Source organism: Nomascus leucogenys, chromosome 3 (genome assembly GCF_006542625.1).
Source record: "Nomascus leucogenys isolate Asia chromosome 3, Asia_NLE_v1, whole genome shotgun sequence".
NCBI lineage: Eukaryota > Metazoa > Chordata > Mammalia > Primates > Hylobatidae > Nomascus > Nomascus leucogenys.
In genome coordinates this window covers 60,468,515-61,615,065 of record NC_044383.1, presented here as the reverse complement: position 1 = coordinate 61,615,065, position 1,146,551 = coordinate 60,468,515, and the positions used below count along the sequence as shown (strand labels likewise).

At 35.7% G+C, this 1,146,551-nt stretch overlaps 1 protein-coding gene, 1 long non-coding RNA gene and 1 pseudogene across 5 annotated transcripts; 1 reads left to right on the top strand and 2 right to left on the bottom strand.

Annotated features, from left to right (window-relative positions):
* Window positions 1-265,196: 265,196 nt before the first annotated feature.
* Window positions 265,197-273,284, bottom strand: LOC115834430. Of its 2 annotated transcripts, none has more exons than XR_004029310.1 (3): window positions 272,185-273,284; window positions 268,716-268,794; window positions 265,197-268,609 (listed from the first exon to the last, which is right to left on the bottom strand). It is a non-coding gene; the product is annotated as an uncharacterized LOC115834430 (long non-coding RNA). The 2 variants fall into 2 exon arrangements; XR_004029311.1 differs by having other exon boundaries at window positions 272,647-273,284.
* Window positions 273,285-273,419: 135 nt separating this feature from the next.
* On the top strand, window positions 273,420-1,026,716 carry ADGRB3 (adhesion G protein-coupled receptor B3). 3 transcript variants are annotated; one of them, XM_003271086.3, is made up of 32 exons: window positions 273,420-274,148; window positions 275,529-275,709; window positions 276,797-277,568; window positions 560,644-560,754; window positions 566,648-566,809; window positions 573,874-574,038; window positions 586,795-586,959; window positions 587,402-587,566; window positions 605,629-605,730; window positions 606,100-606,206; window positions 631,136-631,330; window positions 651,378-651,446; window positions 655,739-655,847; window positions 677,040-677,189; window positions 678,126-678,201; window positions 691,803-691,905; window positions 705,349-705,392; window positions 866,373-866,499; window positions 868,095-868,198; window positions 872,483-872,585; window positions 963,530-963,680; window positions 966,459-966,528; window positions 969,112-969,178; window positions 971,525-971,610; window positions 977,390-977,488; window positions 977,809-977,980; window positions 992,409-992,504; window positions 993,994-994,033; window positions 999,026-999,669; window positions 1,009,671-1,009,706; window positions 1,020,051-1,020,155; window positions 1,025,906-1,026,716. In XM_003271086.3, the coding sequence occupies exons 3-32, from the start codon at window positions 276,812-276,814 to the stop codon at window positions 1,026,092-1,026,094; spliced, it is 4,569 nt and encodes a 1,522-aa protein (XP_003271134.1). In that variant the 5' UTR covers window positions 273,420-274,148; window positions 275,529-275,709; window positions 276,797-276,811; the 3' UTR covers window positions 1,026,095-1,026,716. The 3 variants fall into 3 exon arrangements, with proteins under 3 accessions (XP_003271134.1, XP_003271133.1, XP_030665268.1); XM_003271085.3 differs by lacking the exon at window positions 275,529-275,709 and having other exon boundaries at window positions 1,025,906-1,026,710; XM_030809408.1 differs by lacking the exons at window positions 273,420-274,148; window positions 275,529-275,709; window positions 276,797-277,568 and having other exon boundaries at window positions 560,671-560,754; window positions 566,648-566,715; window positions 1,025,906-1,026,710.
* LOC115834624 lies at window positions 299,572-299,689 on the bottom strand (annotated as a pseudogene).
* Window positions 1,026,717-1,146,551: the final 119,835 nt, after the last annotated feature.

Here is a 1,146,551-nt window from a genome sequence, read left to right as displayed (position 1 = left end):
GTACATGTGCACAACGTGCAGGTTTGTTACATATGTATCCATGTGCCATGTTGGTGTGCTGCACCCATTAACTTGTCATTTACATTAGGTATATCTCCTAATGCTATCCCTCCCCCCTCCCGCCACCCTGCAACAGTCCCCTTCCTGTGTCCATGTGTTCTCATTGTTCAGTTCCCACCTATGAGTGAGAACATGCAGTGTTTGGCTTTTTGTCCTTGCGATAGTTTGCTGAGAATGATGGTTTCCAGCTTTATCTATGTCACTACAAAGGACATGAACTCATCCTTTTTTATGGCTACATAGTATTCCATGCTGTATATGTGCCACATTTTCTTACTCCAGTCTATCATTGTTGGACGTTTGGGTTGGTTCCAAGTCTTTGCTATTGTGAATAGTGCCGCAATAAACATATGTGTGCATGTGTCTTTATAGCAGCATGATTTATATTCCTTTGGGTATATATCTAGTAATGGGATGGCTGGGTCAAATGGTATTTCTAGTTCTAGATCCCTGAAGAATCGCCACACTGTCTTCCACAATGGTTGAACTAGTTTACAGTCCCACCAACAGTGTAAAAGTGTTCCTATTTCTCCACATCCTCTCCAGCATGTGTTGTTTAGCAAGGGAAGATCACAGAAATGCTAGAATAATGTATCCGGGCATGTGGGAGTGGGGAAATGTCACAGGACAGGAATGAGATAAGTAATACATCAATTAGTAAGATTTTTAAAATATATATATATATACACTTGTAAATTCAGGGGGTACATGTGCAAGTTTGTTACTGGATATTGATCTAGACAGAGAATTTATCACTAATTAGTAGGATTTTTAAAGAGGAGTTTCCACTAGTAAGAATTGAAAGCCTTTTGAAAGTGCATATTTTACATAGGAAAACAATCTGGAAGCACAGCATCTTACTGATACTATGAAAGTCCCTGGACTTTCATTTCGTCTCATCATTGTTTTCATTAAAGCGAGAGGTAACTAGTAGCCTTTGAAATACAAAATTCAATAAGTTCAAGCTATGTGATTTTGTGAGATTTTACCTGCCTGAACCATGGTTTCCTCAACTGTAAAAGAAAATACCAATGACTTCTCTTAATTGTTTAATAATTATGAAAATGAACATAATAGGGCTTTTCTACTGTTCCATTCAGTTGTTTATTTCTATGAAAATAGAAAATTGATGAGATTGTTAAAATAAGCCTTTTAAACTAAATTTGTATTGACTTGCATTCCATAGTGTACTCTCACCTCAAGAAGGTTATAGTGTAATGTACTCTTCCGGTGTTAGGGAATCATATTTTAACATCCTCTAGTGTCCCTAAAAACTCTAAATAACTTACAAAATTGAAGATTGCCTTTTAAAAAAAATTCATTTTAATATAATAACATTTATTATAGAATAATAATTTTGCCATATTGTGTCATTTGTGGAATAATGTGAGACATTTCAATTTTAACCTTTACCATTATGAAATAAATTTCTCATAATCTGCAGTGTGTAAAGGAGCAAGAACTACCTAGTATCTTAATATTTGCAATGTATTTGTATGCTTCTAGCTGCAGTTTGATTTTAAATGTTGAAAACAAATGAAAACACGTCAAGGAGTGTTTAGCAGGGGAAGTATGAGCAGTTAGGATGGAATAAAATTTGCTTTTGCTTTACTCTATTTTTGTATCCTGAACCTTAAGAAACTAAATCCTAGTAATTCTTTCAAGCCCATGAGGATTTAAGAAAAAAACTCAAGAAAATAAATGTGCATTGAAGAGATTGGAGTGCAGGGAGATGGGATTTTTCAGGGTGACAGGTTCTCTGTTTCATATGTGTGCACAGACACCAGAAGGCACTATCTAAGACCATAAAAAAATAGTTTCTGTCATCTCCAGATGTAGGGAATGACTGCCCAGCAGGGCTTTTCAGACTGTTGAGAAGTCTGAGGCATCCAATCTGCCTCCTCCATAAAACAGCCTCATCATTTGAGTGTTCCCTGAAAACCATGATCTTTACTAATCAAAACACCCCCTTCTAGTAACAGAACTTCAGTATTTTCAATTCTAGTAGAAATGACAACTAGACACATACTAGAAGTATCAAATAGAGGACCCTGTCTCTCATGAATTGGTAAGATATACTTCACTCTCCAGGCTTTGTATAATTTAATGATATTAATTAAGAAAAAATCATATTGCAAGCATTTACAATTTCATTTATCCTTTATAAAGTGTTTAATAGGTATGCAGCCTCATGGGAGTAGTTAAGCCTAAATATCAGGAGATGATAAATATTTCAAAAATGCTGCCTTTTTATAATAACAACAATCTGCCATTGCTATGAGATATTGATATTTATCAAATTATCCATTCAGAAACAATAATTTACTGAAAATTAATATGTGAATTATAAAAATGATTGTTTAAATAAAATCTTTTTTAATTTTTAGAAATTACTTATCATAGTCAAAATATGATAATCTATATTATCATAGCCATATGGACTGATTTCCCTTTATAGTTATGTAGATACTTCTCTATTTTATTACCAAGGCACATTATATTGAAAGAAGATAGGGAAACCATAAAAAATGCTCTTGAGACATATTTAAATTGAAAAATTATTTGTGTTTGTAATATATGTAATTTGTAATGTATGTTATTTGTAATTTGGAACATGTTATATTCCTTCCAATTTTAGAAAGACTGTACATTAAGATTAGATCTTATGTTCAAGAGTGTGAATTCAAACTCATAAACTAAAACTTGTGAATACATTTAGTTTCACAGAATGTTTAAGTGGCAATATCCTTAAAATCTTATGAAATATAAAATTTCATCATTGTCTCACTGATAAAATAAAGGAGAGCAGAAATTAGAGACAGATTTCAGGATCACCATATAAGGGTCACTATTTGTTGCCAACCACCTACCTTGCCAGAACTTCTTTCAAGGGATGAAACATTCTTAGGAAGAGTAGTTATCCTGCTTGACCTCAGAATAGATGATTACTACTTTGCTAGTTCCTGCATATTGGTCTCTACAATATTTTAATCAAACAAACATGAGATTGACCATGTGCTACTGTAGCTACAATAATTTTTCAAATGTGAAGCTTCAGAGAGCAGTCAAGGACTGGAAACAACATCAGTGGTGAATAATAGCCTCAAAATGAAGCATACAGATTAGGAAATTTCCAACACCATTTTCTGTAACACTATTCTGGTGCTTGCTAAGAAGAATGAAGTAACAAGTTTATGCCAATCTGCTGATTGGCAAGGAAACTTCACACATCGATTTATGTCATGGGATTTACTCCATTAGACAAGAACTGTTTTCTTGCCTTTTCCAGCTTGTTTAGGGCCACCTTCTTTCCTTAGCTCACTCATGGCCCCCTTCCTCTATCTTCAAAGTTAGTAACATCAGGCCAAGAAGTTTTAATGATACTGCATGGTTCTCTCTTTCAATTCTGTCTTCCACTTTTAAGGATCCTAGTAATTACATTGGGTCCACTGAGATAATCTGGAATTGCTTTGCTATGTTAAGGTAAAATGACTAGCAACTTTCATTTCCACTGCAATCTTAATACCATTTTACCCTGTAATTAATGTATTACCAGGTTCCATAGGTTAGAAGGTAGACATCTATGGGTTTTTGTTGCTGTTGTCATTGTTGTTTTCGGTAGGAGGGAGTATTATTCTACCTACCACATCTGTTGTCATTAGGTAAAGAATATTCAGACCACAAAGTATACAGAATACATCTGTGCTCTTCCAAGGACACTACAGATTGTATCCAGCCTAGGGCTCTATGGGAAACCAGTGGCAGCTAGAACCATGGGGACCATGGCCAGATCCTTTGTAATCCCTAATAGCATCTTTATGAGACTTTAATGAGCTTGAGCTTGTGCAGCTTGCTTGGAGGTCAGCCAAACTTTTCTCTGGCTGCTTGGTAAGTAGAGACTGTTCAACAAATTCCAGACAAGTTCTCACCACTGTAAAATACACCAAAGTAAGATGTCAAGCAGATAATTAAGTCATGGTTTATGATTTTATTTTATATACATGGTTTTTAGAATATAAATATATTCTATAAAACATATAATTTTATAAGAAATAATTATTGATGGCCTAATTGCCTGGTATTTGTTACTGTAAATAATATAGGCCCAACTTAATTGAGAGTCCAATTTGCTTTATCCACCATAGGACCAATCATGTAGACATTAATGACCCACATACTTGACAAAGACCTATATGGGAATAGAACAAGGTATTGTGAAAGTAACATTATAATCCATAATATCACTTATGAATTAATTCATTGTATTTAAATGTTCCCACTCACACATTTTTCCCTTCCCTGTTCTTCTGGGAATATCTGAAAAATAAGACAAATACACTTACTACCTAGTTACGCTAGGAAGTTTAATACCCAAGAAACACATTTCCTTCATATTCAGAGACAGAGCTCTAAGAATCTCTGAATGATTTTAGAATACAAAACCTCTCCACCCGCATTTTGGAAAATATGCAGGAATATTATACTTGTGATTTATATTTTAGTTTCTACCACTCACCTGCCACTCTACTGAACTAATTTATTTCTTCTTTAAAACCTACACAAAAGCATCTTCTGTGCTACATGTTTCTCTCACCATTCTCCAATACGCAGTGCGAGTCAAGTCATGGTGCTGAGCAGAATCCTTTTCCCTGAGAACTCTTGATAATACTGACCAGCACTCACAACTGCTTCCCTTGAAACATTTTCAGTCATCACAATCCCAGATGCCATGAGTCATTGGATGTGTTTTTTTGTTTTTTGCTTTACATATATAGCACTTGGTCCTTATTTCAGCTAATGGAGTAGGTAAGAAAATGGATTCTGTTGGTTATTTCATTTTTTTCTTTTTTTTAAATAAAATAAAAAATTTTATTTAGAGTTTTTTAGTTACTCTCTGAACTCTCTCCCACAGAATCCTCCAATCTCAATGGAAGTAATATACTTAAATCATATAAACAACGACAGTACATGACAGAAATCAAAATGCTATTTTGATTTCTTTAATGCCATTTATAACTGTTCATTATGACACAACTAAATAACTTAAGCATATTTATTATATTAATAATGACAATTTTAGTTTTTTTGACAGCTGAATCCCTCAACATAAAGATAATTAATTTAGCCCTCTTTTACCAGTAGACACCATTCTGCTAAATAATCAGTCAATGAAGGAAAAGTAAACAAATGAACAAAAACCAGCAAAAAATGTGTATACATAAATATTTTATTTTATGATTGGGATAGATGGAATCTATTTATAGAAGATAGTAATGTTTATTTGAAGATAAAATTAGGTTCACATCATTAAGAAACCTATGTAGATAGATACTATTAATGTGATATATATTAATAGTATATTGATACGTTAATCAGAGTATATTAATTTTTTCTTATCTGTTATTTTTTACTCTATTCATGAGAGTGGAGATCTATAAAGCCAATATTAACTTTCACTGGAAGAGAAATAAATTGATGATGAAATATCAGATACTTTCACAAAAATATGTAAGCTGAGATGAGAATTTTTAGCTGTCTTTTTCAGCACCAACTTTAAAAATTAAAGTTATTTTAGATCAATTTTACAATTCGTCTAAAAATTAGTTTAAAACTTCAAAAAACAAAGAAAGTCAAAATGAGAAGCAGATGGGCCTATAATTCTTTAGACATGAACTGTCTGTTTCTCCTTATGATCAAAAGAAAGGCAAGAAAGGAAAATGGAATAAAACACCCAAGATTTCACAGACATTGCTACACATTGCCATGTATTCATTAGATAGCCAAATATATTCATATTGAAACACTCATTCTTACTCAATATGTTCATACTATCATATTTGAGTGCTTGGTTTTAAAAATATTTGATTGAAATTAGGTATTTTGCACTCAAATTATTGAGGGTAGATATTAATGTAAATTTTGTTTATAGTCTAAGGTTTATATTTTTATAATATTTGAGGACAGTGAAAATGTTTACTTAACCTGACATTGTTTCAATTGTGACACGTAAATATTCCTATAGTCTATGCTGTAATAGATGTAGGACCCACTCAAAGGCATACTAGACACATATTAAATTGTTAGTTTTACCTTATTATGTCTACGACAAAAATTATGAAAAACTATTTTTATCAGCAATCACTAATCTCCAAAATTCTAAGCTCATTAGTGTGGTAGAAACACCTAATTGTCATCGAGACTGATGAACAACTTATGGTAATGGCACACAGACTGAGAGAATTTTATGCTAAAAAAAAAAAAAAGGCGGGTATCCAATAACAAAATTTTAGGATTTATGGATCCTCTGTCCTTCAAATACTGCAATATTGGACCAAATATATAATTTAGCACTAAGGTGCTAAAAATAGAACTTACTAATAAAGACTTGCTTCTCCATTCTCTATTACGCTCACACGTGCTGCAGAATTCTATCAAGCCATCATCTTCTGGTTTCTAGTCCATCACTGGCATATTAGTTCTCAGATCACATTTTTGCCATATATTCTTTGTTCAAACTGAGAGTTCATGTAATTTTCTCAATCTCATCCTGGTATTATCAGTACTACCTCACTGACAAAATACATATGTTCCAAAGACATTTGTAAATCATATTTATGTCAAAAATCATACATTTTTTACTGAATTACATTACAGTCAAATGTTCTTATGAGGGAAATAATATCATTTTAAGCTAAAACATTTGCTTTGCATTTTTCACTATTTTATAACAGGAAACTTTGATCACTACTAATAGCCATCTGTCTCTTTCCACTTCAAACTAAAGCATCTTTTGCAAGACTATGATTGTCTCATATGGATACATAAGTATTCCCATTTAAATATCCTCTATTCTCTTCTGCAGGAATCTGGACTTTATTGCCTGTTCCTGAATGACTCTTTCTTATTTCATTATCCATAAATCCTCTCATACCTCTTCTAAAAATCTCTCAAATCCTTTCTCTTCTTTTTCCCTCCACTTACATTTCTTTGCTTAAGAACTTTCAATCCTCTTTTTAGAATGACACAATAGCCTGTTAACTGGTTTCAAGTCTCCAGTATTACCAAGCTCCCAATTTAATGTGACAACTAAAATGAATTGCTGAGACGCACTAAGTACATTGATTTGATGCCCTATTCAAAGCTTTCTGTCTAACTCATAACATTATATTTTATATTGTGTCCCAAAGAATATCAATTGAAAAATCAAAATGGGATTAGGGGAAGAGAAACAAAGTTCCATAGATAAATAAGCTTAGGAAATTGCAGACATAATTCTTTTCATTGCTGTAGGCCCCTCAGGGTATTTTGAAGTTGTAGGCATGTTGAATATCCAGGAAGAGAGAATCGTATGCAGCATTTCCCAAACCTATTTGTTCATAAATTCTGTGGCATAGACAAAGAGGCTGCAGATACTTAATGAACACAATTTGGAAAATGTTGGGCTTAGGGACAGTTTCAAACTTTCATGTGTGGCAATAGGAGTGCCTTTAATTCTGTCCACATCTAAAACCGGGCTCAAATCAACTCTGCTCTTCCCTGTTATTCTTGCTACACTGAAACAGTCGCTTACAGTGCCTCCATTGGTGATCATACTTGCTTTTTTTTTTTTTCCCCCAGGACAGGCTCTTGCTCTGTCACCTACCCATGCTGAAGTGCGATAGCAGGATCACAGCTCACTGCAGTCTCAACCTCCTGAACTCAAGCAATCTTCCCACCTCAGCCTCCTGAGTAGCTGGGACTTCAGGTGAAACCACCATGACCACCTATTTCTTTATGTGTGTGTATGTGTGTGTGTGTGTGTGTGTGTGTGTGTGTGTGTGTGTGTGTAGAGACAAGGTTTCCCTATGTTGACCAGGCTGGTATTGAACTCCTGGGCTCATGTAATTCTTCCGCCTCAGCTTCCCACAGTGCTGAAATTACAGGTGTGAGCCACCATGCCCGGCCTAAATTTGCTTTTATATTTGCCTAATATGTCCTTTCCTGGGAAAACTCTTGCCCCACTCTCAAGAATCAGCACAAGTATTGCTTTCTTTAATCCAATATCTACCCTCCCCAACTGTTACTTAAAATCATTTGAGAAATCTCTAGATCTTTATGAGTGAGGCCCCAGTATTGGTTTTCATTCCTAACGTTGGTTCTGAGAAAGTGTAAGTGCTGAGAGCCATTGCTCTGATTCTCATAAAAAGAAATCATGCCAACATTGGGCCACTGTTCTAGCTGATGCTCCTATTGCAGCACTCGTCATGCTGTATTGTGTTAGTTTACATGTTTTGTCATTAAATCAGGACTATTACTGATGTTCGTATTTCTGTAAAGTATTACTATTTTGATACAGAAAAGGTATTCAGTAAGTATATATTATTAATTAGCAAAAACGTTTAGTCTAAAATTGAATCTTAACTCCCTGGTAGATATGGACATTTTACAAATATTTATTATTTTTTATTATAACAGAAAGGCAAAAAACTCGCATCCGCATATAAGTGCCATCATCATGAACCAACAACTATTGTAAACGGTAAATTAGAAAGATAACATTATTAAAAGTTTGAGAATTGTATGAGTAAAGATTTTATGTCCTTGAATTTGGAAAAAGACTGTATAGTAAACAAACCTGGAGGGCCAAGTTAATAATCATAGTTGTTGAAGTACTATAAATCATTTAAGCTTTGGAAAGATAGATTACACAAAAATTCAGCAAACTTGTTGTGGCAATAGTGTTTAACATAATGAGATAAAAATTACTGTATGGAAGACTATGTATGAAATAAATGATTTATTTTGCCAAAAGCACTGTATAAGTTTAGGGGGTAGCTATTAACAAAATAGGTCTGAAAAATATTTTTCAAAACAATAAAGACAAAATCGACTCGAAATGTGAACAGTGAGTTTGCAAATCACCTATCCTTGGAGCACCACTCTTAAAAATCTGGTGAAATATAGCAATATCAGAAACCAATCAGAAACATTTAAATAAAATTAAAACCTTAGATGTAACAAACTGAAATGAAATTAAGGCCTTAGTAAAGAGTTAGATCATCAGATTTCTAAGAAAATAATCCCCAAGACAGCCAATAACCCAGTTTAACCTTGGTGAAAGTTTATTGCCCACCCCAAATCCATTCTTTTCTTTTTCACTTGTAGCAAAATCCTGATTTTTGGGGAGCGGCATTGCGTCCAGCTAGAAAACTTTATACTTCCAATGATTTTAGCAAACCAAGTCATGGCCAGTAAGATGTAGGTGGAAGTTTTAGCTAATGCTTCCAGAAAACTTTTTATTATGAGCTGAAGTTACCTGACAGTATTTTATAGTCCTTCTGCCTCTCATGAAGACATGACAGCTTGAGCTACAGTGATTACCAATGGCAATGAGATGGTCTTGAGGATGAAAGTCACTTGCAAAGTATGTTGAGCAGAGAAGAGATAGCCTGAGTGTTGTGGCATTATGGAGTCATCACAGCTACCCTACATTATGTACTTTTTCACATTTTAGTTTATTTCACTGAGTTTTTGCTTTTCATGTCTGTTGCTAGTAACAAAATGCAATACCAAATTGATAGACAATGCTCCTTCTCAGAAGACTGTCATCTAACTGGTGCTATTTAGTACTTTTTTCCTCTGAATACATGCCTAAATATCTTTCCTTGACATGTAAAAAGGGAATCTAGAGAAATATTATTATTTTCTGGCTTTTCTGAAGGTCCTGTCTATCCTCTGGGTGACTGACATCCAACATGACCATAAAGGAGAACCTAATCACTATTCATAAGCATTACAGAAGCATGTACAACATTCTTCCTGTACTGAGTGAAAGATACCCTGTGATCAATTAATTAGGGAGCTTCAACATTTAGAATAAGTGTAATCGTTGGCACATTTATCTAAATCATTTGATTTAAGAGACATTCTTCATGCACCTGTAATTTGATCAAGGTGACTTAAGAATGCTTTTAGGGAGGCATGACTGGACTTGACTGTAACTAAGGAAACACATATTAAAATAATTACATTTAACTGTGTTCATAGAGCTTGAAGAATATACGAAGAGAAGGGAGATAGACTAAAAATAAATGAAAGAATGGGACTGAAAGTTAAAATATGATAATGTTCTGAGCATTAGTCACTGGAGAATGTGCCTAATTTAAATAATTAAATTTGTGTTCTCTGTGAGCTTCATTAGCACAAGTCCAATTCTGACTGTTAGGCTGTAATGAAATCCCCAAAATAGTGCCACCCTGTTGGGATATCTTTGACTGGACAGCTGGCAATCCTCAAGTGATTTCTCTCAGTCCCTGGCACTCAGTATCCTCAAACAGACCACCCCTACAGGAGCATGACTTTGCTCAATAGTCTTCATAAATCAGTTTTATTCAAATTGTAACCTATTTATTCCAAAACCCATATGAAAAATATAATATATGGAGAGAACAGGATTGTTTTGTCATTCTCATTCTTAACTTCTACACAATCTCTTCCAATTGTTCATTTTCTTATTACCTGGCTTTAGTTCTTCCATCACTTATAAAATGTAGCCATTTATCCAAGTTTCAGTGCTTGGATGATGCCCTTCATCATAAAACATCCTCCAGTTATTAAAAATAAAACCCTAAGAACTACAACTTCATCTCCCTACTCTCCTTTTCAGTTAAATTTCTCCAGAGCTGCTATACTTGTCTTCAATCATTTTTCCTTTCTCTACTTAATCCACCCTCATCCAACTTTAACCTCTCCATGAAACTGCTATGTAAGCATCAGGAGTTCCCTTCATGTCGCTAAATGCAAAGGTCAGTGTTCTTTCTTCATCTTCCCTGATCTAACATCAGATTTCCAAACAGTTTATCACCCCCTCCTTATCAAAATACACTCTAGCTCTTTATTTTCCAGGACCCTATATATTTTTGAGGTCACTTATAACTCAACGATTCCTCCTTATTAGGTCCTTCTGCTGATTTATTCTCTTCTCTCCAATCCTTCACATTGGTGTGTCTGGGGCTGAGTCTTGATCCTCTTTTGTTCGCTATCAATACTCATTCTGTTGGTAGTCTCAGGACTTGAAATACCATGTCCATTATCATCTCATTTCTGCTGCTCAATACCAGTGAAAACATGCGTAAGTTGCTTATCCTTTCCATTAATCACTTTCCTTATTTGTAATATAGAAGCAAAATACAAATTTACCTCTTGTTTTTGTTCTTCAAGGCTGTTCTCCCACTGTCTCTACCTTGTAAAATGGCTGTGTAAATTAAATATTAATGTATTTAAATTTATCTTGGCACACAGTAGGAGTGTAAACTAGAAAAAAGGGTGACAGACTAGGGAGAAAGGTTAGCAAGAGAATTTGCTCTTCAGATGTGACCCAAAGTGTTTACGTCCATTGATCTGAGACTGCCATTCTTGCTTCTTCTCTGAAGAGCCTCTGTGACTTTGAATGACACATGAAATGCTCGGGCCTTGGCTTTCTTTCCAATAACAGGAAGGGATTGATCTGGATGACTCCCCAGATCCCTAATATCACTAAAGATTCATGCTTCTCTTGAGTCTTCAGGATCAGGGCAAAGTTTCACACCAAAACCAGTCCTTGGCCTTTGAACATGACAGTTCCAGGATGATATTGATTTTTCACATTGATTCTAAAGGATATTCAGAGGGAGGGTGAGATTTGCAGTTCAGCATTGGTTAGGAAATGAGAAAGGAGCTGATGTTCATCCTCATTACCTGGTACGACTTCTGGATGGTGAGAATCCTTGAAAAGAAATAAAAGGACAATAATGAGTAAGACAAGAATAATAATATTAATAAAAGCAAGAGTGATATTCAATATATCACAGCATTAACACAATAGTAACAATAGGAATGGCATGGGCACTGACAATGAGAATATCTTTCAGGTATGTAGGTATATTCCTGCTAAATGCCACCTCTGAGTGTAGGGAATTTTTGCAGGATTAAGAAAGGTCAATTAAGATAAACTAGATGAAGGAAAAAATAAGGAGAAATTGCTATTAGCTCACTCTGAGAATAGTTAGAAGTTTAAATTTTAATAAGATCTGGAAAGAAAATATATTAAATTCTCTAGCTTATTAGTCCTTTAAAATATTTTGTGACTCACAAAATTGCCCATTACATATTCTGCACTTTGAGCCACCAAAATGGGCATCTAGCTTTTTAAAATACAACTGTGAATGTGCTATTGTTTCTACATTACAAACAAGGACAGTGATGCACTGAGAGGTTAGGCAACACATGCATGTTTTCATAGGTAGTGAGTGGCAGAAATAAGACGATACTTCAGGTATTCTAGTTTCTGGGTCCCTCCCTTAGATTTGTACCAGCCATTTCTCCTCACTGGACATTTCTGCTTACTACTCTTTTTGAAAAATGCTTTACATAGAGGACTGAGAATGCCCTCTAACAGCAAACAGTATAGATATTTCAGGGGAAGAGTTTATTTTTATCACTCAGTATTAGAAAACCTATTTTGATCTCAGTAGAAATGAATTTATTTGGCAACTTCATTAAATTCTGCACATTTATTTTTCTGGCAATGTAAGTCTAGTGAGGTAGAGGCCTCTTAGATTGGCATTCAGCTTCCTGTCTCTCATTTCTACTCCCTTGTACTATAAAGTAGTAGCAGCTTGAATACTTCTGAGCCTCTCAACAGCTGATGCTCTTGTACACTCTCTGCCACTTGGCTACTGGCTTCTGGCAGCTTGCATTGGCAAATATGGTCCCCACTGTTTCTAGGCTCGGAGGAGCAAATGCATATAGCATGGTGGTTAAGAGCACAAGTTCTATTGCCAGATTTCTGGGATTCAGATTCCTACTCTGACACTTACTATGTGGGTATGACTTTAGGCAAGATGCATATCTTCATGTCTCGGATTTTTTCTTAATCTGTAAAATTAGGATCATAATAGTCCATAACTCATATAATTGTTGTAAAGATTAAATAAGTTCATCAGTCTATGGTGCTTAGTAAGTGCTCAGCAAGTCTACACGATGATTTATTATTAAGCTTCAGTTAATTTACTAATGCTAACATTTTCACAGAAACTTCAGTTTGCTTTTGAATTCTTTTTTTATTATTCTAGAAACAAAACCTTTTTAAAATTGCTAATATACTATGAATAAAGACAACATACCAGTATAGTATTAAAAAACTGTACATTGTGTAAGTTCTTATTATTTAGTGTGCCTCTCTTTTAACTAGTAGCCCTTCCAACCCTGCATTTCAGTGAGTCTTACGATTTTGCATTATTTTGATTGCAAACACACACAATTGAAACTTCATTCCCAATATTTCACTTTTACAATTAGAATATAATGATTCTGTGCTTTCTATTTTTCTATATATATTTAAAAATAAATCTATTTCAATGGCTGGCATTAATAATATTAAAATGCAACTGTTGTGCTAATGCTTAGGAAATATTTTTAAATGGGTTTTAAGCATGCATCAGTTATCAAGGAGACATGCCAAGGTGGCTCAGTTGATTTTTGGTGATACTAAGGAAGGTCCTGACTCCTGGTCCTGCAACAGAATGAAAAAGAAGCCAGACTGCCTTTGACACTCACTGGGATATTCATCATCATTTCAGTAAGGGAGGATGGACAAGGTGATTACTTCAGAAGCTCATTATCTTTCTATAGTCCTTATGCCTAAAATTCCAGTACTTGCCAATCCAGAGCAAGATTTTCCAGTTTAAAAATATGGCCAATATTTTCATAAGTCCTGCGTTTTATAGGCTACTCTTAGGAGTTGGAATAAAGAAGGAAAGCACTGGGACATTTTCATCGTCAGAATATTGGTATGATTTTCTTTCCTTGAAAATAGAAGTGAAGTTCAGGATTAGACTGTGAATATATTTAGCCCTAAATATATTATGAATCGAAGCTTTCTTTATACTGGTCGGCAAAACTGAGAAGCCAGAGAAATGTTCTAATCTAATCTATCAGGTACAATACTCTAAGTAAGTTAAGGTAGACACAATTAAAATAATTCAATCAATATTAATTAACCCTCCCCCACTTCATGTACATTTCTTTGGCAGAGGCTTAAGAGGAAATAGACAAATGAGGTATAAGCTCTGCTTTTATGCCACTGTATTTAGGAAAAATAAACGGTGAAAGTTGATCCTAATCTAATTAGTAGAATCTGGAGAGGCTTTTTAAATGCCTGAGCCCTGTTCACAAATCAGGACCACTAGGATTAGACCATCTCTGTCATAGGCTGAACTAAAATCCAAACCTAAGCCTCCAGCTGTCCCTGGCTTTAGAGGTAGGGGCCTGCATAGGTAAAGCATCCTTCAAAAGGGGCCATTAACACCACTTCCACCAGAGGGTGCAGTCTTGCTGAGACAAAGGAAGCCAGAACAAACTCCTCCTCTAGAACCAGTGAGGAAGAGTGAAATGGAAAGAGCTGTACATTTCATGACACATAAATTCTTTTCTTTTGGCTCATGAACCCAATAAACTCAAATTTCTTTGAGTTTTAAAACCTTTGATTATAAGTATTTTCAGCAGGTTTTCATTCTTCATCATATAGTTATTGCAAACTGATGTATGAGGTATTGGGCTAGGTGTGAAGATCCAAGAGCCAGTCAAGGAAACATGATTAGACACATAAGGTAGTAGAATTTTCAGACAAAAAACAGCTTCTACCTTTTAGGTACTTGTTAAAATGTGCTTAATTTAGTTGACCATGGTTAGGTCAGGAAAAGTTGAAATTCACTATACAAGGTGAATTTCAAATCTTCCTAACCTATAAGAGTTTGTACTTGTAAACATAATATTAATATGTTCTATAATCTAGCCCCAAATTTTTACTCCAAAGGTATTTGGTATAATACCTGAAAAAGTGTGCATTCTAGTTAGACTAAATTCTCAATCCAATTAAAATGGATTGTCTGACAGCACACTTTACCATTGGATGACTTTGCACAATGTGGTTGCCTCAGCCTAGAATCCCTGTTCCTATTCCTTCAACTTTTCAAACCATAAAAACCAGCTCAAATTTTATGTAATCCATGGGTAATTCTCCAAGTGAAAGAAATTTATTTGAGTTTAAAAACCCTTTGGTTAAAGTATGTTTAGCAGGTTTTCATTCTTCATCAAATAGTTTTTGCAAACTCTAATGTATGAAGCATTGGGCTATGTGTGAAGATACAACAGTCAATGAAACATAATTAGACAGAAAGGCTAGCAGAGTTTTCAGACAAGCAAGCAAATCACTATGATACATATGTATTTGTAGTTATAATATAGGGTTCTAGGCAACTAAAAGACAGTCATACATCCCAGGTTCAGGGTGTCAGGAAAGACTACCTTGAAGACATGAAGCCAAGGTTGCCTGGGACTTAGCAAATCATTGGTTGAAATAAAAAATGAGCTCCAAGTTAGAATTCTGATTATGCCAATTTGCTGCTCAAAAACTTGTAATGACTCCTTATATTACACAAAATAGAATCTATCCTGCTAAGCACTTATAGCTGCACAGGAATTAGTCAAATGAATAGGGGCCCGGGAATGGGAAGGAAGAATATTTGTGGCATAAGAAAAGCCTGAAGGAGAAAGAGCATGGCACACAGGGTAGGTGGCATACTTTCTCACCCTCCTAACCCACTACATAATAAAACAGGCTTTATTTGCCTTTATGTAAAAATACTGTAGCATCTTTTAAAAAAAATCTTCACCACCAGATGGTAAGTTTTTTACTTGAAAGGAGTTGCTATATTCTTCAGAGCGTCATATACACACAGCCTAGGACACTGATCAATTAATTGTCTTGAATTCGATTAAATGTTATACAATATCACTGTTGAAAGGAGAAAGGATCACTATATAGGAAAATTAGGTATTTTCTCTTTATATACTTTATATGCTGTCAAATGCTATCAATTATTAATTAATATTGAATTTAGCTTCTGTGCTTTCCAGAAATTATTTTAACTTACTCTCCACTCTGATGTGTCCAGTTTTTGTACATAGCCAACTACCATGGTTTCTATCTGTCAGAGCTCTCCACTTACAATGTCAGAAGTTGATGTAATGTTTAATGCCTCAGGCGTCAAAAGTCTTTCATCTTTCCAGACTATACTGAGCTAGAACTTTATCCCTTCTTTCTGTAGGGTCAGAGAAAAATGTAATTCCATCTGTATTCACTTTTACTGTGGTTTAAAACATGAGCTATAACCTAGGAAAACATGTGGTGGTCACTTAGCAAATACCACTGATGTCACACTTCTTTTCCCTAGAATGACATTAATGCCTCTTCGATAATACCTCTCACAAGCTTCTGTTTCTTATTGGTCTTACCTTTCTTCTTTTACTTTTTTTGAATGAAGAGTACAAATAACTTTTTTTTTTTTCTGAATCAGTTGTGAGTAGTTTAAAAAGTTGATATTCCATCAATCCCAAATTCTTAAGTGTGCAATTCCTGAAAACAAGGACATTTTCTAACATAACCACAATATGACCATCAAAATCAGGATGTTAACACTGGAAAACAAATATCATCTGTTATAAGATGAACTGTATTCCTCTCCTCAAAATCCACACATTGAAGTACCAACCCTCAGTACCTCAGGATGCGATTCTATTTGGAGATAAGGCTTTTAAAGACGATATTAAGATGAGGCCTGTCTAATCCAATCTGATGAGTGTCCTTATGAGAAGAGAAAATTCAGACACAGAAAGAGACACTAAGGGTGCAGATGCACAGAGAAATGATTAAGTAAACAAGCAACAGGAAGAAGAAATCTGCAAGTCAAAAAGAAAAGCCTCAGAAGATACCAACATTGCCAGCACCTTGATCTTGGAAATCCAGCTTCTAGTGCTATGAAAAGAGTAGCTTTTTAATTATTTAAGCTATCCAGTCTGTTATTTTGTTATGGAAGTCCTAGCAAGCTAATATACCAATGAATATACAAACCCCATTCAAGTATTTTAAGTTATCCAATAATAAAATGTATAGTGAAATATCCAAACAATTGTCAACTGTATTTAGTCATGTTTCTTTATTCTCAATAAATCTGGAACAGTGGCTTGTTCTTCCATTGACTTTCATGATTGTAACACTTGAAGAATAGACTTGCAGAGCTATTTTATAGAAATACATCTAATCTCTCTTATAATTCCTCATGATTAGATTCCGGTAATACATACTAATTTAGTCTCTGAATCCTCTGTTGTACTTTGACCCAGTGCTTGTGATATGAAGTTGATCATTTGATTAGGCTTTTGTTTGCTGTGATTCTGTAATTTAAAGGTAGTCATTTTCCTTTTATAATTATTTAAGTTTGTTGTTGGTGTGTTATTTTTCATGGGGAAATAGTTCGAGACTATGTATGTATCCTGGTTGCTATACTTTGGATGTTGTACCCTCCAATCTTTATGTTGAAATTTAATTCCCAGTGCAGAGGTGTTGAAAGATGAGGCTTAGTGGAAGGTGTTTGGGTCATAGGAGTGGATTCCTTATGAATAGACCAATGTCCTCTCTCAGGGGTAAGAGAGGTCTTGCAAGAGACCTCGTTGTTGAAAAGTGCCTAGCATCTTGCTCCTCTGTTGCTTCATTACTCTCTTGCTACGTGGTATTTGCACATGCAAGGTCTCATTTACCTTCTGCCACAAACGGAAATAGCCTGAGGCCCTGACCAGGTGCCCAATCTTGAACTTTTCTAGCCATCAGAATTGTGGGCCAAATAAACCTTTTTTCCTTATAAATTACACACACTCAGGTATCCTTTATAGCAACACAAAACAGACTAATACACTGATTCTTATCAAAATTTTAAGCACCATTTTTAGCATCCATAGATGATTCTTGCCTGAATCAAGTTCTATGATGTTTACCAGATGGTGCATTTTTAATTCCTTCATTCCTTCTACGTACATAATTTTCTTCCATAAGGGAAGATTTATCTTATCTCCATTTACTTATTCATTCATTTATATAATTTACATATTTATTTATGTTAATGTTTAAATCATACCAGATTTTAAAAATGGGAGTCTCTTCAAGCTGGCATCCATGTTCTTTTGATATGTCTTCAACATTCTTTGATGTTTTCCTTTACATCATGATGTTCCAGGCTCATCTTTTACTGTCCTACTCCTAAAGTTAGTGATTTCCTCAAGAAACCTTGCTTCTTGTTAATGACCATTATATTAATATTTAGAAGCCAAGATCCAGGTACTAAATGAGCTCATTGCTATTGAGGTGTCACTTCTCCCAGACCCTTCCAATTTAGGGGACAGAAAATATGTATGCGTTTGTGTGTGCATGTGTATGTGCGTGTATGTAAAACCATGAGTTCACACTGATAACTCTAATTCCAATCAATATCATAGGTTTTTTCTTTTTATACTTATAGCTTTCCTTCCTAACAGTGAGAAATATGTCTGCTCAATATTTATCAATGTAAATAGAATCAGCTCTTATGTATGTAAAAATCTGTTGCTGACAATATCTAGTGTGAACACCCTCTGCCTCTTTCTTAGACTCTACCACTCCATGCTTGGCCACTACCACAACCCCCTGTTTGAACATCCTCTTCCTTGACTCAGGGTAGCAACTCTATTTCACCAACACAAGACTAACTTGCTCTTACCCCCAGGTGAATTATTCAGAAAGGAAGAAAGCAAAGAAACATACAAACTAGTTTTTAAATTAAACATTTTTTCTAACTATGGAATTAAAGATGTTCCAGGTATCTACCAAAATATGAGTTAAAGTGATTCCAAAATTGCAATAATCTTTCTTCCATAACTGTTTAATTAGGCAATCTTATTAAATTCTTCTAATGAGATGACAAACAGGTGCACATTCGGACAAGCTCTCCCTCTCTTTCGCTTTTTCATTCTGTTTTCTGAGTATTGAAAGCAGTGGTGTTCACCTGATTTAACAAAGACTGCCTGGGAGCATACACCTTAAATCTATAAAATTTTTATGTCACATGTATCTTAACAAAGAGAAAAAAAATATTGATGCATTAGTCCTACTCCACAACAATAAAATCATAATCTCTGGTGTAAAGGCCTAATCACGGGCATTTTCTAAAACAGTCTCTTTGTTTTTTGTTTGTTTGTTTGTTTGTTTTTTGAGACAGGGTCTTACTCTGTTGCCCAGGCTGCAGAGCAGTGACACGATCTCCATTTGTTTCTATCTTTAGTTAACAATCACTGTAAAATGTTCTCCACTCTTTAAAACTTACTTACCATAAAAATAACATATGGCCTAAACTTACTGTAATAGGCAAATACTAAACTTGCCATTATACTCTCTACCCTGTGGGGTTCTGCCCTTATATAATCTAATTTCCTGTAATGTGGGTAGGATTTGCTTCTAGCCAATAAAAAGTGTCAAATGTGAAGTAATTTCACAGATGTAACACAGGCTCCAAATCAGTTAATTTTGATTCAATCAAAATAAGATTATCTTGGGTGAGCATGTGTCTTAGTCTATTTTCTGATGCTATAACAGTGCTACCCACTAGGTAATTTATATAAAATAAAAGTTTATTTCTTACAGTTCTGAAGGCTAAGAAGTCCAAGAACATGGTGCTGGCATCTGTTGAAGGTCTTCTTACTGCATCACCACATAAGAGAAGGTTGAAGAGCAAGAGAGACCAAGGCACCAGAGGCCAGACTCTCTTTATAACAACCTACTGTCAAGATAACCTCTCCCTGGAGAACAATGTTCATTCATTCATTCATGAGGGTTCTGCTTCCATGAATCAATTACCTCTTGTTAGGCCCCACCTCCAAAAATTGCTGCAGTGGGGATTTAGTGTCCAACACATAAACTTTTGGGGGGGATACATTCAAACCATAGAAACATGACTTAATTAAAATCCCTTAAAAGTGGGACTGAGCACTCCCTAATGAGAAAGACTCTCTCTTCATCACCGGCTTAAAAAAAAGTAAGCTCCTCTGTTGTGAGAAGCCCTCTGGAGAGGGGAATGTGGCAAGGAGCTGCAAAGAGTGCAAGCAGCTACTAGAAGCTAAGGGTGTCCTCTTGTTGACAACCAACAAGAAATCTGTATCTCAGTCCTACAACTACAGAGAAATGAACTCTGCCAACAACCGGAGATCTTGGAAGATGATCTTTCTCTAGCAAATCTTTAAATGACGATGCAGCCTGACCAATACCTAAACTGAAGCCTCTTACACCCTAAGCAGAGGACCCCATTAGGTTGCATCCAGAGTCCTGACCCACAAAAACTGTGAAGTGTGTTGTTTAAAGTTGCTAAATAAATGAGATGATGTATTATGCAGCAATAGAAAACTAATACAATTGCCAACATCATTTTGGCTGCTGGGCAATATTCCCATTCTTTAAAGGGGATTTATCTTATTTGGTTATACACATGGAAAAAGTAGAGAATTGGACATAGGGTAGATGATCAGGAAATATTTTTTATTGACTGGAACTATCTGATAAAAATAATCTATGGTATAATGAACATGTCTGGTCTGTTATATTTCAGCTTTCCGAAGAATATTTACACTTCCAAGGAGCACATTTGATGTCACTGCCTTCTTCCTTTGTGCTGAAAGTCAGTAGTTTGACATATTTTTCTAATGAATCTCTTATAAAATGCACATTTCAGTCCCCCCCACAGAAATAATATGTTAAAACCTTACCCTAATAAAAGGGTATTAGAAAGTAGGGACTTTAGGAGGTAATGAGGCCATGAGGGTGAAGCCTTCATTATGGGATTAGTGTTTTTATATGAAGAGAGAACAGAGGAGAGATTCTCTCAATTAGATAGATTACTAGATAGATAGATAGATAGATAGATAGTTATAGATGCAGACATACATATAGATATCTCCCACCCACCCTTCCCTCCCACTGTCTGCCATGTGAGGATACAGCACAAAGTTGTCCATCTGTAAACTAGGAAGAGGACTGTCATGAGAAATCAGGCAGGCCAGCCTCTTGATCTTGGACCTTACAACGTCCAGAATTGCTAGCAAAAAATTTCTATTGTTTAAGCAAGACAGTCTACGGTATCTTGTTATAACAACCCAAGCTGACTAAAATAGGGTCAAGTTCTGCCTTGGGACACTGGTGAATAGCTTTTATAAAAATAAATCAGTGAGTGTAAAATATAAGCACTGAGAGCATTTTAAATTTTATAGTATTGTTATCTTCTTTAATGAAAACAATATCAATTGAATTAAGCCCAACTTCATCCCACTCATTCATACTTACTCAGGCCATCAATATATACATATTCTTCAATCAGAAAAACTATGAAAGTTTTTTTCTCTTTCCTCTATTGGAATATGGCTCTTACAATGTTTATAAAAACACTTTTATACAAATATTCCTAGGATGAAAAAAAAAGACTTTCTCTTAAGTAAAATTTGGCCTGGAGGGAAAAATAAAATATAGTAGGTTAGAGCTGGAGATAATAAAACTTGTCAGCAAATTTGAAGCTCCCTGAAAGTACTAGAGCAGCTTTTGATAAGTGCTATCACTGTGTGCAAGTATCTGATTTGGTCTTAAATTTTGTCACTCTGTTTATTCTGCATAACTTCACACTTCAGCCAAATTTGTTTCCATGTGTTTTATGTCCTCTGAGCCTAGTTTTCTAGTTCAAAATGGGCTACATGCCTTCACTGTAATTTCTAACTACTATCCTATTTAAAAATAAGTTCATGTTCTACCTTCTCTATGAGAAAGGCTAATGCTCCTTTGAATTTTCAATATATAACACAGCAAACTATCTTTCTGGTAAAGGGAAGGAGGAAAGGAGGAGACTATGGGCAATGAGTTACTCAAGGCAGCTTGCTATAAGATTTTTGTTTATTTTTTAATATTTTCTTTTTTAAAATAATTTCAACTTTTATATTAGATTCAGGCAGTACATGTGCAGCTTTGTTACATGGGTATATTGTGTGAAGGGTGAGAATGTAAATTAGTTCAGATACTGTAAATTATTTTTCATTATTGAATACTTTATCTTTTTACAGCAGTTTTGGGTTCATGGCAAAATTAAGAGGAAGTTAAAGAGATTTCACATATACACCTTACCCCTATACATGTGAATCCTCCTCCATCATCAACATTCTCCACCATAGCGGTACATTCATTATAATTGATGATCTTACATTGACACATCATAATCACCCAAAGTGTTTAATTTACATTAGGGTTTGCTCTTGGTGTTATACATTCTATATGTCTAGAAACATGTGTAATGACATGTATTTATATAGTACCATACAGAGAATTTTCACGCCCTAAAAATCTTCTGTGCTTCACCTATTCATCCCCTCTCTCTCTTAATACTTGGAAACCACTAATCTTTTGTAGTACGCTATAAGTGATATTTTGTGGCTATAAGGCTAATGATGGCCATAAGGCCCACTCAAACATCTCGCAGAACCTATGCTATGTTACACTTAGCAATATGATATAACATGGCCTGGAGACTTTTAATCCTGGCCCAGGGATTACTATGTATTTATAATGACAGCGCTTAAAAACACTAGTTGTCCTAGAGACACGGACACCTCAGCACAGATGCAACTTTCGTGAACCTTAAAACAAATCTTCCTCTTACAAGAATAGCTTAAACTCCCTTTATGAAGCAAACACCTGTTAACAGACCTGGACTGAATGCAAGTATAAGAAAGGGGGAAGAATTCCCTAAACTCTGAGAATGGTCTCCAGATGGAGACCCTCCCAGTCAGGCACTCTTCTAACCCCCGAGTGGATATGGCCCAGCCTATGAGCCAGCTCTCACTGTCCATCTTGTAAGAGTACTCCCAGAATAAATACCAGATTCACCTTTAGTGGGAATTGGACCAAAGGGAACATATCACCCCTGGGAGAGTTGGTTAACAGGGGCCACCCAAGACCCCTAAACATGACATGTTTTTGCTGTCACCATAGTTTTGCCTCTTTAAGAATGTAATGTTGTTGAAGTCATACAGCATGTAGCTTTTTTCAGTTTATCTTCTTTCACTTGGTAACACTTATTTAATGTTTCTCCATGTTTCATGGCTTAAAAGCTCATTTCCTTTTAGAACTGAATAACATTCCCTTGTCTAGATATGCTACAGTTTATTAACCCAATCACCTAGTGAAGGACATCTTGGTTGCTTTCAAGTTTGAGAAAATATAAATAAAGTTGCTATAAATATCCATGTACAGGATTTTGTGTGGACATAATTTGTATTGCTAGGTTTTATGGTACAGTATGTTTAGTATTATAATAAACCATGAAATTGTCTTCAAAATCTGCTCTACAATTTTGCATTCCTACCAGCAATTAATGAGAGTTCTTGCTATTCCACATTCTTGTCAGCACTTGGTGTTGTCAGTGTTTTGGATTTTGGCCATTCTAGTAGGTGTGTAGTGGTATCTCATGTTTGTTTTGATCTGCATTTCCCTGATGACATATGTATTAGTCAGGGTTCTCTAGAGAGATAGAACTAATGGAATAGGTATATATATAAAGGGGACTTTATTAAATATTAACTCACATGATCACAAGATCCCAAAATAGTCCATCTGCAGGCTGAGGAGCAAGGAGAGCCAGTCCGAGTTCCAAAACTAAAGAACCTGGAGTCTGATGCAGATGAATGGGTCTTTTTTTCAATCTATCTTGCCACTCTATGCCTTCTAAGTAGAGAAGTAGAGTGTGTTTTTGTGGTAGTAGGTATCATTCTTTCATTTTCATGTTTAGAACTCCCTTAAGAATCTTTTGTAAGGCTGGTTCAGTAGTAAGGAATTTCATTAGTGTCTGGAAAAGGTTTTATTTCTCTTTCACTTATAAAGCTTAGTTTGGCAGGATATAAAATTCTTGGTTGGAATCTCATTTTTTAAAGAATGCTGAAAATAGGCCCCAAATCTCTCCTGGCTTCTAAGGTCTCTGCTCAGAAATCTGCTGTTAGCCTGATGAAGTTCCCTTTGTATATGATCTTATATTTTTCTCTAGCTGCTTTTAAGATTTTTGCTTTAGCATTGACCTTGTGTAGTCTGGTGACTGTATGCCTTAGTGATGTGCATTTTGTATAGTATCTCACAGGTGTTCTCTGGATTACTTGTATCTTGATGTCTACCTCTTTAGCAAAATTGAGAAAATTTTCTTGAATTATTCCCTTAATTTTTTTCCAGGTCATTTCTTTTTCTCTGTCTCTTTCAGGAATGGCAATAATTTATAATTCCATATTTCTTGAAGACTTTGTTCATTTCATATACTCTTTTTTTTTTTTTCCTGAGACACAGTCTCACTCTGTCACCCAGGCTGGAGCGCAGTGGCACGATCTCGGCTCACTACAAGCTCCACCTCCAGGGTTCACGCCATTCTCCTGCCTCAGTCTCCAGAGTAGCTGGGAATATAGTCGCCCGCCACCACGCTCAGCTAATTTTTCGTATTTTTTAGTAGAGACGAGGTTTTACCGTGTTAGTCAGTCAGGATGGTCTTGATCTCCCGACCTCATGATCCACCAGCTTCGGCCTCCCAAAGTGCTGGGATTACAGGCATGACCCACCGCGCCCAGCCCTATATTCTCTTTTCTTTATTTTTGTCTCTCAGTTAGTTTGAAAAACTGATGTTCAAGCTTGAGATTCTTTCTTCTGCTTGGTCCTATCTATTGATAAAACTTTCAATCATATTTTGAAACTTCCTAAGTGATTTTTTTATTTTAATTTCCAGAAGCTGTGCTCTAATATCCTTTTAGAATATTTATCTCTTTCTTTATTTCCTGGATTGCTTTAGATGTCTCTTTGTTTTTATTTTCAACCTTGTCTTGGATCTCACTGAGCTGCTTTGCAATTCATGCTTTGAATTGTTTATCTGTCATGCCTGAGTCCATTTTGGATAGGGATCATTGCTATAGAAATAATGGGATCCTTTGCGGTGTCATGACATTCATATTTTTCATGGTGCCTGAATACTTATGTTGGTTCCTTCTCATCCAGACATGTTGGCATTTCTCATTCTCTAAAATTGTTTTTTGGCAGGTGGGATTTTTTCTTTTTCTTTCTTATCCTTATTTTTTTTTCTTCTTTCCCTTTTCCTTCTTCCCTCTAAGGGGTCTGACTGTAGAGAATGCTTGGTAAGGTCTTTTGGCTTTGCTTCTATAGCCTTATTCACCTTTGTCACCAGGTTTTATACTGGGCTGTGCAATTCAACCTACAAGCCAGTAGATGAGACTTACGGGTAAGAGGCAGTTGTAGCCAATGTGGCTGAATATATACTTAATTCTTATTTACTGGGAGAATCTCTCTGTTTCCTCAGGCAATAGTCTGATTCACGGAGTGCACAGTAAGTGGTCAGAGCTGAGTTCTTAGTCCTGGGGGTGAGGGGCAGGATGGGCAGGGCTGGACCAGGCAGGTTTACCTACAAGTTCTCTAACGGCAGGCACAAGTACCAGCACAAAGAGAAAATCCAGAGGATGGCTTCCAAGTACCCAGAGGTTTGCCTAGGAATGGAGTGGGGAAAGCTCCCCACTGCCAAGTTCTCTGCGCAGGGATGGAGGGCAGCCTTAGCTCCTAATCCAGGAGAGTGGGTGCTCCAGATGCCTGGATGTCTGCCTTGGCTTAGCATGGAGTTGAGGAGGGCTCCCCATGCCAGAGTCTCTCTACAGCAATGGTGGGAAGGTTCAGGCTGCTGTTCGAAGCAAGTGGGTGCCCCTAATGCCTGGAGATATGCCTGGGCATGGACTCTGGCTGCTGATCTAGGCAAGCAGGTGCTCTGAATGCCTGGACATCTGCCTGGGCATGAAGCAGGGAGGGCCCCCCTTCACCCAGATCTACACACAGGAATGGTAGCCGAGGTTGCAAATCTGGGCAAATAGGTGCTTTGAATGCCTGGAGATCTGCCTAGGCATGAAGCAAAGGGCCCTCCTGCACCATGCTCAATGTCCAGGAAGGGTGGGGCACCCCAGGCTGTTGGTCCAGGTAAGTGAGTACCCTAAATGCCTGGATCTATGCCTGTGGATGGAGTGGAGAGGGCCCCACTGCACCACAATCTCAGGGGAACAGGCTGGGGCATCCAGCAATGACACATACAGACCAGTTCCAGGTTGCCACGTTTGTCCTGGGCTGCAAGTCACATACTTCAGGAGAAACTGCAGCTGTAGCAGCTCTCCTCCTGCTCCAGGCCTGCGCTGAGAGAGAACACAATTCCACTTCCTACTGCTGGGGCACTTTCCAGAGTTCTGGCTGTGTGGGTCCATACCCAACTCTAGAGCAGGCACTTCCATTTCTGGCCTGAAACTAAAATGCCTGTGTAGGCACACTGCCAGCTCACCAAGGAATGGCTTACTTTATGTTCTTCCAGATTTAAAATCGTGTCCTACTCTCGGTTCTGGATCTGGGAAAATGACTGCAGCTTTTTCCGTTATCTTTCATCACAGCATCTCCAAGTCTTTCCTCAAGTTCGCTCTAGGGCTTGAGAGAAACAAAGTGCTCTCCCTCAGCCTGGGTTGTTCAGATGCCCAATGAAAAGATGAGTCACAGAGGGAACTTCTCTGCCTCTCTCGCTTACTGGGGTTTCACTCACTTTTATCAGCCAGACTACATCACGAGGGCTGTTTGCCCATGCTCTACTCCCTAAGATACTCCGAGGTGTCCTTCATGATTTCAGTGGATTCCCATTTTTCTTCTTCAAAAAAACTCAGAGTTTATGCACTATCTTGATATTTCCAAGTAGCTGAGCTATGCTAAAAGTCTCTGCCATCTTGAAAAAAAAAAGTTGTTTTTATAGCTGGACATAATATATCAGGTAAATAAAACTGCTGTAAATAGACCTTTAGTAATGTGTGGGGTGAGGGTTTCTATAGTCCTATAAGTGTTCTATAGTCCTACGATTTGATCTCAGTCTTTTAGTAAGCCCATGTCCTGGACTGTGAATTTCACAAGTGTTTCTCAGTTTTTTCCTGCCTTAGATGGAACAGGATAGCTATAATGAGCTGAACTTGGGTATTTCCCTTCTCGTACTTAGAAAGCTAGAGCTCACTAGAGATGGATATTATTTATTTATTAATCTATTTATTTATTTTTATTATTTTTTATTTTTGAGATGGAGTCTCTCTCTGTCTCCCAGGCTGGAGTGCAGTGGCATGATCTCGACTCACTGCAAGCTCTGTCTCCCGGGTTCACACCATTCTCCTGCCTCAGCTTTCTGATAGGACTATAGGCACCCGCCACCACACCTGGCTAATTTTGTTTTTGTATTTTTGGTAGAGATGGGGTTTCACCGTGTTAGCCAAGATGGTCTAGGATCTCCTGACCTCGTGATCCACCTGCCTCGGCTTCCCAAAGTGCTGGGATTACAGGCATGAGCCACCGGGCCCAGCTGAGTTGGATATTTCTATCTCCCAGGTCAGTTGGGCTCTGATAAGAAACACCACAGCAGGTTAAGATCTGGTTAATTAGTTTCTACTGGGGGCTTACCTTGTTAAAAAGAACAGACTACTGCAGCATATTTCAAAATATTTTCTTTTCTTGGTCTCCTGCTAGAAGGATGAGGAGACTTTTCTTCAGTTTTTAGTGTGAAAATATAGTTGACCCCCTGGAGCTAAATCTCAAAATATCGGGGGCCCCCTGCTATTCTTGGGACTCTTGAGTTTTTACCTCTCACAGTTGTCTACACTGAACCTTCAGGAATTTATCATTACAGTTCAAGTTTACCTATCTGTGGTAGTTTCAGACCACGAGTCTTTGCTCTGGTAAACAATAACTCCCAGTATTTGCCCATCCGTCTTTCCAATCTTGGGAGTAGCAGTTTGTTCATGTCCTCCATTCTCTTTCAGATCTAAGAAAAGTTGTTGATTTTTCAGTCTGTTTATCTTTTTACCTATTGTGAGGACAGAGTGGCAACTTCCAAGCTTCTTACATGTGGAACCAGAAACCAGCAGTCCCATGTTACAAGGTTTACATAAGAATCTTAAGAGAGAAATTTTCCTAACTCTATTTCTACAAATGTACAAGTATATGTTAATTAATTATTTATGATAAATAGGATTTTTGATCAAATGATTTGGAGAAATACTGAGCTAAAGAAAGATCAATTTTTTTAACTTTAGTACTTCTTAGAACCTTTGCTGTAAATCTCCAAGATTACAATTTACTCTGCAGGATTTCCCCAAACCTTTTCAAATATTGAACACTTTTTGAACCTAGGAAAACAATTGGGTGTGTTTACATACTCAATATCATTAATTCCTAAAGTTCAGCTCCCAGAGCAGCTACTTCAGCTTCAGCATCAGCATCTGGGGACTTGCCGGAAATGCAGATTCTTGGACCTCACCCCACGGTACTGAATCAGAAACTCCGAGGGTGGGCCCAGAGTCTGTGTTTGAACCTGTCCATCAGGTGAATCTAATGCATGCTGAAGTTTGAGAGGCATTGCTCTATTTCATGTGTGACTTGAGTAGTCCCTATTTAATATGGTTAGGCTTTGTGTCCCCACCTGAATCTCATCTTGAATTGTAATCCCCAGGCATTGAGGGAGGAACCTGCTGAGAGCTTATTGGATCATGGGGGCGGTTTCCCCCATGCCGTTCTCGTGATAGTGAGTTCTCACGAGATCTGATGGTTTTATAAGTGTCTGGCAAGTTCCTCCTTTGCTCACGCTTCTCTTTCCTGCCACCATGCAAAGAAAAGGCCTTGCTTCGCCCTTCACCTTCTCTCATGATTGTAAGTCCTGAGGCCTCCCAGCTATGCAGAACTGTGAGTCAATTAAACCTCTTTCTTTTATAAATTACCCAGTCTCGGGTAGTATCTTTATAGCAACGTGAGAACAGACTGATACACTACCTATGCTTTCTTTTAGAACAGATATTTACTGAAAGAAATATTTTTTAAAGAGTAAGTGAATTAACATTGGGAACTGTGTAACCACTGACACTGGAAACACGATTTCTCCCTGTGGAGTTGTAAATGCTTAGTTTAGAGTAATTAAAGAGACATGAACAATGTTTAACGGCTCTCAAACATTTTACTAAAGACATTGACTCTAAAATCAAAGATGTTTAATTGATAGGAAAAATATAGATATTTTTCCACTCTCCGGTCTGTCAGTCTTATAATTTACAGCATAAGATATTTCTTTTCAAATGAACATCAAGGAAGTAAATGTGCTAAACGTTAACATCTGTTCTGAAGTAATTCATCAGTTGCCATATGCAGACGAGGTGAAACTTTCTTAAATGCCCATTTAAGTCACTTAAGGTTGCACGTGTTAGTAATGTATGTTAAGTACTTGACAACTTGTGTTGTTTGCTGGGAAATTCTAAAATCCCACTGAATATGGTAGTGTATCACAGCTTTGTAATTATAAATAAAAATATTTATGCAATACCAAAAGGTTTACTGCATAAGCATATGCATAAATGTGTGTGTATGTGTGTCTGGGGATGGGAGCAGGTATTAGTTCTTATCTGTATTGCATGGAAAGAGGCAATAACAAAATTTGGGTTGACTGACTATAGCTTATCTAGATGGGCCAATGACCAGATAGGCTATTTGCTAGCACTGAAATAAATATATATGGGATGCATGTGCAGAGTGTGCAGGTTTGCTACGTAGGTATACGTGTGCCATGGTGGTTTGCTGCACCTGTTGACTCATCCTCTAAGTTCCCTCCCGTCACCCCCCAACACCCAGCAGGTCCTGTTGTGTATTGTTCCCCTCTGTGTCCATGCGTTCTCAGTGTTCTACTCCCCCTTATGAGTGAGAAGATGCAGTGGTTGGTTTTCTGCTCCTGTGTTAGTTTGCTGAGGATGATGGCTTCCAGCTTTATCAATGTCCCTGCAAAGGACATGATCTCATTCCTTTTTATGGCTGCTAGCACTTAAATATTTTTGTCAAGGAAATACCCATTATAGTAACCTATTGTGCCATTTAGTAAGAGATAATTCTGTTGCAGTCAGTGAGATCATATAGGTCTCACTGTTCATAATTAAGGTTCATAATTAAGGATTTAAGCCCAGGGCTAAATAAACCAAGACCAGTTCTCCATGAATAGATTACTTATTTAACCAGTGGTTTTGGTGTGCCTGCTGTTTTACCTATATTGAAAGCTTAATGCATTTTGGTGTGGAAGAGGGTCTGATATAAGATACAGTAGTCTTATATTTCTACTAGTCTTTTACCAAAATTATTTCCCCCATAATTCAGCCAGGTTATTTCAGCTCAAACAATGGGCCTATGGAGCCAAGTAGCACATAAGCAAAGGAACTTAAAAAAATTCCGTCAGTGTCAAAAGGCAGGAAATTCTCTTTTATATTAATTATTTATGTCTTAATATGGAACGCTTACACAAAGTGAGCTAGGCTATTAGTAGCCATTCACTCATGGGCTGCTTATTGCTATTAACTTTTCTCAATAAAAATTATTAGCGAAGGCCGGGTGCTGCAGCTCACGCCTGTCGTCACAGCACTTTGGGAGGCCGAGGCGGGTGGATCACGAGGCCAGGAGATCGAGACCATCCTGGCTAACACGGTGAAACCCCGTCTCTACTAAAAATACAAAAAAATTAGCCAGGCATGGTGGCGGGCACTTGTAGTCCCAGCTACTCTGGAGGCTGAGGCAGGAGAATGGCGTGAACCCGGCAGGCGGAGCTTGCAGTGAGCCGAGATTGTGCCACTGCACTCCAGCCTGGGCTACAGAGCAAGACTCCATCTCAACAACAACAACGAAAAAAATAAAATTATTAGCTAAGTTTCACTTTTCATTTTCAGACTAGCCATGTACAAAAATAATAATTTTTTTTATTTTACTAATTTGTTTATCCTCAAAATAACTGGGCTTATACACACTGTCAGTCGAAAAATGTGATAAAGCATTTTTAAGGCCTCATAAATGTCCAGCATTTAGTGGGACCGATGCTTAGTGCATCTTCTCAAACATCAGTATGTACCGCTCCAGGGAAACATGAGGATCTGAGACTACTAACTACTTTAGTAAAACTGGGAAAAAAATCAACTCATTATTTCATATGCATGATTAATTTATTTACCCATAAGATCTCTGGATAGCAAGACTGAAAGAGAAAATCAAAAGCTGTGTGCGTGTGTATGCATTTGATCTTCTGTCATCTCATGGGATTTGTCTTAGTTCTCCTGTCAGAGCTCTTTATCTAGGGAATTGGGTAGGGTAGAAATAGTAGGTAATAGTTAAAGACTTCTTGAGCTTAAAAAACAAAAAAAAAAAACTCTAATGGGCTGAAAGTAGAATTTCAAACAACTAGAAATTATCCTTACCTAGACTGTGGTGTTATGAAGAAATCTTTAGCTGAGAGAAGCAAAAGTGGACCAATCCAAGAAAGCTGAGATTCCTCAGGGTGCTGGTCTTGGGATGTTCTCTGTGCATAGTGGAGACAAAGCCCTCATCAGCAAATAATGCTGCATATTGAAGCGTGCTGTGGTACAGACTGTACACTACACTTTTCAAACTAAAAAGCAGATTAAAAGGTTACTGTGGGAAAGTTTGTGGGTAGTAGAGTATGATTGGCATCTTTGGTAAGCATTAGTGCTATATGCCAAATGCAGTTGGTTTTCTTCCTGAGTACAGGGTAGGATTTTATTTTGCTCCCTTTCTTGTGCCCACATGACTTGGTTTGGGCAATGTATAATATGAAAGGAAGTGCATGTCACTTTCTCATGGAAGCTTTTAGATTTGGTGAGAGACTCAATATGCTTTTTGTTTCCCTCTGCTGTGGTGCCTGGAAACATTCCAGCAGCCTAGGTCCTACAGTGTTCACCATGCAGATCAAAGCCTTCCAATTGGCCTGAAATGAACATGTAGAATGAGGAAAAAAACAAAAGAAATCGAGTTTCTGGGGTTTGTCGCTACCACAGCATAATCTGACTAATCAAAATGCTTGGGCAGTGCCCTCAACAGCATTTGAAGACAAGCTCTTTTTAAAAATTGATACATAATTTTATACATACTTATGGGGTATATATGATATTCTGTTATGTGCATAGAATATGTGATTGTCAGGTAAGGGTATTTGGGATATCCATCACCTCAAGTATTTATTATTTCTTTGTGTCAGAAACATTTTAATTCCTCACTTCTAGCTATTTTGAAATACACAATACGTTGTTGTTAACTATAGTCACCATACTCTGTTATCAAATATTAGAACTTATTCATTCTAACTGTATGTTTATACCCATTAACCAACCTCTCTTCATCCCCCCCACCCCCACCCACATACACTTCTCAGAATTTGGTATCTGTTATTTTACTTTCTGTCTTCATGGGATGAACTTCGTTATCTTTTGAGTGAGAACATCAGATATTTGTCTTTCTGTGTCTGGCTTATTTCACTTAACATAATGACTTCCACTTCCATCCATGTTGCTACAAATTACATGATTTTATCCTTGTTTATGGCCAAATAGTAGTCCTTTGTATAAATTAATAGACCACATTTTTAAATCCAATTGTCCATTAATGGACACTAGGTTGATTCCATGTCTTAGCTGTTGTGAATAATGTTGCAATAAACATGTGAGTGCAGGTATCTTTTTGATATACTAATTTATTTTCCTTTGGATTAATACCAGTAGTGGAGTTGCTGGATCATATGGTAGTACTGTTTTTATTTTTTTTGAGAAATCTCCATACTGTTTTCCATATTGGCTGTATTAATTTACAAACCCACTGATAGCTTATGAGTTCTCTAAATCTTTGCCAGTATTTGCTAAATTTTTTGATTTTCAAAAATAGCCATTCTAACTGGACTATAATTAAAATATTTCATTATGGTTTCAATTTGAATTTCTCTGATTAGTGATATTGAGCATTATTTTTCCCATACCTGTTGGTCATTTGTATGTCTTTTGAGATGTGCCTATACAGATCCTTTGTTCATTTTTAAATGGGATTATTTGTTTTTTTGCTGTTTGATTTCCTCATATATTGTGGATATTAGTCCCCTGTCAAGTGAATAGTTTGCAAATATTTTCTCTCATTGAACAAGTTGTCTCCTCATTCTGTTGATTCCTTTGCTGAGCAGCAGCTTTTCAGTTTAATATGTCCAATTTGTCTATTTTTGTTTTTCTTCCCTGTGCTTTTGAGGTCTAATCCGTGAAATCTTTGCCTGGCCCAATGTCCTGAAGTGTTTCCTCCATATATTATTCTAGTAGTTTTACAGTTTTACAGGTCTTACATTTAAGTCTTTAATTTATGCTGAGTTGATTTTGTATATGGTGAGAGATGGGGTTCAGTTTCATTCTTTTCCATGTGGGTATCCAATTTTCCCAGCACCATTTAAGAGAGTGTCCTTTCCCCAGTGTATGTTCTTGGAAACTTTATGAAGATCATCTCTTGCTGTGTATTTGGTAGCAGAAGCATTCAAGGAAATGATGGCTTACCTATAGATTAAGAGTATAGTTCTTCTTTTAGAATTTTTTGTAACATATGGAACCCTGCAGAGAGAGGGAGCCCCAGTGGTACCCGAAGTTGAGATTCTTACATTGGGAGAGGCTTTGATGTAATTTCAGTATAAAATATATTTTAGGTTTGTGCACTAAGATTACCACCTGTTACATATACTTTGTGTCTGGAAATCTCTGCAACCCAGTGTACTAGACTTGCTCCATCAACTGACTTGTTCACTTTAACTTATTTATTTTAATTTTTCTTTATTTTTTGAGACTTACTCTGTCACCCAAGCTGGAGTGCCGTGGCATGATCTTGGCTCACTGCAACCTCTGCCTCCCAGGTTCAAGCAATTCTCTCTCTCACCCTCCCAAGTAGCTGGGATTACAGGTGTGTACCACCACACCCGGCTAATTTTTGTATTTGTAGTAGAGACGGGGTTTCACCATCTTGGCCAGCTGGTCTTGAACTCCTGACCTCATGATCCACCCACCTCAGCCTCCCAAAGTGCTGGGATTACAGGTGTGAGCCAATACTTTGACTTCTAAGATGAAAATGTCAGCTAATACTCCATGCTGTGCTCCTCAAATGAGCTATTGTATTGATTGTATAAGTAAATATAACACTAGAAATAAGATCACTAAATTATTGAATGTGTAAAATGTGCCAAACAATATGTTAAGCAGTTTACATGGATTTTCACATATGTTCCTTTCAATAAATCTGTGAGGGAGATACTAACCTCATTTACCATTTCAGAAACTTGGAAATTATAAATGTTTAAAACTAGCCCCAAGCCACACAGCTTGCAGGTGGCAGAGCCAGAATGACAGCCCAGGTCTTCTTGATGCCAGTGCCATTGCTCTATATAGCCCCCATTAATCACCTCTCACCTGGGTTACTGGAACAATTTTCTAACTTCTGTTTCTGCTTCTCTGATTTTCTTCTTTATCCCTCCTATTCTAGATAGAATGATTAATAAATACTACAAATATGACCTTGTAAGTTCTTTTACTAAAATTGTACTGGCTTCCAACTGCTTTTTACGTAAAATATAAACTCCTCATTGTGCCACATAAGGCCCTCAAGGACAAGGGCCCCGTCTCCTTCTCCACATAAATTTTCACCACTTCTATCTTTCTATTTTATGTTCTTCTAATAGGAGAGCACCTTTGCTCTATTAATGCTACTGATTGTCACCTTGCTTTATACAGTGTCTTCCACATGCAATGCTGGGGAAGATCTTTCAGAGGAAGACCCATATACCTTTACACCTAAATCCAACAATCATTTAACAAGACAACATAGGTGTAACTGTTCCATGGAAACTTCTGCAATATTCCCATCTGGATTATACGTTTCTGTTCTCCCATGGAACTTTATGCAAGGCCCTATCATTGTATACATAATTTTATGATTTAAGTATATGAGCCCTGAAATCAGAGAAACTCATGAGTTTAAATATCGGCTGACACTCTTTAGTTAAATATACTTTCAACAGTTATTTAACCTCTCAAAACCTCAGTTTCATAGTTGGTAAAAATAATGTAAGCATAGAGCTTCCTGTACAAATTTTTATTTTGTTATGTTTGTATTAAATAATGAGTTTAATATAATGCCTTAGTGTAGTCAGAGTTCAATAAAATATTTGTTGATATTTGTATTTCACTCACCACATTATGATTACCTAAATATCTGTTTATGAATTCTTTAATGCCAGGAGGCATAATTTTTCTTCTTTACAGACCAGTGTCTATTGTAGTAGACCCTAAGTAAGCATTTGGTATTTGAATAAATATGCAGATAAAGAAATTAGAATGACATTTAAGATGCTTAAACTCAAAGGCATTAATATACATCCAGGTTTCCTTGGGATGCCAGAAAATCTTAAAAATACAGCTCTGGGTTTTGGACAAGAGGAGAATAGAGTCTACTCCTAAGACTGTATGAAAGAATAGAAGAAAAATATGAGGCCTGCTGAAATAACAAAAGGAGTCCTGGATTGTCCCAATATACACAATAAAATAAGTGATCTGCTCTAACTGAGATTAAGAAGGAAAAATTGGAACTTTATGGGCTGAAGAGATTTGGAACATTTTTGAGAGAAATAAGCCAAGGAGTCAATGAGGGAGAAATACTAGGCATGCTGAACAGTGGTCAGGGCCAGCTTACAGCTGGTTGGTGTAAATATGAAGGAGGCCAGGTCTACTTGGCTATTGCTTTTTATCCAGCATGGATGCAGGCATAAAGTGGCCTTCATAGTGGATCTCCTGAAGAAAATAATCAAGGGCAAGGGTAACACAAAGTAAGAACAAAGATTAAATAGGCAGGATATAGAATTATACTGTAATATTTTGCAATGGACCAATCAGGTCCAAAGCTATTAGCACATATTAAGATGTCTGCAAATATTTGTTGAAAACTTTTAATGAAATGAGTAACAGATATGCCATTTCTGGTCATATATTTCATGCATAAAGCCCAACATAATGAATAGAATATTCCTTTCAAGATACAATATTCCTCCCGAGGAGATAGTATTTTGTGTTTGAATTGCAATATTTCTCAATTCTAGTTTCCAAATATACTCAGAAAAAAAATAATGGAAATAAGTAAATGACTCTACAAATAATGTCAAGCTGCCTTTCTTTGCTTAACTCTGTTTAAAGAGTATTCAATTTAAAGAGAAGAGAATGGCTTAGGATGAAATGAATCATCACTTGAATTTTTTTAGGATCACAACCACAATAAACATAATGAATTCAAGTCAATTTAGAGAATTAACCTGTATAAACATCTATTGTAATATGAGTAACACTGACGGGCTCTACAATAAATTAATATAGACATATGTTGTTGTTGTTTTTCCCTGACTTCATTTTAACTTGTATGTGCCTTTAATGGCATAATGGGAAAGGGAGATGAGAAGGGAGAAGATAATAAAGAAGAAAGGAATAACTAAGGGAAGGAGGCAGTATAAGCAAAACCTGGTATTTGGGAATTTAAATTTAGAGAAAAAAATGAACTGTTTCTTTTGGACTATTTATTTTGAATCTTCCAAACTCATGTGTTCATCTAGAAATGACCTTTTGTAGTACCATAGGATAGTATGACAGAACAGATTATAGGAAGAAGTAACAGTAAGTGGATGGCTAGGATTAGGAGTGGGAAGGTGGGTTTTTTTTTTTATTATACTTTAGGTTTTAGGGTACATGTGCACAATGTGCAGGTTTGTTACATATGTATCCATGTGCCATGTTGTTTTGCTGCACCCATTAACTCGTCATTTAGCATTAGGTATAGAAGGTGGGGTTTAAACACTTAAACCCACTTAAGCCAGGCACAGAAAGACTAACATCACATGTTCTCACTTATTTGTGGGATCTAAAAATCAAAATAATTGAACTCATTGTCATAGAAAGTAGAAAGCCCTTCCCAGAGAATGGGTTGTATGAGAGGAGGGAATGGTTAATGGGTACGAAAGAAAATAAAAAGAATGAATAAGATTACTCTTTGATAGTGCAATGGGGTGACTATAGTCAATAATAACTATACATTTTAAAATAGCTTAAAGAATGTAATTGGATTGTTTGCAACTCAATGGATAAATGATTAAGGGGATGAATACACCATTCTTCAATATGTGCTTATTTCACATTGCATGCCTGTATCAAAAAAATCATTTACCCCATAAATATATACACCTATGTACCCACAGAAATTGAAAAAAAAAGAACAAAATTAAATATATATATTTCAATGTGTGTTTATTATATTAGCAACCACAAGTAATCAGTAAATTATAAAATAGTGAGAGATGTACCAATTCATTAAAAAGCCACAAGCCCTTGAAATATAAGTAAGTAAAGAAATCAGGCAGGAATGTAGAGAAGAAAACTTGTATGGGTCATGTGTACTTAGCTTATCACAAACATTTTCTGTCTCATTCATTCTTTCACAGGTCAAATTTCTCAAACTATTGGATCCAATTTTTCTACCCACACTGACTGACAATAATAGTGCCTCCATTAAAAATTAGTTATTTAAACTGTTTTTCAGTAATTTGTAGGAAAAAGAAAGGTATAATTAGCATCATATTGCCCATAATACCAGTTATTATGTCTTTTTAAAATGAAGATGGTGCTAGTGATAAAAATCAGTAGAATGGAGGGGTTCAACTTTTTTCTGATAAAGTAAAATTAATTCATTAATACCTCTAAAATACTCATGATGGCTATTATGTCAGTCAGTCTTCTAGATCATGGAGAAAAAATATTAATATGATATAGACCTGGTCTTGCAAACAATCTGGTAGAGGAGAAAAGTATGTTAATCATATGCAACTTTGTAGGTGCCTTATGAAGACAATGATAAAGTATCTAAGAAGAACAAAGACCAAAATAACTAAATCAGAAAGTTTGCCTAGTACCCTTCTACCAAAACATACAATTCTATTTGTACTTTGAATGATAATGGAAAAGAAGTAGGAAAAATGTCCTGAGGATAGGGCCTAACTATGGCAAGACCTGCACCCAGAGAGTAGGAAACTTATGGAAGCCATCTTTCAAGTAGGAATGAACAGGAATTGATCAATTACAATGGGAGGATCGAGGAGGAGAAATAAGCCAGTGTTGAGTATTCTCAGAAATTTCATAAGAAAGAATAAACTATTAATATATATTGAATAAATTTAAAAAATTCATTTAATAGTCTCTATTTGCTTTCCCCACTAATTGACCTTTGGCCAAATCATTATGGATATCCATAAGCATGGAATTTACCTGGATTTGATGCAGAGTGGGTGAAATGAATGACTGTTCAGGTTATGCATGTTGGACTTTCTTAACAGGAGATTTTTCAAATTTATTTCCAGTTGTATCTAATCTGATAATTCAAATAGTTCATTTAGGGCAACATAGAGTGCCTTTTTAAAAAATGTTTTGTTTACTGCTAAATTTCTACCATCAGGCTAGTACATGGCACAAGGTGGACATTTAATAATTACTTTTGAATAATTGAAGAGAGAATGTGCCATGAAAACAAAGCATAAGTCAAAGCCTGTAACGGAACAACGATCTTGGTAAGAAAGCCAGTGAGGAATGAGTTTAGGGAAAGTGGACATGCATGAGGTTAAGGAGGTAGCCAGTGACCTGATCTTGAGGTTTTGCAGGACATGGTAAAATATTTAAATTTTGTTCTAAGGGGAATAGAAAATTTTTGAAAAATTTTGCACAAGTGGTGCATGGGTGTATGGCATCATCTAACTCTATTTTTTTTAAAGATCATTCTGTCTGTTGGTTGAAGATTATACCATCTGCATGAGAGACTTGACATGAGGAGAATAATTAGAATGCTATTTCATTATCTTAGCTTGGTTGAAAGTGATTATGGTAAAGATCATAGCTACATTTTGAAGGTAAACCAATAGGAATTATTGACAGATAATTGTGCATGTCAAGGACAGGTAGGATCAAGAATGGCTTTTAGGTGATAAGTTACCATAAACTTAGTGTCCAACAACAACACATATTTATTATCTCATGGTTTCTGTGGATCAGGAATCTAGGCACAGCTTCACAGGGGCCTCTGCTTGGGGTCTCATGAGGGCTGAAATCTTTATCTGTAGGCTCTGGGGAAGAGTTTGCTTCCAACCTTACTCACTTTGTAGGTAGAATGCATTTCCTTCTGGTTGTAAGATTGAACACATGAGTTTCTAGCTGCCTATTGGCTTGTGTTGTTCCTCATTACCTGGAGACTGCCCTCAGCTTTTTGCCATAGGAGTTTCCAAAACATAGCTGCTTACTTTTTTAAAGATAGCAAGGACAGTCTCTAAAGAAAGTCTGTTAGCAAGATTATATAACAAAACCATGAGAGTGATATCTTGTCATCTTTTCCACATTCTACTGGTTAGAAGAAAGTCACATGTCTGCCCCACCCATCAGGAAAAGGGATTAGACAAAGTCATGAATACTAGAAGTTAGGGGTCATGAGGGGACGCTCTTGAATCTGTCACAGGTGGAAAAGTGTTTGGGCCTCTAATGACAATATTATACGACTGAACTGACTCTGGGATCACCTACTATAGAACTTTACCTTACATATGACTTTTAAAAATCCTTACTCATTAAATCCACTTTTGGTAAGGAGTTCTGCCACTTCCAGCCAAAAGTATCCTGTCTGACACAGGGACATGAAAGATTAAGAACTTCTCACTTGAGGGTCTCTATCTTCCATTTGTAGTAGAGGAGGATGATATATTTTGGCTTTACCATAAATGAAAGTTTAACATAGCTGCTACAGTGAGTGAGAAAGGGGGATAAGTTAGGATCACACAGAAGGAAGTTCAGGTAATGTTTAGAGACCAGGTGACATTAGAAAGTCAGTATTTAATTACAACAATCTGAAAACTTTGCATTTTTACCCTCTGTTCAACAGCCTTGATGTTTGACAGTTTCTTACTTCATTGATGTTCTATCTAAGTATATCCACATCCTGCATTGCATAGGATTTGGAAAATTAAGAAAATTCCTCTTAAGAAACTGAAAGTGAAGCCATCGTCTTAGGAAAGAACCAGGTGTTAAAGGTGTTAATAAAGAGCAATAGAGGAGGAAGCATTCTATAACATGCATGTTAAGGGGTTTTGTTTACATGAGATTGGAATTGTTGGGTGGTGTTCAAAGGTCTGGTTTGGGTTGGAAGATCTCTTTATTCAGGAGAAGAGAGAGACATATGGGGACAACATTACTGAGGAGAAGACATTATCAACCACTACTGGATTTATCAGATTTGTTGCTTTTAACAAAACTAGACTTCCAGCAGATATAGAGACATTTGAAATCCCACATTACCGCTATATCTTGCTTTTGTGACAGTTTCACGATCTGTCTTAGGGAAGCATCTGCCAGACTGAGTGAGCTGTCATCTACTTCCACAGCAGCATCAATTATGGTTTTCTTTCATTTTATCCTCAACGAAATGTTCTCTACTGTGATCCACCCTCAGACCCACGGATTTCCGTTCAGTGGCATATCTCCTTTGCATGCAGGAATTCTCCTTTATCACTTGTGTTTCTTCTGCCTTTTTAAGGAAGCGATTAAACTAATCCTGTCTTTGGCCACTTCCTTAAAAAGTTTCCATGACGGATATGAAATGATATTAACTGAATTGTGCTAAAATGTCTTTTTTTGGTGGTATATATTATCGGTTCTCAGTATTTTTATCTTCACAGCTAAGCCCCTTAGTATGTTTCCTGATTAGATTTCTGATGATTCCAAATGACATGCTGGAATTTGGCTCTTTTGCCATTGTTTGCTTTATTTTCCTTTCTATTTCTTGCCTTTTATTTTCTATAGTATTCTACCTTGAAAACCTTTCTTTTAAGAGAGTCAATCCTTTAAATTTTTAAAGTGACTTGTACAGATTGGTTTGAATCATGACAAATTTATTTTTCCTAGTTCTCAGGATATGTCCTCTTTTATACTTCCAATGGCACTTATTCTTGCTAAAGCTGTTTTTATTAAACTATCCTTTAACGTATCTTAGAGATGAGTTTATTTAGAGAGAACTAAAATGTCTTTGATCATAAGAATTCCAGTAGTCACCAAATGTGGTGAATTCTAGGCACCCAACAAATCTTCTTACTTTAGATACAGCCTCAGGGAACCTAATCCTGCCTTCTGCACAGAGTCAAACTGTCATAGGTTAGATTCCAGGTGGGTCAATCAGATTCAGCCCCTTCTCAGGAATACAGATAGGAATTTCATGAGACATGAGGCAACCTGATGAACAATGCGTTGGTTATAACTACCTAGGAACTCCTTATCCCTAGAGCTGTTTTGGTAACTGCGCTTACAGAGACTTTGTTACTTCATTCTTCCTTTGCCTTTTGAATACCATATAATGTTATAATAAATCTCCTTGGGGTGTAAGTAGGCTAAAGTCAATTGCTTCCTATTGCATGTACCCAAAATAACCTTAAAAGATACAACCAATTTGTTAGTGCTATATGGAAAACTGCTCAATGCCCAAGGATAGCACATTTACATTTAGGTACTTTTAAAAAAATCTCTGCCGTAAATAAAAGTTGAATCTGAACAAAAAAACTATAGGTGAATCAGTGAAAGTATATTATCACTTCTGGAAAACTAAAAGAATGTATACAAATCATTCTAAAACTGAATTATAACATAAAAGCATACTTCAGATATGTTTTGTCTATGAGCTGGATTATAAAGAGTTATGCTTCATTTTTTAATGTGTCATAGAAGTCATTTAATTCTAGTTATATCATACGTTTATTATTCAAGAACAAAATTTTTATGTGCTGCATTTCTGTGACAATTCCTTTTTTGTGTGTAATTTACTGAGAGAAAAATAAAAGCAGATAAGATTAATCCATCTCTTATATTTACTCCAGTTCAGTCTATAAAATAAAATGAAGGTGGTGGAAGAAGGCAATTATAAGATTTAGTTTTCTCTCCAAGAAGCTCAAAGTACTTATCTGTCATTATTCAATTGATTTTGTAGGATCCCCTTGACAGTTGAGGAAAACAGCTATTTTATAACCAGAGAAACTAATGCAGAAACGCCACATGCTCTGTTAACTGTAAGAGCAGGATTAGGAATCACAACTTCTGAGTTTGTAAAATATTGTTAACCCATTAAATTGTCCTGGGTTCCATTGTTTATACAGCTTCTTCCTATTAACTGTGCTTCCAATGCAGCAATGAACTAAATGGCTAAACGTTTTATGAACCTTCTGGTTTAAGGTGAAAGCAATCAGTTAGTGTCAATTAACTTCATTAATGGTTTAACCCGTGTCTCTACAACTCTTTACAAAAGCATGTGGATCACTGTTAAAATAAAACACGCATATCGATGGGACAAAAACATTTTAAAAGTTGCAGTCACTTTTTTTAGTATTCTAATAAATGTCTTATGTGTCTATTGTGTCTTTCAATGTCATCTGACTTTGATTTTCTACATTTACCACCCACTTCACCCAAACTGTTTCTTTCTCATGAGGGGAATATTACTTTTTTCTTTTACACTTATTTTCTTTACATTTATTATTATTTTTTAAGTTATGCTGTTTCACCTGACATAATACCATCTCTTTCATTTAACTCTATCCAAATTCTACTTATCCTACCTTTTCTGTAATATCTTTCCAGAAACTTAAATTGTCCTTCTCACTTTCATATTCAAGTCCCATTTTTGTCTCTGTTGTTAGGAATATTAGTATTATGCATTGCATTACTTTTCCTTTAAACATTTATTCAGCTTTCATTGTTAGTTCCTGTACTTACAGCTCTTCTTCCCAAAGAAATTAAAATCTTCTAAGAACAGAAACAATGATTTACCTTATTCTAGGTCAGATAACAATTAGGGCAGTATTTTGCACTTATCAGGTGCTTAATAAATGAACAGTTAAAAGGTGTTGATTAATAGCATGCTTAAGTGGATTTGAGCTTTGGAAAGCAGAGGAAACTTTTTAGAATTCTTGACATGTCCCTTTAATAATACAAATTGTGGGAATTCCGTATTGTTATATCTTAAATGAAGAATGTGTTGGAAAAAAAACAGGAAATATTTTGTAATTTTTCTAACACTAAGATGTCATTAGCAGTTTAGATGGTATATATAGGCTAAATAGCACAAACACTAGAAACACCTTTACATTAATATTAATATTGATTGTCATAGTTGAAAATAAGATGTCGTATTTGTTGACTGGGCATTTTAATCTATTGTCAATTTAGGCATTCATTGGTTTCTGTATGAACAGACAAAGGCTATCCCAAAACCTACCTTTAAAATCTTATTCTGTACCTATGGTTTTGACCACACTCATCTACACTTGTTATTACCTGTTGTCTTCCTTATTGCAATGTTGACAGTGATCAACTTCACGATTTTAACCCTTTGTATACAAGTGCTTACTCCAGCACCTAGACCACCTCATTTCTCTGAACTTTTTTCTATGTATTTCATCATCTTTCTTTACTCAAAAGCCTACACATTCAAATAAAAAAAAATCCCTTGAGTTATTAGCAGCAGAGTACTGGGATACCTTCTCCCAGTGACTGATTATGTCAAAATATTTCAGAAGGCATAACATGTGAATCATTTTATCAAGCTATTCTGCTCTAGGATTTTATCCTAAGGAAACTATCATAATTAGGCAATAATTTTAATATACAAAGATGTTCACTATAGCATTATTCAAAATGTCAAAAATACTGAAAACTGAAATGGGGAAATATTGTGTATTTACAAATAAGAATCAGCAGATTAACTTAAAGAATACTGTAAAAAGAAATCATTTTAAAGTTTTAAGTGATAAATTATATCTATTTATGGGGTACAATATGGTGTTTCAATATATGTATACATTATGAAATGGTCAAATCAAGTTAATTAGCATATCCATCACCTCAAATATTTATCATATCTTTGTGCTGAGAATATTTAAACTCCTCTCTTTTAGCTATTTTGAAGAATACAATACATAATTATTGACTTCAGTCACCATACTGTGCAATGAACCACCAGAACGTATTCCTTCTATCTAACCAAAACTTTATACCCCTTGACCAGTGACCCCTTCCCCCACATTCTCAGCTTCCAGTAACCACCATTTTATATTCTACTTTTAAGAATTTGACTTTTTTAGATTCTTAAGACTAAATAGTATTCCATTGTACATATATATCACAGTTTAAATCCATTTGTCCATTGGTGGTCACTTCAGTTGTTTCCATATCTTGGCTATTATGAATAATGCTGCTATGATCATGAGAGTGCAGATATCTCTCCAATGATACTGATTTCAATTCCTTTGACTTATTCCCAGAAGTGAGATTTCTGGATCATAATTTTATTTTCAGTTTATTAAGGAAAAAGCATAAAAGCTTTCCAAAATGGATGTACTAATTTAAAATACCAACAGTGTGCAAGGGCTCATCTTCCCACAATATTCATCAATACTTATCTTTCATCTTTTTTATAATAGCCAATTTAACAGGTATGAAGTGATATCTTATTGTGCTTTTAATTAACTTCTCTGATTAAAGATATTGAGCACTTTTTCCTATATCTTTGGGCCCTTTGTATGTCGTCTTTTGAGAAATATCTATATTCAAGTCCTTTGCCCATTTTTAATATGGTTATTTGTTTTCTTGTTATTGAGTAGTTTGAGTTTCTTAGATTTTTTTAATATTAGCCCTTTGTCCAATCTATAATTTGCAAATATACTCTCCCAATATATGGCTTGTCTCTTCACTCTGTGAAATGTTTCTTTTGCTGTGCTTAAGCTATTTAGTTTAATGCAATCCCATTTGTTAATATCTGCTTTTGTTGCCTGTGCATTTGGGCTCTTATCCAAGATAATCACTGTCTAACTAATGTCATGAAGCTTTTCCCTTAGGTTTTCTTCTAGTAGTTTTACATTTGCAGGTTTAAATTTTAAGTCTTTAATCTATTTTGGTTGGTTCTTTTATACTGGGTGGGATAAAAATCAAATTTTATTCTTCAGCATGTGTATATCCAATTTTTCCTAGCACCATTTATTGAAGAGACTGTTTCTTCTGCATTATCTTTTCCACATTTTGTGTTCTGGCACCTTTGTCAAATATCCATTGGCCATAAGTGCGTGAGTTTATTCCTGGGCACTTTATTCTAGTCCATAGGTTGATTATGTACATTTTTATACCAGTGCCATGTTGTTTTAATTACTAAAGGTTTGCTTGTTTTGCTTAAGATGGCTTTGGCTATTCAAGGTCCTTTGTGGTTCCATACAAATTTTAGAATTTTTTTTTCCTATTCCTGTGAAGAATGACATTGTAATTTTAATAGAGATTCAATTGAAACTGTAAATAACTTTGGGTAGTATAGACATAATAACAGTATTATTTCGATCCATGAATACAAGATATCTTTTCACTTGTGTCATCTTCAATTTTTTATCAAAGTTTCATAGTTTTTAGTACACAGATCTTTTCGTTAAATTTAATCTAAAGTAATTTGTTTCTGTTAATACTGTTATAAATAGGATTGTTACTCTAATCATTTAGATAGGTTTTTTTAGTGTATAGAAATGCTTCTCACTTTTAGGTGTTGGTTTTGTATCCTGTAACTATTATGAATTTCATTATCGATTCTAAACTTTTTAGTTGAGTCTCTAGGTTTTTCTATATATTGGTTTATGTCATAAGCAAACAGAAAATTTCACTTCTTCCTTTTCTATTTGAATGCCTCCTATTTCTCTTTCTTGTCTAACTACTCTGGGTAGTATTTCAAAGTACTATATTGAACAAAAGTGGTGAGAGTAAGCATCCTGGACTTGTATCTAACTTAAGAGAAAAAGCATCAACTTCTCGTTATTTAATATGATGGCTGTGGGCTTGTAATAGCCTTTCTTGTGTTGAAGAACATTCCTTCTGTACCTAACGTGTTGAAAGTTTTTATCATGAAAATATGTTAAATTTTCCCAAATGATTTTTGCATATCTATTAGAATGATTATATGGATTTTGTCATTTATTATGTGAATGTGGTGATTTTTCCATGTATGTTGAAATGATTATATGGATTTTGTCATTCTGTCAACTTGGTGAATCAAAATTATTTTTTAATTTTCAAAATTTTGCATGTACATCGCAGGTTTATATATTTGTGAGGTACAGGAGATGTTTTGATACAGGCATGCAATGTGAAATAATTGTATCATGGAAAATGGGGTATCTATCCCATCAAACATTTATTATTGTGTTACAAGCAATCCAGTTACACTCATTTATTTTTAAATGTACAGTTAAGTTATTATTGACCATAGTCACCATGTTGTACAATCAAATACAGTGCGTCTTACTCATTCTAATTTTTTATACCCATTAACAGTTGCCACCTCCCTCCCAGCACTGCTACTATGCTTCCCAGCCTCGGTTATTGATTTCTCTACTCTCTATGTCCATGAGTTCAAATGTTTTAATTTTTAGAACCCACAAACAAGTGAGAACAGGTGACGATTGTCTTTCTGTGCCTGGCTTATTTCACTCGACATGTTAATCTCCAGTTCCATCCATGTTGTTGGCAAGTGACAAGATCTCATTCTTTTATTAAGGCTACAGAATACTGCATTATGTATATGTCCTGTGTTTTCTTTATCCATTCATCTGCTGATGGGCACTTAGGTTGCTTCCAAAGCTTAACTATTGTGAAACAACAGTGCTACAACAAACATGGGGTGCATATATCACATCAATAATTGATTTCCTTTCTTTGGGGTATATATCCAATGGTAGGATTGCTGGAACTAGCATAGCTCTGTTTTTAGTTTTTTGAGAAACCTCTGAACTCTTCTCCATAGTGTTTGTACTAGTTTACATTCCCACCAATAGGGTAGAAGGGTTCCTTCTTTTCTCCACATCTTTGCCAGCATTTGTTATTGCTTGTCTTTTGGTCATAGGCCATTTTAACTGGAGTGAAATGATATTTCCTTGTAGTTTTGATATGCATTTCCCTGATGATCAATGATGCTGAGCACCTTTTCATATGCCTGTTTGCCCCTTGTTGTCTTCTTTTGAGAAATGTCTGTTCAAATTTTTTGCTAATTTTTTGATCAGATATTAACATTTTTTCCTATAGAATTGTTGAAGCTCCCATGCAGTGAGCCGAGATTGCGCCACTGACCTCCAGCCTGGGAGACAGTGAGACTCCATCTCAAAAAAAAAAAAAAAAAAAAAGAATTGTTTAAGCTTCGTATATATTCTGGTAATTAATCCCTTGTTAGAGGGGTAGTTTGCAAATATTATCTCCCATTCTGTGAATTGCATTTTGATTTGATTTTTGAAAATGGTGAGAGATAGGGGTCTAGTGTCATTCTTCTGCATATGGGTATCCAGTTTTCTCAGCACCATTTATTGAACAGACTTTCTTTTCACCAGTGTATGTTTTTGGTACCTTTGTCACAAAGCAGTTCACTGTAAGTATGTGGATTTGTTTCTGGGTTCTCTATTCTGTTCCCATTGGTCTGTGTGTCTGTGTTTATACCAGTACCACATTGTTTTGGTTACTGTAGCTCTGTACTATAATTTGAAGCCAGGTAATGCGATTCCTCCAGTTTTGTTATTTTTGCTTAGTATAGCTTTGGGTATTCTGGGTCTTTTGAAGGTCCATACAAATTTTAGGATTTTTTTTTTATTTCTGTGAAGAACCTCATTGGTATTTTGACAAGGATTGAATTAAATCTGCATATTACTTTGGGTAGTATGGACATTTTAACAATACTGATTCTTTCTATACATGTTCATAAACATGGGATATTTTTCCTTTTTTTGTGTCCTCTCAATTTCTTTCATCAGTTTTTTATAGTTTTTATTGTAGAAAGCATTCACTTATTTGGTTCATTCTTAAGAATTTTATTTGTGGCTATTTTAAGTAGAATAACTTTTTAATTTTTGTTTTTCACATTGCTTACTGTTGGCGTATAAAAATGTTACTGATTTGGGTATCTTAATTTGGAATCCTTCAATTTTCTGAATTGGTTTATCAATTGCAATAGTTTTCTTGTGGAGTCTTTAGGTTTCTCCAAATGTAAGACAATATTCTTTGTAAACAAGAATAATTTTCTTTCTTTCTTTTCAATTTGGATGCCTTTTGTTTGTCTTGTCATATTGCTCTAGCTAGGACTTCCAGGATGAAAGTAATCATCCTTGTCATGCCCTAGAACTTAGGGGAAAGGCTTTCTTTTTTCCCCATTCAGTATGATACAAGCTGTAGGTCTCTCATATATGGCTTTTATTACATTGAGGTATGTTCCTTCTAAACCCAGTTTTTTTAGGGATTTTATGATGAAGCAATGTTAAATTTTATCAAGTATTTTTCCAGCATCGGTTGAAATGATCATATGGTTTTGGTCCTTCATTCTGTTTATATGATGTATCACATTTATTTGCATATGTTGAATCATCCTTGCATCCCAAAGATAAATCCCACTTGGTCATGATGAATGATCTTTCTAATGTATTGCTGAATTTAGTTGGAAAGTATTTTGATCTGGATTTTTGCATCAATATTCATCAGGGATATTGACTTGTAGTTTTCATTTTTTCAATGTATCTTTTTTTGGTTTTTATGTGAGATTAATACTGGCTTTAAAGAATGATTTTGTAAGTATTCTCTTCTCTTCTATTTTTCAGAATAGTTTGGGTAGGATTGGTATTAGTTATTCTTCAAACGTTTGGTTGAATTCAGCAGTGAAGCCACACTGGGTCCTGAGCTTTTCTTTACTGGTAGACTTTTTATTATGGCTTTGGTCTTGTTACTTGTGATTGGTGTATTTAGTTTTTGGATTTCATCCTGGTTCAATCTTGGTATATTGAATGTGTCTAGGAATGTGTCCATTTCATCTATTTTCCAATTTTTGGAATATAGCTCTTCTTGTTTAGCCACTGATGATCCTTTGAATTTCTGCAGCATTAGTAGTAATGTCTCCTTTTTCATTTCTGATTTTATTTATTTGGATCTTCTCTCTTTTTCTTAGTCTGGCTAAAGGCTTTTCAATTTTATTTAACTTTTCAAAAAAACCAACTTTTTGTTTCATTGATCTTTTCCATGGTTTTCTTCATTCCAAATTTACTTTTTTCCCCTTTTATATTTATTACTTTTTTTCTTCTACTAATCTAGAGTTTCATTTGTTGTTGCTTTTCTAGTTCTTGAAGATACATCATTAGATTGTTTGAGGGTTTTTTTTTTTGATGTAGGTACTTATAGCTATCAACTGCCCTCTTAGTTCTGCTTTTGCTGTGTACTATAGGTTTAGGTATGTTGTGTTTCTATTATCATTTGTTTTAAGAAGTTTTTAAATTTTCATCTTAATTTCTTCATTGACTGACTGTACAATCAGGGGCATGTTGTTTAATTTCCATGTATTTTTATAGTTTCCAAAATTCCTCTTTTTATTAATTTCTGTTTTATTCCATTTTGTTAAGAGAAGATGGCTGATATTATTTCAAGTTTTTTGAATGTTTTAAGACTTGTTTTGTGACCTAACATATGGCCTATTCTTGAGAATATTCCATGTACTGAGGAGAATATGCATTCTGCAGCTGTTTCATGAAATGCTCTGTAAATACCTTTTAGATCAATTTTGGTCTACAGTGCAGATAAAGTCTGATGTTTCTTTGATGATTTTCCATCTGGAAGATGTGTGCAATGCTGAAAGTGAGGTGTTGAAGTCTTCAGCTATTATTGTATTGGGGTCTATCTTTTAAGCTCTAATATTTTCTTTATATATCTGGGCTTTCCACTGTTGGGAGCATATATATTTAAAATTGTTATATCCTCTTGCTGAATTGACCATTTTATTATATAATCAACTGACTTGTCTCTTCTTATAATTTTTATCTGGAAATCTGCTTTGTCTGATATAAGTGTAGCTATTCCTGATCTCTTTTTTTGTTTCCATTAGCATGGAATATCTTTTTAAATTATATTTTTTATCATTAGTCTATGTGCATCTTTATGGTGAAGTGTGTTTCTTGAGGGCAACAAATCAATGGATCTTGTGCTTTTATTTATCCAACCAGTCTATGTCTTTTGTTTGGAGAATTTGATCCATGTACATCAATATTATTGATAAGTAAGAACTTACTCTTACCATTTCATTATTTTTTCTTGTCGTTTTGTGGTGTTCACTTTTTCTTTTTCTCACTGTTTTCCTGTAGTGAAGATGCTTTCCTATGGTGATATGATTTGTTTTCTTTTTCTGTTTTGTGTATTCATTGTTATGTTTTTGGGTTGAGGGTACCATGAGGTTTGCAAATACTATCTTATATAAGCCACTAATCTGATAAAAACCTACCACTGTTTGCACAAACAAGCAAAAGCAAAAAGAAAACTAACTAAAATTCTATGCTTTCAATTTGTCACTCTGCTATTTAACAAATAATATTTTTATCTTATTGTACTACATATGTCTTGAAAAGTTGTATTATTTTTGATTCATTGTTTTTTTATTCTACTTGGGATAAGAGTAGTTTACATACCACAGTTACAGTGTTACAATATTCTGTGTCTTTCTTTTTACTATTTCCAATGAGCTTTGTACCTTTAGGTGATTACTTATCACTCACTAACATTCTGTTCTTTCTGATTGAAGCACTCTCTTTAGTGTTTCTTGTAGGATAGGTCTGGTGTTGATGAAATTTCACAGCTTTTCTTTTTCTGGGAAAATCTTTATTTTTCCTTCATGTTTAAAGGTTATTTTTGCCAGATATATTATTCTAGGGTAAAAGTTGTTTTGTTTTTATTTCCTTAAACACTTTAAATATGTCATGCCACTGTCTCCTAGCCTGTAAGATCGCCACTAAAAAGTCTGTCATCAGATGTATTGCAGCTCCATTGTGTATTATGTGTTTCTTTTTTTTTTTTCTTCTTCTTTTAGTATCCTTTTGAAATACTTGATCTTTGGGAGTTTGATTATTAAATGCCATAAAGTCTCTTATGCTGTCTCACTGTTTTTTTTTAATTCATTTTTTCTTTTTGCTTCAATATTGAATGATTTCTAGTGGCTTAGCTTTGAGTGTACTGATTTCTTCTTCTGTTTAGTTTGTTGTTAAAACTCTCTATTCAATATCTCAGTTTATTTATAGAATTCTTCAAGTCTATGATTTCTGTTTGGTACATTTTTATAATTCCTATCTCTTTATTTAAATTGTAGGTTTGCTGTTACATTGCTCTCCTCACCTCTATAAGCCCCTTTATTACCATTATTTTGAATTCTCTTGGATAGATCACATATCTCCACTTCATTCAGGTCAGTTTCTGGAGAATTAGTCTTTTTTTGTAGGTAAATTTTTATTTGATATATTAATCCTTTTTCTTCATTTTCTTTTATTTGCCTTCTCTTTATTTTCCAACTCTTCATGTTGGTTTCTGTGCATTATATAACACAATGCCTCTCCCAGGCTTGTCAGACTGCCCTCATATAGAAGAAAGATTTCATGAATCTTTTCTGGTCATTGTTTTAAGGTGCCTCTCAAATGTTTGTGTTTATACAAACCGCTATCTCTGTTTTTGGTGATTCCCTAGAGATTACAATGTGCCATGTCCTGAGAGTATCTCTAAGATCAATAAGGCAGAAGCCAGACCCTTTAGATGTAACTGGAAAGGTTGGGGTGTTGAACATTCCATTTCCTTCTATCCTCCTCATAAAACTAAAATGGGTGTTTATGTCCCAATCTCTCTATGCTAATCTACTAAACTAATTTAAAGAGATGATCTGTGACAAATGTCTGTGCTTGACTTAAGGCTTCACCCTCTGATTCTGGGGAGATAGCTGCTGGAAGTAGGCCCACTGTATGCCCATCTTTTTGGTTTTCTGGGGTTTAGGGCTACTCAGGAATGGAAAGCACCATCAACTCCCAGATTTACACTATTGAGGAGACAGACTTTGGGATGAGATCTTTAAAAGTTGTGGCAGTGGGTGCATAAACAAACTTTTTCCAGGAAGAATGGGTAGACCTGGATTTATCACTGGGGCAAGCTGGAAGAAAAGTTTGGGAAGTGCTGAGCTCTGGCTCAAGCTGCCATGTGGCTACTGTTTGTATGCCCCACTTAGCTCCCCAATGAAAGTTTGTTAGAAGCCAGGCCATCAGGCAGGTACTGTATTCCATTCTCTTTTCTGCATTGCTCCCAGAGGGTGTGGCCTCTGAAAGCACTTGCACACCCATTTAAAACCACCTTTATGTTTTGTGACATAAGGAGACTTATATTTGCCTAGTCTTTCCTGTTTTCAGATTCCCTCAGGTGTTGTGGGAAGTCAGGGACCCCGAATGGGTCTCTTAATCCTGTTATCTTCGTAAGCCGAGGATGTACGTCACCTCAGGACCCTGTGATGATTGCATTAACTGTACAAATTGATTGTAAAATGTGTGTTTCAACAATATGAAATCAGTGCACCTTGAAAAAACAGAATAACAGTGATTTTCAGGGAACAAGGGAAGACAACCATAAGGTCTGACTGCCTGCGGGGTCGGGCAGAATAGAGCCATATTTTTCTTCTTGCAGAGAGCCTATAAATGGACGTACAAATAGGAGAGATATCGCGAAATTCTTTTCCTAGCAAGGAATATAACATTAAGACCCTAGGAAAAGAATTGCGTTCTGGGGGTAGGTCTATAAACAGCCGCTCTGGGAGTGCCTGTCCTATGTGATTGAGATAAGGACTGAGATACGCCCTGGTCTCCTGCAGTACCCTCAGGCTTACTAGGATTGGGACGCCCCAGCCCTGGTAAATTTGAGGTCAGACTGGTTCTCTGCTCTCAAACCCTGTTTTCTGTTAAGATGTTTATCAAGACAATACGTGCACCACTGAACATAGACCCTTATCAGGAGTTTCTGATTTTGCCCTGGTCCTGTTTCCTCAGAAGCATGTGATCTTTGCTCTGCCTTTTGCCCTTTGAAGCATGTGATCTTTGCAACCTACTCCCTGTTCATATACCCCCCTCCCCTTTTGAAGTTCTTAATAAAAACCTGCTGGGTTTGCGGCTCAGGTGGGCATCACGGACCTACTGATACATGATGTCACCCCCGGCGGCCCAGCTATAAAATTCCTCTCTTTATACTCTTTCTCTTTATTTCTCAGACCGGCCAACACTTAGGGAAAATAGAAAGAACATACATTGAAATATTAGGGGTGGGTTCCCCTGACACTCAGGTAGTAATTGTAAAAGCTAGACTGTTCAATATATGGATAAACCCCTTCTGGAGAGAAGTAAGAAACTTCATTTTTAGAATTCCCTCTCTGCATTGTTCCTTGAGGATGAAGCCTCTGAAAGTGCTTATACATCTATATAAACAGCTGCTCTTTGCTGTGGTCTAGGTAAATCTGTGCATACCCAGTTCCCTCTGCTCCCAGAGGTAGGAGGTTTAAGATGCAGTTTATGAGGTGGAAGATATAAAAGTTGAAGTGCTCAATATATGGACAAACTCCTTCCAGAAAAGATTAATAAACCTGGAGCTATTGTTGGGGCAAGCCAAGGAGAAGGCTCAGGATGGGGCAATCTGCTTCTCAGTGGGCTACTATTTGCCCCTTCAACTCTCCTATGTAAGTCAGTTAGAAGCCAGGCTGCCAGGTAGAGACTGGAAGAGTGCACTTCTCTCAGGGAATGAGGCCTCTGGAAGTACTTCCACTCACATAGAAAACGGCTGTTTTTTCCTGTGGGCTAGAGAGACTTACATATGCCTAATCGTCTCCATTCCCAGAGTTGCTGATTTAAGGGCCAAACTGTGGGGAACCTTAGAGTTAGGGCACTGTATGTAAGGTTCAAATCTTTCTCTCCACATGGAGAATCTGTGATGTGGGCTCCTCTTTCCCGGTTGTATAGCTCTTTGTCTGGAGCAAGGTCTGTGTCTGAGGGTGACAGATTTTTCTACCCATCTGGTGTGGATTTTTTTAGTTGTCCTGTGAGTAGGAGTCTCCCAACTGATTTTTTACTTTTTCTCAGAAAGAGATGATTTATGAATAGAAGTCTATTTGGTGAATTCATGGATAGAGAGACAGGGGCCTCCTATTCTATCATGTCACTGAGTTCAACCCCTTTAAAAGGATAACTTATGACAATCATAAATGAGAAGCACATATTGCTATATGGCATAAAGTATTCAGAAATAAATATAACTAGTCTTGCACTCTTTTGGTTTCCATTTGCATGGGTACTTCTTTTATTTCTTCACTTTATGAGTGTCTTTTCAGGCGAAGTAAGTCTCTAATAGGCAGCATAATTCTTTTTTTAAAAATATATTATTTTGCTCTATGTAGTTACTGATACGCAAAAACTTACTAGTACCATTTTGTTGTTTTCTGATTGTTTTGTAGATTATTACTTGCTTCCTTTCTCTTTGGGTTAGTATTCATCATCAAGCATATTTATAGTCACCTGCAATGTGTCATACAAAATTCAAGGCACTGTGTTTATATAGCCATAAATAAATAAAAGCTCCCTGCTTTTGTGAAGCTTATATTCTCATTGTCAATATAGACAATAAAAGATAAGTGTATAAAGTATTAGGTAGTAATGAACAAAATGAAGGGGAGCCTGACTCAAATAGGTGCTATTTTTAAGGATGACCAAAGAAGAAAGAATTAGTCAAGTGAGTATGTGGAAAAGAGCACTTCAGAGGAAGCAAATATTCAAGCCTTGATATTGGAATGTGCTTGGCATTGAATGTAATTGGCATACAAAATGAACAAATGAATGAAAGAATGAACTATTCAGTTATTTTAGCTGTGATTCTAGGGTTGCATAAATTTTATTGATCAGCACCATAGAGGCATGGCCTGTTAGCTAGCTCTAGGCTTATAATAATTGAGTACCTATCATTTGCTAGGCACTTTTTCCAACTTATTTGAAATTCTCATCACAAATCTAAGATTTTGTTATTATGCTTTTTCCTTTTCCTGATCAGGGAACTGAAACTGAGATGCTAATATATTTCTCCATAACTGCATAATCCAGGTTTCAAACGCAGCCATATATTGTTCTATATCCAAAACTCTTTCTACCATGTCTTACTGCCTTTTAGGACCAGTGAAGATAAAAGAATGTACATTTCCATTAGACAAAAAAGTAAGAGGTGTCCCAGTTATGTACTCCTAAAATTTTATATGTGAACTTTCTTTACATATTAAAAAATATAAATTAAATTTTAACATAATTAACTAATCCTTGCTAAGCTTAACAAAGGAATATACTGTCAAATATTATTTTAATGCAGATACCTATGATTTATCTACTAGGAATTTTCAACAGTAACTTACTATTTACATTTACTTTTAATGTTCTTATTAAGACTATTAAGCATTCTCTATTTTTAGCGATGTATCACTCTTCAGTATTATAGTTTAAGATAATATTTCAGAAGTTTACATTTAATACTAAAATCTACCTAATACCTATTTCCAATCAATAGATGACAATTACCTTTAAATTCCAATCACTCTATCTGGAACCTACTTAGTTCTCTCCTGATGATCTTGAGGGAACTGAATGAAGTACTTTTCGTTGCTGGTAAAAATTTATCTTTTTTTCCTGAGCATTACTACATTTCTCTTGTAGTTATTCATTTTTGCTGTTCATGTTAAGAAATATCAGATACCCTAAGACTCATCTAACTCTTACCTAATGGACTCACTTTGTCAGTCAAATCATACTCTGAAAAACAGTCATTTATATTATTCCTCATGTCCTCCTCAACTTCCCCCTCCTTCTTCATTAATTAAAATATTTGCATTGAAATAAAGTTTGACAACATTGCAACTTTGCAATTAAGAACCAGGACTTTGATATCAGACCTGGGTTGATATACCAGCTTCTGCTCTCATAAGTTGAAGTCTTATATACAAGTCTTAACTGTTTAAGCCTTTGATTCTCAACTGCAAAGTAGAAATTATATTTCATGCCACATAAAATTGTGTAGGGATGAATTTTTTTAAGGAAATTGTTTAAGAAATTTCTATTCTGTTCTATATGTGAGCAAATATGCATAAATTTTTTTCTTTTAAATACAGTATTTTGACATATAAAATATAATGCAAAATATTGATTAAATTGTGTTGACACTGTGATTTTAATCAGAAAGCTCCTGGTGTAGTGAGGACAGTTTAGATTTAAAATCAAACAGTTTTAGGTTTTATCCTATCTAGCTGTGTGCCCTCCAGGAAAGTGGTAAATCTCTGTGAACCTCTGTCTTTTCCTCATTTCTAAAATGCCCTGATTATTTATGGTGTGAATTTATATAGTATATTTAAGTCAAGAAACATTCAGAGGTCTCTCTCTCTCTCTCTCACTCACACACACACACACACACACACACCCCACATACACACAAATTTACAAAATGGAAGAAGTTAAGAAAATATAAGAAATTGCCAAATTATGAAATTAGAGAAAGGAAGAAAGGAAGGACAAAAGGTTGATTTTTCCATGCAAAATAGAAAAAAGCACAACATCCAAACCAAGATGTACTGCTACAGATACCATCAGAATAAATTTAAGTCATAAAAGACCACTTTGCTCAATTATAATTTATGAGACCTATATGAAATGGATAGACAAACTGAATATATGCAGTATTTTCCAGGCTGAGGGGAAACATATATTTATTCATTACTGATGGGAGTATAAGGTAATATAACCTTTATGGAGAGCAATTTGGCAGTCTACTAAATTTTATAATTCACATACCGTTTGACTCAACAAATCCACGTCTTGAGATTTATACTACAAAACTCTTACATGTGTGACATGATGTACATATATGTAGAGAAAGCAATTTAGGGATTTTCTATATAACGTTGGGGTCCTACAAAGAAATGCTAGGCTGGTGCTAAAAGAAGAATGAAGTAACTCCATATATGTTGATATAGAGTACAATATATGTGGTTTAGTGAAAAGATCAAATTACAGGGCAAGAACATAGTATGCCTCCAAAAAAATAGTAAAATTTCATATGTCTGTGTACACAAACACACTGAGACTTTTTCTGGAAAGTTATTTAATACATTGACAACAGTGTTTGCCTTTAAATAAAGTTACTAAGTACCTCGACAACAGGTTAGGTTGGGATAATTTCTTTCCACTGCATTTATTGTTAATTTTGTATATTTTTTGTATTACGGATTTCAAAACTATAATACATTTTTAAAATTATACAGTAGTTATTTTGGTTCAGAGACTTAAACACTGCATTTTCTTTCTCAGATTTTCACTCAGTACATTAGCATATCAGGAGGTCTAGGATTCAACTAAAGATAATAACTTATGGTGTACCTCATACAGAACATTATACTAGACCCTGGATTTATAAGCAGGAGCAACAGCGACTCAGCTACCACTCTCAGAAAGCTTGTTCTTCAGCTGGGAAAGCAAATAATAATCATATAAATAGTTTTTTTTTGAAACAGGGTCTTACTTTGTTGCCTAAATAAATATTTTAAACTTAGTTTTATATAGCATTTTTAAAAATTATTTGATTAACTATTTTTAATGTGTATCACGTTTAACAACACTTGAAACACACTTTAAGAAGTCCTGTGCTATGGTACTCTCTTCTTCCCTACCAGTGAGATCTTTCACAAACAAAAGATTGACCAAAATAGAAAGAGAAACAAAAGAAGGAAGAGAAGGAGGAATATAGGTTTAATATATCCTTAACCAAAAAAAAAAAAAGAAAGATAGAAACTTATTAAACTTTTGGTAACATGTTCAACCTAAGACACAATTCATCATTGACACCCTGTAGAATTAAGATTAAATAATGTTATGCAAAACATTTCTCTAGCACTGAGTAAATGGCTAATAAATATGAGCTATTATTGAAATAACTGTTAAAGTATCCTCATAAAATATATAGATAAATCTGAATAAATAATATGAATAATGGCATTTGAGTTCAAGACCATATGTATCCAAGAAAGTGTTACAGAGACATAGAGATCAAAGATAAAAGGCAAAAGGCATGTAATAAATGCAGTGGTTATATTAACCAAACCCTTTTCATAATTCCTTTTCTTAGGCCAGTCTCTAGTAAAATTTGTCTAGAAGTGGCCACATGGCCCATTTCCAGCCAGTACAGTGGGAATCTCTGGGTAGAGCTTCCAGGAAGGATATCTTTGTGTTGTTGTTGTTTGTTGTTTTTGTTTGTTCATTTGTTTGTTTGTTTTTTGAGATGGAGTCTTTCCTTGTTGCCCAGGCTGGAGTGCGGTGGCACAATCTTGGCTCACTGGAACCTCTGCCTCCCAGGTTCAAGCGATTCTCCTGCCTCAGCCTCCTGAATAGCTGGAATTACAGGAATGTGCCACCATGCCTGGCTAATATTTTTTTTTTTTTTTTTTTTTTGAGACGGAGTTGCACTCTTGTTGCCCAGGCTGGAGTGCAATGGTGCAATCTCAGTTCACTGCAACCTGCACCTCCTGGGTTCCAGTGATTCTCCTGCCTCAGCCTCCCAAGTGGCTGGGATTACAGGCACCCATCACCACACCTGGCTAATTTTTGTATTGTTTAGTAGAGATGGGGTTTTGCCATGTTGGCCAGGCTGGTCTCGAATTCCTGATCCCAAGATGCCTACCTCAGACTCCCAAAGTGCTGGGACTACAGGCGTGAGCCACCATGCCTGGCCTGTATTTTTAGTAGAGATAGGATTTTGCCATGTTGGCCAGGCTGGTCTCAAACTCCTAACCTGAAATTATTTGCCCACCTTGGCCTCCCAAAGTGCTGGGATTACAGGGTGTGAACCACCACCACGCCTGGCCGGGAAGCCTTCTTAGAAGAAAGAGGCTTATTAGGCCTTCCTCTTTTGCCCCCTTTGCCTTTTTTTTTTTTTTTTTTCTTGCTAGGAGCATATAAATAAGTACAGCAATCATCTTGCAACTTGGGCTCGGAGTGGAAAGACATATGCTAGAAATGGCACTCCAAAATATTAAAAAGCCTCTGGTTTCTGATAGTCTCATGAAGCTTGTACACTAGCTCTGGTCTGTTACTGACAGATTTCTTATTAAGTGAGAAAAATAAATCTATACATGTTAGTTGGCTTTCTGTTATTAGAAATGAAATGCATTCCTGACAAAAAGAGAAATGGAACTCTGAGAAACATTTTTACAAAACTGCATGTTACAGGAAAAGCAAGGCTAATATAAGTAAGCATAGTCATGAGATATCATAGTTCAAAATCTATACTAAAAATAGTCCAGAGATAATGCTCTTTGCATGTAATATGCATTCCTTTGTTAATGGGTAAAAAGGGTTTTATTTAATTTTCCATAACAGAATAGTGGTCAGGGAACATTGAAGTGGTCCTTGAATAGTGAGGGACAATAGATCATAAACTCCTACTTTTTAATAGATGAATTATCCACATTTAACCCAAAGAGATAACCTAGGTATTTGAAAATTAAATCAAAAGCATTGTGACTTTCAACTATTTTGTTTTGTCTTTTAATCAAGCCTGTAGACAGGCTTCTTAGGCATATGGTTATACCCTACGTGCTGAAAGAATGCAAAGTCATTACACAAAGAGTGCCATTTTGTTCCCTGAGACTATAGGTTCCTGCAGCATAGGGCCATTGGGATGTACTGATTTAGAAAACAAACATTATTGAATATTACATAGAGTACTTTGTTGAGTGCTGGGAAAGAGAATGCAGGGATGACTAATTTATGATAACTGTATACAAAGAAAGTTTCAGGGCTGGGCACAGTGGCTCATGCCTGTAATCCCAGCACTTTGGGAGGCCGAGGAGGGTGGATCACTTCAGCCCAAGAATTTGAGACTAGTCTGAGCAACATGATAAAACCTTGGCTCTACAAAAATAACCCAGAAAACTAGCCAGGTATGGTGACATGTGCCTATAGTCCCAGCTACCTGGGAGGCCGCAGTGGGAGAATCACCTGCGCCAAGGAAGTTGAGGCTGCAGTGAACACTGACTGAACTCCAGCCTAGGCAAAAAAGACCCCAACTCAATAAATACGTAAGTTTCAGTCCAGTAGGAGAGCCAGACACTCACAGAACTTATACAAAATTGTGATCTAAAGAAGGTAAGAGTACCAAAATCAAGACACAATAGTCCAAGCACCATTTATGAATTGTTCACTTGCTTTGGGAGTGATGGTAGAGGGCTGTCAAATATCTGACCAGGATCAATTGCGCTGCTCCTCAATGCCAGAATCACTGACGTCAAGGAAGGATGTGTCTTCCTTCTCATACCCCACCACCTCTACATGCTCTAAGGAGACTATTTTGTGAGTGGGAGGCAGGGGTTGGACTTCAAGGCCTTAAAAGTGTCTTCTACTTCTGTCTTCTTGTTTGAGAGTTCTGTAAAGTAAACAGGGCCAGCTGTTGATTCCACATACAGGTGAATGTCTTAAAGGAATAATTTTCTCTCTCCTTTCTCCACCTAGAAAAGAGTTTGTCAAACACATGAGTACTTCCATGTTGTCTCTGAGTTATCTCCCTTCCGGTCTTTTCTTCTGTATTAATTAATATTTACCTTATTCTTAGTTTATTTTTTGTTATTCAAATCTAGTGGTTGAAATAAAAACTATCCCTCCTTCAGCTGTCTGTATGCTTCCATGGCTGCCCTTTCATTCTCCACATATTTGAATTTTTTGACATAAAATATACTATTTTTGTAGCCCTTTTAGACCTTTAGTTTCCCATCTGCAAGGGCTGATATTCCCACCACCGTCTTTGAAGTTTATGCCTTGCCACTTTACCTCCTTTTACCATTTTGTAACATTGTATTCCTCAGTGGGGCATAGCAGTGGGCTCCCATTTCTCCCCTCTACTGGCACAGCAGTCTGGGGAGCTTTGATGGAAAAGGAGAGGGTGCTTCAGGGTTTCAGTGCATGATCACCCAACACCTTACAAATAAATTATTTGATCTCTTTTCCTGCCACACTCTGACATTTACTTAGTGACTCACTCTCCAGACAGTGTCAAATCCCAGATCCACCATACATCAAAGGATTTAACCTCCAACATGCCACTTTCTGATTATGATTGTTAATCCCTAGGTATTTTATGCTGGACTGCAACTAAATGTGTTCTTCAGTCTCATTAATCTCTACATTTTCTTGAATACCTTTTCTCAGAGCTTATTAATCCTTTCCACTTCATTGGTGTCCCAATACAGCAGTGTTACACACCCAATTAAAAATACATTATTAAAAGCACTTTCTAACTCTCTAGTCAGCATTCTCAACATCTTTGGCAACTTATCTTCCTTCTAATCTTAAATTGCTATAAATTTCTGAATTCACTAATTTCTACACATGCTCAGAGCTGCTGGAAAAAAATTATATGAAGTCTAGTACCAAAGTGTCTTACATGCCAACCACCCTCTTTCCACCCCACTACACGAACACTTAGCAGCAGACTGAATGTCTGCCCAGCTATTTCTCTTATTCTCCACAGCTATTTCTAAGAAAATAATATTTCTCAATATTCTTAGCCTGTTTGTCTTATTCTGGTTGGGCTGCTATAAAGCAATGTCATAGACTGGGTAGCTTATAAACAACAGATTTTTTTTTTTTTATATTACTGGAGGCTTGGAAATTCAAGATCAAGGTGCAAGCAGATTTGGTGTCCGGTGAGGGCCCTTTCATAGATGTTATCTTCTCACCGTATCCTTACATGGTGGAAGCAGCAAGAAAGTTTTCTGGGGCCTGTTTTACAAGGGTACTAATCCCATTCATGAAGGATCTGCCCTCATGACCTAATCACTTCCCAAAGCCACACCTCTTAATACCATCACATTGGTGATTAGGTTTCAACATATGAATTTTGAGGGCAAACATCAGACTGTAACACCATACTGGCCCCAATGTCTTTCTTCTCTATTAATAGAAAAGCTTGCCTTTTACTCTCAGAAAAAAAGTTTAAGTAATCAGTATCTGCCTCTTTTATTTAAGCAACCACAATTTATTATCTCTATGCACCCTATTTTATCACCATCTTTCTCAGGGAAAAGTCCCTCTGCTTATCTAACACTAATTAAGTAGTATCTGAGTCACAGCTTCTCAAACTTTAATGTGTTTATAAAGTGCCTGGGGATCTTGTTCAATGCAGATTCTGATTCAGTAGGTATGGAGTAAAACCTGAGATTCTAAAAAACTCCTAGCAGTGTACATGCTCCTGGGCCACCAATGATCCCAACACAGTAATAATTACTTTTCCTAGAGGAAGTGGCTCATGAAGGCAAAAGTGCCTGGGACCTAGGAAAGTGATTGTGTAGCCCTAATCCTAGTCTCCCAACCTATAACAACTGGGAAATTCTCTCATGATTCTTTGTTGCCTAATGACTGCTCTAAAATAAAATGCTGATGCTATTTTTTTCTGTTTAAAATCCTCCAGGACTTTGACTATCATACAGACGAAAAGGTTAAACACTACCACTTTCATGACCAATGCTTTACAGATCTTGCTAGTATCCCTTCCCTTTATATATCTAGTGATCTTTCTAGGCTAAATTACTGTCAATTTTTTTGTGCTTGATATTCCATGTTGTATCTACAGGTACTTTTCTGATTGGGAAAACCACTTCTCCCCAGTTAGCATAATTTTTTATTCACCCACCTTAAAAACTATCCCCATATCCTTCATGCAAATATAGTAAGTATATATAACTACTTACATAGTAATCTTCTCATAGTAACTACACAATTCAGACATGTAACTCACCATATGATTTTGTGTCTACTTATATTTTTGTGTATCTCAGTTTAGACTGTGGGCTCCTAGAGAGTGGGAACTTTGTCTTCATTTCATATGTCTCCAGTGCCTGGCAAAAATAGGTATTTAACAAATGTATGTTGGATCTTTCAACACATGAATTAATGACTTGAATATATACTTTAGATACACATTTTATTAAAATGCAAATAATAGCAACCATACTTAAAAGTGACATAATACTTTTAGCCCACATTCCCTGTTCATTTCTGATTGTGGTTATAATCCATCACTCTACTTCTGAATGATCAAAAGAGCACATAAGGAATAATAATTTGACATAAAAAGATATGTTAATTATGAAATATATTTTGGTCAATGCCAATGTATACAATACATGATGTTAAATATGCAATATTAACCCCAAATATAAATTAATGGAAAATATTTGCTTATTTAAGAAATTACCTTGTTAAAATATCTGAAGTATTTTTTTAGCTCTGCCCTACATTGGAAACCTAAATAATTTTTGAAAGTGCCCACAGACTCAGAGATTCAATAAAGTTGAAAATTCTCCATATAAATAATCTTTTTTGCCTAATTATTTATTTATTTATTTTTTATTATTATTATACTTTAAGTTTTAGGGTACATGTGTACAATGTGCAGGTTTGTTACATATGTATCCATGTGCCATGTTGGTGTGCTGCACCCATTAACTCGTCATTTAGCATTAGGTATATCTCCTAATGCTGTCCCTCCCCCCTCCCCCCACCCCACAACAGTCCCTGGAGTGTGATGTTCCCCTTCCTGTGTCCATGTGTTCTCATTGCTCAATTCCCACCTATGAGTGAGAACATGTGGTGTTTGGTTTTTTGTCCTTGTGATAGTTTCCTGAGAATGATGTTTTCCAGTTTCATCCATGTCCCTACAAAGGACATGAAACTCATCATTTTTTATGGCTGCATAGTATTCCATGGTGTATATGTGCCACATTTTCTTAATCCAGTCTATTGTTGTTGGACATTTGGGTTGGTTCCAAGTCTTTGCTATTGTGAATAATGCCGCAATAAACATATGTGTGCATGTGTCTTTATAGCAGCATGATTTATAGTCCTTTGGGTATATACCCAGTAATGGGATGGCTGGGTCAAATGATATTTCTAGTTCTAGATCCCTGAGGAATCGCCACACTGACTTCCACAATGGTTGAACTAGTTTACAGTCCCACCAACAGTGTAAAAGTGTTCCTATTTGTCCACATCCTCTCCAGCACCTGTTGTTTCCTGACTTTTTAATGATGGCCATTCTAACTGGTGTGAGATGGTATCTCATTGTGGTTTTGATTTGCATTTCTCTGATGGCCAGTGATGATGAGCATTTTCTCATGTGTTTTTTGGCTGCATAAAAGTCTTCTTTTGAGAAGTGTCTGTTCATGTCCTTCACCCACTTTTTGATGGGGTTGTTTTTTTCTTGTAAATTTGCTTGAGTTCTTTGTAGATTCTGGATATTAGCCCTTTGTCAGATGAGTAGGTTGGGAAAATTTTCTCCTATTTTGTAGGTTGCCTGTTCACTCTGATGGTAGTTTCTTTTGCTGTGCAGAAGCTCTTTAGTTTAATTAGATCCCATTTGTCAATTTTGGCTTTTGTTACCATTGCTTTTGGTGTTTTAGACATGAAGTCCTTGCCCATGCCTATGTACTGAATGGTATTGCCTAGGTTTTCTTCTACAGTTTTTATGGTTTTAGGTCTAACACGTAAGTCCTTAATCCATCTTGAATTAATTTTTGTATAAGGTGTAAGGAAGGGATCCAGTTTCAGCTTTCTACATATGGCTAGCCAGTTTTCCCAGCCCCATTTGTTAAATAGGGAATCCTTTTCCCATTGCTTGTTTTTGTCAGGTTTGTCAAAGATCAGATAGTTGTAGATATGCGGCATCATTTCTGAGGGCTCTGTTCTGTTCCATTGATCTATGTCTCTGTTGTGGTACCAGTACCATGCTGTTTTGGTTACTGTAGCCTTGTAGTATAGTTTGAAGTCAGGTAGCGTGATGCCTCCAGCTTTGTTCTTTTGGCTTAGGATTGACTTGGCGATGCGGGCTCTTTTTTGGTTCCATGTGAATTTTAAAGTAGTGTTTCCTTAAAACTAAAATAGTGTTTTTAATGAAGCCAAATGAATGATAGAGAAAGCATCGTAACATTTTCTTTACCGCTTTTCTTCTGTGACCACTGATAAGTCATAAAATTAGTTAGGTAAGGTATTGGCATGAAAAATGAAATTATCAAAACATACCACAAATATGTTTCAATTAAATAGATTTAGTTCATCACTTTTTTCTACTATAATTTTGGATTACAGTCATTCATTCATTATTTCAAGAAATATTTACTCAGTGCCTACTATATGCCTGGCACTGTATTGCGTGTGGGAACACTGCAGAGTGAAACAAGAAATTTGCAATTTAGCAGAACATGTAGACAAAAATAAGTGAGTGTTATGAACTGAATGTGTTCCCTCAAAATTCATATGCATAAGTTCCAATGTTCAATGTGACTATATTTTGAGACAAGGCTGTTAATAGAGGTACTTAAAGTTCAATAATTTAGAAGGGTGGGGCCCTGATACAATAGTATTAGTGTCCTTATAAGCTGAGACACCATAGACCTCCTGTGCTCTCTCTCCATCATGAGAGGACACATCAAGAAAGCAGCTGTCTGCAAGTCAGTAAGAGAACCCTAACCAGAAATCAACCCTGCCAGACCTTGATCTAAGAATTCTAGCCTCCAGAAATGTGAGAAAAAGATATTTCTGTTGTTTAAGCAATGCTGTCCATAATATTATGTTAGCTCAAGAACATTAATGCAGTGACTGTGAAGGATATGAAAGAGGTATGCATGACACCATTTTCAGCAAGAATGCTGAGACAATTTAATGGGAAAAAAATCATTTTCAACAAATGGTGCTAGGACAACTGGATATATTCATGCAACAGAATAAAGGTACCATATGCATTCCTTCATACCATATGCAAAAATTAACTCAAAATGGGTCAAATACCTAAGCATGGGTCATAAACTATAAAACTCTTAGGAGAAAACATAGCTATATAATGTTTATAATCTTGAATCAGGCAATGGTTTCTTAGATGGGGCACCAAAAGCAACACCAACAAAAGAATAAATAGATAAATTGAGCATCATCAAAATCGGAAATGTTGTGCTTCAAAGAAAATTATCAGGAAAATGAACAGACAACCTACAGAATTGGAGAAAGTATTTGTAAATCATCTAATATGGGCCTATTATCCAGAATATGTTAAAAACTCTTACCACTGACCAATATAAAGACAAGCAATTCAATTAAAAATGTATAAAGTATTTGAATACACGTTTCTTCAAAGAAAATGTACAAATGCAAATAAGCACATTAAAATATATCAATATAATTCATAATTTGGGAAATGCAAATTAAAACTAAAATGAGATACCACTTCATACCCACTAGGACGGCTATTATCAAAAACAGGAATGATCACAAGTATTGGTAAGGATGCAGGGAAATTAAAACCCTAATATGTTGCTGGTAGATGGTAAAAGGATTCAGTAGTTTTGAAAAACAATGAAAGTTTCTCAAGAAGTTAAATATAGAGTCAGTACACACTCCACCAATTATAGTTCTAGGTATATACATAAGAAAGTTGAAAACGTGTCTGCACAAAACCTTGTACATGAATGTTAATTGTAGAATTATTACTGATAGCCAAAAAGTGAAAACAATCCAATGTCTTTCAACTGAATGAATGAATGAACAAAATGGACTATGTAATATATAGAATATATAAGAATAGAGTAGCATATTATTTGCCCATAAAAAGGAATGAAGTGCTATTACATGTTACAACATGGATGACTCTTAAAACATTATAGTAAGTGAAAGAAGACAGACACAAAAGATCACATATTGCATGGCTTCATTTATATAACATGTACAAAATAGGCAAGAGGGACAAAATGTAGATATGTGGTTGCCGAGGGCTAAGGGAAGGGGAGAATTAGGCATGAGTACTAATTATTTTTTTTAGGTTATAAAAATGTACTAGAATTAAATAACAGTAGTGATTATGCAACACTGGGCAATATATAAAACTGAATATACTAAAGTGAATATACTGAATATCACTGAATTGTACTTTTTAAAATATCTAATTTTATGGTATGTGCATAATTGTTCAACTTACTCAATCTAAAAATAAAAATGATAAAGGTTCTATGAGGTCACAACTGAGAGTTACTGACCAGATGTCAGAGGTCTAGGAAAGTTTTCATGGATGTATAAGCTAAGATAAAAAAAAACACCAGAACTATCAATGCAGGAGTGTGTGTGTGTGTGTGTGTGTGTGTGTGTGTGAGACGATGGGGCACAGCATGTGTTATTATTTGGTGTACTACACTGTGGCGGGGAGAAACTGCTAAAAGACAATTTAAAAAGGTAAGTAGGCACACAATCATGCAGAGACCTTATAAAGCAAGTATTTCTAGACTCTTATAAAACATGAAAAGGTATTTAGCAGATGGGTGACTTCATTATATTTGGAAATAGGTAACTCTCATGATAAGAATACTAAATCTTTTAGAATAACACTGCCAAAATTCAGGCAGGAGAGCTTATACTTGGTAAATGGCACTGGAACTTGAGAAAAAATACTTTTATAAGTATTAAGATGAATACTTATTACTAAAGAAAATTTCAATGTTTATGTCAAGTAGAAAAACTATGCATTCCATTTCCAGACTTCAGAATTAATCATTATTCCATAAAGATGCTTGTAATGGTCTCTATATTTAACATGATTATGAAAAAAATAAATTATACACATTTCTTTTTTCCCACCTCCTACAATCCAAGTCTCCAAAACTCCTGAACTTGAATTTTAAATGCTTAAATGTCACCACCAAAAGGAAAAATAAGTTCTTTTTTATTTTTTTATTATACTTTAAGTTTTAGGGTACATGTGCACAATGTGCAGGTTAGTGCAAAATAAAAGGAATATACATATGTGTATAATAACGTGCTGATAAATGTTTCAATAATTTTATTCAAATAATATAAATGAACCCAATATAAAAATTAATAATTTAATTCAAATGACAAAATAAATGCTGTTTATAGTATAGATTTTTTTAATTATATAAGAAATTGATTATGGAAAAAAATTTTTGAGGTTGAGGCTAGATCTAGCTGAGATGTGCCTCTTCCACAGAGAGGAACCAAAATATCACGTAAACCTTTACAATTTGAACAATCATTTGAAAGAAAACACAAAAATTTGATAGGCAAGAAAAGACACCTTGGTTGCAGATAAACATGCAGAGCAGTCTACTCAGGGATGATAGGCTCCAGATCTGGGCCCTGAACCCAGAAAAGACCCAAAGAAGGGATGAGTGGAGGAACCTTGGGGCACCACATTCTTGCCACAGGCCTCTGAGATCCTAGCTACAGAAGCTCTCACAAACCCTCCCACATACCCCCCAAAAGACTTTGGACTGGCAGGGAAGCTGCCTAGAGAATACACAGTTGCATTGCTTGAACCCACATGGAGCCCAGAAGGCTTGCTGTGCTGGGCAGCTGCAGAAAAATGGAACCCTTTTTAGGTCCCCAACCCACAAGACCCTCCATCCTGCAATGAACAGCTGCAGTTTCTGCTTCTGCCTGGCAGGAGAGAGAAAGGCTCAGGCATGTTCATATGACAAAGACAAGTCAGGTCCCACCACCATTGCTGTGGGACCAAGGTGCTTCCAAACAATGCACCCCCTTGGCTGTTGGTCCCTCTCAAGACTGCCTTTATGGCTGTTCCCACAGGGTGGGGCCAACAGGATAGCCTCCATTGCCCCATATGAGTGTTTCCTTGGTAACCTGGGAGCAGTTCACCCCCATCACATCACCACTTGTCACTGAAGGGCCAGAGGATAAATCCCCTGGCCTGGACCTAGTTCCCTGGGACTCAAGCACACTGCTCAGTATGAAGATCAAATGTGTGGCCTGATCTCAAGTGGGAGAGTAGCCCTCACTTTCAGAACAGAGAGAAGAGTGTGGCACTGGTTAGTATGGTGGTACAGGAGCTGGCTGTGCCTCCCTTCATGTGATTAGACCAGGAACGATATGATCTGGTAGTCAGTTTTCCCCTCAGTGACTCCTGTTGTCTGGAATGCCTGAAGTGGCACAATCTGGCAGATGGCATGGGATAAGCCTAACTGATTGGGCCTGTTGCCAGGGCTGGACTCTGGAGGGAGACCCTCTGGGTTGGGTGTCTGTGAGCTGTGTAGGCCCCACAACTGCCCAATGGGCTGAAAACCCCAGGCTTTGGTCTTCCCCTAAGTGAGCTCTGTGGCACAGGAGTGGTGCCTCCACCCCTCTCTTGAGGGTTGTCCCAGCTAGACAGCGGCCCTTAGAACCTCTGCCAAGGTCAGTTCTTGTGCCCACTTTGAAGAGTCTGGTTGCTAGCTCACCAGACCCAGCCCTGCCCAGCTTTGCCCCCTCTAGTCTCCATGGTAGCAGAGCGCAGGATGGTACCACACCAGAAGCCTCATCTCCCAGTCATCACCAATACTTTGCCTGAAAAACAAAGGCTAGGTAAAAATCCCATTGACATTAACACCACTGCGTTCACCTGCAAGTGCCACCTACTGGTCAGGAGGTCCACCTGCATGGCCCACAACTTTTGCTGACATCAGTGTGTGGCACTCAGCTGGCCTTTACCTGCAAACACTACCTACTGGACTGCACGTTGAACTACATAACCCAATATTGTCTCCTAACAGAAGTGCACAGTGCTAGGGAATAAGAGAAGCCTATCAAGACCTTCACCTTCCCAGCCCTGTAGGAGACAGTGAGCCTGACCACAAGCACAGTACACCACTACTACAAGTCACAAACAACTATCATTTGAAAAAAACACTGCACTAAAGCTATATATAACCAAGGAAGCCATACAAATCCTTGGCCCCCTAAAAGCACAAAGAAGCAAATCTAAAGAATCCTACCCAATATATGCAACAGTATTATGCTCAAGGGAGATAAAAACCTAACCCAAATGAAAGTAAATTAAAAAGTAACAAGAGCTTCTACAGATGAGAAGGAACCAGAACAATAATTCTAGCACTGTGAAGAAACAGAATGTTGTGATACCCCCAAAGGATCACACTAGTTCTCAAGCAATGCATAAAATTTTGAAAGTATAAAGTATTCAAAATATGAATTGTAAGGAAGCTCAATGAAATCCAAGAGAAAGTTGAAAGCCAACACACACATACACACACACACAAAATATATATGTATATAAATATATATATATCTTTAGAAAATAAAAAATTCACTGAAAGAATTGAAATCTCATGTAAAAGTCTTAACAGTAGTCTAGACCAAGCAGAGTAAACAGTTTCAGAGCTCCAAGGCTAGTCTTTTTAATTAACCTAGTCACAAAAAAATAAAGATTTTAAAGATGAAGAAAGACTGAAAAATATAGGATTATATAAAGCAATCAAACCTAAAACTTACAGGCATTTCTGAGAGAGAAAAACAAAAAGTAAGCAACTTGGAAAATATATTTGATGGAATAATTCAGGAATTTTTTTCTAATTTTGCTAGATAAATAGACATCCGGAGAAGAAATTCAGAAAACACCTGCAAGATAACAGAAAATGACCATCATCAAGGCATACAGTCATTAGAATACCCAAGATCAATGCTAACAACAAAAAATAATCTTAAAGGCAGGTAGAGAAAAACGCCAAATCACAAATAAAGATAATCTCATCAGGCTAACAGCAGACCTCTCAGCAGAAACCTCACAAGCCAGAAGATACCAGGGGCCTATTTTTAGCTTTCTTAAAGGAAAAAAAAAATGCCAGCCAATAATATTATATCCTGCCAAACTAAGCATCATAAACAAAAGAGAAATAAAGTTTTTCCCAGACAAGCAAACGTTAAGGCAATTTGTCACCACCAGATCAGTCTTACAAAAAACAAATGCTCAAAGGAAGTCTAAACTGAAAACAAAAGGACAATACTTGCTATCATAAAACCACACAAAAGTACAAAGTTCACAGATCCTATAAAACAAATCCACAGTTGAGACTACAAAGCCACTAGCTAATGACACTATGACAGATACAAAATCTCACATATCAATATTAACCCTGAATGCAGATGCCCTAAAAGCTCCATTTAAAAGATATCAATTGGCAAATTGAATACAAAAACAGGACTCAAACATCTGCCTTCAAGAGACCCATGTAACATGCAATGGTACCTATAGGTGTCAGTAACTGAATGGAAAAAGATACATCATGCAAATGGAAAACAAAGAGCAAGGCTTGCTATTTTTCTATCAGATAAATCAGACTTTAAACCAACAGCAGTAAAAAAAAAAAAAAAAAAGGCAAAGAAGTGCATTATATAATGATAAAGGGATTGATTCAACAAGAAGATTTGAATATATTTAAATATATATATTTAATATGTATAAATATATATCTTAATATGTATAAATATATCTTTAAATATATATACTTAATATGTATAAATATATATATTTATTTTTATATTCAAGGTGGCTTGAATTATTCCCCAGAAAATAGGTTTTTCTCTTCTACCAAATGATCAGGTTGCAAATTTTCCAAACTTTTGTGCACTGCTTCCTTTTTAAATGTAAGTTCCAGTTTCAGATTATTTCGTTGTTCATGTGTATGAGTGTACACTTTTAGAAACAGCCAGGTGACTTCTTGAATTATTTGCTGCTTAGAAACTTATATATATATATTAAATATACATATAATAGACATCTATTTAATATATAGAGACATATATAATAGACACATATATACAAATATATATGTGTATATATGTGTGTGTATGTGTGTGTGTGTGTGTGTGTGTATATATATATATATATATATATATATAAATACAGAGAGAGAGAGAGAGAGAGAGAGAGAGAGAGAGAGAGATGCCTATTAGGTCTATTTAGCCGAGACCAATTTAACTGCAGAGTTTCTTTGTTGGTTTTTTACCTCAGTGATCTGCCTAGTTATGTCAATGGGTTGTTGAAGTTCCCCACTATTATTGTATCACTGTCTATTTTTTTCCTTAGGTCTAGTAGCATTCGTTTTATAAATCTGGGTGCTCTAGTATTGAGTGTATATTTTCTTCTCACATTGCAAAATACAATGATCCCTTTTCAACAGTCCTTCAGTCTTAACTCATTTCAGCATTAACTCAAAAATCCACAGTCCAATGTCTCATCTAAGACAAAGTAAGTCCCTTCTACCTATGAGTCTATAAAATAAAAAACAAGTCATCTATTTTCAAGATACAGTGGGGGTAGAGACATTTGGTAAATGCTACCATTCTAAATGGGAGAAATTAGCCAAAATGAAGGGGCCATAGGACTGATGCAAGACCTAGGCAGGTAGTCATTAAATCTTAAAGCTCCAAATTAATCTCCTTTGACTCCATGTCTCATATCCAGCATACTCTGATACAAGGGGTGGGCCCCCATGGCCTTGGGTTGCTCTGATCCTGTGGCTCTGCAAGTTACAGCTCCTGTGGCTACTTTTATGGGCTGGCATTGAGTGCCTGCAGCTCAAAGCCAGCCAGGTGCATGGTGCAAGCTGTAGGTGGATCTACCATTCTGGGGTCTGGAGGACGGTGGCCCTCTATTCAAAGCTCCACTAGGCAGCGCCCCAGTGGGGACTTTATTTAGGGGCTCTAATTCCACATTTTCCCTCTTCACTTCCCTAGTAGAGATTCTCCATGAGGCTCTGCCCCTGCAGCAGACTTCTGCCTGGACATGTTGGCATGTCCATATATCCGCTGAAATCTAGGTGGAGGCTCCCAAACCTCAACTCTTGCCTTCTGTGCACCTGCAGGCCCAACACCATGTGGAAGCCACCAAGGCTTGGGGCTTGCACCTTCTGAAGTAACAGCCCAAACTATACCTTGGCCCCTCGTTGCCATAACTGCAGCTAGAGTGGCTGGGACTCATGGCTTCATATCCTAAGTCTGGACAGAGCAGCTTGCCCTGGGCCTGGCCCACTAAACCATTTTTCCTCCTAGGCCTCAGGGAGTATAATTGGAGGGGCTGTTGTGAAGATCTCTGAAATGCCCTGGCAGCATTTTTCCCATTGTTTTGGCTATAAACATTTAGCTCTTCTTTACTTATGCAAATTTCTATAGCTGGCTTGAATTCTTTCCCAGAAAATGGGTTTTTCTCTTCTACCAAATGATCAGGTTACAAATTTTTCAAACATTTTTGCTCTGCTTCGTTTTTAAATATAAGTTCAGTTTCAGATTATTTCTTTGTTCATGTGTATGAGTGTACACATTTAGAAACAGCCAGGTGACCTCTTGAATTCTTTGCTGCTTAGAAATTTCTTCCTCCAGATATCCTGAATCATCTCTCTCAAGATCAAAGTTCCAAAGATCTCTAGGGCAGGGGAAAAATGTTGTCAGTCTCTTTGCTAAAGGATAGTAAGAGTGACCTTTACTGCAGTTCCCAATAATTTTCTCATTCCCATCTGAGACTACCTCACCTAGACTTCATATCACTATCAGTATTTTGATCAAAACCATTTAACAGGAAGTTCCCAACTTTCCCACATCTTCCTGTCTTCTTCTGAGCCCTCTAAACTGTTCCAACCTCTGCCCATTACCCAGTTCCAAAGTCACTTCCATTTTCAGGTAAATTTATAGCAGTGTCCCACTCTTCTGGTACCAATTTTCTATATTAGTCTGTATTCGCAGTGCTATAAAGAACTACCTGAGACCACATAATTTATAAAGAAAAGAGATTTAATTTGATTCACGGTTCTGTGGCTTAACAGGAAGCATGACTGGGAGGCATCAAGAAACTTACAGTCATGTCAGAAAGCAGAAAGGAAGCAAGGACCTTTATATGGCGGATGGGGAGAGAGAGAGAGAGAGGGAGATAAGGAGGGGGGAGTGCCACACACTTTTATACCATTGGATCTCATGAGAACTCACTATAATGAGAACAGCAAGGAGGAAATCCACCCCCATGATCCAATCACTTCCCACCAGGCCCCTCCTCCAATTCAACATGAGATTTTTGTCAGGGACACAAATCCAAACAATATTAGAAATGATTGTTATTGCTATTGCTAGCTAGATTAACCAATAAAACAAAAGAGTAGATTCAAAAAAGCACAATCATAAAAGATAAAGGTGCTACAACTGATACCAGTGAAATATAAGTGATCCCAAGACTAATATAAACATTGCAATGCACACAAACCAGAAAAATATAAAGAAAATGGATAAATTCCTGGAAACCTACAAACTCCCATGACTGAACCAGAAAGAAATTGAAATCCCTACTAGATCAATAACAAGTTATAAAATTGAATCAAATACATAATTCATCATGATCAAGTGGGTTTTATTCTACTGATACAAAGATGGCTCAGTATATGGAACTCTATAAATGTGACTTACCACATAAACAGAATTAAAAATAAAATCCATATGATTATTTTAATAAATACAGAAAATCATTGATAAAATCCAACATGGCTTTATCATAAAAACTCTCAACAAACTAGGCATCAAAGGAACATGCCTCAAAATAATAGAAAATCAACATATCTTCTCACTTATAAGTGGAAGCTAAACAATGGGTCGACATAGACATAAAGATAGAAATAATGTATACTGGGAAACTCAAATAGGGAAGATGTAGGGGCAGAAAGGGTTGAAAAGCTACCTATTGGGTACTATTTTACTATTTGGGTGATGGATTCATTAGAAGCCCAAACCTCAGCATTATGCATTATACCCATGTAACAGACCTGCACAAGTACCACCTGACCCTAAAACTTTTTAAAAAACATTTTCATATCAATTGGCCATGAAATATTGTTAATTAATTTGAAGGCTTATATACGTTATGATCTGAATTGTTTGTACTCAAAATTCATATTTTGAAGATGTAATATCCAGTACCTAGGAATGTGACTATTTGAAGATAGGTTCCTTAAAGAAGTAATTAAATTAAAATGAGGTAATTAGGATGAGACCTAATTCAACTAGGTTGAATTAGGTTCTTACAGGAAGAAGAGATCACAACACCAATTCCCATAGGACCATATGAAGACATGGAGAAAAATGACCATTTATGCCAAAGGAAAGAGGCTTCAAAATAACTAAATACTGCCAACACCTTGATATTGATCTTTCAGCCTTTACAATTGTGATAAAATATATTACCATTGCATAAGCCAAACACTCTGTGGTATTCTGTTATGGCATCCCTAGAAAAGTAATACAATGACTTTTACTACTTTTGTTTTATTTTTCTCAAATAATTTTAGAAAAGTTCAAAATCATAACAAAGAATTCCCATCTGACATTCAGATTCTCCAATTGTAAATATTTCAGTACATTTGCGTTATCATTAATCTCTACATATTTACACATATTTTTATTATTTCCCTAAACCATTTGAGGGTCAGTTGAATACATGCCATTTTACTTCTAAATAATTTACTATTTATTTACTAAGAAAATGTACATATTTTTACTTAAAATTTATTATGGATAAAAACTTTTATAGGTTTTACTCATATTTTCCCAAATAATGCCCTTTGCAACAAAAATGTTAAAAATTATGTAAAACTTATACATATATATTATACATAATTATGTGTATGTGTGTATATAAATATAGTTTATATATTTCTCATAGGTGATGTTAACTTTGATCACTTTGTAAAAGTGATATCTTCTAGATTTTTCCATTGAAGTTACTTTTTATTTTTAATTTACAAGTTATTTGGGGGGAGATACTGTAGCACTATGTAGATGTACCATATGTTATCAAACATTGATCACTAGTATTTTTACCCATTGATGTTTCTCACCTAACCAATTATTAGTATGTTAGTTAAATGGTTATTTTCCTAACAGCATCATTCTTCCCCATTCAGTGTTTTGCATATTACTATAAGAATAAGCTACAGTTCTTCTTTATTTATGTCTATCAGTATAAGTTGGTGAATTTCTACTTTATTGAATTGGTTATAATCCATTACTATTATTACATATTTTGATGCTCAACCTATCCTGGTTCAGCTAACAGGGAGCACTTGAATATTTCTGTGACCCCTGTTTTTTTCACGTACCCATTAGTTTTTGAGCACTTCCATAATTTCAGGTCCAATGAGATGTCAGGCTTATCTTGCACATTCCCTGCCATAGACCTGGAAACAGAGAATTCTCCAGAAACTTAGTTCCATATGGTAGAGAAATGACATGGAATACACCTGATAATCTTCCTCCCCAGGGAGTGAGGACCAAAGACACAGTTGGAAGGGGATAAATCCTATTCAAAGTGTGCAGCAATGTGACGCAAATTCAGACTGAAGAAATGCTCTAGTTTCTTGTCAAAAACACACTAGAGTTGCTAGGTTTGAGAAAAACACACCAGTGATGCTAGCTTTGAGTCACAAGCTCAGTCACTTTTCAAGCACCTAGTTGATGTTGTCAGGGGATAGGAGAAGGTATTTTCCAGACAGAGAGGAAAATGTTAAACTAGAGTGAAAAGACCTGGTGTGAAGAGTTACACCCTCTTTGAAAGGGTAAGGAATTAGTCGGCGAATCAACTCCCAAACTAGAATAGTAAATTAAGAATTCTCTTGGAGATAAAATTAGGAATTTTAACATTAGGGATTATTTTGAATCTTCTTCTCATTTAGCACTCAAGGAGAGACTTGATGGAAGATTTTGCAAAGATCATGATTTTTTTTTTCTTACAAGGCCCTTATAAAATGAAAGAATATTATATAATTTTTAACATATGACCCCTTGATTGCAACTCTGTAAGTGTGGGAAGATAAAGCACAGTCAGATTTCTAAAAGATCTTGTAAGCCACGGCAAAATGTTGAACAAGGATGGTTATGAGTTGAAAAACTTGAAAAGTTGAGAGATTTAAAGATAAACTCATAAACAGCTAGGTAGGTAGATAGACATAGAGATAACAATATCCTGAAAGCATCAGGGTAATATACTTAGAATAATAACCTCAATGTGATATTTTAAAAATAAGAACTAGCTTTACATAATGCCAATGCTCCTTGTTTCCTTCCCATCTGCATGCAGATTATGGTAAGAGTCTACATGATAGAAAAGAGATGAGTTCAGTTTTGAGCAGCGTGGCTTTGATCACAGGCAGCCCATCAAAAGTGAAGTGATGACTCTATCATTAAGGGATTCCTGTCTGAGATCGTGGACAGTAAATAGCAACACTTTACACAATCATCTGCTTCATTATAGGATGCTCTTTGATGACAGACAAGTCTGAGTGATATAAATCGGATTGCCAAGTTTAAAACTTCAAACAGTAAGATGTGCCAGTGAAATCACTGTGTCAGAAAGAAACAAGCAAATGCAGCCAGTGTAACAGCAGCAGTGGATTAAGGGATAAGGCCCAGGCACCAAGACAGGGCAAAGCTGCTAAGCCATCTATGTTAATAAAAGTTCCAAAAAAGAAATGGATGGCACATTCATATCAGGATAGTTTGATGGAGAAAACACATATTAAATTGTGGACAGAATGCTGGCAATTCATAAAGAATGGTACAGCAGAGAACACAGAGAAGTTACCACTCCTCGATGTGAAAAAGTAGTTATTAGAACGTCCAAGGAGAAAATCTGGTGGAGAGGCTCACATTTAAAGAAGCTACAACTAACTTCAAGGAGTGCAGCCCAATTAAAATATCCATGCAAGGAGAGAATCAGGAGATCTGTACCTGACTTTAAACTCCTTTATACCTTTAATCTCCTGGGGCTCACAGGTATAAAGCAGGGTGGGGAAAGGTGGAGAGCAACTCTGATTGGGAAAATGGAAAAATACCAGCAAAGTAGATTTCACCACTCATTAGACACATTAAAGAGCCAGGGAAGCATCTGCCAGTGGGTTAACGGTGTCCCCAAGTGTCTAGGCTACAGAACATTGCTTTCATGAATAAGAATTTCAATATGATAATGGTGCTTTTCTAGAAACTGAAACTAAAGAACCTGTTGCTCTTGGTTATTTTTTTCTTTCATAACCAAAATGTATTCCAAAAATGATGTAATCCCCTAGCCTCCTTCATAATTGGTTATAAATATCTATATGGATTTATCTGTCATTTCAGCAAGTTCTCATAAAAGGGAAAGATGTGTTTCCATATCGTCATATATATTTATATCAAAAAGTGTTGCTCTTATTATATGCATGTAGCTATCTTTGTATTTGGAAAATAAGACAATAAGGATTGATAAATATGTAAAGTGCCTTGAGATCTTCATTAATATTTATAAAAATATATTTTATATAGTAACCCAATGCCTATGTGAAACAATTATTTTTTTCTTTTTTATATACCTGAAATTGCTTTTAATGATACATTCCTGTGGATGGAAGCAAAACTATGTCTCCATGTCTTTAATAACTACAGCTAGAGGTCCTGCTGAGAATATTAGCAAGCTACTGAGATTAATTTTACCTTATTTATTAAGAATGTGTATGCTATATATTTCAAACTGAATCAAAAAAGCTTACAGCAAGTTTGAAGTTATTGTAAAAATATGGCTTAGAGATATAAAAGATATATTAGAGATATAAAAGAAAATAAAAATCATGTAAATTGTGCAGAGAAAGTAGCATCCATTAGGTACATGAGCTGTGCTTATTGTACTCACAGTTAAATTCCAAACCTGTGAGAATCTGTATTTAAATTGTTAAGATATGGGTTATACAACATTTCTATTCTGAAATACATACTTGCATGCACTCGCGCGCACACACACACACGCCTAAGAAAAAATGTTTTTTATAGAATTGTACTAAGGCATAAAATTTACCCCATATGTTTTGTCTGTGCTTTAATCGTCAACACTGCAGACAATATCTTCAGCTTTAATTTTCTAAAAGACACAAAAATGCTATTCAATTTTGCTTGTGAATAGCAAAACTGCTATTCAAATTATATACGCATAATTTTTGTGATGATTAAATAAATGCATTTAAAAAGATCTTTGGCCTGTTTCAGGCACTTACTAAATATTCTATAAATGTGAAAATATAATTATTAGTACAAAGAGGAAAATAGTATTTTTAAATAATAGCTTAATAAGGATATTTATGATGAGACAATAGATCTATTTAATTTATAGTGCTATATCTTAGTACTGGGATGGAATTTGCAGACATAAGAAAAGCAGATAGTTAATACATCTGTTGAATTCCTGTCTCTTTCAAATTTTGCAAGTCTTGAGCCAACGCTTGGCAGTTTTTAGATTTCAGTCAATTAGTACTGAAATTCTTAAAGATGAATTATAATGCATAAATTCTCTGTTGTTAGTTGAAGTGAGACCCATATGCTTGAAATGCTAAATGTGAGAAGGGAAAAGTTATATCCCTGCTTGGAAATCATAAGAATTGTCCCTGACTCTCATTCACATGGAATCTAATATATTTCACTGCAGTCATGGGTAATAGAACTGCCTGAAGTTATAGTTCATATTATTCTGAAAAATGTTTGATTTTAATTTAATGAGATTATTTTGATATCATTGTATATGGACCAATTGACTCTCAACTGAGTATACCAGAATCTCCAAATTAAGACTATCTTGGTAATAATATATCACTGAAGAAAAAATGACTTGTGAATCACTTGGGTTTGAACATTTGTGACCTTCTTACAGAATATGCAAAACATTTTCTTTTTGACACTCCAGAGCTACTTTCTACTTTCCTCAGAAGGTTGACCTGTTGGGAATGTATATCAAGAGACTCCCTTCCTCTCTTGTTTTCAGTTGGGTTTAGCCAATGAAGAGCACCAGGAAAAAACAAAAACAGAGGGAAAAAGATTAGTGAGTTCAGGGTATTCCTTCCCCCATTCCCTCTTTCCTGGTGTGTATTGGCTGTTTGTCTCCTCAGCTGAAAGTAAACTCTACTGTCAAGCTGACCTCTGCGCATAGATCTTTCTCATGCCAAGCTACAGTACAGCTCTTTTATGTAGGTTCATCAAATTTGCTCAAATGACCATTAGACCATGGCATGGGTTGGAATGCAAATAGAGCAGGGCATTAGGAACTTTGGTATATTTGACAGTTAGTTAGGCATTATGGAGACAAGAGTTAACTCAAGGTTATAGAAATTGCTCACTTCCACCCATGATCCTAGATATGTGAGGTAAGGAAAGAGAGATACTGAAATCTGTATATAGCCAAATGTGAGAATGAACCATGAGACAGCCTTGATGGCAGTTCTGAGTCTCTATCTCCTGTAATTGAAATGCAGAGTTCCACCTCTAGCTGAGAAAAAAGCTGCATAGTTGCAGTGACAAATATTCAGAGTACTTTGTCTTTTGCTAAATCAAGGGCACTGAGGGAAAGTATTAAGACTCAGAAGTATGGATTGAACATTTGCAAGGGAAGGACAAAGCTGACAACTAAAGTCCCTTTGGATTCCCCTTGTCAAAAGAAGTAGACCTCCTTCTTTTCTTCATTTTTCCAACCATTAAGAGCTTTGGTACTCTTTATAAAATAATAATAAAATATTTCATCTGGAACAGTTGTCTCACAAGCAATTTCACTCACTCCCATTATACCTTCTTAATGTCCCTGGTTTCTTAATGAGAAATAGGTGTCAATCTGCAATTTAAGAATTATTTCTTCAGGCAGAAATGACTATACAATCCGAAGTAACCTATGTGAATCTATGAGTAGTCTAGAGACCGTGGATGAAGTAGATTCTAAGGGTGTTAGACCATAAAGAATGAAATAAAATTGATCATGTCAAATGTATATATATGGATATATTCATTTAAAATTAAAAATGAATGTTTTTGGTTGAACAAATGCAAGTGGCATTAAAAGTTTGTTAAGTTAGCAAATTCAAGCCTGGATTCAAAGCTGGTTTATACGTATGTGGTTAAAATGCTTTAATTTCCCTGATATGCCATAGGAGAAGGAGTCTTAAAAATTCAGGGAGATGGAAATGTTGAAGAGGATATGTTTTGTGTACTCTTCTTAGCCAAGCACCAGTCATATCCACAAGAAGCTTCTGAAGGTATTCTTTTAATTAGGGCATTAAGAAAAGCACTTGTGGATAAGCGTGGTGGTTCACGCCTGTAATCCCAGCACTTTGGGAGGCTGGAGATCACTTGAATTCGAGACCAGCCTGGCCAACATGGTGAAACCGAGTCTCTACTAAAAATAAAAAAAAAAATAAAAAAGCGAGCATGGTGGTGGGCTCCTATAATCCCAGCTACTCAGGAGGCTGAGGCAGGAGAATGGCTTGAATTCTGGAGGCAGATGTTGCAGTGGGCCGAGATCACTGCACTCCAGTCTGGGTGACAGAGCAAGACTCCGTCTCCATTAAATAAAAAAAAAAAAATAGAGAAAAGCATTAGTAAAGAAGATACCAGCATCCTTGAAACGCACAGTGGTGGTCAGCCTTGATAGGACAGTGATGGTGGTGAGAGGTGCTGAACTGGGATTGAGTTATCTGGTATCAATGGAGTGATGAGGTCTAGGAGAGTTAGATGCTAGAGGAATATGTTATCAGTAGCAATTAGCATACTAAGCCAAAGAAATGGAGTAAGAGTCTAGAAAGTTCTAACCTTTTGTCCTCACAATGTAATTTGTGATTTTTTTCTCCTTGATTATATTTAAAATTTTTCTTAGTCATTTCAGACTTTTTAAAATTGCAGATACTGATAGTAGCCCATATGATATCATATTTTAAGAACCAGAAAACTACTTTTTGGATTGCTAATTGTTCAACTTTTATAAATGCTTCTTGTTTTTGGAAAGAATATGTATTGTCTGTCTGTTTTCACCTCTATTTACGTGTATGTAAGTAATTAAGATAGCATTTTTATTCAAATTTCTCATATCTCCCTTTATATTTTATTTACTAAATCTGACTTCCAACAGAGATTATCTTAAACTCTTACCTCTTGATTATCAATTCATTAGTTTCCTTTGTTCTTTTATCACTTTTACTGCATATGACATGAAATCATATTATTAAGCATTATTGATTTTGTGTCATATCTTTTTGGTGTGTTTGTTTTGTTGTTTTCTGAAAAATAGTATTCTCCCTCTTGTCCACTTGGGTGCTTTTCACATGATTAAGTTTCTTTTCATACCAGTTAAGATGATTTTAGGGTATTTAACAAGTTTAGTAATTGCTTTATTTTGATATTTGGTAGATTACAGGAATAAATTTTTAATATAAAACCATCCCTGCACTCCTAGAATAAGCTCAACTTAGCCTTATTAAAACTTTTTTAAAGACTACCAAATATGCCTGCTAATATTTAATTTATAAAATTTGTAACCATGTTCTAGAATAAGAATGGCCTGTATTCCCCCGTTCTCATAATAGCCTTTTTCAATTATAATTCTCAGTTTCATAAAATGAATATAATTTACAGTTTTGTAAAATGAATAAAACATCTTTGTCCATTTTTAAAAAGTTTCATTTCAAAATACTTTATCTTCAATCATTTTTAGAACTTTATTCTAAAGCTATCTGTGTCTAGTGGCTCCTTGGCTGACTTTTGAGGAGTAATTATATTATTAAAAGGTATAAACCTGTCCAGTGTTTTTTTTTTTTTGAGTGATTAGTCAAGTTGTAATTTCTGAAGAAATTGTTCATAATGTCTATGTTTTCATATTTAGCGGCACAAACATTATATTTTTATCATTCTCCAAACATTATATTTTTATCATTCTCTTTTGTGTTTATACTTTTGTTCACATATTTTAAGTTTTGCTCTCTCTTATTTTGATTAATTTTACCTAAGGTTTGTTTATTTTGTTATAATTTTTAATAAACCATTTTTGGCTTTAATTCACTCTACTATAACTTTGTTTTCTATTCCTTAATTTTTTTCTCTGTCATTTCCTTTTTTCTACTTTCTGTTTACTCTGTAGCTCTTTTTCTAGCTCTTGACCTTATCTCTGAAAAAATACCATTAATAAAATAAGCATTTATGGGTATAATATATCTAAAAATGGTTTGACTATAGTATATATATCTCTATTATATGCTATATATGTATGACTTTAAGTGAATTTCTATGTTTATTGCATTGTGTTGAAAGATTGAGATCTTCATTATATAAATTCTTAAAAGTGGTCTATGTTTTCTGCACAGACTACCTAATCCATGTCAAATACACCTTGTCCGTGTATGTTTATAAAGGTTATATATCATTCATATTGTCCATTGGCTCAAAAATATTGATTTTATAGCAAATGTTCTCTGCCCTTATAAATTTTTCTTTTTGATCTATTAATTTCTGAGTATTAAAATTTACTCTTATGGTTAAGATTTATCTAATAATCCATTCAATTCAGTCTATGACACTGTTGAGTATTTTAATTTAGAATTCTTATATTATGTATTAAAACATTTAAAATTACAAGCTACACTATAAGTATAAAAGGAGACATTACTACAGGGATAATAATCCCATCCATTTTCCACTGTTCTTACTTAATCTCATAAAAACTTGCATGTTTTTGTTTCTTTTATTTCGTAGTTATATAGTGATCATTTTTTCCTCAATATTGCTTTTTGCCTTAAGTACCATTTCGTCTTATATCTGTATTGTCCACATTGCTTTTGATGATAAACCACTTGTAAATTACATACATTGATTTTGCTTCCAGATCCAGCTTGACAATTTTATTCTTAACTATTTAGTGCACTTGTATATATAACATACTACAATATGTCCACTTGTTTCCATAATTTTTGAAGGTTCGACTTCTCAACTTTTTATTATGCTTTTGTGTTTTCTATTTTACTTGTCTTCTTTGGAGATGATTAAGATTTTTAAAAATTCAGTTATTTCCCAACTATTTATCTGAAATCTCTGCATTCTATTTCTACTCTTATAGTTGTAATTCTTACATTTTAATATACATCATTTTTACAATGGAGATAAAATTTAATAACATATCTTGTTTTCACTTACATAATACAAGGATCTTAGGATGAGTTAATTCTATTTACTACTCTTTCATATAGTGAATGTCACATGTTGTGGTCCTTGTGTTAAAATCTCAAATACTTTTGTTATTATTCTTTTATTGTTTCTATTTATCTAAAAAAGAAGTTTATTTACTCATCATTCCTTTGTACAACTATTTGTCTCATCTGAGTTCATTTTCTTTCTTCTCGAAAGACATGATTTGGTGTTTTAGTAGTAATAAATCAGGGGTTTATCAGTGGTAAGCTCTTAAAGTCTATGCCAAAAAATCTTTATTTTTCTCTTATTTTTGGATGATAGTTTAATTGAGTATTAGGTGCTAACGATTATTTTTTCTTAGCATCTTGCAGAGTATTCCTTGAGTTCTGGCTCATATGGTTGCTTGTAAAATCAATATATTAAAGTATTATTTATTTGATGTTGATAAGTCTTCCTGTTTATAAGATCACTTTGACTTTGGAATTTGATGCTATCGGTACATATTGATTTTCTTTCTTCCTTCATTCCTTCTTTATTTTTATCTTGCTTGATACTTGTTATTTCTAGATATAAGGATTAATGTATTTTTAGAATCTTAGAAATATTCAAATATCGCTTCTTTTCTCTTTACTCTCTCTAGAATGGCTATTAAATATATGCTGACATTTTTATTCTCTTTTCTATTTTACTTAACACTTTCTTCATGAATTTCATTCCCTCATCCTTCTTTGTTGCTTTCTGACTCTCTTCATGCAGTATTTGTGGCTTTACTTGCCTGTTCAAATTTTAATTTGTAGAATTTCTATTTGGTACTATTGAATTTTAAGACAATTTTTTCACTTGGTTTTGATTATATTTTTTATGATTCATTTTTGATATATGTATTACACAATATCAGTCTAGGAATTTTGTTATATAATATTCTTGACTTCAAATAATGCTGTGTGTCATGTCTGTATCTCATTCATCGTAACTTGTGTCCTAGTGTATTTGTAATTTTAGGATATAAAATTATTTCAGGAATACTTTGTGGAAATCTTCTGCAGCCTTGATTGAATTACTTTTTGTCCAGAAAGGTTTTAAATTTGTTTCTTCCAGATATCTCAGTGGTATAACTTACTTGAGACAAAGTTTGTTATTATTTTGCTATTTTTTAAGTTGGAACTTCTTGGACCATGAAGGAGTTGCTAAATGTGTACCACAAACTCAGATGTGACAGATTAACATTTAAAAACCTTTATTTAAACAAACAAAAAAAATCTCAGAACTAAGGCCAAGAGAAAAAACTTTGATTTCTCACTGTGCTGGTGAGTTTTTCATCCTAGTTTATACATTTGACTAATAGTATAGCTTTTTGAGAGTTCTTGGTGTAGGCAATACAATCACTTTCAACTCTCCACTCTGCAGGACTCCAAGCCTTTTCTCCCAGGTAAAGACCTACCCAGGAATTCTGCAGTATCAGCTCCAGCGCTTACCACTCCGGTTTTCAATTCCATCTTTGTTGTAGTTCTCTGGGTAATCTCACACACTTTCTTGTGAGTTCAGCCAGGTGGTATTTAAAAGGATATTGGTTTTATTTTTAATCATTCCTAGATGTCTTGAAACAGGAAGTCATTTAGGTTCTCTAATCCACTACACTCTTAAAAAAGAAAACCATCCCCTTTGATTTTACTGGAGTTAGCCTTAGAAGATAATCTGTGATGCTATGCCTGGAATTAGCTCCCAGCTCACTTCCTCCTCAGGCCTTATACTTGTCTGGTCTGGTGGAGGTAAGGTTTGTTATTTTTTTGTATTAAACAATACCCTTCCCATTTCAAAATGTGTACTTATTCACATATAGATACCTGGTAGCTTAATTGAGAGAGATGTTGTAACTATGTTTTCTTGTGAAAACATTTTAATTGAAAAGTATACTTTATTGTCAGAAAGTTTGGCTTCAGATAGAGGGATTTCAACTTCATTCAGTCAAAACTTGCGGTCATGAAGAAGTCTTCCTGGGTTTAGAAAAACAGTATATTGAGGAGACAGGTGGTTCTAAATAGCAGAAATAGTCACCTAGTCTTCCAGATTGTGCTGCAGGCTGCCTTCTCTGACATAGGGCTTCCTATTTTTTTCACACTATCTTACAGTTAATACATAAAGAAGAAAAATGGTAAAAATTCTGGTGCCTGAAAGAATTATGGAAGTTTATGTAAGGAACAATAATAATCATCAATAATGTTTAACACTGCCTCATTATTAAAAATGATTCTAAAACTAAAAATATAATACTTGGATACTAAGGTTGTGTATATAATCAACAGTAGTTTTTCTTATAATTTCAACTTTTATTTTAGATTTAGGGGGTACATATGCAGGTTTATTATATGGGCTTATTGCCCAATGCTGAGGTTTGGGTTATGAATGATCGCATCACCCAGGTAGTGAGCATAGTGCCCAATAGATAATTTTTCAGCCCTGTCCCACTCTGCATTCTCCTCTAGTAATCCCCAGTGTCAGTTGTTCCCATAATAGTAAGAATTCTTAGATTTTATATGTTCTTAATTGATAAACCATAGAAATTCTAGGTGTATTAAAATCTTCTTTTAGTAACTCTTCTATTATACATTATATTTTAGATGTTAAGTCAGGGAAACTTAAAAAGTATACATATTTTCAAGACAATATAATGTGTTCATATATTTTTGATAAATTGCAAATGAGCTGACCCTTTCCAAGGTAAAGAAGGGGAAAATATGTATGTAAGAGTTATTTAAAATCCTCTATTATTTTAACCCGTTATCTGTAATTTGAGAACTAAAAAGCTAGTATACTAAAAAATAATAATTTAGTAGAGTTAAGTAGGTCAGATTGTACCTACTGTACAACATATTCTATGGTAGACATTTTAACAACATCATAATATCTATCTATGTCAAGGGATTTAACTGTACTACCCAGGCTTCAAGATAGAAGAAAATTAATTTCCACTGGTATTGTACTTGATCCAGAAAAATTCATGTGGGAGAGAACAGGGAGTAGTTCAATAAAATTTAGAAATTGGAGGCATTAGAGACTTCTTTGGCTATTGTTATCATAGCTCTGTTAAGAATTTTATTATTTCTTCACTGTGCAGTTATCAATATCTTATAAATTAAGAGAAAGAAAGGAAAAAATTTTATTAAAAAAATAGGAAACCAAAGAACAGTAAAAACACTTCATGAAGTGTTCTATAGGCCAGAATTATTATATCATAAATGCTCCATAATTTTTAAAATATTTGTAATTTGAATGAGAGCTTCAATTCCTAATTTGTCAAATTTCTACATACAGTCATATAGGTTTCCTTGTTTTGTTTAGATGAAAATGCATTTATGCAAAATTTCATTACTATAAAGAAGCATTTATATATGTGGGTACTATTTTATTATTTGACATTTATCTTAATCAGCCCTCTATGTTTGCCAGTGCCCAGATTGTATATAACCATTTGTCAATTAGGTAAACATATATCAAGAAACAATAATATGCCATGCACTGTAATAGGCAATAGAGTCACAGGCACAAATATGATCATCTCTTGTCATCAAGAGTTTTGCAAACTAATAAAGACAAATCTTTCAGAGTGGTCATATCTACCTGACAACATTATCTGATCTTTTAGGCCCCCTCAAGTGTTGTTTCCTTGGGAGTAACAATGCTATTAATATTTAGAGAACTTGTAAACAGTAATAGTTTTTTTACACTGTTGTATCATAACTTAGGTCTTGTTTAATTAAAGATAACTAGCTTATGCTGCAATTCTATATAGCATAAACACAAAAGCAATGAGCCTGGACTGTGAATCCCCAAAAATTTAGTAACACATAGTAAATCAGATACACATACAAGTCACATACAAGCTAATAGCACATACAAGTCAACTTATAGTTTGATACTGCCTGATATGCTTTGGCTCTGTGTCTCTACCCAAATCTCATGTTGAATTGTAATTCCCAATGTTGGGGGAAGAACCTGGTGGGAAGTGATTTAGATTATGGGGGCGTAATTCCCCCTTGCTGTTCTCATAATAGTGAGCATGTTCTCATGAAATCTCGTTTAAAATTGTGTGGCACTTCTTCTCTTTCTTCTCTTTCTTCCCCCTGTTCCACCATGGTAAGATGTGCTTGCTTCCCCTTCACCTTATGCTATGATGTAAGTTTCCTCAGGCCTCCCAGCCATGCTTCTTGTAGAGCCTGCAGAACTCTGAGTCAATTAAACCTCCTTTCTTCATAAAGTACCCAATCTTAGGTAGTTGTTTATAGCACTGTGAGAACAGACTAATACAAAAAAAAAATGGTGCCAAGATTGGGGTATTGCTGTAAAGACACCTGAAAATGTAGAAGCAGCTTTGAAACTGGGTAATAGGCAGAGGCTGGAACAATTTGGAGGGATTGGAAGAGACAGGAAGATGAGAGAATGTTAGGAACTTCCTAGAGACGTGTAGAATGGTTGTGATTAAACTGCTAATAGTGATATGAACAGTGAGGTCCAGCCTGAGGGGTCTCAGATGGAAAAAGGGAACTTATTGGGAACTGGAGTAAAGGTCACTCTTGCTATGCTTTAGGAAAGAGACTGGCAGCATTGTTCCCTTGCCCTAGATACCTGTGGAACTTTGAACTTGAGAGAGATGATTTAGAATATCTGGTGGATGAAATTTCTAAGCAGCAAAGCATTCAAAATATGGCCTGGCTGATTCCAATAGTGTATACTCATTTGCATAAACAGATTATCTGAAGCTAGAACTTATATTTAAAATGGAAGCAGAACATAAAAGTATGGAAAATTTACCACCCAACAATTCAGTAGAAAAAAAAAACCCATTTCTCAGGAAGAATTCAAGGCTGCAGAAATTTGCATAATTAAGGAACTGAATGTTAATCACCAAGACAATGGGGAAAATGCCGCCAGGGCATTTCAGAGAACTTTGCAGCGGCCCCTCCCATCACAGGCCTGGAGGCTTTGAAGGGAAAAATGGTTTCAAGGGCCAGGCCCAGGGCACAGGACATGGTGCCCTACATTCCAGTCATGCCAGCTCCAGTCATGGCTAAAAGGGGCCAAGGTACAGCTTGGGTCATTGCTTCAGAAGGTGCAAGACCCAAGCCTTTGTGTGGCTTCCTTGTGGTGTTGGCTTGCAGGTGCACAGAAGGCAAGAGTTGAGGTTTGGGAGCCTCTGCCTAGATTTCAGAGGATGTATGGAAATGCCTGGATGTCCAGGGAGAAATCTGCTGCTGGGTTGGAGCCATCATGGAGAACCTCTACTAAGGTAGTGAAGAGGGGAAATTTGGGGTTGGAGCCCCACACAGAGTCCCAACTAAGGCACGGCCTAGTGGAGCTGTGAGAAGAGGGCCACCATCCTCCAGACCCCAGAGTGGTAGATAGACAATAGCTTGCACCATGCACCTGGAAAAGCTGCAGCCACTCAACACCAGCCAGCAAATGCAGCCTCATAGGCTATACCCTGCAAAGCCACATGGGCAGAGCTTCCAAAGGCCATGAGAGCCCAGCACTTACATCAGTGTGCTCTGGATGTGAGATGTGGAGTCCAAAGGGATCTTGGAGCTTTAAAATTTAATAATGGGCCTGGCCAGGTATTGGACTTATATGGGGCCTGTGGCCCCTTTGTTTTGGCCAATTTCCCCCATTTGGAATGGGGGCATTTACTCAGTGCATGTAACCTCATTGTATCTTGGAAGTAACTAATTTTGTTTGATTTTACAGGCTCATAGAAATGACTTGCCTTATCTCAGAGACTTTAGACTTGAATTTTTGAGTTAATGCTAGATTAAATGAAGACTGGGGGACTTTTGGGAAGGCATGGCTGTGTTTTGAAGTGTGAGAAGGATATGAGATTTGGGGGAGGACGAGGGAGGAATTACATGATTTGGCTATGTGTTCCCCCACAAATCTCATGTCAAATTGTAATTCTCAATATTGAGGGAGAAACCTGGTGAGAGGTGACTGGATCATGGGGACAGATTCCTGCTCTTCTCATGATAATGAGTGTGTTCTCATGAGATGTGGTTGTTTAAAATGTATCATCCCCCGTTCACACTCTCTCACTCCACCATGGTAAGACATGCTTGCTTCCCCTTCTTCCATGATTGTAAGTTTCCTGAGGCCTCCCCAACCATGCTTCTTGTATAGCCTGTGGAACTGTGAGTCAGTTGAACCCCTTTTCTTCATAAATTACCCAGTTTCATGTAGTTCTTTAACACAGGGTGTGCTATTGGTGATTGGACTTGAATGTTCTAGTCAGTAAACATTGATGGCATCTGAAGGGATTGTTAGCACCTTAGTAAAGCAGCCACAAAGTCACATGCCTGCTTTTTAAAGTGGTATTGAGACAACTTTCTTTGCTTTTTTATTTATGGAAGAATTTCAAATGTTTTCATACCCAGATGCTTGAAAAATTTACTATTGATTTAGATATTGACCTATTTAGTAAAATTATTTTATTTCATGTATAACAATGAGTTTGTAGAAATATACTTACATTTTCCAACCTTGGAGGATCTATCTTTGGATAGTTTTATAAACACACGTGGTTTTGAAAATAAAATGTTAAGCTACAAGTTTAATTATATCTTTGTTAATGAGCAGTGAAATGAGCTCTGATATCAAGGAGAATTCTGATTAACTTATTGATATTCCAAATGGCTTTTAAGATTGCTAATGGTTTGTGTTGTGTATTTACAAACCAAGTATATGCATTGGATAAAGGTTAAATCATCTGAAATTGCCTTCTATAAAAAAAATCAGCATTTAAAGGTATAGCTATTATATTTTATTTATTTATTTTGGAGGAATAGACCCTTAAAGAAATATGTATATGCATATGTGTATAACAGAAAAGAAAACTGAAGTATAAACATATCTGTATATTTAGTATGAATAGTCACTTGATTTATAAATTAGAATTAATATGAAGAAAACCAAGATAGTTTACCTCATAGAAGCTATTTGATTAAATATTTCACTTGTGAGTGAGAATAACATTGAATTCTCACCACTTAAGTAAAAGGATATAGGTTGTTTCTCAGTTATTTAGAAAATTGTTAATGGCACAAGGTTATAGGTCTAACTGTATGAAACAATATAGTTCTGCATGAAAAAACCTTAACATCAACAACAACAAAACTGTTCTACCAACACAAATCACACCATTAAGTGTTGTCAGCCATCCCAGGAAAGCAAGTCAATGATCCCAATGGGATGGGTGGAACATATTTTCTCTCCTGGAAGAACAATTAAACACACATTTCCAGCTGTTGACATTTCAGCAGTGGCATCTTAATTTGGGAAGATATCTTTGAAACAGAGGTAGCTAAGGAGAAATAGTCTCTAATGAAACAGCAGGCACAGAAACTAAATTGAACATAACTGAGAGGCATAAAGAGTCATAACTGCCCACCATTTAAGAACCTCAGTTCTTAAGGCTGTGTGATAGTTTCGGACTTCTGACCATTCCCAGGGCTTTGTTGACTCTCAGCCTCCTTTTAGAATTCAGTTGGTTGAGTTCAGCCTTGCTGTTGTATCAAGCATACTAAATAAGGATACTAAGAAATGCCAGTGTGTTTATTTGTAATAAGTAGGTATACTAAGAAATTTCATAACAAGGTATTTCACTAGGTATCAACTTCTTTTCTAAGGCTATTTTTTATTTGTCCATCCAGAACTATTCTCTGACCTTGATTTATACCTGAAAGACTGGCTCCTATAAAATGTATCATTCAGGCTTCCTTTCCAACTAGCTTCCTTTGGATATGGCAAATGGGTGACACAGGAGATTAAAGGACAAAGGAGGGTCAGGTTTTAGAATTTTTTCCCTTCTGTCTGTGCTCTGAGACACAAAATACAAATCACACCATGCAGACACTGTCTTTCCTATCCAAGTAGAGCTCAAAGATCAGATCCAGAAGGTAAGTTGCCAAATTTCCATTCTTCCCTAACTGGTTGATCTAACTCTAGGCTCATTCTCCTCTTGGTCTTTTCTCAAAGTTTCAAGATATATCCATTTATATTATTTTTTCCCTTGCTATACTTACATAATCATTATTTTTAAATTATTTCAGTAAATTTTGCATTGAATAATTCACATATAAAAAATTGCACAAATCACAAGTGTTCATAGAGATGAATTTTCACAATTCATAGAGAACACATCTACGAATCTAGCATCCAGAGCAAGAAACAGAAAGATGTCATCTAGCATCCTGTGTCCGGAATTGGTGGGTTCTTGGTCTCACTGACTTCAAGAATGAAGATGACGACCCTCGCGGTGAGTGTTACAGCTCTTAAGGTGGCACGTCTGGAGTTGTTCGTTCCTCCCGGTGGGCTCGTGGTCTCGCCGGCTTCAGGAGTGAAGCTGCAGACCTTCATGGTGAGTGTTACAGCTCATAAAAGCAGTGTGGACCCAAAGAGTGAGCAGTAGCACGATTTATTGCAAGAGGAAAAGAACAAAGCTTCCACAGTGTGGAAGGGGACCCGAATGGGTTGCCACTGCTGGCTCGGGCAGCCTGCTTTTATTCTCTTATCTGGCCCCACCCACATCCTGCTGATTGGTAGAGCCGAGTGGTCTGTTTTGACAGGGCGCTGATTGGTGCATTTACAATCACTGAGCTAGACATAAAGGTTCTCCACGTCCCCATTAGATCAGTTAGATACAGAGTATGGACACAAAGGTTCTCCAAGGCCCCACCAGAGAAGCTAGATACAGTGTCCATTGGTGCATTCACAGGCCCTGAGCTAGACACAGGGTGCTGATTGGTGTGTTTACAAACCTTGAGCTAGATACAGGGTGCCAATTGGTGTATCCACAATCCTTGAGCTAGACATAGAGGTTTTCCAAGGCCCCAACAGAGTAGCTAGATACAGAGTGTTGATTGGTGCATTCACAGACCCTGAGCTAGTCACAGGGTGCTGATTGGTGTATTTACAATCCCTGAGCTAGACATAAAGGTTCTCCACATCTCCACCAGACTCAGGAGGAGGCTAGCTGGCTTCACCCAGTGGATCCTACACCGGGGCTGCAGGCGGAGCTGCCTGCCAGTCCCGCGCCGTGCGCTCGCATTCCTCAGCCCTCGAGTGGTCGATGGGACAGGGCACCATGGAGCAGGGGGTGGCACTCGTCAGGGAGGCTCCGGCGGCACAGGAGCCCATGGAGGGGGTGGGAGGCTCAGGCATGGCGGGCTGCAGGTCCTGAGGCCTGCCCCATGGGAAGGCAGCTAAGGCTCAGTGAGAAGTCGAGCGCAGCGCCAGTGGGCAGGCACTGCTGGGGGACCCAGTACACCCTCCGCAGCCGCTGGCCTGGCTGCTAAGTCCCTCATTGCCCGGGCTGGCAGGGCCCACCAAGCCCACGCCCACCCGGAACTCCAGCTGGCCCACAAGCACCGTGCACAGCCCCGGTTCCCAAGCACGCCTCTCCCTCCACACCTCCCTGCAAGCGGAGGGAGCCGGCTCCCGCCTTGGCCAGCCCAGAAAGGGGCTCCCACAGTGCAGCGGTGGGCTGAAGGGCTCCTCAAGTGCCGCCAAAGTGGGAGCCCAGGCAGAGGAGGTGCCGAGAGCAAGCGAGGGCTGTGAGGACTGCCAGCACGCTGTCACCTCTCAATCCTAGAGGACTTGGTGTGCTCCCACCATGTCACTACCCGTTAGGGTACAAAGTGAGAGGTGACAGTGTGCTGGCAGTCCTCACAGCCCTCGCTTGCTCTCGGCACCTCCTCTGCCTGGGCTCCCACTTTGGCGGCACTTGAGGAGCCCTTCAGCCCACCGCTGCACTGTGGGAGCCCCTTTCTGGGCTGGCCAAGGCGGGAGCCGGCTCCCTCCGCTTGCAGGGAGGTGTGGAGGGAGAGGCGTGCTTGGGAACCGGGGCTGCGCACGGTGCTTGCGGGCCAGCTGGAGTTCCAGGTGGGCGTGGGCTTGGCGGGCCCCTCACTCGGAGCAGCCGGCAGGCCCTGCCGGCCCCAGGTAATGAGGGGCTTAGCACCCAGGCCAGTGGCTGCGGAGGGTGTACTGGGTCCCCCAGCAGTGCCAGCCCACCGGCGCTGCGCTCGATTTCTCACCAGGCCTTAGCTGCCTTCCCACGGGGCAGGGCTTGGGACCTGCAGCCCGCCATGCCTGAGCCTCCCACCCCCTCCATGGGCTCCTGTGCTGCCTAAGCCTCCCCGATGAGCGCCACCCCCTGCTCCACGGCGCCCAGTCCCATTTACCATCCAAGGGCTGAGGAGTGCGAGCGCACGGCGCGGGACTGGCAGGCAGCTCCACCTGCAGCTCTGGTGCAGGATCCACTGGGTGAAGCCAGCTGGGCTCCTGAGTCTGGTGGAGATGTGGAGAACCTTTATGTCTAGCTCAGGGATTGTAAATACACCAATCAGCACCCTGTGTCTAGCTCAGGGTCTGTGAATGCACCAATCAACACTGTATCTACCTGCTCTGGTGGGACCTTGGAGAACCTTTATGTCTAGCTCAAGGATTGTAAATACACCAATCGGCACTCTGTAGCTAGCTTAAGGTTTGCAAACACACCAATCAGCACCCTGTGTCTAGCTTGAGGTTTGTGAATGCACCAATCGACATTCTGTATCTAGCTGCTCTGGTGGGGCCTTGGAGAACCTTTGTGTCCATACTCTGTATCTAACTGATCTGATGGGGAGGTGGAGAACCTTTATGTCTAGCTCAGGGGTTGTAAACGCACCAATCAGCACCCTCTCAAAACAGACCACTCAGCTCTACCAATCAGCAGGACGTGGGTGGGGCCAGATAAGAGAATAAAAGCAGGCTGCCCAAGCCAGCAGTGGCAACCCGTTCGGGTCCCCTTCCACACCGTGGAAGCTTTGTTCTTTTGCTCTTTGCAATAAATCGTGCTACTGCTCACTCTTTGGGTCCACACTGCTTTTATGAGCTGTAACACTCACCATGAAGGTCTGCAGCTTCACTCCTGAAGCCAGCGAGCCCACGAGCCCATCGGGAGGAACGAACAACTCCAGACGTGCTGCCTTAAGAGCTGTAACACTCACTGAGAAGGTCTGCAGCTTCACTCCTGAGCCAGCGAGACCACGAACCCCCCAGAAGGAAGAAACTCCAAACACATCCGAACATCAGAAGGAAAAAACTCCGGACACGCTACCTTTAGAACTGTAACACTCACCGCGAGGGTCCGCGGCTTCATTCTTGAAGTCAGTGAGACCAAGAACCCACCAATTCTGGACACAAAAGCATCCTGACTTTTCTCATCAGAGATTGGTTTGGTTATTTTTGACTGTATCTAACAGAATTGCACAGTATATATTCTTCATATTGTTTTTTCCACTTACTCTTTTTTTTTTTAGACGGAGTCTCGCTCTGTCGCCTGGGCTTGAGTGCAGTGGTGGTATCTCGGCTCACTGCAAGCTCCACCTTGTGGGTTCATGCCATTCTCCTGCCTCAGCCTCCCGAGTAGCTGGGACTACAGGCGCCCGCACCATGCCTGGCTAATTTTTTGTATTTTTAGTAGAGATAGGGTTTCACCATGTTAGCCAGGCTAGTCTCGAACTCCTGACCTCGTGATCCGCCCGCCTCGGCCTCCCAAAGTGCTGGGATTACAGGTGTGAGCCACCACGCCTGGCTCCACTTATTCTTATATCTCCAGGAGTCATCCATTTCTTCATGTTCTCCTACTATTCTTGTTAAAAAAAAAAAAAAAAAAAAAAAAGCAGATTGTTAAACAATTTGAGTTTTCTTGTCTCCGCTGGATAGTCACAGGCCTATCATACTTTTACTGGTTAAAGACTTCTCTAAAACTTCCAGTGAGTCACTTGCAGACACAGATATCCATTCTGCTTTCTTTCAAAGCATTATATCCAAACTATGAATCTTAGCTGATCAATGTCGTTATTATGCCATTTACAGGATGTATTAAAAACTCCATGACACAAGTTTTGTATCTCTACTCCTCACCAACTCCACCCCAAAATATGACATTTTCCTATGTTTTACCAAACACAAAAAGTGCATTTTAATGCCTGGTCAAATCCCGAAGAAGTTGTCCTACCTTATCTATTATTTTCCACTGTGTTTCAATCTGGAATCCTAATGTGGTAGTGTGCCTGGAGCTTCTTACCGTTTCTGTCCTACTGCACATCTTTACTCCCTTTCAAAAAACGACATTTTACACAAATCTTCAGTATGTAAACCACTCTCCCTCGTTCCCTTCCATGATAAGCTCTGGATTTCTTATTGAACTATTCACTGCTTAACTTTCCACTAACCTGGAGGCTTGGGGATGTTACAGTGTTAACTTTTACCTCATCTCTCTCCACCATTACTGCTCATGTGACCTTTAGGCCCACTTCTTTCTGCCAGTTTCAACATCACGGTAGTGCTTTTCTAGTTCAAGCCAGAGATTTATACTGCTGTAGGCAGACACAGGACTCAGTTAAAATTTTCCACACCCAGGTTTTCACTCTTCTTGTCATTTCTTCATTTTGCTTTTAAAGCCTGGAGTGGTATGTGGCTACAGTTTATTATAAGAAAGCAAGCTTTCCCATTAGTAGATCATAAATACATATAGAGCATTGTCATGATCCAAAATATTAGTTACAAAGTCATTTATGAGGCATTTCAAAGTTCACCTCAAACCAGCATTTAGATTTTCCCTTATTTTTTCAGCATCCTCCACTTTTCCCCATTACTCCCATATAATCTCTATATCTCTTTCTGCCCTCGGTAAACCTCCAATAGTTATAGAAATAACTTGATGTTGTAATCAGCTATTGCAGGTTCCATTTTCCTTCCAAGGTCCATCCTTGAAAAGAATTATCAACTTCCTGATTTGAATGCTGAATAAGACACTTTCAGATATTCAGAGAGAATGAGATAAAGCCAGATATCTCCTTTGCTACTTTAAACTGCCTCATGTCCTAACACTCTTGAATTTGTTATGCTAACAAAGTTTCTGCTGCTTTACTCAGTATAACAGAGAATAGAAGGGAGAAATGAAGTGCCATCCTACCGTTTCTGCAGGCATGAAGTAAGATGAGATGCTTCAAAAACATGTGATTTATTTAATTGCAATAACCTACAAATCAAATTTTCAGAATAAAAAATTTAAGACCATTTTTTCTTAATGTTTTACATGTGGCAATTTGGAGGTCAGTTATGAAATAAGAGGTGGTAAAACTAGGTGAATTATTTAAGCATTAATATGAGGAGGATATAAACTATTAAAAATCAGCAACAGCCAAGAGGAGTTAAAACAATACACACTTATTCAGTAATATTGTCAATGACATATCTGCTCTGCTGTCCATACAGACAAAGTAACAGATAACAGGAACATACAGGATAAACTAAAATGTTATAAATAAGGTTTTGTAATATATGAATTATGTAATTCATAAAGGAATTGTCAAAATGTGAGGAATTATGAAGAGCAGTTTATAGTCAAGTTGTAGAAGGAATAAGGACTAGCACACACAGTAAATGGAAAGAAGAAATTGTAGAGTCAGTTGCAATAAAAATACCAGTGAAGTACGTGAGTGTATTTGAAAAGGTGTTTGTGTTAATTTCAATGTTTCATGCTTCAACATATGTAAAGGTAATGAGCAATAATTTATAATAACATGAATACATATGATATATTTTATAAGATATTTGCTCAGAACAAACACAGGAATTATGAAATGCTCATTAAGATAAAATAACCTTGCGTATTATGGAGATATTTTATATATAATTTGCAAATCCACCTAATAAAAGTCAGGAAATACCTGGATGTGTTTAATTCTCTTTCAAGTATTCTTTTATTCTTTTAAAATCTATTTTCTAAAATGTGTATTTTAGAATTCCAAAAGGTTATGCAAATATAGTTTGAAAATTACTTGTGAATAAAAACGCAAGGAAAAACTGTTGGCTATTTGAATTTAAAATTTAAAAGAAAAGTGGCAAAGTAAATTCCGAGAACACTCTTTTCCTACTTCGATAAGGTGGTTGGAAGGCCTTCAGCCAGCAAGATAAAGGAGCATATGCAGGATAGTTTTCCAATTTGCATACACAAAAATTAAGCTACGATAATAGAGAACACAGAGAATTATAAATTGTGTTAAATTTTGTTAATCAATTTAATACTTAGTTGGCCAGAACCTTCATTTGGACCCCATTATTACCTTCAAGAATATGTAACAGTTTTCTAAAGATCTGCATTTTTCAAATAGTACTGAGTAAAACAGAAATAAATCCCCACCACTTTTAAGATAAAAGACACTGAACACTGAAAGCAGCTCTTACTTTTTCAAATCTGATAAAACAGAGATAAAAATGAGGTCAAATTAGGGGACCGACACAACCACAAAATCAGACTGTATGCATACATAAGCAATCTAAGAGGCAACATCTTAGGCAAGTAGATGGAAGTAAGTTATATTATCATCATTTACAAAAAGAGCGAGAAGAGCCAATCCACGGGGCACCAAAATTCAAATATCTACGACTGTGGCCAAAATTAAAATGGATATTCAGATATCAATAACAGCCATAGGTTTTGCTTCTGTCTTATAACTAATGAATTTTAGCGTGCATTTGTGACTGGCCTTACCTGAAGGCATCTTAAGACATTGCTTGGCTTCCGATAGTGATCAACAAAGATGGTAACCACAGGTACAACTCAGTTTTCAAGCTAGTACATTTAACTTTATCCGAAGAGAAAAAAAAAAAAATGGCCTCAAAATCATGTTTTTTATTATATCCCAGGCAATCCTGGCTCTGTTAAATCTTAGAATTTTCATAACTAAATTACATTTTCCTCAATTTCTTTAGTTTGAATCCCATCTACAAAGAAAATTACTCCACACTTAATAAACAGCAATTCAGAAAAAAAAATTGTATTTTGCTAATCTAATGAAAATCCATATTGAGCTCAGTAGTATTACAATTGGAAAATATAAAAAATTAGCCGGGCGTGGTGGCAGGCACCTGTAGTCCCAGCTACTCGGAGAGGCTGAGGCAGGAGAATGGCGTGAACCCGGGAGGCGGAGCTTGCAGTGAGCCGAGATTGCGCCACTGCACTCCAGCCTGGGCGACAGAGCGAGACTCCGTCTCAAAAAAAAAAAAAGTATGGAGATGGCTTTTTGTATAAATTGACACTCTGATCCTAAAATTCATATGGAAATACGAGGCACCCAGAATTGACAAAACCATCTTGAACAAGAACAAAGTTGAAAGACTCAATTCACAATTTTGAAATTTACTATTAAGCTATAGTAATCAAGACAGTGTAATAAACATAGATCTGGCCGGGCGCGGTGGCTCACGCTTGTAATCCCAGCACTTTGGGAGGCCGAGGCGGGCGGATCACGAGGTCAGGAGATCGAGACCACGGTGAAACCTCGTCTCTACTAAAAAAAAAATACAAAAAAATTAGCTGGGCGTGGTGGCGGGCGCCTGTAGTCCCAGCTACTCGGAGAGGCTGAGGCAGGAGAATGGCGTGAACCTGGGAGGCGGAGCTTGCAGTGAGCCGAGATTGCACCACTGTACTCTAGCCTGGGCGACAGAGCCAGACTCCATCTCAAAAAAAAAATAAAATAAAATAAAAATAAACATAGATCCACATAATTGAATATTTATGGTCAATGAATTATTAACAAAGGTTCCAAGAAAATTCAAAAGGAAAGCAATAGTCATTTTTACAACAATGGTAGCAGGAAAACTATATAATCACATGCAAAAGAATGAAATTGAATACCTTCCTCACATCACACACACAAAAATTAACTCGATATGTATTATAGATCTAAATGGAAGTGCTAAAACTATAAGATCTGTGGAAGAAAACGTAGAAGTATTTTAATTGTCTATTGGGTTAGCAAAATCATTATAGGGATAAAACCAAAACCACAAATGAAAACAGAAAAAAAATAGAAAAATTGGACTTCATAAAAATAAAAACTGTGTTCCTTAAAGCAAATGTTCAAGATACGTTCAGGTAAAAAGTCAACTCATAAATTGAAGAAAAATATTTGAAAATAATCTATCTGATAAGAGAATGGTACTTATATAAAAATTTCTTACAACTCCATAATACAAATAACTTAGTTTCATTAAGGGTACTAGAATAAGTGGGAAAGCAGAAAAGAGAATAAAATGCTTAAAATTGGATTTTGAAATCGTTGCAATTAATGATGATAACGAAGTGCAGGATGGATCCAGTAAGTGAGTGAGGAATGTAGAATGGAGTGAAAGGTTGTTAATGCTCAGGGGTAAATAAGCAAGATTCCAAGAGATTCATCCATGTGTGTGGTCAACACATAAGGATGTGGGTGGTGAGTAATGCAGTGAACCAGGAGTCAAATTGTTCAGTAAATAAGTGGGAATGGCCGTGAGGTTACTTGATGTAAGCAATAATAATTTCAAAAGAATGCAGGAAATGATAAGGCAGTACCAATATGTAGCAATATCATATAAAAGTTAAGAACCTGAGTTTAAATCACTGCTTTGTCATTACTTGATTGAGTAGTCTATGACAAGTGTAGTCTATAACAAGTTACTCAATGTCACTAAACCTCCATTTATTCATCCATAAAACTGAGAAGACTAACACTTACTTCATAAAGTCATTATGAAAATTAAATAAAATAATGAATATGAAGTACCTGGCATATATTTAGTTCTTAGGACATGTGAGCTACTTATTGATTAACATATGACTAATGTATGGGTCTAAATCATTTTTACAATAGAAATTCCTGAAACTAGCTCAGGCAGAAAAGAAAACTAATTGAAAGACTCTGAGTATTGGATATTTTTGGGGAGTCAGACCAGCCCCTGAATTGACTTTATATTTGGCAATCTGCCACAGTGTGATTCTTGGTGGGAGGTGAGATTCACCTACATATCAGAAACCTAAGAGCAAACATTTGCTTATGTCAAGTCTTAGGAACCAGAGTGAATATACATATCCCATGTCAGACAATCAGACACTCTCATCTGGGACTTTAATCTGGAATACTCGAGGCAAAGAAATAGATGGTTGAAAATTCCTTCTAGTGGCAACAGCAGTGACATCAGGTGATGGAGGTGTTAGAGATGACATCCAATGTCCAGATCCATCATCAGACTATTTCTGTGGTTTGATTAGGCTTTTCTTGATATTTTGCTATTTGCAAGCCTGGTTTCCCAGAGTAAGGAATCTGAATGCCACCAATCTCCCTCTTTAGAAGATACGCTTCACTATCTTGGCTTCATTCTTTCATACTGTCTACACATGGCAGAAAATATAACCAGCATCAATGTTCAGCCTTCATATCTCCAAGTTTGTCACTGGGAAGGCATTAAGATTTCCTTTCTTTTCTTTGTATTAGCATAGAAGAAATTCTTGATAAATCAATTAAAAGTATTTTTTCATTTGCCTCCCCAACTCCCTTTTATTCTTGTATTCTTTGGTTGTAAATACAAAACTGGGGAAATATTATAATTGTCTCAGTGTGTGGCTGTGTTTATTCTTTGAGATTAAATTAACTGTGGCCATCAAATGAATAATACAATTGACCTATATCATAACAAGTGCTGAATCTCCGACCAATCAAAGCTAAGCCAAGGATGCAGAATCCCTCTAAAAGAAAGGGTTCTACTGGGATGAACATGTTTAGGATGGGGAAAGAGGCATCTCTTAGAAGATGACAAACACATTTTTCAAATATAGGAAAAACAGTTTAATGGGCAATTTAGGAACACACACTACAATTTATAAACATACATGAGAGCAAGACAGTAATGTCTGAGATATTACTGTGTAAATAGAGAATAATTTAAGAATTTTTATCAAAAACATACTGTACAATGTGTGGGAATCTCATTTGATAAGGCATCAAATAAATGATAGAAAAGACAGGAATGAGGAAAGGATATTGGGAAGGAAGTTATTTTGATGGTTCAGGTATGAGGGCCTGAACTAATGCAAAGTCAATAAGAATGTAAAGAAAGTGATAAATTAAAGAGTTATTTTTAAGGAAGAATCAATAAAACTTGATGGCTGATTGATTCACGTTGGTGAAGGTGATTTCAAAGCTGATATCAACTATAGCTGTAATACTGGCAAAAATCTCTAAAAGAAATAGTGAATTTCTGTGTATGTGTGTTTGAGAGGTCCATCTGATGGAAGTTAAGGAGGCAAATGAAAAAATACTTTTAATAGATTTCTCAAGAATTTCTTCTGTGCTAATACAAACATTTTTCATTTTGTTTTGTATTTATACTTCAAGAATGCATACATAAAATATCAATGAGTAAATGAATATATAAATATGTGGCAACATTTCTATTTTACTGAGAGACTTTTCTATGACACATAAAGTGAATGTAGCCCATAATTTGAGAAATGTTGCCTAATGCAAAATATATTTGAAATAGTGCTCATTCTTCTACTGAGAAAGCTGCTACCTGAAAGCAAATTAGGCACTTTTCCATATTATATCAGACAATAATTTAAGGCCACGGGAGTAGTCATGCTTCTGATACTAAATGTATTCTCACCTTCTGTATGAATTGATTCAGCTTTCAAAAGCAGCTGACACATTGAAAATGTTGTATTTACTGCAAAAATTAGTTTCTGGTTATATCTCCATTCTTTTGACCTATGCAAGATTAACTTCTTGATATGCTTATTAGCACATTTTAGAAATTGGAGATATCTGGGGAAAACTTTACCTTTTCTAGTTGTGACACATAGATATAGAAACTACTTTATTTGTTCCCCTCTAGGGAAATATATCTAAAATGGCTGCAAACCTTCTCAGATAGATTTTGGCTTAACAAACAATGGGTTTGTAATTGTTTTTAGAATCATTTAACCAAAATAAATTTGTGGGCAATGTCTCCAGTGAACCAGACTCAACGACTTGCTTCCAGGTAATAGAGTACAGAAAGAGAAACATGGAAACTATACGGTGGAGATACCTGGCAAATACTACCATAACCGAGTTCAACACTACCAGTAACAAGTTATGTTAATATTTTTGTGCAGTCTAAATTGATGAGAAGACACTTCACCTCAGTGTCATTCTACTCCAAAATTCATAAACCCATAGTTTGGGAATTATGAATTGAAAAATATGTATCCCAAATTGAGGTATATGCTACCAAGTACTTGATCAGTAACCTTCAAAAGTGCCAAGATCATGGGAAACAAGGACAAACTGAAAAAGTCACAGCCTGGAAACACTAAAGAGACAGGATGACCAAACACAACATGGCATTTTGCATTGAAGCCTGGAACAAAAAAGGACATTAGTGGAAAAACTTGTGAAATCTGAGCACAGTTTATACATTAATTAATAATATTTTAGTGATTTTCATTTCTTAGTTTTGGTAAGTATATAATGATTACATAAGATAGTAGCGTTAAAGGAAGCTGGGTGAAAGATATGCAGGAATTCTCTGCACTCTTTGCATGTTATGTAAACCTAGAGTTTAAAAATAAGTTTTTAAAAAATATTAAAATTATTTAAAATTATTTTTATATTCTGTTAATACTGAAATGTGAATGAATACATGATTATATTTGTGTATATAGCCTCTTCCACTTCAATTTTCATTTTCCAAAAAATGTGGTAACTTCCTTCAGGGCAGAATTTCATAGAATCAATCCACATATGACTGGTTTAACTACATGGAGTTCTTTATGGCAGGAATGCTTTAAAGATGAAGAAGCTATGGAGAAGAGTTTGAGACTTTCTCAAAGTGACAGTTATCAGCAGAGACAGAACCAGAATCCAATTTTCTAGTTTACTGAATGGCATTATTTCCTTTTATGGACTCAAATAATTAAGTAGCTTTACCTCATGTGTTTCTGTTAGTCTATACTTGATCTAGTTTTGCAAAATCTCCAAATTTGGACTTTTAACTTTTTATATAATGTTTCTTAAGCTGTAATTCATGTACCCCTGGAGATTGCAAACATGTCATTGGAGTCTATAAGTATTTGTGTTTGAAAAAAAATGATGGTTAAAAACTAGATGTTATAATAGAATGTACTGAGCTAGGATTATTATTAATTGAATTCAGCTGCTAATGGATAAAGCTTAAATGCAACTAGGATTCTGACAGATCTTTTGCAGATCATTTCTAAAAATACTTTCTGGAAATAAAAATGAGGAAAAGAACCAGTATTGTTGATGTTTGATGGCAACTGTAGAAATGTATGCATGACATAAGATATCATACATTGCTTAATCAGTAAGAGTAACCAAATATAATTTTAATATATTAATGCAGACACAGTATAGCAGACCATTAAGAGCCTGCTTGATATTCGTTTCTCTTTCAACCTTACTATCAGAGACTAGTTTTGTTCAGGTGTCTACCTCTCCCTCATGTAACTTAAGAAAAGGTGACGCCCACTACCCAGTTCTTTGGCTAAGTGCTTAATAATTCAAATATGTTATGGTGGTTCTGTTGCCCAACTAAGTTTATGTACAGTCTAATGGGAAAACCTGAAAGTTTTTACACTGAGAATAATGAATGAAAGCAGAAGTTTATGAATACTTATGAGGTTAACACTTTGCTGACTTTTGAGACAAGAGAGGAAATCTGCTAGAATACTCATTGGAAAGTTGTCCTCTTTTCTATGAAGATACCTGAAAGGATGATTCCTGTATGTAGTTCTGGCCAGTAGCTCTATAGATGTGCTGCCTAGAACTGCCATAACAAACTTGCTATCTGTCTGAGGTAGAAAAGGCAGAAAGTAGCACTACATTGTGAACTAAAAGTCAACTTTCCATCAGTCTTTACTGTTACAAAGATATTATGATGGAACAACTTAGCTCAGTCAGGCAAAAATGAACTACTGAACACACTGATTGGCCTGCATTGCTTACTTAAAGTGGACCTATTTTTTTTGTTGCATAGAAATTAACAACTAAGTCAAGAATTAGGGCATTGTTTAGCCCTATATTCTTCACAAACTAAAGTGAGAACAGAAATAATGACTTGGATGCATTGTTATGAAATTATCTAATTAATTGCTTCAAAGGGTGACTTTGTTCTAAAACGGGAGTCTGCCAAAGACTTTCTGCTTTTGTTTAGGGTTGTTTGGAGGATTAAATATTGTACAAAATACCCAGAACACAGCTTGGTGTATTAGTCCAGTTTCAGGCTGCTGATAAAGACATACCTGAGACTGGGAAGGAAAAGAGGTTAATGGACTTACAGTTGACATGGCTGGGGAGGCCTCACAATAATGGGAGAAGTCAAGGAGGAGGAAGTCATATCTTACATAGATGGTGGCAGGAAAGAGAGAGCTTGTGCAGGGAAACTCCCCTTTTTAAAACCATCAGATCTCATGAGACTTATTAGCTATCAGGAGAACAGCACGGGAAAGACCAACCCCCAAGTCAATTATTTCCCACTGGGTCCTTCCCACAACATGTGGGAATTATGGGAGCTACAAGATCAGATTTGGGTGGGGACACAGAGCCAAACCATATCACTTGGCATATATTATTTGCAGAATATACAGTTCAGCTTATTTCTAACTGTTCTTTGAATATGATGAACTCATCAATCCCATTCACGTCATTTCCTTCAGAAGGAATATTCAGAAGAGATATCTTTTAAACTGTTGATAGAAAACAGTTAATTACATGGTTCCTGTTGATGCTGTTGTAATCAACAAATACATTTTGCATTTTATGTATTATAGCAAGAATTGCATAATAAAGAATTAAGGAGTTACAAATATTCCTACAAACCAAAGTAAATACTTAGAAAATGGTAAGGTTTTCAATTCCTGAGCAAGAATAATTATCTGCCTAACCATTGTTATTGTTAACAGAAGTTGTATACTGAATTCTTGATTCAGTGATCTGAAAATAAGTTCTACACTCTGAATCTGATAAATTGATAGTACCAATTATAGTATGTATTGAAAAGTACTCTTTGGGTGGTAAGAAGATGTAAATTGGGTGAGGAACATGTGAAAAGCAATTACTTTTCTCAATTTTATCAGTATGTATCTGCATACATACAGGCCACAGTATATTTAAATCATTAGTTTTCTAAATCCCATTTTCTTTAAAATTGCACATGATTTTTTTTCTCTTGGAAAGAAAATATTGCTGTGATGGTCGGTCTAGTTCTTCAAGGAAGAACCCATAGATCGCAAAATATCTCATGTATATATATACATATTGAGGCCATCTACTGGGTCATTTTTTTTTAATAAACAAATTGTCACTACCTTAGGCAAAATAAAAATTTGTTGGAAGCCTATGATACTTTCTTAGAATCAATGGGAAAGTTAGAGAAAAGCCTTATATGTATGCAAGAGCAAAGATGATTCCAAACACCTGTGAAACAGAAACTACAGAATGGTTCTATCTGCAAGAATATTTTTGCCAGGGAACCAAATCATTCAAATAAACTCCAACTTTTTCTTTCATTCACTCTCCTTTCTGAGAAAGCCAAATGTCAAGCACCAAGTATTTGCAATTTAGTCTGGTAAAGGCTGTACAATATACAGAGAATTATTATAAGACATAGCCCTTGCTTTAGAAAAGCTTACAGTCTAATGAAGGAGAGCATTCTGACAGAGAAAATAGAGTAGTTTTATATCCACATTGGTTAAATAGCAGCTGAAACTATTAAACCACAATCTGGCACCGATTTGCCTTTTTAAATATATCTCTTTCCACTACTCCCCAAAGAAAACCTGCATACAAACTCTACTCTTCCCTCAATATACATTTTCCTTTGGTATCTCTACTTTTAATTCTCCAGCTAAAATTCTCTCCCTTCCATCTTTACATATTGAAGTTCTAACTATTTATACCATCCTCAAATCTAGCTACTTCCATTAAGGAATCTGGTCCAAAGTCTTCAGTAGTTGCTTCCTTTAATAAATGAGGGCTAATCTATGTTGTATATGCTATGCTTTTGGCATTGATGTTGTACTAATCTACACTGCGATTATCTTTCTTTGCTTGTCGACTTAATGCATTTCCCTTCAACTGAATTTGCACTCTGTGGGAAGGCAGAGTCATATTTGACTTCTTTTTTACCCCCTTTCTCTCTGCTCTATCGCCCCGCTGTCATCACCTTGCCACATACACCCCAGTCCCAGCTATCCATTGCATGATACCATAATGCTTTGTCATTAACTACTATGTCTTTTATGCATATATATAATTTGATTAATAGGCATTGGTATTGATAAGGATGGTGACCATTCAGCCAAATAACTCCAACTGCCATAAAATATATTTATTTAAGGTGTCATTTTTCCTGGTATTTTTTGACCTCTCAGTAATGATATCAAATGGATAAATGGTGCAAGCCTAATTTTTCCTTCCTTTCTTACCTGATCCAGAGCACTGGTAATTGAAATATCCTTAAACATCCTGTAACGTTGCCTTAAGTCTTATTTTCTCTACTTCATAAATGTCCAAGTAACTTTCTGGCTTACATCTCCCAACATGCTACTGTTCCAGTATCTTTACACATTAAATGAGAAATATGTTAATGTGAGTAATGGAATTATTCCTTATTTTACTGGTGTAGTATTCTGCTTGCCTCATGAAGGCAGGCATAACAAGGTAGAATATTTTAGCCTAGCCAACCAATATGTTCAGGCAATTGCCTAATGGCTTCTTTGCCCGCTTCAGGTAACATTTAATTGCTGAGAAACTACAGGGGCAGTTTATGACTAGTGCTTTGCATATCTATAAAAGATTGTTTTCAGTGCTGAAAATTCCCTTAATTTATAATTATTTTTTCACTTGAAATGTTTTATTAAAATAATCATTTCTTCTCTTCTTTGCTCTTTGGATACCTTTCACTGGTTAGAGTTTGTGCATTTAGAATTATTTCTAACAGATTAATTATAGGATATTTAGATAATTATTAAACTACTAACCTATTGAATTTGTCTAAATCTTGTATAAGGAGTTTCTATTACAGCATCTCAAATAGACTCCATGAAGAAGCATAGTTTTATCTCTAGTTCACTTGCTTATTTTCTTAAGGGACAAAAAGTTTATATTTTTTATTCTTACATTAGCCTACTAACTCCATTTATTGACCATGTACATTTTTATTAAATAATTTATTTTTATATTTTATATTTCATCTTTTTTGGCGGGGATAGAGACTTGCTCTGTTGCACAGGCTGGACTAGACTGCAGTGGCATGATCTTGGCTCACTGCAATCTCTGCCTTCCGGGTTCAAGCGATTCTCCTGACTCAGCCTCCCAAGTATCTGGGATTACAGGCGTGCCCCACCATGCCCAGCTAATTTTTGTATTTTTTAGTAGAGATGGGGTATCTCTATGTTGGCCAGGCTGGTCTCCAACTCCTGACCTCCCTCCTGGGCCTCCTAAAGTGCAAAAATTACAGGTGTGAGCCACCGCGCCCAGACTATGTTTCTTTTTTCTGTCTTTTGTCTTTCTGTTAGTGTGCACTTACAGAGAGAAGGCTTACATATGCACTGGAATACATTCAAAAAGATTTTACATACTTTTTTTCAAATTAGATAAATATGAAGTCTAAGGAGAACATGAACATATTCATGGAAAACACAGATTAGTCTTATTTTTTTCATCTTTAGATAATATTTTTGTGATGGTTAATATTGAATGTCAACTTGATTGGATTGGAGGATGCAAAGTATTATTCCCGGGTGCTTCTGTGAGGATGAGGCCAAAGGGGGTTAACATTTGAGTCAGTGGACTGGGAGAGGCAGACCTACCCTCAATCTGGGTGGGCACAATCCAATCAGTTGCCAGCCCAGCTAGAATAAATGCAGACAGAAGAACATGGAAAGACTAGACTGGCTGAGTCTTCTGGAATTCATCTTTCTTCTCTGCTGGATGCTTCTTGCCCTCGAATATCAGACTCCAAGTTCTTCAGCTTTTAGATTCTTGGATTTACACCAGTGGTTTTCCAGGGGCTCTCTGGCCTTCAGCCGCAGACTGAAGGCTGCACTGTTGGCTTCCCTACTTTTGAGGTTTTGAGACTCAGATTGGCTTCCTTGCTCCTCAGCTTGCAGATGGCCTATTGTGAGACTTCACGTTGTGATCCTGTGAATCAATATTCTTTAATAAACTCACTTTTATATATATATACACACACACACATCATATATGTATGTGTGTGTATATACATATCTCATGAATATGTGTGTGTGTGTGTGTATATATATATATATATATATATATATATATATATTTACATATGTATATCTCCTATTAGTTCTGTGCCTTTAGGGAAACCTGACTAGTACACTTTTGATACATAAGTCATATGAAGGTTGGAAAGAATGCTTTTTTATGTGCATATTTCTTAGTAAATGGATGCAAACTTTCTCATGACCTTTCTCAGTAGGAAATGCTCGTATATTTAGATTTTCTCGATTCTATACTTGTTGTGGAAGTAAGGAAATTTGTGTAGAGGATGTTAAGCAAAAGTTGACATTAAAAAAAATCTTTTGGGTGTGATCTATTGAGCTAATTCATAAACTCTTGAAAAACAGCACAACAAAGATATTTGAGTCTTTGGAATGGAGAACTAGAAAATGTCTCCTGACATACTTAGGTTCTCTGATATAAAAACTTTCATTTCTTTTCATACCATTGATTTTTACGTTGCTTTCATAGATTCTGCAGTAACCTGATAAACGTATAAGTATTGAAATTGTTTGATTTTTAATATCACAAAAATTGTAATTCTTTCAACAAATACGTTATAAATAGAAAAAAACTTGTCCAATCATAAAAGTGTCTATTTAAAAGAAAGAATGAAACAATAACAATAACAAAAAAAAGATACTACAGGCTTCCAGACAATCAGATTTGAAATTATAATTGAATATGTACATTTATTTTGCAGATATACTGCAGATCACTCTGCATTCAATAATAACTGCAAACAGTAAAATCATATTATAATTGAATTAAAGAGGTTGATTTCAGACTCATTCCAGTGGGATTCTAGTTTAATAATGATGACCTGCATTGTAAAACAATTTACCAACACACATAATAAATAAGATATTTGTGATCATAACAGACAAGATTAAATTAACTTGACTTTAAAAAGATTTTTAAGTGACCCTATTCAATACTATAGGAATTATAAATTAAATCTATTTTATTGTACTTATTATAAGTATTTTATTTCAATTATTTTAGATAAATTATAAGTACATTTTATTTATGTTATATAATTGTGAATATACTTTAGTTGCATACTTTTACTAAATATAAGAAATATTGATATCCAAAAGGTAAACAAAAAGTTGGATAGGACTTTTTTAATAAAAGGGGTAACTAAGCACCTATACTCACTGATTCTTCTTCCTGTAATCTCATTAAAATTAAAAAGATACTAGAAAAATCACAGCTTTTCTAGAATGCTCCAACACAAAAGATTTTTTAAAATGTGACCTAAAATTGTGACAATTTTAGAAGATATAAAGTGGAAGTGATCATAGGGTGAAATGAAATAGAACTAGGGAATTCATAACCTCATCATCAAAGAAGAGAGTTTCAAAATGTGAGTGTAGTCCTTAAAAACCTGTTTAATAAAACTATAGTTGTCAGTATTAGTGATGGCAGAAGGAGTTGGTCTCAAGCAGGCGGCCAGGGAATTAGAATATTTTTTGAAAGTTTACAGAACAGAGATGCTGTATCCGGCATTTGCCTATAGCACAAAACAATAAATGAAACATTTAAGCCATACATGCATAAATTTTACACAACATAGAGCTGAGTGGTATATGAACAGATAAACCTAGGTATTTATGTGTTTAGTTCTCTTTTTCCCTCTCTATCAAACTCTTTGGTCCAAGGAGTCTGAAAGACATTATCCCTACTAGGAGACACTTCAACAATGGGTGCAAGAAGGTAAAGTTAACACCCAAAGGCCAGACAAAATAAAGAACAAATCAACATCTACTATCACTATATAGACATATTATCTTGGGAGGGGAAACCCAGAAACATAAGCTTTGAAAAAAAAAAAAGTTTACACTGGGATTTAAAAACAAACCACTACCACCACCACCAACAAAAACTAGCCAAAACCAAAGAGACCGAGTTACTTTGTTCTCCATGTCTCTGCCTAGGAGAAAATGAAGTGGTGTTCTACAAATAAACATTGCCTACTAAAAATAAAGATGCTATATTTTTGCATCTGGACTGGACATTGCTGATGTCCTATCTAGCTCCCTTTACCCAGCTAGTACACATATCTTCCATATTTGCTGAGTGTTGGCTATTCATAGCTCATGGCTCATCCTCAGCCTTACGCTGCTTCCAACATGCTCCTTCTCCTGAGAGCATTCCCTCAATAAATCACATGAGCATGTATCACTCACTTGAATTCTGCTTTTAGGGAATTTCTACCTAATTTTAGGGGAAAAATGGACACATATAGAACGAGATGCTGTCTATATGTGTCCGTTTCATTCCTACAGTTATATATGCTCAAAGTCTTTAAAAATCAGGGATAATGCAACCTCTATGAACTTGGTATAAAGTTGTGTATTTGAAGGCAAAATACTGTAATTTTATGACTGGTAATTCCAATATTCAATCACAGCTCCTAAGTGTTATAACCTAAATAAAGTGCAAAGTCCAATGAGGATTTAGATAAAGTATTCTCTTAATTCTACCGAGATGCCCAAGTCTCTCTCACTAATCTCTTATTTCAAACATCAGCAATGATTCATGATTCCACAAGGCAATATTTTTAAAAATAAAATAACTAAAATCTGTATGACCCTGGATGGAGTTCAAAATAAGTCAGGCCTAACATGATACCATTACTTCCATTTGCTCTTATACTAACCCTAATAACATGCCCCATAGGAAAACATTTTTTATTAAAATTTATAATTGCACAAGCTGATGTAGGAATAGGATTTTTACTATGGAAAGGTGAGGGGAGACAAGATATTTCTCATCTGTATTAATTAAAAAGTAATATGGTGTTTCCTACACTGTAGTTAATGAGGGAATATTTTGAGACATTCAAGATAGAATAAAACAAAATTTGTGCTTGAATATACCTTTAAATACATGTCTACCTTTGAAGACATGTTTCTCTACTTTAAGTGTTCAAAAAATTCATTAGAAAGTCTTCATAAGTCAATTTAAAAATGGAAAGTCTCAGGTCCTTTAAATATGAAATTAAATGGTTAAAATGCGGTTAAGTCACAAGTATCACGTTCTTTATTTCTTAGACTAAATCTTACAATGGATGCGTCATAGGTGAATGTTACTAAACAGCTTTAAATGCAGAAAACTAGTAGAAACAATAAAAGGAAGAATCTACGTTCTGTATACAAAGGTATCATTGTGGGAAGGCTGAGCAAAGGAAACTCATTTAAGGCTGAGCAAAGGAAACTGTGAAAGCAAATATTCATATATTAAAGATAAATGGAAAACAAAGAGATGCCTAAGCATCCAGAAGTAGAAAATAAATCAGATATAAAAAAAGGGAAAGAGCTAATAGAGAAAGGATAGTGTCTTTGAAAAATCAAAACAACAGCATTTTAAATAATTGCAGTATTAGACTGGAAGAAAACTGAAGTTCCCATTTTTAACTATACCATGTCTTTGTTGTCATTTCTTACTTTAAAATATTATTTGTAGTATCCTAGCACACTTTTTTAAAAAAAATAAGAATCAGTTGTGCCTTACAAAACACTGATTTGGAGATATATTATTTGAGTAATTATTTTAGGTCAAGCATTTTTAAGTAGAGATAATAGCATTAATCCTGGTACTCTAAATCTGTATAATCTCCAAATTAAATCTATATATCTATGAAATATTAACCCTTATTAATGAACTAAATAACACTTCATAATGTGCTTCTTCCTCTCTTGAGCAGGAACATTAATTTTGTTAAAGAATAGCAGTGCTTATGTGTGCACTCGTTAGTTTAATAACATTAGTGAACAGGTTAACAAGGTCATGACTAGTTATATTGCCTTTGAAATCAATGGTTCTTTATTGAATAAGGCAATGTTTTGTTACATAAATTACCAAAGAATGTAATTCCAAAAAATAAACAACTATAAAAAAAAGAAAACTTATGACTGAAGAAGGCATTTGAAATGAGAATTTAAATACATCAGATTATACAGATAGGGTGTTTATTATTAAAAATAGGAAATGGAAAGACAGAATTAGGAAGATAGAAGAAGTAACCATGAATTGAAGGACAAACTATTATGTGTTTCCCGTTAAAGTAAAACAATTTTAAATCAATTGCTTGCAATGTCTAAACACAAGATAGAGTAGGTGTCAATACAAATGTCCATTGCACCCTACCTTTTTAGTGATGGGCTCTGTAAAGTGACACCTGCAGCCAAAGTAAAAAGCCATTGTACTGGTGTGACTTAAATAAACAAAAAGAACTTTAAGACCATCATTTTGAGAGAGAATCAATAAATTAAACTGTAGTGGGGAAGCATAGTAAATAGAACTTTAGTGGAATGTAAGTGAGGTCACAAAATTAGAGTGCCTTTTAAGAGCAGTGTTAGAAATAAAAATGGTGGAAAATATCTATACATTATCCTGACAACCAAGGTCGACTAGAATGTTTCTGCTAACAGTTCTCTTAGATTAGAGCACTGGAAAGAAGAAAAAAAAAGTGTATTTTTCAGACTTTCTGGAAAAATATTTGCACCAGGAAAGGTAACCACTGGACCAGCTCAAACCGGTTCAAGTCTTGTGTAACCCTTGCTGAAGTTCTGTGGATGTACCTAAGCCAAAATTGCAAGTGATGTAGCCAGGGCATACACATGGAAAAGCTTTGACTTTCAAGAACTCCCAGAACCAATGTTTCTTCCCCACAGAACCAAAATGGCTGGGACATGACCGAAACCTGAGCCCTTTCAGAAGTAAGGAGTCCCTGATGCAGGAAGTTCTGGTGCTGAAATCCACCATTTCATACCTTACCATAAATGGTCAGGTTTAAAGCCTTGCAGTCAAAACCAGCACCACCAGTGCTTATGCATACCAGCCTTTCCTCTCTAGCACATAGGAGTTTGTCCTGACCCCCAGATCAGGAAGACAAATTGCAATAAAGCTCTTTTCTCAAAAACTGATATCATAATATTGGCTTCCAGCCAGCACATTTTCAGTAACAGAAATGTAATGTTTTCTAGGCCCAGCTGCAATTTTTCTGTGTGGCATAAAATGGACCTCATTTGCGATGACTCTTCTGAAAACTCCACATTTACATTAATATAAAAAATACCGTTACTGAATTGGATATTTATCTGTTTTGTATTCTAGAATAATTTTAATCTAGTGTCTTAGGTAAAAGGAAATTAATAATTCTAATATATAATGATATTAAATGATAGAAATTTGCAAGCACTCCTTTTGTGACTTTTCTCAAAGTGTATTTCCTTTAAGTGAACCAAAGTATTCATGTAATTACCCATTGCCTCATGTTATGATTATATACTGAGTCTCTCCATTGAAATGTATATGAATGAGAGAGTAAATATATAGGCATATGCAGTATGTATGTATATGAATGAGAGAGTAAATATATAGGCATATAGGCCCTCCTTCTTGGTGAGGGCCCTCTTTGTGGTTTATAGATCACAGATTTCTTGTTTAATCATTGCATTTGAAGAGAAATCTCTCTTGTGTCTCATTTCTCTTAAGGTCACTAATGCCATTCATGAGGGCTCCACGCTTTTGACTAAATTACCACCCAAAGGCTTCACCTCCAAATACCATCACAATGAGGATTAGGGCTTCAATATATAAATTTTGTGGGGACACAAACATTTAATCCATAGTACAGGGTGCAGAGGAAATAGCAGTGCTAAAATTGCACAGCAGATGAAGGAAAAAATTATCAAGGTAAACAGAATGTTTACAACCTTTACCATTTTTGAAAATAGGTCTCAAGGCTGTGTGAGTCTGTCTGATTTAGAATATGTTGAATATGCATTTTCAATGCAAATAACCATAACCATGCTAAAATTTAATTAATGTATGCATATAGTTTTCACTGGTGGTATAGCACGGATAACATTTCTATCTACTGAGGGGATATAAATCCATAAAATTGAGTCCAAATGTATGTATTTATCTGTGAATTGCACAAGTTTATATATGCCTTTAAATTTTATTTAATAGTTCAAAGAGTTGAGATTATTGTAAATGCTATATTTAATGCTTTTATTTTAATTTTATGTTGATGTAAATAAAAATTAACAACTATCATAATAGGATAATTGATGTATACTAAGTGCTGCATTTTAAAATAGATGTGTAGTCCTTGATATTGTGGAATTTCCAACAGATTCTTGCTAAACTGTTTGGCTAAGAAAAAAATTAAGAAAAATGAGCAAATTAAATTGCAATATACATATGATATGGCAAATCCCGGTGGCTTGTAGGGGAACTTCACTGTTTTGCATTTTTCAGGAAGAAGAAAACAAGAAGCAGTTTAAAATCTTTCAAAATCCTGCCTATTGTCTTAGCATCCTGGGAATTCACTGAAATTACTTTATTGAGCTGCAGAAACTCTAAAAAGCAATTTAAAAAAGCAGGTCTATTAGTTCATCACAAAGTAGTTAAATATGTCCTATTAAAACACACGGCTTATAGAATCAAATGTGCTTAGGTAGGCTACTCTGACAAGACAGCATCTGTAGCTGTGTGAGCAACTTTAATTTTGAATTTCTTTTTTAACTTTTCATACAAATGATAAAATTTATAAGTTGACATTTAATATTAATAGACCTATTTATCAAGAATAGAATGATTTATCAGGAAATAACATTATGTAAGCAGGTTAAAGTAAATGCTGGTCATCAGGTGATTTCCAATTTATAATACACAGACTTTTTCATTTTAATGCTGGAGAGACCATTAAAAGTGCCCATTTGGGAGGATTAGTGTGAGATGCAAAAATGGATCAGGAAAAGAAAACATATCCGAAATATATTTTAGAACACGCATTAATGTCATGCCTAATTTAATTTAAAACACCTAGTGGGAACTTGCACTCATTGGAAAGTAAGTAATTGGTTGCACAAACATGTTAAAGCAAAGGCTTCGTGTATATATATATATATATATATATATATATGGTGATATATTTTCCAGAAAATATATAAATTGTATCTTCCATAATAACTTTCACAGCAGCCCTGGCTTGTTTACTTATGTAAACAATTTTTTTTTCAAAAGAGTAGAAACTACTATCCTTTCAAAATGAACAAGAAAGCAAATTTTGTTTGTGTGATGAGATTGAGTTCTACTTTAGAAAAAAAATGGCTTGCTTGCATTTTTCTTTATAGATATATAATTTCATAAAGCCATTTCACCTTTGAATGTAACTTATAACCTGTCAACGTGCGTATCAAATTGCCAAGGGTATTTTGATCACAGCATCATTAAACTATAAAAAATGGGTGTCATAGTGGAAGAAGTAATCTAATTTTTTATTATAGTTCTGGTGGTATAATACTATTATGCTAAGATAAAAAATTTTTAGATCTTACGCCCTTATGCAAAGGGTTTAAGAATCAGGTAATGTAATAAAATATAGCCTTTCAGCAGTCCTTTTGCCAGTAAGTTCAAGTCCCAGCTGCTGAAGGCTTTTGAGTTAAGTTCATTATAATAAAAACCCACCAATAAGTAGTATTCTCACACACCTTAGATAAGAATTAACAAAACAAGGAGCTTTATCCAGATTTGGAAATCATTCTTTTTGAATCAAAATAATAATTTTTGCTTAACACACATATTTCTAACAAATTTATTTCTCTGTGGATAACTAGTATGAAAAAGGCAGGTATTTTTACCTTTTAAAAAGTTTCAGTGAATGGTTGGACCATGACTTTGAGGACTTTTTATATTTCTAGAGGCCCTTTTGGAATATTTTCTCCTTCTCATGTATTACTATAATTAATAATACTTCAAGTCTTTCTACAGTACTTCAGGGGAATTCAAAACATATTAGGATTTTTCATATCTACTTCAAGAAGCAGAAATATTTAATGACTTAAAAAATTAATCATATACAACTTATTCTTTATTCAAGGTCACGAAGATGAATCAGTGTCAAAAATCAGGATGATAGCCAACATTTAGCATGAAGTGTCCATTCATAACGCACAAAACGATATCACAACCCACCACTCCCATTAATCCTGTAAAGGAATGTAGAGAAAATCTCTTGGAAATAAGAACCAACATTATAATTTTGTAACCTTGAAGCACTATTTTATCCTGCTGAAAAGTGAAATGGAACTCTTGTCATACAAAATAGAATCATCACAAAATATAAAAAAAAATTTCAAACCCTAAGCATATTTATTGAAAAAACTTTTAACTCAGTTTTTCTGTATCTATTACCAATGACTCATCAGGCTCTGAGTTGGAATGAGAGTCTAGCACAAGAGACTTAAGGCAGATACTAGTCTCTCCATATATTTCCTTTCCTGTTAAATTAGGCAATTCTAGTAACACCAAAGGAGTAAGAATAATCAATGCAACAATAATACATCTTGTTACCTTTACTACTGGAAAGAGTAATGAAGCCAAATTTGTGAGAAGGCAAAGGAAAAGTTGTCTCAATCTTAATCATTCCCAGATAAAAAACAGCTAGAGGACAGCCTCTAACCTGTAGGTTGCTAAATCCAGGCTGATAAGTGGAACAACTGTTTGTGGACCACCAAATGTGATCATCAGCATAATTCACAAAGAGCATATTCAAATAATTTTATATCTTCTGTCTTCAGCAATTTGTGAATGGTCTCATAAAATTTTTCATTGAAATTTCTCAAAATACAGTATTGAATTATACAACCTAGATTATTTAAAAAGTTAGATTCCTTCACAGAAGTACAGTAAATTTATTTGTTACATGTAATTTATTATAACAGCATCAAATAATTTAATATGCTAGAAAAAGAAAGTTGAAATAGTTTTAATTAGCATGGCTTTATATTACCTTACATGGAAACAATATGTAAGTAATAACATTGAAAAAGACATACCGAATCAAAGGAGCTGTTCTTATCACAGGTGTTGGCAAAGGTAGAGTTCTGGGAAATAAATTTTATACTTAAAACTCAAGGGTATAATTATATTTTTATATTCACACTTATCTGCAGGAGTTTAGACTAATAAGTTTAGTAACAGCACCGTGTGTGAAAAATGAAGTGCAATAGAATAGTAAAATAGATCACTCAAAACAATTCAGAAAATAAAAAAGTAAATTTAAATGCTCCTCTGGTGATCACAAAGTTTTCAAAGCTGCATATTTTCAAAGTATTTTTGTAGGCTGAATAATATGCTTGCCTTATCATTGTTGAATGAATAATCCACATTTCTCCTTTCTCTTTTATCATTTTTATGTTTTCAGAAATCAGAATCAAGTGGATTTTACATTGTAATATCAGAATAGAATAGGCTTTTGCCTTTCTGAATTTGCCCTCCCAGAGTTCAAGCATCTGATCACCATTTAAAAAAGCATTTATCATTTCTGATTATTTCATTAAGAATCGAATTCAAAGCAGAGACACGAAAGTTTGTTTCGTCACCTAACCAAACATTTTTTTTTTTTATAGCCAAGATGTACATACATTTTTATAGCAGATAGCCCATGTACACAATTTGGCATATACGAAGTCTTGCCCTAATAGTGGCATTCACAGGTTTTTTTCTATGTACTTAAATCAGCAGAAGGGGTAATGTTACAGTAGGTAGTCAGACAGCAGCAGGGCAGGAGAGGGCCCCCTTCCCCCACCACCAGCAATGTCAGGTGACCATCAGGTGATGCTCAGGAGGTTGTTAAACTGGCTCGCTAAATTAATAATTGGTTGCAGCTGGCACCAGGGAAAGTCAGTCTTCCAATAGATGGGAAAATCCTGAAACTTGTTATCAGCGGCTTCCCAATAAGATCTCAGGAGTTGAGCATGTGGCCTCAAACATACGCACTAAGAGGCAAAATGGTGGTGTTTAACTGGTATATGACCTTCCTCCAGGAACTCTCAAATGGTAGGGGGGAAAACAGCTCAAGTGAGTATGTGCACACGATTTGACTTTATAGAATTTAGATGCCTAAAAAAGTCATTATATTTTCGAGACTCAGTTTACTATTTTATCAATTTTACTGAATTTATCAATTTATGTAATATTTTTAAATGTTACCAAATATTTTGACCAATAACCATAAATATGTAGTATGTGAAACTTTCTTTCTATAGATCTAAAAATAATTGTCTGAGACTCGGTCATTAATAAAAGCAAAAGCTTTATTTAAACTCTTATAGTACTTCGGAGCTTTCTACAAATAATCCCACTTGTGAACATTACTTTCAGGAGAGTTGTAAAAGGAAGATACGTATACTGACTTCATCATTTATACAGAAAATGACAAGATTATATTTATTTTTAACTCTTGAGTTTTTCTATTTTCTATTTCTACCTCTAGTTTTCAGTAAAACCCCTTATATTAGCCATTTATTTTAAATGTAAGTAGTTAACATTTACAAATTAAAACATACAAATACCTTCAGCATAGACGAAGTACGAGGTTAAAAGAAAGAAGAACGTGTACACATTTTTATATTAAAAATTACCAGGTTATTTTTCTATGTAAATGATACCGAATATTAAATATCTATTTCAGAAGATTAAAGGCAATTATATTGTGTTATGGTACATGATGTTATAGAAAAGTTAGATAGCCTTGTCACTGAAATGAAGTTAGACACAAATTACACTTAGTTTTTGTAGACCCCTAATGAAATTTAAAATAATTATTTCTAAAGCATTACTTCAACTGTTTGATTAGAATGTTTAAACGATATAAAGACCTAAGTATAATACATACTTTATAATTTAACTCTAATAGCATAAATGGCAATAAACCAAACAGATTAATGAGTTTATAGCAATGCAATTGGCAGATGAAATAAATAACCCCAGGTTAAATCCTTCTTATCATGTTATGCTATGCCAAACACTGGCTGATACAAAAGTAATTTGTACTTCTATTGTATGTTATACCTTCTATATACATAAATCATAAAATTATATAAAATTAAATACATAGTTCTCATAATTCTAAGAAACTTGAAGAATTCCATATTATTTGCTGATTGTTACCTTCAGTATTTCTGACAAGAGCTTTGTTCACATACGTCTCTTCTGCAAATCAGTAATTTGGGTAGCGTTGACTTTCAAGCTTCTTCTGTAACAAGCTTCTTCAATAACTATAATAAGTGGAGAGTCGTAAAGACTCCGTGCTAATAGTTCTGTACAACACGTTTTTGAAGTTTCACATGAGAAATAATTCTGCACTCTATGCCCACCAAGAAATTCAACATTAATTAGGATTTTCTATTGCATAGGTTGATTATTTATATCCCTCACATTTTTTAATATGTTTTAATTTAGACATTCAGCTTTGCTTGGCACTTTATAAATTATTTATTCTTGCATCTTCTACTTTTTTTGCGTTTATTTTATTGCATTTCTTTTCTATTTGTCTTTTTTGCTTGGTTTAGGTTATTTTTAATTAACTTCAGGCAGAAATGGAGGAAAACCAGAATGTGCTCACATTCATAATGCATGTAAGGCAGTCCCCTCATCCCCCGTCCTCCCCCCATTTAACTCTTCAAAGCCCTTCGAAGAAGACTGAAAGCCCTACAACAAAACACAAAGCTTTTGGTTTTCTGCTTAAATTCAGTTTAAAATTATTTCCTGTAAATAAAATATTCCCACTTCTAAAGAAACTCAAGAGTGCATGAGATCTGCTGCTCTCTTCAGAGCTGGCAGGTAGGGACATTTAAGTCTGCTGAAGCTTCACCCACAGCCGCCCCCTCTACCCCGGTGCTCTGTCCCAGGGAGATGGGGGCTTTATCTATAGGCCCCTGACTGGGGCTTCTGCCTGTTTTTCAGAGATGTCCTGCCCAGAAAGGAGGAATCTAGAAAGGCAGTCTGGTTACAGTGCTTAGCGGAGCTGTGGAGGGCTCTGCCCAGTTGGAACTTTCCCGAGGCTTTGTTTACACTGTGAGGGGAAAACTGGCTACTCAAACCTCAGTAATGGTGAACGCCCCTCCCCACACCAAGGTCAAGCATCCCAGGGCGACTTCAGACTGCTGTGCTGGTAGGGAGAATTTCAAGCTGGTGTATCTTAGCTTGCTGGACTCCATGGGGGTGGGATCCACTGAGTTAGACCACTTAGCTCCCTGGCTTCAGCCCCCTTTCCAGGGAAGTGAACGGTTCTCTCTCACTGGCATTCCAGGCACCCCTGGGGTATGAAAAAAACTCCCGAAGCTAGCTTGGTGTCTGCCCAAATGGCAGCCCAGTTTTGTGCTTGAAACCCAGGCCCTGGTGGCATAGGCACCTGGAGTGCACGGTTCCTCACAGCACAGTTCCCTAAGACTTACCTTGGCTAGGAGAGGGAGTTCCCCAACCCCTTGTGCTTCCCAGGTGAGGCAACACCCCACCCCGCTTTGGCTCACCCTCTGTGGACTGCACCCACTGTCTAACTGGTCCCAATGAGATGAGCCAGGTACCTCAGTTGGAAATGTGGAAATCACCTACCTTCTGCATTGATTCTTTTCAAGATCTTCCTCCCTGACTCTGTTGTATGAACTTAACACTTATTTGGCCAGCTCTCATAAATCATGTAAACCAATTCCTTGTAATAAAGGTAACTATTTATCTAACATCTGTTATCATCTCTCTAAGAAATTAAAAATAAAATTCTAAGCCCCTCAACTGACTGAATGAATCCCCTCTTGGCCAAGAGGACCCCAGAGAAACCTTGAAACTGAGTTCCCAACTGTGAAAGAATGGAAGGTTTAACATGCCTCATTATATCCCCTCTCTCACTAACTGCCATTAGGCTTTCTTCCCCAAGGGCTCAACAGAAATCACGTCTTTGGAGAGATTCCCTCCACCTCTGATATCAAGTAACCACCTGCCGCTGACCCTCCCTTTCTGGTTTTGACAAAACAGCTGACTAGCATTCTTTCCTGATAAACAAAAAGACCAAGGAGTGGTATTGGCCAGCCAATGGAGAATTAACAGGGTTTTTATGTCCTCTGCTTCACCTTTTGATGTCAGAGGGCTGGAAACTCCATCCTTCCATCATGCTAATGCTGCTTTTTCTTTTTCTTTTTTAAACATGGATCTCACAGAGAATCATGAAGCTTAACTGCAAATGAGCATGACTCTCCTTAAATATTCATGACTCCTACAGTTTATTAAACAGGTACATACAGTAACCCCAGACAGCACAAATTTCCGTTCCCTTTGGCCCTCTCTTGAAGTGTGTTTCTGGCTTCTGACTGGACTCTATGATTCCCAGCCTTTCAGAATGGCCACCCTGTAAGCTGCAAACTCTTATGACAAATTGAGGTCTCCTTTCTAAATTTATGAACCTCACCATTCTTTACTGACATATCTTATTTCCTACTGGTACTTCTTTTGTTAAACTCTGAATGGTACAAATATATAATTTATATATTGCTGAATTGAATATGCTAATATGTTTTGAAGGATTTTTGCATCTAAGTTCATGACAGATTGATCTTCAAGTTTTTTTATTGGATTAACTTTGTCAAAGTTTAGAATAAAACTTATGCTGCCCTCTTATAGTTTTTGGAAGAGTTTTTATGTAACTGGCCTTATATCTCCCTTAAACATTTTATGATATTCACCAGTGAATTTGTTTGGTTCTGGAGTTATCTTTGTAGGAAGTAACTTATGACAAATTTAAAAGCTTTATAGGCAGAAATTCTCAGATTCTCTATTTTCCCTTTAACTTTGGAATAAGTTGCAATACATTTCTACCTTTTATTAAAACTGTCACATATATTGGCATAAATTTTTTCACAGTATCTTGTTATACTATAATGTCTGAAGTATCTATAATAATGTTGTCTTTTACTTTTTGAATTAAACTGAATCGGTGTTTGTCAAATTTTATTTATATTTTTAGATAATTAAGTTTGGGCTTTAAAACTTTTCTCTATTGTTTGTGTTCTCTGTAATTTCTGCTATTATCTATATTATATCCTACTTTTAGTTTAACTTACTAGCCTTTTCTGAGGTTTTTAATTTTTTTTTGTGGAAACCTGCATCACTAAAAGTAAAATGGTTCTTTTCTGGTATAAATATTTAAAGCTACACATTTTCCTCTAAGCACTGCATTAGCTGCTTCCTATAAATTTTGATTTTTTAAAATGAAACTCCATATAAAATATTTTATAATTTCCATTGTGATTTATTTCTCAATCTGTAGATTATGGAAAAGTCTATTTGATAAAATGTAATCTGCAATTGTTGGATGGAGCATTCTATAAATATTAAAGTTTCTTAAGAGTGTTGTCCAAATTTATCCTCTTCTAACATCCTTGTCTCATTAATTTTATAATTGCTAAGAGAGTGTTTTAAAAATGTTCTTCAATTTTAGATTTCTGAACTGCTTCCTTTTCTTCTGTCAGTTTTTATTAGTTAAAAAGATCTATTAACTGTATACAACTTTATAATTTTTATGTCTTCATGATGAATGGCCTCTTTATCATTATAAATGTCCCTTTTTATGTCTGTTAGAACTCCTTGTCTTGAAGACTACTTCATTTGATATTAAGATAGCCATGAGCTTTCTCTTGCTTATGATTTGTATGATATATCTTTTACATTCTCTTACCTTCAACCTATCTCTGCCCTTATATTTAATGTAGCGTTGTTGTAAATCTTATGTAGTTTGGTGTTGGTTTTCTATCTCATCTAACAGTGAACCTTCTAATTGGAGTTTTTAGTTCATTTAATTTAATTAATTTGGGAACATAACTGGTATTAATATATTGTAACAATACATTTAATTTATTCACTTTTTAATGATATCTTTTTGTATTCTTAACTGTTTGCTCAAAGTATTGTAATACATACTCATAAATTACTGCATTCATCTTAGCATTATTATTATACCTCTTTACATAAGATGTAAAAATATTACATTTTTTGAAATAGGGTCTCAATCTGTAGCTCAGGCTGGAATGCAGTGGCATGAACACAGCTCACTGCAGCTTTGACTTCTTGGGCTCAAGCTATTCTCCTGCCTTAGCTTCCTGAGTAGCTGGGATACACCACTTCCTGAGTAGTGGCATACAGCACTACACCTGGCTAGTTTTTTGATTTTTTTTTATTGAGACAGAGTCTTGCTATGTTTCCCAGGCTGGTTTGGAACACCTGGGCCAAGCAATCTCCCACCTCAGCGTCCCAAATTGCTGGGATTAGAGGCATGAGCCACTGTGGCAAGCAAGACATTACATTTTATGTGAAAATTCATAACAGTTTAAGACAATTTGATTTATACTCCCATTTTCATGGATTTGTTTTCATATACGTGTGTGTTATTAACATTAAAATTTATTTTTGTCTTTTTTCTTTTAAATGTCTTTTAAAGAATTAAGAAAATAAAAATACAATTATTTATATTTATCCACTTATTTTTAATTTCCAGGGCATTTTATTCCTTTCTGTAAATCCGAATTTCTTCTGATTTCATTTTTCTTTAATATGAAGAACTTCCTTAAGTGTTTTATGTAGTATAGGTCTGCTGGTAATGAGTTGTCTCAGCTTTCATTCTTTTAAAAGATGATTTAATTTTATCTTCACTTTTGACAAATATTTTTCTTTGATATGGAAGTTGAGATTGCTCGATTTTGTTTTTTTAATTTCATTTTATGTTTTTATCTTTCAACATGTTAAAACTAGTTTTCAATGGAACAGAATCTTCTGGGCTTTTTTTTTTGACATGAAAATAGAAAATGTAATTTTATTTTTTGTTTTTTTTATTTTTTATAAGGCTTATTATCATTATTATACTTTAAGTTTTAGGGTACATGTGCACAACATGCAGGTTTGTTACATATGTATACTTCTGCCATATTGGTGTGCTGCACCCATTAACTTGTCATTTAGCATTAGTTATATCACCTAATGCTATCCCTCCCTTCTCCTCCCACCCCACAACAGTCCCCGGAGTGTGATGTTCCCCTTCCTGTGTCCATGTGTTCTCATTGTTCAATTCCCACCTATGAGTGAGAACATGCAGTGTATGTTTTTTTGTCTTTGCGATAGTTTGCTGAGAATGATGATTTCTAGCTTCATCTATGTCCCTACAAAGGACATGAACTCATCATTTTTTATGGCTGCATAGTATTCCATGGTGTATATGTGCCACATTTTCTTAATCCAATCTATCGTTGTTGGACATTTGGGTTGGTTCCAAGTCTTTGCTATTGTGAATAGTGTCACAATAAACATATGTGTGCATGTGTCTTTATAGCAGCATGATTTATAATCCTGTGGGTATATACTCAGTAATGGGATGGCTGGGTCAAATGGTATTTCTAGTTCTAGATTCCTGAGGAATCGCCACACCGACTTCCACAATGGTTGAACTAGTTTACAGTCCCACCAACAGTGTAAAAGTGTTCCTATTTCTCCACATCCTCTCCAGCACCTGTTGTTTCCTGACTTTTAATAAATGCCATTCTAACTGGTGTGAGATGGTACCTCATTGTAGTTTTGATTTGCATTTCTCTGATGGCCAGTGATGATGAGCATTTCTTCATGTGTTTTTTTGGCTGCATAAATGTCTTCTTTTGAGAAGTGTCTGTTCATATCCTTTGCCCACTTTTTGATGGGGTTTTTTGCTTTTTTTTCTTGTAAATTTGTTTGAGTTCATTGTAGATTCTGGATATTAGCCCTTTGTCAGATGAGTAGTTTGCAAAACTTTTCTACTATTCTATAGGTTGCCTGTTCACTCTGATGGTGGTTTCTTTTGCTGTGCAGAAGCTCTTTAGTTTAATTAGATCCCATTTGTCAATTTTGGCTTTTGTTACCATTGCTTTTGGTGTTTTAGACATGAAGTCATCGCCCATGCCTATGTCCTGAATGGTATTGCCTAGGTTTTCTTCTAGGGTTTTTATGGTTTTAGGTCTAACATGTAAGTCTTTAATCCATCTTGAATTAATTTTTGTATAAGGTGTAAGGAAGGGATCCAGTTTCAGCTTTCTACATATGGCTAGCCAGTTTTCCCAGCACCATTTATTAAATAGGGAATCCTTTCCCCATTGCTTGTTTTTATCAGGTTTGTCAAAGATCAGATAGTTGTAGATATGCGGCATTATTTCTGAGGGCTCTGTCCTGTTCCATTGGTCTATATCTCTGTTTTGGTACCAGTACCATGCTGTTTGGTTACTGTAGCCTTCTAGTGTAGTTTGAAGTCAGGTAGTGTGATGCCTCCAGCTTTGTTCTTTTGGCTTAGGATTGACCTGGCGATGTGGGCTCTTTTTTGGTTCCATATGAACTTTAAAGTAGTTTTTTCCAATTCTGTGAAGAAAGTCATTGGTAGCTTGATGGGGATGGCATTGAATCTGTAAATTACCTTGGGCAGTATGGCCATTTTCATGATATTGATTCTTCCTACCCATGAACATGGAATGTTCTTCCATTTGTTTGTATCCTCTTTTATTTCATTGAGCAGTGGTTTGTAGTTCTCCTTGAAGAGGTCCTTCACATCCCTTGTAAGTTGGATTCCTAGATATTTTACTCTCTTTGAAGCAATTGTGAATGGGAGTTCAGTCATGATTTTGCTCTCTGTTTGTCTGTTATTGGTGTATAAGAATGCTTGTGATTTTTGCACATTGACTTTGTATCCTGAGACTTTGCTGAAGTTGCTTATCAGCTTAAGGAGATTTTGGGCTGAGACAATGGGGTTTTCTAGATATACAAACATGTCATCTGCAAACAGGGACAATTTGATTTCCTCTTTTCCTAACTGAGTGCCCTTTATTTCCTTCTCTTGCCTGATTGCCCTGGCCAGAACTTCCAACACTATGTTGAATAGGAGTGATGAGAGAGGGCATCCCTGTCCTGTGCTAGTTTTCAAAGGGAATGCTTCCAGTTTTTGTCCATTCAGTATGATATTGGCTGTAGGTTTGTCATAGATAGCTCTTATTATTTTGAAATACATCCCATCAATACCTAATTTATTGAGAGTTTTTAGCATGAAGGGTTGTTGAATTTTGTCAAAGGCCTTTTCTGCATCTCTTAGGATAATCATGTGGTTTTTGTCTTTGGTTCTGTTTATATGCTGGATTACGTTTATTGATTTTTGTATATTGAACCAGCCTTGCATCCCAGGGATGAAACCAAGGAGAACAAAGACACAACATACCAGAATCTCTGGCACACATTCAAAGCAGTGTGTAGAGGGAAATTTACAGCACTAAATTCCCACAAGAGAAAGCAAGAAAGATCTAAAATTGACACCCTAACATCACAATTAAAACAACTAGAGAAGCAAGAGCACACATTCTAAATCTAGCAGAAGGCAAGAAATAACTAAGATCAGAGCAGAACTGAAGGAAATAGAGACACAAAAAACCCTTCAAAAAATCAATGAATCCAGGAGCTGGTTTTTTGAAAAGATCAACAAAATTGATAGATCACTAGCAAGACTAAAGAAGAAAAGAGAGAAGAATGAAATAGACGCAATAAAAGAATGACAAAGGGGATATCACCACTGATCCCACAGAAATACAAACTACCATCAGAGAATACTATAAACACCTCTATGCAAATAAACTAGAAAATCTAGAAGAAATGGATAAATTCCTCGACACATACACTCTCCCAAGACTAAACCAGGAAGAAGTAGGATCTCTGAATAGACCAATAACAGGCTCTGAAATTGAGGCAATAATTAATAGCTTACCAACCAAAAAAAGTCCAGGACCAGATGGATTCACAGCCGAATTCTACCAGAGGTACAAGGAGTTGGTACCATTCCTTCTGAAACTATTCCAATCAATAGAAAAAGAGGGAATCCTCCCTAACTCATTTTATAAGTCCAGCATCATCCTGATACCAAAGCCTGGCAGAGACACAACAAAAAAAGAGAATTTTAGACCAATATCCTTGATGAACATTGATGCAAAAATCCTTGTTAAAATACTGGCAAACCAAATCCAGCAACATGTCAAAAAGCTTATTCACCATGATCAAGTGATATTTTATTATGAGAAGTCCACTGTCATTTATATCATTTTTCCTGCACAGGCAATACATCATTTTTTTCTCGCTACTTTCAAGATTTTTCCCTTCATGTTTATCTCAGTTATTTGACTTTTTACTTATCCTACTTTTAGTTTATTCGGATTTGAGGATTTAGAAATTGGTGTTTTTCACCAAATTTGGAAAAATTTTAACTAATTTTTAAAAGTAGTAAAAATTTTTTAAATTTTTAAAAATTTATTTCTCTTCTACTTTTTGCATTCAAATTATATTTATAGTGTTGTTTTGTATATAACATATACATACATGCATATATACATATTTATATATATTACACTGTTATTAGCCGGCTTGTTAAAAAGGCTTTTTATTTTTGTCCATTTTCTTGCCTTCTCTTTTTTATTTTGGATCACTTCTGCTGTTCTGCTTCAAGTGAATTAACCCTTTCTTCTGTTTTCAGCAATCTGAGATAAAGCCTATGCCATAAATTTATCACTTTCTATATTGCAATATGTTAAAAATGCCCATTTACTTCTACTTTACAGTTTATATTTCTCAATTGATTTATTCATCTGCTTAAAAATATGATCATGTTCTTTAAATCCTTAAGCAATGCATCTTGTCTGCTCAGAAATGCTGTTTATTTGCTCATTCTAACATTTGTGGTATCTTGTGTTCTGATTATCTTCACTGTTTTTTTTTTTCTTGACAATGGGTTACATTTTTCTGCTTCAAATGTGTCTAATAATTCTTTTTCAATTGGACATTGGACATCAGGGATGTCCATCGTAGAGAACCTTGACTCTGATGTGTATTGACTTATCTTCTATCAGACATTTACAAACTGCTCTATGTTCAGTTTTAGGGTTTTCATATTCTGTTGTTATAAGATGGTTCTGTAGAAAGCCCAGTGGTTATTACTCCCTCTCATGCGGCATGATTCAAATACCAAACTCTGAGTTCATTGTGATGGAAAACAGCAAAAATTTCTTTTTGCTTTTGGGCCTTTTAGCTACTAGTTTTGCAGGGTAATTATGAATCTCTTTTTCTCATGTGAAGTTCAGTGTTCCACAAAGTGTTTGGGCGTAGCTTACGTATAGCTACTGGGACTCCTCAAACTGCGTATCTCTCTTTTGAATTCACCTTTTCTCCTTAATATGTGGCTACTTTGGCATTTCTGAACTCGATCCTTTGAAACTTTGATCTAACAAGAGTGTTGATCTCTTTATGTTCTATTATAACCCGACCCTTCCAGTAGATGGGAAAATGCCCTCTAGGAAAGACTAATTAAAGTTACATATCACCTAGTGTTGCATCCCTTCTTTCAAGAGTTGCATCTACTCTGGTTTCTGCTTGATTTTGTTTACTCAGCAGTGTCTTCATACAGTTGTAAGGTTTTTCTTTTTTTGTACTTTGCCCAGTGTTTATAGCTATTGCCTTCAGCATAATTAGCCCAATACGAGTACCTCTGTCATTACTATAACTGCACACTTCATCAGATTTTTTTTTAATTTTACTTTCCTGTTTGGATTGGATCACTTTACATGACGTTCATGTAGTGATGGGGGAAATGAAGGGAATGGGTAGAGTAGTAAAAAAGATCTTTAAGAACAATAATAATAAATTCTTAACTGTGGGATAAAGACTATGAAATATCTTCAACCTCAAGTTGTTTAATATAGTCTATTATATAAATAATAATTTTGTTTGCTTTGAAATTTGGTGAACTATGTGCTTGAATTAAGTGGTAGAAAATTAAGCCCAGGGAAATATTAGACACCAGCCCCATGGGTTTTTGCATTAATAATTGAAAATAATTTGGGCTTGCACAAACTTTAGAAATGGAGGATTCCATGAAATTTTACCTAACCTTATAGTTTAGGGAATGCAAGATGATGTTCTCATTATATGTATTGCATAGGACCTTAGCATTATATAGACAAACAAGATGACAAGTTATCAAAGGTACAATTTTGAGCTGTACTCATGACATTAATGTATGTATAACATTTTAGTTTCTTAAACAGAAGCAAGACAAGCTCTGTTTTCTAGAACTGCAATACGATATTATATTAGTTACGAAAAACTACAACTCGTGTAAGTGCGAGGTATGCACCAATATGTTTACTGATAGTCACAAACCACCCATCCAAAATATTAACTTATTAGACATTTGGCAGTATTATTTGCAGCTATGTTATCCTAAAGAGATCTATGGGTGTAACTCAGGTCTTCATAAAGAAGACAACACAGTAATCATGTAATTGTATTATGGACAAAACAATAAGTAACTCTTGCCCTAAAAATGCAAATGTCACCCTGGTCAATCTTTCTTTGCTATTTGCTAAAGAATTATCGAATGTTATACGAGTACTTTTGAATTACCTGGTAAGATTCAAAGCTCATATTTGATAGAGAATACTAACTTCACTTGAAGGCATTCATGCTAAAGTGGATTGGGCTTCTTCCTAGGTAAAATTACAAGTCAGGCTTCTGAGAATTTAAGACAACCTCTTAGTGTTTCATTTCTAATAGTCCAAATATATAGATTTACAGTAATATCACAGGCACAAGTAATATTATTGATATTTATAGTAATGTCATAGGCATCCAATAGTCCAAATATATGGATCTACAGTAATATATGCAGCACAGTGGACTGACAAGTATACATTCTGGAGTTAAACTCCATGGGGTTGAAGCTTGGCTCCACTACTTCCTAGTAGTCTGAGATTGGACAAATAACCTCTCAGTGCCTCAATTTCCTATCTTTACAATGGTGTGTACAATAGAATTTATTTCATTAGGCTGATCTGAGGATTAAATGCGTTAATAGATATAAAGCATTTAGAATAATCACTGCTAGATGTTTTAAGTTTTTAAGTATTATATAACTATTAAAATTATAACTTTTGTGAAAGATTTCAAGTACAGTTGACCCTTGAACAACGTAGATTTCAACTATGCAGATCCACTTATAGATGGATATTTTGCAGTATATTGGAAAAATTTGTGTGGGGGGGAGTGTTAGACAATGCGAACAAACTTACAGAAAAAATATGTAGCATACAACTCTCAAAAAAATTAAGAAATAGTTAAGTGTGTTATGAATGCATAAAATATATGTAGCTACTCATCTATTTCATCATTTACTACCATAAAATATCCACAGATTTTTTAATAGAAAGTTAAAATTTATCAAAACTTATGCACACACAAACACAGACTACTTGGAATCATTTGCAGTTGGTGGAAATGTAAACAAAGGTAAAGATATATGATTAAGTCACAACTTTATAAAATTAACTGTAGTACATACTATATTACTATAATAATTTTGTAACCACCTCCTGTTGCTATTGCAGTGAGCTCAAGGGTTTTGTGTATCCACTTAAAATGCTCTGTGACACTAATCAACTCTAAGCGAGCAGTTGTCTTTCCAGTAAATTGTGTATCACAGTAAAGAGTGATCTCTGGATGTTCTTACATATTTTTCACTTAGTGCAATGTAGTAAATCTTGAAATAACAACTTGAGACCCATACAAAGTGCAACTAGTGATGCTGGAAGTTCTCCCAAGAAGCAGAGAAAATCATGACATTACAAGAAAATGTTAACGTTTGATATGTACCATAAATTGAAGTCTTCAGCTGCAATTGCTCATTACTGACAGATGACTCATCTAGTAAACAGACTACATATACTTATGGTAATGACAAATATAGTACCATACTGTCAATGTATTCTCTCTTCCTAATTTTTTAATCAACATTTTCTTTCTCTAGCTTGCTTTAAGAATACAATACAAAATACATATAACATACACAATATATGTGAATCAACTGTTTATCAGTAAGGCCTCCAGTCAACTACTGATAGTAGGCTATCAGTAGTTAAACATGTGGAGAGGCAAAAGTTATATGCGATTTTTGACAGCATGGGGGATCAGCGCCCCCTAGCCCCTGAATTGCTCAAGGTTTCACTGTAGTAACATTTTACTTCACTATCTTCTAATGGTTTCGTTAATTTTTGAGACAACTGAAAGGGACATGTTATTGCCGATTTAATTATTCACCCATGTAGTGTCGTCAAGCTCTACTGAGCAATAAATTAATAGTAAATATTTTCATAGCATTTAAAAAAAGTCTATCTTTGCTGAGGAAATGGAGGGCTCATACATTCATTTGTTCTTTCAGGTATTATTTATTGCTTGCCTATACGTGGGCACTGAAAAAAAAATGGACCCAAAATGCCTACCTTGCAGATTTTACAAACTAATATAAATTCAGAAAATAAGAGAAATAAATAAGTTAAACAGTATTATATGCCAAGAGGAAAAAATGGAGGAAAACGAAATAGAAAGTATTGGAGGTAAGGTTACTGCAATTTTAGTTAAACATCCAGGTTGATAAGGAAATGGTCCTTTTACTAGTTATTTTATGCCATTTACCCTACATTCTACTTTATTATACATGGAATCATAAAGTAAGTTAATTTTTGAGTAACAGCATAGTCTTTATATCAGCTGTAAGTGATAACTAGTTTCCAGCTTTGCAATTTATTAAGTATATAATTTGTATAAGTACTTAATTTCTCTAGGTCACTTTCTTTATCTTTGAAGGCAGAAAAAAATTTACTATATAGACTTATGGTAATACCCAAATCAAATAGAGATGACAGAATTGTCTGGAGGCCTGTAATTTAACATACAGAACTATCTCTTGTAGAACCAAAACAGTTTGCTCTTGAAAAAGGTCCTAGTTTTTCATTTATTTTATTTAACAAGCCCTTGTATTTTATTAACTTTTAGGGGAAGTTCTGAGTACTTTACAAATAATAACCCATTTGATCTCCTTAGTCACCTAATAAGGTATTATTATTCTCATTTTAGTGATGAGGAAACTGGGGCACACAAAGGTTAACTGTGTAGTTTAAGGCAATGAGACTAATAAGTAGTTAAGAGCTATGTTATTCACAGGTAGAACAATTAGAAAATGGCACCACATCCTTTCTGCTGACTGATCTGTGCTAGGGTACAGGATCTATCAAACAGAGCTTGAGTGGGATTTCAGAGCCTAGTCCAGTGGCTCTTGCTTTATGTAATCTGTTAATCCTTAGGAAAAGTTTACACAGTCCTAAGCCACCCTCCCCCATTGCTTGCTCATGTAATAATCTCTCCTCCTTGTGAGAGACATAAAGAGTATTACACTTGATCCTATACAAAGTATGCCAAATGTCAATGCATCCTGTGATTTTTGTCATTCCTTTTTTTGAAGAAGAGCTATATTTACACTTGAATGAATAACAGATGCAAATTTTGTACTTAAAGTTCCTTGGTTTAAGTATTTTTTTCACTTATCCTTTTGTCTCCCCTGTTTAGGAAGAGGATTACTCTTGCATTTAAGGTCAAACAGCATCAACAAGATGAGAAATAATGTGTCTTTTCTCAAATAATATCTACTGAGAATAAGCTTGGAGAGCTGTAGGAGAGAGTTGAATACCAGCAACTATCTCCCCTTTTAGCCAAGAAGAGAGTTAAAAAGAGGTCCCATTACCCCTCCATTTGTGGCAGTAGTTCTCACGTCTGCCTGTACATTAGAATATAGTGGGAAGTCTTCAAAAATATATTTTCATGGCAAACATCAGACTATTTAAATTAGAAATTCTGAGAAGGAGGTCTGAGACTATGTGTTTTTAAAAAGTTGCCTAGGTTATTTTGCAGGTCAGCCAAAACTGAGAAACACTGATCTAAAATGTAGAAAACCTTGTCATCAGTCCTGGACTAAACTCTCTTAAAATGCAGCCACTCACCTTTAGCCTGAGAGCCAAAGAAGTACAGAAAATATCAACTAATAAGTTAATATTTGCTTATTAGGGAGTAAAATATTTGGTGAAACCCTTTGGCTAGTCTTTGCTGGTGTCCTGAAATTTGCAGCCTCTGTCATCAATAAAAGGATCAAAATATCATCTGGTCTAGTAAGGAGAGCCACATCTAATTTCCTGTAACAACTTTCTTAGTGTAATATCTGGTACATAATATGCCTGCAATAAATGGTAGTAGTTATTAGTAGTTCCACAGAAAATTTATCTTAAGTTTATGAACCTTCTGCTATTAAATTATGATGTTTATAATGCATTCATAATTTTTAATGTCGTATTTCCCAGCTAAGTCAGAGGGAAAGTTTAATGAGCTAGTTAAATCTATATTCTTTGTTCATTGTATGATGTTTTCGTTTTGTACATATGTGCTTGCTTGCTTATATCATGGTTGATTTTGAAATCAAACTATACTGACTGAAAATGAATACATAAATAACTCTTTAAGACTATACCGTCAAATATTTATTAAAGGTAAAATATATGTAGGGCTAATGGTTAGTTAAAGAAGACATTTACAAAATGTTTTTCTATAGGTATTTTTTTAGAGGGGTAGTACATTACACAAAAAGGTCTTGCATACTTTCTACTTTTCAAGAAATTTTATAAACAAAATTTATAACCCAAGTCATAACAGCTAAGGACCATAATTGATAGTTTGTAGGACAGCATTAATATAGATCACCAAAGCCAAAGTAAAAATCAAAATATATCACATTTTACTTCATATTTTATACTATGACTTAATATCAGAATACACGTTTTTTGTTTTTTTTTTTGAGATGGAGTTTTGCTCTTTCGCCCAGGCTGCAGCGCAATGGTGCAATCTGGGCTCACTGCAACCTCCGCCTCCTGGGTTCAAGCAATTCTCCTGCCTCAGCCTCCCTAGTAGCTGGGATTACAGGTGCCCACCACCATGCCCAGCTAAATTTTGTAAATTTTACATCCTCAGCAGAGACGGGGTTCCACCATGTTAGCCAGGCTGGTGTCAAACTCTTGACCTCAGGTGATTTGCCCGCCTTGGCCTCCCAAAGTGCTGGGATTACAGGCATGAGCCACCATGCCCAGCCAGAATACACAAATTTTATGGAGTTGGAATTATTATAACGTCTTCTTAATGGAATTAATTTTTATTTAAAAATATAGACTATTCCTCCTAATCAGAATAATAATAAAAATGAAACTCTGCATACTAAAAGTAGAAAGAGGTAATAATATATATATTAGTAAAGGTTCTTCAGAGAAACAGAACCAATAGGATGTATGTATAATAAAAACATTTACTACAAGGAATTATTTCATGTAGTTATGGAAGCTGCCATGTTCCATGATCTGCATGCTGAGTCAAAGCTGGAGAACCAAGAGAGTCCATGGTAGTTCTAGCCTGAGTCCTAAGCCTAAAAACTTGACAGTGTATTTTTCTTCCTAAGGCCAGTAAGCTCAAAACGCATGAGCCGATGTTCCAGTGAGTACAAAGGCAGGCAAAAGCCAATGGCCAATTTCAGGGCAGTCAGGTGGAAGGAATCCTATCTTATTCAGGGGAGGATCAGCCTTTGTGTTCCATTCATGCTTTCAATTGATTGGATGAAACCCAACAACATGAGGGAAGATATTTGGCTTTACTCAGTCTATTAACTTAAATGTTAATCTCATACAAGAACACCCTCACAGAAACATCCCAAATAATGTTTGAACCAGTGGATCAGTCAACATGACACAAAAAAAATTAACCATCACAACATGCTTATGTGCTATAATACTCATAATCTGAGACTGATTTGTTGTTTTAGAGAAAAGTATGATGGCAAACTGGGTGCAACTGTGGATAACTTTCTTCCTCTTGGGTTGCTACCTCTACTAATAGTGCCTTCTCTGTTGACCATATCACCATCTCCAATTCCCCAGAATTTTGTTTGTCCAATTGTTCCGAAGCATTCACTAATTCTTCAGTACAATTCAGAGCTTTCTTTTCTAAATTTTCAACACTTTCACATGATAAATGAAAACACAAAACTAAAAGTTATGAAGCTGAAGTCATGTACAAAGTTGTATCAATTTCTATCAGATATAATCTGTATGCCTGTAGACATACTGCCTCAATTTTCTGGCTTTAATACTTTTATCTCTAGGGAGATGATGATGAAATTCCGTGAATTATCAGATCGTTTTGCTCTTTATGACATCAAAAGGAAGATGTAGATCACATTTTTTATTGGCATGGAATGTGTTATGGTATAGGATATCTACCTCAAAAGGATAATGAATTTATACTCTCTCCTTACTATTGTATTATTCATGAGAACGTTGCTTAGCCAAGTTATATAAGATCTATAATCCTCCATTTTCACTTGTACAAAATGTGGAAGAAAAACAGCTATTTCATAAAGTTAGCATATAGACTAAAATAATGCATGCAAAGTTTCTAGTATAATATCTGACACATAGTGAAAGTATTTGATTGTATCAATATATTTTGACCAGGAGTCTACAATAGGGCTGTCCCTTTTACTCTAGGTTCTTATCTCCAGAATTATCTAATTTTAACCTATTTTAAAATTTTGTACCCAAATAATACTAAATTACAATTTCAGCAACTCATCTTCTTGGAGTTAAAGAGTTTTATCCTAATACAACCAAATGCAAAAAAAATTCTTTTTTAGTATTTTTCCTCTCTTTTAGGTGCACTTGAATTTTCATATAACCTTCTTATTTGATATCACCAATTGTCAAATTCAGAAGATAATAGCTGACTTTTCAGGTTATAATAATATCGCAGATCTTGAGGAATAGGGCAGGCTTTTAATGTGTTTCAAATCTTTGGCTTCTTGAGAAATCAGATACTAAATCTGTCACTAGACTCAAAACCAAGTAGTCAGCCTTTGGCCCTGTTCCAGTTTGTAATGGAACAAATTCCAGACCTCTCCCTGAGTAATTCTCATTTGCAGTCCAGAGACATGAGGCTGCTGTAGTTAGACATTAATAAAAGATCTCAATGCAATGGAGCAAAATGCAGGAGAAGCAGGTCTTGGTGTGTAAGCCAAATGGACTAGCTATCTGTTGTCTGGCAGTTGTCAAGAAAAAATAGCAAAGAATAAAATTATAAGGCATGGCTAAGCAGATTGGAAAAAACTGTTATATTTTTCTGAGGATTTTAGAAAACCAAAGAGTTAAATATAGTTGTAGAGATAAAATAAAATCTATATAAGCTTGAAAAGAAAAAAAATGGAATTCAAAAACTTAGTGAAAACTCAGTTATCTCAATCCAATTAACCCAAAAATGTTTCTTTTGTAATGAAATTATAACTTCCATCATTTATTATTTCCATTAAAAGAGTCTGGCCTGATTCACTCAACATATAATTTATAATTTAAGTTTCTAAATTGAATCCTTATGTTATATGATTACTCAAGCCAGGTGTATGTTGGAGTGAGCAATAGCATGTAGAGAATAATAAGCATCATCACTTGAACTAATTTTATTGGTGACTATGTGGTTGAGGTAATGTTTACGGTTGGTTGTGGTCAATTGCATTAACTAAATGCAATTCTTTTCTAATTTGAACAATTTCATTCAGAACTAAAGGTAAAAAAAAAAACCTTTTTGTATATTAATCTGTTGTATCAGAAAAATACAGATAAATGTTAACTTTTATTAAATAAAAAAAGAAATGATAACCAGAAAGCCCCAAATTTATGTGTATTATCCTAAGGGATGTTTATGCATCCTATTCTCAGAATCAGTTGTGTAGAAATGCATGGTCCAATTTATACATGTACCAAAGCAAACTCTTGCTAAAATTTAAATAGTAAATACAGTACTTTCTCGGTATCCATGGGAGATTGGGACCCTCCACAGAGAGCAAATTCTCTAGATGTTCAAGTCCCTTTATAAAATTGTAGGCTGGGCACAGTGGCTGATGCCTGTAATCCCAGCAGTTTGTGAAGCCGAGGCGGGCAGATCACAAGGTCAGGAGATCGAGACCATCCTTGGCCAACATGGTGAAACTCCGTCTCTACCAAAAATACAAAAATTAGCTGGGCATGGTGGTGCAAGCCTGTAGTCCCAGCTACTTGGGAGGCTGAGGCAGGGGCATCGGTTCAACCCGGGAGGCGGAGGTTGCGGTAAGCCGAGATGGCGCCACTGTACTCCAGCATGGGTGACAGAACAAGACTCTGTCTCAAAAAATAAAAAAATTGTGTAGTATTTGCATATATAATCTACATACATCTGTATGCTTTAAATCATCTCTGAATTATAATGCATAATACAATGTAAATTCTACATAAATATTTGTCATACTATATTGTTTAAGGAACAATGACAAGAAAAAAAAATCTCTACTTGTTCAGTACAGATGCTACCATCTACTTTTTTCCAAATACTTTCAATCTACATTAGGTTGAATCCACAGATGCAAAACCCACAGATAAAGAGAGTCGGCTATGTTCTAAGATAATTTTTTTGAGTTAGATAAATGGTCACAATATTGTATCAATGCTTCCCTATGTAGTGCTTGAACGTTTATAGGTGACTAAAATTGGTACTTATCCATTTCCAACAGTGTAGATCATTGTGGAAGGGAATCTTACTTCAGGGTGCTACACCAATATATTAAACCCAAATTTCAATAGAAAGAAATAAAACAAGTAATTGATTATAGAAAGTCTGAAGAATGTGAAGGCATTTGATATCAAAAAGGCAAGTCTCATTCCATAAAAACACAGATACTTGTACAAAGAAGTAGAACTGAATTTCTATTTAAGACTCAGAATTCAATATGTTGGTAAAGATTAAACATCATGGACAATAAATAAATGTAGAAGACAATATTTTTATAGTAGTAATATCATGGCAATGGAAGAGTAAGGCACTCAAAGAAACTATCCCTCCATTGAAACCATTCAAACTGGCAATAACTGATAGAATACAGTTTTTCAGAATTCTAGAATCTAATCCAAAACTTACAGCAAATGGAAGACTACTTAATGAAGAGTAGGGCAGTTGCTTTTTAGTAAGAGAGCATTGTTGCATTTTTGCTCACTTGCATACTGTTTCTCATTCCCGAGCATGGTAGTGATGACAGTGGGATTGTGACCAGCATTCCTGGTGTAGCCATTGTTGACCTTAAAATGTTTAATTTTATGTTAAATGAGTGTTACCTTAGTTTCATGAAAAAAGAAGAGGAAGCAGAAGATGATTTCTACAGCTGCATTTTTCAAGGTACATGACCATGGAATTTCACTTTGGGAAAAACACAGACAACCCCAAATTGAGGAACTGACTACAAAATGATTGGACTATAATCTTCAGTTATGCCAAGATCCTGATAGACAAAGGAAATCAGAAGAATTCTTCCAAATTGAAAGAGGCACAATAAATGTAGTGTATCCTCCTGAATAGGAACCTTTTTCTATAAATGACATTAGAACAACTAGTGATTTCTGACTGGAATCTGTGAATTAGATTATTGTATTTTAACAGTGTTAATATCCTAATTTTGATGATAGTACTGTGTTTATGTAGCTGTGTCCTTTTAAATGCATACTAAAGTTTTTGGGGATGATGAGACATAATGTCTGCAGTTCACTCTCAGAGTGAAAGCAAGGAAGGAGAAAGGAGAGAATAAATAAACGTAAAATGCTCACAACAGTGAAATCTAAAGGAAAGATATAATCGGTCTTTACTATTCTTGCCCCACCACTTTAGGGTTTATGTTCACATATGTCATCCATCCAAGTCTGTCAATATATGCAAACATAATTGCTTTTGCAACTCTGTTCATTTTCTTGGTTTTAACTACTGCTTTGATTTTAATGACTCCCAAATTCATATATTCAATCCAGGATTTTTCTTTAGCATCCCATTTATCTAACTCCTCAGAGTCCCAATCACTTCAAATTAAATATAATCTACTCATTCATTGAGTGAAAAAAAAGTTACTGGATTTATATATGGCAGGCATTATATTCAGGAATACATTACTGAACTATATACTAGATAGCTGGTGAGCTGAATTTTCACGAAGCTGACAGTTTTGCCATACTGCTTTTAAGCTTTCTTTTGCTAAAATCTGTCCCCTACTGCTTCTTCATTCAGAAATCTAGGAATGATTCTAGCTTTTATGCTTTGTCATCCTGTACATGCATTTCATTACAAAGCTGTGCCAATTTTATTTCCTAAGAATTTCTTGCAACTGCCCTATCTTCCTTGCCACTTCTCCTTCCCCATCCCTATGATTTTTGCTGGAATTTGCCATGAATTCTGAACTTTCTCAGCAACCTCTGAATGGATTCTGTTGCCTAGAATCTTGCCCAGCTTAAATCTATTCTACATGCTGCAGCCAGGCTGTTCCATTTTAACTGAAAATTTGATTATATTATTTACTGAAATGATGTCTTCAGTCTGTGTTATTTTTTTAAAAAAAAGATTACTAGTTCAAAGAGCAGAATAGTTTATGCTAAAATTTTTAAATATTTGTACCCAAATATCAATTTCTTAATTATACATTTCTTGGCTATCTTTTCTAAATTTCCACCCCCCGCACATGTTATCTTCTCATTTAATTATTTACCTTAGTTCTAATTACCATGTAAGATATTTTACAATTTACTTATTTCTCTTGATTAGTGACTGCCTTTCTCTCCCTAGACGAGAAGCTCTACATGGACACAGATTTTTGTTTTGGTCATGGTTGAATATCTAGTGCTTAGAACTGTCCCTGACACATGACAAACACTCAATAAATATTTATCAATTAATGAATTAATTCCACAAAACTTCAAATTTAAGACATTTTAAAATGTTGTTTTGAATGAAAACTGAGGAAGATACAAGAGCACTGACTCTTCTCCCTCCTCTTTGTTTCCTTTAAGGAAACTTAAAGCTACTGTCAGAGCTTCTTAGCATGAGACCCAAGCCTCTGATCTAGGTCCCTAAAACTCTCTTTTATTTCCCCTTAGCTCATGCTCCAATGACTATTTATGTCCATCTTCTTACAGTTTCCTGCAGTAGCCAGGATGTTCCACATCCTATCCATTAGCCTATTCTCAGGCTAACTCCCTTTCAATTAACAGCATTTTTATTCATTCATTTTTCTAGGTTCCATCCAGGTTCTATCCCTGGCATTATCCCAAACTTCTCTCTACTTGCATACCAGCTACTTAATCCCTTTTTTATGATTATGGCCACTCATATTTTTATCTTACTATCACAGCACTTTAGAACATTATGCTAAAATATTTACTTTTGCTTAATTACAGACACAGTATTATATTAATAATAAAAGCCTAATTCATTGTTTGACATCTGATAGGTGTCAAATAAGTATTTTTTGAACAGATGTAAAACAATTGTCTTTTACAATTCTCAAAATATTTCTTTGGTTATAAGTGAAACATCAATATTGAAGTTTCTCAAAAGCTCAAAAATTTGGACTAAGTAGTATGAATCATCTTTTTAATAGAAGGGTCTTTTTTATTTAAAATCAGAGATATAATTCACTCTGTACCTAGGGAAGATCAAGGAAAAACTTACATTACTGAAAATATACAATGTGGCTAACACTATTATGCACTTTGTATATGTTATCTAAGTCAGTAGTCTTAAGAGCAATAATTTTCACATTTTTAAAATACAGATAAAGTTAAATTCTAAGAGATTACATATTTGCCCAAGGTCATATAACTAGGAAAGATCAGAGCTGAGTTTCTTATGCAGATTAATCGCTTTCCAAAGCTGATAAACTTTTCCACTCTTCAAAAGTGCTCCTCCAAGAACGATAATAACAGTGGCAGCTTAAGGTGATTGAAGTTTTACTTAACATGCATTGTATGATCAGAGAGACAAAAATAGATTCTGCTTTATCAAATAATCTGGACCCTAAGGTTAAGAAAACTAAAAAGTTACCTACAGGCTGAAGGCTCAGGACCCAGCTTCCATGACAATTTTCTAAATTCCTATGGCTATAATTAAAATCACATTCTTGGTAAACTAATATCCTAACTACAAGAGTTATTAGGCAAAATGTCAGCCCCTTCCTAAAGTAATTTACAACCCAGACTCCACCTCATTTTAATGACAAAACCCCACCCCAAGTTGAACATGGGATGCATGTTACATACATGTTTATACATTGTGCATACTCATAAATATGTATAGAATTTTCCAGAAACATGTTGAATATGTATGACTCTGTGAGTCATAAAACCCATCTGCCCTTTCTACTAAAAAATACAAAAAAAAAAAATTAGCTGAGCACAGTGGTGGGTGCCTGGAGCCCCAGCTACTTGGGAGGCTGAGGCAGGAGGATGGCGGGAACCCAGAAGGCGGAGTTTGCAGTGAGCCGAGATCGCACCACTGCACTCCAGCCTAGGAGACAGAGCGAGACTCCGTCTCAAAATTAAATAAATAAATACCCATCTGCCATTTCCCTCTTCAAAGATGGAGCACCTTCAGTTCTTACTAGAGACTGTTTCTTCCAAGTTGGCAAGCTGATATCACCAATAAAAATTTCCTTTCTACTATTCAGCCATTTTGGTGGTCTTTTGGATAACAAGTGTTTCATTTATTCCTCACCAAAATCTTGTGACTAACTGCTATGATTTGAATACTGATGTGTCCCTGAAATTCACATGTTAGAACTTAATCCCCAAATGTGACAGTATTTAGAGGTAGGGCCTTTGAAGAGGTGAATAAATATTGAATGTTCCTTTCTCATGAATTGAATTAGTGCCCCTATAAAAGAGGTTGGTGGGAGCTTCCTTTCACTGACACCAGGTAAGAAAGCAGCATGAAAGCATCACCTTTGAAGCAAAGAGTGAGGCCTCACCAGACAATGAATCTGCTAATTTGCTGGTGCCTCAATCTTGGATGCCCCATTCTCCAGAATTGTAAAAAATAAGTTTCTATTTTTTATAAACTACCCAATCTAAGGTATTTTGATGTAGTGGCAGGAATGGACTAACATACCAATCTTGGATCAATATCATCTCTATTTTATGGATGAGAAAGTTGATGTAAAGAGAAATTAAATAATTTTTCCTAGTTAGCTGGAATTTGATTTCAGGCAGTCTGAACTCAAAGCATGTGTTCTTAACAAATATGTAAACAATAAACTGCAGTCTTTTGAGAAAACAATGTTGAAACCCCTATATTTTGCCAGATACAAAAGTTAAAATCAATTAAAGACTTAAATCTAAGACTTCAAACTATAAAACTATTACAAGAAAACATTGGGGAAACTCCCAAAGACACTGAGCTGGTTCAAAACTTTTTGAGAAATACCCCACAGGCACAAGCAGTCAAAACAAACATGGACAAATGGGATTACATTAAGTTAAGAAGAATATGCACAGCAAAGAAAGCAATCAACAAAGTGAAGAGACAACTCACAGAATGGGGGAGAATATCTGCAAACTACCCATCTGACGAGATATTAAAAACCAGAATGTATAAGGAGCTCAAACAACTCTATAGGAAAAATGCTAATAATCTGATTTAAATGGGCAAAAGATATGAATTGACATTTCTAAAAAGAAGATATAAAAATAGCAAAGAGGCATATGAAAAGGTGCTCAGCACCACTGATCATCAGAAAAATAAAAATCAAAACTACAATAGGGTATTATCTCACCCTAGTTAAAATGGCTTTTACTCAAATGATAGGTGATGACAAATGCTAGTGAGGATGTGGAGAAAAGAAACCTGTACACTTGGTGGGTGGATTTGTCTGTTCTCACACTGCTAATAAAGATATACCTGAGACTGGGTAATTTAGAAGGGAAAGAGGTTTAATGGACTCACAGTTCTACATGGCTGGGGATGCCTCACAATCATGGCAGAAGTCAAAGGGCAGCAAAGTCCCGTCTTACATGGATGGTGGCAGGCAAGAGAAGAGAACTTGTATAAAGAAACTCTCCTTTATAAAACTATCAGATCTCATGAAACTTACTATCACAAAAAAATCTCAAGGGAAAAAAATCTCACCCATGATTCAATTACCTCTTACTGGGTCCCTCCCACAACATGTGGGAATTGTGAAAGCTATAATTCAAGATGAGATTTGGGTGGGGACACAGCCAAACCATATTGTGGGAATGTATATTGGTATTAATACAACCATTGTGGAGAACAGTTTTGGGGGTTCCTCAAAGAACTAAAAATAGAGCTACTATGTGATCCAGCAATCCCACTGCTAGGTACATACCCAAAAGAAAGGAAATCAGTATACTGAAGGGATATCTGTACTCCCATGCTGGTTGCACACCTGTTCACAATAGCTAAGATCTGGAAGCGCCCTAAATGTATGTCAAGAGATGAATAGACAAAGAAAAGTGGTACATATACACAATGGAGTACTTACTATTCAGCCATAAAAAGGGAATGAAATACTGTCATTTCCAACAATATGGATGGAACTAGAGATGATTATGTTGTGCCAGGCACAGAAAGACAAACTTTACATGTTCTAACTTTTTTGTGGGAACTAAAATTTTTAAACAACTGACCTCATGGAGATAGAGAGTAGAAGGATGGCTATCAGAGGCTGGAAAGAAGTAGGAGAGTGGAGGGAAGTGGGGATTGCTAATGGGTACAAAAAGTATTAGAAAAAATGAATAAGATCTAGTATTTGATAGCATAACAGGGTAACTGCAGTCAAAATAATTGTACATTTAAAAATAACTGAAAGACTATAATTGGATTGTTTGTAACACAAAAGATAAATGTTTGAGGAAATGGATACCCTATTTGCCATGATGTGATTATTATGCATTGAAGGCCTGTATCAAAGTATACCGTGTACACCATAAGTATATACACTACTATTTACCCCCCAAAATAAAAAATAAACATTCACCATCTACACAATGTAGTTCTTTCCAATTCATTAGGAGCAAAAATAACTGTGGCTATATATATATATATATACTATATATATATATATATATATATATAGTATATATTTATATATACATATATAAATATATATAGTATATATGTATATATATGTATATATATAAATAATTGTGGCTATATATATATATATATATATATATTCTGTACTTTCAAAACGATCTGTAAAACATAATTGAAAATCTATTCAGAATCCCAAAGGCTGAATTGGTGTGACAATTTGGATATAGTTGGAAATTTTAAATGAATTAGTTTGATGATAGGACTAAGTTCCATTGTTTCAATATTTACAAGGTATGTGAATTCAGAAAAGTTATTTAGTCTTTCTAAACAGACTGCTTTTTTCTCTTTTAAACAAGGGAAATCATAGCCCCTAACTCACAAGACAGAGGTAAAATTTAGTAAGATGATCCATGTATAACCAAACTAGTCATAATAACTCACATGCAACAAATGCCAACTCCTATGATTATTATCTTTTTGTTCTGTTTTTAGCAGAAGAGTTTTTCCAAATGTATCAATAAGATCTCAATTATGAAAATGATTGTTATGTGTCATAATGGCAAAACATACATGCTGTCAAAATAGTAACTCTTCAAAACATTATGGAAGATAAATTCTTCATGTGCCTATGACTGAGAAAACATGGAGATTTGAAGGAAGCTAAGAAAAACTAATTTTATTAGATTAACTGGATATCTGTATTATTTTCCTTTTACTTCAGAAATCTACTTAGCCAACTATATTTTATTATTTCAGCTCTGTTTGCCTACTTTTTCTTCTGGAAGAGAATTTTCTTGGTTTAAGCCTGACAGTGTCATTCTCTTTTTCTAATATGAATATGCTCCTTTATAATTCAAATTTAGAAGGTAGATCACATGTCCATGGATAGCTGAAAAAGTTTCATTTTTAATAATTAAAGCATGACTTTGTCAGCAGACAGTGATAAAAGCATAATCTGTAAAAAGGAAAATTTTACATTTTCTTCTTAAAACTGTAGTAATAAAACCTTTTTACTTGGTGACTTAAATCTCATAATTTTATGGGTATTTAATTATGTAATATTAATGCAGAAAGCTCTTACAGGTTAATAAGGAAAGAGTGACCAAGTGAGACTTCAGTTTTATTTATTTATTTACTTATTTTTTAATTTTTTTTTTAAATAAAGGTTGGAGACTTAAGGTTTTACTGTTTTTTTTTTTTTTTTTTTTTTGACACAGAGTCTCGTTCTGTCACCCAGGCTGGAGTGCAGTGACGCAATCTCGGCTCACTGCAAGCTCTGCCTTCCCGGTTCATGCCATTCTCCTGCCTCCGCCTCTCAGAGTAGCTGGGACTACAGGTGCCTGCCACCACGCCCGGCTAATTTTTTGTATTTTTAGTACATAACTATCTTTACTCTACTTGAGATGAAGATGTCACCCAAAAGAGTGGAGCAACACCTTTTTATTTTAAAACCTCTGCTTTTTTCTTTGCTTATGGCAAAAAATATTTGAAAGAAAACATACTGATTTTTATAATTCCAAATCATTTCACACTCAATAAATTATAATTTTAGTGAGTTTATAAAATGCTTTTCAATTTATGATCATCCCATATAAACATGTCTAACTTTTGTTTTTCCCTCTTTTAAATTTATTTTTCATTTCTAATTTTTTTTTTAATTTTTGTAGGTACATGGTAGATGTATATATTTTGAGGGTGCATTAGATATTTTGGTATAGCACTCAAAATCAAATATCACTAATATGAATTCAAATGATTCCAAAAGATGATTTTGATGAAAAATAAATTAAATATGCTAAAATAAGAGCAATCATTCAATTGATTTAGTTTGAGACAACTTTAAAGACTTTTTAAAAATAAGAACTTGAATCTCCCACCAACGCATATCATGCAATTTTAAAATATTTAAGACCTGTGAGCACTATTATTTTTAAATGTTATATATAAATCTCATAATCTTCCTACTCTAATATTATGCATGATTTTATCCTAGGAGATCTAACAAAGATCTACCATTGATGGAGATTATTTACTCCAAACTATTCCTTTTACAGACATTACAATGGAGGGTACAAAATCAATGTGACACGAAGAACCTAAACAATTGTCTCTATATCTATGGGATAAAAACATTTGCCATTTGTTTTTATTTTTATTTCACCCTCTTTTACATTCTGTTTTGATTTATTTTATATGGTGAAACTTCTAGCAATACGGTACATTGTTATAAGGCATAAATATATTTAGAGGGAACACACTGAAAAGAAATTAGCAGATAGAGATATATAATATAAAATGTTTGGAGATCCCCTAAACTCGACAATTATATTTTAATTTCCAGGAAAGCTTCGCTTTAAAGGAGAGTAGGTTATATTCTGATCTCTCTTTATCTCAGTTTTATTGCCATTTTCTTCTAGCTCCCAGCAAATGTCAATATTCTGCCCCATAAGGAGCTGAAAAGTCCCTTTAGTAGAGAAACCAAGCATTACTTTTTTGAGCTGTGATCTACAGTCCAAACTGACACATCAAACTCTTAACATCCCAAACTATATTTTTAGTACACTTTCTGTTTAGAGTTATTTCATTTTAGGTTAGTAACCAGTCTGCCTAGCTGCGTTTCGGCTCAATGGCATACTCTTTACTGAAAGCAAAGATGTTTTGAATAGAGGAGATTCTGGAAAATTAACATTGTTAATTTTTAGACATCAAATTATTGAACCACATCTTGAATGATTGTCTTCTGGTGTTCTATATTATGGACTTAAGTCTATAGTGGTCCATTCCTTTATAGATAAATTGTATGGATTTTTTGTCTGATGATTTGTAAAATGCTATCTTTACCATTATAAAACAAGTGACCATGATCTAACTAGTTCTTACCTGTCATTTCTGGATCTGTAAATTCAAGATTTCCTTCAGTTCACAAAACTTGTCATGTCTTTCATAAATTATAATATATAATTTACATTTTGTTTTGTGTGTCTACGCTCGATCTCAGTAAACCAAAGTTGTTGCTTTTGAACTTTCTTGATCTGAAGCAATGAATTTACTTAAAATGGAGAGCTTTCCATCTATCTTCATAACAGTTTCTGTCATATGCAGCACCTTAATGTTCCTCATAAAATGAATGATGGGATTCTAACAGAATCTTTTATATTTACCTAACATGACACCATACTTCTTGTCAGAACAAGAATTTCTGACACTTCTTTCTGTACTCTGCTATAATTTTGTCTTATTTTCCCTCAAATTCTCAGAAATATTTTGAAAAATGTGTTTTATAAATTATTTTCTTTCTTTGACCATGGATTTTAGGAACTTTATTATTTTAATAGCTTTTAATCTTTAAGATAGAATCTCAAAATAAAAGATTTAAACATTTGGGCTCCAGCCGAATTCTATGGGAGGTACACAGAGGAGCTGGTACCATTCCTTCCAAAACCATTCTATCAACTGAAAAGGAGAGACTCTTCTGTAACTCATTTTATGAGGTCAGCATCATCCTAATACCAAAACTTGGCAAAGACACAACAAAAAAGAAAACTTCAGGCCAGTATCCCTGATGAACATTGATGATGATGAGAATATCCTCAGTAAAATACTGGCAAACTGAATCCAGCAGCACATCAAAAAGCTTATTCACCACAATCAAGTCGGCTTCATCCCTGGGATGCAAGCCTCTTTTAACATACACAAATCAATAAACATAATCCATCACATAAAACCAATGACAAAAACCACATGATTATCTCAATAGATGCAGAAAAGGCAGAGAGGTCCTATGTACACTTTATCTCATTTCCCTCAATATACACAACTTATGTAACTATAATTCAATAGCAAACTAAGAAATTGGCATTGCTACAATTTGTATAGTTTTATACCATTTTATCACATATATTGATTTGTGTAACCACCACTGCAATCAAGGTACCAATCTATTCCATAAACAGAAAGATCTCCCTCATGTGGTTCCATTATAATTACACCAACCTAATAACCACCATCCTTACTTCTTGGAAACCACTAATCTTTCTTCCATCTCTATAATTTTGTCATTTCAAGAATATTTTATCAGTTGAATCATATAGCATGTGACCTTTTGAGATTAGCTTTTTTTTTTACCCTTAGCAAAATGCATTGAAATCCATTCATTATTGCATGTATCAGTAATTTGTTCATTTTGTTGAGTAGTATTTTATCAAATAGAATGAGATGAGCCTTGTGATTTCACCAAGTACATCCTTGAGTCAATTTTATTGCTGCATTGCAGATTGTAGGAACCTAGAACCTGGAGTCTCATTGAATAGAGGATACATATATTGGCATTTAGAGAGTCTAAGGTGGCTAGAATTTGCATCAGAATACAAAATCAGATAGGTCTTTAGATGAGTGATGAACTGCGCATGCCTGGTTTAAAACTCCCCACATTTGGAGTAATAAATAGACTAAAAAGCCTCCACAGCTCACATATCTCTAAGAGTAGTTTGATTCTCATTAGATAGAACAGAGAGACATCAAAATAAAAGACAAAGTATAACACTGCACAAAGAGTCACACCTTAGTAATGAGGCTAGAGTCTGAGCAATGGCTAATCTGGACTCATATTTCAAAAACCTTAAAATTAATTTATCAAGCTTCAAAAATATATTGATTCTGAAATAACTTAAAATCCTCCCAGAATCAAATCCACACTTCTTTAAAAGGATATAAAAAATCCAGTACTCAGCTACAAAAATTTGACAATATCTGACATTCAGTCAAAACATAACAAACATGCAAAGAGGAAAGGAAATATGATGTGTATGTTACTAAAGGACAACATCTATAAAAAAGCATAAATGACAAATTATGAAATTAGCAGATAACAACTTCAAGACTGCTAATATATATTTTATAAATATACTCAAATACATAATCAACATAAATAAACAAATGAGATACAAATAAAACATCTATGAATAAAAACAATGATCTCACCAACTACCTTGAGAACCTAGGAAAAGAAGAGCAATTTATACAATTTATACAAAAAGTAAACAGGTAGAAGGAAGTAATAAAAACAGAAGCAGAAATCAGTGAAATAGAGAAAATCAATAGAGAAAAATCAATTGAACCAAAAGTTGTTTGTTTGAAAAGATTAGTAAAATTGATAAGCTTCTAAACAGCCTTATCAAACATACAAAACAATCTTCCCAGTCCTATGATCTGAAGATAATTAGCTGACTGAAGGTCATCTATGTAATTTGATTTTACATAAATGACAAGGTAACTTAATAAGCTTCATTTTATTTTATAGTCAGTACAACATACTTGTGAAATAAATGAAATAACTGATTTGAGTAATATAGAATGATGTCATTGCCAAACAAATGGTTGCTGGAACTGGTGATTTTAAGTGTTAAAAAGAGTAGATGTTGGGTGGAAATGATAGCTGTTTTCAGATATATACAAGCTGGCTGAATTGCAGAAGCATTAGACTTGCTGTATAACTACTGAGAGCATAAATCTACAATACATGGAAACTAAAACAAATATGACAATCATTTTTTAACACTAAAAGAGAGTGTCTACTGAATTCCTGTGGCAAACTATGATATTCTCTTGTGGCATTATTGCACTTATATTACAAATTACTTATGTACATACCATCTCCCTAACAGGAGAACATATATTATATCATTATTTTGTATTTCCCACAGTATCCATATCTGGTACAAAATTTTACATCAACTTTCCTTCTTATATAGTTTAAATAAATGTTGTTTGAATAATGGATCATTATTAAAGGAAAAAAGGAAGAAAGAAAAAAAGAACAGGAGGGAGAGGGTGGAAGAAAAATTGAAAAATTGAGTTATCTTCTACAGAAAGTTTTAAGCAAAAGTTGTACAAAACTGCTTTCATTTAGTCATTGAGGCTATAGAAGGAGCAATGGAGTATTTTACCTCAAGGCCTGTTTCACAAAGTGTATTCTAGCAAGTATTACTACTTAAAATCTGACCCTTGCATTGTTGCCAATAAAGAGCTATGTGTTTTCAAAACCTGATGAGATGAAGTATAGAACATGAGAGTAAGTCTAAGGAATACTTACTAGCATCTAGACATATTGACTTTATGTGTTTTTAGATCTGATTATAAAATTAGATGGCCATGTTTTGTATGTATTTATTTTATTTTTATAATAATTTTTATTATATTTATAAAAGTATTAGCCTACATAAAGTAGATGTTTTTAATCCTTTACCCCAGATAGTTTGAAAGAACTGCAATAGAATGACATTCCCAAAAGATATCTTGTTCCGTAGCTTTCCACGACAAAATGAGTTTGGGAAATGGGTGGCTGTGTCATTCTTACTGAATGTAGTGCACATTGAAGTGTTAAAGTCTATGAAAATTAAATCAACCTCCTTAAATGTGTTATTTATTATTTTCAATTATTTTTTAGCACATATAATTATTTTTATATTAACTATTAAGATCCTGGGTAAAGAATGTTCAAATAAACACACTCAAATTATGTGATATGAAAGTGATGAGAAATTACCCAAATTTGGACATTTTAATGATCATGTCAACTCTCTTTCAAATTTCATTTTTAAAAATATATCTATTTTTTATAGTTGTCTAAACATTAATGTGAGATACACCCTCTTAACAAAGTTTTAAGTATTCAATACAATATTGTTAACTATAGGAACAAAGTTGTGACAGATCTGTAGAACTTACTTATCTTGTACAACTAAAACTGTATACCCATTAAATAGCAATTTCCATTTCTCCCTCCCTCTGCCCCTAGAAACCTCCATTCAATTTTGTTTCTATGAGTTTGACTTTTTTGGATAACTCATATAAGTGAATCATAAATTGTCCTTTGTGATTGGCTTATTCTACTTAGCATAATGTCTTCTAAGTTCATCTATGCTGTTGTATGTGGCAGAATTTCCTATTTAATTAATTAATTTATTTATTTATTTGAGATGGAGTCTAGCTCTATCACCCAGGCTGTAGTGCAGTGGCGCCATCTCACCTCACAGCAACCTCCGCCTCCCAGGATCAAGCGATCCTCCTGAGTAGCTGGGACTACAGGCATGCGCCAACACACCTGGCCAATTTTTGTATTTTTAGTAGAGACGGGGTTGGTCTCGAACTCCTGACCTCAGGCTGGTCTCGAACTCCTGACCTCAGGCGATCCGCCTGCCTCAGCCTCCCAAAGTGCTGGGATTACAGGCATGAGCCAACACAATCGGCCAGAATTTCTTTCTTTTTTAAGGCTGAATAATATATATGTCACATTTTGTTTATCCATTCATCTGTCGATAGATATTTGAGTTGTTTCTGTATATTGGCTATTGCGAATAAAACTTCCACAAACATGAGAGGGCAGATATCCCTTCAAGATCCAGACTTTAATTATTTTAGATACATTCCAATAAGTGACATTGTTGGATGATGTGCTAGTTCTATTTTTTAATTTTCTGAGGAACTTTTATACTATTTTTCATAGCAATTGCATCACTTTACATTCTCACAAATAATGTACAATGACATCGATTTCTCCACATCCTCGCCAACACTTGTTATCTTTATTTACAATCGCCACCATAATAGATATGAAGTGATATCTCCTTGTTTTATGTAAGATTTAAAACTGTAAAACTCTAGAAAAAAAATCACAGGGGAAAAGCATCCTGACATTGGTCTAGGAAATGATTTATTGGATATGACACCACAAATACAAGCAACAAAAACAAAAATATACAAGTGGGACTCCATCAAATTTAAGTTTCTACACAGCAAAGGAAAAAACAGAGGCATAAAACAATTCATGGAATGGGAGAAAATATTTACAAATCACATCTGATAAGAGGTTAATGGCAAAAATATATAAGGAACTTCTATAACTCAATAGCAGATGAAACCAAACAAAAAACCAGTTTAAAAATGAGCAATGGATATAAGTAGAAATTTCTCCAAAGAATATGTTAAAAAAAAAAGAAGAAGAAGAAGCACATGAAGAGGTGTTCAACATCATTAATTGTCAGGAAAATTCAACTTTTTTCAAATTTCTAATCATATTGGAAAACTTTTCAGCTACTTATGAGTCCTCAACTGTTGTATAATTATTTGACAATTCAATCATAATTTTCCATTACCAGAAATAGTTTGGTTCTTCTTTTAAATAATTAAGTGCCATGTCATATATTTTAAATTACATAAAATGTAATTTACATGGTAAGTGTAAAGAGAGATAATAGGTTTCAATAATGTCATGAAAAAATTCACAAATAGAAAATAGTTTATTGCTTTTTTAATGCATATTTATCTAAATAAACTTAATAGGTAAGCTGTGTAATATACTATCAATAACTTTTCATCATACATATTTAAGATAGTTTTAAGTTGTCATCATTCAACTTTTATATGAAATAATTTTCTTTTATAATTTCCCTTGAACAGACCATTTTAATATCTTTGCTAGCAAAATTTACAATACCTCTTCCAAAGAATAGGGTATGGTGATTTCTATTTAGCTGATGCCTTTCATTCCATATGTTCTTAGGAATATATCACTGAGAAAATATTTCAACATCCATTTTTTAGAACAGATTAGGTATATAGTTAGCAAAGAAGAAATTTAGTCATTGGTGTAACATAACCTTCCACAATGTCAAAAATACCCAAAGTGTAAAACTCTCAGAAATCTTGTCTGTCCTCGCAGCTTTTTCACTGGAAAGATAGTTAAACTTTAAAATAAGAGCTGTAAAGCAAGTTGGAAAATTGCCACATACAATTAATTAGCAATAATAGAAGTTAGATAATTAAAAAATCATACCTCACTTTGACCCAATAACCAGATAAAAATTAGTTTTTATTCTTCTAATTTTTGTTTTAAATGTGAAAATATTAACATGCGTACAGAGATTTGACTTCCTTTTCATATGTTCTTCAAGTAGAAAAGTCTATAGAAATGCCATTGAAACTCATTCTCAGAATAAAATGTGTTATCTTGTGATCATTTATAAATTTTAAGCTTCATTAAAATCAGTTTGCCAATCTTTATATAATATTCCGATTTAGAAATACTGCCCTGTGTATGAATGAATCAAAAAATCCTGCTCAAATTTTAGATTTGCTCAAGGAAGGGAAATATTTCAGAAATTCAGAATTCAAAAACAGTTTAACATTGATTAACTTGGTCTTTGTTTTTTAATAAGATAAAATAAAAAATATTTGTTTTCTTCTGTGAACCACTTTAATGAGTGATATTGACAAACAGGCAAATATCTAATGTAATACTCAAGAGTTCAAGAAAAAGAATGGGAAACATAATTGTTTTTAAAATTTAAAGTGTTAGACTTTTCTATATAGTTATAAATCTAGGGCTAATAAATTTATGCTACAGAAAAGTATATTTAAATGTAAAAGACTTTTTTATTATCTTCATTTCAATTAGTTTTTGGGAAACAGGTAGTGTTTGATTACATGAATAAATTTAGTGGTGATTTCTGAGATTTTGGTTCACCCATCATTCAAGCAGAGTACATTGTACCAATGTGTAGTCTTTTATCTCTCACCCCCCTCACATCCTTTCCCCCAAGTCCCCAAAGTCGATTGTATCATTTTTATGCCTTCGCATCCTCAAAGCTTAGCTCCCACTTATGAGTGAGAACACACAATGTTGGGTTCTCTATTCGTGAGTTATTTCACTTAGAATAACGATCTCCAATTCCATCCAGGTTGCTGAAAATGCCATTATTTCATTCCTTTCTATGGCTGAGCAGTATACCATGGTATGTATTTGTGTATATATATACATATATACACACACACATATACACATACATATATGTGTGTATACACATATGCACATACATATATACACACATATGTACATATATATGTGTGTATACATTCACACATATATATACATATATACACACATGTGTGCGTGTGTATGTGTGTGTGGTGTGTGTGTGTGTATATATATATACCACATTTTCTTTGTCCACTCGCTGATTGATGGGAATTTGGCTGGTTCCATAGTTTTACAATTGCAAATTCGCAATTTTTGCAATTCGCAAAAAAGTCCTTAGCCCACTTTTTGAAAGGATCGTTTTTTCCTTACTGATTTGCTTGTAGATTCTGGATATTAGTCCTTTGTCAAAGATATAGATTGTGAAGATTTTCTCCTACTCTGTGGATTGTCTGTTAACTCTGTTGATTATTTCTTTTGCTGTGTAAAAGCATTTTGCTTTAATTAAGTCCCAGCTATTTATCTTTGTTTTTGTTGCATTTGCTTTTGGGTTCTCAGTCATGAAGTCTTTGCCTAAGCCTTCTGTATAAAGTGAGAGATGAGGATCCAGTTTCGTTCTTCTACATGTAGTTTGTCAATTATCCCAGCACCATTTGTTGAATAGGGTGTCCTTTCCCAACTTTATGCTTTCGTTTGCTTTGTCGACAATCAGTTGGCTGTAAGTATTTGGCTTTATTTCTGGGCTCTTCATTTTGTTCCATTAATCTATGTGCCTATCTTCATATAAGTACCATGCTGTTTTGGTGACTATGGCCTTATAGTATAAAGTCAGGTAATGTGATGACTTCAGATTTGTTCTTTTTTCTTAGCCTTACTTTGGCTATGCAGGCTCATTTTGGTTCCATATGAATTTCAGGATTGTTTTTTCTAGTTCTATGAAGAATTATATTGGTATTTTGATGGGAATTGCATTGAATTTGTAGATTGCTTTTGGCAGTATGGTTATTATGGTCATTTTCACAATATTGATTCTACCCATCCATGAGCATGGGATGTGCTTTCATTTGTTTTTGTCATCTATGAGTTCTTCAGCAGTGTTTTGTTGTTTTCCCTGTACAGGTCTTTCACCTCCTTGGTTAGGATTGTTCCTAAGTATTTTACTTTTGTGCAGCTATTGTAAAAGGGATTTAGCTCTTAATTTGATTCTCAGCTTGGTCGCTGTTGGTATATAGCAGAGCTACTGACTTATGTACATTAATTTTGTATCCTGAAACTTTGCTGAATTCACTTGTCAATTTCAGAAGATTTTTGGAGGAATATTTTGGCTTTTCTAGGTTTACAATCATATAATCAGCAAACAGCGACCGTTTGACTTCCTTTTTACTGATTTGGATGCCCTTTATTTCTTTCTCTTGTCTGATTGCTCTGGCTAGGACTTCCAGTACTATGTTAAAGAGGAGTGGTGAGAGTGGGCGTCTTTGTCTTGTTCCAGTTTTGGGGGGGAATTCTTTCAACTTTTTCTCATTCAGTATAATGTTGGCTGTGGGTTTGTCATATATGGCTTTTATTACATTAAGGTATGACCCTTCTATGCCAATTTTGCTGAGGGTTTTAATCATAAAGTGATGCTGAATTTTGTCAAATGCCTTTTCTGTGTCTGTGGAGATGATCATGTGATTTTTGTTTTTACTTCTCTTTACATGGTGTATCACGTTTATTGACTTGCAGATGTTGCAACATCCTTGCATCCCTGGTATGAAACCCACTTGATCATGGTGGATTAAGTTTTTGATATGCTGTTGGATTTGGTTAGCTAGTATTTCATTAAGGGTTTTTGCATCTATATTCATCAGGGATATTGGTCTATAGTTTTCTTTTTTTGTTATGTTATTGCCAGGTTTGGATATTAGGGTGATCTGGCTTCACATAATTATTTAGGGAGGATTCCCTCTTTCTCTGTCTTGTAGAATAGTGTCAGTAGGATTGGTATCAATTCTTCTTTGAATATTGGATAAAATTCAGCTGTGAATCTGTCTGGTCCTGAACATTTTTTTTGTAGGCAATTTTTTTATTACTATTTCAATCTTGCTGCTTGTTATTGGTGTGTTCAGAGTTTCTATTTCTTCCTGGTTTAATCTTGGAGGGTTGTGTCTTTCCAGGAGTTTATCTATCTCCTCTAGGTTTTCTAATTTGTTTGTGTAAAAGTGTTCATAGTAGCCTTGAATTATGTTTTTGTATTTCTGTGGTATCTGTTGTAATATCTCCTATTTCATTTCTAATTCAGCTTATTTGGAATTTTTTTTTTTTTTGCTTAATCTCACTAATGGGCTATCAATTTTATTTTTCTTTTCAAAAAACCAGCCTTTTGTTTTATTTACCTTTTGTATTTCTTGTTTCAATTTCATTTAGTTCTGCTCTGATCTTGATTATTTATTTTCTTTTGATGGGTTTCAGTTTGATTTGTTGTTATTTCTCTAGCTCCATGATGCATGATTTTAGATTGTCTATTTGGGCTCTTTCTGACTTTATGATGTAGGCATTTAATGCTATGACCTTTCCTCTTAGCGCCACCTTTGCTGTATCTCAGAGGTTTTGATAGGTTGTATTACTATGATCGTTCAATTGAAAGAAATTTTAATTTTCATCTTGATTTCATTGTTGACCCAAGGATCATTCAGGGGCAACATATTTAATTTCCATGTATTTTCATTATTTTGAGGGTTCCTTTTAGAGTTGATCTCCAATTTTATTCCGCTGTGGTCTGAGAGAGTAGCTGATATAATTTCTATTTTCTTAAATTTGTTGAGACTTCTTTTGTGGCCTATCATATGGTCTACCTCGGAGAGTTTTCCATGTGCTGATGAATAGAATGTACATTCTACAATAATTGGATAGAATGTTGTGTAAATATTTGTTAAGTCCATTTGTCCTAGGGTACAGTTTAAATCTATTGTTTCTTTGTTGACTTTCTGTCTTGATGACCTGTCTAGCGCTGTGGGTGGGGTATTGAAGTCCCCCACTATTATTGTGTTGCTGTCTATCACATGTCTTAGGTGTAGTAGTAATTGTTTTATAAATTTGGAAGCTCCAGTGTTAGGTGCATATATATGTCACATGTTTCTGTTGGTCTAGTCCTTTTATCATTATATAATGTCCCTCTTTGTCCTTTTTAACTGCTATTGCTTTAAAGTTTGTTTTGCCTGATGTAAGAATAGGTACGCCTGCTCTCTCTTTGTGTTCATTTATATGGAATATCTTTTTCTACCCATTTACCTTAAGTTTATGTGAGTCCTTATGTGTCAGGCAAGTATCTTGAAGACAGTAGACACTTGGTTTGTGAATTCTTATCCATTCGGCCATTCTATATCTTGTAAATGCAGCATTTAGGCAATTTGCATACAACATTTATATTGAGATGTGAGGTATTATTCTATTCATTGTGCTCTTTGTTGTCTGAATACCAGTTTTGTTGTTGTTTTTTTTAATTTACTTACTGTTATTGTTCTATAGGTCCTGTGAGATTTATGCTCTAAGGGGGTTCTATTTTGGTGTATTTTGAAGGTTTGTTTCAAGATTTAGAGCTCCTTTTAGCAGTCCTTGTAGCGCTGGCTTGGTAGTGGCAAATTCTCTCAGTATTTGTTTGTTTCAAAAAGACTGTATCTTTCCTTCATTTATGAAGCTTAGCTTCATTGGATACAAAATTCTTAGCTGAAAATTGTTTTGTTTAAGAAGACTGAAGATAGGACCTCCAATCTCTTCTAGCTTGTAGGGTTTCTGCTGAGAAATCTGCTGTTATTCTGATAGGTTTTCCTTTATAATTTACCTGGTGCTTTTGCCTTACAGTTATTAAGACTTTTTCCCTTCATCTTGACTTTAGATAACTTCATCTTTTTGTGATGAATTTCCCATGTGTTCTTTGAGCTTCTTGTATTTGGATGTCTAGATCTCAAGCAAGGCTGGGAAAGCTTTCCTCAATTATTCCCTCAAATATGTTTTCCAAACTTCTAGATTTCTCTTCTTCCTCAGGAACATCAATTGTTCTTAGATTTAGCCATTTAACATAATCCCAAACTTCTTGGAGGTCATTCATTTACTTAATTTTTTTTTCTCTTTCTTTGTTAGATCAGCTTAATTCAAAAACCTTGTTCTCGAGCTCTGAAGTTCTTTATTCTGCTCATCAATTCTATTGCTGACACTTTCCAATGCATTTTACATTTCTCCAAATGTGTCTTTCATTTCCAGAAGTTGTGATTGTTTTTTATTTATACTACCTATTTTACTGAAGGTTTTTTCCTTCATATCATATATATATATATATATATATATATATATATATATACATATGTGTGTGTGTGTGTATAATTTTATTAAGTTGAATTTCACTTTTCTCTGGTTCCTCCTTGAATAGCTTAGTAATTGAACTGAATTCTTTCTCTGGCAATGCAGGGATTTCTTCTTGGTTTGGATCCATTGCTGGTGAGTTAGTGTGCTCTTTTGGTGGTGTTAAAGAACCTTCTTTTGTAATATTACCAGAATATTTTTTCTGCTTTCTTCTCATTTGGGTGGACTATGTCAGAGGGAAATCTGGGGCCCCAGGACTGCTCTTCAGATTGTTTTGTCCCATGCATGCTCCCTTGATGTAGTGCTCTCCCCCTTCCTCCATTCCTCTCCCCATTCCTCTCAGGAATGTTGCTTCCTGAGAGCCCAATGCAGTGATTGTTATTTCTCTTCTGGATCTAGCCACTCGGTGTAGCTACCAGGCCCTGGGCTGGTACTGGGGGGCACCTGCAGAGACTCATACAATGTGAGCCACCTTCAGGTCTCTCAGCTGTGGATAGCAGCACCTGGTCTGGTGGAAGTGGCAGGCGCATCAAGTGGACTCTGTGAGGGTACTTAGTTGTAGTTCTGTTTATTGCATTAGTTTTATGTTTTCTGGACACCACCCAGGAGGTGGCACTTTAAAGAAGGCATCAGCTGAGATGCTATAGGGAGGATCATGTGGTGTGTGTGGCCCTAGAGCTCCCAGGAGGTTATATCTTTTGTCTTTGTCTAGCAGGGTAGGTAGAAAAAGACCATGAGGTAGGGGTAGGGTTAGGCATGTCTGAGCCCAGAATCTTCTTTGGTGGTTCCTTCTGCAGCTGCTTTGGGGGATGTGGGTGTGGTTCTCAGGCCAATGGAGTTATGTTCCCAGGGGATTATGGCTGCCTCTGCTGTGTCATACAATTCATCAGGGAAGTGGGGGGAAAGCCAGAAGTTACAGGACTCACCCAGCTCTCACACAGCCCAATGGCTGGTCTCTCACCGTGTGCCCCCACAACAGCACTGAGTCTATTTCCAGGCAGCCAGGGAAATTTCCTTCTCCTTATGGTCTTTTCTCAATTCCTCTCACAGCCCTTTCCAAGGACCTCTGTGAGACAAAGTCAGAAATAGCTTCCCTGGGGACCAACAGAGCCACAGGGCTCTTCCAACTGCTACTTCTACCCCTGTATTTCACTTGACTCTCTAAATTTGTCTCAGCTTCAGGTAAGGTCAAATCCTTCTCTTGTGATCTGAACCTTCAAGTTCCCCAGTGAGGGTGTGTGTTCAGGGACAGATGATACCCCTTTCACATTTTCACACTTTGGGCACTCAGGGTTTTTCAGTTGTCTCCCAGGGCCTGCAGGAGAAATCCACTTCCTTCAAAGGGTCTGTGGATTATCTCGGCTTTCCTGGTATGTTCCTGCAGTAGTTCTTGGAGCAAAAGTTCTTGATGTGAGTCACTACATGCTGCTCTGTTCATTCGAGTGGGAACTGCAAGCTGGTCCTGCCTCCTATCCGACATTTTCCTCACTCTTCCCAACATTTAAACTATGGTATTTTGAACATTCAATATGGAACGGTAAGTGCCTTAATTAGCATGACATAACAAAGACTAGATATTGCTAAATCACGGGTATTTTGAGGGGAAATGGCCTATGGTAAGAAATTGACCTCTAAATTTCTTAAGATTTTTAACATTTCATTATTTGATTAAATATCATAAAAATGACAGTAAATTCTTCAATGTTTTAAACCATTTTTACTTCATAAGAGAAAACAGAAGATCTGGGTAAAGTGGTACTTACAGTTCCGCCTAGCAAAAAATGACTTAGATATAGTTTTATGTACATAATTTATTAAAACAACTATTTTCTTACCAGACTCAAATTGGAAAATAAAAAAGATTTTGTAAATACTACCAGTTCTTACACAGATATTTGAGTAGGGTTATATTATCTACCCAATTTGGTAAGAGAGATGCTACTCAGTTATTTGGGGTACTTATGGAGTATGATTTAATAATTCTGCTAATTCTTAAATTAAAAGTTTTTTTTATCTTTCCCTGGAATACAGACTACCAAAAGCAGAATTTTCCTCACCTTTTCAATTAAAGAATAATTTTCCCTGTGAGAAATGCAAGAAATGAGTACAAATCATTTCCTTTTTGAAGTTACAAAAATAAGTCAAATAAGTTATGTTCTCTATAATTACACTATTGGGCTAAAATTTATATTAGAATGATATGATTAGAAAAAGTAGGCCATTGTGGCTACATGTACAGAACTTGAACCCAGTGTTAATTAAATTCTGGTTCCATAAGCTATTATTTTTGTGTGGCGTAGGCAATAGAACCACTCCAGCTGCATGTAACTAATAGTTTAATTCTTAATGGATTATAGTTGGATTGAATAAGATATTTCATGTAAAAGTGCTTAGAATAGTTTAGATGGCATTATTTTTAAGGATGTGAAGTGTTGTATAATTCTTAACTTTGCAGAAATATGAAAATAAAGTTAGTTGGAAATTATCTTTAAAAACCCTTTATAAAAGACCATAAGTGGATGTGATTTTTAGGTAATATATTTTGACTGCAAGTCAAATATTTTTTCAATAGATTACCACCACTAATGTGTGAATATGTTGTCTAGGTTTAATAATATTATTATATTTAAAAATGTAATTTGATACCTGTATAAAGGACACAGTCTCATATCTATAACCTTATTTCAATGTCTTCTTTATTTTTTCTATTATTATACTTTAGGTTTTAGGGTACATGTGCACAACGTGCAGGTTTGTTACATACGTATCCATGTGTCGTGTTGGTTTGGTGCACCCATTTACTCATCATTTAGCATTAGGTATATCTCCTAATGCTGTCCCTCCCCTGTCCCCCAACCCACAACAGTCCCCGGAGTGTGATGTTCCCCTTCCTGTGTCCTTGGGTTCTCGTTGTTCAATTCCCACCTATGAGTGAGAACATGTGGTGTTTGGTTTTTTGTCCTTGCTATAGTTTCCTGAGAATGATGGCTGCATAGTATTCCATGGTGTATATGTGCCACATTTTCTTAATCCAGTCTATCGTTGTTGGACATTTGTGTTGGTTCCAACTCTTTGCTATTGTGAATAGTGCCCCAATAAACATATGTGTGCATGTGTCTTTATAGCATCATGATTTATAGTCCTTTGGGTATATAACCAGCAATGAGATGGCTGGGTCAAATGGTATTTCTAGTTCTACATCCCTGAGGAATTGCCACACTGACTTCCACAATGGTTGAACTAGTTTACAGTACCACCAACAGTGTAAAAGTGTTCCTATTTGTCCACATCCTCTCCAGCACCTGTTGTTTCCTGACTTTTTAATGATGGCCATTCTAACTGGTGTGAGATGGTATCTCATTGTGGTTTTGATTTCCATTTCTCTGATGGCCAGTGATGATGAGCATTTTTTCATGTGTTTTTTGGCTGCATAAATGTCTTCTTTTGAGAAGTGTCTGTTCATGTTATTCGCCCACTTCTTGATGGGACTTTTTGCTTTTTTCTTGTAAATTTGTTTGAGTTCATTGTAGATTCTGGATATTAGCCCTTTGTCAGATGAGTAGGTTGCAAAAATTTTCTCCCATTCTGTAGGTTGCCTGTTCAATCTGATGGTAAGTTTCTTTTGCTGTGCAGAAGCTCTTTAATTAGATCCCATTTGTCAATTTTGGCTTTTGTTGCCATTGCTTTTGGTGTTTTAGACATGAAGTCCTTGCCCATGCCTATGTCCTAAATGGTATTGCCTAGGTTTTCTTCTAGGGTTTTTATGGTTTTAGGTGTAACATGTAAGTCTTTAATCCATGTTGAATTAATTTTTGTATAAGGTGTAAGGAAGGGATACAGTTTCGGCTTTCTACATATGGCTAGCCAGTTTTCCCAGCACCATTTATTAAATAGGGAATCCTTTCCCCATTTCTTGTTTTTGTCAGGTTTGTCGAAGATCAGATAGTTGTAGATATGTGGCATTATTTCTGAGGGCTCTGTTCTGATCCATTGATCTATGTCTCTGTTGTGGTACCAGTACCATGCTGTTTTGGTTACTGTAGCCTTGTAGTATAGTTTAAAGTCAGGTAGCGTGATGCCTCCAGCTTTGTTCTTTTGGCTTAGGATTGACTTGGTGATGGGGGCTCTTTTTTGGTTCCATATGAACTTTAAAGTAGTTTTTTCCAATTCTGTGAAGAAAGTCATTGGTAGCTTGATGGGGATGGCATTGAATCTATAAATTACCTTGGGCAGTATGGCCATTTTCATGATATTGATTCTTCCAACCCATGAGCATGGAATGTTCTTCCATTTGTTTGTATCCTCTTTTATTTCATTGAGCAGTGGTTTGTAGTTCTCCTTGAAGAGGTCCTTCACATCCCTTGTAAGTTGGATTCCTAGGTATTTTATTCTCTTTGAAGCAATTGTGAATGGGAGTTCACTCATGATTTGGCTCTCTGTTTGTCTGTGATTGGTGTACAAGAATGCTTGTGATTTTTGTACATTGATTTTGTATCCTGAGACTTTGCTGAACTTGCTAATCAGCTTAAGGAGATTTTGGGCTGAGATGATGGGGTTTTCTAGATATACAATCATGTCATCTGCAAACAGGGACTATTTGACTTCCTCTTTTCCTAACTGAATGCCCTTTATTTCCTTCTCCTGCCTGATTGCCCTGGCCAGAACTTCCAGCACTGTGTTGAATAGGAGTGGTGAGAGAGGGCATCCCTGTCTTGTGCCAGTTTTCAAAGGGAATGCTTCCAGTTTTTGCCCATTCAGTATGATATTGGCTGTAGGTTTGTCATAGATAGCTCTTATTATTTGGAGATACATCCCGTAAATACCTAATTTATTGAGAGTTTTTAGCATGAAGTGTTGTTGAATTTTGTCAAAGGCCTTTTCTGCATCTCTTGAGATAATCATGTGGTTTTTGTCTTTGGTTCTGTTTATATGCTGGATTACATTTATTGATTTGCGTATGTTGAACCAGCCTTGCATCCCAGGGATGAAGCCCACTTGATCATGGTGTATAAGCTTTTTGATGTGCTGCTGGATTCGGTTTGCCAGTATTTTATTGAGGATTTTTGCATCAATGTTCATCAAGGATATTGGTCTAAAATTCTCTTTTTAGGTTGTGTCTCTGCCTGGCTTTGGTATCAGGATGATGCTGGCTTCATAAAATGTCTTAGGGAGGATTCCCTCTTTTTCTATCAATTGGAATAGTTTCAGAAGGAATGGTACCAGTTCCTCCTTGTACCTCTGGTAGAATTCAGCTGTGAATCCATCAGGTCCTGGACTCTTTTTGGTTGGTAAGCTATTGATTATTGCCATAATTTCAGAACCTGTTATTGGTCTATTCAGAGATTCGACTTCTTCCTGATTTAGTCTTGGGAGGGTGTATTTGTCGAGGAATTTATCCATCTCTTCTAGATTTTCTAGTTTATTTGCATAGAGGTGTTTGTAGTATTCTCTGATGGTAGATTGTATTTCTGTGGGATCGGTGGTGATATCCCCTTTCTCATTTTTTATTGCATCTATTTGATTCTTCTCTCTTTTCTTCTTTATTAGTCTTGCTAGCGGTCTATCAATTTTGTTGATCTTCTCAAAAAACCAGCTCCTGGATTCATTAATTTTTTGAAGGGTTTTTTGTGTCTCTATTTCCTTCAGTTCTGCTCTGATTTTAGTTATTTCTAGCCTTCTGCTAGCTTTTGAATGTGTTTGCTCTTGCTTCTCTAGTTCTTTTAATTGTGATGTTAGGGTGTCAATTTTTGATCTTTCCTGCTTTCTCTTGTGGGCATTTAATGCTATAAATTTCCCTCTACACACTGCTTTGAATGTGTCCCAGAGATTCTGGTATGTTGTGTCTTTGTTCTCGTTGGTTTCAAAGAACATCTTTATTTCTGCCTTCATTTCATTATGTACCCAATAGTCATTCAGGAGCAGGTTGTTCAGTTTCCATGTAGTTGAGCAGTTTTGAGTCAGTTTTTTAATCCTGAGTTCTAGTTTGATTGCACTGTGGTCTGAGAGACAGTTTGTTATAATTTCTGTTCCTTTACATTTGCTGAGGAGAACTTTACTTCCAACTATGTGGTCAATTTTGGAATAGGTGTGGTGTGGTGCTGAAAAGAATGTATATTCTGTTGATTTGGGGTGGAGAGTTCTGTAGATGTCTATTAGGTCCACTTTGTTTAGAGCTGAGTTCAATTCCTGGATATCCTTGTTAACTTTCTGTCTCGATGATCTGTCTAATGTTGACAGTGGGGTGTTAAAATCTCCCATTATTATTGTGTGGGAGTTTAAGTCCCTTTGTAGGTCACTCAGGACTTGCTTTATGAATCTGGGTGCTCCTGTGTTGGGTGCATATATATTTAGGATAGTTAGCTCTTCTTGTTGAATTGATCCCTTTACCATTATGTAATGGCCTTCTTGGTCTCTTTTGATCTTTGTTGGTTTAAAGTCTATTTTATCAGAGACTAGGATTGCAACCCCTGCCTTTTTTTGTTTTCCATTTGCTTGATAGATCTTCCTCCATCCCTTTATTTTGAGTCTATGTGTGTCTCTGCACGTGAGATGGGTTTCCTGAATACAGCACACTGATGGGTCCTGACTCCTTATCCAGTTTGCCAGTCTGCATCTTTTAATTGGAGCATTTAGCCCATTTACATTTAAAGTTAATATTGTTATGTGTGAATTTGATCCTGTCATTATGATGTTAGTTGGTTATTTTGCTCATTAGTTGATGCAGTTTCTTCCTAGGCTCGATGGTCTTTACAATTTGGCATGTTTTTGCAGTGGCTGGTACTGGTTGTTCCTTTCCATGTTTAGTGCTTCCTTCAGGAGCTCTTTTAGGGCAGGCCTAGTGGTGACAAAATCTCTCAGCATTTGCTTGTCTGTAAAGTATTTTATTTCTCCTTCACTTATGAAGCTTAGTTTGGCTGGATAGGAAATTCTGGGTTGAAAATTCTTTTCTTTAAGAATGTTGAATATCGGCCCCCACTCTCTTCTGGCTTGTAGAGTTTCTGCCGAGAGATCCGCTGTTAGTCTGATGGGCTTCCCTTTGTGGGGTAACCCGACCTTTCTCTCTCGCCGCCCTTAACATTATTTCCTTCATTTCAACTTTGGTGTATCTGACAATTATGTGTCTTGGAGTTGCTCTTCTCGAGGAGTATCTTTGTGGCATTCTCTGTATTTCCTGAATCTGAATGTTGGCCTGCCTTGCTAGGTTGTGGAAGTTCTCCTGGATAATATCTTGCAGAGTGTTTTCCAACTTGGTTCCATTCTCCCCGTCATTTTCAGATACACCAATCAGATGTAGATTTGGTCTTTTCACATAGTCCCAAATTTCTTGGAGGCTTTGTTCGTTTCTTTTTATTCTTTTTTCTCTAAACTTCCCTTCTCACTTCATTTCATTCATTTCATCTTCCATCAGTGGTACCCGTTTTTCCAGTTGATCGCATTGGGTCCCGAGGGTTCTGCAATCTTGGGTAGTTCTCGAAACTTGGCTTTCAGCTCCATCAGCTCCTTTAAGCCCTTCTCTCCATTGGTTATTCTAGTTATCCATTCATCTAATTATTTTCAAAGTTTTTAACTTCTTTCCTACTGTTTTGAATTTCCTCCCATAGCTTGGAGTAGTTTGATCTTGTGAAGCCTTCTTGTCTCAACTCGTCAAAGTCATTCTCCATCAAGCTTTGTTCCGTTGCTGCCGAGGAGCTGCGTTCCTTCGGAGGAGGAGAGGTGCTCTGCTTTTTAGAGTTTCCAGTTTTTCTGCTCTTCCAGTTTTTTCCCCATCTTTGTGGTTTTATCTACTTTTGTCTTTGATGATGGTGATGTACAGATGGGTTTTTGGTGTGGATGTCCTCTCTGTTTGTTAGTTTTCCTTCTACCAGACAGGAGGTCTCAGCTGCAGGTCTGTTGGAGTTTGCTAGAGGTCCACTCCAGACCCTGTTTGACTGAGTGTCAGCAGTGGTGGCTGCAGAACAGTGGATTTTCATGAGACCACAAATTCAGCTGTCTGATAGTTCCTCTGGAAGTTTTATCTCAGAGGAGTACCGGGCCGAGTGAGGTGTCAGTCTGTCCCTACTGGGGGGTGCCTCCCAGTTAGGCTGCTCAGGGGTGAGGGACCCACTTTAGGAGGCAGTCTGTCCATTCTCAGATCTCCAGCTGCGTGCTGGGAGAACCAATGCTCTCTTCAAAGCTTTCAGAGAGGGACATTTAAGTCTGCAGAGGTTCCTGCTGAATTTTTGTTTGTCTGTGCTCTGCCCCCAGAGGTGGAGCCTACAGAAGCAGGCAGGCCTCCTTGAGCTGTGGTGGGCTCCACCCAGTTCGAGCTTCCTGGCTGCTTTGTTTACCTAAGCAAGCCTGGGCAATGGCAGGTGCCCCTCCCCCAGCCTCGCTGCTGCCTTGCAGTTTGATCTCAGACTGCTGTGCTAGCAATCAGCGAGATTCCGTGGGCATAGGACCCTCTGAGCCAGGTGCGGGACAAAATCTCCTGGTGTACCGTTTTCCAAGCCAGTTGGACAAGCACAGTATTAGGGTGGGACTGACCCGATTTTCCAGGTGCAGTCTGTTACCCCTTTCTTTGACTAGGAAAGGGAACTCCCTGACCCCTTGCGCTTCCTGAGTGAGGCAATGCCTCACCCTGCTTTGGCTCACGCACAGTGCGCTGCACCAACTGTCCTGCACCCACTGTTTGGCACTCCCTAGTGAGATGAACTCAGTACCTCAAACAGAAATGCAGAAATCACCCGTCCTGTGCTGCTCACGCTGGGAGCTGTAGACCGCAGCTTTTCCTATTCGGCCGTCTTGGCTCCATCCCCCTCAATGTCTTCTTTAAAACATTGTATTGACATTTGAACAGAGCTGTCAAGTTTTTAAACATGTGTCATATGTCATTATTATGTTATATGTATATATATACACGTTATATATGTGTGTTTAAATGTCTATATTTATATGTGTGTGTTTTTAAATACCTTTCATAATTAAACTAAGATTTTCTGAACTCAAGTGAAGTCATTTAGTAAATAATTAACTCAAAATTTCCTGAGTGCTATCATAGTAGCATTATTCTAGGTTCTGGTTTTAAAGACAAAGCCCTCGACTTCATGAAGCATCTCCTAACCTATTTAAATAAATAAATAGCATTTTCTCATTTATTTTGGAGGCAAACATGTTCATAATTAAAGCAAAAGAGTATTTGATAGAAATCAAATCTGAAAAGCAGAAGTATCTGAAGAAATTAGTTTCCTTTTATGGCTACATATCCAAGAAAGAAGTTTCCCAGAGGAAGCAAGACAGAAATATTACAATTTTGGTTTTCACTTTTATGTAAATTTAAGATGAATAATATATTAGTGAGGTAGGCTAGCTGCTATAACAGCTCGAATTTAGGTTGCAGGAAGTGATGAGGATAGAGGCTCTGTTCCATGAAATAATTTAGGAACACAGGCTTCTGTCATGATTTGTACCATCTTCCTTTGGGTCTTTATAGTCTTCTCCATTCAGCCTGCCAGTAAATGACAACAAAGATTGCCAGGATTTCCCATTAAGTCAGCAGGTGGAATCTTCAAGTAATTTACAAAAGAAAAAAAAAATGTAAATGTGATATACTATATTTATCACTAGAATTCATGAAGAAGATCATACCAGTTATAGATATTTGACATTCCTTTTTGACAGTCTTGATATGGAGGTAAAATAATGTAAAACTTCATACAAATCATAGTGTATTTTATTTTTCTTATATGATTATTGCCATTAATATTTATCAATATGTGCTTACCATTTAAGCATCCCATATTATGTTATACAAAAATATTTTCATATTATGTGTGAGATAGATACAGATATAATTATGGATGATATAGAAATAGCTAACCTGTATATCATTTGTACAGAACAATGTGCCAGCTTGAGGGTCTGCTGCAGTTTAATATGAATCATTTTACTTCATTTATACTTTTCATACTGGTATACTGCTGTACTTTGAAATAGAGTTAACTGAATATTAGCTATTGTTTCAATAAAGAAGCATTGCTACAAACTCGTTTCTTCCGTATTCCAATTTACTACTATCTTAACTAAAGCATAATAAAAATAAACATGAGTTTCTGTAGGTATTTTGATCTTATCTCTCCAAATGTTAAAAAACTGGATCTATTAGTTGAAATACGTTAGCAGCTGCATATAATTCACTAAAACTGTGTTTCCTACAGCACACTTTTTCTGGACTGTAGTACATATGTCCCTTCAGGAAAGAAAACCCAGCACAAGGGGATCCTGTATCAGGATTCTGGAAGGTTTTTTCAATTTCACTTATCAACAGTAGATGTTTCTCTGAGAACTTTTGCTGTTGGAACTTAGAGTTATGACAAGTAAAAGATAACAGAATGGAGAAAAACGGCTTTAGTATTATGACCAAAAATAACAGGTTAAAAAGCCCTAAAGAATTGTACAGCAGGTTAAGGCATAACCCTGGGACTGAGTCTGGTTTGAATTTAGAATACGGAATAAACATAAATAGAGTAATTTGAAGTCATTTTGGATTTATTTTCTCTTTGTTTTCCTCAACTGAATAGCAGTATTTATCAAATATTTTCTAAGAATTCACCCACAAGCTTAAATTGGGCTTACAAAGATAAATGTTCAAAACAGAAAAAAAGTGTAACCCTAGCCAATACATGATAAGTTACAAAATGAACACCATTATAATCAATGAGGCTCTGAGTGAGTGAAGTTTTTATGGAGAAAGTGAGACTTTTCTATCTGAATGAAATATTTAGTTTTTAGAACAAAATTTCTATTATTTTTCATTTATTCTCTTGTTCTCTTTTGAGAATTAAAACTATCTGTCAGCAACAGATATAACTTTTAGCCATAAAACCAGGTTTTGTTGCAACAAAGAAAGTAAACATTTCAACTTTGTGGCTTTAGCAACCACATGTCACATCAAGAAACCTATGTTCCCTGGACGTGAACAGATTCGAGTAACCATATGCTCTCCTGAGCAGCCCTGCCAGGGAGGTCTGGTTCTGCTACCAAAATAGGATTGCCATTTTGCTACCAAAATAGGATTCTGCTATTGTTTTTAGCCTCCTTTTTTCCCTCTTCGACACCTTTAGGAATAAGGAATTAGGTGAGATCAACATACCTTCCTTAGTCAGGTGTCTTAATTTTTGTTTGAAGGTCCTTGACCAAGAAAGACAAAGCATCTCAAGATGTTGTCATTTCTTAGACAAAAGCTTCCTTAATCTGTCAATTTTTAAGAAATTGAAAACATCTATTAAAATAATCAGCCATTGCTTAAATAGATACTATAATAGAACTCTTCACAAACAGAGCACATCTTTTAAAGCTATATCTACTTTTAAAATACTTTCTCATTCTTCGCTGTGAGAAGTATAATGATGTAAATGACTAGGTAGATAAGTCACAGTTTTTTGTATGGTATTTGTCCGTGGCCCCTTTAACAATTATTGTGGATTCATCCAGCCACATGGCTACAGACAATCATACTAACTTCAAATGTTTTATGCTATATTGGTCCAACTCCAGATGAAACTGTAAAATAGTTTACTTTTCACCACTATGCATCCTGCCTTTAGGCCATTCCTCTCCCCTCCATCATTCCTGAAGCTATCTATTTTCCTTTCTTTTACTCATAATTTTGAGCAACTACTGCAAAGTAAAGCAAGAAACTAATTCCTGCCCAAGTGATAGTTGATAAGACTTACGATTCTGATCCCTTTATTTACTTTCTACTTTATAGAACGTAAGTAAAATATTCTTTAAGACATAAGTCTGTTTCTTTCAAATTAATCTAGAAAAGCAACATTTCCAATGTCAAGTTCTAGGTGTAAGAAAATAATCTAGGGCACAATAATATTTTCATTGTTTAGAAAATCAAGGGACATATTTCAGCTATTTTCAAGTCAAGCAGCCCTGACTTGCTCTCGGTGCCTCCTCGGCCTTGGCGCCCACTCTGGCTGTGCTTGAGGAGCCCTTCAGCCCACCACTGCACTGGGGGAGCAGCCAAGGCCGGAGCCACCTCCTTCAACTTACAGGGAAGTGTGGAGGAAGAGGCACGGGCAGGAACTGGGGCTGCCCACGGGGCTTGTGGGCCAGCGTGAATTCTGGGTGGGCATGGGCCCAGCGGGCCCCGCACTTGGAGCAGCCGGCCAGCCCACAAGCCCCGGGAAGTGAGGAGCTTAGCACCTGGGCCAGCAGCTGCTGTTCTTGATTTCTCATCGGGACTTAGCTGCCTCCCCGCAGGGCAGGGCTCGGGACCTGCAGCCCCCCATGCCTGAGCCTCCCCCACCCCACCATGGGCTCCTGCACAGCCTGAGCCTCCCCAACCAGCGCCACTCCCTGCTCCACAGCACCCAGTCCCATCCATCGGCCAAGGGCTGAGGAGTGTGGGCACATGGCGTGGGACTGGCAGGCAGCTCCACCTGCAGCCCCAGTGCAGGATCCACTGGGTAAAGCCAGCTGGGCTCCTGAGTCTGGTGGGGACTTGGAGAACCTTTAGGTCTAGCTAAGGGATTGTAAATACACCAATCAGCACTCTGTATCTAGCTCAAGATTTGTAAACACACCAATCAGCACTCCGTGTCTAGCTCAGGGTTTGTGAATGCACCAATCAGCACTCTGTATCTACTTACTCTGGTGGGGACTTGGAGAACCTTTATGTCTAGCTAAGGGATTGTAAATACGCCAAACAGCACCCTGTCAAAATGGACTAATCAGCTCTCTGTAAAACAGACCAATCGGCTCTCTGTAAAATGGACCAATCAGCAGGATGTGGGTGGGGCCAGATAAGATAATAAAAGCAGGCTGCCCGAGCCAGCAGTGGCAACCCACTCGGGTCCCCTTCCACACTGTGGAAGCTTTGTTCTTTCGCTCTTTGCAATAAATTTTGCTGCTGCTCATTCTTTGGGTCCACACTGCCTTTATGAGCTATAACACTCACCACGAAGGTCTGAAGCTTCACTCCTGAAGCCAGTGAGACCACGAACCCACCAGAAGGAAGAAACTGCAAACACATCTGAACATCAGAAGGAACAAACTCCGGACATGTCACCTTTAAGAACTGTGACACGAGGATCCGCAGCTTCATTCTTGAAGTCAGTGAGACCAAGAACCCACCAATTCCAGACACAAAGCCCTATGAAATTTCTCTTTATATCTCAAAATAAGGTATTTACAGTTTAAAATAAATGCTTAAAATTAGAGGATATAATATCTGTAAATAATAATCATCAAATAGGTATCTTTGCAGAGAAATTGCTTTCCTGGCATGCGCCAGGGATTTATATTCTGTAGGACAGATTTCATACACCTTGGGTTGATAAGACATTAGAGAGACTTCTAGACTGAGAAAAGATTATTAGGGGCATGAGCTAGTGCTAGAAGGGATTGATGCCAGGAAAGTGGAAACCATTAGTGAAGTCTAGGAAGTCACATTGTTTTCAGAGCATTCTGGAAGTGGTAGCAGAGATTCAAAGAATTTAAAAGAAACTTAAAAGAGAGTCATTAGTGAAATCAAAGGCTCTACCCCTTTCTCCGAATAGTTTGAATGCCAATCAGGAGCTTAGGTCTGAGGGAACATAAGTGTAACTAACTGAAGAAACAGGCTGAGGTTTATTCATGAGAAGTAAGAACTGAATATTAAGAATTTGGACAGCATCAATATGATCATGGTGTAGTAAGAGGCACCAGACTCACCCTTATGTTTCAAACAACAATATTGTATCCAGTATTGCATACAACAAATTGTATGCAACTGTGGTTTTCAAATACCTAACAATACACAGGAAAAAGATTCTTGAGGGAAAGAAAACAAGCAAAGAAAGCTCATGACTGCCCTGACCTAGAATACAAAGTTAAGGTTCAATATTTGCAAATGAACCAGTGTAATTTGAAATATTAAGAAAACAAAAAAGGAAAAACATGATTAATAGATACAGAAAAAGCATTTGGTGAAACTCTGCATTTATTCATTATAAGAACAATTTGAAAACAAGAAATAAAGGGAAATTTCTCAATGTGATAAAGGCCATCAATTAACAACCTATGAACAATATTGTATTTAATTTTAAAAGGCTGGATTTCTTACTCCTAAGATCAGAAACAAGAAATAAAATCCATATTCAAAATTACATTCAAAATTTTCGGCCGGACGTGGTGGCTCACGCCTATAATCCCAGCACTTTGGGAGGCTGAGGGCAGATGACGAGGTCAGGAGATTGAGACCATCCTGGCTAACACTGCGAAACCCCGTCTCTACTAAAAATACGAAAATAAAAAATTAGCAGGGTGTGGCGATGGGCACATGTAGTCCCAGCTACTCGGGAGGCTGAGGCAGGAGAATGGCGTGAACCCGGGAGACAGAGCTTGCAATGTGCTGAGATTGTGCCACTGCACTCCAGCCTGGGTGACAGAGTGAGATTCCATTTCAAAAAAAAAAAAAAAATTTATGGACGTCCTAACTTGTGAAACAAGGCATGAAGAAATAAAATGCATAATACATATAACACTCTGCCTTTACTTATGAAGAGCAAGTGTTCCTTGGGAAAAAAAAATAAATCTCAAAAATGTTACTGGAAGTATAATAACAAAGGAATTTAGTAAAATATGAGGTCAATGTACGAAAGTAAACTGTCTTTAATTTGGGGAAAAACATTGGAAGATTTATAGTAACTTATTTCAAGACTATATAAATGTACAATACTCAAGAGTGAGTTGAATTTGTATAAAAAGAGACATGTAAAATAATGGAAAGAAATCAAGTTTCCAGAAATAGATCCAGGATATCTGGTCAAATGATTTTCCACAAAGGTGACAATACAAAAGTATAAAGAAGTAGAAAAAAAATAAATATACAACTTAAATAAAAAGAACCTCAGTGTTTAACTCATAATTTTACACTAATTAACCTATTATCTATCATAGACTTAAATGTAAGCACTATAGCTGTTGAACCTGTAAAAGAAAATAGAGAAGTAATCTTAGTAACCTTAGGTGTCTGTGATATAAAAACACAATACATAAAAGGAAAATTGTATAAATTGCCCTTGATCAAAATTAAGAACGTTTGCTTTTAAAATCACAGGTTTAATAAAAGTTGACAGGGACACAACAAAAAAAGAAAGTTTCAGGCCAATATCCCTGACAGAAATAGAGAAAATATTATTTTTTATTATACTTTAAGTTCTGGGATACATATGTAGAATGTGCAGGTTTTTTACATAGGTATATATGTGCCATGGTGGTTTGCTGCACACATCAACCCATCATCTACATTAGGTATTTCTCCTAATGCTATGCCTCCCCTAGCCCCCCATCCCCAGACAGGCCCTGGTGTGTGATGTTCCCATGCCTGTGTCCATGTGTTCTTATTGTTCAACTCCCCTTATGAGTGAGAACATGCAGTGTTTTGTTTTCTGTTCCTGTGTGAGTTTGCCGACAATGATGATTTCCAGCTTCATCCATGTCCCTGAAAAGGACATAAACTCATCATTTTTTATGGCTGCATTGTATTCCATGGTGAATATATACATTTTCTTTATCCAGTATACCATTGATGAACATTTGGGTTGGTTCCAAGTCTTTGCTATTGTGAAGAGTGCCACAATTAATGTACGTGTGCATGTATCTTTATAGTAGAATGATTTATAATCCTTTGGGTATATACCCAGTAATGGGATTGCTGGGTCAAATGGTATTTCTGTTCTAGATCTTTGAGGAATCACCACACTATCTTCCACAATGGTTCAACTAATTTACACTCCCACCAACAGTATAAAAGCGTTCTGATTTTTCCACATCCTCTCCAGCATCTGTTGTTTCCTGACTTTTTTTTATTTTATTTTTTTATTTTATTTTTTTTTATTATTATTATACTTTAGGTTTTAGGGTACATGTGCACAATGTGCAGGTTTGTTACATATGTATCCATGTGCCATGTTGATTTCCTGCACCCATTAACTCGTCATTTAGCACTAGGTATATCTCCTAATGCTGTCCCTCTCCCCTCCCCACACCCCACAACAGGCCCCGGTGTGTGATGTTCCCCTTCCTGTGTCCATGAGTTCTCATTGTTCAATTCCCACCTATGAGTGAGAACATGCGGTGTTTGGTTTTCTGTCCTTGCGATAGTTTACTGAGAATGATGGTTTCCAGTTTCATCCATGTCCCTACAAAGGACATGAATTCATGATTTTTTATGGCTGCATAGTATTCCATGGTGTATATGTGCCACATTTTCTTAATCCAGTCTATCATTGTTGGACATTTGGGTTGGTTCCAACTCTTTGCTATTGTGAATAGTGCCGCAATAAACATAGGTGTGCATGTGTCTTTATAGCAGCATGATTTATAGTCCTTTGGGTATATACCCAGTAATGGGATGGCTGGGTCAAATGGTATTTCTAGTTCTAGATCCCTGAGGAATCGCCACACTGACTTCCACAATGGTTGAACTAGTTTACAGTCCCACCAACAGTGTAAAAGTGTTCCTATTTCTCCACATCCTCTCCAACACCTGTTTCCTGAGCATTCTAACTGGTGTGAGATGGTATCTCACTGTGGTTTTGATTTGCATTTCTCTGATGGCCAGTGATGATGAGCATTTCTTCATGTGTTTTTTGGCTGCATAAATGTCTTCTTTTGAGAAGTGTCTGTTCATGTCCTTTGCCCACTTTTTGATGGGGTTGTTTTTTTCTTGTAAATTTGTTTGAGTTCATTGTAGATTCTGGATATTAGCCCTTTGTCAGATGAGTAGGTTGCAAAAATTTTCTCCCATTCTGTAGGTTGCCTGTTTCCTGACTTTTTAATGATAATCATTCTAACTGGGGTGAGAGGGTATCTCATTGTGGTTTTGATTTGTATTTCTCTAATGACCAGTGCTGATGAGCTTTTTTTCATGTTTCTTTGCCACATAAATGTCCTCTTTGAGAAGTGTCTGTTCATATCCTTTGCCCACTATTTGATGGGGTTGGTTGTTTTTTTCTTGTAAATTTGTTTAAGTTCCTTGTAGATTCTGGATATTATCCCTTTGTCCGATGGATAGATTTCAAAAATTTTCTCCCATTCTATACATTACCTATTCATTCTGATGTTAGTTTATTTTGCTGTGCAGAAGCTCTTTAGTTTAATTAAATCTAATTTGTCAATTTTGGCTTTTGTTGCCATTACTTTTGGTGTTTTAGTCATGAAGTTGTTGCCCATGCCTATGTCCTGAATGGTATTGCCTAGATTTTCTTCTAGGGTTTTTATGGTTTCAGGTCTTACGTTGAAGTCTTTAATCCATCTCGAGTTAATTTTTGTATAAGGTGTAAGGAATGGGTCCAGTTTCAATTTTCTGCATGGAATCCCTGAATAGAGGAATAACAATTCTGAAATTGAGGCAGTAATTAATAACCTACCAACCAAAAAACCCGGGACCAGACGGATTCACAGCCAAATTCTACCAGATGTACAAAAAGGAGCTGCTACCATTCCTTCTGAAGCTATTCCAAATAATAGAAAAAGAGGGACTCCTCCCTAACTCATTTTGTGAGGCCAGTATCACCCTGATACCAAAACCTGGCAGAGACACAACAAAAAAAGAAAATTTCAGGCCAATATCCCTGATGAGCATTGATGCAAAAATCCTCAATAAAATACTGGCAAACTGAATCCAGAAGCACATCAAAAAGCTTATCCACCACAATCAAGTTGGCTTCATCTCTGTGATGCAAGGCTGGTTCAACATACACAAATCAATAAACATAATCCATCACAGAAACAGAACCAATGAAAAAACCTACATGGTTATCTCAGTAGATGCAGAAAAGGCCTTTGATAAAATTCAACATGCTTTCATGCTAAAAACTCTCAATAAACTAGGTATTGATGGAACATATCCCAAAATAATAAGAACTATTTATGACAAACCCACAGCCAATATCATAATGAATGTGCAAAACTGGAAGCATTCCCTTTGAAAACCGGCACAAGACAAGGATGCCCTCTCTCACCACTCCTATTCAACGTAGTATTGGAAGTTCTGGCCAGGGCAATCAGGCAAGAGAAAGAAATAAAGGGTATTCAAATAGGAAGAGAGGAAGTCAAATTGTCTCTGTTTGCAGATGACATGATTGTATATTTGAAAACTCCATTGTCTCAGCCTAAAATCTCCTTATGCTTGTAAGCAACTTCAGCAAAGCCTCAGGATACAAAATCAATGTGCAAAGAATCACAAGCATTCTTATACAAGAATAATAGACAAACAGAGAGCCAAATCATGAGTGAACTCCCATTCACAATTGCTACAAAGAGAATAAAATAGACAGGCATACAGCTTACAAGGGATGTGAAGGACCTGTTCAAGGAGAACTACAAACTGCTCAAAGAAATAAGAGAGGACACAAACAAATGGAAAAACATTCCATGCTCATGGATAGGAAGAATCAACATCGTGAAAAATGGCCATACTGTCCAAAGTAAGTTATAGATTTAATGCTATTTCCATCAAGCTACCATTGACTTTCTTCACAGAATTAGAAAAATACTACTTTAAAATTTCATATGGAAATAAAAAAGAGCCTGTATAGCCAAGACAATCCTAAGCAAATAAGAACAAAGCTGGAGGCATCATGTTACCTGACTTCAAACTATACTACAAGGCTACAGTAACCAAAACAGCACGGTATTGGTACCAAAACAGTCATATAGACCAATAGAACATCACAGTGGCCTCAGAAATTATGCCACATACCTATAACCATCTGATGTTCGACAAACCTGACAAAAACAAGCAATGGGGAAAGGATTCCCTAGTTAATAAATGGTGTTGAGAACATATCTGTAAACATATATCTGAGAGAGGACTTATATCCAGAATACACAAAGAAGGCTTGCAACTCAATTGTAGGACAAATAACCTTATTTTACAATTGACAAGAGATTTGAAAAAAAAAAGTTCAAAGAGGCTAAACATCATTTGTCATTAGGAAAGTACAAATGAAGACCACAATGAGAAACCACTACCTACCCACTAAAATGGTGTAAAGTTTTATCATACCAAGTGTCAACAGTTATATAGAGAAACTGGAACTCTCATGCAGGGAGTGTAACATGTTACAACCACTTTGAAAAACAGTTTAACAGTTTCTTTAAAAGGAAAAATTGTAACTTTACAGTGGGAAACTCGGATAGACACTACCCCAGCCATGTAATCAAGCTTAACATCATCAGTCGGTGATAAGTTACATTTATAGTATATAGCCTTGGTATGATGTGATAAGAATGAGAATTGCACTTTAGTTCTGCAATCTTCCTGAGAACATGGCTCCAACCTAATTGTGAATAAAACACCAGACAAACCCAAATTTAAGGACATTCTACAAAAAAAAAACCTAACCAGTACACCTCAAAACTATCCAGATTATCAAAAATAAGAAAAGTCTGAGAAATGGTCACAGTCTAGAGGAGCTTAAGGTGACAAGATGACTATATGTAAAGTAGTATCCTGGATGGGGTTCTGGAACAGAATAACACTAGGCAAAAGTTTAAAAATATGAAGAGAAATATTTACTTTAGTGCATAACAACATATCAACATTTGTTCCTTCTTTGTGGCATATGTGTCATAATAATATAAGAGGTGAACAATAGGGATTCTTGAGTGCAGAGTATTCAGGAACACTCCCTCCTATCTTTTTAACTTTAAGCCTAAAACCATTCTAAAATTAAAACTTTATTAAAAATAAAAGTTAGCAAATGAGCCATTTATTTAATTCCAAATATCTACAAAGAGAAAGCATATATCTACAGAAAACATTGTATGTAAATGTTCATAGCATCTTTATTTTGAATAGTCAAAACCTAAAAACAAACCAAATGTCCATCAAAAGGTGAATTATAAAAAGTATTGTGTTATACCTTTACAATGGACTACTGCACAGTAATGTAAAGGAATGAAACATCAATGTATGCCACAAGATAGCCAAAACTTGAAATAAGTACACTGTGTGAAAGAAACCAGACTCTTTACCCCTTGATTTAGTTCATTTTGTGCTATAATTACAAACTACCTGAGACTGTAATTTATAAAGAACAGAAATTTATTTCTCATAGTTCTGAAGGCTGGGTAGTCCAAAATCAAGGTGGTAGCATCTCATGAGAGCCCTCTTGCTGCTTCCTCACATAGCAGAAGTTAGAAAGGCAATCACACTGAATGCTACTATAAAGCCTTTTTTATAAGGAACACAATCTCTTTTGTGAGGGAGGAGCCCTGATGGCCAAATTACCTTTTAAAGGCTATACATCTTAATATTATCACATCGACAACAATTGAATTTCAGAGGGGACACATTCAAACCATAGCTACTCTCAAAAAAGAAATGCATATTCAGTAATTCCATTATTAACATTCTAGAAATTTGAGGTAATCTATAATGACCTAAAGCAAACTATTATTTAGGTTGGATGAGGAATGAGGGATACATTACTCAGGGGTGCAATGAAGTTTTCAGGGTGATGCAAATGCTTTTTACATTTATGGTAGTAATGATTTGATGGGTATCAAGGTCATATAATGCTTCTCCATTTCACTTAGAGTAAAAATAATTATCTTTACAATGACCTACCTGGTGGATTATATTTAAATCTCTCAGTACTTATCTGATCTCCTCTCCCACTATTCTCTCCTTCACTCATTATATCCCAGCTACACTGGCCTTCTAGCTCACCTCAAAAACCTTATATTTTTTGCTCTAATTATCTGCCCTATCTGGACTACTCTTCCTCCAGATAGATTTTCCAAGTCTTTGTTCAAATCTTATATTCTCAATGCAATCTGCCCAGATTATTTAATAAAACAAACACCCACATAGCTACCATACCCAATATCTCTTGCCCTACTCTAATTTTTCTTTTCTATAACATTTGTAATCATTTTATAAACTTTCTCATTTTATGTATTATACTTATTGTTCGTTGTCTTGCTGATGCTGGAATGTAAGCTCTTTAGGCATAGGAATTTTGTCTTTTTTTCCCCAAGTATACAGAACAGTGCCTGCCTCAGAATAGGTAATCAATAAATACTTAACTGAATGACTAAATAAATAAATAAATTAGCATTAAAATAACACCCAGTTTTGTTTTTTAAAAATACTATGTACTATACTCTCACTTTGGTTAAGTAACATGATAAATAGAGGATATCAGAATGTTTTCTTCACCATGAACTTATAAGAAATTAAGTTTGCTATTGGTATGGCCAATTTTAATGTAAACTACACTATTTCATTACCCAACACAATGCCATTCATACGGATGCCACCTCAAATTGTGTAAGAAAACGAAAAAAAAATTTACCACCGTGCTGTTCTATCATTTGTAGTCTAATTGTCTTCGAACTTTTCCAAAATTTGTCACATTGGCAAAATGGGTGATTCTTTTAAGTCAAGGACTGAAGTAAGAAATTGCTAAGTACTAGTTTGAACATCTGAAATAACCAATATAACTTCAAAAATGTTTTCATTAACTGAAAGAAGTAGCATAAAACAAGAAAATCCACTGACCTCTTAAACAATTATATGACCATTTTATCAATACAAATACACTACTAAAATCTAAATTCCCTCAGTGAGAACTATAGAAATTAAATAATAAGTGTGTTTTCATGACAGTGAGAGATTGTTCTCAGTGCTTTCACAAGTACATTTAGAAGAAAGAATGACAGCAGAACACAGTACAATTCACTCTAAAATTCTACAATAATTTAATATAAAATTATTAGAAATCTTTAAATATTATTCCCCTTTTGAACTAACAGACATAATTAAAAGTTATGAGACTGAATGTCATACTGTTCTCTACTGTCATGTCATATTTTATGTTTTTATATGCAATTCTTAAAACTGCTTTAAAAGTCATAGAACTATGAAGGCATTATAATCACTTATAATTTAGGTTGCTATCACTGGAGATTCTAGGGTGCAAATGTTTCTTACAAGGTTTTATGCCATAAATATAAATCGTATCTGTACTTCTTTCTGACCTGTATAGTACTTACATGAAGCTATACATACATTTGACACTCAATAAATATTTATTAAATAATGAATGAATAATGTTAGTTACCTTGACATGTACCTGAATTTCTTAACCTCAACGACACCTCACATCAATTTTTGAAGAAATGAGATTTTTCAAATAGCTGCCCCTAAGGGCTTATTGCTTTACAACTGTTCTACCTCAGCTCTTATTCCCATCAGCACACTGATTAACCCCATTAACACTTCATCCATCTTTTGCCCAAGTTGTATTTCTCTTTTATCAAACATATAAAGGCAATTACAGTAAATGGCTCCATCCATTTATATCAATGATTTTACACACTCTTCAGCCCATATTGAATAAAATACCATCTCAATATTTAAGCTTTCAATAAATTTTAGAAAAGTAGACTTACTGTAACTTAAAAGTAGGAGCAAAATCTCTTGCCATTTAATCATATGGTCTTCAAGGTATTTTTCCTAAGAATATGAGTTGTAAAAATGATAAGCATTGCTTAGTGTACTAAATTGAATATTATCTACCAAAAATTGTATGTCCTTCCTGGAATCTCAGAATGTTACCTTATTTGAAGATAGGGTCATTGCAGATATAATTAATTAACTTACCATGAAGTCATACTGAAATAAGGTAGGCCCTTAATCCATTACGACTGCTATCCTTGTAAAAAAAGGAGAAAGAGACACACAAGGAAGACAACCAAGTGAAGACAGAGTTTGGAATGATACAGCTACAAGCCAAGGAAAGGCCATGATTGCCTGCAACCACCAGAAGCTAGGAGAAAGGGGAAAAAGACTTCTCCCCTAAAGCCTTCAGAAAGAGCATGGCCCTGTCAGCATCTACATTTTGAACTTCTAGTCTCCAGAACCATAAGAGAATCAATTACTGTTGTTTTAAGCCAATTTGTGTGATACTGTGTTAGGATAGCCACAGGAAACAAATACACTTTGAATTTTTCAGGATTCTGGTGCTAATAATCATTCATTAATGAGTGAATTTACCTGTGATTGTTAAATCAATGAAACATTGATGTATTAAAATATTTATGGACTTTCCTGAACACTTGATCTAATATACTCCCTTTGTAAAGCTTGTATAAAGTCTCAAGCAATTCTGTCTACAGAAGCATTTTCATTTTGTTTATGATCTCAAACTACTATCCTTCTTGTGCAATAGAACTTAAGTCTTTAGGTATTAAGAAAAGCTTAGACTTGAAATTTATAATGTATTAGATATACTCTTTTGTATTTTCAGACAGTTTTTTTATTTGTCACTTACCTTTGCCTTAAGTGTGCTTTTCTTTTCCTCTGGCAGCATAAAATACATATCACAGATTGATGTTTCTATCTAATAAAAAAATCACATTTCCCGTATTACAATTATCTCTACATTGCTTATATGAATGTAAGTGTCAGAGTTTTAAAAACCAGTTACTTGATGTAAACAAATATATAAACAACAGGAATATGTTTAACTGTTTCCAGTTCCCTATAACTTTAAAATATAAATGTTTACTGTACTGTTGAAGAAATATCCAACCATGTTGTATTTGGGGGCCTCAAACATATTTTTTACTTACACACATATTGTTTCGTTAGGTGTAATAAATATGTCTTAGCAAGTTGTGGTCAGTATTTGAGTAGCCATAAGAAGTGTGAACATATCCTTGTAAGTATGTAATCACTAGTGGATGATTTAGGAGATAAAGTTCATGAGTTAAAAAAAACTTAGCAATTGAAGGAGAGGCGATCCTGGTCCTTAAAGGATAACATGTAAAGTGCTTTGTAAAATGTGCAATAAAATTTATCTCAATTAAATAGTTCCCCTTTTACTTTAAATAATCCTTGGATTAACTCTTCTAGAATAATCATCATGTTTATTTAGATAGGATACAACTTTACAGTTTATACTTTGTCAACAATAAAAATATACCAAGCCATTATTATAAACTGAAAAATTCCAGATAACATTTTTACAACTTTGAGAGAATTATGCTCATATAAGTTTGATTTCTAAAGAAGTTTTAATAGAACACTTACGTATATGTTTACTTCAATACCATAGAAATTAGGACTTCATTATTACATGGTTAGATTCACCTTGCATTGTAGTCTCACTGTTACAAACTTTTTATGTTTCACAAACTGAAAGATAATTGACTATTTTTTAAGAGGTTGATATTCCTCCAAGGGAAAAGTAGTGTCTAGAACAAGCCGATTTTTATACATTAGGCTCTAGTCATTAATCTCCTACAAAGCTGACTTTTAACAGTTCTCATTAAATTTCTTCTCCACCCCATGGACATGATGATTTGCAAAGGTCAAATTGAATCGCAAGCCCTAGCCCACAGAGTTTCATCAGATTCTGCTTCTTTACTGTCATAACAGTATATTTCCCAACCAATTAAGTCTCTGCTGTGCTTCCTATTTTTAATTCATGAGTGATACTCAGCTTTGCTTTGGAAAGTTATACCTCTTTTCCATGATCAATGCCTCTCCTTCTCTCTATAGGTACAGTTATATTACCTCTAGTGGCTGACCTGGGCCCCTCCCTGGTTCTCTGACCTCCTAATGTCAACTCTATGATGAGATATTGACATGCTCTCATCATATACTTTAAATATCAGTGTGTACCTGTCAGTCTAAACTTCCCTGCCATTGGACTAATGATGTTCCCACCCAAGGCATACTTACCAGAGCACGTCCAGTGCAACCTCATTGCAAGATCCTAAGTTTCTGATATAGTAATACTTGTAATGGCAAAAACTGCAATTACTTTTGCACCAACCTCATATATCTACTATGTCAAAAACTTAGGGAAACAACTTCTTGATAATATAGTGTTTCTAGAAATTCCTATTATAGGTATTAACAATATCCAAACCAACAATATGTCAAAAATTACCACTCTCTGTTAGCTACCTGAAATAGTTGTCTTGAGAGTGAGACTACTAAGTGGATTAAGGACTCTATCAAGTTGTTAAGCTTCTTAATTCTGCATGGAAAATAAGAAATTGAGAATTATATACAGTTTTTAAACAGATGAGTGATGTGCCAGAATTTATGATTAAGAAAGTTTCTATGGATGTAGTGAGAATGGTGAAATAGAATAGAAGTTATTGCATGGGAACCTAGACAGTCTAGATTCTGGGCAAAACTTAATTCCTAAGCCTGTGAACAAGATCAACAAAGACTGTTTAACAGAGAATCTTGGGTAAAAGAATGCCTATCACTCTGGATTCCAGATATAAGGGAAGAATTTGATTTTGAACTTCCTGAATGTGTTTGGGATGTTGATAGTTTCTGCAGGGGTCTGTCCTACATACCCTGACCCAATGACAGATGAATAACGTACACTGACACACCGATATTCTGCTTTGCCAGTCCGGCTGAGCGTCCGGGCCATTTACAGACTCCAAGCAGAGTGCTGTAAACAGTTGTGACTGTGGTCCCGACCAGCCAGTGAGACTGGAGACTGGCATTTATTCAGTAAAGATTAATTGACAAAGGCTTGAGTCAACACCATTAGAGGGTAATTGACACTGCGGACTTCCTGAGTAGAAAGCAATTAAGTGGCCAGGCGCAGTGGCTCACGCCTGTATTCCCAGTACTTTGGGAGGCCGAGGCAGGCGGATGACAAGGTCAGGAGTTCGAGACCATCTTGCCTAACATGGTGAAACCCCATCTCTACTAAAAATACAAAAAAATTAGCTGGGCATGGTGGCAGGCGCCTGTAGTCCCAGCTACTCGGAGGCTGAGGCAGGAGAATGACGTGAACCCAGGAGGCGGAGCTTGCAGTGAGCCGAGAGTGTGCCACTGCACTCCAGCGTAGGCGACAGAGTGAGATTCCACCTCAAAAAAAAAAAAAAAAAAAAGCACCCGCGGCAGAACAAAGGTTCTAGTTAGATAAACTCCCCACATTCCTTTGTTTTTACTCTAATTTATTTAACTAAGGGGGCAAGGTTGCCTTCAGCCAAGTACGGTATGTAAAAAAAATGCCAGGCCTTCCAAAAGAATTTGTGTATGTTCTCTATAGCTAAAATTTTTCCCACCAGCCTGACTGAACCCCCACAAGTTTCCTTGCCTGGATTAAAATGAGTTTACAAGGAGGAATGTGGCAGAATCTGAAATGGGATTAGTCAGTGGGTTCAGTTCTAAGAAGAGACAGCTGATAAGAGCAAAGGAAACCAAGCAGAGGTGGACAAACTTTATAATTAAATTTAGGAAAATATAAAAAGAGAAGAAGGTTTAAGGGTGAGGAGTAAGAATGGAAGCAGGTTACAAAACAATTGTTTTTGGATTATGTCGAGTTTTCAATATTGTGAACTGTCAGGTAAAGGGATAGTGGAAAATTGGTAAGGTGAATATAGAAACCTGGAGAAAATTGTGAGTTAGTTGCAATGGTATCACTAGATGCAACAGAGAAGAGAATTTCAACCTGAAGAAACAGGCCTTAGCTCATGAGTTGGAAACATTAAATAAAATGATAAATTGAAAGCTAAAATAAGCCATTGATTTGGCAATTAAGAAGTCATTGTCACGTGATCTTTATGAATGCTGTTTCAATAGTGTGATGGGGTAGATAGTAGACTGCATTGAATAATAGGAAACGAATGTAGTTTGCTCATTTAAGTAGTTGGGCAATGAATAAAAAAGAAAATAGTTTTACACCTTATTGCCAATAAAAGTTTACATGTTTTTAAAAACTTATATACTTGAGAAACTCAAGTAGGTTAACCACTATATTTTTAATAAGTGAAAAAGAGAAACCACAGGTAAGAACTGTGATGGGAAAGGTTTTAAATGTAGAAAGAGAGAAAATCAGGAATACACATGATACCTATGTATTATTGATGAGACTATAAATTGGTACAACTTTTCAAAAAATAATTTATCAATATTTTTAATTTTTTAAGAATCAGAAATAATTTCTTATCCTATACAGGAATAATTTAATGTATATGGTTCTACACTAAATAAATCATATTATATAATTTCTATGACTCTCTTTTAAATATATAATCAGATATGGTAAAATAACATATATACAAGAATATTTCTACAATTGTAAATGCTGGTAAACTGGCACAACTTAAAAATCTCTAAATAATTACATAATGAAATAAGTATATGTGCATATCCTGCAATGTTATGGGATCAGAAAACTCTTGCTTTTGGAAAATATGTAATAATATGGAATAAATTCTCAGTACATAATTATTTTTTTAAGTAGAACAATATACTAACTGAAGCAAGCCAGGCACAGAAAGACTGTATGATCTCACTTATGTGTAGAATCAGAAAAAGTTGAATTCATAAATGTAGACAGGAATGGCGGTGACCAGAGGTTAGGGTGGGGGTGGGAGTGGTAGGGAATAATGAGATATTGGTCAAAGGGTACAAAGTTAAACTTAGGAGGAATAATTGATCTATTATTGCACAGCATGGTGACTATAGCTGATAATGTATCACATACTTCAAAATTGCTGAGTACCTTTTAAATGTTTTTACCACAAAAATTATAAATATCTGAGGTAATGTATGTATTAATTAGCTCGAGTTAATAATTTTACATTGTATATAAGTATCAAAATATCATATTGTACCCCATAGATACATAAAATTATAACTTATCAAGTAAAAGTAAAACTAAATTTTTAAAAAGAGGTTACAGATTTTTTAAAAGGGTTGTTTCTGAAATTTTGTAAAATGGAAATACTTAGAATAATAATAACCATGTAGATAATTCACAAATGAAAAAATGATAAAAAAAAGCGATCAGAATTTTTACACAAGATCAACGTGGGTATGATAAGTGAATCAGATGTGCATTTTGATTTAAAAGAATTATTTTTGGTGCATCATGGATAGAACTTAGAGGAATATAAAAATACTTTTGGCCGGGCGCAGTGGCTCACGCCTGTAATCCCAGCACTTTGGGAGGCCAAGGCGGGTGGATCACGAGGCCAGGAGTTCAAGACTAGCCTGGTCAATATGGTGAAACCCCATCTCCACTAAAAGTACAAAAATTAGCTGGGCATGGTGTTGCACACCTGTAGTACCAGCTGCTCAGGAGGCTGAGGCAGGAGAATGACTTGAACCCGGGAAGCAGAGGTTGCAGTGAGCCGAGATCGTGCTACCGCACTCCAGCCTGGGCGACAGAGCGAGACTCCGTCTCAAAAAAAAAAAAAAAAAAATACTCTTGAGGAGAACAGTTAAGAGGCTATTAAATGAATACTGGAGGTTGCTGGGATTGTTGTACTGATGGTGACAGTGTCTCCCTTGGATAACAAAAAGGACACTGAAGCTAGTAGTGTTTGCTTATTACTATGCTCTACAAGTTATTTTTTGGTGTTTCTTACTTAAGCACTCAACAGGAGGCAGAAATGTTCACACATTCTGTATGATTATATTACCTTAAGACAGGACCTCCCTATCTCTGGCTATTTCTTCTTCATCTCCTTCACTGGCTCCTTTACTACTACATCTATAAATATTGCAGTTCTTATGGTCATAAATAAGTCTGCCTCTGGTTATTCCATACATTCTCTCTAGGTCAATAGAATAAAACATTTTTTACTGTGACCTACAGTAAAAAATCCATTCTATATTGTAACCTAGAAAAATACATACATGTATTTATGTATTATTCAGACAAAAGATTTGTGAAATACAATTTACCTTAATTGCATGCTTGTATTCTGTGTTATTTTGTCAAAAGGGAATTTTTTGTCTCTAAAAATTTATTCATGACCTTCAAAGAACTCTTTGCTCATTACAAGAAATCACAATTTTAGGTCTTTTTACCCACTTTAATGTCTTCAGTTTTACTTGTAAGCTGATTAAACACAAATTTGAATCCCTTGTAAAAAATCTCTCCTGAAAATGCAAGCTCATGAATTCTCATATTTCATAACTCCTCTAGAAGGAATTACATACCCTTCATACTCAAAGTGACTGAAATTGAGCCTATGATATTTTCCTCCAAATCTGTTTCAATACCAGAAATCCCTTTCTCAGCAAGTCACTGGTGTCTGCACACTGTGCAAGGCAAGACCTGGGGGTTCATTCTTGTGGCATCTTTCTCATGCTTCTTTATATTCAACCAATTGCCAGGTCATGTCCATTCCATTTCTTTAATATTCCTTGAAGGCACAGTCTTGACTTGATCTTCATTAATGATTATTTCGTCCCACATAAAAGTTTCTCTGGATTGCTGCTACAAATGATGTTCTTGCTTCTTAGCCTAGACCTCAGAAATATTTTTACCATAATACATTCAGATAGATTTTTTTAAGTCAAATATTTATAGTGTTGTATCTTTATTTAAAAGTTTTTAAATAGTTCCATGAGTCAGTAGCAGAAGTTCTTTTCCACAGGGCTAATACCCTTTATGATCATATGCAGATTTGCCTCTCTTAACCAAAATATTAGCACTTAACTCTTTGATCTTGGATACTTTTTCCATATATACAGATTTTGCAACCTTGAATAACTCAGACTTGAAATACTATTCCTTTTATATCCTCAAATACTCATCATTCAGGTTTAGGGTAAACATAACTCCCTCAAGAAAACTTAATCATGCCCTTTAAACTAGGTAAGATGGTTTCATAAGTCTCCATCTTGAACTTATTTCTAACACAGAACTGAGTATACCAAATTTTAGTTACTCATTTACTTAACTGTTTCTTCATTCAAATATATGTTTATTGATGAAAAGGACATTTTCTTCTTCATCAGTAAAACTTCAGTATATGACAATGAATGACTGCCATAAAGGAAAAAAAATTGTTAAAAGCTGGATGATAGTATGAGTTATCAAAAATATTTCAGGTGGTTAATAGACCACCAAGGAAATTTAACCCAAATAAAATTACCTTGCGACATTTAATAATTAAGATGCCAGTGGTCAAGGATAAAGAAAGGATCCTAAAAGCAGCAAGAGAAAAGAAACAAATATTACACAATGGAACTCCACTATGTCTGGCAGCAGACTTTTCAGTGGAGACCTTACAGGCCGGGAAAGAGTGACATAAAATACTTAGAGTGAAGGGGAAAAAAAGTCTTTTACCCTAGAATAGTATATCCAGTGAAAATATCTTTAAAACATGACAGGGAAATAAAGATTTTCTCAGACAAACAAAAGCTGATGGATTTCATTAACACCAGACCTGCCCTACAAGAAAGGCTAAAGGAAATATTTTAATCTGAAAGAAAATGATGTTAAAGAGCGGAAAAAAAAATATCTGCTAGTACAAAACTCACTGGTAATAGTAAATATGCAGAAAAAAACAGAATATTATAACACTCTAATTGTGGTGTGTAAACTACACATATCTTGTGTAGAAAAACTAAAAGATAACTGACCAAAGATAAATAACTACAACAACTTTTCAAGTTATGAAGAGTAGAGTAAGATATAAATAAGAATGACAAGAAGTTAAAAATTTAGGGACAAGAAGTTAAACCGTACAGTTTTAATTAGTTTTCTCTTTGCTTGTTTTCTTGTGCAATCAGTGTTAAGTTGTCATTAGTTTAAAATAAGGAATTATTTGCAAGCATCATGGTAACCTCATATTAAAAAATATACAAAAGATATACAAAAAAGAAAAAGCAATAAATTAAAACATGCCACCAGAGAAAATCATCTTCAATAAAAAGAAGACAGGAAGGAAGGAAAAAAGGAAGAGAAGATCACAAAATAACCAGGAACAAATAAAATGGCAGCAATAAGTCTACTTTTCAATAATAAAGTTGAATGTAAATGGATTAAATTCTTCAATCAAAAAGCATAGAGGGGCTGAATATATAGAAAAACAAGAGTCAATGTTTTCCTGCCTAGAGGAAACACACTTCATCCATAAAAGCACACATGGATGGAAAATACAGGGATGGAAAAAGATATTCCATGCAAATAGAAACCAAAAGAGAGTCAGAGTAGCTATATTTATATCAGAAAAAGTAGATTTCAAGACAAAAAAGTATAAGAAGAGACAAATAAGTTCGCTATATAATGATAAAGTAGTAAATTCAGCAACAGGGTACAACAATTATAAATATATATGCACCCAACCCTGGAGCAGCCAGATATATTAAGTAAATATTATTAGAACTTAAGAGTGAGACAGACCCCAACACAATGAAAGCTAGAGACTTCAACATTCCACTCTCAACATTGGACAGATCATTCAGACAAAAAGTCAACAAAGAAATATCAAACTTAATCTGCACTATAGACTAAATGGGCCTAATAGATATTAAGAGAACATTTCATACAATGGCTGTAGAAAACACTTTCTTTTCCTCAGCACTCGGAAAATTCTCAAGGATAGACCATGTGTTAGGCCACCAAAAAAGTCTTAAAAACTTCAAAACAGTTGAAATAATACCATGCATCATCTCGGATCAAAATGGACTAAAACTAGAAATCAATAACAAGAGGAACTTTGAAAACTATAACCAAAACAGCATGATACTGGCACCAAAACAGATATATAGACCAACGGAACAGAACAGAGGCCTCAGAAATAACACCACACATCTGAAACCATCTGATCTTTGACAAACCTGACAAAAACAAGCAATGGGGAAAGGATTTCCTATTTAATAAATGGTGTTGGGAAAACTGGCTAGCCATAAGCGGAAAACTGAAACTGGACCTCCTCCTTAACCTTATACAAAAATTAACTCAAAATGGATTAAAGACTTAAACGTAAGACCTAAAACCATAAAAATCCTGGAAGAAAACCTAGGCAATATCATTCAGGACATAGGCATGGGCAAAGGCTTCACGACTAAAACACCAAAAGCAATGACAACAAAAGCCCAAATTGACAAATGGGATCTAATTAAACTAAAGAGCTTCTGCACAGCAAAAGAAACTATCATCAGAGGGAACAGGTAGGCAACAGAATGGGAGAAAATTTTGCAATCTATCCACCTGACAAAGGGCTAATATCCAGAATCTACAAAGAACTTAAACACATTTACAAGAAAAAAACAACCTCATCACAAAGTGGGCAAAGATATGGACAGATGTTTCTCAGAAGAAGACATTTATGCAGCCAGCAAACATATGAAAAAATGCTCATTATCACTGGTCATTAGAGAAATGCAAATCAAAACCACAATGAGATACCATCTCACACTATTTAGAATGGCGATCATTAAAAAGTCAGGAAACAACAGATGCTGAAGAGGATGTGGAGAAATAGGAATGCTTTTACACTGTTGGAGGGAGTGTAAATTAGTTCAACCATTGTGGAAGACAGTGTGGCGATCCCTCAAGGATCCAGAAATAGAAATACCATTTGACCCAGCAATCCCATTACTGAGTATATATACCCAAAGGACTATAAATCATTCTGTTATAAAGACACATGCACACATAGGTTTATTGTGGCACTATTCACAAAAGCAAAGACTTGGAACCAACCCAAATGTCCATCAATGATAGACTGGATAAAGTAAATGTGGCACATACACACTATGGAATACTATGCAGCCATAAAAAATGATGAGTTCATGTCCTTTGCAGGGACATGGATGAAGCTGGAAACCATCATTCTCAGCAAACAATCACAGGAGCAGAAAAGCAAACACCACATGTTCTCACTCATGGGTGGAAGTTGAACAATGAGAGCACATGGACGCAGGGAGGGGACTATCACACACTGGGGCCTGTCAAGGGGTGGGGGTTAGGGGAAGGATAGCATTGGGAGAAATATGTAATATAGGTGGCAGGTTGATGGGTGCAGCAAACCACCATAGCACTTGTATACCTATGTAACAAAATGGCACGTTCTGCACATGTACCCCAGAACTTAAACTATAATTTTTTAAAAATTAAAAAAAGAAATAATAAATTTAAAAAATGAAAACTATATAAACACAAGGAAATTAAATAACTGGTCCTGAAAGACCAGTGTGTCAAAGAAGAAATTATAAAGCAAATTTAAAAGTTTCTTGAAACAAATAATAATGAAAATACAACATATCAAAACCTATGGGATACACTGAGAGCAGTACTAAGAGGAAAGTTTATAACTATAAGTACCTAGGTCTAAAAAGGAGAAAACCTCAAATAACTTAATGATGCATCTTAAAGAATTAGAAAATCAAGAGCAAAACAAACCCCAAGCTAGTAAAATAAAGATCAAAGCAGAAATAAATGAAATTAAAATGAAGACAACACCACAAATGAAACAAAAAGTTGCTTTACTTAAAAGATAAAAGCGATAAACTTTTAGCCAAAATAACTAAGAAAAATATAGAGAAGACCCAAACAAATAAAATCAGAGATGAAAGCGAAAACACTAAAACCAATGAACAAATAGATCCCACTAAACTGGAAAACCTGGAAGAAACAGATAAATCCTACTAAGATTGAACAATGATAAAAGCCAAAACCTGAATAGATCAATAACAAGTAATGAGACCGAAGCCATAATAAAAATCTCCCAGCAAAGGAAAGACCAGGACCTGATTATTTCACTGCTGAATTTTATCACACATTTAAAGAAGTAATGCCAATCCTACTCAAACTATTCTGAAAGATAGAGAAGGAGGGAATAATTTCAAACTCACTCTAAAAGGCCAGTGTTACACTGATAGCAAAACCAGACAAAGATGCCCTAAAAAAAATAAAACTACAGGCCAACATCTGTGATGAACATTGATGCCAAAATCTTCAATGAAATACTAGGAAACCGAATTCAACAACACATTAAAATGAAAATTCATCATAATACTGTGGCATTTATCCCAGGGAGGCAAGGTTTGTTCAAAATGCATAAATCAATCAATGTGATATATCATACAAACAGAGTGAAGGGCAAAACCATGTGATCATTTTAATTAATGCTGAAAAAGCATTTTATAAAATTCATCCCTTCATGATAAAAATCCTTAAAAAAGTAGGTATGGAAAGAACATGCATCAACATAATAAAAGCCATATACAATAGACCCACAGCTAGTTTCATACTGAAAGGGGAAAAACTGAAAGCCTTCTTCTAAGATTTGGAACATGACAAGGATGCCCACTTTTACTACTATTATTCAAAGTAGTACTGAAGTCTTAGAGCAATAAGACAAGAGAAAGAAATAAAGGACATCCAAACTGGATTTAAAAATAGTCGATTTATTCTTGTCTGCAGATAATATAATCTTATATTTGGAAAAATCTAAAGACTCCATAAAAAATTTCTAAAACTGATAAATTCAGTAGGGTTCCAGGATACAATGGCAATATGCAAAAATCAGTAGCATTTCTGTATGTCAACAGCAAACAATCTGAAAATCAGAAAAGTAATCCCATTTACAAGAGCCACAAAAAAATTAAATACTTCAGAATTACCATATCAAAGAAGTGAAAGATCGCTACTATGAAAACTATAAAACATTGATAAAACAAATTGAAGATGACACAAATAGAAGATATTCCATGTTGATTGATTGGATTAATCAATACTGATAAAATGTACATACTACCCCAAGCTATTTACAGATTCAGTGCAATCCCTCTCAAAATGCCAATGACATTCTTCACAGAAATAGAAATATAATACTAAAATTTATGTTGAGCCACAAAGGACCCAGAATAGCCAAAGCTGTCCTGAGCAAAAAACAAAACTAGAGGAATCACATTACCTGACTTTAAATTATACTACAGAGCTACGGTAGCCAAAACAGCATGATGCTGTCATAAAAACACACACATAGACAAACGGAGCAGAATAAAGAACCTAGAAACAAACGCATACATCTACTGTGAACTAATTTTCAAAAAAATTGTCAAGAACATACACTAGGGAAAGGACAATCTCTTCAATAAATAATGCTGGGAAAACTGGATATCCATACACAGATAAATTAAATTAGACCCTTAACTCTTACCAGATACAAAAATCAAATCAAAGTGGTTTAAAGACTTAAACCTAAGATATCGAACTATGAAACTACTACAAGAAATCATTTGGAAACCTCTCCAGTACATAGGACTAAGCAAAGATTTCTTGAGTAATACCCCACAAGCACAAGCAACAAAAGCAAAAATGGAAAAATGGGATCACATCAAGTTAAAAAACTTCTGCACAGCAATGAAAAGGATCAACAAAGGGAAGAGACAACCCACAGAATAGGAGAACACATTTGCAAACTACCCCTCTACATTGATGGAGGGATAGTTTCATCCATGATGCTTGAATGGCTGTGAAAAGTGGCAGGATTCGTGTGGGTTCAGGTACTAGAAATGTGGAGAGCTATCAGAGATAGCTTCCAGGGTTGTACTGAATAATCAAGTATGCGTAGGAGGCAAGCAGAGTGCTCTATTTCTTGTTATCTCAGAATAAAAAGTTGGTATTAAACGTAGTGTGAGAGTGTCTTGGATACACTTTACTTTGTCAACTGCGATGTTTTATATAGTTATTTTGATCAAAGAAGAAGTACAAATTACATTTTATTATATAGTAGAAAGAAATGGTTTTTTTGTTTGTTTGTTTGTTTTTCACGGAGATAATCAGGCAATGGGAGCAGGAAAATGTCTCTCCCTCCCTAGCCAGTAAAGCTGCTTTATACAAATGCTGCAAGGTGATGAGAATTTCTTCAGGGTGTATACACATATAGTTTATATATAGTTTAAAACAGAAAAATTCTGTCCATGCCAAGCCAAACATTAATGGGCATAAAAGAGCATTCACATGTTATCTGTTGGCAAACATCAATCCTACATAGAAATTTCTTACTTTCAGATGAATAATTAGCAACAGCAGAGAAAAGGAAAGAATATTTCACAATATAAGAGAACAGGGGAATTTTCTTAAAGATTAACCAACAAATTGTACACGGTTAATCATTTTTTTCTAGGAAACAGGTTAAGTATTTGGAAAGTGTCTACTTTACACAACTGTAAGACAAATACAAGATGTTGTGCCTACTGTAAAACATGAGACTGAAGATAAGACTAAATGACAATGGACTGAGTAGCTTAGGGTACAGAAATAAAAAGAGCTTCCAATACAGATAGAAAAATAATAAAAAATAACTAATATGAAAGATAAGACTTAAGTTCCCTAGTAAAAGTAGCCCATTAAAACCCAGGTAAATCAGTGACAAAATGAAAAAGCTTCATAAGAATCCAAGGAAAATGAAATATAAATGAAAGTAAAATAGATGAAGACTATGGGGGGCAGAGAATGGAGACCCAGTTCATGATTTATAGGCACTGCTGGGGAATAAATGAAAAAAAAATAATGATCATGAGTATAGTAATAATAATAAAGTGTTCCTGTGGAAGAAAATCTGTTTGCAAATCTTTCTGCTCATAAAAAATAAACAAAATTAAGCCATTCTTGGGTTTATATAGAAATATATTTGATTTTTCAAAGAACTTACACTTCTAGTAAATTTTTTAAAAGATGGTTATGGGTCTCCATTTTACAGAAAAATATTAAAAAACAGAATGTAGTTTATTAGTAAGGAAAATTAAAATGAAAGGAAAACATTACCTAATATGAATATTCACATATTATATGAATATGTAAGTGCTATTTCTAAGCACTTTCTGTACAATCTAACTTAATTGTCATATGAACCCTTGTACAGAAGTAGATCACCTAATTGCACATCTTCATACAGCCAGGAAATGGCAAAGCTAGAATTTGTATCTATGCTAGATGGTTTCTGGAAGTGTGCACTTAACCACTGTGGCATATCAGATAAATGTAATTTTAAATGTCTAGATATTTAAAATAAAAGACATGTAAAACAAATTATGATTTAAATAAGCAAATAAGATTAAAAGTAAAAATAAAACTGGTGTTTGTTTTTATTTTTTAATATGGACTTGACTAAGAATGAGCATATATTAATATATATTTATATTAAAATTATATGTTTTTATTCAGGACTCTTACCTCTAGTAACAGAAATATAACTCAATATATGAAATCGATTGGCACATATAATTGCCAGTTATAAGTTGTATGACTAGTTTCACACATAATACGATCCAGTGATTCAATAGATGCCCTGGGAATTTTTATGTTTCTCCAAATCTTGCCTTTGTTTTCTAGTGTTCACTTTATTTACTAGAAAGCTCTCTGTGAATAGTGACCAAGATATATACAAACCACAGCTATGGATTAAAAAGTCTTAGTCATAAGACATTCACAGAGATGAAAGAATTCTGAGGCAGGTGCAGTGGCTCATGCCTGTAATCCCAGCATTTTGGGATGCTTAAGTGTGAGGATAGTTTGAGGCCAGAAGTTTGAGACCAGCCTAAACAACACAGTAAGATGCCATCTCTACAGAAATTCAAGAAAATTAGTTGGATGTGATGGCACATGCCTGTTGTCCTAGCTGCTAAGAGGCTGAGGCAGGAGGATCTCTTGGGCCCATGAGATAGAGACTACAGTGAGATATTACAGGCCCTGTGCTCTAGCCTGGGCTACAGAGCAAGACTCTGTTTCAAAGCAAAAAAAAAAAAAAAACTCAGATTGGCCTAATTAGGGCTACTAATCTTTTGCTGAACCAGTCACTGCTGCCAGACAGGTGGGATAACAGGTGTACTCTTGTAGCAGCAAAGGTGGAGTTTGCAATTAATGGCTTCCACAAGAGAAGGAGGGAGTGTTTACAAAAGGAAGAGATGAAGGGCAAACAAAAACAGTAACAGGTGCCCACTACAACTGCTTACAAGATCATCACAATGATATAATTTTTTAAAAGAAAAAAGATGAGCAAAATACATAATTAAAGCATAAACAAACTATGACAGTCTTAACATCAGGAATATTTTTAAATTAGAAGCACTAGTTTAATAAACAAAACATTTATATTGATAAAAGTTAAATGTATAATGAAAGCAACATGTACAGGCCACTACAAGTTGAATAATATATTAAGGAAATATAGATAGAAAATAATATATCAAGGAAATATAGATAGAAAAATTTAGGAAAATATGAGAAATTGAGAGAAAGGCAATTAGAGTGTAAGAACGGATAACATAGCAATTATTTTATGGCAGATCAAGTAGATATATAAAAACAAGGAGGACCCTACAACATAATAAAGAAAAATGTTGATATATTATTTCAATTCATAACCTACTATAAAAATGTCTTTAGTTCAATTTTCCATAACACAATTTCAGAAATTGGGCTTAAACTAAAACACATAGATTTTTAAAAATCTCTAAATTTCCAAAACATAAATATATACTGGCTAGAATTAGACAATAATAAATATTTACATTAAAATTTCCAAATACTTTAAAAATTTTATATCCTCCTTAACTAATTGTTGGTCTAGAAAAGATAAACAACAACAATAATGACAACAAAACACCTTCTAAAACCTAGTTTCTAGGATTGTATGAGATGAAAAATAGTAAAATGAATATATTAAGTTAATGAATCCCATTATTTTAAAATTAAGTGAAAGCATTGTGTTTAAAATTAATGACCAATTCAATTGATAAAAAGTGTTAACTGATTGTTTTGAATTTAATAAAATCCATTTTTATGAACTTAATTGCATTTTAAAAGTCCCAACTCAAGTTTCAGTTCTTCTAATACATAAAATAACCTGCTTCTTCATATTTAGCTCTTCCAAAAAGACTAACGTTTTTAGAAAATACCACTTTTACACAATGATGAAGTCAATAAAGTGTAATTGAAAGGCTGCATTCAATATGACTATATTCTAATTGGGTTGTACAGTAGCGATTAATTAACATGAAATTGATGGAAAATTTTTTATCTAGTGTTATCTCCAAATTTAACATATTTAAATGCATCTTTACTCTTAAATACTTATGCTATTTTTCTCAGAGATATCTCTAAATTTCTAAATACAATTAATTTCCCAAATGAACTTGGCAAACCCTGTTACTACTAGAGGGCAGTAAAGTCTTGTTAGATGCTCAGGGACTGCCAGTACAATTAGTCCCTGCAAAACCACATGGGGTACTGTATGATGCAACTTTCAGCTTTATTTTCTGCCAAGTAACAAAGTCTGAGAAATCACTTTGTTTCTAACATTTGCACTTTAAACAAAACGCATCACTTGATCCAGCTCAATCAATAAACACTAATTAGCAAGTCAACCATTGTAATTAGGTTACAAATTGGTTAAAGTATTATATTCCTTTTTAAGTATCAGATATTAACACTTTTCCTATAAAACTGCCTACTCAAATTGTTTTAGGTTTCTCATTAAAATATACATTGGAAAGTTAAACAATTGCTTCTCTTAAATTGTCACAGACAAATATTTACCATAAAATCATGTTTCTGGCAAACTTTTCAACATTTAATTATTCATGGGAAAGAAATATCCAAAATAGAATTTTGGTACTCTGAGGAAAATATGTAAAAATGCTGCAGTTGCTGAGCAACTCCAGAAAAAAAAATAGAAGATGAAAAACTTTGTATATTGTCTGGCCATTTTTTAAAAGATGTTATTCCTGTCGTGCAGCGTATTAGATCAGCGTGCCTTGTGAACAGGATTTTAACAGGCAGGAGATGTGACTGTGTTTAAGATTCCTTTTTCTAGTCACTAGTTCATTGTCAGCAGCAGCTACAGAGCAGCTTTATGTGCATTCAGAGACCGCCAGGAAATTAGTTCTGCATGACTGAGTCAGCACTGTAGCCCAGAGAAGGAGGATCAGCCATTTCCTTAAGCAATTGTTTATTCCTTGTTGTGATAACAATATTAAATATTATAATCCTGGTATAAAATAATAGGCATGCCTTGACATTTTGTTTAAAAATTGAGTCATTCCTGAAAGAGTGATCCATACTACCATCTTTATGCCAAGTTTAAATGGAACTCGCAAGGCTTTTCTTTGCTTTTTGTTGCCTTTCAAAGTGCTTGATAGCTGTTGATAGCTTATTTAATGTCTTCAAACCTCCTTCTAAATTATATGAGACAGTGGAATAAAATGTCAGTGAAATGAATGCAAGGAAAATGAACATTTGAAACTAGCAACAGCTAAAATTAAACTGATGTTTAAAATTAAGGCAAATGTTTTTGTTTCTATGGTTTTCAAGGGGAAAAACAGCATGGCATTAAGATTTTCCTATCTGGACTAATTAGTCAGTAGGCTACATCCCAGAGTAAATTAACATTGGTTCTAAGTACTTCACTGCTACCCTGTTCCCATGCACATTCATTCCTCACACTACCACTCCCCAAATCACTCTTCATTTTTGTTTTTTCTGTAAAAAAGTGATATAAAATGTGTCTGTGCTCAGTATATTGATTCTTGTTTCCCACTTAAACTCTAAATTGTTTATATAAATCATGCCCTTGCATATTCTTTAAGATTGAAAAGGATAATTTTTCCCATTACCACACACCATAACATATATGTAGATATAAGGCAGCAAATGGCCTCTTAGATTTTTTGATATGCTTCCTAATTACTTATCAAAATATATGTATGTAATATTATATAGGTATGATATGTATATAATATACATATATGTACATAATATGTATATTATGTACATATATGATATTGTAGATATTAAATTTGATATCATTTATATATGGTATATATTAGATATCATATATAAATTTATATGATATATATCTATATATATGAAATCTCAAAATATCTTACACACATCCAGGCAAACATATACCTTGCCTGAACCTAAAGATGTCATTAAAGCCTAATAATTTTGGAGGGGAATTTGAAGGTGTTGTAAGCCCAGATTTCAATTTCACGATTTTCAGTCTATACCATATGCCTCTTTCTGGGGTTTCAACAAAATCGTTGTCACCTACCAGACCCAGGAGATTAGTAAGAAAGTATAATTGAGAAAATGACTAAGAAATTAAATTGAGCAGAAATTTATTAAGCACTTACTCTGCTGCTGGAATTTTGCAATTTGCAATGGTGAATACGGTAATATACAACACAGTTCTTGCCCTGCATCTTGTTACTTTAACAGCATGAAAGATACTAATTTACCCATTTGATATAACTTTTTGCTTGAAAAATATGACATGTTAAGCAAAATCAATTTGAAAAATTTTGTAACAGTATGCAGAATAGAACAGAACTTGTACATAACCCTGTTTTTCAAATTGATCAGATTCTATTTTTGATGGAATGATGAGCTTCCTCTCTAATTCAGGAAAATCAGGAGATATAATCTACTGAATCTGCCTAATCAAGAATACTAGCAAAAAAAAAAAAAAGGAATATAGCTTACTATGAACTGTTTGCTCTGGTATCAGAAATGAATTAGTTGCAGAAGTGAATGTTAATTAATATATTAGCCAAGGAAGCAGCAAATTATTCCTATTAAGGTCAATTGTTTAATTTGAGCTTGATAAATGACAAAGTAACATGAAGCTATTTTGCAGCAATTACAAACTAAGGAACTGGAAACGATTAGTACACAACAATCAAAATCAGACCAGAAAAGCAGGGTTCAGTGAAAGAATAAAGTCAAAGCCAAAAGCGTTTTGAAACTTGTTCTACTTTCTGAAATGCTGAGTCCTAATTTTTGGTTCATGTTTTGAGAGTATCTTAAGGCCACTCCCTTGAATCAATTAAAACCAAGTGAAGTTAAATTATGAAGAATGAAAGAGTGTCAGAGCTCGCTTGGTGAAAATTTTAAATTTGTTAGAATGTATTAGAACTATCAGATCACAAAAGAATATGATTAAGAAAGATACATGACAGATTGAATTACTCAAGCTTGTGATAATAGTATTAGACTGTGTGAATAAAACTTATTACCATGAATATTATTCCGTATTTTACCTAGAATATGTGCATGTGAGTATAAAGCTGGAAAGTGAAAGTGGGGAGGGAATATTTCTAATCTCTTTTTACTTCAAAGACACATTTAGGGGTGTTCTACAACTTTCACTAAGGATGTATTGGACAGGTATGCAGGTGCGTCCTGCACAAGGACAATTGTGTAAAGAGGTGGTTGTGGGCTGAAATCTGCCTGCATTCTGCTCGTGAAGGTATAGGTTCCATAATGGCGCTGTACTGGGCTGGAAGGAAGGGGAATCTTTTCTATGTATATAATTAATGAAACTCTCTGATAAGTCAGTGAAGACTCTGGCCTGTACTTTGCTATAAAAAATCTACTCAGTTTATTTATGTTTTCTTGACTTTTTGTGTCATTGTGTAATAGAGATATGAGCACTTTATACTAAGATACATGCTTACATGTGTTGCTCGTGTTTATTATTTTAAAAAGGAGGCATTAATACTTAATTTTTGTGCTTTCAAAATGTGTTCAAATATTTTATTCCTTCTTATTGAAATTATTCTTTAAAATTATTTTTTAAATACCTGTTTAGCTCTAACACAATAATTGATACTTTAAAAGGACATATATTTTTAGCAATAAAAAGCTGGCTCTGTTTTATACTTTTAATAGATACAAAAATAAATAATTTGATTTTGCTTTCTTTTACTGTTCTTAAAGAAAGAGCTAGAATGAAGATCTCAATATTAGCTACAATGTTTGATTTTTCTGGATAAGAGTTACATAATTTTCAGGAGAAGAGAAGAAAAATATTAATCCATGCAATATAATTGTATGTTATAACACACCACCAGCCAATTAGAGCATTGAATACAAGGAATTGTTCAAAACTTCAAAAAGTCTCTATTCCCATTAGAAGTTACAAATCTGTCATCAAAAAAAACTCTGTAAGACAACTGTGTGACAAGACTTGCAAATATGTATCTACTTTCCAAAAACATAGTCCCAATTAGAAGATTTTGGAGCTCTGCCTAAGAATGGAAAGAAACAAGGGGCATTACGCTGGAAATGTTATTGAAAGGAAGAAAAAGTAAATGGTGCAGGTTGTCCATGATAGATGTAGGTAGATGAAAGAGTTGGGATTCTTAAAGAGAGAAGGAAAAATAAAAGATGAAAAGAAAATATAAAGGAGAGAAAAGACATCTTTATCTACACAAGTAGACTAAACGAGGAAAAAGTCCACCTTATCAATTAACTGTCATTTTAAATATCATTGTGTTCTGTCTCTAGTCACTCCCCTCTACAAAAGACCTTACAGGAAGGCTCAGCAGATGATGATGGTTTATAATTCTACCCTGATCCCTTATGCAGAGCTGTTAACAGGGCACCTCCTTGCTACCTATGACATCCTGATTCTCACCATAGTCAAAAGGAAGTTCAGAAAAGATTGTTCATAAAAACCATGAAAATCCATAGTGACCAAACTCACATGTGGAAAGATCTCCAGAACACGTATTGTTTGTCAGACTCGTGTATTTATACAGAAACATTTTTTTTGGCCATTTTGGCCATTTGAGTTTGTTGCAAAATGGCACAATGTAACCTCCACTACATACTAACATCATAAATACTTTCCAGCTTAATTTACAACAAGAGAAATAGATGATCTATTGAAAGAGCATACACAAATACAGCAAGTAGAAAATAAGCACAATTTTTAAGAGTTCTGAGGGAATAAAAGGACTCTTTGATCACTGCAAACTTCAGAAACCAAAATAGTGTATTAATGTTAGTATTCTTATTCATAAAAGGGGATAATTGACCAAATGGACAGTTATTATCTGAAGTACTGTATATTGAAAGTGTGTAGAAGTATTATTTCATAAATTAGGAAATAGTGGGTTCAATTCTAGAATGTACATGTATATAGGATTACACTTTTGTTAGATCTGTCATGTAATGTAGTGTTTCATGGACAGATATTTACTTGCTTCATTTATATTGGTAAAGACATATTATTTAAAATAGGAAAATTGGTTTTATTGATCTCTAACAATAAAGACCAAAAAATAATATTCAAAAAATTATGCAAGACTTGCATTAGATCTTCAAGTCTGTAAAATTTTTAGGACTTCAGTAACCATCTTGACAGACGGTTTATTAATATTTTCTGGAACTAGAGGCCCTAGCAGTATCATAGATTACCCGAATATTTTTTTCTCAAGTTTCTAAGTGCCCAAAACTAAAACTTGTTTTCTTTCCCCGATGAAATCTTGACACTCCATCTGGAAGTTCCTGTGAGTTTTCATCCATTATCTGAATGAACTGTGGAAATAATTCCTTGTTTTGTCTTTGGTAAGTGCACAAAGAAGATATAATAAACTCATAACCCTTGAAAGTAATGGTATAAAGCTGCTTCAAAACTGGCTGAAAAAATGCATGTCCTGTTTCAGTTGTGATATCTTGTTGGTTGGTGGCAAATCATATACTTTTTCTATTAGAGAGTAAAACAGCCCTTCAAAGAATGTTCTTTAGTTTTCACTAAAAAGAAAATAAGAATTTGAGTTATAACAAATCAAAACAAACAAACAAAACTTTCTAACCAAACAAATAGTTTATATGCAAAGCTGTTCAAATTTAAACATTCGGTGGCGATTACCAAACCAAAGAGTAATTTTTATTCCTATCATAAAACTTTCAAATAATGATTGTAATAGCAACAGCTTCCCTAGCACAAGATATCTCACTAAGCCGTATGCAGTGTTTTCACATGTTTCAATGTCTCCCAAACAAACCAGAAAGGATGTGACCCCTTTTGTATCTCCATTTTAGTTAATTATAAAATCAGAAGACTAAGCATCTTGCTCTGGATTGAATCACAGAATCCCACATATACTGAATCCCAGTATATATTCTATATTGATGAAATCTTATTTTTTGAATAGTACAATGACTTCAAATAATGTTTTGCCTTCACTGTAAATGAGAGGGGATATTATAGTACATCTCTATTTTCATAAAGCCACTTGCAATTATACTCATAACATGAAACTTCACAGAGTTAAAACTGTACAGGAATTAAAAATAGTTGGAATAAATTATTTAAAAGATTATTGGTCTTAAACAAAAAATGGTGGTATCTTCTTATAATGGCAGCTACTATGGAGGCTGAGGCAGGAGAATTGCTAGAGTTCAGGAGTTCAAGACAAGCCTGGGCAACATAGCAAAACCTCATCTAAAAAAAAATAAGATGCTGTTTGATTAAAAAAATATATCTTGCACAGTGAGATAAGAATTGGAAAGAAGAAAGAATCAATTAAGAAACTGATGATAGTGGGGTTATAGGGAAAGCCAGTAAACAAGACTACAGAAGACAAAAGATCAAAGCTCTGGAAAGTGGATAAATTATTAGTAGGAGCATTCATACCACCTCTCCAACCCTTCATCAAAGTCCAAATTTTTTTTATTTTAAAGTGGAGACAAAAGAAGAAAAAAGTCATGGGAGCTTGTTGAGTTGCATAAGCAGCTTTTATATGAAGCCAATATTTATTAGCTATTAATTCCAGCTATGTCTAAAGTATAAGCAATTCAAATATTTGTGTCAGAAATATTTTGGGTGCCAATTATACAGTAACAATAAATTCTTAATATGGTTAAAAGGGCAGTTTTAGAGTGAGGTAAATATGGATTTGAATCTTAGCAACACTATTACTTAAGCTTTCTGAAACAAGTTTTCTCATCTTAAAATGGAGATAGTATTTACCTCATAAATAATATTAAATATTTAATAATTAAATAGAAAATGCTCAGAAAATTGTAGCATAAAGGAATAATGAAGCAAAACTGGCATGCGCTGCCATCTAACTTTCTGTGCTACAGCCAATTCATCCTTTTTTTCAATATTTTTCTCCCTTGTTAACTTTTCCTCGGGCAGGACATCAGCTCGGACCCACTCTGTCCTCTCATGGTGATTTCATGGGCAGTCACCATCCATGAACCGGCACAGAATAAATAAAAATGGAGTAGGACAAAGTGCTGGAGTGAATTAAAAAGTCTATCTGACAGACTTCAATCATTTGTGACTATAGGTTAAGCAACCCTACCCCAAAAATTCGATATCTGAAGTGCTCCAAATCCACAATGTTTTGAGCGCCAACATGTCACCAAAAGTGGAAAATTTCACACCTGATCTCATGTGATAGACTGCAGTCAAAATGCAGTCAAAAGTTTGTCTCACGGATAAAATGATCTAAAATATTGTATAAAATGAGCTTCAAGTTATGTGCGTAAGGTGTACATGAAACAAAAAAAATTGGTTAAGATTTGGGTCACATGTACAAGAGATCTCATTATTTACATGCAAAATCTAGAATGCGAAAATATCTGAAATCTGTAACACTTTTGGTCTCAAGCATTTAGAATAAGAGATACTCAGCTCATATTAAGAATCCAGGGAAATCTATAGCTAACTAAGTATGAGCAAGTGAGGATGACCAGGTAGATTCAAATAGCAATGCCAAGCAAAACAGTTCAGATGCAGCTGAGAGAACAATGTAGTGAAAAGTTAAGGAGCAGCAGTGGAAATGAAGTTAGAAAAGATAGCAAGAAATAGTCTAGAACTTTGAAGACAAAGTCAGAAATAAATTTTTACTTTGTATTTTTACTTTTAAAGACTTTTAGAGAAGTTTTAGTTTCACAACAAAATTGGGAAGAAAGTACAGAGATTTACCATATACTTCCTCCCCATATACATGCACAGCCTGCTCTATTACTGAAATCCCCCACCAGAGTGGTACATTACTTACAATTGAGAAAGCTACATTGACACATCATAATCACCCAAAGTCTATAGTTTATATATGAGGCCACTAAGAGTGTTGGACATTCTTTGGGTTTTGACAAATGTATGACATGTATCCATCATTATAGTATCATGCAGATAGCTTCCAGTGCCCTATTCTTTTTGCCTATTCATCCCTCCCTTCTGCCAAACCCTTGGCAACCATCGATCATTTTATTTTATTTTATTTTACTAGATCTAGGGGATACATGTGCAGGTTTGTTACATGGATATATAGTATAATGCTAAGGCTTGGACTTCTATTGAACCCATCACTCAAAAAGTGAGCATAGTACACAATAGGTGGTTTTTCAACCCTTGTCTCCCTCCCTCCTCCCTTTTGGAGTCCTCATTGTCTATTATTTCCATCTTTATGTCTATGTATACCCATTGTTTAACTTCCACTTATAAGTGAGAACAAGCAGTATGTGTTTTTCTGTTTCTGTGATAATTCACTTTGGATAACGGCCTCCAGCTCCATCCACGTTGCTGTAAATTTGAGGATTTCATTATTTTTGGCTACATAGTATTCTATGACGTACATTTACATTTTCTTTATCCAATCCAGTTAACAGGTGTCTAGGTTGATTCTATGAGTTCACTATTGTGAATAGTACTGCAATAAACATTTTAGTGCAGGTGTCTTTTTAGTAGAGCAATTTCTTTTCCTTCAGGTAGCTATCCAGTAGTGGGATTGTTGGGTTGAATGATAGTTCTACTTTTAGTAATCTGAGAAATCTCCACACTGCTTTTTGCAGGGGCTAACCTAATTTACATTTCCACCATCAGTGTATAGCCATTCCCTTTTCTCTGCGTCTTTGCCAACATCTGTCATATCTTTTTTACTTTTTGATAACAGCCATTCTGACTAGTGAGAGATTGCATCTCATAGTGGTTTTAATTTACATTTATCTGATTATTTGTGATGTTGAGCATTTTTTAATATGTTTGTTAGCCACTTGTATGTCTTCTTTTGAGAAGAGCCTATTCATCTTATTAGCCCATTTTAGTTTTTTTTTTCCTGTTGATTTAAGTTACTCATAGATTCTGAATATTTGGCCTTTGTCAGATGCATCAGTTGCAAAAATTTTCTCCCATTCTGTAGGTTGTCTATTTACTCTTGGTGTGTGTATGTGTGTGCAGAAGCTCTTTAGTTTAATTAAATCCCAATTGTCAGTTTTCATTTCTGTTGCATTTGCTTCTGCAGCACTAGTCATAAATTTTTCGCCAAGGCCAACGTCCAAAAGGGTTGTTCTCTAGGCTTTAAGTATTTTTGTAGTCTGAGGACTTACATTGAAGTCTTTAATCTATCTTGAGTTAATTTTTGTATATGGTGAGAGGTAGGGGTTCAGATTCATTCTTCTGCATATGGTTAGCCAGTTTTCTGAGTAACATTTATTGAATAAGGTGTTCTTTCTCCATTGTTTATTTTTATTGACTTTGCCAATTATCAGTTGGTTGTAGGTGTGTGGCTTTATTTCTGGGTTCTCTATTTCATTCCATTGGCCAATGTGTATGATTATGTACCAGTACCATGCTGTTTTGGTTACTACAGCCTTGTAGTATAGTTTAAAATTGGGTAATGTGGTGTCTCCAGCTTTCTTCTTTTTTGCTTAGGATTGCTTTAGCCATTCAGGCTCTTTTTTAATCAATATGAATTTTAGAATTAATTTTTCTAATTCTGTGAAAAAATAAAGTTGGAAAATTTGATAGGAACTGTATTTAATCTGTAGATTGCTTTGGGCAATATGACCATTTTAATTATATTGATTCTTCCTATCCATGAGTATGGAATATTTTTCCAGTTGTTTGTCTCATCTAATATTTCTCTGATCAGTGTTTAGCTCTTCTTCTCATAGAGGTCTCTCATCTCTTGGTTAGATATATTCCTAGGGTGTGTGTGTGTGTTTATTGAAAATGGGATTGCATTCTTGCTTTGGTTCTTAGTTTGAATGTTATTGGCTTATAGAAGAGTTACTGATTTTTTATGTTGATTTTGTCCTGAAACTTTATTCAAGTTGTCAAGTCTAGGAGTCTTTTGGAGGAATCTTCATTGTGTTCTAGGTATCGAATTATATCATTGGCCGGTGCAGTGGCTCACACCTGTAATCCTAGCACTTTGAGAGGGCAAGGTGGACGCATCACAAGATCAGGCAATCGAGACCATCCTGGTCAACATGGTGAAACCCCGTCTCTACTAAAATACAAAAAACTAGCCAGGCATGGTGGCAAGCACCTGTAGTCCCAGCTACTTGGAAGGCTGAGGCAGGGGAATCACTTGAACCAGGGAGGCAGAGGTTGCCGTGAGCCAAGATCATGCCACTGCACTCCAGCCTGACCACAGAGCAAGACTCCATCTCAAAAAAAAAATCGTATCATCAGCAAGTGGAGATAATGTGACTTCCTCTTTTCCTGTTTTAATGCCTTTTATTTCTTTATCTTGCCCGATTGTTCTGGTGAGGACGTCCAGTATTATGTTGAATAAGAGTGGTGACACTGGACATCCTTGCCTTGTTCCAGTTTTTGGGAAAAATTCTTCCAGCTTTTGCCCATAAGGTGTGATGTTGGCTGGGGGTTTCTTGTAGATGGCTCCTATTCATTTAAGGTATGTTCCTTTGATAGTTAGTTGAGAGTTTTATCATGAAGGAATGTTAGATTTTACTGAATGTTTTTTCTGCATCTATTGAGATGATTCTATGGTTTTTGTTTTTAATTCTGTTTACATGGTGAATCCCACATTGATTTGAATATGTAAAAACATCTTTTACATATGGAATCCCAGTAATAAAGCCTACTTGATCATGCTGCATTACCTTTTTGATATGCTGCTGGATTCAGTTTGATAGTATTTTGTTGAGGATTTATGTGTCATCAGGGATATTTGTAGTTCTCTTTTTAATTATGTCTTAGCCAGATTTTGCTATCAGGATGATATTGGTTTTGTAGAATGAGTTAAGGAGGAATCCCTTCTCTGTGATTGTTGAAATATTAGTCCAATTGATACCAGCTCTTCTTTGTAAGTCTGGTGAATTCAGCTGTGAACCCATCTGGTACAGAGCTTTTTCTGGTTGTAGGTTTTCCATTACTGATTCAATTTTAGAACACGTTATTGGTCTGTTCAGGGATTTAGTTTCTTCCTGGTTCAATTTTGGGAAGTTGTTTCTAAGGATTTATTCATTTCTTACAGATTTTCTACTTTGTGCACATAGAGGTCTTCGTAGTAGTCTCTAGGATCCTTTGTATTTCTGTGGTATCAGTTGTGATGTCATCTTTGTTATTTCCGATTGTGCATATTTGAATCCTCTCTCTTTTTTTCATTTTAAATTAAGCTAATGGTATACCAATCTTGTTTATCCTTCCAGAAAACCAACTTTTCATTTCATTGAGCCTTTGTATAGCTTTTTGGTCTTAATTTAATTTAGTTCTATTCTGATCTTTGTTCTTTCTTTTCTTCTGCTTCCCTGGGATTTAGTTTGTTCTTGTTTTTCTAGTTCGTTTAGATGTGACATTGGATTGTTAATTTGAGATATATATATATATATATTTTGATGTAGGAATTTAGCACTACAAACTTTCCTTTTAGCACTGCTTTTTTTGTATCCCAGAGGTTTTGGTATTTTGTGTGTCTATTTTCATTTTTTACCAAAGAATTTTTTTTATTTCTGCCTTAATTTTCTTGTTAACCCTAAAGTCATTCAGGATCAAGTTGTTGACTTTCCATGTGTTTGTGTGATTTTGAGAGTTTCTCTTGGTATTGATTTCTAGTTTTATTCCACCGTGGTCCAAGGAGCGGCTTGATATGATTTTGATGTTTTTTTATGTATTGAGACTTGGTTTATGACCAATTGTGTGGCCAATCTTAGAGACTGTTCCATGTATAGATGAGAAGAAGAATGTATATTCTGTGGTTGCTGGGTGGCATATTCTGTAAATGTTTATTAGATCTATTTGGTCAAGTCTCCAACTTAAGTCCAGAATTTTCCTGTTAGTTTTCTGCCTCAGTGATCCATCTAACGCTGTCAGTGGGGTGCTGAAGTCACTCACCGTTATAGTATGTCTGTCTATCCTTTTTCTTAGGTCTAATCATATTTTTTAATAAATCTGGGTGTTTCAGTGTTGGGTGTGCAGATTTAGAATAGTTAAATCTTGTTGAATTTAACACCTTAACATTGTATAATGTTCTTTGTCCTTTTTTACTATTGTTGATTTAAAGTCTGTGTTACCCTACACAAGAAGAGTAACCACTGTTCTTTATTGTTTTCCATTTGTGTAACAGATGTTTCTCCACCCCTTTATTTTAAGCCTGAGGGTGTTAGTACATGTGACGTGGGTCTCTTGAAGACAACAGAAGGTTGAGTCTTGTTTTTTTCTGTTTGTTTTGTTTTTGTTTTTTGTTTGTTTTGATTTTTATCTAACTTGCCTCTCTGCCTTTACGGAGTATTTAGGCCATTTATCTTCAATATCAATATTGATATGTGAGGTTTTGTTCCTGTCATAGTGTTGTTACCAAGTTGCTTTGCAGTCTCAATTGTGTTTTGGCGTTACAGGGTCTGCGAGCTTTGTACTTACATGTGTTTTTATGGTAGCAAGTGTCATTCTTGTGTTTCCATTTTAAGAACTCTATTAAGCAATTCTTATAGTTACTGTCTGGTGGTGTCAAATTCTCTTACAATTTGTTTATCTGAAAAATAAACTTTATCCTTGGCTTATGATGCTTAGTTTGGCAGGATATGCAATTATTGGTTGGCATTTTTTTAAGAAGACTAAAAATAGGCTACCAATCACTTGTGGCTTGTGAGGTTTTTGCTAAGAAATCAACTAACGTGAAAGGACGACTTGGCCCTTTTTTCTAACTGCCTTAATATATTTCTTTCACATTGACCTTAAATAGTCTAATGACTGTGTCTTGTGATGATCATCTTGAATAATATTCTGCAGGAGATCTCTGAATTTTTTGTATCTAGGTGTCAACCTATCTAGTAAGATGAGGAAAATTTTCCTCAATTATTCTCTGAAATATGTTTTCCAAGTTACTTACTTTGTCTTCTCTCTCAGGAATGCCAATAAGTTGTAGATTTGGTTACTCTTCATAATATTATATTTCTTGAAAGGTTTGTTCACTTTTTAAAAATCTTATTTCTTTATTTTTTCTGACTGAGTTAATTCAAAAGACTCATCCCCAAGCTCTGAATCTGTTGTTTTTGCTTGGCCTAGTCTATTGTTAAGTATTCCAATGGTATTTTGACATTCCTGTAGTAAATTTTTCAATTCTAAGAGTATTGTTTGGCTCCTTCTTTATGTAACTACGTTATCTTTTGTGTCCTGGATTCTTTTTTTGGTTTCTTGGTAATAAATTTCAACTTTCTCTTGGATCTCACTGAATTTTCTTAAAATCCATATTTTGAATTTTTTTAATCTGCCATTTCATACGTTTCACTCTGGTTAGGATCCATTGCTAGAGAGCTAGCGCAATTTTTGTGAGGTGTCAAAACACCTCGGCTTTTTGCACTGCCAGAGTTATTATACTAGTTCTTTCGCATCCTAGGGAGCTATCATGTCTTATTTTTGAAATTGCTAAAGTTGGGATGAGGCTTTTCTAAATTCTTGTTTGAGGGTATTACTGTAGTTTATGTTGTGGATGATCATTTGGCTTTGTTTCTGGGTGCTTTCAGGGTACAAAGGCTCTGTATGGATTCTTTGGTTGTGGATAGGTCCTGTGTGGTAGCTTTCTCAGATGCTGCTTGTTGTAGTGATATAATTTTTGTCGGTGGTGCAGTTCAGGCTGAAGTCCAGTAGACGGTGCTTGAGAGTAAGAGCTTGCAGGTAGACTGCTGCCTAGTGGACACACCCACCCTGACAGGCCTTGCAGGAAGAGATTATAATGTGTTAAGCTTTAGTCTCTGGGGAAAGGGGCTAGCTGTGGATACCAGTTCCTCATCCTTCGCCAACAGAAATATAATCCGCTTCCCTTTACTCACCTGGTTTATGACTTGTTTACAAAGGCTTCATCCTTTGGTCCCCTGATGCACTGTAGCTGTGGGACATGGATCTGTCTCTCTGACAGCTAATGCTAGAATGTGAGTTGAGGCACTCTCTATCCCCAGTGCACGGCAGGCAACTCCACGTTCTGTCCTCTGTTGCCAGGGTGCTGCTGCTCTGTGTAGGAAGGGGTGCTTTACCCCACTCTTCGTGAAAGCCCAAGCAGGTGCAGGTTCACTGTCAGTTTGGTAGAGACACTGGGAATGCATAAAAAGCCAGTTTCATTCAGTGCATGTTGACTTTCAGTGGGGGTGGAGCTGCCAGAAAAGCACAAAATGCACCTTATTTCAGTGAATGCTCACCAGGTCTTGCTGGAGGAACTGCTGTGTCAGCAATAATGTATGGGGCAGAAGGGCCAGGAGATGACCCCTTTGCCATTTTCACTATTTCAGCAGCTGACACCATGTCCATGTTTCCATTGTTCCAAGGGGAGCTTTGTCAGGCTGTGCTTCCCCCTCCCTTAGGGGCAATCCATACCAAGGGTTAGATCTCCAGAGGACCCACAACTTCCCAGGGACCTGCTGGTTCCCTATGCTTGCCAAAGTCAGAACAGGTTGTGTGGTATTTTTGCAAATGATCTGGTGGTGCACTTTCTTAAGGGCAGAGCATCCCTGGACAGAGCAGTGGCACCACAGGGACACAACCAGTATGGCACAACCAATATGCTTCTGAGGGGAGTATGGGTATGGCTACAAGACCAGGCCATCCAGTTTTCTATTCCCAGGAAGTTCTTCTGGGCAATAATGTTGCCCTGGGTTGTGAGGATAGAGGGGCTCCCCACCAGTTTAGCAGTAAGCAGGTTGTCAGATGAGTGAGAAGAGCAGAGAAGCACTCCCACCTATTCTTTCCACTGGGGAAAGGACAGTTTCTTCAATAAATGCTGCTGGGAAAAACTGAATATCCATGTGCAGAAAAATGAATGCAGACCCCTATTTATTACCACAAACAAAAATCTAATCAAAATGAATAAAAGACTTAAATATAAGACCTGAAAGTGTTCAAAAAAATAAATAAGTAAACATTGGCATTGGTGAAATGCTGCAGCACATTGTTCTGGGTGAAGATTTTTTTGTGCATGACTTCAAAAGCACAGGCAACCAAAGCAAAAATAGAAAAGTGAGATTACATCAAGCTAAAAAGCTTATGCCCAAAAAAGGAAACAATCCACAAAGCGAAGAGACAACCTACAGAATAGGGTAAAATATTTACAAATTATTGATCTAATAAAGGATTGATAACCAGAATATAGAATGAGCTCAAACAACTCATGAGCAAAGTATCTAATAATCTGATTTAAAACTAAACGAAAGATCTGAATAGACATTTCTCAAAAGAAGACATAGAAATGGTCAGCAGGTATATGAAAAATGTTCAACATCACTAACTGTCAAAGAAATGCAAATCAAAATCACGAAGAGATACTATCTTGCCAAGGTAAAATGGCTCTTATCCAAAAGACAGGTGATAAATAATGCTGGAGTGGATGCAGGGAAAGCGAAATCCTCATCCACTGTTCATGGGAAAAGCGAAATCCTCATCCACTGTTCATGGGAAAAGCGAAATCCTCATCCACTGTTCATGGGAATGTAAATTAGTGCAGCCACTATGGAGAACAGTATAGAGATTCCTCAAAAACTACCAAAAATAGAACTACCATATGATCCAACAATTCCATTATTTGGAATTTACCTGAAAGAAAGAAAATCATTATATTAAAGATATCTGCACCCTCATGTTTATTGCAGCACTACTCACAATAACCAAGATACGGAATCAACCTATGTGTCCAAAAAAAACCTGAGTGGATAAAGAAAACGTGGTATATAAACAAAATGGTATATTATTCAGCCATGAAAAAGAAGGAAATCCTGTCATTTGCAGCACCATGGATAGAACCAGAGGCCACTGTGTTTGCTGAAGTAAGCCGGGCACAGAAAGACAAATATTCCACGTTCTCACTTACATGTGGGAACTAAAAACTTGGATCTCATGAAGATGAAGAGTAGACTGATGGTTACCAGAGACTGGGGATGGTAGTAGGGAGGGGGGATAAAGAAATAAGACCTAGCATTTGATAGATTAGTAGGGTGGCTAGAGTTAACATTAATCTAGTGTATATTTCAAAATAAAGAATATTTCAAATGTTCCTAATATTTAAAAAGATAAATATTTAAGATGATAGATGTCCCAATTACTCTGATTTCATCTTTACACATTATATAAATGTATCAAATTATCCTAGTACCCCCAAAATATGTGATTCTATTATGTAGTCATAAAAATATGTAGCAATTCTACAATTAAAAAATCTTCCCAAAAATAGATTTTGTTTTCTGAGTAGACTTAGGAAAGAGTTTGTTGGTGGACAAACACCCATTAATTTTTGAGTGGCTTGGAAGGGGGGAGAAGCAACATCCTTCCAGTATCTCTGAGTTTGTTACTCCAGGTTCCAAGCCAAAGACTGAGATATGTGCATAATAAACTATTTATATCCTGAAAACAAGGTCACCCATATCTATAGTTACCAGCTACTTCAGTATTAAAAAGGTAAGAAAGGGCAGAATGAAAAACAGACTCAGGAAAGTTCATTTTAAATAAATTGTAGGGAGAAAGAGGAAGCCAACACTTAAAAATCTGCTTTAAAACTAATGCGATTTTGTATGTGTGTGAGGCAAGGCTGAGTAACCCATTATTTCTGTAGTTTTTAATACAAAGATTAATTTTCATCACAGTTAGCAGTATGACCTAGGAACTCTATCCGTGTCTAGATTATGTAAAATTACGAACTAGACAAGACTTTTTCTCCCATTTTCATTCTTCATCTTCACTCTTCATCTGAGTTCTCATTTTCACTTCCTTTACCAAAGTTCAGTTTCATGATTAATAAACAAGTTACCTAAAATTTAAGTTACTTGAAATATTCCTTAAAAGCTTTGAATCAAGTAACAGCTATCAGATCCTGTCTTAGGTCACGTTCACTAGAAGAGCCTGAGACTGAGATTCTTAACAACTGTGATTTATTAAGGGAATATTCTCTGGAGAAACCTGTAAGAGAGTGAGTGGAGTGGCAGAAGAAAAGGGGAGAGCAAAGTAAAAATGCAGTTTCAGGTGAGGTCCAGCCTCAGCTCGATCATACCTAGTGCTCTAGAGCAGGAGTCCACAACCCCGGGCTGCAGATCCTATAGGTCTGTGGCGAGCCTGGCCGCACAGCAGGAGGTGAGCAACAGGCGGTGAGCAACAGGCCAGCCATTACCGCCTGAGCTTCGCCTCCTGTCGGATCAGTGGGACGTTGGATTCTCATAGCAGCGTGAACCCTATTGTGAACTGCCCATTTGTGAACTGCGCATGAGCGATCACGCGCTCCCCACCCCACCCCCGCCCCACATGAAAAAAACATTGTCTTCCACAAAACCAGTTCCTGGTGCCAAAGTTAACAGTCTGTCTCCCAGGAGGCAAGGGCTTTTGTGCTCCAGCACCAGTCAGTCATCTTCTGATCTCCTCATGAGTGCAGCAGTTCCACAGCCCAAGGCAGTCCTCCAGGAGAGGTTGAAAAAGGGTGTCCATAGCTGCAGATAAAAGGGATTCCCAGGAATTCATATGAGACACCACAGTGTCTGCCAGAGCCTTATCAAAATGTTTATTTCTCTAAAACATTAAACCTTTTTTGAGTGGCTTGCACGGGAGAAGGACATGAGGGAGGCAGAAGCAACGTCTTTTCAGTATCTCTGAGGTTGTTATTTCAGCTTCCAAACATGATTTCTCACAAATCTGACTTAATAATGCTTGCTACACATTAAACAAACAAAGAGAAACAGTTTCCCCTACAAACTTTCTGATCTGTGTGGTCTTTTTCTCTGCAAAGTGCTTTTCAGGTCTTTTCATGTAAATACAGATATTAAATCTGTAACAATGTAGATATTTTTCTTGAATCTCCTAATGATCCTGAGATGTAAGTGGAACAAGTATTTATTGTCATTTTGTAAATAAGCAAACCAAGACCTAGAAATGCCATAGACTAATGGTATTCACATAATTCTTAAGTGCTACTTCAGAAAACCTAACTCAGTGTTCTTTTCACTTTGCTACAATCTCTATTTCAAATAATGTTTAAACTTCCCCAACTATGTTTTTAATTAACATTTCAAAATTGCATCATTCTAGATAGGACTTTATTTCAAAGATTCTACCTAGAGGCAAAGCACCTAGAATAGCGTGAACATTTAAGAACTACATTCATCACTTATTATCTACGTGACCATAGGCAACTCATGCTAAACTTTAGTTTTCTCCACTGAAAAACGACAAGTGGAAATAATACCTTTGTACCAAGGTGATTTGGACTATATTTACAGGAGATAAAATATTTGCATATTATAAAATACATTAATGTATTATTATTATTATTATCACCATCAACTGCAGCAGCAGCAACAGCATTTGGGAAAGATCAGATAATATAGCATCAGGCGCAGTTTTTGTTTGTTTGTTTGTTTGTTTTTTCAAGATAACCATTACATCACACCTTTAAATCTTCTATTATCCAGAAGGTTTTAAGAGTCAAAGATAATAGGACTCTAGACTTGGCTTTATCACCAGATAGTATCTTGTCCATCCTAGTGACAGCAAAACTTGACTCTTCTTCTATTGTCTGGGACTCAATTCCACATGGATGCCAGACAGCCTGTTGAGGCCCAAAGGATGTGTTGACATTCCTGATGAATTTTCCTCCGTTTTTCATATAGGTACCTAATTTGCTGCCTAGGTAACATAGTTTGGCAGAGCCATTTTCATCTACTTTTTTTTAAGGAAATCTTTACACTGTACTGTTTCACTTCAATTCAAATTTTAAATAGAATTTATAACCACAGTTTTGGGTCATAAAATATAGATATATATATATATATATGAATTTTTCTTTAAAAATAAAGTAAATTCTGAGGTTTAAAAATGTATAAAACTACCATAATCACAATGCACAATTACTATGAATTATTTTTCATCCTGGACAGTGAGTGACAGATAAAGGCTGTTATAAGAACTATATTAAAAGAAGCAACAACTCCAGCCTTATAATCTTTCCATCAGAAGGTCTGGAGATCACTGAATAGTTACTCCAGCATTCTGAACTATGCTAACTATTATCACAAGCCATATGGACCCTAAGGTTTCTTAAGTGTGTTAATATATTCAAAATAATATGTTTTTGGCAAATTGTCACATTCATGAGATATGAATTCAAACAGAGCATTGTATTAAAAAGCAGTTTAAAGCAACCATATGTCAAATTATTTTATCAAAATAAAATGGATTTTTGGCTTAAAGAAAATACCAATACAACTGTCAAATATCTGCATATGATATAGTTAGTAGAAGAAAAAATTTTTCTTGCATACACATAGCCATTAGCATTCAAAACATAATTTTCCTTCTGTTTTCCTAGCTGGCTGAATTGTACCCAGGCGTAGGTGATGACTCAATATATCCTAAATATTTACCATCTAATTTTTAAGATCATTGATTGAAATTGCAGTACAGCACATAACTCTGCTGAAAGAAAGAGAAAGGAAGGAAAGAAGGAGGAAAGGTTGCTTTGGCAACCATGTAATTTTATGTCAGCATGTGATTTTTCTAAATGTATAGAAATATTTAGTGTATAATTGGTTTTGTGCTTGTATTTTTAGTTTACATAAAGGCTAGTTCTTTACATAGCTTGATTCAGAAAGAAAAAAGAAAGATGAAAGAGAGAAAGAAGAAAGAAAGGAAAGAAAGAAAAAGGAGAAAGAGAGAGAAAGAAAAGAAGAAAGAAAGAAAAGGGGAGGGGAGGGAAGGGGAGGGAAGGGGAGGGAAGGGGAGGGAAGGGGAGGGAAGGGAAGGAGGGGAGAAGGAAGGAAGGGAGGGAAGGAAGAAAAGAGAAAGAAAAGGAAGGAGGGAGGGACGGAGCGAGGAAGGAAGGAAGGAAGGAAGGTTGGTTGATTTCAGTGAGATCAGATAATCATTTTGCCACATTTTAGTGACTTAAATTCCACTGGACTAATGCCGAATACTGCAGCAAACTGACTAATTCTGCAGAATACAGTAATTTTACAATGACTTAAATATATATAAAGGTTGATGCCCTTCTGTATTTTTCAAAGAAATGGTTCTTCTAGATCAAGCATTTTCTTTAGGCTTTAATATAATCTTAAATATAAACAAATATATATCTAAAATGGGAAGCACTGGTTTTACTAACCGTAGCTCTTCAGAAATTAGCCTTTTTCTGCCTTCCACATTTATGCAGAAAATAAAGGCTTTAAGAATTCAGTTATATCAGCCTGGCGTGGTGGCTCATGCCTGTAACCCAGCGCTTTGAGAGGCTGAGACGGTGGATCTCTTGAGGTCAGGAGTTTGAGACCAGCCTGGCCAACATGATGAAACCCCCATCTCTAAATAGCTGGGTGTGGTGGTGCACACCTGTAATCTTAGCTACTCTGGAGGCTGAGGCAAGAAAATCGCTTGAACCCAGGCGGCAGAGGTTGCAATGAGCCAAGATCGCGCCATTGCACTTTAGCCTGGGCGACAGAGCAAGATTCTGTTTAAAAAAAAAAAAGAGTTCAGTTATACCAGTTTGTTAAATCTTAAAAGACAACACAAAGATGTCTTGATGATCATAGAACCTCCTTTTCCTGCTGTTAGTTTTTCAGACCTCCAGTGATCATTCTAGCTCTAGGGGAGAATAGTACTGCTCATACACCCTGACCCAAGTCCTTTGGTTTAGTTCAAAATCGGTGAGCACAAAACAACAGGAATTCTATATTAAATTGAGCTTATACTTGTGTCGTGGTACATTTTTTAAGGTTTCATGTCAAACTGTGGGATAGAAAAATAGTGCATTAGGCCAAACAGAGGATTTTCACCTCTATCCAATTATTTTCAGCATGGGCTCTATCAACCTATTTACAGATAATTAGTTAATTATTTATTTTTGTTTTTCTAACATACCATAGTCACACGGTTGAGTGTATATTGGTCTTACTATACTTAAGTCCAAATTGAAACTTAATAAGGCCAGTATTCTAGAAAAACTATTTGATGATGTAGTTGTTTCCATCACCAAGACATACTTCAAACCTGGAAAATCTCTAGTGAATATTTTTACTGGGCTTTCAGTTCTAAAATGAATATCATTATGTGTTTTGATTATTTCCATAAATGAGGGTAAAAAAGTTTCAAATAATGTGACAACTATTAACTCCTTCAGATGTCAGGAAATATTTTTTAATTATTATAAATTAAAAGCTAAATGAATATGATAGCATCTGAGGTGGACTACCTGGATAGGAAGAAATAAGCTGCTCGATACTCTGTGATGAAAGACCAATTATTTTATCTTTGCCCAAGAAATTATTAATATAATTCCCCTATAATATTCTCCTTAAGTTGGTGTTCATTTAATAAGGAAAAAAAACTCTTACCTACTAGTAGAAATGTTATAGACATGCGTTGTCCCCTTGGTAAAGAAATAATAATACCACTCGATTATATGGTACATGAAGGTTTAAAATCATTTCGCCTACAGGCCGCTCAGCAAGAACGTACCTCCCCACTTGGATCAGACTTCCTTTTAGAGAAATAAACTTTCATATTAATCACAGATCCATGGTTTATCTTTCCATGGGAGACCAATTTAAAACCTACAATTGTATCTCAGTTGGCCTCTGGGCAGTGCATTCTCCAGCATATAAATTTTGGAGATTTCTATTTCATATGTGGGACAGGTAATTATTTAAAAAAATAGGTTAAAAGTTTTCTGACAGATCATGTCTTGGTTAACAATTCTGCCATGAAGAATAACTCTTAATTCTTCTTTTATTGATTTCATTCTATTTTATAAAAGCTATCAAATAGTTACCTATTCACACTCATTTAATTTGAAAATTATTTATGACATATGTTGTTATTGAAACTTCAGAGGAGCCCTCTCTTATTTGGTGGTTCTGGATCAACCATTAGGGTTCAATGTGAGCCAACACAGTTGTAGTAGGGGGTTTCATTATTGTTTTCACCTTTCTTATTTTATTTATTTATTCCTTCTCTACCCACCTCCAACCTGTCTGCATAGGCAACCATTTAATCCTTTGTAAGCACGTAATCTTATTAAATGTATATCATTATTTTGTATGCTTGTGTTTTTAATTTTCACAAAGACTGGTGCATTATATAGCTAATTCTCTTTCTTGGATTTTTTTTTATTGAGCACAGTTTTTTAAAGATTTGCCTGTGTCACCATGTGGACCTTGAATCAGTGGCATCTAACTGCCATACAACATGGAGAGTATACTTCTTCACTCCCCTGTAATGAACATCCAGAATGCTTCTAACTTCTTACCTCCACAGATAATTCCCTACAAGGAATATACACATACATAAGCCCCTGTGGATCTGTACAAAAATTACTATAGGACTTATATTCAGTAGAATAATTGATGTCTAAGCAGTTGCATGCTTTTCTCCAGAACAGCTCTGTAATCCCACCAAACGGGCCTGAGCATTCCTAAATCCCATACAGCCATCAGTGCTTTGCACTTTAACTCAAGCTAAGATTGGTATAGTGAAATCAAATGGTTGTTTTCATTTGCATTTATATAATTATAAGCAGTTTGAAAATCTCTTTATGTGAAGAGACTGTGGTCTTTTTCAATGCACGGAAGTCCTCAATTTTTGCTTAATCACAATGATAGATTTTTTGCCCTATGGTATGCACTTTCGAAAATTGTTTAATATTTCCCCATAACGTGATCACAGAGCTATTTTACTGATTTTTCTTCTATTAGCTTTATATTGCACATGTGGATCTTTACGCCACCTAGATACCTCCTTTGCCTGAATAACTTCACATATATTGTGAACAATAGTCTTGGAAGAGCAGATAGGTGTAAAAGTGGGAATGTAGCATTAAGAAAGTATAAGAGCAAGTTGTAATCACTGACAAGAAAATATATTATGTCAGGAAAAACAAATTGGTGATAATTATTTTTAACAAATTCACCTCTTCAATAAGTCTGTTTTCAGATTTGTGCTTGTATATTATAAAAGAAACCCAAAGGTAAAGGCATTTTGCAAATAACTATATATGAATTCAAACAGATTTCTGCAGGTATTGTGGTGGCAATATTATATTGAAAGTGGACTTATTATTGTAACAACATATATGTTTCTTCATATGAACCCAAACCTTATATTTCTCCACTCCGCTATGCTTTTCCTCTGTCCTTTTAACTGACTTACACATTTAGTATAAATTAGAAATTAATAAACTACACAATTTTTCCATGCCAATTTGCTTTTAAGCTTTACTCCTAATAGTAAAATAAGATAGATATTTAAAGGAATGTTAAGTACCAAGTCTGTCATTATTTAAGCTTTGAAATAATGTGTGAATATTTTATTTTTGGAAAGTAAAATATTAAATATTTTGTCAGATCAAACTTTCAGCATTGATACTTAATTGATAATGGCACTTAAAATTCTATGTGAAAAATAAGACAATTATTGGCTGGATTGGCTGTATATATAAAAATTAATTAAAGGAATTATGTGGAATATAAGAACTGCCTATTAAATATATTAAAATAAATTTATTAAAATATTTTTAAATATTTGTAAGTGTTAATATACTGACATATTCACATACCCTCAAATTTTTCCTTTATCTTACTTTCATTTATGTATATAGAATGAGAACATTGATAATAACTATGACTGTTGAAAGTTACAAAAAAGTTTAAATAATTTTAGCAGAAACTATTTCAAAAGTAAATTAAATACAGAAAGTTAAATTAAATTTGAACATTGTGAAAACATTTCAGAGCAAATTCTAATAACTGGGCATATGGTTTTCTCTGCTGTTATGTTTGTTTCTTAATGTAGAAGGAAAGATTAAGACAGTTTTAGAGGCACATGAAATATAAAAGATTTACTTTAGGAATGAAATATTGCTTTAAAATAATTGAACTTGCATTTCATTTCCTTAAGTTTCTAGCTCCCAACTAAATATTTTATTAGTTGTTTATCTTTAATCATAACTTTATCCTTGTATACCAGACATTTTGAATTTTTAATGATTTTACACGTTTTTAATATGGGGGGATTTTATTTTATATACCAAGAAAAGTGCTAATTAAGTAAGTTTGGTTTTTAGGTTTCTGTGAGCACAGGTATCCCATAGTTGCGTGTGTATGTACATGTACCTGTGGTGTTTCTCCTTGTTTATATGTAATCTTTAAATCGAACTTCTGGTTAGCTTTGAAATGAATGAAGAGGTATACTATATACTAATCTGTTCCTTTTTACAAGCCCAAAACACAGCTGCTGTTGTGGAAGTAAAAGCTCTCACTGTGAGCTCGGTGTGTCCAGGACGTGACTCCTACTGTGTAGCAAGGTTAGTTGGTTGGTGACATGTGTGAGAGATTTTCTCCTTCTGCCAACAGAGCTTCACATGGATTTCTTTTTTCTAAAACTAAACATATTATCAAAGAGAATGCCCTTCACAGATGGAGATAGACTTGCTTTTCAGTAAGGGACTGACAGCAGTGATAATTCCCTGACAGAATTTGTAAGCAAACTTACAAAAAATATGCCTGTGTTGGCAATCCAATAAAATAAAATCAACCAATTAACCTGTTATTTTGTTCCCTATTGCTGTTTTAACATGTTACTACAAACATTGGTGTGTTAAACAACACAAGCTTATTCTATCACAGTTCTGGAGGTCCGAAGTCTGACACAGGTCTCACTGAGCTAAAATCAAGTCATCATTGGGCTGCAACAGAGCTCTGTCCCTCTGTAGAAGTACTGGATAGATCCGTTTCTTCGCCTTTCCCAGCTTCTAGAGGATGCCTGCATTCCTAGGCTTGTAGTCCCCCTTCCTGCATCTTCAAAGCTAACAAAATGGAATCTAGCCCTTTCCACGTCGTTTAGCTTAAGCACTCTTCCATAGACATATCTCTGCTAACTCTTCTGCTGCCATCTTCTGTGTCCTTTCCATCTTCCACTCCTAAGATCTTCTCTCTGTAATATATTGGGCCCACCTTAATAACCCAGACTAATCTCCCTATCCCATGGTTAGCTGATTGGCATCTGTCATTTCACTTGCAACCTCAATTCCACTATGCAGTGTCACTTAACATATTCAAAGCTGGGGATTAGGACATGAATATCTTCAGGGCACCATTATTCTGCCTCTGCTGTGTAGCAGAAACTGGTATTTCAGGAGATGTATAATACCTGCTCAAAAAAAGTTAGTCGTCTTCAATATTTAATTATTGTATTTACTTGTTAATTAATCAAATTTTATTTTAGACTCTTAACTGGAGGGTAACTGATGTGCAGTACAAAGAAAAGTAAGCATGTGATTTCCTCACTCTCTTAAGATCTACTGCCTACAGCAAGTTCCTACCAAAACAAAATAAAACAAAAAGAAATTCTATAAATGGTTGCTATGTATCTTTATGTTTAATTTTGGAAAAATGATATGAAGTTTATAACTGATAAATGCTATTAAAATATTTCATGATGTATTCATCAACTTTTGCTAGAATTTTACAAGGACCTTGTATCTTTCCGCCTACCACTACTGTCTCTCATATTCCAACTTATCTTCCACACTGCTTGTGAAATTATTTTCTTAAAAAGAAAATTCTATCATGCCACCTTTTTTTCTTACATTTGCCTTTTACTGCTGGATTTCTCAACTTGCCCTAATAGAGCCCAATGGAGAAAGAAACATGTGTTAATAGCATATTCTCAAGGTAAGCTTATAAAGGTGTTTCTCTTTCAAACACTTCCATTCACTGAAAGCAAACAGCTTATAATGAATCTGTAAGTTGATAAATACCCATCTCATTGTTTATTACAGTAATTAGCATGGCACGTTAGATCAGCAGAATGAACCACTTTTCTGTTTTAAATTATAAATATCTCCTAACATATCTGTGTCCCTTTCAAGGCAAAGAGTGAATTGGAGTAGACACTGTATCTGACTCTGGTATGTATTTCCACACCTGTCATTAATACATGGCATATAGCATGATGCCTCAGCTTGAGAGTGAGAATATCTGAATTTTAGTTATGGTTCTGCCGCTACCTATTTCTGTAATGATAACCCAATTGCTAACTTGTTCTTATTTATATAATAGGAATAATAATAGCACTCACCTCATAAGTTTCTATTCATAATTAAAATAACATTTGCAAAATATAAAGCGAAGGGAAGTGGGGAGGGGGGATACAGTGGGGATGATTAATGGGTACAAGAATATAGTTAGATAGACCGAATACAGTCTAGTATTTGACAGTACAACATGGTGGCTATAGTCAACAATAAGTTATTTTATATTTTAAAACAACTATAAGAGTGGAATTGGACTGTCCCTAACACAAAATAATAATAAATGCTTGAGGGGATGTATACCCCAATTACCCTAATGCGCTTATTATACATCGTATGCCTATATCAAAACATCACATATATTCCGTATATATATACGTATATATATACTCACTATATATATATATATACACACACACAGTGCCTTTATCAAGGTTTTTTTTCGTGTTTCATGGATTAACCAACAAACGAATTAATATATGATGAAATGAACAATATTGAACTTTTATCTAGATTACTATATATATACGTATATATATATGTATATATATATACGTATATATATATATATATACACCTATTATGTACCCATATGATATAGTTTGTATATTTGTCCCTGCCAAAATCTCATGTTAAATTGTAATCCTCAGTATTGGAGGTGTGGGCTGGTGGGAGGTGATTGGAGCATGGGGTGGATTTCTTATAGATGGTTTAGCACTATTCCCTTGGAACTGTCCTTAGTGAGTGAGTTTTTGCAAGATCTGGTCATTTCAAAGTGTGTGGTCCTCCTTCCCACTCTCTCTCACTTGCTCCTGCTTTCCCCATGTGTTGTGCCTATTGCCCCTTCACCTTCCATCATAATTGTAAAGTTTCCTAAGGCCTCCTTAGAAGCTGAGCAGGTACCAGCACCATGCTTTCTGTAAAGCCTGCAGAACTGTGAGCTAATTAAACCTCTTTTTAAAATAAATGGCCCAATCTCAAGTATTTATTTATAGCGATGCAAGAATGGCCTTATACATCACAATAAAAATGTAAAAAATATGTGTGTGTATATATATATGTATATGTATATGTATATGTATATGTATATGTATATATATATACAGTGCTGGCCGGGCGCAGTGGCTCATGCCTGTAATCCCAGCACTCTGGGAGGCCGAGGCAGGTGGATCACAAGGTCAGGAGTTTGAGACCAGCCTGGCCAATATGGTGAAACCCCGTCTCTACTAAAAATACAAAAATTAGCCGGGTGTGGTGTGGGGCGCCTGTAGTCCCAGCTACTTGAGAGGCTGAGGCAGGAGAATCACTTGAACCCAGGAGGCAGAGGTGGCAGTGAGCCGAGGTCATGCCACTGCACTCCAGCCTGGGCGACAGCGTGAGACTCTGTCTCAAAAAAATATATATATATATACTCACTGTATATATATATATATGCTCACTATATATATATATATATATATACTCACTGTATAATATATACTCACTATATATATATATATATATATATATATACACACACACAGTGCCTTTATCAAGGTTTTTTTTCGTGTTTCATGGATTAACCAACAAACGAATTAATATATGATGAAATGAACAATATTGACAAACTTTTATCTAGATTACTAAAAAAAAGAGACAAGACTCAAATAAATAAAATCAGAAATGAAAAAGAAAATATAACACCTAAGACAACAGAAATACAAAGAGACTATTATAAAAAATTACTTGCAAACAAATTCGATAAGTTACAAGAAATGGCTACATTCCCAGACACATACAATGTACCAAGCCTGAATCATAAAGAAATGGAAAACCTGAACAGATCAATAATGAGAAAGGAGATTGAATTAGTAAGAAAAATCTCCCATCAAAGAAAAGCCTAGACCTGATTTCTTCACTACTGAATTTTATCAACTTAGAGAATACTCAATCTAATAAAAATTATTCTCACCTCCTTCCAAAAAAGTGAAGAGAAAAGAATGCTCCCAAACTCATTTTAGGAGGCCAACATCACCCTGATACCAGAGCCAGAAAAAGGATACTACAAAAAAAGAAAATTACAGACCAAATTCCCTGATGAATATAGATGCAAAAACCTAACAAGATACTAACAAACTTAATTCAACAGCACATTAAAAGAATCATTCACCACATTAAAGTGGGATTAATCCCAAGGATGCAATGATTGGTCAACCTGTGCAAATATATAAATGTGATATACCACATTAACATAATGAAGGACAAAATGTATGATAATTTAAATGGATACCAATAAAACATTTAAGCATTTAACAAAATTCAACATATTTTATGATAATAACTCTCAGAAAGGTGTGTATAAAAAGAATGTACATCAACTTAATGTTATATATGACAAACCCACAGCTAACATCACACTCAGTGGTAAAAAGTTGAAACCATTTTCTTCTAAGATCAAGACAAGGATGCTCACTCTTGCCACTTCTAATCAACATAATATTGTAGGTCCTAGCTATAGCAATGAAGTGAGAGAAAAAATAAAAGGCACCAGGAAGTTAAATTGTTGCCGTTCACAGAATTCACCAAAAAACAATTAAAACTAATAAATGAATTCAGTAAAGTTTCAGGATGTAAAAATGAGTAGCATTTCTATACCTAATAGTGAACTATGTTTAAAAAAGAAATTTAAAAATTACATTTACAATAGCTTCAAAAAATAATATAATTATGAATAGATTTAATCAGGTAGGTGAAAAATATGCATACTAAATAACTATGAAATATTGATGAAAGAAATAGAAGACACAAATAAATGGAAAGATATCCTGTTTTCATGGTTTTAAAGAATTAGTATTGTAAAAATGTCCTTACTGCCCAAAGAAACCTACAGATTTAACACAAACCCTACCACAATACCAATGACATTTTTCACAGAAATAGAAAAACAATACTAAAATTTGTATGAAACCACAAAAAGCTCCGAATAGCCAAAGCAATCTTGAGCAAAAAGAGCAAGTCTGGAGGCATCATACTACCTGACTTTAAAATATAGTACAAATTTATAGTAACCAAACAGCATAGTACTGGTGTAGAGTAAAACATATAGACCAATGGAACAGAATAGAGAAAACAGAAATAAATCAGCGAACTGATTTTTGATACATGTGCCTGGAGCACCCAGTTGGAAAAGTACAGTGTTGAGGTAACTGGATATCTACCTGGAGAAGAATGAAATTAGACCTTTATCTGGCACCATATACAAAAATCAACTCAAAATAGATTAAAAACATAATGTAAGACCCAATACTATGAAACTGCCAGAAAAAATATGTGGGGAAATCTCCATGGAATTGGTCTATGCAATGGTATCTTGAATATGACTCAAATAGCACAGGCATTCAAAGCCAAAATATATAGAAGAGATTATAGCAATCTAAAAAGCTTTAGCATAACAAAGAAAATGATCAAGAAAGTGGAAACACAACTTACAGAATGAGAGTAAAATTTACAAACTATACATCTGATGAGAGTTAATACCCAAATTACATAAGGAACTTAAATAGCTCAATAGCCAGGAAATAACCCTATTAAGAAATGGGCAAAGGACTTGAATAGACTTTTGTCAAAAATATATGCAAATAGCAAGCAGATATATGAAAAAAATGCTTAACATCATTAATCATCAGGAAAATGCTAACAAAAACCATAATGAGATATCACCTCACATTTGTGAAAATGGTTTTTATCAAAAAAAACAAAAGATAACAAGTGTTGGTAAGAATGTACAGAAAACAGAACACTGTTCTTTTTTTAATGCATTGTTGGTAATAATATTAGTATGGCCATTGTGAAAAGCAATATAAAGGTTTTCTCAAAAAACAAAAATAGGATTACCATGTGATCCAGCAATGCCACTACTAGATGTACAGTCATCCCTCAGTATCTGTGGATATTTGGTTCTGAGATCCCCATGGATACTAAAATATACAGATATTCAAGTCCCTTATAAACATGATATAATATTTGCATATAACCTGAACACATATTTTCACATACTTTAATGATCTCTAGATTACTTATAATACCTAACACAATGTAAATGTTATGTAAATAGTTGTTATACTCTATTGTTTAGGGAATAATGACAAGAAAGAAATGTCTGTGTGAATTTAGTGCAGACACAATTATCTTCTTTTCCGAATATTTTCTTTTTTTCCAACTTTTATTTTAGTTCTGGGGTGGAAGTGCACGTTTGTTATATGGGTAAGTTGCAGGTCATGGGGATCTGTTGTACAGATAATTTCATCACCCAGGTAATAAGCATAGTGCCTGATCGGTAGCTTTTTGATCCTCACCTTCATCCCACCCTCCACCCACAACTAGGCCTCAGTGTCTATTTTTCTTTCTTTGTGTGAATGTGTACTCAGTGTTTAGCTCCCACTAATAAGTCAGAGCATGTAGTATTTGGTTTTATGTTCCTGTGTTAATTTGGTTAGGATAATGGCCTCCAGTTTCATTCATGTTTCTGCACAAGACGTCATCTCATTCTTTTTTTATGGATAGGTAGTAATCCATGGTGTATATATATCAGGTTTTCTTTATCCAGTTCACCACTGATGGGCAATTACGTTGATTCCATGTCTTTGCTATGATGAATAGCACTGCAATGAATATTTGTGTACATGTGTCTTCATGGTAGAATGATTTGTATTCCATTGAAAATAAATCCCAGTAATGGGATTTATGGGTCAAATGGAAATTCTGTTTTAAGTTCTTTGAGAACCGTCCAATATGCTTTCCACAGTGGCTGAACTAGTTTACATTCTACCAGCAGTATATAAATGTTTCCTTTTCTCAACAACCTCACCAGCACTTTTTTTTTCTGTTTTGACTTTTTAATAATAGCCATTCTGACTGGCATGAGATGGTATCTCATTGTGATCTTGATTTGCATTCTTTTAATGATTAGTGATGTTGAGTATCACTTTATATGCTTTTTGGCCACATGTATGTCTTCTTTTAAGCAGTATTTGTTCATGTCTTTTGCCCATTTTTTAATTGAATTGTTTGTTTATTGCTTGTTGATTTGTTTAAGTTTCTTATAGATTCTGGATATTAGATCTTTGTTGGATGCATAGTTTGAAAATATTTTTTCCATTCTGTAGCTTGACTGTTTACTCTGTTGATAGTTTCTTTTGCTGTGCAGAAGCTCTTTGGTCATTAAAGTCCCATTTGTCAATGTTTGTTTTTGTTACAATTGTTTTTGTTGTTTTTGTCATGAAATTATTGCCAAGGCTTATGCCCAAAATGGTATTCCCTAGGTTTACTTCTAGGATTCTTACAGTTTTAGACTACACATTTAAGTCTTTAATCAATCTTGAGTTGATTTTTGTATATGGTAAAAGGAAAGGGCCTGATTTCAATCATTTTCATATGTTTAGCCAGTTTTCCCAACAACATTTAATTAATAAGGAATCTGTGTTAGTCCATTCTCATGCTGCTGTGAAGAAATACCTGAGACTGGGTAATTTATGAAGGAAATGGGTTTAATTGACTCACAAATCCACAGGCCTGGAGAGGCCTCAGGAAACTTACAATCATGGTGGGAGGGGAGTCAAATGTATCATTTTTCACATGGCAGCAGCAGAAGTACTGAACACAAGGGGGAAAAGCCATCATATCTTTTGAGAGGTCACTCACCATCACAAGAACAGCATGAGAGTTACCACCCCCATGATTAAATTACCTCCCACCAAGTCCCTCCCATGACATGTGGAGATTGTGGTAACCACAATTCAAGATGAGATTTTGGTGGAGACACAGCCAGACCAAACTATTTCACCCTTGGCCCCTCCCAAATCTCATGTCCTCACATTTCAAACATAATCATGCCCTTCCAACAGTCCCCCAAAGTCTTAACTCATTCAATCATTAACTCAAAAGTCCAAGTCCAAAGTCTCATCTGACACAAGGCAAGTCCCTTCCACCTATGAGCCTGTAAAATCACAAGCAAGTTAGTTACTTCCTAGATACAAAGGGGGTACAGACATTGGGTAAATACACCCATTCCAAATGGGAGAAATTGGCCAAAACAAAGGGGATACAGGACCCATGCAACTCCAAAATCCAATAGGGCAGTCACTAAACCTTAAAGTTCCAAAATTATTTCCTTTGATTCCATGTCACATATCCAGATCACACAGATGCAAGAGGTGGGATCTCACAGCCTTGGGCAGCTCTGCCCCTGTGGCTTTGCAGGGTAAAGGTCCCCTCCTGGCTGCTTTCACAGCCTGGTGTTGAGTGTCTGTGGCTTTTCCAGGTGCACAGTGCAAGCTGTCGGTGGATCTACCCTTCTGGGGTCTGGAGGATGGTGGCCTTTTTCTCACAGCTCCAGTAGGCAGTGCCCCAGTAGGCAGTGCTGCAGTAGGGACTCTGTGTGGGAGCTCAGACCCCACATTTCCCTTCTTCACTTCCCTAGCAGAGGTTCTTAATGAGGGCTCTGCCCCTGCAGCAAACTTCTGCTTGGACCTCTGGGCATTTCCACACATCTTCTGAAATCTAGGTGGAGGTTCCCAAACATCAATTCTTGACTTCTGTGTACACACAGGCCCAACAACACATGTAAACCACCAAGGCTTGGGTCTTGCACCCTCTGAAACAATAGCCTGAGCTGTACTTGGCCCCTTTTAGCCACGGCTGGAGCTGAAGCAGCTGAGACACAAGGCATCATGTCCCAGGGCTGCATAGAGAAATGGGGCCTTGGGTCCTGTCCATGAAACCATTTTTCCCCACAGGCCTCCAGGCCTGTGAAGGGAGGGACTTCTGTGAAGACCCCTGACATTCCCTGGAGACATTTTTCCCATTGTCTTGGTGATTAACATTCAGCTCATCATTACTTATGCAAATTTCTGCAGCCAGCTTAAATTTCTCTCTAGAAAATGGGGTTTTATTTTCTATCATATTGTCAGACTGCAAATTCGTCAAACTTTGTGCTCTGCCTCCTCTCAGATGATTTGCCACTTAGAAATTTCTCCTGCCAGATACCCCAAATCATCTCTCTGAAGTTCAAAGTTAGATCTCTAGGGCAGGGGCAAAATGCTGCCAGTCTCTTCACATAGCAAGAGTGACCTTTATTCCAGTTCATGAAAAGTTCCTCATCTTCATCTGAGACCACCTCAGCCTGGACATCTTTGTCCACATCATTATCTGCATTTTGGTCAAAGCCATTCAACAAGTCTCTAGGAATTTCCAAACTTTCCCACATCTTCCTGTCTTCTAAGCCTTCCAAGTCTCTGGTAAGTTCCAAACTTTCCCAGACTTGCCTGTCTTCTTCTGAGCCCTCCAAATGGTTCCAACCTCTGCCTGTTACACAGTTCCCAAATTATTTCCACATTTTCAAGTATCTTTACAGCTGTGCCCCACTCTGTGGTATAAATTTACTATATTAGTTTGTTCTCATACTATGAAGACACACCTGAGACTGGGTAATTTATAAAGGAAAGAGGTTTAATTGACTCACAATTCCACAGTACTGGGGAGGCCTCAGGAAACTTAACAATCATAGTGGAAGGGGAAGCAAACACATTCTTGTTTGCATGGTGACGGCAAGGAAAAATGTTGAGTAAAAGGGGAGAAAGCCACTTATAAAACCATGAGATCTTGTGAGAATTCACTCACTATCATGAGAACAGCATGAGAGTAACCACCCCCATGATTAAATTACCTCCAACAAAGTCCTTCACATGACACATGGGGATTATGGGAACTATTACTCAGTATGAGATTTGGGTAGGAACATGGCCAAACTGTATCAGAATCCATTCCCCATTGCTTGTTTTTGTTGACTTGGTTGAAGATTAAATGGCTGTAGGTTTGTGGCTTTATTTCTGTGTTCTATAATCTGTTTCATTAGTCTGTTTGATTTCGCATGAATCCCTACTCTTTTGGTTACTGTAGCCTTGTAGTGTAGTTTGAAGTCAGATAGTGTAATAGCTTTTTCTTTTGTTTGTTTGCTTTGGATTTTGTTCTTTGTTTTTGATTTTGACATTTGTTTTTGTTTTTGCTCAGAAGTGTTTTGGCCATTTAGCCTCTTTTTTGGTTCAGTATGAATTCGAGACTAGTTTTTTTTTCTAATTCTCTGAAAAATTGGGAGTTTGATAGGAGTAGCATTGAATCTTTAAATTCTTTGGGGCAGTATGGCCATTGTAACAATATTGATTCTTCCTGTCCATGTGCATGGGATGTTTTTCTATTTGTTTGTGGTATATCTGATTTCTTTCATCAGTGTTTTTTAAATCTAGTTGTAGTGATCTTTTGACTCCCTTGTTAGTACTCTAGGTATTTTATTCTATTTTCTTGTGGCTATCATAAGTGGGACTGTGTTCTTAACATGGCTCTCAGCTTGGATGCTGTTGGTGTATAGAAATGCTACTGATTTTTGTACACTGATTTTGTATCCTGAAACTTTCCTGAAGTTTTTTTTCAAATCTAGGGGCTTTTGGGCAGAGACTGGGGTTTTGTAGGCATAAAATTATGTCCTTGGCAAAGAGAGATATGTTGACTTCCTCTCTTCCTATTTGGATGCCTTTTATATTTTATCTTGCCTGATTGCTCTGTCTAGGACTTCCAGTACTATATTAAATAGAAGAGACAAGTGGGCATCCTTGTCTTATTCCAGTTCTTAAGGGGAATGTTTCCAGCTTTTCCCCATTCAGTATAATGTTGGCTGTGGGTTTCTCATAGATGGCTCTTATTATTTTGAGGTATGTTCCTTCAATGCCTAATTTCTTGAGGGTTTTTAATGTAAAGGGATGTTGAATTTAATCAAACTCTTTCAAGGATCTGTAGAGAAAATTATGTGGTTTTTATTTTTAGTTCTGTTTATGTGATGAATTACATTTATTGATTTGCATACGTTGAGCCAACCATGCATTCCAGGTATAAAGTGTACTTGATTGTACTGAATTAGCTTTTTGATGTGCTGTTGGATTCAGTTTGCTAGTATTCTGTTAAGAAATTTTGCATATACGTTTCTCGGGAATACTGGCCTGAAGTTTTCCTTTTTGGTTGTGACTTTGCCAGGTTTTGGTATCAGAATAATGCTGCTTACATAGAATGAGTTAGGGAGGAGTTCCCCTTTCTTGATTTTTGGAATAATTTCAGCAGACTTAGTACCAGTTATTTTTTATATGCTTGGTAGAGTTTGGCTCTGAATCCATATGTCCCAGGGATTTTCTGGTTTATTACTAATTCAATTTTAGAACTAGTTATTAGCCCATACAGGGTTTTAATTTCTCATTTTTGTAAATTGATTTTGTGTCCTGAAAGATTACTGAAGTTATTTATCAGATCTATGAGCTTTTAGGAAGAAATTATGGAGTTTTCTAGCTATAAAATCGTATCTTTGGCAAAGATAGATAGTTTAACTTCCTCTCAATCTTGGAAGGTTTAGTCTTGGGATTGAATCTTGATTCAGTCTTGAGAGGTTGCATGTTTCCAGGAATTTATTCATTTCTTCTAGGTTTTCTAGTTTCTGTTCAAAGAAGTGTTTGTAATAGCCTCTGAGGATTTTTTTTGTTTTTATTTTTGTTTTTGGTATTTTTGTGATGATGTCACTTTTATCAATTCTAATTGTGTTTATTTGGATCTTCTTTTTTTTCTTTATCAATTTAGCTAGCAATTTATCAAACTTATTTATTCTTTGGGAGAAACAACTTTTGGTTTTCTTGATCCGTTATATGTTTTTTCTCAATTTGATTCAGTTCAGCTCAGCTCTGATTTCAGTTATTCATTTTTTTCTGATAGCTGTGAAGCACTTTGGTTTGACTTATTTTTCTAGTTCCTCTAAGGTGAGATATTAGATTCTTAATTTGAGATACTTCTTAACTTTTTGGTATGGGCATTTAACACTATAAAGTTTCCTCTTAACACTGCCTTAGCTGGGTCCCAGAGATTCTGATATCTTGTATCTTTGTTTTCATTAGTTTCAAAGAATTTATTGATTTCAGACTTAATTTTATTATTTACACAGAAATCATTCAGGAGCAGGTTTTTTAATTTCCATGTAATCCTATGGTTTTGAGTGATCTTCTTAGTATTGATTTTTATTTTTATTGCACTGTGGTCCAAGACTGTAGTTGGTATAATTTTATTTTTTTTTAATTTGTTGAGAACTGTTTTATGGCTGATCATGTGGCTGATTTTAGGTTATGTGTCACGTGCAGATGACAAGAATATATATTGTTGTTGTTGGGTGGAGTGTTCTGTAGGTATCTGTTAGGACCATTTGGTCAAGCATCAAGTTCATGTCCTAAATCTCTTTGTTAGTTTTCTGCCTTGATGATCTGTCTAGTATTGTCAGTATGGTGTTGAAGTCTTCTACTATTATTGTGTGGTTATCTAAGTACCTTTGTAGGTCTCTAAGAACTTGCTTTATGAATCTGGTGCTCCTGTGTCGGGTGCATATACATTTAGGATTGTTAAGTCTTTTTTTACTTATTATTATACTTTAAGTTCTGGGGTACATGTGCACAATGTGCAGGTTTGTTACATAGGTATACATGTGCTATGTTGGTTTCCTGTGCCCATCAACTCGTCATTGATGCTATCCCTCCCCCAGCCCTCCACCCCCTTACAGGCCCTGGTGTGTGATGTTCCCCTCCCTGTGTCCATGTGTTCTCATTGTTCAACTCCCACTTATGAGTGAGAACATGTGGTGTTTGGTTTTCTCTTCTTGCATTACTTTGCTGAGAATGATGGTTTCCAGTTTCATCCATGTCCCTACAAAGGACATGAACTCATCCTTTTTTGTGGATGCATATTATTTCATAGTGTATATGTGCCATTTTCTTTATACAGTCTATCATTGATGGGCATTTGGGTTGATTCCAAGACTTTGCTACTGTGAACAGTGCTGCAGTAAACATACGTGTGCATGTGTCTTTATAGTAGAATGATTTTTAATCCTTTGGGTACATACCCAGTAACGGGATTGCTGGGTCGAATGGTATTTCTATTTCTAGATCCTTGAGGAGTCGCCGCACTGTCTTCCACGATGGTTGAACTAATTTACACTCCCACCAACAGTGTAGAACTGTTCCTATTTCTCCACATCTTCTCCAGCATCTGTTGTTTCCTGACTTTTTTTTTTTTTTTTTTCTGAGATGGAGTCTTGCTCTGTCACCCAGACCGGAGTGCAGTGGTGCAATCTCAGCTCACTGCAAGCTCTGCCTCCTGGGTTCATGCCATTCTCCTGCCTCAGCTTCCCGACTAGCTGGGACTACAGGCACCCACCACCGTGCCCGGCTAATCTTTTTGTATTTTTAGTAGAGATGGGGTTTCACCATGGTCTCAATCTCCTGACCTTGTGATCTGCCTGCCTCGGCCTCCCAAAGTGCTGAGATTACAGGCATGAGCCACTGTGTCCGGCCTTTCCTGACTTTCTAATGATGCCCATTCTAACTGGTGTGAGATGGTATCTCATTGTGGTTTTGATTTGCATTTCTCTAATGATCAGAGATGATGAGCTTTTTTTCACACGTTTGTTGGCTGTATAAATGTCTTCTTTTGAGAAGTATCTGTTCATATCCCTTGCCCACTTTTTGATGGGGTTGTTTGTTTTTTTCTTGTGAATTTCTTTAAGGTTCTTTATAGATTCTGGATATTAGCCTTTTGTCAGATGGATAGATTGCAAAAATTTTCTCCCATTCTGTAGGTTGCCTGTTCACTTTGCTGATAGTTTCTTTTGCTGTGCAGAAGCTCTTTAGTTTAATTAGATCCCATTTGTCTATTTTGGCTTTTGTTGCCATTACTTTTGCTGTTTTAGTCATGAAGTCTTTGCCCATGCCTATGTCCTGAATGGTATTGCTTAGGTTTTCTTCTAGGGTTTTTATGGTTGTAGGTCTTACATTTAAGTCTTTAATCCCCTTTGAGTTAAATTTTGTATAAGGTGCTGCTTATGGCTAGCCAGTTTTCTCAACACCATTGATTAAATAGGGAATCCTCTCCCCATTTCTTGTTTTTGTCAGGTTTGTCAAAGATCAGATGGTTGTGGGTGTATGGTGTTATTTCTGAGGTCTCTGTTCTGTTGCATTGGTCCATATCTCTGTTTTGGTACCAATACCATGCTGTTTTGGTTACTGTAGGCTTGTAGTATAGTTTGAAGTCAGTTAGTGTGATGTCTCCAGATTTGTTCTTTTTGCTTAAGATTGTCTTGAATATATAGGCTCTTCATCCCCATCAAGCTACCACTGACTTTCTTCACAGAATTGGAAAAAACTACTTTAAATTTCACATGTTAAGTCTTTTTACATTGAACCCTTTATCATTATGTAATGCCCTTCTTTGTCTTTTTTGATCATTGTTGTTTTAAAGTCTGTTTTGTTTGAAATTATTATAGAATCACCTGCTCTTTTTTGTTTTCCATTTGCCAGGTAGATTTTTCTCCATCCCTTTAGTTTGAGTCTATGGGCTTCATTGCATGTGACATGAGTCTCTTGAAGACAACATAGAGTTGGGTCTTGGTTCGTTATCCAGCTTGCAACCCTGTGACTTTTAAGTGGGGCATTTAACCCATTAATGTTCAAAGTTGGTGTGGATTTGGCCCTGTCATTATTTTTTTTAGCTAGTTATTATGCAGACTTGATTGTATATTTGCTTTATTGAGTCAATGGCTTATGTACTTAAGTGTGTTTTTGTGGTAGGTAACAGTGGTCTTTCATTTCCATGTTTAGCACTCCATTATGGACCTCTTATAAGGCATGCCCAGTGCTAACAAATTTCCTTAGCATTTCTTTGTCTGAAAAAGATCTGATTTCTCCTACACTTTTGAAGATTAGTTTGGCTAGATGTGAAATTCTTGGTTGGAATTTCTCTTTTTTAAGAATGCTGACTATAGACCCTCAATCTCTTCTAGTTTGTGCTGTTTCTGGTGAAAGGTGCACTGTTAGTCTAATAGAATTCTCTTTGTAGGTGATGTGCCTCTTCTCTCTAACTGATTTTCATACTTTTTTTCTTTAACATGGACCTTGGAGATGACCATGTGTCTTGAAGATGGTCATCTTGTATAGTATCTCTGCATTTCCTGAATTTGGAAGCCACCCTCTTTATTGAGGTTGGGGAAATTTTTGTGGACAATATCCTCAAATATGTTTTACAAGTTTCTTGCTTTTTGTTCCTCTATTTCAGGAACGCCAGTGAGTCCTAAGTTTGGTCTCTTTACATAAACTCACATTTCTTTGAGGCTTTGTTCATTCTTTTTAATTCTTTGCTTTTTATTCTGACTCAGTTCATTAAAAGAACTGGCCTTCGAGCTCTGAGATTCTTTCCTCAACATGGTCTATTCTGTTGTTAATCCTTCTGATTGTCTTATGAAATTCTTGTAGTGAGCTTTCAATGTATCAGTTCAGTCTGGTTCTTTCTTAAAATTCCTATTTCATCTTTCAGCTTTTGTATTGTTTTACTGGATTTCTTAAATCCCTTGGATTGAGTTTTGAAATTCTCCTGAATCTCGACGATCTTCCTTCTTATTTATATTCTAAATTCTACACTTGTTTTTTCAGCCATTTCTGTCTGGTTAAAAACCATTGCTGGGGAAATAGTGTGGTCACTTGTAGGTAAGAAGACACTCTGGCTTTTTGAGTTGTCAGCATTATTATCTTGTTTCTTTCTTATTGTGGGGTGTGGCGGAGTGGGGCTGATGTTACTTTAATCTTTGAAGTTGCTGTTCTTTCTATAGGGTTTTTGATTTTATATTTTTTGATGACCTTGATGGGTTGACTGTGTTATAAGGTGGGTTCAGATGACAGCCTTCATTTCTGGAAGAGTGCAGGAGTCCAAGGCTTCAAGATTCAGCACTCCTGGGTTACATATTCTAATCCTACAGGGCTGGTACTATGCCCATGGCTTTGTTCTCTGGACCCTTGTGGTTAAACACCTGCTGCCCTGTAGTGGCTAGTGTTTTTCTGTTCCACTGGCAACAACATTCCAACAGGGAGATGTTGCCACTTTTTGCTTTAGATTTCTTCCAAGATTATTAAAATGACCTTCAACATTCTGGTCTTCTCATTCATTTCTTTTGGAAACCATGTTCCTGAAGGTTTTCTGCATCACATCTCCATAGAGATTATTCTGAGAAAGATTAATCAAATACCAGTCCTCCTCACCAAAGTTCACAGCCGCAACTTCAAAGTCCACTGAGTCCTCAATGTCCATGCAGAAGTTCCAGAAATTAGGATCCCTGGGAACCATTTTGGCAAGTCCCTCCCATGCTTCCTCTGCAAAGAACTGCAGGGCACAGGGAAATGGAGGCTGTGGCAGAACCACTTGGACCTCCCAAACTGAAGAAGAAGAAGGAGCAGTGGAAACTGACCAAGCAATAGAATTCTGAATATTTTCAATCTGCAATTGGTTGAAACCATAGATGTGGAAACCACAAACTGCAATTGGTTGAAACAACAGATAAGGAAACCATGGTTACAGAGGGCCAACTCTATACCAAAAGGAACTGATATCAGTATGTCAAAGAAATGTCTCCTTTTATATGTTCATTGCAACGTTATTCACAATAGCCAAGGTATGGAAATAACCAAGGTTCCCATCATGGATGAATAAACGTAAAACTGTGGCATTTATGTGCAATGTAAAGAAGATTAAATTAGCCTTTAGAAAGAGTAAAATTCTGTCATTTCCAACAACATGGATGAACCTGAAGGACATTATACAGTGTACAGAAAGACAAGTACTGCATGATCTCACTTGTCTGTGAAATCTTAAAATGTTGAGTCATGAAAGTATAAAGTAGAATAGTAGTTAACAGAAGTGGTGATGGGGAGTGAATGGAAGGCACAGAGAGAGAAAAGGTACAAAGTTTCAGTTAGGAGAAAAAATTTCTAGTGATCTATTGCATAGCTGGTGACTATAGTTAATAATAATATATTACATATTTTAAACTTGTAAAAAGAGTAGATTGTAAATATTCTCACCACAAAAAATGATGGATATTTGAGGTGACAGATATGTTAATTCACCTAACTTGATCAATCTACAATGTATGTGTTATCTAAATATCACATTGTACCCCATAAATATATGTAATTATTATTTGTCAAATAAAATTAAGCAATATTTTTTAAAAAAAGAAGCCAGGGGCCTGGCGCAGTGGCTCATGCCTGTAATCCCAGCACTTTGGGAGGCAGAGGCGGGCGGATCACGAGGTCAGGAGATCGAGACCATCCTGGCTAACACGGTGAAACCTTGTCTCTACTAAAAAAGCAAAAAAAATTAGCTGGGCGTAGTGGCAGGCCCCTGTAGTCCCAGCTACTTGGGAGGCTGAGGCAGGAGAATGGCGTGAACCCTGGGAGGCAGAGCTTGCAGTGAGCCGAGATCACGCCACTGCACTCCAGCCTGGGCAACAAAGTGAGACTCCATCTCAAAAAAAAAAAAAAAAAAAAAAGAGAAGCCAGAGGAAATGAATACATATGCTGGCATAGTTCAGAACCAAGGTTCTCTATGTGTGAGAAAGACATAGATAAGGGATGCGGGAAAGAAAGAAGCCTGTGAATGGTTTTGGACTTTGAAATATCAACATGAATACAAGGCTTTCTTAGCTCTGATCACTGAAAGGGCCTAGAAGCATACCAATGAACATTCAGTGCCCATGTTTTGGTTACCTATCACTAAACAGGGGGACAAGAGGAAAATTACTTGAGAAATGGTAGATTCCCGGACTGGTTTGTGAAAAATGCAAGTTAAAGTAAGCCTGGAATACATTTTGGGCATGTAGTAGCAAGGAAATACTCTAAACCTGAAGAGGATATATCACAGGACCAGAAGACAGCTTAAAGGAGTTTCTTCTGATGGCCCAATCTAAAGCATCAAAAATAATAACAATGAAATATTACAAACTGAATGTGTGTGTATGTACATGCTTATATGCACACATTTGTGCAGGTACTTTGTGTGTGTGTGTTTTAGGAAAAGCTATTTTTCTAAAAAAGAATCATGTATAATATAGAAGGAATGATGGATTAAAAATTATCTCTTGGAAATCACAGAAGTAATCATTGATGTAGAAAGAAATCATCAGCTGATGCTAAAACTAATTGTTGGGAAACAAGATATTCACATAGTCTCCATGATTTCTTATTAATATATTATTTATTAAAAATATGAAAAGATACGTCAACAATCAAGAAATCTGCCAGATGCCTCATTCAAGCCTTCGAAATTAAAAACTTCCAATATTAGAACACACTGACATTTTGTGCTGCCTCCAGTGATACACTAAGAAAGACACATTGCCTGTTCAATTTTATTCCCCAAAATATTTAACTTGATATGATAATAAAATGTAATAATGAGGTACTGTGATGGTTAATATTGAGTGTCAACTTGGTTGGATTGAAAGATGCAAAGTATTCATCTTGAGTGAGTCTGTGAGGGAGTTTTCAAAGGTGATTAACATTTCTGTCAATGGGCTGGGAAGGCATATCCATCCTTAACTTGGGTGGGCACTATCTAATCAGCTGCTAGTGAGGCCAGGATATAAAGCAGGCAGAAAAAAATTATGTAAAACGGCTAGACTGGCTTAGCCTCCTAGCTTACATCTTGCTCCCATGCTGGATGCTTCCTGCCCTCAAGCATCAGACTCCAAGTTCTTCAGCTTGGGGATTCAGACTGGATTCCTTGTTCTTCAGTTTGCAGACAGCCTATTGTGGCACCTTTTAATCATGTGAGTTAATACTACTTAATAAACTCCGCTTTAAACTATATATGTGTGTATATATATATATATATATGTATACATACCATATATACAGAGGAAATATATATAAAGGATAAATATGATATATATAAAGGATAAATATTATATATATATATCCTATTAGTTCTGTTCCTCTAGAGAACCCTGACTAATACAGATTTTGGTAGCAGGAGTGGTTTTAGAGGAACAGAACATTAAGGATGGAGTTTTTTTTATTGGTTTTGGGGTTTCTGGAGTTGGCTGCTTAATATGATTAGACCCAAAAACAGCTAAGGACTCAACTTCCAATAGCATGGAGAACACTGATAGTCCTTGGCATGAACTGTTTAGAGAGTTATGCAAAATAAATGCATTTGACACTCTTGATTCACGCTCATGAGAGGCAAGGAGTTTTGTGACTCTATACATAATACCTTTGACTTTACGTGGAAAACCAAGGAACATAATGAAGTTGGTTTGTTGCTCCTAAGTTCACTGGACAAAGTGAGGAAAGAAAATTATGAACTCAGGGATTCTATCTCCTGGCTTCAGAAGCAGATACTGAGCCTCAAATCTGCTAAGAGTGCCCCAAGGGAGTCTTATCACCTGTAGAGAAAAAGCTGAAATTGCAAAAAAAACAGATACAAGCTCTTATCATGTGAGTGACTAACCTGCAAGAAAAGGTGCATGCTCAGCCTCATCAGTTGTCTGCTGTTAAAGTGAGGGCATTGATTGGAAAAGAATGGGACCCTGCAACTTGGAATGGGGATGTGTGGGAGGACCCTGATGAAGCTGTGGACACTGAGCTTGTAAATTCTGATGAAACTTTTTTTGCCAGAAGAAACAGCTTTCCCATGCCTAGTAGTAGCAACCACCCCTCCCCAACCTATGCTGCCATCAGCTTTTCCACCTTTGTCTGAGGAGATAAACCCTGTGCTGCCTGAGACAACAGTGGTGGCCTCCCCTGAGGCAGTTGCCAGGCAAGACAATGTTGATTCTCCACAGGACCCACCCCCAACAGCCCTGTTTGCTTCTAGACCTATAACTAGACTAAAGTCCCAGATTTAATGTTGCAGCTTGAGGAGTTAAAAAAAATGTCCTAATAGTTTATTTGCTTGTCTAGCTGAAATATGGATTAAAAGGTGTCTCACTGTGAGCTGAAAATGCCTGATTTCTCTTGGTTTAATGTAGAGAAAGGGATCTAAAGGCTTAGGGATATTGGGACATTGGAGTGGATTAGTCACTTTAGACCTACTCTTCCCAACTGGGAGGGTCCAGATGATATACCCTTGAACAGTGCTTTGCAAAACAGATTTGTGAGGGCAGCACCTGCATTTTTGAAGAGCCTTGTAATTGCTTTTCTCTGTGTGTCAGATCCAACAGTGGGGACCATGGTCACTCAACTACAAAATTTAAATACAATGGGGCTGGTCAAGGTGGCTTATGCCTGTAATCTCAGCAGTTTGGGAGGATGAGGTGGGTGGATCATTTAAGATCAGGAGTTTGAGACCAGCCTGGCAATATGGCGAAACCTCATTTCTACTAAAAATACAAAAATTAGCCAGCCATGGTGGCGGATGCCTATAATCCCAGCTACTTGGGAGGCTGAGGCAGGAAAATCACTTGAACCTGGGAGGTGGAGTGCAAGTTGCAGTGAGCCGAGATCACACCACTCCACTCAAGCCTGGGTGGCGGATTGAGACTTTGTCTCAAAAATAATAATAATAATAAATAAATACAATGGGAATAATTGGATTCCTAGGTGGCAGGGGCCAAGTGGCATCACTCAACAGTCAATGGCAAGGTGGGTGTAGCTACCATAATGGACAGCACAGGCAAAGCAGCAATCAGAATGGTTTCACTCATGTAGAGCTCTGGCATTGACTAATTAATCATGGTGTTCCTAGAAGTGAAATTGATAGGATGCCTATTGCATTTCTACTTAATTTATATAAGCAGAAAACTTCCAGGTTGAATGGAAAAAAAGACTAATTTGAATTATAAAACAGAATAATGGCCTCTCGATCAATTTCCAGACTTGAGCCAGTTTACAGACCCAGAACCTCTTGAATGAAGGGGAGGCCGGGGTCCTCTTGAGGAAGGACCCCGTATAGTACCGACAATTTATGCTGTTAATCTTTCTTCCTTCCCCAAGAACACCTCCAGCCTTTTACCAGGGTAACTGTGCAATGGGAAAAGAGAAATGATCAGACATTCGGGGACTGCCATTACACTGGCTATGAGCTGACATTGATTTCAAGGGACCCAAAACATCAGTGTGGTTCTCCAGTTAAAGTTGGGCTTATGAAGGTCAGGTAATTAATGGAGTTTTAGCTCAGGTCCAACTTACAGTGGGTCCAGTGGGTCCCAGACTCATCTTGTGGTCATTTCCTCAGTGCCAGGATGCATAATTAGCATAGAAATACTTAGCAGGTGGCAGAACCCCTACATTGACTCCTTGACTGGTAGAGTGAGGGCTATTATGGTGGGAAAGGCCAAATAGAAGCCATCAGTGCTGCCTCTACCTGGAAAACTAGTAAATCAGAAACAAGATTGCATCCCTGGAGGGATTGTGGAGATTAGTGCCACCATCAACGACTTTAAAGACACAAGGGTGGTGAGTTCAACCACATCCCCATTCAACTCTCCTATTTGGCCTGTACAGAAGAGAGATGGATCTTGGAGAATGTCAGAGGACTATCATAAGCTTAACCAAGTTTTGACTCCAACTGCAGCTGCTGTATGAGATGTGGTTTCATTGCTTGAGCAAATTAACACATTTCCTGGTACCTGGTATGCAGCCATTGACTTAGCAAATGCCTTTTCCTCCATTCCTGACCATAAGGCCTGCCAGAAGCAATTTGCCTTCTGCTAGCAAGGCCAGCAATGTATCTTTACTGTCCTACCTCAGGGGTGTATCAACTCTCCAGCTTTGTGTCATAATCTTATTCAGAGAGGCCTTGATTGCTTTTCACTTCCACAAGATATCACACTGATCCATTACATTGATGACATTATGCTGACTGGATCAATGAGCAAGAAATAGCAAACACACTGGACTGACTGGTGAGACATTTGTATGCCAGAGGATAGGAAATAAAGTTGACTAAAATTCAGGGAGCCTCTACCTCAGTAAAATTTTTAGGGGTCCAGTGGTGTAGGGCCTGTTAAGAGATTTCTTCTAAGGTGAAGGATAAGTTGCTGCATTTGGTCCCTCCTACAACCAAGAAACTGGTACAATGCCTAGTGGGCCTATTTGGTTTTTGGAGGCAACATACTCCTCATTTGGTTGTGTTACTCTGGCCTGTTTATCAAGTGAACTGAAAGGCTTCCAGTTTTGAATGGGGTCCAGAACAGAAGAAGGCTCCACCACATGTCCAGGCTGCTATGCAAGCTGCTCTGTCACTGGGGTCATTTGACCCAGCAGATCCAATGGTGCATGAGGTGTCAGTGGCAGATAAGGATGCTGTTTGGAGCCTTTGGCAGGCCCCCTACAGGTGAATCACAGCGGCGGACTCTAGGATTTTGAAGCATGGCCCTGCTGTCTTCTGCAGATAACTACTCTGCTTTTGAAAGACAGCTCCCGGCCTGTTACTGGTCTTTGGTTGAAACTGAATGTTTGAATATGGGTCATCAAGCCACCTGAACTGCCTATCATGAACTGGGTGCTTTCTGACCAATGTAGCCATAAAGTGGGTCATGCACAGCAGCATTCCATCATCAAATGGAAGTGGTATATACATGATTGGACTCGAGCAGGTCCTGAGGGCACAAGTAAGTTACGTGAGGAAGTGGCTCAAATGCCCATGGTCTCTGCTCCTGTTACCCTGCCTTCTCTTCCCCAGCCTTCACCAATGGTCTCATAGGGAGTTCCCTATGATCAGTTGGCAGAGAAAGATAATTCTAGAGACTGATTCACAGATGGTTCTGCACAATATGCAGGCACCACCTGAAAGTAGACAGCTGCAGCACTACAGTCTCTTTCTAGGACATCCCTGAAGGACAGCAGTGAAGGGAAGTCTTCCCAGTGGGCAGAATGTTGAGCAGTGCACTTTGCATGGAAGGAGAAATGGCCAGATGTGTGATTATACACTGATTAATGGGCTTTAGCCAATGGTTTGACTGGATGGTCAGGGACTTGGAAGAAGTATGATTGGAAAATTTATAACAAAGAAATTTGGGGAAAAGGTATGAGGATGAACTTCTCTGAGTGGTCAAAAACTATGAAGATATTCATATCCCAAGTGAGTGCTCACCAATGGGTGACCTCAGCAGTGAAGAATTTTAATAATTAAGTGGATAGGAAAACCTGATCTGTGGATACCACTCAGCCTCTTTCCCCAACTACCCCTGTCATTGCCTAATGGGCCCATGAACAAAGCGGCCATAGTGGCAAGTATGGAGGTTATGCATGGGCTTAGCAACATGGACTTCTACTCACCAAGCTGAGCTGGCTACAGCCACTGCTGAGTTTGCCAATTTGCTCAATTTGCCAGCAGCAGAGACCAACACTGAGCCCTCAATATGACACCATTCCTTGGGGTGGTCAGCCAGCTACTTAGTGGCAGGTTGATTATATTGAACCTCTTCCATCATGGAAAGGGCAGAGGTTTGTCCTCACTGGAATAGACACTTACTCTGGATATGGTTTGCCTATCCTACACATAATGCTTCTGCTAAGACTACCATCTGTGGACTCATGGGATGCCTTATCCACCGTTACGGTATTCCACACAGCATTGCCTCTGACCAAGGCACTCATTTTATGGTTAAAGAAGTACAGCAGTAGGCTCATGCTTATGGAATTCACTGGTCTTGCCATGTTCCTCATCATTCTGAAGCAGCTGGATAGTTAGAGCAGTGGAATAGCCTTTTGAAGTCACAATTACAATGCCAACTAGGTGACAATACTTTGCAGGACTGGGGCAAAGTTCTCCAGAAGGCCATGTATGCTCTGAATCAACTTCCAATATATGATACTGTATCTCCCATAGCCAGGATTCACAGGTCCAGGAATCAAGGGATGAAAGTGGAAGTGGCACCATTCATGACCACCCCTAGTGATCCACTAGCAAATTTTTGCTTCCTGTTTCTATGAAATTTTGTTCTACTGGCCTAGAAGTTGTAGTATCAGATGGAGGAAAGCTGCTACCAGGAGACACAGCGATTCCATTAAACTGGAGGTTAAGATTGCCACCTGGACACTTTGGGCTCCTCCTACATTTAAGTCAATAGGCTAAGAAAGGAATTACAGTGTTGGCTGGAGTGATTGACCCAGGCTATCAAGATGAAATCAGTCTACTACTCCACAGTGGAGGTAAGGACGAGTACTCATGAAATACAGGAGATCCCTTAGGGTGTCTCTTAGTATTACCATGCCCTGTGATTCAGGTCAATGGGAAACTACAACAGCCCAATCTAGGCAGGGCTACAAATGGCCCAGACCCTTCAGGAATGAAGATTTGGGTCACTACACTAGGAAAAAAAAAAAAAAAAACACAACCTGCTTGCTAAAGGCAAAGGGAATACAGAATGGGTGGTAGAAGGTAGTAATCAATACCAGCTATGACCACGTGACCAGTTGCAGAAACGAGGATTATAAATGTCATGAGTATTTCCTCCTTCTTTTGTTAAAAACATGTTTGTGCATGTATACACTTGTACTAAAAACAACTGCATTTTATTTTCTTCTTCCTTTATCATGTGACATAAGATTTATTGATGTCACTTCAGCACTTAAGTATTGTTATCTTTATGGAATAGCATTTGAGTTGGGGATTGGTGCATTTCTGGTTGTACAAAGGATAGTTGTATTAAGTTAGATGTAATTATGATATTATTGTCTTTATTTGAAGGTGATGTATGATCTCTGGAGATGTGCATGGGTTCAAGTTGACAAGAGGCAGACTTGTGATGGTTAATACTGAGTGTCGACTTGATTGGATTGAAGGATGCAAAGTATTGATCCTGACTGTGTCTGTGCGGGTATTGTCAAAGGTGATTAACATTTTAGTGAGTGGGCTGGGGAAGGCTGACCCATCCTTAAATCTGCACGGAAACCATCTAATCAGCTGCCAGTGAGGCTAGGATATAAAGCAGGCAAAAACAAACAAACAAACAAAAATGTGAAAAGGCTAGACTGGCTTAGCCTCCCAGCCTACATCTTTCTCCTGTGCTGGATGCTTCCTGCCCTTGAACATCAGTCTCCAAGTTCCTCAGCTTTGGGACTCAAACTGGCTTCCTTGCTCCTTAGCTTGTAGACAGCCTATTGTGGGAACTTGTGATCGTTTGAGTTAATAATGCTTAATAAATTCCTTCATATCTTATTAGTCTGTCCCTCTAGGGAAGCCTAATACAAAAAATATCAACACCAACATCATGAAAGGCATAAATGGAAGGGAGTGGCTCTTCCAGATAGAAGGAGACTACACCTAAATTCAATGCTTTAAATATCACTGAAGTCTGAATGTTTTATAAAAGCTATGAAGAACATTATTAGGAAATTTAATTTTTTCTCAAAATAAACTATATATTACTGTATTATTATTAATTTCTTTTGGTTATTGTGGTGGAGTTATAGGACTACATTTCTCACCACTACTAAGTATTCTATGTTGCGCTTGTGAATTATTACAGTTCCGTCATTTTCTCCCTGTGATCAATAAGCAAGCATTTATATAGGGCCACAAGGGGATTCTGGGGCTTATGACAAATCTCAGTAATTCAGAATTATGTACCAAAAAATGGAAAATTCTATGGTATGACAAGTGCTTTTATATATATATATATATATATATATATATACACACACACACACACATATGCATATCACTCGATATGTTTATGTATATCTCACTGGGTGTGTGTGTGTGTGTGTGTGTGTGTGTGTGTGTGTGTGTGTATCTCACTGGAGATTCTATTAAAAGGCAGATTCTGATTTGGTGGGTTAGCAGTGGAGCCTGAGAGTCTGCATAATAAACTATGGGCCCTTGGATCACCAGTTTCATAGCAAGGAGTACAGACTTAAAGAACTCTAACATAAAGAAATTATAAAGAATTGGAGTAGTCAAGAAAGGCTTCATAGAATAAAAGAATCTTGATATTTTTACTTTTTTCAAAAATGAAGGGGAAAGTGTAAGACAGAAAGTTATAATAACTGTTCATTTCTTCATTCTTTACCTCGTATATCTTCTCAGCAGCTGGCATATAAAAGACACTATGTGCAGCAGTGAGGGCAGTGTTTTGATTCATCTTAGTATCTCTCACAGTGTTTCATATAAAAGAGGAGTTCAGTGAATATATTTATTGAACCCAATTTAATTTATGGCTAGAGAATAACCTGGAAAGGTAATTAGAGAGAGAAATTATCATGATGCATTTGTGGGTTGGTAAAATAAATAGTTCCAGCTCCAGAGAAGCTTAACTGTGCCTGGAAGGAGAGGGTGAAAAAAGATTATGAAACATCTTGAACCAATAACAGAGAAGTGTGCATTTTGTGTAGTTGAAATTTTCTAAATTGCGAAATAAGATTCTAAAAATAATGTTATAGGACATTTATTCTGGCAACAAAAAGCAGTCTTGATTGGAGAGGTGCAAAGTAGCCAGTGGGAACCTGCTGCATAATCCAGAGCACCTGGCTCTCCTTCTAATTTATCAGTCTCTGGCTTCAGTCATTTCCTTTGCCATTTTCTCTTTGGTCTACATCACAGATTGAGGAAACTAAGTGTCTTCTAATTCCAGGACACTAGGTCGTTAGTAAAGATGAGACCTTGGTCATCTTTTTTCTTTGTCCATATCAAAGCTCTTATATGCATAACTGATACATTTTTAACCTTTTACAACTATCTTTTAAAATCAACTTCTTGTCTGAATTGTTGATAAAAATTCAAGTGGGGCAATTATTGAGGTTAGCCTTTTAGTTACAAACATTTAAAATCATCCATGGGTTACATTTAAACCTGTTAGTAAATATTCACATGCAGATTGTGAATAATTTCTTCCTTTCCATGTTTGCATTTTCCTTTTCTGAACATTGTCTTTTGATGAACCAAATTGTTTTTAAGAATAATTTATCCACTTTTTATCCATACCCAATAAAATATTGGAAATTGTCTAGAAACTTTGGAAAGGAAAATACAGACCCTTCCCTAACAACCCTCAGAAGGAACCAACCTTGCCAACACCTTGATTTGAATTTGTATCCTTCAGAACTGTGAGATGATAAATTTCTGTCTGTAAGCCACCTAGTTTGTTTTCCTTTGTTACTGCAGCCCTAGCAAACAATAAAATACAATTTGTGTGCATAAAAGAAAATAATGACCTAGAGAGATTAATTAACTCATCCAGGGGAATACATCCAATGATATCAGAACTTGTTCTCAAACTCATTTATCTCTGATTGTGAAGGCCTTGCCCTTAACCACTGTACTACATTGAAGAAGTATAAACAGTTAATAAACACATGAAAATAAGTTAATCCTCACTAAATGATATTTTAAGAAATGATGATTTGTCTTAATTTCATATCAATAGAAAACTAAATACTACTGCTTGGTAGATGGTTTATTAAATTGATCACTATCCCATTGTTATTTAGAGTATAAATTAACACAGACTCATTTATGGTATTTGATAAGTTGACAATATAAATATATGAAAGTCCTTAGACATGTTTATCATTTTCACTCAGAAAGGACTTTTTTTTTTTTTTTTTTTTTTTTTGAGACGGAGTCTCGCTCTGTCGCCCAGGCTGGAGTGCAGTGGCACAATCTCGGCTCACTGCAAGCTCCGCCTCCCGGGTTCACGGCATTCTCCTGCCTCAGCCTCTCCGAGTAGCTGGGACTACAGGCGCCCGCCACCACGCCCGGCTAATTTTTTGTATTTTTAGTAGAGACGGGGTTTCACCGTGGTCTCGATCTCCTGTAGAACTGGGTAAAAAGTTTATCACTGCAATATGGTTACTAGTACCAAAATACTGAAAACATTCAAAATGATCACACATAGGGGAAAGTTTAAACAGATTATGGCACATTCATAAGATGGAATTTTATATGGCCATTAAAAGTGAAGATGTAGAAAAAAGTTTTTAAAGAAATACCAAATATATATATTTTTAGATGTTATTGGTAGAAAGTTTTAATTTTCGTGAAAGAAGTGAGAAATATATAGTAAGATTTAACAGATGTTAAATTTTACAGTTTGAAATTTTCTAAATTAGGGAAAATGATTTTAAAAATAATGTTTTAGGGCAATTATTTATTTATTATTTAGTCTCAAAGATCATTATATCAAAAAATAACACTCAACAGATAGGTTTAAGAACATTCACACCACTCTCCTTTTCTCTGTCCTCCTTTTCTAGTGGTAAACCCTATCTTGAAACTGTTATGTTTGTTTTCTGTGTTGTACATATAAAATAATTTTGAATTTCAGGATTACATAAATGGTTTCATACTCTAGTATCAGCTTTTCTATTCAATTGCTTTTAAGTTGAAAAGCAAAATATATCACTTTAATAAAGCATTTAAATTTTCTTTTCCACTTAAGAAAGTATGTTACAAAATATATACAGGATGATATAACTACGTACATATATTCTCATGTATTTATGCATAGGCAACAATATGAATAATTGTACACAAAAATCTTATTTTGTTTAGTTCTGAATATTTTCTTCTTCAATCTATAAACTGTTCTTATTTTTAAAAAACAAACATTCCTTGTGAAATTATATATATACATATATATGTAATTTCTGTTCACAACTCTTAGGAATCTGATTCATAAATCAAGAAATATGCAACATGAAGAAATTATTCACCCATTACTATTCTGTAGAAGAAAGTGATGCCTAAATTTTAGTCTCCAAAATAAACTTTAATTTATAAGTTGAAGTGATTTAAACATATATGAAACCTGTATTACCATATATCACCATAATTTATTTGTGGAAATAAGTTAAAAATGGGACACATTAGTCCACTAAAGAGATAGTTATAAAGAGATACAAAATGTTCAAGTAAATATAAGGAAGGTATGGGCAAACCTAAAATGTAATGTATAGTTAAGAAAAAATGACATTAAACATCTTTTATTAATAAGATAGTAAAATGTTTCAAAAGTGTCAACCCATGAACAGAGACTTGGAATAAGAAAATAAAATGAGTTTAATTATCATGGTGTTTATTGAAATAAGATAGTGAGTTATCTGATAAATCCCAGAAACCTCTCATTTGTGTGGTAAAATGTAAGACAGTGGCCTGAGAAGAGCCTGCAACAGCTCAAGGAGTCTAGACAGCAGCTTTTAGGGCACAGAGCACAGTGGTGCCCTGGAGGACAAGGACAGTTTTTTTGTTTGTTTGGAAGCTTGGTGTTGGGCCACATAGTTCTCTCTGACTGTATCTTCCATCAACTCCCCTTTTCTTTTCTTTTATTATTATTATTATTATACTTTAAATTTTAGGGTACATGTGCACAATGTGCAGGTTTGTTACATATGTATCCATGTGCCATGTTGATTTGCTGCACCCATTAACTCGTCATTTAGCATTAGGTATATCTCCTAATGCTGTCCCTCCCCCTCCCCCCACCCCACAACAGTCCCTGGAGTGTGATGTTCCCCTTCCTGTGTCCATGAGTTCTCATTGTTCAATTCCCACCTATGAGTGAGAACATGCAGTGTGTGGTTTTTGGTCCTTGTGATAGTTTACTGAAAATGATGGTTTCCAGTTTCATCCATGTCCCTACAAAGGACATGAACTCATCATTTTTTATGGCTGCATAGTATTCCATGGTGTATATGTGCCACATTTTCTTAATCCAGTCTATCATTGTTGGACATTTGGGTTGGTTCCAACTCTTTGCTATTGTGAATAGTGCCGCAATAAACATACGTATGTATGTGTCTTTATAGCAGCATGATTTATAGTCCTTTGGGTGTATACCCAGTAATGGGATGGCTGGGTCAAATGGTATTTCTAGTTCTAGATCCCTGAGGAATTGCCACACTGACTTCCACAATGGTTGAACTAGTTTACAGTCCCATCAACAGTGTAAAAGTGTTTCTATTTCTCCACATCCTCTCCAGCACCTGTTGTTTCCTGACCTTTTAATGATGGCCATTCTAACTGGTGTGAGATGGTATCTCATTGTGGTTTTGATTTGCATTTCTCTGATGGCCAGTGATAATGAGCATTTTTTCATGTGTTTTTTGGCTGCATAAATGTCTTCTTTTGAGAAGTGTCTGTTCATGTCCTTTGCCCACTTTTTGATGGGGTTGTTTGTTTTTTTCTTGTAGATTTGTTTGAGTTCATTGTAGATTCTGGATATTAGCCATTTGTCAGATGAGTAGGTTGCAAAAATTTTCTCCCATTCTGTAGGTTGCCTGTTCACTCTGATGGTAGTTTCTTTTGCTGTGCAGAAGCTATTTAGTTTAATTAGATCCCATTTGTCAATTTTGGCTTTTGTTGCCATTGCTTTTGGTGTTTTAGACATGAAGTCCTTGCCCATGCCTATGTCCTGAATGGTATTGCCTAGGTTTTCTTCTAGGGTTTTTATGGTTTTAGGTCTAACATGTAAGTCTTTAATCCATCTTGAATTAACTTTTGTATAAGGTGTAAGGAAGGGATCCAGTTTCAGCTTTCTACATATGGCTAGCCAGTTTTCCCAGCACCATTTATTAAATAGGGAATTCTTTTCCCATTGTTGCTTTTTCAGGTTTGTGAAAGATCAGATAGTTGTAGATATGTGGCATTATTTCTGAGGGCTCTGTTCTGATCCATTGATCTGTGTCTCTGTTGTGGTACCAGTACCATGCTGTTTTGGTTACTGTAGCCTTGTAGTATAGTTTGAAGTCAGGTAGCGTGATGCCTCCAGCTTTGTTCTTTTGGCTTAGGATTGACTTGGCGATGGGGGCTCTTTTTTGGTTCCATATGAACTTTAAAGTAGTTTTTTCCAATTCTGTGAAGAAAGTCATTGGTAGCTTGATGGGGATGGCATTGAATCTATAAATTACCTTGGGCAATATGGCCATTTTCACGATATTGATTCTTCCAACCCATGAGCATGGAATGTTCTTCCATTTGTTTGTATCCTCTTTTATTTCATTGAGCAGTGGTTTGTAGTTCTCCTTGAAGAGGTCCTTCACATCCCTTGTAAGTTGGATTCCTAGGTATTTGATTCTCTTTGAAGCAATTGTGAATGGGAGTTCACTCATGATTTGGCTCTCTGTTTCTCTGTGATTGGTGTACAAGAATGCATGTGATTTTTGTACATTGATTTTGTACCCTCAACTCCCCTTTTCCTTCAAACTTTCTTGTACCAAAAACACAGTAAGCAAATATCTAGGTCATGCCTTGGCACTTATTATCTCTACCATTTCAAATACCTCTGACTTCAGATACAAGACTGATTCAGTTCCTCATGGTGAAGCAGGTTCACTGTGCCCCAGTATCAATTCCAGAGGAGGACTGTAAACACCTCACCAATACCATGGACTGGTTTTAATCCATTTGTGTGAGTTCAGTGGAAAAGCACTCATACAAACAAGTTAAGTGAAGCAACTTCTCACTCACAGAGAAGTAGTAGGGGACAGTAGAAGCCTAAGACTAATGGCCAGCTGTTCAGGAAGGTTGTCCAGGGCAGATGGAGTCTTTTCTGCATGTGTCTCACATTGTGCTGCAGGTGAGAGACCCTGAAAACATTCCTCGCTGGGTTTTACACTCCAGAGTACCTTATGCAGTGGGCTAAATTGTTCTGGGGGTACAGGAACAGAGCTTGGGCTCTTCCAGCCTCTTCCCCTTATCTCAGGATGTTGCATTCACAGCGTATTCTACAGTTATTCTGCCAACTTCAAGGAAGCAAAAGGGTGAGGAGCCAGGTCAGCCAAGGTCACACAGAAACAGTCCTGCACTCACTACTTTGGATCTCAAAGGCCACAGAGGCCTTCCTTGACCACTTGTAAAAAACAGCTGACCCCGGCTTCTCTGTCACTCTCTACTCCTCTACATGGGTCTATTCATAATCATAGCACTTAGCACCACGTGGCATATGCACCTAGAGATCTGAGAACTTTTATATTCTGTTCATTGCTGTATCACAGGACCTAAAATAATGCTTGGAACATAATGGATGCTGAACAAATATTATCAAATCAGTGGTGAATGTATAGGGTATAATAAAGGGAATGGAATTCTAAGTTAGATTTCAATCTATTTGGAGCCTATCTATAGATCCCATACTAAAGTGGCTCTTTTCCAAAAACAGGTGTATTCTTTCCTATTAAAACATTGTATTTGGAATTTTTAATTATCTAGTAAAATAAAACAATTTAAAACATTTAAAATTTTGTATGTCTTCCAATGATATGTAAACTATAAGAATGCATTTTGCATTTTATATTTTCAAGAGGATTTATAAATAGGACACACTTTTTCTAGTGTTAAACTACAAATTTATGAAAATATTAAATTAAGAATAATGCAGAGTCAGTGTTTACAAGAATTAGAGTGTGGACAAAAACTAGTGAATGAACTGTAGTAACAGAAAAAGATGAATGACCTGGTTTACCTTCATGAAAAGTAAATGCTATATCAAATTGTCTTATAAAAGACTTTATTATGGTATATTTTGCAAATCAGTCTAAAGGACTTGTCGGCAGGAACAGGAATAATGAGTTTTCTTCAGATTACAATGAAAATATACCTAATGGAATTTACTATCTGAGGGGTCAAATAAACATAAATTGTCAGGAGAGAAGGAAAAGAATATAAAATCTCTATGTACTATCTCTATCATGTCCATCTCAGACATTTGGCTACAAGACAGAGTAACTTAGGCATATGTGGAACACTTGCTTGGTGATGAAATTAGGCTTCAAATTCCCAAAAGTGTTGGATTCAGTGTGCTAGTTTCCAGCCTACTCTGCCTCCAAAATATTCCATGTAAGGCTTTATGGACCCTATAGCTTCTGTCACAACTACTCAACTCTGGTTTGTAGCTCTAAAACAGCCATAAATGACATATAAGTGACTGGGAATGGCTGTGGTCTGCTACAGTTATTTACACAAATACGTTGCTGGTCAGATTTGGCCCAAGTTTGCCAATTCCTAATCTATAAACTGGGAATAATAATGCTGTTCTTGTTTGTTTGTTTGTTTGTGTTTCACAGAGTTGATATAAGTGATCAAATACATGTGAAAGGACTACTTCATAAACTATAAATTGTGAAACTCTAACATGATGTTCATTAGTATAGATGATGTTGTAACCTTAGACTTCACTCCATGAGATATTTTTATGTTGAAACAATATTATGCTTCAGTACCGTAGAAAATAACTTGACTTGCTTTCATGAGATCCCTGATTCTAAAATGTGTTCTATAATATCAGAATACAGAAATCTGGACTTCTAAATCTGTCTTTGAGTAAAACTTTGATGCTTCAGTTACGAAGAGTATATGACAAACACATCACTGTATTTTATTTGGTTAATGAAAATCAATAAAAATGTAGGATTAAATTATAAGGGAAATAAAATTGATGACATAAAATTAATGATGTAAAGGATGACACACTTTTTTTACTGTGCTACCTTAAGGAGATAGAATGTTCTGAAATGAATTTCCATCGAGTACTAAGAGATGATGCTATCCATTTAAATAGATTTTAATTCATTCTAAATTATAATCAAAATACAAAGCACATGAGATGACCACATTAAAGAGTCATCGTTGAGCAAGACGGAGCTTGATGGCAGTTTTGCTGTCTGCTTGGGAATGCTGAGCAGAGACAGTGGCATTTCTGCTAGAAAATCTGAGAGAGCACATTTTATGGACATCTCTGAGGAGCAATTAAACTAACCGAATTCAATTAAAAATTGGCTTTAAACCAAGAGGATATGAACTTAGCCAGGAGAATAGAGTGATGTATTAAAAAAAATGAAAAACCCTAGACTTGGAGGCAAGATGTAGAGAATTGCACTGATTCTTTCAGATGCTATCTACAATGAGATCATTTTAATAAGCAAAGACCTTTAGGAATAATTTCCAGGTCACTGCTTCAAGAGCTGAACTAAGGAGATGAGTATGAACGTAGCCAAAGTATTTAGTTTTGGAAATGGCTTTTGCACCATTTAAGTTATTCTCTCTTTCTGATTACAATTTCTTTAACAGATGCTAGATATGCCTTAATCTTTCTATATAATACATAGAAAACCACCTATAGTTTTCTAAGTTAATTATTTTGATTCAGTTTAATACCATAATTAATATGTTTTCCTTGTCTAACTGCTCTTTGTATTAGCCTTGTCAAGATACACATAGTATAAATACGCAGCTGGCCTTTGAACAACATGGGTTTGAACTGTGCAGACCCATTTATATGCAGATGTTTTTTCAATAAATATATTGAAAGAATTTTTGGAGATTTATGACAATTCGAAAAAAACTCAGATGAACCGTGCAGTCTAGAAATATCAAAAACAGTAAGAAAAATGTATGTCATTAATGCATAAAATATATGTAAATACTAGTCTATATGTTAATCAAGTGTTTATATAATCTGTAAAGATTCTGGCCAACAGCAGGTTATATTAGTAGTTAAGATTTGGGGTATCAAAAGTAATGTATGGATTTTTCACTGCTCTTGGGTCAGTGCCCCTAACCTGCACATTGTTTAGGGGTCCAATTGTATAAGAAACAGTAATCTATGAAGACTATCCCCAGAAGACTGTCCTCCTATTATAAACTTTTAGATGCATGAGTAGCAGGAATTACAAATTATCTTTTTTTATGTGAAATTTACTACTAAATAATGGTTTGGACATCTAAAACCATGAAATGGAGAGTGTGTTTCTTACTAGATATTTTTAATTTATCTATTAAATAAATGCTAATGCTAGAGTTTGAACATGTGGACCCAGTAGAAATGCTTGTTTCTAGGGTGGTTAATAATAAACTATCTGGTTTCATATTATTTGTAAAAATATTATTAAAATAATATAAATAATTATTTGTTAGAATTAATTGCTAGATATATTAAAGAGACACTGTGTATAGAAAAATGGTGTTAGCACCGTTTATTGCTAATTGTAGTAGCAATAAAATATATTACTCACTAATGTGAACCATGAATTGTGTTAGCATTTTAATTGCATTTTTTTCACTTATACATCATAATAAGTTTAGGAAGTAGGTGCTATTATTATTTCCACTTTATATTTAAGGAAACTGACTATGATTGGCTGGGATGGTAATCAGTACTAACACTCCTTATGATTAATTCCACAACAACTGTGCAATGTGAGGACTATTTATTCCACTCCACCTTACCGTTGAAGAAATCAAGTTTCAATAAAAGTTAAAAACCTTAAATGAATAAGTGGTAATACTACAAATTAAACCCAGGATTCTAATTTTAGAATTAACCCTCTTAGCCAAGATGATATGCAAAATATAATCAGCAATATCAGTACCAATGTTGATATTGACTTATTTATACAATATTTAAATTAATTATAGCTGACACCGTAACGTTTCTCAGGGAGGAAATAAATATCTTTGGAAAACTGCATTAGTGGGTTGCTTGGCAGTGTGATTTGATGGCAGAGGTACAAGGATTACAAGAGAAGATAAAATAAATTTTTGCTCATTTTTCCTGGAGAAAATGAGAAGAAATTGGAGAAAAGAATATGGAAAGGAAAAAGGGCTATAATTAAAGAAAATTTTAGGAACATGAATGTCTAATGTGCAATGTCAAATTGTGTGTGGAGGGGTTTGTAATTTCCACAAGTATGAAATTGGGTTTTTAAAGCATTCTTATTAAGATCTCAGGAGACATAGAGGACTCCTATTAATCTCATCTCTATCTATCTATCTATCTATCTATCATCATCATCTATCTATTTACTTCATAGGACTATAGTAACAAGATTCCAACTAATTTACTTACCAGATTACCTTAACTAGGTGGTAAGTCCTCATTCTCATTACTAGAGATTTCATTTAAGTATTTATTTCTCATTCTCTAGTATTGAATGCTATTTTAATCTTACCCAATAATTCCATCTCTGATATAAATTTCTAATTGTAGACATTGAGAAAAGATAGAAATGGAATGCTTGTGTTAAAAAGAAAGAGTAAATTAAAGTGTCAAAGTTGTCAAATAGATGATATAGGAATTTGATCAAAATTTAGGTTTGTTAAACCTAGAATCTGGTTCCATTCTACATTCCAACAGACATGAGGAAAATACACAAACTGGAAAGGAACCTCTTTTGATATATTATTCTAGATCTTATACGCTGTTCAGCTATCAACATCAATTTTCTTTACCTAACAGGAGAGCTGATCTGATTCTAAAATTTCTATTGAATTCTAATGGAATTTCCCAATTTTTTATGAACTCCTTGGGCTTAGATGTGAGAATCTGATGTCTTTGCTACATAGTGATTATTTATGGAGACTCAGAAGAATAAGATGAATTTGTCCGGCAACATGTATAATATTCTCTCCCAAAGTTTCCAGTCCTGTTTTCTTTTTGCATTAAAGTAATTGACAGAATCAACAGTTTTTAGGAAATGAAAATACTGGTAGTTGTAACAAATTAACTCTTAAACATAATAACTGCTTAGAAAGAAAGTTGCAATTTAGCAACACATAGTAATGATCCTAGAACACCACTTAACACATTTTGAAACTTCAGTACCTAATAACAGCTATAAAGTTTAACCTTAAATTTTAATTTTTATGATCTAAGTTTTTAATGATTATTACAATCTGCTCTTTACTGTAAGCATATGATAGAAATTTAATTTTCCAATTACTTGAGACTTATTACAGAAGCACTCAATTATACTGCCAAAGTCATATGCTGTGTTTTTCAGAAGGTTAAAAGTAGTCTGACACTAGCTAGAAATGTTCACCTCAGAATAAAACTTTACATTCAATGCCTCTTTCAGCAAACTTTTAATCATGTAGATTGAAATAAACATGAAAATGGTTATAGTTAACACATCTTGACTCCATTATTTTGCCACTCTTGAGAATTAAGGTGATTGCTATTAAATAATCAAGAATGAAAAGTAGGTTTACAGATTCCAGTACTACTTTCTCATTTGTGTGAGTACTTTGATATTTAATAGATATTTTGAGTTTATTATTTCTATTTTCACAGAAAGAAATCAAATTTTGAATGTAGAATTCTAACGTTTTTCCTGAATTATGGGCTAATTTTTCATTACCCAAGTTTGATTAAATAAAATTCTTCAACATAATTAGGGATATATCTGAATGCTGGTTTTATATGTCACTTATAACTAGGCATTATATTCAGAAATAAGGACAGATTTGTGTTTTAAATATTACTTGTAAAATCATAAATCAACCGTATCATATACATAATATCTTTGAAATGAATTCAAACATGTTCAGAACTTACAGATAACCAGTCAGACTCCTGGTTATCTGACTGGTTATCTGTAAGTTCTGAAAATTTCTCATAAAAGTTAGTACCTCAAGACAACTGCTTAATGCAAATAATTTCTCTATATCTAGATTTTATTTTGCTTTGCATTAAAAAATACATAGAGGCAGATAAGCTTAAATAATTATATTTTAATTGGTAAACTATTGCTTAGAAATATATATATACATATATGCTCCTTTTAACTTTGCTGAGTGCTTGATATATTTGATAAAGCAAGTAGGCTCTAGGCTAAATAAAATGTAAGTAGACCATTGTTACGATGTGAAATACAGAACCATTTTCTTTCACTCCGCTCGGTGCTATCTCCAATATTTCAGATCAAAACTTTCCTTGGCCTTAAGAACAGGAGCTTTTTGTATTTATCTTTACTTCCTCTGTGTTTAACCCAGAGTCATACAATATGCTTGTCAACAGCACTAATAGTTACCACTTCTTAAAGTTCCTTTGACTTCTGCCACTGTATTTGGCATTTCCCATGTTATTCTTAATCTTTATATTAATAATATAAAATAAGCAGTATTATCTCAATAATTCTTTTTTAAAAAATACTAAAATTTGGTGTAAAATTATTTGTCCAAGTCTACAAAGTCATTAGGAGGCTGGGTCAGAATTCAAACTTTGGTCTGTCTCAAAAGCGATACTGCTTCACTACTGCGTTTTGGTTATCTTTGCACTGTGGGCCAGGATAACTTCCTTTGAGATTTCACATATGGCATATGTGCTGCTGGAACAAAAGCGTCACAAATATTCTTCTTAAACGGATGCATTAATAACATTTTATTAGTTCTATGAATAGCTCTCTTTCACTTCCATGAAGTTCATTTATAATTTTAATTAATTAATTTCAAAGGAATTAGATTGCCTCCCTGAGTATTCAATTGTACTCATCACCACTCTCAGTGTTTATAAGATGTTTGACCAACTCTCTATCTGGGCCAAGATAAGACAAGGTAATCAGAGTGGCTTCACATCAATTGAAGGGTACCTACTATAAGCAGTTCTAATGCAAGTCCCAGGAAATAATGCCTGTATCTTAACAAATAAGAAAAGATAACACAGCATAAATTTGTTCAAGTAATCTAATATAATGATTAAAAAAAGTACTCCAGAGAAAAAAATAATTATCTCACTTAGGAATTTAAAGAAAAATATATCAAAATATAAATGGTTTTGAAAATGTGAAAAAGTAACAGACCATCAAAACCTGGATTCTCATTTCAACTTGGTCATTACATCGCTGGGCAATCCTGGGCTGTTCACTCTTGGTGACTGTGTCTCAGTTTCCTTATCTATAAACCAAGGATCTGAAAGCATATCATTTCCCAAACTTGTCTGATTATAGGAATCACATGCGGTTATAGTTAAAAATATAAGCCTAAAATGTCTAAAGAATCAGAATCCTCGTGGAAGGAAGTCAGGGTGTGCATATTTTAGTAAACACACCAATTTACACTGATGATGGAACAAGTTCAAGAAACACAGCAGTAAATTGTTGCCATAGAATAATGGAGAGTGGATAAATGGAATGATTCATCATTGCCAATATTTGGGCTTAATTTAGATTATTTTTCCTAATTTATAAGTTAGTTTTGAAAAAATTGGCTTGGTATATATTTCATTGTTACCAAGGGCCCTGAAATGAGGACAGCATGGGAAATGAAATTCTGAGTCAAATTAAAATACAATTGCATGTGTGAAACATGAAATTCTTCCTGTTTTATGCCTCCAGTTATTCAGAAGGTAGAATTTGTTCAGCGAGGATACTTCATTCGTAGCCTATGGGGAAACTGAATAAACTGATCTGGAGCTGCATTTTCTTATCTTAATGACAGATTAAAGTGAAGGTTTTATTATTTCTAATTCAGTTTGATTCAAGAGAGGCACAAAGGGAAAAGGATTAATAAAATGCATGTTGAATCCCTTTCCCTTTCCTATAACAAAGATGTGAAGATGCATTCAGATAATTGATATCAAATTACCAGTTTGTTTTTCTTTTTAAGTCACTGAGTAATTGCTTTATAGTTAATGTCCCAAGGATTAAGATGTCACCTGAGTGTTATGCCTGCAATCCGGGCAGCATCAACTTCACAATAATACTTAATGGGCTCTAGGACATAAAGAAATTATTTCAGATATTGACATTGAAAGAGCCAATTAAGTAGGTCATTTGGCTTTAAAATAAAGAACTTTTTGAGAAGCTATTTACCAATTTTCCCCTTAGTAAAAGCAATTAAGATCATAGAAAGACAGTGTTAATATAGAAATGGTGAATCTCCTTGAGATTTAATCTTCAATAGTAAAATCAAAGAAAAACGTACTATAAAATTGTCTTCTCTATAATTGAGTGTCAAATTCTCCATAGTATTAAAAATTCAGCATATATAAAAAGGACTTTGGTAAACAAATTTTCCCCCAAAAGGCTTGAAATTTTTGATAAAAATTTTTATCTTAGGCCAGGCATAGTGGCTCATGCCTGTATTCCCAGCACTTTGGAAGGCCAAGGCAGGTGGATCATGAGGTCAGGAGTTCAAGACCAAGATGGCCAAGATGGTGAAACCCCATCTCTACTAAAAATACAAAAATTAGCCAGGCATGGTGGCGGGCACCTGTAATCCCAGCTACTCAGGAGGCTGAGGCAGACAATTGCTTGAACCTGGGAGGCAGAGGTTGCAGTGAGCCGAGATCACTCCACTGCACTCCAGCCTGGCCCACAGAGTGAGACTCTGTCTCAAAAAAAAAAAAAAAATCGAGAAATTTTGTTTAAATATTAAAATAAATTGCTGAAAATGGATAATATATTATAAATCTTGTTAATTATGATGAAAGTAGTACAAGTCAGTCATTTGTATCAGTAGAAACCATTATTCTAAGATTTTTTTTAAAAAAGGATATTAGAACAAGAGAAAGAAGCCCACATAAAGAAGGATAAAACAAGTAAAAAATTTCAAATGTGTAAAAATAACAGGAAGTGTAAAAAAGTTCTGCCTTCGTGGCACAGAATGTTTAATGATATAAGAAGACAGAAGGAAACAGTTCCTGCTTTGATTACATCTTCAATCAAAAAAGAATTATTTTTCACTTTGAAAGCATGGACCAACAATGTTTAAAAGTAAAATAATACCCGAGAAATCAAGAAAATGAAAGAATCCTTAGGTATGTTATCATTTTTTCAAATGTCCTGGTCTAGAAAAATTACATCACGGTATACTTAAAGAAAGTATAAGTGGTCTTATTAAAGTATTTCCAACTACATTTGAAAAATCTTGGAAAATAGGTGGGCACAGAAAACAAATAGTAGTAGGTGATAAATACTGGCTTTATTTTAAATGGGAAAAGGGGCTGAATTCTAGAAATCGTGATTTATTAAATTTAATAAACTTTAAATTTAATAGTGGTCTCTGTAAAAATTATGGAATATGTTACAGAATAGGTGGTTTGTGAATTTATAGAAAACAAAATGGGGATAAATAGAAACCAGCCTGGCTATACTAAGAAACAATACTATTACTCTAACAACTACGGCCAGGGATGTCACAGAGGAGAATGTTGTAAGCATAGTACATATGCTTCTTCTTCTTACAAGGTATTTGAAATAATCTCTCATGTTCCCGAAGAAAGGAAAGATAAATATGGATTGTTTGGTTAAATAACATTCTATAGCAACTAAAAGGATCTCAATTAGCGAGCTAGAAAAACAATATTTATCAAGTGCTGTCCAAAGGCTGATATTATGGGATAAGATAATATCCCTGCCCTCTAGACGTTTGCATTATAATGGATAAATGTTTCTCGTTGTATGTCACTAACACTATGTTGAAACAGTTGCCACTGACTTGGAAATCACTTCAGATATGCAGATGTCATTGATTATGGAATAATACCTAACATATTGAATGATAGAATCCAGCAAGAAGATGTCAACGAACAGAGTATACACCACATATCACACATTCTTTAATATTCCTTTCATTGAGAATGGTGACTACATTAAGAGCTAGAGATTTTTCAGCTCTCTCCCTACCCAGCCCAGCCCCCTCCACCAGCACCTTGAATCTGAACAAGCTTAGTGACTCTTTGACTAAGAATAATGTCAGATAGGAATCTGTACCAATTTACAGACCTAGATCTTAAGACATTGACAGATTTCTTTTCCTATATTTTCGAACACCGACTTATGAAAGACAGCTGAAATGCTGTGTGGAAGAGCAAGCAGCCCTATAGAATGGCCTGTGTAAAGAGGTACTACATCCCCTGTGTTACGGCTTCTACTGAGCCCCCAGCCAATAGCTAGCGCCAAATGCCAGTCACAGGTGGAGCTATCTTGGACATGGACACTTCACACCCAGTTTATTCAAGCTGACCCTGAAATACAGTGTCAAAAGACAAGCTATTCCAACAGAAAAGGCCTCCCCAGATTGCATATTTGTGAGACAAATAAATTGTTGTTATTTCATGTTGCCATGTTTTGTGTGTGTGTCTCTGTGTGTGTGTCTCTCCCTTTCTCTCTCTCTCTTGCACGCTCTCAAGCACACACACACACACACATTTAAGATCACAAATTCAATTGTATAAAGTAATAAATACTTAATTCTAAATATAAATAAATATTTAGATCAACGTATTTTAACTGTCACTTGAATATGAACCAGTAGTGCATACAGAAGATTCACAAACAGAGACTCTCATCCAGATCCAGTCATTCTCCTTATACCTAACCATTGACACATTCTATTAATTTCGCCTCCAAAGGTCTCTTGGACACTTCTCTTCTTCATCCCTACTTATGCACCAGTTTTTTCACTTATGTAACAGTTTCCTGACTTGAATCTTCACATTCACTCTTACCTCTCTCAAATCGCTCCTCTGACGGAAATGAAAATTAGTTGTTAAAAAATGTAAATCTGAGTTAGTCTCTGTTTACAATACTTTCAATCATATTATTATTATTACAAAGACTGACTGATTTTTTTTTCCCCTGAGATGTAGTTTTGCTATTGTCACCCAGGCTGGCGTGCAATGGCGCGATCTCAGCTCACTGCAACCTCTGCCTCCAGAGTTCAAGCGATTCTCCTGCCTCAGCCTCCTGAGTAGCTGGGATTACAGGTGCCCACCACCAAGCCCAGCTAATTTTTTGTAGTTTTAGTAGAGACGACCTTTCACCACGTTGGCCAGGCTGGTCTCAAACTCCTGACATCAGGTGATTCACCTGCCTCAGCCTCCCAATATGCTAGGATTACAGGCGTGAGCCACCGTGCCCGGCCAAGACTCACTGATTTTTATCCTAATATTTAGCAAACAATGTATCAGAAATGTTATCAATTGCCACTGACCTCTTTGTCCTTTTTATTCCCTCACCTTAACTTTCTTTACCTAGAATGTGTTCCACTTCCTTCTGCCTCAATTTTTTTGTACACTCTGTTCCCTTTGATGACAATGATTAAATTTTGTTAGTGTCCTTCGAATTGCTGGTCAACTGTTACGTATTCAGGTAAATGTTCTCTGCCCTTCCATACTAGGTCATCCCCTTTGTTCCCACAGACAGACTCCACACCTCTCACAACTTCATTTGTCTCTTCTCTGAGACATTTGATGCACACGCCATTTATAATTATCTGGTGGCTAGCTGTTCATTGGCTCTCACTACAAATACAAGGCATTCATCAGAAGGGCAGGGACTCCGTGTTGTCATTTCAGTTTCCCAAACACCTTACAACATATCTTATATGGTGTAAGTGCTTATTAATTATGTGTTAAATATGTAAATGATCAATTGATTTCAGGGATTTGAAAGCCTTATTCTCCTCATATGAGACATTCATCATTGTAAATTCATAGTTTGGCTACATAGATGCTCCCTGTTTATTTCTCTGGATTGAACAAGTAAAGGTATTACAACCATGCTGAGCAGCTGAAATCTGGAGTATTTTATTTAGTTGTGGCATCAAAGAACTGTGACAAGCTAAGATAAGATCAACTGAAAACAGTCATAAAGATGAAAAGTCTGGAGACCATGTCACCTGAGAAATTTATCAGGAAATCAGGAATTTGGTACAGGGAAGACAGAACTCTAGCTGAGTTGTTATGCAGGAATATGTGAGCTGTTGGAATAGACATTTCTCCAGTGGACACAACTAATACCCATATATAAGATTTATCATGTTGTTCAACCCATTTATTCACTAAAGACCTAGGAAGCACTCACCATGTGTCTTGCACTACTTTAGGCAGGAGTTTGTAATGATGGAACTAACACACTCATGAAAAACAAAAAGATGAAGACCAATGAAATAAAAATTGGTAACTAGTATAAAACAGATAGGCCCCAGTGTGTGATGTTCCCCTCCCTGTGTCCATGTGTTCTCATTGTTCAACTCCCACTTATGAGTGAGAACGTGCACATGTGTATATCTATGTAACAAACCTGCATGTCTGCACATGTATCCCAGAACTTAAAGTATATATCTGAGTAAAAAAGAAAAAAAAAAAAAAACAAAACAGATAAGTACCTTGAAAGAGAACACAAGGAGAGAGCACTATAGATTGGGTTGTTAAAAAAAAAATTTTAAAAGCTCTGAAAAGGGAATTTTCAAGATGAAATCTGAGGCATGAGAAGCGGGCAGTTCAGGCCTATAAAGTTTCTCCTAGCAGTAGAAAAGGGGAAGTGTATTCCAGGTAGAATGATCCTGACACTGGAAGATTGTAAGGAGATAAAAATGTAGCATCCTCATGACTCAGAAAAAGGTGAATGTAGCTTGGGCATTATATGTAAGCAGAAGTGTGGCACAAGATGAAGTTAGAGAGGGGAGCGAGAATCAGATGAGGTAGGGCACTGCCAGTCATGATTAAAAGTTTGGATTTTATTATTTGTGCTATGTGAGAAGTACCTGGAATTAAAATGTTTTTCCATTTGATTTTAAAGGGATACATTTTTGAAGTATAACTTATTAGAGATAGATTAACAAAGAATATTGAATGCCAGGTAGAAGAGACTAAGCAAAAACTACGTACTTCACACACACACACACAAAAGATAACAGTGAAAAAAGAAAGAACTGGTTAGGTGTGACATCTATGTATTGAAGTTATATCATGAGCTGAATTGTGCCCATCTCTGCACACCCCAACCCCATCTGAAGAGGCAGCAAGATGGCAGCCATGTGCAAGCCAGAGAAAGAGGCCCCAGAGGACCCAATCCAATATGGACCTTGATTTTAGACACCTAGCCTCCAAAACTGTGAAAAAAATAAATTTCTGTTGCTTAAACCACCCACATTGTGGAATTTTATTATGGCAGCCCTAGGAAACTTCTACAAAGTGGAACAGGCAATATTTGTCAAGGGATTAGATGTAGAGTGATAGAAAATTAGCAGCAGGTATGATTTCCATGTTTGCCAATGGAATAACTAGGTGGATAGGGATGCCATTTCCTGAAACATAAAGACTGAGGGAAGAGCACATTTCTTTGGAGTAATCAGGAATTTTCCTTTAATTACCCCAAATCTGAGATGACTGTGAGGCATATTTAGTAGAGATATAAATCACGGCAGTTGATTATTTAAAAATCTAGAGCTCAGAGGAGATATCCTTGTTAAAGGAATATACATGGGGTGTCTGTTCATGTGTGTATGCATGTATGTACATATACATACTTATTAGGGAATGGATTATTCACTCCCTATTATTCAATATTAGGGAGTGGATTAGATCACCAAAGGGGAGGTGGTAGAGAAATAAGGGAAGTACATCCAATATTTAATCTCTAAAGCAGTCAGCATTTCAAGTTAATGTGGAAGAAGAACAAGCAAAAGACACTGAGAAGTGTCTCAGTGTCTTCACAGTGATCAGTGATGTAAAAGTACATCTGGGAGAGTATGATAAAACAGAAATGAAAATAGAAGTGGTTTCCAAAGCGAGGGCATTGCATTTAAAATGCTGCTGAAAATTAGAGTAAGATGAGAAAAACATTTATTCCTTTAACTTGGCAACATGAAGGTCTTTAGTGATTTTTGACAAGAATTTTTTCAGTGGAATTGTGGGGGTGGAAGCCAGAATGGATTGAGCTGAGAAATGAGAGGGAAGTGAGGAAGTGAACTGAATGTGATTGCTTTTTAAAAAAAGATTCGTTATGAAGGGTATCTGAGAAACAGGTTGTTGATCAGAAGTTTTTAGACGGGTAGTATTGCTATAAAATATGTATGCTGATGGAAGTGGTCCAGGAGAGAGGGAGAGATTATTGGTGTGAGAGCCAATAGAAGTAAGATCCAAGTTACCTGTGGAGGGGATGGCTTCTTAGATAAGGAAGACAGGAGAAAATGGGTGAAGGTACAGTCAGTTTAATGAATATAAGGTATTTTCCATCTAATCACATCTGTTTTATAAATAATGAATGAAAAAAGGTTATCACTTATCATTCAAGAGTTGAGGAGAAGCATTTTTAATGATCAAAGAAAAGTTACAAAATATTCATAGGGTGTAATAAGAGAGGGAGCTTATAAGTAACAGTCTGTGTGGTGAGATCGTGAAAACCTGGTGACTATAACTTTACAGGGACATCTAACTGCCTGAGGGTGTGAATTTCTTCAGTAATGCTCTGCTGCATAGGTCCTAGATCAGGAAAGGCAGTTGTCCATCACAGTAAACATGGTGATCCAGCCAGGAAAATGTAGTAAATAGCTGAAGATTGTTGTAAGTAAATTATTATAACAATGGGCATGGAATCCATGGGATATACATTAGTTACCTACATTTGCATAACAAATTATCCCCAAATTTAGCAGTTGGAAGCCACAAACATTCCTGATCTATAGTGTCTGTAGGTCAGGAATACAGAAGCAGCTTAGCTGCTTGATTCTGGCTCAAGCCTGTCACGAAGCGGCAACCAAGATGTTGGCTGGGCTGCAGTCCTCTCAAGACTTGAATGAGGCAGCTTCCACTTCTGAGCTCACTCATGTGTCTTTTGACAGGCCTCGAAGGCCAAACTCACATGGACTTCTCTATTTAGGACTGTATCACAACATGGCACCTGGCTTACTGGCAAACAAATGCTCTAAGGAAGAGTAAAGGAGCTCCCGAGATGGAAAACACAGTCATTTTATATCTTAACATCCCATTGCTACTACCATATTCTGTTTGATAAAAGCAAATTTCTAAATCTAGCCCACATTCAAGAGAGAGACAATTACACAAGGACACACATATCAGGAAGTAGGGATCATTAGGGTCCATGTTAGAGGCTGCTTACCACAGGGTATAAGGAGGAAAGTAAAGATAAGAGCAGAAATTGGTGGGGATGACTAATAATATAAAAAAGACCTGAATTTTGTGAAAGACTTGATTCCATGTGAGTTTATAAAAGCAGAAGGTTGTAATTAGAGAATTGAAACATTAAATTTTAAATACTGGAAGCAGTTTAGTCACTGGTTAGACTTTTTAGTTAAAGACCATAGGGAAATGTGGTTGAACTAGTAGGAAAAAAACACACACACACATAGAAATAGAATGGAGAAGCTAGTGTGTCAGGACAAGACATCTACATGGGAGCTGAAGTCATGAGAAGAGGAATGGAAGTCAGGTAGACAGGAAAACTGCAAGCCAGCAGCTAAAAGATTCCATGAATGGAAAATATAACCTGGAGGAATAGGTAAAGCTGCAAAGGCAGATGCCTTGATCTCTACAGAAAGGTGGGCATGAAAGTGAAATGAGGAGTAAATATTTGAAACCAAAGGGGAGAGTAAGGATACTGATTCTGCCACTGACCCATTTAATCAGGGTATGGAAGCAGCATACACATAAATTGCATCTGTTTGACATGGTTAGAAGAGACGCCATGTCTTCATAAAGAAGCAGGCTTCAGTCAAGGAAGTGGGTAGAGAATATACTTCCTCTTGTTTGTTGGTGTGAAAGAACATGGAGATCCAGAAGGCAAAATGACAGAATCTGCCGGGAAGAGAAATGGTGGAGATAAGTGGATCAGAATTGGTAGAAACAGGACTGAACATGAATAAATGTTCAGAAATAATAGGTAGTCCATAGACTTCAATACCTGGTGCTGATAAAGGTCAGCAGACGTGCTGTTCCTGGCAGCTTTAGTTATTGTCATCATTAATGGTAAAGTGGGACTTCTGTCAAAGAAAAAAATTATTAGGGTGGGAGAGGAATAAAAATGGAAAGGACTGTCTGTACCTCAGCAGATGATAGCAAGGGAGAAAGGCAAAGCTAGTAAAACTACGGAGGTTTTCAAAATTGTGATAGAATAGAGAGGCATTTCCAACCTGTGAGTGGAAAAATTGTGATTCTTTCTAGTCTAGGATTTAATTGCATTTTTCTCTCACTGCTTCCATTTCTTGTGAGACACCTTCTGTTATTTAGAATATGTCAGGAAGAGCCTTAGACATTATTCAATCAAGCTCTTTTCTGTGAGATAACTGAAGTCCAGAGAATTCATAGCTTCTTGTCCTTAATGAGGTATATACTTAGTGTCAGTTTTGTGAGTAAAAATGAAGAATCTTGATTTCTAGTATAATTGAAATTTCAGAGATTAAAGATAATGGTGTTAGTAACTTTCTATGAAAAAATAACTAGCTGAAAAAGGACAAATTTGGGGGTGAATGTATGTTCGATTGCAAACACATATTTTGAGCTTTTAAAGTCCGTATTTTCCAAGATACTTCTACAGCACACAAATGTGACATTATGTGTTACCTACTTACGGCATTTCCTTAATATCACGAAAGAAACCTTGAAAATTGATGGCCAAAAGCATTTACCGATTTTTTTAACTTGTATCGTTGTATAGGGAAATAATGATAAAAAATGGAAACCTGATGCAACTGGGGTTTTTGTAACCTTGACTTTCCCTAGCATGGAATAGGACTACACTTGAACTAACCCAGGATAGCTGTTCTATGACATCTCCCTTAACCCTAAGTCTATCCCTTTATTTTTTAATACTTCAATGTACTTTCTATTCCGGGATGTCCAGGTAGAAAATGACCAATTTGTTTTTTACAGAGACTACAGGATATACAGCTTGGTTCCTGACAGACTTCCTGTTTTAATAATAATAAAATAATAATAATAATCAGGAGGAGACAGAGAAGAAGAGGTTGTTTCAGTTTATAGTAAATATGCTAATTTTAAGGATAAGTACTGATAACAATGTAATCTTATAATATTTTGATCATTTAACATTCCAAAGCTTTGTGTGTGGGTATATATATATGTGTGTGTATATATGTATGTGTACATGTGTGTATATGTATATGTGTACTTATATATGTGTACATATATATATATGTGCATATATATATATGGGAGATACTAAATACTAAAAACTAAATACTAATACTAAATACTAAAAAATTAAGGCATATTTAACAAGAAATAACCTACAAACCTATCCATGCTTCTTAAAGCCTTACTGAAAATAATAAGTTACAGAATTTAGAATGTGGTAATATAGTAATATCATAAAAACTATGAGAGAAAGAAGAGAAAACACTTTCTAAAATTGAGTAAACATATTCTAGAAACATTCTTATTTAAGTATGAGAATTCTGCAAATGATACTGAATTTTAAGCAATGATCCTGGATTATAGGGTTATTCTCAAAGTGGAGGGACTAAACTTAGCACATACAGACAAAAAGATGAAAAATAGAGATAAATCACACTTATAACCTCATCATTCCAAAGTAATCTTAATAAAATAATAATAGGAGAGATAAATTTGAAAGGCTTTAATATTAGATAACTGGGTCAATTTAAAATGCCATACCAGTCTATATTTTGATGTGCTAACACTGACCTCTCAATAGTTCTTCTGTAAATCATCAAGGAAACTTATGTAATAATCAATTTATACAATTAATCTGGTAGTTTTGGAATTAAATGCATTACTTTATAAAAAAGAAATACAAAGCAATGTAGTGAAACTTCCCAAGCAAATATATGTGTATCAACTGAAATACACATATACATATCATATACATATATATACACACACGTGTGTGTACTTACAAATGTGTGCATATATATACATATGTATGTATAAAATATGTGTATGTGTTTTTATATATAAACATAAATATAGACATAGACTTGTGAAAGAGACCAATGAAAGCAGATAATTATAATTTGAAGTGGTGATTTTAATATGTATTCAGTCATAAAAGTGGACCAACGTCAATAGAAAGGAAAGGACAGAGAGCTGAGGGTGTGTAAACTGCTGCTCTCTTTTTGCTGTTGGGTCAACATGTCAGCAATGCTTTCATATGGAGCATCTTGCAGACATGAAAGAAGGTGGTTCCTCCTTGCTTTGCCTTTGGATTGTGCTGTTGTTAGTGTCCAGAGACCAGTTTGTCCATATAGGGTTCTTTTTGTGATTCTTTATTATAATCCCCTGAGGAAGTGAGACGAGCCTGGGGTTACCGGAGACAGTGTCTTGCTTGGTGTAGTTATCATCCTCAAATCATCTGCTATAAATATATCTCAGCAGGATCATCATCAGGCCAGCTCAGTGGCCTGCAATTTATGAAGGTGATGAGAAACAATGTGAAGGGTGAAGCGCTTTATTAAGGATGGCTTTCTTTTCTGACCCTGCCCTGACTTCTACTTGAATATAAATGATCTTGGGAGTAAGTGATCCTTTCCATTTAGGATTAAGGCTTTTAAATTGTCCCTTTCAGCTGTTATTCTTATGCCACTGTGTCATGACTTTAAGAATTTCTAAGAAACATCAAAATCACAGTGTTACAATATGAGAAATCACTAGATGCAAAATAGAGGTATAACTGAACCTTACATTACATTCTTTCCTTTTTATGTATAAACCATCCAAAGCATTTTTTTCCTCCATTTTTATTCCACATCTGTCATGTGTTTTTTTTTTTTTTTCCTCTGGATAAAGTAACAGAACTGACCAAATTGCCTTGCAAAAATCATAATTACGATCTCTAGGGAAGCTGAAATAAATAAAATGTTTTTCTCCTTTGTGTTGCTCAACGTTCTTTGTTTTTAAAAGAAAATATGTTTGCTTAAACGGTGTTTCAAAATCTGTTCTGGACATAAATCCTAATTGTTTCCTTTTAACATTTCCTTAAATGAATAAAAAATATTGTAAAGAACCAAAATGACACAAAACCAAAATGCCACCCAGGCTGCTCTCTTGCCGGTGATTTGTTACTGGGAAAATAGTTAAAGCCTGCTGGGGAATTATTAACTGTTTCCCTTACAGAGTGTTTATCCCAGGCACTCGTTTAAGAAGGGAAAGCCTTGAAGAGGGTCACTCTATTAATATGTATTAAGAAGTAAAGGACCAATTTTAATATTCAAACAACTCCAGTTGAAAAAAGACCATAAACATCTTCCTGTTTTCACTATCAATCTCTTTTAAAATGGTGTTCTTGGCTATCTATAATCGCCCCAGGGGAGAGAAAAAAATGCAAAAGAGTGAGGGGAACACATGATGGAAAATTGCTTTATTCAACTTCACCTGCCGCTTGAGAAACTCACCCTTACGAAGATTCCAGCACTTTATATGAATTGCCCATTAGGGTTTCCTCCCACCACATCACTGCACTATTTTAGCACTTGTTTTGCAAACCACCAACTGCGTTTACAAGTAGAAGCATAATCAGGAGGCGAATGACCTTTTGTAGCATGTATCTGAAGCTGATTTATCGGACACTTCGTCAGCCAACTGTCCAGGAGGCAAAATGACTGATAGATAAGTGATAGATAGACAGGCAGATAGATAGATAGATTAAAGGGTGGGGAAACATCCCTTTTCCCTTTCTATATAATCTGGTTGTTTCTCTTCACCCCTTTTCTCGTTTCTTCCCACCCCGTCCCCAAACCTGTAACTAGGGAAACTTGAAAAAGAATCAGATACATTAAGACTACAAAACGAAATAAAAGTTTAGACCCCGAAACCATGATTCCATTGCCAAGCAGAAAGCAATGCAAGGGCCCAACCTCGGTCGCCGCACCGCGATCCTGACAAAGCCTGTATGGAGCCAGAACAAATAAGATGTTAATTGCAGCCTCGCAGAGAAAAAAATACTATTGTTCCAGCCAGAGACACTCAGCAGCTCGGGAGGTGGGATGTGCCCCCTCCGCTGCGGACTGGATCAATTCTGAATCCCGGTTCTGAAATAACAGCTCTCTGGCTGCGACAGGTCTGCGCTGAAAGACAGAGAAAGACGATCAAGTCCAGCATTCACTTCCCACCCTTCAGAGTCGCCTTCCCATCCTCCGCACCCCCCTGCCTCGCCTCCCAGTGAGTTTCTCTTACAGTTGGTCGCCGCCAGCCCCAGCGGTGGGAACTGAGGATGCAAAAACCTCCCAGACGCAGAAAATACCGCTTTCGGGACGTGCTTGGGTTTGAGTAGCCGTGACGTGCAGGCGCACCGCGGCCCTGGCTGGAGCTCCGTGGAGCCCCCCTCCCGCCAGCCTCTCCCCCGCCCTCCCGCCGGGACTCCCTCCTCTCCCACCCCGCGGCTCCCCTCGCCGTCTCTCTCACACACCCGCCCGCGCCCCCGGCAGGCAGAACTCCAGGAAGTCGCAGCGGCCGCGCCGCGCCGCGCGAGCCGAGCCTCTGGCGGGAGGCTGGGCGCACCGCAGCTGCGCATAAGAGAGGCGCTCAGCATCCGGGACGCGCGCGCACAGGAGCACGCGGGAGGCCGCCACGCGGACGCGCTCCCGGGACACGCGCACCCCCCCGCGCGCGCGCCCAAGGGAGAGCGAGCACCGCGCGCCGGCGCGCACACCCGAGACAGAGCTTTACTATCTCGCTCCCTCTCGCGCCTCCCTCCTCGCTGGGCATTCAAACAGCTTTCCGACATCACCAGCCAAGGATTTTTCCCCCCTCTCCTTAGTCGCCGTCCGTCCATCAGTACCTGCAGGGGGGAGGAGGAGGAGGGAGGAAAGCGGAAAGAGGAAAAAGCATAAGCTTGAGCCTTCCGATCCGACCACGAATACTCCTGTAATAAACCCACCGCCCCAACAAATCTGCCATAGCAGCCGCCGCCGCCGCCGCCGGTCACTTCTCGTCTCAGCGCTTTCTTTGCTTCTTGGCTAATTGGTTTGTTGGGGGTAGCTTTTATGAAACAAATCTTCGCTCTTAAGCCACTTACATTTTGGGGGGTTCCTTAGAGTCTCCCTTGGAGGGGCTTCTCCCTCCCTTTAGCCCTCCTCGGTTTGGAGGTTGGATTCAGTTGGATACGGCGCAAGGTTCTGGGCTCCTGGTGGCTTTTTTTTTTCTCTCTTTCATCGACCCCCCTTTGGCTCCCACCCCCCACCTTTTGCTTTTCGTATGTGTGCATTTTTAAAAATAAATCCTGATTTTGGAAGCTGAGCCGGGGAAAATGGGCAACGGTGATTGGGACCGAAGGGGAGTCTCTCCGTCACTGTTGCTGGGACGCGTGCCTGTGCTGGTGTCTTAGAGCAAAAGCCTCCCTGAGCTTTCGGAGTGGAAGGTAAGGAAGGGGGTCCAGGGGTCACCTTTTCTCTGCCGGGGTCGCCACCCTGGAGCTTTGGGCTTAATGTTTGAGAAGGGAGGAAAATGAAAGGAAAGGCTTTTGCTGGCGGATGGGGAGGCTGTGAGCAGATCCGACTGTCTGCATTTACTTAAACGCCGCAGTTGAAAAGTTAGAGAAGTCTGGTTTTCAAGAGATGTGCTGGGTCAGAAGGAATAAGCAGAGAGACCTAGAAAATCTGGCAGTTTTGTGTGATTGGGGTAATTTTATGAGGGGAAAAATTTTAGGTTAAAAGGAAGTTAAGAGAAGGCAGTGGGTCTTCTATTGGGGGAAAAAAATCTGTGGAGTGATGGCGCCGTCTATGTTCGACTAAACTAAAGTGTCACCCAGAAAATCAGTTTTGAGAATAGCTAAACTCAATGCTGGTTTGCTTCTCAGCAAGCGATAAATAAATAAATAAATAAAACATCCTTGACACCTCCGTGGCCAGCCTTTCCCCCCGCCCCCACCCCTTCTTTAAGAAGGAAATACGGCTTTTTGAACGGGCCCTGCAGTCCAGAGGGGGGTGAGGGTAATGATTTATTTTTTATTATTTAGAACAAAACAAGACTCTGTACTCCAGACTGATTAAAAATAAAGAGCATTATATTGAGTGCGCTCTCTTGAGCAGGCATTAAAGTGAATTCAGAGCTATTTCCTCACTCTTTCTGATCATTGATGAGCACGGCATTGCAGACATGCCCTGTCAAATAAATGGAAGCAAAAGTACCAATTTCACTAGGAAAAGACATACGACCTCTTTTTGAGTTCCTGATTATAAAATGAAGTCCCCTTTCATGGATGGAATTCCTAATTTAGACACTTATTGTCACATTGGCTCTCAACGCCTACACTCTATCCTGAAGAACACTGCGCAGACCTGCATTGCCTGCAAAGTGCAACACCAAAAAAAAAAAAAAAAAGGGAAATTATTTCCAGAATTTCTTACAACTTTCTCTGTGTTTTTTTTTTTAACCTTTAAGTGCTCATTGGCTTTATTTTCTCATGAAGAAAATGCATTATTCATTGAGCTATTTGCTTGAAACAGAGAACACTGTTTTGATGGTCCCAGCAGTTCTGATGTTATTTTAAACTGCTGCTATATAGAGATTTAGAGTTGGGGCTGTGTTTGCCTATATCAAGACATAGAATTTAAATTATAATCTGGAAAATGCAGGTCTGTCTTCAGGGACTTCGGTCACTGGATTTGGTGTGCATGCGTTGGTGTGTGTTATGCAATGGGAAGGAAGAGGGATTTATCCTTTGGTTCAGAGAAGACCCAGGCAAAGGCATGAAAACTCTTAACTATCCATATGTCTGTATGTCTGTCTCTGTTTACAGAACAGTGGAAGAGACTGCAGCCTAAAGGCTTTTAAAATTAACTTGGCATCACTTTTATCAGCTCAAAGGCTAAACAAACAAACAAACAAACAAAAAGCAGTGTCATTTATTCTAAGAAATAACTTCTTAAAGGTTAAAGCTGAAAAATATTCAAGTTATTTTTGGATAACAACTTACAGAGGTAAATATAACTAAGGACTACTTTATTATCCAAAGCCAGGGTTAAAATTAAAAAAAAAAAGAAAAGAAAAGAGGAGCTTTGGAGTTGTTGTTGGAAAGGGAGCAATTCAATAATTGAAATCTGCTAGGAACAAAAATGCTAATGTATTTTATTACCATGTGTAAGCCTTAAATTACAGTTGATAAGATAATTTTTCAAAAATTAAAAGACTGAAACCAGCTCAATTACTATGGTTCTGGATTTTTTTTTTTTAACTGATATCACCTTTGGATACAGATACTAATACAGTGATCTACTTTATGTATCCCAAAAGGGCATGTCACATTGAAATGACTGCCTTAAATCCTGGTTCTCAGTGGTGATGTTGAACAAGTCTCCCCTATGTATTTATCTATCTATGCCCTTTCTCAAATGATGGTTTTAAAATTAACTAATCCACATGAATACCCATGTTTTGCAAAGGAATTTCTGAGCAGTTCACATGGTGGCCCCTGCAAAGGCAAGTGGGGCATTTGGGAGATGATGTTCCATCTGTAATAAATTATCATTTGTGCTTTTAAAATTGTGGCCGTAATTTATCATCATTACTTTTCACATTTAAGAGAAGAGAAATAATGTGATGACAGCTGTTCCCAGATTATCAGATTAGATTTTGTATGATGGTGTTTACCTCAGGCAGAGGACAGAGAGAGAAAAGGTTGTATAGACTATAGACTGATTAATACTATTTCGACAATTAACATTTACATTGTGACGTTTTAAAACTCCATGTTTTCCCTTTTCATTCGATAGAATGATAATGGACGTGGAGGATATCCTAGTAGATAAGTTAGGGCATTCCTATTAATAATAAACATTTTAAATTGAATGTTGCAAATTTGACCATTGTGAATGGCCACATGAGGGCACTGTTCACACAGCAACAGATAATTTTCCTGTGTTATAAAATAAAAATTACCTGCCCTTCTTTTAAAAAGGGCTTTTTACTGAAATCTTGAAAACAGCTGGCTGTAATATTGAAAGGAGTTTATTTTCTCAATGCACGTAGACTCCTACTTGCATTTTACTTTCATTGCCATTTTTACAGGCCAAATGACATAGGATGAAGGCTGTTCGTAACCTGCTGATTTATATATTTTCCACCTATCTCCTGGTTATGTTTGGATTTAATGCTGCCCAAGACTTCTGGTGTTCAACTTTGGTGAAGGGAGTCATTTATGGATCGTATTCTGTAAGTGAAATGTTTCCTAAAAACTTTACAAACTGCACTTGGACGCTGGAAAATCCAGATCCAACCAAATATAGCATTTACCTGAAATTTTCCAAAAAGGACCTTAGCTGCTCTAACTTTTCACTCCTGGCTTATCAGTTTGATCATTTTTCCCATGAAAAAATAAAGGATCTTTTAAGAAAGAATCATTCTATAATGCAACTCTGCAATTCCAAGAATGCTTTCGTTTTTCTACAGTATGATAAAAATTTTATTCAAATACGTCGGGTATTTCCAACTGATTTCCCAGGATTACAGAAAAAAAGGCAAGAAGATCAGAAATCTTTTTTTGAGTTTTTGGTATTGAACAAGGTCAGCCCAAGCCAGTTTGGTTGCCATGTATTATGTACTTGGTTGGAGAGCTGCTTAAAATCAGAAAATGGGAGAACAGAATCATGTGGGATCATGTATACAAAATGCACCTGCCCTCAGCATTTGGGAGAGTGGGGGATCGACGACCAGTCGCTGGTTTTGTTAAATAACGTGGTGTTACCCCTGAATGAGCAGACAGAGGGCTGCCTGACCCAGGAGCTGCAAACCACCCAAGTCTGCAATCTTACCAGGGAGGCCAAGCGACCACCCAAAGAAGGTAAGTGGCGAAAGGAGAGGGGAAGGTGAGCGGGGGAGCACTTTTGGGGGATGGAGTTGAAACGTGCTGTTTCAACACAGAGGCCTAATTATTTATCCTTTATTGTCACTTTTGGATTCATTTGATTTGTGCTATTCACTGATAAAGGTCTCTTGAACTAGTTTTAGGTTTCAAGGTTTTAGAGATAGGGCGGTGAGGACTGGATAGCTCAGCAGCATGCGCTGTAAGTGCGGGTGGAATTTTCAGGAGAAAGATGCAGAAACCTAGAGCCAGCTTGCACTAGAGATTGGTGAGGAGGGAGAGGGGTGTCTTTATTCAAGCTGCAGCCCCTCGTGGTGACACACACACGCTCCACCTGTGAAATGGATTTATAGACATCTCTCTTCTGCTCCAGTCCAGCAAAACATCCACTTTACTTCCTCTCTCCTATCCCCACGGAGTCCTTCCCTCTCACTCCCCACCCATTTCCAGGTTTGATCTTGGGGCATCTTGACTGAAAGGTGGTGCAAACTCAATAGCTTGCCTGTTTGGACCAAATGACTTCCTGACACATGAAGGCAGGGGTACCTCCCCTTCTCCCCTGGTCTGGAATTTTATTTGAGGTGCTTGCGCAAAAATCTCGCATGCTTGCTCTTTCTTGGGTCAGAAGGAACTCACTAGAAGTGCAAACTCTCCAGGTCTTTTGGTTCTGGAGTCACCTGAGGACGGGGTGGAGGGGTGCAATGAAAACACATACTGATCCTTTAAGACCCCATCCGCCTCTTGAGAGTGAAGTTTTGCCTTTATCTTCTTAGTCCCCCGTTGATGTACACTAAGAGAGGGAACGTCTCAGAGCTAGCTGGGGGGAAGTAGGGGGAGGAAGTGCAACGGAAATGCGGAAGAAAAAGAAAGTACAGGAATGATTTATAGTTTTCACCCAATCCCCAGTGGGGGAGCTACCAGAGGATTTGAGATTGTGATTATGTTTAATAATGCAAGAAAGCGTGACATATTTTGAGAAAACGACTTTTGTTGTTTCGAAGGTTGATGGATGTTGTGTTCCACTCCTTTAAGGACACTGCTGATACATATTAGTTCTTGCTTCCCAATCCTGCAACCAGAGAATGTGTTGATTTCTTATGCAGGAAATGTTTTCTGATCGCCACAAAGATCCCAGTCTGTGGAAAGGGACAGCCAAACTCCAGTCGCCAAGCCCCAGTCCCTCTTTCCTTTTCCTCAACCAACAGAAGTTGTCTTTGTGGCCAATATAAAATTGACACGTTGCTGGAGAATTTTCTTTAAGGGTAGCCAAGGCTTTGTAAGGGGAAGTGGAGGGATGGAGAACCTAAGTAGCCTAATGCTATTTCTCTGCTGGCTGCAATTTAAGGGATGGGAATTACGGAAGAGCAATGGTAGGAGGGGAAAAGACCTGTTAGAAAATGAATGCAGACTCATGGCAGTGAGAGAGGGGTGAAAACCTTAAAGATTTCTGCAGGTCAGTGTTTCACTATCAGCTGTGACTGAAGACAACAAAGTGGTTTTAAATCACAGGAGTTATTTTCTGTAGTAAAAAATCCCAGAGAAGCATTTGCAACTGCAGGGATGGTATTTAACACCATTTAAAACTAATTAGTGTCCCCTAGAATAAGAAGCTACAGTACACACAAAAAATGTGATGTTACAACCTGGCTAATAAACAATTAACATAGGAAGCTGGTTTTTGTTTGTTTTACTGTTATTTTAATACAATTTAGAAAATCTGTTTCTTCAATGGTTAAATTTCTGTCGTAAAATTGAGTACTGATGACAGTGGAGAGTGAATTCAGTGTCATGACTCTTTCATATGAAAGGTAGTAAGTATCAAAAACAAAGTTGTTGTGTGCACATTAAGCATGATTTTCAAAGATTTTTTTATCACGATCCCAAGATGTGGGTTAAGATAATGCTGGGATTTACAGAAGCTACTAGATAGCCATTTATTTTGTAAGTGAAGACAAATAAGAGTGATTTTAGACAGCAGATGTATAAACCATGGGAGACAAATTGTATATTGTCATTAATTCACTGGCAAAATGAAAAAGAAATACCTTCACTGACAAATATACTTACATTTAAAGTGCAGCATGATGTTAATAGAGTTGAACTAGAAAAAGTTTGTATCATACGGGAGCAACATATGCTATGTCAGTAAAAGTGCATAGTCTCTATTCTGTACATTCTGAATTTGTGTTCTTTGTTTAGGTATTCTGAGTTCAGAAAGGTAAGGATAAGTAATTACTGATGACACAATTATAGTTGATGCATTTGTTAAGTAATTCTTACAAAATACATGTACCACTCTTTACCCCAGTTAAATAATCTCTTTTTAGCTAGGCTACATTGTAGGAAAGGAATGTGAAAATTTATTGATCTTTGATTTAACCAAATTTAAGCAAAGTATATTCTATCTTCAATATTTGATATTAATGATATATAAAATACTGATAAATAATTATTTAATACCATTTTCAAATAAACTACCATATAATGACATAGAGCTTGAGGTTAATCATTACATATAGTTGTGCTACTCATATCTCATTTTATTCCAGAGTGTCATTTTATATGATAACATGAAATTCCAGCTTTTAAAATTAGGTTTTAAAAGTTCCACTTATATTTTATATTACTTGGTGTTTTCCATTTCCTATTAAGAAAGGTTGTCTCTTAAGTCAGCAGAGGAATAAATACAAGATTACTCTCCTTTGACTCCTATTTTATTCACTAATAAATACTGACTCAGAAGGCCTGCCTTGAGTAGAAATATCTTCAACATGTATTACACCATAGAAGTGGCACAAATTTGAAGAGTCTTTATGCTTAGTAGATGTGATTCCAGATTGTTTTGTGTAATACTGATGGTGATGGCAAAGATATATCAAATGTTGAATATTGTGAGTGTGTCCACTGGTATTATGAAATAATATTTGGTATTTAGTATTGAAAAACAATAGACTCTCAGGAGTAGGATGCCTACTTTGAGATAGGATTTATGCTAGAATCTTCTTTAATGATATATTCATGTACTGAAAAATTTCATAGCCAGAAAACAACAGCAAGAAAACTATTGCTGTTTTTAGTGACACCAACAATTACAGATGTTATCTTAAATATATCATACAAAGTAAATTATTTGACTAATGCTTCATTAAAGTATTACATTTGAGTACATTTTTAAAATTTCTTGTTTAAGATCATATTTGACATATTTGGGGGTATCATGTGATTATAGAAACTTAGTTATTTCCCTAATTTTTATATGAAATTGTGAAAGCCAATTAAGTTAACAAAATGAAGCCTTTTTTTTTCCAAATAAAAATGTCTTAGACAGCTTTTTAAAAACCTCTTAACATATAATGGCTATAACTTAAAAAAAAACTCAAATAACATTATGGTTTACCAGTTTTTAGGTACAAGTCTGGAGAAAGACTGGTATTTATTAACAAAGTCAGCTTTAATTGTCCTGAGGTCTTTACTATGGTTTATAGGACTCTTTTGCTGAAGATAATTCTGGACTATATAGCTGAGATATAAAATGTGGAATAAAAATATCTTATTTCTTACCACTTCATTTATAATAAATGATTAAAACAGTTTTGGCAGAAAAATTCCACACCAGGATATCTAAATCACGTAATAAGCCTTAATGGAATCTTTGTTTCTTACTGACATCAATGGCGCTACTTATGTGAAAGGAAATTGGGATCTCTGTATAGATTCCAGGAAATCTGAACACACACACTCATTTGTCTCTCTACTCTGCCTTTGCTAATCCTTGATATTCTACTCCCCAAAGGAAGTCTCACCATAGGCCTGTGTAGACTTTAGCTCATGCCTGCGTGTGTATGTATTGGCATTTTTAGGCACATATTTGCAATCTAAAGAGATTTTTTGTTTTGTTTTTGGGTAGGGAGAATGGCAAGGAAGAGAAGTGACTTGAGTAACTATGTGATGCTACATAGCAGTTATATGGGTCTGCAAAGTTTTGAAAACCATTTGAAACTTTTAATTGTGTAAGAGTGTGTGTGTGTGTGTGTGTGTGTTGTGGAGAGGAAGGGGTGGTAACATTGGTTTAAAAACATCTTTTCTCTGCTATTTTTATTATTATGCAAACATTTATTTCTTTACTGATTAGGAATCTACTGAGTACTTGATGTTTTGTGCATGGAATTCTTAATGAGTATAATCCTGGGGACCAGAAAAGGGAATTTGGGTTGGAAACTTTAAGAAGGATTTCCATATTTCATGTGTGTATGGTTGAAAATATGAATGAACAAAGCAAAATTGAAACAAAAGAATACTGTTAATAATGAAGTTGTTGAGTGTAGAAGGTATAGTAGCTCACTAGAATGAGACCTACATACATTAAGCATGGATTTCTTACAACCTATTATCGTAACTGAAATAAATTTTCACTGAGGTATTTTTCATTATGTTTGAAACTGCTTATGTTTCTTTGTGAAGTAGAATTTTATTTAAGTATTACATTTACACTTGAAACGGTTATAATTTTTCTATATATTTTTCATTATATGATGTCATTATATGGTATTTAATGTATCTAGTACCCAACCCTTTAAATTTTATTTTTGTACATTAAAGTACATTAATATAAAATATTCTCTTCAAATCAGTGCAGTTTTGGAAACTTTGTTTTTATTCTTATTTTTGGCTATAAACCATAGAGACTTGATAATCAATAATGATTTAGAGTGCCATTTAATTATTTGAACTTGACTATGAATTTAGAGCATTTAACAAAGGATCATAAAGCCATAGAGATATGTGTCTATTTTGTATTAGATGAAGAACAGGTAACAGCTCAATACCTTTGTGTTGATGAAGGCATGACTAATAATACACAACTTAGATCAAGATAGTGGTGTGTGCATCATCCTAGGCCTGGAAAGCTGTCCTTTGAATATCATTGCTGATCGGCAGCAAAGCTATTTAAGTTAAATGATTTCCGACTATTTTAATCTTTGCTGGATTCTGCAAAATGAGGTTTATGTTTTGAGATCTATTTTGAAAAGAAATTATCTTGAAATGCTAGTCCATATTTAACCACTTGGAAAAAAGGATGACTTTGCTGGAATTTCATTCAGTGAATTCTGATAAGTTATTAGAGACCAATGATCCCGAATATCCCCACACAATGCTTACATAATTAGATACTGAAAAAAACAAAAAAATAAAAAATGGTTAGCATTAATTTGAGAATTCTGATATTTTCATAAGGTAAAATTTAAAAATATCATCTATGAGACTCTATGAAATGCCACAGGCTCTACATTCATTTGTCTTTCAGCTATCCTCCAGGAATTTTGTGCACTTGCAGAGAATGACCTAGCTACATGGCTGTAAAAGTTTAATAAAGTATTTCTAGTGTGTATGGAAAGTTCAATACGTAACAATTGCACTAAATACATGAGCATGTAGCTGATTAACTCAAAATTAACTGAATATGAATAGGAGCCTTCCTGAAATCTTAAATGTTTGCTGATGTGCATTTTTCCTATAACCAATCCCTATCACACAATGATGATGCCTGGGGCATGTTATAAAATATGAAGGTAAAATGGTTACTGTTTGGTTTCTGTTTCTATCATGTAAAATGAAATAATTTACCTGCTAACTTAATCCTGGATAAATATTTTCTCAAATTATTTCTACTAAAAAACAAGTTTATTTGGGGAGTGAGTGTTTTTTTTTTTTTTTTTTCAAAAGAGAACAAATATGGGCATGAGAAAGACATTAGAACGCTGATGGATCTTGATTGCAATATTTAGGATGTAGCAAATGTACTCAGACGTTAATGCTTAAAAAGCACTAAGAAAATTGTGGAGTCAACCACGGAAGATTATTTAGGTAGAATTACTTTTTAACAACATATATGTTAAGGTAATAGAAATATCACAGAAACATTTGCGTTCCTGGGTGGTTCACCCTAGATGAGTAGTGCACAATATTCATTTCATGACATTTCTCCTGGTGTTCCTTCTTTTTAAGGCAATTTTTAAAATTTTGATAAAATTTTTTTTAAATTTCTATGTTTATGTACCTAAACACTAATAATTTGTTCTCCAATAAGATGCATTTTTAAAGAGAATCTTCACATATCACCCTTAAGAAAATAAAGAACTAAAGCATTTAAATAAAGACTTCATAAATACAAAGAATATATTAACACCTATCATTCAGGAAATGCTTTCTAGTTTGCAAAGTTCTATTGCACGTATTGTTTTGTATGGGCAATAACTGTGTCAGGTACATATTATCTGCCCCATTGACGTGTCAATTATGCAGAATACTCTGAAAATCATGGTCTTTCTTTTTAAATAATTTTACTACAAATCAGATCAAATGAAAAGCTAAAGAATTTCAGAGCTATAAATTTTCTCACTCCCTCTTATGTCTGGAGTACTTTTGAAACTGAATCACAAATATTCATACTTATAAATATCTTTCAACACTATTTAGTCCAAATCTTACCTGATTAATGGAAGCCTAATCTACAAATATATAATGGGACCATCATTTCAGATGAGCATAACTCTTTTGGAATATACATTCAGCAGCATCTCTATAAAATAAAAGATGAACAGTCTAATTGACTGTCTAAATGACTATTTGATAAATCTAATCATTAAAATTACCTGATATTTATTCAGGACAATAATCAGAGTATACCTTGACATACTACTTAATGTAGACTAGTGTCTACAAATTAAAGCTTTCATTCATTAGATTTTTTGTTCTATTTTGTATACATAATTTAAACAAATATGAGGTAGGTCTCAAAAAAACGATTGATTTTCAGTCTAAGATTATTGAATTTAAAGAGCATGTATTTCAAGTTCAGAGTCTGTATAGATTTACTAAGATGATCTATCTTGGATTTTTACTTTATCATCATTGTCTGGGGAAATCTATGTTTTGGAGAAATAATGTCGTGCATTCTTGGTTACCTTGTGATACATCGAGAAATAACATTGATGGTGAGAAATGAGCAAAGTCAGGGTGTCTCTTTTTCTGGGCCTCTGCCCTTGCATTGCTGTGGGTTGGCTCCATGCCCCTGTCCTCTGTTGAAGGTTACAGCTTCTGTCAGGTGACCTCCCTCTTTGATGCTCTGGTGACCATGTGCCTTACTCCTTTAAGCCTATGGGCAGTAATGGCTCCCCACTGTTTCTAGCTCTGGGCACTGAACTATCTTTCCTTACTTACTCAAAGCACTATTCATGCTGTTGTACTTGCTTCTCAAAATACCTTGAAAACAATAGGTTTCTTACTGGGACCCTGACTAACACCGAGGTGGATAGTTGAGTTAGTGAGGTGATTTCAGAGCATATATAAAATAAATCGGAAATCAGGGTTTTATATTGTGGTCCTTCCATTTAATGTACTAAAGGTCTTATGTAATAATTATCCCTTTTGCAGCTGGGCGCACAGAGTAGCGCAAGTGTACAGAGAAATAAATAACAATGAAGTAATGAAAATTAAAATATCAATATGTGTTTGTCTTAATAACTTTTCTTTGAGTTTAGGCCCTCTAGGTTTTTTTCTGTATTTCTCTGTTGGTTTTTTTTCTATTGCATCACAGTTTTAAAAAATTACATAATACACATACATTCATATACATCATACATAATATTTATTTTCAGTATTGATGAGACAATGGAACATTTGCACTGCCCTAGATATTCAAAGAAATTTGTGTGAGCTGACAAAAACAAATTACTTCAAGGCTCCCATATAAAACATAAAAATTCCTGACAGATTAAGAATTTAGTCTAATTTTATATCATTTTAAAAATGGAAAGATGAAAATAAAGATAGAATTTTGGTTCCTGTTCAAGTTTCATTTTGCCTGTTGATCTCACTGTCTCAAAACAAAACAAAAACAAAACACATACACAAAACGTACTTTCATGTATCTTCTTCATTTTATTCCAAAAAACAATCAAGGCAACTAAGTTTGTCTTTATAACTTCATAAGGAAAATTACAGCTTTTTACTTTTCCTTTTTGTTTGTCCATTTGTTGCTTTTCACATCAAGAAAGGAGCCTGAGAGGAAAAGAAGTAACTGAAAAAAAAATTAAAAGGCTGACTTTTCTTCTAGACTTCTATTGAAACAGCTTTATGTTTTTTTTGAATAAGCAATGCAAAACAAATATTTTATGTCTGCTGGATGTTTTTGGAAATACTTCTTATGTTTACTACTTATAATAATTGTAATGTAAAAAGAGGGCAACTTGGGAAGACAAAAATCTGTTTACTTTATATACTCTTTCCACATAAATCTGGCGAACTTTCAAAGATCTGCCTCTGCACTGTAGACTGAGAAATGTCAGTTTATTTTGGCTTCCAAGAGAGGTCAGCTTCCTTTACAGATATGTCAGCCTGTGGTCAGTTCTCTTTGGCTGGCCTTGGTTTTTGCAACTTAAAGGGCAAACTGTACATTTTTTAAGTGGTGCTTGAGAAATTAGCCAATTGCAATGGCCATTTTATTTTTCAGCAAGCTTTGCTTTCAAATATGATGAAGTAAACAGCCGTGGAGCAGCATCATTTCACATCCAAGAAAGAGAACATTTTAATACTTTAGCTTGTAGTATATTAAAAATCTACTCTTTTAAAAACATATGAGTTCTTTCTGTTTAGTGGTTTCCCTGGAATTTTCTAATGATCATACTTTGGTGTTCAATTGGTAATAAAGGGTCACAAATGAATTCTAGGTATAATAAATATTACATGTGCTTGCCTCTGGCCTCTGTGTTCTGAGACCACAGAAACCACAGGTATGGAGCAGTGGGAGTTTAGGAGAACAGAAGTTGATCCACCAAATAAAGAACTGATTTAGGCAAAAGAAATAAGTAAATGGTAGGATGTGAATTAATACAACATTATCTCCCCTTAGCAGTGGAACCTTTTTTTCTAAATGGAAGCCAACATATAAGAGCCTTTTAAAAACAGAGCTGCTTTGGATGAAGTGGGCAGAAAGCCTGAAGCCGTGCCTAATCAGTCTCTCCTTTCTTCCTATATTGGTAGGAGAGGCAACTCTTCTTGAAAAACCACTGCAGAACCATAAATCAGTGTCTCCATATGAAGCCACATACAAGAAATTAATGTTTTAAACTTCCTTCCATTGAAAACTAGTATTTTCAATTTTATGATTACCAAGTATGTATAAGGACTGTCAGTTTGTTCCTACTGTGTTTTGCTTAGAACAAAATTCATAATTTGTCTAGGATCCTATGGCCTACATATCTGTGCTTAATTTTTTTCCGTGCTCTGCTCTTTGCCACACAACCCAATAATTGAGTTTGCCTGAGTCCAACTCCCACCCCTTATGCAAGTCTTCAGCTTTCTCTATGGTGCTTCTCAGGTATCTTCAATGCCTGCTGGGTAGTGTCCCATAAGCATTCTCTGTCACTTCTCCACCATGCCTCACCCTGTCTGGTAGGCATTTGCAATCTCCTGCCAGGACTCAGTGTCTCTGCTTTTGCTTAGCACAGACCTTAGTGTCATGAAGCCAAGCTGTCTTTAAGCCAGCAGTGAGACTCCGTTTTCCCACTCTGTGTCACACTTGTGAAATAACAGATCTGCTCATGACCTACCTCTTGCTCCTGGAACGTAAACACTTTCTTCAGATTCTGTCCGGAGCCAGTTTGTCCTGAGGCCCCCTGTTGGACATCAAGAAAGGCACCCCATTTCTCCATCTTTCTCTCTGGTCATCTGAACTCCAGACCTCTTCCACCCTGGGCTCCCAAACAAAAATCCTCCTGCAGATTAAGCTTACTCCAATCATATGTTTTTCTCACATACTAGTTTACTTAGATAAAGGTGAATATTTATTGAGAATCCTTTAAAATTTTTAAGTACAATTGATAAATATTCAGAAGAGCCTTAATTTTAAATCTTTATAAATGTAATACATTTGGGTGGTATTCATTCTGCCTCTCCTTTATTGTTTCGATAATCCTCAGATATGTCAGTTTCAAACTCAAGTTTCTTGGAATAAGCTGAGGTTATTAGAGCAATAATAATTTGCTTAATTCCTTTGGTGTTTACACATAATGAATATCCTTAACCGAAGACATGTTAATAAGAACAAAAAGCTTATTAGCATTGACATTTCTTAGATATCAGTAGATAATTGAGATGTCATGAATGTTTTTTGCCAAATTGTTACAGACTCCTACCATTCTGGGTTTATGTAGGATTGTGTTACTGGCCTACTGGTGGTTGTTTGGGGTTATATGATTGGCTCTGGCAAATGAGTTGTGAGCAAAAGTGACATTGCTGACTTCTGTTCTGAGTCATTTTATTGCTGGAGTAAGACCATGAAAGTGTCTTTGTTTCTAGCATGGGTACCTGTACCTAAAGAGAAAGGGCTCCTCTCTCAGCTGAGTTCTTAAGTGACTAAAATGAGAAGAACCTCTGCTCTAAGCCTTTGCCTGTCTATGATAACTGTGAGGCATGAGAAAGGAGTAACTTCCTTTTTTGAGACGCTGAGAAGTTAGGGGTTGGTGTTGTCGCTACAGCCTAAGCTACCCTATTCTGACATATCTATAATGTCCAGTTGAGGTGGACTGGGGAGCAGTTGTGGTGTGCTAAAACATGATTAGTTACATTGGTGATGTGTTCTGTAATCCAGATGTAATAAGGTGATGGGCATGTCAGTAAATAATATTTTGGGGGAAGAACGTATGCACATATTCCACATTGTACTCTGAGGTATCTGCATATATTGCTAGCAAAGCACTCTAGAACCCATTTTAGGTATGATTTATCAAAATGATCTTGTTTTAGCCTACTTAAAGTTAATAAATACTAAAATAAGTACAGTAATTCTATATTTTTATAGGAGACTATTCTTTCAACATTTATTTAAAGATACTCGAGTTTTTCTTTATTTTAAAACTACATTAGAGAGAAGGTTCTGTGGTCCTTTGCTGAACCATGATTGTTACAGAACTAAGAGAAAAACATTTATTCTAGCATGGTGGTTTTGCTGAAGGGTAAGAACTTGACCTGCTCTCTTTTTGTCCTTCCTTTCCTTCCTTCTCTTGTATTCTTTCGTCTTTTCTCTCTTCTATTTCTCTCACAACCCCTTCCTCCCTCTCTTCCTCCTTTGTTCTTTTACTCCTTTTTTTGATACACAGGCTATAATTTATAAATGTTGGTCTATAGGTTAGACATTGAAATAATTTGCACGGAATCTGTTATTAATATACATGTAGGTGTTTGGTAAACAAATATTTCTACAATAGGTCATGAGGAACTTGTAATCACTTAGTAAGCACTGCTTCATTAATCTTAACAATTTTCTTGTGAGGTTAATTGTGTAGCAATAATTAACCTCCCCTTTGAGTAGGTGGGCTTTTGTCGCTTTGAGAAGTATTCTTACCTCCCCTGAGAGGCGGGAGAGGAAAAGTAGGCTGTTGTAAACTTTAAGTAAGACTCCGTGAGTTACTTAGCGGGGAGGAAATAATTCTTCCCTATGTGAGTGGTATGCTGGCAAGCTTTGTTCGACGGGGCTATGCCTTCCATTTAATTTCCTGGCTTTCTTATTCTCAAGAAGTTTGGATTATGATATGCTCATTAATTATAAAAGAGACTTCAGTAGTCAGAGAATAGTACACATAGGCTATTGAGCAACTAAGTAATTAAAACAAAATGAAAAAATAAACACTTTCTGCTTTTTTTTTCTTCTTATGTATTGTGAAGAAATTCCAGGGATGGAGTGAATTGTCAGTTTAGTTCCCACATTTGTATATCTGATTTGTCACACACACATCCACATATACACTTATATGTGAATATATGGCATTAAATGCTCACAAGCACTATATGCATATATTATTTGAAAAGATAATCATTTTTCAATAGTTTGAGAATATATTCCCTGTTAAACTGAATTTACTAACTAAATATTTACTAAATATACTCTTAACCCGGGTGATTTATGAGATCATAGGAATAACAAAGAATAAAAATACCTTCTGCAAAGGAAGCTTTAAATTTTAATTTGATTTGTTTGAAAATTCACATGAAGTCTTTGTCATTAATACATTTAGATCAGTATTCTATGAATCTTTCTGCATGTCAGAAATTAAAGTTTTATTTAGGATTTAAGAGTAAATCATTTGCCAAGTAGGTTTCTAAAAGTGAAAACAAATGTCAATTTCAAAAGAGAACAATTTAGTTTTACATTTCTGAGGAAGTCACATATATTATATATTCATAAATTAACAGTCTCACATTCTTTTTGATCATTGATTGTTTCTTGGCAGTTTGTTACATACTAGATTCTACACATCTCACAGCTATAAATTCAGTACCAGAATTTAGGGAGATAATTTTAATGTAAAACAAAGATTGTTGCAAGAGACAACATGTCATAGTGTTTAAGGGTCAGACTCCCTGGGTTCCAGTTCCAATTTCCAGCTCTGTGGCATTGAGACTTTTACACAGTTCTCTAAACATCAGGGTTTTGTTTTGTTTTGTTTGTTTTTGTTTCTGTTTTCTGTGAAGTGGTGATGATTTTGGTGAAATAATTGGAAGACTGAATGAGGTAATGCATGTAAAATACTTAGCATAATGTTTGGACTGTGTAGTAAAGGCTCAATAAATTTTAAATTCCATTAACTGGGTAATCCTGGAACCTTTTACTGCAATTAGATTTCTTTATTACAACAAATAAAATTTTAATTCATAATAAAAAGTAATCAATTTCTTTAATTGATCTCAGAGAAATTAAAATGCCTCCTGGACTGTTAAGTCCTCAGAAATGTATTGCATCTTTAAATCTTTTATTTCCTCTGAATACTCAGGCACATGAGAAAATATGTCTGAGTTAAGACGTCTATTCTCCTTTAGTCCTCATTTCAAATATCAACCACTGTTTACAGTATCACCACTTTTTCCTTTTAAAACCAACTAGTCAGTTTTATTTAGAGATTGTTCGACAGAGGGTGATTGCCCCAAATGATGGTTTCCTGAAGACCAGGATATACTAACCAAGAAAAGGCAAGTATATTTTGGGCACCTAAGTAACTTCTTCTTCTGAGTATTTTTCTATAAATATGGATGTCCGTTTGGACTAGTCCTTTCTCAATCATATTGGAGTTTAAATATATTTACTTTAATTGGTTAAATCAAGTTAAAAATCTCTATTCTGATTTTTTCCTAAGGATTGGTATACATGTTAAAAGGAACCAGAGTATAATTTATGTCTTGGCCTGTACTGAATGCCTTTTTCCTCCTGAGCAGAGTCAATTGAAAAATATCTTACTTGCTGCCTCCTTTTTTAACATTTATTCTTAGGCTTAATGTAGGAAAATAGCAATAAAATATAAATCCATATTCTATTTTTAAAAGATCATACTGTTTTATTTTCAATTTTATGAAACTTTTAGATATTACAAATAAGAGAATTAGAAATGTGACATTAGATTTTTAACTCTCTGTAGTCCTTTGTATTTAGAAGAGAATTTGCATTAGAAAACCACCTTCTGTACGAGATTTTGACATTACTGTGTGAGCAAATTCAAGCAAGTCACATAATCTCTTAGAGAGAGCTTCAGTTTGCTCAGTTATAAAGATCAAAATAATCATCTGTAACACACTGGATTGTATGGAAAGTATAATATACATGAAATCTATTTAGAAAAATGAAAACCAGCATGCAAAAATGTTGTTATAATTATTATTATTGCCAACATAAACTTGTAAATTTGTTCACATTTATTAGTTTAGTTCATTGGCCTGTATGTATGTGAAATAATGGTCCAGTCCTTTGATGATAAATATCACAAATTGTTGGATAGATTTGCTGGGTTTGACATTTTAAATTAAGACTCTGATCTTCTGTTAGGAAAACATTTATTTATTTGGTTTTTCTTTTTACTTTCTATATCAATGGAAGCAATGAGTTTTGGCTTGATAGTCACATACTTCAGAGTTCCACTCCCAACCCTGCTTTCCACTAGCTTTGTGACCTTTGGCAGTTTGCTTCATAGTCTGGTTCATAGAAAATATGAACCATATTTTCTGCATCTGCAAAATAGAAATCATATCTATTCCTTCTTAATATAGTCTGTACAAAAAGCAATTATTAAGATTAATGCACAAATAATGTAGAAGTGGGAAGTTCTCTCAATTCAGGTTTTTAAAGTAATCTAAAACGTTAAATTTTAGGTTGCCCACAGAAAATGAAGTATAATGACTTCAATTTTATTCAATTTCAGTTTTACTCATCTGTAGATGAAGATCAGAAATATAATGAGTTACTTTATAACAGGCTTCCACTCTTACATCAATCAGACAAGCAGCCTGAAAATAAACACATCCTTCTGTCCTTGTGTTTCCTGGGAAAGTCAAGAGTTAGCATTAAAGGAAAATAAGTACAAATGAAGATTTATCAAAAAATTTCCCCAAGTGCTAAAAACAAAAATGGTCTGGGAGATATTGTAGTTTTACAGAACTATTTGTTTTCTGTAGGGAGCAAAGGCTATATATAAATAAGCCTAGGTCTCAGTGCCATGTCATGTAATTAAGAATTAAATGTATTAGTCTTTAAGGAATGCAAACGAGGTAAATTTTACATCAGTAAACATTTTCAAACAGACGAAAATATGGAAACGTGTTAATAGAGCTTCAAAATTTTATGCTATGTTTTTGAATCAGTCTTGAAAAGACTACAGATTGGCATCTGTCCTCCTCTGCAGGTGATAGGTGGGACTATTTCAGAGGACAAATGTGATCAAGCAGCTGGCCATGGTTTTGTTCTGATGGGATTACTCAGCAAATTTAGTAGATAAACTAAACATTTTCCTATTACTTTCTACTTAAAATACTTACTCAACTCGTAAAGAGTTTTATCAAACCTTAGACTTTGTAAACACTTTTAAAAACACTCAGTTTTCTGCCTTCGAACAAGTGTAGCAAAATTAATAGGTGAAACTATATGCAAATTTTTATAGATCTTTGCTTAATTCAGGTAATAGCCTAATATATTTATTTTGATTAATTATGTATTTGGTTAATTAAATGCAACTGGCATTGCACAACTTAATCCCAAATGTATAAACTTTTCTGTTAACCTGGCATCTATGGGAAATGGCTATTTTAGTAATCCGTTAATGGAAATTTACCATCTGTAGTAGATATTTTGAGAATTCAAATGGAACAAACAACAGACTACTAAGCCCATACTTTGTATTTCTTTATTTGTGTATTTCATAAGCACAATACTAATGAATTATTCCTGTGTGTCAGATAAAATTTTAAATATTAACTCTTTCATTCTTCCTAAGAGCCCCATGAGATAGCTATTATTATTACCTTTGTTTTCTGGATGAAAAGACTGAGACACAGAAAAATTAAGTGACCTGCATAGTATCACATTGAGAAGAGGCAGAGCTGAATTCAAGTTCATTCTCTGAGCCCTTACACTATACCACCACTCTGTAAAGATACATATAACACAATATTAGTTAAAAACTCAAAAAAGAACTTAGCTTATCCCATGTTTTGTAACTATAGGATGGTTTCAAATAGAAAAATATATGTATTTAAAATCCTGCAAAGTACATCTCCAGATATGCTTAGTGGCCTCTGTCTGGTAATGTTTCTTCCATCTAGTGTTTTCCAAGCTATAGCCTGCATGTATCCTCACTAATAAAAGGACTTTCTTCTTTAACCAAGCCTATTGCTCAAAGAATTCTGCAATCTCATCTCTCCCAGGAAACCTCCAAGTGATAAAAAATGGAGTATTGATTTCGACCTGCTATGAGACATGCAAAGTTTACTTTTTACTAATACAAAGTTTTTTGAATTGCTACATTTTAAATTAGTATACATATTTATTTAGATATAAGTTTAGTCTATTTTTAACATTTTGTTTTAGAAAAATTTAAATGTCTTAGGTTACAGGGGCATAGATGTTAAAGGCTTTGCAGTTTAATTACCTTGAACTTTACTTAGCACCATATTAAGACAACGAGCTGCTTAATCTTTTCTGTAATTATGATTATAGAAGATCAAAATAAAACTAGAATTACAATTATCTTTTCTTGTGTAAATTAATGATTTTAAGTTGGTAAGATGTCATTTCTATTAGACAAAAATAATTTATAGTTTAGATTAAGCATCTGTAGTACCAGAAGATACAGGATACCTATCAAAGAAAGAGAGGTGAAAAGTTCATTTCCTGGCTTAGAGAATATTTTATTTAATTTTTGTCTTTAAAATAATTTTCATAAGTTCTTTTGTAACTCTCAATTTTTATTTACCTGAGAACCAAAAATAAATATCCTATTAGAAAAAAAATAAATCCTGATCCATTCTAACTAAAATAATTTTTTGTGGAATTTTCTTAATTGTGGTAACAATTACTGAAAATCAAGCTGATGCAATTTTTTTTTTTAATGATAAGTGATTCAATGTTTTGGGGATGTGACGGTTTCCTCAGAGGAAGTAATCAAAACAAAATTATTTTTCTTGATAAAAAGAATAGCTACTTCGTTTTTTCTAAAAAAAAAAAAAAAAGAATTCAGAGAACTTATGTAGGTCATTGTCAGTAAAAAAATAGAAAGGAGAAAATATAACAAAATTAATTATCTGTAAAGTACATAAGATGATTTAAAGTTTCCTTTTTTCTTATTTATTTTGTTTTCTTGAATTTCTTTCATATTTATATATGCTAAGAAAGCCTATTTCCCCATAAACATATTTATAATGACTTTTATTGATTTTTAATGTAATTTGTAACTATTACATTTATATTACAACACAAATATATATCCTATCATCTCTAATATGAATTATTTTTATACTTTATCTTTTTAAAAGTTGTATTTAAATTACTCCAGAATTCTTATATCATGCGAATTATGTGAAAGGACTTTAGGTACACGATTAAAAATATTCTAGCATTTGCATAATTTAACAGATTAAGAAGAATTTAGAAAACCATTCTAGGACAATTTACTTGTTTTGAACATCTGGTTAACAGCTGGAGTAATGAAACTTAACACAGCAGTAACTATCTTTTACACTGATCCTCCATGCACACACAACCGCTAGGAAGGATTAACTACTATTAATTCTTGCTTTCTTTTGCCATAGTGATTTTCCTTGAAAAACAAATTGAGAATCCTTTACTGTAGAATAGCTGAAATTTATATGCATAATATGAATAACACTGATTAAAACCATACTTCAATTTAATATAAATGCAACAAAGAAAGCCAGTTCTTGAAGTTAATACAGATAATTATGATAGAATGTCCTTGAAATTCGTATAAGCACATTTTAGGCAATAAACAATATTATAGTAATAGCTAGTGTCATATTCAGCAGAAATTAATGTCGAATTGATTAGATAAAGACTAGGCTCACAACCTTTCAGATGTCTAATATATTTATTAGATTATATATTTATAATATATTTCATGTAATAAGTACAGTATTTACTGTATATTTTAATATTATGTGTTTTTACCTTTTTTAGTGAATCTTTTTTATGTATCAATTCCTTTGTTTTCATTTAGTATGTTGATACTTTGGGATACTGTCAATGGAAGTGTTAAATGAGCCTGCATTCTCAGATCGCAGGGAAAAAGTTACTTTTCTAATTTAATTTTAAAAATAAATAATCATTATACACACAATTACCTTGTGTAGGCCATACCAGAATTTAATGATGTGAATTCTCCTTTCAAGGTACAAATCATTCAGAGCCACTCAAATTGATATTCCATCCTTTTAAAATTTTACTTCCATATATCCAAATTTCTAGGTACATTGTAGGCTTATTTAATAGAATGACAATAAAGATAAGATTGAAACAGTTGTAAAGTAAACCATGATGGACTTCTTTTAAAATGTCTCATCTCTAGCTAAATGCTTCAGTTACATAGCAAGGGATGTTGTTTTATAATTACTCTTACACAGTAATTCCAATTTTTAGGATCTTATCAACAAATAGGATTGAATTTTGCCATAAGTTTCTTCTCCTCAGCAAAACGTTAACTCATGCTATGTTACAATAGTTGTGGATGGCAGGCATGTACACAATTTATATGAAATAAGCTGGATAAATGGCTGTCAGAAAATCATGATTCTTAGTGTTTTCTTTCTTCTTAGTCTAAAATCATTTTGCAAAAATTATATATTTGTATGTATTTATTTATAAATATATAATTACTAAAATATATAAAGCATCACACAGTGAAGTAGTATACTATGAGTTCAATGATTTTATATACAAAAAATGTTTTTTGGACCTTAATTTTTCAAAAAGTGCCTCTAGGCATAGTATTACATGAGATAGTAATGGCAAACAGGATTTATTTGTATATTATATTATTAGCTTTCAAGTCAGAGCCATTGAATATAAATAGGGAATATATTTAATAAATACCCAAAATGAGAAGATTATTTAAGATTTTTGCCATTATTAGGAAGAAATAAACATTATATGTGTCCAAAATATATATATATATTATATATATATATATATATATATAGTTATGGCCTACGGCTATTTGGATTTAGGTTGGACTTTCAATGATTGGCCCAAATATAATTTGAGTGAAGGAAACAGCTTTAAATAAAGCTAAATAAATAAATAAAGGCTAGGCACTTTTGATTTTAATCTAATGGTAGTGGGGGAACTTCAGAAGGAATTTGTGATCAGGGTGCAGGGAGACAGGCAAATAGTTTTCATGAAGGAGGTAGAGGTTGAGTGAAATTTAAGCTAGCAAAATTAGACTATCTGGGAAGGGGACTAGGGAACCAGATGCCTTAATGGGACCATTATGAGGCTTCTGCAGTAATCCAAAAATAAATTGATTACAGCAGAAGTAATTGAAAAACAATGATGAAAAGCAGTGTGATCAGTTTGAAACATTTAAAGTGGCAAGGGGTCATAAATTTTTTAAACAAAGTACCAGAGGGAAATAAAAGGCTTCACTTTTGATGATTGTGATATTGGCACAGTCAGGAATTTGCAAAGGGGAGCTGGTTCAAGTTGAGCCAAGTATGGTGCAGAAATGATGAGTCTGAGGTTTTGGCAGATAATTAAATTGGCAATGTCCTGTGTAAAAACAAATGGAATTTGATATTATAGCTCTGTCACTTAATGGCTATGGATTTACCACATAACAAATTAACAAATCTGAACAGCTTAGAATAGTCCCTTTCATGTAACTTTAGTGCTTACTAATTTTGGGGAAAATATGAAACCATTGGAGAGGGGAGTCTAAGTTAATTTTCAGAGGTAAATTTATTTTACATTATCAATAAGAAAAATAATCTAAGATAAAGAGAGAATTTAAGTGAAGTTCCCAGGATAGGGCGAGATTTTGGGTATTATTCCAGAGTAGTCAAATATTGAAAAGAAAAATCAGAATTCTGAGGCTTAAGTAAGGAAAGTTTGGTGAATAATTAAAGCTGTGGTCACAGGTCATGCATTTTAGAAGTTGTATTAAGAATTATAAAAAAATTTCTTTCAATGTCTGTTAATTGCTTTAGGAGTCTGAGTTAAAGATAAAAGTTGTATTCTAGTGTCTGTACACAAAAGTGATAAATGAGTATATCTCAAAACAATATTAGAATATAAAATTCATCTGCTATACAAACTTTAGAACACAATGCATCATCTATAAAAATATTATTTGTAGCTTTAAAAATCAATTATGCGTATATATTAATGTTATCCCAAGAGAATCATGAAAATAGTGTTTGGTGCCTTTCTTTATTGACTTTATTTAACAAATTAACTACAAAACCACTATTTCAGAACTACTCACTTATAAGGGAAAATGGGAAGACAAAAAAAATTAACTCCCAAGGTTTCCAGAATTGATATTATTTATATTATAATATATAGTATAAGTTTTTTTCTGATATTATATAAACTTTTTGGTTAAATAGATAATAACTTTCTGGTAAACCCATTATGTCAGCTTTCAACAATGTTATATGGAAGTCAGCTTTCAACAATATTATATGGAAAAATAAATTGAAATACATAAGATAAACATTTAAACAACTTTTATTTTGACTTACCTCTGTTATTTCAATTCATCTTCCTAAAGTTTCATAAATAAATACAAAGAAGACTAAATTTTGAGTAAGTTTTCATTGCATTTGTAAACAATAAATTATAGTTTGTGTTCATCATATAATTTTTGCTACTCTTCTCCATTAGACCTATTTTGAAAAGTTGTTGGAAGTGTTTCCTGTTGTTTGAATCAAGTTTTCATTTAGATTTTAAAAATGCATGATTTACCAAATTTGCATAATAAATCATGTAAAATACAAAATTATATTCTAGTACTTGAAAAATATTTATATTTTATTAATTATTTTTGGAGTTCTAAACTTGAGATTAATAGGATAAAAATATACATTTGAATTTATACAACCAATTTTGTACCTTTTTAAATTGTGTATATTTGCTTAGATCTGCCATTAGTATCCATGTGTGTTTTGCCCATCGAAGGCAATGCATTGTAGAACTTCAGGGTTAATATGTTTAAAGTGGCAGAAATTCTACAACTATTAATGAGCAAGTTGCCTTGATTTCATCATGACTTAAATATGAAAAGCCGAGGAGAGCATTTGGCTTTCTACTGTTTCTTCTTCATCTGGAAACTTCGTTATTAAATATGTGAAAGTCAAATATGATTCAAGTATTTTAGCATGCTACACATTGTGATCTTTAGAGTTACATTATCTATAAATTACAAGTAGCCCAACTAAAACGTCTGCAGTGTGGTGGTATTTTTGTGCAATTTAATTTTCACTAAAAGCATGAGAGTCAATAGGAAAGTCACCGTCAGCAAAATTGAATACAGAAATTTCATTCATGGGATAAAAGGATTATTTTAAAATGAGTCCAATATGCTGAATGATATTTGTCCTTTTTAAAATGATAAGTGTTCTCATTTGTCTTAATTTACTTTTATTTCTCATGGTATCCTACATTTTTAGAATTTAATAAATAATTTTAAACACATTTTTTATGGTAATATCATTACTGAAAGCTGATGTACCCTCATTCTCAAATACCATTTTTTTTTAGTAGTATGAAAATGTTTGAGATGTGTTTGATATTATATTTAGGATAAAATATTGTTATAGATTGAATGTTTTTGCCATCCTTCAAATTCATATGTTGAAATCCTAATTCTAATGTGATGATATTTGGAGCTGGGGACTTCGGGTCACAATTAGTTCATGAGAATGGAACTTTCGTGAATGAGATTATTGCCCTTATAAGAAGAGGTCAAAGAGCTTGCAAGTTCTCTTTCTGCCATGTGAGTAATAAAGAAGTCAGTGGCTAAGAACATGGAAGAGGGTCCTCACCAGAACCTGACTATGCTGACAACCTGATCTCAGACTTCTGGCTCCCAGAACTATGAGAAATATATTTCCGTTGTTTATCAGCCACCAAGGCTATTGTGCTCTGTTATACCTTCCCAAACTGACTAAGACAGATACCTCTGAATCCTACTATTTTTATGCTCTTCTGGCCCACATAAGAAAGTCTTGCAGAGAGTTAAGTGTGCCCAGGGATTCACAGTGGTAGAATGATGATTTGAACCCAGGCTGTCTCCAGAGCCTTCACCACTGTACTTTACTGCCTCCAAATATTTGTCTGAAACATTGCATAAGGGAGGGTGAGTGAAGGGGGCTTTTGGAGGGAAGTGAGCACAAGGAGAGTGTGGCTGACAATGAGTGGACTGCAGCAGCTTCCATCAGAGTTTAGTCTTATACACATTCTTAATCAATCTTTGGGTGGGAGCTCATCTCTCAGTTTTTGGTGTTCATGTACCGTATATGTAATTGGATTCGATTCTTTAAGTCACGAGATCTCTCCCCTCCCACCTTCACCAGGCTTCACCTTCAGCCTTCTTTACTGGCCAGGATACTTTAGGTAATGCTATCCTTCTTGAAAGGTGAAGAGTGAAGGACCACTCTTTATCATCACTTCTCATTTCATGGTATTTTGTAGGTTCTCGGTGCTCTACACGTTCAGAGAAACTTCTCTAGTAACAAACTATAGAAATGATCCCTGAATGTATAGTGTTGGCATTTTGTAGTTTCTGTAGTTTGTGTTTTGGGGTCATGGTATTTTCATTTCTTTGCTGTAAATGGATAGTTTTTCTTTCTCTTTATATTTGTTTTGTTGTGCCAATTGGGTTTCAAGTGTTGGAAGAAAAGATAAAAAAGATGTTAGTTCTCTGAAGTATTTAATTGGAGTCCAAAATATATTCCTCAAAATAATTTTATCTAAATTAACATTATCGGACCTGAAGTATTTTGGTATAACTTGAATATCTCTGGAGGAAAACAACAACGACAACAATAACAGTGCCTATTGCACAGAGCTCTATTGGGGTTTAATGGAGCTGACCAACATATGCAAAGTGTTTAGACAAGTACCACATACCATGATAGTTACACAATAATGTTAAACTATCATGAACATCATCATCGCTAATTGGGGCTTCATTTTTCTCATATTAAGTATATTTTTGCTTGATATCACTTTAAATTCTTCAAATTAATAACTGTAAATACTTTATTCTGAATGTACTAATTAGGGAAATAAAGTATTTCCAATAATTTATATTTATGATTTGGATTATAAGTTAATACCTTTGTATTCATGTACAGAGCTCTTATATTATGTTAAATACTATAGTAATAGAAATGTATATCACATAAACATCCTATATTAGTGTCTAATTTTTGTAATCCCAAGATTAGCAGTGCAGTATGATCTCTTAGAAGTTTATCTAACATCAAATGATAAATAAACATAATATTTGGTTTTATATAGTGACCTTTAACTATTTTGGTGTGCATTCCAGTTGGAATAGATTCATGGGATTTATTTACCTCTGACCTTAGGCAAGACACTTCCTTTCTTTGAGTGTCATGTTCTTCATTAATAAATATCTCATAGACAAGATCTCGAATCACAAACTAGCAGACCTGAGTCTACCTGAAGAAACATTTTGATGTATCAGCTCAGTGTTTAAGGCATGTTTGAAACTTAAATGCTTTCAGTCAGGGCATGGTGTCACCATTTCCTTCAGTCTCTGCCACTCAGAATTAGCTTATGTGTAGCCACTTCATACATTTATGTTAGGTGTGTGACCACAGAAGGAATTTGAGATTTTGACTCTTGACCTGTATCTCTATGTTCTCTTCCACCTTTAAAGTTGTCTATTCATGTGACTGTTCCCATTTAGAATAGAGTTGAACAAATGGGTCCTTTTTCAATCCACTTGTCCCTATTATTGCACTTTTTGATAGATACCTGCAATTGTCCTATTCCCCTCAGAAGAAATGCTTTTTTCTGTTCTGTTGACACGCAAGTTAGTCATAGGTCCCAGAGAATAACATTGTGGTTTTTGTAAATGCTCGTTGTGAAGTCTATCAAGATATTTTGCGAAAAAATTTTATTCTTAATTTCTCTGAAATTAAGAATTGTAAATAAAGTAGCAAATTAAAATTCTATCTTACAGTCTCATTTTTGTCATTAACTATTTTCATTTCTTCTTGGAATAATTTTTGAAAACTTATTAATGTCAAAACTAGAACTTATTTTGAACTTAATAAATGTAGTTGGATGACTTACCCTAAAAAAAGAAATGATAAATGACCTTGATAAGAAATACATGGAATTTTAGTGGCCAATGATTGAGATAATGGGATAATTTAAAGGAAAGTGTTTTGTACTCTCTGAAAAAAAAGTATCATATCCAAATTAATGTGGTTATTTTTAGTTATCTACAAATATGAAATTGACCCACTATTCTTAGTATTAATAATACTACTTGGAAAATTGTAGTTGTCATTCAGTAGTTGTAATGGATTACTGTATAGTCAAACTGCATTATAAACAATGCCAGAATATATAGAATTATATTATATATAGAATATAGAAATGGTACTTTTTTAAACTTTAGGAGAAATGTAATGTAACTTTTATAAAATATAAGGATCAAACTGGTATCATTGGCTAAGTTCAATTTATAATCATAATTGTAGAATGATTAGAAATACTCCCATTACTTAAAAGGAAGGAACTGGTAAGATTTACAAGTGATTATTTGCTCATAGTGCAATTCAGCTAGAAATTTAATATTACAGATTTAAGCAAAACCATCAAAGCTACCTGGTGGTTTCATAGCTCTACTAAACCTGGATGTGCATGCTAAAATGCTGATTCATAGATCTTCCTCTGCTTAGTGTCTATAGTTCTGTGTCTTCTCTTTAACCTAATATTATAATCTTGAAAGAAATTTCAGGAATGATTCCAGTCTGAATTTATATCCGTAGAACCTGAGAAAGTCAAACAATTTTTAGAATTAATATGTGTTTCAGATAGATATTTACATCAGCATAATAAATAGTTCATTCATAAGAACAAAATTTCATAACTAACTTTCTTCCAGGAAAACAGAAATTGCTGAGACTCCAAGGTTTTTTTATACCTAGGATGCCAAGCTGCATGTTGTTATTTTTGCCATATTCTATTTGTCAAAATAACTATTATAACAAGGCCAGCCCAGATTCAAGAGTCAGTGAAACACAGCTGTAAAATTTTCTTGCCATGTTTTCAATTAATTATATCATGTGATATACTTTGGCCACTGGTACACTGAAAAATGTGTGTGACTAGGGCTAGTGTTCTGGAAAATAAGAGACCACAGGAAAGAGGCCCCATATTTAGAACAATCCCAGCTACACTGAACGATTCCAGTCATACCAGCCTTGGACCTACGTATATGACCATCCAGCCCTAGCAGAACAGCCTGGGGATCAGAACCACCAAGCCAAGCCACATAACCTTGTGAAACTATAAATGTTAACTGTTTTAAGCTACTAAGTACTGTGTAGTATAAACTAACTGATGATAATCCCCTTTCCTGTAAGTTAGAGAACAGGAAGTTACCATGTAAAATACTGGTTCAAAACTGTGTAGCAGCTGCTAGAGCCAAAAAACTGAAGCCTCATGCTACGTCTTTTCATAAGCATCAATAGTGGAGTGATCCCCCAAAGGACAAAATGCTTTCATGGCCATCTTTACGGCAGAAAAAAACATCTCTCTTCCAAATTTTGTATAACAGCATCTGATAAGCTGAAACTAAATCATATCTGGAGCCCTACCGACAGGGAAGTCTGCAAAATGTAGATTTTAGCCCTCCAAAATTGACAGCACAGGAGTTCATATTAGGAAGCTACAATAGACACTGAGCTCCAATCCATCATATCTGCTATAATCAGTACAAGTTCTTTTTCCTTTGGTAATTGTATTCATTTTTATGGATTTTAAAGATATAATTTCCTATCAGTTTAATGAAGAAATATGTCAAAACTCATATTCATAGTTTTTTAGATATAGGAAATAATTTATTTTCAAATTGTGAACTAATTAACTTGTATACCAAGAAAGATGGTGTTTATTCTCTAGGACCAGAGTTCCCTGTAATTTTCTTAAGTTTGGAATGATGGGAAAGGCTCTTGTTTCCAGTCTTCATCCTCACTGCCTGCTAGCTTACTGTTAACCATTTTTTAATGCTTTAAGGCCCATATATAAGCTATTACCTTTACTAGAACCTCGAGTTTCTTTTCTCTCTACCTCCAAAGTATAATTAACACATACCCATCTTTCACTTCTTACTCGAAGTATCACTTTCTGGAAGAGACTTCTCCGGACTCCCCCAAAGTTGATCAGGTTCTCTTGTTACAATAAGGAAAACTTTATAAAGTAATCATCCCGTAGCATTGTATATTTCCTCCTGTGGTCTGGTGAATAAGAGATGGCTAAATTAATTTTAGGATGGGAACACCTAACAAAGGAGCTAGCACTGAGAAAATATTTGTGAATGTATGTATGTATTTATTTTTATAATTTTTTAAAAAATGTGCGAGCGCATGGTAGGTGTATATATTTATGGGATTTATGGAATACATGAGATGTTTCCACAGGCATGCAATGTGAAATAAGGACGTCATGGAGAATGAGGCATCCATCCCCTCAAGCATTTATCCTTTGAGTTACAAACAATTCAATTACACTCTTTTAGTTTTTTAAAAATGTACAATTAAATTATTATTGATTACAGTTACCCTGTTGTGCTATTTTATAGCACAACATTTGTTCTATTTCTTATTCATTTGTTCTATTTCTTTTGTACCCATTAACCATCCGCATCTACCCCTCAATCCGCCACTACCCTTCCCTGCCTCCGGTAACCATCCTTTTACTCTCTATGTCTGTGAGTTCGATTGTTTTGATTTTTAGATCCCACAAATAAGTGAGAACATGCCATGTTTGTCTTTCTGTGCTGAGCTTATTTCACATAACATAATGATCTCCACTCTCACCCACGTTGTTGTAAATGACAAGATCCCAGTTTTTTATGGATGAATAATACTCCATTGTGCGTGTGTGTGTGTGTGTGTGTGTGTGTGTGTATACCAAATTTTCTTTATCCATTCATTTTTTGATGGCCACTTAGGTTGCTTCCAAATCTTAGCTATTATAAACAGTCCTGCAACAAACATAGGAGTGCTGATATCTCTTTGATGGATTGATTTCCTTTCTTTTGAGTACATACCCAGCAGTGAATATGGTAGCTCAATTTTTAGATTTTTACGGAACATCCAAACTGTTGTCCCTAGTGGTTTTACAAACTTACATTCCCACCCACAGTGTATGAGACTTCCATTTCCTCCACATCCTTGCTAGCTGTTGTTATTGTCTCTTTTTGATATAAGCCATTTTAACTGGGGTGAGATTATATCTCATTATAGTTTTGATTTGCATTTCTCTGATGATCAGTGATGTTGAGCACCTTTTAATATGCCTGTTTGCCATTTGTATTCTTTCTTTTGAGAAATGTCTATTCAAATCTTTTGCCCATTTTTTGATTGGGTTATTGGATTTTTTTCTTATATAGTTGTTTGAGTTCCTTCTATATTCTGGTTATTAATCCCTTGTCAGATGAGTAGTTTGTAAATATCTTCCCCCATTCTGTGAATTGTCTCTTCACTTCACTGATTGTATCCTTTGATGTGCAGAAGCTTTTTCAACTGGATGTGAGCCCATTTATTTTGCCTTGGTTGCCTATGCTTGTAGGGTCTTGCTCAAGAAACTTTTCGCTCAGACCAATGGCCACAAGATTTCCCCCAGTGTTTTCTTGTAGTAGTTTCATAGTTTGAGGTCTTCGATTTAAGTCTTTAATTCATTTTTATTTGATTTATATACTTAATGAGAGACAGGGATCTAGTTTTGTTCTTCTGCATATGGATATCCAGTTTTCCCAGTACCATTTTTTGAAGAGACTGTCTTTTTTCTCCAATGGATGTTTCTGGCACCTTTGTTGAAAATGAGTTCAGTATAGGTGTATGGGTTCTCTCTTCTGTTTTTATGTTTCTGTTTTTATGCCAGTACCATGCTGTTTTGGTGACTATAGCCCTGTAGCATAATTTGAAGTCAAGTAATGTGATTCTTCCAGTTTTTTCTTTTTGCTTAGGATAGCTTTGGCTTTTCTGGGTCTTTTGTGGTTCCATATAAATTTTTGGACCTTTTTTCTATTTCTGTAAAGAATGTCATTGGTATTTTGATAGGGATTTCATTGAATCTGTAGATTGCTTTGAGTAGTATGGACATTTTAACAATATTGATTCCTTCTATCCATGAACATTGAATATTTTTCAATTTTTTGGTGTCCTCTTTAATTTCTTTCATCAATATTTTATAGTTTTCTTTATGGAGATCTTTCACTTCCTTGGTTATGTTAATTCCTGAGTATTTAATTTGATGTGTGGTTATTGTAAATGGGATTACTTTTTAAATTTATTTTTCAGATTGTTCACTGTTGGTGTGTAAAAATGCTACTATATTTTGTATGTTGATTTTGTATCCTGCATCTTCACTGAATTTTTATCAGTTCTAATTGTTTTCTGGGGGAATCTAGGTTTTCCTAAATATAAGATTATGTCATCTGTAAACAAGGATAATTTGACTTCTCCCTTTCCAATTTGGATGTCCTGTGTTTCTTTCTCTTGTCAGATTGCTCTAGGTAGGGCTTCTAATACTATGTTGAATAACAGTGGTGACAGTGGACAACCTCATTGTTTTCCAGATCTTAGGGGAAAGGCTTTCAGTTTTTCCCCATTCAGTATGATACTAGCTGTGGGTCTGTCATATATCACCTTTACTGTGTTGAGGCATATTCCTTCTATCTCAAGTTTTCTGAGGGTTTTTATCATGAAGGGATTTCAAACTTTATCAAATGCTTCTTTCAGCATTAATTAAAATGATCATATGGCTTTTATCTTTTATTTTCTTGTTATGGTTATCATATTGAGTGATTTGCATATGTTGAATCATCTTTCTGTCCCAGGAATAAATCCCATTTAGTCATGATGAATGTTCTTTTTAATGTATTGTTGAATTTGATTTGCTATGATTTTGTTGAGGATTTTTCCATCAATAGTCATCAGAGATACTGGCCTGTAGGTTTTTGTTTTGTTTTGTTTTGTTTTGTTTTGATGCGTCTTCGTCTGGTTTTGGCCCTAGGGTAATACTGGCCGCATAGAATAAGTTTGAAAGTATTTCCTCCTCCTCTCTTGTTCAGAATAGTTTGAGTAGGATTGGTATTAGGTCTTCTTTAAATATTTGGTAGAATTCAGAAGTAAAGCCATGAGTCCCAGGATTTTCTTTACTGGGATATTTTTAATAATTGCTTTGATCTTGTTGTTTGATATTGGTCTGTTCAGGTATTGGATTTCTTTCTTGTTCAATCTTGGTAGGTTTTATGCATCTAGGAATTTGCCCATTTATTCTAAATTTCCCAATTTATAGTCATTTAGTTGCTCATAGTAGTCATTAATGATCTTTTGAATTTCTGCAGTATCAATTATAATGTCTTTTTTCATTTCTGATTTTATTTATTTGAATCTTCTCTCTTTTTTTTTTCTTAGTCTGGCTAAAAGTTTGTCAATTTGTTTAACTTTCCAAAAATCCAACTTTATGTTTGCCTGATATTTTGTATTACTTTCTTCATTTCAATTCCATTTGTTTCTGATCTGATCTTTATTATTTCTTTTCTTCTACGAATTTTTGGTTTGGTTTGCTCTTGCTTTTCTGATTCTTTTTTTAATGCATCACTAACCGGTTTATTTGATGTTTTTCTTCTTTTTTGATGGATGCACTTGTAGCTGTAACTTTCCCTCTGAGTACTGCTTTTGCTGTATATCATTGGTTTTTTTATGTTATGTTTCCACCATCATTTGTTTCAAGAAATTTTTACTGATAAAATATTTAATAAAATTTAACTTAATGAATGGATAAGACCCTTTTATATTCCAAGAAATATCTTCATATTTACCTTTGATAGCAAAGATCACAGGGCTGCCTGGTATACAGGAGTGTGCAATATCTGGGTTGAGCTTAACTTGAAATGAGATTACTGCCTACTGCAGAGTTTGATAGTTAAGATTATGTGTCAAGTTGGCTAGTACATGGTACCCAGGTTTTGGTCAAACACTAGTCTAGATGTTGCTGGGAAGGTATTTTTTAATGTAATTAATATTTAAGTTAGTAGACTTTCATTAAAGCAGATTACTCTCCATAATATGGGTAGGCATCATCCAGTCAGTTGAAGCCTTCTGAGAAAAGACTAAGGTCTCCTCGCAAAAAAGGACTTCTGCTTCCAGATTGTCTTTGAACTGGAGCTGCAATATCAACTCTTCCATGCATCTTCAGACTGCAGGAATGCCCTGCAGATTTTACACTTGCTAGCCTCCACAATTATGTGAGCCAAAATTCCTTAAACTGAATTTCTCTCTCTCTCTGTCTCTCTCTCAGTAGGTGTGTGTGTATACATATGTTTGTTTGCATCTGTCTGTGTGTGTGTTTGTGTGTGTATGTTAAGTGCAATAATAATTAAATGACAATAACGATTAAAGTCACTTTCAAGGGTTCGAGTGGGAATAAAAATAACTGAAAATAAGTAGAGATTCTTATTCTTGGTAGATAAGTTCCCTCATTTCCCTTTCTGACTAATAGACAACATAGAAGGATGTGAGGGAAGTAACCTACCGAGTTCAAGAATCTCTATTTACTACTAGTTATTTACTTCCCATACAAATCCTGGGAAGTAAGTTTAATTACTATTGCCATTTAACAGGAGAAAAACTCACTCCCAGAAAAGATAGTATGTACAGCAGTGTGTGGTATGAAGCAATGCTAAAAACTCAGTGTTATCAGTCTCCATAACCTCTGTTATTCTCAGATTATCTTGCTACCTGCTGTTTGTGAGAGGAATTGTTTGACTCTCCTTGTATTAGCTAGAGAGAGAGAGCAGTGTGTTCCTGAAATAAAAGACACTCTGGTAACTAGAAGAGGGCAAAAGATAAAACCCTAACATGTTATTGGAAACCTACATAATTGTCACTGGGGTTTTACTAGCAATCTTTATCCTGCTACTTCCCTTAATTTCAGAGATGATAAAACAATTTCCCTGGCTTTTCTTTTAAGGGCTTTTTTTCCAGACCCTTATTTTTTGTTACCCATTAGTGAACCTGGGAAGGTTTTTATTTCTAAATTTATTGCCTAATTCTCCTGAAGCAGGTTTCACATTTGGATATTTCATTAAGATTGGCCTAGGACAAATCTTTGTCCTTCAAATGCAGAGGGAATAGGGACTGTATACTTCCTATTCTGCTATCTCTCTGTGCCTTTGAGTGAGAACAATTACTGGAAGAGTTGCCAAAATTATAGTACCCTTGGGGAAAGGAAATTTAAAATAATTAGATTTCTTATACTATAAAATAAGGGACAGCCTTCAAAGTCCAAAGCCAAAGTCATTTCTAAAGATCTCTATTATTTAGCAGTTCCCTGGAAAGCATCTTACACCTATTTTTAGAATCATAGGATATGATGACCTTAAGACACTATACTCGAGGCAATTTATCTGAGGCTGTCTGAGTGGTTGGCATCTTATATAGTTAGAGAGAGAAAGGATTTTCTGATGTTAATAGTGTGCTTTCTTTGATTGATTTTTGTTTGGAATGCTGTCAAAATATTTTAGGTAAAAGCATGAATTACTTGCAACATAACATGATTTTAAAAGCTAAAAAATTTTAGATGACATGGAACATTGTAAGACTATAGAAGGGAATTTTTTCGCCACAAATAGGGACAAAAATATTATACATTAAAAATGCAACCACTTTTACACAAACATGTATAAATAAATACACTAGGTGTCACAGGGGAAATTCAAATGAAAATCTTATTTTTCTATTTTTGAGATGTTTACCATTTATTAGGCGTGACAACGCAAATACAAAGGAAATGTTAGAAGAACTAGAATTTAATCACAGCTTGAAAGAGCTGTAAATATGGTACTACTCTTGGTTTATCATGCAAAGGGAAAATTGATTTCAAGTCCAGGTGACCTATGAGCTGTACCTTGAAGGACATTTTGTATTTCAACATGTTTAGATGTGCCGAAACTCTTCCAGAAAGAGGTGCAGTCTATAGAGGTGCAAAGAACAGAAGGAAGAGAATGGCATTCATTTGAAGCCAACATAAAAGTAGTAGCTGAAATAATTTTTCCAGAGTGCCATAAGCAGTTAAGTAAAAGAGGCAAAATTTAATTCAAAGTGTTTCTAGCTCCAAATCATATGTTTTTCTAAAATTGTATTGGCAGAGCAGAGGAACATTCTCAGGGTTCATAGGTTCTACCTGGAGTATAGGGTATGGATTAGTATAAAATATAAGATAGGGAAGTTAGTTTAAAGATTATGTTTTGGACCCTGGTTCAGGGGATGTCCTTATTGTGTCTAACTGATGTGTTTCAGGCTCTTCCTTCAATGTGTATTGCAAATAGTGAGATTTATTACACAGTCCTAACATTGATGCAGTTTAGTTTTTTGTGGATGGTGTTGTCAGGAAAAAAGGTAATATTTTCTTCTGAACTCATCGTTAGAAAGGGCAGGAGAAGCTGGGAGTAAGATATCCTCCATCCTCCTTAGACATATTTACATTACCTCTTCCAGGTTTGCATATTGCTTACCATCAATGCAGAGAAGAGAAAACAAAGGAAATATATAAGTTGATAAATTACTGCTACAAAATTTAAATTCTGGCCCCAAAGCAATAACAAAATAGAACATAGTGAAACGAGTACACGAAAGATTTAAAACTGGGGATACAGAAGATCCAAAGCAAGGAGAAAAAAGGAAATTATTATAACTGGACTTAAAATTCAAAAAAATGGTATTTAGAACTAAGAAATTAATTTGAGTGAAATTAATGTTAGAATAAAAATAAAATTGAAATCAACATGAAGGAAGAGGCTAAAGCATGCATATATGATTGAAAGCGCAAGACAACTCACAGGAAAAGCAGAGATATCCACTGCAAGAGGAGTTTTCATCGCCAGGGCACCAGCTTCTCCAGTTACCTTCTCCTGTAAGTGGGACCACAGGCCTTCCTGTGGAAGGGCCCTCAGTGACTAAGCAGCATACTCTGCTTTTCTCATTTCTCCCTAGTGGTGAAGCTTCAGACAAGGTCTTCAGTCATTCTCTTATTTGGAACCTTCTCCCAATCATCAAAACCCCAAATCAGTAGAAATTGAAGAATCTGCTTTTTATGGAACCACTGCTACTCTAATCTTTTTATTCTCGTATTTTTCTAATTACATATATCACTATTTACCTCCATTTTGTCTTTCACTTACGATACTATTTGCTTTTCTTTGCCTCATTTTAACATTTGGATAAAAAATTATTTGTATGTATTTACACAAAGTGCTTCAACTTAAATAGTACTGGTCTTTAAAAGAGAGAATGAGGTCTGGCGTGCTGGCTCACGCTTGTAATCCCAGCACTTTGGGAGGCTGAGACGGGTGGACCACGAGGTCAGGAGATGGAGACCATCCTGGCTAACATCGCGAAACCCCGTCTCCACTAAAAGTACAAAAAATTAGCTGGGCGTGGTGGCGCGTGCCTGTAATCCCGCTACTCAGGAGGCTAAGGCGAGATAATCGCTTGAACCGGGGAGTGGGAGGTTGCAGTGAGCCCAGATCGCACCACTGCACTCCAGCCTGGCGACAGAGAGAGACTGTGTCTCAAAAAAAAAAAAAAAAAAAAAGAGAGACAGAGAGAAAAGAGAGAGAGAGAATGAAGTTGACTTCAACAATTTAGTTGTTTCTTAAACGAAAGTCTGCCGTTTTTATGGATGGTATTATCGTTCTAGAATGCTAATGCAATAACGACCTTGCAATGAAGCTAATTCATAGCCACAGAACTGCCGTTTAAGCGCCTTCCTATGTTGTGAATCTCTTTCAAGCTACATTTTTATGCACTTTGCTTTTGTTTCCTAGTATTTCTATGGTCTTGCATTTCCAGCTAGACTGTGTAATCCCCTAGGACAGAGACAGTATATTTTATGTCCTCCATTGCTCTTTGTACAGTGCTGAGTAAAATGACTTTTTAATGAATGTGTGGTGAATTAATGATACAGTTCTTATGTGCATATAACAGGACTCATGTGGCACCTCTAAGTTACCAAGGGTTTCAAGTTAACCTGCAATTAAACGAAAGTGACTAGCTTCTTGAAAAAAATAAGCTTTTTCTAAATTCTAATAGTCCCTAATCAAATTTGCAAAACAGACAAGCAAAAAATAAAAATAAATAAATAAATAAAATACAGTTACTGAGGAGCCAGCCATTTCAGAATATGGTTTATTCAATTGCATTTTGCTGATTTATTCCAGAAATCTTAAATAATTCCTGTGTAGTGCACATCTTTTCATTCTGGCAGAGATATACATAAAGAGTAAGGACTCCATACATTACTATTTGGCAAGAATACATACTATATTGGCGAGGTTCCATTGTTTATTTTATTCAGATATTTGTATTTCTTAAAAGGCTTACATGGAATACTATGTGCATTATGTAAAACTGAAAGTTCATTCTTTATGCTGCATATGGTTTTCTTTTCCTAACTAGTAAAAGATGTACTGTCCTCAGTGCATTTATACTGGCTCTGGTTCAATGCAAATCTTTGATAACTTAGTTTTCTTAAGAGTTATTTTAAGTTGTTTACTTCTTGTCACTGCAGACTCTAGCTTAGAATCTGCTTCTTGGGATCTCACTACTTTGCCATTATACAGTCTTTCTTTCCCCCAACTTGAATGTTTCAATGGATCATTCAGAATTTATTTATAAATAGGATCATAGGAATTTGTTTTTCTTTTTCTTTTTTTTGTTTTTTTCTGGGCAGGTCTCACTCTGTTGTTCAAGCTGGAATGCAGTGGCATGATTTCAGCTCACTGCAACCTCTGCCTCCTAGGTTCAAGGGATTCTTTCACCTCTGCCTCCTGAGTAGCTGAGACGACAGGCCCGCACCAACACACTGGGCGAATTTTTGTGTTTTTTGGCAGAGAAGGAGTTTTACCATGTTGGTCAGGCTGGTCTCAAACTCCTGATCTCATGATCCAACACACTGGGCTAATTTTTGTGATTTTTCGTAGAGAGGGAGTTTCACCATGTTGGCCAGGCTGGTCTTGAACTTCTGACCTCAAGTGATCTACCGGCGAAAGTGAGGAATTTTTAAAGGATTTTCAAGTAATGATCAAGTGGGTGCTACATGAAAAAGACACATCCAAATTTTCTTCATTTACTTTACTGAATTTTTTTTAATTGATGAGATATCACCCTGTAAAAATAACCATCTTGATAATCCATTCATTAATAAAACCTTAGAAAGTGCCACATTTTTTTAGATTATGTTAAGTAAAAACACAGGCCAAAGCATCTGTGCTCTCTAATGATCTTCGGTCTTTATTTTCTTCACCAATTTAAAATACACTTTCAGGTCCTGGATGCCGTGGCTCACGCTTGTAATCCCAGCTCTTTGGGAGGCCAAGGCAGGCTGATCAGTTAAGGCCAGGAGTTCGAGACCAGCCTGGCCAACATGGTGAAACCCCATCTCTACTAAAAATACGAAACTTAGCTGGGCTTGCTAATTTTGGTGTGCGTCTGTAGTCCCAGCTACTCGGAAGTCTGGAGGCAGGAGAATCTTTTGAACCTGGGAGGTGGAGGTTGTAGTGAGCCAAGATCACACCACTGCAAATCACACCTGGGTGACAGAGTGAGACTCTGTCTCAAATAAATAAATGAATGAATAAATAAAGCACTAGGCCAGCGTTTCCATAAGACAACACATGCCCATGGCCTGCAGCATCTGCAGCCTTATCCATCAGTATTAATGAATCCGTCCATTTAAAACCTCAGCCTATACTGACCACAGTGGCTTTGATAAAAACAGGAAGGTCAACGTTATTTTCAAGTGAGAAAAAGTAAACAACAATCAACTTGAGGAGGCATAGCCTTCTCCATTAATCACAAGTCCCAGCCCTCCCGGTAAGTATGATGCATAGACATTGTCCACCCCTCGAGCCCCTATAAACTGTTGAGCTTGTGATCCTTGCTTTAGAATATATAAAAGACAGGTGAATAGAATGAAAAACTGTGAGGGGTAAAAGCTGACTTCATTCAGAATATGGGTGTAATCAAAGGAAGGTTGGGTGAAGTAAATGATCTGAAATTGAGGAATATATCCAGGTTTAGATCATTTAAAGAATTCCTGCCTTTGGATCTAACAGCCAGTTTTGCATCTATTTTTGTGTGTGTGTGTGTGAATTGCTCATATTCATGTAATTTCACTTTGATTTTTGTTACGTAAGATTGATCGAATTGTTATAAAAATAATAACACTGCATTGATTCCAGGATTCAGTGAAACTCTTGAATTTAATAATTAAAATAATAATGCTAATAGTAGTAATAACAATATCAGAGAAACATTATAATGATAATAAAACATTTCAAAAAGGATATTATTTCAAGTTGTCCAATGACTTACCTGACATGTTTTGAAGTTATGCACACAAATACAAATGGTGGCTTTTTGTAATTCCATTTAAAAAATTTCTTATCCTATTTTACTGAGTTGTTCAGATTTTTACATTCTATAAATTATTTCTCTTTCAGATATCTATCCTAGAATTCTCTAATTTCTACATTATATAGGCGTCATTTGCATAAAATTAAATATTTGTTAGATTGATATAAAAATATTCAAGTCTAGACAAAAAAAATCAAAATCAATTGTGCACTAGTTTGGGTAATGTTTGCTGCTATAATAAACCCCAAACTGAACACAATAGAACTTTATTTCTTGCTCGTGTAACAGTTCAGTGAACGTGCTCCTGCTTTGTGGGTGGCTTTTCTTCATTGGGTGATGCAAGGATTCAGATTTCTTCCTTGTGGATCTGCACCCTGAAGGGACATAGGGTCCTTGAATTCAAGTAGAGAAAGGGGAATGCTTGTACAGAAGGCACACTGGCTCATTTTGGGATGGAAGAGCCACTTCTGCTCACAATTTCATTGGCAAAAGTAGTCACATGGCCACACCTAGACACAAGGAGTATTGGTAAATAAAGTCCCTGGCTAGGTAGCTGCTTTTCAGGAAAAAAAATACATGAAAGGAGAAGCACAAATTTTGGTGGGCAACATGCCATCCACCACAGGCAGTCCTATCTGCCAGCATTAATGAATCATTCCATTTGAAACCTCAGTCTATATTGAGGTTTAGACTGAGGTGGCTTAGGAAAAATAAGTGGCTCTGATAAGCAGCGCCATCATTTTTTTTTAATAGAGAAACAAGTAAACCAAAATACACTTTAGTGAAATGTTCAATAGAAAAGCATCATTTAAAAATTAGTGTAGTATATTTTTCCTATAGAGAAATAATTAAGAATAGTAAACACTTAAAAAATAGTCAAATAACAAAAAATGCTTTTCACAGGTTGCTATGGTCTGAATGTGACCTCTTAAAATTCACATGTTGAAGTCCTGATCCCAACGGATGGTATTAGGAGGTAGTGCCTTCAGGAAGTGATTAGGTGATGACAGTGGGATTAGCGCCCTTACAAAAGTGGACTGATAGAGACTCCCTGCCCCTTTCACTACGTGAGGACATAGTGAGAAAGTGTTGTCTATGAACCAGAAAGTTGGTTCTTGCCAAACAAAGGATCTACCTCGAAGTTAGATTTCTAGCCTCCAGAACTGTGAGAAATAAATTTCTGTCATGAATAAACAACCCAGTGTGTGATATTTGTTATGGTAGCCTTAATGGACTAAGACACAAGTATATTGTTGTCAGGTAAATGTAGGAAGAGGAAAGAAGAATGCAACTAGAAGGAAAAAAACAATAAATTAAGGAACAGAAAAAAAAAGAAGAAAGCAGAAAAGATAGAGGCAGTAAAAATAGATCTGTACAAAGTAAGCAGCAGGGCAAGAGAGGGGAGAAAGAGACCAGTAGTGCACAGGGTAGAGAGAGGCAGGTTTTGAAGTGCGTGCTGAAAGGTAGGCCCAGCTATGCACTTTGGTAACGGCCTTTGGAGCATTTTGGACTCTTCATCTATTTGAACTGTGGTAGAGCTGGTTAACCTTGCTGAGAGCTCTTCAACCCCTTTAATCCTAAAGTCTTTGAGGCTCCACTCTGAATGGAATAACTAGAGCAACCCAACAGGATAGAATTTAATTTCTAAACCCGGGTATCAGCAACCAGAAGAGCTACATGATATCAGTGGCAATTGGTCTTATAGTTAGTTCATTCTTCCTTTGAGGCATACATTCAGATAAATAGGTAAATCATACACATGTATATAAAATATGTAAATAATATATATGTATTAAGATCTCTATTGGACTTGGAAATTAGATTAGTTTTAGAGCAGCATTAAACAAATACTCAAAAATCTGTCATAAATGTACTTAACTAACTAGCTTTTAAAGAAAAAACTGGATTGCGTGCCTCCATGTCTTAGTCTAATTTGTGTTGTTATAAAGGAATACTGGAGGTTGAGTAATTTATAAAGAAAATAGATTTATTTGGCTCACAGTCTACAGGCTGTAAAGGAAGCATAATATAAGTATCTCCTTTTGATAAGGGCCTCAAGAAGCTTTCATCATGGAGGAAGGCTAAGGGGAATAGGCAGAAAGAAGAGGGCAAAGGAGAGTGAGCAAAGTGGTGTGTCACCTTTTTGAATAACCAGCTCTAACTAATAGAGCTAGAATGCCCTCATTATGGTGGGGAGGACACCAAGCCATTCATGAAAATCTTCCCTTACAACCCAAATACCTCCCACTAGACTGCACCTTCAACATCATTGGGGATCAAATTTCAAAATAGGTTTTTGAGGGGACAAATATCCAAACTATATCATGCCACTTTATTTTATCTTATTTTGTTTTGTTTTGTAGAGACTGCATCTCCCTTTGTTTCCCAGGTTGGGCGCAAGTGATTCTCCCACCTCAGCCCCCCATGCAGCTAGGACTACAAGCGTGCGCCACCACATCTGGCCAATCTTTCTCATTTTTGTAGAGATGGGGTCTCGCAATGTTGCACAGTCTCGCCTCAAACTTCTGGCCTCAAGAAGTCCTTTCACCATGGCCTCCCAAAGTGCTGAGATTACAGGAGTTAGTCACCACACCTGGCTCCATCTTGCCACTTTTAACTAAAAGGCACTTTTTTCTCAATATTTATATTCTCTTCCTTTTCAAACTACTAATCCAAGATTAGATGACTAGACTTAGACAAGTCTCTACACAAGCAAATCATAACAACATCAAAAACAACAAAAATCAGATTATAATAGAACTAGGCACTAGGTTAGTGTACTTTAGAATTTATTTTCATTTAATCCAACAGAGATTCAATAGCTGTCCATTCCAAATTTGATATCCATAAGTATCATATTTTTAAACTTAACCTAGGAACCTGTGCATTTTACTCTATCTGGTATGACAACTGGATTCAAGTGTTGGCTCTAGTTGAGTAGGGAATGGGCACCAATACTATAAGTAAAGAGCAATGTGAGAGAGACAGGTCAAATAGTAGGAAGTTACTGGGTGATTTAGTTAGCCAGACAAGGGAGGTTCCACGGTCAAGGTTGACCATGAATCCAGGATCCAAGGAAGAAGTCACTGGCCACTGCAGTTGGGGAGCCAGTTGCAGATGAGTGTCTTCCCACTCTACATTTACAGGTGAATCTGTCTTTCCAAAACCCACTGTGGGTCAGATATACCCTCACTGAATTTTAACTGTATTTTACAAGAATCAGGTAATATTTCAAACTATTTGAAAATAAAGCATTATTTCAAGTGTACAACTAACCCAGTCTGTTTTTACTTGAAGTAATTTTATCTTATTTTGTTTTACCTCCACATAGTGAATACCCTATTTGAAGATAAAAGCTGTTGTATAAATATAAAGCAAGATAACAATCAGGGTAGCCTGAAGGTTGAAATCGAACCAAAGAAAATAAATTCAGAACAACAAATTACTGTAATATTTTTATTTAATTTGATAACTTTCAATCATATAATGCACTGCACAAGTTATTTGGCAAGAACAAAAATAGTGTAGAAACTCATATCTTACCATATATCAAATTAAGTTTCAGAAATATTGTTAGTTAAAAAAATAAAAAATTATAATTCTTCATGAAATTTATCAGACTATGCTGTTAGCAGCAATAGCACTATTTATCATGAAAGTCAAAGGAAGGGACCATAATGAAATAACTATATTTGACTCCACACAATTAAAAATTTTGTATAACAAACACCACAAATAAAATGACAGAGGACACATAAGGAGTTGACGCAATGTTTTCTTTTTCTTTCACTTTTTTTTTTTTTTTTTGAGATGGAATCTCCCTCTTGATGCTCAGGCTGGAGTGTGGTGGTACAATCTCAGCTCACTGCAACCTCTGCTTCCCAGGTTCAAGTGATTCTCCTGCCTCAGCCTCCCAAGTAGCTGGGATTATAGGCACCTACCACCGCACCTGGCTAATTTTTGTATTCTTAGTAGAGACAGAGTTTTGCCATTCACCGTGTTGGCAAGGCTGGTCTTGAACTCCTGACCTCAAGTGATCCAACCTCCTTGGCCTCCCAAAGTGCTGGAATTATAGGCATGAGCCACCATGCCTAGCTAATTCAGTGTTTTCTTAAAAAAACAAAAAAATTAAATAAAAATAGTTGATGTTCGTTAGATTAATATACACATTGCTGGAAACGTAAAGTTGGGTACATGTACCTATACATTTTTAAATAAGTTGATTCATAATTCTGTTTTCTAGAATGTATTAAGCAAAAGTAATCTCAGATATTAATAAAGATTTACATGGTGCTAGTATTTATAATACCCTATTCTAGAAACTAGGTACCCAAACATCTGGCAATAATTAAATTATGATATCATAAGATAAGATGATACAGCCATAAAACAAAAAGGTTTTCAAAAATTTTGTTGATTTGGAAAATTTGTTTGCATCGTTATTATTAAATTTTTAAAAGTTGACTTACAAAAATTATATGTACAAAAAGCAACTAGTGCAGTGATTGTTTTAGACAATGGAATTATAAGTAATATTTTCCCTTTACATGTTTTCTATTTAATTTTTCTACAATATGTATTGCTTTATATTAAGGAAATGTTTATATGAAGAATATTTGATGGGCCACTGGAATCAAGATGAATTTTGTGGCCTATGAGCTGAGATTGTGTCAATATTGCAAGGTCTTTGGCTTCCATTTTTCCTGAGATGTAGGACTAATGGAAGATTGTAAGCAGAGAAGTGATGTCTGATTTAAGTTTATAAATACCTGCTAATGGTTTCCTTCATTATACCTTTAAGGCAGTGTCTTTCTGTCTTTGCAAATGCCCCATATAAGGCATAGCAAATGCAGTGGCCTGCTTGGACCAAGCAGATACTTAAGTGGATAAAGAGTGCCAGATGTAAGTGCATAGGACTACCCACAGTATGTGGCTGGTAGGAACACTAATAAACTATCTGAAGAGGACATTTGCTTCTCAGCTCCTCATGACTTCTGTCATTTAGAAAGGTGGGCAAGTATTTCCTGACTTGGTATGTTATTAAGAAAAACTGGAAATATAAATTTTTTATTAATTTTAAATTTTCTGAAATATGTGGCAACAGACACGGTATAAATCTAGCTTGGAATGTTAGTTTGCAATCTTTGTCTTGTTCTCAGTCATAGTGTTCTAGAATTTGTAATGTTCCTGTATAGTCTTGATAGCTCTCATGTCTGCCCTCCGGTTGTCCCTGTCACTCCGGATTTAATCTACTTGGTTTATCTACCTTGTCTGTCTTACTTATTGATCTGAATGTTATTTATTTTTTTCCTGAGTCTACACAATGCCTTTCCTAGCCATTTACTTCTTAGTTTTCATTCTATTGCATTGTTACAGTTTAAACTATACTTTTTTAAAGCTCAATTTCCATCTTTTTATAATAATCTTGCTAACTCAGAGGTAAACAAGTTACAAAAGATGTATTTTTTAGACAACATTTAAAACAATACAGAATTTGACCATTTCTTGAGATTTAATCTTACATTTTATAATGGGGTCATTGAAATCTGAATTGACATGTCTGGCCTACTTTTAATTAGGCCCTCTTTTAATATAACCTTTATTAAGAGGAACTTGATTTCCATTGGGAGAAAAATGAGAACAATGTGATATAAATTGCAACTATGAGAGATTCTAATGTTAATATAGGGAAAATTTTCCAGAGAAATTTTGAGGATGTGTTTATGATATACTAGCTATACATGAATAGATTAAAAAATAGAAATGGAGCCATATATCATAAATTCATCTAATTTAATTTATAGATTATTACTAGTCACTCAAATCACCATATATTCCTGAAATCAAGTAATATTTAGACTTGGCTCCTGAGTAGCATTAGAGCATGGGGTAACGTGATGGACAAACTCGGTGGGTAAAATACTCAAAGAAAAAGGAGAGTATGCTTCATTTTCTTACTCTTCTCAACCCTAAATATTGGTACCATTTACCTTCAGGGAAAGACTCAGCAGACCTGGGCAACTCAGACTAAAAGTTCTTGACATATTTAAACACTGAATATCTCTAACGGAAAGCTGAATTTGCATTTCTGTGAAATTCATTGATTAGATGTACCATACACAGACAGAGGTAGAGTTTCCAATCAACTTATTCATGTTTTACTCCTAAATAAGTTAAGGAATACCCATAAAATTAAGAATTTAAATAAAAGAGGTAAAAACAACCCTAAAAATGAAGATTTTCAGGGTGCCAAAGATAAATTTGAAGAAGTTATAAATTATTGTCCTGAATTAAATGTAACTGTGTATTGTATCTCTGAAACAAAAAGTGAATTATATATGTTTAAAACTGAGAGAACAAGAAAGAACTTTGAGAAATTAAAAATATGAGAGCCAAAATAAAAGTTCAGTATATGAGGTGGAAATAGAAAATTTAAAGTAATAGAACATAGAAAAAGTAGAAAGGCAGACAATGGGGAAGGAAAGAACCAAAAATTAAAGTTCTTTAATATAAGGCAAATTCTGTGTTATCGTGCTGACTCAAACTTGAGAAAGTTATTCATTTTTATGTAGCAGATATGAAAGAACCACAAAAGTCTGTGGAAAAAAGGGAATTAAAAAAATAAAAATATACTTTGGGAGGCCAAGGCAGGTAGATCACGAGGTCAGGAGTTCAAGACCAGCCTGGCCAAGATGGTGAAACCCCATCTCTACTAAAAAAATACAAAAAAAAAAAAAAAATAGCCAGGCATGGTGGCAGGCGCCTGTAATCCCAGCTACTTTGGAGGGTGAGGCAGAGAATTGCTTAAATCTGGAGGGGCGGAGATTGCAGTGAGCCGAGATCACGCCACTGCACTCCAGCCTGGGTGACAGAGTGAGACTCAGTCTCAAAAAAAAAAAAAAAAAAAAAAAAAAAAAAAATATATATATATATATATATATATATATATACACACACACACACTTTATTTCTCAACATAAGCTTCCTAAAGTGTAAGATGCTTTTGTAAGTGATGATAGCAGCCCTTTTGTATTTGATGATATCAGACACTTTTGTAAGTGATGATACCAGTCCATTCCTACAGAACTGAGTGTTCTGGGGACTTAACCATGTCAATATAATCTTTTTATATTATTAACTGAAGAAAATATGTGTCCTTTACAGGCTTTCTTAAGATTAGGAAACAAAAAGAAGTCAGAAGGAGCCAAAGAAGGATTGTAAGGTGGATACCTAAAGATTTCCCATCAAACTCTTGCAAAATTGCCCTTATTTCATAAGAGTAATGAGCAGAAGCATTGTTGTGTGGAGAAGGAGTCTCTGGTGAAGCTTTCCTGGATATTTTTCTGCTAAAGCTTTGGCTAAGTTTCTCAAAGCACTTTCATGATAAGCAGATGCGATTTTTCTTTGGCCTTCTAAAAAATCAATGACAAAATGCCTTGACCATCCTTAAAAACTGTTGCCATGACCTTTGCTCTTGACTATCCATTTTTGCTTTGACTGGATCACTTCTACCTCTTGGTGGCCATTGCTTTGATTGTGCTTTGTTTTCAGGATCATACTGGTAAAGTCATGTTTATCTCCTGTTACAAGTTTTTTTGCAGAGAAGCTTCAGGATTCTGATCCTACTTGTTTAAAATTTCCATTTAAAGCTCTGCTGTTTTCCATAGCTGATCTGGCCCCAGTGGTTTTAGCACACATCAGTGGAGTTTGCTCAACTTTACTTTCTCAGTCAAAATTGGGTAAGCTGAACCAACTGAGATATCTAAGATACTGGCTGTTGTTGGTGCTGTCAATTGTCAGTCTTTCTCATTTAGGGCACGAACAAGATTAATTTTTCCTCACAAATCGATGTGGTTGGTTTCATTTTGAACATCACATTGTCTTCTCCTTTCTTAAAATAAGTCATTTGTTTGTAAGCTGCTCATTTCTTTGGGGCATTGTCAACATTAACTTTTCATAAGGCATCAATGATTTCAGATAGTATATTGTCTCATTAAAAAGATTCTAGTTCTCAAGAAGGTATAACCTGACAATCTAAAAAGCTATTGTATGAATTTAAAAGTGATTTTTAAAAATATGCTTCTTGAAAAACATGCATTCAGTGACTTTAAGTAGTTTTGGGACATATATTTATATTTACACACACATTTTGCCATATGTATATGGATCTTCTCTCTATATATGTATCATATATAGATATATACATTTATGATATATATTTTTTCTCACATATAGAGAAAATATCTATATACATGTGGTAGAATTTCTAACAAAGCCTAAATATATTTTTAAAGTTCCTAAATATCAGGTTTGATTCAGAGAAAAAGATTCCATTATTAATGTTATGAAGAAAGACATTTAAATTTCATATCATGTATTTTTCTTTTGAAAGGTTTATATATATAAATGTACACACATGCTCCTATTTTATATACATGATCTTCAAAAAGTTCATAGAAAATGTATGTTATGAAAAAACTATGCATAGATTTGCAATGTTTTTGCACCAAAATAAGCTTATAATAATTTATTATAACATGTCTGAACAGGCTCTGGTTTGAGGCACCAAGAAGGCTAAGGTATCAGTTTTCAGGTATATGAGATGCATATTTTGCCATGTATGTTTGCGTCTAAATGAGCCAGGTATCTTTTCAAATAAAAAAATTGTGGCCATGCTTGTTTCTATTGCCTTACGTGAATTAAGCACATAATTAGCCAGCATTCATTCATCCATTCATTCATTCATGAATAATCAACAAACACTTACTGTGTATTTATTTTGTGCCATTCACTAGGAACGTCACCTTTCAGAGGAAAAAAAACCGAATATGTAACTCACACAGATAAATGTACAACTAATAATTCTGATAAGATCTGTGAGGGAAAAAAAGAAAGTGCTATGAGAATGAAAATGTACTTTAATATACTTTGTTTTCATGTGAAAAATACCTGCAAGTTCCCAAGATTATTTTTTCTCCAACGTTAGTATGTATAAAATGAGTTTTCTGAGGTACATTAGTCACTAAGGTACACTAGGTTTTAGTAGAAGAACAATATAGTTTTTCACCATTCCTGCCAAACACATTCAGAAAGAGAGAAATATAATGTTATCTCTATTTGGCCCTTGAGGAAATTGAGTCAAAAGGAGATTGAGTAACTTGTCCAAAAAAATTAAGTCATGGAAGCTGGAGCTCTTTACATCCAGGCACTATTTATAAGACCAAGTTGTCATGGTTGGCTTAAGATGGAGAAAGAACCTAAGAACCACAATGCCAACCCCATCATTCTGCAGATAATAAAATTCAGGTCAAGTGTCTTGCCCACTGCCACAAAAGTGCTGAAGCTTAATTAGCATGCAGGTGACTTGGTTCTGAGTCCCCTGTTCTTTTCGCTCTGACATATGCCATGATCGATAAATTTAACATTAGTTTCAGTCTAATGTTTAAAGATTTTATTTTCTCTTTCAACTTAAATATTCTATATTCTAAGATATTATAATTTCCCCTTCACCAACCTAAACTTAGTTGAGTTGAATACTTGATATTTGCCCAAACATCAAGCATCTAGAAAAGATCCTACAAAACCCAAATATAAAGAATCCAAAACTCACCTTCACCACAACTGGATCTCAAATTACCCACGGCCATTGTTTAGCCACTCAATAGGAGGGGAGAATGTAACAGGGATAACGTTGTCTTGGAAAGAGACAATGGTCTTTATTAATTATAACGGAAATATCTCATTTATGTAAATTTTACAAAAATGAATTATCATGTAAACGTATTATTAGGTCCCCTCCCAGGGCCTTGGAAGTCCTCTGCAAGAGAAATGTCCTGAAGCTTAAGCTTTGTTGACTTCACAGGAAATGAACCTCTTGTTTCTGAAAGCTTAGAATCAAATTTAGAACCCACTTTTAACAACAGACCACAGAACTTGATTGGAATGGATTTCTGAAGTCTAACATTTTCTCTGGCATTATTTAATCCTTGCATTAATGATTCCCCATTGTCCTAATCATTTCTTATTTTACTCTGTCAGATTATATATTTCTTCCAAAAATGCCTTGTATTGGAGTTCCACCAAGACACAGATGACACCCTCCAAGGGTTTACCTGAGGAAACCCTTAGAGGGTGCCTTAACTCTTACCATACGTCTGTAAATAGCCCTTTAAGGGTAAGGACCTTTTACAGAGGTGTGGTCAGAGTTAAGGGTGAAGTGCCCAAGGAAAAGCAACAGTGGGAAGTTGTCAGCTACCCAATGCCTGAAGAAGCAAGTGGAGAAAACTATGGTATCTGAGCTTGAAGAGAACTCAGGGTCCTAAAGGGCAGGGTTGGAGGAGGGTAGGTGTCATTAGAGTCAAGGCACTGAGGCAGGCAGGCAGAGGACTAAGAACTCCCTCAGGCCCCACCACTTCAAACTCCTGTTGGAGCCTCCTGACTCTGGTTGCTACTAATATGAGCTAGGGGCCAAGGAACTTTAGATGTTGCAGTTCATAGGGTACAAAGCAGAGCAGAGAATGGCAGACCGCAAATCTAGTGGGGGGAACAAACCAAGATTAACTGGCTCAGGCCTGAATACCCTTAAAATAAGGTCTAGAATAATGTAGATTACTATTTAAATACCTGGGTACAGGTTTATAATATTTAAAATTATGAGAATCTCTTTATCAGTAATTCAAACTCCATGAAAAAGAGAGCAAAACTGCTATAGATTTTTGGTTGGTTGGTTGGTTTTATTGTTTCTTCTGTTTTGTTTGTTTGTTTGTTTTTATGATGAACCAAAAGAAAAAAAAAATTTTTAAAGCCGATAAGGAGCTGTTAATTTACATAGTCATGTAATACTTACAAATTTATTACTAAATATGTTTGTGAAGGGGACATATTATCAAAGGTGGATGAATTGTAATTTAAGTACCGAATGCCTTATTCTGAAACAAAAGTTCAGAATAGTTTTCTTGACCCCAACATTTTCAAGCCTGCTGAGATTGTTTTGCCTGTCTCTTCACATATTTTGTCATTCTGGTCATTATACTCACAACTCCTGCATCAGTAACTTCCTGGAAACCACTTTCTCTTCAGCCTTCTTAGCACAGTCCTTGTCCATTGTGTCTGTGGTTATAGGCATAAGTGAGTGTGGAGTGAAGCACTTGGACTCCTGGATTGAAGCTGTGATGCAAACTCTCACTCAGGCAGTGAACAAGTAGGGTTGTCTGCTTTCCTTTTCTATCTTAGGTCATTGAATGTACAATCTTTTAAGCAGTGAGTGATTAATGCAGATACAAAGCTTAGCCTTTACGTGCTACTGAGCTGCTGAGAACAATTGATAGGACTAACTACAACTCTAATGCGGGTGCAGGAAGTTTTTCCCTAAAAAGACTTGGAAATATTACAATGTACCTTTGTTAGTTTGGGTGCTTCTGAGGCATGGAAACACAGACTAAAATATATTTAGGGATACAAGTTTCCTCCTTTCAAAATTTGTCACAGTAGGAGAAATGCCCTTTTTGTCACATAGTAATAGATTTGCTATTGTCAGAATGAATGTTTCTGCCCCACTGGTATGATCTCCATGAACAGGATCAAATTTCTGTATACTTTAGATTTACAGAGAAACTAAGAAGATTAGTTTGCATTTCTTGCCCCTGACTACTATCCATTCTCCTGGGGTTATGGAAAGAACACAAAGTTTGACTTAGAAAACTTTGGGTTTAATTCACTTTACTAGTTTTATGAAATTGCTTAACCTCTAAGCATCTGTAAAACCTCATCTGTAAAACCTCAGCCATATGAGATTGGATAACAGCTACCTACTATAAGGATTAAGTACAATTATATGGGTTAAACCTCTAATTTGTTATTTAGTATATGACCATCACCCCAAATCCAACAGTTCTCATCTTTCATTTTATGCCATGCTTTATTATTTTATGTTTATTTTCCCATTTATTTCGTAGAGAACACATTCTGGGTTGCAGTTTTGTTAAGGAAAGGAAAAGACTATGCAAATAACTTTTAAAGAATTCCAATAATCATTTCATTAAATCATGCCAGGATTTTTTTTCTGACAACTGAACACTTTATCCAACAGTGCAACATTATTTTACACATATTAGGGAATTGATGTTTGCCAAAAATACTTTTAACTGATTTTGTTTCATTTTTTATTACTTCAGGACAAAGGTTAAAATGCATATAGGATCAAGTATAATTATTTTTCCATTTCAGTTCTAGGGGTATCAGTTGAATATTTGAATGGATCTTAACAAAACTGAATGTACTTTATAGAGTACATGACTTTTTTTCTTAATTAACTATCTGAATTGTGATAGACGTTGTTGTAAGTTTCTCATCATGTTTTCTTCCTTCTCTCTAAAATAGCTGCAGACTTTGTAAGAGTGCTAAGTCACAGCTGTATGAATATTCAATAGCCTTAAAACAAGGACCAGGCATTTGGTTGATTGATAGATGAATGTGTAGTGTCTGAGTTTTATTCCTCTCAGGGAAAATTTGAAATTGATGTGGCTATGACTAGCAGCAACTTATATGCACTATTTGAAGCTTATTTATTACCTACTATCTCAGTTGAATCCTCTGATTGAAAATAGTGTATTTAAAATTTTGATTTGCTATGCAACAATCTAAATGTAACTGATTTTAAATGCATTGACTTCTGTTGTCACTATCTTAACCAACAATTTTAGGTATGATTTAAGGATAATATATTATTTAATTCACATTTTCACATTCTTAAAATAAATTTTTTCAGTACATATGAGCATCAGGTCACTGATTGATTCAGTACCTAGCTACAATAGGTGCTAGTGTTCACCACTAAGTAATAATTGTAAGCATTTGTTAAAGTACCAATTTCTATTTCTACTCCACTTGTGAGTACTATCCTAATCCTCAATTAGAAGGACAATTTTATATGTATAGGTATGTATGCAATCGAGATACTTAATATATAGCCTCCATTGGATATCTGGATTGCTTATAAATTTCAAATACATTTTATTAACAGGTACTAATGAAATCAGTGAAAGAAGCTTGTTCTTCATTCACAAATTGTTAGTATATTGAAGATTTACAAAAGAATGGCCATGTGTACACATTTTTTACTACTGTGCACATATATAATCATCTACAAAAACCATTATGGATCAATTGCAATATTTAGACATCACAATTATAAATGGAGGATTTTAATAATTATTTATAAAAATAATTTCAAATATATTCCCTAGAAAATTTAGCATAAACATTTTCTAACATTTGAATCAACTATGCAAAATCACTTGCAATCAGTTTTTAGAGCCCATTAACTATGATGTCATTTCAAATGCTGTTTACATATGGAATAACTACTTTGATTATCCCCTAGGAAGTTAATTTGGTGTTTAAAGCAATGAAATCTTCTTTCTTCCATATTTAAAATTACAAAAATAGTAAAGAATAACAACACAGCAAGTGAGGATGCTGAACAAATATAAGTCATCTTGCTCAAAGTATATTTACTCTTTGATCTTGAACTCTTCCTTTTTATAATTTTTTCTCTAATTTTAAAAAGTGAGACAATACATTTAAATTTCTGTATGCTACACCGTTTCTTCACCTTGGTTTAAAACATAAAATATACCAGGGGTTACTTAAACCTGTGCTGTAGAGGTACCCAAAGGCCCATGAAATACACATTTACTAGCAGTGGTCCTGAACTAATGCTAAAATCAAACCAGCAAAGGAAGCCTTAGGGATATTTTAAAGTGGTTGTTTGGGACTAATATTGTCTATTGGAGGTTATTGAACATTCCAGTGCTGTGTTGTGTTACAGTAATTTTGAAATTGATAGAAGTTTGAAACTTGATATCACTGTTTTAAAAGTTTGCCTTTTGACTCCTACTCCTATTTTGACGGGTGGGAAAATGATTTTTCCTACAGCACAGGGGTTGTAAAGAGATGAAAATGGTAGCTACTAGTGTACACTCCTTAAAAATATCAACAGTGAAATAATGTTTGTAGAAGGCCTCTTAAAAATCAAAGCTTGAAAACATATACTAAAAAAGAAAGGTGGTTAGTGGGGCCTCTCTGATGACTCAGCTCCATAGAATCAATTTAAGGAAACTCAAGTTGAAAGCAAAGTGTCCTCAGTTTTAAAGGTAAGTGTGAGCTTAAGAAAGAAAATAATAGTGGGAAAATTGTTAAAGTCAAATAGTTTCTAATAAAAATGTCTACTCATTTGTGGATTCAGTGTATGCAGTTTTTTCTTGTATGTCCCTGTAATTCCAACTCTGGGTTTTAGGCTTATGAAAATTAACTACACAACCAACCAAATGAAATGAGTGAAATAAACTGTCAGGCCTGAGATATGACTATCTATTGACACATACCGCAGTGTATCATGAATGTAGTGAAGAAAACTTTGCATTGGTATGTTTTTAAGCAATGGTCTTCAGTAATTAAGAATTTCAAATTTTTGAGAAGAGAGTGGTAGAACCTTCCATGTTATTCTATATAAACCAGCTAACTGGACCATGGCATATCCTGACTCCTTACAAAGAATTTTGGAGTTTCATAAAACTAAGTAATGCAACATATCTCATTCTCTTAGTGTTTCTTTTCTGTGCTGTTTATTGGTCTTTGATTTTCATGCATATTTATGAATTACCAAAACAATATTTTTCATTCTGAACTTATGATATCAGCAGGACTGGATGTTCTATACTAATTGACAAATTAGATGCATATTAATCACCAGGAACACATGGTGGCATCTACCCCCAAATTTGGAAAGCACTCAAAAGTGTCATTTGCAAATTTAGGACTGTTGACAAAATGGGCAGTTTTTCTATATAGGACGCATGATGCCAGGGGCCTAGTGAATTGACATATTGAACCTTATTATAAGAAAGTATACAGAAGATGAATATAATTTTATTTCCTAACTTGGTTAATAAGATGTATAGATCCATTTAGAACTACCAGCCATCCATTTGAGTGGCAGAAACCTAAGTTAAGTGAATTTTTTTTATATCCACCCCCACCACTATACTGAGATTTATCAGTTTGAGAGGGTAACTAGTATCAAGGCACTGGCATGTAAGTGAGGTGGGGGAAGGTGTGTATGAAAGGGCTAATTCACCTTGTTTTTTTAGTCTTCTGGCTACACACACAGATGTCTGCTGAGATGTCCATTATCCCATGTGGCCCTCAATTATTTTTCCTATAGTTTACCTCAGAGGCATGCTGTGTTCCTCTCCTCCTGACCCCTTAAACTCTGGTGCTCTGTCCCTTTTGGTGATCATTCTCTTGTCTCCAGCCTACATTAGGAAAAGGAAATGAGTATTTTGAGCTTTCCTTACTCCCAATAACTGCTCTTGTCCCTCATCTCTAGATTCTATCCCTTCACCACTATCTTCTTGCTCCCTAGGCCAGGGTTCCTGTCTTTGGAGAAAGCATCAGTCTTTTTAAACACCATTCTCCCAAGCATTGTGGTTAATACCTTGGACTTCTTTTTATGACTCTATGGGTTTACGGTTTTAGAAATCAAAGTCAGCAATACTCATCCTTTTCTGTATTGGGCTATTTTATATCCCCTCTTATGAGGTAATAGGCATCGTATAGTCTATTTTCAGTGATATCTAATAAAACTTGTGATGATGGAAATAGCTACATGTGGCAACTGAGCACTTGAAGTGTGGCTAATGTGACTGAGAGAGTGAAGTTTTGATTATATTCAGTTATAATTATTTTAATTTAAATGGCTACATGTGGCTAGTGGCTGCAGTATGAGATAGCACAGATAGCTGCTTGAATGTAGAGAAATGACAAAGGGGAGCAATATGATAAAGGTGAGGCTTTTAAAAAATGGCTATAATTGAAAAATATCATCCAGTCCTGAAATCATATCGGAGAATTTCTTTTGACATCTGTATAGCATGTGAAAATTGAATTGAAATTGCTGTAACTCAAATTGTCTTAAAAAAATTGTCCTTCCTTCTGAGTGTATTTCTTCTTGCACTCATTTACCACTAATGGGATACAGGGAGCAGGGAGAAAAGAGGGGAACAAATCTAAACTTTCAGCAAAAGGCCTCTTCTGAGTAGATTACCAGTCTCTTATGCTAATGTTTGCTTTCTCATTCCAAGATGGCGTCGGGATGTAAAAGAAAGCCTAGGAACATGTCTTCTTGTGACAGGGAAGGGGCCCCTGGATTGTGTGACATTTCCTCGGTTTCTTTTGGTCTCCTAAAGACTGGGACCGGACATGAGGGATGTCTGGGTAACTGCTTAACTACTGTTAGAGTCCACAGCGAGTGAGACTTGCAGTCTATTCTTGGTGGGTCTTGCTGTTGCTGTCCTCTCCCAATCTGACTGCTACCTTGATGGGATCAAAATGCTGGCTCTGTCATACAACACATATAGGGATGACTGAGCCCAAATAGACAATCTCGGTGTCGTTTTTCAGTGCTTTTGACCCTATAGAGGTAAAATAACTGCGTGTGACACGTTAAATGTTGTGAGGCAAAGGAGCTGGATTCTCAGATGTTCTTGGCTTCCCCCATTTGCGTATCTAGGATTTTTGTTGTGGATTTTCTTAGTGCCTTCCTATATTTGGCGACGACCCAAAGGGGTAGTCTCTTTTCAGGTTGTTTATCTGAATCTCCCCTTCCTCCTCTCTGAAGGCTTTCCATTCGTCTTCTTGCCTGGCCAGAACTTCTCTGAAATCCCGTTATCAATGGTTTACAGTAAGCTTTTGTGATCCGAATTAGCCAAGATTAACACTTAATATTTAGAGGGAACTTTTGGAATTTCTCATTTTCTCTTTAAGTAAATCCTGGCTTTCAAGATTATTGTGTCGCTGTGGAATCAAATGCTTATTTTGGAAATTAAAAGCTGAATGTATATTTTTTTACTCTCTGCTTTTCTGCATTAAAGATACAAAGGCCTATATAATAATGTTAATAAAGCCATCTATAAGTTGGATTTTAAATTTTTATAGTTTTCTGTATTTTTGAAAATTGACGTTTGCCACTTTTCTTCTAAAAATTAAAAAAAAAAAACCTATGGGATTTTGCACAACCTAATTTAGAAGTAAAATCAAAATCACAACTGAATTAACGAAAATTTTTGGATAAGGAAATTCCTGAACTTGGTGTATTATTATTCTGACGTGGAGGAAAATGTCCCTCATGAGTTCCTTCTAAGACATTTACATTTAGAATATAAGAGGAATAATTTTTTTCACATTATATGACAAATTTATATAATTTTTTCTAATGATTACCAGTGATTAAATGTGTTTCTAACTTGGCTCCAAACAGTTAAATTTTAAACTATTTTAGCAATCTTAAAGTGTTTAGGTCCTTTAGTCAAAGAAAATTAACCATTTATTTTTATATTACAGGAGGTCAACATGAAGCACATTTAGACAAATTGTAGTTAACTTTGCATAAACATTTTCTTTAAAGAAAATCTGTAAACTCCAGACTGCTTTAATTAAAAAACCTTTCATCCTCCTGTAAATTGATTCCGTTGTGCAAATGTCTTGTAGTGTGGTACTTCTTACTCTTAGAGAATTATCACCTGTGCTATTCAGTCAGCTCAGTCAGTGAGAATAAAAAGACCTCAGAGAACCACAAAGAATTCTAAGAAGATACTCTCTCTCTTTCAGGAACTGTGTGTGGGATGGATCAAACCTTGAAATCAAAATGTTCAACTTTGAGTTTATGTTAAAAAGAAAGCTTCCCATATTAATGCCTAGAAATAAGTTTTACACTTCACTCCTGGAAGGGCATTATTTTTGCATTTTTTGACAAAAGCAAATTTCATAAGTAACTGTTTCATTTCAATAAACAGTTTCTTTGGGATTTATTTTAAGATGGAATTCTAAAAGTAAGGCTTTTGATATTTTAAAGTTAGAAATTTGTATATGTGGCCTGCTTTGATCATCATTGTTGATCAACGCTTATAATACTAGCCTAAGTGGCAAGTGACTTTTTCTCTTCGAGCATGTAAACTCATTTATATACTTGTTCTTTTAAAAAAAATACATGGAATGCCTTTTTGTGCTGGATTTCTTTGTTCTCTCTTCTATTGCAGGAGGTTAAGCTTTTCATAGTAACATTTTTAGTCTTGACTCATACTACTTATCTTAATAATTTCAATCAGTCTAATGGAGTGACCTAGCTACTTGGCTCTGTATAATGATGATTCCTGTCTAGAAATCATCCTCAGCCTTCCTTGTCGTCTCTTTTAGTGAAACAAACTGTACGGCACTGCCACTCATTTTAATAGGGGCAATGTCATTGCTTGCCACCTGTTATTTAATCTTTAGGATTTGGCAAAACAGACACCTTTCTTTTTATTCCACATTGCCCTGTTTACCAGATATAGGACTAGTTCTTTGCTGTTGAAGACTTTCAAAGGATTTGCGTTTAGAGGAACTCGAGGTTGAATTCTGACTCCATCAATTAATAGTCAAATAATGTTGTACAAGTTATTTATATAATATAAAATTATATTTCTTCATCTGTAAAATTGAATTAATAATATCTTTTATTTGGTTTTATTGTAAGGATCAAATGGATATATAGAGAGGCAGATATAGATATAAACAGATATAAGATACATAGCTAGATAGATGATAGATATTAGCTGGCTACACAAATGATATATACATGATAGATATAGATACAGATTTGTAAACATATGGTATTATAACTATTATGGTTATATTATTATGTATATTATAAATATTGCCACTTATTTCAAATTTAAAACTAACCAATGAAATACAAATTTTATTTTTATTTCATTGAATTGTCTTGCAATTTAGAACATTTTTGAACTGAATGTTTTTTATGTGGTTGGTAGTGAGGAAAACTGGGAAAGGTCAATTAAAACACAGAAATGCAAGGTTTAGAGAACGTTTAAATGAGGTAGTGCTCATTTAAGAATGTGAAAGATTGTAATACAAAAATAGAAACCAATGAGGAAAGACCAACAAGTAAGCACTTAAATCATACCATAAAGAATGGGAATGAGTTTTTCAAAATAAATAGGAACTCTTGATTCTTAGAAAGGATTGTGTATTAATTGCTTAATTTTGTCTTATTTTATTTGAGATTGTTTATTACATTCATTTTGTTCTATCTTTTAAATTTATTTTATTTCAGTGACATCATTGTATGTCTGCTGTATGACAAGCACAAAAGCATCATTCTTACCTTTATGAGAGTTAGTAATGAGCACAGGAGCCTTTAAAAAATGAACCTGGTAATTTAGAGAGAACATAGTTATTGATAATGAGATTAAAATGTGGTCTAGTGAGAGGGTGCTAGGAAAGCAAATAGAAAAGGTATTTATTCCAGTCTGTGGATTTGAGGAAGATCTGCTAAATAGATGTTGTTGTGATCTGCTTTTTGTGATTTCTATGAAAGACACAGGTAATAGTCACAGGTAATGGAAAGATCAAATATGCTATCTTAGATGTGTTGATTGAAAATCTCTAATAGGTAGGTCTAAGCATATAGATTATTTGTACGAATTTTCCCAGGTGATTTTAATTTTTATCTATGATTCCTTTTACTTCAACACAGATTTATCTAACTTCTGTATAATTTTTCCCTGGAGGAAAATTAATGAAATGAATATTAAAATATTATTTTAAAATGAAGCATTTATTTATACTGAAAACATTCCCTTAGCTTCTACATATTTTGGATCACAAATTGTGAAACACCCAGTTCTACAATATGAATGGACATTAACTCTTCTGTATTTAACAACAATTAGAGAAACTTGTTCTTTGCATAATCACTTTACATTTTGCAGATACTTCAGGCCAGTAAATTTGACCAGATGGGTGCATCTATTTGTGTAAATTACTCCTATTGAGAGAAAAACTAGCATGTAAATTAGGCAATTCTAAAGAGTAAATCCAGCTAATGTGTTCCTAGAATTTTTCAGAGATCAATATTTCAAAGATCTTTATAAAATAAAACAGAAATAATTCTTGGGATGTATTAATTTGTTTTGAATACTGGCAGAAGGGGAGAAACTTTCACAGCTTGGGTGACAATTTTTTTAATATTTTGAGACATATTTATGATAAACTAAAAATATTATCTGTAGTAGTTGTTGGTACTTGATTGATTACATTTATTTCTACTCAGACAATCTCTTCTTTTAACATCCCATAGGTTCCTGTGCATTAAGAGAATCTCCCATTTGGAGACCCAAATCAGGCCTGAGGGCATGGGCAAAATCACAAACAGAATGCAAATACCCAGAGCTCTTAGAGTGACACAATAAGCTGGGGAAAGTTGATTGGGCATCGCCACCGAGAGCAGTTCAACAGATGAGTGTGCTGGAGCATGCCCATTATGAACAACAGTCCTAGGGACCTCTTTCCCTTCACCCAGCAGTGGGTGGGGGGCATGGACAAATAGAAGACAACCAAGTTCCTGCCTTTAGAGGGAGGTATAGTAAGTGATTCAAGCAAAGGGCAGTCGTCCACACTGATATTTCTCGGGTACCTCCTATTTTCAAAGACATCTTCACTCCTAACTGTGTGACTCAAATCATTCCTTTATCATAGAATAGTGAAGATATATAATAACCATATTAGGGAATCTGTAAAACATATAAATGCACACACACAAACTCCTCCAGGGTCTAGAGGAGAAAAAGGGGTAAAAGAAAAGGTAAATAAACACCATGTGGTCTTCACCTTAACGCAAATTTTGATACTTATACAAATAATGCAAAAACACATTCAGGTGCCTAGGTGGACCAGGGCAAAGGGAGCGACAGGGTCTTGAATAGGACTTTAATATGGACACAGGGCAGAAGTTTCAAATCCAAACAAGAAATCTTCAAGAAGGCATTAAATAAGTAGGCTATCAAATATTTATACTCCTTAAGGGCAAACATTACCTTTTTTTTTTTCCCTTAAGTAGATCTACTTTATTTTCAAAACACCTTTTTTTTCTCACTGAAATCAATATAAGAGGAGATTAAAAAGGAAATCTATAAACAGTTGGAATCAATTTAGCATTGTCCAGTCATAGAAAAGGGATTTGGAAAGTATAAATGAGATCTGCTGTAATTTTTCTCCTCTAATTTCTGCCATTAAAACAATACCAAATATATTCAGTGTTATTTTATTTTTAATGTGTTTTCCCTTTATCCATCATAATTAAACAATTTCAGTATAGAAAAGACAAATAGAAACCCCTTCACAAGTAACTTGTTAGTTATCATGGAATTGAGGAAATTTTAGGTCTTTTTCTTCCTTGTAACTAGGGTAAAGAACCATCATCCTCAGCAAACTATCGCAAGGACAAAAAGCCAAACACCGCATGTGCTCCACTCACAGGTGAGAATTGAACAATGAGAACACTTGGACACAAGAAGGGGAACATCACACACCGGGGTCTGTAGGGTTGGGGGAGGGGGGAGTGACAGCATTAGGAGATATACCTAATGTAAATGACCAGTTAACGGCTGCAGCAGACCAACATGGCACGTGTATACATATGTAACAAACCTGCACGTTGTGCACATGTACCCTAGAACTTAAAGTGTAATAAAGAATAAAATAATTTAAAAAAACTATAAAAAAATTTGTAGATTTAGTCGAGGCATTTCATAGAACACGTGAAAGACTTAAATATCCTAATGAATATCTTTGATTCTGTGCTGAAATTAGAGTAAATTTAATTTTAAATTATAAAAAGCACTTCAAAATGATTAGAATAATCAATGAAAGTTGCCACTATGAAACTGTCATTTATTTTTGTCAGCAAGAAAACGGCTTCTGACTAAATCTCTAAATCTTGCAGTGTTTAAAATGGTACAATATTGGCCAGGCGCGGTGGCTCACGCTTGTAATCCCAGCACTTTGGGAGGCCGAGGCGGGCGGATCACTAGGTCAGGAGATCGAGACCACGGTGAAACCCCATCTCTACTAAAAATACAAAAAAATTAGCCGGGTGTGGTGGCGGGCGCCTGTAGTCCCAGCTACTCGGAGAGGCTGAGGCAGGAGAATGGCGTGAACCCTGGAGGCAGAGCTTGCAGTGAGCCGAGATCACGCCACTGCACTCCAGCCTGGGCGACAGAGCCAGACTCCGACTCAAAAAAAAAAAGAAAATGGTACAATATTAAAGCCAATAAATCAGTTCCATTGCCTCGATGTTTCATAGCCATTGACTGAAACATAGCCTCAGATTATTGTTTGGGACTGAGCTGACAAATAAGCATGACTCACTGTTAGTTCCCTCCATCCTTTCCAACAGTAGACATCAATCATTAGTCAGGCCTTCTTCCTCACCTGGTCCAAATGAGAATCCAGTCACACTCAATACAGGGCTCCAGGCTGTCACTACCAACTGATCTGAGTTGATGCATAACATGAAACCTATTCGCCTTCTTGTGAAGTATACATCTTTACAAGATAATTTAATCAGAGGAGAAAAGTTTGCATTTGCAAGGTGGTATGGCTATTATTACAGCTCCTCCTCATGTCAGATTCATAGAACAGCTTCTTGAAAACTTGCTTCTTTTATTAAATCTCATTTCTTTTTTACCACATCTTGGTTCAAGGCTCTTTTGATTGATGGCTTGCAAAACAACAGGACCAAAACAGGTTCATTTTTCTTCTGTGCGGTGAAAAACATTTAAATTGGCTCTTCATTATTGTTGTTCTGCCTCAAAGAAGAAACTCAGAAATTTCCCACATCAAATGGCACAGTCATAACACACCAGGAAACATCTTCCTTTTTCATATTTATTCACTATCCTAATTACTCTTTAAAGACAGAAGTGATGTTTATAAACATATGAAGATTTTAGAATTTTTTGGTGATTTATTTCAAGCTACAGGATACAAGAGCTATTGGACAAACACAGTTTATCCTGGTTTGGCAGGTGTATTAGGCTGTTCTTGCTCTGCTATAAAGAAATACTGGAGATGAGGTAATCCATAAGAAAAAGAGGAGTAAGCGACTCTTGGATCTGCAAGCTGTACAGGAAGTATAGCAACATCTGCTTCTGGGGAGACTTCAGGAAGTTTCCAATCACGGTGGAAGACAAAGAGGGAGCAGGCATGTCACGTGGCAAGAACAGTAGCGAGAAAGAGAGAGAGGAGGGGGGGGAAGTACTATACTTTTTTAAATGACTAGATCTCATAAGTCACTCAGTTTTGCAAAAATAGCACCAAGGGGATGGTGCTAAACCATTCATGAGAAATCCGTCCTAATGATCCAATCATCTCCCACCAGTACCCACTTCCAACATTGGGGAATATATTTCAAAGTGAAATTTGGTGTGGACACAGATCCAAACCATATCAGCAGGATTGATAAATCGCTTACGAGTCTGAAAAATTAAATTGGAAATATAGTCTTTGACTGCATTAATTCAATATATCAAATTATTTTTAGACTTCTTATTGACTTAAGTGTCAGTGAGGCAGCCTACAGGGATCAGTTTTGCTGCTCTACAGAGTAAAGCAGGAAGGAGCTAGGAAAGGATTCAAGGCCAAAAAGGCAGAGAACTCAGCACTCTAATTACTTTCCTTTCAAATATTAGAGCCCCCTAATATTTCAGTTTGATTAATAAAAATGGACAGAAAAATGAGAGACTCTACAGTGAGCCAAGATAAAATAATCAATAAAAATCTTCTGGTAATATTTTGGTCTTTTGGAACCACTCAGAGTAGTTTCTGTTTTTCTGATCAGACCCTGGCTGATACATTTGACTGAAATATAAAATATATAGGATTTGCTTTTGTTTTCTGGATACATATATATATGGCTAGAACTTGTACAGCATTCATGTGACTTTTGGCCATTATTGCAGGGTATTTAAAATAGACCTATGTTTTTCTAAATATTTTAAATTTGGCATTTTGGCTATTCAATATTGTTAACTTATGTTAAAATGCATCAAATATAAGATGCATTGATGGGTGGTTGGAAAGATTAATGAAGGATAGGTATTAACCAACAAGTATGGTAAAATGTTAGTAGTAAAATCAAGGTGATGGGTATATAACTGTTTACTGTAAAATAACATCAACTCTACTGTATGTTTGAAAGTGGCCATAATGTTGAACAAATTAAATTTTGTGGATTTCAAAACAATCTTTTTTATCATTGAGAATTAATAATTTAGAGTTATAAATTAATATTTTTGCTTCCCTTAATTTGGTAAAAAATGAAAAGCAAGCTTAAATACAATGTAAACACTCTCCCATAAACTACTACCATTGTGTGGGTCAAAGAAGTATAATTTTGAAATTTTGAGTGTATCAATTTATAGTCATAAAGGTCAGATTCAGACTTGAATTTAAATATATATGTTTCTATAATTTATATAATAATTCTACTCCAGAAGAATTATTATTCAACACTGATTTTCTAAATTAAATTATGGCTATACATAGGGAATTTTCTTTTTTCAAAGATTTAATTCATATGTTTACAAAATACCTAAGATATTAAATAAAAAGAACCCCATTCATTAAGATTTTTTTTTTTTTTTTTGAGACGGAGTCTCGCCCTGTCGCCCAGTCTGGAGTGCAGTGGCACGATCTCAGCTCACTGCAACCTCTGCCTCCCGGGTTCAAGCAATTCTTCTGCCTCAGCCTCCTGAGTAGCTGGGATTACAGGTCCCCGCCACCATGCCCAGCTAATTTTTGTATTTTTAGTAGACACAGGGTTTCACCGTGTTGGTCAGGCTAGTCTTGAACTCCTGACCTCAAGCAGTCCTCCTGCCTCAGCCTCCAAAAGTACTGGGATTACAGGTGTGAGCCACTGCACCCAGCCATTAAAATTAATATATTGTCATTGATATATGTTTCTGCAAAATTTAATTTTAAATGTCATCTTTGTATTTAAAGGGGGCTTTAGCATGAAGCTTATAAGTGAAAAGTTGTCAATATATTAGTCCCTAATACATGTTTATGACCTATTTGATTATTTATACAGTTTTACCATTGAATAACATTTCAACATTTTAAACATAAATTATTATGAAACACTGTGTACATTTAATTTGAAGGTTGTCCAAATTTATTATAAAATATGAGAAAGAAAACTGGACTATTGAGGTAAGCATGATGTTATTGAAGCATCTAGACTTATTAACCGAAAATATTGTATCTTTGTTGTTTTAAAACTTTTGCTCTGCTTTTAGATTTGGGGCACTTAGAGAATAGTGCCAATCTGATTATCATTCTCAAGTGAGCTTTCAAGAGTTCATTAAAAGTTAAGAGGAGAACAGCATGCTCTGGGAAGCAGCTATTTTTAACAGCAACAAATTTGAATTCACCTACTTTAAAGCTTTTTGCTGTTTTTAGAAAATATTTCTATCAATAACTTTGAGATCAGAAGTCTATTAAGGCCACAGTTCACAGTCTCATAACACAATATTCTGATATTTTCCCCTTCTGACTGAATTCATGAGAACCAAATTATTTTACTTAAGAGCAGCCTACATAAATAAGCAGAGTGTACATATTTGCTCTAAAAAGAAAACAAACAAGAACTTGGAAATGTCCAGTTTAATTGGAGTCTACAGGTATGTGTAATTATGCTTTGATTTGATAAATCAGTGCTAAATAATCTGTGAAAACTTTGCTTTGTGGCAAAAGGCTCCTTTTAACAGGTAAAGCTTGAATTTCCATCAATGAAAGTAAAATCCTGTATCATTAGGTATATCATTAGATTTGTCTCAAATCTAAATGAAACAAACAGTCTTTGAAAGCTATAACATCTGGTTAGTAATTTAGCTATATCACAAACAATATATTTTTAATTATTCTTTAATCATATCAGCCTATATTTATTACAATTAAATATTTAGAGAAATACTGGGAAATACTTTTTAAATTACAAAATGCATTTATAAATAGTTAACCAGAGAAAAGAAGGCTACATTTTTGAAATGTTGTATTTAAAATAAATCACAGATTTTTGTTTTTCTAGAATGTTCTTGCTTCCTTTTCATTTGTCCAGCTACTATTTATTCTTAGGTACCAACTTAGTAGTCATTCCCTCTAGCTCATTACCCTAAACATGAAGAGTAGCCTAGCTATGTCATATTTTCACATACAGCATTCTGTAACACCCAATATAATGTTTGCTTGTATGTTTTCTCCACTAGAATTTAAGCTCAAAGAGTGTAGGGACTGTGATTTCTCCAATGCTTATCCATTGCTATTTGTGTTTTCAATTGCACAGAGTAAATGCTCAATAAGTTGGAATACTTAAGTTCTGAAGCCTCTTTTCTCTAAAACTCATTGTAATATAAATCAGCATTTCAGTGGTCTTGAAAGGGAGATAATGAATTTCAGGATCTACTCCTTTCCTTTTTAATATAAATGTGTGTTTGTTTGAAGAATCATGATGGAATCAAACAATCTAGGCTTCTAACTCTGTGTCTCACTGTGTCTGTCGGTGCCCCTGACCACACACCTTCAGAACCAGATGGACATGTGAAGGGTTTAATTGAAGAGAGGTGTGTGCAGGGCTAAGTGGACTAATCTGAGATAGGGAAACATTCAGGGACTAGCGCTGAAGAAATAATAGAGCTAGACTGTAGTTAAAGTGACAAGCACAGATTTTATTTAGGAGCTACTGCAATAGTGGAAAAGATACTTCAGCATAGTCCTGGAGTCAGTTCACAATATAGCGTGGGCAAGTGAGAAGTTACATCCAGAGAGGAGGCTGGGAGTCAGTAGATAGAAAATTACAAAGAGGAAACATCAAGGGTAAGGAGTGATTCTGGCTAACCCAGCTTGACAGGATTCTTAGTGAAGGCAGGCCACAGTGATCAGATATCATCTAAAGGATGATGGTGGATGAGCAAGTTGATCAAATATTGAGGTGATCAAACACTGAAGTGGGGGGCATTCTCTCTAAACTGACAAGGTTTTTGCTAAAATTAGATGATGCAAAGGTTGTCACAGAGGTTGAAAGGTCTAGATGTAGTTGAGAAAAGCATTCAGAGGAGGCTTGAGTAGAGTTTGGTCAAGGATAGAGTCTTTTTCACTAGCAAGAGTGAGAAGCTGTTATCACCCCCCAAAGGAGCAAAGAGAAGAAGGAACATTATAGGGTCTGGGACTTAGAGGAAAGCAGCCACTGCTAAAATTTTGACCCAGCAATGATGGAGCTGGCTGGGGTGGGGAAGACTAGGGAGTGAAAAATAAATACCTCAATTTGCCATAAAAGATATGGCGATGTGATTAAAGCAGCACACATTCCTTTTGGTGAACATAGGATTTTATTACACCTAGGCTATAAGAAAAAGCTTGTTCTGAATAATGGAGGTGACTGTATGTGTATAGCACATATGCGCATCTGCATGTTTGTGTTGTTTGTATAGCAGCATGACTTGAGCACCAGCTCTGAGCCACGCTGCCTGTGTTCATATTCTTGCTCTGCCACTTACTAGCAATGTGACCTTGGGCAAGTTACTTAATATTTCTATGCATTAATTCTACATCTATGCAATGGGGATAATGGTATTGTCTGCTGTAGAATAGTATGAGATATACAAGTTCTGAGAATAAGTTTGGGACTTAATGAGTACTAATTAAGTGTTAGTGTTACTACAGGCATATGTTAATAATTTTTTTTTCCAGTTCATATATAATATTGTAGTCTACCCATAGCTAGTCGTTTATAATTAAGATTGTTTTGATGGAGGCCCGGCGTGGTGGCTCATGCCTGTAATCCCAGTACTTTGGGAGGCTGAGGTGGGCAGATCACCAGATCAGGAGATTGAGACCATCCTGGCTAACACGGTGAAACCCCGTCTCTACTAAAAATACAAAAAATTAGCCAAGCATGGTGGCGGGCACCTGTAGTCCCAGCTACATGGGAGGCTGAGGCAGGACAATGGCATGAATCCGGGAGGCAGAGTTTGCAGTGAGCCGAGATCGTGCCACTGCACTCCAGCCTGGGCGACAGAGCCAGACTCCATCTCAAAAAAAAAAAAAAAAAAAAAAGATTGTTTTGATGGGAGGATTTGCTGACGATGACCGTATCAGTGACAAAACAGATTTAAAAGTCATCTTTTCATTTTTGTATGGTCTATTTGGACTGATTGTCTAATGGATTATCTTGAAATTGGCCTCCAAATAGGCTGAAATCTAGTTTAAATCACATCTGCTTGAATTGTTGTGCTCTTAGATATGTTCCTTCCCAGCAGAACATCTGGATTCATCCAGGTACTTAAGAAACTCCTTTTTGGCAATATGTCCTGTTCTAGTGAGGTAAAACCATTTGTGTCTATCTGTGTTTGTGTGTGTATTGGGAAGGGAAAAATATTCCCAATATATGCAATTTGTTAGTATAAAATTATAGTCAATGAAAAAATGAGTTTATTTTTACCTATGTATTAGTTGCTTACATTTAACATAATTGATGTAATCCAATCAAATGGGCTAAAGATTAAAATACAGTTTCCTGTATTTGTGAGATTAATTGAATAATTATAAATGATTGAGAAATAATCTTTGTTCTTATTTAAAATAAGTTCATCAATTCACAATAATCATAATATGAAGTAAATTGATGGATAAAATTGAGTGAATTATTTTAGAAAGAACTCCAGTAGTGTAAGAACTGTTAAGAAATTAGTTATTATCATTCCCCCTACCTTTCCTTTATTAGAAAACAAGTCTCTGCTCAGAGACTCAAGAGGGAAGGCATAGGTACAGCACTAACACACGGAAGGACAATTAGACTAAGTCCATTAGCTTTGTAGAACTGAACAGGAAAGTCAGTGCCTCAGGGGCAAAGTTCCTGTGCAAGAGGGTAGCTAAGCAGAGACACAAGAAAGTAAAGTCGCAGAGAGACACAGACAAGCACCCCAGCAAGCTTGACGATTGACCAAGAGCAAAAAAGACAAAGAATATCTGGAGAATTTCCACTTATTCTGAGGCAGAATTTTAATTTGTAGACTTAGGGTCCATGAAATTTTCAGGTAACAGACTTTTTGTCCTTGAGCCAGGGCTGACCCATACATTCCTTGGCCAGAGGCAATTTTGACTTTGTGGTTTCTTGCTTCCAATAAAAATAATAATAATAACATTATATTGTAGTGACATTAGTATGAAGAGAAATATAACCCAAGCTATATTATGTTCAACTTTTTAGTGAAGCAAAAGGTTCAAAATGTCCAGAACATTTTCTTCTTTTGATTTCACAAGAAATTAAAACATTTCTAAAGACCTCAAAATGTATCTGGGGTCCTGGACCCTGTGCCTCTCACTGTGCCCAGTGGCTAAATTGGCCTTGACTTAACCTTCTTTGAAAGCATTTCTATGCCCTGTCCTCGAGTAATCCTTACCTAAGAAAAATGACATTCTCCAGTGAAATTTCCTAAAGGGCCCAGTTCCAGGATACATAAAATCTGTCAAATTAACACAAGTTTGAAATATGTCACATGGTTAGATTTTTTAAAAACAAAACCAAAGACTTCCAATTAAATAGATCTAACATTTAAAAGTTCCTAACCACTGACATCTGTGCTAAATATTATTTAAAAATGTTTTGAATTATTTCGAGTATCTAATTAAGAAGAAAATATCCTACTGTTGATCCATATCAGATTTAAAGCTTCATTTGATTTCATTTTTAAAATAGTTTTACTGAAAATTAAGTGAATATTTCATACTGGCGAATAGTATCTTAGGAAATTCTGAAAATGAGCTTTTGTTTTGATTTTCATTAATGTTGACGCCTATTATCAATCTGTACCTAATGTCACTTTTTTTTAACTTAATAACATTGAAATCAGAAAAAAATCATTATATCTCACTAGGCACATACACTGGGGTTTTGATGAAAGGAAATGCATTTCTCATGCAGTCTTTTAGTAAGGATTTGTTTAAAATGCGGGTTGTTCTACTTTAAAGCTCAACGCTCTGGATATTTTGAACCTTTTGCTACATTAACTGCATTCATTCTAAAATACCTTTCAATTTAAAACAGAAGATAATTGTAATACCTTGAAGCAAATGAGATGTTATTGCAATAATTAAATCCAAAATGAGATGCAGATACTTTAGACCTGCTGCTATTTCAGCTATTTAATAGCGAATAGCTTTTCCATTGGTCACACTGATTTCTTTCTTTTCCAGTTGAGATGGAGTGCTGCATACTAATCATATTCTAATGCATTTTACAAGAGGTAAAATGTGTATTAAGCTCTATCGCACTATTTTAAATTAATATAACTTTGCAAAAATTATAATACTTATATGACATGATGTTTTCATCCCATACAAAAATGCATCAGATTTAAGAAAATAATTTTACATAACAATAAGGTAACTTGAATACTAAGTGGTTTTTCCACTAATGAATTTGCCAGGGGAATCAGGGGGCTTTTCTTATTAGTTTTCTCAAGCTTCAGAAACTTTCAGTGTTTAAACTGTGCCTCAACATTTCAGCTGGAGGTGTGGGGCTTGTCCATGTGGTTGAATGTGTGAATGGCTATACTGAGAGAAGAAAGCAACTATTTTTTTCAAATAGTGTCATTTTTTTTCTCTGGAAGGAATATCATTTCCATCAAGGACATAGCTCATAAATTAAAATATTAAACCAGAATACATTATTTATGTCAAACTACATATGCAAAAGGATGTTTCTGTTTATAGAAATAACCTGAATATCACATTTCTCTTGAAGAACAACTTCTAGTAGATGTATTTCTCTCTTAGTGAAATAATTACATGCTTCAGTGTTTGAGAACCTGAAAACCACTACATTCTTGGCTGCCCCTCTTAGCCCTTGCCTGTGGCATTCCTTACTGCTCTTCTGTCCCCTTTATCTTTAAATCTTACTTTAAAATAATGGGTAATAGCTGACACATGTTAACACATATTGAGCACTTACTGGGCACTGGAGTAATCTAACTGAGGTCCTGGAGCTAGTCTGTGGACAACAAATGTGCACCTAGGTGGTCCAGCTCCAGAGCTCAAGCTCTTAACTTCTCCCTCATCAGGGGGCTACAGAGGCTGGCAAGTGGGGAGGATGGATAATGCTTTTGTAGAAAAGCGTTCTGAATATAACTTTTAACCTGAGATCTTAACAAAAGAATCATTCCCTGTAAGCCCTTTTTTTATCTGGTTCTCTGAATGTTATTACTTACTTCCACTCTAGCTCTGGTGCTGTGGGTTTCTGTTTTCCTTCCCTCAGGCTCACCAGGCTCCCACCTCCTCTGCCGCAGCTCTTATTTTGGGTAGTTCTCACTCTTCCGCTCCTGCCTTTATTACTAATTTTTTGTATTGACATTGGCATTTCTTAATGACAAATGCCATCTGTTAATTGGGTTTATCTGGTCTCTCCCCTGGCTGCAGACGTGCTTTTGCTGAGTGTTTAAAGAAGTCGGCTTCTGTTTCCTACATCTAAACTATTTTCATAATATTTCTAGTTTAAGACAGACCCTTCTGTCCTCCTGACACAATGACCTTGAGGGAATGAACTGGAATCAGTACCAATGCACCACCCTGGCCTCTGCAGGGTATATCTCTACTCTGGCCTTCCTAAAAGGGATTCCTTTGTAGAAACTACTGATGATTAACAGGTCACCCTGGCTCCAACCCTGATTTCAGAGCCTTAGATTTGGGGATTCCTATTAGCCCAGTGTTTCTCATCATTTCTTTGCTTTAGGTTCAGCTGGCATCTTTACGGGAATTGAACTCGTAGAGGTGTGTAGTCCACAGTTTTAAATCTCCCTGTGTTCTTGACTCCCACAGCAGTTTTCTTTCTGGGACCCCTTTTATTCCTTCTTTCCTCCCATTTCTTGAAATAATCAAAAGACTTTGGTGGGGAAATGTTCCCTTTAAAAGGGAAAAACTTTCTAGTTCCCTTGATCCCTTTTCACCCTTCAAACTCTACTGTGAAATTAATCCCAGCAAGTCTCCATTATGTATCAGTACATTCTTTGTTTTTCTACCCAGGCCAGCTCTCTCCCTGCCAGTTCTCTGCATCCTCATGGAACGAGGGCAATTGATGCTATCTTTATCTTTCCAGATCTCGGATTCATAAGCCAAGACCTTATTTCTTTCCTCCTCCCAAGAGCGTGACCTGCTTGATTTTTCTCTTCTCTCTTTTACAGTTATTATAAAATTGTCTTGAATTCCTATTCCTTCCAGAATGCTAGAAAACTGATTTCCAATCTCTATTTTACAATGAAGTTTTCAAAAACAATTTCTACTTTGCACAAGTGATTATGGCTAGTTCATAAGAAAACAAACAGAATTTACGAACTTAGCAAATGTTGAGAATTACGAAAATGCCAGAAAAAAACATTTACATGCAGTTCTCTGAAGTCTTAATTCAAAATGAAATAGGAGCTAGGTTTGCTTTCTAGTATGCCTTTGGAAATTGTCCCTATCTTGACTTTCTGCATAAATGTTCCTCTGCCAACATCCGTGTTTTGTTTTGTTTTTGTTTGTTTTTGGCTGAAGAATCAGCTAGCCCAACAAAGCTAATTACATTTTAGCTTCAGCAAAACTGAGGTTGATTTGACTGCTGGGTCTGCTGTTAGCCCATCGCTTCAAAAGCATGCTTGATGGTCTTTCATTCTGTATAGATATGTGATTGATTCATTCATACTCATGGCTTCAATCATCACTCAGTTTATATCTGCACAGTCATCACATTACACAAATAAACATGTTTCTTACTCCTTAGCAAGATAATCATAATTAGCATGAAAATGTATCAACATACCTAAGCTCTATGTCAGTGACAATATCTTACTTAATGAAGTAAGACTGGGAGGTGTTACTTTTAGCAGAACGTACTTCATTATGAAGGCAGAGTTTTAATGGGAATGTATCCTAAGGATTCTGTCTGTTCTTGGCTTGAAATGTTAGGCTATGGAAACAAAAGATAACTCCAGGGTAAATATTTTTAAAAAGTAAGAATTAAGGCTCCAAAAATAATGACTGAGGGCAAAATATTATTATTTTTTTTTATGGGAAGTAAAGTTTGTTTATTATGGAAATGGGGCACAGTGGGATTTAGATGGTTAAGGTGTTTATCCATTCAGTCTTAAATTCTGAAGAATGTTCACTTTTCGGTTCTCAGACTCCTATGTTTTCCATAACAATGTCCTAAATGCCACATCAGAAACCTAGTGAACTGTAAATTAAATGTATTTTTAGTTTGATATTTGATATTTATTTGCACCTAATATGCTGTTTCTTTAATCCACTAGATCTTTAATTTGGTTGTTATGTTTTATTCATTATATATAAAATCTATTTGACTCTTCTACATAAATTTATTGAATTTCAAAGTGCACTAAAATTTTTATGAAACAGGAGTTGGACAGAGGCTTAATTTATGTGTATGACATCATTTTGCAACTTATCTGAGTTCAGAGATAAAATTCCTTTCATAAACAAAGAGGCGGCAATTTTTGGTGATTGAAGAAAAAGGCAAAGGGCACAGCTATATTAGCAATTTTGGTCTTGATCAACACCACAGGCATTCAGTAGCTACTATTTCAAATTCATTTTGAACTTTTTTGCATTTTAATAGTTTTGCTTCTAACACTAGAATGCAAATGTGAATTTTTGCCTCTAGCGTGTTTTATTCCTACCTTGTCAAAATCACTAGAAATCTATATTATTCTAATACTACGTTACATTTTTCAGAAATCAGAAGGAGAAAGAATGTATGAATAAAGTCAGAGGGTATGAAAAGATGTTTTGTGAAAAAAGGGACAGAGAAAAAAATGTAGAAATATAGGAGGAAGGACTAATAAATGGGAGACATAGGAGAGAGACAAAGAAAAACAGAGGGAAAAATATGAGAGAGAGGTTCGGTAAATTATGATCATGGATGTTGAGACCAGTTGAATGGATTTTGCTTTCCCTGTTTACTTAGATAATAAACACTTTCAATTTTTATCACTGTTGTTGGGAATACTCACTGTTTAGTAGTTAAGAATACTTCTTGCTTACTTGAAAGTAGTGTGACAGCTTTAGTTTTCAGAGTTCAAAGTTTTGCTTTTTTAAAAATAAACCTTATTAGATACTGATAATTTTACTAATTAATAAAATAATTTTTTATAAATTCATTTTGGAACTTTATAGATTTTGGTCAATTTAGTATATGTGTTTAAATGCCTCTTTGACATTCAAATATTGACAGCAATTTTTTATTTATACAGCAGAATATTTAATGCTGCCTTGTTCTGAAATAGCTGAAGGTTATGCTTTGAATCAGCGGATTTTTTTACTTTTCAGCCTTTTCTTTCAGATAAAACTTAGGTTTATGATCTAATTAGGGATACCATATGGTGTCATCAACAATAATACAATGACACCGTGATGGAAATAAAATGGCTGAGAGATCAATGGATTAGGCACTTTTCCATGATTTCCAATTTTTGTGAACAAATTATTCAGATAATGTTCTTCTGAATCAAATAAAGCATCTGCCATTTGTTTACTTGCTCTCATTGAAAAGGCTTCATATCTGGACGATTCCAACTTCCATTTTTTTCTGATTTCCTGGAGTTGATGCTTCTTAATTCTTAGGCATAGTTTATATGGTCACAAAATCATTCCCAGACTGAGCGCTGGAAGCGCTTGATTTCTGCCTCCATCTTTGCTTCTCAGTCTGCCGCTCTTTCCCTTTCTGACTATACATTGCTTCCTGAATCAACTGGAACTTTCATAACTCTATCTAACATTTGTATTTGCTTTTCCAACTTTAATTACACTTCCATTTTCCATGTTATTTTTCCAATGGTACCTCTCTTGTTAATAGATTGCCCTCTTTTTGCCCCTACATTGTAACCTCCCATCTAGTATCTTTTCTTTAGACTGAACACTCCAAGAGTAGCAAAGTATAACTCCTCTCCTTTCATTTACTCACAACTCTCTCTATCTTTAAACCCAAGCTACAATTTTAGTTTTACATCTATGAATTTGAAATTAATATTTAATATCCCATGATAATTTATCTATTTATTTATATGTATAGTTATGAATGAATTTTGTATAATCATTATATTGATCTTACAGATTTATTATCAAATTGAAATTATAACAATCATTGGATTAAAATAATTATACATTACATATTATGCATTAAAATTATACATGGCATTTTATATAAAAGGATTAGTATGGAATAACTTTATTCATGAGAAGGACAGAAAATAGTTGATGTTCTAAAAGAGTATTTTTTGGCAACATCAATCCAAGCACTTTGTACTCATGTTTTTAACTATAAAATGAATGTAAGCTGTTAATTGCTTGAAAACTTTTATAAAATACTTGCATGCCTTTGTGGTATTAATTTGTACTTCAGACTTGAATCTCTGATAGCTTTTTGAATTTCAAAAGAAATCACTATTTATATATTATTTTAAAAACTTGTTGAGCATTCATCAGGGTAGTCTGACAACCTAAACAACGTTTTAATTCCAAAAAACAAAAACATATCAAAGAGACCATATCCAAAACAATAAGGAGATTTTTAATTAGTCAAATTTCTTTTTATCAAAAGATTATTGCACAAATGATATTTTTCATTTGCTTAAGTCATATAGCACCATTGTCTGTGTTTACAAAAGTTGTATCACCATATGGTGACAGTGGGATGGCTGATGTGCAGGTGTGCACTAACCACACCTAGGCTCATCTATTTATTTTGCCTAATAGCCAATCTGGAAAATAATGATGAAAAATAGTGAGGAGGTAGAAAAAACACAGCTTGATTGAATATTCTGTGTACCACAAAACAGTGGCGTGTTGAAAAATTGTGTTGCAAGTGTTTTCAATCTAAAAAGTACATGTAATGAAGATAAAGGGAAAAATACTGAAGGGTTTATAAAATGGTAAGCTTGTGAGAGAATAAATTTTATAATTTGATATATGGTATATCTCAGGAATAACAGTGATTTATTTTCAACAGACTGGGAAATATAAAAGGCATTTGATTTTTATCTTAAAATATCTGCTAGTATAATATAGCAAATGCTTAAAAATATATAGACTTTGGAATTACATCTGGAATTCCTTTTCTTTTCTGACACTTTGAGCTTTGTAATCCTTGGGAATTAAGTTCTCTGAGATAAAGTGTTCTCATCTGTAAGAAAAGGTCACTATAATCCATGTCACATTTGAGGTTGTGAGGAGAATCAAATGAGTTAGTGCATATCAATTGTACTAGCAAAGAACACTACAGTGCATAGTAGTTATATTTATCATCATTAAAGCTTTGCATTAAAAATAGCTTTGATTCATGACAAAACATAAAAGACTTTGAAACTCTTTCATGGCAGAGGGTAGGTAGTACAGCAAAACTATAGTCTGATAAGAAAATAATTGGAAAGTATATTAATATTAATAACCATTATGGTTCTATATATTGAAATTGCATCTCAGACTTGACCGGATCGCTGAGGAGTATAATAGTTTCTATAAGCCTCTCGTTAGTAGCCCTCCAGATTGTTTAACATACGTCTGCGCTTTATTTTTATCCTGCTTCTATGTCTCTCCCATTGTAGTGGCTTGTGAAGGTTTACTGATGTTATCAAATACCAAGTAACTGTGATATCTTTTCACTTATATTTTCTGTTTGCTCCTCACAATAATACTCTTCACTCAGCAATATTAGATCCTTTTCAATAAATGAGCAAGAGGATTGGAGAAGGGCATGACTTTGCCATAGTCATGTGTACTAATAAGCGATGTATCCATACTAGAGCCCAGGTTTTTCTCATTGCCTAGCTCATTCTCCCACTAATCTTCCATGATAGTTCAAAGACTGTTATTTGTCCATATTTCAAAGTTTTGAAAGGAAGGAAATAAATTTTTTGGTAAATGTATGGGCAATTAATATACTTTGTTTAAATCATTCCATTAGTTGCTTTACATACATGCTAATTCTTATCCTAACTTTATAAATCAGCCATTTTATTTTCCCTTCTATCCATTAGGGTTCCATTGGCTACAATTAACAGAGAAGAATTAAACTCACAATGGTATAATAAAAAAGGAAACACTTTTACATAACAATGCGCCCCAAAATAAGAACAGAAATGACTGTTGAGCCCACAAATTGCAGGAACCACTACACTTTCTTGGAGTGGGTGTATTGGGGTGTATGCATCTGGTGGCAGGGGAATGCTGACCACCCTTGAGATTTAACCTGTGTAAACTTCAAAAAAATGCCAAATATTTGACTTACATTGTCTTATCAAGACTGGCATTATACAGATTAAATAAAGAAGAAATTGAACTTCAGCTATGTCAAATGAGTTATTCAAGGTTATACAAATCATAATTGGTAAACCGGGCATTCAAATCCAAGTTTTTCTAATTTAAATAAAATCTGTAGTTTCTTCAGTGACCACATCACTTTTTTCATGTAAATGTCTTGGAATATCTGGAGTTGATCCATTCAGCCGCTTTAATTAAAATATAGGGTAGGTTTTCATGTGTTCATTTTATGTGGAGATTTATTTATTTATTTGGACAATATTTATAAGTGCAATCTAATTGGAAAGATGGAATTGTTATTATCCTGCCTGATTCTTGCAACTTCTTAGCATGTCCATGCTCAAGAAAGAACCTTGAAGATATTAAAGTTCTCTTGAACTGTGGGCCCATGTTTTACTGGTTCTGTAATATAGATCGTATTTTCCATATTTATTTGGACATGCTAAAATTTGTGTCACAGCTCAGTTTTTTTTGTTTTTTTTTTTTCCTAGAGTTGTAGGGGAGCAACTCAGAGCAACCCACAGAGCTAGCATTTCTTTCCAACTTTGCTTTCAGGAATATCACAGTAGTAGCTGAAATCACCAGTGGTAGTATTTACACCATAGATATTGACAAACACTGCAAACGAGAGCACTCTCCTTCCCTTGCCCACTTCTTACCTTCTGCCCTGAAAGAGCTGATTGTTAAACTTTTTTGAGTTCATCATTGCTCTTCATTCTTTTACCAGGAAGCTTGCTGACATATTTAGGTGATTTGTGGAGAGTCTGCATCTAGGCAAAATGTTTTATCCTCCTGTTCCCTAGAGATAAGCTCTGACTTCTGAAAATGATTTACTTTCTATGAGCCTGTAAATTTAAGATTCAAATATTTTTTCTTTATTATAGGATTTATTAATATTCTCAGGTTCTTTACTTTCCATGAAGAGACTTTGTGATAAAGCCGGCTTTCTTCATTTCTCACGTAGGTGCTTATCTTTCTACATGGGATATTCAGCAGTTTTCAAGTTCTACTCAAGAATGTTTTGTTGAAATGGCCCTCTCTTTCAAAAAGTACCACTACATTTTATAACATATTTATAAATAAATTGCTTCAATTTGCCTTGTACAACCTTTCAGTAAAGGCTAATTTTTAAGGGAAAATTTTACTTCTGCCATATCAACAGTTTTAAATGTTAAACATGCACAGTTCTTTTAAAGGTTCTTATAGCAATATATCCATACATAATTCATAGCATTTTGTAATAATTCCAAATTTAGAGCCACTGTTATGGATGCTAATGTCTCCAATTCAAATTATACTCAGTTAAAGCCTTGGCATTAAAAATGATATATTTTAGAATGTTACATCATAACAAATTTTAATCTAAAAATGTTGTAGGTATCCAAAATGAGGAAAATAAAATGAAAGTTATTTTATAGAAAGTCTTCCTAGGTGGGTAAAATAAGCATGAGATTTTGTGTAAGTAAGTGCAAGGTGATGCATTTAGGGAAAAGTGATTCGACTTATAAGGCAGTTGGCTCCACGACAGCTCCTGTACTGGGAAAGCACTGGAAGCACCTTTTTTTTTTTTTTTTTTTTTTTTTAAGAATTTCATGTACTTCTATTGATTCAAGTGTTCTTCATATCACTAGCCATATTTAATAAAGATATAAAAATTAAACTAAATATTTCTTACATTTTGTAAATTAATAAAACATTGTTTTCTATCTACCATGTTATGTAAGCTTTATTAATATGTCTCAAGAAAAAAGTATGGAGAAATTTCAGTGGACAGATGATTTGTTCTAGAAAATGTGAGGGCAGGGATGTGAGTGAGAACAATGAAAAGAAATTGTATATTTTATTTCAGAAAGCTGAGGCCTGGTAGAAAGAATAACTGATGGACAAAATCTCAATGTCGAAATGATATAATGGACACAATCTATTCAATGAGTTGAAATAGGATAGAATGGGGAGGAACTTCTTGAAATCATATTAAACAGTAAATACCAAACTTCTGAAACCTTTTCTTGAAGAAGGGATAAAGTTTCAAAATAGGCTCAAAAATCATTCTGATATTGTTTAGCCTTTCTTAAATGTTTTGCCTATTTTAAATGTTAAAACTCTTTACTTTCTCTTAAATTATTAAGGAAGGGTGTTTAGAGATGTTTTAAATAACCATGGATGTGAGTGGTTCACAAATGTTCATGTGTTCAGAGTCATAACAATGTTTGCTCAAAATGGAGATTTTTAAGCCCTACCACAGATCTACTGAATTAGAATTTTTGGAGATTGCAGCCCGGGAATCTAAGTTTTAACAAATACCAGAGATGATGTAGCTAAGCCATGGACCACTTAGAGAATTCCCGCTTTTTGTTGATGTCAAGAAAAAACATCCTAGGATAGTTTTACAAAACATGACTACCTCCTACTAAAATATGTTCTGGTGCCTCTCTCTGTCAGCTCCACTTACAGTGATCTACCACTGACTCATTGAACAAGTCTTATGTTGTTACGCCTTTTGTATTTTCTCAAGTTGTTCCCTCTTGCTGAAATTCTCTTCTCTCCATATTTACTTATTGAGGTCATATTCATTTTTCAAGACCCATTTTATGTCTCATCTCTTCTGGGAAATCTTCCTCAGTACTCAGTCAAAATCTCTCTCTCAACCCTGTGTTTCCATAAGACTTTGCACATACAGCATTTATCACAGTGTACCTTGTACTTATACAGAGTTATTTTACCTACTGTGTAAGTGCTAATCTATCAGCTAGAGCAAGAGGTTGGCAAATTATGGTCTGCAGGCAAAACCTGGCCCACTGCCTCTTTTGTAAATAGTGTCTTATGGGAACACAGCCACGTCTATTTGATGACACATTGTTTAAGGCTGCCTTTGCGCTATAACAGCAGAGTTGAATAGTGATGACAGGGACGAATGGTCCTCAAAGCCTAAAATATTTACCATCTGGTTCTTTCGAGTTTGCTAGCCTCTGAACTAAAATGTGTGGTGTATTTTGTCCTAATTACATACTAGCACTTAATAGAATGTTTTGTAGAGAGTTGGTACTCTCATAAGTTATATAAAGTAATTAGTGAAAGGATGAAGAATGAGTTGGAAATATATGTTTATTATGCCAACAGGGTAAATATAAACTCTTTTTCTATTCTTGCCTTAGTTGGTTTTTAAGTCCCTGTCCCTGATGTTATTAGTGCTTCAATAGAACCTTCTGTGATGATCTGTATCTATACTGTATTCTGTATCTATGCTGTCCAGTGCAATAGCCACTAGGCCTATATGGCTATGGAACATTTTAGGTATGACTAGTGTGACTGAATAATTGAATGTTAACTTTATTGAATTTTAATTAATATAAAGTTAGTTAAAATTTTGTAGTTAGTGACCACCATATTGAACAATGTAGATAGGGGCACAAATAATTACACCTCAAAACAAACAGCATACAATGAGAGCGAGAGGGTAAGATAAATTAATTTAAGTCATATTATAAATTCTACAAGAGAACTCTGATGCCTCTGTTTAATTAACAGTTATACATTGGAAAGATACTCTATGTGATCCCTAGTTGTGTTTTGGCTAACTGCTCAATGTTTAGATGTAAAGAAATTAGAAACAAGTTCCAAAAATTAGAAAAGCTCTTATAGATACAATTTCTCTTCTCCTATTTTCTTTTTTTTTTCTCTCTTTAATCTATAGGAATCACAAAAACCTTTTTTTTTAGTAGTCTTTCAACATTTCATTGATGAATTGGCATCAATTCAAAGAGCAAATGATGCCAAGATAAAGTGAAAAAAAGGAAATTAGAAACACCCATTGCTTCACATACAAATTCTATGTATGAGTATGCATATACCAAGGTTGGGCATGGGGAAGTGATAAGGGTTAGAAAGAAGAGAGAGAGACTGATTGACAGCTTTGCGTGCATTATCACTGGTAGTGATGAAAAGGAGGGCTTTCATGTTTCAACAACTCATTTAGGTAATTACCATTGCTCCACTTGTGTTTACTGAAATTTCATTAAACTTCCTTGTGCATATGAACGTATTTGATATGAATCCTACAGCTGTGGAAAGTGCAAAATCCGGGAATCAACTATGAATTGATATGTTTAAGCCTATGGACCTGCTTTGGGGAAGAGACTAGAGACCTAGCTTGCATATGATGAAATGGAGTAGTTTTTCTGGAAGTTGATTTTTCTGGTTCTTCAACTGCTAAACTAGAATGTATCCATAGTAGAAAGCAGTGGCTTCTTTAGTACCAACTGCTAAGACAGCCCTAAATTCATATGCCTGGTATAAATCCATGGCAAACCTCCCTGATCTGCAAGAACACCCCTCAGGCTATGCATTTCTTTCTCATAATTGTATTTTTTTCTTATGACTAACCTTGGGCTTTTTAATTTTACCTGATTCGAGTTCAGTAAAAATGTTGAAGAGGCAAGTACTCAGTGAAATTTGTATCAGAAACTCTAACCTCTGGAAGGGAAGTATGACTTATCAAATATACAAGTGAGATTAATTGATTATTTTAATGCAGTCTCTTTATTCAAGGTGAGAAATGAGTGTTAGATTCCTGAATCTATTACTATTTATAAAACCGAGTGCATTCTTTGCATAGAATAAAGTACAATATCTCAAATCAAGAAAAAATGAAAAAAGAAAAGAAATGACCATATGTGTTTTATTTTAGTCCTGCACTCTCTTCTTCCCACGGTTTCCATAAGAATCCCACTGAATTTATGGGAAACACTCGCCTGACTTCTCTATGCTGCTGTAGACAGTAACACACACAGGGTGGAAGGAAGTTGTTTCTGCTGTTACCTTTCAGAGTCTGCAGAGCAATAAAATACCAGGTTAGATGATGATAATGATTGTTGTCTTCTTGTCACAGATAATCATTTTAATACAATGTTTAAGCTTTCCGAAAGTTTTTTGATCTTCAAAATAGGCGAGATATACACCTAAATGGATGTGGAGAAATAGGAACACTTTTACACTGTTGGTGGGACTGTAAACTAGTTCAACCATTGTGGAAGATAGTGTGGCGATTCCTCAGGGATCTAGAACTAGAAATACCATTTGACCCAGCCATTCCATTACTGGGTATATACCCAAAGGAGTATAAATCATGCTGCTATGAATAAGACACATGCACACGTATGTTTATTGTGGCACTAGTCACAATAGCAAAGACTTGGAACCAACCCAAATATCCAACAATGATAGACTGGATTAAGAAAATGTGGCACATATATGCCATGGAATACTATGCAGCCATAAAAAAGGATGAGTTCATGTCCTTTGTAGGGACATGGATGAAGCTGCAAACCATCATTCTCAGCAAACTATTGCAAGGACAAAAAACCAAACACTGCGTGTTCTCACTCATAGGTGGGAATTGAACAATGAGAACACTTGGACACAGGAAGGGGAACATCAGACACTGGGGCCTGTTGTGGGGTGGGAGGGATAGCATTAGGAGATATACCTAATGTAAATGACGAGTTAATGGGTGCAGCACACCAACGTGGCACATGTATATATATGTAACAAACCTGCATGTTTTGCACATGTACCCTAGAACTTAAAGTATAATAAAAAAATATATGTAAAAATTATCATCTCAACTTCAGTAAGCTATAGATGTATATATTTATAATAAAGTGCTCTGGTCTCCCCTAAATTATCTTAGCAGAGGAAAGGAAAGGAAAGCTCCACTTTAAATGGGTGTATATGCCCAACAAGGTGGCAATCCCTAGTATTCAGTAAATTCTTCTTTCCCAATATAAAGATTTTTAAATGAGAGAGGGGAGAACAAGACAATAAAAATAAACATTTAGAAATGTGGGTTAAGCATGTTTTTAACATATGATATTTAATTTATTGATGCAACTACATAATAAATTTTTATTAATCATTTTTTCACTTGCATTTTATGAAACAATTTTCTTCATTCTTCTTATATATATTATATATATATTCTACAGTTGTGTCTACATTATTCGTGTTTTTTTAGTTCTCTAACACAGATTTACAACATAATCATTTCCTACTAAATTATTAGAAATTTAGCACTTTTGAAATCGATGTATGATTTTATTCCAAGCCACACATATGAATTTCCACAAAGTGAATATTTTAAAAAATTGATCTTGTGGTGTTTGGTTTTCTGTTCCTGTGTTAGTTTGCTGAGAATGATGGTACACCACATGTTCTCACTCGTAAGTCGGAATTGAACAATGAGAACACATGGACACAGGGAGGGGAACACCACACACCAGGGCCTGTGGCGGGGGCAGGGGTTGTGTAGGGGAGAGATAGCATTAGGAGAAATACTTAATGTAGATGACGGGTTGATGGGTGCAGCAAACTACCATGGCATGTGTACGTCTATGTGACAAACCTGCACTTTCTGCACATGTATCCCAGAACTTAAAAGTATAATAATAATTTAAAAATTGATCTTGAGGCATATATTTGTGGCTGCCGCAAAACTTCACTGATACTTAAAAGATGAAGTTATATACCACCTTGAATATTGAGTCAATTTGTGTTAAATTTATTTCTCTTTCTTTTTTTTTTTAACTGAATCTATCAGGTTACTTCTTTTTCCAAAACCATCATTGCTTCAGTACATTTCAGTTAGATATGTGTTCCTAAAAAGCACTTTATTTTTTTTAAATAACGTGATTGCAGACTGTCCCATAACATGAGATGCGTGAAGGCCCAAAAAGAAATCAACTCTTTTTTTCCTAAAGGGTATTTTAGACAGTGACTTCATTTTGTCTATATTTAATTATTACATAGGGTAATGTTCATTTTAAAATCAGATGAAGAGAACAAACAAAGAAACAAACAAACAAAAAAGGCAAAAAAATGAGAGGTTCCAAGGAGAAAAATACGTTCAGCAAAAGGCCCGCAAAGTCATGGTACACTCTGGAGGGACACTGCAGGGTTTTTTACAGGCATTCTTTTGGTGAACTTGCCTGTTGGACATGGCTATATTCATATCACAATGTTTAAAGATAGTAAACATTCTGTCATATAGTGACTTCAGTTTGTTCTGATTTTCTGCCAAGCTAAGCAAACCTCTGATAATTTAGCTTTTCATGTAATTTATTTATGAAAAGATAATATGAAGATGTGACTTGTAAAAGATAATGTGTCACATGGAGTCATTTCTTGGATCAACTGGACCCTACATTTCCCTCTATGCTTTTCCTTTTTGTCTATTTTTCTCAGGTCAGGTGGTTCTTCTTTAACTGGTATCTTCTATCTTCAGATGTTAATGGATTCAGTGAAATCACAGCCAAGGTTAGCCAATGTGGGAGACAATTGACCTCTTTAAGATAACTTTTTATGACTTCTGTCTTACCTGGTAAGCGATAGTTTGATAGGTTAGCTCACAGAGGGCAATCTTATTTCCCACTTTCACTAAGAGTCTATAATCCCTGAAGATGAGTGGTTATAAATTTTTTCTGCCTCACATAAAAAATTGTGTTAATTACATATAGAGAAGGAAGTCAAATGCTGTTGGTTTTGTAGGTTTTCCCAAGAGTGAGGATAATTTATCATCTATCAGCACTATGGATTGGATATACCTTGGGGGCTAAGACATATTTGTAGAATTGCTGAGCTAGAATATGACATATAGTTTCAAATATTAGCATGTACTATTTTTTTCTAAAGATATTCTTTCAATACCTATTGCCTGACATTGTACTATGTGGAGACTATATAAAGAAGTATAAATCAAGTTGGTCGCCACTAGAAATGGTGGTTCTCAACGGGAGATTATTTTGCTCCCTAGTGGACATTTGGCAATGCTTGATAACATATTTGAGTGTCAATATCTAAGAGTTTTGTACTGACATCTGTTATAATCTAGTGAGATTTAAGGATGTTGCTAAATATTTTACAATGCACAGGACAACCTTCCACATCAAAGAAATATACAGCGCAACAGTGTTACAGTTGAAAAACATTTACCTAGATGTTAAGACAAATGTAAATAAATTTTAGCATGACCGCAAGGTCTCTAATAAAAGTATACATGAAATATTAAAAAAAAACAGCCTCAGTGGAAAGATTGTTTTTATACTGTTAATTTTTAAATTTTATATGGTGCTTGTTATGTACTGGTCCAGAAATGTTAAAGTCCTGATAAGTACTTTCCAGAGTCATGTAGAGGTCACGTTATCACATTAAAAGTCCTTTTAGCCATATTGCACAGATGCCAAATTCCTAACAAGAAACAGACTTTAACTGTAACATGGAGAATATGAAACTAAATAAGAGATTCCATGAACTGTTACTGACTTTTGGGAATGGCCAACATATAGGTCAATTGCAGGTCAGTTTCTATATTTCAATAGTTTATTGTCCTAAGAAGAAAGTTCTAATTTAATAAATTATTGCTGATGGTGAAAACAAACATTTCTGCTTCTTGGAGACTAACAGCATCTTTTATAATTTAAAAAAAGCCCACAAAATTTGTATTAGAAGTAAAAAAAAATAAAATTTTAATCTGAACTCCTATGTGCAAAATAAAAGAATTCACTACCAACTATGTTTCTTTGATTTTTAGAGATGTGATTCTGACAGTCTAAGCACAAAAACCCATTTTTTTTTTTTTGGTAAAAACTCACTTTTCTTGAAGATTCCTTATAAAGCGACCTTCCCATTCTTTTCTGTTGATTTAACTTTTATCATTGGAAAAAGAAAATCTAAGAACCATTTACTTAATTCATCAAGCAAATGCTTAAAGCAGTGTGTTGGGCACTAGGAATATGAATGAGAGCAAGACATGGTCTGTGCATTTGACAGAAATATAGTTACAAAGTTTATAACAACAACTAGCATACACACCAGAATTTCTAGAACTGTCTTAGTTTGTAATCTGGCCTGTTTTTTTCCCACAAATATATGTATATTTATTCGACCTGTGGGAATGCTACTGGGAGTCATAGAATTGTACCACCAACCACATTTGGGGGTATAAGAAGGCTTCACAGATTAGAAAAGCATTGGTATAGTCTAGGCAGAAGAGATGGGACATTCAAAGTCATTTTGTAGTATGAACATGCATCACATGTTTCTTAAAGAATAAACCTGTGCTCATCCCCTGGTTTGTTGGAGGAACAATGGAAGCCAGATGTGGGGCTTCAATCTAGAATTTGAAGGATGTTAGAGGATATATTGAGAATTTTAGGGTTTATCCCACATATAATATAGATCCCTAAATGTTTAAGGCAGTGAGAATCACATGATTAGATTTTTGTTGTAGTAAGAGAATCCAGGCAATAACTCTGAAAATTGGTTTGATAGAAGAAAACCAGAATGATAGAAGCTAATTAGGAGGCTAGTGCAGTAGTTCACATGCCAAAGATATGAAATAGGCCAGAAGATGATTTTAACCCGAATGAGATGTATTCATACAACATTTCTACCACAAATCAAAAGGTATTGATGACCAGTTTGATGTCAGAGGTGAGGAAAACAAGAACTTGAGAATGATGCCATGGTTTTAGCCTGAGTAACATGGAGGACGCTGAGTACACTGAAGAATTGTTTTGGGAGCAGGTGGTGTTTAGTTGCCTGTACAATATTTAGGAAGCATAAAAAACTGATCTTAGGAGAGAGGTTAGAGTGAAAATCAAGATTTGAGCATTATTAGCAACTACAAGTGGTGGTTGTGATTCTGAGGGTGGATGAGTCAACACTAGCACAGAGCACAGAGTAAACAAGGGGGACCATTGACAGATGTTTAAGAGGAGGGCCTAGGTAAAGGAGCCAAGAGCCTGAAATTAAATTTCATTAATTAAGGAAATACAGAGAGCTCCCAAGAAATTGTTGTCTTGGTAGTCAAGATTAAAATAGAGGAAGGGTGGAGGTGAACAACAGTGTCCAATTTTGCAGAACATAAAGGCTATTAAAGAGGCCTATGGATTTGGCAATGAGGAAGCTAATAATATTATTGGCTATAAAATTCCCCATATAATTTTTAGATAGACACCAGTTCGTGCAGTTAAGTAAGTGTTGGAGGGTTACTGTTTACTTTAAATTTAGTTCTAGTGAAGATTATTTATCAAATATTATATGCTGGAAAATATTCTTCTATTATCTTTTTTCTGATCACATGACATTTTTTCATCTAAAAGTATATAAACCTAAGTAAAAACTCACTTATACCAGGGATTTAAAAAGCAACTTTAGAGATTATCTTATCTGCCTTCTCAATTCAGAGAGGAAGAAATTAAAATTAGAAAAGTTGTGCCTTTCTCAAGATGTGCACACAGTCAGTTGCAAAACCAAATTTGGGATTGATCTCCTGATTCCTGGTCTGATATGTTATCCATTACTCCATGAACAGAAAGATAGAGGTCATTTCTATGCAGAGAAAAACAAATGAGCTGTGTCATTGCAGAAATGTTCTGCATGGTTTGCTGCCATCTGTCTTAAAGCTCAATCTGGACTCCTAGGAATTGGGACTGCTGAGCTGCATTTAGATGGACCATGTGGACAGGGCACGGAAAATCCTTTATTTGGAGGGCTTGGTTATTTCCCTATATAGAAAATAACAGATACAAAATATTTATGACAAGATTAAGAGTCTAGAAGCTATAGAATTTTTGAGATCTGACATCCTGTTTTGTAAGATTCTGGCCCTACATGACTTTTTGTTAGACTTGCTGTATTTTATGTTTGTTAAAATGCAGTTGGAGAACAACAGTAAACATTGCTTTTGGAAGAAGAAAATTATAAAGCAGACAGGGCACTGGAATGGAGGTCACCATATTCTAACCCCAACTGTGATATATTATGTGCTTTTGGATGCTGCACACTCTGGGGGCTGCAGTTTCCTTATTGGATAAAATCAGTGTTAGAAACTAAGATCTTTTGAAGCTCCCTGAAGATTTGCTCGGTCAACTTCACACGGCTTTTTGAAATTTAATACCTTTAATCAGAAATGCTCTCCCAGGTTACCTTAAGTCCTCTTGTCCAATATCCGTGTTGTAGCCCCTGTAAGCATTTGGGTTTGTGATCCCTGATATCTAGTTCCTTTTCAGCTTCGTCATTCAATGATGCTACAATAGAAGGATTCAGTGTTAGTAGCTTTGTGGGGCAAAGTTTTCAAAGTATTGATTTATTCTGTTGAAATTGTCAAAACAAAGGCCTTAAAGCTGTATCTGTGCAACAAAAAATCTGATATAAACTCAGAATTATTCTCTAGGCATATTGTTTGTTGTGGTAATGATACAGTTGAAAACTTCTGGAGAAATAATTTAAGACTAGACATTAGGAATTCTTCAGGTTAAAGAAACGTGTCATTGAATGTAATTAAGGTTATATGAAGATTATCAGAAAAATCGCACCAAAATGTGATCAATAATAGCTTTTTCTTGGTTGATTGTTTCTAAGCATCCTTTCCAAATTATGTTCAATACTGTTCTGCAAAGTTTGGAGAAAAACTAAAAGATGTATACCAAGAAATCCATGCTGGTACATTGTAATTTAACCTCCTATTTTTCCTGAAAAGTCACTCTTTAGACTAAAAAAAAGTTCATCATTGTGAGGCATCACTACAGTTTTATAATTTTTTTCACTGAGTCTTTCTCAATTTAATATTAAAGGGCTTTTAAGATTTATCCTCCATGTGAAATTTGGGGCTTTATGTTCTATAGGCCTTTCTTGAAAATCCAAATGTCATATGAAAAATTAGAAAACTGATGTTGGGAATTATTTGTGTGAATTTAGTGAAGTGTACCAGTTGACAGCAAGTCATTCTGGATGATATAATCGTTCTCATCCTCAATCAGCTGACATAAAACAATTCTTCGGAGTCCAACTGAAGTCCTTCACCAGAGATGACTGTTGAACTTTTAATAGTTTCTGAAAATAAAATAATCAAGCATTTATTTGTCAGGAGCTTAATATAAATTTCTTCTGTTTTATTTTATCTGGGCATTTGTATTGAATTGTACTTGATCTGATTTTCTGACTCTTCTATGAGAACGGCTTTTTACTTGTAAGTTTCACTCAAATTGACATTTTGATAGTTTAACACATTAACGAAATTCCTAGAACAGAGGCTATGTTCTTTGAAAAAAAATATTGACAGAGTACACTAAAGGGACATTTTAAAGTGCATTTGATTTCTTTTGCAGCTTGTTAAAATATTTGCTGATGTTTGGTAGCTCCCAAAGCTATACTTTCCAGTACATGTCCAGATGAGATTTGACAATGTTGCAATACATCTTTCCATATCTAGATTTATGTATGCAAATTAAGTTCTTGGCAGTCTATGAAAACCACAAAACTCTTATCTCCCAGCCTAACAACAACAAAAAAAGGCACTTTTTGAAATAGCGAAGGAATCTTTTCCACAGCTACTGAAGTTTCCAGATCACACAGAGACTAATTTCCTTTAAAAAATATTTTTAAAAACACTCGTGCACACGTATAAACATTTTTCTGGCACTGTTTTCTAGGCTTTCTTCTAAATTACACACACACACAAACACACACACATAATATGTAGGCATGTGTGCATATAGATATATATACAGATGTAGATATAGATATCTTTATTTCATTCATCCTGATAACATCCTTATGATGTAGGGACTATCATTAGCCCTTTTTTACAGATGAAGAAATCAATAAACACAAAGGTTAAGTAATTGCCCAAAGTCAAACAATCAGCAAAGAAAGGCAGAGCCAGAGTTCAACAAAACATCGTGGCTCCAGGATCCTGGAAACTTGCCAATAAACTGTATTATGTGGCCTTGATTTTAATAGGCAAAATATGATGTCAGAATGTAGTGCTCAGTCAGACTGTATATTTATCAGAAGTTCTTACTTAAGCCAAAATTCTGCAATGTGATTTTTTTTTAATTTAGAAGCATACATATACCTTTCCTTTTTCCACTTGTTAAAAACTAAGATAAGCCACTCTAACATAGGCAAGGAAATTAGAGGACATAAGATAGAATAATACAAACATTAAATTGGTAAGCAAATTGATAACATTTTTGTGTTCTTATCAGGTTAATAAAAAAAGCATAATTAAAAGGGAGATACAAGTCATCTCACAGGAGTTCTCATCCCTCTGCCCTGTTGCCCTTCTCTGGGCTGTGTGCTTAGATGGTAGAGCTGCTGTGAAAGCTTTCCTTGGTAGCTTTCCTGGTGTTACCAATGCTAAATCTAGAAGTCGATACCAGAAAGATCCCTGGATAAGTAGTTAGGAAAATATGAGTTCTTTTTGGAAAGTGCAATCCTGGACTTAAAATCCTTTCTAAATGTACCTTGATTATAGTACAGAAATGATATGCCGTCTGATCCATCATCGAGACAAACAGAGTGCTACATCTCTTGCTGCAGAGCTTGATGAACACTGTGACTGTAAAGTCAGAGCATGACAAGTCACAATGATCAGTATGGATCAGATCTGGAGAGATTTCTCTTGCCCCATATAGATCCATAGCCTGAATTTTACATGGTATACTGGTGCTCTAAGGCAGGCAATTAAGGGCGCTAAGCCACTTTGGGGTCCTATAAGAATCCCCAAGAATCTCTTTCCCAGGCTATTTACAGATTCAGGGCCAAAATTTCAATTATTGCTGTGTGGTTGTTGCCATTACTGTTGCTATTATGGTGACACTTTTCAGAACACTTATATCAGTGCAGTGCTGAGGGAAGCATAGTCAGATAATGGCTTTCTCAATGCTTTATTGATTCCCCATTTACAAAGACACATTTTTTTCCTATATTCTTACACTGTAGATCCTACTTCTAGACACCAAAAATCTCTTGGGCCAAGTTATAAACTGGCAAAATACTCTTATGAGCTCTGGAGATACAAAGATGAATAAGAAACTAGCTTTGCCTTTGAGGAGCTTATAATCTAGTGGAAAAGGATGCTTGAAAAAAATTAGTGTTTTGGAAATAAGACTGTATTTTGTTCAATCTGCTTAGTTGTTGGTCTCCATAATTAAATAGAAAAATGTTGGAAAATAGGATAAAGGTCTTAGTCATTTTTATATTTCCAGTACGCATAGACATCTATTCACAATTTAATCAGTTGAATACTTAAATTCATATATTTAGTTAAATGTACAGTAAATTAATATTTAAATTTTAGTGGATTTATATCCATAAACAATTATGTGACCTCACATAAGTACTTTCAGTTTTCTAGAACCATCATAAGAGGTTGATGAACCATCGTAAGAGGGAAAACAAAATAAATTCAATAAGGGGAATAACACTTTATGTATGTATAATATTTATTAATATTCGCAGTGCTATGCAGAATCTAAAAACCATGAAGCCTCATTCCTTTAGAAATTTGCATTTTAAGATGGAATTATGACACAAATCCAGCAAACATCTAATAAAGTTGATGACTCAGGCACTGTGGAGCCAGAAGAAAGAATGAGAAAATATGGGCACATAAATATTGAAATGATACACATGGATAAATTCATATGCAATTGACTCTTAACTATTAAAGAGTTGTGAATTATAGAGTATTTTTTCATTTTCCCTATTTTACTTCTTGCTTTTGGTCGTTGCTAGGCTCATTCTTCTTGAAGTTATAGCAGAATAAAAGGAAACCAAAGAAGGTAAAACTCAAGAGTCAATTCCATAATTTTCAACAACTCAGTTATAAAGAGATGTAGTCGGGGACAACACTAAAACTAATAGTTTAAATGAGACTTTTAAATAATATGTAGCTTTCATTCATGCATGAGTATCCCAGTTTTCAATTAGCCAAAAATCTGTAGTTAGCTTTTATTTCAGATGTTAATCTACAGATTGAGAAAGTGCACTGCTCTCTAGCACTGATACTTGCTTGGATATCAAACACTGGCTTTCGGGTTACATTCAGAAATGGAGGAAAAGAACTTAATTATTCAGAAAGTGAAAGAAAGCTTATTTAGGGAGAAAAGAAAAAGAAATAAGGACTGCAGCCAAGCAACAAGCAAGTCTAATGTGGTGTTTGAGTAGGTTTGAGAAAACATAGGAAAGAAATGCAAAAGATATATAAGTCCTTTCTTTCAACTATATTATAGATTAAAGAAATTGAAGAAGAATAATGATAATAGGACATATATAACTTACTATTTGGTAAATAATTCTAAATCTAATTATTTTACCCTGAAAAGTGTTTTCCTATAGATATCTTAATCCTCGTGTTACTGATTTAATACAGGTCAATTATATATTGTAAACATTTTTTTCCCAAAAAATATTGATTTAAATTATTTCTGTTCAATTCATTTATAAAAAATATACATTGTAAGTTAACAAAGTAATAGAAATGAATGCATAACAAGCTGAATTTCCAAATGTCAAAATGAGTACATAAAAAGTTATTAAAAAGCCTGTAGTTTCAAAATATAATTTTAGAATATGATCCATAATGCTGATGATTTTATTTAGAAGTTTGACTTTTAGAATATAAATGTTTTCAAATATGATATAGTTCAAACAAATGTTTTTTTCACTTTTTAATATGATGTATCATTAATGCTCAAGCTCCTGTTTTATACTTCTGCTTTTTGCGTAAGTCACATAGTTTACAACAGACAATGACATGTGTCTAAATCAAAATATTTTTACTTACAATAAAATAATAAATCATATAATCTTAGTCACTGTTTTGATGCAAGATTATATTTCACTTCAAGGATAAGAAAGAAATGATGTATTTAGATATTAGTGATTTATAGACGTGAATCATATTGTTACTGTACAAAAATGTATAATTGTTTTGTAAAGTAATGGGCTTGAATAAATTAAGAAATCTAAACATTTAAATATATACATTGATATACATTTATGCACATATATACATATGTCTTAAGGTTTGAGGTTGTTTTTCCTATTATTTTTTAAAAGGGTAAAGAAATGGGCCGGGCGCGGTGGCTCACGCTTGTAATCCCAGCACTTTGGGAGGCCGAGGCGGGCGGATCACGAGGTCAGGAGATCGAGACCACGGTGAAACCCCGTCTCTACTAAAAATACAAAAAAAATTAGCCGGGCGTGGTGGCGGGTGCCTGTAGTCCCAGCTACTCGGAGAGGCTGAGGCAGGAGAATGGCGTGAACCCGGGAGGCGGAGCTTGCAGTGAGCCGAGATTGCGCCACTGCACTCCAGCCTGGGCGACAGAGCGAGACTCCGTCTCAAAAAAAAAAAAAAAAAAAAAAAAAAAGAAATGTGCAGTAGTACCTGCATGAGTATATTTAACTTATCTACTCATGAACATAATGCATGAATTAATTTTATTATTACATCTTATAATAATGAAATAACTCCTTATTAAGTAATTGGTCATTTTAAACAATTTACTAGTCTTTAAAATTTTGTTCAGTTTAACTACTTAAAAATATTTTAATATTGAACTATATTTTTAACTTTTAAGTTAAGGGGTACAAGTGCAAGTTTATTACATAGATAAACTGTGGCATGGGAGTTTGTTAGAGATTATTTCATTGCCCAAGTATTAAGCCTCATACCCATTAGTTATTTTTCTTGATCCTCTCCCTTCTCCCACCGTCCAAATACCACATGTTCTCACTTACCTAAATGGAAGTTAAATGGTGAGACTACATAGAAACATAGAGGGGAACAACACACACTGAACTATTTATAAAGGAAGGTTGTTTTGATTATAAAAACTATGCAATTTGAAATTCAGAAATAAAGAAGATAAAAACCCGTTCCCTCGTATCATTTGGCTATTGTTAAAATTATGGTATGGTATTGAAGATATGGTGGGAAACAGGAAGCCTGAGAAATGGTATGAGGAATTGGAAAACGGAAGTTTGGGATGACTTTGCAGAGTATTCAGCTGAGGTGGAACAGTAGTCAGTTTAAAGTGCCTGAAATTGTTCTGCAAGGTGAAGGAGACCATGAGACTCCGCCCTCACTGTGTAGCAGAATCTTTGTGAAACCTGCAGACTCCTATCCTGATATTTGGATTTCCATATTCTGTGGTGAGTCTTATGCAGGTATATTATCTAAAGGCACTCAGGTACTTTTAATGTATAGTCAGGATTAAGAACAATTGTTCATAGTTCTCAAACTTTGAGCAGCATCAAATTTTCCTGGAGGGCTTATTAAAGGTCCCTGGACCACACTCCAGAGTTTCTGATCCAGTAAGATTGGAGCTGGACCAAGATTTTTTATTTCTAATGTCATCCAGCTCATGATGATGCTGTTGATTTGGGAACCAAACTCTGAGAACCACTATTTACCACCATCTTTATAAGAATTTTGATTTTACAGTATGGAGATTTCTCAGAGAACTAAAAACAGAACTACCGTTCCACATGGCAGTTCCACTACTGTGTATCTACCTAAAGGAAAGGAAGTCACTTTCCCAAAAAGACATCTGCATTTGTATATTTATTACAGCCTAAGTGTACATCAGTGGTGGATTGGATAAAGAAAATTATATATATATATATATATATAAAAGAATATATACATATTCATATATATAAGAATATATACATATTCATATATAAGAATATATACATATTCATATATAAGAATATATATATATTCATATATATAAGAATATATACATATTCGTATATATATAAGAATATATACATATTCATATATATAAGAATATATACATATTCGTATATATAAGAATATATACATATTCCTATATATATATTCCTATATATAGGAATATATACATATTCCTATATATATTCCTATATATAGGAAAATATACATATTCCTATATATACATATTCCTATATATACATATTCCTATATATTCCTATATATATTCCTATATATATATTCCTATATATATATTCCTATATATATTCCTATATATATTCCTATATATATATAGTCCTATATATATAGTCCTATATATATAGTCCTATATATATAGTCCTATATATATAGTCCTATATATATAGTCCTATATATATAGTCCTATATATATAGTCCTATATATATGTTCCTATATATAGTCCTATATATATGTTCCTATATATAGTCCTATATATGTGTTCCTATATATAGTCCTATATATATGTTCCTATATATAGTCCTATATATATGTTCCTATATATAGTCCTATATATATGTTCCTATATATATTCCTATATATATGTTCCTATATATATAGGAATACTATGCAGTCATAAAAAAGAATGACATAGTGTCCTTTGCAACATAGATGCAGCCTGAGGCCATTATCCTAATAAAAATAATTCAGAAAAGTAAATAAAACACTGCATATTCTCACTTATAAATTGTGAGCTAAACAATGGATACAAATGAATATGGAAATAATAGACAGTAGGGACTTCAAAAAGGGGGAAGAAGGGAGGAAAGCATTGAAAACCTACCTTTTGAATACTATATTCATTATTGGGGAAATGCGTTCACTAGTAGCCCAAACCTCAACATTAGACAACATACCCATGTAACAAATCTGCACATGTACCTTACAGAGAGTAGAATGATGGATACCAGAGCTGGGAAGGTAGTGGGGGGTTGGAGGGCAGTGAGGATAGTTAGTGGGTACAAAAATAGAAAGAGTGAAAAAGACCTACTAGTTGATAGCACAATAGGGTGACTATAGTCAATAAAAACATAATTTTATATTTTACAATAACTTAAAGAATGTAAGAATGTACATGTAAAATGTAATGTACATGTAAGAATATACATTACAAGAATGTAATGTTGGATTTTTTTGTAACTCAAAGGTTAAATGCTTGAGGGGATGAATACCCCATTTGCCACGATGTGCGTATTTCACATTGCATGCCTGTATCAAAACATCTCATAGACCCCAGAAATGTATATACCTGCTAGGTATGCCTAAAAAATTTTAAAAATAATAAAATATATTAAAAGAACAAAGAATGTTAATTTTAAGGTACAAGAGAATGTTGTTCAGCAACTATGGTATTTTTTTTTCAAAGCCTTCATGGAAAAAGTTGGTATCATAAATATGTAAACATACATTTGAAAACAAAACAAAGCTTATAGAAATATTTTCATACTATAAATAAAACTGTAGGGTTTTGTTTCCTTCATGAGACATGAGAAAGAAGGAACAACAAATTATGCCATATGTTAGAGGAATGTAGAATACAGGTGGAAAGGAGCAAGGACATCTTGCCCTCTCCCAGGTAGGGTGAGTTTGAACATTGTATTTTTTTAACATTCCTTTTCCACTTTTCCTTTCTGAGCACTGCAAACTTAAAGATTATCTTCTGTCAGCTTCTTCCTATTCGTAACTAGAGACTCTTCCTTTTATCATAATGATGTGGTTCAATCTTGGGCATGCATATAATGGGCAAACACAGGAAACAAACATTGAATTTGAGGTCATGAATCTCAGAAAGAGCCGTCTGTATATTTAAATTTTACCCAGGGTGATGTAAATGTAGAAGAAAAACATATTGTGTAAAAACATTGAGAAGTATTGTGAACACTGGGAGGACGGTAAGGAAAATGAGGAGAGGAGAATCTAAACCAATTACAAGGGCATTCCAGGAGGAAGCTACTTGGCAAAGTAGTTAGTGTGTCTCTTAGAAACAACAGAGAAAAATGAAGATAATTCTGAACTATCCTTTTAATGAAACATTTGGGAGAATGGTAACTCTTGAAAGAGTTTAAAGGAATGTGGTATAGTTCAGATGTAACAAACTGATGTAATGAAAAGTAGGAGATCAGTGTTTGAGGTCATCTGAAAGGACCTCCTGCTGAAAGAGTTTAACTTGGGTTTCTACTAGGAATTTCAGCACTTGAAGGAATAAAGTGAAGTGATAAAAACATAGAGATGACACAGGGTCAAATAATACTATGAAAATGTGGAATACTAGTGCAAAGATTGAAGAAAATTTCTAATATTATAATAGCTTATGTCACTGACCATAATTTAAAAGCTTTGTATTATTGTATTCTACATATATAAATATGTATTTTTAACTTTTTACTTGTAATGAGAAACCAAAGCTTTTAAATTAGGAGTCAGTGACATAAGCATGATCAAAAATATTGTTGAATGAGTGAATAATTAAGTTAAATTCCAGAATGAAGGTTACTTAAAATATAAAATAAAAATAATTGAATCTAAGACATATCTGACATGAAAAATATGTTTGCCTATTTTCTGAAAGTTTCATCAGTGCTTGGAATAGCTAACATATTTTTAATTTTCTACAATAGAGAATAAAGTGATGACACAATTGAGAAGAATTAAATCGAATTAGAATTATATACTGTGTAAATATATATGATAGATAAGAATATAGGAAATCACTTACAAATTAGAAATAGAAAAGATATCTATTAATTTATTATGCAAGTATTTGGAAAGTACCAGAAAGATTATGTTGATTTAAGAATATAGTTGTGCTTATACATTGATAAATTTAAATTTGTCAAATTAAATTGATTAAAAATTTTGGAACTTTTTAGCATGCTAAGTTTTGAGATTATAACGAAATTATGAGGAGAATGCTTTTAAACTGAATCACCCAGGGATTGTCTTTTTACCCTGCTTGTGTGAGATCATTATTCCATGGACACTTATGGCATTAGACTGAATTGATTTTATAGAGAAAAAGAACTCAAGATTGCATAAGCCCATATTAGCAGCAAATTCCTAATATCTAAGTTTCTTTCTGTCTTAAAGTAGATGAATTTTTCTATTTTGATGAAAGGTTTTGGATGAAAAGATTTTACAGTCTTTATAGAGCAATAATCACTGAGTGCCACAAAATATTTTATTACTTTTTTTGGCTTGAATTTTGCATTATGGGTAAAGAACTGTGTGACTTAAAATAGCTTACCAATCTTTTAGGAAGTTAGAAAATATTTCATTGTTGTTGTTGATTTAGATACGTAGTCTTGTTCTGTTGCCCAGTTTGGAATGCAGTGGTACGATCATGGCTCACTGTAGCCTCAGGTTTCTGGGCTCAGGAGATCCCTCCTGCTTTGGCCTCTCCTGTAGCTAGGACTATAGGCACTTGCCAACATGACTGGCTAATGAAAAAAAAAAAATTTTATAGAGATAGGGTCCCTCTTTGTTGCCCAGGCTAATCTCAAACTCCTGGGCTCAAGCTATCCACCCGGCTCAGCCTCTCCAGTACTAGAACTAGAGGCATGATCTGCCATGCCCAGCCAGAAAATAATTCTTTAAAACTTTTACAACATAAATAACATTGAATATCTCCATTGTAATAAAATATAATAAACTGTATTAAGTGGCACTCTACTTATCTGCAATTGCTGATGTCAGTTGACAGCAAGGTTTGTTTTCCCACAGTGTGAGTGTCTCTACTAATTAGACTTAATTAAATGCAGATATATTACTGTTCTGTGTAAGATTTCAATGAGGACTTTGAGAAAAAGATCTCTGGATAGATAATAGAGAGGGACTGAAGCTGGAAAGCCTTGAAAAGTCCCCAAAACAAGACTGGGAAGCTTTTAGAGGACTTGTGCACTTAGAGATGACCAAAAGAGAATGAAGATTAAATTTTATAAAAATAAAATGCTAAATATTGAATAAATACTTTTAGTTGCTTAGTTAATATAGTATCTTAAAATTTTTCTATGTTCCTAAGGGAAGCAGGAACATATTTGAAATTATTATTTTTACATTTTTTAATACAGAAAAGTTTATCCCAGTACCTACAAGCTGAGTCACTAATAATGACAACTATTAGTCACTACTAATAGTTGCTTTATTTTCCGTCAGTTTTTCTCTTTTTTAACAACTTGAATTAGTCATGTTTAGTATTTTAAAATGTTATACCTTTCGATAAGGATATTTTCCCTCAATAAGTTGTAATAAACATTTTCCCATATAGTAGCAAATATTACTTATGGCTATGTTATAATCTGTGAGCAAATTATAATTTGCTTAAATTTTGTTTTATTTTTGATCATTTTTAGTAATGTTCCAGTATTATAAAAATGTTAAGAATAAATGTTTTCATGCTTAAATCTGTATATGCATCTTAGATTATTATTGCTCATCAGTGGAGTTACTGTATTAAGAGTTATGAATCAAGTATAAAAATTGTATCAAATAATTGTCCCTCTGCCAGGAGCCAGCTCTCCACATCCTTCATAGCACTGAGTATTTTGTGGTTTGTTATTTGGTAGGGAAAAAAGACATTCTTTTTTTGCATTTATTTAATTACTAGTGATGTTACACATTTTTTCATATGTTTAAGAGATGTGTATATTTTTTCAATGGTATTTTTGTCATTACTTGATGTAAACCTCCATTTTGAATGTAAGAACATTGTTTCTCAATAATAAGTGTTTTGGTTCCTTTGAGCTGGAATCAGAATTTAAGTTCAGGTCTTCAGACTCCAAAATTGCAAGTTCTTGCCACTTGTTCCCCCATACAATAAGAATATTATTATCGAGAACTAAATAGACAACAAGAAGTGGAGTGACTGTAGAGACCCAAGATTGGAAAGTGGGTCCAGGAGAACCGTGGGCCCTGGAATAAGACGGTTCAAACATAAATTGTCTGTGTTCCCTTGATGAGCTCGTAATCTCGTAGTTCTCAATGATTACAAATCAGCTCCGCTTCCTATAAATGACTCTTCCAAAGGAAAGCCAAAAAAAGGTTAGACTGAACGTCTTCAACAGTAAATATTTACTGAATTCTTCCTGCGGGGCAAGTACTACTTCAGGGCCTAAGAGCACAACAAAGTAGCCAAGAAATATCTGCTTTATGAGAGTTCAGGGTTTAGTGGGTGAGGCCAAAAATAAATATGTTAATCAGTTAAATCTACGCATATCATCACAGTTGGTGAAGTGTTATGAAGAAAAAGGAGAAAGGGAAAGGTGTTGCTGGGGAGAATGGACAAGTTTGACTAAATTGATCAAGAAAGACCTTACTAAGAAGAAATTGAGAGCAAAGATCTGAAAGGGAATAAGGATGAGCCATGCTAATGTTTTGGGATAAGGGTTCTCATCAGAAGAAATGGCAAATGCAAATACATAAAACAAAAGCATTGCTGGGGATTTGGAGGAAATGCAGGAAAGCCATTGTGGCAAACTCAGGAAGCCATTGAGGCTTGTGCAAACTGATAGCAGATGAGATCTCAGTGGCGAGGAGAGGGAGAGCACTTGTATTATCTTGCAGGCCAGTATGAGGACTTTGGCTGTCTCTCTGAGCAAAATGGGGACTGACTGGAGGATTTTCTGTCAAAGATGACATTATTTGACATACATTTTAAATGGCCCGTAGACTGAGAACAGCTGGGAGACAAGGGTAGAAGCCGGGAGATCAATTAGGGGGGAAATAAGTTGAGAGGCTATTCCTATAACCTAGGGGTGAAAATGACAGTGGACTGAACAAAGGTGACAATTTTGGCTAGAGGGAGAAGGTCGTGAAGATAATGAGAAATTATTTGAGTCTGGCTATGTTTTGAGGGAAGAACCGACAAGATTTCCTAAAGTATAAAATATGAAAAGAAGAGTTATCAACAAAACTGACCTTAAGGTTTTTGGCATGAGCAATTTTAAGAATGGAGTTATTTTCTGAGATGAGGAAAAAATTTTGCAGGAAGATTACTAGTTTGATTTGGGTCAAAGTAAGTCTGTGATGTATATTTCACATTCAAATAAAAAGTTTCAGAGGGATGTCCAAATAAAGATTAAAATATGGGAGCTGTCAGTGGATATTTGCAATTACAAAATTGTATAATCTTACCAAGAAAGTGATTGTAAATAGAGAAGGGGTCTGAGGAGTGTGACCTGGGTCACTCCAACAGATTGGGGACATGAAGAGGATACAGGAAAGGAGACTAACATGAACTGGTCAGTAAGGTAGAAAACTAAGAATGTGATACCTTATATGTCAAGTAAAAGGAATAGGTGCAAGCAAATGTTTCAAATTCTGCTATTGGTCAACTAAAATGAGGACCAAGCATTGACTACTGACTTAGAAACACAGCGATCACTGATGATGACCTTACCAACAGTACTTTACCTCTGGTGCAATTTTAAAAGGTAGAAGTCTGAATGACCTGAATGGATTGGATTTAAGGGTAAATAGGAAGAAAGGGATTGGAAGCAATGAGTAAGGAAAGATCTTTGTAGGAATTTTGTTGGAAAAAAGAACTGGCAAATTAATTGTATATTGGCAAGGTATGTGTGGTCAAGTGAGGGTTTTGTTTAGTTTTAGTTGGGAGAAAGTTTTTCATGTTTTTATATGCTTACTAGAATTTCTATAGAAATTGAAAAATGATTACATAGGAAACAAAGAGAATAAGAGCTTGTCTTTAAGTAGGTAAGAGGGGATGGGGCCTGATGCACAATTGGAGGGATTTTCTTCAGATAGCAGAATGAAGGGAGATGAGAGAAGTCAGAGTGCACAGGTCTAGATGCAGGTAGGTGATAGACATGATGGTGAGAGCCTTTGGCAACTCTATTCTATTTGTTTACATTTTTTGAGAATAAACAGCTGAGAGTGAGGATAGCACGTGTTTAAGATATGGAAAGAGAGGAGAAGTGAAGTAGTTGACCAGAAAAGTGAATTCTCATTCCTTAACTCTGATTTATTTTCTAAAAAGAAAATTACTGTGGTACTAAATGAAATCTCCAGAATGTTTACATATTCAAATTGTAGGTTAATTATGAACACACATCAAGCCATCACATAGTTAGCTGTAGAGTTTAAGCCATCAATAGTCATTTAGTTTCATTATCTCACTTGTTTAGTTTTAATTAACTTTCTATGTTTTTGTTTAACTTCGTGTACTATTAGTATCGAAAGGTTGTAGCTTGTTAATAGAGATGCTTATTTAGCATTTTCAAGCGAAAAACAACATTAATAACAGGTACGAAATTATTATTAATAATAATAATGCCAATTATTCAGAAGTGGCAGGTCTATACAAAACTCTCTGACACTCTATTTTATCAGTTACTACATACTTGATTAGGCTTATATAACATTTTCTACTTCTGCAATTTTCTGATAATTAATAAAGAATTTCCTTTACACAAATCTCAGGCTGTATTTTAGGGAATGGAAGTCTGTGCTACTAAAAATTGCATAGTGTTGTGTGTCTGGGCAGGCTTTTCAAAGACCTCTGTTATCACTTATATCCAAAGTGATAAGTCCGGGCATGGTGGCGCAGGCCATAACTCCAGGACTTTGGGAGGCTGAGGCAGCAAGATCGCTTGAGCCCAGGAGTTGGAGACCACCCTGGGCAATATAGTGAGACCTGGTTTCTATAAAGGAAAAGAAAATGTGATAAATAGGAAACAAATATCAACAAGAAGCAAATAAATATTCTTATGGGTAATTAGAGCATCTTTAAGAAAAAGACATCAATTTGTATCATTAACCTTGCATGAGAATACGGTGGAAGGGTAGATTTTGGACTAGATACAACTGTTTATTAAAAAAAATTCCAATTTGGCTACTAAGAATGAAGCATATATTTCACAGGAATCATGTCCTTGTATGGGCCACAATGTCAGTGTTAATTTTTACATGTTATTATAATATATGCATGCAATGGTTTTAAAATTATCCCTTAGCAATATTATGTGTTAGTAAAACATAATATTTATTTATCCATTATGTTGTGCAAAACTACCTTTGGTGTATCTATGGAGGATGTCAGAAATATTTTATAGGATTTAAATTGGGACAAAACCATTTGTTTCATTTCTTCTATTCCCTTAACAAAGATAAAGTGAGTTTGTCTGAACCGGAACACAGTTAAGTGTTGATAGGCCATGTCAGTCTTCTGTATGAACTCCTCACCCCCACCAACTTCCTGTTTCTCTGAAGTGCGTGCATACAATGATTTATGTTTTGGTTTTCTAAGAAGGGAAAGGAAGCAGAAGAATACAGAATGAGCTTGTGAGTTTTGAAACTTTGGGACAAGCGTGGAAGTTGGCGAAAAACCATTTGTCAGTTTGCTTGACAGGAAAAAAAAATGAAACAAATGCATGCATGGACACAAAATGGTGTATCTAGTGTTGGCATAGGGCTTCCTATGTGCCAGGCACTATTGTAAGTATTTACATTCGTTAACACATTTAATTTTCATGAAAATACCACAACAAAAACTATTTTTATCCACATCTCACACATTATGAAACTAAGGCACCCGAAGATAAAGTAACCTCCTAAAGGTCAAAGGTCACATAGCTATCAAATGTGAGAGCTGGTATTTGAATACAAGCAGTCTGGCTTTTTTTTTTTTTTTTTTTTTTTTTTTTGAGACAGGGCCTGGCTCTGTTGCCCAGGCTGGAGTGCAGTGCTGTGATCATGCCATCATGGCTCAACTGCAACCTCCCCCTCGCGAGCTCAAGCCATCCTCCAACCTGAGCCTCCCGAGTAGATGAGACTGCAGACATGTGCCACTATGCTCAGATAAACTTTTGTACTTTTTGCAGAGGCAGGGTTTCACTGTATTGCCCACGCTGGTCTTAAACTCCTGAGCTCAAGTGATCCTCCCACCTCACCCTGAGTTCTGAGGCTACAGGCTTGAGCACTGTGCCTGCCCTGGCCTTCTTAACCACTATGTTTGTCACTTTTTCTATCATAAGCATAGAAGAGTAATCTAATATCAAACTGGCTGATTAAGGTGACAGGTTGAATTATTGTCATCGGTTTTTTACAACCTAAACATTTTTGCTTCTGATGAAATGTTCTTTAAAAATTCTTTTCAACATTCCTTTTTGCATTCTTTTTCTTATAACATTTTAGCTAAATATGCAAATTCATTATCATTCACGAGTTCACATGTTGTTTAAGTAGGAAGGACCATATGGGAAAATTTATAAAAACTTTGAACACAAGTTTCTGTGTTAAAAGGGTAAAGAACTGAATGTTCATATATCTTTTGTTTGAAGAATTTAGCTTAAAATATGAAGAAAACTACATGGAAACACTTTCCCTGAAATAAGTTAAAATTGTGATGTCATTCACTGACTATTATTGCTTTGCCACTGACTTCTGAAGAAATCCTAGGAGATAAATTGCTTGTGGTGTTTTCTCCCCAGTCTTATCACAAATCATTGCTAATGAGTAGCTTCTTCATGATGTAAAATAGTTTCAAATTCAGCATATATTGTAATTCTTCCAGTTCTCATTAAGCACACCGTTTATATATTATGTCTTAACATAAATGTGTGAATGGAAATTTAATCCTTTCTATGACAGGTCATACACATTTTAAATGAACTCTGATAGTTTTGTTTTTTTTTTTTACTTCCTCCGGGGCTTGACTCTGACAGAGGGGAAAAAGAAAAATAAAAGCACTATCTATATTAATCATTCTCAGGAATAAGTCTGATTCTTTGAAAAGTGAGTTGTTATAGTTGAAAGGACAGGTTTAAAATTTGGATTAGAAACTGAAACCTGACTCCCCTGCTTCCCATATCTGCACCACCCAAAGAAGTCACTTACTCTCAATCAACAGAGAATGATAAATGCCTACCACATAGATTTTCTGTGAAGGTTAAGTTAGAATAAAGGAGAGGTGAATATTTCACCACAATATTTGGCACTAAGCAGGGAATCACTAAATGTTAAATCATCCTAAAATATTAATTGAAGTCTTAAGAAATAATGTGATAATAAAGTAGCCAGGTAAACTTCTAAATATTGTTTTTCCTCAAAGAGGAAAATAAACTAAATGGTGTGAACATTAAAACATCTATTAATATTTTATATAGTGGGATATATGTAATTTTAATATATTTTTTACAATTTTCTATTTTTTCCTAAATTTTATGTAATAAAGATGTATTTCTTGTATCTTTTTAAGCAACTTTTTTTCACCTCTGTTTGGAGTTCTATAGTATTTGTGTTTATTCTTACAGCTCAGTTTACCAGATATGACTAGGCGTGCGGATACGTTTTCTGATATATCTAGACTGGATTTTGTGAGCTCTTTCAGTGTATAGAATCACATTTCTTTAGCTCAGAAATTTGCTTCAAGTAAATATTTAATTATAGATTCTTTCTCTGTTGCTATTAAAAATAAAAGTTATTCCTATTACTTGGGTATTAGGTCACCTGAATATATCTGCCAAGTCTCATCTTTTTTCTCATGTTTTCCTTCTCTTCTGGATCATTCAGGCTACTGATTAAGATCTCAGCAATGACTGTGCTCACCTTCAATATGTCTTCTGATTTCCTAAGTTGAGACATCTAAATCTTCTACTTGTTTTTTTTTTGTGGATATCCAGAAATTCTTGTTAGTGGTAGATTTGAAAATATTTAAGTGCTCCATTTTTTTTTCTGTTCAGCAAGTTTCCTGACTTTCCAAATAGTTTGAAAACACATGTTTTCTTAGACATGTGTTCTATTTTTTGAGGCTGAACGTTCCTTCACTATTCATTGTGTGAGTGTATATATGCATGTTTGTATCTTCTTAAGTCAGCTCTGGTAAAGTTGTTGGGTTACACTAGACGTGGACATTCTCAAAAGAGATAAGGAAATTCACTAAAAAGGAAATAGAAATGCCCCAAAATATGAGAAATAAAACTGACACTCAGAACTTGCCAGAAAAATGCAAATTAAAATGAGACTTAATTTTACACCAATAAGTAAATTTCTGTTGAGAAATTAAGAGAACTAAATAACAGAATTGTAGCAGTTTTGCAGAAACTGTTAGTTCTGTTATATTGTTAATTCTGTAATTTATGTTAATTAAATAACAGAAATCAAGAATCATAGCGCTAATGTGTAGGGAACAGAGGACTGCTTAGAAACTGCTGGTGGAAGTGAGAATGGTTAGAGCCCTCCCCTTTTTTTGTGAAACAATCTGGAGTCTATTAAAATTTAAAACACAATATATGTATATGTGTATATATATTTTATTTGTAGAGTATCATACACATGGAAAAATGGCAGGTTGTTTTCATGGGTAAAAGGTTTGTATATGAGTGAAATTTGACAAGTAGTGTTGAAAAGAGATGGGGAAGAATAGAGCTAAGAATGAAGGAAAAGAAGAAAACACACATTTTATTTTATCTTGAAGGCTTCTATCTTACCAATTGCATTTATAATACAAAAACGGAACTTTTTTAAATGAATAAATATATCAAATAAAAAACGGAGAGGGTGTGAAGAAGTAGGAATGCTTTACACTGTTGATGGGAGTGTAATTAGTTCAACCATTGGGGAAGACAGTGTGGCAATTCCTCAAGGATCTAGAACTAGAAATCCCATTTGACCCAGCAATCCCATTACTGGATATATAACCAAAGGATTATAAATCATTCTACTATGAAGACACATGTGCACATATGTTTATTGCAGCACTATTTACAATAGCAAAGACCTGGAACCAGCCCAAAAGCCCATCATTGATAGACTGGGTAAAGAAAATGTGGCACACATACACCATGGAATACTATGCAGCCATAAAAAGGGGTGAGTTCATGTCCTTTGCAGAGACATGGATGAAGCTGGAAACCATCATTTTCAGCAAACTATCACAAGAACAGAAAACCAAACACTGCATGTTCTCGCTCATAAGTGGAAGTTGAACAATGGGAACACATGGACACAGGGAGGTGAACATCACACACCAGGGCCTGTTGGGGGATATGGGGTTAAGGAAGGGATAGCATTAGGAGAAATGCCTAATGTAGGTGATGGGTTGATGAGTGCAGCGAACCACCATGGCACGTGTATACCTATGTAACAAAACTACACGTTCTGCACATGTACCCCAGAACTTAAAGTATAATTTAAAAAAATAGGAATAAACAAAGAGAAATAAAAAAAGAACCCAATTTGAAAATCTAAGTAAAGCAATTTTGTAACAAAGCAGGAATAGGCCTCAAATACAATAAAAAAGATGGAAAGTGCCCCAGGTCTCCTATTACCTATAGCCTGTGGGTGAGTGGTTACACTCTCTAAAAATCACTGTGCTCCAGCAATCCCACTTTTGGATACACAACCAGAATAATTGAAAGCAGAGTTCTGAGGAGATATTTGCACATCCATGTTCACAGCAGCACTATTCACTGTAGCCAAGAGGTAGAAGCAACCTAAATGCCCATTGACAGAAGAATAAACAAATTGTGGTGTATACATACAATGGAATATTTTTCAGCCTTAAAAGTGAAGTAAATTCTGTCATACGCAACAACATGGATGAAGCTTGAGGACATTATGCTAAGTGAAATAAGCCAGTCACAAAAATGTATTGTATGATTCCACTTATATGAGGTATCCAAGGTAGTCAAATTTATAGCAACAGAAACAATGGTGGTTACCAGGGAATAGGGAAATAGGGAAGAGAGTTGTTTAATGAGTATAGAGTTTCAGATTTGCAAGATGAAAAAGTTATGAACATCTGTTTCCCAGCAACGTGAATGTAACATTTAAAAATAATTAGTAAAGTTTGTTGTGTGTTTTTTACCTGAATTAAAAAATATTCTCAGTATATATTCTGTTCTCCCTTCTGATCTTCATGAATTATATATATATGTCATATATGTAATCTTATTTATATTGAAATAAATGTATTTTATTTTATTTATATTGTATATTAATATATATATATATTTGTATGTTTAGAAATGAATTTAGAATGTACATATATGTGTATATATCCCCCCCAACACATACTTAGTTATGGCTTTCCCTTTGATGTGAGCTTATCATTTATTTTGTTCTGTAGCTGACCTTTTCCACTTCACAGTATAACACAGCTTTCCTTCCATGTCTCCTTATTGCAATATGTAATGATACTGATGATGATGATAACTTTACAATTATTGAAACCATAATATTTGCCAGATACTGTTTCCTATTATTTTATTGATGGGCATATTTATTGCAAAATTGCTACAATAAACAACCGTAAAAATTTTCTCATGGATGTATTTCTATGAGTAGAATTTTGGATCACAGATATGAACATTTACATTTTTTTCCATTTTTAAATATTAGTGCTGCCAAATTAGCCTCCATAGAGCTTGGCAATGTCCTTTCTGGTATACCCTTGCCAACATTGCCTAATATAAATTTAAATAATTTATCTAAAATTTTTAAAATGTTTACTAATGTAATTTTTAACATATCACATTACTATTTAAATTTTTCTTTCTTCAATTCCTAGTGAGGTGAGAAGCTTTTCCTATGTTCATAGGTGATTTCTTTTTTTTCTGACTACCTCTTGTTTGTATCCTTAACCAACTTATCCCTTTTTAAGTTATTATTTTCTTCTTATTGATTCACAAGAGCCCTTTCTATAACTATGTTTAGGAAGTATCTCACATAAAAATGCTTATAATTTTTATATAATCAAATAAACTGGAATTTGTTTGAAATACATGATACTACATCATAATTAGAATCCTGTTTCTCATATCTTAATAGAATTCATCCCATTGTGACTTGTGACATGGCTGTTCTCTCAATGACCCTTTGTTTTTCTCTTTGCTCTTTCTCTTTTAACCTATTCTCCTTTTTCACTCTCCATTTCTAGTAGGGCCTTTTCTTATTTATCCTTGAGCTTTCCTCTTCCCCTAGTCCCTGGTCTGTAGTTTTTCTCAGTCTCTCCAAAAACATTCACTTGATTTCTTTAGTAATTTTTTGGAGTCTCTAATCCTTTTAAACTAACATTTTTTTATTTTATTTAATATTGTTCGGAGATAATTTGATTTCTACATCCTCTAAATATTTCATTTCATGTTCTTAGTCCCATAGTCCATTTGCTTTCCCTTGTGGATTGTTGTATTTGCTTAGTTATTGGGTTATTGTGTCTTTTGGACAGAATACATCCATCATAAAAGCAGCAGGCTCAGAGTCATCTTACAGCTTCCATAAGTCACTACCTTGTTAAGGCAGCCTGCAGTAGTGAAGGCTTACACAGAATTAAGGTGAGGATGATAAGAGTCAGTGAGCCCCTTGGAAACTAGGAAATAAAATTACCTTCATTGAATTAAATTATATAATCACATGTAATGCATGAAATTATATATTCATTACAGGAAAAATGTGCCTTAGGTATAAAAATATTTCCCCTGAATAAAAAACAGTTGGGCTAGGACCATTTTCTTTCAGGCTATTAGCCTATCTGAATTAAGACTCAAGCTATATGGACAAAAGAATAGGCTTGTGTGTAAGCAGCCCTATCTGTTGCTTCTCAGAGAGCAATGAATCATCCATTAATGCATTGTCAGCAGCAAAGGTAGTGAAATCACTCAATATCAAACAGTTATATAGCATTCATATTTGTGGCAGAGTTTGTGCTAATGGATCAATTGATAGAGAACTTTTTATTACAGTCTGCAATCAGATAGCATGCTCAATTATTTTTTCCATCCATTTGAAACTATAGAATACATTCTCAAGCCCTGAAGCAATGTCCTAGACTTGACTCAGAATCTGAACATACTGTTTCCATATACTTTAGCATAATTCATCTAAGTACTTTAAGTGGAATCGTTTCAGCCAATTGCATTTGCAAATTTGGCACTAAACATAGAGTAAGGAAGAAGATTGATATGAAAGTGTGATATGGAAGAATCTTTGAATAGTTTATAGGAGAATATGACATCTAGAAAAAGTCAGAATTACCTAGTTGAGAGTTTTCTTGGCAACAAAATGCCCACAGCCCTTAAGTTATCATTTGGCAAAAATTGTCATTAGCAGTTGTATTAGTCTGTTTTCATGCTGCTGATAGAGACATACCTGTGACTTGGAAGAAAAAGAGGTTTAATTGGACTTACAGTTCCATATGGCTTGGGGGGGCCTCAGAATCATGGTGGGAGGTGAAAGGCACTTCTTACATGGTGGCAGCAAGAGAAAATGAGGAAGAAGCAAAAGTGGAAACCCAGATAAACACATCAGATCTCATGAGACTTATTCACTATCACGAGAATAGCATGGAAAAGACTGGCCCCCATGATTCAGTTACCTCCCATTGGGTCCCTCCTACAACACATGAGAATTCCGGGAGATACAATTCAAGTTGAGATTTGGGTCCCCACCAAGCAGTATCATTCCACCCCTGGCCCCTCCAAATCTCATGTCCTCACATTTCAAAATCAATTATGGCTTCCCAACAGTCCGACAAAGTGTTAAGTCATTTCAGCATTAACCCAAAAGTCCACAGTCCAAAGTCTCATCTGAGACAAGGCAAGCCCCTTCTGCCTATGAGCCTGTAAAATCAAAAGGAAGCTAGTTACTTCCTAGATATAATGGCGGTACAGGTATTGGTTAAATATAGCCATTCCAAATGGGAGAAATTTGGTCAAAACAAAGGGGTTACAGGGTTCATGCAAGTCTGAAATCCAGCAGGGCAGTCAAATTTTAAAGCTCCAGAACGATCTCCATTGAGTCCAGGTCTCACATCCAGGTCACACTAGTGCAAGAGGTGGGTTCCCATGGTCTTGGGCAGCTCTGACCCGGTGGCTTTGCATGGTACAGCCTCCCTCTTAGCTCCTTTCATGGGTTGGCATTGAGTGTCTGTGGCTTTTCCAGTTGCACGGTGCAAGCTGTCAGTGGATCTACCATTCTGGGGTCTGGAGGATAGTGGCCCTCTTCTCACAGCTCCACTAGGCAGTGCCACAGTAGGGACTTTGTCTGGGGGCTCTGACCCCACATTTCCCTTCCACACTGCCCTAGCAGAGGTTCTCCATGCGGACCCCGCCCCTGCAGCAAACTTTTCCCTGGGCATCCAGGCGTTTCTACACATCTTCTGAAATCTAGGTGGAGGTTCCCAAACTTCAATTCTTAACATCTGTGTGTCCACAGGCCCAATGCCACATGTAAGCCACCAAGGCTTAGGGCCTTCACCCTCTGAAGCCACAGCCTAACCTGTACATTGGCCCCTTTCAGCCATGGCTGGAGAGGCTGGGACACAGGGCAACACATCCCCAGGCTGCACACAGCACGGGGACCCTGGGCCCAGCCCATGAAACCACCTTTTCCTCCTGGGCCTCCTGGTCTGTGATGGGAGGGGCTGCCGTGAAGGTCTCTGAGATGGCCTGGAGACATTTTCCCTATGGTCCTGGGAATTAACATAAGGCTCTTTGCTACTTATGCAAATTTCTGCAGCCAGCTTGAATTTATCCCAGAAAATGGGTTTTTCTTTTCTGTCGCATAGTCAGGCTGTAAATTTTCCAAAATTTTATGCTCTGTTTCCCTTAGCTCTCCTTGCACCTCAGCTTGCAGGCAGCCTATTGTGGGACCTTGTGATCACATAAGTTAAAACCTAATAAATTCCCCTTTATATATATGTGTGTGTGTGTGTGTGTGTGTGTGTGTGTATAATTAATTCTGTCCCTTTAAGAGAATCCTAGCTAATACATCAGTATTTGTATTTTATTGACAGTATTGCATGTAAATTTGTCCCATATTCTAATGCTGAATAAAAATAACTGTATCATGGTTTCAAATAACTGTATCATGATTAAGTTTTATGTGTTTGCATCTGTCCAATTACTCTGGCTGTCAAGAAAAAAGTTATTAAATTTCATAAATCACCATAGTTTAATCACTATGATTGCCTATTCTAACATTTTCTCAGCAATAATCATAATACTGTTGCAGGATACATTTAAAAAAGAACACTATTGCATTCTAAAGCAAGGATTATGACTACTGAAGAGGAAGTCAAAATAGTCTGTATCTGGCATGTTAGGCAGAATTCTTATACATCAATAAGTGTATTGATGGTCATATTGATGACACTACAATAATATAGGATCTTGAATTGTAATCTGAATCTATAAAACATTACATTGTTTATAACAAATGAGTTAACAATTCAATGTGGTCTTATTTGTGGATAATAGGTAACCCACATGTAACCTCTCTGTGTTAATCAGAATATTTGATTAGTGAACATCCATTTTTTGACCATTCTTGATAATTGAAAAAAATACATTAGAATATCAACAGCTATATTATGAAACTGGGTTTATTGCAATTCAACAATTAACAGTGCTGCCATAAATATCAGTATCTACATATTTTGTAGTAGGAATAAAAAGTATTGCTCAAAAAAAGTAGTAAGTTTTAGAACATGATATATTTAAGTTAGTATAAAATCACAGGCTTTTCATTAAACACTTAGTTTTCTTGGGATCACTGAATTTTTATAAAAGCGTCATATGTTCTAAAATAACTAGCAATGTTTCAGTATACAATTACAATCGATGTGACTTGAGGATAGGGTGAATTTTCAGAAAAGGGCTAATCAAAATAGGACATATGTATTGCTGACTGCAACAAGAATGATTTTGTATTGCTGGGGGTTTAGACTCCATGAAAAAAATGAACCTATTAATTTGAATAGGTTAGCTCTTTTTGCGTGTTATCAAATGGAGTTCATCTATGTATTTGCACTGAAGCAAAATATTAACAAGTAATGGCTGATTAAATTTTAATTTTATTTTTGCCTACAACTTTGTTAGTAAATATTTTTTCTTTTTCTGCCATTTGCTAACTATTTATTCTGCAAAGACTTCTATCCATGTCTGCTTTATTTTTAATGAGCTCTTTTGCTGTGTGTTTTGAAACCTACCATTGGCTAGTGAGGGTGAGGTGGGGACAGTGAGGGGACTGGCTGAGGTTGGGTGGTATGGGTTAGTGAAAGATGGGCATAATGTCATCCAGAAAAGTTTTAAAGCACATAACCTAAATATTACAGACTTCAGTTATTAGCCTTTAATTCCTAAACAACCATTGTCTAAGTCACAGCATGCCCAACTTCAGGAAGCTAGTCCTCTTTTAGGTTTATTTGTTCCCATGTATATCTGGGAGTCCCAAGGAGATCTTACCTTTTTTGCCCATCCGCCCTAAGCTAAGCCTATTGTTCCACTCTTCTGGGCTCCATCTTCTATCCCTTGAGTGCAGGTTTCCTCTTCCAGGACACTGCTCCTCCACTTGTACTGCTGCTTCTGCAAATGTGGATGCAGGTTACCTGGTATCTCTGAGAATAGCTAAGACCAGGCTCTACTACCTAACAGTACTTACTGAAAATGATTAAGTTCATTTCTAGATATAACTGCTCTCATGCTTCATAACACAAAACTCCTCCCTGGGTTCCTCACTGAGTTCTTACAGTTTAGACTTCTACTGTGTTTCATGGGCCAATTTATCACTCTCGGTAAGAATATTCTTAACCAGGTCACTAGCAAACAGAATTTATGCCCACCTACCCTTTTCCCCCAACCCACTGTCCTTAATATGCTGAGTCCACACAGAGGAAAACAAGTTTCCACCTTATCTCCTTCTTTCCCAGTCACAGTTCAGTCTTCAAGTTAAATAAAATGAAATGAAATAAAACGTCAGAGATGAAAGTTCATGAAGAAAGAGAGAACTCTATTTAAAAATATATTATTATGCAAATGGTTGTCTGCCAGCTATTATAATACATTTACATAATCAAAAGTCTTATTAAAATTTCCCCCATGCCAAGGGAGCATTTTGCCCTCAAATAATTCAAAGGCAACCTGTAGAGAAATAAGAAAAGCTGACATATTTTTAAAAATCCATGTACTATCCTCACACCCTCATCTATTTGTAGCCATCATAATTGTCAGAATTGGAATCCATTCAGTGCTAAAAAAAATCCTGTTTCATGTCTATTGAGAACACAAATGCAAGGGGGCATGCTGTAATTATTTTAATTAATAAGGCTATGTGGTTATTTATTGAGCATAAAATTCAGGTGTGATACAACTATAAGCCCTCCATCTGTATAACATAATGTGCCCTGAGGATGTGATATAGTGATATTAATAACTGGGAACTCATTTTTTATTTCCTTTAATTTTGCATCAATTCATTTCAGTTATCATTAGCTTACTATTCATCCCACATCAACTTATGTGTGATACTGTGGGGGAAAAAAAGGCATTTATAAGAAAAGCTTTTTGGCTTTTTGGAAACCTATGATTTAATTGGTAAAATTTAGGCATAAAAATTTGAGGTGATTTGTAAGCAATATGTAAACAAATGCAAGATAGTGCACTTTAGGTATTACAAGAAATCAAAATTGAAATATGGAACTTAGTTACCTGGTTAAGATAGTATAGGAATTGATTTGGCCCAATAATGGTGATGGATTTCAGTTGTGGCAGAATATTCTTTTTTTCTTTTTTCTTTCTGAGACAGAATGTTGCTCTTGTCACCCAGGTTGGTGTGCAATGGTGCAATCTCAGCTCACTGCAACCTCCACCTCCCGGGTTCCAGTGATTCTCCTGCCTCAGCCTCCCGAGTATCTGAGATTACAGGCATGTACCACCATGCCTGGCCAATTTTGTATTTTTAGTAGAGACGTTTCACCATGTTGCCCAGACAGGTCTCGATCTCCTGAACTCAGGTGATCCACCTGCCTCAGCCTCCCAAAGTGCTGGAATTACAGGCGTGAGCCACTGTACCTGGCCAGTTGTGGTAGGATATTCTTGAAATATGAAGGTATACATTAGCAAGACTAAGAAGTACATAGACTGAATCAAGACGAATGTTTGAAATGAGAAGGTGGGTCTAGTTGATGTACACTCTTGAGTGTCAAGCCGAGCTGTTGGGGTTAAGTTCAAGAGGCAATGTTATAAATTCTTGCTCCAGAGAGTGTAGGCATGTACATTACATATTTGGTTAAATGTTTGATTGATAAAAAAGTTTTTTATGGGTAAATGTTGGTATACACTTGGGAGATATTTTAGTGATGGGAGAAATTGTAAGCAAGCTAACTTCAAAAATTCAAGCAGACCTTGGGTCATAGAAGAATGGGGTCAGCTTTGAAAATCATTAAGAGATGGCTGAGGAAAAGTGAAGGAGTTTGTTCTGTTTTAACATAACAAGCATTTGAGGTAGGGTACATGAAGCAGAGGTACCTGTGGAAGATGTTAATGACATGAGCCTGAATATAGGACACCACGTCATCAGCATTTCTATCAAAAACAAGAAGAGCTGCTATAGAAAAGGTACCACCCTAGGCGATAGGGATAGTGTGGTATAATACACTATCCATGATTTTCAGGGAGAACAGAATTCATACACAAGAATATCAATGAATCTGTAATACTTAACTTGCCAAGTAAATGTCAATTTCAGGCACATATTCTCCATAGGAGATTGATTAGAAAGTCCTTCAGACAAAATTGGACTTCAGATGAGCCTTTAAGGAAAGTGGAAAAAGGGAAGAGAGGAAATTATCTAAGTCTCTTGGGTGGCTGCAAATAGCTAACGCCACAAGAATTAAGCCGCGAAGTAGTAGGTCATCAGATTGACAAGGGAGGCAAAGTAATTTTGAATTCGTCTCTCGGGCAAAGGATGCCTGTGGAAGATTTCTGAACATAAGGCTGATGTGAAAACAGTTATTTTGGAGAGTCGTGGTCAAGTTCGTACTATGTGACAGGAAGGTAGAAACTAGGGGCGGTCAGGGAGTTACTGCATCATTATAATATTCTAGGTGTGTTCTTTAATAGAGAGGGGTGAGTAATGGGAATATGAAGAACGTGACAGATTGAAAGGTGTCAGAAAAATAATGTCAGTAACTGACTGGAAGTGAGAGAGGCAAAAGTAGAGAAAAATTATTTTTTCCTAACCTGTTTGTTTTTGTGACATTGACAAAAATAAAGCAGCCTGGTTCTGCTTGGGGACGCTGGGTGTATTCGCAGGACACCATGACCAATTTGGTTTGAGATCCTGGAAGAATACCCAGTTGAAATTTTTTTTCTAGACTATTGATATGCAATTTTTGAAGGCACAAAGTCATTTTAAAATGGACTTCTAGAAATTAAATCATTTGAAATAGTAGGACATGGGGATCTAGAAAGGCTGTACTATCCGTCTGAGGTAACAGCTGGAAATATGAAGTGAATATAAATCCAGAGTGTGAGTTCTGTAAAAGAGTGGGTCTCTGTGGGGAGAGCTTAGTGCTACATTGTGATTTGGGTCCCTCATTTAGTTAGCAAGCAAGATTAACTTTTCTCCAAAGTGGAAGATTAAATCTAAGGATAAAAAATGTAGAAACTGCTTTCAAGTACAATGCATATTTGATCTTCATGTTTTTCATGAGTTAGACAGGATAGTGTTATTCCCCTGTTAGATTAGGAAAATTAGACTTCTATTAGTCTCTGAACGCTTTCCTTTCATGCCATGCCTCTGGTCATAGCAGAAGAAATTTAGAAACCAAGAAATCAGAGGGACAGGGAGTTTCAATAAAGGGGATCACCAAGTGTAACTGAAAATCAAAAAGAAAGAAGGTGAACTTCCCTCTCTCTTGTTCACTATCATAACATGCTGTGCTTGTATTTACTACACCATTAATAGCTCTGCCTTTTGATTGTTTCCTCTATGCTGGTGGACTCTGAAAACACACATTGTATATTATTTGTATTATTTTCTTGTTTTAACATAGCACCTGATAGGTGGTCAGTATATTTGTATTGAATGCTCATTACCAGGTGTTCTCCAACAGAATTGGAAATAAGAAGTGTGTAAAACACAAAATGCAGATTCTGAGCTCAGAAACTCATAAACTAAGTCTAGATGAGACTCCCTCCATTTAATATGTGCTTACATGTGGAAGTCATGGGTGGAGAATAAGGAAATTAAAAAAAAACACCATTAGAAAGGTTGAAGATATCAACATGTATGCTCTCACTGAGAATTCAGAGAAGACAGAAGTCTAACCCTTGTATAATATTCTGGAGTGACAGGGCTGTGGGATGAAAAAGGAAGCCATGGGGGGATTTCTTGAGCAAGGACACTCAGCCAGATGGACAAGCAATGCTGTTGTTACAGGAATACTACACAAGCCAAGTATAACAGTGTCAAATGGAAGGAATATACTGAGAACATGGGATGGGTGCATGTCTGCATAAATTTGTGTTTGCATGTGCAACCACACGTGCTTGTGGTTGAGCAAATCTATAAACACAACTTCATTTAGGCACAAACTAATGGAAGCAGAAGCCAGTTCAAAGGCATTAATGAAAGTAAAGCTGAGAGTCCTGGAATGGCTTCAGGGATGAGCAGCAGGATCAAATACATTTTGAGAAGAGAGGATTATCTTCCCTCCAGATTATTTATAGATATGTTTGTTTAAAGACATGAAGGAAGGAGCTAGGCAAGTAAAACAGCAAATATGCTGACATCAATGAGGATGGTAAGTGAAAGGACCCTCTTTCCAGTGGAGGTTGGAGGCGGGGTCCAGTCCGGACAGTTTTAACCTGACTGAGCAGGAAGAAGTGCCTCTATTTTTGGACATTAAAGAGAAGGATAAGAGTTAGTATGGATTCTGAAGTGAAGTGCAGTGCTGTGAGTGTGCTCACAATCAATTTGATGGTTCGTCTGGATTTGTCTTGGGGAATTAGGAGGTAAGGCCACCTGTTGAGAATGAAGTTGACGCAGACCTGAAAAAAAGAAAGGTCAGTTGAGAATAGTCACTCTATGGAAGGTGAACAATAAAAATGAATCAAGATGATGAGAGTTTGAAGGGAGTCAGAGATCAACCCAGGGGACTGTAACATTCTGTATTTGAAGGAAGCAGGGAAGAAACCACAAAGTGGGGAAGATTCAAAGTGTTTATGACAGAAGATAGAAGAGCAAGAACTGAATGCTTTGGGTGCCAGGAACTGGAGAGTCTCAAACACGGGGGAAATATTTTCTTAGGAATTTACTTGGGACATTTGCCTTGTAAAATTGCACCTAAGACTTCATGTTTTCTGATTAATAGTGTTTTGTTGTTTTATCTCAACCTTCTTTGAAGACATGGTACATTTGTCTAGCTTTAAACAAACTACTTTTTTTTCCAAAATAAGCATATTTAAGGAAGATAATTCTTAGGTAGAGAACAAATGCTTCTGCCTTTTTCCAGGCCCTATTAGGAAGAGCTTTTAGAAAACATTGATATATGTGTTCTCTAAGTCTAGAGTTCTGATTAATGGGCACGTTGGCATGTTTCTGCTTCCTTCAACTGCTAGCTAACTCGGCTCTGGGAAATTTCTTCAGGTCAAATTAATGGTAGAGAACAAGAGTATAATGCCCCAGGAGACGGCTGTATATAACTTCCATTAAAATGCCACCAATGAAAAAATTTCCTTGGTTTAATTTAAAGCATTTGGTTAAGAAGAGAGTAACTTTATAATTGAATAACACTGCTTCCTTCCTATCAACCCCATGGGTATGAGAGTTAAGAACTAAAACAATTTAATAAGATAATATTTCAAGTGCATACCATTCTTCCTTCTTCATACACGGAGCACTTTGAATCCAAGGGGGAATTGTGTGTGCACAGGCAATATAAAAAGCTAGGCTTGTGGAAGAAAGTGGTTGCCTAAATCCAAACGCATAGTATGAAACAGAAGCATGGGCTTCTTATTTTTGAAAATCTGTTTGATAAAATGGCGATGGATTATTTTCCTGCGGTGCAGGTGCTCACTTTACCGCAGGCTATATTCAATACAAAAAAAATGACGTGGGGCGTGCCTGGGCTTCCTTTGCTACAGAGACCAGATGGGAGCTCGGGGTTGTTCTGTTTATCATACGGCCTCCAATGTTGGAGGAAGTTGCTGTGAGGAACAGAGACTATTTAATTCCAAAACTCTTGGTATTCTAATAGTTGCAGATTTACTGACTGCTTCTGCACAGAACACATTTTTACATTTATGGAGTGATTAAAATTGTTTACATATAGTGTTTCCCCCAGTGTGATAATGGACATTTAATCACATAACATGTGCCTTCCATTTGTGAAATACCGTGTAACATTCAGCAGAGTTGGCAGTGCTGTTACCAGATTCATTTCTCATGTCTGTGGCACTCCTTCACTTCCTCTAAATAGTGGTTACACGTCTTTCAGATCTTCTCAAATCCTCATACTCACTATTCCACACTCCTGCTTTCCCTTTCTCTGAAAAATTAGAAACCATTTGTTGATAATTACTTCAATTTCCCTCCAATTTGGTTATAAACTTCCTTTATTCGTCTCTCCTGTTCTTTTGTGTTCTGTTCTCTATCAGCAGCACTCAACTCCTTCCTGAGCATAACCTTTTTTGACCAGGTCTCTGTCCTGCACTTAATGTCCCTGTTTTCCACCTGTCCAGATATGTGAAAATCATGTCTCCTAACTTCCCAATTGCTGTGTTTTGCTCACCAGCTAACACCACCCTCAATTTTATATGGATTAGCCATCTGGCGGTATTTTGAAACGAGACTGATTTAATTTTTTTGGAGGTTGTGCTTTTTTTGCTAAACATAACCTGTGAAGTCAGTGTCTAAATCCTGGCAGTTCCCTTTTCACAACCTTATTTGTCTGACTGACTTTTAGTTTAAGATTTATTTTCAACCAGACTATTGATTTGATAATAAAATACCTTTACCTTCCATTTTTATTTTTTTGTCCAACTTATCTACCAGTGCTTTTAATGACACAGTTTCATTTCTTCAGTGCTGTGTCCCTTCATTTCCTATGTCTCCTGAAATTTTCTTTTCACTTTCTTATAATTCTTTTTCTGCAAGTCCCAAAGATGCTTGAGACTTTTATAGCATAATAAGCAAAATAGAAAAAAAAATTTAAAACCTTACTTTAGTTTTGCTTTTCTCTTTCAAAATAATACCCATATCTTATTGTGTCCCTAGAAAACTCCTGAGGGCTTACCACCAATGTTTCAGCCCCTTGCAGTCTAACTTCTATAGTTACCACTATGGAAACTATTCTCTAGCGTTACCATTGACCTTTAAAATTACTGATTTCAGTATCTATTCACAGTATTTATGCTACTTATTGCTTGATTCTACTTGAAGCTTTGATCTGAAACTCCTTATTACATCCTCTTGCCTTTTAGAGTGTGTCCCTTCCCTGTCACTAATGGGAAGCACCACAGTGAAAGTCTAAATATATCAGCTAGGAAGCCTTACAGACCTACCTTCCTATTCTGGCCTCTGGTAGGATATAACCTTAGGGGAGCTGTTTAATTCTTTTAAGCCTCATTTATTCATCTGTGGGAGACAAATTCTCCTCACAAATTTGCTGTTAAGATTAGAGGTAATAAATATTAATGTTTAACACATTTTTGGTACGTATGAAGAGCTCAATAAACAGCTATTGCCACAAAAGTTTCAAATATCACCGACTCCACTATCGCCACTATCATCCCATCGTCATGGCCATTACCATCACTCACCACCATAATCATTATCATCATCATCTCCTTCATTTTGGGTCATCAAGGTTGTCTCTAGTCCTGTTTTTACTATTTCTTGTTCTACCTCATCTGTTTCCATTAACAGTAAGAAAACAATTCTAACAAACACAGTATCAACAGAGTTTCATTGTGTCCCTTTCTTTGTAAAAATTTCCAGTTGTACTGCATTTCCTCATAATATGTCATTTGTGTCATCTATGATTTTTCTTATCTTCTAATGTATTCCCCCATGTGTCCTATGGTTAAGTCCCAGGATATCGCATACATTCACATTTCTTCATCATAGTTATTTGCCAATGCAGAAAAATGTTCTATACACATGCAGTCCAGCTGAATTATTATCTCCTTCTTGAAGTCATTTTTATAGCCCCTAGTTGAAATGAATGATTAAATATTCCTCCCATGGTGCCCATTAAGCACTTTTTATAGCATGTGGCATTTATGTTGTTCCGCTTTGGAGTATAACAAATTGCTTATATGTTTGTCTGACCACCATTCTCCCAATCCTAAAAACTGCTTTAGGGTAACTACATTGTTTCATTCCTTTTTGAATTACAACCAGCTTTGTTCCTCAAAAGGGTGATTCTTGAGGTTGGCAGTTTTATACATACACGCATACAAACACACAATTTCAAGAGCACTTAAATTTAGCAGGTACCCAGAATACGAAATGGTAGGCCATGAACTCTAGAGGGCTTGAAAAGCCTTCAAAGATCACCTCATCGGAAGAGGCTACCCATGATAAAGTATTTTAAAGCAAGCAACCTCCCTTGATAATCTCATTGCTTATGAGAAAATAGTAGGTATTAAATTATAGAAGACATGGGATATTTAAATATGCTTTAATGATTTGTGGCCTATTTATTATTATATAGAGTGCATGCATAGCCATTCACTACCAATAAAAAGCATTTATTTTTCCATATATTTGAGGCAAATGAAAAGAAAATATAATCAACATATTCCAAATTATTTAAACTAATTTGCTATTCATTTATCAGTTCAAAAGCATTTACATAGTTTTGTGAACTTTTTTCTTTTAAATATTTTATTCAGTTCTTGAAAGATTATTTTACATATATTGCCTAACAAAATATGTGCTTCTCACTAATTATGTCTTTGTTAATTCTTTTGTTTTAGTTCACTATTAATTCCTATCTTGGTCTCTTTATTTTTAATACAGATGCTATGTGTGTAACTTTAAGCCATTGCATTCCTTATTCTAGAAATTGCTCTTACATTCTCACATGGCCTGATTTTATATAAAATTGAGGTCATGTATTCTTCACATCAAATTGGTTCTTTTTTTATGCAAGATATTTCAAAAAAAAGTTTCCTTAATGTGAATGTTTCTTAAACTCAAATAAAACTTAAATATAGAATATTTCTTGTGTTAACGAAAATCTTTCCAATATGTAAAAACGAAATTTCTTTCAAAAACAAGAAAGAAACTAGGCCAATTGAGAGGTAAAAAAGTGAAAACCATAGATGAAGAAAATAGATGTTAATAGCGTAAATTATTTCATTGGCATTACCATATATTGTAAAATTTGACCTAACAAAATCTCATAGATTTTTATTCATTAAATAAAATAATATTTTAATTGTTTGAAGTTATTTTAGTTCAGTTTGGGTATGATACTATATTTTTGGTTTTATTCTAACCAATGTACCCTTAACTTGGAAAATTACATTTAATTACATAATTTGCTAGTTTGACCTGCTATTTCTTTTATATCTTAAAAGCATACGCAGATAAAAGCAATTCAATACTTCTGATCATTGTATTATTTACATTATGGTCAGCATTGCATAAGGAAAGTCACTTATTCATTGCAAATGATGGTAGTTCCTTATGCCATCAAAGATAGAGGTAAACATTTAGAATGTGAATTATTTCTGAAAATGACAAACACATACACATACATACACACAACTCAAGGACATTTCTCCCTTAGGGGTGGTTGTCATATACTTCAGTAATGCAGATTAAATTTCTACTAGCTAGTTAGATAGAGCTTTTCCTATCAGAGAAGCTAAAATTCATTAAAAACTAATTAGAAATGTATAGGAGGTTAATTTTCCGTGTTAAGCCTTATTAAAGTGAGATAAGTAATTCATAAAGTATGAAAGGATTGCTCTGACCAGAACCAAAGAAAATGACATTACCAAGTATTGTTTCCTGATAAATCACAGAAGCTATGAAAACAAGACAAGGCAAAAACTCAGATTCAACTCATCTTGCTTTTTGTCAGAGGAAAACAACAAACATAATGTCTACACAACTCTATTAAATGGTGGTTCCTGGCAAAGAATCTGTGAAGTAGCAGCTGTCCACACAGGTGGACTGCCTCCATTTTAGTATTCTAGCTACAGAAAATCATGCCATTTGCCAGAATACATTTACCCTCAGCAAAACGTCACTGGGTATGAATTCTAGCTAGATTCAATGTCCAATTACTGAGCCCACCACAGGACACTATAATAGCAGCATGTCCAGTTCTCTGAATAAATTTGTCAGCTGCATTCAACATGCAATTTAAATATATGGCATATAGTGGAAACCAAAAGGAAATATTCAAATACTGTAATTTTTCCTTTTGCAAAACTTATAATTTCTAAAATACATTGGTATCATTTTTAATGTTGTCTTCCAGTTAAATGGCTTGGGTTATTTCCATGCTGGAAAAATTAAGTTGATTCTGTTGACATCCTTTCCTGCTGCCTCCTACAGCGGATGTTCTCACTCCTCCTTGGTGATCCTAAGAAACAGGACAGCTGCTGACAGTAGTAAACAGCAGTACAATTCCTGCAGTCCCAATTCAGATCACATGCCCTGTTAAGGCAGGAACTCCCCACCTCCAAGTCTCCAGGTGAGAGGCAACAAGGAGAAAGGGAGAAATAATAGATAGTAGGTAGACAGTGTCCTAAATATTCTCAAACAAGCACACTTTGATTTACATATTTATATAAATGCCCTAAACTTCTTTATTTGTCCCTTTCTTTTGACTCACCTAGGTTTTCAGTGGGTAACTCCTTGCAGGCAGTCTCAGGCATGACTAGTTAATTCCATGGTGCTACTTTGAACCTAAATTAGGCTTCTACATTTACTACATATTTCTTTATATGTGTCAGTGTAGCACAGGTTGTGCTTTGGTGTCCTCTGCAGGCTTGTTCAGTGTCGATGTGGTACTTGCTTGGTTGACTTCAGTGAGTGCACAGAGTATTATGCTGCTATGTTCCAAAATATGCAGGCGCCAGAAGTATTTTCTCTCTTATTACATAGGCTGTAGGTGATGTTACATAAACCTGTTTTCACGTGCCCCGTTTCTTTAGATTCTGCTTTTGTTGTTGTTGTTGTTTCAAACTTGTTTGTCCTCTGATCAAGTCTAAGGTTTTTAAGCACGACAATGCAAATATGTTTTACTATTAGGTTTTCTCCCCATCATTACACTGTGTACAAAAATGGTAACTGAAAATGGAAAATGGAAAATTGTTATGAGACCAATTAGATAATGTGCATGTCAAGTACGAGTTTAACTGAGAAGTGTTTTCTGTGACCATTATATTATCTAGTATTTTCTAGAAGAATGGCAGGTTTTTATTCATATCAATCATATAATGATTTAAACCATATTATTACATTTAAAATCTACCTTAAGGTAAAATGAAAGTTTCATGTAGTGAATATATACAAATATTCAGATATCAAAGAGATTTATAATGTCCCTGAATGGTAAAACTGAATAATTGTACAAATATTCTTTCTTTCCAAGGTATTTTATAGGTTTAATGCAATATTTTAAAAGTCATTTTTTCCACTCTTTTCTCCACCATCTCGTCTTCTGTCTTGTTCAATCCCTTCTCTTTTCCCCCTTCTTTTTCTCCCTGACTTTCTCTTCTTTTCTCCTCATTCTCTCTCTCATTTTTCTGATCGCCTTTTTAAGAGCTTTGCAATCTGGAGTTAAATGAAAATGTGCAGGTGAAAATAACTTATATGTTTTGTTAAAATAAGTGAGTAACGATGAGCAATTTGATTGACTAAGAGCTAAACCTTACTGTGAACTCACAATAATTAAATTAGCAATTTACAGATAAAGCATCAAAATAAGACAAAATAGACATAAGCCCAACCATGAATATATATATATATATGTACATATAGAGTGATAGATGTGACCAAATAAATTAGTGAAACAAAGAATTGTTGAATAAATGGGAGTAGTAAATTAATTACTTGAAAAGGTAAAGGAAAGTAAATGAAAACAATAAGTCATAAACATATTTGCTTAAATTATAAATGTCATATGATACTTAAGGTCAAGTAGCAAGGTCCTCATAAAATAACTGATAAGTGGAACCTAAATAAAATTGTCAAAAAATTAGACTCATAATCATAAAAAGTAAAATAAGAATTATAGTCATAACAATAGCACCTATCATTTGCTGAAATTCTACATTCTCTCAAAAAACCTGCTAAGTGAATTATTTATAATAGCACATGTAACCATCTATTAATCACATTACTTTGTAAACTTCAAGGGAGGGACATAGGGTTTAAAGATTTAAAGTAATTTATTAAACTCAGAGTCAGAATTTAAAACTTAGCCTGACTCCATACATTCATTTAAAACATTCCTTGTTTGTGGTCATTTAGGTTGTTTTAATTAATTAATACTATAAGACCTAGTTGATCTTTCTGATACAAACATACACATACATGTGTTCATTTAGGAGATAAATTTTTCTTTTTTGAGATGGAGTCTGGCTCTGTCACCCAGGCTGGAGTGCAATGGCACGATCTTGGCTCATTGCAAACTCTGCCTCACAGGGTCAAGCGATTCTCCTGCCTCAGCTTCTCGAGTACATGGGATTACAGGTGCCCACCATAATGCCTAGCTAATTTTTATATTTTTGTAGAGATGAGGTTTCACCATGTTGGCCAGGCTGGTCTTGAACTCCTGACCTCAGGTGATCCGCCCGCCTTGGCCTCCCAAAGTGCTGGGTTTACAGGCATCAGCCACTGTGCCTGGCCACTTCTTTTAACTTTTATACTTTAATCATTGAAAAAAACATGCTACTCCTATTTTATTCATTTAATGTCACCTTGATAGGCATTCATATTGCTTATTGATTTTTCCCCTATTACAAATAAGTTAGCATGAAATTTTAATATACCTACGTTTTGCTCATATTAAAGGCTGGTAGAATTACTGAATGATAAGGGATGCACATTTTAAATGTTAACTAGATGTTATCAGAGGTGGTGGCAGGTATTTCTATCTTGTTTCTGAATTTAAAGGTAATGCATCTGAAGATTGATCATTAAGGATAATCACACTTTAGATTTGTTTGTTTTAGAAGAGTTGCTATTTTTCTTTACTTGAAGAAATTTTCTTTTTTTATGTAATATTTTTAGACATGAGGCCGGCGCGGTGGCGGTGGTGGTGGCTCACACCTGTAACCCAGCACTTTGGGAGGCCGAGGCAGGCAGATTACTTGAGCCCAGGAGCTCAAGGCCAGCCTGGGCAACATGGTGAAACACTGTCTCTACCAAAACTACAAAAATTAACCTGGTGTGTTGGAGTGTGTCTGTAGTCCCAGCTACTCGGGAGGCTGAGACAGGAGGATCACTTGAGCCTCGGAGCCAGAGGTTGCAGTGAGCTGAAATGCACCACTGCACTCCAGCCTGGGTGACAAGGTGGGACCCTGCCTCAAATACATACATAAATAAATAAAATTTTTAGACATGAAATAGGCGTTGGACTTTATCAAATTTTTGTCCACAATTACTCTCTCATGAGATCTCGACCATCAGTATTTAATGTTCTTGCCAAGATCTGGTTCTATTAAATGAGATTCCAGGCCAAGTACAGACAGGAAATGCCAGAGTTTTGGAGAATATAAAGATACTGTTAGAATAAAGAAATAAAGGATATGATGATTGATACCATTACCAAACAGACCATGACTGTTATAAAAAATGAAGATGAAAAGAATAAAGAAGTATATATGATCTTCTCAAGGAAATCAAAGGAACTTGGAACTGAAGCATCAAAATCCACTCAGCAAAAGACTGGAAGTGACCACTTTGGCTCAGGTGAACAGGAGATATCAGACTGCTCGAGCAGACTCTGAAAGTGAGCATGAAGTTTGAAAACCAGAATCATAAATAAAGACCGGATTATCAAGAGGAACCGCAAAAGCAGCACCAGTAAAAGAAAATATAATAATGCACCATGTCTCAATGAAGATGTCTCAATGAAGACGAGAGTTTCACAGGAAGTGTGAAGATAGAGATGGAAACCTTTTAAAATTGTCCTTTAAAATTGTATTCTTTTTTATTTAATAGTTATCCTCATGTCAAAAATTTCTCAAATAATTTAATTTTCGTTAGGATTGTGATTAGATTTGAATTCATGGATTAACTTAAATCAATTAATATCTTGAAATGTTTCAACATGGTGCATGGCCTCATTTATTTATGTCTTCTTTTATGTCCTTCAATGGAAATGATAGAAATGTGTAACTTCATTAACAAAGTTTCATGTTTTGGTAAAGTTTATTCTGGAACATCTTAGGAAATGTTACTCTTTAATTTGCCTGCTAAAATTTTGATTTGGTAACTGCTGATATAATGTAATGTTACTGAATTTAGCATGTTGGCCTTCAATCCAGCAACTTCTTGCCTCTTAATAATTCTCAGAGTTTGTCTATAGATTCTCAGGGTTCACGTGAAGACCATAAATGTCTGTTTCCTAAAGAATGTCTTAATTTTGAGTGTGCTTGTGACTTTTATGTTCTTTCTTTATTTTTACTATCTTTTTGCCCTCATTGGACCTCTTTATAATGTTGAATAGCAAAATCAATAGCAAATATTAATTTATTAAATTATGAAATGTTTATAAAATTATACCAATTATGGATGATGTTTATTTCACATCTGTCTGTTTTGGGAAGCAGAAAACAATGTTTAATTTTAAGGAAGTTACTTTCTACCCCTAATTTTTAAAATATTTTGTAGTCATGCATAGGCATTAAAGATCATCAAAGACATTTTATCCATCTATTAATACCAATCACATTTTCTGTTCTTTATGTGATGAAATTACATTGGTAGATTTTTCTAAATTTAGATCATCATTGCAAAAACCTTTCTTGTCCTGTATATATTCATATGGACACACACACACACACACACACACACACACACACACCTGGAGCAGAGGGTTGAGTTAATTAGGCTTCTTAGTTCATAGTGTGCTATAATTATTGATCCCTGCAAGGGTATTATCTTATTATATTCATCTTTATTTATAAGTTTGACAAGCTTGTAATTTTCTTCCCATGTGATACCATGCTTAGTCCTAAGATCAAAGTTATACTAATATCATAAAATTAGACAGTTTTTCCTCTTTTCCTATAGTATGAAATAGTGTGTATAAGATGAAGAATATCTATTTCATGAAATTATGAAAAATCCCTACAAAAGCTCCCGGACTAGGTAACTGTTTTTATTCTTGGTCAATTTTGCTAAGTTATGTATTTCTATATATTTACACGTGTCTGAAAAAATGTTTTATTTATTCAGTTTTTTGAATTTTTTTGGTATATCTTAATAATAGCTTGTCTATTCTAAAATCACAAATTTATATGCCATTATATTCATTTCACATTTTTCATATCATGCGTGGATGTATTTAATTTTTATATGGTCTTGCCAGATTTCTTTTAGGTCTTTTCCAAAAAGCAGTAAATTATTTTGGTTGGCCACCTCAATTGTGGTTTTTGTTGATAATTTCTGTTTCATTTATTTACTTATTTCTCTCAATTGTTACTTTTTCTTAAACTTCTTGTGTTAATTCTGTTTTTCTTTTTTAGCTTATTTCATTGAATGCTCAGATTATTTATTTTCAATGTTGCATGTTTTCTACTAAATGATTTTTACTTTTTGGTTAAACATTTCACTGTAGGTACTATACTAGTTCCTTCATACGTAGTATGAACTTTTTAAAGGACCATACGTATACTGACCACTGTTTTACAGAGGTTATGTCGGTCTATACACTCAATAGTTCTATTTATGAAAGTGAATGACTTTTACTACCATTTTATTTTTAGATCTTGAATTGCAGATCTTATGAACAATTTGTAATTTAATGGATAACAATGGCATATTACTTTTGCTTTAATGTGATTGCTAAGACTTCCTAGATGAGGCTATTTTGACTATAATTTTATATTTACTTAATTTGTTTTCTTGATTGTTTTAATAAAACATTTCCTTAAAAACTATTGTAAACATGTATACTAAATGATTCCAATTAGTTGTAATCTTACAACTTTTTTCCTTCTTGTCCCACTCTTCATGAGAATTTACAATTACTAGTCAAACTTGAACAAACTTCAAAAGCTATAGCCATAAAAAATCATCTTTATAAAAAAAGCTACAGCTTATTTATGCTGCAAATATGTAGTATCTATATATGATTAAAAACACAACTCAACTAGTTATGTAGAGATTAAATCACAATGAAATTCATTTATGAGACAATAACTCATTTGTAACATACTGGTTTTTCATCCATGGATCTCAAAAAAATTGTTAGACACTCTTTTTTGGAATTGCGTATACATTTTGACTAGTCTTGGTCGTATTTTCTCATGTCAGATGAAGTAAATTTTCTCTATATTTTTTATATACTTTATAACTCTAGACTTTCATTAAAATAAGCGTTCTTTTAAAGTGCTTTCATTTTAGCTCCTTAATTGTGTATTTCTAGAGGTATAAATCATTTGTGTAGGTGTCTTTATATTATTGATATAGAAATAGAGTAGGCCAAATCAATTTTTTAAGTTTTGTGAATTAGAATATATAACATGACAATACCGATGTTCTTCCAAAGCAGGAATCTGCAAGTTAAGAAATTCCAGGGATTAAGAGCTACACAATTTTTTCTTTTAAAATAATACTGGCAAGCCGAATCCAGCAGCACATCAAAAAGCTTATCCACCATGATCAAGTCAGTTTTATCCCTGAGATGCAAGGCTGGTTCAACGTATGCAAATCATTAAACGTAATCCATGACATAAACAGAACCAATGACAAAAACTACATGATTATCTTATTAGATGCAGAAAATGTCTTTGATATAATTCAATACCCCTTCATGCTAAAAACTCTTAATAAACTAGGTATTGATGCAACATATCTCATAATAATAAGAGCTATTTATGACACACCCATAGCAATATCATACTGAATAGGCAAAAGCTGGAAGCATTCCCTTTGAAAACTGGCACAAGACAAAGATGCCATCTCTCACCACTCCTATTCAACATAGTATTGGAAGTTCCGGCCAGGGCAATCAGGCAAGAGAAAGAAATAAAGAGTCTTCAAATAGGAAGAGAGGAAGTCAAATTGTCTCTGCTTGCAAATGACATGACTGTATATTTGGAAAACCCCATCGTCTCAGCCCCAAGTCCCCTTAAGCTGATAAGCAACTTCAGCAAAGTCTCAGGATACAAAATCAATGTGCAAAAATCACAAGCATCCCTATACACCAATATTAGACAAACAGAGAGCCAAATCATAAGTGAACTCCCATTCACATTGCTAAAAAGAGAATAAAATACCCAGGAATACAACCTACAAGGGATGTGAAGGACCTCTTCAATAAGAACTACAAACCACTGCTCAAGGAAATAAGAGAAGACACAAACAAATGGAAAAAAAAACATTCTATTCTCATGCATAGGAAGAATCAATGTTGTGAAAATGGTCATACTGCCCAAAGTAATTTATAGATTCAATGATATCCCCATCAAGCTACCATTGACTTTCTTCACAGAATTAGAAAAATCTACTTTAAATTTCATATGGAACCACAAAAGAGCCCATATAGCCAAGACAATCTTAGGGAAAAAGAACAAATCTGGAGGTATCATGCAACCTGACTTCAAACTATACTACAAGGCAACAGTAACCAAAACAGCATGGTACTGTTACCAAAACAGGTATCTAGACCAAGGGAATGGAACAGAGGCCTCAGAAAAACACCACACACTGACAACCATCTGATCTTTGACAAACCTGACAAAAAAAAACAATGGGGAAAGGATTCCCTACTTAATAATTGGTGTTGGGAAAACTGGCTAGCCATATGCAGAAAACTGAAACTGGACCCCTTCCTTACACCTTATACAAAAATTAACTCGAGATGGATTAAAGACATAAATGTAAGATCTAAAAGCATAAAAACCCTACAAGAAAACCTAGGCAATATCATTCAGGACATAGGCATGGGCAAAGGCTTCACGACTAAAACACCAAAAGCAATGGCAACAAAAGCCAAAATTGACAAATGGGATCTAATTAAACTGAAGAGCTTCTGCACAGCAAAACAAACTATCATCAGAGTAAACAGGAAACCTACAGAATGGGAGAAAGTTTTTGCAGTCTATCCATCTGACAAAGGGCTAATATCCAGAATCTACAAGGAACTTAAACAAATTTACAATAAAAAAAAAAAAACATCAAAAAGTGGGCAAAGGACATGAACAGACACTTCTCGAAAGAAGACATTTATGCAGCCAACAAACATATGAAAAAAAGCTCATCAACACTGGTCATTAGAGAAATGCAAGTCAAAGCCACAGTGAGATACCATCCCATGCCAGTTAGAATGGTGATCATTAAAAAGTCAGGAAACAACAGATGCTGGAGAGGATATGGAGAAATAGGAACGCTTTTACACTGTTGGTGGGAGTGTAAATTAGTTCAACCATTGTGGAAGACAGTGTGGTGATTCCTCAAGAATCTAGAACCAGAAATATCATTTGAACCAGCAATCCCATTACTGGGTATGCACCTAAAGGATGATAAATCGTTCTACTATGAAGACACATGCACATGTGTGTTTATTGCAGGACTATTCACAATAGCAAAGAGTTGGAACCAACCCAAATGCCCATCAATGATAGACTGGATAAATAAAATGTGGCACATATACACCATGGAATACTATGCAGCCATAAAAAAGGATGAGTTCATGTCCTTTGTGGGGACATGGATGAAGCTGGAAACCATCATTTTCAGCAGACTAACACAGGAACAGAAAACCAAACACCGCATGTTCTCACTCATAAGTCGGAGTTGAACAATGAGAACACATAGACACAAGGAGGGGAACATCACACACTGGAGCCTGTTGGAGGTTGGGGGGCTAGGGGAGGGATAGCATTAGGAGAAATACCTAATGTAGATGATGGGTTGATGGGTGCAGCAAAGCACCATGCCACGTGTATACCTATGTAAGAAATCTGCACATTCTGCACACATATCCCAAAACTTAAAGTACACACACACACAAAAATAGTGTAATGTAACTCTTTATTCTGATTACAAAATTGAGATTCTTTAAGTTAAAGGTTTTAATCTTTTTTATTTCTTCCTAAACGAAGTTCTGAGAGAAAAATTGAAATTATTTTTCTTAACTTTTTTCAAAAAACAATAGCTATCAATCAGATAAGAACCCATTTCTAAATTCTATCTCCTCTTAGTCAAAATGGGGTAAGCTGAGGATTTACCACTGATGAATTTTCCAAATTGTTCATGACTTCCTGTTGAAATTAACTGAAGTTCAATTATTTAAAACATGGCATGGCATATTGTTATGCTTCCAATATTTTGAATTACTCCAGCTATCTTCATTTTCAACTGACAACCACTGTCTTTTATTATCTTAATAGAAAAAGAAATCTGTGTACTTTGTTTTCTGATGTTTTATACACAAACATCAGTAATTGGATTCTGAGACTCCATTCTCAGTTTTATCCCAGGGCTCTTATTGATTATTTGGCCAGTGAGATAGGCACTGTGGAAGGAATACCTTAAGGGAACAACAACACAGTCTGATAAGTGGTTGCCAAAATCACTGATGTTGCAATTTTGGTAATGTACATCTCTGTCTTGAGATATAAGGTTGGGAATATGCAGACCCTCTTCTCATCACTTTGCACATTATTTGTTGCCTTTCTGCATCTCATTAGCATCTGCAACCTAATGTGTGCCAAAAACACAAAGGCAACTAAAACTTTTGATAGAACAATTGGGAGACATGTCTGTTTTTTGTTTGATCCACACTGCTGACACCATATCCACCAGCAATCTAGATGAAATAATTAATTTTCTCCTCATTCAGAGATTCTGTTACTCAAATGGGTTGGTGATTATTTTCAAGGAATACTTATACTCTGTTCTTTCTATCATTCAGACCTCTTCATTGTGTTCTAAAAGTAAGAGTAAGAGTTTGTCCTCAGTTTTAAGAATATAGCATAGCATTATTTTTAGATCTTATTATAACTAGAAGAGTAATTATAAATAAGAGGAAACTGAAATTCTAGAAAGTTGAGGTTTGAGATGGGGCTAATGCTGGATCCCATAGATTGTGATCCCTGAGAATTGGCACAGATAGTGGCTTCATGAGGAGAATTGAGTCCCACAGTCAGACACACCAGACTGCACATCCTTAATCTTTTGTTTTGCGACGTCAGGGAATTCCTCATTTATTCTGAAAATATTTATGAGTTCCTTATTAGGCACTAAAAGTTAGTATCTCTGAGCTGCCTCTTAGCATTATTATCAGTTTGGAAAAGCGGTATTGTGTAATGTGACTGGCACATGGCTGGCTGTTGGTAAACGCAATTTCTTTCTCTTAGTTCATGAATCCTATGTGAAGGTTCTTTCACCGAAATCAAATGATGAGTGCATCCATTAGTGGCTCATACTGCATTTGTTAATATTTAATTTTAAATTTTTGCTATGTAAACTTTTATTTTCATTATGGAATGTTTCAAATTCCATGACAAATTTGGAGACTATAAAAACAAAATTATTGAATGCACAGTGTTTTCTTCTTTTTTTTCATAAGAAGTTGAAGAGGGAACAATAATAAAAATCAAATGCCCAATGTGTGCACATAATTAAAGTTGACTCACCATTTATTAAACATCTATAAAGTGTTACAGACCATGCTGTGTGTGCTAGGGAAAAAAAAAAAAATATATATATATATATACACACACACACACACACACACACACACATATATATACATACATACATATGATTGCTCATATATAGAAGTACCTTCTAATTGAAGAGATTTAAATGACATATTAGCTGATCCCCTTTTAAAGACAATAGTCATATTCATTCATTCACTCATTTAATGAATATTTATTACCTACTGTGAGTCATACACACATTGTTCTAAATACTGACAATACAGCAGTAATGAAACAAAGTCCCAGTGCTCAGGGAGATTACATTCTTAAAAGGAGAGAGAAATAAGAAGTAAGCAAACAAGCAAGTTAGCAATATCATGTAATTTCAAATGTCATTAAGAAAAATGTAGCAGCATTAAGGAGAAACAGAATGACATGTCCTGGGGGTGTTAGGTTAGATAGTGTGGGTAGGGAAGGGGTTTTCTGATCATCTTCTGTCTGACCTGCAAGGGGAAGGAAAGGTTGCAGAACAGAGAAAATATATAGAACTTGAGGGGGAATCGGTGGTTTTCCAGGCTCAATTGCAATCAGCCCGCGCAGCATTTTGAGTGTTTGATAAGCAATGTGACCTTCTCAGGGAGTGGGAAGACATTAACAGCTCTACAGCTCTCCTTGTTGCTTGCTTCTATTTATTAGAAGAGGACTACTTTGAGGAGAGTTGTACTTTAACAATGGAATATTGCATTACCAGCACTTTGTAGGAGGAATTGAAACACAAAGAACCTAAACCAGGTAATCAGTTAGGAAGCTATAGAAATATCCTAGGGAAAGAGTAGTGAGATTGAAATGGAGAAGATTGCTGTGAAGTATTGCAGATGCAAAACTGAAAAGGCTTAGCAATTGAATGGGTGCACAAGGAAAGGTAGATGATAGGGATAAAGAATGGGAGGGCTAGAGGTGAAACTTAGAACCTGGGTAAGTGAAGGGATGGTGAAGCCATTTAGGGAAATACAGAAGGTGGATGAATAAGTAGATTTCAGAAATGGAGTCAGGTAATTTCAGATTTGAATTTTTGAGGTATTCATAGGACGCTTTGCTTGAGATGTTTATGAGTCTCCTGAAACTGCAGATTGGGTGTTGGAAGGCTCTGTGAAATTCCAGTTGCAGATTTGGAAGCAAATATGTTCAGCTTTTAAAAAGCATCTGAGACTTATGCCTTAAAAAAGAACAAACTTGCCAGTAATGAAATACCATACCAGTAATCCATTCTGAGAAAAGTCTTATTTTGCCAATACTCTAATGAGAAAAGTCAAGACATTTGAAACAGATTCAAGCTAAAGTATCATAAACATCTCGACACAAATTACTAATATTAATTACAAACACTACAGAAATAGACTTTATACCTTGTAAAAACAAACAAACAGGCCAGGTGTGGTAGTTCATGCCTGTAATTCCAGCACTTTGGAAGGCCGAGGTGGGCAGATCACTTGAGCCCAGGAGTTTAAGACCACTCTGGGCAACATGGTGAAAACCTATTTCTAAAAAAACATAAAAAAATAAAAAAAATAGCCAGGCGTGGTAGTACACACCTTTAGTCCTAGCTACTTGGGAGGCTGAGATGGGAGGATCACCTGAGCCCAGGAGGTGGAGGCTGCAGTGAGCTATGATTGCTCCATTGCACTCCAGCCTGGAAACAGAGTGAGGATCCGTCTTAAACAAACAAACAAACATATTCTACAAACATTGCCTGTCTTATTTTTTCTCAGCCACAACTTATAGGTTCAATATTACTTTTTCATTTAACAAAGAAGTTGAGGTTTAAAGAAACTAAGCAATTTTCTAATGTTGCCCAATTTGTAAGTGGCAGAGCCAGGACACAAATCCAGCTCTTCTCACTGCTGTTTAACAGAATGAATGAGATTCTTTCTTCTACCCTTTACTATGTGCACAAAATTTATACAGTCCTAAAGAGCCCCAACTATCTGAATGAAGAGACATCAGTAAAACTAGTAAGAACTTCTAATGCTGCTCAGTTCATAAACCTTGAGAGAACCCAATATTAGTGCACAGTGAGATAATTTGTGTTCATTCATGCATTCATTAATTCAACATTTATTAAACATCTACTAAGTGCTGGCCACTGTACTAACACTAGAGATTTAAAAATGTGAATAAGATAGAAATTTATGCTTTCCCCATTTGTTTGATGTTCAGTGAAAGACACAAACAACTAAACAGGTAGTTACAAATACTGTGTAATAAATTGTTGTGGGAAGTACATTGTGCTATGAGAACTCAGGAATAAGACATAGTCCAGATTTGGAGGATCAGGAAGGACCTCCATGGGAAGAGATGTTTAAGCTAAGACTAGAAATGGGACCTGGAAATAAAACTTGGGCTCATTATGGTGGCAGCAAGGCCTGGAGACTTAGATGTAAGATAGAAGAAGAAAGGCTCCTTGAGAAGCTTAAGGAGACTTAGATGTAAGATAGAGGGAAAAAGAAAGGCTCCTGGAGAAGCTTAAGGAGGGGCATGGGATGCATAATGGGCAAGGTGGGGCTGTCCATGTATTAACTAAGAGGAAAGCTGGAAAAGACGATGAAGGGCCTTGACATCTAAATTACACACAAACATGTAAAATTACATGCAGTATATTTTCTTTGCAAAGAAGACAGAGTGATGTCTAATATATTTCAGATTTCTGTCATAAAAGCATTTTAAAAGTTCATAAAACTTAGTATTTAAAATGTTATTTTTTTCTAGAAAATTACCTTGTGTGAACTTAGGTATTCCTGAATAAATGAGGCTTGCCTGTGATTCCTCATATTATCAAGTCTTTGGTTCTAAGAAAGGAACAAAGGTAGTGTAGGAAGCAGGAAAAAATTGGATTAAATAATTTTAATAATTTATTTTGTGCAACCTAGTGTCTTTTTAGGCAGATAATACTGAATCTTCCACTATGCCTATTTTGTTTTTTTTTGGTGGGGGGAGTATGAAATTCCTAAAGTTTTCATGGTACTTTCTAATAGTGGTCTCCTTGGGATTGCTCCAGGAATATATGTGTTTAGCTTTAATAACCCCCAAATGAAACTAGGTTAAATTCCCCTCAGTTTTGCTTTTGTAATTACACATATTTTCGGGTACTTTTTATTACAGGGGACCTATTATGGGTAGTAGGTATTAGTATGCTATCTTTTTATATTTATTGCTTTTTTCTTTCTTTTTTCTTTTTTCTTTTTTTAGTGATCTTTCTGTTCAGAAAAAGGTAATGCTTCAGTTACTTATTTGTTTCTAAAAAACATCCAAAAGATTTGAAATAGAATAGGAGGCCTGGGAATCCATTCCATTTGGCTTCCAAAATATGTTATTATAAAACATTAATTTTCATGTGAATGGAGTTTAAAACAGTAAGATTCTATCAATAAGTCTATCACAGAAATAAACACATTTCTAGCAAAAAAATACTCAGGATTCAACAGATATATTTCAGCCACTGTGCAGAATACTGCTCTATAAATATGCTTTCGTCTTGTAAGGTTTGGGGAGGAGGAGTTCTGGAAGACAACATTTTATTGAGGCAAAAGGCATTCTAGTTGTTTAAAAGATTAACCTAGACAGGGCATAGAGACAGGTGAATGGCTCCTGCCTGTGGCCTTAGAGTGAAGATAAGAAGAACCTTTCTTGTGAGGATTAAATAAGTTCCATCAAACCCTTACTTCCATAGCTCTGACAAGCTGCTTGTTCAAAAAAAAAAAAAAAAAAAGTCTTTTAATGTTAGTTTTCTTGTGACTACCCACTTCAACTCCAGTCTGCATTTCCCAGTGGCTCCTGGCATGGGAGGAGTCAATGGGAGTCAAGATGAATAAGGACCCAGGCAGGAAAAGTGAACATGAGTGAACACTACCTGCTAGCTGAGGAACAGCAAACGTGGCTGCCCCGTGCACCAAGGGCCATGTGTGATCCCCAGGCTGCTGTGGGTCACTAGAAGTGGTTATAGGGAGTGAGAATGAGAACTGGACACTGGGAGTGTTTTTTTTCAGGGAGAAGACAAGATTAAGGCAGGAACGTCAATTTCTCTAGTGCAAGACTTCCAGATAGCAGCTGGCCAGAAAAGGTTTTCATGCCGTACTTCCAAAGAGGGGCCCAAGTCTCATGCTTGTCCTTTATGTCCAAGGTTAAATGAGTTAATACTTATAAAGCACTCAGAATGGTGACTGGCATAGAGTAGGCACTCGGCAACTGATTCAAAAGTTTCTTCTCTGAGATTTCAAAACAACAGGTAAGAATAGCAAGACTCCATTTTGTGTCTTACGTCTCCTTTTATCTGGCCCGGTCACAGGCTTCTTTGCTTCAGTCAACACAAATTATGACCTAGCCATGAGAAATTTCCTCTCTCCTCCTCCTTAATTCATTTTGAATCCAGGCAGCCTGGCTGGATTCTTTGTCTTTTTTGGTTCTTTCTTTTTTAGAAAAACATCCAACTGATTTACTATAAAGCCATTGTATTCATATAGCATTAATTAAATGCTACATTGTGTTTGTGTTGCTTTTAGAGGTATCACAAATAAGAATTTGGGGAGTCGACGTAGAATTGTGCTGTGTCATTTCAGCATCCATTAAGGTGACTGAGAATTTTCCTTACATGCTTTTAGTGCATAGAATGAATATTCTGTCATGATCCAGAGACTGTGACAAACATAGACTCTGTTTCTGCAACAGCTCCTGCTTATCCTACTTCCCTAATACATTGGCCATTTCACTGCTTAATAGCACTCAAGTTTTAGCTAGGTATGAAAATTAATGAGGTAAGGGACTGAGAATTGCCACTTCATTTCTGGTCAGAGACTCTAATAAGAGCCTTAGTTCAAAAAGTCATGATATTAAAAGAAATCCTTGCAAATTTAATTCAGACATAGACATAGACAACTGAGGTGGGGTTACATATGATGATTCTCAGAAATAGAATAAAGTTTCATATGCCTTGTGGCTGAGGAATAGACTAGGAACCTGAAGTCTGTGGCATGAATGGGGTATGACCCCTCTGGTTTTCCTTCAGTCCTTTTATTCTGTAATTTGAATGCATAATTTCACATGTATGTATTCAGAAATATGTGCACCCAGACTACTTTCTGCTAAATGCAGACTCCCACTCTTAAACATTGGTGAGAGAAGCCTGCTAACTGACATTTGCAATTTCAGGATGGCACCGTGTGGGAGAAAGAACTGCCAATCATTTCTGCCAACATCACTCTCAGAGGGAGTCTAAACGGAGTTAGCATGGTCCAATTAAAAGAAGCAATTATGAATAATGGAAAGTAAACAAATCTAAGAAAAACGATATTGCAGATTATAGTGGGTATTCACAATGAAAAGCTATAGTCTGTGTCACCTTTGTTTCTAAAGCTATTAATCTTCTTTAATTTTCTTGAAGATTTTTACATGAAATAATCAAAAAGGAATCCTTAAACCTCATTTCATAACTAAGCAAAATTCACCTTAGTAGAATAATTTAAAAGCTCTTTGCAGATCTTTAATTAGGTCAAATTTTTACGTGGTCTTTGGGTTAGGAAAAATGTATAAATTATTATACTATGACCCATTTAGCTGCTTGACTATAGAAAATATTGTAAAGCGACCCTTTTAAAAAACTGATTTAATATACAATGTGCAAGATTTGCTTCTGTGGTATAATACAATCCAACTTGCATAATTTGAAGAGTTTGATAAGCTGCATCTTTATGCCTTCCCCTGTGTGCAAGGAATATGGAACCATGCACTGTAATAGCATGTAAGTGTGTGTTCTTATCTCTGAAAGCACAGTGATACAACCTTTTACCATTGCCAACAAGCATCATGTTAAATTAGTTGACCTTGGTTCACTTGCACTATGATGCAATTAGCAATTATCTTCAGACGTCAACATTTTGGTTACATATCCTAAATAGAAAAAGATGCCTGACCCAAAATTCTGCTAGGAATGTAGAAATATATATTTTTTGCAAATTATTTTTCCTGCTGTGAATATCTCTATACTTTGGTCATGCAAGATAAATTTGTATTAGAGAGCCAAAGTAAAAACCTGTATTAATGACCAGTGATAACCACAATGATCAGGGATAAAAGGCACAGGTGTAAGGGAAAAATATCTTTGGACACATAGAAAGTTATATAGAAAGTTATAGTGAATGGCTAAAATAAATATGCCCTTCTTTAGTACTAAAAAAATTGCTAATGGGACCAAGGGATTAGGAAGCAATCAATTGATCTCTGTGGGATCTAAAAAAACAAAATACTACTAAACATGAGTAGATATCCTAATATATATGTGTGGAAAATATTTTAAATTATCTCTCAAAGGTGTTTTAAGCTGACTCCCAACTGAGAAGAGATGAAGTTCCAGAGAATTCATGAATAGACATGTACACAGGGTCTGCTACAAAAATACTAATTTGATAGCTGATGCCAAGTTTTGTTTTAGCTGATGTTTGAAACATGCTGGAAAATGCAATCTGACTAAGCAAGGAAAGCAAAACCATCCTGATCTAGTAAGCTAGCACATCCTTTAAGCAATGAACCAACAAAGCCTGTTGATGCCAATGTAGCCTTAAGTTTCAGTAGGTAAAAGACTACAAATGTTGACTCTACTTATTCTTGTCTATGGAACTGGCCTTTTAGCCAGTCACAGACATCACATCAGGCATCCTGAAGTAGATGCTATTTCATTAGCATCACTTTCTGCCAGCAAATGACATTGTCTTGGAGCAGAGCCAGACTACAGGCATGAGCAATGTGTTAGAGATTCTGGACTGGATTTCTCCAGGGAATGGGTAAGGTTATCTACTGTAGTATGTGGTGAAGGCTGCTGTAAGTGACAGGTGGAAAAGCCTCATATACCTTATGTTGTTGGAAAAACTAGATCTTTAAAATCCCTTTATATCAATTCTTTATAGCTTGGTCACGTACATGTACACATTATCTCTTAATTCTACCAGCAGTGTATTGTCATGCCCACTTTCCAAATGCAAAAGTTGACACAATTCCTCGCTGTGAAACAGAGGTATATTTAGAATACTAAACAAATGCAGATAGTGACTATAACCACAAACTTCAACACATTCTATGTTTTGTAGATGTGTTTTCAACTCTTCCAGTGTCATGTAGCACAGACTTGTTAGTCATCGACATAATTTTAATTAAGGCAGTTCCAATTGTTTGCTTTTTTCTGAACTTTGCAGAGCACTTGTGATGAGTTTTTACAAAGCACCTACACTACATTTCTTACTGAGCCAACCTGCACGTTTGTCAGTTTTTCCCATTGCAGAAAATACCAGAACTATATACTGATATATCCAAAATACTACCTCTCTCCAGTCCCCATTTTCCCCCATTCTGATGCAGGATTGCCATCTGGTGGAGCACAGAAGGCACTTCTGGTTTGGACTTAACCCAAACAGTATGATCATTGTTTCTCAGTTAGGCTTCCAAGGATCAGTGTAGCAAATGGGAACCCTGTTTCTGGTCACAAATGAAGATGAACCAACCGTGAAAAAATAAGCCAATGGTAATGCAGCAAACAGTCACTGGGAGCTGCAGCAATTTTAGTGGGTGAGGATTTGGCAAGAAGAAATCACCTACTCTCAGCTAAAGAAGAGATCACCCACTTTATTACAATGATTTTTAAAAATTATATACACGTACATATTACGTGTGTGTGTATACACACACACACACACACTCACACATATATACATAACAGGGTCATGATACTGCCCATATGAGGCTGCCTGGGCAACATTAAGTCTCCAGACATTTGTATTGTATATATGTATATATTATATGTGTGTGGTATATATGTATGTGTGTGTGTGTGCGTGTGTGTGTGTGTGTAACAGAGAAGGTAAATAAAATCACAATTAAAACAAAGTGGCCTTAGAAAGCTATAGTAGATGTAGCAGAGTTTTTTCCCCCCTCATTCTCCCCACAAATATGCCCCTTCCCTAGAGTCCTGAAGAGAAGCACACAGTTTTCCTATGATGCTGCCTGGGCAACATGGGGTCACTGAAGATCTGGAAACCCTATTACAGACAGAGATTATGCAACCATTGCAGAAGATTTACACTGACATACCATAAACCACTACTGCAGGGAGGATTTAACAACGTTTGGCATATCTGATCTTGGACAAAAAATTAGTATCAATCCTCAGTGGAAAGAAGGCAGATCTTAATAGTATGTCTGCCTCTGACTTCTAGCTTTCAGAAAGAATGGAGCTTTTCATATGCCAAACACTGTGCCAAATTAATCTAGGCTAATCACAGACATTAAACATAAGTTGTTATTTTTTAAATCTGAGGCTTAGAGAGAGGCTAAGAATTTTCTCAGAGTCACACAGCATTTATTCATGCTACAAATGATGTGTTCCTGACAATGTTTTACATACAATGGAGGAAATGAGAGAGAAAGAGAGTGTACTGACTTCTTTATTTCCGTACTTCTTATTCTAGCTATTCTTGTGTGATAGGAAGAATGTTTCAGCAGGAAATAAAACCACAGAAGAAACACTTTTTTTTTATCCTACAGAGAAGTTTCCCCAAGAGTGTTTTTTTCTTTGAAAATAATGACTTTCAGCTTGAATAATTCCATTTAATCAGAGAAAAGTATACATATATTTGTTCCCATCTAAAGAAAGTGAAAACTGGTTGTTTTATATTGCATAGCCCCTTTTCACTGTTAGATCTTAGAATAAGAAATCATCCTGAGTAACTGCAGGGATATTCAGACTCCGAGTGGAATCTCCTTTAATATATTTAGAAGTTCATTCCCTAAAAGCTGCATCACTGAGAATGAAACTGCTATTTGCCCCAATATTTTCTTCTTTGTCTAGCCTCAGACAAGCTATACATGTAACCCAAGAGGAGATATAATGGGACGGTGACCAGGCCCTCATGGTTAATTCATAGGTACGTTGTTTGTTATTTTGAAAACTGATCTATGGAGGATTTGGTAAGTAGTTGTCTTTTACGTTCATCAGAGATGACTAAACCTTCAAGCAGAAGAGTTTAGGTTATTTGAAACTCATGGCCAAATGAGGAAAGGATTAGAAAAGAAGAGCATCTCCCAAAGGAAGTCAGGAGGAAAATATTACAATCAATCCAATGTATACCGCTTGAGAGTACATGTTTGTGGAGTGATTAAGAAATGGATGAGCACCTTATTTATGTAGCAATGTAAGAACTCCATTTTCAGTTTCATGTAGACAGTCCTTACGAGGCTATAAATTTTGTACTTCAGCTTCTTAATAGATTATTTCTGGTGTGCTAAGCACAAGGGTTTTTTTTAACTTTTTATTTTGAAATAATTTTAGATTATCCAGAAGTTGTAAAAATAGTACAGAGTTCCCTTGTATTCTTCACCCAGTTTCCCCCAATGGTAACTAACCTTACATAACCAGAGTACATTATCAAAACAAGGAAATTGACAGTGGTACACATCTATTAACTACAGACTTTATTTGGATTTCACAATTATGTAGCTTCTTAAAAAATGTTATTTAAAATGTCTTAATCACTGTCTTGATTAATTATTGTGTTTCAGATAGCTGCTTTATATCTCAACTCAGAACTAAAAAAATTACTTGAAAATTGGATGTCTTAAGCAAAGCTTTTATGTTTCATTTTGTTTTGTGTTATTCTCAAGTAAGTTGATAATATAACCTGCAAATTGCATGAATTTGTGTGGAGTTTAATGTGATTGCTCATCTGCAAAATTAAGACTTGAAGCAAAGTCTAGGTTGGCTGTCTTCCAAATGGTTTCTTGTCTTCAGTGAAATCATAATTTTCACCATTTCTATCTGGATCTTCTGACTTATGAGGTCATAAAATTTCTGCTATGCCATACGCAGTTTTCTCTTGGACTTTGTGTTTCCCTTTAATCTGCCATGTAAATTACAGGCATGGTGTCATTGGAAGACCTTGTTATCTTTTAGTACATTGCTACTTTAGACCAGTGAAGCTAACTTGTTCCTTCACAATTAAAAATATGAAGAACAAAAAAAATTTGTGTAATAATTTATAGTTTCAAAATGCTTTTATCTGCAGGATGTTCCTTGATCTTACACAACCCTTTGAAATAGAGAAAGCTAATAATTTTGTCCCTACTTAAGCTTTGTGGGCTCCTAAGAGTAAAGGTCTCATTCATTCATTTAAAAAACTGGATTCAGCTGGGAAGATATATTCATATCAGATAAATCAATAGAGGAAATTTAATGTGGATAATTTAATATGATGATTACAATTAGATAAAATAGCTCAAAAAACAGGCAGGGGAGGGTGAGGCAAACTTAAGGTTAACCACCAACAGAAGCTGCCTACCTGCTTAGAGCTGGAGGGACAAAGAGAAAAGTGGGGCTCCTGGAACCCAAGAAGCTGAGGTACCTTGTTAGACCAGCACCGCCCATTCACCCAATCTAGCTGGAAGCCTAAAAGCCAGGGAGCCAAGAAAACATCGCTTCAGTGTACCACCATAGGGTATTACAAGTGAAAGAAGGGAAGTGTAGGTAATAAACCTGAGTTCAAATGTGCCAATCATGTTGTGCCAGGTATACTCATTTTTTTATTTTATTATTATTACACTTTAAGTTTTATGGTACATGTCCACAACGTGCAGGTTTGTTACATATGTATCCATGTGCCATGTTGGTGTGCTGCACCCATTAACTCGTCATTTACATTAGGTATATCTCCTAGTCCTATCCCTTCCCCCTACCCCCACCCTACAACAGTCCCTGGTGTGTGATGTTCCCCTTCCTGTGTCCATGTGTTCTCTTTGTTCAATTCCCACCTATGAGTGAGAACATGCGGTGTTTGGTTTTTTATCCTTGCGATAGTTTGCTGAGAATGATGGATTCCAGCTTCATCCATGTCCCTACAAAGGACATGAACTCATCCTTTTTTATGGCTGCGTAGTATTCCATGGTGTATATGTGCCACATTTTCTTAATCCAGTCTATCATTTTTGGACATTTGGGTTGGTTCCAAGTCTTTGCTATTGTGAATAGTGCCGCAATAAACATAGGTGTGCATGTGTCTTTATAGCAGCATGATTTATAGTCCTTTGGGTATATACCCAGTAATGGGATGGCTGGGTCAAATGGTATTTCTAGTTCTAGATCCCTGAGGAATCGCCACACTGACTTCCACAATGGTTGAACTAGTTTACAGTCCCACCAACAGTGTAAAAGTGTTCCTATTTCTCCACATCCTCTCCAGCACCTGTTGTTTCCTGACTTTTTAATGATGGCCATTCTAACTGGTGTGAGATGGTATCTCATTGTGGTTTTGATTTGCATTTCTCTGATGGCCAGTGATGATGAGCATTTTTTCATGTGTTTTTTTGGCTGCATAAATGTCTTCTTTTGAGAAGTGTCTGTTCATATCCTTCGCCCACTTTTTGATGTGGTTGTTTTTTTCTTGTAAATTTATTGGAGTTCATTGTAGATTCTGAATATTAGCCCTTTGTCAGATGAGTAGGTATACTCATTTTTATAGACATACCATGTGATAACAGATGAAATGAGATGAACATTAACTCTGCTGTGGAAAAATTGTCATTTTTAAAGAGGTGACCATCATGTAAACTACAACCACTGCCGTTATTACTGCTGCTAATGCTTAGATTTACTACCAGCTAATATTTATGAGTAATAATTATATGCCAGGAACTGTAATACATTGTTTAAATATAGTTTATTATTTAACCCTCTGAGTCCAGTTTGTTACTCGTATTTTACAGATGATAAAATTGAGACTTTTACAACTTAAGTATAGTGCCCACAGTGACAAGGTTGAACAGCCAAGATTCTGATATAGACCATCTGTCTCTAAAACCATGCTCCTAACACTGCCCTATATTGCCTCCCTAAATATATATATATATACGTAAGTTTTAGAATTAATTATATGTCTAGGGCATACTGCAGTAGCCAATTCCTTCCAGGGAAAGGGGAAACTACAGAAGAGACAGCACTACACTCAAGTTGAACTTGAAATATGAGAGGTAAACAAAAGACAGGGGCATAAGTGCAGAATATCAGTATCAACACTGTATGTTATTTTCTAAGAGCTTGGGAAGCGTGGCTATCTAGCTGAAGGTAATTCAGATCTGTTGGAGGGATAGTATGGGAGGTGGAATTTTGATAAGAGAAAAGCCTAGGAAGACAATCAGAAGGCACATCATAGTCAGGAGATACAAATAATTCACACTCAAGAAAATGGGAAGCTGTTGATGATGGTGTGCTATGGAGAGTCCTAATCAGTTTTGTTTTTGAAATAATACTCAACCTGCAGAATTAGGTCACTGTTATGACATGTTTGTAGAGTGCATGATCATTGTTTAGGGAACTGGATGAATGTCAGAAGGATGCCCTGAAAAAATGGATGGGAGTTTAAATGTTACCTTTGTGTAGTAGATGTACCATCAGCTGCATCTGAACACTTACTGTTCTTTAACTTCTCAGTCACTGCAAATCAGTGTTCTTAATAAGAGACTGGAGATATTTCAGAGGAAGATTTTTCTATAAATGCTTGATTGGAGCCCTTTATTCATTTGGCTCAAAATTAAGACAATAATATCTGAATAAATGTAATTCTACAATTATATACTTTATTATAAATCTTTCACATATATTTTCACAAATGATACTCAAATAACCCTATGAATTTCGTAGCATAGCTGTTTTCGCTACAGTTTGAATATGAGAAAAGAGAGCAGTAGAAAGGTGAAACTGTTGCCGTAAGTCTATTAAATGGCAGAGCCAAGATCTCAAGTGGGCCTCTTGTTCAAACCACTGTTACTTTTACACTTGATCTTAGCCAAAAGGCTGAGAAGCGATACCAGTGTTACTTTTGTCTATGCTCACATATCACCTTGATCTGAGACAAATTATCTCTCATTATTTTGTCATGATTATCATATACTTTTATGTAAAGAAATTAAACTGCTATATAATTCCTATTCAAATTTTCTATATGGTGTTATATTTTCCTTGTATATCTGCATACTCTTTTATTACTTCCCAGTATAAACTTTCTAATGGATATAATTTTTTTCACTAGCAATTGTCTGCATCTCAAAAATTTCAACCGTCAAGTGTATAAATTTCCTCAGTGAATAAAAAGCTATTGAATATTTGTATATGAGCTTTAAACTTAGCTTCACCTTGTTTCATGATTTTGCAAGGTGCTTTAAAGGTAGAAATGCATTTCTGGTCTGCTCACAAACAGATGAAAAATTATTTTCCTGCCTTCTTTGATTTTACTTTCTTGTAGGCACTCATTTGAGTTATATCTCATCCGTGTTAAAATGAAGGTAGCTTTATATCAGCAAAGTAGAAAGAATTCTTGATACTAAAGTAGTACCTTTCCTTGCCTTGTTTTCTTTTCCTTCATAGAGTTTAGTAGTGTCAATTTTATTTATTTGAATGTCAAAATTATCTAGATTACTACCAAATATTGTGATTAAAGCAATTTAGGTGAATAAAAACAAGTAATGGCTGAATTTAATTATGGATAATAACCATATGAGAAAGGGATGAAAGAACCTCTGAATCTCCTAGAGCTTCGTCATCGCTATTTATTTTGCAAAATAATTATTTAGAATTAGTGAGCTTATATCAGAATTGATTTATGACTGATTTTAAAAATATCTTATATTGCCACCATGCCTGTAATTTCAGCTACTCGGGAGACTGAGGAGAGGATTGCTTGAGGCCTGGAGTTTGAGATCATCCTGGGCAACACAGTGAGACCACATCTCTTAAAAAAAAAAAGTCGTGTATCTTTAAGTGACAAATTACATACTTAAGTGACAAGTATCCTTAAAACAACTTATGTCTTTACCTTCTGAGTTTCCTCAGCAATATCTTCCTCTAACTTACCAGTAGGGTTTTATTCAGAAAAAAATGTTAGAATTATCAGTATAATCATTCTAAAGGTAATATTCATTTATGTCCTCTCACACCTGTCCCCATATGCACATAATTACAGAGTGATTCATGACCATGCAAGTGAATATTAGAAAATGTTGCTTTTAAAACAAGTATAAACGTGTGTGTTCATACAATATAGGTATATGCTACATAAGTATAATAACTATATGCATTATAGAAGTGTGAAGAAAATTAGTGGAAGGTTTCTTTTATTCTTTTTTTTTTTGGCTCTTTTTCTTGTTGTTTCTGTGGAACTTGACTGTTTAGGAAAATTCAGTTTCCTCCTGGGAAAGAAAAATTCGGTGCTGGTTATTGCAGAGACACTGCAGATTCTCTTAATTGGCAAACTAGAACTTCACTTCTAACTGTGTAATTTTAACTTTGAATGGTTTGCTGACTTTAAAGGGGGAAACTATGCCTCATTTGCCATATATGTAAAAGTGTGACCACATCTTCACTGTCTAAAAAGATTTTCTTGAAGATAAATTAAAATATAATCCACAAGAGATGTTGATGAGCAAGGTAAAGGTATTATTCAAATTATGTATTTGAAATTATATTATGTTCAAATCAAGTAAATTAAAAATCAGTTTGGCCGGGCGCGGTGGCTCACACCTGTAATCCCAGCACTTTGGGAGGCCAAGGTGGGCGGATCACGAGGTCAGGAGATCGAGACCATCCTGGCTAACACGGTGAAACCCTGTCTCTACTAAAAATACAAAAAAAAATTAGCCGGGTGTGGTGGCGGGCGCCTGTAGTCCCAGCTACTTGGGAGGCTGAGGCAGGAGAATGGCGTGAACCTGGGAGGCGGAGCTTGCAGTGAGCCGAGATTGTGCCACTGCACTCCAGCCTGGGTGACAGAGCGAGACTCCGCCTCAAAGAAAAAAAAAATCAGTTCAATGTGACAATATAGAACATTTTGACCAAGCCAAAAATATTATAATAATGGTTGTAGGCAAATCTAAGTTATGGCTTGGCAAGCATGAAAAGACAAGTTCTAGGGATGAAATCAGAGTCCAAAGTCTATGAAGGTTAATGCAGGATTGAACAAGTGGTCAGCCAGGGCAGTGTCAGTATAACCTGTAGTTTATCCAGAGAAATAATCTTTGTTAAGAAAAAAATTGGTAAAAAGATGGAGATTGGTTTCCTCTTTTTACCATCTCTATGTTTTAGAATCTTGACTAGAACAGTTAAAATACAGTGCTCCTACACCAGGTTTCTCTAAAGATTGTTTTACTCACAAATTTCCAAAGCTAACTGTATTTGTGAGAATGACTGATGAATTCTGCAATTCATAAAGAAGTCTAGGTATAGACATCTTTAATGGCCAGGAATCCACTTGTGTCTTCCTCGCTGAGGAACTAGCATGACACTAACCTAAAAGTAGAAAAGTCAAACCGAACAGTAGAAGAGTCATCTGGTTAAAGATTCTCACAAGTGTTTAGCATTGCTCCTGTCCTGTGAGCATTAATGCTTGGCCTTGTTTCAGGGCCATTATTGCTAAATAACAGTAGGGACTTAGTTTCCTGCTTAAGAGGCCTTTAAATTCTGAGTAAGGCCTTGGTTTTCCCTCTCTTACAAGTGATTGTGGCCCTATGGCTCTGCAGCCTTCCCTGTCTCTGAGCTGAATTCCTTCATGTTGGTATTTGTGTTGTCCGGGAACACACTTCAGGAACATATTTCCTCCTTCAATCTACAATCCATTTACTCTGCACTATCAGCATTTCCTTTCACTGTCAAGAGATGTGGCATTTTCAGTCCTATTTGTAAAAACCAGTTGTTTTAATATACGGAGTCTCAATTGTAATTTTGTCTCTGTTGGGCAGAAACAAGGATACCGTGGTGATACTTATTTTTTATCAACAGTCAACAGCCTTCCCGCCGATGTCCCCAACCCCTATACTTCAGATACTGGAGCAAATGTCCGGGATTACTCCATGGACACTGTGTAATATTTACATGATCTACAATCTCAGCAAAGCTAAACCCTGGTCATACACAGTTGTTTAACTTCAGGAAGCATATTTCTGGCCATTTTTGATAGCTACTTCATTTAACTGTTTGTTTTTTCTGCACTTCCTGTCATCAAGCATTCAGAATTATTTCTGGTACTTTTTTTTTCATTTTCTTTATGTCAGGGAATTAAAATATTTAGCTTTTTGATTCAGTTTGGGATCCTGATAAACCTAGGGCAAGACATTGCAGGCACATAATTGTAACTAAGTAGACTGAAACAGCACAAGTTCGTGCACAACATGTCCTGTAAACTGTTCGTGCATTTCAGGGTTATGCTGGCATATTAATTCCACCTTTGTAAGTTCATATCTAGATTTTGATCCTTAAAATATTCTGCTTGTTACTTTAACTTAACAAACCAATAGATCACACATTTTGTCCATATACTCAATGCTTTACCAAGTAATGCTATTCTACATCTTTTGTATTCTTCATGTGTGTGCATGTGTGTATGTGTATTACACTTATTATTTATATCTATAGATCATCTCTTTGTATCCTTTCCAGTGGGAATCATTTTGTCTTAGTGGATGAATTTGTTTTTATGACATTTATAATTTTCTTCAAGGTTATATTCTATAATTTATCTGTTTATTATTATTATTATTATTATTATTTTTTAAGACTAGTCTCACTTTGCCACCTAGGGTAGAGTGCAGTGGCACGATGTCAGCTCACTGCAACCTCTGCCTCCTGAGTTTAAGTGATTCTCCTGCTTCGGCCTCTCAAGTAGCTGGAACTACAGACACGCGCCACCATGTTCAGCTAATCTTTTTATTTTTGGTAGAGACGGGGTTTTCCCCTGTTGGCCAGATTGGTCTCAAACTCCTGACCTCATATGATCCGGCTGCCTGCTCCTCCCAAAATACTGGGATTACAGGCATAAGCCACCATGCCCAGCCTATATTTAAAATGTTTAATTGGATAAAATTATCACCCCATTTACAGATTATATGAGTTACAAACTCAGTCATCATTGAAACATTTTATGTATTAAATCTGCAAACTGTATATATTTAATGTATTATTTATTACCCTTACGTCTGTGACAAAAGGAGACTTTCCACTGCTGCTTTCTCAAGATGCATGTAAAGCTGTCTCATTAGAACTCTAAATGTTAAAAATTTCCTGTGCAATTTGGGACTTGTATGTGTGAAGCAGTATTTCAGTTCAAATATGTGCTTTCATACTGTCTATAATATAACCAAATCAACATTGGAGCTCATAGTAAATAAATTGCTTATGTATATTGGCATATTTTATGTATCCCTTAAAATTTGGAAATGATACAAAGCTATAGCCAGAGCAATTATGTAAATCCAAATATAATCCTTTATAGGGAGAGTCACGTGATGTTAAGCCCTTCCTAATATTTTGAATATATATATAAAATACACACTTTACATATGTGCATATATACATAATTCATACTAGTCTCTAAATGCAGATGGATAAAATATAAGAATTATTAAAGCTCTGGAATCAATTTGAAATGCAAGCCAATTCATTTTGCTCTTCTGCGATCTGAGATGAAACTGGGGGAAGAAATTTATGCTGTGGTAATAACTGTAACATATTGAGCTTATATTATATGCCACTTTATATGCCTACCTATTTAATATTCACAACAACCCTTTGAAGTATTATTGTTATTCCCACTTTACATATAAAGAAATTAAGTAATTTACCCAAGATATGACAATTACCACCTTTACAATCTGGTAGTCTATTTTAGTCACTTTATTCCCTTTGTAGTTTCAAAGGAAATTAGAGTTACAGTATAATAGACAGACTCAGAGTTTGGAAATTAATCTTTTCTGAGAGATTGGTATGCAGAACGGATTTCTGAAGTATTGGACTTATGTCACTTATATCCAGTTTGATCTTGTCCTGTATATGACTATTAACTGTGGTCAGTTTAAAAGTTTCAGTACCAGGCAAAGGTGGAGTCCTAAGATGGCAAAACATTCTATTTCCTCCTGCAATCTACATAGATAAATCAGAGTATTTTTGATGAATTTACTGGAGAAGTTCTATATAAATTTTTATAAATACTATTATTTTTAACCATAATTGTTTTTGCCAATTTTGAGATTATCTGAAATATAGACTAATGCCATAGATACACAGGTGAGCCCACGTAATGAGGCTTTTAATTAAAACTTACATTAAAGTGAAAGTGAGCACATACATAGCATTTAGGAATCCATGTCCCCAGCAGTCAGTGTGGTCAGTGATATTAGCTATGTGCTGGCCTTTTATGTATATGTTGCTGGAAACTTACCACTTTAATAATCACAAATCTTCAGTCTTGTAATTAGTGTCTGGCATTTCCAAAAAAAAAGAAGAAAAAAATAGAAAATTAAAGTTATCTTTGATAAACTATAGGTAAATGAAATTATTCCAAAGAAAAACTGCATCTTGAAATAAAAGAAAATATGTATTATAGAAAAGCACAGAAATCTCAGACAAAAGTGATATTTTCCTTTTAAATAAAGATTGATTAGGCATTCAGGAAGCTAAAGGTTACTATGAAAAACACAGGAACAATTGCAGATTTCTCCTTAACATAATCAGATGCAAGTGTACAGTGATAAAAATGCAAATCTTAAGGTGCTCTTAGCTGCTAGAGGTCAAATCAATGTTTTTCCTCAAATCAAAACATCAGAATTTTCCCTCAGTCAAGTTTTAATTTTTAAAAGTTGAATATTTATGGGGACTCTAAAAGCAGAAATTGTCAGATGTCCTTGAAAAAAGGTTAAGCTAAGTAAGAAGTAAACACAGAATGTTCATGAATGGGATTGAAGGGGTCCATGAACACCTTGAATTTAAAATGCAAAGCATCCTGAGGAGAAAGTTTGTACTTTTGTCAGGTTTTGAACAAAGGCCACAAATTCTTAATAATTATTTCCCTAGGACAGCATTTGTTTCATTTTAAAAAGTTTTTTAAAATCTGTCTATGAGCTAGACTGGCTTGCAGACTTCATACTTACTGTGTCTTAATGATTTTATATATAAATTCATGGAATCTTAGACTCGTAAAATTTCAGGTTCCATCTTTGTGAATCTTTTCTATTTTGCTGCAAAATAAATGATAACCCTGTGCTTAAGAATCATTGATGTGAAAGAACAAAAAAAGCTTTAGAACCAAGTATATTTTAGTTCAAATATTTCTCTGCAACTTGGTTTTTGAATTTCATCCTTTGCCTGTAATAAAGAAATTAATATATCACAGAAATGTATTGAATTATATGAAAATAATATTTATCCATAAACCACCTGGCATCTAGATAGAGCTCTATATTGGTCCAAAGTATTCCATTCTGTGTTTTACCACTTTATCAACATATTTTTCTATATACTGTACTGACTGGAATCTGCCTAAATGTCATTTTCTCTCCAGTGGTTCTATTTTGAAGCCTTGTATTAATATATTATATGTCTAAACCCTCTTCTGCCTAACTATTTCTCCGTTCTTTCTGAATATTCTAGGGTTACAAGTATCCTCATTATCTTTGTCATTCTTTTGAGATATTCACATTTTATGCCAGAGTCTCTATAGCCATTCTGCCACCAGTCTTTCGAAGTGATTTCTGACAATTTACTACTTTGTCTCAAAACTTCAGTTAAAGCACTTTCTGAATACAGATCTTCTAGGAATATGTTTGCCCATCTTTGAGGTTCACTGCCTAGGTCTCTGTTGTCTTGGTGACAGTGCTAAAATTATGACCCAAGTTCCGAAATCTGTGCAATGCAATGTTTGCTTCTAAAACTTATGGTGCAATCAGTCCGGGAACAGTAACAACTTAGGCATAATTCTTTCTGGAAATGAAATAAAATAGAATGAGTTTGGCAGACCATAGGTTGAAACTTCTTAGGCGCCTATTGATAGGTAGCCTTTGTGGGGGAAAATGTCAGTGTAGGGGAAAAAGACTAAGACTCATGTATACTGGTCTCTGTGTTTTATATCCTTCTTTGCAAAATGAAAGGAAAAGAATCTCAGAGGTCAGGGTAAAGCTATTTGAAAATGCTTCCAGAGACATAAAGTATATTTGTTTTCCTAATTTCCTAGGGATTAGTGGTGGTGGGAGGGGGCATTCTATGGTTAAAATGTCTACATTTCCTTATCACAAGGCATGGCTAGCAGCAAAAGTAAGCCATGACACGGAACTGAAGGAGCCATGATGAAAATTCCTTCTGTTTTTCATCCCTGTATTCATTTATTCTGAACCCATGCTTTAAGTACCTTGTGTGGGTCAATCACGCTGATAGTAGCTTCTGGTTCAGAGAAGAGGAGAACACGACTCCTGCCGCCTAGCAGTTCACTGCCCAGTGAGAGGAGACAAACAAATGAGCTGTGGACAACAAACCACATGCAGAAATATTTAATTCTGTCTAGAACAGTAAGAGAAAGCTTTTTTGGAGTTTGTTTTATTTGAGTCTCAGCAGGTAAAGAATGGAGACAGGATAAGGCATTTGAAGCCAAAAAAAAAAAAAAAAAGGTTGTACTTGAAGAAGGTAGAGAGAGAGATGCTGGCACACCTTGAAACCTGTCCGCCATCTGGCCCAGGTGGAGGACAGGGCAGTTAATCCTAGTAGCAGCATCTTTGGAAAGTAGGGAAGTCCAGAGTCATTTTTCCATCTTACAGAAGAGAGAGTGGAGGTTCAGAGTACTTAATGGTTAGGCCTGGAAGCTCCTATTTAAGGATCTAAATCACTGACCTTGAACTGAAGGCTTCCAGCTTCTGGTCTAGGGATTTAACCACCTCACCAAATGCTTTTTTCTTTGGCTATATAGAGACAAAGAGAGAGAAGACATCATCTCATCCCCTTCATTAAGTCCTCTCCTCAGATTTTTATTTTTCTTGAGTCGTGTGCGGTTTTACCTTTGTTGGACAGTAGATCTTAAGTAGGGAAACTAAAACCATATAATAATACTTTTGCTATATTAGTAAATCATGTTAAAGTATTTCAGTTTGACTGATTCTAACTAGTTACCAATGAATATAGCTATGGGCATTTTCTATTCTTGTCATGCTTTGATTCCTCCCACTTATACTTTTTTATTGCAACACTCCTATTGTTCAAATTTCTCATTTGAAGGAATTCATTACCAGATGAGTTTTAAAATTAAAGAATATCTTCCTGCTATCCTCTCCTCAGAGACAAAATTATTTTTCAAATCAGAGGATAAAGGAGTTAAGTAAAATTTAAAATAAACTTATGAAAACAGTTGGTTTATTGAAAAGCAACTAGCCTATATATAACATAGTTTATAGAAGTGTATTTTAATTCAGTTTGGCAAATATTCATGTATTCATAAGCCTTCTATGTGCCAAGTCTGTTCTGTATCTTCATTTAAAGTATTAAGAGATGAATAAACACCGTCCCCTTCTTTAAGGAGTTACCAGGTTAGTAGGGGAGTCAAATATGTGAGCTAATGCAATGGAATACTAAATACAGAATGCAACAATAGAAGCACATTTAAAACATGGAGCTGTTTGGTTTTCTGTTCTTGTGATAGTTGGGGGTTGAACAATGAGAACACATGGACAGAGGGCGGGGAACATCACACAGTGGGGCCTGTCAGGGGGTGGGGGGCTAGAGGAGGGATCGCATTAGGAGAAATACCTAACGTAGGTGACAGGTTCATGGGTGCAGCAAACCACCATGGCACATGTATACCTATGTAACAAAACTGCACGTTCTGCACATGTACCCCAGAACTTAATGTATAGTAAAAACAAAACATAGAGATGACACTGAAGAGACAGTGACTCAGTCTGGAGAGTAAAGAAATGTTTTCTGAAGAAGGAAATGTCAAAGCTGTGACTGCAAAGGAGTTTTCCAGAAGAAGCAAGTTAGTGGGTTCAGGCTACTCACAGTAAAAAGACATTGAGGGGGGGACATGCCATGGATCTCCCAGGAAAGCTGAAGTCCTTCAACCATATTATAGAAGCTTCACGAGTGAAAGGACAATGGGCAGAGGTAAGGCTGAGGGCCCTGGCAAGGTTATGGGTGAAAAGACAGCAAACTTATTGCTTAGATTTCACTCTCTGGGCTACAGAAGACAGTGAAAGGTTAAAGGAGGAGAGATATTTGAACAGACTAATATAATAGAAAACATAAATACCTTTTCATTTAAAGAATAGATTGGTGAATAGAGGGAGGGGAAGGATTACACATTTAGATAAGGACGACAAGATAGGAAGTAAGTACAAAAAAAACAGATAATAAAATATTAAAATACAGATATATATATATACACTCACAAGCATAAACAACATTACACTGTAACAGCGCCATAAGGAAGGGAAGAAAAAGTTATTTAGGAGGGAGAAACACTAAAAATTATTGGCTCATTGGGTTCGAGTAGTGAGACACACAGAATCTTATATTTCTTCCCAGTTTCATAAAAAGTGGTACCACCTACCATAGCAGGGAATAAAGAAGACAGAAATTTGGGGAGAAACAGTTATGCATTCATTCATCAAAAATGTTATTATTTACTATATTCTAATTTTTTTTAAGTACTGTGTATACAAAACATAAAAAAAGTTCTCTGTTCTTAGGTACAAAAATATTATCATTTACTATATTCCAATTTTTTTAAGTACTGTGTTTACAATAAAAAAAAAAGTTACCTGTCCTTAGGTAGTGTACATTCTATAAAGGAAATCAGATCAGATATAACAAGAACATATAATCTTAGGTGGTGTGAGGTGCTATGGAGAAAACTAAAGCACATGAGGAAATAGATAAAGGCCATGGTCAAAAAAGGTCCCTGTGAGAAGGTGATACTTAATTGAAGAAATAAATGATGCAGATGTTCATATGATGATCTAGAAGAAAAATGTCCTAAACAGAGAGAAAAATAACTATGCACACCATGAAATAGGAATAATCTTAGCATGCAGTGGAAAGGGCCAAAGTGTGAAAATAGGGTAGAGGAGTGATAGGAAATGAGTTTCAGAGAGGTAGGACGTGACCTTGCAATTCCTGTTTTATGCCATTTGAGATGGAAATCCTGATAAGTTTCCTGACTATCAGAGTGAGAAGGTCTGATTTATGTTTTTAAAAGATCATGCTGTCTATTGAGTTTGTAGAACCATGTGGAGTAGGTAAGAGTGTACCCAGAGAGACTTGAAAAGCCACTGCAGCAGTTTATGAGGGATATCATGGTGTCTTGGACTAGGAAGATAGTGAGGAATTGAAGAGTGTTTAAATTCAGTATATATCTCACTATACAGATGTATAAATGGATTAGTTTCAGTGTACAGAAAAAGAAGAGGCAAGGAGGATTAATAAATTTTGTGCCTGAGCAATTGAAGTATGGGAAGAGCAAAGTTCTGGGGGAATATGGGGAAGAACAAATCAAAAGGTTGTTTTTGGATGTCTTATGCTTGTGATGCATTTTGGACATTCACATGAAGATGTCTGTCGGGTGTGTGTTTGGCTGTCTTCCTCTGGAGTTATGAGAGAGTTCAGGCTGGAGCTATGAACCTGGGAATCATCAGCATGTATTTAGATGAGATCTCCTAGACTAGAGGAAGACATAAGATGGAGAAGGAGCAGAGAGGTGTGGAGACTGAAGGTATACTACGAAAATATGCAGGACGAGGAGGGCACTAGCAAAGGAGAAGGGGAATAAACAGGAAGAGATTGCAGGGGAAATCCTATTTGTGAATTTCAGTGACAGAAATGGTAATAGAAAGAGGGTCAACTATGCTAGTTGCTGCCTAAGGTCACGTAGGTTAAGTATTGAGATTTTTCTGGGTTTTAAAAATTAACAGAATTCTAGTTCTAGATCCCTGAGGAATCGCCACACTGACTTCCACAATGGTTGAACTAGTTTACAGTCCCACCAAAAGTGTAAAAGTGTTCCTATTTCTCCACATCCTCTCCAGCACCTGTTGTTTCCTGATTTTTTAATGATGGCCATTCTAACTGGTGTGAGATGGTATCTCATTGTGGTTTTGATTTATTTGACCCAGCCATCCCATTACTGGGTAAATACCCAAAGCACTATAAATCATGCTGCTATAAAGACACATGCACACATATGTTTATTGCGGCACTATTCACAATAGCAAAGACTTGGAACCAACCCAAACGTCCAACAACGATAGACGTTTGGGTTGGTTCATCTCCTTTGTAGGGACATGGATGAAACTGGAAACCATCATTCTCAGTAAACTATCGCAAGGACAAAAAAACCAAACACCGCACATTCTCACTCATGGGTGGGAATTGAACAATGGAACACATGGACACAGGAAGGGGAACTTCACACTCCGGGGACTGTTGTGGGGTGGGGGGAGAGGGAAGGGATAGCATTAGGAGATATACCTAATGCTAAATGACGAGTTAATGGGTGCAGCACACCAACATGGCACATGCATACATATGTAACAAACCTGCACATTGTGCACATGTACCCTAAAACTTAAATAATAATAATAATAATAAAATTAACAGCATTCTTCCTCTGAATGAACTAGCTCACAAATTAGGAGTTAAGATGCATACCTATGAAATTGTTATACAAAAATAAAAGCATTAATATTATAACTTAAGACAGATGCAAACAGCTGCTGTGGGAGCACAGAGAAGGAGAGAAGTCTGTCTAAATGGGAGGAGGAAAGTAACAAAGAAAGCAGGTAGCCAACTTCAGAGCCAGGGTGCCCTTGAACAAGTAGCCTTGCTTGTACCTCGTAAACTGTTTAATATAAAAGCTTTATTCTAAGACATAAAAGAAAGAGATTGCATGATCATGAGATGATGTCCAAATTTAATTTCTCCAGCTCCATTGGCCTATGTGTGTAGGCTTAATTAATATGTACAGCATTTATTTCACTGTTCAACCTGCTTGTTGCTCATATATATAATGGAAAAACTTAGTCCTCCTCCTCTGTCCTGTGTTATTTCTAGAAGTTTCAACAACAAAGTTTCCTTGAATGTTCTGTTCTTAACAGAAATGTTTCCCTTTCCTACTTGGTGTCATCCTTTACTCTTAGAGGCTGTAAGTATCTCTTTCCTTCAGTTTGGGATTACAGCCTCTTTTTCAACAGACTTGAAACCCAGAAAAAAGAGAGTCTCTATCCTGTCCTCTCCATTTTTTAGCTCCCCAACACTTCTTAAATCCTATATCCAGGCTGGGCACAGTGGCTCATGCCTGTAATCCCAGCACTTTGGGAGGCCGAGGTGGGCGGATCACTTGAGGTCAGGAGTTTGAGACCAGCCTGGTCAACATAGTGAAACCCCATCTCTACTAAAAATACAAAAAATTAGCTGGGTGTGGTGGCAGGTGCCTGTAATCCCAGCTTCTTGGGAGGCTGAGGCAAGAGAATCATTTGAACGTGGGAGGCAGAGGTTGCGGTGAGCTGAGATCCTGCCATTGCACTCCAGCCTGGGCAACAAGAGTGAAACTCCGTCTCAAAAAATAAAAATAAAAACAAAAATAAAATAAATAATAAATCCTATATCCAGATACCAAGAGCTCAATACTCTCCTCTTCCTTATTAAACAAATGGAAACTCCTATGAAATGCATAAATGGAGGCTGCTCGTCTCCAGTATGTTCCACTAGCTTGACAAGTATGTACAGACATGGCTGAACTGCAGCAATGGACAAAGCCCAGGTTAAACTGACCTCTTTCCCACATAGACTGTGGGATTTATGAGACTTAGAGGAGATTGAAAGCACATAATATTGAAGCTGACCCCACAAAATGGTATCATAGAACCTTCTGCAACAAACAGGAAATATTCTAACTCCTTTCTTCTTCATTTGAGGAAACTGAAATAATGTAATTTCAATGGATACACCCAAGGGCACAGAGCTCAATTTTGTAGAACTCAGACATAAACCCAAGACTCTCAAATCCCAGGCTATTTCCTTTTCCAATAGAGTAAAATGAATGCACATATGCATGTGTGTGTGTGTGTGTGTGTGTGTGTGTGTGCGTGTACCACAGTAACTGAATTTTGAATACAATCTAATTCTTTCCATTGAGTAGGTGCATTAATTTTATTATACTCTTGGAAATGAGCAGGATTTGAGATGGGAAGCAAACACTATAACATGTTGGCAATATAAAATGTTGTATTATGGATATAGAAAGAAAAGTACAATGCTAGGCTAATTTATCTTTGTGTTTCAAGTGTAAAGTTTATTCACTGGTGTGATGTAGAAGCAATAGTTTTGACTACACCTGCTTAGAGAATAGGGAACTCAATAAATATTGGTACAGAGTATAAACTCTTAATATTTAATTTCTGAATATTCATGAATCTTGTGAAGAATAGCATGGTATAACAAACTTCAAAGTGTATGCGTTTACTGAAACAATTGGTCAGTTGAAATGCAAAACCAATTAAGTTAATCACTTGGTTAATGAATCCATTTAAATAGATGAACTCATGGTCATGTGTAGATAAATTATATTAAGTTTTTAGAACTTATTTATCTACACAATGCCGTGGATTCATCATGGGAACCCATGGAATTAGATTTTCCAGGTAAGTGGTTAGAAAAATACAGTCTCCACCAATCCAATCTTGGTTTTGTATTTTTGCCAGTTGTTTTTGTAAACATTCCAATTAATTCAATTCTTTATTAAAGTTATTAACAACATTCTATTTACAGAATGGATTTCAAACCTCCTCACATGACATTTAAGGTCCTTGTCATCTATCTCAACTTATCTTTCCAGTGTTGTCACTGGCCCCTGTCTCTCATTATCTTTTCTAGGTATATGCTTTGTGTTTCTTGTTTTTAATATTATACTATATGCCATATATTGAATAACTAGATCAGTCTGTATATATGACACATTTTCTCATCCCTGGACTTTTCTTTAAGTTTATTTATCTTATTGGATTGCCCTTCTAATCCTTCTCTACTGGTTTGATGACTTCTTCAAAGACCCAGATCAAATGTCAACTAATGTAACAATCCAAGAACTGCTCACGGGCTTCACACTTCATAATTTCCGTATTTACAGGACCCTCCAGGCTATCCACCTGTTCCTTTTCCTCTCCAGAGTTCCATATTTTTTGCATTCTCCAAAGGAGACAATTCAAATCTCACCATTTTTTTTTCAACCCTCCAATCCTACCACTGTTACCTATAATTCAACAGGCTCACTGAAACCAGCCTGTTAACTGTATACTCTACTCAGTGGAATTGCTCAACCTCCAAATATATCCATGTCTTCACTCCAGCTTTCCTCTCCCACAAAGAAGTATCACCTTACAAATCTTCTACCCATGTTCTTTTCACATTCCCTTCTCAGTCAAGAATTTTGCCATATGTTTCTCATACCTTTGACTCTTCTTTTTCACTATCCTCTTCTTGTCAGCCTACAATATACTTGGTTTTATAATTTCCGTTTTACATAACATTTTCCAATATTCTTGCTTTTTCCTCAAACCAATGCCATGTTGCTCATTGCTTGCTTTTTATTATCTAAACAAATCTGTGGGTTCGTCAGTTGATGCACATGCCCTTGCTTCATTTCTATTTATCTTCAGTTCAATACATTTAAAGTGTTAACTTCCACTGCACTATGGAAATGGTTCTGAAGTCCAAATCAATTATTTTTCTTTGTCTGAATCAATGGTATTTTTATCTTCATTGTCATTATCTTCACTTTTATCCAACATTCAATACCATTGAACATTTGCTCTTTCATGAAATATTGCTCACACTTGATTTTAAGGATATGGATCATCCAGTACCTTCTCCACTTTTTTGACTGATTGCCTGTTTCCTAGGAGCTCAAGGTCTAATTGGAGAATAGATCCAATCATTTCACTCTCTTTGTGAAGTATCCTCAGTAGCTTCCCATTGCCTGTAATAAACTCCATGGCCCTTCACAGTCTTAATAGAATCCAACTTTTGCATAACCTTTGTAGTAACCACACCAGAAGGCCTTCAAAATGTCATGTACATTTACACCTTCGGGCCTTGGATTATGCTGTTGCCCTCTGTCTGTAATGCTTTTTTACACTTTTCATCTTGAGAAAGTCATGCTTATCCTGCAAATCATCTCCTAAATGTCAATCTACTGTGTCATTTGCTTTCCCTAATTGTGACATGGAGAATTAGTAACTGCTTCTTGTGTTGCCTTTGCACCTTGTATGTGTCCTATAAGTTTTCAGTAGTACATGCAATGCATTGGAAGTATTTTTTTAAATTCTCTATTTCTTATTACACTACTTGTTCAGTTATGTTAGAGTCTATATTAATTAATCTTTACATTCACAGTTCTCAGCATATTATAAGTAATCACTAATTATTAATTTATTTGATAATATTCTGTCCTCCATGGAAGTTCTTTGGTGAGGGAAATTCTGTAATATTTCTCTGTAACATGTGAATCTGGAAAATAATGAAAGAAATTGAATAAATAATTATTTTTGTAATTTAAATGATGAATTTGCAGTTATGAGGAGAAAAGTGTTGACTTTTCTTCTTATAATTACTAAAACAAAATTAAATATTTAAATCAATATTTAAAATATTACAGTTCTTCAACATTTATTTTATATATCAGATCATTCAAATTCAATTAATACTTGTTAAAGCTCCATTTTTTCATATTTCATGGTATCTCTGACTTTTCTTTGGTTTCCCACAGTATTTTTTAATTGTATTTTTATTTATTTATTTATTTTTTTGACAGGGCTTCACTCTGTTACCCGGGCTGGAGTGCAGTAGCATAATCAAGTTGGCTGCATCCTCAAACTCCTGGGCTCAAACAATCCTCCCACCTCAGCCTCCCAAGTACTTGGGACAACAGACATGCACCATCACACCTGGCTATTTTATTTTACTTTTTCATGGCAGAGACAAGGTCTCACTAGGCTGCCCAGGCTGGTGTCTATCTAATTCCTGGCCTACAGTTATCCAACTGTCTGCTTCGGCCTCCCAAATTATTGGGATTACAGGTGTGAGCCACTGTGCTCAGCCATTCTAATGTTATATTAACATATTTAAACCACAATTCTGAAAATAATGCCATCTTTAGATGAATCTGTATACAAAGACATTACAAAATATCATGTGAACATTTTATAAGTTCTTAATCCCACCCAAATATTGATTACTCATCTGGTAGTCCATTACTCTTCTCAGTCTATTTTTACATTATTTACTTTATTGAGCTTCATCCTGCTTAGTGAGTAAAATTGAATGGTTCAGTGAGCCCATTATGAGTCGAACCTTGTCTTACTTTACCTTAATCCATAAAAGAATCTCCTATCTCTCAAAGGAAATTCTGGTATTCTTCTGATCCACTTAAGGCTTTGAGACCAGAGACGAAAGATCCAATATCTACAGCTATTGAACTGTCAGAGAGGGTGTGTGGAGCCTGCCTTCACCAACCAGGTCATACTGTTCAGTTGGCAGGGATGATATTTTATATGGCACATAAGGCTTGCTAATATCCCAGAGCCTACCACAATGGCTGTATGTTATAGGTGTTTATAAATGAATGAACAATACCTATAGTATTTATATGTCACACTTAAACTTATTTCATTATATTTCCTATGTAGTTTTAGGATTATAAGGGTGTTTGCAAATAAATGTTTAATATTTGATACAACACAATGTATTAAAAAGTTAAGATGCATGAATTTTTAACTCCCAAGAATTTATTTTTGTCTTAAAATATATATAGTTATCATAGCATTGCCTGGAGGCATAACATACCACGTGGTTACACTTGTTAACTTTTAATCTGAATACTGTGGCTCACATAGTCACAGCCAACATTCTCCCTTTGTAGTCAATAGGAATCTCACTCATTTACCAGATGTTTAGAAATAAACAACTATTGAATGTGTGAACTTCAGGCAAGAAGGTCAATGGTTTGATTAAGATGGTTTGATAATATTTTCAAAATAAAAAGCAAACAAGATAAAAACAAGAACCTCTAATAATTCCAGAATGTAGTAAGTCACTGAGATTTACTCTCCATGCTCCATTCCAGATAACTTTTATAACACTAAGCTGAAATCTTAACATATTTACAATTTTGTATTCTGTGTATTCACATATTGCCAGACAGAATTGTCTCGGTTGTTAAAATTTTTTAAGTTCTTTTTAATGGTTATATAATGGTCTAGAGATTTGACAGTCTAAAATTTACATAATACTCTGATTATTATTCACTTATTTATTAAGAAACATTGCTTGAGTTAATTATAAAGCTATAAATCTGCAAGCAGTTGAATTAAAAAGAAAAAGTACTTATAATTCCCCTTCTCGGAGACAATAACTGTTAATATGTTGAAACATCTCTTGAGCATTTTAAATATCTAGCTATTTTTCTTTCTAATTTTCTATATAAACAAATATGTGAATATAAATATATATTAAGCATATAATTTAATGTGACCATATAACACATAATAAGAATATGTATTTTATAACGAGAAATTTTATTAAAAGTATATACGACACTCTTCTTAAATATACAGTAGAGTTATCTGCATGGTATTACCTTTTTGGACCGTTGGAATATATACCATAATTTTAGAGTAGTTCCTGTACTCAACTTTTAGAATATATTTACTTTGTTGCAGTTTTAGCAATGCTACAATAAGCATTCATATTGTTACACAGTTGCCTTGTCAGAAACCTAGGATAAATTCTTAAACATGTGTTAAAGGTATGCATATCTTTAAGGCTTTGATACGTATGGGCTGGATAACTTCAAGAAAAGGTTATGCAAAGTTATATTGCCAACAGCAATGATGTAACGCGACTTAACTTTTTTGAATATTTTTGAAGTACTCGTTTGCATGAATTACCGAATTTGTAAACCGGTTGCAAAATATCTTATTCAAGTATAGCCCAATTTTAGTTATAGGGAATGTGAGATAATGGTTTTATTGAATATATTCCTTCTATATCACATTAAAATGGATGTTAATTTTTCTTTTTCTTTTTTTTTTGAGACGGAGTCTGGCTGTCACCCAGGTTGGGGTGCAGTGTGGCGCGATCTCGGCTCACTGCAGGCTCCGCCCCCCAGGGTTCACGCCATTCTCCTGCCTCAGCCTCCCGAGTAGCTGGGACTACAGGAGCCCGCCACCTTGCCTGGCTAATTTTTTTTGTATTTTTAGTAGAGACGGGGTTTCACCGTGTTAGCCAGGATGGTCTCGATCTCCTGACCTCGTGATCTGCCCGCCTCGGCCTCCCAAAGCGCTGGGATTACAGGCGTGAGCCACCGCACCCGGTCGGATGTTTATTTTTCTTAACATGACAGTGATGAGTGATATGTTCTCTGCTTGCCACTTGATCATAAATTCCAACATAAAAATAGAAACAGTACGATAATGATACATAGTCAGTCTCATTCCAATTATCAGTAGCTTACAGATATACTTATTTCAAATTAAGCATTTGAAAATGTTTACATATATTATACTTAAGTGAGAACTAAAAAAACTGTGAAAAAATACTTTTCTTATTTTTTTCTAGGAGGTACTATGCCACTTTATAAGTAGAACCACGGAGAACAGCTCACTTGGTTAAATTTATCATCAGTTAATACTGTAGAGAATTTAATGAACTGGGAGATAAGAAAACATTTATTATGTATTTAAATCCCATTTGGTTTTCCTAACTTAATTTTTTTCCCAGGGTGTCTCACTTCAGAGATGACTTTCCTAACTTTAATATCTTCTTACAATAACTTTGTTATGCCTTTAAGAAAGGACTAAAATATTTGTAAAATTAGTTCAATAAGAATATTTCTGGGTCAAATGGATCTAATTTCCTCTTACTCCTGAAAAAATAAAGACAAATAAAATTATTTTTATTTTACAATAGATAAATCTTCTTACACAATAGATTGTTCCTTTTTTTATTTTAAAATATTTTATTTTACAATAGATAAATGTTCCTACACAATAGATTCTGATCTGGTATTTAGTGATGTCAAAAGTATAATCAATAAGAGAAGTAATATCATGTTTTGTAATATCATCCACCACCTTATCAGCTGAATACAAAGTAGTGATTTTGCTTCTCCCTCAGATACCATCACTGGAACAGTTCTCAGACTCACAGGCTTGTTATCTCTTTACTCCGTTAAGAGGGGGAAAAAAGCAAACCTCACTTTTCAAGACCTTTTTTTTTTTGCTACCTCTAACTATACATTTACTATGTTTTGGTTATTTTCAAATCTAATCCATTTTCAATACTCTACCAATTGTACATTTTTTCATAAAACAGTTTTGTACATAAATAGTATGCTGTGAATGGATGAAATGGAAACATCAAATTAAATTTCAGATATAATCATTACACATTTCATACTATCTCTTAGAATGTTTTGAAAAATCCAAGAAATGCTACACAAGATAACTCATAGCAAGTACATTCTGTATATATTCAATGGTAGAGATCATAAGGAAAGAAGAGGAGGACAGAATAAAGGAGGAAAAAAGGGGGAGAGAGTGAGTGGGAGAAAGAAAAATAAAGATTACTAAGTGAATGAAGGCCTTTGCATAACCAGCTGTTATCAGAAAAGTATCTACCGTGGTCAGAAGACCACCTGTAAAAGAGTAACACTGCATGATGTTAAAAGTAGATTCCTGCATATTGCCTCATATATAACAAGTCAGAGTCCTTTGGGATGGGGCTCAGGGATCTGTATTCTTCAGTAGCAACAAAGATGAATTTTGTGCCCACTGAAATTTAAAATATATTAAAGTGTAAAGTTATTCGGACATTCCGACCCCTGGCCTGATTTTTTTAATTGTGCTTGTTTAAAAAATTTTTTGCATTATGGATTGTCATTAAAGATTATGAAGTATATACATTCTGAGAACATTCTAAATAAATAAACGTTTCTGGAGCACACATTGGAAAGCAAAACCTGCAGAGGACGTACTCACTCTGTTCTGTTCACTGCTGTTGAAAGGTGCATCCTTAAAATAGAAACAGGAGAATTTATGATAGAATATGTTTTTCTTACAGAGTAATTTTTTCTGAGATAGTGTGATGAAGGTTCAAGTAATAAAATAATTAAGGTGCATAGGTATAACCTTTCTGTAAATTACTGAAGCACACAAATTATTTTATTTTTTTTATTATTATACTTTAGGTTTTAGGGTACATGTGCACAATGTGCAGGTTTGTTACATATGTATCCATGTGCCATGTTGGTTTGCTGCATCCATTAACTCGTCATTTAGCATTAGGTATATCTCCTAATGCTGTCCCTCCCCCCTCCCCCCACCCCACAACAGTCCCCGGAGCGTGATGTTCTTTAAGAATTTGAATACCAAAAAGTTTGCATGCCAACATATTTACTATAAATCTATCGATGTTGGAACATATTTTTTCCCAGGCAAATATTGCAAGTACAATCTAAATAATAGACAATGGTGGCTGATTTGATTATTGTTAATAGTGGTTTTCCTAAAATTATAAAAAGCATGTATCTAGGGACATGCTTTTTTTATGCCTTCTGAGATTATAAGCATATTTCTCTACTTACATAGTTTAAATAAGATTTTTGTCTAGTGAAAAACTTAGCATAGGAAAAGCAAGACATGAGTTCACAATCCCAAGGATCAAGTACTGATTTTGTATTTCCTTCATTTTAAAAAATTGCCAATATTGATGAAAAAAATGATTAATTATTAATGAAAAAACACAGGTCCTATGGATCTCTGTTTAACATGTGCATTTAAATCTGTGTGAAAAACATATTAGTCTCTGCCTTTTTTCTCTCCAATACTTAAAGCCAAATTACAACACAAGTATATTATGCAAATCAAGACAGTTCTTTCCAAGTCACTGAAAATTTAATGTCAGAAAATACATATTTTAGCATACATTATTTAGTGAAAAGTTCATTTTTACTTTTCTGCAAAAGTGCTCTAAGCTTTGGAGTAAGAGCATTTTGTGGGTCCCTGGTAATACTATATGTTTTAGAGGTTTGAACTTCCTCATGGATAGCCAAAGATGTTAATATTTGGCTTTTCCTGGCATTTCACTGATTTCATTTTCTTACTGTTGCTGTTGTTGCTGCCTTTGTTATCATTATATATGAACATAAATGGGAAATTGCTCAGTTGATAAGTTATCAACAGCTACTTTACTCCTGGTATTGACCAGGAGTGGCTGCTTTGGGAAGCTGTGGTTCCTTTGGGAAGTGAGATATGTCATAATCCTTAAAAATGGAATAAAGTCTATAATTTAAAATATTCCACAAATCCTTCTGGAAATAATCACCACCAACCCCAACCCAAATGAGAACCATTGCCCTGGACACTATCAACAATGGCCAGACCTTTGGTGAACTACCTATCCTGGACAAGGCCTACCACAGAGTAGGTGCTTTTCAAAATACGGTTCAGTCGTTGTTGAGGCTGAGCGAACAGATGAAAGAGTGGAAAACCACTGTGGTGAAACTTAGGAGGCTGGCTTCTAGTCAGCAATGGCAGTAACTTTTTTGAGTCAGAGGAAGTCAACGGATCTTTCCAGGTCTTAGTTTTCTCCTTTGAGAAGTGGTTTGAGGTAGACAATTTTGAGTGTTCTTTATGGTTGCACAATGCATGAGATAAGAAAAATACAAAATACATGGTGGTGAGATAGACAACAATTAGGCCACAATGAGATTAAAAGTAAATAGAAATGAAAAAGCATAATTAGAAAAAAATATAAAATACTGAAATATGAAACATGTTTGGGGTAGAAAGAAAATTATTAGAGCAAGAAAAATAGGAAAAATAATTATGAGTGTATCTTTAAAATACAAGGCAATGGACACTGTAGAAGGATTTGGTAAAAATAAAAAATAGCAGTATTATTTGCTAAACTTGCAAGTAATTAGGAAATACATTTTTAAATGATATAAAAATGATATAAAGTGATATAAAAACTCATCTGCTTTATGAATTTGAAACATGCTTTTTGATTATTTAACATAAAGAACAACTATGTAGATTCATTGTTAAAAATTGTTTACCCTATGTTTTTATGAGGATATATATATATATAGTCTTCCAAAGTTGATTAAAAACATACAAACCCATTGTACTTCAGAGTCAGTTGATTTTATTGCCTGAACATATCCACTATACACTACCTTGATATTGACTTAATATCTATTTCTACTTCTATTTTTTAAGCCACAGTTTTTATCATTATGGTAATCATTTGAGATGACATTTTAATTCTTAGGCACTTGTTTTTTCTGTATAAATCCGTTGAGATTTCCACATGTATATACAAACAAACAAAAGTACCTAAGTTTATATATAACATAAGCAATATGATAATAAAAATAAGGTTTATATTTCATGTTATTTTATTTTTATTACTTAACATTGCATTATTCTGTCAGGCCAAATTAATGAGGTAGATGATTCTTTGGGTTTGTTTGTTTGTTTGAGACAGAGTCTCACTCTGCTGCCCAGGCTGGAGTGCGGTGGGATGATCTCGGCTCATTGCAGCCTCTGCCTCCCATGTTCAAGCAATTCTTCTACTTCAACCTCCCGAGTAGCTGGAATTACAGGCATGCACCACCACACCTGGCTACTTTCTTGTATTTTTAGTAGAGACAGTTTCACCGTGTTGGCCAGGCTGGTCTCAAACTCCTGGTCTCAATTGATCCACCCGCTTTGGGCTCTCAGAGTGCTGGGATTACAGGCGTGAGCCACCGTGACCAGCCGAGGTGGATGATTCTTAAAGCAAATACAGAACATCTGAATGGACATGTACTTTCTAGATGTCATGGGAGAAGTGTGATATGATAGCTATAGATAGCTACATATACACTTATATACACACAATTAATACATTTTTAAATATATGAAAAGGTGATCAAACCAGAAAACACCCTAAAGATTTAGTGAGGTAGAGAACACAGAGTTTTTAGTTGTAGTAGATAAAGACAAGACTATAATGGCACATTAGAATTATTTAGCCAGAACTTTTATGATTCTCAGGATTTGAACAGGGGCAGAGAGATGCAAAGAGAAAGACATGAGTAAAAGCCTAAGTTTGTGGTATGTAATGTGTTCTTAGGAGACACTGAGTAGATGAGTAGATTAACCTGATTACTGCAGAGGCCTAATATAAGAAGTGAATATGTGGGTGTGACCCATTTATAAAGAGCTTGAAATGCCAGGCCAAGATAGTTTGAAATTTATCCTGTAGGTGGTAGAGAGGTGATGGATAATAGAAATATTTACATTGTTCATTGTGATTAAGGATAGTTTAATATATCTTTTTTTTGATTTCTGAGTTAACATTTTTAAAGGATACCCACTTTTGAATATGTGTATTTCAGGGAGTTTAAGTACTTTTTTACATTAGATAATTATATGACTTGCCAATTGTAATAGAAGAATTTAAGTGTTTTAATATTACTTTATAGATAATAGTAACACTCTCTTAGTTATGTATCCATTGTGCCTTGCTAATGTTACCACTTCCTGTGGGGATGACTGTACTAGACAGTGATATATATAAAACGTGAGGACTTATTCTCACAACAGTTTCATTTATTAGGTGCTTAACTGTGAATGTTGCTTCTACTAACGTACAAAAGATTGCTACTGTAAGCTTTTTTTTTCTTTTTATTATACTTTAAATTCTGAGGTACATGTGCAGAACGTGCAGGTTTGTTACATAGGTATACACGTGCCGTGGTGGTTTGCTGCACCCATCAACACCTCATCTACATTAGGTATTTCTCCTAATGCTATCCCTCCCCTAGCCTCCCAACCCCCCACAGGCCCCGGTGTGTGATGTTCCCCTCCCTGTGTCCATGTGTTCTCTTTGTTAAACTCCCAATTATGAGTGAGAACATGTGGTGTTTGGATTTCTGTCCTTGTGTTAGTTTGCTGAGAATGATGGTTTGAACTTTAGGAATTTAAATGTTCTTTGAATCTGATATGGTTTGGCTGTGTCTCTTTTCAAATCTCAACTTGAATTGTATCTCCCAGAATTCCCACGTGTTGTGGGAGGGACCCAGGGGGAGGTCATTGAATCATGGGGGCCTGTCTTTCCCGTGCTATTCTTGTGATAGTAAATAAGTCTCACGAGATCTGATGGGTTTATCAGCGGTTTCCGCTTTTGCCTCTTCCTCATTCTCTCTTGTGGCTGCCATGTAAGAAGTGCCTTTGGGCCGGGCGCGGTGGCTCACGTTTGTAATCCCAGCACTTTGGGAGGCCGAGGCGGGTGGATCACGAGGTCAGGAGATCGAGGCCACGGTGAAACCCCGTCTCTACTAAAAATACAAAAAAAAGTTAGCCGGGCGTGGTGGCGGGCGCCTGTAGTCCCAGCTACTCGGAGAGGCTGAGGCAGGAGAATGGCGTGAACCCGGGAGGCGGAGCTTGCAGTGAGCCGAGATTGCGCCACTGCACTCCAGCCTGGGCAACACTGCGAGACTCCGTCTCAAAAAAAAAAAAAAGAAGTGCCTTTGGCCCTCTGCCATGATTGTGAAACCTCCCCAGCCATTTGGAACTGTAAGTAAATTAAACCTCCTTTTCTTCCCAGTCTCAGGTATGTCTTTATCAGTAGCGTGTAAACAGACTGATACAGAATCCTCAAGATCTCACACTATTTTTGTACTCACTGGGCTACACTGGGCTTGCAAGTGTTAGCTAAATATGTTAATAGTCACAGTAACAAACCAGCTTTAAAAAATAACATATTAGACCTAATATTACCTATAGCAGGTGTGTAGGCTCACATTAGCTGAGAGCATGCAGGAACAGTGAAAGGAATTTGACTTATTATGAATAATGGAATGCTTTTCTTTTTTTTTAATTTTGGGGTACATGTGCACAACGTGCAGGTTTGTTACATATGTATACATGTGCCATGTTGGTGTGCTGCACCCATTAACTTGTCATTTAGCATTAGGTATATCTCCTAGTGCTATCCCTCTCCCCTCCCCCCACCCCACAACAGGCCCCAGTGTGTGATGTTTCCCTTCCTGTGTCCAAGTGTTCTCATTGTTCGATTCCCACCTGTGAGTGAGAACATGCGGTGTTTGGTTTTTTGTCCTTGCGATAGTTTCCTGAGAATGATGGATTCCAGCTTCATCCATGTCCCTACAAAGGACATGAACTCATCATTTTTTATGGCTGCACAGTATTCCATGGTGTATATGTGCCACATTTTCTTAATCCAGTCTATCATTGTTGGACATTCGAGTTCATTCCAAGTCTTTGCTATTGTGAATAGTGCTGCTATAAACATATGTGTGCATGTGTCTTTATAGCAGCATGATTTATAGTCCTTTGGGTATATACCCAGTAAAGGGATGGCTGGGTCAAATGGTATTTCTAGTTCTAGATCCCTGAGGAATTGCCACACTGATTTCCACAATGGTTGAACTAGTTTACAGTCCCACCAACAGTGTAAAAGTGTTCCTATTTCTCCACATCCTCTCCAGCACCTGTTGTTTCCTGACTTTTTAATGATGGCCATTCTAACTGGTGTGAGATGGTATCTCACTGTACTTTTGATTTGCATTTCTCTGATGGCCGGTGATGATGAGCATTTTTTCGTGTGTCTTTTGGCTGCATAAATGTCTTCCTTTGAGAAGTGTCTGTTCATATCCTTTGCCCACTTGTTGATGGTGTTGTTTGTTTTTTTCTTGTAAATTTGTTTGTAGATTCTGGATATTAGCCCTTTATCAGATGAGTAGACTGAAAAAATTTTCTCCGATTCTATAGGTTGCCTGCTCACTCTGATGGTAGTTTCTTTTGCTGTGCAGAAGCTCTTTAGTTTAATTAGATCCCATTTGTCAATTTTGGCTTTTGTTGCCATTGCTTTTGGTGTTTTAAACATGAAGTCCTTGCCCATGCCTATGTCCTGAGGCCAGCATCATTCTGATACCAAAGCCTGGCAGAGACACAACAAAAAAAGAGAATTTTAGACCAATATCCCTGATGAACATCGATGCAAAAATCCTTAATAAAATACTGGCAAACCGAATCCAGCAGCACATCAAAAAGCTTATCTACCATGATCAAGTGGGCTTCATCCCTGGGATGCAAGGCTGGTTCAAAATATGCAAATCAATAAATGTAATCCAGCATATGAACAGAACCAAAGACAAAAACCACATGATTATCTCAATAGATGCAGAAAAAGCCTTTGACAAAATTCAACAACCCTTCATGCTAAAAACTCTCAATAAATTAGGTATTGATGGGACGTATCTCAAAATAATAAGAACTATCTATGACAAGCCCACAGCCAGTATCATACTGAATGGGCAAAAACTGGAAGCATTCCCCTTGAAAACTGGCACAAGACAGGGATGCCCTCTCTCACCACTCCTATTCAACATAGTGTTGGAAGTTCTGGCCAGGGCAATCAGGCAGGAATGCTTTGTTTCAAGGCAGTTAGTTTCCCAGTCCTTCGGGGCTCCCGCTCAGCTGCTTTCTTTCAGTGTTCAGTGGGGAGTTTAAATAAGAATTTAAACTGCAGTTCTAAACCTTTTCCTTTGTTAATAGTACTCACAAACTAAATACTGAATCTCAAAAGATGGCCTTATTTAGTTTTGAATTCTTATATAAGGTAATTACAGTATTGACGTGATTAGTCAGCAGGCTGAAGTTGTCAAAGTAAACCAAAATTGTCTAATATTTATGAAAGAAGTCAAACAGTCTTTTGGTAAATTTATTGAGTTAGATTCTCTAGGAGGCCCTTATTATTAACATCCCAAATGGGAAATTTATTATCTTAATATAATTTTTGATAATCCAGATATACTTTTAGTAGTGAACATTCAACTTTCAAGATAACCAGAGAGTAATTTGATTTGACCATCAAAAATAATTGTGTGTGTGTGTGTGTGTGTGCATGTAGATCTCATCTGATGTAATAGTTACACAAAAAGTATTTCTGAATTATGAAACTCAGCCAAAGCAAAAAATCATTGGCCTTCAATACATTTCACATACACAATTGCACGAAATGAATTTATATTAAAGATAGACAGAAATATTCAACATAGTTTTAATATTTGCATTGTTTTAGGATTTATTCAGGGTATTTCAGCTTCTTTTTTTTATTTGTTGGGACATATGTATTTTTGATTTTGCACTGGTTTTAATAAAGCTGTATATCTTAAATGAATGAAAATCCTCAGTACTATAGGCAGATATGGGGAAGGTGTCTTACAACACACGTTCTTCTGTCTTTAGTTTTCAAAGGTCCCCAAGAAATCAAACAAGGATCCACCCCTGGAAGAAGAATGGAATTAAGTTAAAGATCAAATAAAATTAAATACAGTGGACAAAAACTTCTATTTGGAAAAACAAAAATCAGTTGATATTATATGAAAGGGAAATAATATTATTTTGTTAATTTCAAATTTAAAAATAAATTACATTTACTTTGAATAATTAAGCACTGATCCATATACTGAGATACACTGAATCTGAAACCTACAAATATTTAGTTTGGAACAAGTAGCCAATGCTTATTAGAATAAAAATTATCATTATTTATTATCATGAAAATGATTAAGAATCTGTACTGAGTTATGACACTGTTAAATGGAGAGTTATTAGAAAATATAACTGAGTATTTATAACTAATTATATAAAATTGATTTGTTATTAGCTCTACAGGGGTGCAAAAATAATTTCTGCAATATTAATAACAACTAGATTAAAGAGAAGAGCTTTTTTCTCCTTATTCTAATTAGTTTGGTAGTTTGGTTTACAAGTTCTTATTTATGAAACAAATATAAATTTATCTTTCTCTAAATGCCTTTGGCTCCCAAGCTACCTTTTCTAATACACTAGATGTTTGATTCCTTCTCTTTACTTTGCCTTAAAATTATTAACGTAGTCACACAAAGGTTAAAATTAATGAGAAAAAGAAAAAAATAAGAAACAAGCAAACGAAAACCTGGATCCAATCCTAAGCAAATGGGCAAATCAGGAAATCTCGGGCTTTTAAAATTCCTTTTAATGGATTCTATTCCATTTTGTCTCTCCAGACTTCTTGCTGGGAATCCACTAATCTAATATAAATCTACTAGGTGCTATTCTCCCAACTATTACTTGCGAAATATGTAGAGAAAATTTCCTGTCATAAGCAGACTTGTTAAGCCAAACCCCAGGTTTAATCTTCACAACATTTGGTATTTTTTATAATATAAACTTTTATTTCATGCCCTTCGTCCCTGCTAGACCAAAATTCCTGAGTGTAGAAACATCTGTTATTGGCCTCTGTATTCCTCAGGGACTTACTCAGCACCAGCACCCTATGCTTGGCCATTGCTGGTATTTTATAAATACAAGTGTTTGTTGAATGAATGAGTAGAAGAAAAACTCTGTATCCTGCTTGACATAAATACCAATAATCAAGGGCCTGTTTTATCAATTCTGAATTAATTAATAGTGAAAAGGTATTTATTATTCCCTTTTGTCCATATATATATATATATATATATATATAAAATTTCTGATTGTTTCATTTAAAAGGCATTACTTTAAGGCATGAGTTTTATTACTTATGATATTCATTAGATATCTAGATTTTTTTTCATATCTAAGCACTGTTTACGACCTGGTACTCCTGTAAAGTATAAAAGCCTGTTTAATGGTTTAATATAGTATGCCACTAGAATGCTAAAACAGTACTTTGAAGTGAAAGTGTTACAAGCACTCATGCGTAGAACATATCTAGTGAAACCCCAGCAACAACCAAATGCCTCTGTAAAAGCAGTCTTGTAATAATCTGTAAGGTTGTTGTAAGGTTTGGTAAAAATGTCTATGATAGTACCCAGCCAAATTGCATTTGTGAGTAGTGTAGGGGCAATGAAAAACAGTGGTATTGTACATGTAAAAAAGTTCTATGGTAGAATTTTGAGAAAAAATTAATGATCTCTTTTCACCATTTTTCTTGCCAGCTTCTTACTCATTTCTGTAAAATAACTTGTGTTCGTAGTTTACATATTTAGTGTTGTGATTTGCATCATTTTAGAAACATTTGATTGAAGAAATTGAGAAATACATCTGTAATTTGTGGTGAAATGGGATAGAAGTGAAAGTGAGTTACTTTGTTTTTTGTATTTTTTCAAGCCACCAAAGTTCAGTGAATAAAGTGGCTTTAGGTTCTTGTAGCTGGGACCAAATCCATCTCAGTTTGCTATATTAGCTGAGAAGCTCAAAGAACACAGGCTGGTAGAGCAGAAAGAATGTAAACCATATGCATGGTTCTATGTGCGCACCACCGCCTTCTCCACCTGTAGACTCTCCTTTAGTTATGCGGGAAAACAAGCCATAGACTTGAGAGTTAGATACAGTTTATTTGCTTCACCTTTAATGTCACTACACTTTCATAAGGATGCTCGTTGCCCACCTCCATTAATGAGGATTGAGGGAGCCCAGAGCTGAAAGCATTTAGCACTATGCCTAGCACACAGCAGATCCTCAAGACCTGCTTTCCTTCCTTTCTCCTTCCCAACCCTCCATCCAGTCTGGTGTGATATATGAAAGCAATGTTGAAGAATCAAACAACTTGGTGTGGTAAGAAATACTGAGAAGGAAATTTTGATTTAGATTTAGTGGTTTAACTAGCATGAAATTTTTATTGAAAAGGGGGAAAAAAGGTGCTATTCTGGCTGTATCTTACTAGCAATATAATCTTGGGCCCTCAAAAGTTTTCTGAATCTCATTTTTTCTCCCACAGAAATGTGGTTTTAATTATTTATCACTTGCAGCTCTAATTATTTGCTGTTCCAAAATGAACTATCCAAGTCTTCTTATCCTCAGATAGTCCCAAAGAAATGTTATTATATTTTGCCAATACAAAAATCTGAAACACAGAAAATTCAAGGACGAGAAAGCAACTCTATTTTTTATTTAATCTTGTAGTGTTTCTCTCTTTCAAATTCAGAAAGAAAAGCAACTCCCTGAGGAAAGATCAATTTCAAAGGAATCTTCAGTATTTCTATGAAAGATGGATAAGTACATGTTTCACTATGTAAAACATTTGAACTGAAAGGAACAATGCATATGGCAGATGCTTCTTTAACTTGAAATTTTACAGCTGTCATCTGTTGCAGCAACAATGGTTAAATGAGTGGACTATTGTTTATTCCACTGAGAAAATTATCCAGCCTTCAGTATATAAATACACCTTTTATTTTTTCACCTTTATGTATGAAAGCAATGATATGCACCTATCCTCATTTATAACTAGTTGCTTATTGTTAGTTAGATGTATCCTCCATCACACTCACACACCCCTTTGATAATCTGGTTCTCACCCTTTTCACTCCATCGAAACTGCCCTTTCCTATTGCAACCACCATCTGACTCCTGACCATTTCTCATGGCTCTCCTCCTCAATCTCTCTGCACTATTTGGTATGTTTTATGGCACCTTTCCACCATATACATGTTCTTGAACCCCTCTGTACTATCTTGCATTGCCCCTCCATTCCGTGTCTTCTTTATTAGCCTGCCTTTCTCCTTTTGTCTGCAACTAGATTACATGCTCAGGTAAGTGCTGTCTTTCAAACTCGCTTGATTCATTCATTCCCATAAATGGAGTACGGTGGATACCTCTAGGGACCTGACTCTCAAATCTCCATATGCAGGACTGACATCTTACATATATATCCAGCTGCTGTGGAGTATTCTTCCTGGAGATACCACTGCACACCTCAAAGTCCAAAGGCCCAAGGCAAAACTTACTATTTCCCCCATGGAAATGTATTTCTTCTTTTATTCTCGCCCTGTTGATAGATAATAGTTACAATTGATAAAAATAGTTAAGAAATAGATAAAATTGTATACAGATAAACAAAATAGATAAAAGAGTTAAAATTAAAAAGCAACCACTTTGTAAACCTTCTCTTTTCTTTTGCTGTTTGTCTGCTTTGTGCTGTGGAAGTTTCCTCCATGATTTTTTAAAAGTTACATCTTATTTCCCCGACTTTCATCAAATACTTTTATTTCCATTAGCCTGAGCTATTTTAAATAACCTCATCATTGGTTCCACATAATTTCTTTTTCTACCCCAATCTTGCCTCTGTCTCTGCCCAAGTAGACTTACTAAATATTCGTACTGATTGTATTTTTTCCTCAAAGTAGCTTCCATTGCCTTCTGCATCGATCTGGTACCCAAGGCCCTCCACAGAAACACTCTGATCTATCTTCTACTAAGTACTCACCTCCATATTACCTGTATTTAGATGAATTAACTTTATTACATCTATACATATCTCACTGCACTTGCTCATGTTTTCTCTCTTTACAAAACTCTCCTTCCACTGTTATAGTTTATTAAAATAATTTTCTTTCTCCCTCCCTCTCTCCAGCACTTTCTCCCTTTCTTCCAACCTTCATTATACTAATTTTTCTTTTGTTAATTTAGTTTTTTTTAAATTTTTATGAGTGTATAGTAGGCATATACATATATGTATTTATGGGGAATATGCAATGTTTTGATACAGATGGAGAATGTGTAATGGTCACACCAGGGTAAGTGAGATATCCATCACCTCAAGCATTTATCATTTCTTTGTATTAGGAACATTAAAATTCCACTCTTTTAGTTATTTTGAAATATACAATAAATTATTTTTGACTATAGTCATCCTGTTGTGAATATCAAATACTAGCTTTTATTTATTCTATCTACATATATTTTTGTAGCCATTAACCATCCCCGCTTCTCTCAGCCTCCACCGTCCTTCCCAGCCTCTGGTAACCATCATTCCACTCTCTATCTCAGTAAGTTCGTTTTAATTTTTAGCTCCCACAAATGAGTGAGAGCATGCATGCATGTATATTTTTACTTGCTATTTGTCCGCTTATTTAACAAACTTTTTTAGCATTTTTGTGTGCCTGGAATACTTCTGGATATTGAGAATAGAATAGAATGTTATAACAAAACAAAGACCATGTCCTATTGTCCCTGTGGTCTAGACAGAGACAGATGATATTTAAAAAGTCATATACACTGTGTCAGTAACATGAAGTACAGAAAAGAGCACAAGGCTGTCCTTGACAGGTCTGGTCTGTTATTCAAGGCCCCCTTCAAATGTCACCTTCCTCAGGAGTTTCTTTCCAATCGTTTACCCAGGATGTAAATTTTGTGCCTTAATAAAAATGAAAACTTCAGAAAACAAGGATTTTTTTTTATTTTATTATTATACTTTAGGTTTTAGGGTACATGTGCACAATGTGCAGGTTTGTTACATATGTATCCATGTGCCATGTTGGTGTGCTGCACCCATTAACTTGTCATTTAGCATTAGGTATATCTCCTAATGCTGTCCCTCCCCCCTCCCCCAACCCCACAACAGTCCCCGGAGTGTGATGTTCCCCTTCCTGTGTCCATGAGTTCTCATTGTTCAATTCCCACCTATGAGTGAGAACATGCGGTGTTTGGTTTTTTGTCCTTGCAATAGTTTACTGAGAATGATGTTTTCCAGTTTCATCTATGTCCCTACACAGGACATGAACTCATCATTTTTTATGGCTGCATAGTATTCCATGGTGTATATGTGCCACGTTTTCTTAATCCAGTCTATCGTTGTTGCACATTTGGGTTGGTTCCAAGTCTTTGCTATTGTGAATAGTGCCGCAATAAACATACGTGTTCATGTGTCTTTGTAGCAGCATGATTTATAGTCCTTTGGATATATACCCAGTAATGGGATGGCTGGGTCAAATGGCATTTCTAGTTCTAGATCCCTGAGGAATCGCCACACTGACTCCCACAATGATTGAACTAGTTTACAGTCCCACCAACAGTGTAAAAGTGTTCCTATTTCTCCACATCCTCTCCAGCACCCATTCAGAAAACAAGGATTTTTGCAAGTTTGTTTTCATATGAGCCAAATACCTTAAGAACAGGACATAGCAAATACTTTATAAATATTAATCAAATAAACAACTTTGAAGCTCTTAGTTCTTTCTTTTTACCTTGTCTTACAGCAGTTGTATTATTGCTTTTCATATTCTATGTTTAATTGCATAATTATTTTTATCCTCACTTCAGTCTAAAAACAGCAAAAAGTCAGGGATTTTACGTAAGTGTAAATTACTTACTTTACATAAGTACAATGTAGATTTTACTTTTTCTTCTATCTTTGCAATGCTTATTCCACTGTACACTACTCTCACTTATCAAACAAAATGAACAACATACATTCAAAGACATCTTAATTAATATAAATATTGCTTAGATGCTAATGTTAGTCAAAAGTTGTCACTAATTGACACTGGTCTCATTTTGCCACTTGGTAACATATTTTGCAGTGGCATTCCTTAATGACCTCACTTGTTTATTATTTGTTTCTAAAAAGAAATTTGAGTTTTGAGTGAAATGGATCATGCATATAATTTGCCTCTTTTTTTTTTAGTCTTTCTTGCATAGTGTCATATAAATCTAAAGGGCTTGGAAAAGAATTTTTAATTTTAATAAACTCATCTGGTAGCAAAGCTGCATTGTTCTATTTAAACTTTCGTGGTATTAATTAATTTATTTACACATTTCTTACATGTATTTTATTAAGAAATAAAAGGATTTAGTTCCATGATGCAACTGGAAGTTTGAAAAGCCCCATATAATACTACTTAAAAATGTGTATTATACATAATATGCGTTTGACATTGTTACCCAGAAGGATATTAATTCATTTAATATTTTGCAAAATCCACGGAGGTAGTCACTATTATTATTTGTATTTACGTAAGAAGAACCTGAAGCATCCAGAGTTTATATAAATTGTCCTAAGTTATACAGCTAGTAGGTAAAAGTTGGTACAATCAAATTCAGTAAGCCTAAGCCCAAATTCAGTGCCCTCAAGACTGCTGCTCTACTGTTCCTCCTAGATATGTATGTGCCTGTGAAATGAGTAAAAAGAAAGCGGATGACATTCAGAAAATAAAGAGAAGAGAGACTAATCTCAAATATGTTCCTACAAATATCAAACAATTTAATATATAGCTTTTTATGTAGGCAATCCCATCACTCCAAAAGTGAAGAATAATAAAATTATTGAGAAGGCCTAAAAATAGGAAATTAGGGTGAAAGGAAAATAACTACTTATAATTTGATGCATACAGGTCTAGATTTTATCAAAACACAGTGATCAAAAGCAGTCTGGTGAGAATCTATTTCTGTTTTGGCTACATCCTCATTTTCTCATATTTTGTTCCACTTGAAATACCTATTATTTTATATATTTGAGACGCATTGTCGTAGTAAGAATAGCTTAAAAGCTGTCTTCAAATAGAGTTATTGTGTTCTCTGAAGGCCAGTATGCCTATTGTGTAGCACTTTTTCTTATTAGAATTCAAAAGCTACCATTCAAGGTCCATCTGATATCTATTTGAATCACCAAATCTCACATAGCAAAGGACTATAGCTCAACATTCATATTTTAAAAAATCTTTCATGTAAAGCTTCAGTTTTAAAGCCTTGTACTATAGCTTCAGAAATTCTGTAGTGATCTTAAGAAATAGAAATTGTCATTCAAAAATTTTACGAGCCACTTCATTTTAGATTCGTGATTCAATGATTCTCTAGTCATGAATGTCAGTGGCAATTTCCAAAAACTTTGCTGCAATTCAGTTCAGAATCTTTGGAAGAATATTTTCCTTTTACATCCTGCAAGCTGGAGATTAATTTCCAAGCTAAAGAATGTGTCATTTCACTTCTAGGAATGTAGATGGCAGAAATAAACATAAAGCACAAGAAGTTTTAGGCACAAAGATGATTGCTACTTTCAAATAATTCACAGCAGTAGAAGACATCTATACAGGAAAGGAAGGCAAATTTTGTACATTCACACTGTGGAATATTATGTAGCCACTAAAAGATGCTTGGTAAAGGTACTAATAATGTTAATTGAAAAGTTTACTACAAAGAAATTCTATAGTCAGTAGGATCATGATATTTAAAAAATTGGGCATAGGAAAAAATAAAGCAAGGCTAGTAGGAACACTTGTCATACTTTTCTGTACATTTGCAATTTTTATATTTTGAATGAGAAAACAATGCTTTTATGATAGAAAAATTGAATTTACTTAAAAAAAATGTAAAAACGTTACAGCAAGGTTTCCCATCTTATGTTTTGGGAACTGACAGACTAGATGGTAAGTAGATACATAGATAGATAAATATATTGATTGATCAATAACTAAATAGATACTAATATTCTGTTATTTATTATAACAATGTAAATGCTTACTAAGGTAATGCAGAAGATAATATGTTTTATTTCCTTCATGTTTCAGACATAAAACATGATAAATAAGAATGATTTTTTTCTGTCATGGATGTTTTTTCCATTTGCTCATGGAAAGATGTCTTAGAACTGTTCTATTTTGGTTAATAATCAAGTCAGTGACTAACAATCTTGATGCAAAACGACTCATGCATGATATACTCTGTTAAATGATGCTAGTAGATGGTTCAAAAGATACTTAGAATATGGGGGTCATGTTATAAAATAAACGAAGTTCAATAGCTTTATTAAGCTAAAAAATCATTGCTTCTTGCATACATAATATGTAAATATATATATAAATATATAAATAATCATTGCTTCTTGCATAAATAATCATTCCCTCAAGTTAAAAGTGTCATCGGTGAATATCTATAAACTTTGGTTTGTATAAAAATGTCATAGTAATTATCTCATTGTTGAATAATAATTTAGTTAAGTATTCCATTCCGTTATTTTTTCTGAAAACTTCAGATTTCATTTATTCTTCAACAACTTTTAACATTGCCCTGGTATGCTGAAGATTTACTGCTACGTGCCTTGCTGTGGAATTCTTCATATTTGTCTTACTTGTGCTTACTCTTGTCTGGTTAGTGCTTCCTGAATCTGAGGCATGTCCTTCATCAATTCTGGGAAATTTTATCTATTTTCACTTTGAATATGTCCCATGTGCATTGTATCTATTTTCTGACCATGAAACTTGTATTAGATCTAGATGAGACTTATTCTATTTGCCATGTCTCCTAAACTTTTATTTATATTTATATTTCTTTATATCTCTGTGAAGAATTTTGATTTAGTTTTGTCTTTTAGGTCAGTACTCTTCATGTCAGATCTAATCCACTGTTTTTACTATCAATTGCATTTTAAATTATAAAGATTACATTTTACTTTGTATAAAATATTTCACAGTTATCTTTACTATGTATAATTTACATAAATATATAATGTATTTAGATATATTTACATATAAATACATACATATTTACATAAAATGAATTTCAGTGACTTCAAGGGTACAATTCATTGGATATTTATATATCTCCTATACATATATATTATACATATTTCATGATTATACATATAGCATAATATATATGTAATACATATGTATAATCATGCAATATTATATATCATAATATCTTCTATATTATATATGTACAATTCATTGGATATTTATATATCTCCTATACATATAATATATATTATACATATTTCATGATTATACATATAGCATAATATATATGTAATACATATGTATAATCATGCAATATTATATATCATAATATCTTATATATTATATATGTGTTATATATTATAAATATATATGTGTAATCATGCAACTACCACCACAGTCATTGAAAATATTTGTATCTGTTCTTCTGGGAATTTTTTCCCCCTAATCTTCTGTCTCATCTTTTTTTATAGTATCTTGTTGCTTTCACATATTTACATTTATTTTATGTATTCTATCATTTTAAAATATTTATGTTATAATGTGCATCCAGTAAATCTGTAATCTGAACCTCATTTTTCTTTTTGAGACCGATTCTCACTCTGTCGCCCAAGCTGGAGTGCAGTGGTGCGATCTCCCTCACGGCAACCTCTGCCTCCCGGGTTCAAAGAAATTCTCCTGTGTCAGCCTCAGGAGTAGCTGGGACTTCAGGTGCATGCCACCACGTCCGGCTAATTTTCTTTTTGTATTTTTAGTAGAGACGGGGTTTCACCATGCTTAGGCTGGCTTCAAATTCCTGACGTCAGGTGATCAACCCGCCTCTCCCTCCTGAAGTGCTGAGATTACAGGCTTGAGCCACGGTGCCCCGCCAATCTGAGCCTCTTATGGTCTACTTATGCTTTAATTTTTTTTTCCTAAATTAATCTCATGGTTGCTCCTCTCCTTGAATGTTTTGTACATGTGTACTGTGTCTGCATGTTTTTGCACATTTTCAACTGTGACAATTCTGTATGGCCTTTATTGTAGGTATGTCCTTCAAGAGAAGATTGGCATTTGCTTTTGCTAGATAACTCACAGGTACCCAAGACCACTTAAAAGTTTGTATTATGTAATGTTGCACACATAAACAGAATTTTCATGTGTCTATAAGGGAATGCATACATATATGCATATGTGTCATGTGTAAGTAAAACAATAAAAGAAATGCCTCTTTTCAATACCGACAGATTAAGAAACAGAACTTTAGATGAACACTGACATGGTTAGGCTTTGTGTCCCCACCCAGATCTCATTGAATTGTAGTCCCTATGATCCCCATAATCCCCATGTGTCAAGGGAGAGACCAGGTGGAGGTAATTGAATCATGGGGGTGGTTTCCCCCATGGTGTTCTCATGATAGTGAGTGAGTTCTCAGGAGATCTGATGGTTTTATATGGGGCTCTTCCCCCTTCACTCGACATTTCTTCTTCCTGCTGCCTTGTGAAGAAAGTGCCTTGCTACCCCTTTGCTTTCCGCAATGATTGTAAGTTTTCTGAGGCCTCCTCAGCCATGCAGAACTGTAATCAATTAAACCTTTTTCGTTTATAAATTACCCAGTCTTGGCAGCTCTCTACAGCAGTGTGAGAATGGACAAATACAACCATTTTTTACAATAACTTCTTAGGACCTAACTATCCACTGTGGTGTTCAGTTTCCTCCCCTTTTTTTGTACCTGAAAATATTTCTTTCGAATAAATCATGCATTTCTTTATATATTCAACAGATATCTTTTGAATATCAACTAGGTGTCAGACATGATTCTAAGTGCTAGGTACACAAAAGTGAGCGAAACAGACAAAACCTCCTGCTCTTAGAGAGTCTCCATTTTAGTAGGGGCAAGATAATAATTAAAAGGAACAAGTAATGCATTTAGTATGCCAAATGGGAATCAATGCTACAGAGGAATAAATAAGGAAAAGAGTGTGGAGAGTGTCGGTATGGGCAGAAAGTACACCTTGAAATGGGAATTCGAGGAAGGCTTCACTGAGAAGAAAGAATTGAAGAAGGTGACCAGTGAAGATGTATGGAAGCTAGGAACAGTAAAAACAAATGCCCCGAAGTGTTAGAGTATAGATAAACAAAAGCAAGGGAGTCTGCTTGGCTGGAGCAGAGTGATCATGGTGAGAGGAGCTCAGAGCTGTAACAAGGGTGTACTATGTGGGCACTGGAAGAAATTTGGCTTTTACTCCAAGTGCAACTGGAAGCCTTTGGAATGCTTCCAGAATAGAAATGATGTCATCTGACTTATGTTTTAAATAGATCAATCTGGATGTTGTGTTGAGATAGACTGGAATTGGTCAAAGATAAAGCAGGGACACCCCAGGCGGCTATTATAGCAATCTAGATGACAAAGGGTAGTGGTTTTCATCAGAACAATAGCAGTGGAAGTGACAGGAAGTGGTCAGGTCAGATTCTGGAAATATTTTTAAGGTAAAGAATACAGGACTTGTTAATGGATTGCATGTGGGTGTGAAATAGAAGAGTCAAGAATGACTACATTGCTTTTGGCCTGAACAACTGCAAGGATAGATTTAATATGAACTGAGAGAGACTAGGACAGCCAGAACTTGGAGAGGTCATTTTGAGATGTCAGGAGATGCCTATTAAACATCCTAGTGTAGGTTTCAAACAGGAAGGTAGTTCCAGGGGAGAGCAGGACTGGAGATATAAATTTGAGTGGCATAAGCATATTGATTTTATTTTAAGAGTTGACACCTGATGAGCTCCCCAAAGTAGTGAGTAAGAATATAAAAGAGATAAATTCTAGGGATTGAGTCCTAGGGAGCTCTATATTGTGAGATTTGGGAGATGACAGAAAGCCAGAAAGACAGATTGATATTGAACAGCCCTTTAATTAGGAGAACAACATGTTAAGTGTGGTGTCCTGGAAGTTATGAAAATTATGGAGCAATCAAGTGCCCTAAGTGGTACTGATAGTATCAATTAAGATGAAGACTGTAATTTGACTGCAAAAAGGGCAGGAAAGGCTCAATGGAGTAGGTTCAGGAGATAATGGGAAGAAAGGAAGTAATTTTTTTAAAAACTAATAATAATAAATGAGCAATGGGGCCATACGTAGGTAGGGGAGCAGGGATAAAAGAGATTTTTTTTTTCAGATAGTAAACATAACAGCAGTTTGTAGAGGGAAAAATCTGAAGAGAGAGAAAAACTGATAATATGGGAGAGAGAAAAGAGGACTGCTGGGATTTTGCTCCAGAATAGATGAGAAACGATGAGATCTAATGTGTTATAAGTGGAGGAGCTAGTCTTTGTTAAGTGCCAGGAGAGGTTAGGATTTAAAAGGATGTTTATTTTCAGGGTTTTTTTTTTTTGGGAGGGAGGGGGTTCTATAGTTATGGTTTGGGCTTCTAGGGGTATGATGTCTACAAGATTGTCAGAAGTGGCTATTTTCACAAATGTAGTGCATCATCTTTGTTAGTGTAGCCCAAAAGGCCTGCATAATCTAGCCCCTTTCTCTATGGCTGAGCCACAGTGGCCTTTCAGTTGCTGAAAGCCCACTCCTGCTCATCACAGGGCCTTTGCACATGCTGTTACACTCGTGTCCAGTGGAACTTACCCCATGGTTTCCTTCAGGCCTTCACAGCACTTCGCACAGATCCAAGTTTCCCTTTATTTTGAGTTCGTTTGATTAGGATCCATCTTTACCATTAGGATTTCATCTCTTAGGGCTGGAACCAAGTCACTTAAAAATGCACAAAACGCACATAGTATACGCTAAGTAGCCAGTGACATTCACTGTTTTATGAATTGATAAGCCTGTTGTGAACTAAAAACATTTTTCAGTGTATTTAACTTAGAGTTACGTGGTACAAAGTAAATAATACAGGTGCCTCTTTTTTTTTTTTCCTCAATTTGGCTGCCTAAGTGCAATACATTAAGAAGGTTATTGCCATAATTTTACTGTGCTGTCTGGATAACATATTTTAGTAAGTAGAATGTAATCTCAATATGCCAGTAAGTAGTTTTGCCTCTGAAGAAGATGTTCTAGCACATTTTCCAAAAAGGACAAAATGTGTTCATACAGAAAATGTTATTTAGATATTCAAAATTAAGCTTAAATTTGAGAACCTTTAATTGTGATTCTATAGCTTTGAGAGAGCACTGCCTCAAATATTTATAATATTTACTCACCAAAATAAAATGTTCACTGGTCTCTAAAAGTGTTTAGGGTAGTGCGTTGAGGCTGATGATTAAGGTTGGTCAGGGATGTGGGAGAAGAGGTTGGATATCAAAATTAAAAAACAAATTGAACTAGAAACTCCATGTACATACAAATATACATATAAACAAAGAAAATAGTAGAACAATGTGGCTGACTAATATTTGCTTGACACTTAGAAGCCAGGAGACTTTCAACACTAATTAAAACCTAGGAACATAAGCTACTCAATCAAATTAGGAATTAAATAAAATGAATGATTTGGTTCTGATTCTTGCTACCTGGGTGATTATCAAAAGGGTTTTACATCATAATAAAGACCTTAATTCCATAACCATGGGATAGAGGCTGTAGTATTCTTTTACATATGCCCACTGTATGACTAGAGTTTATGAGACAGAAATATAAATTAGCATATTAATTTTCACAGAAGGAAATTAGCTATTATCTTATAATTTTTAAAATTTTCCATCAGTTAAATATGCTGCCTTGAGTCGCATAATATCCTGTTAGCTAATGATTCAAGTATCCCATATCTCAGAGAAAACAAACCAGGTTTTTTTTTTAATAGCTGTTTAACTAAGTAACCTTTTTTTTTTTTTTTTTTTTTTTTTTGAGATGGTGTCTTGCTCTGTTGCCCAGGCTGGAGTGTAGTGGCACAATCTCGACTCACTGAAACCTCTGCTTCCTGGATTCAAGCAATTCTCCTGCCTCAGCCTCCCCAGTAACTGGGATTACAGGCGCCCGCCATCATGCCCAGCTAATTTTTTTTTTTTTTATTTTTAGTAGAGACAGAGTTTCAACATATTGGCCAGGCTGATCTCAAACTCCTGACCTCAAATGATCCACCCGCCTCGGCCTCCCACAGTTTTGGGAATACAGGCATAAGCCACCGCACCCGGCCGTGTTTAACTAAATAACTTTTAAATAACTATTGTGTTATTAGATCATTGCTGTAGTACCAAAGCAAAATTAAGTCCTAACAGTTTTTAGCATCAAATAAGTGGAGAATTTTCTGATACAAAGTCAAGAAAATGAAGGAATTAAGGTGGATGAAGGGTTACATAAAACTACTTAGATTCCCAATGCGATACTTTGAATTATTAAATATATTTTTAACAAAACCATATTATTACTCAAGGTCCTGATTTTTATAAATGTAAAATGAAAAATTTACAAATATATTTAGATATTTCAGTTAATTATTTTTCTTTGGATCTGCTTTTGAATTGAAGCATAATTAAAACTGTTTGCTTAAAAATCAAATTATTCAGGTTGTTATTGATTTTTCCACATTTATCTAAAATGACTATCATGTAACAGGAGTTCTATTTTCACTTTGATTAAAATAGAAAATGCTCTAAATGGAATTTACTATTATTAGAAGAGGAAATAAAATAATCTCATATAAGATAGAACATAATGATAAAAATGAGTGTTTGAAATAGATAGCTATATCTGCTATTCAGACATACCAAGTATACTAAATTATCAGTGAGTAGAAATATACTTTGTTTAAGGGAGGCAATAAACAGCTAAGATTTTACAATCAAAACAGATGTAAAAAGAGCCATCCAAGTTTTCACTTTCAAAAAAATAGTGGTAGATGAGGCTTATTTTAAGAAAAGTCTTGATTTCTTATGAATCATAAGTATTTCCATAATCAAGGACTGTTAACGGTCTCCATTAGCAAGTATTATTTTTGACATTTTCAGATCTCTGATGGTATCAGATCTGGAAATACCTTTCTTTTTACTGTCACACGGACAATAAAATGCTAGATCAAGGGGAAGAAAAGAAGAAAATTTCAAAGTAAGCAAAGTTTCATATTCAGAAATGGAATTTATAATGTGAACCAACTTTTTCTGTAACCAAGATCTCTCAATTCCAACAAATTCACTGTCCAAAAGCAATATACAGAACTTGGAACTTCTGTCCTAGTTCTTTCTTCTATATATTATTTGCATTCAGACATTTGGCAATAATGTTTTTCAGTTTAAATTAAAATAACTAGTATATTACTATTTGGAAAAGTAAATTCCTTTTCTGAACTTTTCTTAATTTCACTGGCATTTTTTTATGCTAACTGGCCAGAAATGATATATTTTAAAATACCATGAAACTGAAAATGTCAGGAATTGATTATCCAGCAGAAGAAGTCAAGGTTATGAGAGAGGAAACTAAGTTGATATAAAATTAGTAATAAAAATATGGTCTCTTACTACTTGATTATATTCATTTTATCCATCTGTACAAAGGCATGAAAGATGAAAGATCGTAGTGAGCCAAGGGTGGTAATCCTTACTCTGGAGCGTGGGTCAGGGAGTGGGGAGGGAAATAAGGGACAGTGCTGAAATCATCGTCGGCCACATAATTTTGAAGTTTTGGGAAACCCCCACCTGCCACACACACCATACTAAAGAATTTGGGAGTCATCAAAAAATTTATGGCAGAACAACTAAAAAAAAAAAGAGAATGCTGAAAACAAATGAGTATAACGTGATCTAACCTACATTTAATGCTGAATTTTAATAACATTATAGAAGGTGGATTGAGAAAGGAATCCTGGAAATACAGACAAAGTGGGAAACTCCTGCAATAATCTGTGTGAAAGATGACAAAGTGCTGTATTACCGCAGGGAAAGGAACACAAGAAGGGGCACATTTGACAAAGTTATAGAGACACAATAAAAAACGTGGTGATGAGCTAGATATGAGTACAAAAGACAGAAAAGAAGTCAAAGAAAAGCCCAAGGCAGAGGGAAAATGGTGAATGCAAAGGTGGAGAAGATTAAAAAAAAAAAAAAGAGGCTGATTTTAGTGGTTTTGGACATGCTAAATTTGAAGTATTCCAGATTTTTATGGACTTTTTAGGTGGAAAAGTCTTTCAGCAGTTGAGAAAAGGAGTGTAGAGCTTAAAAGAGAAGACTGAGTTGTATTTATCAGATTTCTCGGAACAGTTGTTTTCTGCCTATGAGATATAGAAGTCGGTTTGGTTAAGGTTTCAGAGTCATTCGACTTAGCTAGTTTTGAACACGGGGTAGTGAATGAGAACTCTGAGAGCGAGCTTATGGGTGAGGAAACAAGATGATCGAGTGTGGAACCTTAGGAAACTCATCATCTGAGGTTGCCAGGAGAGGTAGTAAGATACCCAGAATGGGGTGGACACCTGGAAGTCAAGGTGGAAATAGTTTTAAGAAGGAAATAGTCAAAAGGATTAGATTCTCCAGAAAGTCAAATGAAATGAGAAATAAGTTGTGCCCCCAAAGTTTGGGAACATAGTTATATCTTGAATTACATTCTCTGCCTTAAATAGTATTTTCATCCTTCCTTCATTAGAGTGGCAAAATCTGTTTCAGATCACTCTTAAATTTGTACTTTCATAATATGTAACTCTTTTGACTCACACGACAATGATCGGAGCCCAAATGGACATGCGGACTTAATGATGGCATTGTTAATAGCATCATGTGTTATCACTAAGTATCAACTTAACAGCTACGTTTTCCTTTTAAGTTCCAACATTAAGGAGTTTAAATAAGACTACTTCATTTTAATTGCCTGTACATATTTTAAAGCATACATTCTGAATTGAACTTTGTATCCAAAGCATGAATAATCTAGTAGGATTAGACAAAATTAATATAAAACTCTTAAGATTGTTGACATAAACGTACTTGTGTAGAAAGACATTCAGAAAGTATTATTAAATAATATTAAGATGTTTAAATCTAACACAATTCTTAAAAATAAATGTGCTTCTATAAACCTGAGAAAGGTATGTTGATTTGTCTCTATTTATTTAAAAAGTATGTCATAGTCTCAGTAAAGACACTTACCATTTTTTTCTTTGCTTCATAATTATTTGACTACTCATTTCACCTCCTCGACTAGACTCTTAATTTCCATAGTAAGAGGGTTCATGCTCGTTTCTGAGTTTCCCACATTAATTTGCCTCTAGAACCAAAGTCCAAAATTAAAGATATAGTGAAATATTTTCTCAGTAAATCACATCAACAAAGATGATATGTTACTGCCTTAATTATAACAGCATGCATTTTCATTTTTCAATGTATCTTTTTTAATCTAATTTTTTCATTGCATCATTGTTATTAGATTGGTTGGAGTATGATACTAGAAAGATCAATTAAGGGTTCAAATTCTATGCGGGACTTTTACTTGTCTTTCTCATGGCCACAAATTCACTCTCCACTTTGGCCATATTTGCAGCTGTGCAATATTGGTTAAAAATAAAAGAGAGTGGGTGGACAGAAGTAGAAATATTATATGAATTCATTTATATCTCTGGAAAATAAGTTTGGAGAACACTGTCTGTTCTGTCTGAATCAGAAGCATGCTTGTTCTAAAGGAACAGCACAACATTTACTTCTGCCTGCCTGGAGATCTGAAATTTCTGTTGATGATCCTCCCATTTTGACATGTTAGCATCTGCTCACTGTGTACTTTTCTGTGTGCTATTACCAGCAGTGTGCTCAGAAATACGATCAGCCCATTTAAGACAAGGCTGTTGCAGGAAGACTTTTTAAAAGACCTGTTTCTTTCAAAGGTTCATGGTTTTAAACCAAAATAACCACCTTTATAGGAAAGATCATATGTATACAATTGACAACGTCAAGATACCTTAATGTTTCTTGATTTCATTTCATACATGTAACTGTTCATGGTGAATTATTTTAAACCAAAATAACTATTCTTTATAGGAAAGATCATATGTATACAATTGACAACGTCAAGATACCTTAATGTTTCTTGATTTCATTTCATACATGTAACTGTTCATGGTGAATTATTTTAATAAAGTTATTTTTAAATAATACAGATTATTTCATCCAAGATAGAACAAGCATTTTTTATTAAAAAGAATCTTAATGTATTATATATAAAATAAGATAACAGAAAAAATTATGTGACTAGGAGAGAAGATATTATAAATATTATAGTTCTTTAATTTTATACTATTCTTGGTAATATAAAAGCCTTTTGGTATCAGAGCAACACAATATATCGAGTCCTTCAGTTTGTGGCTTTGGTCAAGTTTAAAATTTGAAAGTCTAATCATTGAACTAAAATGTTATTACATTGTTCATATTATCAAGCAGTTAAAAAGAAAATCAATTTCCTTATTATTTTAACTAGGTAAGTATTCTTATATTAAAGAATGAAGTATTTGAACTGAGAATCTTCATTATCTTCTTGTTTTACTGAGATCAGTATATCAATTAGCTACATATAATTTAACATACCAAAACAATAAAATTCATTAATATTTTGCAAATTTGTTTAAAATAGAAAAAAGTTGCTATTTTCTTAACAATCACCACTAAGGGCAATTCATAACTTACACATCATTTAACCCTATATTACTGGGAAAACATTCATAATGATTACATCCAAAAATAATCCAAGCAAATATATTTTTCTGGAATTAGAAAAGATAAAATGATGGAGATTAAAATGTCAATTTGTTTGCTATGATAATCAAGTTAAGAGGAAAATATTTTCCTTTGTTATAAAGTGTAAACTCTATACAGGAAGGGTGTTTTTTTTCTTTGCTCTCTGCAGTGTCCTCAGCACCAAGCACAGTGCTTACATATGTGAGTAATTAATAAAAAATTTTAAATGAATGAAACATGAATTTGATAATCTGGAAATCAATTCTGTTTATAAATCAACATAATTGTGCTATGCAAAGAAAAATAACATGCAAACCTAGTCTAAATGGTAAACTCCTTTATATCATTCTGTGCAACTCTGGTCAATTTTTCAGTCTGTATAATACCCAAAATCACATGGCATCGTGTCAGTGTCTTGTGGTTCCCAATGCTGTGCTGCACGTAATTCTTACTATATAAAGCTCAAAATTTACACTAGCAAAAGTGTGTGTGTGGATCAGCACAAGGGTAATAACCCTGTAAGAATAGTTACTTAAACTTTATGGTCTCCTAAATATAGAACAATGTTGTAATCCAGAAAAAATGGGATATTATTAAGAGAATAATGGTACTATGCTTAGAATTTCATGTGTGTTTATATAATTTTCTATAAAAAATCTAAAATATAAGTGATTTAAGGTAGTTTGATGGTTCCCCTCCGTGACGAGTTGAGCTAAATTCAAAATTATGGAACAAAGCAACTTAAAAAAAAACCACTTTTTGTGAAGGATCAGAAATCTAGAAGATCGCAGCCAAGTTTAAATTCTTTAGGAGAAAATTTCAACTTGATGTTTCTCCAGCCTTTAAATTTTGAGTTAGTTTTGCTGGGTTTATTTGTGGATACTCCATCTGTTCAGTGCTGAGACGGGCTGGAAGAATATATTTATGGATGGCCACTAACTCCAATCTGATGAGTCACTAAAGCAAGAAAGTGCGAGGATCATGACTGAATTCAGCAGGACATGTGAATATACTGTTTATAAAATAGAGTTCAAGATTTCACTTTGAAGAATCTGGGTCAGACCCCAAGCCTTTTAAGTTTTGGTCAAATTGAATGTAAGTATTTTTTTTTCCTCAAAATAAGTTACTACCTAGTAAAATTGAAAATATGTGAGTTAAAAAAAATCCAAGCATTTAAAAACTATGGAACATATTTATTTATATAATATCAATTCATAAAATATTTGACGTACACTATTAGAGGAGAATTGTAGGAGAAAGTTTTTTTGTCAGAAAATATTTTTGTCAGTTTCAGAACACATTAAACTTTGACCTTACACAATGGGACTTCAAGATATGTTTGGGTGTTAAGTTTGCTAAAATAAAGAGGCATTATTTTAAATACTTTCCATATATTCACTGCATTCTGGTGGGGAGGCTTTGCTGAACCTCACAGAGAGTCTAAGCGATTTGACTTGTCATGATACACCAACACTGTTTTCCTTATTTGGCTTGAATTTATATCACTGGAATATTTGAAGTAGTTGATCGTCTTCTTTTTGTGGAGTTTGTAGTTAGACAAAATATATGCAAATAATGTGTGCTGCTTCCTTGTTCTCTTATTTGTATAATGAAGAATTATGTGTATTTTTTCAATTATCCTAGAAAAAAATTTATCCTAAATGCAAATGCAAACAGTCTACATGGCTTATTAAGGAACTAAGTTACACCCCAAACTCACATAAACATGATATATGTTCCTATTACCTTTTTTCCTTTTCATTTTTACCCTGACTCTTCCAGCTCCAACTTCATCTCTTGTGTTTTCCTTTTGGAGCCCTTACATGTTTTTTTAAGAGTTCTTAGATTTTTTTAGAGTTTTTTTTAGAGTTCTCCTCTTAGGGAGAGAGGTCACAACATCTATAATTTAGATTCTTAAGGAATCTGTTTATAGTTTTGTCTGCTTTACAGCATAATTTTTCTGTTATGGATTCTTCAACTGGTTTTTAAGTTTTCTCATATTTTTCTTGTAGCATTGTTTTTTGCTTTAATTTTGGTTAAAAGTAGATTTCCTTCTGAATATCACTCATTGTTTAGCGGATTTTTTTTTTCCTGGTCCCAGCAATTTTTTGAAGAGCAATGTGGGGATATAAGCTAGTGGGCTATTAGCTGCTGGATCCTGGGACTAGGCCTATATCAAGACCTCCACTCTGCAAGGAGACCACCTCTACTCTTGGCTAGCGGATCTGCTTGGCTAACATGCTTTGCTTATTTCTAACACTGCATATCACCAGTTCTGGACATTGCGCTTTCTTTTCTCTAATATATCAAAAACACAGCTGCTGAGGTGACTTTTGCTCTTCCATGTGGGAAACCAAAAGCCTGAGTTGTATTAGAAATTCCATGAAGCTCTTTCTCACTTGGCCCCAACCTCTCTGCTACCCTTTGATAAATGACTCTGGAATCTAGTGCACTCCTGCCCACACACCTAGATGTTGTCTTTCTAGGCAAGGGGCGCTGGTTTGGCACTGAAGAGTGTTTACCTGAGAGATGCATTGGAACGGGTTCACTCTTTACTTCTTCCTTGCGCCATTTTTTTCTGCTTTCGGTAATCTGATTTCCTAGATTGTGGTTCAGGGTTTTAACTGGTTTTTAGTTTCAGCGAAGATGGAGTTTTATTTCCTGCATTTGTATTCTTGTTGGTTAGTTTCAGAAAGAAGATTCAGGCAGAGACAGTCTTACTTCAGCATCTTCAACTTGAGGTTCCACATTACATTCAAATATGGTCAGTGCCCTCTGAAATTATGATGAGCTGTCTGCTGCAAGTATGGATAGATGTTTAATCTGATATGGAAAAATGACATTGCCCTGTTCATTGTAGAGAGCAACAACACATAATTTCTTATCTCCCTGCCATATATCTTACTTAGAAGTGAAATGTTGGCTGGGTGCAGTGGCTCAAACCTGTGACCCCAATACTTTAGGAGGCTGAGGCAGATGGATTGCCTGAGCCCAAAGTTTGAGACCAGCCTGAGCAACATAGTGAGACTCCATCTCTATTTTATTTTTTTTAAAGAGTGAAATGTGAAGGTGGAATGAAGTTGTTCATGAAAATATGATGCATGGAACTTCAGAATTCATTTGTATTTGATTATGAATTTAAGGTATTAAAAATCCATACGCCTTCAAAAAAGTAACCTGCCTTTTGAGGATCCTAATTTACAGAATATGAAAAACTGTTTAGCTTTTTCTCTCTGCAATTCTCCACTCATCAGTCTAACCTCTAGCCCTCTCAATGGGCTCTGTCCTACTCAAACATTTTTGATAGAAAGAAATATATTAATTTATTAAATCATGCACACCCCAAACCAGTAACTGCATACAAAACAAAAACTAAAGAGCTTTTCTCTGTAAGTAACTTGCTGGCTGTTAGGCTTACCTGAAGTACAGGAAATATTTAAATCTGGGTTCATAAACCTGCTGCTTTTGATACTTGCTGTTATGAGATGTGTGAGACTATAAGAATAAATAAAGATGCTAACAATTTATACTATCAATATAATGTAAAAAGTGAAAAAGTCAACAATAGTTGATATATTCTTCTATTACAATTAATTTTATGCTATAAATTTATTTTACATTAATCATAGCTATAATTGTTATTTGTGCAACTGTTCAAATATCCTTATAGATAATATGGAAAAATTCATTTGCAATTTGAATGATATAACATAGATAAATATAAAGATTTCTGTAGAGTATATATCCTTTAAAGCAAAAGATTTTATCAATAAAAAGTTTCATTTGCTCTTTTCAAACACATGAAATAAGATAGAAAGTAATTTGTATCATTCAGGGACTGTTGACATACCTAGCTGAAGAAATAGAGATGGGCTTAGAGATGATTTTTCCAATAAGGGATTATAGTCTTTCTCACTTGGATAATTGGTTTGTTGATCTGGAGGGGAATGGGGGCTATTGCATGGCTTCTGAAGGCCAAGATTCCCTCTGAGTGGATTTATCATTTGAACCACCTGTGTACTTAGACTCCCACTCACTTTCTTCAAGGAGAATCCTGCTGTCTAAGGATTTAGCCAGGTTTAAAATATATTTATAGTAGGAACTACCAAACATTATCTCAAGCTGAGCTATAAGAAAGCCCATCAAAGTTAACTTCCAAGGCATTCTGATAGTTATGCCTTGATTCTGGATCTTGATTTTTCCACACTTCTGTTTTCCTTTTTATGTGAAAAAAAATTCAGAGGAAAACTCAGTATTCAGAAAGAAAAAATGTACAGGAAAATGCCAGCCTGGACAATGATAGGTAAAGGAATGCCAGGAACTCTGAAGACTGCTACCAGGATGACAGAATCTAGCTTCAGAATCCAGTTGCTGGAGGCTTTCTATTACAAGAGCTTAATAGAACCTTCATGCATTATCAACGCTCATTCCCCAATGTCTCCTCAAAACAGGAATTAATGTTAACAGATCAGAGGGACACCCAAAACTGACTAGATGAGCTTACTGTGACTGTCCTCCCTTTGTAGCTCATTTACATACTGTAAAACTCGCAGTAATATAGCTCCTGAGGTTATATGCAGCAATTTACCTCATTTTCTTTTCTCACTCATAATATAGTATTAAAAAGAAACAAAGAAGCAAATAACAAACTGCTATTCCTGAATTTAGCTGGATTTACTTTGCTTCCCCTTTGTGCTTCCCATTCCACCATTGCATCATTTTCCAAATACTACAAATTCGGATTAGATGTCATGGCAAGTGATACTACAATTAATTTATTTGGTAAACTGTGTTGTTAGTAAAATAAATTGTTGTGGCAAAGTCAAATGGGATGCCAGAAAGCACATTAGTTTAAGGAGGTGTTGGGATCCTAAGTTCAGAGTTTTAGAGCTGTTATTTATTTAGGGGCTTAGTTTATACAAATTCCTTTACCTCTCCATGCTTGATATGCTGATATGCAAAGTGGATATGCTGTTTCAGCTAAATTCAAGGGTTGTTTTGGCGATTATTTCAAGTGTCAGTTTGCATTTATTTGTTTTTCTTCTGATTCATTTTAGAATCTTTTTGAAGTGGCTTACAGACACATAAAATATAAACAGACAATTAAAACAAAATTAAGTCAAGACAAACACTAAACTAATAGTGAAGCCAAATTGGCTTTCAGTCCCAGGTCAACACAAAAACACAAAAAGAAAAACTAAACTGGTTACATGATCTGAGAGAAACACATTTGCCCTCTGTCTATCTCTCTTTCTCTCTCTCTCTCTTCCCTCCTCTCTCTCTGTCTCTCTCTGTCACACACACATACACACACACACACAAACACACACACACATATATTCCACATACACACATTAGACCTTCCTATAGCAGGTCATTAAGTTGTCTAAATTAGAAATGTGGTGCTCATCGTGAGCTGCTATAGAAATGCAGGTATCTTTTCTGTCATTTGCTCTTAGGAATTGCAACACCATCTAGCTTCTCACAAAATCAGGTAAAGTTGTGTTCTCCTGCCATTCTTCTGCTCCAGTGTTGTAACATATTTTAATCAAAATGTATCTAAAACTATGAACTTCAAAATACACAGCTTCTCATATGGTGACTACATTATGTAGTGTCAAAAGACAGCCGTATGCCAAAAGGCCAATTTTACCATTTCTATGTGGACAATGCTTACTTTTCTGGAAAGGTTTGCTCCATCATTCTCCCAAGTATCCAGAGATAAGACTTTTTGGTGAACAAACTTTACATAGATGCCACCTTATAGGAACAAATTTCCAAACTCCTATTGGCCATGTGGACTCTCTCTGTACCTAGCCTTACACTTCTGCTCCTCACTGGCCATTAGAAAAGCAAATGAAGGAGGGAGATGGAGAAAGATAGCCAAACAAAAGCCTCTACTGATCATCCTCCTTGCAGAACCACCAAATGTAACACCTATTTACACAAAAAAGAGCCCTTCATAAGAAGCAAAAATCAGATGAACAATTATAGTACCTGGTTTTAAGTTCATATTACTGAAAAAGACACTGAAGAGAGCAGGAATTGCCCATGCCAACCCTCCCCTGTCTTATGGCAGCTGCAGTGGGGCATGGAAACAAAACCTTGTATGCATAGGGGAGGGAGAGCACAGTGATTGTGAGATGTTGCATTAGAGCTTAGTCCTTTCCTGTTACAGTGGAAAGCAACACCAGACAGAAATTGGCAGGTGCCCATAGAAGCAGTATTTAGAACAGCCCTACCCAGAGGGGAATCGCCCATCCCAATGGTCAGAACGTGAGTTCTGGCAAAACACCACCACAGGCTAATACTCTGGGATTCTAAATAAACTTGAAAGGCAGTCTAGGCCATAAAGACTGCAACTCTTAGGCAATTCCTAGAGCTGTTCCGGGCTCAGAGCAAGTGTAATTGGGGGACACGTGAACTAGTAAGACACCAAGCTGGGGTGGCCAAAGATGTTGCAGCTCTGAAAGAGACTCCTTTCTTTTTTCTGCCGAAGGAGAGGGAAGAGTAAAGAGGACTTTGTCTTGCAACTTAGATACTACATCAGGCCACAGTGGGGCAGTGAGGTAAGGCACTGGGCAGTCTTTTTTTTTTTTTTTTTTTTTTGAGACAAGGTCTTTCTCTGTCACCTAGGCTGGAGTGCAGTGGCACAATCACCTCTCACTGCAACTTCTGCCTCCTGGGCCTGGGCTCAAGTGATCCTTCCACCTCAACCTCTCAAGTAGCTCGGACAGCCTGCCCCGAGGGCCTGTGCTGGTGGCTACCATGGGAAGACTCCTCTGCTTTTGGAAATGGGAGGGAAAGACCTTGTCTTGTGGGTTGGGTATCAGCTCAGCTGCAGGATAATAGAGAACCAGGTAGATTCGAGAGGGAGGGAGAGAGGATCACAAAAACAAACAAAACAGAAATTAATAACAAAAAGGCAGGAGTAAATCCTTACTTATGAATAATAACATTGAATGTAGATGGACTAAACTCTCCAATCAAAAGACATAGAGTAGACAAATGGATAAAAAACAAGACATAATGATCTGTTGCCCACAAGAAATACACTTCACCTATAATTAAACACATAGACTGAAAATAAAGGGATAGAAAAAATATTTCATGCCAACGGAAACAGCAGTAGCTATACTTACATCAGAAAAAGTGGATTTCAAGACAAAAACTATAAAATGAGTCAAAGAAGATCATTAGATAATGATAAAAGGGACAATTCATCACGACGATATATCAACTGCAAATATATATGTACCAAACACTGAAGCACCCCAATATAGAAAACAAATATTATTAGAACTAAAGGGAGATACAGACCCAAATGCAATAATAGCTGGAGATTTCAACAACATATTTTCAGTTTTGGACAGGTCATCCAGTCAGGAAATTAATAAAGAAACATCAGACTTAGTCTTCATGGTAGACCACATGGACCTGATAGATATTTAAAAATCATTTCATCCAGCAGCTACAGAATGCACATTCTTTTCCTCAGCACATAGATTATTCTCAAGGATAGACTGTATGTTAAGCCACAAAACAAGTCTGGAGACATTCAAAAAATTTGAAATAATATCATGTATCTTCTCTGACCACAATGGAATAAAACTATTAATAGAAATAAATAACAAGGGGAATTTTTCAAACTATACAAGTACATGGAAATTAAACAATATGCTCCTGAATGACCAGTGAATCAATGAAGAAATTAAGAAGAGAATTTAAAAACCTCTTCAAACAAATAGTAATGGAAACACAACATACAAAAACCTATGGGATATAGCAAAGCAGCACGAAGAGGAGAGTTTATAGTTCTGAGTGCCTACATCAAAAAAGTAGAAAAACTTCAAATAAACAACCTGATGATGCATCTTGAAGAACTAGGAGAGGAAGAGAAAGCCAAACCCAGAATTAATAGAAGAAAAGAAGTAATAAAGACTCATGAAAGGAAAGACTTCACATGTTCTCACTTATTTGTGGGAACTGAAAATTAAAACAATTGAACAAATGTAGATAGAAAATAGAAGGATGGTTAACAGAGGCTAGGAAGGGTAGTGAGGGTGTGTGTGTGGCAGGGAGTGGGATTGGTTAATTGGTACAAAAAATAGGAAGAACAAATGACACCTAGTATTTTACCACAACAGGATGTCTATAGTCAATAATAATTTAATTGTACATTTTAGAGTAACTAAAAGAGTATAATTGGATTTTTTGCAACACAAAAGATAAATGCTTGGGGAAGTGGATACCCTATTTACCATGATGTAATTATCATACATTCCATGCCTATATCAAAGTATTTCATTTAACATATAACTATATGCATCTACTATGTACCCACAAAAATTAAAAATCAAAGATTTAAAAATTAAATTGAAATGAAGAAAACAATACAAAAATCAATGAACCAAAAAGTGAGCTCTTTGAAAAGATAAATAAAATTGACAAACCTTTAGCCAGACTAACTAAAAAAAATCCAAATAAATAAAATTAGAGATGAAAAAAGGAGACAATACAACTGATACTATAAAATTCAAAACATCATTAGAGGCTAATATTAGGAACTATATAACTATATGCCTATAAATTGGAAAACCTAGAAGAAATGAATAAATTCCTAGACACATGCAGCCAATCAAGATTGAAATATGAAGAAATCCAAAACCTGAATAGATTAAGTAATCAGATCAAGGCCATAAGAAAAGGCCTCCGAGGAAAGTAAAACCCTCAACTCAATGGCTTCATTACTGCATTTTACAAAACATTTAAAGAAGAAGTAATATTGACCCTACTCAAACTAGTTTTGCAAAATAGAGGAGGAGAGAATACTCTCATACTCATTCTGTGATGCCAGTATTACCCTGATACCAAAACCAGGCAAAGACATATCAAAAAAAAGAAAACTACAGGCCAATATCCCTGATCAACATTAATGTCAAACTCCCCAACAAAATACTCACAAACAATACACTCAACAATACATTAGAAAGATCATTCATCATCACCAGGTGGCATTTATATCAGGGATGCAAGGATAGTTCAACGTATGCAAATCAATCAATATGAAACATCATATAAACAGAATGAAGGACAAAGACTATATGATCATTTCAATGGATGCTGAAAAAAGCATTTGATAAAATTCAGTATCACTTTATGGTAAAAAACATAAAAAAAAAAACTGGATGTAGAAAGAATGTACCACAACACAATAAAAGCCATATACAACAAACAAACAGGAAATGTCATAATGAATGGGGAAAAACTGAAAGCCTTCTCTCTAAGATCTGAAACATGATAAGGATGCCCACTTTCACTACTGTCATTCAATATAGTACTGGAAGTCCTGTCTACATCAATCAGAAAAGAGAAAGAAATGGCATCCAAATTGGAAGGGAAGGAGTCAAGTTATCCTTATTTGCATATTGTATGATTTTATATTTCAAAAATCCCAGAGAGTATGCCAAAAACTATTAGAGCTAATAAAAAAATTCAGTAAAGTTGCAGGATAGAAAGTCAACATATAAAAATCATTAATATTTCTATATGCCAACAACAAACAATCTGAAAAAGAAATCAAACAGTAATTCCAGTTATAATAGCTACAAATAAAATTAAATGCCTAGGAATTAATATAATCAAGGAAGTGAAAGATCCTACAATGAAAACTATAAAACATTGATGAAAGAGATTGAAGATGACCCTAACAAATGGAAAGATATTCCGTGTTCATGGATTGGAAGAATCAATGTTGTCAAAATATCTATACTTTCCAAAGCAATCTATAGATTCAAAGTGATCTGTGTTAAAATACCAATGACAATATTCATTGAAATAGAAAAAAAATCCTAAAATGTATATGGAACTACAAAAGACTCAGAATAGCCAAAGCTGTCCTGAGCAAAAAGAATAAAACTTGAAGAATCACATTACCTGACTTCAAATTATACTACAGAGCTATAGGAACCAAAACAGCATGGTGCTCACATAAAAACAGACACATAGACCAATAGAACAAAATAGACAACTCAGAAACAAATCCATACACCTACAGTGAAATCCTTGATAACACAGCTGCCAAGAATGTACATTGGGGAAAAACTATCTCTTCAGTAAATGGTGCTGGGAAAACTGGCTATCCATAGGCAGAAGAATCAAACTAGATTCCTATCTCTCACAATATACAAATATCAAATGCAAATGGATTGACGACTTAAACCTAAGACCTCAAACTATGAAACTACTGCAAGAAAACATTGGGGAAACCCTCTGGGACATTGGTCTGGGTAAAGGTTTCTTGAATAATACCCCACAAGTAGAGGCAACCAAAGGAAAAATGGACAAATGGTATTACATGAAGTTAAATGGTTCGGTACAGCAAAAGAAACAATCAACAAAATGAAGAGACAATTCACAGAATGAAAAAAAAATATTTGCAAACTAACCATCTGACAAACAATTAATAACTAGAATAAAGAGCTCAAACAACTCTGTAAGAAAAAAATCCAATAGTCCAATTTAAAAATGGGTAAAAGATATGAATAAACATGTCTCAAAAGACAGCATACAAATGCATCCATTATGAGAGAAATATGAATGAAAGTTGCAATGAGATATTATCTCACACAAGTTAAATGGCTTTTATGTAAAAGACAGGTAATCACAAATGCTAGTAAGGATGTGGAGAAAAGGGAACCATCCTAAACGGTTGGTGGGAATGTAAAGTAGTATGATCACTATGGAGAACCGTGTGGAGGTTTCTCTAAAACAATAGAAGTACCCACTGCTAGGTATATACCCAAAAGTAATCAGGATATGGAGGAGATATTTGCACTCCTATGTTTATGGCATTACTATTCAAATAGCCAAGATTGGGAAGCAACCTATATGTCCATCAGCAGACAAAAATGGATAAAGAAAATTTGGTACATACACAAAATGGAGTATTATTCAGCCATAAAAAAGAGTGAGACAATGTCATTTGCAACAACAGGAATGGAACTGGAGGTCATTAGGTTAAATGAAATGTCAGGCGCAGAAAAACAAACTTCACGTGTTCTCACTTATGTGTGAGAGTTAAAAATCAAAAAAATGAACTCACGAAACTACAGAGTAGAATTATGGTTACCAGAGTCTGGGAAGGGTAGTGGGAGGTGGGGAGGGAAGTGGAGATGGCTAATGCATACAAAAAAATAGAAATAATGGATAAGATCTAGTATTTGATAGAATAACAAGGTGACTATAGTCAATAATAATTTCATTGTACATTTAAAGTAACTAAAGATTGTAACACAAGAAAGGGTTAAATACTTGAGGTAAATGGATATCACATTTAGCATGATGTGATTATTATACACTGTATGCCTGTATCACATATCTCATGTTCCTCATAAATATATAGATCTATTATGTACTGACAAAATTAAAAATTAAAAAATTAAAAAGAAACAGTGGAAGACACAAAAGATAGCACAATTTGATGATGGAGGCAGAGATTGGAGTGATGCATCTAAAAGTCTCCAGAGCCTGGAGAGAGGCATGGGACAGATTATTCTTCCAGAGCTTGCTGAAAGACTGGCCCTGGGGAAACGCTGATTTCTGATGTCTGGCTTCTGTAACTGTGTGATATGGTTTGGCTGTGTCCCCATCCAAATCTGAACTTGAATTGCATCTCCCAGAATTCCCATGTGTTGTGGGAAGGACCTAGGGGAAAGTAATTGAATCATGGGAGTAGGTCTTTCTCATGCTGTTCTTGTGATAGTGAATAAGTGTCACAAGATCTGATGGGTTTATCAGGTGTTTCTGGTTTTGCTTCTTCCTCATTCTGTCTTGCTGCCACCATGTAAGAAGTGCCTTTTGCCCTCTGCCATGATTGTAAGACCTCCCCAGCCATGTGAAACTGTAAGTCCAATTAAACTTCTTTTTGTTTCCAGTTTCAGGTATGTCTTTATCAGCATTGTGAAAATGAAATACTACAGTAAATTTGTACCAGTAGAGTGGGGTGCTGCTGAAAAGATACCCCAAAATGTGGAACTGACTTTGGAACTGGGTAACAGGCAGAGGTTGGAATGATTTGGAGGGCTCAGAAGAAGACAGGAAAATGTGGGAAAGTTTAGAACTTCCTAGAGACTTGTTGAATGTTTTTGACCAAAATGCTGACAATGATATGAAAAATAAGGTCCAGGCTGAAGCAGTCTCAGATGGAGATGAAGAACCTCTTGGGAGCTAGAGTAAATGTGACTCTTCTTATGTTTTAGCAAAGAAACTGGCAGCATTTTGCCCCTGCCCTAGAGATCTGTGGAACTTTGAACTTGAAAGAGATGATTTAGGGTACCTAGTGGAAGGAATTTCTAAGCAGCAAAGCATTCAAGAGGTGACTTGGGTACTGTTAAGTGCATTCAATTTTATAAGGGAAGTAGAGCATAAAAATTTGGAAAATTTGCATCCTATGTGATAAAAAATAAAAACCATTTTTCTGGGGAGAATTTCAAGCTGGCTGCAGAAACTTGCATAAATAGCAAGGAGCCTAATATTAGTCCCCAAGATTATGGGGAAAATGTTCAGGCCATGTCAGAGACCTTCATGGCAGCCCTTCCATCACAGGCCCAGAGGCCCAGGAGGAAAAAATGTCTTCGTGGGCAAGGCCCAGGGGCCCCATGCTGTATGCAGCCCAGGGATTTGGTGTCCTGTGTCCCAGCCTTTCCAGCCATGGCTGAAAGGGGCCAACGTACAGTTCAGGCTGTGGCTTCAGAGGGTGGAAGCCCAAAACTTTGGCAGCTTCCTTGTGGTATTGAGCCTGCAGGGGCACAGAAGTCAAGAATTCAGGTTTGGAAACCTCCACCTAGATTTCAGAAGATGTTTGGAAATGCCTGGATGCTGAGGCAAAAATTGCTGCCGGGGTGGGGCTTTCATGGAGAACCTCTGCTAGGGCAATGTGGAAGGGAAATGTAGGGTCAGAGCCCTCACACAGAGTCCCTACTGGGGCACTGCCTAGTGGAGCTGTGGGAAGAAGCCCACCATCCATCAGACCCCAGAATGGTAGATCCACTGACAGCTTGCACCATGCACCTAGAAAAGCCACAGACACTCAATGCCAGCCTGTGAAAGCAGCCAGGAGGGAGGCTGTACCATGCAAAGCCACAAGGCCGGAGCTGCCCAAGACCATGGGAACCCACCTCTTGCATCAGCATGACCTGGATGTGAGACCTGGAGTCAAAGTTGATCATTTTGGAGCTTTACAATTAGACTGTCCCACTGGATTTCCGACTTGCATGGGCCCTGTAACCCCTTTATTCTGGCCAATTTCTCCCATTTGGAATGGCTGTATTTACCTGATACCCGTACCCCTATTGTATCTAGGAAGTAACTAGCTTTCTTTTAACTTTACAGGCTCATAGGTGAAGGGACTTGCCTTGTCTTAGATGAGACTTTGGACTGTGGACTTTTAGGTTAATGCTGAAATGAGTTAAGACTTTGGGGGAATGTTGGGAAGGCATGATTGGTTTTAAAATGTGAGGACATGAGATTTGGTGGGGCCAGGGGTGGAATTACATGGTTTGGCTGTGTCTGTATCCAAATATCATCTTGAATTGTATCTCCCAGAATTCCCACATGTTGTGGATGGGACCTAGTGGGAGGTGATTGAATCATTGTTGCCGTTTTTTCTCGTGCTATTCTCGTGATAGTGAATAAGTCTCGCAAGATCTAATGGGTTTATCAGGGGTTTCCACTTTTGCTTCTTCCTCATTCTCTCTTGCTGCTGCCATGTAAGAAGTGTCTTTTTGCCCTCTGCCATGATTATGAGACCTCCCCAGCCATGTGGAACTGTAAGTCAAATTAACCTCCTTTTCTTCCCAGTCTCGGGTATGTCTTTATCAGCAGCGTAAAAACAGACTAATACACTGTTAAAGAATAAATTTAGGTTGTTTTGTTGTTAAAAGAGGTGGGGTCGGGGGAAGAAAAGAAAAAGAAAAAAGGAAAAGTAAATGAAATCAAAAGGAGTAAGTAAAGTGTAGAAAGTAAGTTCAGAAGTAAGTAGTAGAAGACTTTTTTTGAAAGGAAGGAAGAAAGACATGAAGGAAAGGAAGGAAATAATAGAAAAAAAGAAGAAAGTGATGTTAACTAAGTACAAATTTATGAATCTGAGTCACACAACTGAGAAATCTAAAAAAAGATGTCAACATAAAATCATTTCTACAAATCTAAGATTTAAACTAAGTAGAGTTAATATTTGTTAATCAAGCATAAAATTAAATATCAGTCATTTAATAAAAATAAAAAGTTTATAATTTTAAAAGGATTAAAAAATTTTAAACATAAAAATAAGAAATGGTGACTATTAAAAAATCACTTTTAAAAAAGCAATGAAGAGGTAATAGTAAAAGCATAAATCTTTCATACTGGTTATTCAGTCCAATGATCTATTAATTTTATCTTGCACTCTGGTTATAATACATGAATAAAATACAATCTATTATCCCTATTAACAACAACAATAGCAACTTCCCATCTACAAATCAAAGGGGAAATGCTAATTTTTGCTCTTAAGTAATGCTAACTAAGAAACTAAGAAGATAGGTAAAACTCAAATTTTGAGTGTTTTCATTTAAAATGAGCTTTTAATTAATATATTTTGACTTGGGAGTGAAAAGTCATACAAAAAGCAAATGACTATGATTCTGCATTAATCTAAGAAACCAGCTATTGAGTATTCTATTTATATTTTTAAAATATCTCTTCTTTCTCAGACCAATCACATATTTTTACTATGTTTTACATAATTCTATTTAAATATGTTTAGCATTTTATGTTATTAAGTCTAAATTCTAAAATTTCTAAATATTACAATATCTAAATCAATAGAGCAAAGGAAAATTTTGACAGAGGAACAAATAACGTAAACATTGTTTTTGTTTCTTTTGTCAAAATTTGTTTCACCTTGTAAGTCATTATTCTCTCAGGTTTAGTCCTGTCAAAATTTAACAAAACCTAAAAAATATTTCATTTATACTGACATTAAAAATTTTCCTAAGGTGGCATTAGCATTCGTTGAATTTTCCATTGACTTTTTAACATTGACAATTCAAAGACTAACTTAATTTTTTATGTATCTTCTCAGTTAATAAAAACGCCATTCCTGAAATTGGAAGGAATAAAGGAGGAAACACAAGAGTACATATAAGATTGATTAATTTTTTAAAAAAGGTTAAATGCTCACCCAGACTTGGATGATGGCTGAAATGTTTGAGTTGTTTATTCGGAAGGTTTTGAAAAGGAATAATATTTGCCTTAATCTCTAGGTGAGAACTGGTTCTTGAATCATGAAAAGAGATATAAGAAAACATCAATTTCCTTCAATAATCATTCCCAGTGAAAGTACTTCCTAATAAATTTGTATTAATACGTTTAAAAATATATGTGTCTGCTTGGAGGGTTTGCAGTAAAGTCTAAAGAATGACCACAATGTAGACTAGAATCTAAGTTACACATTTAAGTTAAATTCTAATTTACAATTTAAAAAAAAACACTGAAAATTTAAGTAATCTCTTATTGTAGGAGAGGAAATATTGAGGGAAGAATAAAATGCATACGCATAAGTGTTAAACACTGAAATAATCTAAATCAAACTTGTGAAGTTCAATTAGTATTCAGCTACTGAAAATAAGATTATTACACCTTTTTAACACACTTGCTTCCAATTTTTAAAGAAATATATTTTATTGTTTTTGGCAAAATTGTAAATCCTTAAAGAATACAAATAATACTGAAAATTAAAGATGAAAATTCAAATTCTACCACTCTCAAACTATCATTTTTAGCATTAGCTGAACACTATCTCACCCAAGTCTCAATGTCACAGTTGACCTCTCTATGCAAATATACAGATAGAACTTGCATCTATATCTTCTAACTTCTTAGATTGATGTTTGGATGGATAGCTGGATGGAAATAATTTATAATAGGGGAACCATAGTATAGAAGTTGTTTTCAATCAAATGTGTCAACTTTAGTTTCACTCGAACTTCATAGAAGAAAATAAACCAATAAGCTTAAAGAAAAAGTGAGAAGATAATATAAAAATCTTTTACAATAGAATGATTTTTTAAATCCCTTTCTTCAATTTTAACTTTATTGGATTCCTGTTTAAAATATGTGTGATATTTTACACATATTTAAAATATGTGTAATAATGGTATTACCACTTTTACATCTCCTCATTTTAATAAGGCATGTTATCATTTACATTACTCATGTTTAAAACATTCACATTTTGTTCTGTAACCTCAGGTCCCATAGTTTTTTTATTAATAGTTATGTATGTAACTGGATTCAGTGTGCCTCACCATTTCATTTTACCACAGATTCTCAATTGCTCTGTGTTTTTTTTTTTCATTTATCTTTTAATTGGACATATTTCATGCTCAAGCTTTTTTACTTTTTCCCCAAGAAGGGCACCTGAGTATAGTTATATTAATTCATTCTTGTTTGATAGCACCTATTGTCTTTATTTCTAAATAACATCTTGAATGGTGATAGAATTATTGGGTTACACTTTTGTTACTTTAGAGGGTGCAGATATTGTTTTATCAGCTCTTGCATTGTATGTTGGAAATGTCTGCAGCTAGCCTCCTGTTTTCTCTCCTGTTAGGTGACATTTTGTGGCAGGGGTGTGGGGATCTGAATAGTCAATAGGTTGAGTAGGCCATGTCTTATTGTTGACTATGTCAAGTTTACTTGAAATTGTATACTTCTAATGTTCAGATTAAGTTACTTATTTGGGAAAATAGTATTATAGATTCGACATGCATCTTCTCCTACATTTGTTGAGTCTCTACTTCACAGACATGAATTATTGTTATGCTATATTACCTAGTCTCCCTTCCATATCTTACTTGTTTTTCTTTAATCATTTTAATCCTCTTCATTTACAATGAAGCAGCATTCATTATATAAACCTCAACATTTTTAACAATATCACTTATTTGATTTCTAATCAAGTCAATTTTGTTTTCACTATTTCTAAATTATATATTGTTATGTAATGGTGGAATACTGATCTTCAACTTGTGTTCATAAGTCTGATAGGCATTTTAATCACGTGTACTTGTTTCTCACATTTGAGCTCATTTTTGAAGAATTTACATTCTCAATGTGTTATTTAATAATATGAAATAATTGTGAGTAATTCCATTCTGTTCCATCAGTTACTTTTCTTCTGTTTTGGACACTTGGCTTTGCTTCCTTTCTTTGATCATTTTGGGAGTTCTATAAAGTTCTGTCTCCTCTGATAAAACATGGGTAACATGTTTAGCCTCTTCCTACTATACCTGATACCAGTTAATTTTTCTTTCAAAGCTGCAGTTTGAGCTGCATGCATATTTTCTTTCTCTTCTCTTCTCTCTTTGCCTCCTTCTGTCTCTCTCTCTTTCTCTCTGTCTCTCTGCCTCTCTAGCTGTCTTTCTTTCTAGTTTTCGAATATTATAGTATCGTCTTTCCTTTTCTGGACACTGTTGGTAATGTTTTTCTTTTTACATGACAATTTTTGCTCATTTTCCTAGGTATCAGTAAGGAAAATTCTAATACTATGAAAATATTTTAGCCATTTTAAGCAAGAAGTAACTACTTAATCTTTAAAGTTCTGCATATACATTATCAAATGATTATCCAAACATCACATATAATTTTTAATGATCATTACATTATTGAGATAATTATGCTGCATAAACTATGGCATTTAGGAATAGAGAGAGATTCGTTAAATGATACAAAATTACCCTGATCTGATCACTATAAATTATAAGTATCAAAACATCATTATTTACCCCATGAATATGTACAAGTATTATTTGTAAAATTTAAAAGAATCCTACAGTTTTTAATCTATCATTTTAAATTTAATCTTTCTATCTTTAGTGATAGAAAGTTTATCATATTGTATCGGGATATTCTTTAAGTATATTCCTGAACTACTTTTCTTGTGATTATTTCAAGTAGGTAAAATGACTTTTGGAAAGTTTCAGGAGGATAAATGAAAGTTGCATTAAAGGTATAGATTTCACGGAGACGATGATATTTCTGATATTCTCGACTGATTCATAAAATCATAGGCAATTTATTTGCATTGTGCAATGAGCCAAGTTTTATTATACGAGAAAGACACACAAAAAAGTTTTAAATATCTGTATATATTATTCATTTCAACGTTGTTTACTATAACCTATTGTTGTAGGTTTATAAGCCCTCACACTTTATTCCAGTTGTTACTATGCTTCTTCCCAAATACATTTACAATTTATATTTCCTCTTTCTTTGTAGAATTTAGATATTAAAAATTATTTATCAAATACCACATACTTACAAATATGTTTTAATCATGAGTGTCCAGATTTATCCATTTATCTTAATGTAGCCTTGAATGCTGTATAAAAAATGATTTGTGCTTCATGTCTTTTATTCTTAATTAGTAAGGGCTCCACAGATGAAAGCATTTTTGTAATTGGTCTCAGAAGTGTTTAAATTGCTAAATTAACATATATTGAATACATTAAGTTAACATAGAAAAATTAAAAATATATGGTAATAGACCTCTAACAAAAATGCTCAAATTATTTTATATGATTAGTACAAAACTATATTATTATACACACAATAACTTGTGTATCATTAAAGAGTATAGACAAACACTTTAGCTATAGCTGAAAAGCTCATAGAGGCCACCTGAAATTGTTTTATTCCAGAGGTAAACAAATGTATTTTGGCTTCATTAAACATTTTGATATTTAAAAAAAGCTCCACCATTTGTGCCAACACTATCAGTGGCGTCTTTTTAATAGGATCCTTCTAGGAGGAAGAAAAAAGCTACATAAGCATATTCTATCTTTCTTATAAACCCTCAACATTTTTTCTTTTAAAAAAATTGTAGTCTTCAGTGCTGCACACTGTAACAATGCAGGCTGTCAAAGACTAGATAACTAATTTAGTTGGAAATGAATTAATGCTGTCCTCATCTCACATTAATTTTGTTAGAATTTTGTTTTAAGTAGAAAATATTGGCTCTGAGTATGGAATAATGAGTTACTTCTTTAGACTCAATAGACTAAAATGCCAGGAATGGAAACAATGTCACCTTTGTGACTAGAATACTAAATGATGAGCGACATATACTGCTCAGCAGCAAAAATGTCCTCAGTGCAGACTTGATCCATTTGACCAAGGTCAGCATTTAATTTCATACCTGAAATATCATATAGTTTACATTGTGTGTATTCTAGAGCCCAGATTTTATTCCATGAAATTCTCATTCATTAGTGTCTATAATTTATTTTTACCCATGAGTAAAGCTTTAATCTTTTATGCAATCATGACAAGCCAAAGCAGAACAAATTATGATGTATCTTTGTACAATAATATCTGACAGAAATTGCCCACAGTAAATATAAAGAAAAATGCATTCAGAAAAAAGCAATTAATTTATGTTATAATTGAGTAAAGATTTCATAACCTGTATTATTTTCAAAAGATTTTAAAGCTTGATACTTAATAACCGTAAGTTTGAAAGAAATGAATGGTTTCATTCATTTTGTGGCAAACCATTTAATAATGTTTTTCATCCTGTAGTGATTCTTATCTGTCTAGGTAAAACCAGGTTTTCATTACTGGAGAAAATATGAAATCTAAAATGTTATTACACAGAGAAGAAAACATGTAGGTACTGAGAAAACAATTAGAATTTTAAATATTTCTGTTCATATTTTGATTAAAAATATAACTGTATAGGATATTCTTTGTTACACATAGCTCTGTAAGGGGTGCAACATTATTTATCTGCTCAATCTGGGAATATTTGCAGAATTTGTCCATTTGAAATCTATCTGTTTAAAATGTCTTTGTTTAGTAGTAACTGAATAAGTTGTTCTTTCTTACTCGGACTTGCAAAAAAAAGTAAAACCTAAAAGGATGTGAGAATGATTGAAATCACATGTCAAATGTATGGTTTACAATTTATTAGAAAGTTCACTTAAACATGAGTAAGGGTAACATAGATTATCAATATTATGGTTTTAATTTTACTTCCAATCTTTCACTACAAAGGAAGCACTAAAATCCTTAGCCATGCACGTGCGAAGGGAATTTTCTTTGACCCAGTCCTGTACAGATCTTTTATTACTCATCTTAATTCTTAATTCTGCACTGCCTGCTCATTTCTTGCTGTGATTGTTTTGTAGTGATCTATATAAAAATGACTACTACCTCCTATCCAGACACAGTTTCAGGATTTTGTTGTCGTTGTTTTTGTCTTTTGTTGATCAAAGGCTCTATGTGCACAGGCTCCATCAACTCTCTCTCTAAAGCATTTGTCATTTCCTTCCATTAGGTAATCTGCAGTTCTCTGGCTATGGCTGCTAAATTTCTGGAATTAGTTTATCTATATTTAGTTTGCCTCATTGCAGGTTCAAGAGCTCGGCTTTACTGTTAAATAGGAAGAATAACGTCAAGAGATTTATTATATAGCATGGTTTCTATAATTAATAATGATATATTGGCCGGGCACGGTGGCTCACGCCTGTAATCCCAGCACTTTGGGAGGCCGAGGCGGGTGGATCACGAGGTCAGGAGATCGCGACCACGGTGAAACCCCGTCTCTACTAAAAATACAAAAAAAAATTAGCAGGGCGCTGTGGCGGGCGCCTGTAGTCCCAGCTACTTGGGAGGCTGAGGCAGGAGAATGGTGTGAACCTGGGAGGCGGAGCTTGCAGTGAGCCGAGATTGCGCCACTGCACTCCAGCCTGGGCGACAGAGCAAGACTCCGTCTTAGAAAAAAAAAAAATAATAATAATGATATATTGTATTCTAGAAAAATGCTAAGAAGGTGGATGTATTCTTGCCACAAAAATGATAACTACGTGAGGTAATGTACTTGTTAATTAGCTAGATTTAACCATTCTACAATGTATATGTACTTTCAAATATCATGTAATACACAATAAATGGATGCAATTGTATATATAAATTTAAAAAATTTAAAAAAATAGTTTTTGGAAAAAAGCTTGTCTTTTTTTTGGAGCTTTGCTAGTTGGTGCAAACAAGTGACCAGCCTATAAAAAACTGTCCTCATCTTAGTAAAGGGTTTGGCCATAGAGAAAAGAAATGTCTTCCCTGTGCCAGCATTTTACAGACTTAGTGTCTGAACTTCTAGATCTTATCCACTGAATACCTCTCTCTAATCATTCTCTGCACCTCTGATGCTAGGGCACAGATTTCTCTCTGTGTTTTCCTTGCCTTGCCTTTCTGACTTGATACCTGACACCACAGGCTATCCACCTTGGACCCCAGCTGCAGACTTCAGAGTCTCTCCCAGCATTGCCTTTATCTCTCTGGGATGCTGGCCAAGGATATTCATGGAGATCCTATGGGGTATTACTGCTGCTGCTTAATCCTGCCCCCCAAACCCATCCCTGCACCTGCTCCTACATGCAGCTTCTTACCTCTTCTTGTCTTTGCCTAAGGAGTCAGACCTAGGCACAACAGCTTTTGTCAGGAAGGAACCTGCATCCAAACTGACTTGAAAAGAGCTTCCTCCAGGCGTCAGTCTTTTGCTGCATTTTGCATTATTACATTGTCGCTTTATGAAAATCAAGTATTCTGTTTTACTCTTTTATGCCTGTTTCTTAGTAGATATCAACTCCATATATCTTTTAATATCTACAGCAATGGTGATTGTTTCCCAGGCCTTTTAAAGACAACAAGAACTCTGATTTTGAATACTTGCAAATAGCAAATATAGCCTCAATTTATAGTGTCTTCAAATAGTTTCCTGTCCACTGTCCTTATAAGAGTCTACCAAGACATGAGCTTTGTGATCCATAAAATTAATTTAAACACTTTAGGGGAAAAAACTCATAGCATTAATTTAATTTAATTTAATCATGTGTTGACATAATTTCCAATAATGAATTTCTAGGTAAAATATTTATATTGTTATATAATATTATATGTGATTTATTAAAATATATATAACACTAAAACATGTCCTTTGATATTATCAAACATTTTAATACCTCACTTTGCACCAATATTAAACAAAATCATTTTTGTAACACATTAGATGATTAAAAAACTTTGCAAAGAACAATAGAAAATCATTAAATTATAACTCATAGATTTAATTGTATTACCCAATATTAAGAATGTACTGGATTAGTAATAATTCTAGTCCAGGGGGCAGTGCCTGTAATCCCAGCATTTCAGAAGGCCAAGGCAGGAAGATCGCTTGAGTCCAGGAGTTCGAGGTCAGCCTGGGCAACAATAGTGAGACCCGCATCTCTACAAAAATTTTCTTTAAAAATTAGCCAGTGATATGGTTTGGCTCTGTAACTCCACCCAAATCTCATCTTGTAGCTCCCATAATTCCCAGAACAAGGTGAGAGACGGTTGAATCATGGGGGTGGGTCTTTCCCATGCTGTTCTCATGATGGTAAATGGGTCTTACAAGATCTGATGTTTTTAAAAATGGGAGTAGCCCTGCACAAGCTTTCTTCACCTGCTGCCATCCACATAAGATGAGACTTGCTCCTCCTTGCCTTCTACCATGATTGTGAGGCTTCCCCAGCCACATGGGACTGTGAATTCTCCATTAACCCTCTTTCCTTTGTAAATTGCCCAGTCTCAGGTAAGTCTTTATCAGCAGTGTGAAAACGGACTAATACAGTAAATTGGTACCAGTAGAGTGGGGCATTGGTGGAAAGATACCTGAAAATGTGGAAGTGACTTTGGAACTGGGTAACAGGCATAGGTTTGAACAGTTGGGAGGACTCAGAAGATGAGAAGAGGTTGGAAAGTTTGGAACTCCCTAGAGACTTGTTGAATGTTTTAGACCAAAATTCTGATAGTTATATGAACAATAGGGTCCAGGTTGAGGTGCTCTCAGATGGAGATGAGGAACTTTTTGGGAACTGGAGCAAAGGTGACTCTTGTTATATTTCAGCAAATAGACTGGTGGCACTTTGCCCCTGCCCTAGAGATTTATGGAACTTTGAACTTGGGAGAGATGATTTAGAGTATCTGGCAGAAGAAATTTCTAAGCAGCAAAGCATTCAATAGGTGACTTGGGTGCTATTAAATGCATTCAGTTTTAAAAGGGAAACAGCATAACCGCCCGGCTAGCTCCGTCGGTAGAGCATGAGACTCTTAAAATGGAAACAGCATATTTGCAGCCTATGTGATAGAAAATAAAATCCTATTTTCTGGGGAGAAATTCAAGCTAGCTGCAGAAATTAGCATAAGTAATGAGGAGCTGAATGTTAATCCCCAAAACAATAGGGAAAATGTCTCCAGGGCATGTCAGGTCTTCACAGCAGCCCTTCCCATCACAGGCCCAGAGGCCTAGGAGGAAAAGATGATTTCATGGGCCAGGCCCAGGGCTCTCCTGCTCTGTGCAGCTTGCGGACCTGGTATCCCACATTCCGGCAGCTCCAGCCATGGCTAAAAGAGGCCAAGGTACAACTTGGGCTTTTGCTTCAAAGGGTGGAAGTCCAAGGCATTGGCAGCTTCCATGTGGTGTTGAGCCTGTGAGGGCACAGAAGTCAAGTATTGAGGTTGGGGAACCTCCACCTAGATTTCAAAATATGTATGGAAATGCCTGGATGCCCAGGCAGAAGTTTGCTACATTGGGGGGCCCTCATGGAGAACCTCTGCTAGGGCAGTGTGGAAGGGAAATGTGGGGTTGGAGCCCTCACACAGAGTCCCTACTGTGGCACTGCCTAGTGGAGCTGTGAAAAGAGAGCCACTGTCCTCCAGACCCCTGAATGGTAGATCCACTGACAGCTTGCATTGTGCACCTGAAAAAGCTGCAGACACTCAATGCCAGCCCATGAAAGCAGCTGGAAGAGAGGCTATACCCTGCAAAACCACAGGAGCAGACTGCCCAAGACTGTGTGAACCTGCCTCTTGCATCACTGTGACCTGAATGTAAGACATGGAGTCAAAGGTGATCATTTTGGAGCTTTAAGAGTTGACTGCACTGCTGGATTTCGAAATTGCATGGGCCCTGTAATCCCTTTGTTTTGGACAATTTCTCCCATTTGGAATGGCTGTATTTGGGCAATGTCTCTGTACCCCCATTTTATGTAGGAAGTAACTAATTTTCTTTTGATTTTACAGACTCATAAGCAGAAGGGACTTGTCTCAGATGAGACTTTGGACTGTGGACTTTTTGAATTAATGCTGAAATGAGCTGAGACTTTGGGGGACTGTTGGGAAGGCATGATTGGTTTTGAGATGTGAAGATGTGAGATTTGGGAGGGGCCAGGGGCAGAATTATATGATCTGACTCTGTGTCCCCACCCAAATCTCATCTTTTAGCTCCCATAATTTCCACTTGTTGTGTGAGAGACCCAGTGGGAGATGATTGAATTATGTGGGTGGGTCTTTCTTGTGCTGTTCTCATGATACTTAATGGGTCTTATGAGATCTGATGGTTTTAAAAATGGGAGTTACCCTGCAAAAGCTCTCTGTCTCCTGCCATCCACATAAGATGTGACTTGCTCCTCCTTGCCTTCCACCATGATTGTGAGGCTTCCTCATCCATGTTGAACTGTGAGTTCTCCATTAACCCTCTTTTGTAAATTGCCAAGTCTTTGGTATGTCTTTATCAGCAATGTGAAAATGGACTAATACAGTCAGGCATGAGGTTTCACACCTGCAGTCCCAGCTATGTGAAAGCTAAGGTGGAAGATTTGCTCAAAACCTGGCTGGGTGCTGTGGCTCACGCCTGTAATCCCAGCACTTTGGGAGGCCAAGGTGGGCAGATCACAAGGTCAGGAGTTCAAGACCAGTCTGGCCAACATAGAGAAACCCCATCTCTACTAAAAATACAAAGAATTAGCCAGGTGTGGTGGTGTGTGCCTGTAATCCCAGCTACTTGAGAGGCTAAGGCAGGAGAATTGTGTGAACCCAGGAGGTGGAGGTTTCAGTGAGCTGAGATCGAGCCATTGCACTTTAGCCCAGGTGACAGTGCAAGACTCCAAAAAAAACCAAAAAAAACCCACCTGAGTTTGAGGCTGCAGTGAGCCATGATCATGTCACTGCACTCCAGACTGAGTGACAGGGTGAGACCCTGACTGAAAAAAAAAAAAAAAACATAGCATAAATACAATTCTACAGTATTCACCCAAGTAAAAAGTACATCAGGGAACACAGCCATTTAGAGCCACTACCTTAGATAAGAGAATGGCTTGGGGCTTGCACCCTCTGAAGCAATAGCCTGAGCTCTACATTGACCCCTTTTAGCTGCAGATGGGACACAGGGCATCAAGTCCCTAGGCTGCACACAGTGTGGGAGGCCCTGGGCCTGGCCAACAAAACCATTTTTTCTCCCGGACCTTTGGGCCTTTAATGGTTGGGGCTGCTGTGAAGGTCTCTGACATGCCCTTGAGACATTTTCCTCATTGTTTTGGAGATTAGCATTTGGCTCCTTATTACTTATGCAAATTTATGTAGCCAGCTTGAATTTCTCCCCAGAAAATGGGATTTTATTTTCTACTACATCATCAAGCTGTAAGTTTGCAAACTTTTATGCTCTGTCACCTTTTGAATGCCTTGCTGATTAGAAATTTCTTCCACCAGATACACTAAATTATCTTTCTCAAGTTCCAAGTTCCACAGATCTCTAGGTCAGGGCAATATGCTGCCAGTCTCTTTGTATAGCAAGCATGATCTTTACTCCAGTTCCCAACAAATTCCCCGTCTCCACCTGAGATCACCTCAACCTGGACCTTATTGTCCATATCACTATCAGCATTTTGGTCAAAGTAATTCAACAAATCTCTAGGGAGTTTCAAACTTTCCCACATCTTCCTGTCTTCTGAGTCCTCTGAACTGTTCCAACCTCTGCCTGTTACCCAGTTCCAAAGTCTCATCCACATTTTTGGGTAGCTTTTCATGAGCACCTCACTCCTGGTACCAATTTACTGTATTCGTCTGTTCTCACACTGCTAATAAACACATACCTGAGACTGGGTAATTTCTAAAGAAAAGTTTAATGGGCTTACACTTTAACATTGCTTGAGAGGCCTCACAATTATGGCTAAAGACAAAGGAATAGCAAAGGGATGTCTTACATGGTGGCAGGCAAGAGAGAACTTGTGTAGGGGACCTCCTCTTTATAAAGCCATCAGATCTTGTGAGACTTATTTGCTATCATGAGAACAGCATGGGAAAGACCCACCCCTAGGATTCAATTATCTCCCACCAGGTCCCTCCCAGGACACATGGGAATTATGGGAGCTACAATTCAAGATGAGATTTGGATGGGGACACAGCCAAACCATATCAGTGTTTATTGAGTAGCTATGATAGGCCAATAATTCTCAAACATTTTGGTCTCATAAATTATTGAGGAGCCACAATATTTTGTTGTTTAAATCGATAATATCTATTAATAGAAATGCAATTGAGAAAATGTAGAAATATGAAATAACTCATTTAAAAATAAAATAATTATTCCATAATATAATAGTAACTATAGGTATTTTATGAAAAATAACTATCTATATTTTCCAAAATAAAATATATAATGAGAATAGTGGCATTGTTTTACATTTTTGCAAATACCTTTACTGTCTGTTTATATGGAAGACAGGTATATTTCTGTATCTGCTTCTGTACTCAGTATGTTGTGTTATGCTGTTCTATATATGCATAAAAAGAAAATCAAGTGGCCGGGCGCGGTGGCTCACGCTTGTAATCCCAGCACTTTGGGAGGCCGAGGCGGGCGGATCACGAGGTCAGGAGATCGAGACCACAGTGAAACCCCGTCTCTACTAAAAAATACAAAAAACAAATTAGCCGGGCGTGGTGTCGGGCGCCTGTAGTCCCAGCTACTCGGAGAGGCTGAGGCAGGAGAATGGCGTGAACCCGGGAGGTGGAGCTTGTAGTGAGCCGAGATTGTGCCACTGCACTCCAGCCTGGGCGACAGAGCGAGACTCCGTCTCAAAAAAAAAAAAAAAAAAAAAAAAAAAAGAAAATCAAGCCTCACACAGATATATATAGTTCAAAAAGGGAAGAGTCTTTATTTTATTTTACTTTTTATGGATTCCGGGGTTACATGTGCAGATTTGTTACATGGATATATTGTCCAATAGTGATGTCTGGGCTTCTAGTGTACCCATCACTTGAATAGTGAATATTGTACCCAATAGTTGGTTTTTCAACTCTAATACTCTTCCCACTCTCCCATTCTGGAGCCCCAGTGTATATTACTTCCCTCTCTAAGTACATGTGTTCTCATTGTTTTGCTCCCACTTATAAATGAGAATAAGTGATATTTGATTTCCTGTTTCTGAATTATTTCACTTAGGATAATGGCCTCCGACTCCATCCATGTTGCTGCAAAAGCCATGATTTCATTCTTTTTTATGGCTACATAGTATTCCATAGTGTATACCATATATATATATGCCACATATTCTTTATTCAGTCTTTCACTGATAGACACTTAGGTTGATTTCATGACTTTGCTATTGTGAATTGTGCTGCCGTAAACATAAGAGTGCAAGTGTCTTTTTGATATAACAATTTTTTTTTCCTTTGGGGAGATACCCAGCAGTGGGATTCCTCGGTCAAATGGTAGTTCTATTATTCTCTGAGAAATCTCCATACTGTTTTCCAAAGAACTTGTACTGATATATAGGAAAAGGGAAGAGTTTTTTAAATATGCTTTTTTTAAGAACAGTGGATATTATCGGGGCTACTCTAAAACTCAACCAGTGGTAGTTTGTTAAAAGTTAGTTACAACGTGGAATATAAAGCCATATTGATACACATTTCAGACTCATTGCATTTAAACTCATTGATCTATCTCGCACCACAGATGGATCTTATTTTTGACCTCATGGACCCTGGAGAGAGTCTTGAATTTCTCAAGAGATTCCTGGGCCACTATCTGAGAACCACTGTGCTAGTCATTGCTTTTGCAAAACAAAACACAGCATGAAATAAAGCCTATTATCCTCAGTTTGCAGATATGAATTCCACACTAGTAGAGTGGATATTTCCTGGCCTCTATAATCCAACTGGCCTAGGTTTGCAACCCAACTTCACTACTTACCATCTGTCTAATTAAAATATTCTGTCCAGGCTCTGTGGCTTACGCCTGTGATTCCAGCACTTTGGGAGGCCGAGGCGGGTGGATCACGAGGTCAGGAGATTGACACCATGGTGAAACCCCGTCTCTACTAAAAATACAAAAAAATTAGCCAGGCGTGGTGGCAGGCGCCTGTAGTCTCAACTACTCGGGAGGTGGAGGCAGGAGAATGGCGTGAACCCGGGAGGCGGAGCTTGCAGTGAGCCGAGATTGCGCCACCTGCACTCCAGCCTGGGCAACAGAGCAAGAATCCATCTCCAAAAAAAAAAAATTCTGTGCACTTGTCAGTATACCACAGTTATGCAAATATGCAAACCTGTAGTATTTTATTTTCAAGAGACCATAGCAAAATTAACTGCCTTCAGTTTCCAAATTGTAGGTTATTCTCTTCGAATGGAGTCTTGTCTTCAATGACCATTAGTCTAACATAATTTTTAGAATTAAGTAATCTTGGAGTCAAATGTTATCTGTTCAAATTTATGTCATTTTCTGTCTGTGCAACCATAGCGTGCTACTTACCTCTCTGTGCTTCAGTGTCCTCATGCACTAGATAAAGTTGTGAGAATTGAAAGGGGGTAATATATGCAAAGTGCTTAGAGCAGTGTCTGACATTTTATAAGAACTAGATTAGTTTATGGTATTTTTAACCATTATTGTCATTATCATTACTATCTATCCTACAGTTCTTGCCCACTCTTGCTTCTCAGGAGCAAGTCAGACACTGTCCTGTCCTGGATCCCAACTTCAGAGCTCTTATTTCAAACTTTCCAACTCATCGTTTGGAAACTTTCCTCACTAGGTTTAAAGAGAAGGAGGAGGGACCCCCACCACCCCAGTTCAGCAATGCTTTCTCCTTATGGGCATAAAGACTCACCATTACTCCTTTCAAAGAAGTCTTCGCAAACCTCCTCCTTTCTGAAATCTGAGCATCTTTGATATCTTTGATTTAGTCAAAAGTTATGACATTAATTTTTTTTACTGTTTATTCATAAAATCTGTCTATGGGGAGATGTCTCTCACTCACATTGGTGTCTGCAATCTATCCGACCTACACAAGGGGTGCACCAGAATGGGAAGTGTTTCATCCTTAACGTTTCATTAAACAAGCGATAACAGTTCAGGACGAAGTGCTTACGTACAGCAAGTGGTACAGACTCTTCACAAACATACTGTCCTGCAATCTTCATAGTGATTTTGTGAACTTTTACAGAGTTGGGGTCAGGGGGACCAAGTCTCAGAGACATTAACTTGCCACAAATCTTACCAAGTATCAAAATGTGACAATGTCTGTAGCTAAGTTTGCTCAGTATTTATGTATTAAATTTCTTTTCCCTTATTTTCTTCACTTTTACTCTTACTTTTAGTTTAAAGGTCTAATATATATGAGAGATTGTTCATAAAACAATGATCCCTGTTTCCCATTTTTTTCCACTAAGGCCATCACTTTTACTTCTTTTGGATGATTATTTTAGCATTTGTCTTCTTTATATTACATATTTCTATTGTGTCCTCTTGATTACCAGTTTTAATAATGGTTTCTTAAATTCCCACTACAAATGATCAAGATTTGTGTCTCTTTTCTTTCCTTCCCCTTCCAATTGTCATCAATAGAATTGAGTTATAACTTTGGTATAGATAAGTGCTAAGCATTTGCATTACTAAGATTATGAAAATGCTATTCACAGCTATGATTACTTTTCCTTTTATCTACTACTTTTTGTTTTCCCTGAAGTTAATAATTACTATATTTTTCATTTCTTTAGTTTTGTGCATACTTACCAATATTTGAGTCCCAAAATGTTTGCCACTTATCTAAATGTTCTCATATGACATTCTATATGTATGTGTAAATAAAGGAGTAGTTTCCTTTTCATGAATTTTAGCACTCTGTTTGCCATCTATGTGGATTTTCAGAGATACTTTATGTTATTCAAATTTCTGAGTACAGACAGAAGAAATGGTCAAATACATTAGAGAAATTCTTAGTAAAGTTACCATATATATGAAGTAATATGAACCATAGTGTTTCTCATCGCATATTGACTGTAATCAAGTTTAAGTTAATTGACAATACTTTAGCAATTATAACAAGATAAATTATAATGTGTTTGGGGTAAAATTGATACATGTTATTAAAATAATCATTTAGTATGATTTTAATAAATAAATAATCATTTATTAACATATCTTTTATTATGAATCATACTTCTTGGTATTCAATAAAATTTACAAATCCTTTTTAAATGATATCCAATCAGTTTGCAAACACACATTTTGAAAAACTGTATGTCCAAGTACAGTACATAAAAGTCATTTATTGATGAACACACTTAAAAATATACATATGAACACACTAAAATTAAACTCTCAGCTTTTAGACTACTTAGAGAATGGCTTTTATTGGATGGCTAAGTTTTCCAAATGGCCGATGATTATTGCCTGTAAGCTCAGAAATTAGCTTTACTTAGGCACTCTCAATATCCATTACATTAAATCATGCCTTTCTTAAAAGGTCATACCCTTTTTTAAAAACACCTAATGAATTGCAATTAATATTCCGGGGATACTTGTAGGATAAAGCGATAAGTAAATGGCATATGCATTATACTAAATTATTGCATTTATTCTAGATCTCTCTGCTATTGGAGTTGTGTCTTTTTCCTAATTAGATTTTCTTTCAGGGTACCAAAGATCATTATAATTCAATATTTATTCCCCTATCAATTCTTCTTTTTTATAATTGATTTCTTCTCTTCAATTACAGGCTTTATACCATCTTATCAAAATTATTTGATCAGGGAAAAAACAAATATTTCAGATATAATGCACTCTTATGTGAATAAAGTTCACCAAGTTTAGTGCGTGGATTTGTAATACTTATTGGACTGCCCAGAATATATTTTTACTTAATTTCTTGATATGGTTATATCTATGCATAGTTAAGTTATGGCACTTATAGGTGCCAAATAAGTGATGTGTTAGCAACTGCTAGTTCTAATTGTCCCCTGTATATCCTCTCCTGTAATAAAGGAACTTTCATTTTGAGCTGAGGTCACGGTGGCCGGGAAGTTGCAGCAAAGTGACTAAGTTCTGGGCAATGAGTTGGAGGAAAAGTGTGCCATTTTCAGGCCGTAGTCTTAAAGGAAGAAGTGTAGTTTTTCTACTCCTTTCTAAAACCTGTTGCTTGGATCTCAGACATTCTTGGATAGGAAGAGAATGAGAGCCACACCCTAGGGATGATAGAGCAGAAAGCTGGCAATGGAGTCACTGAACTGAAGACAAAATAAACGACTCCTCTTTTGTTTAATCCCCTGTTATTTGGAGGTCTATGTTATGTTTCTGCTAATTAATACTAATTACTACAAGAAAATAGCTAATTGTGTGAAAACAGCATCTCCTTTGCTCAAGTTGCTGGCCAGTTCATTTGTTCTGGGAGCTCCTAAGTTTAGTTAAAATCCCTAGTATATTAATCCCACCTGAAAATTCTGAGGCTTGAAGAATTAGTGTTTTCTGAAGATAGTTGGTTGTCTCTAGGTTATTAATTTGTAAGATATTATAAATGTAGCAAGTAGTATCTGAATAGATTGTTGATTACAGCAGGGCCATTTTTCTCAGTCTTCTTAGGTTTACACTCCACCTGAAAGACTATACTATATCTCTTAAATTCTCATTGTTTTGACCTGTTGAAAAATTTGAAGGAATGATGAAATTGCCTGCTTTCTATACTGAAGGCTAACTCTTGGTCTGCAAATTTATTTATACCTCTGGTTCCAGCTTCCTCTTGTCCAGACATATATTCAAAAATATAATAAAATAAATACCAACAGAAACCTGAGTCTTGGTTCACCCCCAGTTTATGAGGAGTTTCAAAAGATATTTTGCTCATCCTCAGACCCTCTCCTATCCCCTGTTAATATTTTGGATATAATACACATTTTTTTCTGTAATTTTGATAACGACAAGTCCAGTTCTGATAAAAATTTAATCCCAATTGATTAAAATTTCATTTTCTCTTTTTTCCCAAGCACAAACTTGTCCATGGCTGAGGGATCTGAAGTTATAAGGGAAGGGAAGGATCTGTCTTTCATGCCTCACCTCTCTCTTCAGGGTTACCTTCTCTGCAAGGTGAAGAAGAAGTCCTGATTCTGTCATGGGGTACATAGGTGCGTGCTTTGAAGGGTCCTGTGGGATCTTCCTGCTCAGTTACGTAGTGTGAAAGTTCAAGATCATACTAAAACATTACCCCTCAGCCATCTTCAGCCCTCATCACGGGTGGAACACTCCATGCTGTAACTGCAGGGGTCCGTTTATCTGGTGGACAGCTCTTTTGGGTGGACTATCAGCAGAATGATTCAAGTTCTCCATTCTGAAAATTCTCATGGCCATGGAAACTCATTCATTTTCCTATACTGAATGCTGGGTATGTGTGTGGTTTAGTCCTGCACCCTCTGTCTACCTTCCTGCAGTCTCTCTGCAATTCCTTTTTTGCTCAGAGACCTAAGCCAAATCAGTAAACCTATTACCCAAGCAGATATCCAATGAAGCAACAGAATGATGGCCTTCTTCCTCCTTTCCACCATGGCCAGGAGAAGAAATTGCCTCTTACCAGTAACACAAAATTTTCACAAGACATATGATTCTTACACTACCTCTGTTCTTCACCCATATATTTGCTAGACAGAGATCAGAGGGGTTTTGTAATCTCTTGAGTCTCAGAGAACAATGAGGGAGGGATCTGGTCCCAACTATGGGCCCCTCACTTCAGAAGGTGGGTTACTTAAAACTGCTTTGTGTCAGAGTTTGGCACTAGTCCCACTCAACAAGTCATATGGTTTGGCTCTGTGTCCCCACCCAAATCTCATGTCAAACTGTAATCCCCACATGTCTAGGGAGGGACCTGGTAGGAGGTAACTGGATCATGGGGCCAGTTTCTCCTCTCCTGTTCTCATGATAGTGAGTGAGTTCTCATGAGATATGATGGTTCAAAAGTGTGTGGCAGTTCCCCCCTTGCTCCCTTTCTTTCTCCTGCTGCCATGTAAGACATGCCTTGCTTCCCCTTCACCTTCTGCCATGATTGCTAGTTTCCTGAGGCCTCTCCGGCCATGCAGAACTTAGCGCTTTTTCTTTATAAATTACCCAGTCTCAGTTAGTGCTTTATAGCAGTGTGAAAATGGATTAATACAGAAAAATGGTACCACAAGAGTAGGGCACTGCTATAAAGATATCTCAAAATGTGGAAGCGACTTTGTAACTGGATAACAGGAAGAGGTTGGAACAGTTTGGAGGGCTCAGAAGAAGACAGGAAGATAAATGAAAGTTTGGAGTTTCCTAGAGACTTGTCAAATGGTTTTGACCAAAATGCTAATAATGATATGGACAATGAAGTCCAGACTAAGATAGTCTCAGATGGAGATTAGGAATTTATTGGGAACTAGAGCAAAGGTCACTCTTGCTTTGCTTTAGCAAAAAGATTGGCAGTATTGTCTCTGCTCTAGGGATCTGTGGAACTTTGAACTTATGGGAGATGATTTAGAGTATCAGGCAGGAGAAACTTCTAAGTAAAAAAGCATTCAAGATGTAATCTGGCTGCTCCTAATAGTATATAGTCTTATGCATTCACAAAGAGATGGTCTGAAATTGGAACTTATGTTCAAAAGCAGAGTATAAAAGTTTGAAAAATTTGCAGACTGACCATGTGGTAGAAAAGAAAAACCTATTTTATGGGGAGAAATTCAAGCCAGCTGGAGAAATTTGCATAAGTAAAGAGGAGCCAAATGTTAAGACAATGGGGAAAATGTCTCCAGGGCATCTCAGAGCTCTTCATGGCAGCTCTTCCCATCACAGACCTGGAGGCCTAGGAAGGAAAAATGGTTTCATAGGCTAGTCCCAGGGTGCTGCTTCTCTGTGCAGTCTCAGGACATGGCACCCTGCACCCTAGCTGCTCCAGCTTCAGCCATGGCTAAAAGGGGGAAGGTACAGCTCAGGCTGTGGCTTCAGGGTGTTCCAGCCCCATGCCTTGGTGGCTTCCACGTGGTGTTGGGCCTGCTGGTGCACAGAAAGCAAGAGTTTAGGAAACTTCACTTAGATTTCAGAGGATGTATGGAAACACCTGGATATCCAGGCAGATGTCTGCTTCAGGAGTGGAGCCCTCATTGGGAACCTCTACTAGGGCAATGTAGAGAGGAAATGTGGGGTTGGAGCCCCCACACAGAGTCCCACTATGGCACTGCATAGTGGAGCTCTGCAAAGAGGGCCACCATCCTCCAGACCCCAGAATGGTAGGCCCGCAGACAGTTTGTACTGTGCTCCTGGAAAAGCCACAAACACTCAACACAGCCCATGAAAGCAGCCGGGAGGGAGGCTGTAGCCTGCAAAGCCACAGGGGTGGAGCTGCCCAAGGCTTTGGGAGGCCAGTCTTTACATCAGCATGCCCTGTATGTGAGACATGACGTCAAAGGATATTATTTTGGAGCTTTAAGATTTAATGACTGTCCTGCTGGGTTTCAGACTGGTAAGGGGCCTGTAGACCATTGCTTTTGGCCAATTTCTCCCTTTTGCAATGGCAGCATTTACCCAGTGCCTGTGCCTACACTGTTTCTTGGAAGTAACTAACATGCTTTTGATTTTACAGGCTCATAGGCCAAAAGGACTTGCCTTGTCTCGGATGAGACTTTGGACTTTTGGGTTAATGCTAGGATGAGTTAAGACTATAAGGGACTGTTGGGAAGGCATGATTGTGTTTTGAGATGTGAGAAGGACATGAGATTTGAGAGGCACTAGGGGTAAAATGATATGATTTGGCTCTGTGTCCCCATCCAAATCTCATGTTTAATTATAATCCCCATATGTCAGGGGAGGGACATGGTGGGAGGTGATTGGATCATGGGGGAGGTTTCCCCTATGCAGTTCTGGTGAGAGTGAGTTAGTTCTATGAGATCTAATGGTTTAAAAGTGTGCGGCATCCCCCACTTGCTCTGTCTCTCCTGGTACCATGTAAGGTGTGTCTTTCTTCTCTTTCACCTTCTGCCATGATTGTAAGTTTCTGAGGCCTCCCCAGCCATGTAAAAGTGTGAGTCAATTAAACTTCTTTTCTTTATACATTACCCAATCCCAACCTTCTTTATAGCAATGTGAAAATAAACTAATGCAACATGTTGTTATCTTTAGGAAGATTTTTGTACTAGGAACCACAAACCATTTTATATACAACACTATAATTTTTAAACCAAATCCACAAAACTGGTTTAAGCAACTATACAGTAGTTTCACAACATACATTTAAAGCAAATATTTATTTTTCTTTGCTCCCAAAATATCTATTTTGAAGGGAGCATAAAATAATGTTATTTATAGATTTTATTTTGGGAAAAAATCTAGTTTTGGGAATTGTCATAACCTTGATAACTATTATTATCTTTCTCTGAGATGTTTTGAATAAATATTATGATACATATTTGTGCAATATTTCTGTATAGACATATGCCAGATGTGTGATGACAAGCTGCCTTGTAATACAATAATACAAACTCCTGGAAGTGTTGGAACCAAAAAGTATTTAACATGCTGAATATGATTCTGGAAATAGGACTTCCAGAAAATGATGTGTGTGTGTGTGTGTGTGTCTGTGTGTGTGTGTGTGTGTGTTTAAACTTAATCTTAGCATCCTATCCAGCTGTACAATTCTGTGCTTTGGTTTTGTTGATGCTCCCTCAAAGCAAAATGAATACTGTCCGGGAGATGCCAATGAAATTAATGAGTTTAACCTCAAAGATTTTATCCTTCTCAGCAGTCAACTGGAAGCTAAAGTACATTAAAGAGAAATTAATTACAAGATGCTTGCATTTCAATTATTCTGCATTTATCATTGCAATTATTCCATGCATCTATCACTTTATAATATAGGAAACTAAAAACAAAGACTCCTAAGTTTATAATCCCTTCAGAAATGTAAATAGCCTCTGGTTGATATAGAAACTTTTTAACGTATTTATAATTTTAACTATGACTAAAGCCATAGTTAAAATTATTTATAGAGATTTTCTAAAATAAGAAATTCAAGGAATATCTTTAGTTGTTTTGAGTAAGCCAAATGTATGGTTCAAATTTAGAGTGATAATTATATCTACAGAAGCTTAAATTTTCTGGACAGAAAAATCTAGGAGAGAAATCATGCAAGAACATCAAAGATCAGTTCAAGCATTTATGGTGCAAATAATGCTGACAAATTTTAGCAAGCAATATTTGTAGAGCCAAATTAGATAATTCAAATCATAAATTCAATATAAGAGCAAATGTCTATTCCTAAGATAAAATGAGAAAAAGTCTATGTTTCCAATTTATTTGTAGTTATGGACTCTCATATATGAAAAATTAAAAATGTTATTTTAAATTCCAGTTTTATGTGAGGCCTGCATACATACATAACTTTGAATAAAAGGCAACATTCTTTTATTTGTGGGGCGGGGGGCGCGGGTGGTGAGGAGAGAGTCTCACTCGCTCACTCGGTCACCCAGGCTGGAGTGCAATGGCACAATCTTGGCTTGCTGCAACCTCCACCTCCCAGGTTCAAGCGATTCTCCTGCCTCAGCCTCCCCAGTAGCTGGGATTATAGGCACAGGCCACCATGCCTGGCTAATTTTTGTATTTTTAGTAGAGACGGGATTTCACCATGTTGGTTAGACTTCTCTCGAACTCTTGACCTCAAGTAGTCCGCCTGCCTTGGCCTCCCCAAGTGCTGGGTTTATAGGTGTGAGCCACCACGCCCAGCCGAAAGGCAACATTCTTATATTGTGGAAGGCAAACTTATCTTTCCTAATATAGTTAGCCACATGATTTTTACTGAATATCCTATATCAGAAACCAGTAGCATTATTTCACGTGAAGACTGGCTGTTAGATACACTGCCACATGGATATTATAGACGAGTAATAGGGCAATGACTCTGGAAAAATTCTTAGAACTCATCTGGTTGAGAAGTCACCAACTGGTGGCTCAAGAGCAGCATTCAATCACAGTTGTACTTGGACTATTTAGTATTTTAATCATTTGGAAATTTTACATAGAATTCTTTATTATCAGCATGTCTTGAAAAATCAAGAGGAGCTTGGAAATGCATTGGTCTTACCTAGCCATTAGTTCTTTCTTCATCAAGTTTCCACAGCTCCTATTATCCTTTTTATCTCAGACAGTTTGCTAAATTTATTTACTACCCTCATAGCATCCAAAGACATTTGAGCTTTTGACCGTTGAGTTAATCCATCTTTCACAGGTGAAAACATTGAGTCATTATTGATCCCCCGAGTTATCCAGACAATGAAGTGTAGTGATTAAAGTGTTGTCGCTGGAGTCAGTCTGCATGGGTTCAAATCCCAGCTTAGCCACTTGCCAGCTCTGTGATTCAGAGCAAGTTATTGAACATTTCTGAGATTTAGTTTCCTCATGTTTAATGTGAGTAGAGAAATAATACCTGCCTCATTGGGTTTTATGAGGCTAGACCAGTAAATATCTGTGATGTGTTTAGAAGAGTGCCTGGCAAATTTTACACTCAGTCTGATTTCTATGTTATTAAACCACTCTTTAGAAGTTGAGATGCAAAGTAGCCTGCTCAAATGATAGGTCTTTCTGTGGCTTGACACTAATCTAGCTTCTGCTTATAGAGCCCTATTCATTTAATTCTTCGTTTCTTTCTAAGTGTTTGAGTGAAAGTCCCTGCAACTTCGGCTTTTGTAAACTTACCTTTCTCTTGGACAACATGGTCTTGAATATGAGGAATGTACTAAGGCGGATGGAAAAGTCAGTCCCAGCATATAAAAGATCAGAGACAGAAATGATAAAAAAAAGAATTGTTTTATTCTTATGAACAACTTTACTTCTTTAAGAACTTGTGCAGATAGAAAAATCATTTAAGATTTCCATCCTCAGTTGTCTATTACAAGGAGGATGAAGAATTTATTTTTTTCCATTTATATTTGAAAAATGCTTAATTAACATTAACATTTTGAGAAGCTAGAAACAGATGACTGAGTGGAAATAGGGGTAAAGGGTGAAGACTTGCATTAATTACCTTTCAAAATATTGTTTAACTTAGGCAAATTTAATGGTCTCTTTTAGAATTGTGCTGACTGCATGGGGAAATAAAGATTCCCTTTTTCTGATTGTTCGTATAATCAATTTTGTACTCATTAAAAAAACTCCTTGTGAATATAAACAAGCATTTGTAGCATGTTTTTCTTGTTGATAAGCTTATTTGCCACAAAGTTTAACATGTGTGTTCCAAAATGTCCTTTTTCCATAATTTGTATTTTAAGTTGACTTTACTCCCTGCACACCAACTAGGAAGCTCTCTTTCCCTAAAAACATTCTTCCATTTGAAGTTTTTAATAAAGGATTAAGAGAGTTATTCACTTGCCTTAGTCTATTTTCTGACAAAAAGGACTTTAAAGTCATACATAAAAAGAAATATTGAGCATATGTCATAATCATTAATGACATTAATGAGGATAATAATTTATTATCCTCCACTCAAATTAAATATGTTTTATCTCCCTAAAATCTACCTAAAGGCAAGAAAGAACATTTTTATGGAGTGAATAATATTTCATTGGAGTTAAGTCTATTCCTTCTTTGATTAGGTTTATTTCTTCATAAGGTCATCTTTGATACTTAAACTTTTGCCAAAATTTTGTATAACAAATTTTTTTCATTGATATGACTATCTTATGGTTTTTGTGATTAAGTATTATAAATTAATTTTCTCTTTCTGTAACTTTCAAATAAATAAAGTGCATAAACAGCCATGTGTAAGACTTTGAGATTTGGAGAGCAGTTGGAAGGATGGAAAGTGTACCATGATTCCAAATATTGTACAGGCAATGTTTACAGTATTTGCAACAGCTAATTACTCCTGTCAGGTTGTAGAAAATGATAATTTTTTTGAAGACAAGTCTTTGCTAGCCTTAGTTAGCATTTGTTTGCCTGGAGAAATACTGTGTAGTGACTTGGCTACCTGTTGTATTTATTTTACATAATGCAATAGCTAAGTTTTTATTAAGAAGAAACATAGAAAATATGGGGAAAGTGAAGATAACAATTGTCAAAAAAAGGTATTATTTGATGAGGAAAAAACAGCTAAAAGTGATTTTTAAAAAGGAAGCGTACAAGAAGAAAAACCAGAAATTGAAAAATTTGTTGAAGAGCTGGTAGTAATTTTTAAAATGTTTCATCTTTCTTCAATTCCCTTAAGTAATAGTGTTTTTAAAGTCTCCAGATTAGAGTTTGCCAGGATTTAATGTTTGGTATGCAGTATACACCAAAATGATTGGCCCCTGTGAATGAGTTTATTAGTTCTGTGATGATTTCCTTTACCTCATTTGAATTCAGTATATAATTACTGAAATAGCACATCCACAAAAACTGCAGTACAAGCTTGTTTTATGGTTTATGTGGCTATCTTTGCCTTTAAATGTAACCCTAAATAAGACTTCAGATAAACTGCCTAGCACTAGCTGCTCTGAACAGGAAAGACATAGTAGTTCTGGGTTCTGTGTCAGTGGCCCATTTGGAGACACCTGGAAAATATCTAGGTACCAATTAGAATTTTAATGTATTTTTTTGTTGCTGATCAAGCTCAAACATTCTAGGACCATTTTACAAAATAACAACAAAATGTCAGATAAAGTGGAGAGGAGAGAAATGTATTGAATATTTGGCTGTTTAGATTCATTAATGCAGAGTTAGCTACAGGCTGATTGTCCTCCAAGTTCCACAAACCCAAAAACCACACACGTTCCTCTCTGTAACTTAGCAATTGGAACATGTGATGGTTTTAGGAAAACAGCATTGCTGAAAACCAAAAGAACTGAGATAGCCTTTTATGCATTAGGAGTTTGCAATTACTAAAACTGTAACAGATCCTTCAAGATGACTTAAAATAGGTGGTATTAATATGTAATATGATAAACATGCTAGCATTGTATAATTCCAAGCCAGTCTCAGCAAAAGCAATGGATGATACTCATTTCTAAATAGCAGGTGAACATATTCTGGTTTTAGGTTTGGCTACTTTCTGTGAGATTGCAGTTTGGATTATGGCCATATTTTTCTCCCTGAAAGCTAATGAAAGTCCCCTGGATGTAATGCCATTAATCCCCGTGGAAGAAATAACTGGGGCAAAATTTAGTATAACATATGTGATTTCTGTAAGTGCTAGTGATAAGATAGGAGGCAGTGCATTAGCAAAAAGGACTAGATGAGGAAAATTAAAAATGGTGAGTAAAGATTCTGCTTATCCTGAGGGAAATTTCATGATTAACCAATGCCTTCAATTGTTATTTTCAATGATATAAAGTAACAATATGTAACATTCAACCTTAAATTATTGACTATGAATTTCAACAATGAAAAGTGTAGGATATCATTACAAGATCTAAGCTTCTTCTCCAGTATTGATAATATATTCACTCTTGGGGTGAGGGATTAAGAAGGAAAGTAAAATTATGATAACTTCATTTTACTAGGAATTTGTATTAAATATTTAGAATGCTTATATTAAATATCCCTAAAGGTAATTCTGTATGCCTGGATGAACATTTTATTTTATAAAAAAATTAGCATATATTCTTTCTTCTGTCCAAATTAGTTGACATAACTCAGAAAATCCTAAATTTTAAATGAAAGCTCTAAATTTATATTAGTTGTTAAATAGTATAATTATAATGATTGAACACTGAAGATCTCTGGATGCTAATATTCCACACATTACAGTATGTGCCAACTCTAAAATTTGATTTTAGACTTTTAGGAATTTTTATTATATATATTTTTCACACCATATGACACTGTTGATAGTATTAGGATTTTCTAATATGATGGGATAATTTTACCTATGATAAATGCTACCATTTATAAATGTGATTTTGGTATGCATAAAAGGCACTATTTTACATATCACTACTGTAACTATTATCTTAAAATATGACCTTCTGGGAAATAACATGTTATGAACTTATAATTTATTATTACCTTCACAGGTAACTCCTCAAGTATCTAGGCTTGACTGTTATAATTATACATTTTTCATAACTATGAATTTTGAATTATGGGTTAAGAATTATGAATTATAAACTCAAACACACTTTAAAACATTCTTTTCTCAAAGGGCGTTTGGTGTGGCTGACACTCTGGCCTTTTAGAAGTTAATAATAAATAAAATTGTCATTGTTTCCTGAATTACCTTTAAGTGAATCCATATATTAAGCTTCAAATTTAGTAAAATGCTGTTTTACTAAATAGCATTTTTGAAAATCTTATTTATATAGCTTAAAGAAAAACCATATGACTTTAAGAAGACTAAGACCAATGTTAATATTTTAGTAGCTTAAACATATAGTGCTGGATACTGTTAGAATTCCATACATGGAGTTCAAGTAAAGCCACTATTAATTAATTTTAAACATTGATGACTGTGTATCAAACTCTTTGCTATTTTCATGGAATTTGCAACTAGATTGTTCAGTTAAGCAGTCTATATATGAACATCTTTATAATTTTAAAATCATGATTCACAGAGTAAAATTTTGGGTGTTTGGCTCTTCAAAAATCTGAATTTAAAGAGTCCTCTAGTAGCAGGGCAAATGCTCTGGGTGCAGATAGCTGTGCTTCACTGATATCCCTTCAATGCCTTAATGACAATCCACCACAAGCATCAGTTTGGGTAAAAATGAAGCATTTCCTTTCTTTCTCTTTCTCTTTCTTTCTTCTTTCTTTCTTTCTTTCTTTCTTTCTTTCTTTCTTTCTTTCTTTCTTTCTTTCTTCTTTCTTTCTTTCTCTCTCTCTCTTTCTTTTCTTTCTTTCTTTCTTATTTCATTTCTTTCTCCTTCCTTCCTTCCTTCCTTCCTTCCTTCCTTCCCCTCTCCTTCCCCCTTCCTCTCCCCCTCCCTCTCCCCTCCCCTCCCCTCCCTTCCCCTTACCTTTCCTTTCCCCAAAACAAAACTATAAATAGAATGTTGGGTCTTAACTTCCCTTCATCTAAATACTTGCCTAAATCAGCTGATATATTTGGTAAGGTTAAAAGGGAAGCATGAAAGTGAGCCATTGCACATAGAAACAGATGTTTTCCCCTAGCTAATTACTAATAATGTGGTCTTAAGATCACATCTAGCGACAAATGCACATGCCTAGTTAAAACTACAAGAAATAGTTTAAGTACTGGACTTTTCTTATTCCTGATGTATGACTGTTATTTACTGAGATTTTATTTTGTTTCATTATGCTGACACAGTATTACTAGGATAACAGCATTATTATTGCCATTTTAAGGATAAGGAAATGAGAACGGTAACCAGGCCTTGTAGATCCCAAAGTATTACAGTATTTTAAATATCAACTATGTTTACAATATTTTAATCACATCAAAAAAAAACAACAAATGACCTTATTTCAAGTAAATAATTTTGGTGTTAAGAAGTGACACTTTTCCTGAGAATGTGTTATTAGAGAGGAATTTTAATTTTTTAAAAAACTTACATAGAATGAGAAGGAGAAAGCCTATTAATGTATACCATATTTCCCCCATATGATTATAAGTGCTGTTGTCATCCATATACTGTATGTTTAAGATTGTTAGTGTTTTCAATTTAATGCTAAAGCATAAACTAGAATGAATCTTAGTGGGAGTTACTTGGAATACAAATATTAATTTTTATTATAAAAGATTTCTATTCATATATAATTCAGCTACTCTTAATTTTAAATATAAATAATTTAAATATTTATTCAATCAATAAATATGTATTAAGGATACCAATCAGACAGACACAGTCTCAGCTCTTAAGGAACGTCCTGTCTAGTTATTACTATACACATATACAAGATGACTTACATGTAAAAAGATGTCAGACAGAAATGTGAACTGCTGCCTTGTGAAGGACTCCCTACGGGAGCTATGTCTTGGTGGGATTGATGGAGCCTTCTTTCTAAGTATTGAAACTGAGCTGTATTAGTCAACAAAGAGATGATCACGCTGTGATTAATAGACTCATTTAAACTAAACTCATAAGACAAAAGCACAGAAGTCAAAGCAGTATTTTGTTGATTTCTGAAAGGTGACACTAGGCCACGCTTTCATAGAAAGTGCCTGGGACTTGAAATTATTACTAGAAGATTTTGCTAAATATATAGTCACAGCAAAAAGGATTGCTAGATTGTGTGAATGGATGGATGGTTTACTTTTCTTATAGGAAATCAGCTCTAGTCTATTCCTAGAATGGCTTTTTTGACCAAAATATTTTGTTTTCCATATATTATTAGTCTTTATGGGCAATGATGAATAAACAGTGCTAAATACTTTCTTTTTATGGATTTACCAAAAGCAACATTTCAATTCATTAAGTAAGTTAACAGTTACATTTATGTATTGTCTTTCTCTGGTTATATCCTAGTCAACTTGATTAGACCTGGGTATTTATCTTCTGCAAAATATTTACAAACTGTTATGTATTTTTAGCATATGGCCATGTTTTCTTTTTATTGATGGTTTTAACTAGTTTACAGGTATGTCTCTTACTGATTTTTTTTCAAAATTATAAGTATTTTGTACACACCCATAATGCATTGACAAAACTAGGGCTCATGTGGCTATATGTTAATTTTAAATGTTTAATCAGCAAATAAATACTTCAAACATTTTATTTTGAAAAACATCTTATAAATCATCTTTTTAAGTTTTATTACTAGTATTAGTATTATTTTGATCCACATGCCTCTTGACTTTTTTCTTTTGTTAAAGCCTTGATAAAATATTCATTAATTACTTAATGGGTAGCCTTTATAGTTCCCTTCAGAAAATATTCAGCAAGATAAATTTATGTGCAAATTAATGGGTAAAATTATATGATTGGATTCTTTATAAATAATCTACGTTCTTTTTTTTTTTTGTTTCTGGACATTATTAGTCTATACCCAACTTTAACCTTTAGGTGGCAGCATTTGAGAACAGTTACAGATACTTGCCACCATTTAGAAAAACAAGATGAATAGTGTATATGTTAAAAATAAAGAATTTAGGATTTATTATTTTTTTATTTAGACTCAGAACAATCGCTTATCAAGCATTGCACTGTCTCATAATTTGTAACATTAAGAAGTATTTTCATATTCACATAAGTCTACTTTATACTTATAAAAAGTCCATCATTTGCATGGCCATTTGTTCACAGTTATGCTTTCATTGAAGGCAGGGGTTCTTCCAAATGGATATTCCTAAAGGACCTTTGTTCAGCACATCTCCAATTTTAATGGATCTGGGCTAATTAGACATATCTGAAAATTTTTTCTAAAGTATTGAAAACAAAGACAGTATCTTTCTTCTTGCAATTTATTGGTTTAAAAATACTTTACATTTATGTATAGTGAGAGATGAAAGGGCAAGTACAATATAAAACCAATTTATATCAAGGACTTTTGTTAATAGTCCATCTTAGTTGCTAACTAGAATAATCACAAAGGATACATTTTGCTGAATAACTGACCGATTAGTCTGATCTATCACTCCTATCTTGTTTTCTTTTTTAAAAAAATGAGGTCAACCAATTTTGCTTCACTAGCCAAGTACCTAATCAAGATCAGGCCATATATGAATAGCTTCATTAAGATATATAATCATGGCTAGAATCTATTATATTTAATGGAATATGAGTGCTTAACTTTTACAGAGAATCATGTCAGCTTTTCTACGACTGTAATTCCTGTGGCTGTATGATTAACTTTTTCATTATATTAAACCTTAAAATTACTTTCTTTTATTTTTCTCTATTTGGATTTTAATATAGTTAAGGAAACCTTTTAGGATAACTTTTTAAAATACTTCTTTTTCTTTTTATTGAAAAATGTTCCAATATTTTTATCCTGATTTCAGTTCAGAGGATTTTATTTTGTGTTTACTTCATTATTATAAGAAAGACATAAAATTTCAAATAACTTATTTAAAACCATATTTATATATAGCTGATCCTAAAGACTAATGTGTATTTGTTCGTTTTAGCCCTCTAAAATACTAAATAGTTTTGCTAAGGAAAGTATTTGCAATGATTTTTACTGATGGCAAAATTGTAAAAAAAAATTAATACCTAGTTATCATTTAAATAATTTATATTTTAGACAGGATCCAAAGTATACAAAATGCTTTGTGTTTTAGACATTTGTGTTTGTGCTATTTACATTAAGGAAACTTGATCAGTATCTATAAACATCCTTTCCCTATAGAGAAATGGATAATCTGTTAATTTATGTTGTAAAAGGTATGTAGTTCCATGAAGACAGTATCCAAAAGTGTGGGTACTCTGTGACTATTTCAGTTTTTGTCACATTTTTGTATTTGCCTGAATCCCTCAAAATGGCATGTATGTCCATTTTCACACTGCTGATAAAAACATACCTGAGACTGGGCAATTTACAAAAGAAAGAGGTTTAACTGGACTTACAGTTCCATGTGGCTGGGGAAGACTCACAATCATGGTGGAAGGCAGGGAGGAGCAAGTCATGCCTTACATGGATGGCAGCAGGCAAAGAGAGAGCTTGTGCAGGGAAACTCCCATTTTTAAAACCATCAGATCTCATGAGACTTACTCACTATCAGGAGAACAGCACAGGAAAGACCTGTGCCCATGATTCAAGCATCTCCCACCAGCTCTCTTTCACAATGCATGGGAATTATGGAAGCTACAAGATGAGATTTGGATGGGGACACAGAGCCAAACCATATCATGGCATAAGCAAGACAAATTATTTATTGACTCAATTAACTGAAATTTTTAGAGGCTTGAATGTCTGGATCTAGGTGCTCCAATAATGTCAGAAGTCTGATTCTCCATTTCTCTTTTCTGCTTTACTTTTTGTTGCTTTTTTTTTTTTTTTTTTTTTTTTTTGACAGAGTCTTGCTCTATCGCCCAGGCTAGAGTGCAGTGGCAGGATCTCGGCTCACTGCAAGCACCGCCTCCTGGGTTCACACCATTCTGCTGTGTCAGCTTCCCCAGTAGCTGGGACTGCAGGTGCCCACAACCATGCCCAGCTAATTTTTTGTATTTTTAGTAGAGACGGGGTTTCATCATGTTAGCCAGGATGGTCTCGATCTCCTGACCTCGTGATCTGCCTGCCTCGGCCTCCCAAAGTGCTGGGATTACAGGCGTGAGCCACCGTGCCTGGCCTACTTTTTGTTGCTTTTATTCTCAGTAAATGTTTTCCCCCAACTGGTAGCAAAAAAGGTTTCCACCACTCCTGACCAGCATGCCTGATAGAAAAAAAGCATGTGTGTGTGCATCTTTCTAGTGGTCTTGGGGAAAGTTTCAGGGAGAGCTTTCTTTGTTGCAACATTAGTCACACCCCCATACCTGAGCTTATCATTTTAGGAAGTGCACTCTGGTCTGTGATTGGACAGATCAAATTGCTTAGATCCCAGTTCCAACCAAGGAGGGCAGAGTTAGCATAAGCCTCATGCCTTGACAGACGTTTTAGCTGATGCCTCATCCAAGTCATTTGGCAGCATCAGTTGATCTTCATGTTCAAAAAGATTCTGAACAAATGAATCAAAGCAGATATGAGGCTTTCACTCTTTCCACTAGCACTTTAACCTAGACCAATTGCATCAAAATGTGTCTATATGACAGCCTAATAAATTGTGAGATATAAACCAATTTTAATAAAATAGAATTTTGTGTGTCATGACACCTTGATAATAATAGCGAGATATGGTCAGATTGCTTGCAAATTGTTTAAAGTGGAGAGATTACTGAATCAGGAGACAATCCTGACTTCTGACTTTGGATAAGGCAGCCACTGCCTGGGATAAGGGGAGTGTACTGCAGAGAACTGGCTGATGGCTTATGGTCAGTCAGCTGGGCAAGGGTGAATCAGAATTACAGTCTGCTTCCATCTGCTAGTAATTCCTGTGGTTAAAGCCAGGAATGACAACAAGTTGCAGTGTTACAGATGGCCTATGGTATCAGTTTCAGATAAATAGCTTCCTTCCTTTCCTATGCAACTGTATGCTACTGTCACTTTAATAAAGGAAATAAAATGCAAGTCAAATTTGTTTCTTAAGTGTAAAAACTCTTAGACTGACAAAACTTCTTTTGCAATTAAGTTTTAAAAATTACCTTTTTTGCCATCCCGCCCTCCAAAACATCCCTCTCCACTCCATCTAGCAACACTCCTATTCAAGCTTGCTGGATAGACTATGAATCCTGAGGGACTCCTGAAGCTAATTCATACTACAGTGTAAATAACTTCTGGGTCAATGCTCCTCAAGGGGTTTGTACTTTATAAGGAAGTCATTTATAGAAGGTGCCAGAGGGAACTTTGCAATTGAACTTTGCAATTCAAATGAAGGCGGGGCTTTTTTCCACAGAGCATCTCCAGGAAAAAAGCCAACAGAGCTATTGTCCCCCAAAACAAATTAATATAGTTCATTCACGAATTCATTCTACAAATATTGGCTGCCTATCATATTCTAGTCATTGTTGATGTTTTTCTTTTTCTCATATAAATGTATTTCTTACTTTAAAAAAGAGACAAAGGAATATATAGGAATATAAAGCTAATAAAAACTTCAGCCCTATTTGTGTAAATTTTACAAGTCATTAAAAAGTCGGTGAGAAAAATAATATTTTTTATGTTTTTTTAAGTGGTCATTTGTTGGTTGGAAACTGATTAGAAACAGTTTTCCATCTTTACCAGGTAAGTACCATGCTCTAGGAGGGCTAATAGGATGGTTATATTGCCTAGTGAAGGGATCTGGGGCAAGCAGCTTAACCCAGGTATACCCCTAGGTTTTAAACTACCATCCTTATAAAGTTTTTTTTTTTTCAAATAAATACTATACATTGGATATTTTACATATTTAGCGTCAAATCCACAGTTATGTGACTGATAAAATACAAATCTTGCCTCCTCATATTTTCCGTGTGTTGCAGGGTGATCTCTCTTAAATGCCAACCTATTTATTAAGTCTTGCATCTGATTTTCCACCTTCAATATCTGCCTTTTTTCCATGTTTAGTACAATGCTGGCACGTAGTAGATGCCCAGTTTGTAGATATTGAGTAGCTGAACTATATTCAATTCAGTATATATTCCCTGAATATACATTGGCTTGCAAAGCAGTGTACTCAGGAGTACACGGATGACTAAGACACAGTCTTTCTCTTCATGTAGCTTTGCATCTATTAAGTGTGGATATTTGGGGATAGGTCATGACAAAAATCCTAATAACAGCCAACATATTCAAGCCAAAGAGAGTCAGTTGGGAACAAGTGGCTATGGGAATTTAGTCTCTGACACCAGAAATCATAGTCTCTCAGAAATTACAGTTCACTGTGGAACACTTTAGTGTTTTGGAAGGTAGCTCTGTCTTTCAATAGCTAGCTTTTAATCAGCTTTTTGAAATAAATGAATAAAACACGCTTTGTTTCATTTATGTATGTGCTTCAGTTTAAAGTAGTAAAAACAATGATCATATTCATCTGTTCCGTACAAGAGTCGACAAAATATTGGATATATATTTAAGTATTACCATAATTATAGTTTTTATTTCATTCGACAAGTTACATCGAGATTTTTATGTATACAGGTCTGTGACTATAATAATCCACTCCTAATTGCTTATGTGAAATCTATGAATCCTTCCTTGTACACTATTTTGTTCTCCTAGGTGTTGATAAATTAGATCCGTTAGCAACCTTTTATGTTCTCTTAAAGGTTATTTGACTTTGATTTAGAAATGTTACATTCCCATTCATTTCATGAATATTCTCTAATGCTTTTTCTAAACCTGGGACATAATATGGATCTTGTTTCTAAGAAAATTACGGATATTATCAGTAATTGCTCTATTACAACCACAAGGAAAAAATATATTTAGATTGTAGAGTCCCAAGGTATTTCAAAAACATACTTTGAAGTAGTGATTCAATATTGGTAATGTATGTAGTTTGCATACAAATTATAAGTATTATACTTTCATGTATAACATTTAAACCACAGGATACTGAAGTTCTCATTTCCTGTTGGGAATTTTCCATGTGAATATAGGACTGTCCCTCTGTCTGGAGAGCTAGAGAGTTCCCTTTTATCATATTGAGCATACAATGAAATCATCATGTTTTGATTTTTTTATTATCATCTCAAAGGTTTTAAAAGAATTATATGCTTCCTTTACATTGCATTATCTGATTCTATCCTGTGATAATGTCCTATATAATTATCTCTCTAAATTGAAGGTGACTGAATGGGATGATTTTCTTTTTTGTAGTGGCTCCTAGACTCCTCCCTTACCCCCTGGCATGCAAGTCCTCAATCATAACTGATACCAATTATTTCAGGGTATTCTCTGTGGCAGTACAGATTTCCTCCTCTTCCCTACTTTTATTATAAACAGTTTATACAACACCTAAAAAGCCCTTTTGAGATAATGTGATATGAAAGAGTCCCTTAATGGTTATTTCCCTGGAAGACTAGGTAAGCACACAGTCTCATTTACTACCACTTCTATTACTAGTTTTGTTTTGTTTTGTTTTGTTTTGTTTTGTTTTGTTTTGTTTTTGAGATGGAGTCTTGGTCTGTCGTCCAGCCTGGAGTGCAGCGGTGCGATCTCGGCTCACTGCAAGCTCTGCTTCCTGGGTTCATGCCATTCTCCTGCCTCAGCCTCCCGAGTAGCTGGGACTACAGTTGCCCACCACAACTACCAGCTAATTTTTTTGTATTTTTAGTAGAGACAGGGTTTCACTGTGTTAGCCAGGATGGTCTAGCTAAAGGATTGTAAATACACCAATCAGCACCATGTCTAGCTCAAGGTTTCTAAAGGCACCAATCACTGCTCTGTGTCTAATCTGGTGAGGACTTGGAGAACTTTTATGTCTAGCTAGAGGATTGTAAATGCACCAATCAGCACCCTGTCAAAATGGACCAATCAGCTCTCTGTAAAATGGACCAATCAGCTCTCTATAAGATGGTCCAATCAGCAGGATGTGGGTGGGGTCAGATAAGGGAATAAACACAGGCTGCGGAGCCAGCAGTGGCAACCAGCTTGGGTCTCCTTCCATGCCGTAGGAGCTTTGTTCTTTAGCTCTTTGCAATAATTCTTGCTGCTGCTCACTGTTTGGGTCTGCACTGCCTTTATGAGCTGTGACACTCACTGCCAAGGTCTGCAGCTTCACTCCTGAGGCCAGCGAGACCACAAACCCACTGGGAGGAATGAACAACTCCGGACTGGAGGAATGAACAACTCCAGAGGCGCTGCCTTAAAAGCGGTAACACTACTCGAGAGGCTGAGGCAGGAGAATGGCGTGAACCCGGGAGGCGGAGCTTGCAGTGAGCCGAGATCGCGCCACTGCACTCCAGCCTGGGCGACAGAGAAAGACTCGGTCTCAAAAAAAAAAAAAAAAAAAAAAAAAAACACTCACTGCGAAGGTCTGCAGCTTCACCCCTGAAGCCAGCGAGAGCACGAACCCACCAGAAGGAAGAAACTCTGAACACGTTCGAACATGAGAAGGAACAAACTCTGGACACACCATCTTTGTAGAACTGTAACACTCACCGCCAGGGTCCACGGCTTCGTTCTTCAAGTCAGTGAGACAAAGAACCCACCAATTCCGGATGCAGAAATACTGAGGCAAGATAGTTACAACTATATGTATCTCATTAATTTAAGTTAAGTTAGAATTAATAAGGCTTGAACTTAATAATTTAAGGGTACTCCCCAGGTTGCTGTCCTATCAATGGATATTTGTTTAATGTTGTAAACAAGAAGGCAGTATTGAAAGATATTTAAAAAAGAGATAATTTGACTAGAATTTAAAGTGCTTTGTTTGGCACTAAATGTGAGACCTAAGCTCCTTCTCTCTCTTGAAAATGAGATCATGGCTTTGGTTTCCATGATTTGCAAGGTTCATTTAATTTTAAAGTCGACTTATTTTTAGATTCAATATAGGCTTTAATATACTCTTTCACTTCCTTAGTAGGTACTTTATGAGCACTTCCTTCATGTAAGGCACAGTGCCAGGCACAGCGATGTGTCAGTAGAGTGAAGAGCTCTTTTGCTCATGGGCTTAGGGTTTGGGGGAGACAAACATTACATAATGACACAAATAAATAGAAACTGTGATAAGTGCTGCAAAGACATCATGGAGGGCATCAGGAGATAAAATAATAGGTTGACCTAAATTGGATTGAAAGTGAGAACATGTCTCTCTGAGAGAGTAAGAGCTTTAAGCTGAAACCTGAGGGGTGAGGAAAAATTAGTCAGTTTTAGTCAGTTGAAAAATAAAGCATAACTTAGTATTTCAAGCAGAAGAAAAAGTTAACAGAAAACCCCTGAGACATGAAATCACCCAGGGGTTTAGGACATGGTCTGAGATGAGGTTGGAGACAGTGGGCAGAAACTACATCATGGGAAGCCTGAGGTCAGAGTAGGGGCTTTTATCCTAGATACAATGAAAGTCTGACAGTGAAAGAGATAAGAGAGAGAAAAACAGGTAGGTGTGGAGAGGAGTTGTGGGCAATACACAAAAGATGTGATGCTGAATGGGTGAGAGGTTTGGCTTTCTTCATTTTTGTGTTTTGTAAAAATTTGGGCTTTTTGAAAAGGCCAGATTCTTGGGAGATAATTTCAGACAACAGGACATGTGGGATTTGAGCATCTTGAAAATGTTTTTTAAAAGGCTTCCTATACCTCCTAGAAGTACTCATACATCAATTTGAAGATCACTGATATAAAACCCAGTACCTAATCTTGAAAAGTTGGTAATATAGGTAGAGAGATAAGTCACAAGCATATGAAAAGTTAATCATAAAATATTTAAATAACAGTTCAATACAATAATAAACTATAATAAGCAAGGTGTATGAAATTGCCACGTTTAATTGCTTAATTAATTGTGCAGAAAATGATTGGTCAGAGGTCCCCAGTAGTCAGGGCATTTTTGGGGGATCTTATAAAACTGGGAGAATTTGAATGGTCTTAAGAAAGGATTTATGATATTTCAAGACTAACAGTAATATTTATTGAGGGAGAAAATTGAAAGATGTTTTTGAGTGCCTACAATTTGGTGAAATGATTAGAAGATAGTTTGATTACAAAGAGTATGGAATGCAACCTTCTCCAGGATAATTTTTTTAAAAAATTAAAAATTTTAAATAATATTAATTGAACATATTATGTATTTATGGGGTATAATGTGATGTTTTAACATATGTTTACATTTGTGGAATGATTAAGTCAAATTACTTGACAAAAATCCATCACCTCACATACTTGTTTCTTTGTGGTTAAAACATTTAAAATCCTTTTAGTAGTTTTGAAATAGACAGTATATATTTATTACATGCTCAGTAAAATGGCGAGGCACTGAAGGACAAATGCTGCATGATCTCACTTATACGTAGATTCTTAAAATGTTGAACTCACAGAAGTAGAGTACAATGGTGGCTACCAGACGCCAGGAGTAGGGGATTGGATACGGAAAGGGGAGATATTGATCAAAGGTACAAAATTTCAGCTAGCCCTCAGAAATTTATCGGTCTTGGGTACCCACTGTAGACTTTGGAGTAGGGAAATACTAGGATAAAATTGACATGTTAAACGTATCCAGGGAAAACCTGACAAAGGGATTTGAAAGAGGAAATGGTCAAATTTAGAGGCTTAGAGTCAAAATCCTAGACTAAGGCAATCAATGGCTTATGTAATGGATATGAAAATGGAAAGAAGGAAGGAATATTTTTGAAACATCCAGTGAAAATAAAACAACACAAAACAAAAAGACAAGACTGGGTAATTATTTGGATGTAGACCCTCAAGGAAAAGTGAAGAGTCCTAGAAAACAATTTTGTGCCCTATAAACTTTAGGAATGGTTCTTGTGATTATTTAATCAATTTGCTTGTTACAGTAATAGTAGTGTTAGCAGTAAATCTCAGAACCAGGAGCTGAAAGTACCTGTATCTCCACTGTTGTCAAATTCTGGTATTTAGACTTGCTTGTCTTTCAAGCTGGTGTTTACCTTGCTGGATATTATTTAGTCACTCTCATTAACTAATATTTTACCTAAAGTACAGTACTCATTACCAAACGTAAAGTATAGTACTCATTACTTAGTGACCAAACTTCTTTAATGTAATTCTTGATATGTCTCTCTTCTAACAGGAGCAACTTGGTCAATAATGACCCCCATTAATGCTGTAACTTTTCTCTATCCAGAAAGTAAGAGTAGAGCATTAGCAGAAATATGGATTATCTCACATATACCTCGTCTTTTTATTCACTAACAGCTTTCCAATATCATAGATACACCTAAGCACAGTTCATTCCCAAACAACGAAGTATAATACATAACCTCCAACCAGAATATTGTCTTGTTTACTTTTTAGGCAATGTTTCAAAGTGGTGTTTAAATACATATTTTAGCAAAATGAACCCAGATTCAGAAAACTAAAGAGCAAAAATAATTAGAATAAGAAATCATCCTTAACCATAACATTCAAATAGAACCATTGTTCATATTTTACCACATATCCTCTCAGCTTATTTTCTCTGTGTATACGTAAAATCACTTTTGTTATAGAAATGAGATCTTATTTTATGTCTACAAATATAATCGCTTTATATGTACTGTTCTGTGACCTGCTTTTTTCAATTCATTATTTCTGTGAATGTCTTCTGAATGAATAATTGTAGAATAACATCATCCCTATAACTTCAATGAAAGTTCTAGTAACCTTCTGGTTTTGTAAGTCTGGGTGGTTTGCAATATTTTATATTATAAATACAGTTATCTAATAATATTTGCATACTCACCTAAAAAGATACAGGAATATTTTATTATAACTCTGTTGTAAATATATATATATACACACACACATACATATATGTGGGTATTTACGCAGTTCTTTATCACCTTAGAGTAAGTTTCTAAAAGCGATATTGTTAGTTCAAAGTTGTGCAGCTTTAAGATTTAAAAATATTTTCAAATTGCCTTATATAGTTCCATTCTTTCTCCCCTCAGCAGGATATGTAAACACCCATCCCCTCACTCTTTCAGCAATTAAAAAAATGGGCTTAACCATTGTTACATATTCTTGCAATCTATTAGCTAGTACATGATATGTTTTGAGTTTTGGCTTGCATTTGAGGGGGAATTACTTGTAAGTAAACATTATTTTATGTGTATTGGTTATTTATGTTTTTACTTTTTGAACTGCCTGTTCACATTCTTAGCCCATTTTCCACCAGAGAGGTCAAACTAATTTCTTAAGTACTATTTTCTGGTTAGCAGACAACATAACGAGTTTCAACAGCTTATTAAAATAGTGGAGTTTCTTATATCTGCTATTATAATGGAAAAAATTTCCGCACCATGATAAAAAATCAAGATGCTAAATGTCTAGTGTTGTCTAACTTTAATATTTCCAATTTGACGTAACTCTTTGTTTAACATCTGTTTTACTTAAAATGAGTGATGACATTTATCAGCATTGTCTTATGTAATTTATTTTATTATTTTATGAGGATTATATTTTTAAAAATACCTAAAATATATTAAAGGGAAGTGTATACAACAAAATATTTCTTGTGAAAGCCAAAAGTTAAGTGGCTGCCCTATATTGCCACTAAAGGTGAACCTTATTTTCAGCTGTATCAGGTATGTGGCACAATGTGGAAAATTTCCAAGTTACTTACGAACAATCATAAAACCCCAAATCACCACTCACACACTTGATGGCTGACAAGAGCCAGGTTTTCACCCTTCTCATATTGGCACTCCTTTCCAAGTATTGTGCTTACTGACAAAGTAATGCTTTTTCATTTTAGTACAAAATCTTAGTTACTTAAAGAGTATAAAAACCTATTCCTCTCATAGTAGAGGCTTATGTGAAAAGTAAAGGATGAGGGACAATTTGAGATTGACAATGGGAGATCAGATTGCAGTGGATCTCATGGAACAGTCAAGTTAGAACAGAGTCCTCAAGAGAGGGTAGGAAGAAAATGTTTATACGCAGCATTGATAATCACCATTCCCAAATATCTACAGAAGATCCATGACAACAGTGACTTATTAATGCAGTTCAATAAATGTTTTCTTATATTTATAATAAGAGATATAGTAATAGTATTAAATAATTTGCTTCATAATGGACAGTTGAATTCATTCATGTATTTTTCCCATATAATTGTGGAAGAGAGAGACATCACAAGTGTCTGTGCATTTGATCATATAGACTTGAATTGTCCTATAGGATGAAATGAATATTGTGGTCACATTCATTTATTCAATTTATGTTTATTTATCACCAGCATTTTCAGTTCCTTTTTTGGGTAATAGATACACACACACACACACACACACACACACACACACACACACAAACTCCTGCCCTCCAGCTACCTTCTAATGAAGGAGATTGGTAACAAATATATAATTATGGAATATAATGAGAGATAATAAATGCAATGAATAAAAATTATGGTTCAATAAGGAGATAGGGAAATGGAGGCTTATTATATAGGATAGTCATTGAAGAAGACTACGAGGAAATGACATTTAAGTATGGTCCTGGGAGACCTATGCAGCAATCTAGAGTTAAGAGTATTAAAGGCAGAGGGAAAGACAAATGGGGTGGTCCTGAGACAGGAATGTGCTTGGTCCTCAGCATGTTCAAGGGTTATTTAGAAACTTATGTCACTTCCTTACTTTCCTATTGAGTTGATTTTTTTCAAAGTTAACACTCAAATCCATTAATTGACTCAGATGGCTAGAAAGTAGGAAACATAAAAGTTAATGTTCACTGATGTATTTGCTTTCAGACATACTTGATTTTGTCATGTTAGAAAGAACTTAAAGGCTGTAAGAGGTGGATGTCAGAGGAAAGACAGGATCAATCAAGATAGGTAGAATAGTGACACAAAAGTATAAATTATGTAGAAATTTTAAGAATAACATTTTCGTGGTGTTACTAATAATTTGTAACAATGACTAAACAAATTCACATTGGTTTACGTCTCCAAATATTGAAATTCAGACTTCATTTAATTCAGCATTTTGTTTGCCATGATTCAAGTTATGACTGAAAAAAACAAGGTAGCATCTTAGAACAATATTGCTTCCAAAAGTTGTGTCCACATTTGGTTCCTGAATTTTATTGATGGCTGATCAACCTGAGACTATGAGCTTGTACAGTGATACCTAATGAAATCGGTAATATGTCCACATTTTAGATTATATTTCGTTTGTTGCTCCAGTCTGACATTAAAATAAATATTCCTTTTTTTTTCTTTTTTCTTTTTTTTTTTTTTGAGATGGCGTCTCACTCTGTTTCCCAAGCTGGAGTGCAGTGGCGCAATCTCAGCTCACTGCAAGCTCCGCCCGGGTTCACACCATTCTCCTGTGTCAGCCTCCCGAGTAGCTGGGACTACAGGTGCCCACCACCACGCCTGGCTAATTTTTTGTATTTTTAGTAGAGACGGGGTTTCACCGTGTTAGCCAGGATGGTCTCAATCTCCTGACCTCGTGATCCACCTGCCTCGGCCTCCCAAAGTGCTGGGATTACAGGCGTGAGCCACAATGCTTGGCCTAAGTAAATATTCTTAAACAAGCAGCAGTGACCACGGAGAATGGATTTGTTGATAACATTTGCAAGATTAACCAAAAATTGTGAAGTACAACTTTCATATTCCTTTGTAACTACATATATATTTTACATATATTATTATATAGGTATATAAAAAGTAGTAAGTACTGTTGTAAAACTCTATACATGACCACCAATTAATTTTGAATTTCAAGATATTTCAAGTGCCTTCTCAAAAGTATATGCAAATAATAAAATGTCAATATTTTCTGTACATTTTATGATTACCTGATGAAGGTATTTTCTACTTGAAATACCTTTTAATAAAGTACCAAGAAAACCACAAAGCACTTAATGCATCAAGATGTTAGCTTATCTGTTCTTCACTTTGAATGCCATACTTCATCTTGAGCTAAAGAATTTGAGAATTGAAATCTTGGCAGAGATTAACTTACAGGTAAGTACAATCGCTTGAGAATTTTACTCATGATGTTTAATTTAAATCCTTCGAATACTGTTGCCCTAACAAAATAGAACATTTTATGCTTCTTTCCACAGGTAAGAGCAATCCATCTGAGGGACTACAACGTGACTGAAGACCTCTGTCCCAAACTCTTTTAAAGGAACTTTGTTATACCACAGTTTAGCAATCTTTAGAAAGATGTTACACTTATTTTGATATCTAGATAAATCAAGAGAGACTATTTCCTTATAGCTGCAATGAAATCTGTAATGAATTTGTGGTTATTTGTTTATTTTACTTAATTAAACACATATTCCAGTTGTTGCAAGGGATATAAATTTGTGTACACTATTCTTGATCTTAGAGGTTAACAGGCACAAGACATTAATAAAATCTGTGATGCAGGGTGGATAGTTGTAAACTCAAAAAACAAATACATAAAAGGAAGAGGCAGAGAGAGAGAAAGATTTTTAAAAATGCGCTAAGAATTAATGAAAGAAAATGCCTAGTATTGAATCTCAAAGATGACCTCATAGAACAAGTAGCATCATAAATGCCATAAATGGATCTTAAAGGAGAGCTACGACAATCATAGAGGGAGGTGGAAAGTTTAGCAGGTGAAAGAAAGATAGTATAAGCTAACTTGAGGATGGAAATGCATGGAGCAGCTTTTTGGAATAGCAAATAAACTAAATATAGGAATAGTGTATTAGTCCGTTTTCATGCTGTTGATAAGGATGTACCTGAGACTGGGAAGAAAAAGAAGTTTAGTGGACTTACAGTTCCGCATGTCTTGGGAGGCCTCGTAATTGTGGTGGAGGACAAGGAGGAGCAAGTCACATCTTATATGGATGGCAGCAGGCAGAGAGAGAATTTGTGCAGGGAAACTCCTGTTTTTAAAATTATCAGATCTTGTGAGACTTACTCACTATTACAAGAACAGCACGGGAAAGATCAGTCTCCATGATTCAGTTATCTCTCACTAGGTCCCTCCCACAACATGTGGGAATTATGGGAGCTATGAGATGAGATTTGGGTGGGGACACAGAGCCAAACCATATCAAATAGGGAACAGTAAAATTAGAAATCCAACATTATTTTATCATAATACTGGGAAAGCAGTATGTATGTTTGAGGACCTTGATTTAAACTTTAGTTTAAGACTAATCTAACAATGCTGGTCTGGAATGAATTTTAATAAGGAAATTATAAGAAAAGGCTAGACAAGAATTAACTAGGTAAATTTAAAAATGAATAGTATGTGAGACATTATGATGGTAGATTATGTATGATCAAACAACTTAATGAATGTCTGAGTCAGAAGGAAGGAGTCAGATGACTTCAAGCTGGTGACTAAGAGATTGGTAGTGCCATTAATGAAAATAGGGGGTTCAGGTTTAGTTAATACTCATGAGGAGAACAAAACACTTATGAGTGTCTTGAATTTAACCCACCTTCATAAGAGCTCTATGAAGTTGTTCAACCGGCTGCTGAAAAGCTGTGTCTGGGGTGGAGGAAGAGGAGAGGGAGATGCTGAAGGGAAAGGAATGAGAGAAGTGGTGGTCATAGAATAGTCAGGAAAGTGAGGAATGAAGATGACAGAGCCAAGATCAATCTTCCAGCTGGTAGTTACTACAGAAGGGTGGAGGAGCCGAAGTGTGGAGACCAATAAGATATGGGCAATCTGCTAGAGCAGCACTGTCCAGGAGCATGTCCCTGCACTGATGACAATGTTCTGTCCATGCTGTCCAGTCTGATTTCCAGCAATCACATGTGACTATTGAGAAACTATGTGTTTAATTTTATGGAATTTTGATTAGTTTAAATTTAAATACCCTCCTGCAGCTAGTGGCTACAGAATTGATAAATGCAGCTATAGAGATTTTAAAACACCTTTGTCTTACTGAAATCAATTTTCCACTCAGCCATCAAGTGTCATCTCTAAACTATAGTTTAGAACATCTCCTTCTGCTTAAAACTCTCCAGTGGCTTTTCATTGTTGAGGAGTAGGATCCAAACTACTGAAGCACAGCAATAGCAAAGCATCTCCAGCCTCACTCTGTCCACCTAAAGCCCTAGGCCACAGCAGCCTCTGAGTTTCCCCAACAGGCTGAACCTTTTCCTGGTCAAGGCCTTTGTGTTCTTGCTCTTGCTTTTCATCTTTCAGGCCTCCAGTTAAGTGTCACTCCTCAGAGAGGTCTTCCTTGAGCCCCTTATGTAAATTAGCCAGCTCACTGCTATTACTCTCCAACTCAACACTCAATTTATTTCTTTTATGGCATAGATCATAATTTCTATTTATTTATTTTCCTTGGCCTCCACCACTGGATTGTAAACTCCATAAGAGCAGGGATCATGTGTGTCTTACATTTCTCATACCTCTCAGAGGGCCTGGGTTGTGCAATAAATACTGGTTGGGTGTTGATAAATACCAATGAGAATATGTAACTACTAAGCAGAAGTTTCCATAAGCAAGTTTGTTGTTGTTAGTATATTTCAGCAAAAAAAAACACTCGAAGAAACTTATATAGACAAATTGGCAAAATATATACCTCAAAAAGTTTATTAAGACAGAAGAACCTGAAATAGTATCAGTTGAAAGATGCAATTTGGATAGTACTTAATGGGGAAGAAAGTTACATAATTTTTGTACTTTGTAAAGCCTCAAATAGAGTCCCCAGCCTCTCAAGTTCCACCTAATTTCTATCTACACCAGAGGAATAATTTATTTCTTAGCTGCTCCTCTAATGCCTGCCTTAGTTTTATTCTTTGGACCTCTATGACCCTTGAAAACATTGGAAAATTTTTGCTTGTGGTATTTTCTGGAATTTCAGTAACAATATGAAATTAACATCATTGTCATTACTATATAGAAAACAAAATCAAACAAAACTCTCAGATTGGCAGTTTATTAGAGAAAAAGAAAGGATCTGTTATTGCTCGGAAATGCAGGAAAAATAAAGACTAGTTTATTACCCAGAAAATAGTTGTTTATTTTCATAGAGTTAGTGAAATAAAGCAGCTGGCCTATCAAATTGCTTTCACTACCTAAGTAAGCAGAAAGTGATACTTTCAGTAAAATTTTATTTCACTAGGAATGAAATTGATGGTATAATATTTTTAGGTTTTTAAAATAAAAGACCTTGTCTGAGGCATATCTTTAAAGTTAAATATAAAAAGAATTATATATGAAAGCCAGTATTTTTCCTTAGCATTCAAAATGAGGGTACATACCTACTGATAAAGAAAAAAAAGAAAACCTGTCTCCAGGACAACCAACTCTTTTTTTTTCTTTCAGTGTTATGCTTTCTGTCCCACTGCTATGAATGATTTAAAAAGAAAAAAGAAACAAAGAGGAGGAAAAAGAAAAAAAGGACAATAGAAAGGAACACACTATAAGTATTACGCTTTTAAGAAACAAAGCGAGCATATTTTAACCTCAAAGATATCAGTTTAATTAATGCTAACTTATTTCCAAATATAAGTTAAAAATTACATTCCATGTACTTAATCTTTTTTGCCAATATGTAGTTTTTGTAAATATTTAGGCCCTGGAAAATAACGTTGGAATTTATGAGTAGATTATAATTCTAACCCTAACTTTATTCAAATACTGTACTTACATATCTTTCTTCCTCAAATACTTAATCTGGTATTTTACTTCATCACTCTCAAAGTCAGTTTGAAAAGCATAAAATTTCTTAAATGAGCATAGATGATATATGTATCAATAACATGGTTTATTTTTAGATGATATATTTTAATAATATAAAGTTAATCTTTAAATATAAAAAGTAATCCTGCTACAGTTTTCTCCAAATGTAGATAATCTTATGACTGATACTATGAAATAACATTTGTCAATAACATGGTTTATTTTTAGATGATATATTTTAATAATATAAAGTTAAACTTTAAATATAAAAAGTAATCCTGCTACAGTTTTCTCCAAATGTAGATAATCTTATGAATAATACTATGAAATAACATTTATTTCGAAATCCTTTTTTAATTCCTTCATCATCACATAGAATTAAGCATAGTTGTTCCATGACCCATTGCTTGGCACATGGTATCTATTGAATTTGATAACAATAGTACATCCCCATGTAGGAATACATTGCTTCCTGACCAATGCTCCACATTTAGAAAAAGCAAAATGGTGCTTTATTTTAGCTTCTAAATGATAAGATGGATATAAAATATGGGCATATTGTATGAGCTGTGTAGAGTTCTGCTGGTTTAATTGTTGAACTTCCAGAACATCTATTCTGGAGAAAGATTCCTGTTCTATATGAGTTACAAGTTATATGTTAATTTCTTTCTAGACTATGCCTCTTTAGATAGAAGATGTGAGAAAATCAAAAACAGATAACTCCAAAGTGCTGAAAATTATGGCATGAGCCCTCAAAAGACTGCACGTTGTTCCCTTTATCTGCCTCCCTTGCCCAAAGGAGCATAGTAGAAAGTAGATAATTACCTTATGAACTCATGTTGTATACACAGGTGGATTGGTTGCTATGGAAAAAAAAATGGCATTCATGGCCTGTGAAATGCAGATGAAGTACTTATTTAGATAACTCCATCAAAACACTAACTCTGATCTCAAAAATTTAAATGAGTCTAAGGAACATGCGGTGAGCCTGGTAATTTTGGCATAAACATTTCACTTAAAATCATGAGTTAAGATACAAGCTTGATTTGTTACTTCAAATATTAATCCTCTTGCTATGTGAATGAACTATTTTTTTAAAATTCAGTGTTCAGTGTTTACAATCAGACAAGATCCCATTATCAATAGGTAATCCCTAACTGACTGCATGCTTTTGGTTATCAAAAGGCATCATAGTTGAAAAAAAAAGTCTGCTTTTGTCAAAATCAAGATCTCATAGATAAAAGCAGTTAGTGGAGAAAATTATTAAGTGGTATTAAATATACTTTTTAAACACAATAAATAAAAATTCTAGAATGTATTCTTTTCTGAAGATGATATTCATTAGTATAATAATCCTATCCCCAGATTTAACTTTCCTTTGCTATCTCCTTCAGTAGTTCAATATTGTATTGGTTTCATAAGCTGCTGAATCTGCTGAGACTAATTTGGTTTTTTTTTAGTTCAGTGCTGTGAAGACTACACTTCCTGTTTAAGTCTTTGAAACAAGTCACACTGACTTGAAATATAATGTATTTAGCACTTGTATTTTTCTTTGCTTTATTTTTGCAAGTCTTGAAAAACATGTATTTAGTGTACAGGATTTTGCAAAGTTTTGTGATGACATCTTTCTAGGACTGGGGTTCGAGCCATGCACCAAGAGAGTGGAATTGAACAAATCTGTTTGTGCACTATTTCATAGACTGACCATGTGCTCTGTAGAACAGTATTTGTCATATGCTCTGATTAAAGAGGAATAAACTCTCTTACATGAAAATATTTCATATCTTAAAACATGAGTATATAAATATAAAGACCTACAGTCTTGAAACTTGATATTAGTGAGGGATTACTGTATTACACAGTGTGCCAATTGTGCAGATCAATGTTTTCCAATGTTTCCTGATGAGCAAAATCAGCAAATAACGTTTTTAAAGTACAGAATGTTAAGACTTACAGCAGATCAATAAATGCCTAGGAATGGAAACTGGGAATTCACATAAGTGTTTTTTTTTCTCCTGAATTGTCATTATTGTGTATATTCTTGAAGAAATAATTTATGTTTTTTTAAGTTGATCTGCACTAGCAGACAAAAACATATAAAATATCAAAGTATTAACTGTTAAAAACAAAATTTATGATTATTTATTATTAAAAATATGGAGTAGAGAGTGAGAGGCAAAGCAAAAAACAGTGGTATTTCTTTGTGTGGGTTACAATTTCACATAGGGAAATTAAAATTTTGATAAGAACACAAGCCAGAAATGAAGGTAGCACTCACTTTTTGTGCTGTTAAAGAGTAATGAAACTGGTAGCTTCCTTTAAGAAGAACATACACACTTGGTAAGAAGTAGGAGGACAGGAATTTAGGTACAAGTAGTACTTGAAAGTTAGACTTCTCTTAGAACTTGTTGACCTGGCAGCTAATAATCACATTAGGTTTTGAAAAATATGTATAAGAGAACTGGAGAATTTATAATCGTTTCTGACTGTCCTCTATGCCCTGATACATACTACTATGTAGAGGGAATACCAAATGAAAAATCCAAAGGACCTGGGGACCTGGATCAGAGATTGTCAGGAAGGGATGCAGAAGTTTCTCTTGTTTCTGCTCAATATAAGACTATTCTCAGTTATTATTTTTTATAGAGAAGAAAAATAGGTGAAAACTTTCAAAAGTGACTACTTTAAAGTTATGAAGCAATTAGAAAATGCCGATAATTTTACTTTAGTAAAAATCCAGTTCTTCTCTTTTTGATTGACTATAACTTCTCTGAATTACAAACTTTCTGTTACATTAAGCATAATTGCAAAGGTAAAATCTGGTAGATACGTTAGTTTCACTGATGCAAAGCTGTTTCTTGCTTGAGAAGCAGAAAGCATATGGGGAAAGGAAAGAATCCATTAGGGGAATGAGAAAGGAGATGGAGGTTGAACATAATGTTATACTAGGAATTTTAAAGAAAAATAGCATTCAAAATCATCGCCTATCCAATTTGATCATCAAAGATAAAAATACCTGTCTACTGGGCTAGACACCTTCACTCTGTTGCCACTCACAAGAATACTCTTTCCAGGGAGAATTATTTCTAACACCTGATTTGTAGAATCAGAGCCCATAACTTTAAACAAACTAACCTAATTTCCATAGTATTTGAAAACCAGTAAATCTCTTGGCCCCTCGCTACACACAAAAGCCACTCCCAGCAGCTCCTCTGGGGGTTACAAGATCATTCTTAGACTTCAATCTCAGTCCTATTGTAGTCATGCTAAGGCACACTTAGGGATAAACCAAACAACTGATCCAAATCGGTGTTCATGTAGCTGGTGGGAGGGTGGTTAGATAAAGGGAAGATATTGCAGAAAGGAGACAGGATGAAGATAATTTTATTGTGAAACAACACTTCAGGTTTAATTTGTCTAACACAAGAAATACAGAGAGGTTTGGGTGTGGTGACTTATGCCTGCAATGCCAGCATTTTGGGAAGTCAAGGCAGGTAGATTACTTGAGCCCAGGAGTTCAAGGCTGCAGTGAGCCGTGACAGTGCCACTTGTATTCCAGTCTGGGCAACAGAGGTTACTTCGTCTTAAAAGAAAAAGAAAGGAAGAAAGAAAGAGAGAGAGAGGGAGGAAGGAAGGGAGGGAGGGAGGAAACGGGGGAGGGAGGGAAGAGGGAGGAAGGAAGGAAGGGAGGGAGGAAGGTGGAAAGAGGAAAGGAAGGGAGGGAGGAAAGAGGGAAGGAAGGAAGGAAAGGAAGGGGGGAAAGAGAGAAACAGAAGAAGGAAGGGAGGGAGGGATGGGGGAGAGCAGGAAGAGGAAGGAAAGAAGGGAGGTAGGAAAGAGGGAGGGAGGAAGGAAGGAAGGGGAGAAAGAAACAGAAAGAAGAAAAGGAAGGAGAGAAAGAGAAAAAAGACAAGAAAAAAAGGAAAAAGAAAAGCAGGAAAACACATTATTATTAGGATTCTACAGAGAAACAGAAACAAATATATATATAATATATAATAATTATTTTATATATAATATAAATATATATATATATAGAGAGAGAGGTTTATTATAGGAATTGTATCACAGGATTATGGAGGCCAAAATGTTTCAGAATATTCTATCTGCAAGGTGGAGAACCAGGAAAGCCTGTGGTGTACTTCAGACCGAATCCCAAGCCCTGAGAACTTGGGGGGCCACTGGTGTAAGTCTGGAAATCCAAAATCCTGAGAACCTGGAGCTCTGATGTCTAAGGGCAGGAGAAGATGGATGGATGTCCTAGCACCAGAAGACTGTAAATCTGCTTCTCCTTCCCCTTTTTGTTTCAGCTAAGCCCTCAATGAATTGGATAATGCCCACTGGCACTGGTGAGGGAAAATCTCTTTACTCAGTTTACTGATTTAAATGCTAATCTCTTCTGGAAATTCCCTCACAGACACACCCAGAAATAATGTTTTGCCAACTATATGAGTTTTCCTTAATCCAGGCAAGCTGATAGTAAAATTAATCATCGCAACATTATAGCAAAACTTCAGAGCATTTGCTTTGAGAGAAAAGGTATTCCTGGCACTATTTTAAAAATAATGGAGTTAGAACATGACTCCCCACCCCTTAGACGTGGACTTCACATAGTGTATTTCTTCCAAAGAGTACAGTGTGGAAAAGGGGAAAATAGAATAACTTTGCAGTCGAGAAATCAGTCAAATGCCAACTAAAACAGGCAACTAAGGTATAAACAGGGATAATTCATGTTCATTACATGTACCCTTGATGTGATGTGATGAGAATGGTCTTCCTCCCCAAATCCATAACCTCAGTCTAATCATGAGTAAAATAATAGGCAAACTCCAGTTGAGAAAATACATGACTAGTGCACCTCAAAACCATTAAAGTCATCAATATGAATGACAGTCTAAAATTTGTCACAACAAGATTTAGGAGACATGAATACTAAATCTAATGTGATAACTTTATTGAGATATTAGAACAGAAAAAGGACATTGGGGAAAGTCTAAGAAAATCTAAAAACAGTATGGGCTTCGGTTAATAGTATCAATATTGGTTTATTAGTTGTGACAAATATACCATAGTAATGTAAGATGTTAACATTAGAGGAAACTGCTTGTAGGTTATATGGAAACTTTTTGTACGATTTTCTCAACTTTTATGTGAATGTAAGACTAATCTAAAATTTCAAAAAATTTAAAAAATTAGTTGATAACTACTGACAAATTAATATTGAAAGCCTTTGGAAATAGTTTTGAGAGATAGAACTATTTCTTAGATAAATTATTTTGCCATTCTTATATAGTTATCATATTTATATACCAAACTATAGGCCAAATGGACTAAAACATCAAATATTAAAAATTAAATATTGCAATAATAAGAATAAATATTATGTCTCAGCAGAGAATTTTTCTAAGGTTTAATGTGGTAAAAAATAAAAATACTAAATGTGTTAGATAACTCTATTAAAAATTTTTAAATACATAAAGAACTCTAAAGAATTTGTATTTTACAATCAGGAGTTCAATAGCTGACTGAGAAAAAGGCATGAGTAATGTACCTGAGAGTAAACAACAAGCAAAAAATACTTACATTTTACCTTGAGGGTAATCAATAAATTTTTTTAATGAGACATTAAAGACACTGTCTTGTACACAGTAGTTTCTCAGTAAATACCAGTTAAATGTATTGACTATGTGTATGCATACATGTATAATTATATATAAGTATACATTTAGAAATATGTAATAATAGGATGACAGTCAAATGAATATACTCATTGTTGGTGGCAGTGGAAAAACATGATAGCAATCTGAAAACAATTACTAAAACTATAAAAATGACCATTTATTTTGATCTGTTATCTTATTTCTGAGAATGTGCTTACATATAGTTGTTATATATTGCTGCATAACCAGAAGCACAGGTCTGCAGAGATTCAAAGGCTGTAAGTAAATAGTTGGCTAGATATTCAGGGACTCATAGGGAACATGACAGGGAAAGTAGCCACAAGGAGGCCTGGGAAAAAGGTGTGTGGATAGACCTCTCCAAATAGGCAGCTATCTGAAGATATCTGAAGATATCTAGTTCATCAAAGATTGACTTCAGCAGAAAAAGAGCATTTTATTAAACAAGTAAATAGGATGACCCATTCTGTGAATTTCAATCAGTGTCCCTCCCCAGCCACTCCTGTCATTGCCCAATGAGCTCATGAACAAAGTATGCTGACAAGGATGGAGGTTACACAGGTTACACATTGATCAGCAACATGAACTCATTGACAGCAATCTGGCTGCATCTATTGCTGAGTGCCCCATTTACAAGCATCAGAGACCAACACTGGGCCCGTGATGTAGCACTAGTCCCCTGGAGCATCAACCAATTGAACCATTTCCATCATACAAGAAACAGCGTTTCTCCTTACTGAAATATATACTTACTCTGTATATGAATTTGCCTTCCCTCCCTACAATGCTTCTGCAAAAACTATCATCTGTTGATTTGTACAATGACTTATTTTGATATTTCAAAGATAATAACTTCTAACCAAAAAATTCATTTCCCAGGAAATAAAACATGCTAATAGTTCCATGCTCATGGAATTATTGTTCTTACCATGAGCCCTACTTCTTTTCCCAAGTCTATATTAGTTGTTTATATCTAAATAACAAATTACCTCAAATTTAGCAGTAAATAATAACAAGCATTTATTATCTCAGTTTCTATATGCCAAAAGTAAAGTTCCTAGCTTAGCTGCATACCTCTGCTTCAAGGCCTTTCAAGAGGTTGCCTTTGGCTAGAATATGGTCTTATCTCAAGACTCAGCTGATGTTGGTGGGTGGAGGGGGGTGGGGTTCTGCTTCCAGGAACACTCATGTTGTTATATGCAGGCCCTGGCTCCTTGCAACATGGGCCTCTCCATAGTGCCTCAGAACATGATAGCTGGCTTTTTCCGGGACAAATAATCCAAGAGACAGTTAGAGAGAACATTCAACTCAGAAGAATCCACAGTCTTTTTAGAACCCAATCGTCATTACCTCTGCAGTACTCTTTTTGGTACAAGTGAGTCACTAAACCCAGATGCTAAATCCAGGGGATTCATACAGGGTGTGAATGTCAGGATGTGGAGGTCATTAGGAACCATCTTAGACACTGTTTATTTGCTACACTAAGTGAATTTTAACAATTAAAATATTTCTTTTGTCATTATCTACAGTACCAGTGTATAATTTTCAACTGAAATGAGAAACAATAAGGAAAAAAGTCATACATTAAAATATTAGATAAAAAGTCCTTAAAATAGCTATATATACTACATGGCATAAAGAAAGATTCTTGTAAAATAATCTTAAACAGAAAAGCAGAAAACAAAATTATGCAAATACAGACATAACTATGAATACTAGTAGGGAAGACACAAAAAGTAAAACAATGTTGTCAAGGTAGCATGATATAGTTAAGATTTGTTTTTTTCAAAAATGTTTAATATTGTTTTAAAAACATTTGTACATTTTTTAAATGGGAGAAGTGGTAACATTGGCAATATTTAATTTATATTTTTTAGCTGTAAGACATCTTGTTCTCAATATATGAATTTGTGTTAAGAAATGGGCATGACAGAGTATGGATCACTCACTCCAAACCTTTTATCACTAGTGGCATTAGGTTTTTAATATCATCTTGGTGTATAGAATGCACAATTTTATACCTTATGTTTTATATATATTCTGAAACCAGTGTGTGAATAACGAGGTATTCACACTGTTACTTCTGATTCAAAATGGCAGGTCAGCCATACATATTGGACTATTTTATTCAATGAAAATTGTGTCTGTTATCACACTAAAAGTTGTACTAACAATAGAGATGTTCTCTGAAACCTTTATAAGACAATAAATCAAGCCATCTGTAGTAATTTTTTTTTCTGCTTAGCGAATCATTATTAACACATGGCGGTGTCAAGTGATTTTAATTTATCTTTCACTGAGCAAGAAACAGTAGACTAGAAACTGTTTTCTTCATTATGAATCAATAATTAAGGAATATTGACTGCTGTTCTCTATCATGCTAGAAAAATTTAAAAATGCCCCTAAATAAATATAGAATAAGAGGATTTAAAGAAAAACTTAACAGGTAAGATACTATTAGTTCAGATTTCAACACCAAAGTTGTGATTAATATAGTTGGTTGTTTAATATTGAAAAAGGCCATAAAAAAGCCAATAATTAAAGCCTTATAGGGACTATAGCTATAAAACTGAAAAAAAATACATGTAACTACATATAATCACGTGATTCTTTTTTCATTTGTATGATAAACTGAAAAAAAGCTTTACCTAATGATGTTAACACTAGCACTGTTAACTTAAACGCTGCATGATTGAGTAGACTAAAAGGACTAGACACTGTGATTAAAAGTCTTTCTCACCTCGCATATATGATTTTGACATAATTTTAAATTGATTAATATCAGGTTTTATTTCGTTGCAACTTCTCTGGTTTCTGTGAAAAGTCTCTGATTATGGAATGTAGAAACAAATATCAATCCATCTGTTGTGGTAAGTATGAATTGATTACAGGCATAGAATATTTAAAATGAGACTCCTCTAGAAATCTAGAACATGTAATTTAATCTAGGACAAAGTTTAAAAAACTAGCTGGTCCATGATTTACACTTTTGACTTGAGCTCACTAGCAGCAAGCATGCTGATCAAACAATAAAACAAATCTTTTGTGAAAAGAAGGTAGATTATTTAGGCAGGCAAGGTGCAACTCTGTAAATAACAGTCAATGATGGGACAAAATTAAACATTTCAGGATATAAAATTATGAATAGAAGATTATGCATTATTGTATCTCTAAATCTCTTATTACTTAAAATTGAGAAATATCAAAATGACCTATTTTAAATAAAATGCCACTATAAAAACCTGACCTCGTATTTCTTAATGAAATGAAATACAGAAAAAGATTACAAATTCAGTGATAATATTTCAAAATATTATAGCATAACCAACACATATTTGTCTCAGGATATATTTGGTTTTCCAGATATCAGATGAAAACCTAAATGAACTAATAACACAATATCCTATTAGAATTTTTTAAATATAAAATTTTGCTTATGCTTGCAACTGAATTGCTGCTATTTGGAACTCAAATGAAAATATTGCCTATAATGCTTATAATATCTGTAACACTTATAACACTCTAAGAGCAGTAGCAGGCCTGCTCCTGTGCCTAACTGCTGTCATCTTAGACACAACCACCTCTGATGCTTTCTAATTACTAACCTTAAGAGAAAATGGAGCCAGGAGCAGTGGTCATGCCTGAAATACCATCACTTTGAGTGGGAAGCCGAGGTGAGAGGATCCCTTGAGGCCAGGAGTTTGAGACCAACCTGGGCAACATAGTGAGACCCTGTCTATTAAAAAAATAGCCAAGTGAGGTGGTGCATGCCCATAATCTCAGCTACTCAAGAGGATGAGGCAGGAGGATCACTTGAGCCCAGGAGGTTTAGGCCCAGGAGGTTTGAGCCCAGGAGGTAAACTGATTGTGCCATTACACTCAAGCCAGGTGAGAAAGCAAGACACTGTGAAAAAAAAAGGGAGGAGAAGGAGAGAGAGTAAACAAGGAAAGGAGGGAAGGAAGGAGGGCTGGAGGGCAGGAGGAAGGAAGGAAAGAAGGAAGGAAGGAAGGAAGGAAGGAAGGAAGGAAGGAAGGAAGGAAGGAAGGAAGGGAGTGAGGGAGGGAGGAAGGAAGGAAGGGTGAAAGGGAGGTATTTGGGCGTGAAAATATTCAAATTTATAAAGGCTATAAACCTAACAACAGGCTACTGTACTGTAGGCAATTGTAACACAATGGCAAGTATTTGTGTATCTAAACACATCTAAACATAGAAAAAGTAATGCATTGCACTATGTAATGACATATGTCATTACAACCCTCACAATATTGCTAGGCGACATGAATTTCTCAGTTATAATCTTATGGGGCCACTGTCATATATGTGGACCTCATTTAACATCATTAGGTTGCATATGACTCTATGTTGACTACACACTTTGCTACTTCTCTCATTTGGCTTTGCTACAAAGACATAGCCAATTTTAAAAGTTGATGTAATTCTTTGGAGACATTTCTATGTGGACATATACACACACATATACATATGTTTTTAGTGAAGGTCTAAAGAAATGGAATCATTGCTAATTATCTGATACTATTCATTTGAAAATATACCTTGTTGATTTTTCCAGGCCAATACACATAAATCTGACTCATACTTTAATCCATTGAAAATGTTTTATATTTGGATGTTAGAATTTATGTAATTATTGCTTATTGGTAGATACTTAGGTTGTTTCCATGCAGACGCTTCTAACCATGGGCATCCAGGAATCCATTGGTTTGATTTTCCCCTTTCGTATCTCTCTCATGATCTTGTTTCAAATGCTGAAACTAGTTCACAAAGGCATTCCTTCAATAAACACCCAATCTAATGAGGCTTTATTATGATTTTCATCACTTCAGTGATTGTAGGACTTTCAAAAATGATAATCTTTCTTAATTTAATATGGAGCATGTTTATGCAATTGATTATGTTACTTGGGCATTGAATTTTACTCCATTTGTAAAGATGAATATGGCCACCGTGTGTGGACTGCCAACTTGGCTCATACTGGACAAAATCATAGAAAATGTATGTTTAGGTTGTTGGGACTGTTACCTATATCTCATTATCTGGCCAATATGTAGCATTATTATATAAGTATTATATAACAAACTGTTTTAATAGTCCCCAAAAGTACATCCAAACCCATGTTGTGGTTTATTCGAGTTCTAGTCCTAAACAACAATTATTCAGGGTACACATATAAGTTCATCTAATCAGTTCTGAAGTTTGCTTTGTTCGTGATAGGCTAATCCTTTTTCCAGCTGATATGAACTTCACAAAGCCTCCTTCCGAGCCTCTGGCATGAAGAATAATTAATAAGTTAATTCTATTTCTTACTATGTGAAACATCTCTTTATTTTCTATCCATCGGGATTGAGAAAAAACACTTCCTTTATTATGAACTAAAATTATAAAGTTACTTGCAAATAGATGTATTTTGTAGCAAATAGGCTATGATCTATTTTAATCACAATAGCAATGACAACTCTAGCAGGCGTCCCTTTCTGCTTGGTTGGTCAAGCAGTCAATTACCTGTGTCCTACTTCGAAGCTTACCTGCTGCAGGCTGGTCCATGACCTCCATCTTCAATTTTATCATTCTACAGCTCTGAGTAGAAATGGGATCATCCCCATGTCTCCTTGCTTCACAGCAGTTCGTCGATTGTCTTCAAACTGTAAATTAGTTTTGCAAATTAGGTTAAAAAGTTCCCAAATATTCACTCTACTCTTCCCTCTAGCTATTGTCCCAGTTTTCTCTCTTGTTTCTTAGGGTTGTAGAAGGAAGGAATTTGACCACTGCCTCAGTTTTCTCACAACCTACTTTCTCCTTAAATACACGAATCTAGTTTCCCTCTCTATATTCTAGAGAAACTATCCTGACCACCAATTTTGTTAAAAAAAAGTTTCCTGCTTGACTTTTAGAATTAATGTATAATCCTTGTGGATAATCTTCAAAAGACAATGAATTATAAAGTTAACGTAAACTGTAGCCTCATAGAAATAAATACCACAAGTTTCTTTTTTTTTCTTTTTGGTTCTTTTCACTGTCTTTATAAATGTAGCAGGAGCTTTTTCGATTGCCATTAACATTTTTTGGAAAATGGTACTCAAATGTGGCATTAATTTCATTATTTGTAGTTGTTCCTTAATTTCTAATTCTTCAATATATATGGTATATATTGTTTATAGCATATATATAGTTGCTTGTAGCCTGCAAGCAAGAAGGTATACCATATATATTGGAGATTCTTCAATATATATTTAATCATACATCATTGACCATGTGCCATAGTGTTTTTAATCAGATAGATTCCAAAAAGTAGACTTACTGGGTCAAAGAATGTTGGAAATTTTAAAGTTGCTAATAAAAATGGTCAAATTGTTAAAAGACAAATTTTACATAATTTAGATTCCAATAGCATTCTGAGTGCTCATTTTATGACTCTCTTAAAAGTATTGTTTATGTTTTAGACTTTTGGTAATCTGATAGATAAAAATAATTATTGCTATTGCAGTTTATGTTATTTGAATGGTTAATGGAATGAGCATGTTTATTAGCTATTGTTATAGGTTTGTCTGTTAATTTTGTATTCATGCAACTTTGCTGCAAATATTTTCCCTGGTTTGTTGTTAAACTTTAAATTTTATTCATAATGTTTCTGATGAGCAAAATCTTTTTATAATGTACTGGAAGCTTTCGACAGTAAAATTTATCACATTTATTTTACCTTCACTCTTTTCCTTTTTATCCTGCCGCTTAACTGTGAGACATTAGGCAAGTTTATTCAACTTTCTAAGCCTCAAGTGAAAATAATATATATACAAAAGGATAACAGTAAGGAGTAAATAATATTCTGAAGCACTCAGCAGCATCTGACTCACTCAGTAATTCGGATTCAAATTTATAGTTATGCTCCCAATAGCTTTAGCATATTTATTTTTAAATTCACTGCTTGTCTTATACTTTGTTTTTACTAAATTTTTAGAAATTATTGTTTATAATTTATTATTGATATAGCAAAGCTGTTAATTTGAGTATTTTAGCACATATTCAGACACAATGAACTTACTAATTCTACTGGTTTTAAAATTGAGCTTTTATAACTTTATTGTCTGCACATTTGAATGATTTGTTTCTTTTTTCATTGTTCGTTGTATAAATTCTTTGATTCTTATTCTGCTGGATCTACTTCCAAACCAGTGTGAAAGAATTATTGTTATAATGAGCACCCTTTATTTGTACTTTTTACTTCTGATAATGCCTTTAGAGTTTCATCACTAAATGTGATAGAACTATAAGTTTGAAACATTTGTTATTTTTTCTAATTATATTAGGGATTCCTATTGTAAAATAATTTTAATTAAGTAGATTTGATACATTTCAGACTTTACCAGGCTTATAGAAATTATATTTCTCTCAATGATTTCCCAATGTTAATACCTATCTTAATTCCTTGAATGGACCCTGTTTTTAGTTGTAAGTAATTTATCTTCTCATGCACTAGTAATTTTATCCTAGTATTTTACTTAGTATTTTCAGATAAGTTATTTTGCCTTATGGTTATTTTTAACCATGTTTACCAGATGTTGCTCTCTGAGTTGTCTTAATTTTCTAAAACAAACTAAATAGCTTTTCATCCTTTCCATTTCTGTAACATTTTATATGTATCACAAAATAACTTTAATATAAAAAATTTAAAAACCAACCCTTCAATGTATGAGTTTTGTCCTTATTTGTATATAGTTCTTTAATATTTTCTATTTCTTCATTATTGAACAATGAAATATTTCTCCTGTTTCTTGCATTACCTTATCTTTTATGATACATAAAGTTCAATGAGATCTTAATATTAATGTTTACAATAATATCAACTTTAATATTAAAGGCAATAAATTATTTAATTATCTATTGCTGTCTTAGTTTCTACATGGATTTTTATCTCTTCATTGAATTTGCTACAGTTTTTCTGCTACTCACAAAAAGAAACATCTATTGGCATTATTGATCGATGACCAATTCTAACGTTTCTTTTTTTCTAATTAACTTATTTCTTCTTTTATCTTTTTGGAAATGGTTTGATATTTCAGGGTCCACAATGACTACCTTGTCTCCAAATCTAGTAACCTTCTGAACGCCTGAGAGCATTTCTCTTATTCCTTGAATATGTCTCAGCTAGACCTCTCTGGTGAAACACTCTTCTAGTTTTTTTGTCTACTTTCACTATTCCTCTTCACCTTATTTCAAACTTCTTGTTTTCTCTCCTAACCTCAAAAGTGGGCCTTCTCCAAAAGCATCCTGTAGTTGTTATTTGCTTTGTAGACCCCATCCAACCTCACCAAATCACAGTCAAAAGTCAGTAAGCCTATATCCTCATATTGACAGTCTTAGTCTATATTTCTAACTATAGGCTGAATATTTCCATTAAGAAGTTAAACTCTCAAAGTGTATTTGAACTCAAAGTGAAGTCACAAGCTTTCAAAATAAAGCCCTTGTTGTGACTTCCATATTGCTATATAATTTCATTATTTCTAAATATTTTTATCTTGAAGTTATAAAAATCCTCATTTACTTCCCTGAGCTTCAGAAACTAATCCACTTCTGTATTTGCAGTTCACATGGTCTCACCTAAGCATCTCCTCTCTTCCGTATCTGACATCACCAGAGCTGACAAGCAAGCCTTGTGGTTAAATGGACATCCAATCAGAAAACTTTCAGTTTCCCTTAAATGTATAAGTGATTCTCCTGAGGCCCCCTCTTTTTCTTCTTTTGGATGAAAACCTGTCAATATCCTATTTAGGATGACCAATAAATGGTGCCCTTTTTTCCTTGGAAGACATTGGAGATCTTAATTAAGTAAAATTTCTTGAATGATGAAATCTTTGCACTATTAGATAACGTGCGTTAACAAGTTCTCAAGAAAACCAAATATCTTGTTATATGTGCTTCCTCACAAAACACAGTCCAAAACTTGGAAGATAATGTTAATAATAATTTTTTTGGTAGTGGAGTTGGTGGACACATAAAATATTTTTTCTAGCATTTTGTATTTTCTATTATGAACTTGAATTACTTTTATATGAGAAAAGAACACCCTGCCTTTGTGTATTTACTTTTAGTATTGTAGGACAAACAACATGGCTTTTAACACAAACATACTTAATTTTGAATCTGAGCTCTCTAATATACAGTGTAACTGGACACTATAACTTTATCCTCTACTTCCTCATCTCTACATTGGTGAAGAAATAAAAATTTTTATTCCACAGAAATGTAAATGAGGCAACAAATTGTATCCTTCTACTAAGGCATAGTGGCATAGTCAGAGCTCATGAAATGTTGTCGTCACTTAAGAACAAAAGGAAGAAAATGTTGGCAGACCTCTCTGTGATTTCTGAGTTTAATTTTATATGATCATTTGATAGTAACTTTGTCATGCATTTTTTGATATCGCTTCTTTGTTGGTCTCAGAGTGGGACTTAAATGGTTCCTATCACTCTTTTCCAAACAATCTACTGCCTGAAGCCTGGAAATATCCTTCTGTAGGTAGATGCAGTATGAAATTTAGAGGGTAATCCAGTCTGTCATTGTTGGACATTTGGGTTGGTTCCAAGTCTTTGCTATTGTGAATAGTGCTGCAATAAACATACGTATGCATGTGTCTTTATAGGAGGATGATTTACAATCCTTTGGGTATATACTCAGTAATGGGATGGCTGGGTCAAATGGTATTTCTAGTTCTATCCCTGAGGAATCGCCACACCGACTTCCACGATGGTTGAACTAGTTTACAGTCCCACCAACAGTGTAAAAGTGTTTCTATTTCTCCACATCCTCTCCAGCACCTGTTGTTTCCTGACTTTTTAATGATCACCATTCTAACTGGTGTGAGATGGTATCTCATTGTGGTTTTGATTTGCATTTCTCTGATGGCCAGTGATGATGAGCGTTTTTGCATGTGTTTTTTGGCTGCATAAATGTCTTCTTTTGAGAAGGGTCTGTTTATATCCTTTGCCCATTTGTCAATGGAGTTGTTTGTTTTTTTCTTGTAAATTTATTTGAGTTCATTGTAGATTCTGAATATTAGCCCTGTGTCAGATGAGTAGATTGCAAAAATTTTCTCCCATTCTGTAGGTTGCCTGTTCACTCTGATGGTAGTGTCTTTTGCCGTGCAGAAGCTCTTTAGTTTAATTAGATCCCATTTGTCAATTTTGTCTTTTGTTGCCATTGCTTTTGGTGTTTTAGACAGGAAGTCCTTGCCCATGCCTATGTCTGAATGGTATTGCCTAGGTTTTCTTCTAAGGTTTTTATGGTTTTAAGTCTAACATGTAAGTCTTTAATCCATCTTGAATTAATTTTTGTATAAGGTGTAAGGAAGGGATCCAGTTTCAGCTTTCTACATATGGCTAGCCAGTTTTCCCAGCACCATTTATTAATTAGCGAATCCTTTCCCCATTTCTTGTTTTTGTCAGGTTTGTCAAAGATGAGATAGTGGTAGATATGTGGCATTATTTCTGAGGGCTCTGTTCTGTTCCATTGGTCTATATCTCTGTTTTGGTACCAGTACCATGCTGTTTTGGTTACTGTAGTCTTGTAGTATAGTTTGAAGTCAGGTAGCATGATGCCTTCAGCTTTGTTCTTTTGGCTTAGGATTGACTTGGCAATGTGGGCTCTTTTTTGGTTCCATATGAACTTTAAAGTAGTTTTTTCCAATTCTGTGAAGAAAGTCATTGGTAGCTTGATGGGGATGGCATTGAATCTATAAATTACCTTTGGCAGTATGGCCATTTTCACGATACTGATTCTTCCTACCCATGAGCATGGAATGTTCTTCATGTGGCACATATACACCATGGAATACTACACAGCTATAAAAAATGATGAGTTCATGTCCTTTGTAGGGACATGGATGAAGCTGGAAACCATCATTCTCAGCAAACTATTGCAAGGACAAAAAACCAAACACTGCATGTTCTCACTCATAGGTGGGAATTGAACAATGGGAACACATGGACACAGGAAGGGGAACATCACACACCGGGGCCTGTTGTGGGGTGGGGGGAGGGGTGAAGGATAGCATTAGGAGATATACCTAATGTTAAATGACGAGTTAATGGGTGCAGCACACCAACATGGCACATGTATACATATGTAACAAACCTGCACATTGTGTACATGTACCCTAAAACTTAACGTATAATTAATTAAAAAAAGGAAATTTAGAAGGTAAAGCCACAGGTCAAGACAGCAAACCACAAATCTAATTTAAATGCCTAAGTCATTAAATTCAGTGTCATACTCTGGATACCAGCATGCTATGCCCTCTGTCTATATAGGAGGCTATGTGTGAGAAAGAGAGGTTTAACAATTAAAAAGAAAGTGCACATTTAGAAGGTATCAAACCTGATTCAGCAGTGTTGCAAAAGGGACATGAAACTTAACAGAGCATTTATGTTTAATTTGGGCATTTAACTCTACTACTTTCTGTGGTCTTTGCAAAAAGAAGTTTAAGGCTGGCAATTACTTTTTTAGCTCATGAAGTCTTTTCATTTGGAAATTCGTTTCTGGGAAAGTTTGAAAGTTGGCTTTTTGGAAAATTACTTTTTTTTTTTTGCTACACAAAGTTCATTCATAAATGTCAAACATCATTTGGTAGTTGTTTCTGTTTTTTTTTTTTAATGTCTGGAAGGATATCTTTTGAGACTTGTTTTTGAGGTCAGTCTAGTGTTTAAGGGAAGTGGGAAATTCTGATCTGTGAAACTACTGGGTTTGAGAAAAACATAGAGCACTGTTACACAGAAAAATAAAGTATTTGTATGATTCAGTTGTGACCTTTTTGAATGATTAACAGATTGCAAGCCTGGTAAAAGAGTTCAGTTCTTTCTCAGCCATTTACTAAGAATAATTGAGTACTGTTATGAGAATTCTATTCTTTTATTAAGCTTGGATTCAGAAAACCTTTAGGGTCTATAGAGGACACAAAAATTAATGCCTTTCAGTCTCAGTAACTTGTGGAATGAATATATAAATTACTGATTTTTTTCTGTGCCTCTTCCAGAATGAATCTAATGTGGCCTAATACTAACACTTATTAATGCTTCATTAATAATATATATTCACCTTCTTATTTATGTTCCATAAAAGAAATTTTGGTAGGGGCAAAATTTCAAAGGTATCTGGTTGCCAAGGATGAAAACGTTAGAGAGGAAGCAGTATGATACCTTACTCATCATTAAAGTGATTCTATTATATCCAACCTCATGTTAATGACTCCATAGGATTACATTATTTTTAAATGTATCTTAATATCAATTCACATTGTGAGGCACTTAATCTGGCATATTTTGCTTCCCATAGAGTATCAAATAAAATCTACAAAACAGTTGAAAGGAACCGACAGCTAAGATTATAAAAACCCAGAGCATATATTTGCCTGATTCTCTATTAATCATATTTGAGCCTCGCTACCATAATTAACACCATGAAGACATGTCTGCAAATTTAGAGAAGTAAAGGATACAAAGGACATAAAATTAGTTATAATTTGAAAGAAATCTCAGTGGTCTTATTAACTATATGTCCTTATACTTCAGAGCATGACTTGGCCATCAATTTGATGCAATTTTTTTTGAGTCCCAGATCCAACACATATTAGCTACGTAATGATGGACAAGTAACATAACCTCTTGAAACCTCATCAGCTTCATAAGTAAAATGAGAATAACAATAGGACCTAACTCATCCAGAAGATAGCACTTAAATATAGTGCCTATTTCATTGGAAAGAATTCCAGCCACATGGCAGAATGGGCTGATATTAATGGACCCAGACCTGTTAAAAATTCATAAAAATGTTGGATAAAATATAATGACAGAAAAAATGAGCCAAGCCCAAAAGAAAGGGAAATGTATAGGTGTTCATAAAATACAACAGGAACAATAAAAGACAAAATATTAAGGGTACGCTGGGTGAACTTAATTATTTTAGACAGCTATATGCTCTAAATGGCTAAGAATTGGGATCTAAGTGTTGTTGTGTAGACAGGAGAGTGTCCTCAGCCGTCGTAGTTTTGGAGAACTAAGAGCAATCCAACTATAGAAAGTCTTAGGCTTCGGAAAACTGCCCCGTCTATCAGCAGAGATCTAGTAAGACTTTACAGTGGCCTGGGAAACAGTGAGAAGAAAGCTTGCCTTCTGTCTGGAGCCTTGAGTGGGAGGCGAAAAAAAACTACCCAAGAAAAAACACAAACACTGGCACATACCACACAGGTGTATGGTGTGAATTTATGCTGTCATGATTCACTAACCTAAAACCAAGGAATTTACTGCTATGGAAGTTGTGGAAGGACTTTTACAGTGAGGCATTATATGAGTTTCATAGCGGAAAAGTACTGTGCAAGATGAACACTCAATAGAAATAAAATTAAATAAAAAATATAAAGAAAAATAAACAAAAGAAGGAAACAGAAAAATATGCAGAGGAAGCAGCAGATGCAACACAAGGAGCAAACCAAGAACTAGGAAAAAAACACCTTAAATAAACTATGAAGGAGATATGTTTAAAGTTACTTTCCTAAGGAGTTGAAATCATTTTAAAACTATAAATAAGAAAGAATGAATAAATAAAAATAAAATAAACATAAGCAGATTAAGAAAAACAGAACTACTAAAAATTAAACATGCAATTACTAAAATGAAAAATTCTGTAGATGGGATAAACACTAATGTAAAAGGAAATGTTTGTGAATTGGAAGATATATGTGAGGAAATCACCTAGAATAAAGTGAGTAAAGTCAATATTATGAGATTGCTCCGTGAAAATAATCCTTCTCCTTCCCCTCTCTCTCCTCTCTCTTTCTTTTCTCTCACCCTCCTAAAGTACTTTTCAATTGCTTACCAGGCAAAAGATACAGTAATGGACAGTTAATATTCCTACTCCTGTGAAGCTCACAGTTTAGTGGTTTGGTGGATACAGCAATTTATTAAAACAAATGAACAAAAACCAAACAAAATACAGGTTGATGAGTTCTTTGCAAATGATTAAAATTTGATCTTAGGAAATCACTGTATAAGTACTTTGTATTTGGTAGTCGGGAAGGGTCTCTTGAAAGGGGTGAAATTTTAGGTTAGATAAGAATAACAAGACAATCTGTCAAGCACAATTAGTTTTTCAGTTGAAAAAAAATCAATTCGTGCAAAGGAGAAATAAGCTATGCATGTTGCAGAAACGAAAAGGAGGCCAGTATGGTCAGAGCATGGTATGAAAGATGCAAGATGGTCTTGGAGATGTAGGCTGGGGCAGATTCTACTGGGCTTTTTCGTACGAGCCAAGGTAAAGAGTTTGGGTTCTATTCTAAATACTGAGAAGTCATAGAAGGACTTTATATATGTTTTACCTTGTAAAGGATCTGTCCCTGTGCTATGTGGAGAATTCTCAGCAGCAGAAATGCTCAGCGTTGGGCGGTGGTGTGATGTGAGCAGTTAGGAGACAATTACGTTGGTCCAAGTGATAGAGACTACTGGGATTTGGACTGGAGTGGTAGAGGCATCAGCTCTACCACTGATTTTATGGATTTGGAAAAGCTTTGGATAGGGATCTGATGGAAATTTAAAATTGACAGGACATGGAGTTGAGAGAAAGATAAGAAACACAGTCAATTCCAGGAATCATAGATAAATCCATGTAAGAATTATGTGTACAATATTCATTAGTCACACAACCATTACTTAAGCACTTCCAGTGATCAAAGGCTTGGTGGGTACCTCATGTGGCCACTCATTCCTTTTCATGCATCCCAAATCATTAGAAAGTTCTTCCTATGGATTTGACCTACTTTTCCTTATAAACAATATAGTTGCCTAAACAATATAGTTGATTTATTTTTAATCTTTCTTCTGCATGATAAGTTTCTAAATATTTGAAGATAATTACTATTTTTTTTTCCTGAGGTTTTCTTGTTTCAAGTTAAATAATCTCAGTTCTTGCTATTTGTTAGAATCTATTTGTATGTCGCTTGGGGTACTAATAACTCAATATTGAAGTTGGATTATTTGGATTTGTCCTAATTTTCCTACTGGATTTTATTCTCTAAAGTGCCTAAGTGCCTTATCCATTGGGCACTCAAAAATTATTTCCAAAATAAAAATTAAACTAATCTCTTTTTTTTGAGACAATCTTCACTCCCCTTCTCACCTTTTTAATGTTCTGAGCACCCTTCTTTGCACATATTTTACTTTATCAATATGCCTCTTGAAAAATAAAGACCATGACTAATTGATATGTAATTCAAAAGTTCTGAATTCCATGCTTCAAAAATGCAATCAAAAATTAAATTTAGGTTTGGTATAGCTATCTTACAATGTTGACTCATTAAACTTTGGTTATCAAATAACCAATGCAATCATTTTAATATAACTTATTTTAAGTCAATTGTATCCCCGCTAGGAGGATATACTCTTATACAGTTTTCTGCCAAAGAAATAATAATATACAGAATATGCAGATTCATAGAAGGATTTTAAGTAATGGAAAAATGTCAGGTAAAACATTTTTTTAAGAAACTAAAACACAATTGGAAAACATTTTTCCTTCAGAGAAGCAGAATTGTAATGACTTCTACTTACTTCTTGATGAAAAAGTTCATTATAATTGGATAATTAGCGCTAATGTCTCCTGTAAAGGTTGGGATGTTGAGGGAAGAAAAACCTGTAAGATGGAATAGGGAATAATTTGACATGTAAGAGATGCCATCCGTAACCCCCTTGCCCATCCTTGGCCACTTGGTCACCAGCCTTGTAGAAGCGCAGTCATATCATGATGAGCAAACAACTCTGGACTCCTTGCTAGATTATGTTAGTGTTCTCATATGGTTCTGAAAATACAAAATCACCGGAAGGACCATGTTTAGTGGATATTACTAATATGAGATACCCAGACACAAGTAAAAGAATGTGAATTTATAACCCTAGCATTGTCATCGAGGTGCTCCCAAATACTCCAGCCTTCCAAAAACTTGTCTTTAATTCAGTATAAATTTTTAAACACACACTTGGCTTAACTTTAACATAATTTAGAGCTAGAAACTCAACATCTTCTTAATATTTCTAAAGATTCTTTGAGGCAGGGGCTGCATACATTTCTGCCTGTCCACTCATCCATTTATTTCATCCGTATTATCAATAACTGCTTTGCATTTTCCTTCTGGTGCTATTTTCTTTATTCTGTCTCCCTTTTCAACTTCAACATGAAACCAATCTTCCTTTTCTTTAATCCCTTCCTTTTAAGTATCTCTAATGCAGGTTAAGTAGGCATTTAATAAAAGTTGGATGGAGTAGAGAGGGATTATATTTTACCACAGCATAGTATGTATTTCTATCTAAATATCACTATTATTAATAATTTATTTTTCAGTTCCTTCCACAATGAATTTTTCAGTTTGTTTCCTCTGGTCTCATTTTCCCACCATTTTTCTGGACATGTATTTTTTTATTCCTCTCCCAAAATTTCTTAGCCCCACTCCCCTTTTCTATTGTCCACAGTGAGCCTCACCTTCTCTCTCTAGAAGCCTCAGTAAACTTTAATTATTACTCTGCAATTATGTAAAGTATATCTCTATTCTATAGCCAGTAACTTTTCAAGCCTGGCATCCTATCTTTATATAACCAAATGGGTTCAGCACAATATTTTGATAAGCCTAAGATAGCTTTCTGCAGTATTTCTGCTCAAATTATTTTTAATTTTATATTTATTTATTCACCAAATATTTATTTTGGGCACTGTGTGTTTGTTAAAAAGAAACGCAAAATGTACAGCAAGGAGTGGGTCTCCTAAGGGAAATGATTATTTCTTTTAATAAATGCTGTTAGCCAGCAAAATATTTATGAGGCACTTAGTGCAGGTGGCCTGCAAAATGTATATTGGCCGATGGGAGTGAGAGGCTGACAGTTATTTGCCTAAAAGCCATACCTGATCCTGTAGGAATGAGCGAGATTTCTGGGGAAGAGAATGTTGAGGCAGAACCTAAGGGAAAAACTCACATTTAGAGGATGAAGAGTCACTAAGGCAATGAAAGAGACAGAAAAGCAGACAAAAAGAGGAAGAAAATTAAAATGCTGTCAGCTTTGGAAGCCAAGGAAGGTGAGCATTTCAAGAACGGTTGTGGGATGGGGAGGGCGGGAGAATGTCAAATCCTGAAAGAATCATGATGAACGTGACAGTTCTTAAGAGGCAATTGACTTTCAAGAGAGCAGTTTCATTCAAGGCAGAAGGTTTGAAGTCAGATTATCTGACATTATTGGGTGAGTGGGAAGAGAGGAATTAGAGGATATTCTTTTGAGAGTTTTCTGCAACAAGAAAGAATTGTTCAGAGAATGAAATGGGAAATTATATATTTTGCAGTTACCCTTTATTAATCAAGAATCAGGGGCTCAATTTTCATAGAGAAAATGATTGGAATGTGAGGGGGTTGAGATGGAAGCAGAGTACAGCTGGCGGTAACTCAGAACCTCCAAAACAAACGTGGAAGAAAATAAATTAGAAAGTTAGCTAAGGAGGAAAACATTCAATGTGCTCTGCTAGATAGCTGGTCCTTGTACTGAAGGGGAACACAGAGTACCAAGTAAATGAAATGAAAAACGCGAATATCTAGACACACTGATAAAATTTCAAAACTCCAAAGATAAAAAGTCCTAAAAAGTGGGGGCTGGGTGCGGTGCCTCTCGTCTGTAATCCCATCACTTTGGGAGGCCAAGGCTGGTGGATCACCTGAGGTCAGGAGTTCCAGACCATCCTGGCTAACATGGTGAAACCCCATTTCTACTAAAAATACAAAAAATTAGCTGGGCATGGTGGCAGGCGCCTGTAGTCCCAGCTACTTGGGAGGCTGAGGCAGGAGAATGGCGTGAACCCTGGGGGCGGAGCTTGCGGTGAGCCGAGATCGCGCCATTGCACTCCAGCCTCGGCGACAGAGACTCTGTATCAAAAACAAAAAAAAAAAAGTCTTAAGAATCTTCCAGGTATAGAAGTCGTTCTCTTATAAGAAGACTCGTGGGCAACACTGGATACTAGGAGTGAGTACAGAAGTATCTTCAAAGTTCAATGAGAAAAAAAACTTAACCCTAAATTTCTAAGGCTAGCCAGACTAACATTCAAGCGTGTCAGGGTGAGGTAAATCAACTTTGGCCCATTCTCTGTGAAAGAATATATTGAACAAAATGATAAATGAATCCAAGAAAGAAGACAAATGAAGAAACTAAAAAAAAAATCTAATAGTTAAATCTAAATTATTAAAGCACAATGTACAAATGTAATGGTTTGGAAATACATGACAAATGGATGTAAAGGAAAAAGGAGAAGTGATAGCAGATCCAAATTATTGTCTTGGAGAAGCCTATAGATGCTGATTAATTAAAGAGATTGACAGATTTTTAAAAATACACTTTATGTATATGTAAAAAATTAGGGTATAACACTTTTAAATAATTAAATTAGGATACCTCGAGAAAAAAAGTAGCAATGGCAATTCCTATCAATCCAAAAAAATTAGGAAAGGGCAAAAAATAAACAGCAAGAAAACATGGTAAAGACAAACTCTAAAATAAGACAGAAGAGAAATGTTCAACATCGTAATAAATATAATAAATGTGAGTGGGTTTAATTCCCTATTAAAAGGAAGAGGGTCAGATGGGATTTTTAAAATCCAACTGTATATGTTATGTAAAAGATACATGCTTGAAGCAAAATGACACTAAGGGGCTGAAAATAAAATATAGAAAAAGATGTAGCAGACAAGTGTATCAACAAAGCAGGAATAATAACATTAATATCAGACAAAATTGGAGTAAACATGAAAAGCACAAATCAGAATGAAGAGAGATGTTGCATGTTGATAGAAATCAAATAGATTCAGATGAAGAAGAGTTAACGTCTGCCCTGCCAACACTACGTGTACTGAAATATGTCAGGATTAAACACTAAACACTTCGGCGGAGGGTGTGGAATGTGGCAATATCTAACAAAATTTAAATTGTGATTCCTCACAGCAAAACCACTTTAGGAGACTCTCTTCAAGTAGAAAAATCTTTGAAGACAACATATATGTCTAGCAATAGGGAAATATAAGGGAATGATGTAGTTCAAGTACATTTATATCTTCTTGGGCAGTTTTAAAAAATAAACATAATAAAATATACAATATAAGAATAGAAGGATAGAATGATAAAGGACAGATATTATCTTCTGAGGTATAGAGAGACTAGATTGGTTCATAACAAAAAAAATCTATTAAAATTGAAAAGAGATAATAATAAGCATATGTAAGCATAATACAAAGACCAGTAAGACTGCAATATTGTTTGTGTAGTAGTGACATGGCTTTTGTGTCCACAGTTTTAATTTAAATGGTCCTTTAAAACAAATTTTGTGGAATAATAATATGGATGAGATACGCACTTGGTTTTATATGAAGTACTCTATGAATGAAAAACTAAATTAAAAGTTATTTATAAGAGAAATGTATATATAACTACTGATAACATTTCTAAAGTGCTGGCTTGTTGATTTAATTTTCATTCAATATTTCATAAGCCTTATATATCAGACTAGGGATAACAATAATGTTTTTCTATGAAAAACAAGATTTTTGTCTGCTATGTTCACAGCTACATCTCCAGTGCTGAGAATCCTGTGTGGAATGTAATGGGTGCTCATTTAATGTTTGTTGAATGAGTGAAATGTATTCATTCCCAAATGCCTTTGAGAAAATTCCCCCTTATAAAAAAATTCTGTCTCGTGTGGATGCTAGCTATAGCATAGATGTACTTTTTAAAGTATTAGGCAATCTTGAGATTTCACGTGCAAAGTAAACCTTGATTTAATGCTTAGATGTGGATCAAAATAACTTCAACCTTGAATGATTTGAGAAAATGTCTTGAGGAAATGAAACAACTCTTATGTTACTCAGACTCGTGAATGTGCACACATTCGTGTATGTCTGTGTACAGACCTGTTCATTGAGCTTGGCCAGGTCTTCTACAGCTCTTGGTCTGCTGGGAGATAGCCTATATGTTCATGAATCAACCTTCAATCTGAGAAAAAAATGTAATTTTAGAGTATAAGGAGACCTTAGAGATCATGTTTTCAGTATCTCCTTTTGCAGGAGGAGGAAACAGGTGCAGGGAATTTAAGGCGTGATGCCCTGAAATATGAGCTGCATCTCCTGATTGCTTATTTATTTTTCCACCCCTCCACATTGAGCCTTAACCTTCATCCCAGTTAAAATGGTCTTAACTATCTTTAGTATGTAAAGCACAGCTTTGAAAATACTAATTATTTGTAGATCTCTCTATAGAATACCACTTGTCCCTTAGTACTAATAACAACTGATGTAAACAAGCTCAAATATTAGTTAATTGATTAAAGGAATTTTTACGTAGTAGAAAAATACTGAAAATATTTTCCATGATCTTAGTTCATTTCTGAAAAATAAGCTAAAAGGTTAAGGGAATAGTTAAGATGGCATTAGAGTTATTTTAGAAATTATAAACACTATATACATGTCTTAGTAGAATCATTCTTATTAAGAAAGTCAGGTTTGATACTTCTTTCATTAAATGTGTATAAAAGATACTATTTTAAGTTAAAACTTTTTGTAATAAACTAAAATATAGTGGTAGACAAATGGTAAAACATGACCAGAACTACTTTGGTATTTCTAGATTCTCTTTTAAAAAAGCATTTTTATATAAATATAATAGGTAAAGTAAAAATATGTAAAAGACAGAAGAAACCCTTCTCCCTTACTTCCATGTACAAAAAGTAAGCCTTGAGATCTTTCAACTCAATTGATTGTAACTCAAGTACAATAAAGATGTACCAGAATTACCTAAATACCAGTGTTTTATGAAAAAAGAAGATATTTCATACACCACTTATATTTTTTTGGTCAAGCAAGCATTAATCAAATCTTTAACCTTCAATTGTAGGGTAGCATTTATTTTGTGCTAATAATATATTAATAATGTACCAATAGTAGTACTATAAAATAATGTACAAATTATTTATGGAATATTTTGTTATTTCAGTAAATATGTATACAGTGATATTGCTTTAAGTTAAATTATTCTACACTGCACTGTTATAATAAATGATAATGAGCTTTGGTGAATTTAAAAGTACAATACTGGACATAAGTCAGAGAAGTGTCCATCCTTTTGGTAGCCCCTATAAAATCTTCTCTGAAGACAGAGTATGCATGTCAGAAAGTTTGGCAGCAAAGCAACCAAGCCATGTTCTAGTTTGGAAAATATAGAAATAACCATCCAAGGACAATTCAGTTTACTTTCTTATATTTCTGACTTTCTAAGATCTTGTCAAGAGACACACTAGCAACAAGGTTATTACAATTGTATGCTGTAAGAGTTTCAGTCTACTGTAAAGGTGTTAACAATTACAGTAAAGCATCTTATTTTGCCACTGGTATGCTAATGTGCTAAATTAAGGTCTGAAACAAATCGACAACAACAAAAAAATCTAACTGCTAGTACTATTGAAAGTAGAATTGTATTTGTCGTTTATGTGCTTCTCATCACCAACAAATAAAACATATTTTTAAGCAAACTATTACTGCTGATTTATGAGAATTCAGTAGTTGTCTCAGAAAGAGATGAGATATTAACATTCAATTGCATAATGGATAAGAAATAACAATTCCTGCACGATTACACACATTGATGAATTCTTGCATGGAAGAGTGTGTCCAGCTTACTAACATTTCCTGGATGACAAACAGAATAAGTATGAAAATAATGATTTAAGGGTTTATCCTCTGAATTTCCTGGAAACATTCTCATAAAATATTTCATTACATAATTTTCAAACAAATGTTGGAGGAGTTCCAGAAGAAAATCTATTATAGGTAATTATTTCATCATTTTTACTTGGACTAATGTTAAATAAATATAGCATTATTGTCTAGATACACCAAATATATTTGGTAATCACTTCTACAAAATGTTATAAGTTACATAATGTAACAACATTGAAAACTCTTGAACATTTTTAACTTTTCTGTAAACATATTAGCAGTGTGCCCTTTGACTATTTCATGTTTTATCCATTTTTAGAAATGCCCTAAAATTACTCATTTGCTTAACAGAGTTACGCCCAGCTACCCAACAAAATCATCTCTGTCGAAGTATTTTGGAAAGCAAGTTTCATTTTGTTACTGTAAGAAATAGCATTTTGGGCCCTGTAGCCACATATCTAGCTTTGGGAATGGAACCAAGAAATAATAAGAAAGAGCATCAGTTAATCTCGTAAATGTTAATGATATATTTATCAGATTTCTACTATTTTTAATATTGATTAATCTTATTTTATTTAAATATATCCCAATATTTATTAATTTATTATATAACTGTCATTATTGAATTTTGTAGAAGTTTTCTTCCCTCATCTATTGTGTTTTTTATGGTTCTATGGGAAAATGAAATTAGTATATTTATAATCAGTAGTAAAAGTATCCGTTTAAAAATTGTATTCAGTTCATGCTAACTGTAGAAATGTTTTTGATTATATAAACTCCAGTCTTCTATCAGCTCTGTCTTTTCACGGAACACTTGGCTATATAGGTACTAAAAAATGTTAAATGAGGGAATACAATTTTTAAATCTGATAACATTTTTAAACACTATTAAAATCAAGGCAAACTCTTACAAATTAGAATGATACCAAAATCTTGATAATCTGGGCTGCTCTTCACTATCAAAATATCTCCCAACTACAGTATGCAGGAAATATTTTCATGCAAAGTCACTGTGCCACTTCTGTTTCTAAATGAACAAATTTAATAATTTATATTCCTGCCTAAATATGAGCCTATAAGGCATTAAATCTAATGACATTTTTCAGAAAATATATGGGTGCTTCTCAACAGAATTTACTTGCCTACGATACCTTAAGCCAGTCAGATGATGGAATCTTTCTCCTGTCAGCAAATCATATTTTAATATTTTTTCTTGTTAGGTTGTGATAAATGAGATACCACTTCTAATGTATGATTGTATGGCTTGAAAGATTTAATTGTATTTCTCTTTGGAGACATATTAAAAGATTATTTTTATTTTCTCTTTGGAGACAAATTAGCAAGTCATTGTAGTTGAGGGCATTCCAGTATTTGACAGTGAGTCTCAAATGTAGCTCAATAATATTTTGATTATAATAGTTTTATATATTTCAAAGGATCAGGCCATGTTTAATGGATTTCCTTGAACTACGAGCTTTAGAATATCAGAAACCATTTCTGATTCATCTTTATAACTTTGGTTCCTAAGACACTAATTAGTAAATGTTTATTTAAAAAATAAAGCTTTGTTTCAGGACAGTGACATTTAATTTTCAACTGAAGCAGTATTTCAATTATTTTGATAATAACCTGAATATTTATGGATAATAACCTTATTGACAGCAGGAATTTTGACCATCATAATCATACATAACCAATTTTCAAATACTTCACAGAGAATTTTATTTTTTTCCCCATTGAACTAAGCAAGTTAAAGATATGGTTCTCGACATCTAGAAACTTGCATTTTGGAGAAACAATTCCTAATGCAAAATTTATTTGTTTGATAAATAAATATTGCACTTCAGTTATGTCCAAAGCAGGAGGTGATTTTAAAATTCATAAATAAAACTTCCTTTTCCTTAGAAGTTTATAATCTGCTAGGAAGAGTAAGACAATCTAATAATTATAATGAAAGTCCATTTTTAATTCAAAGCCAAGAAAAATAGAAGTTAAGGAAGGCAGAGGTTTTTGTTTTGTTTTGTTTTGTTTTTTTTTGTTTTTTTTTGAGACGGAGTCTCGCTCTCTCACCCAGGCTGGAGTGCAGTGGCGCGATCTCGGCTCACTGCAAGCTCCGCCTCCCGGGTTCACGCCATTCTCCTGCCTCAGCCTCTCCGAGTAGCTGGGACTACAGGCGCCCGCCACCACGCCCGGCTAATTTTTTTTTGTATTTTTGGTTAATGAGGAGACAGTTCATGGAAGTTGTGCCATTTGAATTAGGCTTGGTGAGAGATTTACTCGCAGGCATCACTAGAAAAGCAGGTGTTTTGAGTTTAGGAAAATGTAAGAAAGGGTGCAGTGGTTTGACGAATCCCATAACAACAAGTAGTGCACTTTGGCCACACAATGTAAGTAGGACATAACTCGAAAAGTTTATTGAGAAGCAATAATGGCCTAGGTGAGGATGATTTCTGTGGACACGTGAACAAAAGATAACTAAGAATGTGAAGTAGTATTTCCATTGCTAGACAGAGTACAGTAATGACTCTTATCTCCTAATCTGTTGATGTGCTTGTCTGTATGTTTAAAAATACACATGGTAAAATAAGAAACAGATATGTGTTGGTGTTTAAACTTTTTAATGAATTCGATTTCACATTATTATGATCTTTAATTTCCAGACAAAAACTTTATAACTGATAATTGACTATCAAAAGTCAAATTTTAAGTCTATTTGTTTTTTAATGATCTACTTACATATTCCTGGATGGGGAAAGAAATGACATAAAATTGTACTGAAGGAAATTATTTTTAAAATTTTTCTTTCATGTAACTTTGATTGTATCTGACTTCCAGAGCATATTGCTTTTCAGCAAGAAGCACAGTGAAAGATTGAGAAAATGTGCCTAAACATGGCAATCATCTCTAATCATTTGGGTTTTATACATGAACATAGTTATTTACCCACCACTTCACTGATAACATCAACATAAAGATATAGGAAATAACCCTGTATATTCATAAACCATGTACCATGTGTACATATATAATGTTATGCTATACATTATTTCATTTGATTTCATAACTCGCTTTCCATTGCTTTCACCAAAGCAGATCATCTTTTTATTTGGTTATGTTCTTTTTCTCGTGTAACTAATGTAATATGTTATCTTTGCCAAGTAAGAATCATTTAAATATGAATCAACCACCCATGAAGAATTTATATTATTCAGAAAGCCTACTATGCTAAAAGTGTACCTCAACCCACATTCACCACATAAAATAATAGCAAAAATAATTGTTTTTTCCTAAGTTTGGATGATCCAATTGGCCTAAATTTTTATTAGAAGTGAAGAAGATAATGCCGTCTTGAAAGACAACACACATGTTTTGAAAATACCCCATTGCGATGTATGGAGACAACCATAACATTATCTGTTAAATCATACTGTTAATAGCAACTCTAAAACAAAGAATATTTTTATTTTGAAACATGGGATGTAAACTTTGGCAGAAGAAACACACTTGGTTAGATAATAGTTTATATATTTCAATTACAAATTTGAATTAAGTCTAGAACAATGGATGTGGAATATTAAAAAAATACCACCATAGTGTTGTTTTCCCATCTGAAAAAAAAGAATGAATTTTTAATGTCTTCTCTCTTATGAGGAATTTAGTTATATCAGGACCTCACATTAATTCTCATTTTTTCAAAATAATTTTTCAGATACATTATATTGTTGTACAACAATAATCAACAATTCCAATTCAAACTTCTGATTATGTAATAAGTTTGTAATCAAGTTCATAAACTATTGAAGAATTTCTTATCACAAATATTGTGACATGATAAACTATCAGCACTAGTATTCATATAACGTTGATTATTGATAAGTAGAAATAACTATGGTGTAGGATATTGAAATTTAATTTGTAGGATATTGAAATTTAATTTGCATTACACATATTTTAAGAGATGTAAATCACATTCCAACTAATAATATAAAATGATTTACTTAAATTTGTTCTATTCTTTAAAAAATGAACACTTCAACTTGTTTTAAACTTAAGAAAGTGTTAAAAATTGAATATGACACTTTTAAAATCACCCCAAGGCTGGCCATGGTGGCTCCTATCTGCAATCCCAACAATTCGGGAAGCAGAGGTGGGAGGATTCCTTGAGGCCAGGAGTTTAAGATCAGTCTGGGAAAGACAGTGAGACCTGCTCCAACAACAACAACAACAAAAACTTTAAAATCAGCTAGGCATGGTGAATGGTGCTTGTTGTCTTAGCTACTTGGGAGGCTGAGGCAAGGGAGAGAATCACTTGAGCCCAGGCGTTCAAGTTTACAGTGAGCTATGATTGCACCACTGCACTTCAGCCTGGGTGACAGACCAAGACCCACGGACATACTCAGACCTTCTAAATTTCAAGTTCTTAGTCTCTGTTAAAAATAAACCATTTTCCTTGGAAGAGAGATTTCAGCCTATTATCACGCTGCCACTGAGTTGAAGAATTACCTTCTACTAGAACAGGTTATACAGTTATTTACTACATAATTAAGTTATAGACATGAAATAATCTTTTCAGCATTCTTTGGCCTCTCAGTGCCAAAATTACCTTAGTGTGAGCATCAGAGCCCCCAGGTGACTTATGTAAATCTATACTCTGACATAAATGCTGAAAACAATAGACATACCCGCAACTTAAAATACAAATTCAAGAGGAAATAAGGTGAAGCATATTGTTGATAAAAAATTACTACTAAATTCCAGTGCTATTTCATATCCAGAAACATTCTAATTGCATATAATACTTGAAAATATTGGATAGTCAGTCTAGATATAAAATTCCATTTCCAAAATTGTTAAATGAGTGATTAGATGCTTCTTATGGCCTGGCAAAACATGGTTTAGACACCACATACAGCACACATAAAAAGTGGAATGAAAGGATGTTGGTGGTAATGGAAAATAGTGATGGATTTTACAAGGTCAGACCCACTGACATTTTATTATTGATAAGTAGAATTAGCTACAGTGTAGGATATTGCCGAATTCTAAGCAAATGAATTTTAAAAAATATATTATATAGAAGCTATTCTTTTACATTTTCTGCCTTGGATATTTTCTCACCTGACAAAAACAAACACACATTTAGATTTCTCAGATTTCTCAGGGGATGTTCTTTTGTTTAGATTATCTGTAAAAAATTTCTGACACATCAGTCAGATGCCATGGTTTAATTTTTATGTGAGGATTTTGTAGGACAGATGAAAATGTGTGCTAGTCTTTTCTCCTTACATACAAGAATTGGTAGAATTAGTGCTTACAAGATATGCTGCTTAATTACACTATCAGCAGTGTCACTGGAACACGCTTCACCCAGTCATCTTTGTTATGTTTAAGAGACCTGGTCTTAAGGGCCTGATAATTTTCTTGATGTAAAAGATAGCAGCACAATTTCTTGCCCCTCAGTATTCCCTTCCCCTATCTAAACTCCTATGAGACAGAACCAACAACTATTCCATACATTAGGCTCTGATTTTAGTAAAACCACTTTTCGGTCACAGTTCAATAAGCACAGATATCTTGCAGAATTCTAAGAATATGAGTTTTTAAAAATATGTTACATAGAAGCTATTCTTTTACTCAACTAATTTTTTTTCTTTCTTCCATTTGTTCCTGAATTAGTCCCAGACAATTATTTTTATGCCTTTCTTGAAAGTTCTACTATCAAATAATCAAATAATAGAAGGCTGGAAACAATAAATTTTATAAATATAACTTTTTAAAGAGAAAATATTCTCTTACATGTGATTAGAAAAGGGGGGAGGAATTAATTGGGGCAGGGAAGGAAATAATGAGAATGACCAAGGCCACTATATTCCATGAGCCTTTGAGGACACCAAGGGCGACCTCATCTTTGCATGAAAAAAAAAAAAATGTAGTCTGTTAAGTGACTGGGTTTACCTTAGAAAAGTTAAGTTACAGGACTGAGTAATCTAGTAACAAGAAAACTGCTGACAAACTTCTGGGGGGTGATGATTGTAGAGCAAACAAGCAGATGCTACCAAGTCAGGATTCTCTCTCTAAAAAAACAACAGTTAACACTGTGGTTGTATTTTTTTCTTATGTGTTACTTCAAAACATTATCAGAAAAGAGTACAGTATCTCTGTTAAGTTGACTTAAAATCTGATGTGTCATTTTATTGACTGTTATTATTGTTTTTTGAAATCTTGTTCATGTTTATTGGTTTTCTGACTTGAGTTTAGAGATATTCCAAGCAGATTAGCCTAGCAAGTTTAGAATTTTGAATTTAACAATTATCTTCTAGGTATGTATAGGAACATATTGCATGAGACAGTAATGTAATTTGTGAGAAATGTCTACACACAAGCTTTCATATACCTTTATTCTGTCTTTAGAATTTGGAATGATGGGAGATCATACAATTAAAAGTCAGCGACCTCGATCTGTTCATGAAAAAAGGGTCCCTCAGGAACAAGCTGATGCTGCTAAATTTATGGCACAAACTGGTAATACGTTAGTTACATTTTTCTATTTATTGTTGTTAATTTAATGAAACCACTGCATGTTTTCATAATCTTTTGCTGCACATTTGTCAGTTTTTGGAGCTGATATTTTTTCGAGCCATCTTTTTTTGTCACCAGTTAAAGTCCATAAATAAAGTAGCTGTGAATTGAAAAGTGCACAAAAATTGTATAAGAATTATTTTGCTTTCAGTATGGGACATTTAGGATTTACATAGTAGCATTTATGCTAATTAGCTACTTAAAATGTATCATTAAACTTTTAAAGAAAGACAGCAAAGTTATTTCTTCACGTAAGACTTTCAAAAATTAGAACTTTAAATAAAACTCTAGACAATGAAATTTATTTTAACAATATTGAATATATTGAATTTTTTCAAGTGTGATCCTACTTGTATTAATTATTGTTAAAATGCACAGAAAATATAAACTTTTAAAAAATTTAATAATTTTTATTTGAAAAGAGTTTTGTTATATAAGCTAAGTAATAAAAAGTTGAAAGTGTTAAGTAAGCTGTAACACATGCCAACTAATTAAATATCAACCTAAAATGACTTTCTACTTTATAAAATGTTTAATTCTAAATTAGATTGCTTTTAAAAACCTCCATCCAAATATATCTGTAAATATTTGGAGTATGTATAATTTATGCCCATTATTCAGTTATAGAATTTGAACTAATATATGTATTCATATTTTTTCTTATCATAATAAATGGTCTAATTCCATCTGAGTACATTGCATGTAGTACATCCTTAAAAGAAAAAGTGTTTCAACTTTGTTATGTAAATTTTCAGTTGTCACCTTTATTTTGGGAAATTGAAAGCTGTTTTATCTATGTCTTAAAAAACCGTATACATCTTAATGTTTTACCATTAATACAGAAGTTTCAAGTGCATGACCAGTTTCCTGACATGACATTTAGACTGATAGTGATGAAATTCCCCCAAGAAATGGATATTTCCTTCAGTTCACATGTTCTTAGGATAATACTTTTAAAACAGTAGATCTGAATCTACAATATAAAAATGCAAATATTGTTAATGAGTTTTGCTCTTAATAAGGGGTGAGTAGAAGATTTTGATACATTAGTTGTAAGGAGGTCAAATTTTCAGAACAAGAAGTTTAAAATAAATTCTACAAGGATTCACTTTTAGTTTTTCTGAGATATATATTGCAACCAAATACAGAAATGTAGAAACTTGCTTATCTGGATCCCTTTTTGTGCACTTTCTTGTTTAAGAAAAATTGATTTTTATTTTTACTATTTGTTTGAACAAGTCCAAAAGTGCATTAACAAGTTTAGGCAAATTTCTGAATTGCTAAATGTATTTCTGTCCTTTACAGGGAGCAAAAAGTCTCAACCACTGAGCAGAGATTAGAGACATTAAGTCAAGGCACACGGGCATGGGCTGACTACCCATCTTTGTCGGCACCATCTAATGGGGGCATTTCTGCAAGATTAAAAAAGGTGTATTTTATTTGTGCAAAAGAGATGGCAGGCATTGGTTTACTGAAGTTCCTAAAAATTGAAGTCAATAGGAAGTGAAATGGAAAACGATAGTTTTAAATTTCCGGTAGCGTAACATGATTAATTTATGTGTAAATATTATGCAATTTGGCCAAAAGTTTTTGGACAAGTTTTTTGATTTATCTGTGACATAGTTCAATTCACAGTTTTCAGCCAAAACCCTTTTGGTAAATTCAAATTTCAAGGAACATTGTGTTTTCCTAGTAAGGAATTACTAATTTCAAAATGATGAATAATAAATATTCATTTTATTTTAACCAAATATAGTATAGACAAACATAAATACATGTATAAGACTTTAAACTATTTCAGTACTGTTGTAAAGCTGGAAAACTACATTATTTTACGTAATTTTTAAAATTTATAATTTAACACATGACAATTATAATGTGAAAAAGAGAAGCATATTTTTCCTTAAATATTTTCCTAGATTATACTTTCTTTAGGTGTTAAGGTAGTCTGAATAAATACAGGTAAGTGTCACACAATGAAATTTTACAAAAATTAAGCTTTACTTATAAAATTTTTCCCTGTATTTGTCTTTAAGCCAAAAAAAGACTGTAACATATAAATAATATAAAATTTGTTAACAATAATTTGAGAACAAAGAATAAAGTAAAAACCTACATTTAAATAATAATAAAGGACAATATATTTTTATATTAATCATGGAGAAAAAAGCAAAATCTATCACACTTTCATATTTAACAATTACTTCTGAAAATGAGTAACCTGGCCTCTTCAATCAATATGATCAGTAAAAGATTGTAATTTAAAGCTATCTTTCTATAGAGTGATAAAGTGAGTGCAACATTTTTTAAAAAGAGTAACATTTGATAAAGTAGCATAGTTTGGACATAAATGATGATGCTCTAACAGCCTATCATGCAATCTCTATTTATCGTTAAGGAATATAAAATTAAATGATATCATATAAATATATATATATTTAATATAGACATCTAAATTAAATGCCAATAAGATGGCTTAAGATATCCTAGTTACATTTGCTTATGCTTAAGCATCTTTGTCATCAATTAATTTATAAACATGTTTAGAAAAGCAGTCTTTTATTACCTTGAGGAGAATAGCCTAAATTTGGACTGTGTAGCATGTTATCTAAAATTTAAAAAAAATAAAATCAGGCTGGGCTCAGTGGCTCATGCCTGCAATCCTAGCACTTTGTGAGGCCAAGGCAGGTGGATTACCTGAGGTTGGAAGTTCAAGACCAGCCTGACCAACATGGTGAAACCCCGTCTCTACTAAAAATACAAAAAATTAGCCAGGCGTGGTGGCACACACCTGTAGTCTCAGCTACTCGGGAGGCTGAGGCAGGAGTGTCCCTTGAATCAAGGAGGCAGAGGTTGCAGTGAGCCGAGATCATACCATTGGACTTCAGCCTGGGCTATAGAGTGAGACTTCGTCTCAATAAGTGAATAAATAAATAAATAAATAAAAGTACATTTCTAATTTCATGACTTTAAGATACTAGCAAAAGTTTATATTAATATTTTGTTCATAATTTGAAATGCATTCTCACATATTATCTCACTCAATCTTCACAGATTTTGAAGTAAATATAATATTCATTTTATTGAAGACATTCAAAGAAACAAAATGACTTTCTCAAGGTCACAGAGCTATTATTCAGTCGATTTCCATCAATCACAGGTCTTCTGACTTTAATTGCAATGCTTTTCCAGTTTCCTTTTGTGTTTCATGCTAGGCTAAAGAGCTTTTAGTTCGTACTATCTCCAAAGATACATATATTAAAAACAGTATACTTTGTCTTATACTTTACTATTTTAATGTCATTGAATATTTTTAACATCTTTCTTATAATGTATATTAGTTATTCTCACAATGGCCTAATGTGCTTGACTACAATGTTCCGCATACTTTTATAAGTAAGGAAGTGGCAGCATGGAAAAAAGAAGTATTTGGTGGACATGTCACTGAAACTATAGGATTTCAGTTATAACAAGATCATTTTGATAGGTAGGCCACTATTTCACTGGCAAAATTTTAATTCAAAATCTGAAAGCCAATATCTTTATTTATTTATTTACATTATTTTTGATCAATGAAGAAAGAGGAAGAGTGACGAGGCCAATTCTGAGCATTCATTATCAAACTCTCATGATCCAGGCACCACTGCTTAGCCTGTTCAGCATCATTGCAGTATCATGCATTCAGAAGCAACCCAAATGTTTAAATACTTGTACGAAAGTAATTTAAATACAGGGCTTGATCTGAATTCACTGCTCAGTTTAGTTAAATTATGTTTTTCTGTTATTATGACAATGCAAGAGGAAAAGGACTGCTTTTATGGTGAAATAGAACTAATTTTATTCATAACCTTTATCATTTCACTTATAGAATCCACATTGTTCATAATTTTCTGACTTTTAATTAATAACATGCAACCATAATATTTATACCTCACTTATTCTCATCACAGTTTGAAACATCATTTTAGAAAGTGCGTTATATTTTCCCTAACTTCGGCTTAAATTTTCTATTGCTAAATTTACATGCACATATATACATATATGTGGATTTTTTTTAACTGCTATCCTTCTATTTGGTTTATAGAATAATGATTTTCAATCTTGATATTCTTTAATGTAAAAGAACAAATTATGAAGCATGGCTTTAACTGTTATTCAAATAGTCATCCAAGGACATTTTTATGAATTTAGCAATATATAAATTTGTGAAGAAAAAAATTCTGAATTGATGAAGGGTTATCTATACAGTATTTTCAAGTCACACTGATCACAACACTGAAAAGCAGTCCCATTTGATGTAATCTGTCATCCCAGTTACTATTGTCTGTGCTCTTACAATATATGTCCAGTTATAAACAGATGGTCATCTATGCCTCTGGTTGCATGATGCAGAACAACATAAGAGCAAATGCGTCATAATGGTACTCCTCAAAGTGTGGTTAGTGGATCAGTGTTTGTCCACAAACTGGCCGTTATGGTCCCTCAAAGGAATAAGCAGTTTACATCAGAATGTAAAGCCAACTACTTCATCAAGGACAGGTTTTATTTCAGCTGACATTTTATTTTTAGAACAAATTTCTCACTGAGAAAATCTGTGTGTTGAATTGCATTCTGGCCCAAACTCCTTCTTTCCTAGAGCACTAGTTTGTGGACCAGCTGCCTTGAGTAGCACTGCAAATAATTTTCAAGTCATTTACTAACTTTCTAGAAAACGATGGACAAATACATGAGCATATTCTATCCTTTGAATTCTATTCCAAAGGCAAATTATAAACAGAAACATAAAATATCGTTAAATTGCTCTTTGATCTACTAATCAATGATACAGTTTTCAGAAACATTTCACCTATAAACTTTTTCAATGACTAACTGGTTAATTTAAATAGTTAACTGCTAGCAGCTAAATGATCCAGTGTGACTTTGGAGAAAACAACTGCAAATTTTCAAATCAATTTTTAAAATTCATCCTGAACATGATGCCATGATAGAATTAGAAGCTTATTTCATTGGTCATAGAAATGTTTGACTTTTGAGTCTCCTTGGGACATAATAATAGAAATTCAACAGTTTCATTGAGATGCTAACTCCAAGAAAATTAATGAATTTAGGCATTCATTGGCTTTTTTGAGCTCCATTTTAAATAAATTTTAATTCCATATCAAATTAATGAAAATTATCAAGAAATTTTTCTTTATTTTGAGTTAAAAAATCACTACTCTAGATCATAGGTGAAATTGTTAGCAGAAGGATTTAAATAAATTACCACAAAATAAACAGCTATCATAGTATGAAAAAGTAGGAATTGCACTAGTAATAAACTATAAATATCAGTACTCAATACAATATGAATTAGATGTGTCCAAGCTCCCAGGTTTCCACATCATCTAGCATTAGAAAGGGTGTTATGCAGTAAAGGACTAAGGAGGAACACATCAATATATTCCCACTCACCAAAGCCATAGAGTAAGCTTAGAAATATATTTTGCTTCCTTTTCCATCAAAATACAAAGTCTTAGATTAATTTGAAGAGAATCACTTCAACAATTAGTCATATTGAAAAATGCCGATTAGTTCCTTCATAGTGTCCATGGTACAGTGTAAGTTATGAAGAGTATTTTGCTAATAAGGTTATGGCAAAACTTGGTGTTTGCACCAGCATTATATGCCTTCATCTTTAAACTTCATTTTCTCTGAAATGTTTTCATGTACCTTTTAATGTATGGTCATATTTTTACATTTAAATTATTCTTGCATGTCATAATGTCAATTTGGTATAATGCTTACTAGATGAATACTTAAGACAGTATTTCATGTTTATTTGTTGTCTTGCACGCAGGTGAATCTGGTGTGGAAGAGTGGTCCCAGTGGAGCACATGTTCAGTTACTTGTGGTCAAGGGTCGCAGGTGCGAACCAGAACTTGTGTATCACCTTACGGGACACACTGCAGCGGCCCATTAAGAGAATCAAGGGTTTGCAATAACACTGCCCTCTGTCCAGGTAGTGTTAGCAGCAACTACAACTGTGGATGTTATTGAATTTTGTCATGCTACGCATTTGGAACAATTTGTTATTTTCATATGAAACGGGTATAGGCATTTTGATTAGAGTGGATAAGTGTAATTATTATTCAACTGTAATATTTTAAGATGTCTGTGATTATTTCTGCTTTTAAAGCAGTCAACAAATTAGGTAAATGACTCCCCTCTTCACTGCAAATATCAGTCTCTAATCTGTGTATCTACTTCTAATAGTATTTAAGGTTCAAATATCTTTTCTGTGTTTTAGATGGTGAAAATGTTCAATTGAATGCTTGAGGAAAAATGTAATTTGCCTACATACTAAAAATATGATGTATATTCATGGCTTAAGGCAGTGGTTGACATAGTCTGTCAGGCAGTCAAAAGTTTTTCTATCACTTATCTGACCCTATCAAAGAAAAGAGTGTCCTTGACCAAATAACTTTTTGTTATTTTATTTCATTCGAGTAACTTTCATCATCAGAGGTACCCATTGCTTTGTAAACTTAAATGAAACTTATTGAAAAGAGAGACAGAGAGGGAGAGAGAGCTCTTTAATGTTAAATGAAGCATAACAATAGCATGCCCACTAGTGTCAGATTTTCCATGTTACATCACAGTTTTGTTCTTCAGTTGATGCATGCATGCATATTATAGACATTTCTCCCTCCCAGACCACAGACTTCCATGTAAAAATAATAGGACTCTGGGCTTTGTTTCCAGAAGTTCAAAGCACATGATTATGTGAATCTCCAAATTTATCTTTTTTTCTAACCATTTATGTGGTGGATGGGTGACTATAAACAAATTGACAGCTGCAGTTGACACTGGACTTGCTTTCACAGCCTTTCCAGGGACCTCCAAAAGGGGATGGGTGTAAAGAAAGTCACTTGCACTGTGGCAGCGTTTCATCTGCTAGCTTGTGCTTAGAAGTTTCTCATTAAGTTCCATTTCTAGAGATGGCTGACTCCACAGTTGCTAAAAGCAACAATAGAGAGTGGGTGGCACGGAGTAAGAGCAGAAATACTGTCAGTTTTCCAGCAGAATATGCAAAGGGGATCCATTAAAAGACAGTCTGAGAGAGTTGTTCATGGGTATAGAGTTTCAGATTTGCAAAATGAAAGTCTGAATATCTGTTTCACAACATTATGAATATAGGTAATACTACTAAGTTGTACACTAAAAATTGATTAGAGTAAATTTTACATTATATGCTTTTTATCACAATAAAAAAGGACAGTGTGGAGGAAATAAAAAGTAAAGAAAGTGGTGGGCAGAAGGTGGAGGAATGATGCAATGAGGTGGGCGATCCCTTTAGAATAGAATTGGGAGGTAACAAAGCAGTAGATGAAGTAGAATTAAAAGCTAAGCAGGGCAGAAAACTGAAGCCTATGATGAAAGAAAGGCAGAATTAACTGGAAAAGAGTAATAATTGCCACTAAGAACAAGAAAAGTCAGTGAGGCTCAGTGGAAATTAAACTAGAGCAAGAAAAAAGCGTGAAGTAAAAACAAAAAAAGATTCACAAGAAAAAATGTTTAAGGAGTTTGTGAAAGGGGGAAGAAGATGAAAAAATATGATTAAAAACAGGATTCATAGAGCAGACAGATTCTAGGTACATTTGGCAACAGAAGAAAGACAAGTAGACGTAAAGATCCGGGGATTTTATTTTATTTTATTTTTTAAACTGATAGGTAACATGTATGTTTTTATCTTGTACAACATGATATTTTGAGATATATATATATATATATATATGTATGTTGTGAAATGGTTAAATCTAATTAACAAATGTATTACTGCATGTAGTTATCATTTTTGTGCTGAGAGCATTTAACATCCACTCTCTTTACATTTTTTTAAGAATACAATATATAGTCATTAACCATAGTCACCATGCGGTATAATAGATCTCTTGAATTTATTCCTCCTGTCTAACTGTGATTACGTATCATTTGACCAACATGTTTTAGAAATGAAATCTTCATACCACAAGGGTAGATACTTATTTTCATCTGGGTGTGGGTAGAGTGGGTCTTCTGGGAAGAATACTTAAAGCTGTTCCCTACTTACAGTACTGACATAAGGAGAGCCAGGATCAAGTTTTCTGTCCTTGACAATGAGAAAAATGTCAATAAAGAATTATGCTGTACTTGAAATATAAATTTATCTAATCAGCATGTGTTTGAATAGCCAAGACTCTTTCAACATACAAGGATAGTATTATGGCAAATGGATCTCCAAATGTGAGTCTGAGTGGATTGGAAAGTGTTCTAAAAAATTTTCCATTCAGAGTCTACTCCCCAGCCACTAGTTATGCACATTTATAAGGATGACATATGAAAGTTGCCTTCCTTCTACCAGAGACTACTGATTAACGCCTTCACAGAGAATATCTGTGGTGGGATTAGAGTGCTTCTCCCACAGAGAACTGCTAAACCCACTTTTTCACTGTCTCTGATGTCCAGAAAACTATCTAATATTCCATAATTTAAAAATTTTTTAAGTTTTTCTTCCCCATTTGTGTCTGAGGTTGCAATCTTTTGAATTTGAAAAATCAGATCTTGGTGATGACCTTGAGCAGTAGAATATAAATAACTCCCACATGCTTAGTGTTCCAATAATGGAACACTAGGCATAAACGACTCAAACCTTTTCCCCTTACACCTACAGAACTGCATACCAATTACTAGCTCCTCTTGACCTTTATATGCATGAAGTCTTTTTCTTTCTAAATTTGATTAAATAGTACCATTGAGAAGTTTATCTTTTAATCATTGTTTTAGTTCAGAATGTTGAAGTAAAGAAAATGAGAAAAGTTTTGTTTATTTATTTTTACTTTTCCAAACATAAAGGATAATTTAGCAAACTAAAAATATAGAATAGGTGCCCCACTATAAGAAACTGGAATTTTTTCATCTGGTTATGGTATTTGTTGTGAAATATTTTGTGCTCAAATGTTTTATGTTATTGTTTGTTGTGCAGGTAAATATGTACTTACTTTGCAGTCTAATATATCCTGAAAATAGTGACAAAAAGTGACTTTTTAAAATGTAATGTTACAATAGAAATATCTTCCTAAAATAATAAATTCCTAAGAAGAAAATTAACTCAGAAATCAGTAACTGATTCGTCACATTTTGGACACTCAAATGTATTTGGCATTTAATTAATGAAAATGACACAATAAATAAACAAATTGAATATTAAAGTCACTTTCCACAAAATGTGTGGAGTTATAGAATTAGAGGTTATATTTATTTGTAGTATAAAATCTAATCAATAGTGTTATAAATTAGTGACCATTCACCCATATTCAAATTTCAGAAGAAGTCTGCCTTAATTAAATTATGCAATATGTTACTTCAATATGGATCCTAAGATATTTGACCTTTAGCAGAATTTTTGCTTTGACATTGTACTCTCTTCAAAAGCCTTTATTACTCAAAGTAAAAAACAATGGACATAAACAAAGAAAGTTGAGAAAAATAGGGCACTACTTTCAATAGCACAATTTATTGCCCTAGTTGCATTTTATGGTTTATTCCAGGGCTTCTCAACCTCATTACTACTGACATTTTGACCCCAATAAGTCTTTGTTGGGGGAGTCCATCCTGTGCATTTTTTTAATGTTTAACAGCATACCTGGCCTTTACTCACTAGATGCCAGTAGCCCTCCACTTTCCCCCAAGTTGTGACAACCAAATATGTCTCTAGTCATTGCCAAATGTCACCTGGGGAGCAAAGCTGCCACTGGCTGAGAGCCACTGCTGTACTCTTTATGTACTTTAATCCTGTAGCAGAAGTTTCTGCAGGCTAAGGAATGCTTTTGAATATTTTTTTTTTTTTTGCTAAATGTTATAGTTCTTGTATTCATTTATTTCTTAAAATATAAAACCTGGCCAGGTGCAGTGGCTCATGCCTGTAATCCCAGCACTTTGGGAGGCGGAGGCAGGAGGATCACCTGAGGTCAAGACCAGCCTGGCTAACGTGGTGAAACCCCGTCTCCACTAAAAATACAAAAATTAGCCAGACGCGGTGCCGCACGCCTGTAATCCCAGCTACTCAGGAGGCTGAGGCACGAGAATCACTTGAACCTGGGAGGCAGAGGTTGCAGTGAGCCGAGATCGTGCCACTGCACTCTAGCCTGGGCAACAGAGTGAGACTCCGTCTCAAAATAAAATAAATAAAATAAAACCTTTCACTTATTTTATGTACACCTCAATCTAAATCATAAGAAAATTTATGTTTATTTCAAAATATGGTTGAATATATTTTGTGTATTGCATATTCTTCATTTCATCTCTAGTTATCACAAAAAGACATATAATAATATAGCTAATGCCTAAGCTAAGGAGGAAAACTATAAAAATGAATGAATTTCATTTAAATATATTGGTTTTATTAGGATCATCTTAAATGAACTAGATCATTTACAGATTCTCATGTTTTGCTGCAAAATTAAAAAATATATAACAATTTTCCATTAAAATAAAAATGCCTAATCTTTAACATTAATCTTATGAATAGCATCTATAAACATTATGTGGTATGTGCTATAATTTTCTACTAACTCAGTAGTATCTAAAATAACATTGTTAATGATTTGTATCCTTGTCAAATGAAAAAATATTTTTTTAATGATGTAAATGAGTCATGAACTTTTACCATGTAGCCATAAAGACTGTTAGAAAGTACTAAGTAACATTAATTTTCTGAAGATTCCAGTTTCATAATTTAACTAAGCCATCAAGGTTAATCAACATTTTTTGAGATTCATGGAGGAAAATATGCCAATTTAGCATCTTCCTTTTTTTCTGGGATTGTGCAATATAGAACAGTATGATTTGACAGAAAAAAAAAATGAGTAGAAGCAGCAATATGAATTTTACATAGCATCATTAACTTTTTATACAGGAGGAGAAAATTGGAGGAGAAAAGGTTGTTTTAGGAGAAATATTGGTAATTGGAAATAAATGCAATAGTTTATAAAAATATTCATTTAATATGCCAAAATATATTAATGTAAGTACTTTTAAACTATTTTGCCATAATTGATCATATATACATATATGAATATATATGTGGGTAGTATATACATCTTTTATATATATAGTTTTATTAGAGCTAAATATAGACTTATTTTTTTTATATATCAATGGATATAAATTGGCTTTGGTTTTCCCAAAATTTTATGGGAAAAACGTAAAACATCATATTTTTTGTCACTCTCTTTTTTTTCCTACCTATTATTTTAAAACTGTATTTCCCAACAAGGTTCTCAGAATCTTAAAGAAATTTACATTGAATATTTCTATTGGCTGTTTTTTCAATATTTAAACATTCTATCACAACTAATTTAGGCAAATAAATAACACCAATAGAAGGGGATGGGGTATCTCACAATTAAGGTATACTATGTGTGTTTCTAAAGTAACAACTTGGTAAGCATACATATGAAGAAGATTCTAGATATATTATATTTACTTGCATGTTTCTTCTGCCACTTTTTATGGACCTGTGCTTACCCTTACCAACGTTAAAGAAAAAAATGAACTTTTTGGGGGGTCATTTTCCTCTATAAATTTCTACTCTCCTTAATCATATCTGTGGGTGTCATCTCAAACATCTGGCCTCTTGAACTTCTAAGAGAATAGCAAGACTAGAGGTCCAACATCAAGACAGGAGCTTTGAACCAAAAAGCACATTTTTTCTTGTGCCTTTTTATTGATGTTGTTTATTAGGGTGCTATTATGTATTGTCTCAAGTATTAAGAATTAGGATGAGAGTGGTGATTTGACCATGCAGGGAAGGGATCAAACACTGAATATTTTTTTTTTTTTTGGAAGATAGTCTTGCTCTGTTGCCCAGGCTGGAGTGCAGTGGCATGATCTCACTTCACTGCAACCTCCACCTTCCAGATTCAAGTGATTCTCCTGCCTCAGCCTCCTGAGCAGCTGGGACTACAGGCACACAACGCCATGCCCAGCTAATTTTTGTAGCTTTAGTAGAGACGGGGTTTTACTATGTTGGCCAGGCTGGCCTTGAACTCCTGACGTCAGGTGATCTGCCCACCTTAGCCTCCGAAAGCACTGGGATTGCATGCATGAGCCACCACGCCCAGCCTAAATACTGAATCTTGATGGTCTTTTGTAAAATATAACAATATTTATTCACAGTGGTTATTCTGAAAGAACACAAATTATTTAATTTAAGATCAATTGTGAATTCATTGTAGTAGTATGTTTGAAGAATTGATATATTCATATTTATGTTAAGCATAATTATTTCCTTTAGAAATTTATATAAATTAGGTAGATTTCCAGTTCTATCAAGTTGTTAGAGGAGGAAAAGCATCTTCTGGTTTCATAGTCATTAGAAAGAGATTATCGTATTTTCCATTCATTTTGAAACAGGGCAAAGAGGAATATTTTATGTGAGTAGATACTCTGTTTGAAATTCTTTTTATTCAGAATATGGTAACTTTAAACCCACATTTTTAAATGGCAAAAAAATATATTTTCTAAAATGTGATGTTAAAAGTTAATATGCACTCTCAATTGTCAGATTTTTAAAAATTTTCTAACATAATAGAAGTCATGAATCCCAAAATTTTATAAATGTTAGGAGAATTATGTTGGTCCTTGGGTAGCTAAATAAAAACTGAACTCTAGGAGATTATCTCCGTTATATGAGATTTAGTTTTCTATATTACTAGTTGATATTACTTCAACTTAAAAATAATTTGTGACTGTTTTACCGTGAGGGAGAGAGGTGCATTTCCATTAAACACAAGGACAGGTTTAAAATTTATGACATGAATAACTGTTCAAATGCAGAAAAAAGCACATGCAATTTTTCATTATTTTAATGAATTTTTAAATTAATAATTATATTTTATGACAAATAAGAACGTTATCTCAACAGAGTTTTAAAATATCTTTACATTTGTCTATTTAATGAGTTTTGTTTTTTAATTATAAAGAAAATGATCTTTGATTTTACTTCTCTGCTTTTGTTGTTGAAGCTTCTTTGCTTTATTACAGTACACGGAGTATGGGAGGAATGGTCACCATGGAGTTTATGTTCATTTACATGTGGTCGAGGCCAAAGAACAAGAACAAGGTCATGCACACCTCCTCAGTATGGAGGAAGGCCGTGTGAGGGACCTGAAACACATCATAAGCCTTGTAATATTGCTCTTTGCCCAGGTGAGCCTATTCTGCATTTGGTTATCTTGGCATTATGTGCTTTTTATATGATTCCTAGTGTACACAAGAAATATTAGGAGTACAACCTTCATTCAGTCACACTGGAAAATGTGTCCTTTTCATTGTATCTTGCCTAAAACTGGGTACTTTTCTTGATTCTATCATATGTAGTATTGCAGAATATGTCCTTTAGTGTCAATCAACATTTACCTTTATTACATTTCTAAAAATGTGTATATTAATGTTTTCCACTAAGATTTTTATCTGCACTTGCTTTTTCCTTCTGGGAAAATTACAAGGAATCCTAAAGATTTGAGATTAATTATTGCCTTCACACTGAAACTAGAGAGATCTGATTTAGAGCCAGTTCTTCCTATGTTATTCTCTTACACTTACTCAATTAGGGAGTGGCAATGTACCACTGACCATGTATAAAAATATTTGCTAGGGAATCAGACTTTCTAGATCTCTTGCTAGATGCATAAAATGGCTAAATTATAAACAATTTACAATCTTTATGGGATTATGAAGACTATACAGTCTGTTCTTAGAGTGTATTTATGTTGTCTTAAATTTTTCTTTCCTTTAAAATGTTTCTATTCTATTTTATCTATCCTTGTTAACTAATTTCACCCATTATGCTAGAGGGAAGCCTTCACAATGCTGTCATTTAGTTTATTCAAACATCAAACAAATTCCTCCAAAATAAATAAGAATAATGTCCAGCTTCAAGGGACTTACAAGTTATAGGAGAAAATACACACACATAGATGATATAATCTCTCAGGGTTAGCAAAGACACATTTTAAAGAAAGAGATAGACATGAATGGAGAATTGCAAAGGCTGAGATGGCAAGGATCAATATAAGTAATCGCTCTTTTGGGGAGATTTTCTCATTAGCCCGTTTAGTCACATATTCTGCATGCAAGCAACATAGCTGGGATCCCAGTACTGTTGTCCTCCAAACATATCCTGCAACTCACCCTCAGTCCCACTGACCCTTTAAATACCCCCGAGTTAATGTCCTGAACTATGAAGCAATGCTTCAAAGTCCTTCTGGAAGTTTTAAATATATAAAACGTGAAGAATATGAAAAACAATCCAATGTGTAGATATGCAAAAGTCATCTAACAAGCTTAATTGTTCCCTTTAGAGAAGGACTACTAGGTTCCTGTACTTAATGACTTGAATTAAAGATGAAGGCAAATAATTATAATTATATTATTTTACTGACTAATATAAATATTTCCTAAAATTTTATGAATTCTGTGAATTATGAATGTAACTTATGAGTTAATATTCATACAATTATGAATATTAGAGGGTCAAAACCATGATTACTTATTTGTTAACCAGTGCTAGAAAATCTATTTATGAGATCAGTAACATTCTGTCTTATTTCTCTCTATATAAACACACAGGCAGGCAGACACACACATATGTAGTGATCCTTGTGCTTTCAACAAAGATTTGGAAAAGTTTATACTTTTTAAATTTTTTTCAATTTTTTTCAATGCTGAGCTGTAACATTTACATAGAATCAAATATAGTTTACTCTTATTTGTCCATGAAGTGCAAAGAAATAGACAATATGGAGAAATAAAAGACAAGAACTAACTATAGAAACTTTTTAAATACTTTTTTGTTACTTCTTTTATGTCAGCTGGACTTCATAAATACGAACATAAAATGGCATTGATTGGTTAAAATATTGTGAACCAAGTTTCTCATGGTCTACTTTCCATTAACTTTTCTAGGAGCAAAATCCCTCGGTATCAGTAGAGAGGCCATGTTACAGTTCAGATGTGAAAACTCATTTTCTTAAGTTGACACAGTTGTGGAACTTTATCACTCAAGTAGTAACAAGTTTTTAAGCTACTTGGATATTAGTGGTATTATCTTATCACTGGAAGCACTCCAAGTCCAATAGAATCAGATGGCTTTCTTTCATGTAGGTCCTTTATTTTTGTGCATTATGACTATATTATCTGTAAATGTAGCCTAGCTCATATTCTCTCATAAGTGAACATAAGGGCATATCCTTGAGTACTTAAACATATGATGTGCCATTTCTGACTTCCGTTATTTTCATTCTTGAATTTAGTTGCATCATAAAAGATGTAGAATTCTTATCACATTGCATCCCTATGAACTTAGTATCTGAAAGTGAACTCTAATAACTAGGATTTTTTTAAGTTTCCAGGCTGTGCCAAAAAAATGGACGTTATGATTTTAAAATATGTAGTTTTATTTGGTGGAAACATTTGAAATTCTCTTTAGAACTCATCGTCTTATAGCTAAACTCAGGCACCTTCACTGGGTATAAAAGCATCATCAACTATCAACTAGATGCAAGGCACTGCTGAGAAGTATATATAGTCCCTGATTTTAAAAGTTTTCCTCTCCATTCAGAAGATTCAGACATAAGCATATGCAAAGTTGAATGCGGTTCTGAAAACCTCATATAAATACGCTAGCTTCAATGAAAGATGGTAACCTGAGGATTCAGTGGTTTCAGGCAACATTTTTTCTAACCATCCTACATGATATCCCTAAGCTATCATATTAAAGAATAAAGCTATGATAGGTACATCAGTAGCGAAGAATGTAGATCAGGACCTGCACTAGAGTGTGGACAAGAGGAGGACAGAAGAAACATGTAAAACCACAAACTGTGTCTCCCACTACTCACTGCTTTTGCAGGATTTGACAAGGTGGGCTGTGGTAATAATGGGCAGTGACATTTTTGTGTGGGATAATGTTAAAAGCATTACAGTCGTAAAGCTTCATGCTTTTAAGAAACTGCATGAAACCACTCTAATGAAATAGACACTATGTAGGAATGACATGCATTGTTTATATCAAACAATGAAATACTTTTATGTAGTCAGAGTTTGATATATACCTATAAGATAATATGCTATCAGATTCCTTGCTGAGTCAGTGCACAACTTCCTCCCACTTCTTTTGAGGTGAGAGAAAACCATTGCCTGGGATCCATATAAGGAGGAAGGAAAATGAAGATACAGTATTTCCTAGTGTGAGCTGTTAGTTACTAATTTGCATCCCCTGTCTGAGAACAGGGGGCTGATACTGATGAAGCAAGACAGGCAAGAGGCATAGAGCAGCAAAAGGAATTTCCTGGCCCATAAACATAACGTGGTCTATTCCTTCTTTTGTAATCTATACTAATAATTAAAATATTATGGAAAGGTGCATGTTTGTGTGTGTATGTGTGTGTTCAGTGGTCTTTGTTGTCTGTTTTACTTATCTCACCAAAGTTCTGGTGGTCCAAACTATGTTTTCTATTTTCTCAAATTTTCATTGTAGTCATTAATTGATAATCGACTTATTAATGGTCAATTCTCAGTAATTTACATATTTGAGGATAAATAAATTTTCTTTTATTTCCTGTTTCTCTCTCCATGCAACTCTATATATACCTGGTGGAAACAAAAAAAAATTACTATTAAGTGGATTTTCTTGACATGAACATATCCAAATTTCTAATATCCCAAAATTTAAAGGACATTTTCTATGTCTGTTTCACAATACATTGGTATGATGAAGCAAAGTGATCTTGGACTTTTGCAAGAGAACACATATTTAAATTTAGATTTTTACCTTTTAATGTAATTGTGTCACTCATCTAATCTTCAGTTTATTCATCTGTAAAATGGGGACAATAGTAATACCCACTTCATAGGACTTTGTGAGATGCTGTAAGGTAGAGAACATGATAGGGAGCACATACTGTGAAAGTATTAGTAGTAGTATGTTAATGCCCTTCAACCAAAGTTCATCAGAATCACACCTGTAGCTGACCTAGCTGAATTTGTTACTCTTGAGTGTGAGGGGAAACTAACATAGGGAACTGTGGGGATCTCAGCAATGGAATGTTTGAAATACTTAAGGGATTTGAGCTTGTGTTAAGTGATTTGGCAGAGGGTTTAAGGAAGCGAGTGGCCTTTGTTCTGAACTGGATGCTGTTGGGAAGGTGTGACAATTCTATGGTTGGCTAATAAACCTTAATAAATCATCTAGGTGAAGGGAAGACCAGCCACAATTGGTAAAGAAATAGCAGTCACTCATATTAGCTGAGAAAGAAGAATGTTTGGTACTTTGTGAGTTGCATTGTGACCTTGTTTTTGTCTCTTAAGTGTCATTGTATGCTACTGATGTTTTCTGATATGGTTTAGGTCTAACTAGAGATAACAGTTTTTCTGTGAGCATCAGGCAAGCTGCTAATTAGGTCTAGCTGTAAGTGTCTTTTTATGGTGATTCCCCCTCTAGAGCGATTTGATCACTTTAGAACCCTCTGTCCTTAATGGTCTTGATTTTTATTAATATTTAACAGGAGAAAAGTGTCGCACGTAATGGAAAGTTGCATTTTCCAGTATGATTGCCATTAAAATTATATAGATATATATACCCAAAATAAAATTTATATAACCATTTCCAAAATTAAACACTTCGGGGAACATAAAAAGCTTAAGATCTTAGTTAAAAGCCTGAAGTTTTATACTAATTTTCTTTATAGCTTTTTACTTTATAGTAATATTTTCCCCTAGTCAGTAGTTGAATATTAGAGGAGCTAATGATTTAAGTTTAGTTCTTACTGTTTTCAGTGTGGACACTTCTCAATCTGTTTCCATGCAGTAGAGTATAAATAATATAGGGGACAAGGATAAATAATAATTGGGTGACAGATTAAAGACTAAAATAAATGAAAGTTCTATTGGTAAATAAGTCTTCATTTATATACTGAAATATATATAAATGGATTTAATTGTATGATTCAGTGGGAAAAAGAGTGGTCTGTTATTAGAAGATATGGATTAAAGTTCAGTCACAATCCTTAATTAAAATATTTACTTGGGCAATTTATATACTCTTTTTCAATTTCTTTTTTTATGAAATGGAGTCAGTATTAATTACCCCTCTATATTACAGGATTGACATATTATTATAATTAGGTAGAAATACTTTGAGTAGTAAAAAATCGATGTAAAGTAGAGGATTTTTTAATGATTTATATGAATACATTACTTTAAAATTAAGGGATTTTGGAAGAAATAGGTGAAATAAACTAGGAGTATTATGATAATTATTGAGCTCTACTGTCTTAGTCGTAGACTCAAAGGGATTCTTCTCCCAGGTTTTTGCTAGAAGAAGTACTTTCATACAAGCTGTGTCAGTCTGTTGGGCTGAGCAGTGTCACACCCATCAAGCTGCATTTGAGAAATGCTTTCCTGGCAGCCCAAACCCTGCCAGAGGGATGCTGCCATGTTGCAGATTCCAGATAGATTTCGTACTCTTACAAACCCTAAGAAGAGAGAAAGAATCAACTAAGAGGAGGGCCTCATAAACAGACCCAAATATTTCTGTTATATAGAGCAAGAGGCTTCAGTCTGCTATGAACCTAAAATTTTGGTCTACAGCATCTATGGGAGGATGCCCTGCCCTCAGTCTCTCTGCAGGGTGCCCTTCTGGTGAAGACAGTGAATGGAAAGATTCTCAATATTTGCTGGAACTTGGTTCAAAGGTTCCTGATTGTGTTTGCATGAGGTTGTTATAATTTGTAACTCAAATGCTGCCTCATTAACCTGTTCTTTAATTGATATGGATTTTATCTTCTTAGCCTTCTAGCCTGTTGTACGACAATTATATTTGTTTTATGTCATTTTAGATTTTGGGCATCATTCCAGTATTTTTTCAGTTCTTAGCTTAAAAGATTTTTAAATTAATTGTGTCTTTATTAATCTTGGCTTGCTTTCTTTTACCATTTAATATTTTTTTCTCGTTCAAACTTTAACTTATCAACTTTTTAATCCTTCTTAGCCTTACCATTATCCTTTGTTTATATTTTAATTCTAATTTTTAAAAATGATGTTGCATTTTTATTTTCCTTCTATGTAGTTTAGTATAAAATGGCAAATGGAAGACAGATTTTTGCTTCTCAACATATGCCCAAAGCAAGAGCTTGTATTCTGTTTTTTTAGAGACAGGGTCTTGCTCTGTTACCCAGGCTGGAGTGCAGTGCCATGATTTTATCTCATTGTACCTGGGAATCCTGGGATCAAGATCCTCCCACCTCAGCCTCTTGAGTAGCTGAGACTACAGGTGTGCAATACCATACCCAACTAACTTTATTTTTTATTTTTGTAGTGACACGGTCCCACTATATTTCCCAAGCTGATCTTAAACTTATACCTCAAGCAGTCCTTCCATCTCAGCCTCTCAAAGCTCTGGGACAACAGGCATGAGCTACTATGCTGGGCAGAAGTTGGACGCTTATACATTTCAGTCTTGTGTCCCAAAAGAGTCTTTACAGATCCCTGAGTAACTCCCAACTCAATACAAATCAGAACTCTCCAACTTTGCCATCACAAAATGAAATAACTTTAAAGCCAGTATCCAAAATTTTTCTCCCCCTTAATTCTTTCCTACCTGTGATTTAATCAATCAAGAATATTCAACCCAGAACAGTTGCTGAAATGTTAGTTTTATTATCCAAAATATTCACAACATAATCTAATTTGTGGTTCTTTTTACCTAACCTATTCTAAGTTGTCAACATTTACTGGTCAGGATGTAAAAACAGACTGAAAACAATATATTTATTAAAATGTATTATAGAATTTAATTTGGCCCTTGTACAAAGAAGGCAATTTTGTCTTCAAAGTGAGCCCAATTGCAACTCCATATGTATGGTGGGAGGAGGTTAATATAACAAAGTAGACCCCAGGAACCTAGCAATTTAGCCTTTGCAGTTTTAACTCTTCTAGTTTCAGAAAATACAGTAACTTGTCACACTGCTGAAGTGAAACTTTAATTGTCCCCAGTATGACATTGGTATATAAGGAAGCATGTTACAGGGTAGTAAGGCAGGCTGATCTCTCAGCATTCTCCCAGCTTCAAAACACAGCCTTATTATTCTTGATTCTTAGTCACTTTTGTAGAATGGCTCAGAAAGCAACAGACTTTTGGAGTTTTTAAATTGAAAACTAACATAAAGAAAAAAGAATCCAACTGCAGGTGCTTCTGATGAGAAAGAAGAGAAATTGAAACAGCCTAAGAAAGTGTTGATTCTGACCTGGCTACATATGAGAAACGAAATTATGTATTCTAGTTCAATATTTATTAAATGGTGTTCTATGAATTAAAAGAGAAGTTAGGTATTACATTTCAATTAAATTTGAGAAGTAAAGTTTTAAACAAAGGTTATTTATTGCAGTACTCGCTGCTTCACGTCTAAAATGGCATTCCAAATTTAACCTCAAAAAGATAGAAATTTTGATTTCAGGGCTGTATACACCCAGATTGTTGAACACTAGTCTAACCCAGTTCAATAAAATGATCAACCCTTTACCTATTTGATTAAGCCAAAATCCTAAAAGTCAACATTAATTTTCTGTTTTTCTATGCCCTACCACAAACCTGCCAGCTCTACATCCAGAAAACATTGTAAATTCATCCATGTTTTTTCGATGCCCACTGATGCCACCATAATCCGAGCCACCATCAGCTCTCTCTGGACTACAAATAGTATAGTCCCCCAATATTTCACAGTACCCATTCTTGCCCCTGTACCATCCATTCTACACAAAACCACAATATTAAGTTTCAAAATATAAATTCTATCATATCACTTCCTTACTGTAAAATCTTCTCATACTTTGCATCTTCCCTGGTCGCATGGCCTATAGGGCCCTATAAGATCTGGCTTCTGCACAGCATCTGAACCCATCTCTTGCCACCTCTCCTTTTCCAGGATCCCCACAAGCCCCAGCCTTCTCTCTGTTCCTGAACACAGATCTTCACATGACAACCGATATTTTACATGTAAAAGATTTTTTAGTGCCAAATATGAGACATTGTTTAATTTTTAATCTTTCTTTTCAGTGATATTCCGGATTTTTAAAAAAATTATTAATGAATTTATTTTATAGTCCTCAGTCCCATAACATTTCTGAAAACACTAGTGTCATTTTATTGAATAAGAAAAAATGGAGGTCAGGGAGGCTTTGGGGAGGTAGAAATTAAGAGTTGGCTCTGTCCAGTGATTCAGACTCAGCTCTAATCTCGTCCTCTCCTGAGACTGCCTGAGCACTCCCTATCGCATCGCCCTCTTTATCAGGTTGTCTTCATAACACCTGTAGTGAAAAGCTCTGGTTTATTCATTTACTCATTTATCATCTGCCCCCACTACAGCCCCTAGACTATATGTTCATAAGAGCAGAGCTCAGCCAGTCCTTATCACCACAGCTCCCCTGTGGCACAGTTGAGCAATGCCAATCACAGGCTAAATTCTCTATAAATCTTTACTCCTGTGTGTGTTATGAGACTCCTAGAGGGATTGTGGAGTGTTTACGTTTTCCCAGCTTACCAGGGAACTCTTTTCTGACAGAATGCTGAGATGTGACTCAGTTTTCAATAGAAACACAGTTTCAGAAAGAAAGCTTTGAGGTATTTTTAAATTCGTAGGTTTGCAGTGACCCTGAGAGGTCCCTCTTACAAATATTGGAAGTAAGCCGTACACAAGGAACAGGCATTGAGTGGGGAGAGGCATTGATTGTCTCTACTACCTCACTGCTGAGCCAGGTAAAAAGTCAAGCCTGCATGCAGGGTTGAAGGAGAACAGCTTCCTCACCACTTTAGCTCCCCCGTTAAACATCAGATAACAAGAAAAAAGCTGTTCCTTCACATCTTGGAGAACCTAGATGAGTGGTTATAAAAAAAGAAATAAAGATATATAATATGATAAATTGTTTTTATTTTTACATTTCTCTACATTTATCCCTAAAAGATAATGCACAAATTCTATCTGGAAATGCTTAAATATCCAAAACAGAACTCTTAATTTCTACCTCCCCAAAGCCTTCCCGTTCTCTATTTTTTTCTCATTCAGTAAAATGACACTACTGTTTCCAGAAATGTTATGGGGCTGTGGCCCATAAAACAAACCATTAATAATTTTTTAAATCCAGAATATCACTGAAAAGAAAAACTTAAAAATAAAACAATGTCTCATATTTGACACCAAAAATTATATATATATGTCTGTTATCTGTATATATATGTGTGTGTGTGTATATATATTATATGTGTCTATATATATATATAGTCTGTTGCCTAGTTTTTTAAGTTAAATTTATATATTCCTCTCCTACCTGACTTTTCAATTATCTATTTTCTCAATGATTTGGACTTGACACACTAAAGAAATATTAGGCCTTTCCTCTTTTGTTTTTTATATCCAGAGTTATTTTGTCAAGCCAATTCATTCATAACAGTGCAATTACACCAACATGGCACACATATGCATATGTAACAAACCTGCATGTTGTGCACATGTACCCTAGAACTTAAAGTATAATAAAAAAAATAAAAAATAAAGCTTGCAAAAAACAGTGCAATTAATTTTCAATAAAAGGATCTTTCAGTTCTCAGTGTAAAATAAAATCGCAAAAAATGCCTACTTGATATATCTTCAATTTTATTATTTTTTCTGTTACTGACTTTGTGAACAAATCTGACCCCCTCTAAAATACATGTTTTGTTGATGTTTTTGGTAGCATTGAACCTCAAATTGCTCCTCAGATTTCTAATATTAACTCACTCTTAAGCTTTAACATTAACACAGAATATGTACATGGTCAGAAAGGATTGAACAACTATAACTACAAATATATGAATTTAAAGTCTCAAAACATTTTATTATTATTGATGCAGATTTATTTCAGTAAAAGCCTGATGAGCAAAACACTTCACGAATAGATGTTCTCGTTCTTCCTAATATCATCTCAGCAATGTCCTTCCGAATTCTTCACAGAAATACAATCCCCTGCCTAATTATCTTCTCTCTGATTTCCACATTTGACTTGCTCATTCTAGACGCCACATCTTCGCTAGACACTCTTATCCTCTCTTTGCCAGAAAACATATAATAAATCATACTCAAAATTTACCTTAAACCAGAATACTTAAGGACACCACATAGTCCTTTATTCTAGTCACTCAGCACTAAGATTAGCTTAGCAGCACCTAATTCACCTTTGTTAATGTGCTGCTTTCTTTCTGAATGTTCTCAATAATGTGCATAACTGTACATCCTTTTGCCAAATAGATTGTAAGGTGTAGGGCATGAATCTCTTTTCATAAACCCTTCTCGGAATGCTTAGGATGGTGAGGCTTCATACTGCAAGCTCAATAAATGTTATCTTTGAATAGAAAAATTCTGAAATGAAAAATGCACTCATGTTTAAAGCCAAAATAGAGGGGAAATAGATAATTTATAATATCCCATTGCTTCACTAGAATTTTCTTTTTAGTCTGGAAAATGGACTACATAGCCAATATGATTGTATCAGGCACTTTGAATAAAGTGAGATGCTAAAATTACATTAATGGAATGATTAAATTGGCATTTTGTAATTTTTAATCTCATAAAGGGTTTATTAAGTACAGCTAGATACCTATTAAACAACCTCCTTTTAATACCTACATGTAAGACTTGAAGTTAGGTTGAAAGTACTTATTATATTCTGCCAGGCTTTCTTGTTTATTTGGATGGATTTTCATAGCACCATTAGCTTATTTTGAAACTTTAGATTTGTGGTGAATTCTCTTTCACCTGTGATCAAATTGACTAAGAACCATGAACTGTTATTGGAAAAAAGCAGACATCCACAAACTGATGCATTTATAACATTTACATGCTAGTTTGCACATTCTAATCTGGAAAGTATTTTTGGTTAAGTCCTTTGCTCATTTCTATTTTGTGGCATATGGGATTGTGCCTTTGTCAATGCTGACTTTGTCTAAATTATCCATAACTCACCACTCTATGTCTATTATAATCACATCCCCAGTAGATGCAGTATGTCCTCTGAAAGCCTAAATACTTCATGTTTCATGTTAAGATGGTATTGTCTTTAAACATTTATTTATTTATTTATTCATTTGCATGCAGAATGTCCTAAATTATAAAATTTTTGAGGTTAGGATTTATATTCTTTTATTTCTGTGTATCTTGTTAACACCTATCACAGTGTCTGATGACTAATAGATTCTCAAAAGTTATTTGAATGAATGAATGAATGCATACGTGAATCTCAATTTGAATCTCCCAAAGATAAATCAACTCAACAGTCTATATTATATTCCAGTCATCAGAAAACAGTCATCTAAGAGTCACCTGGATCCTCTCTTTGCTTCAGCTCCCATGGCCAGTTCTTCAGTTTCTTCTCACCACCCATTCCTAGTAACTTCCTAATCTCTCCAAGACACTGCATGTGCACTGCCTCATCATCACAGCTCAGATCTTTCCCAACTTCTGTAATTTGTCCTCAATCCTACACTAGATCTGATCATAGTATTATCTAAATTGTTCAATGGATTCTTTTTTTTTTTTTTTTGAGACGGAATCTTGCTGTGTCTCCCAGGCTGGAGTGTAGTGGCGCCACCTCCACTCACTGCAAGCTCCACCTCCCGGGTTCACGCCATTCTCCTGCCTCAGCCTCCTGTAGTAGCTGGGACTACAGGCGCTCGCCACCACGCCCAGCTAATTTTTTTGTATATTTAGTAGAGGCGGGGTTTCACCGTGTTAGCCAGAATGGTCTCGATCTCCTGACCTTGTAATCCGCCCGCCTCAGCCTCCCAAAGTGCTGGGATTACAGGCATGTTCAATGGCTTCTTAAACATCTGAGAATAATATCCAAAATCCTTAACACAGCCGATGAAAGTTGCAAAATCTAGCCTCTCTCTTTTTTCAAACTTCTGCAATCTCTCTTCACCCAGCACTCTAGATGCCTTTCACAATGACCTGCATCCAGTTCCTGGAAATGCCCATGATTCTTCTTCCAAAGACCTTTGTATATTCCTCTGCATGGAACATGCCTTTATCCTAAATATTTTTCTTCATCCTTCAAGGCTTGACTGAAGCCTCAGTTTGTCAAGGAAGACTCTCTGTACCTTCCAAAGTCTTATCTCACAATGTCCTGAAACTACCCTTTGCAACACTGCCATATAATTGATTTATCTAGCATGTAATTCATGGTTTATTTCTAGGGGTTCTTTCTCTAAAATATGAGCTCAATAAGGTCTTGCTCAGTATTTAGTTTTTTCACTGTTTTATGTACCCCGTCTCCTAGCACAATGTGTTGCATGTTTGAGTGATCAATAGATATTTTGAAGAAATAAGTGAATCAAAAGATACACTGGAGGCCAGGCATAGTGGCTCATGCGTGTAATCCCAGCACTTTGGGAGGCCGAGGCAGGTGGATCACCTAAGGTTAGGAGTTTGAGACCAGCGTGACCAACATGGTAAAACCCTGTCTCTACTAAAAAAAAAAAAAAAAATTATTTTGGGATGTGGTGGCGGGCACCTGTAATTCCAGCTACTCGGGAGGCTGAGGCAGGAGAATTGCTTGAACCCAGGAGGCAGAGGTTGCAGTCAGCTGAGATCATGCCGTTACACTCCAGCCTGGATAACAGAGTGAGACTCCATCTCCAAAAAAAAAAAAAAAAAAAAAAAAAAATATGCTGGATATATAAAAGAAAATAAAAGTGGGAAAATAAGGTAATAGTATTTGGGGAGTTAATAAAATCTCATGCTGGTGTGACCTTCCATTGTATTCATTCATAGTCCATTGATTGGGGTTCATCTTCAAGGGTGGTTTTACCAGGTACTTTCTGTACAGCCTCTCCTATTGGAAGATATCCTTATGCTGTCTCTTTTTCTGCTTTGGTAGTTGATGGACAGTGGCAAGAGTGGAGTTCGTGGAGCCAGTGCTCAGTAACGTGCTCAAATGGGACTCAGCAGAGAAGCCGGCAGTGCACTGCAGCTGCCCATGGAGGCTCCGAATGCAGAGGGCCATGGGCAGAAAGCAGAGAGTGCTATAACCCTGAATGTACAGGTAGGGCTTGATTCCTGCATATAATGGGCACTCGTACCATGTAAAGGGCACATTATAAAATGGGTCAGAACTATGCCAGAGGGTCATGAAAGAAGATAATCATTATATTTGTGTGTGTGTGTGTGTATACATGTATTTATTAACGAAGCTGATTATACCAGAATTTATTCTAATGTATGCCATGCTAATAAAGTAATAAAATTCAGGAGATGAACTACGAATACATTTGAGGAAGTTTAGCACTGAGCTTGTACTTTTTACACTTTTTTACACTGTTCATCGCAATGCTCTGTATTTGACCTGTAAGTTAAATATTCGAATAAAGTTTATTCACAGTGGTAGATTAACAAAAATGGAAGGGGTAGTAACATTCTCAGATTTTAAAATTTTTAAAGGAGTGTGTGGTAGATGACTTACATTGGCCATGAAACATTTCTTTCAGCCAATGGTCAGTGGAATCAGTGGGGTCATTGGAGTGGTTGTTCCAAGTCCTGTGATGGCGGCTGGGAAAGGCGAATAAGGACCTGTCAGGGCGCAGTGATCACAGGGCAGCAATGTGAAGGAACGGGCGAAGAAGTGAGAAGATGCAGTGAGCAGCGATGCCCTGGTAAGAATGAACCCAAATTATCCCAAAAGAAATATTTTGTAACGTGAAAAAAAAAAAGATTTAAAAATATTGTCACTGGTTAAGGGTCATACCTCCTCAACTAAAGAACTACTAATGATAGGTGGCAATTTACTTGTTTCTGTACTATGTGGGGCATCCCCTGTTTATGTGTCATAGAATCATTCCATGTGAAATATTTGTTTGTGGAGAATACAAAACAAGTTGCCTTAGGATATATATACTGGAAATGTAAAGACATAAGAAATGAATGAGAAGATAAAGAAGTGTCGCTGACATTCAGATGCTTTTAAGTTCTGTTGCTAATTACTCTGACCTTGATGTGTGACCTTGATTATCTACATTTACTTGCCGTTGCCCCATTTTTCACTGGCAAAGAAATTCCTATGAGGAATGCATTTTAAAATGAAAGTATGAAGTCTTAATTGCTAATGAAAAAATGAAAGTCCTGCTACATTAAAAGATTTTACATATAAGCAGAGAAAATAATGAAAGGTCAGAAACTGCCCAGATTATACAGCACATGTTTTACAGGATCGTTTAGAACAAAAACTACTTCCTAATCATGTGTACCTTCCATTAAAATATTATTGACAGACTGAGGACTCAATAAGTAAGTGAAAGTCAGGATTTTAGAATGAGATCCTAAGAAAAATATTATAAACATAATAAAGATGTGATAGGACAGAATTTTAAAGCTTGACAATATAGTGCCAACGTGCTGAACCTAGAGAATTTGAAGACCCACTTAGAGTTCTGTTGCTGCTAGTAACTCTGTGAGCAAGCTAACTGATCTCTCTGGCTGTCTGATTCCTGGGGGTACAGTGAGTACAGCTGGTTGTGGGATCTTTGAGGTTCCTTTTCAGTTCAGAATGCTATGAATTTCTGCCTTTATCTCACATGATTGTTTCAACTTAGAAAAACCAAGGTATTCTAAGAGATATCCAGGAGTCAAAGCTTTGTATTTTTCCATAGTTAGAATTATAAAGACTTCTCACAGTACAACACTAAGAATAACAACAGAACTGGATTTTAAGAGTAACAATATGTCAGTTGGAGTTTTGTGGGGGTTTAAAAAAGATCTAAAATTAGGGCCAGGTGTGTTGGCTCACACCTGTAATCCCAGCACTTTGGGAGGCTGAGGCGGATGAATCACCTGAGGTCAGGAGTTCGAGTCCAGCCTGGCCAACGTGGCGAAACCCCGTCTCTACTAAAAATACAAAAATTAGCCGGCCGTGGTGGCATGTACCTGTAATCCCAGCTACCCAGGAGGCTGACGAAGGAGAATAGCTTGAACCCAGGAGGTGGAGGTTGCGGTGAGCTGAGACTGCACCACTGCACTGCAGCCTGGGCGACAGAGCAAGAATCTGTCTCAAAAAAAAAAAAAAAAAAAAATCTAAAATTAGTTTTGTTAATTCTTAAGGCCGTATGAATTCAATATAATAAAAAGTAACCAGCATGCAGGGTTGTTAAGAGGATGATACCTATTCAGATTAGCACTGTGAAATTCCTCCAGTGCTGCGTAAGAAGAATTAAGATGTATTAAACAAAAACATTTATTTTGCCTAGGGAGAAATTTCACAGAATAGTAAACATAATTAAATCAACCCCTTCAATATTTGATGTTATCTAAACCAGTCTGAGCATACCACAGTTCTTAACTGGTCTTTTAAAACTGTCTTTCATCTGCATATATAGAGCCAAGATAGTACTGCTGCAATCAGATTTACAGAGATTGCCACCTGCTGTTTGAAAAACATTTTACAGATCTATTTATGAAAAAGATAGTGTACCTTATTTGCTGGCCTTGTTTGCTGGTTTTCATGACTTAAGGCAGGTTAAAAAAAATCACATAAAACTAAAAAAAAAAGTATATACACTACACATTTTTGGTATTATTAACATTTTCATTTTACTGTTTTCAATTATATGATATGAAAAGAACCATAAATTACTTACAAGCATATAAATATCATTTTCATAATTAAAAATTCTTGAATCAGCTAAATAATTTAAACATCACTACTTATACAGGGGCAAAGAAAAATATGTGTGTGTGTGTGTGTGTGTGTGTGTGTATACACATATACACCAAGCTTTTGAATATACCCTTGTCCGGTGCATCTATATAAACAAAAATTGCATTGTCCATCAGAAATTGTGTGTGACTGTTAATTTCAAAAATACCTCTGCTTTCTTAGAGAATTTTTTTAATTTACAAAAGGGGTTTTTCTTTTATATTAATTATTTAAGTTTTTATGTGCAGTCACATCATTCCCAAATTATTTTATCAAGTTTTTGATAACTGCTTTCCATATTGTACTTGATTTATATACTGGAGTTCCAACTCTGTTCAATGTCCTCTCTGTAGTCAATATGTATTACTGTTGTGATTATGAGTATAGCATTCCTAATTTCAGCCATTATATTGCTTCAAATTTACACACTGACAATATAAATTGAGAAAACTTTCAAATTACCATAACATTTTACTAAGGCATCTTTGTCTTTGTGTTAACAACAAAGCTTCAACAATTTTTTTAAACAATATGCTTTTTCTAGTATTATTTTTAGTCTATTCATTCTTAATTTTTCTTCAAGTTGCTGAAAACAACTACTATTTATTTTATACTTCACTTAATTTGGAGTCAAAACAAATTAATCAAGTTTACTAAGAGGCCTTTTGTTGTGAGGAAGGAGAAATATAATATATGAACATCTTTGTCTGAATAATTAATGAAAATAATGATTAATCATCTGGATCTAATCAAAAGCTGTTATGATGTCTACTAAAAATGAAAAATAAAACTATTTTCCCCTCAAGATTAGAATATTTCTTTGCTGGTAGATAGATAAAAGTATTAAAAATATCATCATTGACTACAAAAAATATATTTCTTCTGTTTTCATAAAAATTAATTGTAAAAATAAAAAAAACATTTTTTAAAAATAATGCTAGTTGGGAAATAGAATAGCTACAGGGGAGATAATAAGTGGCCCAATTTTTAAATTGGTCAGACTCACCAGATAATGGTTTCATTTATCTCAATCTCATTGTGTATCCTCCGGCTTTGAAGGTTGAAATGGTAGGATGGGAACAGCTCCCTTAATTTTATTAATTGCTACAATGTCATACATAATATTTTTTAGGTTTTTAGTTTGATTTTCACCCCAATATTCCCCTGGTTATTAATATTCAGAAAGCAAGTTTTACTGCTGGATTGTCCTACGTTTACATTCTAGCTTCCTAGGAACCACTTTGCCCTGTTCCCAGGAGAAGGGCTTGCTACTTCTATAACTCCAATTCTAGGATCATTACTCTTTAGTCATTAACTGCTAAGTTGGAACCTACCATTTACAAGTAAAAATCACACTTTATTTATACGTAACATTTCCTTCTTGGACCCACAGCTGCTTTGTCTGTAAGTGGTGGGTGAAGCCTCCAGGTTAAATGTGCTGATAAACACTTGTGAAGTAAGACAGCCATCTCATAAGTGTATACAGTATTAGCAACTTAGAGCAGAAATGTAGGAATTATTGTGATGTTTATCTATAAATATTCATATAAAGGAGGGCAGCAGTAGTGTTGGTAAAGCAAAATTTGTCTTGAACACTGTAATACATTTGTATTAGGATTTGGTGCCCTGTAATGTAGCAAATGTGATCCCCATCCCCACCCTGCTTACGAGAAATGTCGTTCTGGAAGTGATGGTTCCTTGTTTGTGTAAGGTTGCTCTCCGACAGGATTATGCCTTCTCTGGAGACCAGGAGAGTCTTCCTTTGGTCTCTAAGTAATTGTCTTTTAACTTAGCTTCAGTGGGAAAGAAGAACAAAGCTTGTCTACTCTGCACTCCTATCTTCTTTTGAGTGTCTCCCTCATTATCCAAAGCAGTGCTTCCCAAACTTCAGTGTACATAGGAATCACCCAGAGAGCTTGTTAAAACACAGATTCCTGAGCCAGACCCCCCAGCCATTCTGACTCAGTAGGTCTTGAATGAGCCTGAGCATTTGCATTTTTATGAAGGTCTCAGGTGATGCTGAAGATGCTGGTCTGTAAATCATCCTTTGGGTTGCACTAACTTATAGTAAAAATAATAATGATAAGCTGATAAAATTAACAACGAAGTGGAATACAGTCCTCTACCTCTGTTCCACTGGAGAAAGTTGAAATATCACCTCAACAAAATTGCAAAATTTTACTTTTTTCATCCTTTTTCATAAATGATGAGGGATTCTTTCTGGAATTGGTTGATAATGAAAACACAATTCATTTTGAGTGCCTCTAGCGAACTCATGTTTCAGCCAAAATAAGATCTCTTTACAGCAGTCGTTTAAAGAAAAATAGGACTATTAACTAGCTGTTGTGCACAAATAAAGATGGTTTAGTCATTATCCAACTCTCAGTTCTCCAATCCTCATTTTTCCTGTACCACGAAGAGCAGGAGAAACAACTTGGGTATCATTTGAACAAGTCTGATGTAAAACCAGGCACTGCCAGGACACAGATCTGCATTCCTGATGTTGTCAGCCCCAGCATCTCTCTTCCTGAGCAGTGTATTTTCCCTGCCTCTTATCCGCCACAGGTATTAGCTAATTAGCTAATATATACACATACACGTATAAAATACTTGGTGTGGGGATGGTGTCATGGCGGAAGATGAGGTCTTAGCTCACTTTGACTTATTTTCTCCTCAGGTTCCAGTTAGTAGAATAGTGAACTAATCACTACTGATACAATTATTTTTGTCTTTGAGACAAATTTAATAAGTTAGACTCTTCTAAACGAAACTATTGAACCACTCAATTTTAAGACTGAATGTCATCATTATTAGAAACCCAAATATGTCAGCATAAAATTTGCATTTCTTTTCTAAAGAGAAAATACACTACTCCATAATGAAATATTTGCATACAAATTGACGCCTGCTTTACCTTGTTCATTTCAAACCAAGTTTAATTAAGCACAAATCGTACTTTTTAAAGCTCCTATTCCACTGGAATTTATATTATTTAATTAAGCACAAATAGTACTTTTTAAAGCTCCTATTTCATTGGAATTTATATTATTTTCTGCTTTCAGATGTTATCTGTATACTCTTTAAGGAATTATGTTATTACCTGTTGCGTTCTTCAAAAGATTAAAGCAAGTTTTGACTGCATATTTTTGGGAATAGCAAATTAGGCCCTACTCAAGTGTCCACACCAGTTGCTCACCTAAAACCAACCAAAGAGTTTAATGGTGACAGTAGGTGGCACTAGGTATTGACTTCTTTAGTATTTAATGTTCTATTTGTTCTTGCCAAGTCACTTCAGATAAATAGTAAAAAGCAGGAAAATGCATTAGAACTTGAAGATATCCCATAGATGAGAGAGACCACCTGTTGCTTTTAATAAATACCTAAAACAGTGTCCAATCTTCTCAAAAAGGATGAGTTTTACCACCTATTTTAGTCTACAGTTCTGCAGCAAATCAAGCTGAGTTTTATGGGCAGACTTGGGGAAGAACCGCTGAGATCTAAAAGAATTAATAACAGATACTGTGTCCTGTGGATATAGTATGTATACCAGATGTCCATTATTCAAACATGTTGCTATGGAGATAATTATTGTCATAATTCATTTTATCAGATTTTCTTCAAATGAGACTTTGATAAAACTCTCCCAGTTTCTGCCATGAATTGCTTAAAAAGCAAATTTCTGTAATCTTATGTTACCCTACCTTGTTCAATTTAGAAATATTTAGCAGCATGCTCATCATTCTCAAATTGAAAAGAAAAATTTAAGCACCACCTTTTACTATGTTTTTATTTATTCTTTTCATCCCACATCGTTTTTCTGGGAAAAAAAAATAAACTTTGGGAATTGTTTAACAATTATTTTAAATTAAGAGATTTAAAATTATTTTTAAACCTTTTCTGAGCTTAATGGTTACCAAGACACTAAATCTGAATATTGGTCTTGGATATTTCTCATCAACACCTATTTTTCTCACCTTGTGTGTCCTGACATATGAATGACCTAAGACTCTGCCCCAGCACTCTTCTCTTTGGTTGATCTCTCATCAACTATAGCCTCTGTGAGCAACACCCACCAATCTACCTTTATGACTAATCACTCACAAAAACCTGACATCCCTTTCTTACCTGGGACTCAATTCAGACTCTAGGTGACTGGGGGAAACTTTTCTCTGACCACCAGATCCTCTGTGTCATCTGGAGTGATTCCTCCTTCTAGCAATCCCTGTTCCAGATGGAGTCCATCATGGTATTTCTCTCAGTGGCCCTGCTTTCACTTTCTCCTGCCACCAGCTTCCAGTAAGGGAGGAGCAGTGCAGCAGAAAGAGCCTCAACTATGGAGTCCAACAAAGTACTGACTTGGGCCTTGGTGTCCTCATTTATAAAATAGGGATAATAATATGTGCTGCAGAAGATTATTTCAAGGATGAAATGCTGGAGCTAATTAGGATCATCAAGTGGCAGTTCATGTACTCTGTTACCCATATTATTACAACACCTGCCTTCTCTAATCTCTTTCACACAGATTTATCTGATTATTCTTTCTTCTTTACAGCCTTGTTCTTATGACTCGCTTACTCAAAACACTTCCGTGGCTTTTCATTACTGGCCAAATTTCATCCTACTGGGATCCCTGAGATTCTAATATTTCTATCAGCTTCACTAGCTTTCCAATGTTATCTCATTCTACTCATTTATGATATATATTTTAATATACGTTTGTTCATATGTAATAGAATCAAGCAGATGCAGCCTCTGGTTTCTGAATACAAGGGTGCATATTCTCCCCTTATGGTGCTGTTTGCACTGTTATTCACTTGGGCTCCCCTAATGTCCCTGTCCCCTCCCTTATCCTCATCTGTTGATATGGGAGAATTTGGGAGTCCATCCATTAAGAGATAATCTGCTCTCCTAATAATTCTTTCTCCCACAATCTCGTAAGTGTTCTTTTTTCTTTGAACCCCTATAAATTTGTTTGATATTTCCTTATTATTTATTATTATTATTATATGGTTATATCTGTCGAAATTCTAGCTCATGGCAGATGAACTATCTGTTCTCAGCCTTCTGAATCCCTGACTCTTCACTGAGCCTAGTTAAGTAGGTCAAGCCCTTTTGAATGTTTTGATTTCATATCATAAAAGCTATAACTAATGAAAATATTTATACATAAAAGCTATAACTAATGAAAATATTTATATAAAAGCATATGAATAGAAAGTTTGCAATGACTCTGATGTTAATGCCTTACATTTCATGACCTTTCAGTCTTTCAAAAGTCTGTTCAATGGACTAATTTACTGGAAGAGCATTTCTGTCACATATATGATTTTTTATTTTGTAGTTATAAATTGTGGTATGATTCGTCTTTCTTTGGAAATAAGTGATTAAGATGTGGGAGGTAGGAAAAATATATGTTTCTATAGCGAGTTGTTCAGTTTCCCCAAATCTCAGCCCAGCTTATTATTTTAAGCCAGAGCTTCTCAAGGCAGTTCTACCCTGTCATGGGAGGATTGGTCCCAACTGTGCCCAAATAGTGGTTCCTGAAGCCTCAGAGCAACTGACAAAGCAGGAGACTGTGGCTAGTGGTCTCCAGTCTTCAGTAGCCTTGCCTACTTCTCCCAGTGTGCCTCCAAATACTATCAGTTCTATATGTGCTATGACCTAGAGAAGGCTAAGACTCACTGTCATCTTTGGCTGTTCCTCAGTTATTACAGAAACTTAGTAAACGTAACTTTCCAGCAAAAGTTGAGCATACCCCAGTATAAAATTCTGTATAACTAAAAGTTAGTAAATAGCTTTTTAGAGTTATTCCTCAAAGTTAGTTAGCTAATTTTTTAATTAACTTTGTTATCAGGTTGAAACTAGAGTGACCTTGTCTGCTAAGTTTAAATATAAAATTATGCAATAATAATACAGAATTTGCTTATGAGTATGTATATAAAACACTGTCCACCAGGTACTTAATCTGCAATATATACCATTTGCTAATAAGTTGAAAGTTCGTGGTTTGCTAACTTCCAGACTTAAAAACAAATATTTGCAAAATGTATAAATAACTCGTTTACCACCACAACAATAAAAAGACTCCTCTGCTTAGAGAAGAGGTAAACTTCTCTGAGAATGGACTCAGCTATTTGGTTGACCGTAGGTCCATCATCTCCTAGCTTAGTGGCCTCAGGCTAAACACTAAACACTTTTCTGTCTTGACTTCCTCATGTTTAAAATGAGAATAACAATTCTGTTCACAAGGTTATAAGAATTCTGTGAATTAAAATATGTAACACAGTAAGAACAATAACTCATAATGTTATATAAATATTGCTGATATAATTGTATGTTGTTTCCATTTGAGACAGATTAAAACCATTTTCTATATGAGGAATGCTGTTATGAAACACACTTCATAAACACTCTTCTTTTTCCCACAGACCTTAGCAGCAGCATGAATTCTTCACATGAGTAGGTACCACCTTGGAAATTAGAGCTGTAAGTCATTGAGCACAGACACTGGATCCGTCTTATTTTCCCCTGCATCTTCCAGCACAGGGAATTCCCCCAAACACAAGAATTCATGAATTGCCAACAAGCAAATTTTGAAATGTGGGGTCTGGAGTAGCACATGTTTTTCTTTTTGTGTGTGTATATCAGCTCTATAGTTTAGAATCAATTTCTTTTTAATGCTGAAATTCTAGTATACGGGGTGAAAACTAATTTTCCACACCAAATTGATTTAAGCCCTGTATAATTTCTGCTCTTTTTAAGAGACAGAAAATCAGTTTGAATAGACAGATTAACAGCTAATCACTAGGTAATTGCTACCTTACCTTAAGGGGCATGCTAACTACATACTTGTGACTTCAAGTACAGTTGTATCTTACAAATGGATTTTTATATCTTTGCACTAGTAATAGCAAACAGTGAGATCTTTGAGCTGATGAACAAAGTTACTATTCCTTTTAGCTAAGGCATAAAAAGAGAGAATCCTTCCTATTGCTGCACAATCATATGTTTTTATGTTGAGTCTGGAGAGTAGCCTCAGCTAGTTGTCTATTTTCTGATTTACAAAGCACACACAGGTGCCATTAAAGAGAAAAGTAATTAAAACAAATCTCTTTCTCTAGCTTGTTTTCTTCTGGAGCTTTGATTCCATCATATGTATCAATTAACTTTTTGTAATACCTGGATGTGCCTAGATATGTCAAACTCAAAACTATTTTCAGCATCTCCTCTCCCAAGTCATCTCTTCCTCATATGTTGTAGTTCAGGGTCCAGCTAGCACATAAGATATCCTTCCTGGAAACCTGAGTTCTGTCTTTTATTTCTTTATCCTCCTCACCTCTTACATACAGTCAGCCATAGTGCTGAGCCCATTCTACCTCCTAAATAAATTTTGAATTAATCTACATCCTATGTTTCTTCCTCCCTTCCCTAATTACATCATTTAGATTGTGGTAGGCCTCCCTGTCTTCAGCTCTCTTTCCTTCAATCCTTTCTCCAAACTGCAGGCATAGCAAGCATTTACAACATTGTCATAAATTTCCCTTGCCCCTAATATAAAGTCAAGATCTTTGCTTACCTCATCATATATTACCCCTCCTCCTCCTGCAATCACCCACCTCTGCTTATCCCCAACTTTACACTTTACCCTTTCTGAAACAGTCATCTTCTTGGTTATTCCCAGTTCTCTTTGCTCCCTGGATTTTCCCACATGTGGTTCCCATGACACACTCTCCCCTTCTTCATCGGTGAACTCCTGCTTCTCCTTTACACCTCAACCTGGGTATCCCTCTGGAAATCTTCCACTGACACACTCTTCCCTAAGGTACCCCCAGAGCAGCCAGGGCTTCTCAGCTTACAGTGGGCATCCTGTGTAGTGTAATTTCTCAAATTATTATCTTTATGACCATTTTAGGAGTCAAGAGACATCGACTATTCTTACTTAGCCTTTTCTATGTGTAGTATTTAACAAGGTGATTGGGATATGATGGGTGCCCAGTAAATATTTGTTGAATGAATGAATTCTATAAGTGGCACTGAGAAGTACCTAGAAAGATCTCACTACTGGGGAATTCATAAAGATAAGATGGCAGAAAATAAATTGTTATTTTAATGTCTAAGCTATTTTGCTTTTGGTATAAGCATAAATTGACCTATTTTCTGAGATAGACTCTTCAAAGAATGCCAAGTCACCTTTGATAAAATATTTAAAGCAGCTGTGCCATTTGACATTCCTACTAAAAAAGCTGAAAACCCTGGACCAGTTTGCAACTGTGAATCTATGATTCCCCTGCCATCTTCCTTTTTAAAAAATAATAATAATAATTTGTGTACTGGGTTTCCATCTCCAAGAAGCACAATGAATCCAAGCCTTCATAAATTTACTGTGGAACAAAACAAAAAGTTGTTGACATCTCTAGGTTTAAAAAATTATCGATTTTTGCTTTTCATTTTGTTTGTCTGTTTGTAGGTAGACCAAACTGATAGTCATTAAGAAGATAAAATTCAGTAATTGAAAGATGTGGTTCGTCAAAGGAAAACAACCATTTAATCAGCTTTTTCCTGAACCAGAGTGAGGCTGTGTGTAGGGCACATTGGGGGATTCTAAAAAAGGGTCCTATAGGGTCTTAGTAAGTGAGATATAGCCCTCCAAGGCCAAACTTAGTCATTACATGATGCCCTGGAAGCCTCTTTTGACTAATTTTTAAGGTAACTGTAGTAGCTAACCTCCCTGTCTTTCTGCTCCTAACTGGACACGACTATCTACTGCTGGAGGATCCACCCCCCACCTCCACCCCCGCCCCACACACAATGTCTACAGTATTTTTGCAAAATCATCTTCATTCTCTGCGATCTTAAGAAATAGGGTAATTCAAAAACAGATCTAGCCAAAAGAGAAAAATAAGTCAGCTAAAAACATGTATAGACGTTACAAGGTGACAGGAAAGTGCTTTGGAGAAAGATAATGCAGAGGAAGGGGTGGGAGTGTTTGAGGGGCAATCAGTGGGGTCTGAGAATGTGAGGTTTGAGAAAAGATTAAAGGCGGGAAAGACATGAGTCATGCAGACATGTTTGAGGGGGAGGAGGCAGGGGATAGTCAAGGCAGAAAGAACCTGCACACAAGCTCTGAGGTTGCAGTCGGCCTGTAGCACTGAAGAAGGGGGGAGAAGGCCTGCACAGCTGGTGGGAAACTGAGAGTGGAGCAGGGGAGAGGAGAGGTAAGCTGTAACTGACGGTAGTTTAATCATTAAACATTGTACTTACATGAACAGAGGAGGTTTTATTTTTCCCCAACTAGTTGCCTTAAAAAAAATCGAGCATTGACTTATTTCACATATTTATTCTTACTCCCCACCTTGATTTTGAACCCATCAGATTCCGCAGCCGGCCCAGTAAATATTTCACCCTACTGGTTCACCAGTGCCATCTAGTGGCTAAGATTTGCAATGACCACATTTTCTGACCACACATTTGACCATGGGGGAGGGACAGGGAGCAACGAAGTACCTTTTGCCAGAATAACACTAAGTGTGAAAAACTTTCTGATACCCCTACAGGGAAATGAAGAAGTTCATGATACAAATTGGATCTTCGTTTTCTTATATCACGACTGAATCCTAATGAGGGGAAAAACCTCATTGGTTATTTCATGCACTTACCTCACATGTGCTGGGCCCATGTGCTAGGACCTGTGCTAGCACTAACATGTGCTAGGCTGCATTTTTGAATATAGTTGAATCTAGTATTCAACTATAGCAACAGGTTTTATGAAATGTGTTTCAAAGTTCGCCAGTGGAACTAAAGGAAATTTGAATTTCAAAGCACTGAAAACCAAAAAGATGGTACAAGTGAAGCAAAAATGAAAGATTATAAATGAAGAGATAATGAGGGAGATAATGAACAAAAGTGGGATGTATGGATGGAGCAAAAAGAATAATCAAATATGACAGTCAGATTAGATTAACTACTGCCATGTCATTATTAAAAACGGAAGAGTCATTGTATCTAGAATTCAATTATGTAATAACCTATTCATGATGTATTTTTTGAACTTTAACATTTGTTCTAATTCTCCTTCTTTTAGTATTCTATAATAGTTTTTGGTTGGCATTTATAGAAACATGAATATCATTTATTACAGTACTGTCCAACATAGTCGTTATTTCAATTTAAATGTACATTAATTAAAATTAAATAAAATCCAAAATTCACTTCTCAATTGCACTAGCCACATTTTCCTAGCACCTACCATACTGGACAGTGAAAATATAAAACATTTCTATCATTGAAAAAATTATATTGGACAGTGCTGGTATGTTATTTCCCCAGTAAAAGTGATTTATTTAATGAAAGTGTTTTGAAAACCTACTGTACACTAGATACCACTGGAGTTCACTACAACACATTAAAAAGATAAAGTAAAACATGGCTAGTCTAAAAAGCAACACTGGGGAATTGAGGAGGTTCACAGATATAACCAAGTATTTTCAATCTGTTGTGAGAAGGGCTATAATATTCATATATTCAATAACTGAGATATTAGGAAAGGGTTATTGGAGAATACATCATTTAAGCAGCATTTTGAGGATACATAGGAATTTTACCACTCAAAATAAGAGTATCCATGGGTTTCACATCTGTGGATTGAACCAACCACAGATCAAAAATATTCAGGAAAATTAACTGTGTGGCTGCTGCATAGGAGAGTAAATATGAGCCGTGATGGGAATGGTAGGCTAGGGCCCTTACAAGCAGTGCTTTTGCATCACACTGAGCACAGCTATCTCAGTTCCTTCCATGTTATCCTGTCAGTACTGGAGAAGCATGGGAGGGTTTTAAGCAGAAAATTGTGGGATTAAACTTTATCTTAGAGATTACTCTTTGGATGTGGCATGAAAATTGGATTAAGGGGGCAGATGGAGGAGAACAGTACCACTTACTACCCAGCTCCTCAGCTCAGAAAGCAAGCAGCATCCTTGATCCCTTTGTCTTCCTAAATTCTCACAGTTTTGTCTACCTCCTCAGTTTACCTTGTATCCACTGATTTTTCTCATCTTTAGTCTAATCATCCTACCTAAAGCCATCAATGTTTCAGGGTTGAAGCACTGCACTGGTCTCCTCCATGGCATTGGCCGTCTATTCTACCCACAGAAGGCAAACTATCTTAAAATGTAAAATTGAATCATGTCACTTGTTTAGAACCCTTCAGTTGCTGCCCATGTGGCCCTATAGGCTCTAATCATGGCCTGTCTCACCAGACCATTACTCTCCACTTGGCCTTACTCTTCTCCTTCCAGCCCTGCTGAACTCGATGCCCCAAGCTCTTCCTTGCTTCAAGGCCTTTGCACAAACTGTTTTCTCTGCCTGGAGCATTTATTGTACCTCACACTGCCAGTTTTAATTATATGTCACTTTCTCCAGGAAGCCTTCCTTAATTCTTCAGTTTTTAGATTAAAATAGCACCCTGTACTTACTGTTTGAAGTGCTCATCATTATTGTACTCAAGTAATTGTTTCACCTCTGCCTCCTCCCTTTGACTAAAATAATGACTAGGTAGACTACTTTTCTTTCTTCTTTCTTTTTTTTTTTTTTAAATGGAGTCTCGCTTTTTCGCCCAGGCTGGAGTGCAGTGACGCAATCTTGGCTCACTGCAAACCCTGCCTTCAAGCAATTCTTCTGCCTCAGCCTCCTAAGTAGCTGGGACTACAGGTGCACGCCACCACGCCCAGCTAATTGTTGTATTTTTAGTAGAGACGGGGTTTCACCAGGCTGGTCTTGAACTCCTGACCTCATGATCTGCCTGCCTCGGCCTCCCAAAGTGCTGGGATTACAGGCATGAGCCACTGTGCCCGTCCCAGACTGCTTTTCTTATGCACTATTGGTTCTTTCTAAAGCAGGGCCTAGCACATGTTATATTAACAGGGCCTAGCTCTAGCACATATTAGGTAAAAATGTAGCCTAGCACATGTTAGTGCTAGCACAGGTCCTAGGACATGGGCCCAGCACATGTAAGGTTAAGTGCATGGAAATAACCAATGAGATTGTTCCCCTAATTTAACCAGGACAGAATGAATGCCTGGGTGAGTGGTGGAGGGAAAATCATGGAAGGTTAAGAATAAGATAAGGATGACTAGAAGATGGATCCGATGGTTTTAGTTACGGGAACAAGATTGTAGTACCATTAGCAGAGTTAGGAAATGCAAGGAGAGGAAACAAGCAGCATTGTGGAGAAAAATGCTGGGAATTGAAGTGCGAGCAGCTTCACTTGAGATTTCTTTGGAATAGCCAAGTACAAAATGCCACAGAAACTGGCTACGCCAGCCTAAACCCAAGAAAGATATCTGAACCAAATAAACACATATAGTTGGCCATCAGTATTCATGGGTTTCATCTCTGTGGATTGAACTAACCACAAATCAAAAATATTCAGACAAGAATGATGTCTGTATTGAACATGTACAAAGTTTTTTCTTTTCATCATTTCCTAAACAATACAGTATAGCAACTATTTATACAGCATTTACATTGGATTATGTATTATAAATAGTATAGAGATGTCTTACAGTACAGTCATACCTTGGCTCCAGGGCCCTGTGACTGCTAAAATCCTGTCTACTCAAGTCCTGCAGACCACCCTGCAGAACCTGTGTGCTGGAAAATCTGCCCTTTTTAGATGCAGGTCTCACCTCCTGCCAATATCATATTTTCAATAAGTGTTTAGTTGAAAAAAATCCACATATAAGTGGACCCATGCAGCTCAAACCTGTGTTGTTCAAGGATTAACTGTATACAGGAGGAAGAGCGTAGGTTACACGCAAATACTATACCATTTTATATCAGGGAGTTGAGCATCAGTGAATTATGGTATCTGCAGGAGATCCTGGAACAAATCCCCCATAGATGACAGGGATGACTGTGTGTGTTCCTAATACATAGTGGAAGTAGAGGGCATGTGTCCAGCCATATAGCAAGCAAAGTGTGGGATCAGAAACCAACTGATTACGTACTTATTGAGGCTCCAACATTTACTAACATTTCTTCTTTTCCACTGCTTCCCCTTCATTGGCATTAATCTGGGCACCACGAGTTTCGTAGCAGTACCTTCCCTCACCACTGTCTGGTCTGTGGGCTTTGCCTTTTCTTCCTGACACTGCTGCTGCTCTCCTTAGGAGACACTTCCAAGGACCTCCGTGGCCCGCTGGTGGGAGGCGGGGTGGGGCAGCAGGGCCAGGAGCATATGCTCTCCAAAGGGTGGGGCACAGATGCAACAGGCAGTGAAGTAGCTCTGGCTTGCTAACCTTCGGAACCAGTGTGGGAATGGGTAGTTATTGGTGCTTCGCTACTGGTGGCTGCTGTACCTCTTAATTTATTTTCCTGTTGTTTCTATTCCCAAGATATTGAAGGAGTTAGTCCTACCTAGACGCTGCCCCTACCCTCACTTGAGGTGTAGATTTTTTTTGTGATTAGTTTTATTTTATTATTTTATATTTTTGATATATGACGAGTCCTCTCCTATTCATCACCACCATTCCCAAGCCAAACTGTGACAAATACAGTTCTTGTGTCCTAGGAAAGGACCATGCCATCCTCAGCACAGCTCTCCTGCCCTATTTAACAGCCCAGGTGCTTTGATGGAGCCAGGAGGGCATGGCCAGTCTCCCGAATGGGGAGGGTTTGGAGCACCTGCAAAATGACTCCTCCCCATCCAACCTCCCCCTCCTGCACTCCATTTCTCCTCTGGATTCAATATGTAATAAAGTTTGGAATTTAGGAAGAAAAATAGTTCATTTGCTTCTCTGTGCTTCTGTTTTCCCATGTGATAAATAAGGATAATAGCCACCTCTAACTCATAGGTGCTAACTCGTAGGTGGTTAGGAGAGAGCAAATGTGTCCATGCATGTAAAACTCTCCAAAAGGGCTTAATAAATACTAATATGATTATATTCCTATTATTAATATGTTTGAAATTATCCAAGAAAAACATTTAACATAAAGAAAAAGTAAGGTATGAATGATTCTGAGAAGGACATAGAGAATGAGACAAAGAAAGAATGCTCTGAGGGATTGGTGGAGGAGTGTTGGAGAATGGCTTAAGATGCTGAAGAAAGTATTTCCAAGAAGGTGAGAAAAGTCAAAATATAGTGGTACAGACAAGGCCCAGACTGTGTGAGACTAGGATGAGGTTTGTTGGCAGATCATTGGTAAGGTTAGGAGGAGACAGCTTATGAAAATGGGGCTGGTGAAGGTTGAATTAACTGCTAAACCCTATACCAAGCAAAGAGGACACCAATTGAAAACATTGCCTATGTGTTTTAATGGGAACCTGGAATAAATAAATGAATATATATTTATATATACTCAGAGGGAGAGGACTATCTTAAACAATTCAAGGTCGTGAAGAGTATATGTAGGAAACGAAAAGGGAGATGACTGAGGAGTGTGGATTCTAGGATCCAGTCCTGCTGACACCTCCACCAGCTCTGTGGAGACAGGCTTCCTCTTAGGACTTTAGACAAGCTTCCTCTTTTGGGGCCTTGGTGCCTTCATCTGTAAAGAGGAAGGAGTTGGAATAGTTGATCTTCAGCGACACTGTCAGCTTTGTAATACCCATGTGTTCAAACCATTCATCTTATCTTGGGTAATTATTTTTTTTAATATTATTTCAAGATTTAATTTGTCGACTTGCATTCTTCCCCTACTGGTAACTATAAGGTAATTTAATGAGTTCATAAATTCTGAAGTGGAATTGGTATCAGTAGAATGATGATTAACATGGATTAAATATTATATTATTCTGCAAGGAAGAGGTTTCTCCCAGGAAATCACACTCCTGTGTTTATTTAGGTACTTAGTATTTTAAGATCCTCACTTATTTATCAAGGTATTTATAATGCATATATTCATTTATTTATTTATTTATTCAATTTTGAGCAACTTCATGTGACAAACACACCATTAGGTACAAGTGATACAGAGGTGAGTCGACCTCAACAAGATCCCTAGGAAAGGGTGAAGACTGATATATGAACATGGAAGTGGCAATGTTATATGAAAAGCACAACAGTGTGTGTGTCTAGAGAAGGGACTAATATTCTTTCATATGGGAACAAGATGTCACTTTTAACACAATATAGATAGACCTCATTCTTTCACTACTATTTTGCATTTCATTATATTGCAGTTATACATCTGTTATTTTTGAAGTTATTTTTAATTTTCTTGCTTAATAATTATATTGAGATTTTGAATATAATATGACAAAAAGATCAAATTGGTATATTTTTACTGCTATCATTGCTTTTAGTCGAAGAGGTAAAAAGTTATATATTTTTAATCTTTATGCTTATTTATTTTTAACATTTAATAGTTAATAATTTTAATATGCCTTTTTGTTTGTTGGAAGTCACTTTTTTGTTTAACATCCTAAAATATTATAAATATTTTTATTGATATGCCTGCATATGTTCAACTTGTAGGCAAATCCAAATGACCTCTATAAATAGTCTACACGGTAAGCAGTTTAAAAAGAAATTACAATTCTGTAAATATTTTGTAGATACTGAAAGGAAATCTGATGGGTTTTTATCTATGTTTATGCCGCTAACATTTCAGTAAACAATATACATTAAAGCAAATGAAAGAGGCTGTGCATGGTGGCTCAATTCTATAATCCCGGCGCTTTGGGAGAAGCTCAAGATGAGCCTGGCAACATAAGGAGACCCTTTCTCTATGTAGAATTAAAAGAAAAAATCGGACAGATGCGGCAACACATGCCTGTAGTCCTAGTTACTCAAGAGGCTAAGGAGGGAGGATGGCTTGAACCCAGTAGTTTGAGGCTACACAGTGAGCTAGGATCATGCCATTGCACTCCAGCCTGGGCAACAGAGTGAGACCCCATCTCTAAAAAAAGAAAGAAAAAAAAAAGAAAACTAAGGAACTCTGCAGTTAGAGAGGTGCCTTTGACAATTGTTTATTGCCAAAATTTTTTAAACACTACTGACATTCAAGTCCTTTTGTTTAAAATTGCAGCACCTTATGAAATATGCCCTGAGGATTATCTGATGTCGATGGTGTGGAAAAGAACTCCAGCAGGCGACTTGGCATTCAATCAATGTCCCCTGAATGCCACAGGTACAGTAGGATGACCCACCCAAACCCTAATGATAATCCCCATCCAAGAACAGCATGCGGTGTTGGTTTATGAAGTCATGTTTTTGTCTTATATCCATAAATAAGTCTGTCCAATAAGCAAATAATGAAACAATTTTAGTAAAGTGCTTCATAAATGAAGCCAGTGAAGAGATACAGAAAATATTGCTGGTGTAATTGTTTCTCAGTGTGACTAATATGCATTATAAAAATAATCAAAATATCAATTTCATGTGCATGTTTTTTAAAGAAAAAAAGTGCAAACTTAATTTTTAGCCTGATTCCCAACTATGTGTGATGCCTTCAAGCATCCCTATTATAAAGCTTCTCTCTGTTCTTTGTGACACGCAGGCACCACTAGCAGACGCTGCTCTCTCAGTCTTCATGGAGTGGCCTTCTGGGAACAGCCGAGCTTTGCAAGATGCATATCAAATGAGTACAGACACTTGCAGCATTCAGTAGGTGCAAAGCCAGCTTTAGTACTTGCTCTGTTTATTTTTTGCTAATGATCACTGTGTGAGAATTTAACCTTCTGCTGTACAATCAAATCAGTAACATCTCTAAAAAAGAAATGCCTGAAGGAGAAAGCAGTGTGATAGAAAGCTAATTTTTATAAGTCAGTGCTAAATTGTTTTGTTCCTAGGACTTGGGTTTTTATGAATCCTGCTATTTAAATGAAAGAATCCTTTGTCTAGTGGGGGAAAGTCCTGAGCAAAATCTGTTATTCAGTTTTACTTATAAAAGTTAAACATATGCATTGTGGTTGGCTTAAGTCTATGTTAAATACTTATTTGAAAGTATCATGCATTTTAAAATTAAATTATTTAAATTTTCAGTAGTTGGACAATGATAAAGCTGTGTCACTTAGCTATCAAATTTCTCACTGCAGTTTGAGATTAAGACATTAAAATAAATGACAGTGTTATTGCACCAGAGAAACTTAATTACTCCCAAAAGATTACATGGGCCAAATTTTCCAAAAAAATAGCTCTTCTTTTCCCACATATCATTGACTTATTCACAGAGTATGATGCACGAATATTTTGAGCACAGTTACATTTTGCTTGGTATTTTACAAGTACAAGTCATTGTCATTACTGCAGACTGTTGTCATTTCATCCTGACAGTCAAGAGGGCCTCCATACATGAATAAACACTGTGGGGTGTAGAACAAAATATGAACATGAGCCAACTGGGAAGTTTAATCTTGGCAGGAGTGATGTTTACTTAAATGCCTTTATGTTTTGTTGTGCTTATATTTTCTTTTACTGTTCTTACTGTCACTCAAAAATATACATAACTTTTGTAAGAATCCTAAAGAGTATTCTTGCTTGTGTATGGAGAAATAGCTTATACAGTAACAACCCCTATCAACTAATAGAACTAGTATTTGTTTCATTATCAGAAAAACAAAAAAAAATGCATTTTTTAAATCTGAAAGTCAAATTCTGTACAGCATGTTTACTTACGAAACTTGGAGTTAAATTTATCATTATTTAACTATCTAGAGCATTATTTCCGTCATTATATATACTTATGTATATCTATATACAGTTGACCCTTGAATAATGTGGCAGTTAGGGGCACCAACACCCAGGGCAGTCAAAAATCCATATGTAACTTTTGACTCCTTTCAAATTTACTAATAGCCTGTTCTTGACCAGTAAGGAAGGCTCACTGATAACAAAAACAGTTTATTAACACATATTTCATATGATACATATATTTTGTACTGTATTTTTACAATAAAGTAAGCTAGAGAAAAGAACATGTTATTAAGAAAATCATAAAGAAGATAAATTATATTTGCTTGAATAGTGGAAGTGGATTATCATAAAAGTCTTCATCCTCATTATCTTTAGGCTGAGAAGGAGAAAGAGGAGGGGTTGGTCTTGCAGGCTCAGGAGTGGCAGAGGCAATACAAAATCTGCATATAAGTGGACTGCACAGTTCAAACCTGTGTTGTTCAAGGGCCATTGCTACAGATATGTGTATAGCAGTAATTGATGATTATTTGGCTATACAGCCTTATTTCTGTTGTAAATATATACTTATAGAAAAATACATAATTTTTTATATTTATCATATAAACATAAAGTTTTATATTTATATATCATATAATATGCATTATATTGATATAAATTCAAAAATAGAAATATAAATAAGATTTTATATTTATATATTATATGCAGATATATAAATATAAATATAAATATACACATGTATTTTTTATAGTCATTTTTGTTTCTATTTAGAGACAAAAATATATATAAGTGAGGGAATACAACATATAGCTTAGCTTCATAATATAAAATGTAAGAATATGAAATATAAAGCTTCTTTTATTAATAGCCGTCAATAACTCAGACCATTATATTTCAGAATTAGGTATAAGTAAAAATGTATAAATTAAATTTTAATGGATTTTATTTTTTCTAATTTTAGTCATTAGACTTTGTTTACTTTAATTATATCCATATTCAGTTCTTGTTCAGTCATGGTGATGAATGGGAATAATTGCATGGGTTAAGTATATAATGGAGCAATCTTTACAAATTTGCTAAGAATTAATAGTATCACTTTTGTTGCAGAAAATTTTCACTTTCCAAATGTACTGTTTTGTACTGCAACATTTAACTGAGGTTTCCTTCTTGAGTGCAGGCCATCTGATAATGGATTGAGATAGATACACTCAGTGAAATAGAAGAAATGAAATCTCAAAGTGTGAATCCTGTTGAAATTATTCAGTCAATAATTGACAGCAAATATGAATATGCCCTTGTTGACTTGGGTACAATTATCAGTTGCATGATCTTGTATAGTAAAAAGCTGCCTCTGTTTATTCGGCTCCTACATAGTACCAGGCACTTGGCTGGAAACTTTCATAAATGAATCTCAGTCCTCACAAGAGTCTGCAAGATGGGTGTCCATGCCGCAGTTTACATAAAAAGAAACTGAATATCTGTAGGGGAGCAGTCCACTTCAGTGAGGTAAAGAGTGAAAATATGCCCTAGGCACAATTGTTCCAAAACCTAATCTCTTTCCTTTAGGCCATTCAACCTTCTGAACTTTTGATATGAAATCATCTGTCCTACACTCTATTGCTGGGAGCACTATTTTCTGCTTACATGTTCTTAGGAAAAGTCATATGATCACACTCAAGTCTTAGCTTGCTATTTACAAAATGGAATTGGTTCCGTCATCTTAGCACCTGTGGAAGTTTTGGAATGGAACAAATGAGATATGTGAAATAATCATACATTGTGAAAGAGTTGTGTAACAATGGGCATTAATATTTCTGGGTTCAGAAAATTGACTTTGAGTTTAAAGTATTGTTTTAATAAGAATAAAATTTTGGAACTCAACATATTGTTCATTTGAGCTGTACCTGTAGAAAAGTATAGATAAATTAGATATGGATAGATGGTTGGATAGCTAGGTAGGTAGGTAGATAGATACACAGATAGGTAGGTAGATAGATACATAGATAGGTAGATAGAGATAAGATAGATGTTGCATATATTTTGGCACGTGAATTATGCTTAAATACATGTATGAAATACACACACATTTGTACATGCATACATACACAAATCTAGGGCTTGCCTAAAGAGCATGATCTTTTTACATGTTCAGTAAAGTATAGGATGAATGAATCCATGCTTTCAGTAATGCTTACGTCACACATCAGCCTTATCATCCATACTCTGCATACTCAGTTGGAAACAGAAATGAGATCAACGTTTCTGCATAGTCTTACTCATTCTGTTGCTTTGCTAAGTCATGCTTTGTCTAAGTAGCAAAACTAGATAGTATTTGTGATATAGAACATTTGAGACTTCCTCAAATTCTTAAATTAGTTTGGAGACTTTGCATTTTTCTCCTCTAGTACAGTTTATCATTTCAACATTTAATCCTTGAGAGATTTCATTTTCTTACCCCTCTATATTTTAAAAGTTCATTCAATAATAATTAATTATAATCTACTGTAGAAAAATATTTTAAATAGGGAGATCTATGTTTTCCAACTATTTGAAACATAGATTACAATATATGTGTATACCTACTTTATAAATATATAGCAATCACCTAAATTTGAAATGAAATTTTATCATTAATAAACGTTAGTTGTGTATGTTCTATGAACTCTCAGTTATAAACCAGTTGAGGTAAACAAAAGGGTCATCAATAAGTTTAAGTTATAAAATCACTAATCTGTTATGTTGGACATTTGGTTTTTTCTTTTTTTATATATCTTCATTGCTATAGTTCCTAACACAATACTAAGCATATACTATTAATAAATATTTCATAGATTTTTGAGTAAAGCACGACTTTGCTACATTTCTTATCAGTAGAAGGATACTAGTAGCTGGAGGGTTCTGAGAAGGTGATACACCAGACTTAATGTTTATACATATTAACCACATGAAAGGAACGAGTATTAGCCTTCATGTGCAATTTCTCCAGCCCCCAAATACCTAGAGATGTGTAGTGATTGGTGACATCACTTTATGAAATTATTCGGCCATTGTATAACAATTTCAATTAGTTAATACTTACAAAGTTTATTTGGAAGCCTTATAAGATGCAAAGTTAAACACTATCATACCAATGTTGTTTTTTAAAAAAGACACAAATATACATACCCAATTAAATAAAATTGAGAATATGAGAACAAAGTGCTAAACATTGTGAGATTCTTGGAAATTTTAAATTTTTAATATGTTAATGTTTCATTTGATACTCTGGAGTATTTTTTGAATTGTATACCAGACAAAGTAAACATAATTGCAGAACTCTTCAAAAATAGGCACAGGAGTCAAATAAATTAACAACATCATTTCTTAATTACTTATAAGCTATTTGGAGAACATGACTAAATATTTTTGTCCGGTGGACCAGCCTACACTTGAACAAATAGACTTATTTTGTCTTTGGTATATGCAAACAATCACAGGCAACATTCTCTTTCTCTCTCTTCTCTCCTCTTCCTCCTCTTCCTCTCTTTTACATACATACAAACACACACCTGGGGAGACAAGCTGTGTGTAACTGGAAGAATGTATGCCCCTGTAGGTAGACAAATATAAAGCAAAGGGGGTTGATCCAAGCATACCAATGCTTTCCCCTAAATTTATTGGACAGGTATATCACTCCTCCTTCCCTGGAGATAAGTGAGTGATGAAGATGGAGAAATGCTAAAGATACTACTATAATGGAAGCTCATCCATAGGGAAATACGAAGAGTTAGGTATAAATGTCCCCTTTTAGGTTATTTTTCTCAAAACTCTGTTTCTCTGATTCAAATTTTCATTAAACAAACAAATACAAATGTTGGAGTGATTATTTGGTCATCTTTACCTAACATTTTTTACAGTGTTAAAGAGCTTGAATCCCATTTAAGGACTTTATTTCTCCTACTTTCCTCTACTCTTTTCTTTTCTCTTTTTTAAATTTTATTATTATTATACTTTAAGTTTTAGGGTATATGTGCAAAAATTGCAGGTTTGTTACATCTGTATACATGTGCCATGTTGGTGTGCTGCAACCATTAACTCGTCATTTACCATTAGGTATATCTCCTAATGCTATCCCTCCCCCCTCCCCCCACCACCCACCTCCCCCACCCGACAACAGTCCCCGGAGTGTGATGTTCCCCTTCCTGTGTCCATGTGTTCTCATTGTTCAATTCCCACCTATGAGTGAGAACATGCAGTGTTTGGTTTTTTGTCCTTGCAATAGTTTGCTGAGAATGATGGTTTCCAGTTTCATCCATATCCCTACAAAGGACATGAACTCATCATTTTTTATGGCTGCATAGTATTCCATGCTGTATATGTGCCACATTTTCTTACTCCAGTCTATCGTTGTTGGACATTTGGGTTGGTTCCAACTCTTTGCTATTGTGAATAGTGCCGCAATAAACATACGTGTGCATGTGTCTTTATAGCAGCATGATTTATAATCTTTAGGTATATACCCAGTAATGGGATGGCTGGGTCAAATGGTATTTCTAGTTCTACATCCCTGAGGAATCGCCACACTGACTTCCACAATGGTTGAACTAGTTTACAGTACCACCAACAGTGTAGAAGTGTTCCTATTTCTCCACATCCTCTCCAGCACCTGTTGTTTACTGACTTTTTAATGATGGCCATTCTAACAGGTGTGAGATGGTATCTCATTATGGTTTTGATTTGCATTTCTCTGATGGCCGTGATTATTAGCATTTTTTCATGTGTTTTTTGGCTGCATAAATGTCTTCTTTTGAGAAGTGTCTGTTCATGTCCTTTGCCCACTTTTTGATGGGGTTGTTTGTTTTTTTCTTGTAAATTTGTTTGAGTTCATTGTAGATTCTGGATATTAGCCCTTTGTCAGATGAGTAGGTTGTGAAAATTTTCTCCCATTTTGTAGGTTGCCTGTTCACTCTGATGGTAGTTTCTCTTGCTGTGCAGAAGCTCTTTAGTTTGATTAGATCCCATTTGTCAATTCTGGCTTTTGTTGCCATTGCGTTTGGTGTTTTAGACATGAAGTCCTTGCCAATGCCTATGTCCTGAACGGTATTGCCTAGGTTTTCTTGTAGGATTTTCATGGTTTTAGGTCTAACATGTAAGTCTTTAATCCATCTTGAATTAATTTTTGTATAAGGTGTAAGGAAGGGATCCAGTTTCAGCTTCTACATATGGCTAGCCAGTTTTCCCAGCACCATTTATTAAATAGGGAATCCTTTCCCCATTTCTTGTTTTTGTCAGGTTTGTCAAAGATCACATGGTTGTAGATATGCGGCATTATTTCTCAGGGCTCTGTTCTGTTCCATTGATCTATATCTCTGTTTTGGTACCAGCACCATACTGTTTTGGTTACTGTAGCCTTGTAGTATAGTTTGAAGACAGGTAGCGTGATGCCTCCGGCTTTGTTCTTTTGGCTTAGGATTGACTTGGCAACGCGGGCTCTTTTTTGGTTCCATATGAACTTTAAAGTAGTTTTTTCCAATCCTGTGAAGAAAGTCATTGGTAGCTTGATGGGGATGGCATTGAATCTATAAATTACCTTGGGCAGTATGGCCATTTTCATGATATTGATTCTTCCTACCCATGAGGATGGAATGTTCTTCCATTTGTTTGTATCCTCTTTTATTTCATTGAGCAGTGGTTTGTAGTTCTCCTTGAAGAGATCCTTCACATCCCTTGTAAGTTGGATTCCTAGGTATTTTATTCTCTTTGAAGCAATTGTGAATGGGAGTTCACCATGATTTGGCTCTCTGTTTGTCTGTGATTGGTGTGCAAGAATGCTTGTGATTTTTGTACATTGATTTTGTATCCTGAGATTTTGCTGAAGTTGCTTATCAGCTTAAGGAGATTTTGGGCTGAGACGATGGGGTTTTCTAGATATACAATCATGTCATCTGCAAACCGGGACAATTTGACTTCCTCTTTTCCTAATTGAATTCCCTTTATTTCCTTCTCCTGCCTAATTGCCCTGGCCAGAACTTCCAGCACTATGTTGAATAGGAGTGATGAGAGAGGGCATCCCTGTCTTGTGCCAGTTTTCAAAGGCAGTGCTTCCAGTTTTTGTCCATTCAGTATGATATTGGCTGTGGGTTTGTCATAGATAGCGCTTATTATTTTGAGATATGTCCCATCGATACCTAATTTATTGAGAGTTTTTAGCATGAAGAGTTCTTGAATTTTGTCCAAGGTCTTTTCTGCATCTATTGAGATAATCATGTGGTTTTTGTCTTTGGTTCTGTTTATATGCTGGATTACATTTATTGATTTGCATATGTTGAACCAGCCTTGCATCCCAGGGATGAAGCCCACTTGATCATGGTGGATAAGCTTTTTGATGTGCTGCTGGATTCAGTTTGCCAGTATTTTATTGAGGATTTTTGCATCAATGTTCATCAAGGATATTGGTCTGAAATTCTCTTTTTTGGTTGTGTCTCTGCCAGGCTTTGTATCAGGATGATGCTGTCCTCATAAAATGAGTTAGGGAGGATTCCCTCTTTTTCTATTGATTGGAATAGTTTCAGAAGGAATGGTACCAGTTCCTCCTTGTACCTCTGGTAGAATTCAGCTGTGAATTCATCTGGTCCTGGACTTTTTTTGGTTGGTAAGCTACTGATTATTGCCACAATTTCAGAGCCTGTTATTGGTCTATTCAGAGATTCAACTTCTTCCTTGTTTAGTCTTCAGAGGGTGTATATGTCGAGGAATTTATCCATTTCTTCTAGAGTTTCTAGTTTATTTGCATAGAGGTGTTTGTAGTATTCTCTGATGGTAGTTTGTATTTCTGAGGGATTGGTGGTGATATCCCCTTTATCTTTTTTTTTTTTTTTTTTTTTTTGAGACGGAGTCTTGCTCTGTCGCCCAGGCTGGAGTGCAGTGGAGCAATCTCAGCTCACTGCAAGCTCTGCCTCCCGGGTTCACGCCATTCTCCTGCCTCAGCCTCTCCAAGTAGCTGGGACTAGAGATGCCTGCCACCAGGCCCGGCTAATTTTTTTTTTTTTTTTTTTTTTTTTTTGTATTTTTAGTAGAGACGGGGTTTCACCATGGTCTCGATCTCCTGACCTCGTGATCTGCCCGCCTCGGCCTCCCAAAATGCTGGGATTACAAGCATGAGCCACTGCGCCCGGCCCCCCTTTATCATTTTTCATTGCATCTATTTGATTCTTCTCTCTTTTCTTCTTTATTAGTCTTGCTAGCGGTCTATCCATTTTGTTTATCTTTTCAAAAAACCAGCTCCTGGATTCATTAATTTTTGAAGGGTTTTTTGTGTCCCTATTTCCTTCAGTTCTGCTCTGATTTTAGTTATTTCTTGTCTTCTGCTAGCTTTTGAATGTGTTTGCTCTTGCTTTTCTAGTTCTTTTAATTGTGATGTTAAGGTGTCAATTTTGGATCTTTCCTGCTTTCTCTTGTGAGCATTTAGTGTTATAAATTTCCCTCTACACACTGCTTTGAATGTGTCTCGGAGATTCTGATATGTTGTATCTTTGTTCTCGTTGGTTTCAAAGAACATCTTTATTTCTGCCTTCATTTCATTATGTACCCAATAGTCATTCAGGAGCAGGTTGTTCAGTTTCCATGTAGTTGAGCGGTTTTGAATGAGTTTCTTAATCCTGAGTTCTAGTTTGATTGCACTGTGGTCTCAGAGACAGTTTGTTATAATTTCTGTTCTTTTACATTTGCTGAGGATTGCTTTACTTCCAACTATGTGGTCAATTTTGGAATAGGTGTGGTGTGGTGCTGAAAAAAATGTATATTCTGTTGATTTGGGGTGGAGAGTTCTGTGGATGTCTATTAGGTCCGCTTGGTGCAGAGCTGAGTTCAATTCCTGGGTATCCTTGTTAACTTTCTGTCTCGTTGATCTGTCTAATGTTGACAGTGGGGTGTTAAAGTCTCCCATTATTATTGTGTGGGAGTCTAAGTTCTTTGTAGGTCACTCAGGACTTGCTTTATGAATATGGGTGCTCCTGTATTGGGTGCATATATATTTAGGATAGTTAGCTCTTCTCATTGCATTGATCCCTTTACCATTATGTAATGGCCTTCTTTGTCTCTTTTGATCTTTGTTGGTTTAAAGTCTGTTTTATCAGAGACTAGGATTGCAACCCCTGCCTCTTTTTGTTTTCCATTTGCTTGATAGATCTTCCTCCATCCCTTTATTTTGAGCCTATGTGTGTCTCTGCACCTGAGATGGGTTTCCTGAATACAGCACACTGATGGGTCTTGACTCTTTATGCAATTTGCCAGTCTGTGTCTTTTAATTGGAGCATTTAGTCCATTTACATTTAAAGTTAATATTGTTATGTGTGAATTTGGTCCTGTCATTATGATGTTAGCTGGTTATTTTGCTCGTTAGTTGATGCAGCTTCTTCCTAGCCTTGATGATCTTTACATTTTGGCATGTTTTTGCAGTGGCTGGTACCAGTTGTTCCTTTCCATGTTTAGTGCTTCCTTCAGGACCTCTTGTAGGTCAGGCCTGGTGGTGACAAAAGCTCTCAGCATTTGCTTCTCTGTAAAGCATTTTATTTCTCCTTCACTTATGAAGCTTAGTTTGGCTGGATATGAAATTCTGGGTTGAAAATTCTTTTCTTTAAGAATGTTGAATATTGGCTCCCATTCTCCTCTGGCTTGTAGAGTTTCTGCTGAGAGATCCGCTGTTAGTCTAATGGGCTTCCCTTTGTGGGTAACCCGACCTTTCTCTCTGGCTGCCCTTAACATTTTTTCCTTCATTTCAACTTTGGTGAATCTGACAATTATGTGTCTTGGAGTTGCTCTTCTCAAGGTGTATCTTTGTGGCGTTCTCTGTATTTCCTGAATCTGAATGTTGGCCTGCCTTGCTAGATTGGGGAAGTTCTCCTGGATAATATCCTGCAGAGTGTTTTCCAACTTGGTTCCATTCTCTCCATCACTTTCAGGTACACCAATCAGACGTAGATTTGGTCTTTTCACATAGTCCCATATTTCTTGGAGGCTTTGTTTGTTTCTTTTTATTCTTTTTTCTCTAAACTTCCCTTCTTGCTTCATTTCATTCAGTTCATCTTCCATCACCAATACCCTTTCTTCCAGTTGATCGCATCGGCTCCTGAGGCTTCTGCATTCTTCGCGTAGTTCTCGAGCCTTGGCTTTCAGCTCCATCAGCTCCTTTAAGGACTTCTCTGCATTGATTATTCTAGGTATCCATTCGTCTAATTTTTTTCCAAAGTTTTTAACTTCTTTGCCATTGGTTTGAATTTCCTCCTGTAGCTCGGAGTAGTTTGATCATCTGAAGCCTTCTTCTCTCAACTCATCAAAGTCATTCTCTGTCCAGCTTTGTTCCATTACTGGTGAGGAGCTGTGTTCCTTTGGAGGAGGAGAGGCGCTCTGCTTTTTAGAGTTTCCAATTTTTCTGCTCTGTTTTTTTCCCTATCTTTGTGGTTTTATCTACTTTTGGTCTTTGATGATGGTGACGTACAGATGGGTTTTTGGTGTGGATGTCCTTTCTGTTTGTTAGTTTTCGTTCTACCAGACAGGACCCTCAGCTGCAGGTCTGTTGGAGTTTGCTAGAGGTCCACACCAGACCCTGTTTGCCTGGATCAGCAGACATGGCTGCAGAACAGAGGTGGCTGTAGAACAGTGGATACTGGTGATCTGCAAATGCTGCTGCCTGATTGTTCCTCTGGAAGTTTTGTCTCAGAGGAGTATCCGGCCCTGTGAGGTGTCAGTCTGCCCCTACTGGGGGGTGCCTCCCACTTAGGCTGCTCAAGGGTCAGGGACCCACTTGAGGAGGCAGTCTGCCTGTTCTCAGATCTCCAGCTGCATGTTGGGAGAACCACTACTCTCTTCAAAGCTGTCAGACAGGGACATTTAAGTCTGCAGAGGATACTGCTGTCTTTTTGTTTGTCTGTGCCCTGCCCCCAGAGCTGGAGCCTACAGATGCAGGCAGGCCTCCTTGAGCTGTGGTGGACTCCACCCAGTTCGAGCTTCCTGGCTGCTTTGTTTAACTAATCAAGCCTGGGCAATGGCAAGCGCCCCTCCCCCAGCCTTGCTGCTGCCTTGCAGTTTGATCTCAGACTGCTGTGCTAGCAGCAATCAGCGAGACTCCGTGGGCATAGGACCCTCCAAACCAGGTGCGGGATATAATCTCCTGGTGTGCCATTTTTTAAGCCCATTGGAAAAGCACAGTATAAGGGTGGGAGTGACCCGATTTTCCCGGTGCCGTCTGTCACCCCTTTCTTTGAGTAGGAAAGGGAACTCCCTGACCCCTTTTGCTTCCCGAGTGAGGCAATGCCTCTCCATGCTTTGGCTTGCGCCCAGTGCACTGCACCCACCGTCCTGCACCCACAGTCTGGCACTCCCTAGTGAGATGATCCCAGTACCTCAGATGGAAATGCAGAAATCACCCGTCTTCTGCGTCGCTCACGCTGGGAGCTGTAGACTGGAGCTGTTCCTATTCAGCCATCTTGGCTCCACACTCCTCCCCTACTCTTATGGGTAGTTTATTAGAACAGATAGCTGGAGCTACAGACAGAGAAACCAAGAGAGACAAAGAAACTGAGACAAAGAGAAAGACAGAAAGTAGGAGAATATTTGCTTTCCTTTTTTCTCCCTACTTGCTCTCGAGTTAATGCAACAAAACTCATGTCTCACACTTTTTTGTCACCATCTCATTGCACAAATGCTCAGCACATTGCCTAAAAAACGATAACACGTTTTATTACTGCAGCTTATTTGGGGGAAGAAAACAAAACAGTACCATCATAGGTCTTGTTTACAACAAATATGTATTGAGCTAAAAAGTATGCTTGTCTTATTGTTTCTTTAATGAGCAATTAAGAAACCAATAAACAAATGCCGAGGTTCCGCTGGTCATAGGAACTAGCAGATGATTTTTAATTTTCAAGTATTCACCAATTAGGTGGGAGTGAGTGAGCCTGTGAGACAGGAGTTACCTGTTCTGCAAGTTCTGTGTAATACAATAAGGCTGGAACATGGCAAGTCATGGAAAAGCAGGGAGCACCTAAATCAGTAGTTCTTAATCGTGACAACATTATAATCACGTGGAAGTTCTTAACCCTGAATCAATAAGGAAGTCACTCCAGACCAATTAAACAGGATTGTTACCACACCGTAGTACACATTCAGTAACTGTGAGTTATTATTATTACTAATTGTAACATTGATTTTGCATCCATATACATGTATTTCTAGCTACATGGTCCTCTCGTGAAATCACGTGGACAACTTAGTACTCAAGACATAGCATTTGACTGCCTTTTAATTCTTGTCACCACACTCCAAAATGTTGTGAGTACTCACGGAATTCAAATAATCATTGCAGAACCCAACAATAACAAGGAAAAGTTAACAGAGTATTGCTTTCTCTAAAATGGGCAGAAGTCTCTTTATTTCATTCAGAACCACCTGTTAGAGTTTTGAGATCTGAGTTCAGCTCCACAGTTATGGAGTTTTTAACATGTGGTCCTGAATAAAATTATGTGTTCACTATGTTTACAGCACATAATAATAGCTCACATTTATTGAAGCTGATGGGAAACAAACAAACTTGGAAGGGAGGTGTTATTTAAATCTTTCTTTTCTAAGCAATTCGTATGTCAACAACATATTTCACAAATTCCTAATGAGTTTTCCATTATGCCTGTAAAACTTCCAATTGTAGTGACTTTATGTATTGTATTATAAGTCTGGAACAGGGCTGGTGAACTGCTTCTATAAGAACAAGATAGTAAATACTTTAGACTTTACATGCCATATGGCTTCTGTTGCAACTATTCAACTCTGCTTTGTGGTACAAGAGCACAGCTACAGACAGTAAATAAACAAATGGGCATGGCTGTGTTTCTGCAAAACATCATACAAAAACAAGCAGTGGGTTGGATTTAGCCTGCAGGCTGTAGTTTACTGATTCCTAGTCTACGATACACTTTGTTTCTGTTTTTAAGATCACAACACTTTTGGGGTTCTCCAAAGAATGGACAATGTCTATATTTTTATTTATTTATTTATTTATTTATTATTTATTTATTTATTTTAGACAGAATCTCGCTCTGTCGCCCAGGCTGGAGTGCAATGGTGCGATCTCGGCTCACTGCAAACTCTGCCTCCCGGGTTCAAGAGATTATCCTGCCTCAGCCTCCTGAGTAGCTGGGATTACAGGCGCCCACCACCATGCCTGGCTAATTTTTGTAGTTTCAGTAGAAACGGGGTTTCATCATGTTGGCCGGGCTGGTCTCGAACTCCTGACCTCGTGATCTGCCCGCCTCGGCCTCCCAAAGTACATTTATAACTGTAACATCTGCATAATCTGTGAGTCTACTTTGCTTTTCTTTTTGTCTGTCATATCTCCGGGCCACTTTTCATATCCAGTAATATTTTATTGAATGTCAGACATTGCATAAAATAAACATACGGTTTTCAAATCATACTGGCTAATGTATCCCAAAAAGTATCCTTCCTTTCCTTAGCTATTCAAATACAGTGAGGAGTTGACACTTTAATTCAATCAGAAATTGATCTGGGTCAGGGCTGTTTTGCACTTGTAATAAGACTATATCTGCTTAGACTGCCTTTCTCCATGTTTGTAGAGCCTACATGTGCCCATCCTGTCAGCTCTGAAAGACAGAGAGAGATTCAGCTCAGCCTTCAGAAGTTGCTAGTTCCATGTTCTAGCTTTCTGCCCAAGCAACTTCAAATCTGTCAACTGTCTTGAGGGTGAGACCAACTGGGTGCTTAACACTGGACTCTTCCCTCAGTTCCCAAAGCTCTTAAAGGAAAGGGAAAATTGCAATTCTGCATTTAAGAAGTTTTCATCCTATCTCCTCAGCTTTTTACACAGGGAAGAAGCTCAGCAAATGGCTCACGAGAAAAAAAATCTCAGCAGCATTTTTAGGGCCCCTCAAATTTTCACTATATTTTTCCATCTCTGGCCAACCAAATTACATTCATTTATCTTTCTACCCCAGAGGTACTCTGCCTCACCCATGCTTGACTCTCAATTCTTACCCAGAATTAACAAACTTTTGCAGGAGAAAAAAATGAATTAAATATTTGGCTTACCTCAGAAAAGATGTCTACTCTTTGGAAATTTAGTTCATCTCATTCTCACTACTTACATAGCTCTCTGATGTTCTTGAAAGTGTCATTTTTGTAATTTATGTGAGTTTTTCTAGTTGCAGTGACAAAATCATTGGTCTTATATAAGTGAGACATTAACCCAAACCAGTAAATTTAAATTGTATTATAAAAAAGAAAAATAATCTTTAGTCACATATAATTGTGTTCCCTTGGAAATTTTAAGGAAGCCTAATATATATATGAAATATCTCTAATAAATATAGTTTTGTTCTATTTTTAACCCTATAGCTTATTACTGATTATATCAATAAAAGCTGAGGAGATTTTTAAGCTTCTCCCAAAGTATGCCTTTACTGTGGCTTGGAGGATAAATGTTAGAGTCAGTTTTAGGCATTGAAACTTTTTGAAGTGACTTCATGGCCATACCACCCTGAATGGGCCTGATCTCGTCTGAAACTTTTGAAGTGAAACTTATTTATAGGTTAGCACATAATTGTATAGTATATAACATATATATAGTATATCTATAAGTGTATCGTATAATTGTAATTAAATATAATTGTATAGAGAAGTATATTTAGACTAATACCAAAGGGAAAAAAAATTACAAAAGAAACTATACTGTGTTATTCAATCATTTATGTATCCATTCATCTACCCATTAATTCATTATACAAATAATCATTGACCTTTAACTATGTGCCAAGTAGAGCTCAAGGACCTGGGGAAGCAACTTGAATGTAACACACATAAATTCAAGGTAAATATAAATAGACAGGAGATGAGATTAAAAATAATTGCAAATTTTTATATGTTAAAGGAAATTAGCAGGGTGCCAACATACAGAATAATGTTTGGAAACGACTTCAGATTAAAATAAAATAAAACAAAAAAACAGTGAGGTCTCTCTATTTCTTTTTAGAAATAACATTTAATACTGTGACCTGAAAGATGAGATGAATGCATGAGATGAACATGTAAACGGTGGAGAGAATGACTATGTCAGGAAATGACAGCACATTCCATGTAGCAAAAATAACATATGGAAATACCTTGAGGTCTTTAAGAAAGCAAAAAGATCTACTGGCCAGAGGTAGTAAGCAAGAAGAGAGTGTCATGACATGAGGCTGGAGAGCTGTGCCTTAAGGCCTTTGCTAGCAGTTTGGATTTAATACTAAGTGCAATGGGAATGCATTGAGAAGAGGGATGGTTTGATTAGATCTAATTAAAGAGGGTCATATGAGGTTTCTATGGAGGATAGACCATAGGGTGGCAGGACTGGAAGCTTTGAAACCTGCTGCAGTAATCCAGACGAGAGATGATGGTGTCCTTTATTAAGGTTAGTAATCACATTTGGCTGGTTATAATGTCATTTTTCTGAGGCAGAGAAGGCAGGACCACGAGGAATAATTTGGGACAGATGAGGTTTGGGGTTGTCAAAGGTTGTTTCTATTAAATCTGGAGAATGTAATTGGATATGGGAGTCGGAAACTCAGATTCTAATTTCTGGACAGGAAATAATTTTGGAAGTCATCAACACAAAGAACAGGAGATTATGAAGTAAAAAATGGTTGTATATTCATCCCTTTCTAAATTTTAATAATGAATGAGAGCAGAAGAATAGGGTAGTAGTTAGGAGGATATGTAAGGCCAAAAAAGGGTTTTGTATTATTTTGTTTTGTTTTAAATGAGAAATAGTATAATATTTTTATATGTTAAAGTAAATGATCCAGTAAAAATTTAGAAGAGAAACATGAAAAATTAAAGAAAACCCAAGAAGGCAAAAAGAAATGTTAGCAATAGCAAAAGTCAAAAAATTGACTTTGATAGGAAAAAAGATACTTTCTCCTTTATAACCAGAGGAAAGCAGATGGGAAAGATGAATACAGTGAAAAGAGCTTAGTGGGTTTTGTGTGGGAGAGATTATGGGGTTTTCATCTGATGGATTCTTTTTTCTCCATTTAGTATGAGGCAGGATCATTAGCTAAGAGTGAGGATTTAGGAGGAAATGTGTGTCTTTCCAAGAGAGATGAAAAGGTATAAAACAGTTATTTCCAGAAGGTTGAAAATAAGCCTATTAGAGAAATATAATAGGATTAGCAGGTTTCATTGTGTACAACCTGAAGTCTGAAATACAGAATTTAGAGTATAGCTGTCGGTTTAGTTATGATTTTCCTCCAACAAAGTTGAGCTACTTGTGTGCAGGTGCAGGAAAGGTATTTGTTAAAGCCTTGCTATTCAGAATGTTTTCTGAGGACCAGAGGTATCTGCAGCACCTGAGAGCTTGTTAGAAATGTAGCATCTTAGACTCTGCCCCAGACCTACTTTATCAGAATCAGCAACTTTGAAAAGTGCTCTTTGTGATTCACTGCACATTAAAGTTTGAGAAGCACTGTGGTAGATTTTATCCAGCATTGATATTTTGATGAATGAATCCATCAGCATTAGAGGCAAAGAAGTAAGATGACTATTAATTAGTTAGCATCATACCATCACAAAACATATTATATTAGATGATATCTGATTTTCCTCTTCTGGGCATATGGGAGGATTGTACTTCTTCACCCCCTTGATGTTAGGTACCTGTGTGGCTAGTTCTGGTCAATTAGTTGTGCATGGAGGTGACCATTGCCATGTCAGGCCTGAGAGTGTCATTCATTGCCATTGCAAGGTCTTTTATCCTCCATCATCTCATCTATAATAAACAGAGCCTCCTTGATGATGTGGGTTGCATATGCAGTGTGATAAATATTCCTTTGTGGCTTTCAGGTACTGAGATTTGGAAGTAGTTAGCACAGCATAATCTATCCTATTCTGACTGGTGTACAATCTCTAGAACCAGAAGAGTTAAGTAATGGAAATAGAATTGAGAAATCTACAGAGAAACATCATGTTACTTAGTGCTCTGCTTCTGTTTGGGGAGGTTTCTAAAAGCTTGGGTGCCAGTCTGTGGCCACTATACTGTTTTGAGCTCACAGAGCATGCTCTAGTTCCATCTGCTGGCTCAAAATATTTATGAGAACATCTAGATTTGTTCGATGTTTAGAAAAGAAGTCTCACCTACATATGTCCTTTGCTCAGGATTTCAGTTTTGTCAAATTCTAGCCAAAAACTCTGAAATTGAAGATATTCCTTGTTTATATTGGATAGGCAAATTTACTATGCTCTCATTCTTATTTTGGAAATTTCAGGCTTTACAGGAAAGTATGCACAGTTTATACCTGACTCAATTTTCTCCATGGCTCAGTTTATTCCCATAACAATAATTTTCAGTTCTCAAATTCATGCTGTCCAATCTCTCATTTCAGATATTCCTCAGACAAGAAACTGGGATATCTGAAGCACTTTTGGCCAAATGCCGTTCAACCCACAATTCTGAGGTCTATGTGATACATATATGATTTATGCAGTGAAATTCTGGACCAAATCTGCACTGTCATATTGTCTCCAGACAATGATTTTATTCTCAGAATTGATGTTTCCACTTTAGGGCAATTCTGAGATGAACACAAACTCTTCATATCAAACGTAGAGAAAATTAAGAAATATTCATTTACCAGAACTAAGGGTGTATCTTCTTTTTCACATAGAATAGTCTCTATATTTCCTGGAGACTTCAGGTAGATTTGTAAATAATCAAATACCATTGTCCAATGAGTGACTTTGGTCTTAGGAAATGACAGATTATGAACTAAATTAAAAGATGTATATTTAGATTGTTGCTTTATGAAAAAGCTCTATGTATAATTATCTTTTAATTAAAGCCACTTAGAACTGTGAAAGCCTTTAATATACCTTGCAGATGGACTGTAGGAGTTGATGCTGAAAATAATATATAAATATATGATGTTTAAAATGTATCATTTGCACAGAGCAACTATGACAAACCTTTTTTTAATATTCACACAATAGCAGCAACTGTGGCTGGCAGTGGGAGGCTTGAAATGAAAAGAATAAGGTTATTTCAGAAACACACCTACTCTTTAAACCATGACCCTGTCCACATCTCTCTGTAAAAAGAACAAGGAGGCTTAATCCAGAACTCTGAAGAGGAACTATTTTTAGACTCATTTTTCCCCCTTTCACTGTTGATCTTCTCAATAGTAGTAAATATGAATGACACAGAAACTTTTAAGACTTGTCCTTTGGAGCAGTAATGCTCACAGTGTTGCAATGTGAGCGAGCATAATCGCTGATAATTATAATTTTAAAAGGAAATATGAAAATTATAAAAAACCTTTCTGAATTATTTCCATGATTAAATTACGATAATCAAAACACGCTACCCAAAGGAAATGGAGTCCTTAAGGTAACCTTGGGTTTTATTCAACCTCCACTTGAGTAAAACTACCTACAAAATCTTCTATAGGTATTGGTAAATGGCTTTAGAAATGCTTACACATTATATTCCAAAATAACAACTACTACTCAAATAATTTTCAATACCTCAAGAGTCCGGTGAGTTGCTTCATGTCTTTTGTTTCTTCATATGAAAAAGATTGAATTTCTCCTTAACACAAACGTGGTTGATAATGATTTTTAAATATTCTGAACAGATTAAACATACGAACACATTTAAATATTGTCAAAATAAGCATTTTGACAATTTCTAATGAAAGCACCATATAAAACCTGAGTGAAGCATATATCATCAGCTAAGCACATGAACTAAGGATCAGACTGCCTGGGCTCAAATCTCCATAGTCACTACTTAGGAGCTTTGCAATCCTGGAGAATGCAGTTAACCTTACTAAGTCTCCACTCCTTCATCTGTAAATGTGAATCATTATGGCACCTCCAAGGATTGTTTTAAAGCTCAAGTGAGGTACCCCTTATAAAACATGTAGTCTCATGCTTACCATATGATCAGAATGATATATGATTGTTGTTATTATTTTCTAAAGGTAGCAAGTATATAACTGTAGATGTCTAAAATTTCTGAATTCATTTGCCTACTTATATTAATTGGATATAGTTTACAAGGCAATTCTGTCAGGAAATGTAAAAGTTCTCCAATTTTTACATATTTCTTTGTTTTGAATAATTATAGACTACTGCTTTTACCTTGCCAACATTTGTGGATTATAGTTGCTGAAAGTAAAATAAAATCCTCCTGTAGTTTTAGTTCAATTTAGCAAGCCCTTTGAACAGGTACTTTTGTGTGTCACGTAGTGGTAGTGTTTTAGAGATTATAGGGGAAACACAGATGAAGAAGAAACTACAGGCTCTTTAGGAGTTTATGGTCTAGTGGAATGGATAAGATAACAACACAAACACTATAGTAATATAAGAAACAGCAAGATTACTTCTGTGAGCCTGAAAATAGAGATCATATCATGATTGCAGTTATCCAAAAAGAATTCATGGAGGAGAAAAGAGAGAGAGAACAATTTAAGGAGAGGATTTTGGGAGAGCATTTAAAGTAATAGAATAGCATGAGTCAGGGAGCAAAGACAGAATCCATGATTATTGCAGGGAGAAGTGGTGAGAAATTTAGACAGATTGTTACTAGGTCACCTGTAGTAGTGGGGTGAACCCACTACATAATAAAGCAGTGGGGTGAACCAAGCTGACCATAACAGATCATAATGACTTCTGCATAAACGATAGGAAATATATATTTTCAAATATTGACTTATAGCTTCTCTCAAAAGAAAGACCTAGGAATCCTTAGGTATTGGAAATTAATGCAGGGGGATATCAAAGCCAGAACTATAGGAAAAAGCTACTGGAGTGTCAGATCATACATAAGCCTTGGGTGCTAGAAGCTGAGGTCCTAAAGCCTTCATGAGGATGATAACAACACCTCTCCCACAAGCAGTGATGCCCTTCCAAGCCTCCAGCAATGACCCAGCACTGTATTGCTGCTCTAGCCTCATGAAGTAGAAAAACCCTATGCATTCTCAGGCCTGCAATGTGTCTAAGAAATTTGTAGTTCATACAGAGTTTCTTGGAGAAGAGGAAATAAATTGCCTTTCAGAAATGGAAACTCCTAGTCTGAACCAAGAACAGATGGAATTAACATGAAAATTTGCATAAATTGATTCAGGACCAGTGAACTGCCTGAATGCTCCACACCCAGAGAAATGCACTCAAAAGCATCCCTAACAACTGTTTCACAAACCAGGCACTTGGGGGCTCCCAAAAGATAAATATATCCCACTGAATATAAGTTTACCATAATTATAAATATCATGAAGCAAAACATTATGAGGAAGAATCAGCAAATGCAGGAATCAGGAGACTCAACAAAACAAGAAATTTAAAGAATAGAAAATATTTTTTAAACTATACTATATTGTTTAAAATCATTAAGATGTGAAAGAACAGAAATCACAGTTAAATAATTAAAGAATATGAAAAACTTTAAACAGAACTTCATTGAAATTAATGAATAGAATAAATAGCCAATTAGATTCAGTCAAAGAAAGAATTAACCTTCTGGAAGTTAAGTACTGAAGACCTATACCAGAATCCATCTCGTGTCTGTAGGAAAAGGATGGAGATGAGAAACACTATATAGCTAGTATTTAGAGAAATTGGATCCTGAATTTGGGAGAAGAGGAAACAGTCATTGAATATCCACTTTTAACCTCTATTTTTATATTAACGCATCATAATAACAATGTGATTATTTTCTCCTTTTTACAGATAAACCAAATAATCCTAGGAGAGAGTTAAATAATTTTTCCAATGGTTCTTTGTAATAAGTAGTAGAACCACAATTTAAATCTAGGTTTTATTATTACATTATTACAACTGCTACTTAAACATGGCATACTAGCAAGATTTCCAGAAAATATACTTTGTAGGTAACTGGAAATTTTAATTTACAACTTAAAAAGTTATTGGGCTCAAACCAAATTTTGTACTTCTGATATTGATTTTGAAGAGAACCAGGGAGAAGACAGTAGTTGAAAGGAAGTAGCAATAAGAGAAGTTGATATTTTAATAAGATATATGATATCAGGCCATTTTTTTGAGAGAGAAACGTTGAAGAAGGATTGGATGGGATTCAAAACCTTAGAAATAACCATAGAATTAAACCATAGAGACAACAACAAAGGAAGAGGAGTAGAATGCAAATAAAGGACAGTTTGAAACAAGGAAGAGGTAAGATGAGCAAACCCATTTATTCTCAACTTCATAATCCAGAAAGAAAAAAGGGAAAACAATCTAGCAGATAAACTTGGACATGTCATTCTAGGAAATAGGTAGTGAAAGGGTAGACATAAGGCAAAAAAAGAGAACTCTTCACAGTATGCATGTGTTGTGGATAGAAGATCAAGAACTGGGAAATTGTCTTTCAACTAAATATGTTCTGGACAGAAACGTATGTTATTCAAACATTCTTTATACCCTGTATAAAGGCAATGAATAGTCTCACCAGTGTGTAAAATTACAAGGTATTTGTCCCGAGTGCTTTTCACCGACAATGCCAGGAAGGATGCTAATCAGTGCCAATTGTTAGAGCTGGTGTTGTCATCTGGGCACCTGTTTGCTAAGAGCTGGACTGACAACAACTCATTCTACATAAGCCTTCTAAGCAGCTGTCAGATGGCAATGACGTTAATTTACTACTGACTTGGGCCAGATTTGATGCTGACCCAGACGTGACAGACTGGCTTTCCTATTAGTTGAGCCATCCAGTGCCTTCTGTAACTATTTTTTTTGCAAACAGAAAGCATGTCTAAATGTTTTATTTCTCAAGATTCAGTTCTATGTTGTGATGTTTTTGTTTGAGGAGAAGCGTACATTAGATCTGTACAAGTTAAATCCCTCACAGGCACAGGTATGGGTTGCCAAAATAATAGAGGAAGGGCTGATTTGAGGCAGTCAGACATTAATTATTTACCGTGGCAACCATTGCTACATTCCATTCCTAATGGAGAACAATTTAATCTTCTGCAGCTTTGAGTATCACAGCTGTGATTTGCATTGCCAGCACAAAACTGAGGACTGAATTTCATTACTTTTTTAGGTTAGGCTCTATTACCTTCATTTCTCTTCAAAACTTTCCTCACCATTCATACATATCCTGAGACATGCCTGTACCTAATGTTATTGAGGAAGAGCAAAAGGACAAGTGCAGCTAGAGGGCCAGACATTTTTCAGCTCAGAAGCAGCACTACCTCTTTAAGTCAGGTAGTGTGCTTGTCTCATGCTATTTGTTACCAGTGTTTCCTATGGACTATGTTCATGAGTGAGTTACATCTTTCCAGTGTGCCTAACTTAATCCTATGACCTAACAACCTAAGCATAGATGGAAGTTGATTCAATAACCCATTCATTCCTTTAACTCATTCATTCAGTATATTGAATAAGCTTCTAGATAATGGGAATAAAATAATAAAACCTCCTCCTTCAGAAGGCTTATATTAATATTTTAATGGCACAGGCAGAAAAATGAATAAACCAAGAAATAGAAGGCACAATGGCAGGTAAGGTTGAGTACAATGAAGTCTGATGAGATGACTGAGAATGACACGGATTCCATTTTAGGTAGGAAGTCAGGTAAGACCTTTCTGAGAAGGCGACAAAAAGCATGTGAATGCTTGTGGAAAGACTATTCAAGGCCCCTGCCATCCCCCCGCTCCCACAATAAAAAAAAAAAAAGCAAGACAAAGGCCCTGAGATATGCATTTTCCTAATGTTATTGAGGAAGAGCAAAAAGACAAGTGCCACTAGAGCACAGCAAATGGCGGGGAAGGGGGAAGAAGTCCGCAGAAACTAGAGCATGTAGGGCACACAGACCATGGGAAAGCAAGACGCTTTCCTGTATGCTCTAGCTTCTGCTAATTATCTTAGGCTTGTGTGGGTTGAATTGTGTTAAGAAAATGACTTTTAAAACATTTTTAATATATAGATCTATTTTTCAAATATCAGAGGAGACATGGTAAGCTGAGTCTCCAATGAACTCAATTACATAAATAATAAGCTGCAAAGTTGAAACACAAACCTAGGCACACCTGGCTCTAAAGCCCATTGCATTGTATTGCACCACAAAGGTGTACTTAGGGCATAACAACTGAATTCACTGCAACAAAATTTTGCTATGCTGTTTGCTAAGACTGTGAATAAGGCAGGGAGCCTACCCTCAAGTTTCAGAAAGACTATTGGAACAGAAAAATATTTAAGCAGATAATCACCATTCTCTGTGATAAAAGTCATGTCTGTATAAAAGATAACAAGAGAAGGCTTTGATTAACTGTTTGGTTATTTAGAAGAACAAGAACTAAATATGAGTGGTTTTTAAACAAGAGACCATGGAAGAAAAGAGGGTAGAATATCTATTTCGAAAATCTGAAGTCATGAAACACATGACCTGAACAGAAAATTGCAAATAATTACCAGTAGTTTAGAAGCAGGACTGGAGTTCAGCCTGGTGGTACAGCCTGGTACAAAGGAGAAACCAGCTGGCTTCTACTCTGAGGGTTCATGTCCTTCTTATTGGACAGTGCTGTGTCTCTTTCATGAATAAATACGTAAATATCACTCCATTACCAGACAATTAGCACTGACACTATAGAGATAGGCAAGAGCCACATTACTGTTGCCATGTCAATCATTTGGGTTTTAGTCCATGGTTGATGGCAGCTACCAAAAAGAGATGAAAGGGAATGAAAGAAGAAAATAGGGAGAAGTAAAGTACCTAAATACGTTATGACTTTTAGCATAACACAATGGAAATAAAGTATGTCTCTGAAGATTTTATTTTACCAAAATTGTTTTAGACATCTTTACAGAAAAAGTAAAATATATGAGATTTCAACACTTTTTGAAATATAATACTTAGAAAATTTATACTTTTTGATTAGTTCAGATGGATTGCCATACTTTAAAAGATTTGTTGGCACAGTTCTTGATGGGAAATTGATAATTACAATTAATGTACTTTAACCTTCCTATTTCACTATTTCTCTGGCCTGTTAATTATTGATTATTTCATGATTTTTTTAGTTAATTTTATAACAAATTTAGCAAAGAAAAGGTACAGATTAAACTTTTAGTGAACAAGTAAAAGTATAATGAATTCCTGCTATTTCTTTACCTTCTCTTACCTTACTATTCTTTCGCATTTTAAGATGTTTTTCCTCCCTTGAACTGTACAACAAGCAAATATAAGAGTCGGCAGCACATTTCTCTGGCCATCAAACTAATTTAAGCTTTGCATTTTAATAGTTCATTTTGTTGCTGAAGACCCAGCAGAGAGTTTTTAATTGTTTTTGCTGTTTAAAAAAAACAATAAAGCTAAAGCCATCTGGTTTTCAATCATGTCATAGTAGATCTCCAAAGTTTAAAGATATTTTAAGTAAAATTGTGCTGCTAATAACTTTCTTTGCTGCTCTATAAAGATGTGTTCATTTTAAGAGGTAGGGCAAAAGTTAATAAGCTCAGCTTGTTAGTAAAAATGGCTATTTTTGAAGTGTTTATAATCTCCCATCTCTGATCACAACTTACTAAACAGTCCCCCATGTTTACCACATGCTAAAGTATTTTTGATTTTTACTCCAATTAAGAACCTAAATTAATACACATTTTCCCAAATGTGTTGAATTGTGTGTTCTAACTAGAAATGGCAAGTTTGTCAAGCCTGCCGAAAAGTATACACTTGTTAATTCTTGCATGCTGGATGTTTATCCATCTGAGTATGGGATACACACAATTTACAGTTTTCAAATCCTCCCAAGCATTGCAAGGCTATTTTAAGTTGACTGAGCAATTTTAAATAAAGTTGTTTGATGAAGTTATTCAGATAAATGGTAATGAAGATTCTGATGTTTGCTCTGTTCTTTTGACCATCACAGGTTAAAGAGCACCTTGCTAAGGGGCAGCGAATGCTGGCAGGTGATGGAATGTCCCAGGTGACCAAGACACTGTTGGATTTAACTCAGAGAAAAAATTTCTATGCAGGCGATCTTCTGATGTCTGTGGAGATCCTGAGAAATGTGACAGACACATTTAAAAGGGCAAGTTACATCCCTGCATCTGATGGTGTCCAGGTAAGGGAGACAAGTTCATGAAGGAAAAGGCTAGTGGAGATGCAATCAATTTTTGGTCCCACGAAGCCAGTGCAGCCATCTTGGAGGTGGACTGGAGGGAGAGAATGCTCATCCAAGCTATGCTTAGTGCGAGCTCTGGAAATGACCTCAATTCCCTTAGTCATTCTCCACCTCAGTGTCCTTGCCCATAAAATGCATATATTACACCTCAAGGAGATACTGAATGAAAACATGTATGAAGTGCTTTGAGCCCCCAGATAAAAGACACTATAGCAAATTCAAGGTGGTATCATTCCCACATTTAATATACCATCTTTCCATAGGAGACTATTAAAAGTGCATTAAGCATAGTGAAAACACATTAACTATAATATGCAAAAAAACATAGTTTAAAGTTTGTTTAGTGTTTTGCTATTAGTGGGGGGAAAAACATTTAATTTTATCAAACTATTCTCTGAAAATATGAGGCAAATAGAAAATTGTTCTAGCTAAGAAAATAGGAAATGCGATAACTTCTCACAGCATCTTTTTCTTGTCTTGGAAGACTTTTAGAACAACATCATTTATTTCCATAATAAAGTTTAAGTACTCACCCAATGTCAGTATTGCCTTTGCCATTAAAACAAAGCTTATTGAATGGCAAACAAAGCATATTTAATGCAACTACAGTTTGCATTTCAGATTAACTCTTTTTATGCTGTAGATTAAAAGGTACTTCTACAAAGACTGCTGAGTTGATTTCTGCATTTTCAGCGTAATGTTCTTACTGTAACTCTGCATAAAGTTCATTAAAATAAAGATTTGGCAAAACTCCCAGATTAGGTATTGTGTTCCCTCAGCCTACTCTAAATTTGTAAGTTTATTGGTATTTCCCTTGGAAAATACAGGATTTTTTTGGTTTGTTTTGTTTTGTTTTAATTAGCTATTGAGGGAAAGAGGAGGAGAAGGCTTTTTAAAATCATGGAGTCTTTCATAAATAATACTGACACCCTAATTTGTATAGAAGTACATATATTTCTAAAATCATATGCATATACTGCTGAAAGAAACTGCTATGAGAATTATTGGTGCTGAATTCTATATTATACCACCACTGTCCGTATTTAAAATTATAATTGTAAAAATACATTGCCTGGCGTGGATGGAAGATTATCTTTTGAACATTTCAAAGATGCTTTTCTCTTACAAAGATGAAACAGGTTTTTTTCCTAAGTTTTAAATGTTAATAAAGTAACCAAGTACTTTTTCCCTGTAGTTCTGAAATGCTTCTATTAATATTTACATTAAAAATAGCATTTAAAGTCCTTGACACAAAATATAAGTTGTGATTTCAAAAAAAAATCTCATAAACTCTGTTCACAGTTGAAACATTAGGCAAAGTACTCCATGAAATAATCTCTAACTCTCAAAAGTGTAGGGCTTCAAAATTCTTATGTGTGGAAGTTCAAGAAATTAATGTGACCAGTTTATATTTAGAAAATATTTTGACTGAGCTACTTATTTGTGTGCATAAATTCAATGAAAAATTCCATTAACCAGTTGCTTGGTCATGGACATTAGCTGGTTTGACTTAAATAGAGCAATTTGGCTAATTATCTTGTTTCATTTTAGTCTAGTCAGAAATAGGTTTCTCTCTTTCCATCCTACTTCGTCAAAGGAAGTATACAGAAAGTCCTAAGCACATTGGTGTCCTCGTCATTGCCTCATAAATGGCAGCTGCATTTTCCTATGTCATTAACTTTACTGGTGTCTTTTGGGGCATCTGGAATGCCCTCCTTATCTGAAATTCCTTCCTCTTCCATCTCTGCCTGTCATGATTCTAGCTCAACTCTGATGAGTCTTTCTGAACTCCGGATGACCAACCCCAGCCTCTGTCTGAAAATGATTTTTCTCTTCTCTGAAATTTCAAAGAATTTTAATCTCTTGTATTCTACTTCCCACAATTTTATACAAAGAATTTGCAAATATTTACTGTCTTCTTTACTTGATTATAAACTCTGGTTTATAATCTTCATCAATACTCTTTGAACCTCACATTACTTTAGTTTTTGCCATGTCCAAGGGCTCTGGGCATTTCTAATTGGCTAGCAACTCAGGATTAATGTGGCATAAACTAATCTTAATTCCAAGTTTTCTTGCATTTCTCCACTTTTTAAAAGTAGAATTAGTAGTCCCTAGGCTAGAATTGAAATGCCATCTTGACTTTTTCCTTTTCTCTTTTCTCTTGGATCTGCCTACTTAATGCCTCTTTCATCCATTCTTTCCTCTCCCTTCCCACTACTGTCATCCAGGTCAGCCTCTTAATTACCTCAGCCTACATGGTTTCTGTGGCCTCTTCCCTTTGATCCTCCCTCACCTGTTTACCTACATCCCTAGTGATGTTATATACTGTGGTACTATAATTTATCATAGAACAGCTCTGATTATGTCACTGTCTACTCAAAAACATTTGGTAGAGCTTCAAGGCTCCCCGAATGACAACTTGAAGTCATTATACTGTCTCCTAGTACACCCCACATATGTAGGTTACCTACCTTTCCAGCCTCATGTGTGGATTGCTCTTTCTCCTCACACACCAGCCACTTGAGGTAAATGAACCACTTCCTGATTCCTGAAAGCATGGTATGTTCTTGGCTTTGGGTCTTTGCTTCCTCTGTGTTTTCAGACCGGCTTGGTCTATCTCAATCTGCTGTTGAAGTTCTCAGGTCTTATGGGCCTGTGAATTCCAAGAGCATTTCCCCTTCTGCATCTCATCATACCTTGTATTATTAGCACTAATTAGCAAATCTTTGAAAAAAAAGACATGTTTCTGATCCATCTTTGGACCCTAGCCAAGTGCCAGCCCACCTCCTGCAAATAAGATTTCACATAGAATCTTGTCTATAGAAGATGTTCAACAAATGTTTGTTGAATGTATTAACAACAAAAGTAGTGGTAGTAATCACAGAGGTACCCGTGAACTTTTTTTGTCCTTTTTCCACTAGAAAATGATGAGCAAAGGTAAAAGAGAAATTAAGTAAAATTAAAGGGAATATATTCTTTTAAATGTAGTTATGTGCAAGGTATTTTATTAAAAATGGCTGGTAATGTTTTACTCAATTAAAAACTTGATTTGATATTTTGATGAAAGAGACATAGAATTGTCTACTATATACCAACTACTATGGACAGAATAGCTTATATTAGCAAGATCATAGGAAAAGATTGGATATCTGGTTAGTAAATTATTGGAATGTACTCCAATAAACATACACAAGCACATACAAATATGTGCATATGCATATATTTTTTTCTGTTGAAAATCAAATGAATTAAACCGTGAAGACCTTGAAAACTTTTGAAGGCCTTTAATGTGGCTGTGATGATATTATGAATTAAGCCAGGCGCAGTGGCTTACGTCTGTAATCGCAGCACTTTGGGAGGTCGAGGCAGGCTGATCCCTTGAGGTCAGAAGTTTGAGACCAGCCTGGACAATATGGTGAAACCCTGTCGCTACTAAAAATACAAAAAAAAAAAAAAAAAAAAAAAGCTGTGCATGGTAGTGCATGCCTGTAATTCTAGCTACTTGGGAGCCTGAGGGGGGAGGATCTCTTGAACCTGGGAAGCGGAGGTCTCAGTGAGCCGAGATCACACCGCTGCACTCCGGCCTGGGTGGCAGAGTGACACTCTGTCTTAAATAAATAAATAAAAAAATAAGTTAATAAATAAATAAATAAATAAAAATTATGAATTAGGATCATAAGAATTGGCCTGATTCCTCCCAACACATGAGGTCATTTGGTTAAAATGACTCCTGTTTTTAATTATCATTATTATTTCTAAAAGGTAACTTATTTTTTGGCCTATGGAGGAAACTCGCTCATGAAAAATTTAATTCAGCAAGGTTTCTAAATACCACTAAGACACTTTGTTCTTGTATTTGTATATAACATTTATTTTTTATATTATCTTCCTCTGTTCAGTAATAGTGATTCAGAATGTGAGAGATTTGTGTAAGTATTTTAACTAACAAATCCATAGAATTGTATGAACCCTTAAAATTTCAAATTATATAAGTTATTATTGTTGTCATCACCTAAATCAATTCACAACAAATCTATTTTTTAATGTTAGTACAGTTTTCTTCTTTCATTGCTTTAACATGTAGCTTGACAATTTCATAAATCAGAATACTGTATTCACCTTAAGAAATTAATAAAATTGTGAAGTTAATCTTTCCCCAGATTATTCACCTTACTGAGGGACAGCATTAAAATCACATGAGCCACTGCAGTTTAAGTTCTTGGAGTTAATGTCCTCCTTTACTAAGAGCAATAATTTGCTGCCATTGACAATGGAGAAAAGAAGAAGCAACATCTATAACCCCTACATTTTTCTTAAACAAAAAAGTGTATAGCTTTTCCTTATTCCATCCTGATTAGCCAGTGAAGATAATTAGAACTTATCAAAGTAAAGGAGTATCACTTCTATTTATTAAAAAAAAAATGCATGGCTGAATCCCAAAAGTATCACGTTACTAAATCAACACCAAATTCCATTAAAATGGGCACAATTACTTCGGTAAGGAACGTGGGTTAACTACCAGCAAAGCTGTTTCCCTTCATTCATTACTCTGTCTGCATGTAGCCACTTAACTCTTTGGCAGCTGTTGCATATTATGATTAAGTCCATGTCAAAGCCTATATATGATACCCATTGTTTATTTTTGATGCCAAAACCGAAATAGATCAGTAAAAAGAGAAGAAACAAAGGAAATAATTTATGACATTATCACTATTTTCAACTAGTCACTCACTAGATCTCTAAGAGGAGAAGTGAATGCAACATATGCAGCTGTACCCTGAAAAGGTGGTGCAGAGGCTTTGTCTGGCCAGCTGTCGGGTCATCAGGTGAAGCTCCCTCTAAGATCCTATTCTTTCCTGAAAGTACCCATCTTTGGATACGACTATAAAACTGTGTTTTATCCTGGTTTAGACAATATTACCTATAATATACACCTTCTTTTGTGCCCTGTATGTAAAAAAAGCTGCTGTGTATATACCTGTGACAATACTAAGCTGTCTTTCATTTTAAGTCCCAACCTTGATTTATGAGATATTAAAATTGTAAAAACCTCATACAGTAAAAATGTGCTTATTGTTTTGGAATGATAAGCCACAGTAATAATTTTATTTTGGAAAACTAGAGAACGTATTTCAAAAACTTTTCCCTTCAAGCATATTCTTTTCCAAACCTTTGGACTGTCATAACTCCAAGACTATTCATTAAAGCTATGTGGTATAGCTTTCCCTTTTCTTTCTTTTTTTTTTTTTTTTTTTGAGACAGAGTCTCACTCTGTCACCCAGGGTGGAGTGCAGTGGTGAGATCTCCGCTTACTGCAAGCTCCGCCTCCCAGGTCCACGCCATTCTCCTGCCTTAGCCTCCCAAGTAGCTGGGGCTACAGGCGCCCACCACCGCGCCCCGTTAATTTTTTTGTATTTTTAGTAGACACGGGGTTTCACCGTGTTAGCCAGGATGGTCTCGATCTCCTGACCTCGTGATCCGCCCGCCTCGGCCTCCCAAAGTCCTGGGATTACAGGCCTGGGCCACCGCGCCCAGCCAGATTTCCCTTTTCTCATCTGACGTATGTTTCTTTAAGATCCAGCTTAAAGATGGTTTTTGTTGTTGTTGTTCTCAAAAGTCTTCTCACCAAATCCCAGGCAGATTAGATTTTTTCTCTTCTTTTTCTTTTTTGAAACTAAGAAAATACGTAGCAATGTTCCTTAAAACCAAACAGCTAGATTTGATTTTAAATATTGTCTGATTAAATTTTATTAAGTCTTAAAGTTTCTGGAGCAAGCAGTGCAAACTCAATTCTCTATTGATAGAATAAGATTCAGAATGAATTATTTCAGTGGTCAAAAAAAAGTAAATGAACAAGTTTTTTTTTTTTCCTCTGAATTAGATATTCAGAGCAGTTTTCTAATATTTTGTGAAACAATGTAAGTTCCTCAAACATTATTATATTACCCTTAGTTATTCATTAATTGTATCAACAAATATTTGAGTGACTACATGCTTCAAGTACCAGGCTAAGCCCTAGGGACAAAATAATCTCTCAACGAGCTTAAAAAATATTGCTGAAGGCAGATCTAGCAACAATAATTGTGATGTTGTGTGTGAAAGTGCTACGGATGTTTACAAGATTTCAAAAGCCCACAGAAGTAGAAAAAAATCTAATCTGCCTTGGTATCTTAAGGCACATTACTTAATCTTTGTCTACCTTATTTCTTAGTTTCTGTAAAAAAAGAAATAAAGAAGAGATAATAGTCAATTCATTATTTGTGATAGGTGTGGTCTATAGCATTACAGCAAACACTGAATTAACAAATAGTGAACCATTGTTCCAAAGGGAAATACAGGATTAGGTTCCTTTGAGAATCTGGTCACAACATTTTCATCAACCAATCAAAATGACTTTTTTATGTGTGTTTCAGTTAAAATACACCTTATTTAATGTACGTTGTTGATGCACTAACATTGGACTCATAGGCGACAGCACTTTATCTCATGCCTAAGCAGAGTTTATCAAACATATTTATTTTCTGTGTAAGGTATAGCACACCTTTGTTGTGCTTAAGATCACTAGATACTACTTCAGCTCCATTCTGGGCTCATTTTAAGCAGTGAAATCAACAAAACAAAAAGCCCCAAAAGTATGAAACATGTGGCAATAAAAAGATCTGAAATGGATACTTGGTTATAATATAAGGGTTAAAACAAAAAGGCAGAGCATCGTCATGTTAGACCTCAGCTAGAAAAATGCACACTGGCCAACTCAAAATTTCTACCACTTTGTGCATGTCCACAGCTGGCTATGATGGTGCTGTGCATTTTAGTTTCAATATTACAAATAAATTTTAACACGTAGGTGAATTCAGATATATAAAATCTGTGAATCATGAAGATTAACTGTTATCTATTTTTCAGGGATATGGTGAGGCTCAGAAATATATAATGGTCCATAAATAATATTTATTTATTACTTGGCACATAGTAAGTACTACATAATGCCATTATTGCTAGTATTTTAATTACCAACATAGAAGAAAAACATGGGCCTTGTCCTCAAGCTGCTTATAATATCATTGAAGAAAAAAAATAACTTGAATGAGGCTATACTGGAGTGATATTAAGTATAGCATGTTCCACTTCTATGAATTTTCAAAAGAGGTCTGAACAACAGCAGTAAGTAAAGAAGTCATGGGAGAGTTAGGACTTAAGATAGAATTTGGAGAAGCAAATTAGGTACAGACACACTCAATAATTAAACTATGCAGACAAAAGTATAGAAATAGTATAAGAATGGCAAGTCCATTAGAAAAGGCTTCCTGTCTTTATGATCTGCATTTTCCACCATGCATCCTACTTTGGAAAATATTTTGGAAAATAGGATGCATGGTGGAAAATGCAGATCATAAAGGCAGGAAAGTTGAGGCCACATAAAAGAGTTTGAACTTAATTCGCTATAAACAGGTTTACTAAATGTAAAGATTATTTTTAGAAAGATGGTCTGAAAGGGTAAATAACATGGATTGGTGAGTAGAGGAAGAGTAGGGAAGGAGGGAGAATAAGCCCACGGAGGTGCTATGGCAATGGCCTAGATATGAGAAAAGAAGAGAGCATGTCTTAGTGACAATGGGTCAGAAAAGAGGAAAGAAACATCTTCATGGAAGGAAGAAAAGGCCCTTGAAACAGTTTAGATTTGGAGGATGAAGAAACAAAATATTGGAAAAAATACACATAGAAATGTCCACAGGTCCTCACAGTGTAGTGTGTTCCTGAAACTCATCTGAATGCAAGGACCAGTCTCTACCCAGGCATGTTCCTACCCATTGACCACACTTCTGTGGACCTAATAGAAGATCAGTGTTTTCCGAATGTTTTTGACCGTGACTTACTGTTCATTACATTAACATGCAATTGAAAAGTAGAGTTTTCCAGAATAATATTTACCTCACTCTGTGTAATAATACACTCTGGTATTCTCCATTATTTTCTATTTCATTAAGAAAAATTAATCATGACCTTGAAACAGGTCATTACTCAACATTGGAAAGCTACTTGTTTATCTGATACATCCCCTATGTTTAAGAAATTTGTTTCTCAATAGCTGAGACTAAATAGGAAGCATTAACCTTAGTTTTCTGATTTCTAAGTTCAGACTATATTCTAAACAAATGATTCAGAGGTAGGTGATCAAAGAATTAAGTTGAAAGCAAAAGTAGTAATTTCAACAAAACATCTTTTATCTTTTTTTTTTTTTTTTTTTTTTTTTTGATGGAGTTTTGCTCTGTCGCCAGCCTGGAGTACAGTACCATCTCGGCTCACTGCAAACTCCGCCTCCCTGGTTCAAGCTATTCTCCTGCCTCAGCCTTTTGAATAGCTGGGACTACAGGCGCATACCACCACGCCTGGCTAATTTTTGTATTTTCAGTAGAGATGGGGTTTCAGTATGTTGGCCACGATGGTCTAGATCTCCTGACCTCATGATCCACCCACCTTAGCCTCCCAAAGTGCTATAGGCGTGAGCCACTGCGCCCCGCCAAATCTTTTATCTTAAAACACTTGATGAGCAAGCAGATATGTTGCACCATGGATTACTCCCATGCTGATTATCAATAGATTAAGTCACTTGGTGAAGACCTTGGAGTATGATTTCTCCATTGGTTTTAATGCCAGACACTATTGGCTTTTTTATATTAAAAATTGGGTTGATAAATGTGGAAGCAACTATTAATATGATAATATAATACCCTCATATAATGATAGGCCTCATCTGTAGAGGTAGTATAATTTTGTTGACTAAATAAGATCTGGGAAGGCTTTTCTGATTTGGAATTACAGTACAACTCTAGCCTTCAAGACACAACCTGATACCTTGAGATCCTCTGCTCAAAAGGCATTGTGTAACCAGAAAGGCTAATAATTTTCTCAAACATGAGTAAGGGAGATAGGGAATGGAAGCAGAGGAGTAGGGTGTGATGACTAAGAGTACTTGCTCTGAGCTTCAAGATGTGGCTTTAACACTTGTTAGCACTGTGATCCAAGACAAGTTATTCAACCACTCTCAATTTTCTGTTCAACAATATGGGATAATAGTACCTACCTTATAGGATTCATGTGAGGGTCAAACTTTCTATGTCAAGTACTTACTCAGTACCTGACACCTGGTAGGTCTCAAGAAATGTGGCTATTATTATCATCCAACAAGACAAAAATGGAACAAAAATTTACAGTCCTTAGAGCACAGGTAGCTACTGCCAATGCAGATATGTAATTGGTATTTCTCCTGCCAAGAAAGAAAGGTTGAATGTTTCTCATGGAACCACCTAAGGGAGTGTGGGCACTGCTTTTTTTTTCGCTTATTATGGAAGAAAAGGGCAAGGAATGTATCAGGGAAAATGAAAACAAAAAAAGCAGCACTCATCTTTAAGGTCAGCACTGAAGGGCCATTTTGTAGTTCGAGAGCAAGGGGATGAGAAAAATTGCTTCAATCAATAGCCAGGATGCCTGGCTCAGTAGAAAATAAGCCAGGTACAGGACAGTAGCTCCCAGCCAACAATCACTCCAAGCTCCAAGTCATCTAAACGGCTGCTGTTTTCAACGCTTAACAGCCTGAGAAGATTTCCTATTGTTTCTCTGTGGTATAGAGAGCCTAACATAACTAGCATCACTTTCTAGATAATATTTAAACCCCGCCCTTATTGTAAACATGAAAATAAGAAATTTAATGGCAAATAACTTTCTTAAGTGGGTGAAATATGAAGCAACAGATCTTGCTTCACAACCCAACATGGTTAAATCCTACCATGAATGAATCTAGAAGATAGCTGGTTAACTCAGGGGAACTAACAGGCTCCATAGAAGAGCCCAGAGTATGCACCACAACCACGTAGGAAGAGGAGAAGAGGTAAAGTAGTTTTAAGAACATATGAAGTGCAATGTATCATCTGGTAAATGCCATGTGCAGTAAATAAGTTAGTTTGGTCAAGTTTTTAAAAAATACAATAAAACATGAGACTGCTAGCTTTACCCTTTCCGAAGCTCCTATTATTTTCTTCAGAGTCAAGAAAATATTGAGATTTGCATTAGTAAAAGTTAAGATGGTTTGATATTGTGATTCCATTTATTACCAAATATTCTTCTGTTTTAAAAAGTTTTTATTGAAGAACGTTTCGGTTCATTAGGGCTACCATAACAAATACCACAAACTGAGTGACTTAAACAACAAACATTTATTTTCTCACAGTTCTGGAGGCTAGATCTCCAAGATCGAGGTCTCGGAAGGTTTGGTTTCTCATGAGGCCTCTCTCTTTGGCTTGTAGATGGCTGCCTTCTCTCTCTGTCTTTTTCACATGGTCTTTTTCCCTACACACTTGCATCCTTGGTGTCTCTCTGTGTGTTCTAATCTCCTCTTCTTTTTTTTTTCTTTTTTAAAATTATACTTTAAGTTTTAGGGTACATGTGCACAACGTGCAGGTTTGTTACATATGTGTACATGTGCCATGTTGGTGTGCTGCACCCATTAACTAGTCATTTACATTAGGTATTTCTCCTAATGCTATCCCTCCCCCCTCCCCCCACCCCACGACAGGCCCTGATGTGTGATATTCCTCACCCTGTGTCCAAGTGTTCTCATTGTTCAGTTCCCACCTATGAGTGAGAACATGCGGTGTTAAGGACACCAGTCAGATTACATTAGGGCCCACCCTGATTCACTCTTTCTAACTTAATTTCCTTTTTAACAGCCCTATGTGCAAAGACAATCACATCTGAGCTACTGGGTACTAGGACTTTAGCATGACAATTTTGGGGTTGGGGGGTGCTGAGATACAGTGAGTCTATAACAAGGAATCTTGAAGGACTATGAGAATTTTCTTTTATTGAAGGGATCTGTATCAGTCATCTTTCTTCAGGACTGGACCTGCTGTGACTACTGCCTGCACTCTTGTAAGGGTCTAAACTTGTGATGTGTGTGGGCTTCTCTCACATGGTGGCCCTTAAGTGTATCAGCCCGGCCTACCAAACTTGAGGGATCACTCGTTACCTTATTGCTCACTTAAGAAGCATCTCCTGTCTGAATATGATGATGATTTTGTCACACTGAGTTATGATGTTTTTATAACATTGGCTGTTCTCCCAGGCTGTTTCTGGGGAAAAAATCACATTTAATGATATTAGTATCACTAACTATTTTTACCTTTCATTTTTAAAAGAGGACGGTAGGCAATACTGAGCTCATGCCCCAAAGCACTAAAGATTGAATGGCTTATTCTTTCCACTTAGCTTCATCCCATCTAGTATACCTCACAGCAGAATTACTCTGTTACCTCTTGTTGGAGTCGTTGATCCTAAAGGTCACTCAGAGATAGTGAGAGCATTGTATAAAAAATTCCCCATTTGAGCTATTCTGAGACTCCACAGGTTAAACTCTCTTACATCATGACAAAGCAATGAGATTAGTGTGAAAGACAGTGATTCCTGGAACAATGTTCTTATGCAGTTTTCAAAATGAGTCAGAGCTATAAGAAGTCTTTTTTTCAAAATGTGTTCTTAAAGACTTTTTTCACATGGTCTTTTGTGACCATGTGACTATTACATGCATGCGCCACCATTCCCGGCTGACCTAGTGACTATTAGGAGATATTAGTTTCAATTATCTGTTCTCACATTCCTTTTGGTCTGGCAGTTTGCAGTGGGAGAGCAGGGACAGTCCAACCCTACCGTCAGAAGCCCTCTGAACACCACTGTCAGGTCAGGCCATCTGGCCTGCTGCAGATCCCACTATTGACCTTGATATCCTTGTCCTTCAGCTGTCCCCCTGTCGTTTGACTTCCAGTTTTCCAGTGGCTCAGATTTTTGACTCTAGATTATATTCTTCTTACGTCTTGGTTTCTGAAACCTGCTAGATGGCATTCTGTATTATAATATTCTGCCTTTCTGAATCCTTGTTAGTTTTCAGTTGCCAATGCTCAATTGATGTGCTGCTTGGATAAATGTTCTGGATAAAAGGTCTAAACCGTGGTATTGGGCCTCTTGGTCTTGCTTGATTAGGAGTTATTTTGCCTATTCACCTATTACCAAAAAAGTACCTAGAGCACTCTTTAGAGATTACTTAGTATTTTTTTTTTAAAGAGCAAACTCAAGATGATTTCCATAATAATGTTGTTCTTACTTAATTTCATTTCAGTATACTTTCTTGAATAGAATAGGATACTATGAGGTAGAGTTGAAGCCATAACACAGGGAACCTGTGATCCCTACTTTGATCTATAATATGGATGTATTCATGGTTTTATGTATCACACATGCAAATGGTATCAGCCAAGTGCATTGGGAAAAAAAAAAACGAGATCTACTATTAGGTTGATGCAAAAGTAATTGCAGTTTTTAATGGAAAAAAAACCCTGCATTTACTTTTGCACCAACCTATACACTGTATTTTGAACACTCTTTGGATTTTTACCTAGTTAAAAGAATGTTCTGTCTCCTCTGGATTAATCTCAGCAGTGGAGAGTTTTGTTTTGTTTTTTTTTTTTTTTGATGGAGTCTCCCTCTATCACTCAGGCTGGAGTGCAGTGGCATGATCTTGGCTCACTGCAGCCTCTGCTTCCCAGGTTCAAGCTATTCTCCTGCCTCAGCCTCCTAAGTAGCTGGGATTATAGGTGAGCACCACCATGCCTGGGTATTTTTTTTTATTTTTAGTAGAGACAGAGTTTCACCATGTTGGCCAGGCTGGTCTTGAACTCCTGATCTCAGGTGATCCAACCACCTAGGCCTCCCAAAGTGCTGGGATTTAAAATTTATATTATTCTGTTACCTGTATTTCCTGCTTTCTTACTTTTTCATCTTTTTTTATTTATTTCTCTTCTTATGAATTTACCTTCAATGTTTTAACCATGACTTCATCCTACTCAGCTCTAGTCATGATAATCTTAAATTTTTTTTTGTCTGAAAAGCCTCCAGTTTAATTATTCACAAATTTTTACCTCTTGAGCTGTAGGCTTGTAGTTAAACTTGCCCACTGGGTCTCTTTTCTTAGCTATGTTGTAGATCCCTCATACTCAACTTGAACAATACAAAGGTCACTTTCTTTTCTCAACACTGCTGCGTCTTATGTGATAACATGGCTAACTCATCATTCTCAGCTACCTGAGCTAAGAACGAAAGCCTGACCTTTGATTCAGTGCTTCTCCTCCCATGCAATCTGTCATCGTGTCGTTTCTCTAAACCATGCTGCCATCATCTTTGGCCTCAATAATTAAGAAAAACTGCATTCTAACCTTTCTGTTTTTACTCTTACTCTCCTATACTTTGTTTTCCACTCAGTGGCCAAAACATGAGTTTGATTTTTAATACAACTCATGTAATGGAACCACTGTGGGATCAAAGCCTCACTTTACCTGACCCCTGTGTATCATTTTCATCCTCTATTAATATTTTCATCCCTTCACCCCACCCAGCCCCCTCTTCAACTCCAGTTATGTTATCTTTCTCTCTGTTTCTCAAACTTGTTCAGACTGTCATTTACCCAGGGAAGTTGAACATTCTCTTCTCTTTTTTTCTGGAACTCTCTTCCTCAGGTCTTCATGTGGCTGTCTCTTTATTATTCTGGTCTCAGTTCACATGTGACCTTCTTAGAAAGTTCTTTCCTGATTTAAAGTAATCTCTCTCTCTCTCTCTCTCTCTCTCACACACACACACACACACACCCTGCTGACCTATTCAGTCTATTCCTATAACCTATTCTGTTTTTGTGTCACTGTCTCAGTCCATTTGTGATGCTATAACAAAATACCTGAGACTGTGTAATTGGTAATGAATAAAAATATATTTCCCACAGTTCTGGAGGCTGGAAAATCCAACATCAAGGCACTGGTGGCAGGTTCAGTTGTCTAGTGATAGCTGCTCTCTGCTTTCAAGCTGGTGCCTTGTTGCTGCATCCTCTAAGAGGTGAGGAACCCTGCATCCTAACATAGTGGAAAACGGAAGGGTATGTTAGCCAAACACTGCAGGAAGCTTCTTTTATAAGGGCAGTAATTCCATTCACAGGAGAGGAGCCCTCATGGCATAATTACCTTTTAAAGGCCCCAACTCTTAATAACATTACATTGGCAACAGCTACATTTTGGAGGCATCATATTCAAACTGTTGCAATCACTGTCTGAAATCATCCTTTTAAATGTATTTGCTTACTTTTTCTTCCTTTACCCACTAAAGCATAAATTCAACGAGGGAAGTAACCCTCACATGTCTTGTTCACTGTCATATTCGCAGCACTTAGAACAGAACAGCCAAATATAGAGAAAGCATTCAATAACTGCTACTTGAATAAGGAAATACATTTCTGCTGAAGTATATACCTTTCCTCGCTTTTTCATTTGCACATCCACCGTTCTCCTTTAGGCCTTAATCAATATTTTGGGCTATTGATAATGATTTCTAGTGATGTCCTTTCTTCATTCTTTTTTCTTGCCAAAGCCCCCTGACTTTACTGTCTGGCTGATATTTTTATAACTTTATGCCATTCCTTTGCTGAACAAAGCAGCACTGTACTACCAAATGCATCTTGCCAGGAGCAGGGTAAGGGTAGTGATGCATAGGGAGGGTTCCCTGTGTTTGGCATAGGATGAACTGGGTTTATGAAGTTCGTGGGTTTATGGAAGAGGAGGCCCATTCCTTGCTTGTTGCTGTATGTGAGTTTAAGGACCAGGGTTGAATATCCACAGCTGCTTCCTGTAGTCCTATGACTTCTCAAAAGTATATATTTGTGCTCAAGGATGATGTTGAGTCTTCAAATGCTGTTGAAAATAAGAAGAGTTAGATCCCATATTTACTCAAGATAACTAGTTTTCTTATCTGTAAAAATAAGTATCATCTCTTATTCCCTGGACATAAGGAGAGCCCTGGTAACATTAAAAGCATCACTGGAAGAGGAGGGTGTTGAATCAAAAAAGAGGCAGCAAATTAGATATAAACTATTTATTGTTTTCGATTAAAAAAAAATCCATGAATGCTTAGCCCATTTCCTTACACACAGTGGGCATGTAATTCATCAGTTTTAAATAGCTGAGTATTTACATGCTGCTGTGACTGATGTTGTGCACTGGGGGCACAAGAGTGACCAAAATAGAAATAACTCGATTATGAACTAGTAGAGGAAAAAGCCCTAAACCAATCATCATACAAATAAATAATAACTTTAAAATCCTATATACTTCCAAAAATGGTCACACAGTACCACGAGAAAAAGAAAATATCAGACTCTGTATAAGTGGGGAGGGGGGAGTGATGATCTCATAAGGCCTTTTTGAGGAAATTGCATATAAATCTGGACATAACGGATAATAAAAGGTTATCTGAGTAAAGAACAGAAAGAATAGCAGTCCAAGAAAGCAAACAGTACGTAAACAGGTCTACAGGCAGGACAGAAAAGAGTGTGGGATGCATGAAGAAGCCTAATGAACTTGGAGTACAAATAGAGTATGGGGCAGGATGGCATAAGATAAAGTTGGAGAGACAGGAAGTGGCTGGATCACACATGGCCTTGCAGCCATCAACTAGTTGATCTCTAGGTTGCGAATCAATGATCTATCCTGTGTTATGCATCCTTATCCTAATGGTTTATCCCTGTTTCCTTACTTGCTGTTAAGCCTTTCTAATAGTTCATCCTATATTTCTAGTCAGAGTCACTGTAATTCTTTCAAACCTTCAGATCTACCTTACTAAATCTGACTCTTAGGGCTTGTCTTTGTCCCTTGATGTCCAACAATTTTGCTACTGGTTAAGATGGAGGAGAGCACATTTCCTGTGGCTGAAATTGCTAGCCTAATCTACAACTCTATTTCCATGGAAATAGGAATTCAGCAAAAGCAAAATGCTAAGACATATTTTAGTATATTTATAAAAATTTGTATATAATCCATAAGAAATCTGCCAAGTGGATGCCAATCAGAAGTAAAAACAGAATTTTTTATTGCTTTCCATAAAATAAACTGTCCTTTTTGTCTCATATAGCCAAATCTAGGGCCTCTACTTCGAATGCCACAGAAGGATTTATGCTTCTTTTTATAGCATACATTTATTGCCCTGATTTTTGTAATACTTCCGGCAAAGAAAGAGTGATCATGCCTCTTTGACCTTTGTGTACAACCATTGACCATAATGCCTCTCACATAGCAGGTATCTAATACTAACTACCCTGAAACCCCCTCCCACCAGAGCACATTCTTAGAAAGAAGAGGCTTCTGCTGAACGAATTATGTTCCCCAGAGTTAGTGGTGAATCGGTTCTGTTCTGTACATATTGCTGAGAGAGGAAGGAGGAAGAGACATTAAAGAGGATAGAGGAGAATGTTACTGGTTGTGAAAGTCTGTATCAGAAATATAGGTGCATATTTGCCATAATGCAGCAATGAATAAAATTCATGCGGCCAGTCATAAAAAATATATAACATAAAGGGAATAAAATCATAAAGTTGCCATATATCAAGCACTTGCCATGCATCAGATACTGTGTTAAGAATTAACTCCAAGCTTCACAGTAGCTCTGCTAGGTAGTTATTATTACTCCTGTATTACAGATTTAAGAAATAAAGCATAGGTGGGCAACATCTGCCCATAACCATACAGTTAATAATCGATGGGGAAAATGTTAAACTGGGTCTGCCTCATTCAAACTCCAAACAGCTCAGATTCTGCCAAGGACACTCAGTTTTTCAAATCAGTCTAGGTCATGGAGATCAGGGCTGACTGAAAAAAAAAAAAAAATCAAAAAACAAAAAAAGCAAAAAAATGAGACAAAAACTTACTGTAAGGTGTTGACCATTTTATTTTAGGGATTGACATAAGTGACCTAATCCATAAATCATCAAAAGAGAGCGATTATCGCCATTAATGGAGTTTTAAAAGAACACTGGCAAGTAGTGACTCTGCTACCACAGAAGCAGCTTCATACTTTGAAAAATTCAGTCATGTGGCCTGAAATGTCATGAGTCTCCTCTTCAAAGTGCTGTTCTGTTAGGTTTGGTTCTGTTTATCAGTCTGATAGTTTAGTAAATGTAAAGTGAATATATATTCAGTATGTATTAGTATGTGTATATATACATATATATAATGTGTGTGTGTGTGTGTGTGTGTGTGTGTGTGTATTCTATATGTGTGAGATAAGTTAGAGCAAGGCCAGCTGAAAGAAATGGGGCTAAATCTTTTTAGGAACACTGAGGTGCAAAATGTGGTACATGTACACTATGGAATATTACGCGGCCATTAAAAAGAATGAAATCATGCCCTGTGCAGCAACATGGATGCAGCTGGAGGCCATTATCCTAAGCAAATTAATGCAGGAACAGAAAACCAAATACTGTATGTTCACATTTATAAGTGGGAGCTAAGTATTGGGTACTCATACACATAAAAATGGCAAAAATAGACACTGTGGACTAATAGAGTGGGGCGGGAAGGGGCTATAAACCCAACTACTGGGTACTGTGCTTAGTACCTAGGTGATGGAATCATTCATACTCCAAACCTCAGCATCACGCAATAAACCCAGGTAACACACCTGCACATGTATCCCCTGAATCTAAAATTAAAGTTGGAAAAATAAAGAAAAAAGAAAGAGAAGCTGAGGTGTACTGACTTTACAACTTAAATTTTGTTTTAAATTTAGGACTTCATTAAATATCTGCTATGAGCAAGTCATTATATGCAATGAGGATACACTGGTGAACTAGAAAGACTTAGTCTCCCCATCAATGCTGCCCCACTGCTTGAGACATTCAGACTTAGCTCACTGTGCCCCTACATGGATTTCATTAGTCAGGGCGCTACTACTGATTATTCCAAAGTCTAATCAATAGAACAAATAACTTTATTCTGTACTGCCTTCCCACTCCGATTTAGTAAAGCCACATTTGTTGGCCTTAAATAATAGTACAAAATGCTTGAAGAATAGTACAAAATGCTATGTTTGGTTGGTTCAACATATATTTTAATAAATTGTGTTTTCTATGTGTACCCTTTGGTGCTTTAAAGAAAAGAACTGAACTCTGAATTTATTGTCTTCATCAAGGAATTTTGTGTATGCAATGGCCTTCATGTACAGCAAGGAGTCACCGACCCACTGTCAGCAAAACACGCTTTGTGAAATGTTTTTTTTTTTTTTGTTTTTTTTTTTTTTTTTGGAAATGGAGATGCAGTTGCACAAATTGCTTCCTGTTCTCTTGGTGTCTCTTGTTAGCAGCAGCATGCATTTTGTATGAAAGCAGGCAGGGGTTAGAATGCAGACCAAGGTCATGGACCTCAGCACAGCTAACTGGCATGTACAGAGATAAAACTTGCAACTTTTGCCTCATTAGCACCATGTCCCCTACTGAGTTAACCAGCCATAGGCAATTGGAGAACTCTGAAGGTTAATTCTTTCTGACCATAGGCAGAGTTACAGCTCAATGGACTAAGCCCTTCAAATGTTAACACTTCAAGCAGGAAATTTTAAGTGGAAAAAAAATGGCTGGTAGTACAAAAAGCTTAAATGAATTGAAAAACGGGTCTAAAACAGACTTGCAGGTTTTTTAAGAGTTGCATAAAATATTCTGTAACTTTTATAGAGGTTATGACTCAAACCGTGTTTCAACCATGTGATTGCCAGAAACTATTAAAATAAATAGCACAAATAGGGCAATTAAATATAGATACTGACAGCTTCAAACCACAAGAGAAGAGGAAATGAAGCAGCTTTGTTTTTTCATTTAATAACACCCAGGTGAGTTTCTTTGAAATTAGTGCAAATGCCTGTTTTGAGAAGCTGGATAGGGAGGAAGACTGGTGAGACTAACAGGTTATGATTATTTCTGCCCTCAAGGGAGTCCTGGTCCAAGTTAGTGTATCAGTATGAAGCAGTGCTACTCCTAACCTACACACAGACAGTCAGAAAAGATGGGTTCTGAGGACACAGCCAAGCCACCACCGCCTATCCAGCTTAAGATAAACGCTATGACTTCCCTTTGCACTTCTCAAGTCTCCTGTGACCCCCAAGTCACAGCTCACCTTCAAAGGCACACTGGTTGTTCTCTCCTGGTTCCTGTGTCTTGATGGCACAGTGTAGTGTGAAAGGACAGAAAAATCTCTCTCTGGTAAAAATCCTTCATGTGTGAAATGAGCACTTGCAAAACAGAACTGAACATAGCCCTGCTGTCTGTCAGTGTGTCCTGGTGAATGGAATATGAACATCAAAATGACCTTCCTGCATGGAAAGGGAAAAATAAAAAACCACTGGGTAATGCTAGGTGAAGATAAAGCCAATAGGTCTTCAACAGTTAGAGACAAGAAAGATGGCAAAGATGTTACATGTCTATTCATTCTCCCATGTTGGCTTGCTGGCAAAAGGCAGAGGAGTAAAGAGTAATAATTTGAAAATAGCTAAGATTTGTTGCCCTCTTAGCATATGTGATATGCCAGGAACTTAGAAACTTTTATTTAATATTTGCAATTGGTAGCTGTAAAAGTACAATGGCCAGGAAGGGCAGAGTCAAGATTTCAAATGAGGGAGCCTGTCTTGCCTCCACTTTGCCTGTAGTCTTACTAGGGTGTTCTTTGAAACAACATTGCCAGTAACAACCACAACTCACAATTAACAGGACAACTTGTAATGAAACAAATACAGATGACTTTCATTACAGATGGGATCAAACTTACATGTATGGAATAATTACATAATCACATTACAGAGAGGAATATAGAAACTATAATGGAACAAATAATTGTGAGTGAAAGTGTTTTCCCTATTCTGACCTCCTCTGAGAGTACAAAAATGAAGGTATATGAAAATCCTAGAATTATGGTGCTGAAAAAGGATCCTCAGAGATCTTCTAGAATACTATGTTAGGGTCATAAAGCAATATTGTGAAGTGCTTATACCTTTACCACATAGTCAACCCAAATGGATGTTATTAAAAAGTATAATTCTCTCATGTAATATTAAATCTTTTATCTAATTTAATTTACAGAACTTCTTTCAAATAGTTAGCAACCTTCTAGATGAAGAAAACAAGGAAAAATGGGAAGATGCACAACAGGTAAGGTTGGGGTTATTTCAGAACTTAAAATGAAGTTGGCGAAACAAAGTGTAAAAAATATGTGACTAATGGCTTGCGATTTCAGGAAAACAAGATATTTTTAAGTCAGTCTAGGTTATATCCTAGTAATTTTTGAGGAAACAAATGATTGTTACCATATCAGTCTGGAAGGAATATTTATACATGTGAAAAAAAGCTGAGCAAGTTTAAGCAACTTAAAACTTTAAGGATTTAATTTGTAATAATTATATACCTAACCAATAAGTTCCTCTTTTGTCTGTAGACCATGGGAAAAACAGCACATCTAAAAGTACATATTTCAAATGAAATATGGAGCTTTGACTAGTAAAACCATTTGCACTTACTACAATGCTACATATAATATGGATCATAGAGTGATTAATTTTTATTCAAAGCCAAGAATTGTAAAAATCAGGCCTCACCAAAAATTATGTTATGATTTTTTTAAATCTTTTTGTTGTGCTTTATCAGTGTAGCAAGTGGCCTTGTTGGTTTAGGTATTGTTTATAAATGCTTTGCATTACCATTTGTGGTATCCTAACTGATAATACAGTGACTTTTTTTTTTCCTCTGAATTACAGGAAGAGTGGGTTAGAAGTCTAGAAAGAGAGAAAATTTATGGTTTTAAAAATCTGTGTAAATTTAATTTAACTGGATGTCAAACTTCTTTAGGTTTTCTACTTGACTCTTGTTGAAAATAAGGCAATCTTGAAAAAAAAAAGAATGAACATTTACTGAGGTTCAGGTTTTCCGTTTATAATCAGATTCTGGGTCTTCAGGAGTAAAGCATGCTTTTTATCCTATGATGACAGGAGCTCTAAAAATAGTCCAGCGTGGGTCTACCTCATTATTAGGTATAAATTTCATGCATCTGGACATAGCCAGAAAAAAACCCTTATTTTTAATACTTTAAATCTATTTTCTTCTACCAATTTGAGTTATATATTTGTCCTTGGCTTTCTTCTAGAGGACAGCCTCATTCACTCACTGTAAGAAGATGGTGTCTTTCCTTAGAATACAGCTGCAGAGGCTAAGTACATCTTTCTAGAATGCTAGAGACTATTAATTATGGATGTATTTAGAAGAAATATATAATATCCTATTTAAAACAAGACTGCAATTCATCAGATGCTGTTATTTACTGTGAGGTCCCAACTTTAACAAATAATGAATGGTGGCAGAACTTCTTGTCATTGAAAAATCCTGAATTCATAATCCATCTATTTCCTTGAGATTTCGAGTTAGCTATATTCTTATATTTAAAATATTTTTCCACTAATAATGATCCTTAATGCTGTTTTTGAAAAAACAATTTGAAACTGAAAAAGAAAACAACCGTGTTCTTCAGCTTTTACTAAAAGGCAGTGTCATAAATGCAGCCATGTGCTGAATGGGTCTCTTGAGTTTGAGGCACAAAGGTTGAACTTTGTGGAAATAGGTGTTGTTTAAAAATCTATCAAAGATAATCCTTGTGGATCTCCTTATTTTTGAGTAATAGCCTCGACAAAAGTAAATATAAAACAGAACTTTGTGTACATTTGGAAAGCGAGCTGAGTAAAATGGTGGCTATTGACATTGGGAGTTTTTCGCAAACAAAAATTGACTCTTTTGAACAGTCATTTCAGAATTTGTTACCCATCAGTTCCAGTTATGAAGGATAAAAATATGTTTAGATAAAGCATCCTACTAAAAATGTAGCATACTAAAGTTAAAAAAAAACAAACTACATTCTATATAGCACCACTTTACACTCTACCCATATGGCTGGAGTTAACAAGTCCGGTTTAGTCAAGACAAGTCATTTTAGTCATGTATTATGTTTGATATTTCTTTTTTACATTGAAAATTCATATGTCTCTAGAGCAAGAGTGAGCAAACTGCAGCCAGTGAGCCAAATCCAGCTTGAGGCTTATTTTGTTAATCATATTTTGGAATATAGCCACACCCATTCATTTACCTATAATCTATATATGGTTGTTTTGGTGCAACAAGCAAAGAGTTGAGTTTACAACAGAGACTTCATGTCCTGCAAAGCCTAAAATATTTACTATATGCTAACAGAAAAAGTTTGCCAACCTTTTATAACCTGCTCTATAGTATTTGACTACACTTGGAAAAATATAATTAAAAACAAAATCTTTAGCCAACCTAAAAAACCTCTCCACCAAGGTAGAAGAGAAAGAAAACACATTCATTATTGAATAAGCAGTAAACCAGAATGTAATGTGTATCACAGGCAATCCGCTGAGATTACAAAGACCCTATTACATAGCCAAGCAGTGTCTCCAAGGTAAACAGTAACTAGATCTGAAGAGGACTTAAGAGCACCCTTTGTCACACATAGTTCATCCTAAATTCACTTGGTAATTAGCAGTGATCATCTTGTTACTTAATTGGCCTTATTCAAAGAAAAAATAACCTCCTTATATCTTTATGACTGGAAGTAATTTTGCCACTTGAAGCAAAATTCAAGAGGCCTCTGAAGTTAGGCTTCTACCTTTCACAGAAACTGAGAAAGAGGGGCACTATCTTTCTGTATGTTTACCTTTCGAAGAGAGACATTCCTGGATCTTTAATCTGTAGGAGGCTATTTAGCTTTTAAATAAATTGACGTGCATTGCAAAGAGAAAAAGCGCTTACAGTTACTAGTTTTCCAAAAGTAAATGCTCTAAGAAAAGGGAGAAGAGAGTGGGGTTGAGGGAAGGAGAAACTCTTCCTTTATTTTCAACAGAAAAAAATAAGCCTCTTATTTTAATTTGTATTTATCCTTACAGTACACATACTCATATACATATGCACCTACACAAAGATAAGGGGAAAATACAGTAGTAGCAGGAAGCCTTGGCGATAACAAAAATCTTAGGTACATTCTTGGAAGTGGGATGATGGACTTTCGAAATTCATGTTTAATGACTGAAAATAAAGCTAAGAGACAGGTTTTATCTCCCAAATCTCCCTAAATTTAAAAATTGGAACTATCTCAGCTATGCATGTCTAAGTCTAATATCCATCGTTCATGTCTTCAAGTATATGCGAGTAAATACACTGTTGATACTGTCTAATTTTTAGACGGGCACAACCGCAAGCCCCTTTGAAACACACATGTGCCTGCTGTCCCTTTCAGCTCTGACTATGTGCTTTTTTTATTATTCAGAATGCCTTTTCGTCTTCTGCACTAGTCTTTGCAATTACGAAGCAGCTAGAACTCTCTATCCACTTAATTTTTCATGGCTAGAAAATGCAGTGGTGCTGAATGGCCACAAGAAATTAACCTGACTTCAAAAGATTTTCTGCTCTAAAGTGGTTATATAATGCAGGCTGACTTTATAAGCTTTATGGGTTATACACATGAAAATTCATGTGACATTTTCAATAGCCTTTATGTTCCAAACACTATGAACTATTGCCACAATCAGGTTCCTAAATAAAAAAACACTCGTCCATTTGTACTGTTAGAGGTGCCATGATGTTGAAAAAAACACTTGGACCATGGAGGCAGATGGTCCTCTAGGTAGGCAGGTAGGTAAGTAGGTAGATGGAGAGATGGATAGATGCATAGATGGACAGTTAGATAGGTAGATACTGCTCAGCCACTATTAAAGATACAATATGGCCTTAGGTATGCTGTTTAACCTTCTTGAGGTCTTGCTTCTTCTTGCCTAAAGTATGGACAATAATCCCATAGGTATGTTTTGTATTTGTACATGTAAAGCACATGCACTAGGGCTATTAATATTATTATAATCCTAAAATTATTACCATTATTCTTACAGTGGGCATTATAATTATTAAACAATAAATGTTTCTCTGAAGATATTTATTATTATGCAATAACTTAATAGTTTGTAAATATCTTCATGGTGGCAATATTAACTGTTTTTCCTCTTGTGTTCCTCAAATAGATGCCAAGCTAAACATATAAAGAGCCCAATTTCAGTGCTCTGTGTTTCTGTTATATTTAAGTGAGGGAAAGAATTCATCAAAACAAAAGTTGTCTATTTTCTGAGGAGATAATATGTTAGATATTTTGAGTTTCCTTAGATATATGAGGGATTAATCACTACATCATATTACTTCCAAAATTCCTCCCATGTGACACCTGATGTCATTCTCAACTATTAATTTTAAAAATACAGCTATTAGCAGCTGTAGATTTTTTTGAAGTGAAACAAAGCTCATTTGTGATTTCATGTAGTTTTAAAAATTTCAGTTATATATGCCATTGTATGTATAGATTTTTTATTCCTTCTAACCTTTGCTTATTTTTCTAGATTTATCCAGGGTCAATAGAGTTAATGCAGGTGATTGAAGATTTTATACACATTGTTGGAATGGGGATGATGGACTTTCAGAATTCATACTTAATGACTGGAAATGTAGGTAAGAAATAGGATTTTCCCCAAAAATCTTTCTGAAATAAAAAAAAAATTGCAAGTATCTACACCATACGTTTCCAAGTCTAATATTCATTATTCATATGTTTAAGTGCCTGTGAGCAAATATATTTCTAATACTTGGTGTCTGACTTTTAGATGGGCCTAAACACATTGCATTATATATGTATGTACACATATATTTGTATTTATCTTCATGCATTTGTATGACTGCTTGTAGGCCTATTTTTGTGTATCTTTACATGTATATGTAGGATAATATGTATTTATTTTTTCATTCTGCCAAATGCTCATTGCTATCTAATCTAGTTATGAAAGTGTGTGTGTGTATATACACACTAGTAATTTTGAAAAACAACATATTAGTCTTTATGATCTTCCATACGTTGTTCTTGAGGATGCCAAGTTACTTTCTCACTGATTGTCCCAGGCAGGCGCTGAATCTGTGTGTGGTGGAACACTTGAGAATACCTTCCAGGGTTAAGATGATGGTGCAACTGCTGCCAATGCAGTTTTTCTGAATATCTTCCAGTACACAGTGGATCTCTCAGGTCCCTCTGTAGTGGATTGTGTAATGCAACAACCATTATATTAACCAAATGACACATTTCTCTTTGTGGTTAAAAATTAACAAGCACAAAGAAATAGTCTTCTTAATGATACACATTGAATTGATATAGGCTTACAGTTTTCTCATTTCTTTAAAGCTTCTTCTGATAATGTTACTGTGATTCAGAATTATTTTCTTTCATTTGTCATACTTTAATACTCTTAACATAAAAACCACTGAACCATAGACAGTAATGTGTTTAAATAAACATATTTTGCCCTATATTCGTATTCATAGATATTTATTCTTCAGTTTCTGGATTAGGAAGAGAACTACTTTGGTGGGAGAATTAACTAGGGAAGTTCAACTGGTAGGGAACATAATTTTTTTTTATGATTAAGGCTTTTGGTGGTTCATTTTATACTGAATTTCTTCTGAAGGTCCCTAAGTCCTGCAGGGACTGATTTTATCCTAGGATATCTTCCACCAGGGTGACCTCAGATTACAATAGGTTATAGTTAACTACTGGTAATATTCTTCACTTGAGGAAAGTCTATGTAATGGATCCTTCGAAAATCTGGAGACATTTTGGAGCCCATATATCCTCTTCATCCAGCACAGGCCTTATCAGTGAGTTTAACATCTTAATGCATCTTCTGAGCCTATTGGAGGGCCCACACTTTTCTCCAGAGTGGGTGTCCAGCAGCTTGTGCCAGTTCAGTAATGGAGGAAGCTGTCCCTTCTTATGGACAATTAGAGAAAAAAGAGACCAAAGATGGTATCTTTGTTGAACGATGAATTCAGAAATCAGAAAGATTCCCAATTAAATGCCCATTGTAAAAGTGGCTGGGCAGATAAAGGAAAGAAAGTCCATAGGAAAGGTATAGCATGTCTGTGGAAAAGGTTTAGCAATCACAGCTATGAGTTTTAAGGCACATGGAAGGAATCTAGCGAGATTCCAGGGATGCTAGTCACCCAAGCTGGAACCACTTTCCTAAGGGAAGGAAATGAGGTATGAAGGGTCCTGGGGCAGATTGGATAATTGGTAAAGTAATTTATGAGTTAAAATGAGATAGAAAAACAGAGAACTATTGTTTTCTTCTTGTTGTTGTAAATGTTAACATCTAATTCTAAAAGGTATTGCTAGTTAAAAGAATGATCAGATCAATACATGGCATTTGTGCAGAATGTGTTTGGAATAAAAACTATAAAAAACAAAGCCAATCTCAGAGTCTAGCAAACTTAAATTGGATTTAAACTTAAATTTGGATTTATGTTTCAGAATCGTAGTGTATCACATTCTCTATAGCTGTATTATTTGCTGTAAAAATTTCATACATGTCCATAAATTACAATCATTTATTCATGTTTACCTTTCTTTGACTTACCAAGGTTGTATATTTGAAAATATTGTGTATTTTTTTGCAATAAGATTATGTTATCTAGGTTTACCTTCTTCCCTTAAATGTGATTAAACTTTAAGAGGTATATTAAGCATAACTCAAAGCAGTGGAATGCTGCAAATAAAGTCAATATCATCCTATATCACTGTCCATCTTGCCTGAGGATAGTGTGATTGTTCTGCCTTCTGACTGTTTATATAGCAACAATTATCCATATTAAAAGTTATGTTCTGTGAGTAAAAATTCGAAACGTTATTTATACTGACTACCCAAAAGACATCTTATTTATTGTTGATTTCCTCAAATGCTAGCTCAGGGACTGACTGACACTGTAGTTTGGTGACTAGAACTGAGGGTTATGCTCCATGGTATTCAGGAGTTTTCCAAATTGTATACACTAGTATCAAATTAAGTAATATGAATAACGATCTCTTACTATTAATACTTTTTATGTTATCCAATTTGATACCATATATGTAAAACATTATAATGTTTTGTCTGATATTTCCAATGTTTTTGAGCATGGACATGAATAGAGACTATTTTATAGTAGAAAGTTGTGAAACGTGAATTGGCCCTCATTCTGTCTTACATTCTAAGTCCAAGTATTAATTATCCAACAGTCTGCTCATTATATTGAGCAGACATGTATGCACAAACACAGCCATGCACACAGCATGTGAGAAATGAATAGAGACTAAGTAACTAAGAAAGTTTGTTCCTTATGGCCATTTTCATTAGAATGTGTTGGATTAAGACTACTTAAAGAACTTCAAAAATCATAATGTATTTTAGAGAGATTATAAATTATTTTTTCATAAAGTCTATATGTATAGCTGCCTCACTTATCTGGACTATAGACAGTAAACTCCTGAAGGAAGAATGAGTTGAACAGTCAAATATAAATGCCAAAAAGACCATGCAATTTAATAAAAAACTCTCAGAACTAATAGATTATTTTATTTGAACTTTAAATATAGTTTCAGCATTTCTGTTTTCTAGTTACTGGATTAGAATAGAATATGTTGGAAGCAGAAGCAGTGCTATTAGAGGCACATATATAGCAAATAGAATAGATGAAATGCTGGAACAATAATAACAAAGAAATACTTGTTCCTTACTGTCATTTCCTATAGAAATGACATCTCATGTCTCACCTTTGAGAGCGTTAGTTCTAAGACTTACGATGATAATTTATATTTAAAAGCATGGCCTTAATTCATCAAGATAAAAGTTCCTAGAATCTGATTAAAATCTCAGAAAAAGGAGTGACACGTTTTAGAAAGACTTTCTTCAAAAATAGTTCAAATGAAAAAGTTCGAAGCTTCTTTTTTTTCTGAAAAATCTCTCCGTCTATATCGGCTTTTGATAAATGAAATGCTCTTATATGATAAAAAAATTCTATGAACATTTTGGTATATATGCGTGCATGTACATTTTTATAGGGAGCATGTTCATAGCTTTGATCTGTTTCTTAAAAGATTTATGATCTCAAAACATTTAACAGAGGTTTGGAAGAAAATAGTCTGCAAACAAAAATTTCAAACCAATGAATTTATAAAATAATCAAGCTTCAATATAATATTTAGTTTTCATTTTTAAATATGTATATGACATCTAAAATAAACACATGAAAGTTATAATACATGAGTTAATGAGCATTTATTAAAGACTAAATGCTTTGCTAAATAGTTTAAATAATTACTGTATAAATGAATGTATGAAGGAATGTGTATGAAAGATTTCAATTTTCAATATGCCTCTTTTTTAAAAAAATTATATTTGAAATGGTTTAACTATCTGCATAGGTAAGTGGTTTTTCTTTTAGGAAAAGCATGTGACTTTTTCAATATATCAATAATTTTAAAAATGTGTTAGTATCAATTAGGTCTGGAGGGCCATATCTTTATGTTATTTAATATGAGATTTTTTAAAAAGTTATTTTTTCAAAAAGACAGAAAGTTATTTTTCAATGAAAATATTATTTGAAGATTTATTTCAACTTGCTTTCTATACTTTTCCTCTAAACATTTTTCCTTAAGTATGTTGCAGTCCTATTTCTCTTATTATCTTCCTGAAACTCCTATTTGAAAAACTTTCCAGAAACTCTAATTGCCAAATAAATCTACTCCCATTTTTCATCCTTCACATCCTCTGTGCTTTGCTAACCACTCTCTTTCTTGATACTGTTCATTCCTTTAAAAATTTTACATTAACTACAGTATAAAATATACTCAAAGGATAAATCTAAACTTACGGCTTGAAAGTATTTAGATTTCTTTTGAGGTAATAGCATAAAACAAATAACATGAAGCCCTGAAAAGGATAAAAGTACATTATTTTGAGGTCCAACTGTTTGCAGTTCCAAATACAAAATGGAGTGTATGAGATCTGACATGACTAGCATGACAAGGCAAGGGAATGGGACTATATTGTTCTAACGATTTGTCCAAAGTGACAGTGATGATTTATAGTTTTCGTTATATTTTCAGTTATATATTTTTATATATTTTTCACAATAGCTTCATGTAGTGTATTACATTTGCTTTTATTAATAAGAATACCCTATTCTTTAGAAATTAATTGTATTAGTTCAGAACCTAGAACTAGAATTGCATTCACTGAACTGAATTCAATGAAGATCAGTGATGTGTCACATGTTACTAGCCCATTGACTATGTTCAAGTAAAACCAAAAATAATTTTTCTCTTATTATAAGCAAAGCCTTTGCTGAATGATTCAGGTCATTGAAATAAATGACTAATCTTCTAGCCTGCAAGAAAATTGCAGTCTAGTTGTAGACAGAAAAGAATTACATAAATAAATAAACATCAAATACACTTTGATGTGTGTCATATTAGCCAAATGTTAGTGCTTTATTCCAGGAGATGTTGTTCTGTGTAAGGATCAAGAAAAGCTTCTTAGAGAAAGAAGCATTTAATGTAGACTTCGAAGAATGGCTGGATTGTTGATAAGTCAACATAAAGAAGAGTGAGTAGCAAATAGATGGTTACAGTCCAGAACATTCTTTTAGCAAAGATGATATAGAGATGTCAAAGTTGAAACTCTGCTTGGGGAAAAAAAATGGTCTATTTTAATAAAAGCACATATGTATAGAAGTGAAGGAAGTAAAATAAAATTGGAAAGCCATGTTGATACGTGGTTCTGAATTCTAAAGATAATAGGCAGTCACTGAATCTTTACCTAATAAGAGTTGTGCTTTGGTAGAACATATGTAAGATGAAAAAATATAATTGATTGAAATTGGGAAACACCATCAACATAGTGAGTCCAAATGTAGATAGAAGGCTTTTAATAGTAATTCATGCAGGAGACAACGAAGACAGGAATTGCTGGTGGTAAGAATAGGAACTGACATGTGAGTATGAATTTGAGACTCTGTCTGAGGCTAGAATTGATAGGATTCCATAACTGATTGGGGTGTGAGAGATAATGGAGGGATTGAGATTATGTTTATTCAACACACATTTGTGAGTATTTTTGACATATTAATATTTAGACAAGTATAGCCCCCAAATGAAAAAAATAAAATGAGAACTTGGATTTTATTAGAGGAGTCAAATCTATAAATACACATTTGGTGATCAACTGCATAAAAATAATAGTTGAAGTCATAAAATTTTTTTCAATTATCAATACAATAATAAGATAGAAGAGACGTAAGGTGATATCTACATTAAAAACAAAGAATCAAAGTTGGTGTCAGAGTAATAATGGTTAGAGGTAGTAGGTATAAGGAGTTCCAGGACAAGACAGTATAAAATCAGTGTCCTATAATAAAATGGAGAGAACGTTTCAAACTGATCGCTCTACTTAGTATCAATTGCTAATAAAGTTCAGTGTCTTAAGATAAATCTTATGGGATTATCAATTATATAACATGAAAATTCTCAAGGAAAAGTGCAGACACAGTGAACAGGATCTAAATTTTCAAGCTCTTTATGTGGTTTCACCCTTAATATTTAGATACAGTAATCTTTATGAATTTACTTTAGACCAATGAATGTTGCTACACCCACTTACAGCTATTTCACAACTGTTCCTTAGGAATTATTTGATGCTGAAAATATCAAATAAGAAGGGAATGGTTTTAGACTAAATAAGATCTTCAAATACAGAATGCTATAATTATTAGTTTTAAGGAATTTCAAAAGTTCTTCTGATATATAAACCCTAACAGATACAAGAATCTAAAATGTATCAATTTAGTTATCCAGTAATCCAATAAGGCTAGTGCCTTGAAAGCATTAAAGTAAGATATTTTTCTTTGAAAAGGTAAATATTACTGTGTCTTCTTGGTTTAGAAAATATTAAATATTGAGGCGGCCAGGCGCGGTGGCTCACGCCTGTAATCCCAGCACTTTGGGAGGCTGAGGCAGCTGGATCACGAGGTCAGGAGATCGAGACAATCCTGGCTAGCACGGTGAAACCCCGTCTCTACTAAAAATACAAAAAAATTAGCCAGGCGCGGTGGCGGGCGCCTGTAGTCCCAGCTACTCGGGAGGCTGAGGCAGGAGAATGGCGTGAACCTGGGAGGCAGAGCTTGCAGTGAGCAGAGATCGCACCACTGCACTCCAGCCTGGGCGACAGAGCGAGACTCCGCCTCAGAAAAAAAAAATATATTTATATATATATTTTTTTTCATTCTTTTGCAATGCAATTAAATTTTCCATATGAACAGCTTTAACTTTAGAAATATAAATAATTTCTTCTATGGCTAGTTTAGCATATTTTTTTAATTTGGTCTTTTGTTTTGACGTGTGGCATATGTACATGAGAGAGCAGGTACGAATGTGTGTTTGTGTGTGTATCTTCTAAAATATTTATCAGTGTTTGAACCAGATAGGCACTTGTTTTAGATATCATTAAAATTCATGCTACAGGCCTAAGGAAAAATTAGGTGGTTTTTTTCAAAGTTATATTAAAGAATGAAGATACCATTTAATGAAAGTTAAACTGAATTAAGAATCCGACAATAACAAGATTTAAGGGGCATATAATTGTCTATACTGAACAGTATTGTATCGAAGGCATAGCTGATGACTACAAAGTAGAAGCGAACTGTTCATAAGGGAGTGATTTATATTGGATAATAGGTTATATTCCCAAATATATATTCTGAATTCAGACAAAACCTGATTCATTGAATGTATTAACAGAGCTCTCAAATGAAGTGGGAATACATAATTGAGACTAAGATACTAAAGCATTTTCTTTATTACTATAAAATGTTTAGTAAGCATCTTCAATATCCATTTAGCCATAGTTTTCCTCTTTGAAATATGAACCTTCCTCCTTTAGAAGAATCTGTACTTTTTATTACAGAGTCTGGCCTTCCTCTCTACTTTTTACATAGTCATCTTTTGCTTTTTCCAGATTAATTCCCTGATTATTTGTCTTTTAATTTTCCCTAACTCCAAATACTTACCTTATTGCCCCAAAATAACATCTATTATATTTAAAAGTATTCTGAAAATCTAAAATATCTTTAAAATCACAGAATTTTAGAAATATGGAATATTTATTTTTAAATAATTCTTAACGGAGAAGCAAATAATTATTTTGTAATATAATTTAGACTACATAGGTAAAATAATTATAATTGGTTGATATGCTCTTTTTAGCTATATAAATTTATATAGCTATAAATTTATTTTATACTATATATAATTATATAAATTACATAGTTATATATTTTATAAATTATAGCTATATATAAATTATAACTATATATTTATATAGCTATAAATATATAACTATATGGTGAGAGACAGAAAGGGAGACAGAGAGGAAGACAGAGAGAGAGAGAGAGAGAACAACAACAGTACATTAACTTAGAAAGGGATAGTTTAATAATGAAAGGATGGTTTTAAAAGAAGTCAAAACCATCACTCATTTAGTGTTAGTGGAACTCAATTAGTGTTCACTGGTAAATTTTATATAGTTAAAAAGAGCATAACTATATAAAGTGAAATAGAACACTCAGTTTGATCATAGAGTGTCTGTGGGGTTGGAGAGTAAGCTATTGTTTGTTTCAGGATTTGTTTGTTTAATAATCCAAAGACCAAAATTATTTTCTGAACTTTAGTGTCCTTAATAGTCTATTGCTTCATATGGGAAAGACATGATGTTTTCAAATATAGACTTGATGTATTAATTTTATTAATCATCATCCTTTAGTTTGTTTATAATTCCAACTATAAACTCATGAATTTCTACTACAACACCATTAAGATATACTTTTGCTTCTTTATGATCCAAAATTAGTCTATAAAATATAATTAATTGTGCTTGGTTCAGAGTGTGTTGTGGCATCAAATGAAGTAATTCGCTGGTATGAGGATTTAAATGCTTAGTAAATGGTGTCTTCTATTGCTGCTATTACCCCTTTTCTCGCTTCAAAAAATTATATTTGTTTAGGCACACATACTTCAGTTCTCTCTATTTTGAAAAAGGTATAGGACTTATGGGGTTTTTTTTTTGTGTGTGTGTGTGTGTGTTTTGTGTTATTTTAGTAAGATGAAGTAAGTATCTACAGATCCATAAACAAGCCAGGACCCGATATAATAATTAGCCCAGAGAGGAGTTGGTTGAAATGAAAGACTGAAAGTATGACTGAAGAGTAATTGTTAATGTAAAAGGTCAAGAGCTAACATAGAGGAAGAAGTTAGAGACCAGGTTGGGGAGACCCTGAAAAGGATCTCGTATTTTATACAAGTATAACAGGAAACTTGGGAGTAACATGATTCAACTTATACTTAAAACCTATGCTGGCTGCATTATGGAGAATGAATAGGAAAGGCACAACAATGGAAGCAGGGAACATAGTGAGCTGTTTTAATTTAGATAGGATCTGATGGACTAATGTGACAGTCAAGGTGGGCATGAGAAGACAACTTTAAGCTATGTTTTAGAAGTGAAACTGTAAGTACAATGATGAATTGGATTCAAGAAGTGAGGACATAGATGTGTCAAGGTTAACACTTATTTCTGGCTTGAGTAAAGTTGATAGACTGCTGTTTACAGAAATGGGAAAGATTACACAGGGAATGCATATTTTGATGAAGAGTGGGTGGAAATCCAGAGTTAAGCTTTGGATACATCACATTTGAGATGCCTGAAGAAATTCAATGAAAAAGTCCAAGTAGACAGTTTAGTATTAGGTCTGGAGTTAAGAAGAAAACGTCTTATAGCTATTATGCCCATACTTAAGATACTGTGTGAAGTATATCTTTCACTACATTGTAATCTCTTTAAATGCAAGGACTCTTTCTTTCTTAATTTCGGATCTTCCACAGCGTTTTATACAAGGCAGAGAATGGTTAAAGTGAAGAATAAAAAAGAGTTGGCATGAGTTGAATCTGTGTACAAGGAGTGAGTTAACTGCCTCCAACTTAATCCTAATGAAAGGTTATTGATTTTTACGGATGGTCAAAGTGAACAGCAATTAAATGACTTGCCAAAGTTCACAAAGTAAATGGAAAACTAGTCCTGGTTGACTCCAGGGCACAAATTGATCATATTAAACTCACTGCCTCTAATTAAGCCCTTGGTAAACCTCATCTATTAAAAAAAATGTGGACAGTTATTGCACCAAACTCACTTATATGCTAAGATCTTAGCACATAACAATATACAGAAAAATGCCTATCCTTTTGGAATTTAAAGTCTAGTGTGGGAGGCAGAAAATGAGTAAGTCTATGTGAAAAAAAAAAACAGAATTACATAATAGTGAGAAATGGAGGCTTGGATATCTTTATATGGGGTAGTTAGGACAGACCAAGCTAAGGAAAAAACAATTCAGCAGAGACCCATGGATGAGTACAAGGAAAGAATGTTCTAGTTAGAAAGAAAAAGCCCTGTGGTAGAAAAGATCTGTGCATCTTAGTCATGGTCACCAAACAAGACAGCCATGCATAATGTGACAGCAGAGATGTACAGAGCCAAGCCATGCAGAGCTTTGTAGGTCAAGGCATAAAATTTGGATTTTTTTCTAGGAGCACTGGCCAGCCATTGAATTATTTCAAGTAAGAAAAAGTCATAATCTGCTTTATATTTAAAAATTATAACTCTGGTTTATGAGAGAAAGAATTAAGGGGCAGGAGTAGAATAAAGAAAGCCAGTCAGACAGCTCTTGAATTAATTCGGTTGAGAGATTCTGGTGGCTTTGGCAGGTTATGGAATGGAGACAGAGGGAAATGCAGTGATTGAAGACATGTTCCAGAAATAACACCAAGAAGACATGTTGATGGGTGGGTTGTAGGGGGCGAAAAAATCAGAAGTAAAGAATGACCCCCAGATGTGTGGTTTGAATGTCTGAGTACATGGTGACACCTTCTAGTAAGATGGGAAAGACTGCAGAAGAAAGTGCTTTGGTAGTGGAAAATAAAGGATTCCAATTAGTAAACGTTTGTTGAATTAAAGAATCTCAATATTGGCTTTGCTTATATGATTAAATACCATATTTCCTTGCATGATCATTTATTTATGAATTCTTTGTGGCTGCCTTCACATCATAATTGCAGAGTTAGGTAGTTGCAACAGAGGCCTGATAGCCCACAAAACTGGAAATATTTACGTTTTAGCTCATTGTAGAAAGAAGTTTGTCAACTCATGCTATAGAGCATGATTTAAGCCTAAAACTAATTTTAGAGTGTGGTTTTCATTTTTTGAATCCAATGGCTGTTTTTCATTCTACATAATCCTTATAAAGCCTTTGACTCCTTATAAAACCATCCTCTCATTATTAAACTATCCCTTTCTAAGTTAATGTGCTGTTGTGGTTCTCTCTCTCTCTCTCTCTCCCTCTCTGCCTGTCTCTCTGTCTCTCACCATTTATTTTGGTGGTATCTTTCCCTATTTATTTCCCCTTATCCTCTAAAAGTGGGTCTTTCCTAAGTTCTTGCTCTATTGTGTCACTTTCTCAATATCTTCATAGCTTCCCACCTGACTTCTTTTAGGTATCTGCACAAATGTCAGCTTACATGAGAAGCTTTTTCTATTTAGTATAGCTTCCCAAGCCTAATCCATCATTGTCTTTCATTTATCATTACTGACCTTCTATCTCATTTTGTTTATTTGTTCCTTGTCTGTCTCTCCCCAAATACTATGCCAGTCCCATGAGGATGGAGACTTTTTCACAGGTGTATTTGTTCATTTGTTAAATTCTTAATTGCTAGGATAGCCCAAGGAATACTGTAGGGGTTCAATAGAGGTTTGTTGGATAAATAAATGTATAGAATGAATTCTTCTGTCTACAATGATCGCTTTTCCTTTGTTAAGTTATAACACTTTCATTGCCACTGCTCTTCTGGGAATGAGTGATTTGCTGTCTTGGGAAGCCCTTGTATTGTTGCCTCCTGTTCTTTTTTGCCTGCATTGGTGCCTAACTCCTCTTAGATTCCTGACCTATTTCTCTAATAAGGTTTGAACACCCTTGAGTATCAAATACGATATCATGAATACACAGACACACACACACACACACACACACAGTGAGTTAATGCTGTATATACACAAGCTGTTTGTTTTGTCCTTGGTTGATTATCATCTAACGCTCTTTCCTCTGCAGGAATGCTGTTCTTAATCTTACTTGTTGAGGAAAGAGGGGGAATTTATTTCCTAAGGCATTTCTCATATTGATTTGTTTTTAATCTTCAGAGAAACATACAAAAATGAATTCTACCACATTTTATTTTGTGTTCATGTTTGGATCGAAATCATGAATTACTTGGGTAAAGAAGATGAACATTTACAAGGATCTGTTTCTAAAAGACCATAAAACATACTCTTCCTGAAAACTAAAAGGAGGTGCTATAATCACCTTACATTTCTCCATTATATTATTTGTAGCGTAAAAAGAATAAGCATTCAATAGATAACAAAATAAGTGACAAAACTAATAAGTTTTAAATAATATTTCTCTTTAAAGAATAATTATCATCTTCAAAAATAGCCTGTTCAAGGTTCAGTAGTTCCTTCTTATGTAAGGTTTTGCTTTACCTGGTTTCAATTACCCACTATCAACTGTAATCTGAAAATATTAAATGAAAATATTCCAGAAATAAACAATTTATAAGTTTTAAGTTGTGTGCCGTTGAGTAGCACGATGAAATTTCGTGCCATCTCACTCTATCCTGCCCCAAATGTGAATCATCCCTTTGATTGGCATGTCCACACTGTCTATTCTATGCACCCATTAGTCACTTAGTAGCCAGCATGTTTATCAGTTTGACTGTTAAGGTATAGCAGTAGTTGTGTAAAACCCTTATTTTACTTAATAATGGCTTCAAAGAGTAGTGATGCTGGCAATTGGATATGCCAAAGAGAAAGAACAAAGTACTTACTTTAAGGAGAAAGGTTAAAGTTTCCAAGGTAATAAGGAAAGAAAAAAAAACCATATGTTTAGTTTGCTAAGATCTATGATAAGAATGAATCTTTTATCCTTGAAGTTGTGAAGAAGAAAAAAGAAATTGTATATATATAGTTTGGTACTATCCATGGTTTTGGAGATCCACTGAAGATCTTGGAACATATCCGCTGTGGATAAGGGGAGGGCTACTGTGTATCTAAGATGATGTAGGCAAGCTTTTTCTGTAAAGGGACAGGTAGTAAGTATCTTAGGATTTATGGGCGACATAGTCTCCACTGCAATTACTCAACTCTGCCATTGTAGCATGAAAGCAGACAGGAATAACATTGTCAATCTAAGTAACAAAAAGAGAGAGGCTGTCTACAAGAAAAATATTTATTCGTGAATGGGCATTGTAATGAGAATTAGCATGCCATAGTAAACTATGTGCGTATTCAGAATGGTAAAGGAAGATAACGGTTTTTAAAGGAAAAATGAGGAAGATTACATAATTGTTTTTTTCTTTTTTTTTTTTTTTTGAGACGGAGTCTCGCTCTGTTGCCCAGGCTGGAGTGCAGTGGTGCAATCTCGGCTCACTGCAAGCTCTGCCTCCCGGGTTCACACCATTCTCCTGCCTCAGCCTCCCGAGTAGCTGGGACTACAGGCATGTGCCACCACACCCAGCTAATTTTTGTATTTTTAGTAGAGACAGAGTTTCACTGTGTTAGCCAGGATGGTCTCAATCTCCCGACCTCGTGATCTGCCCGCCTTGGCCTCCCAAAGTGCTGGGATTACAGGCGTGAGCCACCGCACCCGGCCCTACATAATTGTTTTGAGATAATTATATTTATATATGAGGATCAATAATGAGAGTGGTGCCAGTCTGATGTTAGACAGTTGGTGGGTAGCTATTGTTGCAGCAGCATATTTTTGTGTAAAGTCTTAGTGGCCTTGGTGTAAGGTTGTGGGTTTTGTAGGCTTTTGTGATTCTTATTAGCAGGCATTTATGCATCAGAATCCTGTCTTCATCGCTTTGCCCCACTCTAGTGTCAGGTTTTTGCCTTTCTTTCTCTTTCTTTCTTGCTTTCTCTCTCTCTCTCTTTCTTTCTTTCACACAGGTGACTCCATTTCGATTCAGACAACTTTCACAATATATAAGTGAATGGGTGTAGCTGCATGCCAATAAAACTTACAAGAGTTGGGTATATGGCTCTGGATTCACCCTGTATACCAACATCATTAAATGCTGAGAAAGTAGGAGTGGCCTGAGAGGAAGCTGGGGGAGTCCTCAATGGAGAGCACTGAAGTCTAGCAGAGAGCCCTTGAGCAAAAGGCAAAAATGTGCCCCACTGCCGAGGATGCCCAGGCTTTGAAATGACTAATGGACAAAAAAAGAAAAAAAAAAACACAAGAATTTGAAGTTGATGAGTCACAAATAATTTACAAGTTTATTTACCATTTCTATGCTAAAAGGAATATGCAAAATAGCTAAGTATTTAAAGTTTCTATATACATATTACATTATTAAAAACTAACAAGTTGAAAAATGAACCTATAAAATGCTACAGAGTTACTTTCTTGACTGGCCTTTTAGTTTGTGTACTTTTGAGTATCAAAGAATCTTTCTCTTTAAAAATTAATTATAAACTCCTAAGGTGAAGAATGTTTCCCATCTAAATCTCTGCGTGAGGATACTTCTGGAACTTGGACATCTTAACCTATGTAATGGTGACGGTGGAGATCGAGCTGTTAGAACTCTCTCGGGCACTGTGGTCCTTGGAGATGCCCTCCTAAGCTGCTTTGTTTCCAGGGAAGTGATGGCTACATGTTACTCTCCAGCAATCCTATTCTTTTTCTCTGTCCTGAACATTTCAATCCCAGCCCTTTGGGAAAGAAATAATAATAGATGAGGAGAGTAGGGTGCAGAGGACAAGTAGAAATGTCTGTATAGATAACTGAATGTTTCTTATAGACCACTGTTGCAAAATCCTAAAATACGATTTTTCATAGAAATGTTAGAACATAAAGATTGTGCTAGGCAAATTAAACTGAGCATATAGGTATTTCCCCTTTTGATAACCACCACTCTTTACTGGTATAGTTATGATCTCCTGACTGATAAGTGAGAATTGTATTTCTCAGATGAAATCATTATGTCTTTCTTTTATACATAGTAGAAAATACTACAATGAGGCAAAATAAATTTGCTGTCAATTTAATACATAAAATCACATTGCACCACACAGTGCAAAATCACAGTGTGCCTCCTCATTTGTAAAATGAACATCTTGATAATAATAATAAGGATGTTGCTAATAAAGATAGCTCGTAGGAATTTTTTTTTTTTTTTTTGAGAGTCTCACTCTGTGGCCCAGGCTGGAGTGCAGTGGTGCAATCACAGCAGCCTTGACCTCCAGGGCTTAAGGGATCCTCCCACCTCAGCCTCCCTAGTAGGCTGTGTGTGCTGTGTGTGCAATGCTATGCCTGACAAATATATATATATATATTTACATATGGGGTGGGTCTCACTATGTTGCCCAGGCTGGACTTGAACTCCTGGGCTCAAGGGATCCTCCTGTCTTGGCCTCCCAATGTGTGAGGATTACAGATGTGAGCCACCATGCCTGACCACGATGTTTTAAATGTTAACTAAGTGATATGGTTTGGCTGTGTCCCCACCCAAATCTCATTTTGAATTGCAGTTCCCATAATCCCCACGTGTCGTGGGAGGGGCCAGGTGGAGATAATTGTAGCATGGGGGTGGTTCGTCCCATCTTGTTCTTGTGATAATTGATTAGTTCTCATGAGATCTGATGATTTTATAAGGGACTTCCCCCTTCACTGAGCATTCATTTCTCTCTCTGTTGCCATGTGAAGAAGGACATGTTTGCTTCCCTTTCTGCCATGATTGTAAGTTTCCTGTAGCTTCCGTGGCCCTGTAGAGCTGAGAGTCAATTAAACCTCTTTTCTTTATAAATTACCCAGTGTTGGGCAGTTCTTTATTGTAACACGAGAACAACCTAATACACCAAGATATCGTCTGTAAAGCATTTGGCCAAATGCTGTGCTAGGAACAGTGCCTAGCACAGAGGAGGCATTTGGTAAATACTGTTGAATGAAGTAAGAAATGAATGAAATTACCGGAGTCATACAAGTGTTCAATAAATGTTAGCTATCCTTCCCTTCCCTCCCATATGCCTTTAGTATTTTACAAGGTACTTAGCATTGCTATGTAAATATATGTCATGTTTAAAAAAAATTGTTAATGCCAAGGGAGTAATACTACATGTAGATTCAGTTCAGTCCCTGTGTGCTTGCTATGGATACACTAACAAAACAAATAGATGCTTTTCTAACACACTGAGGCAATGTGTCGTTCTCTCCTGACCCTATATTTTTCCTACAGAATTTCAAAACAGTACAGGTGACCATCTAGTGATGTTGAGTGATGTTTTCCACAAGCAATTCCATTTTGATAACTGAGCAATTTTCTACTATTGATGAGTCAAGGTTCCATTTGTAAGTTTTTCCCTCTGAATCAACATGAAAAATGATGCAAACTTCAAATATATTGAAAACATCAGTATAAGGCAACAATAAAAAGGATGGTTTTTAAGACAGCCCTTAAAGTTATTTTGTATCCCCTTCAACATTTGCTTATGGTGATGAGGTGCCGTTGCATGAGTGTTTCCTTTAATCAACTGAGTGCTATGGAACTTGAGTTACTGCAGTTAGCACTTAGGTTGATGCTTAAATGCAATGCTTTTGAAATGCTCTTTGCGGTTTATGGTCTTGGCTGCAGTGGTAATACTGAATTTGACGTTCTTGATGCAGTGATTCTCACTCTATTGAGGCAAGATAATTTTTTAACCTGGCTGATCTTGTGTACCCAAATAAGGCAGCCCCTTCCCTCTGGCAGATTCTAAAAGAAAAAAAAGAGAAGAGAAGAGAAGAGAAGAGAAGAGAAGGAGAAAAAGAAAAGAAGGAAAAAGAGAGAACAGAGAGGAAGGAAGGAAGGAAGGAAGGAAGGAAGGAAGGAAGGAAGAAGAAGGAAGGAAAGAAGGAAGGAAGGAAGGAAGGAAGGAGAAAGAAAGAAAGAAAGAAAGAAAGAAAGAAAGAAAGAAAGAAAGAAAGAAAAGAAAGAAAGAAAAAAGAAAGGAAGGAAGGAAGGAAAAGGAAAGAAAAGAAAAGAAAAGATGAAGGAAAAAGAAAAGAAGATTAAATAAAAAGGAACCCTTATGTAACTCCCAGGTGGTACATTTAAGTACTAAAGAGAAGCTCTGTCTATTTCTGGTGCAGTTCCTGCCTTTTGTTATATGAATATAATCAACATAAGTTTTGAATATATAATCTCATGCCTAGGATCACTGAAGGACAACCAAAAAATAATGTATGCTACATAGTCAAATATGTTATAATGATATGGACACACTCTGCGATAGTTCTCTTGGATTTGATAACTAGAAAACCTGCTCCAGTAATAATAGACAACAGTGACATGGAACCATTCAAGCACCAAACACTGTTCTAGGTGAACTATTCTCAGCTCTTGATAGTAACATTTTTACTGCTCCAACAGCTCAGTGAGGTAGATAGATAATATTGTTCTCATGTTACAGAAAAAGACATTGAGACACAGAGAGTTTAGGCAATTTGCTCAGTCACACAACTTATAAGATGAACATGAAATTTATCTTTCAAACTGAAACTTTTGAGACTGATAGAGGATGCTATAAATAAGTATACAAAGCAGCAGGAGTAAACCAGAACAGGTCGGTAAAATCTAGGATAAATTGTTAGCCTAAAAAATCAGGGATTTGAATATTGGATCCAGATCATAAGTCTGTGTGAGCTACTCTAGTGACCACTGTTCTCATATTTTGGCCTTTGTCCATTTTGCTCATCCCTACAGCCTTCATCCCTCCACTTTTCCATTCTCGCTCCTAGACTTTTTCTTTCGCATGCCTTCCATTCTTGTCTGTAATGCAACTGTTGCATCAAATTAACTACCTCCAATGTGTATGTGAACCACTCACAACAAGGATGAATAAGACAGAATCCTCATCCTCCAGGACCTCAATACAGCCAAAGGGCCAAAACTTCATTATTTCCCTCAGGGAAAAGGTTAGAATTATTATCCTGCTTTGATGTATCAAAGGAGTGCTCACTGGTTACCAAGAAAAACAGCTCATGTGCTTTTAAACCCATCTGCAAAAATTCCCTATGCTTTCTGATGAACAAAAATCTATACTGAACCTGAATCGTTTGAAAGTTTGGCCAATAAAAGACATGATGCTTTCAAAGGAATTTTATGCTGCCTATCCAAATTCAAAATGAAAGTATTAAAATTGCAAAATGGAAGTGCAGCTGGTTTTTCTCTAAGGTTTATCAGTGATGAGTCACCTATTTTTATTGCATAAGAAATCAAATCTAGTGTTGTAATGAAAACACGATACAGTGAATTTAGGATAATTCTTGGAGCACTCAAGATGTGCCTGTTTGTTCAGGGACACTGAGTCCTTTGAGATTTATTTTAAGTACTTTAATATTCTGTAAGAAAGGCTTTTTTTTCAATGTTTGAGGAAAGCTGCCCCATCTTCTAAACACTCACAATGACTGATTTTAATTCAGGAATTGTTACAGAAGCAGGATATGTAGATTATGCACTTAATGCTTTTTATTTAGGTCCCTTTATCAGCATAAGGCACATATTTACTTACATGTAGTTTAAGGCATTACATTTTTAAATCTTACCTCTTTTGTATTCACTTAACATATGAGCTTCCTATTTCCCTAAAGATGTTAACTGCATCAAAATTTTACCTGAATGTTTTGACAATTAAACTCTGAAGAAGGAAAGGGATTGAAGGTTGGATTGATCTAGTGCCTTGTACAGGAACTAGAAAAAGAAAGAAGTAAAAGTCATCTATAAATTACCTTTGCTACATGGAAATAGGTTTTCTCATCTATTACTAAGGGGTCATAAAGAACCATATTGCTATTTTAGACATCTGTCTGTCGAGCGTAGAGTTAAATATGTATAACTTTAAATTTCATATTTGTAAAAACGTATATTGATAATTTCACAGGTATAATTTGAATCTCATCAGTGTATGAAAGCATATCCTTTTCATAACGGATTTATTGAAAGATTCATACTACTTTAAGAACTATTTTGCTAAGAGAGTAGATTTCAAGTGTTCTCACTGCACAAAAAATGAAAAGTATGTGAGGTAGTGTTTATGCTATTAGCTCAAATTAGCTATTCCACAATGTGTATATATTTTAAAACAACATGCTTTACATGATAATTATATACTATTTTGATTTTCTAATTAAAAATGAAGTAAAATACCTTAAGCAACAGAGACATATTTCAGGATCTTAGTTACCATCCGTGCAAACATCTCAAACCACTTAGAATGTGTACATACTTATAACAGTAAAAACCTCCATTACATTCCTACCATAATTAATAAATACGTGTTTATTTTTGTGCACTTCTCACACTGAAAACTATGCAATTTAAGGGACTTATTGCACAAATTCGTGATCCTAACTGATTTTTCCATTCCTTTAATCTAGACTATGTTCAAAAATACAGTCTAATTTATATAATAATAATGTAACAGCTAATGTGCCTCTAATTGAAGAATGAGTGTATTTCATAAAGACCCATGCACGTACAACTGTATCAATTTATAGATTTATGAATATGGTATTAGACTAGCACTTATTATGAGTAAAGTGATGTATGGTTCATACAGAATATCATCCATTGGTTATGCCTTTCTGTTTGTTTTTTGTTTTCCATCTAATGTGTATAGAGACAGAGAGATTATTAGACCTCAGGGTCCAATAATGTATATTTTATTCTCTTTTATAATATAAACTAGTTGTATGACAGAAAACCTTTACTCCTTTTCAGCAGTTTTTGGATCAAAGAAGTGAAATAAATTTCTTCTAAACCCCAAGACATCAAAAGTTAGAGTTAAGGCATATAACAGTAGATACACTTAATTCTACACATTGAATAATGCTTAGAGGACTCAAGAAAGAATGTCCTGCTAACTTGCTGACCTGCTCATCTATATACAGCAGGGATTTGGACCCTGTAGGAAAGATGAACTAGCTTATTTATGGACAGCAAAAAGTATATTGTTTTAAAATTTAAAGAAACTATATTAGAGCTGGTATCCCGAAACAGCATTTAACATCCATAATTTATTTATGTGTTACCCAGTACCTTCTTTCCTTTAACATTACTTACAAAGTACTTTTTAAAGCTTAGTATGTCATATTGGAGGATAAATGAAATTCCATCCTATGCTGATAATGGATTGACTAATCACCTGAAAGAACTTTAATAAAGTACAATTTCACTAATGTGATCTACAAATACATAACGAATTTAATTTGAAGCTAAGTGGTGCAATAATATATTTATACAACTAATATTGTTAAATTCTTAGTTTTCGTCCTCCTGATTTGAATTACAATTCTTTTAAATGAAATTCACTTATGAGGAGTGTATTTATTTATTTATTTATTTATTTATTTTGAGACAGAGCCTTGCTCTGTCGCCCAGGCTGAAGTGCAGTGGCCCCATCTCGGCTCACTGCAAGCTCCGCCTCCTGGGTTCATGCCATTCTCCTGCCTCAGCCTACTGAGTAGCTGGGACTACAGGCGCCCACCACCACGCCCAGCTAAATTTTTTGTATTTTTAGTAGAGACGGGGTTTCACCATGTTAGCCAGGATGGTCTCGATCTCCTGACCTCATGATCCACCCTCCTCGGCCTCCCAAAGTGCTGGGATTACAGGCGTGAGTCACCGTGCACAGACATTTTTACTTTAGCTTTTCAATTGCAATAGCTTTTACAATTGTCTGCATCATGTTTCTGTATAAATTCTCCAAGGGACACTTGAAAATATATAGAACAAGTGTGGACCTATCCAAAAGTTTTACAAATTACACTTCATAATTGAAAATACTTATAATCTAGAAGTGCTGGAGTATTTATCATCATCGTTTTATTACACATTATAAATTTATATGTAATATAACCTTGTATATAACTATTAAATGTAATAAAATATATCAAAGTATTACTAAACTTATTCATACATTTTCTGATATGTATTATAATATTTATTGGCATTAAGTACACAATTCTGTTTAGATATATACTTATACGCACACATTTTTACTTTCAATTTTAGAGAGAAGTTTTAAGAATTATTATTAATCTATTTGATCACCATTTCTACATATTATTTTGGTTTTTCAATTCTCACATCATTGGTACTTTATTATATAGATTCTGGCAGTTCTATCTCCCAAAGTAATATGGCTTTGTTCTCCATTTCTTCAGGGTACCCTATTTAATCCATGAAAAGTTTGTTCCAAAGACAATGTTCAAATGAAAATGCAGAAAGTTTCTTCTTAAGACAAAATTCAGATTTAAATGCAAATTTCAATCCATTAGTCAAGTCTGTTAATCAAAATGTTTTTACAAAATACAGTATGAGTTTCTAACAATTAAAATGGAGACCAACCATGAACAATCAATATAGCAGTGCCTGTTAATACTCTCAGAATATCCACTCCATTATTGACCACATTGTATGATTCCCACTGAAAGCAACAAAAACTAAGACTGATAAGTAAAATTCAGCAACCTTAACAAGAAATTTTGTCTAGTAAGAAGACATAAGTTATTTTATTGCTCTGATAAATATAATTTTGACTTGAAATTTTATTTTGAATATACCACAAGATTTACCTTGATTAATATTGATTACACTAAAATGTAAAGCAAGTTTAATTGAAATTATTATTTCTTTTTTAATAGTGGCTAGTATTCAGAAGCTTCCTGCAGCCTCTGTTCTAACAGACATCAACTTTCCAATGAAAGGACGGAAGGGAATGGTTGACTGGGCAAGAAACTCAGAAGACAGGGTAGTAATTCCAAAAAGCATTTTCACTCCGGTGTCATCAAAAGGTAAGTATCTGAAATAATATGAGCTTGAACAAGACGTTTTTGATAAGGTCATTTAATTAGAAATTAGGTATAAATCTTCTTACATTAAACAGTTTAGAAATAGTCTGTAATCATTATTTTAAACTAATTTTCTAAATATGGACAACTTATTCTCGGTTTAAAAGTCTCTGAAAATTTACTGAAGAAAACAGTCTATTACAGTGTGAAGAATATACAAGTGCAAATTATCGACCTGAGCTTGATATGGTCAAGTTTCAATATTCATGGTTTTATACCCGTATAGAGCATGTGGACTAATATTTTACCTTTAGGTATTGAAATGTGTTGTATTTTCCATGCAATGTCATTTTTATTTCTGCCTCATTAAAATTTGCTTTGGTTTGAAGATATTATTTTGGCATACAAAAACAAATTTAATACCTAAGTGATAAAATAATCAGTACAACAAGCCCCCACGACACAAGTTTACCTGTGTAACAAACCGGCACATGTACTCCTGAACTTAAAGTTTAAAAGAAAACAAATTTGAGAAAAAATTAAGTTTTTAGAACATTTTTAATAGCCTTTAAAATTAATGGTTCTTTTCAAAAGTGACACCGTAGTCACTTTTGCAGATTTTGACCTTAAAAGGTAAAAATCCAAAAGAGAATTGGCTCTCTTTTCTGATATCATTGGGAAATTAAACTCTTAAATGGCGACTAAGGCAGCTTCTTGTCTCAACCCGGTAAAGGAAGTTTCCTTCATGATGCAAAACTATAGAAAACACATCTTCGAGCGCTACCATTAATGTTCATGGTTAGGAATGCATTTCTTTTTACCAGGCTTTATCTTTGCATAAGGAAGTACTGGAATTATCTTGTAATTAGCAGATTAAAGTTTTATAAGACATAGTATTTTCTTGCTGTTTGCTAATACTTCAAATTTTATTCTTTCTAGAATTAGATGAATCATCTGTATTTGTTCTTGGAGCAGTCCTATACAAAAACTTAGATCTAATTTTGCCCACTTTGAGGTAAGCTACAAAGTAATAAACTGTTGTAATTTTGTAAATTATTCCAAAATGTGATTACAGCTCATTCTATAAAAATAGTCAAACAAGCTTTGGTAATACAAAGGGATTTTTCTTAAATGAAATAGAAAATACAGATTTAATGAACAGGCTATTAGCAATTATGCATTTCAAAACAACTAGAAAAGATAATTTTGGTGTCTGATTGTAGCCCTGCAAAGTCTTTTGTAACTAATAAGGCCTTGCCTTGATACTGAAAAAAAAAGAAAAGAAAAATCGCAAGTGTCTATAACAGAATGGGTCATTGTAAAATTAATCTGTCTTCTCCCTTTAGTTGTACTTAATGGTACTGTTCATCAACATGACATGAAATTAAAGGAGTGTCATGGTGACTGGGAAAACATGGTATTGTTTATTTGCACAAGATCTTAGTTTGCTTTGAAATAAATTTTCAATTACAGCTACTTTTTTTAAAAAAATGCTGCTGTTTATTTAGAGGACTATTTCTGGAAGAAATCTATTAATTTTTCTCCTCCCAGATATTAAAAGCAATTACAAATAGTAATTCTACCAAAACTAACTTAATTGCTTTACTGTCTTATCTACTATACCAAATCTCACAGAAAACATCATTCATATCTACTTGGATTGTGATGTTATCACTCATAGTGACCTGTTTCTCCACATCACCTCATTTTGGAAGATAGAGATAAAGTTGTTTTAGTTAAATATGATCACAGTTAGACTTCTTTGTTATACCCTCATAAATAAAGCTTTACATTTTTGGAGAGGAAAGAATATAAATGATGTGTGCAATTATACTGTAGACAAAACAAATAGTCTAATAAATAAAAACAATTAGAGTTCAGTGCAGATGAAAAAAAAATCACCCAAGGAAGCAGCAGTAATTAGGCTTGAATCTTTAGAGAAAATCTTTCTACGTGAAGCACGTTATTAATATAGGTAGAGAATCATCCAGAGCCCCTGTCGTTGCCATGCAGGGTCTCCTTCAACCATAGAGACAGCCATGGGAAGTTGAAATTTATTTACCTCTCTTCTCCTCTGAATAGAATTTAGAATTCCTCAATTTGGATCTATTTGTGTTTGTGTTTTGCTAAGAAAAAAAGTTTGAAAACAAAAAAGTCTACTCTCAACTTTTCCAGTGGTTTTATTAAAACTCATTGGTATTTACAGTTACTCACAGATAAAATTTAGTCATAGTTACACTGCCTATATCTTTGTGTTTGATGTTGAGGAGAGATATGCTAAAGTCAAAAATGTCCAGATAATCAAAGTTAGGCACTTATTTCAACAGGCAATTCATTTATATAAAGCTTGTATTTTAAGAACTCTAGACTAGACACTAACTTAAAATCAGGTGACTTGTGTTTTCATTTCAATTAAACATGTCGAGAACTTTATAAACTTGTCCAGTCACTCAGTAATTGTGTGCCTTCAGTTCAACTTTAAAATAGAAACTTATTTATGTGCTACATTCTCCCTATTTGCTCTTGAGATACATAGTGAATATAAATGAAATATTCAACATAAATTTTTTAGATTAGTTTCCCTCCTAGATGTCCAGCAATGTTGCATTATGATTAATCTTGTTCCATATAATCTCATAGCATTCACTCACCTACACAAATGAAGTCAGGTTATTCCAAGTTTTATAAATGTATGCAGTCAATATAATTGGAAATTTCCTCAGGAAATTTCCCAAGGGATCCCAGCCTTTTTTGTAAAATGAAAAAGAAGCATTTAATTAGTGTTTCAACTTTAAAACAATTTCATGACAGAGGCAGTTCGTCTCTTACAGCTTATGGATAGATTAATGGATACATTATGGATGATTTAATGGATATAGTAGAGACTAGTCTTATGGACTGGCTCCCCTGATGCCACTTGTAACACAAAGGGATTCAGATAGACCACTGGGCAACTCACTGACTTTTTTTAATAAGTAAAATGTGGTAATCGAACTTAAAATTTTTTTCACCTTCAGAAATTATATTTTCATTGCAGAAAGTTTCTACATATTCTTTAGATTGAAGTCCTTAATAACCTCTGTATAAGAATTACAAATTTGTTTACCTATACATTCTTTGTATCCATAAAGTAATTTAGTAAATGTCTATAGGACAACTAAATAGTGCTTAGATCATTGACCAGATATAAGGACAATAGAATACTCAGGATGAAATATTTGTTAAGTACTCTTAGAAAGGTGAAGTACCAGTGTTTACTTCTCATTTTGTTTTATCTCTTATAGTGACATAATGTGACCACTAAGTACCCTCGAGCTTGTTTTTCTCCTTTTCAAAACATTCTTCCAGAAAGTCTAATGAGTAACTGCACTAATTATAGGTCTGCTAAATGAAAATATACTTCTTAATGAACAAGGGTGATTTTTTTTTCTACAGTCACTCAGCAAATATTTACTGAGCAGCGTCCCTGCTAACAGTACTGTATTAATTCTTTTAAACTTCCCCTGCTATCGCAACTCTCAGATCAGTTCTTAATAAAAGGTCAAGGATTTTTTTCTTGATAATTATTATTATTATTATTATTTTTGAGACGGAGTCTCACTCTGTCGCCCAGGCTGGAGTGCAGTGGCACGATCTCGGCTCACTGCAAGCTCCGCCTCCCAGGTTCACACCATTCTCCTGCCTCAACCTCCCGAGTAGCTGGGACTTCAGGTGCCCGCCACCACGCCGGGCTAATTTTTTGTTTTTTTAGTAGGGATGGGGTTTCACCATGTTAGTCAGGATGGCCTTGATCTTCTGACCTCGTGATCTGCCCGCCTTGGCCTCCCAAAGTGCTGGGATTGCAGGCGTGAGCCACCGCGTAATAATTAATTTTTCTATCTGATAAAATATCTTATATAAGACATCTTTAAAAATACGGCACACAGAAGTTTAATGTTTGTACTATGAAAATATTTTAGGAACAGAGGATTAAAATATGTGTATTTTGTAATTTTACTGTATAAGTTTGTGTGAATTGAACTCAATAGGAAAGATCTTATTCAGCATAAAAAGTACAAATTCATTCTATGTGTTCAGTTATTATTTACAAATTTTTATAAAATATATTCCTTGTTGAGGGTTTTACAATTATCTGTTGAAATATGTGAAGCCACGTTTGTTATACACAGAAATAATAAGAGTAGGTTTGCTGTTAGGTTTCCAGAAATGGTATATTTTGGTATAATAATTTTCATAATTTTTCTCATAGAGACTATGAAGGAGGACTTGCTGTAATGTTTGAATAAATATAGTCTAGAAACTGTCCTTCATACAAAGACAAAAATAATTTTGTATGTTGACTCTTTTATTGAGATATTTCTCTTCTTCTCTTAGCCCTAATATACATTCAACTGTCCTTCGAGCTGCAATTTTTATGTTACTATTCAATTGTCCTCCCTTTTAAAGTTAAGTAGATTCAGATTGTTACTTCAACTTAAGGAAATATGCTTCAGATGAAGTCCAAACTAAATATGTGCTATTCTCAGCCTCTCAACTTCCTTCTTCGGAATAATTTCTTATAGATAGAAAGTATGGATGGGCCAGGCATGGTGGCTCACGCCTGTAATCCCAGCACTTTGGGAGGCCGAGGCGGCTGGATGACTTGAGGTCATGCATTCAAGACCAGCCTGACCAACATGGTGAAACCCCTTCTTTACTAAAAATACAAAAATTAGCCGTGCATGGTGGTGCATGCCTGTAGTCCCAGATACTTGGGAGGCTCAGGTGGTAGAATCACTCGAACCTCAGAGGTGGAGATTGCAGTGAGCAGAGATCCCACCGTTGTCCTCCAGCCTGGGTGACACAGCAAGACTCCATAAAAAAAAAATGTATAGAACCATAGGATATTAATGCTGTAAGGCCTTTTAGGGTTTAGTGTGAGCTAGAACTCTCATTTTATAGATAAAAGAACTGAGATCCTTATCGCTTAGGTGACCTGAGTAAGATTATATGTCCATTAGGTAACTGAGTTATAATACAACTTGTCTTGTTTGCTAAAACCAGGACTCTTCTACTATATCTCATTCCCTCTATTCTGTTACTATTTATTATTTTAAGCAATGCAAACCATAGACTCCTATGATAGCGCATGAGTATATCTGTATCCATTGCAGAAAATCTTGTAAGAGCCAGAGTGGGTGGCTATGTGTGGGCAGTTTCAGGGAGCACTGGGGCTGGCCTGGTGGCCCCAGCCCAGGCTGTCAATACCAAAGCTTGAGTTTGTCACACCTTCCATTCCCCCATGACCACTTATGTGCATGTCCAGCCCAGTTCAGAGGGTCCTTTGAGAGAGTGAGATATTGACACACAGACCCCACTCACATCAAGGAATTAGAAAACATCCATCTCTTGGCAAGCTCATAAACTGTTCTGAGAATTTTAACTTACTTTTATAGCATTTTTGGAGACCAATTTGGCAACACCAAGAGACTTAAAAGTGCTTTGTCATTGATATAGCAATTCTACTTCTAAGAATTTATTTTAAGGAAATAATCTCTAAGGAAATAGAAAAGTATATCCAAGTATATCTTCAAGTCAAGAAATCAATAAATGGTTATAGACAATTATTTATCTGATTCATTTAATAAGTTCAGCTTCCAATTTTGTGGGAAAGCCATGAAAGTTCTGAGTATGTGAGCAGTATGTCGTTATCCTGTTAAGACATGAAAAATGTAGTCCCGTAAAAAAGGCATCTTATGTAATGATTAACATTAAAGACATTATAAAAGAACTAATAAAATTATATGTAAATTCCACTATAGTGGAATAAAGAAAAATACAGATGAATGAAAACTAAAGTGTCTTCATAAACCAGAAGTTATTACAAAATTATTTTTAAAGAAAGGAACAAATTTCAGTAATGCAAAAATCACATGAATTTCTTATCAAGTACACTAACCTAATTAAGATAAATGAGGCTGAAATTTTTATATATTCAGGAAATGGAACTCATTTGAATTCCTAATGCTATAAAAATTAAAAATGAATAGAAAAATAATATTGGATATAATAGAAAATTGAAGACATAATCACTTTTCACCAATGCACTCTGAAAGCAATCAACCTGAAGCAGTCAGCTCTCTCCAGAGCTCATGACCTTAGGTTTAGGACCTAAACTTTGAATCTTCCTTTTTAATTCTCACTTTGCAATGGAATATTCTAGTTTTGTGACGTCCTGTAGCTTTTTAGAATGTCCTCTCATGAAAACATTAGAAATTTAAATTATCTGTGGAAATAACAAATTGGCATAGCTTATAGTATAAAATATTGTGGTATTACTTAGTGCATTATTTTTTGAAATCTGGATTTAGTATGGTCAGATATTTTAAAAGTGAATGTAAATCTCTGATCACTTGGCATTTTTAAAATTCTAGATTCTACATATCTTAGCAACCTACAGTGAATTCTAACTCCTTTCAAGCTTTAAGTAAACCCAATCCTACTTTGTAGCAGCTGTCAGCTGATTTTAGTTTTAAAAACAAAGATATTTAGCTTTAAAATTTTGATAAAGTACCCAAATTCCCATACTGTATGAAATCGTCTATTTTATTTTGGTCTTATTTAAATTGGTGTATTCATTTAAAACATTTATGAAAGTTTCATTTTTGAAGCTACATGAACTATAAATCTAAAAATGAAAAAGGACTATAGTAAATTTACTAACTTCCATTAAACCCATAACATCTTTTTGTTGTATCTTATCTGGCAATACTGTATGTGTGCTATTAGTTCTGCCATCTCCTCCATTGGTGCTTTTTCTATAACTGCATTACATTTTATATTGTGTTAAAAAAACATAAAATTTACCATAATAACTATTTTTAGTGTACAGTACAATGTTAACTATATGCACTTGTGTAACAGATCTCTAGAAACTTTTCATCTTGCAAAATTAAGACTATACACATTAAAGCACAGCTCCCCTTTTCCCACTCCCTCTGACCCTTAGCAACTACCATTCTATTTTCTGATTCTGAGTTTGACTGCTTTAAATACCTCATGTAAGTGGAATCATGCAGTATTCATCTTTCTGTGATTGATTTATTTCAATTAGCATAATATCCTTTGGGTTCATCTGTCTTGTAGCATATGATAAGATTTTTTTTTCTTTTTATACAGCTGAAGAATATTTCATTGTTTATGTATATACCACATTTTCTTCATCCATTCTTCCATTGATGGACAATCAGCTTGCTTCCACCTCTTGGCAATTGTCAATTATACATGACGAACATGGGTGTTCAAATATCTCTTTGAGATCTTTCTTTCAATTCTTTTGGACATATACTCAGAAGAGAGATCATTGGATTATTTTTTATTTGTTTTTTTCAGAAACTGCCTACCATATTCCAAAGCAGCTGCACCATTTCACATTCCCACCAACATTGCGTCAGGGTTCCAATTTTCTCACATCCTTGTCAACATTTGTTATGTTATTTTTTTGTTTTTTGTTTTTTTGTTTTGCTTTGTTTTGTTTTGTTTTGTTTTTGACACAGAGTCTCACTCTGTTGCACAGGCTGGAGTGCAGTGGTGCAGATCTCAGCTCACTGCAACCTCTGCCTCTCCGGTTCAAGCAGTTCTCCTACCTCAGCCTCCTAAGTAGCTGAGATTACAGATGTGTGCTACCACGCCTGGCTAATTTTTGTATTTTTAATAGAGATGAGATTTCCCCATGTTGGCCAGGCTGGTCTCAAACTCCTGGCCTCATGAGATTGCCACCCTCAGCCTCTCAAAGTGCTGAGATTACAGACATGAGCCACCCCGCCCGGCCTGTCTTTTGTTTTTTAACAATGGTTGTCCTAGTGGGTGTGAGGTGATAACCCATTGTAGTTTTGATTTGCATTTCTCTTATGATTAGTGATGTAGAGCATATTTTTATGTCCTTGTTGTCCATTTGCGTACCTTCTTTGGAAAAAATGTCTATTCAAGTCTTTTGCCCATTTTTTAATCGGATAATTTGGTTTGGGTTTTTGTTGTCAAGTTTAGGAGTTATTTATATATTCTGGATGTTAACCTCTTATCAGATACATAGTTTGCAAATATTTTCTCCCTTTTCATAGGTGGCCTTTTCATTCTACTCATTGTTTTCTTTCCTGCACAAAAGTTACTTTGTTTCGTTTTTTAATTTGATGAAGTCCTATTTGCTTATTTTAGCTTTTCTTCCCTGTACTTTTGGTGTCATCTCCAAGTTCAATGATTTGAATGTGTTTCTCTATGTTTTCTTTTAAAAGTTTTATAGTTTCTAGTCTTATGTTTACGTCTTAATCCATTTTTGAGTTTTTTATATGCTGTAGGCACGTGGTTATCCAGTTTTTCCAACACTGTTTGTTGAAGAGATTATCCTTTTCCCATTGTGTAGCCTTAGCACCCTTGTCGAGGATCATTTGACCATATACATGAGGATTTATTTCTGGGCACTCTATTCTGTTCTGTTGGTCTATGTGTCTGTCTTGACACCAGTACCATACTTTAAAAATAATCATTACTGTAGCTTTGTAATATAGCTTGAAAATAGAGAATATTTTTCTTTCTTAAGACTGCTCCAGCTGTCAAGAATTCTTTGAGATTTTATGTGAATTTTATATTTTTTTCCATTTCTGCAAAAATACCATTTAGATAGATTGCCTTGGGTAATATGGACATTTTAACCATATTAAGTCATCTAATTCATGGACACAGGATTTCCTTCCATTTATCTGTCTCTTCCTTCATTTTTTTTCAGAAATGTTTTATAGTTTTCAATGTATAACTCTTTTTCCTCTTTAAGTTTACTCATATTTTATTTATTTTGATGCTTTTTAGATGGGATTCTTTTATTAATTTCCTTTTAGATTGTTCATTGATAATGTATGGAAACACAATTGATTTTTTTGTGTTAATTTTCTTGCATTCTGCGACTTCACTGAATTTGTTCATTAATTATAACAAGATTTTTAATGTGTGTCTGTGTGTAATCTTTAGGGTTTACTACATATAAAGTCATGTCATCTACGAACAGATGTAATTTTACCTCTTCCTTTCCTATTTGGATGCCTTTTATTTCTTTTTCTTACCTAATTGCTGTTTGTAGGACTTCTAGTACTATGTTGAATAAAACTGGCAAGAGAGGACATTTTTGTCTTATTTCTGATCTTAGGGGAAAAACTTTCAGGTTTTTTTTTGTTTTGTTTTGTTTTGTTTGTTTTACCATAAAGTGTGATATTAGATGTGGGTTTTGCATATAAGACCTTTGCTATGTTGAGATAATTTCTTCATATTCCTGGTTCATTAAGCGATTTTATCATGAAAGGGTGTTGAATTTTGTCACATGCTTTTTAAAAATCAATTGAGACAGTCATGGTTTTTGATCTTCATTCTGTAAATGTGATGTATTACACCGATTGATTCTCATTTCTGGAAACATCTTTGCATTTCAGAAATAAATCTCTCGGTCATGATATATAAACTTTTTAACATGCTGCTGAATTTGGTTTGCTAGCATTTTGTTGAGGATTTTTGTATCAATATTTATTAAGGATAGTTGTCTGTAGTTTTCTTTTTTTTATATATAGTATCTGTCTGATTTCAGTATCCATGTAATACTGGACTCCTATAATGGGTTTAAAAGTGCTCTCTGCTTTAATTTTTTGGAAGACTTTGAGAATGAGTTGTGTTTATTCTTCTTTAAACGTATTGTGGAATTCTCTAGTGAAGACTTCTGGTCCCCTAGGCTTTTGTTGAGAGGTTTTTGATTATTGATTCAATCGCTTTACTAGTTATGGGTCTATTCAGAAATAAAATTTCTGCGTGATTCAGTCTTGTTATGTTATATTTTTCTTAGAATTTGTCTATTTATTTTAGGTTATCTTGTATGTCGGCATATAATGAATTGTTCATAGCTGTCTCTTATGATACTATTTACTTCAGTGCCATCAGTTGTGACATCTCCTCCTTTTTTTCTGTTTTTTGTTATTTGAGTCTTCTCTCTTTCTTTTTACTTACTCTTTTTAAAAAGGGTTTGTCAATTTTGTATATTTTTTCTCCAAAAATCAACTCTTAGTTTTATTGATTTTTACATGGGTTTGCTATTTTCTATTCTGTATATTTCAGCTCTCATTTTATTGTTATCTTTCTTCACTAACTTTGGGTTTAGTTTATGCCTCGTTTTCAAGTTCTCTGAAGTATAAAGTCAGGTTTTGATTTGAGATCTTTCTTCTTTTTTAATGTAGGTGTTTACTGCTATAAACTTCCCTCTTAGTACCTTTTGGCTGCCTCACATATGTTATGTGGTATGTTGTATTTTCATTTTCACTTGTCTCGTGATATTTTCTAATACTTCTTGTGATTTCTTCTTTGATCCACCAGTTGTTCAAGAGTATGCTGTTTGCTTTCTACATATTTCTCAATTTTTCAGTGTTTCTCTTAGTATTGAGTTCTAGTTTTATTCCATTGTAGTCGGAAAAGATACTTGGTAAGATTTCACTCTTCTTCAATTTGTTAAGGTTTGTTTTGTGGCTTAACATGTGATCTATCCTGGAAAGTTTTTTGTCTGCCTTTGAGAAGAATGTGTATTCTGCTGTTGTTGTATGGAGTGTTCTGCATGTGCCTTTTAGGTCCAATTCATCTATAATGTTATTCATGTCATCTGTTTTCTTATTAATTTTCTGTCTAGGTAATCTATCTAGTTAATCTGTCTAGTTATTAAAAATGGGATATTAAAATATCCCATTATATTGTTACTATTTATTTATTTCCTCAATTATTTCAATGTTTGCTTCACACGTTTGGGTGCTATGACATTAGGTGCACATATATTTATAATTGTTATACCTCCCAAGAGAATCAACCTTTTTATCATTATATTGTGTCTTTTTTTGTCTCTTGAGACAGTTTTTGACTTAAAGTCTATTTTGTTTGATATAAGTGTAGCTAACCTCATTCTCTTTTGGTTATCTTTTACATGGGATGTTTTATCCATACTTTTACTTTCAGTCTATGGATGCCCTTATATACAAAGTGAGTCTGTTGTAGACAACTGAATTGTATTTTTAATCATTTTTATACTCTCTTTAAGATATGGTTCATGTGCCTTAAACTTCTTAAGACTGCAAAAAAATGTGAAGATTAAGTTGGGTTACCTTTGAATGATTAACTCTATATATTTTGAAATGTTTTATATATCAGCTAGCATAAATCTCAAGGACAGAAAATAATTTTATTATTTGAGTCATGAAATCCATTTGGCTGCCAGAACTGCTCTTCTAGCAGTGAATGCAAATGTGCAGCCAGCCAGGGAGCATTAGCAGATCACAAAGCCTGACATGGCATATCAGAAGCCAGCTATTCACTTGTGCAAATTAGAATAAATTGATGGAATAAATTAAAGACAATTCTGTACACTATACACTTTTTAAAAAGGAAGGCATTGCATAATGTACATTTGCTTTTTTTCCCCTTTATTAGGCATTTAATACCATGATATTGGCATTACATTTTAAATCAACTTGTTAAAATTTTGATATTTTTGTTTAGTATTTGCTTATTAAACGAAACACTCAAACATGTTTTAAGTATTAAAATGTTCCAAAGAATAATACAAGTGAGGACATATAAGTGATAGATAAAAATCTTGCTCTCATTAAGCTTATTATCATATGTAAAAAGACACGCGTAGAATTGATGGATGCTTTGGTAGAGGTAGGTGCACGTTACTGTATTGGAGCACAAGGTGTCAGGGATTCACATGAATGGTATTAGCACACTGATATGCATGAATAAATTGACACATATCTCTTCTCAAATATATTCTAAATATATTAAAACATGCACACATTCTCTCTCTCTCTCTTTCTCTCTCTCTCTCTGTCTCTATCTCTCTCTCTCTCTCCCTCTGTCTCTCCTTCTGTCTCAGCAAAAGCCATAGGGTTGATTCTGTCCTCTGGGGAACTTCTCCACTAGGCCAGTTGAGCAGCTGATGAACCTAACACAGTGTAATATACCCTGCAGAAGGCAACTTGTTGTAGCTACTTTGCTGCTTACAGACCAGCCATTCAGGGCCAAAGTCTCCACATTCCTAAACACACAGGGAGCTTCATAAATATCTTAACAAAATTGCAATCTTCTTTATAGAATACCCACATCTGTGTTTTCCAGTAATGTATCCACTCATGGAACTTAAACATAATAGAGATACCTTTCTAATATAATAATTATCTAATAATAATTAAAATTAGAAGTCATTGGGTTTTATTAAAAGCTGGTAACTAGGATTATAAACAGAACCAGGATAAAGAGACAAATGGAATTTGAGTGAAGCATCAATATTTTTGTTTTGCAAAACCAAACCAGAACTTAAACATATTCAGGCAAATCCAAAAAAGGAACTTACATCTGTTTGTTCAGGACTGATTGTTCTCTGGGAGAAATGTTCATAATTTCTCTGGTAATGACAGGTGGATGTTTCCCCTAACTCTAAGCTGTATACACCATTCTCTGGGAGGCCTGTCAGCTGTGCTAATATGATCAACCACCCAGGATCACCTCTCAACTTTGTCAATTCCTCTATTCTCACTTGGTTCCCTGATCAATTTTACTCACAGAAAAACATGGAAGAATAATTTGGCAAAGGAAGCTTGGCATTTAGAGCTTAGTTTTCTGTCCTTCAAAATGTACTGTACCTTCAATTGACTCATTTAGCATTTAATGAAAAAAAAAAAAAAAAAAGGACAGTTAACCAGCTTGCTCTGTCTGCAACAATCTTCCTCTTAACAAAGACAAAATAGATTTATGCTTTGTTGTTTTTTACTCTTTACTCTTAGGCTGAATAGCTTCCTGAGTGTTTAAAAAAGTGCTATTGACATTACTGCATACATGAGAAATGCACTTAAAAATGTTAACCCATGCGAAATAGGTGTATAGTTCCTCTGCCACTAGATATAGTAAATTCCTCCAACCACGGAATAACTGCATTTTTTTCTGATGAAATCTTGTGCCAAAAACCATCTCATTCGAGAAAAACAAATCTCAAAAAAAGCTAGGTCGGCATGGTTCCGCTGTATCAGAACTATAGGACTTAAATTGTACAACCACTTTAGAAACCAGTATGGGAGTAACATAAAATTTAGCATGCCTTTACAGCATAATCAAGGAATTCCACTCTCAGATATTCACCTTAGACATGAAAATACATATCCGTACATAAAATGTGTATGGTAATTATTTGTAATAGCCAAATATCATTAGCTATTATTTCTAAAGGTTTTAACCTAATTGATAAATACATCAATAAATTGTGCTGTATTTGTACCATAGAATATTACTCAACTGTAAAAAGAAACAAAACAGATGAATCTCAAAAACTTTATGCTAAATGAATTAAGTTAAAATTAAAAGTCTATGTGCTGTATGCTTCTATTAAGATGAAATTTTAGAAAATGCAGAATTATAACAGCAGCATGTCCATGGTTGCCTGGGAGCATGGAAGGGTAGGGGATGAAATACAAAGAGACTTGAGAAAACTGTTTAGATTGAGGGATTGTTTGTCTATGTTAACTGTGGTGGTGCTTACGTGGTAGTATACAATTATCCAAAGAATTAAACGATGTACTTAAAATTGTGAGTTTTATCTGTAAATACTACCTCAACAAACAAAAAAGAGGAAAAAAATTAAATGATTTTCTCATTGATACCTAATGTGAATTCCCCAGAATAGTATATGCCCAATGGAAGAGCATGTGGTTTATTATTTCAGAATTCCAAACAGGGATATATTCACACATAAACACTCAAGTGTGTTATCAGTAAAATTAAATCATCTTTAAATCTCTAAATACTAGATGATCTGCAGCATTTTACATATTTTGTGGGAAAACCTACATATACTAGAAAAAGTTGATTCAGTTTTATGTTTATATTGATAGATAATTTCTTGTAAACTATAGATATGATTTTCTTAAAATAACTTAAACTTCTTTGTAAATGAAATATCTTGGTAAGATATTTCAGGCAAAATGTCTTTCTTAGATTGATAGTATTGAGATCAAGCAGTGGCCTGTCAATCTGTATTGCTGAAATAAATTATGGTCAATAATTAGCAACAGCATTTATTTCTATTTAAACTCTATTTGCTCTAATGTTACTCCACATTCCAATTATTTATTGTAATGTGTTTTGGGATAATCCAAAAAGCACCAAGACAGCACATTGCAATAAGAGTATTTGATCTCCGAGAGAACAAAACTCTTAGGTCTTCCTTGATATAAATGAATTATATTCGTTAAAATATTGTCTGAAGGTTTGAATTCACAATCCATAACTCTTGTAGGTGAATCAGATTTAAGTAATCAAAAGCTTGTCAGTGCTGTTGCTTTTTCATATTTTCTGCATCTAAAATGGTAAAATGGCCTTTTCTCCCTAAGTTTTCTGTTCCACATAAGGTTTCTTTACAGCAGTAAAATCTGTCTTTCCATGAATAACACTACGGTTTGTGTTTTTGCTTTGGATGCATTTATTGGAAACCATTCCAAAATGTATTGAGCAGTAGGAATTTATACTTTTCATCAATCATTTCTCCTTTTAATTATAATTACTCTGTTGCAGAAATTATACTGTCATTAATTCCAAAATCATCGTGGTCACAATAAGGCCTGAGCCCAAAACAACCGATTCGTTTCTGGAGATAGAACTAGCTCATTTGGCTAATGTAAGTACCATCCACTGGGCATTGACTTGCTTGTGGAATTACCTTTTTAACAGTCGTTCTTTCAACTGATAACACCAGAATACATTTTCTAGACTTGTATAGTTGTAAATGAATTAACTTGTTATGAGTATATGTATTATAAAGAAACAGAATGATTATTCTGTGCTTTTTACATGATAAAATTCTCTTCTATTTATCCAAATGAGTATATGTATTATAAAGAAACAAAGAATGGTTACTCTATGCTCTTTTCATGATAAAATTCTCTTCAATTTATCCAAATAATAGTTAATAAATCATTTATCAGTGCACACATCTTTACCAAGCTTTGTGCTAGGCACTGGAGAAGATGAGGTGAGTAAGAGCCTGTAACTGTGGTGGTGCTTACATGGTAGTATACAATTATCCAAAGCATTAAACTATATACTTGAAATTGGTGAGTTTTATCTTTAAATAAAACTCGATCTCACTATATGGTAGGAAAGAAAAAATTTAAGTTGCATGCCGCAGTAAAAGTTATAAACAGTGCAAAGGGGAATGATTAATTCAGAGGAAGGGGTGCTGGGTGGGGTGGGTAGCATGTAGAAATACTAAGTCAAGGATCAGGGAGGCTTATTATAACTACCTGGGTGCTCGCATTGTCTAAATCAAAATCTTTCATCTCAGAATGAAAAGAACCCATTCTTAAATCTATCCAACTGCAGCTGAAATGCTTCAGATTTTGTTCAGTCCACTATACAAATTTTCAATGTCTACTTATTATTTAAATATTCACTTCAAATACTTAAATCATTGAAGTGCAGGAGCAAGGAAAGTGATTCCTATGAAAGTCTTCCTTATTGTACTTTCATAGTTCCTGTATTAAAATAAGCCAATCTCATGATTTACATGTACATATTTTTATTCCTTGCAAAGTTTTTATGAAGTTGACCTTTCTTTACATTGAAAAAAAATAAAGCAAAAAGTGATTAAGTCATTTTCCCAAGCTCATATAGTTAGTGAATGACATAGCATAATTTATACTCACATTCTTTTGGCTCTAAAACTTGTGTATTTTCTGCTATTGTGTAGTTTCTGATTTCCTGAAAAAATCAGCCTTAGTTTTATAGAAAAATGATTATCATCTTTCCTGTGAATCACTTTTTCTATGATGCTCCAGGCTTCCTGGATTATTTAATAAAAATTTCAAATCTCTCTGCAATAACTGTCAAAGATCATGGTTAATATTTAAACTATTAGGTGTTTTCCTGCTTTTGCCAAAATGTGACCATACTAGTTCTATCTAACCTTAAGAACGTGTTTTAGTTCTACCATATCTACCTCCTCGTACCTTCGTATAGCCCTCATCTCTTCAGTGCACTGAGAACTGGGAGACATTTTTAACTTTTGAACATTTGCTTTTGAATAAAGTATCTGTGTATTCAAAATTTTTTATGAAAATGTATGTTTTTATTGTTTTTCTACAGTTACAAGCATTGAGAGAATGTAGTAAGAGATATTAATTCTCTGTATCAGATTATAGAATTAAAAGGACCCAGTATCGGAATGTGTACTCTGTTTCTTATGCAGAGAACAGTTGTGCAAATGAATCACAAGACTTTGATAAATAAAGATGAAATCATTACTTAGACCTTAAAGAACATGTTAAAGGAAGCTTTTTTGATAAATTAAAAAAGAGTAGTCTCAAAAATAGTGTTGAAATAGTCTCACTATTTGAGTATAATAAAACTATTTGAAATGAACATACATATTTAAGCTTTGAGTCTGTCTTTTATCTTCTGGAAATGTATTTTGTCAGCTGATTTACAGAAGATATAAACCACATACAAAAAATATTTTCTACATATGGAAAACAAAGAACATAGTCAACAAATTTTATTAAGCACCAGCTAGTACTGGAATGACAATGGAAGTCAGCATGTAAGAATGATGAGATACTTATCACAAGTCACTTAGAATTAGTTGTGTCTTTCAGTATTTTGAGTAAGTGAATTGACCAGGTTCCCACAAGAATACCATCTCCACTCTAGAAAGCCCATATTTAAAATATATGTATACATGTAAACAAATCTGTTACAAAAATGTGGATGGGGAGAGGAGAATAGGAAGAGGACAATATTACGCTAGAGAAGAAAAAGTCTCTAGGCGCTCTTGTTTAGAATCTGCCCGCCGTGCACATCGTGCCTCTCCTCAGAGGCTCCTCCAGTTACTGACCACACAACTGTGCCTCTCTGGGCTGCTCTGGACTCTTTTATTTAAAATATCCATCTCACTGTTGTCTGTAAAATATATACAGCCCTTCTACTTTAGTGTTTTGAATTTCTAAAGCTTATTGTATTTACATTTATTTTATTGCTAAAATTAGATTTTGTGAACTACTTTGGGAAGTATTACTGTTCACTAAGGGAGGGAATATGTGGTTTATTTATTGAATATCATAATATTATTACCAGTCTTATAAAAATATACTCTATGTACTGAGATTAGTTTATTTCCATTGAAGAGAAGACAAAAAAGGTCTATTCTGAAATATAATGTTAGCTGAAATGTGAAGAAAAAATATATCTTAAATATGCAGACTGAAATTTATTAGAACAAGCCTGAGCTTCATATGTATATACACACACACACACACACGCACATGTACATATATTCAGTTGGCCCTCGGTATCTGCATCTGTGGATTCAGCCAACCACAGATCAAAAATATTTGGAAAAAAATTAAAATAACAGAACAACAATAAAAATAATACAAATGTAAAAATATAGTATAAAAACGATTTACATAGTATTTACACTGTATTATGGTATTAGGTCTTGTAAGCAATTTAGAGATGATTTCAAGTATACAAAAAATGTGCATAGGTTATATGCAAATATATATAAGATACTTGAGCATCCATGGATTTTGGTATCTGAAAGGTGTTCTGGAACTAACCCCCTATGGATAACAAGAGACAACTAATACACACACACACACACCCCCACCTCCAACCTTCACACATATACACCCACATATATATATTAATATATACAATTATATATATGCATGTATATACATATACATGCCCATTTTTGTTGCCTTCAAAATTTTTTGGAAATGACACATCTCTAATATCAAATCTGTCTACTTTCACCTATTTTCTTGTATCAAAAGTATCCGTTATGCTTTCAGGAAAGAATAACTTCAAAATTACATTTTATTAAAATGCCATGTGAAAAAAGAAAGGAAGAATGGGAATTAATAGTTACAGTGAGTTATAGTGAGTTAACAGGAAAAACCTGTTAACATTTTCTTTTAAAAATGTATCTCAGAAATCTTTTTAACAAATAGCATTTACAATATGTTAAATATAATAAGGCTCTTGGGAACTCATAGGAATAGTAGTAAAATATGGAACCTAGCAATTCCTAACTGTGTTTAGCAAAACCAATTGCAGCTTTAACCAGATTATGTCATTAATTAGTAAGACACTATTCTTAGTTCAGTTTTTCAGGCTGATGGCTTCATTGTCATGACCTATAAAGTCAGGGTATATGGTCTTTAGTGCTTAAGCATAACAATTAATTGCTTTTAAGAAATATCAAATTTTTTTCTCCCCCCAAAACTTTGTTTTTTATATCACTAAAGAGTGAGATTTATACTCATCAAATTTTTAGATCCTATAATGCATAAGGAAAGTTTTGAGGCCCAATGAGTGCAATAGAATAGATCCCTATGTACACAAACACATATACTATTAGGATCCCTTGTGTCTGACAGGTCTGGGCCTACTGTGACTTTCCAAGGTGAATAACATCTTTATCTTTAAAGATGAGTCAGAAGAAAAAGAAGGTAAATGCATTTTAGTTATCTCATGCTCTATCAACTTTGCAAGCCTGAAAATGCATACTTTTTCCAAATGAAGTCTTTATGTAGTTCCATTTCAAAAGGAAAGATAGAGTGGACCATACCAGCCTGCAGTCTCATCTTGGCTTTTAATTTTTTTTTTCCTCTGGGCATCAACTCCAAATGGTGTAGGTAGGGTACTGCTGCTGTCTTTCAGGGTTGAGATAAATGAATTATGTTTGTAGTTCTCAAATTGATCTAAGGAGAATTTGTGCTTGTAGGTTTTGTTTTCTTTGCCATATTTGCATGCATCCTAATAGCATGAAGCTAACAAATTAAGAAATTTGTTTTATGTGTATAAACTAATTTTAAAGAAAATTAACCATGACCCTATGACCTTTGTAAATCAGAGCGGAAAACACAGTGACAACTGTAACGAATATGCTTGTTAGCATTAGGTAAGCATGAGAAACAAAGAAAAGAAATTCCAACATTCATCAGTAGGTATTTTCATGAATATAAAGGTTAATAACCTAAGGATTTAAAAATCACTTGGCAAAACTTTAAAAAGTTCAGTGTGTGCATCCGTAATTTTCACAAAGGGTTGTTTGATATGCCTTTACTTTTTGAATTACTTTTCTGCCCTAGCTTTATCCATTTGGAAGTGGTTTCTGATATTTTGTCTGTTTACAGTTCTTGGTAACTTTTATGGAGAGTCTTGAAATGCTACTAGACAAGGAGATTGAAGGCTCTTCCAACAACTGAAATTGAGATAGAAATTGCTCACTGGCTATATTTTTTGTTTATAGCCTAAATTTCTTGAGTAGACATCCTTCTCATGTTTCAAATTTAGTTTATTTTAATTATGATACATAATTGATATTCTTTAAAAACATTTTAGTATGATTGTGCTATTGTTGGAGCAGGGGGTCAGCAAACCTTTTTAATTAAGAGTCAGATAGTAAAGAATTTCAGGCATGAGAGTCATAATGGCTTCTGTCACATCCACTGAACTATGGAGTTATAATGTGAAAGCAGCCATTGACAATATAAACAAACAGGTGTGGCTGTATTTCAATAAAAAGTAATTTACAACAGATGGCAGGTCAGATTTGGCTAATGGGCTATTGTTTGTCAACCCCTGTGTGATAAGCAGAATAGTGACTCCTCCAAAGATGTCCACAGCCTAATCCCCAGAACCTATGACTGTGCTGTGTTACAAGTCAAAAGGAATGTTTGTGTGAGTACCTGTCGAAAGGCATATGTGTGTTACATGTCTCTGCTATAACCCCATATAATTATTATTAGGACATATTATTATATTCCTTTTGGATGTAAAAGAAAAAGACATAGGCTATATGTTGTACCTATATAAATTAATTAATTTATTTCTTTATTAAAGTTATTTGCCACTTTAATTAATATTAAATACTTGCACAGTTTTAACTCTAGAAGACCCATTTGCTTGCTGAGAGGTACACCAGACTCTATGCAGCCGTTATTGGAAATGATGTAATCACATGCAGGTAGGACATTCTGAGACATATATGGAGAGGCAATGATTTCCTTTGAAGGATACATATGTAAAAACGTCCTGATGATAGTTCTGCTTTTTATTGCTTCCCATATGACAAGTGGAAAGTATTCCTCTGGAAATAATGCAGGTTAGTGATATATCTCAGAAATTAGAGAAGCAAGCTGTCATCACATCTGTAAAAATAGTGTCATGTGGTTAATGTGGGCTACTAACTATATAGCAGAAATGATATTAAATATGTGCCCTCTCCTTGTATTCCAGTCAAATAGCTGCCAACTTTCTGTGAATAGCTATGTAACATGGATGGGACTCGTCCTGATAAAAATAGTATTCTACATTTCTCACTTCAGTGGCCTTCATGTAATTCTGCTTTAGCAAAAGCCAATTTTTTTTCATTCCATCTTAGTTTGTCTAGTTTCAATGTGATGAGAATCCTCATAAAATCCATCCAATTATCTACATCTCCAACTTCCTAACAAATAAGAGTACAGTATTGTATTCTCAATGTGTCTTTTTAGGCTTTAGATACACAGCAGCTATCCCTTAAAAACTGAACATAAGACCCAGACTTAGCTCCTTCTAAGTATCATTTAAAATACTAAAATACGGAACAGTACTTATCATAACTTTGAGAACATATTGGAGAAGAACATCCAGGAGATTACTTCCTGTTGAGTTTTATATTGTGTTTTTTCACTGCCTCATCCCCTTGCGTGGTGTTTTACTCTTTAATGGACTGTAGAACTGTTCATATGTTAAAAGACGTGACCCTGAAATGGGTCCTTCTTACTGATCAACTGTTAACGGCCTGTGATAGATTTGACTGCGGAAAAATTTACGTCTACTAATGTCTTGCTTCCCTTAGCAATTCCTGAGATTTTTGAATATGTCCCTCTGAAGTATCATTAAAATTATGGGGAGGCTGAGGCAGGTGGATCATGAGGTCAGGAGTTCAAGAGCAGCCTGGCCAAGATGGTGAAACCCCATCTCTACTAAAAATACAAAAAAAAAATTAGCCAGGCACAGTGGCAGATGCCTGTAATCCCAGCTATTCAGAAGGCGGAGGCAGAAGAATCGCTTGAACTCGGAGGACAGAGGTTGCAGTGAGCCAAGATTGAGCCACTGCACTCCAGCCTGGGTGACAAAGTGAGACTCTCTCATTAAAAAAGAAAAAGAAAAAGAAAAAAAATTATGAACAAGATATGAATTAGTCTTTTGCAGATCCAGTTAGGAAAATTGGAAATATTCTTGAGGAATCTCCAAAATCTATTTGGGTAGTTATATACAATAATAACAATCTTCATTGGGAAAGAGAGAGAGGATAAACTTAGCAAGATCCAGGTCATTTTAAAGTGAGGCCTTGCCATCTAAAATTAGGAAATTAAAGAGAGACAGTATAGTGTCAGTTGAAGAGTCTTTCTCCCATTCACTCAGGAGATCAGATGTCCAACTCACTGAATGATGTGACAGAAAAATTCATTCTGTAACATCTGACTCAGAGCACTGGAAATGTTCAAATAGTTATGATGAAGTCACTGCCCTTCTTCATGCCCTTAGCTGCTCTGCCTATTTACTTGCTTTGCCTCCACTAAAAAGCAATTATTTTTGTTTCAAGGAGGCTGTGAAAGGTACAAAAAAGTTCTGAAGTTTCAAGATTAGTAGTTTATTATGACATATGACCACCAAGCATTCAAAAATCTGAATAAAAATAGAGTAACCACTTTATTTCTTTTTTTTATTTTTTAATTTTTATTATTATACTTTAGGTTTTAGGGTGCATGTGCACAATGTGCAGGTTTGTTACATATGTATCCATGTGCCATGTTGTTTTGCTGCACCCATTAACTCGTCATTTAGCATTAGGTATATCTCCTAATGCTGTCCCTCCCCCCTCCCCCCACCCCACAACAGTCCCCGGAGTGTGATGTTCCCCTTCCTGTGTCCATGAGTTCTCATTGTTCAATTCCCACCTATGAGTGAGAACATGCGGTGTTTGGTTTTTTGTCCTTGCGATAGTTTACTGAGAATGATGTTTTCCAGTTTCATCCATGTCCCTACAAAGGACATGAACTCATCATTTTTTATGGCTGCATAGTATTCCATGGTGTATATGTGCCACGTTTTCTTAATCTAGTCTATCGTTGTTGGACATTTGGGTTGGTTCCAAGTCTTTGCTATTGTGAATAGTGCCGCAATAAACATACGTGTGCATGTGTCTTTATAGCAGCATGATTTATAGTCCTTTGGGTATATACCCAGTAATGGGATGGCTGGGTCAAATGGTATTTCTAGTTCTAGATCCCTGAGGAATGGCCACACTGACTTCCACAATGGTTGAACTAGTTTACAGTCCCACCAACAGTGTAAAAGTGTTCCTATTTCTCCACATCCTCTCCAGCACCTTTATTTCTTTTTTTAAGCAATTGTATTTGTGATTTATAAATAATAATTGTATTTATCTGTGGGGTACAATGAGAGGTTTTGATATATGTTTACAATACAGGATGCTTAAATCAGTGTAATGAACAAATCCATTGCCTCACCGTAGTTTCAGTAGACGGGAGGAATATGCTTTAATGATCTATTGCACAGAATGGTGACTATAATAAATAATAATGCATTGTATATTTCAAAATTACTGAGTAGGTTTAAATGTTTTCAGCATGTTATTTCTGCCATGTGTATTATGAGCAGTGATTCTCTAAATCTGATGTGAAAAAAATTATGGAGAGGCAAGAGAGTCATTATTAAAATGCAGATTTCTAAGTTTAGCCTCAACCTTAACATTCCTGTAGCCAATGAATCTACATTTTTAGTACTCATCCCAGTTTATTCTGAAGTAGGTCCAGAGAAAACACTTTGAAAACATCATTAATATAGCAAGAGTGTGATTAAGGTAGCATATGCATTGAATGTATTGAAAATGTAAAACACCAAGGAAAGTTTAAAGAAACTTGGTCATTTGTATTGTGACATTATTGTTATCTTTTCTGTAACCAACTTGTTTCAGATCTCTGCTCAAAGATAATCTTGCTGATGAAGCTTTCTTAATAAACAAAAGTGCTATCCACTGTACTGTTCTGGTTGTACCTAGTCGTACCTCTCTCTTTCTGCCGTTCACTATGGTGAAATACGTGAGGCAGGGACTTAGTTTTGCTCATCCTTGTATCACAGTGCCTTGAGTGGTTCTTGGAATGTAATAGGTGTTTAGTAAATGAATGCAGAATGGTTGCAGAATGGTTAGACTTGTTGTGATCATCTGCCTGCTCTCTCTTCTGACTTCTGCACTTTGTGAGGGTAATATAACATTGTTGAGTATTTCCTTAAAAAGACTTAGAAGAGATTTTTGAAAGAATAAAATGAATTTCTAGAATCATTGAAAGTGAGGGCTAGAAAAGATGTCCAAATCACCTATTTTATAAATAAGAAAACAAAAGTTATACAGTCCAACAAAAGAGAGAACCATCCATTGAAATACTTTGGCAAAGCTAGTGATATATTCTACTATCAAGTAAATACATTTGTTTGGTTGACGTTGGAACAGAGGAGAGAAGTAAAAGAAAATAGTGAAGACACTCGAGAGTGGTATGTAGAACATCTATGGCAATTAGAAATTTGAGCAGTGGTGCATTTTTTAAATGCTTAAAAGTGAGTAAGTAGAAACATGTAGAGTTCAGCTATGCTGTTTTGAATGGAGCCAAGAGTGGCAGTTTTTGTTTGTTTTGCCAAAAATATGTTTGTCAAGAATATCATTTCCTTTACAAATTTTCCAAATACGTGCAGTATTACCATTTTATATGTCAACAAATACTATTTATTGATAGTTTGGAAAATTAATCTTTTTAACCCATCTGTCTTGTTTACCTGAGAATTTTTGTTTTCTTAGTTTACTGCATTTGTTAAAACTACTTCTACCGATTAGTACTTAGCTTCTCTCTTTTCCTCTCACCCTGTCATTACATTTTGTTATATTGGGCTATTTCCCGTTATTGATTTTCTGTAAATTCCTCATAACAGATCTTGTAGCAGAGTACCTTTGAGAAAAGTAACTGAAATTTATAACAAATATCTTACAGGTACTTACTCAGCAAAACCTTTTAGCCAGCTTTCTTTTTTTTAATATTTAGAATCCATTCATCATTGGTTGCTTTGTTTTCCATCTCACATTCTTATTTTTTAAGTGACCAGTCTATTTAGGTACTAAGTTTTCTCTCATTTGTTTGTTCGGCTTATTTTTCTAAACTTCAAATGTTCGAACTATTGACCTTAGCTCACAGTCTCACATATTGGTGACTATAATAGAATAAATGTTTATTGTTTACATCCCAGAATGTGTAGTGAAACTTAAGATTGAATGATGCATTTTGGAACCTATAATAATGCTCACATGTTTGGTGTTTAAATTTTCACAAGCACAAAAAGAAAGAGAAGCATGCAGCAGGATCTAAGAAGTAAGGGGTGAAGAACATGGAGAATAAAACTGAATGTTGACAAAGTCATGGAAAAAGATTAGAAGAAGCATTTCTCGTTTAGAAACCTTTTTTGAAGAATAAATCAGTTTCTTTAGGGTGATAAAAAGGAAAGACGTATCCAAACAATTAAGTTTATGTGTTCTTTTCTAATATTTTTTTTTGTTGTGGCTTACTGTGAACAATCGTTGTGAAATATTAAGCCTATAGTCAGTATCTTATACTAGTTTATATAAAGATTTAACTTAATCTACATTATACATCATTAAAATCAGCCAATTCGATTTAATGGACCTGTTATCTCAAGTTCCTCAGCTGCACTTGGCTTCTATATCCTTGAAATGCATGCTCCCATACTCTTCACTGTGATGTTACAAGGATAATTTGTTTTCTATAAGATTCTCTGAGCTCCTTTGAACAAAGCCCTAGGTAAATATAGCATAACATTATGAGAGCATTTTGGCTATGCTGAGGATTTATCAGAAAGTCACAAGCTATATGAAAAATTCAGGTTAAGACTAGACAGGATCTTATAAGATAGAGAAGAAACCAATTTAATACACCATTCCCCTTTCCTTCTGTGGAACATCTAGATCTATGCCTTCTGTAAGAAGCAGATAAGAACCCATTTCTTCTATGAAACTTGTGCTGACTAACATAGGCCATGCCACTCCATGCCCTCATTTGTCCTTTACTCAGTAAACTATGGCTAGTGATATTTATGTAAGCATTTTGCTTGGATTGTTACAGGAACATTCCATGTGTATGTTCCTCCTCTACTTCTACAGGACTATGACCTTTTTTCAGGGAAGACAGTGTTATTATCCTGCAGGAGCATAGTGTAGGGAGATATGAGCACTTCATAACAAGTAAGACCCCACCCCATCAAAGGGCAGAAGCTGCAGGGAGGTAAGAAGTGCCCGGCAGGAGAGGCCCCAAGAGATGTGACTACCAGTGGGGCCCAGCAAGGGAGTCTCCTGAGAATCCACCCAAGTGCTGGTGATGTTGTAGAACTTTTTCCTTAGTTCAGCTAAGAGCCGGGTTCTTGTTACACGGCCATGAGAGATTAGGCTTGCAGACACTTTGAAGGGTGAGAAAAAAAATGGAATTTATTGGGAAAAGGGGATGAAAATGAAACAGGGGCCCTCGGCAAAGCCAGAGTCCTGCTAGCTGGCTTCCCGCCTGGCAGACTGAATTCTAGTTTCCACCCCAGGAGAGGAGGGGCAAGGCTCCTCCCCTGAAAATGGTGCAAACCCCCAAGCCTCACCCAACTGCACATTCCTCATGCTGCGCAGGCCTTGGAAGTTCTGTCAGGGAGCCCTTCCCACCTGGCTGTCTCAGTGAGAAGAGTCAACTTAAATCATCAAATAGGGCCAGACTGCTCAGAGCTGACTTTGGACGTTAGTGGGCAGGTGAAAACCTTTTGCCTCCTTTACATCCCCTCCCTCACCCCTCTACCACCCTGGCCACTGGCAGAGTCATGCCCGACCTCCACCCCAGTCTTTCTTCTGGAGGAGGGAAGGTGATATGACATACAATCAGGTTCTGTGTTTTGATTATTGTTTGTAACAGATCATTTTCAATTGCTAATGACATGACAATCATGATTTAATGTGACCACCAAAGTCTATCATTTAAGAGTGGCTCAAAACTTTGGAGGTTTATTTTCCAGTTATGACTAAATTTCCATCCAGAAGCAAGAAAAAGATCATCTTTTACTAAATAAATTTTAAAGGAAGAATGGGAAACAAAAACAAATGCATTTTCTGATTGCTTAAAAAACAGTAAGATACCTTGGATATGTGGTCTTTCAGGGAATTTTTAGAATAACTGGGATGCTGCAATATTGGAGTTAGTCATGTACCAATTAAAATGAATAATATGTAAGGTTTGAATGAATTTCATACATTTTAGAACAGTGAGCTTACTATTTATTTCCAGCAAAAATTTAGAATGGACCCCTCAAACAGCATTTGCAAAGGCACACCTCCAAAAGAGCTTCTCTGGACTTTCAAAGACGTTGCTTTCCCAGATACGCTCCAGTGATTATCTATTTGTAGACAACACTGACGCCTAAAGGCTGGGTCATAGCTTGCTGGCAATGAGGTACAGTGTCCACCTGTGGAAGAAGGCAGTGGCCTGTTTCAGGACTGTCCTTTTTTTTTTTTTTTTTTTTGAGACAGAGTCTTGCTCTGTCACCCAGGCTGGAGTGCAGTGGCGTGATCTCGGCTCACTGCAAGCTCCACCTCCTGGGTTCACGCCATTCTCCTGCCTCAGCCTCCAGAGTAGCTGGGACTACAGGCGCCTGCCACCAGGCCCTGCTAATTTTTTTGTATTTTTAGTACAGACGGGGTTTCACCGTGTTAGCCAGGATGGTCTCAGTCTCCCGACCTCATGATCCCCCCACCTTGGCCTCCCAAAGTGCTGAGATTACAGGTGTGAGCCACCGTGCCCGGCCTCAGGACTGTTATTTTTTAACTGCCTTGTTCTGTTTATTATTATCAATGACTCGGTTGGATGAAGGCATAGATAATCATGTTTGTTTGTTTAATCCTGTAATGACACAAAGCTTAAAAGCAATACTGGATGTGTGGGATGCCAAAATCAGGATTTTAAAAGCTCAGCAGAGATTGCAATGTATGAGTAATACCTATCTAGCTCAGAAAGAGTCTACCCAAATATCTAATACAATCTTAGTTTGCAGTATTAGGAAGAGGGCCCCTGATTTGGAGAGGCAGTGGTACTGCTTTGCTGTGCACAGGTCAGACACAAGTGAATGATTTCCCTAAATACACTTTAAAAGTGTATGCTCCAGGAAATTAGTCATGTGGAGGATGAGAGAACTTGAAACCAACAGTATATGTTTAATGGATAAGAGAAGACTCTTCAGGCATATGGCAGAATCTGTAGAACCATGTATCTAAATACATTAGAACTCTTCAAAACAGAAGCACATTGAATAATGCAGTGTGAAAAATCCATGGTGTTATCTTGAAGGTCACGGCAGGTACTCAATTCACAATTATTGAAGTAAATTTAAAATCTAGCATTTTCACTTAAAATTTCATTAGACATTATCCTATACTACTATGATATGCTAATTAAGAGGATATTGCAAGTCGACAAACTCCAGAAATGAACACTTCTTATCTCTAGGAAACATCAACTAGAGGCTGAAGAGGAGGTAGTGGTGGTGATTATACATGTGCATAATATAGGATATTTCACTGTGATTTCAATATTGTGAATACTGTAATCTTAAAGAAAGCAATCTAGCAACTAATGTTTTAGAGACATAAGTATAAAATCAAAATCATCAAAATATGGACTTATGGTGTATGAGAGCCTCACTTTTAATTTCCAGCAAAACTAAATACAAGTTAGAGTATTTGGAATAAAGATATTGTTTTCATAGAACTTTATAAAATGGGTCACTAAATCTATGAGAAACGAAATGCAAATTTCTTATAAATAATTAAAAAGAAATCATTAAAGTATTTCTTACCACAAGATAAGAAATCTTCCATTCTGTTTCTATTTCATATAATCCTTCAATCTTTTTATATATGTACTCAAGATATACACATTCTTTCTCTGCTTTTTTTTAGGGTACTTTGAATCCCTATTGTGTGTTGTGGGATGACTCCAAAACGTAAGTGACAGATGTTTTCCTACATTACTTTGGGCTAAATTTTCAAAGCACATTAAGTTATTTCAGCTGCCTGCTAGTTAACAGGAATATAAGTCAGTGGGATGTTACATTCAGAGAACAAAAAAAAATCCTCTTTTTGAATCTTCAGGACAGCATGATGAATGTGTTTGTGTGTAATGGTGCCATCAGGTTACATCTCAAGATAGGATTGCATTACCTAATGTGTAAGGCACATTGCAATGTGAATTCCATGAGGAATTTTTAAAAGCTCTGATATTTTAGAATTTATAGAAGCTCGAATGCCATCTTAACATCTTGCCCTAGTAATTCAGCTTAGCATTGCAGAATAAAATAGCAAGTTCTATGGCCATTTAGCCAATATATTACTCACATAACCTTGAATCTATTATCAGAGTAATGCAATATTTATATGGTCCTTCCAAATTGTTTTGTCATAAAAACATTGAGTGACATTTAATTTTTTATTTGTATATTTTTGAATTCAGGCAGAAAAAAATAATTGCACTAAATAAGTATGAGTAATTCTTCCATATTACTTTTTTGTTTGTAGAAGTAATTGCAATATATCTAATCAAAATCACCTTTATTTTATTGATAATCCTGAGATTTTGATGTCTCAAAGAGCAGAAAAATCTGTAGTTAAGTCTTGGTTAGACTCCTATACTTTAAATACTTGTATAGGTTACAACTTTTATTTTTTTGTTTGGTTTGATTTTGCATGAGGGGAGATAAATATCAATCAATCCCAAAAGCTAATCTCACTCTATATATGCTGTCAGATGAAGCACCACATTGTTGGACTCTATGTATCTAAGAATTTTCCTGGTGTTCTTCACCCCTGATATGATCTACATCTGAGGTTTTGTGATGCTACTTCTTTCTCACCAGAGAGCCTAGAAGGGGAACATTCTTAGAATCTCTGGGAAAAGATCGAACCCTCGGACAATTTTCTCAGTCCTAGGATGCTGATATAATTTAAATTACAATTAATATTAAACACACATTTTGCTATAGGTTCTGATACTCTGGGCGTCCTCTACCACTAGTCCAGTACAATAGTTAAGTACAGAGAATTCCAGCTTGCCCTGGTGATAACATGAGCTGGATAGCCTTACTGATGTCATTATTATTTTTTTCTTTTTGGAACTTTACAGACAAATCCATGATAGTAAAATTTTTGCAAGCTTTCTCTCTCTACCAATAGCCAGAGAAGAATTTGGTGGTATAATCTAAGGTGCACTTAGTATGTTATATAGCCAAGGGAAAAATAAAATGCTATAAAAATCTAGTTGAATGTTTTCTGCCCAAGAAACATGTGCTATCTTGAACTCCTGATTTTACTTTCCATATCTCTGTGAATAATAAGCAACTTTGATTTAGTTTTATTATTATTATTATTTCTTTTTTTTACTGGGTAGAGTCTGCTTCTTTGTTGATCTAAACAGGGGAAAGTGTTAGTTATTCCAAAAGCCCCTTAGGACTATTATAGGGACGCTACAACAAGAGATAGTTCCTTATTTTGTGCCTCCTGTTGACTGCTTTTCATAGACGGTATAAGGTGTTAAGTTGAATTTATAAAACTATTGGTTTCTGAGGTCAGCGTTCACCTGAGGAATCAATCACACCTCCCTAACATCTGCTGATAATATAACTCTTATCTATCACAAAGAATGTCTCAGCTTTACAACACTCAACTTCTAAGTTGTCCTTGAAAAAAACTATCCAGGGACAGGAAATGTGTTTAGTTGTCTTTCAAAGAAGATAATCTCAAGGGATTTGTGTAGTTCATGTTTTCTTGATGTATCTGAAAAGTGATCAAAAACCTTCCCATTGTGACAGAACTTCTTTCCCATCACAGTTTTCGCTAGATTGTTTCATTATTAGAAGTGTTTTTCTGGGTGAGCTTTAAACAATGAAGGTTAAGACAACTTTATTTCCTTACTTCACATTTGTTCTTCTGTTTTGACTATATTTATATATACACAATAGTTTTACTGATGTAATGATATTGAATTTGAGTATAGGTCCTCTAAATATAATTAATAGTGAAGATATAGTGCTACTTCTTTTTATACAGAAAACAGCTAACTTAAATATTTTCAAGATTGCAGTAATAAAGTTCAAATTAGAAGTTGTGCTTTAATTTTGGTTTATCAAGTTGCTGTTATTTTTAATTTGTAAAAATTGATTTTTAATTACAAAAGCAATGCACGAGTATTTTTTACTTGTAAAACTTTAAGGCAGAACTGTTAATGTAAAGAGCCCCACTGATCATCACCATCTTGGGCCTCCACATCCACCCATATCTCTAAGATCATTCTTATTTACATTTTGCTGTTCATAATCTCATGTATCCATTTATACATTGACATATGTATTCATTCATATACATTCACACTGTTTTTAAATAAATGTTTTCATATTGTATGAACACTTGACAAAAATCTCAATTTTAAATTCAACAAATATCTTGGAAAATTTATTTTACGTATTTCATTCCTCGTATCTGCTGCATTGTATAGGTATATCAAAGTTGATTTACTATTCTCTATATTGATGATGATTGGCATGATTTCTGATTAATTTTAGTCTCTAATCTGTGCTTCAGTGTATCTCCTTATACACCTCTCACTGAGGATATCTCTGCCCACGTAATCCAAAATGTTGCCCTGTTGTTTTCACAGGGCATGCATGAGGGGAGATAAATATCAATGCATTAAACACACATTTTGCTATAGTTTCACAGCATGCATTCCTTTTTCTTATTTTCGTTTGGTTACCACCTGTCTTCCTCACTAGAAAATAAGCACCATAAAAGAAATACTTTGTCTTTCTTATTCATCACTGCACTGTTGGTGCATACTATACCTGCATATAGGATACATTCGATAAGTATTTATTGGCTACTTTGGTAAAAGAATGAATGTTTGCATGTTTTGTAGGTACATTTTCTACTAAGAATTATTCCCATTTCTATTTGATTTTATCAGGTGATAAATATTTCTAGCAATTAATAGACCTAACACTGGAAATTTGATGGAAGAATGTTTCAGCTTGTTACAGTAGTAAGATCCACTATAAACAATTAATTTTATTTCCAAGGGTAATCTATTACCCAGATTATCTCAAACTAAGGCACTTTATTTTACTATCATTAGACAAAACATCTTTAGACAATTTAGAAACATATATTTGTTTTGTTTTGGCTCACTAATTAGCAAGATATTGAAAATGCTTCATTGTATGTGACGGATGAAATAAATTCAAAGTAATTTTCTGACTTCAGACATAGGCTTATTGTAAAATCGGAGAATATTTTTTATTCAATAAATGCAGAAAAGACCTTAGATAAAATTCAACACCCCTTCATGCTAAAAACTCTGGATAAACTAAGTATCGATGGAACACATCTCAAAATAATAAGAGCTATTTATGGCAAACCTACAGCCAATATCATACTGAATGGACAAAAGCTAGAAGCATTCCCTTTGAAAACTGGCACAAGACAAGGATGCCCTCTCTCACCACTCCTATTCAACACAGTATTGGAAGTTCTGGCCAGGGCAATCAGGCAAGAGAAAAAAAAACGGGTATGCGACTAGGAAGAGAGGAAGTTAAATGTTCTTTTTTTTTTATATACTTTAAGTTTTAGGGTACATGTGCACAACGTGCAGGTTTGTTACACATGTATCCATGTGCCATGTTGGTTTGCTGCACCCACTAACTCGTCATTTAGCATTAGATAATATCTCCTAATGCCCTTCCTTCCCCCACTCCCCCCACCGCACAACATTCCCCGGTGTGTGATGTTCCCCTTCCTGTGTCCATGTGTTCTCATTGTTCAATTCCCACCTATGAGTGAGAACATGCGGTGTTTGGTTTTTTGTCCTTGCAATAGTTTGCTGAGAATGATGGTTTCCAGCTTCATCCATGTCCCTGCAAAGGACATGAACTCATCATTTTTTATGGCTGCATGGTATTCCATGGTGTATATGTGCCACATTTTCTTAATCCAGTCTATCGTTGTTGGACATTTGGGTTGGTTCCAAGTCTTTGCTATTGTGAATAGTGCCACAATAAACATACGTATGCATGTGTCTTTATAGCAGCATGATTTATAATCCTTTGGGTATATACCCAGTAATGGGATGGCTGGGTCAAATGGTATTTGTAGTTCTAGATCCCTGAGGAATCGCCACACCGACTTCCACAATGGTTGAACTAGTTAAATGTTCTTTTAAAGTGACTTACAAAGTTATCCTTTGAGTGACTGGTAATTTGCACATTCTTTGAGCTACTCTAAATTTGGAGTTTGAGTATTGGATCATGCGCGGTGACTACATTTCCTGGAAAACCTATAATCCCTCCCTTAAATTAGCCTGTGGTCTTTCTCTACGGATCTTGTAACCATCCATCTAATACTCTCAAGTCTGTGAAGGACTACGTTTGTTTTCAGAAAGTGTTTCATCAATCCATTTGTAATTTATTTACCTATCTTGTCGTTGAAAACAGAAGCTTCTAAGGACTAGACTTCCCCATTTTTTCTTCATTTCAAATTGATTTATTGGTGTTGGGAGTAGCAACAGTCACATCTTGACTGAGACTGACGCTGGCTTGTTTTCTCTCAAAGTTGAGTAATTGAATTGGATTAATTTCTCTCCTTTGCTTCCATTATCCTTATTTGTTCATAACCAGAATATCTTTCTCTCCCTTTGTCATTCATCCTGGACGTCAAAATTTCATTTACCTCACAGTATAACTCCTAGCAAATATAAAACTAACACTTCAACCTCATCTTCTTATTTCAGGGAAGTTGACATCATTTTCTTTGCTCTGTGAATGATTGATATGTCTATACATTAGGAAGACACAATATTATATACCTTAAGAAAAATATGTTCCTCTTAGAAATTTTAAATACTTATACAAAATGTTATTATTATTGGATAGCCAATCTTTCCCTGCAGGGAATAACCAAATGATAAAGCTCTTTTATATGGCTCTGTTCAAACTGGGATAGAGTGGGACCAAACTAAGATGAACAGAAAATAATCTTACAAGTATGATACAGGAGCAAAAAGAACAAGAAAGAGGTCTTGTTGGAGACTTCATTTAAGCAATTAAGAAATAAGCCAAGAATAGTAACCATGTAAAACAGCAATATCATGGTCTCATTGTTTGGAGAGAAATGTGGAAACATCCTCTACAGACTCATAATTACCTAACTGAAGTCTTTTCGTGAGCAGCAATGAAAAAAAAAAAAAGCCTGTATTAAAAATATTTAACAACGTATAGCCATCATTCTAGTAGAAAACTATTTCTAGGATTTCCTGGTGATTCAATTAACCATAGACAGGATTTGAAAACTATGTAACTTCAAGAAGTTATGTTACCTTCGTAGCACAGGTTGGTCTGTTTAGTACATGTTAACATGTAACTGATTACATTATTGCAGTCGATACTTTAGAAAGAAATCACAATCGTATGACAAATGTATGATGTTCAATCTTCTAAATTAACATTGTTATGTGCAGTCTCTATGTCCAATATATGTTCTAGGTGCCAGCATGTTCCATTTTACTGGATAGTTCCTAAGGTCTTGTAGTTGTTCTTTTCTGTAGTTAGAAGGGTAAAAAAATAATTAATTTTGGCTGACACTTGTAACCTTGCCTCAGTAGGTATATTTGCAGTCAGTATGTTGCAGAACTGCAGAAGCAGATAAGTTAAATTTTTGGAATTTACATCTAAGATGTTAAAATTCCATAGAACTTTCCATTATCCATTCAGGTCCAATCATTAATTCTCTAATATTATAAAACTATGTTGTGCTTTTTGTCCCTTGATTATATTCACAGTGAAAATACTGAAAATAACAGACCTTTACATTATCAAAATACTAGTCCTTATAAAGTAAAATTTACCTGATCTCCAAAAAATGAGATTTATATTATAGTCAGAGATACTAATGCCAAACTTTAGAATGGTTCTTGGTTTTCAGATTTATTGTGGATAAAATGTTTGCTTCTGTTTGCAAAGCAACCCTGCTCTTCCAAAAATATTACAAAAAGCAATAGAAAAAATTTAATTTTCTAAGAAAATAAAAATGCAATTAAAGATTTATTGGTGAGAAACTAAATGAAGCTTTTACTTTTTGCTTTTCTGTTTATACTATTCATTACTTTTTGAAGTTTTTTCATATTCACAATTGTGTGTTTTCTCATAAAGCCATTATAATTCAGCTTTCTTCAGGTAATTTTTTTTAATTTCTTAAAATTTAAAAAATTATCTTAGAATGTTTTAAGTTACATCATAGGTTTTATGATTTTAAATCTTAAATGCTTAGTTTCTTAAAGGTGTATTATTAAATTTGTTAGCACATAAGCGATTCTTTTTTAACTGATAACGTTTACATAAATGCTTCTAATATTATTAGCAACCCATTATGTCCATTGGCGTGAGCTATAAAGTTCAAGAAATGCTGCATCATGCCCTCAACACAAATTCTCTGGGCTAACGTTAGGAATCAAATGGCACCATGTATTTTTCATTGTAATTCTCACCTTGTCTATCTAACACTGGGGTTTGCACACCACAACCTGTGTCACAAATACAGACTGCTGCATATTTTTGTAAATAAAATTTTGTCAGACACAGTCATTCTTATTTGTTTATGTATTGTCTATTGCTTCTTTGGTACTACAACTGCAAAGTTGAGTCCAACAGAAATCATAATGCCTGCAACTCCTAAAATATTTACTATTTAGTCTTTTATAGACAAAAAAAAACTGCCAGCCTCTGCCCCAAACACTGCTTTCCAGCACTTTTTATATCTTGGCACACAGAAAGTATTGATTATACATCATATTGAAGTAAATGAATGAAATATTTGCAAGCAGGGTAAGGGTAGGATGCCCAAGGCTAGAGAGGATCAATATCTCCATTAGTTCTGGAAATTCTCTGTCTCTTTTTGAAATATAGATTAACCCATAATTTGTCTCATTCTCATCTGTAATACTGAATAATACTGTTTCCTATCCTTTTCATCTCATAACCTCTCTTCCATAGTTCTACTTTTTTCCCCTCTCAGTTACCTGTTTTAACTTACTTTCAGTTCATTAATTCTCTCTTCAGTTTTGTCTAACCTGTTATTTAATTATCCATAGAGTTTTAAAGTTGGGTTATTGCCATTTTTTATTTCTAGAGTTCCCATTTAATTATTTTTGATCTGGTAGATTACTTTCTAGGTTTTTCTTTTATGCATATTTTTGTAATCTGTTGTATTTCTTTTAATGTATTAAGCATAGTTATTTTGTAATCTGTGGCTGACATGTCTTATATTTGAAAACTTTTGGGGTTTGTTTCTGCTCTCTTTTATTTCTTCCAATTCTCACTCATTGTACTTTATCTCTTAGTGTGCTAGGTTATGTCATGTTAATGGTCCTTAACAAACTATTGGTGAGAATTCTTTGAGGCCAAGGATAAAAGTACATTCTTCCAAAAACAATTTGTATTTGCCTCTGCTTATTGCTTGTTGATATTGCGTTAACCTAGGATCCCTTAAGCTAAATAGAGTCTAGAGGTTCCTTGCATCACTCAAGTGTTGTGAACCCAAGCTGCAAATCCTGGATGGATAGTTGTCACATTTTTCCACATATAGTTCAGAATTTATAGAAATATTCAAATGGGAAAGTTGATCTGAAAAAAATCTTATTGCTGGAAATAGGAAATTTAAATCCATATCTCCTCATATGTATAGTTCTTGAATAATACCCACATCCCACAGCATGCCTGTAGAGAGTGCTGCCCTAAAAAGCTTTGTGTATATATCTTTTATAATCCTTATATTTTCTGCTTTATTTTGCAGCAATTTGATATTTCCTTTTAGACTAAAGTATTTGAGGACTAGAAGTGTGTCACATTCATTTTGTAAATTACACTGTGTTTACTGAAGAGATTTGCAACTAGTTATCAGTAATGTGTTTATTCATTTGACAAATGTTTCTTGAGAACCTATTAATCTGCTGTTTAAGGTGTCTGGCACATATATCAGTGAATAAACAAAAATAACTTTTTTATGAGACTTAGATGTAGGAGAGGCTGGGGAATGATAAGGATATAAACATGATAGATATATAAATTATACAATGTGTTAAAGGGTAAGAATTTCATGGATGGATAGATCAAGATGAGAATAAGTAATGCCATTTAATTCAATTGACTTACTCATATTCCTTTGACTAACTTACTCCAAGATTCCACCATTCGTTTTTATAATTAATGTTTACTTCGCAAGCATCCAAAATGTGTAAAGGATCCAGGATCCATCTCTGGCTTCCATGAGCCACCTAATTAACTGTTACTTTTTTTTTTTTTTTAAGACAGAGTCTCGCTCTGTCACCAAGGCTGGAGTGCAGTGGCGTGATCTCGGCTCACTGCAATCTCTGCCGTCCAGGTTCAAGCGATTCTCCTGCCTCAGCCTCCTGATTAGCTGAGATTACAGGTATATGCCACGACACCCAGCTAATTTTTGCATTTTTAGTATAGAGGCAGTTTCACCATGTTGGCCAGTCTGGTCTCAAACACCTTACCTCAAGTGATCCCCCCATCTCGGCCTCCCAAAGTGCTGGGATTATAGGCATGAGCCACTATCCCTGGTCTCAATTAGCTGTTACTTTTGGTCATTGAGTTCTCTGTCCGTTTCAGCTAGCTTTCCTCTAGTGTTTGGTCTTTCATCTTTTGTCTGCTGTCTGCCTTTCCCTCTGGCCCCACAGTGATTGTTATCCTAACTATCCAGTTAAATTATATAATGCTTGAGAAGAGGTAGATATAAATTATGAAATGAAAACTAAATATTTTCTGAAATTAAGATAGCTAGGAATTCTGGCTAAAGAGATCCTTATTTATTACAAAAGGAAGAAAAACCAGGGAGCCATGTGTGTTACAACAAAACAAAGCAAACTACTAAAGGTGTAGAATCTACTCTCTGATATTAATTTTCTCGCATGGTAATAAAATTCAGAAATGAAAACTCCATGGCTTTGCTCATAGGTATTTCTAAATCCAAAATATTGCCAGTGATATCTAGATTACTATTTCCTGTAGTCTATTATTTAGCATATGAATAATGATCTGGAAAGACAACAATTTTTAAATAAATAATATTGTTCAAAATTCCTCTCTATAGTTTACTGAAAATCTTATAGGAGATAGGGGCTTTCAGTTTGTCAGTAAACATTTTCTATCTATTTGAGGTTATGAAATTGAAAATTTGCTTCAAATTTTTAATTAGTAATATGACATAAGGTATGATAATAAAAATAATTGCAATATATCTCATCACTCTAAGCTCCAGATTACTGAAAACATCAAAATGGGCATAATATTGCCTATTGTATGGAGGTGAATGATAAGAATCAACAAAAAGTTCTCTAACAATGCTTGGCCCAGTGACTAAAGTGTGGGAGGTGCTCAATAAAGGTTTGGGGTATGCATGAGTTGTCTGGATCATTGAGTGGCTTGTGGAAGAATCTACCAAGGAAGGATAGTTATTCCTATTCTCTTGTTTGAACAATGGGTCTTATGTATCTTGAAAAGTTATTTTTTAAAGGTATCATATACTTTGGGAAGAATTGCCAGAGTGGAAAGTAAAAAAAATACCCTCGGTGAAAATATTGCGAAAAGATGCCAACCAGAAGATTCCTACGTGTCATAGGAAGCTCTCGTCAGTGTCTGTACTGTTTGAAATGTACACTTTGCCTCATCCATTTCTCCTTATTCTCAGAAAGTCATTGAAGTCAGTTTTCAAAGTATTTACTTAAACAAAGTGCTTTAAAAATCAATAATAGCAAAACTTGGAATTCAGGCCATGTTTCTCACCAATGTAGACTGCTCTCAGGGACCCTGGGGTGATTTCAGGAGACCTTTAGACAAGAACTTTAAAATTATGTTATTAATATATTAATGGGTATCATATTAATAAGAGCAACACAGAGCGGGCTGGTAAGGATAGGCCCCTGGGTAACCTCTCTTAATTTTCTAATGTCTGTGGTTCTATTTTGAAAAGACACAGGCTTTATATTGCTGAGAATTTATATTAGGTAATTTTAGCACTGTATTTTTCCAGTCATTTGAATGACTCAGACTAATTTTTTTTCTATTTTAGCTTTTATAAATAAACGACTGGACATTTTCCTTAATATTCAATTTGTTATTTCCTTTTCTTATTTTAAACCCCCAATTCAGAATTGCTCACTTGTACTATAGTTAATAACCATTTTGCAGGTTTGGTGTTCCTCAGTAATTAAAGGTACCTGACATTGACTCTTTTAGACATTATTAACAAGCAATCTATTATGCATTTGCAAATATCTCCTAAAATACTTACTAATATATTTATCTAATTATTTAAAATATAGATTTGAATGAACATCAGTAAAGATAAGATAAATTTAAAGAAAATTATTTTAAGGTTTGGTAATAAATATGTAGGTTATCAATCCAACTTTGGAGGCCATTGAGGAAAAGTAATAGAATAAAAATGCATGTATCAATAATGATTTTGATTGAAAAAAATGAAACCTTCTGTTTAATGATTTTCATTTGATATAATGGACATAAGTAATTATACTTGAGGGTTGTAAATCAAGCAATAATATTTTAAAATTTATATTTGGAGTCAAATTGAGATTTTATTGCAGACAATATATTTTGCAAAGAATGAAAACTAAAGATGGCATTTAAAAATATACAGAAACATGGTCTATAACATTTTAGAAGATATTAGTATCTTCAATATAATAATAAAGCATGATATTGCCACTATATAGTATATAGAAAGCTGTCTGCCCACTCTCTCTGCTTTGTACAAGTGGTTCTTTTTCAGTATGAACTGGTGTTGTTCAGATGTCTTTTGATACTCTTAGTAGAACTGGGCGTTGGCAAGAATTAGGCAAGTTTCATTGCCCTGAATTTTCACTGGTGTAGTAAGCTAGCAGTAGTCCAAAATGTGATGTACTTTATGGGCTAACTCAAAGTAGATGGCACTATTTCCTGCCACTAATACTTTGTCATTATAATCTTCAGCAGTAAGATTGTGTTTACTAGGTTTTATGAAACTATGTTTGAGAATACAGCCCAAGATTTGAAAGTTAGTGCCAAATTTTTTATTGGTTTGGTTGGGTCTTTTGGAGAACAGGAAGAGGGAAATAGGAGTAGCACTGAAGAAAGATTTCTAAAAAGTGTATTTGTTTTTGTTTGTCAGAAATTTTTATTTATTTAAAGAAATAACATTGGTTATTGATTAGACATGTATCCTTATGGTTTAGGGTATGAGATATAGAGTCCAATGCGATATTATTAGTTTAACATGTATCTTCTTGTGGCAATAGTGGACAGTTTCAAGAGATGAATACATAATTTAAAGGGGGGAGAATGACATCGCATTTTCAACCTTTTCATGCCAGGAATTGCTGTGTGTGGATATCTGTGTGCTGAGTCGAAGAGGCTTGGGCTTTTTTGTTAGAAACGTAATTGTAATAAAGTACCATGTAGTCTCAGAATTCTGTCCAACTAGGTACTACTTGCTAAAGTCTATAACCTGTCAGCTTCCTTTCCAGAATTATATACACATATAGATCCTTTACACGTTATAACTTGAGCCTACACTAAAATTGGAATTCAGAGAAACAACCAAGACTGCCCCGGTATCTGGTACCTACAAAAGGAATTGCATTTATTTTCTTTCATTGTTGTGAACTTCAAATCTCAGGACCCGGTAGTTGAGATTTAAAAGGTAAAAAGTTTAACATTACTGTTCTAAATTCATTACCATTCACCTCTCCTAATCTAGAAACATATGGAAAATAGAAGAATATCTGATAATCCAAACAGCTTTGACATACTGAACTGATGTTAGTGCTATGGTCTGAATGTTTGTGTCACCCCAAAATTCATATGTTGAAACTTAATCCCCAGTGCAGTGGTATGAGGGAGGGGGGCGTCTAAGAGGTGATGAGCTCATGGTATTCTTGCTCTCATATAAAAGACCCCAAAGACCTTGCTTATCACTTCTGACATGTCAAGAAACATAGACGTCACTATCTATGAGGAATAAGCACTCACCAAACACTGAATTTGCTAGTCCCTTGATCTTGGACTTCCCACCATCCAATAAATTTCTGTTGTTTATAAATTACCCAATGTAAGATATTTTGTTATAGCAGCCCAAATGAACCATGACAGTTGAAAAGTCAAAAGAGAATTATTTATGAAAAAGGAATAGGTAGAAAGAATTGGAAAATATCTTAGACAACTGGCATATATTGTAGCTAAAAGAAATACAATACCTTTGTTTAGAAAGGCTTGACTACCCATTAGTCTACATCACAGGTGAGCAACTATCCTTTTAGTAATTACTGTAATTAAAAGATATTTCATGACTTAGCTTAATGTATTTCCTGCATTGATAGATCTTTTCAGCCTGACCTGAGTACAGATCACAAGCCGCTAATGTGTATGATCTTCAAAAAGTAAGGACAAGAAAATCTATTTTCTATAGTTTCAGGCATACAAAACTGAACAGACTGTCTTAAATGGAATTGGTTTTCTCAGGGAGGTCTCTCCCTTTCATGGATTTCTTTGGATCCTTCCTATATGACCCATTTCACTTTTTCCAACACCTGTATAGTTGTCAGAGGAGAGTAGCTATGTAATAAATATTTACTGAATTGAAATGGAATGAAGTTTTTAATTTTATGATAAATTTAAACAGGTTTTCTCCTTGTCTTTATTGACACATATGTTATATAAAAAGTGTCAAGTTTTATGTATCAATATACATAAAAAATAAAACACAATTTCTGAGTTGATAGGTAATCTAGTTCAATATATATAATAAAGCAATCTTCTGTGTTTCTTTGTTGTTTTCGTTGTTGTTGCTGTTTTGAGATGGAGTCTCGCTCTGTCGCCCAGGCTGGAGTGCAGTGGCGCAATCTCAGCTCACTGCAACTTCTGCCTCCCGGGTTCAAGCGATTCTCCTGCCTCAGCCTCCCAAGTAGCTGGGACTACAGGCAGGTGCCACCACGCCCGGCTAATTTTTTGTATTCTTAGTAGAGATGGGGTTTCACCAGGTTGGCCAGTGTGGTCTCAAACTCCTGACCTCAGTTGATCTGCCTGCCTTGGCCTCCCAAAATGCTGAGATGACAGGCATGAGCCACTGTGCCCAGCCAATCTTATGTGTTTCTGAAAGTTAAAATGTTCTTGCTCTTTCTCTTTTCTTTCAAGAGAGAAAAAAGTTCATTTTGCCACAGAAAATACAAAGGGATTCCGTGTTCTTGGGAGGAATTCATAATTGAGGCTCTTATTTTCACACTGCCTTTCAACAACACCTACGCCACCCAGAATAATAATGTGCTAAGCTGCAGTGCCTGTGAAGTATTTCAATAAAAAAAGGAAATTATTTTCATAATTACTGCTAAGTTCTTAATTTGTTCTGCTAAATGGTAAATCAGCCATAGTTAGTGAAAGAAGCAATTCTTGTGTGTTGATATTACAGGTTTAGAAAAGGAGGTTTGCAGTTGTCTTGAAATGCTAAAGAATGACAATTTAATTTAAGAAGACAAAGGGTTAATTAGTGGAAGTTATTTCAAGCTCCACAGAGGAAGTACTGCCTTGCTTTCTGATATTTAAAATGCTCAGTAAAGTCATTTACAGATTTCTACTATTATTGGAAGTAGACAGCAGTATTTTCTAATGAATTGCATTGCAATGTGTCTGCAGGACAGAAATCAGTTCAAACTATAATTAAACTTGTCAAAAATATTAACATGAGATATATATTGAGACCTACTCTGAACACAGGCATAATCATTGACTTTATAAACAAAGTGTACTATTTCAGTTGTTTTCATGATGAATGTCAATTAGGTGCTCATAAATTGTATATTAAAGGGAAAATCTTTGAATGAGTGAATATTTATGTAATTTTTTTCTGAGCTAATCTTTCCCTTATAGGATACCTAGAAATACATGAACACTTCTTAGCCTCTATTGTTAGGTTTAAGTAAATTATTGATTCACTAATTTATCTCATCCAGCATCACTGGAAAATAAAAAAATAAAAACTTATTGCTGATAAAGGAATTTCCAGTTGAGTGAGCTTATCTCTTTTATAACCACTTTACAATTCTACTCATTTAATTTATCTTTGTAGGATGTACTTCACCTCCTGTATTGTGAGCATGGTCCAGGCTGAGATGATGCTGCTGCCCTAGAGCTCTGGTTCTTTCTCTACCAAACAGCAGCGTCTGTCAATCTTGGCACTGCAGGGTGTTAAGCAGCATACCTGGCTTTCCACCCACTGGATGCCAGTAACTCTCTTGACCCTCTTAGTTGTGATGACCAAACATGTCTCCAGATATTACCAAATGTTCATGAGGGTGGGGAGAGGCAAAATCACCCCGGGTTGAGAACCATTGATATAGGGGAACTTGTTGAAAATGCAAATTTTTGCCCCCAACTTAGAATAGCAACCTCTTGGAGATATGTAAGTACTGTGTGCATTTTGTTTTTCTATTTTATTTTGTTTTTTAGCAAGGTAAACTTTCCAAGTGGTGATAACACACATTAAATTTGAGAATCATTATTCAAGTAGCCTTCTCTGCTTTTCATTTTCCAAACTTCTATTACCTAGGTGCAAATCAAATAGCTAAACTGAGTGTGTAAACTTAATATTACATGTATTTCAGTTATGTGGGTTATTCAATAGCTCATCTCCAAGAAAATGCCTGGACTGTGAGGTCATCGCCTTCTTTAGTATCTCTGGGACCTTGTCTGTTGTTGAGCCTGTTCGGAAACCTAACTGCAGTAAATTTGACTGTAATAATGTCCTGTGCATACCAAAATGATGAGTGATGATGTCATTGGACAGGCTATCCTTTGGCTGGAAGTGCACTATGGCCTTGCTTTCCAGTATATGTAATGAATTTTCCCAGACTAATCAAATAAATAACAACCATAGTGGATGAAGACATAGCCATTTACTCATTCACTTTTTCACTCACTCATTTATTCATTTATTATTTGATTCTTTTATGCATATATTTATTCAAGAACCATTCATTGGGTACCCAAAATGTTGGTGCTGGGGACACAAATAGTGAACAAGGTATAGAACTTGTAATCTGTAGAGGAAATGTTAGATATGCGGCCACAAAGTCAAATAAAGATCATGGTTTTCATTAGCAAAGGGCTATACCTGAGCTAACTAGCTATGAAAGGTTAATTAACAACTTACCTATTCAGCAAAAGAAATAATATCTTGATTGTCTGGAAAAGATCATGCAATGCCTAATGGTTGCCCCAATCACAGTTAATGCCATAAGGAAAATTAGCTTTACAGTGCTATAAACATATTGCCCATATTCTCACTATTAGAAAGAAGAAACTTTCCTGAAATTTAATTAAATTAATGGTTTAATTTCAGGCATAAAAGTATATTTAAAAATAGCCTTCCAGCATGAACAGACACTTCTAAAAAGAAGACATACATGCAGCCAATAATCATATGAAAAAAGGTTCAACACCATTGATCATTAGAGAAATGTAAATTAAAACCACAGTGAGACACCATCTAACATCAGTCAGAATGGCTATTACTAAAAAGTCAAGAAATAACAGATCCTAGCGAGGTTGTGGACAAAAAGGAATGCTTATATACTGTTGATGGGAGTGTAAATTAGTTCAGCCATTGTGGAAGACAGTGTGGCAATTCCTCAAAGACCTAAACACAGAAACACCATTTGGCTCAGCAATTCCATTACTGGATATATACCCAAGGTAATATAAATCATTTTATTATAAAGACACATGCATGAGTTTGTTCATTACAGCACTATTCACAACAGCAAAGACATGGAATCAGCCAAAATGTCCATCAGTGATAGACTGGATAAAGAAAATGTGGTACATATACACCATGGAATACTATGCAGCCATAAAAAAGAATGAGATCATGTTCTTTGCAGGGACATGGAGAGAGCTGGAGGCCATTATCCTGAGCAAACTAACACAGGAACAGAAAACCAAATACCGCAGGTTCTCACTTCTAAGTGGGAGCTAAAGGATTAGAACAAATGAATACATAGAAGGAAACAACACATACTGGGGTCTTTTGGAGGTTGGCGGGTGGGAGGAGGGAAAGGATTAAGAAAATCAACAGTAAGTAGTAGGCTTAATATCTGGGTGATGTATAGAATACAAGAAACCCCCATGATACAAATTTACCTAATTAACAGACCTGACTTTGTACTCCTGAACTTAAAAGTTAAAAAGTAAATAAATAAAAATTAACCTTCCATATAGTCTATTAATTTTAAATAAAAATCATGTTAAATGTTTGGAGTATTTTTGACATGATTAAAAACGTGTACAAAAATGACTTTTAATTATAAAGTTGGAAAATAATGTTTGAATGAGCCATCTGTTTAAGTTCCTCCAAAGCCTGTTTCTCTATAAGCAGTCTGCAAACGTGGCCCCTCTTCCTGAGTCCTAGATTTCCATTTTTTAAGCTTCATCAGAGATTTCAACAGTTAAACCTTTTCTCTCCTGCTTCTTCAGTCTTGGCCTCCAGAGACTTTTTCACCTTTATTAGCAAAGATTCTCCAGTATCTCTTAAAAACAAATAGCCTCCTTTTAACCTATTTAAATTTTGTCATCATCTTCACAGGCTTGAGTCATCTGTCCTATTCTCCTTACCCTTCTTCAAGGTCAATGTCTTGCCTAAAGGAGTGCCAGAAACACCTAGTGTCCAGATCACTTCCATTGTCTATTTTGGGGAAAGATAGAAACAGTAAACTGACCCCATATTCTTATTAAATTGTTGATTTGAAGTAACGTTCTAATTAACTTTTCATGAGTTTATGTCTTTCACCAAATAGACTGTAAATTTCTTAGAAATTGAGACTCAGTTTTATTCATCTTCCAACCCCGTCCCCACCCCATTCCAAACCTGTACCTACCTCTGCAAACAGAAAGTTACCCAAAAAGACTTTGGAGATTTGATTTTTTGATAGTAATTGTAAGCAACATGTGTGAAAAAGATTTTGTGTGCAAGTTACAGGCTGGGCACTGGGACATTCATATTAATAAACACAGATTCTACCCTTAAGAAGTTACAGTTAGTGATGAAAACAGGAAAGTAAAGAGACGGTTACAGTTAATAAGCAAAAAAGTACATAGAAGGCAGAACCAACCAGACTAGGGGACCCAGGGAGGTCACTCACAAGAAATGATACCTGAATTGGTTTGTGAAGACACTGGACGATTAAATGTTAGGTGGGTGGCTGGGGGAGGGAAGGGGGAGAACATTTTCAAAAAAGAACAAGGAATTTGTGTAATGGTACAGAAGGTAGTGTTAGAGCACTTACCTTGTTGAGAAAGGAGCCAAGGTTTGGTGGGGAGGGGTGGGCAGCCGAGATTCAGGGGTAAAGCAGTAGACAGCCTAGGTTCAGGAGGAGAGGGAGTAGGAAGCCTAGATTCAGGGGTGGAAGGGTGAACAGCCTAGGTTCAGGGGAGGAGGGGTGGGCAGCCTAGTTTCAGTGGACTGAGGAAGATAGCCTTGGTTCAAGGAAGAGCAGGGTGGGCACCCTAGGTTCAGAGATAGAGGGGACTGGAAGCCTACATTCAGGGGTACAAGGATGGGCAGCCTAGGTTCATGGAGAGAGGGGTGGCAAAGCAGGCTAAGGGAGAGAGAGGTGGGCAGCCTGAGTCCAGGGAATTGAGGTAGGCAGCCTTGGTTCAGCAGGAGAGGGTTGGGCAGCCTAGGGAAAGGGATGGGGTGGGCATTCTAGGTTCAGTGGTAGATGGATGGGTTTTCTAGGTTCCAGAGGAGAGGTAGTGAGCATCTTAGGTTCAGGAGAGTCATGTAGCCTGGGTTCAGGGGAAGAAAGGAATGCGCAGCCTCAGTTTAAGGAGGAGATAGGCAGCCTAGGTTCAAGGGATAGGGTTTGGGCAACCTTTGTTCATAGATAGAGTGGTTGGGCGGCCTAGGTTCAGGGGGATATGGGGTTGGGCAGCTTAGGTTCAGGGGGAGAGGGGCGAGAGGCCAAGGTTCAGGGAAAGAGAGGGATAGATAGCATAGGTTCAGGGGGAGATGGATGGGGAGCCCAGGATCTAGGGAGTGGGGTGGGCAGCCTGGGTTCAGGGGGATATAGGGTGGGAAACCTAGGTTCAGGGGCTAGTAGGTGAGCAGCATAGGTTCAGGGAAAGAGAGGGGGTGACAGCCTAAGTTCAGGGGGATAGGAGTGGGCAGCAATCGTTCAGCAGTAGAGGAGTGAGCTGCTCCAAGATGCAAAACTCATGAGAACTAGAGATGTAAGAATTGTAAGACCTGTGTTTGCTTTGCTAGGGAGTTTGTACTTTTTCCTAAAAGTTATAGAAAGCTGTGAAAATTATTTAAATCAGAGAAAAGTACAAGGAATTATTGTTTTTAAAAATATAACCTTAAGGTAGTGATGGGGAAATTGAACTAGAGTGATTGACTGCAGGCTGGAACCTGTACTGATGCTCTTACAGGAATCCAGGAAGGCAGACAGTTAGCTGTTTGCACAGTGGAGGCAAGGTGAAGAGAGGTGGACAGGTTAGAGAGGTGTCTACTATGACCCGAACCAACAGACTTTGGCAGCCAACTGGACATGAGGCAGAGGGAAGGAGAAAAGTTGAGAATGAGTCTCAGGTAGGTCTGATCAGAGGACTCTTATTCTATTCTGGCAGGAAATGTAATTGATGAATTTTGATTAAACTTCCAAATTGATGGCTCTCTTACACTCTGACTTGTGATTGTTGAAATGATTAAAGATGTAGTTTGTTCTTTCCAAAGCTTTTCACTTATCAGTTGCTCCTGTTTTATTGAGAAAGGTGCTTATAGTGATGTTATATTAAGCCAAACTACTTTCTGATTTGGTACAAACAGACTAACACAAAAATGCTAATTAATATTTAGCATTTAGATATCTGTATCCAAATTAAATTGGCACCCAGAGGATGAAAGATTGAATTATTCAGCTGCCGTTGAAAGCTATATGTCATACTGTGTTTATAATTGTAGTTATCAGAAGTCGGCTTTCATTATTCTACCAAATGTGTTCACTTTCTCATACAGCATTCAAATCTTCATGGTTGGCTATCTATATAGAACATAATATTAAAGGTTTTAAATTTGAACAATTTATATAAAATGAAAAAAATTAAATCTCTAGTCAGATAATGTCATTTAAGGGCCATTTTTGGATGTCTTCCCATATGCAAAGATACTACCAATGCCTAGATCAACCATTTCTGAGGCAGAATGCTTACTTAGAGCATTATAAACTGAAACTGTCTGCACACTTTTTTTTAATTTTTATTTTTTATTATTATACTTTAGGTTTTAGGGTACATGTGCACAATGTGCAGGTTTGTTACATATGTATCCATGTGCCATGTTGATTTCCTGCACCCATTAACTCGTCATTTAGCATTAGGTATATCTCCTAATGCTGTCCCTCCCCCCTTCCCTTACCCCACAACAGTCCCCGGAGTGTGATGTTCCCCTTCCTGTGTCCATGAGTTCTCATTGTTCAATTCCCACCTATGAGTGAGAACATGCGGTGTTTGGTTTTTTGTCCTTGTGATAGTTTACTGAGAATGATGTTTTCCAGTTTCATCCATGTCCCTACAAAGGACATAAACTCATCATTTTTATGGCTGCATAGTATTCCATGGTGTATATGTGCCACATTTTCTTAATCCAGTCTATCGTTGTTGGACATTTGGGTTGGTTCCAACTCTTTGCTATATTTGCACACTTTTAAGATGGCTTAAAATAGCACAAGTTACATGATAACTTTGACTTAAGCTATGTGAAGAGAACAAAAGATATGGACCTAATAGAAGACATCAGTGTGACCTTTGTGCTTTAGGACTTTTTCAAGCACAGAACAATTTGAATCCCTCTTGAGTGTGTATTCCTTTGTTCCAATTATTCCAAGTCAGAATTAATAAACCCCAAGTAACTGAATGGTCTTATCATTTTCTGTAGGTTGCTTTTTACATATGGCTTCCACAATGTCTGCAGGGTATTCTAACATTTAAAAAGCTGGATTACAGAATCTACAATGAACTCAATCAAATTTACAAGAAAAAAACAAACAACCCCATCAAAAAGTGGGCAAAGGACATGAACAGACACTTCTCAAAAGAAGACATATATGCAGCCAAAAAACACATGAAGAAATGCTCATCATCACTGGCCATCAGAGAAATGCAAATCAAAACCACAGTGAGATACCATCTCACACCAGTTAGAATGGCCATCATTAAAAAAGCAGGAAACAACAGGTGCTGGAGAGGATGTGGAGAAATAGGAACACTTTTACACTGTTGGTGGGACTGTAAACTAGTTCAACCATTGTGGAAGTCAGTGTGGCGATTCCTCAGGGATCTAGAACTAGAAATACCATTTGACCCAGCCATCCCATTACTGGGTATATACCCAAAGGACTATAAATCATGCTGCTATAAAGACACATGCACGCGTATGTTTATTGCGGCACTATTCACAATAGCAAAGAGTTGGAACCAACCCAAATGTACAACAACGATAGACTGGATTAAGAAAATGTGGCACATATACACCATGGAATACTATGCAGCCATAAAAAATGATGAGTTCGTGTCCTTTGTAGGGACATGGATGAAACTGGAAAACATCATTCTCAGTAAACTATCGCAAGGACAAAAAACCAAACACCACATGTTCTCGCTCATAGGTGGGAATTGAACAATGAGAACTCATGGACACAGGAAGGGGAACATCACATTCCGGGGACTGTTGTGGGGTGGGGGGAGGGGGGAGGGACAGCATTAGGAGATATACCTAATGCTAAATGACGAGTTAATGGGTGCAGGAAATCAACATGGCACATGGATACATATGTAACAAACCTGCACATTGTGCACATGTACCCTAAAACCTAAAGTATAATAAAAAAAAACAAAAAAACAAAAAAACAAAACAAAACAAAACAAAAAGCTGGATTAAATGGTAGGAATATGTAGAAAAGCAGCAGATTTACTAAATTGTTTCTGAAATTTCTAATTGTTTTAAAGTAGCAGCCACAGTGGGAAAACTTGATCATGGGAGGCCAACAGAGGAGAGTTATGAACCAGATTTTGTACAGATAGAGTGCTCTGTGCCCCCACAAATGAAGAGGAGCATGGGGGGCGGGGGGCAGGGGCATGGCTGGCCGTGGCTTATATGTTGAGGAAAGTATCATAAAGTTCTTTAAAGGCACAACCAACATATTTAGTTAGTGAAAATAATGAAAATGAAGCTGGTAAGGCAGGGAAGACTGGCTAACAAATGATATTAAAGTCCAGGCTAAAAAGCTGGGGTTTAGCAATGTAAGATTTTTCCGTTTATCACGTGTTCTAATAGCTTTGTCTGTCTTGAAGAAAGTGTAGTGCTTTGGGATTTTTTTTTACATTTTATTTCATGAGTTCTGGCAATATAAAAGACATTGATTTAACTCGCAAAGTAATCACAAAGTGGTTTTGAGAAATAGGCAAACTGAGATGCATACTGAAATGTATTGCTTCAATATCAGATGATAATACAACATAGACGTATGTGCACGCATGCACACACACACACACACCCCTCTTGCTTGTTTTTACTGTTGTATTGCATATGAAGTTTCTAAAATTTCTTCATGTCCTAGGATTATCACACTGGTTTTAACAATTTCTTTGATAATATTGTATAAGTTCAGAGCAGATATAAATAATGAGCAATAATCTAATGTAAGACCAGAGGCCTAGAATACCTTTAAAGACAATTAAAAATCAGCACTTTTATTCGTGGTTCTATATCAGATGTTTCTGTGGCTTCTATTTCATTTTTTTAGTGCAGATTTCCATTTCTTCCTGGAACTTTTGAAACAATTCAGTTGAAGTGTTTTAAAATGACACGGTCTGAAAGTCCCTTTAGTTCATAAATGAATATTTTAGCTTTCCTAATTTTTCACCACTAACTGTTATATTCAAAGGTTTAAAATTTAATTTACCATTTTTATATGGTGATGCCTAAGATCAGGTTTTAAAACCAACCCAAGTCTCAAAGCTACGTGGACTTGCTTTAATTAAAGACAGCTGTATTCTGTCCAAGAAAGAGGGTTTTTGTTGTTGTTGTTTTGCTTATCTTTATTAAATGCATCATCTTCTATATGCACCTATTATGCCCATCCAGATTTTTCCTGAGATCAAGAAAACCATTAACAATTATGTTAACTATTTGATGCCACTAAAATACTTATAAATAAAAGCTTCCCTGAATATTAGCTCCCCCATTGTCCTATTTTTTTTAACAATGTATTGTATATTTTATTTATTTTTTTTTACTATACTTTAGGTTTTAGGGTACATGTGCACAATGTGCAGGTTTGTTACATATGTATCCATGTGCCATGTTGATTTCCTGCACCCATTAACTCGTCATTTAGCATTAGGTATATCTCCTAATGCTGTCCCTCCCCCCTTCCCCCACCCCACAACAGTCCCCGGAATGTGATGTTCCCCTTCCTGTGTCCATGAGTTCTCATTGTTCAATTCCCACCTATGAGTGAGAACATGCGGTGTTTGGTTTTTTGTCCTTGCGATAGTTTACTGAGAATGATGTTTTCCAGTTTCATCCATGTCCCTACAAAGGACACGAACTCATCATTGTCCTATTTTAAAAGTGTCTAAGCAGTTACCTGGTTAACTTAAAAGTGGGTGTTTTTCCTGACCCCCAAGTCACTATAATCTTGCTCATAGTTTGTGCTTAACTTTTTTTCTTATCAAAATCTGTTTCCAATTCTTTCTACTGATATGACCCTGTTCTCATAGCTGCTAGTCAGTTTTAAAAGTCACCGGTATACCCTGACCGAATATGGTAGGTCTCAGCTTCATTGTAGAAGATGACAATACCTTTCTGACCTCTTTAAGTGCTTCATTTGATCTTGGGGAGCAGTTCAGGCATTCAGAGGTTTTTCTCCTGTGTTTCAACCACACTACACACTGCATTTCAAGTGAAATGTGAAGTGAATCTCAAGGTCTCTCAGGAATCCAAATGGAATTTGCATTGAGTCTTTGAAAGAAAGTGAAATCACATTTTCTCTGTGAGTTAGCTATTTGAATTCCTGCTTTATATAAATAGTAGAAGCTGACCCTGACGTCCTCTAACATTAAAGTAAAAGAGGACATTAAGAAAGAGATTTCACTTTAAAAGCTGTAGTTGGTAATGAGAATTAAATACTACATTCTGTTTCATTTTATCTTTGGGAATGTTCAATAATATTTAAAGAAAGGTCATGTTGATGCCACTTGTCACATCATGAGGTTAGCATATCTGTGATTCAGGTCGAGCTATACATGATGACCAACTTAATAAGAATAATACAAATGTATCTCTGGTTTTAAACATTTCCAATGAATGGCAATATTACTAAATGAACAGCTCTAAGCCACATGTCTTCACTTCAAGAAAGTACTTTTTAAGTATCTGCTAGATCTTGGATGAATTAATTAACTTTTGCTGAAAGTATACTGCATTTTTGGCAATCTTTGAGGATTACAACTCCTCTGGTATCATTAAATAAGAAGCATTTTCTGCATACAAATGCAATATATCTAACCATTCATGTCTAAGTGCTTGAGACACTTTGTCTTAATAGATTCTACTTTTCTATATAGTAGTAAGAATAAGTAAATTCCAAAGTCATCTCTAACACTAACATAACCACATGTTTTCCTTAAAGCTACATTCTGGAGCTATTGCATAATAAAATAATGAATATATATTGAATATATATATATGTACGTCTCTGTGTATATGTGTGTGTGTGTGTGTGTGTGTGTGTATATATATATATATGGCTATATGGCTGCTGTAGACATTGGAAAAACCTAGACATATCAAACACTTTGCAAGTGATTCCTAAAATTATTTTAATAAACAAATATATTCATCATAGCTGGAAAATTGCAATCTTCCTTGAATAGACACAAGGAAAATGGTACAGATTTTTAATGTAAACATTTATGAGTTATTTTAAGTGAAAAGAAAAAGTAAAAACGTAATTATGTTAGTATGAAAACCAGATATTCTGTGGCTCCATTTACACAAGTGGATTTAGATAATTTAGGTAAAAAATAGGTTATTTTCTTGAATTACCCAGTGAATGATTTCTGACAAACTGCCTCAGCATTGCAAGTAATTTTCTGATTCTCTGTTTCACTCTGTGACACACACATACATAAAACCAATTAAAATAGTGCAGCTTACCTGAGTTTTACTACTTTGGTCATAAATTCCTGGCTTCAAGCCATGCTCTCTCCCTGCCTTGGCCTCCAAAAAGTGGTGGGATAACAGGTGTGAGCCATTGCATGTGGCCCTGTTTTACTACTTTGAATATCAGAATCATGACTGAAATAAATCACCTACTTCAAGTGTTATTAACTTGGGACTCTATGAAAACAGAAAAATATTTTTTTGAGACAGAATGAAGCCACACTATGAGCTATAAACTTATTATGTATTAACTTGAGATGTCATGGGCTCCCAACTAATGACTACTGTATTAGTCCGTGTTTACTCTACTATAAAGAACTACCTGAGACTGGGTAACTTATGAGGAAAACAGGTTTAATTGACTCACAGTTCTGCAGGCTTGACAGTACCCATGAATGGGAGGCCTCAGGCAACTTACAGTTATGGCAGAAGGTTAAGGGGAAGTAAGCACTTCCTTCTCATGGAGACAGGAGGGAGAGAGAGTGAAGGGGAAGTGCCACACTTTTAAACCATCCGATCTCATGAGAACTCACTCACTATCATGAGAACTGCAAGGGAGAAATCCACCCCATGATCCAAATACCTCCTACCAGGCCTTTCCTCCAATTCGACATGAGATTTGGACAGGGACACAAATCCAAACCATATCAACAAACTGCTTATTTTACTTAAAGAATCTGAAATAACACTGTATTATTAACACCAGCTTATTAAAGAAAGGACTTTTTTTCTTATGAAATGATAACCTTTTAAAATTCAAATAAGAAATTATTATAGCTATCTTAAAATGTCACAAGTTGTCTTAATTTTTCTGATTTTATCCCATTTCAATGAAAATTGTATCAGTGCCACCTAATTCTCTGAGAACTGGTATTTGAGAAGTTCTTAATTCTTTGTTAAAATTAATTTTAAATAGCTACCTCTAGGAAAATATGTGTGTGAAATTTTGATATTAAAGTCAAGTTCCTTCCAGTGGTTCATACTGAGGGTGTTCATGCTCCCCAGGGGACATTTACCAGTGTCTGGAGACATTTTTGGTTGTCACCGCTAGGGTGGGGATGCCACTGACATTTAGTAGTAGAAGTCTGAGATGCTGCTATCTAACCTACAATGTATGGTCCAATCCCCCACAGCAAAGAATTATCTGGTTCAAAATGTCAACAGTGACAAGGCTGAGAAACTCTTTTAAACTCTTTTTAAAGTTTAACCTAAAGAACTGGTAAGTTTGTAGAGTCACATTGACTCAGAGACTATCAGCTTCTGTTCTGATTGAGCCTAAATTTATCTGCTTTCTCTGTCTTCAGATCTCCTAAAACTTACCTACCTCCTGTGCTGATTTCCTTATATGTATGACAATTATGTGTTTCAGGGACTCCTGCTATGTTACTGTTGCAGAAAATTCTTCTCATTTGCTTATGCATGAGTACAAAGTTTCTTTTAAGTGAAACCTCTATCCAAGGTGTCCTAGGGAAGCTTTGGTCCTTTTCAACATCTTCTAAAAACACAATGGCCTTTCTTGCTCCTCACGGTGCTTCACTTGCTACTTACTATTAAGTGCTTATTGATTAATTCTACCCAAAATATAAACACTCTGAATACATTTTGCGTTTAACAAATGGGGTTCAAGATGAAAACAGACTTCCTTCATTTTCATAGGGCAGAATGAGGTCTTCGTCACTACAGTGTAATGCTATGCACTGGGGCAAGACAGTCCGAGGGCTGATGCCATTTAATCATTCCTCACCCAGGCCGGGCGCGGTGGCTCGCACCTGTAATCCCAGCACTTTGGGAGGCCGAGGCGGGTGGATCACAAGGTCAGGAGATCGAGACCATCCTGGCTAACACCGTGAAACCCCGTCTCTACTAAAAATATAAAAAAAAAAAGTCGGGCATGGTGGCGGGCGCCTGTAGTCCTAGATCCTCCGGAGGCTGAGGCAGGAGAATGGTGTGAACCCGGGAGGCAGAGCTTGCAGTGAGCTGAGATCGTGCCACTGCACTCCAGCTCCGTCTCAAAAAAAAAAAAAAAAATCATTCCTCACCCAGTATTATGTAACCTGTACCAAGTGAGCCAGGCTTAATGCCATTACTCACAGAGATTTACATATGGAATATGAAGTTTTAAGTCCTTTGTTTCTTTATGTGAATATATGTGGCTCTTATATAAATATTCCTAAAGAACAAGGTCTGAAAAAGTGGAATAATTCCAAATGTTGAAAATAGTTTTGAACTCTATTTTGCAAGTGTTATCAGGTTTGGACACATCAGTCATTTACACTTAAACAAATTAACTAATAGTATTTCCTATGAAAAACAACTCCCACTGGTCTCTCTTTAGATATTATTTAACTTTTATTAGATGTGCCCATTTTCAAGGAGTATTTCTGTATGTGTTTCTTGTTTTAGTGCAGAATTCTCTGTAAATCATTCGGTCTACATCTATAACTTTTAAATATATTTTATATATTAACGTTTTCTATTAATCTTCTTACTTTTTGGTTTTGATTTTTTTCCCCTTTACATTTTGTGAAACACCCATATCCAGGGTGATAACTGGATACAAAATAACTAAAAAATAAAAATCAAAAAACATATGTTCCAATCCATAAAATGTTCACCAGGAAAATAACCTCGTGAAAATGAATTCTCTAAAGTTCTAAGAGAGACAGAGATAAAAAGAGGAGAGGAGAAAAGCTAAAACTAAGTTCTCCCATTTTGTAATTAGTAACTGGAAAATTTTTACTCAAATGTAACAGCTGACCTTCTCCCATATTAAATGCTTTTTGGCTATATGGGTCAATGGGAATACAAGCAGACTTAACCTTGGTCAGACATTGGCTTTGTATTTCAAATAAGATCATGCCCTGATAATATTCCAATTGCTAGAAGTTTTTCAAAAGACAAATTAAAACTTGTATAATAATTCCAGAAAGGTAATTACTGTTAAATTTTTACCCTTTAAAGCCTTTAAATTCAGTTTTGTTCTTAGAAATAGTGTAGATTTAATGGAAGGAAAAAAAAGACAAAGGAAGGAAGGGAAAGAAGGAAGGAAGGAAAGGAAGGAGGGAGGGAGGGAAGGAGGGAGGGAGGGAGGAAAGGAAGGAAGAAGGAAGAAGGGAGGGAGGGAAGGAAGGAAGGAAGAAGGGAGGGTGGGAAGGAAGGAAGGAAGGATGGAAGGAAGGAAGAAGGGAGGGAGGGAATGAAGGAAGGAAGGAAGGAAGGAAGAAGGAAGGGAAGGAAGGAAGGAAGGAAGGAAGGAAGGACGGACGGAAGGAAGGAAGGAGCGAGGGAGGGAAGGAAGGAAGGAGCAAGGGAGGGAAGGAAGGAAGGAAGGAGCGAGGGAGGGAAGGAAGGAGGGAGGGAAGGAAGGAAGGCAGGGAGGGAGGGAGGGAGGAAAGGAAGGGACGAAGGAAGGAAGGAAGAAGTGAGGGAGGGAAGGAAGGAAGAAAGGAAGGAAGGAGGAAGGGAAGGAAGAAAGGAAGGAAGGAGGAAGGGAAGGAAGAAAGGAGGGAAGGAGGAGGGGAAGGAAGGAAGGAAGGGAGTGAGGGAGGGAGGAAGGAAGGAAGGAGGGAAGGAGGGAGGGAGGGGGAAAAGGAAGGAAGGAAGGGAGGGAGGGAGGGAGGGAGGGAGGGACACTTGGAGCCCATTAATGGGCAGTTATGATCCTGGAAGCCATAGGGTAAAGCATTTCCTAAATATTAAAATAAGATTTTATGTCCTACATTTTTCCCAGATTAAGAACACTTAACCTTACAACTCTTCAGTGGTTTCTATGATGTCTAACAACCCCTGCCCACCCCCCAAACACAAGTAATAAAGTGCTTGTATAAAATGCTTCCAGAGTGAAAAACTGCTCAAATGAATAGTATGATTCAGTAAGGGTTAATGCATATAGCATGTATGGATTGCTGGTCTTCCGAGCTCTATAATGCAGTGAAATAAAAATTTGCCTCAATTTTATCTTAAAACAGTTTTATCTCTTTGTTTTCACTCAGACACTTATTTTGAGAAATGGTGTACTATTAAGGCTTTAAATGCAAATATTAGATACAGTAAGTATTGTGTGCGTGTGTGTGTGTGTGTGTGTGTGTGTGTGTGTGTGTACTGCAGAACAGTGAGCAAAAAAGGAGAATACAAGAAGCTGAGTTGAATTGACACAAAACTGACAAACCCTAGAAATTGCTTAGTTTTTGTTTAGGCTTTTGTTTGCCATTGATATATTTCTTATAAAAATAGACTGTGAAAGAAATAAATTTTAAATTATATTTACTTTTTTTACCATATTGTACAGAAACATTTTATGTATGTCCTATATACAGGACACTGTTCTAAATCTTTGTGTGAGTGTGTGTGTGTGTGTGTGTGTGTGTGTGTGTGTCATGTAATCTCATAAAGCCCTATAGGATAGTATCATCCCTATTTTACACAATAGGAAATGAAGCACAGAGAGGTATAAAATTTTCCCAAAATCACTAAGCTGGTGAGGGTAGACGAGGATTTGAACTTAAACAGTCTATGCTGGCATGAATACTATACTGCCTCCTAATATATTAAGACTCTCGGCCAGGCACAGTGGCTCACGCTTGTAATCCCAGCACTTTGGAAGGCCGACGCGGGCGGATCACGAGGTCAGGAGATCGAGACCACAGTGAAACCCCATCTCTATAAAAATACAAAAAATTAGCCAGGCGTGGTGGCGGGCGCCTGTAGTCCCAGCTACTCGGAGAGGCTGAGGCAGGAGATTGGCGTGAACCCGGGAGGCGGAGCTTGCAGTGAGCCGAGATTGCGCCACTGCACTCCAGCCTGGGCGACAGAGCGAGACTCCTCAAAAAAAAAAAAAAAAGACTCTCCATCTTAAAAACATATAAATACAAAATTTGCATAGTCATTTTGAAACCTTTGCATCCCAATCATTTTAATTTGCTGTAGTGAACCTAGAAAAGTGAGCCCAAGCAGCAGACACATTTTCTGAAATTTTTATAAATAGCATTAAGTAAGTCAGTATGGTGAGTACCCTAGAATGAGCCTGGAAACATATTTCAAATATGTGTATGTTTGTACATTTTAAATGTTTTTAATGTACATCTAGAACTCCTTTTAAGAAAGACCAACTTGTATGTTTAATGTGTTTCAGCTTTTAAGAAGCAGCTGTTTAAATACATGGCATTAGGGATCAAGGGTTGCTGGCATTGTGATTGAGGCCACATTCCCTGAGCTAACGGGGAGCAGAGGCATCCGTGTCATTCTGAGTACAGGGTGATGTGAATGGATCAGTGAGCAGCAGGGCCACCGAGGTAGAACTGGCGGAGCCCAAGTGAAAAATAGAGCATCAGTAATTTTATACTGATTTGTTGGTAGAAAAGAGTCTACCTGGTGCCACATCTGATTTATGGAACAAATTGGACTTGTAATGAGAGTCCAGATATAACTGACCTCTTTGAAAGGAAGTCACAACCTTTTTTTGATATACTCATGTATATACTCATGAATACATTATCACTATGCAGCTTTTTCATTTTATTCTGCAACTCATTCTTATGTTTAGATTTATCCTAATTTCTTTGTAAGAATAGACAACCATAGAATCAAAAGTGTAATTTACTTCATTACTTTACTGCTCCGTTCCTGCTGAATATTCTGTTTTGTATATTCCTTCTCATGACAACAATGCCAAAAGAAAAACTATGCTTGGAATGAACTTGTTACCATGGTAATCTCAAAATTAAGGTTTCAAAGTGTTCAAATGTTGCCCTCAAAAAAAGTCACAAATAAAAATCTACTCATTTTTGTAAGGTGAATGGCATAACCCTTGTTGCAGCATGTACATAATGACATTCACCTATCTTGAACTTTAGAGAGAGTCCAAATGTTTCTGGTGTACTGAAATTCTGTTTAGTTCAGTTGAAATAAATGGGTTATAACTATGCAATTGCTACAGTATTTGCTGAAATGAAATACCATGCCAATATATAAAGAGAAGCTCATTTTCATCAAGCAAAGTAGACATCAAATAAGCTATTTTATATAGCGTTGCTTAGACAACCAAATTAAACAAGTAATTTTTTGTAGATTTAATTATATGTCATAACTAGAGTATGCCAACTCTCTGTCTCAATAATCGCATTTTAAAAATATATTGATTAAGGAAAAAAAGAAGTCTCATTTGCCAGTGAACCTTTGGATATTTATTAATTAAGATAATTTTATGGCTTTAATCCCATTTTTAAAAATCTTTCATCTATCTTAAAGTGACTTCAAGATTTTAAAGTCTTTCCTGTGGCTTTTATCTTTAATTTTATCCTGTAGTGAATTGTAAAAGTAATGAACGAGGGCAATTGGATGACTCCTCTTGCATATACACTCAGGAAAGCTCTCTCAGTCATCTATATATCCAAATTTGTGTAAAATATATTTATTATTCATTATTATAATATTATTATATTTATTTTTGGAAAGTCACATATATTAAGGTAGAAGCATTTCTGTTTAAAAATTATCAGGCAGTGACAGTAGGAAAACTTGTAGGCAAGCTAATTAACAACTAGGTCCTTCCTATCTTTCAAGGTTTTCACGGATGCTCTCAGTATTTAAATTATGCATTAATATTGCTGGGCACTGAATAATCATCTATTCTGAAGTTGAAATTTTTGTTTGTATCTTAGATTCCATTAAACTTTAGTTATTAATTTGTTAATGGTTCAGGACAGAGCTTAACTTCTGCTTATTGTGAAATTTTAGTTTAGAATTTGTTTTATTAGATTTTTTGAACATTCTAATAAAAATGTGTAGGCAAATGAAATTATGTAAAGAATATGTTGCTGTTTTCCATAATATAGTATGGGAAGCTGTCGCTTCTAACCAACTACTTTTGTGATAAGAAAACAAAGAGTAACACTGAAAACACAATATTTGTTCCAGTAAAAATTGTCCTGTTTGCTCAATAATTCAATATTTATTATCATATTTCATGGTAATACCTTTCTGGAAGTTTATTTAAAAATTTATATTTAAACAATTTATTTGTAGTCTGCTCCAAGGAAGTTTCAAAAACATATGTGTATTCTGTTTTACTGTTTCATTATCATCTGTTCATTTTCATCCGAAAGATATTTTTGTTGTGATTGGGAGACACCAGATATCGTAATCAACATACAAGTTTTATGATTTTGATAATATTTGAAAAGTGTTTTAACATTGCAGTTTATAGCAAATGACTTAATAATCGATCCTCAAGTAAGTGAAGTGGAAGGTTACTCAATACTAATTGTAGTAGGCAATATGGAGTGGATATTTGGTGGATACAACTGGTGCTCCACAAACTCTCAATTACAAGAAATGTTTCATCATTCATTTTTCTTAAAATCAAATTTCATCTGATCTGGACCCTTATCCTAGTGAGTTCCCTGGAAATTCCATCTACCATTATTGTGCCACCCTTCCCTTTCTCCCACCTTTCCCTCCTGCCCATTTCAGCCTCTAAAATTTCCAGGGATCTAATGAAGACACTCAAGGACTTCCACTGGTACTGACTTCACTTTGGCTGCCATGGATGAGTAGCAGTGCTTCTGCTGCTATTTTTGCCCTCCTCCTGGGCATGGAAATTTTTCTCAGAACTTGATCCAGACACACTCATGTACCATGCAGCTATTTCCCTATTTCCTGCCCTCTCCTACTGTCAGTGTGAGCTCCTCAGGCCTACATGGCCCTCTGCCTCCTTCCTTTTGAAAAATCTTTCCAGCTGTCTAGTCCAAGCTCATAGTGTATCTCTTTCTCCTACGTCTCCCCAAACTCCCAGCTCCATTTCTGCCAGGGCTAGTATTGCTTCTCAATACTATTGCTTCAGGCTTTTATAAAAGAAGAAAACATTTAATATTCCAAATAATCATATAGTTTTATCCCTCTTTTATGAATGAGGAAATTGAGGGCAGGGCAGATTGAGTAGCATGCCCAAGGTTACAAAGCTAGTAAGTCACAGAACCCAGATTTGAACACAGCCTAGCACCAGGGAGATCCAGTTACCTTGTTGAATGGGGGAAAACAAATATTAGAATAACATGCAGTGGCTCATACCTGTAATCCCAGCACTTTGGGAGGCCAAGGCGGGTGGGTCTCCTGAGGTCAGGAGTTTGAGACCAGCTTTGTCAACATGGTGAAACCCTATCTCTACTAAAAATACAAAAATTAGCCAGGACATGGTGGCTCGTGCCTGTAATTTCAGCTACTCAGGAGGCTAAGGCATGGGAGTCTAAGACAGAAGAATAGAAGAATTGCTTGAACCCAGGAGGCAGAGGCTGTAATGAGCTGAGATCGTGCCACTGCACTCCAGCCTGGGCAACAGGCTTTTTCTGTGAGAATGCATAAAAAAAAAAAAAAAAAAAAAGAAGAAAAGAAACTTTGAAGAAAATAAATTTTTTATGTTATTTTATGTTATTTTTATGTTATATTTTTATGTTACATTTATTACTAGTATTTGGCTAAGGCATGCCTATCCATTCCAACCGTGCATTTCCAGGCATATGCTTGTAAAGGAGTATAAGTTATGTTTAATTAAATGGTGGTGTGTGACTGGCCTAGGTTGAAGTTGTATTTCTGCCACCTACTACTTTCATTAGGCCTTATTTTTTCTGTCCGTATTAGTACTAAAAATGTAAGAAAATGCATTCGTGTACCCTCCTCCCTTCCATAAGAAAGTAAATCACCTTTTGAAAAGTAAGTGAAAGCTTTTGCTCCTCAACCAACTTATTTCAATTACCATCACTAGTCAGATCCATTTGTTCGCCAGGAGAATTCAATGAATCCAGCAGTTTGCCAGAGGCTTTAATCATATGCTTTATAGTAAAGCCCGAAAAGGCACTTTCCCCAAGGGACTTGTGTAAAGGACTGTGCTGCTGGGAAAACATTCATCATGAATTATTTGTTTACACCTGCAGTATTTGATAATGTAGAAATTTGGTAATGTAGAAAGACCAATGTGCTATTGGCCGTGGAAAAGACAAAGGGAATGTCTAAATAGCTGAAGGCAAATCCCAGCAGGATGTAAATGTGCTTAGAGTCTTCTTCTAGGACAGCATCACGGTGTAATTCCTGACTCTGCGCATATGCAGCATGAAAACCTGCCTAGGAGAAAAGGCAAAATGGAAGAAATGTTGGTCCAGTGCCATTAGCTTACTTGAATATAAATGTGGCCAAATTCTCCAGTCTCTCAAAACTTGCATTACTACATTGAGGATCTTCATGCCACTATTTTATGTAAAGTATTTAATAACTATCTTCCAAAAGAAAGTCTAAATAAATCTGTGATGTTCTTTCTAACCAGCAAAACAATAGCCACTATGACTAATCTTTGTTAAGCTTCTGTAAGAAAATTACATGGCGTGCGTAAGTGTGATTTCTTATTAATTAGCCTTTTTTAAATAGAAAAAAATTATATTTCTACTTATGTATATGTGCAAGAGATTTTTAAAATCCAGTTTTCTTAAAATTGATGTTTTTGTTTAGTACAATGAATGTCCAAATAAAGATCACTTTCAAACATGCCATTTTAATATCACATTAGATATACACTAAAATACATGAAAATCATTTATCAAATATTTATTGAGTGCCTAATATGTGCAAATATTATGCAAGGTGCTAGGAGTAAAAGAGTTTTGCTTCTTATATTCCTTCTTTGATTGTAGCTTTCTCATTTTAAGAAATCAACCAAGATTGCATGAATTACTAGCAGTTACAAAACACACTGCAAGTTAGTCACATATTTTTTAAAAATCACTGAGTTAAAAAGTGGTAGCCAAAGCATTAGTCACAATAACAAAGACAAGCAGTCAACCTAGGTGCCCATCAGTGATGGATTGGATAAAGAAAATGTCATACATATACACCATGGAATACTACATAGCCATAAAAAGAATGAAATCATGTCCCTTGTAGCAATGTGGATGCAGCTAGAGGCCACTATCCTAAGTAAATTAACACAGGAAAAGAAAACCAAATACTGCGAGTTATCACTTATAAGTGGGAGCTAAACATTGGGTACTCAGGAATATAAAGATGGCAACAGTAGACACTTGAGACTACTAGAAGGGAGAGGGAGGGAGGGGGCAAGCGTTGAAAAACCAACTACTGAGGACTATGCTCAATACCTGGGATCATTCATACCCCAAACCTCAGTACCGTGCAATGAATCTAGATAACAAACATGTCCCCACCCTCTGAATCTAAAATAAAAATGGAAAAAAAAAAAAAGTCAGCCAAAGAAGAACGAACTCTCTTGAATGTCTGAATCATGGAGTAAGTCCTGGTAATCTTAGCTCCAAGTCACAGAAACTATTCAGTCTTTTTCTTTTAGGAGAGACTGTAAAGGCTAAATTTGGCCATGACACTTCTTCAGCTTCATTGCAAATTCCTCATTGTTATTTCTCTCCCCTTTAAGATTGAGTACAGGCCGGGTGCGGTGGCTCACGCTTGTAATCCCAGCACTTTGGGAGGCCGAGGCGGGCGGATCACGAGGTCAGGAAATCGAGACTACGGTGAAACCCTGTCTCTACTAAAAATAAAAATAAAAAATTAGCCGGGCGTGGTGGCGGGCGCCTGTAGTCCCAGCTACTAGGAGAGGCTGAGGCAGGAGAATGGCGTGAACCCGGGAGGCGGAGCTTGCAGTGAGCAGAGATCGCGCCACTGCAGCCAGCCTGGGTGACAGAGCGAGACTCCGTCTCAAAAAAAAAAAAAAAAAGATTGAGTACAATGAAGTGGCTGAGGGTTTACCTAAGTTTTCAGATCAACATGGTACAGGCAACTGTGTGGGATATGGAACCAAATAAACTTGAATTTTAATATTAGCTCCATTTGTAAATGGCATGGCAAGCTTCTTGTTTTTTTTTTTCCAAATCTCATCTCTGAAATAAGGATCAGAATGCCTATACAGTGGACTTTGCAAGATTACAAAGCAAACATCATATGCAAAATACTTAACTTCTTCCAGCTTGCAATGCAGGAGTGAGAAAGGCATACACTAAACACCTTATTTTGTGTGTGTGTGTTTGTATGTGTGTGTGATGGCAAATTGTGATAAGGACAAGGATGGTTAGGAACAAGGTACTATAAAAGAGAAGGATGGTGTGGAGATCAAAATTTAGTTTGGGGAATTCAGGAAGACATTTTTTTAGGAAGTAAAATCAGGTTGAGGCTTGGATGACAGGTAAGAATCACCCAGGAAAAGATTTGGAAAAATGCTGGAAAACTTTTAGGCAGAAAAGTGTGTAGTGCCCTCAAGAATCAGAAAAGCCAGTGGTATGGTAAAGATAGGCATGCAATGGGATGTGAAACGTATTGGGCCTCATTTAAAGAGTGATTACTTAATTTATATTCTGAGCTAGGAAACTTTAAGAGTGAAGGTGATAGGGAAGAGGTAATATTCACTATCATGCAAGAAGAATAGGTATAAACTGGAAGTGTCTTGGGCACACAAGGATGCACCAACACCCTACTAACTGGTCATATCAAAGAGCTTGGATTTTGTTCTGAATGCAATAGGAAGCCACTGAAGGGCATTCAATAAGAGGGTTACAGTATCTGATTTATCTCTTAATAAAACTACCCACTGTAGTGGCCTGTAAGATTCTTGGATTATGTTATTTCTCTTAGTATAAGCAAAATTAGGAATTCCAGTTTGATGACGTTTTAGACAAGGTTGGATTTATTTTGAAATTATAGCTCATTCATGAAATAAATGGCAAAGGAGAAGAAGTGTCTTTAGTAGTTTAAAGAAGGATGTAGAAGTTCTTTCAATGTTGTCTACTCTTTGGGAATATCCAAAATCAGTTGTCCTGGGGCAATGAGGGGCATAAAATCAATAGTATCTACCCTCCCTATCTCTCCCAGTCTTCCATTTCCTTTGTCCCTTTGTGCGTAGGTATGTGGTTCTACTAGTCCTCATATGACTCAATAAAAGTAAATAGTAAAAATAGCAATGATAAGAAGTAATATTGATTACTAGAAAACATGCCTTCAACTTCACATGCATTGTCTTATTTAATTCTCAAATTATGAGGTAGGTATCACCAACCCTATTTTACAAATGAGAAAATTAGCTTTATAGGGGTTAAGGTACCTGTCCAGCTTTACATAACTAGTGAGTGAAAAGATGAAATTCCTCCAAGATTGTCTGATGGCAGAGCCACTATTCTAATCCTCTATACTAGAGATGGCAGGTCAGTGACTATTCAGAACTCTGTTTTGCTGATGCAGTGGAAGCAGAAAGGGGATAATATTAAATACTATTTGGTGGGCTTAGTGTAGCAAGTCTAGTCTCTAGTGTCAATAACACATGCAAAAACTGTTATGAGAAATTTCTGTTTTCAACTGTCATTGTGTGGTGCACTGGTACTATGACTGCCTTCTTTAATTTTTTTTTCTTTTGAGACGGAGTCTTGCTCTATCACCCAGGTTAGAGTACAGTGGCGCTATCTCTGCTCACTGCAACCTCCGCCTCCTGGGTTCAAGCGATTCTCCTGCCTCAGCCTCCCGAGTAGCTGGGATTACAGGCGCCTGCCAACGAGTAGCTGGGATTACAGGCGCCTGCCACTGTGACTGGCTAATTTTTCTATTTTTGGTAGAGATGGGGTTTCACCATCTCGGCCAGAGTGGTCTTGAACTCCTGACCTTGTAATCCACCCACCTCAGTGTCCCAAAGTTCTGGGATTATTGGCGTGATGCTATTTTTTTTAAATCAGATGAACTATTATTATATTTTTGAGGTTGTAGTTTTAACTCTATAGTGTCCATGCTTACTGTAATGAAATTAAAATATTCCATGTGCTGAGTTAAAGATAGAATAAGACCATATTTTGAACATAATATCTCTAATATTAGTGAACCGTTTATGATTGCCTAGTCACTCTTTGTAGAAAAAGAAAACCACAATACGTTAATTAGGAAACTGCTACAGGAAAACAGAACTTACTATAAAAAATGTTTAAAATTCCCTTGTGTAGAGGTAAAATGTCATTAATTGTATAATTTATTTTGATAATGAGTATGTAATTGAGTCGTTAACATTTCTCCTGAAAGCTGTTTCATCCTTATCTTTTTCCTTTTTCTGATTAAAGTACTAGAAGATAAGAAGTTATTTTAAAAATTATCAATAGTTTAAAAACTTACCTATTCTATAACAGTACAAAGCCCATCAGAAGTGGTGAAATATAAACACGTAGCACATAATATTTCGGCTGTTGATAGAAACAGGGGTTTGTGAAGAAAGCAGGAAAATTAGCAACCTTCTTAAGGTTGATATTTGTTATCTTCAGCTTACATATGGTGAACATATTTAAATCTTGTTCACCTTAATGGGATATGCATGATTAGACTTGCCATTCGTGGAGATATTCAATCTCAGAAAAATAGAGCCCATCTAGGAAAATCATGAAAGGAAATTATGTTTTTTCACCATTATTCAGAACATAAAATGGATTTGGTTTTTGATGATTTCATTTTTAATAAAATAATATTGTGGTAAAAATAATTTTAGTTTTTATCAACAAATAGGTTATTCATCACACAGAATCTTAGAATTATATCTCACTGAATCACATTAGAATCATTTAGGGACCTTCCAAATAAACTAGGATTGATATATGTGAAATAGATTTTGGATACACAGCTTGTATTCTGTTCTTTCTGGGAGTAATAGCACAACCGTTCTTAGAAAAACCACTCATCTCCCCATACAAAGCTGTTTGTTTTGTGTGGGTTTGACTTCATCCCTACCTAAAGCAACAGAATATGTGAACAAACCTGAATCGTGCCCAGGTAAATGGTTTGCAGTAGATACATTTCTTTAGTCTGTCTGATCCATCCACACCTCTTGGTTTTTCATGGAAAAACAAGCCTCCCCTTTTTGTGGCCATGAATAAGACAATGTGTAGCCCTGTTTGCTGCCTGTCATTATTTTATGACCTTAGGGTACAAGCATTTAGATAAAACTGTCAAGTACGGAAGCCTCATAGAGAAACAGAACACAAGCATGTCTTTGGTGACGTTATGGAATTTCTGACTCAAGTCACTCCTTAGCTTAGCACTATCACCTTATTCTTCAGCTGTGTAAGCTAACATGTTTGTCTACCTTTTTAGTCAGTTTGAGTTCAGTTTTCTGGACATGAAACCAAGATAATTTCTTGGATATGAAACCAAGGTAATTTTAATTGATGCAATAAACTATTTATTTTAAATGAAAATATTGTTTCACCTTAGACTTGTGAAATGCAGAACAAATAAAACAATCAAATACACGTGAACCATCAGCTTAAAAAAAACCCTTCTATGAAAACTTTGAGAGAAAATCTGAAAGAATTTCTTTCTGGTTGGGTTGCATATTGGGTATCTGTTGGGGTATAGGTCATTTTGAGTTGTTGTGGGATAGTCATTTATAGTTCCACTGACCTGAAATTTTTGCATGGGCAGGAACTGTGTAATCATTTGGTGACAAGAATCTCCTAATGGCAAATAGGCTCTGTGATACTTAGGGAATAGGCTAAGCTGCTGTAATAAATATCTAAAAAATCAAGGACACAATCAAGGAAGATTTTTTTCTTCTCACTTTACAGTCCATGCGTAGGCAGGCAGTCCAGAGACAGGAGGTAGTGCTGGTCCTTGTGGTTATGTGAGCACACCCCACCCAATGGCTGGTAGTGCTACTTTGTCATCTTCTACTTGGCTTCTATTTCTGGATCCAAGACAGTTGTTCCACCTTTCACTTTTTGCCAGCCAGCAGAGAAAGGAAAGGAAAATAAATGGAGGATAAACAGTTTCTTTTAGGAATTATGGTTTGGTAATTGTTTATACTGTTGTCATTCACGTCCTCTTAACCAAAACTCAGTCAAAATCATATGACTCACCTGGTTGCAATAAAGGCTAGGGAACGTAGTCTCTGGCCAAAACTCTTTAGTGTCTTCAAATTATAGAGATGAGAGCAGTGGGGACAAGTTAGGTGTGCTTCACAAGCACATTTCTCCATGTTTCTAGACCATTAATAAAAAACTCTTATACCTATCTATATATAGCTGTATCAATGTGTGTGTATACATAGCAGGCCTTTCGTATTCATGAGTTCCACATCTATTGATTCAACCAACTGCAGATCGAAAATTCAACAAAAATAAAAATAAAAAAAGACAAACTCTAAAAACAATATAGTATGACTATTTACATAATCTTTACATTGTATTAGGTATTATAAGTAATCTAGAGATTTTTTTTTTTTTTGAGATGAAGTCTTGCGTCATTGCCCAGGCTGGAGTGCAGTGGCACAATGTTGGCTCACTGCAGCCTCTGCCTCCCAGGTTAAAGCGATTCTCCTGCCTCAGCCTCCTGAGTAGCTGGGATTACAGGCAAGCAGCACCACACCTGGCTACTTTTTGTATTTTCAGTAGAGATGGGGTTTCACCATCTTGGCCAGGCTGGTCTAGAACTCCTGACATCAGGTAATCTGCCCACCTCAGTCTCCCAAAGTGCTGGGATTACAGGCGCGAGCCACCATGGCCGGCTGAGATAATTTAAACTATACGAGAGGATGTGCACAGCTTATATGCAAATACTATGCTATTTTATATAAGAAACTTGAGCATCTATGGATTTTGGTGCCCTTGGGTGAGTACTGGAACCAATCCCCTACAGATGCCAAGGAATGACTATACATCTGTATATGTACAATATACATATGTATATCACACATACGTATATTGTACATACATGTGTAAATCACACATATTTATACGTGTATATGTATCATATATATGTATATGTATGTATATATGTGTGCATATATATCATATGTACTCCACACACAAATACTTTAATTTTTATGTATTTTTACAAATTAGTGGAAACTCAAGTTCTAAAAAAAACTAAAGTTATAATTAGTAACCACAGTAGAAGGTATAACTGCAATTTCTTTATATTCTCAGTAAATTAAGTGGGAAAAGAAAATTTCATTTCAATTGATCATAAATATTTATAGAAAATGACTAAATATGTTAACATATTACCTAAGTTCAGAAATTTATATCATTTGTTACAACATTTCTTGGCATAAAAGTGTGCGAAAAATAAACTTACATGAATGAGGCAATTAGTCCATTATTTTCCTTCTTGGAAGTTATTTATTCAAGGCCTTTTGGTGAGTGGCAATGGGCATAATTTTTATCTTTATGACTTCTCCTAATAATGTTTTTCAGTATCAAATAATCGAATGACTATTACTTTAAGTCTGATTTAGACAGATATTAATGATGTCACCTAAGTCAGCCTGGGTGGCTCAGTTTATACAGCATGGGGGCTCTCTTTCAAATGCATATTAAAACAAAAATTTGCATTACCTAATTTCTTGTGTTCCCAAGGAATTACTAAGATGTAAGTCCTGCAGTGTTTTGGTGCCCAGGACAATGAATGGCCCAAAGAATGAGATTCTGGGAGGGCAAAATCGAGTATCCCAATAACATCTTAATATGGCTTTAGTAATTTTGTTTAAGCCACTACTCACTGAATACTCACCCTATCCCAGGCATGTCCTAAGTCCTTCACATTTAAGCCTTTCAACCTCCTTTAGGTAAGTACTATTATCACCATTTTACAGATAGAAAACCTGAGGCTTGGAAAAGTGACAGGATGGTGCAAGACAAGACAAAGATTTTTCTTTTCTTTTACTCCAAACTCTTGAAAATTATACAAATCTTTTGAGAAGTGTCTTCATATCCTTCACCCACTTTTTGATGGGATTGTTTGTTTTTTTCTTGTAAATTTGTTTAAGTTCCTTGTAGATTCTGGATATTAGCCCTTTGCCAGATGGATAGATTGCAAAAATTTTCTCCCATTCTATAGGCTGCCTGTTCACTCTGATGATAGTTTCTTTTGCTGTGCAGAAGCTCTTTAGATTAGTTAGATCCTATTTGTCAATTTTGGCTTTTGTTGCCATTGCTTTTGGTGTTTTAGTCATGAAGGCTTTGCCCATGCCTATGTCTTGATTGGTATTGCCTAGGTTTTCTTCTAGGGTTTTTATGGTTTTAGGTCTTACGTTTAAGTCTTTAATCAACCTTGAGTTGATTTTTGTGTAAGTTGTAAGGAAGGGGTCCAGTTTCAGTTTTATGCATATGACTAGCCAGTTTTCCCAACACCATCTATTAAATTGGGAATCCTTTCCCCATTGCTTGTTTTTGTCAGGTTTGTCAAAGATCAGAAATTTACACGGCCAACAAACATATGAAAAAAAGCTCATCATCACTGGTCATTAGAGAAATGCAAATCAAAACCACAATGAGATACCATCTCACACCAGTTAGAATGGCAATCATTAAAAAGTCAAGAAACAACAGATGCTGGAGAGGATGTGGAGAAATAGGAACGCTTTTACACTGTTGGTGGGAGTGTAAATTAGTTCAACCATTGTAGAGGACAGTGTGGCGATTCCTCAAGGATCTAGAACCAGAAATACCGTTTAACCCAGCAATCCCATTACTGGGTATATACCCAAAGGTTTATAAATCATTCTACTATAAAGACACATGCATATGTATGTTTACTGCAGCACCATTCCCAATAGCAAAGACTTAGAACCAACCCAAATTCCCATCAATGATAGAGTGGACAAAGAAAATGTGGCACATATATACCATGGAATACTATGCAGCCATAAAAAAGGATGAGTTCATGTCCTTTGCAGGGACATGGATGAAGCTGGAAACCTTCATTCTCAGCAAACTAAAACAAGAACAGAAAACCAAACACCGCATGTTCTCACTCAGAAGTGGGAGTTAAACAATGAGAACACATGGACACAGGGAGGAGAACATCACACACCGGGGCCAGATTGGGGGATTGGGGGTTAGGGGAGGGATAGCATTAGGAAAAATACCTAATGTAGATGACAGATCGATGGGTGCAGCAAACCACCATGGCACGTGTATACCTATGTAACAAACCTGCATGTTCTGCACATGTATCCCAGAACTTAAAGTATAATAAAAATAAATTAAATAAATAAATGAACAAAATTGGCAACCAATAAATGTTTGTTAAATTAAAATGGATCATATACAGCCTTTGTGGCAGCCATGGAGATGTGCCACTTAACATGTTTCAAAGAATGCAGTTAGCTGATGGCTTCCCATTTGGCATCCACTGCTATATTTAAGCCATACTTAAGCTCTCCCAAGATGGTTCTCAGCCAAGGATTAAGCATGGCTGGGATATGAGTTAAAATAAAATAAAATAAAAAAGAAAGTGATACAAATTTTGCTTACATCTAGGTAAAAGTGGTGTATCAGTCTGGGTTCTAGAGAGAGAGAAAGAGAAAGACAAAAGCATTTTAAGGAATTGGCTTGCACAATTATGGAGGCTGGTAAGTCTGAATTTGTAGAGTAGGCTATCAGCCAGGGCATTCAGGTAAGAGTTGAAGTTGCAGTCTTGAGTTCAAAATTTTTAGGGACGACCAGCAGACTGGTACCTTGGGTAGGATTTCTATGTTACAGTTGTCAGGCAGAATTCCTTCTTCACCAGGAAACCTCAGCTTTTGTTCTTAAGGCCTTCAACTGGTTAGATGAGGCCCATCCACATTTTAGAGGGCAAATTGCCTTACTTAAAGTCAACTGCCTATAAATGTTAACCACATCTCCAAAACTCCTATACTACTGTTTGACCAAACAACTGAGCATCATAACCTAGCCAAGCCAATACATAAAATTAACCCTCTCAGCAGGTTTCCAAACACTGCCCCCACACACACCTGTTTTCACCCCAATGCTTTTTTAATGCAAAAACTCAGAACTAATACTAAATTAAACTGGATTTAGGTTTTCTCATAATTTGAATACAGCTATGAGGAGATTGGACATGAAAGTTATTTTTCAGGACACAGCTGGGATTTAAAGTTGTGGGAAATAAAATTTTCTTTGATAATATACATGTAAGCTAGGAGGGATCAGGAAAAATAAGGATTACAGAGGCATATTTTCACTGATTGCAGTAAAAACTGAAGGCAATTTCTTGCTCCAGGTAGTATTAAGAAGGTGGAGTTTCTGAAAGATATAATATTAACAACAGCTTTGCCTTCTTTAAGGTTAACAGTGCTAGGGTAAGAAGTAAGAATATGATTTTCAGAATAAAACTTTTATTAACAAACCCATTGTCCTTGGGCAGGTGGCTCGTTGCCTAAGGCAGAGCTTTGTGAAGGCACATTACGAAAGTGGGCATGCAGGGCTTACTAATGTGCCTGGCTGATATGCATGCTTCATTAGTGCCTTCCAAGGGGGACTCAGCACTGCAAGCCTGGTTCTTGGCTGGTGCGCCTCTGTGCAGCCAGCTTCCTAGATACCCCTTTCTTCCAGCTGAGCCCTGCTGACTTCAGAAGTTAAAGCCCGGAAGATACTTCCTCTGCTTCCAACTATTATTTTTTTTGTCTTATTACAAAAGTAATATACATAACTTGAATAAAAATTAGAAAAAAAGATAGACAAAAAAGTATCTGTAATGCCACAATCTGTGTTGATGCATATTTTTACAATCTTTTAAATTTAGTATAGATGTTAATGTGGATCTGGCTGTGGATACAGATAGAATATAGTTACAAAAATGCCTTCTATAGTGCTTTATGCCCTGCTTTTTTATTTATTATGTCATTAATATAGTTGCTTGTCAGTAGACATTCTATAAGTTTTATTAGGACTACATTAATTTCTGTTATATTGACATTCTCAACAGTAGGTGAATTAAAATGTATAATCCACTGATAAAGTTTGTTATTCCACTAGAACACAGATTTCTGAGATTTTTGTGGCTCTCAGGTTATCAGGCGTACATTAGTATTTATTTGTCTTTAAGCAGAAGGAACAGAAAAAGATACTCTAATATATTCTAAATCACTATCCTCTAATAAGTAATATCAGAGCCATATTATAGTAAGCCAAATTGTTGGAGGCAATAGGTAATACTTAGGAGTAAACAGGAGTTTAAAATGTAATTATCTCAACAGGTTTGGAAGTATGAGGGATTAATCAGGGACAGTTTGTTTTTAAATTTTTCATTATTTTGAGCTTTAAGGCACCAGGCTCTAAACCCAAGACAAATTTTCAGTGCCTTCTAACTATTGTCTTATATTTCTGTGTCTGAGTATGATATGTTTTATTGAATTAGATTAAAATTAAGTTTTGGAGCTTATAATACAGTGATCTCCAAAGAACACACTTTTTCTTCACTACTGCCTTTTTACAGATTGCTGATATCCACAATGTAAAGCTGTACTGCATTGTTTATTTCTGGAATGACTGTCTTAAAACGTGAAGACAGTAGCACTGCCTGATTGCAGCATCCAAGTTTTTCTTCCCTGTTTTTCTGCCTCTTCTACCAATATACGAATTTTCCAAAATCACAAAGATAACAGCATAATTAACACTTTAGACTCAAGTCTATGTTATATAATAAGAACTGCTCTACAAATAGTCATGAGCTTCTGGAGTCTAGGTATGGCCCTATTATCAATCAAATTGAGAAAGTAGCCAGTTTCCAGTTTCATCACTTGGAAAATGAGGTGGTCGAACTAAAAGATCACTGAAATTCTTCCAAATATAGTATAATTCTGGTGTAGTAGTTCTTCTTGGAGCCCAGAGGCCTCTTCTAACTTATGCATTGATGATTGAGTACCAGTCCTGGTATTTTGTTGTGGTCAATGTCAAAATGCCAAAAAACAATCCAGTCTAGCAAGTTTAATACATAGTATAAATAACACGAAACTTGGCCAGCCACTTGAGCAACTGATATTCCTTTTAGAATCAAGAAGATGCCTACAAGAGATAAAGCCTCAGGCTACCAGAGTAAAGGCCCAGATACACCCGACAAAATGGATGTCTGTCACCCATCTTCTCTCCTCCTTTACCTCAATCCTAAATTCAGGCTTCAAGTAAGTGTATATGATTGGTGAAGCCTAAATTGCATTTAGAACTTTACTTGCAAGGCTCTCTGGGACATGTCACATTTTATATTTTCAGTCTCTGTAGTAGAGGGTGTCACAGTAGGTAGAGGTTAGATTCGATGTTAAGGGAGTCAGATCACAGCCCCAGATGTTCTCAATATCAGGTTAGTACAAGAAACATATAAAGAAGCCACTGCTTTACAGAAAAAAAAAAAATAAGAACCTCCATGTCATAGTAAGTATATAGTCTTACTTTAAATGAGTTTACCCTATAAAGTTTTGAAAGTGATTTTTAATAATAAATAACCAAATTTATATTTTATCTATTGCAAAATTGCTCTTTGGTAACAATGTTCTAAATTTTTCCTCTTATAATGAAGAGCATGTGATAAATATGCCCTAAAAGAATACAATATGAATTAAGCTGTAATTTTCTTCATATTTTATTTCACTCAAAAAAATTAGAGCTGCTATTATAATGGTGCTTTACATTACGGATATCTCAAAGCTGACATTTGTTATTAATAGTATTTTGAGTCCACCAATCTTCCATTTTTTCACTGCATGGAAAACCTCTGATTTACATAGAAGTCAGAAACTATTGACAATTGTAGTTTTTCTATGTCTAACTGAGCTAAAGTTATTTCAGGGAGAGTATTGATGAATGGCTGATTCTAACATCAGTTCATTAGCATGGAATTTATCAGCCAATGATAAAATGTTAGATGAAGAGAAAGAATTATTCATTCATTCAGCAAATATTTCCTTCTGCGTACTATGTGCCTTGCACATAGTAGGGGTTTGGAATACATCAGTAAGCATAACAAAGATTCCCATTCTCTTGGAGTATATATTCTAATATGGGTAGATACATAATAAATAAAAACCATAATAAATAAGCAGATTATATTATAGAAGGTAATATGTGCTTTGAAAAAATAAAAAGTAGAGCGAGGTGATGTGTTAGGAATTGTGGTGGGATATGGTCAGCATAACACTCACTGAGATGGGTGATTTCAGCAAAGACTTTAAGGAAATAAGAACTTTTGTGTGTGTGTGTGTGCGTGTGTGTGTGTGTATAATCACTTGAGGAAGAGCATTCCAGGAAGAAGGGAGAATTCTCCATTAAATTGGAGAGTGCCAGGCTTGCACAAGGAAGAATAAGGAGACCTGTATGGCTGGAGTGCAATGAGCAGGGAAGACTTATCAGGAGCGGAGCATGGAGAGCTCAGAGAGCCACATCACATAGGGCTTTTAGGCTATTACAAAAACTTGGAAATTGGCTCTGAAAAAATGAAAAGTCATTTCAGGGTTTTGAGCAGAGAAATGAGATAAACTTACATTTTAAGAGAATTTCACAATAACTACTGTGTTGGCAATGGGTTATTTAGAAGCAGAGAGGCCAGACAGGAGTCTATTTCAGTGAGCCAGATGAGAGATGATGCCATCACTATCAGGATGGTAACAGTAGGGATGGTGAAAAATGGTCAGATTCCAAAGATCATTTGAAAAATTCGATTAAGAATGTATGGAAATAGAGGATTCATGAATAATTTCAAAAACTTTGGCCTGCGCTACTGGCAGAATGGTGTTGCCATTAAGTAAAATGGAAGAAATTACAAATGGATCAGGTGTGTGGGGTAGGAATGGGGGTTCTGCATCATTTCTTTAAAGTCTGGAGGTTATGAATTTGTGTACTGCATTGCTTATTGAAATGTGGTCCCTGAATCAACAGCATGAGCATCACCTGGGAACTTGTTAGAAATGCATACTCTTGGGCCCCCTTCTAAATCTACTCAATCAGGAGCTCTGGCCATGGGGTCCAGAAATCTGTGCTTTAACCAGCCTTCTGGGTGATTCTGGTACACCCTCAAGTTTGAAAAACACTGTATATCATCTCCAAGGTATAAGGACCAAGGTCTACTTTTCCAGAATGGGAACATCATGGGTTTGGAGATAGAAGACTAACTTGGGTCAAGATGGTTCCTCTATCTGAGCCTTAATTTTTATGTCTTTAAAGAGTGAATGGTAATGGTACTGATGTCAATAATTGGCTTCAGAAGCCAAATCAAACAATGTATGTTAATAGCCTTATGCAAATTAAGTACCCTCTAAGTACTAGGAAGGGGAGATGGTAGCCTGGAGACGGGGATGGTGCAACACAGTTTACCTCTTTTGTTTTTTTTTTTTTTGCTAAAATTATCTTGCTTTCAAAAAGAAATAATAATTACATGGAAAATCAGAGTTTTGTTGAAGTTTTCATAGAGCTTTAAAACATAGGTAATAAAGATGACTGTCACAAAGCAGATTGGTGGTACTACATGTGTGACACAGTAGAAGGAGTGGCTATTTGAATTTAATAATTATTTACCTCACTTGCATGTAAAAAGAAAAGAGAAACATGTGTTTTTACTACAAAATAGAACAACTGTTTCGATATGAATTTGTTTCTCCAAGTTCATGCGGTTATCTTTTTACAACTGTTTAAATTTTGTTTGCAGTCTCTAGGCTTGTTTCTCTTCACAAACTAGGGATGGCACCTCTGAGTTTTATAGAAGTCTGCAGATAAGTTAAAAATAAAGTTAGATGCCACCTTTGAGTCATTTCTCCAGGAAAACTGATTATTCTTTCATTTTGTTGCAAGAAAGGATATTCAAGCTATTTGCTAAGACCAAGTCTATTTTTTCAGCAAAAAATACATACTTTTGCTAAAACATGGCCAAGAGGAGGCTTCCAACATATAAAATCAATATGGCAGAACCAAGCTGGCTTCAAACATACATACATACATACATACAACTTGCTCTGTGACCTTGAGCTAGTTACTTCATCTCCGTGTCTACGTGATTCTTCATCTAGAAAACAAGGATAATAATAATACTTATCTATATATATATATGTATGTATATATATTTGTATGTATATATATACATATACATATGTATATATATGCACACATACATATGTATGTATATATATGCACACATACATATATATGTATATATATGCACACATACATATATACACACACACACATATATGTGTGTGTGTGTGTGCGTATATATATATATGTTTGAAGCCAGCTTAGTTCGGCCATATTTATTTTCAGATGTAAGTATCACCTAATAGTTAGCCATGTTGATTTTCATTATTATAGGTTTCTAATTGAGTAGCTATTATGGTCTACATATAAAGGGATAAATTTGCACAATATGGATTAACACAACTGAACTGCAAAATTACAAATTAACTACCATTTTGTATTTTTGTGCATTCATTAGGGAATGAATATAATATAGGTGACTAAATATTAGAGTTAGAAAAAGTAGAGTTTTCTTCATGTAAGTACAAATTAAGTCAAACCTCACCTGCCTTACAAGTTCAAGGGCAAGAACTTTTACCTCCTGCCTCTGAAATTTTCTGAAAATATTCTTGCAGATTGTTCAACATTTATTCAGCAAATATATACTGAGATTCTATGTCCCTGGCACCATTGTAGATTCTGGGACTACAACAGTGAACTAAATAGGCAAGCATCTTCACTCTCCTATGAATTATATTCCAGTGGATGGAGATAGATAATAAACAAGATCATTAGAATAGGTAATAAGCTACATCTGCTATATAATAAATGCTATATAGAAAGATAAAGCAGGAGAGAAACATATCAATAATGGGGTGATAAGAATAAGGCAATTTTATATACAGCACCTAGGGGAAAAATTACTGAGACAGTGACATTTGAGAGTAGACTTCATGGGAGTAGGGGAGCAAGTCATATGTGGAGAAGAGAGTTATTCAAATCCTTACTGCAAAGGCCAAGTTAGAACACATCTGGCCTTCAACAGGAGGAGTAGGGTGGTCAATGTGACCACAGAGGAGTGATAGAAATTTAAGAGATGAAGACAGTAAGATGAAAAAAATACAGAGCATTATGGACCTTTATAAGGACTTAATTACTTGGAGTAAAGAACCAGTGGAAGGTTTTGAAAAGGGGGCTTACATAATTTGCCTTCTTTACAAATATCTCTTCCTTACATTTTCACTTAATTAATACCTTACCTGAAAATACACTTGTAGGATGAAATTATCCTTCCTATAAACATTAGAGGCATCATTGACCCCAACCATGCAACACTGCATGACTCTGAATTTTGTTTTTTTGTAGGTGACATTTTAACTCTGTAATTTTTGACATATCTTTATCTTTATATTTTACATAGATTTGTTGTCCAAATGAATGTCTTTTTTTCCAAAACACCTGTTCATGTAGCTGAAGATTCTGATCTTTTTATGTCCCATTGAAAATGCCATTATTTGTTTATTTCTCTTTTTATTTATTCTTTATTATCTCATAATTTTTAACACTTCTGTTACATGAATTGGTGGGATTTCTGTATTTCTCATGCCTCTTAATTTTTAATTTTATAATTTCTACATATTTATCTTTTTCTGCACTACAGACCATCTGAGTTAGAATTCTGTAGCGGCCAACTTAATTTGCTCTGTGACCTTGAGGTAGTTACTTCATCTCAGTGTGTATGTGATTCTTCATCTAGAAAACAAGGATAACATTAATACCTATATTAGAAGAATGTTGTCAGGTTTACATAACTTTATAGAGACTGACAAATTAATGTAGGCTATCTTTCAGATCACTAATTCAGTATTCAGTCTTCTTCAGTCTATTATTGAGCAGATCTTTTGAATTTCTAAACAGTTAAGACAATTATAATTTCAATTTCCAAGGATATTTTCTACTTTTTGATTTATTCTTTCTATATAGCATGTTATTGCTTTTTTCCATATATGCAATATGCTATCAAATATCCTGAGGAAAACAATTAGAAAAATGTGAAGTTCTTTTCTTCACCAAATTAATTTTTTTTCTGTTTCCTCTAGAGTCTGCTATTCTATTTCTATTTCCTGATTTTTAGTTTTGCCGTTGTTTTTTTTTCTTTAAATGCCTTAAGATGCTCAGTTGTCAGTCCATATTTATGGATGAAGAATATAGCTTCTTAACATATAGATGGCTGGCTGGAGGAATCTTATGTATGGTGGAAGTCTTTTTCTCCTGATAGCATCCTTTTGGGTGGGAAGGATCACTGCAGGGTCTACATCACCAGGCAGAGGTGTTGACAAGCAGGCTTCCTCTTAGGGTCCACAGGCAAGGGACAGGCAGGCAGACCAGCCAATTGCCAACCTAACATCCCTCTTGGACAGTGTTACCTTTCCCTGTTTGTGTAATCCTTTTATATCATTTGCAGAAGTCCAGAGTTCCCTTAGCTTCTATTCGTCTTCTTACTTCAGCTCCTAAGCACGTACAAGGAGCCCTCCCCAGACAGATCAGCACTTCTCTGGGAGATTTCTCGGGCTTTAACTCAATTGCTTTGTGTACAACTACTATAGTCGGAATGCTTTTGTCCCTCACATTCATATGTTGAAATCTCACCCCTCAAGCTGAGAGTATGAGGAGGTGGGGACTTTGGGAGGGTTAAGACCTCACGATTGTGATAAGTGCCTTTATAAAAGAGGCGGGGCGCGGTGGCTCACGCTTGTAATCCCAGCACTTTGGGAGGCCAAGGCGGGCGGATCACGAGGTCAGGAGATCGAGACCACGGTGAAACCCCGTCTCTACTAAAAATACAAAAAATTAGCCGGGCGTGGTGGCGGGCCCTGTAGTCCCAGCTACTCGGAGAGGCTGAGGCAGGAGAATGGCGTGAACCCAGGAGGCGGAGCTTGCAGTGAGCCGAGATCGCGCCACTGCACTTCAGCCTGGGTGACAGAGCAAGACTCCGTCTCAAAAAAAAAAAAAAAAAAAGAAACACCACAGAGATCCCTTGCCCCTTCTGCCATGTGAAGACATGCTGGAAGGGACTGTCTATGAACTAGGAAGCAGGCCTCCATGAGACGTTGAATCTGCTGTCACCTTGATCTTGAACTTCCCAGCCTCCGGAACTCTGAGAAATAAATTTATGTTGTTTATAAGCCACTCACACTATAGTATTTTATTAAAGTTGCCCAAACAGGCTAAGACAATATCTAAAGAAAAGGGGAGATCTGACTAACCCAATCCACCCTTTATTTAATGTATTTAATGAATTCGAAAGTTCTGTAATGCTTTTTTAAAAACAACATTGCTTACCTCCCACTTTGAAGGCAATTTGTTCTGTTCTGGTATCTCTTTCAGCCATTTCCATCTAACCATGTTCTCAAGATTTGAACTTGGCCCTTGGTTCCCATTCTTAAGGATATGTTGTATGCCATTTCAGTGAATTGAGGAAGCAGTAATGGGATGAAGAATCTTGTGTTTTCTCCAACATTTGGGTCAAAGTCACATCCATGACTTTTAATTTGTACTTCCTGTGCTTTTCGCCCCAGTTACTGTTTCTGAATATGCATTAAGTATATTTCTGAATATGGACTAGTTACAAATAAAACCTAACATAATAATTTGTAATATAGGATGGTACATAATATCAAGAAATTCCCTTCCTTTTTGTATTAGAGTTCCCCAGAGAAACAGAACCAATAGGACATGATATGATTGATAGATAGATAGATAGATAGATAGATAGATACATAGATAGATACATACATACATACACATACATACATACATAGATAAAGACATATGAGAGGAAGTTTGTTAGGGGAATTGGCTCACACAATAGTGGAGAAGTCTCGCAATAGGCCATCTATAAGCTAGAGAACCAGGAACATTGGTAGAGTGGCTCAGTCCAAGCCCAGTGGCCTCAGAACTGCAGAAGCCAGTGCTGTCATTCTCAGGCCAAAGGTCTATGAACCTGGCAGGCTGCTGTGGAAGTCCCAGGGTTAGAAAGTAGTAGAAACTCAAGTTCTGATATCTGAGGGCAAGAGAAGAGGGATGTCCCATCTTTAGAAGAGAGAGAGAGAATTCACCTTTCTGTTTTATCTGGGTGCTCAGCTTATTAGATGATGCCTGCCAACATTGGAGGAGGGTGGATCTTCCTTACTCAGTCTACTGATTTAAACGCCAATCTCTTCCAGAAATACCCTCACAGACATACCTAGAAACAACACTTCATCAGCTATTTGAGTATCCCTTAATTTAGTAAAGTTGACACCTAAAATTAACCATCACACTTACCTTCGTTTAGAGTTTGACCTTTCCAACTCTAAGCCGAATGTGCTGGATTGCTCTAGAGGGAACTCTATGATGACAACAATAGAGTTAACTCATTAGCTCCTAAATTAAAGGACTCTTTCTCTCCTCAGTCCAGACCCTCTTCTTCCCTAGTAGAATATGAGACAGAATTGCTTTGCTGGAATTTGCCCCCAGATATACCTAAGGGTATAGGAAATTGAGATTGGGTTGGAAGCTGGAGAGAGAAGAGGAACTTTTGAGAATAGTGTGTGGGAAGCAAAAGTGAGATGTCAGTCTTCCCTGTTCCCACCATGGGGATATGTGTTCAACATGTCTCCCTATCACACTTCAGAATTTCAGCTAACAATGAAGATTAGCATCCAGTTTCCTGACTAAAATTTTCCTGGTTGCAGGACCCCTTGATCCATTCTCAATTCTAAAAATTGTAGCCCTGAAGTGGCATTAAAACATTCATCACAAGCCCACCAAAACACATTGTATTTATTATTTCTCTTATTTAGACTTCCAAACCAAATTATGTCTTCATATATTTTAGACAATCAATAAGTATTAATTTATCCAATACTAGAGGGAAAAGGATGGCACAGAACTGTGGAATCATTTCCTGCTTATTGTCCTTTCTTTAATCACCAAGTGAGGGTGTGGTGGTCTGGCTATTTCTCTAAGTTTGAAATGACAAATTTAGCTTCAATTCCAATTTCTATTCAGTAACTGAGTGACTTGGGACGTGTCATTTGACTTTTCTGTGTCTTGCTTTTCTCTAAAAATGAGGATAAAATATAAATCACTCAAAGTATACTCAGTGTGATGCACAAAACATAGCTGGATCATCGTATTCAAATAAAAAATGATCTTTCCCTCCTTGCCTTTTTTGCACTACAAAAATCCAGGTTTATTCCAAAATATACTAACCTCTTATTTAGGTGTGATTCCTCTTTTAAAAAATTCTGGATATTGAGAACAACTTGGGTGCAAGATAGCATTACACAACTGTAAATGTTAAAACTATACTACATGAATGTTCCCATGACCTGGGAATTTGTATGAGGTGGGACCAACAGAGCAAAGCTACAGCCAAGATAATAGTTTTGTTTTTTTGGGTTTTTTTTTTCTGGCATGGCATTTGGACATAGATGTCTTTAAAGGTCTCCTTCATATTTACCCCACAAAGAGACACTAAAGCCATCTCTCTAGAGAGAAAAGAAATGAAATGTTAAGAGTCAGTATGGTATGTTCATATATGGACAGATTCTTCATTTTGTAAAAAAAATATTAGTTACTCTCTTTGCAGTGAGAAATTGTAGATGGGCTGTACCCAATCTGTGAAAGGTGCCAGCTGACTGTGAAGTGTCTATACCCATTATCAGTATTTAGGACACCTCATCTTCTTATGTTCACTGTCACCTGTCTACTCATAAGAGAGCATCTAAGATCTATCCCTTTATTTGAAAGTCAAGTGTATTTCTGTATCTTTGCTACATCAATTTTACTAAAGACTTAATTCCCCAAAGCCAAAATGACAAAATCCGCAGTTTAGAGTCATGTCTTAAAATGTAAAGCCTCAGTTTAAGTGAAGAAAGCTGTTAGGGGATCCTGTGGTCTATGACTTGAAGACAATGATTTATTCTGTAACAGTAATATCAATAACTTAAAATGTTCCTTCGCTGCCTGTAATACATAATAACTGTAATCATAGACTTTCTACTGAGGTCTTTTTCTGCCGTTGGATAAATCATACGGTAGATATAAACCCACCCCACTCCAAAAGAAAATCAAACAACTCCAGGAATCATCAATCCAGGCTCAAAGCCAAGCAGTCTATTTTTAGTACTTTCTCAACGAGCCACACAATAAAAATGTAAATAAAATGGTACTATTTTCTCCTCTGACTCTTTTTCAAAATGTAGGTTTAGCTTTGTTAAATTGACTATTTTCAGACCATCTTCAAGGAACTTGGTTATTCCAGTCTAGGGACCTTCATATCCCAATTTCACATTAACTATAATTCCCATGTTCCTTATAACTTTAAAATAATTTGCCTGAATAAAAACCTAAGGATCAACTTAGATATATTGAATGTCTTCTCACTTCAGGTTGCAGAATTAGCACTGAGACAATTGGGTCTCATCTAAGTCTTCATGCAACCGATAGACCAGTTCGTTTCAAGTTATAAGTCCTTTCCCCATGTGGTACTCATTTTAGTAATCCTTTTCTTAGGGTAAGTTATTTACTTTTCTGAAATATCACTAGAATGTAAATTACTTTTGATAATTATGAACAGTAGCCATGTTTTAACCCTCTACACTCACCTTCACAGCTTAATGAGGTGGGCATTACTATTATCTTCTTTAGACACATATGTTCATTTGAAATGCAGAAGCCAAGTAATTTGGCCAAACCACATAATTAGTGTGTAAGGTGGCAAAAACTTCAGCTACTCACTAGTAGAGAGAAGGAATTCTGGGTATGTGCATGGAATTAAATTAATGCCTATGGAATGCACTGGAGCTTTTTAAAATTGCAGATGATGCACATGAAATAAAAACAGAAAAGTGAAAGAATAAGGAAGTTAGAGAATAGCATCTAAGAAAGAATAGGAATTAAGATGAAGAATAAAATAAGCCTAAGTGAAGAAATCAATGAAAAATAAGGAGAAAAGAGTTTAAAAGAGCTTGAAAAAAAAAACATAAGAACATTGGAAGAAGAGGGTGTTACATAGAAAAGTCTTAAGAAAATATTGACCTTCTTAAGTCAATGGACTGAGAAGAATATCACAAAGTGAAAATATAAAATTAAAATATTTCATTCTTAAAATTGCTACACATATGCTACTACATTATTGCTTCCCAGGTTACACACACTGTAATCTCAGCATCAGTCTTGGTTCTATGTGAATCAACCTCAGACACTAGTTCAGATCAGGTGTAAATGATGTAATTTCACTGAACTACAGCTGTTGATGAACTAATCGAGTCTTTATATTGCACAAAATAGAAAAAGAATTGTACTGTATGAATTCTTTTTAGTGCAGAAATGTAGTATCAGTCCTCTCCTGGAATATCTTTCCTAGACTCTGTTTCGTTACATTTTCCCTTTCCAGTAAATAATCTACACTAATTGTTTATAACCAACTTTTATAGAATCTAGTTGGCTACAGAAATACTGGAAAATCCCTTGTCCTAGTCCATTCAGGTTGCTATAACAAAATATTATCAACTGGGTAACTTGGAAAAAACAGAAATTTATTCCTCACAGTTCTGGAGGCTGAGAAGTCCAACATCAAACAGCCAACAGATTCAGTGTCTAGTGAGGGCTACTTTCCTGATGGTGTCTTCTTGCTCTGTCCTCACATGGTGGAAAGGAAGAATGAGCTCATTTGGGCCTCTTTTAAAAGGGTACTAATCCCAATTACAACATCTCCATCCTCATGACCTAGTCACCTTTCAAAGGTTCCACCTCCTAAAAATTATCATGGTGGCCATTAAGATTTTAACATATGAATTTTGGGGTTATATAAGTATTCAGACTATAGCAGCTGTATTTCATTCTTGTAATGCATTGTCTTGGCTATCTTAGTATGCCCAATTCTGAACACATTTTCACCCAAATCATATTTGTCAGCCCCCATGCAATTATCCCTCACTGACACTAGTATTCTTCCAAGAAAGAGGAGGATGCTATTTTGAATTGACTAAAGTAGATTTGGAAACCCCTCAACTGGGCTTCCAAATCTACTTTAGTCAATTCAAAATAGAAATTCAGCCCCCCAACTGGGCTCTTTTTTCTTCCTCTGTTTCTTTATTTTGGATTAAAGCTTTTTTATTGTCTTTTTTAACTACACTGGTTTTAGTAGTTATGCATTGTGTTTCTTGGGGCTTTTTCCAAGTATTTACCCATTATTATTAAGTTGTAAACTTGATTTAACAAATTCTAATGTGGATCAGTATCTCAGCTTTTTTCTTGAATGACACAATGATTTCGGCTCTTTAATGCCTGTCATTATGCCCTCCTGGCATATGTAAATGATATATGAAAGATATATCTTTTAGTGGTTCTTCCACCTAGCAAATCCTACCAGAGGCCTCTCTGAACATTTTTTTATTTGATGTTCACTATTTAAATGATGTAAGACATAGGGGTTTTTGCTCATTTTTCCTCAAATTTTAATTACTTTTCATAAGAAAATAAAATCTCCAAATGAAAGTTAAGAACCACTAAAACAGAATAATATTTTAAAAAGAAGACATGAACTTCAAATGTTGGAATATAGCCATTAATTATTTCAGTATTAAAATCTAGTATAAGTTAGCTTGAAATAAAAAAAAGAATGTTCAACTAAATACCCTTTCAGTATAAGATATTTAGTTAGAAATCATGAAATTATTGCAGAAGTCAAAGCAAGTCATGAAAGCTAATATTGGAAATTGTCTTTAACTAAAACGGGATCAAGAAATGACATTGAAAATTCCTAGTATGTCTAACACCAAATAATATTGAAGAAAGTAACTTAGGTTTGAATACAAGTCCATGGTATGTAATTTCAATGAGTACAGTTTCTATGTGTGTCTCCACAGTTAAAGCACAAGGATTTTTTTTTCTTTTTTTTCTGAGACCTATCTCAAGTTTTGGGGGTTCACACTGCTTCTAGTCATCCACCTGGAATGCCCAATCTTGAAATGGTTTTAATTGCATAGAAAATATACAACAATTTCAAGTGGAAAATACTATATACTATATACTATAAAATGAGCTATTTATTTAAATTTTATAACAAGTACGTTTTAACTGCCTTCCTTTTTTTTTTTTTTTAATTATACTTTAAGTTCTGGGATACATGTGCCAAACATGCAGGTTTGTTACATACGTATACATGTGCCATGGTGGTTTGCTACACCAATCGACCCGTCATCTACATTAGGTATTTCTCCTAATGCTATCCCTCTCCTAGCCCCCCACCCCCTGACAGGCCCTTTCGTGAGATGTTCCCCTCCCTCTGTCCATGTTTTCTCATTGTTCAGCTCCCACTTATGAGAGAGAACAAGCGGTGTTTGGTTTTCTGTTTCTGTGTTAGTTTGCTGAGAATGATGGTTTACAGTTTCACCCATGTCCCTGCAAAGGACATGAACTTATCCGTTTTTATGGCTGCATAGTATTCAGTGGTGTATATGTGCCACATTTTCTTTATCCAGTCTATCATTGATGAGCAAGTGGATTAGTTCCAAGCCTTTGCTATTGTGAACAGTGCTGCAATAAACGTACGTGTGTATGTGTCTTTATAGTAGAATGCTTTATAATCTTTTGGGATTATAGACTCTGTTTCGTTACATTTTCCCTTTCCAGTAAATAATCTACACTAATTGTTTATAACCAACTTTTATAGAATCTATAGACCCACATTGCTAGGTCAAATGGTGTTTCTGATTCTAGATCTTTGAAGAATTCCCACACTGTCCTCCATAATGGTTGAACTAATTTACACTCCCACCAACAGTGTAAAAGCGTTCCTATTTCCACATCCTCTCCAGCATCTGTTGTTTCCTGACTTTTTAATGATTGCCATTCTAACTGGCATGAGGTAGTATCTCATTGTGGTTTTGATTTGCATTTCTCTTATGACCAGTGATGATGAGGTTTTGTCCAGATGTTTGTTGGCCACATAAATGTTTTATTTTGAGAAGTATCTGTTCATATTTTTCACCCACTTTTTGATGAGGTTGTTTGTTTTTTTCTTGTAAATTTGTTTAATTTCCTTGTGGATTCTGGATATCAGCCCTTTGCCAGATGGATACATTGCAAAAATTTTCTCCCATTCTGTAGGTTGCCTGTCCACTCTAATGATAGTTTATTTTGCTGTGCAGAAGCTCTTTAGTTTAATTAGATCCCATTTGTCTATTTTGGCTTTTGTTGCCATTGCTTTTGGCGTTTTAATCATAAAGTCTTTCCCCATGCCTGTGTCATGAATGGCATTGCCTTGGTTTTCTTCTAGGGTTTTTATGGTTTTAGGTCTTATGTTTAAGTCTTTAATCCACCTTGAGTTAATTTTTGTATAAGGAGTAAGGAAGGGGTTCAGTTTCCATTTTCTGCATATGGCTAGCCAGTTTTCTAGACACCATTTATTAAATTGGGAATCCTTTCCCCATTGCTTGTTTTTGTCAGGTTTATCAAATATCAGATAGTTATAGATGTGTGGTGTTATTTCTAAGGACTCTGTTCTGTTCCATTGGTCTATATATCTGTTTTGGTACCAATACCATGCTGTTTTGGTTACTGTTGCCTTGCGGTATAATTTGAAGTCAGGTAGCGTGATGCCTCCAGCTTTGTTCTTTTTGCTTAGCATTGTCTTAGCTATGCAGGCTCTTTTTTGGTTCCACATGAAATTTAAAGTAGTTTTTTCTAATTCTGTGAAGAAAGCCAATGGTAGCTTGATGGGATCACATTGAATCTACAAATTACTTTGGGCAGTATGGCCATTTTCATGATATTGATTCTTTCTATCCATGAGCATGGAATGTTTTTCCATTTATTTGTGTCCTCTCTTATTTCCTTGAGCAGTGGTTTGTAGCTCTCCCTGAAAAGGTCCTTCACATCCCTTGTAAGTTGTATTCCTAGGTATTTTATTTTCTTTGTAGCAATCGTGAATGGGAGTTCACTCATGATTTGACTGAAGAAGTTGAATCCCTGAACAGACCAATAATAAATTCTGACATTGAGGCAGTAATTAATAGCCTACCAACAGAAAACGCCCATGACCAGATGGATTCACAGCCAAATTCTACCAGAGGTACAAAGAAGAGCTGGTACCATTCCTTCTGAAACTATTGCAAACAATAGAAACATAGGAACTCCTCCCTAACTCACTTTATGTGGCCAGCATCATCCTGATACTGAAACCCGGCAGGGACACAACAAAAAAAGAAAATTTCTTTTTTTCTTATTATTTTTATTTTAAAGTTTTGGGGGAACAGGTGGTGTTTGGTTGCATGAAAAAGTTCATTCATAGTGATTTCTGAGATTTTGATGCACCTGTCACCCAAGCAGTGTACTGTACCCAATATGTGGTCTTTTATCCCACACCCCCATCCCACCCTTTCCCCGCAAGTCTCCAAAGTCCATTGTATCATTCTTATGCCTTTACCTCTTCATATTTTCGCTCCCTCTTATAAGTAAGATCATAAGATGTTTTGTTTTCCATTGCTGAGTTACTTCACTTAGAATTATGTTCTCCATCTCCATCCAGGTTGTTGCAAATGCCATTATTTTGCTGCTTTTTACATCTGAGTAGTATTCCATGGTATACATATACCTCATTTTCTTTATCCATTCATTGGTTGATGGGCATTTTGGTTGGTTCCATACTTTTGCAATTGCGAATTGAAGCACAAGGATTTAAATGGGACTCTGAGAACTGGCCCTCTTGAATATGCTTTAAATAAACACTCTCTCTACAAACCATCCACTCCATTCTCCCTCCCTTTTTAGTCACCATTTATGCTCTCTATCCTCGTCCACCAGTTCAATTCTTAACCTTTACTGAGGGTTCAGGGTAAATCCTATTTTCTCCAGGAAGCATTTCCTCATCATTGTAACTTCCTATATCTTTTAGAGCACTGATTGTTTACACTGCCCACCACACATTACATTGTTGTCTCAGCTAAGTTGTGTATTGTTTTGCCAATTGCACTGTGAAAACATATTTGGGATTGGGGACCATAGCTTTTACTTCCCTGTAATCCCCATAGCACTTCGTATCTCATATTGCAGAAATGATTCTTACTACCTTTCTTAGTTCAGTAGTAAAAGTTAGGCAGTTTGGAAAGAGTACAGGATGGTACAAGAAATTGAAAGGATGGTTTCTGCCTCATGAACTTAGTAAGGTTCTCTACTACTTCATAAAGTTACTGACGCTTTATGAAGCAGAAACATATATATATATATATATGAACCCTCAATTAGAAAACCTTAGGTGTGTGTATGTATATATACATATATATGTGGTGTGTGTTTATATATATACCTAAAATAATTGGAGAATAATTTCAACATTATACACAATACATGAATAAAAGGAAATATGGAAATATAAGCTAGATGGCTGTGTTTCAAAAGGAATTGAAGAGCAACATCTCCATGGAATACAGTAAGTTAAAGAAGGTTGATTACATAGGTTTTCATATGCATTTTTTCTAAATGTAAGTGTCATTTGTGGTATAAAACAAACTCTGTTTTAGTGTTTTTTATTATTTTCTGGAAATATAATGTATTTTCACATTATTTTCTGAGGGGTATAAATTTCAATACATTGAGCATTTCATTTAAAAGGGACCCTGATGTATTCTATAGAGTCATGAAGAATCAGCTGCCCAAATGGATGTTAAAATAATAAAAAGAAGCTTTTAAAATTCCAAATAAGTAACAGAGCTGATTATGCTAAGTAGTGAGTTCGTTGTCCATTATAGACTTCTTATCTTCTATTTTCTTCTGGAAGCAGCCTAACAGATGTAAGTACTATTCAGCAGAAATCACAACTACTTTTTTTTTTTTTGGTGGAGATTTTGATGCATTACATCAAGCCTCTTTAAATATAGTGTTTACAGATTTTCACCTAGTGACATTGATTTCAATAGAGTCCATTAAGATGTCCTCTATAAGCTAATTTAATGCCAAGAAAAATGTAGTTACCTTTGTAAAAACCATGTCTCTTAATTCATCAGAATAAATGTACTGTCATATTAAGCAAGGGAAAAAGCTATACATGAATTAGTTTCTATGTATGAATTTTTTAAGTACAGACAACATGGCATTTATACTTTTTATTTCATTATTAAGAAAAATTTTGTGTCAGCTCAAAAAAATCCGGCAAGTTAAACTCATTAATTATTAGGAATTTGCAGTTTCATGCATCTAAATCATACCAAAGGACCAATTTCAACTCTTAACTTGGAAAATTCAGCAACTTATGTTTTTTGACTTATGGTTATCAAAAACCTGCCTGAAAATAAAAGGTTCATAATATCCAGGAAAAGAGACTATAGGGACTATCAGGGGAACAAGAAAAAAATGCCAAGTGTTGAATTTGGAAAAGTCGTAACAAGTTAGTCTGTAGCCATAAACAGAAAGTAAAACAGCAAATGTTCCCTCTACAAAAGATTCCCTGTGTGATTGAAATGAAATTCAAGGAAATGTACGAAGACATAACTTTGATTTAGCCTTCACCAGGGAAAGCAGAGAATCACAGGAACCAAAATTAAATAACTTGTGATATCTCTTTCCTAGGACACTCTTTATTGAAAAGCAGTAGTGTCAGAAATATACCCCTAGTATGAATATATGTATATGTGCATATATAAATTTGTGTTTATGTGTGTGGGTGTGGACATAGATATGTAGGCATGGCTGTGTGTGTATATACATAAATATATGTATGTAGTTGTAAATAGGATGCAAACTATAGTAGCCATAAAAAAATTTAGAACTTAAGAAATGTCATCCTGAATAAAACATTGGTTTATCTCTCTCATATTCTGTATGTAATGCTGGCACCAAAAAATAATTTCTGAGAAGCACAGTTATAATCCATGATGATAACCTCAAAAAAATGAGAGAATGTACACTTACAACTTTTCTCTATAAATGTAGCACTTAAAATGTAAATAAGCTCTCCTTTATATGTGGAGCAGCCTATGCTAAATGCTACTGATGTTTTATGAAGCAGAAACATACATCCTACTACACTGAAGAGTAATGAGTTTCTTTTATTTAATATTAAATTCATCATCTACTTCTATATGTCTATATATTTGGCATTATATAAACAAATCCATTTTCTTCTAAAAATTGCCTTCATAGTTGTTTTTCTTTTGGTGATTCTCAACCCACCATTTATTTTTTCTTCTTCAAAATGGAGAATTCATATTTTCTTCACTCTTTAACTTTTTTCCTTTGATCATTTTAGTTCCTTTGCTTTGAAACTTCTTTATTTCCTTTAGTAGCCATAGCCATATTTAGAGCCCAGGACTTCCAGTAATAGTTGATTTTGGTGACATGCATAGCTAGATAGAAGAGAAAATTTATCTTTCTACTTTGAATAGTGCCCTGCCTTTTGTGGCACTTTCTGTTTGTATAAACACATTACCTACATTGAATACATAATATTTTCTACAGGGTCAGTGATGTCATTGAGTACAGAACCGATTTCAATCCCTCACTGGTGGTTTCCTCCTTTTTAAAAATCGTATCTTTTTCCAATAGAAAATATCTTTTTACTTCTCATCCCACCGATGCAGTGGTGCTTCTTTTCTTTTCTTTTCTTTTTTTTTTTTGTGGTAAGATCTTTTTGAGCCTCAAATGTGAAATTAAAATAGATGACCAGTGTGGTTGCTTATAACTCCTGCATTTTGTGAGTTTCAACGTGGAATCTTAATGCAAACATTTATAACCATCCAAAGTTATTTCCTCTTGTCTCTATGCAGACTTGCTTTACTCTCAAAAAACAGTTACCTTTTGCCCAGTAGGTTGTATTTGGATACTTTTTCAGTGATTTTATTCCTTGCTAAATACCCCCATCAATTCACAAAATAATAAAGTAAACCTATGAACTTACATTTTCTGTGTTTTTTTGGATCATCTAGATGGACTAGCTGACGCTGTGGCAAATCAAACACACACACGCAAAAACAAATAAATCAGTAGCTTAAAAGAGTAGTTTCTGAAACTAGAGAGTTCACTACATTAGTTACTGTAAGAAATAGCCCCTTGTCCGGGCATGGTGGCTCACGCCTGTAATCCCAACACTTTGGAAAGCTTAGGTGGGTGGATCACAAGGTCGGGAGTTCAAGAGCATCCTGGCCAATATGATGAAACCCCATCTCTACTAAAAATACAAAAATTAGCCGGGCATGGTGGCTGGCTCCTGTAGTCCCAGCTACTCAAGAGGCTGAGGTAGGAGAATCGCTTGAACCCAGGAAGCTGGGCCGAGATCATGCCACTGTACTCCAGCCTGGGCGACAGAGCAAGACTCTGTCTCAAAAACAAGAAAAAAGAATTAGCCCCTTAAAGGTGTACGATGCCTAAACACAATAGATACCTTTCTCTGCCTCATGTTAACAGAACAAGTAGGTGAAATGTTTGGCAGAATGGCCTTCTTCCATGCTGTCATTCAGCAACTCAGTTGATAAACATATTGACACCTTTAATATGTCTTCAGTTGTTGCCTTGGGGTCAGGCCCATTTCAGGCAACAGAAAGTACAGAATAACATGGAAGCGTAAATGTGGGAGATTTTAATTACACAGACCTAGAAATGGTACCTATCATTTCAATGGACATTCTGTTGTTCAAAACTGTATCACACAAAACTATACTTAACTTCAAGAAAGAAGCCTGGAATATATGGCTTACTGTGTTCCCAAGAAGAAGAAAAATATTTTGGAGACTAGCTGGCAGTCTCTGCCACATCCACTTTATTCAACAATACTGTTCCAGCATCAGAAAAATGTTGTAGGAAGACACTAGCTACAGCCAGTGTATGGTTAACTATTTCAGGGTCTTCAGTGTTGCCAAAGTATATTCAGCTGCCAATTCCCAGAGCTGTTTTGTGGCTCAGGTATAGCTACATAATGACTCTGACATGGTACCATCATTTTATCATAACAGGTTACTGATAAACTTCAGTGGCAGCCAGTGTTCAAGTGTTCACCATATAAATGTACCAAAACAAAAGTGAGATTTAAAATAAACCTTAATAACCCTCATGCTCAACATACCCATTTTCAAGTCATTTGATTCTTTCATAAATTATTTTCTTGGAAAAGGAAATTGGCTCAATGTCAGGTTCTTCGGTGGTTAAAATGAATTATCAGGTACAGTAAATACTTCTTTATTGGAGGTGCTATTTTTTTCTTTCCTGAATTTTAAATTAATGAGATTTACAATATTAAGTTTATAAAATGCTAGGTTAATGAATTATAATGAGAAATAAGAGTATTTCATTATAAAGCTGCCATTGATACTAAAAAGAACAGCTAAATGAAGAAATTCACATCATAATTCAAATAACTAAGGGAAGCAAAGGTTATAAAAGGAATAATTTAATGTGAGAAAAATTGCTTTATGCCTGTCAAAAGACTCTAGAGGAAAATATTATTTGACTTTTAAAGTTAACTAGTGCATGACTCCATTCAGAGTAAGTAGACCCTGGTTTTTGTGTTTACCCTAAGCCCAAGAATTTCTATTTAAAAACTGACCAATACTGAGATAAATTACTCACATGAGATAATCTCTATATTGAGTGTCAGTTCATGAGTTGTTCAACTCTATTTTCATGCCCCTTCACCTTACCACCTCCCTAGACCAGGTACCCGGTCGCACTTGATAGTCTGGAGCTTTCCCAAGGTAGCGCTTTACCGGGGCTGCCCTTTTAGCTGGTCCAGTGCTGCTAATCTCAACTCACCCATTTTCCTCTCCTGCTGTCAACATTCATCTAGCCTGGCAGCAGTCCTACAAGGACTTGTCCCCTCACGCACTTAAATGCCCATAAATGCCTGTGTGACTCACTGATATTCAGACTGGTTGGTTCCTTAGGACCCTGTTAGTACAAAAAGTAACTGCTGATACAGGAGTTTCAGGCATTCTGCTCTCAGTGAGAGAGGTTATTGTGGGTGTGGAGTCATGTTTCTCAAATAAAGACACGTATCTGTTGGGTAAAGTTGCATTTTATGTGAGGAACAGTTATGTTTATTCTTACATTATTAATTAATGGAATTATTTATATACATAAACATATATAGAAAATGCAGAAAAAGAGATTACTATGGCAACCATTTTTTACTATTATGTGGCATTCACCTCTCCAAGTACTTTATATATTCCCTAAATTAATCCTCCCAAAACCTGTTTATGGATTTTCACCTTTGTTTGACAAATGGGGAGATAGGTTTTTAAAGTTATGTAAATTGTACAAGCTTACCCAACCAGTAAGTGGGAAATACACTTGGAACACAGATCTGTCTGTTGTCTTAACCACAACTAGTGTATCCTGACTAAAATACATATTTTTGCTTCAACTCTCAATATAAAGTGAATAAGTAAGAATATTTTTCTATTTTGAAGGTAATTTAGAAGTCACCTTATCTAAAGCAATTATTTTAATAAGACCTATAGAAATTAAATGCTCTTACTTCAAGATAGTTTAATTGCTGAACAGCATAGCACACACTAGAACTTGAGTCTGTATTCTTGCCTGCCACTTCCTACAGTGTAGCCTAGATAATTCACTGATTATGCCATTTAGAAAAAAAAAATCTCTTTCAAAACTTGTCATTTCAGCATCTTAGCATCTTAGATGCAAGCATCGTGGAAAACTTGGAAAAATTCTAAGATTAATAGCAATATACTAATTGACAATATTATATTGGTAAGTTTACTTTGAATTCAAAAGTCTCTAATAACTGATATATAAGATTAAATATGACTCACTGAACTCAGCTTTTCAAGAAGAGCACAGGAAAGAACAAACAAAGAAAAAAATTGCAATCTTATCTGATCAGATATAAGTTTAGAATATGTACATACTCACATACGAAGAGACCTACTGAGAGGAACTCTCAGCAGAGACCCTTCACAGACATGAGGAGACATTCACATCGAGAAACAAAACTGCTGTTCATCTGCCTTTGTTGTCATGAGCCAGAGAAGCAACCAGCCTTACACCAGCTCAAGACTAATCAGTGGGTTGCCCATGTATTAAGAGGATGCAGCTGACAGACTATCAACATGGTATCTGCTTTGAGCAATCTTTTTCATCCTCAGCGATAAGCTTGTGTGGCCTTGACCTTATAACCAAAAACATGAATTTTCAAGACAGCTGGTCAGGGTGTGGGATGTATTCTGCAGCTGTTAGGGCCAAGGTACAAGCCCATATAGTGAAGACTTCATGCTTTCAACTTAATTAGCTTCAAGCCTTAACCAACTAAACTAAATGGCCATGCATGAAGCCCTTCCTACGCACATACACTCATATACAACTGTAGACAAAAGACAGATATACTTTTATTATGCAAATCACAGAGGACCATTGTAGGTCCCCAAACCAATTTTTGAGACTATTCTAAATTAACCTCCAAAAAGAAAATGAGGGAACAGATCGGTTTAACCACTTGAAATCTTCCTGTGGAACGTACTCTAACTAAAGATATTATATTTTTAAAAAGTGCCAAAATTAAGATTAAAGTATAATGTTAGACAATTCCATTTTCCCCCATCATTTTGTTAATGATTGCTCATCTTAGGATTTATGATTCTAAACTCATCAATATTAATTTCTGGTCTTCCTACAGCTAAGATATACTCCATCCTGAGCCATGTCTGTGACCCTTTGAGACAATATATGTAATTCAGTTAGGATTTAGCTTCTAGTCCCAACCCTGCTTCTTACTAGCTACATATGGGCAAATCTCAGCTGCCCTGTGCTTTTATTTTCTTATCTTAAAATGGAGCACTGGAACTTGGTCATAACTAAAATACACCAATTTCTAAATTTCTTAATTTCAGAAATTCCACAGCCTATCTTCCCCCATGACATCAGTTAACAAAGTTCCTCCCAGACTATTCATCCAAAGTAGAAACTTAGATCTTTATGATGATCTTCAAGGTTCCACATGGACTGCCTGCTTCCCACTTCCCCCTTCTACTTGGCTTCCTACTGCTCTCCAGGTCACTCTGACCTCTTCACATTTCCTCATACCCACTAGGTACCCTCCAAATCAGCCTTGGCACCAACTGGAATGCTTTCTCTCTAGATAACTGTATGGCTTGCTTTCTCATTTCTGTTAACTGTTTACTCAAGAATCACCTTCTCAGTGAGGCATTCTTTGGCCACCTTATGAAATATCCTTGCCCCGGCCGGGCACGGTGGCTCACGCCTGTAATCCCAGCACTTTGGGAGGCCGAGGCGGGTGGATCACGAGGTCAGCAGATCGAGACAATCCTGGCTAACACGGTGAAACCCCGTCTCTACTGAAAATACAAAAAATTAGCCGGGCCTGGTGGCGGGCGCCTGTAGTCCCAGCTACTCGGGAGGCTGAGGCAGGAGAATGCCGAGAAACCGGGAGGCAGAGCTTGCAGTGAGCCGAGATCAGGCCACTCTTCTCCAGCCTGGGCGACAGAGTGAGACTCCGTCTCAAAAAAAAAAAAAAGAAAAAAAAAAAGAAATATCCCTGCCCCAAACTGACTTCCTATCTTCTTCCTTTCACTTCATTTTTTTCTCCTTAGCATTTACTATCCAAATATTGTATATTTTATCTATTTGTCCTGCTTATTACTCTCCCCTTCCCCCTTGAAAACTCCGTTAGGGGAGGGATTTATGTCTATTTTGTTTATTGCTATACCTAAAACAGTGCCTGAAACCAAGCAGGTTATTATTAAATGATTGTTGAGTGAGTAAATGAATGAATAAGTGAAATGAATTATTCTTAACCCTATCTAGGAATTCCTGTTCATCTCTTTCTCTTTTTTTGATTTTTATTTTTTGTGGGTACATAGTAGATTTGTATATTTATGGGTTACACAAAATATTATGATATAGGCATACCATGTGTAATAATAACATTAGAGTAAATGGGGTATCCATCACCTCAAACATTTATCTTTTGTGTTACAAATGATTCAACTATATTTTTAGTTATTTTTTAAATGTGCAATTAAATTATTATTGACAATAGTCATCCTGTTTTGCAATTAAATACTAGATCTTATTCATTCTATCCAATTATATTTTTGGACCCATTAACTACCCCACTTCCTCCTGGCACCCACCACCACCACTCCCAGCTTCTAGTAATCATCATTCTACTCTCTACCTTCATGAGTTCAATTGTTTTAATTTTTAGCTTCCACAAATAAATGAGAACATGTGAAGTTTGTCTTTCTGTGCCTGGCTTATTTCATTTAACAAAATGACCTATAGTTCTATACATGTCATTGTAAATAACAAGATCTGATTCCTTTTATGGTCAAATAGTACTTTATTGAGTATATGTGCTACATTTTCTTTATCCATTCATCTGGTGACAGACACTTAAGTTGCTCACCAATCTTGGCTATTATGAATAGTGCTACAATAAACATGGGAGTGCAGATAGCTCTTTGAGATATACTGCTTTCCTTTCTTTGGGGTATATACCCAGGAGTGGAATTGCTGGATCATATGATACCTCTTCCAAACTGTTCTCCATAGTGGTTATACTAATTTACACTCCCACCAACAGTGGATGAAGGTTCCCTTTTCTCCACATCCTAGCCAGAATTTGTTATTGCCTGTCTTTTGGATAAGAGATATTTTACGTGGGGTGAGATGATATCTCATTGTAGTTTTGCTTTGCATTTCTCTGATGATCAATGATATTGAGCACCTTTTCATATACCAGTTTGCCATTTGTACGTCTTGTTTTGAGAAATATCTATTTAGGTGTTTTGCTCATTTTAATTGAATTCATAGATTTTTTTTTCCTTTAGAGTTGTTTGAGCTCCTTACATATTCTGGTTATTGATCTCTTGTCAGATGGATAGTTTGAAAATATTTTCTCTCATTATTTGGGTTGTCTCTTCACTTTACTAGTTGTTTACTTTGCTGTGCAGCTTTTTAACTTGATGTAATCTCATTTGTACATGTTTGCTTTGGCTGTTTGTTCTTTTTTTTTTTTTAATTATACTTTAGGTTTTAGGGTACATGTGCACAATGTGCAGGTTTGTTACATATGTATCCATGTGCCACGTTGATTTCCTGCACCCATTAACTCGTCATTTAGCATTAGGTATATCTCCTAATGCTGTCCCTCCCCCCTCCCCCAACCCCACAACAGTCCCCGGAGTGTGATGTTCCCCTTCCTGTGTCCATGAGTTCTCATTGTTCAATTCCCACCTATGAGTGAGAACATGCGGTGTTTGTTTTTTTGTCCTTGCGATAGTTTACTGAGAATGATGTTTTCCAGTTTCATCCATGTCCCTACAAAGGATATGAACTCATCATTTTTTATGGCTGCATAGTATTCCATGGTGTATATGTGCCACATTTTCTTAATCCAGTCTATTGTTGTTGGACATTTGGGTTGGTTCCAACTCTTTGCTATTGTGAATGGTGCCGCAATAAACATACGTGTGCATGTGTCTTAATTCAAGATGGATTAAAGACTTAAATGTTAGACCTAAAACCATTAAAATCCTACAAGAAAACCTAGGCAATACCATTCAGGACATAGGCGTGGGCAAGGACTTCATGTCTAAAACACCAAAAGCAATGGCAACTAAAGCCAAAATTGACAAATGGGATCTAATTAAACTAAAGAGCTTCTGCACAGCAAAAGAAACTACCATCAGAGTGAACAGGCAACCTACAGAATGGGAGAAAATTTTTGCAACCTACTCATCTGACAAAGGGCTAATATCCAGAATCTACAATGAACTCAAACATATTTACAAGAAAAAAACAAACAACCCCATCAAAAAGTGGGCAAAGGACATGAACAGACACTTCTCAAAAGAAGACATTTATGCAGCCAAAAAACACATGAAGAAATGCTCATCATCACTGGCCATCAGAGAAATGCAAATCAAAACCACAGTGAGATACCATCTCACACCAGTTAGAATGGCCATTATTAAAAAATCAGGAAACAACAGGTGCTGGAGAGTATGTGGAGAAATAGGAACACTTTTCCACTGTTGGTGGGACTGTAAACTAGTTCAACCATTGCGGAAGTCAGTGTGGCGATTCCTCAGGGATCTAGCACTAGAAATACCATTTGACCCAGCCATCCCATTACTGGGTATATACCCAAAGGACTATAAATCATGCTGCTATAAAGACACATGCACACGTATGTTTATGGCTGTTTGTTCTTGTACAGTATTACTCAAGAAATCTTTGCTCAAAGAAATGTCCCCAGAGATTTTCCCCAAAGTTTTTCTGTAGTAGTTTCAGTTTGAAGTCTTAGATATAAGACTTTCATTCATTTTGATTTGATGTTTGTATATGCCAAGAGACAGGGATCTAGTTTCATTCTTCTGCATATGGATATCTGGCTTTCTTAGCACCATTTATTGAAGAGATTGTTTTTTCTGCAATGAATATTCTTGGCACCTTTGTGGTAAATGAGTTCACTATAGTTGTATGGATTTTTTTCTGGTTTCTCTATTCTGCTCCATTGGTTTATGTGTCTGTTTTAATACCAGTACCATGCTGTTTTGGTTACTATAGCTCTGTAGTATAATTTGAAGTCAGGTAATGTGATTCCTCCAGTTTTATTCTTTTTGCTCAGGACAGCTTTGGCTATTCTGGGTCTTTTGTGGATCCATATACATTTCAGGATTGTTTTTCTATTTCCATGAAGAATGTCGTTGGTATTTTGAAATGGATTGCACTGAATTTGTAGATTGCTTTGGGTAATATGAATATTTTAACAATATTGATTCTTCCAATCCATGAACACAGAATACCTTTCCTTTTTGTGTGTGTCCTCTTAAATTTCTTTCATCAATGTTTTATAGTTTTCATTATTGAAATCATTTGCTTCTTTGGTTAATTCCTAAGTATTTAATTTTATTTGTAGCTATTGTATAGGCTAATTTTAGCTATTGTAAATGAAATTACTTTTTAAATTTCTTTTTCAGATTGTTTGCTGTCGGCATATAGAAATGCTACTGATTGTTGTATGTTGATTTTGTATCCTGAAACTGAATCCTGAATCCTGAATTTGTTTATTAGTTCTAATAGTTTTTTCATGGAGTATTTAGTTTTTCCCAAATATAAGATCATATCATCTGCAAATAATTTGACTTTTTCCTTTTCAATTTAGATGCCATTTATTTATTTTTCTTGTTTGATTACTCTAGCTACAATGTACAGTATCATATTAAATAACTGTGGCAAAAGTGGGCATCCTTGACATATTCCAGATCTTAGAAGGAAGGCTTTTGGCTTTTCACCATTCAATATGATCCTATCCATGGGTCTGTTTTAAATGGGTTTTATTATGTTGAGGTATGTTCCTTCTGTACCTAGTTGCTTTAGTGTTTTTATTAAGAAGGCTGTTGAATATTATCAGATGATTTTCCAGCATCATTTGAAATGATCATATTATTTTTATCCTTGATTCTGTTGATATAATGTATCATACTGATTGATTTGCATATGTTGAACCATCCTTACGTCCCCAGAAAAAAATCCCATTTGGCCATAATGAATGATCTTTTTAATGTGTTGTTGAATTCAATTTGCTAGTATTTTGTTGAGGATTTTTGCATCAATGTTAATCAGGAACATTGGTCTGTAGTTTGTTTGTTTCTTTCTTTCTTTCTTTCTTTCTTTCTTTCTTTCTTTCTTTCTTTCTTTCTTTCATGTCATCTTTGTCTGGTTTTGGTTTTGCTATCAGGGTAATCTGGCCTCATAGAATGAGTTTGGAATTACCCTCACATCCTATATTGTTTGGAATAGTTTGAGTAGGATTGGTATTAGTGTTACAGGATCCTTTGGGTGTCACTACATTAGCCAGAAACCTCTGTGGCCAGTGGCACCTTTGCCCGAGTTTTGCTTGCGCCCACTGGGCCCACTCAGCCTGACAAGCATACTCGGCTAGCACTTCGGGCCTGGATCCCATGTCTGCCAAGCATGTGGAGCAACAAGGAATGTGTGAGCAAGTGAGCATGGGGTCTGGTTACTGTGCATAGTCAGGCATGTTGGCTGTGGCAGGGTGGGCAGCTCCAGGCACTGGTATGGGTGCTGGCTCCCTGCAAGGCTGCAGCTGGACAAGGTGTCCCACAACAGCTTCCATGGCTGGCACTGGGGAATGTGGTGACACCTGGAAGCTTGGAGATGCCAGGAACTGCAGAGCCCCCAAAGGGGTGTCACAGCCCTGGCTCAGGGGGCTTCTAGGTCTGGAATACCTGAAGGGCTGCAGCTCTTCTCTCTTCTCTCCTTCTTGTTGTCTGCAATGTGGTAAGCAAGGGGCGTGTTTCAGCTCCCTTTGTGTTACAGCTCTTTCAGCCCCGGCATTCAGTGGGTCCCAGGTTATTGTCCCATGTCCAGGAAGAATGAGATATATAGAGAAGTGGAGGATAAGAAAGATAAAGAGTAGCTTTATTGAGTGATAGAACAGCTCAGAGGAGACCTTCAGTGGGTAGCTCCTCTCTGCTGACAGGGTATCGTTGGAATACCCTGGCTGCAGAGAGGAGACCCTGGATCAGTAGCTCCTCTCTGCAGCTGGTCATCCTGACATCTGCTCAGCTCTCAGCAGAGAGGAGACCCTGGAGTGGGTAGCTCTTCTCTACAGCTGTTCATCCTGACCTCTCTTCATGTCTGGCTGAGTCTAGGGTTTTATGCACTTCAGAAGGGAGGAAGTGTGTGCTTATTGGTTCATGGGCAGCCATGGGCGGACCTGGGAAAAGCACCATAAGTTCCCACTCCAGTCCACAGGATTACCAGCCCAGCCTCCAGGCTTTAGGCCTTCCCCAGCTTGAAAGTAGGGCTTTACCAGGGATGCTCCCTTTTCTTCCCAAAAGCCTATTTGCCTCATACCACTTTTTATGGTGCCCAGGCTGTTAGTGCTAAGGGTCACCTGCGGGTCAGTGCCAAGCTGCCCTCAACCCTCCCCTCAGCTTTACTCCCATGCTCATCAGCACCCAAAGTCTGAAGGGGTCTAAGTTGGGAGGAGGCTGGCATGTCAGTACTGCCCTAAGCATGAGTACACCTGGCCAGGTTGTGACAGTGCCGAGGCTTAGCTTCAACTTTGCTCAAAGATCGGAGTGAGCACTGGGAATGAGGAGAATCCAGACAGAGGAAACAGGCACTTCTGAGCCTGAGAAGGCAGAGGGCCTTCCTGGGCCTCTGAGAGTGCAGAGATGCCTGGGTCCAAAGCCATGGCTGGGTGGCCACAGCTGCACCTCAGAGGGTGGGGCTCCTGCCTGCTCCCAGCTCCCAAGAGCACAACGATGCCCAGGTCTGCAGCTGCAGCTGCGTGGCCACAGACACACCTGGGGAACACGAGGCTTTCGCCCTGACAACTCAGAAGGGGGCAGGACTTCCACCTGTTCCCAGCTACCACTAGCTCCTTGGAGTGCACGGCCCTGGCCATGCCTCCCACACTGCAGCCAGCATCATGGCAGTGGCCACTCTAGATGGGCTGCTGCTGTGATTATTAATTCTTTAAGTGTTTGGTAAAATTCAGTAGTGAAGCTGTCAAGTCCTGGGCTTTTTATTCCTGGAAGACTTTTTACTATGGCTTCAATCTCATTACTTATTTGTTTTTTTTTTTTTTTCTTTTGGTCTTTTCAGGTTTTGGACCTCTTCATGGTTTAATATTGGTAAATTGTATATGTCTAGGAATTTGTCCATTTCTTCTAGGTTTGCCAATTCATTCATGTATAGTTGCCAACAGTAGCCTGTAATGATCCTTTGAATTTCTGCATATCAGTGGTAATGTCTCCTTTATCATTTCTGATTTTATTTATTTGGGTGTTCTCTCATTTGTTCTTAGTCTGGCAAAAGTTTTTTTTATCTTTTATTAAAAAAACTTTTTGTTGCATTTATCTTTGTATTGTTTTCGTTCTACCAATTTTATTGATTTCAGCTCTGATCTTTATTATTTCTTTTCTTCTACTAATTTTGGATTCGGTTTGCTCTAGCTTTTCTAATTCTTTAAGATGCATCATTAGGTTGTTCAATTGATGTTTCTCTACCTTTTTGAGGTATGCACTTGTAGCTATAAACTTCCCTCTTAGTACTGCTTTCACTGTATCCCATAGGTCTTGGTATGTTTTGCTTCCATTATCATTTGTTTCAAGATATATTTCAGCTTCCTCCTTAAATTTTTCATTACACACTGGTCATTCGGGAACATACCGTTTCATTTCCATGTTTTTGTGTAGTTTCCAACGTTCCTTTTGTTATTTATTTCTAGTTTAATTCCACTGTGATCAGAGAAGACACTTCATATGATTTAATTTTTTTTAATGTTTCAACACTAGTTTTGTGGCCTAACACATGGTCTGGCCTTGGGAATGAATACATGCAGAGAAGAAGAATGTGCATTCTTCAGCTGTTGGTTGAAGTGTTCTGTTAATATCTAATAGGTCCATTTGGGCTGTATTGAAGCTGAGTCTGGTGTTTCTTTGTTGATTTTTTGACTGGATGATGTGTCCAATGCTGAAAATTGGGCATTGAAGTCTTCAGCTATTATTGTACTGAGGTCTATCTCTCACTTTAGCTCTAATCATATTTGTTTTATATATATGGTGATCCAGTGTTCAGTGCATACATCTGTACAATTGATGTATCTTCCTATTGAGTTGTACCCTTTATTATTTTGAAATCTATTTTGTTTGATATAACTACTCCTTCTCCCATCGCTTCTCGGCCTTTTGGCTAAGATCAAGTATAACTACTCCTTCTCTTTCTCAGTTTCCATTGGGATGTAACATCTTTTTCCATCCCTTTATTTTCAGTCTATTTGTGTCTTTATAGGTGAAGTGTGTCTCTTGTAGGCAAAAGATCATTGGGTCTTGTTTCTTATCCATTCAGCCACTCTATGTCCTTGAATTGGAGAGTTTAGTCTATTTACATTCAATGTTATTGATAAGTAAGGACTTACTCCTGCTATTTGTTATTTGTTTTCTGGTTGTTTTGTGGTCCTCTCTTCCTTCTTTCCTTCCTTCCTGTCTTCCTTTAAATAAATGTGATTTTTCTGATGGTACTTTTAAATGTATTACTTTTTATTTTTTGTATATCCATTGTATGTTTTTAAATTTGAGGTTACCATAAGACTTGCAATAATGTCTTATAACCCATTGTTTTAAACTGATGACAACGCTGATTGAATAAACATACAAACTAACAAAAAAGAAAACGCTAATAAAAACGCTACATTTTAACTTCATGTCCCTGCTTTTTAACTTTTTATTGTTTCCATTTCTATCATATCGTACTGTGTCTTGAAAAATTGTAGTTATTATTTTTGATTGGTTCATCTTTTAGTCTTTCTACTTAAGATAAGAGTAATTTACACATTGCAGTTACTGTGTTATAAGATTCTGTGTTTTTCTATGTATTTATTATTACCAGTGAATTTTGTACCTTCAGATGATTTCTTCCTACTGATCAATGTCCTTTTCTTTTATATTACAAAACTCCCTTTAGCATATCTTGTAGGGCATGTGTGGTGTAAATGAAATCTATAAGCTTTTCTTTGTCTAGGAAAGTCTTTATTTCTTCTTCATGTTTGAAGGATATTTTTACCAGATATGCTATTATAGGTTAAAAGTTTTGTTTCCTTCAGCACCTTAAATATGTCATGCCACTTTCTCTTGGAATGTAAGGCTTCATTGAAAAGTCTGTTGCCAGACATATTGGAGCTTCACTGTATGTTATTTGTTTCTTTTCTCTTGTTGTTTTTAGGATCCTTTCTTTATCCTTGACTTTTGGGAGTTTGATTATTGTCTCAAGAGTGCCTAGGTATCTTGAGACAAGGTAAATCTCTGTAATGTTCTATAACCTTCTTGTAGTTGAATATTGATATTTTTCACTAGGATTAGAAAGTTCTCTGTTATTATCCTTTTGAATAAATTTTCTACACCATCTCTCTACTTCCCCTTTAAGGAAAATAACTCTTAAATTTGCTCTTTTGGGGTGATTTTCTAGATCTTTTAGGCATGCCTCATTCTTTTCTATTATTTTTCCTTTTATTTCCTCTGACTGTGTATTTTCAAATAGCCTGTCTTCAAGCTCACTAATTCTTTCTTCTGCTTGATGAATTTTTCCATTAGTAGACTCTGATGCCTTCTTTAGTATGTCAGTTGCATTTTTCAACTCAGAATTTCTGCTTGATTCTTTTTAATTATTTCAATGTCTTTGTTAAATAAATGTAACATGATCCTGAATTCCTTCTCTGCGTTATCTTGAATTTCCAAGTTTCCTCAAAACAGCTATTTTGAATTATCTGACTGAAAGGTCACGTATCTCTGTCTCTCCAGGATTGGTCCCTGGTGCCATATTTACTTCATTTAGTGTGGTCATGCTTTACTGGACGGTCTTGATGCTTGTGAATGTTTTGTCAGTGTCTGGGCATTTGAAAAGTTAGGTATTGATTGTAGTCTTCACAGTCTTGGCTTGTTTCTGCCTGTCCTTCTTTGGAGGGGTTTCCAGATATTTGAAGGGACTTAGATGCTGTGACCTAAGTCTGGGTGACTGCAGCCTTATCTGCATTAGAGGGCACCCCACACAGAGGAATGCTGCAGCTCTTGCAGACCAACTTGGTGGTCTTGCTTAGCAGGGGAGAGAATTCCCTGGGTTATTCTCTTCCCTCTCTTCCCCTTACTTTCACCCAAACAGACTCTCTCTCTCTCTTTCTCTCTCTCTCTCGTCTTTGTGTGTGTGTGTGTGTGTGTGGTGAGATCCCTGTAGCTGAGGGAGGGGTGACACAAGCACCTCTGTGGCCACAACCACTGGGACTTCTCTGGGTCAGACCCGAAGCAAGAACAACAGCACTGTCTCGCTCAATGCCCACTGTAACCACTACCTGAATACCGCCTATGTTCACTCAAGGCTGTAGGACTCTACAATCAGCAAGTGGTGAAGCTAGTCATGTTTGTATCTTTCCCTTCAGGGAAGCAAGTTCCCCAGGTCCCAGTTGAGTCCAGAGATGCCATCCAGGAGCCAGGGACATGAGTCGGGAACCTTAGAAATCTACCTGGCACTCTATTATACTGTAGCTGAGCTGCCATCCAAACCACAAGACAGAGTCCTTTCCACTCTTCCCTCTTCTTTTTAACAGGCAGAGAAGTCTTTCCCCACAAACACCACTGCCACAGGCCCACAGAGAATAATTCCAGTCTACTATCAATGTTCACTTAAGGCCCAAGGGCTCTTTAGTCAGCTTGTGGTGTATGCTTCCAGGCCTGGGACTCATCTTTCAGGTCAGTGCACTACATCCTAGCCCAGAGCAGGTCCATAAATTCCATTCAAGAGCCAAGGCCTGGAACTGGGGACCCCAAGAATGCACTTGGTGCTCTGCCCAATTGTGGCTGAGATGGTAGCTAAGCTGCAAGACAAATTTCCCTTCACTTTTACCTCTTCTTTCCTTAAACAAAAGGAGGCTTTCCTTGTACTCACTATAGCTGGGAATATGCTAGATCATACTTGAAGTCAGCACATTTCACTCAAGGCCCATAGTTTGTACTACCTGGCTATTGCTGCTGATTATTCAGGACCCAAGGGCTCTTTAGCAGCAGGTGATGAATCCTGTCAGGACTTAGTCCTTTCTTTCAAAGCAGTAGATTACCTTCTGGCACAAGGTATGTTTAGAAATGTCCTCTGGGAGCTAGGGCCAGGAATGGGGGCCTCACAATTTTGCCCACTGCCCAATCCTATTGTGGCTGAGCTAGCATCCAAGTTGCAAGACGAAGTCCACATTATGCTTTCTTCGCATCTTCTGAAGCTGAAGGAAGAAGTCTCTTTTGGAGCTGCAAGCTATACTGCCTAGGTTTGGGGAAGGGTTGGTGCAAGTACTCGTTAGTAGCCCCAGCTGGTGTCTCACTAGGTTGCATGCCCCACCAAGTCCACTGGCTCCAAGCCCAGCACACCACTAGGACTGGCCTAGGAGTTGCAGTTCTGTGACCTAGAATGCCTTTCAAGTTTATTTAGAAATCTAGAGCCCTTTATCCCAGAGTGTTGAGACTTGCCAGAACTCAGGTTCTGACTCCTGAGATGTATGATTCCCCTCTGGCCAGTGCTAATCTCAATGTTCCTTCTGTGGGCATCAGTTGAGTTCTGCCTGGTGTTGCTTCCCACTATGACAGGGTTCCATTGCAAAGTCCCACAATCACTGTGCTCCCCCGTCCCCAAGCATACAGATTCTCTGAACCACATGGTTGCTGCTGGGGAATGGGGGAGAGTTGGCATCAGTCATTCAAATCTATCTTTTCTACCCTCTTCAGTGCCTTTTTCAGTGATTTGAAGTTAAAACCAGGCACTGTGATCACTCATCTGAGTTTTGGTTCTTATGAAGGACTTTTTTGTGTAGATGGATGTTAAATTCAGTGCTCCTGCAGACAGGACAATCAGTGGAAGCTTCTATTTGGCCATTTTGCTCTGCCCTGTGGTCAGCAGTCCTGTCCATATATTTCTGATACCATAAATGGTTTTGCTATTTGTTTATATTATACAGAAAGACCCGACAAAAGCTCACAAGTTGATATGGTTTGGCTGTGTCGCCATTCAAATCTCATCTTTAATTTTGGTTCCTATAGTCCCCATGTGCCATGGGAGGGACCCAGTGGGAGGTAGTTTAATCCTGGGGGTGGTTATTCTCATGCTGTTCTCACGATAGTGAGTTCTCATGAGATCTGATGGTTTTATAAGGAGCTTTTTCCCCTTTTGCTTGGCACTTATCCTTGATGCTGCCATGTGAAGAAGGCCATATTTGCTTCCCCTTCTGCCATGATTATAAGTTTGCTGAGGTCTCCCCAGCCATGCTGAACTGTGAGTCAATTAAATCTCTTTCCTTTGTAAATTACCCAGTCTTAGTAGGTCTCTATGTCAGCATGAGAACAGACTAATATACAAGTACATTTTATTTTCTTTTGGGGTGAAGCAAGAATAGTCTTATTTCTTTCAAGCTCTAAATCTAATTTTTATGTTTCAAAAATGTATGCATTATTCCATAATTATTTCCTCAAATGGAATTCTCTAGTGGAAGTCATTGCTTCTAGTAGTTTTCACACATCCAGAGAGAAATCTTGAAAATATGGTGTTTAAATTCAGGTCCCAATGTGACTCTTCTTAATGCAAATTGAGTATGAATTTATTAGAAATCATTAGTGGGATAAATGTTCTCCTATTATGTAAATCTGTGTCTTTAATCTGAAATGTAGAAAGCAAATTGCTTTCCAGAATATCTAATCTGCGATTCTGTAATTAGGTGAGCAGGTGGTTAATTACAGGTGCTGTTAGTGACTTGCCCCTCATCACAAGAACACAAATAGCTAATTCTATGTGTCCCAAGTCAGTCATAAGAGCAGTTGTTTTGACTACACAATTCTTAAATCCACATGTGTTGGGTGCCTAAATACATAAGTAGAACTAAGTATATGCTATTGTTTTATAAATATAAAAGTTGACCCATCACAAAGGATGCACATTTAAGAAAATTTTTAGTGACATTTTTCATTGATTTTATATACTACTTTACAACAGTCTTTGGTTGAATGTCCAAAAAGCAGATGAAAGAAATTGTATTTATGTATATTTTTATGCTATACTGTAATAGTATGTGAAGTGTCTAAATAAATTGTAAAAGAGATTACTTATATCTCTATGACTAAATTGAGGATCCTGGAACTGCATTGATATACTCAGTTCATTATCTCACTTATTTTCTAATAACTATTTAAGTCATAGTATTAAGGAAATGATTACAAAACATGCGCAGGTGCTAAGCTTAGAGTCATAACCAATAACATGTAGCTATAGAAGTTAATTTCACATGAAGTGTCCTTGCAGATATTAAAAGGGCTATATTTAAAATGTAGGAAACCTATGAAACCCTGCATGCAAAACAGTTGGATTTTCAATTTTAAAATCTGTTAAAAGGTAAGAAAAGTTTATAGAGAACATAGTATTAGGGCAGAGATTAACCCATGGCAGAAAAAAAGAGAACTATAAAGTTGTTCTTAAAAACTCATGAAGCCCCCACACCACCCTTCTTCCTGCTTCTAAACACATACCTTTGAGATCTAGGGAGTTGTATTGTTGTCTCTTTTTCAAGCTTGATAATGTCAATGACTTTTCTTTTAAAGATATATAAGCAAATAGAATAACAAAGGATAAAAGAGGTTTGGGGAAAACCTGAGAAGCATTGTAGAGTGATAGGCTAAAACTAAATGGAGAATAATAAGGGGTTGACATTTCGACCTCCAAAATGCTATAAATCCCTTTCACAGAAATAGGTAGTTCTTTTTCAACAAGATATGACAGCATAGCCTTGGTCCTAAAGAAAAGTTCATCAATCTTAATATTGTGGCCATACACAAATGTGGGAAATTTAAAATGGGATCCATCAGGTAAAGATCATCTACCTCTGAAACCTCTTCCCTCTAAAAAAGTTTCATATTAAAATTTGGTAAGAGCCTAATTACTTTAGAAACATAAGAGTAACCTGTAATCCCAGCACTTTGGGAGGCCGAGGCGGGCGGATCACAAGGTCAGGAGATCGAGACCATGCTGGCTAACACGGTGAAACACCATCTCTACTAAAAATACAAAAAATTAGCCAGACGTGGTGGTGTGTGCCTGTAGTCCCAGCTACTAGGGAGGCTGAGGCAGAATGGTGTGAATCCGGGAGGCGGAGCCTGCAGTGAGCCGAGATCGCACCACTGCCAGCAGGGGTGACAGAGCGAGACTCCGTCTCAAAAAAAAAAGAAACATAAGAGTAAAAGTGGAACTTGCATAATTTTAATATATCAAAATGAGTTGTAATGATGCAGTAATGAACCTGACTCTTGAAACCACACTTCAAAACCGGTATTTCGTGACTTTATAGTCAGTTTCTATATGTGCACTTCCTCTGCCCACAATTTCATGCTTATATATTGTCTCCATCACAGAGCAATGTCAGTGTTTTAGGAGGGATCCTAGTTCCCATGTGATGATGAGAGATTTGCTTTGATAATCAATAACTGCAGTAGAAGACATAATTTGCCCTGGCTTTTGACTCTTAAATCTATCTTCACTTTCACTACCAGAATATTTTATCTTTTGGTTGTTTCTCATCTCCTCATTAGATAAAGTGCAGATTTCTCAGCATAATTTATGAAGCCCTCCATGATCCAGCCTCATCTTGCATCATTTTCTCTTTCCCTTCTGTACCTCTGCCTTGTCATTACAGTAGTCAACCATTTGCAATTTTCCCAACACACCACACTGATTCGCACCTTCCTCTTTATGGTTCCATCTGCCTAGAATAATTTTCTTCATATACTTCCTCCTTTGCCTGGCAAATTCAGATCACATCTCCAGTCTCCACCTTCTGTTTTCTGAGAGCACCCTTTACCTCCCACATAGCACGTGGTAATGAGCTTGTGTTAGTGACAGTCCCTCTGCTAAGGTATAGGTCTAATGGTCAAGATTTTCCTCTTCAATTTGATTGCCCCAGTCTTCACACAATGCCTACCCCATAGTAGATGCTGATTGTCTGTTGAGTTGCATAGCATACCTTAGTCTGCACAATATATTTATTTATCCATTCATCCATCTATATATTCATTCATTGATTTATTCATTCATGCAACAGTTTTTAATTTCACATTATTTACCAAGGCCCTTGCTACTTGCTAAGATAGCATATTCTTACAAGTGAAGACTGATTAGCTTAAAAGTTTTAAAATTGCTCTGGCTTTGACAGTTTAAAAGTGATAAACTGAACAGAGAATATTGAAAATGCATTTTGCCCACATCTGATTATTTAAGTAGCAATGAAACTCTTAATAGACTTTACAAGTATTCTAAAATTCAAGACTTGATTTATTAAGTTGGATTTGAGAGCTAATTCTCATACAGCTATTAACCTAAGGTGACAAATTGCCTCATATGGAGAGAGATGTCCAATATATCTAATAAGGAGACAGAAAGGAATAAACTGAATATTTCATGCCATGACAATGTTTGCCCTTCCCAGCCACATCTCCCCAAATACTACTTCCATTCTCCATTAACTCCAAGACAAGATAAACATCTACATCTACATTTTGGTATAGGCCACCCAAAAGGTTTTGTGTGCTTGTTTTCATCTGACAAACTAGAAAAAACAATCCACAGTGTTTTGTTTGCTTCCAAGAAAAGAAAAGAAATTTCAGGAAAATACAAAATTCAACATTATGCCATCATGTACCACAGGGAATACCTTTTGTTCTTTATCAAGATACTTTGCAAACTCTAGATTATTACAAAGCTTAACCCAATAATATTTTTAAAGGATTACTGGATGCAAGAATGAATTGAATCATCATCATAGAATAGGGAATTAAGAGCTGCCATTTATTACCATCAATCCAAATCAGTCAATCTACTGCTGTCATCTAATGTTGGAGCTGTTTCTAAAGCAGATGCTGAGTACAGGTTACCTCTACCATTTGAAAAATTTTTATAGGCCAGCGTATTTCCAAAAAATACACAAAATCAACTGCTTCCTAGAAAAAGAAGATAGTAGTTTGACAAAATGGAGAAATATTTTTTCTTCATTTACAAGCTTCAAAAGAGAGAAATCATGTAATAGTAACCATTTGAGTGCTAACATATTTTTTAAAAGGTGAACAAAAAGTAGCCATTTTCACTGATACGGCAATATGACTGTGTCTATATTTGTTCTTATGTTTCTTATATATATTTAATGAAAGTTTAAAAATAAATACAAAATAATTATAATTAGAAGACTCATTAAGTTAGTTTTATATATGCTCATTAATTTAATTTAAAAATATTTAATTGAGAACCTAGTCTCAATTAATTAAGCCCAAAATATTATAATTGTCTTTTACATAAATGAGAAACTTTTTTTCAATAAAATGTCACTATTCCATATGTTGGCCCTGTAATGGTTAAAAAATGAACATGTTTCCTGCCCTCGAATTAATGAGCAAGATAATGGCAGAAAACATTCAATTATGTGAAGGAAACAGAGCAAGATAGTATGATAAAGAATGACTGTGTCAGCAGGGAGGCTCAGAGGCCCTGTGTTAGACAGCATGGTTAGGAAAACTGCTGTGAGGAGATAATATTTTAGTTGATATCTGAATGATGAGAAGGAGCCCTGTGAAGAGATGGGACAAGAACGCTTGCAGATGAGGACATAGCAAGACGATGGCCCTGAGGCAGGAAACAGCTTGATGTGGCAAAAAATGAGACAAAGATTTACCTGGCTAAGTATATTTGACAAGAAAAGAGAGTTCATCTGGGATCAGATCACATGGGGTCTTTAGGCCATAGTTAGGAGTAGGGATATGTTCAGAAAGCAATGAGAAGTCATATGGACCCATTAGCCAAGAGAACAACATGATGGCTGATTTGTTTGATTTTTTACACAATCCCTTGGGTTCCATGTATACAATGGATTGCAAAGAAACAAGAATGAAAACAGAAAGTCCAATGTTGTTAGGAAAATAGAAGGCTGACTTTCAACTTTTGCTAAAGCTACACCAGCTAATTGTCCATTTTATCACTGAATGTTTAAGATGAAAATGACCTTGGAAGTCCTATTTTTCTTTAGTTTACAGATGAAGAAACTAAACCTCAGGGATGTTAGGTAACACAGCTCACAACTTGATCCAGCTGATTCATAGCAATATTTATTACTATTCCCAGTATAATTAACCTTCCAGTAGGCCTGAGCTTGCAGGTCAGAGAAGACACTATGTTTCCCTAAGCCACTGAAGAAGTGGCACAGCAGAATGGTGAAGGCATCCATGCTGGATGCAGACACCCTGATTTTCATACCCTTCATGCCTTACTGGCTGTGCAACTGTGTGCAGATTACTTAACCTCATTGGCCCTCAGTTTCCCCATCTGTACATAGAGATAATAATATCTACTTTATAGGATCAATGTGAGAATTACATGAGTTAAAATTCACAAAGGACTAAGAGCAGTACGAGGTAATTACTGTAAAATAGTTATTTAAAAAATAAAACAATAGGACACTGATGCACGAATATCGCAAGTGTCAGGTGTCAAGAACCTAGGGACATAGGTGTTTGGGGAGCTTCTGTACCTACTGGAGCACTTGTGAGGGCATATTCAGTAGTGGAAAAGATGAAGGTTGTACATTGCTCAAAGAAATTACTTGATGGTGATATTTCCAAGAGCATCTGCTATTTGGCTTCTTAACCAAGAGCCATTTTTCTTCCTTTTCTTTTTTCTTATAGACCTCACTCACAACAAAAGCTTAAATATCACATACATTCTATCCCAGACTTCATTTCTGGGTTTCATCCTGTGATTCTAGAAAAGGCCTATGGGGAACATGTATGTGTGGCAGAGGGGGAGGAGGGGTAAGTTTCTAATAAATGATTAGGTTGGTGCAAATTTAATCGCATTTTTTGCCATTGAAACTATTATCTCTTTAAAAAAAAAAAAAAAAGGAATACTCCTGAGACAATTCCCTTTCCCCTCCATGATTTTGGAAATTTTGAAATGAGAAATTGATGGTTAGAATGGTAGCAACCAACTTATGACAATGAAAGAAGTCTAAATGTATTATAGAGTATAATAACAGTATGCAGAATGACTAGAGTTCTGCCATCATTGAGCTGCTGAATTATCCAAGTGCAGAACTACCTACATTAAGAGTTGTTTTTAAGTGCAATTTTAACATAAATTCCTCTTGTCTAGGTTTCTTGGACTGGTATTTTGTTACTTGCAGTAGAATCATCCTCTCTAATCTACTCTCTCCTATCATTCATTTTTCAACAAATATTAATTAGATCTATCTTATGCCAGATCTCCTGCTTAATCTTATGATACACATAAAAGATATATAAACCCTAGTAGCATTTATGATGATTTTCTTATTCATTGTTTACTTCTATGATTTCTCCCTACCATATTGTAAATAATTTAGTTAGAAATTTTTTTTATTTATTTTCCCCCTCACACCTACACACCACCTGCTGAAGTTCTTTGGGTACCAAATAAACTTGATTAATGTTTGTTAAATTGTATTAAATAACATTGGATAATTGCATCTTCCTTCCCCCATCTCTCATAGCTATGACTCCGTATAACCTAAGATGATTAAACTTAGATTGAAAAACACATATTACCTTAAGTATTAATTTACTCACCCTCAGCTAAAGTTCAGCCAAAAAAAAAAAAAAAAGAAATACAAAATGAGGCTTAAGCAGTCTCAGAATCAATGTAAACGAATGTATTACTCTAATTGAAAGACATTCTGGCTAAGAATTACGCTTCAGTCAAATGAAATATGGATTTATAAAAATAGAAAATAAAAAATAAACTTTATTTCAAATTTACATTATTGATAAACTTTTATTATTAATACTACACATTACAGGATATTGGGGAGGATGCCCTCGTTTCATAAGTCTTTCAACATTATTACTAAAGTAATGTGACAGCTGTCTCTGAACCCTGCTTGAAGATATTATTTTTTTCATTTGCCTCCACTCAGCTGTTTCTCATCTACTTCAAAGTGATCATAAGAGCACTTTCCAGAGGGAGCTGGTCTTCTTGCAACTCCAAAGTGAAGAATATAGTAATGCAGGCTATAATATCATTTGATTATCACAATTTTTCAATCTTATTGAGGATCTGAATAAGTCAGAATCAAACTCCTAGTTCTATATTTTCTTATAGCATTATTCATCTTCTCTTATTTCCTCCAGCATCCAACTCCCCCACCCCCGCCACCTCTATACCATGCCTGATGAAATTATTCTCATATTTCATCAGGTGCAGAACACTGAGAAACTGTGGCTTTAGTCTAATGTCTGAAGTTTCTAAATGTCCTTTGGCTTCTTACATTGAGTCTGAAATGTAGACACTCATACAATTACTAGGCCTCAGCTCCCTCTAATATATTTCCTTTCATTGTCCCTGAAATTCTTTTCACACTCCTCCTAATCTACTTTTATGTTTCACCTCCTAAAAAATGTCTTTCATTATTAAGTAGAACTTATGTGTTCCAAACTAAAACAAATGGCTTTCTCTTACATTCCATTTGCATTTTAACTGTGGTCATACTCTTATGTATAAACTATAATTTATTTTTAAAATTCTTCATATCTTATTTCTTACCTCAAGTATTAGCAGAATTGATTATATTTATTAATTATAGATTGATTTTGAAATCAATAAAATATCTATTATCTGCCAGGTACCTGAAATGCAAATATGAATGTAAATGAACTGAACCCTGGCTCAATGAGTTCTTCTAGTTGGAAAGAGAAATAAGCAAGCAGACAAACCAGGTCTAGCTGTTTGTCCGACATATAGTAAATATTTTATAAATGTTTAAAAAGGGAGTGAAAGAGTGAGAAAGCTCTAATGATTATATACATTTGTTCATGGAGTCCCAGTGATTTTATCTATATTTGTTTTCTTAATGATCTCATCCAGTCTCATGGTTATAAATATTGTGTATAAACTGATAACTCTCCAATTAATATCTATAGCATCATCTGCTCCTCTGAATTTCCCTGGATACCTGATTTCCACATGCACATCTCTTGAATAGCATATATGCCTTATAAACTCAGCATTCCAAACCCAAATTCAAGAATCTATAATGCACACATTCTTTCCTATCTCAGTAAAAGATGACTCCATCCTTCCAGTTGATCACAGTCCAAAACGCTTTCTTTCACACTCCATGTCAAATGCTTTAGAAAATACTATCAGCTCTGCCTTCAAGATACATCCAGAATTTAATCCCTTCTTATTACTTTCACTGCTATTATCATGGCCCAAACATTCATGATCAATTGTATAAACCCTAGATTACTGAAATAGGATTCTAATTGTTCTGACAGGTCTTCCTGATTCAACCCTTGCCATATAGACTATTCATAACATATCAACCAGAGTGATCTGCTGAGGTAGAAATTAAACCATGTCATTTTCTCTGTTCAACACCCTTCCATGTCCTCCCATCCCATGCAGAGAAAAACTTACATTCCTTACAATGGATTACAAGGTCCTTCTTAATATCTCTCCTCTCGCCTTTCCTCTCTGCCCTCATGTGCTACCTACCCCTTCACTCACTCAACTCAAGCCACACATGTCTCTTGGATATTCCTCCGATATGGCAGGCACTCTCTCATCTCAGGACCTTCACACTTGCTCATATCTAATCATGACATTCACTTATCAATGCCACAAACTGCATTCCTAACCTAAATGAGGACTTTTCTCAAATGTTATCTGTCAGTGCTGGCCTCCCTAACCATTGCATTTAATATAATCTTTCCTTTATGTTATTGCTATCATCTTATTATCATCTAGCATAGCTATTCGTATTTTTCAATTATTTCTTTTCAGGCCTTTTCTTTCCCCAGCTAGAATGTAAGCTCCAAAGCAATAATTTTTATCTGTTGGTTTGTTTGCTTTTTCTTCCAGAGCTAAATTTGTAATATCTGTAATGTTTATAGGCATATAATAAGCTTTCAATTAATATTTATTGAATGAATAAATGAATATATATCTCTTCTAGAGAGAGTCAAGAATAGTTTTATATAGGCAGTTACCTCTGAACTTAGTTTCATGAAAGAGACCAAGATACATGAGAAAGCCAAGAGATTTGATTGACAAAACTCAAAGAACTGGAGGCAATGTTCTGGGAGGCATGTGGCCCATTAGCTCAATATGCCAACTCAACACTCAGACTCATGTCAAATCTTAATTTTACCAGTTACTAGTATGGTAACTGATATCAGGCAAGTTAGTTTATCTTTCTAAAACTTATTTTCCTTAGTTGTAAAATGGGAATAGTAATACTACCTATCTCATAAGGCTTTATCAGCAAATTCTCGTAAGATAATACATAAAATGGTTATAATAAAGCCTAATACGTAATCTGCACAATTAGTATCTATCATTTCTTTTATAATAATGATTATTACTAAATTAAATAATAAGAATAATTTAACAGCATTGTTTGGGCAGCTCATAAGACAGTCAGTGGCTGCTAAATCTTCCTTGACTGCAGCTGCTGAAATTGGTTGGAATGGAGAATTCTTAGGGATGAATAACACTAGATGAGAGAACAAAGATTTATCAAAAAAGAACCATAGAAAGGACCTTATAGGCTTAGCTAATAGTTTTAGACTTCATTCTGTAAAGCAGTGGTTCCTAAACTTCAGCATGCATCAGAATTGCCTAGGAGACTTGTTATAACACTAATTACTGGGCCTCCCTTCTAAAATTTCTGATTCAGTAGGTCTGTAATGGATCTTAACAAGTTCCAGGTATATCCATTATCTATGGTTGCCTAGTTAATCATCCTCAAATTTACTGACTTAAAATAATGAACAGTTATTATCTCACAGTTGTTGTGGGTCACGAATCCAGCTGCAAACTGCAATCAGTGTGTCAGCTAGGGATATGGTCTCATTTGAAGGTTTGACTGGAGGAGGATTTACTTTCAATCACTCATGACGTTATTGACATGGTTCAGTTACTCTCCAGTTATTGAGCTGAGAGACTCAGTTATTTACTGGCTGTTAGCTGAAGACTTCCTCAGGTCTTCATCAGATAGCTTCTCCATAGAGCAACTCACAACATGGCAGCTGGCATCCCTCAGAGTGAGCAAGCAAGAGAGTCAGAGATAGCCCCCAAAGTAAAACCCACAGAAATTTGGTAGCTTAATCTTGGAAGTCACGTCCTATTATATCTGTCACATTCTATTTGGCAGAAGTAAATCAATAAATCCAGACCACACTCAGTGGGAAGGGGTTCGATAAGATGTGAATACCAGGAATCAGGAACCATTGATGGCCAAGGTGATGGTTCTGGTGCTGGCTTGGGAACTATAGTCTGAGAATTGCATGCTATCAAAAATTTTAACATGGATGGTTCTAACATGGACTGGTACTGAAAATCAAGGTGAGACTAGTTAAGAAGTTCTTGCATAATGACTTTTATGTTTAGATAATTAAATTATTTTATGTTTACAAAATGAATACTCTTTTTAATCAATATTTTAAAGTATACCTTCAATGTTGTATATAAACCTCATCTAAAAATGAAATATTGGAAAGTAACTTTTAAGTTATATGAAAAAGAACTGTGTGGAGCTAAATTCCATTAAGAGTTTCAGTATATTGCCCCTTTGTTTACAATTAAGCATGCATTTAGACAGAGAGAAGCGCAGCCTGGAGTAGCAAGAAATATATTTTAGACTTCGCCACTAACTACATTTCATTCTGTAGGCAACTGGTGGTTCTAAATACATAAGTACAAACATTCAAACGCCTCTCTCTCTTTCTCTCTGTCTAAAAGCTTAGACCACCTAGCAAGTTAATAATATGGTCAAGGACACAATAACTTAAAGTTGCCAAGAGAATCAACATACAAAATGATGCAACGTTTTATAAAATGAGTGAAAATGATTTTAAGTTAAATGTAGAAGTAAATGGTTTTAAAAGTGAGGGAAACTGTGTAAAATAGATAGACGCAGACATGCTTTAATGGAATCATTATTTTTTGATTGGGAGTACATGGTGCTTTAATTATATTTTTCAAAAGCTTGTCAGTCCAATTGAGACTCTGTATCAAGAAGCTGTCATCTTAGCAGAAAGGCAGCCTGCTTGACCCGATCACCGTTCCCACACAGACTGTGAGAGTTGATGACATCTAGTTTCAACAGCAGGTTTCATATTCTTTGCCACAGAAGCAGGAAACAGCTCAGCCTTTCCAGCTGTGGGTATTCTGTTACCTTGGCCTGCTTATTTGTCTGAGTCAATTCACTTGCCTCAGCCTGCTCTTACCTCCTGGTTATTGATTTTGGCTGACATTTAGTTCAACATGTTATAAATTCTCTTAATCATCTCAAAGAGAGAGAAGGGAGCAGAGATGCCTTAACCACTACCTATCACATCAGCCCAAGACAGCTTCAGGTCATCCATTCCCCAGACAGAAGCTCAAGTTGAAATGTGTGTTTTTCTTACTACTACTTTAGCCACAGCCACACCAATGGAAATGTTAGTTCAGACATCCGAAAGTGTATAAAATATCTGATTCTTTACTTTAATTGGGCAGCTTTTTTCTACCTCTATTGCAACCAGGTACTCCTCTTCCTACATTACCATGGGACAAATGATTTGCTCTGCAAATTACAAATGGACATAATTTTGAAAAGGTTAAATGCTACTCAAAAAACATTAAAGTAAAGCCATTCAAATTATGTGAAAAAAAATTAAGGCAGAGAAAAGCTATATTTTCAGTTTGGTCTTGCAAATGCTAATCAATTCAGATAGGAGATCATAGATATAATAAATTGCTTGGAAGTGACCCAAAGCCCAGGTGAAATAGGATGGGCAGGTAAGTGCCAGTCACCAAGATTTTCTAAGGATAGATTAAGAAGCTGGTTGAATTGTAAATACTGTACAACTCTTTCAAGGTAGAATCCCTAGGTTTTGCAGTAACTACATTAAAAGTAATTAAGCAACCTATACTTCATACAGAATTACCTTGCATTCATTCTGTGAGAAAAACCCACTGATTCTTTGTATAATTGATTGTCTTTTTAAAATTTGCATGTTGCATTCAGAGTAGGTCCTTCAGGTATTGCATTATTTGAACTATTTTTCAACCATGACTTTATTCTAAATTTTATGTTAGTATTTCTAAGTGCCTGATGAGGCATCTTTCAGGTATGAGGCTGCTCCTCCTTAAAAATTCTGTGCCCCTCTTAATTAGCATTTGCAAAATCTTCCCTCTAATGAGATCTTTGAAGGTGAGGTATTGTCTAATTCAGCTTTGTTTGTCCAGCATTTTTTCCCAAGGTGAAAGGAGTCACCCTTTTCTTCCTCTGTTCGCATAACTGCTCTTCTGATCATAACTACTTGTCTACATGTGTATTTGTCATCACAGACTAAGCTAAGGACCGCCTGTGGGTAGGACCTGGCTCTCATTTATCTTTTTTCCCCCTACAGCTAGCACAGTGCTGGCACATGGCAGGCACTGAATATATTTGCTGAATGAAGGGAGAGGGGAAAACCAAAAGAAAAATAGGACAAACCAAGCAATACTGCTACTTTTTTTTGTCAAGTTAGAAAATAAAAAGCTTACAAGGGGGATAATGTAATGACTAAAAACATGTAGAATCAGCGGCAAGCAGATGTAATCGCATATCCAGACATTGAAGTGATTTCATGAAGAATTTGAATAAATAAATTTATTACTTTGTAACTTGCAAACTTCAGGTTAGCATAAGATTTATCTCTGAGCAGGGTCTTGTTATTAAAGGTAAGAAGGCAAGCATTAGCACCAGCCTAGAAGCCCATGCAGGTATGTTTACTGTCAGTAGAGATAAGCACCCATAAGAGGCCACCAGGCAAGGGACAATTAAGATATTTATTCTGTTAGATAGGCACTAATTGAGCACTTCTTGTGGGCCAGTTAGAAGACAGTGAGATGAATGAGACAGGGTCCCTGAACTCTGGGAACCTCAATTTAAGGGGGAGGCACAGCAGTTACACAATTATAATTAGATAATTTTCCATTGTCTGTTTTCTCTATTAGTTTCAAAGCTCTTTAAGGGCTGGAGTTTTCTATTCTTGGCAGCTAGCACAGTGCCTGGCACATATTAAACATTTCACAGATCGTAATGGGAAGAACAAATCATTCTATACCAAATGGAGAGTAGACATTATCCTCTTTCTATGCCCCATCCCTCCTCCCTCAGACCTTTATTCTGCCTGGATGCTTCACACAGTCTCCTTACTGCTCACTCCAAATCTCTTCCACCCAGCATTCTTTCACACTGCCACTAGGAGGTCCTTTCTAAAACTAAACCTGATCCGGTTTGAAATCCTTAATGTCATCCTCAACAACAGTGGTTTTTCATTTTGACAACACAGATCCTTTTGAAAATCTATTAAAAGGCTTTGAACATTCTCCCCCACTTAAAATGCATCTACAACACAAGACTTCATGCCCAATTTCTAGGTATTTATGGTCAGCTCAATAGAGGTGCAAGAACCCTAAATTAAGAATCTCAGGATAAAATCCAAAATATGTAGGACACAAGATATCTGTCATTTTTGTGTCATCCTCGGGAACTATCTTCTCCCGCAGCAGTCATCCCCCCCAACCTCACTTTACACCCCAGCAAAACAATTGTTTGGTTTACTTCCACAAACACACCATGCTCTTTTGGATGCCATGTATCATCCTGGAGTTGATTTTTTCATTTTGCAACCTCAAGCCTTTATCTAATTGGTGAATCTTAATCAGCCTTCAAAAACAAGCTCACATTCTGCCTCCTCCAGGAAGCCTCTCCAACTAACACACCCAATTAAAGTTATCCCTTATTTTTTGGGTTATTTCTGGTTCCTTTGCATACTCTAGAGTTGCTTATATTACTATTTTTATAGTATACTCACCTGTCTGTCCTCTAAATTCTAGTAATACTACTAATAATAATGGTTAGTATTTAATGAGATTTTACAAATGTATGAGACACTGTTCTAACCGTTTTATATGCATAAGGTAATTTAAATCTCACAAATACTCTATGAGGGTATTGTTTTTATCTTTATTTTATAGATGAAGAAACTGAGGCACAAGGAACTAAATTTTAATTCTCTGAGTTAAGAACTTTATCTGAAACATACTTGTTAAAATGAATGAAATTGAAATGCAGTATTATAATAGAAATATTAACAAATTATTGAAACAATACTTATGATAGATACCATTTACTGAGCACTGACTACTCTCACCTGTTGTACTCAGAATTTTACAATGTATTATCACTAATATCCACCACATTTCAGCAAGGCAGGTATTACTTCCCACCATTAACAATGAGGGAAGCAGACCTTCTATTTAGTTTTTTGATACCAGGGAAGCTTTCTATGCAATCTCAATACAGAAGAGGGAAGACTACTTGGAAGAGCTGATCTGTGAGTGAGTATGACAAAAACCAGAGTTTCAGCAGGTTCGTAGCTCGAAGAAATCATGCAATGTGATAGAGGTGTGTCATCTAGGGAAGACCACATGGCCTTTTAGAAGGATCCCCACATGAATAGAACCTTGGTTGGTCACATTGTCTCACTGTGAGCTTTGTACATTTACAAGTTTGAATATTAGTGCTTTCAAGAATCATCAGTCTCTAGAAGATTGATTCAATTTAAATAAATTAACAAGAAACCAATGTAGAAAATGTAGAATGATACTTTATAAATTCATAATCTATTCACTGATAGGTACATTCACTCCTTGTTGTCAAAACGATATAAAAAGTTACATCATAATTAAAAGATTGCCAGGAACACACAGAATTGGAGCTGTGGGAGTTAATGAGACTTAATTTTCCAACAAATATTGAGTGCATCGATTTGCCACTCACTGTTGTAGGCACTGAAGAAATCAGTGAAAATGAAAAAACAAGGTCCTATTCTCACAAATATTAAATACTAGGGTTGTATCATTAGGTCTGGTAGCTGTATCCTTCCATCTTCATTATAGAAACAACTTAATTATATGCTAATTGTGATTACAAGGCACTGTCTTTTGAGCAGTACAATGGACTCTCAGTCAATGTTTGCTCCCTAGCTTTCTCTTTTCTATCAATGCTCTGTCACTGATCTTTTTTTAATCTGCTGAAGATTTAAAAAAGTTTGATGATGTTCAAGTTAACAATTAGATTATGCAAATCTTAATCTGATGACATTTTGTTCCTTTAAGAACATTTTGTACATCTTTGTTCTGATGTATGTTTATTTAGAGTTTGACTTTCACAGAGCAGGAAGCCGTACTTCTCTCTTCCCAAGTTCTTGGGCATTTATTGCTCATCCCATGCATCACTTATAGAGAGCAGCTAGGGTAGAAGTATGTATGCTTCTCTATCTGTTTGCAAACTGTATAGATAATTGTGTTTGTAGCCTATAGTGTAGAGAGAAATGGTCTAAAAATGAAACTTGAAGTCTAACCAGAAGGATTTTGAGAACCAGTTTAAAGAATATGAACTTTATTCTGTATTATATATGGTAGAAAGTCCTTGAAGGTTTTAGAACAAGACAAGAAGTGACATAATTAGATATGTATATTAGAAGGAACATATTTCAGGGCAAAAACTCAGATATACATGAAAAAAACTGTCTCTTCCTGAAGCTGATCCGAATTTCTATTTCATGCCTCCGTTCCTCTAATTTATACAGTATGTGTAGTCTCAATTGATTTAGAATTTTTCAGTGCTTTGTCCTAGATTTTCTCACCAAACATCTAAATTTAGAGATTCGGGTTTTTCCGGTTTTGTTTTTGTTTTTTTTCTCACGCCAATTCTAAATAATGTCTTTCAGGGTAAGAGAATAATACACTTTCCCCAGATATATTTGGGGGTATAAGAGCAGAAAGGCCTTGTGCTACATTCCTGAAAAGAGTCCACAAAAATAACCAGACCCCAGAGTTATCCTGCCCTCCAGCAAGGTGCAGAAGCTGTACCACAGAAATAGCTGGTTAGCCTGTATTAGAGAGGGATAGAAGGCCTAAGCCAACAGCACAGAGCCCTTAGTTGCTAGTGTAGGGGACAAGGGGACTTGCATTGGGGTGGTTCATGTTTTTAGGCAGCCTCAATGAGTTTCCTACAACAATGGAATTTTTTCCTATGTTGCCAGGAACAAAGAAATCTCTAAAAGGAAGTTTTATTTACAGTGACCTTGCATTGCAAAATGAGAAACGACGTATGATCTCCTCATACTGGGAGATTATTGAAGTCTCTGGAATTTGGATGCAGAACAGAGACTCTTATTAGAAATTAAGTTTTAGAAAAGAAATTAACACATTGTTCTTACCTAACTGTGTAACCTGAAATTCTGAGCTGGTGCATAGTTTAGAATCTAATAAATTATAAGAATCAATGCCTACCAAGGAAAGTTACTTAATCAATAGAAAGGTACAGTATATCACCAAGTAGGCGAGAACAGGGAAAATGCTGGGTTCAATTTCATCAGCTAAAAAGTGGTTTGGAGATAATGTGACTGTAGCTACCTGAATAATTAAATGTGGAATTAAAAGCAGAATTCTAGCATGGGAAAACAAAATCTATCAAAAAGCAACAAATGAAGTTAATTAACTAGTTAACGTAAGGGCATACTAATTACCTGAATATTTACTAAGTACCCAAATATGACATTGATGGAGAACTAAAGGTTGCTCTAAAGGAAAAATATTCTCCAATAAACTAATGTTTTCGAAAACTAGTCTCCATGAAACACCCCACATAATTTGCAGTACCATTTATCCCCACCAGTCCAACCAGAGCTTTTTATTAGTCAGTTTCTCACTGATTATGGCTTATAGTGGATATGAGCCATAATTTAAAATTTACTTTTAATGCAAATCAATTGCAAACTAAAATTTCGATTTTTGCAAGATGTGATTTCATAGTTTCTGTAAGAAATGTTGTAGAATTACTCATATCATACCAAATCGTTGACAGAATATCATTTTGTCCTCTTAATTTTTGGTTGGAAAAATCAGCATGTAATTCAGTCTGCAGTTCTAAGAATTGATGTATAGTTACATTACAAACAAAATTTTTTAAATAAATATAAAATATCTCATAAATTTTTTTTACTAACATCTCAATTTAACTTATTTTTATTTTTTTATTCTTGCTTTATAATATTTACCATAAAAATTTGATGTGTTTTAAAGGGATTTACCTTCACTTTCAGTTACTTTTTCCAATAATGTAATGAATATCTGCTGTTCTAAATAAAACAAGTGGAATTTTATGTAAGAAAAAAAGATAGTTCCTCTATAGCCATGCTGCCTGGGAAACAGATACACCTTAAAAAAAGAGTAAATGGGCCAGGCTCAGTAGCTCACACCTGTAATCCCAGCACTTTGGGAGGCTGAGGTGGGCGGATCACAAGGTCAGGAGATCGAGACCAGCCTGGCTAACACGGTGAAACCCCGTCTCTACTAAAAATACAAAAAATTAGCCGGGCGTGGTGTCAGGCGACTGTAGTCCCAGCTATTCGCGAGGTGGCGTGAACCCGGGAGGCGGAGCTTGCAGCGAGCCAAGATCACGCCACTGCCCTCCAGCCTGGGTGACAGAGCAAGACTCCGTCTCAAAAAAAAATAAAAAATAAATTTAAAAAAATGAGTAAATGATTGAAGAGAGAGAAACTATATCACATTGACAGATGGATTGGAAAACAAATGCCCACTTGTTATAAATTCTGATTATGCAATTTTACAACTGACTACTGAAAATGTTGTTTATTTGGAAATATGTAGCCCACACCTAGCAAGTATAAAGGTCTTCACAGTATGCATGCTGTGCTCAATATGACTTCGTATTAGAGTTTACTTACCTATTTTTTTGGCCAATTTCTCTTACTTATTTTAAATTTGTCTTACAGTGCTGTAAGCTATTTCAGAACACTATAGTTACAATGAGTAACTAATGTGTTAATGATATAAATTAAATAATATTTAGTGATATAAATTAAAGTTATTATAAATTATAATTAAATTATCATATAATTATAATTAAATTATCATATAATTATAATTAAATTATATAAGCATAAATTGTGATTAAATTATCATTTAATTATAAACTAAATGATATAATTAAATGATATAAATTAAATAAATACCATAGGTATTGAGAATCTTACAAAAAGTACAGATTGAATCTGTTAAAGATAATAGTTTTGACCTTAAATGAAAACAAGATCTTCTGAGGAAAAACTAAAGAATAATATTCTATAACTATTGGTTCCCAATTTAAGTGCTCAGGAAGATTCAACCATTTCTAATGTTTTAATGCCCACGAACTTTTTTCCTGGCAACTGTGGCCCAATAGAGGATAGTTTATAGCTTGACCTTGAATTAGACTATCATACGTAGCCTCTATTTAGTCTTAACAGCCTTGAGGTCCTTGGCTAGCTAAGTGCAGAAAAATAGAGTCAGCTAGAAGGCTCTCTGGAGCACTCTTGGAACCTAACAATTCTACCACGAAGTCAGATTGAGAAAACCATTCAGGCTTTAGGAAGCACTAGTAGTTCTAAGTACAATTAATGAAGGGAAATTGACCCTAAGGAGAAGTTTTGGATAGATTTTCTTTACTCCTGCTCTCAAGGGACCCCTGAATGCTAACATGTCATGAACACTTTACTAGCATTTTAGACTGAATTGATTTGAGACACTCAGAAGTAATTTTCCAAATTTTTATAATAAGGCCAAGTCTGAGACATTTTTTCCTTGAACCATTTCAGTTCAAGCATATGTTGAAAATAAAGCATTTGATAAAAAGCCTAGATCTAGACTGTTTGAATGATGTGGATTCTCAACAGCATACTCTTTGCTTTCATAGGAAGTACTCTTTTTCTTTATGGCACTCAACTAGTATTTCATCACTTTCAAAGCCTTCTTGGCCCTTGCTATTTCTCCAGCATTCACTCCATTATTTTCAGCCTTTCTTCTAGAATAGGCCTATCTGTCCCTTTTTGTTTTTCACAGCAGCACTATATATTCTCTCATCCACAGATGCTTTGCTAAACTTCTATCACAGCCAAGGAATTAAGGTAGAATATAAATATACAGAACCACCTTATTTCCCCAGAAAAGAAAGCAGGAGGTCTACAGAAGTGTTAAAACATGTAAACAATTCACTCTGATATATAGAAAAGGTGTTCTCTGCCGTAAAACTGCACAGGTAAAGTCGTATGGTATTGGAGAAGAGGAAGATATGACTTCTCATTGTAAAGGAATCATAGTAAGTCTTTCTTGATGAGATGGCATTGGAGCAAGAGCTCGAAAGGTAGGTAGAGATGGGGAATTCAGATATGGAATTAGAGCTTATTAGTGGCACATAGTTCAATTTTGCTTGAAGGTAGATGAACTCAAGGTAGAGAGTTCGTGTAAGGTGACATAGAAAGTGTTATCAATTAGTGCTATCTAACTGAAATATAATGTAAGCTACATAGATAATTTGCAATCTTCTAGTAGCCATACTAAAAGTAAAAAGAAAAAAGTTGTTCTAAATTTAGTAATTGTAACTCTAATAATATATTCATTCTACAAAGATATTTTATTTAACCCAATATATCTAAAATACTAATATTTTCACATGTAATCAGTGTAAAATTTATTAAGAAGATACTTACATTCTCTTTTTCATAATGTCTTTGAATTCCAGTGTATATTTTACACTTACAGCATATCTCAATTTAGACTAGCTATTTTTCAAATGCTCAATAGCCACATATGGCTAATGACTTCCATGTTGGCCAGCATAGTTATTGAATTTATATGGATTTTAGCTGATAACAACAAGAAAAGAAGAAAATGAAGAAAATTAGGAGATGGTTCTCTTTTTACTCAACATGTATGTGTGATATGATCTGAGTTGAGAAACATGTGCCACCAAAAATGGCCTGGCCAACTTCCATGCCCTTGTTCTTGGTAGTTATTCTGATTGCCAATCAGGTATCCATAGCTCCTAACCACAGTCCATTTGCTATGGGGTGAGGTAACTCAAACTTCTAGTTGTATGAAGATGCATGTGATTTATCTTAGTCTCTTCCCTTGGGTATAGTTATTGATTCTGTTATGATCCATACAATTGGAGGAGACATTTTCTGGGAAGTATAAGAAAGAAACCCCCTCTCCCTATTGAGAAAACAACCTGAGGTGACTCAGCTTCATTCTCTGTCTTCCCCTGGATGTGAACAAAGGAATTTTAGGCAGTCATCTTGCAACTACTTAGCATAAAGAATGAATACAGAGTCAAAAAAAAAACGCCCTTTATGACTCCAATAAACTACAGAATCTAACTAACCTTATATCCTGGGGAAGATGTTGCTACCCAATATCAATTTTTTTCTTTCTCAGTAATGCAGCTTGACGTTTGATTCTACATTGCCACACAAAATAAGTACCTCCTTTCCCCACCTCCTTTGCAGTAAGGTATGGCCGTGTGACTACTTCTAGGCAGTGACATGCAAAGGAATTATTACATATGTCTTCCTGGAAGTATGGTACCTCAGGGCTGGTGCAATGGCAGATTTCTTGACCGTGGTGCAACTTTGCAGTTGGAGGTTGTGTGTTGAGGATAGTGGAGCAGAAAGATTGAAGCCTATGTTCTTAGATCATGGGGGCTATCCTATGAGCTTTGACCACCTATCCCCCACATTTCTTTTATGAGAGGAATAAATGTCTATTTGTCTACAACCACTGCAGACACTGTATACTTTGGTCTTTTATATTATAGAAAAAACAAACCTAATTATGCCTACCTCTGGTGGTATAGCAGTGACCAGTACAGACGAGATCCCTGCTATCGGGAGACATCTCTCCTAGTGGGGGGAAAGAGAGATAATAAGGAAATAAACAGGCCAGGCGCGGTGGCTCATGCCTGTAATCCCAGCACTTTGGGAGGCCGAGGTGGGTGGATCACGAGGTCAGGAGATCAAGACCATCCTGGCTAACACGGTGAAACCCCGTCTCTACTAAAAAAAAAAAAAAAATTAGCTGGGTGTGGTGGTGGGTGCCTGTAGTCCCAGCTACTCAGGAGGCTGAGGCAGAAGAATGGCGTGAACCCAGGAGGCGGAGCTTGCAGTGAGCCGAGATTGCGCCACTGCACTCCAGCCTGGGCGACAGAGCGAGACTCCGTCTCAAAAAAAAAAAAAAAGAAATAAATAAATAAACAAGAAAAAGAGAGACTTCTTGTTAGAGACAGAAGCAATAACAGGGGCTACTTTGTGCAGTCAGGGGAGGCCTTCTTGAGAAGCAGACAGTGGAGACGTGACCTGAGGACAAGGAGCCTGTCACAGGAAGATTTGATCCAGGCACTCTGGGCTGAGGGAGCAGACAGAACAAAATGGCTGAAATGGAAAGAAAGAATGCTGGTATGTCTGGAATACACTGAGTGACAGAGGGTGGTAAATAAACAAACAGGAGTTATAGGCAGGGCCTGGATCAGTCAGGGCCCTTTAGGCCAGGAGAGTTTTGTGGGGTTTTTGTTTTTATTTTTGTTTTGAGACGAAGTCTCACTCTGTCGCCCAGGCTAAAGTACAGCGGTGTGATGTCGGCACACTACAACCTCCGCCTCCTGGGTTCAAGTGATTCTTCTGCCTCAGCCTCCCAAGTAGCTGGGATTATGGGCATGTGCCACCACATCTGGCTAATTTTTGTATTTTTAGTAAAGATGGGGTTTCACCATGTTGGCCAGGCTGGTCTCAAACTCCTGACCTCAGGTGATCCACCCACCTCGGCCTCCCAAAGTCCTGGTATTACAGGCGTCAGCCACGGTGCCCAGCCAGGCCGGGCGAGTTATTTGAATTCTTCTCTAGAGAACTTTGAAGCCACTGATTTTTCTTTTTTAAACAGAAGAAAAAGTGGTCTGATTTGTGTATTCATTTTTATTTACTTCTGAATTTATATTTTTGTGGATCACTTAGTGGATAAGACAGGTGTAAGAAAATTATTTGCAGTAGTGTAAATGAGAAAGAATGGTAACTTGGAGTAAGATGAGAGCGATGGAGATGAAGATGGATATGTGCGTTTTTACACAATTAAAGCATTGGGTAAATGGAAAGGATATTATAATAGTCAACCTTGTAGCATTGATTTTTTTTATCTTATTGTAAGTCATTACTGCTCTTTGTCTTTATCCAGCAGAAAGCAGGACCTAGAGGGAATGGAAGAATGGTGGATAAATAGTGACAGGTGGATAAAAAAGGTCAGAGAATATGATTGTGTGAGAAAACTCAGGGCACCTAAAAAACAGTCTGAGGATGCTGAGCAAATGAAACAATGATGGGAATGCCCCAAAGGGTTTTATGACTGGGTAGGAAAAGGACAAAGCAGAAAGTAATGGAGAACATGCAAGAATGGGAATTTGTTCACTTCAAAATCTTAACCAAGCTCTTCATGTAGAAAATACTTTAGCTAATAGGATGAAGGTTTGAAGAAAGTGATCTTCCATTACTTGCTGTAAAGTAGTAAAACCCTCATTGTTTTAAAGGAAATTACTCATGTACTTTTATTTTTCTTTTTTTAAGATAATTTTTAAAAAATAATTTCAACTTTTATTTTAGGTTCAGAGGTACTTGTGCAGGCTTGTTACCTAGGGATATTACATGCTGCTGAGGTTTGGGGAATGATTGATCCTGACTCCCAGGTACTAAGCATAGTACTCAATAGTTGGTTTTTCAACACTTGCATCCCTCTCTTCCTCCTCCCTCTAGTCCCCGTTGTCTATTATTGCCATTTATGTTCCTGAGTACCCAATGTTTAGCTCCCACTTATGAGTGAAAACCTGCAGTATTTGGTTCCCTGTTCCTGCATGAATTTGTTTGGGATAATGGCCTTCAGCTGCATTCATGTTGCTGCAAAGACCATGATTTCCTTTCTTTTTGTGGCAGCATAGTATTCCATGGTGTATGCATATGACATTTTTTATAAAATCCATTGTTGATGGGACCTGGGTTGATTCCATGTCTTTGCTATTGTAAATAGTGCTGCAATGCACATATGAGTTCTTGTGTCTTTTTGGTAGAACAATTTATTTTCCTTTGGGAATATACCCCACAATGGGATTGCTAGGTCAGATGGTTGTTCTGTTTTAAGTTCCCAGAGAAATCTGAAAACTGCTTTCCACAGTAGCTGAACTAATTTACCTAATTTACATTCCCACCACAGTGTACAAGCATTCTCTTTTCTCCATAGCCTCACCAACATCTGTTGTTTTTTGACTTTTTAATAATAGCTATTCTGACTGGCGTCAGATCGTATCTCATTGTGATTTTGATTTGCAGCTCACTGTTGATAGGTGATGTGGAGAATTTTTCACTTTTTTGACCACTTGTGTGTCATGTCTTCTTTTGAAAAGTGTCTGTTCAACTGTCTTTTGCCCATTTCTTAAAGGACTTATCTGTTTTTTGCTCATTGAATTAAGATCCTTATAGATTCTCGATGTTAGACCCTTGTCAGATGCATAGTTTGTGAGTACTATTTTTCCATTCTGTAGGTTGTCTGTTTACACTGTTGGTAGTTTCTATTGCTGTGCAGAAGTTCTTTAATTTAATTAGAACTCACTTGTTAGTTTTGGGGTTTTTTTGTTACAATTGTTTTTGAGGACTTTGTCATAAATTCTTTCCCAAGGCTGATGTCCAGAATTAACTCAATATGGGTTAAACATTTAAATATAAGAGCTCAAACTATAAGACTTCTAGAAGAATTTAGGTCTTACATGTAAGTGTTTAACCCATCTTGAGTCGAATTTTTGTATATGGTGAAAGGTAGTGGTCCAGTTTCATTCTTCTGCATATGGCTAGCCAGCCATCCCAGCACTATTTATTGAATAGGGAGTCCTTTTCTCATTGCTTATTTTTGTCAACTTTGTTGAAAATCAGATGGTTGTAGGTGTGCAGCTTTATTTCTGGGTTCTCTATTTTGTTCCATTGGTGTACGTGTCTGTTTTTTACAAGTGCCATGCTGCTTTCGTTACTGTAGCCTTATAGTACAGTGTGAAGTCAGGTAATGTGATGCCTCTGGCTTTGTTTTTTCCTTAGGATTGCTTTGAGTATTCAGGCTCTTCTTTGGTTTCATATGACTTTTTGAATATTTTTTCTAGTTCTTTGAAAAACTATTTGGTAACTTGATAGGAATAGCATTGAATTTGTAGATTGCTTTAAGCAATATGGCCATTATAATGATATTGACTGCCAATTCATGAGCAAGGAATGTTTTTTTCCATTTGTTTATGTCAGCTATGATTTCTTTCAGCAGTGGTTTGTGGTTTTCCTTGTAGAGATCTTTCACCTCCTTGGTTAGATGTATTCCTAGGTATTTTATTTTGCAGCTATTATCAATGGGATTGCATTCTTGATTTGGTTCTTAACATGGCAATACAAGTTATTGGTGTATAGAAATGCCATTGATTTTGGTACATTGATTTTGTATCTAGAAACTTTACTGAAGTTGTTTACCAGTTCCCAGAGACTTTTGGCAGAGTCTTTAGGGTTTCCTAACTCTAAAATTACATCATCAACAAGGAGAGAGTTGACTTCTTCTTTTTCTGTTTGGATGCCTTTTATTTTTTTCTTCTCCCTGATTTATCCAGCAAGGACTTCCAGCACTATGTTGTATAGGAGTGGTGAGAGTGGGCATCCTTATCTTGTTCCATTTCTCAAGAAGGATGTTTCTACATTCTGCACATTCAGTATGATGTTAGCTGCAAGTTTATCATGTGTCGCTGTTATTATTTTGAGGTATGTTCCTTTGATGGCTAGTTTCTTCAGAGCTTTGATCATAAAGGGATGTTAGATTTTATCAAGAGCTGTTTCCATGTCTACTGAGATGATAATATGGTTCTTGTTTTTAATTATGTTTATGTGATGAATCTCATGTATTGATTTGCATATGTTAAGCCAACCTTGCATCCCAGGAATGAAGCCTACTTGATCATGATGAATTAACTTTTTGATGTGCTTCTTATTCAGTTTGCTAGTAATTTGAGGATTTTTTTGTGTGTCCATGTTCATCAGGGATAGTGGCCTGCTGTGTGGTGTCTTTGCCAGCTTTGGTGTCAGGGTGATGCTGGCTTTGTAGAATGATTTATGGAGGAGTCCTTCCTCCTTGATTTTTTGGAATAATTTTAGTAGAATTGTTGCCAGCTCTTCTTTGAACATTGGTAGAATTCAATGGTGAATCCATCTGGTCTGCAGCTTTTTCATCACTTTAGTAAGTTTGTTATTACTGATTTAATTTCAGAACTCAATACTGATCTGCTTAGGGTTTCAATTTCTTCCCAGTTCAGTCTAGGGACATTGTATGCTTCTAGGAATTTATCTATTTCCTCTAGATTTTCTAGTTTGTCTGCATTCATAATATAGGAATAGGTATTCATAATAGTCTTTCAGGATTTTCTGTATTTCTGTGGGATTGGTTGTATAGTCAATTTTGTCATTTCTGATTGTGCTTATTTGGATATTCTCTCTTTCTTTCTAACTTAGCTAGCAATCTATAGATCTTGTTTATCCTGTCAAAGAACCATTTTTGGTTTTGGTGATTTGTTGTATAGATTTTTGGGTCTCAGTTTTGTTCAGTCCTGCTCTGACTTTTGTTATTTCTTTTCTTCTAGGTTTGGGGTTAGTTTTTTCTTGTTTTTCTAGTTCTTCTGGCTGTGATGTTAGATTACTCATTTGAAATCTTTTTAACTTCTTGAGATAGGTGTTTGGTGCTGTAAACTTTGCTCTTAATACTGCTTTTGCTGCATCCCAGATATTTTGGTATGTTGTGTCTGTTTTTCTTTATTTCAAAGATTTTTTTTTTTTTTTTTTTTTTTTTTAGACAGAGTCTTGCTCTGCTGCCCAGGCTAGAGTGCAGTGGTGCCATCTCGGCTCAGTGCAAGCTCCGCCTCCCAGGTTCACACCATTCTCCTGCCTCAGCCTCCCGAGTAGCAGGGACTACAGGTGCTGGCCACCATGCCTGGCTAATTTTTGTATTTTTAGTAGAGACAGGGTTTCACCCTGTCAGCCAGGATGGTCTTGATCTCTTGACCTCGTGATCCGCCTACCTCAGCCTCCCAAAGTGCTGGGATTACAGGCGTGAGCCACCACGCCCGGCCTATTTCAAAGATTTTTTGCTTATTTCTGCCTTAAGTTTGTTGTTTACCCAAAAGTCATTCAGGACCAAGTTGTTTAATTTCCATATAATAGTGTGTTTTTGAAATAACTTCTTGGTATTGGTTTTCATTTTTATTCCACCGTGGTTTGACAGTATGATTGATATGATTTCAATTTATTTATTTATTTATTTATTTATTTATTTATTGAGACTCGCCTTATGGCCAAGCATGTGGCCAATCTTGGAGTATGGCCCATGTGCAGATGAGAAAAATTCTCTGGTTCGTGGGTGGAGTATTCCATAGATATCTATTAGGTCCAATTGGTCAAGTGTCAGAGTTTAGTCCAGAATTTCTTTGTTAGTTTTCCTCCTCAATGATCTGTCTAATGCTGTCAGTGGGATGTTGAAGTCCCCTGCTGTTATTTTATGGCTGTCTTTTCACAGGTCTAGAAGTACTTGTTTTATTAATCTGGGTGCTCCAATGTGGTATGCATATATACTTGGAATATATGCATCTTTTGTTGAACTGAACCCTTTATCATGATGTAATGCCCTTATTTGTCCTTTTTTATTTGGTTGGTTTGAAGTCTTTTTTATCTGATATAATAATAGTCACCCCTGCTTCTTTGTGTTCAGTTTTGCATGATAGATCTTTCTCCAGCCCTTTACTTTGAGCTTATGAATGACATTACATGACAGGTGTGATGGGTCTCTTGAAGACAGTAAACAAATGGGTCTTGGTTTTTTTGTTTGTTTGTTTTATTTTTTAATCCAACTTGCCACTCTGTGCCTTTTATGTAGGACAATTAGACTATTTACATTCAAAGTTAATATTGACATTTGAGGTCTCAATCCTATCCTGAACTTGTTAGCTTGTTGCTTTGTGGTTTCTGTTGCTTTATAGGGCCTATGAGTTATGTATTTAAATGTATTTTTGTGGTAGCAGGTATCATTCTTTCATTTCCATGTTTAGAACTCCCTTAAGGATTTCTCATAAGTTTGGTCTGACAGTAATAAATTCCCTTAGCACTTGCTTGCCTCAAAAAAATTTGTTTCTCCCTTACTTATGAAGCTTAGTTTGGCAGGATATGAAATTCTTAGTTGGAATTTCATTTATTTAAGAATACTGAAAATAGTTCCTCAGTCTCTATTGATTTATAAGGTTTCATCTGAGAAGTCTAGAGCCTAATGAGATTTCCTTTGTAAGTGATCTGACCTTTTCTCTAAGTGCCTTTAAGATTTTTTCTTTATTGTTGATCTTAGACAGTCTGGTGACTATATCCTTTGTTGATGTCTGTTTTATATGGTATCTCACGGGTGTTCTCTGAATTTGTTGTAACTGGATGTCTACCTCTTAAGCAAGATTAAGGAAATTTTCTTGAATTATTATCTCAAGCATGTATTCCAGGTTGTTTTCTTTTTCTCTGTCTCTCTCAAGGATGCCAGTAATTTGTATGTTTGGTCACTTTACATAATCCAATATTTCTCAAAGAAATTCATTTTTTAAAAGAAATTAATTTTTAAAAAAATTATTTTCTCTATTTTTATCTGACTGGGTTAGTTTGAAAGACTGGTCTTCAAGCTCTGAAATTATTTCTTCTGCTTGGCCCAGTCTATTGATAAAGCTTTCAATTGCATTTTGAAAATGTTTAAGTGAGTTTTTGTATTCTAAAAGCTCTGATTGATTTCTTTTTAAGGTGTGTATCCCTTGTCCATTTCGTAGATTGCTTGAAAAGTTTCTTTATGTTGATTTTTCAACCTTGTCTTGGATCTCATTGAGCTTCCTTACAATCTTTGCTTTGAAATTTTAATCTGTCATCTGAATTTTCATTTTGGTTAGGGACCATTACTGGAGAGCTCATGTGATCCTTTGGTGGCGTCACTACATTCAGATTTTTCATGGTGCCAGAATTCTTGAACTTGTTTCTTCTCCTCTAGAGATGCTGACACTTTTAGCTTTTGTAATTTCTTTCATGTGGTAGTGCTTTTTTTTCTAGATAATATTATTGTTTGTTTCTTCTTTCCCTTTCATTCCTTCCCTAGGGGGTGTGGCTGTAGAGAATGCTGGGTAAGGTTTTTTGGCTTGGCTTCTGTAGCCCTATGTACTTCTGTCAGCAGGTTTTATATTGGACTGTGCAGTTTGACTTACAAGCCAGTAGGTGACACTTATGGGTAAGAACTGTCTGTGGCCTGTAATGACTAGGCATATACTTGATCCTTGTTACTTGGAGAAGCTCTCTGTTGCCTAAGGCAATGGGCTGATTCATGAAGTGCACTGTGGTCTGAGCTCTCTCCTCAGCTTCTGGGTGCAGGAGCCAGATGGGCAGGGCCAGACTGGGCATGTCCACCTGTAGGTTCCCCATTGGCAGGCAAAAGCACCAATACTGAGGGAATATCCAGTGGATGGCTATTAAGCATCCAGAGGTGTGGCAAGGCGTGAAGCTGGGAAACCTCCTTGGCCCTGAGTTTTCTGTATGGGAATGGGAGCAGCCTAAACTCCTAATTCAGAAAGCAGCTGCTTGAGATGCCTGGAGATCTGCCTGGGTGTGGCGTAGAGCGGTCCCTTCTACAATAGGATCTCTGCACATGAAGGGTGGGGTGGCTCAGGCTACCAGTTTGGGCAAGCAGGTGCTTTGAATGCCTGGAGATCTGCCTGGGCATGGGGCAGAAAGGGCCTTCTTGCACCACAATCTATGCAAAGGAAGTGTGGGGCAGTTTAGGCTGCTGATGCAGGTGAATGGGTAATCAAAATGCCTAGAGAATCTGTCTAGGTGTGGAGTGAAGAGGTCTTCGCTGTACAACAATCTGTGTCTAGGAAGGGTGGGGCAGCTCAGGCTGCTGAACCAGTTGAGTTAGTGCTCTGAATGCCTGGAGATCTGCCTAGGCATGGAGTAGAGAGAGGCCTGCTCCATCATTATCTCAGGAGAGCAGGCTGGGGCAGCCAACAATGACACACACAGACCAGTTCCAGGTTGCCAAGCTGGCCGTAGCTGCAAGTCTCAGTCCAGGAGAAACTGCAATTGTAGCAGCTCTCCTTCTGCCTCAGGCCTGCAATGGGGAGAGCACAATTGTAACACCTACTGCTGAGCTGCTTTCCACAGTTCTGGCTGCGGAGGCCCCTACCCCACTCCAGAGTACGTGCTCCTATTTCTGGCCAAAGACTAAAATGCCTGCATGACCAGCCTGCTGGATCACCACAGAATGGCTGATTTTGTATGCCCCTGGATTAAAAATGGCGTCCTGCTCTTGCTCCTGGTTCTGGGAAAATCCCAGCAGCTTTTCCTGGTGTCTTTCCCTCACAGAGTACCCAAGCCTCTCTGCAAGTCAACTCCAGAGCTTGGGAGAAAAGAAAATAATCTCCCTCAGCCTACTGGGTTGCTCAGTTCCCCAGGAGAAAAGTGAGTCATAGAGGGCTCTCTGTCTGTCTCACATACTGGGGCTTCACTCACTTTTATCAACTGGACGCCGTCACAGGGGCTGTTTGCCTGCCTCCTCCTCCTGCGATGTGGGGTGTCCTTTATGATTCTCGTGGATTCCAATTTTCCTTATGAAAATACAGCTCATAGAGTTTCTCTTTATGCACTATCTTGCTCTTTCTAAGGGCTGAGGCATGCCTGTAATCACTATCTTGGAAAAAAAATGTGTTGATGTTTTAATTATGATCTATATCCATCATATTAACTTTTCCTCATAACATCCTTATTTTTTTAAAAAATCTACATTATTCCAGTCAGACAGGTTGAATTCATAACTCATTTTTTGTTTAAATTTCATTTTTAAAACCTATAAATGCACTATATGTGCATTATTAAAACATCTGAAATGGTAAGACATATAGAATTGGAAATATTTATAATTATATTACCTAGAAGCTAAATTATCTTTGAATTTTTTGGAGGCTTTTATACATTAATATCATTTTTAAATGGTTTTTGCTTTTTGCATATATATTATCAAATAAACATAAACGTAAACAGCATTTAGTTTCTTCTTTCCACCTTTTGCCTAGAATGTTGCCTTCTTAAGCTTTGCTTCATCAATGATTACTATCTGCAAAACCATTTTAAACTATTTGGAAACTGCTTTTATGTAGCCATAAATATATTCTCCTTTCTTTGAAAGTTCATAGTACTAGATTTGTACTTCTATTTTATTTACCTTATTTCATTTTTTTACTATAATCATTTAGACAACTAGATTTTTAATAATCAACTAGGTTAATAATTTCTTGTGTTTGGGGATAATCTTACTTAGCATTGTTTCCAGTAACACCTAAAGAAGATACTCAATAAATAAGTAAATTGTATGACATTCAGTAGTTCCAGTGAGAGGACCTTTATGACAGTTGTTCATCGCAAAAATTGGCTCACCAGATTTCCCAACCTCAGCACTTTTGACTTGGAAATATGGCCAAAAAATCATTTATCTGGCAACAAAGACTGAAAATGGAAGGATGGGCACACAGATGCACCCATGAGACAGGAGAGGATCTTGTGAGACACGTATAAAACGGGGTTATGAGTGATGCAAAAATCACAAGTAAACATAAACTATGGCATACAGAAAAATTGCAGCGTAGAGTATGAAGAAACCAGTTAGTAATGGAAAGATAATCATAGAGTTACATAAACAAAATCTCACAAATCACCACTAAAGAACTTACTCATGTAACCAAACACCACTTGTTCACCAAAAACCTATGGAAGTAAAAAATTAAAATAAAATAAAAATAAAACAACAACAACAACAGAAGGCCAGTTAAGGTATCCTAAACTAAGATGCTACTTCTGAGGAACCTAGAGCTGCAATGGATTCTGAATCACTGACTTCTGAGTTGTCATTCAGTGATGGTCTTAATTTTTGATTATTTGTTCTGTTCTTCCCACTTGGCCTGAGACTCTTATTTAGGCTGAGAATTATTTTTTCCCTTATTTTTTTCATCACTGCCATTATTTCTGCATTACTTGAGGCAAGTTGAGTGAGTCCCATTCCCTTAAAATTGAAAACACCTATCATAGAAATAAATTGGATATAACAATTGGTAAGTTGGTAAATGTTAGCAATAGACTCTCAAAAGGAAAAAGGCCCTAATTTGTAGCATTTGTCAATTTCCATGGTGTAAATATTCCTACCATGGCTGATTTCAGGCTATCATCGTAACATTGCTGAACAATAAGAAACTGGGAAGAGATATATGCACAGTCGATTCTTGTGAGCCTTTATGAACAGACTCCAGTATACCACTGGATGAAATATTAAAACCAAGCATGTCAATCTTGTTTTTTTAACCTTTCCTCATAAAATTGAATAACTACTTTCTGAGTTATTACTTTTAAAATATGGCACTACTGTCATATGGATGTTACCCCTTACCCACATCCTGCTATTCTATGCCAACGAAGCAATGTATAGGACAGTTTAATTCCTTTTTATATTTTGGAGGATGCACATTATTTATTTTTTCTATTTTTTTCTAATATATGCACTCTACTTTTCACCATAGTTTTGGTTAAATTTGAAATTACTTAGTGTATTTTGAATTGTCATATTATAAAAGCTGCTTTACTTCCTTTCAAATTGGAAGCCTTCAAATGAAATGGTAAAACCTATAAGTACTTCAATGACTTAAAATTGCCCTGCACTATACAAAGTGATTTGAAATTTTTGTGGTGCTTTCCCTTTTGTTATAAGTGCCTCTCTTTATAAGTAGTGAGGACTGTAAACTTCCAAAGTAGAAATAATTTAAAATTATTGGAGTGCTTCAGGTTTTTAGGAGACCTTCATTCTTTCAAATTGGAATTCCAATTTCTGAAGTGCTCCAGTAACTTTAAATTGCTAAATGCTCTAGACTCAGGATTCTGGTACAGAGCTCCTTACCGAAGTACTTATAAAGCATTAAAAATCCTTGAACTAATTCTCAGAACACATGGCCAGATTATTGATTTCTTTTTTTTTTGAATCTGCAGTGAAGAACAAACTTAAATGATATATGTAAAAAATAAAAGTAAATCCATATTTTAACCTTAAATTACAAATTACATCTTTAAATTTTAACTTCTCTAAGCTATATAAGTTGATATCAGACTTTCTAAAACACTATAAGCTTGAAAAGATATGAATGTAAATTAATTTCATTGACATGAACAAACTCATTTTTATGGAAGAAAACACTCCAGTATCATGCTCTGTGTTTCAGGGACATGGACAATGCAAATAAATTAATGTGTCCTTAATCTTCCTTGTATTATAATTATTATTATGGAAAGTTAACTAATACAGTAGTTTTATTCAAGCTGAAATAAAATAAAGTTCACAAAAACTCAAGTGTGGTAACTTTAGAACATGTTATGATATGTAAACAAATGAGAGTGTAAAAATTTTTTAACTTTCATAACTCAAATAAAAATTAAGGCTGGTGGCCATGACATTTTATGTTTGTCTATCCAAAAAAGAAATGGATACATCAGTTTTATGGCACCCTCATCTCCTCATAGCTCTAGCAAGTCATGATTGAAATCACTGACTCTTTATAGGCCAGTCCATTACAACAAACAACAAAAAGTGTTCCCATCAGCTGGCTTCTAATGTCATTCCCATCATTTGGTACACAGGTGCCATAGGAATCAGACAAATGGGTGTGATAGTTTGCCTTTTCTCATATGACTTGAGAAAACATGCAAGTGTAGTTTTTCTTCCCTCCAACACTAATAAAAGTCAAACCACCAACATAATGGCTGCCAACAACAAAGAAATAAGAAACAAAAAATAACTTAAAAGAAAAAGACCTAGGCAGAATATATCACTAATATGTACATGTACCTTAGTTGTACATGAAGTTTTATAATTTTCTGTGACATAAAATTTATCATCCTAAAACATGTATAAAATCCAAAAGCAGAATTATTTTTATTTTATTTTTTATTTTATTTTATGTTATTATTATTATACTTTAAGTTTTAGGGTACATGTGCACAATGTGCAGGTTTGTTACATATGTATACATGTGCCATGTTGGTTTGCTGCACCCATTAACTCGTCATTTAGCATTAGGTATATCTCCTAATGCTGTCCCTCCCCCCTCCCCCCACCACACAACAGTCCCCGGAGTGTGATGTTCCCCTTCCTGTGTCCACGTGTTCTCATTGTTCAATTCCCACCTATGAGTGAGAACATGCAGTGTTTGGTTTTTTGTCCTTGAGATAGTTTACTGAGAATGGTGGTTTCCAGTTTCGTCCATGTCCCTACAAAGGACATGAACTCATCCTTTTTTATGGCTGCATAGTATTCCATGGGGTATATGTGCCACATTTTCTTAATCCAGTCTATCGTTGTTGGGCATTTGGGTTGGTTCCAAGTCTTTGCTATTGTGAATGGTGCCGCAACAAACATCCGTGTGCATGTGTCTTTATAGCAGCATGATTTATAGTCCTTTGGGTATATACCCAGTAATGGGATGGCTGGGTCAAATGGTATTTCTAGTTCTAGATCCCTGAGGAATCGCCACACTGACTTCCACAATGGTTGAACTAGTTTACAGTCCCACCAACAGTGTAAAAGTGTTCCTATTTCTCCACAGCCTCTCCAGCACCTGTTGTTTCCTGACTTAGCATTATTGCCCTACTGGAGAAATTGGACTTTTTAAAAGATATTTTATTTTATTAGTGTTTTCAGAAGAGCAGATGGCACATGGATCTGTATAAAAAATAAAAGATACTTTCATATGAGCCCAAAAGAAAACCTCCTAAGGGAAAGAAAAATAAGGTAAATAAAAATGCTCTGAAAAAATATCCTTGGGGCAGAACAATATCCTTTATGGGGCAGGTTTGTTAGTGGAAAATAATGTGCCATAAAACTTACTTGCCGATTACTTGAGCATTCATTTTTTAAATGTCTGATTTGAAGATTTGAATCATTTTCTTCAAATGCAATAGAGTGAAGGGATATTCTCTCTATGACAGTGATTGCTTTAAATTAAGCACAAGAGGCCATCCATGCATTAGACACACATAGAATTAGACTTGTCAAAGAGTTCACATCCTTAATTCATTATATTTTTAATATTACATAAATTCTTCTATAATTTCTAAACTAGGATTAGCCTTCAAATTGCTTCTCTACAAGAAAATATCTTACATTTGTAGGAACAAGGGAAATAAGTATAACTTCAGGTGTTTTGAGTTTAATGAAAATTCAAAAACCTGTACTAGTACTGTACCTATATCCTGCCTCCATCTAACTCTCATATTGAAAAAAATGCAGGTGATCTAGCTGAAACAGAGAAGAGTACAGCATAAAAACTCTTCTTGTAAATTTTCAAAGTCTTATTTACTGATCTATTGATTAACAATTTTGGCCTTCACTTCTTTGGCCATGAGGCTGCTAAGAGAGTATATAAACCCTCCCACATCTTTCATGAAAGAAAAATGACTGTGTAACTGAAACACCAGATTAGAGCAGAGCCAGGAACATTTTCAGCACAGAACAGAACATGGCGTATTGGTACAAGTATCAGAGTACTCTTTCTTAGAATTTCTGTTTTCATTTTATCTACCACTGTTCACACTGTATGCCCTCTGAAGAATGAAATGAACATTTTAAAGCACTACGTTCATTCTTATCACTTCTTTTACAAGGAATATACATTGTTCTTATTTCAGCAGGCTCTATTTAGGTCTTGATTCATGTAATTGAAGAAAATAAAATATGTGTACGCACCTTATCTTTCAAAGGCAGGACATACTTATCATTGACTTTTAAGTTGCAAAGTATACATGACGACTTCTGTATGTTCTGAGAAGCAGTTAGCATATTGTGAATTCCCAAACGTTAAATGACAGCTTCACATAAGAATCTAGTATCTAATGCACTTTGAATTTATATTTCCAATAAAAAAATCTGTGTGTTAAGTCTTTTTTTTAGTAGTATGTGTAAGTCAAGATACCCCAAATGGATCAAAGTCATCAAACTGAGTAAAAGAAAGAAAATCAGAGCTTTAGATTTGAAAACACACAGGGCATGCATGTGTGTGCATTTGTGGGAGCAGTGCTGGTAACCAATTAGCTTTGTTGGAGATTTGTTCTGACATGGAGAATTGAGTAAAGCCTGCTTAGAGGGATAAAAGAAACTGGGTATTCTCCTTTGGGCATTCAAGTAACTTTTCAAATATGCCACCAAATGAAATAGCAAAAGAAAAAAAAATTGTCAATTGGCCTTTAACCCTTTACTGAATGAATTAAACTTTCTATGTTATCTTTGTCCTTGGCCACAAATAAGCTAAAAGGCATGGTGCTCCTTATTTTAAGAGTAATAGATCTAAATGCATTTTATTTGTATTTTTCATAGAAGCAACATTAGAAGGCAGCATTGACTTTCTTGCCACTCAGAAATATATAATTCATTGCAAAGATGGAACATATGCTTACTTCTGTAAAACCTACCCTCCCAACCCAGCATCATTTATTCTCTACCAAGTATAGAACGAGAATACAAGTAATGCAGAAGCAGCAAATCTGTCTTCTGATTATTACACCCCCAGTACCTGAAAAAAGAAAAAAAAAGAAGAAAATAAGAGAAGCCTGGCACATAATAAAATCTCAGTCACTATTTTTTAATACACATTTGAATAAACCTGTGTTAAACAGAATAAACTAAAATCTCCAAGTTATTGTATTAACTTTGAACCAAAAATCTGCTTCCTCAAATCTGTCTTTCAGATGTATACCAGCACCAACCTGAATTTCAGTCTGTAAGAGTATGTAAAACCAGAGGTCAATGCTCAATGTGTGTCTGAATTTGTGTATATATGTGTGTATGTGTGCATACATTTTTTTAAATACAGAAGTACTATTACCAGTGCTCGGGCCACTAATCCTCTATATACTCATAGCAAGCGTTTTTTTTTTTTTTTTTTTGGACAAAGCATGCAGCTGAATTGATTCTTCAATGTATAGGTTCAGCTGTTACACAACAATAATTAGAATGGTAAACATAACATTTGAAATGTGACTGTTTTCTTTCTGATTTCCCTTCATTTTTTTCTGAAATTATAAGAAACTCGAAAACAATGCTCACTTTATTATACTATTTATATTGCTTCATGTTTACAATATGTGTATGTTTGTGTACATGGGAGAGAATGAAAGAGTAAGACTAAGAGAATGAAATTATTTTTGCCTTTAAAAATGTTTTTAACGAATTAATTTGAATAATAATTTTAAAATGTGAAAAATACCATATTTCCCTATAATATTGGATCTAAAGTCTTCAGGGCCAGAGATAAGAATTTTGCCAGATATGAGGATTAGGATGATAACAACTGCTATTGTTTGTATGAGACTTTCTGGTGATGCACTAAAATTACAATAGAACATCTGTATAATGATGGTATCTGGCAGTACTACTAGACAATAATCTGTATGACAGGTCTCTACTAAATGATGTTTTCATCTTCAAAGTGAAATTATGTGACTTCTGTGATGTTTAAATTCAGGCAGAAATGTACCATCAATAATAATTTCATGTAGCAGTATTCATATTGTGGCTTATCATCCCCTTTGAAGTTGTTACCCAGTGGGTTTTGTTTCTTGGAGTTTAGGCGACTTAAAAACAGAATGGAAATCAATTACTTCTGTTTCAACACAAATCAGAGGATGTTTTTCTAGGTAGATGCTCTGCATGTAGGGACTTTCAAGAACTCACCCATCTATGGAGCCTCCCCAACTTTTGACAGACCTGGCTCTTGAAAGGAGATTGGAGGCACAGTGGATGTGAAAGGGAAAAGCAGCTAGAGATGCCGTAAAAGCCAGGCATTGGCTGGTCACCAAGTTCTGCTTGCCCAGATAGTTCTAAAATCAGCAAAGATGGAGAAGAACCTGGAGGCTGTCAAGTCCCTTTAATTTGGGGTCATTCTGAAAATAAATCATTCTGTGACTTGTCCAAGTGATGACTAAACAGTTGATGAATATCGATACTAGTTCTTTGCAGAAATCGTGTTGAGATAAGATTTCTTTTGTAAAAGATATCTTAAACTTTTCTTAAATTTCTATTCTCAGATAACTGTTAGGTGATTAATATTGCCTTGTTTTAGATATTATTGGAGAATGGAATAAGGCCCAGATTCGCATAATTAATCATTCCGATAAAACTAAAAGGTTAATTTTTATTTGTTTTTTGCTTTTACCCTGATAGGAAAAGGACTATTCTCCATAAAATGCCTTTTTTTTCCGGGAGTTATTATCCAAGACATTTCTACTATATCTCCATCCTGGAATTTCTTTTTTTCTTTTTTTTTTTTTTTCTTTTTTTTTGAAATGGAGTTTCACTCTTTGTTGCCCAGGCTGGAGTGCAATGGTGCTATCTTGGCTCACTGCAACCTCCGCCTCCTGGGTTCAAGCGATTCTCCTGCCTCAGCCTCCCAAGTAACTAGGATTACAGGCATCCTCCACCACGCCCAGCTAATTTTTGTATTTTTAGTAGAGACAGGGTTTCACCATGTTGGTCAGGCTGGTCGTGAACTCCTGACCTCTGGTGATCCACCCACCTCTGTCTTCCAAAGTGCTGGTATTAAAGGCGTGAGCCACTGCGACTGGCCCTAGAATCTCTTTTTACTAGCTTTATGTTTCATGACTTCTCACAACAGATTTTTTTTTTGGTATCACTGCATGCTCAAAGCCTTCATATCAAAGATGGGAATCATGGAACTCATTTAAAAATATCTATGTGTCTGGGCTTAATAATTTTTTAAAATTTGTTAAATTATAACAGACACATTTGTTTGGAATGTGCACTCTGGAGAAATCCTTTGTCTCCGTATATCTTTTTTTAATTTAATGTCTTCACATATATCTCTTTGGATGGCACAAATACTGAAATTTAATTATAAATGCCTTTTTATATGTATCTGCAGTAAAATGAAGTATCTGCAGTAAAATAAAATAAAAATAATATCACAAATGCTCTTTAGTATTTTACAGTGTAAGATAGATTTTTAAACTTAATTAAACAGGAAGTATTTCTACGTTCTTTCTCCACACAATCACTCTGTGAAATGATAACCAATGAGTTTAACATATTTCTTCTGGAACACTATGTGTACTTTCCAAACACTTAGAAATGAAAACAAAACTGAAGTTCCACAATCTGGGGATAACATATGAATGTCAGAAACTCTTAAATTAAGTTAGTTAATAACAGCATATTTTCTGTGGTGGAGTCACAATATGAACTTGAATGTTCATCAGTATTTGTTCCAGTATTTCTAGGTCAATTCCTTTGGGAACTATTCACCTAAGGCTCATTATCAGTTCAACTATATTTTGATGTTTGCATTTATACCAGCACTTTCAGTGCTGAAAATTACTATTTTTGTCCACATTGATGCTGTTTCATATTAAAGATTTTGAATCAGTGATGAAAGATTTCTGGATTTACTATTGACCCGGCATGAGAAGATGGGTAAACATTTTTTATTATTGTTTGTTAAAAATGTTTTGAAATTATTAATGCGACTATGATTGGAGTCATACACATTAACATTCACTTTTATTTCTGTGGAAACGAATTCTGTCTGGTAAAAATGCCATCTAGTTCAATATGATTCTCCTTAGGGAGTCTCTCAGAATTATAAATAGGCACATCTATTATAATGTAAGCCAATTTCTGCTAAAATGAGTCAGCAGTTGACCTTAGATTGCTCATCAATAAAATTTTGTCTCTTTGCTTTGTGAAGTACACAGAGAATATTGAATTTTATTTACTAATATCGTCTAACCTTGTTTAAGAATAGAAAGGTCCTTTGCAGAATGTAACCATAGTAATGTTGTATACCATTATGCCCAGCATAACATTGTGGTCAATGATGGACTGCATATACCATGGTGGGCTCGTAATATGATAATAGAGCTGAAAAATCCCAATCTCTTAGTTACACTGTAGCCATCATAACATCCTAGTGCAAGGCAGTATGTGTTTATAGGGATGCTGGTGGAAACAGGCATACTGTGTTGCCTTTCATCTAAAGTAGAGCACATACAATTATGTACAGTACATAATATTTCATAATGATAATAAATGAGTATGCTACTGGCTTATGTATTTACTATACTATACTGTTTATCATTATTTCAGAGAGTACTCTTACTATTTAAAAAAAGTTAACTATAAAGTAGCCTCGGGAAGTTGCTTCCAGAGATATCCAGAAGAGGATATTGTATAGGAGATGCCAGCTGTAAGCGTGTTTTTGTCCTTAAAGACCTTCTAGTGAGACAAGCTGTGGAGGTGGAAGACAGTGATATTGATGACCCCGGCCCTGTGTGGGCTTAGGGTAATGTTTGTGTTTCTAATCTTAGTTTTTAACAAAAAAAAAAAACTTAAAAAATAAATACATATAGAAAAGCTTATAGAATAGAGATATAAAGGAAGAAAATATTTCTGTGCAGCTATGTGTCTAAGTTATGTCTCAATATGAGTCAAAAAGTTAAAAAATATTAAAAAGTTTATAAAGAAAAAAGGTACAGTATATGTGTATAACTATGTAACAAGCTAAGGTTAATTTATTATTGAAGAAAGAAAAATATTTTTTATAAATTTAGTGTAACCTAAGTCTACAGTGTTTATATAAAATCTACAATAGTATAGAATAGTGTTCTAGGCCTTCACATTCAATCACCACTAATTCACTGACTCACCCAGAAGAGCATCTTCCAGTCCTGCAAGCTCCCTTCATGGTGATTGCTCAATATATGTGTACTGTTTTTATCTTTCATACCATATTTTTATTATTTTTTCTATGTTTAGATACACAAATACTTATAATTATGTTACAATTGCCTACATCTGTCAGTAAAGTAACATATTGCACAAGTCTATAGCCTGAGGAATAAGCTGTACCGTATAGGTGTGTAGTAGGCTGTGTACCACCTAGGTTTGTGTTAGTACACTCTACGAGGTTTGTGTTACAAAATTGCCTAATGATATAATTCTCAGAATGTATCTTTATCATTACATTAAGTGACACATGACTGTATTTGTATGGTGTTGAGTTTACAAAATGCTTTCGTATACTAAATCCTATCTGATCTTCTCAAGTGTTACTGCCTATTGGAGGTAAAATACCAGCTTCCAAATATGATGATTCTCATTTGAGATTACACATGTAGTTATAATAAATCTAAGACTGGAACTCATCACTTTGCACTCCTAGTTCAATGTTTTTTTTCCATAACAGCTTGCCGCCTCCACTTGTAATCAATATCAACAACTTCAAATGCAAATAATGTGAGCCTTTTTAAATACAAAAGGATTTATTTCTAGTTGAAATTATATATTTTCATGGATTTTAGATAAAATATTTATCTTGGCAAACACACCAGTACAGTAGTTTCACTGGTTCTTTAATTAGTGTTAATATTAAGAAAATAAAATTATTCACTTTGGACATAGTGAAGTCAAGTGATTCAAATATATTACTTTTACATGATTCATAATTATAATTGTATTATTTATACCTATGGTTGCATAATAAATATGTCTTAAGTTATCTGAAATAATTATTTTGTGCTTATTATAGAATATAAATCTAATGGAGAAAGCTTTGGGGATTACAAAGTTCAGAAAGAGAAGTGCATTTGAAATACATCTTAATCCACTCAACAGATATTTGTTGAGTGCATACTATATGCCTGTCAGTTTTCTATGTGCTGAAAATACAGCTGTATATAAGCGAGACAGAGCCTTGACTGAGACAGAGAAATTTAGATTAAGTAGAGGGAGTGGGGGAGACCATGAAACAAGTAAAAAGTAATCACAATATATCAAGATGATTAGATAGTACAAGATTTGAGTGTTGGAAAGCAGGGTGCACTTCTGAAACAACCGTTAACTGACTTTTTATGTAATTCTAGCGTAGGCAATTAAAAACTAGACTGAGGGGACTGAAGGAAGGACAACTTGGAAGGCAAGGTCCTGGTAATCTGATAATTTTTACCCTTAATCTTTACCTGTGAATATCTGTGTATTAGTCAGGTTTCTCTAGAGGGATGGAACTAATAGGATGGAAGTATATATAAAGAGGAGTTGATTAAGGAGTATTGGCTTATACGGTCACAAGGTGAGGTCTCTCAATAGGCTGTCTGCAAGCCAAGGAGCAAGGCAGCCAATTGGAGATCCAAAATCTCAAAGGTAAGAAAGCCAACAGTGCAGCCTTCTGTCTGTGGTCGAAGGTCCGAGAGTCCCAAAGCTGAAGAACTTGGAGTCCGATGTTAGAGGGCAGGAAGTGGATGCATGGGAGAAGATGGAGGCTGGGAGACTAAACCAGTCTAGTCTTTCCCCGTTCTTCTGCCTGCTTTTATTCTGGCCACACTGGCAGCTGATTAGATGTTGTCCAGCCAGATTGAGGGCGGGTCTGCCTCTCCCAGTCCACTGGCTCAAATGTTAATCTCCTGTGGTAACACCCTCACAGACACGCCCAGGAACAATATTTTGCATCCTTTAGTCCAATCAAGTTGACACTCAATATTAACCATCACATTTTGTATGTGAGCTTTTTTCTTATCTATAATAATATAAAATGGTAAAATGGTTCTAAATTTTGAGTCTTGTAATAGTTTTTAATTCGTATTTCAAAGTAGACCAAACGGTTATCAGTTTTTGTGTGTATAGTATTGATTTCTTCTTGTGAGATCTTGCTTATCTGTTAAGCATTCTAAAACTTATCTATGTTTTTATTCATTAAACATATATTTTTGAGGGTCTGCTATATTCTGCATTAAAGTAAGTGGTGGAAGGACTACAACAGTGAACAAGACAAACATATTTCCAGCCTACTTAGAGCTTTTATCTGCATATATTTATCACTATTTTTCACTGCTGACTACATTTTGCTACAAATTCAGTTAGTGTGAGGGGAAACATAAACTTGGCCAAGTTATTATTTTCCTAGGAGTTTTATATATAGGAGAAATCAAGTTGGTGGTCGTTCTTCTTACTTTTCAATATCACGAGTCCTAAACTGTCAAGGTAAGTTACCTTTATCTATATTCCTCTTTGATTTTAAATCAAGGCTTGAGATACTTGTATAGAGGATCCTCTGCCAGTTTTTCATCAGGACTGCCTGCTCCTATCTTTCTCCTTCATCCTTTCCTCTTTTACAGTCAATTTCCCTCTGCAGGTGTAGTCATGTCTTCCTCTGACTCAACATTCCATCTTCTGCCAGCTCCTGTCTACTTCTTAGAGAGTAGACAGGTGTGATATGAAGCAATGTGATGGCTAGATTGCAGGTACTTGTCAGCAAGAAAATAATAACTAAAACAAAAACTGTTCTGTGATTTTTTTTGAGCCTGTTCTCATTTGTTGTCTTGATGACAAAGAATTTTATTCAGGAAAATAATATCTGTTAGTGGGTGTGGATGTGCTTCGGCATCTGTACTTTTATCCAGGCCTTTCTTGTTATCTCAATCTCATAGAAAATGAGGAAGGCAGCGGCACAAGCTAAAGACATCAAGATTCTGAGAACTAAGAGAAGTAGACAATTTCACCTGTCCTGACACTATAACACCGTATTAAATAACACATTGAAGAGGTAGCATCATGTGGTAAAAAGAACAGAGTTAGTAATTAGAACAACCTGGGTTCTATCACTAGCTATATAACCTTTGGAAAACAACTTAACCCTTTGAATCTCATTTTTTTTTTTTTACCTAGAATGTAAAATAATAACATGCTTTAAGTCTATCATAGGATTTTTTCTGTAAACTAGGGGCAAGAAATATTATGTGAACTATAAGGCACAGCACAAATTAAGATGACATTATTTCAGGAATTGAACCATGAAAACCCAGGTCAAATCTGGTAGAAAAACAAAATAAAGTCAGGGCAAAAAAGTGAAGCTCTAGTGTATTCTGCTCTTTGGCTTTAATGTTTTCCAGCTACCATTTTATCCATCATCTGTCTTCTTCATCTACTATATTCATTTTCATTTTCATAAAGTTTTCCTCTCCCTTTCTCATCCTTCTCATCTTTCTCTCTAAATCCTTAAACTAGTGAGTTCCATTTCAGAATTTTCCTCTCTTATTTCTCTATCTACCTCTGGTGTGGCCATACATTTCTAAAACAAAATAAATTTAAATTAATTTTAATTTTTTAAAATATGTCATATGATAGATGCTGAAGGAAACCTTACCCAAAATAAAAAAGCACTATAATATAGCATCTCAGATAGACTGGAACTGAGAGTATGTGGCGTTTCACTTAACTGTCCCGTGTACAGCAGGTAGTACAGTGTTCTTTTCCCCTTAGGGACTTGTACATATTGGGTAATAGTGATACTGGCCAGGTTTATACAATTGCTGAGACAGCCTTCATCTTTGGAACTGGATGCTGTGGTTAGATGCTCTTCAGATTTTCCAGAAAATCAACAAAATTTCTTAATACCTCGCTGGTTCCTTCTTGTTAAGAGCAGCTTAAGATAAAAAGGTAAATTAGTAGTGAGTTCCTTTCTCTGTTGCCAAAATCAGTTTTGATTGTGTGAGAATGGACTTGAAAGTAAGATGTATTGGCCTTTAGACCTGGTTTCACCATTTATATTATGAGTCATGTGATGGTTATCAAATCACTTTAACCTCTAGTAAGGTTAACCTCTTAATCTTACTTAATGAGGAATTTTGATGCTCAAAACATATATAAACAAATGTATTATTATTAGAGCCTATAGAGCTTAATGTTTAAGAGTGGAGCCTCCAGGGCTACTCTGCCTAGGTTTGAAACCAACTGTAAACTTATTGGCTGTGTGACCTTAGGTACTTAGCATCTCTTGCCACAGTACAGCTAAAAGTAGTAAGAGTCCAGGATTATGAGACTTTCATGTGCTATTTCATGTAAAGTGCTGAGAACAGTGCCTGGTATATAGCATGCATTCAATAAATGTTAGTACTAATATTTTTTTATTTATCATATGGACATATGGCTAGAGATGGGTGTGTGTTTGTAAAGAAGTTTGAGTCAGCAGATACTTTGGTCTTGCTATTTGTGTGCAGTGGTAGAAGTGGAGAAGACACCCAAATATCCTAAGAATTCAAGGACAAGTTACTTCACTTATCCACTTGTCATTGAATCCATGTTGGAAATATCAGATGTGAACTCTTTCAATATTCAGAGTTTCATTAGTGGAAATATTTCAAAATTGTACCAGTTGCAGATACTACTCTTAGAAGTTTAAGACACTGCATGATCTGGGCTCAGGGGCTCATGCCTATAATCCCAGCACTTTGGGAGGCCAAGGTGAGAGGATCACTTAAGCCCAGGAGTTCGAGACCAGGCCTGGCAACATAGTGGACCCCATTTCTACAAAAAATAAAAATAAATAATCAAAAATAAATTCACTGTAGTCCCAGATACTTGGGAGGCTGAGGTGGGAGGATCGCTTGGGCCCAGGAGTTGGAGGCTGCAGTAATCATCATTGCACACTGCACATTAGCCTCAATGACAAAGTGAGATCCTGTCTCAAAAAAAAAAAGAAAAAAAAGACACTGGAGTAATCTTCCTAGAGTATTGAAGCAATTGAAATCCCTGATTTTTACCCTTATTCTGTGGCTTTTCTTCATACAATTTCTTTTTGAATCCTGTGAACAAGGACAGGTTTTCATTTATTGCTTTTATATTTGGAGAAACCAATACACAAGGTTTTTTTTTTTTTTTTTTTAATACACAAGGCCAGACTGAACAATGTCCTGGTGGAATCATAGTCTCTACCTCTCTGTCTCTCTGGCCTATGCTACATTTCTCAATATCAGTTTAAGTCAATTCCTTTTTTTATACTACACAAAAGCATAAATATGCCATAACAAGGCCTTATTTATCTTTTCAGAGTTTGGAGTTTAGGAAACAATTATTGATTTCAAAGAAAAAATGAATAGTCTACTGATAAAAGTTGTATACTGCCCAAATAATCTCTAATTACTTCTGAAAAGAAGTTTGCATTCATCTTATGGTGTTTATAATGTAATGCATGGGTACATAAAGTCATATATTTTTATATAACAAAAATTTCCTTTCTTGCCAATTTCATATGAATTAGCATCCTAATGAGAGTTTTCCATGTCATAATAGATCTGTCATGTTGGTCTTCATAAAATGGTAAACAGGCTGGCCTTTCTGTATTAGCTGGCTTGGGCTACCATAAAAAAGTCCATGGTTTGCATGGCTTGAACAACAGAAATTTAATTTTTTCACACTTCTGCAGGCTGTGAGTTGAACATCCAGATGTCAGAAGGTTTTGTTTCATCTGAGTCTTCTCTTTTGCTATCAGATGGCTGCCTTCTTACTTTATCTTTACGTGGCCTTTTCTCTGCAAATGCATCCCAAATGTCTATCCTTTTTCCTATAAGGACCCCAGCCCATATTGGATTAGGGTCACACCCAAGTTGTAACTTAACTTTTAATTCTAACTGCCTCATTTTAACTTAATCACCTCTATTAAAAACCTTATCTCCAAAATACAGCTACATTTTAAGGTTTTAGAGGTTGTGACTTCAATATACGAATTTTAGGAGAGCATGATTCAGTCTGTAACACTTACATAATGAGAGAGCAGAGCAAGTAAGGTCTCTATTGTTCATTCGTTTTGCTTTTATTTAAAGAGGTAATTCCTTGATTTATCACAAAGGGTGATTTGTCATCTAATGAAGGCAGTATGATGTAGTAGAAGGAGCACAGGCGTTAGGGTCAGACATATCAGAATTTGAGTGCATTACTGCAGGCAAGTTGTTTTACCTCTCAGAGACCTAATATGTCATCTTCAAAATGGAGATAATACCATCCTGCTCATTTGATCTGAGAATTAGAAGTAATTGCACTTTGCCCTTTGCCAACTATATCAATATGTATATGTGTGGGTGTCTATGTCTCTTATCATTATATTATTCATATTAATATCACAGTTTCCCTCGAGGGCAAGACAAAATGTTTTTTAAAAATCTGCTAGTATATTTTAGTCTAAATTGAACTTTTACTGGTCAACTTACTAGTCCCTGTTTTCATATTTAATAGTGTTTTTATCGCTAGTTTATTTACCATTTTCTCAAGAACAAAAATATTTTAACTTTTAATTTTTACAAATGTATGTATTTTATATATGGTGTTTATAATGTTGCATATGCATGTGCATTATAGTAACAAGATTTATGTTAGGGCCTAAATATTTAAAACAAAGTGTGCTTCATGATTACTATTCTGAAGACTTTTTTTTTTACGTTGTTGAATTTTTAAGTTACCTACTTAATTGAAAAACTCTGATAAAATATTCACTCATTTTTGGACTTCAAAATAAGAAAATGGATACAAACACATATATCCATGAGCATAGTAATTCATTGAAAGGACATAAATATCGTATCTTAGATGTTTACAATTTACATTGCCACTGATTTCCACTCACCTGTTTTAAATGTGAGACTCCTGGATCCCTTCTGTCATCTATTTCTTGTTCCACAACTGAGACTTAAATAATGTTTGGAGTCAGATGTAAATTAAACCTTCATATTATAAATATTATCAAGTGTAGGTACTTTACTGAGGTAGGTATAATATCAAGCAAAGATAAGAGATTAAGCAATGTAAAGGCTGGAAGAAAAGACAAAGAAGGATTCATGAAGTATTTTGCAAAATATTTAATTTTATGTGCATGGAGCTTTTCCTCCCTTTGTGCCTATCCACTTAATTCTATTCCTTAATTCCCCTCTCTTACTTAATTCAAGACTTACTTCCTTTGATTTCCTAATACCTTTATTCCTCTCTGATTGTTCCTTTATCTTTTCATACTATTTGATTCCTTTGTATTTATATGAATAATTTCAAGTTAATCAGGATAAGAATAATATTTTCTACTTCTTGTGTTTTGAACCTCTTAATGGTGATATATACTGTAGGTATTTGGCTTATTAATTCATTACCATCTGATATAATAAAAATTATTCATTTGTTTTTGTCAGTCTTCCATACTAAAATATAAGTTCTGTGACAGCAGGACTTCGTTGGTCTTATTCATAATTGTATCACAGAATCTAGAGTAGTGCCTAAGAAAAACTAGGCACTCAAGACAAGCACCTGAAATGAGCCAGGTACTGTGCAGGGTGATGGTAATAAAGGGATGAATGAGACTGATAAAGCCCCCCCACCTCATGATTTTATATTATAGTGTAGAAAAATAGGAATATAAATACTATGCTATTAGTTTGGATAACTGGTTTGAAGAAAAAGCAGGGTGAAAAGATGGGGAGTGGGATGATGAGGTGATGTTTTGGATAAGATGATGGGGAAGGCCTCTGAGAAGTGATATTTGAGCAGATACCTGAATGAAGGGAGTATCTGAGAATTGGAGAGGTCAAGTCATTATGACAAAGGTAGCAGCAACTGCAAAGGCTGTGAGACAGGAATAAATTCAGAGTGTTCAACAGAAAGAAAGCAAATAAAGGAACACAAGGAAACAGTTGGAAGAGACAAGTCTGGAGTGATTAATGGGCCAAATCATGTAGGGCCATATAGTCATCTGGAGAGGTTAGATTTTATTTTGACTGTAGTAGGAATCCACTGAATTAATTAATAAATGAATAAGTGCATCAATGATGCCTAAATATGGTGTGATTCCAGTACATATACTCAGAGAAATTAATTGATTAATTGCTATAATGTCATTTTCTACATCCTAATCACACCATCTATCAAAATCCAAAAGAAATCTGACCACTTAATATGAATCAAGCTCAAGTGCCAGGCTTATTGGAGCAAATGATGAGACATGCAGAGCAACTGAGCATGTGACTAAACACAGGTCCATTACCTGGTTCTGTCAAAGCAGGCAAGGACACCAGTGGAGGTGAAGCAGAAATACACCAACTGATGATGGGCTTTGGAACAGCTATGGGTGTGGCAGTAAATATCTCTAGAGTGGATAAACTTACTCTGAAAACTTTATTTCCCTCACTTTACTTTTTCATTGCTCAGCACATCTCTATTAACACTTCCTTGGGGGCTACATTACTATTCTGGAGGAAAAGCTTTTCAATAGACCAACTGCATCCCAAGTATTTTAGCTGAGAAGGAGTACTTACTGAGGTTAACCATGCAGACTCTAGAAGCAGACTGTTTTTGAAGTCAGCTGGGTGACCTTGGGCAAGTTAAATTATCATTGCCAGTTTCCACATTGATAGACAGGGATAGTAATAATAATCTGCATAATACTATTATGAAAATTAAATAAGATAACTCATTTAAAGCACTAGAGTTCCTGGTGTATGATCATTGTTCAAGAAACATAAGCTTTTCTTATTATAACTAAGAAAAAATATAATTTTCTTGACATTCAGCTTTATTATGATTACTTCTACAAGTTTCTAAAAGTTAAGTTGGGATTAGCCACTTTCTGAGAAAGGAAAGTATCATTCTATTCTCACTTTAGTGGTTCAGGACAAAGTTTTATTGCAATAGAAGCCATAAATGTATCCAGAAACAGTAACACATAGCTTGGAGGCAATGTGGAATTATAGGAAGATCTTGAGGTTTGAACCCAGAAGCTCAGCTACCTGCTTTATGGATGAGCATTTAGAGATTATTTGAGCTCTCTGTTCTTCATGACCTTGGATTCAAACTGAGAGTAATAATAGTGACCCTCTTGTAAGGTTTTTCTAGAATTAAAAGTGATTATGTACATAAATATCCCTTGAAACCTTCATAGCCTTGTTCAAATGTTAGTTTTTTGTTATTAAAGTTTTTGAGCCATTCAATGTTGATCAAAAAAAAAAAGTTTAAGATGAAAAGGCACATCGTTCTGGAATTTGCTTTCTGAAGTAGAAGTAAAATATTGTTTCTCTATTAAGATTGCTAGAGCTTGATGTCATTGGTTTTCTGGTTTATGTATGTTGTTGTTATTTTTTACCAGAAAAAAGTTTTAATTAAAAAAATAACAGAGAAAACTCTATTGGGTCTGACATTCTCATTTTCAAGATGTTGTTTTCTAACATGAAGTTTCAAGAAAATGAGAGAGAAAAGCTGAAGGGTTACAGGGTTACCTGCATTTCACAAAGCAACCATTTTGGTAGGGATAACTTGAAAAAAAATTCTAGATACCATATTCTTGACATTAGTTTGGCAAGCATATAGCACAGATGTGGCAGAGAGAACATGAAGGCTAAATTTATAACATTAATCTGTTATACAAATAAAATTAAACTCACATTGACAGATAAAGTTAGTAAAGGGAGATCTGTGTCTTAGAAAGGAGCAAAGGCCTGAGAACATAAACTCTCATGACACCTGAGACAAAATGGTGAGTGTCAAAGTCTGGGACACCAACTGGGCATTCTCTACATTGCAATTTTTATTTGACTGAAGGCTCTGACAGAAGATATAATGTTTCTGTTCAAACTGAGAATCTAAGCATCTGTAGAAAAGCAAATGGCCATTATACCCTGATGGAAGCAGCTGTGAAGCCTCTACAAGCCTTCTCAGCTGCATCTCCCTGGAGTCTCACATGCCTTTCACAAGTGACATTCCATGACTGTGCCACAGGCCAAAACAAACCAGAAATCTACAAGCAAGAAGCTTTTGGAAAACTGGAGGAAGCCAACTCCTACATCCCCAAAGTGGAACTTTTAAAAGCAAGGAGAAATAAAAGAAAAGGCAAAGAAGTTTTTTTTTTTTAAGCTGACACTGCTAGAACCATTATCTATGCCATGTCAGAAGAAGCATTTAGAGTCCATCTTCCTATCATTATTAATTTATGAAAGAAGTGCAAAAAATAAATTTAATAAGCAACATAAGATGACAGAAATGCTTCACAGAGCCTATGACTTCATAGCTTAAACATAGAAATCACATTCTCATTGTATCTTTCCACCTGAGAACTTGCCCATAAATCATCCTTTACTTTCCCTAGTTCTTTAGATGCTTCTGTTTAGATTTTTCTCACTCTGAAGAAACAAGTAACAAAACACTATGATTATTTCTCTTTATCTTAAAATACTTCCCTTGTTACTCTTGAGCTAACACCTCATTTTTTGAAACACTTTATTGAAAAGTCTTTTCCACAAGATGGTCTACACTTGCTGCCTCCCCTGTCTCCCCACCTTGCCTGGATGTGACTTCCTCCTCTGGCTCCTTAAGGTTTCTAGTTCCCAGGACCTTGTCTTGGCTGTTTCTTCCTGAACTTCTTCCTGTTACATATGGCCCTTTTGACTACCTATGTTTCTTAAAATTCTGTATTGGTTATTTCCAACTTTTTTTTATCTCTCCCTATTCTTATTTTCTCTCCATCCTTCTAATTTTCTCTGCTTTCTTTGATTGTTTTGTTTCCTAACTCCTAAAAGTGCATATGTTCTAGAGTTCTTGGTTTTGCTTCATTCTCTTCTATATACTTACATTTTATTGATTCAAAATATCAAAAGCATATACTTTTATCTTCCTTATATGCCTGTGCTCTTACCATCAGCACTGTCAGCATCACCGCTTTCTTGTCTGTTCACGATGATAACCACATGGGTCTCAATGTCATTGGGTCCATCCTAAATTTTGTCTATCCTTCCATGAAATTTCTTTTATAACAGAATTTTCATTTTGACTCTACTTCTTCCCTGAATGGACTATTTCAGCTACCTCCAGGATATTCCTACCCCTCTCTAATCCGACTTGTCATTTCATCAAACGTAACATATCTTCTGTTGTCTACCCTTCCATTTAAAATGATACACATAAGTTTTCCAGAAATATGGCATCACCATCACTACTCAGACATCTTATCCAGGAAAAACTGAGCTCTTCTCTATAGCCCTTTGTATTGTAAATGGTGTTCAAATTGTGCCGTAGGACACCATTCCTACATGCCAACTTGCCTGCCAGTGTGATTTGCAGTCCTTCCTCAATGTTCTACAGAAGTTGAAGTCACACTTATCTTGAAGATATATTGTTTTTGCTCATTCACAAATGTTTAATGAGGCTATGTTTTGGTCACAAATACTCTAATGTTGATAGGCAAATTGTCTCATAAAAATGATGGTTTAGGTTTCCATTTGGCTTTTCAATATTAAGGGCAATTCTGAGATTGAACTAATATTTAATTGAGAAGTTATCTATGGTATCTAGGAAGGGTTACTAAAACCTCTATACTTTTCTGTATGCTGAAGTGAATCCTGTCTTTTCTCTTATATTTAGGGCATTAACACTTAACCAGTTGCATTATTCCATTTATTATAAATTCTACATTCCAATATGTACTACCCACTCCACTTGAAAGAGAGAGAGAGAGAGAGTCTTCCTCTGCTTGTCTCAAAATTGTCCTATAAGCCACAGCTTGCACCTGCAATATTAATAGACTTTTCACAGGTAGACTCGAATGTATTTTTCCATATACCTAAATAACACAGTCAAGTGTCCTAGTTGAGATTTCAAGTAATATTTAGAACTAAGTTAGTCTCCCACAGATATTTGAGGGTTGACTATGTAGGTAGCTGAATTTTTATGAACACCATTTCTTATAACTACTGAATAAAGAAAAGCTGGGTATAAGAACAGAGGGCATTTGAGAAATCAGATACTTTATTGGCAGCTACCAGAAATAAGTACCTACTGGCTTCAACCTCCCTGGTTGAAAAAGTGATAAATTCCACAGACGGCTGAGGAGTTGCCAGAAGAAAGGCTTTCTGGCAGAGCAAGCAGGATGTGATCAAATGCTTTAGCAGAACGTTGGAGTTATGTGACCTTCAACAGTAATACCCAAGTAATAAATTAGTCTCCCCAGCTGCTAGTTCATAATCATAACAGCAAATATTATGTGAAAATTAAAACCATGGCAGATAGTAATCATGGTAACATAACATAGTGATCACAGCCATTAAAGGATAGAGTACTGAGGTCTGAGAGAAACTCAGTTAAGAATACAGATATTTGATTTGAAAAAACAAACAAAAAAGCTACTTTTGAAATTAGCACAGCATAATGCAGAGAGATTGTGAAAACAGTTTTAAATCATACCTTAATCCCGGAAAGTACAATGGCATTGCCTGGTACATCAGATCATTACTATAGTTTTATTATCATTATTATTGAGTAAGCTTTTAGCAACTACACCTTGTTATAACCCATTCATCAGCAAAACAGGCATTGCCAGGATTGAGTGGTGACCTTGGTTTTAGGGGCAAATAATAACAGAGCCTTTTATCTTGTTCTTCTTTCCTTTATTCCTTTTTATTGGTCTCTCCATTGTTTTATTTTTTTCTCTTACCCGTATTTAATTATACTAAGGCTTCAGACATGCTATGAATTATTGGAGTTGGTAAGACGTCATATCATGGTTTCTTAAAAGCTCTCGATATTGCCCCATCATCCACAAGACAAAGGCCAGTCTTGAAAACGTGACCCTCAAGATTCTTTAATAATTGGTCCCTGCCCTTTTCTCCAGCCACAATACTTTCTGCTTCCTGCCTCACACATTATTCTCTGTAACATCTACTTACTCTCATGTATCGTTACATCTTTCTACTAAACTAACAAATACGCATAATCCACACAAACTGAGCCTCATTTGCCAAAGATCAGGAAATTCTTTCGAATCTCATGGTTTAATTGATTTCAATTGGCCACTGAAATTTTGTCTGTGAGTAAGTCTGGTGATCCTTCTGCTCTTACGTACAGAAGCCAGGAGGTCTGCTTCTAGACTTGTGTATACTTGTGTCTTGTTTCACTTCAAATTTTTCATTTGAGAGTGTTCTCCGTCGTCCTTAAGACAATTAACAGCTCTGATAAGAGAAACAAAGCTAACATTTTTGTTTAGCAATCCCAAAGCTGTGCCATGAACACATTTAGTTTTTAATAACTGGTATTTACCAACTGACTGGCTGACCAGTGATGCACTAAGAATAAGCACTAACCTTTCTTCTGGATACATTAACTTAAAGTTTCAAAGCCTCTCTGAGACTTGGCATGGCTTTCAAGCCTAAATGTTTTGTGTAAAATATGAAAGGCCCAAAGCCCTCAAAATGTTTTCCTCTTTCCATGAAGCAAAGTGTTTCCTTTGGACATTTTTTTTTTTATTGATACTTAAATCACATTTTTTTTCCTGTAACACTAATGAAAACGATTATGTTCCCAAACATTAAAAAGCCCAAAGTATTTAAAGACCTGAGTAACCATACAACATTGAACCATATATGTGCCAATATGGTAATTGAATGTCTTGAGTTGTTTCTTGCTTTTGAGTTTGGTATTCTAAGGATAGTGATTAAGAGCCAGTCTCAAAAATCACTGATTTGGCTGAGTGGTTAAGGCATTGGACTTAAGATCCAACGGGGTACTGCCTGCGTCGGTTTAAACCTCACTACTGGTATGTTTAGTTTTCATCCCTCCACTCTTTCCAGTACTATCGTTTGAAAAATACATGAAGAGCTGGGTTCATAAAATTAATTTGCCCTGCTCAGTTGCTTTGTTCATATTCTTATTTTTTACAAAACATTTTATCTAGAAATTAAAAGAATCATCTCCTATTGCCACCATTAATTGTTGGGTTCTTTTTTTCTTTCTTTCAGCAAGTCTTTTAATCTCTCTGACCCTGTTTCCAAGACTGTAAAATTATGCAACTGTTGTAAATTGTTGCCAATTTATTTTACAACCCCAATATGAATGGACAATGTTAAGCGGCATTTAAAAGTAGATAGTAGGTTGTATGTACTTTATAGGATTTTCAATTTCTGAAAATCATACTGTGCCTTTTAACACATTCCTAATGTAACCTTCAGCAAAATGTAGTGTAATAAAGGCTGGATTCCTTTTACATTAAGTTAAAATTTTTCCTGTAATATGCTCATACGCTTTTTCCGTTAAAAGTAAATGCTAAATAATTTGTAAAATGTTTAGCATATTGCAAACCCGGCCAGGAATAAGCTTCATTAAAACAGAATTGTGTAGCTGAAACTGAATATTGCTTAACACTCCTACTATCAAAATATTGACTTAAAAAGCTAATGTCCATTCAATATAAGGACATTTTATTTAACTCAATTTGCCTGGGGTCCTCATTGCCGCAGTATTTTTCTCCCCTCTAAGAAGATGTCAGGAGAGTTTCAAAGCTACACTAAAGAAAGAGAATCATCATGCTCAATTATACTGGCCCTATGAATTGAAGGCTGAGACTGCCACCGATACTATCTTTTCTGTAGAATAAAAGACCTTTTTTTCATTTTTAGCTGAGAAGATAACCTCATGGTTAAAACAAACAAACAACAAACAAATAAAAAAAAGTACGTTACCCAGTTTCTTAGTCAATTTTCTATACCTATATGAGAATACCACAGCCTGGGTAATTTATAAACAAAACATGTTTATTTGCCTCATGGTTCTGGAGGCTGGGAAATTCAAGAAAATGGCACTGGCCTCTGGTATGGGTGATCCCATGGTGAAATGTGGGAGGCAGAAGCTATTGTGCAAGAGAGGGCAAACTCTTGGACCAAACATATATTTTTATCAGGATATGTTTTACTCCTATGATAACTAACTCACTTCCACAATAGCAGCATTAATCTCTTCATGAGGGCAGAACCCTCATGACTGAATCATGTAATTTTTTTACATTATTTTTAGGAGATGAGGTCTCACCTTGTCACCCAGGCTGGAGTACAGTGGTGTCATCATAGCTCATTGCTGCCTCAAATTTCTGAGCTCCAAGGATCCTCCTGCCTCAGCCTCTTGAGTACCTGGGACTACAGGCATGAGTCACCATACCAAGTTAATTTTTTTTTTAATTGTATTAGTCAGGGTTCTCTAGAGGGACAGAACTAATTAAAATATATATATAGAGAGAATAATATATATAATAATTGAATATATATATGTATATATATATAGGGGAGTTTATTAAGTATTAACTCACTCTATCACAAGGTCCACAATAGGTCATCTGCAGGCTGAGGAGCAAGGAGAGCCACTTTGAGTTCCAAAATTGAAGAACTTGGAGTCTGATGTTTGAGGGCAGGAAGCATCCAGCATAGGGGAAAGATGTAGGCTGGGAAGCTAGTCCAGTCTCTCTTTTCTCATTTTTCTGCCTGCTTATATTCTAGCTGCGCTGGCAACTGATTAGATTGTGCCCACCCAGATTAAGGGTGGGCCTCCCTTTCCCCGCTCACTGACTCAAATGTTAATCTCCTTTGGCAACGCCCTCACAGACACATCCAGGATCAATACTTTGTATTCTTCAGTTCAATCAAATTGACACTCAGTATTAACCATCACAAGTCCACCCCTTGTCAACTAGAACCCATACACATCTCCTGAGATTATATATAATCTTCAGATAAAGAGAATAATAAGGTCATAATTATGTCTAACATAATACAACCATCCTTTGTACAACCAGAAACGCACCAAACCCCAACCCAAATAGTATTACCTAACATTAACAATACTTAAATGATGATGTGAAGTCAATAAATCTTATGTCACATGATAAAAGAGAAAAGAAATTAAATGAAGAGATTTTCTTAGTACAAGTGTATACATGCACAAACATGTTATTAACAAAAGAAGGAGAAAATACTCATGACAGTTACAGTCCTTGTTTCTGCAGCTGGTCATGTGGTCATAGCTGGCATTGATGACTACCTTCTACTACACATTCTGTATTCCCTTTGCCTTCAGCAAGCACCTCAGCAGGTCGTGATTATTTTTCCTGGTGGTGTGACCCAGACTTTCTTTCTTGAAGAGTCTGGGTCATTTGTAGGCCTGGATTGGGCTTCTGTAGTTTTCTATTGACCTTAATCACAGGGCATGTGAATACTAAGAGACACCCTAAAGGATCTCCTGTATTCCATGCATACTCTTCCTGACCTCCACTGTGGAGTAGTAGACTGATTTCATCTTGATAGTCTAGGTCATTCACACCAGCCAACACTGTAACTCCTTTCTAAGCCTGTTGACTTAAAGGTAGGAGGAGCCCAAAGTCTTAACTTCCAGTCTAATGGAATTGTTGTTGTGTCTCCTGGGGGCAGTGTTCCTCCCTCTGGAACTAAGACCTCTAGGCCAGCAGAATGTAATGTCGCAGGAACGGGAAACAAAAAAATTTGCTAGTGGATCACTAGGGGTGATGGTGAGTGGTGCCACTTCCACTTCCACCCCTTGATTCTGGACCCCACTCAAAACTGGAAGCCTTTTGGGTCACTTGATAAATGTGCCAGAGTAACAAATCCAAATGAGGAATGTGTTGCCTTCAAAATCCAAATAGGCCCACTAGGCATTGTGCCTCTTTCTTGGTTATAGGAGGGGCCAAATGCAGCAACTTATCCTTCACCTTAGAAGGAATATCTCAACAGACCCCACACCACTGGATCCCTAGAAATTTTACTGAGGTAGAAGGTGCCTGAATTTTAGTGAATCCTGTCTATGAGAGAAACAGTGCCATATATCGGATGCTGATTCAGAGCATATATGGCCTTCTGGAGAACTTTTCCCCAGCCCTGCAAAGTATTGTCACATTGTTAGCATTGTAATTGTGGACTTCAAAAGGCCATTCCTTTTTTCTATCTATCCAGCTGCTTCAGGATGATGGGGAACATGGTAAGATCAGTGAATTCCATGAGCGTGAGCCGGTTGCCTCACTTTTTTAGCCATAAAGTGAGTTCCTTGGTCAGAGGCAATGCTGTGTTGTATACCATGACAGTGGATAAGGGATTCTGTGAGTCCACAGATGGTAGTCTTGGCAGAAGCACTGCATGCAGAATAGGCAAACCCAGTGAGGACAAATCTCTGCCCTTTCCATGATGGAAGAGGTCCAATATAATCAACCTGGCACCAGGTAGCTGGCTGATCACCTCAAGGAATGATGCCATATCGAGGGCTCAGTGTTGGTCTCTGCCACTGGCAAATTGGGCACTCAGCAGTGGTCATAGCCAGGTCAGCGTTGGTAAGTGTTGACCATGTTGCTGAGCCCATGCGTAACCTCCATTCCTGCCACCATGGCCACATTGTTCATGGGCCTATGGGGCAATGACAGGAGTGGCTGGGGAAAGATGCTGAGTGATGTCCACAGAATGGGTCATCCTATCTGCTTGATTATCAAAATCCTCCTCTGCTGAGGTCACCCGGTGGTGAGCACTCACATAAGATGTTGATATCTTCACAGTTTTTGACCACTCAGGGAAGTCCATCAACATACCTCTTCCCAAAATTTCTTTGTCACCAGTGTTCCAATCATGCTTCTTCCAAGTCCCTGACCATTCAGCCAAACCATTGGCTACAGCCCATGAATCAGTATATAATTACACATCTGGCCATTTCCCCTTCCATGCAAAGTGTATAACCAGGTGCACTGCATGAAGTTCTGCCCACTGGGAAGATTTCCCTTCACTGCCAGCCTTCAGGGATGTCCTAGAAAGGGGCTGTCATGCTGCAGCTGTCCACTTTCGGGTGGTACCTGCATATCGTGCAGAACCATCTGTGAAGCAGGCCCTGGTCTTCTCTTCCTCTGTCAACTGATCATAGGGAACTCCCCATGAGGCCATCAGTGCAGGCGAGGGGAGAGAAGGCAGGGTGGCAGGAGTAGAGACCATGGCCATTTGAGAAACTTCTTCATGTATTTTACTTATGCCTTCAGGACCTGCTCAAGCCCAATCACATATATACCACTTCCATTTGATGATGGAATGCTGCTATACATGACCCATTTTATGGCTCGATGGGTTAGAAAGCACCCAGTTCATGATAAGCAGTTCACTTCACAGGGTAACATGATGACCCATGGTCAAACATTCAGTTTCCACCAAAGCGCAGTAACAGGCCAAGAGCTGTCTCTCAAAAGGAGATAGTTATCTGCAGAAGATGGCAGGGCCTTGCTCCAAAATCCTAGAGGCCTCCACTGTGATTCACCTATTGGGGCCTGCCAAAGGCTCCAAACAGCATCCCTATCTGCCACTGACATCTCAAGCACCACTGGATCTGCTGGCTCATATGGACCAAGTGGCAGAGGAGTTTGCACAGCAGCCTGGACCTGTTGCAGAGCCTTCTCCTATTCTAGACCCCACTCAAAACTGGCAGCCTTTCAGGTCACTTGATAAATGTGCCAGAGTAACACACCCAAACGAGGAATATGTTGCCTCCAAAATCCAAATAGGCCTACTAGGCATTGTGCCTCTTTCTTAGTTGTAGGAGGGGCCAAATGCACCAACTTATCCTTCACCTTAGAAGGAATATCTCAACAGACCCCACACCACTAGGCCCCTAGAAATTTTACTGAGGTAGAAGTTCCCTGAATTTTAGTCATATTTATTTCCCATCCTCTGGCACCCAAATGTCTCACCAATAAGTCCAGTGTGTTTGCTACTTCTTGCTCACTGGATCCAATCGGCATAATGTCATCAGTGTAATGGACCAGTGTGATATCTTGTGGAAGCGAAAAGCAGTTGCGGTCTCTCCGAATAAGATTATGACACAAAGCTGGAGAGTTGACACACCCCTGAGGTAGGACAGTAAAGGTGTATTGCTGGCCTTGCCAGCTGAAGGCAAATTGCTTCTGGTGGGCCTTATGGACAGAAATGGAGAAATAGGCATTTGCCAAGTCAATGGCTACATACCAGGTACCAGATGTTCTTTGGTTCTCCACATATGGTCAAAGCTATGATGTATAGAGTCACTAAACTTCTTGTCTCTCACGAGCGATGAATCAGGATAAATCAAATGCATTTATTTTGCATAACTCTCTAAACAGTTCATGCCAAGGACTATCAGTGTTCTCCATACTATTAGAAGAAGAGCCCTTAGCATTTTGAGGTCTAATCATATGAAGCAGCCAACTCCAGAAACCCCAAAACCAATGAAAGAACTCCATCCTTAATATTCTCCTCCTCTAGAACCACTCCTGCTACCAAAATCTGTATTAGTCAGGGTTCTCTAGAGGGACAGAACTAATTGAATATGTATATATAGATACACACACACACATTCATATATATCATATATATATATATATAAAGGGGAGTTTATTAAATATGAACTCACATAATCACAAGGTCCCACAATAGGTCATCTGCAGACTGAGGAGCAAGGAGAGCCAGTTTGAGTTCCAAAACTGAAGAACTTGGAGTCTGATGTTCAAGGGCAGGAAGCATCTAGCATGGGAGAAAGATGTAGGCCTGGAGGCTAGGCCAGTCTCTCTTTTCACATTTTTCTGCCTGCTTCATATTCTCGCTGTCATGGCAACTGATTAGATTGTGCCCACCCAGATTAACGGTGGGTTTGTCTTTCCCCGCCTACTGACTCAAATGTTAATCTCCTTTGGCAACGCCCTCACAGACACATCCAGGATCAATACTTTGTATTCTTCAATTCAATCAAGTTGATACTCAATAATAACCATCACATATATTTTAATTTTTTGTAGAGATGGGGTCTACTGGGTTGCCCAGCGTGGTCTAAAACTCCTAGGCTCAAGTGATCCTCCTGCCTTGCTTTCCCAAAGTGTTGGGAATGCAGACATAAGCCATCACACCCAGCCAGTGACTTAATCATTTCTTAAAGGTCCCATCTCTCAACACTGTTACAATGGCAAATAAATTTCAGCATGCGTTTTGGAGGGGACATTCAAACCATAGCACCCAGCCTCCCTGCCATTTTAATCTGCCTAGTCAATGAAATATAAGCAGAATGGCCAGGCGCAGTGGCTCACGCCTGTAATCCCAGCACTTTGGGAGGCCGAGGTGGGCGGATCACGAGGTCAGGAGATCGAGACCATCCTGGCTAACACGGTGAAACCCCGTCTCTACCAAAAATACAAAAAAAAAAAATTAGCTGGGCGTGGTGGCAGGCACCTTTAGTCCCAGCTACTCGGGAGGCTGAGGCAGGAGAATGGCGTGAACCCAGGAGGTGGAGCTTGCAGTGAGCCGAGATTGTGCCACTGCACTCCCGCCTGGGCGACAGAGGGAGACTCCATCTCAAAAAAAAAAAAAAAAAGAAAAAAAAAATATAAGCAGAAGTTGTGTACATGACTTTCAGGACATATTCTTAAGGAAAGGGAGAAAGTTATCTTTCTTTTATTTTTCACTGCTTGCTGGAATGAAGGTGGGCAATCTATAGCTGGGTCAGTCATCTTGGGGCCTGAATTGGAGGTCATGCATGATAGAGTCAATAAAAGAAAGGGAATCTATACCCCTGATGCAGTGGAATATCATACAAGCTGTGGGCCATCTTTCTTCAGATTGTAAATGAAAGACAATATGATTTGGGCTTTTCTGCCAAACTTAATCCTATATATCTTTAATGTGTTTGTGTGCGTGTGTGTGCATCTAGTGCCAAGTAACATCTAAAAAAGTTACCCGTATTATAATATTTAATGTGTTGCAAGAACATTATCAGGTAGAAAAATATGATAAAAAATCTAACAACTGAGCTTAAAGAGGCCAACTCAAACAAGTAGAAGCCCTGGACCTTCCCTGTCACTATTTCCTTATGTTCCTCTCGTTTGTATTATATAAGATATTTATTAGTTTATATTATCATCTGCTTCTCACTCAAATGTATGGCCAGAGACTTTTACAGCTATATTCCCAGGACCTAAAACTTGGCTTGGAATATTATTTGTTGAACATATGAATAGACGACTCCATACCCATCTCCAAACCACAAAATTATACTGCTATCCACTGTTTCATCTTTCATAACCAATTCTATATGGATTACAATTGTGTGCATTATAATCAATTCTGTATGGATTGCAACCACATGTATTTTACATAGTCTAGCATTTTTTATTATAAAATAAATGTTTAGATATTACATAATTCAGAGAAATGTATAAAGAGAGATAAGCTCAAATTTATACTTTATTTGATTTAGTAGACTTACTTTTATTCTCAAATTTATAAGAAGTTTAATATTTTCTGACTTCCATAAATTCTGATGCAAGAACATAATTAATTTTCAGTATTAGCATAATGAATTTGTAGGAAATCAAATAAGGTTACTGTAACCTCACTTTGAACAGTACAGCATTCGAAAAAACATCAAAACTCATTTTTGTTGCTTATTTGACTGTGAAACGTGTTTTGTGATGGCCTTTTCTAATATTGCCCTCTAATTAGCTTTCCTGAATTTGTGAAAACATAAATCACACAGAACTACATTTTAAAAAATTAAAGTGGATACACAAGTTCATTTAGCCTGAAATAGGAGAAACAGAAGACTGTTTAAGAGTATTTCAGACCACACTATTGAGTTCCCATTTTATGTGGAGCGCTGAATGTTTTTAAAGATGACCCAACAAAAGAGCTAATTTACACAATTTTCAAAAAGATTTTAAGGTTAAAGATGATTATTCATTGTATCTTTTCCATAAAAGTGTTATTTTAAAAGAAAAAAAATAAAGGATCCCCAGTAGAAACTGAAACATGACCTTTTCTTTTATTCCTCCAGACATTCATCAAATTGCACTGCTTGATTGTCCTGTTCCTTCCTTGATTTGGTAGGCAGAATATTTGAAATATTTAATTGGCCAGTTATTCCTATTTAAAATCCCATTGCAGACAATGAAACTACTGGTTTGGTAAGAAAAGTTAATGTGTTAGAAAAGAGGAATGGGTAGTGTTTGATTAAGGGTCTTTGCATGTAACCTTTATCAGCAAGTCAGAACCAGCTTTTTATCTTGCTTATTGTAGAACTTTCTCGATCTGTGGGCCTGTGATACCTCTTTTCAGCACTAGAAAGGTGATAGGAGGTAGCAGACGTTATTTTAAAGTGTATAAAGAGGAGTGATAGGAAAAAATATTATCTTTTGTAAAGAAGCTGATGCATAGCTTGACAAGTGTTCCTGTAATATGATCCCATAATGTTTCGGTTTAGCCCACAAATCTAATGAGATACATTAGTGCAGCTATAGATGAAGTATTCATTTTATAAAGACATCACTTTATTTTGTGAAGACTCTGAATACTTAGCACAAAATTAAAGTGCATGCACATGAACAAACTCAAGTATTTGTTCATACCTCACTCTCCCCACTTGGCTTCAGAAATCTTTCAAATGAATGTCATTTTCTTCCCTATAAATTCTAGGAATGAGAACATTCAACAAATAGGAGAATTAGTTTGCACTTCACTCTCACATTATATTTACGTTACAGGTAACCTACCTATTTCCCTGGTTCCAAAGGTGCTTTGTTCCAAAAATCACAAATGTAAACAGAAAACTGGTCTGTGCATTGCTTCAGTAAACCATGACTGGCAATCATGAAATAACTTTTGCATGATTCAGGATTATTCCTGTATTTTAATTTTAGAAATTAATATTTGCTATACCTTGGCTTTTGGGTAAGGAAATTCTCATGGAGAACATTCTGTGGCTATATAGTATAGTCCCATGGGTTTCCTGACATTTTAAAAACTATTTTTCCATATTTATCACAGGCTTTATTTAGACTCCATCTCTAGCAAAAGTACAGACAGTACAACATGCATTTTACTTGATACACTCCTGGCTCCTTCCTCCTACTTCTATTTTTTCATATCTATTTTTGTTTAATATTATTTTTATCTTTTATTGTACATGTTCAAATGCCACCTTAAATCTTTCTGTAACTGGAAGGGTAAAGCTAGATTAGATAGATGGATCAATAAATAGATTGATAGAGAGAATGTGATACACCATTTACTATTTTACCATATTCCAAGTTTGTACCTCCTTTGCTCAACGAACATTCATTTACCACCCAATATGTTCAAAGTTATATATTGTGATTCCAAATAGAATAATATGGTCTCTGATGTTAAGGACCTAAAAATTGAGTAGGGGAGAAAGTGACCTCAATAACTAACCACTATAAAATATGCTATTTATAAATGACATATAAAAATAGCTATCAGAACACAAGCAGCGCTGGGCATCCCTGGGTGTAAAATATTAAGGAAAGTTTTATAGAGGAGAGGGTATTTGACCTGAACTGGGGAAGAATATCCCATGCAGGGGTAGAGGAGAGGAACGAACAGCATTAGCAAAGGCACACAGTGATGGACAGGAATATGCACGAGGAATTTGAAAACTCTTTAGTTCCCTTTTTGTTACAATTGTCAGCTGGAAGTGGTGTCAGCTGGGTGTGGTGTTGCCCTGAGGCATCAGCTTAGTAATACATGACTATATGAGGTACCTGATATGGGTTTTCAGCAGCCCTTGAGTATTGTAGTCAGTGCTGCTTGACCCATTATAGAGTTAAAGCATCCTCTGTCTCTGCTGATTCAGATTTATTTTAGTTTCCTAGTAGGCAAAACGCACTGCAAAAAATTTGGAGGACAGGTACTATGTTCAAGAGCTATGTTGTATCAATGGAAGAAATTTCTGGCAAAGATCAACCAAGAAAGTGATTAAAACAACAACCAGACTGGTGATTTTAGCTGTAAAGACTTGATCCCCCAAATCTACTTAGGTTTAAAATTAAGGTGAGCAGAGTCCTGTGGGACTGTGGATAAATGACTTTGAAGCATGCTGCATATCAGGAGGGAATAAGAAGCTTTCTAGCCCTAAAAGAAATCCCCCACAATTGCCCATGTCTCAGTTTCTATCAGGTTAGTGCAAACGTAATTGCGGTTTTTACCATTAAAAGTAATGGCAAAAACCGCAATTACGTTTGCACCAACCAAATTTTAATAAGAAAATACATCTTTCTAAAATATACTTTTTAAGTTACAGATTTAAAAAGTAGGGAAACCTGGGATCAGAGCAAACATCATCGAATGAGGAACAAGACCTACGCATAGCCTGTACTTCCTGATACGATATTCCAAGAAAGGCAAAACATCACTCCTGTGATACCCCTGTCAAAAATGTGTAACCTCTGGCTCTCCGTCTACTCTTGCAAAAACACATGCAGACCTAAATTAGGGACATTCCACAAAATAAGTGGTAAATGCTCTTCAAAATTGTAAAAGTCATGAAAGACAAAGATGGAGAACTGTCCCAGATTGGACATTGAGGAGATAACATGGCAATGCAGTACAGAACCCTGCAGTAGATGCAGTGTCACAAAAAGGACATTAGAGATACTATTGGATTTTGAAGGTTTAAAGATTAGTTAATAGTATGTGCTAATTTTAACTTTATAACATTAATTATACTAAGGTTATGTCAAATTAACATAGAAGAAGAGCTGAGTGAAGGGGATATCTGTGTACTATTTTTACATTTTATGTCTAAAATTATTTCAAAATAAAATGTTAAAAAGAAAAATATATGTTCTAGTTCCCATTTTCTTTTTTTTCTTAGTTGTAGCTTTAAAAAAGAAAGAAAAGATGACAAAATGAACAGAAACGTGTGTGTGTGTGTGGGTGTGTGTGTAGATAGATATAGATAGATATATCTCTATAGATAATTCAGTCCTTTTATGAAATATCCATTGCTTTCAAAAGTGAAGTGTTTCCAGGAAAATAATAACTAAACTCAACCTTTTTTGCTTGAATAAAGAATTATAAGACCTATAAGAGATCTAATGTAGCCTATCCCACAATTCTCATTAGAGACATTTCAAAGACTTCAGGGGCAGGTTAAAAAAAAAAAAAAAAAATCATCCAAAGCCTGTTAGTTGTGGCTTTGTCCATTCTCTCACAATAATATTCTTACAGCTGACTTAAAGATCTCCTCCCTTAGTTAAAACCAAATTTCTCTTGCTTGTTAGAGGAGGAGAAGGGTGGGTGGTTGTCTTCCACACAACAAAATAAATTTCTTAGGTCCTAATAAATCCTCAAACTGGATGTTGCTAACTCCTTTAATTCTTTTCGACAGCTGACATAGACAGTTAATATAAATTCAAATCTCCTATCTACCTTGACTACTTTCTAGGACACAAAGATGGCTTTTTGTCTTCCATTGGGATAGGAGATTATAATCTAAATAAGTGTGTATCCTACACAGCATATTTTTTGGCTGCTACTAAATACCGACTTTGTTTTAAATATTATAATGGTTTTGGTGGCAGAGTATCATTTTCACCTTCCCAAAATCCTAGTACTTGCCTGACAATAGGTAGGCACTTTATTTATTAAGTGGATGGATGGATGAAAAGCCCTAGGCTTAAGAATTTACTTGATTGAAAGACCCTAATAAGTCTAAACAGAACTACTTTCCATCTCTAAAGACTATTGCTTGGGGTCACTTGCATTTGAATACCTAGAATTAGTGAGAAAATTTACCTAAGACTGATTTAGGATCAAGGTTTCTATCAAAAAGCTAAGTAATGTAATTTGGAGGGCTTTTAACACCTTGTTAAGGGAAAAGTTACCTACAGGGCCTGGTTGGGGTTATCAGAGGGTACTCCTGTTGCCATGGGCCCAGGAGAAAGGAAGTTCAAATGTAAGTAAGGCTGAACTAAACACTGAGCAACACCCACAGGTAAAACTAGGAGTGTGAAAAGGTCCCAAACCACAGAATCCACTGTGAGCGACTTGAGGAGGGAGAGAACACTGGGCTATCTCCAGAGCAAAGCCATTCCAAGAACACAGAAAATGAAGCCCCATGGGTTCAGTTCCAGAGAAACAGAAAAATAGCCTAGAGAGCTCTGGAAAATCCCCAAGGCAGAAAGAAGGCTTGGACAGAATAACTAGAAAGAGGCTGACCGTTGGTTGTAGAGTGACAGTGATTAGCTTTCAGGGACATGGGGTCCCAGTGGTGGTGGTGTTTATTTTAAATGGTGGTCTTCAGTGGAATGATGAAATAATCTGTCAATCTGGATAAAGAGAGGAACTGTATGCCTTCAGGTTTGGAGATGAAGAGAGCACAGAGCTGCCCACACAACTCCCACTCCTGAATGCTGTCCTACCTGCAACCTGTCTTGTCCAGAAACCAGGAAGGGGCTTATTGAGGAAAAAGGGAAAAGACACTTAGGAGGCGTGATTCTTATTCTTGAAGCAATAGGGGTATATAAATCATCATGTTTCCTTTCAGCCACTCTGGAGCAAGTCCAGCTGAATGAATGTGAGAAAAGGGACCTTCAGTTTCTTTGAGTACTGAGTGGGTGGTGCAGATGCCTCACCCAAAAGTCTTAAATAAAGGTGACTCTGGAGACAAGAGAGTGTGGTCCTTGTTAATAGTCGGTCATTTGGAGGCTGAGCTGAGGTCCTAGCAGTAGTCACCAAGAAGCAGAGTTCTTATCAGTACGTATACTGAAGGAAAGGTCTGAGATACTGCCCTTTTTACCCCAAGTCTCTAAGATAAATCTGTATAATGATTGCAAATAAAACTTGTATGGGAGAAAAAAAAGATTTTTATGATGTGATAGGCAACATAGAATAAAACTGGCAAAACCTGGCCTTGAGCTTTTCTGCCCATTATTTCTGAGTGTTGCAGTCATAAATTATCTATAGTTCAGTAACATGTCTGGTAAGGAAGGCTGCGTGATACAGCAAGAATGCAGTGCTCTGTTCAAGGTGGCCTGGCTGCAAGGAAAGGAAGCAGGGTGTCGCCCAGCCCCATGGGCTGCAGCACATCTCAACTCTGGTTGGGCAGGGACTTAGATTTACCTGAAAGATGCCGTGGGAGATTAATAATTTGATGTAAGCATGTTCTCTACTTTGTGCTATAGGATGATTAAAAACCCTGATTTGCTTCTCTTCACAGCCCCTTTGGCAGTCAGATTGAAGAGCCTTCTGTCCTTGAGTCCTCCCTGACGTAGATCTGAGAGTGAGATGTGAACTGGACAGAATTAACAGTAATGTAACTATAGCATTTTCCCCCAGCTTTTTAGATAGACAGGTATTCAGTTTTTAAAAAAACGAAATGAGTATGATATAGGTGATGAGGAGCTCCCCTCACTCTTAAATAAGGATGCAAGGCTCTCATATCTGGGAAGTCTTGAGATATACTTTTTTTTTGCATATAACATTAACATCTTCGGGTGAACATGTAAAAGCCTTATCTCCAGCTGACAAAAAAAAAAAAAAAAATCAAAACGTTTCAAGCCTGCCTTACATTGCAAAAAAAGAAAAAAAAAAGAAGTCATTCTTATATTAATATGAAACCTTTCCTCCAAAGTGGTCTATAAGTATGTAAAGTTGAATATGTTGAAGCCATTAATGTCAGGACTGATTCTGGTACCAAAAGGAGCTACTCACATTTTAAATAATAGTCCAATCTTAGACTCCATTAGTAAAATTTTTCCATCTATAATGTCCCACTCACATCATAATTTTGTATAAATTGTAGCCCTTGGCAGATTTTGTCCAGTGTGGATATATAAACAGGAGTCACTTCAGCCTGTACTTTGACACTCTGGGAAGAGGGAGAAGAAAAGAGAAGGTGCATAATTGTGAACAATAGTATTTTCTATATTGTCATGTAAGATATGAAAGAAAATCTAATTACTAGGGATACTAATAGGATAAGTTACTTTAAGGACATCTGCATTAACAGCCTAAGAGAAATCATACCTAACTACTGTAGTATACCCAGCGGACTGAAAAAGTAAGTTCTTCTTGTTCCTGTTCTTTGTGCTTGACTTTCTATAGAGAATCTGTTTGTTTTTATAGGAGGCTTTGTTCTGCAAGTCTGGTAGCAAAATGAGCCTAATTAGGTAAAGATACCTTAGGAAGAGAATGAAAGTTGTAGTCAGTAGACAAAATTGGAGCCAATGAGAATTTATGGGGTCATACACAATGGATTTTCTGTACAACAACTGAGTTCTTAAATATTTTCTCAAAACTGCATTTATTTCATGGAATATCATCACTTTCACTTGGACCTGCCATAAATATCTGTCAGTATTTCTCTCCTGTGTAAAAAGGTATAGAAGCCACTTTAGTAATATAAAACTACTGCTCCACAATGTAGTTACTGCACTTCCCTTCCCACGGCTGTTCTTTAAATCTGAGTCTGTCCCTTGGAGTGGCCACAGTTAAACTCTAGGACATTTAAAATATATAGAATAGCTTAAGTGAGTGAAATTTGAACATAGGTAGTTTGTTCCTTTGTCTTGAAGTTGCAAAGATGAAAATTGTGCTGTTAGTAAAGTAAATTTTATGTGCTACCCTGAGAATAAACAATCTTTGTATCAGTCTTTCTCAATGTTTCTTCACTAGGAAAAGTTTGGAATTCCTAGGGTTTTCTGTGTATCCTAGATAGTTGGCTACAGAAATTGGTTGTTTATATCCTGGAACATTGTACTGGTGCCTGATTCTTTTTGAAGAACTTGGAGTCCTCTTCTCCAGGTGAACTTTGTATCAGTAACAGTCACCATATGACAACCATTCTTCATAAAACCAATCAACTAAATATGCTAGACATTTCTATGCTTTAACTTAAAAATACACATGTATATATATATATGTGTGTGTGTATATAGGTATATATGTGTGTGTATGTGTGTGTGCATATATACATGTGTATATATTCTTGGCTGTGGGTAAGAGAAAAACAGAACTGAAGGACACAAGGAACACAACTAGAGTTTTCAACTTTGCTAAATCTTTGCTAAAAGATTATGTAACTCAGGTAAATGTGCATGGTGTCCTTGGTTTTATGACTGAATCAGTAAGCAAAATTTAAAGTAGTGGCTGAACTACTTCAATATCTATGTGGATTATTAATGCTCACATCTTAGAGAAAACTTGAGCTATGCATTCTTATCACCAAGAAATCAGTGTCAAAATTCCCTTACATTCTACATCCTTTACCTTAAATAATAATATAAACTATATTGTGCTATATGTGTAATGTACATTATAGTAATGGGTCTGCAGTAGTCAGAAATGAGTTATAAAGACAGGAGAAGCAGCCTGGGTTTTATGTTAGTGATGCTATATTAATTATGACAGAGAAGGCTTTTCCATTATAAGCCTCATTTTTAAGATGCTTGAAGCTTTCCCACAGGAATTTTTCTCATGACAGTTTTTTTTTTTCTTCTTTTGCCTAGTAATGAAAATAAGGATATTGGTTTTTAATGTTTTTGGCAGATTTTATCTGAGAATAAAAGTTTTTTTTCTGTCCATTAGACCATTTGCTTAGGTACTTTGCTTTCTGAAATCTCAAAACAAATAGCTTTTTAATGACCTTTTCAAACTTGTCTCCAGTGAAGACGTTTAGTACTTTTGTTGTGTTAGGCAAAGTTTGATTTGCAAATAATTAAATTACAAGCATTATCCAATACTTCTTCTTCAAATTGTTGTGTCTCCAAATAGCAGTTAGCTACTGTACCTTGCAAATAAGGAGAACTTACAATTACTTGGTCAGTTACTAAAAATTAGCCACTCCTGGATTATGACTGTTATGCGTACAGTTTCTGTGCATACCAAAAAAGAAACCAGAGCTGAAAGTAGTCGTTGTACTCTGACGTGGTACATTAGAATATAAGTGAACTTTCCTAACAAAGGGGAGAGCAGTAGCAGGCTGAAACTGTGGCCTGTATGATCTATTGTTATTTAAAATCTCACTAAGATAGAATCACCTCATTCTCTGAGCTCAACAGATTGAGATCCATTCAGGAGACACGCGGGTGAGATCCAAAACAGGAAAGGCCTTCACTGTCATTAAAATGTCAATTACGCCATTGAGGGTTCAGCGCTGCCCTTCAAGAAATTTCAAACCACTTCCCTTATTAACATATTAAGAAGTAATAGTTCAAAGGAGTAACAGCATGATAGGAAGATAGAGTATATATTTACTTAAATACATGGCAATGCATATTTCTCGAGCTTTTTGAGAAATAGAATGATGCATTCTTCCCCTTTATCACTAAATCACTATCGACACCCCTTTATCACTAAATCACTATCCACACCCCTACAATTTCTGATTGGGTTATAGGTTTCAGATTTCTTAATTGGGGTTGTCTCTACACCACACTTGAGCAAAGGGACTACGTTTATCTTCTAATCTATGCAATCCCAGTATGTAGTACTGTCCCTAGCACAAAAGAGGCACTAAAACATTTATACAAATTTTCAAATGTATGAGGTTAAAGCAAAATTTCCTATTCTTTAAATTATGACAGTATTTTAGGGTGTCTAAATCAGCATCATAAAAGCCTTAATTTTATCTACCCATACGTTCATAAAAGAATATTGCCCTTTCAGATCTTTTATTGGAATTTAAATATCAACTTGCACTGTATTTAGGAAATGCCATACTACGAAATTCATTTAAAGACACTCCTTCCTCTTTGTTATCCTTTCTGCGTGTGCTATTATTGAGGAAGTAAGCACAGACTTCTATTGCTTTTCCACTGCTACTCTCTGGTGTAGTTGTCATGTAGCTAAAACAGTGAGTAGTCTGGCAAATGACTGGCTGGTCAAGTGGGTGATACAGGGTGTTCTGGAGCCTTAGGACAGTGCTTCCTCTGTGAACGCTTGTCAACTGAAGCAGCTACTCTTCCCTCATTTACCTAACATCTTATTGTTTTATAGGCAGTGTGTAATTCATGGCCTCTTACAAAAGAGTTTCATCTTCATATTTCCCCAAAGCCAGAAGTTTATAGAAATTACTAGTTTTGTGGAATTTCATATATGGTTCTTTTTGACTATACTTCTCAGGGCACTTATTTTAAATACTCAGAATTTCGAAAGAAGGTGTTCTGAGTGGAAGGTTTCCAGTGATAATTTCTTGGCAATGGTAGTGTTTAGAAGATAGGAAGATTACATTCTTTGCATTTCATGCCAGATTATATGAATTCTTCCCTTTGGTAGCATATAATTTTTCTATTCATATTTTACTGGCCACCCATGACTTAAAAAACAATATGTGGTTTAGCTGATCCCAAAAGATTTGGTTATCCAGAGTTCCATTTAAACTTCTTAAAATCTTAACAGTAAGAAAAAAAGAAATTCATGGTGAAAATCAATTCATTAAGTTTCTTTATTTCTTCATGGAATACATTAATTATTTTATTTCTCTTAAATTTGAGTCTTCCAAATCTGGAAGACTCCAAATCAGGTATTCTCCTCTCAAACCTGGAAATATTATGGTGCCAACATAAGAGGGATAATCCTTGATGGATAATCTTGTTCATGTCACTTAACCCGTCTGACATGGCTTTCTTGTCAAAAATAATTATACAGGTGATCATCGTGATAATATGTTGCATTTATATAGAACTTTCAATTTGTAGAGAAAATATTTTTATCCCTACTAATAATGTCTTGCCCATACAACCACTAAATAAATAATTGTTTGGGATATTCATTATCTTGACTTTTATCAACACGATATTCCTATAAAGTGGATAGAGCATGCAACTGGCTAATTTTATAAATGAGCACACTGGATCCCGGGTTAGGCTGGTGATGTCCTGGTGACAGTACTCTGGTTGTGTAGAAGCCAAGTTTCTTATTATCACATCTGGAATTTAAAAGTAAAATTCAATTTAAAGATTATGTGCAGGACAAAGATATTTATTTCATAGATCAGATAGATCATGTAAAAAGGTGGAAAAATGGCAAGTTTTTGAAACTGATCACAAGTAAATCTAAAGTAATTTCAATTAGAGGAAAAAAACATTGAAAAGAAAATATTATCTAATATTTACTGAAGCCATTATTTCACATTTTGATTTGGTGAATGTACTTATATCTATTACTGAGTAGGTACAAAACATTTTCAGCTGGCTTTTATTGAATGAGCTTTTTCACTTTGAACACTGCAATGCTGAAATATTGATTTTTAAAAAAGAATTCAATAGTTCCAAATGAGTGATATTGGGATTGTTGCAGAATTAATATTAGATTAGTATATATATGATTATGAACCACTTGGTTTAAGGTAAACAGATTATTTTCCTATTTTACATTGTAACTTAATCCAGTTTTTCTTAGTTCTTTATTTCATTTAAAAGTGCTTGCATATAGTGATATTTCATGCAGCCACTCCACCCATCTATATTTTCTCTCTACTACTAATATTTAAGTTCCCAACTTGCACATAGTACACTAAGGAAGTTAAAAAAGAAACATTCCTCTAATACTGAGGACTCCCATTTTCAAAATTATAAGAATGTCGTTTCACTCAAATAGTTGTTTATATAAATGTTCAGTGAATCCTTATTTTTGCATTTTGTATGTAGGCAATGATGAATCATAATTTTGAAGTATGATTAACTCAAGAGTTAAAATTTCTGTTTTTTGAAACTAAAGACTCTGATATCAAAATCACATATTCCTGGCCCCATCCCAGAACTAATGAATTTTTAGTGAATTTTTAGCAGAATTTTTAGTGAATTAAGCTTAACCCTTAATTGATATCTCAGTTTGATGTCTCAACAGTTACTTTTAAGCACTATCCCTCCATTTTGGGGTAGGCTTGCAGGCATGTGCTCAGATTTTTAACTTAGAAAGCAAGCTAACCCATGATCCCATGCCAAAAGCATGACTCAGTCAGGTATAGCTAAGCCACACCATAATTATAATTTCAAAACTAATGAAAGGAAAAAAAGGTGTAAAATACAAATAGCTGCCTGTGTTAGTTTGGTATTATTTTACATAATTTTTTTGAATCTCTCTCTGTCTCTCTCTTTTTTTTTTGGCAGAGTCTCACTTTGTCACTCAGGGGCTGGTATGCAGTGGCATGACCTCAGCTCACTGCACCCTCGACCTCCCGGATTCAAGCGATCTTCCTACATTAACCTCAAAAGTAGTTGGGAGTACAGGCAGGCACCACCATGCCCAGCTAATTTTTGTATTTTTAGTAGAGTCAGGATTTCACCATGTTGCCCAGGCTGGTCTCGAACTCCTTGCCTCAAGTAATCTGTCCACTGCAGCCTCCCAAAGTGTTAGGATTACAGGTGTGAGCCATTGCACTTGGCCTTTTTTTTTGAATCTCAAAAGAATTTTTTTTTTTCCGATTGCAAAAGTGATATAATTACACTGGAAAAATGGAAAAGTATAAAAATATAACAGAGCAAACAATAATACCTATACTTTGCCACCCTGAGATAATTACTCTTAATTATTTTTTCAATATATATTTCATGTTTTTTCATGTGTATTTTTCTAAATATATCATATTTGAGATTAATCATTTTTAAAAGGTTTGTGAAGTAAAAGCCATTAGGGTCAGGAAGTGAGCTAGTTGATATTAAATTGGTGAGATCTTGGATGCACTATGTTATAAATTTTACAATGGTCTGGTCAAATCTCTGGAGTGGCTTTTTGTCCAGATCACTTGAAAACTAGTGTGGAAGGTAACATATGTTTAAATGTGCTCTATTTTAGTTAAATAATTCTGCTTTTTCAAGGTCGTGCATCTCAACTGTTGCAAATTATATTAGGCGAAAAATTGGTTCCTAGCCCAGATAAACAGTTTTTTTGAGGAAAAAATATACAAACAGAATGAATTATTTTATGGCTTTTAGATTAACAAATGATCAATGTTCAAGGCATTTTAAAGTCTTTTGAAAATAAATGAGAGAAAAAATAATTTAGGATCTTCCCCTACCTACACCCAAGAACAACCTTGGAAATCTTTCTTAATCTAGTTACATACAGAACTAAAATGTATTTTGTTTTATTAAATGCATCACATATAATTAATCCATGAACTAATGTATATAGCAGTACTCTTCTTCAGTTTTATTCAAATTTCCATTTCTATTCCCTCAAATTGTCTCTTTTTAAAAATGTCTGCCGTTTTTTAATGGCTGAAGCAAATGTTTTGAAATTTTCTGGGAAAAAATACTTAAAATGACATAAATTAAACTTTATTCTTGGATTTTCTTCCATCTCATTGAGAGCAATAATGCTTTTCCAATTGCAATTTCAATAGAAGATACTTTCTGTCTCTCCTTCCTTTTAATATTAACACTCTCATCATTATTCCGAATCAAATTATAAGATTATTTTCTCATCATCACTACATCCTGTCATGATCTCTGTCTCCTGGACTGTTTTGATCTGCATTGTAACCTGTTGGGAGATTGATCCCCACCTCAAAGTAAAAGCATACTTGGCAAAAATATAATTTTTTGTGCTATCTGACTTGCATTCAGTCTTTTGACTTTTGTTGATAAACTCTTTGATATCACAAGGTTTCTTTTTTTAACTTCTAGCAATCTAATTTATATCTGACCCCACTGCTAAAACTATTCTTCCTAAGGCTCTTAATGGCCCAATGGCCTCCTCCATGCCCACCATGACCATCTCAAGCTTCATATTTTTATTTTCTTATTTGACCTTTGATCAATCACTTTTTAGTGAAATTCTCTCCACTTATTTTCTGTGAGATATTAATTCCTAGTTTTCTTTCACCATTTCTGAGTACTCTTCCTGTATGTTCCTAACTTTGGCTGTGCTCTCTCACTGTGTCTAGTCCTCCCTGAGAGAACAGGGTAAGGGGAATCTGCTTTGGGGTCGTACTTGAGCTCAATTCCTGGCGCAACCCTTTACCGGATGGATGTCCTTAGGAAAGTCACAACCTCTGGGCTCCATTTATTTATTTTAAACATAAAATAACACCGCCAAAGATAGGCAGTCCAGGGCTTGCATGGCTATATTACAGAAATTGAGATATCCAGGCAACTTTTGACTCTAGGCTGTTTCATCCGTAAGGTCTTCATGATCCTGAATGGATCCAGGAGCTTAATTTATCTCCATTTTCCTGTAGAGGAAATAACAATAATATTTACCTTGGTATTTAGTGTAAGAAATTTTTTAAAGTGTGTTATTCACCACAACACCTAACACTGACTGGACCCTGAATAAATGTTAGCTATTTTCACTAGTGTGATGATGATTTGCCGTTGACTAATTAATGATGGCAGGTAGCATATTTTAACGTCTAATTATTAATAAATCACGTTGTAAAGATACTTGTACATATTTATAACCCAGTAGATTGGCTTCCTTAATGTTATTAATTACCACACTCCTTTCTACTCTCACTATTTCCAATTTAAAACAACAACAAAAAAAATATGTTACTGGCAATGAAACTGGTGCTACCATTCTTGTAGATAATGTCCATGACCTCGAGTGACATATTCTTGGTTTTAATGTGTATTTTATGACACAACAGCAGTGACAGTACACCTGTGAGATAATTTCCAGTGAAGCTCTCGAGCTCTGAAAAGTGGCCAAGTAGAAATCTAATATGTCCACACAATAACCTAGCACAGCACCTGCATCATATTTAATGATGAATAAATATCTGTTGAATAAATGAATGAAGGAATGATGTAGGAAACTCCAACTATATCAAATCAAAATCTTTAACAGTTATTCCTTCAACCAATATTTATTAAGCACCTACTATGTGTCAAGCAGTGTGTTAGAATCAGGTAATACCAAAGTGAACATAACAATATACCTGTCCTCATGATATGTACATTCTAGTGAGCAAAGATGGGCAAAAATCAAATGGGAAAGTATATAATACATCAGCTGTGATAAGTGCAATGGGCAACAACAGATCAGAGTAAGGGCAAAGGGCACTTGGAAAATGCTTGTATTGTGTATCAGCTATTTTATAACAAGTCACCTCAAATTTTAGTGGCTTAAGACAACAACCATTATTATTTGATTTAAATGTTATGGCGTAGTTATTAGGTTGAGCTCAGCCAGTTAGTTTCATCTGGTATAATTAAAGAGGCTGCAATCTGGAAGTTTAACTTGGGGCTGTATAATCGCGTATGACCTCACTAACATGTCTAGTGGCTGCTGCCAGTCCCTCATCCTCAGTAGGATTAGCCTGAGCTACCTCACATAATAGTAGCACTTCAAGATGATAAGAGTGGACACCGTTAAGACCTCTTGAGGCTTAGGCTAACAAGTCACACCATTTCCACTGCCTTCTTTTGATCAATTCAAGTCGCCATACATATATCCAGATTCAGAGGAGGAGGTAATAGACTCCATCTCTTGATGGGAAGCGTTAAACATAATTTGTAGCCATTTTTTACCTACTACAGATGGGAAGTTACTGATGGATAGTCAGTGATAACATCTCTGATAGGATGACATAAAAGCAGAAGCCTACATAATGTGAGAGAACAGGTAATGTGAATATTTTTGAAGAGTGCATTGTGGGCCAAGGGAATAGCTAGCATAAAATGCCAAGAAAGGCCAATAAGGAGCTCAGAGCAGTTGGAAGTGGTGGGCAAATATACGTGTGTTAGGAGATGAATGTGGGAAGCCAATGAGAGACCAGATAGTATAGACCATTATACTTGTAGACCATTATAAGGACCATTATAAGTAGACCTTTGTCTTTTACTCTGAGTGAGATCAGAAAAACCATTGATAGTTTTCAAAGGAGTGACATGATTTTTAGTGGAGTTTACATATTTGTCAACAGGATCTCTCTGGATTTTTATTGAAGTTAAACTGGAGGGTAAATGGCAAGAAATGCAATGAAGAGATTATCCCAGGCAAGAGATGATGGTGGCTTGAAATAGAAGGGTAGAACTGACAACATTTTCTGGAATAATTTGTAGAACTAATTAGGCAGAAAACATATTATTAGATTGTGTATAGTCATCTCTCAGCTTCTCTAGGAAACTAACTACATTTTCTTCATGTGTCTTCTACTTCATCTGGTATTTGAAAAGCACCCACTAAATACATATTGACTGGTTAGTAAAGATTCAAGCCTCACTGTTGAATTGAACATAATCACCACAGATGCTGAAATCCTACAGAGTTCATCATTAAATGATGTTTGAAAACTGTAGCAAGTAGAAGACCCTATTAAGAGCTATGGATACTCTTTCAGATTACATGTCTGCTATATGCTAAAGGACTGCAAATGAATTACAACAAAAATAGTCTGTCTAGATCAAACTCAGTATTAAAAGTTATCCATTAAAAGGTAGAAGATCATTACATGGGCTGGGTGCGGTGGCTCACACCTGTAATCCCAACACTGTGGGAGGCCAAGGCGGGTGGATCACCTGAGGTCAGGAGTTTGATACCAGGCTGGACAACATGGTGAAACCCCGTCTCTACTAAAAATACAAAAAATGAGCCAGGTGCAGTTGCAAGTGCCTGTAATCCCAGCTACTCGGGAGGCTGAGGCAGGAGAATTGCTTGAACCCAGGAGGCAGAGGTTGCACTGAGTCAAGATCGCACCACTGCATTCCAGCCTGGACAACAGAGCAAGACTCCATCTCAAAGAAAAAAGAAAAAAATCATTACATGAACTGAACATTTATTATTAAGACTAGTAAGTGAGAAACAGTGTCAGGGATTCAAAGTCGATATAATGTAGTTCTCAAAAGCACTAGTATTCTTGTATGGCATGTAGAGTGTTAATTTTATAAATGAAAGAAAGCAAAGTGAAAGTATCAACTAATATTATGGTGTTGAATAGAAAGCATTAACAGGTATAGAGGAGCATGGGGGAAGATCTAAGTTTAGAGAATTCCTGGAACTAGCTAATTTTTAGATAACAAATTAGAACCTTGGTGTTATGGTATGAAGGAACTGCTGTTAACTCCAGGCCCAGCACCGTGGATGACAGCTGTCCTTTCTGGTGATGGGAAAGTACCTGCTTCTAAATCTTATCCAAGTGAATGAAGTGCATATATATGTTTTATGTTGGTATTACTCTTTTTATCATAAAATATGTGTTTACAATATTAGATCTTTAAATCTTCTTATAATTTCATAGGACATGTTCAGTACATTCTGTTTTAAAACAGATTACAATAAAAGTTTAGCATTAAAATTTACCTGGAAATGAAAAGCCCAGCTTTACTTCTCACTCTGTGACTTAAAACAAGTTTCTAAATTCACTACACTTCACTTTCTTTAAACTATAAAACTAAGTGTTTGGAAAAGATCAGTGGTTCTCAACCCTGACTGCACACTAAAATCATCTGAAGGGCATTTAAAAAAGTAATATCCCAAGTCCTGTCATAGAGTTTAATTTTCAGTGCTTTTCAGGTAATTTTAATGTACATTAAGTGTTGAAAATCAATGGGCTAGATGATCACTAAGGTTACTTCTAGTAAAACTTTCTAATTTTATGATTCATCATATTTTGACATAGTAACAGCTGCTGGAAAAACAATGTTCTCAATATTTGCAATGTCTTTTAAAGTAGAAATTAACGTTGAAGAGTGTTCTTGCTCAAAATTGAGAACATTTTCACATCTAAACTCCTTCTATATTATGACAATAATTTATAAAAATCCTTCTATATTATGAGAATAATTTATACCAAAAGCCATATATACGTCATCATTTGGGTAAGGCATACACACCAAAAGTAATACAGATTTACCTAAATTTTAGAAATTAACTATTATTATGATTTGGAAAGCAATTACTTTCTGTCAGTACACATACAATGTGAGGGTAGTGTAGTTAGAAATTCTGTGTAAATTTAAAAAAATGCTGCTATAGCTATTTTGATTTTGAATAAATGTACTCCTAATATCCCAAGAGTTAATAAAATTCCTAAAGTGTATAACTTATTCATAATAAATAATTTACATACTGATTTATTATGAAGAGAATAAACAGTTTTATAGAGGATTGAAGTGGAATATCTAGTTTTATTGGTGTTTGGAAAGATCAAAAGTATGATTTCTTGAAACAGTTTTGAAATGTGTCACTATGAATTTTTGCTATCAGTCTTTTTACTAAATAGCTTTTCATTGGAGTAAGCTGATAACTTTTCCCTTTAATTTTAAATGCCAGAAAATATAAACACATGTTTTAAAACTTCATGAAACCAAAAACTCAATCAAATACTCAGATCCAAAAAGAAACCATGTAGACTCCTAGGAAACTGGGGAACGGCATCAAGTAAATATTAAGCTAGAAAGTAATAGACTTTGTGTCCTGTATTTTCACATCATTCTGTGTTTTTGGATATGTACTTTTGAATACTTGGGACAGGAAGGCTCCTTCTGTTAGCCAGGCTAATATGGAGAAGAAGAAGAGGTACAGATGACAGCTAACAGCTAACATGGGTGAATGTAGGTGTAGCAAACAAAGAATAGGTTGTATGGAATTTCTGCAAACATAGTTACATTTGAAAACCATTTGGGGAAAAAATGACTTAATGCTCAGATAGGACACTATGAAAAGTAAATATGTTATTTTCAGTATGATGTACATGGCTGCATCATCATTCTGTGTTTGCTTCTGGTATCATCAGTTATTCTTATATCTTTAATTTTCATGTATATTTCACTTTTTGTTTACCCTATTGAAAACAAACTAGACTCCATAATTAAGAATAATGCACAGATATACATTGATTATAGCATGCAAAATTGTGATATTGGAAGAATAATGTGACTGCTGGAATACTTCACATGTTCAGAAATCTTGCTCTGTGTAGAATGGAGAAGTTGTTTTGCTTCATTTTTGCTCTGCCACATATCAATTTGCTTTACAAGGCCTCCCTGAAATCAATCAGACGTGTACCATGCTTTCAAAGAATTTTTTACAGTAGGAATAAGCTATGAAAAGTTTGAAAACACAAACAACACAAACTATAGAGTTTGTAATAGTAGTTATATGTATGCTAGTGAGTTAAAAAAACTAACTCATGAGTTTTATGTGATTTAAAAATACCAAGAGCTTTAATGAAACTATAAATTTTATCATCAGAATGATATCACACATCTTACTTATCTCTTGGGAGTGATGAAATGCAGAACTTGGTGGTTACCCATCCCCCTCCTCACCTCTCAAGGTTTTCTCTCCTACTTACCTGCTCCAGATTCTGCTCTTCTTGTAGCAGATGCAGTATTGTGTTTTATATATCTTCTTTTAAATTTGGTAAAGCACATTAAACTGTACTCACTCACTCAGATGCTATTGTACGTTAGTTTAATCAGACAAAGTCAATGAAGAGAATATAGTTCTAAAGAATGATGAGGACAGAGGTGATGTAGCCTAGAGAAAGTGTGCATGAAAAGGGCCCCAGTGCGAGTAGAAGCATTTCATGCTTGGAATGAGTGAAGGACTAAAACGTGAACATCAGAGTTACTTACTTCGCAGTTTTGCCTGGGGCTGGGCCAGGTCAGCAGTGCAATCATTGTACAAAGTAAAGTAAATGGACTCACATTTCTAAACATGTCATATAAAATTTACATGATCTTCAGAATCTAGCAACATGATATTGAATATAGACTTCATATGTAACAGTCAAAGTTTGGTGATGCTAACATCATCTTGAGTAATGAAGTCTGATTACATGGATATAAGTATATAACTTCGTCTCATAAGAGATTTTATTTACAGAAAGATTTTTCTTGTTAAGATATTGAATTGATTTATTGGGCATAGCTGCATAATTGAAAAGTGTAAGTACTGGACTCCACTTGAAAGCATAGATACTGCATTAAAGTAAAGCTGCCATCCAGTATGAATAATGCAGATGTTATGTTTTAAAACATGTCAGATTTTCTTAAGTGTATCTTTCTTCTTTAAATTTTGATCAGCTGAGATAAATGCTTTTCATTTGGCCTTAACTGATCGTCACAAGAAGATAAGAGACAGAGAACTAATGAAGTAAATTGATGTGCTTCTACAGTTAGGGAGAATTGGAGTCTAATACCGTTGCAGTTGATAATATAACTGCTTTTTTAAAAAATTGGCATGGTTGCATGACATTATGAGAAAGAAAAGAGACCTAACACATTCAAAAATGGCCAGTACTTAGAAGTATTGGGGTAAAGTTAGGTAGAATTTTTATCTAACTCTCTTCAAATACAGTGCATTTTCTTCTTCGAGAAAGTTGTAATTTAGAGTATATTAAGTCATAAATATTAATGATATCAAATCATGAATATTAAAAATATATTGCTGGTAGATACCAAAAAAGGATAGTGTGAATTATATTCTGTAGCTCAACTTGGGAGTTCAACTGTTACAGAGAAACCTGTCTCATTGAAATCTCTCTGAAATTGCATGCATATTTAACCCAATAGCTTCAGGCATTTAGAGATGGAGGAAGCAAAATCAAAAGCACCATATCAAAATTAACATCAAGCCATGTGTTTTTCTCTTAGAGTTTTGAAGTAATTTTTAACACAGATAGTAACTTGGTTTGAAATTTAAACACACACACGTACAGGTTTGCTAACTGGAGAATTTCCATGCCTGTAGGAGGGGAGGTGACAATTGGTGCATTCAGTACAGAACACGTGTAATGATAATAAAGTTGATTGGTTGAGCTCCATAGCATTTTTTTTTCTTTTTCTCTCTTCCTGTAGTGTAGTTCAGCTGGGGGTGGAAGGGTTCTCCTCCATCCCCCCCCGCCACGAACAAGACGTAGGTTGATACCATTTTTATTGTTCTGCTGGGGTGGGAAATAAACCATATGCTTTAGCATTTTAAATGGCTACACCAAAGAGAAAATTGAACCAGGCTCTCTTCCCCACTCCTACTGGACTTTGGGGTGGGGTTATTCCTCTAAATGTTCTAGTGGACTTGGGGTTAGCTTAATGCTTCTGCCCCAGGGCAAAGAAGCAGTTGAGGGAAAGAAATGTCAAGGACGTCAGAGGCGAGCTGGACTGAGTGAAGTGTGGAGTAGGAAGCTTATGTCTGAAACCCACCCCTCCCCTGGATACCAGGCAAAGGCAATGAGAGTCGGAACCAGCTGATGCCGCTGCTGCTGCTTCCCGTTTCCAGGGTGAAATTTTCACAGCAGCTATTCTAAAAGGAGGAAAAATCCCTAACCAGCAGCGGAGAAGATCCTATCACCCAATCCAAGCTATGTAATCTTTTAGTCAGGCTTTTCAAAGAAATCCGCATTTTAAAAGCCAGCATTTATGGTCCAAAATATGGGACGGGAATCAGAGCTGGTAGAAAAATGTGAAAAGCCTCTTTACACCCTGAGTATTTGAAACAATCCGATGAGCATAGGAAGTGGCTGCCAACGCTCTGGCGGCTGCTCCTGCTGCCGCCGCTGCCACTGCCGCTGCTGTTCCTCGCATAGGGCTGGACAGAGCTAGTCTCGGTTTCAGCACCTCCGGCGCTGGACAGCTCTCTGCACGCCGCACCGCCGCCTGCTTGCTTTTTCCCACTCTCGCTTTGCATTACTGGAGATGCATCTAAATTACATCCTGTTCAACGACAAGTAGATTTTTTTTTTCCTGTACAGGAATTACAGTAGACGATTCTCTCAAACTGCATTTTCTTCTTTACGGATTTGGCTATCAGGCGTATTTATCCCGATTTCCTCCCCCCTCACTCCCCTTTGCAGGAACGAGTCTTTGGGAACGTGGTCCACCCAGGGATGTAAAACTGTGCTTACCGATGCATCCCATACGAAATGCTTATGTGATCGTCTCTCTACCTTCGCCATTTTGGCTCAGCAACCTAGAGAAATAGTAAGTAACAAAGGGAAAACACGGCTTTAATGCAAAGGCAGGGACATTGTGGCTAGTGTTTCTCCAGGGAACTGCATTTTAAATGGGGAAATGGAAAATGTTGCAGGGTGGCAAAATTGGGTTCGTCTCCTCCTTAGCTACAGTAGCTTGGTGGAATGAATTCTAGTTGGTATTCTATAACTAAATTCTACTCAATTTTATGTCTTCTAACTTGAAATTTCTGCAGTGTAGTTTCAAGGATGAAGTCCAATCATATTACTAATATGCTGCAAACTTTCAACTAAAAATAATTGTCAACTTAACCTTTATTTTAAAGCTGGAAAGATGTTCTGGGGAATTTGTGAAGGTATTGTTAGTAGTAGAATGAAGACCCCAGACACTATAGTGAAACACATTGCATATCTGCATTGAATATTTTCAGTACAGGTTTTCTGGAAGTGTCCTTGGATGTAAATATAAATAAATAAATATGTTAATCAAATGAAGTTTTTATGAAAGCATGGCTGTCAGGAACTGTAAAATTATTCCTGAATAGTATATAGTTTTTCAAAAATAGTTTCTGAAAGAGACAGCTGTACATAACTGTCTGAAAGAAAAATAATATTCTCATCAATTGTATTTTGAGGAAATATAACTCAGAATGAATGCTGAACAACCATTATTCAGGTAAATGTGATATTCTGCCTACATTTGGCCTAAATAAGCATCACTCTTCTTACTAATTTTGATGACAAAAAACTAATATAATTTGATGTGCATATTTGAGGTTTTAGAACACACTTAAAGTGTATTCCTTCAAACTCCCAGTGTTAACAATATGAAAACCAACAAATTTAATTAATTAATGTCATGTAAGTGTCCAAGGAAAGAAACCTTCCAGATCAGTGAATGCATGTAATCTTTATATATGTTTTAAAAGATAGAAAGCTTATTTTTCAAGGTCATGCATTTAGGGACTGATACTGGCATTGTCATAATTATCTCCACATATTTTATTCATCGAAAAAAATCACAAAATATACTTGAAGGTTTTAAGTTTGACGTTTGATTTTATTCTATATCCTCAGAAGCCAAGCAAGTACAATTAAATGTGAGAATACTTGACTTAGAATAAAGTTGTCAAAAAGTCAGAAAGTTTGAAAAATCTTCAATATAGGTAACATAATGAGTTGTAAATAGTAGCATCTAGATAAATTTTACCAAGAATCATATTGTGAAATGACTAACCTGCAGTTAGTTAAAGAAAAATGAGTGATGCTTCAAATTTTAGCTACAGAAAATTTAACACGTGAATGTTGACCAAGTTGTAGTTTTAGGTCTTGATTTTTGAAAGTTATAAGGATGTAATATTCCATAATCCACCATTTAAAACTCTAATGACTTTATTACTTCACAGTGAGAGAGAGGGGGAAGCTGGAATTAGTATTTTTAGAGGTTGAGAATGAGAGAACAGAGTGGATTCATGGGTAACTATCTGGTAACTATAACAACAATATAGGCTATTTTTGAGTGATAGGTTAGCTTTGCTGAGTCTAGAAGTTATTTTAATTTATTAAAAACCAATTTGTTTCTTTTTTGTTTTGTTTAATTCACAGATCATGGAATCCTCTGGCACACCTTCAGTTACCCTAATAGTAGGCAGTGGTCTTTCTTGCTTGGCCTTGATTACCCTAGCAGTTGTCTATGCAGCATTATGGAGGTAAGTAATCAATTGATAGACTTGAAATGCAATGCTTAGTTGTTCATAGTTAAATCAAGGAATGTGATAATTATTATATGTCTCCTGTCTTCTTAATTTACTGAAAGCAGTATTTTTACAACAGAGTTATAACTGATGTGATTGAGCTATAATAAATAAATTGTGTTTACCTAATTTTCCTATATATTTGCCTGAGTTGAGAAAATAAACAGTACACACATAAACTTTTACTCTCATTTCAAATGTTAGTAGCCTTCAACAAGTTGCTTACCCCAAGCATAGTACTCTTACACCACAAGTTCAATCTATATGTGATTTCAATTTATCCCAATTGCTATGGAGGCTGTGAGTCTAACTGGTACAGTCAAATTAATTTATCTGTTATAAAAATATGATCTCAAGTTCTTAAGTTTCAAACACATGCTTTCAGTATGTCCCAGACAACTAGTGAACTCTTCTATGATATTAAAGCACTAACATAATGCCAATATATTTCAGAAAACGCCTGTTGGTTGAATGTGTCCAAGAAGTCAGACTTTGACAAATTGATTAAAAGAAGTCATAAAAATACGTAAACAAGGGGAAGTTATTGAAAAATTTTGTTCTACAATAGTTTAAATCACATCTACTGATATATGAAAGCCTAGTATTTTTAAAGACTTGTTTTTGATTGTGTTACTAAGAATTAGACCTGTGAAGTTTATCATCTACTCACATATTGATAAAATACATAGCCATATGGCCAAATTACTGGATTTTTCTAGTGGATTTTTAAATTTTTAAATGTTAAACATTTTTAATATCTATTTTTATTATTGAGAAATAATCTAAATATTTTTAACTATATTAGTATATAGAAAATTACCTAATATTTTCAGAATGTTTGTAATATTAGAATTGCAAAAGTAGATGTTTCTGCCTCAGAAATCTTAATCTTTATTCACTTAAGATAAAAAACGTTCAGTTGAAAAATGAATTACAATTTTATTTAAAAAGACCACTTCGTTCTTTTAAGAAAATGTTTTGTTCTTCATTATAATTTTTACTCTTTTGAGAGCAAGAATTGTCACAGATATTTAAATTGTCAAAGTTATGAAGAGTTTTTATGCTTCATACGAAAGTAAAAATTATGTATCTCTTGACTCATTAGCACTGGTACATGATAGAAATCCTTCCTTCCAGTGAAGGAATTATCTAGTAGTGAAACACTGACAAAGTGGGACAATCTGATAAAATATGTCCAGCTCTAGGAAATGAAATAAATGCTTAGTTTAAGTATGACATTGTAGGCAGCAGAATCTTGGGTTCAGGGCTCACTCAAGCAGACATTGTCTCAGTAATGCAAAAGCAAGAAGGATAAACATTGAAAAGTAGACAACTTCTTCTACCACAATTGTTTAAATAACAGTTGTTCAAAAACGAGGCAGCATTTAAAGACTAGGAATTTGGTAATCACAATAGTAACATAATTCGTGCTCACTGAAGCATTTAGAACTAAATTCCTTTTATCAGCATTTAGGGTTCAGGCACCAATTCCACCTTCTCTTAATCCCTTAATACATATCACTAACACTAGCATGTACGTTGTCAGGATAGGTGAAGTGTACATTTAATCAAGGAAACGTACAATTAATTAGTCCATAATAAAGTTTTCTTTAATGCAGAAAGTTCAAGAAAGTCACTACTACAATAATTTTCTAAGAATTACCAAAACAATTCAAAGGATCTATTAACACTTGAGATGAACTTGAGAATTACAGAAGAGAGTACCAAGAAACAACACAAATCTAAATCCCTAAAAGTTAGTAGTCATCAACTCATTCTCTACAAATAGAATTGAAATAGTATTAGTAGTTTGAAAGAAGTGACAAGACTCCATGAATTATTAAGTGAATCTTGATAACATGATGAATTAAATGCAGTTTATAAGCGCCTACAGAAACACCAGTAGAAACTTTGAGAACTGAAATGTAAAACCCCACACAATTGTGAAGTATTATCCTTGCTTACTAGAAGGATGCCATTATACATGTGGGGTATATATTGCGTACTGTATAATATTACTGTATGCTAATAAGCATGTTAGGTTCCTACCACCTTTTATTCTAAGTAAAAAGTTTAGAAATTTTGATTTCTAATGAGTTGTGATGTGTACAAACATCTCAAGTATTTTATACATAACAGGCTGTTTTTAAATTTGTTGGTGTTGCATGTAGTTCATCAGAAATGTTCACCAAAAATTTAATACATTAGGTTATATTCTCTTCACCTATAGATAAGTTTGGCAGAGTTACATTTTTACACGAAAAAATAATGAAGCATGTCCTTGTCATCACTGTATTAACATAAAGCATTCTTAAATTTTGTGTAAAAAATCTAACATGGTAAAGAAATTTGTGAAAATTGAGACATTTCATAGCAATTATGAAGGCAACAATAGGGCTCAGTTTTGATAAAAATAGAAACATATGGGCTGGGCGCGGTGGCTCACGCCTGTAATCCCAGGACTTTGGGAGGCCGAGGTGGGCGGATCACGAGGTCAGGAGATCGAGACCATCTTGGCTAACACAGTGAAACCCCGTCTCTACTAAAAATACAAAAAATTAGCCGGGCGAGGTGGCGGGCGTCTGTAGTCCCAGCTACTCAGGAGGCTGAGGCAGGAGAATGGCGTGAACCCCGGGGGCGGAGCCTGCAGTGAGCCGAGATTGCGCCACTGCACTCCAGCCTGGGCGACAGCGAGACTCCGTCTCAAAAAAAAAAAAAAAAAAAGAAACATATAAAAACTTCAGACTAGTCAATTCTGGATATTTCATTATCATATTTTTGTCTATTTACAGAACAAAAAGTTTCACTAAAACCCTTTTCATAATGTCATCTGTGTGTTTGTGCTTCCATGGAAGCCATTAACATCAAAGGGTTAATTTTATGAAGCCCCTTAACTTTTTATATTATATTCCTCACCCACAAAAAAGAGACAACTGAATAGTTGACGATGTCTTCAGCATCTCAGTGTGTGGTTTATTGTTTGCTATTGATGATACAGGAACAAGGTTCAGCAACCCTGAGGCCATTTTGTGTTAAGATTTCATCTAAGTTAGTCCCATTTGAGTTTGTTTTGTGACCAAAGGGAATTTCTTTTTATATTACAAAAACTCCTTTGTGTATTTTATTGTTATTCTTACTTTTGTATTCTTTTTGGAAATGTGTGATAAAATGTGGGGGTTCTACCTTGATGGTCCTCAAAGACAGGGAGAGAGACAGACAGACAGACAGAGAGAGAAGTTTGATAGATTTTTACCTCCCAGAGTGCCTCCAGATCATTGGCACTCCTGTCTAATGCTGCATAGAAAAGGTCATGCCTGCTGTGGAATGTGATTCCATGTTATAATACAAATTGAACAGGCCTAAACACACAGCAAATACAACAGTGTCTTTTTGATACCGTCACTCAGTGATTTACCACAGAATACAGTGAAGCAAAATAGCTGTTACTCTTTCAGGGTAAACAGCTGGTAGAACACTTGATTCTGAGCAGTTTTCTCTATGGCTTACATTCTTGGTGCACTTAACAACTATATAACAGACTGTATATAAACACTTCTTCATAAGGGTAAAATATGGCAGATGTCAAGTGATTTTCCAGCCTAATAGTGAATTATCATTTGTGGATTGGATTTATTTTTAGAAATAAAGATTCATTTTTTTGAACAGTTATTCAGGAAAAATATAAAGAGTAACAGCCTAATTACATTCAAATGCTTGAGTGGATAAAAGTGTTCACAGTTTCATGAAAGTAATGGTATCCTTCCAGTAAATAACAATAATACTTCACAATTTGTGTGAGTTTTTTCTTTTTGGTTCTCAAAGTTTATATTGGTTGATTCATATGATAATGCTAAACATACATACACACATACACACATGTATATAAAGGTATTATACTAATTGATATATTTCCAAGAAGCTTTATATGTTTAGTTAAAAAAAAAGTGTATCATGACAACAGATGGGCAACTTACGCTCTATCAGAAATGCCATATTGTCCCACCAATGTCTAAGAAAAAAAAATTCTAAAGGACTCTTGCACATGCCATACCACTATAAAATTGGGTCTCTAAAAGTAATTTTTTATTTTAGAAACTATTTTTATATTTGTTATTTTTGTAAATATTCCTGTGCTACAGTACTTATTTTTCCAGATGAATGCCATCAATTTGCACAATATAGAATTCTTCAGCTTTCTGTTGGATTTTAAAGTTGGGCAACTTTTCTGTCTCTGGCTAGGTACATACGCTCTGAGAGATCCATAATACTAATTAACTTCTGCCTGTCTATCATCTCGTCCAATATCCTCATACTGGTTGGACAGACTCAGACACATAATAAGGTATGACTGGTAATTATTCTGATTCTTTTTGTGTGTTTATATTTTGGCATATAGTTGGTTATTGATAATCTAAACATTCATTGTAAAATGAAAAACTTCTGACAAAATTATATTTTAAAGCAAAATTTTTTTATTGGTTTCTGAATAAAAACATTGTCTATTCCAGTTCAGAATGTATACCCTTGGCTTAATTCCCTGTGGGTTGAGAGGTTGTTCCTAAGAGTAAAAATGTATGTTTATTAAACATTGTATCAAAGCTCTATGAGTTCAAAGCCTTGGGACATCAAAAGCACATATTTTGATTCATTGGTCTAATTGTAATAAGATCTAATTGTAATAGGATAGAAGGCTTTTGTTTTGGTCTAATTTATTAACATATTGATTCCTAAAAGGTAACTATAAATTGCTTACAAGTGTAACATCTCTCTTGAAAATCCACCTGAAAAATATCCATAGGCAATAATTGAAGAGAGTGTTAGATGAAAGCTACTTTAGATTTTATGCCTTTCAAAATTTTTGGTTAACCTAAAGGTATTTTGTTACTTAGCAGAATGTAAAAGTATATTTTCTGTTTATGTGAATGAACCAATTTGTGAGTCGAATGACCATGTTTTTTTCCCCAGAAATGATTGTCTTTACTATTCTGAAATGTATTTTAAGAAACCCATAATAGCAATTTGAAGTTAACTTACCCCTGCCTCAAAAGGATTCTGTTAAACACCACTTTGATAACTTATTTGTCAATGGATCACATGCCTTCAGGCCTGTTATTTTTCAGCTTTTTAATTTTCAAATACTAAAGTGAATAATTAAAAATTTTCCCATGAGCCATCATTTTAAAATAATCATGTACACTTCGATAGGTTCTTTTCATGTATTATATATTCATAGGACATGTATTAATGTCAAGGGTAATGGATAGTCTGTTTATTTTGCTAACCTACATTCCTAAGACTGGTGATTCCCACCAAAAGAGCCCAATTCTAGGTCTGGGTAGGACCTAGGAAGCTGCTTTAAGTGATTCTGATGAATGTTTCTTCTTGGCCCACATTGCCCTAGGCCAGGGGAAGGGCTCAAGGGGTAAGCCCTAATCCTGAAGGAAAAACAAAAAGGACAACCCCATCAAGGGCCCTGTAGAAATAAAAATTACTTTCATGTCTTTGAGTGTTTAATTTTCCTCCATTTATTTCCTGTATCTTTTCTTCTTAAAGAAAGAATCTGAAAGAAAGTAAAGACTATTAAAATATAGTTCAGGTCCATGTTATAAACATTTAATACAAATTTTAAAAGGAAGTACAAAGTAAAGAAAAGAGAGAGAGAGAATGACTAAAGGTGAGAGGGATGCCAATCAGAATTGGGAGACAAGAAGGTACAAAATGGCCAACAGAATAAAAAATGAGGGTAAACATGGATGTAAGTGAAAAGAAAAAGGGAAACAAAAAGGCAATGATAGGAAGGAAGTAGAGATAAAGGGGATGAGATGGGACTGTAAACCTTAAGGAATTATTAAATTACTCATGTCATTCTTTCCTTTCTGCTTGTTCACTTGGGCTGGGCTTCAGATCTCTTAGAAATGTTCATACACTGGTTAATACCTATTCCCAATTTTTTAACTACTTGCCCTTCAACCTCCACCCAGAAAAAGAGAGCTTTCCTCTGAAATGGGAATTATTTAGTGGGATCAGGAACCAGAAAAAGTCAAGCTAGAGCCAGCTAGAGCTCAGAGTTTAAGTTTTTTTCACCAAACATTCTTCCTTTTCTGTCATTTTTTACTCTCCAAACACTCTTGAGTTATACCTCCCCTTAGACTATGGAAAACTGCATGATCCACAGTACAAAGTATGCTTTTAAAACTGTTTCATGCTGTTTGGCAAAGTTTTTATAAGTTCTGAGCCAAATGGTACCATAGACATTTCTACAAGGTGTACTTCACATCATAGTGGTGATGGTCTAAATCACTGATGTACAATAGAAATGCAATGCAAGACACAAATACAAGCCACATATGTAATTTAAATTATATTAGTAGCCACATTAAAAAATAAAAAAACCTACGAAATTAATTTTAATGTATAATATTTACCTCAGAAAATCGACAATATTACCATTTTAAGACATAATATAAAATATTACTACAATATTTTACAAACTTTTTTAAGTCTTAAGAATCTGGAGTATATTTTATACTTATGATACATCTTAATTTGAACTAGCTACATTTCGAATGTCCAGTGGCTGCATGCAGCTAGTGTCTACAACGTTGTGCAGGTCTAAATGCCAGCTATATTCAGAAACTGAAATTATCTCAAAAAACTACATTCTGTCTGCCCAGTTTGACCTTCACAGGTTTTCAATGTTCTCTTTTTTTTTTGTAATAGTGTCTTTTAAAATCTGCAAATATGAATATCAAAGACAAGATAAATTTGGTTTACTTTTCATTTCTTATTTTGAGGAAGGGCTGGTATTGACTTACTACCAAAATAAGAGTTTGATGTAGTTTCTCCCCAAGTAATTAACTATAGAAAGCTTCTATGTAGTTTTGCAACCAAAGTGGTTTTGTATCAGATTGACTAATGCTAATTTTTGCTACTATAGTTATTGATGCATTTGGGGAGGAGTGGGTGGTAAGTGGTAGTATTGATGACGAAAATAAGAGATTATTAGTTTGTTCTTATGCTATATTAATTTTGCTTTACTAGCTCTTAGTAGATGTTCCTACAAGCCTAGGACAATTCACATTAGAGTGATTAGAAAAGAAAAATACAAAACACTGGAATTTTATTCTTAGTCACTCAAAACAGTATCACATTTTCTAGGGGAAATAATCTTGTGTTTTATTAGTTGAATTAGATTGACTCTGTTTGTATTTATATATGAGAATTTGACATGTGAAAGGCTACATCTGTTTGACTGTATTTGGGATTAATGGTGTCTCAAAAAAATAGAAAAGTACAAAGTATGTTGTCTGTATAAACATGATGTGCATAAACTACAAATAACTATTTTTTGAAAATGTAAAATATTGTTCGATAACAAAAGTATTTTATTTTGGTTTTGTATAGGATCCCTTTGCTTCTGTGGGCATTTTTTTAATTAATCAGATTTGTATCTTTGACTTCCCTGATAAGTTTTAATTGATGCTTTAGTATTCCCATCTTAGAAAGTATAAACATCTGAGAGAGCTTTTTGATGAAGAAATTATTTGATACTGCTTCAGTGAGTTGTCATGGCTAGTTTGTATGAAAGCTGGTATCTGATGTCGATGTACAGAATAGTTTTGAAGTGTCATATGAGGGCCTTTCTCTGAATTGCTTATTGAAATGTAATTGACCTGATTATCTTGCTACTGACTATCTCTGCTTCTCTTTGAATTGAAATGTAAACAAGCTGAAATAATCCATTGCATAAAATAAATGTATTCAAATTTTTTAACTGTATATTCAATTGCTGGCAACAAAGTAAGGAACCAAGTGCATTTTGTTATATCTTTTCTTAAAACGCAGTTGTAAAATTTAATTATAACCCACTTCATTATATTTTGAGTTTTCTCATAAAGTGATATTTCCCTTTATCTCTTTGTGCATTTAAACTTTCAACCAGGATGTCTTTGTATTGCTCAAATGTTATTTATTTGTAAAGCGTTTCCTTTACACCTTTAAGTATGCATTTGTTTTTTTGTTGTTGTTGTTGTTGAGCTGAGTAGACTATTTTTGGTACTACTGTTTTGCAGAAAGCAAAGATTATTTTGAAAACATAAATTTAGAGAATAGTGTTTCTTAATGACAAAAGCATGTATTGCTTTTGCTTCAAAGGACTTTAAGGATTTAAATAATTTATCATATTGAAGATTTCATAGCACTCTTTTTAACTGATAGAAGACAAATTTGGCAAAACTCTTGGTTTTTTGGTTAGATAAAGATAACCACCCAAGAAGTTCAAAGTACTGGGAGATAGCTTCTCTCTCTCACAACGTCACTACCAGGTTATAAAAAAAAGCAAGTCTAAGTCCAAATTTTATCACACATTTAGATATTTATTAGATAATCCCTCATTAGCAAATCAGGAACAAAACCTATTCAGTAAACTCAATGAGGGCCCAGGTCTTTGACCTTTTAGATACTTTCACCCACCCTGTATGTAACATTCAGTAAGGTGGACATAGCAACATTCTAGGAGCAGGATTCTGTGCCCTTTAATCAGTGTCATTCAGTCAGAAATCCTCCTAATCCAATGTCTGGACACGGAATGATTAGGGATAAAACCGTGGGCCCCATCGCTAAAAGATATGGGATATAGGCCACAATGGAATCTTATGTACGGTTCATTTAAGAGTAAGGAGTGTTTAACTGTTTTAGCTAATACACATGTCTTCAATGCCTTTACTTTCACCAAAGGGAATCCATTAATACATTCATTATAGTGATTAACCAGACACTGGTTCACCAATAAAGACTAATCTTTTATATTTAGTTTGATAATGAGTAAAGTGTTGATTGTGGCTAGATACACCTCAGTAAGAAGGACCTATAGTTTCCCTATATGGGCCTTCCAGATATAAAGCCAACTGACCAACTAGTCTGGGCATTCTTGGACTCCTCCTAGAATTACACGTTAAACTAACTGGCACATATATAGTATCATACTGAAAATACCAAAATATTATAAAATAAATTGCAGATATTATAACAAGCATACAGAGGTTAATATTTAGAGAACTACTAGTCAATTGTGAGAGAACAAAGAGATATTAACTTGAGTCTTAATTGACCTAGGAGTAAAGCAAAAGTTCTCATTGATAGATAAAGGGAAGTTTCTAAATTATTTCGGGTGGTCAAACTTTTTCTTAGCAGTATTTAGGAGGAAATTATCTCATGGTTCTTTATGTATGGAGCATTGTATTACATAATGGGCTGTGTCTTTTAATTCAGACTTGCAAAAGATAAAAAAATTCTCTGTCTTGAAGCACTTTTAAAAGTCCCGTTCTCTATTATGTTTTCTTCTACTTCATCTTGTAGTTATTTACCTTTTATAAAGATGTTATATTTTTGTTCTGTAGTTTGAATAGAAAGAATTAGTAAACATGGGCCAAACTAGTAGGTTATAGTCACTCTAATGGAAGATTTTTTTGTTTTGTCAGAATTACGTTTTTTAAAAAGTAAAACCTCGAATTTGAATACCTTAACTTGGGTCAAGCACTCTCTAATTTAACTATTTGTCCCATGACTTTCTTTTGCCAATAGTCCCAGCTTCTGCACACATTTATGTACATGCCTGACCTCCAAATATCTGTTTCCGACTTCTGAGAAAAAAATATTGAACATATATTTACAGCTATCCATTCAGTTCTGCCTGATACTCTTTGAAGTCAGATTGCCCCCTGCCCCAGAGATTCAGTGTTCTACATGCTTCTTTGGGAGATATCAGTCTCAGATGGGGATGGTTAAGAGAACGCATTGTAAGCCAGGTAGATTTAAATATCCTAAATCTGCCAGTTCTCCTAGTTGTGTGATCTTAAGCATGACACCCTGCATCCCTAGACCTAAGCTTGTTGTCAAAGTTACATGAATTAGTACATATGAAGCACTTAACCCAGAGGCTGGTATCAGCACTTAACCCAGAGAGTGGTACTGTTTAAGTGTAAGTACCACTTAAACAGTAGCTGTAATTATGGCAAAGATAATTATGACACCCAGATATACATCTGATTCTGTCCTTATCTTCATACCTTCATATTTCCTCATGTCCAATTTCCTGCTCACCACTAAATTCACCATTTCTGTTTCCACCCCGGTCTTTTGCATTCAGAGGCAAAATTGAATGCCTTTTCTGTAGTCTCCAACCCAATTACATAAGCTAGAACTCTGGAAGTTATCCTTGATGTCTCCTTCTTGCTCATGGAGTAAATCTAATAAATCATCCACCTATGACAGTTTAACCCTCAAATATTTCTCAGATCTAGTTTCTTGTCTCTATCAGGTATTGATCATACTGCTTACAGTATTATCAGCCCCATTCTCTATCCTGTAGCCCGTGTGATGGAACAAAAATTCAAATCTGACCACTTGATTTCTCTATGTAACATTTATTGTTGTCTCATTTCCTACAGAAGTAATTTTCAAATTGTGCTCAGACACAAGCATTGAAACATATTTTGTTTATCTGTGGAGATTTTTTTATTCACTGCTTTTCTTGTAATAATATATTAGAACTCAGGAATAAATCGTACAAGAGGAAAACTTCTGGAGCTTGTAAAATCTGAGAAAAAGCAGATCTTAAAAATGACCATGCTGACCTCTCCACACTATTTCTATTTTACTGACTTTTGTTATACCAGCAACACCAGACTTCTAATAGTTCATCAAAATTCATCTATTTTTTTTTTTGTTTCATGCTATACTTCATCCTGGGGCACTGTTCCTCCACCCCAACCCCACCTGTCTTCCTGTCTTTATTTGTCTCAAGCTCATTCTCTGACGCTCTGATCAGTTTTCCCATTAGAGAAAACCCTGCTTATGCACACCCGCTCTGGGTTCCAGGATTTCCAGTGCATACCTATTCTCTTGTATTATATTACCTGTTTCTAATCAGACTATACACTTCTTAGGGCAGGACTAAGTCATACTCATTATTAAAGCTCTTGCAAGCATATAGTCTATGTATAGTAAGTAAATAATAAGTATTATTAAATGGATGAAATAAATTTGAATCTATTTGTGCTTATATCTATGAATCTAATAGCTGTTGTTAGTCTTACAAAAAGTAGAGTCCCCCACTCTAGACAGGATCTCAGCTAATAGTGATAGATTATTTTTCTAGGGCCTGTTTTAGCTCTAAGTGATTGATGGCATGCTTTAAATGTGATCTGGCCCCTGGATTTTAGTTAAGGAGATGCTGAAAACTAGCAAATGTTAATCTTTTTTCTTCATAAGAATACAGTGTTCATAGCCTTAAAAAGAAATGTGCATAGTTATAATTCTTCTCATTGGAGACATATCCTGCCAGTAGTGTCCCAAGTGTAAGTCTATTATGTCTCAAATGAATGTGTGATTTTAATGGTTGAGGCCAACACCTATTTAGATTCATTAAAATCTAATTTGTTGACTTGCTATGACGTTTGTAAAATGATTTGAATGTAATAAGCTTATGTGTAATTCACTTGTTCCCGTTTTGAAGTATCTTACTAACTTAGAGTTATTCTGGATTCCTGAAAACCTTCATCAAACCAAGGAGCATAATGGTTGGCTAGCTTCTTGATTCCCCCAGGCTCCCAGCAATAAAAGATGATTTCCCAAAACAGATTCCCAACGAAGTGAGAGACAGTGAGATAGCAGAGGCTCTGTTGTCCTACTGTAACCTCCTAGTCCCTTGATCATTCATTTCCAGACTTGTGTGGTGAAAGCCAGAGACCACATTATTGTAAATAGGGCAAAGATCAATATGAAAGATGGGCTCAGGGCAAGCAAAGAAGATGAAAGTGGAATTATTTGACAATAGAATTACTGAAATGATTGAGATGTCAAGAGCCAAATGACCTTGAGGGACAAGGAAGCAGTTTGGACGTTCAGTGAGTATTCTTAGCTTCAACTTCAAAGCCGATCAAAACTCCTGAAGAGTGAGTGCTCACTCAACAGGGAAGATGCAGAACACGAGTCTCAGCCTAGTGTGCAGGTGATTGCTTTGAGAATGTCAGGCCTACTCTCATTAATTTTTGTTCATTTATGCTGAGGGAATTGTACAAAAGCCAGACAATGCAAAGAAACTCCATGACTTGATCAATTCTACTCTCCGTCCCCACCACCCCTGCATTAGACTTGGCCTTCATGATTTCTCACTTTGACCACTGTAACATTCTTCTAGCTTTCCTCTGCAACTAAAGCCTTTCCATGAGCCCATCCTCTATATCACTGTGAGAAATATCTTAAATTTAAAGAAAAAACAAATACCTGATTGCATAATTCCCCTGCTGCAAACTGTATGATGGGTCTGTAGGGCTTATGAGATTAACTCCATGTTCTGCATATCACCTGCATTCAGGGATGCCTGAAGTACCTAAGTTGACTTTGTGGGAAATAAAAAGGGCACTCTTTCAGGGCAGATGCAGATGAGTTATAAAATCATTCTCTCCCTCCAGACTAATATAGCCTCTAGCAAGCCTTCTGGCTTGGCAACAAGAGCTAGATTTCAGCATTCCCTTTCTGTTCCCTCCTAGGGACCGTCTCTGTGTGCATTCCAGCTTTCTTATGGCTATGGGAGTTCCTCTTGTTTTTCTGCTTTTGCACTTGCTTTTTACTCTGTCTGATAAACTCCTACCACACTTCAGAGTGGACTTATGCAAACCATTTTAGCTCCTACAACACTCCTTTCTGCTTTCATAGCATGTGATACATACCTCTATTGTTAGCACCAATCAACTTATTCTATACGTGATCAATTCCTGATCAACCCTGCCCACTGTATTGTGATTCTCAAGAGTAGTGTGTCTCTCTTTTTACTGGATTTAAAAACCATTAATTCTAGTACTTGTTTTATACATGGCGTGAAATTAATAAATGTTGAATGAATGAATGAACTTATGGCTATGCCTATTGAATGAGGGATAATATAATAGGAGTATAGCCACTTCATTTTTGGGGGCCCCATTTGGAATAGTTGTAATGGAGGTCAATTATTTTTTATTATTGTTGTATTGTTGTCATTTTATGATGATATAAGGGAGTTGAAGAAAATACTAAAGACTTACAGAATGTTTTTGAGACCTTCCTTTGATGAGAGGTGGTTAAATCAGATCTTATCTTTATGCAGAGATATCCAAAAGAGAATTTGAGAAATTGAGTGTCCTTCCAAGAGTCTCACAGAAAGGTTGAAGAATATCTGCTTTTCTCCCCTGAAATCAAACCAGTGGAGAGATTACAAATTTCTCCCTATGTATTATTTTTCATCTTTCCCCTTCTCAGGACATAATATGAACTGGTCAGAAGTTTGGCTCATGTCAATAGAGGAACCATGTTGGAGTATAGCTGATAATGTTTATAAGAATTCTTAATACAGTGTAAAATACTGAAGTACTAGATGAACATCACAGAAAGTGAATTACTTTAATTTACAGATATTCTCACAAAAAAATGAAAAGCCCTTGAGATAAGATTACAATAGAATTTTCAATGGCCCGGGATATGAACTTTGAGACTATGCCTCTCAGGGTGAATATGAGGTGAAGAGAGTAGAATTTAAGTTACCACTAAAGATCTTTTGACCAAAGTAAAATTTGTCTCAGTACGACATCGGAATGGTGTGAAGAGTGTAGGAGAGAACTCCTTTGACAAATGCTCCATAATGTAATTCAGAGGTTTGCAAACTTTTGTTGTAAAGGGCCATATAGTAAATACTTTCAACTTTGTAGGACATATGCTGTCTGTTGAATCTATTCAGTCCTGCTGTCGTTGCTAGAAACCAGTTATAGAAATAAAGCAATGGGTGTGACTGGATTTGGCCTGAGACCTAGCCTTAGGCAATTTTGAGCTTTCTAGAAGTATCTTGTGTGCATACCAACAGAGGAACTACAATGTAAGGTGAGGCCAGCCTATTTCTGGGCTGATGCTTTATGTAAAAATAACCTCCAGTTCTGACGTGTCTACCCAAGGGTTAGCCTGTGTAGCCTACAGAACTGGAACAGAGGACCTTGGCAGTTTCTGAAAAGGCTTCTGCCAAGATGAAAAGGAGTGCAAAACCCTCTGAATTTCTTCTTCTTCTTTTTCTTTTTTTTTTTGAAATGGAGTTTTGCTTTGTTACCCAGGCTGGAGTGCAGTGGTGCGATCTCGGCTCACTGAAACCTCCGCCTCCCAGGTTCAAGCAATTCTCCTGCCTTAGCCTCCTGAGTAGCTGGGATTACAGGTGTGCATCACCATGCCCAGCTAATTATTGTGTTTTTAGTAGAGATGGAGTTTCACCATGTTGGTCAGGCTGGTCTTGAACTCCTGACCTCGTGTTCTGCCTGCCTTGGCGTCCCAAAGTGCCAGGATTACAGGCATGAGCCACCGCACCCGGCTGAATTTCTTCTTTGGAGCACTCTGGAACTAATCACAGAATGCCTTCACTTATGATGCCAATTGGTTACCAGTGTATAAAATTATGGAAAAAAAACCATGAATCAAATCCCTCACAACCAAGCTGGACATTTTATAAATGGAAGAAGTTAAAAGTAGCTAACAAATACCCAGTGCATGAGACAACAAAGCTGGCTGGCTTTGTAGAAGAAAACTTCTTAATGTACAGCAGTATTTGTTAAAGCCCTTATTAGAGAAACTCTTTCATCTGACAGTCTTGGGCAGAGAAGTAACATCTGAAGCAGAAAATAGAGATGGCAGAGTCAAGCTAATTCCCAACTAAATTCATGCATAGGCAGAGTTGTCTTTTTACCTCTCTACCTCTATCCTATCTCACCCTACCCTGAAATTTGGATTGTTATTATGTATATCAAATCATAAGCATTGCTATGGCAAATCTTGGAACTAAAGACCAAATACTAATGCCTATAATGAAAAAAAAAATAAGCAGATTAAAGTCCATTTTTTACTTCTTTTGTGATAGCTAGTCAGTTAATTTTAAATCTTAAGCCTTGAAGAAAGAACTAGGCATATGACTGAGATGAGTCTGGGTCTTGACTATGAAATTTAAGATGTATGAAATTCAAAGTAAGTAAATTAAAATATTTATAGTTATCTTAGGCTGCTAGTGAATTGAATCAAAGATTAAGACTTTAATTGTAATGTGAAGAAGAAATGACTAGCTTTAACAGTAAACATATAAGCAGAAGAATTTTAATTCGTTAATATTTGTGATGAGGGCCTGTGTAAGTGTTCTTTGTTAAACTACAATACACATAGTTTTCGTATATCTCTATAGATGTGTCTTTGGTAGATGGTACATCAGTATATACATGCAATTAGGACTACAGAAGGTTTTGAATGAATCTTATTTGTATCTGTTTTATTGCCAAATAAATTATATCTGTATTTTAAGGTGATTTTTCCTAATGAATAGAAAGATGTGTATTGCTTTTACAAAATACAAATTAGTTCTGCTTTTCTTATTTACTTATTTTTGTTTATTTTCTTTTTATTAGAAGTAAGACCATCTATTTCTTTGTTTAGAAATTTCTGTTATATATTTTCAAAATCTCCAGAATAAAGCTAAAAGGTGAATTCTGTATGCCTAAGAACAGCATCCTTTATTACAATGAAAAGGACAATCTGTACCAATTATCTATTGCTATGTAACAAATTACCTCAAATCTTAGTAGCTCAAAACATATTTATAATCCTCACCATTTCTATGAGTCAGGAATTTAGGAGAACTGTAGCTGGGCATTTAAGGCTCAGGGTCTCTCATGAGAGTGCAATGAAGATGTGTCGGAGCCACAGGAACCCAAGGTTTGCCTGGAGCTGGAAAGATCTGCTGTAAACTGACTCATCATTCCAGGTGTAATGGAAGCTTCACTTATTCTAACTGAAGTACTTTAAGCTCAACCACTTCCTGGGCATGCACCACTTGTCAAGTTACTTAACCATTCTTCACTCACCAGCCTAGTGTTCTTCTACAGTTATAAATCATATCACGACACATGTCTGTTTAAAACCCTTTGGTGAAAATAAGTGAAGCTTCTATTATTACACTTGGAATGAAATCCAAACCACATAATATGGCCCACAAACCCCAACATGACATGGGCCTATGTACTTCTTTCACCTCACTGCCTCATATTCATTACTCTTTTCTTTCTGTATATTTCTGTCACACTGGCCGCCCATTAGAAATGTTGTACGGGTCAAAAAGCCCTTAGTCAGGTGACCATTATTCTGGTTTGTACCTGTTGCCCTGGTGCAATTACTAGCAAGACCACTTTCAAAAGCATCTCATCAATTACATGCTTTTCCTAGCATCCAGCTCTTTTCTCTGCCTCCTAACTTTTTTATATTCCTCCCTTATTAGTCTTCTTCCAGTCTTGGGCTAGCCTAGTTAACTTACATTAACTTACGTATGTTCTGCAGATAAAATATAATCGTCTTAGAAAAGCTTTCCCTAAAATCCCACTCCTCCGAAATGAGCACTATCATGGTTTTTCCACTAATCTGTCTAGGAACCCAATTTTTTTTTTCACAGCCATTACTTTACTTTGTAAGCTTATTTTAATTAATGTCCAGAAGAGAAAGAACATTATCTGTTTGATTTGCACTGTATAACCAGTGCTGAATAGCACATAGCACACACTCATTAAATATTTTTAAATGAATGAAGGAAATATCTAAGCCTCAGTTGTTTTTAAATCTATAAGTAGGGAGGAGATATTATAAGAATCAAGTAAGATTGCACCTAGGACAGTATCTGGCACAAAATATACTTTTTTCTTATTGAAGTATAGTTAACAAAAAATTGCATATATTTCAGACGTACAACATAGTGTTTTGATATAAGTATACTCTAATGATTCCCACAGTCAAGTTACTTAACATATCCATTACCTGACATAGGTACCCTTTTTGTTTATTGTTTTCAGGATACTTCAGATTTACTCCTTTAGCAAATTTCAAATAACAATACATTCTTATCAACTAAGTTACTGTGCTGTACGTTAGATCTCAATAACTTACTGGTCTCATAACTGGAAGTCTGTACCCTTTCTAATTGAAGTTAAATGTATATACATCGAAATGCACAGTACATAATATGATGAGGTTGGACCAATATATACTTATGTAACCAATACCTGATCAAGATATGGAACGTTGTCATCACCCTAGAAAGTTCTCTCTTGTCTCCTGCCAGTCAATCCCCATCTCCTCACAGGCAAGCGTTGTTCTGATTCCTGTCATCGTGAATTCATTTTTTCTGTTTCAGGATTTTATACAAATGAAATCTTAGCATGAGTACTTTTTCTTCTGGCCTCTTTTGCTCAATATATTTTCTTTGAGAAGCAACTATATTGTTGTATGTATTAGTAATTAATTATTCTATATTGCTGAGTATTATTTATTGTATGAATATATGAGGATTTGTTTATCCATTTTCCAATTGATAGACATATGAATTGTTTTTAGTTTTTTGTTACTATGAATAAAATTGTTTTAAAATTTTTGTAAAAATCTTTGTATGGACATATATTTTCATTTCTTCTGGGTAAGAAGCTAGGAGTAAAATTGTTGGGTATAAAGGCAGGTTAGATTATTTTTAACTTAAAAGAAAAAATACAAACTGCTGAATGGTTTTCCAAAATGGTCATACCACTTTGTACTCTTACCAGTAATCTATGATAATTCCAGTGTTACATATTCTTGGCAACATTTTAATTTACATTCCTCTAATAACTAATAAAGTTCAGCACCTTTTCATGTCCTTATAGGCCATTTTACATCCTCTATTGTGATGTGTCTGTTCAAGTCATTTCTCTCTTTTTTATTTAGATTGTTTGGATACAAATCCTTTATAATTTTTCCTATAACTAGTGTTTACACTTCCTTAATGGCATCTTTTGCTGAGTAGAAATTTTTGTGAAGTTCAGTATATCATTTAAAAAAATAGTTAGTGTTTATGACTCCACTATAAAAGACCTTCATTACTCCTGTAGGTCATAAAAATGTTTTTCTATATTATCTTATCTATATTCTAAGCCTTCCCTTGTCATCTTAGCTTTTATGTAGATCTATGTTTCGAACAAAATTAATTTTTGTGTGTTATATGAGGTAGGTCTTGGGGTTCTTTATCTTCCACATGGATATCCAATTGTTCTGGTACCGTTTGTTCAAAACATTTCCTTTTCCCATTAAATTGCTTTGGTAGCTTTGCAAAATCAGTTGACCGTATGTGTGGATCTGTTTCTGGATTTCTACATTGTTTCTTTGATCTATCTTTCCTTATGTCAATGCCATAATCTTTACTACTATAGCTTTGTGTTAACTCTGGAAATCAAAGAGCTTGAGTCCTCTAACTTCATTCTTCCTTTCCAACATTATTTTGCTTAATCTAGGTATTTTGTCTACATTTGTCTAATCTAGGTTCTTTGGATATTCAAATACATTTTAGAATCAACTTTTCAATTTTATACAAAAAAGTGTGTTGCAATTTTCTTAGCATTGCATTGATTGAATCTTCAGGTTAATTTAGGTGGGGACCGATATATTCTTTTGATAACTTATTAATCATCTAATGGCAATGGGTATGAATTGGCTTCCTGAAATAGAATCATTAAGTTGTTGTGACCAATTAGATGAGGATGCTGAGAAAGAAAGGACATCACAAATTGCAGTGCTTTTGGACTCTTATATAATGCTCATTATTAAACTAAAGAAGAGTTGAAGAGAAATTAGGAATTTATGGGGAGAACGATGCACTGCTCTAGGGCAAATATTCTGCTCCAAGCGGTTGTTTCCTTGCTCTTATTGTCTTTCAATACTCTGTCTTTTGGATATTTTATGTGATTGCTTCCTAAATATGTTTTCTAAAGCAGAGTATTTTCCTTCCAAATTACTATATATTTTCAATATATCAAACATAGGATGCAATTATAGATTGATTTATTTTCTTTGAATTTCTTCAGCTTGTTCATTATCAGCTGAGGGCAAAAATATTTCTAAGCTCAAAAACTCATGAGCCATTTTTTTCTTTAGTCATATAGAAGGGCATGCCATTTTGACTAAGCACAAATAGAATATTTGTAGAAAGTTAAGAAATGAGCAGCAATGTTCCTTTCCAGGCAGTCGGAGGCTTGGTGGCACACTTTTTACATGGAAGCAAAATATTTCTGAAATTAAAAAAGTAATTTAAAAAGAGCACAAGGACCAGAATGTATGCCAAGCAAGCACCCTTTAACTTCATTTACAGTGAATGAGAGCAAGTTTTAAAAGCCTTTAGTGAATATTCTGTCTAGAAACCATTTATGTTTAAATTTCACTGATTAGATTTTAAAAAGTAGGTGGTATTCTGTATTTAGCCCCTTTTAAACTGCTCATCGTCAAAATATCTGAAAACAGTTGCTCTTTTGCCTCTTAATTCAAACATAAATGCTATTATTCAAGAGGTAAAATAAGACATTTACCCATCTGTTATTAATACAGCCTGGTCCTTTTTACTAACACAGTAATCGCATGAGTATGCCTATTATTTTTTTTTTCAAATACTAGAAAGGATTCTATTATGTATAATTTGTGTTTTATTCTTAGAGAACTTTTTCATTTATCCCTGTGAGGCTGTCTCAGTGATATGAAAACATGAATATGTAGCATAACTATCTTTATGTTTTTTCTTTTATTTTTTATACTGTCAAGAAAAAATGATGCATTTTCTTTATTCATTAAATCTCAAAGCTATAAATCTTCCAATTATGTTTCGATATATCTTATTGGTTATCTTTCCTTATTCAATTAGAACTGATTTTTAAAAAATGCCTTTGTATTTCATCCTGCACCCATCACAGCCCTCTTCATTTGGCTGTATTAGGTGTTGGTTGTAAATAAAAAGAAAATGATGTTTGAAGTAAACAAAATCCTGTTTACCTATTTCCACTGCTAGAAAGTGATGATAAACTCAATTAAGAACAATTGGAAAAAAATACATTACACGGATGGGGAAAAATTTAATTATTTTGCATTTCGTCTTCTGATCATCTTCAAGATTTAGTTGACTCGTCTGCATTAGTGTCTCAAAGGGAGATAGCATGAATTTTTCGAGAGAAGTGTGTTTTCAGTGCAGATTCTCCCCTGGATACCCACTTGTAATTTCTTTTGGTGATAATAGAGCTTAGGTATGCACATCAAGGGGAGACTAGATTCTTTAGGGTGTCATGCAGGGTAGCTCATCACAGTATCCTCAGTGCTTGTTGGCAGACCTGTCTATTTGTAGAAACGTGGTTGTTATCCTATAGTGGAGATTGTTGGAGTGTATTTACACAGCTTTCCCATTCTCATGTCCAGATATGAAGAGGATCCTTGTTAAGCTTCCCGACCCCATTTGTCAGGAAAGAAGGGAGAATTTGAATGAAATCTCTGCAGCTAGCAATATAAAGAAGAACATCTTTAAGCTCTATTTTTCAGGAATGAAATTGTATTCGCAGAGAAGGATGAGAAAAAAAAGACAACTATTTGTGTCAGTAGGGAGAATTATAAGAAAAGTAAAAAAAAATTCCTAGAGATTAGAGGAAAACTAGCGAGGTACAGAATTGAAAATGATGAAGAGGAGCAGATTTTTATGCCTGTAAAATCTCATTTGGCCATGATTATTTCTGTTTTGTTTTTGGAACTTGGAAAGGACACGAATAATGTGTAATGTTGGTGTCATTGCCATAGAATACTGACAGAGACTAGTCAACATAAGAAATATCTGCATATTGAATTCACATGTACATAGAAGTGAAGAACGGTTGGGAATTGTACTGATTATAAAAACATTAGATACAGTTAATGCATTCAGCAAAGGGAAAAACTGCAAATTCATTACAGAAATAAATTACCTTTATGTATTTAAAATGTTAGGGCTTGTAACCATTTTTCTAATGACAAAATGGTGTATAGTCCAGAGCTTCAAAGTAGGAATTATTCAATTCTTATAATGAAATGTTACAAACATTTTTAAAAGGGTGACTTATAATGGGAAATATATTTGAGAAACGAAATGCACAATATGGAAAAGTATACTAGGACAATAGTGGTTCCCAACAAGAGTAAAAGAGACAGGACATTTAGAAAAACCATCTGGAGAGTTTTTAATTCACCTTCCCCACACCCTCTCCAAATCCTGTTATACCTTCAGGAGTTGAACGGATAGATTAAAAATGCTCCACAGGCGATTCTGATAGACATCTCATTAGTTAAGAACCCCTGCCACTGGAGACTGCAACAAAAAATAGAAAGCTAGATAAGAAATAGAAGGCTGAAGTTCACCTGTCAGTACTTCTCCTATGTTGGTCTATTCCACGTAATCTTCTACTTACCTCAGTTTTACTGCTGTCAAATAAGGATAAGAATATACCACAGCAATGTTATGAAGATTAATATTAAACACTTTGACCTTCCTGGAGAAAAGCACATGATATTAAAAGACAGGAATCCAGCAATGCCAAAAATATCATATCATTTCGAATTTGCTCAATAAGAAAATGAGTCAGTACAGTGTAAATTAATGCAAGTTCTCAGCTCCAAGTAGATGAGATTCAGCAAAAGCTAGGCCTACAAGAAGGATAATTTTAAGTAACATGGAGCTTAAAAGTCTTCAATAATTAACCTTGTTGCTGCCAATTCTGTCAGCCTTCCAACTACATTTCTTTAGTATTTTCTCCTGTGTTGGTGTTCAATAACACATAGTTAGTTTTAACCTTAAAACTTCTAAAATGGGCTGGGCGCGGTGGCTCACGCCTGTAATCTCAGCACTTTGGGAGGCCGAGGTGGGCGGATCACGAGGCCAGGAGGTCAAGACTATCCTGGCTAACACGGTAAAACCCCGTCTCTACTAAAAAACACAAAAAAATAGCCGGGCGTGGTGGCGGGCGCCTGTAGTCCCAGCTACTCGGGAGGCTGAGGCAGGAGAATGGCGTGAACCCGGGAGGCGGAGCTTGCAGTGAGCCAAGATGGTGCCACTGCACTCCAGCCTGGGCGACAGAGCAAGACTCTGTCTCAAAAAAAAAAAAAAAAATTCTAAAATGAACATGTTTGTGGTTTTTCCCCTTATTCTCTGTTAGCCATAAGATCTTAGAGTTTAATTCAACAAATATGTAAAATATTAATGGACTCAGATATAAAGACATTGGATATATCAGAGAATAATAAAATAATAATAATTGAATTCTTTAAGCTGGATAAGCTTTCCTTGTAGGTTATAATAAGCCTAACTGCAAAATTACAATTAACAGCAGGAGAAAAGTTAGCCAAAAATTTTTAAAGAAAATTTTGTTTAACACAAATTCATGTAATCAAAAACCATTTTTACATAGGGATACCTTGTATAAAGTCTCTTTTAATACACAAAATTGTGTGTGTGTACACGTGATGTGATTTGTGCTCAGTTACAGATTTTTAATTTTAGTAACTCTCCATTTTATGATGGAATTGAAGATTTGAAGGAGGAACATTAACAGTCAATTTTCTATTAAAAATTAATTTATTATGTCATTTGAATGCATAGTAGACCAGGCTGGATGAGAATGGCTTTTGGGTAAAATATTTTGTCTATGATTTTACATGGTAAACCGATATACTTTCATACATTTCACCAGGTTTTAGGGTCCTACCTTCCAGAAGTCAATAATTCAGACACAAATAAGTAATAGACCTCCCTGCTGTAAGTGTATTTACATTTCTTCAAGCAGTGTGAGGGAAGTGGCATTCCTCATTGGAAGCAGAAATAAGTATTAAATTTGTATTAATATTAGGACTTCCTTCTAGACACTATTTCAGAGTCAACTTGGCGTAGCAAAAATGGTTCTTGTCTCAAGTGCTGACTCTGTCACAAGTCAAAAGATGACTTGGACAAGTCTTCTAGCCTGTCTCAACACCAGTTTTCTTAAGAGTGAATGGAATTATGTGGGTATATATTTGGTGTCTGGGGTGGAATATGAAAAGAGTTGGACTCTGCTAGGAAAGGTTAAATAAAAACCATCTTTAGTTCCCATATAGCTCTATGATTCCAGGATTCTTACTTAGGGAGAATCCTAGAATTATTATTTATATTCTAATTTCCTTATGTCCTGGGATTAAAATATGGACATTAGCATTTGCCATTGTATTTTTTCACAGTTTATTGGTGATACATTAATATACTAAAGATAGGAATTGTTTTGTTTATTATACATCTAAACTCGTCTAAACTGTATTTAGGAATATTATCTCTCTGCAAATGGACCAAATCTGCCCTCAGTCTTTTACACAAAGATCCTTCCTAATGGCAATTCTCAGTAAATACAATGAAGAACAAAATTATTTCTAAAATCACAGCAGTTCATTTGCTTTCCAATGTTTTTATCATCACTTCCACATTTTTTACAACAGGCCTTTGTATTTGAATAATTATATGCAGTTGCACTATTGAATAGAAAATTGTCACACACAAAAATACAAGGAAAATGGTAGCAGCAAGGCTAATCTATAGCTGCGGCCTTTCTTAATGAGTGTTGCTGGGAAACTTTTCAGAACCCTGCAGGGAAAGGCATGTTTTTGTAAGAAAAATGTCTCAAGCTGTTAGAACTGATAGAATTTCAGAAATGCCATAAGTTCAGCTTGCAAGAGATTTGTAGGTTTTATAAGCAGAATGAAAAAACTTCAAGATACTTCTCTAGAATCTAAGTTTATGTAGAATGAAGAAGTATCAGATGTAAGAAAGGGAAAATAAGTTTCACTCCAAAATACAGATACAGGGGCCACTGAATGTAGTGGGAATTGTTATATAAATATACTAATTTCTGTATATTTAATTTCATCTATTTGAAAATTGTAGAGCCCCAGTAAAATTATTCAAGTGTTTGATATAAGATATTTTTTATACTTTTTTCAAAAATATTGTAAAATAAGAAAGCCCTAAATGAATAAATGTATGCATAAATATGAACTTATGTCTCTTGGGATAGAATTATCTTCTAAGCTATTTTGTGCAATAATATGTAACATTCGGGTGTTCATGGTAAATATTTGGTTTATGTTATATAGTAGTTATTTCAATAATCCAAATTGTAAATGAAGGCCAAAGCGTTTTTACATTTCTGAGCAAAGGAAAGTTTTATGGTAGATACCCAAATATGACCAGAAAAACTAAAGGTTAGTTAAGAATTCCAATGGATATTGGTATTTATTTATTAATACTAGAATAAAAATAGGTTTATATAATATTTTGTAAAATAATTTAGGTCTAATTTATGATTAGAGGGTCTGTCTTTATTAACAGGTTATAAGCATAATCAGCATTAGCATGCTTTGCCTTTAATGAATTCTGTATCTCTTGTGAATACATACATATGTTTTTGGAGAGAAAGGCATCTTAATGTATCATAAAGGACAGAAAATAGTCATCCCTATCCTCTCTTTGAATCAACACACCTTGAATGAGGTCCAAGCTATGCTGGCTTTATATCAAATTCTGGTTTGTGCTATAGAAAGCAGTACTTAGAGTATCACTATGGTTCATACCAATCCCATCTTAAAGAAAAAAGCATAATTTTATTTGCCTGCTTATTGTTAATTCTTCACTTTGTTTCATTTTTTTCTAAACATATTTAAATTTTTGACACCTTGGACTGAAAGTCCTTCAGTAAAGAGATAGGCCGACCTGAAAGCATGTGAAACTCAAATACTTTTGAGAAGGAGGTTTTATTTTTTTCCTCATCCTTGTTCCCTTTGGTCTTATTAGTAACAATTCCTTCCTTACTAACATAAATGCTTTTCTCTCAGTGGATGGTTAAGACCACAGTCATGATATGTTACTTCCAATTCTCCTATGTTTTCAAAAACCTGTCATTTATTGGCAATTTCTCAATATTTCTCTCCAACCCCATATGAAAATTCTAACAATTGTGTTTCGAGCATGATACAGTAATTCCCTCTTTTGTCTCTGGTTTTACTTTCTGCGGTTCCAGTTACCAGTGGTTAAAGTAAGATATTTTGAAAGAGAGAGAGAGAGACCACATTCACAGGAATTTTATTACAGTATATTGTAACAATTCTTCTATTATATTATCAGCTATTGTTAATCTCTTACTGTGCCTAACTTATAAATTAAACTTTACCATAGGTATATATGTGTCATAAAAGAAAACATACTACAGATAGGGTTTGGTAGGATCTAGGTTTTCAGGGATCTACTGAGGGTCTTAAAACATATTCCCCTCCCATAAAGGAGGAGTACTGTAGTGTGTTTGAGACCTTACATATAGCATTTTCTAAAAATAGATGTTGCATTTCTGCAAAAAGGAACCATTTTAAATTTGCTTAACTGGAAAGAGTTCAGGAATCTCACTCTTTATTGAAAAGTAAGGGTCAAAATTGAGGTTACCTGTAGGTATAATTTATCTTCATTAAAAAGTGGCTCTCAAGAGATATTAAAGGAAGCAATAAACACCACTTTGTTATGACTTCCTTCAGTTCACTGTCTATAAGACAAAGACATGAAGGAACTCTGTCCTTGTATGTTAATTTTTGCAGAACTGACACTGACATCAGTGAATGTTTTTTATGTTAGTATTGATGTCCACAGGGAATACAAATCCTTATTCTCATTCATATAGTATATTTCAGATATATAATTGGTGATGATACAGAAAATTTCTCTCAAGTTTTTCTTCCAAAAATCATGATGGTGAGAGGAGATATTTTTGCATGATGGCACCTAAATGACTTTTGCATTTTGACACGAGAAAGTTGATGACTCATGAGTGCAATCACTGTCTTTGTTAAGCATCATTCACGTTTCCTAACAGCACAGGGTTGGACAGTATGCTCTGGAAGCCACAATAATCTAACAGAAACATGTGTCATATTTGCCTCATGTGCAGGTCTCGCATATGTTAACTTAATGCTTAGAAACTGAGGCTAAATTTGAAAACTGCAGCCCTTGAATTTCCAAGTCTGTCTTAAATGTGGGAGGGTCAGTGTTTGCTTTTGGATTAATTTGGGGAGGCTTTATGGAGAAGTAAAATTTCAGGCAGATCAAATGCTAAGGGAGACTGATGTACTATCTCACAGTAATTCGTATAATGTTGGAGGGACTCTTAATGATTAACTTTATTCAAACCTTTCATTTTACAAATGAAGAAACTGAGACATAGAGGGTTGATCAAAGCAAATACAGTGATTAGCAGCAGAGCCGAGCAAAACTCAGCTTCCTCCAGTTATTTAACCCTCAGGTAAACTTCATTTCAATATCTTCTATATACATTTAACATGTTCCTTCTACTCAGTACATATCTTTACATCTCATAATAGGTAGTTTAATTCCAAAGTCCAAATTCTAAAAGGATAAAAGGACAGAAATGACTCATCCATAGATGGATACATGTATTGCTGTCCTTATTCTCCTTATCCCCATTTTTTACCAAATCGAAGATAGACACTAGGAGAAAACTATATCCAATTAAAATTTCTTGAAAAAGACAATTTGCAAGGTGAGAAGGAAACTCTCTAGGGAAATTTATTTCACTTGAAGCATGAAAGTTAAATAAAACTAGGATATCTGTGATCTACAGACTAAGGAGATTTATAACTAGAAACTGCCATGGCTATTTCAAGCCCAGCGGATCTTTGCTTTCATGTGCTAAAAAACTATCAGTGTGATCAGTTTTAACCTGACCTGCCAATCTTGAAAATCTATTCTTTCTAATTCCTCTTCTGGTTTTATTACTCTGTCTTCTTAGCTATATCTTTTATACTTTTTTTTCTATTCTTCTTTATGCTAAAACCTTCTTTCCCACTAGACAGGCATGTCTTTCTCATCTCCTTTTTTTTTATTTAGATTTGTGCAATAACTTCAGTATTTGACTACCAAAGCTATTACAGTGCTTCACATACTATCTGATTACCCTCCTTGGACTCGGACTTGCATTATCACTCTAGGTCTTCTCAGAAATATATCTATGAATGAGTCTCACCCAAACTCACTCCACACCCCCACCAAGTTATCCTATAGGATACAGAACAACTACAGAAATGAATTGTAATGAGAGTTCTTTTCAACATTAAAAAAAACATATTTACACAGTTACTGAGAAAAAAAAAAGTGTATCTATTTGTCTGTAAACCAGCTATTCTACAATACTCTCAGGGTTTTGTTCATTTTTGTATTTTATTGATGCATTAAATTTCTGGAAAGTCTGAATCATTGTTCCAGAAATATAGTCCCATTGGTTTATTCGCAAGAAAGATCACTGTTCAAAATATTATTAGCCTTCTTTCTCTCTCTCTGTTTACCTCCCTTCACATGCCCTGAAACAAGACACACACATACGCGCAAATTCTCTTACTGAAATCTAGATAATAACCTTTCAATAGGAACAAATAAAGTGGAACATTGCCTTATACAGTGGTTCTCAATCCTGGCTACTCATCAGAATCACCCATAGAGCTTTTTAAAGCTGGGAGTCCTGAAAATCAACCATGAAATTCACTGAATTAGAATTTTGGAGGGTGAGTTCAGGGAACCAGAGTAGTAAAAATTGTCACAAGTGATGCTCATATGCAGCTAGAATTGAGTCACAGAGCTTATAATAGACCTTATAAGGTGAACAGGGATGATTTGACTCAGATGAAATAGCTATTTTTAAATGTAAATGTCTTTACATAGCACCATCCCACCCCTAGCCCCCGTCCACAAGAAAACTCTTTATTAGTCTGACTAAAACTGATCCGACATTTAAACAACCTTGCAGGTCCTGTTCTTATCCCCCATGTTGCATATGGGGAAGCTGCCCAACTTTATATGATTTTCTTAAAATACCCAAATCTCTCAATTTGATTAGAATTTAACTTAATTGTGAAAGCCTCTAAATTGAATTTGATTTAGATGGAAAGTTACCAAATTACATGTTCCAAAAATAAAGAAATAATTTTGGTCCAACTTTGTAAAAAATCCAAAATACTTCTCTATTGTAATATCTTAAAGTCCTGAGGTCATTGGCCAATTTTAGAAATAGAATTGCTCCTGGCCACTTTGTTTCTGTCTTTCTATTTCCCCCAAATGCTGTCTCTACATGTGTCCTGAAGCACATTGTCAATTAGCTTAACCCAGACCTGTGATGGACTGAGGTAAGCAAAATGCCCTCTCTCAGTAATAACTTGCTCATCTGTAGAAGGCAAATGACTCTTTCAAGGAAAATGCAGTTTGTTTACCTCAGTCTCTGCTTCATCCCATGCTCATTCTTCACATGCTCACTAACTGAAAAAAAATTACAGAAAAGATTCAAATCACTCGAATTCTTTCAGGAAGTGTATTAAGATAAAGGAGAACTTACAAGAGCTTTCTTACAGCGCTGTGGGATTTTATTTGTTTGTTTTTTGAAAGGGCAATGTTTTATGTCAATAAGTTTTATTATTTTGGTTTTATTCTGCTTGATAATTCTTTAAAAGGAGTAAAGAAGAAAAATATGGTTCACAGCCAGTAACATGAAATATTTACTTAATAATTAAAGGTAATAATTAGATATTTGTGTATGTATCTTCAAAGGACGATGTAGGGTGTTAATTATCTCTTATTGACAGTAATGGACAAAGAACAAAATCTGAATGTTTTAGCATGGTTTCTTAAATTTAATTCAAAGGAACCTATGTTAGTATTGCAATGTTTATGTGCACTTTGTCACACTTAGGGAAAATAGCCTCAAGTCTCTTGAAGCTTCAGTTAGATGTGGATAGAAAATACCCCTTGAGACCTAATACAAATTACTATTTCTAGAGAGTTCGCACAAAAAGCTAATCTCTGTCCACAAAAGATTTATTATGACAGATAATAAGAGCCATTTGGACTATTTAGGGTATTAATCTGTTCACCAGTTTCAGTGTTATGGTTTAGTAATATATCCAATAATCTTTTCCTATTAGACTATTCTTAAAAGCCACTTTACATATCTGTATGTATGCATACACAGATATATACACACACATATACACACAAATATATTGATTATATATAAATTGTAGACCGAAACAACAAACCGAGAGAGACTATGTAAAAGAAAATGATGTTTATTTGGAGACAGAGCATTGCAATGGGAATCTGCATGCCATAGTAAACTACGTGCATATTCAGAAAGGTAAAGGAAGACAAAGATTTTTCAAAAGAAAAATGAGGATGATTATATAATTGTTTTGAATGATTATCCTTGGCTACAAAGATCAATAACAAGGGTGATACCAGTCTAAGGTTGTACAGATAATTGCTCCTCAATGTCCTTGCAGAAGTATTTTTTGTGTAAGGTTGTGATGCCCTTTGTGCAAGATTATGATTTTCAGAGTCTTCTGTAATAGATTTTATTAGGCATACAAGCATGAGAACTGTCTCTTAATAGCTTTCCCCAACTCTATTTGTCTATTTGTCAGGGCGAGGCTTTTTAAAAATTTTTTTGTTTTTAACATTTGCAACTCTACATTGATTCTGACAATATTCACATTTCCTCCTTTTGATCAAGATCTTTCTCATAAAGCATCACTGGTCAATCTTGCTGTTGTTAGTTTCTGATATTCCACACTGCTAAGATGGACCTGTCCAAATTGTTGGTCTTGTCCCACATTATGGGGAGTGATTGACAACTAGGAGTCAGTGTCAAAACCCTTTAAGCCACATGTGAATTACAAGACAGATTTGAAGGGAGTGGTTCTCAGGCTACCTGGAGTCCATTATTAATTTCAATATTGTGTGTTCCATAGTCTTCTCCCCTCATCAAAAGTGCTGAGCTAGCATTAGTCTGTTAAAATTTGTGCTTCCAAAAATCTAACAAGTAAAAGATGCAAAGTTTAAAAAGGGAAAATACAAAGTAAAAGTAATATTAGCAGGCAATCCCAGTTTGTCTAACAGTTTTGAGCTATGAACCTAGGCTGAAAGACAACCAATTGAACAAATCAAATGGCCATAGGGAATTAAATGAAATCTGTTATAACCATGTGGCCTGTTTTCTTACTCACCAATGGATATCAAAGCATCTCTTGGTCAGGTTGTTTCAAGTTACCAGCAGAAGCTACTAATTACGAAATTTTAATTACAACATTACCCTGCCAAGTGAAGAAGGTAAGTATTAAGAGGAGTAAGACACTTATGATACTGAGTTGTTTCCCGACATCTTGGGAAAAGCTGTCTACAGAACAAAAGCATCAGATTTCCCTCCCGGTTTCCTGTTTCAATGGCTCTGATCATGACACCTAGCAATTCAGTGAACTTTTTGTGTGGCCCACATGTCAGGCACGAGTTGTTCCTTAAAATTCTTCTAGTTTCTGCTTATAGGGCTTTAAGAACAGAGGCATTCCCATTTTTAATAATTTTGTGGAAGAAAGCTGGATTAAAGAAACCTAGAAAAATTCAGCATGTATTCTTCTCTATAGAAAGAGAATATAATCTTGAAAACAATGCACAGGGAATTGAATAATACAGTGTTAATATTTGGATAAATACAGAAATTTGTCATATAATTTTTCCAATGTGTTTTTATAATGGGCAATTATAATATTTTATGTTTTCTTAATTCACAATTATAATTTTGAAATCCAAGTTAATAATAGAATTATTTGAAAGCTAAGAAATGACTATGTGTTATTTTCTTGAGCATTATTATTGAGCTAAGTCCCCTCAAAGAACCTGCTTCTTTTGGGATGAGTAGGAAATCAGGTCCAATGTATTACATTAAACAGTTTTGACATTATATCCAGTTGAATTTATTGCTGTTCCTATTAGACGTCTCTCTAAGCAATCACCGCTTTGACAAGATGACCTCTCTAACATTTTAAGGCAGCCAGAGGGAAGATTTGCTTTCAGGCTCCTAGGGCATTTAAGGCATCTACACAAAAGTATTGACATACTCTGGCCTGGGGGCCCGAGCCCTTTACTTCTCAGGCCATAAGACCCCTTGTTCTCAGCATGGAAGCAGTTCTTTGGGTAGAAACTTCATATTGATTTTCTGAGAAATCAATAAATTCATTTAACTTTGCTTTTCTGTCATTCATGATTACTCTCTGTTCATTAGAGAAAAGCCTCTTTTCACCTTGACTTTATCACTACTTTCCTTGTGTTGCCCACTCCAAAATGGGCTGGCCAGGACTAGGGGCAGGACTGGTTAATGGCTGGAGTGCTTTCTTTGGGCCTTGATGTTTTCCCCCATAAAATGAGGTGAGCAGATGATCAAGGAGGTTCTTTTTGATTCAAATGTTTCACAAGTGCACTTTGGACTACTACTACTGCTACTTCTACTTTTTATAATAATCATCATAAATATTATTCTTTTATGTATTATTTATTGAGCATTTACTTTGTGCAAGACACTATACTAAGCATTTTATATAAATCATCACATTTACACCTCAAAACAATGTAATACAGTTGGTTGTTTCACCCTCCCCTTTAGAAACGCAGAAGCTGAAACCTACAAATGTTAAGTATCTTGCCCAAGGTCATATAACTAGTACAAGTCAGAATCAAGTATTGAACTCTTGGTTTGTCCAATTCCAGAAACAACATTCGTAGCTAAAACAAAATACAGAGGGGTTTGTTCAGAATGAAACCTGAATAAAGACTTCATTGAAAACAGGTGTTTTTTGATACTTCATTTTCAGAGAAAAAAAAAATTAAAAATTTCAAACATTTAAAAATGTGTCCAATGTAAAAAAAAGTATCTTAAAACGATAATTTCTCCTGTAATTTGAGCTAAGCTTGTATGTTCATTTTAATAAAATGGTTTGTGCTTATAGTTGCATGTTCAAAATTAGTTATACTTCAAATAGTTCCCTTTAATCAGAATTTGAATTGCATAAATGCATATCTATCAAATAATTTTTTTTATTTCTTTTGTTACTAGTAAGCCTCATTATTTCTAAGAGAGTCAATGCTAACACTAAATTATTTACATTTCAAATAAAATAATATCGTGACTGATGTGCCCACAGCAATAATTAGTTTATAATATCATATGATTTCATAGGTAAGGACTAAAACGTGAACCAAGAAGTGAAATTCATTATTACTATGTGGTTTATTTAGTTCGTCTGTCATACTCTTGATGCTTTAGTTTTATCAAATAGGATTTCCTGTATCATAATTTCCTTTAGAAATTGAAAAACAAATTAAATATTGTAAAACCCACCTTATAGTTTACTCATAGAAAATCCTTCTTCCATCAAATATTACAAACATTTGTAGTATTAACACATTAGTAAAAATTGTAAAATTAGATACTTGAGAGCAATTTTATTAATTAAGGGAAATATTTTTATAACATTAATGTATAAAGTACAATGTTTCTCATCTTTATACCTTGGCTCGTCAGAGTTGCGTGCATGGCTGTGGCACTTTTTGGAGTTTGTGGGATGGGTTTATTTCAATTAATGAGCATGGTTTCTCCACTATGGCTGACATTTTAATATCAGATTTCCAGCAGTGAAGTCTTGTCAAAAATGGTTTTTAGATCACCAGGCTTTCCATGACTAGAGCTTTTGGTACAGAATGTCAAGTACATTTATCAGTTAAATGAATTAATTGTAAATGAACATACTGTTGGTAACATAGCGACAAGAAGAAAGGCTGTCGTAGAGAAAAACACTAGGATTTGGTATACTTCCTCTGCTCTTTTAAACGTCAGTTCTTATTTGGCCAGTGTCTCTCATGTGAATTTTAGAGAGCTTAGTTTCAAGAGGAAACTTGTAAGCATGATTAAAATGAAATTATAAATATTTTAACTATAAGACGTACCGGTCTATAAGGCTTTAATATTGAGAAAAGAAAATAACACTACATACTATTTTGAAAGAATCTATAAAAATAATCAAATTGTTCTTTTAAGGAAAATGAAGCTGATTAAATACATTTTACTAAAGAGGAAATTAAAGTCTGTAAAGACTGAGTAAAACCTCAAATCTATTGAGTCAATCAAACACATAGTCCCCTTAAGTAACAATTTGTACCTTAAGCCATAATCATATTACAGATCACAGAGGCTGGGATCTCTAACTCTACTCACTACCCTGCTGTTTGATTAAGAATGACATTTTCCCCAGGTTCATTTAATACAATACACAAATTAAATCAGTGATATGTATAAATTTAAGTTGATTTTCTACATATTTTTGTTCTTGTTTTTATACTATTTTATGGTATATGTGACCAGCAATATTTTAAAGGGAAAAACTTATATAGAATAAGCATCTTTTTCAAACAACCCATTGAATTGGTAGTATGACAATGTGCTTTTCAATGATTTTAGATCAGTGGACAATATTCTCCTTAAAATGCTCAGTTACCATAAAAATATAATAATTTGCATTATATTGGGAAAATTATAAAATGTATCATTAGTGGAAAAACTCTCCAGAATTGTTCTGTTAAATATAAGAAAAGCATTATTTAGCCATAGGATGGAATAACTGTGAGAATATGTAAATATGAAACAAAGCTGAACGATAAGGAAAGTAGGGCACAGTTAACATGGTTTTCAGGATGATGGTTACCACAGGTTGAGAGAGCTGCGGAGATTGGTTGGCAGAGGACAGATGGATATATATAAGATATTTTCAAGACTCTATTTTTTGTATTAGGTGGCTGAGTTGTGGGTAAATGAATGTTACATTATTAATACATTCAATAAATAAATGGCTCAGTCAATTAAAAAGAGAGTGATGCATAGATCAATGATAAGATAGTTTCATAAATGAAGTATTAAGATTAATCCAATATTGATACACCTAAGGTCAAAAAGGAGAAAATTAAAGTTTTTAAAATGCATTCATCTAGATTTTTTCTGCTTATAGATAATATTTTTGGTAATGTGTTTTGTAAATCAACCAGTAGGCATCCAAGTTCCCTTAATTATGTAGCATGCTATTCTGAATTGAGTTTTCTATTTAAAGATATCTCGTGTAAAACATATTGTCTAACTTGTTCTAAGTCAGAAATGTAAACATACTTAGTATCTCTCTCTTTGTCTTTCTCTCCCTCTCTGTATCTCATTTGCACTTGAAAGTTCATGAAAACACACACACACAGACACACCCCTTTCCAATTACAGGATGAAATATTATAATTAATATTTGTTTATTCAGATTTTTTGTTTTAACCTTATTGTTTGATTTTTGCTCTCTTAAATATAAAAGTTTATTTCTTCCTTAGTAACTACAGCATATTAAAAACATGAATTTTTCCTTGCTTATAAAATTGCAGTGTGGAAAGTTACCATTTCTTATTGTTGTATACACCATCCATCTCAAATTATCTGAAAAATAAAAAGTAGCTCACAAGAAAATTCCAAACACATTACGGCAAAAAATAGTTAAAAATAACAAAGAAGTTAACAAAAATGATGTAAAACAAAAGAGCAAACATGCAGATTCACACATGCACACGCTGCACCCACACATACCTCCTGGACAATTGATAGGCATATAAACAATTGGTCCTAATAGTTGTAGAAATTTCTATCTGAATTTCGGATATGTCCTGAGATTTATTTTTGTAACTCCCCTTTCTTTCATCCCTTGCACCTCACCAGGTGCTAGGGGTTCAGAAACAAATGGTTTTCATTCCCTGCCCTGGAGGAGATTGGCAGGTCAGCAGATAATTAGAATACAGTGTGGTGGTTATTGTCCAGCTCAAGAGAGAAGGAAGGAAATAATTCTGCACAACAAAAGTAAGAATAGAAAGGAAAAGTTAGAGAAAATTTCATGGAGGACATGAAATTAGAAAAGTATTTAACATATAAATAAAATTTGCCAAAGCTAAAAAGACATAACTGGGTAGACAATAATTAGCATTGCAGTGCAATTCCAACACAAAATGTATAGGGAAAGTAAAGGGGGAATCTGGAATTGGATTGAGATGGGCCTTAAATGTCATAGTAAAAAAAGAAAAATGTTGGATGAGAACTCTACTTTAGAAACACAAAATTGACTAAAATGTGAGGAATAAATTAGAATAAGGAGAGATTAGGGATAGAGAAACAAAGTGTAAGTCTGTTACAACAGACGTAAGAGATGATGACTTCTCAAGTAGGGTAGCTGTAAAGGAATTGGTGACTTTGGGCAGCAGAGGAAGGCTTGCCTGTTCCCTAGCAGCTAGTCTGAGCCAGGCCCATAATAAATAAGTTTTGAATAATTCCATAAGTCTGAAATGCCTTTATCTATTTGCTTTGTTACCAGTTTTGTTGTGTTTGAGATGGAGTTTTGCTCTTGTTGCCCAGGCTGTAGTGCAATGGCGTGATCTCGGCTCACCGCAACTTCCACTTCCCAAGTTCAAGCGATTCTCTTGCCTCAGCCTCCTGAGTAGCTGAAACCACAGGCCTGTGTCACCATGCCTGGCTAATTTTTGTAATTTTAGTAGAGACGGGGTTTCACCATGTTGGCCAGGCTGGTCTTGAACTCCTGACCTGAGGTGATCCACCCGCTTCGGCCTCCCAAAGTGCTGGGATTACAGGTGTGAGCCACTGCACCTAGCCTTATTACCAAACTAAATTCTCTTCCATAAAAATTCACTTCTGTGAGTGTTAGGTCTAGTTGAGTTCTGCTAATGGAAGTTTACTGTTTGCAAATGGGAAGGCATCTGAATTCCATATATCAAAATCACTTCTCCTATCTTAAAAAATGCGGCCATGTAGACTAGTGATTTTATTGGCCACACACAGCATGGTAAAAAAGACAAATTCATGCAATCTAGAAAATGGAAAATCTGGCTCCAAGTAGATTATATGATGGATCTGGAAATCCTTTGTGTTGGCTCTTTGTAGTTTTCAATAATTTTAAAATTCATGTCAACAGTTAGGACTGGGTGTGAAAAGATAAAAGTCTGGAATTGAGATTAGGAACTATAAGGATCAAAAGCACTTTCATCCCTTGGTTTCCATCATCTTCTTTGTAGGTCCATTTTGGGAATGTTTACATGCTAAACACTTAATGATGTAGCAGCTTTCAAGTTTCTTTGTGTGCCTCTGTAAAACCAGTAATGCCGAGGAAAAACAAGACAACCTTGAACAGTTGTGGAAGGTTTACAAGGACTTCAGATGCAATGTGGTTCTGCTGCTGCTGGTGGGAGAGGGTATCTGTGGTCTACCGAGCTTTCCTCTATGTTTCCACCATATGGACTACGATTCTAGAAAACAATCTGTCACTGGGGGTAAATTCTCACCAGTCAGCAGCCACCTGAGGTGTAGTTAGAAAAAACCAAAACAAAACAAAACAAAACACTGGAATAAAAAGAATAGCTCTGGAAGCTGATCTCTCTATATGAGAATTGGTGTGGGAGTGTGGTGGTAGTGGATGTCTTCAAGAGGTAGGGGAAAAATGTGAATAGAGACATCCAAGATCAACAAATCTCTATTTAAACCTAAAAGAAGCTGAAATAGTCATTTTGAGCAAAACAAGGTAAAGAAGATGAAAAGATTACCTATACACTGAAGTGTCCACAGTTCCAAGTTGCACTTTAAAATTTCTGAGAAGAAAAAACAAAAATCAATGTTTGCTATGCCGATATACAAACCTTTCACTTCTGGGAAAAGTCTTTGGGTTCGAAGCCAAACCAATTTTGTGAGTTTTACCCTTCAATCCTCAGGTCACAAACACCTAAACATTTTACTTGACTTTCAGTGTTCATGCCAAGAAATAAAGAATGTTAGAGTTCATTACCGAAGCAGCGGGCAGCACGTGGGAGATAATTTGTACCGAGAAAAAGGTTGTCTCTCACATTTGTGGTTGCATTTCCTTCCTTCCTTCCTTCCTTCCTTCCTTCCTTCCTTCCTTCCTTCCTTCCCCATCCCTCCCTCCCTCCCTTTCTTCTTTCCTTCTTTCCTTCTTCCTTCCTTCCTTCTTCTTCCTTCCTTCCTTCCTTCCCTCCTTCCTTCTTTCCTTCCTCAATCCCTCCCTCCCTCCCTCCCTTTCTTCTTTCCCTTCTTCCTTCCTTCCTTCTACCTTCCTTCTTTCCTTCCTTCCTTCCTTCTCTTCCTGTCTTCCCTTTCTTCCTTTCTTTTTTCTTTTTATTGTAGTAAAAACAGAAAGTTAAGTCAAGTGAGAAAGATGAGGCTGCACTGAAAGACTGGCTCTGAAAGAAGCAATCAGGCAACAATAAGGTGCTTAAAGGCCTTCTTATCTCTTTCTTTCCATCTGCTTATTGCTGAAGGAAGGTCTGTGCAAAACAGCAATAAAATATCAATGGAAACTTGGCCAAAGAATGAAACTGAGTCTTAGAAATGTACTGATTTACTACTCGTGCTTCTCCAACCCTCCTCATCCCTGTTTAGGATTTTTCATTTGGTGGATTCTATTATTAAATGTTACCCATCCTCTTGGTTTAGAGGAAAATTGTTTGGCCCTCTACCACCACCCACCCAAGGACAGATAGAACGGAAATATTTAAAGGGAGCATTTTGATATAGCATGGCTTTGCTGAGAGTTAACATCCCATGCATCTAGTATATTTTCCAAGTCTATGATGTAGGGCTGAGATGCTGAGAGCATTGTGATCTGACTAATATTACCCCTTCCCAGAATCTCACAGATGGACTACAATGAATAGGTTCAATTACTTATTTAAAATTCAGAGGTACTTCACAGTTTGAATTTTCATGACTTTATGGTTTCTTCTTTCATCCTTATTCCAACTAAAATTCTTTAGAAGAAAAATATATGCAAGTCTAAGATTACTTGCATTAAAAAAAAAATCTAAAAAGAAAAATAGGAAAGGAGGGAGGTAGAAATGTTACAGTATTAGCAACTGTAATTCCTCATTGGCCTAGAGATTTTAACTATAGTTTTTATGCAAGGCGTTTTTTAACTTCACTTTCTTGGAGGAGGCAGTAGCTGAGATTAATTATGTAAAATTGTATTATTATTCCTCTTTTCATCAAGAAATAAAAATGCATATTATATAATCATAATATATAATCCAGACACCAGTATAATACACATGCAAAAAAGTTTCCTATAAAATAAATTCAATGATCTGTTATTGCATTACTATTTTTAAATGTATTTTTGTTATAGAGGACAAATATTAAAAAAATTATCATTATATATCAAATAATGCCCAGTACTAGGTATAGTTCTAAAAACTTTAGTAGACCAGTAGATATTTTCACAGTACGTGGGAGTATGTGAAAATACTTATTTATGGGGGGTGCAGCCAAGATGTCCGAATAGGAACAACTCCAGTCTACAGCTCCCAGCGTGAGTGACGCAGAAGACGGGTGATTTTTGCATTTCCATCTGAGGTACCGGGTTCATCTCACTAGGGAGTGCCAAACAGTGGGTGCAGGATGGTTTAGCACACCCTGCGCAAGGCAAGCCAAAGCAGGGCGAGGCATTATCTCACTCGGGAAGCACAAGGGGTCAGGGAATTCCCTTTCCTAGTCAAAGAAAGGGGTGACAGATGGCACCTGGAAAATCGGGTCACTCCCACCCTAATACTGCGCTTTTCCAACGGGCTTGGAAAACGGCACACCTGGAGATTGTGTCCCGCACCTGGCTCGGAGCGGAGGGTCCTACGCCCACGGAGTCTCTCTGATTGCTAGCACAGCAGTCTGAGATCAAACTGCAAGGTGGCACTGAGGCTGGGGGAGGGGCACCCATGATTGCCCAGGCTTGCTTAGGTAAACAAAGCAGCCAGGAAGCTCGAACTGGGTGGAGCCCACCACAGCTCAAGGAGGCCTGCCTGCCTCTGTAGGCTCCACCTCTGGGGGCAGGGCACAGACAAACAAAAAGTCAGCAGGAACCTCTGCAGACTTAAATGTCCCTGTCTGACAGCTTTGAAGAGAGTAGTGGTTCTCCCAGCATGCAGCTGGAGATCTGAGAACGGGCAGACTGCCTCCTAAAGTGGGTCCCTGACTCCCGAGCAGCCTAACTGGGAGGCACCCCCCAGTAGGGACAGACTGACAACTCACTCGGCTGGGTACTCCTCTGAGACAAAACTTCCAGAGGAACCATCAGACAGCTGAATTTGGGGTTCACGAAAATCCAATGTTCTGCAGCCACTGCTGCTGACACCCAGGCAAACAGGGTCTGGAGTGGAACTCTAGCAAACTCCAACAGACCTGCAGCTGAGGGTCCTGTCTGTTAGAAGGAAAACTAACAAACAGAAAGGACACCCACACCAAAAACCCATCTGTACATCACCATCATCAAAGACCAAATGTAGAAAAAACTACAAAGATGGGGAGAAAACAGAGCAGAAAAACTGGAAACTCTAAAAAGCAGAGCACCTCTCCTCCTCCAAAGGAACGCAGTTCCTCACCAGCAACAGAACAAAGCTGGACAGAGAATGACTTTGATGAGTTGAAAGAAGAAGGCTTCAGACGATCAAACTACTCCGAGTTACAGGAGGAAATTCAAACCAATGGCAAAGAAGTTAAAAACTTTGAAAAAAAATTAGACGAATGTATAACTAAAATGACTAATGCAGAGAAGTGCTTAAAAGAGCTGATGGAGCTGAAAGCCAAGTTTCAAGAACTATGTGAAGAATACAGAAGCCTCAGTAGCAGATGCGATCAACTGGAAGAAAGGGGATCAGTGATGGAAGATCAAATGAATGAAATGAAGCGAGAAGGGAAGTTTAGAGAAAAAAGAATAAAAAGAAATGAACAAAGCCTCCAAGAAATGTGGGACTATGTGAAAAGACCAAACCTATGTCTGATTGGTGTACCTGAAAGTGATGGGGAGAATGGAACCAAGTTGGAAAACACTCTGCAAGATATTATCCAGGAGAACTCCACCAATCTAGCAAGGCAGGCCAACATTCAGATTCAGGAAATACAGAGAACGCCACAAAGATACTGCTCGAGAAGAGCAATCCCAAGACACATAATTGTCAGATTCACCAAAGTTGAAATGAAGGAAAAAATGTTAAGGGCAGCCAGAGAGAAAGGTCGGGTTACCCACAAGGGGAAGCCCATCAGACTAACAGCTGATCTCTCGGCAGAAACTCTACAAGCCAGAAGAGAGTGGGGACCAATATGCAACATTCTTAAAGAAAAGAATTTTCAACCCAGAATTTCATATCCAGCCAAACTAAGCTTCATAAGTGAAGGAGAAATAAAATCCTTTACAGACAAGCAAATGCTGAGAGATTTTGTCACCACCAGGCCTGCCCTACAAGAGCTCCTGAAGGAAGCACTAAACATGGAAAGGAACAACCACTACCAGCCACTGCAAAAGCATGCCAAATTGTAAAGACCGTCGAGGCTAGGAAAAAACTGCATCAACTAACGAGCAAAATAACCAGCTAACATCATAATGACAGGATCAAATTCACACATAACAATATTAACTTTCAAAGTAAATGGGCTAAATGCTCCAATTAAAAGACACAGACTGGCAAATTGGATAAGGAGTCAAGACCCATCAGTGTACTGTATTCAGGAAACCCATCTCACGTGCAGAGACACACATAGACTCAAAATAAAGGGATGGAGGAAGATCTATCAAGCAAATGGAAAACAAAAAAAGGCAGGGGTTGCAAACCTAGTCTCTGATAAAATAGACTTTAAACCAATAAAGATCGAAAGAGACAAAGAAGGCCATTACATAATGGTAAAGGGATCAATTCAACAAGAAGAGCTAACTGTCCTAAATATATATGCACCCATTACAGGAGCACCCAGATTCATAAAGCAAGTCCTTAGTGACCTACAAAGAAACTTAGACTCCCACATAATAATAATGGGAGATTTTAACAGCCCACTGTCAGCATTAGAGAGATCAACGAGACAGAAAGTTAACAAGGATACCCAGGAATTGAACTCAGCTCTGCACCAAGCGGACCTAATAGACATCTACAGAACTCTCCACCCCAAATCAACAGAATATACATTTTTTTCAGCACCACACCACACCTATTCCAAAATTGACCACATAGTTGGAAGTAAAGCTCTCCTCAGCAAATGTAAAAGAACAGAAATTATAACAAACTGTCTCTCAGACCACAGTGCAATCAAACTAGAACTCAGGATTAAGGAACTCACTCAAAATCGCTCAACTACATGGAAATTGAACAACCTGCTCCTGAATGACTACTGGGTACATAACGAAATGAAGGCAGAAATAAAGATGTTCTTTGAAACCAATGAGAACAAAGACACAACATACCAGAATCTCTTTGACACATTCAAGGCAGTGTGTAGAGGGAAATTTATAGAACTAAATGCCCACAAGAGAAAGCAGGAAAGACATAAAATTGACACCCTAACATCACAATTAATAGAACTAGAAAAGCAAGAGCAAACACATTCAAAAGCTAGCGGAAGGCAAAAAATAACTAAAATCAGAGCAGAACTGAAGGAAATAGAGACACAAAAAACCCTTCAAAAAGTTAATGAATCCAGGAGCTCGTTTTTTGAAAAGATCCACAAAATTGATAGACTGCTAGCAAGACTAATAAAGAAGAAAAGAGAGAAGAATCAAATAGATGCAATAAAAAACGAAAAAGGGGATATCACCACCGATCCCACAGAAATACAATCTACTGTCAGAGAATACTACAAACACCTCTACGCAAATAAACTAGAAAATCTAGAAGAAATGGATAAATTTTTCGACAAATACACCCTCCCAAGACTAAACCAGGAAGAAGTTGAATCTCTGAATAGACCAATAACAGGCTCTGAAATTTTGGCAATAATCAATAGCTTACCAACCAAAAAGAGTCCACGACCTGATGGATTCACAGCCAAATTCTACAACAGGTACAAGGAGGAACTGGTACCATTCCTTCTGAAACTATTCCAATCAATAGAAAAAGAGGGAATCCTCCCTAACACATTTTATGAGGCCAGCATCATCCGGATACCAAAGCCTGGCAGAGACACAACCAGAAAAGAGAATTTCAGACCAATATCCTTGATGAACATTGATGCAAAAATCCTCAATAAAATACTGGCAAACCGAATCCAGCAGCACATCAAAAAGCTTATCCACCATGATCAAGTGGGCTTCATCCCTGGGATGCAAGGCTGGTTCAACATATGCAAATCAATAAATGTAATCTAGCATATAAACAGAACCAAAGACAAAAACCACATGATCATCTCAATAGATGCAGAAAAGGCCTTTGACAAAATGCGACAACGCTTCATGCTAAAAACTCTCAATAAATTAGGTATTGATGGGACATACCTCAAAATAATAAGGGCTGTCTATGACAAACCCACAGCCAATATCATACTGAATGGGCAAAAACTGGAAGTATTCCCTTTGAAAACTGGCACAAGACAGGGATGCCCTCTCTCACCACTCCTATTCAACATAGTGCTGGAAGTTCTGGCCAGGGCAATTAGGCAGGAGAAGGAAATAAAGGGTATTCAATTAGGAAAAGAGGAAGTCAAATTGTCCCTGTTTGCAGATGACATGATTGTATATCTAGAAAACCCCATTGTCTCAGCCCAAAATCTCCTTAAGCTGATAAGCAACTTCAGCAAAGTCTCAGGATACAAAATCAATGTACAAAAATCACAAGCATTCTTGTACACCAATCACAGACAAACAGATAGCCAAATCATGAGTGAACTCCCATTCACAATTGCTTCAAAGAGAATAAAATACCTAGGAATCCAACTTACAAGGGACTTGAAGGACCTCTTCAAGGAGAACTACAAACCACTGCTCAATGAAATTAAAGAGGATACAAGAAATGGAAGAACATTCCATGCTCATGGGTTGGAAGAATCAATATCGTGAAAATGGCCATACTGCCCAAGGTAATTTATAGATTCAATGCCATCCCCATCAAGCTACCAATGACTTTCTTCACAGAATTGGAAAAAACTACTTTAAAGTTCATATGGAACCAAAAAAGAGCCCGCATCGCCAAGTCAATCCTAAGCCAAAAGAACAAAGCTGGAGGCATCATGCTACCTGACTTCAAACTATACTACAAGGCTACAGTAACCAAAACAGCATGGTACTGGTACCAAAACAGAGACATAGATCAATGGAACAGAACAGAGCCCTCAGAAATAATGCCGCATATCTACAACTATCTGATCTTTGACAAACCTGACAAAAACAAGCAATGGGATAAGGATTCCCTATTTAATAAATGGTGCTGGGAAAACTGGCTAGCCATATGTAGAAAGCTGAAACTGGATCCCTTCCTTACACCTTACACAAAAATTAATTCAAGATGGATTAAAGACTTACAGGTTAGACCTAAAACCATAAAAACCCTAGAAGAAAACCTAGGCAATACCATTCAGGACATAGGCATGGGCAAGGACTTCATGTCTAAAACACCAAAAGCAATGGTAATAAAAGCCAAAATTGACAAATGGAATCTAATTAAATTAAAGAGCTTCTGCACAGCAAAAGAAACTACCATCAGAGTGAACAGGCAACCTACAAAATGGGAGAAAATTTTCACAACCTACTCATCTGACAAAGGGCTAATATTCAGAATCTATAATGAACTCAAACAAATTTACAAGAAAAAAATAAACAACCCCATCAAAAAGTGGGTGAAGTACTTGAGCAGACACTTCTCAAAAGAAGACATTTATGCAGCCAAGAAACACATGAAAAAATGCTCATCATCACTGGCCATCAGAGAAATGCAAATCAAAACCACGATGAGATACCATCTCACACCAGTTAGAATGGCCATCATTAAAAAGTCAGGAAACAACAGGTGCTGGAGAGGATGTGGAGAAATAGGAACACTTTTACACTGTTGGTGGGACTGTAAACTAGTTCAACCATTGCGGAAGTCAGTGTGGCGATTCCTCAGGGATCTAGAACTAGAAATACCATTTGACCCAGCCATCCCATTACTGGGTATATACCCAAGGGACTGTAAATCGTGCTGCTATAAAGACACATGCACACGTATGTTTATTGCGGCATTATTCACAATAGCAAAGACTTGGAACCAATCCAAATGTCCAACAACGATAGACTGGATTAAGAAAATGTGGCACATATACACCACGGAACACTATGCAGCCATAAAAAATGATGAGTTCATGTCCTTTGTAGGGACATGGATGAAACTGGAAACCATCATTCTCAGTAAACTATCACAAGGACAAAAAACCAAACACCGCATGTTCTCACTCATAGGTGGGAATTGAACAATGAGAACTCATGGACACAGGAAGGGGAACATCACACCCCGGGGCCTGTTGTGGGGTGGGGGGAGGTGGGAGGGACAGCATTAGGAGATATACCGAATGCTAAATGACGAGTTAATGGGTGCAGCACACCAACATGGCACACGGATACATATGTAACAAACCTGCACATTGTGCACATGTACCCTAAAACTTAAAGTATAATAATAATAAAAAAAAGAAAAAAAGAGAAAATACTTATTTATGATATCCTCTCGAGTGTTTTGAGACTAATGAAATTTCTCTTGAGTTTCAAGGGCCAGTTCTTTCTGGAGGAAAGGAGAATCCATCAATTTTTTTTTTTTTTTAAAGCCATGTCCAAACATACGGGCTATAAGGTGGCTCTAGGCCTAGACATTCTCCTCTTTTCCTTTAATGCTGCATCTCCATACAACTAAGCATTTACTAAATTCTTTGGATGGTATTAAATAATAAACTTTTCACTTCATTCAAACTTGGCATAAACTTTGGGCTTTCTCATAAGGTAAAAAATTCCGCAAGACTATAGAAAGAATAATAATGAATTACTTTGGATTGCAAAGAGGATTCTCCTGGGATTCTACAACATCTGGAATTTAGGGTATTTCTGTGAAATGTCTCCATTTATGCTTAGGAAGAGGGAGTGGATACCATCAGGAAGTAGGAAATTTGAACCATTTTAATCACATCCACAAATGGCATTTAGTATCTAGATATCAACAAAAGGCCAAATGGAGAAGAAATTAAAATAAGCAATCTTATGAATTCAGGCTGTGGTCAAGAGACGTTCCAAGAAGTTTTTAACAGGAAGCAAATAAACAACGTCTCAAGTATAAGTCATTCCATATCTGAATCAATCTAAAATTAAAAATGCTACAGGGCAGGTGGGGAGGAATGAAATCCCTGCAAGAAAGAAATGCTCAAATAAATTCCCATCAAAGTTTTTCGCTTTTTGTTTCTTTTTTAAATACACATTTACAATATGTGAAGTGCTTCTCATTTTAACCTTTTTTCCCCCCGGGCTCAGGAAAGGGCTTTCCAAGGTCTTCATCAGCCACTAGTGGATGATCTCAGGGCTTTTCTGAGAATGAATAAACAAACAGGGTGCAGATAGTGTGAAGTTAGCCCACCTCTCCATTCCTCCTTTCGTCACTTGCCATTGAGTACCTTTTGGCCTTATGGAGCATGCTCCTTTATAGTATAGATGTAAGAGGAAACTCTTTGAGGTGACGGATGTGGATATGTTTATGGTGTAGGTTGTGGTGATAGTTTCACAGTGTATGCTTATCTCCAAACTCATCAAATTGTATACATTAAATATGTACAGCTTTTTGTCAACCATACCTTAATAAAATGGTTTTTAAAAAAGAACACAAAACCATTACTATAGTCTTTCTTTTTTTTTTTTTCCTTTTTTTTTTTTTTTTTTTAGATGGAGTCTCGCTGTGTCACCATGCTGGAGTGCAGTGGCGCGATCTCAGCTCACTGCAACCTCTGCTTCCCGGGTTCAAGCGATTCTCCTGCCTCAGCCTCCAAGTAGCTGGGATTACAGGCACGAGCCACCATGCCCAGCTAATATTTGTATTTTTCGTACAGATGGAGTTTCACCATGTTGGTCAGGCTGGTCTTGAACTCCTGACTTCATGATTCGCCCACCTCAGCCTCCCAAAGTGCTGGAATTACAGGCGTGAGCCACGGCTCCTGGCCCACTATAGTCTTTCTTAAGCCTCTACTCCATTTCTTCACTTAAAAATTGACTTTTTGCAATGTGGCTCTACACCAGTCAACACCATTTCTCTCATGGGTAGCATGACCTGCTGCTCTGCATTTCATATGTATCCAGCAGAAATACAATGTGGTACGCTGGTAAATACAGGACACCAGATTGCATAAAGTCACCAGGGAGTTGGCACAGCCTAAGGAGATCCCATGGATTTGTAGAGTCACCCCCAAAGGACTTCAGAAGGTGTGCAGCTGTCATCTCAATTTCCACAATGTCAGCTTTCAGGTGGCATCATTGGCTGCATTTTAGAGTTATGATCTGCTATGGACTTCTATAGAGCTAATGCTTCTCCCACCCCCAATTATTATTTGTATTATCATAATTGTTGTTATTATTAAGAAAAAAGAGAAATGGAGATTAAGAACACAAGCCCAGGAGTATAGCTCCCTGACTCCACCACTTGCCCACAGACTTTGGGAAAATTACTTGGTCACTCTTGCTTTAGTTTCAGAATCTGTAAAATGATAATAGTACCCACCTCATAGTCTTGTTGTAAGTATTAAATGATATACTACAAGTGAAATGCTTTGAAAAGTATCTGGCACATGGTAAGAACTTAACAGATATTAACTATTATTATTGTTACTGCTATTTCATTACTGCACTCCATACCGTGAATAGTGTTCTGAACTTGGAAACACTTGTACTGGTTTATACTAATATTCTCCTTTGCATATAAGGTGCTTTTCTTCTTATTGATTCTTTATGAACATGCTTTTGAGGGAAACTATTTCTTCAAATAATAGGGCTTTGAGATGCAAAATTCATAACTACACTCATAGGATTCCAATGTCTATGCACACAGAGACACACTTAGTGATCTTTAGCGTTTTCAATACAACAAGGCACCTTGGAAAAAAAGATTTAATCTATTCACACAATAAAAGTATTCATACATTCTGATCAGTTGCTTTCAAGAGAAGGCAAGAAACACTTTGGCCTAACTTCATCCTCCCTTCATCAAGACATTAAAAAATGTTAATTATAAGATAACTTAATTCAGTGAGCCCTGATAACTCCTTATGATGCATAATAGCAGTATATTAGTGGTGAATTAATTCAATATGACAATTGAGATATTAGTATTCCTCTGTTATCTTGTACATTATTCCCCACCATTGTTTATGATATTTTCATCTCTTCATATTGCCCAATGTGTGTTTTTATGAATAGCATTGATAGCTAATCATAAGCACAATTTCAACAAATTCTATATTAACCCTTTTGAACCTGTGACTCTTTTGGACTTAAGACATTACAAGCATGTTCAGGCAAAAATCAGTGAACATTTATGCATTGTTTGCTATAAGAACCAGAGCAGTGTCCTGGTGAAGACCATGGGTTCCAGGTTCAACTTCCTGAGTCTTTGCTTTTCTATCCTTCCTGATTTGGTCTCAGTTTTGTTTTTGTTTTTGTTTTTGTTTTTGCTTTCTGTAAATTGGGAGTAATAATATTGTCTTAGAAGGTTATTCTGAGAATTAAAGATAATACAAAATATACATAACCGATTCCTGGCATAGAGGAACATGATCACTATATTTAAACTATCATTAATATCACATTTAGATATTAATACGAAGTAAGAAACTTCATGGAATACTTGAAAATGAAAGCTTTAAGAAAAGTTCCCATCTTTGCATTCCTATAACAAGAATTCTGTTTCAAGAATTCACTTCTCACTTCCTCAACACCTCATATGGCATATTAAATACATATATATATATATATGCTCCTCAACTTATGATGGAGTGATGTCCCAATAAACACATTGTAAGCTGAAAAGATCCTAAGTCAAAAATGCATTTAATACACTTAACCTACTGAACATCATAGCTTAACCTAGCCTACCTTAAACGTGCTAAGAACACTTACATTAGTCTACACTTGAGTAAGATCATCTGGCAACACAGTGCACTGCGGAGTATCAGTTGTGGTCATGTGGCTGACTGGAAGCTGCAGCTCACTCTTGCTGCCCTAAATAGTGGGAGCATTCCATTTTCTACCCAACATGTATTGTTTTCGCACCATTGTAAAGGCGAAAATTTGTTAGTCAAGAACACTGTGTGTGTGTGTGTGTGTGTGTGTGTGTGTGTATTTACCTAGCTATTTCTTAAGTAATGATGCTTTCTTGCCTACATTTAAAATTTTACTTCAGTTGATTCTGCTCTATCAGACTGTAATTATACATGTATATATTTGTACGCTCTAGAATAACTATTTTTAAAATTTTTGAGAAATATGCTTCATCCTGACATTACCATTGTCAGGATTAATACCTGTTGGCCTAACCAATCCACATAAAATGTAGACCTCTTTTGGCCTGATATGCCTGATTTCTAAGCCTATAGAATCCAGCCCATTAATGAGAGATGCTAGGTTTGTCCTCAGCCTAGAAATTAAGGAGGGAGATACTGGGAGGACCGAGGAAAAACCTGTTCACTTGTATGAAACTGAAACTACCCTCACATTTCATCTTTTTATACTAGGTAGCCAGTACTCCTTCTTGGTATCTTGTCTGTCCAACAAAAACCTCCAACAAGAAAAAAAATGTATTAGAGCAAAACCTCCTACTGCTTTCAGCTGCTGTAGTCATAGGCCTCCCACGGTTGTGAGGCGTCTGCACTCCTGGTTTCTGGCCGGGCTCCCTAGTCATTGGCAGGAGCTACATTCCTCAAAAGAGAGCTGACAGCCAGAGCAAGGAGGAAGGGAAAGACGCTGAGACTTTCAAAAATATATGTTTCTGATTTTCAAAGTTTGCTCTCTATTCTGCTGTATGCAGGAGAATATTCCTCGTTATGATGGAAGCCCAAGGCCAGATGGCCTGTGGAAGTCAGTGGACAAAGCTACAAGGCACTCGGGACTTGTGGCTATCAAATCTTAAATCATCCCTTCATCTCACCAGGTAGAGCTGACCTGCATCCCATTTGTCACCCTCACCCTATTGTGGAACCTGTCTCACTGCTCTGCATATATTTGATTTTAGTCTGTGTCTTCCTGAGAGGCAGTATTATATTGTGGTTGAAAGCAAAGACTCCAGCCTAAGTTTGCCGAGTTTTGAATTCTGGCTCCGTCATTTCTTATCCATGTGACCTTAGGCAAGTGTTTTAACTTCTCTGTGCCCCAAAAGACTTACACATATAAAGGGAATAATAGCAATAAATAGATAATAATAAATCTACTTCACAGCAATATTGTGAAGATTAAATGAGTTAATATATGTGAAGCACTTAGAAGAAAGCCTGATACAAACATAGCAAGTGCCATCCAAATATTTGCTTTTATTTCTTAGGAGTAGGGAACAGGTTTTAATCAATTTTTCTAATTCCAAAACCTCAGCACAATGCCTGGCACACAATATATAACCTAGTTCTCAAAGACAAAGCTATCCTATAGCTCTAAACAGCAAGTACCTCAGGCAGGCTTTAATGGCAAAACAAAATTACATGCTTCTGTAACTACAAAACAAAATAAAACAAAACAAACAAAAAAAAAATAAGGAACATAATACAAAAGAAAAAAGAAAAAACCCTAATTCGCTGTAACAAAAAACAGAATCTCAGTAGGATCTCCTTTCTATCAAACTAAAATGTCCTAGTAACCAATCTTTCAGAATCCCCTCCTGAAATACAGTAGCAGGCCAATTAATTAGTATGAAAGCTTAGTCAAAAGGACAATACTACCTGGAGAACTAAGCAATTCAGGCAGCCTCACAGCATTTAATTAAGCCACAGACCACAGAACAACTTTGTCTGGTAATTTAGAGCATACATTTCCACTGGAGCATGTTTTCTGATTCAGATCTTCTTTGTGGTTGCTTTTCTGCTGGTCAAATGTGTGCTGAAAGAGTGGTGAAAACATCATCCTCTGCCCACACAGTGGGTACAGCAGGGATAGACTATCAGGCTCTTGCCCACATTTATTAGAAAATTTGAGCCTATCTTCAGACACAAATACTGATTCATAGAACATTAGTGTTTCTACTCATTTTCCAGGAAATATTCAATAGATTAAGTAGGAAGCTGGAGGAGGGAAACTTTTGGTGTTGTGAGAGACCCACAATTTGACACCCAATCTGAATGTAATGCTGCTCGTAGAAACCCAGCATAGCAGAGATGAGCTATATTGCAGAGCAGTTACCCCTCTTTCTGCAAACTCTAGAGGCCTGGCTCTGGTGGATCAGGAGAGTCTAAGCTTTCAGCCCATCTGCACCTGCTGCACCTCAACCTACATTGCTCTAAGTTCTCTCAAATATGAATCCCACACGGTACTGGCAAAACTGCTCTGGATTAGAGCACAGTCCATCCTGCCAAGATTCTGGAGGGATTAGTTAAGTGAGGCCATGGAGAAGGATTCATTTGGGGAGAATCCACTCTTTCAGAAAAACACAAAAGCCTTACTCTGTGTTGGGTGCCAATTGAAATTACATAACAGATAGCTATGACAAAGAATCAAGTAAAATTCATTAAACTCAGCACAGTATATCATAACACTGGAGGGAAAAGTAAATCCCTGATGTCCAGGCTAAACTAGCTTTTTTCAGAATTTATTGTCATCCTGATTTGGGCATGTCAGTGGGAAGGGGAAAGACTAAAGCATCACTGGGGTATCTCTCAAAGTAATTGACTCCCTTTCAGGCTCATAAAGATAAAAGTCTGGCTCGCATTATGCTCTCACCAAAGGGCTGCCCTGTGTACCAGGAGCTCAGAATGAAAAGGTGTTCCTCTCCCAGTCTCTCAGGGGGTTTTGCTTCCACATCCCACTTTGTTTTCTCAAGAGCAATGTCTCCAAATGAGAATCATTTGGCAAATAAAATGAGTATCAGGATTTGAACGTCTGATTTTAAAAGCTGCTTACATGGAAATCCACGCCCCATTTTGAAAAGGCATAAGATGCTTGAGGCTTATTCCCAGAACTAAATGATGAGATGGGCTTTGTGAGACTAAAAGGATAATAGACACCAAATAAAAAGAGCAGTACAAAAATGCCCCAACCTATGTATAGCCACAAGTTCATAAAAATATTTTTTTAAAAGAGAGACAAATTTAATGAAGGCATGGGAGAGTCTAAATTACTTTTGTCAAAAGTGAATTGAAATATACTTAGGTCACTCCATGTAAGTAATATGATTCTTCTGAATTTTATTTTTAAAAATTCTCAGTTTCATAAAGTACTTATAGGACTTATGTCAAAGTTATGATCAAGGGTTTGTTGTTTTGTTTGTTTTTTTATTAAGGACCAGTGGTGATGTTGGAAAATATGTAAAATGATTAATAATGAAACTACTGAGGTTTAAGCTAACCAATATTTATTGGGTGACTATAAGCTTCTTAGAACTAAACGTGAACCTATGGGGTGGGAACATGCAATAACAAGTATATTACACATTAAATCAATACTTGTAAATCACTAGGTACCATGTAAGAATTATAACAAATGAGCATAGAATAATTTCTGCCTTTAAGTAGCTTAAAATATAGAAAGACAGTCATGTTATCATACAAAGCTTGATAAGATACCTGAAAGTCAGGAGGTTCCGTTAAAATTCTATGAGAGTAGAAGTAGCAGTGTGAGAATAGATCAAGGACATTTGAGCTAGCATAGACAGGATGGATAGAAAATAAAAGACATGGGCCAATGAGGAAGTGAACTAATGAGAAGGCAAAGGCGCAAAGGAAAAAACCCAAAGAATTAACAGAATGATTGTGAGCAGTCCAGTGGCTGCTCCAAGCTCAGGATGTCAGAAGTGGAATAAAAGAAGATGAGCCTGGAAAAATAATTGGAACTTCATTCTTTAGGAGATTGCCAAGGGGACTGGGAGATATTAAAAGATATTTGTTTTTGCTTCTGTTTTGTAACAGGGTAGTGACACAATTAGAAAATGCTTTGGGGAAGAGATTAGATTGTAATGAAAATGAAGTAAGACTGATATGCCCATGATACCCCAGAGAGCAGCCCAGACCTGGGGCCTGCAGACAATTTTCATGCTTCACCCTTTTTCTCAAGGGTTGGAGAGGGAGCTCCTGCCTCCCAGCTGATCTGTTTTTTTTTGTTTGTTTTGTTTTGTTTTTTTTGAGACAGAATCTCGCTCTTTTGCCCGGGCTGGAGTGCAGTGGCGCTATCTCGGCTCACTGCAAGCTCCGCCTCGCGGGTTCACACCATTTTCCTGCTTCAGCCTCCAGAGTAGCTGGGACTACAGGTGCCCGCCACCGCGCCCAGCTAATTTTTTGTATTTTTTTTTAGTAGAGACGGGGTTTCACCATGTTACCCAGGATGGTCTCAATCTCCTGACCTCATGATCCGCCCGCCTCGGCCTCCCGAAGTGCTGGGATTACAGGCGTGAGCCACCGCGCCCGGCCCTCCCAGCTGATCTTGTCACAGTTGCCATATTTTTGGGGAGAGGCGTTTCCACTCCTGGATAGGGGAAGACTGGGCTTCTTCACTCCACCAGGCAAGACTTCTCAGAGGAGTTAGACATTGCTTTGGCTCCTTATGCTGGGATGTATATTCAAATTGTCACGGTGTGAACTTTGGCAAGTTACCTGATCTCTCCATACCTCAGTTTTTTCCTCTCATGAAAAAAGCTTAGCACATTGGTTGGCATATGGAAAAAAAAAAGCCATAACTGGCAGCTATGATTACAAAGAGTCATAAAAAATGGGTTCACTTTGGTTCTGTGAATATTCTTTTCAGTAACCCAATGTGTAGTCCACTTCATTTGATATGCAATCAAATAGATTTGCAGACAATCTAAGAAAAATCTCAGTACAAGCAAGTGGGGCATTAGCATTTTGAACCGTGATGCTAACAGACCAACAAAGCATGTTTAGGCAGCGGTGTCAACTGAATGGCTGAGCTTTGTACTTGTGCATATTCCCCCATTAAAATGCAGCAGCATGAGAAGTTACTATACTCTGTAAGCTCTTCCCTGAAAAGAGGAAAAACAACCGTGACTCATGGGCTGCTAGCTTATTCCACAAAAGGGGCCCTGGGACAATGCCTCTTTCTTTTACCCAAAATTACGTTTGCTACTGTTCTATGAAGGTGATAAAGAAGCTCTAATTCTCCTGTTCTTGAGATTTATACTCGGAGTCTTGTCAGAAACAGAGTAGAATGGATCATCTATCACCCTTCACCTTGCCTGGCAGTGCTGGCCTGAAGCGGAATCCTCAGATTTTTCTTTGTTGCCCCTCATCCCCTTTCACCTTTCATCTCTTCCCTCTGGCACACCACCTTGATGTGTATACTTTGCACATAGTCATCATATTTTTTCCACTACATTTGTAGTCCAGGCTTCCTCTGGAATCCATCAGGCAATGAAAATAATTGATCCCTGTTGTGTTCTTGGTAAAGGTCAGAGATACAATCATATCGGCTGACTTGATCTGCTTGACTACCGGCTTTGTGATTTCTACCCAGGCAATTTAAAAGCACTGTAAACTGTCAGAATTAAGACTGTAAGCTTGGCCAAGCACTCAACAAAGACCCCAAAGGCATCACATAAAATTGGGCAAGGAGCCCTGGTTATTACTTTTCAACATCTGGCCCTTTGTCTGGATCTTTCTAAAAGGAATGGAAATGCAAATTGAAGCAAGACTTTGTTTCCCTTGACATTGTGTATCTTAACCTAAAAAAAAACCTTGATTTTAAGTTGATTTATTATGAACTTTACCACTTAACCTGACAATTGACTGAAGGCGCTTCTCAAAATGTCTGGTTACTAATATGTAATCCGTTTGTTTTATTCTCCAGTTTAATCCTCTTTATTAAAAACTTTGAGGGAACAAAAAAATGATTATTATAATGGGCTTTCTGGTAGGTGCAGAAAAACAGCAGGGAAGATTGAGAAGTACAAGAAAAACACATCAGAAATAAAATAAAGTTTGGATTTAACAAATAAAATTGGCAAGATATTCCAGAGAAAAAAAGCATTAGGAATACAGCTATTCATCAAGAATGAAAAAATGATTAAAGTTGACAACCAAAAAAACACATACACCTTTGGGGAATAATAAGATGCTCAAAGAATGCTTTAGAATATATCGGTTCCTACTTCAGGTTTGTTTGTCTAAGAGGCATAAATGTTCAAATAATCCATAGGGATTGACAGTGGTAATAGTTCCAATGATCAAGAAGTCTAAAGAGAAATTCTGCAAAAGGAAATAGATACTATACACTGAGTATTTACGAAAGAGAACAGAAACTAACCTATGAGGCTGCCTCTTGATAAGTTCATTTGTAGTCTCCCTTACCTCTGTCTCTGCAAACCTGGCTCACTGCAACAGCCTCAGAGCTTCCTCTACTTCTAGTCCATCCTCCACCTGATTTCCATAGTAATCTTTTAAAAATAGTACCGTCAGCCGGGTGCGGTGGGAATACACTTGTAATCCTAGCACTTTGGGAGGCTGAGATGGGAAGATCAGGAGTTCGAGACCAGCCTGGTCAACATGGTGAAACCCCATCTCTACTAAAAATACAAAAATTAGCTGGGCATGGTGGTGGGTGCCTGTAATCCCAGCTACTTGGGAGGCTGAGGCAGGAGAATTGCTTGAACCCGGGAGACAGAGGTTGCAGTGAGCCAAGATTACACCACTGCACTCCAGCCTGGGTAACGGAGTGAGACTCCACCTTAAAAAATAAATAAATAAATAAATAAATAAATAAATAAATAAATAAATAAAATAGTACTATCATTGTGGCAGTCTCCTGTTCAAGAACTACTTGCAACCCTCTAACTACATTTGATATTCTGCATAATCTCCTACACTGTACCCTTGTCCAGCCTTAGCTCAAACTCTTCCCAGCACAGACCTTCTGCTTGAGTCTGGCCTCTCTTACTCATAACCTGTAGACAGATGCCAGTCTAGTTCTTCTACCAACATAAGTCTACCTGGCTTTAGGTAAAACAAAAGGTTTACTGTAATTAAATGTTTCTCTGATTAAAGGAGGCAAAGGTTTCATGCCTGTGCTTTCCAATATAACCCCCACTCATACTTGGTTTGTCACTTTTGAAACTTGGGCCTTCTAGTTACCTTAGACCACTCTTGTTCCACTTCTGCTTCTACAAAATAGGCTGCTGAATAAGGAAGAGTAGATAAAGAAGACAATTTTCTAAAGAAAGTCTGGCATTGGCTACTTTTTCCTGACAGTTCTCATTCTTAATTATTTTTTTTTCCTGGTTCCAGGCACCTTTCAGAAGTATATCTCTAATTTCTAAACTTTGTGTTTTCTCATCTCTCTTGAACATTTGCTTAATCTCTCTCTCCCTCATCTGATCTGCACTCTCTTCCCTTCTCTTTTCCTTTGCCTTAATATTCTCCTTTCCAACTTTTCCATCCTACTTTCTGCCCCCTTAATCCTGGGCCCTCTTGCTTTCTACTTTCAACTGTTCATGTCTGACAGCAGTGTGAGAACCCCAACTTAGAAAGAAGATGCTCTTTACCTGTCCCTTTTAAATTGTCATATCACCAAAGGTTCTGTGTGCCAGATATTGCAGGTGCAGTGAGACCAGGCTGGCAGGTGAGGCTAGAATGAGCAGTACATCCGCAGGTCCAGAGGAAGGCCTGCCAAAAAATGACTCTGGATGCAAGGAGAGAATGCAGCTGTTGCCATCCAAAATACTAGATCAGGGAGAACTGTCTTGGAGACTTTTCAAAACTAGAAACTTGCATTAAAAAATAATACGGTGTTTTAAAAGTCACCATGCTTAAATCTACCTGGGAATCCACCTAACCCTTAGGAAGCAGGCTATTGTAAGAAAAGAAAACAAACATTCCAGCTGCTAAAAAAAATCAAGTTGTAAATTCTTCACATGCTATTGAGAATTAAATTACTATATATTACCAGTGGTGTTAAATATGTAATGTTAGTGATCACCTATTGACCTCTCTTATGAGTTTAATGTTAGTGTAACTAACGCATTGCTGATTTTCTCTAATCTGATATTTATCAAGTGCCTGTAAAGCATGAAGCTCTACGGAGTCCACTGAACCATTTCATATGAACAGCTATTTCAAACTTTGCAGCTCTAGGTATCCTATATTCACATCATATAATATTTTGTATTGTACAAACATCTTAAGTTGGTGTAAAGAAAAAATGAAGACAGTTTGAAGGTCAGTTTCTTGAGTATGTGCATGCATGTGGTGTATGTGTTTTTTATGTGCACGTATTACCTCTGCCCTTCAAGTTTATGCCACTTGTGTTCAATTTCTGAGTCCACTCTGTACCTGTTTTTTAATACTTATGCACAGAGCAAATAATTACTAAGTGAAAAGTGATAGCAAAACCTCTTCAGTCTCCAGATGAATTGAGATTTCCTCAAGATTAAGAGGACAGTAGGAAAACTCTTCACATTTGAATTTTATTTAAAAAATAACTTACACTAATGTTCCACAACATTTCTCGTGGAAGGAATGATTGCAGTAAGAAAAGGAAAAAAAACTGAATCTACATGTAACAGAAAGGAAAAAAAAAAAACAAACTGAATCTACATGTAACAGGCATCAAACCAGGTATCTTCACAAATATTGATTTATTAAAACTTCACAAGAACCCACAACCACTGCAATGTCCCCATTTCTGCACACTTGAGGAAACTGAGAACCACAAAGGTTAAGCTCACAGAGAGAAATGAAAAATGATAGAGCCAAGATTTAAACCCAGGTGCCTTGGACACCACATCTCATACTCTTTCATTATACACATCTTTTGCACGTGAATTTGCCTCAATTCCTCCTCTAGTAATGTCATATCGAATTGGTCTTGGGGAAGAAAAGTGACTTACATAAATTACCTGAATTTTAATTTGAAGCTTTTCTATAACTGAGAAATTCCAGTCAATATATAATATCTCCAGGAATCTCAATAGCAGTCGTTGTTTTCTTTGTTCAGATACAGTTACTTTAAACTATGTAGGAACTTTTAGAAATCTATTTTTAAAAATATGGATATTTGAATTCTCATTTTGTTTTGTTATGTGGGTGACTAGAACTTGCAGTAGCAATAAAACTTGTTTCATTTTTTTGACACTAATTTTTTTTATTATACTTTAAGTTCTGGGATACATGCGCAGAATGTGCAGGTTTGTTACATAGGTATACATGCGCCATGGTGGTTTGTTTCACCCATCAACCTGTCATCTACATTAAGTATTTCTCCTAATGCTGTCCGTCCCCTAGCCCTCCACCTGCCGACAGGCCCCAGGATGTGATGTTCCCCTCCCTGTGTCCATGTGCTCTCATTGTTCAACTCCCACTTATGAGTGAGAACATGCGGTGTTTGGTTTTCTGTTCCTGTGTTAGCTTGCTGAGAATGATGGTTTCCAGCTTTATCCATGTCCCTGCAAAGGACATGAATTCATCCTTTTTTATGGCTGCATAGTATTCCATGGTGTATATATACCACATTTTCTTTTTATTGCAGCACTGTTCACCATAGCAAAGACTATCAGGAACCAACCCAAAACTTGGTTTCTGATGGTGCCTTTTGTACTGAAATTGAAACATATTTCTGTCCTTCAAGTTTATTGCTTACCATTCTCCAGAAACTGAAATGAAATTTTACTCAACTCTTTTTATATTGTTACAGCTTGATAGACTTTTAAAAGTTTCAACAATCCAATGGCAATTCTTGCAGATGTGTCTCCCCAAGGGAGTCATTAGCTTCAACACTGATGTACTTCCTGGGCAGGTGTGTGGCTTTGGCTTTCACAGTGTAGTTGTTTATTTTTAATTAAAGGCTTTACCTTCAGGTCTTCTAGAAAATTTCTGTTGATAACAGTGGAATCTCTATGTGTGGAATGATTGAAAAAATGATTTATATCAACTTGGTTTTCTTATATGTCAAGGTGGTGTTATTGGTACAAGCAGATGCAACTTGCAAAGGAACATGCTTCTCTTTTGTACTCCGTACTTCCTTTCCCATGACATTCTATTTGTGTATACATCGCCAACCCTCCCCCAACCCAGTAAACCTGATGTTTATTCCCTTTGTGTTCTATTTGCATTATAAAAAGATAGCTAATGAAATAATTGGAGAGAAGGGTCCCTATCCTGAGGCTTTTTAATACAAGGACTTTTCAGGGGTGATCTCCTGAGAAAGTCCAGTTTTCTACTCAGATGAATAGAAGTAATGGTAGAAATTTTAAACCAATAGTAAAAGAAGATGGCAGCACGGCACAGAATAAAGAGATAATATTGAAGTGTTAGAGTCTCGAGCTGCCTCACACATCACATCTTTAAGACAGTCACCTAAATAATACCTCCATATACGGGAGGCCCTAACACAACTTTCTTCCACTGGAAGAGAAGATATGTATCTCAATAAAGTCAAAACAACCAAAAATTTGATTGTTTGGTTGTCAAAACAACCAAAAATCTCACTTTAGCACTTTTCATACAACTCTGATCCAAGAGTGGAAGGAGGGGTCATTGCCTCCACACCTTCACAATTCAACAAGGACAGATTTAATTTCAGGCGTTACGGTTTTGCCCCAGACTTTCCTTTGCAATCACACCTATTTCACTTCCAGCCGACTAGTTACATGGCCCTATTTTATGCCTCATCCACACCTGCATGCCCATGGCACCAAAGAAAGCTTTAGCTGGGTGTCATGAATATGACAAACCTGGACCAAGGCATTTGATCTTCAGCAAATGAATGTGTGCTTCTCTGTTCCCATAAACATCCTTGGCCCTACAGTTTCACCTCCACTACAGACAGGTGCCTAAACAGGCTGAACCAGGAAAGCAGTCTCTCTGGCTTTCCGCTGGTTTTCCAATTGTGTTCATCACCGATTAAGGTGCTGCACTCTGCCACATCTCGTTTGCAGCCGTATCACAGAATTGGCACACTGCGGTAATGTGAGTCAGTGCATGGCACAGCCATTAGAGAATCACCTCTTCTCAAGAGTGCACACAGCCTCTCAGTTGTGAGGAAAGGAGGATTGGATACCCACAAACATTGGATTTTCTTAGTGGAAGCTTGTGTTTTCACTGGTTACTGATGCACACACACCTTGGGACCAGAACTGTGGTAGGTCTGGCTGCAAGTAAGCCATTTCAGTTCAAGTTGCTAAGCTCAAAAGATTGATTGTGATGCATACTAAAGGAGAGCGGTGGGGAAGGTTTGAGTCATCCTCATCATTAATATAACTGAGTGATTATAGACCCTTCCCTGGAGAAAATCAGACAGTAACCGGCCATTGAAATATAAAATAGAATTCTGAAGAAGCCTGGCACAAGATCTGTGCTTTGTAGCTAAGAATAGCAAGGTTAATTACAGAAGGGAGTGACAGAAACAGGAAAGCAGCCATCGCACAAAGGAGAAGTTGCTGCAGTGGTAGTTCTAAAATAATTGGTAGCAGGAGCTGGTCTCAGAGTTGGCAAAACATTAACCCTTGAGGGATGGAGTTTGGAGTGGGGAGAGACTGAGACTGAGAGAGAGAGAGAGAGAGAAATAGAGAGAGAAACATACAAGCACAGGTCACTTGTGCTTTCAAATAAAGGATAGCTGCTTACCAACTCAAATCAGATTCTAAGTCTTTAATTATATTTATCAGTATATGACTAGGCCTCCTTAAATTCAGAATGTGTGATTTTACATACTCATATAATTCTGTCACATAGTTTTTCCCTGGCAAGCCCCAAATACAATAATAAAAGCAGAGTGTTTATGTCAAACAAATAAGTAAATAAATTTTACCCTAGCTAATAAGTTTTCTAGCCATATGTCTATCATATATAGCAGTATCACAGGCAGAATGAAACTACTTAAGAAAATAATACTTGTTTAAAGATATGTTAGTGTTTCAGTTAACATGAAAATCTCTGAAACAAGTACATGATAAGGTCAATTTTTACTCAAAATCAGTTTTCTAGGCATCTAGTATTTTTTCCTTATAATTCTAGGCCAAAGTTTATTACCGTTATCAGAATGATACCTGCTGTTCTATTTATATTCAGCTTTCACTTTCAGTCATATCTGATTATATAGACAGAAAATTTGAGTTCAACCATTAAGATCAGCAGTGAGGAATAAAATATTTAAAACTGGAAATGGGTTTCTAAAGGAAGCTTTGTCATCCTTTTCTTAATGCTTCTTGGATTAATTTTTTGAGGTTTTTTTCATTTGCTTTGCTGAGAAATAAAAGTGAGGGATAATTTAACCCTGTGAGTAGGTGCCCACCTTCATATAATTCTCAGAACTCCAATAATGCTCACTTTATTATTATTACTGTGATAATTATCATCATTATTATTAAGCATTACTTGAGCATGTACTATATGACAGCCATGTATTAGAGTATATAAATGAATTATAACTTGTAACTAAGTATGTTGATACTATTATTCCTCTTTCAAAGAGGAGAGCACTAAGGTGAAAGGAGGTTTGGTAATTCACTGAAAATGTATAACAACCATTAATAAGCAGCAGAACTAGGATTCAAAGGTAGAATCTGTAGTTTTCCCAAAACACCCTGCTGTTTCTTATTTAAGCTTTTTGTAATTATTATGAATTCTAACGTCCTTAGTATCGTTAGTATTAAGTAACTGCATTTATTTTTAATATTCAGAATTGGGTTACTCATAAAAACATTGTCTATATTCCTTAACCTGAAGCCCAGTTTAGTGAAGCTGCCCGATTTTATATATATTGGGGTGTCTTTAATAAGGAGAGCCTGTAGCAGACCCTAACCTCATGGCAAATGAAGGGGTTCAGGATACATTTCCCCCAAAATTTGGTACTTTGGCTTATTAACTATTTTACACTAAAGGAATTTGATAAAGAGCACAGGCATGAAGGACTTGCTAACCTTCTCCCCACTCTTCTTCCCTGAAGCAGGTCATAAAACCTAGGAAGGATTTTCTGACCTTGCCCTGAAACAAGTCATAAGACCCTCATGTGAGAGGTGCCCTCCCTATACCAAGAGGAAAGGAATATCCTTATCCCTGAAGATGAAGGGTCACAGAGAAAAATCTGAAAAAAACAAGCCTTGCTAAGTTTTCTCTAGTTTATTACCATTAGATTATACTGTTTCCTGCCCTATCAATTTCTCCCTGTCTACTTGTCATCAAACCTCGCATAAAAATCTACGGGTTTAACTATTTCTTTACATCTTAATTTCCTTATGAAGGCTCCCATGTCTTGTAACACTTATATTAAATACATCTGTGTATGCTTTTCTCTTTTTAAATTTTGTTTTAGATGCCTCAGCCATGAACTTCCTCAGGACAGATAGAGAGAAAGATATATTTTTTTTCTTCTACACAAACATTTCCTAGAGATAATGGGATGAATAATTACTATTAAGAAGTATAGTGAGAGGCTGCAAATTACCCCCCCAGGTCATCCCAATTCTCCTTCCCTTATTTGGAAAACAATTTGATACATAAGACAAAGAAAAGCGTCATGTATATTCTCCTTTCTCAGAGTTCCTGAACTAGATAAAGTAGCACTCAACAGAATGCATTAGTTTGTGTATGAATGCATTTGTTGATATATTTGTTTTATATGGCATTCCTCATCTGTCCATTCTTACCTCCTTCCACTCCCCACCCCTTTTTCTGCTCTGCTCCAGGTCATAGGAAACTACATTTGTCAGACTCTGCTGCCTGTTGGCTTCTGGGCAGGTTCCACCAATGAGATCCACTGTAGGGAGATAGGAGGGAAGAAGCAATGAGAAGGCAGGGTACTTCTCTCAACCTCTTTCTGTGCTTAGAGCAGCTGCATCTCCTCTGTGATTCTGGTTCCTGTTGGACTGCCCCTCCCTTCACTGTCACATTCCCACCTGGCAGCTCCCCACCATGGGTCTATCTCCCACTGCATGGCTCCAGCTGCTAGACTTTGGCCAACTTGTTCCAACATTTGCAGGCCCCAGGGGGCAAGGGGACAAAAGAAAGCCCATACATCTATGTCTCATGTTTAAAAGTTATAAATCAAATACAAATTGTTAAAAGTATTTTCAATTTTTTTTTCTATTTTGATAAACACTTTTATAATGACATTTAAAAAAATATCTTGCTTGGGAATCCATGAGACAAACACCCACTTTCTCTTACTTATTAAGGAGTGGAGGGGAGGGTAGAGGTTCTTAATTCCTAGACCCGAGGCTTGGCTACTTATTACCTTAGTCCTCTCTGAACACCACTGTCTGGGAACTAAAAGGATTTTCTGAATGGGGACACTCGTTCAAACTAAGAATTCCCTGTCCACAGGTGCCTCCAATTTCACAATGTGGCGAGTGTTGACCCTTTACGTTTCTCAAAGAGAGCTAAGGCTGGAAGTCCAGGTTCAAATTTGGAATTTTCAGACTCAGGCTTCAGTCTTGTGGCCCATACCTATTCACTCTCTCTTGGCTCCATTTCATGCTCTAAAGAGTCTTGACTGCATTCACATGGACACTACAGATCTTACATTCCAAGCCCTAGCTACTCTCTCCCCATTTGTAAACAGCTGCAGCCTCTTGGCTACCTTGTGGCTCTGGGGTTCTGTGTTGATCAAGTGAAGATAGACTCAGGGAAATTGGATGAAGTCTGTCATCCACTTGGGTAGAGAAGGCCAGGGACCTACGCACCTGGAGCACAGTCTGGAAGGGGGTAGGGGGATGGGATCTGGGTGTTTATGTCTTCTTGACCCAGGAGTTTCTTCTGTGGGAAAGAACATGGACAGGAAGGAACAGAGTAGGATTTTTTAAAATGTGGAGCCCAGATCAGAGTTCCTCCTTTTCCAGGGGGGAGGGTAGCACAAATTTTGACGATCTGCCAAAAATGGTGGTGGTGGCATCTTCCTCCTGTTGCTAATCTCTTGGATGTATCACTGTTCCCTCTTCATCTCCTCAGCCTTCTCTTACTTGCTTAACAAATTCCTTATAATAAAATTCCATGCCTCAAAACACCTGCAGAGGTTTCTGTTTTCTTGACTGTATTCTGATTGATATAGCTTGTTTAAATTTTTTTTAAAGTGTTAGAATGCAGTGATATTTTCTGTACATTTTATGTTGGATTTATCTGAACTAAAGAGAATAAGCTCTATTACAAAGATAGATTCAGAGGTATAAAATGTTTTCTGACAATCTGAATCTTTTTCTAACACATGCACATTTCATAAGTCATATTTCAAAAGCCATTATATATTTAGCTGTACCTAAATTTGCATGTGGAGTTACAAGGTAAATAGGACAGATGGAGAAAAATAGAAGTGGAATATTTCAACATGCCAAGCAGAGGGGCAAGAAAGTGAAAGTGATTCAACTAAATGCTGTCTGTTACCTAATATAGAGCCTTTGATGGCAAGCTGCAGCCTTTGGGTTCTCTACAATCCGCTCCGACACTTCCCACATTGAATCTTTTTCACGTGTCATTCTACTAGGACAGTGCACTGCTAGCTCTTAAAATAAGACTTACACATATGGTACTTATATAATGAAGATAAAATGCGTGCAGTGGGGCTGGAAATGTTCACATTTGGTTTCTTGATAATGCTTGATGAGAGATACTGCCTGGGTTATATAACAATTCAATTCCTAGTTTTTTGTTGTTGTTGTTGTTGTTTGTTTGTTTCCTGGAAGGTGCAAGAGTTTGACATACATCTGAATCCCAATCTTTGTCCCTTTTTGCTAATAAATAAGATTGTGTGTTTTGAAAATCCTGATTCCAGTGATAAAACTTATATTCCATATTTTCATATTCTATATCACCTTGTTCAATTCATCATGGATAACATCATTACTGAGAAAAATCAGTAATCTATTTGGTGACGTTCTGTCATTTCTGTTTCTGTGCCTTTGCTTATAACTCTCTCTCACTGAAGCAAGCCTGCTCTGACTGACCTGGTAGACACTGCCAACGTTTGGCAACAGAAGGAAAGGGAAGGTAATCAACTTTACTGCCTGATGTTACTAAAAACCGTAGCCAATTTTCAATTATCCGTGTCAGTAGATGCAGTGATCTTTGAAATCCATATCTAATCTATAAATAACGAGGTAACAAGAGAAACAAAACAATGGAGCTTCATTTGATCAAAAGTTGCTGTATTTTTTAGTCATGAGTTCTAAAGTCATCATCATACTGCCTTCCAGTTGAAAAACTGATTCAAGCCTTAGGCTGGGACTACGGCTGGTGGAGCTGAATCAAGGAACTTGGCCTTCATTTTTAAGTAAATGGGCATCCTCCTTCCCCTACCATTTCCATATTAAATTTTCTAACTGCCCCCACCCCACAATTCAGGAAGAGCAGCTGAAGGACCTGAGGCTTCATACCATGAGGCCAGGCTGCCCAGGATATTGATGGGAAGCACAGACAGCCTCCTCCGAGGGCTGAGAAAAAAGGTCATACTATCTGGGAACAATAAAGTTTTACACCATAAACCCGTCCAATAGAGGAAGGAGAGCGTGAGAGGTAACTGCACATGTCACTACCACCTCTACGCTGGTGCTGCCTCATGCAAACACCAAGGGAGGAGATGCGGTTCCCACAACACTTGCACCCGTGCTGTTAAAGATGTGCAGTAGTCTACCTTTACTTTTGACAGTCACTGAACCATTCTTAATGGAGTCAGAGAAGGAAAGTTAATAACCTGCAAACCATACAATCAACCTCACTGCCATTAATTGAAGAGGTGCTGGTTCATATTTGTCTCCAATTGTTTGTTCTCTTCCAAATGTTGACATTGCCTTCTTATTCACATAGCAGAACCGGACTAGAATATGTCTATGAACCAGGAAATCTTGTTGACTTAGGGGAGAACCTGAGAATATATATTCTACTTGGTGGACTAGTAACACTATATTTGCATATGAAGAGTGGTTTATAATGACTTCTAGCTGGCCTGTGGAGTTATGTTATCCTGTTGCTTCTGTTGGCATTTAAACTAAACAATAAATTGTGTTTTACCAGTGATTCTCATCAAACATGGAACCTTTTATCAGAATAGCCATATTAACTAAGTTGATGAATATCCAAAGTGAGATAGGGTTATTATTGTTAATAGCTGCAATAAGTACAATTGACAGAATTGCAGTACAAATTTCAAGGAGTTAAATAGACCCATGAAGGTTAATCACGGTGAAAAACTAGCACGCATGGTGATTTCCTAGCCATGTTGCATTACAAACAAGAGGCTCAGCAGTGTTTTCATCTCATCATTTTTACTCATTTTATCTTTGCTTTCTTATCCCACTTCTCCCTATCTCCCAAATGCATATTTTGGAACATGGCAACATTTTTCTAGTGTTAATACGAATCGATGTCTTCCTTAGAAATAATTAGAGCCCTACACATGTCAGAAAATTATGAGACAGAGTGTCTTTCAGCTCAAGTAATGTTCCAGCACAGGAGGCGATGAAAACGCATTATCTGAAAATTACTCCATATAAAGTGAATAGTCGTGTTCTCACTTGAGTTCTTTGGAAACAGATGGCCATTCTCTTAGTAATAAAAATAATTCTCCTTACTTACCAAGCTTTTATTTCAAAATATATTCTTTTGAATTATGTCATGTTATCCTCATACCATTTCTATGAGGGAGATAGAGACCAAGACAGATAGTTCATAGAGCTCTCAGCAGAAAAGTACAAACCCAGTCTCCAAACTTGTCATCACCTTCCAGGGATCTCATGACATATCTCATTCCATACTAGGATTGAGACTGATCCATTTATATATATATATATTGCTTTTCTGATTTTCTGGGAGGAAACTTGCTGCTGCCTTTTAAACCAATGTTAAAGTGTATGTCAACAGAGTAAAATCAGAGTATGGTTATGTTGTAGGCTTATATTACAGTTTTGCCACTTTGAAGCATTAGTTGGCCAAGTTCTCATCTTTCTCAGACTTTTACTCCAGGATAAATGCAGCCTAATTGATGCAGAACTGCATTGATAATGGAAACTGCATAAGAGTTTGGTCAGCAAACTTTGGTGCTATGAGTTTCATCATTGTAGTGATAATGGAAGTCATGGTTGTTTCCAGTGAAGGTTGTTTGTTAATGTGTGACATCAGTGGAGCCAATATATATCAGCCCAATAAATGCTAAGGAGATTCCACCATGTAAATGACTTTCTACTTTCTATTAATTCCATACCACAGACCACTTAGAAAAAATCAAGGAAACTTCTACTGCTCTCTCTCTCTCTCTCTCTCTCTCTCTCTCTCTCTCTATATATATATATATATATATATATATATATATATATATACACACATACACACACACACATATATATATGCCTTGAGGAAGCCTTTTGATGTTAAGCTACTAAAAGTATCACATTTCTATCATTGAGATTTGAGGGAAGCAAAGGTGATAGCTTCAGGCTTTTCCTCCTCAGCAATAAAGTTGCTACAGCTGGGGGTTTAGGTGGGGGTGGAGGAATATTGGTTGTCAAAGGTCTTAAATGAGAAGAGAACCAAAGATTTCCAAAAGATGGTTCACAAATCATACAATGTGAAATGAACTCAGAAAGATGGGTGATTAGGTTGGTAATTAACAAGGTTTTTTTTTAAATGGAGAAGTAGCCAAGCAAATGAATACTAAAAAAGCACCTATAGTTGCACTCAAAATAGAAAATCCAATTTTGATTATGATGCATGTTTTATATAAGAAAAATACATTTAAAATTGATCTCTCTCCAATTACATTTTTACGTATCTCATTTCTGCCATTCATTTTTTCCCTTACATAGAGAAAAAATTTGGTTTTACAAAGAGCTGATGGTTTGAAATCCTATTCTACTATGTACTAAGTTTGTTTATTTTTGTTACTTGGCCTCTTGGAGTTTTCATTCTCACATTATTCTGGAGTTATTATTAGAGTAACATAAGAACGCACATGCAGGCACTCAGTGGTACTAAATTAGTTTTCGTTATAAAAGAAAAATTGCATGGAACACTTGTTGAAGATGGCAAGGAAGACTTTTCATCTAAATAGGGGAGAGGGACTATTGCAACAGGGGAGAGAGATTGAATGCAACTCTGCAGAAACAAAAAGTGAATGCTGAGGTGAGCCAATGGAACATTGCTGGTCCTAGAGGGAGGTTGGTCAATGTGATAGGCCATCTGTGTCTTGCTAATTGATAGACTCAGGCCCTCCCACAGAGACTAGAAATAGGGGCACTATCTTCTTTATTCATTTTTTAAGTTTTAATTTTTATGGATATATAATAATTGTATGTATTTTCTGGGGTACATGTGAATTCTACTCTTCTGGTTTTTGAAATATACAATAAATTATTGTTAACTATAATCACTCTGTTGTGCTACTGAACACTAAATCTTCTTCCTTCTAACTATATTTTTGGGCCATTAAGCATCTCCTCTTTATTACCCTCTCCCTATTAGCCTGCCCAGCATCTGGTAACCATCATTCTAATGTGTGTCTTCATGAGATCAACATTTTTAGCTCTCACATTTGAGTGAGAACATGTGATATTTGTCCTTTTGTGCCTGGCTTATTTCATTTACCATAATGTGCTCTAGTTCCATCTATGTTGTTGCAAATGATAGGACTTTAATCTTTTTTGTGGCTGGATCATATTCCATTTTGTATTAATATGACTTTAATTAAACTATTCATCCGTTGATGGATACTTAGGTTGATTCCATATTTTGGCTATAGTGAATTAGTGCTGCAATAAATGTAAGAGCTCAGATATCTCTTCCATATACTGTTTTCCTTTCTTTTGAATATATACCCAGCAGTTGGATTGCTGGATCATATGGTAGTTCTATTTTTAGTTTTTTAAGGAGCCCCCATACTGTTCTCCACAGTGGCTGCACGAATTTACACTCCCAATAACAGTTTAAGAAGATTCCCTTTCTCTACATCCTCACCAGCATTCATTATTGTCTGTCTTTTAGATAAAAAACATTTTAACTGGGGTGAGATGATATCTTACTGTAGTTTTGATATGTGTTTCTCTGATAATTAGTAATGTTGGGCATATTTCATGTGCCTGTTGGCCATTTTTTATGGTTTCTTTTGAGAAATGTCTATCCACATCTTTTTTTCACTTTAATTAGATTGTCTTGTCTTTTGGGTTTTTTGTTTTGTTTAGTTTTTGTTTTTGTTTTGCTATTGAGTTGTTTGAGTTCCTTATACATTCTGGTACAGGTAGTTGGCAAATGTTTCCTCCCAGTCTTTTGGGTGCTGCCTCTTCACTTTGTTAATTGTTTCCTTTACTTTGGAGAAGCTTTTTGGCTTGATGTTATCCCATTTGTCTATTTGCCCTTACTTACTTACTTGAGGGTGTTAACTTACTTAACTTGAGGTTGTTACTCAAGAAATCTTTACCCAGAGCAATGTCTATTAGTTATATAGTTTCAGGTATTACATTTAAGTATTTGATCCATTTTAATTTGATTTTTGTTTATGGCAAGAGATAGGGGTCTAGTTTCATTCTTCTGCATATGGGTATCCAGTTTTCTCAGCACCATTAATTGAAGAAACTGTCCCTTCCAAATTGTATTTTCTTGGCAACTCCATCAAAAATAAGTCTACTGTAAATACGTGGATTTATACCTAGCTTCTCTATTCTGTTTCATTAATCTATGTGTCCGTATTTATGTCAGTACTATGATGTTTTGGTCACTATAGCTTTGTAGGGTCATTTAAAGTCAGGTAGTATGATACCTCCAGCTTTCTTCTTTTTGTTCAGTTTTTTTTGACTATTCTGTTTGTTTTTTTGACTATTTTTGACTATTCTGAGTCTTTTGTGATTCCATATAAATTTAAGGATTTTTTTTCTGTTTATATGAAGACTATCATTGGTATTTTAATAGGGATCGCATTGAATCTGTAGATTTCTTTGAGTTGTGTGGACGTACTAACAATATACCAAAATTAGACAAAGACTACAAAAAAAGGAAACTACAGACCAGTATCTCTGATGACTATAGATGCAAAAATTCTCAAAAATACTCGCAAACTGAATTCAACAACACATTAAAAATTGATTCATCACAATCAAGTGAGATTCATCCCAGGGATGCAAAGATGGTTTAACATACACAAATTAATAAATGTCATACATCACACAACAGGATGAAGGACAAAAACTATATGATCATCTCAATAGATGCAGAGAAAGCATTTAATAAAATTAAACCTTCCTTAATGATAAAACTCTCAACAAGCTGGATATAAAAGGAACATAGTCCAACACAATAAAGGTCATATGTGAAAAATTCACAGCCAGTATCATATTAAACAAAGGAAAACTAGAAGCATTTCCTCTAAGATCATGAAATAAACAAGGTTGACCATTTTTACCACTTTTATTCAAGATACGACTGGAAGCCCTAGCAAGAGCAATCAAAAAAGGGAAATAAATAAAGAACTTCCAAATTGGAAATGAAGAAGTCAAATTATCCTTATTTGCAACAGATTATATCATCTTATATTTAGAAATATCTGAAGACTCCAAGAAACTATTAGAACTGATAAAAAAAATTTAGTACAGTTGCAGGATACAAAAGCAACATTAAAAACCAGCAGCATTTACATATGCCACTGGCAAACAATCTGAAAAAGAAGCTGAGAAAGTAATCCAATTTACAATAGCTACAAATATTAATAAAATATCTAGGAATACACTTAAAGAAGTGAAAAATCTCTACCATGAAAACTATGAAACATTGATGAAAGATATTGAAGAGGACACAAACATTGAGGAGATATTACATGTTCATGAACTGTCACTATCATGATGATTACATTTCAAAGTGATAAGATCCTTGAGAAGAACATTCTTGGTTTATAGAAGATTTACATTTCAATGGTGCAGAGATGTAGGAAGAGTTTATTTATAATTGTAAGTTTTCTAAAATACAATTGATTCTTGAACAACATGAGTTTGAACTGCACAAGTCCACTTATAAGCAGATTTTTTTCAATAAACATATCGGAAAAATTTATTAGAGAGTTGCAACAATTTGAGCAAACTTGCAGATGAGCCACCTTATCTACAGTTATTGAAAGTACTAAGAAAAAGTTAGTTTTGTCATGAATGCACAAAATATATATAGATTAGCCTATGTTATCACCTCCTGCCATAAAATATACACAAATCTATTATACAATTTTTAAATTTATCAAAACTTATACATACAGATTATATTCACTGTCGAGAGAAATGTAAATATCAGTATTAAATTATAACTGCAAAAAGTTAACTGTATTACATACTGTACTACTGAAATAATTGCATAGCCACCTCCTATTGCTGTTGCAGTGAGCTCAAGTGGTACTAGTATCTACTGAAAACAGCATGTGACTCTGATCGTCTCAGAAAACTAGTCTTATCTCTCAAGTAAATTGCATATTGCATAAAAAAGTGATTTCTTGTGATTCTTGCATATTTTTCATCATGTTTAGTGCAATATTGTAAATCTTGAATAACACCGTGGGACCCATACAAAGCACCGCTACTGATGCTAGGAGAATAAGAGAAAAGTTATGACATTACAAGAAAAATTGAATTTCTTGATATGTACCATAGATTGAGGTCTGTAACTGTGGTTGCCCACTATTTTAAGATAAATAAACCCAGTAATGAACATTGTAGAAAAAGAAAATAACTCATGAAACTGCTACTATGACAATAGGCACCAAAAAATCAGTTTTTCGCAAAATATTTTTTAATCTCATAGTGAAAATTCAGCTTTTATGTAAATGCAGGATTGCTATAAGGAAAGCATATCTATGGACTCTAATATAATTCAAGAAAATGCAAAGTCATTGTATGACAACTAAAAGCAAAAAGAAGGTGAAGGATCTGAAGTTGAATAATTTAACGTAAGCAAAGAATGGTTTGATGCTTTTAGAAAGAGATTTAGCTTTAAAAAATGTCCAGATAATAGCAGAAGCAGCTTCTGCTGACCAAGAGGCAGCAAACAAGCTTTTGGAGACCATGAAGAAAGTCCTTGAAGAGAAAGAATATCTCCCTGAACAGGTTTTTAATGTAGATGAAAGTGTCCTATTCAGGGAAAAAAAAAATGCCATGAAAGATATATATTAGTAAGGAAAGGAAGCAAGCACTTTTTAAGCTGTAAGTGATAGGCTAATTCACCAGTTTTGCAAATGCATTTAGGTTTATGACCAGGACTGCCCTTTCTATAAAGCTGCTAATTTCCTAACTTTGAAGGGAAATTATAAACACCAGCTGCCAGTCTTTCGGTTCTGTAAGAAGAAGGCCTAGCGAATGAGAACATTTTTTTCTGGATTGGTTTCATTGATGTTTTGCCCCCAAAGTCAGAAAGTACCTTGCCAGTAGAGGATTATCTTTTAAAATTCTCCTGATATTGAACAATGAACAATAACCCTGGCCATCCACAACTTCATGAGTTTAACACTGAAGGCATCAAAGTGGTCTATTCATCCCCAAACATAACGTCTGTAATACAGCCTCTAGATGTAAGAGTCATAAGAATATTTAAAGCTATTGCACACAGTACTCTATGGAAAGGATTTCAACATTACAGAAGAGAACCATGTAGGAAAGGATTGTCGACATTATGAAAGAGAACCCTGTAGAGAGAACATCGTGAAAGTGTAGAAGGATTCTGCCATTGAAGATGCCATCATTGTTATAGAAAAATCCTTGAAAACCATCAAGCTCTAAACACTAAATTCCTGCTGGAGAAAACTGTGTCCATATATTGCGCATGTCTTCACAAATCTTCACAGGATTTATGACAGAGCAAATCAAGGAAATCATGAAAGAGACTGGATGTGGCAAAACAGGTGGAGAGTGAAGAATTTCAAGATATGGATCTTGGGAGAAATTTCAGAGCTGATAGACGCCACTCCAGAGGAATTACGTAAGACAACTTGATGGAGATGAGTGCTTCCAAACCAGTGCCAGACAATGAGGAAGAGGATGTAGAAGCAGTGCCAGAAAACAATTTGACATTAGACAATAATTGATATTATTTTCACAATTTTGCCAGACTGAATGTAGCAGTTAATAGTACAAAACTTGGCAGAAAGATTCGATTATTCCACACTGCTTTTGGCTTCTTTTACAGGATAGATCCTTATATGAGATGAACACTGAAGCTAAAGCAAATGGTGGAAGAAAAACTGGTGCTGTATAGGAACATTTTTAGAGAAATAAAAAAGCAAAAAAAGTCAGACAGAAATTATGATGCATGTCCCTAAAGTTACACCGAGTGTGCCTGCCTCTCCTGCCTCCCCTTCCACCTCCTCTGCCTCTTCCATCTCGGCCACCGCTTACACAGCAAGACTAACCCCTCTTCTTTCTCCTCCTCCTCAGCCTACTCAACAGGAAGACAACAAGGATGAAGACCTTTACGATGAGCCACTTCCACTTCAAATTTTTTCAGGCTGAAGGGAAAAGTAAAGCCATCTTTGTCACCCTTCCTCTTGCTGGCTATGTCCTGCATTCCCGCACATTCAGCAATTTTTTTCCTCACAGTTTTGGCATCTATTAAGTTCTTTGCACATCATCCAGTCCCTTTAGAGTCCACCTAATCTCAAACTTAAAAAAAAATTTTTTTTGCTCATTTGTCTTCTCCCTTACACATAGACATTATTTAAAAATTGCACATAAAACTGACCTATCTCTAAAGAATTCTGTTTTCAGTGGAATGTCTGGGGAAAGTGGCTTTTATTTTTTAAGAGTTAGGGATTTGGTTTAGTGATTAAATAGGATTTCATGTGTAGCGTAATAATAATCACCTTCTGTATAGTATGATTCTTCTCTGAAAGATATTTTCCTTGACCAGAGTGCTTTCTAGAACTTGAAGCCTCTTTATTCAACAATAGCTCTCAAGGATCCAAGTCTATTATAAGACCACCTTATATTTTTAATTGCTTTCAACTTTTCTTTCTCCTTTTCTTCTTCCAATAATCTTATTCTAAGCAAAAATTTCAACCAAAATATAAGGTTTTTTTTTTAAAAAGAGGTTCTATAATTATTTTCTAATTTCCAAGTTGAACAAAATTTTTATTGCTCTTGGTTCATAACTGAATAGTAAAGAAACTCAGACTTTTTAAATATTTGAGTTGCTGATATTGCAGGTTTTCCCCTAAAACTTATATTGAGTGAATAATTAAATCTTCATGGAAAACTCCATTTATTTCCTACAGCCTTAGAATTAAGACAAAAATATAACATCCACATGACCCGAATATATTCAATAAGTTCAAGTCCCTGATTCTAGGACTTTAAAGACTTGCAGAGAAACATAAATTTAAAAGTTCTCTCCTTTCCTGTATATTTCTCAAAGTCTGCCCACTAGTAGTAAGAATATAGTAAAATTAGAATCCTAATTAAAATGTAACTACATAGCTTAGATGCTGCAATTTTCTGTCTTCTTTATGTTTTAATTATAGTTAGCTACATTAAGCATAAGTAAGGCATCCTTTTGCTTCTTTGATAGTTATATTTTGTCAGTCTCTGGATGTCAAAGTTATATGTCCAATTGTTTCTTCTACTGCTCTGTTTTTGCCATATTGTATACAGTAGTTAACAGTATAGAACTTGGTGATAGATTATATTCTTGACTCCTGCTCTGACTGTGTCTTCAGAGACATAACCTTTCTTTTTTCAGTTTATCTGTCTCTAGAGTAAGGGTAGTTATTTCTATCAGCATTCTTTGTTTTCAAGGGAGGTACTAGTGTTTCTATTTTCTAAATGTTTTGCAAGCAAAGGTTTCTGACTAATAGCATTTTCTGGTCTCCAAATCTGTGGTGGACCATTCATGAATCTGTAATTTTCAAACGTTTAAGATGAATTTTAGAGTCATATAAGAATATGGACTAAGGAGCTCGATGTGTCTCAGTGTGAATCTCAGCATGGCTCATTACATTTTAACGGACCATGAATATGTTACTCTATTTGACCCTCACTTTCTTCCCGTATATGTAGTAATAATAACGCATGGTAGTTCTACCTAGAAGGACTATTGTGAAGGCTAGAAATAATACAGGTAACACTGTTAGCATAGTGCCTGGCAGATGGCAGCCACTTAAAACAAATAGGAATTTTATTATTGAAAATGTAATTTTCCTGAATTACACTAATCCTAAATATACTTAAGCAAATTTACTTAGACAAAGAAACATTGTTTAATTCTTCTGATTTTGTTAATCATATGGTGTTCATATTGTTACAGTGCCACAAAGCTGTTATTACTCTCAGTGATTATTATTATGTTACAAAATATACTTTTTTGGCTAATAGAGATTGTTGATTTATACAGTGTGGATTATTTCTTTGTTGGAATCGTGAGACAATTTTTCCTTATATTAAGTTGCCACCCATCTGCTATGAAGGAGATAATCCTTATTTACTTTAAATATTTTTTCTAGGATTAAGATTAGATTTATACCCTTCTGTGTGCAAGTCCCTTCACACTTATTCCGGGGCCAATTACGATTAGTATATCAGAGTTCCTGGTGAGGAGTGGGGGAGAAAAAACACAGTGAAAGGAAAGAGTCAACATAGGGACAAGACCTATAGCCATGGTTACGTTTGTGGAGCTCTAGCTAAATAGGCTACCTGGACTCAGGCTCATGGAAATAATCCACATTGGGCTCTTTTCGTGACCACAGAGCCTTCTCTTACTGTTTAAGCCCTCGAATATTCTATTATCATTGATTCTAAATGCAATCAATCATCCATATACATATGTTATGCATTCACGGATTAACAAACTGAAGATTAAAAATACCCCTGGGAAAAATATTCTGCAATGTTCCAAAAACCAAAACTTGAATTTATCATGCATAGAATACTAGGTTGAATCCAGGTGAATTAAGTGATGTGTAGGCATTGTATTATATATTGTAAGTAATCTAAAGATGATTTAAAGTACATGGAAGGATGTGCATAGATCATATGCAGGTACTATGCCATTTTATATAAGGGAGTTGAGCATCCCTGGATTTGGGTACCCATGAGGGTTCAGTAACCAATCCTCATGGATAGGGGGAAGCAGCTGTATATGTGGTGTTGGGGTGAGGTGGGAGTTAGTAAGTTACTACAAATTTTCTCTTGTACTGTAGAAATTTAAAACATGTCAACAAATAACGCATCACCATCATAAAATTATCTACATAAGAACAATGATGTCATGATATATTTCCATATAACACGTAACTTCGTCTTAAAAATCAAGACCACTAACATTTTTCTCTTGTTTTGCCTTTAATCCAAAGTCTTCAATCTCTGTCATACATAGCATAATGTATTGCCTCTTCTCATTAATAGAAAAAATAAGAAAACTTCCTAAATCATGGATTCATTAAGCTGATAACTTATGTACTAGGCACAATAACATATAGAGAAATAAACTGGAAATAGATCTTTCTTGGGAAGCTTACATTAAGGGAGATAAGCCAGGTACATCAATAACTATAAATACTGCAATACAAAGATAGAAAGTGCACATTCAGCCAGTAGTTTACTCATTTACTTAACAACTAAGTGTTTTTATTTCTGACTACAGGTCAGACTCACTACCTAATTCTAAGATTACAATGAACAGTGACCACAATAATAGCAAATGGAAAGTCTGCCTTTAGTATTTAATTCCTAATTTGTATGTGGTGGGGAGTGAGGAGTGTGGACAAACAATTTAAAAAACTGTGATAATACAGTGTGAAATGTACTAATGATATTTATGGGAGATGACAGGGCCCAGTGGAACATGAAAAGGTGTATCACAGATTTAAGAGAGCAAGCAAGATTTCTCAGTGTATTCCATCGTATTTATTCCTATTTACCTTGAGATCATAGCCTCTTATTATAGCCCCTAACACATTGCATTGCAATTCCTGCAACGCCTGGTTTATATGCCTGCTACACCCTTACTCTCCCCTCTCTGTGTTTTTTGTGCCCAAGACATTACAGTAGCTTCATTTGTAAAAATAACTCTGTTTTTTTTGCTTCCAACTTTCTTGCTTTCTCAATTATGCTTATATTCTAGTTTCAACCTAGAGTATGAAGTACTGTTGCATTGCATTCTCAGTAACTGCTCCTTTTCGTTGACTGTTTTATTTGACTCTAAAAATCTACTTGATGTCATTGTCTTCTATAAAGTTATGGTATTAAAGAACCAACCACATTGCAACTGACTTAAAGAATATGCTGTAGTTAAATTTCTTATGCATTTCAGAATCACATTCATGCCACATGCTGTATTTTAAGCAAAGATAAATATTTCCATGTTTACGTGTTCCACATTAAATATAAATCAGGTTAAAATATGAAATTTCACAGTCTCTGGCTTTTGGCTAATTTTAATATTGGTACATTTCGAGTCCTTGCAATATCTTATTTGAAATAACAGACAAGGAAAGGTTTCGTTATAAGCATAGCTCCTATATTTCTTTTCTTCACCTTTCTGTGACACTTTTGGAAATTCTGGGCTTGACCAGGTCTTGTCTTGATTTACCTGTTTCTCTGTATTCCTTTCAAATATCTCTTCTTCTATTTTTTCAGTTTTAAAAATTTGTACTATAAAAGGTAGGACTCTTTTTTCCTCATGAGCCCTCCCACATCTTGGGTTCAAGATCTTTAATGAAGACACCAGAAGAATCACATGTCTAGTTATTTAGTTTACTGCAGTAGCCCAGGCTGACTGGGCATCTCTGTGGAAGAATTAGGCAAATGGCTAAAGGGTGTGACTGGCACAAATGTGACTCCATCTTTTCCACAGAGTCCCCATTCTCATATAAGTGGATGAGGTGGTTCGATTCAAGTTATGTATTAAATGTAAAACTCAAGAGTAAATTCTGGTGACAATGATATACCTAGACAACATGAAGCCTAATAATCTAGACATGAATATGCTAGAAAGGCAGCAAAGAAAAAGGTGAGAATTTTGTTTAGTAAGAAGTTTTAGATGTCTAAGATCTGCTCCAGTTTAAGAATTTGAGAAGATACAGACTTTTTTCAATTTAAGCAGATCCACTAAGACCATTCTGTATAAAGGAAAGGAAATGAGACCTGGAATAAATCAAACTGCATGAGTTTGAGTCCTAGCTCTGCCTCTACAGAGTGACTTTGGGAAGGTTACCTAATCTCACTGGACATGTTTTATTCATAATGAAATGTATAGAATAGTAATTACACTTACCTTTCCTGTTTAGCACGAGGATCAAATGAGGTACTAGGTATTAAATGCTATGTAAAATCCACCACAGTTTACAAATATCATTTATTGCTAAGTTAAGGGAGCTATGGAGGAATTGAGGAAGATATGATTCAGAGTTCATTAAACGAAGTATAAATATTTGGATTAATTTCAGAGCAGGGAAATAAATATAATTTATTCCAGTTGGTTCATAGATTGCATTTCCTAAGCACGGCATATAATAGTTCATCAACTAAAAGCATAATAATATGTGTCTGTCTTCTGTGTATTAATACCAAAGGTAACATTTAGGTTTAATTTTGAATGTTAGTTATAGGAAAATGCAAAAGAAGAGTGACATAGAAAAGATAAAAGAGTGGTAAAGAAAAAATAAAGGTTTATTTCATTCTCACATAAATGTAGGTACTCCTGATCATTAGGAACTAATTTCCTTCCAACCGATTTTTTTTTTCTGCCATACTAAATTTTCAATGTCTACTTCAAGATTCAGGATGGCTGCTCCTGCTCCAGGCATCATGTAAACATTCCAGCTGACAACAAGGAGGAAAATAGAAAAAGAATATTATCCAAAGTTTTACACACTATTCTTGCTTACCTTTGATTGGCAGGAATTTAATCATATGACCTTAGCTAAAACCAAAGTTGGGAAATCCATTCTTTATTCTGGTGCCCCATGTGCCAACATCGTATTGGTTACAGTTCTGTTATGAGAACAAGGAAAGAACAAATACTGGGGGAAGCCAGTCATCTCCACAACAACAGTGATTGGTGAACTCCCCTTGCTTAATTACCAGTAAGCAATAGCATGTATATTGAAACAAAATTCCCATTGATATTATTTATAACAAAGTTATTTTCTTTTCACACGACAAATATTTATTGGATAAAACCTACACGTCAGATATTCCACTGGACCTAAAAGAAGGAAACAATTTTCTTTTTAGAAGCTATATTCTGTGAGATAAGAATAAAAATGAGAATTTTCAACAGATAATATGATACAAGACAAAGTGATTTTGAATTCGTAGGAGAAAAAAGTAAGTGTTGTACTATTCTGAGATGCAACCCTTATTTGCTGTAGTCATACATTAAATTGCACCCTAGAAACCTGGAAGAATGCATCTTCCTCTCAAAATGCTTCATTTATTACAAGGGAGTATTTCATGCATTGAGAGGCTGTAATTGAGAACTGAATGTGAATCATAATCTGATTTCTCTTTGAAATATACACTTAGTATATTCAAGCTGAATTGAATAAGATAGATAAGTAGGGCTTAGACAAAGGCAGGTATTATTTATATAATATTAACTTGATTTTAAAGTATTCAGTTATTTATATGGTATTTGGTTCATTTGAATCAAGTAGATTACGTATCAAGGTTTCTCTTCCCTGTGGAATTCTGGCATTAATGCATGTGGTCATAGAGGGAGGACAATTTGTTAGATGTAATTGAATTCTCTTTCTTCTCTCTTTCTTGCTCCAATACTGACTTTGACTACTGCCACGCCTCTCCTCTGAAGGCAAAAATGTGTGGAAAAGAAGATAAGGAGGCAAGGTTGGAGGTGGGGTGAGAGGAATGGTTTTCATCCACTTAAAATGAAGGGAATAAAATTATAGCTCTCCAGAGAAGACCCAAGAACACATTTTTCTTCCTTCTCCACCCCTCTCTACCCTCTCTCCCTCAACCTTGGCCCAGATCGCTTCTTCTCCCTCTACACAACTTTTATGCTTGTGGGTAAAAATGAAGGGAGTTTCTCAGCTCATCCACATTACTTTAAACTGTATAATTTAAACTCACGACATAAGAATAAAACACTATACTTAAAATATTTGGTAAGATCTGTTTTTGACCTAATAGTCTTTTGGATTTTGCTTCTCTTTTCTTGTTGACACTTTTTTCCTCTTCTGGTTTCAAATGAAAATTTAAATATGATAAGAGGAAGTGGTATAATGCATGACATTTCATACTGAAGCCAAAGGAGCTTAATAATAAATCCTTGGCTCAACCCAGAAACATAGATTCAGCTGTCACCATTTCTAAACAAAGTTAGAGGTTATTGTGTAATATACTGCTAATTTTTCATGCTGTGAAAATTAAGTAAAATGGTGTTTGACTTCCTTCCTGTTTTCAATCAACTTTTTGGTAGTCCCTTTTAGGACCCAGATTTAGAAGTGAGGTATGGTAATAAAATTGAGCTACATTCTGGGCTGACAAAAGGAATTGGTAATTTTAGAATGTTTTAAACATATAAAACATAACAGCAATGTAAATTCAAAATTGGAAGTGTTCTTATTATCTTCTTGGCCTTGCTTATTCCAGTAATCCATTCTAAACACAGGTATATGCCATAATTTCTGGTAGATGTTTTTATACGTACATAACTTTTAAAATGTTCTTGTGAAATGTTTGTAATGCGGTGGTCACTTGTAAGCATTGGGGGGGGGCGGATCAGAGGAGATGACAGGAAGTCTAAAAAAAAAATTAGGGGGGGGGGGGGAGTACGGAGGGGAGGGAGGGGAGGGGGGAGTCATACGAATTGCGCATGACTCATAAGAAAAAAAAAAAAAAAAAAAAAAAAAATTTGTACTTGCCTGATTAGGATTTTCTTACATTGGATACTCAATAAGTATTTTGACCCTGAATTTCTCAATGACAAAAGCTGTAAAGAAACCATGGTAAAGAAAAAGACCTCCTAGAGTTTTTCTGGACTGAGCTATTTTTTTCCAATAGATAAATATCTTCCAAAAATGTATTTATAGTCATTACTTATAAAAGTAATGTTACTAGAAATAGTTGGTTTTGCCATCTGTAATTTCGGTCCAATATAGACTAAAGTACCCTGACCATAGTTATTTTTCCCACATGCTGAGAAACTGAGAAACTAACCTGGCAGGGTTCCAAACTTTCAAAGGTAATTGTTTATTAAAACAATAACAGGTAGTTTGAGACGTATCTTCAATCTTGCTTCAGAATAAGGGATTTGCTACAATGTGATTTCAGTATTTCTTAACCAGTGGACTGAAATTTTTATTTGCTTCTCACAATAGCATGAATTGCCTCCATAGAGCTAGTTTGTCTACTCTTATGTTACAAGGAGTGTATCACAAGAAGTCAAAGAAGGAAGGAGATGAAACCATAAAATGGGATGGTGCATTCAAAGAAGAACCAAGAGAAAACCCCAGACAGAAAAACAGCAAAACCAGTATTTCTGTATCGTTGCAGAGGACTGGAATATGTGGTTTCAGAGTTGGAAGGGAGTCTGTGGTATAGGTCATCTGCTTTTCTGATGGTAATGAGCTGCTAAAAATACATGGTCACTTAGCTAACAGAGGCTTCAATGCTTCTTAGCAATTCCACATTATCTAGCTCTTTAATTCTCGGCGAAGAGAATTTCCAGTCGGCTCACAGGTACTCAAACCTCTGATCTCCCTAGGACATCTTTAACTTTTGCATCTGACCCAACTGCTTCTCCAAAAAGAATTTAGTAGCCATAACAGACTGAGATTATCTCACCTTCCTACCATAAAATATGCTAATTTATTTACATCAACACCCAGTTTTTCTTCCTTTCTACTTGTTTCAAATCAAGAGGGGACCCTTCTTTTTATTAAATTTCAGTCCTTCTCATGTGCTTTAGATTTCATTTCCATACAACCTCTCCAAAACTTGATGCAATCAATTGTCTCTCACTCCTGATTCATCAGTTTCTCTATGTCATTCTTCTTTTAGTATTTAAACATGCTTTAATATTTCCCATTTAAAAAACAACAACAACAACAACAACTCATACCCACATCCTTTTTTGCAGCTTTAATTTTAAGATACTGATAACTACTGCTCATAATTATTGAGAACTTAGTATATGCCAGACATATTCTATGACCTTCCTTTTATCAACTTGTTTGGAGAAAGGTGAGGGGAGCTCACCATTTCACTTCTGCCAATGGAAGTGGAGCCAGCAGAGGGCTGACTCCCCACAGGAATCTCACTCTTTCCCTGATCATCTGGGAAAGAGTGAGCGATGGCACCAACTAGGATCATGAAAACGGAGAAGTAAGTGGAGTTTCTATATCATTATTAGATGCCATCAAATAGGAATTGGTGATTGACTGGATGTGAGGGAAATACAAGGATGATGTCCAAGTTCCTGGTGGGAATGATAATGTTTTTTCACTGAAAGCAAACACAGAAGGAAGAACTTCCTTAAGGAGAAAGGCAGAGTTCATTTTTGGAGATAGTAGGCTTGAAATAGCTGAGGTTGGATAGCTCAGAGATAGGCAAATAGGGATTTGAAATATAGGCACAAATGGAATCAACCAATCTCAGGGTTGATTGGTGCTTTGTTATAGAAGTCCTTTGAAATCTCCATGAATTGTCACACCTAGAATTCCATAACAGGCCCAATGGTGTCATTTAGTGTAATTCAATTGTAGTGGTTGTTTAAAAAAGGAGGCATTTTTCTCTTAGGTGTCTAGAGAGGTCTGAGGACAGGATTAAATGATAGCCTGCCTTCTTCCTGCACCCCACCATGGCAGCATTACTTTGTTTTTGTTTAAAAAAATACATTTTATTTTTCAAAAGTTCATCCTAAATATTAATTATCTGATATCATTTTCATAGCAGATTCTATAAAGAAGTATATTAGTTCTAATATCATTATAGATTAAACACATGAATGCATAGCAGAATGTTCCATGTGTGTTATTCTTTTGAGAACTTTAGGAACTGCCCAAGTCTAGATAAATTACTGTAACGGGTTGAGAATATGTATGGATTGTTATTATTGTTAATACTTTTGAGAATTTGCCAAGTACTAAACACTTTACACTTATTATAAGCAATTTTAGGGTAATCCTACATTGTAGGTATTTTTCATTCCCATCTTACAAATGAAAGAGTGAGGGTGTGAAAAGTATGATAATTTGCACGAGGTCACACATTTGGTAGCTTTAGTTACCAGCAGTCAGTCCATGACTGTCTAAATTGCTTATTCTTTTTTTTTTTTTTTTTTTTTGAGACGGAGTCTCGCTCTGTCGCCCAGGCTGGAGTGCAGTGGCGCAATCTCGGCTCACTGCAAGCTCCGCCTACCGGATTCACGCCATTCTCCTGCCTCAGCCTCTCTGAGTAGCTGGGACTACAGGCGCCCGCCACCACACCCGGCTAATTTTTTGTATTTTTAGTAGAGACGGGGTTTCACCGTGGTCTCGATCTCCTGACCTCGTGATTCGCCCGCCTCGGCCCCCCGAAGTGCTGGGATTACAAGCGTGAGCCACCGCGCCCAGCCCTAAATTGCTTATTCTAAACCCTGGATGCACATTAGGATCACCTGAGGCACCTTAGCAATTCTATGCTCGGCTTCGCCCTAGACAGATGACATCAGAATGTTGGGGAATAGCTCTAATAGATCCCTAGTTGTTAGAGCTCCCCAGGTGATACCAACGTGCAGCCAACGTTGGGAAATACTAGCTTGACTCTAAAACCTACAATCTTTTTATACCGTGCTGCCCCTAAATCAAAAATTGTTTTCATTCCACATTGAAATAGTTCTGTGATACCAACAAGACCATTGATCAAACATGATAAACAGAATAAATAAATGTCTTCTTGATAGGAAAGCATTATCCTCTTCTGCTTTCAAAGTCATACAAGAAATATTTTCAAGGCCTAGAAATCTTAGCAACAGGGCTGCAAGATTTTGTTTGCTTTGCTTGTTGCAAGTTGAAAGCAATTTTATATTTGCATTATTATTATCCTTGGTTTTGAGTGACTATATATGGTGCTTGCAAGCTGGAAAGGGATATCTAAACACACCTGAGGGCACACACCTACTGAAAAGGACTTCCTCTACAGATAAAGAACATAGTGTAAATCAGTTCCTATCTTACAGTTTACAACATGGTTTTTACCCTTTGCTTATTTATTTAAATTGACAGATAAAATTGTATGTATTTATCATGTACAACATGATATTTTGAAATACATATACATTGTAGAATGGTTACATCTAGCCAATTAACGTAGGCATTACATCACATAGTTATCATTTCTTTGGTGAGGACATTTAACACTTTCCTCTGGTCTCTCCAGACATCTAAGAGAAAATGCTTCCTTTTTATGAACAACCACTGTCTTAGCATTTTGAAGTTTCTAAATTATTAGTAAAGCTTTCGTTAAATTCTTGGCGTTATCTAACAAGTGACTTAATTATATTTCATTTTGAATAAAATTGTTATTTTTTTAAGCCTGGAGATAACAGTATATAATGAAGCATCTGCTGTGTATGATGTACAAATGTTTGAATTCCCAAAGCTCACATTTCAAAAAATCAGATCTTGCTGTTATGTGTGACAAACTTTCCAAGATCTTCAAATTATGAACATGTTTTCCACTAGATGACATCTGTGGAACAGATTTTTTTCTCTGCTGACATATATCTAGCATTTTTTTCTTTTTAATAGTGATGCTTTATATGAATAGGAAATTATAAAAATTTAGCAAATAAGAGTTGTTTGAGATACTCACATTTAGAAATTGCTTTTATTGCTCCCTCATTCATCAGTCATTTTGTATCTCACAAAACTTTATATTGACAGTTTCTTCTGTTCAGAGTTAGTCTTGTGACAGATATTTTAATTATGTAGAAAATAACCTGCTTCAAAATTTTCACAAATTGAAGGTTGTATAGGGGGTTGAAGAGATGATGTTTCCTCATCATAACCTTGTGCCATACCTTGTAAGCAAGTACTGTAACTTGTATTCAATGATGAACCAAGAGTTTTCAAGAAAGAACTAAAGTCCATCATATCTTTTCTATTGATATTTTCCATAACATCCAAGGGAAAGAAAGCAGGGCCAAGTACTTAGGTCTATGAGAGAGGTTTTTCAGCTGTTTACAAATGACACTGCTATCAATGTAGCATGTCATAGCAGCTGTGGAAAAAGGGAGGTTAGGTGAAGTGATAATAACAAAAGGCTGCTGATTCAATTTTTATTGCCATCACATTTTTCATTTAATTTTATGAAATGAACCTTGTCTTCACAATGACTGTTGGTTTTAGTGATTCATTTCATTAATTGAGGTGCTTTATCCAGGTAACCTCAATTTGCACATGTGTTGATGGAGTTTATATAACCAAAAATATATTTGGAAATGGTGCATTTCTCTGTTTTAGTTGGTGGTGATTTGAACAATAAAGGCTCATGATTTAATATAATTTTTGTTTATTATAACATCTATTTATTTGTCACACACATACTTTTTATTTAAAAAATAACAGTACTGTTAAAGAATATGGATAATCATTAGAAAATTAATATTAGAAAATGAGACCCCTTTAAAGCACAAGGCAACATATTATAGTGGAAAGAGCACATGTGCTTCTTTATTTGCTGAGTGTGTAACTTCAGACAAGTTATTTAAACTCTCTGAGCTTCATTTTCTCCTTTGTAAAATATTTCCTGTACAGCATTGCTGCAAAATTAACGTTTAAGCAGAGTAGGTGCTTATAAGTTAGTTTTTTCATCATGTTTTAAGATGCAGTCAAACATCTTCAAATGTGCTTTTTTTTGCCAAATAAAAACTATCATTTATCAAGCGCTTACTATGTGTAAAGTTATGTATTACCTTTGTGCAAATCCCTATTTTAGCCATTATCTTATTTCATCTTCATAATAATTTATTTTTAGTCTGCAAGAGCTATGGTCTTCTGAATAATGTAAATATGCAGTTATTAATGCAGCCTTTAAAGAACTGTGGTCATCACCGAAATTTCTTTCCATAGCATAATTAATGAGTAAGGAGTTACTGGTGTGTCCAGAATTATATTGTAAATATATATACATATTTTATTCCATGTGAATAGCAAGATATATTTATTCTTAATTTATTTATTACAGGCAAATCAGGATGTGAATTGATGCAATTATCTAAAAAAATAATTGCTTTAGACAAACTAAATAATTAGTTTAGTTTGTCTTATATTGTTGAAATGTTACTATAATTGCAAATAATTATTGATTTCTTCATAAATACTGTAATTACAGTGTGCAAATATTGATACTCTTTAAGGATTTCTAAATAGTATCCTGAAGTGCTTCGCTTCAGTATTCTGTTTTTCATTTCTTCTAGCAAAAGCACGATTCTCTATATTTTATATCCCATTAATTTTTTTTGTATAATCTATCTGTCATAACAAACATGTTCTCTTTTGCTTTTTGAAAAACTTACAAGATAGGTATCTAATACTGCTTATTTTTAAGATGCTAACACCTTTAGCTCATTTATTTGAATGTTGGAAATAAGGTAAATATAGTATTATGTATATTTTTCTGAAATTATTGAAACCTTGCCAAGCAAAAAGCAGTAAATAGTTATATTTCATACTCTAAGAAACTCATCACTGCTGTAATAATAAAATAATATTTTTTCAAGTGAAATTAAAGAATAATTAATGTTTAAAAAATTTAATAAGACCGACTACTCTGATATATCTGATGAAAAATAGAAACAGACGAGTAACATTAGAAAAGGAAAAATGTATTTCTTAAAAGGTGTAAGAGAACATTACACACAATCATATATTGACACATTGAAATATGTAAGAGAAGTGGAAAACTTCCTAAGAAAACACAAATTTTCAAAACTAATTTAAAAAGTGAATAGACTAATGAGGGCTTTAATTAGAGAATTCTTGGTATTGTAGAATTTTAGATCTAGGAAAGCCTTTCACAACTGTATAATAAAACTCTCGTAATTTGTAAGTGAAAATATTGAGGTCCAAAGTTTTTGTGGCCTACTGAAAACATCCTATTAATTAGCTTTGGAAATTAGGAGGTCATGGGTGATCCCTGTGGGATAAAAGTTTAGGGGAGATGCTAGATGGCAAGAAGAAAAGAGGAGAGCAGGTAATATAGAAGTTGAAGTGTAGCTTAATCTTTCAAGAAGTTTGACCACAATTGGAGAAAAGAGAGAGAGAATAAACCAATAAGAACCAGTGAAAACAAACCAGAATAATGGACGGTTGGTTGGTTGGTTGGTTGGTTGGTTGAACATAGAAACTTCAACAGATTTGTAGGCTAAGAGATTGAGTACATAAGATAACTGAAGGAAGAGAATGTAGAGATGACTAAATATGGAATCAAGTGTAGTTACTATTTTTTGATATTAGATGTGAGAATAGTGGTTATCTTTGGGAGGCTTTGGGACTGGCAGGATGGAGATGTTCTAAATTTTTATCTTGATTACAGTTACATAGGTGTATGTATTTATACAAATGAATCAAGTTTTATTATAATATTTATTGTGGTTTAAACAGCATATTTATTTGTAAAAATTCGTTACTCTCTATGCATTAGAAGATAATGTCAGTTTAAAAATTTAGCCCACCAAATAGTAGTTACTATGTATCAAATCTTTACAACAATCCTATGAAGTAGGTGCTTATTATTATTCTCACTTTATAGTTGAGGAAGGGAGAAACAGAGATTTTAAGTAACAACCAGTAAATGAAGTAGTGTGCGAACCCAGGGTATGACACTGGGTGACACTATTACACTATCTCCTGAAAGGGGAGGGGCCTGCTTTGGAGAAGAAGGGAGTCGATGGAATTAGGGAGAAATTTCAATGTGGTTGGGCTAGTGAATATGAAGATATTAATAATATAGATGGTCTGTACCTCACCAATGATGTAGAAGGCAAGCCCATTTGATATAAGACAGTAAGGAGGAAAGCTGGGGCTTGAGAAGGATGAAAAAGACTGTGAGGATTAGACTATGGAATGAGCACAAAAGATTGTCAAAAGGCAGAGTAAGGTAATCAAGAAAGTCTCAAGTTCTGGGATCAGAGACAATATTTTAACCCCTTCTTCACACTCTTAACCAAGTGACGTTGGCCAAGTTGCTTAGTCTCTTCAATGCAAAATGGGGCTCACATGCAAAATGGGGCTGGTAATCATCTGACCACATTTTATTGTGTTTTATATCACTAGGAAGTCCCTCTATCCCACTTTCTTCTTTTTAAAATTTGTGTACTATTTTTTGCGTTTAATTTTTTCCATGATTTAGAATTGCCTTATCAAACTAAAAATAAAAAAAAATAGGATTTGATGGTAATTACATTGAATAAATTTATTGACTTGAGGGAGATTGACATTTGTATAATATTGTCTCTTAACTCATGTATATAATATAGTTTTCATTTATTCAAGTCTTCTTTTGTCTTTAATTAAATGTTAAAATTTTCTACAACAAATTCATGCACATTTTTCTTAAATTTATTCTAAGGCACTTTATAGTTTTTGTTTTTATTATGAATAGAACCTTTGAATTTATCTGATAATTGTCCCTTAACAATTTTGTTCTATATGTGCAATTTCTTTCTCAGCCCTTGAAGGACTTACATTTTTTTGAAATTTTTATTTTGCTCTTCCCTATTGTCTCTCCTCACCCCTTTGTCCTTTGTTTGCTGGACTTTTGTCTTTTTTCTATGTTGGAGGATTCTCAAATTGTCTCATTATTCTTGGCTGTTTATTCATATATATAAGCAAGGCCCTAAAAAGAGATTCATAGCTCTGTGTGGGTGAGTGGGCTTTTGAAAGGTAGGCTTCACAGTATGTACATCAAAGATGAACCAGTGTATGAGAGTTTTTTCCCTTTGGGCGAGAATATTAATCTCTGACATTCTGAAAGTAGAGGCAAAGGAGAAAGGAGAGGAGGAGGGTCCTATGGTTTAATACATACACTTGTTCCTGCTTGTACACCTATCCACTAGTGAGATTGGTATCTGACTTCAGAAACCAACCCATTCGATTTCTCCAGAAACTAATCTTCCGTGTGACAATGCTGAGCTGCGTTGGCTAGAGAAGGAAACACAAAGTTTCAACTATTCTGTATGTAGATTTTTCAACGAACCATTCTTTTTCAGCCCCATATAAAACTGCGTAAGCCTTCTGTTTCTCGTCCCCACATTCAGAAGGTCCACAGAGTGAATAAGCTTTATTACAAACAACATTTCTATTACCCACCCCCTGCCCTGCCACCCTATAAGCAGGTAGGCTATAACTTTCTCTACCACTCATTGTCAGTTAAACCTTTCCTCAGAATCATCTGAATTTGTCAACACCTTGGGTTCATGGTGTCTACTGCCTATTATTTTTTCTTAGTGACTTAATAATTTGGTCATTTTAGTGTGGTTTGGGAGGTAGAAGACAAATCGGTAATGTTTAATTAAAAATTTTGGACTACATTTTCCAAATGACATTGTTGCTAATATAGAAAACTTAGATTTGTTTATTGATCTCAGTGTATAGGAAATAAAATTGTATATGTTGATCTTACATCCAACCACCCCATTGATTCTTTGTACTATTCCTAATAGTTTAAAAATTGATTATTTTTGGATTTTCTAATAAGGAGATATATTATCTGCAATGACAACAATGTGTATCTTTATTATTGTCTTTTCTTGTATTGCTTTCGTGAGAAACTCTTGTACAACTTAGAATAATAGAAGTGATGGTAGACATCCTCCTCTTATTCATGACTGATGGACATTAATCTAGTATTTTACTGTTACAGATGATTTTCATTACAAGATTTCAAAAGATGATCTTTATTAACTAAGAATGTTCACTTCAATATATAATTTCCAAATAACGTTTTTTAAAAGTATTATTTGGGTTCTGAATTATATCAAATGCTTTCATGTTTATTAATGTGGCCATATGATTTCTCTTCTTCAATCTGCTAATGTAATAAATTATAGGGAGGTTATTTTTTATGTTGAATCACCCCACATTACTGGGCCCATTCTGATTTGATACTGATTTATTATCCTTTTACTGTATTTCCAGATATAATCTTTTATTTAGTAATTTCACATTTATAAGTGGAAGTGGCTTACAGCTTTCTTGCTCATTTCAATATCAATGTCATGCTAGCCTCCTTATAAAATGAGTTGGATACTTCTAATCTTTCTCTTTGACCTGGAAATGGTCATGTGAATTTGGATTTGCTTACATTTGTTAGAATTTGCCTGTTGGTGTATGGAAAATGATACTGAAATGATACTGAAAGTGATCCTGAAAATGATACTGAATCTCTACTTTTTTTGAAGGACTACTTCTTCCATTATGACTCCATTGTATCTGTTATTAGTTTTATCTCTCATAATTTATGTTTTACCAGAAAAATGTCCATTTTATGTAGCTTGTCAAGGGTGTGTGTGTATATATATATGTATGTATAACTATATATGTATAACTATGTATGTATGTATAACTATATAGATATGTATAACTATTTTCATTCCTAATCTTATTTATTTTGCTTTTTCTCTCACCTTTAAATATCATCACAATGGCCAAGGTTTCGCTGCTTTATTGGTCTTTCAGAGTCAGCTTTGGCTTTATAGACGGATTTTACTGTTTTTTTAAATTTTCTGGTTTGTTAATTTCCAATATTATCTTTTTAAAATCTATTCCTCTGATTTCTTTAAGTAGCCCATTAATTTTCATCTTTCTCTTGTTTTCTGTTTAAGGCTATAAATATTCTATTATCATAGCAAAATTTCACAAGTTTTCATATATATGCTGCCATAATTGTTATTCAGTTCTAAATAGTTTATAATTTAGAGCTTTAGTTTCTCTTTAATTGATTATTTAAAAGCTTTTTCCTCCAAAAGGTGCAGAATTTTAATTATGATTTCTAATTTTGTTACATTGTGTTCTGTGAAAATGTCCTGTGTATTATAAACTTTCTTGAATTTATTTGATTTCACTTTCTATCCTAAGAGGTCCCATTTCTATATTAAAAATCTAGACATGCTCTGTTTTTTTATGTATAATATTACAAAGAAAGAATGTTAACCACTTTTATTTATTGCATTATAATCATCAATATTATTCTTTCCTCCATTTTTGGTTACTTTCTGAGAGCTGTATGTTAGGTCCATAATTATAATTTTAGTTTGACAGTTCATCTTTGCAGTTTTCTCAGTTTTTGCTTCATATACTTTGAAAAATTATTATTGTTCTCATAAACATGTGTTCCCTCTGTATCTTCTTTGTGCCTTGATCCTTTTATTAGTATGAAAAGTCCCTGTTCATCATTTTTATTTTTCTGCCAATACTAACATTGTGACATCTGGTTTTCACATGTTAGTATTTGCATAAGCTAGCTCTTTTCATCTCTGTTCTCTATCTTCCTGTGTCAGTCTTTGGGTTTGAAGTATGTCACATAATTACATTACTGGAATTAGGCTTTTTTCATCCAATATGAAGGTTTCTAACTTTTAACAAGTAAATACAAAGTATTACCATTTATTGTGATTTTTGATGTTTGGAATTATGTTTATTTCCTTACTTTATTTTCTATTTCTCATGTTTTCTAGTTTGTTGTCCTCTTGCTTACCTTTAATTCAACAGAAAGATTTTTCTTAGTTCAGTTTTTTCTGCTATTTTACAAATGTATTGTTATTATTTTTTGTGGTTACTGAAACATTTTTAACTAAATGTTCAAGTGTATTTTTCTATAATCTAGAATTAATCAGTATCTCATCCCTGAGAACATCTTAAAAAAGAGGTTTAGAATACTTTTATTTTCCTCTGCTCCCTTGCAACTCTAATCTCTCTCATCTTTGAACCCTTCCTGATATTATTTTCAATTTTATATCCACATGGCTATATTTTTAAAATTATATAAATTTATGTAAAATAAACATTCATTTAGACTTATTATTTTCTTTTTTAAACTATTTATTTATTTGTTTATTTTTAATTATTATTTTAAGTTCCGGGGGTACACGTGCAGCTTTGTTACACATGGAGACTTACTACTTTCTTTGCTATCCATCACTTCTTTTATCTCATTCCCTCCTCCTGGACTTCTTATTGTTAGTGGTTTATATTGTCTAACAATTTTTTCAAAGAGGATCTTGAGGTAATTAACTTCAAAGTTTCTTCCAGTTTAAAAAATATCTTTCTTTATGCCTCTCTCTTGAACAGCGGCTTGGCTGGTTGTAGAATTCTATCTTCAAAGTTATTTTCTCTTAGAATGTTGAGACTCTCTTTCTACTGCCTTCTTGTACCCTGGGTTGCTTGCAAAGAATCTGATGTCAGTCTGATTCTGAGTTCTTCGTCAATATCTTTCTTTTTACTCTGATAGCTTTTAAGATCTTTCTCTTTATTCTCTGTTTTCACAGATTTCATCAAAGTATATGCGCGCATGCACATGTGTGTGTGTGTGTGTGTGTGTGTGTGTGTGATCTTCAGTCTCTCCTACAGCCAGGAGAATTTTTAAAGTGTTTTGAGAAAAATTTCTGTAATATATCTTTAAATGCTACCTTTCCCCCAATTTTCCTGATTTCTGCCTTCTGGAAATACTTTTAAACAGACTTCAGAACTTCTGTATCATCCATGCATCATGACCTTTCTACTTCCCATGTCTTCATTCCTGCTCCCAATACCTAACTTTGGGCTATGGTACCCATAGTCAATCTGTTCTTTATATACTTTTGTTTTCAAGGAATTTCTCACAGTCTCTAGTCCATCACAGTTAACACTTCTTATTTTTCCTGTTATTTTAAGCAATCTCTTCTATTGTGTCTAGGAATTTGGTGTGAAGGGTGTACATGAGAGTGTTAGGGAAAAACAGTGCTCAGTTTGACAACTTAAATCGATTTTCAAGTTCTGAAATGTTTGCCAATAACATTCATCAGCTGTGATACTGATGAGACCAGTTTGGGGTTTGGCAAGGCAGGAAGATCAGAATAATTGAATGATGAACTTGAAACGCTAGTGAGTCTCACATTTGGAAAGGTGAACTGTGAGGCTTAGCCATAGTGGAAGTCGACACATGGAGACATTTGAATAAAGAAAAACGTAGGACCAAAGGTCAAAAAAGTGAGTCCAGTGATAGTGATAATTGAACAGTTGCCAAGATATGAACCTCATTCTGGAAAAGGAGATTCAGGATTTGAGGCTTGTAAGTGGAAAAAACCCTAGTACTGAGGGGATCTAAGGGATGATTGATCACTGGGGGCTTGCTGATGTGGATTTGGGTTATGTAGGAGAAGAGATCAAACAATACTGAGCCCTGAACACTAGAAAGGCCAGTTTTATGGAAGCTGATGTATCATTTGTGGAAAATAATAAAGTTCACTTGAAAATTGCTATTCATAAAAGTTGTATTGTAAAGACTTTTGCAACTTAGCCAATATGACATATAAGTAGAAAAATCAGTGTGTGTTTCCTTGCATGGAGTGTTTGATTTTTTTTTAACTTTTAAGTTCAGGGGTACATGTGGATGTTCGTTACGTAAGTAAATGGGTGTTATGGAGTCTGGTTGTACAGATTATTTATCACTTAGGTATTAAGTCTAGTATCCATTAGTTATTTTTCCTGATCTCCTTTCTCCCTCCCTCCACCCTTCGATAGGCCCCAGTGTCTGTTGTTCCCCTCTGTGTGTCCATGTGTTCTCATCATTCGGCTCCCACTTATAAGTGAAAACATGCAATATTTGGTTTTCTGTTCCTTAGTTTGCTAAGAATAATGGCCTCCAGCTCCATCCATGTTCCTGCAAAGGACATGATCTCGTTCTTTTTTTATGGCTGCATAGTATTCCGTGTTGTATATGTACCGTATTTTCTTTATTCAGTCTATCATTGTTGGGCATTTGGGTTGATTCCGTGTCTTTGCTATTATTAATACTGGTGCAATGAACATACACTTGAATGTGTCTTTATAATAGAAAATTTTATATTCTGTTGGGTATATACCCAGTAGTGATATTGCTGGGTCAAATGATATTTCTGTCTTTAGGTCTCTGAGGAATCACCACACTGTCTTCAACAATGACTGAACCAATTTACAATCCCACCAACAATATATAAACCTTCCTTTTTCTCCACAACCTCAGCAGCATTTGTTACTTTTTGGCTTTTTACTAATAGCCATTCTGACTGATATGAGATGGTCTCTCACTCACTATGGTTTTGATCTGCATTTCTCTTAATGGTCAGTGATGTTGAGCATTTTTCATATGCTTGTTGGCAGAGTGTTTGATTTTATACTAATTCTTCACATGATGAAGCAAAGTGTAGCTCCTTTTTTTCTATTTTTCAAGATCATAGATTTTGCGATGCTCTTTATATATGGTTGGTTTTGCAACTTAAACCTCTTTAGTTCACATGTACACATTCCTTAAGTTGAGATAGCTTACCTCCATACTTGGAGCAACTTAAGGATAAATAATTTATCCAGCTATTGTAGAATACTATTGTCTGAAGAAATAGGCCTTATTTCTTTAGCTACAACACATTTCCCCATAGTCTGTGGCCATATTATTGTCCAAAGAGACATGATTATTGAAATAAATGTCAGTGGCTCAAAATTACATGTGCTTCAATTTGTATTAGAATTAAAGTGAATACCAGGGAGTTTTGAAGTAATGAACACAATATACAGAAAGTAAATGTTAAAATCTCTGTACTCAGACATTGAACACTTCATTATTTCTTATAAAATTTCAGTACACCAACATTTAGGGTCTAACATTTCAACATATTTACACTTTGATATAACTCTTTATTGACAGTTTAAAAATAGTGATGGACTAGCTTTGCTAGTGCATACAATTTAGTTGAAACAAACACGTGGAGGAAGATGAAAGGGTAACTAATGACTTAGAAAGGTTATCTAGTCTTTGGATAGCAAGTGGAAGAGTTGTCTTTGGAATTCAAATGGATTGTCCACTATAGATCAAAAATAAGCAAACCAGTCAGCCTGCAGATATTTAAGCCGTAAATTAGAAAAAATAAAAGTCTTAATGTGTCAAGAATAGGAAGAATTACAATCGGTTAAAGCTACTGCATTATACCTGAGACTAGAGTATAGGTTTGAGGAAGTGCTCAAGAAATCCATGATTTTATCACCTTTATAAGCAGAAACAAGTACTAAATAGGTTTAAGTACTACATGAAACAAAGATTCACATGCTGAAAAATTGTTTTGTTTTACTACTGCTTATAATAATGATGATAATAGTCATATTTGGTTGGGCACTTGCTGTATACCTAGCACAGTGCTACTCAGCTTCTTAACATTATCTGTCGTCATTTACACAACCTGGTGGATAAACATGCTGAAGTTCTTTTTATAGGATTAGAAGAACTGGCAAACTAAGTCAACATCTGGTGAAATTTAACAAAATTAACAAATCCTATGGATAATTTGGGCCAAAAAATTCTAGTAAGATATTCTGCATTAGCAGTGGATGGTGGTAGAGATGAGAAGATATGGGTTATGGTTTTATTTCTTTGTATTTTTTTTTATAATTTTTTAAATTCTACTGTCTTTGTTTTGCCATTTTCCACTTTTAAAAACGGTAAGACTGAGAATGACTGACAAAAGAACAAATTAGTCCTGTTATTGATTCTGGTTTATAAAGACTTGCGTTTCAACAGGATTTATAAAGAAATTATACCAACAGTGAAAAAAGTAGCAACCTTTACCAAAATGAACCTGCTGATCTTTTGCTGATGAGTCACAACTAATGATAAGCACATTCAAGGTGATTAAGTTACATGAAGAAAAATATCTATAAAATCTTAGCCCTGTACTGCTGGTGACATGATTAGCTTTTCAAAATTATTTGATGAGGACACACATTGCAAAGTAATAGTATAGAAACATTGTATTAAGTACTTTAAAATACATATGTTATTTTTGTACTATGTTATTAGCCAAACCTCATTTTGTACTTTGCTGTTACACGTTGAATATCATGCATGTATAAGAGCAAACTAATTTTTTCTTTTGAAAGACTGTTACTCTTACAGATATAATTTTAACATCGATACAGATAAAACAATAAAGAATGATTATCTGTTAAAAGGGAAGAATAAAGAATGTAGCCAAAATAATTATGCAAGATGTCTGTAACAAATTAAACCAAAAAAAAGAGAATTTTCATAATTATGTTTGTAAAAATTCAAGGAAAACAGTAATTTTAATCTCCCTTGAGTTCAAATTTACATTCAGTGTTCTTCTCATAAAAAATTAAGGGCAAAAATGAAATTAGACTTTCTTTCCATTGTAAATACTGTATAGAGCATAAAGACTACAGGGTTTATAATTTCTGTAAATAATTACTCTTGTCACTGAGGAGAAGTAGATATTTGAAATAAAAGCAATGAATCAGAGATTAACAATCCTCTGAAGAACATATCATTTTTCCTCTCCCAGGTTCAATGTGAGTCTTTTGGTTTGTTTGTTTCCACAGAGTATCTGCACAACCACCACTGCATTTTTGCACTTTTTCTTCCTGGCTTCATTCTGTTGGGTTTTGACTGAGGCGTGGCAATCATATATGGCTGTAACTGGAAAAATTAGGACACGGCTTATAAGAAAACGCTTTTTGTGCCTTGGATGGGGTAAGCATATTGATATACACTTTCGTGCTCTTCTCACAATGACGTTGAACACATATTATAAAGCAGTCACGAGTGATTAGACACAGGCTACTTTGTGTCTAATTTAATCTATGGAAGTGAAAATACATGAGCTGGTCAATTTTGAACATTCATTGGTCATTTGGAACTTTAAAAGGAAGTAAGTATTGAATGCTCATTTAGCTAGTCAGTTAACATTCAACAATGTCTAGATAGTGTGAAATGAGACCCTGAGATACCTAAACACAGAAAAACAGTGCCCTCTGTTAATATTTTCTGAAAGTGCAAAATACCTTAAAATTTTCAAGGCCTAATGTGTGATGGTTCACTAGGCATGTACTCCCACCAAGAAAACTTAGAAGATTTCATTTCAAGAAATCTCAAAGCAATTAAAGAATAAAAGCGATTCATTTCATAGGGAGAACACCATTTAGAGAATTAATGAAGCCTCACAGCTTGTCAATGTGGTCCTCAAAAGTAGAAACATAGAATTGCTGACAGACTGAGAATTAATTCTTTACTTGTGTTTATTAAGAAGTTTCTCTCAAATTGCCTCACAACATGGACATCTCAAAGATCTATATTATAGGGCCAACTCTAATGATAGCCTACTTAATTTAAGAAGCTACTTTTAGAAAAAGCCCAAATATACAATAATATCTACTGTATTAGAAGACTGGCGTATGGGATGCTAGGAGGAACCTGGGAAATTGCAAATAAGTGTACTTATAACAATTCCAGAGTAATTTAGGCTGGAAAAATATGATCAAGAACACTTAAATATTATTCATTAGGTTTCAGCAAGGTCTATGATGTCTAGCTAATATATTAGGACTTTATCCACAGACGAATGGAAAAGCAGTTAATAAGAAGTTGAAGAGTAGGCCAGACATGGTGGCTGACACCTGTAATCCTAGCACTTTGGGAAGCTAAGGCAGGTGGACGACCTGAGTGTGGGTGGGCTACCTGAGCACGGGAGTTCGAGATTAGCCTGAGCAACATGGCAAAACCCCATCTTTACCAAAAATGCAAAAAATTAGCCGGGAGTGATGGCACATACCTGTACTCCCAGCTACTCGGGAAGCTAAGGTGCGAGGATTGCATGAGCCTGGGAAGTGGAGGTCACAGTGAGCCAAGATCACACCACAACACTCCAACTTGTGTCACAGAGTGAGACCCTATCTCACACCAACACAAAAGTTGAAGACTTTGTTCTACTTAGAATTTCATTAAAGTTTTGTCTAAATTTCATGACAAAGGCCTTCTAAAGTTGAGGTAGTATTTAAATCAAGGGACACTTTTGCCATGAATTAGTACCATTCGAAGAAATACAGGATACAGGTAAAAGAACACATTTTTTGATGAAGACTAAAACATGGTGATTTTCAAGATTGGTGACTACCTTGTTTAAAATTATTACTAAAGATTTTGAGGAGAGGGTTCACAGACAGTCTCCATATTTACAGCTAATATTAAATTACTCTAGGTAGCAAAAACCTAAACTGATGGTGCTGAAGTATCAGAAAGTTTATGGGTTGGCAGAATAGTTGTGTATGTGTTTCATTATGGACAAGTACAATATAATGAATCTAGAAAAAATTTAATCTAAATTGTATGAAATAAATATATTAATTCTTCAGTTATAACCCATGAGGGATTTTTTTTCCTAATGAACTTGGTCCAGTCAATCAGAAAAAATCAACAAATGACATGTGTGGAGGAAGAGGAGGAGGAGGGACAAGAAGAGGAGAAACAGAAGGAGGAAAGCGAAGAGGAGGAGGAAAGGGAGGATAAGGATGAGGAGGGGACTATATATTTATAATTTTACATACATATATATAGTCACCAGTGTTTGTTTAACACTATGGTGTGTCCTTCTGAGATGTTTTCCATAGTTCTTGTCATTAAATCTCATGAAGGAATGTGATGCCACTAGAGAAGGCTCACAGAAGAAAGAGAATAGCAGGAAGTATGTGAAATGATAGTAAGAAAGAAGACAGGCAGAGGAGATACAAGAAGATGATCAGATGATGGATTTTTCAAACGGAAAAGGCAAACATGATCTTCCTGAAAAGAAGGCATAACCAAAACTTAAAAAAAAATCTTTAAACAGCATAGATTAGAGACTCTACCAAAATACAGGGAGGTTCCATTGAACTTGAATGAGGTAAGTGTAATTCCCATAAACGTAAACTAAAAGAAGATGCTAGCTCAGAATTGGAGCAGGTATGTAGGTAATTGAACTCCCTGTTTCTACATTCTTGTTATTATAAGCAAATTATAAAGAAAGTGTTAACTGATAAGATATATGTTTTTTTCTATCTTATTATAAGTACAGCTTGATGTGGATCAATATGTGGCCAATGGAATGTTCCACTTCTCCGATATTACATCATACCAGAACATTTTTGCCTTTCTGATTTTATAACTATAAATTTCCTTTTTAACAGTGTAAACCCCTAGGGAAAAAATAACTTAAAAGATGTACTAAATCTCTGTTATTACTTCCATTTAAACCCATGTCAAATGTGGTGGTAACCTAGCAACACCAGAGAAGTGCAGTAAGTTAAAAGCTCAGGTACCTCTCTCATATGTTTCAACTTGAAAGAAATCCTGTAATAGAAATATACCTTGTGAAGTGACTCATCCAAAGATAGTTTTATCTAATTTGAGCATCTGGAGTTTGTTCTGGCTTTTCTTAGACCAGTATGCATAGTGGTTATAGCTAAATATGAATGCATGACATTGCTTTTCTTGCAGGTTTACCAGCATTAGTAGTGGCCACATCAGTAGGCTTCACCAGAACAAAAGGATATGGCACTGATCACTAGTAAGTCCATCCACAGCGATAAATCATGTTTATAATTTAACAAATCATCAAAGAGTCTTGGTTGGCACTGCTGATGGCTTGCACTTTATCATGGAATCATTAACAATGGTAGAAATTGCATTAGTAAGGAACAAATCAAGGCAGCTTAAATCGACGAAGTTAAGAAATAAATGTTGTGGCACTATTCAGAATCTTTGTTTTAGTTTCCCATTTCTTAATAAGACCAGCATATTTGGCTTTTAAAATATTTCAATGTTTATTGTGCATGCCCAATCTCAAATAAATTGAGAACTGGATAAGTCTTGACATACTTACTTTTTAGAACGTGGTGCTGCTGTGAGCTTCCAATTCCATTGATGATAATGTGTATTGTTATTAACCAAGTTTTGTCATGTTAGTTCAAGTTTTGTTGCTATGTTAGGGTAATGCATACTAAAAATTATAGATCAAGGGAACCAATGGATTTTACATTAGAAAATACTTGGACTGCGGAAGAAATTAAAAGGGAGAAAAGGTATATGATATTAGCTTATTTTATAGTGGTAGTGCTGATAAATTCTGTGAGAGAATTTGTGTTTAAATTTAACATTTTAAATCTAAACAATGCAATTTCATGTTTTATTTTATCTGCATCCAAGTTGAGGAGGCAGTTAAGAAGTGGGGAAAGAAATGTGCATCTTATTAAAAGCATATGTTTTAAAGCATGATGTTCTGTTTAATTATTTTAGGTTTGAGGTAGGAATCACTGCCAATTAGACCCTCTGGTATGTTCGTACAAATTGTAAACATACTGAGAGATATTATTTCACCTGTTTATCCTAAAGAAACTTCTGAAAAGTTTAAGAAGCTCCTGTCATCAGAGCATTTTTATGCAATCTATAGTATTTTAAAAAATTCTGATAGCATAGATGGCACAGTACGGGTTACTACAGCACTAGCACCTTAATTTATTACTTTTTACAACAGCATAATTATTGGTATACATCTATTTTTGGAAAGTCACTGTATTGAGAATATGGGAATAAGTAAGATTATATATATGATGGTTCTTACTTTCAAAGAGTTCATAATTAAAGTCCAATACAATACAATAAATAATGCATTTATTTTATAACTATAAATTTTTATAACAGTGTAAACCCCTAGGGAAAAAATAAAAGATATACTGAATCTCTGTTAGTATATCTTGAAAGATATAATAAACCTCAGTTTGAAGATTAGTTTACATAAAATTACAGTGGGAATTTAGTGGCCGAGATTAGTTTACACAAAAATAGAGTGGGAATTTAGTGGCAGTCTTAGAGACACAATCTAAAGTGTTCTGTCAGACTAAGGTTTTTTTTCCCCCAGGTATTTTATTTAACAATAGATATTAAAGTGGAAAAGTACAGGTTTATCTTTCTGCTGTTATGTCAAGGAGCAATAACTAAATGCAGACTTTGAATATACATACACATATTTGTGTATATCTATGCTGATATAGTATTTCTTTGTGTACATATATAATTAATTACTAGGTAAATATGTTTAAGATATAATTTACATAGAGTAACATTCACCCTATTAAGTGTATAGTTCTGTGAGTTTTGAGAAATACATAAGTCGTGTAACCACCATCACAATTAATATAGAGCAGTTTATTGTTAGAACAGATACAGAGCAGCTACTGTTCATTGTTACTGCTTTTGAAGGCAGCATGCTGATTCTGTAAGCTGAGAAGAAATAGTTAAAGGGTCAAATGTCAAAAAACAGGTGCATGAAATGGTGGCCATGACTTTTTGCATCAGCAGCCCCTCACACTTCCCTCATTTTCACTTTCCTGGATTCTGCATGGGCAGATGTGCCACCCTGCAAAGCCTCCGGTGTCAGCCCCATTCCCTCCGCATTTCCCTCTGCTGTGAGAAACTGTTTCTCCCCAGATGGATTATCTTGTCTCTATCAATGCAAACCTACATCTCTTGGTGAATTTAGTCATTGAAACAAACACAGCTGCACTTATTTTTATTCAAAAGCTTATCTTTAGGGAATTTTGTTAGTAGTTTGGTGAAAAAGTAAAATTAGAAGAAAAATAGCATGCAAATGTAGCTTAGCTTATCCATTCCCTGCAATGATGGCTTTTAAACCAATTTCTCCCAATATTTCAATGAGCTCGAGGAAGAGCAGGTAAATGGCACATCTAAAACTCTAAAAAATACACAGTTCTTGCTTTAAAGTACATTTGAAAAAATCCATAATGGATATAAAGCAGCATTTTATAAAATGTAAATAATACTCACGTTTGTAATGAGAGTAAATATAGAAACCTCACTGCAATAGTAATTTGTCTAAAATGTTTCAACTGCCTGAAAGTAAAACCTTATAATAAAACTTTCTTTTCAGTTAGATGTATATAGTATTTCTTACTTATGAAATGATATAATTCTAGTTTTTTTCTACATCTTCTATGTATTTTTTTTATTACAAATGTTTAACATGTGCCAAAATTCCAAGGCTAAATGTATAATGTAAGTTGTTTGTATCACACTTTAGTGGTCTAATGCTTGTCACTAATTTTTGTTAGTTCTTATTTAATGTTATTTTCAGCTGCTGGCTCTCTCTTGAAGGAGGACTACTCTATGCTTTTGTGGGACCTGCAGCCGCTGTTGTCCTGGTAAACATCAAAATCAACTTATTTTGTTTTCTTAGAAAAAAAAAAGACTACTTTCTTTCAATTAGAGTGTCAATTTTGATAATGTAGTTCTTGTGTAGAAATTTTAAAGTTCAATGGACTATTACTCTGACTGAATATCAATTGTTATTCAGCCTTTTATTATTCTAAAATATCCTTATTTTGAATACTGAAGAATATTAAACTGGGAGTGTGGTATTTCTCTTACAGTAATTTCAGATTTGTGAAGAAGTTCGAGTAAGTTTTAATGAATTCTTCCTCTTTAATGTATACAATCTCATCATTTACCATAATTTCACCTTTACACTATTCTGTACAATACATATGGTTATTACATATGGTTATTAATAGGGAAATCTCTTTAAGGCTGCCCCTATCAAATATCTAAAGGAAATATATTCTCGACCTCAGTGATACTGACATTTTGGATCATATGTTTGTTTGTTGCAGAGGCCGTCTTATGTGTTTTAGCAGGTTCAGCAACATCCTTCTTCTCTACCTACTACATACCAGTAGTACCCCCTAGTCATAACACTCAAAAATATCTTCAGACATTTTCCGATGGTCCCTGGGGGTCAAAATCATCTCTGTTTAAGAATCATTGCCATATGTTATAGATAAGGATTTTAAATTTCTCTTTTGAAACCACAAAATAATTGTTTAAAATTTTGAACTAAGGTAATGTGAAATATTTCCTTCCAATTTGCCTTTCTCTTTCTCCTTTTGGATTTATTGATTACAAATTTTTCTTGCCCAATAAATCTTTAAAGAAAATAAGGGAGGAAGGAAACTGTCTAAATTAAATACAAATATTCCTATTGCTATACAATTATATTTCTAATTGGAAAGTTACTCTGGTTTCTTGAATGACTCATTCAAAAATTGGAACGTAGTGACATCCTACTAATTTTGATATGTCAGTTTTTTCTTCCTTTAAGCTTGTTCTTCCTCATCTAAGCTGTAACAGGGAGCAGAAACTGTCTACAATTTGCAAGAAAAATAAAATCAAGGCAAGAATCTTAGAGCAGAGGGAAATCAAAACTATTAGACACCTTTTTTGTCTGCTGCTTTGAATTTTTATTTAATCAACTGAATTATTTCCCTAAGCTTCTAGGTTAATGCCCATATAACACTAAAATGAAGAAACAGAGTATGTATATAATTGAAACACCAAAGTATGGTCTTTGGAGGGGTGACAAATTCCCTTATGATTAAGTTGTAGATTACTAGAATCCATAGAATACACTTTTTCTCTTAGTTTAAATGAGAGGTACATAGGATGAATAAGTATTCTCTTGATTAAATGGTATCTTGTCAGGAAACTATGAAGAGTGACTCAGTTCCTAAGTCCGTACTTAATAGGTATGTTTTGCATCTTCCTTACATTAGCAACTGGACACATTTTAGCTTTATATTCACCATCGTCATTGGCAGCAGGGCAGGGTTACACCAAGATTGGAAAGGGGCAAGAAAGGCAAAAAGAAGAACATATTTTTCATTTACTCATTGGACTGGATTCCTTGATCAGAAAGTGTTGGTAGATTAGAGAACTGTGGGGGCTCATCAGAAGCTGGTACAAAGAGACATCTATGCAGTTTTTACAGTTTTACTTGAAAAAGGAAAAATATGTGTGATTTCATTTCATGTATCATGCAAAAGACCTTTTAAGTGAGAATAAGAAAGTCTTAGAAAGAAAATGATAGAACTGTACACTAGAGCATATTTTAAAAATTGGCACTAGTGTCCATTGTGAAAAAGATTCTGGTGAATTGAATAGGCTTTCCTTTCTGCCTAGAAAAGCATGGTATATCAAAATGCTCCCCTTCCACAGAAAGGAATAACCACACAGCATGAGGAATTTAGGCATTCTGTCCTCTGTGTTGGGAATAATGACAAATCATCAGCACCTTTTGCTGCCAGGGCTCACCCTAGCCTCATACTCTAAGATTCAGAATCTCCTGGCTTGTGGGCATAGGGTAAAACTCATTTAGCCAAACGATTTTACTCAGGGTTGACTCAGACAGAAGAATGCCAGATTGGCATAGTATGGTACCATGTAAAAGTCAGGCAATTGAAGGTTAATTTCCCCAGTGTTAACTGCAAAGCATGGAAATTAAATGAACTTAATATACTTTACAACTTTAAAGTAGCACACCACTGTTAAATTGTTCCGTATGCCTCTGCACACTTATAAAATGTTTGAGAGTGCTTCATACCACTACTAGTGATACGGTGGTTATGAATTGATAAAAATAGGATTTTCAGGAGAAACGGGGACCTGATTCCCTTCAATATCATTGAAAGGTCAACTTTGTTTCTGTTTGACAGGTCAACATGGTGATTGGCATTTTGGTATTTAATAAACTTGTTTCCAGAGATGGAATCCTAGATAAAAAGCTCAAACACAGAGCCGGGTAAGCTGCAATTGGTGGATTTTGAAGGTTATTTACCAGTGAATCCCATACTCCAATTTCAGACCATCACTGACGGCGTTTGACTCTGCCTTGAATTTTGTTATTGTTGTACCAGTGTGTCCAGCAGATTCTGCCACATAAAAGTTTCCAATGTGCTATTTTTAAGCAATATGACCAAAAATCTAAAAATATTATAACAGACCACGAAGAAATTCGGAGTGTATTTGTGCATATTGCCTGCTTGTCAGATAAGAACATTAAACGTTAAGGCTAGACTTAACAATAGTTGTCGTTAGGTAAGGGTTTTCAAAACCTTCCTGGTTTTGGTCACAAAGAACAGGAGGTAGATTGAACACAGTGTTGGTATATGATGGAACAGAATCAGAACAAGCAAACCTAAGCAGGGCAAAATACTGTATTTTCTTTGACTAATTGTATATATCAGGAAAAAAATATTCACTTGGAATAATTACTTATCAAGCACTATTTATGTCATATTTTCATTCTTTATGACATTTTTAATCTAACTGGCTAAAAGAGTTATTCATAATTTTCACACTTTAACCTCTTATAAAATTTAGAAAAGCATCTCCTTTAATTTTACTGTTATTATAATATATAAATATCTGATGACTTATTATATATTGTAATATACATCTGGCCAGGCACGGTGGCTCACACCTGTAATCCCAGCACTTTGGGAGGCTGAGGCGGGCGGATCACGAGATTGAGACCACAGTGAAATCCCGTCTCTACTAAAAATACAAAAAAATTAGCCGGACGAGGTGGTGGGTGCCTGTAGTCCCAGCTACTCTGGAGGCTGAGGCAGGAGAATGGCGTGAACCCGGGAGGCGGAGCTTGCAGAGAGCAGAGATCACGCCACTGCACTCCAGCCTGAGCGACAGAGTGAGACTCTGTCTCAAAAAATAAAATAAAATAAAATATATAATGACAGTAACGTCTCATATGTAGATTGTTAGTAGCTTTTTAAGGTTACGTCATCCATTATTATATAAATTTGTTGACACTTGAATGAAGTATTAATGCCTTTGATTTTTTCTTTGTGTCCTTCCCTATAAAAAGTTTACAGCTTTCTCCTTTCCATTGAACTGTAACCTCATTCAAAACTTACCCATGTAATATTCTTTTCTTCCATAATTTATGGTATTATAACCTATGGAATGATTTATACAATAAGATAATCTGGGTATTTATTTTCCCTAGCAAAAGACTAAATTTGATGGCTTTCAATATAAAAATTTGATATCATTTATATAAAACATTAGAAATGCAATAGCGTAATAAAAACATGACTGAAAGTTTCTTCCTGAGGGGGGATCACTTCTCTCATTTAGAGGCTTTTTTCACTGCAGACGAGTTTCTATAACATCCTTAAATATGTAGACTTGAACGTAGTACAAGCACAGCTTTCTAGATCATTTGAACACAAAATTTTCACACAGTTACTCTTGTTATTATGCCACATGTGGTGGAAATTGGAGTAAGCTTCTTCAGTTATTTCTGTCCAGATTAATCATGTAAAAATATACTGATCAGACTGAGTACTGGGATAGAAACTCAGTTCTGCTGCTAGTAGTATAAACTTACTTAATTTAAACAACATCAACAATAAAATGGGACCCTTTAGTGGTTAAGATAAAGCTCTGCAATTTCCTGGCTGTGTCTATGTGCCTTTGGGCATGTTACTTTTTGCAACTCAGTCTCCTCATCTGTTAAATGGAGAAAATAACTCTTGCCTCATAGAGTATATGAAAATATAATGTGTATAAAGCACACATTAGAGTATCTAACATATAGCAAGCATTCACTCAACAGTGGCTGCTCTTCTGAGAAGCCAACCTGAACAGAAAAGGTTGTTTTTGAAGGTCTCTAACTAATCAATCAAGAATCCATGATTCCACCATCCATGACATGAAGGTCATAAAAAGAGATGAGATCATTGAAACGACTATGATGTTGAGGATTTAATAAAAAATAATTTAATAAAAAATTTAAAAAACAAGTGAATACCCTTATTTTTTCTTATTTAATTATTTTATGTGTGAAGCCCAGTTTAATTCATATAGCTCTTTATAAGAGATCGTATAGGTTTAGAAGAAATGACAATAGTGTCGTATTATGAATTTAGAAATTATCCATTTCAGTCTACATATTAACAAATAAGTTATTCTAAACATATTCTTAGAAGTTACATATGTTTCACGGGCAAAACTGCGTGGGTGTTTTTCTGGTTCAAAGGCCACTGCTAGAGAAACAGAAATGTTAACTTATGTTATAAAAGCAGAACGTTGGCTACTGTCCAAAGCAGAAAAGAACTATTAACAAATTAATTACTTTGGGTTTTCAAATTATATTTCTAATATAAAGTAGTATTTTAGTTTAAGCAAATATAGATTGAAATTTGTACTCCATTCCAAAGTGTGATTGAAGGAATTTTTTGGAAGCTATAGAGGTTTGAATAATTTTAGTTCACGGAAAAGTAGTGAAGACAGTGAAGAACAGTCCCCAGTGAAGGAGAAATAATCAAAATTAACTAAGGAAACATTAAGCAGGAAACTAATTGGTCAACTTGACAACCGATCCTCCTAATTGTAAAAGTCATTTCAGCTTATTTGAATATACACATATATCAAGCATTTGTTTTACAACTAGGTTATTATTTAAAACCAAATATTGTACCAAGATGTTCCTTCTCCCATTTTTTCTGTTTCTTTGTTCCCTTTCTTCTTTTTTATAATCAGTTATTAGAAACAGCCAACCATATAGTTTGTGCTCAAAAAATATTTATAAGGAATTAATAAGCGAATGTTTAATAAATAATACAATAGTTTAACAAGTTTTATAATACCCAAACTGTATTAATATTTTTTCTACTGAAATTCTTTTTTCTTTTTTCTTTTTAACTTTTAAGTTCAGGAGTACAAGTACAGGCTTGTTACATAGATAAACTTGTGTCACAGGGATTTGTTGTACAGATTATTTTATACTCAGGTATTAAGCCTAGTACCCATTAGTTTACCAAGAAGGAATTTATTGTAAATACAACACATCTTAAATAAAATGATAGAGTGAATAAAATCAGGATTAAAAATGGCATGTATATTTTTAGAACGTCTTAAGCAAAAAATTTAAGTTTCTCTATTTTTCTGCAGTGGAATTTTCTTATCTACTGCCTTAAACTTCTTTGTCTTATCTACCTGAAACTAAGGAAACTGACTTACTAGTACCCTTTACAAATTTCATGTGATTTTTTTTTTTAAAGAGAGGCTGCACATTTCCTTTCCAGGGAATGTTTTATGTTATTAACAATAAATCAGTCAGACTTCTTTTCTTTAAAGAAAAAGTAAAAATAACATGGAGAAGGGAAACTAGAACCTGTAGATTTTAAGATCCACAGTAATAGCTGGAGCGGACAGAACTACCTGAAGAGTAACGTGTGTGAAGTTTTTCTATTTAATGTGACTTTGCTTCTATAATGTGATCCTATCCTGGTGCCCTGGTGGATATATTGGTTAAATTTAAACGTATGGACAACTCAAGATTTTTTTTTTTACTGTTTGAACTTTTAATTTTATAAATGCATAATTTCTTCTATAATAAAGAAACAAGATCTTATTTTTCAATGCAGCAACTCAATTTAGCATCTAGACTATGTGTTTTTCATATGATATATTAATTTCTATAGTGGTCACATAAACTAGGAAAAAACATTACATGTCTCTAGGTAACTTATCTTTATTCTGCTTCATGCACATCCAGTAATAGAATGCCAAAGGTGTCCTACCAGTTAACATCAAGCATAGTTTTTAACAGCCCTAAGGGATGTAGGCATAGATCTTCTAGTTAGCCTCAAATAAATATCAAATAAAGACAAACAAGCATTTTAAATAATGGCTTAAAATTTATTTTCAGACAGGCCCATACTTAGATTAAATCACAGTTTTTGGGACTAAAATACTTACACCATGTACTTAAAATTATGTTTTAGTAATATTTGTCTTTCAATCTTGTTTCAGAGCCTAGAGGCAACATATTCTTAGATTAAGAAAGACAACTGCATCAGTGTTTGAAGCGTAAACACCATACAGCCTATCTTCCGTGATAAAGGAAACAATATATAACTAATCCATGCCTTTTTCATATTAATCTGATCAGATTTAACAAGATTAAAGAAACTCAAATGTTTAGTTGGAGAAGTGGTACTTGTTCCTCTTTGTTCATCAGCATAATCTATGGAGCTTTAAAAAAGGCAGAAGCCTAAGTCCTATTAAATTAGAGTGTTTGTGGTTGGGGCCAGATAGACAGCTGATGTGCAGCCACTGTGGAGAACACTAGTCTATGTACTCCTTTGGGATGTACACATTGGCGTGTCCATTAAGGCATTCCTAAACTAAACTGGATAGACTAGTGTTTACATATTATTTTGAAACGTTTGGACACATTTGGCTAGTACATGTGCCCTGGACTGGATCAGTAAAGCGAGGGATTTAGTGTCATATTCCCCACCCCCACACTCATGTCTGAAAGCTTTGATTTTTCTCACAGGATCTGCTGATCAATCTACTTACTTAATCACTTTCAGATTTATTATCTCATATCAGCACTATTCACAAGTGAGTACCCTTATTTAAAATAAACCAGAGTTCTAAATTATGAGCATCTTACAACTTTCTCTCTTCTGCCACTTTTCTTATACACATAGTAATGCAACTCCGCTATAAGATTCTTTAAGCAAACCTACAGAGTAATCATTTCAGAAATAGACACCACATAGGAATGGACTATGCACACCGCAGAGCATTATTCCAAGGTGTTTGGAATTTTTAATTCAAGTAATTTCTTTTTGGTTTTTCCTAAAAGGTTTATTTTCTAATAAATCTGTAATTTTGAAGGTACACTTTTCTAAAGCAAAATGTGTGTAAAGTGTAAAGTTTTTCCATATAATGTAACTTTGCTTCTATAATGTAGTAGATGGAGTATGAATTGTTTGAATCTGAATTTATGTGCAAAATCCTCTAGACAAGAAAAGACCATTTAAATGCTAGGAGGTTGGAGTCTATGACAAATGTTCAGAAATAATATTTTGAACTTAATGACTATGTTAAATGTGTTTTATTAAAGCAGAAAACTATCACTCTCTTATTATCAACTAATATTTCATCAAATTTCATCAGCCCCTATATTCAGATCATCCTAAAATGTGGACGATACATTGATATTATAAGAAATTTCAAAATATGAATCTGTTGAGAAAAAAATTACATCTTCAACAAATAATTGAAGACTCCTAAAATCCATTTCCTCCTATGTTGGACTTCTGAGATGATTATTTACATTTCAGAAGGTTTTCACAGATATATATGCCTTCTGCAATTAACAATGAACATCCTCAGAGCTAGGAGTCCCCACATGTTTGATTATTAGGGTCTGAATAAAGGGTTTTCATTGTGTGTCTACAGAAGCACATGCTTATGTTTAACTCAGTGTATTGAGCAACTTTGATCAATAGACACAAGGGCCACTTATGGTGTAATGATGGAAATATGTTTTGCATGCAACAAAGACCCATATTAAAAGGTAAATGTTACAAAGATAATTTGTAGTATAAATGCATCTTTACAGCAACCTAGAGCATTCATTTTTGATAAATATACTTTTCTGCATGAAATCGTATTTAAAAGCTAACTTGCAGCAGCAACTTTTTTTTGGTGACAATTCAATATTTTGTTCTTTTTGTGGGTGTTCTGTTTGTTTGCAGTCAGATGAGTGAGCCACATAGCGGTTTGACGCTCAAATGTGCCAAGTGTGGAGTAGTTTCAACAACAGCTTTGTCAGCCACCACCGCCAGTAACGCCATGTTAGTCCCAATCATTTACATCTTCTTGTTACAAATCTTTTACAGTGCATGTGAGAAAATGCTATGATGAAAAAAAAATTGTGTTTTCTAATACAAGACCAGAGAGTATATTTAAATATTTATAATTGGAAACTGTCTTTATCGCTATTGCGGGATAGTATATAAAAAAAATAAATAAGACTCTCAAATGTCATCCATCGGCTTTGTGGTTTCCAAGTTAATGGTCTTGGAACCACATACAAAAATGCTTTGTTGAATGGGGGGCTATGGCCTGGGGTGTGATGTACAGCTACGTAATGTTACTTTCTTGGTCTCAACAGGGCATCTCTTTGGAGCTCCTGCGTGGTATTGCCCCTTCTGGCTTTGACGTGGATGTCTGCGGTTCTGGCCATGACAGATAAACGCTCCATATTGTTTCAAATACTTTTTGCTGTGTTTGATTCATTGCAAGGCTTTGTTATAGTCATGGTCCACTGCATTCTTCGGAGAGAGGTGAGAAGCATTCTTGTGATAGAGAACAGGGATGGTTGGAAGGGTATTTCCTTGCTAACAAGAATGATCTCTTAATATCTTGATGTTCAGATTAAAGCTGGTCTCCTCCATTGACAATCACTTGGGAATCAAAGCTGAAGGAATGCTTTAAGACACAGCTTGGGAGAGCCCCCAGCACTCTGAAAAAGACAGATTAGAACAGATGGGACTATGCCAGGAAAAACACAACCAGAGGTGTCAAAAGCCAGGGAGAATAGATTTAAGAGAAGCTACATGGAGTGATTTGTATAAATAAGTCTGTCAGAAAAACTAGTGAATAAGAGGGCATAGAGGCATAAGTTTTAAAGACACAGTTCATGAGCATAATGCAGTGATAGTTCTTAACCTCATTCCCTAACTCATGTTTCTTCACACAGCACACCCTCATTGCATATATTAACTAATACTATTTTAAGTAGAAAACATTGAAGATGAATGCTTAGTTCTTTTGTCTCTATACTAAGTTCTGGTTATGATTACTATGGATTATTGCTTTGGATATGGATGTTTACTCTTAGAAAAATACTAAAATTGTATACAGCGAGACATGATAGGCAGTGATTGTCTCCAAGAACTGTAGAGGTATTATCATATCAGCATTTCTCTGGATCATGATTGAGGTTCATTGTCAGTAGTAGAGGGAGAAAAAAGTCATATTTCATGAATGGAGACACTAACTAGCACCATATCCATCCAGGACAGTGAGAGATTTCAGACTTGCGTTGTTTAGAAATAAAATGTTGTTTTCCAACCTGTGTGAAAATTATTTTGAAAGATTGCAAGCACTGAGAGTATTTATAAGGTTTATGAGTCATTTTAGAATTTACTCCAGGGATGAGTGGTGACAAAAACACACATGACATAGTACCATGCTAGTCATTTTGAGAAAACAGTCTACTCTGTCATTTTGCATTATCTAGCTTGTTTGAGAACTTTATTGCAATGTGCACATCGCAAAAAAACACATGTACATAGTATAAACCCTGTAGTTTTGCAGTGATGTGCAGAGATAACCAGAGGCTTTTACCTGATTTATCAGATGGGAAGAACAATATTTCTGAGCTATTTTATTTTATTTTTTATTATACTGTAAGTTCTGAGATACATGTGCAGAACGTGCAGGTTTGTTACATAGGTATACATGTGCCATGGTGGTTTGCTGCACCCATCAACCTGTCATCTACATTAGGTATTTCTCCTAATGCTATCCCTCCTCTAGCCCCCCACCCCTGACAGGACCTGGTGTGTGATGTTCCCCTCCCTGTATCCGTGTGTTCTCATTGTTCAACTCCCACTAATGAATAAGGACATGCAGTGTTTGGTTTTCTGTTCCTGTGTTAGTTCGCTGAGAATGATGGTTTCCAGCTTCATCCATGTCCCTGCAAATGACATGAACTCATCCTTTTTCAATAGCTGCAGAGTATTCCATGGTGTATATGTGCCACGTTTTCTTTATCCAGTCTGTCACTGATGGGCATTTGGATTGGTTCCAAGTTTTGGCTATTGTGAACAGTGCTGCAATAAACATATGTGTGCATGTGTCATTATAGGAGAATGATGTATAATCCTTTGGGTATATACCCAGTAATGGGATTCCTGGGTCAAATGGTATTTCTGGTTCCACATCCTTGAGGAATCATCACACTGTCTTCCACAATGGTTGAGCTAATTTACACTCCCACCAACAGTGTAAAAGCCTTCCTATTTCTCCACATCCTCTCCAGCATCTATTCTTTCCTGACTTTTTAATGATCGCCATTCTAACTGGCATGAGATGGTATCTCATTGTGGTTTTTATTTGCATTTCTCTAATGACTAGTGATGATGATCTATTTTTCATATGTTTGTTGTCTGCATAAATGTCTTAATAAGATACAGATGTCCGCAATAAACCCACATGTATTCTAAGAATATTCTATGTAGAAAATCAATGAAAACCAATAAACAGTAACTTCACATTGTTAGTTAAGGGGAGGAGTTAGTTAGTAAAGGGGAGGAGAGTATTTTAGCATTTAAAAAGTCTGATGTCATTTACAGTTGCCAAGCCTTACTATTCCCTTAGCAAATTTGTACCTAGAATATCAGCATTAAAAATCTTCCAAGTATTGAATTATTTATAGAACAAAGGAGTAGAAATTAAGAGGAAATTGAATAATAATGTAGCTTATGTTCTCCAACTATAACTATCTTATGGGTCTTCTATATTAATATTATTGCTAATAATTAAGTAACAAGATTGTTCTAAATGAGTAGACACATAATACGTTTTTGATGATTAAGGATGAAGTATTTCAGGTTTTAAGTAAGATACATGATGATATACCTACATGCAGTTTTTAGAAGATATCAATAACTTAGGTGTTCAGGAGTAGAACAGTGCTGCATCACTATATAAGCTTCTCTTTTTCTTCAGAATAAGCTTGACAGATAGTTTTAAGCTATCATCAAAATATGCAGATTTTAAAGTGGCAGATATTATGATGGCTAATTATCAAATGTTTGCTGTTTACATGAAGAAAAATACTTGGCACAAAAATTCTTGGTTTACCTCAGAACTTTTTCATACTTGCCAATTGGACTATTAACTGTCAAAAAAAATGATTTACAAGTAATTAAATCAATCATATAATAAATGCTTCTGCTAAAGTAGGTGTCTCTAAATACATGTTTTCTGTACTAATGGAAAATAAAAATATCTATACATCTCTGTTATTGCATTTTCAATTATTAGTTCAAGTTGAATAATTTTATAGCAAATAAATTAACAGTAGAGTGTCATAACACTCTTTATCTCCATCACTGAAATGGCAAATCACTTATTTCTTTTTTTTAATTGAACCTTAAAAATACCCTATAACATTGCTGTAAATACACAGAGCAGATTTCAGGTATAGGGCAAGTCTGCTTCAGAATTCCTAGAGGAAGATTTTATTTAAACACCTTGTTTAAAAGGATTTTACAGATCCCAAGGAAGATATCATAGGAGGCCTCATTTGGAACATGGAAATTCTTTTTGAACTTCTAAAGGTATATTGCCTGACACTAGCAATGGGTATATCTCAGATTACTTGTGATCACATTGCCCTGACATTACCATGGTCCAAGAGAAGAGAAGTATCTTCCCATGTCCTCTGTGTCTCCACTGAACAATAATTTCATAAAGATATACCAAAGCAAATGGAATAGCTATATGTACAACATTAGGTAGTGATTTATATCTGTTAATCTACTTGATAATTTATAACTGGATCCTAGAAATACAGTGTTATGTCTACTGCTCTTCACTTTAAAATATTTGCTTCACTAAAATTCATGTGGGCTTTTCTTTCTTAAAATATATAAGCAATGTAAAATACATATTTTTAAATTTAGATACTGGATATATATATATTTCTATTTCTATGTATTTTTGACAGACACTAACATAATTTGGTCTTTAATGACTGTCCCAATATGAATTCAGAAGGCTTTACCCATATTTATTATTTCTGTGAAGGAGGTGGGTCTACACAGGGGAAGAATATAGCCTTGCAGTTTAAGAAGGAGAAAAGAAGTGAAATACTATAACTGTGATTTTTTAATGTGTTGTGTATGGAGCCTAATTTATTTTAAAAGTGACTTTGCTTTTAGTGGGTCCAATTTTACAATCATTTCAAATCAGAAGAAAAGGGAGAAATGATTACTCTGTCCTGCCAAATCAATTATAGCACACTAAAAAAATTTGGAATGTTTGCATAACTATTTGTTCTGACCTTCAGACCTAAAATCTTAATATTTAAACTTTATAAAATTTATATTCTTGAAAATACAGTTTCTTCTTCTGGAATAACTTTTCTTTTGAATTACTTTACTAAATCTCTCTGGAGAAAAAAACAAATAAGAATTAAAAAAAAAGAAGCCATCTGATTCATCACAATACATACTTTTAGCAACAGAACCTAAATCTTGGAAGCTAACATGTATAACAGCTAATAAGACAGAATTGAATCCAATGAGTATAGAGGCTTTTCTTCATTTATCCATCATTGGTTGATTAAAATTTATTTCAATTAAACAGATAACAAAATATACTATTTACTATTCCCCGCATTGCTATGGAAATGGAAGGACACAAGAGTTTTTAAACCTTTGAAATAGTTACTGTTGCTAGGAAACCACTTTCTTGGTGCCTGCACATTCTTCTCATCTTTCTGTCTCTGGCTGTGCCTGGCTCTAAGACAGTCTTACAGCTCTATGTCAGAGGGGGAAAATCACAAGATCATGATACAAAACAAGCTACAATAAAACTCTTTCACTAAGTGGAAGGATAAAAGGAAAGTGCTTAAATGGATAATTTTGTTATATCAGTGTGTGAGAATCCTGTGGCTGTTCTGTAGCATCACTAACAGGGCCAAGCCCCTCTTTTCTCTTTCCCAAGCACTGGCAGGAGGTCTAGGCTGCACCAGATGAGGTCCCAAAATCTGTATCCAAACCTGTGAAGTCATTTTGTAGCAAAATGCTTAAAATAAAAAACTTTTCTTTCTTCCTTCTCCCACTCCCACCCTTTTTAGCCTATTTCCTATTTAGTCTTATTATTTCCACAAGGCGTACAGATAAACAGAATGATTTACATGCACATGGCAGTGAATATGTAAAACAGACAAGCATCCTTACCTGTCTAATCTAAAACCAATAATATTCCAAAGTAAATCATTAAAAAAAAATGAAGCCAGTAGTGATGAAACAACTAGATAACAATATGTAAAGAGTCCATATTGCATATAATATAGCTCAGACAGAGAGTTACATGAAAGTCCAGGTTTGACTACTTACAGGGAAATTGAGTATGACTCATTAGCATGGAAGGGTATATCTGTGCCTTCCTTTCCTGCAGGATGGGTCAGCTGTTTTAATTGATCTTTGAAGAGGAAGGAGGAGGTGATAAAAGACTTCAAAACTCATGGGTTCTTAAGGGAACAATGAGGTTAGAAGATTAGGGAAGTGAAGGTTTCTGGTAGAGAAAGATGGAGAAGGGTTACTGGGCATACGGTTTCCATGGAGTGGGGCCTGTGGTGAATAGGAGAGAGTTTGATTCTTCTCTGGGACTATATGAAGCACATGGAGGCATAAAGCAAATGATGTGATCCTGGACCCTAGTGATTTTTTTTTTTTTTTTAGATAGCTATGACTGAAGCAGCAAAAGAAAAACAATACTGATGACATTTGAGGACAAAGCATTGACTAAGTGATGTTTTGTGCTTTCTGGTCAGAGTGTTCAATAACCATGATAAGTGGCCATTATGAGTGGTCTCGTAAAGAAAGATAAATAGATTTCAAAGTTCATAAGTAGCTCAGGGCAGGGAGGGTCAGGGTACTGATTCTAACATTTTGTGCTTGCTTAAAAGGTGGTTGTACTGATTCTAACATTTTGAGGTTGTACTGATTCTAACATTTTGAGCTTGCTCAGAAGAAAACCTCAGGCTGATTTTCCCGATGAACATCAGTGTAAACATCCTCAACAAAATACTGGCAAAATGAATCCAGCAGCACATCAAAAAACTTACCCACTTTGATCAAATTGGCTTCATCCCTGGGATGCAAGGCTGGTTCAAAATACGCAAATCAGTAAACGTAATCCATCACATAAACAGAACCAATGACAAAAACCACATGATTATCTCAATAGATGCAGAAAAGGCCTTCAATAAAATTCAAAACCCCTTCGTGCTAACAATTCTCAATAAACTAGGTATTGATGGAACGTAGCTCAAAATAATAAGAGCTATTTATGACAAACCCACAGCCAATATCATATTGAATGGGCGAAAGCTGGAAGCATTCCCTTTGAAAACCGGCACTAGATAAGGATGCCCTCTCTCACCACTCCTATTCAACATAGTATTGAAAGTTCTGGCCAGGGCAATTAGGCAGGAGAAAGAAATAAAGGGTATTCTAACAGGAAGAGAGGAAGTCAAATTGTCTCTCTTTGCAGATGACATGATTGTATATTTAGAAAACCCCACCGTCTCAGCCCCAAATCTTCTTAAGCTGATAAGCAACTTCAGCAAAGTCTGAAGATACAAAATTAATGTGCAAAAATCACAAGCATTCCTATACACCAATAATAGACAAACAGCCAAATTATGAGTGAACTCCCATTTACAATTGCTACAAAGAGAATAAAATACCTAGGAATACAACTTACAAGGGATGTGAAGGACCTCTTCAAGGAGAGCTACAAACTACTGCTCAAGGAAATAAGAGAGGACACAAACAAATGGAAAAACTTTCCATGCTCATGGATAGGAAGAATCAATATCATGAAAACTACCCAAAGTAATTTATAGATTCAATGCTATCCCTATCAAGCTACCATTGACTTTTTTCACATAATTAGAAAAAACTACTTTAAATTTCACATGGAACCAAAAAAGAGCCTGTATAGCCAAGACAATCCTAAGCAAAAAGAACAAAGCTGGAGGCATCATGCTACCTGACTTCAAACTATACTACAAGCCTACAGTAACCAAAACAGCATGGTACTGATACCAAAACAGATATATAGACTAATGGAACAGAACTGAGGCCAACCTATGGAATGGGAGAAAATTTTTGCAATCTATCCATCTGACAGAGGGCTAATATCCAGAATCTACAAGGAACTTAAAAAAATTTACAAGAAATAAACAACTCTATCAAAAAGTGGGGAAAGGATATGAACAGACACTTTTCAAAAGAAGATATTTATGCAGCCAACAAACATATGAAAAATAGCTCCTCATCACTAGTCATTAGAGAAATGCAAATCAAAACCTCAGTGAGATGCCATCTCATGCCAGTTAGAATGGTGATCATTAAAAAGTCAGGAAACAACAGATGCTGGAGAGGATGTGGAGAAATAGGAAGGGTTTTACACTGTTGGTGGGAGTGTAAATTAGCTCAACCATTGTGGAAGACAGTGTGACGATTCCTCAAGGATGTAGAACCAGAAATACCATTTGACCCAGCAATCCCATTACTGGGTATATACCCAAAGGATTATACATCATTCTCCTATAATGACACATGCACACAAATGTTTATTGCAGCACTGTTCACAATAGCCAAAACTTGGAACCAACCCAAATGCCCATCAATGATAGAATGGATAAAGAAAATGTGGCACATATACACCGTGGAATACTATGCAGCCATAAAAAAGGATGAGTTCCTGTCCTTTGCAGGGACATGGGTGAAGCTGGAAACCATCATTCTCAGCAAACTAACACAGAACTGAAAACCAAACACTGCATGTTCTCACTCATAAGTGGGAGTTAAACAATGAGAACACATGGACACAGGGAGGGGAGCATCACACACCAGGGCCTGTTGGGAGGTGGGGGCCTAGGGGAGGGATAGCATTAGGATACCTAATGTAGATGATGGGTTGATGGGTGCAGCAAACCACCATAGCACGTGTATACCTATGTAACAAACCTGCACGTTCTGCACAGTTATCCCAAAACTTAAATTATAATAATAATAAATAGAAGAATTAAGCAAGATGGGAGTTGGTTGCTAAGAGCTTTATCCTTGTCAGCCTGATTGAAAGTTCAAAAAGAAACACATTTCAGATTTTTTTGTTGTTTCATTTGTAATAAAATAGGATGTGGGGCCAGGCACAGTGGCTCATGCCTGTAATCCTAGCACTTGTTTTGGGAGCCAAGATGGGAGGATTGCTTGAGGCCTGGGCTTTTAGACCAGCCTGGGCAACACAGTGAGACCCCTATCTCTACAAAAAAAAAATTTAAAAAACGTTTCGCCAGGTGTGGTGGTGTTCACCCTTGTTGCCAGCTACTCAGGAGGAGAAGGCAGTAGGGTTGTTTGAGCTCATGAGGTCCAGGCTGCAGTGAGCCATGATTGAGCCACTGCACTCTAGCCTGGGTGACAGAGTGAGGCCTCATCTCTAAAAAGAAAAAAAAAAATAGAACGCAGTACCTTGAAATGGGATAATGTCTGCAGGTATAAAAACAAACCTGGTTTTAGCAGAACAGAGAATGAGGCGCACAAAAACTGCTTTTAAATAAGAGCATGGGCATCACACAGGCAAGGACAATATGCTCATATTCTTACATACCTCTCCAAGAAATCACCAACCTCATTTGACCCAAAAGTCATCCCACCTCTTAGGCAGGGAAATGTAAATTCTAATTCTCCTTCCAGATTAAGCTTTCCTGACTTAGCAAAATTGCTATTATATTATGAATATTTACATCAGTCTTGATTTTCACACATGGTTCTCCTAGTCCATTTCAGAGATTTAAGGGGTTAACAAGAGTATGAAATAAGATGGATGAGATGACATCAGTAAAAAAGTTCAGACAGAGAGTTCGTAACAGAAATTGACAAACTCTGTCATGCCTGCCAGTTAACATCAAACCATTGCTTGCTGTTACCCACGGTTCTTCTGCAGGAGCCTCACACTGCCCTACCAGCTGTTCCCTACTCTGGGTAGCAGCATGGTGCTTCTGTCTATAGTCAAGAAGAGTAGGCTGGGCACGGTGGCTCACGCCTGCAATCCCAGTACTTTGGGAGGCTGAGGTGGGTGGATCACCTGAGATCAGGAGTTCGAGACCAGCCTGGACAACATGGTGAAACCCTGTCTCTCCTAAAAAATGCAAAAAAAAAAAAAATTAGGCAGGTATGGTGGCAGGTGCCTGTAGTCCCAGCTACTCACGAGGCTGAGGCAGAGAATCACTTGAACCTAGGAGATGCAGGTTGCAGTGAGCTGAGATCGTGCCACTGCACTCCAGCCTGCATGACAGAGCAAGACTCTGCCAAAAAAAAAAAAAAAAAAAAAAAAAACAGAAGAAGAGGAGGTGGATATAGACATGTGGATATGTGGATGGACAAGTTTCACCTTTCTCTCCTTGCCACTCCTAGATTGTCCTTGCAATATTGTTAAACTAATAACTGGAGGTTCAATATGTCTTAAATAAGGGTTCAAACTGAAAACTTACCTGTTTAACTCATATGTTATTTTTTATCTGAATCATAAAAGGTTGGAAATTATGGTACAGCAACTTAATTTCTGACCAGTTGGAAATAATTGTTTTGGTTTACTCCTTCACTTAAACTATCTTATTCTTTGTTCAGTAAGACAATAGGGTGGTACATTGGAATGAAGACTAGCTTTCAAGTCAAGTGAGCTGATTCCATTCCCAGCTCTGCTACTTGTTATTGTTATGATCTTGAGCAAGTTACTTAAGCTCTCTAAGCTTCAAGGTCCTCTTCTGTGACACTGAAATAATGTCTGCCACAAAGGGGGTGGCATGAGGCTGAAATGAAATATCACTTGAGAAGGCATGGGATCCTGGTGTCTAACACATAATTTCCCTTTCCTTCCTTTCTATTCTCATGCTGAAGAAATGCTGCTACATATTTTTCAGATCATGCACATGACATATAATTTAGAGAAGCTTGTATGACCTCCTCAAACTGATATAAAAAGTAATTTGAAGGTAATGAGATATAACAATTTTAGAGATTAAGTGATAGATCCTGTAGATATTAAGGGATTCTAATAGAAAGTCATTGGGACTGAAATTTGCGTCTGGAGTGCATATTTTTCTTTCATTGTATAGTAAATGGCAGATTTTCACTTTTTGTTTATTGACTTTGCTATCAGCAAAGTCATTTAATATATTAATAATGTGAAGTCACTCATAATTCATTCATATCAATTGTCATATCAACTGTCATAATACATATGAAATTGAAAAGTCATTCATTTCATAATTAGGTCGTATAGAATTTAATTATTACAAAAAGCTGAGCTGTTTGTTCAAATATGAAACAATGGTAGAAATGAGATTCAAAATATAAAAGGCCACATAAGAAACTCTTCTCCCCTGAAGGAAAAATTACAAATTACAAGATTGTAACTTTACTTATTTTCCTGGCTTAGAATGATCCTCTTGAATAGGAAATCAAGAAGAATTACTGTAGGTAAAACTGTCTTCTTAAAAGTGAAGATTCAGGGTCTGATTTGCTCAGTAGCTAAATACAGAGCCCGTTTCAAACTGTGTAGCTCTTTCCTGTGAGGTTTGTCTGAATTGCAACACTGCCCAACATCGCTCGGTGCTCTTCCCTAGCAATCTCTAACTCTGGCACCAGCTTCCACAATGACACTCTGCCAGCTGCCTTCAGAGCAAGGACCAATCCAGAAGCTCTCAGCCTGCTGCTGTTGATATAAAGTGAATCCCTCTCCTGGTTCAGAAGACAAGAGCGAGACACACCCTCGCTCTTGCAAACCTCTTTGAACTCATGTCTCATCCAAAAATCCATCAGGGTTTATAGCTTTTTCAGGAGTTTTTAGAGCAACCCTCAGCAGGAGCCAGTCAAAATAATTTTGGAAGTACATGGTTGGATTCTTTTCAGGAGACAACCTTGATAGCTTATTGTTTTTTCTTTACCTAATTGTGTGATATTTCTCACCATTCTTTTTTTTTTTTTCATTTTACAACATGCCATTAGATTGCCTTAAAGTCTCCTAAATATCCCAGTGTTAGTTACATATCTGTTCCTTGCTACTCCTGCAGATATTTGACCCTCTGCCTATCAATTCAGGTAAAAGATCTATTACAGATTATTGTAAAAAGAAAAAATTTGAAGTCTAGATTTTAACTGTGCCATAATTTATCTTAAATATTAAATTGTTTCCTATAGGTTTAGTAAAAAATTGCATTTACTGGTATCAAGTAATTTTTTTAATGTTAATTTCACAAGAACTCAAAGATGCAATGATTTTAATATCTAATAAATCTTAAATTAGTTGTTACCTAAAATAGTGATTTTCCAAATGGTAAGTCAAAGAATAATATTATTGCCAGGCATTATAAATATGACTATTGGCACAGAATATTTTAATATACTGGTTGAGAAAGCAAGATCTAGATTCTGTCTTTTTTTTATTTTTTGTGTTTTCTGCTTGTTTGAAATATAGACTTGCTTTTTACAAAAATTCAATTATTCTTCATCAGCACAATTCACATCAATTCACCAAAATCAAGCCTCTTAGTTTACCAGATATAAAATTCAATTAATTATCCAAATACATTCAAATAGCTGTTAATGCTTTTTTCAGATACCATCTTGCCTGAAGTATTCTCTTCTGTGATAAGAAATATGCACTCTGAAATCTAATCTAATCATTCTTTCCTGACAGTGTTGGACAAATATTTAAGACTAACAGACTAATTCATCCAGATTCCCTACATACATTTTTTTTTTTTTGAGACATAGTCTTGCTCTTGTCACCCAGGCTTGAGTACAATGGCACAATCTCAGCTCACTGCAATCTTCGCCTCCTGAGTTCAAGCAATTCTCCTCCCTCGGCCTCCCAAGTAGCTGGGATTACAAGCACCTGCCACCACACCCTGCTAATTTTTGTATTTTTTTTAGTAGAGACGGGGTTTCGCCATGTTCACCAGGCTGGTCTGGAACTCCTGACCTCGTGTTCCTCCCACCTCACCTCCCAAAGTGCTGGAATTACAGGCATGACCCACCATGCCCTGCCCCCTAGATGCATTTTTAAGATTAAAAAAATAAATAAAATGGAGCATTTAGAATCAAGTAGAATTTCTTCTGCAAATCCTTCTAAATTAGAGGTATCAGAGGCACTAAAAGTGTCAGAGAATCTAGCACTTAAATTGTGACATTTATATGACCATTAAAATGACCTTGAATTTACTGGAGAATATTTATTCTTTTTTGATTTATATTTCTTCTGAATAGCATTTAATGGTTCATGAAGCTGACATCATCATTCAGTGTAGAAATGCCCTTAATCTATTGTCCCATTTGGGAGTTTGGTAGTGGAAGGTACTGATTTTATATGTGTGTGTGTTCTCAAAAGACCTGGATTTCTTTTACATCTCCTTCAAGCAACTAAGAGTTGATTTTGAAGAGAAACCTACAGAAATTATATTTCCATATTTCATAGTCAGCCAAAAATATTGGCAACTATGCTTTGAAGGTCTGAAAATTGGGAGTGGTTAGCAAGGACCATTCAAATTAATCTTTGGCATTACCAAAATGTTTCTCATTTTATATATGCTGATCTAGAAATATGTTTGATAGAAATCTTCATGAGACAAGCTCCCAGAAGGCACCATTGCTAACATAGTTTATCTTCCTTTGTAAAATGTGTTTCTTTAATAGTTGCCTTGAGGCGCAAACAGAAAATTAATATGTACCTATTTTTCTGACATTGGTTTCTAGGATTTTTTTTCTAAAAACAGATATACTTTCTTAGTGGTTTCCCCAAATCAAATGTCTGCATAATAGAAAAAGTAATGATCTGACAAAGACTCATTACCAATTTTCGATTACTAATGTCTCTCTTTAAAACGTACAACAACTTCTTAATCTAAAAAGGAGGAGCTTGAAAGCCTTCACATCTGAAAAATCTAATTTTGTCCTGGTTGTGTCTCCTTTACCAGGAAAAGCTAGATGATTTAGTTATAAATATTTATTCAGTTCTTCAGGAAAAGATGATCAGACTAGATTTCACTACGTCTGTACTTTAACTGATGTGTTTGAAAAAGAAAATAAGAAATTACCTTGCTGGGTATCAGGTAATGCATTCTTTTTCAAAGAAATTCTAGATTTAGAAATATTAGAGTAATAGAATGGAATACAGGTCAGAGAACACTGAGTCTATCCCCATTCCTTTATTTCACAGACATTATGGCCACATCAGTAGGATTAGGACCAGAGATGGAGAAATAGAAGTGGAAAGAGGTCTCATTATTGGGCCAGTTGGCCAGTCTTTGGTTGTGACTAGACTTAGTCTCAGTTTCCAAATCCTGCAATGTGGCAATTTAGGAGAGAGGCTACTAATGACTATGAAATGGGTGAGAGGACAAGGAGGAAGCTAAAAACAACATAATAGGCTCAGTTTTGTTTTGTTTTGTTTTGTTTCCTGGCCAACAGGTATGTTATGAATATCTCACATCAAAATGGTGACGAGATCTTATATCAGTGCTTCTCAAAAGTGAAAATCTCTATATATTAACCTTAGTAGTCCCTATAATGATGCATCAGTAAAACAGGGAAAACATCATCTATGCTTTGTTTTTTAATCCAATAAAACAGAGTGTAATAAACAAGAAAGGGAAAGTGAACAATACGAAGTTAGAAAAACAAAGTAGTGAAATGACCTTGACATTGACATTGACTGGGGATAAGTAGCTACTTGTAAAGATGTCCATCAACAGCTCCTGGGGAGCTTGATGAACCTCTGGAAGTGGAAAGAACAGGCTGATGCTGAGACACTGTAAGAACAGAATAACTGTCAATTGCTTTTTGTGTTTGCTACTCAGCTATTCATGTTCCTTGACTTGTTTTTTAACAAAAGAATTAATGTAATGTTCTTAGAACTTTCGTGAGATATGTTTGGTCTTTCTTCAGAATTTGATTATAAATGGATATTTGAATATTAAGGAAGTTTGGCTTTGCAAAGTGACTTTATTGACAAGTCAGTCCACCAGAAGTAGTGCTGTTTTGTTTCCCTTTTGTTTAATTATGTTTTGTTTTTAAATCAGGGCACGTAGTACTTGAAGGGAGACAAGAGATAGTCTACTCAAAGATTTCTTACATGAGACATAAAAAGAAACATCCCAAATCAATTTCAGTCAAAAGATCTTTGAATAATCTCATTTTTCATAATATTTAAAGCTGTTATGAAGATTATGCCATACCAAATAGTAAATCCCCCTTAAAAGACACACATATTATGTACAACAGTGGAATAAATCTGCCTTGTGGCAAGAATTATTAGTGTTGAGCCAGATATAGCTATTTTGATAGCTAAGGAGTTCCCAGCACTTCCCTCTGTAGGTTATGGCAAGCGATAAATTTCCTTGGCATACAGCAAAAGTCCAGGTACACCAGCGTTTGTATTAAAAAGTAAACAAGTAAGGGCACGGTGGCTCATGCCTGTAATCCCGGCACTTTGCGGGGCCGAGGTGGGCGGATCGCCTGAGGTCAGGAGTTCGAGACCAGCCTGACCAACATGGAGAAACCCCATCTCTACTAAAAGTACAATATTAGCCGGGCGTGATGGCACATGCCTGTAATCCCAACTACTTGAGAGGCTGAGGCAGGAAAATCTCTTGAACCCGGGAGGCGGAGTTTGCAGTGAGGCAAGATCGCACCATTGCACTCCAGCCTGGGCAACAAGAGTGAAATTCTGTCTCAAAAAATAATAGTAGTAATAATAATAATGTTTTTTTAAAAAGAAGTAAACAAAATCGGTATAAGATAGTAAAATCAGTGATAACCACTGCCTCAGAGTTGATTGCCAAGATAGACAGTATCTTGTCATTATTAAGAGAGAAGAAAATTAATGTGTTCCCCCTCCCCCCAGGTTCAGGATGCATTTAGATGCCGATTGAGAAACTGTCAGGATCCCATCAATGCAGACTCTTCGAGTTCTTTTCCTAATGGGCATGCTCAAATCATGGTGAGTTTTTATTTTTCTTCCGATTGTTAATTAAGTCATGATTTCTCAAGGGAATAATAGAAATCCTTATGAGTAAAATAGTGTAAAATTTTCATTTTGATTGACTTTGGCTTCAGTTCATTAATAGACGGTGAACTCTGGTACCACAGAAGTGTTATTTCCAGATGGCTTCAGAGTCCAGGACGTGTTGTTGTTTCCCTGGGGTGTTGAGTGTGGGAGTCCTATGCAACACTGCGAAGTATGTTCCTCCTTGCGTAGAATTCGGGCTAATGATTTGTGCATAGGATCGTGTGGATGTCTTTTACAGTTCAGAACACTATGAACCTGCACTTCTAGTCTTAAAGCAGTGGTTCTTGGCCTTAGTGAAACATTGGAATCATCAGGGGAACCACACCACAGACCAATTAAAATCAAAATCTTGGGAGTAGAACCTAGGTATTGGTGATTCCAGTATGCAGCCTAAGATGAGAACCACTGTTCTGAAGTGTAAGGAGTAGCCACCCTTTTAGTGAAAGACCAGTTACTGTACATGAGCTCTGGTTATTATTGGAATCAAAGTGTACTTTAGGTATAACCACTTTGATGTATTTTAGAAATAAGATGAGATTTAAACTCTGTCATTTAAAGAAGGAATTAAATAGGAAAGTTTTATTTTTACAGTATATTCAATTTATTATTAACTTTTTTGAACTAGGCAATAATAATAAGCTAGATGATACATTAGTAACTAAGACTTTACAAAGAATAATCAACTCCTTACTAAAAACAAATAGCCAAAATCTCTGATTTAAAATATTAATAGGGAAAGGCATTTGATTGGAAGACCCTGATCAAGATAATGAAATTTTATAATTTCAAAACATTAATTGATTTGCTTAAAATAAAAGTTTTAGGAAAATATGAGGTCACAACTAAACCCCAGAAGGTTCACGACCAGATGAGTGTGGTTTAATCTTCAATTTTAAGTCCTAAACCAGAAAGCTTTTTGCCACATTTGAGTGAAAATGAATCATTAGAAGAGCCTAGTTTGAGCCCAGTTTAACCTAGTTTGACAAAGCTGGATTATAAGATGTTGCATTACAAGCAATATATTCAAATTGAATGTTTAAAAATGCCAATAACAAACATAATTATTTAAGTATATTCATAATAATTCACATTCTGACGTCTTTATTATGGTTAGAGAATTGCCTTAAAATTCTATCCTTCTAATATATAGTAACCAGTTTCCAGACTGAAGATGACACTGGATATTGTATTATCTTATTAAAATTGTGTGTTATGTTTCCTCTGATGTTATTTAACATTTGGGCTCCAGAAAACACTGTTGAAAACAATCTAATTATACCTAGAGAAACTTCCTATGCACAAAACAATAAACTTGTACTGCCAAGTTAGATATCTGTAAACTTCAGGTAATCTGATTAGTAAAAGACACTTGAAGTCTTCATTAAATGATGGTTCTATGTCTTATTATTTCTTGTTACAGACAGACTTTGAAAAGGATGTAGACATTGCCTGTCGATCAGGTAAGAATATTTAGATTTTGAAATCTAATCAGTAGGGATGTTCAATCATTTCTATAGATTTTAATTTTAAAGAAAATGCTGTGGTTTACACATTATATATTGTTCTGTGAAAGGGCTGTATATGTAAAGCAGCCCCCAAATGCCAAAGGAGCTGAGAAACCGAAGAACGAGGCAGAAAAATCCAGTTGTTGGTAAAAGGTAGGATATTAGGGAACTTACAGACAGGAGTGTAGTCTTGGGCAGCAGCAAGACAGACAGATCCCCACACAGTTACTCTTCAGACACAGAGTTTATATACCATAGGGAAAGGGGATACATGCTGTATAGACAATTAAAGGCAACTCTCCAGAACGGGCAAGAGTGCTATGTGCCTCATAGCCTATGATTTGTACAATAACATCAAGGTTGCTTTGATCTAAAGGCAGAATTTGTAATGAGTACATGTTCTTACATTAAGCACAGTAAATAAAGTAAGAATCAGGAGGCATTCATAGGACTAGGGTTATTGAGAAGTCAAAATGGTGGATTAGCATCCAAGATGGAGTCACTTTTGTCTCCATATTTATGTGTATGAATAAATAGAATTTTTAAAATGGAAGGATTGTAGTAACAGAAGTGTGTTTGTGGAGGAAGAAGGAGAGAGAGAGAGAGAGAGAACAAGAGAAATGAGAGAAAAACTAAGAATGATTCATTGGAAACACCATGACAGCAGAAAAACTTTCACATGGAGACATAAGATTTCCATTCCACCAAGTAATGGTTGTTGGGTGTAAGGCCAGTAAATTTAACCTTTCTGTGCCTCTATTTTGTCAAGTGCAGAATATGGGTTATTGTAAAGATGAAATTGCGTTGTCTGTATGTGTATTAAGGTTGTTGTGGTTTTAATTTTACAAAGGATGAAGAGAAACTCTGCAGCACATCCTGTTTGGAGGGCTTGTATGCCATAATCTCCTAGCCTAGTGGCTAAATTCTTACCAGAGTAGATGGCTCAATAGTTTTAAAGGAAACTATATGTTCAATTTTGGGGGATAGTTCCAATTGTTGGAATATGGTCCTTTGTAGGAACAGAATATGCCTCATTTTACCTTTTATTTGTTGATTTTGGTGCTGCCTTTTAAAACAACAGCGGATATCTACTTCATATAAATATCCAACTATCTTAAAGCAATTATCATTTAGCCCAATCCAAGTATTTTTTTCTTCAGATTAAACAAGCCTTGTTTCATCATTCATTTCTTGTAGCATTCTCTGAGGCACGATGCCCAAGGTAGCCTCCAATTTATCAATAATTTTAAATTATCATGCCCAAATGTATACATGTTTACCCAGCATTTATCACAGTGGGCTCTTTACTTGTGTTAATGATTTGCATATGATTTCTATTTCAGTACTAGTGTCAACTTACCTGAAATTCATAAGATTTTTTGTAGAAGTTGTCAGGGCTTCCCCAGTCTAATTTGTAAAGGTTTTGTTTTTGGTATATTTTCCTTGAAAAAGGAATTTGTCCTTTGCATTTATGTCTATTTGCTATTATTTTACCAATTTCAGGTTAGCATACTATCCATTTCCATTGTTTGGTGACTAAAAGTTTGATAAGACTACCTTCTAAGTCTTCATTCAAACTGTAGTTAAAAGAGTTGAATGGCATGAAACCTAGTAGAGAAACCTGCTATATTCAGTAAGGCACCCCCTTACTGCCAGCAGACTTCCTCTGCATGGAGTTTTCAGATTCAACTCAAAACCATTAAACATCTGTGCAGAATCTCAGATCCTGTCATGATCACAATAATATGAGAAACTAATCTCATGTTCTCATTCCTGGATTTAATCTAAATACTCTATGTAGAGTATGGTCATAGCAAAACATATCATGATTTGGTAACCCGTAGTGGACCTGTGCCGGGCATTAGAAATCACTATTTCCTGTTGAAAATCTAACAAAATATCGCCAGGATGCAGTCTCACTAGTGCTTGGTTTCCAGAATTGATCATTTTCCTTTTTTGGATAATTGATATAATATTGTCACTTTGCTCCATCCACCTGCCATAATTTCTCAAAAATCACTAGCCATGGTGCCAATTTCCACATCTATGTTCCAAGATGGGATGTGATTTGTCTGGTTTTAGAAGCTTGAATTTATTTACAATGAATAAGTATTCATTTAATTCCTAATCTTCCACCTTCAGTGTTGTTTTTTTCAGCCTCATTTGGTGTACTCATGCAGATCTCCTTGATAGAGAAGCAATATAAGAGCAGACAGGTTGTCTTTCCTTTAACAACTGTAACATTAAATCAGTGGTTGTCAAAGAGTGGTCCCTAGACCATCAGTGTTATCATCACCTGAGAACTTATTAGAAATGCACATTTTGAGGCCCTAACCCAGCCCTTTGGGGTCTGAAACTGGAGGTTGGGGTACAGGAACTAGTTATAAGCCATTCAGATAATTTTGATGCATGCTGAAATTTGAGTACCACTGTATTAGACCAGCCTCCTTAAGCTGTGATCTCACCTCTGCAGTATTTATATTGTTCTCCTTCATTAAGTTACAGATTTTTCCCAGGCCTCATTGTATGCTGGGATTTAGCACCCCTAATACAGGCCAGTGCCATTATTTTATTAGAAAATAATTTTTCTAATGTTTTCATTTTCTGTTTTCATTTGTTAGTGGTGCCCTTTTCAGTTGAGCCCATTAGGAGCTTTCTTCTGAGTTTATCTAGAGTTGTCTGTCTATGTTGAAGCATATTCATGAACTCTAAATAGTCTTTCTCTATACTGAGGTGAAATTCACTTCCCTAAATGGCAGCATTTCCATCTGATCATGCCAAATATTCAGTTGCTTTATATTTTGTTTGGAGTTTGTGTTTCACTACTTGATTAATTTCTCTTGAAAGTCCCATCACTTTAACATCATGTTTTCATGTGTAGGTGGTATGATTTGTTTATGCTGTATATTCAAAACTTGGATATACATTTTAAGTAAGTCTAAGAGGCAGGCATTTCTCTCGTATAGAGCAGCCACTACTGCATAAAAAGAATTATCTTTGTTTACACACACACACATATATATATTTTTTTCAGCAAACACAACTATATCACTTGATTGAAATGTGTTGGCTATAATTATAAATCATATTTGTGCAAAACTTAATATATCCTGTATGAATTTATAGTCAATACAAACTACCAATAGTTCCTTTATAGTTTTTTAATAAAAGATTAAACTTATCTATATATTTTAATGAAATAAGATAGGTTCCCACAACTCATGTTTAAATTTTACTGCTATAAATTTTGGAATTATTTTTATATACAATTAAGGGTTAAAAGTGTTCATCACTGAATTTGGAGATTTTTTTAAGTATTTATTTACAATATCATTAAATCGTTACAATATCATCAAATTTAGCATACTTTGGCCCTTACTATGTCATGTATCATTACTCCTGGAAATTACAATTCATTATTGATTATTATATTAAGAAGTTTGGAAACAACTTTTTAAAACTGAATTATTCTACTTTTTATTATGTATAACACTTAAATACATAAAAAGGCACAACAAAATTGTTAATTTTAAAAAAAGATGTAAATTTAACGTGATTTTTACTGTGTAAGATAAAGAGACAATAATACAACAACTAGATACAATATCTTTCATGATAACAGATATTACATGAATGATTCATGTTTTGAAATAATTTTAAAGCCTTGTTTCTATGTAACAGGGAAAGACATAATCTTTTTCAACCTCTGCTTTAATGCATAATAATTATGATTCTATTTGAGAATTGGATAATAATGGAAAAAAATCAGTATATCTGAAACTTTTTATGAGGAAACAATAAACCAGATTTTTACAGTCATCTATGCCTAATGAAATTTTAAATGATGATTGCTCTACTTCATAGGTAGGTTAGCACCAGATATGCATGTTGAACCAACTTCGCACAGCGCTATTCTGTGTGCTTTCAATTCCAAAGTTAAAAAATAAGTCTTCAGAATTTTATTCATTTGTATCCTCAAAACTGACGATTGTTCATAACTAAGCATGCTTTGTGTTATTCTGCCCTATTATCCCCAAAACATGGTTTTCTTTTTATACAGAGGCAAAAAGAGAAAAAAAAACTAAAATATATTTTAATAAAAGAATTATTTACTCTTTTGTTGATTGTTTTTGTTTGGTTTGGTTTGCATTTTTGTTTTGTTCCCTTTCATACTACAAGTTATCATAGATTTTTTCCCCTAAATCATTATTCTTAGGCTTAAAGTGGAACAAAGATTTTGGAGGTTCATAAAGTGTTTTTTTCTTAAACTCAGTTGCCAATTTTAATATTCCCGTAAGGGCATTCCAGCACATAGATTAATTTTTAAAATTTTCTTTCTTCCATATAAAACTGAATATAAATACTCTTGAATATTGTATCCACCTTGACCATATGGCCTTCAGTGAAAAAAATCCTCATTAATTTTCAATATGCATAATTTTTGGAGGGATTTCCGATCCAGTAGGATGACGTTCCCATTAATTATCCCTTCGAGAAGCATTTTAATGAGCATAACTTCTAGAACACTTTGGAGGGAAAGCCATTAAGAAAAAAATCAAATTTGTATGAATATGTTCATAATTTTACAAAAATCCTTTGGAGCAGATTGATGGAGAAAACTTCTCTGGTCATCTCCTGTTCCCTGAAAAGTTATACGGAGTTGTTTAAGGACAAAGGGTACTAAGATTTTTGAAAGCCCATTAATCAACTTTCAGCTACGTTTTAGGTGTGGGCCACCTGAGATCTGTGAGAGCATAACAGAATCAATAAAGAGTGACTGAGTAATCTCTGGACCATGTACAAACAAATTGATATGTGTTTTTTAAATAACATACCTTCCAGATAATATATCTTTAATGTTTAGTAGAAAGCGAGACAACATAATATAATAATGAAAAATAAACACACGTTAACTCTCTTTCTTCAACTTTACATTCCTACTCACAGTTCTTCATAAGGATATTGGTCCTTGCCGAGCAGCCACAATAACAGGAACGCTCTCTAGGATTTCTCTAAATGATGATGAAGAAGAAAAGGGAACAAACCCTGAAGGGCTAAGCTATTCAACATTGCCTGGAAATGTCATTTCCAAAGTCATCATCCAGCAACCCACAGGTTTACACATGCCCATGAGTATGAATGAGCTTAGCAATCCATGTTTGAAAAAAGAAAATAGTGAACTGCGGAGAACTGTGTACTTATGTACGGATGATAATTTGAGAGGGGCTGACATGGACATAGTCCATCCTCAAGAAAGAATGATGGAAAGTGACTATATTGTGATGCCCAGAAGTTCTGTAAATAACCAGCCTTCAATGAAAGAAGAAAGCAAAATGAATATTGGCATGGAAACCTTGCCGCATGAAAGGCTATTGCACTACAAAGTAAACCCTGAATTCAATATGAATCCCCCTGTAATGGACCAGTTCAATATGAACTTAGAGCAACATCTCGCACCCCAGGAACATATGCAGAATTTGCCCTTTGAACCTCGCACAGCTGTGAAGAATTTCATGGCCTCTGAGTTGGATGATAATGCAGGACTCTCAAGAAGTGAAACTGGATCAACGATATCAATGAGTTCTTTAGAGGTGAGCCACAGAAGATTAAATTTTTCCTTGATAGTTGAAATACGAATAGATATAAATAGAGATATTGATTGATTGGTTGATTGATTGATGTGACACCAGTGTGAGAAGAGAAGATTCACATTAGCTTTTGTAGTTATGTATCATGAAAATTTCTGGCTATTGAGATTCAGTCTCAATATAGGGTTTTCTCAGTAGTGCATTATAATCCCCTTATTCAAGATAATATTAAAAAAGGAACCCATTATATTTAAAAAGATACTAATCAGTCATAATTCTGTCATCATGGGAACCAAGTTAGGCACTCATAAAAAATAAAATAAAGTAAATAAATTAATAACAGAGGATTCTTCTGATGTTTCTCAGGTACCACAGGTCCTTCTGGTGCACAGCGTCTACGTGGCATTACAAACTTAAACTGAGATCTGCACTTTCTGTGTAATAGCAACTGTTAAAAATTATAAAATTGGAATCTTTCTCTAAATGTTTTGCCATTATACTGATGAAAAACAAATTATTATTACAATAGATCCATATTATTCAGAGTAAATATTTTGCTCTTAACTTACAGAATAATGACCATTAAAATGTTTTATCTTAGACTGTGAATTGTCAGGAAGAATGTAATCTGAGCATACTAACAGTTTGGATTCTGAGGTCCAACCACATGGCCTTTTTGCTTTCATAAGGCCATCAAAAGTAAAGAGTGAACTCATCACTCCTTATACAGTGAAAAATAGCTGTAAACCTGCGGTTGACATATATATTCATATACGATGCAATACATGCATACTTTTATATGATTGCCACTTGTTTTAGTATAATAGATTATTACATAAAACACCATCTACAGAAAGGCACTATAATTAGTTGCCTGTCCTTTCCAACACAGTTATGCTGATAATTGTATGTTCAAGTGTCCAAAAGTTCCCAGAGGCAATTGTTTCATGCTTCTCCCCAAAGCCATTCCTTCCACTAGGTCAAAACGAAGAGGCATTCTGAGAGGCTTAAAAAATGCGATGAATAAAGTAATTTTCAGGGTTTTCCCAACTGATTGAGAAAATTCTAGACAATAAATGGTAATGTGAATAGAATCTAAGATAAGTCCCTAAGTTCTGGATCAACCTCAAACTGAGTAAGGCTTCTGAGGATAATTAGGTCAGAATCATTCTTCAGAACCAAAGGCATAGATAGGGCTTCATTAGAAGCCAAGTTCAACTCCAGCGTGACTGAAGCTCCCTTCTGAACAAAAGTATTTCATCCTTCTGAATTAGCAGAATAGCTGCCGTTTCCTTATTTGTAACTTGCATATCCCAGAGACTTCCAGGTTTGTAATAATGATCACATAAGAACAAACTACAAAATATTTATGCAAAAATCACAAAAGTTTTTAAAAGGATTTTCAGTAAGTGTGCATATAATAACATAACATTATAAGTAATCGTAAGGACTATATGGAAGTTTTCTGTATAGTATGGCTCTTGTAAATGTGTTAAAGGGGGTTGAGTGGAATTGCACGGAAATATTTCGGTTGTTACAAAAATGTTTTACATCTAAAAGCCTGAAAATTTTGCTGGATTGATATTGTACAGGCTATCTGTGCTTGAATAATAGACTGTATTTCCAAGAACTTCTTTCTTCAGTTTGTAATTTTTCCAAATTTCTGTATCCTTATTATTAGGTGTATTATATATAACTGTGATTCAGCCAAACGATCTGCATTTAAATGACTTAGAGATCACAAGACTTACATCTTGAAAAGGAAGGAAATTTGGAATTCAGAATGAAAATTTGGTTCTTCATTTTCATTCTTTAAATGAATTTAATAGTAATTGCTTAGGGTGACTATTTTATGAGATAGAAGAAAGAGAATATATAGATGTGGGAATGAATAATAAAAATTAGCATTTATATAGCATCTTTCATTAGCAGATCCTCAAATCACTTTAAAAACAGGAATTAATCTTCACAACACCTCCATGCAATGGATAAGTTGTTATAATCCTCAAACTAGAGTCATTTGTTCAAGGTTATAGAGCAAGTGCATAGCAAATCTAGGAATAGAATCTTTCTGTCCTGATCAATTTTATGCCATCTAGAAGAGACAGTAATGAGCCTGAATATTAGCATGAAGGTAACTTTAAAGTTCTTTCTAATCCTTGATAGGCATTTATGATTAATAAAGACATGAAATGGGTAAAGCCCTTGTCCTTTAAGTGTGTACAACTAACACATTTTGGAAATGGGGCTGTGTTCATGAAGATAAAGTTTTCGGTCTGGCTTTCTTCTCGGGCAGCTTGGTGCATTGTCAAGTAGAACTGTCAGCTCTGCTAGATTGCATATGCAGGGTCAACTGGTGAGGGAGATGGTATTCTGATAATAATAAAGGAAAACCAGAAAAATGACCTGAGTATCTACATAGAGAGTGGGATTAACAATAGTCAGGAGGTGTCTTGAGTCTTAGAAGATAATGTTAAGGTGAAAATAGTAAATAATGTGGATCACATGAGGCCTAAGCAATAGAACAATTTAAGTCTTTTCTCCTTCTAAGTAAGAAGGAAGATTAAAGTCATAGAGAACATCCAGCCTGGGCAGCTGGCACAGCAGAGGATGGCCAAGATCCTCAGGATACTTTCAAGGATATAATATAAAGACGCTCACATTTTACCTCCAGAGGAGTCAGTTTTCACAAACTGCCAGCATGGAAAGTGCTGAAGGAAGAAACAGAAGAGGGTAAACACTACCAGTTATAGAATAGAATGTGATAGAAAGTGCAAAAGAGGAAAAACGAGAGTTGAGGGAGGAAAAAAGAAAGCCAAAAAGACTTGAGTGGGTGAGTGGGTGGAAGTATTTATTCAAATAAGCAAGAAGCAACAAAGAAAGAAGGAGGCTCCCCAACCCTGAAGTCAGTGCCAGCACAACAGCTTCCAGCCTTCATGGGAGTTTGTTCAGCTAACCCTCAATTATTGGGTATAAAAAGTTCAATAAATTCATGAAGTTTCTTGGCATAAAGACATATCTAGATTTTCTCTGAGCCTAATAGTACCTTGTTTCTTTCCTTCTGGTGATATGTTCTCTTTCTAACTATAGTCATTCCCAAATGAACTTGTTAAGCAATTCTGAAAACTTTAGATACAGAGCTGCCACAATTATGGAATAATTGCAATACTAATATGGTAAGATTTTTCACAACAATGTCTCCAGCCCTAAATATCGTGTAACTGCTTTGCTTAAGGTTAAGAAGAATGATATTGTCGTCAGCACTTTAGTCATTTACCTTCATTAATGAACAAAATGTGATGAGTGCATGGTGTATACATAGAGCAAAACAACAGCCAACAACAAAAAACATACTAAGATTTTGCTTTTGAGCAAGAGGGGACAAAAGAGATATCATGGTTCTCAAGCACTTGAGGACTATCAAATCTAATTTAAACCTTGGATTGTTGTTAATTTATTTATTTCCTGAAAAATTATAGTTGTAACATTGTAGAGAGACAGGTCAGTATTTGTTCTGAATGGTTGAAACTCTGGTATTTACTTTAGCAGGTTGTAGAAGTTAGATTTAAATAGTAAGGGTTTTTTTCACTCAAGAGTCTTTCCAACTTATGTGCACATCTTGGACATGTTTAGCACATGGTCCATTCTTCATTCTTTTCCCTGTATCATTCAAGGTTAATTCAGGTTCTTGAGTCACTGGCTTTTGGCTGGGTTCTGCCAACAGGAAGCACTGGTGAGAGAGTAGAGGTTGAGGAAAGGAGGGAAACCTGGGATCTTTCTCCCTTACTCTTTCTGCTTTTGGAAGCATCTTGTATGTCTGGTGTAGTTCCCAAAGTGCTTCCAGTATATGCCAGGTGCTGCAACCCCTGGGCTTAAGTCACTCTGCCCTCTCCTTGTATCTGTCCAGCCTAGGAGGTACACTGACCTCTTCTGCTAATCCCTGGGTTACTACATGGTCCCCTATGTGGCGTCTCAGTTCTTCTATCATTTGAATTTTTGTGGACCATCTTGCTGAAATGTAAACACCTTAAGTGGTTTCTGTTGTTCTTGCCTTAATTTTTCTTATCAATAAAAAACTAAACTGATAACAGTACATTACAAAATTCTTATCCAAAATAGAAGGTTTTGTTGTTCTAGCTTGTCTATTTGTGTATAAGCTTACCTGTATGTCTGAAACCAAATACGTCTCTCTCAATTTGTAATGGCCAGAAAGGACACCATTCTAGGCTAAATTTTTATACACCAGCTTTTCTCTGGACATGAATTGTAGAGCTCTCAGCATAATGGTTTTTAAAGGTAAAATATTTTAGCAATAATATCACATTACAGGTGCCTCCCTTACAGCTGTTGTGAGGATCAAATTAGGTAATGTACATGAAAAACCTTTGAAATTGTAAGAAGCACTTTAGATGTAAGATTATGTTATTATTATGTCATTATCGTAATGCCCTGAATTTCTGCAAAGAAGTTTGAATGCTGAGTTAAATCGATACTCACCATATTAGAAAAAATGTTATGGCCTCACTTAGGAACTAGGGCACTCTGTTACTAACAGAAACCATTATAAAACTGACCATGTGCAGAAACAACTTTTTCTTTTTTACATTTTTTTTTCTCATGTAAGTCTGATGAAAGGAAGACTTGCCCTTTTTTTACTGTTTTGCTTTTACTCCTGGATTACAGAATTTTGTCTCTCTTGCAGGCATACAACAAAATTAGCTTGAATAAAAGTCACTTTTAAAAATTAATTATTCTCAGGTATCATTTCCCCAGCTATTTTTAATGGATTTGCTACCGGAGCTTTCTCCTTGCAAGTAGGTTTATTGCTCACTTTATAACAGAAATTTTAATGGCAGTCATACTGCCATTCATTAGTCAGTGGAATTTATTACTTGTGAATCTTCTAGTATCTTGTCCAGCTTAATTTGCAGTGACAAAAATAATGAAGTATTCCCTTTGAGAAATTATTCATCATTCTACAAGTCTTAGATGTGGAGAAATGCCTCTATGCATACATTCACTAAGTATTCCTTTCAGTAGCTTCATACTGTTGTACATTTTCTCACTTTTAAATCATCGTAAAGAATTGCTCCTTTCTATTAGTGATAGGCCTGCCTTCCTGCAAATTGTCTTGATTCTCTTAGCTGTCAGTTGACCTACTCATAATGGTTTTCGTTGTGTGTTTAGTCTGCCTGCTTAAACAGATTCTCTCAAGAGTATGCCCAAGAAAAGCAGCAACAACAAAACAAAAATAAAAAGTCACATTCTTTTGAATACTTTTGGCTGTTATCATGCAGCTCTTTTAATAATTTGCCAATAATTTTGTGAATTTCTCCTATTGTGCCATGCCCTCTGCTAGATGCTGTGGATCTAAATGTAATCAAGATAGAAATGGATCTTGCCCCTGTGGAGAATACACCGTATGGGAGAGACAGACAACCATTAAACCAATGAATGAAATAGTGTGCAGTACTGGGTAATAACTATGAAATGAAAGGGAGAGATTTCTTTAGATAGGTGGTCTGGGAAGCATCTGAAAGTGTCATTTACTGTAAGAAATAAAATTGAGAGGTAATGTGGCTTGCAAGGAGCTGAGGGAATTTTTCAGGCAAAAGAAACTGTAAGTGCAGTGATCCTGAGGTAGAAAAGAGTTTTGGCATATTCTCATAAGATCAGAATACCTGTGTAGCTAATGTTGAACTCCTTAAGATGAAGTTAAAATGCAAAGGAGAGACCAGACTTCGCAGTCTTAAGCAATGGAAGCAAATGAGGACTGTTAAGCAAAAGATTGTCACAATGATTTTTCCACGCATTCATCTATCCATCCATCCATTCATCCATAACTTTGGTTGTTTACAAAGCAAAGGATTAGAAGCCAGAGGTTTTAGGAGAGGAGATAGAACAGAAAGTTGGATGACAGTCAGAAAGCTACTGAAGTAATCCAGACAAGAGATAACAGTTGCTTTGACTGTGGAGGTGAAAATGGAGATAGAAAACAGTGGGCAGAACAAGATGTATTTCAGAGATAGAACAGACGGCACATGCTGGTGGATTGAATGTGGAAGACGAGGGACAGAAAGGAAGGAAGGGTGACTCCTGGGTCTCTCGCTTGACCAATTAGAAATCTAGCATTTTCTATCATGGGAAAGGCAGGAGGAATAAAGGATGTTTGGAACTTAAAAGATGGTATTCAAAATCATGGGAATGAATTATGGTATCCAGAAGAGAATAAGAGAAAGAAGAGAGCCCAGGAACTCAGCATTTAGAAGGCAGGGACATGAGAGAGCCAACAAAGAGGACTTCAGCATAAGCTGCAGCAAGTAAGAGGGAGAAAAGTAAGAAGACCGAGAGCTGATGAGTGTTTTAATGAGGAAATGATTAACTTTCACAAGCTTCTGAGTGTCCGATAAGATGGACAGAAAATTGACCTTGGAATTTGACCAGATGGAGCTCATCAGAGACTGTCAGCAAGAAGAATTTTAATGGAGTATTGAGAATAGAATACAAGTTGGGATGAGTTCTAAGTGGGAAATTAAGAAAAGGAAACAGCATAGAAATTAGGAAGAGGAAACAGCATAGAAGGATTCCATTACCTACTTTGAGAAAAAGGATTATTTACCTTAGGTTATTTGCAAAATTGGAATATATGTACAGAGGGATTTGTATCTTCATAAAATATTTCAATATCACCTATCCCTGGCTTATATTAAATTTACATGTAGCATTTTTAAAAGTTATCAGATTATCAGAAAAATTGTTATGGCTTGACCACTTTTCTCAGTTGGTTCTTAATTTAAAACATATGTAACAATTTCCAATCACTTTCTTCTCTGGAATTAATATTTTAGAGAGCTCAGAAAGACATTTGAATAAACATGCAAGTCAGTTAGGGTTTCAATAAACTTCAATACTTTGAAAGACTTTCCAATACACTGTATGTATACCAAGGGTGGAAACAGACCAAAACTGAACAGAGTTGGATGTTCTTATTCTTTCTTTACACCATCAATTTCCCAACGCCCCATGCCCCTTAAAGATAAACTAAGGCTGGGGTGGGGCCTCACGCCTGTAATCTCAGCACTTTGAGAGGCCGAGGCAGGTGGATCGCTTGAGCCCAGGAGTTCGAGATCATTCTAGGCAACATGACAAAATCTTATCTCTACAAAAAATGCAAAACTTAGCCAGGTGTTGTGGCACATGTCTATGGCCCCAGCTACTAGGAGGGCTGAGGTGGAAGGATCACTTGAGCCCTGAATGTTGAGGCTGCATGGAGCTGTGATCGTGCCACTGAACCCCGGGCTGGGTGACACAGCAAGACCATTTCAAAAAAAAAAAAAAAAAAAAGAGAGAGAGTCATGTCTGGAGGTGGAGAAGTCTCCTACTGTTTGTTATTGTATCATTGCTTATAAATGATTGCGTATCAGAATGATTTCTAAGTTATTTTACTCAACACAGATATTTTCTCAAATATGTAAATATCAAATTGCTAGTTTTTTTTTTCTCCTTCAAAATGCAATTGACAAGTAAAAGTTAATCTGCTTGACCTTGCTTTATGCTTAGAAAGTCAGACTTGGACTGACCAGCTCATCTATTGTTATTTTTGCTGAGTCTGGTAACAATTAGCAAAACATCACAGGCATTTTTGCTGTAACATATCACTCCCGTATTACTGAGAAGACAGCAAGAGACAGTAAATAAAATGCTGCGCTTGGAGTCAGAAGTCCTGAGTTTGAATCCCAACTCATTTACTTACCACCCAGGTGAAGTGGGCAAGTCATTTTAACTCTACTGACCCTTAATTTTTCTTATTCTATAAAATAAGGAAAATAAATAATATTTTATCTGACCATCCCACGGGTGGGTAGCGTGTGCAAATGTGAAAGTGCTATATAAACAATAAAAGGTTGAAACACTTGGTCAGTATTGTGGAAACCTGAATAACTTTACACACATTTTTAACTCACTTGGACTGTAAAAATCTGTCATTTTTTCCCACTCTCTAATTTTTAAGGCTTTACTGCTTTATTTTGCATCCTTTCCAAATCCCACCACCATCTTTAGGTTCTTTTGATTAAAATCTGATTGTTTGATTTGTTCATTCCTTAGTCTAATCCTTCAAGACTGCCAGTTCTGCTATGCCTTATGTTAGAATTTAATTTTAATAAAATTAAATAGGAGTGAGATCTACTTGTATGAGTGTATCCATTTTCCTTCCATAGTTCACATTGACATACCTGCTCTCAGAAACAGAATCTATCTCTGGTGATCTTCTAGGTTCCTGTCTTTTGCTCTTGCTTCTAAATCTATTTCACAAGATGCCACTATTTAATTTTCAAATAAAATGCAAAGCTCATGACTAATGTTTTATAATTATTGCTTAAAACTGTTTCCATCCTTGAATTTTGCTGTATTAAGAAAGAATCTTGCTTAATGTATACTGACAAAAATGTCCTGCTTAGTCACAGTGCCAAGAAAGGTATCCAAGAGCAGAATGGAAGCCCTGACATTTAGTCTAGCATATTGCAGCAAAGTGTGGTGCAGTACACTGGAGCCTGGTTTTTACACAGCACAGTTAGATAACAATAGTGGCGGGGAGATGGCAAAAGAGGGCTGGGCTCAATGCCTGGATGTCGCCATGGCGAGGCTGAGGTGCTGTTGGAGACAAGAAGAAAGTGAGATCAACATGCTGAGTTTTCATTTAATAAGGCAGTCTCCTTTCAGCCCTCTCCTTGATTGTACTTGAAGACTGCATTTTCAGTCTTAAACAGCTTCACTAAAATAAAATTATTTCAGGAATTTTTCACTTAAAACATGAAACCTTTCTTTCGGCATGTCCCCTTCTGTCTACTGAAACATGGTTTGGAGATTAGGTATATAGTGAGGTTCTGATTTTGTAATGACAATTTTAACTGTAGCTGCAGAAATTTAATCATAGTTTTCCAGAAACTACATTAGTGCTTCTTTTCTGTCTCTCCTAAAGTTCAAGAGTTAAAATGCAGACTAGAGTCTCCTACCTATCTTGGGTGTGATTTCCTATTAAATTATTGAAGTTTGTAGGTGTTGGGATGGGAGCACGGGAAAAATAAAACAAAATTTTGCCCAAAGGTTTATATATTTTTCCAACTGCCTGAGTATTACATGCTTTAATTGTTTGTTAATTCTCCCTGTTTCATTCCCTCTCTCATTAAAAAATTCTAAACTTAAAAAATCTGTACTAAAAGTTTGCTAAGAATACTTTATACTAATATCATGAAAATCATATCACATGAATTATATTAATTTCTTTGTAATCCTGTTTTCTGGTTGTATCAGTCCTCATTATTTTATCAATAACTAGATTTCAGAAACTGTTTAACAAAGGTGGAGCCATAGAGAAACACTGAGACATTTACATGTACATCTACATTTTACTGGGGTGCGGAATTGTTTGTTTTGCTGAACTAGAACAAATACTTTAGTTCCTTAGGACTAGCAATGAGAAGGACTTTTCTGTCATGGAGGACTATCAAATTACAAGAAATATGTGGGTGAGACTTATGAAGAGCTTTGGGACTTAGAGAACTGGGCAGAATTTGGTAGAAATGAAAACTAGAGGTTGGTTGAAGATGTCGAGGTAACTAGACAATTTTTCCTATACAACTTTTAATCCTGCTTGTCTGTAGTTTTGCTGTAGTAAGCCTAAAGTCTCTTTCAAGATTGAAATGTCTGTTTGAGTTTTCATAGGAACAATTTCTCCTTACTAAAAGTTAGGGTTAAGAGGTCAAAATGAGAAATATTCTGTATTTTTATATTCTTCAATTTTAAAAGAAGTTCAAAGTGAAAATAGAAAATTGTGAATGGAATATTTTGAAATCATAAAATTTTACATTTTTCCTTATGTGAAGGAAATATGTATAAAACAAGCAGGATTATCTTTAATGAAAATGATGATTTTTCATTTTGTTTGAATGACTAAACATAACTTTATTGGTTTTTCTCCTTCTTTTTAAAAATATATCTTACAGAGAAGAAAATCACGATATTCAGACCTTGACTTTGAGGTAAGTTTATACGAATTATTTTAGAATTGTAATTACTTGAATTCAAAATAGATATATAATTACTTAAAAATTATTGCTCTATGCAGCCATGTAAGGGTATTATATACTAATTTAATTAAATAAGTCAAACATTTTTACTTAAAATTTATCCTGTGTAGGATGAAATTTTTAAAGCTTGAATTACTTTACGTATTTGCTAAACTGAGATTTTCTGGACAAGTGAGGAATCTGTTTTATACATACTAAGATAAGTGAACAATTTATGTTAGGAGTTGAACCTGCTTGATTCAGTTTGTAGGGAGGGGGAATGTCAGCTTCCTGATTTTTTATTTAAAGCAATTTTCTTGGTTTTACTTCAGTGACTGCCTGAAGAGATCCTGTGAGCATGCTTAGGCTGGTTAGCTAGGCTTTCTCTGAAAATTACTTGTTTCATGTTCTGATTCCTGCTATTTAGGTTCTCTGTGGTACATTTGATGCTTTTTTTTCCAATAGAAACTATTGATTCAATGTGCTCCTGTGTTTAGTAAATGCCTTTTCACAGATACAAACAAGCTGAAAATTTTCATTTTTCAATTTACATTGAATTTATATTGATGCTGTAATATGCTTACTCAAAATTACTAAAATCATACCATCTGAGGAGGTTATGCTAAATACAAAATTAATGATGTTTAAGCATCACATAAAATGTACTTATGTATATTGATAATTGGACATGATTCATAGTCTGCTAACATAATTGGATATAGTACATTATATATTTCTCCAGTATATTTATACCTTTGTGATGCATACATAGAACTCAGTACTCCTAATTGCTTAATTGATACTCCTAAAATTACAGAAGCCTCCCAGAATGTGCTAACTACTCCTAATTCAGTCATTTTATTTATGTAGATGAATGTTGTAGCTCTACAATGTACATCATGTGTCAAAACTAAGACTTGTTTTTATTTACTGCAATGGTCAACAATGGTTTTACCCTGAATGGAGTCCAAAGATAATTGGTTCTTTTCAGTAACATTTCAGACTACAAGATACAAAGTAATGATAAGGAATCTTTTAGCTACGATTAAATAGCAAATTTTAATACTGATGCAGCCTTATTGTAGTAACTTAGTACTGAATATATATTTTATTGTATCCAAAGTTTTTAGCATTAAAGTTATAAATCTGAATAGACAATGTTCAGCAATCTTTGCCTTCAGATTTTTTAGTGCCTTTGAAGAACAGGTATTTTATGGCTTTTTAGTATTAATTCTTCAGGTAGCCAAAAATAGAGGATCAGACTGTAGATATTCTTGTCTAAAAGCAATAAATTGTTATGTTAGTATAAAGGAAAGGAGGAAGGAATTAACCCACTAGGCATCGGTGGCAAAATGTAGTAAAAACCTAGATCTAAAATTAAGCCTCAATTCAACCAACCTAAGTTACGTAATCACAGACACTGAAAAGAAATCTAATCATACTGTGTCACTTGGAGCATTAGAAAAACTCTTCTTTTTTCATCTATTCTCTATGGCAACTGGTAGCAAATTCCTTAAGCTGATACTTATTTCTACGCTTATTATTCCACCCATAAAACCACGTTGTTAATAAAACCTTTGCTGATAAAGAAGAGAAATTGCAACACAAGAACCCCCGACATGTCTTTAGCTCTTTAATTGCTGTAATCACTGCATGATTACTACAGGTGTCAAAATTTGGTGGGGGCAGGTGGGAACTTTGAGACATTACTTTTACTCTACAAATTGTTTAGAGCTATTTCCCTTAGTCTCATGTTCTATAACAGGTATGTGGCAGATATTTCATGGATTGAGTTTAGGAAACTTATTGCCAGGTATAAATGCAAATGAATTGTAATACAGTCTATTTATATTTTGTGGGTGGTTCTCGAGGGAAAGTCCAGGTTGTCCCCCTCTTAATTCAGGCTAGCTTAATTAAATTCGTATCAAGCTCCCTGACACTCCTGCTCCCCCTGCAAGCTTTATCATACAATGGCCAGCTTAAACATTTTGCCACTGACAGACTGCTTCTTGGACTTCTTAAAGCATCTTTGCTTCAGGCTTTAAGCCTAACACACTCCCCAGAGTTTACACACCATGATAATATTCTGCCAACTCATATATCCCTAAAACTCTTGTGGCTAGTTAATGTCATACCAGGGGAATAGCCCTTTCATGTAGCCAGTCTCCAGAACAGCATGGCATTTCTGGATTCTTGCTTTCTGGAAAGTATACAGAAAATACTGTAGTGATATTCTTGTGTTCTGTAACCAAATGCCTTATTGAAATTGTATGCCCACCTCCAGAGATCCTAGTACCTAGTAAGCATTCAGTAATTTTTTTAAAAGAATGGTGAAAATTGAATTATTTTTCCATCCAGTTTGCTTTAACAAAATGTTATTGGACACTGTAGCTGAGTTAAGGCAGAGACTAGTATAAAAAATGACAACTATGGAAGAGATGTTTCAAAGATAGCCACATTGAATTTCAAAGATAGCCACATTGAATTTCAAAGATATCCACATTAGATATAACTCAAGGAGATAGAAAAATGGCAGGTAGAAATTCTAGGAAGAGGAAAAGGCATGTAGGTTGGCTAATCTGTGGCATTCTTAAGAAACAATAAGTAAGTCAAAATTTACCTAAACAGGTGTCTGTGGAAGAAGAGACTAAAGTGAGTAATTTAGAAACCATGCCTTATAGTCCAGGAGGGATTTTTATTTAATTTGCTACTAAAAGCTGCTAAGCTTTTTCTATTGTATTTTGTTTGCTTGTTGTTGTTGTTGCTGTTGTTTCAGCACAGAATGATTTGTTATACTCTAGGTTTTAAAAATATGAGTATGTCAGTAACAGAGAGGATAGATTGTAGCAGGGTGAAAGGTGAAGTAGAAATACCAATTAGGATTGGCTAGTATAGTAGGTAATGAAAGTCCACTTCCTGGAGGTGGTAGGAAGAGAAAGCAATGAGAAGACTCAGCAGAGGCAGAATCTATGGAATTTGGTCCTTGACTGAACATAGGGTGAAAGGGTGAGGGAGCAGAAAAAAGACTCTCCAGTTCTGAGCCTGGGTTTCTGCTAGTACCAGTAACAGAACCAGGGAAATCAAGAAGATATCTAGTCAGGGTGAGTTCCATTTTAACATTTTAGAATAAAGGTTCCTAATATGATGTTAAAACAGACAATTAGGTAAGTTGTTCTAATTGTCTTGTGTTGAGATTTGGGCTCTAAGAATTCCCAGAAACAACAATTACAGGCATTCATTCTGAAACACTAATAGATAACAGTATCCATTCCATGTTAAAAATATATGGATAAAGAAGTATCCAGGAAACCCCATCTCTGCTGAAAATACAAAAATTAGCTGGGCATGGCGGTGCATGCCTGTAATCCCGGCTACTTGGGAGGCTGAGGCAGGAGAATCGATTGAATCCAGGAGGGGGAGGTTGCAGTGAACCAAGATCGCGCCGCTGCACTCCAGTCTGGACGACAAGGTGAGACTCCATCTCAAAACAAAGTAAAAACAAACAAACAACAACAAAAAGACCTGTATCCATATACTTGTCATACGGATATGTTTTTTTAATCTTCACTTCCAAAAATGCAGAGATAAAAATTTTCACAGTTTTCCATGAAAATTGTATAGCTTTTTTTTTTTTTTTTTTGACAGAGGCTGGCTTTGTTACTCACACTGGAGTGCAGTGGTGCAATCTTGGCTCATTGCAGCCTCTGCCTCCTGGGTTCAAGGAATCCTCTCACGCCAGCCTTCTAGTAGCTGGGACCACAGGCATGCTTGGCTAACTTATATTTTGTTTTGTTTTTTGTAGAGATGGGGTCTCACCATGTTGCCCAGGTCAGTCTCAAACTCTGGGGCTCATGTGATCCCCTTGCCTCAACCTCCCAAAATGCTGGGATTATAGGCATGAGCCACTGTGCCTGGCCTATGTAGCCTTTTAAAAACATTTTAGGATGTTTCTCTGAGTTTTTAATAAGCTCCATACCTCTACTATTTTCATACTTCTCAAACTGGGAGACAATGATGGTGGACAGAGGGCAAAAGAAGACACAGACACAGGGTAATGAGAAATCCCCATTTTCATGGGAGCTTGAGTTTTTACAAGGAGATTTGGGGGATAATAGTCAAGTAAGATATCATTTTATATTAATTCAATGTCACTACAAACACAGCTAAATTGTGACGCAGAAATCAAAGTGCACTTTAATTTCTAAGCATAAGGCATAAGATTTCAAAGAAATGTCTTGTTCATAACAGACTTCTTCCTGCACCATCCTTGAGCCCATTAGGCAATGTGGGTACTTTTAGAGGAAAAGTTTGAGCAATTTAGTCCTAGACAATAGCCATCTTTTTTTATATTACTAAATTTAAGCTGTTGCAAAATTATGCATTTACAGCAAGTATACTCATTATTGACAGTGGCAAAATAAAAGAAATGCAACTAATTTTTGCTGTTTTCAGACCCTGTGTCTAGTTTCTTTTAAACTCTGGCATCATATTTATTCAAACAGAAACATATTTGAAACATAGACACTGAAAATGGGTCTACAAGTTCCATGTGAGAGACACGTTGGGACACCAGCCAAGGAAATCATCCCCCTTTCACAACACAGCTTTAAGAACTAAGTTAAATCCCTGTAGTGTGCATTGCTTCCTTAATACGAGTTTTGACATTCACTTTAGACTAATATTCAACAACCTACTCTAGAGAGAGGAATACAGGGCTCAGAAAATGGTAGCCCAGAGTATGGTGCTTTGGCATACTGAGTACTTTGAACTAAGAACATTGAAAGGCCTCAGAAGCAACCTCAGAACCAGGATCTCTCTGATCTTCTCTTTCCCTCCTGTCACTGGCCCCTTATTCTCCTCCAAAGTAAGTCATAGATACCCGAATTCCTCTTCACCAAATTAGATCATAGTAAGTAGAACTTCTTTTCCCCAAAGCAAGCCAAAAAACTTAAAAATATTACTCTAACCTTCCCTTACCTTTTCATCTAGAAGCCAGCCATAAAGGACTCATGCAAACCAGTAAAGAAGAAGAAGAACCACAGGTTCATCTTAGCCAATATGGGCAATGGCATTGTAGTTCTAAGGCTGGAAAACGTAATTCGTGGAAACTGGTTTCTAATTCCCATCAGCCCATGATTTCCAGACCTCATACTATAAAGTTTATGGTTGGGAGATTCTCCAACTTTCTCTAACAATTTATTTCAGCTTCTAAAAGTCTGTATACAGTAAATGCCTCTCTGATATATAATTCAGACTTAAGCTTCAACTCTGTGATTCACACTTATGAATTAAAGTGAAAATCTGTAAACAGTTTTTTCTAAGCCCACCTACAGGTCATTTATAAGCCATTTGTATTAAAAAGAAAGGAACACAATAAAATCAGAATGAGGAGGCAAAGCTCCTGGCTGGGGCCAGTAAATGAGCCATTCTTCCAGTGGGAAGACCTCTTTTATAGAAGAAGAGAAGATGACATGTATAATGGCCTTCCATGTGGCAGTCGCCTTCCCTGGCCTACATATCTATGCTGTCTTGTTCATTTAAGGTATTCAGTATACATTTATTGAGCACCTGCTGAATGCCAGATGCTGTGCTAGGTGCCAGTGATATACAGACGAATAAGTCATTGCCCAGGAACTGTTCAGAGACAAAATATGAAGACCAGCCATTAAAAATATAATTGCAGTACTATGAAATAGCTGCAGGGTGATCAATATCCATAGAGCTTATGGGCTCAATACAGAGAGTACCTAGCCCATCCTGGATTGTTTTGTCTCATTTTCCATTTTAAAAAGACATAATTACAAACCTGAATAGTCTAAAGAAGAGTGCTCCCTGAATCTATGAGATACATCTAAGATAGCAGCAAGCAAAGAGAATTGATGTGGAATTCAAAAAGAATTCCAGCTTGCTCACCACTTGTGTGAGCTTGGGAAACTTACTTAGCCTCCTTGAGCTTCAGTTTTCTAATCAGTAAAGTGGAGATAATGGCTTTACCTCCCAGGGTTATTGTGAGGATTAAGAAAGATAATAATGGCTGCCATTTCTTAAGTGTCTCTTATCTGTGTGGCCCAATGATAAATGTTGTATATCCTTTTTTAAATCTTCAAAATTACCCTGCAAGGTAAGTCTGATTACTGAAACTGGGGCTAAAAGGAGATTAGATTTTACACTTCAGACCACACAACTTACAAGTGATACAACTGGGGTCTAAATATACATTTCTCTAGATCCAACTTGGAGAAATATGCTATCAGACTTGGCATATTCCAAGTATTTAAATGGTCTAGGAGAGTTCTTGGGATATAGCAGGTACTCCAGACATACGGGTGGCTTTCCGTCCTCATTTTTCTCAAATATCTGAAATATGATGAATGTGCTTCATTTTATAGAATCACTTTTTCTCTAATATCAACAATTAAAGGATTGCAAAGACTAATTCTCTTGCATTTAAAACGTATGAAAAGAAAGGGGTCTTTTGAAATAAGCTACTCAGGAGAGCATATTTCTTGTGCAGTTAGATTGGTGGTCCTCTCAGGATGGGGATTCATACACAGCTTCAAGAAATGTTGCATTATTAATATGAATGCAAGGAAACATTATCATGCTCTTATCTTTATTGCAAAAGATGCATATAATATTTGACAGCCACCTGAATTCTATAGATATGTAGATATTGTCAATCAGAATATATCTTTATTTAAATAGAAAATCCACAGGTTAGAATTTTCTCGTTATTACACATTTTGAAAACTCAATTCTAAGTTCAGTTTTTGACAGCAGTTAATTTCTTGAAAAAACAGGGGTGCTTAAATTAGAAAAGAAAGAAAAAGGCAATCAGATAAACCCTAATGTCACTAAACATAAAAAAATAGCTAAATGAAATAGACCAATAGATTTATAAGCATGAAAACTTCTAAGCAAGTGGCAACTCATTAGAGGCATCAGTGCTACAAATAAATACTCACACAAGTAAATAAATAAGAGGAAACCTTTAGTACATGGGAAAACTAAAACGACACCGAAGTTGTTGTCCCAGAATATTGTTGGGTTATAAACTCTCCAATGTTCACTGTGAAGCCGGTATTCTTATCAATGGACTTTTCTTTATTTTAAAGGCTGGACGATCTACTTGAGTCTATGAACAAGAAGAAATCATGCATGGACAATCAAACTGAGTTCATGTCAGAGACATGAGCTGTCAGTGGCAGCTGTAATGTGATACTTCTGCCAGAAGTCCAGGCCATCATTGCTGTGGTTATTTCTGGCAGTGCCAAGGTGGCAGTTTCAAATTAGAATGAATATTTGGCATGAGGACGTATTTTCAATTAATGTTTCTAGGTAGCAAGGGCCCCATATTTCAGCATACGAATTTTTCATTTGCTTCCATATTCATTTCAGCGTCCTTCAGCTTTATTATTCAGAATAGCTTTAATAAACCCATGTAGAAAATATCAAAATGCTTTTTGCTTATATAATATTGGTGACCAGCATAACTTTATATTTTTCCTGTGTACTTTTTAGACTTTCATAGCAATCCAATTCTCTGAAATATGATCCACCCAGTTCTGAATTAGGTACTACCCATTCAATCAGAATATAATTATAAAACCTCCAGTCAGCTTACGTATCTTCTTTTCCATGGAATGTATTTGATGCTTGGTTTCCTTCTTAAAAATGCTTTATCTGGTCTAAGTATTTGGCTGCAACAAACATTAGGTGACTTTGACTAATGCAATAACTGTTGGAAGGGGATGGAATAATTCACCTCTTGGCCAGAGAATAGTAGGAATGTCAACGGACATTTCCAGCAACATGGGAAGGTATAGTTCCCCAAAGCAAAGTCAGAATCCTCACAAGATGAAGGATAACTGGAGACTTCACAAACAAAAATCATCAGGTGCTCATCTCAAAATAAGGGTGCTATGCCTTTGGCATCAACTCTCTTAGAAGAGAATGAGTTTCTTATACTCGAAAAGGAAAGATCCCATTGAAAAGAGGGGATTCCAGCATATAATTAAAAATTGAGCTAGAAATTGTCTGAATCCTAGCAAATGGAAAAGAGAGGATAGACAAATAAGACCATGGGAATAACTAATTTGAGGAATTTCAAATGAAATATGAATATATGAAAATGAGGGGATTGCCTCACTTGGATTTATCTTAGAAAATTATCCTATCACTTTCATAGCAGCACCATATGTTTTCTTTATCACACTTACAGTTTTACATGTATTTGAATTATTATGCCTGTGTCCTCCATTAGACTTCAAGCTACAAGAGATCAGGAACTCAATCAGATTTTGTGCAACATCATTACTTGAGCATCTAGCACAATATGTGATGCTCGTAAGTATGTATTAAATGATGGAATAAAATATCTCAGACAAATGTCAGTACATCACCCCTACTGTACCATAGAAGAAAATAACTCTATATAATAAGATTCATTGCTATGAAAAAGGAAATTTGTAAGTTAGAAGCAGATCCAGTCTTCTAACTACAATAGTTCTTTTTTTCAAGTGCTCCTTATGACACAAATCCGTATTTTAATCAGTATCTTAGAACCTGGTACTGCATGAAAGTGTTTGTCTCCCGAAGGAAAGAATGTGCTACTTTATGTTTGCCAGTGACAGGGTCCTCAGAATCTCCCCATTGAGTTGCTTATGCAAATCCTCTCTCTCATAAATCTCCACAAGCCATCACTAGTCAAATTATGTTTGCCTGGTGTTTCTCTGTTAATCCTGCAAATCTGTTTTGTATATTCTCCCCCAAACTGATGGGAAGTTAATCGCTCTATAATTGCTTGCTATGTTTCATGTCCCTATCATGAGTAATGTTGCCATGTTCTTGTCCTCAAACACCTGATTCTCACACAGCCAACTCCTAGAGCCAAAAGGAGCAAAAACAGAAACTGATTGTTGCAAGACATAAAATGGCAGAAATCTCTCACATAAAAGTAGGCTAGTGAAAAGGAAAGAAATGAGCTAAACAATGTATTGCCTAGATACGTACTTATTAAATATAGGAAATGAAAGCTTGCATAGGAGAGAACAGGCTTTTTTAATGTGTTAAAGATTCAATGGTTTTTTGTCTTTTGTCCTTTTCCTTTTCCTCAAGGAGATAAAGTGCTTCTCTGCAGTGTCTTTTAGAAGGAATTAGGCATTACAGCTCTCCCAAAGATATATTTCTTTTTCAAAACAAATCCTTACTTTTGAAAATATTTGCTAGTTGAAATAATGGACCAAATATTCAAATTCTAGCTTAAACATAGATATAATATACCTATGCAAACCACATGCACAAATGGTAAGTTAGAGGCATATGGTTAAAATACAGTAAAATCTTACACAAATATGAAGTCATAGTCTTGGAGAATCACCAAAATATTGATTTCTAACGTTTAAAAATCAAAACTGAGGAAGACATTTTCTCCTTTAAAATAACAATTACAAATACAGGGCACCTATTATCTAACTGTTCTTCATTAGTGCTCTTAAATGATCTGTAATTGAACAAGATTCAGCCCATGATACTTACCTCGAGGCCATTTTTATTTGACTGCATTTGTTGAGTTATGGTGAAGTTGGGAGAAAAGGGTGTAACCAGGGATGAGGAGTATGAATATATTTGTATCTGTGATTTTAGAAGCATATCAGCTACACAATTGATGCTCTGAACCCTAATTGTTAAGAATCTATACCATCTCCTAAACAAATTGATGAAATCTATGGGTCAGATTTTCCTCCTGTGAAGCTCAATCGTTATGCACATGGAAAATGCAAGGTTTTACATCCCACATATATTTCAGACACTTTAGTGCTTTGATTCAGCCTTAATGGCAGGGCTTGAGATTTTGCTCCAACTTTAGTATAGCCAGCTAGGATTTTAGTGTTTATAGAAATAAAACATAAAAAAGTAATATTTCCCATGACAAACATCAGGGACTGGGTGCTTTACAAGTTTAAGTTTTTAAACATTTTAAAAAGGTTATAATAGTTTTTGTAAAACAGCTCTAACGTTTGAATAACGAAAACCTTACTCAGAAATGACTGGTACATTTTTAATGTACCCACAACAAAACCTTTTTTTTTTTTTTGTAGTCTTGTAAGTGAAAGAAAAAGCCAATTCTTAATGTGTGAGAAGTGCTGAATATGAGACAATGATTTGCTGCAACTTATTTGCATTTGTGCATCTTATAGGACCTCCTGGTTCCTGCCAAACTTGACTATCCTTATTATTAAAGCAAAAATATTAAATCTCTTGTTTGAAAAACGTACATCAAGTTGGGGATGAGAGCTATCTTGTTCTCTTTTGCAGAAGGTCATGCATACAAGGAAGAGGCATATGGAACTATTTCAAGAACTAAATCAGAAATTTCAAACTTTGGACAGATTTCGGGATATACCAAATACAAGCAGTATGGTAAGTATGCTTTGCTTCAATGCCTGAGTAGAAGATGCATGATGTCAGATATTATTCCTGCCTTCCAGGGCCTCCTAATGGTGGGAACATAAGACTAGTCTACATAGCAAAAAAGTATAAGCCCCCAAAACATACTTTGGAAAGCCTACCAAGACAAATTAGGAATGACAGAATCTTTGGGCATTTTATTCATATTTCAAATATCCTCATTTATAAGCTTTAATTAGAATTAGTTATATATCAAAACGATATTGGCTTCATCTGATCATTTTACTGTCAGAGTTAAAGTTAAGTTTCTTTTCAAATATCCCTTTGGGTTAGTATTTCCATTTTCATTTGAATGTCTGACATAAATGTAATTGTTTTATGTATATGAAGTTGTAACCTGAAACCAGAGTGATAGATTTTTGTCTCCAGGAGATTTACTTATTTTGTGGTAAGAATTTTCGTACCCACATGAACACTGGGGACTCTGGTTATTAATTGTGACCATTCTCTTCTCATTCATTTACATTATTATAATCTTAGTACAGGACTTCATCAAATAAAATAACTTTGTACAATTACTATGTTTATGGCATAATCATAGTTTCACAGAAGTTTATATAATTATAAGAGCACTAGACCAGGACTCTAGAAATCAGTATACTAGTCAAAAGCTCAAAAGCTCAATCAAGAGCTATCTGATCTTAAGCAAGTCACCCAACTCAGGTTTCTAAACTTCAATTTCACCCTCCTAAATGGAGCATAGAAAACAGTAATTAATATATATCTTCAGTCATTACAACACTTTCAAAAGCAAGTAGGTTAAGAAGCACCTTATAGGCTGGGAAGCTGAGGCTCAGCTATAAGATATAGAGCTGGGACTGCCATCTGACACCAGCTCTTCTCCTTCACCCAAATATGAGGCTCTTTCTTTGCCTCATACTCTTTGCAGCCCTTGGATGGTCTTTCTTCTTTTCCAGACCTCAATATTTATATTGTTCTAAAGTAGATGACGTTTGGTCACCTTCTTAATCTAGTGATTCCTCCACATGTATTTTATGAGACTTAGTCCTAGCCTCCTGATTAGTAATGTTAGCTTTGGAAGAGCTGAAGAGTAAGCATTTATGTATCTTTATGTTTTTCTTTCATTCCTCTCAGTACTAGTACAATTCCAGTTGTGGTAAGTTAACATGGCTCCTATTGATTTATAGCATGGCTATGATCGTTCAATCTGTGTTTGTTAAATGAAGGTTATGAGAAATATATGCTTTAACTCTTAGTTGGTCTCTTAATAGTTGCATGTTCATCAATTTTTCTCCTTAAAGTAGGAATCATGTATTATTTGTTATCACCAATCAAATGCTAGGCATATAGAAAACACTTCATTCATAATGAGTGGATCTTCCTCTTCTACTCCTCCTGATAGAAAGCTATCAATTTTTAGCTAGCATGCAAGTGAGAATCACACCATTGAGATTAGACCTAAAAGCATTACCTACTCATTTTGAAATATTGAAAGATAATATTGAAATAGTTGAAGAAACCTCATTACTTAAAAAAAGGAGAGGGTTATATTTACAAATCTAAAAGTCTTATGCAACAGATACAGCTGGCTAACTGCTATGATATGATTGTGATTTCTCCTTGCTGTATGGTCTGGGTATTAAATCATTAATGGAACAACTATCTGTATCTCAGTTTCCTGACAACAAAAATAGTCTACTAATTACACCACATCTCTGCAGCAGCATGCCTTTTCTAGAAGAGATTTATAAATATTTACCATTTGGAAGGTTATGAGTGGGGAGGATAGAGTTGTCATTGCTGCTTGACTGTCATCCTAAATATCTGAGAAGAGAGAGAAAAAAATGCGACTTCCTTATTCAGTTTTTATTAATAATGAGCATGAGTGAGTTCATTATCCTTAATTTAGTCACACCATTTGTAATGGCACATTATTAATGAAAAATTGCATAATTGGGTGGAGAAAGACTTTTTTACAACCTCAAATAAAGGGGTTTTTCTTTTTGTTTTTTCTGGGCTGCTAACTCACAGCACCTGCCTGGCACTGCAAATGATGGTAATTAGGTAGAAAATAGAATTTGGGGAATCAAAGGGAAACCAAAAAACCATTTAGTCCGTTTCCTTGCTTCCAGGCAGGAAAACATTTAAATCACACTAAAAAAGAGAAGGCACTGATATCCAGAGAAGAAACTATTTTACTTTGTGTGTGTTTCACAAACCATTCAGTCAGATCTCTTTCCCCCAAGTAGCTTTTGCAAATTCTTACTTTTTTAAAATAAACATACTCTTTTTTGCTACGTACCTAAATATTGGTAGGTTGAAAGAAGGAGGGAATGAAAGAAGAAAGAGAGGAATGAAAGGAGAGAAGAAGGAAGAAAAAAAGGAAAGGAGAAAAGAGAAAAGGATAGATGGACGGAGGGAGGGAGGGACTTATCTACAAGTGGACAGCCAGTGTGCTCTGGATCCATGAACTATGGGAAATGCTCAGGCAGCCCTGCCATATTTTTGGGTGGCTCTGAACTCTGTTTACCTAAGATTCCATTTCTACTGATGCAGCTTAAGACCAAATTAGCACTTTGGGAAGCTTCGTGCACATTGGCTTATATGGAATTTATGATGTTTTAGCCTTTAACAAATATGCATCTGTTTAACTACAGCTCCTTATTCTGTACTCAAGTGCAAAACATAAATTAACAAACACAAAACAGCTGCATAAATTCGGAGACTTACACTAACATTTAAGTTTTTATGATAAGATTCATACCTCCATTGAAACCTTTCCTGGCACCTACAGCTCTCACCACCAAATTCAGTGATCCCTTTGGACAGCTCCACGGTTCATCATTTACTTGCACCATTGACGATATTACAGTTTTCAGTATGAGAGTCTATAGGCTGCTCTCTTCTCACGCCCAACACACAGGAGGATGAGTCGCTCCTGGGTACCATACACTGACAGCCAAGTCCCTCCCTACTCCCTGCAGATCTTGTTCCCACTCTGACTTCTGAGTGCAGTAGTTTTTTACCACTAAAGAAGCCTCTGACCTAAAGGGAGCATCCACACATTTGTGAACAATAATGAGAACGCCAGTTGAGCTGGGAGTGGCTTGAGATGCTAAAGATTAGCAGAAAGCCAAAATTAATGAATTATGAATTAATGTATTACCTACTAATAGAACCTCTCAGGAATTCAATAGGTCATGTAGTAGTGACAGTAATAGCATTTGAAATTAGAATATAGATTTTCTGACAAAGTTTAAAATTGGCCACTTTTGTTCACATATCCATAACGGTTGATCTTTGAAATCATATCTGTTCCAAACATAATGGAGCCCCTATATATTCCAACTAATGAGCTAACACTTTACATACTCTGAATTCTTTCAGGATTGAACTAATTGGACTTTCTGTTAAACTAAGGATTCCCAGAAATCTCCTTTAGACACAACCCTCGTGTATGATAAATGAGTCCACTATGGATCTGATTCAGTAGAATTCTAACCAGTGAGCCTTTCAGTTGATGTTTGGTGATTCAGGTCTCACCATAGTGCCCCTACAAGTTCAACATCTCCATATTGCCTACAAAATAAATTCCAAATTTAGTAGCCAGGCATTCAGAATCCCTTATGGTCTGGCTTCCACTTCACTTCTGCCTGCTTTTCTGCTATTCTCTTTTATGCCAACTAAAATAGATACGTCACTGTTCTCATGGTTTTCCCATCTCCATGCTCTTTGCATTTTTACTTCCTAGTGTGCCATTCAGCCACCAGACCTCCAGCCACACATATGTGTTCATGGCCAAGTCCGTCCCTCTATTCTGGCCCTAATGTCACTTTTCTCAGAAAGTTTCATGTGTTTCCCATATAAAGAAGCCATCTCTCTACCCTTCTCTGAATTCCCATAGCACTTTTCCTGGATGATAGATATAAATATTAACATGTTTTAACCTCCATTTAACTATAAACTCTTCTGTAATAAGTATGGCTACTATATATTGAGTGTTTATTAAATTCTCCAGGCATTATTCTAGGTTACCCCACTTTTTTTATTTTTGCAACCCCACAAGGTAGGCATTGATCCACACATTCTGCCAACTCCTTGGCCCACAATATAAAGCATATCTCTGTTTTGCAGATATTCAGGTTGAGGTTCAGAAAAATGAAATCAATTGTTTAAAATCACATTCATCTGAAGTGGAGGAACTGGAATTTGGACCTGCATGTATCAAGCTTTAAATCTTGAGCTTCCTAGTGGACCATGCTGATTATGACTACATTCCTCCCTGGTAGCTAATACGGTGTCTGGCACAGAGCAGCTGATAAATAAATATTGATTGAAGGGAAGCAGAGAGGGAGAGAGGAAAGAAAGGAAGGACAAGGCAGAGGTAGAGCTACAAGACTATAATTCATGAGACTTTAGAATATTTGACTAAAGCATAATTAATTAATCCCCTCCACACATCCTAAAAATTAACCTTTCATTAAATGTTTACTATTAAGCTTTCTTCCCCATATATTCTCAGGAGTAAGGTTAATCAGTGCTGAAAACATCTAATGCGTTAAACATTTTATTAATTTAATTTCCAGCTATGATAAGTGTTTTTGTTGTTGTTTTGGTTTTGGGTTTTGGGTTTTTTTATGTTGCTCAGGCTGGTCTCACATTCCTGGGCTTAAGCAATCCTCCTACCTCAGACTCCCACATAGCTAGAATTACAGGCACACATCATTGCACCTGGTTTAGGTATGGTAAGTATTTATACAGATTGCCTCTCTTTCCTTAGCCATAGTTAGAGATGATGTTTAATATATTGAGTGGAATTTGGATAGTAATTCAAGTACCTATTTTCTGTTCACTTGGTAATTGATTATAATCAGTTAAATGCCAGATTTTGGGAGCAGGGAAGGCTTACACTCAACAACTATAATATTCTCACTAACCATGACATTCTATAATGAAAAATAAGAAGGAAAGTGGAATATTAGGCTTCTAAGATCATTTTAATAATTCTGAAAAAATAGAAATCAAGAGCTAATAGAAATTAAAAGGCAGTGATTTTCAAGAGGGAAATATCTTTCAAACTTTATAGAATTTATTGGTATACAATTAAAAGTTTAAAAAAGTATTTAAACAGTTAAATTTTATCTCATAAATAATTATTAATTTTAGTGAATCTGTATTCTACAACAAAAAACCCATAAAACAAGAGAATATAGCAGCATTTAAATATTCTAAAATGTTAATTTCTTGAGAAAAACTAGGCATAGTGATCTAAATTATTTAATGGAATACTGTTACCTTGAGTAACTTTTTATTGTTAAATAATATGCCCCATAAGACATTCTCAAGTCTGCTAATCTTACCAAATTTCTGTCACAATACTTACATTTTCTGCATTTAATCTTAGTGGTGACTTAACTCTCCTTCCTACTTCAACATATGGCCATACTGACAATTCACAACATGCCCCAAACAAAACATCGCCTACTTTGCCTTCTATACTACTGTTCACTTCCTTTGATTCCTATAAAATTGCTGGGTAACTTAGAGAAGGTATTCATCAGTTTGTTTAATGAAATAAAACTAAAATCAAAACTATTTCCCACAGTTGGCCATATTTTCAAGTCATCTCTGCATCACAGAAACTGTATTAAGATTACAAACACGCTCTCTTCCAGGAAACTTCAACCAGTGGTGATCCTGATCATCACATAAATGACTCTCTTTCCCTCTCTTCTCAACAGGAAAACCCCGCACCAAACAAGAATCCATGGGACACTTTCAAAAACCCCAGTGAATACCCGCATTACACCACAATCAATGTCTTAGACACAGAGGCAAAGGATGCTTTGGAACTGAGGCCAGCAGAGTGGGAGAAGTGTCTGAATTTGCCTCTGGATGTGCAAGAGGGTGACTTTCAAACAGAAGTTTAAAAAAATCAAAATGGACTGAGGTAGAGACAAAACAATTTATTGCACTGACACTTAAGACTTGGGAAGCCTGACATTTCTCTCTGGACAGTGTGACTATCTTATGTCAGGACCTTCATGTGCCAAACGTCAGTGGTGTTTTCATATGGTAACTTCTCACTAGTCAGGCTAGTGGAGAGATGACCAGGTGTACAGTTCTGACCATCCTGTGTTGTAAGTACCCGTGGAATGGATTCGTAAGGTAATCTTTATAGATAAACCTCAAGCAACGATTCATGTTGTAACCGCTTCATATGGTTTAGTTTTCAAAAAACTTCACCATGAAGCACAATGTATATATTTATGCAGTTTTTAAAGTTTATAACAGTCTGTTTGGCCATTACTACACTTTTTACTTTATAATATAAAAGCAAAGTTTTTGTCATTAAATGAATGTTTGTTGAGCTACATTCTTCATTGCTTTAAATGCAATAAAGTAATAATCTCACTTTTATATGAATAATATATTTCACATCTTTATTATTGCAGTTTTCTCTAGAAAGCTCTGAGAAGCTTTCTCTGCTGCAGCTGTGTATAAAATATTTAAAATGTTGTATGGTGTAAATAAACTTTTGTCTACATATCAGTTTTTTAGTGCATTTTATTTTGGATTTGTTGACCAGAAATTTACATATTTATAAAGTTTTTTTTCAATACAGATACTAAAAATGTATTCACGGTTTTAATAGCATACCATTATTACTCCTTTGAGGCTAATGATTTCTCAAATGTAATCATAGGTTTGTATAGTGCTTCTGTATTTTCTACTCAAACATTCTTTGGAACAATGTACCATGTAAATGGGGCTTGTCAGAAATCTGCTGCCATCATACTCTTACATAAATATTATTTTTTTCTATCTTGTGGCAAAAAAGATAACTAGTAGAAAACAGTAAGTTTCCATACAGAAAATAATACAGGGAAAAATGTTAATTTTAAGTAATGAAGTCCACTGCATGTTTCACAAAGGAAACTACTCATACCACAGTTATTCATCGTGTACAAAAAAAATGAACTTCTTCAGGACTTTAAAATTTTTTATCTATATAGTCTCTAGCAAAAGGAAAAGGGGAGTGGATGTATTTGATTGAATGATTTGTCTCTGGTTTGAAAGTGGAAGCCTGTGGTGAGCCAAATGCACAAACAGTCCCTAGTGTCTTCTCTTGTGTTAAAGCCACACTGGTAATTTCTCTTGCTCCCTCAGATACACATTAAAGGAAATACCAGGGGGAAGGATTTTAGCAATTTCTCGGTCATTTCAACGATTTGAGATGTGGTTTTTTAGTCTGAGGCAAGTGAGGGGGGTGGAGAGGAGACTGGGGTCTTCAAAGTTCCTAAAATGTGTATTTAGATTAGTCTGTGGTTAAACCTGAGCTGTGTGGTCTTCTGTGATCTGCCCCAAACTCAAGTGAATCAGTTCCTGCTCTTCAGGACCTTGGGGATCCGGCACTCAGGCCATGAGGCAGAGACTACGGTGCTTCAACATTCAAGTGCGCCTCTAAGCTAGAGCCTTAAAAACCACGCAGCTCAGGCTGAACTCCTGTCAGATACTTATAATGTTCTCAATGTCAAGATGTTAAAAGTATATTTTTAATCAGATTTTAAAAATAAAAGCAACATCATTATGCAAAAATATAACATAACTAAGGACTGATTTTTCAATAAAATAAATTTTATGCTAATTGTAATTGTATAGCCTATTTATAAGATGAGTTTTTGGTGATAGGAATAATATTTGGCAAATCTGTCCCTCTTAGCCTCTCTTTCTCTCTCTACATATATACATATATAATATACACATATGTGTATGTATATATGTATATATCTCTATATATGTGTATCCATCTACATATATATATATATAAATCCATAATGCTCAGTTTCATCTCTGTTACCTATAACTGTGAATGCAGACCATGTATGTGGCCACCCATTCCACACTGTAAAATCTTGAAGGAAAAGAAACACACTAAGCATGTTTGAAAACATACAAATTCAATATGTTTAAAAACATATACATTCAATGCATTAGCTAATATTTCTTCTACAAATTCACTGCCGTAAAATGAAATCTTACATTTTTTCACTTTGATTTTTCTTTAGTTCTAGTAACTCCATATTAGACATTTATGTGAAAGCTGTCCAGAAATTGCACACTTTGAAATGTTAGAGTGGATTTTTTGGCTACTCTAAGAAGAATGTCGAATTGTGGCATGGTGTTTTTTGTTTTTTAATCTACAACAAAAAATGCAGGTGAATAAGTCTCAAGGAATGATAATTTTAAGGAAGCCGTCTTCTGCTCCACTCCTTTTAAGTGTCCCCTGAGCTCCCTCTCTCTCATGCGCGCGCACACACACAACACCCGCACACATACATGCACACATTCTTCCAAAGCTGAGTCACAGCTGTCCCCTTAGGCAGGGGGGCATATATATTCCAGCCTGGGCAGTTCCTTCCTGGCCCACTGCACTCATGACCAGCCAGAATCTTTGTGCCCTTCCACTAGAAGTTCTTCCTTTTCCTCTATGTCTAAATTTTACCGTGCTGTAAGGGACAACTCATATTTCATTTTCATAGTTTTTCATAATTTTCCTCCAAGATAGAAATAAGTCCTCCCCTGAAATCTTACGCCACTGTTTCTGTACTTCTCTTAGGACTTTTCAAATATTCTATCTTGTTATTTACATGCCTTTCTGATATCCTCTGGTGGACTCTAAGTGCCTGGAGGGCAGGAGTCATGTCTGATCCATTTTGTATTTCTTAAGGGACCTAGCACAATAATGTTCACACAATAAATGTTTGTTGAATTATTTGTGGAATGTATTTTAGTATTAGCTTACAGTGATACACATCAAGTCACACACTCATAGGTATTTATTGAACAACTATTAAATGTTTATTGCTATGTTAAGCAGTTAGGATACTATAGAGTCTCTGAGGCAACTCTCAATCTATTGAAGATATAAGATACATATGTGAAACAAGTAATGTCCTTAAAATATGGAGTAAGATTAGTTATTCTAACCAAATGGAAGCTCAGAAGAGTTTAAGTGTCCACCGAGGAGCACCATAAATAAATGGCACCCCAGTATTAGAGGCCAGGTCTCCTGACTCCTACCCTAGAGGTATTTTCATGACACCATGGTGCTTCTACTTATTCCTTGTGGATTATTAAGTCCCCAAGTCAAACAACAACAAGTTATATGGAAACATTCTCAGGCAAGGAATAGAGGCATAAAATTGAAAACATGCATCATTGTTCATGGTGGTGGTGAGGCTAGTAGCTGATTGTAACAGAAAAGCATAGCTAATCCAATATAAATTTCAAGCCAATGTCAATTTTCAGATTGTCTTCAGACTCTGTGTAAAACCACAGCCAATTATTATTATTATTATACTTTAAGTTCTAGGGTACATGTCCACAATGTGGACACAGGAAGGGGAACATCCCACATCGGGGCCTGTCGTGGGGTGAGGGCAAGGGGGAGGGAAAGCATTAGGAGATACACACACAGCCAATTTTTTAAAAGTCAGTCAAAAAACCATTGCTTTAGAAAGTTGAATCTGTAAATTTTGAAGCATTCTCTGCTTTAGTTTTCCAGGGTTATCCATATCTCTAGCATGTCAATTTACACAGTTTTCCATGGTGACAAAATCCTCCTGCCCCTGAGATGCTTCTGTAGTTAAATTTGTAACTGGGGTAGTATGGCAGAAAAAAAGCTGTCAGAACCAAAAACCGTAGAATGTAGAGATGAGAGAAAGTTTGGCAATCAATGAAAATGGTGATGATTTTCAGGTGAAAAAAAAAATCCAAACTTGGGGAAGGAGAAACTGTATTTGAAAAGACTGCTGCAATAGAAGGGGGGTGTTGCAATAGGGAGTGCACTCCGACTGTACTATCTACAAGCATCTCACAGGTCAGGCAGAAAGGCTTTTCTTTAATACCGAGGTAAACAGGAAAAGAAAAAGCTGGGTATGAGAGCGTTGGATGAGTAGGTGTGGTGATCAGGTATTTGAGCAGGAAACGTCTTCTCTGTGGTTAGCCAGTTCTGAGCGGTATGGTGAGGGGTGGTACCTCTACGTTCCAGTGCTTGGTTAAGCTCCCAACACTTGTTTAAATTCAAAGGCGGTCCAAAGTTCTGAGTCCTGGTGAAAGCAAGAAGCCTGAATTAGGTTTGGTCGAGTTATCAAATATTATTTTCAGATTGGGTAGCAGGGACAAACAATTCAGCTAGTAATTTCCAAGATAAAAAAATAGGAACTTGGAGGGTTTGTGTCTCACTTTGTTATAGTGTTTGTAAACAAGGGATTCATCTATGAGGTTTATCTAAGTAATACGGAGAAGAATGGGTCTTTGTAGTGAGTCATTTCTGGAAACACAAAAAAGTGGGAAATTTTTTGACCCTTGCTGCTTTTCAAGAACACAGGTAAAGTCCATTATCACAGGTGAGGAAATTAAGTCCACTGGGATAAGAAGAATTTTTCAAAAATTGTCATTGGTGTTCAGCCAGCAGTGATTACGAGAAAGGATTTTCTCATAGTAGGCAAACAGTAGTGGCTTTTTAAGCAGAAATAACTGCAAAGTAGAAGTGTAAATATTACAAGCTAGATGAGAACATTTAATTTTAATGCTGAGCTTGGCAATCATCTCTTGGGTTGGACTCCTGCTTACAAAACCTGGCACTTTGGTTTGTAAATCTATCCTTAAAATGTCATCACATGAGTCCATAAACCTGGTGCCAAGGGTCAAAGCAAAAATTGCACCTGACTTGGCTGGGGATATTGGCTCACACCCATAATCTCAGCACTTTGGAGGCCTAGGTGGGTGGATTGCTTGAGCCCAGGAGTTCAAGACCTGCCTGGCCAACATGGAGAAATCCATGTCTACTAAAAATAGAAAAATTAGCCAGGCAGGTTGTGCATACCTGTAGTCCCAGCTACTTGGAAGGCTGAGGTGGGAGGATCACTTGAGCCCAGGACGTGGAGGTTGCAGTGAGCGGTGATAGTGCCACTGCATTCAGCCTGGGCCACAGAGCAAGACTCTGTCAAAAAAAAAAAATGCACTGGACAAAGTTATACATGCAAAGAAGACTTTGTAAGGCCAAATGCAATAGGGGAAAGAAGCCAGAACTCAGTCTGAGCTCTAAGAGATGGAGAGGTTTTAAGAGCTGGGAAGAGACTGGAGGATTATAGGTCACCTGTGTTTGTGCATTGTCCTAACCCAAAACAAGCATAAACTTTCAGGTATCTTTATGATAAGTGGTAGTTTTACTTTTGAAGCAAGTTGCCTGCAGAAGTTAGGCACTTACCCTCTTACAGAAACTGGAAGATAGGGACACGCTTCAATGAAGATTTCAATAGAGATGGCTCAGAGGTCCTTGAGAAAGACTTTCCTGGGCTATAAAAGTAGTAAGGAGTTTTGGATTTTTTGGTTTTTGTTTGTTTTTGTTTGTTTGTTTTTGTTTTTTTAATTACATCTCAAGGAGGCAGATAAAGATTTGCAAGTTTTCTAAATGAACAGCTCTAAGAAAAGGGAGGTCAGGAAGAAGACTGTTTAAAGTTTAGTCAAGTTGAGGAGAATGTCAAGGCATTCTTGGCCACAAGTAAGCTAATAAACTGGCACCTCAAAACCAACTAAATTGATAAGACCGATCCATGGGCTCAATCAGCTAGAGGACAGTCACCTGTCCCAAAACACCCAGCCGGAAACATCTGGCAAATCTTACCCTTACATAAAAGCAAATGATTCATTGTGAAAATGATTCTGTCTTAGCAACCACCAATGTATGAGTCTCAAAAGCCTCTTGAGGGGTTGCTGAGTACACCTCCCTTCCCACTATCCACTAACCTCCAGGAAGAAGGACCAGCTTGCCTTTAATAAGGGATTTTCAACAAAAGAGAATAATCTCAGTAATTAGAATCGAAGGTTAGCCTTTCAATTTCTATTCTTTTATTTTACCAGCTACAAGTGTGTATCAATTTTTCAGATTAATTCCTAAACTAGCATTATCCTTTTTCTCCTCTCTCAAAACTAGAATTGCACTTCTAAGATTCATAAGGAACTTTATACATAGAATGGAATATAATTTTATGTAGCAATTATGTTGTGCTTTATCCTAAAATGGACTTGAGGTGGTTTATAAAGATACATACTTTTTTAATACATCCAACAAATATATATTCAGAATTAGCTGCAGTCTAGATACTGTGTTAGAAGTGGGTGATGTGATATTGAACAAGACATGGTTCCCATTTTTAAGGGACTTAGGGTCTTTGAGGTCATACAGACTGACAAATCAAATAATAACAGTTTGATGGATTTATGTGGAAAATAAATAAGGGTGTACTACAGGAGTTCTTGGAAAGGGCATTGATACAGGTTGCCAGAAAATAATAGGAAGGACAATCAAGGTGATACAGAGGCTAATGTAGTACCTAAAATGTATGCCTCGAGGTCTTAGACTCTTCCCTGGAGCTTTGCCAAGTGATGACCTTGAGCTTCCTAGCAACCAATGCAAATACAGAAACTACATTTAGTTGTGTAGTTCACAGTGCCTCTAAAATAAAAGCCAACATTTCCTCTGTAGAAACAGAAAACCAAGAGGTGCCTCTTGTGAACCCTCATGCTTCATTCCATGGTAAATTCTTTATCAATAACATTCTTATAAAATCTCAGAGTTTTATAGAGATGCTTCTTATGTTCCTTCTTGAAGGGTAAGGTGGTGGTTAATTTATGTGTCAACTTCACAAGGCCACAGTAGCCAGATATTTAGTCAAATAGCATTCCAGATGTCACTATGAAGGTATTTTTTAAGATGAGACTAACATTTAGTCAGTAGACTTTGAGTAAAGCCGATTCCCCTCAGTAATGTGGATGGCCTCATCAAATCAGTTGAAAGCATTAGGAGAAAAACACCGAGGTCCCCTGAGGAAAAGGGAATGCTACCGCCTGACTGCCTTCAAACTACAGCTACAACAACCACCCTTTCTGGAGCCTCCAGTTGCTGGCTTGCCCTGCAGATTAGGGGCTTACCAGCCCCTACAATCACGAGTCAATTCTTAAAGATACATCTCTTTCTGTATATATGCACTTATCCTATCTATCCATGTTTCTCTGGAGAAGCTTGGCTAACACAATTAAAGGCTTTACATCCAAGTACCATCAACAGAAACAGTTTTTCACAGGGTCAATACAATGTGCTACATGTATAAATCTCTCTTATGATCTAGCTGAATAAAAGAAAAATAGTAGAACATCTATTCTACTTCAAGAACTCACCCGAGAATAGGGTTTCCCAAAACAGAGGTTTAGGTAACAATTTTAAGCTTTCTGAGTGCTTGTAAATACTTTCTTTATAAATGTTTATTTAATCCTCATAAGAAATCTATAAGGCATATTCTATCATTATTTTCATTTTACAAATAAAGAAACTGAGGTACATATCTTCTCCAATATCACACAAGGTAGCAAATGCCAGAGCCAGAATTTATCCTCACAACTTAGTTTTACAGTCTAAGTTCTCAACTATTCTGCTGAAGAGTGAATAATTTTCAGTCTGCAGAAAGTTTAAGGTTAAATTCACTGGTCTGGCAGGTATTTGGATTGAATTAAGATTAGATCTGCATGCCTCATTGTCTGCAGAACCTTGCATAGAAACATGGTATCCAGAAGGCCTCTCACCTTCCATGGAGAAGAATGTTGAAGAACTGCCAAGAACTTCCTCAGAACACAAGCTTGGGTTTAGCCCAAAATATAGGAGACTGAGATCCCAAAGTTGTGCATCATAAAACATGGAAAGAATAACTTTTGCTTAGAGAATTTGATCTTCAGTTTACTAAAGCATGCTGTGTCCACAAAAGTGTTCTTTTTAATTTCAATATTCATGAAACATCTAACTTTAAAGTGATGGAATTTTCCAGTGACCTGTATAGGATAAACTGGCTGCAAAATATAATCCAAAGTGACCAGGATTAATTATCCAATTAGATATTCACTAAAAATTATAATTAGAGCATTGAAATTGTGAATTGAGAATCATACGTCCAGATAATGATTATATCAAAGGACAAGATATGTCATATGGCCCTATTATTTCATGATCATAAGATCATGTTATGAGGAAGGATGCTACAGGAGATTACTTATATTTTTCTCTCTCTGAGTTGTGGAGAGGAGGCTAATATATCCAGCTCATCAAGAAGTAGTAGCAAGTCATTAATGGGAAGAGAAGCTAAAACACAGCTTTGTTTTGTCACACTGTGAATTATCCAGAATTGGTCCCTTGGAGGGATCATTACCACAAACCTGGACACTTCAGGTAAGATTAAGACATAGGTTACGTATAAGCATATAAGCTGGGGAATCATAAAGGTGAATAAAAGCTACTGATAGTCTTGGGTTTTTTGGTTTTGTTTTTTGTTTTCCCTCGTAGAATTTCCATCAAAGTGAAAAAGAGCATAATGATAATCAAAGAAGGATTAGCTGTGTTCCCAGAGCTCAGTGGCATTCTTTTCAAATACTGTCCTGAGAAGTTCAGACTTGATTTTTTGTCACTGTAGGAAACCGCTATGAGTTTTGGATGAAATGTCTTGCAACTAGTGAGTAGTTGCAATTTTAAAAGGAGTAGCATGCTTCTAAATTTTTTTTATTCTTAAAAATAAATTTTATTCTAATAACTTTTTTTTTTTTTTGAGACAGAGTCTTGCTCTGTTACCAGGCTGGAGTGCAGGGGCACAATCTCAGCTCACTGCAACCTCCGCCTCCTTAGTTCAAGCAATTTTCCTGCCTCAGCCTCCTGAGTAGCTGGGATTACAGCACGCACCACCACACCCAGCTAATTTTTGTATTTTTAGTAGAGACGGGGGTTTCACCATGTTGGCCAGGATGGTCTCGATCTCCTGACCTCGTGATCCACCCGCCTCAGCCTCCCAAAGTGCTGGGATTACAGGCATGAGCCACCGCACCCAGCTCATCTAATAACCTTTTTCAACATTAGCCCTGAGCAGGATTAATAATAATTCTGAGGACACAAATGTCAAATTTCTCAGATATATTTACAGATAAAGTTTTGTATCTTATATAGATTTATAATGTATAGTTGTCATTTGAGTTATGTAATCAGACTGATTTGAATGGTTTTAGATATATTTCTATACAAGCTCTGACCATCTGATGCCTTTAATAAGAACAGTAAAGTCTATGCTAGTTGGTTCTTGTGCCTGGGAGGGATTTCACGTGGTTGCTCCTTGCTGATCCTCCTCTTCATGAGAGCAGAGGGACACTGAGTGCGGGAATCATCTGTTGGGGTCTTTCTCTTGCTGTCCAGCCTTCCCAGTGACTCAAGTATCAGAAAAGCTGAATAAAGAATGGAGCAAATTCATGACAGGGCCTCCTGTTCTCTTAGGGTCTTCAACCACCTCATGACCTCCATGGACAGATTCGGTTGCCACCCTTTCCTAAAAAGAGGGATACTCCCACAAGTCACTTTTAGCAAACAGCCTCCACAACAAGGCAGTTCTGCTGGAAACTTCTTCCCTTTTGTTTCAGAATCTTGGAGCATGACCAGCTTTTAGGCAATTATTCATTTCCTTTTCACTTCCGGAGTTCTTTATATCCACCCTCTAGGCAGACAAATCATATCAGATGACCCATCCGATTGGAGACTTCGGATAAAGCAGTTTATTTTCACAATCTCACTCTTGGTCATTCCTCATACAGGTCAGAACTGGACCCACTTTTCTTCATGGAGAGATGCAAGTATAAAACATGACACTAATTATGCTTTGAACTGAGGCTTTCCAATTACGATTGTGTTTCCCGATTTTACTAACCCGTGTACTCATTTGGCAGGAAGCCTGTTTGCTAAGCTCCCTTGAAGAGAAAAACATGAGGGTGCATATGAAGCTGTACTGGGGCTGGTTAACTCAGATGGTGTGGTGCTCGTGATGGAGCACCAGCCTCATTGTGAGCCCAGCGCTTTTCTCTTGCCACAGAGAAAAGGCATGGAGGCCAAGACAAACCTCTATCCCTGCCAAGTTTGGCAGTGAATCAGAGAATACTTCATAGAAATCCATTCTGTGGCCTCCTGAACAGGGACCAGGCATTCATAATCGGCACAGTTTATTTTAATTGAGCAGCAGATCATTTATCTGATTGAAAAAAATTTTATTAGGCTTTTCAAAATGCTTGAATTATAAGTACAGTGTGGTCTTTTATTTTTTTTAATTTTTATGAGAGTATCAAAAGCATCAGATCCTAGAGATTGTTATATATCTATATATATAAATTTTTAAAAGGTAATTCCATGAGGTGTGCTGCTATTATTGTGGAGTAGCCAAGAAATTGTTCATCACCACACTATACAGATTTCTCAGGAACCCAAGCACAGACCCTCTGCCTGAATGTTTACCCAGCATGTCTTCTAGGACATCACAGAGCTGAGGTTGCTTATGTTTCTGTTGACATCAACATGATGACCATGTGTTTATATAGCAGGATGCTAGCTAGCCCTTGTCCACAATTTCAAATGCTTCACTCCACCGCAGCTGTGCAGAGACCTTCCCTATTATAATGAGTATAATTAACTTCCAGAGTTGTAATTCTAACATGGTTGATTTTTCAGAATTTATCATTTGACACTAAAAAATCTGCATATATTGTTTCATTCTTAGAGGAAATTATCTTACTTTCTTTAACTATGTATACAAGAAAAGATAGTATGCCTTCATGGGTGCTTGCCTAGCTGTATAAAGTATTCCTGGCCAGGCACATTGGCTCATGCCTGTAATCCCAGCACTTTGGGAGGCCGAGGCGGGTGGATCACGAGGTTAGGAGATCAAGACCATCCTGGCTAACACAGTGAAACCCCATCTGTACTAAAAATACAAAAAATTAGCCAGGCGTGGTGGCAGGCACCTGTAGTCCCAACTACTTGGGAGGCTGAGGCAGGAGAATAGTGTGAACCCAAGAGGCAGAGCTTGCAGTGAGTGGAGATCGCGCCACTGCACTCCAGCCTGGGTGACAGGGCAAAACTCCATCTCAAAATAAAAGGAAATCTTTTGGACAAAATAATATATGGCAGAGAAAAAAAAATAAGAATGGGGAAAAGAAGAGGGGGCATTTCTTTATGAACACACTTGTCTTTTTAGTTGTGTAGGAAGAGGGCCAGCAAAGTAGGACTAATAACTTTACTGTCTGAAGACCACTGTGTTGAAGCTGATGACCTGTTGAGGCCCACACTAACTTAAAAAGTCTATGATTCTGATGAAGGATTTTGACCCCCAAAATGTATAACATTATAATTAGTTATATTAGCAAAATACATAAAGATAATATTGGAGAAGTGTCTCCCAGTGACGAGACCACATGATTCTGTATTCCCAAGGTAGAAGTTTCTGGAGTCTAAATTCTCTCCATGGAATGCCATGTCATTATCAGCCCTGGTTTGTAAGTAATATAAAAGTGTTCCATGTCCTGTCCTGAAGGGAGAAGGTCATGATGTGTGCCTCATTCTGCTATTTGGCAAGGGCTTTGAAAATTTGCGGCTTTTTTTTCTTGTCGTAAATTTTTGTTTTTAATGAAAGTAAAATCACATATGCATCCAAACTCAATTGAAAGAAAAGAGTTGTTAGCATTTTATAATAATCATCACACACCATCACGCTATAGGAAATAACATGTAGTCCATTGTTGTTTTGGTAACATAACCTGGTACATCATCTGATAGATGTCATATTAAATGCTTTCTTTTTCCAGGGGAGAGAAAGAGAATATTGAAATATAAGATTGACCTGATGCAGTGTGAATACCCACTTGCCCCAATAATTTATCCTTTTTTCTGAGGACAGAGAATTTTTTTTCCTTTTCTGACTAGGACAAAAGCAATTAAGAGCTAAGTTATTAAAAAATCCATTATCAGATAGCAGAGTCATTTACTGATATAATCAGAAAAACTAAAGGGCAGTTTGAGATGTCAATAAGGAAGAATCTGAAGAGAAAGTCACATACTGCTAATATTGGTTGGTAACAAGGTGCACAAACTCTGGTGAGTTGTGGCCATTACTCAACCTTATCCATAATCGCATTTTTCCCTCTTTGATTCCAAGCTGAATCTAGCTTCTGCAGTCAATTTTCTAATGTAAAGGGTGAGTGTTCGGTATAGATTGTTTATTTATTTATTGCCCCAAGTCAGCTCTTGGTGAGTTGAGCCTTGCTTAAACTTACTTTCTCTTCCTCTGCAGAGTTATGAGGCTCAGCAGAGCCATAGCTGCAGTCTCCAAACCTTGCCTGACCTTGAGCCTCACCTTGTCTACTATACCAATTTTAGGAACATTCTAGAAAAGCTTCTCCAGGTTAGTGACTAACCCCAGGTCCCCCTCGCACAGTGGAACATTTGCAAACCTTGCAGCAATCACATCTGTTTTGTTGACCTCAGAGACTGATCTATTATTTCAAAAGAAACACAAGAATCTCTTACTCCATAGAAAAAGAACATTGTACAAAAGAAAAATTTGCCAGGTTTATTTGAAAATACACCCATAGGTAGGCTTCTTGGACCTTGAACTACTAAAGTAATGCAGAGAATTCTCTTCACTTACTTAAGGTCCTACAATGAAAGCTGATGATGACCTTTAAAAATGTTATCTCACCACATAATAATAAAAATTATTAAAATAGCTTCAACATCTTTCCTTGTATGCAAAAAAAACACCACTTTACCTGCAGTCTAGCATGTTTTGGGGCATTTTGAAAGATTTTCAGACAATAGAACTTTTTTACCCCAAGTTGTGATTACGTAGAAGACAGTTATTCAAATTACTTAAATTATTAAAATAGAGTAGGGCACCCTGCCTATGCTGTCACTGTCAACAGCACTGAGCATTGGAGCAGATAACTACTGTCACAAAGCAATGTCAGTCTCTAGCCAAGTATGTAGGAAGATGGACACATCTTAAAAAAAAAAAAAAAAAAAAAAGGTCAAGTGGGTTGGCTGTAATCCCAGCACATAATCACACCTGTAATCCCAGCACTTTGAGAGGCCAAGGTGGGCGGATCACGAGGTCAAGAGATCGACACCATCCTGGCCAACATGATGAAACCCTGTCTCCATTAAAAATACAAAAATTAGCTGGGCTTGGTGGCGCATGCCTGTAGTACCAACTACTCGGGAGGCTGGGGCAGGAGAATGGCTGGAACTCGGGAGGCGGAGGTTGCAGTGGGCTGAGATCAGCCACTGCACTCCAGCCTGGTGACAGAGCAAGACTCTGTCTCAAAACAAAACAAAACAAAACAAAAAAAAGTTGAATATCTCATGTAATTTATTGCATACTCTACTGAAAGTGACAAAGAATAGTTGTAAGGTACTCATGTTTTGTTTTTACACCATTATAAAGTCGAAAAATCCTAAGACAGGCTGGGCACAGCGGCTCATGCCTGTAATCCCAGCACTTTGTAAAAATAAAAAATAATAAATAAATAAATAAATAAAACCTTGGTCTTCATTTGTTCAAGTTGCTTTTCATCAAATGGTTGAAATTAGGGCTTCACAGAGATCATTTCACTACAGTTTTGCAGTCAGTGTAACCCCACACTTAATACTCCCATTTTTGAGAGAAAATAAATATTTTCATTAAATAACTCAAAAAGTTAGCTGCACAACTTGTTTGAGAACAAAACCTTTTCATAGCATGTGCCCCCATCTCCTTTTATCATCACCCAAGTACTTGAAAAATTACAAGAAGAAAGAAAACATGATGACAAGAAAATTGCTTCTGAATTATCATGTTCTACAGAAAGAAAGATATTTAAGAAAACATTTAAAAGATAATTAAAGGTTAAAAAAAAAGGAGTATTGTGGCAAAAGGATTCAAATTTCTGTTGTGCTTCAGCTGTGGACCTGACCCATGCCTGTTTTCTGAGTATTTGATCCACGTGAAGCACAGCCAAATGGGACACCTGGTGCTGTGGTTGCCAGCAGTGAAGCAGACATGTGTCAGGGTTCTACTCAATACGCAAACCATTTTCAGGCTTTATAGTAATTTAAAAGTTCCTCTTAAAGTATCCTTTGTGTATCATCAAAAAAGAACCAAAATGCTGTGTACAGAGCTTTCAGGGGGGTAGAGATTGGATGCTGTAGGCTGTAAAGTGAGACAGCCATCCCCAGTTGTCCTATAGCACAGTGGTTTCCAAACTCTTCTTGGGATCAGGACTCCTTTACACCTTTGGAAATTATTAACTATCCCAAATATCTTTTCTTTGTTAAAATATTTGAAATATGCCTATTAGACATTTAAAATGATGTAAAGAAAAATCTGGGTCCACAGAGATATGTGATCATAAAAAGAAAGAATCTTTTCATAATCTTTTTTAACGTTATATATTATTCTTTGATGCTACACCAAAACCCAGAGCAGAAGTTTTTTAAAAGTTAGCTGCAATGAAGAATCTGAGACCATATCGATAAACTTTTTATCCTCTTATATTAAAATCTAGTAGTCTATCTTGTACTTTCAACGGATCTTGTACTCTGCACAATTTTGTAATATGATCATTAACCATTTGAAAAATATCAGTTGAGTTATGCAGGTCTTCCAAATGTGAAAATCTTTCATTTATATAATATCAAAAAAATCATATTCATTCACATCACCACTAATATAATCAGAAAAGTCATTAAGTATTGGGAAGCGATCAAGCTCTTGGTGGCAGACATGTTTTCCAAAATTCTGATTTTCATTTGAAAGCTCAAAATTTATTATTGGCAAAAAAAAATACCATCTGTTGATTTCCTTTAAGTGGCAGTCTCACACACTTTGTACTTCGGAGGCTGAGGCGGGAGGATCATTTGAGCCCAGGAGTTTGAGGTACAGTGAACTATGATTACACCACTGCACTCCAGCCTGGCGACATGGCAAGAACCTGTGTCTAAAGAAAAGAAAGGGAAAAAAAAGGGAAATGTCTTTCAGCTGCTTATTTGTAATTTGTTCTCTCCAGTAAAAAATTTGCTTCCTGAAACAAGTAGCTAGTTCAGATTGCAACTCAATTACAAAATGTTTTTCCCTGAGATAACTACAGTACTTCAGTAGCGGAGAAAATGCTTTTTTAAAGCCTCTTATTTCATCATCTGCAATATTAAAAGAACATATACTTAAGGACTTAGATTTAATAAAATTAATTTTCACTGATTCACTAATGCCATTCATATGTGAAATTGACTTTGTGCTGTGTTTTGCTTTTGTTTGCTTTTGTTTTGTTTTTCTACTGAGAGTGCTTTGAAGTGAAGAGCTACAAGATGACTTTAATGGTTTGGTGCCACTGTTTTCATTTGAGCTAAAAAGTACTAGAAGTTTTACGACTGTTGCTTTTGTACCATTAATGTGCAAATAGCAACACAGTGAAAAGCCAAATAATATCTCGGCATTGTTGGGAAAGCAGTTATAGCTTTGTGAACTCCTGCAAGAATCTTGGGGACCCCCAAGGTCCCGGCACAACACTTTGAGAACTACTGGGATACTAAAACCACCCCACAGAAATAAAATGATAGAAATTATCCACAGGGATCAATTATGAATAAGATTTATGTAGTTATAATAATGGAATCATTAATATTGATCTAAATAAAATTACAATAAATATCAGGAAAGGGGAAGAGGATAATATGTGTTGATGGTGGATACAGGGAGGTGAAAGAGTTAAATTCTGTCATGTAAAATGGGAAGTAAATACATAAATTAGCTAAAAACCTAAAAAACAAAAAAAAACCCCACAAAATCATTAATTCACAATATATGGTAAATAACAATAGAAACTACTGCAAGAGTTATATATAAACTCTTGTCCTGACTTGCAATGCTTTACATGATTTGCCCCTCCCTTAGCTCTGTTCTCATGGCTTACCCTACTTTGGCTGACTCCACTCCAGCCATACAGGCTTTCTAGACTTCTGTATACACACCAAGCATTGCTGCTTACTTAATTCTTCTGTGCTGTCAGGTCTGCCTGGACCACACTTTGTCCAGAAATGTGCATGGTTAATCTCTCATTACCTAAGGTATTTTTAAATAAGGCTCATGTGACTACTCTATCTCTACATCTTTCCTGTGCTCATGATTCATCCCCTCTTGCTCTATTTTCCCCCACCATTCCTAGTACAATCACACATACTGTATACCTTATTTATTGTACTTACTCTCTTTCGTCTGTGCCTTCCCACTCTGATAGAATATAAATTCCATCCAAGCAATTTTACCTATTTTATTCACTAATGAATCCCAAGCACCTACAGCAGTGTGTGACATATAGAAGATGCTCAATAAACACTTGTTGAACATATGTTTGAATGAGGAGCAGAAAATGGCGAGGTAAAACAGGTAAGAGTCTGCTATTTCTCATAGGAAACCTTATAGAACTATTTGACTGTTCAATGTGTGCATGTATAACTTCAATAAAAATAACAGACAAATTTACGGAAATATATAATAGTATCATGTCAGAATTAGTAGAGACTGTAAAGTGTACATTTAGGAGTTGCGAGACAGAAGAGGACAGGATGGGAGCTGAGAAGAAGAATCAAGAGGAGTTTGAGGAAGGCAGGGAGAACAAGACAAGAGTTGCTGAAATGTCATGGTTGGAAAAAGCCTTATTGAAAGTCCCATAGGAGAACAGAACAGAGTCTACAGCACTGCCACTGCCTCTTATAATCGCTTCTTTTTTAAAGGGATAATTAAGATATAATCAATATATAAAAAACTACACATATATGATGTGCATAATTTGATGAGTCTAGACATATGCATACACCTGTGAAACCATCGCCACAATAAAGGCAATACATGATACATCACCTCCAAATTCTTTTTGTGCCTCCCCCACACTTGGCCAAGTGTTCTTGTGCAAGGAAAACCCTACATCAACCATTCACAGCAGCTCTGATAGAATGAGTCCTGGCAGAAGTCAGTGACAACAGGACTCATCCTTCTCTTCCTCAACAAACCCCTAGAATGAGTTTGCAGCAACTCTAGCCTAGAAATCTGCCAGATCCCTCCTAGAAGGAAGCTCAGAAAAATGAAAGGCAAAGAAATGGAAAATGACTACCATCAGAATCATATATTTTAATGGAGGGAGATAGATACTAAAAATGGGAAAGCCTGAAGGTGAGAAGGTAAAAGGTCAATATCAAGGAGAAAAAAATGGCACAGAAAGTGGAGACTGATGATGAAAATAAGTGTGAATATTTGGTGTCAGGTGCTTTCCTCTTTTAATGGAAAGGAAGGAGTTTAAGAAAAGGGAGCAAAAAAAGACTGCAACCAAGGCATCAAAATGAAACAGAAAGGGCACAAAAACCTCCATAATTTGGCTTAGAGTCAACTCTGTTTTTCCTTGATGGCCTGTGAACAAACAGGCCAGTGCTGCTTCACCAGGTTTAGAAGATTTGTTTAAACCTCATCTGCATCATTAAAAAGAGGCATCAGTCTTTAAATCATCCATTCGTTCATGGAATGGTTATTGAATGCTTCCTATCGGCCAGGAGCTATTCTGAGTACTGGGGACACAATGGTGAGTGAAAAGAAATGTGGTCCCAGATCTTCTGAAAATTCCTATTAATCAGGATTTCCTGAAGTAAATAAGTCCTATGGAGGAGAGAAATGCTGGGATAGACTGCCATGAGAGCACATAAGAGGAGAATTTAATCTGGTTGCAAACTTCGGTACCATGTCCCTAAATAGTATGATTGACCAGTGATCTGAAGATGAGTAGATGTTATGTGGGTCGTTACATTTTAGACATAATGTAGGAAATGGGCTGGGTAGAGGTAGATGGAAAAGACAGTTAAGAGGTAAGCAGGGTAAGTGAAAGTTGATAGTCACCCGAGATAATATTGTGCCTGTAAAGATAATATTGTGCCTGTAAAAAAATTTCTGTAAAGAAAATTGAATTTAAGTGTAATTGAGGTGGTAAAGTCAATAGAACTTATGAAAGGTTAGAAATGTGAAGGTAGGTATCAAAGATGATGACTTGATGTTTAGATTCTGCAACCAGATGGATGGTGTTGGCAACCATGGAATAGGCAACATCTGAAGAAAACTTTAAGGTGGAGGCAGAAATGACAGGCTGGAGATCATGAGTTTAATTTGGGACTTATTAAATTTGAGATGTATTTGGGACAGTCAACAGAAAATATTGAACAAGGAGATGAGTAAGTCTACAACTCAGAGCAAAGGCCTGCATGGGAGAAATACATGCATCAATCTATCCATGGGTGGCAATTGAACCTGTAGAGTACATGTTGTCTCTTAGAGAGTAGAGTCAGGAGACAAGAGAACCTAGAAACTGTTACCTGTAATATATAATGAGGAGGTAGCAGAAGGAGATCCCTAATAAACCCAGAGATAAAATAAGCAAAGAGAAAGGAGAAAATAGGATGCTGGGCAGCACCATTCCATACGACACTTTTATTTTCAGATGGGAGGATAAACTATCCAGCCTATTTTTTTCCACATAGGAATTGTATTAGTTCATGGGAGATGTATTAATATCTGTAAGTGAGATTTTAAAAGTTGTTCTTCTCCAATGACTTTTTATTGGGATTTACCAAATCCAAACAGAAATTTCTTACCTCTCAGAGATAGTAAACAATGAATAACTCAAAGTAAAAATTAAGTGACTCTCAGTCACCTCCAATGTCCCTGACTCCTATGAAAGATTGATGAACAATCCTGAGAAAAGTTGGAACTTACACATTCAAAAACATTCTGTGATGAGGTAAGAAGCAATTATGAAGCTGGGCATGTTATGTGAATAAGCATAAGAATATAAAATTATTACTCTCAAGTTCAAGAGAACAAAGCTGTTTAGAATTATTTTTAACTAAATGGAATTTCTGATAAGTATAATATGAATTCAGGAATGACAATATGGCAAAGATAGCTGGTAGTCTACCAGAAATTTATTCTCCTTTTCTTTCTCAAACTAGATTTTTAATGGTAACAGTTAAAGGACTACATGCCCTGGTATCTCTTATAGCTGAGTGCCTGTGTGATATGACAGAAGTACTATATTACATGGGGACTTCTAGAAAGTCTCCTTAAAGGGAAAGGTTGCCTTTGGCCACTTTCTCATTCCTGTTGAATGAAATGAAAAAGTGAAGGCTATCACTGAAGCAGCCATCAAAGGCCATGAAACTAAACACTAAGAATAATGGAGCAGCAAGAGAAAAGGTGCTTGCATCCCAGATGACTATTGAGCTACCATGAGTCCTCACTCATCACTGGACTTCCTTCATTTGTGAGAACTGTAAATGTCCAGCTACTTTAAACCACTGTTTTGATGGGCTTCTAGCATATGAAACTGAACCTAGTCCTGAATAACTTAAGGTTGTGACCATGGAAGAAATTACAACAGAGGTAAAATCCAGTTGAGACTTTAAGAGTGAGGAGGGGCAATGGAGAACAGTAGCTTTAAAGAATAATGTTATAATAAAACATTAAATAAAGTAGATTCAGGATTACCAATTAAGATGGCAGAGTGGAGGCAGGACTAGCTTGCAGCTCTCACTCAGATGGACAGAGCAGCAAGTGGAGACTCACACTGTGAACTTTTGCTCCAAGAACTACTGCAGGAACATATCAGGAAAGCCGAGATAATCCACAGACCCTTTGAGGAAACTGGATCAATGCTGTAGGCTCCCTGAGATGCCACAAAACTGTGAGTCTGCTTGATTTCTCAGTGGGGAGGCTTGTGGTCTGGGGCAAGTTCTCAGTCCTGGTCACCAGTTGCCTGCAAATAGACTTGGTGCTGTTGGGGGAACACAATGGGAGTGAAACCAGTGTTTAGGACGACGGGCTATGTGGGAGCAGGGTGAGGCCTGTGACTGCCAGCCTTCCTACACTTTCCTGGCGACCGGTATGACTCAGCAGAGGCAGTCATAATCCCCCTGGGAACATAGCATAACTCCATTGGCCTGGGAACCACACCCCCATCCCCCACAGCAGCCACAGCAAGTCCTGCCTGCCAAAGGAGAATCTGAGCTCAGACACACACCTATCCCTACCCTCACCTGATGGTCTTTCTCTACCTGCCCTGGTAGTCAAAGACAAAGGTCATACTCTCTTGGGAGCTCTATGGCCCTGCCCAATGCCTGAGAAACCTGAATACTTAAGCAGGTGTCCCTAGGGCAAGTTCACATCCTCCCTATACTACAGCAGCTCATGCACTCTTGAAAGTGCCACCTCCTTGCTGGAGGCCAAGCAACACAAAACCAGTGCACAACACAAAAATATAATCAAGGACCCTTACAGAGTCCATTTCACTCCCCTGGTACCTCCAGAGCAGGTGCTGATATCCACAGCTGAAAGACCTGAAGACAGATCACATCACAGGACTCTTTGCAGACACTACCCAGTACCAGCCTGGATCCCAGTAGCTCTGGCAGGTGACTAGACCCAGAAAAGCAAAAACAATCAATGCAGTTCAGCTCCCAGGAAGCACCATTCCTAAAGGAAGGGGAAAAATATCACATCAAGGGAACACTGTGTGGGACAAAAATTCTAAACAGCAGCCCTTGAGTCCCAGATATTCCCTCTGACATAGTCTACCCAAATGAGGAGGAACCAGAAAACCAATTCTGATAACATGACAAAACAAGGTTCTTTAACACCCCCAAAAGATCACACCAGCTCACCAGCAATGAATCCAAACCAAGATGAAATTTCTCAGTTGCCAGAAAAAGAATTCAGAAGGTCGTTTATTAAACTAATCAGGGAGGCACCAGAGAAAGGTGAAGTCCAATTTAAAGAAATAAAAACCATGATTCAAGATATGAAGGGAAAAATCTTCAGTGAAATAGATGCATAAATAAAAAACAATCATAACTTCTGGAAATCAAAGGCACACTTAGAGAAATGAAAAATGCACTGGAAAGTCCCAGCAATAGAATCGAACAAGCAGAAGAAAGAATTTCAGAGCCCAAAGACAAAGCTTTCAAATTAGCCTAATCCATCAAAAATGAAGAAAAAATATAAGAAAAAATGAACAAAGGCTCCAAGAAGTTTGGGACTATGTTAAGTATACAAACCTAAGAATAATTGGTGTTCCTTAGAAAGAAGAGAAATTTAAAAGTTTGAAAAACGTATTTGAGGGAATAATCAAGGAAAGCTTCCTGAGCCTTGCTAGGGATCTAGTCATTCAATACAAGAAGCTCAAAGAACATCTGGGAAATTCATTGCAAAAAGATCATCACCTAGGCATACAGTCATCAGGTTATCTAAAGTCAAGACGAAGGAAAGAATCTTAAGAGCTGTGAGGCAAAAGCATTGGATAACCTATAAAGGAAAACTTATCAGATTAAGAGCAGATTTTTTAGCAGAAACCCTACAAGCTAGAAGGTACTGAGTCCCTATTTTTAGCCTCCTTAAACAAAACAATTATCAGCCAAGAATGTTGTATCCAGCAAAACTAAGCTTCAGAAACGGAGGAAGGATACAGTCTTTTCCAGACAAACAAATGCTGAGAGAATTCACCACTGCCAAGCCAGCATTACAAGAACTGCTAAAAGGAGCTCTAAACCTTGAAACAAATCCTTGAAATACACCAAAATAGAACCTCCTTAAAGCATAAAGCATAAATCTCACAGGATCTATGTAACAATAACACAATTTTTAAAAAAGGTATTCGGACAACAAATAGCATGATGAATAGAATAGTACCTCATATCTAAATGCTAACATTGCATGTAAATGCCCTAAATGCTCTGCTTAAAATATACATAATGGCAGAATGGATAAGAATTTACAAACCAAGTTTCTGCTGTCTTTGGGAGACTCACCTAACACATAAGGACTCACATAAACTTAAGGAAAATGAATGGAAAAAGATATTCCATGCAAATGGAAACAAAAAGCAAGCAGGAGTAGCTGTTCTTATATCTGACAAATCAAATGTTAAAGCAACAACAGTTTAAAAAGACAAAGAGGGACATTATATAACGACAAAAGGACTAGTCCAACAGGAAAACATCACAATCCTAAATATATATTCACATAACATTGGAGCTCCCAAATTTAGAAAATAATTACTAGTAGACTTAATAAATGAGATAGACAGCAACACAATGATAGTGAGGGACTTTACTATTCCACTGACAGCACTGTCATCAAGACATAAAGTCAAAAAAGAAACAATGAACATAAACTACACCCTACAACAAATGAACTTAACAGATATTTACAGAACATTCTACCCAACAACTACAGAATACACATTCTATTCATCAGCACATGGAACATTCTCCAAGGTAATTCATATGACAGGCCACAAAACAATTCTCAGTAAATTTTAGAAAATTGAAATTATATCAACTACCCTCTCAGACCACAGTGGAATAAAATTGGTAATCAACTGCAAAAGGAACCCTCAAACCATGCAAATACATGGAAATTAAATAACTTGCTCCTGAGTGATCACTGGGCCAATGATGAAATCAAGCTGGAAATTGAAAAATTATTTGAACTGAGTGATAATAGTGACACAATCTATCAAAACCTCTGGGATGCAGCAAAAGTGGTGCTAAGAGGAAAGTTCATACCATTAAGTGCCTATTTCAAAAATTCTGGAAGAGCACAAATAGACAATCTAAGGTCACATTTCATGGAACTGGAGAAACAAGAACAATCCAAACCCGAACCCAGCGGAAGAAAAGAAATAATGAATATCAGAACAGAACTAAATGAAATTGAAACAAAAAAAACTCAAAAGATAAATGACACAAAAAGCTGATCCTTTGAAAAGATTTATAAATTTTTTTGGCAAAAAAAAATGCCAAAAATACAAGTCCAGGACCAGATGGATTCACAGCTGAATTTTATCAGACATTCAAAGAAGAATTGGGACTAATCCTATTAGTACTATTCCAAACGATAGAGAAAGAAGGAATCCTCCCTGAATCATTCTAAGAAACTGGTATCACCCTAATACCAAAATCAGGGAGGGGATCAACAACAACAACAAAAGCTACAGACCAATGTCCCTAATTAACATAGATGCAAAATTCCTCAACAAAATACTAGCGAACCTAATTCAACAGCATATCAAAAAGATAATCCAACATGATCAAGTGAGTTTCACACCAGGGATGCAGGGATGGTTCAACACATGTAAGTCAATAAATGTAATACACCATATAAACGGAATTAAAAACAAAATCCACATGACCATCACAATATATGCAGAAAAAGCATTTGACAAAATCCAGCATCCCTTTATGATTAAAACCCTCAGGGGCCGGGCGTGGTGGCTCAAGCCTGTAATCCCAGCACTTTGGAGGCTGAGGCGGGCAGATCACAAGGTCAGGAGATCAAGACCATCCTGGCTAACATGGTGAAACCCCGCCTCTACTAAAAATACAAAAAATTAGCCTGGCGTGGTGGCGGGTGCCTGTAGTCCCAGCTACTCAGGAGGCTGAGGCAGGAGAATGGTGTGAACCTGGGAGGCGGAGCTTGCAGTGAGCCGAGATCTCACTACTGTAATCCAGTCTGGGCGACAGAGCAAGACTCTGTCTCAAAAAAAAAAAAAAAAAAAACCCTCAGCAAAATCAGCATAGAAGGGACATAGCTTAAGGTAATAAAAGCCATCTCTGACAAACCCACAGCCAACATTATACTGAATGGGGAGAAGCTGAAAGCATTCCCCCTGAGAACTGGAACAAGACAAGGATGCCTGCTTTCACTACTTCTATTCGACATAGTACTGGAAGTCCTAGCCAGAGCAATCTGACAAGAGAAAGAAATAAAGGGCATCCAAATCATTAAAGAAGACATCAAACTGTCACTGTTTGCTGATAATATGATCGAGTACCTAGAAAACTCTAAAGACTCACCCAAAAAGCTTCTAGAACTGGTAAATGAATTCCACAAAGTTTCAAGATACAAAATTAATGTACAAAAATCAGTAGCTTACGATATACCAACAGCAACCAAGTAGAGAATCAAATCAAGAACTCAACCCTTTTTACAATAGCAACAAAAAATAAAATACAATACCTAGGAATATACCTAACCAAGGAGGTGAAAGACTTTTACAAGGAAAACTACAAAACACTGCTGAAAGAAATCATAAACAACACAAACAAATGGAAACATATCCCATGCTCATGAATGAGTAGAAACAATATTGTGAAAATGATCATACTGCCAAATGCAGTATACAAGTTCAATGTAATTCCCATCAAAATACCACCATCATTCTTCACAGAACTAGAGAAAACAGTCCTAAAATTCATATGGAACCTAAAAAGAGCCCACATAGCTGAAGCAAGACTAAGCAAAAAGAACAAATCTAGAGGCATCATATTACCTGACTTCAAACTATACTACCAGGCCATAGTCACCAAAACATCATGGTACTGGCATAAAAATAGGCATATAGACCAATGGAATAAAATAGAGAACTCAGAGATAAAGCCAAATACTTATAGCCAACTGATCTTTGACACAGCAAACAAAAGCATAAAGTGGGAAAGGACACGCTATTCAACAAATAGTGCTGAGATAATTGGCAAGCCACAGGTCGAAGAATGAAACTGGATCCTCGTCTCTCACCTTATACAAAAATCAACTCAAGATTAATCAAATGCTTAAATCTAAGACCTGAAACCATAAAAATTTTAGAAGATAACATGAGAAAAACCCTTCTAGACTGTGGCTTAGGCAAAGACTTCATGACTGAGAGCCTAAAGCAAGTAGGAGAAAAACAAAGACACATAGATGGGACTTAATTAAACTTAAAAGCTTCTGCACAGCAAAAGAAATAATCAGCAGAGTTAACAGACAGCTCACAGAGTGGGAGAAAATCTTCACAATCTATACAGCAGACAAAGAACTAATATCCAGAATCTACAAATAACTCAAACAGATCACAAGAAAAAAACAATCCCACAAAAAAGTGGGCTAAGGATATGAATAGTCAATTCTCAGAAGAAGATATGCAAATGACCAATAAGCATATGGAAAAATGCTCAACATCACTAATATCAGGGAAATACAAATCAAAACCACGATATGATACCAGCTTAGTCCTACAAGAATGGCCATAATCAAAAAAATAAAAAAAATAGATGTTGTAGAAAGGGAACACATATACATTGTTGGTAGGAATGTAAACTAGTACAACCACTAAGGAAAACAGTGTGGAGATTCCTTAAAGAACTAAGAGTTATGTACCATTTGATCCAGCAATCCCACTACTAGGTGTCTACCCAGAGGAAAAGAAGTCATTATAAGAAAAAGATACTTACACATGCATGTTTATAGCAGCACAATTGGCAATTGCAAAAATGTAGGACGAGCCCAAATGCCCATCAATCTACGAGTGAATAAAGAAAATGTGATATATATATATATAGATACAGATATATATACACCATGAAATACTACTCAGCCATGAAATGGAACAAACTAGTGGCATTTGCAGCAACCTGGGTGGAATTTGAGGCTATTATTCTAAGTGAAGTGACCCAGGAATGGAAAACCAAACATCGTATGTTCTCACTCATAAGTGGGAGCTAAGCTGTAAGGATGCAAAGTCGTAAGAATGAAATATTGCACTTCGGGGACTTAGGGGAAAGGGTGTGGGGGGGGTGGTGGGAGACAAAAGACTACACAATGGGTACAGTGTATACTGCTTGGGTGATGGGTGCACCAAAATCTCAGAAATTAAAAAAAAAGTAAATAAATAACTAAAATAGACTCAAAGAATTACTCCATTTGCTATAAAATTAATCAAATTTGGGGTGTTTAATATAGGTAGATTAACTTTTGTGTCACATGTCCTTTTTTATTTGTTTTCCATAAAATTTAAGAACTTCCCATTTTCCCTAATATTTCCTGTTTCAAAGCACAGAGTTAAGATAGCTTCTGAGGTTAGTAAGAAAATTCAGAATTTAGATTTCAGAAGAAGCGAGGTGAGAAGATGGTGATAGACTACCCGGTCCTTTAGTTGGACAGAAGCCTCAAGGAACAGATGAATGGTGCTTAGAAATATTGAGGAAAACGCAGAAGTGAACTCAGAGCCTTTCTGTGTAGTCACTGAGGGATAACAGAGTTTGGGAGATGTGCCAGGCGTGAAATGGGCAAATGTCCCAGAAATTCTAGAAACTATAGATCAGTGAGCTTAACCTCCATCTCCAGTAGAATTCTGGAATATATTATTAAATAAATGGTTTTATGAGCATTTTAGAAAAAAAAATTTGGCAGTGAGAGAGAATGGAATTAATTACCCTCAAGGACCAGAGTAGAATGTAGTAATTCCTTCTTACTCTCATCTTCCAGTTCTCTTCCTTGTGTAGTTTGTTTACCAGGATTCAATCAAGTCTCTCTCTACTGGTTGTACATGTCCTCATTAGGGTATCACATATACATTCATGGCTTTATCTACCACGATTCATGGGTAGCCAAAAAGACAAGTCAGTAAAATCCCAGAAGTACAAGATATAATGAAATATTTTAATCCAATCATGCAGGAAGCATTATAGTGTGCAAATATAAGACCAGTGGGGGTAATCATTTCTAATTTGGACACAAGTGGGAAGTTAATCTGCCCGTGCAAAAGGGAGGGAATACTTTCCCAATTCTCTACTTAATATTCTTTAGCTCTTCTGTCTTTCTGTCTCCCCTTGGGAGTGAATACAGAGCATGCACTCAAGGGTAAAACAAAGAGAAAGTAGTGAGGTTGCAGGAGAAGGAAGACAGACCAGTCATATGGGAAAAGGAGCAATTCTAGGATTAAGTAATAACTGAGAGCACATGTTTAGTGCAAAGCTTTTGAAATAAAGAATCTGAATACCACACTAATTCCCCGTTTTAAAATTGAAATTTGAGCAATTGCAGATGAATTTATGGACAGTACTTTCTGGCATAGGACAAAAACAGTATGGAATATAGAATATGACCAGTAGAAGCTGAGGAAAAGAAGTAATTATCTTCACCACATCTGATTGAAGACTTTCACATTTCACAATAAAAAAATTTGCATTTATAAATGATTGCGCCCCACTGATTATTTTGCAGAGATGTTCCGTGATTGGGTTGAACGTAATGAATTTAGTTCTTATTTCCTAGTGTGGGATCAGTTATTTTCATCGTATTCTTGTATTATCTTCCTAAAATCCTTTGGAAAGGTCCCTGTAGGTGTTGTTCTAAGTAGAGACATCTAGATAAGGTAGACCCCCCTCTCCTGATAACTGCAGTTAGGATCCTGCTACCAAGAGTGCATAAGCCAGGTTAACAGTACGATTTCCAGAATGCTAACTTCCAAAACTCATTCTGCTTTGCTCCGATAACTGTTATGTCCATTCATAGATGTGCCTCTTTCCCATCCTGAATTCCTGACTGCATTTATATCAGTCTACTACAAATTTCTCTCACAATCTCACAGTGAACAGGATTGAAGCCCCTGTCTTCCCTAGCACCGTTCTTTAACTTAGTGGTACCATCATCTCCACCCATCCCGTCTAATCAAGCTGGATGCCTTAGTTGCCCAGCTTTCTTCTCTTATACCTCCTCCCTGCCATTTCCATCAGCCCCTAAGTCCTGTTAATACCACTTCCAAAATCCTCATGAATCAGTCAGTTCCATTATCTCCTTTCCCTCTGCCACTGTCCTAGTTCAGTCTCTTACCCATTCTTGTCTGCAGTTATCTTTTTTTTTTTTTGGAGACAGAGTTTCACTCTGTTGCCCAGCTGGAGTGCAGTGGTGCCATCTCAGCTCACTGCAAGCTCTGCCTCCTGGGTTCACACCATTCTCCTGCCTCAGCCTCCTGAGTAGCTGGGACTACAAGCGCCCGCCACCATGCCCAGCTAATTTTTTGTATTTTTAGTAGAGATGGGGTTTCACCGTGTTAGCCAGGATGGTCTCGATCTCCTGACCTCGTGATCCACCCGCCTCGGCCTCCCAAAGTGCTGGGATTACATGCGTGAGCCACCGCACCCAGCCTGCAGTTATCTTTTTAAAACAAAAATCTAATTATTTCACAGCCATATTTTAGAAATCCTATAGTTCTACTTTGCCTACTGGATGAAGCTCAGCTCTTATCCTGGAAGGAAAGTGAGATGAACAAAAGCAGTGAAGAAGAGAAGGAAGTGGCATGGTTCAGAGGAGTGGAGGTCAGGAGGCTTGCCTGGACTGAAGAAGGCAGGAAATGCTCAGCCATGAGAGCCAAAATTGGCTGCTCACAGAGCTGATCTTCTTAGGGAGTCAACCTCACTGCTAGCTATAAATGTTGTAAAATCACCAACATCAATAATTCAAAAATAGTCAAGGCAATACAGAATGCCTTTGCTCAGCTTTCTTTTTTATCTCCTTCTGGTAATAATAATAATAATAATTTTTTCTCAAGGGAAGAAGAGAATATACAGTTACCTAATGTCTACCGATCACTGTGCTGAGGCACATTAAAATGAATTATCATAGTTCATTCCAAAGCAGTCCAACAATGCTGTTATTATTATCCCCAAGTTAATGATATGGAATCCAAGGTAACTCAGAGTTTAACCAATCAGTGACAATGTCTTAGGCCAAATCTGTCTGTCTTCAAAACCTGTTTTCAGGAACATTGAGGTGAAGTCCAAGTACAGAGGAAACAGTAGAACCTCTGTGATTTAGTCAAGTCCTGGCCAAAGTGCCTTTTTCAATGCCTATTTTAAAGTTTAACTTCTTAATATGAAATAAAGAAATGGAACAAATCATTGTCTTTGTTCGTTCCTACTGCTATAACAAAATATTTTAGGCTGGGTAATTTATAAACATTAGAAATTTATTTCTCATAGATCTGGAAGCTGGAAAGTCCAGGATCATGGTGCCAGCAGATTCAGTGTCTGCTTCCAAGATGGCATCTTCTTGCTGGGTCCTCATGTGGCAGAAAAGATGGAAGGACCAGGCAGCTCTCTGAAGTTTCTCTTACAAGGGCATTAATCTCATTCGTGAAGGTGGAGCCCTCAGGACTTAATCACTTTCCAAAAGACCCCATGTCTGAATATCATCACCGTGGGGTTTAAGTTCCTCAATAACTTTGAGACGACCATGTACACTCAAACCATAGCAACCATGCACAAACATTATCTCTTCTTCTATTTCCTAATGATGTTATTGAGGTAAGCTACAATGTTCAGTTATATGAGGAGGGAAGAAAGGACGAGGCCCAAGATGAGGAAGGATGGATATGAGTTAAGCCCTGTGCTTGGTAAGCTTTCCTCCGTGAGACATTTGATGTTACTTTATGTAGGAAATGTGGCAAGAGGGTTTGCCTTAGAGTGGGCATGTCTGAGGCAAAATATAAAACAAAACAAAACAAAACAGATCATTTGAATAGGAAACCAGAAAGCTGAATTGAGTCCATTTCTCAAAGACGACATGCCTGTCCATCACTGGTAATGTGCACATTCTTAAATAACTCACATTTCTCCCTCAGTCCTTCTGTATAATTTCTACCATATCTACTTCCAGGGCATCTGTATTTTAACCTTCCTTTCAGAAAATCACTGGTAACCAGAAGCCAGCCACTCTGGCTATAATTGAATATCCAAACTGATTGTATTTGAACTGTCTTATTTGGGGCCATGTTTAGGAAATTATCATAAAGTTGGTCTGTTCTCTTAAACCATCAACTTCTCAGAAGCTAAGTCATCATTTTTCTCTAATATATATGTAAGCTCTGTTTCCATGGTGGCAGGTGGGTTATATGGAAAATATCATCCAAAGCAGACATACAATTTCCCCCAAAGTAGAATATTTATTCTACAAATCTTGCATAAATACTGTTTTCATAAGAGATGATACAAGGCCTAAAGTGCCACTTCATTGACACTTGCTTCATTATTTTACCAGAGGATGAGATCAGTTTAATAGAAGATAATTATATTATTGGCTTCAGAGCTTCAAAGAAAGAAAGAAATCAGTTTTACATTTGCTCCTTCTTAATTCTCTAACTCTTCTTGGGACTTTTGAAAAGATAATTGCCTGTAATTCAGAAAAGTTCATGAGCTAATTTACTTAAGACCCTAGAAACACACATAAGATCCAAGGAAGAACTAAGAACACCATTTTTAATCTTTTCCCTAACAAGATTATGGAAGACAGGATGATTCTAAAGATGCTGTGCTAAAATAATATGACAAATTTTTTTCTGTTTGTGAATGTCTGTACAAAGCATAAATAAAGTAATATATTTCATAGCATTGTTACTAGGCAATGTGTTTCAGCATTTTTATTGTAAAAGTAATATATGTTCGTGATTTTTTAAAAGGCAAAAGTGTTTATGGTAAACAGCAAAATCCCCTTCCCTGACCCACCTCTGAATGTATACTTAAGTTTTTCTCTAAAACGAACTACTATAAAAGCATGTATCCACATATAAACATATATATATTCTGGATTTTGGTACACAAATAGGGTTTTATTTACATTCTCTTGTTTAAATTTTGTCTACTTCACATATATCTTGGATATATTTCTTGCTAAAATATGCATCCATAACATTATTCATAATGGATATAGGTATCATGGATATAAAGCATATGGCCCAGCTAATAAATCTTAAACATACGTATACCCCCTGACTCAGCAGTTCTGCTAGTAGGGTTGCTATGCTATTTTATGACTATATAATAATTTATGTCACTAGTATCCTATTAATGGATATTTAGGTTAATATGTTTTGCTCTTATGATCAATATTGGAGTTAGTGTTGTTGAACCTGTATGTTTCCACGTATCAGGAGCCTACTATAAAATAAATTCCTACTAGTAAAACTGCTGAACCAGAGGATGTACGTATTTTTAAAATATGCTAGTTAGACCGTGTGCATTATATCCATGAATATGAATGATTAATTTCTAGATGAAATTCATAGAAAAACATAAATTCAATTCTATTTGAAATGGGACAGATGTTATAATTAATGATTTGTTTCTAAAATCTGAGGGATCTCAAAATAAATTCTTTATTTTACTCTAAAACAAAAGAGTTTACAGCTCCTTGTTTGAACATTGCACAAAAAGATTGCCATGCACTGAATTTATTTGAGACATATTTTGATTGGTGCTCCATGTTTACATATTTCAAAAACTCCAGAAACTAAATCTTATCTGTGAAACAGTGTAGAAAAGAAATACTTCACAAGAGTTAATTATTTGGGCCATAAAATATAAAATAAAATCTTATTTCCAGTGGATGAAAATTGGCACTTCTAAATCAGAGTGCTAGTAATGTTCAACAATTTGAGCACAACACATGATTGGCTGTGAAACAGTGTACAGAAACATGTGGCTCCACCTGTTCAGATATGCAAAAGTCATTTCATGGTTATTATATTATAAGATAAATTTATTTGGACGTGCCTAGTCATGCATGCATTAGACATGTGTCTCAGCCAAAATAAATTGCATTTCATTATAAAATGGAAAACCTAAGCTCACAATAGGTCCATTTTTTAATTTTGTTCTTTTTCAAATCAATTATTTTACTTCCTCCATTCTCTGTTTTATTTGTCTTTGTCTTTCTCTATCTCTGTCTCTTTTAATTAATGTAAGAATATCTTTAAGAAAAGTTTCTGACTATACATCTCTAACTGTACATTTAAAGACAGTATATATGCACACACATTCACACACACATTTTATATATACACACACACATGCTCTTTAAATGTTAATAATTAATCACATAACTCTCCTTTTGGTGGCTTTGGTCTCACTGTCAGAATTGCTACGTAGGAAGGTACGGGCAGCCAGTGATGGCTCCCTTGCTAATCTCAGTGAGCCTGAGCAGTCGCTGGAGCTTGCAGTATCAGTTGCTAGGCAACCTGTTCATCTGCTGTGCCTGATATTTCAATTCGGCAGCAGTAAAGGTCTGTTATGTTATGGCCTTTCAGAACTACCTTCATTACATAATATCTACCATTATAATAAAGGAGTTTCACATGTTTAGGGGTGTGAGTGTAGCAATGAAAATCAATGCAGCTGTGCCACTCAGATAATGTCAAGGTAGACTTTCCGCATATAAAAAAAGTATAAAATTATGACATATTTAACACTCAGTCCTTCCTGGCAAAGAACTAAAAAAGCATCCTACCAGACTCTTTACTTGATATCAAATCAGGTCTTGTTACCATTCTAGAAAAGTTTCTAACTGCTGCTATAATGAAGGTAAAACAGCAATAGCCTACAGAAATAAGAAGAATATTAATGTTCTGGATATAATAAATGAGGCTAGCGTGTCTCGCCAAGTATTTGTTTAAAGGACACTTCTTGAGAACAGACTTTTTTTTAAGCCTGAAAAAGCAGCAGCTATGTAAGTATTCCAGGTTGCCAATCTTGCTAAATCATTTTCCTAAATAAATGTCTGGGATTCTATGACATTCATTGGAAATGATTTCAAATAGTCTACTCTTTACCCTTGAGTTTATTTTAGAAGAAGCAAATAATCATTGTAACAAGATGGCTTGAATCACAGGTTTGCTAATCTATCCACTCTTGTCCAAGTTTTCTGTATTTATAAAAATAGAACTTGTCTTTGTATTCAGGCTACAATAACAAAAATATTATGAACTGAGTGGCTTATAAAGAATAGAAATTTATTCATTACAGTTCTAGAATCTGGAAAGTCCAAGATCAAGACACCAGCAGATTTGATGTCTGGTGAGGGCCAACTCTGTTTCATACATGGTGCCTTCTATGCATCCTCATTTGGTGGAAGGGGTGAACCAACGACCTCAGGTCTCTTTTATAAGGACACTTATCCAATTCACGAGGGCTCTGCTCTCATGACTTAATCATCTCCCAAAGGCTCCACCTTCAAATACCACCACCTTGGAGATTAGGCTTCAACATACACATGTAGGGTAGGGGGAACACAAACATTCAGACCATAGTGCAAGTGTACCGATTAGAATATAGTTTTAGATTCATAACCAAAATAATCCTAAAGATACAGTGACTTAAACAATATAGAATCTTATTTTTCTCCCACATAATAGTTTCAAAAGTTCAGGCTTAATATAGTCCCTTCTGTTTTTCACATTGCCATCTTCAACTTGCAGTTTCTATCTTGTGGTCTAAAATGACCATTGAAACTGGATTCTAGCCTAAACAAAGTGCATCTACACTCCTAACCTTTGAGAGAACGACTAGTAGTTGTACTTATTACTTCTGCTCACGTTCCACTGGACAGAACTTGATCACACCTAACTGCAAGGGAGACTGGCGAATGAAGTAGTCTGTTGGGGGGTCATTTTCTGTCTAGCTAAAACTCTGGGTAGCTATTACAAAAGGAAAAGTAGAAAAGTAGATTGGGGGACAACTAGCTGTCTCTGCAATGAGAGGAAGCAAGAGCAATGCTACTACACAATACTTAGTAGTGTTGTGTAGAAGAAGTAATACAATTATCTTAAACTGTACAAATAAAATTCCTTTGAGAAATTATAATAACACCCCAAGAATAGAATGGGACAGAGAGGATAACAAAAAGCATTGAGTTCAATCCTCTATGTCACTTCTTTCAGAAATGGTCCAGGACCCTGAATGGGCTTGGAGACCAAAAACAATTTGTGAATAATAGATATGCTTATGCTTTTGATTATGGTGATGGTCTCACTTGTGTATGCATATGTCAAATTTTCACCAATTTTACATTTTTAAAAATGTGCAATTTATTGTATGCCACTGATACCACAATGAACCTGTTTTGTTTTTGTTTTTTTTTTAAGAAATAAAAAGCATGGAATGTGACAACAGCATCTTAATAAATGCCATGTCTTTCGCTAGAGAAATAGCTGCCAAGAGGGTTAAAATCAAGGAATTCAAGGTGATGTTCTCATCAATACAGTTCTCTAGTGAAGCAGAAAAACAAAAAAAGTGACCTTTTCTAGGACAACAGTACAAAACATATGGAGAAACCAGCAGGAGGATTTAGCTGGAAATGGATTACTGGGAACACTAGATTTGTTTAATAATGTTTTGTTCATGATCTTTCCTGAGTATCAACATGAGAACCTGCCACATTCAGACCAGAGTCAAGGTAATTGTGATAAAGTATAGGAAGAGCAGTCCTTCCGGGGGCTGGGCGGGGGGCCAAGGGCAGGGGGAACATGAGAATATGCTTTCTTTTCAAACAGGAGCCAGAACCTCCAGGCAGCAGACAATTGGCAAACAGAAGAGGGAAGCAAATAGGCTATATTTTCCTATGAAGATAAATAGTGGAAGAAGGAAAAGCAGGGAGACGAAAACCTTCCTGTCCACAGTGACTCTCATTGAGAAGATCTGTTTGTGAAGGGTTGCAAACTTACTGACTCCTTTGCCTGTTGCCTACGCTTTTGTTAATCCCAGTCATTATTAATCCTCATCTTTACAGACTTTGTGTTTATTCATTCATTCACTCGAACATTTTTTTAAAGTACCTACTTTTTATGTGTCATAAACTTTCCTAAGTGTTGTGGATAAAAAATAAATAAATTCAACTCCAAAGGAGCTCCTAGTATGGAAAAAAAGAGATAGGTAGAAATCAGATCTCTCCAGTTCAGTTTACCCATTTATATCTGAATTTTTACTATGCCTTTATACAAATATATGTGTTACATATTTTAAGCAAGCACAGAAGAGGCAAGTGGTAAAATAGTGGCCAAAGACTTCTTTTTGTCCTAGAACACAGGATTCCTTTCTTTTGCACATCATCTCGAGTTATTTTTTACCTGTATTTTAGAATACCAAATTGGGTGGGCTTGCCTCTACAGATCGTTGGCATCCCCTCTTTTCATGATATGGTAATATAAATAGAAGAAGACAGATTGAAGAGTAGTGAAGCATGCATACATTTCAAAAGCAAACTAAAATAAAAACTAAAACCTTTCTCTTAGAGCCAGGGGCATAATGAGATTTTATGTTGTAGAATTGTCCATAAACTAAAAAGAAAAATAAAGATTTTAATCTTACAGTTCACGTCATTGTTTTCCATGTTGCTTTATCTTTCATCTTATATCAATAAACAGATCTGAAATATAATTACTCTATTAGGAGGCTTGTCTTTAAGAGCACCACATCTTTTCAAATATAAACCTATCTTTTTTTCAGAGGGGCTAAGAAAAGTTGTCATCAGAGGAGGGGATGAGCTCAGGGTTGATATTCTTTGCTTCTTAGTCATGTGTCACATTTGGATCCATTACATTTGGATGAAAGATGAACGTGTGGGCTTGTGAAATGGAGTAGAGGCAAGCTGAATGCAAGGAGAGCATCTAAATGTCAACAGTGACAACTGTCTAGGTGAAAATAATCTTACATCATCCTAGTCAATCCATATTAAGCCCAAGATTTTACAATGTTAATTAGATAAATTAATTTATGTAAAAAAGGTGATTCACAGTTCAATTTTGTATATCTTCTTACCCTTAGTACACTTTCTATGTTATCAAAAATTTTCTAAACTCTTTATAACCCATCATCTACTTGGTGTTTTGTAATGACCTTATCAGTTCTTGATTGGACATTTTATGTTCATTTTAATACTTCCATTGAACCAACAGTATGTATTAAAATAGTTTCTTTTAACACAGCACATTCATAGTAGGCTGGAAGACACTCTCACACCCCAACAGCACTTTTCTTCTTTTTTTTTTTTTTTTTTGAGATGAAGTGTCGCTCTGTCACCCAGGCTGGAGTGCAGTGGCGCCATCTCAGCTCACTGCAAGCTCTGCCTCCCAGATTCACGCCATTCTCCTGCCTCAGCTTCCTGAGTAGCTGGGACTACAGGCGCCCACCACCAAGCCCGGCTAATTTTTTGTGTTTTTAGTAGAGACGGGGTTTCACCGTGGTCTCGATCTCCTGACCTCATGATCCGCCCGCCTCGGCCTCCTAAAGTGCTGGGATTACAGGCGTGAGCCACCGCGCCCGGCCCCCAACAGCACTTTTCTAATGAAGTAAAGCAACTGAATTACAGATTAAAGTAGTCACGAAGCCTCTGCAAACAGGAAAATCTGACGTTCATAGGTGCTACCTTCATCCGTCACTCACATAACAGAAAACACAACTGAAGCGCTCCCAATTTTCTCTAAACTATCAGTGCTGCCATGAGAAATTCAAGCATCCAAGGAGCGAACACAACTTTCAAAGGCAAAAACAACTCCTCGCTCCATCTATCAAAACCTCACCTTCACTGCCTAAATAAAATTTTCAAGAAAATTAACTATAAAGGGAAACTAATAGCACAAAACTCCAGTGCAGCATGGATACTGCGATTTATAATTTTTCTTAAAATGATAATGATTATCTTAATTTGTAATAAGAGCTAAATCCTCTCTCTCCCCTTGATCTGTGGTCGTTATCCCAAAACACAGCTGTGAATTTATAAAAGAAAAAATGATGCCTGCGGTTACTATTTTGCAAGTTCTATATTCTTGAATGTGCATGTGAAGTCTTTCTCCACAAAGCTGCAGGTTTTCAAGTGTTTTGGAACCAATATTAAAATGTTACTGTGGAACAGACCAGAGGCAAACATCGAGGGTGGATATCTTTGCATCTCAATCCAGGCTTTCTTGGGAACTAATTTCAGCTGTGGTGATTATTAACAGTCAAAGTTTTATTTGCATTTTAATAGGAGATTCTTGAAGAAAATCCTTCGATTCAAAAGAATGAAACTAAAATAATAGACTAAGATTGATGTTTTAGGAACATTTACTAGATATACCTCAATTAAATCACAGAGATGTTTGTTTAATCTCTAACGCATAGAGGAAAATGTGTTAACTGAAATTGTATATGCCTATAGGAAAATAGTTTGTCCAAATAATTCCCAAGATTATAGATTGTATTTTTTCAAGATCTGCATTCAGTGTTGCTAGAATCCTGCACATTATCAACCCACCTAAATTATTTCAAAGAGTGGCTTGTTCAAAGATAACCATTTTGTCACAAGCTGTGCAAGGTATTGGGACTTCCACAGAGAACAAGACAGATATGGTCTTTCAGGCCATTCTAGGAAATGTCTGAAGACAAATAGGCAAAGAGCATAGATTTCTTAGGGAAAAATGGCCAGGGGAAAAATGGCCAGAGGAAAAAGGCCAGAAGAAAAGCCTACTCAAGCAGGCCATAAGGAAATGTAGCTTGACTTATCAAATAGAACTTAAAGTTGGTAATTACTGAGTGGTTACCCCAGCTAAGGCAAGTTTATCCCTAAATTTTTGTCACCCTATTCCTGTCCCCAGACTTTTACAAATATATGGATGAATTTTAAATCACAGAGCAGATGTTTCTTAAAATATACAGCATGTGTCTTATTCAATGGCAGTACTATTGGAGCTCAACCAAGGTTAAATAATAAACAACACATTCGGAGCCATTAATCTACTGCACCAACATTTGTCAAGCAAAACGATTATATTTTATTATCTGGGCTGCTAAAGGTGTCATTTGTGAAGATTATAAAATTATATGATGAAGTTTAGAAACTGAAAGTCCTTTATAAGTCCTATTATCTTGCCCCACGCACGCAGGCTGGAAGCCTAGGGAATTTTGCAGTGTTGCTCAATTATCCAGCAGGGGCGCTGTAGGGAGTTCTCACACAATTTGCTCTTAATTTACAGGCCTCCAAGGACAAGAAATTCAAATATGTCCTTTAACATTCTTTGAAGCTGATAAAGCAAGAAAGATTGGTCACTTTTTGGAGAGAATATCTCCTTCCTTATAAAACTGGGGACAACGAGGCTGTCGAAATATCAAGATTCCCTGCTGAACAGTTTTTGTCTAGTCATAGGAACTGGGGAAGTTAAAATCAGTCCCTAGTATCCTCAGATACTACAAGCTTTTTTGAAGCTCAAGAGTCTTGCTAGGTGGCACAGGATGGTTGTTTAAAGGCAGCCTACCCAGCAAAGTGGCTGCAGGTCAACAGAGTGAGCAAACAGACATACAGCATCTGGAGACAGGGCCGCCTTTATGGTTGTTGTCCTAACATAATTACTGTTAGTGCCTTCTTTGAATTTCTAAGGTTTTCTAGTTTGGAAAATAAGTTGTATAGTATCCCTATAACTAGAAGGAAGAAGCCTATTGGCCCCACCCCATTGAAGCCCATTGGCCTCGAAACATCTGCAAAGCAGATATTCAGGAGCAAAAGCATACTCAACGGATCTTGCTTCCACTGCAAAAAGTTGCTGAGTGAAACTTGTTATTGCATGCCCATTGTGGGCAGTGGAGCTTTCTCATGCACATAAGGAGATGGTAGTCATTTTCATAAGTATCATTTGCGAGCATGAGGACAAGCCATATCTTCAATCACCATATATTGCTGTTCCCTAGAGAAGGAAAGCTCCTTGAGGACAGGGAATTTTGGTGTTTGTTTATCACTGTATCTCTACTGCCTAAAATGGCATTTGGCACAGGACAAATGTTTAATAAATATTTTTTGAATGAATAATTCCAGAAGTCAATGCTGTCCTTCATGGCTCTTTAGAGGACATGTTATATATGAATGCATTATTAAGGGAAACTATATTTCATTTACATGGTTGTTGCTCCTATTATAACACCCAATTGACCCTGTTGCCATTCTTAACTTCAGGAAATCAAGAATCCTTTCCTCTGATCCTCTTCTCTTTCTCACTGGTAGGTCTTTGTCTAGAAACCATGAGACTTCCAAATAGCTAATTTACTGCAAGAATAACATCATTTTTCATCAGAAAAATAAGTTACATATAATTAAATGTGAAGACCATGACATGTCCCTTTCCTTTCGTTTAATCATTTGTTTGAACTGACACTACGTCTCTTTTCCCAGATGGGAAAGAAATCCGGTAACAAAATGAAATGTATTAGTGATGCTCATTCATTTTTATTTACTAAGACTCAGACTTATTATCTCTGCACATTGCAAAGCTGTGACCTTAAATACTCGATGTAAATGTGGTTCTTTAGAGAAAAAGGGAAATTAAAATATGAACATAATTTATTTAGCTAGATTTTCCTTTTTCTCCAAAAGGAAAAAAAAAAATGTGTAGTCCAGTTTATATGCTCCTGGAGTACAATGGCGCAATCTCAGCTCATCACAACCTCTGCCTCCCGAGTTCAAGTGATTCTCCTGCCTCAGCTTCCCGAGTAGCTGGGATTACAGGCATGCGCCACCATGCCTGGCTAATTATTATTATTATTATTATTATTATTATTATTATTATTATTTTACTAGGGACGGGGTTTCTCCATGTTGGTCAAGTTGGTCTTGAACTCCCGACCTCAGGTGATCCACACCCCTTGACCTCTCGAAGTACTGGGATTACAGGCGTGAGCCACTGCACCCAGCCACTCCTTACTTTTCATTGTGTTTATTCTATGCAATCCCTCTAAGGATGGCAATTCTCAACAAAAGGCATTTTTCGTTTAAAACATATTTCCAAAGTTAACACATATCTGGAAGATCACAGAAAGATCACGTACGGGTCTTAACTACATGAAAGAATGGAAATTTATCAAAACTACAGCTCATAGCCAGGCCAGAAGGGTCTATCCTTTCCCTTCTCTACAATCCTCCAACCAGAAACACCATGTACCTTCTATTCTGTGGTCTGGCCCCCAAAGACTGGATGGAGACCAGCAGAAGAATGTGGATACATCTATCAGTTTGGAATATTTAGTTTGCATATGACAGAAACCCAGGTGGAACCAAGAAAATAAGATGAACTAATTAATTCTCATAATTTAAGGAACAATTGAACAGCCAAACTCTAGTCAGGACAGTAATGTGTGAAACCTCAGGAACACTTGAGACCAGGGAATCACAGTGGAGACTTCGGAGCGCTGTCTCCATTTCTAACCTGCTTTTCTACATACTGGCTTCATTCTTCTTTCTTACCAAGACGTTTTCTCTACACAGCAAAAAACATGACTACTGGCAGCTCTAAGCTTAGGAACAAGAGCAGAGAGAGATGGTGTCTTTATCTTTGTCACCTAAATACGAATCCCAGGGAGTGATTGTGATATATCTGAGTCACATGTTCACCTTTTGGGTGCATCATTGTTGTCAGGGAAATGGGTTACTCTGGTCAGATCTAGGTCTCTTTTATATGTCAATCATACCTCAGGAAAATGTTTCATTTTGTTTTAATGAACTTATTTCTTATTATGGGGTTAAGTGAAGAATAGGCTTAATAAAAGCTGAAATTTCAGGTGGAAAAGAGAAAACTTTAAAACAAATTATTTAGTAGATCTCAATCTCAATAAGCAGTCAACTGCAAAGAATGAAGAGGATAAGAATGAGATTAAGATTGGAGAAGAATAGAAAGGTACCCGGGCATCATCAACAATGTGTCCATGATCTTTTAACAATGTGTCCATGATGGGTCCATGAGGAAAGGATTGCTGAATGCATTATGAGCCCAGCTAAGATCAGGCCACATGAATTGATGATGGAACTGGCTGCATCCTGACTCTGAGGGACGATGCTATTGACATTATTATGACACCATGCTGGATAATGGTAATTTATGCATAAGTTTAAGATTAAAAGATAATATTTATTTTCAAATTTGAATATTTGAAATGTTTGATAAGGTCAATTTCTATTACTGTTTCTTCTGAAACTGTGCCTCATGTATTACATTTTAGGAACAAATTCTGTTATACTTTTTTCAACCTAGTATATCACAAACCCTGCTATGCTACTAGTTTCATTTTTTAATCTATAAGATTTTCATCTGATTTTGTAGATTTAATGAGATGCAGAGAATTGTAGAAATGTTCAAATGTGTAAAGTATCCAAATTCCAAATATTATAATATGAATCTCATCCTATCAGCCTATATGACTGGGTCTTGTTTAATGTCTTCAAAAATGAGCTCTGAGTTAGAGAGAAGAAATAGATGAAGATTATAATAACATGATTTGACATGGATTTATTTAATTGCCATTCAGTCGGACTTCCTATAAAATGTACTTTTATCAAATTGCCACTAAGCATATGTTAACATGGGTTAGGCAACATATTAAATCAGGAAGATTTTCTGCTTTGCTAGTGGCTAGAGAAATATATCAGTTTCTTAAATCACCTATATATTAAGTTGAGATTTTTTATTTTCCACCCATAAACCGGAATATAGATGTCATGTATTAATTGATACTATTCAAATCTAAAATCTAGTGTTTAATACCAAGAATTCAGCCCAATAAAGACTTTAAAACTTGCTTAAATCCATAAATTGTAAGTTCTGAGTCCTATTTTGCTTTTTATATCTCTAAATCTGGTGAGTTAACTTTCCTGGGTAAAAATGAAGCTTTAAAATCTGAACAGAATGTCTAGACTTTGAAAGTTAAGGTCTAAATGTCCTCAATAACCTAAAGAGCTTTATTAATTCAAGTTTTGAAAAGTTGAACCTAGCTAACATCAAAGAGTGTTACTTCTTTTGTAATTTTCACTGTGACATATTCTTTTTCTGTCTCATAGTAGAGTTGATCATTAAATAATGTAATAACAACCTAGTTAGTGACCACTACTATGGAGGAAAGAGAAAGTGCTTTGGTTTATGAGAAATATATACATAAAACCACAGCTACAATTTAAAATCTGCCTTCATTGGAAATCAGAAAAATCCCAAATAATGATGCAGTGTGACTAATATTTTCTAGAGAAGCCTATAAGACCTTGTTTGAACATCATGGGTTTCATGAATTTTGCTTTATTTCATATGAATCCCAGGGCACAGCCAATGCAAGGGATAAAGGTATCATTCATCATGATCTAGCATCTAAATAAAAATAGTTTTACCCCACTGCCAACACCTATGTTTATTTAAATTTAAAACTGTTGGCTGGGCACGGTGGCTCACAACTATAATCCCAGCACTTTGGGAGGCCGAGGCAGGCGGATCACCTGAGATCAGGAGTTCAAGACCTGCCTGGCCAACATGGCAAAACCCCATCTCTACTAAGAATACAAAAATTAGCCAGGCATGGTAGCGAGCACCTGTAATCCCAGCTACTCCGGAGGCTGAGGCAGGAGAATCGCTTGAACTCGGGAGGCGGAGGTTGCAGTGAGCTGAGATTGGCCACTGCACTCCAGCCTGGGGGACAGAGCGAGACTCTATCAAACAAACAAACAAACAAACAAATAAATAAATAAATAAATAAAACTGTTATGAACTTTTCTTGCAGTTCTCTTCCTTTAAATTCTAACTTTTATTGCAGTTTGTGTTAATTTAAGCTAACCAGATTAAATTCACTGGAATCTGAGAGGGGCAATTTTAATTAACTGTTCCAAGGAAAAGAACTATTGCTGTGTGGAGATTTCTGCGTGAGTCATTTGGGTCATTGTCTCAGTGCATAGCAGCCAGCGATGTAGGAATAATTGTCTTGCGTTTGGAGCAATGGTTTAAAAAATTACATCAATTGAATAGAATATGGCCTCAAAGGGCACAGATTTGCCAAATAAAAAACAAATCTAGACTTAGGTAGGGAGAGACTATTTGAACGGAATATTGCCAGGGGTGGAAATGAAGAGGCTATTGCAATAGAGAGGATGTTCTATCTATGTTAAGCATCTCTAATTAGGCAGAAAAGGGCTTTTTTTTAATAGGAGGAGTAAGCAAGGTTAGAGAGAACCTGGTGTAGGAAGTGGGGTAAATTCAAAGAAGGGACGGAAGTGGCAGTGACAGGACAGTAGATCAAAGAATGTTTTACCCTGAACTCAGCCTGTTCTTCAGAAGGACTGTTAAGGAGTGGGTATATGCTGACTCGGACTAAGGGTGAATCAAAGTTCAGGGGTGTGGAGGAAGGAGAAAAGCTTAATTAAAATTTGATCAAATCATATTAATAGGCATTTTCCTCCAGTTGGTTAGTGAGAAAGACACAGTTAAGCTAACCATTTATGAGGCAAAGAACAGAAATTTTGGAGGGTCTTTGACTGGCCTTATAATAGGTAAACAAGAGAGGTGCCCCTTCATCTTATCTAAGTCATTAGATAAGACTGTCTTCATTGGAAATCTAAAAAAAAAATCCCAAATAAAGATGTAGAGGAGAAGCATTTCTTTGCAGTAATCCACTTCCTGGAACACAAAGTGTGGAAGGATTTCTTAGCCATTGCTATTTTCCAGGATCACAGGGCTCAGGTGAAGTTCACCATTGTCAGTGCGCACATGTCACAATAAGAATTTTTTCCCCCTCTTTATTATGTGTAAGGCAACAACAATTTTACAGAAACTTCTCCTACCATGCAGTAGGCAGAATTCTAAGATGGTCCACAAGATTCCCAGCCCTTGTTGTACACACTCAACATAAATACCTCCCCCGAGTGTTAACAGAATGGTGAGTATGATGGAATATCATATTCACAACTATGGGTTAAAAGATTTTGCAGATGTAATTAAGGTTCATAAGCAGTTGACTTCTGTCCAGCAAAAAGAATGCAGAGGTCTTTCCATCAATTATATTTAACATAAATCTGCATACTAAGCAGATCCCTCTCCATTTGTCTACTCTATGGAGCCCAGATAGCACAATAGAAATACTCATTCAGCGTTGTAAGAAACTAAGTTGCAAGCAGAGGTTGAAAACAAAATGAATTCCTTGTTTCACCCAGCAATGAAGAACCCTACTCTGAATCGGCACTGGCCCTTTTGTATCATTGAACTGCATTTCTTTTAATGCCAAATAAGATTACATTGTCTCTTGAGTTTTTTTTTTTTTAATGAATGATATATGTTTTTAATGTTCTCGAGCATGGAATTACCAAACATAGGAAATAACGGGAATTGAGTGTGGCTGGTGGAGTGCAGGTTTTTCAAAACCTTCTTCTCAGGCTATGTGTCTCTAGGCAAATTCTGAACTTCTCAACTCCTCCCTTTTCTCATCTACAAACTAGGAACGACAGTATCATCTTCCCATGAGATTATAAAGAATAAATGACATATTCTATTTCTACGCATATTTATAATGCTTAACTAGCATCCATAGCTGCCAGTTATTATTATACAAAGAAGTATTATAAAGAAGTGATAAAGAATTTTAGTTTTATTTTTCTGATTTTAAATTTTCTCCCTTGATTTGAATGTGACCTTAGTTAAAATTCTTAATGTTTTGTTGTTGTTTTTACCGGTGGTATTGGCTGTTTTAACTGGTTAGTTTTGGATTTTGTCTTGTTTTACTTTTTTGCTTTCATTATTGTTTTTTTAATTCCAGTAGAGGCACAAAGAAAAAGATTTTAGAGAGTTAAAGGTTTACTTTTAAAATCAATTTACTAATAAAATGCTGTTTTATTCAAGAAAAAAGAGGGCAGTCTTTGTTTAGAGGTAATAATGAAACAACAAATGAATTTGTCAAGTTGCTGAAGAGATGTATTCTGAGGTAAAAAAAAATATAGAACAAATCATATATTAGAACAAAACATATTTGAAGGGATTTAAATTCCTTGTCTATTTTATTTTGCTAGGGCAAAATAGACATGTGACCTATGAGTACAAAAGTAAAATAATAAAATTCAGAGAAGTTTTTTCCATAAAGACCAAGTAAGAAAAAATTCACCTTTAATTTCTATTTAGTTTGCTAATAATGCTGCTTTTTTTCCTGGGAGTCAGTAGCCTAGAAAAGCCATTTAAAGTGAATTTGTGGGCTCCAATTTATTTTTCATTAGCTTTGATGTTCAATTAAAAATTATCTGTCCATTCAGTTTTTCAAATGAACATAGGAGTAATTGTGTAAATGCTAAATTTTAGGAAATTTTTTAGATTCTTTATTTCAGTATTAAATAACAGCTACCACCAGCTGGTAGCTAAAGCTAAAACCTAGGAAACCCCTCTAATTGAAAATCATCAATACTGACACTCCTTAAATTAATCAGAGAATTGAAAAAAGTCCAAAAGAGAGTATTCAGGTTAAAAGTGGTTAGCATAATAGAAGTAATTTGGATATCCAGATGTATGGGGGGAAAAACAACACAGGAACAAAGAAGAAGGAAGGAAAGAAACGAACTAATCCTCAGGAATTTTCTTGTTTTAGCCATGCAACCTTTCGCCCCTCCTAATGGTAAAACTTCTTTCAAGCTATAACCTGGGAAAGTACCTATAACAGCACATTCTTTATTCGTACCTAGGATCAACCTACAGTAATGTACATTTGTGATTAGAAAAAGGAAGTCCAAGGTTACTTCATAATTGATGGAATTTTTATTGCCTTTGTTGTCACATATTTTTATGCACATATTACAATATGTGATATTCCAGCCACAGAGATCAAATCCAGGCAATCCATTCCAGTACTTTCTTGCTACAGATGAGATATGGGTGTAGACAGGCAGAATAATTTACCGGGGACGACAAAACCCTGATGACAACTTACAATGCCCAAGTTTATTGTCTATGCAGGCACCTTTAGTTATTATTATGCAATTTCAGAGTACTCTATAATTGAGTTTCTGATTAAAATTCATGTGGGAATGATTCATCATCCTACTGAACCAGATTTCTATTTTGCTTTTTTCTTTTATTTTTCTCACTATGGTTCTTCAGTTTCTATCTACCTATATTTTATTATATTCCCTACTGCTATAAACTAGTGCTCCTAGTTCATTTCTCAGCTGTTCCACTAATTTGATATTTACTCCTATTCAGATTCCCTAATAAAAATGCTAATTATGATCTTATTTAATAGTGGCTGCTGTGGCACCCTACCAGATCCTTCCTACCTCCAACTATACCTACTCACATTTATCATCAAGGTTTGATTCATCAGCCAGATTGCAATATTCCCAACTACTCTTCTTTAAACCTGCTAAACACAAATTGGGAAATACATCCAATTTAAAGCATACTCCGTCAATTATTCTAGAAAGCCTCAGATGCAGAGCCACCTTCTTATTTACTAATGTAATACTAATGACAAAGAAAAAAGTTGAAGATAAAATAGAATTTAAATTTAACTATTCTCATAATTGCTTATATTATTGTTTCTATGTTATAAACTTTTCTATATCCCTCCCAATAGTGAAGACTTTGTACATTTACCTATCTTTCATGAAGCGCAAATAATAATTCTATGCTTCATGGAATTCTTGCCTTTGTAATCTCCAAAATCGATTTATAAAGTGTGTTAAAACATGGACCTTATCTCCTGACTCTATTTGGGTATTCTTGAGCATTCTTATTATTTTTTCTAAAAGCTATTTTGATAAGTCTAATCATACTATAAAGTAATTGTTTAAAACTATTTTTTGCTTATTGACTTAATGAGCACAACCCACTTGTTTTCAAAAATCCTCATGTTCACCACACAGTCTTCACCTTATTTGTGAGCACCTTTTTTCTTTCAGATCTTACTTTAGTCATCCAGACCTTATGTTATCACTAAATTTTTTAAAAGTGTGTTCTATTTTGGCATAATATGTAGACCCTGAAAAAATAATTTACTGTACTACAGAAGAAAAATAAGTTATGGAAGAAAACTTTAATGTAATCAGCCTTTAACATTGGATTGTTGAAATCAGAATATCTGTACTTTTCTTATGATGTTCAGAATCACTCCACCATTTTTTTCAACTGTTTTCCTTCTTTCCTTCTCATGTTTCAGAGACAAGCAACTCTTTTTAGTGCCATAAATACATCAATCAGCTTACTCTGATGTTTTGGTTCATATAAGCTATAGTCCACATGTGTATTATCTCTATTAATGCAACTCAATCTTTTGAATTGTACTGCCACAAAAATTATTTGTTCTTCAGCTCACAGCTACAGATAAAATCGTTTAGAACAATTACGTCACCCAAAGTTTAAAAGCAGCTCTGATTTTTCTACAGACCTTTGCTTCCTGTTACCTAAGTTTTAAGACCATAATTTTGATTCAGAACCTGTTGTTCTTGCTTTGCAAAAATTCTAGTTGCTACAGATTCATTAAATAACATCAGCCTGTCGATAACACCAAACTTTAGTTACCATGGCATATTAACTGTGAGTAATCACATAAAGTACTTCACTGCCAGCTTTTCACTCCACAAATCACTATGTGCATCATGATCCATGACCAATCATGTCACTTTTATCAAAGTTTATTGGTGATTGTTCATTGCATAAAAATTCAGTTCTGACATAGCAAAACATGTGCTTATGTTGCCTACTTGTCTCTCAGTTTTAAATCCATGAGACATATTACAAAAATAGATACTAGAAAGAAAAAATTGGCCAACAAATATGGAAGTGCACCAAAAAAATCAAGAGTAATAACACTGGGAGTGAAATCTGAATCAAACTTGAGTGGACTCATCAATAATTGTAGGAATGTTGACAATGCCACCATTAGGAAGGTTCTAGATGTGAAGCCAGGAAACATACTGAAAAATGACATCAACAAAATTGCAAAGTAGGAGTTCTCTGGTTTCTCTTCCTCACGAAGAAAATAAAACTAGCAACTATCTAAAGTCAAGATTACCATCCTGAATATCCCAGAACTTCAAAGTAAAGCTGTGATATTCCCTTGGATCAATGGAGCCAAGAAAAATAGCAATCAGAGAGTAAGGGAAATAGTTCTCCTTAATCATCACACCCTTCCTCTAAACACATACAGTGCCACATGTGGAGAATTCATCTGGACTGACGGTGGTTTCTACAGTGGAAAGTATAACTTGGAGGCAGACATTTGACCTCACCATTCTGTGACACTTTACAGGTGGCTCACTCTGGAAATATTGGGAATGTTAGCAGGGCTAGTCGACCAGGAGTCAATTCTAAATGAAGAATGGGAGTGGGGCCCACAGCAACCAACATGTGAATCTTGCTGCTGGCCACGCAGATGCTGGTTTAAGCCACTCTCTAATGCTACAATGGCTGTGGCAATGATAGGCGTGGAGACCAAAACAAACAGTCTGCTCAAAGTTTCTAGTCAGGCCTACTGTAAAAAAGTAGTCACAGACAGAGACAGGCTGCAAAGATGAAATAAATACCCTTCTATTCAATGTGCAGACATCTATGAAGAACCAAAAGTATCAGGAACAATGAGGGAAACATGACCTCACCAAACGAAATGAGATGCCAATGACTGACCCTAAAGAGACAAAGATGTATAAGCTGCCTGACAAATAATTCAAAATAACTATTTTAAGTAAATTCAGTGAACTTCGAGAAAATATAAATAAAGGATTCAAAAATTTATCAGAGATATATAATAGACTAAAATAATAAAAATATCAAAAAGAAATCCTATGTCTGAAAAAAATACAATGAACAAAATGAAAAATGTAGTATATTTTATGAATAGCCAAATTGAGCAGAAGAAAGAATCCGTGAGCTTAAAGACAGGCTATTTGAAAACAGAGAGGGGAGACAAAAGAAAAAAGAATGAAAAAGAACAAAGATATCTGGTGGGATTTATGGGACAACATCAGAAGAGCAAATTTTCCAGTCATTGAGTTCAAGAGAGAGTGGATAAAGACAAAGGGAGTAGAAAGCTTATTTAAGGAAATAATAGCAAAGCTTTTCCAAATCTGGAAAAAGATAAATATCCAGGTATAGAAAGGTCAAAGACCATCAATCAAATTCAATTCAAATAAAGCTACTCCAAGACATGTTACAATTAAACTGACAAAACTCAAAGACAAAGAAAGCATCCTGAAAGCATCAAGAGAAAAAAACAAATAACATGTGGGGGAGTTCCAATATACCTAGCAGCATATGGCTCAGCAGAAATCTTACAGGCCAGAGACAGGCATGGTGACTCATGCCTGTAATCCCAGAATGTTGGGAGGCCAAGGTGGGTAGATTACTTGAGGCCAAGAGTTTGAAACCAGCCTGGCCAACATGGCAAAACCCCATCTCTACTAAAAATAATAAAAAAAATTAGCTGGGTGTGTTGGCACATGCCTGTAATCCCAACTACTTGGGAGGCTGAGGCACAAGAATCACTTGAACCTGGGAGGTGGAGGTTGCAGTGAGCCAAGGTCACACCACTACACTCCAGCCTGGACAATAAAACGAGACTATATTTTACAAATAAAATAATAAAATAAAGAAACCTTACAGGCCTGAAGAGAGTGAAATGATATAGTCAGCCTTAGAGGCAAAAAATTGCCAACAAAGAATACTGTAAAGCAAAGCTATCCTTCAAAAATGAAAGGGAAATAAAGACTATTCCGGACAAACAAAAGCTGAGGGAGTTCGTCACCATCAGACCTATTTTCCTATTTTACAAGAGATGCTAAAGGAAGCTCTTCAAATTGAAAAAAAAAAAAAAAGTTAATGAGTAACATGGAAATCCTTGTAAATATAAAGATCACTGGTAAAAGTACATGGTAAAACTTAGAATATGCTAATATTGTTATTGCGTTATGTAAACCACCTATCTCTCTAGTATGAAAAAAAAAAAAAAAAAAAAAAAAGAAAAAATATAAAACCTATCTCTAGTATGAAGATTAAAAGATAAAATATTTTAAAGTAATAATAGCTAAAATGAATGGTTGAGGAACATATAATATAAGAAGTTTGTAAATTGTGACGTAAAGAATTCAAACTATGGGAGGGAGTGGAGTTAAAGTGCAGAGGTTTACTTTTGTGATCAAAGTTAAGTTGTTACCAGTTTAAAACAACCTGTTAGGTTTTTGGTAAGCATAACAGTAACCACAAAGCAAAAACCTATAATAGATACACTAGAAATAAACAGCAAGGAATCAAAACATATTACTAGAGTAAATGACTTAACCACAAAAGAAAATAGTAAGGGAGGGGAAAAAAAAGGATCTACAAAACGACTAGAAAACAGTTAACAAAATGGCAATGATAGGTCCTTACATATCGATAATTACCTTAAATGTAAATAGGTTAAATTCTTCAATGAAAAAACATTAAGTAACTGAATAGATTAAACAACAAGACTCAAATACAGGTATATATTGCTTCACTGCACTTAACATTTTGCACTTTGCGAAATGGACCAATCAGCACTTTGCAGATATTGCATGTTTTACAAAGTGAAGGTTTGGGGCAACCTGGCACTGAGCAAATATATTGGTGTCATTTTTCCAACAGCATGTGTTCACTTTATATCTCTGTGTCACATTTTGTTAATACTTGCAATATTTCACGCTTTATGATTATTATTATATCTGTTAGGGTGATCTGTGATCAGTGATCTTTGATGTTATTATTGTAATTGTTTTGGGGCACCATGAACCACACCCAAAAAATGGGGCAAACTTAATTGATAAATATCATGTGTGTTTTGACTGTTCCACCAACCAGTCATTCCATCATCTCTCCCTCTTTTCAGACCATCCTATTCCCGGAAATGCAAGATAATTGAAATTAGATCAATTAATAACACCATGAAACCCTGTCTCTACTAAAAACACAAAAAATTATCTGGGTGTGGTGGTGGGCACCTGTAGTCCCAGCTACTCGGGAGGCTGAGGCAAGAGAATGGCATGAACCTGGGAGGCGGAGCTTGCAGTGAGCCAAGATCGTGCCACTGCACTCCAGCCTGGGCAACAGAGCAAGACTCCATCAAAAAAAAAAAAAGAAAGAAAGAAAGAAAGAAGAAAGAAAAAGAAAGAAGAAAGAAAAAGAAAGAAAAGAAAGAAAAGAAAGAAGAAAGAAAGAAAGAGAAAGAAAGAAAGAAAAAGAAGAAAGAAAGAAAGAAAGAAAGAAAGAAAGAAAGAAAGAAAGAAAAAAAGAAAGAAAGAAAGAGAAAGAAAGAAGGAAATTAGGCCAATTGAGAACCCTACAATGACAGCATTATGGAGAACAGTATGGAGATTGCTCAAAAAATTAAAAACAGAAGTGCCATATGATCCAGCACTCCCAGTACTCAATATATATGCACAGAAAATGAAATGAGTCTGTTGAAAAGATATCTGTGCCACAAGATCCTTGGGGTGTCATTTCACCAGCCAGAAAACTTTGTAGCTAATGGTGCCTTTATCCAAGTTTTGCTCAGGCCCACTGGGTTTGCTCTGCCCACTTGGCCTGCAGGCTGTGATCAGCTCACACTATTGGCCCAGATCCTATGCCTGCCAAGGGCAAACCAGGCATGGAGTGCCAAAGGCGCAGTGCGGGAATGAGCAAGCATGGGGTCTGGCACCTGCACACAGCAGGCAGCTCCAGGCGCCAGCACGGGTGCTGGCTGCCTGCAAGCATGTGGCTAGACCAGGCATATTCTGAGTGGCTTCCACTGCTGGCACTGGGGAAGGTAGTGGTGCCTGGAAGATTGCAGATGCCTGGAACTGCAGAACCCGAAAGAGGGCGTCACAGCCCTGGCTCAGGAAGCTCCTGTGTCTGGGTTCCCAGAAGGGTCACAGTTCTCTCCTTCTCTCTTCTCTCCCTCTTGTCACCTGCAAAGTGGCAAGCAAGGGGCACGTTTCAGCTCCGTTTGTGTTACAGCTCTTTCAGTCCCACCATTTGGCAGTGATAGGTGAAGCTGCCTGGGCTTCTGGGCTGGTTGGGGACTTGGAGAACTTTTCTGTCTAGCTAAAGGATTTTAAATGCACCAATCAGCGCTCTGTGTCTAGCTAAAGGTTTGTAAACACACCAACCAGTGCTTTGTGTCTAATTGGGTAGGGGACTTGGAGAACTTTTCTGTCTAGCTAAAGGATTGTAAATGCACCAATCAGTGCTCTGTGTCTAGCTAAAGTTTTGTAAACACACCAATCAGCACTCTGTAAAAACGGACCAATCAGCACTCAGTAAAACGGACCAATCAGCACTCTGTAAAATGGAACAATCAGGAGGTGGGTGGGGCTAAATAAAGGAAAAAAAGCAGGCCACCTGAGCCAGCAGAGACAACCCACTCTGTCCTCTTCCACGTTGTGGAAGCTTTGTTCTTTCCCTTTTTGCAATAAATCTTGCTGCTGCACACTCTTTGGGTCCACGCTGCCTTTATGAGCTGTAACACTCACCACGAAGGTCTGCAGCTTCACTCCTGAAGTAAGTGAGACCACGAACCCACCAGAAGGAAGAAATTCCGAACACATCCAAACCTCAGAAGGAACAAACTCCAGACACACCATCTTTAAGAACTGTAACACTCACTGCCAGGGTCTGCAGCTTCATTCTTGAAGTCAGCAAGACCAAGAACCCACGAATTCTGGACACAGCAGGTCCCAAGTTCTTGTCCCACGTGCAGGAAGAATGAGGTACACAGACAAATGGAGGGTGAGTGAGACGAAGAGATGTTTTATTGAGTGACAGTACAGCTCTCAGGAGCCTTTCCACAGGCAGGTCATCCCTATGTCTGCTCAGCTGTCAGCTGAGAGGAGACCCACAGTGCCTAGCTCCTCCCTGCAGGCAGATTGTTGGGATGTCTGCCAAAGTTTGGCTAACTCTGGGCTTTTTGTGAACTTCAGAGGGCAGGAAGTGGGTGCTTATTGGTCCATAACTGGCCATGGACAGGCCTAGAAAAAGCACCATAAGTTCTCACTCTGGTCCAGGGAACTGGCAGCCTGACCCCCTAGGCTTCAGGCCATCAGTCCTAGGCCTGAAGGTGGGGCTTCAACAGGGACCTGTCCCTTTAGGCCCAGGAGCCTTTCTGCCTCCCACTGCCATCAACCTGTCATCCCCAGTGCCCAAGCTGTTCCTAACAAGGGGCACCTGCAGGCCTGTGCTGAGGCACCCTCAACTACCTCTCTGCCTCCCTCCCATGCCCATCAGAGCCCAGAGCAGTGAGAGGGGGGGCCAGCTGGGCTTCCTTGGTTGAGTAGGGTCTTAGAAAGCTGTGAAACTCACTCATTTCCTGCATGAGGACTTACTTCAGTCCTGGCTGAATAATATTGAAGATATATGCTTAAAATATTCCTAACACCAGGATTTGTATATGTGTTTTCTTCCCCAAGAAAGCTATAAACAGTGAAAATTTTTCTGTAAGTTTCCTTGTGTCCCCCACTCTCTCCCTTCCTCTTCCTCTGAAACTAATGTAAAAGGAATGTTAACTGCCTGTTTTTCTGTGACCAGCGGACCTTATCTATCCTCCCAATTCCAATTCCTTGAAAACATACTTTGTAACAAAGTCCTGTAAGATCCTGTCTCCTTTGCCATGCCGCTGCAAGGTCATAAAGTAGATAAAACCTAAGTTGCAATTCTGGTTTTCCTCAAGATCTAAGACATGTCACAAATGGTTAATTGCCTTTGTTTCTCATTCTGGTAACATATTCCTGCCCCACGTATTTCCCACCTTAAAGAGTTTAAAAAGGCAGTCACATAATCTAACTCTGGCTACCCATTCTGGACCCCTTCCACACAATGGAAGCTCTGTCCTTTCACCCCGCTCAATAAAGCCTACAGCTCTTTCTCTCTATAGGTCCGTGTCTCTATCACTCACCATGGTCAGCCGCCACACGAATTCTATGGTGTGGCTAAGCAAGAACCTTAGGCGTTACATCAGCACTGTCCCAAGTGTATGGAAAAGATGGGTGGCAGGACCAGGCATTTCTGAGCCTGTGGGGGCAGGGGGGCTTCCCAGGCCCCCAAGAGCACAGGAAAGCCCAGTCTGCAGCAGGAGCTGGGTGGCTACAGCTGTGCCCGGGAGGGTGGGGCTCTCGCCCTCACAACTCAGAAGGGATCGGGGCTTCTGCTGGCTCTGTGGGGCTCACAGCCCTGGCTGCACCTTCTCCACTGTAGCCAGCATCTTCACAGTGGCCACTGCAGAGGGGATGCTGCTGCCATCATCTGCACTAAGTTTATTTCAGCAACATTCACAATAGCCAAGATATGGATTCAACCTACGTATCCATCAACAGCTGAATGGATGAAGGAAATGTGGCTATATGTGCAATGGAATACTATTCAGCTACAAAAATGAATGCAATCTTGCCATTTGTGACAACCTGGCTAAATCTGGAATACATTATACTAAGTGAAATAAACCAGGAACAGGAAGGCAAATAGCACATGATATCACTCATATGTGAAATCTAAAAAAGTTGATCCCATAGGACTAGAAAGTAGAGTGGTGTTTATCAGAGGCTAGGGTGGTTGGGGGACATGAGATTGGGGAGAGGTTGGTCAAAGGATAGAATAATTATAGTTAGGAGAAATAATTTTTTTATTTTTTTATTTATTTATTTTTTTAAATTTTTTTTATTATTATACTTTAGGTTTTAGGGTACATGTGCACAATGTGCAGGTTTGTTACATATGTATCCATGTGCCATGTTGGTTTGCCGCACCCATTAACTTGTCATTAAGCATTAGGTATATCTCCTAATGCTGTCCCTCCCCCCTCCCCCCACCCAACAGTCCCTGGAGTGTGATGTTCCCCTTCCTGTGTCCATGAGTTCTCATTGTTCAGTTCCCACCTATGAGTGAGAACATGCGGTATTTGGTTTTTTGTCCTTGCAATAGTTTACTGAGAATGATGATTTCCAGTTTCATCCATGTCCCTACAAATGACATGAACTCATCATTTTTTATGGCTGCATAGTATTCCATGGTGTGTATGTGCCACATTTTCTTAATCCAGTCTATTGTTGTTGGACATTTGGGTTGGTTCCAAGTCTTTGCTATTGTGAATAGTGCCACAATAAACATACGTGTGCATGTGTCTTTATAGCAGCATGATTTATAGTCCTTTGGGTATATATCCAGTAATGGGATGGCTGGGTCAAATGGTATTTCTAGTTCTAGATCCCTGAGGAATCACCACACTGACTTCCACAATGGTTGAACTAGTTTACAGTCCCACCAACAGTGTAAAAGTGTTCCTATTTCTCCACATCCTTTCCAGCACCTGTTGTTTCCTGACTTTTTAATGATGGCCATTCTAACTGGTGTGAGATGGTATCTCACTGTGGTTTTGATTTGCATTTCTCTGATGGCCAGTGATAATGAGCATTTTTTCATATGTTTTTTGGCTGCATAAATGTCTTCTTTTGGGAAGTGTCTGTTCATGTCCTTTGCCCACTTTTTGATGGGGTTGTTTGTTTTTTTCTTGTAAATTTGTTTGAGTTCATTGTAGATTCTGGATATTAGCCCTTTGTCAGATGAGTAGGTTGCAAAAATTTTCTCCCATTCTGTAGGTTGCCTGTTCACTCTGATGGTACTTTCTTTTGCTGTGAAGAAGCTCTTTAGTTTAATTAGATCTCATTTGTCAATTATGGCTTTTGTTGCCATTGCTTTTGGTGTTGAAGTCCTTGCCGACGCCTATGTCCTGAATGGTATTGCCTAGGTTTTCTTGTAGGGTTTTTATGGTTTTAGGTCTAACATGTAAGTCTTTAATCCATCTTGAATTAATTTTTGTATAAGGTGTAAGGAAGGGATCCAGTTTCAGCTTTCTATATATGGCTAGCCAGTTTTCCCAGCAGCATTTATTAAATAGGGAATCCTTTCCCCATTTCTTGTTTTTGTCAGATTTGTCAAAGATCAGATAGTTGTAGATATGTGGCATTATTTCTGAGGGCTCTGTTCTGTTCCATTGATCTATGTCTCTGTTGTGGTACCAGTACCATGCTGTTTTGGTTACTGTAGCCTTGTAGTATAGTTTGAAGTCAGGTAGCGTGATGCCTCCAGCTTTGTTCTTTTGGCTTAGGATTGACTTGGCAATGCGGGCTCTTTTTTTGGTTCCATATGAACTTTAAAGTAGTTTTTTCCAATTCTGTGAAGAAAGTCATTGGTAGCTTAGAAATCTAATGTATAAAAGAGTTAACTATAGTTATTTGCAATATATTTTATTCCTGAAACATGTAAAGAGAGCATTTTTTCACATGCTTGTTGGCCACGTGTATGTCTTCATTTGAAAAGTGACTGTTCATATCTTTTGCCCACTTTTTAATGGGGTTGTTTTTTTGCTTTTGAATTTGTTAAATTCCTTATCATGGATGTTAGAACTTTGTCAGATGCACAGCTCTCAGAAATTTCCTCCCACTCTTAGACTGTCTTTTTTACTCTGCTAATGGTTTGTTTCATTGTGCAGAAGCTCTTTGGTTTAATTAGGTCCTATTGATCAATTTTTGTTTTTGTTGCAATTGCTTTTGAAATTTTCATCATGAAATCTTTGCTCAGTCTTATGCGCAGACTAGTATTTCCTAGGTTATCTTCCAGGGTTTTCATAGTTTGAGGTTTTTCATTTAAGTCTTTAATACACCTTGAAATGATTCTTGTGTATGGTGTAAAGAAGAGGTCCAGCTTCAATCTTCTGCATATGGCTGGCCAGTTATCCCAGCACCGTTTATTGAATAAGGAGTCTTTTCCCCATTGCTTGTTTTTGTCAGCTTTCTCAAAATCAGATGGTCGTAGATGTGTGGCCTTATTTCTGGGCTCTCTATTCTTTTCTGTTTGTCTATGTGACTGTTTTTATACCAGTACCATAATGTTTTGGATACTGTAGCCTTGTGTTATAGTTTGAAGTAGGATAATGTGCTGCCTCCAGCTTTATTCCTTTAGCTTAGGATTGTCTTGGCTATTTGGGCTCTTTTTTGGTTCCCTGTGAATTTTCAAATAGTTTTTCCTAATTCTGTAGAGAATGTAATTGTTAGTTTGATAGGAGTAGCATTGAGTCTGTAAATCGCTTTGGGCAGCATGGCCACAGTAACAATACTGATTTTTCCTTTCCATAAGCACGTAATGTTTTTCCACTTGTTTGTGCTATCTCTGACTTATTTGAGCAATGTTTTGTAATTCTCATTATACATATCTTTCACCTCCCTGGTTAGCTCTATTCCTAGATATTTTACTCATTTGTGGCTATTATGAATGAGATTGTGTTTTGGATTTGGCTCTCAGCTTGGATGTTGTTGGTGTATAGGAATGCTACTGATTTTTCTACATTGACTTTGTGTACTGAAACTTTGCTGAAGATGTTTAAAAGATCAAGGAGCTTTTGGACTGAGACTGTGGGGTTTTCTAAGTATAGAATCACATCCTCTGTAAACAGGGATAGTTTGACTTCCTTCCTTCTTATTTAGATGCCTTTTATTTCCTTCTCTTGCTAGAATGCTCTGGCCAGGACTTTTAGTACTATGTTGAATATGAATGTTGAGAGAGGGCATAGTTGTCTTGTTCCAACATCACTAATAATTAGAGAAATACAAATGAAAACAACAATGAGACACCATCTCACATCCGTTAGACTGGCAATTAGTAAAAAGTCAAAAAATAAGAGGTGTTGGCAAGGTTGCAGAGAAAATGGAATACTTATACATTTTGGAAATGTAAATTAGTTCAGCCATTGTGAAAAGCAGTTTGGCAATTTCTGAAAGAACTTAAAAACAGAAATACCACTTGACCCAGCAATCCCATTATTGGGTATATACCCAAAGGATTATAAAATGTTCTACCATAAAGACACGTGCACGTGTATGTTCATCGCAGCACTATTTACAATAGTAAAGACATGGAATAAACCTAAATGACCATAAACAGTAGACTGGATAAAGAAAACGTGGTACATATACACAATGGAATACTATGGAGCCATAAAAAAGAATGAGATCATGTCATTTGCAGCAACATGAATGGAGCTAGAGGCCATTATCCTAAGTAAACCAACACAGGGACAGAAAACCAAATACCACATATTCTCACTTGTAAGTGGAAGCTAAACATAGAGTACATATGGGCACAAATAAGATACTAGGGCCTACTTGTGGGTGGGAGGAGGGCGAGGATCAAAAAGCTACCTATCAAGTGTGCTTATAACCTGAGTGATGAAATAATCTGTACACAAAACCCCCACAACACGCAATTTACCTATATAACAAACCTGTACAAGTATCCCAAAACCTAAAATAAAAGTTAAAGAAAAAGAAAAATGTAAAGAGAGTCTGAATGTTAAGTGCTCTCACCACAAAATAATATCTATGTGAGGTAATGCATTTATTAATTAGCTAGATTTAATCATTCCACAATGCATGTGTACTTCAGAACATCTTGTTGTATCATAAAAACATAAAAACATGTAATTATCTGTCGCTTTAAAAAATTTAAAAAGAGAACATAGTGAAGGTGAAGCTATGGACATACATGAGAAAAGTGATGAAAAGGATGATGATGTCTCAGAGGAAGTCATGCTATCAAGCACTTCTTATTAAAGGAAATCTTGGTGATATTTCCAACATTAAAAGAGCAAAGGATAACAAGTTGAAGGCTGATCCAAATAAATCTAAGGAAAGAAATATGACAATTGGCTCAGACATAGAAAGTTGTTCACTTTATATTATGTTATATAATGACAATAAATCAAGCAGCACAGTTCAAACTACCCTTGATAAACTTTTTACAAAGAAATCAAGCATGTTAATTATTAATGTTCCCAATATTATAGATTGTGTACTAAGTAAATATTACTTTTATTATTTTTAAAGAATTTCCCTAGAAACTTAAGACCAACAGTACGTATGTTTCTAATGCTTTGACAACAATTTCTAATGGTCATAGAACATTATAAAATTTTCCATTTATTGTTAAGATTCCTTTGTGTGGTTTCAGTATGCATGGCCATTTCACGTTCCTGCACTACTGTGCAAAGCAAAAACTACCTGTAATAACATTTTTTTAACTTTAGAAAATAAATAGCTAAAAGTTACCTGGGATTATCCACTAGAGGTTTATTTCCAAACTATGCAGAGAGGAAAGAGGTTTATTTAGGCATTATGCTTTGATTTCACTGTCCCTATGGATATTTAATTTTAATATTTCAGCACAAAATAACAAATTTTCAGCTTAATTTCCCACATTTTCCACCAGAATCTTCATCTAAGTGCTATGCATGTTCTGATTTTTCTTCCTTCCTGTACAGAACTCAAGTAGTTTACACTTCTGGTAACAAAGTTGTATATTGTTCTCACATGAATGCAGATGTCTATATCACCCAGGAAACTAGAGATGCGATTCTAAAAGGGGCTCTCGAGGGCTTACAATTGACTGAGTTCCATTGGATGCTGGTGCTGAATTATGCCAAGAGAGCTCTATGTACACACTTTTGAGCCCAATCACGGCTGTGGAAAGACTGGCACAGCTTTGGCCAATTTGAAAGGGTGAAAAGCGCTCAGAGGGAATTGATAGAATCTTTTTCTCCAATTTGCAGATTGTCTAAATTAAACTTGCCACTCAAAGTACGAACACAGTTTGTCTCTTGTTTATTCAGAGACTTACAATGGCCCAAAAGAGCAAGTGATTGCCAAATGGACAGACTAGAACAGAACGAGAAGTCCCCGTCTTACAATACATTTTATTCCAAAAAATTGTTATTTGTAACTCCAAATGCATTTTCATCTACATTCAATGTTATACATCATGGACAGGCCAGCCACAGAACACTATTTAACTCAAGGTGAAGCTTATCTGTAGTGCTAATCATTATGTGGCAGTAACCCTTCATTTTTTCTAAAGATTGTTTATTCGACAAGATCAAAACAGAAAATATAGCCAGAACACTGGAGGAGCATGAAAAGTCTACAGAAACTATCTTTAACTTTTATTATTTTGATTAAGAAACCCAGACAAACAATAAAAGGTATCACTTGTAATTCTATCACCCATAGGTAACTGTGTTTAACATTTTGATGCATATTATCTGAGACTTGTTTCTATACAAACATATATATGTATGAATATGTATAATGTTATTTTTTAACAAAACCGATTGATTATACTAGGCATATTATTTTAAAATCTGTTTTTATTCACTTACATCACAGATATCACAGCAAAAAGCATTTCTCTATATTGTCATTGTTAATGGCTTTACTCATTACATAAGTAAATCACAACTTGTAAATCAGTCTGTATTTTGAACATTATTATGGTGAGAATGTGACCCCCACAAATTCATATGTTGAAATTGTAACTTCCAAAGTGATGGTATTAAAAGGTAGAGCCTTTTGGAAGGTGATTAGGTTATGAGGGCCAACTCCTTATAATTGTGGTAGTACCCTCATAAAAGAGGCCTCAGAAAACAGTCCTTCTTCTTCCACCATGGATACAGCAAGAGGCACTACCTATGAGAAAGCCTGATCTCACTAGTCAGTGAATCTGCCCCTGCCTTGACCTTGGATTTCCCAGTCTTCAGACTGTGAGAAATCAATTTCTCTCGTCTATAAGCTACCCAGTTGATAACATTGTCTTTTGTTACAGCAGCCTAAATAGACTAAGAAAGTCATTTAGATCGTTTCCTTCTTTTTGTATTATAAGTATACATATGTATACATTATTGAATATCTATCTTCACACCTTTGTTTGTTTTGTATATACCCCTAAAATTGAAATGCTAAGTCAAAGAGAATGCCATATGAAATGATTTTGATATTAATCTTCACAAAAAAATGGCCTTTTAGAAAAGTGGAACTATATCGTATGTTAGCCCAGGTTCCCACATCACTATAAAATTATTCTTTCAACTTTGTAAACTTCCTAATCTGATAGTCATATAATGGCATCTCATTTGTTTTCAGTTGCATCCTTTACTGCAGTTGAAACTGAATACTATGTTTCCCAGCCATTTGTATTTCTTAATTTGCAAGTATTTAAATTCTGTCCTTTGCCCATTTTTATGTCAGAATTTTTACAATTTTCCAAACTGATATCTTTATATTAAAACCAGTAACACATATGTGCTGCAAATACTTTTCCTGGTTCATAATTTGTATTATAATTTTTAAAACTATGACTTTTATAATAAAATTATTTTTTATTTTGTGAAAACTTTCACTTTTTTTTTTGAGACAGAGTCTCACTCTGTTTCCCAGGCTGGAGTGCAGTGGCGCCATCTCGGCTCACTGCAAGCTCTGCCTCTCGGGTTCAGCCATTCTCCTGCCTCAGCCTCCTGAGCAGCTGGGACTACAGGCGCCCGCCACCACGCCTGGCTAATTTTTTTGTATTTTTTTAGTAGAGACGGGGTTTCACCATGTTAGCCAGGATGGTCTTGATCTCCTGACCTCATGATCCACCCGCCTTGGCCTCCTAAAATGTTGGGATTACAGGCGTGAGCCACCATGCCCAGCTCACTCTTTTTTTAAAAAATAGTTTCTACATTTGGGCCATGTTGAGAATGGTCTTCTCCACCTCAAGAAAATATAAATATTACCTACATTTTTGTGTGTTATTTTATGGTTTTACTTTAAATATTTTATAATGTTATATGTTTATACATCAAAATTATGTTTTAACATTTAAATCTTATGTCCTGGTACAAGATGTCAGGTAGAAGTCTATTGTTATTTTTCTTTTCAAATAATTAAACAGTTATTTCTATATTATTTATTAATAACGCAATTAATTTTTGATTTTAGATATTGTATATTTTTAGCTCTAGAATTTCCATTTGGTTCCTTTGTAGACTTTCTATATCTCCCCTGAAGTTCCCCAACTTCTTCCCATTACTTTCGTCTTTTTTAGTAGGTTTGTTAACAAATTAATCGTAACTATTTTAAAGTCCTTGTCAGCTAATTTCATCATCTGATTGATCTGTCGTTCTGTTTCTGTCAGCCATATTTTTCTCTTGGCTATGAGTAACACTTTTCTGTTTCTTCAGATGTCCAGAAATATTTCACTGTATCAGATAACACTTTGCAGAGTTAAAGCCACCGTTATTTTGAGGTTAGCTATTTTGGGTTTTGTTTTGTTTTGCTTTTCTGGTAAATACAACTGAGCCAGGTATTAATGAAATATGTTTATTTGGGTTTGTTTCTGCACTATTTCATCTTGTTGATCTATTTGCCCAGTGAGCTTCCAGTACAAAATTCTCCTATCTTTCTCAGACAAGTACGAAGTTTGGTTCTAGCAGACAAATTAGTGGATGATCAGATTACTGGTGTGAAGAGGTAGTGTCAGGCTGTTAAAACAAATCCATTTCCACTTTGCCCTTGTACCTGAGATGTGATTCTTATTTCTAATCCATGGCCCTCTGGGTTCAATGAACAGTCTGAGGTGTTTTCCAAATATCATTAAGTTGATAGGAATCAAAGTCCGAAACTCTATCTTCCCAATATCCATGTAGCTACCAAGATCTTTGTGCAACTTTTTTTTTTCTTTTTTTTTTTTTTTTTTTTGCTTTCAAGCAGCTGTTGCTCCCCTGGGTTCCTTGGAGTCTTGCTCCAAACATGTGCAGGTCTAAGTCAGACAAGGCTTTGAAAAGAGTTTGTACACAGAATTTGGAGCTCTTCCTTACTTCCCTCTTCTTTCTAGGATTTCCTACCCATGACCATACCTACCAGTACAAAGGCAAAGGAAGATCTTTATTCCAGGTGGCATGTATTCAGCTAACTGGTGGTCACCTTTAAATTTCAATTATATTTTAACATATATTTCTCTATCAAAGTGAAAAAACATTTATTGACATCCACATGTAAAGAGAAAGATTAATATACTTTTATCTCCTTCTTTATCCCATCTCCAAGTTTTTGTAAAATAATGTCTTTTTAAAAATCTAGAATGTAATTTTCTTTATTTTCTTTTTGGATATTACATATCTTCTAACTTAATATGTTACATTTTTGACATTTAAATTAAGGTACATTAACATTTGTTCACATTTTTCTCGTTTCTAATTTTAAAATTTTTTATCTGAATTCTTTATTTTTAAATTATAAAGGTTATAAGATTATAGAAGTTTGGAAAATAGAAAACTCCAACAACTATTTTATTTTTTGTGTATTCATTTTAGTCTTTATCTGTTGATACTTTTAGATTTCCCCTCTTTCTACCTCTCATTCCCACATCAACCAGTAGATACCTTTATAGTCTAGATTTATAGAAGTTTTAAAACTCTGCTTAGGGACACTAACAAATGATAAGATTAGCCAGCGATCTATAGTTTGGGACATCAGTCATATGGGCTGCTCTATTTCTAAAAATCCCTCTCTCTGTCTGACACAATGACAGGGAATCTCCCCTTCTATTCCTGCTCTGCAGATCCCCAATGGACAGAGTCCTTGCCCGAGTCCTGCAGGTCAGTTAGTGTCTCCTGCTGTACATTTGGGAAATACTGCTCCATAGGCTTAGCTCCCATTTGGTTTTATTTGACATGGTGAGCCAGTAGCAACTCCATTTGGCTTAATTGGGGACCCTTAATTCTTTAGCTGTCATATTGTCCAGTGTAATGACTGGCAGAGACAATTCTTTCATTGTTGGTTAAACTCCAGTTACTGATTTAGAAAAGGATTTCTCCAAAGGTGTATTATTCTTTTATTTTGTGTGTGTGTGTGTGTAATTTCTACTTTTATTTTAGATTCAAGGGATAAATGTATATACCCAGAGGAAAATAAATCCTTCTACCAAAAGACATCTGCACTCATCGCAGAACTATGCACAATAGCAAAGACATGGAATCAATAAGTGCCCATCACCAGTGGATTGGATACATACCAGCAAATGTGGTATGTGTACACCATGAAATAGACACATCCATTAAAAAAGAACAGAATCATGTCCTTTGCTGCTACATAGATACAGCTGGAGGCCATTATCCTCAGCAAATTAATGCAGGAGCAGAAAACCAAATACCTCATGCTCTCACTTGTAAGTGGGAGCTAAACGTGGGGTATACATGGACATAAAGATGGCAACAATAGATACTGGGGACCACTAGGTGGGGGAGAGAAGGTGGGAGCAAGAGCTGAAAAACTACCTATTGAGTACTATGCTCACTACCTGGGTGATGAGATCATTCCTACCTCAAACCCATTTCTAATATTTAATTAACATTCATCTTTATGTAACAATTTCAGGAGAGGTAAGAGATAAAACTCTTTTTGAGCTTTTGCTTGTCTGCAAATGCCTTTAGGTTGCTCCTGCAATGAACAATGGCTCATCAGGAAGCATAGTTTCTTCTGCCATAACTCTGTTGACATTTCTTCTTTGTCTTCTAGCATTTGGTTTTATAAAAGTACGGCAACGACTCATAGTCTTTTATGAGAACCTCTGACTGGATGCTAGAATAATTTCCCCCTTTTTTTCTGAAATTTGACTTGCTAAAATATGTCTTTTTATTTTAATTTTTGGTATTTTATGGGTCTTTTTATTATGAAGACCAAGTCTTTTATAAACTCCTGGAAATGATCTTTTGTGATTTTTTAAAACTTTTAAATTTTCTTTTCAGGTTCTCAGTTTTTTTTCCATTTGTGGCAGTGTTTCCCCAAATTTCCTTATCATTAAAAGCATTTAATGTTTATATTTTGAAAAATAAATATGCCTAAATTGAATCCCAGATATACTGACTTGTGTCTCTGGGGAGAGACCAAGGACGCAGAATTTTAAACAAGTTTGTGGGTGGCTGTTACACTCATATGTTTGGGAAACAGTTTTATGTATTTTTTATTCTGCCTAGATTTGATTTTCTGGCTCTATTCTCTATGTTGTATATGCCCCATTCCTTGTAATGACTCTTCTTTTTCTTTCTTTGCATTCTCTGATCATTTCTTGAACTGCCTTCCAATTCACTGGTCCAGTTTTCTGTGGTATCTGATGTTGAATGATTCTATTGTTTTTTTCAGATTCAGTAATTATGGGCCACCTGAAATAAGTTTTTCCTAATTTCTAATTCCTCTGATTATATAAATGCCAGGTCCCGTTGAATCTTGTTGAGTTTTTTTTAAGAAAAACTTTGTCATTTTTCCTAAAGATGTCAGATCCACAGGAGCCATGTCTGATTTGTCTTCTTCCTTCGAATTAATGAATAATGTCACATATACAGTGATTTTATTGTAGTTATAAGCCATTAGAGAAATTAACTTTTCATCCAGACATGGTGGTTCATATAATTTTTCAATGCTGTAATTCCAGCGTTTTGAGAGGCCAAGGCAGGAGGATCCCTTGAAGCCAGAAGTTCAAAGCCACTGTGGGCAAAATAGAAAGATCCCCTCTCTACAAAACTTTTTTTTTAATTAGCTGGGTGTGATGGTGTGCACATGTAGTCCCACCTGCTAAGGAGGCTGAGGTGGGAGGATGACTTGAGCCGATGGATTAAAGGCTGCAGTGAGCTATGATTGCACCTTTGCATGCCAGCCTGGACAACAGAGCAAGACCCGGTCTCAACAAAAAAAAGGGGGGGAGAAAAGATATAAACTTTTCCACTGTTGGAGATATGTTCATGTCTTTATTCAGACAAGATGGGGAAAAGGAAATCTTGGCGTTGCTATAGGTTTTACCTGAGTACTATAAAAGGAACTTCAACTAAATAGCAAAGACTAGCTATGAAGAAAACATTTTAATTTTTTTAATATTTGTTTAGCATCTCTCAGCCATCTGGGTCTGCAGCCCTCCTTTTCAATGAGGATCCACTCCAAGTGTAACCAAGTAGTGCGAGTGCTTTTACCAGTTGTTTTTTGAATAATTATGCTTTCTATAAATATTTAACTTTAACCATGTGAAAGTATATAGATACACACTATGTAACAGGATCTTGAGAATATAGCAGTCAAATAAAATAAATCCATTTTCATGGCTTCGTGAAGCCTACAGTCTTGTGAGAAAAATAGATATTACACTAATAACTACCTAATTATGATTGTGATTATCACAATAATAAAAAGTTACATTATACATTAAAAGCATTTTAAATTATATTTTACTCTGTCTAGGGGATGAAAAAAGGTTTTTCTAGGAATGTGATACTCACGTTGAGACCTGAAAGATCTAAAAGAGTATTTGGTGTGAAAGGAGCCCGTGTATTTGATTGTGCAAATGAAATATCGTAACCAAAGGGGAGAATGACTCAAGAGATGACAAGAGAGGCAGACAGGCTCTTGTCAGTCATGCTAAAAATCTTCACATTTTTCCAAGAGCACTGAGAAGCTAGAGGACAATTTTAGAAACAGTGACTCAATCAGTCTGGGGTTTGCTGGTACTTTCTGAAATCCTGATGGAGTGAAGTATGACCCCTACTCCCTCGCTGAGCACCCATGACTCCTTCTTACTTCCAGGCATGGCCATTCTCAGAGAGGGGAGACGTTGAGATTACTATGAGAGATGGCAGTAACTTATGCCCAAGCAGGGCTTTCCTAGACATGTATTTTATTGTGGGCTATTTGTTTTCCTCACTCTGGCCCTCTCTGCACAGCATCTTGAAGACACATGACTTATTCTCAGTCAGCTTTCCTATTTTCCAGCTCCTATCTTACTATTTTCAATGACTTTTAAATATTTCTTTCATTATTTCATGACAGTTGGTTGAGGGGGTGGTCATTAAACATACAGTACTTAAATCATCTTGAGATGAAATATTTTTTCACAGACAATATATTGTTTTTAAATGTGATAATCTGGGTGTCTGGTAGTTATCTGCATGCTCATTCCACTACAGGCTGACTGGCAGTAGCAAATCTGAAAGGAATAAGGAATTTACCTTACAAATTTACTTGCACACTGCAAAACAGTTATTTATTGCAACATTGTAAGAGCAAAAATTGGAAACAACTCAAATGTTCATGAATAAGGAAAATTATGCTACACTCACACAATGGAATACTATACAACTCTTTAAAAGGAAGCTCTCTAAATACTGACATGGGAAGATCTCCAAGATCAGATTCAGTGAAAAATTCAAGATTCAGGTCAGCGTACGTAAGCAGATGAGAAAATAGACATCATATTAGGATTTCATTGTATCTGCATAAAGAACACTGAAAGGATACACACACACACACACACACACACAGAAAATAATGGTTACTTACAGGAGACGGAAAGAAACAAGTAGGAGCAAAGCTTCTCAATGTAAACCTCTTTATATTATGTTGATGTTTGAAACATGTTATTTATTAGAAAAATGAATAAAATAAATATTAAAAAGCATAAATATTTAAAGAAATGAAGAAGTACTAAGGGAAGCTACAGGAAACCTACATTTTTTAAAAAACCACTAAACATTATCTTTAGCAGTGGAACTAGCTGGCTATTCAATTCTGGTTTGTTTAGGATTTCTAACTGAAAATCACCTTTTAAATAAGAGTTTCTAACAATTCCTTTAGGGTTTTACTCTAATGTGTTAGCTCTTTATTAAAGTAACTATGCAGTACCTGCGCCACACTCAGGTTTCAGAAAAGCAACAAGGTTAGGCAAAGGAGAATCAGCGAACTTGATCAATACACTGCAAACATAACAACTATACCAATTTCTAACCTCATATTTCCTAATGAAAGGCCATATATATATATGTGTGTGTGTGTGCATGTGTGTGTGTGTATATATGTTTTATTATCACTTATACCAAGTTTCACTCATCATGATGGAATTTCCAAATAGTCATGTATTCTTAAAAACAACCTTGTCCAGGTAGCAGTGTAATTCAGACACATAAAGTCCTATCTCGGTTCCAAACTATATACATTAAAGGAATATCGATCTTGAAATACTAGTACAGTAAATAAGTGAGGCTTTAGCCAGCACTGCCACAGGCTTTGTTAAAACTTTTGTCTTCATAATGGTCTCCCAAGCAAGCGCTTAAATGGTGAAGCCCATTAGCTTTATAGAAATCAACTTTGTCAACTTATTGACAGATTTCTTTAAGCACAGACCTCTTTCTTGAGTCTGATTACTTGCCCTGGCATAGTGATGACAAAGTGCAGCACCATATTATCCAAACACTCATTTAAAGTAGCTATAAACACCCGCCTACAAAATGGATGCAGGTGCAAAAATAGTACTATATTCTAACTGCCTCTTTTTTTCTGTTACGCACACTAGCCTGCAGGCAAAAACACAGTATTCCTTGAAGAAATGGCAGAACATGAATTCACTAGTATTCATTGCCTTAATACCAAGAACACCAAGGCATTTTTAATTGACAAACAAGTTGAAAATAGTCTTCATTGTATAAAAGACTCTTGCACAGATGGTATTTTAAAGAAAAAAAATGGAACATGACATTGGAATTCTGCAGGAGAAGTAGTTATAGCCCATCCTTGTAGAAATATTTGCAGATTTAACCAGACATTATTTTCATAATATGATTTCAATGAATACAGGATGAATTACTACATATTATTTAGCATAAAAATAGTTATTTTGATGATGGAAACTTTCTCAAGATGATCTTTGCAATAGATTAAATGTTTGTGTCTCCCCAAAATGCATATCTTGAAATCTTAATTCCCAAAGCAATGGTATTAAGTGGTGGGGACTTTGAGAGGAGATTAGGGCATGAGAGTGAAGCCCTCATAAATGGGATTAATGTCTTTATAAATGGAACGCCAGAGACTTCTCTGGCCCTCTTTCTGCCACGTGAGGATACAGTGAGAAGTCTGCAGTGTGTAACCTAAAAGATGGCCCTTGCCAGAACCTGCTATGCTGCCACATTGATCTCAGACTTCCAGCCTGCAAATCTGTGAGAAACAAATTTTGGTTGTTTATAAGCCACCCAGTTTATAGTACCTTGTTATAACAGCCTGAATTGACTAAGACAATCTCTTTATTCAGAAAGAGTATGGGTCTAGAAATGAGGCCAAAACAAAACACTAAGCAGAGTATCTGACACCCAGCAACTTAGTAAGTGTTCACTGAATTAAAATCAGAATTGTGTTTTGAATTTGCCACTCACCACTTTGTGAGCTTGGATATTTTGCATCTCTATCACACAGCTTTCTCATCTAATGTAATACTATCTGCCTCATAGGAAGCATGTTACAATGCATATAAACATTTGAATTGTTTAAAAGGAACATATTATCTCAACATTTTACTAACACTTAGAAATTACAGTTTTATTTTGAGATGTCAGAGAACATGTTGGAATGAGCCCAGCAGTCAGCTATTTGCTTTAATTTACATGCTTGTGTGGACAAAACATTAACGTAATTGATAGGATTTCACCATTTGGCATTATGTAGATAGAACTAGAAAAAATAAGCTGAGTTCCATAATTTTCTGTTTATCCCAACAGTCTTAAGCTCTAAGCAACAAAGGGCTTCCTCATGTCAGTTCAGCCCTCCCAGCACCTCAGCAAAATATTAATAGTGGGATCAGAGGTAGTGTTTCTGCTGGGATCTAGCTATACCTCATGGGGGTTCTCAGCATCCCATATACACCAAACTGAATCATCCTTTTTTATTCAGTTCTTCCTCATGACTTTGCCTTGATTTTCTGAGTGTTTTTCAGGTTTTGTGCACTACTGCAATCAGTGCCTACCCTATGCACCAGCTTTGTTTTGTTTTTCCCAAGATGGAGTCTTACTGTGTCGCCCAGGCTGGAGTGCAATAGCATGATCTCAGCTCACTGCAACCTCTGCCTCCTGGGTTCAAGTGATTCTCCTGCCTCAGCCTCCTGAGTAGCTGGGATTACAGGCATGTACCACCATGCCTGGCTAATTTTTTCTGTATTTTTGTGGAGACGGGGTTTCACCATGTTAGCCAGGCTGGTCTTGAACTCCTGACATTGTGATTTACCCACCTCGGCCTCCCAAAGTGCTGGGATTACAGGCATGAGCCACTGCACCTGGCCCCCAGTTTTCTTAATTAGGGCCCTGATGCCCTGCCTAGTTCTTACTAGTATCCTCCTGGCAAAATTTAGAGTCAATTCTCTCTATCCATGTCCCCATACTCTCATTCCTGTCATGTCCAGGCACTGGTGAGAGAGCTGATTCAGCCTGAACTAACCTTTGAAGAGCTATAATATCACCACTTGCCATACTGAGAGGTGACCATGTGCTGGCAGCCCTCATAGCCCTCACTCGCTCTTGGTGCCTCCTCAGCCTTGGTGTCCACTCTGGCCATGCTCGGGGAGTCCTTCAGCCCGCCACTGTGCTGTGGGGGCCTCTCTCTAGGCTGGTTGAGGATGGAGCCAGCTCCCTCAGCTTGCTGGGAGGTATGGAGGGAGACGCGTGGGCAGGAACTGGGGCTGTGCTTGGTGCTTGCGGGCCAGCCAGAGTTCCAGATGGGTGTGGGCTAAGTGGTCCCCACACTCGGAGCGGCCAGCCAGCCCCGCCGGCCCTGGGCAGTGAGGGGCTTAACACCTGGGCCAGCAGCTGTGGAGGGTGCGCCAGGTCCCCCAGCAGTGCCAGCCCACCGGCGCAGCACTCAATTTCTCACCAGGTCTTAGCTGCCTCTCCGCAGGGCAGGGCTCGGGACCTGCAGCCTGCTATGCCTGAGCCTTCCCCCGCACCCACCCCGCCATGGGCTCCTGCACAGCCCAAGCCTCCCCAGTGAGCACTGCCCCCTGCTCCACGGCACCTGGTCCCATCAACCACCCAAGGGCTGAGGAGTGCGGGCACATGGCGCGGGACTGGTAGGCAGCTCCACCTGCGGCCCTGGTGTGGGATCCACTGGGTGAAGCCAGCTGGACTCCTGAGTCTAGTGGGGACTTGGAGAACCTTTATGTCTAGCTAAGCGATTGTAAACATACCAATCAGCACCCTGTGTCTAGCTCAGGGTTTGTGGATGCACCAATCGGCACTCTGTATCTAGCTAATCTGGTGGGGACTTGAAGAATCTTTATGTCTAGCTAAGGCATTGTGAATACACCAATCAGCACTCTGTATCCAGCTCAAGGTTTGTAAATGCACCAATCAGCACCCTGTGTCTAGCTCAAGGTTTGTAAATGCACCAGTCTGTGCTCTGTGTCTAGCTGATGTGGTGGTGACCTGGAGAACCGTTATGTCTAGCTAAGGGATTGTGAATACACCAATCGGCACTCTGTATCTAGCTCAAGGTTTGTAAATGCAGCCAAAAGACACATGAAAAAATGCTCATCATCACTGGCCATCAGAGAAATGCAAATCAAAACCACAATGAGCTACCATCTCACACCAGTTAGAATGGCCATCATTAAAAAGTCAGGAAACAACAGGTGCTGGAGAGGGTGTGGAGAAATAGGAACACTTTTACACTGTTGGTGGGACTGTAAACTAGTTCGACCATTGTGGAAGTCAGTGTGGCCATTCCTCAGGGATCTAGAACTAGAAATACCATTTGACCCAGCCATCCCATTACTGGGTATATACCCAAAGGACTATAAATCATGCTGCTATAAAGACACATGCACAAGTATGTTTATTGCGGCACTATTCACAATAGCAAAGACTTGGAACCAACCCAAATGTCCAACAACGATAGACTGGATTAAGAAAATGTGGCACATATACACCATGGAATACTATGCAGCCATAAAAAACCATGAGTTCGTGTCCTTTGTAGGGACATGGATGAAGGTGGAAACCATCATTCTCAGCAAACTGTCACAAGGACAATAAAACAAACATTGCATGTTCTCACTCATAGGTGGGAATTGAACAATGAGAACACATGGACACAGGAAGGCGAACATGACACACTGGGGCCTGTTGTGGGGTGGGGGGAGGGGGGAGGGATTGCATTAGGAGATATACCTAATGTTAAATGAAGAGTTAATGGGTGCAGCACACCAACATGGCACATGTATACATATGTAACTAACCTGCACGTTGTGCACACGTACCTTAAAACTTAAAGTAAAATTTAAATAAATAAAAATAAAATAAATTTTCTTTAAAAAAAATATCTGAACAACCACTTTACAAAAGACAACGTTCAAAAAGCCAACAAAGATAACAAAGACATGAAAAGGTGTTCAACTTCATAGTTCATCTCAGAAATGCAAGTTAAAACTACAAAAGGTTTTATTACTTGCTTACCATAATGGTAAAGAGGAAAATAAACAAAACAAAACAAAAATGGAAAATAAGTGTTGATAACATCTTACACACTTATACACTTCTCCTGGGAGAGTAAAATACTACAATCACTTTGTAAAACTTTTTGGCAGTATCTACTAAAGCCACCCATGCTGGGAAGAAAGAGTTCAAGTAGCTGGGTTTTAATTCATTCATTATCCTCACAAAGGGAAGCTCTTGGGTGACAGAAAGGCTCTGTAGTCCATCCACTCTAATCTTCATAACTGGACCTCCAAATAAATAGATTAATAACATTTGCTAGGAAGAAGTGATTTTATCTCCAAAATGTCCCTGGCAGGATGTCCTGGTTCAGGATTACCTATAAAAACAAACCCAAGATATACAAGAAATGGCTCTCATGAGAATTTCATTTAAGTTACATAATTATTTGACTTCAAAATTTGTTTTCTTTTCTTTTTCTTTTTTTTATTATTATTATACTTTAAGTTTTAGGGTACATGTGCACAATGTGTAGGTTTGTTACATATGTGTACATGTGCCATGTTGGTGTGCTGCACCCATTAACTTGTCATTTAGCATTAGGTATATCTCCTAATGCTATTCCTCCCCCCACCCCCACCTTCCCCCACCCCCACCTCCCCCCTCCCTCCACCCCACAACAGTCCCCAGAGTGGGATGTTCCCCTTCCTGCATCCATGTGTTCTCATTGTTCAATTCCCACCTATGAGTGAGAACATGCAGTGTTTGATTTTTTGTCCTTCGATAGTTTGCTGAGAATGATGGTTTCCAGCTTCATCCATGTCCCTACAAAGGACATGAACTCATCATTTTTTATGGCTGCATAGTATTCCATGGTGTATATGTGCCACATTTTCATAATCCAGTCTATCATTGTTGGACATTTGGGTTGATTCCAAATCTTTGCTATTGTGAATAGTGCCACAGTAAACATATGTGTGCATGTGTCTTTATAGCAGCATGATTTATAATCCTTTGGGTATATACCCAGTAATGGGATGGCTGGGTCAAATGGCATTTCTTGTTCTAGATCCCTGAGGAATCACCACACTGATTTCCATGATGGTCGAACTAGTTTACAGTCCCACCAACAGTGTAAAAGTGTTCCTATTTCTCCACAACGTCTCCAGCACCTGTTGTTTCCTGACTTTTTAATGATGGCCATTCTAACTGGTGTGAGATGGTATCTCATTGTGGTTTTGATTTGCATTTCTCTGATGGCCAGTTACGATGAGCATTTTTTCATGTGTTTTTTGGCTGCATAAATGTCTTCTTTTGAGAAGGGTCTGTTCATATCCTTCGCCCACTTTTTGATGGTGCTGTTTGTTTTTTTCTTGTAAATTTGTTTGGGTTCATTGTAGATTCTGGATATTAGCCCTTTGTCAGATGAGTAGGTTGTGAAAATTTTCTCCCATTGTGTAGGTTGCCTGTTCACTCTGATGGTAGTTTCTTTTGCTGTGCAGAAGCTCTTTAGTTTAATTAGATCCCATTTGTCAATTTTGGCTTTTGTTGTCATTGCTTTTGGTGTTTTAGACATGAAGTCCTTGCCCATGCCTATGTCCTGAATGGTATTGCCTAGGTTTTCTTCTAGGGTTTTTATGGTTTTAGGTCTAACATGTAAGTCTTTAATCCATCTTGAATTAATTTTTGTATAAGGTGTAAGGAAGGGATCCAGATTCAGTTTTCTACATATGGCTAGCCAGTTTTCCCAGCACCATTTATTAAATAGGGAATCCTTTCCCCATTTCTTGTTTTTGTCAGGTTTGTCAAAGATCAGATAGTTGTAGATACGTGGCATTATTTCTCAGGGCTCTGTTCTGTTCCATTGGTCTATATCTCTGTTTTGGTACCAGTACCATGCTGTTTTGGTCACCGTAGCCTTGTAGTATAGTTTGAAGTCAGGTAGTGTGATGCCTCCGGCTTTGTTCTTTTGGCTTAGGATTGACTTGGCAATGCGGGCTCTTTTTTGGTTCCCTATAAACTTCAAAGTAGTTTTTTCCAATTCTGTGAAGAAAGTCATTGGTAGCTTGATGGGGATGGCATTGAATCTATAAATTACCTTGGGCAGTATGACCATTTTCATGATATTGATCCTTCCCACCCATGAGCATGGAATGTTCTTCCATTTGTTTGCATCCTCTTTTATTTCATTGAGCAGTGGTTTGTAGTTCTCCTTGAAGAGGTCCTTCACATCCCTTGTAAGTTGGATTCCTAGGTATTTTATTCTCTTTGAAGCAATTGTGAATGGGAGTTCACTCATGATTTGGCTCTCTGTTTGTCTGTTGTTGGTGTATAAGAATGCTTGTGATTTTTGAACATTGATTTTGTATCCTGAGACTTTGCTGAAGTTGCTCATCAGCTTAACAGATTTTGGGCTGTGACAATGGGGTTTTTTAGATATACAATCATGTCATCTGCAAACAGGGACAATTTGACTTCCTCTTTTCCTAATTGAATACCCTTTATTTCCTTCTCCTGTCTAATTGCCCTGGCCAGAACTTCCAACACTATGTTGAATAGGAGTGGTGAGAGAGGGCATCCCTGTCTTGTGCCAGTTTTCAAAGGGAATGCTTCCAGTTTTTGCACATTCAGTATGATATTGGCTGTGGGTTTGTCGTATATAGCTCTTATTATTTTGAGATATGTCCCGTCAATACCTAATTTATTGAGAGTTTTTAGCATGAGGGATTGTTGAATTTTGTCAAAGGACTTTTCTGCATCTATTGAGATAATCATGTGGTTTTTGTCTTTGGTTCTGTTTATATGCTGGATTACATTTATTGATTTGCATATGTGGAACCCTCCTTGCATCCCAGGGATGAAGCCCACTTGATCATGTTGGATAAGCTTTTTGATGTGCTGCTGGATTCGGTTTGCCAGTATTTTATTGAAGATTTTTGCATGGATATTCATCAAGTGTATTGGTCTAAAATTCTCTTTTTGGTTGTGTCTCTGCCAGGCTTTGGTATCAGGATGTTGCTGTCCTCATAAAATGAGTTAGGGAGGATTCCCTCTTTTTCTATTGATTGGAATAGTTTCAAAAGGAATGGTACCAGCTCCTCCTTGTACCTCTGGTAGAATTCGGCTGTGAATCCATCTGGTCCTGGACTTTTTTTGGTTGGTAAGCTATTGATTATTGCCACAATTTCAGAACCTGTTATTGGTCTATTCAGAGATTCAGCTTCTTCCTGGTTTAGTCTTGGGAGGGTGTATTTGTCGAGGAATTTATCCATTTCTTCTAGATTTTCTAGTTTATTTGCGTAGAGGTGTTTGTAGTATTCTCTGATGGTAGTTCGTATTTCAGTGGGATCGGTGGTGATATCTCCTTTATCATTTTTTATTGCATCCATTTGATTCTTCTCTCTTTTATTCTTTATTAGTCTTGCTAGCAGTCTATCAATTTCGTTGATCTTTTCAAAAAACCAACTCCTAGATTCATTAATTTTTTGAAGGGTGTTTTTTGTCTCTATTTCCTTCAGTTCTGCTCTGATTTTAGTTATTTCTTGCCTTCTGCTAGCTTTTGAATGTGTTTGCTTTTGCTTTTCTAGCTCTTTTAATTGTGATGTTAGGGTGTCAATTTTGGGTCTTTCCTGCTTTCTCTTGTGAGCATTTGATGCTATAAATTTCCCTCTACACACTGCTTTGAATGTGTCCCAGAGATACTGGTATGTTGTGTCTTTGTTCTCATTGGTTTCAAAGAACATCTTTATTTCTGCCTTCATTTCATTATGTACCCAGTAGTCATTCAGGAGCAGGTTGTTCAGTTTCCATGTAGTTGAGCAGTTTTGAGTGAATTTCTTAATCCTGAGTTCTAGTTTGATTGCACTGTGGTCTGAGAGACAGTTTGTTATAATTTCTTTTCTTTTACATTTGCTGAGGAGTGCTTTACTTCCAACTATGTGGTCAATTTTGGAATAGGTGTGGTGTGGTGCTGAAAAGAATGTATATTCTGTTGATTTGGGGTGGAGAATTCTGTAGATGTCTATTAGGTAAACTCGGTGCAGACCTGAGTTCAGTTCCTGGATATCCTTGTTAACTTTCTGTCTCAATGATCTGTCTAATGTTGACAGTGGGGTGTTAAAGTCTCCCACTATGATTGTGTGGGAGTCTAAGTCTCTTTCTAGGCCTGTAAGGAGTTGCTTTATGAATGTGGGTGCTCCTGTATTGGGTGCATATATATTTAGGATAGTTAGCTCTTCTTGTTGAATTGATCCCTTTGCCATTATGTAATGGCCTTCTTTGTCTCTTTTGATCTTTGTTGGTTTAAAGTCTGTTTTATCAGAGACTAGGATTGCAACCCCTGCCTTTTTTGTTTTCCACTTGCTTGGTAGATCTTCCTCCATCCCTTTATTTTGAGCCTATGTGTGTCTCTGCACGTGAGATGGGTTTCGTGAATACAGCACACTGATGGGTCTTGACTCTTTATCCAATTTGCCAGTCTGTGTCTTTTAATTGGAGCATTTAGCCCATTTACATTTAAAGTTAATATTGTTATGTGTGAATTTGGTCCTGTCATTATGATGTTAGCTGGTTATTTTGCTCGTTAATTGATGCAGTTTCTTCCTAGTCTGGATGGTCTTTACATTTTGTCATGTTTGTGCAGTGGCTGGTACCGGTTGTTCCTTTCCATGTTTGGTGCTTCCTTCAGGAGCTCTTGTAGGGCAGGCCTGGTAGTTACAAAATCATTCAGCATTTGCTTGTCTGTAAAGTATTTTATTTCTCCTTCACTTATGAAGCTTAGTTTGGCAGACATGAAATTCTGGGTTGAAAATTCTTTTCTTTAAGAATGTTGAATATTGGCCCCCACTCTCTTCTGGCTTGTAGAGTTTCTGCCGAGAGATCAGCTGTTAGTCTGATGGGCTTCCCTTTGTGGGTAATCTGACCTTTCTCTCTGGCTGCCCTTAACATTTTTTCCTTCATTTCAACTTTGGTGAATCTGACAATTATGTGTCTTGGAGTTGCCCTTTTCGAGGAGTATCTTTGTGGCGTTCTCTGTATTTCCTGAATCTGAATGTTGGCCTGCCTTGCTAGATTGGGGAAGTTCTCCTGGATAATATCCTGCAGAGTGTTTTCCAACTTGGTTCCATTCTCCCCGTCATTTTCAGGTACACCAATCAGACGTAGGTTTGGTCTTTTCACATAGTCCCATATTTCTTGGAGGCTTTGTTTGTTTCTTTTTATTCTTTTTTCTCTAAACTACCCTTCTTGCTTCATTTCATTCATTTTGTCTTCCATCACCGAAATCCTTTCTTCCAATTGATCGCATTGGCTCCTGAGGCTTCTGCATTCGTCATGTAGTTCTTGAGCCTTGGCTTTCAGCTCCATCAGCTCCTTTAAGGAATTCTCTGCATTGGATACCTATTCTAGGTATCCATTCATCTAATTTTTTTTCAAAGTTTTTAACTTCTTTGCCATTGGTTTGAATTTCCTCCTGTAGCTCGGGCTAGTTTGATCATCTGAAGCCTTCTTCTCTCAACTCGTCAAAGTCATTCTCCGTCCAGCTTTGTTCCATTGCTGGTGAGGAGCTGCATTCCTTTGGAGGAGGAGAGGTGCTCTGCTTTTTAGAGTTTCCAGTTTTTCTGCTCTGTTTGTTCCCCATTTTTGTGGTTTTATCTGCTTTTGGTCTTTGATGGTGGTGACATACAGATGGGTTTTTGGTGTGGATGTGTGTCTGTTTTCCCTCTAACAGATAGGACCCTCAGCTGCAGGTCTGTTGGAATTTGCTAGAGTTCCACACCAGACCCTGTTTGCCTGGGTATCAGCAGTGGTGGCTGCAGAACAGTGGTGGCTGTAGAACAGTTGATATTGGTGATCCACAAATGCTGTTGCCTGATTGTTCCTCTGGAAGTTTTGTCTCAGAGGAGTACCTGGCCATGTGAGGTGTCAGTCTGTCCCTACTGGGGGGTGCCTCCCAGTTAGGCTGCTCAGGGACCAGGGACCCACTTGAGGAGGCAGTCTGCCTGTTCTCAGATCTCCAGCTGCATGCTAGGAGAACCACTACACTCTTCAAAGCTGTCAGACAGGGACATTTAAGTCTCCAGAGGTTACTGCTATCTTTTTGTCTGTGCCCTGCCCCCAGGCTGGAGCCTACAGAGGCAGGCAGGCCTCCTTGAGCTGCGGTGGGCTCCACCCAGTTCGAGCTTCCTGGCCACTTTATTTACCTACTCAAGCCTCAGTAATTGCAGGCGCCCCTCCCCCAGCCTTGCTGCTGCCTTGCAATTTGATCTCAGACTCCTGTGCTAGCAATGAGCAAGGCTCCATGGGCATAGGACCCTCCGAGCCAGGCGTGGGATATAGTCTCCTGGTGTGCCGTTTGCTAAGACCATTGGAAAAGCACAGTATTAGGGTGGGAGTGACCCGATTTTCCAGGTGCCATCTGTTACCCCTTTCTTTGACTAGGAAAGGGAACTCCCTGACCCCTTGCGATTCCCGAGTGAGGCAATGCCTCACCCTGCTTCGGCTCATGCCCGATGCTCTGCACCCACTGTCCTGCACCCACTGTTTGGCACTCCCTAGTGAGATGAACCCGGTACCTCAGATGGAAATGCAGAAATCACCCGTCTTCTGCGTCGCTCACACTGGGAGCTGTAGACTGGAGCTGTTCCTATTCGGCCATCTTGGCTCCACCCCCAACTTCAAAATTTTTGACTTCACAATTTAAATGCTCCTGCTGTGGGAAATGGTGCTGCAAACTTAATATAGAGATCTCATCTTTTATTCTGAGCCAGAAAGACATGTCTCACAGAAGAAAACAGGACCTGGGGAGCAAGCCTCAATGCCCCTATCTTATCTCTGCTTTTTCTGAAATGATTGTTTTCAAATTGAAATTACTTAGTAAAGCTTGCTAAGGTGTAAGATCTCTGATATATTGAGTTTGATTTGATACTTTCATTCTGTGTCTTAGCTTATATGTATGCAATAAGACCCAATGATTCTACTCTTAGGTAAATGCCAAATAAATCATTCACTGTGCTCTGCTAAAACTTGGAATTGTTATGTTCATAACAGCACTATTCTTAATGGTCTCAAACTGGAAAATATCAAATGCCAATTCAGAAAAACGAATAAATTGTGGTATATTCACACAATGAAATTCTATTCAAGAGTTAATGACTTCAACTTGTTAATATGTAAAGACTCACATATATTACTATGCATGTTTCTATTTATATAAAGCACAATTAATATATGATACAGACAAAATGCAAACTAGATATTGAGTTATAAAATTATTTCATTGTTGCCTCCGTAACAGGCTTCTGAAGAGATGCGTATAACTTTCTGTGTTTTTTAAAGCCAGATAATGTATCTGTTCAATGTGACAAAACGTGGAGATGAGTGATGAGAACAAAAACATACTAGGATTATAATTGAAAAGGAAAAAAGAAACTTGTCAAACAGATAAAAACTTTGGAGATGACAAGTCATCTAATTGTTAATAGTTCCAATGCTTTTTATTTGGCTTTAAGAAAATATCCTTGCATGGAGTTTTAATGATATATCAAACATATTTTAGTGGGGTTTTTTTGGTTGAGTATGTAAAAAACTGACTCACATTGCTTTACTGTCACCTGATGGGAAGAACTAAAATTACAGGCACAGGAGATCATTCTGTCACTAGTTCCATCACTAGTTTATACTCATTTATTTTCACTAAGGTTTTTAAAGGTAACACTTATATATAGCTCACATGAATGTATAACTTAGGAAAAAATATTTCACTCAATATTGTCAATTTTCTTAATTTTTTTCTAGTGTCATTGAAGAACCTTAAAACATTATCACTTAACTAGTAATTCCAAATACATATTCCTGCCTTCTGAAATGATGAAAATGGTCATGATGGTGTTGGTAATAATTATAACACCAAATACCTTAAGGCCCTATTCAAAACATACTATGCTAAACCCTCTAATACAGGACTTTTTAACTCAGATTTCAGTAGAATCTAGGAATCCATATGTTTGGGAAAAATTACATCGTTATTTTTACTAAACTTTAACTGAAATTTATCATTTCTTTCAATAGAAATCTATTATTTCCCTCTATAGAAATAACAAATTATTTTCATCATACATTATATTTACAACAACTATCTCTAAAAACTTGTTTATGTTCATGACTACATTGAAATTTTGTTATTTGACTGACGATTAGAACTTGTTAATGTGTAAAGATTCACATATATTACTATTTCACATAACCTTTAATATTTTGATAACTGTATTTCAATATAATTGAATATAACTGGTTTTCTCTATAACTCTACATATGATATTTTCCAATTGTACCAAAGGCTTCTATGACCCTCCAAAATTAAGAATCCCTGAAATATCTCATTTACTCCTTATAACATCATGTCATTGACATTATCATCCCCATTTTAGAACTAAGGAAAATGAAGCATGTAAAGTTAAACGACTCTCCCAAGTTCACAAGTCCAGTAACTCCCAGGGCTAGGATTAGAACCCAAATCCATCTGGCTTCAGAGCAGGATTCCTTGACCACCGGTCTATTGTGGCCTTTGGGAATTTAAAACCTGGGACAGTGACTTTCACACTTATCTACAGAGGCCTGGGGTTCTTTGCATGTGCTCCATTAGATGTAATGGGAAGCAGGAGGAACCGTATCACAGGCAGATTAGTCCCTCGTTGAAAATTGGAATTCTATTTAAAATTTTGTCTGCAAATGTGTGTCCTCTAATATTTTTTAAAAAAAGAAGTTCCAAACTGTTGCCTAAAATGATAATGGACAAGTCTTAGTCAAAAAACATACTTTTAAAAATTAGATATCAGACAGATAATTTCATTATCAGTCATTTCAGTAAGCCAATGCCCCAAATAAATTATTTTACTGGTAATTTGATCCTTCAAAATCTTAATCTGAGAAGCAACTAGGTTTTTACAGATGTAATAGAATATCCCCAGTTCTGACTCCTCAACGTCAACTGTAGAACAGAGGAAAAATCACAGTACATCTCAAGATTACATCCACCCTATGCATCCCCAACACTAAGCCCTTAAGTTTATTCTATAATTTGTATAAGACTTTAACTTTTTAAAATTTTAAGTTCAAGGGTAAAAGAGCAGATTAGTTACATAGGTAAACTTGTATTACGGGGGCTTGTTGTACAGATTTTTTCACCACCCAGATATTAATCCTAGTTCCCATTAATTATTTTCCCTGATCCTCTCTCTCTTCCTACCCTCCACCTTCCAATAGGCCCTCATGTGTGTTGTTCCCCTCTTTGGGTCCATGTGTCCATGTGTTCTCATCATTCAGCTCCCACTCGTAAGTGAGAACATGAGATATTTGGTTTTCTTTTCCTGTGTTAGTTTGTTATGGATAACTCCATGTCTATCCATATCCTTGCAAAGGACACAATCTCCTTTTTTATGGCTGTGTAGTATTCCATGGGGCATAAGTTCCACATTTTCTTTTTCCAGTCTATTGGACTGGTAGATATGCTGAAAATATCTGATGACTGGCAACACGCTAGACATGGCTACAGTATATGTTTAATATACAGTCACTCAACCTCATTTCTATCTTATTTTTGTTATTAAATTAAACTGCTTGGCTTAATTGCTTCCTGTGGAATTTCTGTGTGTTTTCTGGAACAATTTCAAGATTATAGATAAGGCAGAGTTTTAGCTTTATGAGGATATCTTGTATGTTTGAAAATGCTACCTGTTCAATTAAGAAGGCTTAAATTGAGGCAAGAAATTTTTTTTTAAGTATTTGATTTTTCCTTTCAGAGATCTTATTCAAGTTCACAAGCAGTAGAGATGGATTAGGAAAAAACTGATAAGTCATTTTTAAGGTTCATCCATTTTGTGTTGAGTCAGAAAGAAGTGCAGGAGCTGCCTAGGTCAGAATAAAAAGCAGAAGTTGATCCAATATCTTTGTTTCTGTCATTAAACGTATTACAGTGACCAATAGGTATGTTATTCAGCACTATTAGATTTCCCAGAAAATATTAAACTGATCTTTGAATATTACATTCCAGTGTCCCAGGATATAAAGAAATGAATGAAAAATAACTTGAAACACAGATGCTGCTAGATGAGAGAAAGAATATGATAAAATTGGAGGAAAATAAAACCATAGCTGTGGCGCATGTCTGCCCAAAAATCTTGTGAGTAAAATAGAGCGTCTCTGCACAGGCTTTTCACTGATCCTAGATTTCTTAGAACTGCAACAAGGAGAAAAGCCTTCTGCAATCCCTGGCTGGCCAGTAGCTTACACATCTGCTTTCAGATGAAGATCTCATTTCCTTGTAATCTCTCCTCTCCACCCCCAATTCCCTGCAAAGCAACACAAAGAACATGTAACTGATGTGCATGTAGCACTGCGTATATTATGTGGCACTTTAAGTATAGACTAGTCTTCACAAACTGAACAAATGCTTATTGTATAAACAAAAACTTCATATGGAGTGGATTTGATTACCCCAGTATTCTCTTTTCTTTTATAGATTACCGCTAATCAATAATTACCAAGCTTAAGAACGGGTAAATCATTTCTTCTTCCCTCCCCCAACCGCGTGCATTAGAATATCAGACAAACATCAAAAGACAGAAACAATTTAAGCGAACATCCAAGCCACAGTGAGAGGTCCAATAAGTGCCATAGGCATGAGTGATGGACAAAGGAGACAGGCAGGGCCAGAGGCAGAATTGCAGCAATGAGACAAGGAAGCAAAAACTGAAGTTGCTAAAGGGAACATGGTACAGCAGTTCAAGATCTGAAGGAACAATATCTCAGTTCTCTCTACAACATAATCAACATTTTGACCTCTCACATGATCTACCTCACTATCTCAACACTGAAACTTTTCACATCTTTCCACTTTCATGTTTCACCAGCATGTGCTCAACACCAAACTGCCGCAGAGTAAAATACACACCTTATTCTTTGAAATAAAATCTCTTTGTTTGCTGTGATAGCCCCAGAGCCTAAAACAGTGCCTGGAACACACAGTGCATTCTCAATACGTATCTTAAATGAATGAATGTTTTACTAGTCATTCGGCAAAACTTGTTGATTCTCAAAGCATTCATATTTATATAGTATATGAACCCCATAACCACATACAAATATGTATTAAATGAATATATGTGTAGGGCAATTTATGTGAATGGCAATGTTAACATAAAGGCTTTCATCCAGGGACTTACAACCTAGATGGAGGGAAGGATACACGTATAACAAGTTAAACCATGCAATTCAGCATGTGATATTTGCAGAAATAAAGTCATATGCTCTTCACATGTTTACAGAGAAAACTATCACAGTTAGATGAATCCAGAGAGGAAAACTTTATAATAAGAATAACAATAGCAATGCTTATTCAGTTTTTCAGTAAGTGCTTTATGTATATTATCTAAGATAATTCAAATTATTTCCTGCTACCTTACAAAGTACCTACTCCTCTCCATTAGACAGATGAGGAAGCTAAGGGTCAGGCTGCTTAAGGAACTTTTCTCAGGTCACATACCTAGCAAATGTGGACCTTGCATTGAAGCCCATGCTCTTTCCTAATATGCTGTACATAAAGGAATATAGGCATATGTTTATATCTAATAATAAAATGATAGCTTTTAATATTTAGTGAGTTCTTCCTATGTGCTATGCACTATAGTAAATGCTTTATATATATTTTATTTAATTCACACAATTCTATGAGGTAGATGCAATCATGATGCCCACTTTAGAGAGGAATAAGCTAAGACTTTGAGAGGTTCAGTAATCTGCCTAAGTTTCACAAGTAATGATGAAGCCAGAATATAGGGTGACTTAGCCTAGTTGGAGACCCTGCACATTTAACCAGTACACAACAGAGACAAGCCACACATGGCAGGCAGCTTTAGAAATTAAACCATGCAGTGGCAAATAATAGAATTCTACATGAGCATTTAAACCCAACTGTATTTTCCACCACTTTTAAAGAAATGTGAACTCTCTGAAACTTCTGTTTGAATGAAGATGATCTTCTGCAAGGGAAAGTGACTTGGGGCTGTTGAGCAGAGATCTATTTGATACAGAATTCATTGTTGTAAAGAGGTTGTTGCTGCAGAGTTCTGAAATCTGGACCAAGGTTGGTCACCAGAAGTACCTTCACAGAGCAATATGGATAGTCTTTGAAATGGGTGCTGTAGTCCCCCCTTATCCACAGTTTCAGTTATCCATGGTTAGCCAGGGTCTGAAAATATGTACAATAAATTATTTTGAGAGAGAAAGACTACCTTCACATAGCTTTTATTCCACTAAACTATTATAATTGTTCTGCTTTATTATTGATTGTTGTTAATCTCTTACTTTGCCTAATTTATAAATTAAACTCTATCATAGGTATGTACATGTGAAAGGAAAATAAAAACTTGGGACCCCAATTTACTATGCCAAAAGGAAAAAGTTAAGCTGAAAACTGAGTCATGCAAGAAATTGCCTTTCCTTTTGTTCCTAAGCAGATATCTACAGATAAAAGGTTAAATATCTCCACATATACCTCTTCTGTGTTCACTGCATCTTATGTAAAATGCCAATTTATTGAGTATGAGATGAAAACATAACTGACTATTCCCCTGCCTGCTCCTTTTCTCTGACACCATGTGGATTCAGTAACATGACCATGCCCTCCCTCTTTCCCTTCCAGTCCACTTTTTCCCTTTAAATACTGAAGCCCTTAAAATCATCTTTGGAGAAATGCACAGACCTCTCTCCTGGGCATGTACTTAACCTTAACAAAATACAGTTCTAAATTGATTTTGTCTCAGATACTTTTTGGTTTACATATGTATAGGAAAAAAAAACATAGTGTGTACCTCAGTACTATCTGGAATTTCAGGCATCCACTGGAGGTCTTAGAACATATCCTCCATGGATAAAGGGAAAGTACTGCACATGTCAGCTAAAGAAGTAAATGTTCCTCTTCTGACATGTACTAGTATGGTCATGTCAAAAATAAAATATTGCAACAAGATGAAATGACAGTCTAGTCAGCATGAAAAGTAGAGCACAAAAAGGCTTTATGACGACTTCCAGTTCCAAAATAGTGGTGTAGAAACAAGTTGGCTTAACTCCCCCACTCCCTACAGAAAACCAAAAGCAAATATACAGTGCTAAAATTATCACCAGAAATAACCCAGAACTCAAATATGAGGAGGAAACATTTCCCAGGGTCACAGAGAAATGAAAAAACTCCAAACAGATGGTAAGAGAATGAGACTTCTGTATCTACAATGCCTCTCTCCCCAGTCTGCCCAGCACTAAATATGCAGAAAATTTCCCTCTGACTCATGGTTTCTACACTGGAAAAAGTGAGATTGAGGTAAACAGCCAACTTCCCCATCATCTTGGTTTCCCTACCAGAACCTGTCTCTGCCTCAACCTACGAGAAGCATCAGGAGTGCCTGAAGAGAGAAATGTCCCTGAGGACAGCCAGAAACAAACAGGGGAGGCAGGGCTACCATCCCCAGACCTGGAAACTCTGCCCTGTTACTTGGTCAAAGGAGACACCAAATCAGAGTGGCTGTTGAGCAGCAGCATATTACTGCAGGAGGTGATTCCACAGGTCCCCTGGGCACTAATCCCTAGCTAGCCTTCCAACACTACTGGGACATCATTTTTGGAACCTCCCTCTTCGGGGACAGACAGCACTCTGTTTACTAGAACTGAGACAAACAAAAAAAATCTCTAAGCATCACATGAAAAAAAAAAAGTGCCAGATAGAGAAGACTGGACAAAATGACTAAGCATTCAATGTAAAGACACTCAAAACAAAAAAAAAAAAGAAGAAAACAGGAAACCATGTCTTTCCAAACAGACAAAGGAACCAGTGACTGACTCTAACAAGACTATAATATGCGAATTCTCTAACCAAGAATTCAAAACAGCAGTTTCAAGTTTGATGGACACTCAGTGGTCACCAAAATAACACAGAAAAGCAATTCAGAAATTTATCAGAGAAATGTTTAAAAGAGATTAAAATACACAAAGGATACAAAAGAAAAAAATAAAAAGGAATGAAGATGGCCTATAAAATATACCTAAAAATTACAAAATTATATAATAAGTTACCTCAAATCGCCAAATCTAAGAATTACTGGTGTTCAAGAGGGGGTTAAGCAAGAGCAAGGGGAGAGATTGTATTCAAAGAAATAACACAAAACTCTACAAAACTTGAGAAAGAGGAAAATATCCAGGTACAGGAAGGTCAGAGAACACCAAACAGATCCAACCCAAATAAGACTACCTCAAGGCACATAAAAATTAAACTCTCAAAGGTCAAGACAAAGAAAGGAGCCTAAAAACAACAAGAAAAAAGAAGGAAATGACATGTAAAAGAGTACCAACTTATCTAGCAACAGACTTCTCAGTGGAAACCATACAGGCAAGAAGGGAGTAGGACAACATTTTCAAAGTGCGGAAAGAAAAAACCTGCCATCCAAGAATACTGTATACAGTAAAACTATCCTTCAAATATGAAGGCAAGATAAACTGTTTTCCAGAAAAACAAAAACAGAGAATTTCCCATTCTTACAAGATGGTCTTGTAAGACCTATCTTACAAGAAATGCTAAAGGAAATTTATTAATCAATCTAAAAGGAAAAAACACAAACATGCAAAAAGAAAACACTCAAAGGTATAAACCCCCCTGGGTAATATTAAGTACATATACAAACCTAGAATACTCTAATAGTATAAGTATAGTATGCAATCCTTTTATAACTCTAGTATGAAACCCAAAAGTCAACTCTATCTAAAATAATAATAGCTACAGAAACCTTCTAAGAGAAGGCAGTATAAAAATATGCAAAATGAGACAACTAAGTCAAAATATCTGGAGGTTAGAGTGAAAGTGTAGAATTCAGTGTTTTGTCTTTGTTTGTTTCTGTTCTTTTCTTTGTTATCTAGTATAAGTTGTCTCTTTAAAATAACATTTTATATCTATAAGATATTTTTGTAAGCTTCATGGTAAGCACAATGCAAAAATTATATTCACTAAAAATAATAAACAAAGAATTAAAACATACTACCAGAGAAAATCATCTAATCACAAAGGAAGACAGTAAAACAGGAAGAAAAGAGTTACAAGAAAACAAGCAACAAAATGGCAGTAGTAAGTCCTTACTTACCAATAACAAAACTGAATATAAATTGACTCAGTTCTCTACTAATTCAAAGGCATATAGTAGCTTAATCAATAAACAAGACTCAGCTATATTCTACCTACAAGAAACCTACTTCACCTATAAAGGCACACATAGACTGAAAGTGAAGGGGTGGAAAAAGACATCCTCTACAACTAGAAACCAAAAAAGAGTAATAGTAGAAGTAGCTACACTCATATCAGATAAAATAGACTACACATCAAAAATTGCAAAAGAGACAAAGAAGGTCACAATGTAATGATAAAGGAATCAATTCAGCAAGAGGATATAAATTATAAATATTAATGCACACAACACTCGAGGTCCAAATATATAAAGCAAACAGTAATAGATATAAAGGGAGAGATAGAGTGCAGTACATTCAACTACACATTAGCTCTAAAGAGGCTGGCAATTATAGAACATTCCACCCAATAGCTACAAAATACACATTATTTTCATCAGCACATGGAACATTCTTTAGAATAGACCATATCTTAGATGACAAAATAAATAACAAAATCAAAAAAGTAGAAATCTTATCAAGTACATTTTCTGACCACACTGAAATAAAACTAGAAACCAATAACAAGAGGAACCTCAAAACATACATAAACAAATGGCAATTAAACAGCATGCTCCTGAATGAGTAATGGATCAATGAAGAAATTAGGAAGGAAATTTAAAAATTTCTTGAAACAAATTAAAGTAGAAATATACAAAACTCTATGGGATACAGCAAAAATTGTACCAAGAGGGAATTTTATAACAATAAATGTGTATATTAAAAAAGTAGAAAGACTTCAAATAAACTATCTAACCATTTGATCAAGGAATGAGAAAAATAAGGACTAACAAAACCAAAATTAGCAGAAGGAAAGAAATAATGAAGATCAGAGCAGAAATAAATGAAACAAAGACTAAAATACCATATAAAAGATATACCAAACCAAATGTTGGTTTTTTTGAAAGGATAAGCAAAATCAATAAACTTTAATTAGATTAACTAAGAAAGAAAGAGAGAAGACCCAAATAAATAAAATCAGAAATGAAAAAGAAGATGTAACAACTGAGACCACAAAAATACAAAGATTCATTACATACCATTATGAACAACTATATGACAAAAATTGGCACACTTAGAGGAAATAGATTCCTAAACACATACAATTTTCCAAAATTAAACCATGAAAAAATAGAAAACCTCAACAAACTAATGAGTTATCATATTGAAGCTGTTGTAAAAAGTCTCTCATCAAATAAAAGCTCAGAACCCAATTGGTTCACTGTTGAATTCTACCAAACATTTAAAGAAGAAATATTACCAATTCTACTCAAACTCTTCAAAACAATTGAAGAGGAAGAAATACTTCCAAATTTATTCTATGAGGCCAGCCTTACCCTGATGTCAAAAGACAAGGATACAATAACTACAACAAAAACCTCCGGCCAATATTTCTGATGAACATAGATGCAAAACTCCCCAACAAAATACTAGCAACCTAAATCCAACAACAATATTAAAAAGATCTTTCCCCATGATCAGGTGGGATTCATCCCAGGAACGCAAGGATGGTTCAACATATGCAAATCAATAAACATGATACATCACATTAACAGAACCAAGAACATAAGCCATATAATCATTTTAGCAGATGCTGAAAAAGCATTCAATGCATTTATCATCCCTATATGATAAAAATCTTCAACAAATGATACATAGAAGGAACATACCACAACCTATTAAAGGCCACATATGACAAACCCACAGCAAACATCGTACTGAATGGAAAGAAATTGAAAGCCTTTCCTCTAAGACCTGGAACAAGACAAGGATGCCCGCTTTTGCTACTTTTATTCAACATAATACTAGAAGTTTTGGTCAGAGCAATTAGGTAAGAAAAAAAAAGGGGGGGCATCCATGTTGGAAAAGAAAATGTCAAATTAGCCTTGTTTGTAGACAAAATAATTCCATACTTAGAAAAACCTAAAGACTCCACCAAAAACAAACCATTAGAACTGATAAACAAATTCAGTAAAGTTTCAGGATACAAAATCAACATACAAAAATCAATAATATTTATGTATGTCAACAGCAAACAATTTAAAAAGAAATCAAGATTACCAGACACAGTGGCTCATGCCTGTAATCCCAGCACTTTGAGGTCAAGGCAGGCAGATCATTTGAGATCAGGAGTTTGAGACCAGCCTGGGCAACATGGTGAAACCACATTGTCTACTGAAAATACAAAATAATTAGCCAGGTGTGGTGGTACATGCTTGTAATCTCAGCTACTTGGGAGGCTGAGGCAGGAGAATTGTCTGAACCTGGGAGATGGAGGTTGCAGTGAGCTAAGATCACGCCATTGCACTCCAACTTGGGTGACAGAGCAAGATTCTGTCTCAAAAAGAAATAAAATCAAGAAAGTAATCTCATAATACGTACAAAAAATATAAAGTACCTAGGAATCAATTTAACCAAAGAAGGGAATGATCTATATATGAAAATCTATAAAAACACTAATGAAAGAAATTAAGAAGGGCACATGAAAAATGGAAAGCTATTTCATGCTTGTGATTTGGAAGATTTAATATTGTTAAAATGACAATACAACCCAAAGCAATTTACAGATTCAATGTAATCTCTAGGAAAATATCAATGACATTCTTCACAGAAATAGGAAAAAAATTTTAAAACTTTTATGGAACTGCCAAAGACACCAAATAGCCAAAATAATATGGAACAAAAAGAACAAAGCTGAAGGAATCACACTACCTTACTGCAAAATATATTACAAGGCTATCGTAACCAAATCAACATGGTACTGGCATAAAAACAGACACATAGACAAATGGAACAGAAACAGAGTACCTGGTAATAAATCCTCACATTTATAGCCACCTCATTTTTGACAAAGGCCCAAGAACATACACAAGGAAAAAGACAGTCTCCTCAATAAATGGTGCTGAGAAAACTGGATAGCCATATGCAAAAGAATGAAACTAGACCCTTATCTTTCATTATATAAAAAAATCAAACCAAGATGGATTAAAGACTTACATCTGAGACTTGAACCTATGAAATTACTAGAAGAAAGCATTGTAGGCTTTCCACCCACTTTGGTGAACTTTCACACACTGATGCCTTGACCTCTCAACATAATATTGACAAAAGATCACCGGAAATGTTACACCAGAGTAGTCTCAGTCTCTCCCACTAATTACTTGGTTTTATATATATCATGGCCTGAACCCTAGAAAAAAAAGATTTCCCCAGATGACCTCTCCCTACATTACGGAAATTTCAGAGTCTTGTGAAACTCTGAAAAACTTTGGGTTCATTTCCATAAAGGGAATCTGAGAAAATCTTGGAAGGAATGTGGAACACGGCTCTCAAGGCTTCGAAGTTCTGAGTAGCAGACATGACTTGGGGACACAAATGCTTTTCAAGTCTTCTTCCATTGTAAATATGCTGATTAATTGTATATGTCAACCTGCTTGGGCCACAGTGCTCAGATATTTGGTCAAACAGTATTCTGGATGAGGGTGTTTTTTTAGACAAGATTAACATTTAAATTGTATTTTGAGTAAAGTAAGTTGCCCTCCATAATGTAGTGGGCTTTATCCAATTAGTTAAAGGCCTTGATAGACAAGAGTGTCCTTTTCTAACCAAGAAGGAGTTGTGTCAGCAGTCAGCCTTCAGACTTGAACTGCAGTTCAGCTTTTCCCTCGATCTCCAGACTGCCACCCCACACCTGAAGATTTTGGACTTGTCAGCCTCCAGTATCACATTAGCCAATTCCCTAAAATAAATTTATCTGGATAGATAGATAAGGTAGAGATAAATAGAGATAGAGATAGGCGATAGAGATAGATAGATGATGATAGATAGATAGATAGATGATAGATAGATAGGCACATATCCTATTGGTTCTATTTTTCTGAAAATCTTTGGCTAATCTAGTAAAAAATACATTATAAATGGAATGAAAGCAATGGAAACAGAATATGTGTGTTTTTTAAGAAAAATTTAGGCATTGGAATAATGGACTTTTGGCAAGAGACAAATTGTCTTGTATGAAGTAGAGCTAATATAAGCTTGACGGGAAACTTGTTGATGTAAGTAAGAGAACTCTAAATGAATGAAAGAGGAGAGGGAAGTGTGTGTGTGTGTGTGTGTGTGTGTGTGTTATATTCCTATTGGTTTTATGTGTGTGCATGTGTATTACATATTCCTACCGGTTTTATTAATTAGTACCTGCAGACTGAATTTTCAAATGGTCCTGTTGGGTTTGTCATTTTATTTCATAATCTGAAAGATATGAGAGGACAGGGTTTTAATCCTACTTCAACTGCTCATTTCACTCAGGTTCCTAATTTCAACTGATGGTTAACTCATTTTCTTTTTTTTTTTTTTTTTTTTTTTTTGAGACGGAGTCTTGCTGTCGCCCAGGCTGGAGTGCAGTGGCGCAATCTCGGCTCACTGCAGGCTCCGCCCCCCCAGGGTTCATGCCATTCTCCTGCCTCAGCCTCCCGAGTAGCTGGGACTACAGGCGCCCACCACCTTGCCCAGCTAATTTTTTGTATTTTTAGTAGAGACGGGGTTTCACCGTGTTAGCCAGGATGGTCTTGATCTCCTGACCTCGTGATCCGCCCACCTCGGCCTCCCAAAGTGCTGGGATTACAGGCGTGAGCCACTGCGCCCGGTCGGTTAACTCATTTTCAATCCTCTCTACCCATATTCTTCCTGTACTGCCATTTCAAGAGCTATCATTTTAATAAATGCATTGTCATCCTCCTATGTTACACTTAACTCCTCGATTTCTCATTTACTGTTTCCCAAGTTCAGTGGAAGAATTATCATAAAACTAATAATGCTTAATTTTCAGGGCCCCTCACACCCAAGGGTCACTTTCAAAACATTTAGCAGAGTCTTAACAATGATTTTGTGAGATTTGGAAAAATAAAGTATTTTGAAATTCTTTTTTTAAAAAAAGAGTACCAAGAAATCTACTGAGTTTCAGATCTTCATATACAGGATATGCTTCTGCCCCAAATGCAGGCTTTTAATGTATCCATACATTAACTGACACTGGGTAGGATATTTAATTTATGACCTAGTGAAATTGGGAACTTAAAAGTCTTCAATTTCCAAAAGAATGAATCAACATCACAAGATTAATTTATAAGAATTAATGTAAAGCCCTAATATTCATTTAAATTCATCAGTTTGTTGGATACAGACTGGAAAAGGAAGGTTTGACAGCAGCTCAAAAGTCCTAAGATGGTGGCACAAACATACTAGGAGCTAACAGTGTGACACAACTGCTATAAACCCAAGGCAAGGGCCAGGCACGGTGGCTGTGCCTGTAATCCCAGAGCTTTGGGAGACCCAGGCAGGAGGATCACTTGAGGCCAGTAGTTAAAGGCCAGCCTGGGCAACACAGTGAGATCCCCATCTCTACCAAAAGAAAAACTGTATTATTTAGGGTTCTCCAGACGGACAGAACCAACATATATGAGTCTATTAGGGAGGATTGGCTCACATGATTACAAAGCAAAGTCCCACAATAGGCTGTCTACATGCTGGGGAAAGAGAAATGCTGGTAGCGTGGCTCAGTCCAAGTCCAAAAGCCTCAAAACTGGGAAAGCCAGCACTGCAGCCTTCAGTTAGAGGCCGACAGCCTGAGAATCCCGAAGAGGTCTTTGGTGAAAGTCCCAACGTCAAAGGCCAAAGATCCTAGAGTCTGATGTCCAAGGGCAGAAGAAGCCAAGTGTTTGGCACAACATGGGTAGAGAGACAACAAGAAGCTTTAGCAAGCGGCTTACCCCAGTTCTTCTGCCTGCTTTGTTCTAGCAGCTCTGGCAGCTGATTAGATTGTGCCCAACCACACCGCGGGTGAATCTTCCTCTCCCAGTCCACTGACTCAAATGTCAGTCACCTCTGGCAACATCCTCACAGACACACGCAGAAACAATACTAGCCATCTATGTATCCCTCAATCCAGTCAAGTTGATGCCTAATATTAACCATCACACCAAGGTAAACTTAGATTACAAACACTATATCCTGATCAACAAAGATTAAATGTCCCTATTCTTCTTTATGCTTGGCAGATAACAAAATATCAGATTCAATTCTAGTATCTCCAACCTGAGTAGGTGGTTACCACGCAGGGATACCAAGATAATGAGCTAGACAAACTGATAATGCTGAAGAAAGAAAGTCTGTTTAACTTGGATAATACTTGGATAAATGAAGAAGGACATAGGGAGTGCATTCAAATTATTGAATAAACGTTACATAGACCAGGAAGTAGATGTTTTCTTCACTGCAGAAAACCAAAGTAGAATCAATGAGTAAAACTAAATTAACAAATATGTTCAATAATCAAAATGAGTTGCCCCAATAAATAGCTGGTTCCATTTGTCACAAGCAGAAGCTTTAGGGGCTGTAGATTGTATTTTAGTTTCTAGTGTTTTGCTCCTTTCCTGAAAGAGGATTATTTATCCCTACCGAGGGCCATGTGACTTGCAGTGTCTCTCTGTGGGTGTGTGCTTCCTTGACCCATATGGAGTTTGTCCATGTGAAGTGCTTTGATCAATGATTGTCAGGGCCTGTTTACATGCCAGTTTTTCTGAAACTTTAATGTGTTTACAAATTACCTGAAGATCCTGCTAAAGTGAAATTCATATTCAGTAGGTCTAGATTGGGGCCTGAGATGCATTGCAGTATATCTAACAAGCTCCCAAGTAATGCTGAAGCTGCTAGCTATCAGGACAACTTTGAGTAGCAAGGATTTATACTACAATTAAGGTTTAAGAGGCATCATGACTTTCACATATCTCTCTTGCTTTTTTCCCCATGCCACAAAACCAACAAGTCCCAAATCTGTTCTACTTCTTCGGCCTGGGTCCTAGAACAAGATATGTGAAGCAGGGCCACAGCTATCGATATTAAAATAAACAGGAAATATATGTTTGGGGATTATTTGTTACTTTAGCAAGGCTGACTAATACAAGATCCACCTCTGAACAATCTCATAGAGGGCATTCCTGAAATGAGAACGCATGTGGACTTAATTAATTCCATGTGTCTTTAGAAATCTAGAATCTACATTTGTGAATTCTGGCTAAGTATGAAGTTGAGATGGTTACTGTGGGACTTTACCAGTCTCAAGAGGTTTAGGAGTGATTGTCTTAAATACATAGAAAAATTGCCTGAACAAGAGGAAAGCACACCTTCCTCAAGGAAGCCTGAAAGTAAAACTCCCCACATTCAGCTGTTCTAAGCTAGCTGACAGACACCCTCATGAGATTATGATTTTGGCAGGATAAAGGAAGAGTTGTTGCCAACATCATAGCCAAACCATTTAATTAATGTTGTTTTATCTTAATTAAACTTATTATTATAACCATTCACTAAGTGTAGCTTTCCTGTCTTTCCAATATTCTCAGGAGCACTAGAAGAACAACTATGCCAGCCCAGCAATATTCCATGAAATTGATTACCAAGGGAAATATGTTAAATTGTACTCTAACACAGATGTTTTTCTTGGATTTACTCTTTGGATTTTAGGGTTTGTTTTAAAATTGGTTGGAGCAGTAGTAACACATTTTTAGGAAAACAAATCCCAAATGAAGCCCCTACATGAAAACGTATTGATTTAATATTTAATATATTAAGAATCAACTCATCTGGCTCATCAACTTTAGAGGGTGATCATCATTTATCAGCCTCATGAAATCTTCCATTGCCAACCAAAAATGTTTTATTAATATTTTCCTTTTTCTATGTTGCAAACCCTATAATTTTTAAACAGACTTCTTATATATCTCCCTGAGTTGCAATATTGCTGAATGATTATTGACTGTATATCATAGAACCTGCAAAAAATCACCATTTTCTTCTGAAATGTGATGATCTGTATTTTAAAATGTTCTAAAAAACCATATTTTTCAAGAATTTATGCAAATTGGTAAACTTCATTATTAAGAATGGCTTTTACTTTACTGTGAACATAACCATGCCCACGCTGTTAGTGAGCCATACATTTACATTGGTAGCTGTATTACCCGCTTCATCATCCTGAATGAACTTCATATTTCTAGAGCATTTTCCCCCAAAGCTAAAGATATTTTATATGTGTCATATTATAAACTAAGAATGCCTAAAAGTTACTTAGCAATAACCATCATCATTGAACTACACTCAGGTAAATCAAAGCTAGGGGTAATAAGACAATCATGGTTAAACTAGGTGAATATCCTTACTTATGATAAAGTAAATGCTTTATAAGGATTAACATCATAGTTCTAGAGTTCATTCGCCTTTTTGTTTCTTTGCTTGTTTTTTATTTGAATTTTTTGGTTCATTTACTTAATTAGCACTTAGAGACTTAGTTGTGCAGTAGCCTAGCAAGAGAACAGGAAAAAGAACCTTGAGTTTTCTGTGCATCCTAGGTAATGACTCACCATTTGACTTTGAGCTAAGGTTCCAACCAGCACAACCCTCTACTTGGTGAAGATTACTGCTCCAGGAGAAAAATAATATTTATTTACTTCTCTAGAGAGCAACAATTTTTAATTAATGTTTTTAAAGAGCTTTTGACCTCCTTAAACATGTACTAGCCTTTGTATAATGATCTTTATTTTTGGTTTGGTCATTATTTTTTGAATCACCTTTAAAATGACTTCCACAAAAGATATCAGAATAAAATGTTAGGTAAATTAAAATTAAAAGAAGACTACTCATTTTTAATGTTAGACTACATTACATTGCACATAATGGAGAGATGCTCTGCGACCTTCAATGAAGACATAATAGAAACCTAAGAATTCCACCCATTTGAAAAGAGAATATGGCTATCACCTTGGCATTTCTGTAGAGCACTGCTCTCTGTGACAAGAATTTTATCATTACCAAACCAACAACAGAAACAACTGAATCCCAAGGTATTTTTAAATGCACACAGCTACTACCAATTAGCTAAAATCTGTCATGAAGTTTAGTCTTAACTATTGCTGCTTCCCCGCAAGAATTTAAGAATTGAAACAAATTCCTTATCCTACAAATTCATGATGGGAGCATTAGTTTTGGACCTCATGTCCCAAAATGTAAACCCATCATTTTAAAAGACTGGTTTCCCTAAAATTATGCCTTCCTCATCTTTCTCCATTTCAAAGGCAATATCTACCCCAAAAAATTTTATCTCTAAACCTCACGTAATTACTACTTCATGTTTTGTTTTCTTAAATAGCTTGTCTCTTATGTCTTCCTAAATATTATGAAACACAAGTACAAACTGAAATTACAAATAAAAAATGCAGCTTTAATTTTAAATATATGTATTTATATAAGTACTATTAAATGCAGCATAGCCTCAGCTATTCCACCAGAGTGCTTTTGCCGGTGGCTACCACCATAGCACTTTCTCCAGAGACTTCCACCCACTCCCACCAGAGTGTCTTTGCCTGCGACTCTGCAACCTCCCTACCACCGTGCTTGTCATCTGCAAAGCCCCTGTTGCCCTTGCCAGAGCGCTTTTTCCCACAGTGCCTCTGCCGCCCCTGATAGACCACTGTTGCCAGAGGTCTGGTAGGACCTTGGCCCCTCCATCCCAGCTGGGGCTAAACCTCAATAGACAAGAACACAAAGCCATGGGCCTGGTACCAGCCACCCAGGGTTAGAGCATACAGCCTAGGAGTGCAGAGCTAAGCCTTGGCCCTCCGAAAGCATCCAAAAACAAAAGTATTCAACTATACCCAACTTGTACCACAGTCAAATATTCAAGGGGAATAAAGAACATAAAAACAAAAAGCCCTATCCAAAGAACAGTAACTTCAAAGGATAAAGGAACATCAACCCACACAAATGAGAAAGAACCAGTGCAAGAACTCTGACAACTCTAAAAACCGAAGTGTCTTCTTACCTTCAAATGATCACACTAGCTCCCCAGCAATGGTTCTTAACCAGATTGAAATGTCTGAAAATTCAGACATATAATGCAGAATCTGGATGGCCAGGTAGTTCATCAAGATATAAGAGAAAGTTAAAACCCAGTCTGAGGAAAACAGTAAAATGACCCAAAAGTTGAAAGATGACATAACCTTTTTAAGAAAGAACAAAACTGAACTTCTGGAAATGAAAAATTTACTACAGAAATTTTTAAATATAATTGGAAGCATTAACAGCATAATAGACCAAGCTGATGAAAGAATCTCAGAAGTTGAAGTCCACTCCTTTGAAGCAACACAAGCAGAAAAAAAAAAGTACAATTTTTAAAAACGAATAAAACCTATGAGAAAAATGGGACTGTGTAAAGAGGTAAAAAGACCAAATCTATGACTCATCAGCATTCCTGAAAGAGAATGAGAGAGAACAGACAACTTGGAAAACATATCATATAGTTCACAAAAATTTTCTCAATTTCACTAGAGAAAACTTGCTGATATGGATTGGCTCTGTGTCCCCACCCAAATCGCATCTTATAGTTCCCATAATTTCCTTGTGTTGTGGGAGGGAGCCAGTGAGAGACGACTGAATCATGGGGGCCGTGCTGTTCTCATGATGGTGAATGGGTCTCATGAGATCTGATGGTTTTAAAGAATGGGAGTTTCTCTGCACAAGCTCTCTTTGCCTGCTGCCATTTCACATAAGATGTGACTTGCTCCTCCTTGCCTTTAATCATGGTTATGAGCCACCCCCAGCCATGTGGATCTGTAAGTCCAATTAAACCTCTTTCTGCATGAAAATGGACTAATACACATGCAAATGCAGGAAATGTGTGTGTGTGCACACACATACACACACTGGGGGTCTATTGGGGTCTCTCTCTCTATATATATAAAATATATATACACTATATATATTATATGTATGTAATATATATACATATATCTCTCTCTATATATATGTTACATGTATACACAATCCAGAAACAAAAGTATTCAACTATACCCAACTCGTACCACAGTCAATCACTCGAGAGCAATAAAGAACGTAAAAACAAAAAGCCCTATCCAAAGGACAGTAACTCCAAAGAATAAAGGAACATCAGCCCTCACAAATGAGACAGAACCAGTCCAAGAACTCTGACAACTCTAAAAATCAAAGTGTCTTCTTACCTTCAAGTGATCACACTAGCTCCTTAGCAATGGTTCTTAACCAGATTGAAATGGCTGAAATACACACACACCCCCAATGTTGGAGCACCGAGATTCATAAAACAAATTCTTAGAGATCTACAAGGATATTAGTCAATCATAAAATAATAATGGGGGACTTCAACATCCCACTGACAGCATTAGACATGTTATTGAGGCAGAAAACTAACAAAAAATATCTAGGACTTTACAATTGATGAATCAGACTTGAAAGACATCTACAGAACACTCCATCCAAACACAACAGAATATGCATTCTTATCTGCACATGCACATACTCTAAGATTAACCACATGCTCAGCCATAAAACAAGTCTCAACAAATTCAGAAATATCAAGATTATACCAATCACACTCTTTGACCACAGAACAATAAAATAGAAATCAATACCAAGAAGATCTGTCAAAACCATACAATTAGATGAAAGTTAAACAACTTGGTCCTGAATGACTTTTGGGTGAAGAATAAAATTAAGGCACAAATCAAAAAAATTCTTTGGGCCTAATGAAAACAGAGACATAACATACCAGAATCCTTGAGACCCAGCTAAAGCAGTATTAAGAGGAAAGTTTATAGCACTAAATATCCACCTCAAGAAGTTAGAAAGATCCCAAATTAACAACCTAATGTTACGCCTAGAGGAACTAGAAAAACAAGAGCAAACCAACCACAAAGATAGTAGACAAAAAGAAATAACCAAAATTAGAGCTGAACCAAATGAAATTGAGATACAAAAATGCATACAAAAAAATCAACAAAACCAAAAGTTGTTTTTTGAAAGATTAAACTAGGTATATAGACTGCTAGTTAGACTAGTAAAGAAAAAAGAGAGAAGATCCAAATAAACACAATCAGAAATGGCAAAGGTGACAATGTAATCAACCTCACAGAAATACAAACAAACAAACAAATGAAAAAAAACCTTAGAGACTAATAGGAAATACAAACTAGAAAACCTAGAAGAAAAGGGTAAATGTCTGGAAACACATAGCCTCCCAAGATTGAACCAGGAAGAAAATGAAATCCTGAACAGACCAATAATGAGTTATAAAATTAATCAGTTACAAAAGGCCTACCAAAAAAAAAGCCCTGGACCAGATGGGTTCATAGACAAATTCTACCAGATGTAAAAAAAAAAAAAAAAAAGAGCTAGTACCAATCTTACTGAAATTATTCCAAAAAAAAATCAAGGAGGAGGGACTCCTCCTCAGCACATTCTGTGAAAATAGCAACATTCTGATACCATAACCTGTCAGAGACACAGTGGAAAAAAACAAAACTGCTGGTCACTATTCCAGATGAATATAGATGCAAAATTTCTAAACAAAACACTAGTAAACTGAATCCAGCAGCACAAAAAAAGGTTAATTCACCATGACCAAGTAGGCTTTTGGTTCAACATATACAAATCAATAAATGTGATTCACCACACAGACAATTAAAATTTAAAAAAACACATAATCATCTCAAGACATGTAGAAATGGCTTTTGGTAAAATTTAATGTCCCTTCATGGTAAAAACTCTCAACAAATCAGGCATTGAAGGAACGTACCTCAAAATAGTTAGAGCCATACATAACAAAGCCACAGCCAACACTGCACTGAACAGGCAAAAGCTGGAAGCATTTCCCTTGAGAACTGGAATAAGACAAGTATGTCCATTCTCATCACTCCTGTTCAACATAGTACTGGAAGTCCCTGCTAGAGCAGTCAAGTGAGAGAAAGAAATAAAAACTATCTAAACAGGAAGAGAGGATGTCAAACTATCTCTGTTTGCAGACAGTATGATTCTATACCTAGAAAAACCCCATAGACTCCACCGGAAGGCATCGAGATCTGATAAATGACAAAAATCTGTAAACCTGAATCTTGTAAGGTTTCAGGATACAAAATCAATGTACAAAAATCAGTAGCATTTCTATACACCAATAACAACCAAGCCAAGAGCCAAATCAAGAATAAAATGCCTAGGAATACATCTTACCAAGGAGGTGAAAAATCTCTACAAGAATTACAAAACACTGCTGAAAGAAATCAGAGACAATACAAACAAATGGAAAAACATCCCATGTTCATGGACAGGATGAGTCAATATTGTTAAAATGGCCACTCCGTTCAAACCAATTTATAGATTCAATGCTATTCCTATCAAACTACCAATGTCATTTTTCACAGAAGTAGAAAAAAACTATTCTAAAATTCAAATGGAACCAAAAAAAGAGCCCAAATCACCCAAACAATCCTAAGCAAAAAGTACAAAGCCGGAGATATCTCACTAGTGGACTTCAAACTATACTACAAGACAACAGTAACCAAAACAGGCTACAGGTACAACAGACATATAGAGCAACGGAACAGAATTAGGAACCCAGAAATTAAGCCACTTGCCTACAACTACCTGATCTTCAACAAAGTTGATAATAACAAACAATGAGAGAAATAATTCACTATTCAGTAAATAGTGAATTTATTGAAATGTTATACCAACAGGCTAGCATATGCAGATTGGAACAGTACCCTTTCCTTTTATCATATACAAAAATTAGCTTAAAGACCTAAAACAACAAAAAACCCTAGAAGAAAATGTAAGAAATACCATCATAGACATCATCCTTGGCAAATAATTTATGACTAAGTCTCCATAAGCGGTTGCAACAAAACAATAATTGACAAGCGAAACCTAATTTAACTAGTTTCTGCACAGGAAAATAAACTATTGGCACATTAAACAGACAACCTACAGAGTGGGTGAAAATGTTCACAAACTATGTATCCAACAAATGTCTAATATCTGGAACCTATAAGAAACAATTCAACAGACAAAAAACCAACAACTCCATTAAAAAACGGGCAAAGGACATGAACAGACACTTCTAAAAAGAAGACATACATGCAGTGAACAAATATATGAAAAAATGCTCATCATCACTAATCATTAGAGAAATGCAGATCAAAACCACAAGATACCACCTCACATCAGTCAGAATAGCAATTATTAAAAGTCAAAAAGCAACAGATGCTGGTGAGGTTGTGGAGAAAAGTGTACACTTATACACTGTTGGTGAGAATGTAAATTAGTTCAGCCACTGTAGAAAGCAGTTTAGAGATTTCTCAAAGAATTTAGAAGTACCATTCAGCCCAGCCATCCTACTACTGGGTATATACCCAAAAGAGAATAAATTGTTCTACCAAAAAGACACACACATTCTTATGTTCATCACAGCACTATTTACAATAGCAAAGATTTGAAATCAACCTGGCTTCCTATCAATAGTGGACTGGATACAGAAAAAGTGGTACACATACACTATAAAATACTCCACAGCCATAAATAACAACAAAATCATGTTCTTTTCAGCAACATGAACATATCTGGAAGCCACAATTCTAAGCAAACACAGAAACAGAAAACCAAGTACTGCATGTTCTCACTTATAAGTGGGAGTTAAACATTGAATACACATGGACACAAAGATGAGAACAATAGACCCTGGGAATTACTTAAGAGGGGAGGTTATAAGAGGGACATGGTTTGGAAGGCTATTGATTACTATGCTCACTACCTGGGTGATAGGATCATTTATACACCAAGCCTCAGAGACATGCACTTTATCCATGTAACAAACCTATACATGTACCTCTGCAATGTAAAATAAAAATAGAAGAAGAAAAAAAGAGTAAAAATAATTTGGAGAAAAAATATTAACAATACTAAAAATTAATTAGAAAATAATTCTATTGCTTAAGTCAACTAGACAATACCTGCAATTTACTAGTCTTAATCTGCAAATTATACATGCCCATGGTTTTTATTATACTATTTTCAAATTATGTTTAATTATAAAATACCTTAAATAAACAGAAAAATAAGAAAAATAACAGGAGATATGTATGTACTCACTTCCCAAAGCCAGAAAATATTAATATTCTATCATAATTTCCCAGTCTGATTTTCTCCCTGCCTTCTGAGAAGTTGCCACCACTGTGAAGTTGTTATACAGCCTTACCATCTACATGCTTATGTTTGCATAAACAATAGAAAGCAGAAGTTGGCAAATTATAACCTGTGTGCCAAATCCAGCCATGGCCTGTTTCATGTGGCCCATAAGTCAGCATAGATTTATATTTTTAAAGTCTTGAAACAAAGAAGAATGTATGTGGGCTGCAAAGCCCAAAACATTATCAGGCCCTCTAGAGGATACTTTATTGATCCCTGATACTGAGTGTTATTTTATCTGTTATCAAAATTTATATAAATGATCTCATAATAAAAAAGCCTTATGTAACTTTCCATTTTTCACTCAACATTGTTTTTGAGAATTATCAGTGTTGATATCTGTAGGTCTAATTCATTTTTACAAACTGCTGCATAGTTAAAATACCAATGGAAAAGTCACAATTTATTGTATAATGTGCCTATCAATAGACATTTAGGTTGTGTCCAATATTTGGTCATTAAAAATAAATCTGTGATAAATATCCTCGTATACATCTCCTTGTGCTACGTGCCAGATTTCTTCCCTTGTATGTACCTAGAAGTAGCATTGCTAGCTATAAAATATGCACATCTTCAGCTTTGCTCAAGGTTGTCAAATTGTTATTCAAGATAGCTTTGTTGATTTCATTATCACCAGAAATGTATGATTGTTCTTACATACTTGCTATTATCACTTGTTTAATTTTTGTCATAGATATCCTCTTGTTCTTCTGTTTGCATTTTTCTGATTAACAGTGTTAATTTGATTAAAGTTATCAATTTACTGATTCTTGCCTCCAAATCCGCCCTTCTTTGTCCTGCTCTGTCATACTGGAACAAGACTCCATAAACATCTGTCCTTTTATGTTAGTCCCTGTCAACAGAGGCCACTGAATGAAGTGCAAAACCATAGCATAAAGGGGTTTCCTTTCCTCAATCCATAGTGCTTTTCCTGTTCAGCACAGTAGCCAACAAATTGATGTGCAAGAGGCCTGGTAGCAAATCCACCTCAGCTGTATGCATGGTCCTTCTCTAACATGCCCATGCCCTCTGGCAAGTTTCTCAGCCACCTCGCTGGAAGCACCTATGGGCAAATTCCAGCCCATGCCTTCTGGTGAGATTCTTCTTCCCACTGGTAGACTTAGGGGAGGGGGATACCAGAGTATTCTAAATTCTTAATTCCTTTCTTGTTTATTCCCCTGCAGCCTAGAAGTAGTAGCTATTTTCTGCATTTGTTTCTTCTGTATCCTTAAGGGTCCTTTTTAACTTCTTTTAGTAGTTAGCCACTTTTTACTAGTTAATTCTTTATGTTAAAGTTTTCTTGTTAAAATTGTTGGTATTGTTATTGTCTCCTGAGTGGATCCTGACTGGAACAACCAGTGAGGCTGAACATATTTTCATGTGTTTATTCAGCTTTCTTCCCCGAATCATAGGTAAGGGGGTGGAAAAATGGATGGATTCATGGATGGATGGATGGATGGATGGATGGATGGATGGATGGATGGATTGGATGGATGGATGGATGGATGACAAGATTAGATAGATGATATAGATGATGATAGATGATAGATAGATTGATAGATAGATAGATAGAGATATCTTTCTTTTAATAAAGGTGTAGATTTTGTTTATGTGTGTTTGGGTACTAAATCTTTATCAGATCTATTCCTAGCAAATATCTTCTCCAAAACCTGTGACTTTCTTCACACTCAATGATGTCTTCTGTCACAAAGAAATTAAGCAGTATTTTCATTTGTGGTTTGTACATTTGTGTCTTATTTAAGAAAGTTTTCATTATTCTGATGTTATAAAGATTATCTGCTATTTTTCTCATGGAAGCTTTAGAATTTTGGGTTTCTTAATATTTGCATTTAATACACGTGGAATTTTTGTGTAAATAAAGTATAAGCTGGGAATATTATTTTACTGTTTTCCATAAAAACAGTGATTTTATCTGAGCACCATATATTTAATAGTCAACTTTTCTCCACTAATTTATAGTGAAAACTTATCCTTCTACAAGTTTTATAAACATGGAACTTTTTCTGGATTTTTTATCCTATTCAATTTGGCCTATTAACCTAATCTAGTACCAATATTCACTGTTTTAATTATAATAGTTTTATAAGTATTGAAATCTGGTGGGGCAAATAGATACTCCATTTCCTTTTTTTTTCTTCTCCTTTAAATTTGTCTTGACTGATCTTTGCCCTTCACTCTTTCATTCTTAATAAGTTCTAAGAAAAGCACTTTTAGATTTATTATAGTATTGAATTTATTAATAAATTTGGGCAAAATAGAAACACTTTCTATGTTGTCTTTCTCCCCACAACACTGTATGTATTTCTCTCCATTTACTTAGGTTTATCTTCAGTAAAGATATAAGATTTCCTCAAAAAAAAAAGAATGATTTTTGTGATATTTATTTCTAGATATATAGATTTTTTTCTCTATTAAATGAGTTTCTAAAATCACATATTCTAATTGATTTTAATAGTATATATAAATGATATTGATTTTTGTGTAATGATTGTTATATTCAGCAAAGTTACTGATCTAAATTCTAATAGTCTGCTTGTAGATTCTCTTGGATTTTCTACGTTGTCAGTCGCATCATCTGTGACATTTTGCTTTACATTATATTTTGCATAGAATATTGGAACATTCCTAAAGACTAAGGTAGTTGACCATGAAAATGGAATTCACTAACTACTAAGGAAATATTCATGTTCACATCTACTCTAAGAAGAAAAGTTTTAGAAATGAAGTTTAGCAGTATTGAGAGCCCTCGTGTGGAAGCAAGTCAAGTCAAGCTTCTATTTACATTTTGTTTTTGTTTTTTTTTTTTAAACTAGATCAGCTCAGACATCAACTGATTTAATCACCCTTGTCAGCTTCTAATTAAACTGACAACTTCTGAAACTTAATTTACCTTTGTTTTAACAGAGTAGCAAGTTGCTGTGACATTGGCTATTTGTACTTAATTAAATATATAGAAAGAGAATACTTCCTTTCTTCTTATTTATCAGTGTCTCTAAATCTCTATCTAAAGGCAACTAAAGAAAGATTTCAAAAATGGTCACCCAGACCAAAATAAAAGAATTTGAAATTATCAATAGACACATAAAAATCAGCTTCATTAGTAATAAAAAATAAAAAGGATTTTTACCCATATAAAATTGTTATAGGATTTTGGTTTGGGTGTTGATTTTGGTTTTGTTTTTTTGAGGAGAAAGAAAAATAAGACTGTGTGTGTGTGCATGTGTGTGTGTGGTTTGGATTTAAGAAAGATGTACTTTCATAGATTTCCAATAAGACATATAAATTGGTGAGCAATTTGGCAATATTTACAAAAAAATCTTTAAATCATAAATGCCGTTTGACTAAAGAATTTTCAATGTAATCTTTATTTTAAAGGATGAGTCACATCTGTGGTAAAAATGGAGATAAAAGGAGATTGATTATGGCATTATTTATAGTGAGAGAAATTACACATCTAATAATAAAAAAGAATTTGTTAAATAAATTGTGATACATTCATATGACAAATTCTATCTAGCGATTTAAAACCATATTGTAAAATATTATTTTATGAACTAGAAATAATTTTCCTGAAATATTGGTGAAGTCTAAAAACCCATATGTATAGTATAATTTCAATTTCAAACTACATGTACATAAGAATAATAGCTTTTACTTATCATGTGCCAGGCATACATGTATACACATTTATTTAATCTTTACAACAATCCTATTTGCTACTATTTTCACCATTTTATAGATCAAGCAACCAAGGCACAGGGAAATTCAGTAATTTGCCTAAAATTAGACAGTAAATGGCAAAGCTGGACACATACATGCACAGCTTTATGCCAGAAAATAATACAATAGTTATATTTGAGCAATGGGATTATGGGTTATTTTTATTTACATATCTGTGTGTGTTTTGTATTCTCCAAATTTCCTGAAATGAGCAGATATTAACAAATCCAAAAAATTATATAACTGTTAAGATAAATATTAATGTTTCTTGTGATAGCAGAAGGAAAAATGCCTACTTAATCATAAGTAAGGCAAAGGCATATTAATCCTCTACATATGTATATTTTTGTACCAAATTCTGGACACTTAGCCCAGGTTCCCTATTCATATGTATTTTGTTGTGCAGATTAGTTTGCAAAAACGAAAGTAAAAAACAGTAAGCCAGCCCCATGCAGCAGTTTTATTCCACTGTCAGTTATGTTTGATGTTGGGGAGAAACTTCCCACCCCTTATACCTTGAAAATAACTGATGTCAGGCTCCGTCTCTGCTGTGTACAATCATTACCCTTAGCGAGAAATCACTGGGCTCTGTAAGAAAAAAATATTGCCCCATTAAACAAAGTGTCATCATTGAAGAGCAATTATTCTTTTTTATTTTTCCTGTGAGGTTATCTTAATAACTCACTCATAACAGTTATCTCCTAGGAAACATCTAGTTCATGGAGTAAGACTTTTAAACAATATGAATCTGGTACAAATAGCACAGGATAAATGTTTCCAACCATGAAGCGTTCATATTTATTAAAAATCAATACAAGGCAAAGACCACTGCAAGCTACTGCCTATTGTTGGTGGAAAATTAAATTATACTTTTTGTGGGCTTTTTGCTCCTCCATATGCAGCTTGTCATACTAGAAATTATATTTCATCATACCCTAGAAAGCTAAGTAAAAGCTAATTGGCAAACCGAAATTTTTATTTGTAAGACCCAAGATTTGTGAGAAATAAGGGTAACTAGACAATCATCATTTTAGTATCACCAGACTATAATTCTGTATTGGAGGTGGAGGAATCCCCTTTATTGCTTTTCCTCCAACATGAGATGTGAGGAAAAATTTCTAAGGACAATTACAATGAAATCTTCATAAAATATGAATTCTTGTTGCTATGAGGATTTCCCACACACATGCATGCATAGCTGCCCACAAGATGGATCACCAGCTCAAGGTACTTAGGCCCAAAACCCCGTCTACACTCTTGTTCTTATGTTAATTGTTTTCTGCTTAACTGCCATTTGCCTGTAGTATAAACCTACCGACAGAATTATCATGAAGGCCAAACACAAATTCATATCATTTGGGGCAGAGCAAAAAGAAAACACTAACGGAAACATTTACCGAAACTTGCCACCTGACATACCCTGAGCATAAGGCTCAGTGCATAAAGCTTGAAATAATTTATGCTGGAAACTTGTAAAGTCGCTACGTTTTGTTTTTCAATCCAGTGCTAGTTTTCCATTTCGTTTTCAAGGAAAAGGTGTTCTTTTCTTCAATCTTGAAAAAGAAAGGAGTGAAATGTCATACAAAGCAAAATAAATATCTAGGTTGCTTATCAATACCTTGTTCAAGGTAGTTATTATATTTTCCAGAGTAAGGTTGTATTTCATTTCTTAATTTCTTATACATGTTAAAATTAAGACTTGCTTTAATTATCATAGTTATCTACTGCTGTGTAACAAATTAATCCCAATATGTAGTGTCTTAAAACAATAAAATTTAGTATTTTCATAGCTTCTGCGGGTCAGGAAACCAGATGCAATTTAGCTGCATTCCCTGCTTCAGTGTTGGCTCACAGGCTGCAATCAAAGCGTTGGCTGGCTGCAGTCATCTTAACGCACTCCTGGGGAAAACCACTTCCAAGCTCATTTATGTGGTTGATGGTAGGATTTAATCCTTGTGGGTTGTTGGACTGAGGGGTTCAGTTCCTTGCTGGCTGTTGGCCAGAGGCCGCCCTTATTTCTTGCCACATGGGTCTCTCTCACATGGTAACTTGCTTCATCAAAGTGAGAAAGCCAAGAAAGCAAGAGTCTTCTAGCAAGAGAGATCATCCAACGAAGATGAAAGTCGAAGTCTTTGGTAACTTAATCATGGAAGTTAAGTCCCATCACTTTTGATGTATTCTGTTCTTTAGAAACAAGTCACAAGGTCCAACCCACACTCAAGAGGAGAGGATTACACAAAGGCATGAACACCATCTTAGAAGTCTGTCTACCACACACAGTAACACATTGTGAATTAGAAGCATACTAAGATCGAGAAGTATTACAAACCAAATCTTATTTGTCTTGTTTCCAATCTTAAAGTAACTTTTATCAACAGTATACAGTGATTCTAAGATATTACACACACAAGAGAAAGAGATTAACTTGGAATTTAGAGTTCTAAGATAAGAGCAGAATAAAGCTGTTTTAAAATTTTTTAATGACACTTAGGATAGAAATAGCAGCTGTCTGACCTTTATAACTGCTTCCCTCTTTCTGCCCCATCCAGGTATGGTCATCAACTGTTTCAGGGGGTGAAGTCACACTGTAATTGATCATGGTTGCCCCATCATAGTTGCTTCCCAAATTCTCAGAACTTTACATTCCCCAGGGTACAAGGCAACTCCATGATGAGGGTGAGGTGAGAGAGCAAGGATGTGGGCCGGAGTCTTTTTATGGCCAATCCTAAAGAGTTTTTTTTATCTCTTCTCCAAATGGAAAAGGCTCCTGGTCTATTTTTTTTTTTTTTTCTAGTCTGTTGTTCTGTGGAACAGTGGAATCCACAGAGTGGAATCTGATAAACTTTATTTCACAAATATGGACCCCAGTATTCTTAATCAAGTGTTTGAGGTTTGTTTATTAAGTGGTTTGTTTTGGAAATCAAAACCACAATTTTGTTTTTTTGAATTACTGTATCTGCTTTGAATTCAAACAATTCATGTACGGCTTCAAATGACTTCTTTGTTCTGAGATCTGTGGGTGCTCACCTGCGGCAAAGTCCACACCATGGTCAAGAAAATTAAAAAAAAACAAAAACTAGAAATACCATTTGACCCAGCCATCCCATTACTGGGTATATACCCAAAGGACTATAAATCATGCTGCTATAAAGACACATGCACACGTATGTTTATTGCGGCACTATTCACAATAGCAAAGAGTTGGAACCAACCCAAATGTCCAACAACGATAGACTGGATTAAGAAAATGTGGCACATATACACCATGGAATACCATGCAGCCATAAAAAATGATGAGTTCATGTCCTTTGTAGGGACATGGATGAAACTGGAAAACATCATTCTCAGTAAACTATCGCAAGGACAAAAAACCAAACACCGCATGTTCTCACTCATAGGTGGGAATTGAACAATGAGAACTCATGGACACAGGAAGGGGAACATCACACTCCGGGGACTGTTGTGGGGTGGGGGGAGGGGGGAGAGACAGCATTAGGAGATACACCTAATGCTAAATGACGAGTTAATGGGTGCAGGAAATCAACATGGCACATGGATACATATGTAACAAACCTGCACATTGTGCACATGTACCCTAAAACCCTAAAGTATAATAAAAAAAAAAAAGAGAGAAAAAAAAAAAACTGATTAAAGGAGAAAAAAAAAAAAAAAAAAACAAAAACCTGTGATCAGTACATTTTTTAAATCTGGCACATAGGTTTTGGTTTGAAATGTTAAGATCATTTTTAAACTCTCCAAGTGATTCTGATTCACAGCCATGCTTGGGAATCCCTGATCATCAGCACCTATTCTGTAGCTAGTGTAGTGGGTAGCCATTCGGGTTCAGATCGGTGTCACTAGCTGAGTAACACTGGGCAAGTTATTGCTTTAAGCCTTAATTTTCTCATCTGTAAAATAAAATTATTTTATGTAATTTATACATAACATCTGTTATTTGAAGTGAATATGATAACACCTATAAAGTTTTTATGTCAATTCCTGAAACATTGTAAACACATAATAAGGTGAGCTGTGTTAATAGTTATAGACATGCATTAAAACATAATAAACATGAAATATTGGTCATCACTGAATTTGTTCAAGTACATAATATATCCCTGTCAACTTTCCAGGTTTATTTTTAGGATATCTTCCTAGATTGTTTTGAGGATTATGTTATATCACATTTTAAATTAATCAAGTACCACATAAATATAAGGGCATATTCTAATTTTATTCTTTCATTCATTTGAGTGCTGTTCTGGGCACTGGAGACACAGCAGTGAGCCAGACACACAGGCCACTGACCACAGAAAGATTGCACACTTGTTCACTTACATGTCCAGCATTCTGACACTCATTGTGAGTGGTTAAAAAACTGGAAGACATGGTCTTTTCCCTTTAATCTAGTTTGGGGTATAAAGCATGCATAGCATGAGACAATGAGAAAATAATTTATGACCAATTTAATATTAAACACAAAACACTGAACTATAAACCAGGAGACCCTGTGGTTTATACCAAAGTGTAGTTAAAGTAACAGTATGTTGCAATCAATTATTAGTTTCATTCAAAGTAAACTCGATTTTGACAGATCGTATTTTCTAAAGATGACTGCAGCAATACCTCCTATCCCATAAGCTCTCTGAGAATCATCAATGACTATCCAGAGGTAGCATTTATATCCCTGCCCTTAAACCTGGTCAGGCTTTTGAGACTGCCTCAACCAACAAGTAGGACAGAGTGACACTATATGATTTCTGAAGCAAGGTCATAAAAGTGCCATGTATTTTGGCCTTGTTTCCCTGGGATGTATCCTCTTGGAAACAAGTTATGAAGAAATCCAAGCAGCCTGTAGAGAGCCCACATAGAAAAACAGCAAGACCCCTACCCACCAAGCCCTCAGCCTCCAGCCAGCAACCCCAGCCCTGGCTAAGCTTCCAGCTAGCAGCCAGCACTACTTTGCATCGATGGATATGAGTGATCCCTCTTTGAAGTGGACCCTCTCGTGCCCCCACTGAAACACCACTACTGACATTGGACCTACCTCTCCAAGCCATGTCCAACTTGCAGATTCGTGAGCAAAATAAATGTCTTTTTTAACCCACTAAATTTTGGCTAGTTTGTTTCTCAGCAATAGCTCACTAGAACACCCTATCATGACAAACTTTTACTTGTATTAAGCTAGGCATTCTTAAATAGGAGAGAAAAGGATGGAGTTACATTAACATCCTAGAAAATGAACATAACCCACAACCTGTCTTAATTAGGCCCAATTTCACTAACAGTAATTGTTATCAGTGTGCCGTTTATTGTTATTCAATACACATAAAATGATTATACAAATACTATGTAACAAAATAAGTTTGCGGATCCAGAAAATGGCTCTATTGTTTTGTCAAAATCTGAGTGGTCTTGAATGTTAATAATATCCATCTTGCTGAACAGAAAGAACAGATTTTTTGTGCCAAAAGGGTTTGGAGAAGGGGGAAATGAATAAGAGTTGGGGTAGGAAGACATCCTTGGTCCTTTGGCTATGGTTGAAGAAAGAGTGGCATTTGGCAATTGACAAGGTTCAGTGTATACCAAATAAGGGAAATAACACACACAGATAGATACCACGTGTTGGGATACAGGCCCAGTTTCGTTTATGGACCAATTTAACTAGAACAGAGGAGAGATCTTAAGAAGGAGTAAATGAAAAGGTGATGCCGACTTGCTGACAAAGCTACAATGTAAAATCCTTTAGTATTGGTTTTAAATCTACATGGCAGCTTTCAGTAATTGCTGACGATTTGCCTATTGTATTTACATGCATTAATTAGGAATCCAAATAAATCTCTTTTTCATGGATGCTTCTCTCACTCTGTTTCTGAGACAAGCAACAGAACACCTTTTATTAAAAGGAATTTAACTTTATTTTTCTCAAACAGCTCCTCAGAAGTTAAATATATATATTATATATATATATCTTAGTTATGCTTCTTCTTTCTTAAATAAATTCAATATTTCTGTAAGACAAAGAGATTCATGGTATAAATTAAATTCTCAGTTGTCTCAGTATTTCTTATTAATCCTAATAGATTGAGTAAAAACCATTGACAACTGTGTGTGTCAGCTGATAGGCAGTTTCAAAATTGCAGGAATGTAGCCCCAGTTTAGGTGAAGTCAACTTACCTGTGTCTTCCACCACCATTTCAGAATCCTATTCCCATGCTTTAGTATTTACGTATTCACTAATTCACCCATTAACTAATATGTTCTAAGCACTCTTCCAGTCTCCAATGTCTATGGCTAGGGAATCACCAGGCGCACTTTCAGGCACTTAAGTCTCTGAAACAATGACTTGTCCGACTCTGGAAACAGATAGCACTTCCCAAGGTCATTGAGGTAGCCTGATAAATAGTTCTCCTCTTACTGTGCAAATTCTAAATCAAATAAGATTGCCTGTTGCAAAATATCACTCAGATAAAACTGGGTTGGTGAATGTAGTTTATGTCTGTGGACAAGTGACTTTCCCACAAACTGAATCCCAGAAATCAACAGACATAACCTGTGTTGAACCAGAGATGGCTTCCTGTTCCCAACCCTGAAATTGGCAGAGCATCTCTGTAAGGGAAAAGAATGGAATGTGCTCCTTTCTCCTAATGATAAGGAAGCAAAAGGGCTAGAGCTACATATGCCCAGGTTCTCTCTTCAGATTCCCAAACAGGGTAGGAATGTCAAGAGAGGTCAGAAGTCTTATTGCAAGAGAATTGCTTGCACACAGAGCAGGAATGGACAAATTATGGTCCATTTTAGGCCATAAAATGGGTCATTCTATGAAAAATTTGGCCCACTCCATGTTTTTGTACAGTCCACAAACTAAGAATGGTTTTTACATTTTTTAATGGTTGAAAACAATCAAAAGAAGAAGATTTCATGACACATGAACATTATATGAAATTCAAATTCCAGTGCCCATAAATAAAATTTTATGAGAAGACAGCCATATTCATTTGTTTATATATTGTTTATGGTACTTTCTCACTACAATGACTGAGATGAGTAGTTATGATAGACTCTACGGCCCACAAAGCCTAAAATGTTTGCTATTTGACCCTTTACAGAAAAAGTTTGCTGACACGTACATAAAAGAAACACCTGCGTTGAGGAAGAAGCATTCTCCCTGGGATTATTCTGGAGACAGAATCTCCCTTTATCGTTTTGTCTTTGTTGTAGGACCACCATTCTCTCAGCTCCCTACCCCTCGCCCTCACTCAAAACCAGGCAGGAATTTTATGACTTTCCTTAACCCCTCATTTAATTAATTATAATTTGTTTTCTGTTTATTTGTTCCTTAAAAAGTCTTCAAATTACACCAGGATCCCAATAACAATTTTCCAATTAGTTCATTTTCTTCTTTTTTTTCTTTTTTTGAGACTGGGTCTCACTCTAGCCCAGGCTGGGGTGCAGTGGCGCGATCAAGCCTCACTGCAGCCTTGAACTCATGGGCTCAAGGGATCCTGCCATCTCAGCCTCCCGCTATTAGACGTCTTCATTCTCATATCTCTATAGTCTTTTAGAATTGAAAATAACTTTTGAGAGTTTCTGTTCAATCCCCTCATTAGCAAAATGAGGAAACCTGTAACTTTGTGAGGCAAATGACTTTCTCCAGTTTGCAAATCCAATTTTTGATCAACTAGAACTAGACTCTCTCCCAAAAAATAGCTCAGTGATTCTTTGGTCATACTCATAGCATACTCTCTCCATGTTGTACGCATTATGAAATTTTCAAAGATTCCTATTGATTAAGTCAAGTTTATAATCTAGGCTGTGAATCAGAGAAGTATAGACTGTGGGACAAATTTTGCTCGCTATCTGCTTGTACAAATAAAGTTTTATTGAAACACAACCACAATCATTTACTTATTTATTATCTATGGCTGCTTTTGCACTACAATGATAGAGTTCAGTAGTTGCAACAGAGACTGTATGGCTCACAAAGTCTAAAATGTTGAATAGCCAGTTCTTTCCAGAAAAAGTTTGCTTTTCTGATCAAGAGCCCTGACCTAGACCACTCAAAGTATTCTATCTCATTCCTTATCACTTTCTGTGGCACTGATAGCTTGTTGTTTTCTATATCTACTCTTACTTTCTGTAGCAATAAAACCTCTGATTAATTTAACCAAGCACATGGCAGACTGAACTGAAGACTACATTTCTCAGCTCCCTTTGTATCTTGGTGTGGTCAGTGGGATAAATGGGATGTCAGTGGACTTGCACCTGCAACTTCCAGGAAATGTCCTTACAGGAATACTTTAAGGAAAGCATACTCATCTCCTTGGTATCCTTCTTTCTAGCTAGAATGATGACAACATAACTGAAAAGTCATCTCATATATAGATGATCTTGGACCTAGAATTAATACATGGTAGAGCAACAAGATGGAGAGATCCTGGATCCTTCACGTCAGAGTGTTTCTACCATCCTCAGACCACATATATCTGGATTTTTACATGAGTGAGAAATACAATTCTGTGTTAAACAAACCTCTGCCAGTTAGGATTTTTCTGTCATTTGTACTTAATCCTAAGTGATACACTTCATAATAGAAATTTATTCTTCCACACAAGCCAATATCTTTACAGTTTGCTGAACTGGCAATGCTTATTCCCACACCTCCATTCGTTTGCTCATGCTGCTAGCTCATGCTGGACTGCCCTCACTTTCCTCCTTTCTTTGGCTACATTTTACTAATTCTTCAAAGCAGTTGAAGTCCTACCTCCACTCTGAAGCACTTTACTTCTCTTTTCCCATTTAGAGCTAAGCACAATATGTTTGGACAACTGAGACTGCACACTGAATTACATTATTTGAGTTATGTGTCTTGTTTTTTATGCCAAATGACAATGTATACATTTACAGGATTGGGACCATTTGTTTTATTTTTGTTTCCAGTGCCCCAATACTGTAGCTAACCACAAAATATTTGTTGAATTTATTTTAATAAATTTGGGCAAAAGTAAGCCAAACCTAGCCATGAGTTCACAGGTTCTCATACTTTAAACTCAGATATGTTTTCAACATCAGAGTCATGATGTGTACATCAACCAAAGGGAGATTTGTCCCAGATGAGGCCATTCAAAATGGCATATGATGGACATTTAGGCAAAAAAAAAAAATTATGTGCTGCCTAGTAAAGCCACCATGAGATAATTCATACTACTGTCACGTATGGTAAATTAGACAAATATGCCACATATTCTGTTTTAGTCCATTCCTGCTGCTAAAACAAAACACCACATACTGGGTAATTTATAAATAATAGAAATTTATTTCTCACAATTCTGGAGGCTGGGAAGTCCAAGATCAAACTGTCAGTAGATTTGGTGTCTGGTGAAGGCTACTTTCTTTTCCCACAATGACCACATTCTCTGGAGGACAAAGGCTGTGTCCTCACAAAGCAGAAGGAATGGAATGGCAAAAGGTAGGAGGGCACTTTCTTCAATCTCTTTCATAAGAGTACTGATTCACTTATGAAGGCAGAGCCCTCATGACTTAATCACTTTCCAAAATACCCACCTCTTAATACTATCACATTGGGTATTAGGTTCCAAGGTATGGAATTTGGAAGGGCACATACATTCAAACCATAACACTCTCATTGCAGTAAGTGGGTATAATTCCACATTTAGTTTTCTCCTTTATTATTTATGAGATGCTTTGTAGCCCTGGAAGCCAGCCAGCCAAACCTTTTGCCTAACTGTAATAATAGAATATTAGATAAATTTAAACTAAGGTCAAAAAGCCAGTAAGATACTGTTTATACTTGTCCCAGTTCGTGAAGCAAACAGAAATATAGTGGCTTGTCAAGAGTTTGAATGTCAGTGCTCAAACATTTCCTAAATCTACATCCAAGGAGTTTGCCCCTATGGAATGGTACATCTTGTTTATCTACAAGGCATAGGGTCATTTGTATAAGCCCAGCCTGTAGTTTTTAAATGGTGATGTGCACTCTGTCTATTCACATTAGCTTATGGCAGAGTTCTTAGAACATTCTTACAAATGAATTGTTTAGTGTCAGCCAAAGCCTATCTACAGCCAAGTGCCAGGAGCTGCTGAAGAGAAAATTGAGTTAGTGCCATATGGGCACTGATGTTTCTGAGAGCATGAAGGTTGCTTGCCCCCAGTTCCTTGCACTTACAATTTGAGGTAGCTCCATGACCAGCCTCCCGTGGGGAGTCAGACAGTTGCCTATCTGCAGAGGAAAGCGAGATCATGGAAGAAGGGAAACTTGTCAGATGGCATGGGAACAGAGGGTGGCTCTTGAGTTTTTTGCTTGTTTTAGCCATATTTTTCCTGTGCATATCCGCAAAAGCTTATTCTTCCAGTTTTACTGAACATTTTGTTCATCTCCTTGATCTCTTTGTCAGTTATTGTTTCTTTTTTGAAGTCTTTTTCAGAATTTTTCTTTCCTTTAAAGAGAATGTGTCGTTAAGTTATGTGTGTTTGCATTGTTTTCACCAGTGTTGGTTTGGGAAAGAAATCCTACCACTTCACCTTGCTTCATGCCTTCAGCCCAGCCCTGCCTGCATTAGGACAGCCATATCCCACAGAAATCTCTTACATTTCCCTCAAATGGAAAGTAAATACGAAAATAGAAAGAAAAGGCACTGCCTTTTATTTTAAGATGGTTCTTCTTAGGTGTCTTAGTTCACCTCTAAATGTCTGCCCTATCCACTCTTATATTCTAACGCCATCCATTCTACCCCATTTCTCCTCCCCATCTTCTTCAGGCCTTTCTCCAATCAGTTAAATTTCTCTTACTTACAGTAAACACTGTTTCTTCCTTCACAAATCCTCCTTAACTGATTATGTCGGGGAAATATCATTAAAAACAAAATCTTCTCCCAACCCAGAAATCCTTCACAAAGGTAGTAGAGAAAGAGAAAATAATATTAATTTTTGACAAAGCATTAAACCAGAATGTGATGTGTGTGTGTGTGTGTTTTTTTTTTTTTTTTTTTTTTTTTTTTTGGAGATGGTGTCTCACTGTGTCGCCAGACTGGAGTGCTGTGGCGCGATCTCAGCTCACTGACACTCCCTGGTTCAAGAGATTCTCCTGCCTCGGCCTCCTGAGTAGCTGGGACTACAGGCATGTGCCACCACACCAGGCTAATTTTTGTATTTTAGTAGAGACGGAGTTTCACTATGTTGGCCAGGATGGTCTCAATCTCCTGATCTCGTGATCCACTCACCTCAGCCTCCCAAAGTGCTGGGATTACAGGTGTGAGCCACCGCACCTGGCCCAGAAGGTGATGTATATTATAGGCAATGTGCTAAAAGATTGTGAAGACCGAAAGAAATCTCCCTTTTTTATCCAAGTAGATACAACCCATTACATGTATGTTTCAAAATAAACAATACCCAGTCTTTAAGTAAGAGGACTTGACGGCACAATTTGTCCCACATAGCTCATCCTAACTTTAATGGGTAATTGGGGTGACCATTTGTTTTAGCTAATTGGCTTTATTCAGAGGAAAAATAAACTTCTCATATCTATATGACAAGAGGCAGTTTTGCAACTTGGATCAAGGCACCCACTAAGGCTCCTATCCTCTCAAAGAATCTGGGAGACAGAGGTGCGCTCTTCCTTAATGTTTACATTTCAGAGAGATGGCGCCAAGGTCCTTGAGAAAGACATTGCTGGATCATAAAGCTGAGAAAAGCCCTATTTAGTTTTCAAAAGGATTTATGTATGTTTTAAAGAGAGCAGAAATAACAAAAAAATTTCAAGTTTTCTAAAGTAAATGTTCTTAAAAAAGGAAGGGGTAGAAGTTTCTTCCTCTAATTTCTATAGGGAGAATTACACTCTTATTTTTCATTTGTGTTTGTGCTTACAATGATACATTAACTTTAGCATCCTTGTTCTATCTAGTGTAATGATGTGTCATGGGGCAGGAGAAAAGAAAGGTCTGGAGGCCAGTAATGAAAAAGCTCTAAACAGGGGGAGGTGGGGAGAAATCAGGAAAAGCACAGGCATAGACTTTGCTCTCAAGTAGGAGATAAATATAGTTCTTGGATACAATTGAGAAACACTTACTGATTGTAACTAAGGGGTGATATTCTTGGTGAGGATTCTTAGGCCCCATCTCAGACATCTCATTCAGTAACTTCTAAGAACTCAAGTTTCATTTCCAGAAGATATAATTAAAGAAAAAACTTTCCCAAATGATTTTGCTGTGCAGCCAGGTTTAGGAAACACTGACGGGATGTAACGATGTGAGCATCTGTCTAATTTTCCCTTGAGTTAGTCCTAGAGAGTCTGGCCTAAGATCTTAGTGAAAAGAAACAGAAATAAGTAAAATAGGTAATACCAATAGTTGTAAACAAATAAAGAAATAAACAAAGACTATTCCTTTTGAATTTTTTAAAAGGGAATTTAAAAATCTCCTACCATAGAAAAAAGAGCAGCTGCTGCAGACAATTTCTACCTCCCTCCCACCTATGACATGGGGTTTGAGAGTTGGGTGTCAGAAAAGGCTCCAGGGCTTCAGAGGAGATGAAGATAGTAACTACAGGAGTCTCACAAGGAGAGGATACTTCCAGGAGATGGGAGTGGGAAGGGAACATCTGGAGATCTCTAGAGACTCAGATCAGTCTGCCATTACACTTAACTTCAACCGCCTGACTATCTTCTTTCAGAGGCTCAGGTTTATAGATGAAAGCCAAAGGTGAGTGCACCACTTCTGCTGACAGGTGACTGACGGAAATAATTAAGCACAGAGCTTGGCTGAGGGCTGGGTTTTCTGAATAGCATTAGGACCCTGGGGGCTGAGAAAATATGAATTTCTTAGCATCTGCACATAAACTGGAAAGCCTACAAAAGATGTTTTCAAGATTTCCTGGTAGGTGGGCAGCACTGTTTGGCAGCAGGGTTCTGTCCAAAGAACAGCTGGTCTAAAAGTAGTGTCTTAAGCACAATGGGGATAGATGGAGAGATTAAAGCCCAAGATAAAAGTGCACTGGAATATTTTTATAAAGCAGTGTCATTTAATAAATAGCAAAGGGGAACAATAAAAGGGATGTGATGTCTAATAAATAAAAGGATTTAAGATGCAAGATGGATTGGGATCAGACATAAAATTAAGCATAAGCTTTTGGGAGAACACCACAGATAATATGAATCTTTTAGATTCCTACCTACAGAAGAGAAATATATGCATCCAAAACCACAAAATTTGAGCAAATACCAGCTCACATCACTGTGGTAATGAAAATAAAACAAAAGAAATGAGAATGACTCCTATTCTCAAATGAAATTCAGCCTCGTATGATAACTATTAGGAAATTCAGTTTCTCAATGACATCACACTGAGCAAATGCCATAACAAACACTGTCATTTGTTGGTTACCTACTGCGTGCCAGGCAGGAGGCTAAGTATCCCACACATATTGTCTCAGAAATGCTCAAATTCAAAGAATTAGTTATTATTTACATTTTATGTATATGGAGCCTGAGTTTCTGAGAAATAAATTGCCCAGAGTATACAACTAGAAAATGGTGGAAGCAGAATTGAAACTGAGGACTGCTGAACACAGAGCCCTTTGCATTTTCATACTGGTTTCTACTGTAGAGTCTGTGGATTATGTTTCTCATATGCTTCTACTCTATAATTAGATTCCAAATAGTCATGAGACAGAGGAGCACTCTGACCAGTCCTTTTGTCATTTAACATGCAATTCCTGAATGACTCTAATCATCATCCACCAAAAGGTAATCTCTCATTCTAACCTCCAATTTTCTACTGAATCAACAGTCTTCAAGCTTTTTCTATAATGTTCTTCTATTAGTACAAAAATCTTCATCACATAGTCCTAATATGTGTATATTTATTTATGTATAATTTTACATGACTATATTGCATACATTATAACATTAATTCAAGATAGAATAGTATGACATGAATACCATTTTTAATATAATATTGAGTACAATACGTTTGAATATTCTGTCTTTCTAAAATTTTGATTTAATATCTTGTTATATAATAGGTTCTAGGTCAGATTCTAAGTTCAGTTTATTTTGATAGCTATATAAAGTATCTTTCATTTGGTTATGGCCATCATTAAAAGCAAATGTTCATCTAGCAAATACCCATTTTCTCTGATGTCAAACAGTTGTCACTGAAAATATATTAGACCATGTTGCTTGATTATATTTTTAACAAGTGGGTTGAAGTAGCCACTAAAGTATGAAATATTTTTAACCAGTTTAGAAAATTCTGTTTTCAAGATTCTTAAATGTATGTGTGCTGTGTGTGACTCTTTAACAATGGCACACTTAATACATTCATTACTGAAACAATGAAAAGATTTCCAAATGTCCATTTTCTTTGTTTTTACTTTTATTTTAGGTTTGGGGGCACATGCGCAGGTTTGTTATTTAATATGTAGGTAAACTTGTGTCATGGGGGTTTGTTGTACAGATTATTTCATCACTCAGGTACTAAGCCTAGTACCTAATGTTTATTTTTTCATTATAGTCTTTGCATTGTTATTTTGTCATTAGCCATTAATACAAAACTTACAGGTGGATAATTGTGAATGCATTTGGCAAACCCTGTCAGATCTGAGTAGATAATCATCGTTTTAACCATGTAATGTGGCTGAAAAAGCTCCTAATAGGAGAAATGTCAGCTCTAACACTTTCTTATGGTGCATGTGTGCTTATAAATATTTTGAACTATAATCCCCATAATAATATTTTAGGTCTCTTGTCCATTTCTTGGGCTACCTCATTTAGTTAAAACTCAATAATAAATCCTGTAAATTCATTTATCCAGTCATGTCATTGT

Bases quoted from the DNA above. Each gene is read 5' to 3' on its own strand.
- ADGRB3 (XM_003271086.3), top strand. From the start codon at position 276,812: ATGAAGGCTGTTCGTAACCTGCTGATTTATATATTTTCCACCTATCTC. The intron at 677,190-678,125 runs GTAAGTATCTGA...TATTCTTTCTAG, and splicing joins CACTCCGGTGTCATCAAAAG to AATTAGATGAATCATCTGTA. The intron at 866,500-868,094 runs GTAAGTAACAAA...TTTAATTCACAG, and splicing joins CTCAGCAACCTAGAGAAATA to ATCATGGAATCCTCTGGCAC.